The sequence below is a fragment of the Typopeltis vanoorti genome, chromosome 3, assembly GCF_054136105.1.
Source record: "Typopeltis vanoorti isolate ZY-2024b chromosome 3, IOZ_Tvanoo_1.0, whole genome shotgun sequence".
NCBI classification, from domain to species: Eukaryota; Metazoa; Arthropoda; class Arachnida; order Uropygi; family Thelyphonidae; genus Typopeltis; species Typopeltis vanoorti.
Genome location: NC_143551.1, coordinates 133,746,140 through 134,740,000, shown reverse-complemented (window position 1 = coordinate 134,740,000; position 993,861 = coordinate 133,746,140). Strand labels below are relative to the sequence as shown.

The following is a 993,861-nucleotide window of genomic DNA, read 5'->3' as shown; positions in this document are numbered from 1 at the left end:
TTCTCATTCAGAGCTTTTACAAACTTGACACAACCAATAAAGATATCGTTATTGTTTCGAGACGCGCTTGTTTTATTGCTACGCCTAAAGATTAAGTCGTGGAAGACGGTCTTGGTCGTAATTACATGCTTCTATTATGGCTACCTCCTTCTTTCTTGCATTTAACTCAAGTTTTATGCGAAAGGTGTTTAATAGGTTTTAATAGAGGTGCCAGGTTTATAGGCCAGTAAAGATTTTACTTGCTTTGTATAAATCAGTATATGAGAGATTTTATCGGTTCTCTAAATTAACACACTTACATGGTGGCAGCACAGTAACTGTTACAAAGATGGCGAGATAATGGTCAAGACTAGTAACAGTTCTAGGTGGGCCATAATATATGCAGCGTTACCTTTGACGTTCTCTCGAGATCGTGTTTTACGGCAATATGAAAATGTTCATTTCGTGACTAATTCTTATGACGTCCATAATCATTTTACGAAGTCTGGATGAAGTTACTTGCACAATAACATTATGCAATGCAAGTAAGCCAGGACGTTTAGTTTTATGCCGTATTTTTAGTAGGAAAAGGATTTAAGTTCAATGTAGACCAATAAAATCCGAGACTAACCGGTGTTCCATTTTAACAGACATATTCAAGCAAGAATACATAATTACATAATTTTGTGTTGCATGACTTTTGTTGCATACGTAATTTCTTGTAACGAAGCAAATCAAGTGGTGGTTTTAAATTGTGTTCCATTCAAAAAAAAAAAAAAAAGATGCGTTTATATCTTCTGCTAAGTAAAGACTTTTTGAATTGTTTTGTTTTATTAATTATGATTTCTCCATTCTCTTTCAGGAGACATTTAGTTCGAGTAAAGATTTATCTTCGTACTATGGAACATACGACTTATGAACATCAACCGAAATATGAGGTAAATACGAGTTCTTCATAAGGTTCTGTATTTTATCAACAACTTAATAGAAGACGTGGTGTGCAGTGCAAGTCCGTACTCAAGCATATACACTGACAGTAATACTCCCGATTAGCAGAATGGCAAATCTCGTAATACAAACAGCTCCTGCCAAATTTGTGCTATCACTTTATGCAAAATTCGTACTGTCACTTCTATTGTGTTTATCATATAAAGTTCGCCTCTGTTTTTTTTCATGCTTAGCAATCGTTTGTTTTATAGCGACTAACTAGTATATTAGCAATATGATTGCTAATTTATTAATCAGTCATTCATACAGCTGACCTAGTTAAGCATTTCATTTTTCTTTACAATTTTTTTTCGATCGACATTTTTGTCCGTATTTTGCTTTCAAGAAATACGGTAACGCTAATATAACCCATATAACAGAATAGTGAGAAATAAAGAATGATTGCCTACCAGTTTCCACAAGGTGAGGACAAATAATGAGTGCATCCTATTCTCTTTAGGGAAGGAGAAGGCATTGAAGAATTATTCCCATATTTCGTATTACTGACGTTAAAAACGTCGTTCCCAGAGTTATCCAGAAATGTTCCTAATGAAAAAGCGTTACGTTACGATATGGAACATTGGCCTTTGTAACGCTTATTGCGATACCAAAATTAACTTCGAAAACTTCAAAATATGCAACAGGACACATTATATACCTTTTATTATTATTTGACACCTCTCGGATGTCTAAAGACTCATCGAGGGAGGGCACCTGTTCTACAACTCTGTCTCCATCACTTAATCCACCAACTGACCGCAACTACACCAACACCATCTACCGCCGACCACCACCACTAGTTTTTCCACAGACTAGCACAAACATCCATGACCACGGCGGGATTCGTACCCGCAGCCTTTTGTCTGGAGAGAGCGGTTACGCTAGCCACTCGGCCAACCAGGCCGATTTGTACCTGCTACAGAATTTAATTTTGTTGTTGTAAATACCGCATTTTTGTTTGTTTCTATTCTGTTATGTTTTTATTTTACTTAGTAAATATTTATATACTTTTTTTACATTTATATTTACTCTTTCGTTTACATGTTATGTCATCATTATTGTACTTTATACACCGTGTATATTAATTTCCTGTTTTTCCTTCAGTTATTTCATTTCCTCTTTCACTTTATATGTTGCTGTCCCATGACTACGTACACTCATTATACGAGATCAGGTCTAAACCAGTATGCACTTCTAAGCTTTTAATAAATTCAACCAGTCAGTGTCAATTTCGCTAGAGCTGAGTGGCCATCCATAACACATTCCGAGTTCTCATCACTGGAAGCAAGAAGCTACTTATAACTCATTTCCTGGTTGCGTCTTGATTTCTTTTTGCTTACACAAAAAGCAATCAGCAAATACAATCCTAATCATGCTGTGTATGCATGATTAGGATTGACCTAACGAAATAAAATAAAGGATGCTAATCCCTTAAGAACTCTTACACCTTTCAGTCTAATCACTTTTTATTTTTTCGATATCCTAATAAAACTACAATTTTCCATGCCAGTGTTAATGTTTTACGTAACGCGCTTACTGCAAAGCCGCTTATAAACAACTCAGTTATATCTTGAACTAATTGCATTCCCCCCCCCTCCCAATCTTAGGGGGTTGTAATAATTCACTGCACATAATTCGTTTATTCTTATTCATTAATTTTCTTGGTCTGTTTGTTTCTTAATCGTGTTACTCATTGTTAATATGCTTATTTAAACATTTTATACATAGAATAAGATAATTTTTTAATTTTAAACTAGTCCTTTATTATGAAAATATTCTTTTCTTTTATATTATTTTCACAGCTAGTGGAGGTGTTCAGTCATCTTGGTGGTTATCTAAGCTTATGGCTAGGATTCTCAGTTCTTGCCTTTTGTGAACTGATGGAGATGATGGCCGTTGTGTTGGTCCAGTGTTTTACTCGCCGTCCGCACTTTAAAAGACGAGATGTACACCCGTAGGAATAGTCGTAATATTGGGATGCAGAACTGTTAATTAGCAGGTGCTGGTTAAACATTATGCAAAAAGGATAGGTGGTACCAAAACTATTTCAGTGCAGAAGTGTAATCCTTCGAATCTTATTTATAAATGGTTTCATTCGTCTCACATATTTAGGTTACACGAAAAACTAAACGTCATATCACAACAGTAAATAGTGACATGTAAGCACGTGACTATAGTGGAATGAGGAGTTAAATAATGTGCCTTGAAATCTCTTCTACATCAAGTTGTGAAGACGTCAGAAAGCCGATTTAATATAATAAAGGTAATACTCGTTTTTGTTACTTTTAACAATTATTTACTCTTACATAAAATAAGTTAACTCTCATAATTTTTTTTAAAAAAGTTAAAAACAAACTTCTTTTGTCAGAGGACTTTTAAAAGAAAGAACCGTGATAGTAATACGGTAAATATCATAACTGTTGGCAGTATTTAGGTAATTCGTGGAGTTCATGCTGTTGCCAATCTACATGAAATAAAGTTTTCTGGGTAGAAAGCCGATTAATAATTTTTGAAATCTTAACTGAGAATAATAATAATATTTTAATAAAAATTATTTATATTTACAAAATTATAATGATATACAAAATCATTCCTAAAAGGACTAGGAAGATGTTTTATATCCCAGTTATCGGGAGAATTGTCATATAAATGTGTGGCATAATTTGGGAAAGGCAACTTTACTATAATCACGAGTCATCCTGATATTCTCAAAGCTACTTAGTTTTTTTTTTTTTTCTTTTTCTTTTCTTTTCTTTTAATTAGTTAACGAAAACCCCTACCATTTCCATATAAAGACTGACTACCCCAATTTCAGCTAAAAACTTATCCTAGACCAGATTCGAAGCCGGATTCAGTTTTCTGCAGTTTATTAGTTCGGTCAACTTGAGTTTTCTCAATGTGTGGATCACTATTTTTGATGAGGTGCCTATGACTATGGCCAGCGGGGAGCTTTTTTGGGGGGGGGGGAGTATCCACGCTACCTGTCTAGGTTATCATGGATGTGAAGTGCATATTAAAATTGTAATACCATTGATATTACATTGAAATATATGATGGATACGAAGCGTATGAGGATGCGTATTTGATCCATAATGGCCGGTGAGGTGGTTATTCATGACACCTCCAAAGAGTCCGAAGACTCATCGCGGCAGGACACCTACTGTACAACTCTTCGTCTCCACCACTACACCGAACCTCTACTACCGATCATCTACATCAGTGACATCTACTTTCCACTACCACAGCTAGTATTTTTTGCCTGTAAATTGCGTGTGTTCTGAAGGGCCGATTTGTCTGTATGTGGGATGAAAAACCCTGCTACCACCGTATGAGACGGGTTCAACTAATAAACACGAACTCCTCCATTCGCACTTGGAATAATGACACGTCCTTTTTTTTTTTCTGAATGACCAGGGTTCAAATCCTGTTTAGAATACAAGGAACATTTATAAGGACTTTTCAGCTGAACATAAGTTTAACAGTTCTTTATATATAGAACTGTTAAACTTATGTTAAACGACAGAGAAATCAGCCGAAGCATGAAGGATATACTATACTACCTGTTTTGGTGTCATTCATCCTAAACAATAATACAGAATCTTATTTGATGTTGATCCTGAACTGGGTGAAGAATGGTTGACTGTTTGTCAAAAATACGTTTGTATGATGGATTGTGAGTGGCATACTGCAATGAGTCCTAGTACTCCATGATGAATCATGTTATAATAATATACCAGAAAATGTACCAACACTGAGTACATTCTTGATCGAAATCAAATGACATCTTCCTCTGTACTACTGATCTCTCCCTTCAGTTATTTAAAAGTATGAAACTTCTTGACTTTGTTACGCATTCTATTTATTTTCACATTCCTTTCATCTCAATATAGAATCGTAAATTTGCTCTTTGTACTGAAAATCATAAACACGAAATTATGTATCGCATGGCATGTAACCAATTTCCACTATAGATTCCACTTTATGCAGGAAACTTTGTTATGTCATCAGCAAATATGATGACATTTGTTGTTCATATTTAGTAGTTGACAGTTTCCCAACTACTGATGTCGTATGTTATATGCTTTCCACGCAAAAAAAAGGCCTTCTATCCTGCAATAGAAAGATCTTTCTTTTATGGAATCCAAGGATTCCATGAAAAGCAAAGCTTCATCAACACCTCAATGTCCCTCCGTTAATTTTACATACAATAAAATCAAACCAATCAATTTTCCCTCTTTTGAAACTGAACTTCAGGAAAGAGCCATTCCGTTTAGAGAAGAGAAACATATCTTTCCTAAGATATGTTTATCTACCTCTTTTCATGTTATCATTATTTTTCATTAAACATTAATGCAATAGCATTATCATCTGTGATTGCCATATCCTCATCCTAGGCCTGTTTATATGTTGGCTCCTAATCGAACTGGTCTAATATTTTTTTTTTTTTTTTTCTACTTTCAGACCAATCCAGTGGCGGCCGGTGAAAATTTTAAGTGGGGGTGCTGCATATACAAAATAAAAAAAAAAATAAAAAAATTAAAATTATTTTTTTCCTAATCAGTAACCAATTTATTAATAAATAAATTTACTCGTTAAAAAATGCTTTATTCAAAATATTTCACCCTCACCACGAACAAACACCAATAATAAAAGTTTCGTATCTCACAGAAATAACGCCCAAGCATACGATACCCTGCCCAAACGAGCAGTGTCCCAATGACCTTGTAACGTGCAATCACAAGCCCAAACGAATATCGGCGAGTCTGGCTGCATTGGTCGAACGTGATAATAGTGACACTGCGTTAGATCGCAGTGCATTTGTTTCGTAATCTGAAGCGTTAATCGAACAATTCCAATTATTAAACTATTCGATCAATGTCAAAACATAAGCTGTAATCTTTAACATGTTGTTGTTGTCTTGTCCTTTGAAGAGTCCTAGATGCCTCCGTGTGCTCCCCGCACTGCCCTGGCCATGTCTGTGATTCTGCTTGTATAGAGCTGTTGTTCAGGATTACAATCCATTTCTTGCAAGGCCACTCAATTGCTGGGCAGGCAAAGATGTGAGTGGGTATCAGTTCAGTATTGGGGCAGTTGACTCTTTACATGTTGTATTGCATTTATATAATGTTGTAAGCATTGTTGTTATTTATAAACACAACAAAATTTAAATTTTTCATTTTTTCCTTGGGGGGGGTGCTGTAGTTTCGCAGTGCTTATGTACGTGCCGCCACTGGACCAATCATAGCATATCACCTAACCCTTTTAATTCGTGTTACAAGTAGCGTAGACCATCTCAACAGTCACTCCACTCCTCAATTTATTTCAAAACTCCAGAGTTGTTTTTTAAATACCCCACCCCGCTATCTTTTTATGCATATCCTTTTCAACACGTCCTATTTCTGTATTCTTCGCCAAATTATACTCTTTAGATACCAAGAAACTTAGTTCCTCCTTGTTTTCTTACATTCTTCATTCTTGTATTTCTCATTCCAGTCTTGAAAAATTTGGTAGTTCTGAACTCATCTAGAGTTTTACCTATTCCCTTTGGAAAATAAAGGTAAAATACCCGGTCTTCTAAAAGTATGAACCAATCAAAAATATTCGGTGACATCTTAGCTAAAATATTATGCGGTCTCGCTATATCAAAGCCTCTTTCTTTATTAACTACATTAAGAAATTTTCTCTCCATGGAATGTATATAAACATTCTTACTACCTGGAGAAAGCTACATATAATGTAGCCTGTACTTTAAGAGTAGTCTCAAATCAACACCTGCAGTTCGGAGAGTTTGATCTTTCGGCTTTTCAATAGTTATCGCGAAGCCAGAGCTTACAGGAAACTGGGAGAGTTTGAATTCAAAAGGAAAATTGGTCAGAATTAGCAGAATGCTGGGATGAAAACAGACCCAGCCTTTCCACAGTCAGTATCACCATTTCAATAGCGTTCATACGGAGAGCTTTATACGTGGATGGTCTGAAAAGTTCTCGGCACCGACCATAAATGGCAACACTATCGGCAAGATTTTTTTTTTCTAAGTTGGTACATCTGTCATAAGCATCCATGTGAAATTGCAAGGCATTCTATCAAGTAATTTGTTTTATACAGCTGTCTGAAGCAAAAGTCTTTTCGTATCCCTTGAAATGAATAAAATTGAGTTTCGTGCGGTTATAAAATTCTTCGTAAAAGAAGGTTTAACACCAAAAGAAATTCATTAGAAGTTCATAAAGTTTATGGGCACTCTTCTCCTTCGTTTTCGACAATTAAGAAATGGGCTGCCGAGTTTAAACGTGGCCTTGAAGATAATCCACGTGAAGGACGTCCAAAAAGTGTCACAACACCAGAAATCATTGATCAATGCACAATATGGTATTGGATGACCGGCGAGTCAAAATGCGTGAAATTGCTGAGACTATAGGCATTTCAAAAGAACGTGTAGGATATATTTTGCATGAAAAATTGCAAATGAAAAAAGCTTTGTGCAAGATGGGTACCGCGCAGATCAAAAACGCACTCGCATGAAAATCTTTGAACAGTGCTTGGAGCATTTTAGCAAGAATAAAACTGATTTTGTGCGTCGATTTATTACTATGGATGAGACTTGGATTCACCAGTACATACCAGAATCCAAATAGCAGTCAAAACAGTGGACAGAAGCCGGTTATTCAGCGCCCAAGAAGACAAGGTCATGGCATCGGTGTTTTGGGATATTAAAGGCATTTTGGTTATTAATTATCTTGAAAAGGGTAAAACAATAACCGGGAAATATTATTCCGATCTTTTAACAAGACTAGACGAAAAACGTCGTGAGAAAAGGCCCAATTTGCAGAAGAAAAAAAAATAATCTTTCATCAGAACAATGCACCTGCCTACAAAGGTGTTTTGGCAATGGGAAAATTAAGGGATCTGCACTATGAATTGTTGAAACATCCACCTTATTCCCCAGATTTAACTCCGTCTGACTTCTATCTCTTCCCAAAACTAAAACTCTTCCTCACTGGTCAGCGTTTTTCTTCGAATCAAGAGGTGATTGCAGCTGTAGAGGGGTATTTTGTAGATCTTACTGAGAACCACTACAGGGATGGGATAATGGCGCTGGAGCATCGCTGCAATAAATATATTAGTCTTAAGGGAGCTTATGTTGAAAAATAAAAATAATTTTGAAATTATTAATTCGTTTTTTCATTATTAGGCGAGAACTTTTCAGACCACCCACGTATGTTGCCGACATAAAGCGCACCGATTTTCGAATTCATTTTATGTGCAGATATCCTAAAAGCAATGACGGAGTAGTTCACTGTTAACCTTGATTTCTTACACTGTAAAAACCACTAAGGTTTTGTGGACCATGTCTCCTGTGGTTCAAATCTACATAGCACAGACCTTCATTCATTCATGATTGATCGTTCTTGGGAGTGTGTGTGTGTGGCGCGCTCACTAAGTCAGGGCCAAATCCGACGATACAACAAAGCTAGGACATATCCGAGACTGCTTAAAACATATCCCCAAATATCCCCAAAATTTCATCAGCATCATGCCATAACAGACATTTTAAATTATTTATATGGATAGTGTAACTCTCTCCGACCTTATTTTAAATGAAATACATTTCATCACGCTTTTTCTCATTGTAACTAATTCAGTCTAATTCAACTTTTTAAACTTTTGTAATTTTTTTTTTTTTTACACTTATGCTGAGTGCCTATTAAACGTTTTCTATACATTTCTGTCCTCGACTCAACATTTTCTCCATTTTTCATTTACAATATCTATTATTAACTCAGAAGCTTAATTGTAGATAAATTCTTTTCTCACCTTAGGTGACTTATTTTTACGCTTTTATTTTCTCACTTAGGATTATAAACTTTATTTCTTTTACATAAAATACTTTATTTTCACATGAACACCATGCATATTTGGAAGAAGAACGGTACATTCCTTTTATCTGTAAGGACAGGTCTTGCCAAAAACACAAGGAATGTTTTCTAAGCCTTTTAACAGAATCTGAATTAGCCACTCTTAGTTGGTGGCGTTTTTCCTCCAGAAAAACTCGGCCTGAAATTGACAGATATAATACACCCATCTTCTGACTTTACTTTCCTATTTATTTATTCTAAACAAGCTTTCAACATTCTACTACAAGGTTCTTTGCTCACCTCAGGTTAATTATTTTAAAGTTATAATTCCAAGTTTTCTTTCACATAGAGCACAAGAACCTATGATCCCCCATTCAAGCAATCAAGAGCCAAACATGAAAGCTATTACTTTCATACTCTTATATTTTATTTTATGTTTTTAATTGATGAAATAATCAATTGCAGATTTATGCTTACCAGCCCTTGAATTATGTGACTGCATTATTTCAAAACAACGTTTACTACCTGTTTTGGAATCAATTTGCATATCATCTTTTTACTCTCTGATAATCAAGGATCTTGATTTATTATTATTATTATTATTACCCCAAGATCTCATGGAGTCAAAGACTCATCTGGGAGGTCCTTTTATCACACACACAGCTCATCATACCGTGTCTTAAACACACTCGAACTCCTTGCAGACACCACACTCTCAGGCAAGGCATTCCAATCATTTACAACTCTGCACGAAACAAACCTGCTTCTCACTCCCCTACTCACACCCTCTTTACACAGTTTCGAGGGATGACCTCTGGTTCTCCCACTATTTTCTATAGAACTTCTCCAGCATTGATCCTATAACAATCCCTTACTAACTTGTAGGTCTCTATTATATCTCCCCTCGTCCTCCTTTCCACCAGACTTTGCAAGCTGCATCTTCTCAATCTCTCCTCATACTTGACATTCCAGAGATTAGAAACCACCTTAGTCAGTCGCCTCTGACCCTTTCCAACATCTCTTCATCCTTCTGAAAACCAGGTGATCAAATCTGGGCACAATAGTCCATGTGTGGCCTAATCAAAGCCTTATACAATGGAACAAGAATCTCCCTACTTCTACAAGTCGGTGTCCACCACATCATTCCCAGAAGCCTTTGTGTTGTCTTCACAATTTTGGCTATGTGTCCCATAAATTTCAGATCCTTATCCACTATCACCACAAGATCTCTTATTTCCTCCATCTCCAACAATATATCCTCACCAAGCATAAATTCTGCATCCCATCTTTGTTTTCCAAATTTTAAAACCTTACATTTTGCAACATTGAACTTGCATCCCCCTTTCCGTGCCCAATCACTCAATTTATTCAAGTCCTCTTGTAAGGCCATAACATCTTCTCTACTCTTCATGGTTCGTCCCAACTTTGTATTATCCACAAACAACTGAATACCCATCAATGACACATGCTTGCTTTCCATCACAAGAAAATGTGTTTTATCTTCTCATTAATTCTGTTCTAATTAATAATTCTATCATTTTCATCTGCGCAAATTCTCATTTGGACAGATGAAATGAATGACGTCATCCATTTTTTTTTCTTTGCATGCTGTTCATGAATTCCTTTATATCAGCAGTATCAAGCATATGTACAAGGTTCTAATTCAAAGTTTTATCTCATGTGTAGGCTAGGCTGTCATTTATCTTTTATTTATCGTCATTATAATTAAAATTTCAAAATACTGTATACAATTAAGCCTTTTGAAATATTTGCATGGAATGGATCGAATGAAACATATGGAAATATATATAAAGTGTAGATCTCTCTCTCTCTCTCTCTCTCCCTCCCTATAGCAGTGAAAAGATGCATTTCAATTATAAATTCTTGATTGACTTGCAAAAAATTTAATCTACCGATAACATAAATTTCACCATAAAAAGTATTTTTTGTCTAGCTTCTCAAGGGGTACTGAGAGTAACTTTTCAATAATAACAGTACTGAACAAGAAGTTCAGTACTGTTTTGTGCCCTATTTAAGATTACATCTGGTTTTTAACTGTACTGTGCATAATATTCATATAGGCATTTTAAAATACAAAATGCCATATGTAAAATACCATAACAAGAAACATTTCTTGTTATGGTATTTTAAAATGGTATTTCACACATATATAACTTATATGTGTGAAAATTAAATTATTACTATAAAAATATAAGACATTTATGTAGTAACAAAAAAATATACTGCCAAGCATGTAAATGCAAATTCTAGTGGTTTGATTTTTCAATTTTTGTTTGTTTTCTAAAGTGTTTCCAACTTTTAATTTCCATTTTTATTCTCAAAAATTCCAGGAAGAGCATATTACTTACTTGAGTAACAGTATACCTAAATTTCATGTCCACTTACTAAAATAGTCCAAGGTTTAAACAGCAGTCACAAAGGGTGATCATATTGTCATACAGTAAAAGAAACGACTTGCAGCACAAAATACATTGTTTGCAAAATAATATTTGTTCGAAACTAAATGCAAAACAGGAGTGGCTCGTTTTGCTAGTAAGTTGTTTACTACAGTATGGGACAAAAAAAAAAAAACGAAAAGAAAACAGTACTGAATAACTACAACAATATGTGTTATGGAGTGAAGTTCAGTACTGTTTTTTTGCACCATAACCATATATATATTATCTACTGTGTTGTCTAAGCCCATTAAATCATCATAGTAATCTACATAGGTCTAAATATTTCAAAGTAAGAATGGTTAAATTTCTAGGCAAAAAAAAAAAGCATATATTTGAAGGATATTTTTCATAAAAATACAAGTTAAATTATTTCCAAAGTCAAAAGTTTATGTTTTCATTTTAGGAATAATTGTAATGCTATCTTAACATAGATACACTTCAGATTTATATTACATCTAGCATGCTAATAATCTATCTTATTGCACGTTTTAATCAGAAATGTTTGAACTGATGATCTCAATATTAAGGGTAATTCTAAAGTTAAACATCACAGGATACTTTCACTATTAGAGTACATTATTTTATTTACTTTTTTTTTTCTTTTTCAGTGAATAATGACTGGCAGAATTGCTACATATAACTGGAAGAATGAAGAAGAATGCTGTCAGACAGATGAGGTTGACCATTTCTACTGAGTTTAATGAGAAACATCCAGGAATAAGCGAATCATTGAGAGACAAAGAGATCACTTATTAATAATGGAAAAACAACACACAGAACTTTAATTAATCAACCACATGAAGTAAAACTATGTATCACATAATAAACACTATATATAATGCAAAATGGCAAAATAATATGAAAGCAATAAAGCACAATGGATAAGCACAGCCTAGCCAAACTGATGTGTGAGAAAGTTATCTGGATCATATATTTAATTTATATTGGAGCAATTCATTATGATTTAGGTTGGGACTATCACTTTATTCTTCTTCCAAGCACATCTAGTAGTCATTAAGAAGAGTTTGCTTGTAGTCATTCATCTTGTGGCCATAACACAACCTGTGATAATGACCTGCAAGTCCTAACAACTCATGTTCCAGGAACTGATATACAATTCATGTTCTTTAATTGCACTAGATGCTGTTTCACCAGTTTATCCAAAATGCAGACTATAACAACTACAAGGAACGTAATATGCTGTACGTATAGAAATTGAATTAAGATGATTTTTTGACGGAGTTATTTTTTTAAGAGGTGTAAAAGTGCTTTTAGAATTATATTTGGATTATATTCTTAAGTTTTTAGAAGGTACTTTTCAAATAATGTAAAAAAATAGCAAAACTGAACTGGATGAGGCCTCTCAATGAAACTATTTTCCAATGGTGTTCTGTTATATCCATTTGTGGTAAATGCAATTGTGGCTTTGTGTTTAGAACACACTGTGGAAAAAAAATAATAATAAATCCAAGAAACTATCTTGGATTTATTATTACATATAATAAATCCAAGATAGCCAAAATTCGATAGGATAAATTCGAAAGGCTGGAAAAAGCCTTTTGAATTTCTAGTAATAAGTGTGATCAAATCTGGAAGCTTTGATCACACTATTCAGTTCTTTTTTGTTGTTTTAGTTCGATTCTGTTTGAATTAATAAGAAAATAATCCCAAGTATCAGAGTTATTGCACCAAACTGCAAAAACATGTGTACAGTGTAACCCAAACTTTAGGTTTTAAGGCAAACACATCAAAAGCTGTTCTTTCAAACTGAAAATTAGCAGCGGGAGGTGAAATTGGCAAACACACAGTAATGCTATCATTATACACACGCACCATTTTGCTAGAGAAAATTACTTAGCTTCGAGACATCAGCAATATATTGGTGACAAAAACTACGTACATAAAGTTTTTGTATACTCTCAGGATAATAAAATATTAACCAGTCATTTAATGATGAAATACCAAATAGGTTCCAGTTTCATATTATAACCTTATTTCTATATTTAGAGACAAATGCCAGGAGCATCAAAAAGGGATAGAGTTCATTGCTTTGGTGATATGCTTTGACCTAACATTATTGGCATTAGTGAAACCTATCAGTCAGATATAGTAGTGAATGAAATCAAGTGTAAAAGGTATAGTATTTTTAGGAAGGATAGAGGAGGGTAAAGTACTACTAATGATATCAGATAATTTGTGCCAGTTGAGGTAGAAACTCATGAAAGCAATAATAGCAATAATGTCCCCATATAGCAGTGAGTTGGAGGCTATCTGGCATGAAGTCGAAGTTAACAGGATGAAATATATGATGCATGTTGCTATAAACCTGATGGTTCAGCTGCTGTGAATGAAGAAATGCACTGTCAGATTATTGTGATAGATATTAAGTGAGTAATCATTATGGGTGATTTAAATTACCAAATGCTGATTGGGCAGAAGAGAAATGTCATGATAAGAATGAAAGAGAATTTATTGAGCTGTTGTGAGACAACTTTCTCAAGCAGCATGTGAAAGAATGAACTCAAGGACAACAAGTATTAGATTTAATTATAGAATCAGAATAGGTCTCAGTTAAGAATGTGACCATTTTGTCACCAGTTAGCAACAGTGATTATTCTGTACTGTCCTGGGATGTAGCTAAATATAGACTACAAAGCTGGAAATTATAACAATCTCAGGAGAAATGTTTGAAGAGTTTGCTTGTAGTCATTCATCTTGTGGCCATAACCTTTTTAAAGATAACTAAAATATAAACAAACATCTTTAGTCCAATGGTATCAGCTACTGAATTAGAAGGATGAGAGGAGTGAGAAATATAAAAAGCACAAGCCAGAAAAGTTAGGTATTTGTACATAAAGCTAAATCAGAATATGAAAAGAAATTGGCTGTGAAGTCTAAAGGCAATCCAAAAGAATTTTATTGCCATGCTGCAAGTAATAGGAAACATGAATGTGGAAGAATAACTTTAGTGAATATAAACTGTACCTCCATGTCAGAAGCACATTGTATGGTACAGATAATGAGTAATCATTTCACTAAAATATATCAACTAGGGGTATGATGCACAATGTTGCTACCACTGCATCCAGAGTTCAAGATGCATAAGAATGAGGTTCAAGAGCCGTTCCATAACTTGAATATCAAGTCAGTAATAGGGCCAAATGGCATATCAGCACATCTGCTAAAGGAGTTATGATGGATAGGAAACTGAAGTTCAAAGGTCACATTACAAAAATTGCAAATACAATTCAGAGGATACTTGTAATGTTGAAACAAACATCAACATAAGGATAAGTCATTTTGCCTCTTTACAAAGACTGCTATTCACAGGTTTAGTCTGCTGGATTTGGAGCAGATAAAGAAGCTGTGAAAAGGTTGCAAATAAGAGAAAGATATCTGGATTATGGAATGTAGACTACAAGGACAGACTGAGAATATGTGGAATGCAGACTACAAGGACAGACTGAGAATATGTGGAATGCAGACACTGGTAAACAGTGTCTCCATACTGTTTTTTTTAAACTGGCAATTTTTAATTATATATGGAAGGTGGGGCATCCATGGAAGTCAAGTTTGTGTGCAGCTGGATGAGAGTTACATTTTTCTTTCACTAAGCAGTGAGTGAGTGGAACGTGCCTGCTGAAGTAGCAAGTGCATCCAGTGTGAATGAGTTTAAGAGAAAGCATGAGAGCTGGTGGGTGATCTTGGCTCCCTGGAGGTCTCGGATAATAATAAATGTCCATTATTATTTTATAGTAAGTAGGTAAACAATTGCACTTTGGAAGTTTATGAAGCTTCATAATCTTTAGCCTAAATAGCTTTGAAATTGTAATATCAAAAAGATAGCTTTCTAAGAGTATATATGTCCACCTTTTGATTGGATTTCACTGATCATCACAGATAGGAAGAATTCATGTCCAGCTCTTTTTGTTGTTTTTTAAAGATGACTTTTGACTAGTGCTAGAAAAATGTGAAAACATAACTTGGAAATATGAGCTGCTGTAAAGAGTTAAACACAAAGTTGATATAACTTATCTCTGTGTGCGTGTGTGTGTTCATTAAAAATTTAAACTATTGAAAGATACAAGAAGTGCTCACAACTGTTTAACAGCATTCCCAAAATATCAACCAGTGAAGAGACAGCAACGAATAGCAATTTATTCTAAGTAGAACACAAAATTCACTGCAAAAGTGAAGTCAGAAAAAAGACTATAGGAAAAGACAAGCAACATCATAACTAATCTCTGAGGAAGGTAAGGGTGGTCATAAGGAGTCCTTTCTTAATCACAGAAGTGTTATATCCCTTTAAATTCATTTAACATGCTCACAGCTCTCTCTGGTAACATGCTTGCCATTCTTTCTGATAAAAATTTACTTCTCAAACACCACTGCCTGCATTTCTGCTCATTTACCACAAATAGTTGCCAGCCTGGTTGGCTGAGTGGTTAGCATATCTGCTCTCCAGCCAAAGGCTGCGGGTTCGAATCACAATATGCGAGCATGGATGTTTGTGATTGTCTGTGAAAATACTAGTGGTGATGGCAGTCTGTAAATGGCATTGATGATGATGATGGTTTGGTGGAGACGGAAAGTTGTAGATAGATGCCTGCCTCGATGAGTCTTTGGACTCCTTAAAGGTGTCAAATAATTATTATTTTCCCTTTTCAACTTCATGCTATAATAATTATCTTAATATGCATTTTATGAGATCATAATTAGTCTGTCTCTGTTATATATATATATATATATATGTATCTTTTACTAGAAATGGTTGATTCATTTGTGGATTTATGGCACAAAGACAGCAAAAGTCATACTGTGCCAGGATACAGGGTATTAATAAATACTTAGAGATAATTTAGTGAATAAGACAAAAATGTATGTACAAAGTGTGAAGTATCCACATATTAAATAAATTAATAAATAGTTCTATATGAGGCATTCATAGTTGTAAATAAAATGTATGTACAAGGTTTAATATCAACAATTCAAACATGTCTGAATAAATTAATTCTTTGTAAAAATTTAAACACATCATGCAATTTGTACAAGTCTGACAACATCTTCCTGAGTGTATAGGACTTGGCCAGATAAGTAAAAATCTCATTCCTCTGTTGTGTGAAGCACTGACATGCCTGTGAGATGAGACAGGCGTTACATCTCACACATAGATGGGTCATCAGCCCTCAGTAAATAAGAACGTATAAGATGATTGTTACCTATGCAGAGCCTAGCAAGAAAAACTTCCTCTCTTCTTTTCCTATGTTGACTAGACTGCCAATGCTTAATTTTAGGCTTAATCTAATGCAGTTTCTTTGTCAGTGCTTCCCAATGGTAATACTTCCTGCCAGGGGTATTGCCATTGGGAAGTTAACTTTTGAGTTCCTCCATAACAAATGGCTGATTGTATGGCTATCCCCTTGGTAAAAAAGCTTAGCTGCTGTTTCTGTTGTTGCTCTTTCAAAATTAGAAAATCAAGAGGATATGAAAGTGTTGCTGAGATTCTGGCAAAGTGTCTGCAACAGCTTTGGGATCAACAATAATACATCCATTATGTTCCAAGGTAGCCAGTCAGTGTGTTCTGTATCTTCCTTTCATCTTTCTAATTTTATCCCATACAATTTTTTACTAGTTGTTTGATTAATTTATAATGTAAATTGGATCCAGGATAAGTTTTCATTCTGGCATTTTACATAATGTGCTTTTGCCTGAGCACGTTTAAATGCTATTAAGTTTGTTGTGGTAGGGTATCTATGAAATATACCCCATGCTCTATCTTGATCTTCTTTGGCTACTTGGCACCCTGGGTTCCGCCAAGGCTTTGGATAGAGTGAAAATTGAGATGATATTTTTGGAATTTCTGTGGTTGCTGCATGGACAATCTGTTACATACTTCACTTCTTCTTTGATAGGTGTTTTGAATGACTGCATCAGTATTAAATTTTGCAAGCTGGGGAAATGTATTCCAGTCAGCCTGATCCATTTTCCACATGGCCATCCATGTAGGAGGACATAGTGCTAATAATGGGAAAATGATCGCTTCCATATATGTTTTCTTAGACCTTCCATATAAGTAGTGAGAAAATGATAGGGGGGCAGATTGTAAGACTGAATGCAGAATAAGAGTGGGTAGGCATATGGAAGAAGATATCTGTTCTGTTATTAATAAGGTGGAGGTCATGGTTGCCAAGCATTTGTTCAATGATAAGACCTCATCTATTCGTATTGGCACTAACCCACAGAGTGCTGTGTCCATTAGTCACTTATTAGGAGTATGGGCTGAGGCAGTTGTAATATGACATTATCAAGTTCAGTTTCATTTAATTCATAACCCAGTTGTAAATATTATTATTATGTTACATCTCCAGGGAGTCCAAAGATTCATTGAGGGAGGGCACCCACTCTACAACTCTCCATCTCCACCAACTACAATGAACCGCAACTACCATCATCAACACCATCTACTGCCCACCACTACCATTTTCACAGACAATCACAAACATCCATGCCCACGGCTGGATCCGAACCCGAAACCTTTTGGCTGGAGAGCGGATACGCTAACCACTTGGCCAACGAGGCCGGCAATATATTGAGCATACTGTGATAAGAAACTCCACAGATGGGCAAATCATAACTGCTTCCAGAGCAGTATTAAGCTGGATGGAAACGAGTATGATTTCCCATGAGGAGAGCTATTCCACCATGAGCAGAACCATATCCAGTTCTGTCCTTGCATACACGAGTGATATTCCTGAAGGTAAGAGCCTCACTGGGTTTTAAATATGATTCTTACAGACAGAAACAAAAATGTTTGTATTTCTGCAGTAGGTGCTTGATATCATCGATATTCTGGTGAAACCCACAACAGTTCCATTGTAAAAAATTTCCTTTTGTTTAGGCTTCATAGACTTGTCTGATTTCCATTAGGTTGAGGACTTACCCTTGTTGGGTTTATATTTCTCATCAGATTTTAGGAAGTATGGATGACCATTGGATACTGAAGTATCCAATTTTTTCTGTGGGAGTGTCTGGTAGTTTTAAATATTGTCTTTATTATCCATATTGGTTTTAAGTGATAACCTTGCCACAGTTTTTTTTGAAAGTGGGTTCTCATCGAATTGAATCATTTTTGGATGAGACAGTACATCATGTAATTGAATTGATGCAATCAACAGAGAAACAGCCACGATCATAAAGTTCAAGTATGGTGAAATTATCAAATGGTGGAATAGACATACAAGTTTGAGTGGCTGTTGATATTTTCTTAACTGCTACCTTCTCGGCATAAGATGATCTCAGAACAGGTATGGTTGTGGCTAACTTCCTTTTTGCATCCTGATATGATATATTTTGGTCTGTTTTTATCTTTTGTATTTCTTTTTCATCTTTTCACTTCTGACAAGCACAAGAGTATGCTGGATGATCACCCTGACAATCTACACATTTAGCCTTCTTTGTAGAACAATACTGATTATCATACTCTTTACTACAACATCACGTGCAGTTGGCAGAGCCACGACAGGCATTTGAAGCATCTTAGTGGATTAGGAATGTAAAATTTGACAGGATAATTGAGATACCCTGCCTTAACAGATGTTGGAGGCTTAAGAGTATCAAAGTAATGATATTTCTGGTTAAAACTAAGTGACTATCCCTATAGATATGTGCCTCATACCTGTCATCACCCTGATCTTTCAGCTGCAAATATATCTCCTCATCACTCCTCTATAGGAATTGAATGTTTTATGTAGTGTAACAGTTATTGGTATTCCACCCATTGATGTTAAAAATATTGCTCTGAGTAGTTTTTTGGATTGTTGCTGACATGATGTTTCTACAAGGATATCGCCACCTGTTGCACAGATAAAATTATTAGAAAAATTCGGTACATTTATACTGGTATCACATCTTTTGCTTCTTATTTTTGTTATCGAAAGGTGTATCAATTATCGTTACTAGATTGGGACTTTGTTAGAGCCCCCAAAATAACTGAGGATAAAGGATTTATGCTGAAGAGGTTTTTTTGTTCAACACCACCCACCCACCCACCATTAAGCCACACATGGAAGTGGAACACCAAGGTTACCCTGGACACTATATAAGCACCACAGCAACTTTGTGCCTTGTTCTCAGACCATGGGAAAGGAGATTTACTGCATCACTCTTGACTCTTGCAGGCAAGCCCGCTAGCTGATTGATCCTGTCTCTGGGGTCATACAAGACCACCCATCTTACCAACGCAGAGGCCAAAGTAGGGCAAGACTACCAGGACCCACCCCCTTTCCAGATGGCCATCGGTCACACTGCAGCAAACATGAGGGCAAGCCATTGGATCTCAGTGATGGTAGTCTGAAGATAGGATAGTAAAAAAGATCAGGAGAAGTAGAACGAAGAATATGTGAAGAAAAGCAAAGAAAAAGAGAATTAATGAAAAGGGCCAGTAAGATCACTTGGTCCCCTCTGCCATGGAGAAGTACCTCACATGAAAGTGCTACTATCAGATAGAGGTGAAATATCAACAGCAGTGGCAGAAGAAAGATTCATATAAAAATCACTTCTGAGCTTATGGTTTAGTTACTTTTAAAAGATAGTTAAATAATCCATATAACATTGAGAATATCACGAATAAAATAATTTGTATGAACTATAGGACAATTCCTAATGCTATCTAAATACTGACAGTTTTTGTGGTATATATACACTGAATCTTGATATCATCAGAATTTGTAAATTAAAAATTCTTTATATGAGTGGGAAATATACTTTAAATATGCTAGACAGTTATCACATTTTATGATGTATACCATGCTGATGGTGCACAACTTTATTTTTTAAATCATGGTAATTTAATTTAAATAAATAAATATAATTATACTTATAATTATGCTATCTAATATAAGCTTCAAATCACTTAAAACAATGTTTGATGAATGTGTTAACTTCAGCTGAGGTTGTTTCCACATGATAATGCTTTATTATTATGATAAAAAAATTCTGACTATTAAAAAAAAAAAAACCAGATATACAGTGATTCCAGTTATAGAAAATTCAGAGATGGTTCGCTGTTCTTTATTGTGCAATCGCCTCCATATGTGTTCTGCAAAATTCTCTCAGAGGACCTGTCAATCATTTATAGTCATTTATCTCTTTTAAGATTGTTTTAGATTAATGTAAAATGTTTTTATTCACCTAGTTTCAGAACTAAGAAAACATATCAACTATTTTTGGATCTATCTCATAATATGTTCAGTTATTGAAATTTTTACTTTTTTTTTTGTAAGGTATACTAATCATAAATTTGGATAATTAAGGTTTCTACAAAGATATAATAATAATAACTAAATTATATTTGACCACAATCTCATTCATTTTTATCCAACATTAATCTAAAACTTTTATCATATTAGATATACAATATAATCCATCTGTAAACTTAGGTAATTACAAAAATTCCTTAAAACTATTATTATTCATGCATAATATCAGTGAAGTGGAATTAAATGTCTCATAACATCCTAGTTTGTATCTTTCAAAAACGCATTCTGTATATGTATAAACACAACCTCCTGGAATTTGAACAATATGGCCTGAAAACACGAGTTAATTGCATAACAGCCTATAAAATGCTCTTGCAACGAATTAATTTTGCATTGTAACAATATTAAAATATTCAAATAGACATTATCACATGAATATCAGAAATTGCTGCAATTTAGATATTAAGTTTCTATGTAAAAGATTTGTTTTGTACAAATCTTTTTTGAAAGAGTAAGTTTATTTATTTTTAAATTTCTTTACCAATTTGCAATGGTAACCAAGTGAATATGTGATAAATACTTCACATACCACTTTCTCTCTCTGCAAATTTCTGATTAATAATGTTAGAAAAAAAAGCATTTATAAAGAGCATATAGTAAAAGTTATTCTTGAATATTTTATTACTTCTTTAATGTTCCAGAATTACCAGTTTATGTACATGAAAAGAGGCATGGTGGAATGTATAACATGATTGATTTGACTTAAGTATATGACAATGAGTTCTGCAGATTTTCGTTTCTTTACTGTTTTAAAAACAAACAAAACAAAGCTGCTCTGTATTTCAGCAACAGAAGACTCTTGTATAAGTAGACGTAAACAGAGAAAACCACGACTAGGCCGTTAAAGACTAGGTGCTATACAACTTTACACCGCAACGCAGATAGCTGGTGTGCATTTATGAAATATTTACATGCAGCCAATCAGGTTGAAGCTTTTGTTAAAGTATCTGAAAGACGGAAGTCCAGTTTCAATAATTATTTCAGTTCTTATCCTAAAAAGTCTTTTTATATCATTTTACAGTTTATTAATAGTGACACAATGTGTATGTATAGTGAAAACCATATCACTAAGTTAGGAGCACCTTTGTAGCCATTGTGTCACAGTGTGAGATAAATTATCAGCAATAAGTACTCAAGTTATAGTGTGGTAATGGGCCATCACCTTCTGGCTGAATCCTACTGACAACTTTTTCTCCATCTAGCACTGCCATAACTACAGCATTGTCACTAGGACACCTAAGTAAATCAGGAAGAGTCCAACTCTCTTGGTCTGTCACATCATGTGAACTGTGGTTCGGAATCTCCTGAGTAGAGGCAGAGTGGGCGTGAAGACCAGCTGCTGCTTTATCACTTGACGAACGTCGGTGACTTCTGTGTGAGCGTTCATGACGGCGTCGCTGCCGGTCAGTGTGTGGGGTGGAGGAATAAGTAGTTGAAGAATAGTTTCTAGGAGTACCATATACTGAGTGACCCTGATGATAGGGAAGAGCAGCAATAAGAAGTGGTCGCTGATCATAGCCATAACTAGATGATGAATGTTGGCTGATATCTGAGCGTTCACCATAACAATAATCCCCTCCTAGTGAGCGATAATGAGCTGGAGAGCACCCATAGTCACTAGCTGCTAAGGAACCTTCTTCGATAGTTTCATAAATATGTTCAGTGAAAGGCCCATAAAAATCTGAAGATCCCAGATACTGTTGGTAGGGAGAGAGTTCGTGTCGTCGGAGGTGATGCTGCTGCCATTGTGGAGGGATCCAAACATTGTATTTAAGGTCTCTCTGAGAAGTGAGTTCTCCTAAAGTAGCAACAGCCGGGATATTTCCCTCTCTTGTAGGTCGATCAAGTGAATTGCATCCAACAGAGCTTAACACTGCTTCAGGGGGTTCACATATATCTTCTCTATCATCATCCTGGTTGCTTATTGATGAAGTATATAGGGGACCTAACAACAGAAGAAGAAAATTATGTATTTCTTTATAACGGAAACCGAATAAACATTTATTGATTATTCCTATTTCCATAAAACAAAAAAATAAATATTTAAAAATTAATATGAGAACAATTTTAAACTAAATGAAGTTTAAAGTTGTTCTTTGTTGTTATTTAAGCAATTAGATATGAAGATTAAATTAAAACAGTGAATTAGATTAAACAGTTAGATAATGTATTTATTTGCTATGATGAATACTCATTCTTCATGAAATGTAGACCTCGTTGGCTGAGTGGAATGCCTCTGCTCTCTACAACCAACAGGCTCTGGATTTGAATCTCACTATGGGTGTTTGTGAATGTATTAAGGTGGAAGATCATTTTCATCAATTAATGTGTAGCAGCCATGCTTAATGGGCACCCAAAAAAAAAAAAAAAAAAAAAAGTCACTCAAAAAAACTCTATGCTTAATCTCAAGGGCAGGGTTTCCAGATTATCCAACTTCAGCCCATGTTAGTACTAATGTACCATCTTTCATGAGTAGGATTATTATAAAAAAAAAAAAAAAAAAATAGGCTGCAATCCTACATTGCTTTACCAGGTTTTATTTTTTATTAAAAATAAAATGGTATATCTTGCCTGCTTTTCACTGGATCTATTATTAGAAAGTGATGTAGAAATTAATAAAAAAATAATAATGATAATAAATAATAAACTGGCATAATTTATTCAACAAGGCTTGAAAAGTGTGACTATCTAGAATGAACAACACTAAAAGTTAACAAGTGAGAATAAACTTACGTGTTGTCTTATTTAATTTTTCCAGTATTTCTAACCAAATCTATATACTCATAAAAAAAAGTGGCTACTTAATTACTCTACCAGGTAACTTGACAGAGGTAGCTAAATGTGCACATTTTCAGTTAAGATGAGATGTATGTAGAACTGTAGAGTTAGTAAACAAATTTAGTCCAAAGGAAGTGTGGTTTGCATTACGAATACTAAGGCAACCGATGCAAAGTCATCAGCGTCTATATACAAGTAGCCTAAACATGAAGATAGTTAATGTGCAAACTTAGTTTGCTTATGCTTGGATAAAGGATTAAACAAGATCATAATTTCTTGACAAGTTTAGTTGTATTTCATTATGCCAATGTACAACTTTTAAGCAAATTTTTAACTATTAAAAAAATCACTAATCAAAAATTAAACTTATTGTAAATAAACGTAAGGTAAAATGCAATTGTTTCTTTCTTCGATGAAAAGCCAAAAGGCTATTTTTTTCTGGCGAGGTTGATATAAGTTAAGGGGATAAAAATCCCTTATTGTTTTTCAGTCAGTAAGCGAAACTAAGATCGAACACTACGATCTGTAACGTTTCATGCCGACGAACTGTCAGCGTATCCAAGCGTAAGTGACCACTTGGTAGTGCCACACCACGGCAACTCGTTGCAAAGGTGAAGCAAGCTTCCTCACTGTTCTTGATATTTTCTCATAATGTAAAACACAGCTCTTAAGAGATGTAGTACTGTTTTACATTATGAGGAGAGGTACGCTTGGATACGCTGACAGTTCGTCGGCATGAAACGTTACAGATCGTAGTGTTCGATCTTAGTTTCGCTTACTGGCTGAAAAACAATAAGGGATTTTTATCCCCTTAACTTATATCAACCTCGCCAGAAAAAAATAGCCTTTTGGCTTTTCATCTTAGTTATACTATGTTATAATGTAATATAGTGACACACCTTTCGGTCAATTGTATAGCAAAAGTATGTAAGTTTTCTTCACTTAAACTCTGATATTAACTAGGTCTAGCTACTCACTGATGAGACCTCAAAAAAGGTTGAAACCGGTCTGGGTAGTGACCTCTCCTCATAATGTAAAACAGTACTACATCTCTTAAGAGCTGTGTTTTACATTATGAGAAAATATCAAGAACAGTGAGGAAGCTTGCTTCACCTTTGCAACGAGTTGCCGTGGTGTGGCACTACCAAGTGGTCACTTATGCTTGGATACGCTGACAGTTCGTCGGCATGAAACGTTACAGATCGTAGTGTTCGATCTTAGTTTTCGCTTACTGGCTGAAAAACAATAAGGGATTTTTATCCCCTTAACTTGTTTCTTTCTTCGTTCTGCTGGAACTAGTGTCTCATAAGATACAGATAATGGACAAGAACAAAATGAGACAATTTTTTTTTTTTTAAATGAAGAAAATGGAAAATGAAAATAATTATAATTTGTTAAAGATACCAAGCAATTTTATAAACTTGGTTTTAATCCTTTTTCCCAAGAAGCAAACAGACAGGTAAGTCAAGTTTGCACCTGAAGTATTTTCAGGTCTGAGGCAACTCGTGGTAAAGGTGGAGTAAGCTCTGATCACTTTCCCTTAGTATCTCCCCTAATGCAAAGCACATCTCCTTGCAGATATGCATGATGCTATGCATTAAGGGAATAGGCCACTACCCTGACTGGTTTTGACCTTTATTGAGGTCTCATCAGTGGGAGCCAGATCCTGAGATGCCAAGGCAAAGCACATATCCACAAGGAGATGTGCTTTGCATTAGGGGAGATACTAAGGGAAAGTGATCAGAGCTTACTCCACCTTTACCATGAGTTGCCTCAGACCTGAAAATATTTCAGGCACAAACTTGACTTGTCTGTTTGCTTACTTGGGAAAAAGGATTAAAACCAAGTTTATAAAATTGCTTGGTATCTTTAACGTATAGTATACCCAAGGTAAAAAACTTTCTACATAATTATCATTCATCTGGTTATGTGTTTACATGTACTTATAACTACCGTTACTGCTGTATTTATGCAGTTATTGGCAATTCATAATGTGGCATGTGAACTGTTCATATGTCACTGCTAATAATCGGCCTTTATCGCTCTCTCAAATTAACAAACTTTTTTGTAACCATCCACTTGTGCTTCAATCATGTACCAAATATAGTAATTTTTCTGTGTGTGCAAGATGGAAAAAAGTGACACAAGCATAAATAAATTCACTTTTATTCACTTCCATTATGCATTCATGGGCTGTACTGTTCAATGTACTACCCTTCCCAGTATATCACACTATACATCCTCTGCATAGTGTGTTCAATGGAAGAATGCAGCTGGTTGGGACTGATGTTGCACACATAATGTGTTATGTTGTCTTTCAGTGCTGGCAAGTTATCAGGATGATCCCAAAAAACCATGTCTTTGAGAAATCCCCAGAGTCAGAAGTCACAGGGAATCAGATCAAGTGAATGAATGACACAGCCATGCAGTGGGAAACACATGACTGATCACTCTGGCTTCTGTGAAATGCTCTTGAAGAACCTCCTGTATGGATCGACCGACGTGTGGTCAGCCCCATCCTGCATGAAAATTACTGAATCCATGCACAGACGCTGCTGTAAATTTAGCACAACAAAATTGTTTATCATATCGCAATACCTCTCGGCAGTAATTGAGCAGGTCACAGGACCTGACTTGTGAATGTCCTCAAAGAAGAATGGTCCGATGATAAATGAAGCTGTAAATTCAAATAAGACAGCAACTTTGGGTGAATGCAAAGGAATTTGTTGGATCACATGTAGGTTTTGCATAACCCATACCTGGCAATTGTGGGTATTCATTCACAGCTCCATTCAGGTAAAAGCAAGCCTCATCTTCCCACAAAATCTCCTGCATCAGGGTTATCATGAATGGGTAGAAATACAGAATCTTCCACAGAATTTTCCAGACAGTTGTGTAATGCACATCCATGTGTCTCGATACATGTGCACTTCATGGCTTGCTACACAATGGTAGTACCAACTTTATTCGCTTGTTGTGAACTGATTCACTTGCGACCTCTGAAAGGTCCAACTCCCAATGATCCTGTCTCTTCAAAATGACTAATGATTCGCCACAGAGCAAGTAGAGATTGTGGATCTTGTTGACATTTGTTTAGGCGACAAAATTCATGGAGTACAGCAACAGCATTGCAGTTGTGTAGATAGTACAGCTTCACAAGCAAAGCACGTCGGAATCAGGTTAGTGGCATCACTGTGGATGGAATTAACAACCAAAATGAGAGGAAAAATCCCATGTCTACCTTTTTAAACATCCTTTGATATGCCGATTCCATGCATTTGGTATTTACAACACACCTAGTGGGGAATTTTGGAACTTTTTCCCCCCACATATCAATTTGTGTGATGTACAATGTATGCCTGCAAAGTTTTGCAGCATTTGGTTCACTGGATGACACTCCACAAGGTCTTGAATAGGGACATCATATGCACAAAGTCTCAGGAAGAAAAAAAAAAAAAAAACGTTAAAAAGGCTTCTAAAAATGTCAAATCTTGTCCTCCTGAAGTTTTAAAAAACACAAACCTTTTAGCCCCCCCCCCTCCTGGATATATGGACTGTCAAAAATTCTTAAACCCAATTATCCTCTCCGTCCCATTGTAGATGATACTGACTCCTCCTCCTTTAATTTATTCAAACAATTAGCTAAATCTTTAATTCCACTGACTCACCACAGTTTTCATTTATACAAAATTCCATCTGTTTCTAATCTTTAATCCAAAATTTAGTTTTAAACAATAATGATATCATGGTGAGCTTTGATGTCACCTCCTTATTCACAAATATTCCCCTTTCTGACACACTAAATTTACTGAAAAAAGCTTTCCCTTTGACATTATCAATCTATTTAATTTTGCTATCCATACTGGTTATTTTTCTTGGAAGGGCAACTTACATAAGCAGACAAAAGGTATTTCCATTCCCCCCCCCCTCTGGTCAACTGCTATATGGAGCATTCTGAAAAACATACTCTCGATACTGCCACTCTCAAACCTTTATTTGGTTAAGATATACTGATGATATGTTCTTTATTTGGCCACATGGCTCAGATACATTAGCAATTCAACAGTCAGCACCCCAGAATTCAGTTCACTATAGATAAAAAAAATAACAGCTTGCCTTTTAATATACCTTGCCCAGAATCAGATGGGAAAAAACTATTATGCTCCATCACAGTAAATACAAGACTCTTTTTGAATCTTAATAAGGGTGCCATTAGGTAGACATGATAGTCTCTAAGACTAATCATGTCTGCCTAATAGCACCCTTTCTTTTGCATTTTACAGAAAACCCACTCTCACAGCAGATACACAGATAACATCATTCCCCATTTTAATAACATGGTGTCATCGAAATGCTCGTCAACATAGCCTCCAACTTCTATTCTTCCCAAGCTTCCCTTACAGCTAAATTCACCTATAGTTACCAAACCTTCCTGTCCAATGATTACAATGCCAAAAAAAAAAAATCTACAAATTTATCTGTCCCTTCCACCTCGCATCCCTCTCAACATAAAGACTATAGTAAGGCCATTATTATTCCCTATATCTGGGACACTTCAGAAAAAATACCCAGACCTCTAAAGAAATCTAATCTCTGCACTGCTTCCTTTCTCTGTGCTCGCTTGAGGATCACCTTGCAACTTATATTATGTTAGACTGGGAGATCTGCTAACATCTGCCTGGATGAACACACACACATACACACACACACAAAAACACCTGCTGTCACAATTACGGTCAGTTAGGTCTAGCTGACTATGCCTTGGATACCTTGCACAGAATCAGATGGAAAAAAACTATTACGCTCCATCACAGTAAATATAAGACTTAAGAAATTAAGGCTTGCCAACAGCACCCATATAGGGTGCTCCTCATAAGACTATCTTGTTATGGTCTAATTTCATTTCTTCCACTTATGTTTCATGTGTGTGTTTTTGTGTGTGTGTGCGTTATTACAGTTTCAACACTATTCCTGACGATGTCCCATGACAGAGACAAAATACTGAAACGATTAAACCTGCTGTTTAACTATTTCTCTTCCATTAAATTATATTATGAGTGCAAGCAAAGACCTAAGCCTACTAAATATGTGATTACAGCATATAATGGGCCAGCTAGAGGTTGCCTGAATGCAGGGAAATCGTCTTAAGAGATAAGGATGATTAAAATGGCTGAAGGTAGTCATAAGATAAGGATACTTTGGTAGAACCAGGGTTTGGTTAAATCAGGGGCAGAAAAGGTGGAGTAGTATAAAGTAAAAAAATTCTTCAGTAGTGAAGAACTTATTTTTTAAGAGAAAGTCAAGATTTTTGGAGGTTAAAGCTGCCACAGTTAAAATTTAGGTGCTGGAAAAGGCCAAAAGTAAAACAGACAGAACAGCCATGGTAGTCCCATATCATCAGCTTTAGCTGACTATTTTATGAAATATCTGGAAAGTCAACTCTTCAGTATGGTTTTTATGTAACCTCGCATTTAACTTCGCTTCATGGATGATGTCTTTATAGTGTGGTCCTACTCAGAGACAGAATTACAACAATTTCTGGATAAAATATACTCCATATACTCCTATATCAAGTTCACAACTAGATGTGGATCCAATAAGTCCTTCTTTTTGAAACTTTTACAGGCAATATTCAATTTTTTTATAGAAACCTTCCTTTACTGGCAGTATTCAATTTTCTGTCTTTACTGACAGAGACATTCATCCATCCTCTCACCATCTGTCACAGAAGACAGGTATTATCAAAATAGTATTATTCAATTTTCTGTTTACAGAACATCTTTACTGGCAGAGACATCCATCATCATCTATCACAGATGACAAGTATTATCAAAACTCTTGTACAGAAAGCTCATTCTATCTGCTCTTCTGATTCCCCTTCTGTTGGAAGAATTAAATAAAACAAAAATCACATTAATTACTCAAGGATATAACCAGGCTGCCATCCAAAAAATTAACTGATATCACCTCAACTTGACTACAATTTGATGTATGTAAAAAGAGTTTCCATATTATGCTAAGTTTCATGCTATTTTTACAGGAACAGGGGAACAAATAGCATGATCTTAGCACCACCTTCAGACCAGCCTGGAAACTGTCTTCTTTTCTACCATCCACAATGACTTGGTAAGCCAAGTAAGGCTTACCATGTCATTGACACAAGATATAGAATTCTTTGGAATTAAACCAAAATTCTGCACTCTCCAGTTCACATTAAATTTGACTGTCTTTTCTTGAAACTTGTGAAACTTTGTGACATCTTCCAAATCTTAACCATTGTGATTACATGCCTGTCTTGAAGTTTCGGGAAGTAACATGATTAATGGTCCATAGTTTTTTTTATAATGATGAATAAGTTATGTAATGGTGTATTTGAACAATTGTTTCCCTTTAAACTCTAACAGTGCATTCTGTTTGCTTGGCTGAAACTGAGACACATGAGCAAGTAAACACATGCTACGTGACTCATATCTTGTGACTTGTGTTTTCAATATTGTCAATTGATCTTCTCTTCTCTCCCCGATGAAGTCATTGTAACAATGACAAATATGATATTATCAATTGTTATTAATAATTATGATAACAATCCTAAAGAAATGATGAGTTTAATCATATATTTATGTTTTTAATAACTACTTCCTACTGGGATACAGTGAAAACTGTCATTTTTGTTCAAATCAGGCTGATAAAAGTTTCCTATAACTCCATAAGAAACAATTTATATCTAAAGGAATATCATTGTTCTGCTACAGCTGATAGGGTGATCTATGGTCAGGAAAAATCTACTACTCCAGATTCTGCTGTTTTGGAGGGAGTGAGTGTATTTTATATATTCACTTAATCAAATTTTTATCAATATACTTGTCTGTTCATAACAGTTTAGGCTACATATGCAAGGAATTCTGTATGCACCAAGGAAGCAACCAAGGTTAATATATGAAGGAAAAAAATGTAGTTAATTTCCTTACTAGCGAAAACAGTATGGCAGCTAAGCTTTCTGAGGAGGTGCACATTTTCTGATATGAAAAATGTTGCCCACATTTAGATATGGCAAACTTCTTAGAAGTTCGTCATATCTCAACTTCATGTTAGTCAAAAATTCAGATGAGCAAATAATGAGAAAAAATTCAGAAGAGCATTATTTGCTCATCTGAATTTTTATCGTTTAACACGTTCACTGCCAACTACGAGTATACTCGTAGTTCGTATATGAGCTACACAAGCCAGCTACGAGTATACTCGTATGACACTTACCACCAGCAAAGAGATTACCGTACTGACCTTGAAGAAGTGAAAATGCTTGGCTTGTGGAGCTAGCAGCAAAACTGTGTATACTCATAGAGGGTATGTGCTCTGCACACGCCAACTACGAGTATACTCGTATGACGTTTACCGCCGGCAACGAGATTACTGTACTGACCTTGAAGAAGTGAAATTGCTCGGCATATGGGAACAGACTATGCCGAAGTAGCGTGGCAGCGAACGTGTTAATTGTTTCAGTATCATTATTCTGAATTGTTGACTATTCTACCTTGAAAGTGCCTTAATAATTGAAGGCAAAATAATGCTGTCTTGCAAAATATATTATTATTATGGGCACCTCCAAGGAGTCCTTAGACTCATCGAGGGAGGCCCTAAACATCATGTCAAGAACTATTCAACATTTGCACAGTATCTATCATACTTTGCTTTGAACTCATTCACAGTCATGGCATCCACAACATACTCTGGCAGCTTATTCCACTCATTCACCACTCTTCAAGTAAAAAAAACCTAGTTCTAACACCTTTGCTAACTACACTCTTGCTCAGTTTCCATGGATGGCCCCTAGTTCTCCCACCACCACACCTGGTCTGAAAAATTTCCTCTGAATTAATCTTGTAAAAACGCCTCAGTAATTTGAATGTCTCAATCATATCACATCTTTTCTGCCTATCAACAAGTTTCTGTAACCCACAAAATTTCAAACTGTTCTCATAAGGTTCATTCCATAGACCAGCTATCATCTTGGTCACTCACCTCTGGATCCTCTCTACCTCCCCATCACCAAGAAATCCTGGCATCGAGATCTGCACACAGTAGTCAAGATGGGGTCTTATCAAGGCTCAATAAAGAGGAACAATAACCTGCTATATAATTAAAGTATTTACTTATTTACCTATTGTATTGTAAAAATCCATTAAACCTCACTTTAAAAGAATCTAATTTCTTTACATTTCCCAAAGAGAGTAGATGGCACTCAAAGTTTTAACTTTTTTTGGAATTCAAGTATGTAAACAAGCTTAGGTGTTGGTGGTTATTCATCTGAAATTTTGTAATATAATTCATAACACCAATGGATGAAAAAATAAAATAAGATATTCATCTCGACAAGTCTTTGGACTCCCTTGCGGTGTCATGTAATAATAAACTTAGTTAGCTGTTAATATTTCACCGGATTTCTGGCCAGCATCTTCAGAGCCCAAACAATTTGTCACACAAGCAGTAAAAATCAGTTCTAATGGAAACAAATCAATATTGCAATGGATAAAAAGTAGTTTGCAGGAGTTAGGTTGGTGTTGGTTTTAAAATGAATATCCTCTAGATTTTAGTAAATTAATACAGATTTATACTAGCTTATTAATAGACTTATTGGTTTCAGGAATAAGCCACACTTATTGCTGTTGTTGAAGAGTGTGTTTTTGGAGTCACACTGGTAATTAAGCACTCCCCAGATCTCAAATACGTATGGCTGTATTAATTTGACAAAAATTTAGGAGATATTCATTTTAAAACTAACTCTAACCTAACATCTGTGGACTTCTTTTTTTTTTTAATGTCAGAGGGCTCTAAAATAGGAAGTTAGTTTTTTTTCTTTCATCCTTTACACTTTCTGAAATTTTGATTAATCACTTTTATGCTGCTCTGGACCTCAATCGCTGCTCCAGTTTGTCTCACAGGTGTTCGATAGGGTTGTGATCATGACTCTGCACAGGCCAGGACATTCGTTTAACACCCATCTCTTCATATGGTGTGTGGTGCATTCAGCTAGTTTGGAGTGGCACCATTGGCCATGGTTCCATGAAGGCAGCTCAGTACCTTGATATTCTGGATAATCAGGTGCTACCTACACTGTGGAGTTTTTATGGAATGGACTTGTGTTACTATGCTCTGATGATGCTGATCAGAAATCCACCAAAATACTAATAGCTAAATTGATAAATATACATTTTATTTCTTCAGTATTGTGAATTATACTGCAAGACCTCATGCAATTTTTTGCAATCACTAGGTAGTTGGGTGCATTCTGACAGCATGCTAGATAAGATGCAATATTCCTCACTTCAAGTGGTATTGTAATTGATTAATTAAATAGTTGCATGACATCACAGAAGTTACCAAGGAAGGCTACTAGAATTATCTGCTAAAACAGCTGTCTCTAATTTCCACTTGCTAATGAAATTAATAATCCCTTGAGGATACTGAAAAATAATAATATTTAAAATTTATTATTTATTTCACTTTATTTTTATTTTTTATTGTAAAACTTGCATACTTGCCTGGTATGGTGGAAACTAGATTGACAGTGGAGTTTTCGGGTTTTGTTCGGTTGTCTGGTTCCTCGGTCACCTCCTGTAAAATATTTATAATTTTATTTTTTCAAAGAAGTTCAGAAACAAAATACATTAGTTTATAACAACTATCTGTGTCCTGAGGTGAAAATAAAATCTGTTACATAAAATTATGCAAGATAAAATGGTAGTGACACTTAATCTTATATCTTCAATAACATCCAGCTGATGATTAACTTTTAGGAAGAACAATTTTTATTGTTCTTACAAAATGGTTTATTGAACGGAAAAAAAAAAAATATATATATATATATAATAATAATTAATAAATAATTTTCTAAACATCATGTAAGTAATTTTATTGAAATGTTTGCTATTCACTATTTTGTAATAATTTCAGCATATTCCAGTATTTTAAAACTAGCTTAGAAAAAAATTGAAGATAACAGTACTATTTAAAATGTAACTGTTTATTAATGTAAATAAGATCTATGAGATCTCAAACTGTTGAAGGTAAGCTTATATGCATGTGTGTGTGTCTATATATATTTAATCAACTTTTTCTACTGTTACTTACCAATATCCTCTCAAAATAATAATGACAAACTTATAATAACTTTTCATTTGAAAGGTACACACACACACACACAACCAATAATTGTCGGACCCTCTTGTTATTTGGTTATGTAACATTACAAGTTTGTTAATAACATAAAAACCAGTTTACAGATAGTACGAAGCAGTATTTTATCATAGCAGTTGAATACAGCTGGTATGGCAACATGCCGTGAACTCAGTGACTTTGAAAAAGGTGTCACAGTGGGCTGTCACGTTGGTGGCATGTGCATATGTGTCATTGCTGCTCAACTGGAGCACCCAAAATCAATGGTTGGCAATGTGATCAACAAATGGAGACATTCTGGCATCACTAGTGCAGGAAAACACCCAGGGTTGCCACTGAAAATGACTGGCAGAGACAGGAGAGTGTGAAATGCAAAAACCAGCTACAATCAGCACAGACCATCTGTGGTGAATTCTAGAGTGCAAGTAACACCATGGTGAAAATACTATACGAAAAAAACTCTATTTACCGAGTTTCCATTGAAGAGCAGTGGCACTGAATCCAAACACAACAAGGCAGTTCATCTGGCCTGGTGCAAAGAGCATGTGAACTGGACATTGACCAGTGGAAAATGGTACTCTAGAGTGATGAAGCAAGGTTCAGCTGTTTCCAATCTGATGGCAGGGTGTGGAGGCAGCCTGGTGAACACTTGTTACCACAGTGTGTTGTACCCACAGTAAAGTTTGGTGGTGGAGGAGTAATGGTGTGGGGTGAATTCAGCTGGTTTGGAGTGGCAACACTGCATTGGCCATGATTCCATGAAGGCAGCTCAGTACCTTGATATTCTGGATAATCAGGTGCTAACTACACTGTGGAGTTTTTATGAAATGGACCCGAGTTACTATCAAGACGGCAATGCCCCATGCCACAAAGCTGCAGCTGTCATGGAATGGTATGAAGAGATGGGTGTTAAGCGAATGCTCTGGCCTGTGCAAGTCATGACCAAAACCATATCGAACACCTGTGGGACAAACAGGAGCGGCGATTGTGGTCCAGAGCGGCATATCCTCAATCTGTTGCTGAACTCAGTGCTGCTTTGATGGAGGAATGGAGACAAATTCCACCTGATGTCTGCTGCACATTGGTGGAAAGCCTCTCTCAAAGGGTGCAGGAGGTGATCGAAGCTAAAGGTGGACATACACGATATTAGGGTTTACCTGCTGGTATCAAATGTAAATTGCTAAAGTGTCCAGCAATTATTGGTACACATACTATTTTTTTTAAAATAGAACTGAGAATCCAACCCTTTGAATACTATGCTAGTGGCCTATGATAAATTGCAATTTGTAATTTTTTTAAAAAAAAAGCAGCTGCATAACATTCAAAACAACACATAAAAAAAGGGGAGACAGATATATATATATATATATATCATATTAAGATGAAAAGCCAAACGGCTATTTTTTTCTGGCGAAGTTAATTAAATTAAGGCAATAAAAATCCCTTATTATTTTACAACCAGTATGCGAAACTCTAAGATCGAAAACTACGATCTAAGAGTTTCATGTCGACGAACTATCGACGAATCCAAGCATAAGTGACCACCTGGTAGTACCACACCAAGGCAACTCGAAGCAAAGAGGTTGTCAATTCGCAACATTCTAAAAGTTGCAGCATTACAATGTATGTGAGGCAGAAAATGAAACTTCATACTGGCTGTAAAATAATAAGGGATTTTTATCCCCTTAATTTATATATAGCATATCTTGACAGTTTATTATAAAGTATTTCAGTTTTGCTTAAACTTACTGAGATCTAAAAATAACGATTTATTAGTTAGTTATTCACATGTAACGTCACTGGACACTGTATGGTCACTCCTGTACCTCATTAGGTTTCGGAAGTGAAGTCCTCTGCCAGAAGTGGTCACAGATGCCTTTCCACAGTTATTAGAACAATTACAAACATCCATGCCCCTGATGTGATTCAAACCAACAGTAGGCTGGAGAGTGGATATGCTAATTACTCTGCCAACAAGGCCAGCTAATGATTTATTAATAATCTTAAATTATGTCGAACTTTAAATATATTTATATTTATATTTAAATATACTTCATTAATTAGAGAGTAGCCAATCCCCCCTTCCTCAGTGAATGACTACAGCCATAGAGAAACCAATAACAGTCATGACAAACACTGAGACAAATATTACGATTTACCAGTGACTGCTGTACTGAAAGCATTCTTTATGCTGGTGAAGGTACTGGCTACTATGTGTTGTCATGGAATTAGGAAATTTTAAAATATCATATTCTATATGTTTTAACTGTTCTCCCCAGAATTTAATACAAATGCTAAAATTCGTAATGACTTGGTAATGAAATGTGTTGTTGCCATTGTAAGTTTAACACAAAAAAGCTCAGCATCCGAAAACAATACAAACATCCACTGGTAAGATAATGCTTACTCTTTTTTTATCTTATCACCAGGAACCTGCATTGCTCTATCTTATGAATCTGTGGTTTCCATCCCTGTCATGCAGTATGAGTCCTTGTAACAAATACATACAGCCATCAAGAATAAATCACTGAAACTCACTCACCCATATCCTTCTTTTGTACTTTATAGATTTTCCAGGAAAAGATTCAGAAATAGAGAGTATATTTAGCTGACAAATTATGCAATTGCTTTCATTTGCATTATACCAAAATGTCCAAAGTAGATTATTTATAACAGGTATGTGACTTTAATACCATATCATTTCACTACTATTGATGAGGAGTAAAACAGTTGATATCACCTAAATTATGTGTATTAGATTAAATAATTAATAATAATTTAAAAATAATAATTGGATATTAGAAAAATAGCTACATTCAATCTCCACAAAATGTATAGAACAGTTATCCATTAATTGGGCACAATGCATAATAAGCAGAGGTGTAATTGAGTTGGGGTTTTGCTGTACACTTTGTTTTTAAAGCAAACAGGATGAATCTTTTTCTGTAAGTCATTTGTTTTAATTCCACACACACACACACACACACACACACACACACACACACACACACACACACACACACAAAAGGTTATAGTATTTTAGCATTGTGGGTGGATAGATGAAGAATCAGCTAAAGCAAGAATATCATGAAATGTTTTCATGACATTTCATGAAAATTTTATGTTGCATTATTAAATTCATTATGTTGTCAATTCGCAACATTCTAAAAGTTGCAGCATTACAATGCATGTGAGGCAGAAAATGAAACCAATGCACAGCATGGCCAATTGTCTACATCCTGCTAGTGAGTATGGTGGCATGTTATTCCACTAGAGGGCACACACACTTTCAGTCAGTCTCGACATATGGCATGTTGTCTAGTGAGCTGACTTAATACCATTCCTCCAACGAAAACTCACAAATTTGTTGTTTTCACATTATTCTTCTAAGAAATTCAGTTCCTGAGTAAACAAGGTATGTATTTTTTCACAGTTTTATTAGTTTTGAATAATTGAATTCCTTTTTAGTATAAATTTTACTTTTTTGTTGTTGTTGTCAGTAGCGCAGTCAGGATTTAACTTTGGGGGGGGGGGGGGGAGTTGAGTAGAAGATTTGAGAATACACACTACGCATTGCATACAACCTATGACTGAGTATCTGGAATGATCGTTAATTCATAACTAGTATAGAAATAGAAGACATGACACAACAACATAAATAAAAAAAATGAATTTTAATTAAGAAAAGATTTTTGAAAAATTTTCTAGTGTTTTTTTCTTTTTCTTTGGAGGGGGGCCCAGGGCCCCTTGCCCCCCCTCTGGGTGCGCCACTGGTTGTTGTTGCCAATAGACAAAATCATGCATTCACTTGAACTTGGCCCTACTTTTAAATTCTAAACTAGTTTTGTTTTGCCAGAGAACATGTTTGTTACAGATGAAAGTATTGCTGAGATTACAGCAAAAGCCAGAGAGGCCAGTAATCTTTTTGCTTAGTGAAATACAACAATATATGGATGTCACTAATGCATATTTCTAACACAAGATCATGCTGCAGTGAAAATCTGGAATTCATCCAAATAAAAAATGCGATGCCTGTGAACAAATTCGAGAAAATTCGCCAGCATCTCCATTTCAACAACAATCACACACTTGTGCCATGAAAAAAAAGAGGACATGATAGGCTTCACAAAATAAGACCTCTTGTCGATTTTCTAAACATAAACTTTTCTACCATTTCATTAAATCAGCATCTTTCTATTGATGAGCAGATGTGTTCTACAAAAGTGAAACATTATGACATAATATATGCCCATGAAGCTTTTCTATTCTTTTCTACTCTTTTCGATTTTCTAAACAAAATTTTCTACCATTTCATTAAAGCAGCATCTTTCTATTGATGAGCAAATGTGTTCTACAAAAGTGAAACACTATATTATTATTATTATTATGTAACACCTCTAGGGAGTTCAAAGATTCATCAAGGGAGGGCACCTACTCTACAACTCTCTCTCTCTTCATCATCTACACCAATGACATCTACTGCCGACCACCATGACTAGTATTCTCACAGACAATCACAAACATCCATGCCCACTGTGGGATTCGAACCTGCAGCCTTTTGGCTGGAGAGCAGATATGCTAACCACTCGGCCAACCAGGCTGGTGACATAATATGACATAATATATGCCTATGAAGCTCCACAAACGGGGTTTTTAAGTTTTTGTATTTGCAGGAGTTTTAGGTTTTGCTTACAAATTTGAAATTTATACTGGGCACAGAGAAGAGTTACTTAATGAGCCAGATCTTGGAGTAACTGCAAACATCATTTTACAACTAGGTAGCATTATACCTTGAAGTCAAAACTGTTGTTTATACTTCGATAACCATTATATGTCTCTCCCTTTGGTTACTGCACATTTAGCAAAGCAAAGAATCTACTCTTTAGGAACCATCAGAAGAAATAGACTAACAAATTGTAAACTAAACTACCTACAGAAGCATCTATAAGAAAAGAAAATCGTGGTACAGGTTATAATTTTGTGGCAAGTGTTGATCGAGAAAAATAGCTTCATTAATTTGGAAGGATAACAAATGCATTACTATGCCATCAACTTTTGCTGGCAAAGTCCCAAAGGTTATAGCCAGTCTATTTATCAGAAAAGAAAAGAAGAAAATTGAAGTAGACTGCTGTCCTTATGTGTAATCCATGAATATAACTAACACATGGAAGGTGTAGATTTGCTTGATAGTGTGATGGGAATATGTAGAATCAGGATAAAGAGTGGAAAATGGTATGTAAGAATATTCTATCACTTACTATATTGACCATAGCAAATGCATAGTTACCATACAAGACAGTTTTGTCCAGCAAGGAGAAAATGTTTCCCTACAAGATCATTTGCAATCTCTGTGCAAAAGAAGCAACTTTTGCACAGAGATTGCAAACTGTCTCTATGGTATAGGTACCGTACCATCTAAATGTGGCCAGCCAAGTAACAACCTAAAAAATGAAATTCAACAAAAGAAGAAGAAAGGATCTACTCAACATGTGCCTCCAAAAGAAATTCAGCAGGATCTACTTGGCCAAATTGTAAAGGCTTTACATGTACTAACTGTGAAAAATGTGGAGCTGGATTATGTTTGAATAAGAATAATAATTGTTTCAAGGAATTCCACATTATTTAGTCAAATGTATATTGTTGCCATTTGGCAACAAATTCTTTTTTGAATAAAATCCTAACAAATTTTAACAACAAACTGAATTTTAATAAAATCCACTGATGAGGCCTCAAATAAAGATTGAAACCAGTCTGGGTAGAGATGCTTCCAATAATGCCCAGCATTATACACATCCAAAAGAATGTGTGTTTTGCATTATGGGATACTAAGACAACTGATGTGAAGTCGTTAGCCTCTACGAGGGTGATCTGAAAAGTTCTTCGACCATAGATGGAAACACTATCAGCAAGATTTTTTTTTTCCTAAGTTGGTACATCTGTCATAAGCATCCATGTGAAATTGCAAGTCATTCTATCAAGTAGTTTGGTTTATACAGCTGTCTGAAGCAAAAGTGTTGTCTGTATCCCTTGAAATGGATAAAATTGAGTATCATGCAGTTATAAAATTCTTTGTAAAAGAAGGTTTAATGCCAAAAGAGATTCATTTGAAGTTCATAAAAGTTTATGGGCACTCTTCTCCTTCATTTTCAACAATTAAGAAATGGGCTGCTGAGTTTAAACGTGGCCGTACCAGCCTTGAAGATGATCCACATGAAGGACATCGAGAAAGTGTAACAACACCAGAAATCATTGATCAAGTGCACGATATGGTACTGGATGACCGACGAGTTCAAAGTGTGTGAAATTGCTCAGACTATAGGTGTTTCAAAAGAACGTGTAGGATATATTTTGCACGAAGAGTTGCAAATGAAAAAGCTTTGCGCAACATGGGTGCCACGCTTTCTCACAGCAGAATCAAAAACACACTATCATGAAAATCTCTGAACAGTGCTTGGAGTGTTTTAACAAGAATAAAACTGATTTTGTGTGTGATTTATTACTATGGAAGAGACTTGGATTCACCAGTACACACCAGCATCCAAACAGCAGTCAAAACAGTGGACAGAAGCTGGTTGTTCAGCACCAAATAAGACAAAATCAGTTCCATCAGCAGGAAAGGTCATGGCATTGGTGTTTATGTTAAATATATAAACTGCTAAAGATGCTAAAGGCATTTTGTTTATTATCTTGAAAAGGCTAAAACAATAACCAGGGAATATTATTCTCATCTTTTAACCAGACTAGATGAAAAAATTCGTGAGAAAAGACACAGTTTGCAGAAGAAAAAATCATCTTTCATCAGGACAATGCACCTGCCCACAAAGGTGTTTTGGCAATGGGAAAATTAAGGGATCTGCTCTATGAATTGTTGAAACACCCACCCTATTCTCCAGATTTAGTTCCTTCTGACTTCTATCTCTTCCCAAAACTAAAACTTTTTCTCGCTGGTCAGCATTTTTCTTCGAATCAAGAAGTGATTGCAGCTGTAGAGGGGTATTTTGTAGATCTTACCAAGAACCACTACAGGGACAGGATAATGGCAGCATCACTGGAATAAACGTATTCGTCTTAAGGGAGATTATGTTGAAAAATAAAAATAATTTTGAAATTAATTTGTTTTTTCATTGTTAGGCCGATAACTTTTCAGACCACCCTTGTATATACAAGTAGGCCAGCAATGAAGATACTTCAAGCACAAACATTGTTTGCTTATACTTGGATAAAGGATTAAATCAAGAATATAATTTCTTGGCATCTTTAATTTATTTATTGTGGAGATCCTTAGCACAGTTGTTTTTCTAATATCTTAATACAAGTTTTTGCATATTAATAAAAAAAAAATAATAAAGACGGCCTGGTTGGCCGAGTGGTTAGCGTATCTGCTCCCCAGCCAAAAGGCTGCAGGTTGGAATCTCGCCATGGGGATGGACGTTTGTAATTGTCTGTGAAAATACTAGTAGTGATGGTAGGTGGTAGATGATGACAGTAGTTGTAGTTGGTGGAGATAAAGAGTTGGAGTAGCTGCCCTCCTTCAATGAGTCTTTGGATTCCCTGGAGGTGTGACGTAATAATAATAATAAAGAACAATCCAAATAAATCAATTTTTTTTTGCACTTTGGTGCATACCCTTAACATTCATTTCATGTTAACCCTTCTTTACATTTTATTAGTTTAAAAATATATCACAAATCAAAAATAGCCATTTGTAAAAATAAATATTTATACTTTACACTAGTTCAGAATAATTCATCCAATATTCAAGATTTTTTGAAATACATCCTTGTCTTATGGAAAATGACTGTGAAACAAGAAAAAATTATGCAGTAAACTTCAAACTGCATATTATGTTTTAATATGCAGTTTGAAGGTTTTAAGGTTTGTTGTTGGTATGTTTCATGATCAGATGGAGTTCACAGTAGTTCTTAGGGAAGATAGTGTGAGGAAAGCATTCTGTTCCAAATAACAGTGATAGAGAGAATGAAATAAAGAGATTGAGAAGTTGGTTAAGTAAGTTTGAAGCTTTTGTTTCATCAATGAATCATTTTTATAAGTTGGTGTTATGAGTGGCTTGGTTGGCTAAGTGATTAGCGTCAACCAACAGGCTGTTGGTTCAAATCCTACATATCACAGTATGTGATATGTGAGAGTTGAATTTCATCATTTCATGCAAGGCCACTGTCTTGCTTATTGGAAGCCTGCCTGAAGTGGATTGAAAAAGTTCCATGTTTGGTCTCTAGGGTAAGGTTTCCAGACTAAGTAAAAAATGTAAAAAAATAAAATAAAATAAAATAAAATAAAACATAAAATTAATTTTTGAAAATTCCTTAGTCCATTCACAGTACAAATGTACTATAGGCTTAAAAAACTTTCATAGGTGAAAGCCACATAAAATATATCATTCGCACTGTATTTTTTTTTTGTAAATAAACATTTTTATATTTCCTTGTGGAGAAATATTATTAAACTAATTAACTCTTAAATAAGAAAAAGGAAACATCATTTCATTGTCATCTTAGAACATAAAACTAATCAAATTTTATATGAAGAAATATATTAAAAAATTCTGCAATTAATGCAGTGGTTTTTATTAACATAATTTTTTGCTATACAAAATTACAAATTGCGCAGTGTTCAACATTGATAAATTATGAAGCTGACTATTCAGAATAATTTGATGAATCAACAAATGATACTTGAAATCTCTTCATTTACTGGTGTTTAATGATCAACAAGCCAATAAAAAAGGAGAAAGTTATGAAATCCCTGCTGAAAACAGTACAATTTTATACATATGTTCATATTTATGAATTTAGGGACACAAAACAGACATTTCAACACGTTTTTTGTCCCTGAATTCGTAAATATGAATGCTGATCATCGTGTAACCTTAAAAGAAAGAGTTTATACATATGTTATTAAATTACTAACATTTATATCATATCTATATTCATATCTTCTACATCTATTTGACACAGCAAATAGATGTAGAAGAACCAAAACTAAACAGAAAGCTTTGCTTAAAAACTGCTGCTATTTGGTTTCACTAGTGTGTAACAACTAAACAGAGGGGGCAAGTGGTGTGTATATATATATATATATATATATACTTTTTTTTTTTTTTTTGAGTGAGAGAAAGGCAAAGCTGTACTGTTTAGACCCAGATTTCTTGCTGTGGCACTGCATGATTCTGGACATAATTTAGAACAGCATTTGTATAACACAGGTACAAATCCTTCAGGCAGTTTAAAAAATCATCAAGGAAGGTAAAAGAAATATTAGTGACTATTACAATTAGCAATATTTAAAAAGAAAGGCAAAAATAATCAACACAATAAACTTTTCTGATGATATATATATATAGAAAGTTTTTTACCTTGGGTATAATATATGTTAAAGATACCAAGCTATTTTAAACCTGGTTTTAATCCATTTCCCAAGCAAGCAAACTAGACAAGTAAGTCAAGTTTGCGCCTGCAAGTAGTGCAAGTCTAGGCAACTCGTGCTAAAGGTGGAATAAGCTCTGATCACTATTCTTAATATTTACCCTTAATGCAAAGCACATCTCCTTGAGGAGATGTATGATGCTATGCATTGAAGGCAAGGAGCCACTACCCAGACCGGTTTCGACCTTTATAGAGGTCTCATCATTGGGAGCCAGGCTAGAAATACCAAGATTTAAGTAATACAGAGCTTATAAGTATTTTACCAAAACAAGTTACCATAAGGTGTTTTGACCTTATTAAATATATATAAAAATCTCAGGATAAGAGATAGATGTAGAAAGTTTTTTACCTTGGGTATAATATATGTTAACGATACCAAACTATTTTAAACCTGGTTTTAATACATTTCCCAAGTAAGCAAACAGACAAGTAAGTCAAGTTTGCACCTGCAAGTAGTGCAAACTTGACTTACTTGGGTGACTTGCTACATATATATATATATATATATATATATATATATATATATATATATATATATATATATATATATATTTATATGTGTAGAAAGTTTTTTTAACTTGGGTATAATATGTATTCAAGATACCAAGTAATTTTATATAAACTTAGTTTTTAATCCTATTTCCCAAGTAAGCAACAGACAAGTAAGTCAAGTTTGTGCCTGCACGTAGTGCAAGTCTGAGACAACTCGTGGTAATGTAATGCCATACTCAGGCAACTCGTGGTAAAGGTGGATTAAGATCTGATCACTTTCTTTAGTATTTTTCCCCTAATGTAAAGTACATGTAGATGCAAACCTGACTTACTTGCCTGTTTGCTTATTTGGGAAATAGGATTAAAAACCAAGTTTATATAAAATTACATTTTGAATACATATTATACCCAAGTTAAAAAACTTTCTACATCTATCTCTCATCCTGAGATTTTATTTAATAAGGTCAAAGCACCTTGTGGCAACTTGTTTAAGTAAAATTCATAAGCTCTGCATTACTTCAACCTTAGCATCTTCAGATCTGGCTCCCACTGATAAGACCTGAATAAAGGTCGAAACCAGTATGGGGTAGTGACATTTCCTTTAATGCACAGCATCATACATCTCCGCAAGGGGATGTGCTTTACATTAGGGGAAAAATACTAAGGAAAGTGATCAGAGCTTAATCCACCTTTACCACGAGTTGCCTCAGACTTGTACTACGTGAGAGCGCAAACTTGACTTACTTGTCTCTTTGCTTACTTGGGAAATAGGATTCAAAACCAAGTTTAAATAAAATTACTTGGTATCTTGAATATATATATATATATATATATATATAAATTCAAATAAGTCTTAATTTATACTTTTTTAAATTTCATTAAATTCTTAAATAAAATTACATATCAAAAGATATTTTAAGACAGTATTAAATTACAAAGTCCCATAAGCAGCACCATGAGGAGAAATAAGAAGGAAGATATAGTAGGAAAATCATGCAAATAAAGCAATAAAAAATAAACAAACTTCCCATGCAGGTAAGTAACTGTCAAGCAGAGCATTTTATTTTAAAATGCTTAATAGTATTTATTAGTTGAAACTATATTATAATGTATGTGTACAGTGGTTATATATACACATTATTGAAATGAAAATTTGTTATTCTTTTTTATGAAAATTTCAGATCAAAAATTATAAAATTCATATCAGTGCTGTGAACAGTAGTTTCCCTGAATCTTGTTGTCAGTCCCTTTGGCAAAATGACAATGATAGTTCATTTTGCAAAATCATAGGGAAACACTCTTAGAGAAATGAGCAGATAATGTCCAATAACCCTATTTCATTTTATAATAATTTTTTTTTGCAATTTTTTGTCTCATCTTATTTCATGCTTGGTCTAGGATATACTTATTTAACATTTTAGCCACATTTGGCAGAATTACCATAAGCTCATCTTTTCTTAAAAATAGTTTGACATGTTAATGGATGGCAGTGAAAAAAATAGAAGTTTTTGATATAATTTATTAGAATTTTTCCTTTAAATTTACAGAAAATATAATCTAGATAGTATTCTGTGAATAGTTTGTGTGTGTTGAATTTGTACTTGTTCTTTTCTTTTTTTTTTTGTCAGTATTCTTTGTGCAGTGTCTGAATAATGTTAGCCACCACAATTCAGTTTGTCAACATGTATAACATGTTGGCAAATGTCCAGCCTGCCACCATTTAAGGACAACATTTTACTCATCATACTACAAGATTTTGTGGCATCAAAATCTTGCAGCATATTCATATCCTGACAGTTAGAAATGTGGTGGGTGAGAAACTGAGGAGTGCATGTGTGCTTAAAATGTAGAAAATGGGAAGAGCTTGGCAATACTGAAAGTAATATAATAGTCTTTGGCAGACTTATGTCAGAAATGAGTGAATAGCGACAGAGAGAGAGAGAAAGCAATGAGAGAAGAAGTGGAACTTATGAGGAATGAGTAAAGAAGTATGAAAGAGAATATTAGAAGACTTGGAAGAATAGACATGAAGTGAATTAGAGTAGGAGTGAGAGAGTTATGGGAATGATAGAAGGGGAGAGAGTAGGAGAGAAAAGAGAGGAGAGGGACTGAGAAGAAAGCAACACAATGTAGATGTTGGGGATGGAGAGATAACAAGAAGACAGGTAAGTGGGAGAGTAAGAAGAGAAAGTGCAAAGGAGAGAGGGGGGGGAGAGAGTGTTCTTTAGGGGTGTGATGTATGGAACCTTGATGTTCCATAGAGTGCAAAATAGAATTCCAGAGAAGTGTTTGCCTGGAGGAATGATTGACAGTTTGATTATCACAATAAACAAGGTGAAAGAGTGGATGAGATGATTGTGATGGTGGGTATGAATGACTTGAGAGGCAATGTGAATTGGGTGGAAGGGATCTGAGGTATATGACTGAGGTTATGACAGAAGAGTGATATAGGAAGGACAGTGAGTGTGTTACCCAAGTATGATAATGCATAGTTGAGCAGAAGTGTCAGTAATGAATGGCATGATAGCCAGAATGTGTTGAAAGAGGCTTGGATTATGTGAGTGCCTGAAGTGCATTTCAGGACAGAAAGAACTATGTGAAAGACAGCCTGCATTTCAATGAGGAAAGATGTAGGTATCTGGAGAGAATGCTGTTCTCTGGGCAAGTGAGAATGTTGGTGCAGGGAAACTAGAGTTATCAGGGTGGATGGCAACAGGGATGGCCTCTTGTGGGAACAGTCACTTGGGAGAAGAGGGAACTGGGGTAATGCAGAATCCAGTGAGGCTGGAGGAAATAATGATAGGTATAGAAACACTGACAATAAGTTGATGTTTTTTTATACAAATGCCAAGAATATCCAGAATAAAGAAGCTGAATTAGTGGCACCAATAGCCTCAGCCTGTCTAAAGATTATTAGGAGTAAGACATAGCTGTTGGAAGATGATATACTGACAGGAATAGAAGTCAGTATAGCATTTTTTAGCAGAACAGGAAGGGCAAACTTGGTGGAGGAGTATTACTTATGATAATTGATGAGCTGTGAGTAATGAGTTGTGTCCTCTCAGAGCTGAGGATTTGGAGGGCAATGCCACTAATCATTTTAAGAGCATATGGTGTGGGGTATTGCTATAAGCCAGAGAACATAGAGGATAAAGAGCAGGAGATATTTAGGTAGTTGAGCTTGGCGAGTGCGAAAAGAATGATTGTTATGGGAGATTTTTCAACTACAGCAATACAAAAGGAAACTGCCGATAGTGGTAAGGGAATGGAATGGAATTCTTGAGGGATAAATGTCTTAGGCAACATGTAGTAGACAGAACATGAGGTAGTGTTGCCAATTTAGCACTTTTGAAGCTAGATCTAGCGCTTTTTTTTCTTCCCTAGCTCCAAAATTTTAATCTAGCACCTAGCTCCAAATCTAGCTCCTTCAGAACTAGTTTCAGCTCTTTTTAGTTGTTTTTATAACTTACTGTTAAAGAAAGAAATTGTTTTAAAACTTTTCCAGATGTTCGCATTTGATAAGGAATTGTATTGTACGTTTGGTACGAGCATCATACACGTTTCAAATGCATGATGACGTCAGTCAGTCACGTGGCCCAACAGTCTGCCATTTTATCATTTTAAAGTTGATAGCACCACTACTACAAGTTAGTCTTTGCACAGTGTTCAGGTTGGTAGTTACGATTACGAGTGGGAAGTTTTCAATGACTGATCGTAATTCGTTGCAGTAAAGAGTTGTATACTCTTCTTCAAAAATGAGGAAAAGAGAAAACTAAAGCTTACAAGCAAAAATTTAGGAGGGAGTGGTTGCAAATGGGAATGTTTAGTAAATGGTTGTGTGAAGTTCCTGGTGACGCTACAAAAGGCCACTGTAAGTTTTGAAGATGCGATATAGCTGCTAAATATTGTCAGCCTGTAAAGCATAGCGAAACTAAAAAACATCTTGCTGCAGTTCCATATAAGGATGTTCCAATTACAAATATGCTTGTGAAAAAGTCCGCGAACTTTAAAAGGTATTTAAAATGAGACCGCGAACTTTAAAGGTAGGTTAGCATTATTTCTTTGTTGTCACTCATCATTCAACAGTTGCGATCATCTTGTAGATCTTTGCAAAAATATCATCCCAGACAGTCAAATTATACCAAAGGTAAAAATGCACCGAACCAAGTGCTCTGCAATTGTAAAGAATATTCTAAGTGAGCATTTTGAAGAAGATCTAATTGCGGACATTGTAGATGAAAATTTCAGCTTGCTAACAGATGAATCGAATGATATCACAGTGAATAAGATTTTAGGAATGGCCATCTTTTATTATAGCAGGAAATTCAACAAAAGACAATGCCAGTGTTATGGTTGGTGTCAATAATGACGTTTATGAACAACTGAAGGCATATATTCCCTCCTTAATTTTAATTAGATGTGTATGCCATTCATTACAACTGGCAATGTCTCACACTTGTGCAGAATCTCTCCCAAGAAAATTAGAATTTTTAGTTGCCGAAACGTCTAAGTGGTTTTCACATTCTTCTTCAAGACAAGCAGCATACAAAGAGTTGTATCAAACTATCAATGAAAATGATGCTCCTCTGAAAATTATAAGCAATTGTGCAACAAGGTGGCTCTCCATTGAACCTGCAGTAGACAGAATTCTCAGCCAGTGGTTGGAAATAAAAACTTACCTCGAAGTCATGAGTGTGACTGAGAAATGTTACAAAGCTCAAATTTTGTGGGAGATGTACAAAGATGAAAGAAATCTGTTGTACCTTTTATTTTTGCATCCTGTTCTAGTTCAAGTTCAGCAAGTTAACAAAATTTTTGCATCTAACAGTGCGGATAAGATGAGATTGTTTGAAGACCTTTCTCGTTTGATTCGCTCTATTGCTAATATGTTAGTGCTACCATCATCCACAGTCGACCTTCTAGAGTCAGAGATTGATGGCTATTTGGATCTCAGTCCAAATCTTGGTTACAGATTTCAAAGAAAAATTTCAGAGTTGATGATACAAAAGAAAATAACCAAAATGATGAGTGAAATCTTAGAAGTAGAGCAAGACAGTTTCTTCTTGTTCTCTTCAAACAGCTTAAGCAAAGGTTGCCTGAAAACTTGAATATTTTAAGAATGATGTCTTCTTTTTCTGTTGACAATATCCTAAAACATATAAAAGAACCTGCTACTCCCATCTTAGAAATAATGCTGAAAACAAAAAAAATATTTTGCTGCTGCTGAATACCAGTACAATACTATCCACTTAAATAAATGGGCAAATATAGAAAACACTGAGCTATTCTGGACTGAAGTACGAGAATATATAGATGCATCTGGAATGAATCCATTTAAAGAAATTGCTCAGTGTGCAATAAATTTATTAATACTGCCAAATTCTAATGCGGAAATTGAACGAATATTTAGTTCCATGAATGTAGTTAAAACTAAATTAAGAAACAAGATGGAATTGCCAATGCTGACAGCTATTTTGTCAATCAAGTATGGCCTCAGGCATAACAAGAAGTGCTGTACAGACTATCATTGACTAGCATCAACACTGAGTAATATTGGAACGATGGCCACATATAATAAAGCTGAAAATCTAAGTGAAAACGTGGGTGAATTAAGTGCAGAAGAAAACACGGAAGATGTATTTCGCCACTTATACGCAAGTATCACTTCAACTTGAATATAGTAAGTAACTTAAAAGTATCAGCTACTACTTTTAAAATTTTAGCTTCAAATTTTTATTTTTAACTCCTTTTTAGCTCTTTTCAGCTCTTTTTTTTTTTAAGATTTAGCTGTTTTTAGTCATTTTCATTTGGCAACACTAAGTCATGAGGTTCAAGAGTTTTGTATTTAGTCAGCATCAGAAGATCTGATTGTAACTAAGATGGCATCTCTCTCCCCAGTTGGGGAGAGAGAGAGAGAGAGAGAGAGAGAGAGTGACCATGTGACTTTACTTAAAGGATGAATAGACATATCAAGGAGAAAGGAATGTATGTGGAATTATAAGGCAGGTGATTATAATAATCTTAGAAATCAGCTTGGGACAGTTCCATGGATGGAGGATTTGGAAGGGAGAGATATCATTATTAGTGCATGAGAACTAGTGAAGAAATATTTATTAGCAACAATGGCAAGATTATACCTTGAGTGAAAAAGGAAGCCTTATGCAATGATGCTATCTTTCCCTTCTTCCACTCATTGGGCACCTTTTCTGGTAGCTAGACCCTCACTGAAAAGCCAAGTCGACAAAGCTGCCAGTTCTTTAGCGTATCTGCTTATGGGAGATTTTAATCAACAACGTGTCATCCACTTTGGTGAAAAGTTGATGACAAATAATAACAAACAGGAACTGCACGTAAAAATAAAAAGTTATGGAAGAAATATACGGAGAGAGGTGGGTGGAGAGCAGATGCATGAAGAATATAAGATTCAGGCCAGGAGATTGATTAAGTAGTGACTATGGTAAGGAAGGTAAAACTTGAATATGAAAAGAGATTTGCCCTGAGATCCAAGGAAAATCCAAAAGAATTCTTTTGTTATGTAGCCAGTAGGTGGAGGATTGTTGTGGAAGAATGATATTATTAGACAAAGTTAAGAGTAAAGTGACTGATGAAGAGGATATAGTAGAGTTGTTTTACCCCAATAAAGTGATCATTAAACAACTCTACTATATCCTCGTCATTGAAAAATCAAGTCAACAGAGCTGTCAGTTCTTTAGCACATTGGTGCTAAAGAACTGAACCCTCAAACACGTGGCAAAATCCCTTCCAGTCCCAAATACTGAGTGCTCTGGATGTTAATAAAGCAATGGGACTGGATGAGATTTTGTTATGTGTTTGAGGAAATATGCTAAAGAACTGACAGCTGTTGACTTGGCTTCCAAAGAGTGGAAGGAGGGAAAGATAGTGCCATTGCATAAGGGTGGTATTAGAATGGAAGTTGCAGGCTACAGACCAGTTTGTATCTCTTCAGTAATTGTTACGATTCTGGAGAAATTAGTGAGAGATCATATACAGCATTTGGATGGATGAGGATAATGTTATCTGTGAGAGTTAGCATGGATTTGTTAAGGGTTGCTCATGTTTTAGTAATCTGATTGTCTTTCATAATATAGTAACAAGAGAAATTTATGAGGGAAAGGCATATACTGCCTTTTTTTTTTTTTTTTTGATTTTACAAATGCATTTGACAGAGTGCCACAAGCTGAGATTTAAGTTATACACATGGATTTAGATGCCAGGCTTAGTGAATTGGATTGGGACTGGCTGTTTGATAGATATCAGAGCAGCGGCGGCCTGTACATAAGGACTGCAGCACCCCCAAGGAAAAAATGAAAAATTTAAATTTTGTGTTTATAAATAATAACAATGCTTACAACATTATATAAATGCAATACATGTTAAAGATTACAGCTTATGTTTTGACACTGATTGAATAGTTAATAATTGGAATTGTTCGATTAACGCTTTGGATTACGAAATAAATCACTGCGATCTAATGCCAATATTTGTTTGCGCTTGTCATTGCTATTGATACGAAACTTTTATTATTGGTGTTTGTTCATGGTGAGGACGAAAGATTTTTAATAAAGCAATTTTTTAATATGTAAATTTATTTATTAATAAATTCATTACTGATTAAGAAAAAAAAGTTGTTGTTTTTTTGTATATGCAGTACCCCCACTTAAAATTTTCGCTGGCTGCCATTGTATCAGAGAGTTGTGCAGTATCAAGGAAGCAGAAGAATACAAGTGGGTTCCGCAGGGCTTGGTGCCAGGACATGTATTGTTTAACCAATTATATCAATGACATTGTCAGTGGATTGCAAGAGGATATTCAGCTGTTTGCAGATAATGTGAAGTTGGGAAAGGTTTTTAGTAACAATGTAGATGCAGACAACCCTTCAGGATGATCTAAATGAATGGGGGGGGGGTATCAGATGGGAGGCTGCATACTCTGTTTGAAGAAATTAGTTATTTTTGGAAATCCAGTGCCTTCTCATTTTAATAGCAAATTAATAATGTCTGATACTTGGTAGGAAGATGTGAAGCAAAGTGTTCGACTTAAGTTAAAAGAAGATTTTGTCAGTGTCATCATAATGTAATGTAAAACTTGCTCATCATATCTAAGTATTAGGTATGATGAGCAAGTTTATAGCTGTAAAATTTAAGTTCCAATCATATGACTGAACAATAGTTATAATCCAATTATTTAATTATACTGATATTGTATAATTATATACATTTTGTTAGCCTAGAATATATTATTCTTTTTGGCCTGCTTGTAATGTAGTATATTAAAAGAATTTTGGAGTAAAGAATGCAGAAATATTAAACAAGAAGAAACTTAGTTAATTTTAGTAAATTAGCCAACTAATTTAATGAAACTGAACAAGGGAGTGAGAAAGAAAGAGAGAAAGAGAGAGAGCGATAGAGAACTTAATCTGCAAAACATTGGTGAAGGGAAAGATTTACATGCATGAGTAACAGAACAAAAAGGGTGCTGGTGCAATACCTGAGGGACTAGGGCAAACAGAGAGGGGATGGCAGGGGTTACCCACACTGTGTTGGCCCATGACTGTCCCTAGAGTCTGAGGTGGAGCTGATGGAGGTGGTGGGGGAGGAGGATCACCCTTAGATTTCTGTAAGCATGCAGGCAGCCATGTCTGATTTTTAATACACTTTTCCAATTCTTCCTTTACCTAGAAAACAGAAATTATAATGAACATTATATACTTAGAAAGAAAGAATAGTGCAAAAAAGATTTGTACAATCAATTTATATTTAGAATTAACTTGATATAGATGTTCTTTAATAATTTAGAGTAGTTATTCAAAGTTATAATACAACTAAAGGTATTCATACACATTGGAAATCTCCATAATTTTTAATAAGGAATTTAAGCAGCTATTTCCAACACATCTCCCTAAGTTTAACATATTCAATAACATCAGTTTTATCTATTTACTTTCTGCAAATAAGCAATATCATATGATGAATGAGCAATATCTCTTTTCAGCAAGTGTAAAATTATTATTATTAAATGGGTATCTCCACTGAGTTCAGAAGACTCGTCGGGGAGATCCATAACCTTTATACACACAATACCTATCATACCTCTCTTTAAATCACTCACTATCAGGGCACTCAAAACTAATTTTGGCAATTCATTCCACTCACCACTCTCCAAACAAAAAAAATCATCTAGTCTGTGCACCCTTATTAACTGAGTTCAGAAGACTCATCGGGGAGATCCATAACCTTTATACACACAATGCCTATCATACCTCTCTTTAAATCACTCACTATCAGGGCACTCAAAACTAATTTTGGCAATTCATTCCACTCACCACTCTCCAAACAAAAAAATCATCTAGTCTGTGCACTCTTACAAAACTTCTTGGGGTGACCACTAGTTCTCTCTATAATTATCATGTATTGGAAAATTTTCTGTGTCAAATCTTATACGTTATTAAAGAACCCCTTTAATAACTTATAAGTTTCTGTCAGTTCCCTCTTTTCTGCATATCTACTAAACTTTGCAACACAAACATTTAACCTCATAGGGAGCATTCCAGAGGCCTGTTACCAGCTTGGTCACTATTCTCTGAATCCTCTCCACCACCACCTCCTGATCTCCAAGAAACCCAGGTGACCAAACTGTGCACAGTAGTCAAGATGCAGCTAAAGCTTCTAAAGAGAGATAATAACCTCCCTATCTTTACTTGTGTGTTTTTCAAATCCAAGTAATCCTTTTGGGGTTTTTTTTTTTCAATGTTTGCAATATGTCCTCTGAACTTCAACTCTGTCCATCATTACCCCAAAGATTCTGCTTCACCCTACATTATTTTACTTTATCAGTAATCTATAATCTATAACACTTTCCTTTGTTATAGATTATTTCTTTTTTTTTTCCTGCAACCACCAATGATTTTTTTTTAATCTGTATATTTAATTTCATCAAACTGCGATGGGAAATATCACTAAATATTTGCATCATCTCATCCTTTCATATTTTGATATGAACACATTACTGGATATTGCTTTATACTGCAGAGAGATCAAGTTATGTCTAAAACCAGGCATAAGGGCATATCATTTGAAAATTTATTCTTCAGTGACATCAAGAAATGTCCATTCTGCACTTTGTCTCTTTCCTTGGATTTACATTTACCTCTAGCCTTTATCAACACAAACACATCACATCAATAGCTTCCTCAGCCTCTAAAGAAACTAGGCATGCCGCTCAAGAAGCTATCTTACACCTGACGAGCAATTAATCCTATACAAATCCCAAATCCACTCATCCTTAGAATATTGTTATACGCATTTGGGGTGGTGCACCTAAAATTTCCTTAAAAATTCTTGATTCTGTCCAAAGGAAAGAATTTGGCATACAGATGACCCTTTCCTCACAGGCTTGCTTCAACCTCTGTTTCACAGAAGCAATATTACAGCTCTGTGTCTCATCTACAGATACTTCCATGGTCACTGCTTCAGTGAATTGGCAAACACCATTCCTCGACTTGAGCTTTGAACTGTTAAAACAAGAGCAGCAGTTACCCAACATCCCTTTTTGGTACAGCTGCAAACACATCAAACCTGCTTCTCATCTTCCTCATTTATTCCATCTGTCTCTGCCCTGTGGAATAGCCTTCCTCATAATATGTTTCCCAACAACTTCACCTCCAGCAATTTAAGAAAAATGTCAAAAGATTTCTCCTTTCTCAATTCTTATCTGCATCTCACACGTGATACTGATGTGCTATAGGTTCTTGTACATCTCCTATGTGGAATAATATATATATAAAGTAATCTTACCCTATAACTGATTTTGAATCAAACCATCTTCCTGTACTGTACATCCTTTATTTTGCCTGCATAATGTACCATTTATATTTACACCATAACTGTATTTAAGTACTTTTCTCTTGGCATCTTATTTTCATTATTTCTTGACTATTTGCTTTCCTTTGTTATAGATTATTTCTTTTTTTTTTTTCCTGCAACCACCAATGACTTTTTTTTTTTTAATCTGTATATTTAATTTGAACTCTCACATTGTTTTATTTTCCTTATTTTTTTATAGATGGTCACAAGAGCTCTATGCTAATCATCCAGAATTCACTCTTCTAAACAGGATTTCTGGTCAAAACGTCTATATCAGCTGCTTTTACAGAATTCTGAAAGCTATTTTTTTCACCCTTATACTAAAATATACTCACGTCTGCATTCTTTCTGGGTATTTTTTTACCAGTGTTCTGTTACTGCCTATCTTATTTAATAATGTTTCAAAGTAAATTTTTTTTATGTGCCTTCCACTCATGAAAAGTTATGAACCAATGTTACATCAATACAATGGATGGGCTAAAGATTCTTTTTTAATAATTTTATTATTCAGTCAATTTTCAGCATTGAGACTATATGTTTATAAATTTATAACAGGTTTTAAAATAAACAATATAACCCAACAAGTTTTGTAAGTAATCAGACTTACAAAACTTTTTGGGTTATATTGTTTATCAATCAGGGTTATCAAAACTCAAAAATAGGCATCTCTTTATTATATTACTCTATATGCAGTGGAATTGTTATATTTAGAAATATGTAGTCTCAATACCGAAAATTAACTGAAGAACTGCTAAACTACAGAAACCTTTACATATACATATATATATACATTTTTTTAAAATTTATTTTTTACACAGTCCAGAAACCCTGCTCTAGAGATCAAACATGAAACTTTTCACACCTTCAATAAGTAGAGCATTAGTCATACCAGGTGATGAATTTCATCACCCACCTAAAGAGAAATGCAAACATCCATGCCCATGATGGGATTCAAATCCACTACCTGTTAACTGGCAAATGGTATAACCAGTTGGCCAACCAGGCCTGCAAGAATATCTTGAGTATCCTGATTTTCAGTTTTTATATCACTCTTATCATCCCTGATTCCTTTTACAATACTGTTTCCTCCACTGCTAAGCTCTTTCAATAGCTACATGAATATTTTGCTGTGTCACTGATGTTTATCTTTTATAACATTCCAAAATATTTTCACTGACCTTTTAGTTACTTACACATACATTTATTATTCCCAACACAAACTTTTTCATTCTCATCCCCCAACAATATCTGTATATTTGAGACTACACTCACACATATGAAAGCTGCTTAACTTTGATTCAAACTTACACTTTTTTTTTTTTTGGTTGCATTTAATAGTAGTAGCTGAAAATTAGTGTGCAGTATCATGCAAACTGATTAGTAAAGAACATTCAATTAATTACTATTTAGTCAACATTAACGAAGAATAAATAATGCTGCATAAAAAAAACTAAGTTAAAATATGCCTAAATTCTTACATAATTACACTAATTTTGAATAACATAATATCTTTTCTTACCACTTCATCAGTAATGCAATAGAAAATAAGAATATAAAGTCCTTGTATGCTATTTAGGGCAGTAAAACTATATGCTAAAGATACTGTTTCTTTATTCAGATATAAGAGTCCTGTTGTCCAAGTTAAACCCAGGATACACATTAATACAACTGTCTTCCGTATCCAAGATCTAGAAAAAATGAAATTTAATTAAACAATTTTTAAAATGTCAAATAGTTCTTAAAAATCAAAAACTGGTTGTTGTTTTTAATATAAATATATCTTGGTATTATTAAATGGTGACATACATAGCTTGCTTATATATTTTTATGTATTTTTTTCTGTATAAATTTATTTAACATTAATTCACATGATATTTTATCATACACCAGCCTGCAAATGGTTGTCTGACCTGTCCTACTGACATCTGAAATTTTAGTTTTAGGTACAAACTGAACTTTATTATTATTATTAGGATGATGATGATAACAATGGTAATAAATACTTGACCTGATTAGGAAATTAAAATAAAACTTAATTTATATTCTGATACTTCATCTTTGTTATTTAGACACCAGAATCATATAGCAAGCATAAAGGAACTGAAAAACTAGCAATACAAGTCCATGTCATAGCTAAAACTCTCTCTAGGGATACTGACAAGTTGGTTTTTAGGCTCCTTGGTTTAAAACTTATTTCCAGACAATGTTGTCAATGTTAATTACTGTCACTGATACAGACAAAATACTGAAAAAAATAATTAAATAATGAAATTTAATCATTATTTAATTATTTTTAACCTGTAGCCAAAAGGCTGCAGGTTCGAATCACACCGTGGGCATGGATGTTTGTGATTGTCTGTGAAAATACTAGTGGTGGTGGGCGGTAGATGGCATTGGTGTAGTTGGTGGGTGGAGACACAGAGTTATAGAGTAGGCGCCCTCCCTCGATGAGTCTTTGGACTCCCTGGAGGTGTCATGTAATAATAATAATAGTAATAATAATAATAATTTCTCAGTCAAATGAGTTAGTCAATTAATAAAACTAACATTTTCTAACCAATACAAGCTTTTGGTGTCAAATTGAACTAAATCAAGTTAATAATGCTGATATGACATGTTGTAAAGCTAAATCCAGTTGACAAGTGGACAGTATCTTCACTTTGTTTCATATAGTGTGAGACCATCACCTCAGGAGGGGAAAAAAATCATTTGGTCTCGGCAGGATTGCTGGATCAACTAATGTTCAGCACATCGAAGTAACGAATAGGTTTTCAACTGATGAATTAATGAAAAAAAAATTCTGATTAACATCAAGTTTAATTTCCCTCAAAAACAAAGAAGTAAAACATTATAGCAAACTTTTACTTTACTTTTAAAAAGAATAACACAACTTCACATTTCTTGTCTATTTAAAAAACAGCTTCCACCTTGATGTCTATTACAAGCATTGCTAGCTAAAGAGACACAATTCGTGGATCCTCTAAGTGATAATAATATTTGAAAAAAAAAAAAAAAGAAGAAAGAAATATATATACATATTATTCAATACCATGACAAGCAATTTGCGATTTTTTTTTTCATGCACATGTACAAAAAAAGCTACTTACTTCACAGTTGCTAATTTAGCTTCTTCTTTGCCTTTAACAGTAGTTGTAATACCAGACTGGTGACATAATATACAAGCTGCTACACAAAGAAATACTGTTCCACCCTATTAATAAAGAAACAAATGTTGTATGAAGTAAATTTTATAAAATGATTAACTTTTACATATTATAAAAGAAATGAGAAATTACTGCAAATTATGTCAGATAATCAAGATACAAATAACCTATCTGGAATTTATTCCTAGACAAACCTTGCATTTCATCAAGATCAAATAGAACTATTACTACTTTACCCATGTTTGTTTAATCATAGTGTCTTTGCAGGTTTTCTAGCCAGTGTTTGTTTGTGGGAGGATAAAAACCATACCACCTTCATTTGAGACTGGCTAAATCACCTTCAGTTTAAAGACTGAAGGTGATTCTCATCAAACCCAGGTGTTCCAAATGCACTACAGAGATGCATTATCCACTATAGAGATGCTCTTTAATGGGTTTAAAATTTAACATGGTAAAAGCGTGAAATAATGCAGCTTGATAAATTATTGTGGTATCACTTCTTCAGGACAAAAATTTTAAAAATACCAAAGAGACTAACATGTGGTATCTAATCACTCACTCTTACCCATTAAATAGCAATAAATAAAATTATAACACACATGCACTCATAAACTATCTTACTCCCACATCTGGAAATGAAAGTACTTCACACACACACATTCACTAATAATATATTCACTGTAATGCATTTGAAATTTATGGAGATAAGTTTTGGATGTATCAGGGGTATGCCAGTAGTATCTGGCACCTGTGTGCAAAACTTTAGTTGGCGCCCCTATTTCCCCCCCCCCCCTTCCAATAGAAAATCACTTTAAAAAACGTTTTTTTAAGTATTTCCTCCTCTTTGGTGCCTTTACTATCCTGGTGCCTGTGTGCATCGCACACATGGCACATATGGCCGGCGCACCCCTGGGATGTATGCATCTGACAACTTCAAACATATTAGCATCAATGTGATTTTCATATGGCATAGCAATTGGCTGCAAACTACAAGTGATATGCCTCAATGCAAAGGCAATTATAAAATTATCAGAGAGAATCATTGCATTTTGCAGCAAATACTTGCCAATGAAACATATCTCATGCAAGTGAGTGAGGAAATAACTGCTAAGCTTGAATACAAAAATCTGCATTCATGATGGAGATTCCTAAATAAATACTTAATATTGTTGCAATATGAGTGAGAAAACGTTCAATTCTTGTACAGCATTACATGGGAAAAAAAGATGAAAGTATCATTTTTAAGATCAAGAAGCAAATGTTTAATGGAATACCATCACAAAGGTTCACCACCAAAAGAAGTTCAAGATGGTACCCTATTTTGCAAAGTCATAGTCATTACCTTCTGGGATGTAAACGATATACATCTGGAATTAATGGCTACTGGCAATACTCAATGCTAAGTGCTACATTAAAAAACACAGTTCAAAAATCTGTGGATTTAAGGGTGGTGCAAAGACTGATGTATCCAACTATTGACCTATTAGTATCTCTGGAGTGGCACTGAAGATTCTGGAAAAGTTGGTTAAGGCTCGCATTCAGAAATAGGTTGACAGAGAATCCCTACTTTACAATGAGCAGCATGGGTTTACTTAGGGAAGGTCAAGTTTGAGCAACTTGCTTACATTCTATAATAATGTTACTGTTGAGTTAGACAAAGAGAATGGATACACCATGATACTTTTGGATTTTTCTAAAGCTTTTGGTAGAATACAATATGGAAGAATGTCGCATAAATTGGAGAATATAGGTTTGGATTATAAAAGATTGACATGGATAAGAAGAAACAGATGTTGTTGCAAAGGGTTCTAAAATGAAGAAGCAGAAAGAGAAATGGCCCCAGTCCAGCATGGAGAGAGCACATCGAGTGAATGGTATCAGTGGAACTAGCTGTAGATCCAGAAATGAGTTGTTGTGTTTGTATACCAATGCTAGAAGCATAAGAAACAAGGCAGATGAAATGGTTGCACTAATTGTGTCTGTGTACCCAGAGATTGTTAGAATAAGTGAGACATGGTTAGATGAGGACGACATCCTGACAGGAATAGAGATGGAAAGGTATGATGTGTTTCGTGAGGATAGAAGGGATAAAAAGGGAGGGGGGGAGTGCTATTGATGATAGAGAAAGAGTTATGTCCATACAAGGTAGAGATGCAAGAGGGAAATAGGGCCAGTAGTTTTGAGGCAGTATGGTGTGAGATAGAGGTGAATAGAATCAAATACTTGGTGGGATGTTGTTATAGACCTGGTAATGTGGATGGTGGTTATAGTGAAATGTATAGTCAAATAAGCCAAGCAAATAAGAAAAGGGTGATCATTATGGGTGATTTTAATTATGGCAATATAGACTGGATTGAAGAGATAGCGACTGGAAGTAAAGAAAATGAGTTTCTTGAGTTTTTGAGGGATAACTACCTCAGACAGTATGTAACAGAGGGCACACGAGGATTAAGGGTCTTGGATTTGGTCATCTCATCGGAGGATGTAATTATAAATGAGGTGTCAAATCATCCACCAATTGGTGAAAGTGACCATGAGGTGATTACCTGGGTGGTTGCCAGCAGTGCAAGGACCCCTGTGAAAAAAGGGTATATGTGGAACTACAAGGGGGGTGATTATGAAGAGCTCAGGAGACAGCTTGCAGATGTAGCATGGAATGAGGAGTTAGCTGGAAAAGAGATCAATGCAGCTTGGGGGATTTTCAAAAACTATTTAGTAGATGCAATGTCTAAATGTATACCACGGGTGAGAAGGTTAAATAAGGTAGGTGTGAGATGGATGAATAAAGAGATTAAGCATGCAATACAGAAAAAAAAGGCATTGTGGAGACAGCATAAGAGAAGTGGAAGTAACCAATTTCATGAGGTCTACAAAAAGACCAGGCAAGGAGGGTGACTTGGTTGGTGAGAGTAGCTAAAGAGAGGTATGAACAGCAGTTAGCTAATGAAGCCAAAAAGAATCCTAGGGAGTTCTTTCGATATGTAGCCAGCAAAAGAAAGAATGATTATGGAAGGATGACATTGATTGGAGGAAATGGTATAAAGACAGCTGTTGCAGAATGTGTTGTGGAGATACTTAATGAGCAATTCATAAAGATCTTTCAATCTTGTGAATGTGACTTCATGGAGAGATTAAGAGCAGTTGATGATGGGGAGGAGAGACTGACTGTAAGTGAGCAAGAGGTGTTTGGGGAGTTGAGTAAACTAGATGTAAATAAGGCTGTGGGACTTGATAATATATCACCACGTATTCTGAAGGAGTGTGCCAGAGAGTTGACACCTGCCTTGACATATTTTTTTAATACGAGTCTTGCACTTGGTCAAGTTCCTAAAGAGTGGAAGGAGGGCAAGATTGTGCCACTTCATAAAGGAGGTGATCGAACTCAAGCATCAAACTATAGGCCTATCTGTGTGTCAGGTGTTGTGGTTAAGTTGTTGGAGAAGCTTGTGAGAACTAGGATCCAGAGTTGGGTTGACAACAATGGTATAATCTTTGATGGACAGCATGGATTTGCTAAAGGGAGGTCATGTTTTAGTAATCTACTTACTTATTGCAATAAAGTGACTGCTTCCTTGGACAGAGGAGAAGGATACACAGTAATATACTTGGATTTCGCAAAGGCTTTTGATAGAGTACCTCATGATAAGTTGACAGTCAAACTAGAGCAGATGGGGTTGGATATTAGATTAGTGCACTGGATTGGAGACTGGCTATCTGATAGGTATCAACAAGTTGTGTATGGGGGTGCAATATCCAGGAAAAGGAAAGTCACTAGTGGAGTGCCTCAGGGGTCTGTTTTAGGGCCATTACTATTTAACTTATATATTAATGATATTGGTGAAGATTTGGATGGAGATATTCAGTTGTTTGCAGATGATGCAAAGTTGGGACGAACCATAAAGAGTAGTGAAGATGTTGTGGCCTTGCAAGAAGACTTGAATAAATTGAGTGATTGGGCAAGCAAATGGGGATGTGAGTTCAATGTTGCAAAATGTAAAGTTTTAAAATTTGGAAAACAAAAATGGGATGCAGAATTTATGCTTGGTGAGAATATATTGTTGGAAGTAGAGGAAATAAGAGATCTGGGGGTGATAGTGGATAAGGATCTAAAATTTAGGGGACACATCGCCAAAATTGTGAAGACAACACAAAGACTTCTGGGAATGATGCGGAGGCCACTGACATGTAGAAGTAGGGAGATACTTGTTCCAATGTATAAGGCTTTGATTAGGCCACACTTGGACTATTGTGCCCAGATTTGGTCACCGGGTTTTCAGAAGGATGAAGAGATGTTGGAAGGGGTCCAAAGGCGACTGACTAAGGTAGTTTCTGACCTCTGGAATGTTGAGTATGAGGAAAGATTGAAAAGATGTAATTTGCAGAGTCTCGTGGAGAGAAGGAAGAGGGGAGATATGATAGAGACCTACAAGTTGGTAAGGGGTTGTTATAGGATCAATGGTGGAGAAGTTCTACAGAGAATAGTGGGAGATCAGGGGAGAACCGGAGGTCATCCCTGGAAACTGTATAAGGAGGGTGTGAGTAAGGGAGTGAGAGGCAGGTTTTTTTCGTGCAGAGTTGTGAGCGATTGGAATGCCTTGCCTGAGAGTGTGGTGTCTGCAAGTAGTTTGAATGTGTTTAAGACACGGTATGATGAGATGTACGTGTAAGATAAAAGGACCTCCTAGATGAGTCTTTGACTCCATGAGGTCTTGTTTAATAATAATAATAACTCACAGATAAGAAAAAGTGGTATATGGGGGATGTGAGTCTGCAAAGGTAACCAGTTTGTACCATAAGGATCAGTACTTTGTCCATTCTTATTTAATCTATACATTAATGACATTGGGAAGGATTTGACGCGCAACATACAGCTATTTGTGAACGACGCCAAGATAGTCAGGGTAATCAGGAATGTGACTGATATACAGCACTTGCAGAATGATTGGAATAGGCTAGAATTGTGGGCATGTGAAAATGGCTGTAAATTTAATGTTAGTAAATGTAACATCATGCACATTGGTGAGATTAGATATCCAATGGCATATTATACTGGGAGGGAGGGGAAAGCTATGTTAGAAGAAACTGATCAGGCTAGAAATCTTGGAGTTTTAGTAGATAGGAATTTGAAATTCATGGGCCGTATAGCAAAGACTGCAAATACAACTCAGAGAATAACTGCAATGCAGAAACAAACCATGACCTATAAAGATAAGGAAGTCATTTTGCTCTTTACAAGGCCTTGATAAGACCTCACTTGGATTACTGTGTGCAGGTCTAGTCTCCTGATTTCTGTGGTGATTCTAATATAGAGAGAGAGAGTGTGCAAAAGAGTGTTAAAAATGATATCAGGATTGGAATATTGATTATGAAGACATTGAGAATTTGAAGTCTGTGAACACTAACAACAGGAGAAGGAGGGATAATATGATTGAAGCTCACAAACGTCTGAAAGGGTTATACAGGATACAACAGATGAAATTTTTCATTTTATGGAAAGTGGGGGAGAGGACAAGGGTATACATGGAATTTGAGAATTAACACAGTCAAGAAGATGGTGAGAAATAGATGTTTCTTTCATAAAGGAATGCATGATTGGAATGGACTGCTTTTGGAGATTGAGTGCAAGTAATATGAATGAATTCAAGAAACGTATGGCAGCCAGTGCAGGTGATACGTGGCCTCCCTTGATGAGTTTCTGACTCCCTGGAGGTCTCTTAATAATAATAACAACGATAATAATGAAATATATGTAGGACATCCTTCATCTGCTAGACCCCACACATTAAAGTTTAATCACATGTATTGTATTGTGAATGCTGGCTCCCATATTGACAGGGAGTACTGTATAAGACCTAGGAAGGGGAAAATCTGTGTAACCCTACACAAATTTTGGTGTATCATCCCTATTCTTGTTGATGAAATCATGTCATTCCCAGTCTTAGCTGGGAGTGTGTTTTTAAAGTGCCTCTGATAATGTTAGCTTGGGCTGGCAAAATTTTAGCATGTAAATATTTCATTTAGCTAGTAAATTAATGTATTTTCATTCCAGTTCCATGTAGTTTTTATTCCAGAAACTTCAATGTAGATAACCAACAGCTACAAAAATTTAATTATGTGAAAAATAATTTTGTTAATGTTTATTAAAAAATTATTTAATACCTGTTTATATAGATTAACACACTTCATTCTTCAGTGCTCAAGAAGAATGCTCACATTAAAAAAAAAATGAAATGAAATGAAAAATGAAAGCAAAAGCTATGCGTATACTTACAAAAAAGATGCCAACTGCAGGACCAATAAAGCTGAAGATGAAATAGTTATCTGCTCTTAGCCAACAATGATGTTCAGTTCCATAACTAGGCGAATCTATTATAGCAGCAATACTCACTATTAATCCTGGTATGCTATATGCTAAACCATAATACCACAGCCAGCGAGATTTGTTCGATTCAAACATCTCTACTAGTACCACGTATAACTGGAAGCACTCCAAAAAAGTCCATGCCAGAGTTGCTAGCAAGAAATAATCTAACAGTGCTGCAATTACACCACATGCTGCCCGAACAGATGTCCTGTCAATACCTCCCATCAAAATAACTTCAGAAATAAGCAAACAGAGAAAGAGATTTCGATGAATGGTGATTCGGTCTCCTTTCAAGCCCCTGGAAAAAAAGGATAAAGAGTTATAGTTAAAATGAAATTAATAATAAGAAAACAAAAACAATACTCATTCCATTTGTCACTCTCACTATACAAAAAAGTACTGGACTCATAGCATGAATGCTTCTCTAAAGGAAATTCACTACAGCAAATCATCTATTATTAACAAACTACTGTTAAGTTCTGATCCATAGTATTAATACAATTGTAAAAGAAATTTACTATAGCAAAGAATTCACTATTAAAAACTATTACTCTGGTCTCTCGTATTTGCTATAAAGAGAATTTAAATAAAGAATACCATAATATGGTATTCTTTATTTAAATTCTCATTTATTCAACTTCTATGGTATTTATTTTACCTCCCCCCTCTGCTATGTTGCGAAATATCTCCTAATTCAATATCTACTACTGGAATTAGTTTAATTATATCCCCCTTTCTTCTTGTATACCAAGCTCTAATTTACATTAACTCAGTTTGCTCTCATAGATCACACTCCATAATCCTAAATTATTTTTGCTACTTGACTTTGTACCTCCAAAAAAAAAATCAGATGATTAAACTTTAAACAGTTGTCTGGTATAGACATCAATACAGTAATTATATTTACTACATTTTCAGAGTATCCCTCAAATACTACTGTCTCCTCAGTTTCTTGTTTCCTCAACTTAAGTATAGTCCAATATCATGAATACTGTTTGTTTTTTGTTTTTTTTCAAAAAAAAAAAGTAATTATTTGAAATGTGCGTGCACTATTTGCATATCCTGCTGTTGCAAAATCATATTAGCTACTTAATTCTGTAGACATCAGTTAGTCTGAAGCCAGATTATAAGCCAGACTTTTTCAGAAGTTTATTTCTCTGCTTATTACAACAGAGAGTTATAGTTAATACATAAAGAAAAAGATAGATTTTTTTTTAAAATCAGTTTTATAGAAAAGAAGTTGAATAACCTATAATACTCTGTATACTATGGGTTGACTAATAGTTTAGAAAAATGAAAATATTTTTCTGAAAATGAAATTATCAGAGCACTGCAATTTAATTTGTTAGTCAATTTGCTATGAATCAAAATACAGGTACTCTCGTATAACGTGGTCTACAAATTGTAGTAACCCTCATATAACGCGGTACTTATACAACGCAGTTTCGATATAACGCGGTCTACAAATTGCAGTAACCCTTTATCTTTTCATATTTTTTCACCGCGTGACTTAAAAATCAAATTTTATCTTCGTTAAATTTGTGTCTTCCTGTATCGCGCATGTAGTTATAAATAGCGAATTTTAGGGGAAATATCCTGTAGCACGCATGTACGTCAATTGTTTACCGTATAAAGTGTTAAATATTGTTGAAAGTTGTCTTCATTTTCTGCCAGGAAAGCGCATTAAAAATCATAAGTGTGTTGATCTTCTCAAGCTGAGCACTTCATTTTCTTCTGAGTTACATACAATATGCAATGTTTTTTTTTTATGTAAAAAAATTATTTCTATAGTAATGGCCGCTTAAAGGGCTTTTGTGATATGGTTGGAACTGGTATAATTGATAGATGACGTCGAACCACAAATGGCGGGGAAAGTTCTGTCGAAGATTCTGATGAATTTGTTAAAAAATTCAGTTTAAAGAAATTAGCAGAAGGATTGGACTTGGCAAGAAAGTTAGGAAGCTATTTTACAGATAATGACCCCAGAACGGAGGGCTCCGGAAAATTCACAAGACAATTAAATATTTGTTTAGCTCCATATTATGAATTTAATAAAAAATCGCAGCATAGTGGTAAGTAAGGTCTTATTACTGACTTCTTGATAACTAAACCAGCCGAAGTATGCAATGAGAATTATACAAATGAAATCCAAAAGATTTCAAGTGATGACGACTTCCTGCCACTCGTAAATAAAGAACATCTACGAAATGTTCGTTTTGAAAACAGTGATGACGATTGTAATATGCACTTTATTATGTGCAATGAAGTTTATGTACAATTTGTAATTTTATAAGAGTTTATACTATATATTTGTTTCAAAGTTTATATGTTTTCTTAACTTACATGAATTACCTGAATTAAATAAAAATATATTTTTGTTGGGTATGTCATTGTTGTTTATATAATTAAAAAAAAAACGATTTCAGAACCTAACCCTACGTTTTCTATGTAATCTGAGTCTTGCATAACGCGATTTATATAACGCGGCATTTCTATGGAACCTAACATCCACGTTATACGAGGGCTACCTGTATAAAGAAATGAAAATTTTAGAGTAATTTAAAATATACAAATTATCTAACTATTGGAGAGAACTGATGGTATAGAAAGTGTCAGATAAAGATTGTCTTTGCTATGTCCTAATTCTGCATTTCAATTCATTCTCTGTTCTATTGGGTTCAAATCGAGGTGCTGTCGATTCCATGAAGCCTGCAATGTTCCAATTACATGTTTAAAATGATTGCTCTGTTATTTGAAGTGCTACTGTGTTAGAAGGTGTAACATCAAATACTATAAAACTGCTACAATGTAAGACATTACTATAGGACATAGCAGTCATGACTATACACTATAATGGGTGAATAATTAAGAGAAATCTCACTTCATTACACTGCCACAACCTACAATCTTCATCACTGGAACAGCAAACGGATAAAAAGCATCCTCCAGGCATTCTCCATAGCCAATTGCCCATCACAGCAGAAGAGCATGCAATATGATTCATCAATACTCAGGATAGATTTCTACTACTTCAAAGTCCAGGTTCTGTGTTTTGGCATGAATCGATGATATGTATTTACCATTATTAACTATGGGATGTGGGCCACAACACTTCCATGAAAATCCATGGCAGCTGATCATAAGCACAGTTTTTAGTGATAATGGCAAATTAATTAAAAATAAACAGAATTAATAAAGCATTATAGGCACCAGTTGTATATATTATATGAAACAAGAGAGAGAGAGAGCAAGGGGAGGAGGGGAGTACTGTCTTCTGATATATGAAAGCAAATTGACTGTCTTAAAGAGAGTCTAAGTAACTTACCTTAATAGCAGTAGAAAAATAAAAGCCGTTAAAAGCAAACATGCAGCAGATGTTGCACATCCTACAGAAATGATTATTTGCAGCATTTCTTTGTGAACACCTGGACTCTGAAATGTAAACATGTATATATAGAATATTAATATATATGACACTATAATGAAATTTTGGTTAGAAGTAAAGAATGTGATACAGAATAACTTTTCAATAAAAAAAAACTGACAGAATAAAATAAAAATAAAAACTGGAGATAGAAAGGAAAAATGAACCTATGCAGAATTTTAGTAGCTTAAGCCTATAATAAAATTCTGGAAAGCATAAAATGTTTAAAACCTATGAAAATTTTTACTGCTACTTTTAGTGTTATTTGATCTCCAAAATGGAATTAGGCACATTGCAGAGGTCAGCACTACTTTTCCATTGTATTATTATACAATATAGTTATATCTCTCATTAAATCTATTCTTCACAAAAGCACACCTGTCTTCTCTAGTGACGCATTCTACTCATCCTCACTCTTCATAAGAAAAATGTACTTCATATTCCATTTTTTAACCTTAGTTAAATCATCCAACTACAATCTGAATATTACAATGATGAAATATTATCATCACAGGAGAACACAAAAACATTTAGTAATTTCCAGATAACTATATTTCTTGTGTTAATTTTACTCATGAAACACTTAATTTATTTCTCTTCATATTGATTTGAATTTTTTAACTAAGAAAGTAAAATCAGTAAACTGCATGTTCTAGAGCTGATTTGATTGCATGCATGATGAAAAATCCAGTTCCTGGGAGCAAAAAAACTCTCCTACCTCCATATGAGATTGACTAATTCAACTTCAATTGAAAAAGCCCAATAAGATTCCTCTTGACACGATGTTAATTGAACTCAGGTCTTTTCCAACTGAAGATGAGTTAGCTGATCATATACAGAGGTAAGAGGGGCACAATGTCCCACTGTTCTTCCAAAAAAAAAAAACTACTGTTTCTAATCTACTTGATGAAAAGTGGCCTACAAAACATATTTGTGCAAGGAAGTACAATGGATCACTTTAAAAGTGATCATTACAACAATATCAGAAGAAAGCCTCATTCCACTATGCTAATCTATTACCAGGATTAATTCAAGCATTGGTGTTTTATCCTGTATGGACTGCAAACCTATATGTTTCAATCCAAACTCAGTAAAATCAAAATTTCCACACATGCATATGTATGTGTATATAAATACTAGATACTAAATAAATATGCAGATAAATCAGCAGCAGAGTTAATGTGGTCATGTTAGTATTATTAATACTATTAATTATTAATAATGCTTGTGTTTAATTATTTCTCTGTGCTGTTTTTTTTTTCATTAAACCTAATTATGAACTTAAACCATCACCTTAGCCTTAATGCACAAACTTATGACAAAAAAAGACTGCTCTCACTTTCCTTTGGACTTTTACTCCAAGATATTGTTATTTTGCAGGGTATATGTATTTCAATATGGATTACTCTCATTGAAATATTATCATCACAGGAGAACACAAAAACATTTAGCTAATTTCCAGATAACTATATTTTTTGTGTTAATTTTACTCATGAAACACTTTTAATTTATTTCTCTTCATATTGATTTGAATTTTTTATGATCCTGATAAATATTAATAATAGTTTTTAGTAAGCGATTTGACATGGTCCTTTCTCATAACATATCAAATGCTTCAGTATATTTCTTTTTACCATACAAAGCTTTTTTTTTTACATGCATCATCAGAAACATTGCTTTAAACTGATGATTGGAACCAACAGCCTCAAACATAGATTTGTGTACCTTTCAGACTTGCTCCACAAAGTGAGTTTTATAAAAGTATGGTATTCCAAAATAAATGTTAGTTCAAATGTTGCCAAGTGTCAGCCTTGCATTTTAAAGAAGAGATTGCCAGCTACATACTAACTGAATGGGACCATATCATACAAAAGTTAAAGAAAGAGTTTTTCAGAATTTACTGAAGGTGAGGATATCCAGGTGTTTGCTGATAATGCTAAGTTGAGGCAAGGGATATATCTGATACAGAATCGCTACAGACTGACTTGAATAGATTAATTCTATGGGCAAATGTTAATAGGTCTCTAAATGTAAGGTTAAGTATTATGGATAAAGGACACCGAAGGCAGAGTACCTATCATATTAATGGGAACTTGCTGAAAGCGGTTAAATCATTAGATATCTATACTGTTATAGAGAACACTAACTTGTAAGAAACAGGAAGGTATTTTCTTACAAGAATTTGAAAAGACCACATCTGGACTACTATGTGCAGATATTGTCACCTGAGTTCTAAGGAAATGGAAAGATAGCTGAAGAGATCTAGAGCAGGGGTTCCCAACCCTATGCCCGCAGGCACCATGGCGGCCGTCGACCAATTTGTGTGTGCCCGCCACTGTTCAACCGTGTGCTGTATAGTTTGAAATAATCATGCAACAATTCATGGCATGCTATATGACGCATGCGTTAATGACATATGATGAGTATTAAACGCATACAATGTAAAGCAGAAGCGCATTCGAAGTTGTTCATTCCAGTTCAAGAACTGGAATATCATCATATTCTCCTAATTACGAAGCACTGGCCAATGAAATGCAATGCCAAAGATCACACTAACTTACATATATATATTTAAATTTTTATATAATGTAAACTTTTAAGTAATAAAACATTTGATTATAATGTAAACTTTGTATGTATTCATTTAACAAAAGAATTCAAAAAATTTGCTTGAAAAAATAGTGGCACCATTGCCCTATCGGTATTTTGAATGTGCTCTAGGAAACAAAAAGGTGGGAACCCCTGATCTAGAGGTTGGTGACCAAGATGATAGCTTGGTTATAGGTTATACAAATGAAGACAGACGGAGGAAATGAATTTTAAAGTTTAAGGAATAAATGGATGAGAGTAATGTAGATAAACTTTACTAAACATACAAGCTAATAAGAAATATTTGCAGTATATATATATTAATGAGATATTACAGCTTATGGCGTGTAAGCAGAACTGAGGGTCAACCCTGGAAACTGGTTAAGAGTTTGGCTAGGAAACATGGCTAGGAGCCTAGAAGTCATTGGAAGAGCATACATAATAATAATAATAATAAAATATGTATGCTTTACACTTCATTAAAAAAAAAGTAGATTAACTTTTCAGATTACCTTCATCTTTGCTACTTCCATAACCAGAGCAAAATTAGTAAGATGATTACAGGCACAAGTTGTGTGGGTAATATTAGATGATTGCACCCAGCATCCTTCGCTTGACCATTCTCTAAAATTATTAAATAAGAAAAATAAGTATAAATTTCATCTGTTTATTCACAATATGTCTGCAAATTATCATCACATTTTACCAATCTTGACTAAAATAAAATAAAGATTGTTTTTAATCAACTGATTAATAATATAATTCAATACTTAAATTCTAATGCATAACTAATATGTTTTATCAAAAAAAAAAAAAAAAAAAAAATCACTTGAGGCATTATGTTATGTTTGCATTCTTTCAGATTGAGTGAGTGAGAATATAAGAACATCTATACACATATTTAAAATAATTAAATCTACTTTTTAAAATAGTCATGGGTTTTATAGATAGTTCACTCCTTCAACAAGATGTGTCTAATTTGCTACTTTTAGAAAACCCAAATATTTTGAAATTACATTAAAAAAAATTACTAGATACATACACTACACTAGATTCTTACCAAAATGCAATGCACAAGATGCCGCTCCCAAAAATTCTGGGACTGGCTGAAATATAAAATGTAAGCTTGACTAAATCACTAATTATCATTGTTCTTTTAAAAGCAATCTCCTTGTGAATTTATACACCAAGTCATCTATTTTTGAGATCACATTCAGTTTCAGCACCCTACAGTTCAGAAATCTAGATCTTGATATAGCCTCATATCCCTATCTTTTGGGGTGCAATTTCATCTTGAGGAATTAAAAGAAGTTGCAGGAAGTGCACAGAGTGCAGGATCATAACCATGCTGCTCTTTGCCAAAAGCTGTTGCACAGACAATGCAGTCTGTATTGGAGCACTGTAATTGTGAAGCAAATTTTATATATATATATATATATATATATATATATATACAGGTCATTTTTTGTAAAAATTCTTCCTTAATTGCCTAAGAGCACTTAATTACTGTTAGTTAATAATTTGGTCTGCAGGAATGAACTCCTGATGCATATTCCATTCACTTTGGGAGGAAAAAAATGCGTGTTCACCTGGACTTGTCTTTTTTTTGGACCTAGTGATGATCATAGTGCTACTTGCAGCATGCTGAAAGTTTTGAAAATAGTTTTAAAACAAAACCTGATGGAAACTTTTTGTCCTTTTTCATAATCCAATTTAAAAATCACAAATTACAATGGACTAACTTATAATGAAGTGGCATAACAATACCCAGTGATAGTATGTTTACTGCTAGCTGTACATGCTCTTTTTGGCAATCCAGAAATTTTTTTGTTGCACAGATGTAGTATCCTATATCTATGCAATGTAGAATATACATGTATTTCTTTTTTTTTTTTATGTGAATTCTGTTAACTTATAGTATGTTAATATTAGTATTGTGGGCAGGCAAAGGGTTGGATAACTCATCACCCCCATCTCTTTTTTTCCAGTTGTTTTGCATCTCTAATAAGCAGGGTGCTAGTTTCATGCTAAGCGATATTCATCTTCCACTTAAAGACATTTATAAACATCCATGCACACAGTGGAATTTGAAACCACAGCTAGTTGGATGGAAAATGGATGTGGACCAGGCTAGTACAACAATTCCTGAAAGTCTGAAAAGATGCTGATGACAACTGAAAGTAATAAATTATGTTTGTGGCTAGAATTTCTACTTTCATGACATTCAGGTTTTGATACTGGAGGAAAGTACAAGTTGCAGAAAAGACTTCTTATAACTATTCAAGGGGAGGTGTTACAGCAGAATGAGACACACTGTGCATTTCAGATTGCATGGCAGGTGGGATACCCAGAATCAACTGTCAGGATGATGTTTTCCATATGATAGACTGTCATGCTCTGTGAATATTTTATCTTTGTGAAATTCACAAAATTTTGTCATACTTTGTGAAAATTTTGTCCAGAGGGTACATTCATGATCTTATGCCACCAGCCTGAGTATTTTGCACTGTTACTCAGCTCCTCTTCTATGTCATAATGACAAAGAAATAAGAGCTGAGCAATAACCTTCAAAATGTCACGACAATAACAGGCAAAATATCAACATTGGTAATTTAAATAACTTTACTGGTTATGTTAAATCCACTAATACAACTAATATGTATTTTATTGTTGGTTACAGAATCCCATATTATAATATGGGATGTAAATACTCTATATGTTATCCCAGAATTAAATGCAATTATGATACCAAAAAAAATAAGTTGCACTCAGTTAGGATATTGCTAAATAGAGTAGCATATGTTTGTATGTTACAAATTATATCAAAAGCATGAATATACAATTAACTTCAGTTCTAACTGTAAACATGACTAGACAACCCAAATTATGTAGTACGATTGGGATTGCAAGGGAAGGGTCAATTTACACTGAGACTCAGACATCAATCTCTGGTAAATGTATAGAATGAACATGAATTCAAACATAAGGTAGGGATAGATTTTATGCTAAACCAGAGCAATAAAACATTTCTTTTAATTATACAAAACACATTGCCTACTGTTACCATTTTTGTAAGAATAAAGAACAACAATGGAAAAAAAAAGCTATTTACCTTAGATGGAAGTCCCAATACACACACAGAGGATTTGTTACATTGTCCTCCTATATACAAATAACAAAAGTTACTTGGTGTAGTGAATTAACAAGTTCTACTTTATTTCATAAAGTAGAACTTGTTAATTCAGAAATATAAATCAACATAATATAAAGACATCAAGAGTATGTTTTATTAATAAATTCAGAAATTTATGTTCATTTGATAAATCAAATACATCAGAATGTGCATTCTCAAAAGATCAGTCAAGTATATTCTCTGAAAACATAATAAATAGTATTGTTTAAAAAGAAGAAAAGAATATTATCTCCAGTTTTCTTAATTATCATCTGAATGTAATAATTAAGAAAACTGAACACTATGCCCCCTTACTTAACTATCATAGCCAGATGAAAGAAAGAATCTGACTTTATAACAGCAAACAAAATCAATCAAAAGATCATTGCTCGATCATCGTCATCATCAAAATTCCTGGCATACACTCTCAAGATATGTGGTGATATAGTATTCTCTACACAACTAAGTTTATATTATTGCTAGCTTCCAATCATCTATTTTTTGGTAATGATCAGATTGCATATGGACTATTGTGTGGATATGTGTGGAAGCCAGCAGCTGGAACTACATCTTACTCTTGTTTACTTAAAGCAAAAACTTAAAGCAGTGGCAATGTTCTACTTCTACATGTTACCTTTTGAAAAACTCTCCACAGTGTTCATTTGGTAAGCATCTTAATAGCTTTTGTTTCATTCATATTATCCCCTCTTGTATTTGTACAAAAACTGGTAAAAAGCATGATATCAGAAATGATGAAACATAGCTATATAGATTACCTTCTGTCAATCTGCAGATGCTGACAAATACAAGAGGGGATAATATGAATGAAACAAAAGCTATTGAGAGATGCTTATTAGATGAATACCAGGGAAAGTTTTCAAAAGGTAACATTTAGAAGGTAGAACATTGCCACTGCTGGAAGCTGAAAAAAAGTAAGATGTAAATTTTTTTTAAGGAGAATGGTAGATGCATGGAATGCAATTATCATCTGAATGTAATAATTAAGAAAACTGAGCATTATGCCCCCTTTACTTAACTATCATAGCCAAATGAAAGAAAGAATCTGACTTTATAACAGCAAACAAAATCAATTAACATGTTGCCTAGGTATGACTTTGGTGAGATGAGGCGGAGAGCAAGGATTATGAATGATATGCTGGCTGAAATGTGTGAGGAGACAGGAGTACGGTTGTTAATGTGTGGAATGAGTTTGAAGGATGAAGTGAACTGTATGGGAGCGATGGACTGCATTTGAGTGGTTATGGTGCGAGTCGCTTGGAGAGACTGCTGCTGGAAGGTAGAGAAGTGAGTAGAGTGAGAGAGAATGAATCAGATCAAGCAGGAAGTGATGTGGAAGAGCAGGAGAGTAAGACAGGAGAGATTGAAGAGGTGGTTATGAATGAGGAAGTGAGTGGTATGAGTATAGAAAATGAGAGAATGGGTGTGCAAAAGGAGCAGGGAAACAAGAAGGCTCAGGTTGGACAGGGGTACACAGTGAGAAAAGTGGATGCTCCGAGAGGAGGTGAGAGCATGTGTAGACAGGAAAGGAATGGGATGACCTGAGATCAAGAGGAAACAGTTGGAATTGAAACTGGTTTTAAAATGAATAAGCAGAAAGGGAAATGGCCCCAGTTGAGCATGGAGAGATCACATCGAGTGAGTGGTATCAGCGGAACTAGCTGCAGATCCAGAAATGCGCTGTTGTGTTTGTATAAGAAACAAGGCAAATGAAATGGTTGCATTAATTGTATCTGTTCACCCAAAGATTGTCGGAATAAGTGAGACATGGTTGGAAGAGGACGACATCCTGACAGGAATAGAGATGGAAGGGTATGATGTGTTTCGTGAGGATAGAAGGGGTAAAAAGGGAGGGGGAGTGCTATTGATGATAGAGAAAGAGTTATGTCCATACAAAGTAGAGATGCAAGAGGGAAATAGTACCAGTGGTTTTGAGGCAGTATGGTGTGAGATAGAGGTGAATGGAATCAAATACTTGGTTGGATGTTGTTATAGACCAGGTAATGTGGATGGTGGTGATAATAAAATGTATAATCAAATTAGCCAAGCAAATAAGAAAAGGGTGATCATTATGATTTTAATTATGACAATATAAACTGGAATGATGAGATAGCAACTGGAAGTAAGGAAAATGAGTTTCTTGAGTTTCTGAGGGATAACTACCTCAGACAGTACGTAACAGAGGGCATGCAAGGATTGAGGATCTTGGATTTGGTCATCTCATCGGAGGATGTAATTATAAATGAAGTTTCAAATCATCCACTAATTGGTGAGAGTGACCATGAGGTGATTACCTGGGTGGTTGCCAGCAATGTGAGGACCTCTGTGAGAAAAGGGTATATGTGGAACTACAGGGGGGTGATTATGAAGAACTCAGGAGACAGCTTGCAGGTGTAGCATGGAATGAGGAGTTAGCTGGAAAAGAGATCAATGCAGCTTGGGGATTTTCAAAACTATCTAGTAGATGCAATGTTTAAATGTATTCAAGTGATATCACCCTTGGAATACAGTAGGTGGTATCAGATGGATGAATAAAGAGATTAAGCATGTGATACAGAGAAAAAGGGCATTGAGAGGCAGCATAAGAGAAATGGAAATAACAAATTTCATGAGAACAAAGACCAGGCAAGGAGGGTGACTTGGTTGGTGAGGATAGCTAAAGAGAGGTATGAACAGCAGTTAGCTAATAAAGCCAAAAAGAATCCTAAGGAGTTCTTTCAATATGTAGCCAGCAAAAGAAAGAATGATTATGGAAGGATGACATTGATAGGAGAAAATTGTATAAAGACAGCTGTTGCAGAATGTGTGGTGGAGATACTTAATGAGCAGTTCATAAAGGTCTTTTAATCTTGTGAATGTGACTTCATGGAGAGATTGAGAGCAGTAGATGATGGGGAGGAGAGACTAACTGTAAGTGAGCAAGAGGTGTATGGGGAGTTCAGTAAACTAGATGTTAATAAGGCTGTGGGACTTGATAATATATCACCACATATTCTGAAGGAATGTGCCAGGGAGTTGACACCTGCCTTGACATATTTTTTTAATACGAGTCTTGCACTCGGTCAAGTTCCTAAGGAGTGGAAGGAGGGCAAGATTGTGCCACTTCATAAAGGAGGTGATTGAACTCAAGCATCAAACTATAGGCCTATCTGTGTATCAGATGTTGTGGTTAAGTTGTTGGAGAAGCTTGTGAGAACTAGGATCCAGAGTTGGGTTGACAACAATGGTATTATCTTTGATGGACAGCATGGATTTGCTAAAGGGAGGTCAAGTTTTAGTAATCTACTTACTTATTACAATAAAGCGACTGCTTCCTTGGACAGAGGAGAAGGATACACAGTAATATACTTAGATTTCGTAGAGGCTTTTGGTTAGAGTACCTAACGATAAATTGATAATCAAACTAGAGCAGATGAGGTTGGATATTAGATTAGTGCATTGGATTGGAGACTGGCTATCTGATAAGTATCAACAAGTTGTGTATGGGGGGAGAGCAATATCCAGGAAAAGGAAAGTCACTAGTGAAGTGCTTCAGAGATCTGTTTTATGGCCATTACTGTTTAACTTGTATATTAATAATATTGGTGAAGATTTTGGATGGAGATATTCAGATGATGCAAAGTTGGGACAAACCATGAAGAGTAGTGAAGATGTTATGGCCTTACAAGAGGACTTGAATAAATTGAGTGATTGGGCACGGAAAGGGGGATGCAAGTTCAATGTTGCAAAATGTAAGGTTTTAAAATTTGGAAAACAAAGATGGGATGCAGAATTTATGCTTGGTGAGGATATATTGTTGGAGATGGAGGAAATAAGAGATCTTGTGGTGATAGTGGATAAGGATCTGAAATTTATGGGACACATAGCCAAAATTTTGAAGACAACACAAAGGCTTCTGGGAATGATGCAGGGGACACTGACGTGTAGAAGTAAGGAGATTCTTGTTCCATTGTATAAGGCTTTGATTAGGCCACACATGGACTATTGTGCCCAGATTTGGTCAAAAGTTTTCAGAAGGATGAAGAGATGTTGGAAAGGGGTCCAAAGACGACCGACTATGGTAGTTTCTGACCTCTGGAATGTCGAGTATGAGGAAAGATTGAGAAGATGTAATTTGTAGAGTCTGGTGGACAGGAGGAAGAGAGGGGGGGGGATATGATAGAGACCTATAACTTGGTAAGGGGTTGTTATAGGATCAATGCTGGAGAAGTTCTATAGAAAATAGTGGGAGAAGCAGAGGTCATCCCTGGAAACTGTATAAAGAGGGTGTGAGTAGGGGAGTGAGAGGCAGGTTTTTTTCATGCAGAGTTGTAAATGATTGGAATGCCTTGCCTGAAAGTGTGGTGTCCGCAAGGAGTTTGAATGTGTTCAAGGCACAGTATGACGAGCTGTGTGTGTGATAAAAGAACCTCCCAGATGAGTCTTTGACTGCATGAGGTCTTGGGGTAATAATAATAATAATGCATGCAAGGATGGTGAGATTGCAAATGGTGAAGAATTTTAAGATGTTGTATGCTAGATTTTATAGCAATGAGTCTTTTGGCTTCATGAAGGTTATAATACTAATAACCAAACCAGTACTAGAAAATAACAAAATTATATGATAACCACAGTAATAAACTTTAATGAAAGTACAAATATTTTGTGTGTGTGTGTGTGTGTGTGTGTAGAAACAACAAGCAAATCAAAGAACAAGGAATACAAGGTGCATATAACAATTGGCTTACTAATTAAAAATGGCTGCCCATGCTAGAAATTAATATTAATAAACCCAGAAAATAAAATTAATGTTCACATAAAATTAGAATCTCCAAAATTTTTTTTTGGGGGGGGGGGAAGAGAGAGAGAATCATTACGTTTCAGGTTAGGCTGATGTAAAAGGGATTCACAACTTCCTTTTGAATAGGTGTTCATATTTAAAACTGCTTCATCTCACAGGATACTATGCTTAGTGTCAATACTCTGTGCCAAACCAGACTTTTGAGGTTTTATGTATTCAATGTAATACTGATGCTCATAAGATTAGATCTTTAAAGATTGTACTAAATTTCTAAAATATTCATCAAATATGCAAAGGGCAGAATGAAAATTCTGTGATTTCATGATTTCTGTTTCCTGATATACAAAATTTCCATAGCTCAGTCAGTTTCTATCTAGGACATGAAGAACTATTATCAGGACTTTTCAATTAAAGATGAGTTATTTGGTGTTAACAGAAATGGCAGAGCAGTCTTCCTCCAGAAAACCCTGATGTTTTATCCTATAATCAGACAAACCAGCCAGTGGAACACTTGCAATTTCTAGACAAAATATATATTCATGAATAAGACTAACCATGAGCCTCCATAGCTTAGTCAGTATAGATGAAGCCCTTTCATCAGAAAGACCTGGGTTCAATTCTCATCAGTGATGTGAGAAACCTTTATCTGGTCTCTCAACTAAAGGTGAGTTAGCTTGTCTAATACGGAAGTGGGGGGTCCACCCAAAAACTCAACTTTTTTGTCCCCAAGAACAGGCCAACTGGCCCATGAACAGACGCAGGACACACCAGGAGGTATAGAGCTAACCACCTTATCCTCGAGATACTGTTGCAGTTAAATGAATAGAAAATCCTTGACACTGCAAGGTAAAAGAGGAGGAAAGGAATAAGAAGAAGAAGACTAACTATCTTATTTAAAAATTATTGTTATGAAAGCCCATCTTAGCAGGCTGTGCACCTTAAGTTGTTGAAATTTTAAGGGCAGTAAGCACAGCAGATTATCATTACTATGATGATTACTTTACATGGTAGATTCCAATAAAAATAATTTCTCAAAATAAGTTTAAAATGTTTTAAGCTGAACCATATAAATTTCCAGAAAATTAATTATAAATAGGAAAAAATGTAGAGAAAACTATCATATGGAGATGAACTCTGAGCAAAATAACGTATACTGTTATATTTTCATATTAATAGAAATTTGGATAATCAAAGAGTGAAAGAGATAAGAACATTTTATCTGATGTGTAACATTTCAGATGGTATTCGTTTTAATTAGCTTAAACAGTGGAGTTCCTTACCTGCAAATGTTTCAAGGTGACAATGGCTGGCTGAGATAACCTTATTTTTCCTTGTCTTCCTACCGATGCTGCAATGACCCTCGAATTAATTATCCATGTTGAATTTTGGGGCGGTACCTCGCCCTCCAAATGACGATGATGAATAGTAAGAGGCTGAAAGCCAGGCTCGGGTTTCAATAGTTCATCTACTCTAGTATATGCCATAAAAACAACTTTGGCAAGTCCTGAAAAACAAAATATATTCTAATAAATACAAATACAACCTGTGTTTCATTATCAATAGTATTTTAGTATATAGAAATTCAGCTGAAGCCAAAGTGCACGTGTCATGTTTAGAAACTGCTATTTGAGAAAAAGTAAATTTATCTATGTTATTAAATGGTATTGCTTATAATTTAATTCTACTGAATTTGCTGATTTTAAACATGAGTATTATAAATAAAAGAATACTTCTAGTAAAAAGTTATATTTTATCTAAGCAAATGGCAAATTTGATTCAACAACTAAGTTGGTGTCAAGTATTAACTATGCACTGTATCTATTTCAGAATAAATCACCATAATACTGTATAGCATATAAATGGTATTCCTCCTATTTATTTTATAAGTATTTTGTCTTTCATCATAGTGTAAAATGGTTCCACCACACTACAACTCATTTCAAAGGTTGCTGCTTTCTCAATAGAACTTGCAGGCACCTTCAGAATACCATAAAGATGTATGGAATCAAAAAAAAGTTAATAGCTTTATGAACAACACTTCCAACCAAATGGGGGGGGGGGGGGAAGTACAGCCAAAGCTTTGGTGTGCTGCAGGACTTCACCCTCTTTGACCGCTACTGTTTAATTTGTACATTAACAATATAGGAAAGGATCTGTGGGGATTTATTTAGCGTATGGCAATCTACATGCAGTTATAAAGGTAAGTCAAAATAAATATACATGTATATTTATATATGTACTTTCTATATATATATTTATAAAATAAATATATATAGAAAGTAAGTGACAAACAATTAGAATAAAACAAAGACACTTATAGGTTAATATCAAGTTGTCTGATCCAGCCTATAACAAATGGTGTCACCTCCAGGAAGTCGTTTCTTTGGCCTGTGTATGCATGAAGACTGCACCCAGTAGAGATGTGGTGGATTGATTGATTCGGGTGTCTGCAGTCACATTCCAGTGAGGGAATTTTTCCCCACTTGTAGAGAGAGAGAGAGAGAGAGCTTGCACATCTTCCATGTCCAGTGCAAATCCTGTTCAGCGTTGTCCAAGTCTTTCGGCTCAGTTCCATACCTGGGATGTTGAGATGATGCCTATCAAACTAAGTTTGGAGTTGAGCATTGGTATTTATGCTCCACGTTCACTTCCATTGTTCTTTGGTGTTGTAGTTGGTCATTCTCAGGTGTTTAGCTTCACAGAGAGGCAGCTTTCTTGATTTCAGTCTGTTGAGCTGTAGCTCTAGTATGTCACTGTGTATAGGCAATTCAGTGTTTCTGAGTATTTTATCATATTCACGTAGTAGAGCATCATGTCTTCCTAGGTTTGGTGGTATTATGTTACTCAGCATTGGGAGTCAGTAAATAGGAGTTGTTTTTATGGTTCCAGTGATAAGTCGCATCGTTGTGTTAAGCTGGCGGTGAATTAGTTTGGTATGGCAGCTGTTGAGCCAAACAGGAGCACAGTACCCTGCCACCAACAACCCAATCCGAATGTGGATGTTCTTAATGTGGTTGCTGCTGCACCCCAAGAAGTGCCACAATTTCTGGATGATGCTGTTTCTGGTTCTAATTTTTCCAGCTGTTTTCAGCATGTTTCTTATATGATAAGGTGCGATCAAGTGTAACTCCTAGGTATTTAGGATATTTGTTATGATGTAGAAGTGAGTTTCAAAATCGGATGTTCAGCTCATCATGTGCCAGTTTATTGCTGAGATGGAATGTTAACACTTCAGTTTTACTTTGGCTTGGTTGCAGTCTCCATTTTTTAAAGTAGTTATGCATAGCAGCAAGGTCATTTGTGAGAGTTTCCTCCGTCCATCTTAGTTCTCTATTTCTGATGGTTAACGCTATGTCATTTGCATAGCAGAATTTTCTAGATGCTGTATCTGGCAGGTCAGCTACGCATAGGTTAAATAAGAGAGGAGCCAGTATTGAGCCTTGTGGTAGGCCGTTGTTGAGTTTCTTCTGATTACTGATATTTTCTCCAAGGATAACATGAAAATATCTATCGCTGAGCATATTATTAACAAGCTGTATTGTTCTTCGGCACAGTAGTACTTTCATTAGTTTATATAGCATGCCCTCTCCCCAGACGGTGTCGTATGCGGCAGTTAAATCAAGGAAAACTACAGAAGTTTTTAGATTTTGTTAAAATCTTGAAGAAACGGGCAAGCCATTTTTTGGTATTTTTGTCAGCATGAATAAGAAATTCCAGGTGAACTCTGTCAAAACCGGGGCCTTTCCTGTATTTGTATCAGCTAGTGCGTTGTTGATTTCCTCATCGCTGAAGGGTCTTGCATATTCTGATTTGTCTTGTAATTTTGCCTTCAGGTCTCTGACTTCTCTTTTAACTTTAATGGTATGGTTTTTATCACTTGGCATCTCGAGATTCTAGTAATGTGGTTAGCAACTTGGTTTGGTGTGACATCTGTCTTTTTAGTAGTCATCGTTGTAGAGCCTCCTAGCTTCTGTAATACATGGCCTGAGGTCCAGTCCCTCAACTGTTTCGATCCAGCATTGTTGTCTTGCTGCGTCCAAGTCGTGAAGGAGATCTTCTGCGATTTCCAGATCACCGCCCTCCATAAATTTTTCATAGAGCTTCACTCCATTCATTCCATCCAGGGATATACTCCTTTCTGTAACCCCTAGCGATATGTTTTTTAGCTGTAGAGATGACAGCTCCTACAAATCAATTGTAGTTATTGGATACAGGAGGTATGAAATGAACACACTTGTCAAGGTCAATGGCATATTTTTCCCAATCGGCTCTTCGAAGGTTCCATCTCGGGTGAGGAATTGATCAGACAAGAGGTATTTTTATGCCCACTTCAAGGAGGACTGGTCGGTGTTGGCTATGAGGGAAGTCACTGAGAACTCTTCTTTGAGCAGGTAGAGGTTCATTCATGTTGTTAGAGGTGACGAAGCAGAGGTTAGGATTATAGTCTCTTCTCCATGCTGCTGATCTGAAGGTGCCACGTTCTTTAGCGTCAAAGACCAAGTAGATATTGAAAGTTTCAGCCCAGTCGGCGAGGGCTATTCCGCATTCATCATTTCAAACATACTTCCATAACTCATGGTGGCTATTGAAGTCTCCTGCATATATAATTGGGTGGCTCAAAAAAGGGAGGACTTCTTGAAGCCATCTGTGGGGAACTGTATAGTTATTTGCTGATGATGCAAAGTTAGGTAGAGCTTTTTCGTTAATACAGATATGCTAAAATTTTGCAGGATGATTTGGATAGACTGGAAGTCTGGGCAAAGGAGAACGAATATCAGTTTAATGTGGCAAATCAAATGTGTAAGGTTATGCATTTTGGGGTGAAAAGATTACTAATATATCACAATGGTGGAACTGTACTCCAGGAAATTGACAAACCCAGAGATTTGGGAGTGTTAGTTGATAGGGAGTTAAAGTTTAGATGGCACATAGCAAAAGTGGCTAAAGCAGCTCATCAGATTACTTGGTTATTGAAGAATACTCTGATGAGCAGAGACAAGCAAGTTATTGTTCCTCTTTATTAATCCTTGATAAGACCCTATCTTGGACTACTGCATGCAGATCTGCATGTTTAGGATTTCTTGGCAATGAGGAAGAGGTAGAGAGGATCCAGGGGTGAGTGACTAAGATGGTAGTAGGTCTATGGAATGAATCTTACAAGAACAGGTTGAAGATTTGTGGGCAGAAACTGGCTGATAGACAGAAAAGGGGTGATATGATTGAGACATACAAATTACTAAATGGTTTTTACAAGATTAACAGAGGAAAATTTTCAGAACAGGTCTTGGTGGGAGAACTAGGAGCCATCCTTGGTTAGCAAGGGTGTTAGAACTAGGCGTTTTGTTTGGAGAGCGGGACGAGTGGAATAAACTGCCAGTCTGTTGTAGGTGCCATGACTGTGAATGAGTTCAAAGCAAAGTATGAAAGATACTGCGCAAATGTTGGATAGTGCATGATATGATGTTTAGGGCCTCCCCCGATTAGTCTAAGGACTCCTTGGAGTATTCCATATTTATAATAATAATAATTAAGAAAGCCTTTAAGAACTATAGACAACCAGTTTCTAGATCTCCAGATCTACTCTCCTTATATTAAAGGGATTTTTGAACACATAGCTAAAGTTCTAAAACCACTTCAGATTTTAATATCCTTTCATCCTGTCATGAAGATTTCTACTTTCCTTTCTTCACTCAACCTTCTAGGCATCCACCAGATCCCATATCCCTATGGTTTGTCTTAATTGGGACATTTTGACAGATCTGCAGCTGTCCATCATGAAGAACATAAATCTTATATCCAGTATCATGAACTGGAACAGTCTGGCCTAGCAAAGCATGCAATCTTGACTAAACATAGAATTTTCTGGAAGAAATCTGAACTTTTACAAAGAAGTAGATTCCTTATAGAGCATTTATATAAAAAGAATTTTTGGACCTTTCTATACCCACCAAACTTAAACAAATCTCATGGTCTTTAGTTATCACCTTAATGGAAATTATTATATCATTTTGATGCAAATTCCTGATCATTATATTATTGGGTATTTTACTGACCATCTGTTGTCCTATTAATACTATAGTGGATGCTTTTTTGAAAATTCTTTTTTTTTTTTGAATTTTATATTGTGTTATATTATTAATGTACTGAGTATGTTTATGATATGCAGGTGAAAAATTTACAGCTAAAAAAATTATATTTAATATTGCTTATGTTTCAGTTAATATCATGTTTAGTATCATCAGTGCAGGCTGCAGTAATATACAAAAGTTGTTACAATATCACAAAGGAACAAAATACACATTTACAAAAAGAGGTTATTTTCTGATTGCAAACTGTGATATTTGACAAAAGGATTACTTAGGAACCAAGGCTGTTTTTAAAACAACTGAAAAGTAGTTGAGTAATATTATGATTATCAATTGTCTTGGTATAATTTTTTTTTTCTTTCCATCACTTTTTTTCCCACCCGAGGATCTGCTAGTCTATCCATAATGGCTAAGATGCATGCACATGAAATGCACAAGAAGCCATGATATATATCTTTTGCAGAAGCTGTGTAAGTTGTCCATTTTGAAGTTGTGAGTTGTTGTTTTTTCTGATTCCTTTTATGTATGGAATGAAAATACAATAAATCTTTGCTGGCAAGGCTTGTCTTTTTTTTTTTTTTTGTGCATTTATAGAATTTTTTAAAACTAGAGATGAACTGAAACTATTCCATGTGAAATCTAACGAGTTCATATAATTTGAAATTGTACATCAAAAAAGAAAAAAGTTTGATAATGTTGGTTTTGTGGACCAAAGTTTTAATAACGCTTAGTTTTTGGGATTTAAATACCACAAGTTTATAAATATACTTATTCTATGTGACAGAAAAACTATGAATTATTCATGGATTACACCACTATCTTATAGAATATTTATTAAAAAATAAACTATATATATTTAATATTTAACCTCCATACTGAGGCTGTCCTCAAGAGTGTATGCATCACAATACATACAAATGCCAAGTATACAATACAGTGACCAGTAAACTATAAAAAAAAAACCCATAGAAAGGGTCTTTCTATTGGGAAGGGAAGATATTATTATTATTACTGTATGGGCACTCCATGGAGTCTGAACACTCATTTCAGGAGACCCAAACTATCCACACAATCTATTATACCTCTCCTTGAAACCATTAACAGACAAAGCACTCACAACTGACTCTGGAAACCCATTCCACTCATTCACAACTCTCCAAGCAAAAAATCTAGTCCTCACACCCTTACTAACTACACGTTTATTCAACTACCAGGGATGACTCCCCCTTGTTCTAGCCCCTACAGCCAAGTGCTGAAACATTTCCCCTGCATCGATCCTATAAACCCTTAAAAGCAACTTAAATGCTTCTATCATATTTTTCTCCTATCAACCCACTTCTGCAATCTATACATCCTCAATCTATTCTCATAGGGAACATTCCACAGGCCACTCACCATCTTGATCATTTGCCTCTGAATCTTCTCCACCACTTCCACATTCACAAGAAACCCAGGAGACCAGACCTGAACACAGTAATCCAGATGTGGACATAACAAGGTTTTATAAAGAGAAATAACAACTTCCTTATTTCTACTTGTTAATATGTTCTTCAATAGCCAAGTAATCTAATTGGCTACCTTAGCAATATACCCTATAAACTTTAATTCTCAGTCTACCACCACTCCTAAATCTCTAGCATCAACTATTTCCTGGAGTACAGTTCATTAATGTGGTACAGAGCTTGTAATCTGTTTATTCCAAAATGCATAACTTTACATTTTTGCACATTAAACTGACACCCATTATCTTTTGCCCATACTGATGGCCTACTTAAATTATTAAATCATCCTACAAGCTCTCCATATTACCTTGATTAACTATTATTCTACCTAATTCTGCATCATCAGCAAACAACTGAATATATCCTTTCAAGTTATTTCCTATATCATTTATGTACAAATTAAACAGCACTGAACCTTGAAGCACACCACCAGTCACCTGTCTTTGCCTGAATTCTGCCCCTCCATACATCACTTTTTGATAACTGTCCAGCAGCCACCCTCTTATCCACATAGCCAGTGTCATATCCATCCCCATTTGTTCTAATACCATACAAAATAAAATATCATGCAAAAAAAATAAATAAACTTATCTTTTTAGTGATTTAAAAAAAAAAAATTAAAATGGTGGTATAATTTTGTAAACCATTTAGAATGAATGCTATATACCATAATATATCAAGAAAGAAAGAATAAAACTACAAACTTCAATAAATTAAGAAGTACTTCCTATATACCTCTCTAAAGCGTATATTGAAACTCTTATATTAATATTGACACAACCCACATTTCAACGTCTTTAAAATATTGGTATCATTTGAATTGCCAAAATTTCAAATTCATCAAATATTGGTTGCTAAAAAACAGGTACTCCTGAAGTGATAATATTCTATGTTCACATGAGCACCTGTTATATTTATACTACTGACAGACAGAAAAACTGAGAATAGTTATATATGCTACTACTGTATATGGATCATTTTCAAAAACAAATAATAAAAATTATCTATTTTTTTTTTATTATCTGCAATTCATACCATGTTTGGAGATATCTAACAAAGTTTGAGCAGGCAAGACTAAAGAATCCTCCATCCGCACCCAAGCAGTCTCTCCAGTGTCTCCTCTAAAGTCATTCCTAACAGGAAAATTAATGGGTACTCCAGATCTAGCATTCATCACCTGAATGGGTAATACTTGGACGGATAGCACTATAAAGAAAAATCAAACATTTAATGTTTGATTTAAGAAAAATCAAACATTTAATGTACGTTTTTGAAAACGTACATTAAATGTACGTTTCAAGAATCTTAATCCACAGAAAAATAACAAGCATAAATTATAAATATAACTGATAACTTGCAGAGAAGATACTTAGTTTATTCTCAAATTGTTTACTTTCTCTATATATTATTTAATGTTTTCACAAGGAAAAACTGTTCTGAAAAAATAAAAAAATAAAAAATAATAAAATAATACTTTGACTGTAATTCCCAACTCTCATTTTTATTTTTTTTTCACATCACTGCATGTTAATATGTTCTATATCTTGCTGTTTTTTTTATTTATTTATTTAGAGAGAGAGAGAGAGAGAGTTACCAACTGTTTGTGATCACATGTGCAACTAAATGAAGGATGACAGAATAACCAAAGAAAAAGAGGTAATGATCCATAAAGGTTAAAAAAAAAGGGCTAAATTTAAATAATATTTACACATTCAATGAAACAAGGTTTAACTTCTTAATCTATAGCTACTTTGTAGCAAAATAGCAAATAGAGAAGCAATGAACTCGCCACTATAGAAATTATATTCATTTAACACTGAAATTATTTTGCAATCTGTTGTCACCAATGCAAAACCTCCATTACTCAGTAACAACGCCCTTTGATTAGACGGCCCTGGATTTGAATACTGCCTAGGATGCAAAGAACCTTTATAAGGGATTTTCAACTGAAGGTGAGTCAGCAGGTCTCATATGGAGATGGCAGGGACAGACAAACCAGTCCAGAGAATATATGTGATTTACAGATATAGCAGACTGTGTAGAGAGAATTAATTGCTCTCTGATAGCATAATGAAGTTTCTATGAAATCAATGCCATGACAGAGCATAGAACATTGAAAGATGATATGATGACTATCAGTGCAATGCTGAAGACCAAACTAAAACTACCTTAGCTCATTGACCCTAATTCCAATTGACAATGCTTGCACAGCAGTACGTGGCATATTAATATCAATGTAAATTTTTCTGATTGTACAAGTAGATGAACATCTTTTTCTACAACAGATTCTAAATCAAAATGTAATAGTACATATTTCTATTTTCAAATTTTGCCAAAAATATAATCATAAATAAATAACTGCTGAAAATCCATTACATAAAAAATGCCTTTATAGTACATCAGAAGAATGATTATATCTATTTGGCTTGAAAAAGTGGAGTATGAGAACAGTCAAGTTAACTCTCTTCAGTTAAAGGCTTTCAACTGAAGAAGAAAGTTAACTTGACTGTTCTCATACTATAGAGGTATTTTTCCTTCCAGAAACTTGGATCTCCTCCACCCTTTGCCACAAAGTAGCAAAACCAAGTGACTGGAAAATAAGCACTTACAGTGACAGAAATTATAGACTACTGCAATAAGATTAACCATAAGATGATATCATAAGATATAAGTTCTTGTATATCGTATGATTATCATAAGATGATAAGAAGGTTAACCATATTGCAGTAAATTAAGTTTATAAAAAAATTTTAAATTTTCATAAACCTTATTTATAAAAATTAGGTTTATGAAAAAGCCAAGTCACTAGGTCATGACGGGTCATTGAGTCTAATACACTTGTGAAAGATGGGAATAAATTTTAATCAACAATTGCTGTAAACATAATCAAAATAAAAATAAACATTTAACGGTGAAACAGAAAAGGAAACTTACAAACATTAGTTTTGGCCAGTGTGAAAGAATCATCCTGTCCAGAAGTTTCTGCTAGCAACATAGCACTCTTCTCTAGTCCATCAAGAAGAGAGGATGCAATTTGTCGACGATCAGAAGATGAAAGATCTTCCCATGCCGACTGATTGTCTTCCAACAAGTTACTCACTGTTTCCAACAGAGACTATAATAATAACAATAGTAGCTATATACTATCAAACTTATTGCATAACATTACATACCCCTAATTTATGAAAATAGAAAGAAATCTTATTTTCTGACATTAAGATGAGAGAAGTAAAGCTACTACCAAGGATATAGTATAATAGTTTACATCAATATTTATGGAAATGATACCCTTACAAAATATTTCTTAGCACAGAACTTATACAAATCAGAGAATATGAAGGAAAGCTAGGATTCTTAGTATAAGTTACTAGGATTGATCAAATTTAATATTTATTTATAACAATATTTAATTCATGACCTCCTTAATATATTCATAATATATTAAGGAGGTCATGAATTTATCATAATATATTCAAAATAAGGTTGACAATATTGATGAAGCAATATTATATCATACATAAATTTACTTTTTGCTTAAAATGAATTACGAGTTATTTTTTTTAAAAGAATGCTACAAAATCACACCATCAGATTAATCCATTAAGAAATTCCATCCCCTCTAAATTAGTGATATTTATCTGTAGTTCATTGAATACTGAATCGAAGATGGGCTGGTAATTTGAAGCCTAGGTGCCCCAACTGTATTTTGTATGAGCTTAAACCACAAACAAATATGATGATACAACATCATGAAATTTCTGGTAATTAGTTTACGGAATTAACAACTTATTCTCACGAAAGCCAAACCTCCAAAATCCAACTTATCCAAAAACGAATATACAGCCCTACAAGAATTGAAAAACAACAAAACAATAGTAATCACCAAAGCTGATAAGGGAAGCGCCACTGTGGTACTCAATCAAAAAGACTACAAAGGTAAGCTAAATTCTTTAGTACTAGACCGTACTACTTACCTCCTCATTGAATATAATCCGACCAGCTCTCGGATTAGAACTATCCACAGACTCCTTAAGAACGTCACTTCTTGGCCTGTGGAAGTCACCAACAAACTTAAACCTTATAACTCTAGACCCCCCCCCCCCCGATTATATGGACTCCCAAAAATACATAAACAAAATGTGCCATTGCGTCCCATAGTGGATGTCATTGATTCCCCCACATATAAATTAGCCAAACATTTAGCCAAAACGCTCACACACTACACTGGCAACACACCATCACACATAAAAAACTCAGCCCACTTTAAAGCCAGTATAGAAAACCTCACACTCCAACACACTGACATAATGGTCAGTTTTGACGTCTCCTCCCTATTCACTAATATCCCACTCAAAGAAACCCTTGAGCTCATCCAAGCCAAGTTTCTGCCCGATATCTCAGCCCTATTTCAGTTCACAATGAACTCAGGCTATTTCGTTTGGCAAGGAAAGTTCTACAAACAGATAGAGGGGACAGCCATGGGTTCACCACTTTCCCCACCCTTGGCCAATTTCTTTATGGAGACATTTGAAGCCTTAAACTCCGCCCCACAAAAACCCACTATTTGGCTTCATTATGTGGATGTTTGCTATTTGGCCACACGGCTCAGACACACTCCACTCCTTCCTAGCACACTTAAACAACCAACACCCCAGAGTCCAGTTCACCTTAGAAAAAGAGGAAAACAACACCCTCCCCTTCCTAGACACTTTAATCACCCGCCAGCTTGATGGATCTTTGGTTTTCTCTGTTTACAGAAAACCCACCCACACTGGCAGATACATTCACCAACAATCCCACCGCCCCCCCTCACAACAATATGGGGTGATAAAAACACTATATAACAGGGCAAAATTAATCTGCTCAGATGACAAGGCCCTGACTATTGAACTAAACTACATCCTCAACACTTTCTTAGCCAATGGCTATAACCCCAAAAAAATCCAAAAATACTAAAACCTGTAAACCACAACCCCCTCTCCCCCCCCCTCCACAATAAAGATTACACCAAGTCTATCACATCCCCTATATCCAGAGCACCTCTGAGAAAATAACCAATATCCTCAAAAAATATGACCTTACTTCCTGTTACAGACCATATAAAAAGTTGGCATCCCTTATCCGCTCTACCAAAGACCAACCACTTCCCCTAGACCTACCTGGTGTGTACCAGGTCCCTTGCAGCTGCAAGTTTTCCTACTTTGGCCAAACAGGCAGAACAACAAATATCAGGATTTCAGAACACCAAGACTACATCCGGTTTCACCAGTACAGCTGCTCTGGGCTGGCAGACCATGCCTTAGATACCCACCATAAAATTCGTTGGAAGAAAACAAAAATAATTCATCGCAGAAAGTTTAAATACGAAAGATTATTCAAAGAATCTTCAGCAGCTCTAAAAAACGTTCCTATCCTCAACAAATTTGGGTGCATAAAACTGCCCCAAATTTGGGAGACTTTCATTATGAGAACTTCAGCCCAACTGCCAAGACTACCAAATTAGCCCGCAAGAGGGCACCATTAGGACTTTAGGAACAATATTAGTTTCTTGCTTTCTTCCTCATTTGCCTTGTGTTAGTTCCTGAGTGCACATACCATATTTTTATGTTCCTGAAGATGGCAATGTAACGTTGCCGAAATATAGAAGTTATTCATTAAAGTTACCTTTAATTAATATACTTTATATGCGTTGTTAATTCCGTAAACTAATTACCAGTTATGTCTAACCAACATATAAGTCTTGCTACTAGAATCATGAAATTTCATGCTGACTAGGGTATTGCCCAATCAAACAAGACTCCTGCTGTATTTGTCAGGGAATAGAACTAGGGCAAACAATGATAAACCAGCTATTGGGAAAAAATTCTAGGTCAGTAGAATTAAAGACAGGCACCATCAACATAAAAAGTAACAACGGAAGAAGTACCACATGAACATAATTGGTTTTATTGAGATAAAGAAGGCAAACAGGTAAGATCCTGCTGAATAATAAATATACAGAAGAAATAGGGAAGGAACAAGTAGCAATGGCATTCAACATGTAATACAAAGATAAACTTTTTGTTTTTGCTGGCATTTTCAAATAGTCTATGTGGGCATATTTCAAGATGGGGAATTGGAAAATGAAACTTATTTGTACTATAGTCTCATAGTAGGTTTTCCTAAGGAATTTTTCACATTAGAAAAAGTCAGCTGACAAAGAAAATGGAAAATACACAAGAAAAAATGAAAGTCTTACTAACCATATTATCATTGATATCTTTATATTGGTTAAAGATACAAGAGAATACAGGGAATTTAAAATTAGAGGTATCATCCCTTAGTTTTAGCATCTAAAAATAAATATCATAGTGAAATGAAAAACATGTAATAAAGTTTTATTTTAAAAGAAATCATTAAGGTTGTGGGCCAGATACAATTCCTTTGCGGGTTGTATCTGACTTGCAGGCCAGATACAATCAGATATCACCAAGAAATATCTTGGTGATAATATAGAACAGGGGTCACAAACTGGTGGCCTGCAGGCCAGATACAACCCGCAAAGGAATCGTATCCGGCCCACAACCTTAATGATTTCTTTTCTAAAAATCAATGTTTTTAACATCCTGCAGGGATTAAAACAGAAAAAATTCAAATTTCTGTTTTATGACAGCTTTAAACAAAAGTAAAACTTATTACTATAATTCTTTGTACCATATTTCTATCATCAAATGTTATTTGATGATAGAAAATCTTTATAATAAAAATCTTTATTTTTGTAAATCAAAATTATGTATTTAAATAATTTTCTTAAAGTATGAATAAAATGTAATTGAACTTATATTTTCTAAACTTGTTATATTTTTAAAATTTAAAAATAAAAAGGTTATAAATTTAAAAGGTGGCGTTAATTGTTTATGTAAGTTGTAAAGGCCTGGCAACAAAAGGGCCTTTGTTAGAGCCTTTCTTTTTTTAGTTAATGTTTTGGTTCACAGAATAATATTGAATATGGCCCACATCTGATATACATCTAATTGACTAGCCCTTTGCTGTGTTTGAGATCCCTGATATAGAAGGTAAATATCAGGAAGGTGGAAAATGTTTTGGAGGCCATTGAAAAAGTTTAGAAATGGAAGAAAATATATTGTAAAAGGAAATGAAGATGATAAACTTGACATGGAAACTAGAGATAAAGATATTGTAGATACACTGAAAGGTTTATTTAATATGTCTTTATATGAAATAAGCCTTTATATAGAACTGAGGTAGAAAAAGCTGTTCAGATGTGTCAGAAATGTGGAAAAGTAGCTGGAGTAGATGATATTTGACCAAAAATGTTCAAAATATAGAGATATAAAATGGCTATACTGCATAATTCAGAAAGCCTGATTCAATAAAAATGGAAAACAAAACTAAACATGAGAATTACAGAATTTCTCTATTAAAGGGTTCCAGGTAAGATTTATGCAAACATGCTTGAAAAAATGTTGAGAAAAATTGTGGAAGAGAAACTTGGAAAAGAACAAGTTAGATTCTGGCCAAACAGAGGTTTGCACGGATCAGATTTTCACCTGACAACACATAGTTGAGAAATTATGGGAATGTAGCAGGAATCTATAGTTAAATTTTGTAGATCTGTAAAATGACAAGGTACCAAGAGAAAAGCTATTCAAAACCTTACAATTGTACGGGGTAAGCAGAAAAGCACACAGAACAAGTTAGCAACTATAATTCAAGGAGGTACAGGAAGATGGTTTGATGTATAATCAGGTGCAAGACAATGGTGCCTCATCTCTACTCTTATTTATAGATCAAATCATGAAAGAAAGTGGCATTAAATCTGATATCAGAATCAGCTCTTTCCTTTACACCAACAATGTTGTACTCCTAAACAAATTTTTCTCTGGGATTCTTTAACTAAATTGAATAATAGCTATAACAATTTTTGAAATTAGCAATAAAAAGATCAAAACTATGAAAATAAGTGGGAACATGGAAAACTTTAACTGCATCCTGAATGGAAAATCAATAGAACAAGTAAAATATTCTAGCTACTTAGTGGACACACTTTTTAGTGAAGATGAGAAATTAAATATAGCAAAGCTGGTATGATGGGAGCCAGTTTAATAAATTTATATGAAAGAAGAGAGAAACTAGGCAAAAACACTAAACTAGCAGTATAGAAGACAGTGTTCAAACTAGTGATGAATCTGAAAGCTGGGTTAGAAACAATTAATCAAACACTAGTAACCACAGACATGAGGAAAATTAGGCAAGTGAACAGATAGTCGTATTAAAAATGAAGAATATTAGGAATATGACATTATTGGCATTCAAGAATAAATGAGCCAAAGCTAATGTAAGTTGGTATGGTCATTTAAAAGAATGGAAAGGTCAGGTTTGATGCCAAGATGGATGGCATAAAAAAAGATCCAGAGGAAGACCAAGATTGGGCAGCTTGATTCAGTCAGGCATGCTCTAGAAAATAGAAATATAAAATCTAATAATACTGAGGTGACAAATGGCAGTAACAGATTAAACTCACACACAGTTGATTATATGAGAAAAAATGTTCGATCGATAAAATTTTTCATCATTGTTTGTTAACCATCTTCAGTTAATAACTCAAAGAAAAAAAAGTGGAACAAATACAGAAAGATGGTTAATCTAATAAACTAAATATATCATTGAGCAGTGTGATAGTGCATGCTAGTGCACTATCACACTGCTGTGGATTATTAGATTATTATGTGGATTGATTAGAGCAGCCCAAAAACATTCAGTATCTGTCTTATTCAGAACTGCAAAATTTTACATTACATCTCTTCCATGATATTAATCCTTATTAATAGGGTCATTATTAGTAGAGTAGAGTTGTGGTTAGAGTTAGGATCATGGGTTCAAATTCTGCCTTGGGAATGGATGTTTCTGATATATTTAGGTGGGCGATGAACTCCATTGTCTGGTGCAAGACTATTGCTCTGCTTATTCAAGCCCTGAAGCAGCTTAAAAAAAAAGTTCCATTTGGTTTCTGGATTATGTAAAATAATAAATAAATAATACATGATTTTCATGGGTGAGCATTACATAGAAAAATTTTAAGAGTAACTATAAATATATATACAGTTTCAAACACATACCAGAAGAAGTTCCCTGAGAACATGATACCTATGCCACATATCCGAAAAATTTTCCATGCCATTGACAGTTCTTGATAATGTTTGCTGTACGATATCAGTCAGTTCTTTCAGATCCTCGCCAAAGAGAGATTTTGTTAGAGTCATCTGAGACAATTCTATTGAAACACTAATGACAGATTCGCCTGCTTCAACCTGAAATATGAAAAAAAAAAAAAACACATGAAGCATTGTAAATTAGCATATGATTAAAAATAATTTAGGAATATGTTTAATTTCTGTAACCTGTTGTGTGATTTATATATTTATAGATTTATAAAAATTTTCTATATTAATACTGATACTATTAGAGGTTAAGAATAATCTTATCGCATCTCCAGCTGTATTGTATTTCTGAATGAAACTGAATCATCTTCCCTACTAATAATTGTAAAATTTAGATTTCTAATAGGTGAATCAGTTGGTCTCATGCAAAGGTGGCATGATTTTTCCATCCATTTGTCACTGTCAAGTAACTTGGCAGTGACAGACCATCGGGTCTAACACGAAAAAGAAAGGCAGAAGATGATTTCTAATAGATTTTGCTTCATTTATACAATGTTAACAAAATATCTATATAAACCTAGATTTGTTTATATATTTATCATGATATAATTATAAATAATTAATACTGTTTATTTCTTCTCTCAAGTGACAGATATATTACTCAAAATAAATTAAAAACAGTTCATATTAAAACTTTTCTTATAAAAGCATTCTTAAACATAAAATAAAACACAAATAAAAAATAAAAAAAGAATGAAAGTACTACACTTTTGTGAAAATTAGTCTGGATATTTTTATGGTAATTTACATTAAAAATTATCAGTCTTCAGTATAATCTTATTAAACTTATTTTTATTTTAATGCCAGACAGCATTAATAAAAATAATGCTGTCTGGCATTATTTTTATTTACTTACTAAAATGTGTATCATTTTGGTTCTTATTTTCTCTCTCTCCGTGTGTTAATTTATACATGACGTCATAAAGTAATAACAAATAAAGAACAAAAAAACTCTGATTGAAATGAATACCCACACGCACACACCGTGTATTCTGTTCATAATAATAATAATAAAGCAGACGGTGAAAGTCATCCTCGGATTTCAAACAAATAAACATTAAGTCGAATCAAGGAATCATATGTAATGTTTACTGAATGATGACAAGTACTTTATGCATGTTTTATAAAGTACTTGTGTGTCATATAAACTCTTTCACTGGATACTTTGCAAAATCAAAACAGTCTGTTTTGATTTTGCAAAGTATGCCAGCCTCGTTGGCCGAGTGATTAGCATATCTGCTCTCCAGATAAAAGGCTGCGGGTTTGAATCCAGCTTTGGGCATGGAAGTTTGCAATTGTCTATGAAAATACCAGTAGTGGTGGTGGTGGACAGTAGATGGCGTTGGTGTAGATGACGAGGTTGAGTGGTGGAGACTGAGAGTTGTAGAGTAGGTGTCCTCCCTTGATGAGTTGTGAACTCCCTAGAGGTGTAAAATAATAATAATAATAACAAAGCATAACAATCCTTCTGATGCAGAGCATATCCACTTCACTGATACGTTTTACAAGAGAGTACAAAGCTAATGATATGATGAACAGATCGCTCTCCACTGTACAGAGGTATCTATATCCACAAACACATTTATAATCTTACACTTCATCACCCAAGCAAAGTAAGAGTGGGTAACAAACTACTCTAACTGATATTAATGGGAAGCACTGTTGTCCACTTCATTGACAGTAATATATATCTTAATCAAATTCCATATATCCTAAAATTATGTGATAATAAATAAATCATTGCATATATCACTATTAGGTGTTTATCAGATGTGATAACTGATTATGGAATTTATAATTCAAAACTTCTGAATTAAAAATGTTTCAATTAATTGAATCATTTCATTAATTAATTATAATGATAAAAAAATTAATGAAACGTCATTTAATTCCATAATACATACCTAGTGATACTTAATACTGGATATGAAGTAAAACAATATTTAAAAAAATAAAATAAAAATAAAAAAAAATCAGCAGCAACTTATATATCAAATAATAATAATAATAAAGCTTACTCTTCTTTTCAAACTTTCCACCCAAACTGATTTACACTCTCTCAAATCAGGCTTTGTGGTAATCCAACCTAAAGGATGTTTCCCACATTTCCATCTTGCAAGACCTGAAATCATGCACAAACAAAAGCAGCATATAATAGTAATAAAAATAAATAAATAAATAAAATTAAATAACTATTTAACACCATTTTATAATAGATAAACCAGGTTTGCTTAACTGGTTATAAAACGAAGTCAAATAATTATTTTTTTTTCTTTTCATAATTTTCAATGCTAAGTTTAAGTCTTTTATTTGGCTCTTTTCTACAAACTACATCTGCTTTTCTGCAAAGCATACAAGATTAAACTTCTCGTATATTCTAACATATTTAGCAAATCGGTTTCATGTTATATATGAAACATAATGTTATACTAAAGTTTGAAGACTTGTTTTTAATAAAATGTGGCGCCACATTTTATTAAGAAGAAAGAATTATGAATGAATGCAAACATTTAATTCCTTACACTATATACTATAATATAATAAATGTACTACTGTACTAATCAATTATTTAATACTATTTTATTTGATAATAATAATTTTATTATTAAATCATTACATCATTAATCTAAAATAAATCATTCCTCTGACATCTTTATATTCTCCAGAAGTAGGCATCCACTCTCTTCCTTTCACAATCATAGTGTTTGAGTGCATTTCCACAGTATGTTAGATAGGAGGTAATATTCCTAATCTTAATTGGTATTTATCTGTATATACACTCTGTGTTCAGTGACAGCAGAGTTGTAAAAAGCACTCAACAGGCATGCAACCAGGTATACATATCCATACTTGAAGTAAAAAAGCCATCAAAAGCCTGAAATGTGGAAAGGCAGTTGGATTAAATGATATTTGATTAGAAATGCTCAAGTATGGAGACATAAAAGTCTTACAGTGCTGCATTGCATAGTTCAGAAGGCCTGCACAGAGGGACGAATTCCAGATGATTGGAGTAAAGCTCTCACAGTACTCATATATAAAAAGGGAAATAAAACGGAATGTGAGAATTACAGAGGTATTTCTCTACTGAGTGTTCCTGGTAAGATTTATGCAAGTATACTTGAGAAACAGTTGAGAAGAATTGTGGAAGGTAAGCTTGGTGAAGAACAAGCTGGATTCAGGCCAAATAGAGGCTATCAGGATCAGATTTTCACTTTACGACAAATAGTTGAGAAATCATGGGAATGTAACAACTATCCATATTGAAGTTTTGCAGATCTGGAAAAGGCATATGATACATAAAGACTAAGTACTGCTTGATATAATGCCCCATTGACACCATACAACTGGAGTGTTTTGAATAGCAAGAGAAAAGCTATTCAAAACACTCCAGTTGTATGGTGTCAATGAGACATTATATCAAGCAATACTTAGTCTTTATTTGAATTTAAGTCAACGGTTAGAAATGAAGGAAGTACAGGAAGATGGTTTAATGTTAAATCTGGTGTCAGACACGGATGTACATTATTCCCTCTGTTATTCATTATCTATATGGATCACATTATGAAGATGATGTGCTTTACTTTATGCAGATGATTTTATACTTTTAAATAAATCCAGTACGTCTGCAAGATTCCCTGACTAAATTCAATAACTGTTGTAATAAATTTGGTATGAAAATCAGCAATAGCAAGACAAAGCCAATGAAGGTGGATTGACACATTAAAAAGTACCTTACAAGACAGAAATATAAGATCTGATAATGTTGGAGTCTTGACAGATAACAGATTGATTTGGAGAAAGATTGTAAACAGGAAGTTAGTAATGATAAGTTTTTCATATAGTGCTATAGTACTAGCATATCCTGTATTTGAGGATACATGTCAGAAATTTGATGATGGTGACTCTGTGTTGATTTTGTACCACTGTATGATTAAAAACCTGAGTTTTTTCCTTCCATGAATGAGGGTAATTATTTGTCTACTCCAAACGATCAACTAATTCTGGAATCAGCTGGGGAAAAAAAAAAAAAAACCTAGTAAAAGTTCCAACCTATACAATATTTCTTTTAGCATCATGGAAGTTATGAAAGGCTATGCAGATCACTATTAAATAAAATATTTAATTTTATATTATCAAATCAAGGTGTTAATATTAACATTATATGCTTTTTATGTTATGGTCCAATGGGTGGGTGGATATACTATTATTTAATTTCAAGGAGAGTTTATAATGTATAACAGATTACAATAAGAAAGATGATTGGTGGTGGGTAAAAATCCAGAAAGCATTGATTTGTTTCTTCTATGTAAGCAGCTAAATGAAGTGTTGGTTAAGCTGGCAAATCCAAATCTAACACTGCTTATGCCAATGATGTGTACATGCATAATTTTTGACTGTTTAAAGTTACTTAAGATGCATTATAAGTAATCCTAATCAAAAATAAGATAACTATCTGTGATATGTGAAATCAATTAGTTGCAGAATTTCTATTTGATATCAGTATCATTTCAAACAAAAATAACCTAAAAAAAAACCTCTTGCAGTAGTAGTTCAAACAGTATGCTAAGGCAACTAAAAACAAGAAGCAAGTATATAATGTCCATTAACAGTGCACTCTCCAGTTGATTTGCTGGTTTTTTTTTTTTTTTTTTTTTTTTTTTTTTAGAAATTTAATACATTACATATACCACCAACTGTTGTGGTTCTAATTATTATAGACTTATCAACTATACATATTTTAAATGTATTTTAAATTACCACAGTAGTAATAATACTAGATACAAGTAGTAAATTCATCACATAAATAGATCAGGTATTGAATTATTAGAAAAACAGCATTAATTATATCAGACAGAATATTATGAAAAGATTGTCATTTTTGTTAATAATTGAAGAACACACTAACATTCAGAGATAAAAAAGTTATCATTCTTCTTTATAAGGTGTTGATATGTTCACATCTGAATTACTGTGCTCAGGTTGGTAGCCTGAATTCCTTGGATATGAGGAAGCAGAAGAAAAGATTCAGAGGAGAGTGACCCAAGTTGATGAGTGGTGTAAGGAATGATCCCTACATTGACAGATTGAGAGTTTGTGGGTCACAGAAGTTGGTTGATAGGTGGAGAAGAGGGGATATGATTGAAACATTTAAATCACTAAAAAGGTTTTTATAAGCTCGATGCAGGGAAAATATTTCAGCAGTGGGATAGTTTGGAAGAACAAGAGGTCATTCTTGGAAATTAAGAGTGTGGTAAACAAGGGTGTGAGGAATAGATTTTTTTCTTGGAGAGTGGTGAATGAATGGAATGTGTTGCCTGACTCAGCTGTGAGTACTTCATCTGTCAGTGAGTTCAAGAAGAGGTATGATAGATATTGTGTGGATAGTATTTGGGTCTCCTACGATGAGTCCACTGACTCCATGGAGAGGCCCACATAAAAATAATAATAATAATGTTATGTCAATTATGTTAGAGGCTTAATGGAGTGAAGCATCACTGACTTTCCAGTGACTGAGACATCATCAGAGAGTATAATATGAGACTTGTAACACACATACACAGTATCAAAAAAAAAAAAAAATGAATCTTCCCACAATCCTCAACTTCCTCTTCAGAAAAATTTTAGTAATGCTGTCTTCATCTCCTATGTCTGAAACACTTCAGAAGAAAGCCAGAATCTTAAAGAAATATAATTTCTGCATTGCTTTCAAGCTCCCACTGAAAATTTGATACTCTTATCCTTTCAACTGAAGATCAGCTCCCTCCCCCCCCCTCTCAGTGCATGGAGCGTATAAAGTGCCTTGTTCCTGCCTACCATGGACAGACAGACAGGAAGATCAGCCAACAACAGCATGGAAGAACACAGAAAATACACACCTGCAGTCATGATTATGGTCAATCAGGCCTTGCATACCACGCTTTGGATACCGCTCATAGAATCAATTGGAAAAAGACCACCATGCTCCATTGCAATAAATTAGAAGAGAAAGGCTGTTTTTAAAATTGACAGCTGCTCTCCGAAACTGGCCTAATTTGAATAAATATGGTTGTATTAAACTTCCCAAAATATGGGAAACACTAATACTTAAGAATCCCAGTTTATATCCTAGGCCACCAACAGGTGCCCCACCTAGTTATGCCTCTAGTCTTCCATCCAAGTGTTTTACTTAGGTTTGTGTTGCCTTTATGTATGTGTTCATACAAGTCTCATATTGTACCCCCTGACAATGTCTCAATGAAATAGTAGAAGAATTAAATATTATTTTTAATCCTCTCTCAGTGCTGTTTCACTCTATTAAGCCTCTAAAATGAGTTTTTCCTATAACTTAAGCCTTAACACATGGATTAATGTTATATCATAATTGCATTGCTCCCAAAAGTGTCTAGTTTCCTGCAAAGCTGAAGCAGAAATAATCACTTTCTGTTAATATTAAATAGTAAATATTAAAAGTATAGAAAGAAACAGTTTATTAACACATTGACCACGATATGAATCAAATATGATTCACACTACATTTTTTCAATGCGTTGCGTGAATCGTATTTGCTTCACATAAAGATTTTTCTTTCAGGCCGCATAGTTCACCCGTGATTCATATCTAAATGAAATGAATATGGGTAATGGAAATGTGGGGCCTGGTAAACAGGTTTATATAGTTAGCACGGTAGAATTTCAACTACATGTACAACAAGTGGCCTATTATAGGGGTTTTATTTTTACCTGATTTAGGCCAATTTCTAATATTGAATAAAACAATAACAATGGTGCTAAATATTTATTTATAATATATGTCATTATAAATGTGTCAAATCATAAATTTTTCTTCTAAAAAATTGAAAAACTAATAAACAATAGACAAATAGATATGAAAAAAATAATTAGGTGAAATTATTACTAAACAATCACAAAGTACAATTATGCACAATAGTAAAACAGCGAACACAGTAAAATTTTTTGCACTGAACACATTGCCACCGTGTTTGTGTGGCCTTAGATGTTGCATATTTTCTATTATGTTCTACGGTTAACTTTTTGTAGCAAGATGTACATCTTCTCCTATTACTGGTACCAACTGTTATATCTTGTCTATTGTTATTATCTATGTTTCTATATGATTTAATATAGTTGTTTACTTAAATCTATCCTTCTTACCTAAAACCTTACTCAAACAAGTCCTATCATCTGCGCCAATTGTTATCGTTTGTTCTTCTACCTTATATTTATTTCTATCATACTATTGTCTTTACCAGTGTTTTCTACACTCTCCCATACAGTTATTGCCTTTCCGACTTCTATAATAGTTTTCCAATAAGTTAAATAAATCAGCTATCACTCTCTTTTCTTAAACAAACAATGATTCAGGCCGTTCCCAAATTTTGTCACGTGTAATCCTTTCATACATTAGGGCTTTGTCTATGAATGGGACAAGGCCCTAAGATTATGTCCTCTGAGACAGTCTGCCTTTTATATATTGATGAATTTATTTGTTACTGCCCCAGCAAATACAGAGGACAGATAAGACTCTTATCCAAGGTGGCTATCTCAGAATAATACACAGTAATAAAATTTCAAACACTAATCTAACTATTCTCACTTCTCTTTGTTTTACATGCAGTCGTGGCCTGAAATATCAGACTATACTCATATATCCCTCCCGCTAGGTTCGGTAGTAATTTTATGAGTGGCTATTTGAATTCATAAAATCAGCTGGATTCAGGCAAATGATATAAAACATATTTATTAAGGCTTAAGAGATATACATGGAAAATATAGGGTACATGATTAACCTAATCACCTTCCTAGCAAAATTCTGATATCAATACTAACACTATAATACATAAATCATAACTTGGACCATCCATAGAGATTCTATAAACATACAAATTTCCAGCTTAAATTATCTTATCATCAATCACTCTAGGGTCACTAATCATATCTCACAATGTATCAAAGTTATTTCACATACAGATCCCTTCTGGGGAAACATTCTACAAACAGGGACAGGTTATTGCCAAATGGGATAATCACTAAAGTTCTCTACAACTTGTCCATTCACAAATTAACCTATTAAGCCTCTTATATCTTTAATTGGAAATTAGATACTTTAACATTCTACGTTACCATCCCTTGGAATGACTTTCTGTTCTGTCTTCAGCTTTGTCTGGACATCAAGGCACCATTGTGGGCTACTGTTCTTCGGATCACATATGATAGCAGCACGATCAGGTTCTCTGGGAGATAAGGTGGTGTGCCGCTCTGGTCTTTCTCTGGAACCGCAGGAACACATCTGTATCATCGGTCACACAATACTGCTTAGCTAATCTGTTATGAAGAGATAGCTAGCCTTGCGAACCTCGATAAGCCTTTCATGACTTCTACGGCCGACCCGGAATCATCCCGTTGGCAGAGACGGAGAGCCAACGTCCAAGAGCGCAGGAACCAGGAACCAAAAAGCCTCATGTGGGGGGCAGCTTGACCCTTATATTTTCCCTCTCTTTCTCAGAGTATCTCGTGCTTAGCTATGTTGTTTGCCGCGCGGCACTCATTCACTTGCGTGTGGCGTTCTTCTGAGAAAGTATTCTAGCTTCGCTTTCCTTATAAATTCTCCTTCTCTTACGCCATATGTTGTATACTGGACGGCTAAAGTGTGACCTTTGGACTATAGCTTACACTCAACTTGCATGCCCACAATACATAGAATGGGATACTCTAATTAAATAATAACCTTAAATAAATCCCTTTATTTGACTCTATACCAAACTGGTTAAGTCTCACATTTCTTAAACTAAACATTTTCTTCGGTTTTGCCTTAAAGTTATAATGTACATTTCAATTTCCATGCCAAAACACAACATTTGTCTGCCTACAATTAAAGGTAGTTGTTCCTGAATAAATTAAATTTTAATTTTCAGTTTCTGACTATTCCGGACACAACACAACCTCTTCTAAAATGTGTTTTTCCTTGTCTGAAGTCGAAGTAACATTATTTTCCTTTGTTGTAATTCCTAATAACTCTTTTGTGATTTTTTCTCTAAATTCTGTGATGCTAATGTTTTTATCAGTAACTCACTTATATACTATAAAAGCGTTCACCACAGCAGAACCTAAAAGAATTTCAACTGCAAGTTTTCAGTACCGTTTCACACTTCGAAGACAAGAAGCATAGGCTTTTACCTGATTAGATAGATCAATAAAACTTTTGCTTTTGTTATAGTCTACAATAGCTTCCGGCTTTTGCAATTCATTACCATTTCTTGCTGTAAGAGATTTCATTTTGTTTGTGTGTTTTTTTGATAACATAAGCACTTCACGTTTATCGTGCCATTTTATTACCACCCCCCCTGTGTCACTTTCTTTACCAATTATTTCACCCTTTTTCAATTTCTTCTGGGTAACATCCTGTGGAATTCCCTTTCGATTTTTTCTCAAAGTGCCTACAAGGTGTGTTTGTCTATTCAAAAGTTTGTGCGCTAATTCAATACTGGTATAATAATTATCTACATAATTGTGCGTCCATGGTCAAGTAGATTCTAACAAAGTCCCATAACAATTGAAGATGGAACACTATTAGTGGTATTGGTCTTTTCTGCACTGCAGTATATCTTCAAATCATATGTATATCCATCCAATGCACAATTTGAATAGTTTTATGCCAAATTTGTGTCGTTTATTCTTGATGTACTGATGAAAGGCAACACAACTTCGGAAAGGAACTAAAGTTTCATCTACGTAAATATTACTCGAAGGTGACATTATATTCTGGAAATTTTTTCTTATAGGATTTATGAGAGGTATAATTTTATAAAGCTTTTCAGAAGTATTTCCACCCTCATAGTCTGTGAAGTGCCAGTTACTGAGAAGGAGATCGAACCGATTCCTTGACATAACTTGTTTGATTTCTGTAGAATAGAAGACGTTTTTTGACCAATAACTCTCTAATTATGGCATCTGGCTAAACCGAACCAAATTTGCAGCAGACGCAAAAAAAATCTTCATTTCATTGGGATTTGTGTTTTTCCACTTTCTTATCCTTGCTTTTGGTAAAATTGTCTTACTGAGTTTTTGAAGAGCATATCTGTTAGTTTCTTGCACCATTAGGTCCAGCAGTCCTTCATCAACAAACATAAAAAAGAAATCTACAGGCTGTTTATCGTGCATTTCTTCAATAACATTTTGTTTTATTCCAAAATTATTATCCACAAACTGAAAATGTTTTAGATTATCACCTGTAATTTCATTCCATTGTAGGTCGGTTGAATTCACATTTCCAAGTATTTCATCTGAGGAAGAATCATTAGTCAAATGCAGATTTCTTATAACATCATCAATTGTTTGTTCTACGGAATGAGCAACAGTAAACTGAGATGTACTAGGAGCGAAAACTTCTGTATTACCAGTTGTAGATACTTTTATTCTCTTTCTAGCAATGAGAGAATCAGAATCTGAAGACACAGAACTAAGATCACTTCTGTTGTAACTTTCTGACAAATATTCATATGGTTCGTCATCAGATAGAACTTCATTTATCAAGGCTTCTAAATGACGTTGCTCTTTTTCGTAGTCTCCCATATTAGGGCAATTTATAACAATATTTATCACTATAACAAATTTATTCCACCGGACAAAACACTGAATGCACATAACTGTTCGCACGCATCATAGATATTCAAGTTTGACCTTGTGTGAAGTGCGAATCACGTGTGCACCGCTCGACCCAGTCAGTAAAAAAATTCTTCTCAAGCTGTGCGGTGCACACGTGATTTGCACTTAACAAATCTATTTAGCTGCATGAAATAGATAAAAAATCATAAAATGTGATTATTTTATGTTACTTTCAGCAAATTGTAAAACAAAAAGAAGTTGGTCCGGGGATCACAAAATTTTTTTTAACATTACGGCGGTCAACTTGTTAAAAAATCAAATAAACTCAAATGATATAAATTGAAAATATGAATATGAATTGAAAATATAACCATGAAGCAAAATAGAAAGCAGAAAAGAAAATGAAAGACAAACATACCATTTGATCCATTTGGACACTTCTGTATAGCTTCTGCTCCTGCCTTTGTCCAGTTCCAATATAGGCCACTAAAAAATACTGGTGCACAATGATTTGGAAGGGGTTCTGCTGTTGTTGATAGTGTGGGTGAGGTTTTTGAAACTGAAAAAAAAAAAAATCAATAATATTTACAGCATATTATTATTATTATTATTATTAAAAAGCAAAAAAATGAATAACATTTACAACATATTTATTATTAGTAATAGTAGTAACATAAAATCAACAGAATTTCCCATGGAAAATTCTATTATTATATTTCACTTTGAAGTTCACTCACAATTTCCATAAGCCTTGAAAATGAATCACGCTCATCCTATCAACCATTCTCGAAGTACAAAATCTACTCCCATTCCCCTTGCTCATCACACTTATACAACTTCTGGGAAAATGGCGTCATTCTTTCTCTCTCTTCTTTCACTCTGTGAATGATCCCCTCTGTATTAATCTGTAAAATTCTTTCATCCACCTAAACATTACTGTGATATCACTTCTCTTCTACCTTAAAGCTCCAGAAACCTGCAATTGCTGAACCTACTCCCATAATTAATATTCCAGAATCTTTCTATTGTCTCCACTACTTGTCTCTGTCATGCAGCTCTTCACCACCACAGAAATTGGGCTACTAAAGTTGTGCACACTTGATGAACTTCAGCAGGTCCTTACTGACTGTCATTCTCAATTTTGTATTTTATTTACCTCTTGAAGAACAGCTTCACTAATGCAGTACAAGGCATTATACTTTTTTGCACTTAGCAACATTAAAATGACAATTCCATTCAGCTGTCCATGCTCTCAGCTTATTTAAATCATCCTGAAAGGACATGTAGCAAGAGATGAGGATTCCCTCAGGGCTACATGACACAAAAACATATTTGTCACATATGTACATTCTCTGCAGAAGGACCTGGGAAACACCACTAGTATTATTCCAAGAACACAATGGTAGTACACTTGAAGGAAAAAGTTAGATACAGATCAGGTTGGGTCTCTTGGATCTTATCTGTTTTGAACAACAGATAAATAAATACAGAAAACTAAACAACTAACTCAGAATAGCTGAATGGCAAATATCGAAAAATTAAAAATGAGATGAACTGTTCTGCATGAATACAATGTTTTACTGGAATGCAAGAGGAGAACAATGGATGCATTTATTAGGAATCATGATTGATTCTTTTTTTTCTTACTTTCCTCCCTTCACTTGATCAGTTAGCATGTATTTCAAGTGTTTCATTAGAGGGAAAAAAAAGCACTTTAATGATGTTACTTTTCTTACTTTACAGCTGATTTCATTCATTTTTTATCTCTTTCTGAACACTTTCACCAATTCAGCCAAGCTTAATAACTGTAGCTTGGTACAATAATCCAACATTCCTTTAATGCATATTCAAAATGTGGATTTTAAGTAAGAAATATTCTAAGATCACAATTTACTGGTGTAGATTTCACAGTATAGGAAACCAATATAAAGTTATAAGAGGATCAAAGTAAAGTGGTAACACAACATGCATAAGTATATCCGTAATGTATATCTATCTTTTATTGTTTCATTATGAGGAATAATATTTCCTTTGTAAAAGCAATAAATGCAACTGATTTTAAAATGTGAAAAACAAAATTTTTAATTTATACCTTCTGTCACAACTATTGGAACGGTGGTAGTAGTAGTTGATGCTATGCTGCTTTCAGCAATAGACACAGTTTCAGTGGTAGAGGGCACTAAACTTTCTGCTGTTGTAACTGGTGAAGTAGACAAAGTAGTTGCTTGCTCTAGGACTAATGTTGCTCCTGTGGTAACTGATGCTTCCTGTACACCAGTATCTGTCTTGTTTGGGACAGGTGTAGCTGAAGTATTACTAGGAACAGAGGAGTGCAGAAATGGATGCTTTCTTGTTGTAGAACTAAAAGAAGCAGCTAATAAATAAGTATTTGATTAATATCATAGTTCATTACAATATTGTATTAATATACATTTCTAAATGAACAGACCATACTGATAAAACTTTGATGAAAATGTATATCTTCAGAAATTTCAAGAACAAAATTAAAATGAAATCTCACAAATATTGAGGTCATCGGGGAGGGGGGAGGGGGGTAGAGTTAGAGTGATTCACTAGAGCAGGAGTTATGAATCACTTCTAATGTGGATCACAGTAATTTGGATCAAATTCAATAATTTGTAGATAAAATAATAACTTTTTTTTTCATATTTTGAAGTATGATAAAAACTAATCACATGTTCACATCTGTGTAATGATCATCATATGCATAACTTTGGTACTTCAAATTTTGGTGAACAAATATTGCCCCACACATACACACCCACACAAAAAAAACAACTAACTTTTTCTTATTAACTAATGATCTAGTTTAGCCTGCACACACACACACACACACACACACACACACACACACACACACACACACACACACACACACACACACACACGGTTTAGAAGAAAAACCTGTTAATGAATTTTATAAACATCTGGAGTTGCAAGTCTCAGTGAAAACAGTGTGAAAAAGACTGTTTCAAAAGACAGAACTGAAGTTGGTTTGGTAAGTTAGAAAATGCACTGTGAATGGATGTTGACTACCAGCACCTGGCAGTCAACATCCATTTGACAGACTTTGAGGAAAGTGGAGAAATCATGGAGAACAGCAAAACAGCTTGTAAAAAGGCATTATGTAGAAACAAAAAATCTATGATATAGTGGAGTGAGTCAGTGAGAGGGGAGCATTTACCAACTTTACTGTCATTTTCAGGTATGTTTTACTCCCACTATAAATGTAAAAACAACATTCTCAAGTAAGGCAGATTTGGGATTTGTAGAGAGTTGACAGCTGTGCAGGTGAAGAAGAGGCTGAAGGAGGTTATGGATGTGATATGTTTGTTTCAGGAGAGGATAAGTCAGCCCAAGATCTGAGTGTTATGAAATGGTGAGGAGGTGAGATGAGATCTTGAAAATGCAAAGACAGGGTTGTGTTTTGGCAGTAACAGTAAAGTTGACAAGGTTAGCTTCACTTGAGATCAGCAAGAGAGTCATTCAAGTATAGAAGGAAGACATGGCAAAAGTAAAGGGCCTTGGTATACCCCGCCTGGTGGGAAAATCTAAGACAGAAGGTGATCGCTTATGATATGACAACTAGAGAAGAAACTGGTGCATAACTGCAAACGGATGAAGGAAAACTACAGGATGTTACTCTAAGTAGCCTTCCATGCTAGATCTGATAAGATGTTCTGGATATGTTACAAGCCTCTCCAAATCTTTCCATGGTTTATATCTAAAGGTAGATAACAATAACTAGAAAATCTGCTGTGGGTCAAGAATGACAGAATTCATATATCCATATTGGTAGTCACTGATTAACTGGCAAGCTTTCAGATGGTGAAGAAGATGACTGTTTAATGATCTCCATACTTTAAAAAAATGAAGTGAGTGAAATAAGATATTAAATCTTTTTTTTTTTTTTTTTTTTTTTTTTGCAGCATATTGAATATAGGTGTTCTTTCATGCTACAGGAAGATGTCAAATAAGTATGAAAGAATGTAAAGATGATTGAGGATCTGTGTTAATTCTGGAATGTGCACTTTGAACACAGTGCATGTTCCAGAATGGGGTAACAAGTAATGCATGAACAAGGTGGGGTAAGGGGGATGAGAGATTATGAGTACCACTAGACTTCTAACTATACAGGATTCTTCTGATGGCTTTCTTGTGAAAGGTTAGAGGAAGCATGCATTGAGCTATTGTTGAAGTCATCTCAGTCATCTTTTAGGAATTTAAGAAAAAGAATGATATGGGAAGGCCAGTTTTATCTTTGGGTAACATTATGATATACCATCTTGCATGTGAACCAAACAGAATCATAAAAGGGCAGAGATTGTGCTGCAGAACCTTGACAAGGGATTAATAGGCAAATCTTTCCACCAACCAATCTTGGCCTTGAACACTACAACTTGCCAAAACAGAAATTAAAATGGGTTTTGAAATATAATGCTGATTTCTCACTTTATTAATTTCTGTTGAGTTTCCTGAGCTAAGAAATTACTTTTTTTTTTCCTTAATATAAACTGCAAGAAAACAAATTTGCAACACCTCTTCTAAGAAGTCTAGATGAACCTTTAGTAGCAAACAAATAGACAGCTGCATTTAACTGGAAATGAGCAAACATAGATGAAAAATTAATGAGTCAAATCATTATGTTAAATACACTATTCACAGAAATGTTTCTGTCAAATGCTAATTTTCATAGCATAGAAACAACTATGAATAAAAAACAATAAGTGTTTGATTTTCATTCATAATTCAACCATTAAGACTAATTCTGATTTAAAAATTGCAAAATACAGCAAAATGTCTGAATCACTGTTTTCTTCTCATATATTAATAATCAAATGCCAATTTTCTTACTATGCACTTTTATTCCATGGGCAGCAAAAGATTTTGTGCTACTCACAATTAGTATAAGATTAGCAATGATACAAAGGTAATTTCCATTAGTTATCTTTCCAACTGATACATGTTTAGATCACCAGTAATCAAAGTAAGAAACAAATTAACTGTACTTTAGCTAAACTTTCAATTTTATATGATTGAAAAAGGCAAGGTGTTTTTACTACTCATAATTCATCAATGAAACATCAACAGTAGTCAGCAACTGCAAAATAAGATCAATGAAAATTAATTTTGGCAATGCTTTGTGGTAGTAAGTGTTATAAGTGATGAAATTAGGTGGAAAATAATAATAAACGACAAAGCAAGAGGCAAGTCATTAAATGAGATACAGAGCATTTAGAGGCATTCCTTAATGCATGTTCTGCATTTCATTTTATGAACTATATTTTATGAACTCAAATATACTGCAGAACAAGCAACTCAATGCTGGCTTGGTTAGCAGATGATTTAGCATACCTGCTCTTCAACCAACAGGCTGCATATTTAAATTTTAGCATGAATGTTTATGATTGTCACTAGGCAGAGATGAACATCAGTATGCTCAATTTTAAAATTATATAAAATTAATTAAACAGGGAAAAAATCCTTTGCTTCAGTCACAGTATAATGTAGTACTAGTTTACAATCTTTTTGTGGGTAGGAGTCACATAAAAAAAACAAACTTAAAGTCATTAACTATTAATAAAGTATAGCAGATTAAACAGTTATTTGTTATATTAATCATTGTTCTGAATCAGTGAACTTTACTGAACTTTGCATTTTTTATAAGAGTCCCATCAACAAAAATTGGGAACCTACAGCACATATTAGTGCTATGAGCGGACTAAAAGTAAATCATCTCTGAACCGTGCTTCAGAAAACAAAGATGTTACTTTTTTGAGCCACCATTTAATGCCTCCAAATAAGCTGTGATCTCTTGGCAGGTGATTAAAAAAATCTCTTAAAGATTTTTAAATATTGAAGTCAAAGCAGGACTTGAACTCACAGCTAATAGACTGGAAGTGGAAACACTGCCCACTAAGCTAACTAAGGTGCAAACAATGCAATAAAGTAAATCTCAAATTCATTATAAGCAATTTTAAGCTGATGCAAACACAGCATATGCAATTTTAAGCAGATAAAATTTTGAAATAATATTTAAATGAGACTAGTCATTCCTGTTACAATGCTAGCACATATAAGAATAGTAAAAGTAACTGTATGAAATAGTTTCATACAGTTACGTAGGGTACAACTATATGTAAAACAATAGATCAAATTGTTCAATTTTGGTGGATATATTTTAGGAAGAAATAGCTACACCATATATAATCAAAATCCATCTACCCTAAGATATAAATGTAATATGTAACAAAAACAAATAGACATGACATTGGGAGAATACTTAAAAATTGCATTTCTTACCTGGGATACACTGGTACTGGACCTCTAAATATTTAAGAGTGCCTGGACAGGGATCTCCAAATATACTGCTTGACACACCAATACTACAGCTAGGTTTCTGTGTACATCTAAAAATAATAAACTTTAGTCATATTTGCAAATAAATAGTTTAAAAAATGTACCATATTTCATCAAATACAAGTTACACCCAATTTTTAATTTAATATCAAAAAACTTGTAAATATAGACTATATTAAAAAAATAAGCATTCCTAATCATATCTCACAGTTTATTTTCATTTTTTTCTTTCCCAAGTTTGTCTATGTTATCAACAGAATTTGAAATGCAGCTTATTGAATGATTTCATAATTGTTTTGACATCCTTTATGTTATACAAGGGGGGGGGGGGGGGACTGAACAGTTCTGATAAACACCTAGCACAAAAATGATATTAAAGCAACTCTTCATATATATATCCTAAAATCAAAAGAACAAATTATTAGAATTTGATGAAACATGGGGGAGGGGGTTAAAGGCTTTTAGGATATGTTCTTTCTTGTGGTTATATCAGTTGCCTTAATATAACTTTTGTTCTAGGTGTTTATCAGAACTTTTCAGAACCGCCCACATACACAATAACATGTCTTCTCTCTCTATATTTAAAGTCTTTTTCCAGCAGTATCTTTCTTACATTTTGTGCAACTGCAATAAGTAGTTACTCCTCCTCCTCCTCGTCCTTTTTTTCCCCTCATAATGTACATAATTACTAGTGATATTTTAAATGCAGTGTGAAAAGTATGAAAAGTTTGTAAATGCAGTTCAAAATGGGAAATAATGGTAAATATTGTTGTAAGAATGTTTTTAAACATTGTGAATATGAAACATACATTGTATGACCATCCAAACTGTACTTTCCTGCAAACTCCATAATGCAGGAAAGGGGAAGAAAACAATAAAATTTTGGAGGGATCTGATGAAAATATGGCAACAGTGATGGATAGCAACATTGTTTTCCCATCACTGATGGTATATACCAAATTTTTAGCTTAAAAATTAGAAAAATAATAATGACTTACAGCAAAAGAAATACAATACCTTGCTAATATTCAAATGAAATAACGTGTTTTAATGTAAAATAGTCAGTTTACTAGTTCATGATGTACTTGTAAACTAACAGGGGAGAAATGTCATTATAATAATGCTTATTAAATGAAATTTTCCATTTTTCTGGTAATATATAAAAATGGAAAAATGAATTCATGCTGGGACATGAGCAGTGAATGCTAATTTAGTACAGCACAATGAATGAAGGAATGCAGAGAGGTCAACTGAATTAGCTATCAAAAATAAGTACAGTGGTATCTCGCTAATCCGAACTTCTTTAGTCCAAACCATCCAGTAATCCGAACTGCGGTTTGAAAAAAAAAGTTTTATTTATTGCATATTATTATTTTGTGTACTATTATTTTTATTTAATAATTAATATTTTAACTATTACTATTTTTTTATTATTATTTCAGTGCAGTATTTTTTCATACTGTCGATTGTACCGTTATACTGGAGGCCTATTTTGATTTATGGTGTGTTCACATTTGCTTTTTTTTTATACTGTACAGTACGTACTGTATTGTCAGCATGAATCGCAAATACAGTATACACAAAAAGAGGAAATTCAAAACGTGCATAATTTGGTTAAAAATATAAATCCAGATGTTGAAATTTCACAAACAGATGTTACGCAATGGGTTACAGGTAGAACTGAAAGTGAATTCGAAATCAAATCAGATGCTGAAATTATAAATATGATACTACAGAATGAATTAGAAGACGATGATGAAGAACTCAAAAAAAAAAAAAAGAAGTAAAACATGAAGAAGTAGTTGACAGTTTTAATATGTGTATAGAATGGTCTAAGCAGAATGATACTAATGCAGCTCCGAGAAGAAGCATTCGAAAAAAGTTTAGCTTCCAAGAAGCAAAAGAAAATCAGTGACTTTTTTTACAAAGAAATAAAAAATTTTTTTGTGTTGTGTACAAGAAAGTGATATTTTTTTTACGCAAATTAAGTTACGTACTAAACTATGCAATTTTATTAAATCAGAATCCTCAACAATACAGGTACATACAAATTAAATTTTTTTACTAAAATAAACTTGTGTACTGTATTATTTTTTTTTATTTACATTACAGTACAGTAGTTTTTTTTTTCTATCAGTTACTTCATTTATTTACAGAATTAAATTCGTGTACCATTAGAATCTGATTATTTTTGTCTTAAACAATAATTATTGTTGCCTTTTGGAGGAAAATTCGCTAATCCGAACGTGCATCGGGTTTTATTAGTTCGGATTAGCGAGATACCACTGTATATTGTAATCACTGAATGTGACTGGCCACATCTGCAGTTAAGAGGTGGACAGTCACAAAGGTGTGGTGATTTGGCCAATAGTAAGAGCTCATTATAGATCTTGGGCAGGACTCAATATCATTTCCCTTCAAGATTTTCTGAGATATTATAAAGATTTATTATATGAGGACAGGTGGAACATGGCAGAGATAAAAGGTTATTATCAGGAGAAAGGACATTTGAAATGACAGCATCAAAGAATGGGCTATGTAAGCATGATAGTAGATATCAAGCATAGTAGTAGTAGTAAAATATTATAACTTCCCTAAACTGAGTGTAGGAGAAGGATATCCCTTAGGAGTGGAATTTGTCACATATATATAGGGCCTGACAAATATGCTTGTCCACTCTAGATTTTGCCAGCTAGCAAGTAACTGCAGAATGATCAAAATAGAATATTTTTTAATTAAGAAAAAAATCGAAAATAACTTCTCAAACCAAGGTACATAAGGTGGTACATCAATTGGCAACTCGTAACAAAGGTGGATCAAGACTTCATCACCACCTTACCTCAGTCCTGAAGATATTTTCAGGTGCAAACTTTGTCTGCTTACACTTGGATAAAGGATTAAACTAAATTTATTATAGTCTAACCAAGTGCAAAATAAACTTCCAACATCTTTCTCTAAATCCAGAGTAATTTAATAATAAGGTGGTACACTGGTTGTTAACTTGTATAGGTAAACATGACCTCTCAATTGCTTCTGACTTAATATCACCATTATGGGTCTGCCTCCCACTGACGAGACCTCACTAAAGGTTGAAATCGGTCTGGGTAGTGGCCCTTCTCTTAATGCATAGCAGTATACATGTCTGCAAGGAGATGTGCTTTGCATTATGGGAGATACTGAGACAAGGAGTGATGAGATCTTGATCCACCTTTGCTACGAGTTGCCAAGGGATGTACCACCTTATCTCAGTCCTGAAGATATTTTCAGACGCAAACTTTGTTTGCTTACACTTGGATAAAGTATTAAACTTAATTTATTATAATGAATTCAGGATATCTCTGATGATGCAAGGAGAACAGGCTTGTATGGATAATATATTCTCCTTAAGACAAATATCCCAGAATATGGTTGCTAAAAACAAATAATTCAGTTTTATTTTTGTTGATAAGGAGAAAGCTTTCAATATTGTCCCAAGGATGAGGATGCAGCAGACAGTGAAGAGGAGAGGTATAAGTGATGGAGCAGAGAGATGGTGCATAGTATGCCTATGCACCATCTCAGATGCATTTGCTGAACCCTCCCTACAGGATGAGGATTGGAAAGTTGTGGAAATGGATTATTTCAGACAAAGTATGAGAGCAACCTGTATGGATCATCTGAGGAATGTTTATATTTGAACAGAGATGGAAGTTGAAGAGCCTGTCATGGAGAGAATAGAGGGATGCGTGTTGAAATAGTATGGACACAGCCAGAGAATCAGACAAAAATGATAACCATTAAAAATTATGAACTGGTCTCCATATGGAAGGAGGAAAGAGGAAGACCAATGACTACATGGAGAGGAACCCACTAGGAGAGATATGAAGAAACGTTGCTTACAGGATGAGGATTGGAAAAATCATCAAAAATGGAATCTGAGTATAAGTAGCTCCAGTTATGCTTCACCTGTCATAAAAATTATTGGCATATCAGTCTGCTTATTTAATATGATGGAAATTTCTCTTTTAGTTTCTCTAAAACAAAATTAAATCCACATTGACACACATATATGCAAATACATATATATCAATATATTATTCATGGTATTATTATGAGTTACAAAACTCATCAACTATGAATTTAATTTTGTTTTAGAGAAACAAAGGGAAGTGTCCATCATATTAAATAAACAGACTGATATGCCAATGATTTTTATGACAGGTGAAGCATAATTGGCTGAGAATTTTCTAGCAATGAACTACAAAACTGACTGGAAAAGGATGATGGTAATTCATGAATCAACTTAAATTAATAATAAGTTTAGTTTAATCCTTTATCCAAGTGTGAGCAAACAAAGTTTGGGCCTGAAAGTATCTTCAGGACTGGGGCCAGGTGATGCACTACCTCACCCCAGTCCTGAAGATACTTTCAGGCGCAAACTTTGTTTGCTCACACTTGGATAAAGGATTAAACTAAACTTATTATAGTCTAACCAAGTGAAAAATAAACTCTCAACAACTTAAATTAAATCCACCCTTGAATCCAAATATTGAAATCACTACACTCCATACAGGAGTAACAGGAATAGTCTCATTAATTTAAAAAAAAAATAATAATAATAAAAAAAAAATGAGAGTACTGAAATTTAAATGCTTATAGTGCAACATTTCCCAATATGCATTCTGCTTACAGAACGTGCGATTGAGTATCTACTGGATTAATGAAATTTATACCTACTAAATAATCACTGTTAATATAGATAATTACTACAGGGAAAAAAAAAACATTAAAATTAATATTTTATATAATTACTACTACATGCTATCTAATGCTGCTGTGCCATGATCATTACTTACTTATCCTGCATAATAAGGAAGGATCTGTAAGACATGCAATTGACGCTCCAATGAACATTTCCCAGCTCATTACAAATGCTGATGCTGAAGCGACCGTAATTGGCTCGGATAAGACGTATAACTGTACCATCTTCACAGGACACCTTCAATTCTCCTCCTTCACAAGTATGTGTGGTCTGAGAGTGCATCCGGTCTATTGCAGAAACCAAAGATATATATATATATATATATATATATATATATATATAGATAATGTTATCAAAAGTGACCTAGGCTGGATTAATTTTCTTCTATACCAACAGTCATTCCTTTTATGAGAACTAATCATGACTAAATGCTACTATTTATATAAATTAATATTAATTACTTTGTATAACTTGTCTGTGCAAGATAATAAAGTAGTGAACATATCTAATTATTTCAAAAATCTCAATATCTACAAATGTGTATTATGGAAAAAAACAAAAGTAAGCAAATTTTGCCAAATTTAGATAAACCTATGTAGGTTACAGAGTTTTAAATTTTAACCTTATAAATTTCTCAACTTTTAACCATTAAATATTATTAATTATGAAAATCAAATTTAGTTATACATTTTTAAATGTCCTATTCATTAATATGGATATTTTACAGTCTTGAATTTATATAATTCAAATTAAATATTACATATTACTAAAATATAAATATTAGCTAACTTTCTGCAATTCTTTTAACAAATTTTGAACTATTTTTATATTATGTGAAGGGTGCACATTCTCGTTAAATTTATCATTGTGGAACTGCTTTTAGTATCATAATTTATAATACTAATAAACAGAATGAACATACTCGTATATCACAGAAAGTGGGATTTACCACAAACTTTATAAATTTCAGCTTTATAAACTTCATTATAAACCATAAAAAATAATTTTCCCTCTGGCTTTCTTTTTTAAGGAAAATTAAAAAGCAGGAAAAAATTGCTATCTACTCTTCAACTGAAGAAGTTCACAAAGATTTCTCTCATCTCAGCAACTAAAACATTGGGGCAAAGAAAGACCATTGAGAAATACTCATTAGGATTTTTGATATTTTTTAATTAATATAGTTTACTCCAAATTTTAATTTGTATTATATTTCAAAAGCATACACACAGGATTTTCTTTGCTAGATTGCTGTTTAAGTAAAAATACAAAATATTATTCTGATTTCATTTCAGGGGTGGGAAGATTGCATTCCAAGGAGGTGGCAGCTGCTTACAGAGCATTTCAGAGGCTTACAAAGGCTGTGGTGGACATAGCTTGTTGCAGATGGACAAAACTGAATGCATTTTTATACTTGAGAATCATTTTGCATTATCAATGTTTCCAAAATATAAATGCTATAAAAGTATCACTAAAACTCTCTTCTAGTTTTGTGCTGTTATCATTTTCTCTTTGTATATTGTCCCTCTTCATTTATTCTCTTTACACCATAAATTAAAATTAAACTTGCATCCCAATTTAGCTAAACAGGCAAGTTTACCATTTTCGAGTTAAGTATCCTGGTTTCCAGAGTTTATCCCAACTATTCTGGGGTAAGCCCATACGCCCTCTACACCCGTTGGCTAGCTGACGATGGTCGACGTTGTAAATGCTACAAAATATAAATGCTATAAAAGTATCATTATGCTATAAATGGGCTGTTTAGGATCGGTTTGGCTTTTGGTATAAACATATTGTAATCATTAAACAATGAAATATTATAATATGCACTGTAATATAACCGAAAACAATCTTTTTTATTTATTCATGAAAATAATAAAAGCTAAGTTCCAACAGGATGAAAATATGAATTTAAAAAAAAAATAATAAAAAAATAAAAAAAGTTTTGACTTTTTTTTTTTATCTAAAATTCGATTAAACTGTTTTAAGGGATGTTTCCTGAAAGTAAGATAAAAATTCTGAACAGTAAATCGAAAATGTGCACCCCCAAACAAATGTAATACAACTTTCCTGCAGACGCTACGAATTACAATAAGATATAGCGTAGTAGAAAAAGGGACAAAAAAATAGGTTACCTAGTGGCGGAGGCTTCAAGGAGAAAGTGGGTATCGGCACTGAAATAAACAAAAAATTTCCATGCAACACAAAATAAAAAAAGAAGCGAAAACATAAAATAATTTAAGTGCATGCATTGCGTGATTTTTTTTTTTTTTTTTTCTTTAATAAAGCAGCTGAGTTGTTTCTTCTTGCTGGCGCAAAACAGAAAATATAAGCTGGGAAAACAATGTTCAACTTATTCAGAACCCGAAACATATTTAACATGCAACCAAGTTTTTAAATTGGACGAAATAAAATATTTCGCATGCGAACTTTGTCATGAAAACCGCTAGGGCGTTTTGAGACAAAAACAATAATAAACACGGATAATATCTTGTGGTATTGTAACAAATAACAATATAGTCACGAGAGGCAAATGCTTAAAAATATATATATATATACATATACACAAAGATAATTCAAGAAAAATGACAGTAAAGATTACGCATTGTTCAGAAAAGATATTTAAGAAATAATAAAAACATGCAACACATCTATATATTATGTCTGCAATATATATATATATATATAGGATATCTCCGGAAAATGTTACAACACTTAGACATGCCCACGGATCTGTATTCACAGTAGGTAAAAGATAGCAAAGAATAAAATGGCTTGCTATGTGAGTCTACAGACGGACTACTATTGAAAGCAGTACTATTCAGTTCGTAGGCAAGATGGGAGTGGTGACCGGAGGCTGTCGCTTTGGCATTCCAAAACAGGTGTTAATGAGGCACTGAAGAGCAGACAGACCTTTGAATTAACTAAGTAGAATTTATAGGATTTTTTAAACTGGTGAAATCATTTTATGTAACTGTGTGTGTTAATGAAACATAATCACAATAACTGAACTAAAACCATAGGAATGTGCGTTTTTGTTACACTGATTAACTACATTTCGGTGCTGAGATTAAGCCTTTTAAAATGTATAATAAGCAACGTAGCAAGGAGAGACGACCATATCTTCTTAGAAACCGGGGGGGGGGGGAGAGAAAGCAGATTTTTCACTTTCGCACATTGAATCATTCCTCGCTTCGTTTCTTTCTACTAGAAATCCTCGCACTGGTGATAAACTTTCTTCACTGCTGAGGGAAAGTGTTGTAACTTTAACAGGAGACATCCTCTACAGTAAACATTTCAAAGAGAACATTTAATATATATATATATATATATATCAAGAAACATAACTATTTGAATACAAACTGGATTTATAAATACATTTAATATTTTATTTATCAAATAATTTCCCCTATGACATACTAGATTCAGATATTGCTTTCTGGGAATGCAGATAATGTGCATAATTGCATATTATTATCTGCAATTGCATAATTGTAAAACACTATATGTATTATAAGATGGGACGATGCATTCTGACAAATATTGTGAACCTAGCGCCTTCCACACCCCAGCTGGAAGCTAAGCCTATTTAGAAAATCAAATGAACTTAAAATTATATGCGAGTGTTCGAATCCCGTCGTGGGCAAGAATGTTTACGATTTTCTTTGGATGAGACCACCGCCCCGCTTATTGGAGGCCTGAGTCTCTTTAGAAAAAGTTCCATGTTTGGTCCCTAGAGAAGGGTTACGGGTGAACTAATACACTAATGAACTAAAACGGGTATACTAAACAAATAAAAATACAAAAAAAAATAATAAAATAATAAAAAAGTATACAAAAAACCACTATATTAATGTACTATAAGATTACAGACCTTTCTTCGTGGGCGTCATAAAAAAATAACTTGAATTTATGTTGTTTTTAATAAATGGTCGAAAAGAAAATAAATATTCACGTCACAAAGCCTATTGCATACAGGTTGGCAGCTGTATGCAAATATTACCTGGATTTTAGAACACTACGAATGAACTAAAATCCAGGTAATAATTTGTTCTTTTATATAATGCCTGACTTTTACATAAAACGCTTAGAAGGGAGGTTGTATAATGTTTTATCTCGAAGTTTATTTTATATAAAAACACGTGAAAGCATTCTGCCTTTTCCATGCGCACATATATGACTTGAGTAACGGGATGAAAAAAGAAAACAATTGAAAAAATACAGCGTTTTGCTAATTTCATTCAGTTCCTTTGATCATTCTGGATGCCGTTTTCTCTTCTAGCTCTGAGAAGCTTAGGAAACATAAACATTATGCAGCTGTCTTCTGAAAACATGGCAAGCTACCACAATAACAGTATACTGCTCAGTTGAATTCATTTTCTTTTGCTTTGATTCTAAACCGGTTTGTTTAGTAGGGCTAGATATTCCAGTTTTTTTTTTCTTTTTTTTTTAAACTCAGCAATAAGGAAGAAAGAGAACCTTTGTTATCTGTACCATCTACATAGCAGTGATTTGCCCACGTCCGCTATCTTACACGGCAGCTTAACCTTAGCGGAGGCGGGGTCACAGAACAAGTGCTTTGACAGTAACTTGACATTGCCAGTTTTACTTGTAAAAGTATGCGTCGTTGATAGTCTTGGGTGAAGTGTACCTAAGTATTCTAGTAGATATGGGAAGATTGAAGGAAGACGGTTAAACTGTCACAAAGGTAAGAAACGATCCAAAATGGAGGACAGAAAACAGAGTTGAAAACAGCAAGAAAACAAAGCGGAACTGCTTTCTTGGAAGATATCTACATCTATTACTCATAAGAATGAAGAAAGGTTAAAAGATGGAGCATAAAAATATAAAAATCTAAACTAAAAAGAATTACATCTGAAGAGTGTATACTGGTACCTAATAACTTATTTTTAAAAATCATTAAGTAATTACTTAAATTAAGGGGATATTAAATCCCACATAGTTTTAAAACCGAATAAGAAACTCAAAAATTGGAATCAGAGAGTTTCTTGCCGAATATAGTAAACTATAAAGTATCGGCGACACTAGCGTTAGCCAATGCAAGTGATCCTAGTACGTAGTACAATACCGGGCAACTCGTTGCAAAGGTGGTGAAGTTCAGATCGCTATTTTTAGGTATTTTCCATAATGTAAAAACACATTTCCTAGGAAATGTATGCTGTTATTACATTATGGAGGGAGGTCACTACCCAGACCGGTTTCAGCCTTTTTTGAGGCTTCATCAGTGAGTAGCTAGACCTAATACCTAATACATTAAGTAATGATTTTTAATATAGTCTATATTCACAGAGGAAAGAAAACATGTGCCGTGTGAATTTTAAATACCAATTTTGGATTTTTTTAAATGGACATTCTTTGTTTATCATTTTTATTCCATTTGATGGAACTTAAAATATGGTTCATTTTCATTAATTGTAGATTAAATTATTTATTGTACGTTTGATTAAATGATACACTCATTTATATTAATTTTCGTCATCCCTTCTTCCCAATCTCTCTTTTTTTTTTTTGTAGTAAATTAAACTAGAACTAAATGATCATGCCATCCTATAATGAAATTATTCGGCATTTTTGGGCTATTATTTTCAGTTATAAAAGTCACCTTGTTGAGGGTGTAATTATTGTACGCATGCGTGAGAAATGTAAATAATGAAATGTAAATAATGTTCATTTACATTAAATCATATGTTCGTTTACCGAACATATGAATTTTAAGGATAAATGATCTGAAGAGTTTAAATTAACAAAATCCACCACCACACACAAAAAAAAAAAAGTTGCTTGTGGTTTGCAATTAGGATCGTCCATCCTGCTACGAAATCATTTAATTATAACTATGTGGAGAGGGTGGATATGGATGTTTTGAAGTTTGAAATGTTAAAATCAAATCTAGAATCACTTGAAAATAAAATTATTAAAAAAAAAAAAATGGACGTGCGCTTCCATAAAAGCACCGAATATTGACATTTTTCCCCCCCATTTTGAACCTGGAAGGGAGAGGCATGCGTATTCTTACATGTGAATAACGGATGGCAGAGAAAAATTTATAAAAGAAAAAATATATATTCAAAAATCCATCATTTCTCACTATACAACTGAATAAGTGGGCTCGATCAGGTGGTGTCTTTTTGTTGGCACGATGCCAAGTCATCGATTTCATTTTGAAAATAAGATACGTGAAATTATTCCATAGAGTTGCTTTGCAATTGTGGGTAAGGGAGAAATGACAAAAAAATAATAATAAAAAAAAATAAACTAACAAGAACTAGTTAGAGTACTACAAAATAGATAAAACATACCGCCCGAATTTGAGCGAGTACCGCTGTCAAAGACGAGAAACTGTTCATTAAAATCCATGCTGCTTGTTTAGGCACCTGTAAAGGTAACTTTAACATAAATGACAAGGAATTCTCGTAGACGAGTCCACAAAGGAGGTAAAGGATTTAATTATCAAAATTCAGTTACGGAATATGCCTTCTTTAATAGGGAAAGCACAGTGAGGCTAATTATAGTAAAGGGATTCATTAAGAGAGCTTCGTTATCTTGTATAATTGCTATAACAGGGTTTATTAAACGAAGGTTTGCTATATCAAATATCTGTTACAAAAGAGCTAATTTTACAGTTCCAAGCGGAAAGTAATTGCTTTCACCACTTCTGGAAATACTTATTTGAAGGGGGGGGGAGTCAAAGAAGACGGGGGGAGGAATGAAAATCAATGGCGAAGATAAAGTTGCTGAAGAGGAGTTTGGGAAACAATGCGCGAATCTTAGACGTTGCGTCTCTTCGTAAATATTCTGTTCCTTCATTTGCATACGACAGCAAGACAGGCCGAAATCTGAGCCTTTCTTTCTAATCAAGCTTAATTTAAATCCCAAACGCTTTCACGGCATTGTTGTAACGAATTTAAATAAGTCGAAACTATTGTAGTTGTAAATTTACTCAGGCCGCTAGGTGACGCTGGTTTCTAGAAGTATTGTTGCAGATTACATTACTTTAGAAATGATCAAATGTAACCTTTTAGCTAATGAGTTAACTAAAGCGAACTTCATCAAAATCAAGAAAGTTTGGCAGTGGTATGCAGTAGGAAGATGACGACAGACAAGCAAGATGCTCATCAGGTTATTCGTTTTTATTTTTATTTATTTATTGTGCTGGCAATAAGATTAATTGATGTCCCTAAATACTATTAATCACCTATCAGTTTGTAAATGATGTTAACAAATCTGATTACGTGGTAAGCCGGTAATTTCCGGTAAATTTTCACTAATTAATTACAGGCATGTCCCATTTACGTGAACTGAACAATGATAGCAGGGGGACAATGTAAAGTACTGCAAACAGTGTTTGTTGGTGGAAAAATACGAATTAAAAGGTGGTGATTGTTAATTTTATAAGTGCATTATTTACGTCAGATCGCAAATAGGGTCATGGGATTGTTTAATTCGTGCCAAATCTTATTAGTTAATGTCCATTAAATAGTGTAGTATATTCTGAAGTGGTCTGTGGAACCATTTCTGAATTAACTCTAAGTCCGGATATCCTTGATTTAGATCAGTGTTTCCGATACACTAGTTCTGACCAACTATCTTTTCTCTCTTTCTCTCTCTCTCTCTCTCCCCCGAATGACTCCGTTGTTTTATTTTTATTCAGTTGCAATATGCCGAGTGTTCTCGTACGAACTCAGTTTTCTCAACAACTATCTCATCTTTCTATCGCCTTTACTAGAGCAATGTGGGTCCCATTTTATCTTTTCTTGTCTACTGCTCCAATCTTGATGCAGTCGAGCACTATAATCACACGTGCCGCCAAACAAACACCCACCCGAAGAGTGTTTGTTTGGTGGTATGTTTACGAAACCTGAACGCGATGTCTGCAAGAATAGATGCGAGTACATTTTGTTTTGTGCTGGGCTTTCTTCCAGTCTAATCTAAAGTCGTGAGGGGGTGGGAGAGGGAACGCAGAATACGTTCGCTACACCTGATTTTCTAAAGGTCAAAAAGAGTCATTTAAAAAAAAAAATTCAGTACATTAAGTCAAAGTCGGACCTGGTGGAGGGCAGACTTTTATATGATGCCATTTTTCAAGTATTTCTATAACGCGCTTTGAAAAACGACGAAGTGGTTGGAAAAACTAGAGTTCTGATATTCCTGTCTAGAACATGCGGGACTTTTATTAAGTCCTTTTCAATTGTGTTGCGAAGCAGCCAGATTCATGAAGAAAGGGAAGAAGTGATCCAGGTAGTGGGTGAGTAAGACGAATGTGACGCAATGTATCAACGATGTTTTGCCGTCAAGAACAAAATAGGCAAGTCATCTGTAGTCTGAGTGAACATAGCCACCCTCTTCTTTATCCAAACGTTCCACTGAAGTCTGACCACAAATGTTGCTTTAGATTGCAAAATAAAACGAAAGAAATAAACGCAAATATTTTAGCGATATGCAAGCCGAAACGCTAGTTATTAATATAACTACTGAAAAAATACGATATATAATAATACATTAAACTAAATATATTCTAATCATCATTAAAAGAGTATTATTATACAAGAAAAAAAAATTTTCGGCACCGTTCATGAAACAGTATCTTCACTTCCATAAGAATCATTGTTTAATAAATTAGTATTATTCGTAACACCTCCAAGGAGTCCGAAGACTCATCGCGGGAGGAAACCAACTGTACAACTCTTCGTCTCCACTGCTACACAGGAACCTATACTACCAATCACCTACATCAACGCCATCTATTGCCCACAACCACCGCTAGTATTTTATGTCGTAAATTGCGTGTGTTCTGAAGGGCCAAATTGTCTGTATGCGGGATGAAAAACCCGAGTTTCCGGAAGAAAAAACCCTGCTACCTTCGTATGAGATCGGCTAACTCACTTTCGATTGAAAAAGTCCACAAAGATTCCTCCCGTCATAAGGAGAATCGAACTTAGGCCTTTTCCAATCGAAGGGCGCAACGTACTGTCGTTCTTCCAATTGCGCTACGGAGGTGTTTTTATATGTACTTTCAAAATATTAATGTTAAGGTTAAACCAACGTGGTAGGGAAGGGGGGGGGCTATTTGAATTCATTGTACCCTCTTAAAATGACGCTTTGCTGCTGAATAAAAAATATAAAATAGCGCTAGTAGAAAATTTCAAAATAGATTTTTTTTTTTTTTTAAAACTCCATAATATCATGGATAGATGACCAGTAAATCTATTTTGCTGTTATTGTTAGCACACTTTTCGTCAGTCAGTTCTCCAACATACGCCATTATAATCCCTCCAAAAAGCCTTCTTTAAATTGTGAATGTTCGCTGCCTGAAATGATCCGGCAAGACCCAATGTCATTTATAGGAGATTACGAGTTCGTGATTGAAGTAAATTCGCTTCGTTGTAATGCTCATTTTCTTTGGTGGAGGGGAGGAAACGCAAGAGGAACCAGAAACAACGTACCGTAGTGTATTAAAGAAGACTAAAATAATAAAAAGTAAACAGAAGGAAAGAAATTAATGCACATATATGGTTCACGGCTACTGGAACTAATGCGTTTCCAATATAAAGCAGCACGAGAGTGCGCAAAGATCGCTACATGTGAATGGTAATGGCAAAAGTCTTGTGCAGTGCAGATACTAGAGGTCAAATACGTTCGGTAGCTGATAGAGAAAGGGCCGTATGTCGTTCAGAAGACCATCTAGTTTATCATTTTCTCTTTTGGGCATAAACTTATAGCGGAAGCGATTTCGGTGAGAGAAAGATTGTGCGGAGGAACATCACGGAATGTCCGCTGGAGAATATGACTGAACATCTATAACGTCGGTTGTTGCTAATAATATCTGGTTGACTATAGCAATAAATGACATCGCTGCTAAATAACTGACATTACATCGGAGACAGCAAAAAAAGCAGTCTTGGAACTCCAGAAGACATTTGTTTTGTCGGCGAAATAAAAGTCTGCCATTTATCTTCATAACTTCTGTCGACAGACTACTTTCCTTAGCAGAAGTTCACGGATGGTTCCAAACTATAAATACGACTTCCAAGATCATTTCAAAATCCTCTTCGAAACTTCCTTATGACCATCGTAAAAATTACATTCGCATATGCGGGTTCGTATATTATCTATACACGGTCTGCAAGGTTTTCCTTGTTTTTTAGCCTTTACTAGCAAGTGTGTTCAACTCTGTGTTTTCAATATAAACATTCACCACTATCTTATTCTTTTTTTTTATTTCTTTTTAAATTAATGAATACATCAGATCATTATATTTATTTATTGCACCCATTTGATTCTGATAAATTAAATGATGCACTGATTTGATGTATTAACTTTATTTCGTTCATTAATTTAAACCGGAGGATCCAGAGGAAAAGCTTCCCCTAGCGTTGTTGGAAATTTTTTAAAGAAAACGTTAAAAATCAGGCAAGTAGTAGTGTAGTCACTTATGACGAGATCGAGATAAGATAAGGAATCGTGACGTGATTGGTTGTTCATTTGATGGCGTCATTGTGTGTGTGACGTCATGGGTTTGGAATGTTTGGAATTTCCCTGGGGCATATGTATCAATAGATTCAGTTCTTGTGTTTTGGTTCGCGTATGGAATTATGGGTGATGGTAGAGATAAGGATTTATGTTGTGATTGGTGGGGCACTTCTGACCAGATCAAGATAAGATAAGGAATCGCGACGTGAATGTCTGTTATTATCAGATGAAGATAAGTGACGTCATTTGTTAGTTGTAAATAAGTGATATATTGTTAGTTGTAAATAAGTGACGTTAAGGAAGATATTAGTGGATAAGGATTCGTGGCGTGATTGGTGGGATACTATGAACAAAATAGGGGTAGGGTGAATGTGGGGGGAAGCGACATCAGTGTCTTGGATGCGTATTGTTATGAGTTGTAGATAAGTAAATGGTTTGCGTATGGCATTATGGGTGATGGATAGATAAGTTAAATTTTGGAATTTCGCTGGGGGGGCCCCTTCTGTCAGGGACATCACATGGTGTGTTGGGTTCGCGTATAGTATTGAGGGTGATATTTAGAGATAAGAATCGTGACGTTATGTGTTTGGAAATTTCTGGGGAACGTATGTCTCTCTGTGATATCACATGATGTTTTGGTTTGCCTATGGAATTGTGGACGATGTTTTTGAGATAAGATATCTTGGAATTTTCTCAGGGTAACACACATCCGTCATTGTCATCATGTTTTGTCTTTGGTTGTCTACAGATGGCTGTACTAATTTTCCAATACAGTTTGGGGTATTTCTTTCCTGTTAAAGGTGGGAATTCTTAGAGTAGAGTGGTGATGGCAGCAGTGATTAGGCTTTTCTGAATAATTTAATTATATGCTGGTGTCCCTCAAACACACATTTTTTTCCATAGCTCATACATATTTTATTCTATATTCATATTCTAAAGACTATGGGATTTCTTAGAGTATAGTAGAGTCGATATGGTGGCAGCGTTTAGGCTTTTCTGAATAATTTAATTATATGCTGGTGTCCCTCAAACACACACTTTTTTTCCATAGCTCAGACATTTTATTCATTATTCATCCGAATATTTTGATTTGTCTAAAATTAAGATCTTAAAGTTCAATAAATAAACAAATCGTGTATGAATTCACTGTGATTTCAAAAGTGATCTTACTTAAATATGCATAACACATCAACGACACTGTTTGTTCTTTTAAGTTTACACATTATTTCACAGATATTACTTACATTTCTTTCCAGAATGAGACATCTTGGAAATATCGAGGTTTTCTGAATATTCCAAATTGTTGATTTTAAACATATATTCACAGCACAAAACACAAGATCTGAAGTGCAATTGACTCTTTTAGGTTACTGGGGCATTTCGTTTTTCCTTCACTCATGGCTATGTTTTGTTTTTTTTCACACACTTTTGGAGTTTCTTTGCTCACCGAGAACTTTTGTATGTAGTCTAGAAATTCTAATGATAATTTAAATTTACTTACAGTCTTTCCAGAATGACTCTTCTTAATGCGAATAGATGATATTCCAAAATTAGTTGAAGTAAAGCATATATCCACACCACAGCACAACACAACACAACACAACACACAAGCTTGAAAGAACGAAATTTCTGTAAATAGCCTGAAAAGCTATTTGACTTTTGTTCCCTTAGATTTTCTGTCCGTTTGGTAGTCCGTTAATTCCTTCGCATTAGGATCATACTATGTTTTTATTCCCACGGCGGTGAGTGTAAGGTCAAAGTGTCTTTTCCTGACTAATATATCCGCCAGCGATCGGTAATTTCCCAGCTCTCAATGCGGATTTTTTTTTTCAAATGATTGGTTGTTTTTCTATTTTACTTTTAAAATTCAGTTAACTACATATTATAACCAGAATAACTGAGTAAAATAAATAAACTGTTTGTGTGTGGATTATTTTTCCACACTATTAATTTCATTAGTCTTGTTTGTAGATAACTGAGTGACTCATATCCAGTCATTCGTTTTCAGTCCTCGTTCTGAGTGTGGGAACATTAGTTCATTTAAAACTTTACACTATATGATATGTTGAGGTAAGCGTACAACGTGTCTTTTCATGCCTCAATTTCCTCCCTTTTGCTGTTTTGCAAGGTCTTTTTGTGTTCTTATGTCACCAAAATTCTATTATAGATTAGTAGTTTATGGGTTTTTCGAACATGTGAACGAAATGTTTACATATATCTCAAACAATGTCAATAGTTAGCATTAGACAATTTTCTAAAATAATTAAATACAGGATATCAGTTTCCCCATTTTTTTTTCATTCCCCTAATGGAATATTATGTGTTAAGTTTTGAAAAAAAAAAAAAAGTTTCGACTGCCTGTCACATGTTTTTAAACTTTATTGGAAAACGCAACAACAACAGCACACATGTTTGTTCATTAAGTTACAAATGTATATTTTGTATTGCTCAAATATTAAATCATCAAATGCTTACAGTCAACATTTTAATTCCAAAGCTGGTAACTTATTCACTTTAGAATTTTTACAGTTGCCTTTACTTAAACATCGGCTATTGCTGTTACCCTCCTGCCATGATCAGAGCTTTATTTATATAGCTCAATAACACCCTATACTTACACTGTCCTCTACAGATAACGAGGAATATGAAAAGCATTCTTACTTCACCCATCTAGTCAGTCCTTTTAAGGCTTTGAAGTAGTTTGTTTGTTGGGTAAACTCAAAACGATGGAAACAACTCAAAGGCACCAAATTATAATCTTTTAAATATTGTATATTGAAAGCATAATAATGTTCATTTAATATAATAATTTTAAATTAATATAATGTATTAAGTATTGTGTCTAATAACGCATCAGTGCTTCAAGACTGATATAACGTTTAATCCACGACTGTTTTTTCTAAATTGGCCTCTTAGAAACCTCATTGTAGACAGCATATTAAATTATTCGCTACACTTGTTATTAATGGGTGTAATTAGTCTAATGCTTTATAACGGTTGTCTTCTAGAGGTGAACAATCATATCTTAGAATCTGCCCATAATCTAAAATGCTTACAATGACCTTTTCATGATTACATGAAAATAAATGCGTCTGGAAGTTTAGACATTCTTATCCGCTGGTTATTTAAAAGATCAGGAAGTTCATTTTATAGGATTTATCTGGAACATGGCCTAACCATATACACACACTAGACTTCCTTTGGTACAAGTAGACCACTCAATTACATTTTATTGTTTTCTGTTTCATATGGGGTTTAGTTGACAATTCTCAGCGACTGACTGAAATGTGGTATTTACACGCTATGTCATCGAGGAAGAAAAAAATTATATAAAATGTCCAAATATACGTATTCTGGAAGAAATTTATTATTTCTTTGCGTGACTAGCTGGATATTATTGCGTGGTTGGTAGGAAGAAATTAACTGTTTCATTCCCCCAACATTTCCTCTGGAGTTAATGTCCAATAGGCGCTCAATCATATCGTATGTCACAAAACTCTCAGTTCGGAAAAGTCAGTTTGCAAACAACGCCCCCTATGCGATAAGCACACGAACAACATAACTACTGAAGAGAATGGATTACGTATACGAAACCTGCATTTTCAATGCTTCACTACCTAGTAATGGGTTACTAATGTATAGCGGATGGCTGTGAACCTGATGGATTATGTGTCATTCAAACGGCTAAAATAATCACGGCACTTTTTCCTTTCTCTCTCTCTCCCACCCTTTTCCCTCTTATTAACGATATTTAGTTTTTTCCTGGTTACAGCCATTTGGTGATATAAAGTGAGGCAGTAGTGATGAGAGAAAGAGAGAATAATATTAGCATCCCTCTGCCATCAATACTGACATTAAGATAGCATCATCTTAATTTAATATACCCGTTTACTAGATTAAAAAACGAGTAAATTAAAAAGTAAACAAGGTTTGATGCCTCGTCTGTAAAATCAAAAACATTACCTCAATGCAATATAGAAGTGGGGGGGAAAGCAGTCATCAGAATATAATAATTTAAAGTCTATCATCATATTTGCAAGACGTTATCAGCAATTGAGTGTAACCAGGATCACTAGTTTAATATTGAACAGATTATTTTGGAAACTAGTGGTTATTATTCTTTGGGTATACGGAAGTGAGCTAAAATTTCCATCCCGCACTATAATAAATTTTCAATGTCCTTTTTTCTATGACTGTCTTTTTATGTGATGGATGTAAGGATATTAAATCTATGTGTTTTTCCGGTTGTAGGAAAACTATTTCATTGTAATATTGAGTACTTTTGGTCGTTTTCTGTAGTTGGCTGAGGTAATACATCTGCCATTGTGACGTAATCGTCTGTTGCAAATTGCAACAGAGACTGTTGACGTTAACTTTAAATTTCGTAAATCACTACATTTTGTTCGATTTTATTCTTTGCGTTGGTTCGTCCTGCACTACCGATTTAAGTTTCTATAATCATAGAACTATTATTATTTTTAATGCACTTGGGAAAAGTAAACTGAGTGATTTGACAATTTGCATTTTTTTAAATTTTGTTCCACACTTTTCTTGTGGAAATCTAGAATATACTGTTAATGAGATTAATACGCTGTTAACTGAATTAAAATTACTGAGCAGTGATACTAATGTAATAGGCTTAATTGTTGTATTTGCTGCTTAGTTCAAGGTGAAGTGTTTACCTTTTGAGATATTTATAGTTGGCGGCTGGTAAACATCTGCCATAACGACATTTTCTCTGACCGTTGGGAAGTTTTGTTATCAAAAATTACTTCTATTTGTGGTGTATTATTGGGGGGGGGGGAGTAAATTAACTTCTATTTCTTACGCAAGATGGCGACACAAGTATTGCGTAGCATTCATTTGGACAGTTCCTTCAATTACAACTGCTTGTTTTCTTCTTCAGAAAGATCAGTTTAAAATGGATAACCGGAGAAAATCCAATCAACAGAAATGGAAATCAAGCAGGCGAACGAACGAAGGTAATTTCATTTGAAACGCCAAGTTCTCAAATCCCTTTTCTCCGTATCGCAAATGTAATTTTGAACAAGGTCCACAATGGTTAAGTTTCATTTTTAGAAATCCTATCGCCACCACCAACGGTGCCATCTCAAAGCATGTCCCAAACTGCTAAGATTCACCGTGTTAAAACTTTACGACCCATTAAGAAAAGCAATGCTCGCTTGCACGTCGCCATCGTTGAATCACAGCGGCGGTCAATTGGCTCGCTAGGGAAATCGAGGTTGAACGTACGGCGGTAAGGTAGCGAGCGGTTGTAATTCTAGAATACAGAAGGGGTCACAGTACACCAGATTGTGCTCACTATTCTCTTAAGACACACAAACATAAGGTCAGAATGCTGGCTGTGTCAACTGCGTGCATTTGCAATGATGCAGTAGGGAACGCTACGTAGTTATAGAGCTATGGCAGCACGTATGGATGTGCCTGATAGACCAACTTCAGTTTGCTTTGCCTTTTCCTTTCCGATCCATGCAATAATAACAACGCCTAACAATGTGTAAAACACAACAATATAAAGTACCATTGTTTTAAAGAAGGTTTTTTTTTTTTTTTTTTAAATATAATGCCCGGATGGGATCTGTTGACTTTTCCGCCGGGAATTCTACTGAGCCTCAAAATGCTTGAAGGGCACGCCAAATTTCTTAGTTTCCAAATTTATTTCATTCTGTAAAACATTTTTGTTATTTACTTCGATGTTTTAAGCACACACTGAGTATTATGTCTGCTCTTCTGATAATGCTACATCTCCAAATGTAACCCAAATTGAGATGACGGAAATATTCTTCACTTCTACGGGGTTATGACATCATGCGTGTCCACGGATAAATAAAATTCAAAGGGTGCTTTATGCATTTTTGCACCCTCGCGCACGCACATCATACAGTCTATTAGAGAGTGGATCCCAGCTCATTTAGCAAGACCAAAAACTAATAATAAATTATTACCCTAACATTATGACAGCGAACAGCAAAAAACACTTCATTCTATTGCCAGCAGAATATCATTTACCGGAGTAATTTTACTCAACAAACAAAATTTTAATAATTATTAAAGGGACGGACAGGCTCGAAATATTGATTGTGTTTAAATTTTGTTGCTGGCAACTCGTGGTAGCTCAGTTAGTCTATCATAAAGTATGATGGATACACACAATAATTTGCATCTGGATTTTTCTTTTCTATTAAGCACGGGTATAATAAATTCTAAATTAACGTCAAATAGATGCGTAAAACACGTGATTAAACAATATCTAAGGACGTGTTTGTGCATCATAAATTATGGCCATACAATGGGGACCCCCCCACCTTTCAGTTTAAATCGGAAATCGTTTTAGCTAAGTTGGATATAAAAACAAAAGATTTAAGCTAATATAAAACAAATATGAAATATAAAGAATGATAAAAACAAATATGAAATATAAAGAATGATAAAAACAAATATGAAATATAAAGAATGATAAAAACAAATATGAAATATATTTATGTAAATATTTATCTGGAGACTATGGAGAGAGAAGACACGCCAGTTAAGTGACGAACAAAAAAAGTCAAATCGGGAAAGAGAAAATCGAAAGAGATAAAGGAATATATGCACGTATATATTTGCTTGCTAAAAATATTCAAGTAGCCCAAACTTCTCGGCGACTACTTGGTAAAAAGCTGTCTGTTCATGACCTATATTTACACACCATTACTCTACACAAACACATGGTTCTGCTCCATGTTGAGAAACTTTGGGGTTGAACTTTTTGTATTGTTGAAAAGTATGGCATTATGTATATAAGGACTGCCGACTAACTTCAACAAACCTGGCAAACTCCAAAAATGAAAAACGATCTACAACTAAAATTTGTTTTTTTTTTTTTACTTCTACCCTTCCTCGGTTTGGAACCTCCAAAAAATTTAATTCTTAACTTTCCATCTCTCTTGTGACAAGGCAAAGCAAGAAAGTCTGAATTTTTCTAACTCCTTCCGCTTGTTGTGTGAGCAGGACACGTGCACATCAGATAACCTCCCCTTTTTTGCTTTTCCCTTTTCCTTTTGGTTTATTTTTATGGCTTTCTATATGCGTTTCGTCAGCAGACTGCGAATAGTTACCATCATGGGCTGAATGGCTATCAGTCACGTCTGTGGGGATGAACAGATGCATTGACTGTCTTTTCGCGTTGTTTCTACTATTCCTTGATTTTTATCTTCCGCGTGTGTTTCAAACCCCATATATTGTATTTGAATTTTTTCGCCATCCTTTTTTTTTTTTTCCTAATCACTTTCCTAGTGGTAGTGACGTTATGTTTGTATTTTTTTTTCTTGGTTTATTACTATGTTTTTATCTAAATAAAAATGTTCTAATACTTCTACGTTCATTTATTGGAGATGTTTTGATTTTTTTTCCTCTTTCAGTTGCTTTATTGTGAGCTTTTTTTCTCTTTTCATTTCGATTAAAAATTGTTAGCGTCAAGTTAAAAAAAAAAAAAAAAAAAAATCTTCCTTCATGGAACGCATCTAGAACATGTCTAGCTAGACACCTGCTGCTAAGACATTGTTGCTCATTCACTCCATAAGGTTGAAAACAGGATAGCAGCAGGTAGCGACATACTGTAGCTTTCACTTTTTTTTTTTTTTTTAGATTTAGCTTTATTAATGTGACGCTTACGACTATAGATAATACTTATTCGTTGCTGTGTGCAAAATCTTCAATAAATACCGATTTGCGATATTATTTTCACTTTAATATTAAATGAGCTATTAAAAATGATTACTAATAATTGAAAATTAGAATAATTCTATGCTGTTGTGAATCATGTTGTCAAGTTTCCTCATCTAGGATATTAGAAACGTCTGTGAATAAGTCATAGCATTGAGAGTCTATTTGGTTCAAAGTAAAAAGACACAAATTAAAAAAATTCTATGCTGTATTGATTTCTGTTGACGAAGAATATAATACAGTTCAACATTAAACATACGTTACAAAAATATCATTAATTTTTATGAAATTATTTTGTAAATATTAAAATGTTAAGAAAAATAAGTGTATTTCTTAATATATAACCTATTTGAAATATATAAAATCAAAACCATCCTACACCATAAAATATTATGTATATTTTGGCAATATCATTTATATTTAAAGAAATTCCATCGTATTTTGCGTTAGTTAAGATTTAGTGTTTCAGCGAATGTAATATGGATGGAGATATTCAACAAACTAAGAATGTTTCAAAACTGTAACCACCGGCATTAAACTGGAAATTATCGTTTGGCCTTTGTCACTTCGATAAAGTGAGACTTTATCCTTCATGCGTTTCGCAGGATTACAAATATCAATTTCAACTTAGTATAGTAACTAATATTTTCATCTACTGCTATGTTGGAAAATATGGCCTTGTACTGTGCATCACACGCAAACCCATTCGCCCAGAAAATTCTGTAAATATTTAATGACTCTTCTCCTAACAGGGTGAACGCTCCATGTATACCGGTTTAATTGTCATGGTAACGCTCGTGTTAGAATAACGACGTCTAGTTTGGGACAAAAACGAGCCCCATGAGTCCTTGTTATCTTCTTATATATATATATATATATATATATATGAATTTTGTATGACGTGTTTGTAGCAGTCAATAGTAGCCTAAACAAGATACACACTTAGAGCTAGAACAGCTTGATTTGATAGACAACTGATAGGAAAGACCGATAACAAGCTTGGTGGAAGAATGGGACCATTTTCTTCATCTTTAACGGTGAATATTAGCAATACATCTAATGCTAAAGCAGTGCAGCTACTTTCTTTGCAGTAATTATGAAACTGGATCGCCGAAGAAGGTTCGGATAGAAAGAAAGCCGAAAAAATCATAACAGCTTTCTTTTTACATGGACATCAATTAGTATAGGCAAACATAGGAAATTGCCTGCGCTGTAGTGAAACTCATTTCGTTTTTTTCTTGAGGCACTTTAATCAGTCACTAAGATTCGCTTCTCATCTTTTATACCTTTAAAAATCAAAGTGAGAACCTTGAGTTTAAAAGCAAGAAGTGCCGATGTTATGGTCCATGAAACTGTTCCTTGAGGATTGCTGGAAAAACTCGTAGTATCTCCGCGTGTGTTGCTGTTATTCTTTCTCAGTAGTAATCCATTGCATTCTCTCTATTCCAGCATGGTTTCTGCTCTCTTTAACCTCGTTATTTTCTACCACAAACCATAAAGCGCTTTTAGTGTGATAAGGAGCTAGGAAATAGGTTGATGTTATAACAATGACGTATACAAGAGGTCTGATTGCACGTACAATAGCAGCACAGTTCCTTCTTTGCCATTACTGCTAAGCTGCGATGAAGAAAAAAAAATGGTAGACCGTTTTAGCTTCCCAACTTCTGGTAGAGTAGCGGACTCACTTCAATTGGTCCTTGACCCGATTATGCTGTTCGAATAAATAACACCTGGGATAGCGATAGTAAAATAAATAGTTCAAGATATAACAATAAATGCAATCATTGGCTATGCTCTTTTGTGTTATTCTAACAATAAGATTTAAACTAAGATTGGCTGTGGTGTTCATAAAGAAAAAAAAATGTTATTGGAGAAATTTAAGACTACTAAAATTAGGACGATGCCTGATGATTGCGAACCTTATTATTATTATCAGACATCGGATTTTGCAGTTACTCTGCATTTCCACCTGGCAACTGAGGAGACCCAATAATTCGAAACGGCTGTCAGGAATCATGAATCAAAACACTAGTAAAACGTAAGAATTTTAGGGATTGTCTCGTAAGAGGTACAATACTAAGACAATGTTATAATTTCGTTTTTTCTTAATTTGTTTTGTAGTTTCGTGAGTAACAAAAATATTAAATTCTTATATAGATTACTTTATCCTTCCTAAATAACTTTCAATGCTAAACGAAGTCTTTTTTAAGTGCTCTTTCTTGTTAATTAGAAAACTGTATGTTGTTGGTATACACATACTCTTGGTGGAAGAATTTCGTTTTGTAATTACACTTAAAGAAGTATTTTTTTTTAAAGCTTAATAAGGAGCCCAACAATTTATGCAAAAACTAAGGAACAATTTTACGATACATGTCGCTGTTATCATCTACAGTCAGCAAGGAAAATCGCACGTGTACACGATCGAACTCTTCAAACATCCCCATAACCGACAGCATTGCCGTAACGTCTTTTGTCTCGATAAAGAGAGGACAAAATCTTTCAAAGGAATATATTTTTCAAATACGACATATATTTGTTGACTTACTTAACAGAAATATCACAAATCGATTATTTAAGAAATGTTCACTTTATTTCCTAAAGCAGCACAAAACATTAGTACAAAAAACTACAGCAAGAGAGCGCTATCACAACAATACAAGAATGGTTACCAACTTCACATATAATCGTTGCTATGGATTTTTTTTTATGGTTGTTAAGGAAGTTTGCTTATTGTTATCAACAACATTTTTGACATTGTTATTAATCAGACTACTTTAAAATATAAAAGCGATTTCTTGGAATAAACACAAAACTCGTGCTTTGAAGTCTAATTATAGTAATATTGATGAGTATACTTACGAAAAACTGCGAATAATGGAAGTCATATCATCACGCGGTTTCCCTGGTTTACATACACACAGAGTTCACATATCTCTCCCATAGTAGACGTTCTAATACTTCGGAGAACTCATTAACTCAATCACAAATGGATTACATGTAGGCGGCAGTAATTTCATCCTGCGATCGTCGAAAAGAAGAGACGCTTTCTGCGTGTACATAAAATCGAGTTTATCATGGCGCGTTTAATTTTCCTGTTATGTTCTTGCCCTTCATTAGCGTCTGTAAGATGCAGGTTCTTTGTTTTATTTTTACCGACTACCTTGACACCACCATCACCACCACCGGGACTGGCAAACAAGCGGAGATACATTATGGTTCTCGAGTGTCATCAGCCCTCCAGCTGGCATTTAGAAGTAAACGTATACAAGTTCCTTTTTTTTTTTTTTTTTGTTATTGTTGTTCAAGTTTCGTGCCCGTTCTGGATTACTGAGAACGGGAAAGCCAAAAAACCGTAATTTATTTACTTTACATGAGCGATGTTATAAACGCACGTTCTATTTGCCTACACCGGTAGACAGCAACATTAAGTTATGGATAGGACAGTCAGTACTTGGAGTAAAAGAAACCGATCGAAAATATTTTTTCATTACTTGCTCCTATTCTCAAATAAAAAATAATAAACGTTTAGAGAATGCAATTTGGTTACTTCCTAAAAATAAAAATAAAACGTGTTGAATGTTGAAAACAAAATTCTCATTTAATAGTGGAAATAATATGTTTTATCAGTGGCGTAATAGACTGAGTGTAACTTTGGCGTTTATAATAACATAGGTAGTGAAAGAATAACGAAGTTCCCTTTGATTTCTGTATTTATTATCAAACTGAGGAACCATCTTAAAATAAACTCGAATTTATATATATATAGATAGATATTTTGTATGACTTTTGATTTGGTTAGGAAGATCGCAGACTATTTTATACTCATTTTTAAACTGGAATAGCTTACTTAACAATATTAATTTATCCCTTTTGGTAATTTATCCGTTTTTTTTGTTTTTTTTTTTTGTGGTAGATTTGAGTTTATATCATCCGGTTAAAAAAAAAGAGTTGCTTTCTACGGTATGTACTTTGGTATTAAATGAAGTAAATATTTCTTTTAGTGGCATTCTTGTTAATGAAACTACACTAAAAAGTGAGGACGAGTGTTTTAAGTTACATTTATTTTTTTTTTATTTTTTTTTTAAAGTTTTATCTGGCGCATCGTCAAGAAGCTCAGCTACCTTATATATAATGAAATAGTTTTGTTTGTCAATTTGTCGACTAAGACGGATTGACAAATAATGTTGTCAAGAACGAAATAGGCGAGGAAACGAATGACATATTCGCAATGGCCGTTTGCCTTTTATTTTATTATTGAAGAAGAAATTGCCTGTCACCGTGCTAAAGATCTAATTTAAAAATAAAATAAAATAAATTGAAGATCGTACATTACTTGAAAAAATGCAGTTACAAATTATTACGGGTCAATACAGATTATTACATCTAATACGTATCCACAATAAGTACTTGTTAACTACTCTAAATTTCCCTACCAGGGCAAGTTTCAGACAGTCTCAACATATTTCTAATAGTATCAATCCGCCCTAATCGTATCTAATCTAAATTCGCTTTCGACACATTAAAAATAAAAAAAACTTAGTGTTCATACAAATTTCAATTTTAAACGCTTCCTGCCCCCTCCCTCCTGTCTTTTTGGTTTTTCGGGTCAGTGCCCTAACCATGATCGATGCAACTCACAAAACAGTTGGCTTGTAGACGTCAAGAGGAAACGTTACGGAGACTTGTTTATGTGCATTAGAGAAAATACGGACGACCAGGGATCCAGGTCCCTAGCTGTGCTAGTCAATAACTTCGGGAAAATGCTTGGAAACTGTGCTGGCATTCCGTTCGTCTCGCGCAAGTTAAAGACCCTATAGAAACTGTGCGATGGCAATGACGTAAAGGCCCGGATGTAGAAAATAACTTCTGTTTTTTCCGTCGCACCAGGAATGGTAACCAGGGACATATGGTTTTGGCATCTAAAGCAGAAATAGGATGTCCAGGGCGGAACTGAAATAATAAAGAAGAAAGAAGAAAAAAATCCTTTACATAACAACTTTTTAGGCCATCGTATACCGAAGAAGTACGATGGGATGTGAGCAGGCGCGAGAAATTTCTTTCGCTGAATATAAATTCGTACAAACTGTGATCGTGAATTTTTCCTTGTGACAAACTAGCATTTCGTTGTAGAATTGCAAAAAAGGTTTCAGAATTTCGGGTTAAATGCACCGAATACGGAAGACTTGGTTACACAGAATAAAACTGGAAAAAATGTAAAACTGTGTTCTCGTATTGAGTGGAAATGCAGCAGAACTCAAGCGTATTAGGTGGAGAGCAAAAAAAGGGTGGTAAGGGGGGGGGGTATTTTGTTACGGTAAATTTGGCTGAAAATATTATTAGTGTATAGATTTTTGTCTACTTGTATAAGTGAAACAAATATTGTTTGACATCTCTGTATTTTTGCTTTTTAAAATTTGCTTTTTTTTAAGTGATACACACTAAAAAATCGCATTTTTTCTACGTATAAACAACCTTTTGGAATATTACTATAACAACATTGAATAAAGAAGACAACGATGACACCTGGAACGATTAATCGATTATAGGTTTCCTGGTAAACAAATTACAAGTTACCTAGAGTTATGTTCATACCAAATAGGGAAAAACGTAATAAGAAAACCAAAAGAATTGATTATAGGAAAACAAATAAAGTAACAATCAGAGACGTAATTCTTGCTTTCATTAACTGTTACAGCTCAAAATCATATTTGAACGACTTCGTTTCCACGAATATTTCCATACTAAATTTCATCAACATTTGTCAAGTAGCTTACTACTATTACTTTGCCGGTAAAGAACATCTTAAAATAACAAATACTGCAAAACAAAATAAAACGAATAATAATAACAACAATACAATTGAAACGAAAATGTTAAGGAAATTGAAAATCACATTTACTTGCAAAAGTGTTTTAAAAAAATGGATGAATATAGGAAGTAAAAAAACTGGAAATATTGGAATAGAAGCAATTAATGAAAGCCGAATAGAAAACAAAAAAAGGAATAAATGTGGAGAAAGTTCTGAAAATTGGTAGAAATTTAAAGCTAAATAGAAAACGACGAGAGATGGACAAAGAAAAAAGGATCTAAGTAAAAACCGGTAGAAATGTTTATTGGCATTCAAGATGAACATAATCTTTTTACAAATAAATATCTTTAATTACTTCAAACCAGATTCCTTGCCTAGAAAACATTCCAATAGCAAACGATAAAATAATTTAATGTTTCCTTTTTTTCGCTATTAAATGTTCCTCCACTGAAAAGAGCATAAAAAGGGGGGGGGGGCGGCAAAAGGTTGGGAGGCATTTTGAAATACTTTAGTTCCCGCTTCCTGTCGTATATCCAAGAATAAAACACCCAAGGCAACAACTTGGGCCACCGAGTAATGGCGGTTGATATTTGCTATCTGAAGAAATGACATTTTGTTGATGGCAACACCTATAATGGCTCTATAAGGAATAGATAAGTCCCGAGGCTAATGCTTTATTTATAATTTATTGTGTTTTCTTGAGCTCTCTTCTACTGAATTTCATCGCACACCATCAATCAACACACTTGTAGTCACTGGGAGATTTCATCCGATGTCACCCACCCATCCATTTGTTTAAAAATCAAATTACTCCTTGCTAAGAGCCTCCTCTTTCAAGTAAAGAGGTGTTGGAGCACTTTCATCTTTCTATATTAATGCATCATCCAATTACCCGGATGTTCAGAGGGAAAAAGGATCGTCATTTACTCGGTTTATTTTACTCGTCAGCATAATGGCATCGTTTTTAATTAAGGCATCGACACTGCCAAGAAAGTGGACATCTAAACTGTCACAAAGTGTATACTTCTCTCTCTCTCTCATGAGCTCTCTTTCCCTTTCTATATAGCCGTAGTGCGCTCGCTCCCAAAGATAAGCGTTACCGATAACTCCCCTGGTGGAGATATCTGTCTTAGAACAGCAACAGAGCAGACAAAAGATGCTGAACAAAGAGCTGTGACAGGAAAAGTGTCGTCGGGGCTGAGGACGAAGAACAAAGACAAACGTCTACAGCATTCCTCTCTGTCAGTTTCTTTTAACTGCCACTTTAAGAAAGATTTTTTTTTCTTTTTTCTCTTGTCGCCTCACCTAGGCGAGGTCGCATTCGGTACCTCCATTAAAAACAGCATTATGTGAAGATCTCGTGCCCCTACTATACCCCCCTTCTTTCGTAACACACAGTAACTCGAAAGAGCAACGTCGTATTATTTAAATACTGAAATGTGTTGAATGATAATCGGATTCTGTGGCATCCCCCCCCTCTTTTTACAACCGTCACTATACAGCTCGCACCTCAGTTCAGCCTCCTACAAATCCTTCTTTAAGTAAGTAGAAGCGAAAATGGCTCACTGCTCCAATCTATAAAGGGAGAATCCCAAAAAGTACGAATACGTACTGACATTCAACTCCTTCTGTTGTATTTTAACTGCTTTTGCTTTTCGAAACAACTCCTTGAGATAAAACGCATGTTGTCATTTTGAACTGAGTTTCTGCCTCAGGAGACGCAAGTATTTTAAAAAGAAAATGGCGGTGCCCTTGAAGAATGCGATGCCTTACGATGTCGTTACATATTATCATTACTTGGAGACATAATAATTTAAAATCTTAGAGCTATAAAAATAAACATGCATAAGAGCTATTAAAATAAACATGCATAAGAGCTATTATTATTACTATTTACATTCACTAACCATTACAACCGGAATTTGCATTGTTTCAATACATTTCAACTACTGGTAATTAACAATTTATAATGGTTTGAAATGTTCTACTATTTTAATCAAATGTATACATCGAGTCATACATTGAATAATATTACTAGAGACCTACTACACTAAATCTGTTGTCCGTATGAATAGAGTAATTGTCAATTAAACTAGCACGGAGTATTTCCACAAGCGAGTATGAAAACGCTAGCGGTTTCTCGATTAATGAATAGAGAAGACCAATTTAATTAAATACGCAACTAGATGATCCATCAAACATTGGATGGGTTCAAATCAAGCTGTTTTCCTTTACACATATTTGTTCATTCTCTCAAATAAGTGAAGTTCTTTTTAAAACATCTTAAAAATTCTGGTCGAGTAAGTCAGTAGATGTTATCACTTTTCCATATTGTTAAGATGTTGCCATAGCGACTGGTTGTCATGGCAGTTGCATTATTAGAATAACAAACTTGATCTTGTGTGTATATTGCATATGATTTTTCGTTGTTAATTTCATAACCATAGTCCATTGTTAGATCACGCAACAATGAGGTTCATTTCAACAATGACTTATCCAATTGCTGATATGAAATATCAACAAATACCTGACTATGATATGAATGTATCGCTAAGGATAAATAAATGATATTTCTTGTTTAGAAATTGAGCTTGTCTCATTCAGAATCAAGGTAATGTTTTAAAATAAACGTAAAACAAGTACAAAGCAACCTTAACATTCTGCGGAGTCCACAATTGTAAATATTGTTCCATTTATTCCTACGTTAAAGGCTTCTAACAAGCGAAACATTCACTTGACTTTCAACAATTTCGATTAATGTTTTACTTCATTTATTATTGCATATTTTAGTCAGTAGATATCAACGATGATCCTCACGTTCTAGAATAGTGCTTGAGTTTATCGAAGTTGTTTGGATTGGAGAACCAAGTGTCGCCATTTCATAGCCTGGAGTGTTGTTGACAAATGGAATAAGATAACGATGCAATAGCGCAGAGGAGACCGTTCGATTCAAACAGATAACTTCCAGTTGAATATGGCGAATAGAGTTTGCTCTATGTGGGTAAGACAATATGCTAGAAGAGGATCGTCATGACGCATGAGAATTCAAGATGCCAATAAACTTGGTGCAAGCAATTATAATAGGAGTTAAAGATGGAGTTATATTAAAAGATGCTGAAATTGTAGTTATTCCGATGCACGTTTATTCAAATGGGTCATCAAAGGAAAAAATTAAAAATGATCTATTGACGTATTAATGTGTGGGAGTGTAAATCTCTCGTGATATTTCTCTTTCGATTGAAAAGATCTAGGTTCAATTCCCGTCTAAAACGTAACTTTTGCAACTAATATATAAATATATATTCAGTACACACACACAAAGTAGAAAAACAGTGTCTGGTGAGAAGATTAAAATATGGTAAAAGTCTCACGAGTTTCTAAAACTGGCCTATAAAACGAACATGAAGTTAAAAAAAAAAAAAAAAAAAAAAAAAAAAAAAGAAACTTCTCAGTTATATCGTCACGATTGTAGCTAGTTTCGAGGTCTCATTGGCTGCTGCAGCTTACATACTAATACTACTACGAACGAATGTTTCTTACTCGATCTCTTGCGACGTTTTTTTTTTTTTTTTGAGCGTCACAGTTGGGTTGTTTTCTCTCCGTCTGCAATCACATCCTCCTACGTGGAAAGAGAGCTTCTCACTTCCATTAATCGTGTTCGCATCGGCCAGGTGGCGTCGTAAGCACTCAACCCGCAGAACAATGGTTTGTTAGTCTCTTGTACAGCACATCAAAGAGCACTATCCAAATAAATACGGCTCAAGAAACGCCGACGTACAGATGCATTTCGATTCTCTACGACTATAGAAAGATTTTAAAAAAAACTGAAGTTTCTTAGAAGTATAGTAAGGTTTAAAGACATTACCGTTGTGTTGTCTGTGCAAAGTTTTAATCCTGGCCGCTTGAACCTAAACTTTACTGAAATGCCAGCCTAAACCAAAGAATTGTTGCTATGGTAACGACTTATAGCAATTAATTGTTTACTGGGACCTCAAGTTTTCTGTCTTTAGAAATTTTGGTCTATTGAATAACAGCGAGAAGTATTTGTCATGGTACCTGAAATATTTGCAGTGAAAGCATTGTCATGAACTACGGTTGCAGTTACAGCAAGTCATGTACTGCGCATATCCGATGGTTGACACCAATTTTATCTAAACGTGCATCTAATCCCAGATCAGCAAATATGCATTCAGCACGATCTAATCTTAAATTCTGCCTAAACATTCATAAAACTGCAGCTATATCACTTATTGTTTCACTGTTAAGCAGTTCGATTAGATTATACTGCGATAGCATTTTATTGGTACACCAAATCAACAATGATTTTGCTTAACAATACAATGAGAAGTTAATGAGCAAACAATACTTTTTTATATTGTTAAATTAAAGCAATGGACGGACTTTTTTGTGTTATTTGAATACTTAGATATTATTTACTGTTACAGTGTTGATATAACTAATATTTGCTTTCTTTCAAGTCACAGTTGTCACTAATTAGATTCCCGTAGACAGCCAAGCTATTAAAGAACCAATATATTTGTATTTTATTCAAGTTTTATTTTTCAGTATTAGTGTCATGGATGAACTGAAAAACATTCAAAAATAGAAAAAAAAAAAAAAAAGAAATATTTCTCTTTTGATTATCCCAAATTAACTAGGGGGGAAAAAAGTATGAAGCTTGGGTTTGGTGGGATTGTGGTCATGGCTTAGTGACCATGAAGAGTCTTCAGCAAATGTCGGATATTTAATTAACAGCCTGAAGCAAAATCGGACTGCTTTCTCATAAAGAATCGAAAAAAAAAATAAATAAATAAACTGTCTAGACCAATTATTTTGTCAACTATGAGATAGTGTCGGGTAATACGTGTTTCCGCTATTCTTTTAAACCTGGATTTATTGAGATGATAGACAAAAGAATACAAAGATAAGAAAGAGTGAAGAGAAATCACAACTTACTGGTTTCGTGTTTGGAATTTTTTGCTTAATATTGAACTTAATCCTGGCCGCTTGAACCTAAACTTTACTGAAATGCCAGCCTAAACCAAAGAATTGTTGCTATGGTAACGACTTATAGCAATTAATTGTTTACTGGTACCTCAAGTTTTCTGCCTTTAGAAACATTGTAGTATATGTTTGGAATTTTTATTTTTATTTTTTAAACCATCATCATCGTTATTTTTTAAATCTCTCTCTCTCCATCCATTACTGCATGTTCTCCATAGCACCGTATCAATCTCCCATTCCTGGTTATTCTGTATATGGAGCAGCTTAGCGTAGTATGCAGAAGGCAAGTTGCCAACGAAGGTCTTTAGGAAAAACTTGGTGACATTATTGTAGAAAAACTATGTCATGCGTACAAGTCGAGTTAGATTGATGAAGAAAGGGACTTCCTTTTGGGCTCGGAGGTAATTATCTTATTACAACCGCAGCCTATGGAGTACTGGGGTCACTAACTAATTTGTCATGTAAGCCTTTAATTATGATGTTTACTGATATAGTAGTAGCTGAGCCAATTTAGTAAATGCAACTAACTCCTCCACTGGTAATGACTTTAGATGGTAAGAGATTGGCACACTTGTCCCTTCTGATACACTCATGCTGTGCTTAAATGTTTTTTTCTGCGTTTGTCTAAGAAAGAGGAACTCGCATTTGAACTGCATGTTACCACCTTAATTATATTGAAATGGGGAGGAGGATAATTTTCGGAAAAACATGGAAAGCCTTCCCGTCTATTAGATGACAAACAGCTGGTTGTAGTTTCTTGACATTGCATAGGAGGAAAAAGGAACGTGAAGAACTGATCTTAAGGGGGGGGGGGGGGGAAAGTCCTGCAAATGTCATGAATTAAGTGAAATTAATGAATTAAGATATATCACAATTACAGCATAACTTCTTTTGCCTTACTGTAAGACATTTCAGTATAATATGAAAAAATGGCAAGTTCTGCACCTACATGTGTTGAAATTAAACTGAATAAAAATTTTTAATTACCTTTTGAATAAAAAATTATTTCAAGGAAAGAGTAATGAGCTGCACTTAATTCAGTATGATTGATTCGCTTTATATGTTCCTTCTATCTATTTCTGCATTATTTCAGAAGATTGAGCTCTTTTAGAACTGACATATTCGTTTATTATTTATTTAATATCCACGTAATCAGATAATGAAATTAAGATTTCACTTGAACAGGATTCCAGCCCAGAACTTTCCAACTAAAGAGCGTATTATCCCTACCGAACCAATCCACGTTCTTGTACTAATTCACTGATTGTTGAGTTCATTTCAGTTAACAATGCTGGAGTCGAATTGTTCAATAATATTGAGCAATAATACAATAATATATTGAGCAATAATACTCAACAATGAATTACCACTAACAATGGTTTATAATATATCATGTTAAAGATGATATACTCGGGGGGGGGGATTATTGGGTTGTGTACTTCCAATATTGCCATCCACAAATAAAGAAATTACAGTCTTTTGAAAATTAATCGGCCCGTTTAGAGTAGATTTTGCGCGCTGGCAAACAGCTGTAAATAAACAAAAAAAATATTCTTAGAATAGTTCTCAAGAAAAAGAATTTCTCCAAATAATAATACAGCACCGCTAATCATCTTATGGAATTCCATTGGGACAAATCGTTAAAAAAAACGGTGTGTATGTGTGTGGGGAGGTCTTAGGTGAGTGCATGTTTTTCGTCCTATCCAAGCGATATCCGATTGGGAGCAAGACTGCGTCCACTATGCCTTATAAAAATATCTCCTCACTACGAAGGTCTTTTTCCCTCCTCCATCGCCCCCCCCCGTATTTTTTTTCCAATTTTTATTTATTTATTTTTTTTATTACTTGCCTGAACCTGAGAGATTTATATCCTCCCATATTCTACGCAACCTTCCCGTGCGTGCCTGCCAAGAACGGACGCTTTCTCATTCTTCGTCCCCTATTACCTAGAATTTGTGTCAACTTCCTCTCCGGAACGCGTGAACTGTAACATCCTGAGCCTTCCATTAATCACTCTAAATCCGTGTCGCTACCTCGCTACTGAACAGTTTGGCCATAATAACAGGGAGGATGGAGAGTTCACTTTTAATGGGTGACAGCTACAAATTAGGCAGCATCCGCTGATGCGGCGTATACCACCAGGTGAGAAACATGTATAAATATATCAAGATTCGGAACTTCGAGGAACCATGTGGTAACGATTGCTACGCCAAGTTTAGCGATGATCGTAAAGAAACAAAAGACAAAGGAGAAAAATGAGTTGAAAGGGACAGAATCCAAAGGAGTAAAAGACAAAGGAGCAATAGAAGTGAAAGAATCCAAAGGAGCCAGAAATGAGCAAAAGTTCATCAATGAGAACAGACTTCTATTTTTCTCTATTCCAACCTATTGATGTAAAACAAACAACATTACTAAGCTATTCAATGTTAGAAATATCAAAAAGATTAATAATGTATAAACACTTGAAAGAAAAGATGAAAGAAATGCGATAAATCAGATGTCAGTTACGCAAAGGCGTATTTACTACGGTTGCTATGGTAATGGTCACATGTTTTCTTCTCTTTTTTTTTTTTTATTCCCTTGGAGACGTTTTTTATTATTTATTTTTACCTTTGGGAGAGCTTTCTTGATAGTATCTTAAAGTCTTCTTTGCGGTTTTTCTTTTAATGGTTGTTTATAGGACGATTCTGATTCCACAGGAAGGATGTCTAAATTGAAATATTTTCTGTAAAGTTCTCGCCTTTTCACCTTTTATACCCAGAGACTTTAGCTTTTTGTCTTAAAGAAGACATATTCTTGAGAAATGTCAAATAATTTATCTTCTCCAAACTGGCAAATCAATTTATATGCCGACACCTTCGAAACAGTGCAAAAAAAAAAAAAAAAAAAAGCACGGTCCTTATGTGTTCTTCATTGAAAGAAGAAGAACAGATAAGGAAACTTCACCCAACTTCATCATCCATGGTCTACTAACCTAAAGTCAACACCAAACTACTTATTCAATAATGCAGATAAATGTGTTCTATTACGAGGCCACTGTTCGCACGATGTGGGGGAGGAAATAGGGGGAGACTGTGGAAAAACAAAACGGTCCCATTATCTTTTCACCTATCCAAACAACTTCTTTGCGGTTAGAGTAGTAAGGAGATAAATAAAATACGATCTGGAGAAAGAATAGCGTTGCTCACTGCTTAGTGAGTTTCTCTCTCTATCTCTCTAGGCCTTTCATCCCCAATCACTTGTGCCAAGCTGAAAAACACGATGAGAGAGAAAGAAGGGGTGGAATGATGATGAAATATTCATGGACTGAAGGTGTTCGATTAAGTAAATACGAACCACTGTAGGCAGAGCAAGCCAAGAGCGGGTGAAAAATTGCTGGCTGTGAAGGAAGGGATCTAAATAATTATTTCCGTTTCGATTATAACGAAAAACTGACTTCTGAAGTTTTTTTATTAAAAAAAAAACTTGAATTAAGGTAAATGCTGGCAAATTTTCTCATTAATGCATTGGACTCCTGAGAACGACAATCCCCCCCCCCTTAAGAATGTCATTCCTCCACATTTCTTCTCTCCCTTTTTTTTTTTACTTTCTTTTAGTACCTATAGCCGTATTTCATTCTGTTTGTTTTCAATTAAGTTTGCAGTCATTGTTCGCTTGCTGCCAAGTTCCTTTCTTTCTCAACAACGCTACTACGTTTGTAAACTTGGAAAATTAAACAGACAAGTATGGACTCTTTGAAAACGTCAGTGAAAATTAAATTTTTTTTTCGCTCTAAAACTGGCTGTTGGACATAATATATAACTGTCGTTTGTAAGAATGTTTTTTTTTTTTCCCATTGGGAAGCACTACATTTTTCAATGCTAGCATTTTTTTTCTCCTTTAATTTTTTTTTCTGTCTATTCCGACTCCTGACTAGAAGATAAATTAGAAAAACAAGTTCTAGAATTTCCGTAACGGATCTAAGTCTATTTAAGGTTTTCAAAGTTGAAACAATGTCCTTAATCTACAGGAAGATTTAATCATGGGATATCTGAAAAACAGACTAGGAAAAGCCATAAATCGTGTATGTCAGTGATGCGTGCTTTACAGGGGTAATGTAGATGACATACGCCATTGTACCAAAGGAGGAGAACAATAAGGGAATATTAGAGGAGAGGGGAGAGAAGAACGACACGAAATGAGATAGGAATGATGTATTGGAGGAAGGAGGAGGGAGAATGATGAAGTACAAAGCAACGTCTCAAACCTCATTTTGGTGCTAGGTAAATACGTTATCATCCTCCCTGGTCTTCTACAGTGAGATGTAGCACACAATTATGGTATTTGTGTGTGTCCGCGTGCAGAAAGATTAATACCCAAACTTCCACTCACTCACTCACCACTCCCATCGATGATAATAGATAGCAATCAATAAACGGCAGAAGACACGAATTTCTGATAAGATCGTGACATTTCGCAGCCACATATATGGAAAACTCCCGGAGTGAGCTGTTGTTTCTAACAGAGCAGCACCAGCATAGATAAGAGAGCTCGAACAGTGTCGAAGAAGATCGTGAATCTCTTGTTTTCTTTTTTTCCGACAATGACAACAGCTTGAACGGCCGAAATGGAACATATGTTTCTGCGTCTCATCACCATGGGAATTTATCGCGCACCAGACGACGTCAGTCTGCTAGTGGCTGCTTGTTGGACAGCAACAGCTGTGATGGTCGTTTTCACTCTTTGCCGTTGGGTGAAGGACCTGCTTCGGTTGTAGGTGTAATCCAACGACCAGGAAAGTCTACTACTACTACTGCTGCATAACGCTGGGTCCAAGATTAACGATGGAGGAGGATGTCGTTACATACATATCTGAACAACGGTTAATTTGTGGTTGGGGACTGCTAGAGTGCACATCCGGGAGGGAATAAACATACCTCAAAACGTGCAGTACAAGTCTCTCACATGATATCTCTTTCTACAGTCGACATTGATTATAGCATTTTTCCCACAAGCAGAAAACAAGGCGCTTTTTTTTTTCTCCCTTCCATCATCTTGTTGTGATTTATCTTCTGCGATGTCTCCATAGAAATTAGAAAAAAATATCGTCTGTCACAGAGGTTTATATTAAGTTATCACTATTTTATTATTATTTATTTATTTTTTTTTTGCATAAAAGTTACACAGAATTATTTTGGTACTATATGAAAATTGCTTCTTTGTGTTGATTAGACTAACAGACGTAAACCGATTACAGTCATGTTTTCTGGTCGCTAACTCTTCTAGCGTTGGTTAACTATATTTGCCTGACATAACATTTTTATCGCATGTTTTTATATTATTTTGATAATATTCAGGAAAGCGTAGGTCGATAAGATCATCAATAATTCAAAACCTTGTAACAGCTTCTGAGTTTGACATGTACTCTCATGTCAACGATAGCTGGCTGCTATATAAATATAAAGTGCGTTCACATTCACTCACTCTAGACGCACTAACTGGACTGCTACTTCATTTCAAACAATTTTCTATTAAAAAATGAATGGAATAAAACAAGTATGGAAATTAATTAAAGAACGATCGAGTTAAACAGTAGCATTCTTCTATAATGACGTCATTTACTACAGCAAATGAGTCTGTGCTCTGTTCCCACATTTAAGGTAGTAAATTTTAACAAAAAATTTTTACGTCACTGCGTGTGTCATAATTACTCTTTTGCTGTTCGTCTTATTACTAATGACCATCAGAAGAAAAAAAGAAGTTGGCCAGTTGCATAATATCAATCACAATAATGCTGATTGTGTTTGTTTACCCTTGCTATTTCACGCATTCTAACTAGGGGTTTACTGCCGATTTTGGCTTATGTGCTGCAGACAGTTTATCGTCATCAAATTCCTGACATATATCCTCAAGGGGGGGGTGTACAGAATGTGATAGTACTACATGAAGAACTTACATCATTACTAACTTCCTATCAACACCTTTACCCATATACGGTACTAATGTACTATAGGTTGATCAACCAACCTCTCGTGTATGGGCTCAACATAATAATAAAAAATTCCTCCAGATTATCTTTCTTCTACTGTATCAATCCACCTATATTTTGGTCTTCCTCTGGGTCGTTTTGCTGCCAACCTGGCAGAGAACACCTTGTTTTGCTAATCTTTCCTCGCCCATTCTGTTCAAGTGACCATACCACCTGAGATTAGCTTCGCTTATTATTATTTTTTTTATTTGTGGCATACAATTTCGTGTCTTTTACCTAATTTTGTCCACTAAAATGATCCGACGACTGAAATTAAAATTGAGATGGCTTGACAAAGTTTACGAAAGATCCCAAATTTTAATAAAATCCGACCATCCAGAGCAGAACTTATGTTCTTACGTCCTTACAGATTTAATAGATCCCAATCTAAAAACGAAATTTGCCATTCATGTCAAACTAAACTGTTTTAGTGAACCAGAAAAAAAAAAAAAAAAAAAAAAAATTGGTGAACTCACTGAAGTTTTAGTCTCCAGTTTTTTTCACAGAGGAACCTGGTTAACGATACTATATTTCGGTTCTGATCACTTATGGTCTCTTTCATTACAAAGGATCAATAAGAATGTGAAGAAGGCTGAAAAGAGATCGTGTGTTTCGCGCCCCCAAGCATCAATATGTTGACACTACAACACAAGAAGATCTGAGGAGTAACATAATACTCAGAAGTTAGTTAGTGCTGTCAGGTATGCTTCTTTCTATCTTATCTATAATATGTTATTTATTCTTCAAAGAACTCCCTTTTTTTTATCGAAGCATTAAATAGAATTATAGTCCCCATCTCTCCTGCCTCTTTTACACACCCGTAACTTACAGAATATATGCAAATCAAGTTAACCTCAACGTCCTGAGAAAATATATGCAAAACAATGGATAAATTTCGTAAGAATCCATGAGGGCATGTCCTAATAAGATTATTATGGCTATGAGACATCATTGAAAGAAGAAGGTGAATGAAGGGAAAAAAAAATTACCTTGCTACGAGACTGCACACATAGTCAGCGAACTTCATTATTTAAACCGTAAAAATATCACAGAACCAAATTAGCCTGGCAGAAAAACCGCAAAAATGTAACCTGATGACAATGAGATCTCCATAAGGCATTAAGAACAGCTGTTATTAGAGGTTCATGGGAAAAGAAGAGGAAAAAAAAAAAACGGGGTAAAAATTATCGACCCCCCAAGCTATTTTCTGTCATAATGCTGATGAACTTTGTTGAGAAAACACCACTTAGGACGTTAATCTGGCTGAGTAATTAACGCTTTAAATTCACGTGAGGTGGTTCTAATGTATTAAATTAAGAAGGATTAACATTTTATCTATCTCAGTCCTACCAAAAGAAAGATTAAAGGCATTTTGCTACCTTCTAATTAAAAGTCGTAAAAAAATATAAAAAAGGAGATCTCCACATATGATAACTGCAGCAGAATAATGCGTATAGAAGTCTAGTGCGGAACTAATTAAGATTAAAATTTCATTTTTTTTTTCTGTCGTCTGCGAATTCGCAGTACTGCACTGAAAATTGCGACTTCTTTTTCCAAGGTAAATTATTAAGGAGTTTCTATTTTTGTAAGTCACCTAAACAATGGATAGTGAGCTCTAATATTATATAAGAAATTATTCTACTGAGAGTGGGGGGGGGGTAAATTAAGAGGGAATCGTTTTGAAAAAGAAAAAAAAATCTTTATTAGTTGTAAGAATTAAATTAAGAGTATAAACATGCAGCGGAAATAATTATCCCTCAGAGTAGGAAGTTGTTTTGTGTATCAAATTATTAATTTCAATGAGAATTGCTAAGCATATTTTTTATTTTTCAGAACGATAAAATTTGTTTTCTAAGTCTTTTTTGAAACTTTGAATGAACTCTTAACTATCCTCCGTCTTCTCCGGATAGTTTTTTTTTTTTTTTACTTCCTTTTCCTACAGCATCTCATCTTCTAGTAATCCAGCTAGTACTCTAAAATACTTTTCCATTACAGTTTACATAATCATATTATTAAAGATTACTTATATAGATAATCGATAATTTTATAAGAGATTAGATAATCGTTTAAGTTTACAACCTTTAAATTATCTTTTAAAAATCAAATGTATTAGTAAAAGGAAGACCGCGCGAGATTTACAAAAAAAAAAAAAAAAAAAGAAGCAGAAAACAAATCCAAACAGAGAACGTATTTAGAAAAACAGCCGAAAGTAAACCCAAATAAAAACTAATGTTATTTTGTTTACGAACTAAATGCATTCTCAGTTTTTGAAGGCGATGTATGATCCAAAAAGTATACATCTTTGGTATAATCAAAACAAATCAAAAACAAACAAAAAAAAAATCTGAATACTATAAGCTTAAAAGAAAGAAAGAAGAAATGGTAAAAGATACGATGAAAAAACAACATGATCACCTCCATAGGAGGAACCCAAACTCTTACCCCCACCTAACGTGTGCACAGAATTCTAATCACACCTATAAAAATCGAATCTGCCTGTATCAAAATTTTAAAAAAATAAAAAAAATAAAAAAATAAAAATAAATAAATAAATAAATAAAATATATATACAATTCTGTTAGGCATTTTGGTAACTGAGACATGCCTAATCCACAAAGGTGTTCCATGTTCACTTGATAGCGGACCATATAAATTACCCCACTGAATTTATCAGAATTCGCATACAAGCAAGACAAACGCGAAGCAAATAGCGTCACTGAAACTATAATTATAATAATTTTTATAATGTTCCTATCTACGAAAGGCTGTAAAACATATAAATTAGTACTATGGATTAAGGTGGGTGGGTGCTGCTTATTATTTTATTTGTTTATTTTTTACGTAATTCAAAAACCCAAAAGATTCGTTGTATAAACCAAAACATACAACTTTATTCAAGTCTCCAAGTAAGCGGAGAGGTGGTCTCACACTGGGCGGTAAAGTTCGTCTGATATCTAAATAAATGTTCTCAAACATTCGTGCAGTGATTCGAACCAGCAACTGTGGTTGGTGAACAAATAGGCTAACCAAACGGCAATTGACGAGACTTTGAAATATCTGTTAATCGCACCGAATGTTTATTATACGAATTAAACTTGTGTGGCAGAAAGGAATTTAGTAGTAAGTCCTGCAGTTGTAACCAATACCGGATAAACTAAAATCATGTTGATAATACGTTAGGACTTAACTGTCAACAGACCTGCCTGTCCTCGATGGATATTCGGGTATATACGATTAAATGTGCGCTACTCGAAGCAATGGTGGTATACAATGAAGTTTACGTTAACGCATTTTTAACATGCCAGCTTTTGTTGCGACAAGCTTCCACTGGTGGATACTGGAGGCATCCGCCAGTGGAATAGATCACGACGGTTCCGGAATATCTAACCTTAATGTACCCATCGTACTCATGTACGAAGTTTTACAACCATTCGTGGCTAGGGGTTAAAGTTGATAAATAAATAAACAAATTGGATAGTTAGCAACTATTCTTACTCACTAATTTCATGTAAATCACCCGTTAGTATTTCTCTATTGTTTTGTTTCTTCCCCTTATCTCTCTTTCCCTGTTGCTTTTTAGATCAAAGCTAAACAAATGCTATTTTTATACACCGTTAATGAAATTAGTAAGATTCCCTTTCTAATTAATGCTAATCGCGGTTAATTAAATGCAGTATCAAACGGTGGCATGTTTACAAATGTATAATAGTATCTATTAAAAAAAAAAAAGAATGGCTAATACAGCGTCGTGCAGGGCGGTAGCATTAATTATTCAGCACTCAAAATAAGATGGTTAATGCGCTTTCCAGATGTTTGCTATGCTAATAAAAAGATGAATAGAAACAGAGTTGGATACTGGTAAAAAAAAATTAAATAAATAAAAACCTTCGGACACCATTTCATGGTACTTACCTTTTATTTTAGAAATAAATGGGTATGTTTTCGTTATGTCCCCTCCCTCCTCCCATAAAAAAAAAAGATTTCACCCATCTGTTTGTTCTCAACCATCTCAAGGGACCTTTAGTATTTTGCATATTAAACTGGGCAAGAAATCCAACTGAGTTTTGCGTAAAATGTTAGCAAAATATTTTTGAGTTGTCAAGATGTAAACCGTTAAAAATGCTCCGAATTGGAAAATAAAAGTAAAGGACTTTAATTTAATCCCACTTCCAACCGAAAACTTTAATATAGATAAACTGTAATTTTCCTTGGTAAGCGTGAATGCATCTGTCACTACAATACTTGAATGAATCCGTTTTTACAATTCATTCTGCAACTTTTATTATTATTTTCTCCCTTTTCCACATGAACACAAAGGACTTAAAATGTTTTATTCCATTTCCTGTTTAGTTCTGAACAGCGTCAGTCCTGGTATGACGTTACCATATGTTGTTGAAAATTAACAAAAATGTACTGAGGAAACATTTTTCATTCAGATTTGTGTTTGTTTCATTTTTATAGATTACTGAGAATGATAAACCTGTGACTGTCGCAGATGGTTGTACATGAATCTATTGTTTTGTCAGGTTATTAAATCATGTCACCCACACCCAAAAGTCTCCGCTGGGAAAAAAAAAAAAAAAAAAAAGTATAGGAAGGGGAGAGAATTTGACTGCCGTGTACCTTTCCGTAGCTCAGCTGATGGCAATCATTTATGTTAAAGGCTCGTTTTTAATTAAGCCGCTAGCAACAACAATGTTATCTAAGGTTGAGAAATTAAAGTAACTTCGTTTTTCACTAACCTAACTTCCTCATTTTCCACGTCTCCCACTTCATCGTATTCAAAACACACAGCAGCCCACCACGCAACGTTATAACCTAACCAAAAGGCGTTGTTTTGCTGGGGAGTATCATTAAAAATGAAAAGTATTTGAATGTACTCTCCGTACACTATTCTTCCGGTTTTCGAAATGCTAACCGGAGATAGAAAACATTCCTGGATTAATTGCAAACTTTGTGTGTGATATTACCGAGAGAATTTTAGTAGTAACAAAGTAAAACTAAATGAGACATAAAATTTGTTTGTGCATTTTCTTGGCTTTATTAATCTCAGGAGTGTACTCTCTAATTACAAACCCGCTTCTAACAAAGAATGCCGGCTGTTAGATTAAAAGGATTCAGCAACCTTTAACTTGTCAACAATACACGCGATGGTCAGGTGGGACAATTTGATGCAAGCCGCTCACTTATAAAAGTGATAAAAGATCCAGGTTTCAATCTCGTATTGAACTGGACATCAAAGGAGAAACATGACACCAAGGGGGCGTTTACCCTTCATCTCTTTCCGGGTAAATTTGAATGAACGTTTATTTAATTAGCGAAATCATGCTAGTATTGGTAAACTACAAAAGTTTCGGTCCCCTATGATTTTTCGATTACTTTCAAATCATCACCCGTTTCAAAACAATTTCTTTTGTGCGATTATAAATTCCAAAACTTATTTCGCAAGGCTTTCAGGAGAATATAAAACACATTCCACCCTCCCTGGATAAGAGCACTAACGACTGGTGATCAAAACACAATCCCTAAAGGCAACTGAAAGAATCTTGTAGAACTGGATTATGATTTATCGTTTATAATTCTTGTGTTTGTATGTTCGTTTGTTGTTTTTTTATGCCATCAGGAAGTTGTAGAGGAAACCATTACAGTCATTACTTATTGATCAATAATTGATGCCTTCGAAGAAGTAGTTAAACTGTAGGGAGTGTTCTTTTTTTCAATCCCAATGCTAAGTATTACTTTTTAGTAGACAGATAAACATCGAATAAGAATATTAAAAATAGAATAAAAATGTGTATATAATGAGCGTTATGTTTGACGGTATAAACTTAACACTGGTTTAATTTTACCGGAAATGCACTTTTAGCACGGTGTTTCTTAGAAAAACGCTTTAAGACCAACCAATTCTTCCAAACTAACATTCGTAAACAAAAATTGTCCGATTCTTTTATAACTTTCCTGTATACCCGCACGCACGCTAATTAACAATTAAGTTGATGTTGTGATCTAATAATATAAAATATTATTACCTTATAGTCCTTATAAGGACTGGCTTAAAGGGGCGAAGCAAGAATGCTTTTCATCTTCCCCGTTATCTGTAGAGGACAGTGTAGGGATAAGGTGTTATTGAGCTATTAAAGCTCTGATCATGGCAGGAGGGTAACAGCAATAGCCGAGCCTCAGTTAGAACTTCATTAGCTACAGCATTGCCATCCATTACCCTCCAAGGGTATTGGATTGAGTATCCGTATTATTACATCTCTTAGTAAAATAATTCTACTCTTATGATAGAAAATATTTAAAGGTGTCAATGATTTATTTAAATTTTAGAGAAAATTCTAAACATTTCGGAGGATTTAATTTGAAATTACAAATAAAATATAAGTTACATTATTATTACTAAGAAAAATAATATAAAATACAATATCATATGAACCGTGAATAAAATATCATATAAAAATTAAACTATTAAATTAGACTATTAAACTTTCGAAAAATGCAGTATAGTAATACAAAAAACTTTGATCCAGATTTATAATCGACAACAAAATTTATTTCCCACTTAAATATTATTATTATTATTATTATTATTATTATTCGTGACCCAAGATCCCTAGCCTAATCAGCAGTACCGTCGATAGGGTGTACCATAGAGGCAGCCCGCCTCTCATCGCGGAGGACACCTATTGCACAACTCTCCACCGAACTTCTACCACCAATCAACAACATCAGCGCCATCCACCGAACACCACCACCACAGCTAATATTTTTTGTCTGCAAATTGCGTGTGTTCTGAAGGGCCGATTTGTCTGTCACAAATATTATCACAAACTTGTGTGCACACGGTGGGATTCGAACCTTCGGCCTGTTAATTGGGGACCGGCGAAGCTATTCCGTTTAAACCAATTTTATAAAGAAAAATGTTTAAACGGTTTTTTATGATATGAAAAAAAAAAAAAATTATATTGTTCTATATACATACAGCGTCTTAATTATTATGGGAAAATCTTGTCGTGCATTGTACTCACTTTGCATGCTTGTGTTATCGAATAGCGAGTATAGATATGTATATATAAAACAAACTGTGTGTGTGTGTGTGTGTGTACGTACGTACGAAGCCCTTTGGTCGGAAAGACCTGGGTTTGATTCCTGTCTATGACGTGAGGAACTTTTATCTGGTCTCTCTTTTGACTAAAGGTGAGTTAGTCGGTCTCATACGGCCGTACGGGTTTTTTCTCCCGGAAACTCGGATTTTTCGTCCACCAGAACAGGCAAACCGGCTCCGTGAACGAACACACACACACACACACACGGATCTACTGTCAAAAAAATCCATACTTAGTCCTTCATTGGAGGGCACAACCTCAACCGGTCCTAACGGACGGATGAGGAAAAATTGGGGTAGGGGAAAACCCCACACGACAACAACATGTGTGTGTGTGTGCGTGGCCCGAAAATAGTTTATCCTGCAAATCTACGTGTGTTATTTTGTGACAGTCAACAAGCTGCCAGAAACTTGCTTTCATCTCTTCTGAATATAATTTTAAGGCTGCAATGATAATACGACAGTAGCCACTTCGTGTGCGTGTTTTCAGTAAATTTTGGCGTAAGAAAATAAAATAATGTACCTGGATTTTATTTATCGAGAGTATCTGAATTACAACTAGTCGGCAACACCATGTTATATGAGGTGATAACGCCAAGCTCCTTACGGTAGGAGGTATTACTTAGAGCCATGTAGATCTGTACAACTCTATGATGGTAATCACAATTCACTTTCCGTTCGTCTCTCTCTCTCTCTCTCTCTCTTTGAGTCTATTTGCAATGCTAATATCGCTCATTCCTTACCTTTTCCCTGTTTCCGTTTCGTGTGCATCAATCGATACCCAACAAACGTATTGCCGAGTGTAGTGCCAAACCAGCTCGGAATATACGAACTTTGGACTTATGACGTATCAAGTTGAGCTTTAAAATGGCACACGAGGACTGTAAAGGGGGAAACAGGGGGAGGGGGGGAGGAAGAAAGAGGTACTTATATAAGAAAGTAATATTCTAACACTTAGTGTCGTGTGGTATTCCAGGATAGTACGTTGTTGATCGCGGACAGCTATTTTCATTCAGATGTGTTGCAGCAAATAAAAGACGGAGGAGGATCGGGAAAGCATCGCATAACAGAGTTCGGGGAAACTGGTTTCAAAGGGTGATTTGCATATATTCTCCTGGCAAGCATTGTCGCACACCTATTCGAATGCAAAGCGCGTTAATAATCGAGGTGGAGAGCCACAGTGAAGAGAGGAGAACGATGGCAATATCTTTAGAGGGAGGAATCAACGCATGGTTTTTTAATCCCGTCAAGAGAGTGTTGACCTCATTGTTTCAAGGTCGTATTCTACTACTACCATCGGGTGGTGGTGGTACTTCATCTTTCAATGAGGCTTGTACGACGCCAGTAAGGATGAGGGAAGGGTCTTGATATATTGAGTAGCAAGAGAATAAAATTCAATCGAGCGTGCGCGTGTTTTTAAGTTGCATAGATTCGGATCTAGGAAGCACCTCATCTCATACTTTAGACTGGGAAAGAAATGAAGGGATAAGATAAAAAATTAAACATAAAATAAACTTCCAGATTGTACTAATTCTAACTAACTTTGATTTTTCTTTAGGATGATTAATACTTTTAAGAAAATAGAATTTTTTAGAGTAAAAAAAGAAAGAAAATGTAAAATCTATAATTTAATTAAAAAATTTTTAAAATACTCGATGATACTTTTGTCATATATTTATTGCGATGAATATATGACAGCATTAACACTGAACTTTTTTATTTATTTATTTTCTCTAGTCACAGCCCTTAGAACTCTTCGATTTTCTAAACTACGTTGCTAGCAGAGACTCCTTCACTCGTAAATAAGCGTCCTTTTCAAGTATCAACAAAGGTGTACTCTTTCACTATTACACTGATGGCGTACCTATAAGCACTGTGAAGAATTCTGTATGCTGAATAAACTTATGTATTGAAAAAGGAAACTGCTTACATTACTGGTCTGTGTTTATAAACAAAGAAAGATGTGGAACTTGATACAGTTCTATCCCGTTTTAAATTTTTTTTTTTTTCTACATTAAACAAGTGAAATCTAGTGAATTGGGAAGTCGGTGTTAATTTAAAGTAGTCGTGAAAGACAAGCAAACATCTCGTTTACGTTGATTATATGATTACATGTAATATATATAAATTAAAGAGAAGATAATTCTTAACAGAATACCACTTTTTTTAGAACTTGATTAGAAAAAAATAAAACTTCATACACGTTGCATTTTGCAAATTTACACTGAGCAGTTATTGTTCCGTTTGCATTTTTAATTAATATACTAGTGTAAATTTTTTTAAAAAAATGAAATTTAAAAAACTCAATTTATTTCGATAATAATTTAATCGATATAAATACTAATTTTTATTTTTTTATACATAATTTTGAAATTAGTCCCTTATTTTTGAACTTTTGATACACTAGGTAGAAAAAAGTTCGCCATCGCCACACACAGCCATTAATACGGAGCTAGATAACACAGAAAACATATCAAGACAAAGACGTACAATATTATTAGGATACAGTCGTTTCCTGTTTACACTGTTATTTAAATCTCATCCAACGATGTACATTAGACTTATATGAGAAGTGCATCTGATGGACTATTTTAACCAAAGCTTTTTTTTACCATTAAATTACCATGGAAAGATATCACATTTTATGGGTTCGCAGTTCACGCGGATGGAATAAAAAATGTAACCACAAGGCATTGGGAATATGTCAAGACTAAAACGGGCATAGCTGAAAAATGGTAAGAAAAAAAAAAACCTTTGGTATTTCTTAGAACTATACGTCCTAAATGCAATAGAGACCACTTTTCGTGTTTCTTTCTTTTTTTTTCCCTCTTTATTTTTACAATTTAGACTCTGGTGTCAGAGGCATGCTCGTTGATGATGACCTGTGTAAGATCCCTAGCTGTACAGATGTAATTTTCATGATCACCACTAGAGGTCACTGACCGCATTACTTACTCACATAAGTAAACAGCAAGCTATCCTCGTGAAAATTAGTATCATTCCGATTTGAAAACGTACAGACACGATACGAGTCCGCTCCCAAAAGTCAGGAATTCCAAAAGCGAAAGAAAAATATAAATAAATAAAATAACATAAAAAAAAAAAATAGTTACGACGGATGTAGTCACACATCCCCTCGAAGTTGCTACCGGTAACCTATAATAATTTCTCCTGACAATATAGCTAATAACACAGCAACCACTTTCCCTCTTCCTGATATTGGCAAGCAGTGTGATTACTGTCTTCGAGGCAGTGTTGCTGTGGTAACCGTCAAACATGGCGGCCAGCGTGAAGGGTCGTTGTTAGACTTACACCCCCACTTCTCTTTCCCCGAGTACATTTTGCACAGGACGATGTGTTTATTTCCCCTCCTTTCGTAGGGTAGAGAGAGAGAGAGAGAGAGAGGGGGGGTCTGCAATCTCTTAACACCATAGGAGCTATGGTTTAACGGCCAGAATGGGAGGCCTGATATTTGTTGCGGTAAGCGTTGCAACTCAAAATGGTAATAAAAATTTTTATGTTCACTTTGTCATATATCTTTTATATTGTTTGCAGGCCTTACTGTTTCTGTAGTAAGGGAGAATGGGTCTGAAGGTGGGGGAAGAGTAGAAAGCGTAGAAAGGGAAGAAGCTAGCAGATAAGATATTAATAACATAGATCGAATGCTTCCATGGAGGATACTCAATTTCTCATCTCGCGAAAAAACAGCTTTCTTGTCAGCCACTGTATTGCCTAGAAGACCAGCAAACGTTCAAACGAAAAGGTAATCATAGCCTGATATTGATAGAATAAAATATATGACGGAGACATGTTCACCGGAATTAAAATAAAAAAAAAAAACTTTGAAGTGGCCCTTTAAGAAAGAGTACATCTATAAAATAAAAAAAAAAAAAAAAAACGGATTTTACTCAACTTATTATTCGAATAAAACGGTTTAGATAGTGCTGCCCTCTAGAGGATGCAAAGATAAATTTGTAAGTGGTTTCCTTTTTTTTTTTTTCTTCCCACCTCTTTGTTGGCAAAAAAAACCGATGGAAAGGTTAAAATACTTTTTGTTTTACAAATTTGTACGTTTTCTTTATGGAAGAAAGATCAACAGAAGTTTAATATATCTTTAAAAAAAAACCTAAGCAGTTTTATGCTTGCTTACTTGCTCAGCTATACATAATTTATATATTTGAGAAAATACTTTTTTTTTTTTTCAACTGAAGGTGAGGTAGTAGGTGGTTTTTTTTCGCTCTAGGAAACCAGGGTTTTTCATCCCTCATACAAGGAAATTGGCCACAGAATTCACACATAAAAAAAATACTATCGGTGGGCGGTAGATGGTATTGTGTGTTGATGATGGTCAGTGCCGTGTGTATACATGAAGAATTAAGCAGTAAAGACGGAGAGTTGTGTATAGTGGAGTGCCCACCCACGATAAGTCCTTAGACTCCATTACATAACAATAATGCAACGTAGGATTCGTCAGAGTTAGCAACATTGCTTACCTTAAAATTGTTTGTGGCAATGGCAAAGCTTTAAGTGTCAATCGAAGAGTCCATTATTAGTTGAAGAATTAAACAGCAAAATCAATTAGTACCACTTTCGGAATCTCTTGTAAATAAAGCTTTTAAGGTAGGTAGAATTCTAAGATGCGAAATTTAAGAAAAAAAAAGTTTTTGTTGATATATTTAAAGATCGAAAAGGCAATTAAAATAATACGGTTCATTGTAGTGCTCACTTTTTGTGTATAGCAAATGTTTTACTGAATAAAGAATAACTAGATTCCTACTGATTTGGCGATTGGATCAGAGTGATATGCTCGCACGGGCGCGCAATCTTAAGTAAGAATCTCTTATTTATATATACTCTTATTTAAGTGTTCTCAACAGTATTGCATTTATAACAAAGAATCGTGACTTGACAATTTTTAAGTGGATTCTAAACTGGGAAATCTAATTTAGCTAATTTAAGTAACTACATGTGTTACTTCGATGTCTAAGACGTAAGTTATATCTTTAGATGTATATCTTGAAGTCTCCCTTACAATAAAAACTGTTATTTTTTAATAATTTTGCAATTATTGATTGAGGTAGGTATTATTCACCACAGTTCTTATTTTTTTTTAATGTATGAAGAGCACTTGTTTTCATAAGTTGCTTTGTTGTTTATTTTTAGGGATTTACGACCGAATCAATTAAGGCCATGAGGCCAGTGTATTCTTCCTGTAAATTGCGTGTGTTCTTCTGGTATGTTTACTTGTTTTTGCAGGATGGAAGAAACCTTGCTACCCCCGTATGAGACCAGCTACCTCACTTTATATATCGAGGATACTCTGAATATAAAAAAGGCCTGGGTTCGAATCTCGTCCTGATAATGGTGCACTTCCTAAACAAGATTCGAAACCAGGTCTTTGTACTCAAAACATCGTCGTTGACGATGAATAGTGCTCTGAGCTATGGAGGGTGTTCATAAGTAGGTGTTAAGGGGATTAGCTCAATCTTAATTGTCACATTTAATACCTATATATTAAATATACAAAAAAAAGCTTAAATACTGAAAAATAAATTTCCGAATTTTTTTAGAAATAAAGGCATAGTGTATATCTAAATAAAAAAAAGAAAGAAAAAGAAAAAATAAACTACTTTATAAGAAAAAGAAAATTCCTTAATTATAATCTACTATCGCATCTAAACAGACAAAGTACTCTCACTATTACATGGTTGAACCTCAATAGTAATGCATTTATTTTCCAGAGTTTCGGACAAAAAAGATCCTTTCTGTGCATATTTCCATAACTTATTTTGTCGTTATCCTTTTATATAGTCCGCTTAGATGCGTGTGCCACATGTCTTACCGAATAACAATAAGCAGGGAGTATACATTCCATTCAAAATTCATCTGCAAATATATTTGGAAAAGAAGAACGCGTACAGATCCGCAAGACATTTTTCTGCCATTCTTTATGTATAAAAAAAGAATAAAATAATATAAAAAAAATGTTTTCGCAGTTAATCCAAAAATAAATACAGGATTAATGTAATCATACAGGAGGATCTCCGTGCGCGAGCCTCGAAACGAATGGAGTCGATCGATAGTAGGAAGAAGAAATTTAAAATAAGGTTTTTTTTTTTTTTTTTCGACTGATGCAAAGTAAAGCAACCAGCTTGACGCAAGACGATATGGATACAAGCAATTGATGTATAAGACTTAAGAACAAAACATTGAGAAAGTTAGAAATCTTTCTGTCGATTCGCTAAAAGGAGAAATGTATCCTTTGCACAAATTTCCGGAAATGTGAAAGAGTTGCTATTTCTACAGCGTTAATGCATGCTTTTTTAAAACTATTGTAGCTACTCATAATAAATACATATCGTAATGAGAAAGTCTCTCAGATTTCTGAAAAACTCATGTTCTTAACGGAATCATTGCACCAACAACTACACTCCTATTATAGTCTTTTTCGCAGAACCTTTTAAAATTTTTCATTAAAAAAAATTCGCAAAGGAATTAATGACAATGAAACGTTATTCGCAAAATATTTCAATCAACAAAGGATACATAATACTACAAATAATAAAGTAACACAATTATACTAAAAAGAAGTCAGTTTAATTTAAAAAAATTGGTATGCTGTATTTTTATTTTATTTGTTGTTTTCAGAAACTACATCTAATGCAAGTTATGTTTGTATGCTCTGAGGAACTCTAGGGTTCTACGGAACACGCTAACAAACACTGCACTACAAAGCAAATCCCCGCTTTTTTTTTTTTTTTTTTTTTTTTTGCAGTGTCAGTTTTATTCAGACCACTTTGCGAATCAGTAATATTGTTACCGAAAGAAATAATTAAGCTAACAATTTCGTTTTAAAGATTAAATACGGCTGTCGGTGCCATTTCAGGCCTCCACTAAACAAGTAGGTAGTGTTCTCATTCAAACCAATAAAACTGTTTTATTTACCTTGTTCAAAATATATGTGACTACGACATCAGCTAAGAAGCGAACGCTACACCACTTTCCTCTTCCCAAGATTACGTGACATACCATTATGTCTTTTTTTTTTATGACAAACCGTCCAATCACCACTCTTTTCTCTCTCTCCCCCCCTCCCTCTCCCTGCTAATTAAGGATAATGTGTATGTTTCTCCAGATCAACTGACTTTATGGCCCGGTAGATCCAATGAAAGCACTCAAGGGGAGGGGAAACTCATGGTTACGTCACTTAACTTCTTTAAACACTATTCACCTCGTACAGGTTGAAACACGAGAAGGCCACAAAGCACCTCTTTCAACTAAAAGTCGAAACACATTGTTGCGACCACAGTATTGTTATTCCTAATGCATCTATTCGCTTATTTTTCAATGAAAAACATTTTAAATTTCAAAACAAAATCTCCCTAAAGCACTTATCTTAAAGGAGAATTGGAGCAAACTATGATAATTTTATTATCATAGTTTCTGAATTATTTAACTACGATCGTTTCAAGTTTGGAATTGATTTTTATCCGCCAACCGCAAACAGAACACGAGGTCGTACTGTTATCTTCTATAATGCATTTCCTGTTTAAACGCTTGAAACGACCACCGCACTTATTGCGATCATGGCGCACTAATATTTGCTATAGAAACTCAAAACAGAGAAAAGCTATTAAAAGTATTTTCGTTTTCAACGTCTGTATACGAAAAGCTATTCGTTGGACAAACACTATAAAATGACATAGTTATTGTGACAATCCAATTGATGGTGGCACCACAGAAAAACCATTATTTATTCTTTTTGAAAAGATCTGTTCTTTAATTTATCTTTATTCTTTGGTTTTAGCACTGCAAAAATCTGTTTAATATCTGGTAACAGAAACTAACAGTGCCGATTAGCATTCGCTTATTCCCCCCGCCCCAGTTAATCTATCACGTGATATAGATTACCTGGCGTTTTGTCGCTCATAACTGTTTCTCCCTGTCTATGGATAATACAATTCTGACGTTCGCTGAGAGGACTCTCATTGGCATCGAGATAAGGATGAATCGCTTGTTAGTGACTTCCCTTCAACATTACCTCTCCCCCCCCCCCCGAAAAAAGGAGTTTTTTTTTGCTCGTCATCACTAGTGTGTGTGGAAAACACAAAGAAATAAAAAAACGCACGATAACCAATACTCAACCCTGTCACCATGGCAACGACAGGTGTCTCTTTATGGATAGTATCTGCACACCAACGTAAAAGCCATATTTTCATCAAAACACACATACACACCTCCGAAAAGTAACCCAATACGTATACACGATCGTTTTCCTGTAATTATCTGATCGACCACCAGATGGCAGTGAAAATTCCCAAACACATGCATTTGGCGGCGATGTTACACACGCGAAATATAATCCTCCCTCGTGGCAGTAAACAAAATAAAGCTCAACAAGCTGAGTACCCATTTACAACACAGCAGAAAGAAATTTAATACTATTGAAACCGCTTTCTGCAAAACGCATCTGCATATACGCTTAAAGGGAAGTAAGTTTAGGTTTAATAATGTCTCTCTCTCTCTTTTGACGCTATCCGTTCAAGAAAAGACTTTGATTCCCATGGGTGTAAGCTTGAGTTAACAGAAACATGACCACGGTATCATTACGTTTGTATCCATGACAACGCAGCATTTAGGCTTGGTTCAAAGAATAGTTTGAATGTTGTCTTTAATATTCTTTTGGATTTAATGCTGTTCTTTTGCCTTTCAATTTCATTTGCGAAATATGGGCAATTTTTTTTAATTTAATCCCAAAATACAAATATAGTCCGAGGCAATAAATGCTTTCAAAATTATTCCAATCTTATAAGTGAATATTTGAATAGCAAACAAGAAACTATACTTTATCCACTTTCGAGAAGTGTTTAGATAATAACTACTTCCGGCTCTTTAGTTTAGAACAATATTTTCTTTTATGTTTTGTTTATTTTAATCTTAAATCAGAACATGAGAGGTATTTTGTTCATAGCCATATCTGGTGTGTTAACTCAAGAATTATAATGTTAACTTAATTGATAAGCCAATAGCTAAAACTGCAACAATTGAGAATCAACGAGCATTTCAAATGATATTGTTGAGCTTTGTTAATTGTTGAGTTTTATGTTTGTTGTCGGTTGTAATTATTGGATAAATCTACAAATGATTCATTTCAGCCTCTGTAGATTTATTCCAAACAATGGACAACTGAAGGGAAATATGGGACGTTAAAAAAATACACATGATACACATGTCTTCACCAAGAAAATTTGTGAAGCCTTTACGCGAATTAAGTGATAGTAACCATTTATTACGCATTTAAAGATATTAACTTTTCATTACAAAGAAAATTAGCCCCTTTTAGGCACTTTCAATTGAAATTAAGATCTGAAAATGTAGTATAGGTTCGAATTTAAGGAGAATCACTGCTTTCTCTCTCTCTCTGCTTACGTGATTGTGTGTGCGTTGCTTTGTCCACACAACGGAAGATCAGGCTTTTGTTTTATGTCAGTCTCTTTATGAGTGCTATGGCTACGAGGGCTGTTTTAATTATACTTCCGTTGGCGACCGTAAATCACGATAAAAAAAAAACATGTACGTATTGTCTCGTTTTATACTAACCAAAGATATTGCGTTCCTTATGTGAGTCTATTTGCTGACAAATGCAATATAACAAAGTAAACATAAACTGCGTATTATAAAACAGTTTAGTTACCAATACATTGTGGGATTTTTTTTTTTTTTTTTGTACTGCTACAAAAACGATGTTTGCTCTTTACCAATCTCATGTTCTCTCTCTCTCCCCACTCGTCCCCGTTTACTGTATCTTTGTTCTGTTAGTTCTTGCTCTGAGTTCCGAGCTCACGTTCCATCCATCATCATTAAACTCATCTCTGAGAAAGATCGCAGAATTATACTCATTTTTCTTGGGCAATTTTTCCTGTCTATGGCATTGTTACAATAGACCAAAATTGCCATAAGTCTTTATATATATTTCTTGAAAGAGCAAGACTAGCTATTTTATCAAACCACACCAGAAGAAAATTTTTACTGAGCAGTTTAATTGTAGATTTATACTTTAACCTTCCCTGTTATCGATAAAGGAATAGGAAAGTTAAATATCCTAAAATATATTAATATTGTTAAATGGCACGTTGTTATGTCATACGTTGAAGTTTAAAAAAAAATTAATGGCTTAAAATATTTGCTTTTCCTTAACATGTTTACATGCTATTATGAAAAAAATAATAAGAAAATAAAAAAAAACGATGTAAACTAAGCATTTTCAATACCAGCTATAATCTTATCGACGCATGCGCATATTCTTTTACCTATAATCTACTTATCCCCGCATGCGCAAATATTCATCATTCTCTATGAAAAAGCTCTTTCTAAAAGCTGTCTTTAGAGTAACAATAATGTAAAGCAACAATATCTGTGACATGCGCAACTGAAATTTCATTATTGTCTACTGAAGCTTTTGTTGAGTATGCGTGCTACACCATTGTTGCAAAACAGCATCAACAGAAGCTTTTATAACTCATCTAAAAAACTACGTATCTTACTTTCGTTTGCACGTACGTGTCCATATTTACTCACGCCTTATCTGTTACGGTTTTAAAACATTTGCGTTACGTTAAAAAGAACCCATGTTTGGTTATATACGTATATTTTGGAGTGCCTCCCTTATTACCGATGTGTCACCGCAGTTGTTTGTTTCGTATTCTTCGGGCAAAGTCATTACGTACATTGACCTTTACCTTCGCCGCAAAAATCTGAAAGTTCATCCCTGCGTCCGCTTTTTTTTTTTGCGTGAGCAGACCATGCGTAACGTTTCAACGAAGGTGTGTTTCTCTCCTTGAACTTACAAAGCTATTACATGCTTTAGCGAAAATAATTAAACCACGCCAAAATACATAAGAGTTTCTAAGTAGACCAAGACCACCCCGGAGTTGGATGTCAGATGTCCAACTTTTCTGCTGCCATAAAAGAACGAGCTCATCTGACCGTAGCACCCACCAGAGCCCATCATTTGGAACAAAGGAACAAAAGGTCTTGGAAGGTTGGTGACGTTGACTAATACCGCCGATGCTGGACTTGTAATATCTCCCTATACTAATCTCCCTTTCTTCCTCTCCCCCCCCCCCACTCAAGGATGAACGCAGACGCAATAGGAGGTGTAACATTAGCTGGCCCATCAATATATCAGACAGGGATGCCCGTCATACGATGGTGGCTTTATTATTGCTTGGCGAGTGCCTCATAAAATATGGATGTACCCTGTCCGTCTGTTTGTCATGAGACGGGGGGGGGGGGGAAGAAAATATCATGGCGTAAATTGCAAGGCCACGATTATCAGATCTATAGATGCGACCGTGCTCGACGAAGCGCAAATCTTGTACAAGGAAAGGAACCTGTGGTCAGCAACTAATGATGTTTGTGTGCATGTGTGTTAGCATGGCCCAAAAGGCGCGCGTGCGAGGTAACAGACAGCAAATGGAGTCATGTTACCACAGTGCGTGTTTAGGGATACCAGGGAGGGGGGGGGATATTGTTACTACCCGATCCCTTAGTCTCTTTTCATGGTATATTCTTCCACTCTGTCTGTCATCGTATGTAAAATAAGCTAGTGTAGACATCCGATATTCGGAACTGCGTGCCACAAGGGAATTGATGCGATAGTCAAGAGATAAGCCCAAATTCAATGAGTGTGTTACCTCATACTTTCCTCCATGACTGTGTTTACATTGCTGTTGAGACTGAATTACACCAGAATAAGGATTCATGTAGTCAATTGTATTTTTTTTAGGTTTTGTTTCTGAAACAGAAGCCTAGACAGACGACAAGTAACAATGAATCATCACGTGGAATTGTAATCCATTGTTGCTTGTCTGAACTGTTGCATTGTCGCCTGCTAATAAGCAGATAACAATAGAATATTTCTATCTAGAAAATTAGTTTAATAAATGGAATCTGTGCTCTTTTTCGGGTTCGATTCTGAAAAGTACAGGATTCCTATTCTGAATCCAGACGTCTCTTTTTGTAGAGTCTACGATTCGATAAGAAATTCTATCTAGATTATTTAAATTAAGGGGATATCAATTCCCACATTGTTTTAAAACCGAATAAGAAACTCAAAGATTGGAATCAAAGAGTTTCATGTCGAATATAGTAAACTATAAACGTATCGGCGACTACTAGCGTAAGCTAAAGCACGTAGTTCAAGAATAGCGATCAAAACTTCCCCCACCTTTGCTACGAGTTGCCCTAGTTTGTACTACGTACATGAACTACATGCTTTACGCTAGTAGTCGCCAATACTTTTATAGTTTGCTATATTCGGCATGAAACTCTTTGATTCCAATCTTTGAGGAGGTTCTTATTCGGTTTTAAAACAATGTGGGATTTAATATCCCCTTAATTTAAATAATGTTTATATCGCCGAAATGAAGCCTATTGACTCTTTATTTTAAATATTCTATTTATCTTGACAGATCAAACGTATTTTCATTTCAATATCTGAAGCTATAGAGTCATGAGTGAGATGGCTAAAGATCGCGATAAGTGGAGAACCTTTCTTCTTAGTGGACTCAATCCATTATCAAGTGGATGAGATGATATTTGAAGTCTAAATCTTTCCATTGTTTCTACCAACTGTCATAGTCGGGAAATCTGTCTAGGGTGTACTTTTTCATATATTTATTATTATTATACGTTTGTTGGGTGCGTGTATGCCTGTATGATTATGATAGTTGCCCTCACACATTATTGAGCGTCTTTAATAGTCTTAGTCACGAATACAATCCACGCAAATCTAGTCGACTACATAAAAGTGTATTCGGTATCAGCCTCTCTCTCTCTGTGTACACACACACACACACACACGTAATCCTAGGAGCCTTGCAACAACAGTCAAACGGTAATGGGCAGGTAATGAGTTTAAAGCACTCCTTTCGTTGGGGGAATATTTAATGAAACAGAAACGCTTCGCTTGTTTCACGCATGATGGAAAACGGCACGTTCGGCGACCAGCCGGATAAAGAAAAGAGGTAGATAAAATAGAAAGTGGGGGGAGGGAAGGTAACAATAGCGTATAGGAAAATCACACAAAAACATGTAAGTAATAAAATCGCTTCTGGCGGGTATTTTAAAAAGTTTGTTCCCACGATGCGATACTGATAAAAAGTAAAATATTGTCCCGCTTCTCCAAAGTGTTTTTTTTTTCACTATTACTATTCATTAACCAAAAAAAAAAAAAAAAAAATCGCTAACGAAATAATGGTGAGTAAAATAGTTTTAAAAAATTTACCGTTTTTTTTTTTCTTTCCTTTTCTCTTTTGATAGTAATTTTCTCTTCTGATGGATCGTATAGTGGATCCAATTGCTTCAAAGTTAATGCAGTTCAAAGAATTGAAAAATGCACATTCTATAGGGTACTTTGCTTTTATCGAATAACACGCTGACTTCACTCTTTTACGATGGCGAACATCGAAAATATTTCACGCACTCTGCATAACACGAGTTTTTGTCTCATTTTGCAGCAATGATTTCTTTTAACACTAGCGTGGAGATCGATCGCTAATATTGACTTTTTATCAAGAGGCTTAAGAATCAATCCGTCATTCAGCTTTTATTATTACTGACTGTTAGTACAAGTCCGCCTTCTGTTTGGTCGAGTAATTAGCATCCAGTTTTTAGTCAACAGGCTGCTGGTTCAAATCCCTTCGTGGGCAATGGATTATGGGATTGTCTTTAGGTGGGAGATGAATTGCATCGTCTACTGCAAAGCCCCCCCCCCGCTTATTGGATGCCTGAAGTGGATTGAAAAGTGGTCTCTAGAGTAAAATGTAAAAAATACAAAAAAAAATTATAAAATTAATAAAAATAGGAAAAAATCCTTAGCCAACTCATGGTACAACTCACGAAACGCCTACAACTTTTCGTGAGTTGATGTCCCCGAATTTTCCCTTGCGCGTAGAACCACACTTCACTTTGCAGGTATTCGAAACTAAATCAGGCAGAATAGGGTTGTTAATCCTTATTTCCCCGAAGTGTCTTATGCCTGTATATTGCGTGTATTCTTCCTACCCGTTTGCCTATTTCGAAGGACAAAAAAACCGAGTTTCAGGGAGAAAAAACCTCCACCGAAAAAACCCCATGAGACCGACTAACTCACTATTTGATTTAAAACACCTGACAAAGGTTCCTCACGTCACAGACGGGGCTCGAACCCTGGTGTTTCCAACCAACGGGCTCATCTAAACCAGTTAAGCTACAGAGGCTCTTAGTGTCACATAAAATGCATACTTCATATACACACACAATTATCCCTTTCCACTATCCTCTCCTATGTTTAAAAAATAATTTCCAGACTGAATGAAAGTTTGGATATCCCTCCTGTCTGTTTGCTTTTTTTCAGAATGCATCTCTGAAGGGAGTAGAGAATTTCGACTTAAAATGATTCAACCAAATAATCAACTTGACGTTCACGAAAGCAGTCGAGAAATACTAATAACACGACTTCTGTATTTATCAGAACCTTTACTTGGTCCGAAAGGCGTTTTCAGACATTCCTCGGAACTGTAATAGGCAGTTCATGCAGCATAAAGGAAACCATAGCAACCTTATCAAACCGGAGATTATGATTCGCAAGAAGCAATCACTGACTTTTCCCAATTGCATCGGCCGTCGAGATCTTAATAACAGTTGTTCTCTTAATGCGTGTTTTCACCGTACGAGCTGTTTTACAAGAAAAATTAATGGCAACTACTTGGAACATTATGTCACGCACCCTCTCTTGTCTTTTCCCTAAACACGTTGCAAGAAGGTGGTTCGTTCATAGGTATTATGTAAACTATTTGGGCGTGTATTCGATCTTCAATTTTTTTTCCAGATTTTTTTTTTATTATTCTTGCTTTTTGTTTTTTTTTAAATACTTTTACGCGGTATTTACGCTCGTGTCCTTTCTGGGGTTTGTAAAGGGTTATTCTCATTTACATATAAATGAGGCAAAGCGGTTTCATTTGCACACCTAATTGCATCGAGAAAAAAAAATTAATGTAATCGTACTCAGGCGTCGTTCCAGAATAAATTGTCGTTCCCAATGGGGGGACAGGGGGTTATCAAACGTTTCACTTCCCCCACTTGAACGTAACACGCTACAGTTTCGTATCCGTACAGCAATAAAATAGATGGTCTAGTTGAAAGGTCTGGTTGTCCTCGCAAGTGTTGTTGTACGAAGAAAAATTGCACATCTGGATTATTCGCAGTGAAATCATAACCGTGGGAAGCACCATTTGCTGAAAGCAGGGAATGTTACGATTGTACAAGGGTCCCTGTTGAACCCCTCCAAATGTACCGGATCTCTCACATACACAGAACAATCCATCCATTAATTCATAACATCCTCCCCACCCCATCCCCCACCAGAACTGTTTCTATTTAAAAATATCCCTTCTAATAAAATTCTACTGATTTATAGTCGTCAGGAAACTGAGGGGAGGAGGCTGCTGTTGACTGCAGTCCGTGACCAATAAACACGAGAATATTATATAGAAAAAACTGTCTTCTAAAGAAAGCCATTCATTGTTCTTTCAGAGAGCAATCCCACACACACACTTCCTTCTTTGCCCTTTCTTAATACCTTTTTCTTAGCAATGACTTCTTTCATTCGACTGTTGTTTACATTTTTCACTCGTATGTCTGCACTTGAAGTTATCTTGTCCATCATCAACGAACCGCAGGATATTTCAAGGGGAGGTGCAATTTTGAGAGTTGGGGAAGGAATAGATGCAACCATTGTCAAGTAGGATTTGTGAAAGTATGACTAAGTACCCGAGAGAGAGAGAGATCGCTGTTTAAGGTGAATTATTGCTAGTGGCATGCATGGTCTTATATGTTCGATTCACAGCTGTTATAGTTTAATCTGATTATTCTTTTCAGAAAATAAGTAGATCAGTTAATCATCTGTAAGATGATTTTAAAAGAATATGGAAATTATGAAATATTTCTAATATATAACAAAAGACTTCGTGGGCACTTAACGCACTTATACGTAGTGAGCCCGTTAAGTAACATGTTTTTGATTTTTTACAGGACAGCTCTTTGAATAAAACTAATGTAGAGTAGAATAAAAATAATGTGTAGTTGAGGTCATACTAAGAGCTGTTTGGGATAATATATTTGTAGCATTATGTATGTCATGGAATGTTTTGAAATAGTATATTTTTTAGAATTTTGGAATGTTTTCGACTGTTTAAAATGTTGATTTAGTAGGTTTTAAGTCATATTTGAATTTTATTATTCCTTCCTAAAGAGAAATTGCAACGTATAAAAAGCGCGTGACGTAACTTTCGTCTCGAATAAATTTTTGCATAGATATAAAAGAGAAATTTCTTGGAAAGAAAAAAAAAATCGTGTTTTAAAATTTTGTCTAAATATTTTGGTTATTCGCATACTGTGTACCACATACAGTTAAATCGGAAAAAAAATTAGAAAAGCAAATGCGTGAAAAATGGAAGAAAGAAAAATGTATCGCCGAACATTTATTGCTAAAAAAAAAAAAAAAAATAGTTGGAAGATTTTTTTTTTTTATTTTGCTCTGTCGTACCCATCATACATTAAGAAAGACAAAATGTCGGGTTTGTCGATCTCTAATACGAAGCATAATGAAACAATCCGAACGGATGATATAACCTTTTTCGAGATACTCTTTACAAGAATTCGACTGATACTTGACTATTGGCGTCAAGTAACAGATGCCAAAAGCTACAACTGTCTGTCTATTATTTTTGTTTCATTCTTCACAAATTGATGTGCCGATGACACGCACACAGTCACATAATAAAATATATATAAAGAAAAAAAGAAAAAAAAAACGAAGGAGAAGAAACAGTACGTCTAAGAAGACAACGTTCCCAATATGAGGGGGGGGGATTACGGGGAGAACGAAAATATGTCAACCAAGATGCTGCTATCGATCTTGCCGCTCTCTTGGAAATCACAGAAACAGAAAGCTATGTGAAGAAATATGCGGCAAGAGCTAAAAGAAAAAGGCATCCAAGGAATTGTAGGTGGAAAGACCTTAGTTGACAGCGGGTCAAAGAAAATAAAGACGGCTGGAGAATGTCGGACGCTTCCAATAGGGTAGGGTTGGGAATAATCCAAATGGTTGTACTTGTTAAAACCAAATAATAATACGTGGCACTAAAATATCATTTATGTGCTCGGTAGAATGCGATAAAGTCAATTATCCTTCATAACATTTACTTAACATCGCACAATATCTTACGTGACACCCGGTTGCCATAGTAACGAAAAGTTTGTTGGGTCGATGTACGAAAAGATTCCCATCGTAAAAGATACGTTAAAGAAGCGTATCCTCCTCATCTGTTGTAAAATGTCGTGGAGAACGATAAACAAATGGATCATAATGAAACTCAATTCGTCATCAAAAGCTTGGTCACGTGCGCGGCCGGTGTCGTTACACACACTAAAAATAGTTACGTCAATTTCAGTTCTGCAACACATCACGTGCGTGTGTTATGCCAGCACACTCTAGTGGTCTCGCGAAGCCAATAATAGTTCCTCCGGAGCTGAATGGATAGTGAGATATTAGAAGGGAAACTGACAACAAGAAAAGAACCGGTAAGACTTCGACTCAATCTCTTACGGTTGTATCAAAGGGCGGCAAAGCCTTCATCTCTTTGACGAACTACGAAAATGTGTCAGAAGAATTCTCTTACGAAACACAAGTGTCAGACGACTCTCTATCACCGATATCGACCACGTATTAGATTTTATTAACTATACAAAAGGAGAGGAAAAGCTGTATGGGTGGAGTACGCGATGCATTAATCATACATTCCATCGCCCGAGTTACAAGAAAGTAAGACGGCAATAAAATATACGTTGCGTGCGGTTAAGTAGAAAATTTAATAATTTTCATGGCATTTTAATGAACAAAAGAGGAGAAGGAGGGAGTCGAACAAGATTTGGAACTGAATGGATGCGTCGAGTATTAGATAATGATCGGATTAAGGCATTTGCGCATGCGCCATACACCACAAACAACTTACGTGTTGACAATTATTTGAATACATTTTGTAAAGTACGTAGCACTTATTAGATTCTTTTTTTTGTCCGTCCGTACGCATTTTATTTCTTCACTTTAGCTAGGCGGATTTTAATTGCAATATATAAATTGTCTACAATAAATAAGAAACGACTCTGGATTCACTTTTTCATGTATAGAAATGTATAAAGTCAATAATGGCTTACTAACAAAATCCACGTTAATTTCTTTCTTTAAAAAAATCTGTTTTTTTGTTTTGTTTTTTTTTTCGTTTTTTGCAGTGGTTCACCGTATGAAAATTCTACATTACCCTATATAGCTATCTCAAATTCAGTTGTTTCTCTAGCCAAAAATGCTACGTCACTCTACAGCATCATGCATTCGGAAATCTTAAATATTTTATTTTTAACTTCGTTCCTTCAAAAAGAAAATGCTCTCAAATGAATATAGTTATCTCACGATAGCATAGCTTTAAAGTAGATTTTCTCTTCTTTTATAGCAAATACTGTAGTTCTTGTTAAGATAAGAAAAGAGCTATTTAAAAGTGAAGGCAACGTAAGTTTTCTAAAAAAAAGCTACTACTATACTCACGTGGAAATGAGAAAAACTTGGAAGTACACAAAAGAAAAACTAAATTAGTTAATTCAGTAGCGCGCGCGCACACACACACACACACACTGGCTCCAGTGTTTCACATTACATGTTATCGAAAATCAATTCTCCATTCTCATGATGTATTTCACAGTAAATGCAGAACGTAGTTTCGGAAAGAAATGGAAGTTTAAAAAAAAAATACACAGCGATTTTTTAATATTGATGTAAGTGATTTATTATTTACAGCCTTTTTTTTATATATATTCGTTCTTAAATCAATGTTTCTAAGTTATTTTAGAAATAGTGCAGTAACGTAAAATCTCGACGCAGTATCCAACTATGCAGTTTAGGGTTTGTGATATCCTCGATTGTTGATCGTAGTACACGAGAGAACACAATTTCATACTTCATCTAACAAGGCGTCGTTTACAAGAAAAAAAAATCTTGAGTTCAATTTTTTTTTTTTTTTTTTCGTAACAACTTGTGACATCACTGTTAATTTTCGACTAGAATCTCCAGGAATTTTGGAATGGCTTTGATATATCCCGGATTTAAAATGGAGGATGAGATGAGATAAGTGTTAGCTTTTCACTGATACTTAGCAAATGCAAACTTTAAGGGGATACAGAGAAGCCGACATCTAATTTGCATGTAAAACACCCCTTCCTATCCATGAGCTACACTTCATTTCACTACCGTGTTTATCTTGTTACAGAACATATTGACTGTAATGAAAAGGTCATTATGTTAGAATTACGGTAATGGGCTAAGGATTTAAATGTGAACGCTACCTTGGTAATGAGTTTTTTGTGTGTGCTGATGTGCTGTAGTGTTTACATGATTTTTTTTTTTTTACTTGTTAGCGCCTTCTCTCCATCGAGTAAGGATATTAAGTACGGGTTCGTTAGCTCTGTACTTTGTTGTGCTTTATACCTAACACAAACGGGGATTTAAAAATAATTACTTTTGCCTTTTCGATTAAAAGAAGAAAGTACTGTTACACTCTTGACTATCCTTCCTCTACCAATTTCTTTTTTAATGCACTAAACTGTTTTGGATGCTACAACGCTTACAGCGTACACATTTTTTTTTTTTTTTTTTTTTTTGTGAATTCGTAGATTGTGCATTTTGTACTCGTCAGATCTTAGGTGTGTCGTGGTCTCTGAATTGGTAGAGGGCGCTTTAAAAATCATCCCAAGTCAAATTCTGCGTTTATCAGGTACGTGTGTTCATAGGTTGGCTTGTCTGTTTTGTAGGAGAAATAGTCATCTACATCAGAAGGTAGATGGCAAAAAATTCGTATAGATACATTCGGTTGAAGATGCATGATGGGATACTGTTTAAAATGTCCGGGAACTAAGTTCCCGGACATTTCCTTGCATGTTCCTACAAGATATGAATTCTATCTTTTAAAAGGATAGTAGCAAACCTAATCTTGGTCAGATTCCTCAGCGAAAGAAAATTCAGAAAGTAGACGGCAGAAGCTGATCTACAATCATTTTGGAAAAGGAGGTCGAATATTAGTTAATTCAGTGATGCTGATACTCAAACTTTTTTTTTTTGGGGGGGGGGGGGGCGATCGTTTGGATTTTTATTAACAGACAGCGATCTGCACGAGTCGACCACCATCCTAGCGATCTCAGTTCGCTCCTGACATACTTGGTTTATTGTGTATTCACGTGCCAGTATATTTGAGAGGGGAAAAAAAAAATTGCAAGAAGAAGAAGAAAGAAGCGCAGCCTCTCTCTCTTAAACCAATCTGTCTAGTTCTTCCTGAAAAATGTTTAATAAATCCTGTTTCCATCATAGACAAGAGTAAACGTTAGTCTCCTTCCCAGGCAAGTGGCACTGCAAAGGAGACGTATGTCAAATTAATTTCGAGGTAATTTTTAAATTGTTAACTATCTTTAGAATCCAATTCTATTGTTATTATTGGCATCAGCGACAATAAGAATCATTTACTGATGCGAAACCATACAAAATACTCAAGCATCAAAATATTAACAAGAAAAAAAAAGTTTCACTGTAGTAGACCCGAGATTGCTGCTTGCTTTCATCCAACGCCAACAAAGATATTTTAACTTTCTTTCTTTCGTTTTAAATTAAAATTTTGATGCTTGGCTATAACTTGTATGGTTTCATATCAAGTTGACAGCCACTCCAATTGAACCGAACCTTTTTTTTTTTTTTTTTTTAATAGGAAAGAGGTTCTGGAAGTGAAAGAATAACGATGTATCTTTCTCTCTCAACACACAGTTTTCTTTCTTTCGTCTTTTTCTTTTTACATAAGGAAATCAAAACGCGTCTTTCTATACGAGTAACTTCCAATATAGTTTAAATACTAAAGTGCTGTCATCTCACGATTAATTAAGTACCGTTGAATACTTTTGCCGTGTTAGAAAATCCTAAAGAAATTCCACTCTTACAAGACACGCTACATTGAATAAAATAACAGAATCGAAAAGTATTCATTCAGATCAAGGTGTTATATTTCCGTGCATTTTGATGTGACGTAAGCTACCCAAAAATACCTCAGGTAAAACACACACACACGCCACGTTTAAAGCTATTCCTTCATCTGAATAGCTTTACACATCTTGCAAAAGTGTAGTGGCTGTTAAAAGATAAAAGTTTAGTGAATGTGGGTTGAAATTGTCAGTCATTGACATACTGAAAAGAGTTAACACCTCCATTCAGAACTTTTCTTATACTAGATTTGTACCATTGTTGAAAAAAATAAATAAAGCAAATAAAATGCAAAAATGAACTAATGGTTATTTAATAAATAGAAATTAGTAGATATTAAAGATCCAATCTTATTTCAAAGCTAAATATACGATAGAAACCTTGAAAGGTTCGTGATTATGAGAATACAATCCTCGACATCGAAGTTGCCTTAGCTTGCACTACTTAAAAGACACGAGCTCTGCCCAGGTGTCCGAATAATTCTGATGTTTATTTTTAAATAAAAATAAAGATAATGTTTTATTGCATTTTTTAAATAATAATAAATAATAATATACGCCATTATTAGATTTACAGGGAAGTTTGACTCATCGAGAAATAAGCACGTGTGTACAACATTTCAAATTTTGTGTCATTAATTAAAACACGTTTTCTTCTGGGGGAGTAATAATTTATTTGACAAATCTTATTACGAAGTGTTTGTCGTCACTTTTAACATTGAATAATCGACTGAGATGGGTTTTATGAAAAGCCCAACAACTTGATTAACGTTATCATATCAGCAGTTGCCAGCCATTATCAACCATCGCCCGGCTTATAATTAAGTCGATTAAAACCAATATAGATTTTTCCCTTATTTGTAAAGGCAACAGCACTGTTGATGTTGTTAGTGGACGTCACATGAAGCCACTATTGAACTACACACACACACTTTATCGGATAGATGGGGCACTAAAACTTATCACCCTTTTCATCCCTGCTGCCCCGTTTGTTCTAATGACGTAATAATTATCCTAATAAGTCTTTTCGCCCTTAAACACCCCCCCCCCCGTATTTTCTAAAACTTTCTGTAAACCTCATTTCTATTCCTCCTTCCCTCCCTGTTTCTCTCCCCGTAGACTCACGGTTCGTCATGCACTACAACTTTCTATCTGAGATAAGTTATGGTCCAATCTCCTCTTCCGAAGACACGAATTCGATCGATTTCCATTTTGCACGGGCGAAGCCAGTTTACGGCCATCCGCGAAAGAGCAATCAAGTGGATTGCGCGACTCCATCTGGTGATGAAGTAAAAGAACGGGTATTCTGGGGGAAAAGAAAAGTCTTTTCGCGTAGACTCACTCTGCTAATTGCGTTATGGTCAAGGATAAACTTTCTATTATCGACATTAGACTCTTTCGTTTGTTCCGAAATACACAAAGATGTATGAGAATCAGTAAAAGAAGACAAGAATTGTCCTTCTAGCTGATCTTTTTAAAAAAATATATTATTGCGCTTTAATTAATTATGTAACAATTGGAAATTATTAGCTGCTGGAGTACTTTTATCTTTTGGAGCTTTACGCAGAGTTATAAATATGAACGATTAATGGAATGGTAGTTCCAAGGATTCCATTTTGACAAATTGTGTCTTAATAGGTCATATATATATAAAATAATAAAAAGAAAGCAACTGGATTTAATATTTTTGCAAATTGTTATCATAAGCCGCGAATTGGTTGTGCAATTTTAAAGCAAGAAAGTGGATTCATTTTTGTGACTGTTCTACTCATTTAACATTCAGTCACGTGTTTAATTAACGTATGAATGAATGCTACTGTTTGTTATTGATTTACAGAGTTACTTAATAAAATACTGCACGAAGTGTTTTTATTTTGTACTGATAAGCAAAGAAATTAGAGTTTTGAGGGAAGAAAATCTTAGTAACCCCGTATGAAAATGATTGGTTCGCAAGACGAAGTCCTTAGCACGGTTCCTATCATACTGGAACTTTTTTTTTTTTTTTGGACAGAAAGTCTTTGTATCTTCCCTGTACGCTCACTATTACAGTTTTAAGAGAGTAGAATTTTGGAAAAGTATACGTTCTTTATTACCACCTAAACTGATGCTATCAACAGCTACAGGAAAAACGGGATTGTAACAGGATATGTTTGATGGTGGATTCTATTGCAAGAGAAATAACAGATCTCATTTTTCGGAACCTCTTTTGGAATCGCAAAACTTTCAGTCCTTTTTATTATTATTATTTTAAGATCTGTTTTATTATTTCATTGAAAGAGAAAAGCGAAAATCTGACAAGAACCTCAAGACGTGAGTTCCTGCATAGTACGGTGACAAGAACGACGCCATGTTTCTTTCTTCTTGTATTGGAAAGATTTGAGTTTGAATCCTCTTTGGGATGCAAAGAAGTTTCACAAACGTATTTTGGCGTAATTTAAACAACCATCTATTCCTGGACCTAAAATTATAAGTCTTTACAAGTTCCGTAACCTTAACGGAGAATAGTGCGAAATCAAATAATTTAAAGGCATTATTATGGAAATAAATAAATGAATAATCAAAATGTCTGTATTGTTCATTGTAAAGAATACAACAGTTTGTGGGATACGTTTAAGTGAATTTTTTTTTTTCCATGAGAAACTCGCTATAAGAGAGAAGCAAGCAAATATCCGAATATTTCAGTTTTCTGTAATAACAACTACAGAATTGGTATTCTAAAGCAATCTCAGATAATTAGTCTGCAGGAAAACTAGTAAAACAACCATTTAAGGTTTTTATAGAATTATACGGAGATTGCGCAGCTGTTATTAGCTGCTTTAACGTCCCTTAGTATGAGGCTTGATCGCTGTTTGATGCTTGATTTGTTCGCGCACACACGCAATATGAATCTCTCTCTCTCTTTCTTTCTCCCCTTGCCACCTGTTTATCAGCTCTGAGCAGTGGCCGTAAACGGGTTTATGGCCTCTTTTTCTTCGACTAAAGCCATGTTCTGGGATGGGAGCTCATCACTTCCAGGATTAGTAGCCCAAAGGCTGCAGGGTTCTGGAGTAATTTAGAAGCTAAGCCGAAGCACGTAAGCAGACGTTACCAAGCCTTTGTATGTGGGTTGGGGTTTAAAAAAAAAAAAAAAAAAAAGGAATAAATAAAAATTATGCACTGGCCTGCGAAAAGGGGCACTGTACATCAATCGCCAGTTGGGGGCGCTAATTGTCAGTAAATTGCCACGATTCTAGCAGGGATTTGTGTGCATTAGTTGGCATAAATAATAGTGGAGGTGGGGTTTGTCTTCCAGGGTTTGCCTTATCGATTATAAGCTAATGATAGACAGTCTGGTTATTACATGAGTCTGATAACTGACTTATTTGGAGGGAGGGGCTCACAGGGGGATAAATAATGAAGGTATGGGTGCTTCGTTTATCGACGGAAGAGAAACAGGGCTCCAAAATCTCTTTTTAAAATCATGCGAATTAATCTGTATTTAATAACAGATAGAAACAATGGCAGAAGTGAAAAAAGTAGCAGATTACACAAGAGATATTGCATCACTAAACTTAACAGGATATCAGGTATCGGTACTCATCTACTCCAAATGAGCACTTTTTTTTTTTTATTGTTGGGATCGCAAACGTCACCCCGTGATTCTAAATAACTTGTTACTACCGTCCACTAATGTTTTTATTTATTTATTTGCGTATAAATTAATTTCGGTTATAATTATTCTGTTGGAGAAATTATTCTAAGGCTATGCTGTTTTTAAGCTTACCGGCAATTAGAATTATTCTGGAATATTTTAAATATCATTCGTCACTTGTTAAGAGATTATAACAAGCATTATAATTTGTGCTGCGTTGCTTACAAAGCAGCCCATTTCTTTGCAGACATAAAATGCGCTCTGATAAGTGTCCATTTCACAAACAAGTGGACATTAGCAACAGTTAATGCATACGTTTGTGATAGAAATTTTTACTCGAAACCAGACGAAAATCGAGCGATTGTTACGCAACAATGGTAAGTGAAAACTCAAATGTAGGTTAAATAAGAATGAGTTAGGAAAAGAGAACTTAATGTGTTCAAGTAGGACGTATTTGAATATGATACTCTTCACTCTACATCACAATAAAAGTTAACAAATTTTGTGGTCCGTTAAGTTTTCTAAATGGCTTAAAAGACTCAGTTATGTTGTACTTAAATATATTTACAGGACTCCTGTTGTTTATTAGACTCCCGCGTCAGTTCTTAAATGAATCTTACCGAGCAAAGATGCTTATAAAGTACAATTAGGAGCATGCGGAATAATTCTCAGAATTGCGCTTGTAATTTTCCTAAATAGGCAGAGTGGTATGGCATACTCTATACGCGTTTTATTTCTTTTATTCAGTTATTTCCAGTTATTTTTTATGATCATCTCGAGATCTCAAGTCCGTTCCCAATCAGAAATGCATACGAATATGGCTCCGATCTTATATGTATTTGGAATGTAACAAATTTAATTATTAATAAATAATTGAAGAAAAGAATATATATCGTAACAAAGATTTTCAAATTATCTGCTTTTATTTTAAATGCAAATCCCGACTCGATTGCCTATGGAAAGGGGTAACCTTACGAAGAACGGGGGTATCATCAACGCATGTTGTAGTATAGAAAGATTCTCTGAAACAGTGCCTTCACCTTTATATGAACGTTACCACAACACATGGAAATCTAGCTGATGGGATTCAGTGAATCAGATGACCAAGAGGCCAAATTCCGCGAACTATAGCCGGTCCATCAAGCAAACAATCGCTTATCCAGATAATACCGACATCATTAGGATGAAATCTGGAAATATTCCACTAATCGAAAGAGTAGTGGATCATTAGTAGTTAACCATCGAAAGATGTGGTATAATCTTTCGATGGTTTCCCATGCTGGTGTGAGTGGATCATTGGACAGGTGTTCTTAGGATCCTGAAAAGTGGTTGTGTTTTCTCCACGTCCACATGCCGTCAATTGTCGACTCTCCTGGAGAGGATGTTAGCAGTTATAGTGATCTCAAGAACTTTTTCAACCGGTAGAAGATAATACTTTCGTTTTTCCTCTTCTAAGGTGAATTTCCTCAGAAAGAAATTTAATTGAGTCATTTAAAGCGACCCAAGAATTGAATAACATCCCAAAAGAGGACCTCATGGTTTGCTTCAAAAGGTGGAAAGGTCGTCGGAATTAAGGTTAATGTATTATGTGTAAATTGTTGGCGTTCTGTAGAAAGTTTGCTGTTTTGTGGGATGAAAAACCCTTCCGCTTTCGCGGCTAACTAAAAAAAAAAAAAAAAAAAAAAACGTTCTCGTCTTCCACGGGATTCGAACCCAGGTCTTTCAAACAAAACGCATCATCGATATAGACTGACTTACTTGCTGGAGGCAGTACGTATAAGTCTAAGGCAGTATTTCCCAACGTTTTTTGGGTCATGCCCCACCTCAAAGATTTTGATGCCCCCCCTCCGCCGACAATGGTGAGTGTTTTGAGTATAATAGTGATGAGGTGATAAATGCAACATCATTTTCTAATTGCTCCCCAAAATATTCAAATTGCCCCACGTTGAGAAACACTGGTCTAAGGGAACAACTTTGTAAGTAATCCGTAACATGAGGAGGTAAGTTCACGCTGTTCCATTTTATCACGGCAGTCTTAGACATTCCTGATAATCCGTTAGAAAAATTTAGCACTCTGATGAATGATTGTATAAGATGTGTTTGGTAAATTGAAAAAAAAATTAAACAAAATATTAGGATATAAGAATTCAGACAAAAAACTTAAAACATAGATTTGCTTCGACGTGGGGAAAAAAAAAAGAACTGGGCAAATGTTTTTTCTATATTATTAGTTTTTCTTTTATTGTTGTTCAGCGATAGATTCAGTTATGGTCACAATAAAGCCATGTAGACTTCGTCGACGAGAAAGATAATCTCTCTCACACACCAACTCGTATTTTAGATAGATATAATATTTATAATTCATATTAAAAGTTGATTATGATTTTGCGTGTTGGCGCTCCTTGTTCTCTGACATTAACTTACAGGCTTTCTGTTCGTGTCATAGACTTCATTAAAAGTCAACCGGAAAACAACTTCGCTCTAAGAGTATTCTACAGACGACTACAACACTTAAATCAATACCAGTGCGGTTTCCGACTAACACCACTATTGGCGTCCGGGCTCATAACATAGACCAAGCGGCCAAAAAGAAAGAATGAAATAAAAACGGAGGGAGCAGTGGATAAAAAAAAAAAAAAAAAAAAAAAAAAATGACAGCCATCAAAAATAGCGATCGGGAAAATGAAAGAAAAGGAGTCACGGAAAGGCAAATAAAAAACATGAATAGAGGTCAGCACTAGAGGAAGAAAAAAAATAATTACACTGTCCAATGAAGAAAAAAAAATTTTTTTCTCTTTGTTTTTGCGACAACAGGTATTAGAAAAGGATTATTTGGGCCAAGCATCGTGGAAAATGAAAACTATTTTAATCAGTGTTTACATGCTCTTCTGTGAACTCAAATCGGTAGCCATGTACCACTAATCCTCAGCGGACCTAATTAGCGTTTTCGCATTGGTCCACGACAATCCAGCTTCTGCTATAAGCCTTTGCAACAGCAGTAGCGTAGCCCTGGTTAGTAGACACGACTCCAAGCTCCGGGTTATCTCGCACTAGAGAGTAAGCAAGCAACGAACAGAGAGAGAGAGAGAGAGAGAAGCAAGATATCGATTTACTAAGAAAACATATCTGTCGTAGGAATGAACGTCGGTACATGAATTTTGCACAGTGCTCTCCCTGCGCTCATAACAAGTCAAATAAATATAATATTAATAGACAACACCATACAGTTAGATGGTACGTAGGCCCTTTCAAACAATGTTGTTCGCTATGGCATGGCCTGGAGTATGACTGGCTTCGTGTGTTTCGGTATATCGACCAAGAGCGTGTATCAATATTACCAAGAGTTATCCATCGAATAAATTCGTCTCCTATCCTATCCCAGATAAGCGTCGTTGGTAAAATCAGAATTTAAAATTGATTTTAAAAAAAGAGAAGAAAGAAAATTCTGCACGTACCTCTTCGTATACTGTATGTATAAATTATTCTTTTTTTTTTTTTTTTTTTTCTTTAGGACTCTGAATTTCATTTTTTCCCTTCAATTACATCTTTAATCTTGACATATCCCTTTTAAATTTTAGCAATAATTTAATCAAAAACTGCAGACAATAATATTGATTAAATGATGATCCCCGAAAACAGACATACACACCGGAATTCGCAGTGTGTATGTGCGTGCATGAATGCATACAACAAAAACGGAACATCATTTCCACTGTTTGTTTGTTTTTTTTTTGTATATAAAAGAAGAGGTACATAATTATAGTTTCTACCTTTTGTAACAACATTTACGCAACTTGAATAATGGTCGAAGCCATTATTCTTACTCCGATTCCTTTATTCTGTGTTTAATGCTAACCATTAGTGTTTGGGTTTGTAGGTATGTACGACTGTTAATGACCAGTTTCAGCTTTTCCAAAGGGAATTAAAAAACAACAAAAATATCTGTTGTAGGCTTAGATGGAAAGCGATGCATTTTCTTATCCCAGGATTTCTTGAAGTAGTTCAAAAATGTTTTTATTCTTAACGAAACGTCGAATACAAGTTTATTACGTTCCATTAATGGTTCCATTAACGTTAGCAAGAGCTTATCCGCATCATTAAGTTTGTAATGCTAATACGAACTAATTTATGCAAGAACAGAACTAAAAAGATCTGCATTTAAATGTTCCGTTTCTTTTATCCTTTTTTGATAATTAAGAACCCTTTAAAGTTTATGCGAATTTCATTGGAATTCCAGTTCGGCAAAAGATTCATGAACTCTTCAACCGTATCGGAAAATTCAACCACCTTCCAGTAGAAGAATTATCGTATAGGACGTAAAAGGCGCATCATAAATTAAATAGACACGAATAACCGTAAAATCGAAGTAATTTCTTTGAGATGTTCCAATTTTCTGTAGTTGATGAACTTTTAACACGATGTTCGTAGACGTAGTCCATCGATTGTATAATAATTGTGTGTTCTAGTATTTAATACAAACCATCCGCGATATTTATCGTTTACAATCCATTGAAAAACCACTAAATCCAAAAAAAGAACATTGATATTAATTCAGCCTGCAATATTTTACGCCAATACAAAAGGTGACAAGTGCGCATGCGCCTACACAATCGAGTAATTGTTCATTCGTGCCGTTGATTCTTTGGTCTTGTCATCCACCGTTCACCTTTTGGTGCTCCCTTCCCAGTAAGCAATCAATCACTCGGCTACATTCAACATCATAAACTCAACATCATAAGAAAGTCATAACAATCAAGAAAATAACTTAATCCACGTAACAAAATCACGAATAAAAAAAAAAAAGGAAAAAAAAAAAAGAAAACTTACCCCCTCTACGAGCTCCTCTGGTATTGGCCACCAACAGAAGACAATAGACGAAGACCCTACATACGAGGCCCACCCACATTGTGTCTCGTTTCGGCATCAGAACACAGCTCCAAGGCAGACCTGGAAAGAAAGAAAGAGAAATAAGAAAGAAAGAAAGAAAAAAAACACGTCATCATCATTATTCTGCCTACCCTATGACTACACTGTTCTTTGATACACTACATTAACTGACCACATTCGCTTGTGCGTGACATCGAGCGGTATATAAGACAGCCTATCAAGACAGGCGGGTCGAATTTATTTTCCCTTTGGAACCTCTTGGTGTCAGTGAAGACACACGAGGCTATTAAAGGGGCTAACGAAACTCCACGTACGACTGCCGTATGTACCGATGCGCCTCGCAAAAATGCATTCGTTTTAAGAACAACTCATGTTAATTATGTCACTAGTCGAGTGGGCAAAGGAAGAAAAGAAAGTCAAAGAAAAAGAAACGTAGATATGTAGTGCTTTGTGATTCCGCGTGCGCAAAACCGTACTGATAAAGGCCTTCAACAATAGCTTTAAAAGGAAATAAACAATTGTTACCGACTTCGGAGATAAGATATGGGGATCCCCCATTGGAAAAGCGACAGTAATGAATAGTCTACTGGACTACTAGAACACTCGGCTACAATATCATACGTTGCGTGTCTTAAAACGACAAACTGGTATTAGGATTTCTTTAAACAATTCGAATTCTCTTGCGGTGTAAAATCGGAGGAAAATAATGCAGTTCACAGCAAGTAGCGAGTTTCATAAGATTGGACATAAGCCGTGTCCAATCTTATGAAAGATTGGAATCGGGTACTTTTCTATGAGAAAAGTACTCGATTCAAATGCGTCGGTAGAACCAAACACCCATTCTGGATAATTGTATTTTCTTGTTCATCGATCTAATTTAATTGATTATGGAAAAGTTAATGTTTTCAAAAGAGCATTGAATGAAGTAATAGCTTTCTCTCTCTTTATAGTACGAAAACGAAGTTTGGTTCGTGGTGAAAAATCTGAGCGCCCATCTCTTGGTTAAACGGCCAATTATCATGCGTCTTCTACTCAATTTAATTTTTTTAAATAAATAAATAAAAATTAAAAAGTCAATATGAATGAGATAATTATCGGAAAGGGAAAAAAAAGTATAAACTCTGGAGTTGGCAAATTAACGAGCAGTGAATTCTGTCTCCTGGTAAATCTTCAATTTTAGAATCAAACTGACTTGCCATTTAGCTCTTAAAAGGTTTTTTTGTTTGTTTGTTTGTTTCTCGTTAGGTTTGCTTGCCAAACTTCTTAAAACACAAAATTTAAATCTCATACTTTTAAGTTATATTCGAATCACACACTGTCTGTCTCTCTCTCGAGATGACCGGAAAGAAATATTAGATAAATTGGACCCTGATTCCTTTTTCATTATAACGTTTTTTTACATATTTTTTTATTTAAAAAACTTTACGACTGCATATTTCTTATTTAGACATTTTAAGCTATCGAAGCAAATTATTCTGTCTGCTAGCAGATATTTGCTTCCTGGTTTTAAAGTCCGAATTGATTTCCCGCATGGTTCTTAAAACGGACTTAAAATTGGTGTACTGAATTACTCTAAACCTCGCTTTGTGAAGCCGAATCGGATTTAATTATTATTTCTTAATAATACAGTCATATTATCGTTCATATATTTACGGCTTGTATGGAGATTGGGCGTATATTAACTCTAGTACTGTACAAATCGGAGGGAAAATAATTCATTTATTTCTCTGTAATCCTATTTTATATCCAATTTTAAAAAATAAATTGGGTGCGCGCCTTTAGCGATTATCCCAGAAAACGAACTGAATACTATTATCCAGTGTGGATAACTCAGGCAGATGAAAAGATGTCTATTAAATAAAGTCGTATATAACATTTCGTTTGCCGGATGGCTTCAATCGCAAATCTTTCGTCTATTGAAAGAAAAGCTCATTTCGTATATATATACACTTTTATCTTTCCGTGCTATTTACCTTGCTACTTGGTAACTGGTTCTTATGGGAGAACGTGGCAATCCCTCAAAATACTTCTTACATCAAGTTCAGAAAAAGCTCTTTCTTTTCCGAACATCGCAGGCCTTTATACACTGAAGTGGCAATTTTTTTTCCCCCTCTTAGATAGTTTTTTCTTCCTTCCTTCTCTAGTCGGTTTCCATATCATTTCTGATAATGTCTGGTAGTAGTGATTGTCACAGAGGGATCGTATATATAAAAATGTCTGTGAGCGGAGAAAAGACGCACACAAATACAGGGTCTCTGGAGAACTGCGCAAAATGACACCCCCTTTGGTAAATCGTCCAACAGTGACGTTATTTCACGAGGAAAAAAAGAGGTGATTTTCGATGCATTCTTCTTCTTCTTCATGTTTCCTCCCCCCCCCCCTCTTACTGTAGATTATTTACGAATTCTTAAGAAAAACTATAAAAGCATGTTCGTATTTGGGAGAATTCAAAATCCATTTATTTTGAAGACTGATATTTAGAGTGTTGCAATCCACGAAATAGTTTTAAGTTATAAAACTGAAATCTCAAAGTTTTTAGAATATTATGTGAATTTTATTTTATGAATATTATTCATATTCATTTAGTTATTATTCATTTATTATTATATTATTTAGTTATTATCTATTGGCCCGTTATTCTATCACTTTAATTTTATATTAATCTTTACGCTTACTTTTGTCATTTTGTTACTTTTTTTGTCATACGATCTGAAAGATGTTTCTGCCATCTTTAATTTGAAACTACCGGAAACAGTCTTCTATGTTTTCGCAATGCTATCTCAAATCTACGATTTTAGAACCATGTGTGTTCTTCATGACCGGTTTCCAAGGCAAAATAAATAACTCGTATTTAGTTAATTATCATAATCTGATGCTTTTATACTCGTTTTTGGTGAATAATTATTATATTAAATATTTTAGAGAAAATATCGCATAATTATTGCATGAAGTTTATTTTTGCTCCATATTTGCAAATAAATTTATGCACTAATTATGTTCCATTTTTAAATTTCAAATGTAACAAATTCCATTAACAAATTAAAATTGTTAATATTCATTCTTAACAATCTGTGACTATTTAAAATTTTGAAGGTTTAAATTTCAAAAAAGTTTCTTTTAATACAATTTTGTACGTTTTAAAATTATAAATGGATTATATAAGAAAGGAACATAAAATGGCAAATACTGAATGGTTTAAATTTAAAAGAAATATTTCTTTAGTTGGTAGTACTCAAAAAAATATTATTTACTGATTGTCTAATGAAAATCCCTGAAAGTAAAGGCGCAGATATCTCCATTGTGGGGGAGGGGGGGGGGCTTTAAAGCATTAAACACACGACAAAACCTTCACATTAAAAGGACACAACATTAAATGTTGACACTCGCGACCCAATTAACACAACGTGATTAGCAACCTTCCAGTAGGAAATGGCTAAATGGGGGGGGGGGGATCTTTTGGATGGGGTAACATGGAAGCGTGGCTTCACATCTGTTAGTCAATACAAAACAAAATTATATAAAACTATCATACAGGCGGAGATAAATGAACTCTCTCTCTCTCCACTTTTCTGATGTCAATTTTTTATATATTTTTTCTTAAAATGTTTGATTTTGATAGCCCGCTCTTGACAATATCCTTTGTCACTTGTACGCCTTTGAGGCTATGCGATGAAAATCATGTCAAAAGGTTGTCTGTTTTCAGTGAAATAAATGACCAGAATTCGAAAAAGTGTCATTTTTATATTCTGAGAGTCATAAAAGTGGTCAAGATCGATTCTGTTTCTAGAGATCCCACCCATTCCGAGGACATGCTAAGAAAAAAGAAAGAAAAAAAAAAAGAAAGAAAAAATAGTATTTTATGCCGGTAGGGTAGACTGAAATTCCCTACAGAAATATAAAATTTTTCCCTTCCTGCAATGCAATGGACAAAAAAAAAAAAAAGTTTCAATTTTACTTGATACTAACTCGATCCTCTTTTTCCATTCCCATAGTTTGTTTTAACACGATTTAATATCTGCAACAAAAACAGGTGGAAGACAACTTTATTCAAAAGTCAGAAGAACATTTGATGGTTGAATAACGATCATTCCAGAATTCCTTACTCTCCTACTAACCCACAGAAGAATAGAGTACTCTGGAAAGGGGTTTCTATTACACGAAAGAAACTGCTACAAAATTGCACTGTAAAACATAATTTAATAGTTTGCTCAGAATATCAGTTATCTTTCTGACCCTTTTGCTTCCTCTCTCTTCTTACACTACCGTTGTAGAGAGAGAGAGAGAGAGAGAGAGAGATTAGACGAATATGACCATAAAGTTTCTCCACTGACACCGTAGTAAGCTTCCAGTTGGGCATACAAGCAAACACAGCAACTCTTGTTAATTAAGTGGCCACTGTAGAGCAGGGAGAAATGGAGGCTTGAGCCAAATGGAGCACGCTAAGTTAACTGATCATTACAGACAGTCGCTTTATAGGCATCATAAAGTCAAATTACTCACTGGTCTTTACTAAGTCAACTCATAACTGCTAACGTGGCGTAACGATAGACAATTTCTTCCCTTCATCTTTCCGTCCTCCCCCCCCCCCTTTATCTCTTCATGTGGGCCTCGCACACTTTCTTTTGACACGCTTGCAAAACTTGCTGACATTTACAAGGGAAATGCGTTTATGTTCTACTATAAAACAAGAGCATACGTGAGAGGGTTTACGGCGTTTTCTTCTCCCCCCTCTTTTATTCTGCCCGTGGAGAGTTACGGTGTTGTGCTTGCGTCCAGCGGATGCAAAGTAACGGTCTGTCAGTTACAATGCCACGAGTCGTTTCCACCTTTAAACTAGTGCGAAAAGAAGTAGAATAAAAACGGGATTAAAAGAAATTTAAGATGATAAGGGCAAAAAATGTCTTGGGCTATTATAGATTATCGAAATTGAATAAAAAAAAAAAAATGCCTTTTAATCCATGGACGAAGAAGTGAAGCCGAATCACAGTTGAATTTGACATCAACTTGAAACTGAAGAACGATATTATCTAAAAACTTAATCCTGTTTTATTAGAATAAAACGCATCTGAAACCACAACGTATACTTACTTTTTTTTTTTTTATTAAGTTAACTAATAATGCATCTGAATTTGAATCTCACACGCGAGAGGTTCTACGAGAGTGCTATTGACGTGGATAAACTTTTTGTTATACCAGGATAGACGACATGTGTAACTTAACATAGTAAGAGAGAACTGATCTTTGTTGACAAGCAGAATATTGTCAAAAGTGAGGGAGAGTGAAGCATAATTTTTATAACAACCCCACCCACAAAAAAGTTGTGAATCAATTACACGTTTTGGTAATATGGGCACATTCATGTGTAGACAATCCAGAAACTACAGACTAAATGTGGAACTATGTCAAGCCACTTCGGGGTTTCTTGTCAATAGGAATAGCAGACAGTGAAAATATCATCTACCATCTCTTGGTTGCAGATTCAATAAAAGCGAAAAACAACAACAACAAAAAAAAAAAAAATGGAAGAATCTCTTACTTTTTTTTTTTGTAACACTACAAATAAACTTCTGAAAGAATAAAACTAACAATTACTCTGTTTTGACAATGAAACTAAACATCATTGTTGCGATAAAAAAAACGAAACAGCTTTCATTCTTGCAATTTATTCTTGTTTATTTCTACTGTTAATGTAGCATTTCTTTTTGCCATTAATAATGTCGATCCATTAACTATAATATTATGCATACGATTTCGAATATTTCAGTATACGAGACTCGCTATATGCCTCTTAGTATATTTACGTTCATTACGATAATAAAAAAAAAAAAAAACGAAAATATCAGCATAGTATTAATGCTATTTGAGAACTTTTGTTTTTCAGACATTAAGTAAATGAGAGCACACAAAGGTTTCCCACTAAAGAAGAGTTGATCCTCATTGTCTTTTCTACTTCATCACAGCTTTAATATTTGTTCAGTTCCATTTACAGTTTCATTACGCTGTTGTCATTTCTTAGGTAATTTTCAGCGATCGTATAACCCCTTCTCTCCATCCCTTCCCCCTTTTCGTTTCAGTGCCACATTGGCATTGTTCCAGCACTCCTTTTTTACTATTAAATTAATATTAAATCACTATCACTCTGGTATTATCGGAGAGAAATAAAGCCGGATATTATCAAAAATGCAAAAACTCTTAACGCTATCCTTCCATCCACCTTAACGAGCCGTTTCGCTTGGTTTAAGTACGTACTGCAACGGGGATTTAAGGAGGTAAGAGTGAACAAATAATGGGAAAGAAGAAGCTATAAAATAAAAAAAAAGAAGTAAAATGGGACGAGAAGAAAAATTCTTTGCAAATACTAGAAGAATAACACAAAAAAAAAACTATATGCGTAACAAGATAGCAAAGGCAGCAATAAAACTTTAGAAAGAGTGAAGGAGTAAGGGAAAAAAAACGTAACTGGAAATGCGGAGCACAAGAGAACACGTTTTATTTTTATGTGCTTCGCATTCATCGTCCAAGGCAGCACACGGGGAGACATAAACATCATGTAAACTACCGTAGCACATATTTATCGATAAATTATGTATCTTTGTGTGTATGTTTGTGTGTTGCAGTCATTATATGTTCAAATAAAAAATCTCTCCTAAATAATAATAATCCATTTCTTTCATAGAATCAACGTTTCAATTCTTCTTTCCGACCTTCATCAGGTGACAAAAAATAAAAGTCGATAGCCATAATTAACTAGTTTCCAATTAACTAACGATCATTATCGAGAGTATTCTGATTAAACGAATTACATTAGCATCATTCGTCATTTTTCCCTGGTGGCAGAATTATAAACTAAAATTTCTATCATTTGATTTTTTTTTCCTTTTTTTTTTATTCCATGACAGCAATTAAACCTTCCATCGAATTTTCATCCGAGCTCTCATCCCTCTCAATCACAAGAGGATTAGAAGGGCGGAAAAGATACTTAAGGAGAAAATAAGAAGTAGACATCATGCAATCTTATAATTATTATCTTCTGTTCTTCTTGTCCGCGTGTTATGCTGTCAAAACACCGCTGTTTTTCAGCTCACAAGTGCCGACAGATACAGCATCTGCTGCGTTGTATTATTGTTTGCCTTTTCTTTCTTTTCTATTTAAATTTCTTAGTATTTAGCTCTGACAGATCGTGTGAGACAGCTCAAAGGCACGCAGAGCGAAAGAAAGGAGAAAAAAATGCATTAAATGCTTTCCAACATTTTTGGATAAGATGCCCCCCCCTTTCCACTCATGAAGGGGTCGTTCATAATCTAAGCTTTATATTAGTTCATTACATGCTATCTGTCATGTCAAATCCTTTTTTTACAATAGGTTCAATCACACACTGTTCACGTAATACGGTACAGTTGGCTATTCAAAAACTAACGAGTATATTCTACATGCAATCCCCTCGTCATTCAACCTGGACTTAGCATAATAATATCCAAGAAGATAATTACCACTCAAGAGATGAAGTGTTATATCCTCTTACGAAATTCTTCTGTCAATAAACAATTGCAGTTACTCATTTTATTTGCAAAATTAAATTCTAAGAACAGACAATGTGTTTAGATTATCTCCCGATAAATTGTTTTAAATTTAACATCCGTTTGCTTGATTCTATTAGTGTCAAGGAAACAGGAGAGAAAAATTACAATTTTTGTATTCGAATCATTACTGTACTACTATGTTTTTCCTCCGATGTCTCTTTAATTATCTCTAAATTTCCTTCTGAATAATTGCCAATATTCTACTAGTTACATTATAATAATAATCCAATTAAACAGAGTAAAAAAAATGTATGTAATATACGTGATTCATGTTCATTTCAACACTGTTACAATTCTGTCTTGTTTTTATCATCTGCTTTAAAAATATTCATTTCAGTATTGTTACAGTTCTGTCCTGTTTTTATCTTCTGCTGTAAAAATATGTTCATTTCAGTATTGTTACAGTTCTGTCTTGTTTTTATCTTCTGCTGTAAAAATATGTTCATTTCAGTATTGTTACAATTCTGTCTTGTTTTTATCTTCTGCTGTAAAAATATGTTCATTTCAGTATTGTTACAATTCTGTCTTGTTTTTATCTTCTGCTGTAAAAATATGTTCATTTCAGTATTGTTACAATTCTGTCTTGTTTTTATCTTCTGCTGTAAAAATATGTTCATTTCAGTATTGTTACAATTCTGTCTTGTTTTTATCTTCTGCTGTAAAAATATGTTCATTTCAGTATTGTTACAATTCTGTCTTGTTTTTATCTTCTGCTGTAAAAATATGTTCATTTCAGTATTGTTACAATTCTGTCTTGTTTTTATCTGCTATCTAATAATAAAAATCACACACCATTCGTGTTCATTTCAATATTGTTACAATTTTGTCTAGTTTTTTTTCATCTTCTATACAGGAATAAAAAAAAAAGTACACGCAATTCAAGTTCATTTCTTCATTGTTACAATTCTGTCTTTTGCGCAATACCGATGCAGTGTCTCGCGCTACCTTGCATAACGCCTGCAGACCGAGAAACAATCGAAAACGTGCGGATAGCATATGAAAAGCCATCGAACACGAGTAGACAACCATCTTGTGATTATAACAGACCGCTTGGAACGAAACAGTCAGTCAGTATCGGAATCCGGTGTTCAGCAGGAGTTCACACCAAGACGTTGAATAATGATGATAAAAAGGAGGGGACGAAAAACAGAAGTGAGAAGGGAAAAAAAACAAGGGGGCTAGGAGAGAGGGAAGATAGGATAGAGACGCAGAAGGTAAAAGTATTGTTGACAGTGATCGCTAGCAAGAACCGATGTTTATGAAATAAGTGCGGAAGGAACTACGACCAGATCTAGAATTATGCAATATTCAGGGAGTTTCACGGTGCTTCGAATTTCAATAGGATGAATTTACATTTCTGTCGCGTTGCTTGGAAACAATCCAAATAAAGTTGCTATACACTGCAAAAAGAGAAAAGGAAGCTGTTGTGTGTGGAGAGAAATTTCTAGAGATTACGTCCCAAAGGTACGGTAGGTCTTTGTATTGTTGGAATTTAGAAGTACAGCGACCAAAAAAAAAAAAAAAAATTCTTTGCAGTTTCTGATATTAATAAAGTTTACTAGCTACCCGTTTTTTTTTTTTAACTTGTTTCCTTTTTTTTTCTAAAATCCAATGGGAAAATACATTTGCGGTTCACTTAGTTGATATACGGGGAAATGCTATTCATTTAAAAAATAATAATAAATAAATAAAATAGCGGTAAAAAACGTCTTTTTCAGTATATCGGCATTTTTTTTTTTATCATCTCAGTAATTCAACGAAGAATGACACTGTTGTTTACTCATGAAGAAGGAAAAAATCGTTAACTTTCATTTCCAGGTATAAAAGTCAAGTGAAAAGAAAAAATAAATAAATAAAAGAAAGAAGTGAAAAGAGTTCCTATGTATAGATTCAATTTGAATTTTCTTTCATTTGCACATAAAATAAGCTTTTTGGAGTGGTAGCGCGTGCCACTGCCTGTGACCGCAGGTCGTATATCGATTGTTGCTGGATTTTGTTATCATGGTGATTTTCCAAGCTTGTCGTTTGTCTTTACTGGTTATTTATGTAGCTGTTACTTTGGTGGTTAGTAGCGCCCTCTTCACGAACACACTTTAATAATGTACAGAACAATAAAAGTTGATTTTCATAGTATCGTACGATATGCTTAAACATAAAATCTCTTCATGAGTTACACCAGAATAAATGAAATGCAAACAAATATATATATAGAGAGAGGAATAATAAAAAAAATAATTAAAAGATTACGAATAAACATAAATTTATTTTCTTTGTGTGCGTGCTCACTCTCTTATAAATAAATTATGATAAATAAAATAAAAATGGTTGTGATTAGTACAGCTACTTGCAGTCTATTACGCCGATGATTTTAGACATAAATACCGACATTGATAATACACATTCTCAGTTCCGAACGAGACAGACCCCTAAAGGAAAGTCATTAAATTGTCTTCAGCAAATTACACTCTTTTTGAACTTCGCCACTAAGAGTTTTAAACGTTTAATTGTATTTTAAGGTCGTCACCTTCGACGTCCCTCTTTCCTAAATTTCCCTTCTTCGGTTTGTCTTCAAACTTTGCTGCCGGCCAAGCCAAGGCGGTGAAGCCTTGTCTCTGGGTAAACATTGAGAGCGACCCAATTTACATTTAATCTGCTTTCAAAACATGCCTAATGATCATCTTAAGGAGAATTTGCATAATGAATTACGGAAGTTTCCACGCCGAACACACGATACACTTCATAATTGAGACCGAGCGTCAATGGCACACACACAACTAATAAGTAGTGCAACATCCTTCATTCCCCAGTTCGTCTCAAGAAATAAATGGCCTTCATAGACCGCATTCCCCTCACCCAACTTGATCTCAGCGTTTATCTAAACCATCCCGATAATAAATCTTCTCTGGTTTAAATCCATTTACTGATATATCTAAACGGTGTCATGTTAGCTGGCTGCTGCAGATAATCATAGGCCCGTTTAAAAGGCACGTGGGTATTAATTTCGCTGGGTTTCTTAATTTCGAAGATCGTGTGGTAATTTATTAGCTGTGGTATTCGGTGAGAAACCTACCTGCTGTGGATAAGTGCCCGGGAATTAAACAAAGAACGTACAGTGGTCGTTTCTGTGTGTGTTCGCCGAAAGTGTTAACTCAAATGGACCCCATTACCTCTTTTAATGGTGGAATTGTACAATAACAACCCCTTAACTGCGTTTATGCATCGGCTGTGGGGGTAAGGGTGGGGGTTTCAAGCAGGCGTTTGGACTTCAAACTTGTTTAATTATCATGTTAAACAAAGTAGATAAGATCTCCCAACTGGTTACTAGCAGCTAAGGTGAGCGATGAATGTAAACAGAACTTCAATCAATCTGGATTCAATAACGTGCGCGAGACGCATGCTTTTTCTTTGATCTTCCTGAGCACGAAGAGAATGAGGAAACGGTGACAGACAGAGGAAAAGAGAAAAATAAAAGAGAGAAAACCATACATGACTGCGGGTTCCTCATAAACGTTTCCAAAACAAATAAAAGTTTGGTGCTAGCGCTTTAAATTCAGGAGTGAATATCTTACTGAAATTCTTCAAATAACTAAAACCCATCCTGCGTCATTCCTACTTTTCAAATCTGCTCCAGTTTTTTTTTTTTTTTTTTTTTTTTTTTACTCGCGAAAAATAGTCAATTCTGCCTTGGTCTGTTTACTTGGAACTACTACTTGCCCGCGGAGGTTATTCCGCTTTCTCTGCGTTCCTAGCATACGAATAACATACAGACGCACATTGTGAAATGACTCTCAGACGGCTGCACGACTGCTCTTAATGGCCCAACTACGCTTTTTCCGGATCTCTTTTTCTTTAAGAGGGTGCGATGATCCCAATTGTTTGGCTGAATCTCCACATTTAATCAAGGCAGAGATTCAAATCATTTATTAAAATAAAATAAAAACACAAATTTACTAAAAAAATACACCCAAATGTTGTCCATTCTTTCAGAAAATGTGAATTTCAAAATGCAGTGTTTGAAGAAGCACTACAGTAATCAATTTTCTGTACGGTTTTTACCGCTACATTTATTTCGCGAACCTGTTATTTATAAGAATCAGCAATTTAACTTGTGATTTGTGAGTGACGTAATCAGAATACTTTGCTGATGTTTTTTTTATTAATGATTTTATTTCTAGGAAAAAAACGAAAGTTAAAATATTAAACGTTTTTTTTCCCTCCAAAATCTCAGTTAAATTTACTCTCCTATGTGACGTCACTGATTTCCTTTGTCTCACAACAGCTTTCATTGTTAGCAAACAAACACATTCATGGTCATTGTTACGTAAAAGCAAACGACTGCAACATGGAATAAATCATTTTATTAAGATACAAGTTGAATGCTCGCGATCTGTGATAACAGACATAAATGGATGATTGGAACGAATGTTTTTTTTTTTTTTTTGTTCTGTTAACTAAAGGTGTTAGAAAGGGTTTTTTTTTGGGGGGGGGGGGATGGTGCGAAGTGAAATAAGTTGCACAATGAAATATTTCAGGTAAGCTTCTTTTACACTATTTACTACTCTTACTATTTTTATCTTGTAATGCAAAACAATGACGCAAAAAACCAACAGACAATAAAAAAACACTCACCAATTCAATAGATTTCAGCTTAAAACGTTTTCTTTGGTAAAAAACGATGTGATGACATTAAGAAACGAAGAGAGTGCAAAAAAAAAAAAGCACCTGGAACTTATGTTGTCACGAAATAAAGTAATTTAGGACTTGCAAGTAGATTTACGAAAGCATTCAGAAAAATATTCATTTACGGCCATTATTCGCATAAAATTAAAACGTTTCATTTACAAAGTTTCACTTAAGGCTTAATTATAGACGGGGAATTTTTTTTTTTCCATCTCTTGTGTATTTTTTAATGATGTTAGCACATTTTTGTGGGCGAAGATAGAGAGGATGCACCGTTGCGTGTGTAAAAGTTATTTTAACGCTCGCCAATGGATGTTTGTTATTGAAAGTGACGTCACAGTTAACTATAGTCTTGCGTTTTCTCTGTTTTCTTTCATACATCGTTAAGTACTATGATATGCACATGCGCACAAGTTGTCATTTGATATTCTGTACCTTAATTTTTTTTAAGACGTTCAAAGAATGTATTCATAAACGATAAAAGACTTCGAATAGAAATCCCTCACTTAAAAGTTCATTTGCACAGAAGCGCCCTCTGTCGGCGAGTGCTAATATATACATCAATTAAGTGTGCAGTTTCTTTTTTAACTTTTTTTTTTTTTTGAGTGTGTGGTCATTTTTCTAAGTTGAGTGGGTGTACACTGACTGTAATATCTAAGTTTCTTTGAGAAACATAAGGAATAATGGGCAAGAATGGAAGCGAAAGACCGTAAGAGGGGATATAAAGGGGATGTCAAAAAATAGTGAGGTGCAGCTAAATTTGTGAAAGAGTGGTGCTCTGCTGACCCACCCCAACGGCTTGAGGGTGTAAAGATGAACATGACAATTATTGCCGAACTCACACATCAAGGAGAGCCGAACTCCGAGAAAATTATACGTTCCAAACTCCGGGCGTTGCGGAAGCCTGTAATCTGGTGTAAGTGGACAATGTGGTTGACGTTATTAAATTATAGCCATTTCTGGCCGACAATAAGAACATAACTTTTGCTCGTGGTAGGGGGGAAATGGGGGGCATTTCGACTGAGAGGTTGACACCTCTCCTCTCTCTGACGAAGTTTTAGTTGTTTAGTTCCATCTGCCTGAGGGGACTCGTGTGATTTGGTAATCCATTTGAGGTCAGTGTCATTGTGATCCCACACGTAATCTTGGCTTTGTTCACTTTGTTTTGGGGGGTTCCTCCCAAAATTTTATGACTTTTTACACCCTCACTACTCATCTCCCAGCAGCACTCCTAAATCTCCTCAACCATTTTTTAAACTATAAATGGACAAAAAAAATGAAAAACCGGAAATGTAAAGATACGCCTATGTAAACAGCTCAATAGATAAAAAAGCTGTAATAAACTATTCATTTACATCACAATCCATAATTACAATCTACAACGCATGCGCATCATGATGTCATATACGGAATGTACGCATACACACACACTTAAGGCAATTGTATATATATATGTGTGTGATTAATGTAGGAAGAACTTAAGTTTTCTTTGAATTACTGGCATTCCATTTAGCTGTGAAGGAGAGCGGAAGAAATAAAAACACGAGGAAATAAATTATGGATTGGAAAGAGCTAAAGGTTGTCACAAGTCGTATTTAGCTGCCAAGTTTATGAGGGCGAAATTTTCGAAACAGCGTTTGGATCACAGTTACACGAGAAAGTAATCAATCAACTAATAAAGGGTTCGGAACAAGCAGACTTTAGGAAACAACTGAGAAGGATCGTATTACCAGCTGATTTATATACCACCTGCCGCAGGTGTTTCGCGGAGAATTGAAAAGCAGACTATGGCTTTGACGTTGCAGCATTATCCCAGAATGCGAAAGATAATAATCTTCAGTTCATTGATCCATGAACTGGCAATATTTCAGAGAAGTTCTCTCATAAGGTCAGCTCGAATGTGACAAGATTTGCCGTCCGCTTTGTGGCGAGTATTAACTAGTAATGCATGCAAGGATATTAATCTGTGTATGCATTAGAGTTCTGTCTTCTTACAACCATCTTTCTTGAAATTACTTATGATAACCTTTCAATTAATCTAATATAGACATTTGCAGTTAAAAAAAAAAAAAAAAAACTGCAATCCTGAAACCTTCAAGATGACGTCATTCCCCATCTAAACAATTGTTGTAGCTATAAAAGCGTGTTCATTTTATATTGTTAAAATTCTTTCATAAAATACGATAGCAAAACTATTTTGTCTATTTTATGAAATGGGTTTAAAGAGGGGGTCAGACCATCATTCAAAGAACCAATTGCAATAAGCATTATCTTTATAACAGTAAAGGAAATGTGTATACATAAACTATAGCATACAGAGAGATGATTGCTTCTTTAATCGGCACCTCCACAGCGTACTATTTTCAAAAGAACACATTTCATTTGTTTTATATATATATATATATATATATATATTCGAATCTAGGTTATATATATATATATATATAACCTAGATTCGAATTTTAGCTAGGAACCAAGGCAACTTTGCAAGGTCTTTTCAACAGAAGGCGAATTAGTAGGTGTTTCATATGGAGATAATAGGATTTTTTCCTCCGAAAACTCCGGGGTAAAAACAGACAATGCCGACTAAAGGACATACGTATTTTTCTTTCCGGCCTGTAACTTTTCCCCGCTGCTGAGGTAAAGGCCTCTCCCATTGCGGGAGGGTTGAGTCTACTTCTCCATGGTGACCCACTCCGTCTTGGGAGAGTGTTTATTCACTTGTATGAAGGTGGAAGTCAATCACAAATATCCATGCCTGGATGGGATTCGAATCCGCAGCCTCCTGGCTGGAGAACGGATACGCTAACCACTCAACCAACCAGGCCGGCACATACCTATCGATAAAAATCATAAAGATATAGTCCGAATTGAAAGATTTTGGCTGACGGTGTAAAAATAACCGAAACTCCAGTATTTAGAAATCGACTCCCATCTTACAAAATATTGGGAGTACACACGCTGAAAAAATATTGCAATTTTTAGTAGAACACGTGGACATTACGTCGTAATATGTATGCATGTGGAACGTGCCGCGTTAGTCAGTGATCCAGGCGCAAACATTATGTCATGTGCTTGATTAGCCTAATATGCTGTATGAGATTACACAGTCCAATACAGGGAGATAAAAAATTCAAAATTATATATCTCAGATCACGTGTCCTGATTTTTCAGAAAATATGGTTGCCATGGAAACAGTACTTTTAGCAAATGACTTTATGTAATATCAACCAAACAATTTCAAATGCCAGGTGGACCAGTGCTGTACGGAGACATTTTTGAACATTTGCTGGGATTTCTTTCCCCCTTTCTCAGTCCCCCCCGATATGGCAACGAAGGATTTATTGTGAAATAACTGTTGCTGAAGTTAGGAGGTCAGATCAAGTTTATAGATCTATAAAGTACGGAGTTTTCAAGATGTTTTCCCGTTTTTTTTGTTTTTTTTTTTCTTTTATTTTGTAAGACAAAATTCTAATGGGAAAAAATATATTTTGCTGTTGGGCATTCTAATACGTTTTCAGACAAAGAAATCCTTTTTGGATTTCAGAAGATTTTTGTTGTTGTTTTTTTTTTTTCTCCGGTTTGTTAAAACAACAAAATTGGACTTGTACTACTTGTACTTTTTTGCTCAGCAGACTTCGTATAAATAAAATCACTTCGACAAGCAAGCAAAATCTTAAAAAAAAAAAAAAAAAAAATGCACTTTCCACCAAATGCTAAGTCTTCAAAAACAAGCCTGCATATAACTCTCGTCTCTGACGTCATCAGTATCGTTCTCACACACACACACGTCCAACACGTGTACTCGGCCTGTTGAACTCCAGAATAGCAAATGTTCCCCAAGTTCTCGAAAAATACAGTTCTTCATAAATTTTCTTTCCGAGGTTACACAACCATAAACAAACGTATGAGTAAAGTTTAGATTTGAAGATTGCTATTCTAGTTTGCCCTCAGCTAAGGCTCTTTCTTGCTCTTTCTGTCTCTACCCCCCTCCATCCTCCCTCCCTCTCTCTCTCTCTCCCTCTCTCTCTGTTAGAGATGCTAAAGTAAGCGTGTGGAGAAGGAGTTTGAATACAAACTAAACTAAAGGAATCTCAGAGAAAGAGGAGGGAAAAAAGTGCATCGGCGATACACGATCCGGGAGAATTATGTACGGCAGAATTACATTTTATCGAAATGATGGACAATCGCTGCCTTCGGTTCGGATGAATCTCCTTGATGTCCTGTACACCGAGATTGCTTGCGTTTGCACCTATCTGGGCTACATTAGGTGATTTGGTTTTCTTTACCTTTCATACTCGCATTTTTTCTCCCCACACTAGTGAAACTAGTGCTGTGTTAGAGGATGGAGCAAAATTGTCAAAACAAGATGAGATTGCTAAAGCTTTTTTTTTTTTCCCCTTTTGGCTCCATCACTCGGAATATCTCAGAATTTTAAAGTACTATAGAGTTGCTTACTTGTCCGGTGGATTCCATTCTCAAATTTCCCGTAATATTACTCCTCTTCCGAAGCAATAATCGAAACTAGGATTTAAAAAAAAAAAAAATTGAGTGGGAAAAAAAAAAAAGTCACATGGTAATAGGAGTGCGGCCTGTGTGTATAACAATGTACACAATTGTTGTTTTTAAAGTGGTTTCATCTTACGCTGAAAATAGAGCCATAAATGCATTATTTTCAGATAAAAAAAAAGTGAAAATGTTGCCAGTAGCGTAGCACTAGCAGTTAGAATAACAGAGAAGGATAAACACAAGATAACATAAAATCACTATGAAAATGTGCAAGTTACACTATTTAGTCAATCCTGTAATATTACAAAGTTGCAAAATAGGATTTATCACAGTTCTATAATACGGTTGTAGTATTATAATAAGTATTTCTATCCCATCTAGATAATTATCATTAGAAATTAGGAAGTAGTCACAGACGCAATGAAAATAGGCCTCTTTCGTTACGATAACAACTGCACGTTACCTGGACTTTTGAACTGTGCGAAGATCCTTAAAATCAGTTAAGTATATATATATATATATACTTATATATATATATATATAGGCTATTTATACTGGGATTCAAAATTTGTTCTTTAAATAAATTCTCAATTCTAGCTTTTCACAGATGACGAATGTAGTAACTGGAATCGCTCCAGAAAATAGCGAGAATATTACCATTGCTTGAGTGTGGATTCAAGACATACTTTCTACACAGAACTTTTGTGTGTGTGTGTGTGTGTGTGTGTGTGTGTGTGTGTGTGTGTGTGTGTGTGTGTGTGTGTGTGTGTGTGTGTGTGTGTGTGTGTGTGTGTGTGTGTGTGTGTGTGTGTGAGTGAGAGAGAGAGATAGAGAGAGAGAGAGTTGATTTATGATGCACAAACCTGAAGACAACGTTTCATTTGTCTCCAAACAGAAATAAATAACTGGGCAGAGCAAAGAATTTTCATACCACTGCACCTTACGCAGAACACACACGCGCGCGCGAAGAAGATAAAAAACAGGGAATGAATCATTTTTTTTTCCCTCTTAAGAATAAAAATAAAGCTTTTAGCAAGAAAATCATGCAAGAGAGTGAGTTTTGTCCAAAAACGGAAAACAAGAATTTGCTACAAAAGATAAACGATTAGAAATATCTTATTTTGTGAAAGTTCTATAATATTAGGTTAAGAGGAAGCAGAATTAAAATAATTTTTGTCTTAGAGAAGGAAATAAGAACAAAATCTAAGATGGAAGGGGCAGGAAAGATTGTCAAACTTTGAAAATATGAAACAATAATAATAATTTCGAATCGAGTGAACTGGTTAATTCCCAAGCTTTGATCACTGATAACAGACTGCACAAATACTAAATATAGATTTTAATACAATACAAGGAGCGAGAGAGAGACTGAAGAAGAAAAGAGAACGGGCTGATCTACAAAGAGCATTTTCTTGTAGCAAAACTAAGTGCATGCGCACCACACTATTTTATTCTTCCCGAGAAAGAGAAGGTTGAACAATATATAATTTTGTTATAACTTCGGTGGAGAAGCCTTAAAAATAAATCTCTAAATTGCCAGGCACTGCGAGAACTGGTAACAATGAGTTGCCCAGCGAAAAGAAGCAATTATGGTGTGGTTTCTGGTTTCAAGCGTGTCCACTGCATGATACTCCTTCAGACAGACCCGCCATTTCTTTCTTTTTTTAAAAAAAGTCCTCTATTTTTGTGGCTTTTGTTATGTGGAAATCTCCCACTGATGTCTCGTCAGCAAATCCGCTGAATTCACTTGCTGTCAAACGCTGAGCGAAAGGACTCGCCGTGGGAATGGGGAGTACCAGCGTCTTTTAGCACCGGTGAACTGATTCTCCTCAACGTGTGATTCTTTTCAACACTTGTTCACGGCAGTGACAACAATTACTTGGAGCCGTCTATTGTTGAATACCAGAAACACTACAGAATGATCGGTTGCTATTAGCAACAAATGAATTTCACATTTAATATTGCATTATGTTTGCGTGTCAACAATGGAAATGCAACGTTAGCTGCTAAGTCATGTGACGTTGCCTTAGCAGCCCCGTTGTTTTATAAACAACGAAATTGGCTTAATACTTGTTATCAATACACAGAGACAATTGTACTAAATATTGAGTTCAAGATTATATGAATGTTGTACCAATAGGAATATTAAATGCATTTTTAAATTTTTTTGTAGTTATTAATGTCACATCAATATGATTTCCTATAGTTAAAACAGAATACTTTCTAGATAAAGAAGGGAATAAAAGTACGCATTGTTTTCTTAAATATGTGCATTTTTGAACTAAACGATTCCTTTGTAATTGAAGCTATTTATTCTTCCATACTAGCTCTGCAAACGATCAATAATATTAAAAAAAAAAAAAAAAAAACGGAAAGAAGAAACTGAGTAAACTTCGAAGATTAAATTCCATCAGGTACAATGATTGAACGAAAACAGAATAAACCGTGGACGAACCAACATAAAAAAAAAAAAAAAGGAAATTTTTCTGACGATACGAGAGGCACTTTTAATAACACATTTCGTATTAAGACAGCAGCAGCAAAAATACATTAACCAGAGTAGTATTGTTGTATAGCAGATGCCAGTAAACACCATTCTTTAAGATAAAAACCCTCTTGTTTATAATCTAATATTCTCGTTGAAGTAGTTGAACAGGAGCACGCAAATACCAGAATACAATTTACATTTATATGTGCCTAAAGAAACGGTGTGATTAAACTTATGAACACACGCCAGTATCTGCAAACGTAACCTTCCTCTGTGTGTGTGTACATGCATTTTTCTTCCGTTTCCCTCGCTTATCCCCTCCCCCCCTTTCGAACTCGGAATTTTACTTTCTATCTTGGAAGCAAACAAAAAAAGAGAACGGACTACAAACTGTATCTAAGAGGATAAAAACTGCACGCTTGTGACGTAACAATGCTATAGATGTCTCTACAGATGAGACATGGTAGTGGATTATATGAATGTTTTCGGAGTTGTATGCACGCACACACATACAAACAAATATTCTAGGTGCATTGTTTCACTTTAGGTATGAGGGCAAATACACACACACACACATAGAAGATAGGTCTTCTTCCCAACGACATTCGATACTGGCATACTTTACTTGTGTTAGATCTCACCCTTCGGTCTGATAATGATGGGAAGATATCCATTTGGTAGTTGGATAAGATTGTATTTCTATTTTAACAGAGATGAAGAGGTTTCAAATAAATGTCATACGTTGATAACAAACAGTATTTGTTTTTTTTTTTTTTTTTCATTTGTGGGTAAAAAGTACACCTATTCAATACTTCGAGATGTAAATATATAGTAGAATAATCGTTCTACTTTTTTAACCATAAATATCTAAATAAAGCACTTTTTTTATACCTAATTCGTACAGACCTTATTCATACCATCGGACACTGATTAAATTATTATTTGTGATATCTTGGCATTGACGTATTATATAAAAATGGAATCGTAATTAATATCTGATATAATCCTTGAAAAGATAATCATATTTGGTGTTGATGCGAAGGTGGATTAATTAATAGTAATGAGTGAGGAACACCAGTTTGGGTTACCGTACTCGCTCTCCAAACAATAGGTTACGGTTGGAATCCCGCCTTGAGTATGAATGCTAATAAATGAATTTCACTTCCCGGTGTGAGACCACGGTTCCGTCTACTAGAGACCTGAAGGAGCTTAAAAAAGGTGGTTGCCTAATTAACATACCCTTTATCTATGGTAGTAACAGTAATCCACTAGGTTTGCAATTTTTCGTAATTGTGATTCATACAAAACTTTTCAGTTGGATATATGAAATAAATATCGGCCATAATCCCTTCTCCTTTCCTACAGTGGTCTCCAAGTTTGGAAAGATTTTTTTTTTATTATTATTTGTTTACTAGTAGTATCATTTTGCACGAATTATAAGCATCTGGAAACAATTGGTATCTCTCTTCTGAGGGATGAAGACAGTAGTCGAGAGGAAGCAGGATAAAAAAAAAAATAAATAAAAAATAAAGTAGCTGAAAAGGACAGAAACCAAAGCCAAAAAGACAAACTGAAATCTCAAGCAGCGAATAAGTGACATTAAATACGTCCAGTAGAAGATAAGATAAGTCTAACAATACTCACGAATTACAGATCCACCCGCCCATCCATAAATTCCCATGGGAATAGTCTCCCTGCAAATCTTGCACGCCGTCGTCATTGCTTGGGTGGGAAGGAGAAGAAGAAGCAGAAAAGAAAAGAAAAAAAAAAGACAATGCGGGTCGACGAAATCAGTGAGTTATTTGCCGAAATGGTGGAGCAACAAAGTGGCAAATTAGTTTATCAGTCTCTTTCCATTCCCCCTCCCCCCATGGTTAGGGTGAAGTCGGGGGAAAATGGCAAAGAAGACACGTGCAAGCACGTGTCATTCAAGCTGAATGGCTTAGCGAGGCCGTAACGTCAAGTGCCCAAACTTATAAAGCAAGGGATTTCCTCTATTACCAGGAGCTTTGAGCATGACAGTATTCGAATAAGAACCCTAAAGCTCGCCATCTTGAGCTCCGCGCGCGCGCGCACACACACTCTCAACAAAAGAGTTAGAGCGTAATTACTGATGTTTGGTATCACTCTGTATATAAAAGAAATAAAAATGAATTTGGAAAAGGGGTTAAAATTCAAGATTTAATACTAAACACATGAAGAAGTGTGTTTTAGATTCTTTTAAAATCAAACTCAGTTATGAATTGTGTAAGTAGGACGACTTTTTGTCTCCCTTCGTAACAAACTTTCACTGGGCCCCCCTTGAGAGATTTACAGTCTCCTTGAGTATTCATACGCATCCCTTTTTGCGTTTTCAATGGATACAACAGAGCACTAGGATCCTCCACAGTACTAGATGTTTCCCCTTGAAATGTACACAACTAGACCAACTTACTTCCAGAGTACAGAACTTGATTATGCCAAGAATCCAAATTAATTTATTTAATCCTAATTGTAGCATGAACATGTAGAATTGTAGAGTGTAGAATTCCCAACATTCTACTTTATTTGTGCACATTACGCATTTCAAGAGACCGAAGTTTTTTTAATAACTAAAAATAATGCGAGATGTTGTCATAGTAACCTCTGGTTCTTAAAAATAGTTTTCCTTCACCTTACCCTAGTATGAAATGAGATATTAGACTGTTAGTGAACGTTAACTTCGGAGTGCTACGTTTATTTTCAGCTATTTAGATGCTATATGCCCACGGCAATTATCTCATCTTGGCAGTGGTGCGTACTGGAATATTGCATTTAAATCACCGTAACCTGACTTGCAAAGGGTACAATTAATGGGAAAGAATGGTACTTTTAGAGAAATTTCTGCAGCTCTCTCTCTGTACTTTCAAGTTTGGCTAAGGAAGACATCAAGGAACGTGAAGACGTGAGATTAGCGCTCGGGTAACGCGCTGCCATTTATCAGAAGTAGCGAGCAGCCAGAAACAGGAACTAAGTGGAGAGGATCCAGAGAGCAGCTCTAAGCACCACAATAAATGACAAGCTCACTCTAAGTTCTTTAATCACGTGTTTTGGGTATTGCACAGGGAGAGTAACAATGGCCTCCTAGAAAGGGCTGAAGGTCGGTAAAGGTAAAATAAACACTTAAAAATAAAACTTGGCAATGATCGTTACTTTGAAACATCGAAGGATGTGTAATGGGAAAGGGCAATTGCTGTACGGCTGGGCTCCACAATTCTCGCTTATGACGTAGAAACTCACGGAAGACATTTCAATAGTTCCTAAAGGATGAGGTTAATAGTCTAACCCAGCAAAATTACTTATCTCCCTAAGTGGAGATGCGCATCTAAAAAAAAAAAAAACTTTGGGATAAGTTTCGGACACTTTAATTCCTTCACGAACATCATGTTGCGACGCCATTCCACTTTTGTATACTCGGGCTGGAATCCTCAACATGGTCTTCAGAATGGCTGAAGTAATAGCACGGTTTTGGAATGAGAATTTCGGGTTATTCACTGTGACAATTCCCAACTAGCTGGCTTATGCACTAAATCAAAGTAGCCTCCAGAAGATCCATGAAACTTAAGAGAATCAGATATTAAAATGAAGGATATTATGGATCCATCCATATTTTATAGCAAATTTAGAACGGAATTTAATTTTTGAAATTTACCATAGGGCTTATGAGCATATAATCTTCTGCATCGGAGTTGCCTTTGTTTGCACTTCTTAAAAGACAGATTGTGTCCCAGAGCCCGTATATTCGCCTTTTATTAGTTCTTATATTAGATTAGGAGCCTGATTAATGTTTCGAACTGATTCTTGCCAGAGAACTATTACTTGCGAACACTAAAGAAAGCAAAAACCCTCTGATCCATATTCTAGCAATCATGTCAGAAAGTTAAATTCATAAGTGAACTCTCGGTTTCTTATGAATTTAAGAAACCGAGTTGTTTCTTAAATAATTTCCAGTTGTTGTATTGTTAACCGACACTCTCTTTTCCAAATATCAGTATTTAATTGTAGCATCTGGAAATAGAGCCTCCGTAGCTCAGTCGGTATAGACGGTCGGAAAGACCTGGGTTCGATTCCCGTCCATGACGTGAGGAACCTTTTTGTCTCTTTCGACTAAAAGTGAGTTATCCGGTCTCATACGGAGATGGAGGGTTTTTCGTCCCTCAGAACAGGCAAACCGGCCTCGTGAACACACGCTGCGACAGTCAGAAACTACCAACCCAACTTTAGTTAACAACTACAAACGTCCGACAGGCCGGTTGGTAATTGTACTCTCTCAAGCAACCCGCATTGAAAATTTCTCACCTCCTTTTCCCTCACTCCAACCTGTTTCTGGAGCATTTCTCAATGATGATGATGATAATCAATATTCCAGCTAATTACGAATAATAACGAACTCTTCCCAGAGAAATGCCTGAAAGCACAACACTCTTATTTAAACATATCTTGAGGTACAACAAAAATAAATGTTTAACCCATTTTACAAGCAATGACTTCTCCACAAAGTCCGGATGCTTCCATCGACAGAGTCCTCCCTAAAATTCAGTTACCTTCAAGTCCATTATGGGTCGTTTCTTAAGCTTCTCCGTTCCTTGATATGTCAAGACCAACTCGAGTCATTTAGACAAATGTAATTAACGCTGTTGGTAGCAAGAGCGCGCCCATTTTAATTGGAGGGAACGTAATTAAGGAAATCTTGTCAAGATGGTTCTATTTAATTCAGGCAAAATGTAATTAAACGTCCTCTTAGCTCCATTTCTTCCAGAAAATATCTGCCCCTAATTCCATTACAAATACTTAAAGTATACGATGGAGAACTTCTTGGAGAAAATTAGATAATCGAAATATTTTTTTTAATTTATTTATTTTTATTTTTTTAATTTTGACGACAGAATTAAGAAACTAATGCTACTTTATTTGTTGCATTGATCGTTGCTAGGAAGTAATTGTTTTCTTGCAAGAAACAATACTAGAATGCACCAGCGAGAGAGAGAGAGAGAGAGAAAGAAGAAGCGATCTTCTAATAGCTGTCGGTGTTCAAGGCGTGTCTTGGATACCAACTTATTTCCAACGCCATTCATTATCCCGGTCGAGCGATAAGGCGACACCACAAACTTACGATTGTATACAAGTAAGGAGGGACTTGGTCTAAGAAACAGTTTTCTGAAAGTCGAGCTAATTACATCGGGGTAGTCATTAAAGCTTCCGCCTTATAAGAAATTAATAACCGTCCCCTGGGAAAAGACATTGCGAGTGTGTGTGTTTCTATGAACGAACGAGAATAGATATCTTCAGACACTGATGACTTTGGATTACTGTTCCATTTCTTTTCAAAAGCGAACGATTTCTTTTTGCAACAGTCATTAACACTGTACAGTAATTAGTTTACCGAGAGAAACCACGCTTAACTTTCCTCTGGCAGGGACAACATCTCGAGCTGCGACTAAACCCTTGTTGTCAAGAGTGATTATTTCGTCTGCCGACAAGCTAAACGAAAATGGTGCTTGGGAATTAAAAATTCCATCTACCAACAGCGTTTTCGGGTTTGGCATGTGCAGCTTTTCCAGGTTTCTCCCCCCCCCCTACTGTAAACTCGTTTGTTGGTAGAATAAATCGGTAGGCATCCAAGATCCTTGCCAAGTAGGATGAATAGAAGCTTACATGGAAAATGAAGGTTGCCGATAAAATTGTAATGGTGTTCTTCTCGTAAACTCATAGTTAAAATGAGAGTGGGAATTATCTGATGGGATGAAATAATACTTGAAAAAAAATTGTGTCTGTTAAAATATGCTTTAAAAAAAAGTAGAAGGATAGGAATGATAAGAAAGACTGCAATAGAGTCAATGTGGTTTACAACAGCCCATTGTGTATACGTCAGATGGATGCTATACAGCTTTAAATGATTATCCAACAAAACAATGAACACAAACTTGTCTTCTTAAGTAAATTAGTCCATACGCGTTACAGACAGTAGGCTGAATCACGAGTTGCTAAGTTTTCTCTCCTGGACACGTTTCTAACAATGGTAACACTTTATCTAGCAGTACTGTCAGGTTATTGTTGTATGCTTTCATGTATGTGACGTATTTGTGAGTGATTAGCACCTATTGTAGGAAGGTGGGGAGTTTGCGGGCACCACGCCCTATGATTGCCCTCGATATGTTGGTTATGTGATTAATCTACAAAGTCATCGATACACAAGGTTTTCTGTGTTGCAGTATCTATCTAAATACAATTGATAAGGCAAAGGATGCAAGGTTGATGTAATTATGACTTCGCGTTTCCTTGGCAACTCGTTCGGTATTTGGCTCATTTTCACAAGTGTTCCCTTTTACCTTCGATGATAATGGTCTTTCTCGGGAACTTAATACCGTTAGAAATTCGTGAGGTTTTGTTTTATCTACAGATAATTGGATCCGCGCTATAAGAGGATTTAGCGCAATCAAATTACCAGGCAATTAACTAATCCTAGTGTCAGGCGGTGTAAACGACTGGATTGCCCATCTCGACGAACATAAAAACCGTAAACGAATGGGCGATATGCACCCAGATGAATAAATTTACAAGTACAGAATAAAGGAAAAAAAAAAGAAATTTGAAAGAAAGAAAGAATAAAAGAATGTAATTGTAAAATTATAAATTAATTTTAAAACGTAATTATAAAAAGCGGGGAGTAAAGACACAAAAAAAGAATGAGACGTCGAAATTTGAAAACAAAAAAGGAACAGAGGCAAAAGAAAAGAAACGAAAGAAATAACAGACAGAAGGGGGGGGGGACTACGAAATAAAATCGCAACACAGAGAGAAAAGAAAAGATGAATGAACAGATCGAAATGAAAGAAAGACAAAAAGAATGAGCGAAAAAAAAAGAAGTGAGAAAAATGAAGGAAATAAAAATAAAGAGAAAAGAATGATTGAATGATACAGAGAAAGAGAGAAGGAATGAAATAGAAAAAGTGAGACAGAAGAAACACAGGAAAAAGAAGAAACTACGAAGACAGAGAAGAGTGAAAGAAGTACAAAAAAAAGTAGAATGAAAAACGAAAGAAGGATGGAGAGGAATCAAGGGGAGATGGATGTGCGCGAGAAAAGTTGCAATAAGATAAGAAAAAAAAAAACGAAAAATCATAGATCCAGAACGGAAAAGCAGTTGAAAAAAAAAAAAAAAAGGTAAGTAAAGAAGAAAGCACGATTGAGTGAAAGAAAAAGGTGAAACCCCCGACTCATATGCTTCCAGTGCACTCGTTGCTTAGTGACGTATGATGGATTACGGTATTGCACTGGTGTAATACCTCTGAGGATAACGCACACACTTTTTTGCCACCCTCGCATCACGCAAATGCCTTTCTGTTAAATCTGTTTCTTACGACTCGCCATATCCTTCTTCTTCGCACCCCCCTTCCCTTTTCTGACGTGGCAACTGCGGCCATTTTAAATACATCCAAAGTACATTTGTGCTTACAGAAGTTTAAGCCTCGAAGAGAGCGGTTTGGAAAAGTCTAAGAAAGCTTTCTTTGTTGGGAAAACTTTTACTTTGTAAGGAGAGGATTAAGGATGCCGTTGCGAATTGAAGAGGGAGAGTCGAGTGGTGGTCGATGAGATGAGAAGAGTAATGCTATTATTTTCCGAAAACTAAATAGGATCAGCTTTTGCTGTGGTTCATATTCATTCAGGCTGTTTAAACGAGAGAAAATCTCAAATACTGTACTTACGCATATGAGAGTCTACTTCGTGAACACATATTTTAATAAATAGCAAAAAACTTATAAAGAATATCACAGACTTATATGCAATATTTCTGTATAAAATATTCCTTTTAATATAATTAAAATTTTATCATTATCAATTGTTTTGATAAGTTATTTTGGGTATTCTCTTTCCACCACCTTCTCTTACCTTACATCAGTTTAAATAAAATCTCCAGGCCTTTCAGTAAGTTCGTCTGTTTTAAAAGACAAAGCTCAGTTTTCGATTGAAGTTGCGGGTGATCCTCGGAGATTTTATTCTAGACATAACATCATTTTCCTAAAGTAGAAAGAGGAGGAAAAAAAACTTCATCTACATTTCTTTTTTCACTATTGCAGACCATTTCAGTTTGCCTGTACATAGAGAGCGATTAGAATTCGGAGACACAGACAAGCACTCCGTCTCTCCTGTGTAAACGATGTTAATGGGCATGGCCAGCATACGATCAGAGCTTTGCGAATTCATCTAAAAATTTGCGTAATTGCGCGTGTTTGGAGAAACATTAAGCGTGACAGCCCCTTTGATTTCATCCCGGAGAGGCTTTGAATGTAATTGTATTAGAAAAGGTTTGCCCTTCGGTATTTATAATTCATAATCCCTTAACATTTCCAATCTATAGCTCTCCAACGTTGATGCTCAGATAATTAAATTAAACAGATGAAAAAAAATATTAAAAAAAAATCTTTCTAAAGGCTTTTCCGCTCAATGGGTAATTTAGCTTATTTGCGTAACGTACTAATGTCTTTTTTGGGTTGGTTGTTTGATTCGCACTCACTTAACAGTATTTTTCAGAGATGTTTTTTTATTCCCCCCTACCCTCCTCCTTTCATTTTATTTTGTGAAAAGTTGCATTAAGAAACTCTTGGAAAATAATCAGAGTACCGGGGTTTTATGAGCTCTGGCGTTTATTAGATACTTTTTGCACGCATTGTCCAATGGGGAAAAAAAAAAAAAAAAAAAAAAAGTTGGCAGGTGAATTTTACTTGATTTATTAAATACGCAAACTGCCAACATAGAGAAGTTCTCAATCTTCTCTCATCATCCAGTTCAGTACATAAAGTCCAATTATTGGAAGAAATAGTAGCACTTGCTTTTAAGAATTTCCACTGATGAGATACAGTAAAAGAAATTCGAAAAATATGCAAGTGCATTGCAAGTATTGATGCAGTAGTGTGTTCTCCGAAGAATCATTAATTATCTCGTATTGAATAAGGCAGAATAACGATGCAATATTTACCTTAACAAATGAAATCATAACATTATTTCGCCTTCCAGTATCGTGCTAATGTGTTAGGGAGCTAAACATAAACCATGTAAAAATGGTGACAGTAGTATTCACAAAGAAAATAACAGAAGTTGATAAATAACTTTCCCTTCGTGTAGCACTACCATATCACATTACGTCTATTGTTAGTGACAGATTTGGACACCACATGATCTCTCACTGTCACAACGTGCAACACTCCCAAATTTATCACTGTCTCACGCGTCAATCTGACGCCTTCTATCAATCACTGTTCCCACAGAATTCATGGAAACTTTGCAGCTACACATATAAAAGCCATTGGGGGGGGGGTGTTACCGATGCAATCAATCGAACCACGTCAAGCCACTGTTAAATTAGAGTTCATTCATAATAAAAGAGTTGAACAGGTCGGGAAATTTCGACTTCAAGAGCAGATGTTAGACATTTAGGACAATACCTTGACGTCTCTTTAATTAATAGTCATTATTATTATTACTATTACTAGTTGATTTCACCACAAGCAACAAAAGTGTCTGTTGATGAGCTTTCTTTTTTTTTTTTTCCTGTTGATGGAGCTTCTTGTAAAGAAAAGGCTACTCTCCACCCCAGGGTAATGACGATTGAAAGCCTTCGCCACTGGCGCTACCAACAACCAGAGATGGGAGTCATAAGTCTTTGCAGCTGTTTTTTTTTTTTTCCCCGTAACACAAGTAGCTGTCGGCGGCAGACTGCGGACATGGGCGGTCAGCACACACGAGATTACAAGATTGACCCTAGCGACGATTGCCGATATACGAGGAGAGATACTAATGGGGTCATCACTTTAACATTAAGCGTCGATCTGTTTGACTCAAAGAGGAGGCTGTGGCGACCTATCGGAACAATGTTTGTTATTTATAGGAAATGGTGCAAATACGGCAAAGTTTCCATAAAGTACAGAAAACTCACCCAAACAAATTTTCAACCACAGATACGGCAGCCATCTTTACGAGTTCACATTTCTTGAGCCAATACTTTTGGCAGTGTGTTGTACTTAAAACACGTATTGTGTGCGTGCAATGGGAAAATTTCTAATTTACAACGAAATATCGATTGTAGCTCAAGGTGTTATTTGTCAGGTTTCAGCCAGAGTTAATTGTGTAATATAATTAGATGACTGCACGTTTCCATGGTGACAAAAGACATGCCTAAATGGAAATTTTATATGCGAACTTTTTGTCAATGAAAAACTGACCGAAATGGAACTATTCTTTCGAAAAAAAATAATCGATATAGCTGAGAAAATAACAACTTTATTATAAATAAGAACTCTATTCTTACCATAATAGTTTTTCCGACGATGCTAAGAAATTCTATAATCTCTTCATTTAACAAAATAGCTCGGTCTGCTTGTTGGTCTAAGAGATGGAAATACTCGTCTATTTCGTTCTTGACAACCGAAATTTGGTGTTGCTATGGGAACGTGGATATGGTATGTCGTACTGCTTAGCGAATTAATCAGATGTTCCGTTTTCTAGCCCAACTTAAGCAAAGTATGAGAACTTCGCTTTCAAAACTGATTTTAAAACAAACAAACAAAGGCTACAGTTTAGTGTGCTGCTCGCGCTGAAGCTCTAGTCCAATTCAGAATTCTAAATTATAATTTGAAATCTTCTAATGATCCTGGAATTCGGTGATGCGACTAAAGACCAGCAAATACCTAAAGGTGTATTCTACTGCCCTCAACTTCCCATAGAAAAGTTATATATATATATATATATATATATATGACAAATATACATTATGACGTCAAACACGACAATTTTGTCTTCCCTAATAATCACCCCATGTAATTATTATTAAATTATCTCATCTAGAAAAGAATACCTGTTAGTTTATATACGCGCAGAAAAGCAAACCGATGGATATCTTGAACCAATAGAATACACATTTATATTACAGACCGTAGCTCCACCTATATTGTTAAACCGGAACCAAGAAAAACTAGGAGTCATTAAGCAACTTCGTCTATGGCAAGCTCTATGGGAGGTCTGCATGGCAACAATTAGTTGGAGAATTTGCACACGTCACAACCGCGCGCGCGGTGGTCAACTACGTGAACAGTGTTGTATATTGCATACGGAATAACAATTCGGTTTGCATTTTTTTTTTTTTTTTTTTTTTTTTTTTTTTAAACAGGTTGTATACATATGAAAGACGAACTCGCCTGCAGCAGAAGAAAGTTCACAACTGAAAAGCTGTAGGGAACTTCGAGAGTGGAATTGAAAATGACGTTACCCTTCTCTCCCCCTCTTTGAGAATAGTGAAAGGTTCATTACCCTATAAATCGTGTATTGGTGCGTTATAATTATCGCCTGATCAACATCACTGTCAGATCCTTTTAGTATGCTTTTCAAAAGTAGGCTGAGAAGAGGAAATGAAGTTACCATGCAGGTCTATCTGTCTGCTCTAGGTTTACTTTGTACTGCACATCTCGTGGGAAATATTTCTACCCGGGGCATTCGTATAGTCGTGTCTACCTAGTGGGATGAAGATAGTGACGATGACGCATCGTATTGTGAGAAGTACAAGCGAGTGCAGTTCCTAATCTTCATTTGCGATGATTCCTGATTAAATAACTCATATTGGTTACTTCACCTGTTTTCCAAAGATACGCAAAATGGGTGCAAAATAAATGAAAAGATTCTCCTCGTACGCAATACAAATGGATGCATTTATCTGTAATAAAGAGTTGGCAGTTTGTGGTTGTTGCCACAAAGTTTTCATCGCCACCAATTCTTGAGAGCCAAAACAAGTGGCTATTTACTTGATGGACATCCTTTCAAATCTTTCGGTAGCACCATAAGTGTTTTGCTACTTCTCTAGCCGTCAGTGAGTCCATTAGATTCTAACCAATCCCCACGCCAAGGTGGTGCTATTCACGAGTCGATTTGCATACTGTAGTTAACTTGGAGCAATTGGGTAGCGTAGATGATGTTCCTTTTAACCTCTCTCTCCAATTACTTCCTTGATGAATACCATTAGACTTGTGCACCCCTATGTCTTCTAATTTCCCTATTTTAAATCACTACTGGTTAATTTAGACTTGCATCTGCGTCCTTCCCACGCTAAATTAAAACGTATCCTTCGAATTAAATAACTAGTTAAATACCTACTAGGAAGAGAAGGAAGTATTTGGAAGAATGAGTTCTCCTTAAAGTAAGTTGCTGGTGTAATTAAAATTCTTTGGAGTGGCTTTACTGGCTTTGAGAATATCGAATGCGATATATCTTAGAAGTCTTTCTTTACAGTTACTACCTTTCGTAATATTTATTATTCTATTTCATTATTCTTCATTGTTATCTTTCAACAAAAATTAGTTAGCTACGGCTGGTGGTGGAAAATTAACGGCTAATTTTTATGCCTCCGTTACTCTTAAAAGGGGGGGGTCGTAAAAATTTCGTTTCAGTAAAGCTAAGATCTAATTATAAAAATGCTGAAATAATCATCCTCCAGAAATCTACCTTCCTTCAACGATGGCTTCATCACGCATGCGTCTTTTTAAGTAATCCAAAAAAGACAGATATAAAAGCAAAGGCAAATAGAACAATAAATGAATGCCTTTCCTGACGACGGCCATATAAATCCTTTAAAAAACGTTGTCATATCCCTTGAAACTTCAAGTCTTCAAATGACATTTGTAGAAGTCGGTCGGAAAAACATTAAGATGCTCAAACTAGTTAGTTTTCTCGTAAAAGGTATTTCTTTTAAAAGACCGCACGCTCATCCTCCTTTTGCTGGCCTCAGATGTCGTCCGGGATATAGAGCACGGCATGCCTTCCGCCTTTAAGATCGAAGCACGGGTAGAAATGAGATGTGGGGAGGGATTCTGTAGAAATGCCGACGAACAACCCCTCCCTCCCTCCCCCCTCTCTCCCGTAACTACGGCACCTGAGCGTGCCATTAAAACGCTTCAAACGGATTAGAGAGAGCCTCGCTTTCGGAACATGAGCTTCAGGAGGCTCGTAACGGATAGAAGAGAGTGTGGCGACTGATGAGAGGAGAAGAGAGGTTCCTTCCACAGGACCGCAACACGCTACGAGGTGCGTTGTCGGAGATGACTTTCAGCTAACGAGTCCTGGGGCTAGTTGGCAAATATCTGTTGCCTTTCCCAGTTCGGTAGCGACCGATAGTTAAGCCACTGATGGCCAAACTTTCTTAATAATGCTAGAGAGAGAAAGAGAGAGAGAGGACAATACTTTAGGCACTTGTTTTTTTTTTTTATCTGTTTGTTTTCATTCTCCTAAGAGATATTTACTCTTGCAGTCCAACACGCACCTCTCAGTAACGTGTCATTAACGTTCCTTCAAAGATTAGCCGTGAATTGTTTGGTTTCCACCAAAATGATTTATTTGTTAAGTGTATGGCTGCTTTTAACCAACGAAGACTAACGAATCTCGTAATGCAATTGATAACACCGAGATTAACATTGTTGACGTAGGCATATACGAGATCACTGTTTATTGACCCAACTTAACGACTATTTCTTTGCTCTCTAAATACTTTAAATTCAGGGCCAGATTTAGGGTTGCTGTGACCCTAATCTATAACGTTTAAGAGCCCCCACCTTATTTTACTGAGTGAAATTTAGGTTTGATAGCTTTTCGGAGACCCTTACGGATACTTTTTGATTGACCGTCAGCACCATTTGAAGTCAAAACTTAGTAAATGTTAGTTTCATTCCGCTTGTTTTAACAATTATAAAAAGCCATCAAACTTCTAAATGAGCCAGTATTAATAATGATAAAAAAAAAATTCTAAAAAAGAGGCTATATTTTCTCCTAAACAAGAAACGGGGAGGTTTCATACTTTGTTTCACTGTTATACTCGCGATAAGACATTTTACACTTTGCTCTATCTAATAGTCTACAAAAAAAGAAAGAAAAAAAAAGTCAGATTCCAATCATCGTCTTAGGCCCTGAGGGAAATGTGGAATTGAACTGCCAGCAAAGAAGAAACTACGAAGCCACCCTTCACGAAAAATATAGCCCATCGCGAATTGTTTCATTTGTTTCCACATTCCCTCTCACCCCCTAAGACACACTCGAAGTATTATTGTTAAGATAACCATCGGTCGTAATTATTTTAATTAAATGTCGCAGTTTCCGTTCGAATAATTACTTTGACATTAAGGGATCTTCGCAGTGTCCACGGTGACGTCATTAAGCCAATTGCTGAATCGAAGACAACAACAAAAAAAAATAAAAATAAAAAATAAAAAGTTCGTTGCTACACTTGTGTCATATGACGAACGACAGCTAATAAGAAGCCCGCCAAGAAATTATTAAAGTACTTAGAAAAGCTCTGAGCTGACTCTGTTTTTCTATGTTGTATTATGAATTAACGAGAACTTAGCGTGTCAGACCTCCCGCGGTGCTGTCACTTGGGAGAACAAAGAAGATATGAGGTTAATTGTAAGTGGGCCTGTCTCTTAAGAACTCTTGATTTGGCGTCGCAAGACTATCGGATACATCGTCCAGGTGTATCCGATAAAATGGTGGCTGATATGCGGTTAATAAGTTCTTCTTATAATCATTCAATGAATTATAAATTGCTTTCATCCTCTCCACCTTGAATTTTTGGGTTCGCCTACTTGTATATAAAGCGGCATTTTGTATTTAAAAAAAAAAAAAAAAGTATAAAAATAATGTACAGACATGAACGTGTTCGCTTGGCAGGAGTGCTCTTAACAAAGCTTTTGTATTTAATTAAACTGAGGCCCGTGTCGGCAGGTAATTAAAAATATGTGAAGTGGTATTGTGTAGCTGCCTCTAATGCACTGCAGATCAAATTAAGGTAATAGCCGCAAGTATTGGGAAAGGACTGAACTATATTTCGTGTTTTAAGAATTTAATAAGGTGGGAGTTACGAAAGTTAAAGCATCCCAGAATTCCTTTCTTTCCCATTTCTTTAAGAGGAGGCTGAATTCCATCCTCGTTCGACTTTAATAATAATAATAATTCAATCGCGAAATAAATGGCTGTGATCAAAGCTTGGGATTCTGAGCAGAACATAAAACTAACCTACAGCACTCTCCAATGAAATCACACAAGCCCGTCGCTGATGGTAGACTATCCCGGAAGTCATCGAACTATCGTATCATTTGTCTGGCTCGTGAAATCTAATCGGATTACAACTAACGTTACCACAGTTGAACCTTCTATTTCAGACCTTTCTAAATGTTGATGTATCTTTGATGGTTATTCTTTGATGAATCTCAGTATCCTAGTGGTCGACAAAATTCAATTAGCTTCAGTCAAATCCGTTTTCTCTGACGAATCTTTCACAGTCAAGTACGATAACGAATACTTGTTTAATCTACGAAAAATCATCGGCTAAGCACAGCATCCGTGAGAACGGGGGGTTTTCTCCAGTCCTCTTTTCTAATTACTCTGATCACGAGACGATAGCATAAAATAATAATTGCAGATGTGAAATGTAAAACCATCAAGCGATTTTACTGGCGTTCCACACCGCTAACAACGAAAGGTCAATGAGCTCCTGTAGCGACGGTGCTTAGGCATGCTTCCCTTCATTACGGTATCGAACAAACGCTATTCCACTGGCAACACTTTCGCTATAAGGCCATTACAGTAAAAATATACAACCCAGCATCGCTAATTACAGCTATATATTTAATGAAAGCAACATCCGACGTGGAGTTGATAATGCATGACTTTGGAGACATCGTTTACCCCGCTAATAAAACCAGAAAGCATTGATGACGTGGTTGCTACATTATCACGATTAACATGCATTACCTATATTGTATGGAAAGGTACAAAGGTTATCAGGATATTAAATGTTCACTGTGCGACACACAATTTGGAGCTGGGGACCATGAGCAGATAAAGCCACTTTATTGTTGATTGCCGTTTCTCTTATCCTCCCCCCCCCAATCCCTACCCTTCATCGACGTGTGCGATATACACCAAAAGGGAAAAGGAATGGGGATAAACAGTAATGCCATTATTAGTGTTTATAGATACGATTCTCTGTAGCACACTAAGGATCTCGCTTGTCCACTCTTTAAGTCACATTGACTCTCCCAATTAGTTATGGGTGAACAACACTCACAAGGTTACCGACATGCCTCTTCAAAGACGAAGAGTTCGGTAGCGTTTTATTAAGGGGAAACACGCAATTTAGCTCTTCTGAGAGGAGTTATGTTCCTTTTCTCTGCCTCTAGAGTGTAGTAACAGAGCAGACAAAATGTGTGTTCCTTATGGGTTCGATGAGCAAGTTAATAACGACCCGACTACGCAAGAAAATGAATTCCAGTGGAATACTTTAGTGTGTAGATTGGCTGTCCTAGTGATATCGAAATCTCGGTAGTAAACACAGATTTCGATACCGTTAGGTCTTGTTACATAATTACAACCTGATTATGAGAAGGATAATTTGTTAATTTTACATCAGCCCGATAATTAAAAACAACTTGTTCATCTACTAACATTGATAATGTCACATTTATACATTAACGGGATAATTTGTAACTTTTTTTTTCCCGTATACCAATGCTGCCTATTCCGAAGATCAGTACTGGTTGCTGTACATCAAGGGGTTCTACTGATGTGCAGTTTGTTCTCTACGCTCTGTTTTACCATCAGCTTCTAATATGCCATAATATTTAACAGAATTTATCTGAAGTGTACATACAGGGGATTTCTTCTATCATGTCAAGGACCTACCTACTAAACAGCTGCAGTTTCCCTTAATCCTGTAATGTCATGATCATCTGAGCATGACCATTGTCTGTGTTTTAAGGTTCTCCATAATGAGACGGATTTTCCGCTTGTTAAGAGGTCAATGAGTATCGCTGGAAGGAGAAAAGTATTCCATTACTGGAGACCAAAAGGAGCCGTACTATTCTTTAGCGTCGTTTAACGAGCCTTCTATAGACAAATCCTTCGTAGTAGATTAATCTTAAGGGGTCAGGTGATGCTACATCTCAACCTAAATAACAAAGAGGGGGATATAAGTGGCAAAGGAGAGACACAAGAAGAGAGGAGAAAGCAGTAAAAGAAAATCCGCTGTTTTAAGCCGTACAACAGTGGAAGGGAGAGTTTAATCTGTTCGAACAGTTAAGTTTAATCTACCATTATTCTCCTCCACAAAGGAGCGCTACCTACCATCACGTGCTTGTCAAGCAAGCCACTACTAAAACCTGGGAATGAAACCCCGGCGGCAGCTAGCGAAAAGCGTTTTAAAAGAAATATCTTCCGAAGTGTTTTCTCTCGACTGGCTGTCTCCTTGTCGTCGTGGAAGGGGGGAAAATTAAAGAGTTGTCCGAGCCCAAAGCCGGACTTGTCGTAACCCACCCTAACGCCCGGCTCGGGACCCCAATCAGTATGACAAATGGCGACGTGCGCAGACACCGCACGTGAGCATTCCTCAAGTCTAGCCAGGGGGACTTTGCCAGCTGCCAGGCCTTTGCAACATTACTAACTACTTCTCCCACGAGATCTAGGGTTATTGCAAGCGATCACGAATGGCTATAACCTGCGTACCCGAGGGAACATGGCCTCCGAGCACGAGGCGGTGTTACAACAGAAACACCGCCGGTTCAGGTCAGATATCCTACACGAGGTTAGAAGTTGTCGCCGCCACGGGCGAAGAGCAAAGCAAGGACGGGAAGGGGAAAAAAAAAAAAAAAAAAAAACAAGAGGGGAGGAGGACGCAAAAGTGAAACGAAACGAGAGAGATTTGACAAGAGATGGGGTGTGGTAAACACTCGGCACGGCAGATTGAAGTAGAGGAAAATATTCCTCTAAATGTGCAGCAAGGGGCACATCAAATAATCGGAGGTTAGCGATAATTAAATAACTGTAGATGTGATGTTGAACAGTCCCATAAGAACGATGGTTTAAATGGTTCTTTGATTTACCGCCGTATTCATCTGGACTTTTCTCACATTACTGAAAAAAAATAAGTGAATTATTATTAGTAGACAAAATGCATCAAAAAGATACGTTAAAAAGTAAAAATAGGCAAAGAGCCTAAACAGAAAAAAAAGGCCTAAATAATCGAAGTAGGCAGAAGAGGAGAATACCAATTTCAAAGCTAAAAAACCAAATTCAGTAGACAAATAAATCACAGCTAAGATGGCCGACAACAGTGACAGTAGAAATAATTAAGCCGGTGATAAAGTACGGCGTATATTAATACACATTATAGTTATAATTCATCGTTGGTACACACTTCCAATACTGTAAATATGATTTAGTGATGCCATCTGGGAGATATTATGATGTAAATCTGGTGGGTGTCTTCGTTTGATTAATTTTAAAATAAATCAATTTAGAGGACGCCTAGCAGAGAATCGCTAATTAATAAGGCGATGAGGGAGATATTATCCTTAGTCACATTCTATTTTGAATACTTTAACACACACTGTCTTCAAAATTAATCAATTAATTAATTAAATGTGTCTTCTCGACATACTGCTAAAGATCGCAACAGACAGCTTCAACTGCATCTTTACAAGGAAAATTGAAGGCTTCTTACCTTAACCACAGCCATCTTTTGTGAGACCCGACACCCGTTGAAGGAGAATATTCTACTAATTAATAATACTATTGATTAATTTTTGAAGAATAAAATGCTTCGGGAGGATCAAGGCAGAAGCCGAGAACAACACGACACAGCAGGCATCTCTTCTTTCGGCCGTCCTGTACTTGGGGGGTTAATTTTAATGCCAAGATTAAAATCTCCTCTCGGCCCACCTCTTTTTGTCAACTGAGCCACATGATTGACACTGCAAGTGTGTACACAAACAGCACTTGCCTTATCACCTACTTGGATTCGCGTCACACCCCACCATTGGCTGCAAGATGATGCTATTCTCCGCCTTAAACAGGACACGAAATCACCGCAGGGTAGGACGGGGCTTCAGTTGGAACTACGAATGGCAAGCGGTACGTCGACCTTGACAAAAGTTTTGCTGGCTGCGTTTTACAACATCCTTACAATTATGGATCAGTTACGTAATTGCTGTCTGGCTTTTGACTTTGCATTTTCTTGCACTAGTGCGCCAACTAGTGAGTACTTAGTTAAGCTTTATCAACAGATTTATGTGCGTATAATGGAAACCATGGGGGCATATAGTTAGTATGACGAAAGGAAATGGTTGTTTTAGGGCGTTTATACGAATTGCCACAAATATATCCTGACAACGCAGCCGTAAGCGATGAGATCCCACAACGGGACACTTAGATCAAGGTTTACTTTTCTAAATAATATGCTATGAAGAATTTTTGTTATTCTTGCTTTTATTACGACAATAAAAGCAAGAATAACCGAACTTCGCAACGCTATAACATTTCATGCATAAACAATCAGGCCTGTTATATTCAAATATTTAATTGGATATAACCAGTGCTTTTTTTTTGCGGATGGTATATGATACATTGAGAAATTTGTAATATTCAGTCATAATTTATGAGTTTATTGTGCAAATAAACTTAGCTATTTAAAACTTTTTACATTTATCGCTGTCTATTGTTAAGATGTTTTGTTAACACTTTTTTTTATTGCCAAATAAATTTTTTATTAAAATGATCGTCTACGTTTTACTTATTTTTATACACTTGTACAATATATTTATGCTTAATAAACTGTATTTTATATAGTTAATTTGTTGTTCTTATTTGAAAAAGAAAAAAAAATCACACATGAATTAACAATATTAATAAACATTTGTTTTCTTTTCGTGTCTTTTAATTTTCAATTTTTCCTGCAAATAAATAACGAAGCACCTATTTTTTCACAAAAAAAAAAAAAAAAAAAAAACATTGATTGTGACCCACTACTGATTTCATGCTAGTTCTAAACACTTCGATTAAATTTTAATCTCGTGAATCCATCTTCATATTACGAATTTATTAAGAACTATGGCAAGTTAATAGAAGGGATGCCAAGCTCATGACAAACATAAACGGTGGGGTAGGGGAATATAATGAATCTTTCAATATGAACTCATGATATATATTAACAGAGTATAAATTATAGCATACATTTACTGCAGTTTTTTTTTGAATTATGGCTTTTTTTTAATCTTCCATATATATTACGATAGTGGGAATAGATTGTGATCTCATATTAGGGTAGTATCATTCTCAGCTTTGTTTTATTATTTTATTTCACTTGCTTTAAAAACATCACACCTGGAATTCTTTGGCCATTGATCCTGATGCACGACATAAGCAAGACTAAAAGAGAACTTTAAGTACTTACTAAAGTTCAAGAAACGAGTGGATTGCGTTAATAACAAGTCATCAAATACCTTAAAATGAATCCAATACGTCAGTGAAGTAATTTATGGCCAAAACGTTTTTCTGATGCTCACCAATTCTGAGGAATTTTCTGAGGACTCAGTTAAAATACGATTGTTGAGATCGAAACATGATCCATATTGAATAGGAACGTATTTTCATTTCCGTCATGCAGAAGGGTCTAATTAAGTACAGTGTTGGAAAGTAGCGTTAACTCCGAAAGAAGCACGGGCGATGTGGTGAATGAACTTTTTTTTTTTTTTTTTTTTTTTTTTTTTGAATTTTTGAAACATGCACTGATTCAGGAGCACTTGAGTATCTTTAAAAATTTTTACCCGTCATGGCTGCTTGCGGTTAAGAGTGTACGGAGGAATGATGATGATGGAAACGTTAAGTTCTCGCCCGGCAGAAATAGGCGATCAGGCGAGAGAGACGCCGTGACATTGTTCCTTGCTTGTCTGCCAACAAAACCACCACCATAAGAAATTGAATTCCACTTAGCTTCCAACTTAAATAAAAATCTTTGACAAATGACGAACGAGAAAGTCGAACTGTGATGATGGCGGAAAGACGATGCTATTACGAATTGGGGGAAAGAAAAAAAAATCCGGAGAATTGCCGACGGTTTGACGAATACACGTTTAAAAATGATGCAACAAAAGATAGAATAGCGAAGCATGAAGTGCTAGCTTATAGCTTAAGATTAATTCTTTATATTGTCGCGTGGTAATGTGAAGAACATAAATGGATCCCTCAATTAAGATCCTGAAGAGTAAAAAAATATCGCTAATTATTCTTACATTAATGGAGTTGAAAATTTCAGGATCCCATAGATGACAACAGTAGTAGTTTGTTTTTTTTTTGTTTTTTTTTGTCCATGCACATCCTCAGTAGAACTTTTGATGTATTTCATTATGATCAGATCGCGAAGCTAAAATGTAAACCATAATTTGTATGAAGAGTCCATCTTTTATTAAAGTCTAGTGCCTCTGTATCGATCCTGCTTTTGTATCGAAAGACTTGGGTTCAAATCCCGTACAACAACATGCAGGTTTTATCTTTCCTCGATCGAAGGTTAAGTTAATCGGTCTCATTCACAGTACCAGGGTTCTCTCACTATCTGGAAACTCTGGTTTTTCGTCCAGCAAAGCAAGTCAACTGGCTAAAAAAAACATACACCAATACTCTATAAAAATTAAGTGGATATTAAACCCAACATTATTTCAAGCCGAATATAGAAACCATAAAAGTTTCGTGAGAAATTTGACCAGAGAGCTTACGGGAATACACTCGCCGATATTTACGAGTTGTCCTAGCTGGACCTTATAGGAGAGATGATTGGTCCATTTTGAAAAGGTTTCACTGGCCTGACAGCTGTTTCAAAGCTGGTTGATTTTCGTCAGAGACCAGACAGAAACCTTAAGGTAACTTGAAACATCGGAGAACATACACCAATACAATTAGAAACAGTTAAGATTGCCTTATAGTTCTAACTGCTTCGTCATTCCAAATATCAACAACATTAAATCTCACGGTTCGAAAAAAAAAAAAAAAAAAAAAAACCTACAAAGAGTAAATCCCAGGTATTTAGAACTTCACATAAAAATAACGGAAATTATTTAATCATGCACATATTGTGAATAAGAAGTCTTCGAACAAGACTTTTTTTTTTTGTTATGATTTAGCCAGAGAAATCATCCCCGAAGTGGAGCAACCAGAGTCGCCTGACCCTTTAGTTATTAATATGTGGACAAAAGAATCGTAGGCCACTCATTAAAGAACTAAACTGCATCTCCCTTCCAAGATTCTCTTCAAAAGTAATACAGTAGACAAGAAAAAAAAAAAAAAAAAGGAGGTTCGTTACCCACGTGAAATGCTAACATCTCGAGTGCATCCTAAGCGAAGTAGCGGAGAAAATGCGACTTTCTAGGCTATTACAAAACACCACTGCTCTCGTTAATGTTTTCTGCTCCTTTTGCAAGTACGCTTTCCCTAAATGATCTGCAGAATTTTTGACTTTCCAAGCATTACCATTAACTGTCTACGACAAGCTGACAGAAGCTTAAATAGCCTTCCTTACCAGAGCAGTGCAGGTTTCGCTGATGTTTCGATATATCCCGGAGGAGGAGGAGAGGAGACCTGGATCTAGAGAGAGAGATGCGTAGAAATCGAAATAACTAGAGTACTTTAGTTTGACAGTTACATATTTGGCAGCAAACACACAAAGAAATAAAATAAAAAAAAAAAAGAAGTGCGACATGGATTTATCATCACAATCTTGATGATAGAATAGCAACTTGTATGTAGGTACTGAGCAGTCGGGAACTTATTGAACATTTCAAGCATGCAGGGAGGGGTGAAATGTAATCAGTTAGACTTTACCCGCACTTCGAGCATTAGTATTTCTGCAATGCCTTAGAAGTCTAGATCATCATTTCCTCCACAGAATAATCAGATTTTTAGATAATGTTTTTAAATTAAATTGGGTAGATTTTGGAATAATTAGTATTCCATTTAGAATTGCTGGAATTCTGGGTAAATAATTTGAAATGTCTGTGTAATTTTTTTTTTTTTTTTCTCGCAAATTTCAACAGAACGATATTGTAAAATGACAACAGATATACCAAAGTGACAATTGACATTTATGTCTTTAGGGGTGAAGCAAAATGCTTTTCATATTCCCCGCTATCTGTTGTGGTTACAGTGAAGGTAAAATTTACGAACAGTTTGCTCGCCCTGAATGGGCATGGAGATTATGCATCGTTATAGGAGGCTAATATAGCTTTTGGTCTTCTATATTTGAATATGTCCGTTGCCTCGTATGCTGCAGCTTGCTGAGCCAAATCGTTTGGATGTGTGGACGTCTTTAGAAAAAACTTGGATGCTAAGGATTGTAGAAAAGAGAAAATATAGGGAATATTTGTGTCTCTGTGGAGTTGATTGTTTCTAACACACCATGGGGCGTTCAGAATCATTCTCAAGCACTTGTTCTGCACTCGCTGTATTTTGATAATGTTAGCATTAGAGGTGTGGCTCCAGGCCGGAGAAGCATAGGTGATTATAGGACGAATTGTCATCTGGTATAGTTGCAATTTGATTCTGTTGCTGAGCTTGCTATTTCTATTAATTAGCGGATAGATCTGAGCTATGGCTTTAGATGCCTTTGTGCACGCAGACTTAGTGTGCTGATTGAAAGATAGCTTTTTGTCGAGAATTACACCCAGGTAATTTGTTTCTGTCTGCCAGGGAATTTTAGTATTGAATAGTAACACATCTCCTACAGGAGACATTGGCCTTTCTGAGAAAAAAACGGCTGAGCTTTTCTGGGGGTTGACTTCCAATCTCCACTTAGAGAACCAGCCCTCCAGCTTTAGAATGTTTTCTTGAAGCTTTCTGGTAATGAAATGGGGTTTGAGAGATCTGGTTAGTATTGCCGTATCGTCCGCATACAGGGCCAAAATGGAAGTCATCGGATTGTGTGGGATGTCTGACATGTATACAGAGAACAGCAATGGAGCCAGTAGAGATTCCTGCGGCACTCCAGCAAAGATGTGGCGCTGGGAGGATGTAGAACCGTTGATTTTTACTTGCATTGATCTATTCTGAAGATATGAATGGATTAAATGAACCATTTTTAGTGAGGTGCCGGCTGAGATAAGTTTGTGCAGGAGTCCAAAATGCCAGATTTTGTCAAATGCTTTGGATAAGTCTAGGAAAACGGCGCCTGTGCACTGATGCCAGTTGTAGCTGGTGGTGATGTATTCCACAATTCTGTGGATTTGCTGTATACCAAAGTTAATTAAATTAAATTCAAAGGACTGGGCGATGGACTGAGTCCTTGACTCTTTATCCCGTCATCTGAATGAGAAATCTGTGTGGATGGGGTGTTATTGAGCTAAAAAGTTCTAGTCATGGCTGGGTAATGGCAATAGCCGAGCCTCAGTTAGAACTTCATGGGCTACAGCATTGGCATTTGTTACCCTGATTAGTAAGTAAAGGGTAAAATCTCAAAAAATCGGACGATCTCTAGGCCACTCCATAGTGGGCGAAAGACCGTCCATGTCTCAGCGTTGGTTCCACTCATTGACGGCCGCCCCGTCCAAGCACCCCGACGGGCTCCCCGTTTAAGCAGAACCGCTCAGCGTTGGTTCCACTCAGTGTCGGCCGCCCCATCCTAGCACCCCGATGGGCTCCCCGACTCCTGAGCAGAACCGCTCAAATTCCGAGGAAAATAATTCACCGATAAGAACCCCTCAGCGGGCCCTGCCGGAGAACACCTTCCCCGGAGACTCAAGGTGCTCCCTTAAGGCAAAAACCCTAAGGGAGCAAACTCAAAAACTCACACCCAGGATAACAGCAACAGCCGAACCTCAGTTTACTTCCTTGGTTCAGCATTGCTATTTGTTACCCTGGAAGTCCTAAAAAGGACGTTAAAAATATATCATTGAAATTCAATCTAATGTATGTATATACCAAAGTTACATTAACGCAGATTTCATATATATTCTGTATACAAGTAAAAAAGGTGTATCTTATAATTATTAAATAATCTTGAAAATCGAAATTATTTTTAAACTTTTCCCTTTAATTATAATGTATATTATACTTGAGAAGAAATTATATTTATATTTTGATCCTATTACCTAAATCACAAGCGTAGAGTAAATTCATGTCTACTTGTATTATATATAGAGGCTATTACAAAGTGTGATTTCTTTAGGTAGTAGGTATTTTTATTTATTTATTTGTATTCTATGAGTTGAAAGAAATCAGATGGATTAGGCCCGGTAAATGTCAGTGTCATACTCCAACCAGAATTAAGCTTTTGAAATAACCCTTACCGTCAACTTTGTTCGTTTGCGTGCGTGGCTGGCTAGAAAATTGATCTGCGCGTTTGTGTTTTCTAGAGAAAAACATCATGAAACCTGACAACCCAAACAACGCAACAGAATCGAGCAACCACCATCTTCACTAGCACCGGGAAGCGCGTTTCTTTGTTACGAATATCTTCCCCTTAGGTGCCATTTATGTATATTTGTATTTTCATTATTGTTTTCGCCTTCGTTGATGAAATTCATCCAGATCTCTTTAGCGTTACTTCCAGAAGAAAGAATGCGCGAATAGGATACAAACTAACCGACAGGAGAATTCCCAATGCTGTGTTGTATCTTATTTATTGCATCTTATATATGCCGAGTGGTAAATACAACTAAGTATAAAAGTAAGCACTCGGTCCCGATTAATATTTGAATTTACAGTACATAATTTGAAGAGTGTAATACCACATTTTTCTAAAATTGGTTTTCCATAATTATCATTTATAAAAATAAATCTATGATAGTGACCTTCAGCAGAAATTCCGAATGAAACAAAGAATCCACTTGTAAGAAAATTGGCTCCTGTTATGACGTCACTGCGAACTCCTTTTGTGCAATTTGTCTTTAGTGTCAATTATGGGAAGGAGAGAATTATGGTCACAACTTCCGATTTTCAGTCACGGAGATATTTAGCACAGAAGTTAATCCGGAAGGTGTTTAAATATGGATGTGGAGAAAATAGGTATTATTGTAGGTATTAATGTTGCATTATAAATGATCAAATCTTAGAAATGTGAGTCGAATTCAAAGCTGTTGTTATTCAATGAGAATGGGCAGGTAGATCTTTACGGGAAACATCGCAGCGGTAACTAAAATCTTTAATCTTCTGTTAGAATTGTTCGGAAGAGATTTTTTTAAATAATTATTTATGATTTTTACATTAAAAATAATCAGTATATGTTTTTGGCATGAATTCAATCACTTCTGTCCTACGGTTATGACAGCAGTATAAAAGCAAACTAAAATACTAGATTTTTATTTTTTTTATGCATCGGTTTGAGCCTGTCTGTTCGTTGAGTATGAATTGTGTACATCTGCAGAAATAGATGGTGTAACAAACAGAATCCTTTTTCTTCTCCACTAAATGAGGTAGCTTAATGGAAATTACAATCTCTAGTTCAATGGGCAAACTATGCCAGGCGGCAAGACTGCTATTATACCTAGCTTGTAAACATAAATATCTCGGTAGAAATCATATATCTTCTAGTATGTTCTAAGTCATTCACTAAAAAAAAAAAAAAAGGGGGGCGATTAGCAATTAAATTAAAAATTTGAAAGGGTTGCCTTCGAAAAGGTAGTTTAAACTAGAGGGAAAAATTATTAACTTTTCCTAATAAGGAAAAGAAAGCTGAACTTTGTTTCTATTAAGTCCTATAGAAATAAAATATACAATAACAAAAAACAGTAGGCTATTCTTACAGAATGTTTGTGAGGGGTTCTAAGGGGCGGGGGGGAAGTGAATGTACCGAAGAGTCGGAGGTCAGTGTGAAGTAATCAAATTTGGAGTTTGTGGCGTCGTTTAGGATTATTCTGAGATAGTTGAGGTCATGAAGCGAGTGTGTTATAAACGTTAATCACACGCGTTCTTTATCCGGAGGTTGTTTTATTTGGGACCGAATTGAAATTTGGGACCGAAGCAATTAAGCCTATAAGGGCAGCGTGTTGCGTCTTTATTTGTGTCTGCGCTTCTGTCTACTTTGTAGAAGAAAGAAACCCTTCTACCTCTATATGAGACAGCTTGTGTCCTAGACGGGGTTTGAACCCAGATTTTTTTCTTTCTACTGTGCGTGTTGTCATTACTGACTGAGCTACGGAGATTATTGTTTTGTGGGAAAGAACCTAACATTCTAGGAAGAAAAAACTTGTAGTTAGATTCTAACTTAAGTCTTTCTAACTAAAGATTATTAGCATTCTCCCAGTTGCACTACGGAATTGTGGTTGAAATGTGATGATGAAATATTTCAACTGTTCTTTTTCAAAATATGATTCTTCTGTTTTCAGATCGTAGTATTTATTGTTCGGTTAATTGTTCTCTTTAAGAACTTAATTAAAAAAAAAATAGAGAAGCACCGAGACTTAAATTGTACTTCATTAATATAAACGCGCCAATAGTCGTAATGGAGGATGCAGTGAGGGAAGGGAAAAAAAAAAAAAAAACTAGCCGAAGTGCATCACCTTTGATGTGAATTATGTTGGCTCAATTTAATGCTTTTTAATACCGAAGTTATTTTCTTTGATAATTCCTACTTGGCAGATTACAACTCCGAATGAAGCTCATTTATATTTTCCCCCATTTATGAGCGCCGAAAACACATGAATTAAAGATTTTTCCATATAATCTTTTTCTAGACTGGTTAATTAATTACAAGTTTTAATTGCACTTTAAAACCATCCCCCGGCTCGAAAGGGAATGAACTGAATCAAATTACCTTTCGAATTTCTTGAGAAAAGAGAAAGACGAGTTAATTATATTATAGTTAACTTTCTTTTCTTCTTCGTTCTTTATTTATTTTTTTCTTTCTTTCTTTCGATGAGACCATCGGCAATGTCGAATTGAAGCAAAGAACAAATTCGTTTCCTTTCGTCCTTTTTTTTTATTGTTTTTATTTTATTTATTTTTTTATCTCGGCGCTTCTGCTATATTTTTAGCATTGCTCTAATAACTGAGTAGAGAAGCGACTACAGCCTTTTTAAAGGCCAACAGCCGGAGAAAACACCGGCTCAGCCGCAAGTAATCAACCGACAGCTCTTTTTTTTTTTTTTTTTTAGTGTGCGCGCACACACACATACACACGGTGGCTTCTGTATTTCCTTCCACAGGTCCTTAGAGACGTTTCCTACTACGTAATTAAAGAAATTGTTCTCCAGACTTATCACGGTGTTGTTCTCCGGTACAATATCTCGCGCACACATACAGCTACAGCATCACGTGATTAAAATACGTCTTCTAGTTTTGGTGTGAACGGTCTAAAAATTATTTTTATGTATTTTCTATCTTTACACCAATTCACAGACGTTGATTTTATTTCTAATAAAAGTAATCAGTTCCAAAAAAAAAAATAATAATAAAATAACACGGCTTGTTATTTTCAATACTGAATAAAACAGAATTTTTAATAATAAAAACTTCGGAGAATTAATATTCGATCAGTGTAGGGGGCGCATTGTAAGACGATGAAATTGTAACAATAAAATATGAAGTACTCAGACGCGTTATTGCTGTTTGGTAATCACAGCGTAGTTTATTGTTGCGCGACAATAGAAAACTAATCTGTTGATGGCTTCCATTGTTGGTATTCAGAGTAACCAAACACGTCTGTTGACAACCATTGTTACTGCAAGGTGTTTAAATAGCTTTCAGTCAATAGAGGTTAGCCTGCATTGATTTTCATCTGCGTTTTTGTTTAAGTACCCCTCTATAATAAAGAGGATTTTTTTATTATAGATGAGAAGAAAAATCTGTTTTTCTACAGTATTCATTTAATCACGTTTCAAATAATATAAAAACACACGTGAAACCATAATAATGAAAACTGAAACTGTATTAAGTAGTAACAATGCGAACTAATAATGTTGATTAAAAATATATATATTGGAATTCTAGCCAGAGCATAAATGATGGTGTTTTTTTTTTTTTTTTTTTTTTTTTTTTTTTTTTTTTGCAGTTAAGACGTCTAGGAACATCTTAAGGATGTGCTTAGGTTTGCTGTACGGAATACAACACGAATAATTATATATATATATAAATAAACATATTTATGTAAGAATCCATTGACTAACATTACATACGACCAATTTTATAAAAATAAATAATTATATTTCAAATTACATTTTAAACTAATTAAATTTTTATCTTTTCAAATTGATATGATTCAGCTTCATGAGTAATGCAGAAGCCTGAACCCTGCAGAATGTAAATAAATGCTGAATCATCAAGACCACAACTCGCCTTTCGTTGCAAATTCTTTCTTATTAAATTTCTTATGGCTTAAAAGCATTTTGCTTATCAGCCAACTTTCTTTCCATGCTAAGTTACGCGTATAGCTATAGTTTCACTGCTTCCACTGTTAAAGACTGTGCATTTGGTGTAACATATTCCTTATAAGATGATTGGCATTATTAAAATAACACGCACAAGGTTTTATTTGATATTTCTTTCATTATATTCATTTAAAATTACGTAATTTAAATTTAATGTATTTTTTCTAAATTTTATTACGTTTAAAGTTAAATAATTATATTAATTGTGTAAATGTAGTACATTAAATATAGAAATAAAATTTATTATTCCGTAACTATTTACGGAATAATTTATCTTCCAAATGAGAAAAATTGTCATAGAACTACTCTTACAACATAAAATGTAACTAACCCTCTTTTCTTCCACCAAAGATTGAAGGGAGAGGAACATATGGATTACATTAGGACTAGGTGACCGTGGCTTAATTACTGACCATAGTATTAAATGGCATTGCTCCTTTAAATATTCAAAGAATCCTTTCTTTATTAACCTAATGTAAACAAGAATCATTCTATATACTCACAGTTGGAAGCTAATTTTATTATAAAAGTAATATATATGCAATATATTGGTGTGTATTTTACGTCTATATTTTTATCCTCCACATATTGTTATGGTGATTGTTACAATACTTTTATCCACAGTGTCATTTATGCTCTTAATTTTAATTAGTGTAATTTTTATATATTTCATAAACCGGATGAGTTTATGCTTCTAGGGCTATATGTGCGCCTTTTTGATGTATAAATTTTGAAGAAAAAAAAAATTAAAAAATGTAATCTAATTAAATAGATAACCCATGCTACTGGAAAATTGCCATTAAATCTATTAAAAAATGAAATAAATTCTTTATATTTTCTGAATAATTGTGTACTTGATTTCATTGTTACAACTATTGTGTTAGCTAAAATGTTCATTCTTACACGAGATTAAATAAATTAAAATAAAAATGTACGGTTCGTGTTTTATTCTGTGATTGTAGTATGTTTTTTGTTTGATTTTTAAATGTTCAAAGTGTTATGACAATTTCCGACATTCTTTTTCAAACAGAATGTTTGAAATTTACTTCCGTCGTAAAGACCTTCGTGAATATTACATCTGAAAGTCTTCATTTCAGACAGAGAAATCGTAATATTAAATAATTTGCTACCAAATCAATTATTTATAACCACGGCACTGATTCTGCGTCGGTGTTGCTTATTGATTGTGGTTAAACATAGCTTGCCACAGAGTGCTTCCACCGTTTATCAAAACACGTGTGGTATCAGTTTCACTGCTGAAAGGCTTTGTCATGGGAGACAAATCCACTCAGATTTCCCCCCCCCCCGTCCCTTACTCCCACTCATCATATCTGGATAGCAATGAATGAACGGTTTTCGATTAACTCATTCTAGTATTCCCTCCCCCCATCCTAAGGATGTCCTGGAAAAGGTCATTATGGACATCCGTCGCCAAGAGCATTATTGCAGGTCTGCAAATGCCAGGTCATTAATAAGAGCCAGTTAAACAACCGGAGATCCCTAATGACCATGTAAACAAATGAGGGATAAAAGGAGGGACAGAAAATTTGTAGTTTCAGAGCTGGGTGTATGCACTTTAAACAGAGTGTTGTCTTCTTTTAATTATTCATGATGTTGCTGTTGGCCGTAGTTCGGTAAAGGTTAAAAGATCAAGGTTTGCAACACTGGGGGAGGGGGGTAACAAGCTGTCAAATAGGAGTTTACCTAATTAAAAAGGACAAACATAATAGAATAAATCAGCATACGGAGGACCATACGCTAGAAATCAGTACAATAAGTTAATGATAAGATAGGAACTCAATTCCAGATTATCACTTTCTTCAGTTATCCAGACACTCTGAAGATCGTTAAACGTCTTTCAAATTTACAAACCTCTATCAGATCACTTCCGCTCATTTTCGATATTTTCATTAACTTGTTAATGCTAATCTGCTTGACATTCTGTAGTTCAATCATATTCGAAAGTCATTCTCCACATCTCAATAACACTAGTTCGATGAAACGATTCTGTGCAAACCACACGACTCGATTTGTATACACTATCATGATTGGAAACAGTAGATTCCAATTCTCCCAGGATCAAGAGGAATCTTTATATGGCTTCCAACCGAAGAGATGAATTAAGGGCCTTCTATGACGGTTTTTTCTCCCTCCGGGAACTCCGGTTTTTCATTCTTCAAAATAAACAAACCTGCCTAAGAACACACACATTAACAGATATAATACATTGGCCTCATGACACTTTTTTGGCATCTATCGTAACTCTAATTCGTCTCAAATTTTACGTGTTGTTTTTAAGCAGATAAAATACTTCAATAAAAATACGTAATTCACCAAAGCATTTTTTTATAACAACATTCCCTAGTCGAAGACAATGGCCATTCTTCTTTAATGAGGAGTTTGAACGAAATGCAAACTCGATAACCAAGTCATATCCCAAATATCTTCATCAAGGCAAGCATGCTTTTAAGTGTAAAGCCATCCACCAGTATTGAAGGTTTCTCGACATACTCCGAATACGGATTATCGCTTAATAGCTTCATAAAGTCCATCATTTTAAGCAGCTCACTTCACCTGGTGTTAGAGAAGGAATTATTTAGCGACACTGAACCTCATTACTGGGAGAAGGGGATGAATTCAAGATAGCAGTGCGCACACACACACACACATGCTAAAGTGATTACCGTTCCCTATAAATCAAAGGCGTGATGTTCCAATCGCTGTTAGCCTGCTAATGAGAAGCATTCCTTTGCTAGAATATCATTGTTTCGGCAAAGTAACATCTTTTGGCATACTTCACAGGAGTGTTAAAATGTCTTAATAGGATTTCTTCTGTTTTGGTGAGATGTAGTGTTAAAAAAAAAAGGGCCTAGTGATTTAAACAACTTTTAATCTATTCAAATTATATATCGAATAATATGGAGTTTGTAATGTGCACAGACATCTATAAAGTCTATTGTTGAAGCAGTAAAATTGAGAAGCGATATAATGTATAAATGTAACATGGTTTTCAGAGAATATAAAAGTTCTGTTTAATAGCCTCTTTGGAAGGTGAAAATGGAAATGATGCAGTTTCAAGTTTTACATTATCAGGTCAAGCTTAATATTGAGGCGCAACATTTTTCTGGCTTGCCGAAAAACAATTGGACATCTTTATCATTATTAAATTTTGAGCACCAGCACATTTCATCTGTCTTGTACCGATGCTCATCTTTCTCCGGCAATTGAAGACCGGTCCTTAACGAAAGCCATTTATTTCGAAGCCTAACCTTATTGGTTGATGACGATGAGTGTACTGAAGCGAGGGGTAAAAACTTCCACGTCTGTAATTTATAGAGCCAATTCTCCAGGTCTGCTGTCGAGGTGAACCAGATTGTTAGCATGTCCCAATATCTGGAATACATAGCGGACATTCAACGCAGGTAACCTGCAGATAAAAGTAGTTGCAAGGTGTACAATATGACAGGCAATGTTTAGTTCGAAAATAAATGAAATAGTAGGCGGAACTTATAGTTACAACAAAAATCAATGACAGGTCAGTGTCTATGATAGACTGGACTTTGACCAGTGGCGTCACCAGAGGGGGAAAGAGGAACAGCAGAGTCTCGAGGCCCACAATTTAGTGTCGGGATCCTGCTGAAAAATTAGAGAAAAAAAAAGCCATACTACATACTTATTTTACAGAAGAAACCCCACCCATTTAAATAATTCTCTGCGGCGCAAAAAACGTCGTGGATCTTGTAAACTTAATACGTTGATGAAGTCACTGACTCGGACTTTAACGGCGAGAACATCGATCGCAACGAGACAGAAATTAATTTGCTGTTCGTTGGTTAGGATCTTCATGATTTAAGTATATTAGCATGATGTGTCGTATTCTTCATCACATGACTCAAGTTCAGCACAAGTACTGAACAAATACTACAGGCTACCTCTTCAAATTATACGAAATCCAAACTTCTTTTAAATAATATTAACAATATTCTCTCCTACCCAACCAAAACCTGCTCAATTTTCTTTCCTAAAATGAATATTTAATTATTTTTCTCATGTCTCTCGTTTTATTAACATATAATTGTATCTAAAAATTATTCATGAATAATGCATAACAAACTGTCATTCTTATCCTTCTTGACTATTCTTTAGTGAATATTTTTAGTGTTGCAATCCTTCTGTTTACCAGTTTGATCCTTAATTTCCACACTGGTAATCTTTTTTTTTTTTTTTTAATTCTCATGCAATATTAATAAGTAGAATCAATTATTTATTATATTAATACGGATTGCAATACTCTTTTTTTTTTCTTAAAACTAACAAGAGTATTTTTCTTTCGTTATTTTTAACGACATTCTGCTAATAAATTATAACAGAATAAATAAACAGCAATTTTTTAACACTCAACTGTTAGCGCGTTTACGAGAACGTGCTAATTGATAATCAGATTATAGAACCAAAATATCCATTGTTATAAAAATGGCATTTGTTAAATTCACTTAATGTATTACACATTTTTACTTAAAATGACGAATTGACATGTTTGGTATCTACCGACATCGTTTTCGGATGCACATCTGGTTGACAAATATAATCACGTTATTTCAGCACATTGATGTTTAACTCCATGATATATTTACTATCTTTGGTGGGTGGGATTCACATAAAAAATAAAACTGATGTATAATTTAAACCGTTTGAAGTAGGCTAAATATCAAAACGATACCAAACATCCTTTGCAAAAATGCATCACAAAAAACCTATTCGACGCCTTATTTTAATTTTAGTACAGTAGGCAGTTGCCTATTTGGCTAAACGTAAATACTGCACTGGTTGCCTCTTCAAATTATACTAAATCCAAAATTTTTATCTATTTTATTTAATTATGGATTTATCAAAATAACAGTAATAATTCAAATACTTTTAAATTTAGAATAATTTAAATTATGAAATTACACGCATTTAATATAAAATTAAAGTAATAAACTATATTCAATATGTGTCTACAAAATATAAGCTCTAAAAACCTTAGATAAGTAAACTCGCATATCTGATGACAGGTTTACTTTAAGGGAAAAATGAACTGAGATAATAACGGCCACTCTTGTTATACAATCTGATTTAAGTAAATCCCGGGAAGTATCATAATATTGATAAGCAGCTTACAGCTCTGGTTCTGATATTTCCATGCATTGTTTATCATATACTTTATGGTGGTGGAAATCCCAATAATCATTACGGACAAAAGGATGTGAGATAATGGAATTTCTCACGTATTCTTATCGGGTCAGAAGTCTCCTAACAAGGTCAAAGAACATTATTTATCCGTAAGAAAACATCATCTTCGTCGGGAGTTTTCTTGTCTTAAACCATTGTTTTTACTATGCTTGTTTTGTAGCCAAGGCGATAGCAAGCTTTCGTCTAATTCGCTTGGCAATCTTGTAATGCGCGCTGTAACCTGGGAACGAGCCCGAATATCCCAGATCGCTATATGGATTAGTGACCTGTTCCCTCCCACGCCAGTGGCTATTTGATTATTATCTATCTTAATGATGGGAACCCTATTGTTCTTGACTTTCTAATGTTTGTTGACTAACAGGCAAAAACAATATTGATCTACGAAAACACAAAGTAATAACGTTGTTACTGGCCCAAATAGCCAGAAATATTATTTCGTATCTGTTATGAAATACAGCACAACAACAACAACAAACGAAAAAGGAGCAAAAGATCATCATTAAGGTCTGCGTGTTTGGTACAAATGCTACGAGCAAACCAGTTTTGCTATATTGTGTTTCGATGGCTCTTGTAAGCAGGTGAAGGCAATAAATTTATCGCTTTGCTTCTTATTTCTTGTAGACGAAAGATTTTTTTTTTTTTTTTTTTGACAACTAGCAAGAATGAATATGTCATTTGTAATATGGATGCGCGCGTATATACCAAGGAGATTTTTTTTTTTTTAACCATACGAATCGAGTTGTTTCTCCTTCCCGAGATTATCTATGGACAATTGCTTTGAATTTTCCACGTGAGTTAAGAATAGCAGAACATTGTAGAATAAAGGAAATACTTCAAAAGGGTGTTTCCTTGATAAGCATGTCTAATTGTAATCTGAAAAGTACTTGCCACATTTTTATAACAATTCTACGCATGAAAAATTAGAAACAAATAATGCATTAGTATTTTAACTGGATTAGGAATCAGATAATCCCAACACGCTATCATAATATGGTATTTTTTTTTTTCAAGCCATTTCAGACTACCAATCAGCAGAGCGATAGTGTTCCACCGAGTGATAAAAATCATCGAGCCTGTGTCTCATTTTCAACTATGATTAATTCTAAACCGGAAGACGAAGGTGGATTTCGATTTAAGATAACCATCTCCGGTTCGGGATTTCCAATTTAGATAAAAAAAAAATCCCTCACTTAGGGGGTTGGGGAAAGGATTTCTTGGAGTTCAAACACATCATTTGTCATACAATTCGTCAAGTTTCGCATAGTTTCTGAACACGTTGAAGACACGCAAATACGCCGTACTCTTGTGGCGCCCTCTAAGATATTTCAGCTACTAATTTTAAAAGAATGTTGAAATGGAGCTGGTGAATAGAGACTACGTTGATTTAAAAGGCTAACTTTCCCTCCCTTGGCTCTTAATAAGTCGGGGGTGTATATATATCCAAAAAGACAGACAAAATGTGCATTGCCATAGTAACAAACAAAGCAAGTTCGTGCCACCTTAACGATCCGCTAGACACATAAAGAAGTCGGGCTATCACAGACGATCAACAAAGGACATCTGAAATCCAACGCCTAAATGCCTTTGAAAAGAGAAAGGACAACGAACGAATCAACAGTCCCACCAGACGTAGTCCATAATGACTGCTCGCGCTTACGTGAAGGAGAGAGAGAGAGAGAGAGAGAGAGAGAGAGAGAGTGTGTGTGTGTGTGAGTGAGTGAGCACGCGCGGCACACAGCGCTGAAAATTCAATACTTTATTCAACATTCTCTGATGTTGAAGAGTTACATTAAAAGACGGGAGTCGTTTCTTGTGCCCTCCTGAAATTTCTCGAAGTCTATTAGAAAGAAAATAGCGAGTAAGATATGGCTGAGATGTGAGAGAAGATGTCTGGAGATTGGTGCACAAGAGAGAGAGTTAGAAGACCATTACCCGATGCTAATTCGGGAAAGTCGTAGTAAACCGATTTGCCGGCAGTCAATAAATCACAGTTCACATACTCTAACTTCCGAACGGAGCTTGATGACCTTTTTGTCACGTGACTCCGAATGAAAACGCGGGCGTGCCTAAGTAAATGGAATGCGAGACCAAGACGAGAAAAATATTTCGAGGATTGCACCCTAAAATAAGCATAAAATAAAATTAAAAATTTAAATCGGTTAACGGGGGAGAGAAAACAGTCAATTATGCAGTAACGCCACCTGTCGTCGCTTATCGTAATTACAGTGAGATGGAGAAGAAATAAGAACTTCGCCATCCCTATCCATAAATTTTCGCGGTTAGGCGAATGAAATATTAGACTCAAGAAGTGTCGCACTGGGAGCGAATTTTATTAATAAAATGTCGCGCGATCTTTATTGTGCCTTGTGGCAACTCCAGTGATGGCTAGGTGGAGTAAAGAAAATAGTATGACGGGAGAGGAAGGATGAGGGAGGGCTTAATTAAATCATGAATTGAACGTGAAAGTAATTGTTACTTAGGAGCCGTCTTTGATGTTTATTATCTAGGAGTCTTCGTCATCCCACACACTAATTTCCTCTTATGTTGGCAATTTTGTCGCTGTAATATTAATCAGAATATGCATTAGCTGTCTCTGGGAGGTCGTAAGCTTTACACGTTTGCTGGAAGCTATGATGTGAACAATAACTCGGTGCATTTTGGTCATCTAATATTGTCACTAATGCAGTTATTTGGTCACCTACGCAAGCTCTTTGGGCGAGAATTCTTATGGTTCCTGTTACGATTTGCTTGATTGTAAACCCAATAGTTTATCTGGATTTTATTATTTCATTTCTGGAAATTTTGGAGGCCATGTGGAATTCGGCCTAAATGAATGTTCGTTTGTTGGTGTTACATCTAAAGCTATAAGGGCTTTTTTTGCGGAAGAAAAAACTTCAGCATCAGACAGGCTAACTCACCTTCTGTTGCAAAAAACCTCTATAACCTTTCTTCGTATCCTAGACAGAATTTGAACCCACTTGTTTCCCATCGAAGGACAAATGTCATGATTGCGTTTACAAAAGCACTACTTCGATGAACTAGGTGACATTTTTAGAATAAATTACAAAATGATAATTTATTCGAACTTTTTAACTTAATGTTGTTACTAAAAAATATTTTTAGTTAGTTTGCTAGGACAGGTTAGCATGATCATACTGAAACAACGATGGATTTTGAATCCTAGCTGACACTCCATAAGATTGAATCCAACTAAATTTAAGCTTGTTGGTTGTTAAAAAAAAAAAAAAAAAGATCCTGCATGATTTTTTTGTGATGAATTCAGCCTATAAATAGTGTATAAATCATTTTTAGTGTGTTCGTGGATAAAATAGTAAGATAAAAATCTTACTTTAGCGTACCACGTTAATAGATGATTCATCGAGTAGAGAGAGAGAGAGAGAGAGAGAGAGAGAATGAAGAACCCATTATTACATTCCAATGATTTTAGTGAATGGTATTAGTATTAATAGGACGTCATAATCTCAACTATGGCCTCCTAATCATTATAAATTTTGAGAATTCTAAACACATAAATACTTTAAGTCCTTATCCTTATAAGGACTGGCTTAAAGGGGCGAAGCAATAATGATTTTTACCTTCTCCGTTATCTGTAGAGGACAGTGTGGGATAAGGTGTTATTCGGCTATTAAAGCTCTGATCATGGCAGGAGAGTAACAGCAATAGCCGAGCCTCAGTTAGAACTTCATTGGCAACAGCATTGCTATCCATTACCCTCCAAGGGTATTAATATTCCAAATACTTTGAATGAATTGAAATTATTCTTTATTACAAGATCTTAAATATTACTAAAAGGTGTCTGAGTATTTTTAAAAAATAACTTTTGAAATATAAAATTTTAATTTTTGTTACAAAGTATTTTATGAATTATAATATTCACAGTCATTTTCTTAATCATTTTCTAAATAAATTCACATACTTTTTCAGTTTTAAATATATTTTTAAAAAATGATTGTTCAAGCGTTCTCATAAGGAGCTAGAAAACAAGTACAGGTTGCATTCAGTGAAGTGGATATCTTGCGAATCAACGCCAGTTTCCAAAAAAATGGCGTTGATTGTTGCTATTAGGTGGGAATTAGCGTATGTATTGTGTGACAGCAAATGTTGCTACTTCTAACGAAATCAACAAATTTCTTTGTTGCTAACATTTAGGAAGGCAAATAGACAGCGAAACATGTTTTTTAACACTAATTTGCTATTCTTACATAACTACTTATTGACATTACTAAATAATCATGTTTTATGACCTCAAACATGTTAAAATTTTCCGGTAATGTCCCTAATTCCCTTCTCACCATCATGGGTGGTAATCCTCAGTGATCGCATGCTCATTAACTTAAGTCCCTTAACTGATAGGGGTCGTGGAGAGCGGAGAACAAGCCCGTCCCCTTCAAACCCTGAAAACAAATAAGCGAACTTCACCATTCTAAACAAGGGGGGCCGTCTTTAACGACTTGAGGTTTCGTATAATCTTTTCTCCACACCTCTGTGGTGACACAGTTTATTCCATCTTTCTCGTGCTTCCTGAGAGGGGAGAGCAGACATCTGCGCTTGCTCCAATGGGCACCCATGGGGATCTGCTTAACTACTTGATGTCACTCAGTCTTACTCATGGGTGGTCGTTGGAAGCGTACTCAAAGTCGTCACGTTCTCCACCCTAAAACAAATCAGCGTCGGAAAGTTATCACGTTTGCTAACTCTCCTCCCCCTCTAAGAACAGGGGGGTGAGTCACGGTAGTCGTTTCCCTCACCTTAGGGGTAAATGTTGACAACTTGGACTGCACTAAAACTGATAGGACCCAAAGGGAGGTCGTTCAGCTATTTCTGGCTTGTAACCATCCTCTGATCGTGTCAGTTCCCACACAACGGGAGTGTGAGGGAAAGGTTAGCGATTACCACCCTGCTTTTACTGGGTCGGGACTTTGCTTGAAGTAAACAAACATGAAACAGACACTCGATGGTGGCTGCTAAATAACAACCAAAGGGCATTTTGCTCTTATTTGACAAGCGGGATAAAATTCTTTGTAACAAATGCATTCAGTTTCGGACTACTATGGACACGTAGGCAACATAATGAATATCTATTTTTAATTAGGTTTAAATATTATTAAATATAATTTTAAGTAACTTTAAATTATTATAAATAAATTCAAAATCATTACTCTCTAAACGAAGATGCTACTGTCGTAAATTTCTGTACAGATCATCTAAATCGGAAGCTCAAAAGGATTATTTAAAAATAATTCAATAAATACTATATGCGAATGTCACCAACCTAAATCTCTCTCTCTCTCTCTCACAATCGTTTACGTCTCACACATAAGGTTAGAATCGGTTGTCATGACAACGAATCAACAATTCTTAACTCGTGTAGTGTTCCAAAACTTTGCGTCCGCTTTTGATCTTTACAGAACGCTCAAACCAGAGATACCAACCCTCACTTCTATGAAAAGCATAGCAGCTGTCTACGTATTCTAGATCACCTGTTTCCTGTGTTTTCCGTTACACACAAAATAAAAGAGAAACCAACATCTGAGAAAGCAAAGTATGCGCCAGCACAGATTTTCTGACTTGTGAAGCCTCTGAGCAGGTGGGTGAGCTTTGATATTTGGGCAATACTTTGGCAGCAGTGACAGGGAGATTGATCGAACTGCTACAATAGAAAGTTGGCTTACTGGTAGAACATCTTAGGTGGAAGTAAAAGTAGTTTAGCCTGTGTAAAAGAAGCAGAAGTTCGATACTGGTGTATATAAGTTCCGGAAGACATCCAGTTCAGGTTATATGAAGCCAAAACGTCTACACTTTGATTTAAAAAAAAATATAAGGACTGCACCAGTGACCTAAAAAATGTAACAGAAGAATGAACGTATACTCTAATACATCCTTCGTTGGTTACAGTCAGACTTTTAATATTATTATATATATTTTTCACGCGTCTAATTCATTTCTTACATTTCAAAATATAGATCGTGAGAAAGGGTATTTTTTCACGACCTATTTCCCAATAAAATGGACCTTTTTTTCTTTTTCTTTTCTCCTCTCCCAACAATTTCCTGGCAAAATTACTTCTTGCCTTTGACTTCCGTTATAGCAAACTACCGTTGTCTTTGTCCTAACTCAGTGGGTATTCTAATAGTGGAGGCAAGGCACGCACCGCCGACTGCGAACCACACCGTGAACACTGATTGAAACAGTGGCAATTCTCTAAGCTAGAAGAGAGATTAATTTTCGCCAGCATCTCTGCTTTGGCTCCCTACGTGTATTATGACTGTCGTTCCATAACCAAGGCATTGTTGCCCTTTCGAGTTGCCACCTGCAACTTACATCATGTCTATTCGCAATACATTTTGACGATGTCTTTCTCTTTCTAGACTGCCTCGTCTTGTATTAGATTAAGGGGATGGGGATTTAGAATCGAAATCAAGCAGATGGATCTATGTAAATCCTTGAGCATGACTGGTAAAAGTTAATACAATAAAAATTGACTCGTTTCTACCGAACATGTTCCATGTCATTTATCACTCTTAGCACGGTTACCATGGTGACGTGTTGTACTGTATCGTTTGGTACTTAAGTTATCTATGTAAGACATAAGTTCGTGCATATCACGGCATCCCAGAAGACGGCGGGTTCTGGAAGCGAATCACTACCTCTGAAATGATATTTGTACACAGGAGAAACTCGGATAGGAAGATTCCCCTTGAGAGACAGAAGAGGATATTTCAAGCAATCGATTGACTCTTTCATCCAGGCTATAATTCATTTCGGGAGTCCCCCATTTGTCATGCTTGTTGCCACTATGAACTCGGTGGAATAAACATTTCCCATTTTGTCTGGGAAACCCATTGTGTACGTTGCCAAGCAACGTTGAAACTTTTTTTTTTTTTTTTTTGTAGTGATGCTGAGGAAGTTAGGCATCGAGAACTAGGCTATTATTTTTATTTTTTAAATCATAGATCTCTCACTTCTTTTGCATTCTATTGTAGGGAAATCGGCGACCGTACCAGATTGAGATGGTCGGATAAAATGGATGGTAGTTTGCAGTCCGCAGACACACCAATGCATCTTCTAGACACTGCAAAACCAGTGTGAATCCACTCGCTTTGACGAGAGATGGGTAAAGAGCCAAGTTCGTTAAACGAGAGGCGACAATAAAATAGAACCATTCAGTTTATCATTTTTGTGTGTACTTGCCGGCTGTCTTTTCAATTTATTTTTGCTTTCATTGATGTGAACAGTGCGATGTGCTGTAAAATAGAATTATCCTGGAGTTACTAAGAAAGGGACCGAGTATTAAATCGTAGATGGCATTAAGAATAAAATATGTCCCTTTTGAGATTCTGAATTATTTATTTATTGTGTGTGTGATCGTAAAATGAAAAGCAAAATTTGGAGGCAATAAAGAGTTTGAAAATCTGAGCCGAATCCTGCCCTCTACCGGCAAAAAAATGAAACGTACTTTTCATTTACATTTTAAAGAATGCATTTAGATCCAAACAATTAGATCTGAACCAATGTAATGGAATTGTTACCAAATACTTCAGTGCTTTAGATTTCTTCTTAAAGGACTCTTATTTGATTGGAAAATAGAAAACAGGGCACAGCATTCTTTTTTTCACTCTTTACTTTTTTTCAGTAATTATCATTTGTGCGATACTTTGCAATCTGGTTTTTACACTGAGCTTAAAATGTCATTAGATAATTTTGTCTCTGTTTGTCTGTAGCTTGGTTATCTCTTAGAAGGCATTCTAGATTTATTTACATCCCAATTTAAATTTCAATTGTATGCCCGATTGGAGAAATCACACAAAAATAAAACCCGAGAAAGAATTTTAATTCTCAAGGTACGAATAAAATAAATAAATAAAAAAAAGTTTACGAATGAAAATGAAGATAAGCAGCTATTAAGAAAGAACTACCTCGGCAAAGCTGCGATAAGAACAAAAGACATTTACGAGGGATGTTAGCACTCATTAGATGCATGATACAGTGGCTAGAAATGGTTAAGGGGAAATGGCGTTAATGTGTTTTGGCACACAAGTGTTTAATTGCTGTGCTTCTTGCTCTGGTGGGCGGCTACGATGATTTGATTTAGTGGCAACATGATTGTGAAACACCCTGTAAGAAGGCGCGATAAAGAAATGATTAAAGTTCTTGGGAACATTATAAAGAGAAGACGCTGATAGAATGAAGAACAAAACAAAAAAAAAAAAAAGAGCGAAAAAGAAAATGTAAAAAAAAAAAAAAAATCAGGATCAAAATAATTGGACAGACAGTGAAAATTAAGCAGGAAAAAAATTAAAAAAAGTAAGAAAAAATAAAAAAAAGAAGTACAGAAAAAAGACATTGAAATAGACCCAGCGCTAGAAGACTGATGAGAGAGAGATGCCCTACTGAAGAACGACTGGTAATGAAAAACCATTATCGGCACGTAAACTGCACTCCTCCAACTTCAAGACGAGATGGAGAAAAAGACCAAATAGTTTTCTGATGGAAAAGAGAATATGCTACAGAATCATTTGCTCTTTTCCTACAGTACTCCCTCATTTTCTGATAATGGAATGGTCTGTCATTTGATACCGATTACAAACATGAAACTTATTTAAAAATGTGCCCGGATCACTTCTCTTTGATATCATACCGCGCCACTATGTTGTTAGTTCCCTATTCGTAAGATATTATCTAACTTATACTGAAAATCTCCAAATTAATTATAAAAGAAACTTGAGAGCGATATTAGAATATATCAAAGAGAACGGTCACTGGATGAGTAACTTGAGTATGTGTTTTTTTTTTTTTTAATAGTAAGTTTGTCTGTTCTATCGGTAGTGATATGCAGACATGAAAGAAGAGTTTTTTTTATTTTATTTTTTTTTTTGCGAACCTGCAGGATTTCTCAGTAATCCAGTTCATAATGAGTCTTTCTTTTTGTTTGTTACTTTGTAAGCTATGGAAGATACTCATCAGAAACTGGCAATGAATGGACTCTTAAGTTTCGTTTCGATATCAGAGGATTGTCTGCTCTTACGATAGTGATCAGTACAGCAGTAAAGGTGCCTCGTTTCATTTGAAGATCGTTCGTAAAACGGCTGAGCTGACTGCAATCCGGTGAGAAGGAAGAATTCTCGTCATAAACAGGACCCGCTGGTTCTAACAAAAGTAGAAACGACTTGTGCGGATTAATTTGAGTTGAAAATTGTGCGATTCTTTCGTTCTTTTTTCGCTTTTACTTTCTCGAACAGTAGAAAACTGTCTCGCAAGCAGGCTAATGATACGGTATTACAGTTACTGGCGGAGAAAGTGATCGTAGAATGGAGGGAAGAAGGAGAGAACATCCAAACATTCTATAGAATAGATAGGTATGCAGTCTAAACATGAGACTGTCAAAGTTGGGAACAAATAACAACTGTCCATCCAGTATTTCCCAAGATGCATTAGTGTCATTTATTTACACACGAAAGATACAGGGGGGGGGGATGGTCAAAATGGTTGATCATTTCATTTCTTCTTTTGCAGGAATGTGTGATTCTTAAACAAGCACTAAATCAAGGCTGGACTTTGGGGGGCAGTTAGATAGGCTTTTCGCCTTAACAAACCACGTGCCGAGAGAGACAGAGCGACGAAGGGATCGAAGGGAAAGAAAAGACACAGGCAGAAAGAGGAATCGCAGTGATCTCTCTGTGATGTTCTGCAGATCCCCACAGAGACAAGTAACGGCACTCCGTCTCGCTCCGGTGTCTTCTGTATCCCACTCCCCCAATCTTCCCTTCTCCTCCCCAACAACGGCTAAAGCTCTACATGTTGGTTACCGCTCTAAGTGGTCCCTTGTGAGTTTCAGAGGTGAACTTTCAATCCGTCGTCGTCCGTACAACGAACGCTGGCTAACACGGTTCCCGTACTTAGTACTTATCAATCACAGTGAGACAGCCCTGGGAACATGAGTCGACTCCTATCCATTATACCTCGACATCGCTTTTCTCTTAGACCCCTCTCGCTTCTTATCAGACGAACAGGGACGGAAGGACCCCATCAATTGGCGTAATTTACCTCTCTTTCTTCGCTGTGGACCGTCATTCATTTTCACACCTACGTTGGCCGAGTAATTAAAAAACAAGAACGGGGAACTTGAACAAAACGAATGACATAAAAAAAAAAAAAGTGTTTTGCTTTCAACAATAGCTGATTAGCTTGACGATAGGTGGCGCTCGATATGCCTATGCAACAATGTTCCAGTCTTAGTTATAAGATGCAGAGCGAAAAAAAGGATTTCGTTTTGATCGTTGAAGTCAAATGGAGTGAATTAATCGGAGGTCGTATTTGATCTGAATAAAGTTCCAGTTTGTTTTTTGTAATTCAATATTTTAGGAGTTGTTTTTTTTTCCTCGAGTTCATGTGCTGCTATTTCTGTTTCCATTTTTTCTTAAGCTATTATGTACAATATATCGGATGCTTCAATGCCACAAAAGCAAAAATTCTACGAAACAACGTTTCTAGAGTTTCCATAATAGCGAAAACAATAATCGTTTTGCTTTCTGAAACAGTTCATTAGCTTGTAAACGTTTACTTCCAATGACTTAAAGTACTCCTGTATTTGGTTGCAGCCTCAAAACTCCTGTGCTTTTAGCGATGTGCTTGTTAAAGTCTGCAAAAAAAAAAAAAAAGAAAAAAAGTTGGAGTGATCAATTCCTTTTACAACAACAAATTACTCTTCTTATAATGGACCTTGTGAACTTATTAAAGATTTTTTTCAAAATAGATTTTCTTTGTCAGATATTTGAAGACTATTAACCCATTTACTATATAAAACGTACGATTTCAACTGAAAATAATACAATTTAGAAATACCTTATAAAAAAAAACGTTCTGTAATAGTCCGATTTAACAAAATTTGGAAACAGAAGATTACTACAGCAATTTGAAGACAACCATTTGAAATTGCATTACTCGTATATATAAAGCGGTTAAGAAACATTAAAAGACACACACATAGCAAGCTGTTGTTTGGATAAGGAGGGCGCTGCTACTGTTCTAGCAACTAACGTAAGATAAAGGGGAACAATAATGAAATCAACTCGTCCATCAATATCCCGGCTGCCAGTTGCAGTAAGATTGGATAGAGAGATAGGCTACACTATCCCCACTTAAAGCAACGAATGTCACAAAACTTAGGGAAGGATACTGGGGGGGGGAATCACTAACAGCGTTTGTTCACCATTTATCAACGTCTACAGAAACAATTTTACAATCGTAGGGTAAACACATTTTTCCCTTTCCAACATCTGCTGTCATGGAAGGGTATTTGAAAGGTTAATTATTGAAGAGCCGTCGAAGTTGGCGATGAGGGAGGAGCATCGTTCACTTTTCCGACTTGAGTAAAGTGATACGTACTCGTTCATAACTTGGATGGTCGCCGAAGTTAACCCTAATTCCTCATTGTAATGGATTAGTGTGTTAACGGTACGAGAAAAGATTATAGAAGTTTAAATGGGGGTCATCCAGATATGTGTGTGTCTAACTGTTACGTACGTGACGGAATTTTAAATTTACGACAGTAAATTAGTGATCAAAATCTATCACAAGCCCCGATATAAGACTAATTGATTCGTTTAAGAAAATATTTAAAATTTCATTTATGCCTTTTGTTGTACACTTACATGCACGTAACTCAGACAACAGCATTAAGCTGCAGATACGAAACTATCGCTAATTTCTTGGCAGGTAGGAACTCGTATTAAGATTTTAACCCTGGAATACTTTTGGTAAAAAGAAGAGATATACGAAGGTGGAAGCGATTTTTCTCCCGAAAACTTGGGTTTCTCCCACAAAAAAAAAAAATAAAATAAAATAAAATAAAATAAAAATAAAAGCCATAAGAATATACGCAATATACAGAAAGGATGCTATGAGAATAAAGTCTTCATAATGTGTTGTGATTCCATGCGTAAGCGTGAAACACGACAAATTATTATTCATAAATCAATAAAAAATGTTCTCCAAATGATGTAACACATCTCCATGGCAACCGTAGGTTCTATGTGCGAACAATAATCAGTGGGTTTTTGCTGTCTTCCGAAAGTCATTAAAATAATGTCATTAAAAATAAATAAATAAATAAAGGATGTATCCCTGGAGGATTGTATTTTGGCGCAATGTGCGTACTAAAAGCCAATGAATGATACTGCGCATACTAAAGAATTTAGTTTTGAATTATATTCGTTTATTAATTGTAATACGAAGTACGAGATGGATGGTCAGTTATGATAAAATTCCATCTATATTTTGTATATTTTGTGTTCAAGTACTAAATCCCGAATACTTTGTTGCTCACGCAGTATCGAACAAGTAGCGGTTTGTTCTAATAAAATCACTTCGTGCGATAATAAAAAAAAAAAAAAAAGAGAAGATGAGGAAGTGGAAATCTTCTCGAAGTCTGGAATGTCGCCCGATTTCTTGTCACTTCACGACATTGCCAAATAGTTCTACGGATTAATACTGTCATCGTCATAATAGGAGCCATATTTTCCTTCACATCTTTCTCGTTACTTCGACTAGCACGCAATGTGACCTTTCTCTCCCCTCCCCCCCACAGCTTGACGTATTTCTGCCATTTTTAGTTGTTGGCTTCTATCCTACATTAAAAAGTTCTAAGCGCCTTGCAGAAGTGGGCAAAAAAAATTTTTTTTTCTTTATTTTTTGCTTTCTTTCTTTAACTCCTCCTGTCTTTGCTGTGTCATTATTTCGACAACTTCATCGAGACGCAATCCTGTTTCCCATCCTGCATATTCCCCGGAGATCCAAAAAAACAGTGCAGCAAAATGAAGTCTGTCTGGTAGTGTTGAAATTTGTCGCGTTACATTCACCGTGAAATGTTTAAAAATTTATAGATGGTTTGGAGAAGGGGGGGGGTGAGAGGGAAGTCGTAAACTAACATTGACAAAAAAATAAATAAAAGATAAATAATAGAGCGAGAAAATATAACCCACACACACAAAAAAAAGAAAGTTATGATTACAAATGTATCTAATACCACACACACACGTAAATTTACGTCTGTCTACACATAATATTTTGTTTTCCTAAGAAAACCATGACAAATAACCATCAGAAATTTTATACGATTTAATATTTTATGATATGCAACGACAGTCCTATTTGCTCTATCATAAATGCATATTCCAGCCGCGCGCTATCAAACAAGAAAGCATTCCTCTTTCGTTCTTTCTTATTCCCCCTCCCTACCAAACGATCAACGACTCCAACACTATTAATATTCTATGGCCAATGTCTGCTGCTTTGGTTTATTATTATTTCTTAAATTATGTATTTACTCTCTTAACCACAGGAGTGATAGTAACATCGCATTGAATTAAACTAAAATGCCTTCCTTTCTTGAAGTTAAAAGATCGCCCGGTTTGTTGCCTATTAGCTAAGTGAGCGACGACAAAAATAATAAGAATTGTATGGGGAAAAACAGGAGCTCGTTAAGTTTATAATAAACGGATTCTATTGTGCAGGGTTAGAAGAGTACTCTAAACAAAAGCAATATGTAATATAATACAAATATTGTTTACATTGTGTACTTCGTTTTCCTATCAATGAAGTTTTTATGTTTTTTCAGTTGATCATTAGATTAGGGCAGACAACAATGCATGCTACGTAAGCAAAAATGTAAATCATATGACCATTGTGCAAGTTGGTTACAGTCATTGTTTACAAGCTAATTAATAGTGATATAATAAGCATAGTAGCCTTGCACAGGAAATGACGTCACGTAACTTGGAACTGTGATTTGGAATTTACATCTCGTCTATAGAATACACAACTTTTTTTTTTCTTTTCAGATTTTAGATCATTTTTTCAAGATTTCCTCCCCCGAAAAAACCCTGCAAAATTTTTAAAAGCTAAGATAAACTTCGAAAACCACACGGTTAATTTACTAAATATAAATGTGCTGATTAACTACGTTTTTTTCAGCTAATCCTGGCGATATTTTATGAAATATGGTTTTTGTCATCCAGTTTGTGAATCCGAGGTTGGAATAAACTTCAGAATATCCGAAATAATTTTTTTAAACACTATAACTCCTACCGTTTGACAGCTCCGGCACCCAACAGTAACAGAATGTACTAAAACCCAACATTTAATAAGTACGTTAGCATTTGACTATACGGTTTCTCCCATTTCCTCTACGCCGAGTGTCTTTTTAGCCCATACTTAGACCACCCACGGCAGACTATAGGATGCCATTAATCTCCAGTGTTGCAGCTATTATCAGAGAACCAAGAGACTGTATAGGTTCACCACGCCGTATTAATTTGTACGTTTTTAGGGCTAGTCCAGAATTCTGTCCGGCTTTGTTGGCGATGGTAGTCGGAGTCCGATGATGTCATCAGCTATGGTAATTATGAAACTCTTGGGTCGCACGCCTCCACTATGGCCCGCTGGCTTTATCAGCAGCCGAGTAGAGGGGTGGCCGGCCGCAGAGGCTCGACCAGGCAGGCAAAAAAGAAATGAGGCTTTTCTGGACGCACGCACCAACTTAATCCTCCCCTCCAGCTCAGTGCTTCGCGCGCACACACAAACAAACGACTGGGCCGCTTTCACGGAGTCACGTCTGCGGAAAACATCAAACCGCTGCTCTCTCTGTGGTCGGACGGTCGGTCAGGTCGAGGGGGTGCTGTGCGTATGTACTTCAGTTCAGAGGCTGCATTCCAACTAACAATTGCATGGTCTGCCGTGTCTCCTTCTGGTGACGCTGTCACGCTACACATGGTGTACGATTCTCCTCTTCCCCCCCCTCCATCCTTCCCCTCACGGCTTGATTTTCTTTCTGTACAAGAGAGGTTGAAGCACTTCCCTTCTATTCTATCCTAAAAGCAAATGAGATACTTAATTACATTTTCCCTCCGTCTCTTTGTGTATTTCCTTCACTGCACGCCTAATACGATGTGCCACATTCAAGTGGAAACCGTCTCCCAGCAAGGTCAAAGGTTATGAGTAGAGGTCAGTTCATCTAGGACTTCGTCCTTCTTTGTCATTGGTTATTTCGTGATGAGAGATTCAAGCTATTACAAAAACAAACCCTCTGCTATGCTTATTTAGCTGTTGGTTTGGTACTTTATTTTCTTTGTTTCTCACAGAGGACGCCATTTTATATCAGCTTGTATGACAATGGGGTGGAATAAACTTAGGTTGGTATTATGAATTTGCAGGTTCCCTTAGTAGATGGAGTGAGTAGATGTTCCGTGAGTAGATGGAGTGAAGAATAAAACAATGATGGAGTAAATCCATCCCTGACGTGAAGATTAAGACAGTGCACATCAAAAGAAACAATGCATCCTATAATAAGGATTATTATCTTAAAGCCACATAAGTTTGTTTTCGGTGGGAGTTATAGAAGTTATTAGAAAGGGCATCTTTAGTTTATATAACTAAACAATTAGCACTAAATGGCTGTACATGACACCACTATGGGAAGTACCATCATGAATTTCATTGTAAAGGAATTAAATTATTTTCACCGAAACTACAATACGAGTAATAAAGTTTGAAAAGTCTAAAATTCTTAGATTGAATAGTATATCTCTGCTATGAATGGATTCGATATAAGGATCCCTTTTGCAGATGGGGAAAAAATAACTTGAACGAAGCATTATGGGCGGATGAATTTCACGTGACCTTTGTTTTTAAGATTACTCAGACTTAAAATTGTTATCAGTTGAACACCGTCAGTAACATTTTAACTGACAAAAATCATCCCTAAATATAAACATTTCATAAAATATCCCTTCATACAGATGAACGATTAAATATGCTAATGCTCCCTGTTCTCCATTTTTATTGTGAAATTTAGTTGTAAAGATCGAGTTCATTATAAAAGATAGTAACCAGTTCTTGCTTAGATTCTCATAAATATCACTTTAACGTACTCCCCACTAGTTTGTGATAAATATCAGTTTGGGTATTTTGATCACGAATACATGTTACTGTTGTTGTATTCAGTGGTCGAGTCTGCAGTAGTTTAGTCGTGTTCATCCTTGCATACGGAACTGACCAACAACAAAATCAGATTTCTATGCTCTGGCTGGTTATATACCTTCTTTTCTAACTCAAATATAATATTCCTTAGCCACTGAAAAATTTAATGCCCTTTTTCTGTTCAAAACTGCTAATACTACATGAATCCCAAATCCACTCATGCTTAGAATACTGTCCTCATACTGGGAATAGTGTATGGTGCAACAACGACCTACCTTAGAAATGTTTGATGCTTTCCACACGCTCCAATCACTCCCTCGTAGATTTCTGTTTCTATCTTATGCCTATTCTACAGGTATTGTCGTGGGTATCTGCTCGACCTAACTGATCACCGTCATTTTCTTCCGACTGTTGAAACACAACTCACTGTTTCTGATGGTAAACAGTTCTGCATCAAATCTACTGAACTAACTTCTTTTGTTCCGTGTATGCCTTTGTTTTCTTCGGGAATGTTATTGCAAAATCTATTATGCCAAAAGATTTTGCAACCAGTCTTATGTTCGTATAGATTATCTATCAAAGGACTTTTATTGGTTTGAGATGGGGACTGTATAGGGTCCTCGAGTTTCCACAAAATTTCTCTCATACCATATCATAATAGTTTGCAGTAGACGTATTACATTGGTTGTGCTGAAAGAGACATTGGTCTGTCCTGTAAAACTGTCTCAGTATAAGAAGCATCACATTCTTCGGAGTTGCATATCCGTTGGCTTTCATTTTTTCAGGTACTGTAACTAAAGGTCCGAGTACATACCAGGAGAAACAAATAAACACTTGTACCACCTTTGTTGGTATAATGCCTACTGGCACCAGGCGATCCCCACGTATCTGCAGTTACATCATTCCTAGCACTATTTGTGTTCATTAGGGTTATCCTCCAATCTTCATATTATAGGTTGAAATGGACCCTTACTTTTCCATCAGCTGCTAATATTTCCTACTAGACAACATTATGAACGCGTACCTTCATCACTACATTGCCTACAGACAACGTACATTGGTAAAACACTACCATTGCCGTACGAGACCTGGAAACTCACCCTATGTCGTCTTTTCATAGGACAGCATTTACGAAGGCTCTACAGCTACAATACTGTATTTTTTTTTTTTTCATCCCTTATAAATTCGAATAAGACCTTTTGAAATTTTATATAATCTCCTATTATTTATTTATTTCCTGCATGAGGTGTGTTTTACGATATTTAGGGTACATATTCGCGACAAAGTAGGAAATTGAATCGGGATTGTCTTGAACGAAGGGTCAATCCTTTGCATAATATAGCTAACAGTATTTCTCTTGGTGGATTTGTTACTCGAAACTGTTTTTCCTTTTATTGAAAAGCTCACTGCACACATTACTTCTTCTGAACTCGCCTGCAAACTCTATCCGTCCCATAATTCCAACAGTACGATCAATAAGATGTAAAGCGAAGGAAAAATAAATAACCTAGTCCTTTTCAAGGAAAAACTTTACGATGGAATGCAAATATATTTTGTGAGATAGCTTCAAAGTAACTTCTAAGGATTGACAAACAAAGACAAACTTGATATTTTCTTTTGTTAAGTGAATCATAGCACGCTAGATAGTGCACAGCACATAAGCTTTTTGTAGACTTTGTTTTTTACTTTGTCAACAACAACAACAAAAAAAAAATCACCTTTGATATGGAAAAATACTCAACTATCGAGCGCTTACCTTAAACTATAAATATATTTGTTCTGTCCTACAAAAGAAACAAGCGGGAATATTATTAGTATCGAAAAACACTAAATGCATCACTCTTGTATTGTTGACAGATAAACAAAGAATTCGTGTGACTTTTATATTGTTGGAATAATACTTTATTTGAATTTATTTTGAGAGATACTGATAAAGCACGCTCCATATTCTTGATACAGGATTGTGTGTAGAATAAGACAGCGTTTATTTATTGCAATAAGAAAGTCTGATTTTTTTTTTCTCAAACAAAAAAGTCAATTAATATTACGGTAATAGCTATGACAGGAAAGAATTTGATCTATCATTCACCAAGAAGAAAAAATTAAACTACGGACGTCTAAAGTTAAAAGGAAAGAGAAAAAAAAAAGGACTGCGAATGAGATTAATGGGCAAAAAAATCTAAAGATTTTCCTCTGCCAGAAGTTTAATTATCCCATGGGAGGACAACGCAATAAAACTCATATCTGTGAAGCACAGCTTTTTTAATGAAGCAAAAATATCACGGTAATGAACTGCTGAAAAATATCAGCTCGTTAAATATTCACCAGAATCAAGAGTCTTCTCCATTTACTTGAACTCCCTACTGAGACGGGGGAACATTTCAAATCTCGTCTTTTCTAGACGTGGTCCAAGTGTGGCCATAATTTACAGGATAACCTTTAATCACCCATTGGTTAGACTAAAGATGGGAAGTTATACATCGTGCAGTATCTCAATGACCGTTGTAAGTTTACGGTGTGACAGTGCATGTAACTAAGAAAATGCATTTCGCCCTTCGATGTTGTCCCCAACGACATATAAAGGAGACCCGAAACACCCTATCCATGTAAAACTCCATATGATGTATGAGAGCAGTGTAGTACACTTCTATGAAGTAATTAGATAATCAATGGAATGTTTCCCAGTGGTGTGCTTTGGAATGGCCTTATAATGACTGTCGGCCCTACAGGGAGCAGTTGAAGCACGAGAAAACGTACATATTAGAGAAATCAGAAGGCAAAGAAATGATAAAACAGACGACATTTCTGATACGCAGCTCTGTTTTTCACAGCTGGTTGATAAATTTTGATTCGTGCAAACATTTTTTTTTTTTTTTGGTGTGTGTGTGTGGAAGCGAGGAAGAAAATAAAGTAATGGCATGTCTGCAGTAGAAACACTGATTTCAGTTCTCCACATCCTGAATTATAGCTTGCTACAAACGGCATTTTTTATTTTGCCGATATTCTTAGATGAATTTATAGCAAGTAAGAAAAAAACAAGATATATTAGGTTATTACTGTGACTTTGAGATATATAAACACATGATCGTTTTTATTTTTAAACTCCTTAATAGTTTTGTAAACCGATTACTGCATATTAATCTAGTTGTATTTATCATCTTTGATAATTAATTAATTTTTTTAGTTGATTCTATTGTTATTTTTCGTCAATTTATCTATATATAAACATAAAACCGACCTGGAACACATTTAGTAGAGTTGATATGAATTTAGATAATTGTGGAGTTGGTCGTTGCCACCTTAGATGGACGTATTCTTATACTGAAAGGCCAATAGAAATAAATGCACATTACTTGGTAGGAAAGTAGATTGGCGAATCATTTCAAATAACAACTCAGGGCAATTGGGAATCTTTAGGCAAATGATCTATTTTCTGTGTATTAAATACACATTAAGAATTTGAAACCAATGTTATAAATGAGGTATTTAATTTTATATTTATGAAATAAGAATGTTAAATTAAGTATTTGTGAATCTCACCTCCCTTCAAATAAAAACAAAAATTAGAAAGCTAAACCTGCCACCAGGTGGGGTATTCGTAATGTATAAAACAATGCATAATTTTTCTTTGAAAATTCGCATGAAAATGTTTTTAACAATGGGAATTTTATGGATGGATATTTAAAAAAAAGTGCAAATAAATGTATTTTTTACTTAAAACGTGACATCTGTTTCTGATGTAATGTCATGGTTCGTTTAAACATAATATCAAGGAATATGTCCTGCTATATTACATGAAGTAGGGTAGTCTTGTCTGCTCAAGTGCAGAAACCGAAGGGGAGAAAGCATAGGTTCCAGTTTCTACCAGCCGGCAGAAATTTATAAAAAGTATTCTTTAGACAGCAAGAGTGTGGAGCCTCCGCCCCCCCCCTCCCTTGGGGGAAAAAAAAGAGTGCAATTTACTAGTATAAACATACACAATGGGTGTTTACAGCTGTGCCGACTGGGTCCAGGCAGTTAAATAGACGAGCCGCTCTCTCTAAAGCGAGGATTTTACCTTCTCTTTGCCATTCCCATATTTCCCTCCAGGTAGTAAGTTTCCGCCAATGTTCGAAATATGGTATGAGTCATTGTTCACGCTTGACACAAATGGGGAGGTAGAGGGAGGGAACCAAACAGATTAGGTGAGAGTTCGTCTTTCTTTCTCTCCCCCCCCCCACTTCCCTTTGGTTAACCCCTCTGCTAGTTCCCTAATTACTTATTGGTTCTGCCATCTTAGCGGAATTCACATGATTTACACCGGGCAATATACCAGTTAACATAATTAGGTATTGTTCTGTTCGCTAGCCAGGTGACGCTCGATGGGTCGGGCAGAGTCAGCCATCATGACGGGTGTGAAAGTTGATGTTCCTCCACGCGATAATATTGCTCTCCGGAGTTATTACCGGGGCATTAGACGATCTCACTAGCGGAACACCTAATTATTGGTATTCATCGTGGTGTTGTTTACCGAATTTAAAGTTTGAAGTCATCGGAGTAAACACATTTCTCGTACCAATGTTTCCCTCGCTAGTTCCATTTAATTGCCTCTTCGATGTTTTTTTTTTTTTTTTTTTTTTTTTCAACAAGAGCACGCATGTGCAGAAGTGGTGCAGCTATAAATTACAAAGTTAAGCTAAAGCGATTATTACAATCGACAGGATGATAATGGTGATTTACGTCTAAGAAACATTTATATCAAAGACACATCTCGATCTCACTGGTTACACAGTGGACTATTTGTTACCAGGAACTGTTTATCATGTTAGGGACAGCTATTTGTAAAGCGAAAAATCTATCTCAACTTCTTCTGGATGCATTTCCTTCTCTGTTTTTCTTTAAGTTATTTAAGTCCCCTCCCGGAAAAAAAAAGTAATTCACCACCGAATCATTATCAATAACAATGTATTAAGTCTGACAGCAACATGCTTCTTTCTGTTTAGCGTATCCAATTATCATTAGCTACCCATTAAAGGAACTGATCGAAGATGTCTTCCCCACCCCATTTGCCTGATATAGAAATAACCATAAATGGACTAAGAAAATAAATGTTGAACAACGAAATACTTCTGTGCTGTTCAATTTTATTCTTTCAAAACGGCTCTCAAAATGATTTAAATGTAACGATCAGGGAAGACCCCCCCCTTTTTTTTTTCAGATGCAAAATACTTAGAGATGTTTTTGTACACGTGAATGTCTACAAATACGTTTAAGAAAAATATTTGATGCATCTGGTTCTTGAAGGATTTAACTTCTTGCAGGCTTATCAGCTACACACTCCTCTCCCCAAAAACTTAGGAAGTTTTTACGTCTTTCTCCAACCATTTTTTAAAAATTCTTTCGGACTTATAGAAATCCCCTTGTCAAGATAGATAACGAATAGATTCAACTTCCTTCTGTACAATTAATAGACCACCCCTTACAGTATACAGTTTTCTTATCCTATCATAAACTACTCACTTTAGTAAGGAATTACTCAGTTAATCAACATGCCATTGGGGACAGCGTCCACATATATTCCTCTTCCCTAGTTCAAGGTAATGGCTGCCTCAGTCCTCCTAAACATATATTTCTTAGTGCAGTACAACAATGGCGCTCATGTTTTCAGTGGAACCACAAAACTTGCAACCATTGTATCCTCCTACCCGCTATCCCCCCGAGGTCTCTGCTGGTGGTCTCAATAGTGGTAGGGAGTAAAAGGGGAACGAATTTTCGCGGTGACCATGAACTGAGCAACGTTAATGCAACGCCTCAGTAGGCCTAACAGTCAGAATAAGAGAAGCCCACGGTCGGAGGCTACATTCTTAGCTCCTTAACAAGTACAGCTGTATAACCAAAAGGAAGAAGTTCGATTCTGTTAACACTATAGACAAATATGTGAAGCAGTGAATTTTTTTATTTTATTTTAGCCATTACAAGGATAAGAGTAAACCAAATATCTAGGTACTCGACCGATACAAATATCCGAGACTTTCCCCCACACAGACTGGAATCTTTTCACAAATATCTACGAGATGTCGGCCGTCAGAAAGGGGCCAATACCGCCTCGGGTAGTTGAAAATTCATGCCATCCCCACTACGTCATTCATCGTCCCTGCGGTATCCACATAACTGGGCAGTGAATTCCGGAAATGAGGCATAAAAGACGCCTCTTCCTCTAGTGAGGCTGCGTATTCACCTTCCCATAAAGGAACGATACTGGGAGAGGAATCTGCTACCTTGTATAGGAGAATGGCTGACAGCGAATACATTCATCTGGGTAAGTGCAAGCCAAATAAATGCCGTCATCGCATTCGTACAGCGGATAGTGCGAGAATCGTAGTGTGTGTTTTACAATACGGAGAAGATTTTTAACAGAAGGAAATAGATTTTATATTCTCTGTACCGCGACAACAGTTGGATTTTTAAATCGCGTTGATTAAGGGTTTTCATCCGTGGCATAGACCATTAGTTTACTTTATATCTATTTGCTCGCTTCTTTTCTCTTTACCAAACGTGAGAAAATTGCTGCTGCCACGGAAACCTATTGTTAGCAAGTGAAAAGTGAATCCACCAAGTTAAGTCATTAGAACATTTTAATAGCTACCTTGCTGTACCATTCGGGATCATTACAGCGTGCGCTCACAGTTCGCGAGTTATACAGGAAGTGAGGCAAGTTAGATGATGCTAAGAGAAACTTCTTAAAACAGACGTTAATGATATACGAAGCGTGTAGAAGGTTACATAAAATCAATTTCAAGTGAACTACAGAGTATTCGAAATCTTAATATGCTGTTCTGTAACGTGAAGAATTAATAAAATATCAAAAAATGTTCACAAAAAATCATACAAACGAAAACCAAGCAATGGGAACTAGTTAACCGTAGTGTAAGGATGCCTTAACCTCTAAACTTATGCGAACAAAGGTCAACATCGATGTGTTTTTTATCCTATAGAAATTTGGCTTTTGGAATAGCGGCATGAACGCATTTATGATCAATAAGGTAGCTGTGTAGCTTTAAGTTATTCTCAATCCAAAGCGATTTGCTCTGCCCACGCACACACACTCTTTAATCCATGACTAGAATTTAAATATGGGATAGTAAACTACATTTATATGTCCGAAATATTGTTGATGAATTTTATTATTATTCTCCATACTCGCTTAGGATTTTGTTTTTGTCAAGCCCACCTACGAAAATTTGTAAGTGCAGCGCCTTGAGTGGGCTAAGGGTTACATAATCAGGTATTCTACTTTAGAGACCTGACACGCATTTTAATAAACAGGGTGGTGGTTTCAAACCAGTTGATTAAAATCGAATGTCTCAAAAGACATTCAAAAACCTTCGTGCCTCAGTAGATTCGAACCCACGACTTATATAGGCTGGAAACACTGCCCATTTACCAACGAGGATCAATGTGGATTGTAACTACATATTAATGTTTGGTTCGTTTCTATTACTCTGACTAATTAATATCACCATTTCGCTATCTCAGAGTTAAGTTTCAATTTCATCGATGTTCTAATCACTGCAAATGTTAGGCTTAGCGAATGAATTATAATTACTTTTCTTCCTCCGTTCGTTCATCGGGTGGGGGAGGAGAGTGAATTTATGATGATGTTTATATATGTTCTCTCAGTAGTATTCGAGTAAAACCTTGAAATTGTTCTGATTTTTTTAGCCGTTAAATGAAAGAGAGATGCGAAAACGTTGAAGATTAATTGGTCCAAGAGGTGTTAAGGATATTTTGAGAGACAAACAAACTGCTGGTGATAATCTAATGAAATGAATGTTGAGTATCATAGATGGATACAGATAGATTTTAAAAATATCGTAAACTTTATCAGAGTATGATAATTATTATCTCGAAGGGCTTAAAACATTCAAAATTAGGAACGAAATTGGAAGCAAAACTTTATAACAAAATAATGAGAAGCCTTAAAGAGTGAACTAAAAAATATGAAGAGTCACATTGTAGATAAAGTTCTCATAAATTTCCGAAACGATGGATTTCAGATGTGATCAATATCCTCTGGTCATTGTAGTAAGGGTAAATTGCTACTTGTCTATGGTTATGTGGAAATTATTTGAACAACATTATGTAGAAACACTATCATAGTCGTTGCTAACTTATGAAATCAGTCTTATTTGCGAATACCGAAAATTCGCACCATTTCACAGTTCGTAGACATCAAATTAGATTCGACTGACTCGTTTATCTGTATAAACAGATCATTTGCCGAACATGTATTGGCGAAAATGTGTTTAAGGTTACGAAAACACTTTTATATCAAGAGACTTAAGAATTTCGCATACTTTAAAAACCCGAACAACAACAACAAAAAAAAAAAAAAAAAACCTGAAATCCCTAGCACTAACATCACGTGATTAGATCGGCTCTAAACTTGCAAAGCGTTATTGCTCGTTCGATCAATATTGCACACACACACAATACTGCGGTACACCAAATACTTTTTGTATGTGCTGTATATAAATGGTTTTGTATATTTATTTTTACATCTAGGACTACCGTAATCACACGTCTTCGGCAATTCAAATAATTCCTTACTCTGCTGAATTTGTAAATTGATCTGTCTGCATCTCCGGGCTTCTTCTATCAGCATCTTCCTTAGTTTTTCCTCCCACCCACCCACCCTTATCTATCACAAATGCTTGGAAATCGTTTCATTGAAGTCGTGCAGGTAGAAGAGTCGCTTCCTCGAAAAGAGAGGCCGCTGCCTGCCTCGGAGACTAATCGAGAAATCGTAGCATTGGACACTAACGCCGACGGTGGAGAGGCTGACGGTAAACGCGTCCTACCTCAGTCCGTTTACAGGCGGCGTAAGTTGTTCTACGGCTCTACTACCGTACTTCGAAGAGCGAAAACGGAGGGGGATGGGGAAGAGAAATGCCAAACCGCAGCAGTTTTAGGTAAACAGAATCAGTAATGTACACCTTGATGGAAGAATGCTGATAAAAATGCTGTGGTGTCGAGGATGCTCATTTTGTTATCCTGGCGAAGGCTAACCGTAACTTTACAATATTAAAAAAAAAAAAAAGGGGAAAAAAATAATTTCAGAACAATCAGTCATGTGATTTGTTTAATTATTTATAGACAATTATTATTATTGAAGACTGTCCGATTAAAATTCATAAATTCCCCATGTATACAGAGCGGCCTCTGTTGTCTAAGAGGATTTCGCCTTCAGCAGTCAGCTAAATTACCTAAACGTGTGCATTTAAGAAGGCTTTTTTTCTCCCCCCCTTCTTTCTTTTAAGATAGAGCAATACATCACAGACTGTTTTGGCAGATGGAGAATGATAGCCGGGTGGATGAAAGAGGGGGTGGAAACAAGTCACTTTTTCTTTTTAAAAACAAATCGTGAGTTTCAAACCAGCAGCGGTGACCTTAATACTCAATCCACCCGCCCCAACAGTTTACCGCAAACTTCAGCTAGCTGCCTTAAGTACTCAAGAAACCTGTTTCGGTAGACGGAGTAATTCACCTCGGCTAGCTTTAGAATGTTGCCCATTATGCGTCTACAGGACCTAATTGGTATGTGAAATTTGAACAGAAATAAAAAGCGATAAATGGCTTATAAGAAAAAGAAAGTTCGTGCCGGAAAATTAATTTCCAGCCACTAGGACTAAAGTATTCCCATGTGGTTTTATTACTTCATTTCCTCCTTTCATATAAGTAATAGACTTCACCCTATCGGGTTTTTTATACTGGTCACTAATACGGCGATTTGAATGTAAATAATCAAGGCATTAAATCTACATTACAGACTAAATAATAAAATTAGTTTTCCATCCGGGTATTTTTGATTAACGTTAAATTTCTGTGGAAATTACTTTAGCGAACGAGATTGGTACACCGACAGCAACTTCATAAAAGTACGCTGATGGGTCCTTATAATTAGACGTGACACAAAGAAGACATTTCGATAGTTTGGGTGTAGCACTTACCTCGAGATGTCCCTGGAGGTCCAGAGATGAGACACGGCTAACAGTTCCAGCGAGAGAAAGACGAGCACACCACTGTTGCTGAGGAGCAGAAGCGGCTCTGCAGCCCAGAGCCCCGCACGCGCGCGCCTTTAACGTCACACAAACACACGGGTCATAGGCAAGTAACGAAAAGGTTTCGCTCGCTCGGGTTCCCTTTTAAATACCGCACAGATAAATTCCCCACCGCTCCTACGTCCAGAACTGATCGGAGCACCTGTCAGAAAACATCATGCGGCGAACGACACAACGCAACACTGCAAAGACGGCTGCCCTTTGGAAGATATCACCATGGATACAACGCGCAAAACGTTCTTTTTACTACTCATGAGCATCCACCCCGGCCCGCCAGCCAGCCAGCTCGCTCTGTGGCTTGTTCACCTAAAGCAGCAGACGACAAGCCCTCCACGAGGTATTAACTGTGGTCAGAGCGTCCTTATTGGCGTTTTGGTTCTAGAGGACGCGCCGCCTGGCGGCAGGAATCCGTACTACTAACAATGCCATTAACAAGAAGACACGCGCAGCGGGAGCACCCCGTCACCGCTGGCTGAAGCGAAGCTGTGAGAGTGTGTGTGCGTGCGTGCGCTCTTAAGACATTCCCGTAGGTTGTTATGGTGACGCGTTCAGTCCCTGTCCCTTTCTCTCTCTCTCTCTTTCTGTGATTAGGATGCAAAAGTTTAATGGGAGACATTGCCGAACGTAGGTACAAAAAAACAACGCCTGTCGCAAGCGAAAGGAACTTGTTTGCTCCGTCGTGAGCTACCGGACGGAATGCCCCTTAAATTGTTTTTCCAACTGCAGTTATAACGACTTGGAAGAGATTGTCGGAAAAAAAGAAGTCGTATTTGTCAGGATAAACTTTTAATAATCATATGAAATGTGTTGTTTTTATACTAGATGTCGAATATGGGCTTTTAAGAAGGGCTTGCTTCGAATTATTTCGAACACTTTGAGTTTTTCCTAGTGGTTAATGTACGAGTGAACATCAACATCAAATATAAATGTCGTATTTACAAAGGTTAACAGTTTAAGCATGCGCCGGTATATTCATGTTGCATTTAATAAATTCTCAATACTCTGTTCGGCATTAATTATTAAATCTCTTTATTAGTCCTAAATAATCTGTTTAATAGAAACGCTTTAAACAAATTTATATATAACAAACAATTTTCGTTAGAACATCGGTAGTCATTTTCTAAAGGAGAGATTCATTAACTTGTGTACAGTAAAATTGTATAATTCTTGTGTACAGTGGTAGCTATTAGAGAAAGTGACTGATCTTCAACAACCATGTGAATTTTAATGAGGCATTTAAAAATTCTGATATGCTTCAACCGATAGAAATAACTGTATGGTTCTCTGTTGAAACTTATAGAAGAGAATTATATTACGCTTCAGGGGACTGTTTACAAATTAATAATGGATGATGTTTGATAACCATGATAATAACTATGAATCGTGAAAAATCCAGAGTGCAAAAATAATCTTCCCAGTTATTTAAAGCTATCTGAAACTGATTGGGTTTATCAGAGGATACCACGTTCAAGAAAGTGAAATGCATAACTTAAATAAAAAGAACAAGATCAGTGAAAATATCCTAATATGGAAAGAAATGTATAATGTTAAAAAATGGACATGACTATGAAAGGGATGCGAACACATCTTTTCAACCAAAGGACTTCAATAATAATAATAATGTAGTTGTTGTTGCTGTGTTCAATTACGCCAAAGCAATGGTTATGAAGCCACTGTATTATATCTGTTAAGTGTGCGTGTTCTTTTGGTCGGTTTGCCTGTTTGGTATGAAAAACCGTTTTTCTAGGTTGCACAATAACTTTTAAATGCATAGTATATGTTTCTGTATAGTATATCGGCTTTTTGTACAAGAAATACCTAAATATATATCCACGATCCATTATTTCAACCCTATCAGTATTTAAAATATATGTACAGTATTTAAAAAACAAGCTTCCAAGCTGTAAACGGTGGCGCCCCCTTCGAAATATTTTCATTACACTCACTTATTTAAATATATTTCTTATAAATCATTAATAAGTATTTTAAGGCAGTTATTTGTAAAATACCTGCAATTCTCTTGCGTACGATTTTATCAACTATATAAATAATATGAATCATAAAATGTAACACACCGAATATTTCAAATAATATGCTATTGTATTTGTAAGACGAATCAAATTTATCGTTTATAACCTTTCGAAACCACTGCATTTAATGTAATAGATGCTGGATTTTCAGTACAGAGTTTCACATACCAGAGTACTCTTAATTTGTAGATTTACACATATAGCTTTGATATTATACCAGGCTGCAATGTAACTAAGTTCTTAGCCATCGCCTCTTAGCCTTAGAAAATGCTACTCCGACTGGGATCATTTTACTGAGCCTCTAATTTCAGATACTTAAAGGCTCGGTAAATGCTCTTAAACAATATTAAAAATTAAATAATATGTTTATTAATTATACTTTTACAACAAAAGAAAGTATAAAGAAAATTTTCTTTCTTTTATAATCAGCAAAATTTTCCAGAATTTAAATTTCTTGGTTCATCATATAGCGCCTAGTCTGACTGGATCCTGTCAGCCTAAGACAGGCCCTGTTCCTCAGCATTTAATAACAATGCATTAATATAAATATATGTTTGATTTTTTTTCTTTTTTGCGTTCATCTTAGAGTTTATTTCTTTTAAATAAAAAAATCCTAAGAAACAAATAAGGAAATGTTTCCATTCAATCAATATTCATTATTACACCAACCGAACCTAGAACCGTTTTTAGTGCGTTTCGCCCAATATAACCATCGACAATAACCGTTTTATAGTGAACCGCACACAGCTTACTCCGGGATACTATCCGAAGGGAATTGACTTTTTTTTTTTTTTTTTTTTTTTTTAATTACGGCCGAAGCAGTTAAGGATATGAAGCCAGTTTGTTATGTCTGTTAACTGTGTTTTTCTTCTGGCCGATCTGCTGTTTAAAGTGATGAAAAATCCAATTTTTCGGGAAGGAAAAACCCTACCTCATCGTCCCTATGAAACTAACCCATTTTCAGTTGAAAAGCCTCATGAAAGTTATTCGAGTCCTAGATACGATTCGAATTCGGAGCTTATCAATCCAAGGACATCGTCGTTACTGACTGAAATACGGATGTTGGGAGTTCTTACAAAAGTTTGTCGGACTATTACAATTGCAAATTAAAGATGCCAAGAAAATATATTCTCAGTTTAACCTTTTTTTAATCCAAGTGTAATCCTTACACTTGCTTATACTTGGATAAAGGATTAAACCAAGTATATAATTTCTTGGCATCTTTAATTTACACTATAACTAAAGGAAAAACTTTCAATATCTCTCTCTTATCTAGATTATTTTAGTAATAAGTTGTAACACCTTTAGGCTACTTGTATATGGAAATATGACTTCTGCATTACCTTAATATTTTTTTTTTAGAGCCTTGGAGGGTAATGGATGGCAATGCTGTAGCCAGAGAAGTTCTAACTGTAAAAAGCATTCTTGCTTCGCCCCTTTAAGCCAGTCCTTATAAGGACTTTTAATTTTTTTTTTTTTTTTTTGGAGGGTAATGCTCTAGCCAATGAAGTTCTAACTGAGGTTCGGCTATTGCTAATATGAGTTTGCTCTCCTAAGGGAGCAATTTGAGTCTCCGGGGAAGGTGTTCCCGGCATGGCCCGCTGAGGGGCTTTGTCGGTGAATGCTTTTCTTCGGAATTTGAGCGGTTCTGCTCGGTGGTGGTAGGTAGAATGCCACCGCTGAGATGGACGGTCTTTCTCCCACGATTGAGTGGCCTAGGGATCGTCCGAATTTTCAGAGACACCTTTAAACAAGGCTTGGCGCTATTGCTGTTTCCCTTCTGTCATAATCAGAGCTTTAATAACCCAATAACACCTTATCACCCTTCTCTACAGATAACGGGGAAGATGAAAAGCATTCTTGCTTCACCCCTTTAAGCCAATCCTTATAAGGATTATTTCTGGGTTTAGGGCTTCAACTAAATTTGTTCTAATTACTCTTAAGTTTTTTTCTTTACGTTTTGGTGTCAATAGGACCCTGACAAAATTAAGCAAAAGAACATTATATGTCTAACTGAAGTTGACATTTCATAATCATGCTGAAAGGGCTGACTTTCACAGAGTATTTCAAAAATGGGAAGAAAAAAAATTCATCCAGTTGGATTCCTTGAATGAATGATCTTTCTGTCAAACATTCACAAAAGTTCTGTTATAAACAGTTTCAACCTGCATTTGTACATAAAATACAAGCACTTACTAACTCGTGATGCATATTTAGCTTAGCGATTGGAGCACAGAAATCAACATTTCTTGATAAAAGATTGTGTTCTTTCGTTATAATTCTATTTCTTGCTACAGTTTTATTGGCATAACGATTCGAAATGGTGGTAAAAAATAATTCCTTCATGGATTGTGAAAATTTAATGATATTTGGTGCTTATAGGATCACTATTAAAATTTGTTTAGTCATTTCACTTACGAGCCATTTTAATGACAAAATTAAGATACATAAAATTAGGTCTCTAGCATCTAAAAAATACTTCTTATGATGATGTTTATATCAGCTTAGATTGCCTACTTAGTCATTAAACTGGAATTAGATTTAGTAATCGCCTTCAGCTCAAAGTTTATTATTTGAATCTCATTAATCTTATCAAAGAAATAAACAGCATCGTTAATCTTAGTATTATTTGACAATGGCAAACATGGAAAATGTTTCTGGATAGCGATGTGTATGCGGCTGTCAAGTTTTATATATAAGAAGCATTTAGAATTACTTATCTGGAATGGCCGAATAGATAACTAACATATGTTAGTTCTGTATTTTTAATGGCTTGAACAGATAGTTTTAGTGATGTAATTTATGTACTAAGGCATGTTTCATCCCATGTAAACATTTTATTTATTTATATTTTTATCGGTTCTTAGTAACGAAGTTTTTATGTAATTAACTTTCAGAAACTTGCGTATTTCTTGTTCAGATATGCTTAATTATATGATTTATTATCTCGCAATAATTTTGATAAATTTCCTTGCTATTTACGGATTAGCTGAATTTAGCAGAGGGTAGCAAACATTTCGTCTTGACAGTTTTTGCCACGCACTCATTGAATTTTTTATCATTTAACTAAAAGTTCATCTGTTCCTAACCGTGGCTTGAAAATTACACTATTTAAGGTTATAAATTTATAATATAATATATGAAACTTGTTTCTTATATGCTACTGTAATATTGCATGATATGGTTATCCGTTGCTTCACCACGGGGACTTCAGCATCTTGAGGTTATACAGTTCGGTATCTAAACTCTGCATCGAAATAAGAAAAATTAAATAAGTATTTATATTAGGTATAGACTACATCCATTTTAAAATAAGTCGGGGATGCAAAATTGATGACAGACGCTACAATTAACGTTAAAATGTCCCGAGATCCTGCAACCTTAATATGCTGGCGATAACATCACTGAATGTCATCGAACAAGCAATCTTTGATAATTTAATATCTGTGGTTTACACTTGAGAAAAGAGTCAACAGATCTCTTTCTTAAAATCAGTATATACCATGGGGGAAAAAAGAAAAAAAAAAAACTATTGTATTATCGAAATTAGCAAACCAATATGGAATTGCTTGTCCGTCTTTTTTTATTTTTTAATTGGCGTTTTTTTTTTATCGACATTCCTTCCCTTTCTTTTTTTTCCCTTTTATGTATACACATTGTTCAGTACAATATTTCTTGTTTTTATTTTCAGCCTATTAGCAAAATATAAAGCTAAAAATTGAAACAATAAGACTGGCCAAAGAACAGTTTGCAGGCAAAATACATTTCGAGCAAGTAATAGACTGATTTAAGAAGATGGTGCCGTACTTGCCTCTATGGGTCTCACCGTCGTTTGTAATCATTGTACACTAATTAATTAATCGAGCGCAGTTTTAAATCCTAATCTCTATTCAATTATTTTGTTATTCTACGCATTTTTGAACAGAATCCCGTTCTCTTCAACAGAATCTAAAAGTTAGCGATGCAACACTCGAGAGAATGTTACAACATAATAGAAGTGATCTGTCTCAGAGCTTGAGAAAAAGAGTACTTTCCTATTGAAACTAAGTCTTTTTTTTTTTTTTTGTATTCCTGAAGAAGATTACAGTCTTTTTTTTTTTTTTCCTTTTTCCCTATGAATGCCCATCACGTTTACAGACAGCTTAACCTTCACAGCTTTAGCAACTAAGTTTACACAAGCAATCTAACCGGGGTCATTTGAAATCACGTGACCGCATCTTTAAACGTCTTATAATCGTCTTCCTTCTCGGGAACCATCGCCGAGTATAATGCCTACTACAAGTGACATCCGAGTTGACTAATAAAAGCTTGGGGAAAGTGTAAGATAATTCCTAGTGAATTGCTGCTCGCGTAGGCAGACAAACCCTTCCCCCCCCCCCCCCTTAGTTACCAGTCAAAGGGTAATACTACGCGATCTCCGTACGCCTTCCGGCGTGAATTGTTCTTTGTGTGGTTTGTGTAATTGTTTGCTTAATTGCATTCTATAACATCTCGCCGCTCGCAATTCCGCCACTTCAGAATCGTAAAACTTCCGTTTTATAGCACTTGAGTACAGGACGTAGTCGTCTTCCTCCACCCCTCTATGTATTACAAATATATATCCGTCAAGAGCCTGCTTTAGACAACTAGCGACTGCTCCTGTGGGCTTGGTCACCCCACTTGCGCATTTTTTAATCTGTTGGAGCGTGTTTCTATCCGTTGGGGGAAACTCTTGTAGCGCGATGCTGTAACAAACATGTTTCGGAGTATACGATTAACATTGGCTTTAGGCCATACAGTCAGAGGACCTCATCTTGCAGTAGTGGAATATTTTATAAGCTGTTTTCTTCGGCATTTAATTAAGGAAGTTAGTTTGTCTTAGTAGTAATAGCAGAATAGCTATTTGAATAGATTTTCTCTTATATTTGAAGCACATTTAACTTTAGATTGGGTTTCCGATTTCATTTAATACGACCATGAGCGTCCCAGAGGGGGGGACACTTGCCCCCCCCCCGGGATCCGCTTGTGAAAAAAACAAAACAAAAAATTAAATAATGTAATTATTTGTCTCCAAGATTTGCGCGCCCTGTAAAATTTTGCTTTGTTCCCCCCCCCCCCCCCCCCCCCCGGGAAAATTTTCTGCGGACGCCCATGAGTACAACTATTAAGAATCGTTACGTAATAGGCGCAAGAGCTATATAATAATGCTGGCATTGATTTTACTACATTTAGCTACTTCTGTACTTAAAACAACGCTTCATAATAGCGTAACATTAATATTTTTTTCCAACTGATTTTTGTTCTTTTTTTGGCCAAGGACGAACTACCTTTAAGTACGCATAACCTTCCAAGGTGCTCTCGGATTTCCGATAAGGGTAATTGCCCTATGCCTATAAGTATACTCTGTATGTAAATTGCGTGTGTTCACCTGGCCAGTTTGCCAATATTATTATTCTTATTTCGGGCTACTCCAGGGAGTCCTTAGACTAATCGAGGGAGGCCCTAAACATCATGTCCACACAACTATTCGACATTCTCACAGTATCTATCATACCTTGCCTTGAACTCGCTCACTGTCATAGCACCCACAACAGACTCTGGCAGCTTATTCCACTCATTTAACACTCTAAAAGTAAAGAACCCAGCTCTAACACCCTTGCTAACCACACTCTTGACCAGCTTCCATAGATGTCCCCTAGTTCTTCCACCACCAGTCCTGATCTCAAAAATATCCTCTGAATTAATCCTAAAGAAATCCTTCAGCAATTTGAATGTCTCAATCATATCTCCCCTTTTCCGCCTATCAACCAATTTCTGTAAACCACAAATCTTCAACCTGTTCTCATATGGTTCATTCCATAGACCTGCCATCATCTTAGTCACCCGCCTCTGGATCCTCTCCACCTCCGCCCCATCAAGAAGGAACCGAAGTGACCAATATGCGGGATGATCCCCTACTGTGAGTTTCCGGGAGGAAAAATGTCTTCCACCTGTATAAGACGAGTTAATCACTTCATTTGAAATGCCCTGATAAAGGTTCTTTGAGTCGTAACTGGGGTTCAAACCTAGAAGGGGATCGTCGAAACCGATCCGGGAGGCTTTCAAGGACGAAATTGCTCCTTTGAAAATGATTATGAATACTGATTTTTGCACTTCGCTACTTTCCTAGTAAACAGATACATCCTGCAAGGATCCCTGGTCTAGACATCCACTAATCCTGGTTATTATGTGTTTAACTATATGATTTTAAACTATACGCCAAGTCGTGTATTTTGGTTTTGTAACATTTTGATGCCTAAATTTTGCTATACAAGAATAATCCCGGAAAAAAATAAAATAATCTGCTTGTGAGAGACTGACTGCGGTTTGCTGCATAAAAACCATCTTCTTTTTAACATTTTCTTCTGATTCTACTTGCCTTCGTCGCCTTTCTTATCTTATTCAAAGCCGAGAACTATAGAAGTTTTTTTTAAAAAACTTTTCTTTTAACTTATATGGAAGATAAGCACTTGTTTATAAGAAAGTAGAATATCGATCTACTATAAATGAGACACTTTAGGTCCTTTTCGTCATGATGATAAAGGCATCCATCGTTAATAGTTATTGTCCAAATGGAATACACGAAATGCGAGCAAATGGGTCTAAATGGGTTTTAAGAAGGGTGTTTAAGAATGCGAATGAAAAATAAAAGGATAAATGAGGAATTATGATGGGGAAAAAAATGAGATTTTAAAATGTGGTTTATGAAATCATTTTAATTAAATACATTTGACCAGAAAAGAAAAAAAAATGATGCCTCTATCTGGTTTGCACGCATATTTGATTTGGAAAACAGATTTCTCCCAAGCTTTTTGAATAATAAAACTACACATCGAATCACTGCTAAATTAAATTATTTATGAAAATAAGTTAAAAAGTAAAAACGTTATCAGCAGGTAGTGCAACGGCTGCATTTTTGTCGACTGTCTATAATGTGTTGTTCAAAAAAAAAAATAATAAAAAAAATAACAACATTCGATTATTCTATAATTAACAGTACTATCTAACAACAGTTGCTGAGATGGTTATATAAAAATACAACGCAGTAACTAGTTACTAGTAAACAAGCTGACCTTTGCCTTCGATTGAAAAATGGTGAGTTAGGCTTCTGTAATGCGAAGAATCATTATACGGACTTTTCATCTGAAGGTGAGTACATTTGTATATTTACACTGGACATTGAGGATACTTAATGGCCCAACTCCTTTAAAAATTACCGAAGCGGTTCTCATATGAAAATGGAAGGGATGTGCCTCTCCAAGCAGGTAAACCAATTGAAAATTAAGACATTATACAGCGAATCTGATAGCCTCGGTTTGCTTCAACTGCAATGTTAAAGAACCCAACGTTCAATAAGCTCAGTTTGTTCAATATTCGAATGTTACTCATGAGAAGTCATTAGCTTCTTTATACGAGTTGCCCTGGCCTGAAATTACTTCAGACGCAAACTCTGTTTGCTTTCACTTGGATAAAGGATTAAACCAAGAATATAATTTCTTGGCATCTTTGATTTAAAAAAAAAATTACATAAAGTTAAATATTTTATTTTACTATCTAATTTAGATAAGTTCAGATAAACTACTTAGAATAGTATTTTAGTTGACAAATAGTTCGCTGTCATACTCGAAGAAGTATATTTTAGAGTACTTGGCCTGAACTCTTTAAAGAGATTAAAAGTAACTGCGCTATCCCGATGCCTTTGTTTACCACATCTCTCGGGATGACACTTCCGAAAAGGGGAGTGTCCCAGTCATCTCGGGATCTTATCTTGGCACTCTTAGCTAGTTCGTAGTTTGGTCCCGGGAGTGGAATATGAGGGTGAGTATATTTTCTCTTCTTCTTCCTATCATGGATTTTAGGTCTAATGGCCTGTTCCGGTGTCTCATGTCATCACTTTCTTGTTCTTCCACTTCTTTTTATTCCATTTCTTTTTATATCCGTATTGTATTTTTGGCAGTCTGCTATTGTATATAAATTTCATTTCTGCCGTTTGAATCCATTTTTCATTCTTCATGGTACGTGTTTCACTTTCATATTCATTTAGACAGGACGTTAACATATAGTCTGATTCCGGTGTGTTTTTGTACCACAGATGGCTTGAGTATATTTCTTATTATGCCGTTTACTTTATTATTATTATTTTTTTTTTGATATTTTAATTGCTTTATCTTTTTCATCTTCTTATGATAAGTCGCATGCCAAGTATTTACTTGTTCAATATTTTATTATCTATCACTAGTATATTTCGTAACTTTTAAATTATTGATACTTCATGTTTCCTGTGAAAAGATGTAAGAGTAAAAAAAAAATCCAACAGTGCTCTTTATGATGCAGATATTCTAAAGTTTCTGTAAGCTTTGTCTCGATTTGGTATAGCTTAAATTTTATGACAAAATTAAAAATAATGTCAATCAGTTTTCTGTCAAAAGTAAAATTACTGACAATGTTGCAGAATGGCCTTAAAATGAATATATATATTTATATTTGAATTATAATAATACAAAATATATTTTATTCTCTACCTGTATAATAAAATAGTTTTTACTCTCCCCTCGTCAACCTTAATTATATGAGAAGTTTATCTCGTTACAATGTTTATAAACTCTTGCCATGTTTGCAAGCCTATGAAATGAGATAACATTATAAGTTATGTCATCTATGACGTTTTGTACGTTCTGAATCCCGTCTTCCAATAGAGAATCGATAGGACTTGCCATTCTCCAACGATTTCTGTATCATTGGAGAATGATACAGAAATCGTCACTTAAGGAATTGTATATATTTGGTAGAGATCTTGTATGTTTTTGCATTTGTAACGAAACAAAACTATCCTCGGCAAAGATAAGAATTTGATTCTCAGTCAGTGAACCATGAAATGCCTTTGAGAATAGAAAAGGGAAATCAGTGCATTCGAAGCGGTTTTGGTTTCTTTTCAAAGATATGAATGGGTTACGTCGATAATTGCTCAGAACGACCATCAGCTATGTCCTAGTACCATGAATCATTTTAGTTATGATTTTAGATTTTTTCACACTTTGCACACCGCGCATGCGTGACCAGCAGGGTAGGTGACGTAATAGTTACGTCCTTTATACGCCAGTCTCTGAACAAAATCGTCGTGTGTTTGCTTTCCGTTTGTAGTGTTCTTGTTCTGCTAAATAAGACTTCAGAACGGAGGAAGAATCTTACTCAAGACGGATACGCTCACCATGACATGACATGAGTCGCCCTCCTTCATTTCAATCTCTTCCTTAAGTTGAAAGAACTATTCCGTAGAAATCTTCCACTACCATTGACAAAGGTTTCTGTTTAAGTGGCCCAACTTGACAAACACCAACTAAAAAAGGTTTGCTGACAGCAGTACAAGAATTAACCAAACATTAAAGCAAAATGGAGATTATATTGAAAACTTGTAAAGGTATTTTGTTACAAAAAAAATGTTTGGTTTAACAACAGGACTACAGTGTACAGAATATTTGAAATGACACTTATATATAAATAGAAATTATCGATTAAGAAATGTAAGCAGGTTTGTAATGTCGAAATATTTTAATTTAACGCTTCTTTTAATTTCATTCTTAATTGCATATTAAAATTGCATATTTGCAATTTCGAAAAAAAAAAATCACAAAAAAAAAGATCGTCTTTATAATTAAGGTTCAAATTTTGTAATGCATCTATGCTAATTAAACGAAAGTGATGTTTATTCGCTTGGTTAAAAATGGAAAAACAATTATAATGGTAGTTCGTTGCATAATGCGCATGCCCGAGTTCGTCTATCATATCATTGCTTAATATCACTATGATAATGTTAATACATGTTTTTGCTATAACTTCTTATACATGCAACAAATTTTAAAAATAGCAGTCGTCCTTCAGCCTATTTCATGAATAAGTACAAATAATCAAAAGCCGGATGGACAGATTTCTGACGGAGAATTGATCCTACTCTGTGGATTTTCATGTCGAAACCTGCACCTTTGGACAAACAACTTCTGTTAATTGACTATTGTTCTGTTAGCTTTTCAATGATTTAGTACAAACTCTGGAGTTATTTTTCCTGTTACAGATAACATAACACTGATATAGGGTGGCGGATAAGAACATGGAAGAGAAAAGGAGACCCAGATTGTTTAGCTGGGAAGGGGGATATCTTAAAATAATTCCAAAGGACTGAGACCTCACATTCTCCGATTCTATCGAAAGTATTTAACTTGACCGAAACGGATTTTTTTCATAAGATATTTTCTCTCTTATGATAGAAAATATCTCATCTCAAGAATTAAAAAAACAAAAAAAATTCTAGTGGTTTATAAAGCGATAACCCATTCTTTTAGTGAATTCTTAATACGCTTTTGGCTTTTTAATATGATTTAGTGACTTAAATTATGTGTTGATTTATAACTTCGAAAATTTTGCATGAAAGTGTCTGCCAAACTTCACTTCTGAGTCTGTCACTGACTGATTGGCGTAAGATAATCATGAACATATTTCTTTAGGGAGACTTTAAGGCGTATTTTTCAATTTGTTTTAAGACTTGACGAAAAGGAATTAAAAAGGAAATTAAACAAAACTGTGTTTATAGAAACGCGCGCGTACTTCGGTTAATCGATGTAATGATTTAATATGAACCAAATATTGTTCAAATTACCCAATTGTTGAACAAACGCGACTTCTCTCATTACTAGCAAAATCCGGAGTCATTTAGCTGAGAGTGTAAGTGGTTTACGAAGGCCAGCCAACAACCTCAATTACGTTAAAAGACTAAGATGAGGTAATGTTATAGCGACCAACTCATTTATCCATCTGATTAAAAAAAAAAAAAAAAAAAAAAAAAAAAAAAAACTAGCTAGTAGCCGAAAGTATAAAGCAGAGAGTGAGAGTTGTCTAGACACTATCCTTGTGACACTAGTGTGTGTGTTCAAGACGCTGGGGTAATGTGCCAGCAACAATGCCATAAAATTGATGAAGGCTGACAGATATTACCAGCAGTTCAGACATCCCAAGAACTTCTTTCTCCGTTTCTTCTTCTTTTTTTTATGAGTGGCCATTCCATCCCCTTTTTAGTCCCTAAATTGGTAGAAGAACGAAAGCGTCCAACCATTTAGACAAGTCTGTATGTACCACCATTCCTTCTTCACCCATTAAGTCTTCCTGTTGAAGGTCTGTGAAAACGTTGCTAGCAGTTGAAGCTAATTAAGCAAGTTAGTATAAAACCAGTGGTTATTCGTGTGAGACTTTCGGGACTTTATTATTCTCCCCTTCTAACATTTTAATATCCCTCCCCTTCTATTTAATGGGCTACTTACATTCGCAGATTGCATGCTATTTTCTTTAGTGCCTAAGGAATTATGGGACAGTAGCTGAAATGTGAAGAGAATTGCAAGCACTGAAGAGTACAGATTTATGGTTAGAATACCGTTTGCCAGTCATCATTAATTAAAGCCTTCATCCGGTGGTTAAAACTCTATTGATCGAATGATATTTACCATTTCTGTGCACACAAATTTCTTAAGAGTCAATTACGTGCACGAATGTACCTTTGGGTGATTTTTGTTCTCCCCCCCCCTCTCTCTCTCTCGCAAAGAGAACGTAGATATAAGCAGAATATGATTGACTTAAAACTATTGCACTTAACTATAATTATTTTATTAAACGAATTAAACTTGATAAATGGCAAACGAATGAAAAAAATATCAAATATAAAACTAAAGCAAAGGGTGTATTTTTATGAATTATTAAACATCGGTGCATCATTCGACGCTGAGATGAATTAACAATTGAAGGATGCTGAGATGAATTAACAATTGAAAGATGCTGAGATGAATTAACAATTGAAGGGTGCTGAGATGAATTAACAATTGAAGGGGGCTGAAGATGATCATGTGGAGAGCCATCATTTTAATGATGCGAGAAATTGCAGCATCATTCGCTTGTGTTTCGTAAATTTCTATTGGCTGTAAATCTCGTTTCATTTACGATTTACGCATATTTCAACTTATCTGGAGACTTTTTTTTAACTGCATCTCAAACATCCGCATATTCTGAGAACCGTAATACTGGTGAGTTTCACAGAAAAGTAAATTGCATGCCCAAGACATTACTCTAATGAGCACTTCCTGTTAAACAGAATGTTTATTTTACTTTGTTCATGTCTCAAATGGAAATAAACATAATTATTTAAAGAATACACTTCCAAGGCGGACCTTGTAGTTGCTACTGTCATAACCCCTCAATAAATAACACCAGGAAGGGTAAACCACTTATTTGTAGAATTTTTTTTAAAATTTTATTTTCTTTACGAAAATAGCTTTCCTGGTTCGGACCACCGACTTTGCTCCACGACCACCCCGAACACTTGATCTGCAGCACCTGTGCGATAAGGTCGAAAAGCTTGTTTCTTCCTCAGCTACTCTCAAACAAAATCAGGCTCACACTTATTTTTCGAAACTGGTTTGAGAGACTGGATATGATCGAAGGGGCGATTAGAGAAGCCAACTAAAATGTCAAGTAAACGGGAAACTCAATTTCTGTTTTACTCTTTCTGTCGCCTTAGGGAACACGAGATGAGTATACAAGACAGACGTGATCAACTTTCCTCTCTTCTCTTTTATTGGTTGCTGAGTTTCATTAGTTTTGGAAATAGGCAGACAATGAATGTTCAGAGTCGGATTACAATTCTGGAATTAATCTCATTCCTCACAGCAGAATTGACTAATATAAAGCATCTTAACATACCCACTCCCCATTTTATTAGTTCAGTCGATAGGAGTTTGCACGCATGTAATTGCCGGTCTAAATTTCGAGCCACTGACTGAAAGGGAAGTAGCCAGTAAGTGATACTCGTTGCTTCTTGTAGATCTAATTGAGAGAACTTGACGAAGAGAATCCTCTTTTCTGTTGTTGATAAAGGAAGAGGGGCAGCTCCCCACTCTCTATTGCTAACAGAGAACTGCTGCTACTGACTAGATTTATTTTTTTAAAATTCACTTACTGTATCGCCTTGCTAAACGCGATAGATATACAGTAGCAAGATAATGACTCAGTTTCATTCGACTTCTTTAGCTCTTAGTTCTTGAGCTCCTAAGCACAGGCTCTTCAGTTGGACTCGTGTTCAGATCCCATTCTGAACAGAATGGGTTGGGATTTGATTTGATTGGTCAATGAAGTAAAGTGAATTAGCCGACTCAAAACACATGAAGAGTACAGCAGTTAGCAAACATCATGCAGTCGTATTAGTTATCTCAGCTTAATTTTGACTAAGTATCCAATCGACTGTCATATTCTCCGTCATATTATCATGCTTACCCATGAGAAGAATCCAAAGTCGAAGATACGAGAAATCTAATCTATTTCTTTTCCAGGAATTGAAAAGTGGAGTTTCTCCAATGTAAAACTTTTAATTTCTAAATATCGAATAACTTCACAAGAAGTTAAATCAACCAGTCTTTCAACATCATTACTCGCTGTGTGTCCATCCCTTCAGTTTGCGAAAGAGGCATAAAATATAAAATAAAACAATGAATAATAGATATAATCAGTTGCCACTTCCGTCAGTGGGCCTTTTCCCGATTTCTGAATTTCCTGGAACCCACTGAATCATGAAGGGGAGGGGTGGACACACTCTCCACCTGCTTGTTGAGGTTTCGTAAAAAATTAAAAGGGGGAGACTGGTTGTCGATGTACCATCTTCTGTAATCGCCTGCACAGCATAACAACACGATAGGTTTCACTGCCCCGGAGAGACGCATGTGGTACATAAGGGTATGGCCCTTCTCAGTCCCTGGGTAGGCCTCACTCTCATTTCCTCCTACCCTTGCTACTATATGCATTACCCACAGCTAGTCTTTTGTCTCCCGTATCCCTAGGGTGCATACAAATAGGCATTACATATTCACTCTGAGGGACATTTAAAACTGCGCTAGCAATACTAGGGTAGATAATCATTGTATCATAAAAAAAAAGTGTGGGTTGGAAAGGAAAAGGGTAAATCCCTGATATCAGAGAGTCTCTTGTTAAACACTTCGGGACAAAAAACCCAAGCGCAGAATCATAGTCCTGGCAGGGTTCACTTGCACATCAATCCTACAGATTACGTGGAATTAACTGTAATCTATCTTTTGATAAAAATCATGGCTTTTCGTGGGTTGGAGGTAACACGCTTCCGCAAAGTGAGGCAAATGAGGTCAGATGTATCCAGTGCCGCCATTGTTTCGAGTCGCTGACGTGACTACGGAAACACGGACTCCTTTTTCGGCCGAACAACAAAGAAATAAGCCGCTTACGTGGATAGAAAAGATGCGGAATATGTAATATGTTTTTGATCAGGTGATATCACAGTCGCGGGGATGGAATTCTGTGTATTGCACGCGTGATCATTTAAGGTTACGATGAAAGTTTTTTGCCACCAAAAATGGGAGTTAATTTTTGTTGTTCTTTTTTTTTGTCGAGAGATGACAGTTTGTGGCTTGAGTTTTATTTTATCATAACAGGTGTGACTTTATTGTTTTGAAAGATCCTACCCGTCATAATCGACCATCTATTTATTGCCAGTATATTTATAATAATGAATAGATCGATGTTTGGCATTTTTGTCACATCGGTGAAATGGTGCTACAGTTGCAAGCAGAAATATTAAATTACAGTATATGTCGGCGCATAAGACGACTCTCAAATACTGCAGGAAACCGCTCCAAATCATGGGTCGTCTTATACGGCGAGTATAAAAAGGGAAGTTTAATTTCTTGGATGAACATTTAGGTAGTTACGATGCATCGTCATATAAGCACATAAGCAGTGTTTATAAACAAATCAGATTAATTTTTTGTTACATAAATTTATTTAAAATATTACGATAGATGTAAGTCTTAAAAACAATAATTATTAACCTCAATTTTCATGTTAATTTTCTTCATCATCTGTTGAAAACAGTTCTTTAGATTCATTGTTTAAATGATCGTCATATGGATCCCAGTTCGATCCGGGGAATTGATTCGTTTTCATCGTCATTAGTATCCCACAACAGATCATCTTCCGTACCATCCATAAGATTAAAGATACCACACTTTTTAAATGATTTTATTACAGTCTCTAATTTTACTTTATTCCATGCTTTGATCACAAAATTGCACAACATATCAAGTGATGCAGCGCGCATAGATCCATCGTTTGTAAATGATTTTTCACCAATCAACATCCAATTATTCCACTCTTCTCGCATGTGATCTTTAAATGGTTTGTTCAAGCAGACGTCTAGTGGTTGCAATGCAGAAGTTAAACCATCTGGTATAACAGTAATTTTTGTGTTTTTTTTTTTTCCTAGAAGACTTTTAGTATTCTCAGTTAAATGACTACGAAACATATCCCATACTAATAAACTGCTTTTCTTCATTATACCGCCTGGTCGCGTGTTCCACACATTAGTTATCTATAATTTCACATCATTTCCATCCATCCTTTTTTGTGAAAATGTACAAAAACACTTGAAGGAAATTCTATCTTAGGTTTAGTTTTACGTTTGAAGATGATCATTGGTTTTAACTTGGTTCCATCAGCCAAACATGACAACACAACCGTAAACCTTGTTTTTCATGACCTGTACTTCGAAATTGCAAAATTAATAATTAATTAAAATTGGGGCTAGCCTCTTTTAATTAGAATAATTCGCGTAAATACTAAATCTATGCTATGCAAAAAAAAAATAACGGATATAACAACAATACCTAACGTTGCATTAATACAAGAAAGAAGAAACTGGGGGGGGGGTCGTCCGATACGCTGACATATACGGTAATTATTATTGTAGATACTTCCGTTGCGAGGTAACGGTGTATATTAAAATGCTATTTTTTTTTTTTTAATTTCGGTACCATTCTACACATTATCTGTTCTGCTTTTGGAGTTTAGTTGCGTTAAAATTTCACAATGCCACACATTCCTTCTTGGAAAAAAAAAGTTCTAGGTGAAAGCCTTTCTTCTCGGTCATTGACGTAGAACTTTTTTTTTATTTTTTTTAAACGCCATCCCAGCATTCACTTGACCATCAACAATGCAATACGTCTCTTGAATCAGGAATGTAGGCGCATATTTTTTTCAAGCTGACAGGAAAGCGTAATATTATTTTTAGCTTCATTCTATTATAATTCCGTGGTCTCAGATATCTTCAAACTGCTAAAGGGGTTTTCATACACCTTCCGTGAACAACAAACGGAAGATGCTCATTCACATATTTCCAATTCATTAAGCTTTCTTATTTAGGCCGTACATCCATTCCAACAATGTTTCTGATAGCTCGTTATGAAATCACAATCTTATTAACTTTTGTCTCTTTATCAATAAACGATGCCAGAATTTAGATTTCTTCGAGCGCCCTCCGGCGGTTAATGGAAGAACTACTTTCGGGAAACCTTCAGGCATTAAGTGTTTAAAAAAGAAACTATATTTTCCGGATGCCGTTAGGTGCAAGTTAAAAGTCCTTTTTCTCAAGATTGCCTTCAGAGGAAAGTTAGACGAACTATGTTATAGATTTTCTCCTGAACGAAATTTTACTTTTTCCCCCCTCTCTGCCCCCACCCATCCCATCCTATTGCAGCTTCTTATCAATATTAACGTGTCCTGCTTACCGAGAAAGTGTGACGATCATTTTTTTATTTTATTTTTACTTAGCTCTTAGCCATGGGGTGTCCATAGAGTGGATGAGTCGTTTGACACAAAAATCCTGCTTGTAATTCTTAAAATAACGCATAAACATATTTTATTTCTTTTTTAAAGGAATATTTAATAGAAAGAACATTGCTTTGAATCTGTGCGTGCACATTATTCTTCGGTAATCCTTATTCCATGACAGTCAGAATATCTGTGGGAAAGGGACTGGTTTATAACGCTTTAGAGTCCTTGGTGGAGTAACGAAAGCGACAGCTTAATTCAGAGATAGGGTTGTAAATATATTTTGTATGGATATGAGCGTGATTTCAGACTAAATCCGAACAATTGGCAGAAAGCTACACTCAGTTTATTGCGCTTGTGATATAAATGAAATTTACGTCAACATGATCAATGCAATAATGTCATGCACTGATAACTTTTCACTAGGTTATAATAAACGACGTTTAAATGTAACTTGAGTTAATAATAACACAATGTATTAGCATAATGCAACATACGTAACATTTTATACCAATCTGGATTTGAAGAGGTCTGAAATTTCTGTTATTATGCCAATGCTGTACGTGTTTGTGTATGTTTACTCGAGCTATAAACTGCTGTTTGCTGTGCAGTGTGGTTAGCTAGTCTACCTGAACTCGCTTCGTAGTTATTTTCTGTCGTACACGGGAAAAAAATATGTTTGTATTAAATTTCGTTTTAAAATTGGCAAAACGGCTAGTGCAAAACATGATTTACTGAAATAGCACACGGAGATGCTGCCGTGGTACACACACACAAATGTTTGAGTGGTTTTGTCGATTGAAAGGAGGGAAGAAGCTTACTCGAAAGTGATTTGGAATCTGGACGAACATCAGTGTCCAGGATTGACGAAATTGTGCTTGACTGATGGAAAAAATGCACGATTTAGATCGAAATGATTGACGACTTGCTTCATACGGAATAGTAGAAGAGGTTAGAATTTCTGCAGGCTCGCGCGACTCATTCTATACCCCCCGCATTTGCTAACAGAGGAGCGTTTTCGGTTCAGTCGATTTGAATCACAGACGAAGCAACAAAAACTAGGAAGCCATTGTATTGTGTTTTAATTGGGTCTGTTCTTTACTTTGCGGATTTTAAATCCCTGCTGTCTCCATATGAGATCGGCTGATTCATTTGAATTGAAAAGCCCTTATGAAGTTTCTCCACATCTTAGATGGGGGATTCGAACCCAGGCCTTTCTATTTGAAGAGCAAACCTTGTAACGTCTTCGCGAACTGTGCTAGGGAGGTACTACATTGAGGATCGGTGTAACCTCAAACGAAACATCATACAAACTTTATATTTTCAGAATTTGGTTCTGTGCAAAGACGTTTTTTGATCACATTGCTGAAATCATCAAATACTTCTACTGCCAAATTTTAATTGAATCATTCCCCCCCCTCATCGCTATGGTCTAATTCTTTTGAACATTATGGCTTAAGTACTGCCAACTGAGAAACTCCATTCCCCTGACCAAATTATCTTCTTAATTCATCAGTTATCTTATGAATTAAGATATGGACTATATTATGACTCCAGTAGAGTCTGTCAGTTATAGTTTCCTCTTTTCATCCCCAGTTGAGTAACTTTTGAAAACGAGGCTGACTTCATCCGTTACTTGGCAATTTTGGTATCAATTAATGCTTCATATAACGCAACAAAATCCCGACTGACCATGATATTGTGGTTCGAAAACTAAATTTTTTTTTTCGATTTATTCATGGCGCAAGTGGTACACACACACACACAGAATTTTTTTTTTTTTTTTTTTTTTCAATTTTTAACTTTTGGAGAATACACGTCCTGGTTCCTGAAATCATCTATTACACGAAACGTATTTACCATCGTGAATATATTATTATCTGTAGAGCAGGCTTTGCCAGTAAAGGCAAAGATTGTCCTTCCTCAAATAATCCCAGTCTTTAGGCAACTGTTTCACCATCGTTTGTTACTTAACACCTGAATATACATTTGCCGTTTTGTGCAGCAAGAAGCAACAGGCTTCAGATGTGTAAACAACTAGTGATCACTGTATGTGCTATTTAGCTCGCTGGAAACCGAGCGGAACAGTCAACTCAGACAGAAATATGTCAACTAAATGTACGTCGCATGGTAACATAACATTCACCAGATCGAATCTTATTTACACTCAGCACTTTAATGGGGTTTATACAAACTACTTGACTTGGTGCAAGTTTTCGACACGAGGAACGGAACTTTTTTTTTCAATCATGCCTTCGATGACTTTCATTTCTTTGTAATGTTACAAGAAAAGACAGCTGTGAACTGCATGTGATTTATAACTGAGACACTTTTTGGAATCTTGCTGTTTTGCTTAGATGATCTGTAAAGTCATAGTAATACAATCAGCAGAGTGTTGATAGTAAAATGAAGGTTTTAACCATTTGACCATCAATACGGGTTAAATTGCTTAATAATGGAAATAACTTTGTATAATTTACGTATCCAATCCAGTGTTATCACTACTGGCTTTGCTTTGCAGGCTTTCTTCTCTGAATTTTTTTAGAACACTTTTGTTCCCTTTCAAGCAATAATTTTTCAATCATTTCAAATTATTCCAATCACTAACTTGATGTTTGCTTTTAGAATTTGGTCACAGAGGGCCAAGTGGAGCAGTACAAAGTTCATGGAAAGTGTCTCTCACTCCTGCATTGCTCAAATACAAATGGTTCAACAACCAGAAGATATCCAGCCAACAGCAGTAGTCCTGTGGTTTGGCGATAGTGTTGATGAGAGATCAACAGAGGAATGGACAGTGCAATCGTTCAAATAGTAACTCAATACAACAGCGATTTGCAAAGGAGGATAATGGAGGAGGAACAGAAGGGCAAACCATTTTGCGGATGGAGTATGACAACAAATGAGTTTCGCTCCTAAATAAGCACTCTTGTCGTCTGAAAACAAGAACCACGAATACAAGATTATTCTCACATCTTAGAACTCTTTCTTTGGACTTGGGTTTGAGGAGGTACCGTTTCACCCAGTGGAACGGAAACTTGCTCGACAGCAGTTCATCGAAATGCCTTTGAATACATATTCATTCGAAAAGAACAGAAATACTTGCAGGATACTTTAGAACAAGGTTTTGCAATCTAACATTAGACCGGTGTGTGGTGCATGTCCTGGAATGTCTAAGGTTGTGAAGTGGACGTTTATTTCACTTATGGACCAATATCCTTTTAGTTTCAGCGATCCTTGGTGTTTCTCTTTTTCAGATGAATTGTCTTGCGAACTGTTAGAACAGTTTAAGTGAACAGGCACTGTTATGAATAGTCTTTGACAGATCAATCCAAAAGAGATTTTCAGGACTTTAATGTAAAGCCACTTATCACATTGAACCAGGCTGCTGTTGATTGAATTTACAGCCAAAGTAAATAAAGCTATGAAGCCAGCGTATTAATGTTGATTTCGTATGTTCTGGCCCGTTTTGCCTGTTTTTGCAGGATGAAAACTCGAGTTTTGCAAAAGTAAAAACCCTTCCCCTCCGTATGAGACTGGATATTTCGTCTTCAGATGAAAAGAAAAAAAAACGTATAAAGATTCTTCGAGCCCTTATACGGGATTCGAACCTAGGTCTTTCCCTACAAAGAGTTTCGTGGAAAGCACAGGCAGCATTTGAGATTCCAGAATTGATATGCGACGGACGGCATTCTGCAAACTCACACCTACCCTACCTTACCGTGTGCACACCTCCCTCCAACACTTTACCCAAGAGAGCTCCTATTGGCCTTCTTACTTTGCAACTACTTTCCTTGAAATGACGTATTCGACTCCCGCCCCATCATGAAGTGGAGCCGAGAGATATTTTATCTTTAAAATAAAGGTTTGAGGTAAAATATTCATATAAGACTCATGTAACATCTTACATATTCTCCATTAATTCCACTAAGGTAGTTGCTTCTCTTTGATGACAGAAATGCAAATACTAAAATTCAATTTAGGAATACCTGCATTTTAAAAAGTCACGTGATTTCCCTAATGGTCTCGCATTCTAGAATTTGCATCTGTTTAACAATAATGCAAATTTTTAAACGACTGTAACATTATTTCATTAACAGCACTTCGCCTGTGCTGAGACACGTGGGAATGACGTAAGTCTGTTTCCTCTGCACTTTTACAAGTAGGGATTTAAACTTAATTAACTCGACTGTTTCAGGAACCCTTACAATTTCAAACTTCTGATATTTCTAGAAGTGTGTTTCCTCTCAGTGGATTCACTCATAATCAGCAGGTGATGTTTCCATTTCAGAAAAGAATGCTTCTGAAATAGAAGATTTTCTCACATGCTTCCAGTTACTCAAGTAGAAAACTCTTAACTGTTAGAATAGTTAGTAGTGCACGCAACAGTAAGAAGAGAATAGCAATGCATAATATATATGAGCTTACTTTTTTTAGTGTGTAACTATTCTATTAATATTGAACCTTATTCTACAAATCTCCTATCTCGTGAGTATATGAAGTAGAAGACTCGAATTATTAGAATGATTAGAGGATCACGAAACAAAACTCCGATAATTGCAATGCAGAATATATGAGAATCGTAGAATTGGGTAATTATTCTATGAAGTTCTTCACCGGGTTTCATACCTTCAACACACTTCCTGTGTCCTGCTTTTATCTAAGCTAATGAACTATTCATAAGTCCTCTACATCTTACTGATCTGCTGTTCCTATTCCTCACCTAGTTTTTTTATCACCTACACATCTTCTACCTATCTAATCTACTGATGTCCTATTTATAAATCCAATATAACTTATCTCCTGTTCGTAAGTCCTCTATATCTTATTACTCATTCCAATTCATAGGTCCTCGATATCTTATTTCCTATTCATAAGTTCACTATATCTTACTCATCTCCTATTCATAAGTCCTTATATCTTACTCATTCCTATTCATAAGTCCTCTATATCTTACTGATCTCCTATTCACAAGTCCACTATATCTTACTCATCTTCTGTTCATAAGTAATCTGTATCTTACTGAACTCCTGTTCATAAGTTCCATATATCTTACTCATCTCCTGTTCATAAGTCCTCTATATCTTATTACTCATTCCTATTCATAGTCCTCGATATCTTATCTCCTATTCATAAGTCCTCTATATCTTATTCATTCCTATTCATAAGTCATCTATATTTTTCTCATCTAATATTCATAATTCCTCTATATCTTACTGATCTCCTATTCACAAGTCCACTATATCTTACTCATCTTCTCTTCATAAGTAATCTGTATCTTACTCATCTCCTATTCATAAGTCCACTATATCTTACTCATCTTCTGTTCATAAGTCCTCTATATCTTACTGATCTCCTATTCATAACTTCACTATATCTCATCTTCTGTTCATAAATAATCAGTACCTTACTCATCTTCTGTTCATAAGTCCTCTACATCTTACTCATCTCCTGTTCATAAGTCCTCGATATCCTGCTGATCTCCTATTTCTATCTCCACTGAGTTTCTTATCTAAAGGACTCTACGAATTTTCAATTCGATGAATAATTTTTCTATTGGAATAACTGTTTACCGATTTGGAATAAAAATAGATGTTTTATGAATTATAAGCGCAAATTTCTGTGCCGGAATGTTTAGCATATGCATACGTTACCGATTATAATTTATTCCTTTATAAACGAGTAAACTTTCTTCAGAATTCGAGCCCTGTTCTTTTTCTCTCTCTACCATTAAAGTAAAATGTACAACGACTATTTCAGTTAACTGGAAGAAAGAATAGCCAATTTACTCTGCTGATATTTTTTGTTCAGTCGGTATTTCGACAAATGTTCGCGACTTTGCAGCTTCGGTTGTTTTCATTGTCTAAAGTGGCGCATGAAAAATGACAGGGCTTCATATAAAACGAGGAATCTTGCTCCATTGTGATGACGTAGCGAAAAGAAGGCTTTCTGGCACGGTAACATTTTATTCGATTGGGATAATTTGCGAAAGTAGTGTGTGTGTGTGCGCGCGTGCAGAATTTTTGTTTTTCCAGTGGATACGAGGACTAATAAGGATATTTTTAAAACAAATTCCCTTATGGACAACACAGGTAATCGTTCACCAACTGTGTTTGAATCCTTACAGTTAGCAAACATCAATTGGATTTAAGATTGTTAAATTTACGAGTACAATCAACGTAGTCAGTTATTCGGCATTTTTTTAATCGTTAGTAGACGAGAAAGATTGCATCCGGGTTTATAGCACGATCCATTAGGCTCCAACAATTAACATCAGAATTGTGTTTGTGTATACAAATTGTTTTGTTTTCATAATAATAACAGCATTGAAGAAACCGTTTACATTGCAGGTACTTTTTTTAATATTCCCACAGAATATTTTGGTTTAGAATTTGGTTTGTTTGTTAGTTTGCATTTTTTTTTTTAGAATCTGCTTTTGTTTGAACTCGCTATTAATGTAAAAATGGAAAGTACATAAAGAGAGAGTGAAGAAAAATGAAAAATTCATTTTTAATTTTTCATTACGTAGCTTAAAAGCAAAAAGAAAATACAAAAAAAATGAATCATAAACAGAGAGATCAAAGGAATGAAAAAAAAAATAACTGAAAAATAAGAAATAATAACTATAATGGGATTCTAAATTAATGTTGCAGAAAAAGCAGCTTAAATCATGATGCTAATAAAATAATATGCAACTTAAATGTGCAAAGACATTTAAGTTAAGATCTTTTAAACCCTAAGAAAATTCAAAGTAGAAAAAATAGTTCCATTTCTTTCTTTTTTTTTTTTTTTTTTTTTTTTTTTTTTTGGAGCGGGAGGATAAAAAATGGTTTTATTCATTTCAAGACAAGTCGGAAAAAAAAGAAAGTGATTGTAATCCTTGAAACATAAGCCTCTTTTCCTCTCCTACCTGGTGTTGTAATGGATAAAGTTTCTTTAAATTGTCCTTCTTTTCAGGGTGGTTTTAACCTTGAACTTCTGAGAATAACATAAGAAACTTTAATCTGTGCAGTGAATCTCGGAAATTATAGCATTCTTTGGGTTTATCTAATAAAAAGAAGCTCTCAATCCCCCCATCCTGCAATTCATCCCCCCCCCTCCGTTCTCTCTCTCTCTCTCTCTTTGCGCTTCTTCCATTTCCGTCCCATCTCCTTAAAGCCTGTCCTAATCGATAGTCGGGCCCGTGTCGCTGTCGGAGCATGCTAATGACACGAAAGCTCTCTTAAACTGCATTCTGAGAATCTATTTGAGTTTCAGACGTTTCGTCCACGTTGACCAGGAGCCTAAAGGAAAAGCGCTACATTTCTGTGAATAGCGTTTTTGGCCCCTGTAGTCATCGATCCCTATGGAAGAATGGCCAGTCATTGCAGGCTCCTTGAATAGCGATCTTGCCGAGATGGAGCTGTGGTCATTTATCATTCCCCCAGGGCCTGCACTCGACACCTTCTTGGGGTAGACGATTTTCACGAAGAAGAAGGCAGTTCTAATCTTTCTATCTGGTAGCCGAGAGTCGTCACATCCAGACCTCCTCAGATTCTCAAGTCCCCGGATGAAAAATTGGAGTACTTTGCCGCCCAGATAGTGCGAACACTGTTCGGGCTTGAAGTCAGGCCGTAAGGCTCATAGACTAACAATGCCGGCTAGTCATCACTCTCTACTTGGAAATAACTTCTCTCCATTTACCCAAGTTGCAGAAAGGATATTTCTCTATTCGAAGTCATCGTCAGAGCAGACTCTATTATTCATTCCTGAGCACACATCGTCGATGACTGGACGCAGCTGTTGGGGAGAATATTTATTCACCCCCTCGCGCCTTTAAAGCCCGCCCTGTTTTGTCGCGGCAGCTTTTTTTTTTTTATTTAGGTTTTTTTTTCCCCGACATATATAGTGGACAGATTCCTCCGTGACCAGACTTTTAAGCTTTGCACGTTATCTGTTGTTCGTTTTTGTAGAATCACCAAGAAAAATGAGATATAAAGGATAAATGACGTCCACTATCGATTAAGGGTTTTATTTTTAGATCGTTCTGACAGCTTTTTTTTAAAAGCTCAGACTACTGGCAACTTTATAAGGGAGAAAAAAAAAAAAAGATTTTCATGTTTAGTGCAAACACGCATGCGCATACACACACAATACTACGAACAGCCTGGGGAGGGGGGGAAGGATGGGATGAAACGAAGAAATAGCGTGAAACGAAGAGATTAAGTTCCCCTAATGGCACGAAACTATATAAGAGAGAAGGTAGGTTGCCATTAAATTCGTCGGACACCCTTCGTGATTTTTTTTTTTTTTTTTTTTTTTTTTGTTAACCAAAACTGACTTCTTCATTTGTACGACAGTTCGATAGTATGCCCGACAAAGAAAAACATCGTTGTTGCGACAAAAATAAAACTATTCCTGACCTCGCAAACAAGCACCAAACACACAGCATCCAACATGTACAAAATCTATCAAGGTTCGGTCAGCGTTTGGCCGAAATAAAAATCGATAGGAAACGAATGCTAAGCCTCTATCGGAGGTGGCTTCACATGCGTCGGTCGAATTTTCGACTTCCCGTTCCCGCTCTCACACGCCATCTCCGCTCGACTTGCTCCTTTTCTTCTCCGCAAGTGACTTCAGCGAAACCCAGTGGCTCTCACACGGCCTCTCTCACCTAATACGAATCAGCGGAAAGACAACCTACGATCTACTGGCGGAGGAGTTCCCAAATACACGAGCGGGTGTCTCCGCTGTCTCGTCTCTTATCTCCTCTCCGCCGGCTTCTTTGGCGCCGTCCCAGTGCCTATCTTGTGACACACGATTACGGTACTTCTTAGCGCCATTACCTGTTACCAGCTCGGAATTATCATTTCCCCCTCCCTTTCCATCCCCTCTGACTTTTGTAGAACCGCCTTAGTCGGTAACACAAATACAACACCTCCGAGATTATTTCTCCTTTTTTTTTTTTTTTTCCTGCATTGAAAAGATAGCTTGCCCTTGTTTTTAATTACTACCGTTACCTTTGGGATGTATTCTCTGTACTTAATATGGATGTGAGCATTTTCCACTGTACAATTCTGAAGTTTGTTTCTTTTAAGATTTTAAAATGACAAAAACAACTGTTTTAATATGCAAACAAAATAGTCTTTCGCTATGTACCGAATTAATCTATTGGAATTCGCCCTTTTTTTTCCCCCTCTTGAGTACTCCAGTTTTTCAGATCATTCGAGTTAAGTGAACACAATCTATGCGTCGATTTTTGAGTTAATTGTTCAATATATGCACACTTGCTTGATTATCTTGAGAAGCATTATTAGTATTGTTAACAGTGCAAATAAATGACACAATAATCACGATAGTATTTGCATACGTCCGATATCCTTAAATGGAGATATTCCTTGAAGAAGTCAGGATTTCCAAACTTGGTTATCGCGCACACAAGATTCTTGTCAGCTTAATTAACTACGAAGTCATCTGACAAACCAAGGTGTGAAGTAGATTCTTGGCAGGGTGGTTTCACACTTCACTATGTTTGCGTGATTATCCAAGAAGAAAAATAACGGATATCTGGTTCCTTAAGTGTTTTAGATACGGTTATTTAACAACACTTCAGATTTCCTCAAGTACACTGTTGGTCATTAATTTCTTCTGCTTTTCCACCCCTTATGAGAAACGTGTCATGCAGGAAAGCACTCTTTAAAGGGATGTTACTCATATGTATTACTTTTTATACATAATACCTGTATATACAATACGTTGTGTCCCTGTTAACCATACTCTACGATGTTTCTCTTGGTGAGGCAAAGAAAGATCAAATTCTAGTGTCGAAAATAAAAATAGCGTTGGGAGGGGAATTATGATGTGTTATTAAAGATCCAATAAAAGCCTTAGTAGGGTTATAATTATTTAAAGTAATTCCGAGACAACTATAACCAGAAGATGATTACTGAAAAAGAGAGCCAAATGGCTTCACTTTTGGTTCTCTTTCTCATCTGCGATGCAAAATTATTCAAATTAAGTGGATATTGAATCCAACATTATATCAAAGCCGAATAGAGAAACTACAAGAGTTTCATGCCGAATAGAGAAACTATAAACGTTTTGGCGGATCCGTTCATGACAGTTTCTCTGTTCGGCTTTGAAATAATGTTGGATTCAATATCCACTTAATTTGAATAATTTTGCATCTCCGAAGTGAAGCCTTTTGGCTCTCTTTTTCAGTAATTCTTGGTGCCTTTTGTGATGTGACACCTTTCTTAGCAACTCGTATGCCAAAGTATAAGTTCTGCATCACTTCAACCTGAGTATTTATTTACTTTTGGGTCTGGCTCCCACCGATGAGACCTCAATAAAGGTCGAAACCGGTATGGGTAGTGATCCCCCCCCCCCCATTAATGTATAACACCATACATGTCCGCTAGGAGATGTGTTTCACATTATGGGAAATACTAAGGATCGTGATCAGAGCTTACACCACCTTTACTACGAGTTGCCTCTGTTATGAAAGGTTTGCTTACGCTTGGATCCGCCAAAACTTTTATAGTTTCTATATATTCGGCATGAAACTCTTGTACTTTCTCTATTCGGCTTTTAGATAATGTTGGATTCAATATCCACTTAATTTGAATAGAAGATGAATTTTTTTTTGTCAATTTCCAGTGTGTGTGTGTCCTAGGGCCTGTTTGTCTCGTTTTTTTTTATATAAAAATGCATTTATTCCAGTAAAACTCACTTTTAGTTGAAAATTTTTTATGAAAAGTCCTCTCGTACCATGACAGAAATCGAACCAAGATTTTTCCAAGGCCAAAGGGCACATGTCGTTCTTTAGGATGAGCTATGGAAGCGACTAATGTTTATTAAATATGGAACTACAACATAGCGAACATGGATATGATAAATGTAACATACACGATTTATCTCCAAATATCTATTTTATTTTTATAAGTGGAAATCTTTTTATTTATTTATCTTTTGGTATGAAAAAAAAATGATAAATTCTGATGAGAAAAAACGCAGTTAAGGAGGAGAGAAGGATGAAAAGCGACTCATTTCTATGCTAATAAAAGAAACTGGGTGACATGAAGGATGTGCATCTGTTATTGACTCGATAGGACACATTCGAAATTATTTTCCTGGACATTCCATGTTTCTCAGTTAGGGAAAAAGAAAAAAAAAATCGAGTGAAAAAGAATATTTGGCTTCTGTTGGAGGGAGGGTGTTTCGCGTAACTTTACTCTCATGAGCGTTTGCGCTGTAGGGGCTAAATTGGAACGCGCGGGGAGATGGTTTTAGCGCCTCTACCGAATTCTTAGAATGACACACACACACACACACACACTGCGCTTGTGTAATCAACAGCCGAAACAGATGAGAATGTGCGTCCATGCCAGCATCCGCCTACGTGCTTCTTTCGGCTTGTCCTGTTGGTGGATGACGGTTGGTGTTAGGTAGTGACTACGCGCTCTCGTGAAATAAGAGCCGCCTACCGAAAAAGTGCAAGAAAGAAAAAAAAAAAAAAAGAAGAAGCAAAAGAAAACAAGTCTATGGACAACTTGATCTAGTTTTTAGGACTCCGAAACAAAAAGAACTCTTAATGAGGGAGAGTTCGCTAGTGGATGAAACAAGAGCTTAAAATAGAGTGGCTTCATTTACACGATTTCCTATTGAGACAGCCTTTTAAGCCTCGGTCCACTCAGGAGGTAAACATGACTGGTTAAGCTAGCTTTAAGACTCTCGCTACTGATGTCTTCTTCTTTTATTTATTATTATATTATTTAAATACGCAAACATTCCCATGAAACTTTCTGCACGCTTTGTTTGTTTTTCATGAGCTTTGTTTTCTTATTTGATTGTTTAAGACAGAGGTCAGCAACCTTTCTAAGAAGAAGCCCTATTTTACCTTCCCCCCCCCCCCCCGGTTTGGTCAAATGATTTTGAGACCTGTACAGGGCATGTATGACTATGAATACGCACGCGCAGTTATACAAATAGTAACTAGTATTTGTTCGTTTATTATGAGCATTATGTGTAAAAGAAATAGAGAATATTTGTAGTATTAAAATATTATTATTACACGAATTATTCACTAGCATATCCAGAGAAGGACATGACGTTCGGTTACTATGGAAACTATTAGATTTTGTGAATGTGTGTTTTTGAACTAAAGAATTCGTTTGCAGTACTAGTGTATTATAAGTCTACGACCTTTCTTCTTGGATGGGCGACAAGTAAAAAATGTCTTGGAAAACTAAGAAAGTAAAATTAAGAATGAGAGATACTCTAAGTCTGTTAAAAAACGAATGGTAAGTCTTCTGTCAGGAGAAATACTACTAATGAAACACACACACACACACACACACACACACACACACACACACACACACACACACACACACACACACACACAGGATTTGTTTCTTGTCTTCATAGCGAATATTTTTCACTAGATGGCTGCAACTGCAACAAAGAAAAAAGGGGAATTTTATACCGAATGAAATCCAAAGCAGTTTTGTTTCCCTACTGATTCAAAAGGGCTCTCACCGCAAAGAAATTCTCCGAACATCACGTTTCACTAGGTGAAGCCCGTTTGGCTTCTACATTCAGTTACTCGTATTGCAACTTCTTCCACTCGTTTTCAAACGCCACTCTCAACGTTTGCTATCTTCCAAGAACGATGCTTACATCAAGTTTAAGTATTCGCCAGAGTCGAACGAAAAAGGAAAAATTTCAGTCTGGTGGTGGTCCATACGAAAACGTAGCGTATTATAAAGCAGTTTCTTCACAAAAACAACATTAGTGAGTTTTTCTTAGAACAAAAGCAAAGAAGGATCAAAACCCTTACACTGCCGACTGTTTGTGAAGTTCAAAGACAAAGAAGAAAGCAATAGAAAAGGGAAACGCTCGTGTAATGGCAGAGATAGAGAGAGAGAGAGAGAGACATGCATAGACTTTGGTCTTCACTCAGGATAAGTAAACAAGATAAGTCTTCTAATCTGTCGCTCTTAGCAAATACCATTCCTTTCAGTTCATACGTATGTTTTAATTGAAATTTAACTCAAACCATCGTTGTACTATAGTAGAAGTAAACATGCATGGGATCTCTAGAGAAAAAGAATATTAAAGCCTGTTTTTTTTTAAGTTCAGAGACCTCCTGACAACATAAAAAAGAATCAATCCATGATGGTAGGCAGCTCTTCATCCTTAGCCATTATCTATCGCAATAAAAACTGCAGCAAGAGAATTTTTATTTTTCCAGTGAGACCACTAATGTAATTTACGACTATCTCTCTCCCTCTCTCTCTATCTTATTCTATTGTGTGTCTTTAACCAACTCGAGACACCCTTAAAACAACTTCTCTGATTCCCTATTGAAGCAGCCAAAGACGCAAGCCGTTTCAAAGCTATTGTAAAAGCAGGCACAGCAGATCGACACTCCCAAATATGAATTATCGCCTCTTCAAGTTGGAGTTCAGAGATGGTCCATTCGTCATGCACATCGCTTGAACGGAGAGGCTGAGTAGCTGACGTGACAGGCTTTTGATAGACGCTAGCTGTTGAAAGATCAATAAAATAGTGTCAGGTTCATATGCAGTTTCGTCTGCTCACAGTGGCGTTGCTTGCCAAGACTCCACAGCACTTTCTCCCCAGCCAAAGGCTTAAGTAACTCAGCGAAGGATTTCAGACAGTCGGTAATAAGCCAGTTGGAAATTTACGTGCGGCCGGGAGAAAAAAGGCTCTGCGGGGTGTTTATTGGTGTTCAGGCACACGCAAGAGAAGTACCGAGAAGGGATGCTGCTGGTGTGCACACCTGCTCGCGTCTCGGAGCACCGATCCTCGTAATGCATCCAGTAAAAGCGAGGAGGAGAAAAAAAAATCCCAGTCAGAATTAAAAGGATGGCTAGGGAAGGGGAAAAAAAAATGGCGAAAGTGGTCGATGTTCTGTAAAAATTGTGCTCCTTGAAGTTTTTAGTTGAGGACTATTAATAGATATTTTTTGGTCGCTGGCATTATATTGATGGTAAAGAAAAAAAAAAAGTTAGCATCTAATCTTAATCTCTCGAGTCGCGCTCATAGTTTTTTTAACCATCTCTTTAGACACTCATTTTGTTATCCACCGTTCAGCTATGTATCCAATGCGGTCCACATGATAAACCTGGAGATCTGCACATAACTTATTCATGCAATCAGCGTGTTACCATAGATACAGACAAGATGTTTCTATGGTAACCGACAGATTCCAAATTATTGAAAATTCTGATTGTTTGGAATAACTACGTCTCTTAACAAACCTTTAGAGTTTTTTTTTTTATTATTATTTTCTTAAATTACTGCGAAACGTTGAAGAGCAACCCAAATAATGAAATTCAGCGAGACAGCACTTTTCCATCAAAGACGAAGAAATTAATCTAAGCGAGAAATACATATAAGGAGGTTTCATGTTGGATCGTATTGTAGCGTACTTTTCTGCCTCCTTTCACTTTTATGGCCTGATTGAAAGTTCTAAACAGCAGGCACTGAAAGGAATAGGATTAGCAATGATAATAAAGGAATATTGTATGAGGATAATGTTTACTCGTCAAACTTTCTTAAGACTATTTTATTAAGGAAATACTTCTTTTCGCATAAGTAATTGCTCAAGACAATTTTCTTGAGAAACTAGTTTTGAAAAATGAGTAATTGCAAACATTCCAACAACAAATAGTAATATAAATGCACGAACATCTTTGTTTTTCTTGTTAAGCATCTCAAAAGACTGTTGTTATTAGACGTCGTTTGAAGTTCAAATAAGTCATGACTAGACAGGAAGGTCAAAGAATCTTGACGAGAAAGAAGGGATGGGGGAGGGAAAGAAGGGAGTCGCATATTACAGAATCCTCTGAAGAGGACAAGAAGAGATATGGGAAGACGGCACGAAATGTCATTTACTAGAATGTACTTGCATGTCGTGTAAGGTGAGAGAGCAACCCCCTGTTTACAGCGAAACAGGTGTACACCAAAAGGGAAAAAAGAAAAAGAAAAAAGCAAACAGCCCGAGAGTTGAAGAGAACAGGTGTAACAGGAAAAGCAAGTGAGAGAAGAAGTCAAAGTCTTGTCCGAGAATGGAGTGTTTGGTCATCGGCCATTCTTTTCCTTCCAGCTTCCAACTGTAACACCATTAATCATAAAGAAACGTTTGGAGATGAGCAGTGATTACGATTCCCACGTGCTGGCCAGTACAAGCCTTCCTACAGACGCTATGGCCACTAGGGAACCCATTGTCTATCGACATGAGGCGAGGATGCTGTTTGACGGATTGCAGTCCTTCTCCGGGAAACGTAATTACGGAGCTGACAGCAGACGTCGACATGCCCTCCCCCCCCCCAATAGCCCTTCTCCCGCTTTTCCAACACGTTACCGCAATCCACCGTACAGCTAATAAGTCTGAGCTTCTGGAAATCAAACTCTCGTCTGCCTTGTGAGAAGTGCCGGTGTGTCAACAGCTTTCTGCCTAGTGGCTGCACACTGCAACTTGACTTATTTGCTGGGAATACTCTGGGGGATGTTTTAACAGTGCCATAAAGGTCATCCAGGGTGTTGGTTTCGACACTACAAACTTCACATTTACTTGGTGTGGAAATAGATCGTTTTTATTTTTATTTTTTTTAGAAAACGCCCTTCCAACTCCTGTGAAATAGTTTGGGGATAGTTTGACTAAAATGATTTAACCAGCTATGATATAATTTGGAATTTCTTTTTTTTTGTGCTCATTTGTATCAATGACGTTTTGAAAATCATCTCTCTCCAAATTAATATGAGCGATAGTGCTTGAACTAATAATGTGATACGAATATTATTTCTAGGCCACGAGCTCAACAATATTGGTCCTCTGTACTACTAACTAATAGTATTTGGTATGATTGTTAAAAAAAGTTATTATTGAAAATCACGCACAATAAATGAGCATACGCATCGTGTCAATTTCTTGCATAAACACCAAAGAAAGAGACAGTTCAAGACTTTTCATTTGACGTAGCTAATCCATTTAGCTTTTTTCAAGTGATAGTTGGACTAGAGGTTTCACAGAAACGAAACAGCAAGGTACATAGGAAAAGACAATAAAACTGATTAAAATGACGTTTTAAGGATACTTGCGACATAAAGACTGAATAATATATGCACGTAAACACAAGAAAGATATTTAATTTCCAAATACTTCTGGAAATCGCAGGCCATCTTTTTAAAACTGATCTTGTTATACTACCGAGGATGGGCTGCTATTTCCAGACCGAAATATTTGGTTAATTGAATATCTTTCTTGTGTTTACGTGCTTATATTATTCGATTAAAATGACAGTGTGAAAACTTCGTAGCCAACTAAAATGACAGTTATGAATATCCGACCACTACGTAATGTTGAATTAGGTTATTGTAAATGACTTGCATTTACGATTATTTCCAAAATTAATGACAAGGAATTCAGTATTATCAAGAAGAAAATCATTTTAAAGTTGATAAAGGAGAAAACAAATTGCAATTTTATTGCATTTTTATGACCTGGCATAATCATTTTACTTGCTCTTTTTACTTCGTGCAATAATGTCAAAGATTATTTTGCACCGAGCTTTTCACTTAAAAAAAATGAATCAAAAATCAATCTTTGCCATAATTGTACATAAATGTTTAAAAACATTTTTGAAATGTATTCATTCTCTCGCGCTATTCAGGTCTTCATAGAACTGAGGATTACACCGAACTTTTATTCTATGAGATCAAGATACATTACGCTTTTTATTCTATAAGATTACAGTACAGCAGGTTTTTTATTCTCTGAGATCAAAGTACACCAACTCTGTACTATTGTTTTAGTCCCAATGTTCTACGAGTTCAAACTCTCGCAGATATTCTTAGAATAAAGGTTCAGTGGAATCAGAAAATGCAAAGAAAGACTATAATTATTTATTTTATCCTTATATATTAATGTTTTCTTTTAAAAAGACCATGGTACATTATGCGTATATATATTATCAGATTTGTAAATATAGTATGTAAACATATATTTACAAAATCGTAATATGTTAAAATGAATTAAAACAATTCAAGTCAGAGAAATCAAACTCTGATTGGTGCTGGAATAATTCATTTATAGGAAACACGCTGGAGCACGAATTCGTTCTTTTTCTTTTTTTTTTCTTCTATATCTCCATCGCCCTCCCAGAGAGGACCAGATCACCTTTTCTGACACGAAATCTAGTTTCTTTTTATCAGGCTATCGGGTCCCCATATCTAAATTGAAATATTTTGTTTCCAAGTTTGTTTTTCTTAAGTAATTCACTCTGAGAGGCTTGCAACTATTGTAAGACAGAGTGGAACATTTTCTAGATATTCGCCGCAGATAAACGTTCTTGTCGTATCTAATAAATACGAAGAAAGTTTGAACTTCTTTTCTCTTAGCATTTTTCCCCCCTTTTTTTTTTTAGTAAGAAGCCTCAGGCAAGAACTATTAAAAACTACAAGTAACAGGGAAATTGTAAAAGTAAGCAAATATACACGGCTGACTAGATTTTAAAAATGCGACAAAGTACTTCCACCGAATTGGATCGATATGTTATATTGACTTTTTTTTTTTTTCCCTCCCCGTCATGTGACGGATAATTAAAAACTGTCAGCTTTGACGATATTGGAAGTTCAGTAGAACAGTTTTCAGTAATGACAAAAATGTTTCACTTGTAAAAGATTGAAAAAAAAAAAAATGAAGAAAAAAAAGTAAAAAAGGATAAAAAAATAAATCACACTGGCGTCAACATCTCGGAATGTCGTAAAACATTCGGTAGTCTACGTGATCACTTTAATGTTGCACGCATGCGCATTTAAAGAAAGAGAGGATTCTCCCTGTTAAAAATTTCACTCCATTTATCGATAATCCAATTTCTCTTTAATGTAATCCACATACTGCACTGGGATATTTAAATACAAACAAACATTTTCATATCGTAGGATGCGCCGAGTAGCATTTCTTTGACGTTATGCGCCTTTTCCCTTTGCAATCTAATTTAAAATCCCCACCGCTACACTGAGATAGCTGTTTTATTATATGTCAGGTTTTGGTTGGGCATTAAGTCCTCAGCATGACTCAGCTCAGCCAGCAAAGAATAAAAAAAAAAAAAATGAGAAAAAAAATCTGAATGAAGTTGTCACTCAAGTAGGCTTACCTAGAAACCCTTAGTGTTTCCTAAGGGGTTTGATTTTAAAAGGATCACCTTTATTCCGGGATTAAGTGGATAAAAATAAGATTAGCTTTTACATTGCTGGAAGAATAGATCTTTCTTCTGGATGCATTAGCGCAAACATCACACTCTTGCTTGAACGAAAGCTTCATATTGGATAATTTATGAGTTGGTGGTGTGCACTTCCGTAATAGAGTTTAATTTATTTAAACAAAAATCATTGATTAAGTCGCTAATCGATATGAGGTTTGAGACAAACCATCTCTTAAATTATTTTCGTAATGAAGTCGACTTCGGGTATTCTTTTTTATTTCACGCAATAAAAACTCGGCATTCTGAGTTAAGACGATATCTTTTTCGTGTATTTGAATTTATTCGTTGAATACTTTTTACGTTTCGGAATCATGCGGCTACGGAAATGTAGACGAAGCAAAAAATACGCGATTTATAAACATTAACAAAATATAGGATCTGTAGAAGATACACAATCTGTAAAGATTGCACAGAATATATATCTATGGAAGATACTCAGAATACATGATCTGTAGAGATGCAAGGAAGACATGGTGCGTAGAAGATACACAGAATATACTGCGAGTACAAGATGCACAGTAGATGATCAGCAGATGTAGAGAATACATAATCTATAGAAGATGCATTATCTGTGAAATATGCGCAGAATGCTCAATAAACGTATTAGTATTCTGTGCATGATGTACAGAATGCATCATGTGTATAGGATACATAGAATACTCTCTTTAGAGGATTTCAAAATAAATTCTTGCATTGTATCGATAAATATAAACTAGACTTTTATTGTATATAGTAGTATGCCCTAACTCTGCATGCTTTTTTTTCGCTAATGCCTCCAGTTCTTTTGTGTTGTAGCAAAATGTTTTTAATACTACCTCTGATCAATGTATGCTGCAGAAGATTGTATAATTTTTATCTGACAGTTAATCTTAGGGTAAAGCTAAGAGGGAAACAAATATTGTCTCAAAGGTGTAGTAATTAAACGAACTTGTTAAAAACAGTGGGAGATAATGCACACACATTCATAAAAACACAGTTTGGAAGTCTGTCACGGGTCAAACTTTGCCATAATGGATTTTTCCGTTTGTTCTCTTAAACCGAAAGAAAAATGCTTTTTTTTTTTTTTTTGTCCCAGGTTCTCCACATACTGAAGTGAAGCTTCTGCGCATGATCCAATTATCTGTGTTTGCGTCGGATGTTTGCCTTATTAAAATGAGTTCGAGTTCTAAAATCATTTACTTAGGCAGAAACAGCTGACTGCTTCCGTAAAATGTGTGGTTGGAAGGGTTCTAAATTTTAAAGAAGAAATTAGGATTACATACCGTGTTTAAGATAAAATATAATGAATATTCAGTAATTATAATCATAGTGTGCCAATACAGTCGCGTTTTAATCGTGTAGCCGATTAATATTAATCATTTTCAAACTCGAAACAATAGTCATAGAAGTTCCGAATCATCTTAAGTGAGATAAGAAACAGAGACCAAGGTCACTAACCTCGATGTCAGAGAGATGCCCCGATATTCATTAAATAAATGGAGTATTGTTACCAAGGAACAATGAAATGCGGTACGTTAGTGCTATGCTATCACCTTGAAAGGTGAGACCCCCGATGAAGTACAATACAGAAAATTACATGTTTGGCCTCCCAGTCGTCTACAACCTCATCACACCACATAACGAGTTCCTCTCGGAAACACCGCTGAGAAAGAATGTGGGATAATAAAGAAGGGAAGATCTTGCTTCCTGGTTTAAGATCAATATTTTTATACTCCACTCGGAAACTCTGGTGGCAAAATATAACCGTACTAAATGTCGAAATATTCAGAAAGAAATCGACTACGAGATTTTTGTTTTGATTATCTCAAGACATTAAAGATTGTTGAGTCTAACTACGGACAGGTTCGAGGTTCAGATGAGAGCAGACGGCGTTTTTTTTTTTTTAATTTATTGGGGATTACGGCGGAAGCAATTAAGTCTACAAGTGCGTTCTCTGTCCGATTTTCTGTTTTTTTTTTAAAGGTGAAAACAGTTTGTTACTTTCGTATGAGTTTTACGAGAAGCAAACTAGATATAAATGTTAATATATGGTAGTGAGTAGTTGGTATTTCTAGAACATTTAAATACAGAAAAGAAAAGAGTGTGAGCCTCCGTAGCTGAGTCCGTATAGACAAAGCCCTTTGGTCGTAAAAACCTGGGTTCGATTTTAGTCCATGACATGAGGAACCTTTACTGGTCTCTTTCGACGAAAGGTGAGTTAGCCGGTCTCATACGGAGGAAGAGGACTTTTTTCACCCGGAAATTTGGATTCCCCCCCCCTCCTACAAGAACGGGCAAACTGTCCCCGTGAACACACGCATCTACAGACAGAGGACACACCGAGAGGCATGGGGCTACCCGCCTTATCCTCGATATGGTAAACGATTAAATGTAGAAAAATCCTCGACATCGCAAGGTAAAAGAGGAGGGAAAGAAGATGAAAAGAAAAAAAGGATATATGCAGGAGAACTTGAGAATGAGATGGACAATAAAAAAGCGAGGAAGGAGGTGAAATAAAAGGAAATGGAAGACAAAAACCGATAAATGTGGATCTGTTGTTAAAGAGGGAAAATTAGTGGAATAGGAGAAAAATTGGAAAACATTATTGTATATACACGTATCAGAGAGAGAGAAAGAGAGAGAGAGATTCTGATGTGATAAATTAATATTATTACTTCATCAATAACCAATTATCATCTTGACATTATTTTAAATGAAATCTTTAGTGGGTAGCTCACTCTCAACAGCATCAATAATAAACAACTCTTACACACACACACACACACACACACACACTCTAATCCACTAAAACCTCATTTAATGTGTAGCGTGAGAATAAAAATGAAAGGATATAAAGTGTAAAATACATATCGAAGTGGAAGCAGGTACCGTACAGAATGAGATGAGAAACAGAGCGGGTACGCGCACACACACACATGCACACTGGAACGGGGAAGACAGCCTGCCACTTTGGAATTCGACTGTTTATTAGATAGAGTAGGAAAGAATGAAGGATAGAGTTGCAGGCCTGTGTATAGACCTGTCACATTTGAACTCTTACGCTTGATGGTCCTTTTGTAGAAGGCCGAGTGTGGGGGCACATGTCCACTAAAGCAGTTGTCATCAGACATCCTCCGCATGGCGCGAGTCGCGAGATCTGAGATGACACTTTCTTACGGTTTTCTTTCAGGAAACATGGAATGGCAAGGAGTGATAGGAAACAGGAAGCAGGAGGAGAGAAATGGAGGGATAAAGAGCACTGCCGTCATCGGTCAAAGTCCCGTTTGTAAAGAGTAGAGATGCGGATGTGACGCTAGACGGGAGGAAACGCTAGAAAGAGGCAGGAAAGCGAAGCGAAGAAATAATGGAAGAAGTTCTGCCGTGATTCGAACCTTCCATAAGGGACCATGAATAAAAAAGGAAGATCTTCTCACAGAAGAAATAACAGAAATATGTGTTGCGCATGCGTACTCCGTCTTATTATCTGTTCGGATAGAGCCGACAATAACTTCAGTTAATATACCAAAATATGCATTAAATAACAGGTTAACAATAGAAAAGTATAATCAAGGGCGAATTTCTATGCAAGAACCAAACTGTGGAATATTTAATCGATATTAGGATTAGCCCTTGACAGAATCTGACGTGGTTTTTATTATGTTCGAAAGTGGTTTGGTTATAGAGCAGTTACGGCTGACTTGCTAACAACAGAAACCCGCTGAATAAATCTATCAACCACCCTCTCGAGAGGCATCTCTGAATATCAAGGATGCTACAAGTAACTAATCCGATATCATCTCCTTGCCTGAGTTAGCTAACATGCGTGGCACTTGGATTATCTCATTTGCATATCAGATGACAGCAATTTCTAGTTGATTAAACTCTCATTTAAGAAGATTGTACTTTTATCGAATATTTTTAGAGAGATAGGAAAGAGAATACTAGATTAAAAACAGCGATTAGGGTAAAAAATGATTAGAGAGAGAGAGAGAGAGAGAGAGAAAAAAAAAAATAAAGAAGTAGATGAATTTCATTGCTTTCATCCTACCTATTGGAGGGCTGATATGGCTTGAAAATAACTTTTCTGTGGTTAATTCCATGTTCAGTACTTTTGCGGAGGCAGTGTATGTATCCTGTTTTTTTTTTTTCAGAAATATATCGGTTTCACAATTTTTATTTTCTCACAACGCATATGAAGATATACCTATATCGAAATAAATATTTCAGTGTACACATGTACTTGCTATAGTTTTACGTTAGGTAGGAAATTATAAGTAAATTTATGCCATTAGCTTCTTGCAATTGGACAGAGATCCATAGAATTATAATTGCACGAGTTTTGAATTTTTTATTAATCTCCTGAATAATATTCATAACTTAAGCAAGTGCATGTATAGCTCACAGCGAAATTTCTATCAGGTGTACCTCTACTCATTGCTTTAATCATGATATACGTATTAAACATCCGTTATTGAAGTAGAAATATGAATATACAATTGGTGATATCACGGACTGGGAGCATCTGTGAATAGCGTCAGAATCAATATGCTTGAATAACAATAAGTTGAGAGAGAGAATATTATTCAAAGTATCATTTCTCCATAAAGAGCCTTTCTAAATCTAATTTAAGTGTTCATTTTAATCAAATGCTCCAATGATCTTTCTGTCAGCCAAATTATACGAGGTAAATAGTAAATCTAAATTAAAAATGGTTCTCAAAAGGCACTATTTCAAAATGAATGTAAAGATTTTTGCTTGGTTAATTTGATTTCCATTTCTATTCTATACAATAAAAAAAAAAAAAAGCATTAACTACACACGTGAGTTCTTTCAGTTTGGTTGATTTCATTTCGATCTCTAACAATAAGAAGAATTAGGCTAAGCACGTGAACAAAAATAGCGCCCTCTCGTTATAAAAAATAAATAAGTTACTCCGAATGATATCAGCGCCATCTACGAAGTAGCATCCATTTTTCATACTCGGATTTTCCCCCCCATTTCTTTTATTAATTACTTTTATTAAAAATTCCTCAATCGGTGTACTCTCATTATAAACAAGTACCACTAACTTGTACAAATCACATATTTCCTACTGAGTTAATTATGTATTTTTATATCGTTTGCATTTCTTATTATACACTACTATAGATCGATACTAATAGTTTGGCACTATTTGTTCAAACGACTCTAATGGTGGTCACAGATCCATTGAAGGGAAGCGTTTTTCATTGTTATTGTCACGAGCCAGTATCATTTGCTTTAGGATGATTTCAAAGAGTCTGCCTAGAGGGTTGTTAGTTTTTAAGAAAGTTTTGCAACTGCTTGGAAATGTCGGAAGAATAGAAAAAGAAAAAAAAAAAATACTTGATCAAACTTTCCGATGTCGCATTCTGAACTTTGTCAATCGGAAGATGCTTCCTTCTCGGCACTTAACAATTCAAGTAGAAAGCAGAATAGCAAATCTACTAACCTCAGAATCGATCCGTTGATAAAGCGGCGAAACTACACAGGCATAGCGTTTGACAAATCCTAAAAGAGAAGAATTTTATTTTATTTTTTTTAAAATTGTGACTAGTAAGAGAAAAACATAAAGTTTGCTTTAAAATATATACAATTGATCAAGACATTTGGTGACTTTAACTGTTTTTTTTTTATTATGCTATTTTTGCATGAAAAGCAAAGAATGCGTCTGATAAATGGCTAAAATTTCACTTTATTCTTGGGCTATTTATACGATTAATAGCAATAATAATTATGCACAGCTGCAAAGTTTAGTTTATATCAATCTTACAGACAAACTTTTTTGACACGTAAATACTATTAATTGGACTGAAGGAAAACCCTCTTCCCTCATCGTAGTGCAAGAGTAGGTGAGGGAAGAGGGTTTTCCTTTGATTTCAATCACGGAGTGCAATAACTGCTGATTATTACATTAAAAGTTATCACTTTGGCGTGATTACAGTTCTAGCGGCATATTATATTAGCGGAGTTATGCTACAAGAAATTGAATAGGCAAGGGATCTTGGCGTATTGGTGGATAGGAATTTAAAAAGTTCAAAGGTCACAGCAAAAGTTGTAAATACAACTCAGAGGATAATTGAGATGTTGAAGCGAACCTTGACATGTAAGGATAAGGAAGTTATTTTGCCTTTTTATAAGGCTTTGATAAGACAACCCCTGGATTATTGTGCGCAGATTTCGTCTCCAGGGTTCCAAGGGGATAAAGAAGCTGTGGAAAGGGTGCAAAGAAGAGTTACAAATATTATATCCGGATTATGGGATTTAGATTATGAGGACAGATTGCGAGTATGTTGATTACAGACGCTGGTTAAGGAGGGGTGATATGATAGAAGTCTATAAACTTTTAAATGGGTGTTATAGCATTTCAAATGATGAAATTTTTCGTTATTATGGAAGGTGGGAAGAGAACACGGGGACATTTATGGAAGTTAAGTTTGTTTGTTCACAGTCAAGAAAGGGATAAGAGCCAGTTCCCCCCCCCCCCAGAGAGCAGTGAGTAAGTGGAATAATTTGCCCTTAGGGGTAGTGAGTGCATCTAGTGTGAATGAATTTAAGGGAAGGTATGACAGCTGGTTTGGGTGATTTATAGCCTCCCTCAATGAGTCCTTGACTCCCTGGAGGTCTCAGATAATAATAATAAACAGCATTCTTTAAATTAACAGTTAAGGTAACTTGCAATTTCTAGATAAGTATATCTAGAAATTACAACTTAAGATAATTTGTGATTTCCAGATAGGCTCATCTAGAATTGTAACGTTTAGAATTCTGTGGCCTTAACAACAGTCTAATTGAGTTTGGAATTATCTAAAATTGCAAGACAGTGAGAGAACTGCGTCGCATCAAGAATTTGTAGCCAACACGATTCTGTATATAACTGAAAAATAAATATTCGCGAGGCAAAATATTATGACCACCTACTAACGTTTTGGGCCTCCTTTGGGCCCAATCGCTTGTACTTGGCATTGTCTCCTAGACTACGGAAGGTGTAATGGTACTAACGTCGACCGAAGGATGCTGAGTTCCACGTGATGTTTAAAATGTTCGAAGGAGAATTAGGAGGCCAGAGAAACAGATGGAATGTCTGAATGTACTTACTTTTTGGACCATGCAACGCCAAATACAACGTCCAATCATATTGGACGTTGTCTTTCTGAAATATTTCCGACCCATCAGGTCACATGTTCACCAAGTAAGGTGAAAATGTGACCTGATGGATCGGAAACCTGGTCCGAAACAATCCTCCAGTAAAAATTAGCGGTAAAGGTGTGTTCAGTGGCGATAAGAGGATCCAGTGATATCCATGAGAATAGTTGACATCAGTGGCCCACCCGGGGGGGGGGGGCATGGTATCTTTTCCCCCCAAAAAAGATAAAGAAAAAAAAACACTAGAAAATTTTCCAAAAATCTTTCCTAATTAAAATTCATTTTTTTATTTATGTTGTGTCGTGTCTTCTGTTTCTATACTTCTTATGAATGAATTAGCGGTCACATAAGGTTGGAATACCCTATAGCTCTCAAGAATCACGGCCGCTGTGAACGCAAGGCGAACGAGGTAGTGCTTGGGCAGATTGGGCGCTACTTCGTTTGCCGAGCCGGGCCAGAGGAGATCACGGGCATCATGTATTGGCGATCATTGCAGATGCTCAATCACAGGCTGTATGCAATGCGTAGTGTGCATTCTCAAAGCGTCTACTCAACACGCCACCCCCCTGCCCCAAAGAAGTGTGCCACTGGTCAACATACTAGGATAGCCTCTTTCCGGCCAATCGTGCAGTCTGGTGGGCCGGAAACAAGCTTGGTGATCATAATATTTGGCTCATAAGTGTATATTAATCGTTGACTTTGAAGACCCTGCTAACATTGTAAGCACCTGATAGTTAACTCTGATTACATGGTGGTAACGAAACTATTAGTACTCAGATCGGTATTGGTAGCTTCACTATAGCCAGTGTTAGCAAATGCAATACCATTAACAGTACTAACCATTAGTAACATCATTAGTGGTACCGGTAACTACAACAGTAATGACCATAGCCTATTAAATCACTAAACACCGATATGTTTAGCATAATAAACAGATAAGATTTATTTTATTTTTAACGGCATCCTCGCGAGCCGTGTTATTCCAGGTACGAACGTCACTACTTATTTTTCACTTGTTAGTCGAACGAAAAAATTAAATAAGGGAGTAGTTGGATTCTTCTAGATGGTTAGGTGTGATCGATACCTGCGCTAAAAAGCCAATTTATCGAGAAGATTCAGACGATTAATTCCTCGTGCTGTCACATGCAACTGGCTTATCTGTAGTTTTTCCAAAAATAATATATTTAACGTTTTTATATTATCACAGTATATGAAAAGTGGGACAGATCAATAGCTTAGCGAACCGAAACGAAATATTGAATTATCATATTTTTTTAGCACGCAGATAACTGGTTTAAAAATTACTAGCGGACAAAAGTAAACACCGACTGCATCATTAGCACACACAGCAAAATAAACTACTGGGTTTAATTAATTAATGATTCATTATACTTTTGAAATGTAAAACCGTGATGTTTATATGCATTTTGGACCGATTTCACCTTTCTTTTATTTACTACGGAGAGGTAAGGTAATTAAGCTAGAAGTTTACCACCAGAAATCAATACACGCTACAAGATAAGCTAACTATTTTTATTTCGGGGAGGACAGGCGTTTATTGGATGGGCACCAAAGGTTCCATTTAATGAGTTTATTTCATTCTTGTGTTGTAATCTATCGCACAACTACAGCTGCGTTCTTATTAGCTACGTTGTCTATTTCCAAAACCTTAAATCACACCTATTTTTCTAGCCTTATCAGAAGGCAGTCATTTCAATTAGCATTATCAGAAGGCAGGGATTCTACATAATAATATCGGAAGGCAGTCATTTTAATTAGCATTATTAGAAGGCAGGGATTCTGGTTAGTATTATCAAAAGGCAGGATTCTATTTTCTAGCCTTATCAGAAGGCAGGGATTCTGCAAAGCATCATCAGAAGGCTTCAATATTTCAGTATTGCTTTATTAGAAAGAAGAGCCACGATGTGTCTTTATCAGAAGGCAGTGATCTTACTTTATAGCTTTATCAGTAAGCCACGATACTCAATTACTGCCTTATTTAAGGCAGCCAATGATACTACTTCATAGTAAAATATGAACACGGTATTTTATAAAATAAGAACTGTCTCATCCTTACCCAATTTCTATGGACCTGAGTTTCAAGAGGACGCACTTTTACCTCCTTATTAAGCCCATTCGTCGTTTAAAATTCCATTTACTGTATTCTACAAAGTCGTGATTAAGACTCAGTCCGAGTAATTACAGGCGTATGCGGTGCAGAAGAAAAAAAAAATGCTTTTAACGAACACGCACGGGTAAACAACCTTTCGTGATTACCACGTTTAAAAGTTTGACATCTTCATCTTATTTATTACTGGCATATTTATTTTAGATTTTTATGTTATCCATTGTGAGGAGGAGCTTTCAGTCATTATCTTCTGATGCTTTTGCACATGCCGTAGCATTTTGGGTCCGAGAGTGTTATGATCTTGTAATCAGGTTCCCAAGGTCGATTTTGTTTTGATTAATGATGGTTTGTTCTCTCTTCTTTCTCTGATTTCATTTTTTTTTTTTTCTGACACCAAGTGGCTGGAACTGGATTTCGGCAGCCTTTGTCTCATGCAAAGTATTTAGCGGCGGATTTTCTAAGAGATATTGACATATCTAAGATATGAATGAGAAGTACAGATGGACATTACAACAATACATATTAATGGCGTATCAGCGCATGTGCTGCGCTAGTAGGCAATGAGGGAGCGTTGATTTTATTAAAGATTCATTAAAAAATCTTACAAATTGCTCCCTTTCTTGCTCTAATTATAGTGTAAAAACCTGTCACTGGCACAAATGACCAATTGTTTGGATGTGACGGCAAGCAGGATTGCCATTCGTGTAATGCGTTATTGTTTCTGTAACCACGTGAATAAGAGATCAGATCTGCTGAGAATGTAGGCACGGCCGGATGTTCTTCCTCAACTAATGACCTTAGATGGAATTTTTTGTTTCATTTATATTGATTTCTTTATTATATTGTTCATGCTTTTGAAGTTCTAAATTGGTAAAACTCGTGTTAAAATTTTAAAATAATATTCCGCTTTATTAACCTTAGCTCGCATTAGCTCCAGGGGTTCATCTGAAACAACCGATAGAGAGAGAAGACAAACTAACCTTAGAACACTCTTAAAAACAGTGCATAAGATTATTTTGAAGTTTAATTTTAATATTTTCATTCAGTCATGATTTTTTATATACTAAATTCCAACATCTATTTAGAATGAAAAAGGCTTTTCGTAATACAACCAACCCTCGATTTACACTGTAGAATGGTTTCACCGTGTAAACGAAAATCGTGTAAATCGACACTAATTTTTGCATAGAAAATGATATGGGGATAGGTTCGGTAATACTCAAATATTTACGTATTTTAAAATTTAATTTAACGTTTTATTTTTATGTATAGATACACAGCAAATATTTAAGGACAATAAAACGCTCTAAAAAAACAAAAATACTTTTATTTAAATAAATTTAGAAATAAAGATACAGTACAGTCTATAGAGTGGTGTTTGTTTCTTCTTGTACTATTTTCAAACAATTTAAGTTAATAAATCATACAGTAGTCATACATTAGCTATGGATTAGTTATATGCTTATAATAAGAAGACCATTTGAATCCATACTGTAGAGAATATCATGTTATTTTACAGTTTAATTAATAGCTACTACCAGTAGCTTTGTAATACCACACACACACTTTTTGTTATTCTTAAACCGCATTAAACGGAAATCTTACAGTGTAAACTGAAAACTTGTAGATTTTTTCCAACGCAAATTCGAAACCGTGCAATTCGAATACCGTGTAAACCGAGAGATGTACTCCAGTCTTTCAAATATTAAAATGAACAACATCGTCTCAAAATAATGAATATTGTTGCCACTGATTCTACTTTACTATTACTCTCCAGTATTATGAAACTTAAATGGATTTTAGGCGTTCAAAGATTTTTCATTTGTGATCTCATGTAATATTAATATCATGGGAGTCGCTTACTTAAAATCTTCGAACAATGAACATCGTATGCATACAGTGAGTATTGTTGAAAACTAAAACGCACATTTCTCATTAGATTGAATGAATTATCAGATTCAGCTGTGTTCGTAATGTAGGTCTACGCTTTCTCTTCATCAACGAATAAGTACTTGTTCCCCCCCCCCCCCAATTAAATTCTCTCTTCGAAGAATGGCATGGAGAAGAAAAAATGAACAAAAAAGAGAAGAGAGAGAGAGAGAATAAAAAAGAGCCAATCGTTGCATTATTTTAATTAAAAACTCAAATCAAACTCTTAGCCATCCCTAGTTGGAAACACACCCAATTTCCCTGGGGAATTTGAGTTTGTTCCGCTTAGACGACGGCAGGTTTCGTTCCTATCTGCATTGTATTTTCATCGCCTGAAGTAATCGATACAATATTTTAATTACTTTCCCCCCCCTCACAACCTTCTCCCTCTTTCTGAACGGTTCTTACCGTTATTAATGTATGGACGGAGAAGGAACAAAAAACAGACCCGTCTGATACGAGCTTTTCGAACAGACCACGGCAGCTCCTACCCAGGGCAGGCTCCAGGTGTTGAGTTCGAATTAAACGATAGGGTCTAATTTTTGACCTTCATTTACATTACAAGGGATCGATCCCTTAATACCGCCCTGTAAAGCGTTCAATGTGTGCTTATCGAAGGTCACGGTGCAGCTTAAGCACCTCGGGAACTGCAGTGTATTCGAAAGTGATCAGCGAATGGAATGTAAAAATAGTTTCGACATAAAAAATCTGAAGTAGCAGTTTTTTTTTTTTTTAATGCGGAAAGTAATGGCGTGGCTCCGACGACTCGTATAGCTAAAAAATAAAATTTATTCACTACATTGTACAGATAACAGCTACTTTTTAGGTTTTTTATATGATTCACATTGATAAAAGGACATAAAAATCTATAGTAGACTAAGGCTTTTGTCTATTTTTAATTAATTTTATAATTTTTTTTTTTTTTTGTACTTTTATATAGCCCGGTAACCTTGTTCTGGAAAGCAAACATGGACGATTTTACAAGCCACTTCATAATTCCAATAAGTAGACGCAGTTGTCTCACACTGGACAATGAAATTCATCTCCCACTTAAAGACAATCAGAAGCACTCGTGTCCATGGCGGGATTCGAACCCGTAGCCTTAAGGATGGATACGCTAATTACTCCGCCAACCAGACCTCAATACAATTATTGAATTTAATATTATTATTATCATAATCATCATCAAATTCCATCAAAATGGAAAATTTACATCATTACTAACTTCCTATCTACAATTTTCCTCCAAATCAGTCTGTTACTTGTCAAGACTCCAACATTATCAGATCTTATATTTCTATCTTCTAAGGCACTTTTTACTGTATCAATCCGTCCATATCTTGGTCTTCCTCAGGGTCTTTTTCCTGGCAGAGAACACTTGTTTTGCTAATATTATTAGAAATAAAAACATTTGTTTGTGTATCGAAATGTACGTACAATTTATTTCATTTATTTGATGGAAATATCAATTAATAATAAAAAAAAAAGAATGCAATAAAACATAAATCTAAACTGAATGCTGCTGTCTTAGAAATGACTGTATTATTTTACCTATATGATTTTTATTTACTTATAATAAATAATTATTTGCCATGTTTTGGCTATGAACATACAAGTGGATCAGTACAGGGCCAATGCCGGCGTTAAAAGGTGTGGGCGCTGTTTCCGCTTAGCAGATAATCTTTGTTTCGTATTTGCCGTTATATATTTACATATTTCCATTCCACTACCCGAAAGAAGTAAACATGCTGACAAAATTTCTTTTCAAACTCTACGACAGCTCCCCCTGGTGGCAGTTTTTGAGTTTTGTACGTACACAATAGACAAAGTACTTATTACACGATTTTCTCTTGTACTGTGCAAGAAAAGGAAAAATTGTGGTTGGTTCCGAGTTCTCCGAAGAAGCCGTTATTCCTTCACGCAGCAACGAAAACAATCGTTCACGACAAAACACCCCATTACAACGCCGCAGGGAGTTCTTAGCGTAGATAAACGTCTACCCAGGGACGAATTTACATGCAGATTGCCGTCTCTCTCTCTCTCTCTCTCTCTCTCTCTCTCTGTGTGTGTGTGTGTGTGTATGCGCTATGCAGGGCGAGATCAATAGTCTGAGAACTGCAGACACGTGACTAGTTTTACAACGAAATCGACAAGATACAAAAATCACATGATCGTCATTATTAGCATCGCTATTCGCACGCATTTAAAAGGAGTGTGGGACTCGATTAAGTACATAAAACACACGCACGCGCACACATATATATCTCCACGAGACCTGCAATCGCTTTAGCAAAGCTACAGGAGAGAAGGAATAAGAAGAAAGGAAAAACAAAATTTTTTTTTTTTTTTTTCATGGATGGGTTATTGGTTGGCGTTTTTATTACAACCTCGCAAATTTTTGAACACCAATTCGTTTTAGGATGTCGATAATAAAAATAATGAAAGAAAGAAAAAAATATGCGATGTCATCGAATTTAAGATAAAAATGCAGAATATTCGAAGATGATTAAAAGGTACTGTTTGGATAAGAACAACTGAATTGTGGAGAAACAGTAATGAAGTATAACAACAAATCGTTCAAAAGAATGAAGAGGATTCTTCTTCGATTACAAAAGAAACAATAGCGTCATAGGCTAACGGAAATTAGTGCCTATTAAAGCTGCATATTTTGAAGTACACACCAGCTATAGACAGCCAATCTAATATACTTTTCACTGTTTTAATAATTATTCGCAAACATTCTATTATCGTGAGATCTTTGCAAAATCGATTGGAATTACTGTGGGCGTGCATCGAATATTCCAGATTTGACGAGAAGCCATACAGATCGCATCACTTAACGTGTGAAGGTCACTTAACTTGATGAGTAAATGCATCTTCGGGTTTTTCGGGCTTACAGGGTTCTTTTTGAGCTAAGAAGTCGGCGGTCTGCCTCTTGTCCTGTCATATTCATGTGTGTCGCTATTAAAGATCGCGAAGAATATTGCTATTATTAAACGATTTACATGTCATTGAGCAAATTGTCATTTACAGCAAGTTTTTCCACTGGATTGGAAAGTATATTATTCTTGACAAGACATTTTATTCTTGTTTGTTGGAAGAGGTTATGGATCCAACTATATATTTTATAGTCAAATATAAAAAGAAACATAAATGTTTCGAAATTTGCCAGATAGTTTATGAAAACCTCATCACAGTAGTTGCTTTTAAAGCATGGTTAAAAAACCATCAATTTAATATCACCTAAGAATCCTTATAAGGACTGGCTTAAAGGGGCGAAGCAGGGTAACAGCAATAGCCGAGCCTCAGTTAGAACTTCATTGGCTACAGCATTGCCTTCCATTACCCTCCAAGGGTATTAATCCATCAACTTAACCCTAAACTATATCACCTAAGACTGGTAACTGATGTGGCTTGATGGATATCAATCCCATGAATTCTAATCCCTTCATCTCTATGAATGATTCCTGGTTTAAAGGAAGAAAGTTTTGAGCACTTGGCTCGCCCTAATTAGGGCCGTGTTGAAAGATTTCAATCTGTGATCAGAGCCGCCTTTGGGCGTTTATGTTTCCATCTGTCTTTTTCATCGTAATCTGACGACTCACGAATGAGTTGGTTGGGATGGAGTGATGCCTGAGCAAGTATTTGGTTGCTATTTGGAGGAGAAACGTAGGTATGTCTGGCAGGTTTCCGTCTTGATGGAGGATAGTGTTCCTTACAAACCACGGGGCATCGAAGATCATTCGGAGGCATTTGGTTTGGATTAATTGTAACCTTTTGATATTGCTAGGAGAGGTGTGGCTCCACGTTGGCGAACCATAAGTCAGTGTGGGTCTGATGATTGCTTTGTATATTCTTAGTTTGTTTTCTGGGCTGACTCTGCTTCTGCGGTTGAGTCGAGGATAGAGCTGAGCTATTGCTGAGTTTGCTTTGTTGCAGGCGTGAGAGATGTGGGAGTTGAAGCTGAGATGGTTATCTAGTTTGATTTCCAGGTATTTTACTTTTTTTGCCATGGGATATCAGTATTGAACATCGTGATTGCTCCATGATGGTCTGCTTTCTTCCTTGTAAACAGTATGGCCGTGCTTTTGTCTGCATTAACATTAATTCTCCATAACCGAAACCATTTTTCAAGATTTATTGCTGCATTCTGTAGTCGTTGTGTGGCCAGGTATGGTCTGAGCGATCTGGTCAGTATCGCCATGTCATCCGCATAAAATGCCACGGTGGTTGATGTCGTGCTTGGGACGTCTGAGATAAAAATGTTAAAGAGCAGCGGCGATAATAGGGAGCCTTGCGGGACACCTGCTGTGATACTTCTTGTAGTTGATTTGAGCCCACGGAGTTTCACTTGAAATTTTCGGTCTTTTAGGTAAGAGTCTATGATTTGGATGAGGTTTAGTGAGTATTTTGTAGTAAGTAGTTTGTGGATGAGCCTTTGTGCCACACTTTATCGAAGGCCTTAGCCACATCCAGGAAGATTGCACCTGTATGCTGTCGCCAGTTAAATCCGATAGTTATGTATTCTATAAGTCTGTGGATTTGTTGAGTTGTGCAGTGACCAGTTCGGAAACCAAATTGTTCTTTTGGGATTAGATCTAGATTGTCCGTTTCGTTTTGTAGGCGTTTTAGTATTACTTTTTCAGCTATTTTCCCTAGGCCTGACAAGAGGCTGATAGGTCTGTAATTCTGGGGGAACTGAGGCGCCTTCCCTGGTTTGTGGATAAGGATTACATCTGCCTGATTCCAGTGAGTGGGGAAGTAGTTGAGTCTTAGCATCGCACTGATGATAGCCACTAGATGCATTATTGTTTTGTGAGGGAGTGCTTTTATAATTTTGTTTGCAATCTGATCAGGACCGGTGCTTTTCTGTTATTGAGGTTCTTGATGATTTGGTATATTTCATTTAGCGTGGTATAGCTTGTGTTGTCACGGGTGGTGGAACGATGAAGTGCATAGCGTACTTGCCTGTGGATTTTTTCAATGAAGCGCAAGTCCACATGAGTGTAGTTTGGTTGAAATTGCAGCTCCAGGGAGTCGCAAAAGCTTCTGCTTTTTCATCATCTCGGTAGACTAAACCTCTTTCTCCATGGATTGGTTTTATGTTGGGGGTGATCGCTGCGAAGGGCTTTAGTCATTTTCCATAATGAGTTATCTTCAGTTTTTAAGGAGCTTAGTTTCCTCTCCCATTGCTGATTCTTATGTTCTTTGATTGCATATCGGACTAGGTTTGTTGCCCTGTTAAGCTCTTGTTTATCCTGAAGTGATAGTGTTGCATGGTACCGACGTCTAATCCTGTTTTTGTTGCGGATAAGCTTTAGAATCTCTTCTGGGAGCAGGTTGGGTTGAGCTGGAGCGGTAACGGTGGAGGCTGTTGCAAGGCCAGTTTGGATTGTGCTTTCCAGTTTATTGATCGCTATGTCTATTTCTTTGGGTGAGGAATATCACCTAAGCCCTTATAAGGACTGGCTTAAAGGAGCGAAGCAAGAATGCTTTTCATCTTCCCCGTTATATGTAGAGGACAATGTAGGGATAAGGTGTTATTGAGCTATTAAAGCTCTGATCATGGCAAGAGGGTAACAGCAATAGCCGAGCCTCAGTTAGAACTTCATTGGCTACAGCATTGACATCCATTACCCTCCAAGTATATCCTTAATAATCGCATCTCACGGTCGATTAAGGTTCATCACCTAAGAAAATCCTATATCAGATTGTTAAATTAATCATAAATAAACTCTTAGTAGGTGCATAATGAATTATTAAAATATTAAGTGAAATTTGTTAAATTTGATATAAATAGAAAATATTTTTGAGAATATTACTCTTCCATCTATATTTTATAGCAAAATGTAGAAAGAAACTTACAAATTTTGAAATTTACTAGTGAATTTATGAGAATATTACTTTTAACATCTCTGTTGCTCAGAGTCTCTTTTACATTGGAAATTAAGGAAATACTGATAGCGTAGGTTATATTCTCATACTCCTTTGGTAAATTTCGAAACTTTATATTTGACTATAAAATACGGATGGATCTATAATATCCTACATTATAATATCTGATTTGTGCCATATTTATCTAAATGAAGGGTATTATTATCTTGTTTTCAGTTGTATTTTAACATTGTGTAAAATATGGATCGAAACAGATAAATGAGATGAGTAGAACTGATTTTAATGTGATAATTATCTATTATTACACCTTGTTGGTCTTGATTAATTCTTAGTCAGCGACTGAGTCTCATCGAAGTTCAAATAAGGTTAATTCGCGATTAGCAATTTAGTTCAGCATTACAACTGATATGGCTAATTAATTAAGGTTAAACTGCATGATTGCGAACTGTCAGAAAGGGAAGCATTTAAACAAAGAACGGATAGCCAGATTTAAAATGGACGACACTGATAGGCTACTGGCTCGTATGACACACATTCAGAACAAAGCAGGCACTCGGAACTCCGTCTGCTCTAATGTCAGGAGGTTTCCATCTGTCTCTCTTCCGTCTCATTCAACTGTCCACATAGTTAACTCCGTGCGGACCTTTCCGTCTACTGAGATTCTTCCTCGGCCTTCTGACAGTCTCCATACAAACCACGCATCAGCGTGTATACACAATGCTGTTTTTCAAAATGATCCCTCTTTCCCCTTAAGTCTATCTGCATCTCGTCTGTCAGTAATCCTCCTATAATCCATGCGTGAGATAATGCCTTATCTGCTGCACACACTTAATGGACACTGCTTATCGATTTCCCACCAGACTCCAAGCGAACCCTGCAATTTTTCTCCCTCCCTCTTCAGTTAGACACGTCCCCTAACTTTTCTTCTTTGCGCCCACCCTTCTCGATGTGCTTAGTGTTTCTTTGTCCTAAGACATCGTTTTCCCTCACTTTTCCCATTAGCCGTAATCCAGTACTATCACCTCTGAGAAGTATTCCTGCTTCCACTCATCTCCCCCCCCCCTTCTTCCCTCACTGTCTCTGTTTTTGTGTGCGTGCGTGTGTCCCTATTCTTCCTTTATCCTCGTAATTCATCCCAGTTCGGTAATATTACACAGGAATACACGGGCAGTGGGGAAGAGATCATTAGCAAATACTGCAGTCCTGTTGGTTCGATAGGACACTCGAAATTTTAACGACCCCCCCCTTCAACGTCTTACAATAATCATTCGAAAGAGTAATGCAGTACATTATGAACCTTTAGGCTTACCGTCATGGTAAGTTTTGACGTTAATTACACGAATCTCTGGGGGAAAAGAGTACGGGGGGGGGATAGAACGAGCGTTCGGTGGTGCAAATGAACGTCGTACTTGACGTAGATGCTTGTTTCTTTTTTCCCCACCTTTCGTAACACAAACAGTGGCTATCATGTCAGCTTGATCGTGATTTATCCCACTCTTTCCCACCCCCGCTCCATTTAGTATCGCGGTTGCGAGAATTATAATATACACCCTCGATGCACCCATGCATGTTATATGGAGATCGCGTGCTTGCACGTGCGAAGGTTGGTGCGCATGAAATGAGCGTATGACTTACCGTTCGAAAAGCGACGACGATGGAACATTTTGACTGGTTTCCTGTGACTGATGATGGCATCGGTGAAGTTTGCCGGATAATTGTCGGTGTTGATGTTGGTCCGTACAGGAATCATGATGCTCATTTTGGATGACTCACTGCTCCGTTTACTTAATAAGATTAAGGTAGTGATATATACAGCTTGTTCAAAATAGCTAAAAGAGCTTGGTAGATTTGTTTGGTTTGATAGAAACTAGAAACAAAATTCATATTCTGGCATTTATGTTGCGGACTATCCACTAACTGTACTTTAATATCTTTAATGAGCATTCCATATTTATGAGGTTCGAGTTTGGTTCAATTTTAAATAACCCTTCTTGAAACCATGGCAAGTTCATGAGTACCGATGCTTGTTTGTATGATGAAAAGCAGAGTTGTTGGGAAAGCTAAAAATACGAGGATAAATTAGGAAGTATCCACATTGTTTTATTTTTTTTTTCCCGATCGATCCTACTACTAATGTGGCTTCAACTGTAATCCTATTGTTATTTAAGAAAGATAGTTGACTTTCACGATCACGTCGCTGAATAAATGAATCTAAGACAAACAACGTGCGATGATTCGATTTCTATGAAACGAAGATGTGACAGTATTTTGGCACAGCGAAACCTATGCAAATGAATCCGCATGCTCAAAAACGATCCGATAATGTCATTGACGAAGATCAAGGCGATCATTCACATCAACAGCTGAGAAGAACATTAAAAACCCTGCTCACTTGCTGTTGACAAGGTCGCTGTTGACCCACAGCAGACTTTTTATTAATAGAAATAAAGTTCATGCAAAAATCGTGGACGAGCACAAGAAAAAACGTAAGGACATCCGAATTTTAACCGTACATCCTGATAAACGTTACGTCTTCCAAAGACAATTGTCTCTGATGTTCGTAGTAGGTCCAAGTTTCGAAACTTAGATCCATCATTACTGAAAACGAGCAAATTTGAAATGGAAACATACGCTGTCCCACGCCACGAAATCCCCTAGGTAAACAAGGACTACCTTCAAACATCATTAGAAAAACTATAAATGGCGCATCTTACAGTGAGATGCTATGTAATAAATTGCACCAGAGACGTAGAATAAATGCTGAAGACTGCTAAGTGCTAGTCCAACTGTGGGAACATTCCAGAAATTTGAAGCTCCACAGCATCCTACAGACACTGAAAGACCTTGTTCCATCAGATCATCACCTGCTTTGAAAGATAATTTTATCAAAAGTATTTTGTAAGCGATCAAGAGGCAAAGCAATGGGTCCATAGGATGCTCCCCACCCTGCTAATTTATTCCCTGCTGTTTGATCCAAATGTAGCTTTTTTTTTTTTTTTTGCACTCCACATAATTTTAATAAGCAAATATATTAGCATCATACCGGATGGTACAACATCATCTATTACCTAATATTTTTGTTTGGTTTTAAGTAGAACTCGAATAAAGTTTGAAGATATAAAGTTATCCAGTGAGAATGGCAGGAGATTTACAAGCTGTATCGATGACATTATCAGTAACATCAACAATTTGGTATTACTCTTGACGTTACTTTCACGAACTACATTTTATTATCAAGTTACAGAACTTTTGAAATTTAAGATGCTAGATCTAAGAATCTAGAAACTAGAGGAAGAAAAAGAATATCTTGGTTTGACAACATCAAGACGCGGACAGGAAAGATCAGCATACAACTGCTCAGATCAACGCAAGAACGTAGCTTGTTCGCCAAGATGGTGGCTGACCTTCGATAGAAGATGGCAGCTTAAGAAGAAGAATTCACTCCAAGCTCATACAAGTCCGCTCAATTTTAATTACATAGTTCTCTCAACACCCAAACATCTTTATACGAGCAATACCTTACAGAAATGTGTTCTGATGGTAAAATTATTAAAGTTTTATAATTTGATTACATTCTTATTTACTAATCACTATCAATATTTAATGATAAAAATTCAGGGAAAAAAATATTCCAGACGTGATGGAACCACGATTTTCCCTGCTCAGCCAAAAATTGCCCAATGACCTCACGGGATTACATTGTTTAGAATTTCGATACGCAACTATATCCAGTTCTAAGATCAAACTCATGTCTTCCGTTGTGGTTTCTACATATACGTGAACCTCACTCTTGTTCTCACATCGCCTTCCACCCCCATCCCCCCGTCTCCTTCTTCACCTGAGACTGTAATTAGTTCGTGACTTGGTTGAAAGTTCACACTGTCTGGTGTCGGTGATTGCGAAGGTTCTATTATTTGGTGCTCTGTGGTTCAGTCCTGCCTTCCCCCCATTAAATTCTCCCTTCTCACGGACGATATTCAACTTCAGATCCGATGTCTTTGAACGTGTGCTTTACGCTATCATCTGCACCACGTCCACACACATTCGCGAGTAAGATATTCAACCACAACAAGCACCTGCTACCTTGACAACGAGAAAACTTCCGATATGTTACCGGAAGAATAGAGTTTTAGAACAGAATATGTTTCTCGCTGTCCGTAACACGCTCTCGAAAGAGACACGGATACTGCAGGAACCAACCCCCTGTAACAACAGACTCACACGGATGAATAATGGGTACTTTAATAGGCCCTGTCTTATAAATGCAAATGACAAATTCTATGATGTACAAGAGCGTGGCCTCATTTGCATTCTGTGCCAGACAGTAATGTGAAATATGGATGGATGAGGATATTTCCATAGAAAGTGAGTAAAATCACAGGAAGTGCGTTGCATTATATCCGGGAGTTTCAGGACGAAGACTTTTAGAACCCAGTGGGGAATAGCTTTCACTATCTTAGCATAATCCACCGTTCGCCGTATTGTTTTTCTCTTTTCGTAAACTTATTCACAAAACTATGGAGACAAGGTGGTGTCCATAGTTGCGTACAGTTAGGGGCAGATGTTATTAGGAGAAAGGGGAAGTAAAATCCATTTTAAAGTGATTTAGACAGAGGATCGTTGGAGCGAAAGAAGACGTTTGAACTTGTATTTCGAGAAAATTAATATGAAATTTTTAGATCTTCCATATATAATACAATATGAGCTAAGTACATTTATGACATTATGTGTAGAACTACGTCTTTAAAAAGGATTGAAAAACATGATCTTATATGATCACCGTAAAATACGTACCACAACGACATAATCAACTAAATATAGCAATTGGCATTTATGTCTTTAGGGGTGAAGCAAGATGCTTTTCATATTCCCCTCACTGTAACCGCTATCTGTTGCGGTTACAGTGAGGGTAAAATTTATGAGCAGTTTGCTCGCCCTGATTGGGCATGGAGATTATGCATCGCTATAGGAGGTTAATATAGCTTTTGGTCTTCCATGTTTGAATATGTCCGTTGCCTCGTATGCTGAATCAAATCATTGAGGTGTATAGACGTCTTTAGGAAGAACTTAGATGCTAAAGATTGTAGGAAAGAGAAAATATAAGGAATATTTGTATCTCTATGAAGTTGATTGTTTCTAACATACCACGGGGAGTTCAGAATTATTCTCAAGCACACTTGTTCTGCACTCGTATTTTGATAATGTTAGTATTAGAGGTGTGGTTCCAGGCTGGAGAGACGTAGGTGATGATAGGACGAATCGTCATCTGGTATAGTTGCAATTTGATTCTGTTACTCAGCTTGCTATTTCTATTAATTAGCGGTTAGATCTGAGCGATGGCTTTAGATGCCGTTGCGCACGTAGACTTGATGTGTTGGTTGAAGTTAGCTTTTTGTCGAGAATTACACCCAGGTATTTTGTTTCTGTCTGCCAGGGAATTTTAGTATTGAATAGTAATACATCCCTGCAGGAGATATTGACCTTTTTGAGACAAGAATGGCTGAGCTTTTTTGGGGATTGACTTCCAATCTGCATTTGGAGAACCAACCCTCCAGCTTTAGAAGGTTTTCTTGAAGCTTTCTGGTAATGAGGTGGAATCGGAGAGATCTGGTTAGTATTGCTATATCGTCCGCATACAGGGCCAAGATGGAAGACATTGGATTGTACGGGATGTCCGACATGTATATAGAAAACAGCAATAGAGCTAGTGGGGATCCCTGCGGCACTCCAGCAAAGATATGGCGCTGGGATGAGGTAGAACCGTTGATTTTGACTTGTATTGATCTATTTTGTTCTGAAGATGTGAACGGATTAGATGAACCATTTTTATAGTCAGATACCGACTATATATATTTATATATATATATATATAAAACGAAACGCTATCACATTATACTATAAAATGTATATTAATAAATAAATGATGTATTTGCAAATATTATAGAATATTAAAAAATTTACTTTTATGATTATAGTTTTAAGTAATCTTCATCATCATATAAATTACCTTAATATTCTATATTAGATATATAATTTTTCTATATAAATGGCACAAACGTGATGTTTTATTTATAGCTAAAATCTGAACCAGTGTTATGTGATTAGCTAAGAATGGAATTCTTATTTCACTACTACAGGGCGCTAAAAACTTAGCAAAGATCGATTTTTAATATCTATTTTTACAAACGAAAGTTGAATTTCATGGCTAAGATTGAAATATAGTAGGTGTGTTCACAAATGAGCTGTTAATTCTACACACAATAATTCTTTTTGTCTTTTTTTTTCATCTGTTTTAAAGTTCGTACGTTACAGATTCTTTCGTCGAGTTGCTAAGTGAAGAGTCAGTTAAAAAAAAAAAAAAAAAAAAAAGAGCAAACGGCAGGAAGTTGTCGAGCAGGGAATGCATTTCTTAGATCTTTACAAACCTTAAATTTTAATTTATCCCAGTCGAAATTAATGCATAATCATATATATTGGGAAAGTATGTTTTTATTAAATACTTCTTTGTATTGACAGAGAAACACATCCATTGATTTCCATATACAGCGAATTGGCGTGTTCTTTAATTGTGGAGAAGTTTTCTACAAGTCCGCAGGTGTCGGTAGATATCACGTGGGGTGGGTCATGAATGCAAACAGAAGCCAAGCGTGAAGCGACAAATACTTGACGACAGGTGACAGGCATCGGTGACCTTCTGGAAAAGGCGGGCTCAGTCTGTGTTCCTACGAACTGAAGCTCATCCAAGGGTAATGGATGCACACCTAGAATTGGAGGCGGACGTTTTTCTCTATTGGCGGACCCGAACGTAGACAAAACAGAAGTAGACAAAAGATTACGTAAAAAATGGTTAAAAAAATCGTGACAAGCAGAAACAGTAAAAAGGGAGATGCTTAATTGAGGCCGTGTCTGTTGTATGGAAGTGGAAGGCATTTTGTGAATTCTTATACTTTTTTTTCTCCTCTCTTAGAATTTATATATAACCTATGTTATCGAATAGTGGAAGGCCTTGTGAATATTGGAAAAGACAGTTCCTTTTTAGGACTTCCAGGGTAACGAATGGCAATGCTGTAGCCAATGAAGTTTTAACTGAGGCTCGGCTACTGCCGTTACCCAGCTATGACTAGAGCTTTTAGCTCAATATTAAAAGATAAGATACAGTGCCGTTTGTTTTTAATATTAGGCCCTATTTTTGTACTTATTGAATTACCCAAATGTATTTTGTTTATCTTTAGGCATTTTATCAGTATTTAGTTGCTTCCTGAACAAAACGAGATACCAACTGGATAGTATCACGCCCACACAATAGCACGATTTTAATAACTTTGATAAACATAAGCAACAGTGCATTATAGACTCTGTGAGATCTGCAGATGCAATGGATTGTTAATATTGTAAAAGACCGAAAATCCTCGGTCTTTGGGGGACAAAACGATTTCCGATTATACACTATATGTTTGTGCATTTTAGACGCATTAACCCAAGCTGTAATCTGTAGGTATTACAATGTAACAGAGTGATTTGTATACCTAATTCAAGCTTTAAATGTTATGAATATGTAATATAAGTAAATACGTAATGAAGGAAAAAATTCCTCATTTTTTTAACATTTCATTTTCTGCTTCCTCACCTCTACTGAATGTGCTGATTGCGCCTTTCTACAACTGAGCCTCCGTAGCTCAGTCAGTATAAACGAATCCCTTTGTTGGGAAAGACCTGGGTTCGATTCCCGTCAGTGACGTGAGGCACCTTTATCTGGCCTCTTTCGACTAAAGGTGAGTTAGCCGGTCTCCTACGGAGGTAGGGGGGATTTTCACCCGGAAAATGGGGTTGCGGTTGGCGAACTCCAAGAATACTTGAAAAGGTCGTGGGTGCTTAAGTGCCTGCTAGGACCACTGATAGGATAAGACTGTATGTAATTGATGGATGCGGTAAAATGAGGACTGATTTCAATTTCATAAGTTGAATTGAAAAAATACAATGAAATCAGTGAGTCTATGCAATCCAAACGAACCGAAAATCGTTCTTTTACGCCCAGGGAATCATTGATAAATTATGATGGCGAGATGATTAGGCAATTTTCAAGAAGGGAATTGTAATCCCCCCCCCCACCATCTTCGAAAGTAAATAGTTATTTTTAGTAAACAGACTTTCTTCAGCTGTAAAACTATGCTATATTTATAATCCACAATTGTTTTTGTAAATCCGATCATAAACAATGAAAAAAATCAAAATATGTCAAGCGTGAACGAACTAGATTACAAGTAATTGGTTAGATATAAATTCCAAGTATCGCTCACTGCATATGCACATCAGGTTTGCTCTTTCCATAAATTTCCACCTTACTTTATGTATAAAACATCCTCTGAAATGTCTTCATAGAAGGAAATGATCATTATTAGGTTCTTATAGGAAACCCGTTCCGATACGAGCCATTGCCGGAGGCAAGATGCGACTACAAATTCTATAAACTAGATTTTCACCGAAATTATATGCGAAGACGATCTGGATATGTTATATAGTAATTTTACAGGAACTTCTTAAATCACCAGGTCTTCGCATTATAGTTCACGAGAAGGTCGTGGGAGTATTTTCATCTTACTAATGCTAGCTGCATCTCCTTTTCTCCGTCGCTTCTGGCGTCTACAAAACTGGATTCTCAAAGCCGTTCTAAATTTGTAATGTGAAATCGATTTCTAATAAATCCCCCCCCCTTAACCTTCCTATAAACTTCCTTGCCCCCCCCTCTCCCTCACACACACACACACACCTTCCTGGTGGTTTCCGAGGGATGCGTTTTGCCTGGAGTACTTCTGCGACGACGGTGCTGTGAAAACAGCAGCTTTCACTACATACGTGGTGGCAAGTACTAACACGCGATGACTATGAGTGACTGGTAGCGTGCTCTAGTTTCACGCGCTCGATGTAATAACTTGAAATAATGAACAAATCAATTGGGCGATACTTCTTACAGAATAAATTATATTAGGGTTAACAATGTTGGTAAGATAAAGTGTGTAGAAGTAGACCACGACTAGAAAACGAACTCAAAAATATTTAGACACGTGACTCCTTCTCCAACCGATTCTCTTATATGCATAAAAGTGAGGAAGAGGGAGATTTATACATAAGAAAAATATATTGGCTGATAGACTAAATCAATTGCATAATTAAATTTCTTAATTTTGTTTCCTCAAAACTAACTCAAATATTGTTACCATAACATTATAAGCATTGTTTTAGAATTCATTAGTGCCGTTCAAAATGCTTTTCGATAATCGTTTCAATAAATAAATGAAAAATTCAAGAGTTAACTGTCAATCACTAGCAACTATGCAATTACGCAACAATGGAAAATTAAAATTTTATCCATGCCAAGAGTTTCATTATTATCAATAAAGTTGAAATATGCCTACTATTTTTCGCAATAAAGGGTTACTAGTTATAATGGACTGAAATTCTTCATAGTCGCGTTCTTCCCAGGTAGCTTCACTCACGCGTACTGTAAAAGTTTCAATAGCTAGTTTACAATTATTCATTAGAATATCAATGCCTTCAGATTGGTTCATGGTATTGCTCACAAGTCAACAAAATAGAGCCGTTAATTTCAAAATTTAATTTATGTAATGATATTATAAATTACAGACCTTCCCTATCTTTTTTACAATATTTATTAGAGTAATTTGTTTCATTTTTCTAAAAATAGTAATGTAATTTATATTTTCCTTGAAATTTTGAACCTTTTTTTTAAATTTTATTCTTTTTTTCAAAAAATTCTAAAAACATATCCTACACCTTTTTAAATTTCCATATCATAATATTATATTAATATGAATTCAGGTACCCGTGTGCTGGTAGGGATAAGAATATATCCGCCAATAAATCCGTCTGGGATAAGAATAGCGCCAATGCAAATCCAAGCATGTCGTAAGAGGCGACTAGATGGACGCTGAGTTTCGAGTTCGCTCTCTTAGGTTTCTTCCGGAATTTTGCTCCCCCTGGGAGAGCATTTTGAGTCTCTGGGGAGGGTGTTCTTCGGCATGGCCCGTGAGAGGGTTTTGTTGGTGAATGCTTTTCCCTGGAATATGAGCGGTTCTACTTGGTGGTTGGGGGGGGGGGGGGGGTTCGTCACTGAGTTGGACGATCTTTCGGCCACTATTGAGTGGTCTAGGGATCGTTCTAATTTTTATACAGGGCTTTACTTAAGAATCGCCCCAATGTAGTTCATGCATATCGTACGAGGCGACTAAAATGGGTATCCAGGGAAGGTAATGGATGGCAATGCTGTAGCCAATAAAGTTCTAACTGAGGCTCGGCTATTGCTGTTAACCCCCTGCCATGATCAGAGCTTTATATAGCTCAATAACACACTGTCCTCTACAGATAACGGGAAATATGAAAAGCATTCTTGCTCCGCCCATCTAGCCAGTCCTTTTAAGGACTGTATCAATTACATAATGCTTCTCTGAAGATGTTTATAAGGGAACTTCATATTTAATTTTATTATTATAACTGAAATAATAACCTTTGTATTCAATCCCATTTTTAATATATTTGCAGCAATTTAACTGGGTTACCTCTAACACTATTAACTACATTTATATATATATATATATATATATATATATATATCAACAATGAAATTGACCTGTTCAATTCGAAATCGGAGCGCTGCAGAAAAAAAAAAGGGGGGGGGGAACCCAAATTAAAAATCAATATCCGGGACTCCCAAATTTGTGCCCTCAAAATATAACTCTCAAATCACAAACTTGTATTGCTGTTTAATAATGTGCAGAGTTTTTAGCGATCGACGGATACTTCGCAGCTTAGTATCACAGAAGCGTCTCCGACAGATCACATCTGTTTACTTATCATACTTAATATTTTGAAGAAATGGCTAAGACAGGTACACACGAAGTAGCGAAGATGGGAACCAAGTGTATAGTTCACACTCACTGAATCACCTGTCTGAGATTACCAACTTTCCCCTATCACACATCACACCGATGCATTTCTGAGGATTGTAAAAAGCCACGTCTTGTATTGGCGAAGTAATTAATTTCGGCAGCTGCCTCAGAACCAACTTTTGCCTTTATATTTCTATTTAAATATTCAGCTTTCGGAAATTCAGAAGGCGTAACATACAACCACCTGAACTATTGCGAGTAGCTTTCTTTTTAAAGCAATGAAATCCCATTTGGGAAATAAAATGGTGTTATTTAAACTTTTGCAATTTTTTCCCTTCATGCAAAAAAAATTCAATTTATAGTTATAAAAGTTGAGAAAAATTATAAAATAGTACTTCTTTTATAGAAAAATACTTTGCTTGCTTCATTCATGCATAAGCAAAACATGTTTTAATTTTTTTCGAAGTTAAAAAAACGGATACATAATAAAACAGATGGAATAATTGAGAAGCCGTCTTCCTTTTTTTTTTTTTTTTTGACCTACCGCTGTTCGCTTGACGGATATCCTTTTTCCTGTATGTGACGGATGATGCTGTTTATGGAAATGACATCTGTAAGGAAAGGCCTACACTTGATCAATTGGTCTAATTTTCGTTCGACAGGAAGATGGCGCTTCTCACGCAGGTTAATGGAGGTAGTCCTAAGGGGGAATGCTAGGGCAGGTTGGAGCGTCTGCTGATTGGGGTCGTATGAAGATATTATGTTAAGGCATTGATCTAGTCTAAGATGTTAATAGGGGTATCGAACGTACCTCCAGTTAAGAAACACGTGCGTCTAGAAAAAAGCACGGCAATAATCTATCATGGCTGCGGATGCAATAATCGAAATGTCTTAATGTGAAGACACAAACATTACCGATAACAACCCTGATTCTGTTAATTTTACGGACAAATCGCTGTGGAACACGCAAGAATATCTGAGTCTACCTCAACAGCGTCTGCGATAGAGTGTTTTTAGGGGAAAGTGGTGGTGAGGGTGAGTTCTTGTCCTACGGGAAATTTGAGAAAACAAAAATAAAATATTTATTTTATTTTTAACATAAATTTAAATTCCATTTATCAGTGAAAACTATTTTATATCCTTAAAATTTCGAAAGCGAGCATGTCTAGTTGGCCGAGTAAGTATCATGTAAAAAGAAAATAGAAATTCCTGAGACCACCTACGGTTCTAGTACAAATGTATTGACTATAGGCGAAGTCTTTCGCAGGTGGCATTCACATGCAAAAAAAAAAAAAAAAACCCTTTGATACCCCAACTTGAACTTTTTTATTTCTGCGACTACTCCTGCATTGTAATGTTGTTCAGAATTATCTTCACAACACCTGAGGGTGTGTCTTTTACATCTGTTGAATACACGTGTTCATATGGTTGTTTATTTTACGAAATATAGAACGAATGGCCCAGAGAGAGTTAAACAGTCATGAATGGCTAATTTAGTCTCTCTCTCTCTCTTTCCCAAGTAACCGACTCGATGCCAAACTGCTCGGCTGCGGATATCTGACGTGTCACTGGGCAACGGCAGGAAAATTGATAAACAGTGAATATAAAAGATCAAAATCCTTGTGGGAGAGGGGGGGGGGGGGATATTGACGATGAACCCGCATGCGGAACCTAACTTGTTAGAGTTCGGATTTGGATCCCGTGTCATGACGTTAGGAATATTTATAAGAGCTTAAATATAAAGAGCCAATAGGCTTCATTTCGGCGATATAAACATTATTTAAATTAAGGGGATATTAAATCCCACATTGTTTTAAAACCGAATCAGAACCTCCTCAAAGATTGGAATCAGGACTGATGAAGCCTCAAAAATGGCTGAAACCGGTCTAGGTAGTGACCTCCCACCATAATGTAATAGCAGCATACATTTCCTAGGAAATGTGTTTTTAGATTATGGATAATACCAAGAATAGCGATCAGAACTTTACCACCTTTGCTGCGAGTTGCCCGAGTTTGGACTACGTGCATTAGCTCACGCTAGTGGTCGCCGATACTTTTATAGTTTTTTATACTATATTCGGCATGAAACTCTCTAATTCCAATCTTTGAGTTTCTTATTCGGTTTTAAAACAATGTGGGATTTAATATCCCCTTAATTTAAATAATGTTTATAAGCGCTTTTTCAGACGAAAGTGAGTTATCCGGTGTCACACGGTGGAAGCAGGTTTATCCCTCTTCGGTAAAGGGACCAAACAGACTAAAAGACACGGGTGCTTTGCATACATTTAATAGGTGGAGCGAAGTTGATTGGATTGTAGTGCGACCGAGAATGACGTGAAAGTATCAAATAATACTAATAGCACGCGTCTTCGATTCAGATACGTTAAGCGCGAAATTCATGATTATTTTCATGAAGCTTTCATGAAAAGCTTCTTCGCCAATATGGCTGTCTGATGGGTGGATAACGTTTCTGCTCTCAAAAAAAAAAAGGCTGTGGATTCTCATGCATTGTAGCACGGATGTATGTAAATATCGTTAGAAATGTGCTTCATCGCCTGATATGTGAGATGACGTCATGTTTATTGGGGAATTGGAAAAAAACCCCATCGAGGGAGTTAGTTTTTCCAGGCTAACCATTAGCCTACTCATGGTATTTAAATACCATAGGTTGACAACCCTTTCGTAGACGGATTTACGTAATATGACGTGGTGCCAAATATTTATATATCAACTTTGCCATCGTATATAAATATATATACGGTGACAGAGTTGAGAATGGTGTATGGTGGAAATATTTATTGGGTTTTGAGAAAGGAACATTGTAGATTTAATGAGAAGTTAGATGATAAAATAAGTGTTCCAGTCCAATTTCTAAATAACTTGGTTATTATTTATTTATTTATTTACTCAAACTTCTACTGAATGCTCTACTGGATTTCGACTACTTATATATTAACGCCACCTAGAAACGGTGGACTACACTCGTAACACTTAACTTTAATGTGGAAAACTACTACGTATACACAAAGGAACCGTTTCGCCAACGTTTATCTAGACACACACACACACACACACACACACACACACACACACACACACACACACACACACAAAGATGCATAAATGAAATAGCCTAAGAATCAGTCATGAAGAATGAAAGCCACAAGCCGTTAGCATATGCAGTGCCAACCGTATCAACTGCAGGGTCCAATTGGGATAATTTTAGTGGGGCTCTTAATTTAAGATAATGAGGATTCGGAAAAACTTTTTTTTTCTTTCATTTCATTTTCCTTTTACCCTCTTTTTACCTTGCGGTGTCGAGGGTTTATTAATCATCGGACCTCAACCGTTTTCAGCTCTACTCCCCGGTGTATCCTATGTCCTGTAGTGTTGAGTTCTCAAGGCCGGTTTGCCTGCTTTGCGGGATGAAAAACCCCAGGATAAACTGGAGAAAAAACCCTACTGTCCACACCCAAGACCGGCTAACTTGGCTATGACTGAGGAAGATCCTTCAGCTTTTCACGTCACCGATGGGAATCGAACCTGGGACACTCCTTCCCCAGTCATATGTTGCGAAGCGCACAGCAACTGCGCGGAAAAAACATATGCTGTTAAATAATATTAAAAATTACATAGTATTTCACACACACACAAAAAAAGAGATAATTATAAAGAAATTGTTTGTGCTTTTCCAAAATTTTATCATATCTAAAATTTTTTGGTTTCCAGGTTTTTTTTTTTTTCCAGGTATCTATAAAAAAAAAACGATTATTTTACCCATTACAAATTATTTATTGTTTATAATTTTTATTCATTTCTTTGTTCTGATTTCGTTGATATGTTACTGATTACTGAAACCTGTGTCCGAAAAATCGCATTATTTGCACCAAATTTCAATAAAGAGAATAGTAAATTAAGAAACAAGAGAGAGAGAGAGAACTAAGTGAATATTAATATATTACACTCGAACAAAAAAATTATATTTTTTATTTGATTTTATTTGGTATTTTAATTTCTGGTTAATACGAATTAAAATATCGCCTCTAACTAATAAACCAATTAAAAATATTGGAAATTCTTATTACTCCTACATTTTACTATATTTCTTTTGAAATAGGAAAAATAAAACGAAAAAAAAAAGAACGAAGGGAGAATAGGCAATTACATTGTAGCTTTATCCAGAGACCAGCCTGGATCTGAGAGATAATTTCTGTCTGAATGTTATCTCCGCTACCACAAGGGAGGGGGGAAGGGAAGTGATAGGGGGAATAGGACAGGTATCGCTGTCACCGGTGGGCTGCCTCTCCCCACCGTTCCTGCTTTCTAAACAGAAAAAAAAAAAAAAAAACTTGAACAAAGAAGTGAACTAGAGAACTGGTCGCGTGCTTGATACATACACCTATCCTGTATTTCAGAATATCAGCCGGCGGCGGGGAAAAAAAAAAAAATGAGAGGAACCCAGAGAATGGGCGACGGGTGGGATGGGGAAAATCTCAGGGGAGGGCTCCATGTTTTGTTATAAGTCTCATTTTACTTTAGGCACTATTGTTAAAGATCAAAAAGAATAAATATGAATCAGCCATACTACATTAAAAGCTATGCTTTGTGTTCAGTTAAATGCAATACTGTATTTAAATATAACTGTTAAGTTAGTATAAAACAGATTTAGGCAACTTATTTGAATTTTGAAATTCTTGTATTGTACTTACTTTCATCCAACGAAAAATAAATGTATTTGATCAGAGAAGTTTATTATTATTATTACAAGAGTAACGATATGTAATAAACAGAATCTTCTGTCTTTCCAACAACCGAAGAACAGGTTCATCTACAGCTGCCTGCACGTGGTATCTTCGGCAACAATTTGATTTTTCTAAAGTCATCATTTTTGTAACAATACAACTGCTAATAATAAAGGTTTCCGCTACATTCATATTTGATTATTTAAACCAAAAATATATTTATTAAAGAAGCTCTGTTTGTTTATTCTTTCTTTATTTTTCTCTCTTTGGTTTTTCATTTAAAAATTAATTAGATTTCTGTATTTTCTCAGAGAAGGACAAATATATCCCGAAATGAGATCAAATTGAAATAGAACCAAGCATCTTATTTCAGGATGGTGTAGTTTTGCTATGCAAAGTCCCTAATTTAAAAAAAAAAAAAAAAGCAAGGGAATGAAAATTATTTTATGTTGATATGGTTGAATAGATATTTGCCTGAGGGCGTTTTTACCGTATCTGAAGAATGGTATCCAATCCAATATACAAATACTATTGCATAATTCAAAACATATTTGGCGCTCGGTAGGTTATGTACAAGATAAGAACGTGAACACAGGAGAGTACCGGATAAGTGAAAGTACGAGAATCTGTGAATGTATTTCCGTTACAAAGATGAGTAAATGCAATATTATTCACTGTTCAATTCTCATCGGACTATAAACGTTGTTAGCAAAGGCATCAGGTGGCTGTTATATGGTAAAATGGTGTGCAAGGGCAATGCACTGTTAAGTGGCTCTGTGTGTGCCCGCGATACACCAGAATGGTTATCATATTATCCATTGATCGGTAATGCCATGGATGTAACAGAATAGGGTTTGATTCGCAAAGGGGAATATGAAGATTGCATAGTGATAAGTGAACTGAAGGGAGGAAAGAAGAAAATTGATTAAGAAACGAAGAAAAAAATTGGAAGTATAAAACACAGATAGAAAGAGAACGAAGTTCGTTTCTACCCAATTTAAACGGTAGAACAAACTAGTGTGATTATTAAATCCTAGTAATAATTTACATTTATAATTAAGAAAGATTATTTTTCTTGTGAAGTTCAACTAACCAATATATAATGTGGTACCATTCAGATGAAAAAACAGATTTTTTTTCCCTCTTAAATAAGCGAACGAAAAGCAAAATAGGAAGAGAAATCACAACGAGGTTAGCCTGTCACTGAAATGGAGTGAGTTGAATGTCTATCTTTATAATTTCTGCAATGGAAATGATTTGGGTGGAGTTACTACAAAGAACTGGTTATTTGCAACCTCTTTCGCAAGATGTGACTCGTTGCAAAAAGCGTCACCCACGAGATCCCCCAGGAACGTAAGTTATCCATTTTTGTGAAAGCCAAGATTAGCAAGTCATGAAAAAAAAAAAAAAAAGTATAGCATTCCTTATTTCTTCGAGTCTAACTAAATTCAAAACAGACGAACCAACTCGCTTTGTGAGCCTTCTTGATAGAAAGAAAGAAAGAACAATGAAGGTTTATAGCCTCTTCACATTGTCTAGAGTAAGCTATTCTGCCTTAACGCCACCACTTGGCCCGATAATAAAACAGGTACCATTGCAGCCGTGACTAACTGTCGGCAGTAAATCATAACCCGAACTGCTAAACGTTTGTATTTCATGTTCCTGTGTGTGTTTGAGCGGAAATTGTCCTTCCGCCAGCAAAAATAATGCGAACAGTAAAAGAAGAGAGACTTTAAGTGCTACATTACAAAAATCTCATTAGTTGTTAGGATGCAAAACGAACAGAGTTAAGAAGTTAATACTACTCTGAGATTTAACGACGTCTTTTCATAGCTGTATCTAAGAAAATGCATTTGGGATATATTATCAAAGGAATATCTACAGGGCACATTTGCTGGCTCCTTTTTAATTTCTTATAACGTTGATACTTTAATTCAAATAAAAGTTATTTATCGAAATAAATTTACCGATCAATTATTGTATAAGTAATAGGAAATGTGAGATAAGAGAATTTTGAATTTTCTATCATAATTGTATACGCTAATAATAATAATCTCTGTACTCAAATATCTCGACTTGAAACAAAAATTTTTAATTTATTTTGAATATATAAAATTTTAAATACATAAAAGTAAAATAATAAATGGTATAAAATATTTTAAAGGAATTAAAATAATAACTAAAAATCCAAACAAAAATCTAATTCTCGTTTAGACACTACTCTGTTATTTATATAGAATAATATTTAAAGTTGAACATGAGAAAGGTATTCTGTTTTTTGCTAAGTAATGCAGAATTATATTTAAAATTTCTATTAACATATTAAAAGTACAATACAAGAATTTCAAAATTCAAATAAGTTGCCTAAATCTGTTTTATGCTAACTTAACAGTTATTATTTAAATACAGTATTGCATTTAACTGAACACAAAGCATAGCTTTTAATGTAGTATGGCTGATTCATATTTATTCTTTTTGATCTTTAACAAATAACATATTGAAAATACATAAATATCTCCTCATAACCGAATAATTCAACTTAGTTTATAAATTTCAGTAATGTTGCAGATCACATAAATGCGATATGATTATTAGTGATATAGCAGTTTATCGGAAGTTAAATATGCTGTGGGCTGCTATTAACAGCAGCTGATATCATGTTATCGGGTTTCGTATAATTTCATCTCTGTACCAGAGGTGATCCTATATGAGCGAAAACAGTTGAGAAATTTTAACGAATTTATTAAACTCTGTCTAAGTTAAATTGCAAAAATAAGACTTTTAGATATATTCAAAAAGTCCACACATGAAATAAAATTACAACTTCAGAAACTTTTTTCTCTGTAACTAAGGGGGGGGGGAATGTCCAACACGAGGAAAATCAGATAAGGGCTGCAACAGAACGACATATAAACAGAGTAAGCAGCGAAGGTATCCTATACTATATACTCGCATAAACTAACCATTGACAGACTCAAAATATATTTAGTCTTAGAAATATGGAGAGAATACAAAAAGCAAGTACATTTGAGAGAAAGCACCACAACCAGTTTAAATATTATGGGGGAGCGTGCAGATATTCCTTCTGAGATTTATTTTATGTATAATCTATAAATCCGGAAGATGTACTACAATTGAATCCACATTTATCGTTCAGCATATATATTTTTTTTTTCCTATGATCAAAAGTTATCTAAAAAGTCGCTCGCATGAGCATCAAGATATATTACGAATTGATAAAAAGGAATATAGGAAGAAAATCCTGTCTTAAAGCACAGACATGAAGAGATTGTGTATATTGAGACACAGGCAAATGCGAACCGTAATCATTGCTAAATATTTTATATGGAAGTGGACAAGCCATGATATCCGACAGTTAAGTCCATGCTAGAGTCGATCTCGATCATTACTTATAAGGTAAGGTACGTTGTATAAATTCAGGTTACTCATATGCAAAAGGGCTACTGGAAACAAAACTCAGGTCTGATAATAATGGGGAAAATCTTTCATTTGTGGTGCTCGTTACTATCTTTACGGAAACATTTGAAGAAAATTAAGCACTTACCCATTACAGTCAAGCCTCTGGAAAAAGATACACTGATGAGGATTTCTTGAGATGGAGTTATGAGCAAGTGATAGCCTCCAAGAGTTGCTGATTTTTGGATGTTGATGGTTCAGATGATTTAACAACTACTGACACCCTCTAAGAGGTGTTAAATCTTCTGAAACAACTAGAAACAGTCGAGTTTCTAGTTGTTATTTCTTCTGATGTTATGTATAACTAGCATCCAAAAATCAGGTTTACTGCGGAGATGAAAACCAATGACTCCCTTCTCTTTCTGGATGTCAAACTTTCTCTGTCCTTGAACAGATTGAAAATCCAATCTATACCAAGAAATATTTACCATCCATTTCATGAAACAGGGGTCGTATCAATATTAGGAGCCCAAACCCGCATCTCAATAAATGATGAAAATTTAAACTAATAGCATTGATGTCTTGCTTAAAATACTTCTATTTTATCTGCACACACGAAACCGATAATAGTGAAATAAAAGGGTATCACTGTTTCCCGTAGATCAGTTCTATTATAAACACGTTGACGAAGGTTCTAAAGAATTAAAATACATAGAACTACGCCGGCTACTGAAACATTTATGCAAATGTAATAAACCTCGCTTACGCAACGTATATGCAAATTACTTGGTCACGTGCTTCATCACGTGTTCTAGGCAACTATTTAAGAATCCTGCTGGCCAATAATCGTGTTGATCACAATGGGAAAAACAAAAGATCTTTAGGGGTTCGATAAAAGGCTTATTGTTGGATGCTCGTCTAGCTGGAGCCACCATTTTGAAAACAGCAAAGCTGACTGGTCTCTCAAAAGGTGAGATATCCTGGGAGTTTAATCAGTGGAAAAATAACCTGCCTTCTTTTCTTGTCGAAGAGGGGTAACTGCAGTCCGAAGACGGTCTGTAACGAGATCGCCGTCGTCTAAGAAGACTTGTACAGACAAACAGAACTTTCTGTTGACCGAAATATTTAATGAAGGCTGTTCCCGACCCACATCTCATCGAACTATGCGCAGGGAATTGAAGAGGATCGGTATTGGCATAACTCATAGAAGAACACATCAAAGACGCATATGGGAGATTCAGCGCTTTACGTCTATCCGGTCTGAGTTTTGCATATCCAAAAGAGAGTCACAGTCTACAAGACATGTTATTACGAGACAGAAAGAAAAATATTAGAATTCACAGAAATCCCAGCCAGCTGAATATAAATTGTAATTATAATCTATCAGAATGTTAGTCAACTATGATTCAGCTAATACGTAAACGAGACCATGCTCGTGCACTCAACCAACAATCCCAAAAATTCGATGATGTCCTTTGATGGAAAGGAGAAACGAGTAGTGCCATAAAATTAAGAGTAATAGTTAATTTTCTTTTTGTATTTCCTTCAGTTTTAATATGCCAAGTTGGACTCAATTTAAAAGCAGCTGCTGGACTGAAATGACTTTGACTTACTGAGAATGTATCTAAGTGATACGAAAATCTTCAAGGAAAAATGAAACATTATTTTTGAAATTCTTTTAGGGCTCTCTGTTTCATCCTCCCCGAAGATGAAACCATAATGTTAGCGAAGTAGCCGATTTTAAGTTGCCGATAATCTTCTGCTTTTTCAATATCTTAGCTTATTTTTTACGTAAGGGATGTTTTTATGGGATTTCTTATTTTATGTTATCGACTGTGTTAGCAATTTCACCTTAAATTATGCTTATTATATTTCTAAAATGAAATAAAGAACATAATCAACGAATAACGGGTTGAAATTGGTTAAGGATGCGATATCTGTAAAGGGGGAGATGACAAAAAATGACATTACGTAATCTGTCACCCCCCCCCCTTAAAGTGCTAATTCTTTCATTTGCCAATTCATGGTGACAGATCGATAATAATGAACTTAGAAAACGAGTAATTGCAGATAATTTCTACCTTAATAGTTGGTGTAATAAAAATATTACTTGAAAAGAAAAAAAAATTAACACATTATTAAAGCTGATTAAGTATGTTAATACTAATCACGATCATCTAAATTCGTTACTAATCAAAACTGCCAAACTTCGCGAACCAGTTTTAAAGTACAAACCAACAGGCAATGCAATAGCTCCAAGAGAATGATTTTAGTCTCATGACGCATGAACGAATCTCGGCTCCTTCCTACTTGATTATATTATCGTCAAATGAAATATTACTTGGTGAAGAGATAGGCGAGGACGTCCAACTAGAAGTGGCGTCCTATCGCGAATGATCCTGAGTGGACGACTGAAAACTTAGGACTGAATTTATAATTTGATTTAAATGCAGCCAAGGAAGCCTCGATACGTTTATTGTAATTTTAATTCTTCAAATTTAATAAGGTGAAATTATAATTGAATTAAAATTATAAGTTCGTAGCCTACTGTATTTTAGTTAATCATTAGTGTGCGTAGTAGACTGCTAGAAAATTTTGTTGGCAAGCCTATTTGTTTGTTTTCTCTATTCAGAGTGGAATCTCAAAACGAAATCCCTCTGCGCTATATTCCTTATGATGCAAAATTTTCCCGGGGAGGGTAAAAATCTCATTTGACTTACCCGTCTTGTAATTGCAATTTTGTGATTGAGTATCAGTTGCATAACAACTACATATTATTATCAGCGAAAATACTCTGTTCATCCAGATTTCAACTTTCTTCGAACACGTCAAATTCACGATTGGTTTACCTGTGGATTTTCAGAGATTTTGAATTCAAAATAAAATAGTAGTTAATTTTTAAATCTAAATTCACTTGTGAAATGCGCGGAAGAGAAGCCAAAAATTGAATTGGACATATAGCATGATGTAACATTACACGCGCACAAAGGCTAAAAGTTAAGTATTGCAAATGCTCAGCAATTGACGCCTTTCGTAAGCCATGTGGTTGACATTCTTCAACTGCAGCTTTGACCTATAAATATATAGAACAACCAAGCGACTATAAAATAATATCGGCCACAAAAAAGTCATTTTCAGAACAAATTCTAAGAGACAGAGAGATCGAGGTCGGCGCCTCTCGCTCTCTGTTTGCGTACTCCATTTCCCCACCTCTGATCTACCCATTAATTTTACCCGAACTTCTGTTTTCACAAACATATGCTCCGGCAAACAAACCAAGATTAATTCACGCGACTGGTACCAAACCCCTTTGTCAGTTACGGCAACCGTAACACGCGCTACGAACAGTAAAAGAGTGAGAGAGAGAAAGAACATTTAAACGTAAGCGACCCATTCAGCCATTCCAGCTCTGCCCGGGGACAGCTAAGAGCATGCGGGTCAAACATATGTTCGGATACAGTAATAGTCCTCTAAGGGGGGAAAATAATCCACCCATTTGTCTCACGCTAATCGCTGTTCCGTCGTTCCCAACCCCGTAGTGACTCCCAAACCAAAGCTACTATTTCTGTGACAATTGTGTATCGACATAATAGGGCCACTAAGGCATGGCTACGGGTAGTGAAGGGCTCTCGTGGCAGATGGTAGAGACTCCCTTATTCTTCAAGCGACCACGAAAATCCTCCCCGAACAAATTCTTAGACGGCCAAGATATCTTCTATACGTGTTCAATGCCGTCTTTAAACGCTATCTGCTCGAGACCCCACATTAAGCCTCTTTCCTAACTATGGAGTTTTGTCCAAAATGGACTCTGTTTACATCTCCTTTAACGTCGATGACGGTAAAGAAAGTAAGCCGCTTCGGTCTTTAACATACGTGTGAGAGTGGCAGGACTAAGAAAAGAGACACCAGGTGGATCTGGGAGTGGCAGCCAACGAACATCTTCACCTATTGTACTCAAACTACCTATTGGGAGTAATGAATAAGACATGAACACAGACTGAGATTTTCGTTTTTTTTCTTCTGTAAATATTCATGAATAAATAACTTACAATTCATGAAGGAATGCAGAAACGCAAATAGATGTTGAGCAAATCAGCACTATTGACTTATTTGAATTTTTCTTTTTTATGTATGATATGCAAATAAGTAAACGTGGTTCTGAGAATATTGTTCTGTGTTCATTTTCAGATTCATTTCACGCAGCGCTTAATTTTTTCCTTCTAATAATGTTCTATTGCTCAAAAAAAAGGGCTTTCACTGTCGTTTATTTTAATTTCCGATCAAGTGGCAATAGTTTGAAAATCTTCTGAAGTTCCCTAATTGAAAATATTCCTTGTTTATTGTTATTGATGTTTAAATAAAATTTAATTTATAAATTCATTAGACTCGACTGGTTATGTAAGCTGAGCGAAGGCGGCTGTGGAGAGTCCACAGCCACCTTCGCTCAGCTTCCCTACTGCTTTCCAGTCTTTAGCAGTTGCTTCTTGTCGTTTTCAAGTGCTCTTTATTGTCTTATAGATGTCTAATGTTTTCTTTGGATGTCCTCTGTTATATTGCAACTTCTTTAGCACGTATTTCTCTTCCATTCGAATTAAATATCTCATTCCTTAATTTTTTTGGCCTTTTTTTTTTTTTTTTAATCTGGACTAACGTTTAGATAATAGGAGCCTCCGTAACTCAGTCGATATAGACGAAACCTTTTGGTAGGAAAGACCTGGGTTCAATTGCCGTCCATGACGTGAGGAACTTTTATCTGGTCTATTTCGACTAAAGGTGAGTTAGCCGGTTTCATACAGAGGTTTCTCACCTTTTTCGTCTCCCCTCCCTCCCCCCAGAACAGGCAAAACGGCCCCGTAAACACACGCATCCTGCAGACATAGGACTAACACTTATCCTCGAGTTACGGTTGCGAAGTCCAAGAATACTTGGAAAGGTTGTGGGCGCTTAAGTGCCTGTTAGGACCACAGGAAGAAAAAAAAAACAACTCTTAGATAATAATCTCATAATTATCCACCCCCTCCAGTTATCTATAATCCTCTTTTTTTTTCGATTATTGGTCAGAAGTTTGTTTTTTTTTAGAATACCCTTTTCAGTTGATAAAAAAAAGGCAAAGTTGAAGAGGAAGCTGAAGGAAAGCAATCTGGCCAAGACACGGCCATCTCTCTCTCTCTCTCTCTCTCTCTCTCTCTCTGTGTGAGAGAGAGAGAGAGTGTGTGTGTATGTGTGTTTCCTTACCTCTCCTCCTAGTCGCTTTTGCTAAATTGAATCTGTCGTGCTTTATTATGAATCTTTTCCTTGTGGTTGCCTTTTTTCCAACATGTTTTTAAACGATTAAAGTAACACCCACGAAAATGAATGAAAGTGCAGTTAAGCCCCTCGAGTACCACCACGTACACATTGCAGTGTACCTTGGATTATCTAATCTCGCGTCACAATAGTCCAAATATTCATGAAGCTGACCGGTTTGTCTACGTTAGAAACTCTTCCTGCTTCTCGGTTAACAGCGTGAATTTCACTCTTTAAAAGCATTGTAGGAAGGTGGGGGGAGGGGGGAGGAAGTGGACAGAAACCAAGGATGCAAACATTGTTTAACTTCCTCACGTTCGGTAAACGGAAGTACTGTATCAGATGAGTTGGTGGTATTGTTTCCTTGTAATATAAGAGTCTCCTATTCCTTCATGCACGATCGCCAAGGATTCGTGGCTTTGCCAAGTCTTCCTTAGTTTATCTTTTCTTTCTATTGTGGGAGATGGAGGATACAGTCGTTACAAAATACGCCACCCAGTAATAAAAATGAAATACTTCCTACAGAATCTGACCCTTCTTTCAGTTTACATAATTTGGGTGCGACCACAGCAGCAAAGTATAATTTTTGCTCAACAAACATTTGCTTACCAGTCTCGCATCAACTCAATAGTTAGAGTACGGAATTCGGGAATTAGATGAATAGAAAAAAAAAAAATAATAATACGGGCATAAAAGCACAAGAATTTGTAAATAAATATATTATTTTATAATCAGTGTTAAAGTTAAAAATATAATTTGTAAGGGCATTCTGTAAACAGAATGATCGAATATTTCAAGTTCCGTTTTTATTTCTTATCGTGTATATGGTTTCGAGATTATGATGGAATATTTGGTTGAGAATTGATTTATCTTTTAAGTTGTACGTATATCGTCCGTTATTTGGAAAGTGGAGACACCCGTCTCTTTTAAAGTGGAATTAGGGTAATCTCCATCTGTGGTGGAGATTAATCTAGTCTAATCCGTACAAGATCAAAGGTTGATAGACAACTGTCAAGAACGAAAACAACTGTTTTCTTTAAATTGGGATATGGGATAATTGGAGCTGTTAAAAATTTAAGGCTGAGCTTTTATTTAATAGCAAGTAAACAGTTAAGGAATACCCGCTATACTTTTCATCGTACTTAAGGCGTTAATTATATCTGATCACAAATGTGATTTTATATTTTATTCATCTAGTAATCCATAATGTGCTAATTACATTGTTTGAAGAACCTGGTAAAAGAGCTCCTGTTTATTTGAGTTTGTAGGTACAATATTAGGCATGCAATGTGTCAGGGTATTTATCACGTGATCCAGCTGAAATGTAATGGAAGCAGACTGTGTCAGTAAAACACATGACATCAGAATTGTTTCAAAACCACGATGCATTACATTTTAAAAAGTAGCATTATATGTTCAATGCATAGCTTTAAAAAGTCATAACTTCATTCATATAAAACAGCAATAAAAATTAGTCTTATATAAAAAATTTGCAATAAAAGCTGTCATAATATTTGCAAATTAGAAGTTAAATATTTTATCAATAATGCAAATACTTTCAAAATTATTGTATTTTTCTTGCAAGTAAGAGATATTTATAAACATGCCATTACCCTATCAGTCACTTCTTAAGTCTGTCTGAGATATTTTTTCTTCACACACATACAATCACTTTTTTTGACAAATATTAAATAAAGAGCGAAATTTCTTTCATCGTGCAATTCAGAATGGCATCGAAACAGGATTAAAATTTTGGAAAGTTTCATTCAGTTTATTACGCCTAAGATAAGTCGCTATATATATATATATATATATATATATTTAATCTTCTCGAATTCTTTCAATAATAACAGCAAATTCGTGCTGCGCACATGACGCATGTCAATACAAACAATAATTCAGAATTTCAAACTTTGCATCGAAGTCACCAAACAAAATCGTAATAATGATGATAATAACAGCCTACGAAGTTAAGCATGAACACGAACATCTCACAGCAGGTGTCACCTGTTTCTCAAAACTAATGTTTTTCGTGTAAGTTCCACCAAGTTTGCTGTGTCCTTGTGATTTTAATTAAGGTTCCAATTGATCGCGATAACAAACACGCCCCGTCTGTCTCTCTGAAATAGAATATCACTCTGTTATTTACACGCAAAGGTGTAAAGTCATTAGTTGCTGTTCTGTAAAGGGTATTAATACACCACCCTTCAACAACAGCTCAAATTTCATCAGTAATTATGAATAAGCATCAAATAATCAATATTATGGTGAATGGATTAAATAACTTAACCGTTGTAGTTTTTTGTGGTATTAATATACTTTAGAGATGAATTATATGAAGAAGAAATATAATCCGTTCGGTATAAATTTATTCTAGTGTCACCTGGCGGTTGGAGAGAGAGGTATAAAATTAAGGAATATATTCTGCAAGCTGAGATATAATGAAGTCTTATTTTAGTTTTTCTTGTACTTGTTTATTCAAAGCGAATATATACTTTTAATTATCATACAATTCATATTTTAAGTATCTGTAATTTTATACGAGCAGCTTTTATATTCTATTCTTCTTTATAAGAGTGAAAAGGTAATATTGTCTAGCTGGTTATCGTTAGTTTCTTATTTCATTCTAACTTCGAATATGATTTCATTATTAATTTGCATAAATGGTAGACGGGGCACGATGATAATTATATGGCATCATATGCCACAAGCCTTATTTAGTCAATATCAGTTATGCAGTTTGGCTAATGAAAAGAATTTCTCTCTCTCTCTCTCACTCACACACACACAGACAGCCGATTACTAAAGAAACAATTTCGAAGTGTAGCAGTTGTCCTCAGGCAAGTGGTGATGGTTGAGATCAGGTCATTTCTGTTTGCAGCAAGAGGGAAGGCAAGAGATAAATTGTATAATCATGCAACGGGAGAAGTGTCTGTCTCGAGGCTGTTAATTATTAAGTTTTAATGGTCGATAATTAGAGGTGTACGTCTGACTTAGCGACCAAGGTTAGAAGTCTACATCATTAGCAAAGATTGTGTGCCGTTCTGTGCTTTGTAATCCCATGCTCCGCACCTCGGAGTCGACATCAGACACCAAAGTGCATCGGGTTTTTCAGTCCTGTTATTCTCATTCATTCTTTCTTTATTTCTCCCCCCCCCCCCTCAACATACACACACGTAAAAACGAACAAAGAGGTTTGTATTCGCTTCCTTTCCTCCCCCTTCCCACTAGCGTTTCTATTTCAATTACCAGAAGATAATTTTGCAATAGAAATAAATAACCGCATTCAATTTAATAGAATTACTACTTAGGTTTGACCACCCCGTCCGTCTTACGAATAGCGGGGATTTCATGCCTTCGTGGGTTAAGGAGTCTACATTAAAAACTATAATGAACTAATCATAACACACACAGAGAGAGAACATTTATAAGATTCTTAAGTCGGAAAATAAATTTAATTTGTAGCAAAGTGATACATTAAGTGGTTTTAAAAATCCATGAAGCAGATCGTCATCATTTCATAAGTTCCCCCAACATCATTAAAGAGAAACAGCAAAAAAAAAAAAAAAAAAGAACGAACGCATAAGTTCATAAGAAGTAGTTTTATTAATTATAGGAGAGACAAGGTATGCACTCACTTAATAACTAGAGATGACTAGTTATATGGCTCGGAAATATTTTGTAATCGTTAAAAAATAGTTAAATCTATCTGGGATGCTCTTGTAGGATTTTAAATATCTAAAACTTCTCTGAGATTTCAGAAATTTAATTTTAAAATAACTTTAAAGTTAAAATTTGTTTCCGAAATGATATTTCCGTCTAGTTTTTAGAATGTTTTTCAAATCGTGACAGATTTTTTTTTTAATTGCTATTTAATACGTGTGATGATGCCATCGGAATTGCTGCAAGTACATAAATGCTGAACTTGCCCACCTGCTATTTCTAATAGTGAATGCATCCCAAATGATAGGGCGCACTTTCTAGCTGACACTCATTTATGTACCCCATAAAGCTAGCAATTAATTCCTTTTCATAGATATTTAAGTCGAAGTTTAATTAATAAAAGCCTCAAGATCCGGACAGACAGCAAACTTACGTTGAATGTCGTTCTCAGCAATAGTTGGAGTAATTAAGCTTTTGTTAATTGTAAAGAGACTTTCACAATTCAAACGCTTCGAGGATTTTAAGCGAACTTCTCTGCACAGTTTTAATGAGTTCCCAACTTAAACTTGTTAACTGGAGTTAACTTAATGTCTCTGACGATGCCTTTTCTTTAACTAATTCAACAAGACGGATATGAAAAGTGAGGGGAGTTTATACACAGACGAACGGGACCAAAATTCAGTGTGAAATTTTTAGAACAAACTGTAAGAGTTTATATAAAAAAGACAATCTAAAAAGAAACACGATTGCGTAACTGAAATAAAAAAAAATGAACTTATGAATAAAAGATAAATTCAAGTAAGATGTTATTTAACAAATGAAGAACTCAAAAAGTTCTTCATTCGTTTATTTCAAGAGTGGACTCTTTAAATGTTTATTTAAAGAGTGGACAACTCAAAAACAGCGGTTTTAAAGAATGAGCAACTCAAAAAGATGGTATTTAAAGAATGAGCAACTCAAAAAGATGGTATTTAAAGAATGAGCAACTCAAAAAAGATGGTATTTAAAGAATGAGCAACTCAAAAAAGATGGTATTTAAAGAATGAGCAACTCAAAAAGATGGTATTTAAAGAATGAGCAACTCAAACAAGTAGGACGTAATATGACTGAGCAACTTAAAAGTGGGAAGTCCTGTATGGAGCAACTGACAGTTCAAATAGTGGGATTTCATGAGTGTATAACTCAAAAATTTGGACTTCATATAAAAGACAACTCAAAATATAGCGGAAGATGACTCATACAAAACGGAACTTTAAAAGTTTCTACCTGTTAATGAACTAATTTTGTGGAAGAACAGTTGCTCAGTATATCTTAATAATTACTCTTCGAAAGTAATTCATTGCGTTTCTTTTTTTCTGCTTTCACCAACTATGAAGACCAACCTTACGAAATACTCTGTTTCCTTCTTTATTAGTAAGTTGTTCTTCGTATTTGGTGTCAGTACAAGCAAGGGGATGATTGAATGGGAAAACCCTTTTGACCTTCCTGCCACCGAGGCAATATTGTAACGGAAATCAAAGTCGCCAGGACTGTGATTCGTTCGTGGCCTTCTTCCTGACAGCAGTGGATACAATCACAGGGTGCGTGACGCTAAAATCGGCAGATGTGGGTTGTCCTATTATCGAACATTTCACTGGGAAATATCAGTATCCTTTTACCGAATTTACGCTCGACAGTTGTGACGTCATTGGGAAAGGTTCGTTCGAAGCAGCATTGTTTGTCTTAAAGTTTTATGTCTTATTTTTCTCGGATTGTCTAAGATGCGAAAGGAATGAAATAATAATAGAAAAAAGATCGAGTTTAGAAGTCTTTTTTTTTTTTTTTTCAGATTTGAAAGTTCCGGTGATTCTGTGTGTGCCTTCGTAATTTTTTACACAACATTTGAAAGTGAACTGCATTCGTTGTTATTGGAAGTTCTGCGATGCAAATTTAAGTGGCTTTAGAGAAGCTCATCAGACCCCTATCGGGAGCTTCGTAGAAATCTCATGTTGGCAGAAGCTAACGGATAACCTTAAAACATGCCTAAATATGAGTTAAAGTCACAATATTGTCCAGACTCTTGAAATTGTTTTCGGGCAGTGGAATCCTATTATTATTTTTATTACGATAGTGGACATTATTCTAATTTACTGCATGCATATTTTCCCTTCTGATTCGAGGTTAAAGAATGTTACTTCCTATTTTAATTAACTTTTATTGGAAAATAGTCTCGCTTAATGTATTCTTGCATCAGTGCGCATTTTTCAGAAATATACTAAACGAGGAATAAATGCTTATATATTCTGATTTGGCTTCAATCAATAGGGTTGGCTGAAACTAAAAAGGATTGACTGCAAGTTGCTAGCTAAAATTATGACAGATGAATGGACTGAAGATGCAGCCATCCCTAAACAAAACAAACGTTCCAGGCGCCTACTTATAGATCTTCATTCCTTTCGAACTATCTGATATTATACTTGCTCAGAGACATAATAAACAACAAATATCATTTCTCAAGTTTTTCAATCCTCCCCATCCCCGTTTTGAATGCATTTTGTCCAGCAGAGAACAATCTTTAATATTTCCGAAGAAAATTCTTATTCTTCAAAGATGTGACAAGGCACCATTGCACAACATTCTTCATCTTATGATTGTTGGAAAAAATTAAGTCTTTCAAACATTATCTCATTTCTTCGCACGCTTTATCGAAGGCTGTTTTTTATTGGTTGTTTATTGAAGGGTGATTATTGACTCGTGTAAAGTATGGCAATATGGTTAGTAAATGTTAGGATGGAGGAATCAACCCAACACTCAATAAAAACTCAATTATGGAAAAATAAAATCACGTGTCGTGAATCAACAAAAAATAAGTGGAAAAGTCTTTTCCACTTATTTTTGTTTCCGTTTCAACGTTGGGAAAGAGCTTGAGAAGAACCCCTCCCTGTTTCACAGGTATTCGAACAAGAAATTTCAAAATCAAAAGGAATGCAGACTGGACTTTATTACTGAAAGACCTGGCATTACCAAGAAATCCTCACTAGATAACCAACGCCGATGTTATTTATGTAGCGACACTTGCAAGGAAATTTTCTTACAGTCGATTTTTTCTGATGGAAGTTTCAAGGATTTTTTATAGGTAGCTTAATAAAATTCACGTTATCTATGCACTAACAGTACTAGTTAATAGTGACGCATAAATGTAATCTAGTTATGTGTGTTTTGTTGTCTTACTCACTGCATTTTCAAAATACGTTTTTGAAAAGGTTTTTAAAAACTGAATTTGAAAATGCAGCGATGAAATTTTAAAAGGATGTAGCTTTTATTAAGTAAAATAAAATAAAATAAAAGGATGTAGCTTTTATTTTAATCAGTATTATGGTAGAAAGTATAAGATATGGGGCAATTGCATACGGCCAGAACAATTTAATTATTCACCCAAGGATTGGGTGATTGTAGTTATTGGAGCGACCATATTAATGCCGATAATCGAATAAAAAGATTGATTTGCTAAGGTCAAATAAGGTCACTGAAATTACATTAAGGGTTCATGCTTACCCGTGCACGCTTATTTGGCAGAATTGGGGGGGGGGATTTAGATAACTATGGTTATCTTATGAATTAGCTTAGCTATGCAAGGAAAATATTTAACTCTGTGAAAACTGTTTGACTTTTAGTATAATTTTAAAAAAGATAGCCACAATGGCTTGAAGAATATTACTAAATATTTAAGTGAGATGAAAAAAATTTTTTTTTCCAACCAACAAGAAGTGCGTAATAGCCTATGGCGTAACTTTAGGCAGAAAAGTTTGCCAAACTGAGTGAAAAGGGCTCCTACACGACAAGAGGAAGAAGTTGTTTAATCTGCAACAAAATTGAGAATAATTGCTGAAAACCGTTAACTTTACAAACTGATAAAAGTTTAGGGTTTCGCCATTTCGTAGAGTAAACAATTAAGAATCAATACGACACCAAACTTGATTTTCCAAGCATCCTCTCTCTCTCTCTCTCTCTCTCTCTCTCTCTCTCGCGCGCGCGCTCACTTTGAAATCTATGACAAACTTTCACGTGAGCTACGCTTATTGTTGTTCACTTCTTTAATGTGTGATGGTTCGTTCTTCTTTGTATTCACTCGCATTTCCTTTTGGCTTTTACAAAATTGAGAGATGCTTATAAGAACGTCATGTTATAAAAATGACGTCATTTATAAAAATGTTTTAATAATAATGCAATTGGCATAGTTGAATAAATCTTGTGTAGAACGTTAACTTAATAAGATCCGAGGAGACTCATTTAAACCACTGAATAAAAATAAATAAATTAAAAAAAAAAGAATGGTTCGCTTCTTAAACTATGGTTCATTCTAGAAGTATCTGATTTTTTTTTTTTTTTTTTTTTTTGATGAATTGGTTTAAGAGCAACGACAGATTAACTCTGAGTCGTACTTTCAAATGAGCAAGATGACACACTCACTTATTATCGCAAGGATGTTGCATCGAATTTTAACTTCCTTCAGAGTTCCTTCGTTAATCAATTTATCGAACAAGGAATTAGGTGGTGACGACACGTGGTAAAATGTTTGATAAAAAGTTCATCCCATTACTTCATCTTCAAATTTCTTGCTTTGTGCAAAACATGAAAAGAATACACGATGTCAAATATCGAAAATCACCGGTTTGTGCTCGTGTTTCGAAAATGTAAATGTATGTTGTTGTTTTTTTATGCTTGCAAGAATATTAAACACTGAATATTTTATTTTTTAAATTTAAGTATGTGTTTTGTATCGCAAAGTTCTTTTGAATTATATAAAAAAAAAAAAAAGTTACACAGACCAAAATTTGGAGTATCGATTGAATTGGATGTTCATGATCGGATTTCGATTGTCCTGTTTTCTTTCCCAACCATTTCCAGTATGGTCATCGCAAGTGGTTTGCTTCAAAATCTAAATGTTGGTGGCTTTCGCAGGTTTTCTCACTCAGAGCGATCATCGATACCAACATAGCAATGGAGGTTGCTAGAATTCTTATTCAGGACCCGAATAATTTTATAAGATTTGGCTGACGTAATACCAGGGTGGTAGGGTATTTTTTCCTCACGGAAAATCTGGTTTTTATCGCAGAAAACAGACAAACTGGTCAGAACAGACTCTGTCGGCAATCATAATGCATTGGCTTCATAGCTTGAGTTGCTTATTTCAAAACAGTCCAATCCAGCCTTTATGACAAAATGAACGGAAAACTCAGTTCAAGCCAAATGCTTCAGGTTAGAAATATTTCGAGTGTTTTTGGTATTTGGCCCATATCGATACTTGACTAAGTGTGCGAATTAAAGATAATCGGTTTGTTAACTGCGTTAAACGTCTTAATTTAAACAGGAAAAGATGGTAAAAAGTTTTACTTCCGACAATCTTTCCACCGAAGACGAGATTTACTGAATGATTTGCAATCCTACAGAAATTAAAACTAATAACTAAACAGAAGTTAACCTCTAAGAAAAAACAAAATGTATAATTACTATACTGTTCTTTTTAAAGCGTACGAAAGTAATTTATCTGTGATTTGGACAAGTATTTGACTTGTATATTATTGGTTATTTAATTTTTCATTTATGTTCCCAAAATTTTATAAGTGTCTCATTTCAAACCTGTCTAATTATTTCTCTAAAATTATCCGGTGTAAACCAAAACTGAGAAAGGTCTACGAAAATACAAGATTCCAAATATCACAATTCCAGGACAAAATCGTTTTTTTTTTTGTTTGAAGAGAAACAAAGACGAATCTAAAAAAGGTGCTTAAGCAGGCTGCAAAACACATCTAAAAACGAATAATAACAAAGAATTAACTGCTGCTATTAAATAAAATAGTCGTTTCCGGAAACAGAAATGGAGATTTAAACAAATACTGGTTCACGGCCGAGTGGTTCCTTATTGAAACAAGTGCGCGCTCTTTTACATCAATTGTTCATAGTAAACAGACCGAAACAGACACCTGTTCAGCTTTGTTTTTTGTCAAAAAATAAATATTCTTCACTCCAAACAAATAAAACCTCTGATGAACAAATAATAGTTATTTGCTCGGATATCTAATGTCATTGCAGGAAGTTCCAGTGACTTCCGTTATCTGGCCGGGATATTAAATGATATAACAACAGAATGGTTGCCCATTTGAAGTAGGAAATTGATTATTTCTATGACATAAGTTTATTTATTTATTTTTATTTAGGAGATGACAGAGGATTTATATAAATAAATTACAGTATTCCGAAATCTAAAATGGTTACATTTGCTTTTTTTTTTTTTTTTTTTTTTCGTATCGGGAGTCGGGAGGCATTTTGGGTAGCATTTTAAAGCTAATATAAGAGAATATACATTAAACACCCTATTTTTCTAGTAATGATAGCTTGCTACAACAACTAACTTATTACTTATCCATTCAATTACATAACAATGCCTGCTTCGATGTATCCGCTTATTTAGTCTCTACTATACATACATAAATGGCACAGAGAACGAAGTAAACGCATCGATTATCTGAACTATGAGCCTCCGTAGCCCAGTCGGTATACACGAAGTCCTGCGGGCGGAAAGACCTGGGATCAATTCCCGTCAGTGACGTGAGGAACCTTTATCTGGTCTCTTTCGACGAAAGATGAGTTAGCCGGCCCCAGTTTCCCGGTGAATAAACGGAGGTTGGGCGTTTATTCACCGGGAAACTGGGGGATTTCGTCCCCCCCCCCCACAGAACAAGCAAACCGGCCTGTGAATACACACGGATTACAGTCACGGATACTTAAGCCCCAGCCATAGGCCTGATTCGTCAGCAATATGCCAGTCGTGAGCCTCGATAAAAATGAGGAGAGGGGGGGATTGAGATGGTTCCGTACTTCCCCGTAACAGGGACTTCACGGCCGTTGTATCATCATACAAAATAAATATAATCTGAACTAATTTTAAGAAGACAGTACTATTTCCTGGCTTTGATGACAACACAATAAACAGTGTCTTGCGAATTTTTGTCTATTTTCCTTAAAATAAATAAACCAACCGGGGAACACATGCCATTGATATACATGGTACATTTGCTTCCTTGGTTTTTTAGCTGTCTTGAGATACAAACCTGGCCATGAAATAATATACAGTAGTTAGCAAGTGTCTCCAGGAAACAGTCAACCAGATCATATCTTTGGTGTACTGGCATCGGAACGTTATTTAAGAAATACACAAAGGTGGGAAGAGAAGTTAGCTTCTCAAACATTAATTTCGTTTCTCATTTTCCAAAGAGATCCATCCATAAACAGAAGTGACGTATTTTGCCACGCACGATATCTCCGAAGGTCTATAACGGTTTCTACTTTATACATTACAGCATACGATATTCGGAGGGGTGTTCAAAAACGGTTAAGGTAACAGCGAAATGTCTGATAAGGCGGACGGATGCAAGGAGGAAGCCATTTTTGGATGACTTCTTATATCTCCGGTCTCGAGGTGTAGGAAAACATGTTCTGCAAGCTGTAAAAGCAGCACACAGATAAACTCTCCTCACTGTTACAGGTGTATCCATAATTCATCGTGACTAACTTGCATCCATTTAATGTTTCCCGGTATTCATGTTTTTTTTTTTTTTTTTTCCTTAAGATTCCGCGTACTAGTTTACATTGCAGAGAAGGAGAAAGCTGCTCCCTCCTCTCTTACCTTATACATAAAGAAGGAAGGATGGGAAGTAATGATAGCATGAATTATAAATAACAGGGTTTTAGAAATACGGTAAATAAACGAAAAAGATACTCAGTTACCCAGAACCCTTGCTGCAGGTAAAGTAAAAAGCAGCTTACATTAGGGAGTCGCCAGCATTTTACGATATCCAAACTCGCTTTGTTCTCAAAGCATTTGCCCTCACTTTGGGAAATTGGGCCTCGCTTGGTTCAAACTCTTTTTTTTTTTTTTTTTTTCTTCTGCATTGCACAAAACCTGGGAGACATCTCTTCGATACATCGATTTAAAACAGATATTTAGAAAAATAAATAGGGTCGGGGTCGTTTCATAAAAGTCACAGGTGGCGCTACCATATTGCGCATACAATATTGTATAAGCATACAATATTGAGTATTTTTTACACAGTTTTACATCTCAAGACCCTGTCCATCATTCAGAGATGGAACCACACGCGTTTGCATTATATATATTGTAAAATAAAAAAAGTAGTAAAACGAAGAATTAGGGGATTGTTAGATCATTCTTTCTGCAACATATCCAAGAAAAAATCATCGTATGAATATATATATGTTAAAGATACCAAGCAATTATATATATATGAATATATAATTATATGAATATAGAATATATATAAAAGATACCAAGCAATTATATATATATATATATATATTCATGCTTTTTATATACTGACTGAGATCCGAGAATTAGAATAAATATTGAAATTTATTAAAATACGCAACATGTTTCATCGGGGCGGCAGACTTCTTCAGCGTGATAGAACATATGAATGAAGGTCGCCAACATGAGATAAACTGGACAACTTCAACCCTGCACATATGCCACGACGAGGTAGAATGCCGCATAATCGAGTCTGAAGAGATTGTCATGGACCCTTTTCATTTAATTAAACAGTAACCTCAGCTATAATTTGCCTGACTCTTTTAGCTCGGCTGTCAGATATTGGCGCACTCGTGAAGCCACACGCGCACAGGTGTCTAACAATAGAACTTTAACACGGACTGTAGCTCCAGTTCAAAATAACTGTAGTTTATAGTCGATTTTATAATTTATGGTTTTATAGTGACTCAATGTTTCTTTACAGTGTTTTTTTATTGGCTTTGTATGTTTTATCACGCCTGAAGAAGTCTGCCACCCCGATGACACATGTCGCGTATTTTTTATTATTTATTCTAATTCTCGCATCTCACCGAGTCAACGCTGCAAGTCATATATATATATATATATATATATATATATTAGTAAATAAACATTTACTAATATATTTAAATAAATTTAAAAAGATACTACTAGTTTACTAGTTTCGTTGAATGGATCAACTTCTTCAGGTATCACAATCAAAGAAATGTACAAAAAATAACAGACTTGAAAATTGCATTAACAGTACTAGTACAAAAGCCAGTAGTACATTTTGAAAACAGTAATGCGAGCTTCAGTTCCAAATAAAAGATGACTACGTGCTGTCACGAGTGCGCCAGTATTTAACAGAGGCAATGTGTGCGTCAGAGAGATTGAAACTTAGGCTGTTATTATCTTAGATTCTTCCCATATCAACAACAGCCTAAGTTTCAATCTCTCTGACGCACACATTGCCTCTGTTAAATACTGGCGCACTCGTGACAGTACGTAGTCATCTTTTATTTGGAACTGAAGCTCGCATTACTGTTTTCAAAATGTACTACTGGCTTTTGTACTAGTACTGTTAATGCAATTTTTAAGTCTGTTATTTTTTGTACATTTCTTTGATTGTGATACCTGAAGAAGTTGATCTATTCAACGAAACTAGTAAACTAGTAGTATCTTTTTAAATAAACCATGTCACCTCTTTATCTCTCGGTATCAGTCATTTAAACTAATTAATATTTTCTACCGAGTAAAAATGAACAATCACAATATATATATATATATATATTATTGAAATTAGGATTTACTCGGGATGTAATCATTTATAAAATCAATTTAACTGACTAGAACCCGAGAAAGTATAACAAAAACCTTTAATAAATCACGACTACTTTCATCGGTGCTCCGACTTCTTCAGGTGAGTAAGAAATAACATAAGACTTATAGAAATAACAAGGTAAAAAACGTGGACTTTCCAGCTTAATGAAAAGAAGCAGAATAGTAACAGTCATCTTTGAATAGGTGACCGCGTGCTACCGTTGGCATGAGTTGAATGTGTGTGACAGCTAATTTTAGATCGCCAGTATTGGATTACTGCGCTATGGGAATCAGGCAAATTGTAGCTTAGATTGTTGTTCAAGTGTGAAGGGTCCAGAACTATTTCTTTTGATTCTATAATTCGTCTTTCAAATTCATCCTTGCATATATATAAATTAGTAGTGCGTTCCCAATCAACTTGATGTGGCCGTTTTTCAAGGTTAGAGTTTGCGGAGAAGAGGACATGACTGGAAAGGGCGCTCGCTCGTGTTCTACTGTAGGAGATGTCACGTCTATGTTCCTCAAGACGAATTGAAACAGATTTATCTGTCTGGCCAAAATAAGGTCGACCACAGTCGCACAAAACTTTATAAACACCAGGAAAATGCAGTTGGTTGTGTTTGGGTCGCCTCAGAAAAGAACGAAGTTTTGGCAGAGTAGTATAGTCGGTCTTCATGTTGAATTTCTTCAAAATCTTAGATAGTTTTGGGGTAAGAGAGCTGATAAATGGTAACTGTATATGAGTGATAGGGTTGGAATCATCTTCTTGTCGAGGATGTTGGCGTGGTCTCAAACGTTTAGTGATGTTACGAGACGAATATCCATTATTTAAGAAGGTGTTTTTCAGGAAGTTAAGCTCTGTTTGAAGGTCTTTTTCTGTGGAAGTGAGACATCTTGCTCGATGGGCAAGGGTGGAGAAGATGCCCAGTTTCTGAGGTGGGAAGTGATGAGAAGAACCATGTAAATATCTATCAGTGTGGGTGGTTTTTCGAAAAATTATCTGGGAACATGGTTTAGAGGAACTTCAAACTTCCTAAACCATTTAAATAATCAACATCAGAACATTAAATTCACATCAGAACTAGAGATTAACGGTGTTCCCCCCCCTTCTTGGATCTAAAGATCAGCAGATTACCTGACTGTCTTAAATTTTCAATTTTTCGAAAAACCACTTAGATATCACTAAGGCAAGTGATATGAAGTCATTCGCCTCTATACAAAGTAGCTCAGACGTGAATATATTTCACGCGCAAAACTTTGTTTTCCTTACTTGGGAAAAAAGGATTAAAACCAAGTATACAATTTCTTGGTATCTTTAAGATATATTACACCCAAGGTAAAAAACTTTCTACAACTTTTTCTCATCCAGAGATTTTTATTAAGAAGGTCAAGCACCTTTTATCTATTCGTTTCCACTTGTATGAGATATATATGACTTCCGCATTACTTCAACCTTGGTATCTCTCCCGGGTCTGGCTCCCACTGAAGAGACCTCAAAGGTCGAAACCGGTCTGGGTAGTGGCCCTTCCAATTATGCATTACATTATACACGCCCGAAAAGGGGAGAATGTGTTTTGCATTATGGGACATACTAAGGCAAGTGATACGAAGTCATTCGCCGCTATATACAAAGTAGCTCAGACGTGAATATATTTCACGCGCAAAACTTTGTTTTGCTTACTTGGGAAAAAGGATTAAAACCAAGTATAAAATTTCTTGCTATCTGTAACGTATATTACACCCAAGGTAAAAAAACTTTCTATTGGCACGTTTCTTTCTTTCTTTGTTTTTCTAAAGTTTTTAAATCCAAATTTTGAATTTATTTGCCGCTGGTAGAGACGAAAAATAATGTCATCATCTATTAATCCTTTAATACTATTTACAATTTTCCCTTTCGATAATATAACAAATCAAAAAATAAATGACTAAATATTTAAACGTTTCTTCATTCTGAAATGGTCTGTTCTCTTTTAGGATGAAAAATATTGTTCCAATCAGTTGAACATCCCAATATGATTTTGAATAAAATTAAAATATATTTTTGAATCATTTGAGAGAAGGATCACATGACAAGCCACATTATTTTATATATAATTCCGTGGATTTAATGCTAGCATTAATATTTCGGAGTTTCGTTTCTCTTGTTCAATTCAAACCACGTGTCTATTTTCCCATTACCCGTCAGCTAAGTGCACGATGCAGGAGTTCCCGCACCCATTCATTGATGATCTGCGCTCCTTCTCAAGAATGAACTCCAATGTAATGTAAGTCATGTAAGACAATGAAAACTAAGGACTTTAAATCAAAGGAAAAAAAGAAACCTGAGAAGTCCTCGCCAAATTTTCTCTTGACACATCGAAAAGACAGAAAGTTAAAGATCGTTTCTACAACGTTCGTTCATTTCTTATTTAAGTGGTGTGTAAGTTGCACGAGGACTTTCACACCCATCACCACAAGATAAACACCGTTATTGCAAAGCGATAGCAACACTGAGGGGGGGAAAGCGCGGATAAAACAAGACGGTACTCATCGGTAACATTGTGCCTCCGGAGTCTCAAGGGATGCTGGTTCCTCTTCCTTCTTCTTCTTGCGGGGGATTCTAATGCAATTAATTCTTCTGTCTTAAGTACAGGCAATTCGTTTCCACATAAGTAGCTTGTGTTTCCGGACGAACTTTTGTCATACATTCACAGCTACCTCCAGGGATATAGAATCAGTTCGGGCGGAAACGTTTTGACATTAAAAGGAGGACGTAAAATTCTCAATTCCCTGGCGAACTGCGTACAGAATAGAGATTAGAATCTCATTATTTCGTGCGTTCTACTCAGAACAGAAAACGGAGAGGAAAAAGGAAAAAAAAAACAACAAAAAAGGAACTTTTCTGAAGAACAGGAAGGATTGGATATAAAATCCCTTTGGGACATCGGACTGATTTGATGAGTATTGATTGAACGAATACCTTATTTTTACAGGAACAGTGAAAATTATTGAATAAATTATTAAAAAGCGTCTGTTTTGATTAGGTTACATCACTCGAATGTTTTTTCGTCTTTTTATTCTCGTAAGGTCCTTCAAAAGAAAAAAAATATTTTTAATTAGTTTGGCAACTGTGCATTTCAGTCTCTCGATATTTGCACGCTAAATCTCTCACGAAAAACAGACGGAGAGACAGAATAGAAAGAGAGAACTGATTGAAATTCATTTACTTTTACCGAAATTCAGTGTTAATTCTATAGTAGTCACGAACTACGTGTCAAATCAATGAGTGCAATTATTTGTACTTTCAACAATTGTATTTCAACAATTGTTAGACGGTATTGTTTGACTCTTAATAATTCACGCATATTGACAATTGAATTTCAACAATAGAATTGTAATTGTTGAGATACTACGCTATTCTCTTTATGTATTTATTCATATCTATATTTAATTAAATAACTCTAATAACTAACATTTTATCCTTTTGTAAATTCAAATAGAAATGACTGCTTAATTGATGTCTTTCAGACACATGCAGCTTTTAAATGCAAGAATTTATACATCAGTTGCGACCCCATGTTACTTCCTTCCTACTACACGTAAAACATGTCGTACTCTCTTATCTTCTCAGATAACATGTAGATAGAAAGGAAGATTAAAGGGAAAACATGGCCGAATGGCTAGCTAGCTATTGCATTAGAGAAATAATCCCACAGCTTCTAGTTGTGTGAGAGGTCGGAGTCAGTTACTACTAAAAGACAGCTGGGTTCCCAGGACTGACATCACAACCAGTTCTGTTCGGCTATAAATGTCAACGCTGACAGACATTGGCCTGCCTCCGACGGCAGTCACAGGGTCAATAGGGTGGTACTTGCATCTTCATCAATCTTCCACCTTCTCCTTATCAAAATGTAGCTTGTGACAGTTTTCTATAGAGTTCCGGTAACTGTGTGCTCAAATTTTCACTTGCCGTCAACTAAAGGATTGCGTTTGTGATTTTTTGTTCTTCTTTTTTTTTATCTTTTGTGTTTTCAGGCAGTCCTTTTTCTGATATTGTCTGTAAGTGGAGTTTTTCAGCGTGCTTCGCATTGGAAGAGTATGTCTCCCATCACAGTTACAATTCAAGCGTGTTTTATCATTATCATGTCATACATAATGAACAGAAGTGGGACAGTCGAAGAAATTTCTCTTTAAAAATGGGAGTTCAAAAAAAAAAAAAAAAAAAAAAAAAAAAAAAAAAAAAAACTCTTTGTGTGTAATATAGTAGATGTGTTTACGTCACAGCTTCGGACGGCTGTGACGTAATTTTCACTCTAATCATATTCCATGTTTCGTAGATAAGGGTTAAGATGGTCGTCATTGTTTTCAAATCTAAATTTGAAAGGGTGGAAAGAATAAAACAGTTGATATTTTGGCTTTCTTATGCATGCGCAAAAGCTATAAAAAATACAATTTATAGTTGTCCAGCGGCAGAATTAAGTATTCTCTTTTGCAATTAACTACTCCAGATATGTCTCTCCCAGCTACCGGTATTACTTATTCGGGAAGCAGTTTTCTCTCACCCCCCCCCCCCCACTCCTTAACGTATTATCCTCGATGGCTAGTCACGGCTAAGCTATCTATAAGTCATAGACTTATAGATAGCAATATATAAAATAATAATAATAGTTTTACATTTTAATGATGTCTTGCCCAACTGATGTGAGCATGCGCAAGGTATCGTCATTGAGTTTTCATTCCAATTAAGAGGAAAAAATTAAGAAGAGGGGGGGGAAGATAGTGTAATTTACTCACACCCAGTCTTTTATCCTCTCCATAATTTCTGTTTAACGTAATCTCAAAACCACATCGTTTGTTCATTTTTCTTTGATTCTCTTCTACTTTCTGTTTATATTTATCGTTTGATAGTTTTTTAAAACCCATTTCTTCTTCATTTAGTTGATCTTTCTTTACACTATCATTCTTTATTCCTAATACCTTTTTATAATAAAAGTACGTACAATACTTAAAAAAAAACGAATCTAGAACGAACTCGTTGTCTCTACTTCAGATTTGATTGCACAATCGCCAGCTCAGATTTAAATCTTTTGTCTTAGAATGAAATCTAAGGCAAATGAAAATTTCTTTTTAATCATTCTTCACACGAAAGTCGATATAAATGTCACATTATTATATATTCCTTAAAAAGGCGAGAAAAATCTTTGGAACTATTTCGTATTCATTTGAAAGGAATCTTACTTTTCCCAAACCTTGTAGCTACTCTAATTTGTGGAGCGACAGTTAAGGGAGGGGGAAAGAAGGAATGAATGATTTATTGGGAAGGTCGATTGGCGATTCGGTGATTGAATTTCTTTAGTGAGGCAGAAAAGGCTCTTTGAGGAACGCGTACAAGTCCGCACTCTAATGGATGAAGTTACGCACTCAAGAAGGTCTTGTGAGTTGTTTGCTTACGGCAAATGCGAGGTTCAAAAGTGTAAAAATCTACTGTGTTTTTCCCTCTTTATTGAGAGTTATTTTGGGAAAAACGGGGCGCAAGATTACTCTGAAACTAAGTAATTGATTTTCGCAAAAACTTTTCCTTGAATAAAAATGTTTTTTCTTTTTTTTAAATTCTTTTTCCTTGCGCTGGAGAAAAAAAAATGCTCCGATGTAAAGAATAGACACCCTTGATTGTTATCACGGTGTGGTTAGAATTAATTTTTTTTTTTTAGTGTTTTGTGGGTTAAATAAAAATAATCACTCTTTTAGGTGTGACCACGGGAATTAAAAATGTTGACCGTGGTTATCCCGGCGCGTGAATTACGATTTCCATTATAGTCTGAAGAAGAACATTGGAAACCACTACGTGCCATCTAAGAGCACTCATCACCATGCCAACAGTCAGCTGATATTTGGTGTGGAACGTTTTCATTTGTAGGAAGTTTTTTGAGTATCGCTAAAGTATGTTGGATTTCTCTAATTCCTCTAAATTCCCATAAAAAGTAATATAAAAAAGAAGGATCTGTGATTTTCGATGTATCTCACGTGAAATTCAATAAAAAATAAACTGTCATATGCGCATGCGCATATTCTTCTGTACTTGGAATATAAGAAATTCATTATTTGCGAGTCTATTTAAAAGCTTTCTTTTTTATATGTTCCCAAACTCCTTGCATTTCTTCCTCCTCTCCCAAAATTACTCTTTTTTTTTTCCCAGCTACTGTTGAATTCATCAGTCTGATAAAATTTTTACCTTCTCATACCATAAAATGCTACGAATTTTTTATGAGCCAAAGTCTCGTGCCATTATTTTTCATGCCGAAGCACGTGCCATACACGTTACCCTAATGACAAGTGTCATCATATTAACTTACCATTCTCAAGATAGATACTTAATGACGAAAAATACCCTTCGAATTTGTGTGCATGTATTAGTAGTGGGTGTTGCAGTAAGATGTGTGTGTGCTTTTTCTTACGCATCGTTGGGTGTAAAGGGACTCACGAACTAACGGAGTGCGTGACAGTTATTTTTCTTCATATAAATATGATAAGGTCATATATTTACGAAAGTAAAAATTATATCTACTCACAAGTTGTAGTAATTTATGGAGCTCATTTTAGTAGTTTAGAATTTCTAGACGATGTTTATAATATATATTCTTTGACAAAAAAAAAAAAAAAAAGAAAAAAAAAGAAGTCGCTCGCATGAAAATAGAAAGTTATTATTTTATCCATCCACCAGGAGGTATTCATTTATTAAGGATGCAATGGGAATGATCTTCACGAATTATTAAAATCATTTTATGTAAGTGGATCGCAAAAAATGTATTCGAAATCGGGTTTATGTTTTTGACAGAAACTGGAGTGCCCAGAGGAAATCTAATCAACAAATCACAGTTGGAAACTGACTAACTCAGTGGTGGAGATTTTCATGCTTTTATATTTTATAAATAAATGTCTGTTTCCCAAATGTTTCACTGAAGAGACATATTTGTAAACTTTTAAAAAGTTTGTCATCAGCTTCAACTATACGCATGCGCGCTACGTTGTGAGGAGGAGCAAATGGAGCAAAAGAGAAATAAGCACAAAGGTCTAGTGAGAGAGGAAAAAGAAGGAGGAGGAGCAAGAGTAGGGGAGAGAGGGAGGAAATTTTCGAAAAAAAAAACAACAACAAATGGGATAAAAAAAAATAAATATGCAGCGACAGGTAGGAGAGGTGAGAGTGAGAGAGAGAGATGAAGCCTAAAGCATTCCCACATGTTTTGTGTCCAAGCTGAAACGAAAAAAAAAATTCATAAATGCAGCAAAGATGAAAAAGTTCTTGGAGAGAGAGAGAGAGAGAAAATGCAAGCCTCATTCTGTGCCATCTAAAACGCACAAGATGCACTTTGCCCCGATATTTCCAAGAACGACGACAAACTTATGATGTTACCCGAGGCATTCATGTGAAGCGTTCCGAACCTCTTATGTCCCATTCTTTAAGTGCACGCGATTTATTTCAGTGGTGACACACGTGCTAGGCATTAGTGGATCCCCCAGTGCAGCTGGGTATAAGTAAATCTAGTGCTACTGACATTTGACAGGAGGACGCAGGGCGCCAGAAATATGTCAGCTTTATTCCCGACATGCTCTGCGGCTGTTTACTCCCTGGTTCGGTGCCAGCGTGTTCTGGACAAACATCTAGATTATACAGTGCTTTCAAGAAAGAGAAGAGAGAGAGAGAGAGAGAGAGAGAGATAATGGAACTGCCCTAGTAAAGTGTCCAGGAATACGATATGACTATGGAACATCACGTGACTAATACACTGGTTAGCCTGCAGTGCAAATGAGGGATAGCACTAACTAAATAAGAGTCCTCAAACAAATCAAATTGATTATGGAAAGCCTTTAATCATCCTCATGATTTTTATGAAAGAGGATTTTCATTTGTGATCCTCCACAATTTCGGTATAATAGAATCGTCCACGCTCTTTCAACTGAGTTCATCATTATGTTCCTCATCTCAGATGATCCCTCCCACTTTCCCTTTAAATGAAAATCATCATAGTCATGAGCTCATCCTCCGTAGCGCAAGCTGTGGTGATGCGGTGATTCTTTGTTGCGGTATTCGAATACCGCATTCCAAATGCCGGCAGGCAACCCCAGACTTGACTCAAAGAAACCACTCTCTTCGTATTATCGCAATCTACCGCAATAGTTTTGTTTCGTTGTTCAATGCGCTGAAGGCTTTCCCCCCGAGTCCTAGACAATGGGGGAACGAACAATTAGTAACGGTAGAGGGCAATCGACACTGATTAATGATGTTCTGTACTGGTCAGGTCAAGCTGCACTTCTTTGCCGAGAGCAATGACGAAGCAAAGAGACAGAGCACTTTATCAGCTGTACCATTTTATCGAGGCTGCGGAGGTAAAAAAAAAAAAGGTTTATGGTTCCAAACAAATAGGTGTTTTGTGTGGGACGGAGTGATTTCATTAAATATATAGATAGAAAGAAAAAACAAAAAACAAATAAATAATCGTTCTGTGAGTGGGATGTATAAGACGTAGTGTTGTTGTGAACCTGAATAGATGTTCCCTTAAATGTTCAAAACCAGTTATGGTTTTTATTTGATTTAATTTTCCATTAAGTTTAAAAGGAGCGCAGAGATTTTTTTTTTTTTTTTTTCGGTATTCAAAGAATAAAGAAAACATTTGTTCGGATGCACTCTTCGTGACCAAATGAGAAAATATTTCTCAGCATGAACACCGAGGCCTCTACAGTTCTTTCTTGGAAAATGTGAATGAAAAACCAAACTTTTTCATTCACATCTCTATTCAGAAAAAGAGTGTTCCTTTTTTTTTTCTCTCTTAATCCGTGCACAAAATATCAATATCTAAGGATGATCCTGTGAGTTAAACAACTATTAAAAAAATAATAAAATAAAGAAAAAAAACTAAAAAACTAAAATAATAAAAAAAAATAAAATAACGTACTGAATGTGTAGTTCAATGTAAAACTGATTTAGCATCTGTTAGTCATTCTTAGGCTGGTTTGTTTCTTTTCCCGAGAAGACTTTGCCGTTTCTCTATGAGATCAGTTAATTCATCTTCTAATTCAACTTCATTCTCAAATGGGATTGTTTTTTTCGCCATAAAACAGAAAAGTCTGGTTGGGGAACAAGCGCAGTCAACATTCATGATATTCGTGACTTAGTTACTTTGATATAATTGTACATAATTCCGAAAAGATATGTATACCCAAACATTTAATTCTAGGACTTAATTAGAGACAATTACCCACATATCTATAGTAACGCCATCTAGTGGACAAAGATCGTCAACGGTCATTTTACTGAGAAAGAGAACTGGATATAAATCTCATCCCTGATGTGTTCTTTACATTCAGACAAAGCTAAGTTGGTCGGAAGTACAATGTTTCCTCATAATAAACAAATGGGAGAATGATGGGATTTATGAATCAGTCAAGTTTGTTAGAGTTCTGTGAATGAATATGCATCAGTCGTGTTATTTTTAACGAGACTATTAGTTAATAATTTTTAATCAGCTATTGGACAATAACAATTCTCTTTGCTCGTCTTTGTGTTGGCTTTGCTTGGCTTTGTTTTACATGTCTGAGCCAAATTTCGTTTCGATTCAGGACATTCATTATACACAACACACTCTCCCTTTTCGGATCTCAGGGAAGGATGCTAGAGAACAGAGACAGTTATCCTGTCTATTATCTAAATATGCCCCCGATTGCGGCATAAATAACGACCCCAAAAGAAAATAAGTCCCAGTGAAAACAAGTTCTATGCAGTGTAATATAACAGAAAACCTGTTGCTCGGGGAGAATGTGGCACTTGTTACGAGTGCCACAGAAACTTATGAGAAAGAATATTAAAATTCCATCTCATAATCACGTGTTTCGGTCAAACCGCGGGTGAGAAAGAGGCTGTTTATGAGTGGTTTAATTTATCGCGTAAAAACAGATTATCGTAAGAATTAAGTGGTCGCTTTAATAGCTCGTTTATGTTTCTGATGTCATCAGGGAAAAGTAATTTACCATCAAATATCTAAAGGTCTTATGAGTTAACAAAAAAAGTGTGTTGTTTCATCATAGGGTTCACCAACATGATGAGTTACCAAAAACTTACAAGAGAATCGTTTACTTGCACTCAATTCATTACTAAGGTGGTTTATGTCCAAATGGATTCATGTTTCTCACTGAGTTTACAGCCGTACTGTAGTAACTGTAAGCAGTTGCTCTTTCCCGTTTACAAAGATCAAAAAGAATAATTGACGCTCCTGGAAACTCACGGACAAAATGTAATAAATTGAAATTTAAGCACGGAGTCCCCATTACTTGTCGTTTTTCCACAGAATAACTGGATAACGACGAAGCTTAGACGAAAATTAAAACGTTAATTGTCGAAATTTGTGGAGTCATTTGATGTCGTAACTGGCACCAGAACATTAAACGTTCATCCAAAATGTGCGTATTTTTGTTATTCGTAACGTGGGGATTCCTCTGTTCGGAGATGATTTTTAGTCCCAATATCGTAACGAATACGAGAACATAACGACTCCACTCGAAGTAGCAAAGACGTGAGAGAAACTTAATTACGCTCTGTCTTAATTGATCTCGAGAGCTTTTCTAAGAAAGTCATGATGCACTTAGTGGCCACCTAGCGAAAATTATAATGCCGTTAGTTAGCTTATCAACAGAATGTTCCGAGGCGTCTCTTTTTTTTTTTTTGCTTCTAATTTCTTCAGAAAATGCACGTTCAAACAGTTTTGTTAAATTATAACTGTTACTTGTCTATTTCAGTTACCCCCCCCCTCATGCAGTACGTAACGCAGCGTTACGGCACCCGCTACGATTAGTTGGATCCTGTCGCTACTTGATGCGTTCTATGTGCTGTATAGAGATGATGGACGTTTCAACTGCTCATCAGACTTTTTTCAGATTGGCTTAATTGTCTAGTGGACAACCGTAACTTGCTACAACAGAGAGGATTCTACTTAATCCATTTTTTTTCTTGTTCTTCTTCTTCTTCTAAGAAGCATTGTTCTTATGTAATGACCTCAGTCGATTACACTTAATTTTGCAAAAGGGGGGAACTGAAAATCCATTTACCGCATGCACTTGTTAGATCGTTAATTCTAAAGTACTTATTTCCAAAATAACCATCTTTCACAGAACGAAAAAGCCATTAAGTCCTAATTAATTTTGCACTTTTCTATACGTAGGAAATTATTAACCATAAGGAGACTTGTAACAATTTGCAGGTTGGTTGGTTGATGATTTAAGTGTTTTCTGGTACCATTTATATATATTGTATTTTTATTATTATGTTATTCGAAGAGAAAAAAATAATAGTATCAGAGCAGAAGGAAAATTAGACTAAGTTTGTTTCTGACCAAACTCCACTCCTTAGAAGTGGTTTTCATCCAATCACTGAAAAATCAGGTTGTTCAGTACATTTCAACATATCATGTATTAGTTTCACCTCACTGGAGACGTGATCTCCTCCATTGGTGTGAGATTGAGAACATGATAGTCAGGAACACAATCAAAGAAGCAAGAAAAGAAAGTTATAGATAACCATTTGGGTATTTTTATTGATACAGTCGGTTTACAAAAGCCTCAGTGATTGTTTGAATAGTTTACAAATGCTATTGACGTACTTTAAGAATCAAGTAACAATGGAAGAAAAAGTATTGTTGCAGAGTCAACAATGCTATTCACGTGGTTTAACACCCAAGTATAACAACAGTGAAGGCATTGGTGGAGAGGTAACAATAGAAATATTTTCGTTTACTTTTTTCCTTAGATGATAAACTTAGATGTGCGATGATGTTCAGACAAAAAATATAAAAAAAAACTTCTTTATAAGACAGAGGTCTTAGATACTTGATAATTGTTATGACATCCTAATGCATCTAATCTTAACGGCTACCTTTAACACTAAATGCATTAGGATATAATAATGCCTGTGTATAAAACGAGATGTTCGTCCAATAGAAACATAGCAGCTGGAAGATAGCTTGTTTTGTCTTCTGCTTTCTCTTACTATACACGGAGAAAGCTACCACTACGAAGAGGTATATTGCACGCGACTGGGCGTTAAGGCGTATCGTATTTTGAAGGCTTTGTGCACTTAAAATCCCTCAGAGTGACAACCGTCATTTCCCATCACAATGCTGACTGTACAGAACACACACCATAGAGAGAGAGAGAGAGAGAGAGAGAGAGAGAGTCACAAATAGTCATTAGCTCGAAAAGTAGGTTTCGTGCAGACTACGAGTCCCTCATAATTATAGTTCGCATTTCCACTAGAAACCTGGGTGTTCCATTTGGCGTAGCAATAAATAAAGGGAAAGGAGAAACGGGGGGGGGGAGGTGTATCACTGCCTGGCAACGGGATAGAAGCTATGTAGGTTTAACCAATTATAACTGTAAACAGAGAGTTATAGATTAGCAGATGGGTCACTTTCCTCTCTGTGTCTGCTGTTCTGTTCTATTGTTGGAGGATTGTCGCCACGGAACAATACCGTACAACAGGAGCGTGGTTGGTACCACGACTAAAATGGACTATAATTAGGATACAAAGAGATGACGGGGAACTGACGCGAACACTTAATTAAAACATATCTCTGTGCATATATACACTGCTTGGAAATAAGTTAGGATGCTTTTGCTTGTATAGAATTTCGAGACACACCAGGAATGTTAGAAAACAAAAGAACAATGAAAAACAAATACTTTCATATCAACTTAATCTCTCTTTCTTTCTCTCTCTCAATTCAATCCTACCGAATTGTCTAGAGTCTTTTTGCTTACTAAGTCTCGGACTTCTGGTTAAGTGGAAAGCTTTTTTTGTTTTTCTTTATTTGTTTCAGGCGTATTCATTTTGTCTGTTAGTCCGTCTCTCTGCAAGCATACGAAGACTTCCTTCTGGGTGGATTAGGACCATAACATGTCTGCTGGTCGCATTCTTCAGCCTGTTAACGTCGTTGGCACTAAAGGCATTATTTTAGCTTTACTCATATTATGAGGGTAAGATCCATTCTTAGAGGCACTGTTACAAAATGAAATATGGATCTGCGTGTGCGTGTGTGCGCGCGCCCAAGCGCCAAAGATATGGCGCATATACATGAAATAATATGGATCATACTAATCTATGTTATATATAATTACAGAACAGGTAAGTTTCGTATCTGGCAATTGCGTGTGTGTCCACATAGTCACTACCCGTTTTTTTTTTTATGATTCTCTGGAATCATTTGCATAATTTTCTCCGTCTAAAATGATGATTGGACAGTGTATTGAGAACATTTCGAGGTTTGGTATTCATCCATCGATGTCTGAAAAGTCTTCCATTATTTTCATTATTATTACTTAAAGCGCTACTGTATTACAGATTATCCACGTCAAAAGGGATCTTAAATATTCATCATGACAAGTTTCAGCAGTCGAAGAGGAAACTCCTGTAGCCTAACTGGCAGAACAAATGAATCTCCCAAGAATGACAACCGTTAGAACTCTACCTTTCGCCACTTATCAATGGTGTCATGCGTACCGGTTGCATTGCTGGATTTCGTGCAGAATTAATACACGCACTCACAGGATGAATAAGTGAGAGGATGTGATTGAGAGTGAGCATGATCTATACTTTCACGCACGTTATAAAAATGGATGAAGACTTTTTTTTTTTTAATATATATATATATATATATATATATATATATTGGTTTTGAGTGAGCGTTACATTACAGTGAACCGAATGGAAAGAATAAATTTTAAAGTTTTTTTTTTTTTTTCTGGAGACATTGAACGAAAGGATCTACAACTGTTGCGCAGAAATTGATTGAGAAATATATTCTTGTTGTCCGTGACAAAGATTCTGTCCTTGAAAAAAATAAAATAATAAAAATAAATAAATAAATAAATAATCCCGAAGCTGTCACATCAGAGGATCATTTTTTGGAAGGCGGGAGGGGTGTGTGTGTGGGGGGGGGGGGGACAGGCACCATGACTGATCCACCTGTCAGTAAAATTGTAACTACAAGCTGGCGAAACAGCTGGTGTGTGTGTGTGTGGGGGAGACAGGGGATGGCGGGAGGAACGCGATCTTCATGCAGGTACGTCTTACGCTTTTGGCAAAGTTGGGGCACTCCAACGCATGCAATATGTCGAGGTAATTTCCGACAGTGGTGTTGTTTTCCCGACGTTTAAAAAACAACTAATAATGAAAGACGTCAAAAGGTGAATGGTGTCGGAAAATCGTTTTAGGGCTCTGACAAACCCTAAATTACCAAGTTTAGTATGAATTAGTTATACAGTTGGCCGGAAATGTCGTCATATTTGAAATTTGACCTGACCTCTTTTGAAAGATGAGATTGTATGGAGTTTATAGAACGTAACTAATTTTGCTTGGGGGGGGGGGGATTCTCCAGATGTGCATTTGAAAGAGAGGATGGACATTGGAAGATTGAAAATGACTGTTTTATCAGATACCTTTATGTTAAATATGTTTTGATAGTGGTTAAATAACATGGTTGTGTGGTATTTAATGCCGGCAGTTTGAATCTTTTTAATATTTCATTATTTTTTAATATTCAAGATATTTCATTGTTTTTATAATGATATATCATTATAATAAGCGCTGAGATAATATAATAAATTCCAAACTGTGTATTTCTTTGATTCAGGGGATTTCTATAGACATAAATACAACATAAATAGCATCTTCATATATTTTAACGAAGTAAGGTTTACCCTCAAAAAAGTCACCTTTTCCTCTTCAGACACACGGTGAGGAAAATAATAGATCGATGTACACAAAAAAAGGGATGGGGGAGATATGTGGGTGATGCTTTCCATTTTCTAACTTTTTTTAGGGATAATTGATTGAAAAATTAATCATTTGTGTTTTTCTTCTCTTAACATGGATCTATTTTTAAAAAAATACAAACGATATAGCTAAAGAAAGAGTGATTCGATATAAAATCCATAGCAACTGAACTCTGATAGTGTATGTTATTTTAAGCAATGCGAAAACCAAGTCGAGTCTCGTACAATAATTTAATATTTAGTTCGCCAAAAGAGCAATATTGGATTTTGTTAATGGATTCCAGTTCGTGAAATTGTACCCCGTTCACAATCATGATCAATACGTTTATATTTATCCGCATTATTCCTGTGCAGAACAACAATATTGATAAATATAAGTGTATTGATATTGTTGTTCCGAAGAGAAGTGTTAAGAATTAAAATATTATTCTTTCACCAACAATGTAGTTAATTGTTGTTTATTTCGCCGGGAAAATTTTAATTCTATAACAGTAATCAATAAAACATGAAATTTATTACTCTCCAAGAATCATTAAAAAAAAAAAAAAGCTGCCATTTTATTCTTGAAATTCTTCAAGTACTGGATCAGCAAGGTTGTTATCTGTCGTGTACCTCAAAGATAAAAGATTTCGAAATGAGTCTTAGAAAGGAAAGGCGAGAAGAAGGGGTCGTCTAGGAATTAATTGTTGTAATGCGATCCTCTTATTATGGTTAGTTAGCTGCAGGTAAAGAAAACAGAAGTTAATGTCTTGGCGCCCTCAGGAATGTGGAAATACACATTCAGCCACTCGTTCCATTCCACAGCGATGTCCCACTGTGGTATCTGCGATACCGACGCAGGAATGTGACTCTGCAAAAACAGAAAAACGAACGAATCCTGCCAACGAATACAAACTATGACACGGCAACACATGCCAGCGACAGGGGTTTTGGAACTGAACTTCGCAGCGGCGGTCTGACCTTCTCGTCATTCCTTTCCTAATCATCGTGTTACAAGCGTGATAAAATGTAACGGGTAGCCACGGGAAAGGTCGTAAAAATCTTCCATCTCAGTGGGTCCTTTGCCTGAGTGAAACATACAATCCAGATGCCCTCCTTGAGAGAGAGTTAATGCGGGGAAAATTCGGTGTTCAACATACTCGAACAGGCATTTGGGTGAGCGCGTTGTGTTTATTTTAAACACGCTTGATGGATGGACTACTTGTAATGAAGTCATGCGACGAATCTAATGCGTCTACACGTGGCTTACCTACCCCCTCCCCAGTTGGTATTGAGAACAGAAACCTACACGTAAAAAAAAAAGTCAAAAGAATTCCGTTCTGGTGTTGCTGATGAGTGTCAATATGTCCGAAATGAAATCGAATCGATTCCAGATGAGTAATATAATATTCTAAGATTGATGCATTTTGCAACTCATGTAGGTAGCCGTTGTCATAGTTACCACAGACGATGCTGAATAAGTTATATAAAATTCCGTTTCCTGGTTTGATAAACCTAAACTGAATGACACCTAAATACAGATTACTTCTGGACAATTGAAATTTGTAATTTTTTCAGAATCATTTTAGTACTGCTTTTCCCTGCATGCTTTTCCAGAACCACAAAGTGAAATTTGAATACACCCCCCCTCCTTAAAATATGTTATTGATCCACTGTTAAAGGATCATCAGCTATTGTCGATCCACTGTTGGTTGAAGGCCTTTCCAAGATTACTCCAAGACTGTGTCTGTCCATAGCTCTGTTTTTCCGTGTCGCTCCTGCAAAATCTGATGGTGTCATCAATCCACCGTGATTTAGGTCGGCGTCGTTTTTCCTCTCGTGGAATCCAATCCAGTACTTCTTTGTCCATCGTTGATCTTGTCTTCGAGCAATATGCCCAGCCCGTTGCCACTTCAGATGTTTTACTCTTCCTATGATGTCAGAGACTTTGGTTTGGTTTCTTATCCACGTATTCCTTTTGTAATCCAGTCTTGTGATACGAAGCATTCTTCTTCCCATACTAAATTGCGTTGTTCTTAATTTTTGAATTTCCTTTGCATTCAGTGTCCATGATTCACAGCCATATATCAATACAGGAAGAATACACTGGGTAAAAACTTTTCTCTTCAGACATAATGGTAGTTGGCTTTTGAATATCGAATGTCATTTTCCAAATGCTTTCCACCCAAGCATCGTGCTCCTTTTAATTTCGTCCATGATATCTGTTGTCCTAAGTTAAAGGATATGGGAAGAGAATTACAAGTCAATCGAGGAGCACCAAAACTATGGCCACTTTTAGAAACTTCGGCAGTTGCGATTCCCCCTACAACAAAACTTCCTACGAACTTACATTTGCCTAATTTGGCAAATTTGGTCGCTTCACCTGCCACCCATAGGAAGGAGGAACTAAAATCAGACACGTGATCTAGCCATCCGTTTACCACAAAGAGATAGTGTCATTTGTCATCTATATTTACACAAAGTGTCTCGCTAATGAACTGCTAGTAATTGGGAGGGTTGTTTAACTATTCGGAAGATGGAGTAATGATCACGAGAACCCTCAAGACATGAGACAATAGGATCAACCATCATAACAGCACATCGGATGCAGCATGAATGCAAATAATTTCTCTAATACGGTACCTCTAAATTTAGCTCTCGGCAAGGATTTGCAGTGAGTGCGCTTTCTCCAGGGAAACATCTCCCTAATGAGCACTAAGTATCAGCCTGTCTCAGCTTAATCCAGCTGTTACTTAGCCCGTTGTCTATTAGGAGTTATTGCTCAATGTCGATTCCTTTATTTTTATTCTCTGATTTATATGGTTGGAGGGGACTCCGAACTTTCCATCATCCTTTATGTTTAGTTACGGTGTGTTACCGCAAAGAGACTACAAGTTTGTTTCGCGCCTTTCCTAGCAATTCTTAACGAACGATTCTATTTATAACTGTTGGGTTGTATTCCGTGACCACTGCTAGGATTCACGATGAGGGGTTGAATAATTGCACTTGTATTATGTTGATGAATGTCTTTTTTTTTTTAAGTCAATTTTTTTTTTATCACTTTATTATTGTTGATCTTATTGTTATCATCATGTTGTAGAATACGTGGAACGATTGTGTGCATTCTCAAACTGATAGATCTGTTTTTTTTTGGGGGGGGGGGGTTAAAGAAAAAGTAGTGCCTAGAAATCCGTAGGATGTCAGTTTTTCGTCCAGCATGAGAATAAGCCATGGGCTAACTCCCAATCTGTCTGAACCAAGAGACGGTGGGGGTGGGAGTCAAAATTAGCATCGTCATAAATTTCGTAACCGATCTTATTGCTACTATCCTGCCTACAGTTATAGATATCATTGCTCTAACATGTAGAGAAAGCGTATTGTATTACTACAGTTGATAAATCCTCCTCTCAACGTTTGCATTAAGCCTATTGAACGATTAACTGAATCTTCAGAACACTTAGCCTCTGGATTTTGGCTAAGTGGTTACTTTTGGTTGTACAGCATGTAAACATTAAATTTACTTGCTGTACAACTAATGCAACATGACGGTCCTACAAATATTTCGACCTCATTTATAATCATAAGGAGATTTCTGTTTGATTCTCTGCCTAGGAGCACCATCGTATAATTTTCGCTTTTAATCCTTTGAGCACCACTTTACAGGATTCAGATATAAACAAGCCCATAAATTTCGAAAGTTTAGGTTTTACCGTCCACAACTTTAAACTTCTGACTAGAAGAATAGTAGCTAATCAGTTTTTCAAACATTAAAAGCGAAAATTATACGATGGTGCTCCTAGGCAGAGAATCAAACAGAAATCTCCTTATGATTATAAATGAGGTCGAAATATTTGTAGGACCGTCATGTTGCATTAGTTATACAGCACGTACATTTAATGTTTTTATTTTTTAAAAAATTACTCCTGTAAGAATGGTTAGTATCTTGCAATAACCGCCATCATAACCCCTATAGAGCCTCCGTAGCTCAGTCGGTATAGACGAAGCCCTTTGGTCGGAAAGACCTGGGTTCGATTCCCGTCCAAGACGTGGGGAACCTTTATCTGGTCTCTTTCGACGAAAGGTGAGTTAGCCGGTCTCATACAGAGGTAGGTTTTTTTTTTTCATCAGGAAACTCGGGGTTTTCGTCCCCCAGAATAGGCAAACGGCCCCGTGAACACACACGGATTACAGTCAGGAATACTTAAGACCCAGCCATAGGCCTGATTCGTCAGCCATGCCGGTCCCGAGCCCGGATAAAATTGGGGGGAAGGAGGATTGAGATGGTGCCGTACCTTCTCGTAAAAGAGGGGTTCACGGCCGTTAAGTCATTATACGAAATTAAAAATAATTTCTTACAGGGGTTATTTTTTCATCATTTCCACCATTCTTACAGGAGTGATTTTTTAATTGAAATATTGAACTTGCCCGAAATTTAATGCTGTTTCAAAGCAGACCTACTTACATTAAAAAAAAAAAAAAAAAAAAAAAAAAAAAATGAAAAGTAAATATCTAAAAAACAAGAAGAAAAATGTGTGCTGTATAACTGAATACACAGTATATTCAAATCTGTTCTGTATTATATCATATTATAATTGTGTAGGAATGTTTATAGCTTTATGTTACATATACACGTTAAACACGTGGAGGTAATATCATAGGTTGAACGGATTTCCGTTTGCTTCGGTCTTAACACTTCAGAATTAAGATAAAAAACGGAAAGAAAGATAAAACTAAAGTTTTTGGATGCCGAAGAAGATATACGTGATATGTTTACGACAAGAAAGGTTAGAGGAGAGAGTTATTCCAAATAAAGACATCTGATCTTGTCTGAAGTATTTATCATGGATGAAACACGAAAGATTTTTTCTTGTCAGCAGTGTAGTTAACGAGCATAATTGTTTCTATGGATACTTAAGGAGGTGGCGATGGATTAAAAGTTTTGGTTATTTGAACTCTAAACCAGGGTTTTCGTGTAGAAATGAGAGTGCAGTTGCCGACTGTCAAAAACTGTGAATGAGATATTCAATCAGCAAAAGAAAGCGAAAGAAATAAGAATAAGTCAAAAAACAGATCCTTTTGATTCTTCGACATTACCTAAAAAAGTCCAACGTTCAAGGGATATCCATCATCATACGCTGTCAGCGGTCAGAGCTGTCAACTAAGTAATAGTGAATCAATCTCTGGTTGATACTTAAAAGAATCTATTAATTTCGTTGAGACAAGTATATATGCGATGTGAATTTTAAAAATTTCATATATATATTGAAGATTAGTTGGAAGTAACACGATGTATGATGTAACACGTTTGGGATATGGAAAAATATACACCGGAAAACTACAATAACAAATCCCAGTACTGCTCTTAAGTCACACAAATAGTCACACCTTTCCTAATAAAAACCCATGAATTTCATGGGTTTTTATTAGGAAAGGTTCTTTATGGGGGGGGGGGGATTTTTTTTTTTTTTTTTTTTTTTTTCAAAATAGGGAGGGAATGGCATTCCAAACTATACTAATCACCGTCAGCTGGTTGTCTAATATGAAGATGTCTTGCGAATAGGAAGGGCAAACTGTAGACAATCTCCAGACAGCCCCTAGTGGTGTTAAACATAGTTAGGGGTTGTAACAACAATTTGAAACGCTAATTTTTCAGCGTACTATTTTTTTTTTTTTTTTTTCGGACGCAGACAATAGGTATTTGGCAATTATCCCACAGGATCTATTAACTCTGGTACTTTACGACAGGGTCGAGCCCTTCATAATTCTTAAGCGTCACGTTTTCTTGTCTTTTTTTTTTTTTTTTTTTGTTATTTAATTAAGCCATGTTTCGCAAACGAAGCGCGTCTGTTTTACGATGTTTTCGGAATTTGTCCACACCTTTGTTCTGTTAAGTGCGTATGAGTCAGTCTCGGTGAACAGCAAGTCACGTTCGGTTAATTATTCTGATGACACTGCTTAAGTGTGCGTTTGGGATGAAGTCATTGGTTTCCGTTAAGAGGGTGCAAATAACGATCTTCAATGTCGTAGGTATTCGCTGAACAAGATATTTTATAATTTCGGTCATTTTTGTGTTTGTTTGTTTTAAGGCTGGTTTATTTATTTTAAGGAAAATCGAACCCGGGAAATAAAAATGTTTGGAGTCTGTCTATCTAAACGAAAGGATAGAATATTGAAAAAAAAAAAAACAATTCAAAGGGAAACGGGTCTTAACATGTGTATAAATGCTCCCAAATAGTCGCTACTTCACGCGAATGTTTATCCAACTACAAGTTTCTGATCCTTTCGGCAGTCTGATCCCGGCGGGAAAAGTGAGGCCACTTTGTAACGCAGCAGCTGGCTTCTCTCGGGGAAGACATGGAACTGAATTACTGATTTCGACTGAAGACATTAAGCTGGAAGGCATGGAGGCTACTGTTTTCAACTTTACAATTAGTGGGGAACCTATAATTAGGAAAATCGCAGGAATGAATACAAGAAGCTATAAATTATTATTATTATTTATCTCTTTTTTTTTTTTTTTTTGCTCCTAAGTGAAAGATGTAGATTTCCTGTTGGGAAAAAAAAAAGTCATTAAAATGAGTTATTTTCTAACAAAACAGCCCCTTTATAAAACGTATACCCATTCTTAGAAGAACTTTTTTGATCCTAAAATCTAAAACTGTATTTTTAAAACTAACCAAAGTTAGAACTTAGTCATAGCCTTTTTGAACTCTTTAAACTTCAATTCCTTAGGGTTCCGATAAAAAATATTTCACTTTTTATGCCTTTTTTTGATCAATAAATTTCCTTCAAGAGAGGATTTCTTCTTGCAGTGATTAAGATATTACGTATTTTTCTCTCTTTTTCATCCAGTGATACAAACTAAGTGCTGACCGTAGTTAATGAAAGATCGGATAGCAACCATTTGTCTCTGATGTCATGAATAATGAGGAATGTCTATTTGTCAGCTCTTCCGCTAAAAAGATTCGCTCGGTTGAACTCAACACTTTCATTGCCTTTCCATTCATCTGCGAAAATCATACGTATGCGTGCATCAAAATAAAATAACTTTAAATTAAATTTAATTTAAAAAATCCCTAAGACATTTTACTGAACTCACTGCTAAATCCATGCTTTGCTTTTGTTTATATTATGAGCCCTTTTGACACATGACTTTTTCTGTCTTTTTCTTTGTAGAATTTTTATTTCAACTGACAAGAGATACTCATACAAATTAGAATAAAAACATTTACTAAGTATATGACAATATCTTCTGTTATGTTTTAAAAGATTTACATTTTTTTTCCTTCTGAAAATATACTTTACATTTTTTTCGTAAAATTTGAAAATTTATAGAAAAGTTTAAAAATTTAGATAATATTTGATATTATATGCATATAATTAAAGGAAAGATCTCAATAAGAATAAATATGTTTTAAAACATTTGTTAAAATGAACGATAAATCGGAATATTTGAAACACACCATTAATAAAAATTAATAATGGAAGTTTATTATAATGACTAGAAAACCAATGACTAGAAGAAGATTGCGGCCTCCGGAGAATGAGGCGGACAAGCCAAAAGTCCTTTTTAGGACTTCCAGGGTAACAAATGGCAATGCTGTAGCCAATGAAGTTTTAACTGAGGCTCGGCTATTGCCGTTACCCAGCCATGACTAGAGCTTTTTAGCTCAATAACACTCCATCCACAGATTTTATTCATTCAGATGACGGAATAAAGAGTCAAGGACTCAGTCCATAGCCCAGTTCTTTTAAGAACTTTAAGAATGACTAGAAGATTGACTTCAAAGTCCTTTTTAGGACTTCCAGTGTAACAATTAGCAATGCTGAACCAAGGAAGTTAACTGAGGTTCGGCTGTTGCTGTTATCCTGGGTGATGAGTTTTTGAGTTCGCTCCCTTAGGGTTTTGCCTTAAGGGAGCACTTTGAGTCTCCGGGGAAGGTGTTCTCCGGCACGGCCGGCTGAGGGGTTCTTGCCGGTGAATTATTTTCCTCGGAATTTGAGCGGTTCTGCTCAGTAGTCGGGGTGCTAGGACGGGGCAGCCGACACTGAGTGGAACCAACGCTGAGCGGTTCTGCTAGGTCGGAGAGCCCGTTACTGAGTGGAACCAACGCTGAGATATGGACGGTCTTTCGCCCACTATGGAGTGGCCTAGAGATCGTCCGATTTTTTGAGATTTTACCCTTTACTTACTAACCAGGGTAACAAATGGCAATGCTGCAGCCAATGAAGTTTTAACTGAGGCTCGGCTATTGCCGTTACCCAGCCATGACAACAGCTTTTTAACTCAATAACACTCCATCCACACAGATTTTCTTCATTCAGATGACGGGATAAAGAGTCAAGGACTCAGTCCATCGCCCAGTTCTTTTAAGAATGACTAGAAGAGGAAGGCTGGATCAATCGACCGTGAGATGCGGTGATTGATTTCATATGAGATGCCCATGAAGGGTAACGGATGGCAATGCTGAACCAATGAAGTTTAACTGAGGTTCGGCTGTTGCTGTTATCCTGGGTTAATCAGTTCGCTCTCTTAGGTTTTGCCCTAAGGGAGCAATTTGAGTCTCCGGGGTTAGTGTTCTCCGGCACGGCCCGCTGGGGGGTACTTGCCGGTGAATTATTTTCTTCGGAATGAGCGGTTCTGCTCGGTGGTCGAGTTTCACTGAGTAGAACCAACGCGGAGATTTGGACGGTCTTTCGCCCACGAATGAGTGGCCTAGAGATCGTCTGATTTTTTGAGATTTTACCCTTTACTTAAACATTTGGTGATTGATTCATTAATTCCCTGGGAGGTAATGGATGGCAACAATGCAATGCTGTACCAATGAAGTTTAACTGAGGTTCGGCTGTTGCTGTTACCCCCTTGGATAATGAGTTTCGAGAGTTTGCTCTCTTGAGGTTTTTGCCTTAAGGGAGCAATTCGAGTCTCCGGGGAGGTGTGTTCTCTGGCACGGCCCGGTGAGGGGCTTTGCCGGTGAATTATTTTCTTCGGAATTTGAGCGGTTCTAGTCGGGAAGCCCGTCACTGAGTGGAACCAACGAGGAGATTAGGACGGTCTTTCGCCCACTATGGAGTGGCCTAGAGATCGTCCGATTTTTTGAGATTTTACCCCTTTACTTAAACAGTCGGTGATTGATTCATTAATGCCCTTGGAGGGTAATGGATGGCAATGCTGAACCAATGAAGTTTAACTGAGGTTCGGCTGTTGCTGTTACCCCCTTGGGTGATGAGACGTTCTTGGAGGGTAATGGATGGCAATGCTGAACCAATGAAGTTTAACTGAGGTTCGTCTGTTTCTGTTACCTCCTTGGGTGATGAGTTTCGAGAGTTTGTTCTCTTAAGGTTTTTGCCTTAAGGGAGCAATTTGAGTCTCCGGAGAAAGTGTTCTCCGGCACGGCCCGGTGAGGGGCTTTGTCGGTGAATTATTTTCTTCGGAATTTGAGCGGTTCTGCTCGGTGGTCGGGGAGCCCGTCATTGAGTGGAACCAACGCTGAGATTAGGACGGTCTTTTGCCCACTATGGAGTGGCCTAGAGATCGTCCGATTTTTTGAGATTTCACCTTTACTTACATAGTCGGTGATTGATTCACTCAATCCAATACCCTTGGAGGGTAATGGAAGGCAATGCTGTAGCCAATGAAGTTCTAGCTGAGGCTCGGCTATTGCTGCTACCCTCCTGCCATGATCAGAGCTTTAATAGCTCAATAACACCTTATCCATACACTGTCCTCTACAGATAACAGGGAAGATGAAAAGCATTCTTGCTTCGCCCCTTTAAGTCAGTCCTTATTATAAGGACAATAAGAAGTTAATGAATAAAATTTTTTTCTGTTTATTATGTTCATTTCATTCTGCTAGTGAATGATGATTGTGGAATTGATAGTTTTGAGTGAGCTTACGCGGATCTTATGCTTATCCATAAAATAGAGATAATAGCACGAATAATGTCTGTGAACATCTGATTTTTGGTAAGAATTTGCAGACAAGTCTGTGCGTGCTGTGGAAGTGCCTGTGGTTACCATAATCACTCACAGGTAAGTATTTCTCCATTTATATATAGGCCAATTCGCTAGGCCTAACCGCCATTGCTGATTTATCGTTCTAAATATCTCCCAATGTGTGAGGAAGATGATGATGGTGCTTATATATTAACTCACTCAGCACCAAAGGACGTTTAATTAGCATTATCAAAAAGATCCTAAAAAAAGCTGAAAATGATTGGCCCGGCACTCTTAATTTCTACTCCTTGCCAAATGAAATTGAAGAGTGCGAAGTTAGTTCCCAGACTGGGGAGAAACTCGATTTGGTGATTTCCCCTACTACAGACCTCGATGAAACTCGTGCTCGTAAGAAACGTAAAACCTCTGACACTGAACCTCTCATGGATTTGGGTATGGAGGAGGACACCCCCAGCCTTGATTACACTGCCTCCCCCCAAAGAGAGGGTACCTCCGATTGTCCTACGTGAAAAAAGAAAATGGACACAACTGAGATCCATCATGTCAAACCTTCAGATACAGTAAATCTCGGCCAAAAATACTGACGATGGCGTTAGGATTCAGCCTACTACTGTGTCAGACTTTATAAAACTAACTAAAGAGCTGGATTCAAAAGATATCCAATACTATACTTTCTCTCTTGGCTCAGAACGAAATTTGAAGGTGGTTCTAAGGGGTCTCTCAGAGGATATAACCTCTGACGAAATAGAGGCTGATCTCCGCCTCCAGGACCTACCACCTATCAAGGTCAGCAGGATGACTAGAGCAGACAAAGCACCCATGCCTCTAGTTTTAATAGAGAGACATCAAATCTACAAAAACATTTATACCTCAAATCAGTTTGTGGTCTTAGAATCACCCCTGAGCTCTTGAGAAAGAAGGCTTCTACTGGACGATGCCAGATTCGGTCATGCGCAGAGACTTTGTAAGGCAGAGTTCAAATGTTTGAAGTGTGCAAAAAGCCACCCTACCAACACATGCACAAAACCAAAAACTACTCCGGCAAAATGCGCCAACTGCGGCGGCCCTCATACTGCCAACTATAGAGCTTGCATCCAAAACCTGAAAATCAAGCAGACGGAAGCAGGCAGACTCTCCTCTCCCCATAGCAGACCTATCCAAAGACAACAACTCCACTGTCCCCCACGGTCATCCAAAAACGCTCAAAAACTTATCCTCCTGCAACCAGATATCTCTAAAAGATCATCCCAACAAAATCAGACAAAAACATATGCAGACGTAGTTAGTGTAAAAAAGTTAACCCAGGAAAAGATTCAACCAGTTCCACTATCCAATTTGACAGCTATCATCACTACCTCACTAGCAAATATGCTGCTGGACTTTAGTTGATCTAACCCCTCACCTTCTTCTACCAAAAGCTTCCTAAAGGATACACAAACCATCATCTCAACACTCACTAATGAACAGTAACAAATTAAAACCAGAATCTCTAGAGATCATTGCGTGGAACGCGAACAGCCTAAGGAGTAAGATTTTAGAATTTCAAAATTTCATCCACAGCCATCAGCCAGATGTCCTTTTACTAAACGAGACGCACCTCAGACCTTCAGACAACCCCGAAATTTGTGGATACCAACTGTATAGAGCCGATAAACTATCCCACAGAGGAGGAGGCAAGGCCATTTTCATTAAAAATTTCATCTCTCATCACTCCATAAACATCCCTCCTACCACCAACATCGAGGTCACCGGCATTGAGATTGTCACGAGTTCTGCCGGCAAATTAAAAATCTTCGCAGCATATAATCCTCCACAAAAAAAATTACTGTTCTCGGATTTGAACGCCTTATTCTATACCGGAGAGCCTATCATTGCGGCAGGTGATTTAAATGCCAAGCATTCAACCTGAAATAGCCGTTCCACTGACAAAAATGGACACATACTACAAAACTATGCTGGTTTCAACAACCTTCTTGTGATAGGTCCCACTGGCCCCACCCATCACAACACTTATGGTCGGACTGATGTGTTGGACATAGCCATACTGCAGCACATTAGACTCCAATACAATTTAATGACGATTAATGATCTGTCATTAGACCACAACCTAATACGGTTAAAATTCGGAAACCTTGAAAAATTATCTCCCCCCCCCCCACACACACACTCGTTCATTCCTTGGGAAAGGCTATCCAAAATATATTGGTCCTGTTCCCATCATAAAATCAAAAGAGGAAATTGAAACAGCCGTTAAAAATCTAACAGAACAGATTAAAGCAGCCTATGCAGCAGTTACTGTCCCTGCAACTACCCGCATATCCAATCACTTGCCAGAAGATATTATGAATCTGATTAGAGAAAAAAACAAGGCAACAAAAAGATACCACAACACCAGGGCCCCGCAAGACAAACGGATCTTGAACAGGTTCAACTCTGCAGTGAGAGATGCCCTCGCAGCCCATAGAACTCAACTCTGGGAAGAAAAACTGACCTCCATCTCTCCTGATAACCACTCCATATGGAATCTCATCCGAAAGATTAAAAACAGAAATAAACCTCTCCCCCTTCCCTCCAAACAGATTCAGGCCTCATCTGCACTGATGCTGATAAAGCTGAAGCAATAGCAAATCATCTAGAAAAACAATGTAAACCTGCATACGATCACCTTGATATTAATCATATATACATGGTCCACCGTCACGTCAGATGCTCACTCAAATCTTCTGTCACATATTCCACTCAAATTGCGCCCACCTCTCCTGCTGAAATATACGATATAATCAAGAAGTTTAAGAATAAAAAGGCTCCTGGGCCTGATAGTATCTCTAACAAGGGGATAAAGCTTTTACCACGCAGAGCTATTGTGCATCTGACAAATATAATTAATTCCATTCTTCACTATAAACATTTCCCTTCCTACTGGAAACTGGCGTACATAAATCCATAAACCTGGAAAAGCCCTAGATTACCTCAAAGTTACAAACCAATCAGCCTCATCTCAAACCTTGGTAAAATTGCCGAGAAGATAATCGATACCAGAGTCCAAGATTAAGTAAATCAACTAAATATTTTGCCACAGGAACAATTGGCTTCCGCCAATCTCATAGCACCACTCAACAAATACACAGATTAGTTGAATATATCATCACAGGTTTTAACTGGCGTCAATGCATTGGGGCTGTTTTCCTTGACATAGCCAGTGCATTTAATAAGGTTTGGCATTATGGTTTGCTATATAAACTAATATCATCTGTATACCAATGGCTATCATTCATTTAATAAAGGCATACCTCTACGATAGGCGCATGCAAGTCAGGATGTGTGGGGTAGTCTCCGCACAAAAACACATCTTGGCTGGAGTTCCACAAGGATCCTTACTAACACCAATTTTATTTTCGTTATACGTGTGTGATAAGCACAACCCATTGTCTTCAATCAAAGCCCTATACGCTGATTATACAGCGATACTGGCCAGATCTTTAAAGCCACATCTAGCCATTAAGAAACTGCAAGAAAACTTACCATAAATTGAAGAATACTTTGCCAAATGGCGACTCCAAGTTAATCGCCAGAAAAGCATTGCTGTCTTATTCTCTAGAAGATCTTTGCTTCCTAAAGAAGATATCCTCCTTTTCAACACAAAAATAACCGAGATCAAATATCTTGGAGTGGTATTAGACAGAAAACTGACTTTCAGCTCCCATATCAAGACTCTCTGTGCAAACACATCAAAAACCATAGCCCAGCTCTAACCGCTAATTAACAGAAACAGTAAGCTGAGCACTAGAATCAAACTTCTCATATACAAACTGATCGTTCGTCCAATACTCATACTCATCTACGCTTCACCAGCCTGGAGTCATACTGCAAATACTAATATTCTCAAATTACAACGTATGCGGAACAAATGCCTCAGAATGATCCTGGGTGCCACGTGGTTCGTCCAAACTGCCCAGCTACACCGGGACAAAAATGTCCCCTATATTTACAAAAGCATCTGTGCAGCCTAACAAACTGATCCAACTGGCTGCAGATTATGACGCAATGGATTATTTCAAACATAAAAGACCTAAAGCCACCCTAAACTTCAACACTGAGGACTAATCTCCTAGCCCACTCAGGGCGAGCAATTAGCTCATAAACTTTCTCCACTCACAGTTTCTCTCAAGATAGCGGGGAATATGAAAAGCTTTTGCTTCACCCCTTATGTCAGTACAGTTGAAAGTTGAAAAATTTGAAGTTAATGAACAAAATTTGATGAAACTAAGAAATTAGTTGTTGAAAATAAAATAGTAAGAATGTTAGCAAGAAGGGGAAGGTCAAAATTGATCGGGTTGAAATGTTTACTGCGACACGTTGAATCACTTTTCTGTGAAACAGTCTAAAGAACATTTTTTTTTTTTTTTTTTTTTTTCAATTTTGATATTAGTCTATTTTTTCTTTGTTCTCAAGAATATAGGCTTTAGCGTAAAAAAAAAAAAAAAAAAAAAAAGTAAATTAAAGCCTTCAACAGACGCCAATATCGTTTCTGGACGAAGCTATCAAGAAACCTTCTTGGTTTCCGCTATAATAGATGTGTGTGCGTGTGTGTGAGTGATAATAAACTCTTAATACATCTTGATGGAAGACATGAATCTGTATATATTTCGCCGAGTGTCACATAGGAAATATAACCGGTACTTTACCTTTGTGAGTCTATACCAGACGTCGTAAAACACACCCGCTTCTTACCCATAAAACTTTAGAACGGGGTTCTGTTCATTCTCCCTTTATCCGACTCCTATTTTTCGACAGCTGACGAAATATCTGTGCCAAAATCCTTGGTTGAGTTTCGCATCAATCTAACGAAAGAGCCAACCACTTCGTGAATTACAACCCCATCAAGGTTGGCGCCGATCGTCGTGGAAGATGACTACGATGACAAAAGCTAATGGTACAGTAAGCAAATAGACCAAAATGGCTTTTTCTACTGTCTCTCATGTATTATTCAACATGTCCTCTCATCCCATAGGAATTCTAGTGCCAATGAAAAGATATTTCATGGATATCCCATCAACGTATCGAGGACACGAGACAATACTTGACACTTTGCTAGAAACTTGAGCACCTCGGTTAGATCTCCAAGGGACGCGCGCGCGTGTGTGTGGCCATTTTAAGGAAAGTAAGGTATAATTATTGACCCCAAGTAATATTTGTCTTTATATCCTCCTATAGGGATACGATATCCAAGTCTATTCAGGACAAAACATGTATAATAGCCTTTAATTATCTGTAATATTCATTATTCGACCAAACAGTCGTGCCTAACTTACGAAGGAACCAGGAGAATTAATCTCAATACTCAAATAAATCTTAACTATTATCCAAGTAATTAGTTTGTCTTACTACTTCATCCCCCACTATTTTCAGTCCCCACTTGCATTGTCCTACTTCCATCTCTGACTTCTTGGATTTCCTTATCTTTTTCGTGACTTTCTGTTGATTACCGAAAGGCCTCCTTTGCACACAAGTGTGCAACAGTGAAGACGATGGATAAAGTAAAATAACTGAAAGTAGTTAAGATAAGGCCAGAGACATCTTAAAGGTTTACAAGATTAAACGTGTACCTCTGTGATTAACTCGAAAGAGAATATTCTTAGAATAGTCTATAAAATGCGTCTGTTAGGATCCATTTAGGCAGTGGAGAAAGAGACCTCGTATCTGATAACAATTAAAGACCCGAAATCAGTTCGAAGTAAATAACACACACACTACGAACATTCTCTGTAGACTTATCGTCATGGCTCTTACTCAATGGTAATGATTTTCCAGGTAATTTGCTAATGAAGATCACCTCTCCATTTAGGGTCAACGAAAATGCCTGATTTCTGAGGAATCTCAGTACTCAGAGATTTCGTAATCACAGTTGCAAGCTAATGTTCGTAAATCAAGTTTAGCACATTAAAATTTCGCCCTATTTCTATTATTTATATATATATATATATTTCCATTTTTATCAATGAGCTAAAAACATCACTTAAAAGAGTACGTCAAGTTGATAAAATCAAAACATCCTTCTAACTAGACAGTAAATTTTATTTTATTTTCGAAATTGTGCTTTTGAATATTGGATCGAAGACAGACTACCAAACACCCTTCTCTATTTCTTTTTCTCTCTCTATTATTTTAATTAACTGTCCTTCTCAATTTACCATTAAACATTTAACATTAATTGTCAATTACCTGTGGATATGCTTAACAAGCAAAAGATATCCACAAGACGTGGTTAAATGTTATTAACTTCACTACATTTTAAGACACCTATTAGAATTCAAGACGCGTGTACCAAGCATCGTAAGACAACATCATTATAAAGTACGTTGGCCCCTCATTCTCCCCACCCCACTCATCCGAACAGCGGCGTCTTTATGCATTCTCTCTCCCTTTAAAGAATAGGACATCATGTAGTAGCGACCACTCAGAGAGCTGGAACTATGTGTCAAGATCTTCACTGGCGAGGGGGTTGGGTCTAACATTATATATTTAATAACTTGTTTGTCTTGAATATGCAAACACGTCTCTTGTTACATGGTGTGTTCGTTGTTGCTTCAACGACCAGCTTTGCTTGAGGCTGTTAAGTCTGAATTGGCGAACATTTTGGTGCATTTTTAAGCGATGTTTGCGTAATAAATAAACAAGATCTTTCCGAACACTTATGATCAATGTGTACGGGTTCTCATCGAGAGTTCTCTTTCCGAAATTATTTTCTTTTTAAATCACATTTTTGAACAAAATATTCAGTTCTACTTTTAGATTATGCGCTGGCTTTTAACGTGTTAACTTTCTGATCATCGTGTGATGTTCACGATATTTTTGCCATGACTTCAACTCGTGATCTAGTCAAATGTATACGTGATCTTTAATTAGTTGGGGAGGTAAGAGTGGTGATTAGGCGGGTGTTTTAGGGAGGTTTTTCACGAAAAGGATAACTTATGAGATGTTCTCGTGATCTTTGATGAGATGAGTGGTGTAATACCCGCGTGATATATGCTATTATGACAAGATCGAGCTTAAAAAAAACAGAAGAAAAAAAAACAAAATGTTTACGTATAGGTTAGTTAGTTAAATAATTGATTAACAGTTGAGATTACGCTAACTTAACTAATGCGATTATCATGACAGTGAATTGTGTGTTCACCGGCTGGTTTGTTCTTATGATAAATGACTGAAGAGTACCGAAGACAAAAATCCTGCGCTCTACGTAAGAAAATGCTATTTGATGTTATGTGACGTAGTTACTGGAATTGCACCTTGAAATCCGCACGTACCATCCCAAAATAATCGTTTACCATGGAAGTGATGACTAAATTTAGATTCCGCACGTGATCTTAACTTTGTAAGTTTAGCTTTGCAGAAATGGAGAATTAACACTCACCGAACGTCTCCCTGTGCTATGGTCAGAGAAATTTGCGCCATTAGCATCCACAGTGTCACAACCATCCTCTAATTATGCAAATGGCATTGGTATTAATAGCTGCGATGAGCTCCCGTCATCTATTAAGAGTAGAGTCGAGCGGATCTCTCTAACACTGGTGGTTCTTCATCTTTGAGCTTCGTGGTCAGATTCGGGTCTCAGAGCAGCATCTGTAAATGGGGGAGGGACGTCTGGACAAAGGTTACGAGAAAGTCGCTCCATAATTAACACTAACTCTGCGTATATACGAAGCATAGAGAAGCCATACTGGAAACATGATATTGATTAGCATATGGCATTTGTCGCTTCATTACATTGTAACGCTGCCTTGCTGTCATCAAAGCGACATTCCTCTAATCTGATTACGGAGTAGCCTTCGTCGATGGCTTTCGCAATCTCTCTCTCTCTCTCTCTCTCTCTGTCTCTCCCCGATTAATTAACAGCTGTATCAGATATATACATCGTGGAGCACTACGCCAAGGCGACGGGAGAAGACGACACAGAGAGAGAAGGTGGGTAAAGGGGGGGGGGGTTAACAAAGGCTCGTCGTTATCCAGTTACCGATACGAAAAGATGGTCACCTTTTGCACCCGTGTCGTCGCATTTCGTTGTGTTTTCCGTGAGCTGCACTTGTGACGCGGAACGAGAACAGACAGCTCCCATCAGACCGGGTCTGAACTAACAGCGGTGGGTGATTAGTTCGCTCGCTTTGACGGAGGCAAAGACGCAACAGTCGGATCAGATTAACGGCGTAGAGAAAAGCGCCGGAGAGTCGCCGCTTAGAAAGGCGGCAAATAGGATGCAGCGACATGTCTGTCTCGGTTATCTGTCCACCTTTTCTCGCTGGCCCGTGCTTTCTCTCTGTCTCAAGGGAGTTGACGATAGCCTTTGACTTTGAACACATAATGCAGGCGGGTGGTTAACTGCGACGATACGAATGCTCTGTAGAAACAGAATTAAACATTAACGGTATCATGAAAATGGATTCACTTAAGTTTCGATGCATTACTTGACCTAAAAGAGTGGATGTGAACAAGGGAGTAAGAGGTAGATTGGAATCCTTTAGGCCTAAGCACATCAGTCTACAACCACGAAAATATCTGCGCATTCCCGGATGCTATTCGATGTTCAAACATGTACAGCCTCCAGTCTATCTGCCCATTCGCTTTGTTTCTTCGATTTCTTATGTTTTATGCACCACGAGGATGAAAACAAACAACATTATATAAAACAACATCATATTGAATTTACCAAAAGGAGCCACAATCCATCGATGTATCCGGTTGTTGCTGTCTCTCGGCATTCGTAAGGATCCCTTGAAAATGCCGCGAGGATACAGGCAAACGCTGCTTGACCAGAGTTGTTTCCATGTCACTTAAGTACTTGAGTAAACTTAAGACACTAATAATACATTCTCATATTCTTTACTTCCAATATTTGTCTGCCCTAATTTGCAGAGAACTCTAAGATCTCTAATCCACGGTGAAATATTGACCTGTCATTTTAGTTGACAACAACACACGTAATCATCCAGGTGAATTAATCACTGCGAAGCAAGAACTTTTTTAACGGTAACACACTAACAACAATAACGTAAGAAGATAACACAGAAAACCTGTTTGGGCATATTTTAGTAGATGGATAACATTTTAGTGTTATGTTTACTTTAAAAGCGATAAGCTAAACAATTGTAATTTTATGTTTGAAGAGGTTTTAAAAAAAAATATGAATAGCATGTGACTTTTGATATTATCTTTCTCGATTAAGTAGATGTGTTTCAAACTTGATATAACACGTAGGAAATATCAATATATTACCAAACAATACAACAATTGGAAAAAAATATATTGTTAGAAGGAATTTAAAATGGATGGAACAACAATATACGTTAAACAATTTAAATGATGCGATGCAGAAGACAGGATAATAACAGCTGGTGAAACAATTAAAAAAATATCGCGCATTGTTACAAACAATACAGAAAAAGGATCAAAAACGACTGTAGAAACTATGCGTTGTCCTGACGTAATTTATAATTACGTCACTACAAACAAAAAATATTGCTGTATACAATTAATAATAGATTCTTATTATTTTAGTAATTGCAATGGGTGAGGTGTTTGGAAAATAATCGTAGGAGAAATTTGTAAAGGTAAAATTTATTGACTAAATGTGGAGGGCATTTCATAATTATAATTCACAATTCAACTGTCATTTTTTTTTTTTTAGTACGGCAGCCTAAAGCAACTTATTCCTTTTTTTTTATTCTCTTGCTTACATCAACCAGAAAAGTGATAAATGATAAACAAGTGTCTAATAATAAATCTTCACCACAGTAAATTAAAGCCCGTGATGTGAAACAATTAAGGTAGAAATTGCCCACCGATCCTCGTCAATATTTTCAATGGTATCTGTTGACGATGGCTACAACAACTTATGAAAGTGGGAAAAACCCATTCAGGTTGACTCATTATAAACTACTCTCTTGTCTTTTCGAAGATATTCAGAAGACTAATAAGGATAAGGCTGAACGATCATGCTTATAACTTATTGAATGAAGAACCGATTCGCTTCCGCTCTAGCTTCCATATAAATCGTCTGTTTTATCTCTTCTGGGCGTGGCTTATTTCACTCTGTGAATATTAATGTGGTCGTTCATTAAGAGGTAGATATTAAAAATGTGACACACTTCATATTTTATTACTCTTCCCCATACATTAAAAGTGGACTGCACTGAAAAATCCATTGTTATCTTGATGCAATTGTTACTGCGTATTAATAATTGACACAATTGTTGTAAGTCAATTGTTACGTGGATTGATTTCACGGATTGTTTTTTTCGTTAATTTTTTTTTCTTTTTTTTTTTTTTTTTAAATTCAGGATGATCAACAATGAAAAAAAAATCTCGGTGAAGCAAATAATATAAAGAACGATTAATTCTACATCAACATTTGAGTCTTAGGATGTGTGACAGTAGAATTTATATCCGGATATACGTCACTGTTATTTATAATAGATGTTATAACGGATAAAATAACACTATTACGAAATAAATCAATTATTCAGGCTACTGTACCCTGCAATATTCGTCATCACCTTATCTTTATCCCCTCACCCCCCCCCCATTCTGCGTGACTTCAGCCATATCAGGAAGCCCTAGAGAGGTGAGAATGGGAGGAAGAAATTGGGTGTGTGATGGGATTAGTAAAGGCTGAAGTGCAAAAGACTGGAATTTAGAGGAAAAGCATGACGTGGCAATTTTAACGATTCTGTATCCAGCAAGTATGCGTGTGTGAGCAAGTGCCACGGTTGTATTTAACAAATCACGTGACATACACGCTTATAGACTGAAAGCTGCCCAAAATACGTCTGAAGTTCACTTATTTTTCCTCATTTTTGACAAGTGACGAATCCCGATAGCGAATCAAGACTTTCTTCATATTTTCGACAAGTGATTGTTCTATTTTTAAACAACAATCATTTTCACTAAATATAAATACCGTTTATTAATAGCCTGAAATGGCTTAAAAAAGTTCCATGTTTGGTATCTAGAGAAAGGGTTTCCTAATCAGGTAAAAAATGAATAAAATACAAAAAAAAAAATCACAAAAATTAATGAAGACAGAAAACAAACAATTAGCCCATTCACTGCACTAACGTACTCTAGGTTTACAACCTTTCTTGAGCAGAGTCACATAATAATAACAATAATAATAATAATAATAATAATAATAAAACATCCACTCCACAGTGAGATTCGAATCCATAGAGTTGGTTGAACAGCAGTGACACTATTCACTAGACTGACGAATAGCTAGCGAAAGGTTCCTTTTATCGCAGATATTTATTCTTTCAAATAAAAATAAATAAATAAAAATAAAATAAAAATGCAATCTTAACTGAAAAAAATAATTTACTAGACTGTATCCCGTTTAATATTATTGTACTTATTGACGCAAGTCTCAGGCATTCTGCTAATTCAACCATTGAGTATATTTACTACATAATTAATGATGGAGAGAGAGAGAGAGAGACTACGCCATGATACCTGTACTGTTGAATATAACACTCCCATCCAAATAACTAAAGAAAATCACTTTCTCTGCAGCAGTTTTCGAGGGGAAGAAATCATTAGCAATCCCAGTACGAAACCAATAATCCTTTTTCAACCATGGAATGAAGGAACGATAATATTCTGTCTCCTAGCATCAGAATGCACTACCAAACTCACGCCATAAAAGTACATCAAGAATCTATCTTTAATTTTCCAACTTTTCCACAGTTTTCTGTTGTTAATTGTGTTCAGTAATAGTTGGCTAGCGTGTACGTCGTAGTAACGGACTGAGCATTTTCTGTCTGAATCATCATCATCAGTACAACCGTCTGTCCGCACATAAACCACTAAAATGCACCATCGCCTATCCCAGAATGGATGAAAGAATCGCTGTCTAGAGGCTGGAAATATGTCAATAACTATTTTTGATCCGTTACTAGAGTGGAACTCGAATTTTTTTTTTTTTTTTAATTTTTTAAAATTATTGATATTGTAAATTTAGGAAGAAGAGTAGGAAAATATCATAAAACTTACTCAGTTTTACGATATTTCCGTGTAAAGTCAGCTCGTATCGTAACGCTTGAATGAAAATTACTGGAAGACCCGTAATTCTACAGAAATTTTAAACTAAGTAATATATTCTCAGCTGATTAAGCACCACTTTGCTTAGTATTAATTATAGCGATATTATGTCAAGAAGGTCTAAAATTTAGATCTTGTTGACTTAATATCGCTATAATTCAGTCGGTATCAATGATGCTTCCCCCTTTGATTGGAAAGGCCTAGGTTCGAATCCCGTCTACGATGCGAAGAGCCATTGTTATATCTTTTTAACCGAAGGTGAGTTAGCCAGTCTTATACGAGGGATACAGGGTTTAAAGATGTAATACGCTGCTCTTATAGTCTTCGTTACTTCGCCAGTAAATAAATCCAAAACTATATATTAAAAAAAAAAAAAAAAAAAAAAATCACGCTTGTAATATATTTCCGGCGATAGAAAATAAAAGCAGTTTGAACATTTTAAGTTATAAACGTAAACTAGAGATAATCGTCGATCAATATTTTTTTTCTAAAAAATTTCGGGAAACCGTTAGAAAATTAATCGAGAAAAATTGGGGGTGCTGCAGTTCCGCAGTGCCTACGTACGAGCCGTCCCTGAGAAGCATCCTTTTAGTGTTTATAAACCGCTTGAAAGCAAATTATTTCGCATACACAGAAGATGAACTTGTTTCCCAGCAACCATGCATTGTTACGTAATGAGTGAAAAGAAATCCACATTGTTGAAAACCAAGATTTTAACTGTTTGTAAATACAAATTTGCTTACACTGAAGTCGTATAATTTAGCGTATTTTTAAGTATAACAAAAACGCAACTTATGCTGTTTTTTTTTCCCCTTGAGGGAGGGAGATGTTAAAGTCCCACAAGATATATTGTAATAGTAATAATTAATAATGCAGTTACGTATGAAAATTAGGATTTTTTTTTCCCTTTTCCGTATATCAGTTTCATGAATATCCTTTGATGACATTCTGTTTAAAAAAAAGAAAAAGAAAGAAAAAAGGGATTTCTTTAATGAAAAACACTTTTCGACATATCCAGTAATAAGCCGTAATTTAGTTCGAGATAAAAAAAAAATCTGAAATTTAAATTATCTGCGATTATTGAAAGACGCTCGAGTTCTTTTGATAGTATTTATCACGTGACATGCCAACACGATGTTGTGTCTCTTACTTGAAGTCTAGAATTTTTAAATTATTATGTAATAATGAATGCATAAAGATTGCTTAAAAAATACAAAATATTAGGAAAGTAAGAAAAAAAAAATCAGAGCAAAATACAATTTAAAAAAATTAAAGGAAGAGTAACTCGTGATATTCAAACACCTTCCAACTGAAACTGCATTTTTTTAAAAAAGCAATTCGTTGTCTTTCATATTTAAGCAGCTTTGACTATATTTTAGTTGGTATTCAGCATATCTCTAAGATTCAGTATAAATTAGTCTTTAAAATAACAGAAATTCCGTGTGCTTTCTTATCCCCCCCCCCTCTCCACGACGAGTTCTAGACCCGTTTCTATGTCAACGTCATTTCAGTTACCTGTCTGCAATACAAAGCTATGGCAGCCGTAAAGGTGGATTTTTTTTCTTGTTTGTTATTCATTTTTTTCGTATATTTATCTCTTTATTTTTATTCATTTATCGAGTTTACTTAGCTTTCTATTTACCTATTCCATTATTAGTTAATAAATAGCGACTAATATTGTCTTTTACGAGAAATTCCGACCAGTAATAAAATGCAATTTAAAAAAAAAAAAACTATGAATGTTCATTTCCCAAACACGTGATCTGACCATATAGAAAGATATTTTTAAGAATGAGTCAGATCACGTGTTTGTGAAATGAACATTCATAGTTTTTTTTTTTTTTTTTTTAAATTATATTTCACTCAAGATTTTTCTATTATCTCCAGCGTATATAAAATAAATTACCATATGAACAGTTTAGCTTCTTTACAATATTATTCATGACGTATGCAACAATGAACTGTGGGTCTTAATTTTAATTTACCGCGCTATCTTTTATAAAAGAGTATAGAATCAAATCTTACATTTACTTTTTCTTCTTCCTGTTATCAATTGCTGTGTGTTTGTGTGTAGGAAATAATCAAATAGCGCCAAACACTATGACATGATAAATAGTAATAATCTGAATTTATCTCTTTCGTTCTATTTTCGGATCGAGTTTCCAGATGGGTAATTTACAACTTACTTACAAGCGATTCGTAAGGCTAGTGGAGTTTATTACAACTGTCAGCTACACATATGAGGAATCTAATGTGTCATGAGGTGGAATATTGCAGCCATGCCACGCTATTTATATGGAAATTTGTTGTTATTAAAGCTACCAAAATGCAGAGGATGGAATTTCAATAAGGATTCATCCAAGAACAGCTATTATGGTGCAAATTCTATCGATTCTCATTGAAATAGGCCCTCATTTTCCTAAAGGGATTTCCTTTTACACGTTAGAAAAGAATTCGATAAAATTTAAAAGTGTCTGCCTTCGCGTGGTACTATAACTTAACTACAACGCTTGCGCGCGCGAATAAAATATCCCCCCCCCCTCCCCACTACACTAGTTTAACGGGAAGAATCGACTCGGCTTACTCTCATTGTATTGTAGATTGAATTGAATTTTTTTTTTATTACTATCAGGTAAATCCTGTTAAGATTTTTTGCATTATTTTTACTTTTAGTTGAATTTTAGTTATTTAGTCGATAGAGCGGAAGTTTAATTATAAAATGTAGGAGAAGGAAGTTTGAATTTTTCTATATTGTAACATTTAGTCAGTGATCTATTTATTCTTATTCAAGTGACCACTAATCTCGGATACCGAAGTTGTTCCTTTGAACTGTTCAGTATTTTAGTTCAGTACTTTCCTAACACAGCGATTCTGGATAAAAATCCCATAATTGCGATGATTATTTCAACATAGATGAGAAACAGGATGAAAACTACTTGTCACACCGACCCACCAAATGCTCAGACTTCCTTATGGATGCCTCGAAGTACTTTCGTTTAAGCCGAATACGTAGGTGGGGTCAGTTTGAGCACAACTTGAATTTCTCAAGCAACAAACCGGGAGGGTGAAAGATACAGGTATTTTACTCTCTTCCTACAAGCGGACTGGTAAAGATAAAGGTTTTGCCCTCGATTACACACACACACATACACATAAAAAAAACTTAAAAAAAAAAACTCACGAAGTGAAACAGGTTTTTTATCCGCTTTCGGTATTTGCTGACGGTGTCTAGTGAAGGAAGGCTTTAGTGATAACGGTAATATCGGCGAGAGGGCGTTGACTGCTGGAGGCGATAAAGAGGCGGATGAGAGAGGTACATACGGAGATGGAAGATATCTAGAAGGAAAAGGTGTAACGGCATGTCTGAAACGATCCTCAAGTGACCTAGTTTCCTCGCTTTATAAGAAAAGAATTATCTTTGAATTAATGAACCGATTCTTACGTCTAGAGAATGGAGGACTTTTGGGGGTAGACGAGGCGGCTGAAAAAGAGGTATGTTATTGTCTACAAAACTGCACGTGAAGAGAGATAAGAACTGGCTCTAGGAACACACATATTTCAAGAGTCGAGATTTGAATGGGAATTCTGTGCACATGAAAGAGGTTTTTTTTTTTTTTTTGGTAACGGACTTGATTTTTATCTGTGGGAGGTGATGGAGCCTTCGTGGCCCCCTTTTAGCACTTGTTTAACACACTTTATTCACCTTTTGCATGTTAAGAGCTTATAATTGAATCGCGTGGGCAATTGAAGGCTTATATTTTACTGTTTAGTATTTTCAAAAAAAAAAAAAAAAAAACTATAATATTCGATAATTTCCAGAAGCTGAAGTGCCTTTGTTTTCATTTATAGAGTAAGAAAGAAACCATTTTAGTTGTAATTGATTACTTGCTATTCATCTTAGCTCCAAGTCCGGATAAAGAAAGCCACAATGATAAAAGGAAATAACCGTGTTCAAGGACAGTGCCAATTTTATCAGATTAATTATTTGCCTGCCCTCAGAAGCTAATTCGAAAATGTATTGACCTAAAAAAAAAAAAAAAAATTCTGACTTCCAACTTTTATTTTATTTTTTTAAATAACACTATTTTGTGGCAAAGTATATCAAAAACGGCATTCACAAAGAAAACTAAAACTACAATCCTCTGTGAAACAGATTCATCTTTAGTGGCATTATTCTATTGAAATCCATCATCTGTTACACTTACAGCTGTCCCATACAGCCACCTTTGGAGATGAAGAGCGGCTTGGATGAAGAATGATCTATTATGAGACTATTCAACAATTACCAACATATTTCGCAAGTGGTAAATGCGCATGCGCAAAAAAAAAGGTGATGCTTCAAATCGTGCAACACGTCGGATAATATAAGATATATCCCTGTAGTAACCTAGGGTGCATAATCTCCATCTATCATATAACAACGTATATATGCGTACATTAATCTGTCCCCGCCAGCTGCTTTTAACAGTGATACATCTATTAGCGGAGTAAATGGAACGTTCACAGTGAAAAGCACTAAGTGATGGATAAATATACGTCCACAATATGTCACGATACAATACTGCTGTTAAATAAACAATATTCGTTGGATATCGATGCGATTATTTGATGATTTTTACACAAATGTCGTCAAAGTGGTTAAGCCTAAGATTTTTCTGTGTTGTCAAATGCGACTGTGTTTATTTCAGCATTCCCAATATTACTAAGAGCGTTAGCGACTTCTTTTTTCTAACGACTATTTAATAATCCATAAAAATGTGTTTTGTTTTAATAATACTATCAATGTGTGGTGTGGCAATGCTGATCAGTGTTAATAGGTGCATGTAATGTGTTTTTAAAACTGGAATTGCCAGTTCATTACTACTTTTATTTCTTAGATAAATTCCTTAGGTCGATATCGGAGCCATCAGCATAAAAGAAACAATAAAAATATGTACACACACGAAAGGAAAAAAAAAAAAAACAGTTTATCTAATAAGGAAACTGTCTACCCCGCTTCAAGGAGATAATAATAATACCCCTCCCGGGATAAATGTGTGTGTGTGTGTTCGTTTATTTCCTGTAAGAACATCACATTCTTATCTTTAGGCGCAAGGACATCTGCTGTATGAAAATTTCGTTAATGACCCCAATTCAGGTCGACCTGAGTTTAATTGCTCAGGTTTGGAGATTGTTAATGGTTTAAATATTTATTTCCACCTCGGTTTATTTATCTTATGATTGCTTAGTCGGTAATTGTACATTAATTCTCTTTCTTTCTGTCACAGATTATCATCTTTCTTCGTCCTTGATTCATCCACCTGCCCTATATATTTGATATTTTTTATTATTAAAATAAATCAGTCATATTTTAGAACGATCAGTGGATAATGTGGATGAAATTACTATTCAAGATGAATGGTTATAAATATGTAATTTTTTAAATTCTAAATTAATAATAATAATAAAACAAAGCATTAGTTAGTCCGTAGTTTCTTATCAAGCAGGGAACAGGACTACGATACTATATATATATATATATATATTTTTTTTTTTCTGAATCTAGTTATTCCTTTTAGTTCCAGTTTGGGTAGAAGGGAGTACGCGTTGATTATTGTAGAGATACTTACTGTTATTTATAATGAACATTTTTTATAATATACCGATATAGCAAGAGTATTACACCTGATAATTATGTGGACCTTCACTAACCGGTTTGTATATGTTGGAAAAATCACTTGTTTCTATGGGGGGGGGGGGGGATCTGTCCCTCTAACAGAGACTACAAACTCACTTTCGTTTGTTGGAAAATTTTTTCAATTCCTTGAGGAGGATGTAAATTAAGGTTTTAGTATTCAAAGACATGTATCGTTCTTAAAATTTTTAAATTCGCTGTAAACTACACTTAAGATGTTCAGCGTCTTTCGCCACAGAGTTACACTTTTTTTTTTTTGCTGGTGTGTCAAAGATGATGACTCATTTTACCGTGAATTAAATTTGAATACTCTCGTGAATGTAAATAACTATAGTTTAATGATGGACTAATATTCGAGACAGGGCAACAGTTCCACAGAATTCCAATTTGTTCACATAAAAAAAAATAAATAAACGAAAAAAAATGTCTTCGTGAGTTTGAACTGCATAACAATACAGCAGAGGCATGTCTATTTAGAAGTGGACATGATTGTAATACTCTCTCTGCTATAGATTGATATCTGATTGGTAATTGCACACTCATGTGGTAGGTAGCAGTGATAGTCTGATGAGATGCGATGAGATGAATGAAGGGGGTATTTCGAAGCAGTTGCTTGTTTGTTTTTTTTCTGTCACTGGTGGACGAGTTATGTTGAAGACTGGAGAAGGAGCACTAATAAATTAGTTCCGGATGGACACTGGATATAGTACAAGGTCATCTTCAGAGAACCCTCAGAAATAGTTATTTAAACCGCATCACTGAGGAGATGTCTGTTGAGGTTGGGCTCATTAATTTTAAATTTCTCGGAAATTAAGTCATCCATGAGAGATTCGGGCTAAAGTGCCTTATATTATTATAACCTTTTCTCTAGAAGCAGAAGATACTTGGACTGCATTTGAAATATCGACAATATATTACAGAGAATATCTTTGTAATGGGATTGGTGTTTTACAAACGGAAACCACACTAATTGGCTTTTTCATGAGGTCCTCAATCCAGTCGAAACTGCTTTTTTTTTTCTTTTGATTTTAAAACGCATTTGTCTACTAGTTTACTAAACAAGTTAGTAAACATAGTTAATACAATCTCTTCGATAGTTTTTTCCAGTCAGTTTTCGTGATTGAAAGCGACCACCAGTTTTCCACTTTTGTAACTATTTCATGTTTTATTCTTTGTCCAAAACTAGTCCAAACTGCTTCCAGAAATAAAATAAAATAACAAAACCATGGTGAATCCAATCATCATTGGAGACCGCTTTGATAAAGATGCTTAGGCGAGATCATTGCATTTCATACAAAATGAATAATTCCACATATATTTTTATAAATGCAAGAAATAACCAAAACCATAATTATTCATTTACTTAAACGCACGTAGAATGTTTTTACAAGATAGACAGAAGAGTCAGAACGGAATCATCACTCATATGGTAATAACAAGCTGTTATCATTTTCTATCACATTTTTCCCCTTTCTTCGAGCTTACTTTTTACATTGACAAGAAATCTAAAAGGAGTTTTCCATTGATAATGATGGGAAGACTTTTAGAATTTTTTTCTGGAAATCTTCCATCATAGACTCCAGCTTAGTACACAAATATATATATATATATATATATATATGGTACATACAAATTATGTAAGTTTACGAGAGTTACATAGCTTGTCTATAGTTCCCAAACTAACGATTCTATTAAGTGCATCATTTATTAAACATATTTTGTATGATGTCTGACTGGATTTATTGTGAACTCGATAAAAAGATGCAAGTTTTTTTCATTTTCTTGTTTCATTGTTACTAATTGGTTCGGATTGTGTACTCAGTTCAATGAAACTGATGGCATTGCCAATGTTTACCGCATCTTGGGCATAAAAGAAGCAGAAAAAAAAATGGCAACATCTTTGATCTCCTCCCAGTTTGCTTACATTTGCTTATTCTTTGAATAGATGGAGTCATTTAAGATACTCGCTCTTTTTCAAGTGTAGTAAAATTTCTTTAATGTCCATCATTGTTCAGTACGATTAGTTGCCATTTCTGTTGCACACACACACACAAGGTCTCCTGGTGTGTGTGTCTTCAAGTAAGCGGATATGAGTAACGAGTTTACATCTTAGACTACAAGGGGTTTCTCCTTCATAATCTCTCTGTCTACTTGCTCTCTCTCTCTTTTCATGCATATTTATATCTCGATTGCCCGAGGAGACAAATGTACATTTTAGTTCAATTATTTCTTTCAGATCTCTTCTGTAAAACGATTTAGAAGGCTATTATAAATAAGCCCTTTGAGGAGTAAGTACAAAGATAATTGTATGAAATATTGAATCGGTGAAACAGCAAGGTTAGAGGATGAACAAATTAAAAAAGAAAAATATTTAAATTTCGACATCAGTTTTGTTATGCAAATAATGCCTTTAGAATTAGAAATATAATATCTATATTAAGAGACGGGTTTTTTTTTTTTTATCATGCAAAGACAGTGGATTTTTTTTAAAGAATTTTTTTTGGCTCATCATAATCTAGACAAATGTATATTATGCAGTAGTTGAAGAATAATGTCTTTATTATTTCACATCTACGATATAGTAACATGTTACGACATAACAAATAAAGAATATTTGTTATGTCGTATACAAGACATCTTCATAACTACGTTGGCATTGCATAAGAAAGGTGTTCGGAGTAAAAATTCAAAACAGAAAAAAAAAAAAAAAGGATTCTTAGTAAATTAACATTAAATGTTTCCTTATTCTTTTGAATTTGTAAATAAATTCCTATTCTTTAATTTCGAACTGAAATTTTGAATTCCCTTCGTAAAAGATGTTTTTCTAGTGCTCTTTGGAAAAAATAAAGAAAAAAAAAAACATCGAACAAAGTGTAACAAGAAACACAAAAGCACCTCGACATAGAAGCGATACAGTGAACATGATTCCTTATGTAACAAAAAGTACCCAAACAAATTGAAAAATTTCTTTTGTCAACAGCATTTCCTCAAATAGCTCTAGGCAAAAACAACAATACTTGGATATCACATGTTTTCTTAGAGGTTATTCGTAGCAAGTGTGTAACTCACAAGCGAGGCATTAGTTACTAACCCTTGGATTCGTGCAGATCGGAACAAGTTTTTGGAATTTTCAACTGAAATCTAAGAAAAAACATAATAAAAAGAGGATCACACTAACCGAAAAAATAAAATAAATAAATACAGTTTTTCCCTTTATTTAAAACAGATCCTAAAAATAAAATGGTGTGGTAACATTTTAAAACTGCTATAATTTAATCAGAGTATTTTTAATAAAAAGAGCTATAATAGCTATTTTCATTATAAATTCAAATGTTTTATATATAAATTCAAATGATAAGTTTTTTTGTAACGTTTTTGTGTCACGTTTTTTGTCAAGTTATTTGAAACGTTTTGAAACTCAGGGGCTACCCTGAGTGTCGAGTCTTCAAAATTCGAGTCATTAGAATTCAAGGAGAACCGGCCTACCAGTCCGGAACTCGAGGGGGGGCGCCGTAGGCGTCAGGGGGGGGGAGCCCCCTAGTCATAATATAATTTTATAAACTTAGCTGAAGAATAGCTCAAATGCATTTCGTTGAGTTATATTATCAGAAATGTATTAATTTTCTTTATCTTAATATCTCGTCATAAAAATATTAATTTATTAAGTTTTTAATTTATTGTTTTATTTTACAAATAAAATATTATTTATGATTCATTATTTGTAAATAATATTTAATAAAAAGCGAAATCGGTATGAAACCGTTTCTAAGATAGAAAAGTCACCACTACATGGTGAAAACCACCAATCAATAGCCATTAAACCCTGTATTACACTGCTACCTTTCAACCATCCTGAAACTCCCCTAACGAAGATCACTTTCGGAAAATCGGAACGTTCCGAAATGCTGTAAATTTCTAACATAGAGCGTAAAGGAGTTTGTTTGTCTTTGTGTCATCTGGTTTTAATCCGATTACTGCACATCTTAAGAAACAGCTGTTAGATCTCCAATTCTAGGTGGTAGATAGAACGAATGAGCAAGAATCCAAGACGAAAACATCATCGTCAAAAATGGTATTTGCTGTATCTATTTAGTTCGTGTGTGGCCCGGTGTTTAGGCGGTAAAGTCTTTGGAACATGTCACCAAGGTCACTTGCACTATCCCCGCTGGCGTCTCTTGAGCGATGAGTTAACTAATCTCTCACCAGGGTAGTCATTTATTTCCTGACAAATGTACAGTCTAGTCATAAAACAATAGACCTTCGACACTCTAATGTACTCTTGAGGAATGAAAGAAAGATAAAAAAATATATACAGAAGGAGGAAAAAAAGGTTGTCTTCTGGGATAGAAATGCAATAACTATACCTTTTCGCCACTGTTGTAATTTTATGCTGTCCGCAAAAAAACAAACAGTTTCCGTTACAATTAGATGTACGTCCACATTCGAGCTCTTTTTTTGCTGGATGAAAAAGTCTAACAATAAAGATAACATCTATTGTTGTTTCATAAAAACGACTGTTGACTTAGCATTGTTTATTATTCCAACAATTCAGACAGTTATATCATTGTTTAATTTTTAATAATGCTCATGAAAGGTACATTTTTTTTTCAAAAACCCGAAAGTTAATAATGTTAATTTCCTTGGCTAGTTTTCTTTTGAATAATTAATAAAAACAAAATCAGGCTTACTTAGGAGCATTTGACACACTAAAGGGGAACAAAATATTGTTCGTGTAGAGTTTTATAATTGACTGCACTATTTACATTTTAATATTACTGGGGAAAAAATCTAGTCACCTCCTCTTTCATTATTTATACATAAGGCCTTCGTATCTATTTCAAGATAAAAATCTGTGCCACAACAAGATTGAATCTGTATATCTTGTAACTACTTGCTTCCGTCACGAAACAATAAGATGTCATCCTAAACTATCCCCTAATAATAAGCACGTTCCGCTGTGTATTTAATTTTCTTCAACCTATATTCGCCAGTTCTATTAAGTTTTATATAATTTCTTTTCTCAATCATCTTGGTTCAACTGTGTCATAATCAATTTATGCTAAACCGTTATCCAGCCATAGAGGTTCGTGCAATAACCCTCCCAATTTTCTCTCTCAATGTTTTAGGCGTCACCACATAATGCCTATAGATCGTTAACCACAAGCACTTCCTGGTATTGTTTCATATACACCCACATGCCCTCGATAGTTGCCCTACCCTGCATTCCTCCTACTAGTCATATGGCCAACAAACATTTCGGGTCATTTATCTACTGAAAATTTATCTGGTCAGACCACTTATATGCTTCAAGCTTTCAATAATAATACGAGGTGAGGTGGGTTTTGTTTTAAAGATGTAATGATGTTTAGAAGATAGGATCGCACCGGTAGAACCGAAACAGTAGATAAATTATTTTAATTCAATCATGAAGCTCGATTATAAGATGCATCTTCAACCCCGCTTCAGCAGTGCTCCAAATAGAACTCGAAAACCCTCTATGTAGGGCGGACCGCTTTCATTTGGATTCTTGAAGTGGATATATCTTTCTGGTAAGGAAACTTGGTCTTCGCCAGGCGGAGTAGTGAGTCCGTAAAGAACAGATTATTCAGTTAATTATCCACATGGCAAGTCAGGGCTTTTTTTTTTCTTCCTTTTTTTCTTTCTTTCTTTTTACGTTAATCCCATCCAAAAATGGTCGTGAATTCATTGTAACTTTTTTTTTTCCAAGTCTTCAGACCTCTAAACGTAGTGTGCTCTTGCGTTAAATAACCATCACCTTTCGTCGCTTGGTTGTCTTACACCGAGAGGTGAAAATCATCTGTCACATAAACAAATTTACAAGCATCCATGTTTGAAATGGAATTTCAATCCACAACCTATTTATTCATTTTACACTCTGCCAGACAGACCAAATAAATAAGTACAAATGCGTCTATTTATGTTTTAACCAAACATTTTTTGTTGTATGAATGCATATTAAGATCTTTTTTTTTTTTTCGCGACAGTTCTTTTACTTATTGATTGACAGCAGCGCCTTTAATAAAGGCTTGATTACTGTTGCCTTTCACACGATTTAAATGTTCACAAAGTGAAGTCAGTTAGCTCAGTCTGAATATTTAATGAATCCCCAAATGCTTGTCACAAATACAAATGAATGTTTTCCATATGAGGAACTGAATACAAATTTGTTTGCGTGACACGCCTACATATGATGACGTCATTTTTAGATAGACATTACCAGCAATTGCAACAATACACGAATACAAGTTTGTAGCTGATGACACAATTGTTAATTAAAAGCAATTGCTTGTGCGTATTGTTGCTTTTGCATGGACTTGTTCGATTGTTGGAAGTGGAGGTTGGCTCAATTCCAATCGACAGTCCCAACACCGATAAAATACGTGTATTGTATTGTTGTAAATAGACAAGCCAGAGATCATTCCTAGCGTAGACAAGTGCGATTGAAAAACATAATCATTTTGTCCCAGGTAAAAAAATTCGCATCACAGAAGATAATTCACTAAAATATAATATGTTACAGGGTTGTTGACTATATGCAAACATTTACACAACAAATCTCCTGGGTGGATGCAAGTGCCTTGGTATCGACAAAGCGAAAATTCATTATATAAGTTGACAACCTTTGAATAGTGCAGCGGGGTTTTTGTCGCTCGCTATAGCGGAGCTAAACACGAAACAACACTATACTTTTCTATGTTAATTTGCTCAGGTGTTTATATCTTCCGGACAGATCCAAATCCATCACTTCAGAATGAAGGATAATATTACTGGTTTGTTAGATTACGACAGAAGCAACTAAAGCAAGAAGGCTGCAGGATTTTGTTTATTACTTACATGAGTTCTGAACTTTTTATTTATTTGTTTTTAGGAGGTAAAATACGAGTTTCCGAGAAAAACTGCAGTCTTCAAAAACTAGTTGACACATTTCAAATGAAAAAAAATCCTTACAAATTTGGATATTAGTCCAAATTAATGGACTATAAAACGTATTGTTTTAATGATTATATTCAAAGAAAGCAGAATTATTATTATTATGTGATTATTGATAAATTCTAAGACATTTTTATTTGTTCTTTCAAAAAGCCCAATGTTGGAGACTAATACTAACCACTCACTGTTCATATTTTTGTTAACTTATACAGATAAGTTTCATTATTGTTATTCAACTGAAGACTCACTTCTTCTTTTTTTTTTTTTTAATTGGATTTCTTAGGTAATAGAGCAGTGGACTTTATGGATACATCTTTAATTGCTTCAAAGGTAGTATTGAATATATATACAACCGATTGACAGCTGAAAATATATTTTAATCAAAAGATAGTATTAAGACATGGAGGAGATTACACTAATCCACCTTACTCACATCCATCAAGCCATACAAAAGCAGAAATTACAGATATTCAGTTTTTTTTTGCACTTAACAACATCTCTCCTTTAGAATACTGAGTCCTCGTTCTACAAGGTGAATTACTCAAACATTCACACACACACACACACACACACACACACACACACACACACACACACACACACACACACACACACACACATCCTGTGTTTGGAACAGAACTAATGTCTCTCTAGTAACCCTCATTATTAAATCAACACTATATAAGTTGCGGCCGGATATGGGTTGGAAAAAGACTGGAATTAGAATCTCAAGACCGACTCGTAGAATTCTCTTGACCTTTTCGACCCAGATTGAGTTATCTATTCTCAGGCGGTGGTAATGTGCAGAGTTGGTTCAGTAGAATTCAGTATAGCATGCAACAATCTCCAACACTACGGAATATTGCTCTCCAGGGTTACTGTGTAGGCGTTGCTATATCACCAATTATTCAGATTCACGTGCAATGACTGGAGAGAGTGACCTGCTGATGTATATGAATAATAACAAGATCATTATTAATAAATTATTAGTAATAATATGCTTAGTTGATCTGTTCGTACATATCGCAGTAGTAGGTGCTATGAATTATTATCATAGTGTAGTTGTACGTGTAACTACGAGCATTATTTATATAAAAGCTAACCCTTTTTGCAATACATGAAATTTAAAATAATAATAATAAATAGAAGATTGATCAATCAACCAATCAAATTCTAAAAGTTTTGCTTTAAACGTATGCAGAAAAATACTTCTATTACTTGAATCGTTTTTTTTTTTTTTTTAACTCTTAAAAGAAGATTGATCAATCAACCAATCAAATTCTAAAAGTTTTGCTTTAAACGTATGCAGCAAAATACTTCTATTACTTGAATCATTTTTGTTTTTTTTTAACTCTTAAAAGATTTAGCAATCCAACTTAACATTTTCTCATTCAGTCTATCTAAATTCATAACTTAACACTGCATGCTTAGGGAAAAAACTGTAATAAAAACCAACAACATCTGTGCAAAACATGTCAAGCAAAAAAAAAAAAAAATGCTTCTCGGAACATGTACCATACAACGCTGCACAGTGTTCGCCATTATATTATATTTCATCTAATGATACTGTTGACGGTTTAATCAAAATATTTATTAGGTTAAATGCATAGTCATATGTGTATATTTGTAATATCAATTTCATTCTTGTTCTCCTTAGTTGAGTTAGGAGGTGTTTGTTTTTACACCGGGCCTAAGGCCATTGGACGAATGTGTTATGTCAAATTCACGGGTATTCTAAAGCGATGTTTCTTAAACTGTGTTCAGTGGAAACCTAGGGTTGCACGAAAACTTGTTGGGGGGTTTACTATAAAACACACTGACCTGTTTATAAGTTGACTCAGATGTAGTTTCCAGAAGAAAAAAAAACTTTCAGTGAATGGAGAAAATACTAATATTTATTAAACTGATATGTTCGTTTATATTTGTCATATGTATAATATGTTTTCCTGATTATAATATTTTGGAAGGTTCATTCGATAATTTTTTTATGAAAATTTTCATGGGTTTATTTGTGACCCTATAGAACATCGTGTCTGCGCGGTTAGCCTAGTGGCTAGGCGCTTCGCAACCATATGCCGTAGGAAGGAATGTCCTAGGTTCGATTCCCGTCGACGACGTGAGGTGCTTAAGGATCTTCCTCTTCCCCCATCTTTTTAACTAGCCACCGTACAAACCTGTTGTCAACTTAATCTTTATTTCGTTATGTAATATAATTTGTTATGTAATGTGTTCCTAGGCTAGTTTGAGTAGCCTTTCCTCCTTCCCCCCTCCCCGAAAAAAAAAAAAGAAAACAAACCAACAGGATCAACATCTTAAGAACAGTCTAAGTGGAATTAACTGGCAGAAAATAATTTGTACAGATTCAAACTTGATTTTCCACCGAGTCAAAAGGGGTTTAAACAAACCGGATGACAACGAGAGTACTCTGGAGTTGTGGTTCTATTCATTTATCACTACTGTTGGAAACTTATTAACTTTTCAAACTGTTGGCGGAAAGTAGGACACCCGAAAACAAAATGAACAGCACACTGGGATGAGATTCAATGATTAAGTACGCTGATGTTTATAGCAGTGTAATGGTCTGAAAAGAGCTCGCAGGCTTAGGTCTAACTGTAATTAAAGTAATTTACTCCGGTTAGTTCCTGTGTAGCTATTTTGCATTAATCATCCGATGCATGGATAAGTGTCCTTTAAATGCACGTCCACGCATCTGCAAGTGAAGGTATTCCGAGAGGAAGGGGGAGGGGGGGGGCGAGAAAACACTTGGGGAGTCGCAATAAATTACCAATAGCATTTTGCGACTTCGTTTACACCAATAGCGAAACATTTCGTTTATTTATTTAACCGAACCAAACGCAGCAAGTTCGTTCGTCTGTCAGTTATTCTCCGTGAAGCAGCGAGTTTAACAGGTGGCTTATAGGTTAATCAAATCTGGCGGTGATTAGTAGCAGCGGCGGACTTGAAATAAGAAGATCGATCTGCTTTACCAGCGCAGGCAAATATTGTGGAGACAAGCAAATTAAATAAAAGTTCGAGTGTGTGTGTGTGTGAGAGAGAGAGAGAGAGATGGTGGAAAGGATATGTATAATAACTGGCTTTTATCTCTTCAAATTTATTGCATGCTTTCTTTACGAATTGGCTGGTTCAGAATTTTGCGACTGTACATTCCATAATGTACACTAATTGTATTTAAATAGGTAGAACAGGAAGGTGTTTCATATTATACAAATCACAGAATCTAAATATAGATTCTGTGATTTGTAATAAATATGAATTAAACTGACAATTTTAGGTTGATTTACATAGTTTATTGTAACAAGTAAGCCGATTCACATACTTAATTTAACAAGTATGCTGATTCACATATTTCAATGTAGAGGAGTAAGATTATTAACATTCTTTACTGTAAACTAGTTAGATGATTCACATATTTAGTTTAACAAATTGGGTGATTCGCATACTTTAATGTACACAAGTAAGATGATAACATACTTTACTGCAAAGAAATAAGTTGTTTCACATACTACGTTTAACAAACTGACTGATTCACACGCTTTAATGTAGACTAGTAAGATGATTCACACGCTTTAATGAAAACAGGTATGCTGATTGACATATTTTAGGATAGGCTTCGAATGATGAACAATTGGAGATATTTTGTTAATAACTAGAATGAAGATCACTTCATTAGCCATAACTGAGTAGAAGCGCAGTGAAATCCTCTCCAATTCCGATGTCGTTTTGCAAATGAGTAAATCTTGCAGGGTTTTCATTTGACAGAGTCATGAGTTTAATGAGTACTAACAACGAGTTTTCAGACTATGAAATTAAGACATTATTTTTATCAATGCATCGATAAATCTTTTCAGACCTTTATAAATGTATTTGGGAGGCAAAATCACGCTACGCATTCCTAAGGAGCTGCTTTGAGACGCTTACAGTAGGAGGACCTTGCTAAGCGACCGTTCCCTTCTAAATAAGACTTTCTTACTGCCACGTGGAACCACATTCTCACGCCACACCCTTTCACCAAAGCTCGCTTGTGTTCTTACCGTCAGCAGACCTCCCAGTGACCGACAGGGGGCAGGACAGTTGAAGGAAAAAAGACACGCAACCCACCCATTAGGTGGTCCCGACAGCGCTCGCTTTCTGTAGCCACCTTTGCGTGCTTTTAGTTCTTGTGCACGTGGTCACACGGCTTTTGCTAAGAAAGAAACGAAGCATTTGGAAGCGTCCTACGCGAGTCAAATCCTGTGATATGCTCTGGGACGGACGGTTTGAATTGCAAGAATGTAAACTGAAACAACAATCGATTCTGGCAGACGATAATGACTGCAATTCAGCTGTTGTGGCAATGATTTGCTAAACAAACAATTGAAGACATTAAATTGAGTATAACAAAGAAAAACTGTGCTCCAGAAGAATCATAATGAATGGATATACAGTGCAGATAAACAGCTGTTTCGGAGTAAGCTGTGATTTGGAGAAGCGACCTACAGAATAAACATTGATAAAATTCGTGTTATCTCTTAGAGAACGCTAATAGTGATAATTAGATCTAATAATTAACAATGTATAAACATTAATGTCACGGAACTCCCTTGTTATAATCTCGAGCTAACCATAAGCAATAATGGAATAATTTCCATCTTGACTTTCTACGTTGGAATTCTTAACTACTTGGAAATTCAAGATAGTATAGAAACGGGAATCATTTTGCTATACTTGAGAGGAACTAGGGGAGGACTGAAGTCATTAAACGTGTTGATTATAAGTGCAACTAGCGAACAGAGGCATTTAAAGACGCGTCATCAGTAAACATGGGTAGACCAGAGACCCCAACAGCAATTCATTTCACTTCCATGTGTGGTCTCAACTGGGTTTACTGAAACCGTTTGCTCAACGTGCCCTTCCAGCGGACTCGATAATCTGTCCCTCATGCCTGTCCATCCCGAATGCTTAATGTGAATACATTTTTCAAGGCATGCTTTCTTGTTCCCTGCAGACGCGAACAAGTGCCAGTGGTGGTCGCTAAGGTCTCGTGGCACGGCAGGAGACGCCGGTTTCTCCATCCGAACTGTTTCTGGCTAATAAATAACGGAAAAGGTCTCTCTGCCATTATTAGGGTCGTGCTTCAGTGTGCCTATTTAATTCTAGCGATCATTAGTCTGCCCCCGAGCGGCAGGGCTAAAGAACTCCAACATCCCGCCCTACGCCACAGCTTCGCGCCGTGACGGCTCCGCTCAGGAGCACGTAAAGTACGAAAGTTAAGGCCGTCATGTCATGTCGATTATGAAGACATCCACGAGGCAGTAATTACTGCCTATAGGCGCACATCCCAGGTGCAGGGAACAGACATCGCTCTTCCCCGGGGCTGGGCCGAATAATCGATGGCCCGGATAATTGCCTGTTTATGGTGCTGCTTGCGTATCAGCGATAAACATCGAGTCAAATGTATTACATGCAGTCGGACGCTTAACGGAACCAACCCGCGAAAAAGATTTTTCTAAATCCTCAACTCCAGTTCTACGATCCGATGATTTAATATAGCCATTTAGATTGTGTGGCGACGTCGTAAACATACAAACACTAATCGTTGGGGTCTCGATACACTCAGCGTGATAGCGAACACGTTTTCTTTCTCTCACACCCACCAGGGACCACCGGCGACCTTCGTCCGCTTACCAAAACTTGAACTTCTTTGGCGCTGTAATAGCTCACAAGTGACACTTCAAGCAATACTCGCATATTTGCGAGCGATACCAGATGAGGCAACCCAACGAAGTCCTTTAAGGACATCCCGGGAATATACCATCTCTTGAAACGAAGATCGTGATTGATTTGTGACCTCTTAACCCATCAGTCTTGAGTGACATTTAATGCCATCTGCAAAGCATTTAATAATAATAATAAAATAAACTATTCTTCCTTTCCTCCAAGATGCCTTAATGTTTTCTTATCCTATCATAACTTTATCGTTTTTCAAAGAACAAAAAATGTTCTAGTTTCCATAACGTAAAAATAAACACCAATAGCATCAGTAATTATTAAATACAAAGATACCTAAAAGTACGATAGTGAGACATTAAACAAGAATAAATCATGCTCGTATGTTTTACTGAAAACAGCCTTCTGCGTTATATATGAGTACCGCGATCTATCTCAAAGATCAGGAGAATGTTATCTCCTCCTTGGGAGGCCACCTACTTGGAATTAGCCTCTCTGCTTCATTCCTGTCACTCTCAATCCCCATTCCTTTGGACATCGGTTAGATACTGCGGGTCTGTCTATTTGCAATAGATGCCAGAAGGCTTCAAATGTGGCAATGGATTGCGATTCTGTAATGTGGGAAATATTGAAAAAGATATTACTTTTTCTAATATTTTTTACTAATATTGTATAATTATTATACAACTATAAACTTTATAGTTTTATATAAAAAACTCTACTTGTGTTAACAATTAGATTTTGTTTCTAATTAACGATATGTCTGTTTTTAATTTTTTTTTCCTCACTAGTTTAAGTTCAAACAGCGTATAGTTTCTCGGCGCCGATACAGGAGACCACACAAAATTTCGAAATGGTAAGATAAACAATGCTAATTTTTGCAACACAGAATCATATAAACAGATGTTTTTGAAAAGAACAGCGCTAATAGTGTCTTCATACTTATTCGCTAATTATAGAAATGATGCCAGTTCAGAGGACTGCTCAATTTCTGAAACATATCTAATATTAAAATGCATGAGTACATTCTATTATTATGAAGGTCTGGTTAAACGGCTGAATCGTAAATGCACGCAGTAAAGCTCGCTTAATATCCCATCTTTAAGAAAATAAGCACGTGAGAATTACAGAGACATCTTACATCGTTGTCGTCCTGTACGATTTGTGTAAGCATACTTGAAAAAAGGCTAAGAAAAATTGGGAAACAAAATCTAAGTTAAGAATAAAATGGATGCAGGTGAAATAATAGGTTATCAGGTTTAGTAGATTTTTTTATGTAAGAAAATAGTTAAGAAAGCATGAGGATATACCGAAAATATGTATTTTTAATTACTGTAGCTCCGAAAAAAAGGCATAAAGTGGCGAGGCAGGAGTTAGAACATGCTTTGATACGAAATCAGGTATGAGACAAGGATGGACACTTATTCATTATTTATATGGATCATATCATGAAAGGACATTAAACTTGTTAACATTTAAAAAGTAACATTAAATCTGACCTCAGCATCTGTGGTATTAATCTCAACTCTTTACTTTGCGTAGAAGATGTTATACTACGATATAAATCCAGTACAAGGAATTATATCTTCACGATTTCTAAAGTGAATTGAATAACTACTGCAGGAAATTTGGCATGAAAATCAGCAATAAAAAGACAGACTACGAAAAACGGCAGGGGCAGTGAAAACATCAACAACGGAGAATCAATATAAGCAATAATTTAGTTTAGCCATTTAGGCGCAATTTACGTGAAGATGAAAATTTAGTTAATAGAAAAGGTAACAATAAGAAAGCTGGTGTGGTGAGGAGTAAGTTGAATACATTTCTATGAAATAGGAGAGAAATTAGCCAAAACACTTAATACATAAGACAGTGTTTAGACCAGTTGTGGATTCGAGAGTTGGGTTAGAAATAAAGCAGTTGATCAAGGACAGATATGAGGGTTCTGAGAAAAATTAGGGGCCTGAAACAGATGGCATCGGTGGCAATGTCATATTAAAAATGAAGATTATTAAGTGGGGACACGACATTGTTAATATTGAGGAACATGTGAGCAGAGCTACTAATCTAAAGTAGTAGGGTTACCTAAACAGAATAAAAGAGGAGAGATGAGCAAGATTTGATGGCAGCAGAAATACCCAGAGGAAGACTAGATGGATTGAAATAGTAAAAAGCGCCTTAAAAGACAGAAATCTGGCAATACTGGAGTGCTGACAAATAACAGATTAATTTAGAAAAAAATTGTGGATAGGAAATTAGTAATAAGTAAATAATACAAACATAGTGTCGTGCAACTCCCGCTTGAGGGTCCGCAGCATGAAATGATTGTCCCATAAATCCTCTCTTTCCTTCTTTACTTCTGATTATATTTTTCTGACTCTATATCCCAACATATACGATTATTTAACCGCACTGCATACTACATATATTTTTCATTCAAGCTTCCTTATATCCATCTCCTATTCAAGACAGTAATTAATAAATAGACCCTCCTTAGCTCGGTATAGACGAAGCCCTTTGGTCGGGAAAGACCTGGGTTCGATTCTCGTCCAAGACGCGAGGAACCTTTATCTGGTCTCTTTCGACTAAAGGTGAGTTAGCATACGCAGGTAAAGGGTTTTTTTCACCCGGAAACTCAGTTTTTTCGTCCCTCAGAACAGGCAAACCGGCCTGCGAACACACACACACACACGGATCTACAGTCATAAAATACATACTTAATCCCTCACTAGAAGGGCTCAACCAGTCCAAAAGGACGGTTGAGAAATGGGGGGGGGGGACCCCATACGAATAAATATATTAATTAATTAACAAATAAAGATTATTATAAAGATGATCTACAGAGATCAGTAAAATCATTAAATCGAATTTCAGAACAATATAATATATAGGGATATCAATAGTAAAGACAAAAAACAACGGCTTTCAAAGGAGAAAACTCAATAAGAAACAAAATAATGATAGATAACACAATATTAGAACATGTAAATAATCTCAAATACCTGGTATGCAACTTATCTCGAAGAAAAACAGATTTAAATAACAGAGGTGAAATTTCTCAGAAAAACTGCTGGATATACCAAGTGGGACCATAAAACAAACGAAGAAATTTTACAATCCCTAAATATAAAACCAATCAATCACTATATAAGTAAATATAAATTTTAAAAAAAATGGTTAGAACATCTGAATCAAATGGACAATAGAGAAGACTGCCAAGAATACTATACGGATATAAAATAAATGGAAAAAGAAGAATTGGAAGAACAAGAAAGCGAGAGCAAGACAGGAACAGGCTACTTGGCCTAAAATCCATGATAGGAAGAAGGCGAATGAACAAATTATTTATCGGCAATGAAAAGATAACAACAAAGGCAAAAATGTGTGGATTCGCAAAGCATATACGGTACTCATTCATAATTCAAAAGGGGTAACCATACAAAATTTAGTCGGACTATGTCCAAAAGTGTATATTTATGTACCGGAACAAACAATTAAACATTGACTATATAAAACCTATTCTTCGTCTGTTTATCATCTGATTCTCTCACTACATGGATGCAAATGTATCTTTTCCAAGTTTTGCATCAGCGTTTTAAATACCCCATTGCTCTTTGCGGTTGCATCCTGTTTATCCACGTTATACTAATCTATGTTTAGCAACTAACATACCTTTACTCTTTGGAATTTGGAGGTAGGTTTATTAACTTGTCTCCCTCTCTGTAAAAATGACCTCACCGTAATAACTTGTTTCGGAGATTCACTTTAGGTTCAGCCTTGTATATTTTGAGTGCGCGGATGTCTTTTGTTATTTCCAAGTTAAGAAGAATTTATGTTTTGAATCGGAATCTAAAGCTTCAGTTCTAGCTTAGCCTTTTTCACACACAACTTTGGCTTCAACTCTATAATCACGTATTTCAATCTTTCAAAGATTCTTCGCTTTAAAAGATTGAAGATTCATCGCTTATATAATAATTGCTAATATTAAAAAATGGTCTAATCAAATGTGTATCGTTTTCCCATATGAATATGTATTCTCAGGGGAGATTCTCCGTAGCTTAGTCGGTGTAGACCGAGTCCTTTGGTTGGAAAGACCTGGGTTCGATTCCCGTCCTACATGTGAATTTTTTATCGGATCTCTTTTAGCTGGTCTCATACGAGGTGAAGCTTTTTTTTCATCGGAAACTCTGGTTTTTCGTTCCCCAGAACAAACAAACCGATCCCGTGAACACACGGATTTACAGCCATGAATACTTACAATGACGTGGAAGAGATAGGGTCCTCACCACATGTCTTAACCCCCGTAGTTAACCATGAGTCCACCTCCTCGATAGGAGATGGCACTTGAATGGGATGGGATTCTCAGGGGATATACATAGTCGATCACTTATTTTTTTTTTTTTTTTTTTTTTATAAACGAAGGACTTCTCCATTCTCTTCTTTCAACCATAAACCATACCTCCCGTTAACTCTGCTGGGCTAGAGCATAATGAAAATGCCTCTTTTATAAACAATAGTTTCATTATAACAGACTAGAAGTTTTACATTAAACAGATAGGGAATTAATTCATATTATTTTTGTCGAAATCATTCTAGTTATTATTTTCTTGCTAGATGTTTTATTTTAAGATTTTTTTTTTTATTTTGAATGTAATACCATTCGCGTTTTTTTTTTAAACTTTCACCCTCCACTCGAGTACAGTCTGGATATAGTTTGGATATTGTTCATTTGCTGCATGCTACCGTGACGAGTAATTTTCGTAACACCAAGCATCTTGGAATTGAGCTCCAACACCACTTCCACCGTCATTCCTTAAAGGTAACGTAACTTGTACTGTAGAAACTAAAATTTTGTGCATGGAGAAAAAAAGAACTTTTGGATAAAAAAAAAAAATATGTTTCGGAGGAGCATGAACTGGTGCAGAGTTCATGCACTTACTAAAAAAATGCTCCATGCAGAGCATTTTAAAACTCTTGATGAAACCATCGCTAGTAGTTACAAGCTTCTCACGGTCCGAAACTCTACGATATTTGTGTATCCATAATGTGTGAGAAAATACGTCAGCATTCTGTTCTATAAGGAGGTACGGTTATTACGTATAATAAAAATATGGCAAACTCCACTTTTTTTTTTCTCTCAGCAACTTGTTTTATTAGATGTCAACTGAGCTTTCTTACTGTGTAATATTGGCTTTCATAGTCATCAATAAAAGCTGCTTCATCACGTACAATCTTATAATCTGCCATACTACATTCATAAGAAGGCTGCAGTATTGGACGCATATATTTTCGTAAGTATAAACAAATAATACTTGTTTTTTCCTGACAGACTGTGATACATTAAAGTATTAAGGCACTGGGATTGACCATTGCACATTAAAGTTGAGAATCTGACATTTTTGAGTTCAAAATAGGGTTAAGTGCGGATTATAATTAATTCCTAAAATAACTTTTCGTTTAGATTTTTACATCGCAGTAAGGTCTTGACAGTAAACTACAGCATCTCAAGATTCGCATGATGATACTGCTTGTAAATAGGGACTTGACTGAAGCCAGCGTTGAAAGGAAGGTTGTTGATTAGAGAAGTGTTTCTAAAACTCCACTTGTGGATGTTATACGCTACTTCTCGCACCTTATTTGAAGTCCCAAACAACCATGTTAACTACTAGACTGATTATATTCAGCTGAAACCAGAATCAATGACCGATGATCAATGACTATTGATTTTGGATTGATAACACTCAGACATACTGGGAACGTATTCTTTCAGAAGCACTCACATTGTACAAAACGGCCAGGCTATGGACTCCGAAAGTTTTATAAAAGTTTGACTTCTGACAGCCAGCTTTAGTTTAAACTACGTATCAAAGATTGGGGTAGATTATATTTCTTATAGATCAAGTCAGTAAAACACAAAGTAGCTAAAGCCATTATTTATTTGGGTCTAAATGGGCAGAATTCTCAAGTTATTATTTAGCAGCAAACAAATAAAAATAATAACAGCCACGAGCGAATCAAAACTGATGTTTATCACGAACGAGTTTTTAAATTGTGTTCAGGTAGAATACTCCCAGTTAGGTATTTTGTTTTTTAATTTTGAAAGAAAGCGAATAAATCTTTGGCTGCATTTTATATTTACGACTTCATCTTCGTGATTTTAACCTTCTACTCTCGTTAGAATTTCGGCAATCCATCATACTCCGATTCGTGTAAAAGTTCATTGTGTGTATACGAGCACTCTGAATAGCCTCACGGAAATGTCTACATAGGCGGGAGGGGAGCTAATCGCAAACAATTCTTGAACGTGATACAAGAAGAGGGGGGTTGACATAATGGTTTACATTTCTTTCTTTGAACTGTGAGTATCCGCAGAGCTTTTTGGATTAGCGAAAGGGATGGTCAAAGGAGGTCGTTTAGCGGAAACGTGAACTGGCAGGAGTGAGAGAAGAGGACTACACTAAACAATCTTTCGTCACGTGAATTTGACAGGGAGGACCAAGATATTTATGAAACTGTTTCGGTACTTCGCTGTTGTTCTGGACAGCCCGACCACTTACCAAGACCTTCCCAATCTCCACAAGGGACCATCTGTCTTTGTCAGCAGCCAATCATTACAGTTTCTTGTCTTCGCTATTTTGTTTGATTGTCACTTAGGCTGACCATCCGTGGGCCCAACAGCACGTAATTTAATCTCGGGATCCTCGAGAATGCCGGTCATACATCTGCCTTCTCAAACTGCTCGTGGTTTCATCCATTCGGACACTCACGTCAAAGTGCCGTCATTCTATCGTCTCCCGTAATGCGTTCGACTTGCATTACGGGAATTAATTTTTCTGACAGTGAGTAATGAGCTGTAGCGTGTTGTGGATGGAGTTTGCTGAGATGAGAAGGGATATGGTTGGAAGAAAATTGAAAGAGCGTTTTTATAAAGCTATCTTTAGTAAGAATAATGCTGTAAAACCAACAACAGGATGAGCTTCGCGTGCCCATGGATCCGTGGACTCTCTCGCAGGTGAATGAATAGAAATCCACTTACGCAGAGAGAGAGAGAAAGAGAGAGAATAATCATAAGCTATCAATGCAATTCGGTCGTCAAGCCGTTTTAGCCCCTCCTTTAAAAAAAAAAACTATAATTAAGAAATACATCTGCTTTTATTCTGAATTCGAAACTGGGTCTTCTTCATTCTGGAAAGTCCGCCAGCTTATGTGGATCTTATCTTTGATGAACATCCGTATTAGAAATCGGATGATAAGTGAATCTATTAATGCAATTGGAGAATTACTGGACACTCGCTAACCCACCGCATTCAAAAATGGCTACATAGTCTGCCCCCTTTCAATGACGAAAAAATGTAGATTCCTATTGTTAGCTCATCCTCTAAATTTCTTCCAGTTCTGTATTCTTGTTCATTTCAAAGTGAATAGTAATTAAGTTCGAGTTTGGTTACAGTCAGTTGACAATTTCAGTCTTTTAATGGCAGCAAGTTTTCATAAGAAAGGCTATTTCTTCGATCAAGATACGTTCGTACATGAATCGATGATTATATCATCGCTGCGGAATCAGAATTTTTTTTTTCTATATAAAGTAAACAATATAAAATATTTACGTTTTGCTATTTGAATTGATACCTTTAAATATCAAGCATTGCGAATATTTAATACCTAAGAGCAGCAAAAAACAAATACGAAATTTCATATATTTGAATTACCCTGTATTTGATTTCAGCCATTATAGATCGCGTGCAATATTGAAATCGCAAAGGAATGTAAGAGTGCCATCTATTTTATGATCAGCTTATAACGATGACAGTTCTAAAGAAGTTGTACATGGCATAGACAGTTCTATCTATGCCATGTACAACTTCTTTTGGTAAAAATATTCACTATCTTGGAAAACTACTCGTAACTTTGCGACGCAAACGACTTTCAGTAAACTGTATTATCTTCATCGTAATTTTGATTTCGTTTAAAAAGTCGCTTAACTCGTCGCTGATAGCACCACTACTCGCATTTGAGTTATGCAATTGTTGGAAAAAATATTGTTGTTCATGATACCTGCATCTATGTTATTTGTTGTCTCTAAACATTAAATAACAACCATTTCCTTCATTAAAAAAACGTTTTATGCAAATTCTAATGACTGAATTATGACAACCAGAAAGTATTACTTGTCAACATCTTCAACCCGAAAACAATAACCTGGTAAGAATCTTAGTATTCGTGATATCTTGCAATAATCTATTCAAATACCGAGGCCATGAGCATTTCGTCCCAATGATTAAATTGACACACCTTATAGCTATTACGGCAGCCGATCGGAGGGGGGGGGGTTAAGCGTATTCTCTTTACAGTCAAAGGGCTGCGGGTTCCAATCCCACCAAGGGCATGGATGTTTATGATGTCATTTATTCGTTCATAATGCACCCTTCCAAGATCGAATAGGTCACTATTCCATCTTGGAAGAGTGCAATAGAAGTAGACCAACCCCTCCCTCCTTTTAGGAGGGGGGAGCCTTCATGAGTGAGATCATTTAGGTATTAAGACTGTAAATACTCATTGAGATTTATCTTGGTTCGTACGTTATAGAACTAAACCAGAATACTGAAGAGCGTACGAAGTTGACTGAGGATCTCGCTTGATGGTGATGAGACTTTTTTTTTTTTTTTTTGTTTTGCATATAAAAGCAAACTAATTACAAGTTTTTTATGCGCCTTTTGGCAATTATTACAGCAAATAAGTAATTCTCTTCTAATAATATCGGTTTGCCAAGCTCTAAAAATATGTCCGGAAACATTGATAACACAGACATATGATAGCTAAAACAGGAATAAATCGAAATGATGTAAACGGGAACTAATTATGAATTTCACATGCTTATTACTATTTATTGATACGAATATAACTATGATAAGGAAATCGCTATGTTCTTAAGAAAATTTTAATCTATTCTGAATCGCAATATTCTTAAGATTCTTTTTTAATTCATCCCCTGTTCTCTTTCAGCGTTAAAATCTTCAATCTAGAAACTACCATCTACATCAAGCAGGGTAAGAAATGTGATCCTCTGACAGATCCAAGTTTCATATGCGTCTTTAAGATGTCATTTGTTGAATTACTGTCATAAACTGTCATCACTGTAATGTTTAGAACTTTACGTTTTAAGGTTGTTTAAAAGCTAACGATTTAAATGAAGAGACATAATTTTTATTTTGTACGTTAAACCACCATCCGAATTAAAAGTTAAATACCAATTCAAACTTCAACGTGTATCGTTGATCTCTTAGCGGCGATGTATAAACCTTAGTTTGTCAAGTTCCATTTCGTTAATACAACAACCACCTGAATTCGCTTTTCAATGCTAAAGGTCACTGACCTATCAAAACTTTCTACACTCGATACCAGTACCTCGACATTAGGTACGTTATCTTATCCTAAAACGTATAAGAATGAGTACTTCATAGAGAACATCTTAACTCTTCCAATTACTACACGAAAATTATATTTCATATTACTTATCAAATAACATTAAATGGATCTCGGAGCTTAATGACCAAAGACCATGTTAGAAACCGTTCTTTTGTACACGATAGTAAGTCATTGCATCTTGCGATGGAGTGCTTCGGAATTCTGGAGGAAATGAGTTTCTAGCAGGGGAACAAAAAACCATTTGTGTCTCGTAAAGTTAAAGACTGTACGTCTTTTAGCTGTAAAAAGAACTGCGCCTAAAACTCGTAATGATTGTTATCATGAACATGGTTGGGATACACTTCTCCACATAGAGTGATAAGGACATCCTTTTCGTCTCTGGCCATCATCCCCTTATTCATCCTTTTGCTAATGGTGTTAAGGCCAGAGGGTGCTCGAATACTGGGTAATTCACAGACCTCCCCCCTCCATCCACCTCTTTCTTTATCGTAGCGTGTCATCGCTGCATCTGGAACTGTTCCAGAACTATAGGTTTTTCAGTTCGTTCATATATATATATATATATATATATATATGGAATGTTTCTTACTTCTCATTTATCAAGCGTTGCCTTCTCTGGTTGTCATTTGACGCGCCTTCAGCTGACTCGGTAGTTTTCTTCAAGAGATAGGCATCCAAATACTTGGCTGATAACCTATGGCTCATTACCACGCTCGCAAGAGAGTCAAACCAAATATCTGTCACAGACGGTTTACTGGGCATTTTCTTCTACACCTTGTAAATGAGAAATGGGTTAAACGTCTTCATGTCTTGCACGCGCGAGAGTGAGGCGATAACATTCCCTCCCTCTTTTTTTATTTTTTATTTTTTTTATTTTATTTTGTGACGAAGATGATCAAGAATTGCGCTGTTTGTGCACAAATGAGCACAAACAGCGCAAGAGTTAAAAATTCGTTTCTCAAAAGAATCCCAAAGTTTTAAATTAGGCGAGAAAAATAGCTAGACAGATTTTAGTGGTATTAACAAGATATATTATAAAGCTCTCTATTTCAATTTAATATTAGGGATTATTATTAAACGCTTTCATCTGAATAACACAAATCCTATTATTGTTGAATCATATTATCCGTCATCGTTTTGTGGTTGCTAAGACAACCACAGTAACGGTTGCTAAGGAAACCGTCAAAGAATTCTTGCATTTCCGTATTACTGAAACTATGTAATAATACTGAAAGTCACACGTTTTGTTGATTTAATAATATACGGCATTTTATATATTTGAGTTTGAGAAAGGCATCACGATAGAGTACTTCAGGTAGTAAATCGGAAACGCACAACTTGGAAGCATCCGGTTTTTGTTTCAGGAATTATTTGGTCAGAGAACTTTTTAGAATCAATAATGGCTTTCCTGCTTGTTTAAACAGGTGAATAATGTGACAGTTATACACCACAAGAACAAATAATTCAAATTCACCCACAAGACAAAGAATGCCTTTTGTCTCTGTGCGTACTATCTAAAGCTTCCTCAAATGTTTATTAGGTCAGTTAGTTTATTAGCACAACAAAACGATGTTGTACTAACTGAATTACAAAACGCATTTTCCAGTGTAATAGAAGTAATAGTTACAGAGGGGGGGGGGGGGGGCAATCTGCGAGATGGAGAAAACCAGTGAAGCAGAAAGAGGCAAATGCCAAATCCTCCATGATAATAATAATAGAGAGATTCAAACTGCATTTTAACTCAGTGTCTATCTACCAACTAAATGGGAGAAACAAAGCTAGTGTCTCGAGGGGGCGCCTTTATATTTGAATAAACTTTTAAAGAATATGCAACAATAATTCAAAACGTGCATTCTTAATTAGATACCTATTGCAGAGAGAGAGAAAGAGAGAGACTTCCTATTGCCTTACTTTAGAACTTGATAATTCAAATTCAAATTATAACTTATAATTTGAATATATGAATATATAGAACTGATAAATAATTCAAATTCATTTGGTGATTATATAAAATATTTAAACAAATCTGTATATTAGTAGCATGCTTTAAAGATAATACGCATCAGTAAGTAAAAGTATAATAATGTGACTATTTAATACGAAAGGCCACTACGTTGTAGCCGAATTATGATTTTCCCCCAAAGATTAAAAAATTACTCTTATAGTCCAAACTCTCGTATCTATGGTGTTTAGTTTGATTTCTAACCTAATTCTCGGACCCATAATTATGTTAAACCTGATTTGAACATTGTCTTGTATACTGCTAGTTTATTGTTTTGGCTAATTTCTCTCTTATTACATAAAAATTTATTCAGCAGGTTACCTGCTATACCAGACTTTGCTTATCCTGTTGTCTATTTCCAGATTTAATTAACCATCTTCACTAAAGATTGTGCCTAAGTAGCTGAAATGTTTTACTTGTTCTATAGATTTTCCATACTGTTAATAAGCAATATAACTAATTATTAACCTTACTTTGTAATTACATTAGGCTTTCGTGATTTGTTTATGAAATTATGTATAATAGTAAGATTTTTTTTTTCGTAGGATGTGTTTAATAAGCATTACTTTGGTTTATCTTTCATCATACAAATTAGAGAGTTTTTTTTACCATTCTACTGTAAAGTTTTTACCTAATTACTACGAACAACACATAAATTATATACTTAAATCCACTTTTTAAGCTATATCAAGTCCACTGTCTTCAGCTCAGGGTGGGTGGAAACCAACAAAACAGGTTAATATGACTCCCAAGCCATTGATCACACCAACCAATAGAATGTAAGGACCGAGTGAAGCATGTTGAAATATAAAATGCCCAACGATAAATCGCATTCACCGTGTGCCAATCAGGTGGAAGAGTGTAGGAGGACGGGTGTGGTATCCACAGAAGAATTCTATGAAAACTGATATCAAGTTCCACAATAAATGATATTACTGTTACGATGTGGGTGGGCAGATTTTTCAGGGGTGTTTCTGAGCCTTAAGGATTGATTGGCTGTACTCATCATTCTCATGAATACTTTCCAGACATGTAGGCAGTGCTAACCATAGGAATTTCTATAGAACTGGTCTTCATCTAGTCCAATAGATTCTTATGATATCACCTAGCAGTCGAGAGAAAGGGCGATGGGACGTTTGCTTTTCGGTTGAAAAGCGTGTAGGAGGACAACTGGAATCTCTTTTAGAGAGCGAAGAGGCGTTATAAGGGCGAGTTAGCCGGTCTGATACGGTGGTGACAAAGGGTTTATTTTTTTTTAACTCCCGGAAATTATGCCTCAAAATAGGCATGCTTGCCTGTGCACAGACAGATTAGCACATCGCATCATGTGCTAGATGGAGAGATGCAAGAATCACGATCCAGAGGAAAACGATTAACCTGGTTATACTCGTAGACATTACAAAGTTCTTAAATATAAGATGATGAGTGAGGAAAAGATGAATTAGCATTAACAAGAGACTCGACCCATCTTGGGAACAGAAATTAGAGGACGTTAACAAGGTATTCAAACTGTCACGTTCCTCATACAATTCAGATTGCTCACGTTCACTTCTGTAGCGCTAATTCTTTTCTAGATTACCAAACTAATTAGAATCTTCTGGTAACTGGGTAGTTGGAAAAGTATTATCAACGGATGTGTCACGAAACCCATTGACATTAGTGTCAGATCGGGGTGTGTATAAAGATAAGCAAAAACGATGCAAGGTTTCTGAAACATTAGCAATTTTATAAATAACATCACGTGACATGATAACATACACTTAACCGAATATCACACATTTTAGTTATAGTTGATGAGATGCGGCAGGTTCTATAGGCATACACGCAGACGTAGAGTGAAATTGACTTATCGTAACTTCACATAAAGAAATATTTCGGGTAGACAGATAGTCATGCAGTTAGATCTATAATTTCACATAAGCAAATATACTGGACAACTGATAGCATAGATAGATGTGCAATACGTCAAATAGGAGGAAAGATACGACATGAAAAGTTAGATCTAACGGCAAATATGCGGATGCTCAGCCAGAGCTTCATAATGGAATATAGATAGATAGAAAAAAAAAAAGAGAGACGGATGGCTAGATAATGTCTTACGAAACGATAGGAGGAGGGGTATTGACGCCATTATCTACACCGTTACGGTCTTCTATTCCCTTCGGGATAGTTTTCTTGTAGGCAATGTAAAATCGTCCGATCACGAAGCCGTAACCGCCTTAGCCACGCATCACGAATTAACGGCCGACAGCTGCAAGAGAAAAATTATCCTATAAAATATCCCTTTCCTCTTTCCCCCCCCCCCCCCTCTTCGCCATTCCATCTCTTCTGACTAGCCGACTCAATAGTTCTCTAGCACGCGCGCGTTTTTATTTTATTTTTATTTTTAAAGAGAAATCGGTGAAGTACGTGATTGACGGAAGGCAAAAGACTTGCGAATGGCACCTTCCAGTGGGCCGAAGTTAGCGTCGGAGCGTGAAACACCTTTCGCGAGTCCCCCGTTTATTCCTTCCTAAGAAGATGTAGCGATTGGAGATTTGTAAACAGTCAATGGACATTCAGGCTGAGAATGTACTCGGGTAAGGGGGGGGGGGGGAGAAGAAGGCGCGTGCGCACTGCTTTACCCGTACATTTGGTACTTTGGAACGGACTCGTTCATGGTTTGTTTGTTTTTTAACCAACATCTGAAGAATCGGATGTCGCCACCTACCGATCAAAAGAGTTTTTTTTTCTTTCTTTGTCTATTATTATTTTTTTTTTTGTATCCCTTGGCAACTAGATCTCTATCCCACCTTCTTTCACGAAGAAGGTGACAGACCTCGTCCGATCAACGACCCATTCAGAAAAACAGGAATGAAGCAAGTAACAGGATTTTCTGCTCGACCAGCCTTACATCTGATGTGTGAAAATGGAGACAGTTTCTCTCTCTCTCCACGACAAGAAGAAGAAGAAGCCAGAATAGTACACATTGGTGGATGCTTTTCCAGGTAATGGACAATAAAAACATTCAAATACTTTCGATCTCTTAAAGTTGGGGAAGAAGGAATGACAGCTGGTATTGGACAATGGTATTCAAATTCATATAACTATCGCTTGTTTCTAGAACCGTATTGGTTTTCAGAATTATTTCTAATGAACTACTGATTTTGGTTCTCAAAGTCCTCCACATGAAACATGCCATGAAATATCTTTTTCTACTAATGTCTACTTCAATCCTCATTACTCCAAAAGCAATTTGTACATTTGATTTATATTTTTTTTTTCATTTTTTAAAAGAAAATTATGTAAATTTCTTTTCAGGATTGTGTTCTTGTTCTTCAGAACATGTGATCTTCAGAGATCACATGTTCTCTTCTTGTTCCTGCTGTTTGATTACATTTCCAGATTGTGTTTTTGTCTTCAGAGATCACTTTTTTGTTCTTGTTTCTGCTCTTTGATCACATTTTTTCTTTTTTAGAATTTAAGAAATAAATATGTGCGTACATACTCCATTAAAACTACTTGAATAGATTAAAAAAAAAAAAATCCGATCGGTGGTAGTGGAAAAGGAATAGTCCCACTCAGTCTATCCCGACCATTCAATAGTAGAATTTTCAATGTATGCACACGAAATATTTTTATTCCAGATTAATTTACTACATCTTCATACTTACATTAATTTCCTCATCTCTTAGCCGTCCATTGAATAATATTTCTCTAACGCATACTTCCTTATAAGTTTTGTCATCCCATGCTAAACTATCATATCGTTGCAAATTGTGCTTAGCAAAGATCATCGAGTTAAAAGAAAGTGATAGCTGTTCAAAAAAAGAAACAAAAATGTCTCGTATAAGAAAAATATTAAAGAACGGGGAAAATTTATTTTTCTTTGGCTTTTCTTTTTAAAAAGAAAAAAAAATTAAATGTGGAATATTTTTGTTTTCATTTGAATATTTATAATTGGAAGTAGATGCTCTGAGGAACGGAAAAACGGAAAAATCATAGTATATATATATTTTTTTTTTTGCTGATTAGTTCTTAAAAAATGTTCTTATTTTAGTACTGCTGTGTTCAAAATTTTATTCGGAATAGCAAAAATTCAACCAGTTTATATGTTTCGTAATCTTTTAGCATCATTGCGATATGCATGAGAATATACAGCAAATAAGAAATGTATGGAATATTACCGAAAGCGATGATGAAAGTTGGAGCTAAAAAGGAGAGAGATGCACAGGACAGAAAATGATGGAGTGGGATGAAAACCGCGGTAGACCCCAGGGTGGTCTGGAAATAAACTTGGAAAGAAGTGCTTTGCTCCTCTTTCTTTTCTTATTTATCTTGCCCTCGTCTTTCTCTTTCCATCTGTCGACCCGAGTCTCTTCTGTTCTCACCCTCCTACACGCACACCGTATCTCCTATTGTTTTCCTCGGAGGTGGTATGAATAATGCAAAGAACTGTTTTAACAGTATGAATGCTATGATCACTAGCCGGCACAATCTAATCGCTGCATTTTATTTGTGAAGATGTCAAGAAAACTGACGTAAGTGAGTGCAGCCTTGCTGTATTACAAGCGAGTGCATGCAACTAACCGGAAACCTCTTTTATTTCGACGTCATATTTGGGAGCAGAGTAAATACAAAATGGTTATTAATTCAATCTAGATAGTAGCGTTAGATTCTTTTCAATACAAACAAAAACATCAATCAGAGTCTTTTGTTTGTCCCATCATCCCATTAATTAGCCCAGCAGTATTGTTTCAGCACAAAGTGAAGTGAAGCTATTTTCGAAAGACAAGGGGACAAGATCTTTTCTTTAGCGCTTTGTCAAGCAACGAAAACTGTCGGATCATCTTTTATGATGAACATATCTTCTTCTGGATGACTGTCGAGTGGTGTTACTGAAGTTCATGTCAGAACACACACACTGTAAAGGGATCAACAGTGCCTTTGTCTTCCGATTCTTCAATGGATGATCATTAGATCTTCGATAGAAATAGTCAAACTTTAAAAACCCCAATAAACATAATTAGAACTGTGAAAATATTCTTAACCTGTTTTATTTTGAGGCTATTGTTGTAAAACAGAATTAAAATGTTCCTTTAGGATGCAAATCGATTATGTGTCCTAAGAATAATTGCTATGTTTGGATTTAAATTTTATTGTGTTTTGAGGATTGCTTAAGGGAAGTTATTGGAAACATTCTCTCCGAGAATGTTTCCCGTAACTAAATACTCTAGTTAGAAAGAAAATGTACAGAAATACGAACTAAATCTTTCTCTCATTTATCATTATGATGATAAATGAGAGAAAGATATGTTAAAGGAGCAGAAATAGCGAAATAATGCATTCATGCAAAGTGATGTGGTCCAAGAGCAGAAACAGGAACAGAACAAAACACAATCCTGAAATGTGATCAAAGAGCAGGACAATAACAGAACATGTGATCTCTGAAGACCAGAACACAATCTTGAAATGTGATCAAAGAGCAGAACAATAATAGAACATGTGATCTCTGAAGACCAGAACACAATCCTGAAATGTGATCAAAGAGCAGAAACAAGAACAGAACATGTGATCTCTAAAGGACCATAACACATTCTTGAAATGTTATATCAAAGAAGAGAAACAGGACAGAACATAATATTGAGATATGATGTCAAAAAACAAAGAACACAGTCTTGAAATATGATGTTAAAAAAGTAGGAGAGCACAATCTTCAAATGTGATATCAAATAACAGAAACAAGACAGGACACAATCTTGAAAATTGATCCGTAAAGGACCAAAAACAGAATCGCTGTATGTATGCCTTATGGAACAACTTTTACAACCAAATATATACATAGTTTTCTCTTTGAAAATTATTTTTGATAGCCCATGCTGTTAACTCGATTTGAAGTTTCTAATATGTTCAGAGTAATGATGTCTCACGCCAAAAATTCAAAACTGTCAGGTTATTTGCATAAAAATCAAATAAAGAATGGGTGAATAGCGAACCTGCAGAGGAGTGAGTGATGTTGCTTTACACATCGCAGGCGTCTTAATATTTAAGAAATATGTCTACTAAATTTGGATTCCTATACGATAAGTCGTCAGACGTGAGTGGGAGGGGTCAAGGTTCGACAGTCGCGTTTGGAAATCGTACACTTAGTTCTGGGTGGAATGGAGGGAAAATGGGGTCGGAGAGAGAGAGCTAGACTGTGGAAGCAGCCAGGAAAATCAGGCCAAGTCAAATAGCCCCGTGGTCAGTTCCTTATGCATGTGACGCTTCGCCACCTTTTGGACAGCAGACATCAAAACAGCGAATGGCCGGCAGGTTGGTGTTCACGGTGACTTGTCTCCTTTGGCTATACGGCTGTCAGACATCAGTGCTTTTAATCGATCCGTGCTGACACGCTGACAAGCAGCCTGTCAATGTAGGTTGAATGCCTCCCGGCTTACCATACTTTGTCTTCAAGACATCCTTAGTTGGCAAAGGTTTCTGTACAAGTCGGTGATAGACGGTTTAGCCTTAAGGGATTGGGGGAAAGTAAAGTAACGTTGGAAACGTCTTCTAAGCTCTCAAAGCACAAACTTCCTCTCCCTAAGTTTGACAGAATTGAATGGAAAATTACCTGCAGATAAATACAGATATGAAATATTCTACGATATATACTCGGGCCTGGACTCTTGATTTTAAAACTAGATACAATAGCATGGCTTTTTACTATTGTCAGCATTCATTCTAAAAGAGTACGTTTCTGCTACTTATTTTCTTCATTTACTCAATTCTGTATTCCAGTAACTGAATGGAATCGTGAATGCCTATTTCACTGGAGTGAAAGTATAAATATTCGATTTGTATACTGTTTGGATGTAGTACTGATTGGTATCATAATGGACAAGATGGAAAACGGATTCTCAGCTAACAATATGGTTTCCAATTAATATTAATCCATAAATAAACTGTTTTTTTTCTTTTGAGATTTCTTAAATTTTTCCCTAAAATGGCGTATACAATACTCGATGATCCATCCTGACTTCTCTCTTGCCATTCATCTGATAGCAGCCTGTTCGCTGGCAATTCCTTAAATTGTGCGCCTTATTACTGCAGTACAGTTGTCACATGATACTGTTCTTTGCTTCTGACTTTCAATACATATTCAAGCATCCAACTGAGAGCCTTGACTGTATAAGGATACAAATGACGGCAAGCAATTTTATAAAAAATATCTATTTCGTTTTCTGTATCTTCATCGATATTCACGTTGTAGTTCTCGAGATCTTTCAGTTTCATCGCACACTAAGCGCAGTCTATAAACCCACATCGCTTTACTACCTACTAATTTTCCCTTTCAGTCGTTTCCGACCGTAGGTGACTTTGTAGGCATTGCCCACGAAGTATTTCTGGTGAGATGTTTACAAAGTAGTTCACCATTGCTCCCCCCCCCCCAGTTTTATCCGGGCTCGGGACCGGCATATGGCTGGGACGTATTCATGACTGTAATCCATGTGAATTCACGGGGCCGGTTTGCCTGTTCTGGGGGACGAACCTCCCCCCACCTCCTCCGTATGAGACCGGCTAACTCACCTTTAGTCGAAAGTGACGAAATAAAGGTTCCTCACTTCGCTGACAGGAATCGAACCCAGGTCTTTCCGACCAAAGGGCTTCGTCTGTACCGACTGAGCTACGGAGGGTGTCATTGCTTATCAGACAGTGTAAAAAAAATTATAAAATATATGACGAATCAAGATTAAACTCACACATTATACTGCAGTTACTATAGCAACATGGTGGGGATGAACGCATCTAAAGGTAAATTCTCCCATGATATTAGCATTATTTTTCTCTATTAGAAAATGCTAACTTAATGTCTCAAACATTTCATCCTCTCCCACTTCAAAGCATAACTTTGGAATGAGCCTTTTTTCTATTCATTGAATTAGCTGTTCTCGTTATCTCTCTTGTTTATTCTGTTCTCACTTTTCAGTTTATCATTTACTCGATTAAACACATCAAACTGTTAATGAGCTCTGATATATATCACACGCTTTGTTCTTAGGGGAGGGGAGAACTATTCAAGGTATCATTTTTCCACTTGCGCCAACAAACCTGTACACTTGCTTGTATGTTACAAAATCTTTCTAAAGCAGCGTAAAGGATATTTTTGTGACTTTTGACCCATTTTATCCGTTTTATACTTGATAAAAGACACGAATTATTTTCCTACCATTACTATTGCCTTACACTGGGAGGGATTAAAATCTTCTAGTTATAATTAGTTCACAACAGCTATTCTAAAGTCTGTTTTTAATATGACGTCCTTTTCCACTCCTTCGATGAATGTCACTACTTCTAAAAGTGTTCAACATCCCACTGAGATGCATTTCACGTATTCAGACAGGTGTAGAGCACAATGCAATCTCCCAAAACGATGAACGTTATCCGGACGTTTCTCTGTAAAATATTTCTAAAGCTTTCTTTAGTTGTTTTTTTTTTCCCTTCCTTATTCGTTGTTTTTCTTTCTTTCTGCAACTGTCAGCGTGTCTTAATACTAAAAACTTTATATCTTCTAAATCCTCATAAAGATCGGCCAACTGCTGGGAGCTTGAGGTGCGCGCAGGGATTGTCAGATGTGCACGTGCAGCTAGTGGCCGGAGAAAAACTGGTAGAACCCTGTAACACGCGAAAGAATAATCTCCGCTGAACATAGGACACCCTCCGGGAGCTTGACCTGTTCGGATGACCTCTTTTTCCTGTTGCACCCTTATGAGAGGAAAAGAGAAAATGGAAGAGAGAGAGAGAGATTTCCCGAAAGGTTAGGAAGCGGTAAGTATCAAGAGTCGTGGCATGAGTAATAGGCAGTCATTTCGGAGACAGCAGGCTAGATTTTAGCCAGCGATAGAAGCAGAAAAAAAATATCGTGTTTTACTACTAAAAGGTAGAGAACGTACAATGTCTATAAAGCGAGAACTGTAGCGCATTAATCAATGACAATCCCCCACCTCCAATTAATGGGCATTTCTTAAGCACATTTTAAAGACATATTTATTACTTAACACACGGTGATAGATTAAATACAAGCCTGGCCACTAGATTAATGGTTTATCGACATTAATCATACGTGGGATTTATAGCGTAATTCAAACAGTTGTTTCTTCCTCAGTAAATCAAAGTGTGTGTGTATATATATATATATATATATGCAGCTGGCCAAACTAGTTGAGCAGTAAACAAACTAACAAAAAAACAGCAAAGATAAAATTTGTTGGTCCATATACATAACTGCTAACATCATTTTTCCGTCTATTTTTTAGCGCGTGTACATCATAATAACGATTTTATTGATGATAACAACAATAATGATAATGCATGATATTTAACCAGGGAGTTTGTAGGTTATGTAATGTTTTTCCTTTATATTTATTTTTTCCTGTGAGTATAAGGGAAAAATAATCTTATAGAATTAAAAGAGCACTTTGTCGGTATATTTAAGCTCTTTGACTCTTCTCTCCTTACATTAATTAATTACATTTGACTAAAAAGTTAGATTCATTCATTATTACAACGTAGCTAATATGCCCTAAGAACAATGAATCAGACCGGAAGACCATGTGATAATGCAAACAAGTTTCCGAAAATGAGTGGGTTAAGCTATCTACAATCCTCAAAAGGGAGAACGTTTATCTCATTCGGGTTTATCATGTTTCGTCTCTTGCTTCTTCAGGGATTAGAAAGAGAAATCCAATGTTTGTTGTACGCTTAAGTTGGAGCAACGTAAGGATAAATGCCGATGCAATGAGGTGAGTGTATGTCTGTCCCTTGCATTTTCTGTTTCGTTAGAGAAAATACCAGTTCCAGAAGAAACTTTAACCCACTGACCAAGACTGGTTGACTCAGCTTCGGTCGAAAACAGTTCTACCTCTTGTATTTCCAACCAAAGGACATCTGTCCGTCTAGATAAAATATGATTGTATGAAGCGAAGAGTTAAACTTAGCAAACAACTGTAGAGAAAGGAATATGAGTTAGTAAACGGTATGTTTTGGACGATAGCAGAAATATGCGTGGATTACTGTTGCCATGACAACGTAACGTCACATCCTAATCGACAAAATGAAATTATTTTATTGTATACAGAGAAAAAGGAAATAAGAGGACTTAAATATACATCTGATGAGGATTGTACAGCTGACACACACACACACACACACACACACACACACACACACACTCTCTCTCTCTCTCTCTCGATTTGCATTTCTAAAACTGTAGTTTATTCATTTTTATTGCACTGAGCTGGACAACATAAAAGAATTAATAACACATTTTAATTACATAAACGATCAATGCTATTATATAAAGCTCTGTCAACCTATTTATTGCAATTTATTCGAAATAAAATGAACGTTTATTTTAACATTCTCTGTATTCTGGTTTAAAAGGCCATGTTTTTTTTTATTCCCCAGTGAAAGTGTTTATTGCATGGTTAATTCATTTGGTTTTCTTCCCCACCTTCTTTCTAAAAATAAGTTAGAGATGTGTAAGCATTTATTCATTCGTGATAGATTTAAGAATGAGGGAAAGAGAGAGAGAGAGAGAGATGTTCTTCAGATTAAGTTGATGCAACAAAGTGAAAAAGGTTACTGAAAGCCATTTTATTCCTATAACAAATGAGCGACCTGACCACGAAAAGAAAAGAAAAAAAAAAAAAAAACCCGTGAAACTTAAGTTGTATGAAGGAAAAATCCCAGATGTTTCTCAAATGTAAACAAACGATTAAACAGACTTAACGCGTAATCCTGGTTAAGCAGATAATTCTAAAAAATAAAATAAAGAATTTCATTTTGGTTTTGTTTCAAGGAGACTTTTCAAGTCGGAAATAAATAGAAAACATGCAAGAAAGGATGAACTGCAAATAGTTCCAAGAATGACAAAAAAAAAGTTTACAAAGGTTTCTAAAATAATTCATGGACAATTACTGTATAAGGAGATTTGCATTAATTAAAATCTTATGTAAATATATTTTAATATCGCTATTTTTATTTTCATACGCTCACTAAGTACATTAATCATTTCAATGGTAACTGTTTACTTTTATATATTGTGGCACTATTTAAGTTTTCTGTTCATTATGATGTCCGCGTGTAAGGTCTTTGTTTTATGTGTGCACTATTTCCACAGATTAACTGCTGTTTCAGTTTAGGGGAAAATGTGAAATTGGACTCGCTTTTATATCTGTTTAGTGCTGTCAGAAGTACGACTTGGTAATAAAAAAACTATTAAAATTGTTAACAAACCCGAGAAAATTGGGGATCTCTTTAGATGGTAGGTAAGAGACAAAGAAAAAAATGAATTATGGGTGATCAGTGATGGAAGAGTATGGATATAATGACGGGGATAAAGGGACGAAGAATGAGAACAGAGAAATATGAAAGACGAATGGACGGGGAGAACGCGGAACTAGAGAAGAGAGAGAAAGAGGGAAAGAGATTCAGCAGATTGAAGAGACTGAGTAAACTGGATCGAGATGAGATGAAGAGAATGAAAAGGAGGTAGAGAGAAATGCTGAAGGATAATGGAAAGAGAAATACCATGGAGAGATAGATAAAATATAGAAGAAAAATATATAGCTAGAGAGAGAGAAAGAAAGAGAGAGAGAGAGAGAGGAGAGAGAAAGAAAGGAAATGAAAGAATAAAAACAGAGAAAGAGAGAGAGAGAGAGAGAGAGAGAAAGAAAGAGAGAGAGAGAGAAGGAGAGAAAGAAAGGAAATGAAAGAATAAAAACAGAGAGAGAAAGAGAGAGAGAGAGAGAGAGAAAGAAAGAGAGAGAGAGAGAAGGAGAGAAAGAAAGGAAATGAAAGAATAGAAAATAGAGAGAGAGAAAGAAATAAAAAAGAGAGAGAGAGAGATGAAGAGGAAGAAAAATAAAGAGAGGGAGAGGAAGAAATAGATAAAAAATATATATAGAGAGAGAAAGAGATGAGGAGGAAGAAATAGAAAATAGAAAGAGAGGGAAAGAGATGGAGAGGAATAAAAAACAAAGAGAAAGAGAAAAAAGATATGGAGAAAACTAGAAAGAAAGAGATGATAAAAATAGAAAGAGAAAGAGAAAAAAGAGATGGAGAAAACTAGAAAGAAAGAGATGAAAAAAAATAGAAAGAGAGAGAAAGAGATGGAGAGAAAGAAAAAAACAGAGAGAGGGGAAAGATTATGTCTGTAATATTCTCAGACTTCTAACGAACAATGAGAGAGAGAGAGAGAGAGAGAGAGAGAGGGAGAGAGAGAAATTCAGATTAAAGAGACTGAGAAAAAAGATTGGAGATGAAATGAAGAGAATGAAAGGGAGAAATGCTGCAGGATAATAGAAAGAGAGATACCATGAAGAGATAGAAAGATAGATAAAATAGAGAAAAAAATATATAGCTAAAGATATATATATATATATATATATATATATATATATATATATATATATATATATATATATATATATATACATATATACATATATATATACACGGAAAGAGAGAAAGAGATGGAGAGGAATGGATAGAAAATAGAGTGAGTGAGAGAGAGAGAAAGAGAAGGAAAATAGAAAGAGAGAGAAAAAAAAAGAAGAGAGATAGAGCAAAAAAAGGAAAAGGCGTGAAAAAGTAGACGGATTGCATAAAGAAGGAAAAAATGAAAATATGTAATGCAAAAGAGAACGAAAGAGAGAGAGAGAGAGAGAGAGTAGATACACTGTTATTAAACTTTGTTACGTTTTCTTAGATAAAACCATCCTCACTGCGAAGTTTCTTCTATTAAAAGAATTCTAAGATTGCTGCACGCGTTCGCTGTCTCCGTATTTGAACAGCAACAAAAAAGAAAGAAAAAAACATCAAACAAAAACAAAACCCCGAAGACTTACCTCGACAGAAATTCCCAGTACGGAGCGAGCTGATGATCGGAGACTTTAATTATTCAGCTGCGCCGCCAGTTAACCCTCCGACCGAGTCTGCACGGTTCCGTCACCAAAAATCCCAAAGGTGGGTTCCACTGTCCACGAGGCAAGGTATCTCTAGAGCAACATCGCAGCCGTAGTTCAGGGCGGTGAGACGGGCGACCCGGCCGCCAGACACGATAATCCATCAGCAAGCTGTACTCGGCCACAAATTACCCCACGTGGGATGGTCAAGAGGAAAGGGGGAGGAAAGGGAAGGGAGCAAACCGTCACTCATCTAAATTACAGGGTAGAAGTGGGGCCGGTCAGAAGAAGCCAGTCCGCCGTGTATCGGCATGCTGGTTGTCTCCGGGCCCTTTTTTTTGGGATGAGCGTGATAGCAGGGACGTGCCTTGGCAAAGACGTGAAGAATTATGAAAAAGTCGAGCGGCTCAAGGGCACGGAGTATTTCAATCATAGTGAGGTTTGGCGGAGGCAGGACCCATATTACGAAGGAGGAGATACGATGGATTAATAGCGGCCCGCAGAGGGGGCCACGGTAGGCATCTACCTAATGGCTCAACTGGGTGAATATTAGCTCGTCGTTGTTTTTCATCTTCTGGACACCTGGGAACATTTGCAGCACAAAACAAAAGGGATGTACACACTTCACGCGCATAATTAACGACTGCTAACGGAGAGGGTGTGAACGTTAGAATTGCCCAGTCGCTAGGGGAGTACGGAAGTTTTAAATATATTACAAATAAGGGAGAAAGGAAATATGTTTTTTGAGGGGTGAATGACACGGGGAGCGATCTGAAAATACATCTTTGATCTTGACGGAAGTGACAGAGGGGGGGGGTATTTCGAATTAATCCCTTTCCCCGTTGTTTTATTAGGGAAGCACTCTCCATTTGACTTTCTTTTGAATTGAGAATAAGTTCAAATGGAGTTTTAACCCTTTGGGATGTGTCCGCCAATTTGTGTATTTAGCTCATGTTCGTGTGTAAAGTCGGCGACGATGAGCAGTCACGATGCTGGAACTCGTCCCATTCGTTTACACCGTAACTCGGGGGAAAGGGGGAGGAATAGGGAGAGTTTCTATTAACCAGAGATCCAGCAACCGTACTACAGTATGCAGTGGTGTTGAACAAGAAAGAGCGGCTTCACAGTAGTGCCGAGGAGAGAAAGAATTAACCAGAAAGTGCAAAAATCAGTGCTTTGAATACAAATCAACAGAGAGGATGCCTGACTAACTCCATCACCACCAGAGTTCGCTGTAGGGATTTCTATGTAAAGATTCGTTTCATTCTTGAGAAATGTTCGATTCACCGAAACTTCTTAAGTATGTCCGTTCATTTCACTGAAAATCTCTGTCGTATATAATGATGTTTGGTACATAAATTCGGGAGTATTATTTAAATCCTGCAGCCTTCACAAGAATATATTTTAAGGAAAGATTAGAAATACTTATAAACGTCAGAATTGTAAGCGTCTGTACATTTGTACACAAAGCACCCCACTAACGTATCAGCTATCCGAGAATTTAGAAAAACAAACCTTAAGCAAAATGTCCATTAAGCACTGAGTTGAAGCTTTCTATGGGAAATATTTCTTAATGTCTACTCTACGGTCCTTTGTGGACCAGGGAAGAAAAAGAAGAATGAACATCTCAGTAGTAGGGAGATTCTGTATTTAGGTCAGCTGAGAAGCCAAGTACGCGTTATTATTGGCCTCTGGTGTAAAGAGCAGATTGTTTACTCGGAAATTATTCATAATGAAAAAAAAAAAAAAAAATTCTTAAATGGCTAACTAAACTGAGAAATTTATTTTCAATTTTGCGGTTTCGTTAATTTTTTCTAAAGCGCTATTTGTTCAGTTCCAAGTTAGTTACAGATCGAGATGGTCACCTGAGATTGTTTGCTTTCACTTTCCCTCTCTTACAGTTTTTACACATTTAACATAAAGAGCGTAAAAGGTTTGTGGTAATCCTAAGAATTGAATTCTGTTTATGATAACCGTTTACGTAATCCCAAGTGTTAGCAATAACAAGATTTTTTTTAAAGTGGATTCAGATTTCTTTTCCGTTATCGCCAAAAAAATAAAAAATAAAATTAAAAAAAATTCTGAACCCACTTCTAAGGTAGTTCTCTACCAGATGGCGATAATATGACAATATCAGTGAATTGTTCGATCCTGCTCATAGCTTTAACACAACAGAATTCCGATAATAATGTATTGATAGACAGCTGACAGAAGTAAATTCTGATACTGCTCTTTGTGTTCAAGTTGTCACAAGTAGCGAATCACGTGGATAAAGAAATGTTACGCACTATAGAGAAGATTATGACAGCAGGAATAGAAGAAATCTTTAAGTAAGTGAGTGGATCGTTCTTCTTTTCTTTCCATCCCAAAGCGGATATTGTAAAAGGGAAGAAAAGATTCGTAATCCTACCGAATCCAAATCCTGAGTTCAATATCGTATAAGCAACAGTTGACCGATGGGCTTTGAGGGCTCTCCTTGCAGCTGGTGCGAGGGGAAAGATCCATCTGCAAACCGTTACGGTCGGATGAATGCAGTAGATTTACATGTGAATAAAAGTGACAGCTTTAAAAAAAGAGGAAGGCTGAATAGTTTAGAGCATATTTAAATGCGATGAATTTTTGAAAGAGGATAAATCCTGATTATGGATACCGGGAGTATGAGACAGTCACAGAACTCGAAATATGGCCTAAGGTGCTGATAGTTTACATAATACGATGAAAAAAATTCAAGAAAGTTTGCTTCAGATTAAGAAGTTCTTGACTTGGCGCGAAACAACCATTTCGGTGTTATAGTAATGTATACATTAACAAAATCATAATTATTTTTATTCTGACAAACAATTTTGATTCAGCATTTCTAAGCAATTTCTTTAGCGGATGACGTGCATCTCGAATATCAAACAATAATATTAATATTAAATTCAAAACTTACGTTGATATCTTCTTAAATGCTCGTCAGAAAAAGATGATCAGTTCTTGATAATATCATACCAGCCAGTTGATATACCTGTTAAAGAGAGAAAAAGTTACTGTAACAATTTGTTTTTGGCTGTTTAACAATTACATTTCTAACAATGAGTTTATATCCATATCACAACAAAGAGCTTGGCAGAGAAACAAAGATCAACAATACGCCTATTATTCCAACAATTAGTTCTATCACATCCCAAGAGGACTTGCGCAGTGCATTGGATTTGGGATAGAGAGAAATACTCTATTTCTTCATAAATAAAATGAAAATCGGTGACTGAGATAGTTACCGATACCAAAATTAAATTTAATTACTTTCGTTTATTGTTTTAATATTGTGTTGATGTGCTTTAACAATAAAGAATCCAGTTGAAGTTTGTAATTTCAAGTTAAGAATGCTAGTATTTGCAATTATGAAGGAACAAAGTACAACCGGAGTTTCAACTATAGTCCGCAACCGTAGTGTGCTACGGTGGCGGACCGAATGTAAGCAGACATGAAAACTCACATCACAAGTTCTTCAATTACCAGCTAAGTATTTTAATTAGTCCTAAAATAATCACTTGAACTCCCCCCCTCACACACACACACACACACACACACACACACACACACACACACACACACACACACACACACACAAAAAAAAATACCTATTCGTTCTTTTCCAAGAGAGAGAGAGAGAGAGAGAGAAAGTAATATCCCCGCAAAGTATCCATTCTAACAGAAAATTAAACTCGCCCATATCAAAAAAGTAAAGAAACATTAAAAACACATTTTCTTCTCTTCCTTCCATTAAAAATGCTTAATAGAACATCGCCATTATAATGTAAGCCGTTGCTGAGCAACGTAAAGCAGTACCTGAGTTGGAATTAGGAGGTCATCTCTTGCCGTTGTTCAAGTACATAAACTTCCATACCCATTTTCCAAAAGGTGGCCCTTTTAAGGTTCTCTGCGGTGCAGCTTTGGTCATAATAGGAAAGCTTTATGATATTTTAACATTCTTAATAATGTATGAGTTAACTTCGGTCTTTTATGTCTTTCGGGCTGGCAAATTTGCAGGATGCACTTCTTTTTTTTTTTTTTTTCGCTGTCTGTATACGAAGTTTCTGACTACTTTTATTATTATTATTATTAAAGCTAAGATAATATTCTGTTTCTGAATACGGTTTAAGTTTCATATTAAATGATAAAAATCGAGATAGTTTCAAAACAGAAAGCGACACCTGGTGTCACTTTTTCTTATACAGCGGTAATAGACACTCTAATGGAAAAAAAAATCTTTGACTTAGAATTTATCTTCTCTCTCTCTCTCTCTCTCTGTCTCCAGGTTGAAGCTTGCTATCTAATGTATTCGTTTATGTTTATTTGTTAATTCAATTCGAGTGCTGTTATTTCAAAGAATTTAATTAGGCCGTCTATGTCTAGATGAAAAGAAATATAATGGTGCTTGGCTTTCATATAAAATGCGCTTAACTAATGCATTCTTCAGACATTATTCTGCTTTTATAATTAAAACGTCAATATATCAGAATTCACGACAGTCTTACACTCAAGGTTTATTTTTTTAAACAGAAGAGTTCACAGAGCTTGTGTTTTGATGATATGGGACCTAATATACGCCTACATTTGTTAGCAAATCTCCCGAGATTAAAAAATAAAAATAAATAAACTCTATCTAGTTCTCTCCAGTTACATAGATACTCAAATATCAATACTCCAACTGTACTAAATTGAAAATTTTTTCACGGTCTCCATTCCCATCTGTACAATTATTTATTCATTTATAATCTTTCAATGACTCCGCATCACAAAAGGATACCACCACACTATATTTGGTTGATAAAACCTGGGAGATCGAATCGTGTCTATGATCTGAGAAAATATCATCATAGTTGTATTTTAAATTGAAGTTGAATTAAGATTTCATACGAAGGTTTAAAACCTTCGTATAAACTCAATTTTTCTTCCAAAATACACACAAAATCGACCCAGTATTCTTTGTGTATGGTCTTATGATATTTTAACATTCTTAATAATGTTCGCACACAAAAATTTGGTGGATGGAGCGGCCCTCTCGCAATAAATTATAACTCGCTGTTAAAAGCACATCTTTTTCGTGTTTTTAACAGTGAGTTATAAACTACAAGTTATATCGATCTATTTTAAAAGTTCCATAGTTTATATTGATAAGGAAGGTAGCTGTAACCATCAAAGGTTTCAAGCAATACACAACGATCGTCCATTCTGTGATGCTATCCTAGCTCAATTCAATGCTGACATATAAGGAGAAAGTTCAGCTAAGATCAGAGTAAATCTTCATGCCCTCTAAGAAAAATAATGAGCTTTCATTAGCATATTTGTCTTTGATGCTCTTAAAGTCACAATCAGAATTTTAAAAGATATTCTCAAATGTCTGTGCGATATTAGTATAAGAAACATCGTTTCATTATAAGACTTATCACAATCTCGATATATCATGTAATTTAACATCATTATTGTTTTTAAATATTTTGCATTTAAATAAAATATTAACCTTAAACACCACTACGCTAAATTACGAAAGTTCCGTTTTGAAATTTACTTTAAATAAAATGATGAAACAAATAAAATTAGTAATCCTAACGAAAAGAGGCTTACATTGTATTGATAATGATACCGTACAAGACACAAAAAGAAGTTTTGCTGTACACAAATGCAAAAGCATATTATAATCGTGTTGTCAAATACCATTGTTATACTGCAACCCAAAATTCATTGTTACAAGAATTCATTGTTGAAAAAAAAAAGGAGCATATCACCAGATTAGAACACAGGGCTACTCGCATCAATAAAGTGATCATCGCTCACGTTAGAGACATATCTTAAGACGTATCTAGAGGATTCTTAACACAATTGGTTCATAAAGAAATAATATTAATCGCCTTCTAACAGCTGATGAAACGGAAGACAACATTAATTGTTATAAAATTGGGCTGTCATAAGTAATGCTCCAAATCATCGAAAGATACTTACTTGTAAAGGCGTGTCCATAACTGCCACGTCTTTTCTCTCTTATCTTACAATCGGATGGCTTCTGAGTCCTCACCAAAGCTAGCTACACGTACGGACTTTGTAGCCATTCCCTTTTATCTGCCATATTTTATGTCACCATGATTGAAATTAATGATGTCTCGTTCGTAGGAGAAACCCTACAAATTGCTAGCATACATGGGAACAGTCCATGACTGATCAATCAGCCACTGAATCACCTTAGGGGCCACCTGCTTAGATGTCACATAAGTACCGAGGCAATACTATAATAATTATAATCTCTTATACCCTACTGTAATTGGTTTGGCTCCGCCTTTATTTGGCTCTGTGTAAACCTTAGATGTTTCAGAAAACTAATTGACTTAAAATCATCTAAAAGAATCCTTAAAAATGAATTTATTAATACTATTTCAATGGAAGATTTCGGTTGTGATATCATTCTTGCTTGGGGGATTACATCAACGAAATATTCCTTGCCAAAAAGAATCGTGTTAATCATGACAACATACACATTGGTTTATACATTAAACATCTATTTATCTCTATCTATCTAACTCTGTCTACAAACACGACAATCAAACACAAGGAATTGAAAACAAAATAATAATAAAAACTATTACGTGATGGTCTTTTTAGACTTCTTATTAAATTGGAATACAAGGCTAGTTTTACTGTGAATTAGAAATGATGTAACAACAAAAAAAAGAACCGAGATAATTACTCAAATGTGATAGATGTCTAACAGTCACTACTGATTTTCGTTTTTCATTATTGTTTACAACAATACAACCCAAAGTTAAATTGCAGATTGTCACTATGGACTATAGTTACTAGATATTACTAATGGGAAAGATTATTCAGCAGGACACAGGGTAGGCTAAGACGAATGGACAGTTAGCATGATGACCTCAAAGTTAAATCGAAAATGATTTGTGATCTATTTCCGCGTAACTTTTCCATATTTTAAAGAAATTTTAATAATATATATTAATAATGTTCAAATAATAATGGACATATTTTAATAATGTCCATGAAAATATCTATAGAATCACACAACGGAAATCAGTATATATGCTGAGAGAGCGGAGGAGAATTAATGAATGATTAGTAGCATTCCTAATTGCTATCGGGTTGAACAGAAGATAAAATTCTTAAAGTTTTGGAGGAATCATCCTAAATGGAAAAGAGAGAGAGAGAATCTCTCCTTGAGGATGTTGAAGTAGTTACCGATATGGCATGTTTATGATCAAAAAAGACAACTTCAATTTCCTCTTTCTTGACATTGGACATTTAATATTTAATGAATATTTGCAGATATTCTAAAAGATCGTGTTTGCATATTGCATCAAGTGGGATGATGGGATGATGACGATGAAGAGCAAGAAAAGAAGGAGAAGTGAAGAGAATGTCATCTTTAAATCTGTTAATATTAATGAGATATGTATTCAGTAAAAGAATATTTAGATCTAATTGGATTTTCTTAATTGATAGCAGAATAAAACCGAACTAAAATAAAACTAAGCATCACTTAAAATCCGTCTAATAGCGGCAACGATGTGCAGTACCTAAGTGGCGCTTAAGGCCAAAGAGCTGCCAAGTATGCTTGTCTTTTGTAACCATAATTTTTGGGATAAAGTACTTAATCTCCGGGAGGAAACCCTGCCACCTGCATACTCACATGAAGATAGAAAAGCCCTGATAGAATTTTTTCGCATTTCAGACGTGATTTGAACACAAGTTTTTCAACGGGGGGGGGGACTTCGTCGAAATCCATCTTATTTTCGTGCAATTAAATTTCTTAATTAGCAGATCAGACCTAATCAGGAGAGCATTAATCGTTAAGCATAATGCGCAAGTCTGTGCAGCTCTAAAGAACAAGAGCCCCCTCCCCCTATCCGTCCCTTTAGTAGGTTTGCACGACGTCGTTGAAAGGTTTACAAAGATTGTGAATCAATGTTCAGAAAAAGCGAAGGAAAGAGAAAGATTGATTCACATACTTAAATGGTAATTTAACTTTATTATTAGACTATTCAAAGAAGAAAAAAAAAGTTTCTTCTTTATATATTTCGTATAAATTTCATGATTTCTCACTTTGTATTAAAAATTATAACGAGATAAAATATTTGTTTATCCGCAATTTCATTTGAAATTTACGATTTGCTGGTCCCTTAACGGACTGTCAGCACGAGGTTCTTCGGTGTTTTAATCGGATAGGAGTTCCATGTACGCTTAAAATATCAAACCGAAAAATATGGATAAAGTAGCTGACTAAACTTTGCATATCCATGCACTTCATTTCATATAACTTACAACTTTATAAGTTATGTTTCGTATCACATGACATCATGATGGCAGCAGAACTGTCATCGCCATCAGCTTCCAATATTTTGCAATTTTTTTTTTTTTTTTGACGCCATCTTCATTTCTGCATTGTGTGACAATCTAGGGATCGTTCCAACATTGCTTTATGATTACGTGGGGGATAAGTTAACGTTACTCATCACTGCTGTAAAATATTGGATTTTTATTTTTTATTTTTTAGGAGTGGCGTCATTATTCCATTAAGACAACTGCGATGGATCCTAAGACTAATGCACATTAAAGTTGAAGGGTACCGAAACACTAATACCGCAGATGGTTTTTAAGTAGAAGTGGCTTATAATTCTAACGCGACGTTTTTTTTTTTTTTTTTTTTTTTTTTAAGTAGCAGTGACTGATCACATGCTATCTTATGGCCTAATGGAGAATAGCAAATGGGGGTATTCTACCATTAAGAAAGTAGCACACAAAGTAATGAAATTAATTCTCCCAAAATGGAAAGAGTTTTACACTTTTTTATTAGTGTAAATGGATTTCTTTCATTTTAATTATTTTTTAAACATTCAACAGACAGCACATGCATAACGACATAAAACGAGAAATGATAACCAAGTCGTTTTTCCCAATCTGTTAGCAGAATATTCAGTTAGTTAACTTTTCATGTTATTAAGTTTATATACGAATGTAATCCCTTAAAGGTTGCAAATGGCAATAATTTTAACGACATAAAGAATATTGGAAAACAGTTATCACAAATTGCAGAAGCCTCTATTCCATTCATTTTGCACTTCCAATGTCGCTATGACTGGATAAATTTTGATGAAATTTGGTATTTGTAATCCTCACTAAATTTTTGCTGACAGTCTTAATTTTGATTTTTACATTATTTTATATAAATGCATTAAATTTAATATTTGAGATTTCAACTAAACTTTAGTCTAGAATTGCAACTTTGGTTTAAATCAAAATGAATTTCTTAGCAAAATTATGCAAAAACAGTTTCAAAAGACGCGAAGTTATATGATAAAAATCAAAACAAACTTTAAACACCACAAAGAAAAATATATAAAAAAAAAACTCAAGTTCAATTGTGATAATCCGTGACGTCACAATATAAGAATGCAATCGCGAACTCCACTTGTATATTTGTAACCAATCATTTCTATTCTTGCGTAAACTGAAAAGCAGTGTATTTTCTCATTTGGGTAAAATCGTCGTGTATTTCTTCGTAAAAGTTTTGGACGAAGTGTATATCCATCATATTTTACACTTGTGTGTGTACGTGATGTCAGTTTAATGTATCAATGAATGCAAACAATATTGCCAAACCACAGTTATTACATTCCACTGTAACTCAGCTGAAGTTTGCTTGTTAAAATGGCCGACCCAGCTTCGGTCTTTTTCTCGTTTCCTTTGTTGGATAGCACGATAAAGCGCACCTGGTGGTATGCGATGCATTGATAGATGAGAAACATTGTTCAGGCCACCAGGGTGAAGTCGAGGTTCACATCAAGTCATGTCTGCCTTTATAATTTATTAATTCTCGGTGGGCCGCACTTTCTGATAAGTCTGAGGCTCGGATTTCTTGAGTGGCCGTGAGTTAAGCAAGGCGGAGCGCTCCATCATTCACACGAGATGCAGAGAAGCTTCGGACAGATCATATTTTTTCCCTTCTCCGCCACGGGAATAATAAAGGGCCTCGAATAAGCAAAAAAAAAAATAATAAAATAAATTAAGAAATAAATAAAAAAATAAAATAAACAAAAATGATTATTATTTTTCCCCCCCTCATTCCGCTCGGAATATGAACGACGTTATCGTGACCTTCCCTGTCGAGGATGTTGACCTCTTGCTCCCGACGATCACTGTGCACAATATGCGTCTCGAATTACAGTTCTGCCTACATGCCAGTAAATCGGTGTCAAAACGCCCGTTTGGCGTTTCTAAGTGCGTAAACTAACTTATCAAGTTTCACACGTAAAGAAAATGCACCAGACGTAAACAAACAAACAAACAAATAAAAAAAAATGATAAAAAAAACAGAAGAACGAAAAAAGTCCTCAAATGTCTCTCTCTGGAGAATCGAGTGTTGTTATAGATTCACCAGAGAGAGAGAGGAGACAGGTGTGAATTCAGCACGCATAAATATGTTTGCGGTGTTGGGTTTACTCTGGCGGAAGTGATCCTAAGGCCATCTCGAGCTAGCATTACATCCGGCGAACTCGCATTGTCTGGATCTTTTTGTCTTGTATACCCTAAGGTAACCAATGTCTCCGCTCGTAGTGTAGCCTTTTTTGATGGAGTGTTGAGTTAACCGACAAACAGATATAACATCTGAGATTTGCCAAAAAGCACGCAGAACGCGAAACTTTTCCGTCCGTATGGCGATATTATGACATTACTGCTCGAAGCGAGATGGCGAGGAAAAAATTACTTTGGGCTGTCAGTGTACTAAAAGATAATTAAGCATCCTGTTTGATGAATAGTTAAAGAAATCCATTGATGTTGGTTCTATTATCAAATGAACTGATGGAGATGGTTATATTAGACGTCTGTACCACTAAAAGGATAACAGCAGATTGTCTTATAAAACATGCGTTAATTCTTTGCATTACGCTAACTAACAAAATCTAAGTCTAGTTGCATGCCAAATAACTTCACAAAGGCGTTAAAAGATTCTATATGTTTCTTTGTCATATATATAACAATAATGTTCGAATCAAATATATGACATTATGACTCTTTTACACAATTTAAAATATAATTTATTTATTTCGTTTAAAAATAATAATGTAAATTATATTCTTCTTAAGAAAAAAGTTAAACATTTTAAATAGTTTAAAATATTTCCTAATAATTGCAAAAAATACAACACACCTTTAAATATTGTATATAATGTTAATTAATTCTAACAATGAACTTTAAAATTATAATTTAAAATTATAATATTAGAGATAGAGTCGAAGAGTCCTTTTTAGGACTTCCAGGGTAACAATTAGCAATGCTGAACCGAGGAAGTAAACTGAGGTTCGGCTGTTGCTGTTATCCTGGGTGTGAGTTTTTGAGTTCGCTCCCTTAGGGTTTTTGCCTTAAGGGAGCACCTTGAGTCTCCGGGGAAGGTGTTCTCCGGCACGGCCCGCTGAGGGGTTCTTGTCGGTGAATTATTTTCCTCGGAATTTGAGCGGTTCTGCTCAGGAGTCGGGGAGCCCATCGGGGTGCTAGGATGGGGCGGCCGACACTGAGTGGAACCAACGCTGAGCGGTTCTGCTTAAACGGGGAGCCCGTCGGGGTGCTTGGACGGGGCGGCCGTCAATGAGTGGAACCAACGCTGAGACATGGACGGTCTTTCGCCCACTATGGAGTGGCCTAGAGATCGTCCGATTTTTTGAGATTTTACCCTTTACTTACTAATCAGGGTAACAATTAGCAATGCTGAACCGAGGAAGTAAACTGAGGTTCGGCTGTTGCTGTTATCCTGGGTGTGAGTTTTTGAGTTCGCTCCCTTAGGGTTTTTGCCTTAAGGGAGCACATTGAGTTTCCGGGGAAGGTGTTCTCCGGCACGGCCCGCTGAGGGGTTCTTGTCGGTGAATTATTTTCCTCGGAATTTGAGCGGTTCTGCTCAGTAGTCGGGGTGCTAGGACGGGGCGGCCGACACTGAGTGGAACCAACGCTGAGACATGGACGATCTTTCGCCCATTATGGAGTGGCCTAGAGATCGTCCGATTTTTTGAGATTTTACCCTTTACTTACTAATCAGGGTAACGAATGGCAATGCTGAACCAAGGAAGTTAACTGAGGTTCGGCTGTTGCTGTTATCCTGGGTGATGAGTTTTTGAGTTCGCTCTCTTAAGGTTTTTGCCTTAAGGGAGCACTTTGAGTCTCCGGGGAAGGTGTTCTCCGGCACGGCCCGCTGAGGGGCTTTGTCGGTGAATTATTTTCCTCGGAATTTGAGCGGTTCTGCTCAGTGGTCGGGGAGCCCAACGCTGAGATATGGACGGTCTTTCGCCCACTATGGAGTGGCCTAGAGATCATCCGATTTTTTGAGATTTTACCCTTTACTTACTAATCAGGACTTCCAGGGTATAATATTAGAGATAGAGTCGAAGAGTCCTTTTTAGGACTTCCAGGGTAACGAATGGCAATGCTGTACCAATGAAGTTTAACTGAGGTTCGGCTGTTGCTGTTACCCTGATGAGTTTCGAGAGTTCGCTCTCTTAGGGTTTTTGCCTTAAGGGAGCAATTTGAGTCTCCGGGGAAGGTGTTCTCCGGCACGGCCCGCTGAGGGGTTCTTGTCGGTGAATTATTTTCTTCGGAATAAGTGGTTCTGCTCGGTGGTCGAGTTTCACTGAGTGGAACCAACGCGGAGATTTGGACGGTCTTTCGCCCACGAATGAGTGGCCTAGAGATCGTCTGATTTTTTGAGATTTTACCCTTTACTTAAACAGAGGGTAACGAATGGCAATGCTGTAGCCAATGAAGTTCTAACTGAGGCTCGGCTGTTTCTGTTACCCCGTGGGACGCTGAGTTTCGCTCTCTTAGGTTTGCTCCCGGTGAGAGGGAGGTTTGCCTGAGAGAGCATTTTGAGTTTCTTGGGAGGGTGTTTTCCGGCATGGCCCGGTGAGGGGCTGTGTTGGTGGTTGGAGAGCCCGTCACTGAGTAGAGCCAACGCTGAGTTAGGCGGTCTTTCGGCCACTATGGAGTGGTCTAGGGATAATCTTAAATTTTTAGAGTTGCCTTTACTCATCGGCAAAGCTGTAGCCAATGAAGTTCTAACTGAGGCTCGGCTATTGCTGTTACCCTCCTGCCATGATCAGAGCTTTATATATATTTATATAGCTCAATAATACACTGTCCTCTACAGATAACGGGGAATATGAAAAGCATTCTTGTTTCGCCCATCTAGACAGTCCTTTTAAGGACTAAAATTATTATGAAGATACAAGGGAATAATTTCTTTCGTAAAAAAGTAGAGAAGCAAAGGTGCACAAGGGTGTTCCTGTGTACCTACCTCTATCTGTTATACCAGGGTAACGAATGGCAAGTGTAGCCAATGAAGTTTTAACTGAGGCTCGGTTATTGCCGAGCCTCAGTTAAAAATTATGAATCTACACAGACCTATGGCAACCCGTCGTTGGGATCTCATCAAGATTTTAAGCAGGCAAACTACAGCTCATTCTCAAAGGCCATAATAATACTGGTAGTTGAGACTGAGCCGAAGCAACTATTGTTTCAGTTCGATCTCAAAATAACTCATCACATTCCAGTAGTTGACTTTCAGCTTGTTATTAGTTATGTTACAAGCAAAAGTGTTATAAGCTTGTGGTGACCCCAAAGGAATTAAATATTAATGAAAAATATATGAGTAATAAAGAGCAAAATCCGAGTTTCCTGGAGGAAAATGTATTTGCCTCCATATGTAACTGTTAAAAGTTGATTATAGAAATCCCATTGGAAGAATTGTTTGTAGCCTAACCTTTCTCAAGATTTACAGTGAAAGTTTACTGGCTAACATGCTGGAAGATGGTAGAGGAGGTTCAAAATTTTAACAGCCTAAGATACGCGGATGACACTGTTCAATTTTTGGCAACAAAGCTGAAAGAAGTAAAAGAGTAAACAATAATAAAATTTAATCTTAAAAAAACAATGGTTATATACAAGAAGGGAGAACGAACAAGGAAATGTGATTCCACTTACTTTATATATGGAAAGAGCAAAGAAGGGACGTCAATGTACATCAGTAGGGAAAAAACCTTAAAATACTTATAAGTCTGTTTTCTATAAAACTGTGTATGTGGACTGTTTGTTTATGGAGGGTTTAAGGAAAAAATTCGTGTTTGTAACACTGATGTTAGTGAAATGACGTTAATTTTTAATAATTTTGGGAATAATTTCTTTCGCAAAAAAAGTACAGAAACAGAGGTGCACAAGGGTATTCCTGTGTACCTACCTTTACCTGCTATCCAATATTCCTTGTCAGAAGATGCTTAAACTGGATGGTAACAACTTAGTTACAGTTAACACTTCCATAACACAATTTCATCATTTTTTTTTTCCTTGCAAAAAGATCGCAGTTGATAATGCTTAGCTTAACAATCAAGACTCTCTTCTCATGCTAACTCTAATTCCTAGTCTTTCCTGGAATAATGACAATTTTCTCTCTTCAACTACTGTCTTATCCACTGTCGGTTTTCTCTTCATATCTCTTTTGCAGATAATTTCAATGAGGAGACTGTTAATCAGAACTAGCATCCACGATCAACAGTTGTCTAACAATCTTTTGCAGAATTACTAACACGAACTAACTACTTTCCTTCATCTTACTACATACCTCGGTTCTGTGGAACAATCTCCCCATGAAGTATTTCCCGAAGACTTACAATCTCCACTTCTTCAAAAAAGAATATCAATAGATTACCTTGCTATAGACTCCTGTCTACGCATAGCATTGAAAGGATAGATGAAAATGAACCATGATTATATAAGTGGATAAAGCCAGAAATTTTTATGACAAGATGCTCTTTCCTTCATTTTGTATCACCAAAACTCCAATGTTTAGTCGAGCTTCTGCGGGATCTAAGATCAAAAATAAAATATGAGATGCGGTCTTAATCCAGCAAAGGAAATTACATTTTAATATTCCAAATAAGTTTGGAAATTTAAATTAAACTATACCGATGTCAGTTTTCAGAACAAATCAAAAGATATGAAAATAATTTAGAATACAGAACGAATATATGTAAAGTAATCTTTGCTTGTAATGAGTGGCTTTCGATTTCCTCAAAACTACACCACAAGAAAAAAAGTTATACAAGGAATGGGAAAGAAATGCAGAATTAGACGATATCAAAACCCAATTAATTTACGACTAAATAATAAGAAAAAACAAAGCTCAAATAACATTAAGCATAATAAAATCGTACACAGTTGAATTCAAGAACTCGAAGCACTTTACAAAAAAAAAAAAAAATCTTAAGCGTTTTTTTTTCCTTTTTTTTTTTTTTATCGAGAAGGGTATTACAAAAAATGCAAAGGATATCAGAATAAAACACTCTGGAATAGTGAACAGTACATACGAATTTCTAAAGTTATCTAAATAAATTTGAAGAGCATCTTTATTACCATAAGATAAACATAATCAAAATATCATATAAGGAAAAAAAATGAAGAAAAAACAAATTACTCTAACCTACAGTGAAATACATAATAACAACTAGAATCACCGATAGTACAACGCGCTAATAAGTCAAGTTTGGGGATTTAAAACAAGCTGTTGGCTTAGCATTAAGTGCTGAAAGAGCCGCTACTTGTTGGTCTATGGATATAATTGATAAAGTGACTACTTAACGTACTATCTGTTAATTTGGTTTGTTGCTACTGTACGTCACAGCGCATTTTCATAGCGTACGTGTAATAGGGTGCAAGAGAGCAGAGTGAGAGAGATATTAATACACATCATCGTTCTCATTCTATGATTCAAGTGTATCATAGAATGTGTCCTTTAACGAAGAAAATAATCAGAACAATGGATTAATTCATAAACAATGAGTAGTTCTGTCCCTGAACAGGTTCCACAGATGGTAATCACAGTATTCTAAGTACACATAAACAATAGACCTTCGGAGCTAAACCGGACATGACGATATGGGTGGGACACATCACATGTGTTTGTCCCATTTGTTCGCGTCCAGTCTGGGACAGGACAACTAAAGTAAACCAAACAGAATTGTTTTATAATTAGAAAAATTAGACTGAAAAAGCGAAGTAAGTTTTTCATCAGATAACTTGATCTAATACGTAAAAGTTGATGAGATGGGACAGAAAGAAATTTAAGAAATTGTTCTGTCGTTTTTAAGAACGTTTGCGAATATACTTGCCAGCATACATCGATTTTTATACAAACATTAAAATAGTATTTACATAAAACCGTCTCAGTATTAATTTAATATTTTTTTTTTTTTTAAAGTAAAATAATTTATGTTTTTAGTACTGTTAGTGAAAAATATTCCTTTCCTAAGGATTGATAAATATCTTTAACACATTCGAATATTTTGTGTCTAAAGAATTTATTCCCAGAATCTTCACGATTTGATCAAACTGGTAGAAATTTATAAATATTAAAAAAATAAAGTGAATAAATTTTTTTGTAATTAAATAATAATATTGATTAAATAAAAAAGTAATTAATTATATTTCTTAAGTTAATGAAAAGGAAAGGAAAATAAAAAAAAATGAAAATAAATAATACACCATTATATTTTTACTAAAGAAAATTTTGAAATGAAAATTGCAGTAGGCATTCATTTACCTATGCAAACTGTAGTTAGATCTGTGGATGTATGATGTATTTGTACATGCTGTCTCAGAGAGAAAGAAAGAGAAGTTTTCGTTATGAGATTTCTCAGACTTCTGGTTGGATCGGAAAAGATGAATAAAACGAAAGACATTCGAAATATTTTCAAATCTCGAAACAGAGTTGGAAGAAACTGAAAATTATACAAAAGAACAGAAAATGAAAGGAAAGGAGGATGTTAAAGAATTTGCAATGCTGTATCGACCGACAGAGAAAAGAGACGAGGAAATGCCAAGCAAAAGCTAGAAGTTATGCTGAGATTGAAACAAGAGAAGAATCTGCCCATGTAAAAGTTCAATAGAGTATAATTAAAAATTCCTTAAAAAAAGCGAGATTGAAACATCAACGTGATTTATATACAGAAGTAATTTGCTGAAATATCGATGGTTCTTGTATATAAAAAAAATCACTTTATATCAAAGTCCTCAAAATTATTATTGAGCGAACAATAATAATAAAAACATTATCTAAAAATTATAATCAAGTAATAATATGGCTCATTTTAGCTGCTTTTTGGGCCTATTTGATGATCATTCAAAATCACTTTATCGGAGATAAAATAATTTTTATTATACAGTTCAAAGTGGGTGTTTAAATTAATCAAATGCCTTCGTAAAAGATGCATTTATATACAACTATATTCGTTGTTTTATAACAATGTTCTCATTTGAAGATAATCTCATTTACCTAATCTATAACGCGATTAAGGCCGCATTATAAATCAGTTTACATTTGTCAACTTCAGCCTTCAGTTTGATTTAAAATTTTATAAAATTGATTCGAATTTAAAAGTAACTGAAAATCACAATAAAAACAACAACTGGAATTGATGTGTTATGCAACGACATCAATTTCAATTACTTCATTTCAAAAAAGAATAACATAAAAATTCATGTTATATATATATATATATCACTATAAAATAAAAATAGCATCATAAATACATTTCCATATATATGCATTCGTTTAAAATTCAATATTTAAAGAAAAAAGATGTACGTCATCGTTCATATAAGAATGAACACATCGAAATGAAGAGGGGGAGGAAAAATAATATAACAAGATAATCCGTCGAAACGAAACGCACAAAAAAAAAAAAAAAATTGCCCAACTGATAAAGAATTTCCAATTTTATATTCTTCGTATAGGATTATGTATGAGCACTTCTTATTTTCTTGAAAAGTTGTATCGTGAAAACGAAATGTAATGTATGTGTTGGTGGTGGATTGAAGTGCGCGCGCACGACTATAGACGTTAGCGGCAGAATAATAAAAATAGCATCTTGAAAACAAGAGTTTATTGAGGTTGCAAACCATCTGATGAAAGAAAACAAAACAACAACAACAAAAAAAAAATTATCTTTCTTATTCCTCGCCAAGCAGATGTTTTGAATCTTCCTTCGATGCTGTAACAGGGAGCGGAGAATATCCCATTACGGTCGAATTTCCACCTTATTTATGTTGCCTCTAGGTCTGAATTTGAGGAGATAAGAGTAGCTGTCTAATATTTCTAAAGTATCAGAAAAATATTAACTTCCCCACGATTTATGTGAGGCTTTCAGCTTATTCTGTAGAAGCATAATGATATTAGACAATAGAGAACTTCAGAACAGACGTACTTAACACACTAAACAGACGTACTAGCAGCTAAAAATATCTCCCTTTCGACATCTGAGGGATGGTTTACATGAATACAAAATTAGTTTGACAAATGTAAACTCACTTGAAAAACTTTTACCGAGATTTTATATTTTCCTCTTAAACAAAATGCATTTTGTATTGGCACGGAATTGAAGATGGCGAGGCTTGTGTGGTATATTTATGCTGTTGTCCCTCTCGGACACTCCCTTTTCCCCTTCACTAGAAAGCATATTCCCTTCTGGGAACTGTATGAGGACATTTATCAACAGCCCGACTCCACCTATTCCTTGTTTTTGTTTTGACAAAAGCACTGAAATCAAGGGAACCGTCGACTGCTTTAATCTATCCCACCAATTACAGCTGAGTGTAGTGAAAAGAAGATTAATGGGGGTGTATTACGGAAGAACTTAACACTTGAGTTTCGTTTTCAATGCAAAAAGAAAAGTTTCAAATAATAATAACTCCACTGTATCTCCGGCTATTGAATTAAAATAGGAAAAAAAAAAAATCGTTACTTCAATAACAATAAAAATATTCGGAAAGTATGAAATAATGTATATAAAGATTATTAACAGCATTAATATTTCATTATTTCTATCGAGATGAAACGATACATGGTTTAAAGAGAACTGCACAGCGTGAGTGAGTTGGAAGCTTCATTTTGCTTCGCTAGTCAACAATTAAATGATTGCGCAAATAATCGTCTGCTGCAATTATTAATTGTTGTGCATCAATGCTGGCAGTGATATGGCACTCTTTTGTTAGCTTTCCACTACGGTTGTTTATCATTAATTAATGTTGGTTTTATACTGCATTTTTAGACATCACGTGAATTGTTTATTTTAACAGGCAATTATTTTTATTTTGCATACATTAACTTTTTTTTGTAAATTAAACTGAGTGAGTAGCGCAAATAGTACTCATTTTCTATGAAGTAAATTTCTGTTATTCTCCTATTTCTTGGAGAAAATGTAAACAGAATATTTTTCTACTAAAGTTTGATGTAGAATTTTTATTTTTTAATGTTGTCGTACGGGAAATTATAATGTCTTCTTCTGGGAATAAAAACACGTTATTTTGAAGTTGCTTTTAAGATACTAGAATTAATTACACTTTTTCTTTTTGTTTTACCTCATTTTACAAGAATTTAATTCAAGAAAAAAAAAACTTGAAATACCTCTTGTATCTAAGAGTGGTATTAACAATATTTTCACCTATTAAAGCAATATTCTAGCATCCTATTATGAAATATTTTTTTTGTAACTCTGAACACCAGATTATGCAGAGCCATCTGGTGTTCAGATTTCGGCCTAATATCTTACTTAATTATAAAGTATTATTAATTTTTTTTCTCTTTTTTTTTTTATATGTGCATGCATCAGTTTTGACAAATCGGTGACTAAAGTAGAATAAAAGTTAGGAATTCTGAAATATAAACCCCTGGATTAGTAATGGGCGTTTAGAATAAGAAGGGAGTTCTCAATGTCGTGATCTGTTGTCAATGAAAGTCAGCACTTTCAGAAGTACCTCCAGCAGCTGTTGGTTCACAAAATCTACTTCATCCCCCCCAAATCATCTAAAGACTTTATTACATTCCTGAGAGGGTATAAGGAGGGAGGGGATTCTATGTCGCTGACGAATGCGAGACGAACAATTTTCTATGGCTAATAAGATCACGTACCTCACACATTCTATCTATCTCGCCCTATCTCTCTTTCTTTCTAGCAGCTGGACGGAGGTGAAAGCAGGAGAAGACAACTAGGGGCGACCACACCCCGACGACGGACCAATACACTCCACGAAGCACGGCAATAGAAAGACGGTAAAAACAAACGGATCTATTCCTGAGGACCTGTCGGCACGAAGTGCAGCAGCTGACTTACACAGCGTCCGGAGATTCACGCCCGCAAGACGGACGAAGGAACCATTCTAAATGAAGGGAGAGCGAGAGGCGTAGATATGTGTCGGAAGCTCATCTCTCAATGAGTGCGCGTTCAAAGTGTTTTAATACTTATCGTTAATCTTCCACACGTTGGCGATATCGGAACGAATTCCATGCTTCAGTATGGTTGATCAAGATAGTTGAGTCTATCTTTCTGTCGTTTTCTCATCAGAAAAACGTTCTACGTTTTCTGTTTTCATAATAATGCAACGCTGTTCAAGGAGTGGTAAAAGCATCTCTATTCTAGTGCTTAAAATATAATAAAATTGGATTATAAGCATGCGTAATATTGTGACCTTATTATTAGGGAACCATGACGTCACCTTTTTCCACAGCGCTTGTTTGTCTAACGCAGTTTTTACTAAAAGCGATACAGTTTTTTACCTTTCCAAACGATAACTGCTGGATGAGGGAATTAATTGACTTTATTTTAGTTCCATTTGTGGCTAAATTTTTTCGAATACTATAACAATAACTGCACTTAAGAATGACTCAACAGAGAGATTTTTATTAACTTTAAAAATAAACGTTAGTATCGAACAAACGCTCCGTTTTGTAAGCAATTGCAGTTGGAATTAAAGCAGATAGTATAGCTGCCGTTGTCATGGTTACTTAGTCGATGAAAAGAACGACTGTAATTTTTTTTTTCTTCAATTTATTTTATTTTGTTTCGATGAGTGAAACACAACGTCCGAACACAGCCAAAGCTGATAAAGAACATCCCATCTCATAACATGAGTCTATTCTCTCGTTGTTGTTAATATTCTCAATATGAGGCGGTACTCTGCTACCTCGTGTCAGTTCACAATGGCTTTTCACATATTACTATTCAGAATATTTCATCATCATCTGTTTTTGGATATCATTCCCGTTATTAATAATCAGACCAGGGTGGTTATCCATAACAGCCGATCTTATAAAGCGTTCAAGTCTATCTGTACTTCTTTTCTATTCAATTTAGAAGTAACTTGCCTTGGTGATTTTGTGCTACGTACTGCTAATAAATGTTATGTTTTTCTTTATTATTATCATTATTATTAAGTATTGCAATACACGAAATTCACCTTGATGCCTTTCTCGACTAGAGTTGGTCCTGTCCTGCGTACCACGTTGGTCTTGCTATTAATTGGCAAGGATACGTCCAAATAGATTTAGAATTCACTCACTACACAAAAGTAGTTTTCTTTCACAATCATAGACATTAGCATGTTTCACTAAATTAGTTTTTAATTCAAAAAAGAGGGGGGGGGATGTTATTCTTCGTTCTTAAGAACCGAAGCGTGGACTCTAAAACATAACTCTTACCAAGAAGTTTAGATTTTAAAACTACTCCTGCACTAAAGTTTTAACATATATGACATAGATAATACAATACCATTTTATCTATCAAAAGCACTTTGCATAGCACAGGTCAGTAAAACTTATCATGCCTGTTGAGCTTTCTATTTACAGCAGTAAAAATATTTTAACTTGCAATCTTAAATAAATCGTACCTAGCTGAATACTCCTGAACTGTAGCAGAGGCAACTACTAGCATGTTCCATGATTTTTTAATAGTCGAAACTATTACAATTTTTTATTGGTGTCTTTATATTTATGTAATACTATAAATTATAATTTTTAAAAAATCAAAAATCTTTCTAATTTCTGAAAACTAATTTATCTTATTATATTATTTTATATAAAATACAGTTTTTTTAAAAAAAATACACATGTATTTTAATCTTATGAATAATTGAGTGTGTTCAGAAGGGAGATATAGTCAGCAACACAATGCTTTGATAAGTCATTGTTTCTTTATGGAAAGTGAGCTAACAATTACGTAATGGACAATAGCACAACTGTTTACGTTTGGTCAAACTATTCCAATTCGGTAGATATCATCACAGTCAAATTGTAGCCCTTTTCTTACATGGCCACAAGAGCGAAAGTCTCATCGCAGTTGACTGGACCAAAATGGTTCTGACCAATACTCAGAAATGGGTTCATACGGTCTATCAAAACTAAGATGGTCCAGCCTCTTAATGGGTAAATAGAAAAATTATTCTCTGTAAAAGTTTAGACATTTGGATTTTCTGCTAGACTTACTTAGTAATAGATCTATCTTAGAAATTTTTCTTCGAGACATATTTATCCCATCATGAAACGACAGATCATAGGATTAAGAAATACATTTGGATTAAGAAAAATCTCAGATAGTTTTAAAGAAAGTCAAAATTCTTTTAACTTCAAACGTCTTTTCATTGCGTGTATTAGACGTCAAAGTACTTTGACCAACGTAGACCCCCCCCCTTTCCTACGATTGCCGCAATAGATAGTGTCGGAAAGGTAAAAGCATGTCAAAGAAGAAAGGGGGAATGATAGAAATGAAGGGAGGGGGGTGAGGGACGTTAGCGATGTGTGTTTAACATTCCGTGGCATATGGGTGGTCGTTGGATCCGTGTTTGAGAAGAATCCCTATCCAAAACACAAACACGGAGTGACTTTGTGAAGACACCTGTTTCCGTTGTGCTTACATCTGCTGAATTTACCAACCTCGAACACTCATTCAACGTTTTTGACTAGATATTCTGGTTTTATTTTATTTTTCTAGTAGTGAACACAGGGGGCTTTGTTATTTTGTGTGTGTGTATGTGTCAGGATCGTTTCTTGTTTGCGTTTTGTATGTCTAGTTCACACTTCCCCCCCCCTCGACCCCCTGCACCGAGGATTACCGGGCACCAGCCTGTCCACGGACACTAAGCCAATTACTGGATTAGCGTGAAACGGGGCCTCACGAGCTGTTTGACGGTCATTGTTGTCTACTTGGCCAACAGAGATGGCTTAGACCAGTGACGACAGATTAATGTCTCGCCAGAGATTTTTTCCACTATTTTTTTTTTTTTTTTTCCTCTCCCGTCCACCAGTCAGGGAGATTAGTTACGTCTGGTACTGAATTGGAGCAACGCTTGTGGTTTAATTTACAAATCCGTAATCCTTGTAATCTTTTAACGTTATCAGCACGTGCAGCTCCATGACAGTATTTAACGAAAAATAAATAAAAATTTGATGAGTTCACTGTTCGATTATAATCAGTTTCCATCCCAGAGGGTCATTGATAAGAATGCTGTTTTTTGTTTTTATCCCCCCCCCCCTGCAGTTTCTGACGAGATTTTTATACTAATCACTAAACGAAAGTCAAATAGTTCTGATCAGATTATTATTTCTTGTTAAAACTTGTATTTCAGTGATTGCAATGAAATAAAGAAAGAAATAAACAATGTTCCATGTATCCAATTCACACACACAAAGATATGGTTTCGACGTATGCGGTAAGGCAATACGTTTGTAGTTAATAAATAAAAATGGAGTTTTGCTTTGTTACAGCCAACTTCACCTTCTGATAATATATATAATAATATATATTATTATATATATATATATAATATATATATATATATATATATATATATATATATTATTATATAATATATATATAATAATATATATTATTATATATATATTATATATATTATATATATTATATATATATAATAATATATAATAAGATCTCTCCTTGAATTAAAAAAATAATAATTTTTTACATTTCAATCATTATTGATTTATTTTCTCCCTAGATAGATTCGAATATATTTTAATAATATGTTTATTATTTTCATATAAATATTATGCATATGTGATTATACATAATATTTATAAATATACAATTCAAGTATACTACCAGCATTTTTTTTTTTTTTATGTGTAACCAAGCCGTACTCATACTTGTTACTAGAAAACTAAATTTGTGTGATACAGTCACTACAAAATCCAGTGACTGTATCTATGAGGGCTCCCATATAATGGTGTATGCTTGTCCTAATATATTAGAATTATAATAGGACATGATATATAAGTTATAGTGGTCTCTTATGATATACGTTTAAAATAAAGGTCAACGTTATTTAGTCCCGTGAGGTAGGCTCTCAATCTTTTTCTGAAAGCATATTCTGAGGTCATTCATTTGATTTCATTTTTGGGAATTTATTGTAGCTGCTTCTTGCTAGGTGTTCATAGGATTTATGGAAAATTTTCTTTGTTTGCCTTGGATATTACCAGCAAATTCCAGCCACAGTTTAAACTTTATATACGAAAAACTTACAGCGTTACAACAATAAAGATAGTGTAATCGCAAAATATTATGAATGCCAAACAAATCGTTGCGAAGTCAGTAATGGATATAGCTCTAATTATTCTACTTTGCATTCCTATCAAAGGAAGCAGATTGTTGTAGTTATCTCTGCCATCAACAGGTAATACCATATTGCAGTGAGGAATTTACCCAAGAATAGTATAAGCATCGCATCTAAGAAGTTGCATTTACAAATTTTTTAACAAAATATATTCTGTTAATTACGAACCTCAACTTATTTGTTAAAAATGTGATGTGGGAGTTCCCTTTCAGATTACTATCGATATGGATGCCCCAAATACTTGACTGATTTTATGATTTTGACTAAGCTACAGTTGCAATTTCAATATCACTATATTTCGTTTCATGCCATTTTATGTTTAATCTAACTTATCTGTACTACAGATAAGCGTGAAGTACATATATCTCGTTTTATCGGTATTAATTTTAAGACCATTATTGCTAAATCACTTATTTAGTTTCAGCATATCATGATTAATCTGATTTTCTAGTTTCTCGAGGATCGTTTCGGTGTACACTAATGCTGTATCATCAGCGAACGATATAATTTTGCCAAAAAGTTTGTATTCACACAGATCATTAACATATATTAAAGACAGAATGGATCCTAGCACCGAACCTTGCGGGACTTGGTATTTTATTATTTTTGTTGAGCCATTGAATGTGCCGTAGCTGGTATATTGTTTTCTATTATTCAGATAGGATCTGAACCAGCCATTAGTAATTCCTCTAATGCCGTATTTGGCCATTTTCAGTACTAGTAAGTTAGTGATGAACGCAGTCGAACGGCTTACAGATATCAAGAAAAACGACTGCTGTGTACATTCCTTTATTTATTCCACTATAAAACTGTTTTATGGAACTCCAGGTAGCGCCTTTTCGGTATTGAATCCAGATCTAAACCCATATTGATTAGATGCGTAAAAGGATACGGTATTTAGATAGCTATTTAATCGTTTTTCATTATAATTTCAATAACCTTTGACACTGTGGATAGTATAGACCTGTAATTTGTATAGGCCTGTAATTTGTGATTTGATTTCTGTTACCTCCTTTAAATAACGGGATAACTAAAGCAACCTTTAAGGGTTCTATAAATTTCCCGGGTTCAAAAGATTTATTAATGATATGTGTAAAGAACTTTAACTCGTGTTTAATGATAATATTTAGTTTTTCGACATTTATATGTCACATCCCATTTTCCCCCCTTTTTTAATTCGATTACTACACCCTTTACCTCATCTTCATTTACTGATTATAGATACATGGAATTCTTAATCCGCGGAATCCACGCAACGTATTGTGGGTGAGTTTTTCAGAAAACTTCAATTTTCTTAAAAGACAATTATTTCGGGTACCAGTAAACATCGATAAGTCAGAAAAAATTAAAGAATAGTTTTTTTTTTCCCGCTTGGCCAGAAAATTGTGAAGATTATCCACGTGCAAACTTGTGTGTGTTTTTCCCTCAACGTTGGTGGAGTAGCAATACTACTTGATTAGAGAACAATGTGGTTTCACGTTTCCTTCATTATACAACAATGTATTTATGTGTTCGTGGGCGGTTTGTCTGCTTTGAGGAACGAAAAACCCCCAGTTTCCGAGAGAAAACCCTCCATCTTCCAACACGACCGGGTAACTCACCTTTGATTGAAAAAACCCTGATAAAGGGGGTTCTTCACATCATAGACAGAATTCGAAATCAATTCTTTCCACCCAAACGGCTCCGTTGAAAACTAAAGGATTGAATCAATTACATAATTTCGAGTATAAAATTAAGGAATGTTTTATTTTCAAATTCGTTTCTTTTTCTGATTGTGCAATAGCAGTCGTAAAAAATGTTATAGTAATAATAAATTGTCATTGAGCAAAATATCTTGAGAGGCTCTTAAATAAAATGCTGTTAATATGTTGGAAGTACTTTTTTTTTTTTTTTTTTTTTTGCGATAGTGCCGGAGTTCAATGTCATCTACCATTTCCTAAAAGAAGATATTCCGAAGACAAAAAAAAAAATCTTGATCTTTCATTCGTGATAAAAATGTGCGCTCCGTACCCTGATATTAGCTTATCATTTGAATACGAATCCTCCGTATTTTCAGAACGCAACACACGGAAATATTAGAAATTTATCACCAAGATGTGGAAGGGATTGTGAAAGGGGGTGAGGGGAGGAAAAAGGAAGAGAAAGAGAGACAAATGATCCCTGCTATATTCTTCTGATTTATTTTCACGCACTCCGAAACGAGCCCGAATACTACAAGATAGTTTGCCCGGTTTTAAACAGCATCCGCGCTTTGGAGCGTACAAGTGGCAGATTAAGTCACGCAAGGTCATAGTAGCGGCAACACGAACGTAGCAAAACACAACTTTATTATGGAAAAGCAGTCCCACTGTGGTGGGATAAGATGCGTTCCAGGTGCGCTTCATACCTAGTAGCTCACGGTGGTATCGACGGTAGGGTCCGGTTTAATGGAAGAACTATAGAGATCCCACAGGCAAAAGGTCACGCCTGCAACGCCGTACAGATAAACAGCTTTCTTTGTGTATATCCCGAAGCACAAACAGAAGATTCGCAACCCTGCTACATAAATCTGCCGTGTGCTTTACACTCCTATGGCAAACTATAGCACACGAAGCTTTGTTCATGAGACGTGGAATTTCTAAATATCGTGATGGAGGTTCGAAAATGATCATGTTTTTAAATGGGAGGTTAATATACACGCATAGCAATAAGTCCCGTGTGTGTGTGTTGTAGAGGAAGCTACAGTAGTATTTACGCTCCCATGAAAAGTCTATGGCATTAGTAGGGAAGTGTTGTGAATTCTATAACAAACACGACTGAAACTATGCCTCGCCTTTGTTTACTTATAAACACGTGATTACTTATAAACACGATCTATGAAATTCGTATGGTATCTGCACACAACTTTAAACACTGCTGTAGGCAAAGAATTTCGGTCTTCCAGAACACCCGCGTGATACTGAAATCCGGAAATTGAATGCTTTCAATGGATTTATCTGCACCGCCTGATAAATAGTGGTTAATCAGAAGGCACTCAATTTGACTGAAAAAACTTCCTGATAAACAGAATTATCAGGAGGCGTTCAAATTCATCACCAGTTGGCTATTGTTTATCAGGAGGTTGTGATAAAACTATTAACAACAGTATTATCAACTAATCGAAAGAAATACGGAAGCAGAGTTGGGTGTTACGTAAATGAAACAAGAGACATCGTGTGACACCAAGTGAAGCAGATTCGTTTTCTGATGTGACAGTTGCAAATACAATCATGGTCATAAAATAAATATGTGACGTGTGAAGCTCGGGATATCCGATAACCCTCAGCCAGTATCCGTATGGAGCGTTCTTGAGCTGTACAAACCGTATTTGGTACCCAGCAAGTGGTAATGAGATAGCGAAGACATTCAGGTAAAATCCCTTAGAGAGCTAAGAAAGATGATTCACGCACGTGTCATAGCGAGCGTGAAAGGGGTGAAGATTGTAAGCCTTTTCATAGCTGTCGGTGCAATCTTCGAAGAATGACCGAACTGGTTGAGCTGAATTAATTGCCAAAGGGAAGAGAAACACGAAGGAGTTGCTTATTAACAGAAAATGTTAGCTCTTGTACTTTAACAAACTTGTTCGGTGTTGACAAAATGTATACAACTCACGTGGCGTTATTCCAAATCAATGCTAAGTAACGCGGAATATTCTCGTTTGATTTGTGTGATAAATGCTAAAATTACCCGAAGATGATTCATAAATAGAGTTACGTGAATGTTCCTTTATCCCATAAGACCTATTTTCATTTGATAGTGTGGAATGAAATCACGTGAATAGCTGAGGTGATTTGATTTGGAGCAAACTCTAATCGTGATAAAGTGAAGGGAATGATACTGAATTTCTGCCTTCGTTCTCTTATTGCATGAAAATATAAATGTTGTTCTGAAGTGTGGTCATATTTAAATCACTATTTCAAGAACGCTAACAATAATTTCTTATAAAGGGTGTCCCAAAATTCACGCAAGATTTAAATTTAGCGCCATTTGTGCGGTAAAGTGCTGCCAACGAGAAAAAAAAGATAACGTGACAGCTGACAGTTCAGGGTTGTTAAAAATGGAGCACTACACGAAAGAACAACGCATTTTCATTGTTGAGCAACAACAAGTGGATGCTTATTTTTCGAACAAAATCATCTTCAGCGATGAGGCCCATTTTCATCTTGATGGCTTCGTTAATCGACAAAATTGTCGCATTTGGGGTTCAGAAAATCCATGCGTGATTGTTGAGAAACAAATCCATCCACAATGTGTCACTGTTTGGTGCAGATTTTGGGCTAGAGGCATCATCGGTCCATTCTTCTTCGAAAATGCGGCTGGTAAGGCAATAACAGTTAATGGTGCTCGCTATCGCGACATGATAATCCAGTTTTTGTGGATTATCACGCCTAAATTGCAAGATATGGATGTGGACGACATGTGGTTTCAACAAGACGGTGCCACATGCCATACAGCCCGAGAAACAATTCAATTACTGCATGAGTCATTTCCTGGTCGTGTAATTTCCCGTTTTGGTGATCAGAATTGGCCGCCCAGATCATGTGACTTAACGCCGTTGGACTTTTTTCTTTGGGGTTTTTTGAAGTCTGAGGTTTATGCCAACAAGCCCACGACCACCCACGCCTTGAAGGAGGAAATTGAGCGCTGTATCAACGAAATTCAGCCACATTTATGCAAGACGGTCATGGAAAATTTCGACAAAAGAGTGCGTGTGTGCCAGCAAAGCCGTGGAGGCCATTTACCCGATATGCTATTCCATGCATAACCCTATACTGTATACTTTATGAATCAATAAGAAATTACAATTTTTAATTAAAAACCTGTGTTTTCTATCAAAATTACTTCTTGCGTGAATTTTGGGACACCCTGTATAAGTCCTTTAGGTTTAGAAGTTACCAACACATGAAAGCCGCAGTGTTTCCAAGATTTTTACACTTCCGGATTGAAATTATTATTATTATTATTTTCCTAGTTGGGCAGTAGGGGTGTTGTGAGCCATAAATTGGGTTCAAATCCAGTCTAGAATGTCCTTTAAACTGAAGATGACTTAGCCGCTTCCGAACAGTAGTGGAGAGTTTCTCCTCCAGGAAACTCTTTTTTTTTTTTTTTTTTTTCAATTTTTCTTGCAAAACGTTGAAGATGGGTTGACTTAAATCACATTATAAATCTGAATCTAATGTAAAGTTTTTTTTTTTTTTTTTTTTTTTTAATTTAAAGTGGACTACTTGGAATTAGCCAAAACCACTAAGGCTCTCAGACTAGTGCAATTTTGGGTTGTTCTTTGCGTGCATAAATGTGTGTGTGTGTGTTCTTTTGGTTGGTTTGCCAGTTTTGTGGAATGAAAAATATGAGTTTTCAGGAGGAACAACCCCCTAACTAACCCACATTCATTTGAAAAGAACTTGATAAAGATTCTTCGCGTAGTACACGCGATTTGAACTCCCATTCTTGGCGAAGTCGACTACCTTCAACACGCAAAAGTCCGCGCGGTTAGCCTAGTGGGTATGCGCTTCGCAACCATATGCCTGGGGAAGGAATGTCCTAGGTTCGATTCCCGTCGACGACGTGAGGAGTTCAAGGATCTTCCTCAGCCATAGCCAAGTTAGCCGGTCTTGGACGCGGGCAGTAGGGTTTTTTCCCCCAGTTTAGCTGAGGGTTTTCATCCCGCAAGCAGGCAAACCAGCCTCGTGAACACACACTGATACAGTCAGGAATATTTAAGACAATCCCTCCAGCCATAGGTCTGAATTGTCAGCTATGCCGAGCCCGGATAAAAATAGGGGGGATTGAAGTGCTGTACCTTTCCGTAAAAGGGACTTACGGCCGTTGAATCACCATACGAAATGAATGAAATTAATACTCAAAAAAAAAAAAAAAAATAAATAAAATAAAATAAAGCTATCATTAAGATATTTTACTCGCAAACTTTCTTACATTAGAGTATGATATGCGTGAAAACTAATATAATTTCTTGCAAAGTATATAACGTCTAAAATGAACCATCTTTTATGTATGTAGTGCTTTGGGGATCAAGGATAAGGAGATGTTAACGTATTAATTTAGCAGACAAATTGGAATAAAGCGAAGAAAACAATGATATTTAAATTAACACTTACTTTACAATTTCCCTTTATTTTTGCCTTTCTTTTAATAAATGCAACGTCGGATGAGCTGTCGTCGCAATAAAAGTATTCTTCTTAAACTGTCTGCCAGTCTCAGTTTTAATGTAATGCCCATCTACGACTGGGAGTAGACCCGAACAGAACGTATTAAAACACGTATTGCAGTATTTTATCGATTGACATCGAATCCTTTGAGAAACACCAGAAGAGTGTTGGAGTGTCAGCAAACGATATTGTCAATTAGTAGTAATGCAAAGGTACTAAGTGCGGGTAATGGATCCGCTAGAACTTGTTGACTTGTTTTGGTGTTCGCGACACAAGTCTGTTTCATAAACAAGTCATCCCATAGGAAATGCAATGTTTATCGCATTCCGTGCAATTTGTTGCCACTCTTAAGGATATCAAAACGTACGCCAGCAAAGGGAAAAAAAGAAGGAAAAAAAAAAAAAACTAAGGTGGGAGGACTGCGAAATCCTCCCCCCCCCCTCACATTCCGCGATGTATTTGTTGATGGAAATTTCATCTCCTCACAATTTGGTTCAGGAAGCAAACAAGAACACACCTTTATAGCAGCGAACAGTAGACTGCAAATAATAAACGGCACGAGACTGACGAGCGAGTTTGGGGATCAACGAAGATTTGTTTCCATAGCTGCAATATGTTTCGAGTGCAACGCCTAAGTCTATAGATAGGCGCGCGCGCGCGCGCGTCTAGCGGGAGGAAAATGCAGTAGCAAAAGTACAAGATTAGATTACAGATTGTAAGAAAAGGGAAAAAGAAAAGATGAATGAAAGAGAGAGAGAGAGATTTTATTAAGGAACGACCGTTCTGTTTTTGACGACACTGTCCCCGAAGGATAAAAAAACCTACGGTATGTTTAGATTAAAGCACGATTCGAATTTAAATTTTTATGAAGGAGACAAAGAGAATGGACGTAAAAGGCGATGAATAGCCAACTCTGTCGGAGACATATTGGCCTTCTGGTAATCTATCTTTACTTCCTTCAGTAAAAAGACAGACTGCAGTGATTTAGCAAACACTGAAGCGTCTAAGAAGCATGTCTCCAATTGGTAGTTCGCTTATGAATCAAATCTGCGTAAAAAATCGAGAGAATAAGTGTTATTGTAGTGCGTGTCTTGAATTACTATTACAATCGCAAGTTATATGATCATTTTTGAAATGTTTCGGAAATAGAAACCTTTTTAATATGATCGGGGAACATTCCATAGTTAATTAGACCATCCATAAGCATCAGTGATTTAACACGATACAAGAAAAATAGAAATTCCATTTCAGTTCATTTTATTCCACAGATTAATAGGCTATTTTCATAATACTGATAACAGACAATCGTACAAAAGGTGTGCTTCAAAACAGAATCGAATTCTTGTGGAGGGAACCGTTAGTTGAACATCGAGTCGTTTTTTTGGCTTATTGCTAGCCTTGTTGGCCGAGTGGTTAGAATACTCGCTGTCTAACCAACAATCCGAAGGTTGAAATCCCGTTGTGAGCGTTTGACTACGCCAATGAGGGGTGGAATCTAAGTTTGGATACGATATCAAATGTCTTTTTTTCCTATTTTTGTATATTTATTTTTACATAATCCGGTGCTCTATAAATCAAACATGAAACCTTTTTCAAGCCATTTCAGGCCTCCAGTAAGCAGGGTAGTGGTCTGATACCGGTCGATGAAATTCATCTCCCACTTCAACACAATCATTGGTTGTTGAGAACGGATATGCCTGCCACTCAACCAACCAGGACGGCGACTTTCATTTATTTTTTAGTTTTTTTCTACGTACTCTTTGCAGGCATCCTAAATCGTTTCCGTAATATCCTGACTTTTTTTTTCAGTCCGAAAATTCTTTATTTAAAATACGATTTTTCTTCAGTTAAAAGAACTTTTCATAATATAGTGTATACGCACATACAGCCAACCGAACTTATGTTTTGAGTAATCCTCTATCGAAGGAATTATGAATTGCTCTTATCGACAACGCGTACGAATCCTTCCCCAGACTCGTGACCACTCGATCATTCCCCAATGCAGCAACCATACAAAGAGACTAGACGACGTTGTTTTTTTGGTCTGGTAGTAAATGCAGCATTAATAATGATTTCCAGCATGTGACTCGTCTGTAATCTGTGGGACTGTTCAGAGTCCGTTTACTTATCAGAATGTGAAAATTTATTTTTTCTAGCAGAAAAACCAACATTCTCCACGATCAACTCAGTATAGATAAAAAATAAAAAAATAATAAAAAAAATCTGAATTGGAGAAAATAAAATTCTGATTCTCTTCAATCGTCCCACCTTCCTTAAGAGTAAGATCATCTTCACTGGAGATTTTATTCATTAGCTCCAACTGACTTTCATTTTCCACCTGCGCAGAAGCAGGAAGAGATGTTGATAGTCACCGGTAAAGAAACTGGCATCGACTACTCTTAAATAATCTTTCGCAGTTCATCCCGAAAGTGCAAGAACCAAATAAAGTTTTCTTCGTTCCTTTCTTTTGTCTTGTCGGACAGTCTTTCCCTCTTTTGTATTTCCTAATGAGTACAATCAACAGATCTTCAACTCCAATGGTGATAAACAAACGTGTATGGGGATTACCATAAAATAAGGAAAATCCCCAAATCATCCTGTCACAGTAATTTAAATGCTGAAAGAAAAGAGTTTGGAACGTCTTTTACTTTTACGATTTTCTTTAAATTTAACGAGATTGGATGATTAGTAGAGATGCACAAATTATGGGAACGTCTGTTGCAGTACGCTAATGGTAATGCGAAGTTTTCGAGATTAAATGTAAAAAAGAAAAAAAAATCTAAAAAAAATTATAATCCTGTACAGTCAATAAATGCATGGACTATACAAATCGGGATAGTTGGAAAAGTTGTGTACTCGTTTATTTAATTGATCAAACATTAATAATCAACTGAGAATGGATACCATGGCAACGGGGGTCGTCTCCTCCATTGAGAGTAGATGAGGGACCCCTATTTACTTTGTTTGCGGCAATTTTAAATTAGCCCACTTTCGCTAAACTCATTTGAATAAGTAATCCACTCCTGATGAAATGGAACCAGTGAGGCTGAAGAGATGGTGCGACTATATTCAGGACTGGCAAGGTGAAAAGTGTCCACATAGGGAACTCAACATACGGGGGAGCTCAAAGCTGGAGCACCACAAACATCATAAAGTAGCTTTACTTATCTCGTTGCCCTCCCGCCCCGAAGAACCCACTGTTAACTTTATTTATATTCTATTAATACTTTCGTGCATATTTTAATCAAAGGTTTAAATTAAAAAAATGGCCTGTTTTAATTGCTTAAAATATTTTTAAAAATAAACAAATTGAAAATATTGCCAATAGAAATAAATTCACGCTTTTAATTATGTCAATAAGACATTATCATGACTTGATTTAAAGTGTTTGTTGTATTTGGGTAGATAAAGTAAATCCAATTATAGCAGACATAAGCGAAAAGCTTTAAACCAATCACTAACTCTATTATTATTTAAAATATCTGTAAGACTCGTAAATAGCGAGGTCATCATTTCTTAAATAACAGTGTGGAACGACTCGCAAGTCCCTTATTATCACGAAAAAAAAAAAAAAGTGGAACGGGAGAAAATTATGAAATTAGGAAACACTGCTGGGACTATTCGTAGCTTAATTACTAATGATGTCCATCGACAGAAGTAAAATCAATAGAATTAATTATAGTATCCTCCCTATATAATTTATATTCGTTCCTCTTGAGTTCAGGTTTTTCGTTTCACTGAATACCCTATAGGTATTGCATTTTCAAGAATACTTCAAGTCATTGCAGCTCTAATTTTCTACTTGCTGCTAGTTTTTGCAGCATCATTACAAATTTTTTTTTAAACTCGAATCTTTTTCCCATTCCCAAAAGACAAAAAAAAAGGTTTGTTTTTTTTACGAAAACTGGTGAAAATTGTTACTTTCAAAAACTAGCTTAATACGTTTACCAGAACAATAAATCAATATGATCTCCTGAAGGGCAAGAACATGAGGTTTTAGATAGAACCTTGGTGTAGTTTCAGTAACGTACTAAAACGTTATACAGCAATCTCTTGATTAGTGCACCTAATGCGTTCTTTAAAACAGGCGCATTAATCGAAAACGCACTAATCGAATATATATATTACATAATAACCTATGGGAAACAGTATAATTCGTTCTTCAAATTTCTTTTTTGAACCTTAATTTTTTCATAAAAGAATTAAGGTATGTCTCAGGACCTAGTTAAAGGAAAACCACGAAGCTGAAAGACAATAAAACATATTCAGAATATAAATTTTATTTTTCTACTTCTTAACAAAGAATTGAGCTAACATAGTTTGGCAGGCATTTTGTTTTTTTCCCCATACAACCGACGGTATGGCCCTATTGCCTCTTCTACTCTTCTGCAAATTTTACTGCTTCTCTCTTCATTATCGAATCTTTTTCATTCATCCACTTTTTTGCTCACTAATTCTTTTACTCATGATTAAAGCTTGGGAAAATACTTTAAAATAAAAAAAAGTAAGGTCATATAACATTGCAAAGGAGGCACGAGATACGACCATCAAAGCGCTATATAATTATAGTACGCCCACACTTTTGTACAGATTCGCTTGTCTTGGTGCCAAGAATAGTCGATTCATGCCTAAGGGGAGAAAGAAATGAAGGCCGTACGAATCGGTCACCTACACGCGAAATCACGTGCTTTATAGATAAAATTTCCCTACTGTTATACAAGCAAAATAGTTACCACTTTAAAAACTACGATCATAAAAGAGAAGTTAATTTTCCGACGTGTAATAATAAACAACTCATCCCACAATACGGATTGATTACCCTATTATCGGAATGGATTCTCCTTCTCTTGACATGCGCAGAAATGTCGAAGGGTCTCGAATCTGTGGGCGTACTATATGGCAGACGACATAAATATTGGCGGTAAATTTTGGAACATAGAATATAGTGTACATGCAGGTAGTGTAGTATGCCATTAAAAATAACTTTGTAAAATGTTTTAAATCGGTAACTAAATTATTTCATTCTGGTGAGTGATTTTTTTTTAAATATTTAGCCATAAAAATGTATAGATAAAAATTTTTTAAAATCTGTAACTTTTATTTTTAAGATGTATATAGGCGCACTAATGGAATTTGGGTATCGAAAAGAATGACGTACTGATCGGGGGCGCACTAATCGAGGGATTACTGTAATTACATTTGATGTTTACATTTCTATGTTTTGAATAAGCAAAGGGGGGGGGGGGGATTGTAAATTATTATAACATATGGTTCTGTTGTGGATGGCATTTTTGATGTTTAATCCATCGACAGTACTGCAAAACGAATTTTGGAAGGAATCCATGTTGTGACGTTTTTTGAAAATGGTGGCCCAAGAGTTCAGACAAGCATATTGAAAACTCTCAGGGAGAGAACTAATAGAAAATTTTAAAAGGGGGGGGGGTCCACGAGAGTTTACTGATCGAGGGGAACAAAATCCATAGCTAGATGACTGAAACCCATGTTTCGTGATCATTACAGCTCGTCAGGTGTAATAAAAAATATAATCATTGCTATTTTAAACACCGTAAATGTTGTCTAACTACATGAATCGAATGCTCCAGTACACAGTATAAAAGAATAATATAAATAAAAATTGCTTTAGACATTAGCTGATGTACCGCGGTGTGCACGATAACAAAAGAGGTAATGGTGTCAGATGAGACACAAAACTACTTCCGATTGCATTTAAAATGACGCTAAAGAAAGAACCCCTTTCGCTAATCAGTAAAAGGAAGTTGTGTGCAAATTTTTATTGTTAAATTCTGAGAAGTATATGTCTAACGCCCAACCGATGTCACGAGTGTTTACCAACGAAGAAGATGCAGCAAAGGGGAAAAGGTAGATGACTTTGTTCTCGCTGCTAATGAAATAAACTTACGGAAATAACTTTCTGTAATTGTAGTGGAGATAATGGTAATTTATAACGGAATACTGCACTGACTGCATCGTAGCAGACAGACAGCACGTGGTGTGTGTGTGTGGGGGGGGCGGCAGTTAACAATATCCTTTCCCCTTAGCACCTCTGCAGTGTGTGTGTGTGTTGTTTTGTGTCACAAGTATCCTGGTGATACAAGCCACACTCTAATCGATATGCGGGATAATTAAGCTCACGCGAGCGAACTGAGGTTTCCAGTTTATCATACAGCTAGATTATCGTAACCCAATCCATTCTTTATAATCTAAATTAATGTGCACTCGTTTTTTTTTTTTTTTTTTTTTTTTTTTTTAAAAAGAAAAACACGTTTTATCTATGTACAGCGCGTGGCTCAAATTACAAATTTCACATAATACACACAAAAAATATCGGAAAATTAAGATGAAAATTCGGATAATTTGCCAAGATTAAATGCAGTACTTTCATAAAAACGAAGATTTATTTTTGAATCCTACTCGAGAATGTTATTAATTTTCGTTAATCTATTTAAATCAAATGTAACTCGATACGAAGTAACTCAACGGAGACAGTTTAAGTAGTACAATTTACATATTTCTAAAGCAATCTGACACAAAGAGTGCTTATTATCGTCTATTACTTGCACGTGGACCCAACAAACAACTTCTTAAATCACTGTCTATACATTTAAAATACTAACTACATACTCATAATCTCTGATTATGGAAATGACAAATCAGCGATCATGTTGTCTCTAATTTCACATATACGCGTAAATGCCTAACCCTAATTTCACATACTAATTTTACATGCAAATTCCTAACTATAGTGTAAAATTTGAGTTAGAACTAAAGGGACACGCGCAATTTTACACGTAATGTGTAAAAGTGCATATTCTATAGCTAAGGACGAAATATTCGGAAGTCAAATATGTAAAATTCCAAGTCTAGCAATAAATATATAGACATCAAATATAAGAACCTTGGAAGAAAAACTTTCTCTGTCTAAGAATAAGTAACGTATTATAACTATGCAATAAAAAGCAACTAGAAGATTCCAGTATGAGACTGACCTCCCCTTTTCCTTACTTGTGAAGCGAATGCTATCTATTCGAAGCGAATAAGGCATTATAGTGATCTCGAAAGCTAGTGAGTATTTTTTTTTTTTTTCGTTACTTCTTACCTTTCGACAGAGCTCGTGCATACAGCTCAAGAAACCTTTTTACTAAGATGACAGCAGATTTTTCTGTGGGAGTATCTCGTTCCTCTCTATTACCGTCTTTCCTTTCAAAGCAGTGTAGCTTTTTAGCGTCCAAGAGGCATTTCCCCTGTCATTACTACATATCATTCTATATGTCCTCCAGAGGTCGAAGTCAATCCATTTTCAGCAGATCCATGGCGAGATTGGGGCCGCCATAATTTAGTTCCGGAGCTGGTGGAGTGTCGAGCTAATAACAGTTCCATTGGTGACCCTGAAGTCCGGAGGACAGAGACGTACTTTTAGATGGCTAGGCGAAATTATTGCGTTTAAATTTGACCGAAAAAGTTTTTTTTTTTTTTTTTTTTTTTTTTGAGAGCTCGAAGCCTTCTAGCTACCGAATAAATCACATCATAGAGAGAGAGAGAGAGAGAGAGAGAGAGAGCTGATGTCAAAATAGATGAACGTCACTTTGATTGATTTTAGACGAATGCGTAGGCACGTCGAGTATCCTCCTTCTTTGACACTAACCACGCAGACTCTGTCCAGACACGATTTACAACAGAGATAGCATGCGACAAAAGCTAGTAGGATTCGGAAATGGTTCAAAACTCAGAAGGAAAGCTCCTTGGGTCACTGGAAAGTAGTGAATCGGGGATTATACCAGCTTAGTAGGTTTCTTACAGCATGTATCTTACTAAACCAACTGTCAAGTATCAGTTTCGGTATTGGTCATAGAGAGAGAGAGAGAGAGAGAGAGATACTGAACAGAAAAAAAAATTTTTTTTTCCCCACCAGCTTCCCGAATGTTCTGCACGAAGTGCTTTTATTCTACACGAAAAGCTGCTAGCATATCGAATATCGTAATAAATCCTCGTGATCTTCATCGTTTCAGTTTCAATAGTTTTAGAGAGGAATGGAGTCAGAGTTTATGTAACGAATTTTTTTATTACAATATCTTTCTTACCTTTCTATCTAACTAATTTCTATCTATCTTTCTAAACATTAAAATTGTCCAGATTGAGAACCGAAATTTTAGCTGGGATCGTTTACTTTATTATTGTTTTGTATTTGGTCAATTAACAGTTTTTTCTTGGTTTTATTCAAATGATATACACAAATTGCCAACACACAAATTGCCAACAGGTTTCACCAGTTATTCTGTCTGGCTTCTTCAGGACAAGTATAACGGTACACACAACGTTTGCTAGTAAAAAAGAAGAATGGAGTAACACAGTCAAATAAATTAAAATTAAAAACTGACGTGTAACATCGCGTAACGGTTGTTGCTGTGGAAGATTTCTATGAAGAATTGGGATAACAGCTTCATGCCTTATATAGAAGAAGATTTTCGATGTAGAAACTTCAAAGAAGCCGCGGTTGTACTCCGTTCGGGATAAAATCTAAACAGAAATCAAGAAAGGATTCTGAAAGTCATTTGGAAAAGCCTAATAAATTCACTCAGCTTACCAGAATTTCATTTCGCTAAAAACTATACAATGCGCTCAATAAACAATGACTGAGACACCACGCTCCATGCTTATGATGTCACGCGGCAGTTTTAATTTATTTGACTGTGTTACTCCATTCTTCTTTTTTACTAGCAAACGTTATTGTGTACTATTATACTTGTCCTGAAGAAGCCAGATAGAATGCCTGGTGAAACTTTTTGACAATTTGTGTATATCATTTATTAATATATAGTCAAAAAGTTGAAATCGTGGAGGGTGCTGCAACTTTCGAAATATACATACACACTGTAAGTAAGTATACGTATTGGGATAAAATATCAAAATTATGGTATAAATTTAAAAAAAATTCAACATGAAAAAATATTGTTTATTATCGATAAAATTATACAGTTTGGTATAATTCAAAATTACTTAAAAATAAAATCCATTATCATAAATCCCAATAATGTTCTACAATAAAAACTATAACAAATGTTATGTCTTTAATTGTACGTCCAAATATTTAAAGAAACGGAGTAAACACGATAAGCACTACGAACACTCTACTACTGGCGCAAACTGCATGCAAACAACAGTGGAACTGCGCGACGGACATTGCCGCATTACGCTAATAGATGCGAGCTAATAGATAGCTCTCATCTCTCTATGACATGCATATGCTTGCACGCGTAGCAGTATGACACTGTGGTAAACACACAGTGCTGCTAGCGTCCTTCGCCCTCCAAGTGCTACAAGATGGATTTTTATTATTTTTTATATAAAATAAGAGAATTGTATAGGATTGTTGATGATAAAATTAAATATTACAAGCAAATATAAATAAATTAATAAATATATTTATATTATTATTATTATTCGTGACACCTCCAAGGAGTCCGAGGACTCATCGCGGGAGGACACCCACTATACAATTGTCTCCACCACTACACCTCTACTACCAATCATCTCCATCAACGCCATCTACCGCCCACCACAACTAGTATTTTTTGTCTGTAAATTGCGTGTGTTCTGAACGGCCGATTTTTCTGTATGCGGGATGAAAAACTCGAGTTTCCGGGAGAAAAAACCTTGCTACTTCCGTATGAGATCGGCTAACTCACCTTAGATTGAAAAAGTCCACATAAAGATTCCTCCCATCACGACGAGAATCGAACTTAGCCCTATTCCAATCGAAGGGCGCAATGTACCGTCGTTCTTCCGATTGCACGCCCCTGTATTTATGCATGCTTGGTTTTCCAACAAATGTACCAAAGTTGTCCAAGATCAAAACCATTATTATGATCAACACATTCAATTTCAGTTCTGTGTGCTCCAGCAATGACTTCGGTATAGAAGTCATGCCTGGAGTCATTTTGTGGCGCCTAATTTTTTTTTTTTTTTACCCATTTATCTCTTAATTACCAGAGATCTCCGGGTATATTCAACAATCTAATAAGAACGAAAAACATACATTTACTGTCGAAATTATTTCGAAATTCTTTCACCGATTAAGTTTCCTCTGAATATCATTCTCCATCTAAGAGCAAATCCAATTCGTTCTCACGCATCTCTCATTTGGCAAACCTTGCACTACACAAACCACAAGACTTTTACGATATCCCCCCCCTACTTAAATATTGATCCCCAAAATAGGTTATATCACTTCATCTTGACTTCAGTGTTAGTAAAATTGAATCCTATATTATTTCTGTGAAATTTTATGCAAAATTATGATATTATTATTATTATATTCACTAATCTCATCTCCAAAAGGAGATGAGATTATCTCCTTTTAATAACATTACTCTCCTGTCTTTCTTGGTATAAACATATCTATCGTCTCACTAGATTTCCCTTTCGCTCCTTTAGTTTTTCATCATTAAATGTATAAAAATCGCAAATCGGTTCAGATATTCTGTTCTTTCTCATTTTAAACGTAGAATTCTAAAAATTCTTATTTTAAAAGTAGAAGAGTTTCCGAAAAGACAGAAATTAAAAGTATTAACTTTGTACAACTAAGCTAAGAATTTTCAGTTTCGGTCTTTTGATTCTTCTGTACAGAAGACAGAATTAAGTTGTTTAACGATCCAGCTTAAGATATTCGGTCTACTCTCAGTCACAGAGGAGTTCAGTTTCTGTTGATTGCACTTTCTGGATGGCCATCTGAGCAAAACGACTGTCGAATGCATACGATACACAAACATTATAATAGCAGTTAGGATTAGAAAAGTAAAGTATTTATTTCCTCTTCCTTATCAACTTCTCATCCAAACATTTGCGTATTAATTTTATTTGCTGTCTATAATGTTGTCCAAGTCAATTTAGAGAAATAGTAATCTCCAGCAATAGCAACGTCCAATGAAATAAATTGTTATATCTGAGTTGGTTAAGAGTTACACGTGATGATCTCTCTCTCTCTCTCTCTCTCTCTGAAACCTGAACTGGTGATTGTTTATAATGAATTTTATTGTACTTTTAGGATGCCTAATAATAATAATAATAATAATAATTCCGGAAATAAACCAAAACGAGAGATGAAATTTGTATGTTAGAATTTGAAAAATCTGCAGCATGTCTCTCGGAATTTGAAGAAATAATCTTAAAATTGAAAGTCTTCGAATAAGTCTTAAATTTTGAGATCCTAGAATGTTTGAAATTTGAGGAATCAATATCAAAGGTCAAATTTTGAAGAATTATTCTTAGAAATTTTTACATTTTAGAATAAGTTTTATAATTTGAAATCTTAGAATAAGTGTTAAAATTTAAAGAATCAGTAGCATAAGTCTCGGAATTTGAAGAATTAGTCTTAAAATTGGAAGTCTCAGAATAAGTCTTAAAATTGATAGTCTTAGAACTAGTCTTAAATTTTGAGGTTTGAAATTTGAGGAATCACAACCAGAATTTGAAGAATTAGTCTTAGAATTTGAAATCTTAGAATAAGTGTTAGAATTTGAAATCTTAGAATAAGTGTTAGAATTTGAAGAATTAATATTATATCTTTGAATTTGAAGAATCATTATTCTACGTTTTAGACCAGAATCCACACGTGTATCCTGTGATTCGCCGATTTTTAAAACTTAACGAAAAGATATCCGCTGTTGACTGACATGAATTGCACACTAAAAATAAGCCAAGTAGACAAATGAATAAAACTAAACGCGAATTTTTAAACTGCGACTGTTAAATATGATGTTGGAAAACACAAGACCATCCCCACCATAACCATTCCAGTAACAATGCCACTAGACCATAAAAGAAACCCATTTCTGCGCATCAATCCATTTGATGTGTTTGCTTTGCATAAAGCAAATCGTTAATGTTGGCAATGAAGACGCTTCAAGTCTCGTGACTACGTCGCTGATTGCGCATCTACCACTACAGCCTGGTGTTCTGTTGACAGGGTATCCGATAATTACAGAGCAATAGAAAGAAACGCTGGTTCCTATTTGAAATTCGGCCTGCTAGAGAACATTAATTTGATGCGTCGTGTCTGACCACCGACTGCAAACAGAACAGGTCTTTGCTGCACCAGAGAAACGTGGCAGCGCTGAGCGTCGCCACGCTCTACGTTTTACCTGTGGCAAACTCTTATCTGCCGCCAAGATCAAATAGCACGTAATACGGCTACAAATGGTGGCCTTGTAACACGCTAAGGAGGGGCAAGATCTTAATAACGCAGTCCTAGCGTTCTCCACTCCCCATTACTTAAGACTTAATCGTGACCGAAAACGCCAACTTTATCAACCACTGACTGCTTGAGACGTTGGGATTGCTAGCCCACTTCGCTCCTTATCGTTTTGGAGAGGAGAGAATTCCGACTTTTTTTTTTTCCCCTCCTTCTCGTTCCTTAAGGGCATGTTGATCAACTCTTTTTCTTTTCTTTTTTTAATCCTAAGATGGTCACAGTTGACCATTTTTTGGTATTTTGTTTTCTCTTTAAGTGCATCCTTAAAATTGCACTCTTTTTATTGCAATATTCGTCAATTAAATTGTTCAGGATCTCTGTTTAAATTTACAAAGGCCATTAGTTCCATTGGGAAATGAACGGTCAAAGGAAAAACACGTAAGAATTAATTATAAAGCAACGGCAAAGACATAAAAGCCAATAACCGTTCTCAGAGGAGAATTAGATGAAAAGAAAAATGTTGGAAAAATAAAGAAAATTTCCAGCTGCAGTTCTTCGAATCTTGAAAAGATTTAACCTGCCAAGGTTTTTTATTTTCAATTTCTAAATAAAATCAAAACTTATCTGCAATTTAATGAAATTAATTAAATTATCCTGAAAGAAAAAGTCTATACTTAGTCTATTGTCTTCAGGCTATTAATCTTGCATTAGATCTTATAAACGACACGAATGACAAAGAAGAGACTTTTCTTGAGTAACCAATGAGGGAGCTAAAAATGCCGTTCCACATTTGGAACCGTGTCTTTCAATTATAATATCGGAAAACAAAACGCCTTGTGCCGAAGATAAGCAAGCCAAGCACCCAACGCAGTACATAGCAATGGAAATTTTCAAATAGTTTCGAAAAACTAAAATCAGTCTTTGGTTTATTTAGGTTTCTATAATATACTTTATGTATACACTTCTCTTATCCTATTGGCTGATTATATCGCATTAGATCTACAGTCACCCAAGTAATCGTAAGTTTAATGTCTTCCCGTTTAACTGAAACTACGTCTGGACACCCACAATCATCACTTTTGACTACAGGAAGGCGCTCTTTGGATCCCAAATATAATTTTTTTTTCCTTCATAAGTTTTTTTTTTATTGCTTAAAATGCAATTCTAGAAATTTCTTTTAAGTTATTCAGATCAGTTTTGAAAGGGGAAAAAAAAATCGTTCCTTACACTTCTGTCGTAACAAGAAGAAAGTAGGATTCGTTGAAACAAAAACAAAGGAGTTTCCTATTTGCTAATGAAGAAGAACAGATTAGCCTTCCTCGCGTCTCTGCATTCTTTTAATTTCTCAGTTATGTTTCACTTTGAATTTTCGTGTGAATCGAACGCATCGAATGATTTATGGCAGACAACTCTAACAAATACAGCTCCATGCTTAAAGTATTTAAATCAACGAAAGAAAGCCACGTGAGTTTTAAAGTCGCGCATTATGTTCCCTAACAAACTATTCTACGTTTATCTGTCTGTTGGTGTTATGGACCTTTCGTGAGTGGCATTGCCATAAAGAAAAAAAAAATAAAGTTTATCAAGTTATTTATTTATTTGATATATAGTTACACTATGCTCATGCGCACTCGCGGGAGTGCGCGCGCGCGCGCACACACACACACACACACACATACATACAGAATAAAGTACACCGCTTGGAAAGAAGTCAGTGATGAATACCATAGCGTGAGGAACAAACAGCCAGGGCGCCCACCATAATAAGATGTAGGACCACCTTTTGCTGCGATGACTTCAGTAATCTTACCGGCATACTTTCCAGAAGCATACGATAGCGATCAATGGGAATTTTGGACCATTCTTCCTGTACGGATGTAATGAGGTTCTGGACTGTTGTGTGGGACATTCCTTGCCCTCATCTGACGCTCCAGTTCATCCCACAGATGTTCAGTAGGGTTGAGATCAGGATTATGTGGAGACAGTCAAGTGTGGTGATTTTCATGTCCGCAAACCACGCAGTTACAGCAGCAGCTTTATAACACGGTCTATCGTCTTTCTGAAAGCGACAATGGTCAGTTCTGTAGAAACGCCACACAAGAGCATTACATTGTCCAGAATGTTCAAGTACCTCTCGGAGTTCAATGTTTGGGACACTACAAACAGAGGCCCGAGGAAGGACCGGATAAAGTAGAACCATACCATCACACCCCACCTCCGAATTTCATAGTTGGGATTACGCACCCTCCTAAGAGAGTGCGTTCCCGGCATCCGCCATACCCACACCCATCCATTTGTTCTGTAGAGGATGTAACGTGTTTCGTAGCTCCATAACACAGCTTTCCGAGCTTCCACGTCCCACCGCACACGCTCTTTGCATCACCGAAGACGACGCTGTATGTTGGTTCGGGTAATGTGGGGTTTGCATATTGCTATCCTACCATGGAAACTCATGTTGTGAGCCTCTGTTCTGAATGTTTTTGTGCAGATTCGTGTTCCAGTTAATGCCCGAAACTCCACATGCAACGTGAATGCGGCCGAAAAGGCATTTTTTTACATATTATCCTTCGCAGCACCCTACGGTCACGTTCGTTGAGTGTGGTGAGTCCTCCACTGCGGGTAGCACTTGCAGCACCCGCGCTTCCATCTCAGTATGGTATCACTGATGGTTGACTCCGATTGGTCCAATTTGTCAACAGTTTACCGAGCAGATAGAGCTGCAACATGACATCCTATCAAAACCCCTCTTTTAAACTCCGTCAGTTCCCTCCTCGCAGAAGTTCACCCGAATTCAGCTGCATTGATGTGGGATCGTCATATTCCTCCAATTTATACCGGCTACAAACACCTGACTCGTTAATGGCACGATGCACCTTGCCCATGTGGGTGACCGCTAACTTCTTTTCAAGCAATATACATGTATTGAGCAATAACATACAGATCAAAGCGATATTGTGTTGCAGAGCTCCTACTCAGTCTCTTTCTCAATTTTTATTGGTTTTAGAGAATTTCGTAAGGTCTATGGTGCAGATCTAAAAAAACATTTGTCTGTCGTTATTTCCATAGTGCCTTTGTAGCTTTCCGAGTGAGCCGATTAAAATTTGAAAAGGTTTACAATTTCGATGGCAGTTTGTTTACTATTCCTGGAATATAAAAGTTTTGCTGAAAGCTTTCCTAAGCATTGAATTTATGTAGTAGTAAAGTTTTGTCGGTCGCTTGTTATCAAGTGTGTGGTTGTGAGTAAGAAGTTCTATTATTTTATGGTCATCAGCGTAGGCGTTTTGCTGTTAAAATCTAGTCTATTACCACAGTGTTCTTAGGCGTGGAATTTTATCTTTATACCTAGAGGTTGAATGTTGTTAGTTTTTGTATTGTAACGATATTAAGTATTCACTTTGTAGTACTCGTAGTTAAAAAAACACATCTAGTCTATTCTTATTGTATATCGTAGGATGGATTCTGTATAACGGCTTATATATCAGTGTTTTTATGAATCTAACAACTAGTACAACGTGGTCACTATTATCACTATAAGTAGACGAATTATAAGAATATACAAAATCATATCAACCGCAGTAGCAAGGTATTTTATTGTATGTACTTGCATGAAAGGTGTTTTTATCGGCGTCTGTATGTATGTGCATAGAAGGGTAGATGTCTACTTGCAAGACACTTAGTTTCAAGACACTTAGTTTCAATCCATTGAAACTAAGTGCAAGACACTTAGTTTCAATGGATTGGATCAGTGGTTATAATATATTAATAACCGAAATTTTAAGTACATAGAGTACTTAAAATTACTTAATTACTTAATAAAATTACTTAATTGAGTACTTAATAGAGTACATTGAGTACTATGATAAGTAGCTTGTAACCATTTGTTACTGAAATGTATGCCAATCCTGTGCAGTCTAAATATTAGAATATATTTAATAATAACAGGATTTGGTTAGAATTATAGAAGATGCAACTAAGGCTCTGCGTTCAGTATATGTCTGTGAAATGCAAGCGATCTCTGGTTAGCTTGCCTTTCTTGTGGAATCATCATAATCTTCAAACCTCTTTACAAAATCCCAGATGCAGATTTAAAAAAATTATTTGAGATGGATGGAAATGAATAGAAATTAGGAAGGTGTTACTTTAAACTGAAATTAACAGCTGCATAGTTGCAATTCTTATGTGCATTCATCTCAAAGAAATTTAAAAATTTCCGTAATACAAATAATTTAAATTGTTAATTTAAATTACCTCTAATAAAACCCCATATTAGTGAAACATGGATTATGTTTCCGTATTTCAGAAACATGGATTATCCAAAAAAAGATTGACGCTTCTGGAGATGTGCTTACTAAGAAGCATATTAGGAAGAGGAAAGTGAAATTCTTGGAACATGTGCTAAGAAAAGAAGGATTGACCAGTATGATCATCTCAGCAAACTACAGGGAAGATGAGGAAGAGACCCACCAAGACTTCGCTACACGAAGAACACTGCACTCTCACAAGTCCCATACAGATCTTTAGAGATGCAGAAGATAGGAATAAATGGATGGCCATGGTCGCTGATCTCCAGATCGGAGATGGTACGTGGATGAATGTTGGGTTTTTGAGTAGAGGTGATTCACAATCTGTAATTCTGTAAACTTTGATTCTTATACATCCTTGTTTAGAAATTTTTTTTAAAAAAATGTTTTAATGGAGACCGGCTAACTCATTATCACACACGCATAATTAAAAAAAAATATATATATATATATATATTCCGAGACTGTCCGAGCTGCATGAACAGTAAAAGAACAATTCTGCTTCATTCTGGTGGTTCCTCGGTAGCAGATAAAATGGCAAAAATTAACTCCATTTTGCTAAACTAAAAATAAAATTCATATGGACTACGTTCCTACCTGAAGATAAATTGTCACGTGTATATGATGACGATCAGGACGTATCTAGTTTCTTGGCGTAGAATACAAATGTGTCGAAACACTCTGCGGGAACTCAGCATCGGCACGGATGGTTTTTCGGATAAAATAAAAAGGAGTGCAGCTAAGGCAATTATAGTTTTTAGAGCTCTTAGAAAGCTAATTCTATCTAATAGCATCATCTGGGATTCCTAAAGAAGCGAGAACAAAATTCCGGACATGTAAAAACTGACAGGAATGTTTTGCAAAAACGTAATTAAAGCAGCCCTTACAGGAATGCTATATTAACAGTTTAGGTTTTGCATCGTTTTTTTTTTTTTTTTTTTTTTTTTGGCGGAACGAAGAGAGGACATTAATTTTAGAACGAAAATGAGGGTGGTCCTCTCTTTGTAAACCCAAACACTACAAAGATTCAAAATTTCCAATTAAATGCTCATTAAAATTGTATACTAATATTTGATATTAGTACGGAAACTTATCTAGTCATAAAAAACGAAAAAAAATCATAAAACAAACAAAAAAATAAAAAACGTTTACGAATGTCCTCTGCATCATGGGATACTCCTCACTACCATTTTCGGAGATATCCCCCCTGTTCTTGTAGCTTTGATCAAAACTTGTAGTTTCAAACTAATTAAGAGCACAAGATTAGTGGAATAATCTTATCGGACATCTTTGAACTGAAGCCTCCATTAAAGAAAAGCATCAGACATTTTTATCAAATTACCTTCTCTTAGCAGTCTTATGGAATACTTGAATGTAATTAGCTTTGTTCTTGTATATATTATCTACTAATGGGATTCTGTTGGAACGGCTGGCTCTGCTCACTCGCCACATCTCTTTCTAGTTTTCTCTGACTCAAAATATAAACTCCGTTCTGGATTCTCTCCACTTATCACCAACTTTTCTCAGATTCCCATCTAGGTATTAATTATAATTACTGAGCACACACGTAGTTTTCCCTTACGTGTTTGTCACAAATTTCTGAATCTGTAAATTGATCTTCTTTGCTAAGCTTTTCTCTAACAATCTCATTCTTTACTAGTATTTTTTTTTCTCTAATTTATTCTTTCGATTACGTTGTGAAGGATATTCTTTAAATATGCGCAAACATTCAGCCTCCATAAATAAAACTAATAGTTTTGACTATCGATTATTGTTAAGATTATTAATAAGCATTCAGAATTATAAATTCATTGTAAAACTGCTGATTTTCAGATACTTTTCAAATAATTTATAAGAGCGTCTTAACACAATGGTGATTAGAAAGTTCATTGTTGCGCAACAGTGCTTGAAATTTGTTATTGATTATTTCAACAATCTTTTGCGTCATGATTATTTTTCAGTAATTTTCAAACAATAACATCATTGTTAAAAACTGCTGTCTTTCAGATACTTTAAATATATGCACTCTCAACAATGGTGTTACGCAACAATGATTAAAATATCAGTATTGGTGATTTAAACATTTTTTGCGTCCAAGATTATTTTTCAGTAGTTTTCAAACAATAACATTATTGTTAGAAACTGCTGTATTTCAGATATTTTTAAATGAGCACTCTCAACAATGGTGATTTGAGAGCTCATTATTGCGTAACAATGATTTAAATATCATTATTGATAATTTAAACAGCTTTTGCGTTCAAGTTATTTTTCAGTAACTTTCAAACAATTCATAAGCATTCGCGTCAAACTTCAATGAAGAATGAAAAGCAGATCATCGTGAAATAGACAAGATGAGCACGTACAACCGAATGATAGCCACGCACGTGCTCTGCACGATTTGTAACGAATGGTACTTAGTCATTGTAACTTTTTTTTTTTTACAGATAGCTTCCATTCGTGCGCGTGTCATCTGAACGCATTACTTTTTTAGTACATAGTTTTATATGGAGCATTCTTTCTGCAATATTTTTTTTCGACAGTTAGACAGAAACGCTTTTCTGTATCAGTACGTTACGCATTGAGAAAACATCCGAAGAACACATTTATAGAACGCTACTCATAAATCACTAGAGTATAAACAGCAGCATTAAAAATTAAAATTTCGATTTCGCACCAGGCAGTTATTTCTCAGTAAGATGCGAACTCGGTTGAAAAAATCTTAAATTATAACTTGAATATTGACTATTTATATATAAAAATGAGTTTCTCTTTTTCCTTTTGGCCAAAAAAAAAATTATAATTTTCAATTTATGGTAATTTATGTTGTATATAAGTCAGTGTATTAAAATAGTTCATGGACGTGACTCTGGAAATTTGGGAAGGGGGGGGGGGGTTCGATTCATTTAATGAATCTTTAAAACAACTTAATAATTTAAAACATTTTAAAAATTGTGTTTAGCATTTCAAAATGGCGTACGCATTATCATAGGGGTGGGGGAGGAAGAGAATAATTTCATTCTATATATAAGACCGTTTTCCCATATATAAAAAAAAATATTTCTGCTATCCTGAAATATGACATAAACTAAGAGTGTATACGTGATTTGAAATTAAAAATTGTATCTTTTCTTAGGGGAGTTCAAGGAACAAACCTTATCACGTCTGACTAAATTTTTTATGTTCGTTACGTGCACTTTTCCAACCCTTCTAGGAATACAAGCAGACAGAAAACAAATATGCAAATACAAAGAAGTTTCATACGCATTCTGGTCCATTATCTTGTAATTTTATTTTGATTGTGCTTCCCCAGAGGAGCCCCTTTGTTCTCGCTTCTTAAGTAATCCTCATTATTGCTGTGTTTTTCATTTAATGCTTCAAAGGCACGGATTATCATGCGATTACAGTTAGACGTTGCGAGTGTTAACGACGTGAGTGGAATACAACGTCGACAATATTTTATGGGGGGAAAAAAGAAAAGAAAGTAATGAAAATCGGATTATTGTTTTAATTTGTTTGTAGCATTCATCTCTCTGAAGCCAACATAGCGTGTTTCCAGGGTTTTAAAAATCAGTGCGAAATGAACTTTAAACTATAATCGATGCGTCACCATTAAAATAAATGGATGCATTGTATTATACGCTAAAAAGGTCAAAACATGGGCTTTTAAAAATTCCCAGGTTTTTTTTAAATAATATTTAAAAAACTTTTAAAATACTATTTTAAAAAATAAAGAAAATACTTCATTAATCATTTGGTATTATTTTTCCTATTGGATAGGAAATATATCGTCTAACATGAAGAATGTCTTCATGTTAGACGATCTTTGAGATGCTCTAGGCGAAGCAAGTTAATATATAAGCTGCCCTCTTTCGTCTCATACAGAAAAATGCTAATTCAAATGTTTCTTATGAACCTTATGGTTCTTGTTAAAATATTGTTCTACTTTATTTTTGTACTTTTCGAAACTTTAATTCATCAACCAATAGGAGGATACAATGATGTGATGTCACAATGGCTCGATTGTTGTCTCCATTGCATTGTTGGATCATGTTGCAAATTCCTGTTATTCTTTGATGATGTTACAATTTTTTATAGTTCGTTTTGCTCCACTAAGTGGTAGCAAAATTTTTATTCTAGTTGTCGGTTCTCTATTGATAAGCAAACAAAAAAAAAGCCTGTAGAAATGTAATATGTAGTTCAATCGTATAAAAAAACAGGAGTAATTCGGTATTATGAGTGACGTCAGATTTCGTATTTTTTAAAGTGAATTTCTAGTCATTAGTAAGTGATTTGCCGGTAGGGAGAAAAGATGCGTAGTTGGAGGACGAATTCTCAGAGAGAAAAGCATAAGAAACTGAATGTTGGCGTAAATAATTGTGGCCTTTTTTTTTTATTTTTTCGGATGATAAGAGATAGAGAAGTCTAGTGGTAACGAAGTCGTCGTTTGAACCGATACTTGAAAAAAACAAAAATTCGCGACGCGACATGTACAAGCAACAAAAATAAAAACAAGTCAAGAATATGTTGTTCCATCGCTTCATATATGAAATGACTGGTGTTGCAGACCGTAACGGACAGCACTGTGATAATCATTACGCCCAAAAAGAGACAGCTGGTAAGGGAAAAAAAAAAAAAAAAAGAAAAAAGATAATGAGTGGATCACTAGACCAACCATTCACTTTCTGAAACGGTTGGCGCTACTTAAAAAAAAAAGTAAAAAAAAAAAAAAAAAAAAGATCGTCTTAGACATAATGGATAAGTAAGTTTTCACTTTTACATTTCCGTCCTAAAGAACCAACTGAATATCCCTACAACCCACCATTAACAAAATGGCGTACTTCTGAAGCAATCACTGTTTTTGCCAACAGGGAATATGAGAAGGATTGGACGTTTTTGCAGGCACAAAACTAGTTGTCATCTTTGGGATAACAACAGGTGCTAATTTACTTTGATTCTCCCCACTTCTCTTCACTCTTCTGTTCCCTTATCCTTTCGCTCTTCATGGGTTTAATAAAAGGGTACGCAGTACGAATATGTGCAATGTGTTTGCTTGGCTCGGATAAGTCCTCTGGCAATGGGATTTCAGCACTTTGCATTTCTCTCTCTCTACGTATGAAGTTATCAGCAAACGGTATTCATCATTAATCTCTTCTATGAGGGAGCGTCAGAGAGGTCGTTTCGTATTACGGTTCGGTCTTCTACTGCACGAAGGTATAAACCGGAAAAATGACGAAGAGAAAAAAGAATTCTTTAGCAAATATTCTCCGTCTATGATTGTGTCGAGTCATTCATCTTTCTCACATGATTTAACACGTGCTACTACCGGAAGGCGTTTCATGGATTACATGAAAATAACTCATGAAACACCTTCGATGGATCGCTGTACTTTCTTACTTATTTCCAAGATGTTCTAAACGCTTCCTTTAGATTCTACGACGTCGAAGCTTCTTTAGAGATTTTTCCTAATTAGTTAACTATTAATTCTTAATTTAAAACTGTACTATTCAAATATTAACACTCCAATTCTGTGTGTATCGTTGAAGTTTTTTTTTTTTTGTTTGTTTTACTTTTCTTATATATGTCTTTGATTCTGTATTTTTGCTTTCGAATCGACAATTTAAATACTAATGTTTTTTTTTCTTTTTTTTTTTAACGAAGCACTTTATACTTGACTGTTAATGTTTGTGGTTTCCAACTGAAACATCTTTTAATTACTTCTTAAATATTGATGCTCTAATTTCTTATTTCAACATGTCTTTATTTATTTTTATTTTTTGTCTTACTGCAGGTTACTTTGTCATTTGTATTTTATTCTTTACAAACGGCTCTTGTCTTATTTTCAAAAAAAAAAAAAAAAGCCATCGTTCTCTCTCTCTCTCTCTCTCTCTCTCTCTCTTTCTTTCTTTTCATGTTAATTATTCTCGTACTGGTATTCCTTAAATTTTTTAAACACTCCTCGTTATTTTGTGTCCTTAATTTCCTCTCTATTTGAAGATGCATTCGAATTAGTTTATATGTAAACCAATAAACAAAAACAAGTACCAATTGTACAAAGAAGGATGCACAATTGATGCATGATTAATTCATAAACCGCCTCTTTCGTTACAAACCCTGGAGTAGGCTGACAAATTTAGATCGCTCATCGAACCAACAAAATTCTTTGTCTTGCAAATTCTTAACAAGCCACGTCCATAATGTGAACATTTTAACTAAAAAATCCATTGGCTTTTTCACGACTTCATTTTGGAGGAACACAATTTTTTTTTTTTTTTTTTTTCAGTTGCTGATCACTTTCAATAAGCATTGAGTGTGCATCCAAAAGTCATTATGAAGTATACATAATACAGTATTCCGATTATTTGTATAGCATAGAAATAAAGCAAGAATCATATTTCAAGCAATGGAAATAAACATACATCAAACGGCTGCAATGCCTGCTATGTTCCGAATTTTATTTCAGGATGACGTAATCCATGCCCTCTCTGTGATAGCTCAGTCGGTTTCGACAATGCGTTTTAGTTGGAAAGACCTGGATTCGAACGGTCTAAAATATGAAGAATCTTTATCAGAGTTTTTCAACTGAAGCTGGGTTATCTGGTCTTGTACGGAGTCGGGTTTTTTTTTCCCTCCCAGAAACTCGGATTTTTTTGTCCCTCAGAAGTTAAAGACGACAGACATAACACACTAGCTTCATGACCTCAGTTATTTTAGCCGTAAATCCTAAAAGAACAGTTATGTGATACGAGCTGGTTTGTGAACGATAAAATCTAACTTGTAGGGGAGGGAAATACTTTTTGGTTTTAATCTAAAATTAGCTAAATTAGTTTACCCCCCCCCCCCCAAATCTTAATAAAGTTCTTTCGATCATAAGTCCGTCCGTTTTGAACACCGGATACTGCTAGGCTGAGAAGGCATTTCTTTAGGTCCTTAAAAGGACTGGCTTAAAAGGGCGAAGCAAGAATACTTTTCATATTCCCCGTTATCTGTAGAGGACAGTGTAGGGATAAGGTGTTATTGAGCTATTAAAGCTCTGATCATGGCAGGAGGGTAACAGCAATAGCCGAGCCTCAGTTAGAACTTCATTGGCTACAGCATTGCCATCCATTACCCTCCCTGGGTACCCATTTTAGTCGTCTCGTACGACATGCATGAGCTACATTGAGGCTAGTCTTATCCCGCCCACCACACGGGTCATTTCTTTAAGAAATGCATTTTTTGTATGTGTACTCGTATAATCCCTTGACATCATTGGGTGTAGGATTTATTTTCATGGTTTCTAGAAACTTTTTTTTCTTTATTTAATGTCGAGACCCCACTATGAAATAGAAAAATAATAAACACTTATTTTTGATATAGACTTTTTCGAATTAAAAAAAAAAGTTTCGGAATGTGAGTCATTTTAATGTGTAAAATTGTCGGGGCTTCAAAGCCTCAGTGCACAAAAGTCTCAGAACTCGATAACTTAACTATGCTCGTGACACCATTGGTGTGATATCGAACCGAAGTATTATTACGAAGTATGATTATCATTTTAAACTGTATTATACGTTTTACGTATAATACAGTTTAAAATGATAATCATCACAACCAATTAAAGCAAGGAATATGGATAACTTTTTTGACGAAATCGTTCTTTCATACTATTAAGCAGGATAACAAAGTATTTTTTTTAAATTAATTAAGAAGTTCTGTATCCCAAATAATAGATATTTAAATACAAATGCGTGTGTTGTGTATAATTTAAATAAAGAAACTGAGAATTTGTCTTGTGGGAGAGATCAAATGGAAACCTAATAACATAGAAGCAAATAGCCAAGAGAGATGGGGGGGGGGGCTTAATGATTCCTGCTTTTATCTTCTAACCACATTTTTTTCTTCTCTTTTTTATTCATTCTCTGCTCCATATGTACAAAGTGCGCCTTAATGTTTCTCGATAAGTGGAAATACATTGCGCATGCGTATTTTACTCCTAAGAGGACAGGAAATGCAACGGAGACACCCTAGCCCCATAAACTCCATGGGGAGGGTATGGAATGCTTACTAAGGAGTAATGGACAACTAGCCAAGCACTTTAGCCACTCCACATATTCTTGGAAATTTGGGCTGCTTTCGCGCCCCGCTGATATTTATAAGCGCAACGCACAAATAAAGCACCTTGAGGAGGAGGCCCCGCTTTTAATTGGAAGCAAGTATTTGCCACATAAACCGAGTCTGTACAGATGTAGAAAGGCTGTTTTAAATTAGCGGAAAATGGACTACCGTCGGTAAAGAGACCCGATGGGTGTCATTGAAGACATAGGGAGATGCCAGCTACTAACGATTTCTACACCCCAGGGAAATAGAACCCACAAGTGCGGAGTTGTATCGTCGTGTACAGTAGCCGGATGTTGTCTTCTTAGATTAACAATGTCATTAGTTATCAGCACTCTAAGAAAACATGACGTTCATAAAAAAATACTAGTTTCTGAAGTACATGGCTATTAATTGAGGAAGAAGATGCTTCTAAGGTCACTTCGGGATGGAAGAGGCGAGGCCTTTTTATGCTCTGTAAGAGCCCTGTTACATTTAATGCACGGACATAAATAACTAGATAAAAGCGATTCCGAAACAGATAATAGATGAGTCGATAAATCATCCTGATAACCCACGGCAGCTATGAAATAGTGTACTGGGATCATCCAGCATCCTTCATTATCATTTCCTCTCTAAGTGAGCACAAGAAAAGATGTTGTAATAGCAATACTGAGAAATTTTACAAAATGCAGACATTAAAAATTTGATGCTTAGACTTGACACGCACGCACACACACACCCGTGATAGACCAATAGAACTATTTTTTTTTATCTCTGAGATATTCATAATTGTTCATCATGGAACCAATAATTATCATTTCTTCAATTTTCACAAGAAATAATAAAAAGATAAATAATGAAGAAAAAAATACTTTTAGTTATAAGTATTTCTAGAGTACACATAATTGGCACTCTTCCCCAAATCACAAGCAATTTTTTGCTCCTTACCAGTTCGAAATGTTTCATATTTTATATACGCAGTGTATGTTGGTCAAAGATCTGTTCCTAATTGATTTTCACAATAACAGTTTGAAGTAAACTGTTGCCATAATTTATTACCACATGCATGTTGTATAGAGAACGGGTACAAATATATTCTGCGCCCTCATTTACTGAACACTTTAGCGTGTACTACCAAAGTGCAGTTCCATTACCGTAATATAATGGAATGCCACTTTGATAGAATGTCATTTATAGTGGCTGCTATTTTTATTTTCTTTTTCTCCGCAAAATGGTACGTAATGCACAGGTAGAGAATCAGTCTTATAATGTTTGGTCCTTTACGTGAGTGCCTCTTGTCTCTGGGACACGGTTAGAATGGTGTAAGAGTCATCAAATAAGATACCGTAAAGATGTGACTCAAATTCTGCGGTGCGAGAATTTTCCAATTTATTACCTTATTCGCCTTATCCATATCAGGTAATACTTAGTCTGTATATGCTTTATTTTATTTATTTATTTTTCCTTTAAAAATGCATTAATTCTTCTGTAAGTTAAGTGATTTCAAAGATAACACTTGCCGAGAAAAGTGACTCGAGTTTGACCTCGTATCCCTTTCTTCTGGCTAACCAAGTCTTAAATGGAAGTGATGACAGACTTCCACCCCACCCCCGCCTCATTCACTCTGGATGTTTTTGTTTACATAATAAACAAAACCTCTATGAATATGCACGCAGTATATTTAATAGATATAATACAGTGACAGCCATATCCTTAAACGCCTTAACGATATCTTTCATGATATACTAACATTGTAAAATTAATAATTAGAATCATTGTACGTTTTCCAGTATAGCAAAATCCAGGTGTGTTTTTTAAGCAAAATATCGATTAAAATATTTAAATCATTGTAGATGGGGAATATATCTATTCCCTGTCGTAGTTATCTTTAGAGAGAACTGAGTTAAGTGACGAGTAAGAAACGTAAGGAATGAGATCAGTAACACAGAGGAAGATGTAAATAAGTGTTTCAAAACTCGTGAGTTAGAAATGTTATGAATTGCAGGCAGCAGGAGGGGAACCTGTTACGTATAATGAGTCCAGGAATAATGAGATTAAAGCTTTTATAGAAATCGATATTATAAGTTCGATTTTAGAGGGGAAAGGGGGGAGGTTTGGAGTTGGCAGTGAGAGTAACCAGAACAACTAAAACTATTTGTAAGGATATCGAGAAGTTTTGTTAAGGACGAGGAGAGATTTTAGACATGTTGGTATCCTTTAGATGATGATGATGATGATGATGATGATATGTGAGGACCAGGATAGTTTGTGTTTTGCAGCAAACCTCTTATGGGACTTCTGTCTGACCAGAAGGACCATTGTGTGGGGAGGAGGAGGAACACTATAATATTAGGCATTTCCGGGACACCTATTCAACGACGTTCAGCTGTGTCCAAACGTGATAGGGGATGATGGCCATTAAGTATTGTATTATTAATAAAGATGAACGGCGGGATTCGATTTGTTCAATCGCTTCCCATCCTGCTATGGGATTCTACTAACGGAGACAGGGACGAGTGTGAGCAATGGTTTCTGGGACTGAACATAAGAATTATTCGATGACTACATAAGAAACATTCAAAAAATTATATTTCAGTAATTCTAGAGCGAATATTAATGGAAGAATTTTAAGTGCAAAGAAAAGTATGGAACGAAGTGTGAAAACTTGCTTAGCAGAGACTTATTTTAGTCTTTACCAATTATAAACTAATACACAGAACTGAAATTAATCAAACTGATTCTAGCTGTACTAATTAAACAATTAAAATCTAGCATAATTATAATAGTTATTAATAGTAATAAGTAATTAGTATTTTAATCAATCAATAGATGTGAAGCATAAAATTCACAAAAAACTAAGCGACGAATTAATGTTTTGTAATGAGTTTTATGGAAATATGACGAGATGGAAAGCGAACGAAACGACATTCATCTGGCTGATTGGCTGAGAATCAACATGCGGTGCTTGATAGACTCACTCAGACTGCGTTAGTAAATTTAGGCTCTGTAATTGCTGCTCGGTTATTCTGACTATTGGGCCAAGAACCGGGCATTACTACTTAAAATTAAAAAATAAAAAAACTGCATTACCACACAGAAAGAAAGAAAGACGATGAATCCACTCCATTAACGAGCCTTAGCACTGCAGCTCTGTTTCCCTATCTTTACATCTCTCCGTGTTGTTGAAAGGGAATCTTTCAAAATGTTCCACTCCATATTTGAAACGCACACACAAAAAAACAAGTCTAATGTTTCATTTGATGATGGCGTTCCTCACATTCTCACCCCCCACTAATAACTACCCACGTGTTGCCCCTTTGTAAGTGACCTTATCTCCTTGTCAACGGGATGTCAGCAGATCCTGATACCATCTGGAAGCGAGGAAGTAACTGTCCCGAGATGTAGAAAGTGGATGATGCATCAACACCTAGATAAAGGGAACTAGTCCCTCCTCACGAGCTCAAATACCGCTTTTTACCGCTCGTCTGTTAATAGGTTATTTAAGAATGTCTCATAGCTACCACAGTTCGTACTAAATGAGCGCTGGCTTTAGTGAGGATTGGGGTTTCTGCCAGAGATTTCTCCGATAGTAACAGACGGTAAACTTCCAACTGATTGTTCCGATAACAGAATATATTGGGTGGTGGGGATGTCTTATTCAACCGGATGCTGGAGTATAAATGAGATCTTAAGTATTTCGGATCCAGATGTTTAGGCCAAATGTATCACTGACAAGTATAGAATTTACTCTAATTTCGTGACAAGCGCTATATTACAGATAGACAGGATTACTGCCTTGGCATACCATAAGGGTTATGGCATAGCAGTTAATAGCAATTGGTTGTTCTGCGACTCTTGGCCACACCTTCCACTTGGGTGACTTAGCCAAAGTAAATAGTTCCTAATTGCATAGGAAATGCAGTTAAAGTTTGGAACAGTTTTTTTTTTTAATAAATTCGAAAAAAAAAAAACAGTAACTTACTATTTATTTTAAGTGATTTTTTTTAAATTAAATTTAGTGTTAATTATGTATCTATGCTTCTAAAAAGTTTGATTTTTAAGTTTTTTTTAATTTATTTTTCTACTGTTGCTAATTAAAAATTTTGATTTAGTGACATAGCGTACACTTCAAATAAGGTCTCTTGATTTATCCAGAAAATCTTTTATAAAGATTAAACTGTTAGAAAGTAGAGGATCATCTCTACATCCCTTTCCACCCCCACCCACCCCTATCTAGACTTATCAGGGAGCGATATTCATACTCTTGTCTATCGCACAATGTCTTCGATAGAATACATTTTATGTTACTTCCGTTCAGTTTTGGGGAAGTGCGCATGTGCAAACTTTAGGCAGAATCTGAAACTGGTCTTAAAATACAAGACATTGGTAAAAAAAAAAAAAAACTTCAAAATACTCAACATAAGAGGACATCATTTCAGATATTTTGGATGCAGAATGAGCCTACGTCTCGTGGAGAGGGAGAAAATTTTCACAAGGAGAAATGCAACCCGAACAGTTCTTTCCCTATTCCTACCCCTGATGGTATTTTACTGAACCATATCACGCACTGAGACGACCCTTCGCATCAGCGGACACTGATGCGCAATGCCTAACAATATTTTCAGTTATTTTGGGCTTGGATGATTTTTTGACAAAATAAACGACACATTGTAAAGAATATGCAAGAATATTGGGAATTTAAAAATACAAAAGAGAAAAAAAAAATGAGAAAATAAAGTTAGTTCAAATATTCGTTCATTTCAGCTAAATTATATTTTAGAAATTAAAATTTAAAGTGAATATTTTAAATATTTAAATTTAATTCTTAAAATTAAGAAATTAAATTGAAACATATTTCAAACACCTCTTATAAATTTATCTTAAAGTAAATTAAATAAACCCCGATATCCTTTGTTAATTTTGTTGGTTGGAAGTGATCGACCGTGAGATGCGGTGTTAATTTTGTCAGGGAAACTAGTATGCTAATATTAATCAATGAAATGTTGAACTTTTATGTCAAATTAAAAATCAAAAGAAATAAATCTTAAAAATAAGATTTCTTTTCTAGATAAAAGTTTTGCTAGTTTTCTTATCTTCCATTACTTCAGGATTCTCCTCAATCAAATTCCGATAAATTTTTGAAGATTGAAAACTCCGATCCGTGTCAATCCATAGAAGCAAACAGAAGAAACAAGAGCATGTTTTCTTTCAAATGCGTGCTGTTCCTACAGAACTTAAGAAAAGGCACAGAAATCAAACTTTATCCCTGGGGTTTAAGAGAAGGAAATCGTGGATAGCTTTCTGACCTCCAACGAGACCTCACGTCATCCATAAGCAAAATGACAAAATGTCTTACCATCTCTCTCTCCACTCACACCCTTTTTTTTTTTTTTTTTTTTTTTTTGCGCACACCCCACACTACGTCTCTATATATAAACATAAATATACAGACACTCCCATTGGTTCATGGTTTTATGTTCCCTACTTGCAGTACCATCCATAAAAAGAGAATAATAACCATATACTCCAACGGATTTAGAATTCCACTCGATCCCCCCCCCCCCCACTCTACATTTCATGTTTCTGACTGCTAGTATTTCCATATGCACGGAATTCCCTTTCCCCGTTTTTATGTCCTGGAGTCATCGGCCTGTAAAATAAGGCATAAGCTTGCGTTAGATATCTTACGTGCGTCTACATACTTGTAAAACATGATAGCTTCATAGACCGCATTGGCCAATAATGGAAATCTTATCGGAAACATTTCTGTTCATGGATGTGTACGCAAAAGGGGGGGGGGAAGGAGGAAAAAAAAGAATGATTTAAAGCCATAAAGAATAATGTTTTGAATAAGGTATGACGTTACGTCATTAAATGAGACACACATTCGTTGCCATAGTGATTTCACTGTACACTACAGGTTCCAAACTTTTTTCGGACCTGCGGTGTCATGAAAATGAATGTCAATTTAAAATAACGGTTTTAGAGAAGCTGTGTCGTCTTCGTTTTTTTATATTTTTTCCCGACTGCAAGAGTGAAGCCATCATTATTGTCAGTTAAATACAACAAATCATTATTTAACTGCCACTTGGCAGGAAGACACTTATAAAGCAGTTGATGCACTTTACTGTAGTGTTTCTTTTTTGGCTTGGTTGTTTTAGTTGACTCAAAGCAACTTAGGCTATGACGTGCCTGTATGTGTGTGTGCGTATAATGCTCTAGCTGGTTTATCTGTTCTACAGAAATAAATTAAAAAAAAAAATGCGTTTTCTGGAAAGGATTACCTTCCACTTCCATATCAGACTTACTGAATACAAGACCTTAAATTGAAAAGCCTTTATAAGAGGAACGGTATTCGAACCTGGATCTTTTCGACCAAAATTCGCCGTTGCTCTTGTCTGAGCTATTCTTTTGAAAACATTTTAATATTTGGAAGCTAAAAAAAAAGCTTTTTAATATGAAAAATATTCTCGAAATTGTTAATATCTAGTTGTAACATTAAATAAGAATAGGGCATATTTTACGAAATATGAAACTCTACTTATTCATAACAATATTTAAAAAAATTGAAATAAACATAACAAAAGTTGAATCTGCATGCGTTGTAGACCCTGAAATCTGCATAGAAAAGGAAGCGATAGAATTACTTTCTATTGAAGACGAACATTTATTCATTTAATATCATATTACAACAGACTTTGTTGATTTTAGTAATCCCTCCTGTAGTTATTAACTTCGTGGGTGAACAAGGGGAAAACAAGCTACTTGTGCGTGTTACAGTTGTAGGACGTTCTTTCGTGTTTAATATTAGCGTATTGCATAAATTTTAAAGAAACTTGCTAAACGTGTGGGTGGAAGTGATACATTAGAATCTGCTTAAGAATCTAACACTCGAGAATATTTATTTAAGAAAGGCGAGTGGAGATTTATATTAAAAAATCAGAGCATTAGCTACACCCAACGATGAAACCCCATCAATGCTGTGTGCCCCGAGTTACACCCTACTACGAAACTGTGGCAATACTGGATCCTTAGTGGTTAGTTGGGTCCCAAAGACGTCTCTCAGATACCCAACAAAAATTCTTGAGTTTTAAAGAATCTAAAAAAAAAAAAGTTCGTGGGGGGAACCCAAAAACTTGCAGTTATGCCACTGCTACAAAATAACACATTTTTTGTTTATTACTCGCTTTAAAATTGGCGTAATTTCTGGGTCTTTTTTTTTTATTATCGGAATTTTCAAAATGTTGCGTTCAGGGTAACTAGCAATCAGAAAAAAAAAAAAAAGAAAGAAACCGGAAAATGCTGGTGGCAGGAAATTGGTGTGTTGGGGGGGGGGGGAGTACGAGAATGTATTCGCTACTAAAGCGATTTTAATTCAAGTCGTCAGTGCAAAAGAAAATAACCAAAAATAAAAGAATGATCAGTTTTGCACTGAATGTCGTAAATCGATTGGAGTTTGGATATAATGCGAAATTCTTAGTTCGTTAGACTGGGTCAACGTTTCTGTAGGATTGCGTTATTATTATTTTAAACAGACATTTACACGCGATCATGTCAAGTATATTAAAAACGACGATATCCGCCGGAAGATGGAAGAGATGAAAAACCAAATACAACTGGAGAGAGAAAGAGTACTGTTAAAAAATGTCGCCATTTTGGATGACTACTAAGCCATTCCTTGATCAATCTACCTTCCTGTGTTTTCTCCAGGACGGACGATCTGTTGGTGACTTTTTTTGTTCTTGCTGTGTCATGGAATAGAGTCGACTTGGGCAAATCGATATAATCAGCTGTTCTACCCACAGACTTATATAAGCACAGTGTTAGGCCAAAACTCACTGTGGAAAGAAACAGAGCGGTAGTTATTGACTAGCCATCCATTGAATGATTTTAATCACCCGCTCTCTTCAATGGTTGTCACATCCTTCTCTGCCTGAGCAGCACTTTTTCTTGCTCATTACTCCGCCAGAAGCACACATTCCTAGAATGATAAATTCTCTATCGATCACCGACCACTGGACGGGTGAGGTGGAAAAGAGAGACGGTTGAGGGGGGGAGGGAAGAGAAGTGGTGAGAAAGCTGATGAAGAAATGCGAGAAACTCCGAGTAATTATAAGAATTATTCGAATAACAAAAGACGGGAAACGCGATAGAAAAACCTTACGAACTAACTTATCAGTTTCGGCAATGGTTACCGACAAACCTTTTCTCTCTTCTCCCCCTTTGTTTCCCCCTTATCCCCCCCGTCTCCGATCTCAAGTCTTCCCAAACCGTTTGTGTTGTTCCCCAGTGAGAACACCATTGTTCGAATCCATCCTCTTGGAACAAAAACTACAGACTGTCGTTGCCAAGTCTTTTGCCAGTCCTACCCAAACTGTCGCCCTTTGTTTCATCCGATGACGAGAGACAAAAGCATCTTTCCGTCAGACTACCCTCCATTGACAAGAACGAAACGAGTTGTGCGTTCAGACCGGCATTGTTTTACGGGTTAGAAGGGCTAAGTTTGACAGCGACGAAACCGCGAAGTGTTCCTCCTCTATTAATGCCAGGATTTCAGAACTTTAAAATTCACCCTCTTCGTTCTCTCTTTCTCGGTCAGCCCTTCTCGTTTTTAACCCTCGTTTAGGACGCCGTTGTCAGCTGATGAGAAAGAGGGTTTTCTAGTTTATTGAAAACTTGTCTAAACTTTCTCTCAACTGCCACCGTCTTTCATTTAGAATACCCGGTGGCTATTGCAGTCCACTTGCGGTGTTCGCTAAAGAATTTCTTAACTAAATTAAGCTCCTTTCAAATTAAGAAAGATTATTTTTCCCTAACCAGTGATTAGTAGGCTTACAACCTTCCTTCACACACGCGGCTTCACTTACGCGAACTACTTCACGTTTAGCTTTGGCTTCCTTTGATTAATAAACCAAATCCAATCATATTTTAAGGAGCCTAACGTTAACTGCCTTAACTAAATTTCCATGGTTAAGGAATCCGATTAGAACTATTAAAAGAACCTACTTTAGGTTACTAATGTTTCCTCGTGGTGTGTGTATTGTTTATACATTGGATATCTTTTGTATTTTCAAGCAGACGTGCTATTTTGTGTCCACACGATCTCATATTAATATTGACTTATTTTCCGATAATATCAATGTCGATCCCAACTTAAGCAGAGTCATATAATCAATGAAAATAGGTACATAATATAGTTTGAGCATCGTACAAAAGATCACGCTATTATCATCATTATGCAAATTTTTTCAGTTTTTTATTTCCTTTTTTTTCTTTCGAAAACTCATGCTATATGGATGTATATTGTTAGAAACATGAAAATGGTTCCACGTTTCCACGTGAACGCGCGTGCTGTTGGATTTAGTGTTGTTAGTACAACAATGGTTTCAGCACGCAACATCCAGGTGCAAATAAAAAAAAAATCTTTCGTCTGATAAGTGAAAGCGTGAAGAGAGAAAAAAAAAAATTCTTCTTCTGTCAATTCCCCTGATACTAAAATGGGGGATGTTTATTATCCTTCGGATTTGCCTAGCAACAGCTTATGGTAGAATACAAACGTACGTTCAGCGTAGTGTAAATTCAAAAGAAAAACTTCACAGTCATTCCTCAAACTGCTTCAGTTCTTCTTCGCCTTCTTTCAGAAGCCACAACTTTGTCCTGCACATCGGTCGATCTTTGAAAAGTCAACGGATATCGGAAAAATCTCCGGGATCGGTTTCACGCAAACGCTGATAACGTCATTGGCAGTTAATAAAGAACTAGGAAACGCTAGATGAAGAAGAGATAGGCGCCAGTAACAAGAGCGTTTGCTAACGTTCAGTGGTTTCGGTTTGGAGACAGAAAGGTAGCCATTCGCAAAACCGATCTCGTATGGAGCGTTGTGGACTAAGGCAGCAACAGCAGATGGCCGCGTTGAAAGACTACCACATAAATATCTGCTTTTCTAAAGACTCTCTGAGCGGATACCCATTGTGAACTGACAAAAGGTAACCAGATCAGGGTACCTGGCGTCTTACATCACTACTCGAGTGAGGACTCCCAACTGGAAACCGGATCATGGGAGCAAGGGTTGTGGGTGTGCACTTGCCATAGACCTGTCCATCTTTCATTCCCCCCCCGCCCAAGTGGAACTTTTTTTTTTTTTTTTCCTGCGGCTCTGCAGGAGTGGGAGCAGCTTCGGGCAACAAGCAGAGACACCGTTTCCGCTGGGTCGGTCGGTCTTCGGAAGGAGAAAGAAAGCTCCGAAGGAGAACTGTTCTTTTAGCAGGCACACAGGTGTCATACCTGAGCGACTTGGGGAAGGAGGAGGAGGGGGGGGAGAGAAGTTGAAAAACCTCCCTCCAAGTGAACAACGATGACCTTTTGTTCGAAGTCGTACTTCGCCTCTTAGGACATATGGTCGAACACTAAGCGAACACGCCGAACTAAAAGGAAGGAGGAGGTTAACAGCGCTCGTGCTCACGCAGTTATACAGCTGAGTAAAGTGAATGCATGATAATGCCGCCCCCCCCCCTTCCAATCAGGGTATCATTAAAAGCCTGGATGAGCGAGCAAAGTGAGGAAACATCTGCTGTCGTGCCAATAGACCCCCGTTTCACCTATCTAGGTGGCGTGCTTGTCGAAAATAAAGATCCGTCGCTGCGAATTACCATCTTTGTCCTCGTTGCACATTTTAACGCACTCCGCTCATCTTAAGAAAGTAGGAAAGGGAGGAAAGACATTGAAGATTCTTGCTGTGCTATTCTGTCTGCACTGGTAGGTCGGTGTCAACGGTGTGTTCCCGTGTCTAGACCTGCCTCCTTTTTTTCCTTTGTGTTCTGATGTTTATATGAACTTAGGTACAATCCTCATTCTTTGTTCCTTGTTGGGCGTTTGGCTCCACCACATCAGCGTGCTGTCCTTCAAATCACTCCGCTTCGTTTCTGGTCGTGCCGTGCTGTCAAAGGTGTTTTCCTAATGCACACCCATAAAATCCGTATTTTCCCTAGTGATCAACCCACACGTACTGATGTTAGGGAGAGGATGAAATAACTTCTTAAAAATCTTTTCTTTTATTCGTTAGAATACTTATAATGAGGTGATTGAAGCTGCCAACTTTTACATTATTTTTAAAACTTCAAAAGTGCTTGTACTGTTCCGAATAGATTTCTTTTTCTCTCATCGTGACAAACCAATATTCTGCGATTATAATCTATGTATATCAATAGCACAAACACCTCCTTAGTAGAGCGTGGTGAACGGCGCATATACACCCATCATTTGGTTCAAGAAAAAAAAAAGTAGATTCACTTTCCATTACGAGCACTAAAAACCTTCCTAAGCACATTTCGATTAACGGCCAAGTAAATTTTAAAAAAGAATTAAATTTTTTTAAAAAAATTTATCATTATTTATTTATTTAATGGCTGAAACAACTCAGGAGTGTAGTTTTTGTTTGTTTGTTTGTTTTGTTTTGCGAGATGGAAAATCCTACCAATTCTTTTTATGACCGATTAACTCACCTTCAATTGAAAAGTCCTACAAAAGATTCTTCTTATCCTAGACGGGATTCGAACTCGGATCATTGATATCGACTGAGCTGCGACACGCAAGAGGTCCAAATAGTAGTCTATACAGAATTAATTTCCTTCTATTGGTAAAAGAGATTTTAAAAAGCTGAAATCTTTGACCATACTCGGCTTGAGTCTCATAAAAGAAGACAAAAATAAGAACACTAATCCTTGAATAGCATCTCTCCTTTCTGTGTTATAAATACACTGAAAGATTTTAAGTAGGCCACTATAAAGCATATTTCGTAAATATTACTATTTCTTTGGAGGCATTGGGAATCAACCTGATCCGTAATAGAGAGAAAGAGCGAGAGAGAGAGAGAGGAGGGGGGGGGGGGAGTTCGGTTCAAAAACTGTTAAGATATTTCCTGTATATAGCTCGTTGTTTGTTAAATGACAGAAAATAATATTTTCTGTCAATCGTCTCTCTTTTTCTCTCTGTCTAGCGAAGTACTGAGAGATTGAGTAAGTAGGTTTTTTTCCCTCTTTTTTATGTTACATTTCCTTCCAAATGAATCACCCCCTAGACATTCCACAATCTCCGGATGTACGCCTTTCTCCTCCACCCCGATGACCTCTACAGCATCCAGTTCATGGTAACACTACAAACCGATAAATGATCCCTTTCTTGACACCCAAATCAGCGGGTTGTCTGATGGAACGCTCTCTCTTAGCATCTCTTAAAACGACCCCCGCAGGGCATTATCTGGACTACGCCTAACACCACCTTCCTGACACAAAAGGTGCCGTTTTCCCCGCCTACTACCAACGTCTCGAGGCTCCATGAAATATACCGTTCCTCGGCTCTGTGAATGACGACTGCCGAGGAAATTCATTTGACCTTCATGCACAACGAAACACAAATGGACATTCGCGGGCACTTCAGATTCAAGAAAAAGTGTCTTGGTAGTGAAGATTAAGAAAAAGGAACTCAGAACTATTATTATTATTATTAAGTTATTTTCGCTAATATTTAGCGTTTGAGTTTCGTTGTAATGGTAATGAATCACTGATGACGTCACGTGATAAAATTTTATGCTTGTTGGATTCATTATCAATCACTTTGAATTTCATAATTTTTGAAGCATTTATAAATAGTCTGGGTATATGCAAATTCTTTAGTGCTCACGATACTTTCTTGTGTCTGTCTAATATGAACTTAACATATTAATCTGTCGAAGTCCTGAATCCTGCTTGTCTTCAGACCAGGGTCGGTTCGTGCATAGGCACTGCAGAACTGCAGCACCCCCAATTTTTCTCGATATATAAATATATTTATTAATTTATTTATATTTGCTTGTAATATTTAATTTTATCATCAACAATTCTCTTATTTTGCATAAAAAATAATAAAAATCCATCTTGTAGCACTTAGGAGAGCAAAGGACACTAGCAGCACTGTGTTTACCACAGTGTCTTATTGCTACGCGCACAAGCATATGCAAGTTATACTGTAGTGAGATGCGAGCTATTAGCGTAATACAGCACTGTCCGTCGCACAGTTCCACTGCTGTTTATATGCAGTTTGCGCTAGTAGAGAGTGTTCGTAGTGCTTATCGTGTTTACTCCGTCTCTTTAAATATTTGGACAATTGAAGGATTTAATTGTAATCTCCAAAAATTGTAAATCCATTTCTTTAATTACAATTAAAGGAATGGATTTTATTTTTAAGTAATTTTGAATTATACCAAACTGTATAATTTTATCGATAATAAACATTTTTTTTTTTATGTTTCATTTTTGTTTTTTAATTTTTACCATAATTTTGATTCACCCAAAGTTGCAGCATCCCACGATTTCAAGCCACGAGCCGCCACTGCTTCAGACTATCATCGTGTTTGTTATAACAATACAAGCATGTGTTGTTTTGCATGCTGTGGGTCCTGATCTGCACTTCATCCGTAGTTCGTTCTTTTAAGTAAGTTATAAAAGTAACTGGTCAGTCACTGTTTTTTTTTTTTTTTTTTTCGAAGAACAGATTATCTTTATGAAGGCAAAACCCGATACTTCACATTTTATAATTTTCTGATTTTCTCTGAATTTAAGATTAATGCTTTTCTGTTTTTATTTAAAAAAAAGTTTAATTTTTTTTTCGTGGGAAAATGTATTCATGTATTTTCCAATTCATGCCTGAGTTATTAATTTTCAACAATGGATTGTTTCATGTGAAATTTAGCAGACGACATTATCCATTGTTAATCAATGACCCGGGATGTATTATCAGTTGTCAATCAGTAACGTTTTTTTAAAGATTACTTTAGGGATCCGCGCACACACACGCATGTACACATACACACGCACAGCTATCGATGATTTTATAACAGCGTGGATCAATCCATCAATCAACTAATCCATCAATCTTGAGATTCCAATCTCGTCTATAAGAATTGCCTAAACATCCTTTAACTAAACTCTTTCAATAAAATTATGTTGTCGATGCAAATATAAAAATTGTAAAATGAAAAAAAAAAAAAAGAGTACTTGAAGTACTTTTGAACAGTTTTGCACAGTTTATAAAATGATAAATAAGTAATAATTTATATAACATAAAAACAGTTTGCGAATAATTGTTGCAATAGACTTTCTATTGTAAATTGCAATGCCATAAAGTCTTTCTGCTGTAAAGTCTAACGACCGTTCTGTCCACAGTACAATAACATCGGCTATGTTAGATTTCAAGACAGCCATGTTTGTTATTGTATGGGTTTGACTAGAGTCTTGTAGCGATTTTATTTCTATACAAACCTTTTTCCTTGAGATTTTCTTAGTAGCATTATTTCTTTGCGAAAAGGATGGTGTACAGCCGTCTAAAAACGCTTCTTCAGTTAGTAGGGTATTTTCAATTGTGACTGCCGATGTTGTTTCGAGGCCATGGGAAGACTGAAAATCTGTCGTAAATATCGTCATTATCAGTGGCGGCTCGTGGCTTGAAATCGTGGGGGTGCTGCAACTTTTTTCGAAATATACATACACATTGTAAGTACAGTGTATACGTGTTTGGATAAAATATCAAAATTATGGTAAAAATTAACTGTAATTAATTAATTGTAATTAAAAGAATGTATTTACAATTTTTGGACATTACAATTAAATCCTATACTACGGGCGCAAACTGCATATAAACAACAGTGGAACTGCGCGACGGACAGTGCCGCATTACGCTAATAGTTCACATCTCACTATGAATTGCATATGCTTGCGCGCGTAGCAATGTGACACTGTGGTAAACACAGTGCTGCTAGCGTCCTTCGCCTTCCTAAGTGCTACAAGATGGATTTTTATTATTTTTTATGCAAAATAAGAGAATTGTATAGGATTGTTGATGATAAAATTAAATATTACAAGCAAATATAAATAAATGAATAAATACATTTATATATCGAGAAAAATTGGGGTTGCTGCAGTTCCGCAGTGCCTATGCACGAGCCTCCCCTGGTCATTATATTAAAAAAAATAGCTCAGATACATAATAGGAAATTCTGGCGTAGTATGTAATACAATGCACGTGCATCTATTTCTCACAATCATGCGCTGGTGAGAGCTGTGTCCATTCTCTTTTTACGCAGTCCTTTTTTTTTTTTTTTCCAATTTTTCCAATGCAGGTCTGTGTCAGTAATATGGGACCGCTAGTTCTTTCTGTAAGGCTTTACACTCCAGTATATCTGATCTCATTCGAAAACTATCCGACCAACTTGAATGCAGAGATGGCAGAAAGCAGAATTTTCAATAAAATGTCTTCTACTCGAAGAAATAGAGTGATCTTACTTTCACAATCTTTCTTAGGGGAAAAAAAAAAAAAAGTAAGGCCAAAATGGAAAGTATTGTAAAGTTTCCCATTGTAAGCAGTGTCCAAAGCGATAGTGAGACTGAAATATGTACGGGGCTTCACCTTTCAAGCTATTCATGGCAATGCAGTTCTCTTCAAGTAATCCATGCCACTTACACTTGGATAAATCTCGAGCGCTATAGAAAATCTCATTCTCTCTATTCCTAAAATATTGTAAAACTTGTTCCATCTATTCGTTCCCACGACTATTTCTTTCCATTATTTTATCGCTTTCTAAAATTGGTTGCTCATCATCTGAAACGTAAACACCGTTTTCGATCCCTCAATTTTATGGAGTATTAATGTGATATGCACACGTATCGGTTTGAACGGTTATGTTGAATTCTATGTTTTTTTTTTTTAATTTGTTTTAAAGGAAATAATAACTCGAGACAGTTTTATATTGTGATTTCGAAAAGCACCAAGCTGGTTCTATGGGCAATATTTATTGATAAATGATTTTATGTGTTAAATACTGTCATTGTTGCTAAGATACGTATTGCTCTAATCAGGAAATTATGCTACTGTTTTCATTGTTGTCAGGAAACTCTTTTGGTTTTTGCTGCATACAGGAAAATTGTTAATTTTCGTTTGGTTGTTTGTCAATTCTCTTTTAATTGTTATTTTGAAAGTGACCATTCTTGTAACTAATGTTTTCATTGTTGTCAAAAGCACGAGAATTATTAATTGTATTCTGGCTCATGGTTGGATTCTCTTTTCATTGTTATTATTTTGTAAGTGACTTTTTTTTTTTATTGTAAATAGAAATTTACAAAATGCAGTCAGAAATTTGAGAATTTTGCCAATAACCATTTCGTTGGAGGAGGGACGACCTACCGATCATAAATAATTATTGTAATTATTCTGACTTTTTTTAAAATCAATAGAGTAGCATATGCAGAGAAAGTTGTTTTTGTCTCCATCAATTAGAGCTTGATCAAGTTATTTTCAACACGTTCCATCGGATTTTAATTACTAAGAGTGGAAGTGGCAACATGAAAGTTGTATATAACATAATGCAAAACCACGATGCTTAACCACGGTACATTATTCTTGTTTTAACCTCGACACCACACTCTTATTTTGTTTTTCTGTCCTTTCAACTTTCTCCGTCAGTTAGGACAGCAGGTTACAGTCACCAGGCTCTTCAAGTAATCTCGTAAAATCGATGGGCCCAAAATTAAAACATAAACTTTTTTTGTTTCTTGTCTGCTATCCATATATCTAGCGTGCCTTCTTAGAAATTCATCAGATCCTTTGACACGACGCTTTCAGAGTGAGCGGCAGAAAGCAATTAAGTAATTATTCTTCACGTACCTTTCCGTGATGCAGGACTTCTACACGGAAGGTTTGCTCTTACAGTGATGGATTTGAGTGTCAACCGAACTGACCCGCTTACTAAATATTCAGCCATTCCACGCCAGCACACACACACACCAAACTTTTGTTTTAGTGCATTTTTGATTGTGTAAATAAACCTGTTATTTCCAGTAGTTTCTTTAAGATACCGCAAACATTGCAGACAGGTCTTGGTAAAATATTTGGGGTGGGAGGGAGAAGAAAGAAAACTCTATTTATGATCGGTGATTTTCTTTAAAAGTGCTCATGAATAAGCTGTCTTTAAACATGATTATCTGCCTAATTGCTTCGTTTTTTCTCTCGAGCGCCATCTATCTGTGGCTACAGATTTTTCACATATCAATACACGGATGTTTATCAATGGTAAAATTTGACTACGACTGAAGAAATCTTCCACAAACCCCTCATATTCTTACTATTTTGGATTGAAATACAATACGATACTTCAAAATGTCAACGATATACCGTAAACGTATAGGAAAAAATACAACAGTTTTTTATAATAATAAAAAATAATAATGATAATAATAAGCAATTAAAATTGTGCAAGATACACTACAAAGTGCAGGATTATTCTCGCCCCAGTACCTCACCAAAGCAAATTAAAATTCACGCTTGGTTTTTAACCAAAGCTTAACTTACAATAAAATAGATTTCGCTAACATCCATTGTTGCAAAAATCGGAACTGTTTTTCAACAATAACAATCCCAGCCATGGGGAGAAGATAAACAATAAACCAAAGGAAATCGAAGTGAGAATAAGTCAATGATTGCAATACATCGCATCCTTTTGTAACTTACTTTGTCCATACGGTTACCATTCTAAGTGACCCCCCCATTAAGATTTCAAACATATATTTAACGACAAAAAAAAAAAAAAAACTTAAACATTTTATTCACATTAGCAATAGTTGATGAAATAAATATTTTGAATTTTGATCTATAAACATGCTATTATTAATACAATTTTGGTTCTTAACTATCATGCGAGATTCATTACCATTCTATTGCTCAAACGAAACGTTTCTAAACATAAAACAACGCTAGTATCAGAAAGGGGGGGGGGATTAGTTCTTCCCAAAGTAGCTGATTCAGCAGATATTTTGCCCCGGGGTGATAAGGGAAAGAAAATTCTCTTACGAGGTATGTGATGGGTTATCTAGCGGTTCCGCTAAAAATAGCTATCTTAAGGTGATGATGTCTTTCCGAGTGGCCAATGGAAGATGAAAAAAAAAAAGAAAAAAAAAAGACGGTCCCCTCATCTCCCGCGCAACAAAAGGCGCTTACAAAGAACCCGTGGGTAAGGGAAAGATAACTGTCTCTCTTCGTTCAGCACTTTTTTTTTCTCTCCTCCGCTTTAGACTCTCAAGATTCCGTAACTATTCTACATGCCAGCCTTAGCATCGTATCTTCGATAGGTGGAGTGGATTCGCAGACGACAAGTTGCTCGCAGTTCTTATTTTTCACTGGAGAATACTTGAAGCGAGAACCTGCAGAGATCACTATTGGAGATAACGGCTTTGCTACTATTTTTTAGTCAAATGTTTTCTCGTCTTTCTTTCTTTTTTTTCTAGAATTGCATTCTTCGTTTTTTTTTTATATTCTTTTCTCTTAACATATGTCTTCGCAGATCTCCTATAGGACTGTAAAAGATACGGCGTGTGCTTCTAAAGGGATTCTCTTTTAAAGATCCCATCTCACTGTATCGTCTCCAATGAATTATTAAAGGGGAGGAGACAGTCCCTATAAAACCTGCACGAGTAGGCAGTTTATGAGGTATTTTGCTTCTCCATTTCCATACTCTGAAGACACTTGGATAAGTCATTGCCACGACGGGATAATACGCACAAAAAAAAAAAAAAAAAAAATCCTTGCGCTAAAGGGAGGGACAAGCACTTACATAAGTATTAAGTGGAAGGAGAGATAAAGAAAAAAAAAAAAGAAAGAATTATTTAAAAGAAAACTAGGCAGACGTGCCTTCTGGTCATTGAAGGATGTCGGTCAGCCAACTCGCGATGTTGAAGGCTGGTGTCAAATAGAGGTGGAAGTACCCTTAGGATGTTTATTGTCTTGTTCTTGGGACTTTTTTTTTCCCGTTAATGCACGACTACACATATTATTATGTACTATCAAGACAAGTGCAGAAATGTCTCTGTGGTTAGCCAAATGAGATCTTAATTTTTAACAAAGGAAAGGAAGAGCTAATCACTAAACCAATGCATCCGTATCTAATAAAATTGTAATTGTTGCAACCATTCAGACGAACATTACAAGAATGCCAATGTCTCGTGAATTAGTGACGCAATAATATCCTAGAAGAAACAAACAGGAATTTAGAAGCATAACAATTACAAAAAAAAAAAAAAAAAAGGAGAAACAATGAAATGTCTGAGTAACAGTTGATTTTACTATCTAAAATTTCAACTCGGATATCATAATGATAAAAATAACTAACAAATGAAAGAAATTATTATTATTATTATTGCAAGAGACTCCCCGGGAGTCATCGAGGGAGGCCACATATCATTCGCATCAGCTGTCATACCACTTCTTGAATTCGTTCGCACTCACAACCTCCAAAGGCAATCATCCAACGGCATCCCACTCTATGAGAGAAAAATCTAGCTCTCATCCCCTTCTTGACTGCCTCCATTCACAACTTTCATGGATGTCCTCTCCCCACCCTCCATACAATGAAAAATTCTATCTACTGAAATCTTGTGCGCTCCTTGCAGAAGTTTGTAAGTCTCAATCACACCACCCCTCTTTCTCCTATTTGCCAGTGTCTGCTGTTGACAAATTCCGAAACTGTAATCATAATCTAGATTTCAGAGTCTCGATATGATGTTTAGCATTTGTCTTTGCATCCTTTCTATTAGATCTGCATTGTATTTGTTACTTCATTTGTTTCCTCTGCAGTGTGCCATCTATATCTTAAGTTTGTTATCTGAGTTATATTTGGTTTTTGTGACTTCGGGTCACGAAAGATTATACATTAGTACCGTGATTGGACAAGGATTTTTTTCGTATATTTTATTTATTTTTTTATTTCATTACACAATTCAGAAACCGGGCTCTAGAGACCGAACATGGACCTTTTTTTAAAACCACTTTCGAGTGATAAATTCGTCTACCACAAGCATCCATACTTACGACGGGAATTCGATTCCACTCTGCCAACTAGACTGGCAAGATTAGATGTTATAATAAAGAAACAAATATTGATTATTGTAAGAAATATAACTTACTTTTTTTTATTACAACCTGAAAGCAAAGCACAACATAAGAGAACCAAATATTATCCAATTTCTCACTTCGCTCGAGATGATATCCCAAATACCATCAGGTAAACGGAACCTGCTACTCAGGAGAGCAGCAAAAGAAACCCTAAGGAATTCATGAGGGGATGCTTGGTATTAGCTAATCAGACACTTCAGTTATACGAACACTAACGTGTGACTGCTTTACCACACGATCTTTTCGGCTTTCTGAAGGCAAAAGTAATTACAACTCCCGGCCGTTCTCCTCCATTAACATCTCATAGGAACCAGGATATTCGCAGTGGAAACGTTAATTTATCTGTAACAGTAGCTTGTAGATTAAGTAATTCTTTCAATAAACCGTTCTTTGTCTGTTGATGTATCTACTCAGAGTCCTTCTTAATGAATTTATTTACAACCACATTCACAGATCTCCTGAGGAAACTTCCATAATTTACTTTATCCTTTTTGTTTGTTCATCGTTCCACCTACATTTTAGATGTGTGGGTGGGTGGAATGGGGGGGGTAAATGGAGCTTCCTTAAATCGTTCTGTTTTATGATGCAAAAGGCCTTTTCATTAACGTATGATTACAGTAAGGCGATAAGGTTTGGTTGTTTTCGACCATTCTTGCGAAATAATTAGCTTTACTACAATACATTCGATTTCAGCAGTGTCTTGGGCTTTGATATTTTAGTCGTATACATTTATATATATATATATATATATATATATATATATATGTATGTATGTAAAATTGATTGGTTGGTTGATTTCAAAAAAAAAAAAACAAGATGAAAAATAGGTATTCGTTTGTTAAATTCAATGAGATTCAATGATTCAAATGTCAACGATTAAGAAAAACCTCTTCGGAAATTTGTTGAATTCAACTAATTTACTATTTTACCATATTTCTGAAATTTCTTTCTCGATAAATTATTGTTCTTTCTTTCTTTCTTAATCCTCCTCTTCTACCTTTTACGATGTCGAGGTTTCTTATTCTTGCAATCGCCTTAATGATAAGGTGGTTAGCCGTATGCCTCAGGGTATGTGGTATGTCTATAGATGCGCGTGTTCACGGCCCGGTTTGCCTGTTCTGGGGAACGAAAATCCCGAGTTTCTGGGTGAAACCCCACCTCCATATGAGACCGGCTAACTCACCTTTCGTCGAAAGAGACCAGATAAAGGTTCTTCATGCCACTGACGGGAATAGAACCCAGGTCTTTCGGACCAAAGGGCTCCGTCCATAACGACTGAGCTACAGAGGCTCTAAATCATTGTTAATAACTGCAGCACTCTTTAAAGGACTGTTTCGGAGAATGACTCGTCACCAAACCATTGTTGGAAATAATGCAGAACTCTATATCTACGTCATTTTCAACAAATGACCTGTTGCAAGTGACGTAGAGAGAGAGAGAGAGAGAGAGAGAGAGAGATTATTGTTGGAAATAGTACTCATGAATTAAAAATTATTGTTGGAAATAGAGCAAGAATCTATGAATCATTGTTTGAAATGTAAGAAGAATCTGAGTCATTGTTGGAAATGTAACATGAATATAAGAATCATTGTTAAAAATCTATGAATCATTGTTGGAAATGTGGCAAGAAGAATATATGTTAAAATGTAACAAAAATAATCTATTAATCATTCTTGGAAATGTAACACGAATATAAGAATCATTGTTAAAATCTAACAAGAATCTACAAAAATCTAGGTCCATGGCTGGATTTAAGGTTTCCGTGGTCCTAAGCTATAACTTTTAAGAGGTCCTCTGTACTGAGTAAATTTTAGGTTTAATAGCTTTCAAGAAGCGCTTGTAATGATGTGAGTCCGTAATCTGTACTTTGTCTACCTTAGGACATATGGAAATATTTCTTTATTGATTTCATTATTTATATTATCTGAACACCATCTAAGGGACTGTTTAGCTCCGATTTTGTATGAGTATGGGATACTGTAGAAAGAGGGTATATCTTATGTCATGGGTACCGCCGAGCTCCCTCAAATGCCTAGTGGATACTTTTGTCTCGTGGGTATTGTTACTTGCGTCACGTTTCATTGCACTGCCCTACAGCCTCAAGGTTGGTCGAAAAGAGCTTTTTACTTGTAGTTGACGACCGTGAAGTCTTCTATCTACCGCTGTCTGCCTTTCTTGATCACCAATGTCAAGTCACCTGCCAGGCACATCCCAAGTCGCCGAGTCGTGGACGGATAGGGACAAGGTGTAGATTGACAGTAAGACAGCTAGATTCTTAGGGACAGGTTTTATGTGCCTGGAGAAGGGGGGGGGGGGGTAAAGTAACTCCCGCCTCTTTATCGTAAGAGGTAAACGCTGTTTGTAAGGGTCCATGTTTCTTGAAAAAAAAAGTCTACTTAGGCACCGGAAGTGGTAGCCAAAAATAAAACTTTGTCTGTCACCCGGCTGTCATCTGTGTCATGATGAGACAAGCTGTTCTTTCTCCTCCCCCCACTTTCCCCCGACCCGACATGACACAGAAGTTCTCAGCGGAAGCTCCTCAGAGTAACACATATGTGTGGGGGAGATCTCACTTTCAGTGGATAATGCGCGCTATCGATGAAGTCAAAAAAAAAAAAGGGGGGGGGGATGGTTCTACTCCTTACTGACAAGAAAAGAATTTTCTTCTGTTTACTCAGCTATTCTTCATGAAAGTTTTTGGATCAATTGTTTCACTAACCAATTAAACAATGTGTACTTAAACTTTTTTAAAATTTATCTTTTTTTTTTTTAAAAAAAAAAGAAGATAAATTCAGACAGTAAAAATAGTGCAAATTGTCCTGCAATGTTTCCAGTTTCAGTGAATTGTATTGCAAAAGCATCAGTCGACATATTGATTAGTATAGCTGAATATTACGTTAATGACTAACATGTTCTAGGTATATAAACATATTCAGAATTAATCACTGTCATAAATGAAACGATATCTGATAAAATAAAGTCACGCATTTCTTAACAACTCCCATTATGAATTCATTTTTTTATTTATTTATTTTTTTATTTTTTATTTTTTTTAAAGGCAAAAAGTACGATTTTCGGCAATGGCAATAATAAATGTCCGAGGTCAGGAATGAACACTAATATGTTCACTTTTCGTATGCACAATAATAATGTTTAGTATAAGAACATATTTGGTTGTAAAATGCACGCATCGACACCAAGCATGTTCACCAAATTACAACTTACTTTCTACTGTTCTTTTGGTTTCAGTAGTTGCATTTGTACATCCTGTGCCACTTTATTTAAGGTTATGCACTACACGCTGAAGTCCGTAGTTAATTCGATTCCAAGACAAACGTCATTCTTTTGTAAACTAAGTGTGAAATTATATTAAATTTACATTATAATTAAAAATCGTACAGTTTTCTCTCATTCTTGTTGTTTAAATTTAAAATTAAACAATAGTAATTAGCGCTGATTTCTCTGGAGAGATTATCTGCCACACCACTCTTCGTCTTTCTGATTTACGCTTACGCACAGACCTACACTGTACTACGCAGCTTTTCGAACCAAAATCCCAAGGAATTCAATCCTTATTCCCGTTAGTATCAATGGTAAGGACGAAACACCCCAGTTTACAGGAGAACTCCTCCACTCGTATGAGACCAGCTAACCATCATTTGATTGAAAACACTTGATAAGGGTTCCTCACTTCACAGACGGGGTTCGAACCCTGGTCTTTCCGAATACACCAACTGAGCTACGAAAGCTAATGGACTTGTATTATATTAAACAATTAATGATTTGTAATAAAATACGTTAAGGAATGCATTTCAGCAAACGCTTCTTGTCCTACTCATCTCAGATACTCAGGACTCAGATGAGTCCGATTCATCTCAGGAGTGAGATGAATAGGATCTACTCATCATTTCATAAGTAGGACTCATGAGATGAGTAGGAACATGAAAAGAATGGCAAAATGTGAAATATATTATCATTAAAGGAGATTCCAATGGAAATTACTCGTATTGTAAGGGGGAAAAAAACAAGTCCACATTCAGATTGTCACTCATCATGAATATTGTTGGCATGGTGGACCGAGAGTTTCTTGGAAGCTAAGCGAAGATGCTCTGAATATAACAGGTGTTTTGCGAATGTCTATAAGTAGGAGATAAATTTCGTTGCTCAATATTAGACTATAACCGTTTATTGGACGTTTGAAGTGACATGAAAAAATTCCACGCATTCTTTATAACACGGTTTAATGTGCTGTTAGTTTACAACCTTTCATATGCCAGAGTCACATAAATAAAGAACTGTAGCAATAAAAGCAGAGATAGAAAGGAGCAAATAGTAAAATAAAGAGAGAGAGAGACCAGCCCCCCCCCCTCAATGGCAAGCTTCAAAGATGCCACAATACATTGAAATTAGATGAAGATCAAATCGTTTGACTTTGCTCTAACTGCCTTGCATTCAGTTCTTGGGAATAATTAAGGGAAAGATTCTGCTTGTCAGCAATACAAGAACAAAACAAAACAATGTGCGTGCCTGTGTGTGTGCACCCGCATAGCGCGTGTAGTAGATGGGCTAATTAGCTTACCGAAATTGTGCCTTTTCAACACCCCGAGAAATAAAATGCTGCCAACCAAGACCGCAAGGATGTCCCAAGTTCCTCTTTTCTCTCTTTCCTTCATGGCTGCACTGGTTCGTTCTCTTGTGATCCTGCAGCCTCGACGTGTGTGCTGACGGTAGGAAATTTACGGCGCAGTCCTGACTTGTACAACAAAGGCGTGCTAATGAATTGCTGATTTCCTCGCCCTCCCGTCCCGCAGTATAGATGTCCACGAGAGGAAAACTAGCACGTTGGTTTGAGTGATGCTCTTGTGTGTGAGATGTGGCAAGCGGGTGTTGTACGGAGGGTTATTTATGGCTCGAGTTTCTAATGATCGCCTACGAAGAGGCTCGGGACCGGCGCTAAGTGTTTCAGCGGATCGTCAAAACCGTTACGACAGTTAAAAGTTTGTGGTGATGGGGAGACACTTAGGTCAGGAACAGTTCGGTAATGCGTTTTCGCTGTGTGTCGTAGTTGGGGGGAAGGAGAAGAAGTGGATGAAAAGTTGCTTGAAATACACCGAAACAAAACTTGTGGGGGGGGGGGGAGGGAAGAGGAATTGGAAAAGCAGAAGGGAGGGACGAACCATCACATATCACTTGAGTGTTTCTTTGATTTCATGTGAAAACAGCGCAAGAAATGGCTTTTTACTGTAGCTTGAATATCGACACGCAACACAAAGACGAAACAGTTAAGGAATTGATTCGTTTACCTCGCTGTAAGAACGACGGAAATTGTGATATATTTTATACTTCAAGCACACTGCTGCCACCTACCTACTGATTGAGAGGTTTCTACTGGACCGTGATCAGCATCATTCAACACATTTTAAATTTAGTTTAATCCTTTATCCAAGTGTAAGCAAACAAAGTTTGCGCCTGAAGTATCTTCAGCATCACCACCTCTGGGCCTGGTTCCCACTGACGAGACCTCAGTAAAGGTCTGGGTAGTGGCCCTTCCCTTAATGCATAGCATTATACATGTCCACAAGGAGATGTGCTTTCCATTATGGGAGATACTAAGACAAGGAGGGATGAGAGCTTGGGCCACCTTTACCACGAGTTGCCTCAGTCCTGTAGATACTTCAGGCACAAACTTTGTTTGCTTACACAAAGGATTAAACTAAATTTATTATAGTCTAACCAAGTGGAAAATAAACTTCCAACATTCAGCGTGTTCTGAACTCTGTTTATTTATATGCCATTACTAAGAAGGCTGCAGAATTAACGCTTATTATAAACTTGAGCTTATGTTGTTAACCTGAATAATTTCCAGGGCCATACCGATGTTAATCAAAACAAAAAAAAAAAAAAAAAAAAAAATCCGCCGCAGGTAGTTAAGAACATTGTTTCTTTATAACGATCCTTGATCTCGTTTGCTTCATTGGAAGATTTTTCGAATCTCTCCTATTGCACAAATAACCACCGAAAGAATTTCTGAAACAAATAGAATTGACATTGCAGGAGAGCAAAAGCTGCCGTCATTCCATTTTCGGATGCAGCCCTCCTCTCTATCAGCCATAAACTTACTAACCGACAGCAAGAAGATAGAGCGATAAGAAGTGGGTTAAATCTATCTTATCAATACTTGGCTGAACATGTGGCAAAAGCGATATTTTGAAGGCTATTTTTAGGTTATATTGAAGGAGGAATAAAAACCATCCATCATCATTTGATTGCACAAGAAAGCAGTGAAGTCTTCTTCAATGCTAGAAGTGTCCACAATTATTTGGACTTGGGAAGAGCTGCTTTGTAAGCGGAGAACTCCAAAACGAATGCAAAAAAATTGGAGAACTAAGCGACCTATGTTATTTAAATGTGACTTTTTTAAATTAAACACAATATTTCTATCATTTTGGCTTTCTTTATCATCATATTCAATATATGAATATATATTTGTAACATACAAGAAGTGAGCCTCCATTGCTCAGTTGGCACAAATGAACCCTTTGATTGGAAAAACAGGGTTTTTTTCATGCAATCACCGTTTGAATCACACAATTCCAATGACGTAAAAATATTCAGATAGATAATTTAATTTTGCATACTGAATAAAAATTACACATCTTGTTATTGTGACATTTAATGACGTTTATTAAATTACTTCATACGATCGGCAGTTACTGTAGTTTGCATTTTTATGACTGCTCAAAGAGGAAAATTAGAGCCGTGTCACCCGAAAAAACATCGACCTTACTAATTAACTTTATTTCAGAGAAGTCTTTAATATATATTAAATAAGATTGGTGTTCTCTGGGGAACACTGTATTCTAATGTTAGAAAGTGCTCTATCTATTATTTATGTTTATAGTCTGAGTTCGAGCATTTAACTGACTTTTAAACAAATTTGGTGCAGTGCCTCGTATTCCTACCATTCCCAATTGTCTTAATCCAATTTCTTGGGGGAATGCAACATCAAACGCTTTGTGTAAATCTAGAAAAGTCAGGAATGTTAGTTTATTCTGCCCACGTTTGGACCGAGTGTGCAAATTTCGATAAAACATTTTCAATGATAAAGTCTTGTGTGATCAAAACTCATTCTTCAAAAAATGAGGATTTTTTTTTTCGAAAAAAAAAAAATTAATATACTTTTTCTGAATTTCTCTAATATTTGATTTTTAAAATAATAATAAAGAGGTAGGGTTGTAATTTTTTAGAATCATTTTTGCTTCCGATTTAATAAACCGGTACCACTTGAACCCTAATGAAACGCGATGGTAACAGCCCAGTGATCGGTGATAAGATAAAGTGTGCAATAACCATTCCACTATGCACAAGTCGAACAAATTAATCCGAACACACATTTTAAATAAAAATTTTAATTTTGCAAGAAAATAAGAAAAAAATTGAACTCCAACTTTACCTAATAATTTAAATGTGCTCCTCTGTTCCTAAGTTTATTAATTCGCTTAGGCATGGACTCTATCAAAGTAGAATATATTTTTCTTAGTTGTGCATCTCCTGTTGGAAGATGAGTTCTTTGTCTTTCTGGATCTGTGGGATCCTCTTTTCTCCAATATTTTTATGCATTTGAGGAAAAGACAACTCATCATACCGTTAACAAGCACAAGTGATCCTGGACCGTCATATGTAAAACAATCTCAGAACATCATTTTAGCTGGGTGTTTGGGAGCTTGTTGAAGGCGGGCGGGAGAAGTCTTCTCCGCCACTGATTTGCGAACATAAGGTACTCGTTCTCTTTGGACAAAAAAAATGATTCTCATCTGAAAATGACCTTCTTCCACTTCTCAACAGTCCAATCTTTGTACACTCCACTGGAGCCTCTTTTTCTGCGCCTTCGTCAGCAGTTGTTTCTTATTTTTGGTCTACGGGCAGTCTTCCCTGCTTCCAATAATTTTCAACAGATTGTCATGCTAGAAACATTAATCCCGGGAGCTGCCAATCTGTATTTGAGTCTACAGCATACAATCTTGGATTCGTTTTTGCTTTTCCTAACTAGTAAACTATTTTGAATGAGTGTATTTTTTCTTTTTCGCCCACATTTTCCTTTTCTGTCAGAAGAAAAAAGGTGCCTCTCTCCCTAAATCTCTTTAAAATCGCATCAATAGTACCCAAATCTACTACACTCATTGGCAATTTGTCTTTGAGTCAGGGATGTGGCCGAGAAAGAATACTTTTCTGAACGCTTTCTTGGAGATGATCCATTTAATTGCTGCACAAAATGAATAAAACGTTATTTTAATAGGGTAAACCAAAATTGTTTACACTCTAAAAAACGCACGATACTATTAATAAACATCGTAGAGACAGTTAAAACACGCACCACTCAACCAAAATAGTGAACTGAAACCAAAACTGAAAATAATAAACCGAAACTAAAACTGAAATTATTGTCAACTGAAACAAAAACCAAACTAAACTCAAAAACTTGACGAACATTCGGCATGTTCGGATTAATTTAGTCGCCACTGTACATCTGACATTCTTTAACAGTGTTGATATTAAGTCCATCGCATACAGAAACGTCTTAATTGTATTATGTCTATCAGCTATATTTCGCAGAAATACAGCTGATAGACATAATACAATGCTTTTTGTGCTTTACAAGAGGAAAATCGACTTTTCCAGAAAAGAAAAGAAAAAAAAAATCTACCAACCGCCTCTGAGAACGGTTAACTCAGCCTCGGATCCTGTTTTGTATGCGAGGAACATAAGTTTCTTTTCAACTAAAGATCAATTACTTAGCCTCATACTAAAGTGGGAAGTTTTTCTTCATATAACGTCTCGCAAAATATGCAAACACGCCGTAGAACACACACATGCAATCAGATAAAACAGATTGAAACCAGGAGGCAAACATACGGACACCTGGGCAGTGTTCGTCGTCACCTATAAGGCCCGGCTAGGGCGACTTGTAATATGGCTGCAGTGCATTCCCGCAAGCTCTCTAATCAATTTTCGCACGAAACTTTTATAGTTTCTCTATTCGCACAGCCCCCTATGGGTAGGCGCACCGTGCCATGTAACAAGTTACGTGTTCGTAGCTGGTATAAATTGGAGGAATGTGATGCTCCCAAGTCAGTGCAACTGTGTCGGAGTGATTTCATGTTGCAGGTCTATCTGTTCGGCAAATTGTTAACAATTTAGGCCATCTCAGGTCAACAATTCGTGATACCACACTGAGATGGAAGCAAGGAGTCAACTGCTACCCGTATTGGACAATCCACCAAATTCACTGAACGTGATTGTAGGATTCTGCGAAGAATGATGTGTCGGTTGATTGCGAAGTTCCGGGCATCGACTGGAACACGAATCTGTACAAAAAACATTCTAATCCGAGGCTCACAACATGAGTTTCCATGGTAGGACCGCAATATGCACGTCTCACATTACCCGAACCAACATGCAGCGTGTTATGGAGCGACGAATCACGTTACATCCTCTACCGAGCAGATGGACTAATATGGGTGTGGCGGACGCCAGGTGAGCGTCTCTTATCAGAGTGCGTAACACCCAACTATGAAATTCGCAGGTGGCAGTGTGATGGTATGGTCCTATTTTTCCTGGTTTGGCCATCGGAATTCTGTTTTTGGTGATACGATCATTAAACTCCGAGAGGTCAATGCACTATGTCATAAGGCTACTGCTGTGACAATTAAATCTGTGTACACGAACGTCACCATACATGACTGGCCTCCACAGAGCCCTGATCTCAACCTCCATTGAACATCCGTGAGATGAACTGGAGCATCAGATGTGGTCAAAGGACGTTCCCTCCACAACATTCCAGGACCCCATTGCATGCGTACAGGAAGAATGGTCCAAAATTCCTTTTTATTGTTATCGTGCTTATGAAAAGTAGGACCCGTAAGATTGTTGCAGTCATTGCAGCGAAAAGAGGTCCTACATCTTATTATAAGGTGGAAGCGATGGTTGTTTGTTCCTCACAGTATGGTGTCCGTTAATTTCTTTCCAAGCAGTGTAGTTAAGCTATAAGATATTAAAAAAAAATGAAAGATAAAATTGTAACTTTTAATAAAGTGAGGAGGTATCGCAAAGTACATAAATACAATTATATTGCGTATTCATAAAACTCTGCACGAATACATAGAAATAAAAAAATATGCTTCTTTGTCTTTAGTAGACAACAGCTCATGAAATACGTGGTTTCCAAATCAAATACAGAAATCGGAAGCCTAGAACGGTGGCAGCAGGGTTGTCCCCTCCCGGAAACTCGGGTTTTTCATAAAATATACAATTTATAGGCATAATACGTTAGTCTCAGAGCCTTAGTCTCTCTTCGGACATAAATCGAAAAACTATCATAACAACAACTAGGCTTAATAAGCACCAAAAATCTATAACACTCTTTCTTATGTCAAGAACAAATAATTTCTTCTTTTTCATTCACTATAAGTCTAGTTACATGCAATTCTTCACCTTCTTTGCCTATTTGTATCCTGCATTCTTTTCATATGATTTTTCCACTCATCTTTGCATTTTTGGATGCAGTCATTTATTTGTATATGTATTTTACAATTTTTTTGATTTGCGAATTCCTAATTTTGATCAGTATTGTTACACCTCCAGTTTTCCTTAATGTTTTCATTCGAGTGGTTTCATTAATTTATGTAATTTTTGTAGTTGCTGCAACACATATTTCTGCTGCATATGCGAGTAAACTAAATCGCCCCAAGCAAATACAAACATTTATTCAAAGAATATTTGTAATTCTAAACAATGATAACAATTTTTTAGGATAGGTGAACATCGTACGAAATGGTAATGTATATTTATATCCTCTATTATATATCTGTTCTATCCAATAACTGAAATTGACTGTGTACTGTACTCTTCCTGTCTAAAGATGCACAGAATTGTGATATACATAGTTTATTGATCTCACATAGAATTTAACGTGCGCTGTTGATTGTGAAAGGGATTTTATTCGGATTATTCTAGAAAATTCTATACAACCATGCTCTAGAAAAGTCATTGGTTTCACAAGAATAAAGGTTACATTGCAACTCAAAAAAAAAAAAAATCAATTAATAAAATGTTTACGATGTTCTCGAAGTCATTTAAATGGTTTACAATCCTTTAACTGCCCTTGAGTTGCTACAATGTTCATATATACGATTAAAATGGCGACCGACCACTTTTTATTTGCAAAAAATGCCCCGAAGGGGACCATCTTAAAAAACCTACCAGTGACATCGCTCTATCATATTTCCCATCGCTCAATGTCCTGTCTTGTCTTCCTACTCCCAGCAGGTGTAGCCCCGATATTTGAATTACGTTGTTCATTTCTCAATAATTCGTTTCTACTTTAAATTATATTGTCAAGGGGGGGGGGAAACAATTAACTAAACAATAACAGAAGTGAAAGTTTGCAATAGACACATGCATGTAAAATGTCGACGGGAAATGCATCTATAAGAACACATCCCGGAGACCTCCCATCAGAAGCGTTGTAGGAGCAGGCCAAGGTGGGACCACCCATATCATGTTATTAGCTAAGTGTTGTGACTCGCTTCCCGCCCACTCACTAATCTCAGACGTCGAGACAGAGAGGCTAAAAAACAAGAAAAATGCAAAAATGACCTCACAGGTAGATGTGCCCCGGGTTAGATGATTAAGAAGACACACATTTAACCTTTACCTACGATCGAGACTAGAATCGCTATGGAATTGAAACCCATCGTCTTTTGTGTTAGCTAACTCTTTTCCTAGGAGGTCTACGGGAAAGTTTGTTCTAGCAACTACGATACCCTGGAATCTCTTGGAACCGCTGGCTACTGAGCAATCGTCTCCCTCCTCTTCCGGATTATTCTTAATTCTTAGCTTTAATGAAGGGTTAGTCAGGTGGCTTTCTGTCCGAACATTGTCAGTTTTGAGAAATACTTCTCCGTGGTGGTACTTTTTTTTTTTTGAATCGTTTATTTTCAAAGCACTCAAAGAAATACCACACAGAAATGAAGCGAGTTTGATGGCAGCTACTAATAAGACATAACTAAGCCCTAATATTAGAATCTTATATAGCGTCAAACTTCTAAAGATGTTTTAAAGGAGAGAGGATGCAAGCAGCCATTTTTTTTTTTTCTGTAACCCAATCGATTAGGATTTAAAAGACTTCGTGTAATTAAATGGGAAAAAGTTACCCATGCATTGATGAGTCTAGAAAAGAGAAATAATTCGTTTAATTAAATATTTGCACGAAAATACACTGCGGGAAGAATATTACAATTGAAAAAATAAAAAAATAAAAACACGGGTACAACTGCGGACATTGTCATGGTACAGAAACCCAATCTTCAGTGCTCTACTTCTCAGGTTGTCATTCTGCGGGTAACAACATGCCCTTAGGACTACAAACCTTTATAAGGGTTTCTCAACCCCCTTAGAGAAACCCCTATGAAACTCATCGTCTCATACCGAGAGGATGAGTTTTATTTCCAATCCCAAACACTTCGATTTTTTCCATCTCATGAAACAGCAGATAATTAGAAATATTTAAAAAAAAAAAATAAATGAAATAATTAAAAAAAACTTAACCCACTAACTGTACTGATGTCCTACAGGTTTACTACCTTTCGTGGGTAGGAGTCACGTAAGAAAAAAAATTCAGAGGTTTAATATGCTAGCCTCATAGTCATAAGGATGTTGGGTCGTTGCCACAAATCTTCCTCAAGGCGATGTTAACAAAAATATTGGGTATGTAAAAAAAAAAAAGCATCAGTGACGTCACTGCACTTTAGAACTACAGAAACCGATCAAATGGGTGAGGTTTTTTTCGCTGTAGCCTCTGCGAAAATTTAATAACCTCTCGGAGATTTCTGAGGCATTTTTTTCCCGTCAAAACCAAAACTTGTTGCATAAGTACCTCGAAGTCAGTCAATTATTATTATTATTATTTATATGCAGAAAATAGAAAAGTGCAAACATATAAATAATCGCAGGCGTAGACTTCTGTGGCTAATTGGTTCAAAAGATATATTTCGGTGATTACACCACATTTTTTATTATTCAGTTATACCAAATACTGAAATAATAGTTCCCGACAAGTTTCGTAAATCGTAGGATTTACATCTTCAGGGGTAAATAGTATAACTTAAAGTTTAAACAAGAGAATTAATAAATACAAATCATAACCGTCTGGCTATTCATAAACTCAAATAACAGAATGCAGATAAAAAACGTTATTGACGTTGAACAATACTGGACGACGTCACGTGTTCTTGTTCTCGTTCACACAGTTCGAGCTCAGATTGAATTAGATTTTTTATTAGAGCTGACCACACTTGGAGAATTAAACCTTGATTTTTATTGCATTGGGTTGGGTTTTTTAGCATATTAGCAGCTTCTTTAAATTTTCTTATATAACTGTTGTTTTCTATGTATGACATCGTCGTTTTTTGCCAGAGTGCATCGTGTCCAGTGGAAGTGGTATGGAAAGCAAGACCCGTTTTTTGTTCTCTTTTGTATTGTACGTCTTTTTGGTTCAGCTATGCGTGTTTCTCCAAATCTTCCTGTCTGTCCTACGTAGCAAATCCCGCAAGAGCAATGGATTTTGTAGAATCCTGGTTTTTTAAGAGGATGATGAGGTGGTTTTGGTGGATGTAGGAATCTTGAGATTTTTTCCATAGGAAGGAAGGAAGGCTACTTTTACGTTGTGTTTGTTCATTAATTTGGCTAGCTTGTCTGTAACATTTTTGATATAAGGAAGCGAGATTGCGTTTTTGTAATCCTGTTTTATTGTGTTGTTAGCTGGACGCATTTTAAGGATTCTCTTGATGGTTTTTGTTTCATATCCATTCTGTTGGAGGATTTGTGTTAAGTATTTTAGTTCTTCATTACATCTTTCTTGTGTGCTGGAGATATTGCATGCTCTGTCTCAAAGAGTTTTAATTAAGATTATTATTATTATTATTATTTATTTTTTATTTTTTTGTGAAGGATGGTGGTGTGAGGTTGCATTTAGAAATCTTCCAGTGTTTGTAAGCTTCCTATATACTGAGAAGGAGAGTTTACTTTCTTCATTAACTTCTAATAGAATATCCAGAAAAGGAAATTTTTTATTTTTTTCTTGTTCTAAAGTGAATTTTATGGTGTTGTGCAAATGGTTCAGATAATCTTTGAAATTGATAAGTTCATCTGTTGTTCCACTGAATATGATGAAAATATCGTCCACATAGCGTAGCCATATTTTTGGTTTTTTATGGTAATTCTTAAGAGCACTGTTTTCAAATTTTTCTATAAATAGGTTTGCTAATACCGGTGATAATGATGAACCCATGGCCAATCCTTCTTTTTGTTCCCAGATTCTGTCTTGATAGGTGAAAAAAGTATTGTTTATACAATGTTTAAAAAAATTTGAGATGTCCGGAGGGAAGAGGTCTTCTGGAGATTCAAAATTTCTTGTCTCGGGACGTTTGTAAACCAGCTGATAATGTCTAGACTTGCTAAGATGTCTGTTGGACCAATATGTATATCTTTCACTTTTTTTATGAAATGTTTACTATTTTTTATGAAGGAAGATGTTTTTCCTAAATGTTGTGAGATCATGTTGGTGAGGTATTTCGCTAAGTTGGAAGTCGGTGAATCTCTTCCATCTACTATTGGTCTTAAAGGTATATCCGTCTTATGGATTCAAGATTCCTATATCCACCAAAACCACCTCATCATCCTCTTAAAAACCAGGAGTCTACAAAATCCATTGCTTTTGCGGGATTTGCTACGTAGGACAGACAGGAAGCTGGAGAAATACGCATGGCTGAACACCAAAAAGACGTACAATACAAAAGAGAACAAAAAACGGGTCTTTCTTTCCATACCACTTCCACTGGACACGATGACACGATATACTCTGCCAAAAAACGACGATGTCATACATAGAAAACAACAGTTATATAAGAAAATTTAAAGAAGCTGCTAATATGCTAAAAAACCCAACCCCCAATGCAATAAAAATCAAGGTTTAATTCTCCATCAAGTGTGGACAGCTCTAATAAAAAATCTACCTCAATCTGAGCTCGGACTGTATGAACAAGAACACGTGACATCGTCCAGTATTGTTCAAGTCAATAACGTTTTTTATCTGCATTCTGTTATTTGAGTTTATGAATAGCCAGACGGTTATGATGTGTATTTATTAATTCTCTTGGTTAAACTTTAAGTTATACTGTTTACCCCTGAAGATGTAAATCCTATAATTTACGAAGCTTGTCAGGAACTATTATTTCAGTATTTTGTATAACTGAATAATAAAAAATGTGGTGTAATCACCGAAATATATAAATAATAATTTTAGTACACTTATTCGTGTGTCTCCTTTTTTAAAGTAAAAAAAAAGAACCTTGTACTTCATCCTGTATAAAAAAAAAAAAAAACACATTTTTTTCTTTTCTCAAAATTCTACAGTGAAGTAAAAAAAAGCGAAAAGAAATATACTCAAAATAATAAAATTATGTATTGTTTGAAAATTATCTATTGTTCAGAAAAGGTTATCAGTGAATGGATAAAATGGGAAAGGAAAACAAAAAAAAAAAAAAGGAAAAAAAAAGAAAACAAAGCTGTAGTTGTTCGCAATATTTTTCCAGGCAGGAAAAGTAAGAGATGGGAGTCTTTAAAAGCCATTATAGTTTAATTGACCTAGTTACTGCAAAATCACGAAGCTAGCTGGCTAAGACTGTTGTTTTTTGTACAATTGCCAGCAAAATTATAGGGTAGAAGCTGAAAGGCTAAACGGATCACGGATATGATAAGGAAGGAACCACATAACTAGATTCTTCGGCATGGCTAATCATGTTGGTCATCGCAGAGTACAACAAATTCGCGAGCACCCCTTAAATACATTCTCTCGTTCAATAGTTACGGGAAATTCATTGGTGGGCGTCTGATTGGTCTCATTTCATTTTTAAGACTGAGTTATACTTGCAACAACACCGCGGCACTATAATTTAAAATCCCCCCAACAAAAGTTGTCTTGTGGAACATTGTTTTGTGAAATACGGAACGGATAAAAGCGTATAGGGGGTGTGTGGAGGGGGAGGTTTTGATTACAGATTTTTTTTTTTTAAATTTAAATCATTGTATTATTTGGGATTGCAGATTAGATAAATGTAGATTTATCTAATCTACAATCCACAAATTAATTGTTGAATTTTTTAAATATAAATTTGGATTCGAAATTATGATTAGAAATAAATTCCAATACGATACATTTGTTATTGTGGATTAAGCAGTATGTAAAGATATTGGCTTCTTTTGAAGCCAATATCTTTACATCCTATAAAAACCCCTCTTGGACAGTAGGGTTTTTTCCGCAGTTTATTCCTGAGGTTTTTCATCCCGCAAAGCAGGCAAACCAACCCTGTGAACACACGCTTTGACAGACATAGGATACTACAGGGAATAAGGAGCAACCGAAATATTTCGCGGGATTATCGGTTATGGAAGCATACGCGGTAAAATGTGTAGGCCAACGCGAAAGCGTAACATACGATGACGCTAAAGATAAGAAACCAAAATTTAAATTTGGTTTCTTATCTTTTTTTCCCCTTTTAATTCGGTGTCATTGTAATTGTTTCACAAATCTTAAATGTATTTATTTTTTCACGTGTACTTTGTCTCCTAAATATGTTATTATGCAGGCTCAATAATTAAACTATGTCATCTATTATTTTATCTTCTATGGCTGTCTTTGATTTAGTCTGATCCTTCTTTTAAACGCCATGATTTTTTTGTTGACTTTTGGTGAAAATTTTAGATTGTTTTGTAGGCTTATTTTAGTCAATTCCTATACAGTTTTGAAGGTTATTTCATTGTTTGGTAATATATATTCTGAACGTACACATTTATTCATTTATAAAGTGGGACTTATCGAAGAAAAGAACAAACACATAAATATCTACGGTTTATGAATGAAAACGATCCAAAATGCTCTGCACGATGCTTTTCCGGATGAGGAGCAAATTCGTGGTCTATAAGCGTATACGGTACATGCACGTCTGTTGAATTTCTGACAAGTTAGGTCAGATTCTGACAAGATGGGTCAAATTGATGGCTAAATAATGCGCTTATTGTTCTGTGGATAATGGAATATAATTATAACCTATTACGCGGGGATCGATTGTAACTTCTTGACCCTTACCTGGGAATGCCCATAAGCACATGACTAGTTACAGGGAAGCTAATGATAGCAATGCGATAGGAGGGTAATTCAGAGAGTATCGGAAAACATTATTTAATTTTTTTTTTCCCACTGTAGACCTTGTCGTACATGAATTTACATTATTATTTAAGAGAGGGATATCTGATGTCGAATTTATCAGCTGTGTTGATTATTCGGGTAAACATGGTTGATTTACCGAATGCAACAATATAAAATGAAATCATCCCTTCTCTCTCTCTCTCTATCTCTCTTTGTATGTTGAAGATGCAGCTTGCAGATATTAGACTTAGAGCACAGCCTGACTATAAGATGATAAGGGTAGCATCTATCCATATTCACTGAGAAGTCTTTCACTTATTCTCGGGTGTTACGAGAATTTCTATCGATCGATGGCAATCCACATGAACATTAGTAAATGGTTCTGCTTATAAAAAAATACTCGCAACAGACCTCACTTTCATAAAGTTTATGACAGATGAATTTTTAAACAACTCCTGGACCTGAAGGTTTGAAGTGGCTTGAAAGTTCCATGTTTGTCTCTTTTTTTATTTTATTCTTATGAAGTTCTCCCCGTTCCTGCACCCTACTCTAGGGCTAGTTGAACCCTCCTAGTGAGGGATTAAGTATGTATTTAATGACTGTAAATCCGTGTGTGTTCACGGGTTGGTTTGTGCCTGTTCTGAAGAACGAGAAACCCGAGTTTCCGGGTGAAAAAACCCCCTACCTCCGTATGAGATCGGCTAAATCACCTTTAGTCGAAAGAGACCAGATAAGGGTTCCTCACGTCTTGGACGGGAATCGAACCCAGGTTTTTCCGACCAAAGGACTTCGTCGATACTGACTGTCCTACGGAGGCTCTTTAGATATGATACTGCTGTGCTATTGGTTTACGTATAATTTTTTGTGGGTGGGATACACATTAAAAATACCCCCACCCACAAACACACACTCACATATATGGCATACCAAAATAAATTACCTTACAGGAGACAAACATACAGAGAGTAGATTGAAAAGCCAGCAAACGCAAATGGTGTGATAGCTTCTATTAGAGTAGTAATAATAAGTAAGCACCCGCTTGTGATATTTTCTTAAGTAGGTGCCGTGCTCACTGAGTAATAAATTGAACGTTCTGGAAGCATTTAAGGTGTTATCGATTCTGATTTAAATAACGCAAACTGAAATATATTTATTTTTAATACTTTCGCTAGTCTTTTCCGTTTTCATAGTTTTTTTCTTCCCTGTTTTGTGCGTATCTCGCGACCTGTCAAAGTCAGAGTGAATTTTTGAAGAACTAAGTTAAGATTTTCCTTTCAATCTTCAAAAAAAAAAAGTCAAAAAGCAATTTAAGAAACTTTACTAAATACTTCGTGCAACATTGCATTATTCAAATCTAAGATGAGTTTTTTTTTTTTCAAATATTTATGTTTTCAAAAATTCCATTTATCGAATAATTTTTCACTGACTTCCATAATGAAACGATATAAAGACTTCTTTTAAGAATATTTCTCATGGAAAAATATAATAACACGATAATAAAAATACATACTTATATACGTAGCGAAACGTGCACTCAAATATTTCTATATTTTGCTTTATTTAAAGAAAGAATCAATAGGAGAAGGCTTGGATAGATTTCAGATTTTATTACTTCGGGAATACGAAATTCCATGCAGTGATTCTGAAATTCATTTCCTTCTCCTGGGGGGGGTGGATAAAGATATACTCGACGAATATAATATACTTATAGTGTCGTATTGGAGGATGGAAACTCTGTAAGTGGGAATTCTTTAACATCACTTCCATGTTCTTCAAAACATTATCAAAGCTAAAAGGCTTCCACCTTTGAAGACGATTATTATCTTACCGATCAAAAATAAGAATGTAATCTACGAACTCTTATCTGCAATGACTTTAAAGAACGTTGGAGAGAAAGTAGATGCCCTGAAGTTTACACCAGTCAATCGATATCCTCGTGGAGCTTTATTTATTTATGATAACAATGACTAACAAACACAAGAATTTGAATCTTCCAAAACAAATTTCGAACAAATTATAATAACATAATATACGGTAACTAAATTAATATTCTAGTTAAAAATACACCCTGTTTGAAATTATATCTGTAATTATATACCAAGAAGAATGACAAGAGTATAGGCTAAATGGCTGCAATTCTAGTTAAACGACTTCGCGCAAGTCATTGCCGAAATCTGCAGTATCAAGTTAGGTCGTTAGGCACAATTAGTTCGTTTTGAGATTAGCTGAATCTGATCATTAAAATGAAACCGTGATAGCGAACGTAAATCCAAGAGGGAGTCAGGGAAACTACAAAGACGAAACGTGATAGCAGAGTACTAAAAATGGGTTGCGCATTGCTCCCTTAATAAGGAGACTCCCTCAACTACAAGTACGGGCCGTTCATAGTCATCAAAGTTTATGTCGAAATACCGAACTTTATAGCCAAGATTTACGTGAAAGGGTTTCTGCCTAACCCAAGGAACACCATCCCACCCTTCTCCAACAATCCCTCAGGTCTTTAAGAAACGCATCAACAAATTCCTTTTTTTCTTTTAACACAGCACTGTCGTGTCATCGGGGACCTCTTATATGCGGGACTGGTGTGAAAAAAGGGTACACTGATACACTATCATCTTTCGGACTTTTTTGATTACGAGGACTAAAGGAGAAATTAATTTACTACGAATTATCTTCTTACCATTGAGTTGGTGGCTATGTTTGTAGTGTGTGGGGAAATGCTTCTCCTGGTTTAGTGCCTGGAAGAATGAACACCGAATATTATATCAACATTCTCAGCAATTCTGTGTTGTTTATGTTGTGTTATTTCTATAGAAATGCATGATAATATATCGTGTCATACTGCAAGAGATGTGGTGACATGGTTTGGGATAATGGGAATAACGTTAGAGTGGTAAGGAGAGGGAAGAGACCACAACTCTTTCCAGCCATGTTAACAAGCCTTTTATTGGATTTATGCAACATTCATTCGCTACCAAGGGAGAAGTCCGGAGTATCTCTTTGACATTGATGTGAATCAGAATATGGATTAGCATCAGTTGGAAGATAAACGTATTCTTCATGAACCCCCCCCCTACTCTTGAAAGTAGAGAAATATTTCTTGGAGAAATAAAAGTTGTCAGATGGAAAGGACTTTGAAAATATTAATGTATGAACTCGGCGGTGAGTGTTGCCGATAATCACAGAAGTGAAAGATAGAAAAATTATCTGAATTTAGACTTTGGACAAACGTTGAATTATGGGGGAATTTGAAGAGATAAAAGGGAAAAAGATGAGTTATAAACACTTTCCTGTTAGCTTGGGCAAGGAAGAATTCTGTTTTTTTTTCTCTCTAATCATACGTAGTTTTCTCATGACATTACCTATTCTTATATTCAAGACTTTCTTTTTCTATTATCATCTTCAAGGTGTACTTTCATTTGTTTAGAAATTTTTCCTATGCTTTCACAAAATGGCTATGATGTCTACCATCCAAGTGTGGTAAGTCATATTCCAGTGTTTCATTCATAAATTAATATTGCAATGGATGACAGCGCAAAAAACGAACCGAAAAAAAAAAGGGAGAAGGAAATTGCTTTTATCCTTCGTTATGCCACTGTGCATCTAGTAATAAACGCAGCAACACGTATTTCCTAAGCCATTCAGGAAATATTGAGACATTATACATAATTTGCACACACACAATATTTTCGCCCGATAATTAAACTGGCCGGTAACTAATGAAGGTCATGTTAATGAATTTTATGTAGTGAAGAGATCTGCAGATGACATGATATACAACGACATAGAAAGAAACACGTCTTCTCCGATTCTGACGAAAACTATTGGATTGTGATATTCACTCACTCTGATCGTTCTGTCTCTTATATTTTCACAGTAGTCAGTAGCTCGCTTAATATTACGTTTCTATGAACTTGCTTCAATGGAAAGAGTATTTCACATCAATCCCATTGGAAGGGTCGCTTTCCATGAGGTCATACGATGTGTATTTTCAACATTTTAGGCTGCGTGACCTAGATTTTTGGGATTGAAAATCATCATCCTAGCATAAAATGTCTTTAGATCCTCTCCATCGCGGATTAGTTCAGTTAAAAACACGGAATTCTCGTATCTATCCCTTCACAAGGAAGCAGATTATCTTCAGTCAAACCTTTTCCGTTTCGATACGAATGTCTCATATTCGTATTGGCTCTATCTTCTCCGATGGACTCGATATTCCTTTAATGATGGATTTCTTACTTATTTATTGTGTTAAAATAAATTCGGAATACATTTTAATGAAATCAATACAAAATGCACTGTTTGTATTTTAAAGTGATGCTAAAATCCTGACCAGTTTTTGCACGGTTTTTATTTGTCCAGGAGACAAATAAAATCATTGCATTTTTTTAAATTTAAATCTTCCCTACTCAATCAGAATAATCGTTTCCGCACGATGAAGTATCCATGAACAATTTGAAGCAAAAGTAAAAATCGAACCTCTGCGATAAAGTAGTCAAACGCATCATACGCTTCTAACCATCACAGGAACATCATTTCTTCTACTTCTTCACTCATACTATTCACTACTTTGTTAACTTTGTTTTTCCTCATTCTTCAACTGTGATTTTCTTTACTTGTGTTGAGAAAAATTGCATTTGTCTAAGTTTGCTATTTCTTCGGGAATGTTTTGTTCTTTTGCTACATTTCTAATTTATTCTTTAACTTTACACAGCGCGTTCACTTTAGCAGATATTCAGTTGTTTGTGCAGTATATTGATCGTTCGGATTTTCTCCTTTTCGATGTGTATCAGCACACTAATGAATGCTTTCTTATTTTTATTAGGTGAGTTTCGCAGTACACATAAGAACTTGTTTGTCAGAATTCGCAAGGATCTATTCGTCCTGTATATAAATAGTCTGGACTGATTTTGCTGAAATTTGGTGTCATTCTAAAATTATTTGTACATTTCAATTTTAGCTTTTGTTTAAACGATTTCAACTCATTTAGGCACCAAAACTGATCTTTTCATGATCCTCTCAAGCCGTTTCCATGGCTACACAACGATAAGATCCCTTAGTATCGCGTAACCTTTCCCGATTTTTTTTTTTTTTTTCTTGTGTGCAGTCCTCGATTAAGTTCGGATACTGAATCCCCACAGTTTTAATATCGCGCTTAATAGAACTACTAAAAACCTCCATCACAGCGTAAGTAACCGTATACAGTTTTAACTGGCTGTTACATTACGAAATGAATGAAGAAATGGTGTCTTAAATCTATCTGACCCTTGCGGCAAGATAAATGCTCGTAGTCTGAACATTTCGTAGCATGCCAAGAAAAACCGAACCTCTAATCCAATAAAACTAAGTTTAATTAAATATATTCCGTTTATTGGCATATGTAATTCAATAAAATTTTTCCTTCAGTAGAAAACTGTCTGAGGATGGAGTTGAGCGTTCTACATTTTGTTGGTGATTATCACTTGAATTTTTTACGCACACGCGCTTCTTCACGATTTGCTCGAGGCATTCTTAAAAGTTGTATTTTTAGAAGAAGATCTGACATACGAATTTACGTTGAGTACATTGGCCTGAATAACACAATGCAAAAAAAAAAATAAAATAAAATAAAATAAAATAAAAAATAAATCGGTACACATCCTATTTGTGTGACGAAATGTTTGACTTCCAAGAAAATAATAAATTAACTGAATAATAAATGCACGTAAACACAATAAAGATATTTATTTAACCAAATATTTCGGTCTGGAAATAGCAGACCATCTTCAGTGGTATTACAAGAACAGTTTTAAAAAATACAAGCTAGAATACTAACAATAGATCGTTAAAAACAGAACACGCCGCGTGATGTTATATCACTAAGTATGAAACGGAATATTTTGAAGTAGAGACATGATTGAAAAAAAAAATTAATGAGTAATCTTGATTAGACTTTCCCAGATTTTTGATATAGATCTACAGCCATTACGATTCAGTTTGGGACGATGGAGCAAGGCCTCCACGCTTTCCTTGAACAAACGTTCGAACTTATAACGGGATCTATGTAAGAGGCGAGTCCTGGACCAAAAGATGATGTGGTCAGTTTCAATCCCGTGTTGAGCCAATCCAGACTTTTCAGGTTTGTTGTGAAGAATATAACATCACGCGGCGTGTTCTATTTTTAACGATCTATTGTTAGTATTCTAGCTTGTATTTTTTAAAACTGTTCTTGTAATACCACTGAAGATGGTCTGCTATTTCCAGACCGAAATATTTGGTTAAATAAATATCTTTCTTGTGTTTACGTGCATTTATCATTCAGTCTTATGTCACAAGTATCTTTAAAACAGCAAATACATTAACTAAAAATAGGAGGATAAATCCCAAATAAATAGTAAAAATTTAATTTTAAATGTAAATACAAATTTAATATTTTAGATAAAAATAGGGGAATTGAAATATACAAGTGCCACTGCGATGCCGAGATTTGTATTCTCGTAAGCTCTTTGGACAAATTGCGACACAGCTATTTTTAAAATAACGTTGGATCTTTCATCTCCACTATTTCTATCTGATTTACGTGGGCGAAATGAAGTCGTATGGCTCTTTCTTTGATAAGTAATATTTTTTTAAAAAAGTAAGTGTAAATTTAATATTTTAAAAAATTTAAAAACGTAAATTTTAAGAAATTCATAACAAATTTAAGGCAGTGTTACTGAGCACAATAATTATTATAAGTCGATGCAAATAGGAGTGTAATACCAGTCGGGGCAGATCGAGAAAGCGATGACAATCAGCAGAGGGAGTCAAGGGGTCTGGAAACAGATGATAAAAGTGTTTGAGAAATCACATTTTCCTTATTAATTTGTTGTTTATTTCTTAGTGTATCAGATGATGTCAGATAATATATTCCTTCTCTAGTAACAACTCACAGTCTTGTTTTCTATGACGCGCTGAAGCTCAACTGATTTAACTCAAATGAGTCCATTGAACTAATCAATTTTTACTACTTCACAAGAATATTTACACGAGTGGCATGGCATAGTATTTTCACTTTATAAAATTAATTAAAATACTTTATTCTGCTCTCTTTCATCGTTTAATAACTAGCATTCACTGTATCCTGAATTTTATAAATTCTTTATCATTTTACTTTTTTTCTCCTCTTTAAAAACCGTCCCATTAACTTCTGCTTAGCCTCGTGGTAACTTCCGTGATATTAAATCTGCGGAAGATCGACTTGCATGTTCGACTTTAGTACCCCCCCACCCCCACTGCTCTAAAGAAGAAATTTTTTTTAGACATTTTTTGTTTTCTATTTGTTTCTTCGCAGTGGATTTCAGAGTCAGTCAATCTGTAGCACAGCCAGGTCGATATTTTAGGGGGGGAGGGGGGAGGATCAGTTTTCTAATCAAGCAGTTCAACAAAATCGACCGCAGAACACACGCATATTATATCGAATAATCTATAATTTTTTTTCATGCAGATCAACATTCGACAGAGATCATTTCGTAAAGAAATAAATTTCCCAATTGCAACATCGGTAAGAACAGAGAGGTAAGGGATGTCTAAACGACTCTCGAATTTCATATTGGATTATAGTATACTTTATTAAGGCCTCATGGCCTTTATTGAGGCTTCATAGCCTTAATAAAGCTTTGAAGCCACTGCATGTTTACACGTATGTTTCTTCTAACTCATTTGCCTGTTTTGCTAAAACGATTAACCGACTTTCTGGGAGGAAGTTCATCATCTCCGTGCGAGACTAACTAATTCCCCTTCTGAGGAAATGCAGAGGTTGATGCATGCATAGATTTCTTCCACTTATTCTCGTTTTCTTTCACATGTCAGATCTCAAGGCGCTTTGGCTAAATAATCAGGTTACGTAAAGTTAATTTTGATCGGATAATACAGTGAACGCTATTTTCAGTCAGCTTATAGAAAACTGAGATTTCCAGGAGATGGTTTGCCTGTTTAAGGAATAGAAGCTATTTGAATGGTAGAAAAAGCAAGCTAACTTAACTTCTCTTGAAAAGAGTCTAAACCTAAGTCTATTCTTCCCTCAATTTGTGATGTTTAACAAAAACAGGTAATCCAAGGAAGCATCCCTATGATCCTCTTATTGCCAAACCATCCGATGAAAATAAATCGCTGAATAACTGCCAGTATTCGGTAAGATAATCATAGAATGTCAAATAAATAAAATGAAACTAAAATAATTATTGAATGATGTATCTATCCCTTATTTTGTGCGCAATTAATGTTTTATAAAAAGATAATATTTTTCTAACGTTAAAATGGCTTCCCCTCTATCTTAAAGAGAAGATGAGAAAGAAGAATTTGTGGTAGTGATTAAAAAAAAAAAAAAACTGCAAAAAGAACAAGATGTCAGTTGTTAAACTGGTCAAACAATTGTTTAATTTTCAGCGTGGGACTTCCATTTATGAGGTTCAACTCATTAAGACTGTGCTGCAAATTAAATACATCAAACGGCATTCTAATTCCATATTCATTTTTTAATTTTTTTTTTTTAAATCATATTATTAAGTATAAATGAAATAACTGTTTTCATTATTTAAACATTACTATATAATGACAACCCACACTTGGCCAAAACTTTGTGTCAAACTTTGAATCTCCGAAAAATTATGCAACACATTTCGGATAATTCAAAAATTAATTACTGCAGGAAAAAAGGTAAATTCCCTTCAGCCACTTCCAGAGGATATCGTGTTACTCGAGGCAAATTAAAGTATGCCCGTTTTTTATCCCACGGCAATATTTCCCCTTTTGCTCGACTGTTCGTCTGCCCCCGACCGGTTAACATCCGGGGAAGGTGTTATGGATGGTGTGGAGATGCGTTCCTTGGCAAACCCCCCCCCCTCTTTATCTAAGGGACCGCCAAAAGCGGTACCTTTTATCTTACTATAACGATGCGCCTCAAACCCTTTAGCTTCCGGGCTCACCTTTAACACAAGACCACCCTAATATCTCTATCTTGTAAACTGGTCTACAACTCTCCAAAATGATGATTCGACCCCCTTCGTAGTGATAAGCGAAACTGGGATTCCGATGGAGGAAGGCTGATAAATTTGAACATTTGGAAAAAAGTCACATTTTAACGAAAGTAAGTTCAAACATTGTAACCTCAACCATTATCGTTTCCTTAAATGTACTCCTAAGGGGTTTATAGGATATTACGATAGCTCAAGACCGTTAGGAAAAATTGATGTTTCATTTTGCTGTTTTTAATTTGAATAAATTTTATTTTTCTTTAACTTAGACTTTAAGATCATTCTAAGTTCATTCATTCTTCTACATCTTAAATTAAATCAGGAGTCCTTTCCTATATAATATTAGTCAAAAAGATCTAAAAAAGGTATCAAAAATATAAAAAAAGTTTTTTATTTATTTATTGCTAGACTCGTGTTCCCTTTGCAATTCGAATATCAAAAACGAGTTATTATAAAAAGATGTACGGTATTTTGCAATAATTATTCTTATATGACGACACAATTCATTATCACAACAATTGAACTTTGAATGAACATTGCCAATATGTACTGTCGATTATTTACTGTGATTTATAGCATTTTTGTATTCTTGTATTGTTTTGTTGTATTTGTTGTATATATAACAAAGTTGTATTGTTAACTTTCGCACACTAAAAGAACCAGATTTAAGCGAAAAACTAATTATTTAACATATTTTAGCAGGCATTTTAAATTTCACATGCCAGTAAAATCCATACAAGGAAAATCTAGATAAGAATCACAGTGATCCGGTAAAACTTCATCATAATTAGGAAGAGCGGGATAATAATAATAAAAAAATAAATAAATAAATAAACGATTCAAAAACTTTAACTCAAAGAAAAAAAAGAAGGTGAGAGAATTTCCCCTTGTGTTTACTAATGCTAGCAATTGCCTTTGGAAGGGGGAGGGGGTGATAATGATTAAAAAAAAAAGTTCTTAATATCAAGCTAATCATTCCTTAAGAAACTTGTCACTCTCCTATTTCTTTCTTCTTTTTTTTTTTCTTTTCGTTTCTTTTAGACGTTTCACATCATAAAATAAAAACCTTCAAATTCGAAACGTCTCGGATGTCCAAGCACTCGTATTCTTTATCCTTCTACGGTCAACAAACTGGGGATTTATTTTTGTTTGTGGTATTCAAAATCCAAGAGGCGTATCGCATCCCGGGCAATCTACCGTTCTTATCTGTGTTGCCGCGTAGTTTGTTTTAACAATTATTTCCTCACGAACTGGCCGAGATTTACAACCATCCCTTACATATTTCGCGAAGGACATCATATTACCCAGAATGCAAATTTCTTAAGATTTTCCAGACGTAGAAATTGTTTTATTAGGGTGTATAGAAGTCACCATGACTGTAGTCTCCAGCGAGGGGTTTAATGATAGGGCGTGGTTTCACATACCACCGCCGCTGGCGTCCATTTTTTCTTCTTTTTTTTTTTTTTTTTTTCATTCTCTCAGTCACTCTATCTCGCTCACTCTTTCTCTCAATGCATATGTGTGTGCGCGCGATTTTTATCCCTTCACGCCTGCCTCTTTTAGGCTTTCCTGGACACATCGGGGATGTTTATATCACACAGTTTCTCCACGCTGTCGACATGGAGCAGCCTCGTACAGGACGGTGAACCATGTCTAGGCTATTATTATTACCTCCGTAACTCGGTGTTGTACGCGGAGTTTGCCGACCCCCCGGGTTGCCAGAGATACCTTAGGGCATCGGAGTAAGAGTGGCCCCACAGTGTGATTCCGACCATGGAAAATTTGCTAACCACGACCTATTTTTCCTCTTTTTTTTTCGTATACAGGTGGGTGTAAGTCTCGTCCGAGGGGGAATATAAATTTAGATCCCCCCCCCCCCTTTCTACGATGACCAACATATGCCGACTGGAATGTAGATTGCAGACACCGACAAGGAATTCGGTCGTTACGATTTATTCGGCAAAAACCAACGGAAGTTACTTGTAAGTAACCCGACAAAGCGGGAGTCGAAATACCTAATACGGTTCGTGAGTGAAATTTGCATTAATGCGAAGTTCCGACGAGGAATTAGCTTAAATCTATCATTCCCTCTTGCTCTTAATGAGGAAATTAATTAGAAAGCGTTATTGTGATTTAATTAATAATCGCTTAGGAGTCATTATGATTTATCGGTAATGGTTGACTAAGAATACTAATATTAGCATATGAATAGAAATTAGTTTTGGAACAATGACCTCGTTCACTGCCGTTAATTATATGCAGGCTGTTGTGTGTGTGTGCGCGTTCATCAGTTGGCCATGGTCCATGAAGCAAAGGTCAAAACGTTCATTTTATCACCTTCCACGGTGAGAAACTCAGATGTAAATCGCAGTGATGCATAAAATGTTTTCCTCATTAGTCTTAAGAGGGCGTCTGTGCTTTGGGTCAAGATTAAAAATTTCATATAAAAATAGACTGGAGTATAGATGCTGTGAAAACAATAAAAACATAAAATAAAGTATATATAAGAAGAGCATTTTACAAATGATAAACAAAATGAATAACAATAAACTTCATTGGATAATTCTGTATTTACTCAAACTCTGTACATAGAAATGTACATAGTTTGAGCTATGTACATTTCATTATTGAAAGTTCAATTGTTGCGTTTAATTCTAATGTAATTGTAAGTTTAATTGTTGCTTAAGACATTCCGATTTGTGAATTGTGTCGATCTACACATCAGCTTTTCCGAATGGAAATCCCACTAAACCTTCTTCTGAGACTGACTAACTCAGCAGCGGGTGAAAAACCCTAGAAAGGTTTCTCTACTCATCGAAGAGATTGGAACCCTACAGCCTTTAACACACCACTAATCCATAGAGGCTCTCCATGAGGTAGCAACTTCGATGCAGTCTTTGGTTGCAGGCTCATAAATGTTGGAGACGTGCAGATCAAATCACGGAGAGTCTAAAAGAAATGGTGCCAACCTGTCTACAACGTTAATGCATTTCAATCATTAAAGAGACTGCTCTGGAGAATAGAATTAGGATCATACATTGATCGATCCTTCTACCCTCCTCTCAGAACGAATAAGATGATTTTTTTTTTCTTTCATCAAAATAATGATGTCGAACACCGTCCTCCATAGATACAAATCTTTAATGACCTTTCCGACACCCATCAACGTGGGATCAATTCAGAGTAAGAGATAAGACCGACACCAGATTAATCAACTGATGGCATGTGTCCAGTATTTTGTCTAATCAAGTATTACGCTTGCAATGACCAACTACAATCTGCTAAGTAAACATCGTATGCTGGAAAGTCTAGGATTTGTAAAGCAACATCTTCAGAGATGACTCATTAGAGTTAAGCCTTGCGTTGTTGTTTGCTCCTTTTCTATAAAGGGTATTAACTGCTTGTTAATAACAATGAAAGAAAATCTGAGATTAATTTGTTGCATAAAAGTCTACGGTGCACCCATTGACAGACAGTTTGTTGTAAACAACGTCTGATTTTGACCATTTTTTTTTTTCTTGAGGATAATACGAATAATAGAAAAAAATCTTAATGTAAAATTTCTTAAAATAAACAGCTGTAAGTAATAAAACAAGTTCAGTTAAGATTCACGTACGTGATAATTAAAACAGCTATTTATCTCCACTAGTGGGCAACTACCTGAAAAGAAAGAAAAAAAAATCTTCCCTATGTTCTACGAGAGAAAAATGATAAATGAAATAATCTACAGAAGCAATTTATTTCTTGCCACGTAGTTGAGAAGCAATGAAACAAAGAGGGCGCTGTAGTACAGGAGATATGATTAAAGCACAATAACCACAAAGTAGTGGTATTAATGAAACTTATTGGAAGAACTCTTCTTGTTCGCTAGCTTAACTCGCGGCTTATGTTATTCCTCAATGGTTTATTCTTATAAAAGAGGGGGGGTGACTCATCAGAACTCGAGCCGTGCAAAAGTTTGTTAGCGAACAGTTCACACGGAACGCAAAAAAAGAAATATCTTTTGTCCTATAGCTACCTGGGAAACTAAAGAGCAATATTAAGAGCCTAGCGAATAACCGGCAAAGACAGGTTCTTATAGCAGCCCACCCAGCTTGCCGTTCGGTTAGACATTCCAGGCAAAGGTCACCAGCTAGTTCAGCTACATCTTTAGTATTTTTGGAATGTTTCGCTAAGTGTTGGTTATGAACATGGTTTTAATGTCCTCTCGAAGTCACCCATTTGAGATTTCTGTTGGAAGGGCATCAGGATATGCAAATTTTGGCTTTAGGGAATGCAAATTCTTGGCCTCCATTTGTCTAAGTATAAAATATTCTCGATATTCTCATTATTCATAATGGTTGAAAATGAACTTCCATTAGCATAATAGTCTCCCATGGGAAAGGCAGAAATTATTAGTTCCTTAAAAAAACAAATGAAGGTTAATAATATGAAAACAACGTCGAAGATTCATTTGAAACATTGTATTTCTTTTGTAATTTTGAGTTTCTTGATTTAGAGATGATAACTGCAAAGGATTCTTCTGTTTATTGAGTTTTACTGGTTGACCGGGTGGTATTATGACCAAGGTGACGAAAGCTATGAAGTCCTTTAAAATATCAAGGAGGGGGTCGGTTTTGTGGGATGAAAAAAAATTATTTTAAGGGAAAAAAAACTTAGGCTTTTTTTTCTTAAGGATTTTTAGATCATTCTAAGGCTTTTCAAAGGAAAAAAAAAAAAAAGGAATGATCCAGCACGGACGGATTCGAATCCAGGTCTTTCCCACTTCATCTCTCAATTGCGCTAGAGATGCAATACATTCCTTCGAAAATATTTAAGCATAACAAAAAACGTATTCGTTGACAAGGAATAAAAGAATATTCAAACACACTAGTAGGAAGGGAAACACAGACTGAGTGTATGCTTGTCTTTCTTCTAGTGTGCCTGCATACGCCATCTTATATTATTTGTGCCCATGATAACCCTAATGACTAAGGAGGAATATTCGCATGGTAATATATTAGTTAAATAAATTTAGTGAGTAATTATTATCACTAGATGTGTGTTTTCTCCATTAAACTTCAACTATAGTACATTAGTACTGTGAGAGAGCTAAGGCTTCGTTTATTAATTTTTATTTTATTATTCATTTTACGTAGTCTGAAAACTCGTTCTATTGACCAAATTTTTTTTTTTTTTTCAGGCAATTTCAGGCCTCCAATAAGCGGGGTTGGTGGTATCCCACCAGGCGATAAAATTCGTCTCCTACTTAAACACTATAACAGATCCACGCCCCTGGCGGGATTCGAACTTAGTCTGTGGGTTGGTGAGCAGGTACGTCTACCACTCAGCCAACTGGACTTATGTTTTCACCTGAAGAAGGCCAATTACTGTTTCAAGACATGGTTTTTTCTCCAATTCTTCATTATAAAGGTTTACTTCAGCGATCACCTTACAGCTATGTGTGTTTGATCTTCGAAGAGCGATCACCGCGCAGATGTGGTGTTGGTATTTCCTTAGCATGTAACTGAGTGCAAGTGTGGAGGTGTGTCAACCTTCCTTCCTACCTTTATGATAAAAAATGGAATATTAATTACTTTCTACCGTAAAATACATTTCCCCGATAGCAACAGTCGTTTCATATTCAATGGATTTTTCGTATTCATCTGATTATTATGGGTCCATAAATAATTCATCACAGAAGAAAGTGTACCGCTACAGTTGCTGGTCAACCTTCAATAAGTCCCGAAATTTTAAAAATAATACTTCTGCGTCAGATTTTTTTTTTTTTTTTTTTTTTTTTTTTTTTTTTTTCAAACTACTAATCCTTGATCTTTTCGCATTCACTTCTGAAATATCGTCTTTTTGCTAATAATGTATTGCCTTATTTCCTACAGTCGGCAGTCATTATTAAGCTATAACAATATGGATAACAATGCCGTTCAAAATGAATTAACAATACGGGCAGACGATAACGAAAACTCTGTTAAATTAACAGTCGATTTTTTTTAAAAGAAATATATATACTCATTTATTCTATAATCTGGGATTTTCTAAATTCTTATGCTTCTCGATCGTATTGTAAATAAATTTTGTTTAACTGTGTGTTTATGTAAAGGCAACTAATCCTCTCTCTCCTTCTCTGTCTTTAATCAACAGTGCAAATATTAATTTAGCTTAATGAGAGAAAAAGTGCAGGAAAATATTTATCGATCACTATTTTATTTTTTCCTGAACCAAGCATTTTCGTTCTAAAAACGAAAAGATAAGGAAAGGGGGGAGAGGAAATGAGAGAATGTAGAAGTGAAAGAGGTTTGTATATACTGCGAGGAGAATTCTAGCAAAACTGAACACGCATCGAATGAAAGCCCACATCCACACACGTATTTCAAAAGAGAAAAAAAGTTATGCTCATCTGGTCATTTGAGGGAAAATTGACCATATTTATGGCGACCATATTAGTTAATCCGATATCGGGATGAAAAAACCGAGTTTCCAAGAGGGAAAACTTTGCCACCTCCGTACGAGATCAGTTAACTCATCTTTAGTTCCAAACTCCTGATAAAGTTTCTTCGCGTCCTAGACGGGAATCGAACCCAAGTCTTTACAACAATATTATCCCATAATCTTAACAGATTATGGATACGTAAAGACAAAATTACATCATGTCTGTTATACCACGCTTGACTCTGGATTTCTCCTTCAGCGATATAATCAGGACCAGTGTACAGTATACGCTTTCAGTATATAAATATGATCATCACGTGTTTCAAAATCGCGTTGTGTTTTTATTGTTATTCGTTCTGTCCATTGTTTTAAAATGACGAATGGAAAAAAAAAAAATGTAAAACTAGAGTACGTTTGCTTTTCTTATCGTCATAGCTGTTTTAGTACGCTGCACTTACTTCAAACCACTCCGAAGTTTCCAATTATCTTGTAAGCAATAGTTTTAGCGCTTTTAAGAATATTATACTAAAGATAGGAAGGGGGGCGCATTGAAGTAACAAAACTGGAGTCTAAAACGAAAACGCTGTGTGTGTCGGCTTTCGAAAAGAGAAGTGTTACATCCATTCGTAGCGGTAGGCTGACAAAAGAGAGGTCGCTTGGCTACCTATCTCCAGGGATGCATAGAAGTGAGAAGTAGATTTTCTTTGGATATCTAGGCCACTCTCGTTTACGCTCAATCCTCTTACATTTGTTACTATGAATGACTGTTTGCTGTCTCCTTTTCAAACTGCTGTGGACGATTTTATGCTTCAGCCTTCTTTTTTTTTTTTTTTTTTTTTTGCCCCCTCTGAATTTTCCATTGCATCAATCTACTTCGTTTTCTATTTTTAGACTTTTGGGATTTTAAGCGGACACTGGCGAGCTAAATCTGTCACATACGCCGCGCACAGATGCGATACTCTTGCAGAAAGCATCAAGCAGAATACCGCTATCAACACCTCAATGATACATAGTAGATAAGAGAGAAGGAGAATTGTTTGTTTATCGGAAATAAAACACAAAAACGACAGGAAATCCTCCTGAGTTGAATACACAGGGATCTTGAAATGGTAAACTCAGCTGCGTCTTGTTTCTAGACTTGTCTTAGTCGTAGAATTTATCTTAAAAATTAGTTACACAGTTTCATAGACAGTTGAACCTATGCACTATCCGACTGGGTGGGGGGATGAAAAGGTTGGTACTAATTAATCCAAAAAACTGAAAAGGAATGCGTTCAATAAAAGATGAGAATTCTTCACGTTTTATTATTATTATTTCTTTGCAGCTGATATTTTCTATCATCCTGATGATAACAATTATAGTCCTAGCTAAAAAAAAAAAAATAAATAAATAAAAATAGATAATAAAGTAAATAAAAATGAAAACTTCTACAGTGTCTCTATCAAATGTGGGGGTCCCAATTAGTGGAGGCCCTAATTTCAGATATCGCGAATGATACTAAGCACCAAATAACATATTTATTGATTATACGTTTACAAAAAAAAAAAAAAAAATACAAATAATTCACAGAACCAGCAAAGCTTTTTTGGGTGATTAAGCTATCCCGCTCTCCAATCAAAGTCAAACTTGCATCTAATATAAAAATTTAATTACATAAAAAGGGTAATTAAAAAGTTACACACCTGGTTGTGTAATTTTGGAACCCAAATTGATGTGCCGGAAACGTACAATCGCAGATGGGTGTCGACAATGAAATTCAATTATGTGAACGTCGTTATATGGTCTGACGACGCTTTCCAACAAAACGGCCAGCATCCCGTTATGTTGCTGGTCTTGTATATACTTGACTAGTTTTTGTTTCATGTTGTTCTTTAATCTTCAGGTTTTCCAAAATTTTTAGTTTTTCTTAATTTTAATTCATGCTTCTATTGAACGTACATATTTAAGTTCGTATTATTCATTCGAATTCCAGTTTAACTCCAAAATTACGTAAAAGGGTATGTCTTTTTAACGATCCTTTTTCATAATTATATATAATTTTAAAGAATTTTATATAAATTATATAATTTTTAGCTTTGCCATTTCGATTTTTTTTTATTTAAAAAACTGTCGAATATAAAACCGATAACGGAAACCTCTCACCCCCCCCCCATATTTTTAACAATGCTTTTCAACCCTGAGACGTCTGTTATCTTGAACACAAAACCTGTCATTTCAAAATGTGCAAACACCACCTGGCGGTAGAGTTTTTTCCCGAAGGAACAATGCCAATCTGGATTCTTTTTGATCATCGTAGTATATTTAATTATTTATCCCCCCCCCCTTCCTTGAACTCACAAGAAATAAAGACTTCCTAAGTTCGACTTAAGTTCCGGTTTCTTCAAAGGGTTTTTTCCGTGACTTGTGACTGTTAGATGGATATCTCGAATTCTAAGTGCTCTGATAAAAGCAACGAAGCTTGTGTGTGTGTGAGTGTGTTCTTATTAGCCGAAATAAAAACATAAATCGTCCAGTATGGTTAAAACCCAAAGGTAGTAGCTGTATTTGTCTTCCTTCGTGCATTAAGAACAAATGGCAACATCGGTAGCAATCTATTAAAAAACTGTGTCACTTAGTTATCCGTTTTTAAACGGGGTTCACCGATGCCTGTTTGGGTGCGTGTGTTAGGATAATGGAGTCTATAGCTGTTTGTGTTCTGTACTCGGGGATTTATTATGGTTATACACGAAAGCGCCATATAGCATGGCTGATATCTTCTTTCATTCAGAAGTATAACGATTTACTTTACCTCACTTTCAAATGTACCTTATAAATTATTCTAGGCCGTTTTTCTTTCTGTTTTTTTTTTTTTCCGAGTAAAATGCTCCACCTCTCAACGCTAGTCAGGTTTTCTAGCGTAGTGAACCAACCAAAAAGCAATTAGCCATCCATCTACAAGTTCTGATATCAGCGGTGCTCAAATGCAAATCAATTGAGTAAAAAAAAAAAAAAAAAAAAAAAAAAAAAAAAAAAAAAAATCAAAACCAATATGATGGATAATGATTGATGGTTTGATCAGGACTCGACGTAACTAATCCAATTAGTTGATCATATTTCCATTATGGAAGACATGCATGGTCTAACAGAACACTACTTAAAGTAAATATATATTTGGTTCTTATCAGCTAGAAAAAAAAAATAGAAAAAAAAAAATAAGCAACCCTCTTCGAAGAGGGTGGTCCTTGCTTTAGGGAAGACGACCGTCATACTTATTAATGCTAACAATCTTGTTAATAAGGGGGAAAACCTGGTTCGGACAGGAAAAAAAAAAATACTGCTCTCCCTCCGTTCCATAAGGCAAGTTGGATTTAATATTCGACTTGTTTTACAGTTGATTGTGTATTGATATAGCCTATAAATAACAGATGAATAACGAAACAGACAAGGATATAAAGACAACGGAAAACTGATAACTGAAATCAAAGGTCCTTTGGAATTTCCAAGTGATGTTCTTTCCATTTTATGCAGAGGCTAGATATGGATTCATATAAGGATGATGCAAACGATTTTTTAATTTTGACGGCTTTTATTTTAAGGGTAATAATTTGGTCTTCGTTTGATACCAAACCTCTCGTCCTTAGAGTCTAAATAGGTTGTCCACCCTTTGCGAAGTGCTGCCATAAGTGATAATCTGAAAATACCAGAGATATAAAAGTGTATGCTGGTTGATGAAGCTCCATCTCCAGCGCCTTGATTTTTTTTTTTTTTTTTTTGGTTTGTACGTTGAAACTCGATCCACTGATTATGCGTGAACATGTAGCGATTCGTTTAATGAGCGGTTCATCTCGAGAAACCATGCTAAGCTGATTCTGGTGTTCATGGGTGCGGAACTTTTCGACAGATTCTTCAGACCTTACCAAGCTAGTGAAGATCACATGGCACAGTTTCCCTTAAAGTAGTAAATATGGCTGACGCTATGAATAGCTTATGATCAAAGACAATTTAATGTTTCAAGATTAATAACCATGGCCGTCCAGAATGGGTCATGAACTCTTTGAATCAGTCACGTGAGGCAACACATTCTGGCTTTTTCTTTTGGTTGTAGCATGCCTGAGTTCTTGAATTATGAAAATTTGGCTATCCATGATAAACAATAATACAATAAAAAATGAAAATACACAAAGGAAGAAATTTCGAAAACTTTTGAATCACCCTGTATATCACAATAATAAATAAAAGAATTTTTTTTTTTCCTTGCGCATATTTTGTTGTTTTGGTTGAAAAACCTGATCTAAAAATCACTTCTGCTTCAATAGTTCTTTGCGTGCACTATCTCATTTCTGCATTACGGTGTTTCTCCACTCTATTCTCTCATCTGTCTCTATCCGTCACTTGTAGACAGCAGCCTCCAAGTATTTTGCTCTTGGTGCTCCAACAAAACGGATAACCTTTATGCCTTCCTTCAAAACAGCCACCGTTGAAAGGAAACCCTCGTAGATAAAATGCAAAGTGATCTCTATTCTCTGCAAAGTGTGCGTCAAAGTGACTTAATATTCACCACGAAGTAAAGATATATTATTAAAAGTGAAGATAAATAGCCCACATAGGAGTGAGTTAACTGAAGGTTACGCATCACTAATCCATTAGAAATATTAATAACGTGGTTAGTTTTAATTAACACAACCTATCAACAAGATCATTACCAGGTTTTTATAGTAATATGACGTGTACGTCATTGTACATGCCTAATACTAATGACTAGTACGTCATTGTACATGCGACTAAATTAGTGTCATCTTCCTAATCATTAATACTGATCTATGAAAAATCCTAACGTACAACTGCCTCACCAATATTTATGGTATTAGGCGCAACAACAGCCTCATTGTTATTAAATATACCAATTTTATTCAAATAAAGAGCAGCTCAGAACTATGTATAAATGTGTTATTGTTGACTATCTGCTCACAAGTGTTGGAAACAAACGGTTTATATTGTTGAGAATTGGCTGTTGTTGAAAGACAATAAACCATTGTTGGCGACAACAGACTGTTTACATTGTTAGCAAACAGAATGAAGATTATAATGAAATAACAATGAGCGTGATTTTATAGCAGTAGCATGCGTGATCGCGTGTTATATCAGAGTAAATCACAATGTAAATTAAGATAGCTATGATATTACATAGTAATAGAAAAAAGCTTATCTACTATAGATATTTAAGAGAAAGTAATTCGAAGAAATAAATAGTTGTCTTATCTTATTTCAGCAATAAAACGTTTTTTATAGTTTCTGTGATTCCGTTAGCTTGTTTTGCGTAATATATTGTGTACACATTTCAATATTCTCACGATATGAAAGACATGACAACCTTTTTTTTTTTTATTTTTCTCTATAGTCTCAATTCTCACCGGAAGCTTCTAAGTTTAACACTTACGAAGGTCAGAGGTGAATATTTTGTAGACACGATGCCGCTGAGAGCAGAATTTTGTCATTTTAATGTGAAAGAAAGGCTGGACTTTCTTCGTTTGGGATGACAACGACCCATGGATTGACCAAAGTTACGAAGACGACTGCTGAAGGAAATAATGATGTTCAACAGTCATCATGTGGACAGACGAAGTGGTAATTGTGGACGGTAATGATAAGGTTACCAGTGCGTGACGGACAGCTTGTCACAGCGAACACTGTCTACGAATACTTTCATGTCTGGATGATTGACATCAATAATGAAACGTTTCACAAGTTGGGAGTTGGATTCAGTCTCAAGTGTGTGGGCAAGTCTGGTCTACTATGAATTCAAATAGAATTTCGGTAAGTAAGTAAAAAAAAAAAAAAAAATCTTAATAATTTTAAATGACCCAGAAGTTCACACATAAACACGTACATTAGTCTACATTTGTAAAGCTACTACGTTCATCTACAACTCCTCAGTTATAATTACCGAAACTGTATTTTTATCTTCTTTATTTTAAAAGAAAAATGAGAATTAAGAAAGTGAACTTGAATTCATTCGAAAATACTTGGTTGATTTATAAAGACAAAAATGCCCTGTCATTACCCCCGCTCCCACCACCACCCCTACTTTAAGTTGACATCAAAGTAAGGCGAATATAAAACGAAAATTGGGAGTGAAAGTGCACACGACGTAGCCAAAAATTGACTAGGGTAGCCCTGTTCTTTCATCTCGGATGAACCAAGATATTTCAAACAAAATAAATCCCCAGGCAAACTCCCCTAGCCTTAAACACACTGCGTGATTTTCAAGTCATTACCTGGGGGAAAACTCGAGAAAAAAAAAAAAAAAAACATGCAGTATTTGCCATGAAATAACCCAACCAAATACCCAAAAGTGGTTTTCGCATGCCAACCCGTTGCAAGACTTCCAATATATCTTTTTATTGCCGTTCGCCGACAAAACAAGTTATAAACGTCAACTGTGATGGATATTTTGCATTTTTCAATACAAATCCCCTCTCCCCCCCCCTTCCTGATGGGGACGCAAGCATAGTAATACTTAACCGTGGCTTTATAAGAGCACACTCTACCATTCTATCTTCACCGAAATAAAGAAAAAACCAGGTCTCCAACAGCTATCTGTTACTATCACACACCAACACTGAAAAGTAGAGAGGATGTCAGGCTTATTTCTCTTCAGCCCCCTATCCTCTAAATCCACCCTCAGTTTGGTAGTGCACAAGGTGACGACCGTTCACTGTTCCCACCTCCCCCTGTGGTCATTTCCCTTTTCACTAGAGCGTTCACAGTAGTTGGGGATGTTCGGAGATTTGTCCGTTCCAATAGCAACATGAAAGCACAGGATTACTGTACAAATGATCGGCATGTTTTCGGATAGAGGAGGACAAAGGTCACCTGCCGTAAACTAACCACAGTGACCTTACAAGAATTCTTCGCATTCTTCTACGAGAAGAAATGCCACTGGATAACCCTGGCAGTGGTTAATTGGAAGTGAAGTTTGGGAAGTATCAAATTATTTATAAACTTTATTTAATATCCTGTTTTGATTTAAATAACAACAGGAATCATTGGCTATTACTGTTGTCATGTCTCCTTAATGGGGAAGATAGAGTGCATTTAATCCATATGGTGATAATCTGGCAGGTTTGAACCCGGATCCTAGACGTGATTCGAACCCAACCAAGGGTTATAGCGACTTTCTTCTCGCGACTGAGCTAAGGAAGCTCTTTAGACTCATTACTTATATTCGCGTAACCTAGAATTCCGATATTTATATTATAAGTTTGTTTTTTTTTCCTTCCCCAAATATTTGCCGACTTTCTTTAATTATACCCTGTGTAGCCGTGAGGTATAAACGGCGAATGCAATTACGGTAAAAACGTAGTTCAATCTATCAAGAGCACTTTCGATTTTAAAAGAGGGTGCAGGAAAACGTAGCATCTGCACATACGAATGCTTTGGTCGCGATATAAAAACGGTTTATTTCTAGGCATAACGGAGACTTACGGCTATCCATTTAGAGACTTAAATACTGCTTCGTTCGCTTTTGACAAGATTGCTCTCCGTAATGAGATAGCGGAGGTTTAGAAAAAAGTCCAGGTTCTATGACTTCATAGACCACATTGAGAAGATTGACTTTAAAAAATAAAATATGTTTGATTTATGTATTGACGAACTTGATCTGGTAGTAATGGTGCAGTAGCAGCAACTGATTTAGTCGTTTTATATTTATTGGGAAAAAAAAAAAAAAACATTGAAGAAATATTCGAAAAAAATTAATTTATAATATTGAATGTCAGATTTTTTTTTTTTTTCATACCTATTTGGATAGAAACAGTTCGCAGTCGATATTTATCATTTGAGTTCTAATTGTTTTCAAAATCCCAGTCGAAACGAGGGGGGAGTTACAGAATCCAGACACTGCATCTGTGAGACGAAGCAATAGAAACTGTGAAGAACAAGAAAAAAATACCAAAAAGAGAAAGAAAGAAAGAACAAACGCAGAACAGTGAAGCATAGGCAATACATTCATCGCATTCGTTGCTCAAACAACAAAACTGTCTAGACAATCAATAAACAGCCTATTAATTTTTTTTTTTTTTTTTGTCTTCATTCAAAAATCTCTCGACAAATTGAAGTCGTTATCAGCTAATGTTTTCGTATGCTACACTTTCTTAAGATTGTGCCATCGCATTCAGAACTGACTCGACTTATTTTAGTAATACAATCATCTCTCAACTTAGAAGCTCGAATTGGCTTTCTGATAACATTATCTTTTTTTTTTTTTTCCCTTCCCAATAACTTAACTTAGTGACTTCTTAGTTCGTAAACATCATTTGCAGCTCCTTTGCAACAGCCACCCCGTGTGGACATAGGCGACGACAGAGATGACACACACTGAGAAATATAACTCACTTACATCAGATAGATTGGTCGATAATTTTGAAATCATCGTAATACGCGAACGTGTTCAATTCCCTGCTGGAGGGACCAAGAACCGAGACTGCATGTGTGAGCAGTAAATATGATTTATTATCTTGAAGAAGGAACTCATCTTCAAATTAAGCATCAGAGAGAGAGAGATGGGAAGTGCTTAATGGTGAATACCAAATCATACTTATTTTATTATTATTTTTTTCTTGGATTCATTCCTACCAGGACATTGCACTCTAAATAGAATTTGCTGATTTTATTTCCTATTCAGATGAAATTACTTATTTAACATTTATCAAACGAGAAAATAAGGTTGGAGAGTAGAATTCAGGATATTTATAATCCTTTTCTTCATTTGTTGCATGTAAAATTAAGAGAATATCGTGATAGTTAAAAATGAGATTTAAATCCGGATAGACACTGTTTGATAAGATTCTGTTCGATGCTCTTGCGTGGAATTGCAACAATTTAAGGGCTACAAACAAATATCATTTGAAATATTAACAGTAATTAAACAATGAATGGTAACAATTAAATTTAAAAATTATACAACAAATAGCAACGAGTGCAACAATTACTGGAAACAATTAAATCATGAAATAGACAATAATTAAAAATAATATTTGTAGAGTGGCAACAATCAAAACTAACGCAGACGAATGATAACAATTAGAACAAAAAATGCTGCATTATTATTTTTTCCTTTGTTTTGGATTCTTACAATCAATTTTGCGTTAACATTGCTTAGTTGCTTTTCTGCTGACCTTTCCAGATGTGTAATTACATTTAAAACTCCGTGTGAGCAAAGTTCAGCAATTTACTGGTGCCCTTTTCCCTTTCACTCTGATTTCGAATTCATTGTCTATTACTCACTCATCTGTCTTAAAACAACGGACAGAATGTAAAATGGCCACTCCAATGAGAACCGTTGGTAAGATTCTGTAGTTGCTACAATGAGCCTCTTTGGAAGATAAAAAATTATCCGCCTAACTGTACTCTCGTTCCCCTTTTTCATTGTCTCTGTTAACAGAGTCTTCCAGTTCATCGTGTTTTCAAGTATAGATCGCGTTAGTGATTTACTGAACCTTCTAAATTTTCTTGTTGTTTTCTTGCTTCTCTAACTACTTCGTGTAAGTAAGTGTTTCGCTCCCTTCTCTTTAGTCGTTCAACACTAATGGTCTTGCCTGCCGACAAGACGTTGGTGAAGACATAGTCGGAAAAACACTGATGAATTTAGCGCACAAACTTTGTTGGCTTTTTTTTTGTTGTTGTTTGTTTTATTTCTAGTTTTAAAAATATGTTTGGCGTTTTTTTTTTATTTTTACGACAAACTTTTAACTACGCATTTCATGTAGTAGTAGAAAACGTCTGGCTAGTTGGGTTCTGTGTTTTTTTTTATTGTTTTTTTTTTATTTTAGTTTTTTTAGTTGTCACGTGATTAGGCTTATTAACTGCATGCATTGATATCTGTATTTTTGAAGTGGCGCCCATATACACATACAAAAAATAGCTTTTGGATACAATCAGTGCTGTCTGCGAGGTTGCTAACCAATGTGTCTCGGATCAGTAATATAAGAAAATACGTATTGTTTTTGTTATTCTGATTTTTTTCTCTCTCTCCTAAAAAGTGTCACTGTTGTTAGCTACTATTTAATTAAAGAGCTTAGTAGAAAGATATGCAGCAGTGACGTATGAATCCAGGAAGGAAAAAAATGGTCGTCTGTTTCTTTATTGTTCTAAGCAACTATTAATTCTTTTTGATAGCCACTAGAGCATGGCTTCGGAACCTTTTTTTTTTTAACTAACTTTCTCACACACACACACACACACACACACACAAAAGGTGAAAATATTTTAGGCCACAAAATTCCGGATTCTGTTATTAATAAACAAGCATTTGGTTTTCTTTTTTTCTTCCATAATTTATATGAAAAAGGAGGAAAAACTGTACTTTAAGGTCGAGTGCCTTCGTCCCCCTAAAATTCTCGCTATTAACATCCTCTACAAATGTGCTAGTGGAAAAAAGCAACACCTAATAGAATTTCCTATTAGTTTTTCGCATCCTAAGCCTTTAACGTTAAGCACTTTTACGGAAAAACACAAAAATATTCTTGCAAGTTTTCCATCATGGCAGATTCACTCTTCTTCAAGTAGAAGAACTTAAGTGGTTTGTATCCTCACAAACCACTTAAGTTCCCACTGCCATCAAGAATTATAAAAATGATTAAAAAAAAAAACTTAAGTAGCAGCATTTTTACTTTATCATTGAGGAATATTTTGTGGGGGAAAAATCAGGTTTCTAACTAGACGTAGATGGTATTACACCACTTAGCTCTTGCTTGGGTATTTCACCTCAAGAATACACGGGACATTGTTTTATTTCTGTTAGTGTATAACAAAAATATAATATCCAATTGTAATAAACCTCAACATTTATGTTATTTCCTGCAGTAAATCTGTAAAGAGCTATCATATTTCAGTACACTGTTCACAAGGTCACGTGATTTTTTTTTTTTTTTTTTTTTTTTGAACTGTACCGTGTCTGGACTTTTGGATTATTTGAATATCTTGAGATCAAAAAAATAATAGCGAGTAACAGAGAGAGAGAGAAAAAAAAAAAGATGAATAGGAAAACATAAAACTTTGCCAGGTTATAAACATCTAAAAAACATGACACAAGTCTGTGCAGGATAATATTTAAACTGTTCTTTGCTGTCAGCAGGATAACAAGCTACGGTAAGAGATAAGAACGGTTGATGGGTCTGACCCCCTACATACAATGAAGCACCACCTGCCCCAAATAGATTTTCCTTTATCATTTATTTATCGAAGTTTGTTCTTTATTATGTACATTGCTGTCTCCATGCCAAATCTTAGCTGGTGACGAGACTAACATTTAAGGGGACCTCAACGAAGGTATAGGAATGTATTCTTAAGGTGGGTGTTTGTCGGTGGCTGGCTGAGTTGCGAGACACAAGCTAGACGGAAGAGAGCTAGCGAAAGAGAGAATAAAAGGCGAGCATCGTGACACGTCTCAGACATAGCAGACTGGGGCAGAGTCCTTGCATTTTGCTTTTGTCTCCTGCCAACACCAGGACGACCCAGCGGGACCCGACCATGATAAATTGATCCTCTTTCAACTGCTTCCGTGACATGAGGGTGGAAACTCTAGGCGCGTCCCCTCATACTGTAAAAAGAACGCTCCCCCGTAGGTTTTATTCTTACATCCCCCCCCCCCCTCCCAGAATCCCGTCTTCTTCTATCCAAAAGGTTGGCTGGACGTTGGATAATGAATTTGGTTGCGGCTGAGCATTCGACAATTGAAAAAAAGGACTGAAGCGTCTACACCGACCTTCTGGGCAGAAGTCAGCGAGCGGCAACGACTGAAAAGAACGCTTTATTAGAACTATTGTAAACTACCGTGTTTTCGCGGGGTCAGAGCTTCACGGAAAGGGGGGGGGAGGGGGAAGACGACGTAACTAGTGGTTGGCTGTTGTTGTTATGGTGTGTTCGACTGGTTCGTCATTCACCAGTAACACCGTGTCGGAGGAAGGTCGAGAACACGATTCGAGGATATTTACACGCTTGTGGTGACAACAAAGAATGTGATCAGGACATCGACTACAGCTGGCTTCGTCTAACATGAGCGTTTACACTGCTTATGTTATGCGTAAATGTCCTTTCATTTGGTACTGTAGGAGTGTCGCGTACGCAAAAAGTCGTTTCTTTACTGGTCCGATAGCAAGCGTGAAATACAGAACACGCGAGGTGACACAGGAAGGCGGATCGGACCCCCTTGTATATTATGTCATGCACATTGCGGTTTAAAATAAGGGGCGGATGTCATTGGATACGGCTTATCAAAAGTTTATACAGGCTTCTATAGAGGTCCCATTTCACTTCGACGAGGGATATCTTTCTTCTCCTTTTATAAGTGTGCATGTTCGTTTTTTTTTTCCCCGAAAACACTGACAGGCAGCTGTATACACGAGCTCTACGCATGTACAGGACGTACTGCTGTTATTATTAATGGATTTTTTTTTTTTTTAAAATTCACATCTGTGTTCATGTTCGTATGAAGCAATATTTATATAATGCGATGCAAGCTTGAAAGAGGTGTGCGGTGAGGTTTGCCTACGAACGAAGCAAAGCAATAGTGGGCACTACCGTAACGCACTTAAAGAACTATTTTTATTTTATTTATTATTATTTTTTTTTTTTTAGCAACTCATATTTTTCCACTTGCAAAACAGGAAAAACATGTTCCGAATCACGTGAAGGTGCCAAGTTCGGTTTGATTAGCTGTCTCGAGAATAATTATACTGTTTGCAGAGGAATATTACAGGGTTTTTATTTGCTTCTTCGATGCACCCACAGCCTACACGACAAGTCACGTCAGATATATGAAGCATATCTCTTCCGTATTGTAGAAAAAATAAAGTGCACAGCATCTTCCATTTCCGTTTCGTAAATATTTACGAACTGCAACCTTTAGTTGTTTTCTATAGAGACAAGGCAAACGAACATTTTTCAATTGTGCTTATATTGAAACCAATTAATTACATACGATGCTCTGCAAATAGGCTTTCTGAACACTTACTTGAAAGAAGTTAAATGTAATCACTGTTCATAATCAAGGATTACATTCTCCCATTCTTCAATGCATAGTTTCTACCATCCGGCTCCATCATTATAGAAAAATTAATGCGTTGGAGAATTTTCAAAAAAAAAAAAAAAAAAAAAAGAACAACGATTGTATGTATTTTGATTTATAAAATAGTGGGAAATTGTTTACGATTCAAGGAATATTCACTTATTATAAAGACTATTAAATGAATTTGGTCAGTTTTATACAAAGATAACTAATTTTTTTTTCTCTCAAAATACAAAACGGAACACAACATGCCCAAGTAACATGCACAACGCGCTTAACTATGGCCTTAGTTATTCCTACATAATCGCTACAACATAGTTAATGTTCAACTTATTCAAAACTAATGTGTGGAGGGGATTTCTTTATTCTTTGGTCGTATACTATAAAATGAAGGAAGAAAATATGGCCCTGCATATGGTTGAAGATGGCAGGGTTTCTTCCTCCTGAACTCGGGTTTTTCATACAGGCAAATAGGCCAGAGAACTTTCGATTTAACAGAAAAAAGATACCTTCGGTAGGCCACAGATGGCGTTGATAGTAGTTAGTGTCCGTTTATGTCGTACACTAACTTATACTTAAAAAAAAAAAAATAAATAAATAAAATAAAATAAGATAAACTTACACTAAAAGTAATTTTAAAAATACGTAATATTGCTGTATTTTTAAATTTAATTCTGAAACTGAAAATTTCTGCTAATAAGTGAAATGCTACAGCACTTAATTCTTTTGAAATTTGGTTTTATTTCGATTTAATCTTCTACTTTTAAACCTTAAACTCTTTCTTGTTTAATTCGATAATGTAATTACTGTTTTAATTTTTTAAAGTATTAAATTATTAGTGTGTGAAAATAATCCCAAGTATGTATTGAGGATAAATAGTAAGTTGAGTTCACAACTGGACGTACATTAAGAAAGGATAAACGATGAAATACAAATATAAAGCGTGAATTAATCCATAAAAAAAAAAAATATATATATATATATATATATTTATTTATCAACAAAAGACGCAGCTATTCTTGTAGTTTTTTTTTTTTTTTTTGATAATATACAGTAGATATGAGTCCAACTTCAAACTCACCGACTAACTTCTCGTCATCCTTCTTCATTCAAGTCTATATTTGTTCTCTGTAACATCCCTCTTCAAGAAGTGTTCCCCATGGTTCCCCAACTGTCAAAAATATAAAATTAAAATAATAAATAATAGGTTCGTTTTCTCTTTTTAACATCTTATTTACACATGACACTAATTCGTTAAAAACCTTAACCTCTAGTACTGGATTAATATTTGAAAAAAAAAAGTATAGTCTATATATATATATATATATATATATATATATATATTTTAATATTTATAAATGAACTAAAGTTCATTGATTTCAAATATATTTCTGAAGACAAGTATTAACTTGCACATACGCGATGCATGTACGATCAGATAACTTAAATCAACAAGAGCAAACGTGAATTTTGTCACTAAATATACCACAAGTACGTTGTCTGTTCAGCGTACCACTTAAAGATACATTTAGAGAGGAACACGGTGTCAGATCAATTTTCTTTATCCCTCTTTCCCATGTGTTGGATCGTATGTCTAAAATAGCATTCCGTTTCCAATGATTGAGCACTTATTTCAATGCAATAGGAGGTAATTACTCCGCAGCTTCTGACTTTAACTTTCCAAACAAGAAACCCTGACCTTTGGAGATTTTTAGCGCCACGTTTATACCTTACGGCATATTAATGATTTCCCCCTCTCCCTTTCTTTCTTTTCCTGATGCACGTTTCGCTAACGTATTTGGAGGTTTGCAGATGCGTGAGCGTAGTTCTATTTTCCTTCCATATAAATCCTTCCAGTAGGACTGTAATTAAATGGGAAATTTATGTGACATTCGAACACACTCTGGAAGGTGTAACATTAACTTCTTTTCCAACACATCCGGCTTGTCATAATACTTTTAATCCTCTGTAGTTTTTCACTGCTCAATATTCATCTTAAAGAGGTAAAAAAAAAGGGACAAAAATTCTCCCATCGCTATTATAGATGGCGTTTATTCCAGATAGTCGTTTTATTCCTGCATATTAAATCCCAACTATTGGTCAAAACTATTAATACATCATAGTTATTCCAACCAATAGGAATGCGATTATATGAGATCGACAAGTTTAAAGAGTTTTAGACACCCAATGATTCTTAAGGTTGATAAACCTAGTTCACAAGTTCTTAGTAAGAATTAAGAAACAAGAATCTAGTGACCAATAAAAATGTAGTCAAGCTCCTTATAAAATCTTCTTTCTATTTAACGCTTTGGGCTGACTCGTAATACAAGAAAAAAATTGTACAATAAAAAAAAAACCTGTAATTTTTGCAAATTAGTGTTGACTGTAATTTTATTAGCTTCTAGTGAAAACTATAATTCCTTTAAAAAAGTCCGTTTTTTTCTTTTTAATTCATGGGAAGTAGCAATTTTTCGTAGTCTAATATTTAGTCTTAATTAGCGGATTTAAAATTCACTTTTGTATTGTAATTTGAAAGCTAAAAAAAAAGTTAAATTTGATTCTTTATATTTCTTGCAATCCGATTATCAGCTTTACATTTGACACTCTAATTGAATGATGATTTTAATTTTCTTAATGTCTAATGAGTGAAAAGAATTCTACGAGGAAATTGTCAGAAAAATAAAAGAAGAAAGTAGAAGCGAAATAATAGAGTAAACGAAATTAATGTTCTACAGATTGTGGTGTTAATTCGAGAGATTTCTAACGGCTAGCAAAAAAAAAAAAGAAAAAAGAAAGAAGAAAGAAAAGCTCATCGAGTTTTGGAACCACAGAAGAGTGATTTGATTCTTTTTTTTCTCTTGCAACAATACCCACGTTAGCTAATTATTTCTGTACTAGTTTGACTCTTTCTTTCGTCAGCATATAAGCTCAAAGAAAATGAAGTATATAACAAAAAAAAAAAAACCTAAAAAAATGTCGAACACAAATAAAAGAAAAAGGGAAGTGACGTCACAAGAGCCGAATGTCATGAGAAAAAAAAATAGCAAAAAAAGAAATCTCCCGCTCTAATGACGCTACCAGATGGCGACACTAACACTATAATCCCGGAGAAAGCAGTAACAGGGCAGGACCTCAACAAGCAAAATGTTGTTCTAATTATGGTGATAAGGAACCCGTCCGTGAAGAATGATCACAGCTCTTGTTACGTGAGAGAAAATAAAAATAATTCGCGTTTACTTCCAAAGAATTAGAGTTTAGAAGGTGATACTATGCGATTCCTCTTTTGGGATAACAAGTTTCTTGATTAGCCTCCTCCAACGAAGAATGAAAGATTTAAAACCTGAGTGGGAGGACATTCTTTTTACTAACTTCTTAATCATAGTCTTGATTTTTTTTACCCCCCCTCCTCTTTTTTTTTTCACTTGCTTATGAAGCTACCAAGAAAATGCGAAAATTATAAGACAAAAAAAGAAAGGATGGTAATAAAAGTTTTGAAAGATTGCATGAAAAAAAAAACAAGTAATAAAAACGAGGGGAAGATAATGCATCCCCTGGAAAGTGGAAGGTTGCAATTTAAGCCTGATGTGCTATTAAAGCTTCAGAAGCCAAACTGGGGCATGATTGCAACTGCTGATTTCTTATTTAAACCTTTCTCGCAAAACCAAAGCTTTTAAGATGGCAGTAAGAAGACAATTGTAAACACGCAGTTCTTTGAATAGTTAATGAAAACGCATTCGTTTGCTGAGTGCGGCATCTTAACCATAATTTAGTCATGCACAATACATTGAAACTCACACGCACGCACGCAATCCATTGAAACCAACCGCCTCTTCTTGATGACATATTTTCAAGTACAATTCACTGGCTGGGATGAACGAAGTAAAATGCAATTTTGTTAGTACAAGCCATAAAGATACATTTCTAAATCCGCTTTCGGCAAGAAAACGCGAATAAGAATGAGAAATACTCGAAGAAAGCCGAGATATTATCAAAAACGAGGAGCTCCTAAAAATCCATGTCTGATGTCGCCCGCTAATTATTAAAAGGAAGTAGGAGCTTAACTTGGTGACTTACAGGGGCTGTCAAACGTTATTATGACAGTGGGAAAAGTTTGCATGTTCAAAACTTGTAGCACGAGGGAAAAGGAACTTGCTGCTCCCCCCCTTCTGAGACTAAGTAATGCAAATAATCGAATATTGTACCACAGAAGCGATCCTCCTCCCTCCAAGATTACTGTCTACAAACTCTTTACAAATTTTCTAAGAGGTTACAGGCTTTTCTCTTCTAAAACAAGCAGACCAGCCACACGCCACCTAAAAAAAAATCGGAATTGCCACAAAGAATAAATTGATATGTATACCATTGTATAATGGAATGAAAATTGAAATGAAAGATCGCATCGTTTACATCAAAATTGACACTAGAAGAAAAAATAAATAAAAACAAATAGAGTGTTAATATTTACAAACAAATTCTGCTTTAAAAGTAACATCCATGTTTATTAATATTCGCAATAATAATGAAAGGAATATCTTCTTGGGCAAATGCATTCAAACAAGGCAGCAGCAGAGCAAGGAATCCAGTCTGTTATTGTAGACAAGACGAGAAACGTGTATGAATTAGCCACCTGTTTCTCCTCCATTATCTGAATACATTTCTTGAATCTGATTAAGGAATCTATGCGTGTGGTTAATTTAGAAAACGGGGTGGAGGGGGAGGCTAGTAGTTAGTTGTTACCATGTAAGAATGTGGAGATCACTGGCCACGTGTTGCCATATTAATGGCAACTTCCTTTAGGTAAAAGTTGTTGAGTACATATACACACGCAAGCTGAACTTTTAACAAACTGCTCACGTACGGTGATCCGGCCACCTGTACGAACATTACTCTACCAGAAACTACAGTTGATAAAGGCTTCACACGATGCTGCATATCAATTTAAATCCTTCTTCCATGTTGTTTAGTAGTAATATTCGAATTGTAAATCTTATTATAGGTTCATATATTGAACAAGAGTCTTGATAAACCAAAAATTCTTTTCGAAAAAAAAAACTCTCTCTAAGAAATAGAATTCTAGCAGATTTCTTCCAGGGGAAATGAAAGGAAAACTTTTAAAACCCATAGAAAAAAAAAAGAAAAAGAAAGTGGGCAAGTAACTGGAAGATTCGGAGGAAACAACTGTTCTCTTTACGCTAAGCCTAACTCAGTATTGATTTATAAGTTGCGCTTAGCCTAGAGGTGAAACGGTGCATTACAGGAAGGTGGAAGTAAGTGGAAGAGGCGAAATGTTCGAATAAAATAACTAAGCGCAGACTCGCGTGCAGTTATACCGAGGTAATCTTCGCCTAAAGGTCCCCTTTGAAGAACAAAGACCCTTCTCTGTCTGCCTTCGACGATACTTTCAAAATACCTCTTTAACGAAAAGGCTTTGCAAGTTTGCCACGAACTTGCCTGTGGAATTCAGTAAGCAAAGGGGGAAAAGAGAATTTCCGCTTATCTTCATGCGCAAATGGATCGTGTAAATCCATTTCCCAAATAGTCTGAACCGTATTAGGGGACCACTGGAATCGGATGGTGTAACAAGGTGGGCTTATGCGAGTGTGTGTTGGCCAACTTTTCGTCGAGTTGTTAGACTGTATACTGCCTATGACCGTATACTAAGAAATCAATTTTCTATCTCTTTCGGTTATCCAACTTTCTCTCTCTCTCTCTCTCTCTCTACATCAAGTTCGTTCTTTTTTTTTTTTTTGTTTGTTTCTATCGATTCTTTCCTCGGATGCAAGATATTTTGACATCAGCTTGTTTTCATTCGGTTATTTTAATACTTAGCTACTTTTGAAATCTAATTTTCAAAAAACAAAGTCATGACCATTTTTTTATTTGATTTGTTTAGTAAATGTGTTGTACATAAACTAAACAAAAGCATAAGACTTAATTCTGCCTTTCAAACATACCTCCCAAGGAAATTTTAAGTACTCTGAAATCCAAATACACATACTGATATAAAGAATAACTTTACCCAAAATAAAATAATTTTATTTATTTTTAATTTAATTTAATTATTTTTTGGAGTGGGGGGGTATTAGCCATCCTTTTACTTGGATATTTCATACTATCCTTAAAAATTTCGTTATTAATCGTTTTTTTTTTTTTTTTTGCTTTTAGTTTCCAAATTATCGGGTAAATAAAATAAAAGATTAAAATGAAGTAACCTAATAATATTTTAACGAATATACGTGTGTGTGTGTATTCATAGAACTCTCGAACACACATACAGATTTACTGTACGTCCACAGATGCGACACCCTTCGACACTTCTGCGCATGTCAAAAGAAGGAGAGTCCATTCCGATATTAAGGTAATCAATGCGTTTCGTGGGATGAGTGTTTATTATTGTACGTCGGAAAATGAGCTTTTCTGTTATGAAAATTCCAATTCTTAAAGTGGTAACTATTTTGCTTGCACAACAGTTGGAAATTTTATGTATAAAGCACGTGACTGAGCGTGTTGGTGGCCAATTCATTCCCCTTTTCGAGGATATTTGATCATTCTTCCTTTAGCATGCTTACCTTCGAACGAAAGAACGTGGACATAGTGATCATGTTTTCCCACATCATTTTCCACAGTCGATATCGTCGCAAAATTTCTCCGCATTGGCGCTCATCTTCCTGAACAACACTACAGCCAGTAGTCCAAGTCATTCAAGAAACTTCGCATTTGGATTGGGTTTCGATGAAATAAACGCTGAAGCAACTGTGGCTATTAGGCAATCGCATTATATCCGTTAATTGCTGATGTGTGTGTGTGCGCGCGCGCGCTATCCGGGTTGCTCTTTTAAGGAATGATAAACGAAGTTTTCGGGAGCATAAGCAACACTTCAGCCACTGTATTCGAGACGAATACAGTGGCTGATGTGTTGACGAGCTGACTCACCTTCAATTTGAAAAAAAAAAAAAAAAAAAACTATGCTCCAAACAAGCCAACTTATATATAATTCGGTTACCTATGAAAGACGAGCCGCATTCGGCCCGCGACTCGCAAAGAAGAACAAATCTTCTTATTATTATGTGTTTATTCCATGGGTTTAAATTAGTCTTCGGAAACTGTAAAACGCTCAGTAGTTTTTCTGTGCATCACCTGTTGGTGGAGCGATTTCAATTCCAATCCTTAAAATAGAAATGTTCCACAGGGCTTTCAAAAGTACAACTAAGTGAGGGTATCTTACTTCCCACTCCCAACCCTGGAAACGAGAATTTCCTCCTTCCTGCAAGACAGATCTAAGAACATTCACTTGATTGACAAAACAGACACCGACGACGAAAAAGAACTTCACAATGCGAGCAAACGCAGTCTCTTAACAACAACAAACATCTGTGAGCCGCGGGCCTAATGCGGCTCGTCTTTCATAGTTAACCGAATTATATATAAGTTGGCTTGTTTGAAGACTTTTTTTTTTTTCATTTGCTGTCAATGGTAAAAACAAGAAAAAATAAATAAACAGACTCAACGAGACAATGAACAAGATTATGAGCTAACTCCTAACGTTCTTCAGTACAAAATATTAAGCCACAACATTGCTCAATTCTATACTTATATACACGTTCTTTTTTTTTTTTTTTTTCAATATAAATATACGAGGAATGATGAGGTAGAGGCAGTTGAGTAGCTGCTTCCATAATTTATGCGAGCAATAAATTTTTGTATTTATTTAATATGCAGTTACCTCGAACGTCTTAATTGTGAAAGACCAATTAAAATATTCGTTGAAAATTATTCTAGTTGGCTTACTTCTTAATTTTCAATGATGTTATTTTTTAATGCTTACAGTATTTATTTTTTTATTTTATTTATTTTGATTTTCACATTTATATACTATAGGTCAATTTGATGCAATTTACACTAAAGCAATTATAAAGAATCAACGAACAAATAGCTCAAATCTTTTAAAGGAAACCTTGTTCAGCAACAGATGCTATTCAAAACTTACAACCTTTCAATTGGATGGCGCGTGTGCTAGTTATTGAGTTTCTTATATCATAGCGAAAAAGATGAAACGAAACTCTCTCATGATACTGAAATAGTAAACCAATGCCTAGTAGGAGTTCAAGAGGTTGCTTGATTAAATACATCATTCCTCAGATAAGTTTATAAAAGTTCGTAGAAAACAAGAATAGAGGGCGCTAGCTACCAACAGTAAAAGAAACCCTAAAAGTATATATACTGCTAGATTTCAATGGTTCTCTACAACGACAGTAGATAAAATCACAGCCATTATGCACCTGAGGGAAGTTCGCTGGTTTTATAAAGACAGTTGAGGGGGTTTAATGTGAGTGAAGAGTTAAATGGCTTGATGACAGTGAAAAGTACTACTGCGAACAAACGAAGAAATCAACAAAGCATGAATATTTCTGTACGAAAAGTAGCGATAAATGAAACGTCATCAGTGACTCAAAATATTGGTTCGTCTGTTTTATTCAAATCGGAAAGATTACAAACCGTGGTTACTCTAATTTGAAGAAGACTGTCCCCATCTTCGTTCGACTGTCAGCTTCTAAAAATATGTCACCCAATAATACCATCTCACTGGCGTGTATTGCCCGATTATAATGTTGTTGTGCGCACGTAGCTTGTCACTGTAATGCTAATAACTTGTTGGTTATTGTTCATATTACCAAATGATTGTTATAAATGTGGTAGCGAGCTATAGAGAATTAAACGTAATCAAAGGCAACGCATTATTCATATGGTATCTTTTCTAGCTACTTTTAAAGGATTTCCTTTAAGTTCTTCGCATTAAAAAATAGATGAAAAAACTTTTTTTTTTTTTTTTTTAATAATGCGCTCCGAGATGGATACAGAAGATTTTAAATTGATGCAGATTCAATAAAAGATGCTAACGTCTGTGGATAACGACATATTTTTTCATTCCTATAGGTATTGCATAACTAAAAGCACGGTGTGGCTGGCAAAGTCTCATTAATACACGTAAATGAAGCCGCCAGGAAAGAAAAAAAATTTCTAATCACCGATCTTGCTTAGAGATAGGAAACAGCAACAACAAATATCCTGAATTGATGTTGCAGAAAAAAGATTACCAACTAACAAGGTATAGTATTACGAGCTACCCTTCACCTGGGGGAGTTCCTTGATGAAAACCTAATTGAAAATCTTCGGAAAGAATTTATATCAGTCACTGGCTGAGCGACTCAATATCAGCTTCAGGATTCCTAAAATAAACAACAACAAAAGATCTTATGATTGTTTGTATAAAATTATGTTCTTCGAATGTGAAAAATCCGTTAAGTCGATAAAGAGCCTCCGCAATGCAGTTAGAAGAATAACACGGTGTTTGGTTGGAAGGAGTTAAGTTTTAATCTCGACTAGGACTTGAGGAACATTTGTGTGGACTTTTCAACTGAAGGTGAGTTAGACGATCTCTTAGAACAGTGGTAAATTTCTCTTTCATTCTCTGATACGGTGTTTTTTCTCTACAAAACTAAACTGACCGGAGAAAACAAACACACACACACACACACACACACACACACACACACACACACAAAATTATACTTCACATTTTAAACCATGTAAGGCAACATACTGTTTTCTCTTATAAGAGCCAATCCGCTTTAAAGTGACTTATGTAAAAAATTTGTGTTCAGGACAAACAGGAGATTTTTGTGATCAGTCAGAAATTATAGTAATAAGACAATTTTTCCTGAATTATTAAGATCAATTCTATACAAGTTATAACTCCTTAATAACAATACAGTTCACGGGGGGGAAAACAAATGGGCAGTTCCGGAAAAAAAAAAAAAAAAAAAAAACCCAGCGAATGAGCTTCCTGTTCCTAACATTTCAGAAGTGGTACTCTGTTGAAGTAAAGGAAAAACTGCAGAATGGAATTACAGCGTGTGTGTGTGTGTGTGTGTGTGTGTGTGTGTGTAAGGGGAGGGAGGGAGGGAAACAGTTGGGATTTGACGAATGAGGCTATTTTCGTATTACAGCACCACAATTATCCAAAGGTTTCCCAATAATTTATGCGAACATAATCTACACGCCGTATTTGCTGTTTTATTTTGAAGTAGTTCTTCTTTTATTATATTTTTTACCTGAAATAATGGACGATTTAAGAAAAGAATATGATCATTAAGTTTCCACCGAAAGGCGTCAAAACAATAACAGTTCGTTGTTCGTCACTGTTTGATTTACAATTGCACTCCCTCTCTATTTACCCATAACTATCAATATTAGGCTTTTGGCCACACTGGACAGGATGGAATACAAAATAAAAAAATAATAATAATGGAAAAAAAAATGAAACGTCGCTGGAGGTAGAAAATGGGTTTTCATAAATTTCTATGAGAGGTTGTACTTTCACAGTCTTTATGGCAGCCAATATCATAAAAACAGAAGAAATTGCCTTCGAGATGCATATTTCCCGGGAAATTGAATGAAAGGAACGCTTTAACGTTGCCGTACGGCGTTTCCGAGTAGAATAATGCCACGGACACGTTTCTGAAAAATACATCCCATCACGTGGCCAAAGCTTTGCTTTTCCTCAACTCATCTTTTTAATCACCCCATTCTGAAAGCTTATAAAAAAAAAGTGCAACGAAATATTAAGATAAGAAAAAACCTCTTCGTTAGTTCGACGCTGCTTATTAATTCCCCCCCCCCCCTTCTTTGTTTACCGAGTAAAATGTCCTCGTTTATTACAGCACACAAGAGAAAAAAAAAAGCTGTGATTACTGAACTGGTTTATTCGATATAAGCTGAACTTTGATTCTGAACTCCTTTTAAAAGACTAAGGAGCTTATGATGGACATAAAATGGCTATAAAAGCAGACAGTAGGAAACAAAGAATAAAAAAGTACTGAATGGTTTTCGTCAGGTGAAGAATATCGCAAAAAAAAAAAAAAAAATTCTGGCAATATAACACGCACTTTTGTTTGCGAATACACAAAGTAATTAAGGAGAAAATGTAACTTACACGTTTCTTAAAGAGGTTGAGATTATTTAATCAGGAGTACAATCTCCACTATTGTCTGAGTCCTGTCTTAAGCTTTTCACGAGCCATTGAGGTTCTTTAGCTGTGGACTTCAAAGCCGTAACCGTCTGGAGCAGCGCTTCCCAAACTGTGGGCCGCGGCCCCCTTGGGGGCCGTAGGTTTTGTTGAGGGGGGCCGTGAAATAATGAAAACAAATTTAAAATGTTTTAAGACTAAGTAGATTATTTTTATTTTAAAAGAAACGTATTTAACTTTTTTATTTATTATTTCTTTTTTGTTATTTTTTATATTTTAATGCAAAAATTCACACATTGGTGTTGGTTCACAAACTTTGCTTCCTGCGTATTTCGGCGCTTAATGAATATTAGTAAATTTTGCTTATTCATATGTTTCATTTCAAAGCAGTGGTTAATTGTATTTACTTCGAATGCTCTCCAGGGAAGCTCCAAATCTTCCTGTCCCTTTCATCATGCGTTCGTAATCAGGGACTGTTGATATTGACTTTATATACATATCAAAACTCGTTTTATATTATCCGAGCTATCATCCGAGCTAGTTTTCTGTTACCAATAAAAGTTTCGCATATACTTCACACATGAAAAAAAGCTTAAACAAGTTCATGTGGGGAGACAGTAACTCCCTTGCAGTGGTAAACAACACGCCCTCCCTAACAGCCACTATACTGCAGAGGCAATAAAAACAAATACTTTTATTATGCCAGTGAATAAGGTATGAGGAGTCTGTGTAATATATTTCTCAACAAATAGTGCAATTAGAGACAACTGGGATAAAAACACACTAATTAATGAATCACATGTCCCCTCATAGAGAAACTATGCTGTATAGACCGAAACAAAACCATATGTTGCATGGGCAAACACAGTATCTAACTAAAAACTATTGTTATTAACTAGATGTGTGTACCGCGCGGTTAGCCTAGTGGCTTTGCGCTTCGCAATCATATGCCTGGGGAAGGAGTGTCCCAGGTTCGATTCCCGTTGTAGACGTGAGGAATTTGAGGATCTTCCTCAGGCATAGCCAAGTTAGCCGGTCTTGGGCGCGGTCAGTAGGGTTTTTCATCCCGCAAACAGGCAAACCGGCCCCTGAACATACGCCTCTACAGTCAAAAATATATCCCCCCCCCAGCGGCAGACCAGGCGACGGGTCGGTTGGGAGTAGCACTAACAAGAAGTCGCATCTAAAGTAACAACCGGACCCTGCATAGGAAGCGGGAATAACGCGTAGAAGAAGATTAATTAGATGTGTGTGAGTTCGATTTCCCAAGGCAGCAATAAAATTCAACCGAACATGTTAAAATTCGTAAAAGTGTTAAAACTAAGTAATATATATATATATAATGAATGTTATGGCAGTTTCGCATATGGAATTCGGTTGAAGAGAGTTAGCATTTCAACTCAATTGTCAGCTATGCTTTTATCTTTCGGTTGCGCGATCTTTTGTTAATACCGCACCAATCATATCCACGTTTTAATAACCTGCCTTTGCTGTCTGTTTCACGTTAGGCTTAATTACCGTAAAGGGAGAAAAGTCACAAAAGAGAAGCATGTTCCTGGTCCGGGGATTCCCTTATTCAGGTAATATTCACTAATTTCATGTTGTTAGTCTGTGGTGTGTTAGTATCGGTAAGTGGTGATATTATTTAATCTATTCTGCGTTAAAAATTTAACCCTGAGATGGATAAGTGGCTGATAAAAAATATAAAAAAAAATTCCCACGAACAATCAGAAGAAGCAGAAACAGACTCAAAAAAAAAAAAGACAGCATTTCATATTTTACCAGAACAGCCCGCATCGTCTTCAGAACGAAACGGTAAGAGGCAAAAAATGTAATACATGCATTTGATGTTTGCAACATTCGCTGTGTATGTTTTGCATTGAATATAAATACAATAAATATTATTATAATATATCTCTCTATTACGATTTTTTTTCGAGGGGGCCGTGAAATATTTTAATTTTTGCAAAGAGGGCCCTGACATCCAGAATTTTGGGAAGCACTGGTCTGGAGGATAAGGTGGTTGGCCCTGCCAGCATGTCCTATGTCTGTAGATGCGTGTGTTCACGGGGCCGGTTTGCCTATTCTGGGACACGAAAAACTCGAGTTTTCAGGTAAAACTCGAGTTTTTCGCTACTTCCGTATGAGACCGGCTAACTCACCCCCTTTAGTCGAAAGAGACCAGATAAAGGTTCCTCACGTCACGGACGAGAATGGAACCCAGGTCTTTCCGACCAAAGGGCTTCGTCTATACTGACTGAGCTACAGAGGCTCACTATTGTCTGAGTAGTTGTATAATATCAACTGATTGGAAACACCCGAGTTCGAACCTCGTCAAAGATTAAGGGCAAGGTAGGTGATCTCATATAGCGGGATACACTACACGGGATTTGGAGAAATTGGGGTTCCGCTTCTACCAAAACGGAAAACAGTTCATTCAAGCTACACGTAACCCCTCCCCCTTGGTGTGTTTATTGTCGTTTTTGTGATTTTAAGATTTTTTTTTTTTCCATTCTGAGATTGATAAATGGATAAAAGTGGACAATCTGTTGCAAAAAAAAAGCTTTTTTTTTTATTCTTTGTACGATACTTGATTTTCTCCTATTTTAAGTATTTTAACTACTCAACGAACTGAAAATTCTTTGAATAAACCAACTGAACTACTTAATGTGTCATTTTTTTTTCCTTGATAGCTCGAGATACAGTCTTAGTTGAAGAAAAACTTAATGACTTTTTTTTTTCCTTTTAATTTTTATTCGTGAAGAGCAAATGGGTAGTTGGTTAATGTTTTAAGCTTCTGTGGTTTCGTTTTTTTTTTTTTTTTAAATTTTTCTTTGTAAGTGATTGGTTTGCTACAATTAAGTTAATCCTTCAAGTCGTAGTTAATTAATTGGTCTTTTTATGTTGTTAATTTGTTCTGTTTCGTAACCTTATAAAATACTGCCGCTAGCCTCATAGGTATTTACGGAGGCATCTACCTTTATTATTATTTTATCCCACATTTCGTTTAAATTCTATTTGTAGCTTTTTCTCGCGTAATAATGCAGACATGCTTTACGATGATAGGAATTCGCAACTAACTGCTTTTTTTGATTATGTCTCATGTAATTCACTAGTTTATTACTATGGATTTTTTAGAATATTTATAATGATTGCACTAGATAATAATACAAAATTTTTAAACTGCTGTCACTTGTAGCGGCTGCGAACTCAATAGATTTACAACGATTGAAAACGGTTCTAACATTTGAAGACGTCTAAACACGTCTTACTTCAAGGAATACTGTAACAAAAAAAAAAAAGAAATATATATATATATTTACTTCGTAACATATGCATTTTTTATATCCGACAGTTATTATTTCTTCTTCTTCCTTTCCAGCAGTAGGCTTAATGGCCTGTTACGGTCTCTTCCCATCTTTTCAGAGGCCGCCCTCCATTCCTTCTTTAATATTCCCCCCCCCCCGAATCATTGCAACAATTAGCCATGCATATTTTGCAACAAAGAACCCAAACGTGTTGAAGGAATGATGTCCCATTTTTAAATTTTACACTCAAAACACATAGATCCTAGTTAGAATAAAATCGCCATTTTTAAAGGAAGGGGAGTGTTACTTTAAACAATGATGTGCTTGCGTCATATATTGCCAGCTTTGAAGTATTGTTGGGATCATCAGAACTCAACGGAACTGCAAAATCAAGTTTATTATTATTATTTAATGTTAATAGGAAAGGAGAATCTACAATGATAAACTACACTTAAAAATAAATAAAAAAAAACTTTCTAGGATTTCAGAAAACCATTCGTAAAATATAAAAATAGTTAAAAAGACCAATAATCTGCCCGAACATATTTCTTAATCATTCCTAAAAGCTTTTAACGAGCAGTTAAATCTCCCATACATATTGGAAACCAACCGGCAATACACAAGGCACACACGTTAACACTAAGTTTGACTTACACCTAACACGAGCACAGTCATCACCCCGTTAAACAGTTCTTACGGAAGATTACCAAATGTCTATATGGATGGTCAAACGGAAGTAGAATGACGGAAGTAATATCTCACCTAGGCTCTTCATAGGATCATCGATCGATCGCTCCTGGTAAGAGAACACATGCAGGGCTAACTATGCATTACGATTTGTAGGGAAACACGCTAAATCTTGATGGAACCAAGAAACAAAAGCGCTGGCATAGCATTTAAAGCGTTTCACGGTTGTAGCCTTGGAAAGACGAAGTAGAATCGCTCGCTCCATCTCCAGTGCTGCTCATTAGCGACCGAATGCCTAGCAATGTTCTTTTAATTAATAACTCGTGTAATCTTTTCAGGCTTATTACTGCTGTCGGGATTTCTTCAAGTGGCGGCGGAGGATCTTCCCGTGACGGCACAAAAAAAAAAAAAAACTACCGCCGGAGTGCTTCCGCTCGTGTTAAAGGTTACGGAGATAACCTTTGAACCCCCCCCCCCCTTCTCGTGCAATCACTGGTCCATGACGAACATGTGGAAGCGATACACCATTTCTATTTCTTGCAGCCAGTGTTAAGAAGAGAGAGAGAAAAAAAAAGAAGAAAAGATGGAGAGTCGTAAAAAAAAAATGAAGTCATTTGTAACACGTACTTATTAGATTGCGTATAGTTTGTGATTTTTAATTGGGCAGCCATTTTCATGCAAATTATCAGCATGAACTGACGGTTTCGTTTCTACTTTCCTAAATATTATATTTTTAAGCTAATGAAGACCTCCACATCAGTAAAAAAAAATATTTTTTGACAATAATGACCTTTTAAATTAGAAACTAGTTTCTGCAGTCAATTCAGGAAAAAAAAAAAAAAGATTAGGTAATTTTTGTTCTAGGGTGATGACGTCATTTCTGATCTATGAACTGCAAACTTAAAAAAAAAAATAATAATAATCAAATGTAGATCATTTAAACCACTAATTTCAATTCATGATTTTGAAGCCTACCAAGAAATGTGTCTGGAGATATTCTCAGCCAATACTTCATTTGAAAACAAATTCTTACAACCAAGAACTTCCAATGAAATGAACTTACGTCTCAATAACCACTTGAGACGATTGCTTTTATAATCGTACTGATTTGAGTCTACTTAAGTTGCATAAGGATGTATTTAGGAATTCTTAGCAGTGTCCACGCTTCTTGTACTTAAAATACGAAAGTCGGAACTGAAGTGCGTACTCTAAATGAAGCTTAATTTAGAATTCCATAGAAAGGAAGAATTGAAACTATGACTATCCCAAATGAATTGGTCGTTAATTATAATTTTCCAATCTTTATATTCATTCGTTTTAGTTATTATTATGCACTGAGTGGCAAAGCACGTGTCTACCAGCAACTGTTTTCCTTTAGTTTACACCATTCGGTGGGTGGGATTCATATAAAAATACTCCGTTTTTTATTGAAGTCGTATATCAATACTCGGTAAAAATCTTAAATTATATCTCAAAACACAAACTCAAAAATTCATCATCAAATAAGATTTCTCCCGATATCTCAAAATTATCTGCCATATAATCTGAAATTTAGAACTAACATGTGATTATCCAAATAGAAATTTTGAAATATTATATCGGCATCCTTATCTTAAAAGGGGTCCGTATACTTCAGTCATCTAGCATTATCGATTGCAGAACAGCATACACTTATCTGGACTACGGTCGTATTTCATTTCTCTATTACTAAACTTGAATTTAAAAAAAAAAAAGCGTAAAATATTCTTCAGGCGTACCGCAAGGATCTCATTCTAATTTTTGTTCATCCTTTTACACAAAATAAAAATGAAACAAAGTTGTTTTATATCATACTCTATACTTTGTACATCCTCAAAAGTGGTTTCAATAAAATGCAAACATCTCTCATCTTACCTATCTCAAATTTAAAAGCAGCAATCACTGTAAGGTTTCGGATTTTTCCTCAAAGGATAACAAATAATGCATGCATTAGATTCGAAGACCACAAAATGGAATAGACAACCACTCCCAGGAAATAACGAATATCTAAAAGTATCCACAAATGTGAAAGCAATAAGTGTATTTTAAGCATCATTCTGTGTTTTGACATATCTTGTACTTAGTAATTTTATCCATCTACCAACCCAAAAAAAGAAAAAGAAAAAAAAACAAAAAAAAAACGTCGTTCTTGCATTCTCAGATGTAAAACCAAACTGTTTACATTTTCTCCAACAATAGTTTTCAGTACTGTATATCCTCTTCGTTTTGTGTGTGTTGGAACAATGATGGATGACGTCACAATGGGAAAGTAACCACACTTGATGGTTCAAAAGAAATATGGGAAAAAAAAAAAAATTTTTTTTTACTTCTTAAGGAATAACACAAGCGCGGAAAAAAAGAAAAAAAAATAGAAGAAAGAAAATTGCACGTCTGACATAGATGAATCTAAATATCTGTCCTTCTTTCAAGTGGCGAAAAGGAAAAAGGGGTTATTAGATATTGTGTTAGACATCTCCACCCGCGTGACAAGAAGAAGCTTTGTGTTTGAAGATATAAAAAATGAAACATTGTTAAGGGGGGGGGGGATTCACAATTGCCCGAAGACGAATATGTAGCCTGAAAGCCAGCTTTATATGTATTCATGATTAACACAAGCTCTATTGTAATACCGCTCTGGCTTTGGCTTACGTGTTGGATTGTTTGCCTATAGGGGACCTGAAAATTGATGGGATATGCATTCAATCTGTCATTCATATAGTAGCTTGATTTGACAGATTACTTAGCAAACACATTTTTTTCGCATGTTTTACTGAATAAAGAAACCGCAGCAAGACGGATCCATCGTTATACCATCAGACAAGGTAACTAAATGAATTAGCTTTATTTTTCTTACAAGTGGATCATTTTTTTCGTTCTTCTTTAAATTGTGTTCATTGGCTATAAAATGTAATCATTTGTTGCATTTACATTTCTTGTATTTATGAGCAAAAAATATCTTTAAAATATATTTATTTTTAAGATGAGCCTTACTATTGAAAGATTATAATCGACCAGCGTTTCGGATCCCTTATTTTGTAGATCCTCCCCCCTCCCCAATTTCTTTCTAGAATCCAGAATGCCACGTAGGCTCAATTGAAGAATTTGCGGAGGTGCTAAACTCAGAACGGACATTCCAACAACACATCTTTCGCTCTTCCACAAACAAAAGGTGAAACCGTATTTTAAGAACGAATGCTAAAGTCAGGAATCTTATAAAAAAAATGCCAAGACTTTCGTTTTTTTTTTTCTCTTGCCTGTTACACTGTTCATCCGAAAGCTGATTATTCCGGTAAAAAAGCAGTCTGTAGACGAAGGAATTAAAATGGCACAAGACAGGAAAAGTGAAATTCTCACTGAATAAATATAATGGCGAACAGAAGACTGAAAAATGAAAGGTTTAAGATTTGTCGGCAAAGCACATGCCGTTGGATGATAAGAAGTGGCTGAGATAATGAAAGAAAGAGAGAAAAGAAGGTGAAAAACTGATTTAAAGGTGTTCTTTGATATTACAACGTTTGTCGTGATGAGTTAGTGTAAAAACGAGACCAAGTAGCATATGGAAAAAAAAAAAAAGGAGGAATTATTTTAAAAATACGATTGTCTGCATGTCTTGAATATCAATGTTGCTGCATTTGTATTACTATTCTGTCAGTCATCCTCACATTCCTTAGCGAGGAATTAAAAACTTAATTAGCAGATTCGTGTGTTAAATTTGGTTTTAAATGCTATCAAGGGCCATCTAATGAAAGTGTTAGGACACCAAGTCACACAGCTGCTTTTGTGTGTAGAGTCATACGGGACCGAAGATTTCTACTGTTGCAATAGATGGGATAACATGTCCATACACTGCTTCACTAACCTAGGGCGTCTCATACCACTTCCGCACATCTAAAAGTCACGACAAAGCGATACACCCATTTGGAATATTCAAAGCCAATGCTTACGGTTTATATAAAAAAAAAAAAAAAAATCTTACTTTTTGAGTTTCATTTTGAGTTCAGCGAAAGTTAATTATAATAATTAACTTTCGCTGAAAAATAATACGATTTCAAGTTACATTTCTTAGTTCAATCGAAATTCAAAGTTAAAACCCACCTGATAAAGATTTTTCCCACAGATACTGTAAATGAGCTAAGACCTATGATAATCCACTAGCTCTTGCTCTAGAGAAGACCAATCGTCGATTTTTATGTCACTTCAAGCATCCAATAAGCAGACTATGTTTCACACCAAGTAATGAAAATCAACTGCCCTATTTTAGTAATTATAATGAAACAACGTGTTCCGATGCGCAAGTAATCGCTTTGTAATTACAAGAAATGTTTTTCACAGTCGAATTTATGATTTGTTGAACGAGCTTTGGAATTCCACACGCACCACTCAAAATGAAGAAACGAAATTTGCGAAACTCTCATTTTCAGGGGTTGTTTAAAGTGGGTGGAAAAACTGAAAGGATGAAGAGAGGGGGGGGGGTGGAGAGGAAGAACTGGAGTTAGTTTCCAGGAACAGTTTATGCTTTTCTCATTGTTAATTAAGCTTTTCAGAGAATTTTATTAAAACGAAGATCGCTTTAGAAAAATACTAACGACCTGTTTTATGATGGAACGAGTATTACCGTAGTAGGAGGAGGAGAATGGCGCTCCTTAGCCGTTAATTTCCACTTCGAGTACTCTTTTCACGAAACGAAATGTACCTTAAGATGATCAATGGGCTCGCTAGTTTAAATTCGATCGACCAAGCAAAACGAAGACCAGTCAACCATTTTCGTCTCCAGAAGTCATTCCGATGTTTTCTTCACGTGGAGTTCAAGGTAGTGTTCGACATCGCTGAATTCTTTTGACTAACTTCGCGAGAGGGTAAAAAAAAGAAATAGAAAAAAAAAATAGTGGTAGCAATGCTGATTAAAATTTGCTTTTCTCGGCAATGTCGACACAGTCACATATCACGCGCTCACAGTTGTTCGTGGAAGTGTCATCCTTTTGTTGATGTGAATGATGTCGTTACACCAGTTTTTATTCATTATCTCCATCCTTTCTGATTGGATTTCACGTATGTTAACTTTCGTTGATTTTTGGCGTGTGGAATATCTGCTACGTAAATTCTCTCTTCATGCAAGATGTCATTATGAATTTCAAAAATACATTAAAATGTTCCAATCAATTCAAAATCCACACTGTATTATATTATAATTAATGAATCTGTCTTTTGCTGTACTACGTAGGCAGAAAATGATTGTTACGTAGGCAGAGAATCGTAGACTAACATGTTATATAAGCAGCATCATTGTTTACAATACAACAAGCTAACTTCTGCTTTTACGCACATGAGCAGAAATTTTGTAGGGAGAAATTCATTGTTGCATAAAGTATCTATAAACCAAAAATAGACAATAATAGTGTTATCTAGCTAACTAATGAATACATATTGTTGGGTTATTACACAATATGTATAAAAGAAATGAACATAACTATTAATTTGAATTAGCAGTTTCAAGAGAACGATAATAAGATATCAATTTTCACCGAAACTAGGCTAATTGATATTTACGTTTTATTATTATTATTATTATTTATTTTTTATTAGCAAAATATGAGTACAGAACTGTTATGACTTGAGTCTGCATAAGTTGTCTTTGTACTGGGATACTTAAAATACATTTCATCAATGCTTTATGGTTAAAAGTTTCCACCGACATAAAAGCAATGTTTCAACACATTTTTTCTCCTTTGTTTTTTGTGGTTCTTTTCACAAACCAGGTAGAAATCCAAGATATCGCAGCAGGTCTCCAATAATCATCACAGACACTTTAAATTTTATATTGGTGTTTTAATTGTTATTTTTAAACATATGCACCTCTAAATGCTATAAGATGATCGAAATGTTTGAAAACGAATTACTTGAAGAACATCTTGTGCAGTTGTTCCAAAAAAAAAAAAAAAATCAAACGACAGTATTTAACGTTGTACATACCCAAGTATCCTTTATGTAGGAAGAAAGCATATAAAAATATTGACTGTAATAGCTTTGTGCGTTTTCCTTCCAATTTTCTTTCTTTCTTTTTTTTTTTTTTTTTTTTTTTTTCCGAGTCAATACGCTATAAGCATTTGTTATCTCCTATTACAAAACAAATTCAACGTCTCTAGCAAGTTTAGATGTTAGAATACTGACTGATCAATAATAGTATCTAAGTTTCCAATATTATACTCGACCAAGATACGATAGAAAATCGAAACGGGAAAAACTCAATCTACGTAAGCACATATACACTATCTCTCTTTTACGGTCCGGCTGAGAATGATCCCAATGCAATGTGCGTTGTATGGTGACTTGGATAGACAATGTGGATTTCTACCACTGATGACCAAGAAATAAATAAAAAAAGAAAAACAGTAAAGCAAAATAAAGAAGAGGGAAAAAAAATGAGGATTCGTTCGTGTATCTATTTCTGTATGTAATGTCCAGCTTCAGCATCAACGAATTCAGAAGGAAATGGACGGGAAGCAGTTCAGGATGTTTGTTGAAGAGCTTCACATTCTCCAGCTATCCCCCATTTCATGGAAAATACGCTGTCTTCGATGAATTGTTGGCGGTGAAAGAGACAGAACAGCAATTCTTGCCACTGATTATGTTTACCTATTTTGTTATGTAAACGTTCACACACACACACACACACACACACAAAATAAAGAGAATTAATATTTTTTTTTCTCTTAAATCTATACATATAAAAACTCCTCTATGTAAGAAAAATCATCGCCCAAAAATACACAAAATTGACAAAGAATAGAAAAAAAAATATCCTTGGCCGAGTCAGGTAATATTAAAAATAATAATAATAAAAATAAAAAAATTGACAATTTTATAAATTAAAACCGCTGGGATAATTGAAAATTAACAGTATAAATGACAAAGAAATAGGTAATTACAAATCATTAATAACTATGATTAGAAGCGTATTTTCTCGGTGAGTCGTGAGACCGTTAATATCCCAATCCACGTTACTTGTGTACCGGTGATCTGTTCTCAATAACATCCACCTCCAGTTAAGCAACATAATGAACACAGGTGCTCTTTCAATAACCTATAAATGTGTTGCATTCCAGTAGTTTCCCATTTAAAAACCCATGTTCTTTATTAACTTACGTGTTCTTAGCCATTCAGATGTCATTAACTTGTGACAGGTCGCTTTTAAACATCATGTTTAGTCATTCACAGGTGAAGTGTGTCGCAAAGTCTTGTAATGAGATTACGAAGAAACAGAGAAAAGTGAATTAATATTGTAAGGCATGAGGGGAATGTTTGACATTTTATGTAAACTGAGCGGAACGTTAATGCAAACTAAAAAAAAAAAAAAAAAAGGTACGTCAAATTATGAGATTAGATGTTATTTATGTTTAAAATCTCGTATAAGGGTCATTCAAGAGTCTTATTCAATGAAATGGTTTTAAAATATTGTGATACGGATATGTTTTGCTGGCTACAAAAGAGAAGCGTCAACAATTAAAGCATGCGTTGTCATGGTAGCCAGTAAAATACGTCAGCTTTAGTTCGTGTTCCATTAGGTTGCTAGTCTCGTGCAAAAATGTGTCGCAACAATGAAATATGTTTTTTTTGCTTGTTGTTATGATTCAGATTTCGGGTTAATTTTTTTTTTTTTTTTTTTTTCAAATATATACACGTTTACAATTTCGAAACAATTTCTTCAAGCTCTTAGCGAATAAAAGATTCAAAAAGCTATGCGTAGAAAACACATTATCTCCAAACGAAAGACAAAGTAATCTTATTTCAAAGTAGGCAACGTAATGGAAAGAAGTTTAATAAAAAGTTGGACAAACTTTGCAGCGGCGCTCTGTAGATCTAAATTGTTTTTCAACACAAACTAAAGCAGACGCATTAAGTAACTCGCAAATTAAGTTACAAACCCAACCGGGTGGGGAGAGAAAAAAAAAGGGGGAGGCAGAAAGAAAGACTTGCGAATAAGAAGTTTCTTATAATTATTTTCACTCCAAGAAGAGCTAGACAAAGTTGGCCGTTAATAGATTAAGAATTTGCGGGTTCATTATATACATTACTTCAAAAGCAGGCATGGGGAGTGGAAGATTTTTTTTTTTTTTATTTAAAAATATAATAATAAAAAGAGAAACAATAATAGCATATTCGCCGCTACGTCCCGCGTATAGGCCCTCAGCACGACAACATTAGTGACAATTAAGCATTCATTATCTTCCATCTCTAGAGCTGCAGGGAGTTCCTTTGTCGGCAGGTGGTGCAGAGAAATGGCGCGTGTCTCGGTGGTTGACCCACTAGCTTCGGTGTACAGACAGCAGCAGATTTGTGTAGAAACCGAAAGAGAAAAAAAGGGGGAAAAAAAAATCCCGGAGCAAAAAAAATAATAGATGGAGAAGAAAAGTAGTGTGTAGTGAAGGAAAAAAAAAAACACTAGAAGACAGGGGGAGTGGAAAACTCAGTAGGGATTAAAAAGAGATAGGCGGAACATAAAAGAGGAACTAAATGTGGTTTCTTTTCGCTATTTTCCACTCATATACAGCCAGTCTTGATTTGACGGAAGAGGTGTCTTGCATTTCTTTTACAAATGGATAATTGATCGCTGCTAAATGGGCTTTGCAATTTTCAGTACGAAAATGTAAACATGGAAATATTTAAAAACATGGTAATAAATAAATACATGTGATTTCCCTTATCTTAAAACATCCCGGCCAATGTACAATAATTATAGCGTGTCTGGGATTGAGAAGATTTATTGAGAATAATAAATTGTGGGATTTTTTTATACCTTAGAAAAGGAAAGGACAAATGGCAGCAAGTAACTCTCGGTACAGTTGCTCGGTACAGTAAATTGTTAATAAATCTTATAAAAAACGGACAACAATGTATGGAAATATGGCAAATACATTCGCACAACTAATTTTTAATAAGATTAAAAATAAAAGTCCAAAATTATATTCTTCTGCAGAAACAAATTAATAACAAGCATGAAAAATTACAATGAGTATTCTGACGTGTTCAATATGCATAAATAGACACAATTTCTCGAGGTTGTTTACATTTACATTTCGTGGATTGTATTTGATTGTTGTGATCATTGAATTGGATTCGATGAGCACTGATGACTGTTTGGAAACTGTCATTGTTAAGTTTAGTTGGAACTGAACAATTGCAACAATCAATAAATCGCAACAATGACTAAATGTTTCTGTGTTATGACGTTTTTCCTATTGTAATAAATATTATGACAGCTTGTGTTCTTGCACTCGGAATATAATTCTGTATATGAATTAATATAAACGTTTGTAGCACGTCAATAGAGGAGTCAGTGTAGCGCTGTGGTTAAAATAATAATAACTGAAATCCCGTCTGGTGCATGAGGAAGAACTGACTTTGAACGAAAGCTAAGTTACCTATGCGGATTTCCCTCTCTTTTTTTTTTTTTTTCTTTGTATCCTGAAAAACGGATAGTTCGACTGTTTGGAATTACTTCCAGAGAAGCTAAGGTCATGAGGCTAGTGTGTTGTATTATTTCTGTTAATTACGTGTATTCTTCTGTCTGCTTTTCCAGGATGAAAAATCGAAATTTTCATGAAGGACAAACCATGATTCCCTAAACGTATGCGTAATTAGGTATGGACTTCTTTATTCTATTAACTAATTAAAGCCAGCACCCAATTGCGCAATACTTTTTTATGCTACAGATTAGTGAATCAATGCAATGAAAATTTAATATCCTTCGCGCGTGCATTCATTAAACGGATAAAAGAAACTGCTACAGCTGGGAACTTTTTTCTTTTAATAGTTAAGTTTGTGATACCCAATAAAACGACGAACGTGTGATGAGTCGTCATCCATGTGTCATTACCAAATGATCCTAGATTTATTCCACCATCCCCCCTCCCCCCTTTTTTTTTAATTGAAAAAATCTGTCGTAAAGCTGTCCTTCTGATTTACATATGAAATCCAGCTAAACCCTTCCGAACGACAGGACAAATGGAGCCTTGGGTGTTCGGTTGACCAGACACACGACAGAGCGTCTGCTTCGTTGTTTCCGTACTCCCTAAATTCCTCACTACCAGTATACTGTCGTCGCGTGCCTGGGGGAAATATCCCTGATCCGCGTGCAGCCTCCCTTGCCCACTATTCCCCAGCGTGATGCGTCTGGTGGTGGTGACGTGTCTCTCTTTAGAACGAGAGAAATCAATAAGAACCACATGGGGAAAATTTTGCCTCACTTGCTGCACTCGCCCAGTGCGACTAAATTGTGTACCCTTGGAGAAAACAGACGCCGATTTACGAAGTAGTTACAATCCGCACCGATGTGTTGTTGCGCACTTTCAGGGGCGCCACCTGGTTCTGTAATTAGGTTACATTTGATGACAAATTAGGCGAAACTAAAGGAAAATATGGTTACAACATACGGAAAATAGTTGTAATTAATATTAATTGTTAATTTACTGCTGACGTTAAATAACCTTCGTGTACAAATACTTCACAGAATGCATTCGCGCCCGTGTGTCAACAATGACGTCAGACATGATTCTCAAAAGTTTGCCGGCTAACTTACGTCATTGGAATTTCCGATTTTCCAAGACTTTGTTGAAGTTATGGATCTCTGGAGAATAAGACGAACACGTGAGAAGAAATATTTAAGACTTGTATCAGTTCGGAGATCGTAAATAATGGTCTTCAACACGCAGTTGGAAAAACAGTGGTAGCTTCGTGTCATTTATAACTGCCGTGTGTGTGTGAATCGGGGAAGGTTTTTAATGGGGGGCTCTTTCGTCTCACAAAACCTAAAGCCACACACATCCGATGGATTGGCAGGTCATGTTTAAACTGCAATTTCTTTTTTTATCAAAACAAAGAAAAAACTTCAGTTATATCAGTTAACATTTTTTAAGATCATCAGCAACTTCGAAGTAAGTTATATACCCCCCCCCCCCTTACTTCCCCGATATCAACCTACTCACCATTTAACGGAGTGCTGGGTTTGTTTTTTTGGAGTCCAAATCACTATTTTTCGATATAATTTTCGCTAATTGATTAATTTAACGTTTGTTATGTGCGAAATAATTCAAAATTATTATATAACGCATTTGTAATTTATCGTCGTAGCACTCCCTCTTGCTTATTGAAGGCTTGAAGTTACACAAAAGCGGAGAATGGATTATCTGATCCTTATTCCATCCCTTGCATTAATTCGTTATAGATTTGCACACTTTTAAGTCAAATTAATTTTAAAAAATTCCCTATTTTCTGAGCTACGAATGATTCAGTTCAAGTATTATGGATTATCTGTAGTTCTTAAAAATATCACTTTCGACTATAAAATACTTCAAAAATTCAGCCAATATCATCTTACGTGCTTGCTTCAAGTAAGCGTCTAAATTAGATAAATTAACAAAATTAAAAAGAGTTCTTTTTAGTATTATTTTATTCAATATCTTGCACAAATATTGCACAAATGAATGCAAGTGGTGTTGAGTTATACAAATGTGCGTACTTCAGTCATCACTAATAAATATTCGAACTATTTTTGCAGCTTTAGTTTATCTGAAGCATTCTCAAGACATTTAAGCAAGCCTAAAGTATTATTACAACATGAAGTAATACAGCTTTTTTAAAAAACATTTCGCGTATTAAGTAGAAACAAGTGTTGATATAATACTTTAAGGTTTTATACATCAAGTACTCCCTCTAGATTATTCAAGCAGTGCATCTTAACAACACGAGAAGCAATAGTTATGAACCATAAACCTTTCAACAACCTACTGGTAGATAAAGCTAAAGCAGCTGTGACCACGAGCAGAATATTTATATCTGTAAATTGCTAGTGATCTTCTGTCGTTTTGCATATTTTGTGAGAAATAAAAAAAAATGGGAGAAAAATTCTAAAAACCTTAGTCTGAGATTGGTTAACTCAGTTACCGTGAAATGGCCTAAATATCTTTTATAGACATCTCAAGCATTTCGTTTTAGGTTGGTGCACTAGGGATGAAATGATTAAGAAACTTATAAGGAAGGAAAAAATAAAATAAGAAATTCTTTACCTTATCCCAGTCATACAATATACACTTATATATATATTTCAGTACCTAATTAAAATGTCTTGAATGTGAACTTAAGTTCCTTTCTTGGTCCGAAGCACCGCACGTGTTTTTCCTTCTTAGGCTTTAAGAAATAATTCTTAGTGACAGTGTGCAAACAGAAGTAGGAGGGTAGTCCACTTGGCTTTGCTAGCAGTTCGGTAATTTACTCGTAGTGCCATATTTCTTAGGGGTAGAGAAGTTATAATTATGTTCTCCATAAAAATGATAAATCTATTTAATAAAGGAACCCGCGAACTTCTCGAAGCGTAGCAAAGGAGTACTAGAAATGGGCAAATAGAATTCTGAGATCCTCATTAAATTTTTGGAATGCAGAAAGATGTGTAGTTGCCAAACAACAACAAAAAAAAAAAAGGTTAATGTGATCAAGCTCGTAGGAGTTGGCAGACGTTAAAAGAGCCAAAGAAAGGAGTGCTAGACTTTTCTTTCATTCATTACTAGTGGTTTTTATTTTTTTGTAAGGTGTGATCTGAATTTTTTTTTATTGTTAATTTAAATAAAATAAAATAAAATAAAGCAAATCTGCATAGCAGTTGAAAACACCATTTCTCCAAGATTTTGATTTATAATTCAAGCAAATATATTACTCTCTCCGTCTACATAATAAAGCTGACTTTTTCGTGGTAGTTTTTCTTATGTTTTCGAGTGTGTTTACCGAGTGAGCTTTTGTTTTGGTACATGCGCATTTATTGTTGTTGTGTCTACAGTTCGTTCTTTAATTGAATATTTGTAATTTAGTTAAACTTCAAGGATCAAAGGACTTGGAAAACTGTAAAAGGTATGTTAGTTTTTGTTATCGACTAAACTTTGAAGTAGAATCATGCTTAGATTTCTTAAGATGTTTCTTCCCGGATTTATTTACTTAGCATTAACATTTTCAATCTCTAAGGTAGTCTGATTTCACGTGTAAAAAAAAAAAAATGTATAGCTAATAAACAAGAATCCATTTTTCTGCCATGATTTGAATTTTTAATCGACAATAACATGCTTTTTAAAATAATTAGTTAATATATCTCTCCATCTTTCTGTCTCTGAAAAATAAATAAAGAAATAATAAAGGTGTTTATACTGGTAAAGTGCAGTTATGTGTAGGCGCTGAATTTTGTTTGTATCTGTGAACTTTAACGGCAGCGATCATCATTCACTGTCAAAGAGAAGTTTATAATTCGACATATAACGTGTTAACTTAAGAATAAAACGGTAAGAAACTTTCTATTCTAGATTTTTATATTTTTTGGTAAGACAGAGAGGTCGTTTTTAGGGCATTTACAAAACTGAATTATAAGATCGGGAAAAAAAAATAAAAAAAGAAGTTTGCTTGAAATTTTTGTAATCTAAAATATAAACTTAAGATCCATCATTTTTTATTTTTTTCATTTTTTATTTTTAGAGAAACAGAATATGCGATTATCGATTATTCGACCACTTCGGTATTTCCTAAACTTCAATCTCCGCCAGAGGGAGATTACAGGTGCTAACTCTTTTGGGCTGACTTTTCACTAAATATTCACAAACCACCATCCCGATGTGTTTGGAATCACCAAAATGTCATTTAGTGCAGCATTAGTCTAGTTGTCAACTGCTGTTCTATATCAATTTCCAAAGGTGCTTATAAAATAATGTAAAATATAGAATCCTACGATTTTCAATAAATAAATAAATCTTTTTTTTTTTCTTTTTTTTTTTAACGCATAGATACGAAATTAGTTCAATAATCTTGGGGTCAGGATGCCACGAAACTTGACATGTGCAATCATAGCACCAATGAAATACCAGCCCGTGAAGCCTTACACTGATAGCCTGTGTCACTTGGTTATATATACTGTATATATGATACAGGATATGATAGGACTATCTGAAATGTTTCATCATTACTAACTTCAAGCCAACAGTTTTCCTCAAAATTCATCTGTTATCTGTCAGATCATATATGCCTGCCTGGTTGGTCGAGTGGTTAGCGTATCCGCTCTCCAGCCAAAAAGCTGCGGGTTCGAATCCCGTCCTGGGCATGGATGTTTGTGATTATATGTGAAAAATACTAGTGGTGGTCGGTGGTAGATGGCGTTGGTGTAGAGGATGAAGGGTAGTTGCGGTGGATGGATACGGAGAGTTGTAGAGAAGGTGCTCTCCCTCGATGAGCCTTTGGAACTCCCTGGAGGTGTTATATAATAATAATAATATATAGGCTAGGGGTGATCAAACACTTTCCTGTCTGTCCTAACTCATCCCTGCTAATTAGAATATATTCAATTAATTGTCTTAGTAAAGAAAATTATTCGATGCAGCGATAATATTCTGCATCGAAAATGTACATTATTCATACTCAAGTGCACACACTTAAAGAGTATGTGCAACCACACAATTTAAAAACGTCTCAAATTTTCCGCAGTACTCTTTGCTATTAGAAGTAAAATGAGAAGTGCATTTATTTTCGAACAACGCAGCTAACCAATATATTTAATGTCAACAATGGGCTGTAGTTTTACTCTACGTTTTGCAACAATGGGGCGGCAATCGCACTGATGAGTTTGGATAACTATTTCATTGATTCTGCAAACTACTGATCAACTGGCTATTTCTTTAACCGCAGTATCAATCAAGTCAAACTGGAAAGGAGTTTTACGTTCACTTTATCATTTCTTTATCTAAATGTCATCCTTCAAACCGATCCTAAGCGAATTGTCTTGCTACCAAGAAAGAAAACAAGTTCATATTTTATTTAGGCATGCGTTACAGACAAATGGTGAATAAACAATTGATACACCTTGATGGGTTTCTCAACTTTGCTCCAATTATCTTAGAAGGTACGAAAAACTTCTAAAAATGCCCAAACATTCTCTAATTATTATTTTTAAGTAAAGTAATTATTTCTAGGTGACCGGGTAGAATGTTTAGAGGAATTTTGGAGCTAAAAAATAAGCGGGAAATAAATGAACAAGGGTAGAATAACTTTTAAACGCACTGGGTTTGTTTTTGTTCGGTGACGTCAAGACAACACAAAGAATGTGATATATGAGATGGCCAAAAGTAATTTTGCGGAAGCTTTCAAATCCGAACCACCCCATCGACCGAGCATCCCTCCCCTCTTTCTCTTTATCCACCATTTCTTAAAAGTCCATAAAGGAATCATCCCTTAATGACTTTCTATCAATGTCACCCAATACACTACCGATTTTTTTTTTTTCTTCGCTCAATCTCCTTTGAAGCGGAAAGCATATCAAATGTCTTAGAATGTCCAATAGTAATTAGCGCTCCGGTGACGTTTAATAGCACGCGCACATAACAACAGCCAAACGCGCGCGCGCGCGCACACAGGCACTCACAAAAGGTGCGAGTTCGGGCCGTTCCGTTTTTGTAAAATCTTTCAATTTCGTTCGTAACACATTTTGAATATGAAACTTATTTTAAAAAGGTGTCACTGACGAAAACGCTGGAGAAAATAAAACAAAATAAAAATTAAAAAAAAAAAAAACACATCATGACAGCGTTCGATAAACGACCCTAATTAACGGTGTTTTTCGACCCTCGCAGTTTTCTCGATAAATCAGTACATAAAAGGAAGAGTCGTTTCATAGAAAGCTCGCGCTAGTCTTAAAGAAAAGCCGCCTTCTGAACGATTATTTGAAGCAAGCAGCAGCAGCACGCGCCCAAAAGAGTGCGAAAGATAAGTGACGTATTCGATGAATAAACTGCTTTTTAGTGATCAAAGTATGTCCGATAACTGGAGAATGAAGCTAAGTTAATGGCAGCTTTTCAAAGTCACGTACCTACTTTTGAAGGTAAAGAATGAATTTGTGTGACCCAGGTAATTTTGGTATCGTCAGAATGGCGAATTGAGTTCAGCTGGAATAGATTGGCACTTGCTGCAATAGTTGCAGCAAGTGACCACAAATTGCCAACAAAGAAATTGAAGAATGAATTATTAAAGTAGTTTTTAATTTTTATAGAATTGGCTTTTATTAAAGAACTCGGCTCTTAATTGTTATGACTTGTTCATTATTGTTACAGCACTTCTCAACCAATTCTATTAATATTGCTGTAGACTTCGATTGTTATAAAAGTGCCTTTCTTTGCAACAGTACAAAAATTGATTGTTGCTGACCAATTATTATAAAGTCGATTTCTGCCATTGTTGAAACGTTATTCAGTTATAAACAGTGTTTCTATTGTTGCTGCAATAGATTTTGTTCTAAATCGTATTCCATTGTTAATGCAATAGATTCTGTGATAAAAACCGTCTTGTATTGTTGCTATAATCGATTTTAATTGTTATAAATTGAGATTATAGCTGATTCTTAATATGCTCAGTCTATGATTAATAATGGAATTCCGGGAACCATGTTTTCGATTAGAATCTAAATTTTAAATAAATATTTCATCACTAAATCATTGACGATAGAGGCGACAGCTCAGCTAACTATGAGCGAATCTCGAGAGAGAATATGTGATGCGAATCGAGTATATTTGCCATTATTTTATACGAACAACCAAAATGACGTAGTCATCTGTGATCTAGAACTGCACAAGTAGTGTAGAAAACGTTCCTGATGAAAAGCAGATGGCTCAACGTGTACCACACAACATAAAAACAAGTAAATGTAAAGCTCTTAGAAAACTAGAAGCGTTCAGGTACTTTTGCAGCTGTTTATCTTCAGTTGTCAGAACTGTCAATGAAAGAGAATAGCAAAAAGGGTAGATTGAATAACTGTCTAGCATCTCTTCCGTACACCATTCAAGTTGAACCGAAGTAAGACAGCTCAAGTATTTTTTAACAAATTACCACCAACTCACAATGGTAATAAAGGATTCACGATAGAAAGTATTTCAATATTAACGTTCTTAAACATAATTATATTCTAAACAAAATAAATTAACAGCAGAAATATTGTAAATAAAGCATTTACTTGAATTCAAGCAATTGCTTTGAATATGTTTTTGATGTAAATATCACAACAATGGAAGATTCCTATTGGCGCATCTTCAACAATGTGGCACGTTTTTCAATTGTATGTTTCAACAATGAACAACACTGCAATAATAAGCAACAAATAAATGAATATATTTCATTTTATTGCGCGTACAATAAAATAAGCTCGCTTCATTGTGTACAATGGAAGCAGTTTTTTTTTTTTTTTTTTCCCCATACGTGTGAGTATTCGCTTGGCTAAAAACTGTCCAGTAGAGAGCTCACCTATCATAGACCTATGAAATAAATAAATCAAAGTGCTCCTAACAACTAATCTCCGGGCACTTTTTCGCATACTACAAAGGAAGTTCTTGTAACGTACGAGAGGATCGCAACATTTGAGTCCTTCCGTCAGGTCGTTTGTCTGACCTTCACACAGCGGAGCTCCGACTCACGACATAAGATAGTCTTGACCTCATGTATGTCTCTCTTTCTGCCAGGCGGTTTATGGAGGTTATATTGTTTGTTTTAATGTCCAAAGACAACTTTGTTGCCACACACAAAGCCGAAGGGTCTATTCATTCGCGTAGTTTCACCTTTGACCTCTTCATCATCTATCATTAGAACCGAAATTAAGGCCCTTATTTTCCCTTCCCTTGGCACTACAACAGGTGCTGCTATTAATCTCAGAGTCCCGCATTTTGGTATTACTGACATGGTTTAATAATGGTTTATACTTTAGTTTTTATGCCATCGACTGTGATAAAGTTGCACAAGACCCGATGGAATGCGAGTATCAGAGTTTTTACGGGATTTTTATATGCATTAATTTAAATAAATCTGTCAAAGCTGAAATCATTAACGATAATGATGAAATTGTAGTGATCTAGAGGAAAAAAAAATATATGAAGGCCGATTAATGTTGAAACAAACTTTCAGAAAAATAATAAAAAAAAAACACTTCGAGAATGAATCCAATTACAATCTTTTACAAGCTACCGTATTGCTGGTATCACATATTTTCAATGTTCGAAGCGTGACGTCACACTGAGGAAGAGACGTGACATCACACCTGTGTTTTCCAGTATTTTCAAAGCTTGATCTTCAGAGAAAATAATTTGTCAGGTATTAAAACAATATAATACTTTTAGGGAAAAAACAATATATTGTTTTAATTTTATTAGTTTAATAATAACAAAATTGTTCCTATGGTCTTCCACTTTTTTTTCGTGATTTAATCGAAAAGTTTTTCCTTCCATGCTTTATAAGAAATAAATTTCAATTATCAATTGAGTTTTAAGGCAGCGGAATATTTGTGTGACACGTGTGAGAAATCGACCATGGAGATTGTCATCACTGTCTACATTAAAAGATGATTTATGAGAGGAATGAATAATGTGTTGCAATGGTGGATCTATACCATATTCAAAATATGTATGGAGTCATTCGGTCTAAATTTTTCTTTGTATCTCAAATAGTTATATTTACTGGCACAGTTGCTTGAATATGTTTTTGATGTAAATATCACATGGAAGATTCCTATTGGCGCATCTTCAACAATGTGGCACGTGTTTTTCAATTGTACGTTTCAACAATGGATCGTATTTCCTTTCTCAACACTCAATATGTCCCCATTTTGAACAATGAAAAGTATTTTAACTGGTGGTGAATGCCAACGAAAGCGTACAATTAGCGAATAGCATTCCTAGGCGATAAACAACATTTAATGTACCGTACATAGAAATACTACTTTTTTTTATGCCCTTCCTTCTTTAACTTTGGTTGCAAAGAGCGCTAAAAAAAAAAATCCTTCAAAGCACGTCAACAAATTCCATGGGCGCAGAAGGCTGCCTCAAATAATTGAAGTGACGGGTCATTCATCCACCTTAGCGTTAAATACCCTGGTATCTATCACAGGCTCAGTGAAACATCTTTGTATTAACGCTGGAATATATATAGCTCATCCCTTGGCCCTGCACCAAACTAAACGATAACGGATATCGATGTGAATGCAAATGAGGAAAAGAAGGAATCTATTTTGCGTGTGTGTTGCTGCTAGGAAATGAACGATACATTACTGTGTGATTTTCCACAGATAGCTTCTAAGATTTTCGTAGTAGAATGCAAGCGTAACAGATTTCCAATATTACTCTTTCTCTCTCTCCCAGCATTACTACTATGTGCAAATTATTGCCGAACACTTAGCGGTCTTCGACACGCACACGAGGCGTGCACTCTCTCTCTCTCGCACACATGCACGTGTTTAACTTGCACTTATTTATAGTTAAAGATTTTCTAGATTATAACTAAGTTTCCTTTGAAGTTTCTTTTTCCCATCTTATCCCCTCCCTTTAGTACAACCCCCTTTTGCGTTTCCCCCCCCGTATGTTGAGAACCAATGGAGACACGCAATCTCCTCATCGATCACCTATCTCACAGATAAGGAAGGAAACTAGTTAGGAGAGTTGACAATAACATTTATGCCGCTTGGGTGATGGTTATTGATGGGACAGGGGGGTGTATTAAAAATACCCCTTTTCGTGGCGATACAGCGTAACAGCAAAGGAGGGGGGGGGGAATTGCCTAACTCAGAGTGCTGAATGAAATGATCTCCGCGATTGTAAAGGTTGGACTTATGTGTTCCTCAGAAGACGTTGCAGAAATTACAGGCTCCGCAGGGAATGGGGGGTGTGGGTTTCATCACGCAAACATGCGAGAGTATGCTGTGAATGGATTCCGCCCAGGAACCAGAGACGAAATAAAGACGTAAATAGAATTAATATCTCTTATGCCCGTTGCTTACACACTGCGTGATTATAGAGTAACGTGGTTTGTATATATTCGCTTCATTTTTATCTAAATTATCTTCTCTATCATTTAAAGGGAGTGAGCGTTTAGAGGGATGGTCGAAATAACACGCTTGGAATCTTACGTATATCTCAATACACCGTGAAAATAGAAAGGTCGTGCTTCTGCGTGAGATTGCGATGATGTATATAAAGGCAATAGAGAGAGGCGCATAATTTCCCACGGTGGTTTCCATTGATGACGTCATCAAAAGTGCCAAGAGGCTTCGGTTCAAAACACCAATCGAAGATTTTAATACAGCCATGTACACTAATACCGGCATTCATTGTGACGTCATACTTTTAGTTATATTATGAGCATAGTAAGCGTCACGCAGTACGTACTTCTTACTTAATGTACAAACTTAGAAGAATCCATAGGCTCGTATAAACTTGGCAGTAAACTAAATATTTGAATGTAATTCTCATCTGGTCTTATTGGGTTGTCGTGACCAAGTTGCTTGGCTTCATATAAAGTAAAAATCAATGCTCTTATAAGAAGCATGTAATCCTATTTGCATAGTATATGTTTGTCTTTTAATGTGTGTGTGTTTGTGTGTGTTTTCAATCGCATTGCGCAAGAAAGAATACAAGCGGTTTCAATTTCACTAGGTCCTCCTGGCTGAAGACATTCTGAATGGCTTCAGCTGATGGATTGATTTTGATGAAATTTAGTATTTGGAATATTTCCTCGAAATTCGGTTTGGTTACGAAATGAACAATTTTACTGTCATCATTAGGAAAAACACTCATTGGACATCTAAGCCCAATAAGAATGATTCCAATGCAGTTGGACCAACGCCAACTGCTGTGCATTGGAGTAACAAAGACCGTATCTACCTTTTGTTTTTTGATAATTTTCTCGGATGACTTCCATACTTGTTTATGTTATGTTGCTTTTTTGTGTAGAATATAGGAGATTTGAATCCAAGTTTCAAAACAATGAGAACTGCAACATTTTCAAACTAAAGGAACACACACAGTTTATTAATTGATTATGCCCTCTGGCTAGTATATGAGGCCAGCGTATTATATTTATTAATTGAATGTGTTCTGCCCTGTTTAGAAGGCTTCTTTCTTCCCAGAACGCAACTCCAAACTATAAAATAGGGAGCCATCTATTTTACCAAAGAAAAGCTATCCACCAGTAGCTTCCCATTAAAACCTCAATCGCATTCATAAAACCAACACTTTCCAGTACTGTTTACGGTATTTACAACTGCAGTGTATTTGAGAGGTAGTTTCATAGAGGGACCATCATTACACCCCATCATCTCGTTTCTGGCTGTTTATGATCACTACAAGCATAAAGATAATGAATTTTTTTTTTTTTTTTTTTTTTTTTTTTTTTTTTTTTTTTTAGAATTTTCGGAATTGTACAGGCACTTGTGATACTTTTTTTCATTTTAAGAATAAAGCGAAATTGTCGGTAAAAAGTTTCCTTTTATGTAGAGTTTATTGTTAACGTAAAACATTACACTCGCCACCTTTGAACGACAGTGTCTGAAGATTCTCGCGGTACTCGTACGGTCCTTTACGACATCGTTCTCATACGTTCTTTGGACTTAACGATAAGTGACAGTTAATTTCTGAAGTCCTTTGCCGAGAGAAGAGCGTATAAGAGATGGGAGGGGGGGGGCGAGGAAGAAGTCAAGCGTCAGAAGCAACGTGCAGATTGAGATTGCCTTGCAGATAAAACCACCATTGAGATAACGTCCTGAATTTAACTACCATCACCGCAAACAGTTCTTACAAGTGAAGCAGGCGATAAAACTTCAGGAATTGTGGCATTAAATGGTTGTGTTGCGAGGGTTACCAAACCGTCCTATAGGTGTCGTGGGATTAGATGTTACTTCGTGCGTGAATATGGCGGTGTAAAGTCGTGTAGCCTCGAGGACAAAACGCTGTTTACAGTATTAGGTGAAAATAAGGACCAAAAGAGGAGAAAACGCGGGAGCACGAGCTCGGTGACGTTCCCGAAAAGATGGGAAGACACCGAGTGAGTAGCTTGGCGAAAAACAATTAACCCGGTATCAGTTTTAAGCACGTGACTCTTAACGACATTTCAACTGCTGGGCCACCTCATTATGAACTTACGATGTGAGGCACTGAAGGCACTTAAACAACGAATCGAACATTAATCCAATAGCTTCCGCTACTAAAACTGGCAGTAATCGGTTTGCGAAGTGCAACACCAGAGGGCGCGTCGTTAAATCTTTCGCTATCGATTGTCTGGTAACCATAATGAAGCATACATGTTTCTATAATCTGTTTTTCACTAAATGCAATTAAAATCTGTTGTAGAGTCGGCCAACGAAACGAAGGCATTATTATTATTACTATTTCTATTTTTTTTTTAATTGGGGAATATTAGAATTTTAAAGAGGATATATTCTACGAAGTTACCGAATTATGAATTAATCGAAAGAATTAACGTATAGAATTCTACGTAATGTTTTTTTTTTTTTTTTCATTCGTAAATTTTTCAGTTTATAAAAATAAAGTATATTTAACATCCATTGGATACAAGTGGTACCGACTGTAAATCAGTGTCTCACACCCTTTGGTTAAAAAGACTTGAATTCCCCTCCTCCCTCTAGGACGCGAACTATTATAAAGGCTTTTCAGCTGGTAGAGTCTCCCCCTCCCCAGAAAAAACTTTTTTTGTCCTGCAAAACAGATAAAGCATCCAGTCAGAATATACACGCTGTTAACAGACATAATATTATGGATTCTTGTAGTTTAGTTGCGTCTGCAGTAATTCTTATTAAACCAATCCAAAGCCCTTTGATCGAGAATCCGGTTCAAATCCTGTCTAGGGGAAAAAAAAAAAAAAAAAAAAGGACTTTTATAACAGGTGACTTCACTCAAGCATTAATAACAAGAATATAATCAGATTTTTCACATTTCCAAATTTCGTCATTTAGATGTGGTTCGTTGAATCATCTAAATCATTTTGAATGAAAAAAGAATAATTACCTTTTTACGTGTTTGCTCAATTGGTAACTATTCAGTAACCTTTCCACTGTACTTAGTGCAGTGTTACGCACCGTACTCCACTGTAGTGTTACGATTGGTAACACTAAGTGCAGAGGAAGGGAGAATGTATATTAAAATAACGCAATCATAACCATAATAAATCATGAACAATCACTTATTTTCCACTATACTGCGAATAACATTAGGCGAATGTATTGACAAATCCTGATGTTAGTGACGTAACCAGTGTTAGGATTACTGACCTATAACTTGAACTATCCTTGTTAAAATGGTACCATAGAAAGAAGGGGTAGTTGGATAATCATGTTATCCCATTAGTTAGGACAGAATAGATTGCTCTTAATCTTATTCTTCTGAAGTTTTATTTTAATTTTAAAATAAAACCAGAACTATGATCAATTTACAAGAAAGATTTAATTACTTTTTAAAGGCCACATCTTTAAACAATCTCTAGAAGCCGAGTTACCCATACATTATTTCGATAAGATGGAATATTTCTGACGAAAAAGCATGTGCTACAAGGGAACCTAGTTAATGGAGTAACGAAAAAGGGGACTAATTAAGTAGGAGGGGAGCATATCCCCCCCCACACACACATCGGAAAGAACGCGAATACAGAAGATCATCTTGCTATACAAACAACAAACTTTAAATGGATTCCCAAGGGGGAGGGAGGGAAGAAATCCCTATAAAGATATTTCGTTAGCATGCTACTTTATTTACTTCCTTCTATCCAGCTTTAAAAGGCACGTCCATTTATCATAGTCCGAGCCATTTGCTTGCTAACCTCAATCCTTTATTAGTAGCAACAATAACATTATTCAAAACATTACAAAAACTTTAGAGCTTGTTGAACGAAGATGCTGTGATCATATTTCAACTTCTTTGTTTTTAAAGTAACAAGATGAGCGTCTGGGAACCGCAAGCAACAGAACAGATGATCGTCTCTCTCTCTTTCTCGCTAGAGAGATTATTGCAATGGGAAGCAAGTACGGCATATTCTCTCATATCTCGCCTGCAGTACTGGTTTGGTTTTGTTCGAACTTAAATTTACATCGTGAATTTCAAGGATATATCAGGGATGGTTTTGAAAGGGCGTGAGATATGCAAATTTATAACCAATGTACAAGTTATTTAACAAAAACTACATTGGTAATGAACAAGGTAAAGAAATGATAAAAACAAAACTCATCCTCCTCACGATATACTATTTTTAGTTCAAGTGGTGATTGCGAATTTCTTAAGTCGTGACTGTAAACAAAAAGAAATCCTGAATCAATAATTTCTTCATGAATAAAAAAAAATAATTCAAATCTTTACGTTAAAAAAAATGGACAAATACGTGTTTGCTACTGGGTGCAACATCTTGCGCTGAAAGAGCTGACTACTTAAGGCAAAAGTCTTTGTAGAGTGTAAACAAAGAAAGAACGCAACATGATGTTCTACACCACAAAAACAGCTAATTGATTGAACACTTGGGTGTAGAAAGATGTAAAAACTTTTCAAAGTACTAAAAGGATTTTTTGTTCATGCTAAGAAGCCACAAAACTTGTTTCATGCCAGGGACATAATGCAGAAGGTAGTATCGTCAATGTCCACTAGAGGGAGTACCAAAAAGAGAGCGTGGCACATAAAGACAATATTGATGGATGAGAAACTAGTTTAAAGACCAGTATTGATCTAAAAAACTAAACTATACTTAAATATTGAATACAAATTAAATAAATAAATTATTATGTGAAAAAAAAAAGTAGCCATGTGGATTTTATAAGAAAATACACTAATTCTATTACCCCTGAATAAGCAAATCACTATCTTTGGCATTTAACCCGCTATATATCATCAGTTCGCTTTAGTGAATATATTTTCATATGACATAAGTTAGTAAAAGCTACTATCATTGATTGAAACATTTACTGTACACAGAAAGCCATGAATAAAGCATTCAATCACCTTAAAGGTTTTTATATGACATTCTTTTCTTACTTTGCTCAGTGAATAAAACAAATGATGTGTCGCATGTAGTTATCTGTAGCATTTAAACCATTGTTTCGATTATTTTTTGTACGTTAAACATTTTATAAAGTTTATAACAATAAAAAATCGTACTTACTTGAAAAGTTTTACGAGACTGAAAAATATCAGTAGCCGATTTCACTATTTCGTTCTTCAACTAAAAATTGACTCCGTTAAGGCCAAACATTTGTCACAAAACAGCGTTTTCGGATTCACGATCTCCACTGTTGACAACCCCAATTACATTACATTCAATTAGGATCTTATGTGCTGTAACTGCTTACATATCGTTGGCGTAATAGACTGAATGAAGCTTGGCACAAATTTATTCTACGACTTTTAAAAGAATTCTTCTTAAAAATTTCAGTTTTTACAATTAGACATTCTCTTTAGAAAAAAAAAAATCCAGAAACAAGGCGGCAATGATGCAAAGATAGGCATCCAAAGACGACAATGCATTGAGCATGATAAAACAGTTCATTACCTTCTGTGACAAGTAGTTCATACATGAAATACTCATAATTTGCAAAACTATAGTAAAAGTCCTAATAAGGAAGTAAATCCATTATTATAATGTACAATATAAACCTTTTATTATGTTAGTTATTTCAGTGAAATCCACTTTGCTCTAATTTAAAAGCTTCACTCTAGGTGGCATTAATGTCTCCTAGCGGACAGATTAATTAAAGGAGCTTTCAGAGATATAGGAAGTTTACAGGAGCAACGAACCAGTAGAGCTGCTCTACAAGCCCTAATAGTATTCTCCCTGCATTTATGCATTTTTGTTCGTTGCTAAGCCAACTATTATTCACTGCAACCCACATGAGCAATGATATGCTATTAAGAGGTACCCTTGGCCTTTTCATAAGTAAAGAACACAGTCTCTAAGTAAATTAACAGCACAATTTTCGGTGTGTGCTATTTAACACAAAAGAAGAATCTTGGTTTTCCTGCATCGTAAAATGCTCTTGGTGTAAGATATTACGCGTCTCTCTTTTATTAGAGATAATTATTTTAGCTTTCAAGACGCTAATGACTGGCTCAGTCTTACTATCATCCAATGCTTAATTACTGGTTTCTTTAATATAGTAGAGAGCGTTTAATATTAAGGACACACGAGGAAATTAGTAGCGTGATAATACACTACCTACAAAAAAGTATTGGAGTGTCACAGTAATCGGAATTAAATGTATGCGTTATCTCAAAATAAAATTTTTAAAAATATATAAGAAAATAAATAAAGTAAACAAATAAATAAACAAATAATAATAATTGAGGTAAGTAGATTATAATAGATTTACAAGGAGTTATTCTGATGCCTGGAGACATTTAAATGTGATTTGTAAATTGAGATGATTTTATGTATCGACAATATTAGGAGCGCTTCCGATGTGTAGTTGGCGACAAATACCCTTTGATTGGAAATATCTGGGTTCGACTCTTTCTCAGGCGGTGAGGGACCATTTGGGATGATATAAATATGATGCCGGCCATATTTGCTATATTTAATAGACATATTAAATATTTATTCAAAATATCCAGTTTTCCCCCAATTATTATACATTTGTTTTATTAAAAAACATTCTACTGGTACAGAGTATTCTTATAAATGACAACAGAGAATTTTTTTTAAAAAAATGTATTTTCTTGTTTGTTTGCCATAAGGCATCTAGCATAGCGTCGATCATTTCTATGCAGGTCTTAGCTTTGTCATGAGTACTTTCAACATATCCCCCCCCCCCTTGCTGTTCTGTTCAAGTTTTAAAATAGACGTCCGATTCCAACAGTTTTTACATGCTTTTAAATGCATTTTGGCATTCGCAGAGCAATAATTGTAGTGAGCGTAAAAGAGAATCAGTGGACAGAGTTAATGCAGAAGACCATTGGGATTTCTCCGTCAAATTTCCTTACTTTTAATTTTGAGTTTTTTTTATTTCAATTTTATTTTTAGATCCATTTATGTATTTACTCGTGGTGCTTGGACGATTTCTAATACTTTATATGTTTGAGTATTTGTGTATTAGCAGAATATAAAAATCTGTTTTAAAATTAGCGACTAACTCGCTGATGTGGAAACGGTGCTAGAAAATGTAACACGATAATCAACATTTAAATAAATTAAAATGCAAATTTATAATTTTTCCTATTTAATGTTGGTACCGCTATTGAGAGATTAAATACGGATTTAACTTGTAGTATGGAGTAAGGTTGAGTGCTTCTCTTTCTCTTATGTCGTGTTTTTAGCCAAAGGGCACCGTTAAACTAAGAATTTATCGACAAGAACTTTTGAGTCGTGATTTGAATATTTCGTATTATTATTCTTTGTGTGTTATTCCAGTAAGAAATAGTTCATTTTTCTGTTTAAGTGTTTTTTTTTTTTTTTTCAGAATTTAGACCCCACCCTTTCTTTGCCATAAACTTCCACATACAATATCCACCTTCGAAAAAAGTACTTCGCAAGCATTCTCTTGAAAAAAAAAAAAAAAAAAAAAAAAAAAAAATTCTAGATATTGTTTATTTACATATTTTGGTTTCATAATATACAGCACGAGTAAAATATTCTTTAATAACAAATTCTAAAATTAAATATAATTAAGTAGTGAATATTAATTAATCTGTTTAATTCAACGTGTAAATAAATGTTTATGTACAGTATATATTTAATTAATATTTAATGTTTATTAAAATCGTGTTCAAATCTGCTGTTTTAAGCGCAACCAAGGTGCTAATCCAACTTCCAATTGTCAATGGAATCTTAAAGCCTCGGCTTGACAAATTAAACAAGAGTTAAGACTGTCAAGTGCCAAATTAAGGTCTGATCAACGAAAACTAAAGAGAGAAACCAGATCACCTAACAAAGCACTTAAAACAAGAGAAGAAAAACAAAAGTTACCAGAATATGCCTTAAGAAAAACAAAAGGATTCATTATTGGATATTGTTAACACGTGACCTTATGATTTCATTTATTAGAAAAGGAACTGCGCAACATTTCTTAATTTTTAAAAAAAAAAAAACACATTGAAAATTTATTTTTGTTTATATTTTTTGCTCATTTAGGAATTGAAGTCAACCTAGGGTGATGAGAAAAGTTCTTTCCGACAGAAGTACACTTTATTAATAAAGTTCGTTACTAAACATGTAACTTTTTCAAGCCACTTCAAACCACCAGAGAGGGGAATGATCGTCTCACACCAAAGCAACAAAAAATCGCCTACTACAGTATGTAGACTTTCACAAACACCTGTTAAAGTGGGATTATCCGACCCAACTACATCCTGCTGTAGAGTAAACAGCAGGATGTACTCAGGATCCACTCAGCCTGCCAGGTTTACAAAACATGGCATGGATATCGCGTCTTGCACGATCAGGTAACTTAAACGGGGAGGTTCTATTATGGACAAAAGTGGGGGTAGGAATGCAAGATCAAACATGTTATAACCTACCATTACTTATAATTAGAGGTACGGAGATATTAAAATGAACGAAGGTGAATGATAAATAAAGTGACACGTGTACAAACAAGTTAGTTTGAATTAGTTCAAATGATTCTTTATATCATATGTTATCACAGAAACTAAATCACCATTTCTCACGTATTTTCATTTGTAATATATAATTTACTTTTGTTTTCTACACATTATGCTAATTTTGTCACAAACACGATCACTTTTCAATCAAAATTGGAATTGCTGACAAAGTTCACCAGAAATGTGAAATACCAAATTTTAGTAAATCCATTTAGCCAAAGAGAAATGGTTCGGAGGACAAAAAAAGGAATCTTAATAATTTAATCTAGAAAATCTGATAATCTAAGATTATAATCAACATATGTGACTTATCTAAATGAAATTTTTTCTTAGCAGTATAAAATTAATTTTTGGAAAGTCGATTGGTCAAACTAATCTTTATTTCCTCTAAAAAGATTATTTAATATCGGACGGTATACACGGGTCTCGGTTAGTATCAGTTACATTTGTCGATATAGGTATATACTGCACACCCAAACGCATGTTAAGGACATTGTTGTAAGTTGTAAAAAGCAAAAGAAAAAACTCTATAAATTAACCTTGCTGATTGCTTCAGGAAGGTTAATTTGGACCCCCTTTACCAAAGAAAAAAAAATGTCTGAAAAATAATAATAAAAAAAAAATTTGAACCAAGGTCTTTTTTTTGGAGAGGAGGAAAATACAAAATATTTGCAGAAATGTATGAAAGATAATCACTTTTCGAAGAAAAATAAGAACAATTTAAAAACCCGAGTGATATACAGTATATATAATTACTTACTTATTTATTTTTTTAAGATATATTATGGATTATTTTTATTTTTAAATAAAATTAAACAGTAATTATAAATATAAATAGAATATTTTTAACAAAGATAATTCATTTTAAAAAATTCATTTAAAAGTTAAAAAAAATTTTCAACAGTTTTAAAACAGTTCCACTAGAATGCAAATGGAATTCTATATTTCCATTTGCATGCCGCAAAGACCTATCAGTGGCTCTAACAGGCACTTAAGCGCTCACGACCTTTCCAAGTATTATTGGACTTCGCAGCCGCAACCCGAAGATTAGATAGCCCTATGCTTCCTGGTGTGTCCTATATTTGTAGAAGCGTGTGTTCACGGGCTGGTTTGCCTGTTCTGGAGGACGAAAAAACCCGAGTTTCCGGGTGAAAAGAAAACCCTATCTCCGTACGAGACCGGCTAACTCACCAGAGACCACATAAAGGTTCCTCAAATCATTGACTGAAATCAAACCCAGGTCTTTCTGACCAAAGGGCTTCGTCTATACCGACTGAACTACGGAGGCTCTCATATTTTCCCTAGTTGGAGGAAATGGCAACTTAACCTCTAGGTGGTAGATGTCTCTCATCGTCGGGTGAAATGTCATCACCTTGCTTATTAGAGGCCTGAGGTGGCTGCAGCCATGTTGGTCCCTGGAGCAAGGTTCCGGTTTCTGTCCTCTAACCCCCCCCCCTCTTCCTGCATGCAGTAAGAGTGATACCCTCAAAGACATACCAATCTCACTGTGTACCCGTTTCACTGTACGGGGCCCGGACTCTTCCCGATTCGACGGTACAGCAATAAAACCGTTCCACTGGTTATTACGCGGGTTCGAACCAGTTAATAAAGAATCTGGCGGGTTCCCGATCAGCTAGCGAAAAAATCCTGCAATTGTTTTGCTAGCTGATCGGGAGATGAACTGGGGAGAGACCAAATACTGGGGCTGCAAGGGGACTTGTCGAGGTCACGCATGGACAGGTTGGGTTTGGCACAGGAGCCTCCTCACCAAACTGCCATCCTATGGTCTGCCTTCGTCACTCTGCAACTGGATCGCCAACTTTCTCACTGGTCCCGCATTACTACTCATGATGGATGGTTTACTCTCCTCAGCTTTCCTCACCGATGCAGGAGTACTCCAGGGTTCTGTTCTATCTGTTCTGTTCTTTCATGGACAGTGCTCTGCTGAATTTGCCACTATTATTCTTCCGCTCTCCTCCAAGATCATTAAAACAAGAGCAACTACAGTCTCCCCCCCCCGCACTGTGCTTTCCCAAAAATTACAACCCTCAGCTATTCAAGCGAAATGTGCACAGATTCCTCCTTTCTTCTATTCCTCTTGCTCACACACGGCACTGATGCGCTATAAGTCTTGTGACCTTTCGTATGTGGACCAGATATTAAAAAAAAAACGAAAAAAAACCCGGATTTCTGACTTTCAAACGAAATAATGGAAATAAACACTATTGTTTAGTGACGTCACAGAGGAACAATCCATCCTTTTATTCCACTTACGCGAGTTGACGTTCAGCCAAATAGTAAAGAGAACATATTGTTAAGAGAGCATTGTCAACCAGACAAAAATCAACTATAATTAAACGTAAAGAGCAGAACAAGACGTATTCAGTTGATGCAAAAACGGAAGTTAGTTACAAGGTCCCGCAGCTACAGAGAAGAGAACAAACACTTCAAAGAGCCCGAAAGATGCAGTATTAGGTTTAATACCATTTTTCCTCCCCTTAAGAAAGACATTTGAAATTTATTCTGGCAGAACCAATACACATGATTGAACCGAATTCGTTGCCTTGAATATTCAAGTTTTGCCTGTAGTGTTTCCATGGAACAAACTCGCAAACATTCCCGTATTTGTTTGGAGGAGATATTTATTCCACAAACGCATTTGTCACAGGATGGAAGGAAGAAACAAGTCAGGTGCGATGTAACCGGGGGTTAAAAAAATGATGAGGAAAAAAGGGGATGGGGTGGGGATGTGCTGAAATACAAATAAACTGCTTTGTCGCGTGGAGCCACGCGCAACCAACGAAGTGTGAAATAAAGACAAGAAAAGGTTTGTGAGAAATCTCTCTCTCTCTCTCTCGCAGATTTCTTGCTCCGCTTGTTATTTCGAGTCAAATGCGAGTGTTTTATTTTATTTTTTTGCCTAATCTTTGAATATGCTACAAGTCTGCTGTTGAGTGAACTACATGGTCGTGATGTTACAAAAACTTTTTCCGAGGAAAAACTTAAGTCTCATCCTTCGAGCTTTTCACAGCTAAATCTGCACTATCTAAGCGGGAAGAAGATGCCGTATGCAGCGTACAAATGATAATACAAAAAAAAAAAAAAAAAAAAAACTATTATTATAGCTTTTCAGTTTCTGAATAATGTGGATCTCAAGAAAGAGAAGTTTTACAAAAGTGAATATGAATGTTAACAACCTTCCTTTTTTGTTGCTAAGCAAATGGAGGATAATATTACATCAAATAGCAACCCCCAGTTACTCTCTGACACTCTTACTAGTGTTGTTGTTAGTAGTAGTAGTAGTAGTAGTAGTAGTAGTAGTAGTAGTAGTAGTAGTAGTAGTAGTAGTAGTAGTAGTAGTAGTAGTAGTAGTAGTAGTAGTAGTAGTAGTAGTAGTATATATCTGGTTTGTAGAGCCTCCGTAGCTCAGTCAGCATAGACTAAGCCCTTTAGTCGGAAAGACCTGGGTTCAATTCCCGTCAGTGACGTCTGATATCTTTCGACTAAAGGCGAGTTCCAGTCTCATACGGAGGTAGGGTTTTTTTTTTTTTCACCCGGAAACTCGGGTTTTTCATCCCCCCCCCCCCCCAGAACAGGCAAACCGGCCTTATGAACACACGCATCTACAGACATAGGACACCTCCAGGAATGAGGAGTAACCAACCTATTCCGTGGTAAAATTAGGATAGGATGTGGTTGTAACAGATTGTTGACCTGATTGGCCAGGTTAACGTACTCTCTCTTTCTCTCTCTCTCTCTCTCTCTCTCTAGCGCCAACAGACTATGGGTTCGAGTCCCGCCCTGGGCATGGATGTTTGTAATTATCTTATTAATTCTGTGTTGAAAAGGTGTTTGCGACTTTACCACTTCTTCCAGCAGAGACTTCACTCCCAAAAATCCTATTAGGTACGGGAGTGACCATGCGGCGTAAAAAAAAAAAAAAAAGTACATATTAATCTTAAGAAAAATTGCAAGTCATGAGCACAAGTTTTTCTATTTATTGTAAAATGAATAATGATGTACTTAAATGCGCATGACTCTACACAGTTCGTTTTGCATAAAAATACAACAACAGATCGAAAATCTGTGGAGATAAACACTTTTATAAATTACCAAAATCCATGCCAAGTTTTGTTGTATAACTTCTGATGTTTCAAGGTACGTTGAAGCTCTGATTTTAGGTATATTCCGAAATAACATGTCGCCTATAATATCTAAAACCCACCAAAGTCCAAAATCCACTTACATCCTGATCCTAGCTAATTTTTGATCTTCTACTCCATAATTCAGTATACATTAATTAAAATTCCTTATCGACAACCTCTTAAGCGTCTATCTCAGATAATTAAGGACACCAATTATTTATGCGGTATAATTAAGAGGTAATTATTGTTACAAGATAATATACTTTAACCTAATTATAAACAACAAGTAATTTTTGAAATGCTTACGAGTCCAAGAGGAATGCGTAACAAAGCAAAAAAATTATATTTAAAGAATTACTGCTGTAATAAATTTGACTGAAATGTTTTCCGCGACTGCGTAGTCAAAATTTATATCCTAGGCAGCTCCGTCGATTCAATTTATTGTAAATATTAGTTGCATTTGTCTATACGAAGTTTTCTTTGAATATTACAAGAGAAAATAATTGACTCTGCGTTTATTAAATATACTAGATGAAGAAATTCTCTTCTTCTTAATTAAATATCCGCAAAGTGTGCCGTATTATAATAAAGACTGACGGTATGCAATCTTTTCTGCACCACTATTTTAGTGGTGCAGAAAAGATGTATCGTGTAATAATCACACGATACATCTAAACATCCAATTCTTTACTCTACTTCCATAAAATTAATGATATCTTTGTATCTCATCATTTCACACTGTCAAGACCTTATTTCATATTAATAAAAACAACAACAACAAAAAAAAAAAAAAAAGAGAGACTCTCATTAAATTTCATGCAGAAGATGGCCATGCATTTTCAGAGAACACTTCGACTAGCTAAACAAAAAAACGGATATGTAGGTTTCAATTAAGTATTGTGTCATTTCTTATTCCTTAAGATGTCTAAGTTAGCGTTGTTTATTCAAAAAAAAAAAAAAAGGCAGTCCTTTTTTATTTCCACATTAAACTAGTTTGTTTCTCGTGTCTCATCTAATATTAATTTCATTAGTATAACTCTCTCCCCATATTATATATGCAGGATTCTATTAAAATATATTTTTTAAGAGTTAACAATACACTAGCATGAGACACTTGTCATTGTTGTCAGCATAAAGAATAGCTATTTTCAATTGTTACGTCATCAACAATACAACTACTCGCTTTGTTGTGTCAGCATGAAAAGAGCAGCTATTTTCGACTGTTTACGTCATCAACAACATAATTGCTAACATTGTTGTGTCAGTATGACCAAACTCACCAGTTTTCCATTGTTACGTCATCGACAATATAACAGCTAACCGTTCGCAAAAATACTTATTCCAAAACTTTTTAATTTCAGACTTGCAATAATTTATTACAGCGTTTCTCGCCTTGAATATTTTTCGAAGTATACTACCTGTACTTGTTCTAGGTACGAGTGCGTAGTTTTAAGCTCGCGCAGGTTTGAAATTGCCAATAACAGCCTCGTTTGCAATAAGATGATTTATTGCGCACCAAACGGAACTAAACTAACTATTTATTTTACAAGCTTCAGTTGCTTGATTCAAGCTGTTACGAGAGGGCGCTTCTACTTCTATGTACATAATTAACCAAAAATCACAGACAAGTCGAGTAATTTGTTAAAGTCGAATGGGAGCCGTTTTAGAAGTAGGGAGATTACTATATGAAACCAACGATGTGGACCACTACATTAAATTTATGGGCGTTTATTTAATAAGCTTTTTTCTTGCAAGAAGGTCTTCTATTGAACGGAAGTGAAACAGGAAAATAGAAGGAGCTAAAAAAAAAACGTTTGTTGGGTTGTTTGGAGAGAGAAAAAAAACGAGCGAGGTACTATTTATCATTTTGTAAGTGTGTAAGTCTATTATTATAAATCCCCATTCTTTTTAAGGTATACAATTTAACTTTTAGTAAAGTTTCTTGCAGATATTTACACAAAAGTTAAATCGATTAAAGTTTGTAAGCCCTGGGTTTATATAACAGGCAGAAGTTTATCAACAATGGATCTTTTTTGATTATTTTTTTATTATTAAAAACTAAGTCCTACAATGGCGAATATAAAACAAAATATTAATGCAATCCTTCCATTATTTGATAAAACAATTAAAGTTCTGAGGTACAAAGTTGGGCATCTTTCTGTGTACCATCGTCACTCCCTCAATAGAATGAAATATTCATGACTGTTTTTCTCCCTTTTTTTTTTCACTTTCGTTTACTTTCCTACAAACTTTTAATATAATTTTCGTATAATATCAAACAAGAACGAAAACTTTAAGACGTTTGTTAAATCAATAGGAAACTTCTTGTCTCGAATACACTGTTTATCTGAAATATCGTTTAAATTACGGTGGTGCATTAAGGAGATCACCTTGGGGATTTAACCCTGCCTGAACCACCAACCTCTGTACTTAAGTATGCTTCCACTTTTAAATACGCCGTGGGCCAACTTAAGAGCAGACTTTTTAAACACCTTTTCAAGTCAGAATGGCATAAAGAAAAAGAAAGCAGAAGACGCATTGTAAGCGGGTGAGATCTAGTTGAATCACATGCACCAGATGCTGTTCTTTGGAAATGCGACCCAAGCAACTAAGTGTATAAGACCAGTGTTATACTGTTAATTGCGTGTGTTCTTCTGACTAGTTGGTCTGTTTTGCAGGATGAAACGCCCTCTACCTGCATATGAGACCGGCCAATTCACCATTTGATTGAAAAGATCTGATAAAGGTTCCTAGCGTTAGTAAACGGGATTCGAACCGCTGTCTTTTCAATCAAAGGACTCATCTGTACTATCAACTGAGCTGAGAAGATCATTTAAATAAAAATAATATTTTATATACTGTATTCAGAATATTCCTTGCTTTTTGGATAGGTTCCAAAAAGTTAAGAATATTTAAGAAATAAAAAAAAAAACGTTAAGAATGAAAAAATAGATACAATAAGTATATGCCTATGTTAAACGCGTTATAGTGTTATCCTCGTCTTAGATATTAAAATCAGCTGAACTATTAAACTATGATTATGAATAGGCGCGCCACCACCTATACGTGGGAAAAAGGGGGGGGGGGGGTTAATGCACCTACATCGGTTGCGTCGAACTACTTTATCATAAGAATGCGTTCGGAGGCGATTTTCATGCTTATGACTGTGAGGTTAGTTTTCTCAATCCTAAACGAAATGAGCATTGAACGTATTTTTGATGGTAGCGTTATACATCAAATCTAATCGCCTACGGAGTAGAATTGAGGAACCAGTGGGGCACATGCCGTTAACATTCCCATCCCACTGATCGTGTATCTCTTTTTGAATAATTTTCTAAGATAGGGCAAATAAATCAAAGAACAATTTATGTTTTGATTTTTTTTTTTTTTATTATTAACATGGGCCATTTCTATAAAGTGAAGTTATGTAGATTATGTAGATCGAACACAATACATTCTGTAAACAGAACAGTAGAATAAATACATGAAAAAAAAAAAGAATATTTTGAAAAGCAATAGTATTAGAATCAACAATACTCATATGATTAGAGTTCCAATTTGTAATATTTTACATTATAAGAAAGAAAGAACAGATAATAGACTACGGTAAGTGAAATTTGCGGTACACGCACCCAAAATAGTATTCATTTCATGCGGTCATCATCTCATCCAAAAGAAGACACACACACACATGCAATGTCTCATTTTGAGTAACAGTCGTTATGAATTCAAAATCACAACAATAAAATAACAATAGAATCGCACTTTTTATTTACACTATGCCTGATATATATATACTGCCAACAATGTCCATCATCTTAAGATTTGATCGAATAGCGTACATTTATTGTGATATTGATATTAACTACACTTCTGAATTGAATAAGTATTTCAGCGATATGTTGAGGGTAGAGACAAATTAAAACAATTTCTTCAAATCAAAGGAGTTTGGCAAGATTATCTTCGCTCTTCACAATACTGAAGACAAGGGTTAAGAGGAAAATAAAGCCACGTGATCTTGTGCATCCCGTCTTGGATAACCGTCTCAACTCTGATTTCCTTTTTTTTTTTTCAATAACAGTTAATATAAATATAATAATTACAGGTGATTAATATGCTACTAGCAATGCTAAATATATTAAATATATTGGTATTCGTTTTTAGTGTTTTAAATTATTATTAAAAACAGGAAGTGTTAAGAGATTAGTTATATGACTGATATGCACTACTGAACATGTCTAACGCTATTTTGTCGTGCATTTATGGGGGGGGGGGGATTATTATTATTATTATTTGACACCTCCAGGAAGTCCAAAGACTCATCGAGGGAGAGTGTGCCAACAGCATCGAACGATTGGTCCCCTTCCAACTACTAACCGCACTCAAACTTACTTAGAATCAAAGAATGAAAGTACGTAAAAGAAAGAGATGAAATACAGAGGGAATAAGCACCGTCTGATCTATTTGAAGTAATGCACGTTACAGGGAAAAATGTGGAAATCTCTTTGTTATATGTATTGGTTTTGTTGCACTGCAGTGATGATTTTCATTATGACTCGCGTGCTGTTGACTCCTTTATTTAATTACTAACATCAGGTGAGTCAGTCAGTTTTCTCCGAGTACTTTTGTTTTCTCCTGATGCATAAAATCGGCCCTCGCATACATTATCTGCAGTCGTTTGACGTGTATGTATGTATACAATACGAAATGGGTAATATGTACAGTCAAATTTGTCGCTCTAGTAGACTTGATGTTCCCTAATGGAGAGATAGAATAATATTTTCTCCTCAGCCTATCACCCTTTATTAACCTGAATGTTACTTGCTGCGTGGTCCTACTTATTCCTCGGTTAGCATCGATAACTATGCAATGCAATATGTGTTTGGCTATTAGTACCTTAGATTCTGTCATTGCGATACGAATAAAGTTTGACATCATCTCTCCGCATATGTTATTGAACATCTTATGGTGTTTTCCCATAATGGCCTGTAGATTATTGTGCTTACCACTTAGTCTACATCAAGATAAAATCGCAAGGTATAGTGTTATGTTAACTTGCGTGATACGATAGTTTTCTCAGTGTATATCTTGGATTTAGTGACGATGGATATGTCTGATTTTTAGGTACTCAGCGTAAGCTGGTTAATCCAGTGAATTTCTGAGTATCATCCTCTTTTCAGAATTCAACTAGAGAGTTTCGTATGGAGGAGGGGGGGGGCATTCTTATCATCACGAAAATCTCATGGCTGCCGTATTGGAAGACCTTTTGCCTGTTACAGGTAGCTGATACAATAAGGGTAAACAAATTTGCGCTAATTTGCAAATGCTTACGGTCAAATTAGCGCACATTTTGGCCCTATTCTAACAGGCTACTCACACGAACGACTGCTAATGGTATTCTCATACTTTAAAAAATCATTTTTCTTCAAATTAACACGTGTTCTATATCCATTTTTTTTTTCAGCCTTCCCATTCACAGCAACAGTATTTACCATATGTTGCCATCTCACAGAATTAAAGTTTCTGTGAAATAAATTTTAAGCCTTCTATAGACGGTAATTAAAGCAGCTAATCAGGTATGCAGTGTGATTAAGACCTAATTATTGTATAGCACTATTTACACCCCTAGGTAATTAAGGTCGCGCACGTTGAGAGAGAGAGAGAGAGAGAGAGAGAGAGAGAGAATAATTAGATTCTAGTAAGAGGTAATTTCGTCTGCTCTTCGAATGGTAAAATTTAAAATATACTGCAGTACTAAATCTACAGCGTAAGCATGGTTGAAATAAAAACAGATGGTTAAGTAGCTTCTAAGTGATTAAAAATTATCTGCTAGGGTTAATGATTAACCTTAGGAAAAATTATGAGAACGTTGCAGATTTTACAATACCCGTAACTAAGGATAAGGTAGTTTATAATATTAGCTTGGTGTTAATTATCTATTTTAATAGCTGCGAAGTCATTCTGCGTTGTAATACTTGCACTTAATTCATAGAATAACCCTTAACTTCTTGCCTTTGTTTCCATTTTCATGACTGCATGATGTTTATATAACAGACGATTCGTATCAAGCAGACATACAACAATGGCCAAGTCGTTAGAAGGTTAAAGCGATTGTTGGTGTTCTCCATTGTTGAAACATTCATGTGAATTAGTAACTACTATCTAAATACATTAGTTAAGCAGGTCTAATTGTTTCTGAATACATAAAGATCGCTATGCATTATATACGTATAGCATTATAAAAATCATGTAGAGTATAAGTGTAATGAACATCCATAGTCCACTGACGGTACTTAATGCACTATAGGTTTAAAAACTGAAAAAAAAAAAAATTTAAAAATTTAAACATATTACAGTAGGAAAGGTAATATATTTATACATTTATTTCATACTGGCTTATGGTTCAGAAATTACCGATAAAACTCACAGAACTACACTGTTTCCTCGAAAGCTTATCTTCTGTTTTCTTTCAGAACTTTTGTTATAGTCGTCATATACCGATAAACAAAAGCAATATTATTATATATTTTCTTTTCTTTATTATTATTAAATTATTATATGAAATAATTAGTAATTATATACTATATGATATTATATTTATTTCTTTGATATACATAGATTCTTTTATTATATTTGACATAATATAATACACCAAACATATTTTATAATGTTTATTTATAAATTAGATATAAATATTTCGTCAGCTTGGGAACAAAATAAATGCCTGCAGATGATCTTGGAAGCCCCATGGTTCGTCAGAAACACGCAGATCCACAGAGAAACCGGAACCCCAGACATCCATTCTCTCCTTTCATGACCATGCGGAAAAGTTCTTCAGCAAGGCACACTCTCATCCCAACCCACTAATCAGACAAGCTCCCAGTTATAGTGAATATAGTGAATATGACTATCACAAACATAAAAGACCCAAGGCAATCCTGCTCTCAACAGAACAGAGCTAACTCCATAGTTCACAAAATGCGAGCATAAGACTCACAACCCCCCCCCCCCCCATCAAGCTTCTCGACACAGACAAAGGGGAAAACAAAAAGCATTTTATGTTTCACCGAGCAAGCCAGTAACGTTGTTGTTGTTGTTGTTGTCAGCTTGGGAACAGGTATGAAACCCTGGGAGGGTAATGGATGGCAATGCTGTAGTCAATGAAGCTTAACTGAGGCTCAGCTGTTGCTGTTACTCCCTGGGGCGCAGAGATTCAAGAGTTTGAGTTCGCTTTCTTAAGGTTTTTGCCTTAAGGGAGCAATTTGAGTCTCCGGGAAAAGTGTTCTCCGGCACGGCCTGGTGAGGGGATTTGTCGGTGAATGCTTTTCTTCGGAATTTGTGCGGTTCTACTCAGTGGTGGTGGTGGTGGGTGGAAGGCCATCACCGTGTGGAGCCAACGCTGAGATGAATGGTCTTTCGCCCACGATTGAGTGGCCTAGGGATCGTCCGAATTTTTAGAGATGGCTTTACTTTAACAGATGGCAATGCTGTAGCCAATGAAGTTCTAACCGAGGCTCGGCTATTGCTGTTACCCTCCTGCCATGATCAGAGTTTTAATAGCTCAAGTTGGGGACAGGTATGAAACTCTGGGAGGGTAATGGATGGCAATGCTGTAGCCAATGAAGTTCTAACTGAGGCTAGGCTGTTGCTGTTACCCTCTTGCCATGATCAGAGCTTTAATAGCTCAATAACACCTTATCCCTTCATTTCCATTCACGGTGTTTGTACTTAATTAATGTGAGTACATCCGAAATTTCATGATGTAGATCATATCTGAATTAATACAGTTCACACATGAAAACTTCTCCGATTTTTCATAGAATGCTGTATTGAATGTATACTGGATTTGTTATTTAATCATCATAATAATGAAACACTCTCTTGGATCCTACATCAATAAACGAGTTAGAAACTACTCTACAAAGTTGTAAAAACCACAAAACACCAGACGAATACGGGTTAAATACTGAATTAATCAAATATGTAGGCTCAAACTTCAAAATTCGTTTCCTTAAACTAATAAATAAAATATGGAATGGTGAACCACCACCAAAAGTCTGGCAAAAGGCAATAGTTATTGCTCTATACAAGAAGGGCGATATTAATAACTGTGAAAATGATAGAGGAATTAGTCTGCTAAATTCTGGATATAAAATCTATAGTAAAATTCTGAAAAATAGACTATCTCCTAATTTTATGAAGATAAGATAGGAAGGAGAAGAGCAGAATGGATTCAGGAGAGGCCGCTCTTGTGCAGATGGATACTTTACCTTAAAAATTTTATTGGCAATACAAAGAATACTATCGCCTATTCTCTTCACAATGTATATGAATTCTGTAGTAAGACATCGGAGACTCACAGTACATGGTTATATCCCAATTAATCAATGCACTAATGAAGAGAAAATACTGTTTGCAGATGATCAGGCTACACTTGCAACCTCTGAAACTGATCTGCAATACTCTATCCATCATCTTAATCCAATAGTAAAAAAATTTAATATGGAGATTCCCAAAGAGAAGACAAAAGTACTTGCCTTTAACAAAATAAGAAGTAAAATCTGTTTAGACAATACAATTATTGAACAAGTCAACTCTTTTCAGATACCTTGGATATCACGTAACTTACAGAGAAGAAAAAGACAAAGAAATTAAAATGACAAATTTCAATCAAAATTATGGGAAGACCAGTGATGACTTACGAAAGTAAGGCATGGACGATCAAAAAAAGGAGATGAGAGAAGAATAACTGCAGCAGAAATGAGATTTATGAGGAGAATCGCAGGATACACCTTGTTAGATCATAAAAGAAATAAAGAAATCATGGAAGAAACGAATGAACAACCAGTAATAGAATATATCCACGCATCTATAGACGGAAATGGAAACAGCCCATTGAGAGAATGAGCAAAGGGGAATCACCAAACGAACCTTGAATACAAACCCGTGGGAACGAGATCGGCTGGAAGACAATATAAAAGATGGAATGAGACCGTAACAGGCCCCGAGGCCTGATAGGAAGATGATGATGATTGTTATTTAAATTGTTACTAATAATGAAGATAATAAATCTTCTTAATAATTTAAATGCATACGATTAATTCTTTAATAATTAAAAGGTATTTAACGATGCTTAAAGGACATGCATTAAGTAGCTTTAAATAAAATCATACCAATTTTAACTTAGTCATTAAGCGAGTTTTATTAGTAAATTAATTAGATTTCCTATTTATGACATTACTCGTGTTTTTGGTTGTTTCGCTTAGATTCGTGATTTAATTATTTGATAAATTCAAACCATTTAGAGAACTGCTTAAATCACAAACGGAAACGCATTCATCTTAACACAGAAAAATATATTTCAGATATCTTTTGAGATCGTCAAATATTCTGTAGATCATCTTTGCCTTTTTCTGCTATATTAAAGTTTCCAAAAAACTCTCTCTCGGTATGTGTGTGTGTGTATATATACATTCAGATAATGTAATTTATTCCTATCTTCGTTCCTTGAAAGAATATTATTGCTTTCTTACAACAAAAGATCTCCCCATTTCTGTGGCTGGCATTTTCAGGCTTGCGGCGACCAAACAGAAAAAGGGCTCATAATAAATACAATGTCTCGAGGCACTCCTCGTGTATTATATCTCACATGGGCTATTGTTGCGTATCTGTGCTCATAATGCGGCAACACTGTACCGAAAGAGACGGGCTAAAAAAAAAAATACTTCTTAGACGATATCGAATGTTCTTTTCTGCATTGTATTGCAGTGTATTTCGTGAACTTTTGTAAGACGAAAAAAAGTGGACCTTTTCAAAATAATTCCGCTTCTTAGTAGAAATTTGGAATTTCCGGTTTTTTTTTTTTTTTTTTTTTTTTTTTCAAATGAGAATACTGTTGCCAGTAGACTGGCTTCTTTATTGATGATATTATTAGGAAAATATAATTTTTTTAAAAAATTACTTCTAAAGAGATTCACAATATATTTTTAAATCCGCTCGACGAATTTATGCTAATGGCAATATTTCTTTCTACACTGTTCAATGACTAGTTTTCCTGGAACAGCCATATAAAACAAGCTTAGATCTGGGAATTAAGAAGTTTTGAAATGGTTGAAATATTGCCTGCCGGATAAAGCCAATGCCTGTTCAGTGCAATGGAAGAGTTTCAATCTTGGGTAAAACAAGGATGGACGTAAAAAAATGTCTGCTCTGAACGAGTTTGTGTAGCTCTTTGAGTTCATATGGTTGATCTATTTTCATTTAATAAATAAACATATAAACGGCATTTTTAAAGCTGCCCTGACGGATGTATTAAGCATGAAGATCAACTATTATGTAGTTTCTCTTGGGACTCTCTCTAAGCTACACTAGTATCAGTAATAAGGTTCTGCAGCCGAAAATTTCAATGTACTATTTTTGAATTAAAGACATCACCGTAGATAATCTCAGGTCATTGTCAGTATATTTCTTGCTTATGTGTTCTGCGGCTAGCTTGTCTTCTGAGGGAACTAAAAAAAGAAAGCAACTTACTGTACTCTCATCGCATGCGATGGTTAACTCACCATCTCTTGAAAAGCACTTATAAAAGGTTTCTCGTATCCTAGATGGCATGCGAACTCACATCTTTCCAAGTTTAGGACTCATGTCATGTTGTCCTTCCAACTATAGCATCTGCAGAATATTGGCTATGAAAAGTGCTGACCCAGAATTCGATTTGGGTACTGTACATTTTCTTTTTCACTACTGAAAAAAAAAATTCACTGGAAGTATAAGAATTGACAAAAAGATTATATTTTTTCCGGATTCTTTCAGTGAAATGCGCTTACTGATTAAGTCTTGTCTGATTATTTTATTTGTAAAGTATTTTTATCTTCGTATTTTTTTAACATGGTATTTAATAGGCAAGATACTGATTGCGAGTAACCGGTTCTCATTCAAGTATTTTCACATCCATGATCAAGATACGTGTATTAACTTACCATAAACATCAGATAGTGGAGATACTCACACCGTTCGAAAGTCACCAAATAAAAAAACCACTAGCTTAAAAATTGATTACATTTAAAAAAAAAAATTAAATATTTAAAAAAATTCAATGTATTATCTTTAACTTAATCTACCAAAATTTCGAAGTTCAGCTTCGAATTATTATAAAAATTAGAAATCATGAATTTCTAACCTAATCTTTCTTTTCACATTAGTGCAGACATTAATGTGAAAATTCCGAAGAACTGATCTAGCAAGTGTTAATGAAGCAGCCCTAACAGTCAGTCGATTACCGATATCCAATTAGGTTTATCGTAAAGAAGAGGCGGCAGTTTTATAAGTGCAACTAAGACATTGTAGAAGTAAAGCCTAAATCATAACGTTAATTAACGGCACCAAATGATGGAACGATGAGGGAAGGAAATATTATTTTGTTGCTGTTTTATATACATCTACAGCATAACGATTTGATACAGAAGGCGATGAAGAATGAATCTATAAAGGGCATGCAAAACACTAGTAGATCAATCGTGTCTGAAATTCTATGAGGATCCATACTACGTTTGACAAGGAGGAGGTACAAATAAATCATTAGATTTATTAGTGACCAATATTATCAATAGCGTACTGCAAAGACGATTTTTATCTTCTTTTGTATTCGAGGAGAAACAAACGAAGATGCCATTATGGACACGTACATGAGAGAGAGAGAGAGAGAGGAATAAATTGCATACCATCGAGCAACAGACCCACATGTTACTGTTCTCAGCAGTCCACTTTTTCTTAAATGTTATTTGTTTGTTTATTCTTCGTGTGTTTTGTGATTTGGATATGAGACGGAACTATTTGAAATACAGACAGTGTAGCTAAAGAAACACACCTCCGAAATGTAGTTCGTTGAAAGATCTGCAATAACGTCCCCCTCATAAACATGAAAAATATTGTAGGCCTTGTAACCAATGTCAGAATATTCGAAATAAACAGAGAAATACACAACATTGGAAAGGCTAACAATAATAATGTAGAAATGACAATGCTAACTTAGGATAACACAAGAAAGGGGTGGGGGGGGGGACGTAGATCATTAAGATCAGATCGGATTAGAGAGTTCGGTACAAAATTTTGATCTAAAACGGTTTGCAATAGGCCAGCATTGGAAAGATGTATCGCAAATAATACGCTTGAAAGCGATCATCAAGAAGTTGTGTTGATGCTGAAAGACACAGATGCATACAAACAAGCCGTGGATTCGGATACCACTGTGGCACTGACTGTTTGCGAATGGTGGCAAATGATTTTATCATCAGATACTAGACCATCTTTTGCTTATTAGAAAGATGGAGAGGATCGGAAATGACCATATTTGGTATCCGAAGACTGGTTCTCTTCTAAGTGAAAGAGGGCTTCCGGTTTATCTATCACATAATGCAATGTTTCTTAAACCTTTTTTTTTTTTTTGAAACTGCAGAATTTTATCTACGAATATTTTTTTAGAGGAATATTTTGATAAGTTTCTAGGAGCAAAAAAAAAAAAACTTCACCTCCGTATGAGACCGGATTACTCACACTTAATTGAAAGGACCTGATAAAAGTTCATCATCTCATACACGGGATTTGAACCTCAGGTCTTTCCAATCGAAAGGCTCCGTCGAAACCAACTGAACTATAGAGGCTAATTTAGCTACTTTAACATGTTGTCAACACATAATATTTGATTCATGGATATTGTGCGCCACCTGTGGGAGTAAATCAGATACCGAATTATGTTTCTGTAAACTGAGAGTATTAATGAGAAAAATTCCGACCCATTTTGCTCGCAATTCTTTATTAATTGATGCTTTAAAAATTTAGGCTTATAAATTATCATAAAATGGAATGATAAAAACCACTTTATAGTTAAAGAAGCTCGTCTGCCTTTTTAGTACATTAAAGAAAACAGTATGGACATGACATCTTCGACTTTGATGGAATCAAATTCCGTGCAATTAACAACGTGACGATGTTAAATAAAAGTCCGTATACACGCATTTCTGTCTTAATTCACGAAATTCTAGAAACAGTAATGTATGTGTGAGCAACACTATACCCCCCTTCTCATGGTTTTTTCCCCTTTCAGTGTTTCCGACCGTAGGTGACTTTGCAGGCATTGCCCACAAAGTATTTCTGAGATTTTTTTTACAGGGAAGTTCACCATTGCTTTTCCCAATCTTCCAATTTTATCCGGATCGGGACCTGCATATGGCTGGGACGTATTCATGACTATAATCCATGTGTGTTCACGGGGCCGGTTTGTCTGTTCTGCGGACAAAAATTTCCGGGTGAAAAAATCTCTCCTCCCCCCATATGTGACCGGCTAACTCACCTTTTGTTTAAAGAAACCAGATAAAAGACCCTCACATAACTGAAGGGAATAGAACCTAGGTCTTTCCTACCAAAGGGCTTCGTGTATATCGACTGAGCTACGTAGGCTCCATACCCCTTCTAAGAAATCATGAACGAACTGTAAGTTTGAATTCAGATCACTAACCAGTTCTTCTAGCAGTCAAGTCAACTTACTAGAGGATCAACAAGGTAAAGCTATCATTGATCAACACGTATTCTGCTGATATCGTCTTAAGCTTGTTGGACTAAATTTAATAGAAACTTGCACAGATAAAGAATCGGTTTACTTGCGCCATTTTGAGTACAGCCGACAATTTTCTCCAAAAACATGTGTACTCCTTAAAGGACAGAGCAAGCATAAAAAAAAAAAAAAGCATTTCACGTTCTATATTATTTCTGTTTTTTTTTCTCTCATTTTTTTCCTTTATTCTTTTACCATCAGCTTTCTATCTGTGTCATCGTAATCTTTGCTTTCTTCTGTTACACACACACACACACACACACACACACTCTCTCTCTCTCTCTTTCTTTTAGAGTTTGGACTTCAGTTTTTTTGTATCTCGAGTCTTAAACAATGTCTTTCAGTTCATCACATATGTAGGCAGAGGGAATAAAAATAAAAACCAGAAATAAAAAAAAAAGTTATTGTACCGCCAGTCATGTTACTAAAGCTTGCAGAATAGAGAATGCTCATTAGAATTTATAACCGGAGAAGCAGACAACAATCATGATGCAGACGATATTCAGGATAGTAGCCATCGTCTGATGTTCACGTTTATTCATAAATTCAAACAGAAATCTGACAACCCTCGTCAGGTTTCTGTCCGAATGCTTAATCATACAGACTTAGACGAGGTAGTTCGGAGGGAGAGAACACTGAAAGCAGAAACATAAGGGTCATGACAGGTGCACCTTCAGTGACGATGGATGACAGTTTGATGGATGCTCACAAACAAATGCCCCGCTGTCACGTCCTTATATCGTGTACACTACAGGAAAGAGAATCGTGGCATTGACGCTGTCAAGTACCTTCACTTGTCGTGTCTAGACGTCATATTATTAAAACGACATCGTCGTTTCTTATTTATAGAGGTGAGGTTGGTGACAGAGGCCGCCGAGAGTGGATATGACATGGACTTCGTACAAAGTTCAGCTTGTACTTGGCAGTAATGTAATGAACAACGACAGAGATAATTCTGCCGTGACTACGATAGCACTCAGGACTTTCGCGAGTTCTATCTACTGTACGCTTGCCTCAGGTGTGTGTGTGTGTGAGAGAGAGAGAGAGAGAGAGAGCACGCGCTACAGTTTCACACCTAATTCAATCGCTGGTGTTAACTAGAAGCGCACATACAGGTTTGAATATCATTCCTATTGTGTACCTTCCTACTAAATTAACAAGCTCCTAGTAATCCATTTACTAATTAGATATTAATTAAAATTTTTTTTCAGACGTTGTTTGGGATAACGGCCGAAACAACTGTCTTGAGAAATTTTGTGCTTATTAAGCACCCAACTAACAAAAGTTCGAAACTTTTTTCACTCTCTGTATATTAATTAATTTTTTTTACATAATACGTTAATATGAGATCGAAGCAAATGCTGTATCTCTCTTGCTCCGCGTACAGATGGCGCCACTGTTCTGTCATGATAAAAAATACTTATCATAGCCAACGTCATTCTTTATTTTTTAAGTTATGAGGGATATAACTGGCATAATAAAAGAACAGGAATCTATCGTTTCTAACACGTGCTCTTAGATACAATGGCTGCCACTGTAACCTATTGCAGGCTTTCGTACATTTATTCATTGATTTCGAAAAACATAACTTTTTTTTTTTCATTATTGTTGATGTTCTGTTTAGTATCAATCGATATTTGTCTTAAAAGAAGCATTATGAAGCCATATTTATGCCTGTTTCGTTTTCGGTAAAGTACCGCTTAGAATTAACAATTGAAATTTCGTATATAATTGGGACTGTTTGGCTGTCTTTGTGAAGAAAACCGCAGTTGTTATAGCAACATTTTTAGTGTGAAAGCTTTTTGTATACAATGCTGGAATAACCTAAATTGTAGGCTGTCAGTGTAGAGAACTTTCGCAATTAACTATCGTAACAAACTTGTAAATGAGAGATCAGTTACCACACACTCTTCAAGACTTGCCCATTAAGCCTAACATTGGACATTTTCTCTACGATTTAAAAACCTTGATCTCACTTTTGCTGATATTAATATGTAATCCATGGTACCGTGCCAAGTTTCTTCTCATTTGTTTAAAGTTCATTTTGGTTAAGCAACAAATGGATTCGTGAGAAATTAATGTGAAGCTGTTGCTTTGAATTTATAAATTTCACTGCTTAACTTGTTTTACTAAATGTAACAGATGATGGTAAATGAATTACATTTTTTTCCCTTTCATTTATTACACTTACTGAATATTGTAAACAAAATCGAAGATAAATAGTTTCTGATCTCAAACACAATTTATACTAAACTTAACTAAAAATAAATTAAATCCTTATAAATCCTCCGAGCGTCTCAAGAGCAATTATACAAGTTACACTTTTTGATATTTAGTACATTATTATGCCATTCTATGCTCCCACCTAATTAGAAGTCTAGACACAATTAATCAATGTGTAGATGAATTAATGGGTATTTGCTATACAAAGATGACAGAGTTTATATAAAACATAATTTGCTGGATAAACAAAATACATTGTTTAGAAGATTTTGAATCACAATTACTGCAAACACGTGCTCAACAATGCTTACCCGTGATGCCATTTTATCGCAACTAATACCGAAGCTCAATTGTGTTTTTATATAATTCTATTCTTAGGCCAATTTGGGGATAAAAATGAATTTCTTTAGCAGCTTTTATATTATTTTCTTTCGCTATTCAAGCATTGTTTGCTATCGTTCTTTTAACCTGAGAGTAATAATCTGGAGAGCAGACTAGAGATAAAAAAACGAATGTCTATGGAGAAAGATAAAGATTGCATTACCAACATTGCTATGTTTACAGGGTTATTCCACGAGGAGATTCGAACCCACAAACTGTTGGTTGGGGAGAGTTGATATGGAGAATAATGGTATTATTTGGGAAAGACAGAGTGCGGGGAAAAAAAGTCACATAGCCAAATTTGTCACACCTCGAAGGAACTACTCAACAACATATATTAAGTTCTGCGATTTAGTTTTTAAGGATCAGCTGCTCTGAGAACACAGGGACTCCTAGCCTATTAATGATATATATGCAGACAAATCGGGAGTTCTATAAGCTTCTCCGATTCAACATAATTAAATTTATTCCAAGAAAAACGATAACCTTAATGCTATCTTTCTGAGCGAATTTCAGTATCGGCATTCTCAATAAGTATATTCAACATGTAAGATAATTAACTTCATCTAAGTTAACAGACGCTATCTTTCGCACCACTTGTACCTACTCTCGCCTAATCTGCTGTTGAGAGGCTATTATTACATTAAACTGCTCGGAGTTGTGTCGAATAGATCGACATTAACATAGCAGAGCTAAGGGCTGTGACAACGCTGGAATGTGGTTAGGAGATTAATAATAGGAAATGTATATGGAGAAAGATGTGCACATCATTCTCTCTTTCTCTCTCTCTCTCTCTTTGTATTCACATGGTAAGTCCCGAATGTTTCCTGTCTCAGCGTGTTTTTCTCGTGAAATATTCCAGTTAAAACAACTATTAATGGAATAAGAAATGATGCTGCATTTTTAAAGATTCAAAGAACGAATCATATATCATAAAAACATTCTTTCGTTCATTTGTAGAGGGAAAGAAAGTTTTTGCTCAGTGCATTTTAAATTCAACTACTACCAGCTATGCTTATATAAAGACTACATTAGACTTCTATTCAGGCAAAATTTTAAATCATCAATAATAAAACTACGGAATAAAATCCATCATACTTGGATCTGATTTGGTTTTAACTGCTACGTTTCTAAAACATTAATAATACATTTTTAATCAGTTTAAAAATAACATTTTGGTAGACATTACAGAATAATTAGACTAGACTAAAAATTATAGAGGTATCAGTATACTAAATTTCTGTTACAAAATATATAGCAGACTTTTAAATAACAAACTAATGAAATATTCTGAAAACTTTATTCTAGAAGTCCAGAATAGATTTAGAAAAGGACGATCATGTATAGACCCGGCCTTTTGCGTAAAATTAATAATAGAGAAAAGAAGAGAATACAATTTAGAAATACATATTACATTTATTGACTTTGAAAAAGCATTTCACAAGGTTAAAAGAAGTTTTAATTAACATATTAAAAGAAAGACAAATACCAAATAATATCCTAAAAGTTGTCACAAGTATATATGAAAATAATCAAATACAAATAAGATTAAATCACGAGCTATCACATACGAGAGAGATAAACCAAGGAGTCTGACAGGGATCTTCCCTTTCAGCAACACTTTTTAATATTCATCTAAATGAAATAATAATAAAATGGAATAAAAATTTCCATCAAGGTATTAAAATTTCTCCTACTGTGAACTTAAACTTCTCTCCTTATGGCTTGATGACCAAATAATAATTACAAATTCTGAAGATAACTTACAGAAAGATATTTTAAATCTAAATGAGATTATGGTATGATAATATCAACAGAAACATCAAAAACTATGGCCTTTAAAGGACAAGATCCAGCAAGAACTAAAATAGTATTAGATAACAAGATCTTAGAACAGGTGAATTCATTTAACTACCTAAGATGTATGATCACATATGAAAATGAAAAAGATATAAATCTTAAAATTGCGAAATATTTAAAAATAACAGGTGTAATTAACTCTATATTTAAACCGAACCTAGTTCAAAAACAAACCAGACGAAAAGTATACAATACATTAGCTTTACCAGTCTTAATGTATGGAAGCGAAATCTGGACAATAAAACAAAAAGACAAACAAAGATTAACAACAGCAGAAATGAAGTTTATGAGAAAAACTGCAAAGTATACCCTATTTGATCACAAAAGAAATTATGAAAGAATTAAACCAAGAACCAGTAATAGAAAAAAAAAATATATATAAACATAAATGGATGGAACATGTTCAAAAAGTGAAAACAGAAAGATTACCAAAACAAGCCTAAAGCACAAGCCAATAGGAAAAAGAAAACCAGGACGTCCTCTTAAATGATTCAACGATGACTTCTAAGGCCGAACAGGCCTAAATCCTTGAAAAGCGTGATGATGATGATGATGAGTACAGAATAATTGAGATTTCTGTTTGGAAATTTCACTGTTGGATAAAGAAAAAAATTACATTCAATTTCCGTACTTTTAAAACTAATGCATCGAATATTTAGAATGATTGGAACTTTTCGAGATATAAAACATTAACGTCACTGTAAAGACATTGTTTACATCTAAAAGTAGTTTACCTCCTTAAGAGGATTTCGTTTTGCTTTGCCTAATTAGTTTGAATTCCGACTGGTTGGAATGAAAAACACGAGTTTCCAGACATAACAGGGTAATCATATGCAATTTATCGAACATTTGTGGGATCATGTGGACCGTAGCATCCACTATTCAACGCCAGAGCTGACCTCCGTGATGTTATTCTGTCTAGCTAGTTCTGAATATCTCAAGATACCTTCCGTGCTGTAGTGGAGTCAATGTCGGGACGGGTGCAACTGGCTATCTCTGCCAAAAGAAGGCTCATGCACTAGGTAGGTGGTTATGTTTTCGCTCATGAGTGTATAAGAACCGATCCACATAGGAGTTTTTGTTTTGTAAGGAAATGCAATAATGATTTGCAGTTCCATTCGCTATTTATGAATATAAAGGCTCAATGACCGCAGATACTAAATCAGTCCTACAATTTTTCAGATATGAAAATTTTTGCCTGCTGGAGAAAAAGTAATGCTATCGTTTGGCTGTGCTTCTTCTGGTTATTGCCGATGTTCAAATTTACAGTTCACATCATTAATGTAAAGCCATTTGTTTACTAACAAAATAATCAACTGTCTTAATCACGTCTTTAACGCTTTCAATGCATGATTCTATGACATTGCATTGATCAGCAGAAGAAGAGATAAACTATTTCAGCAGTTAAAACATGATTAAGGTATACCACCAGTTTAAGAGCTGAGTTTTCTTGGCCGGATGTCTTTTCAGACGATAAGAGCAGGTAAAATGTGAACACAAGAAAATACTTTGACGAATTTTTCTTTTGAAATGGAATTCGAACAGCCGTTCTCAATTATCAAGCGACTGAAGCTCGGTAAAAAACAAAATTGTCCTATTTGTGGAAGTCTGTAACTTGATACTTTCTATACGACGAGGCAGTTTCTGGTCTCGAAGTCACAACAAATGATGTGAGCGAAACAAGAGATCAACCGACTTACGTTCCAGACATGTCATCGTCTGGCTGTTTTTTGTTATTTCCAAATATATATATATATATATATATATATATATATATAGATAGATAGATAGGTAGAGAGAGAGACTTTTAAATGACGCAGAGTTGAAGACATTGAATTGACTGAATATTCTTAACGTGTTTAAATTTGCGTTATTGCACGATATTTTGTGAATACTCTAAAGATTATAAATGAGGGTGTAGTATGAGAATGAGCCTATTTTGAAGAGGATACTAATTAAGAGACTACCCATTCAACTCTTCGTATTATAATAAAGAGGAGTTAAATGTCTAAGGTCTCTTAACAAATAATTGTTTGCCAAGTTTCGAAATTGAGCTGCAAATTTAAATAAATAGAAAAATAATTAAAATGTTTTCCAGCATTTTCTCTCTTAATTAAAACATCTTCAATAAAAGCACCCATTCTTAAGATAATTTTCATTTTTTCTTCTTCTTCCTCCATTTTCTGAGCTAATAGAACATCACTAATAACCCAGTAGCAATCTCAACCATTATTTCAAACTCTTTAAAATGTGCATTAAAAACTCAAAGAAATACGCATCTACCAAGTGCTCACACTCTTCGTTCTAAGTACATCAACAGCTGGAAGTGATTTCTTTTTTTTAATGAAACACAATTCCATCGCGATGCACAGCAACCCGGCTTATTCAGTGAGCAGTGGACAACAGATTTGCACAGGAGCGGTGACAACGAGTAGATGCATCGTGTTAAGCTGTCTCATACAGCCAAATACAACCCTATTAACTGCATTTCGATTGGCTCAGATCTTTCGTTTGTAATCCGAGTCAAATATCGTCGTAGCACGAACGACAATAGAGAACTTCTTGATCTCTGGAATCGCGGCGTTGTCGCCAGAAGGGACGACTCTTGTCGCATAAATTCAAGAAGAGTAGGTCGTGCTTACACAGCTGAACTATCTTCTTAAAGAGAAAAAAAATATTAGAAAGCTTATTTATGATGAGCCTTAAGATCTAAAAATAATTGTAAATACTTTTTTTTTGTGTCTCCTAAGATTTAAACTATTAGTTCTTCAAATCGATATCAACGCTCTCTGATATTTCAATCGCAATTAATCTACTTTAAAAGCATTCAGCGTGTAAGTATGACTATGCATAAATTAAGCTCTTTGAGGCCGAGTTATTCTCATTAACATGACACTGAAAAGAGCGGTTTTGACATTCCAGCACTGTAAATTTCCAAGAATGAGTTTGTGGTGCTTCGTACAAATTCGTGTTGTAAATTGTCATCGCTAAAGATCAAATCTGGGGAATTGGAATAGAACTGATGGACTATAGTCAAAGAACGAATATATATAGAGAGAGGCAGGGAGAGATTGGACATACGATATGGGAGTTTTAGTCCAGATTTTAATCGACACTTCACTTTTCTAGTATTTCCCTAGGGACACAGGAAGTATAATACAGCTCCTAACGTCAGGTCCAAGTCAATAGGTTTAGTATCTGGCCAACAGCTTTCGCAACACATAAGCTATCGTACGAACGAACACAATGCGTCGGGATGATGCTGTAGACTGACGCGCTCACCGATGTACTGTTTGTTTAATGATGTACGGTTTGCTGGACTGATGTCGGCACGCGAGAAAGCAGGTTGCGTGACCTTCTTGATTGACGGAGCTGCTGTGAGCTCTCTCTCTCTCTCTCTCTCTCTCTCTCTCCATCAACATGAGATCACGTCAGTGTTGCTCTGACTACGACCGAGTTCGTGTCCATAATGGGAAAGGTGTCCACCGAGGCGAAGTGTCGTGTTGCATTGTGCGAATTTCATATCCCTCCTCTCAGTAAATCCTTAAGGGGGGGGAGGGGAAAGAAACGGTCGCTTATCACGTGATAATTTTTTTATGTTCATGGGTGCGCACATACAATGTCTCTCGTGTGTATGGAATTTTCAATGCCATCACTAAACGATTAAAACCTTCCTGTTAAAAGCAAATTAATGAGTTGAGATTTTATGGATGCTTAAGCATTACACTTCTGGCATGCGCTCAAAACCGTTTCCTTTAGACTCGTGGGGCTTTTTGCTAGCTCCTAACAGTTGTTTTACACGAGATGTGTAAAAGTAGTGATTATCATATTCTTATTAGTTGTTTCATTAAAGAAAGAAAAAAAAAACGATGCAAAATCAGATCCTGTGATTTTTTTTTCTAAAACAGTAGTGCAGATTTTCTGGATATTAATAATCGAACAACCAGTTTACTAACAAATAACCCTCCGCAAAGACAACAGGAAATCGCCATTCTCGATGTTTTTCCCAAGAGGATGGCGATGCGAGTTCGTGCATCGAGTCACGAGGTTTCGAGTGATGAAGAGACCGATAACACAAGTTGAATGGCCTTTGATTAGCTACAGAAATGTGTCACAGGCAAATATAACGTTAGAAACACAACTCCCCTGATCACTAAGTATTTATAAACATGTCATGAGGCATAGCTGGACTTCGTGATAGAGAGAGAGAGAGAGAAATTACACTAACAGTAGATGAGATGCATTCTCTATGCTGCTGTCAAGGCGTTCAGTTGCCAGGGCGTGAACAATATAGATCACAATTACTGCCCATCTAACGAAGGGTCCAATCTTCGAGTAAAATGAATACGCTGAAGACAGTCACATAACAGTCATTCTGAGCATTTTGGAAACTACAAAATAACTCACTTTCTGCATTATCAGAGACATACTTTCCAGTAGATTGTGAGGGTTCGGATTATACCGTCCATAATTTAAAATCACTGACCAGAAAGAAGGCATCCGATCAGTTAGTTGCGTTCGCCATATATTTAATAGTCACTTTTATAATGCGTTTACAACGACAAAAGTTACCATTTTGGGATCTAGCGCAGACTTAAATCAAGGTAGAAATTCCTAGCACAGCTTGCAATTATTACTTACCTATTCTTTCAAGAAATTGCATCTGGTGAGCACAGGACATTGCCAAGAATGGGTTCCTCCATAAGAAGTCTATTTTTTTTAAATACTAATAATCAAGCCTCGACAAATTATTCAAAATCCTATTGGCCACGAAAAAAAACGCACTCGCCAAACACTTCTATTTTTGTGACATATCACTTTTTTTTTATGAAGTTACTTCAATTAATAAAAGTATAAAAAATCGCTAATGGCAACATCATACATGAAGGAAATATAAAGATAGGATCTCTCGAGAAAAAATATTTATTAGAAAAAGTTATACCGAGGATGAAAAACCTACAATCAAATAGTCTCCGTAAACATGATTCTCATCAATTAGGAAAAAAGGATTATATTAAGTACTAATGGAAATATTTTTATATAAAAAACAAGCTTATTGGGATTAGTAGGACTCATTCTTTCAGCGATGAGAAAATAGAAGCAAAAACAAATGAGATTAATACTTTTGTGTATTAGTTCCGCTGATTATAAACAATTATTTCTTCTTCTACCAACAGAGTTCCATCTCCGAAGTAATTTGTTGCAGAGTCCATTTGCAAGTAGAATAAACAAAATATTTATCATAAATCTTGATTACTTTTAAATTTTGTGCCGAGCAACGCATGCTGAGTCTCTCAGATAGGGTGATCTAAAATATTTCAGTCTTCCATATTATTTCCCAATTTTTTTTCTATTAAGTGCCTTATACAAAACTTTGCATAAGACACTTAATAAATTTGTGCTTTTCTCCATAACAGAGTAAATACCATTCCCAATAATGCAACATCAATAACAATGAATCAAGGTTTCAGGTATACGCCTAAAAACAAGGTTTTCAGGCGTATTGACCAACGTACGACCATTGACCTATCAACTCTAAATTCAGAGTACTGTTAAAAAAAAATTGCGACAATAAACGGCACGAAAGTAAACGTTGTATATTTTAAGCTCACTGTATGACCATCATTATTGAAACAAACATAGTTATTTGATTTTTTTTCGTTTTTTTTTTATATCAACTGATGAGCAAAGTTGGTTATAAAAAATCTCCAATATTTTGCTAGGAAAAAATTGCTAGGAAAGTGAGGGATTTCGTTTTAGCTAAGCTATTGCGAATTTATAGGTGAATTCTGTTAAGATTACCTTCTTGTAAACATCTCAAATAAAATTAGAAGTCCGACAAATCATGCTCACGAGCCTCACTGTATTCTACTGAAATATCCTAATTTCGAAATCTGCATGTTGTTTCAGTAAAAATGTCTGATTTTAGAAGTCTTTTCATTGTGACGTAGTTTCACTCTGCAGCTCTTCAACAATTGAGCACGAGATTCTCTCTGCAAATGAATGAACATTTCCTATATTAATTAGCATTTCAAAAGCAGTTAATTTAACATTAAACGCTTACAAAGTAAGGATAATAATGAGATAGAATTTTTAAAAAGAGAACGAAAATCAAAGACGATGGGGAGGGGGGGGGGAGGGCTGTCAAAATCAAAAACACATAACGTAAAATGAATCTCTATGGGAATAGGCGCTTTATAGGAAAACGTGTGAACGCCCGCCCACTAAAGAAAATCAGTTTACTTGAAGTAGCTTGAGGAAATGAAAATTAAAGAAATATATAGAGTCGTTGGATAAAATCTTTGTATCTCTGGCTAATTAGCTTGGAACTGTTCTTCACTAAAGTTTGTTATAATGGGCTGGATTTTTTTGTTACGTTTTACAGCTTTCTAATTATAATGTAAATCCTCGATATTACAGCACTCATGCACGACTTATCTGGAGCTTCATTGTACACAGTAACGAAAACCAATTTTTCTCTTTGGCGATGAGAAGTGCGGGTGTAACTACGGCCCTTCTGAAGAACGACGTGTGTGTTTCATTAGAGGCGAAGTACAAAAGAAGGTAGAAAGCTCTTGAATTAACACTTTTCCGTTGTTATTGTGTTTGATGGCGGAAAAATTTTCTTTGCCACGATATTATATCAGTTTTAAACATTCAAATTTAACAGATTTTTTTATTGTTGTTGTTGTTTTCAGTATTAGCATGTCGTAATAGGATATTTATATCCGCAACTTCATTATAATTAGAGAAAAATTTATTCCAGCAGGTCTTTGTAATTATAGAATTTTACCGATTATGGAAGCTCTTGTTCCTATGGGACTTCCAATGTTACATTTGTGCCGTCCTGGTGATGCGTTTTGTTTATTCTTTACTTTTACAGTGCGATAAAACCTTGGAATTACATTAGCTGATTGATAAGTGGTTTTTTTTTTTTTTTTTTTTTTTTCTCGTGAAAATTTCACAGTAAATACGTACTTTTGCATAACAGTTCCAACTTTGTTCCCTACTGGCTCTAATGATGCGACAGAAGCAATGTGCTTATTTTTCACCATCACAATAGGATGCGGTGTGCAAGCTCTTTTTATCTCACAGCTTCAATTCGATAGATGAAATCCTTTTTTCATGAAACTCATTTGCTTACTCATTTATCCAGTGGAAAGATTAAAAAATAATTACTATACTTAATTTTAATTTAAATATATTTAAACAGAAAATCAAACTTGTATAAATTAACGCTAAAATGTATAGACAACAAATATCCAACAGCCTGAAATGTCTAATTAAGATAAACTCAAATGAATTATAGTCAATTCTCTCTCTCTCTCTTTCTTTCTTTTGACATTTTCTCCAGGAATACTATGACTCGAATATGACAAATAGATTACTCTATCCTGGAGGCCTAAAATGGCTTGAAAAGTACGTTTTCCTTTTCACATCTCTAGGGCTGCATTTATCTACTTCATCCACGGGATTATCTGAAAGTTTAGAACTTTTCATGGGTGGAATTAAAATAATAAAAAAAGACCAATGTTGACATATCTATACAGAAATCGCATTTTGTTATTAAAGGTCGGGCGAGTTAATAGAAAAAATAGTTAGTGGAGTTAGGATAATTTTTTTTAATTTAGTTTAAGATGCTGCACAGGTACAGAATAATAATAATTTTTTTTTTTTTTTTTGAAAATAACAGGCGTACATAACCAGTGGCGCCACCAGGGCACGAAGTTTATACTATATGCCAGTGGTTCCCAATCTTTATCCATTTGTGTACCCCTTTTTATTTACATTAAGATCGTATTTAAAAACAGCTATTTAAAATAGCTGTTTTTAAATACTATCTTATTGTAAAATAGTAGAAATGAGGTTTTTTTCGCCATTACTCATTATTTTTCGTGCACTCCTGAACGGGTCAGCACGTACCACTGGTTGGGAACCCATGCTATATGCTAATGTCACTCATAGGGGGGTGCGTAATTGGAATGGATTGCCATTGGATGATTGCACGTGCAAGCAGCGTGAATAAATTCAAGAATAAGTATGATAGCTGGTGCGTGTAGCATGTGGCCTCCCTCGATGAGTCTTTGATTCTGTGGAGGTCTCTCTTAATAAATAATAATAATAATAATAATTTCATACCAGCTGACACTACAAAAATTTCCTCGGTAATGCGAGAGAATATAGGGATAAACTACTATGTCCATAGCGTGTATTTATAGGTACCAATTATGTTCATCTTAAGAGTTATGTTTAGTTAGGGCAGTAATTTTCTTAACGAATACTAGACTACTGCAAAAAGATATTTTAAGCACAAAAATAACCCGAAGGAAACATTAATTAGTTGAATATTTTTAGTTATATTATTGAAAGTTATAATTCAAAACGAGTTTGTTCTTCGAACTGCAGGCTCGAATTCCGTAAGAGAAAAAAAATGCTTGTAAAAGCCTGTTTTTGCAAAATTAAATAGTTATTTGTATGTGTAAGATTTGTTTTAAAAATGACGTTCCTTTAGAGAGATGGAAAAAATTTGTTGACAGTACCACGAGAGAATTCCATCCTCTTAAAAAAAACTATTGGTCATCCAATTTACTTCTATGGTATTTTTGTTTCAATTTCTTCACATTTCGACAGATATTTTAGTTGTATTATTAAAACTTGTCAATCATTTGTATATTCTAGTATCTAAAAGAGCACCGTAAGCTATTAAAGCGAGAAAAATCAGTCTACTTTTTCCTAATGAAATAATGGCTAGTTTTTGACTACAGAATTGGATTTCAACGTCAAATTTAAAACACATTCTCCCGACTCATGTTCGAAATTTTCTGACAATCCCATCCACACAAAAGCGGAAAAGCTATGAAATTCAGAAAACATACAAAATGACACCCACTGAACTCAACTTGAGGTCTATGACCATCTCGTTCATTTTTCAATATTAAAATTGACATATTTTTCAAGAATACTCACTCAAAGGCAGTCAAACGCTCTTCTCCGAATGCTATCTTTTATCGTGATTTTATCAACAGGAATCTGGATTAGCAAGAATGGACATCCGAGTAGCAATAAAATAAACAGTTATTTTCTTGGCGTCTGTTTGTTACAAGCTGGTCTCTCTCTCTCCAACAACGTGCTGAGTGACAGTAACCATGGCAACAATCATTAAGAGTAGCGATCTATCTCCTGCAAGGGCCTCTTAAGCAGAAATCTTGATGCAATGTTCAAGCAGTTCTTTTCAAATTATGGACAGAAGTAAAAGTTAACATCAATAGAAATAGGCGGTTTAAAGATAATCTTACTAAATGAACTCACTTAAATATCGTGGTTATTTTAACACTCAATTCAACACAAAACACTCAAAAGAGTCGCCACGCTATTTTTTTAAAATTAGTAAATAAGAGAAGTTAGTTTAAAAATTATTTATGAAATACTCTTGTAATTATAACATTATAATAAAATAAAAATTAAAAAAATTAAAATATTGAAATATTTTTATAATAATAAAATATTTTATTTACACCTTTTATTTATTTATATATATTAAATTAAAATAAATCAATATTGCCTATGTGAATTTCAAAATCAAAATGCAGTGTTCATTTGTATTTTTGTTGCAATAGAGAAGATAGTTCTCATCTGATCTTGGATATATTTTCAGTTTTGTTTATTTGCCGAAAAAAAGTTTCAGTTACCGAGATTAAAAAAAAAATCCTACCAGTTTAGTCTAAGAGTAGATTTTATTTTATAATCTTATTTTGAAAGGAACTGAGAATTCCTTTCGAAGCAGACGGAGTTTAATGAAGCTAAAATTAAAAGCTTAAAATACTGTAATTTTAGACTCTTATTTGAATCAAGATATGTTGTAGAACTTGAAAAATAAATAATTCGTCTTGGCGAATTAAATTCCACGCGGAGTTAAGAAATATACAACATCGAGGACCTACGAATGCACTCAACCACGCATCCGAAACATGCTTTGTCGTAATTAGCACCATCTAAAGAAGAGGATAAATGTTCAAGACGGTCCTTAAAACTAAATTATTTTCCCTCTTCTATTTCGGGGGCGAAAATTAAAATACCCGAAAGCCAGAGGCTTCAAACTTAACTCAGTGAATGTGACAGTCAAGAAAAGGCGGAAACGTAGAATACGCCTATGCGTGGGTGAGAGAGAGAGAGAGAGAGAGAGAGAGAGAGAGAGAGAGAGAGATTCCTAATTAAAGGTAGCCAAGAGAAACCCCCCATCCGAGTACGGCTGATAGCCTCTATTTTCACTTTTCGTCTCTTCGGCTTTCATCTCCGCTGCCTCCAGAGGGCGTGAAATCTAATTTTGGAGGTTTCATGCTTCATTTATTGGGCAACTAGAAATGATGATAGCAAAGAGGGAAGGCGGAGGAACAGACCGTGAATACGTTCATTACTTTGCCGTAAATGTCCGCGGTGATCCAGCAACCTTTCTGGACGGTGTTGTGGCGGGCAGAGTGGAATGTTAATCAACTCATTTTCAAGTTCCTTCTTCTGGGTTACTTAAAGTGACAGATTATGGAACGAGCGAACGAAACACTGAAGTTGTATCTTATCAATTTGTACTTAAGACTGAGGCAATGAAAATGAAATTTACTTCTCGTCCGAAATTGCGCACGAGCAATTAATTAGTTTCCAACCCCCTACAGTACCGATGACGCCCTAAAAATAAACATCGTGAAATACTAACTATTTTCGTCCACACAGTCACTTACAAGCGAAGCTGAAGTTGCTTCTCGCAAATCCGTAGTCTTTACGGGTCGCCAATTTTCTATCCTTTAGCGTCTTTTGTAATAAACCCTATCACTCCTTTGCTCTTAAATCCTTCCTCGTATCTTTGTAGTTCTTTATGTTTCTCGCTCTTGGAAATCTGTGAGGAATATCCAAATTGACCAAGAGCTATTTGTGTCGACTCGTTTCAATATCCACTGATGAATATCTTATATGAGGATTTTTTTTTTTTATCGTGCTTGCTATGATGATGATTGCAAAGGCTTTATTTGGGATATTTATTTCTGTTATAATAAGCCTTTGTAATATTCGAATCAATTAGAATAACGTACTAACAATGATTACTGATGTCAATATAATATACAGATACTGGACACCCAAATGGAACCACTTATTTACACTATCCTCTTTTGCATAAGTTGCATACTTTCCACTTATATATGCAGAATACGAAGCTTATGCAAATACTCGGAAGTTTTTCCATTATGTCTGCTATCGTGAAATGCTGTCCTTCAAAGGAGACAGTGAGTGTGAACGAAGTATGCATTGTTCTGTGACAAATAATGTTTTTTTTTTTTTATCTATCAAGAAAATTGTATTCAGTGTACGTGTATGAAGCAATCACCTCTGAAGCACAAACTTATCCATCTTTCATGATGTTTCCAATTGACTACTCTTAACCTTCAGAGCATTTGTGAAACTAGGTGAAGAGGGCGTCTCCATCAAACTAGAAAGATTTTTCGACTTCATATCTATACCAACCTACCTACATGTGACAGCCCAATCATAATGTAGTATTACTTAACCGTGTTAAGTAATACTACATTATGATTTTGATTTTTTAAACCTTAAATTATTAAGATGTACTATATTTCATTAAATATTTCCGATTTTCTACGTCTAAAAAAATGAAATTTATGAATTTTAGAAACAGTGTTTAATTTAACATAAAATCTCTTGTTCACGTTGATATATAACGAATGTGAATATCCTTAAAAACAAAAGCGTTCAATAGGATAATTTTTTTTTTATCAAACTATGCAAATAATAAACAAATAAATTTCTTTAAATTATGCTAATCTGTTTTAATTTTATGAAGTTGTTTTAATTTAGCAAAATTCCTAATATGACAAAATTATCAAGTGGTGTAGCAACCTTTCTGATGTTGCAAAACCCAATATAAACAATCTATTAATTCAAACCACATTAATCCTATCATCACGCAGAAGAAAAAGTCATAATCGGTAAGATGCATAGAAAAATAGTCTTTAAAAAAAAAATTGTAACGTGCACCATGTTCCCTATTTCAATGAAAAGATTATGGCAAACGTAATCCACTAGTTAAAATTTAATTGCGTTAATCTGGTTTCAAGTTAGCTGGTGGTCTAATAATAAATGGTTATCCAACAGCTTATGTTATCACGTTTTGATAAAGCTTTCATTTATTCGTCTAATTAGTTGATTTTCTAGCATCATATATTGATGACAACCAATCATCACGTGATTCGACTGGTATGCAAGCTTTTTTTTTTCTTTTTTTTTTTTTTAATTGTTAAGGTAGAAAGAAACTAAATCATTCACCAAGAAATATCCTGAGGGAGAATTACATTCTTTCTTAGTCATTAGAATCTTTTTTTTTTTTTTTTTTTTTTTAAAGTTCATGAAAGCAAAAAGAGTTTTATAGACAATGCAGTTTTTGCAGCCTAAGAAACACTTGACTTTCTTAATAAAAATAAGCAAAGCGTTGTATTCATACACGTCTATTTTCCCTTGTTCTTGATCATTCACTAATTTACTTTAAAAATACTCTGAAAAGGAATATTAAGCACTTAAAATCTTTATATAATTTTCTTTAGTAAAAATTCATTGAAGAGTATCTCTTCTATAATTCCATCTTTGTGACACCAGTTAAGTTAAAAAAATAAATAAAATGGGAAAAGGCGAAATAGGATTTTTTTATTTTCTTTCGAACTCTGTCAAGAAACAAAGCATATATTCTCACACAAAAGCAAGTGTTTTTTTTTTCTTTGCCAAAAAAAAAAGTATTTCTCTGGTACTGAGTGATGGAGAACAGAAGCTAATTGCAGAGACGGAGATACGAAGAAATAATGAGATAGTAGATTAAAAGTTTGAATGAGAAATGTGGGGAAATACTAGCAAAATGGTCATATTTTTAAAGCTGGGCTACATCACTTGATTTCCCAAGGGTCAGGCAAACAAACAAACCGTGGTAGATGCTCAATACTGTAATAAGAATGACAACAGGATATTAGCGTAGCTATTATATTCTGAGTATTTTATCTCCCAACTCGGGAAAAAAAAAAGTGTGCAGTGACGTCATTCCAGAATAAGTCCAAGTGGTCAGAAACAGGTCACGTGATTCAAAAAAAAAAAAAAGACAAGAGTTCGTGGCCTATTAGAAACACAACGTGTGATTATAGCCATGTTTAAAGGTTTTCAAACTCATAAACGAAGAACAACTTAAAAAAAAAAAAAAAAAAAAAAAAAAAAAAAAAAAAAAACGAGACGTCATTAGTGTTGGACAAGTATTATCTTAACCGACCGACACGAAATCTCGACTTATGTCTCCTGCGTAGCGATGCTACGTCTCGACAATGATCTTAAAAGGCGATATCCTGCTAAGAAGTTAATTACTCGCGTAAAAGTTAACAGATCATTACCTCTTGAATGTAAGAAATGGCAGACATCGCTCCTTTGAATGCTAAGAAATCATCTTTTTAGTTTTAGGCATCCTGCGAACAAAAAAAAAAAAAAAAAAAAAAAAGCGGAGAAAAATTATTAAAGTTTTTTTTTTTTTCGATTCGAGCATAAGGGTGACCAACGAATAGAAAAAACCCGACTATCACGTCTTGTTGAAGCCTTTATTTACCCCCCAGTGGACCTTAGAATTAGCTAGCTTTGCAGCATACGTTTCCAAAGATGGCGTGATTAATCTGAAAGCACTGTGTTTCTGACAGTTCGTAATTTTCCTGTATTAACAGCTGTGTGCTATCTACGCCTCTGCTCTCTTTCTATCCAACATTTCATTCCTTTCTCTCCCTCTCTTTACACCATTTTTTCCCCTTCAGAATAAAACTCGTAATTATATTGTGATTATTGCTTCTAATTCTGATGGCTTCACAAAATTATATTGGCCCACGTCAAGAGCTTATTGTAGCGACGTAAAGTAATGTTCTTTTAATTCATTTCAAGCTGAGAAATGACTTCGCTGAAGTATCCTGCTGTTTGATTAGTGGCAGACTGCCAGCCGATGTGCCAATAATGGTTTTTAATGAGAGAGTTTCACTCAAGACTGCGTCCAAGCCTTTCTCGCGGCAACGTTACAAAGACTATAATTCTACCAATACGCCTACTCGAAAAAAAAAAAGAAAAAAAAAGTCCGGATATGACGTCTGTATTAATGACGTCACTATCAATGAACACTAATTAAAGCAGTCGTAATAGATGTGGTGTTGAGAAAGGGTTGTCCGTGGCGCCTCTTTACAATTAATAATTTTTCTCTTTTCTATTGGGTCCCCTGCAACGTCCCATCGTTTCGTGATAACGGCTAGTGGTGAATGACTCCACTACTTAATTTGAAACAAGAAAAGAAATTGGTTGGATTAATGCATTTGCTCTTGATGAGTTCAGTTGTTTTTTTTTTTTTTTTTTTTAGAATCCATGCACATTTATTAGAATTAGCGGAGAAAAGTAACTTTATTTGATTGTTTCTGGCGACACTGTAGTCGAATTATTAGCGTAACATTGTTGAATAAATGGGTCTTGGATATCAGACCATTCCCTCACATTGGCGTCTGGGTGATCTAATTGGTTAGGCGTTTCACATTGTGAGGCGATTCACATCTCGCGCATCAATCATTTAAGTGTCGCACGACTTTGTTTCGCAATATCGATGTTTGCTTCAAACCCTCCTCCTACCCCCAGCTACAACAGTGCAACTTTAATTAATAAATGATTCAAAGCTGGCTTTCAACCAGCCCATTGCTTATTTTGATAAATGAAATCTGCATAGTTGGATTTTTTTTGTTTTGTTTTTTTTGTGATGTAAATCGTATTTTGTCCTATTCATTGCGCTGGATTTTAATTGTTTAAATATTAGGCATTTCTTATTCGAACTGTCAATAAGCCAACAATGGCTTATTGACACTCATTGTTGCTACTTTTTCATTGTTTGTCATGTTTTCCGTTTGGTACTTGAATTGCATCGCTTTGTTTGCATTTTTACTCAAGTCATTAGCTACATAAAGACTTTATCACTAATTACCCCAATATATTTGTTCATCCTTCAAAAAGGAAAAAAAAAAAGATTATCAAGTACTGTCTTTTGTTTTTAAGACAGATAAATTTTTACTTATTTTATGCAACTGGTTCGAGAATAAAATAACGCATGCATTTTATGCCTTCCAGGCGCTTTTTTTTTTTTTTTTTGTAGAAAATATCACTTATTTATTTTCAGACATTTTTGTACATAATCGCCCATACTTTTTCCGAAGAGAAGTTTAAAAAAGAAAGAAAGAAAAAATTCTAGCTATATAAGAGGGGGGGAAAAAACTAGTATTATCCCATTTTTACTGTTAGGAAATTCCGCCCAGATTGATCTATAAATTCTTCCGTCTCCTTGACAACCGTTACCAAAACCTGTGCGTTAGGTGACCTACAAATTCGAGTCACTAGGTTTAACTTGAATCATTTTGTACAATCGCGAATAGGTCAGTCGTTGAATTTCAGAAACCAGCAATCACACTATGTGAGGCAAAGGAGCAGGGAGGAGGGGTAGAGAAACATATCCCCTTTTTTTCATGTCTGGCGAGAATAATGACAGGACATGATTGATTTCGTCTTTATCGATTATCCGCTATCAGAAACGGTTGGACACAACCATTCAGTTCTGCTTCTTTTTGGACAAGTTCAGAGCTCTAATAAAAGGTCGTGTTTTTGACGACAAATATGCTACCGATACGTTAGACCAAGAGTTCAATTCTCGTTACTAAAATATATAAATACATGAAAATAAGTCGACAACTTCTGTTCGAAAAATGGAGTTATTTACAAATCGATTCGTTTTATTATTTTTCAACTTCTTCTTTTAAATAACATGATGTATAAAAAATATAGGTGTTAGAATTAAAATTCAATTTATCATTTTTTTTTGAAAAAAATTCACTTTAATTAAATATTTTTAATGACTTATTACCTTTTCATTTATGTTTTATACAAAGTATTCAAAATACTGTTAGTATTATGATAATTAGGAATTATTATTGCCTAGTTCTGATCGAACCTTAATTTAGCGGATTTTGTTTGCAAAACTAGATTAACGAATTTATAAATTTCCAAAACTAGAAAAGGGTTTACAATACTATCGGTCAATAGCTATCAATTTATAAACAAACTGTACACTAATATTTTTTACTTAAAAATGAAAATCAAAAGTGTTTGAAAATCAAGATCAACAACAATGACCAAAGCACGAATGAAAATGCATTTTGTCATGACTTATTTGAAATCTAATGAACTGAACTATATTTCTTTGTTAGCAAACATTTTAAAAACGGAACAGACATTGAATCACGTTTTCAGCTCATATAAATCAACTACTTACAAAAGCATCGTGGATTGCAACACTGTTCAACACGATTGATTGACATTTTGATTAAATTCTCTTGATTTACATTTCTGTCAAAGCCATTATGATCCAACACGGAATTTAATGTTAAACAGGCAGATCATCTACCAAATTCCAACCAGTCAATTTATCACCATCGCTTGGCTTTTCATTTCGTGACAACAACAATGAATCGCGCGCAACAATAGTAAAAGATTCCAACAGTGAATGGTTATGAAATTCACTGAAATCAAGAACAACAATTACAATGGCACGCGCTAACCTGATATTGCAATTTACATGTGTTTAATCCTGCTATATTTTTAGCGATATTATACGCAAAAATATTTGCACTATATTATGGATATTGGAGTATGAGGAATCTTATGAGAATTTTTTTTTTATAAGAGAATGAAAATTCACTTGCAAGAGGGAAAAATATCAACATTCCCAACTTGCATGTATAAAATAGCTGGATTTGGAAGCATTCGTATTTTTAAATCCTCTGAAAGTCATTAGTTTAAAATGTCACATTTATCAAGCAAAAGAACTGGGAATCTTATCACTAATCCTTTCAATGTCATGTGACTGGAATAAAAAATGAGGAGTGAAATACTTCCTTTCAGTTCCGGTTAGGAATTTAAAAAAAATATCATCTGAATCTTTATGACTTAATAGAGAGATTTGTTCCGCTAAGTTAAAAACTAAATGACACATACAGAGAAAGTGTAAGAACCGTTTCTTTAGGATGGCCTCGTGCAGTTGAACTAAGTATTTAACTAAATATCTTAAGAAGTGTAATGTAATTATGCAGAAAGAGAAAGATGGAAATTTAATTTCCTTGACAGCTTTATGAGATAAAAAGGCCCTTCTGTTTAACATCAGGTGTTAAGGCAATCCCCGGATCTTGAAGAAATTTAATAACTTTCACAGGAAATAGGACGGTTACGTCAATTCCACTGAGGAATGTAGTTAACAAAGTCAATAGTGGAAGGCAATAAAATTAAATGGGTGCGACTTAAGAATGAAACACACTTAGGGCAACAAATGTAAGAAAGGACCTTTCATGTGGCTCTTTCTTTGTTGCAAAGAAAAGTACTTAAATTTCTTAAGTTTAATTTAGTGAATATTTCTCGATAATAGTTGTAGCTGTGCGGGTGATTTTTAGGAATAATCTTCCCAATATCTAAATGTGTTCCTCAGCTATTTATCCCGTTTATTTATTCCATTGCAATACTAATAAAAATATAAATTATGAAAAATAAAATTTCAATTGTTAAAGACTATTAAGTGAAACACTTAATCGGTCTTAATTTAGCTCAGTTTTCAAATTTAAGCTACTGATACTATAACACGTAATACAATTTTGAATTCAACTTTATAAATGTGGAGTTATTTTTTATTTAGCGTATGATGATACAACGGACGTGAGGCCCTTTTTACAGGGAAGTCGGGCACCATCTCAATTTCCCCCCTCATTTTATCCGGGCTCGGGACCGGCATAGCTGACGAAACAAGCCTATGGCTGGGCCTTAAGTATTCCTGACTGTAATCCCCGGTTCATGGGTGCGGTTTGCCTGTTATGATGGACGAAACACCCGAGTTTCCTGGTGAAAAAACCCTACCTCCGTATGAGACCGGTTAACTCACCTTTCGTCAAAAGAGACCAGACGGTCTCTTGCGACCGTTCGATTCACAGACTGGAATCGAACCCAAGTCTTTCCGACCAAAGGGCTTCGTCTATACCGACTGAGCTACGAAGGAGTTCACAAATGTGGAGTATTACGAAAGGTTCTGTGAACGAAGAAGGGGGGAATGGCATCTTCTAAGTTTCTGAAAGACACTACTGTGCTGTGAAAAGAAAATTAAGTGGGTTAGCTAATTATTTTTCTGCTAATCATTCAACAAGCTATTGGAAAGGAATAATAAAAATGTCAATAATGCCAACCAACAAATTTTAAACAAGTTGTTCAAAATATGCTTATGCGATACATCATTTTAACACCGATTTCCACTATTGTAAAGACCACACTGGCATTTTAGAACAAAATTCCAAAAACCGATATGCTGAACTCAGTACGGCTACACTAGGATATCACTGAAATGTAAAATAAAAGAAAATAACGACGATACAAATAGTAAATCTAATTTCAAGAAAAAAAATATATAACATCCCTAAATATATCACTACTTAGTGTTGTTTCTTACCTAAATTTGTTTCAAGTATAAGTTCAAAACTATTGAAATAAATGCTTGTGTTGCTTTGGTTTAAATAATCAATATATACTGTTGCCTTGCCCCTGTAAATGAAACTTTACCATAAAATAGTTTCAAGCAGAAAAAAATGTCTATTGACATTTAATATTGGCGTTCGTATTTTGAATAAGATTCAGTCTAGTGAGACAGTAGAATTGTATCAATGAGATTCACTTCGAAACTTGCAGCAAGTAGGATTGTCTGAAGAGGAAAAAAAAAAGTGACCAATTCCCACTCAGAAACAAAAGTCTTTTGGAATTGCGCACGAATACCCTTCAGAAACGACAAAGAGAAGAAGATGAACGTGACGCTAAAGAATCACCTGTTACTCAGTATGAAAGTTTCTTAAAACGTCAGTCCGTTAGCGAAGGACAACACCCCCCCGCAACTCCCCTATTTGTAGCTGTGTGACGCTTACTTCCTACTAACAACTGGAATTCGAGTTATGTTTAAAAGCCAATTCACAACTGACGTCTCACCCGACTAGATCAATTTCCGGCGAAATATTCTTCTTTTCCGCCAACGAACTTGAGCTGGTGGTGGTGAGCGTCACGTCCGTGAAACAAGACCCTCACGTTAAGTTACGTCGAACAATATCATTACGTCTAGTGTTGACACGGTTTTTGCGCTCCCCAGACCCGAACGTCGGTCATGGCAAACACATTTAGCTGAGTCAAGCAGCAAAATGGAGAACTGGATAGATAGATAGAGATGAAGAAAGAGAAGAACCACCCAACTGGCCGATAAAAGCGATTTCTTCCCCTTTCGTCTTATCTCTCGCCTCCCTCGTTTTCTGTCAGTCAGCGAGGTGCGATATATTTGGTCAAAGCAACTGGTGCTGGAGATAAGGTGTCGCCAACATCGAGTTTAGGCAATCGAAAGCTTCGAATGTTCCTGTCTTTCGTGCTGCATAGCGACACTACTCAGCTTTGGCTACTCAATCCAATACGACGTCTGAAACCGTGTCACAACTCTACTTGCTCCACCGTCAGCGGATTTTTTTTTTTTTTTTTACTTCTTAGCAAGCAGATTTCGGTCAAGCACATCAAAAACTGCAGTCATACGGAAAGTTAGAAGGTGTGTTAAGGATTGCCAAGCTTTTTTTCTTCTTCGTTGTAATCTTTCTTTATCTGCAATGCGATGAACTAGAAATTAACTATGCATGAAGGTTGTTTGTTAACAAGGCATATTTTAACAACCATTGCCTGAAATCATTTAATAGAATATAAAAATAATTAACATATTTGATGTTAATTTATGTAGAAAAATATCATTTACTTAGAATAAATAATCGAATAAGTTAAAATTACTGATAAAAAAAAAAAAACTGTTTCCGAAGATAGATTATCAACTAATAAATTTTTTTCGGTCCGTATGTAGGCATTTTATTCCTTCGCTTTGAGTAGACTAATTTTACTGAAATTTGGTAATTAAAATCGTTATTAAAATTTTTAAAGTTGTCCAAATTTTGGTTTCAAATGGAAGTTTCGATGGGCGGTTTCCCCCCCCCCCCAAAATTACATAAAATAATATTTAAATTAGATTTAATAATTTAAATCCATTTTGGTTTGAATATGATTGTTTTAACAATGCAAAGCGATACAAAAATAAGTTCAAAATAACAAAAGGCAAGCATACTATTCAGTTGGCTGTGGATTCAATTGTTGCAATGATGAATGACGTCACTATACAAGAATGCCAATGCGAAATGCATTGCTTTTAACTATATCATCGATATTTCAATAAATTACTGTTAAGTATTGTTAAATATCTTTTCTATAATATAATAAAAGAAAGGAACACGTTAATGAATACATCAAGCAGATCGTTCAACCATTAACACTAAACATTTGTGACAACATCCTTTTTTCTCGGATTTCATGATGACAGAAGTGGCTAACACATACCGTTCGCGTGCATTTCCAAGATGCATTTGGAATGCTTCCCTTCAGCATGTCGTAAACTGACATTCATCTAAGGCGTGGCGAGTAAAACCTGTCCACACTATCCCACATAGACCTCCACACTCCGTTTTTGCAGGGCTGAAATCCCACCCTCCCATGCAGAAATTCGAAACGGAACCTTGAAATATTCATCTGTCACAGAATCATAGTGCACCCCCACGAATATCACGAATGTGGTCTGGTGTGATTCATCTCTTCACCACTCTCTCTTTTGCGAGCACGAATCTTAATGGACCACGTAAACTCGCGGTTGTACGAAGTGGCCTTTAACCTGAGGATCGCGTGCCTTTTACCATCTGGAGAAATCCAACTAGAAACTAGAAATTTCTACTGTTACAAAAAAGAAATACAAAACATTTGAGTTTCTCTTCTGTTTGTCAAAAATGGCCTGAGTGAGTATACTTAAAGTTAGTATGAATATGCTGAGGGTGTCGGTGATTACCAAAGCACTTTCGTTCAAACACTTGTTCTTGATGGATAAAATCACAAATGTACCTTGAAGATAATGTTGCTACACTTTTACACATTAAGTTCATTTATATGATTTTTTTTTTTTTTTTTTTTTTTTTTTTTTTGCAAACATGGCACATATCCCTACTGCAATGCCCGCCATCAACAGCCAATGAACATTTTGGCACATTTTCATATATTAGCTACTGTTACCGATCTGGTTGGCTGAGTGGATATCGTCTCGGCTGTCCAAATAAAAAGGCCGTGGATTATAATACCACTGTGACATGGATGTTTGAATGTCCGCAGATGGTAAATGAATCTTGTTTCCTGGAACGAGACTACCACCCTGCTTATTGGAGACTTGAAGATTTAGCAATCATATAATTCAGGTCTTCAGCTTTGTAATACTGTTCACTGACGTGCTGCGTTATAGTACGACAAAACTGCAGACATCTGTGTAATTATGTGCATTCTAATTGCCGTTTACACTCCCTTCAACAGCACTGTGCTCCTCTATGACAGTTGTTACAGGTCTAACAAGTTCCATGACGTTATTGGGATTGGTTGTACTTATCAAATAACTATGGCTATGAAGTGAGCGTGTAACGTCGGTTAATTGTGCGCAAGTTGAACTTCCAGAAGAAAGAAGGCATATTCTTATGAGACCAATTAACTTATTAGGAAAAATGCTGTAAAATATGAAGTCTATTTTATTCAAAAGTTGTGAAATCTGGGCAGAGGCTTTTCAGTTAAAAGTTATTCTTTCTGGAAAATAATTTTAAAATAATTAAAGAATTTAAATAATGTTAATATATAAATATATATTGAATTTACAACTTTATAATTAACTGTTTCTTATATCTGAGAAATTTCGATTATATCTGTTGCCAGTTCAAAATTCTCCATGGACAGATAGTTTTATATTTTTATTTTCCTGTTGACGTGTGTGTTCTACAGCCAGTTTGTTTATTCTGTGGGGAAAAACGAGTTTCCGAGCGAGAAAAAAAAACAAATAAAAAAAAAACGATGCAACTCCAGTATGGAGCTTGCTAATACATCTTCAATGGAAGAGACTCCAAACTAGTTCCTTCCACTGAAAAGGAAATGATCTTGATGTTCTGACGATTGAGTTGCGGAAGCGATCCGTATATGCATTTCACCCCTTATGTCCAAGAAAGGATCATCTTATATTTGTCACCAACCTCTGTACACACATGCATGAAAATATTTAGAGAGATTCAAGTTGTTGTTCCTGACATTTCCAAGAGATTTTATCAGATCAGATCTGGCAAAGGGTGTGATTTAGCACTGGAAATTTAATTGCACTGAAGTGGATTGAGTTGTTAGTAGTGGATCGCATTGAAACGTAGGTTGTAAAGCTCAGTGTTTACGAAAGATGAAAGGAATGAATAATCTCAATGGAATGGCTAAGATTTTCAATGAGCGAGACAAATCAGGCATCGGTGGGAATGGTTGAAGATAAAACACATCGGCGAAGAAACTAGTTATCCAGTTGCATATTCTGTTAATAATTTCGCACGTCACTGCACACTTAATCCTTCTGACACAACAGCTACGACTCCAAGATGTTTAAATACCCGCGCTTTGAATGCAGACCTCCATATGGTTTGTGTACAGCAGTAGGACAAGCTAACTTAGTCGCTTTAGTGAAAATGCAATCCCATTTTGTTTCTGTCAAAATACAGAGCAATCGCTCTTCATCTTGTCTAACTTATAGTAATGTCCAATATGAATTACTAAGTTATGCTTGAATTAGTTTCCAACTTTCGCTAACTCAATCACCAGAATGCTTAATTTCTTCTTACAATGCAGGCAATGTTTTAATCTTCTAATAATTATTATGATGGAGCATCTACCCACTGCTCTCTCTCTCTCTCTCTCTCTCTCTCTCTCTTGACTGAAAAATTGGCTAATCGAGGCGTGTAGTATTCTTCGTGGACTCATTTCACTCTCAATCACTGAAGCATCCAGTTTCTGGATTTTCAATCTCCGTAATATTCCCATTTGTAGGCCAAGTGGTTGGTGTATCGCTCATCAACCAGCAGGATACTGGTTCGAATCCAATCGTTGGCATGGATGCTTGTGCGTCGTTAGGTGGGAGATGATTTTCATCGTACGGTGTGTGACCTACATAATGAAGGCTTGAAAATTTCCATTTTTGTCTCTATAGCAGGGAAAACTTAATTAAATTTTAAAAAATCCTTAGTGTATCCACATCCACGAGATTAATGTACTATAGCTCTACAACCCTTCGTGGGTGGGGGTTGAATTAAAAAAAAAAAAATTCTATCCTCCAAAACCCCGTTTAGTTTAAGCATAGTATGCATTCCTTATAATTAGAATCGTAGATTTTTTAAACCTAACCGATAACATTTTTTTAAACCTTTTCTACTCCTTCACAGTATCACAACTATACAATAACTTCAATGTTTTGAATTTGGAATCTCTACTTCACGTATTAAATAATTAATACTGTACTGTATGGCCGTCAAGCGTCTTCAGTAGTTTCATGATGGAGCACCACAATGTGGTACGCGAACACGTTCGGCAAAACTCTCTCTCATTTCTCAGCATCTTCGGATTTTCTCTTCTTCAATTCTACCCTAAGAACGAAAATGACTTATCGATAGTAAAAATATCTTAAACTTTTGGTAAGAGCGGGAAAAAAATTGAACAAAACCATGGTTTCCTTAACATTTGTAGCCTATTGCTATACATAATGGTAGACCATATAAATCGGCGTGGCCAACAAAGGCCAGTAATTGGAGGAAAATTTAGTATAAAAAAAAATCGGTCTCTATCAGTGAAATTCCCTGGTGAGCTGTGTGTTAAGGATAGCAATGACATCTAGGTTACATTAAGTGTAAATCAATAGCGTTTTCTAACTTTCCTGGGTTGCTCAAGGAGAGAAAACACCCGAAGTAGTAGTAGTGGCGTAAAAGGAATACTGCGTGCACACACACACACACATACACACGCGTGCTCCAAGATAAGAAAAGAGTGTCATGATGCTAGCAGAATTAGATAACTGGATATTGCCTGTTTTTAACTTGGCTCATCTATCTTCATCAAAGCCCTGGTTATCTCTCATGGATTTCGCATTTGGAGAGCGTAAAGGGGAAAAGTCTTTAACTGCTGCTCAAAAACCTGATGTAAGAACCCGTTCGCGTCTGATCACACTGTTGAGATTTGATTAGGTTTTCCAAGATGAGATTCCTTAAGATGGGGAATTCAGAGTTGGAGAGATAAATAACACAGATGGAAAAAGAATTAAAAGAAGTTAGACAACATTAAGGTTATCGGGTTTTTTTTTTCATCTTTTAAATGATATTTTTGGTACTTAAAAACCTTATTTGGATAAAAATATTCTTTCCGCCAAATTCACACAAACTTAGCATTGCATGATGTTGTTTTCATTTGCAATCGTGATATCAGGAGGGATGGGAAGGAATCGAGGTCTAGCGATGAATATATTATGTCATTCAGTTACACATGTTCACTAGTTGCTTTGTGTGTTTTGAGCAAGAAAAAAATCCGAAAGAATGGGATATCTAAAAACTATTTGAAAAGTTCCTAACTAACGCGAGGTCTAAACAACAACCTTTTTTTTTTTTTTCGTAGCGGGGAATAGGCGAAACTTTTGACGATTTAATACGTGGTCTTCTTCTTCTCCTTTCTACGTGTTAGACCTACTGGCCTGTTACAGAGCTATCTTAAGCCCTTCTAAGTCGTACTCATCCCTACGATGGTGTTGAATGAAAACCCCAGATAAACTGGGAAGAAAAACCCCACGCCCAAGACCGGATAACTTGGCTGTCTGAGAAAGATCCTTCAGCTCCTCACGTCGGCAATGGGAATCGAACCCAGGCTCTTTTCCCAGGCAGATGGTTGCGAAGCGCATACCCACTAGACTAACCGTACGGACTTAATATGTGGTAATGTTCCATTTAAGTTTTTTTTTTTTTTTTAATCATATTTATTTTTTTTTAGCTTTAGAAACTGAACATTCCGTTTCTCTAGACGGTACCATTAACTGTGGTTCAGATAAATGATACTGCATGGTTAAGCCTTCGTTTAAAAATATATTTATGTTTTCATTACCGTGACATTGTTAATATTGAATTATCGTTTGCATTTTTCTTTTCAAGGGCGAACTAATTACAATACTTTGACTGCTCTGGAAGTTATCATCTACAAGAATTACATCTACCTCCATGGGTTTCACGTGCCACGGAACATTTGTTACAGATACGAAATGGTTAGATAGAATGAATGGTGGCGCTTTCGGCGGTAAAGAAAATTGATTTAAAAAGAAAAAAAAAAACATTTCTGCAAGCTCAATAGATAGAATTTTGGCGTTCGAATACAAATGGAATTTTTTTTTTTCTCTTATTTTTCCACTACGAATGCGAAAAAAAAAAATTTTTTTTCCAACTTTTTTTTTCTTTCTTTCTTTCTTTCCATGCCATTGACTGATATTGCAGGCACGGTCGTACGAGATCGACTGGTTGCCGACCTCTGCCATAAGTACGCTTGGATTCTGGAGTTATAATGCGACATCTGGTGAAAGATTATGGAACAGAAACTGTAACCCAAAGATATTTCTGTAACATATCACACCGAAAGCATAGATTCTGTATAGTGCTCTCTCTCTCTCTCTCTCTCTCTCTCTCACACACACACACACACAAATGCTGACATTTAGTGATATTAATAAACAGCCATCCACTAAAATGAACTGATTTGCCCCAAGCATCAAATAATGTATAATTCAAATCGTACCCAGAAATTCAATTCAACATATTTGGAAAAAAAAAAAAAAAGGTAAAATTAACCCAAATACGCGATATCTTTACCAATAATGGAGTTTGCATATCATCGTTCCACTTTTTATGTTGCATAAAAATTCTGCACTGATAAAGACGAACTAAGGACACTTATTGATTTTTCTCGGTACATTACTATTACCACTACTCTGGAAGTACAAAAAAAAAAAAAAAAAAAAAAAATCTGGCTCGACAGGAAATACATGACTAGTAGATTAAAAATAAAACCATTTCCATAAACTTGTCGAAAACCTGCCGAGATCAGCAGTTATGGTCTAAAACCTGCCGATTCTATGCAGGTTTCCATGCAGATTTCGTACTGCTTCAATGCACCAGCTCCTTAGAAAGTCGGGGGGGGGGGAGGAAGAGGAAAACGAATCTCATTTATAAATCTTGCTGGAGCATGCGATGTTATAGCTTGTTGCATAGCGATGGCAAGCACGGAGAACTGAACTAAACTACAAAATATCAGTTTAATAGAGTTAGCGGCAACCGTTCTTAGCTAAACACAGCCGCACATAAATTATATGTTGTGGGGGGAGAGATGGGGGGAAAGGAAGACTAATAAGGTTTAACGCGTTATGCACCATTTGCTGGTGTTGGACAACGCACGAGGCTGCTTCAGAACCATTACAGAAATCGGGTTTCGTAGCCTAAACTCCCGTAGCTAGTTTACGTACTATGGTTGGTTATTCACGCCTACTAATACCTGGCGTAACTGTAGACTCGGTAATGGTTCTTCCTCTGTTTAGCTAGAGCTTAATTAATTAAACACAGTCCAATTAAATGTCTGGTAGGTGCATTAAATACCACTCTAGTCTAAACCAAGCAGCTTTAATCTGTACATGTGGCACGTTTGAAAGCGACGTTGAGTGATAGCCGCTTGGGAATCGTCTATTCCTTTCCTCCCCCTCCCCCCTCTCTCCCCCATCACCACCCTAGTTTGAGATACAAGTTAGTCAGTTGAATTTACTTCCAACTATTCCCTCTCTCTATCTCTAGTAGTGTCTTTATCTTCGCTATAAAATGTCCATTAAGCAAGTCGCATCCATCATTCCAGCCTTCAAATAAAGACTTGTGGGAATATGGGAGGAGCGTAGAGTTTATGGGATTCTTCTGTATGGAAATGCATGCATATAAAACGATAAACTCCTTTTAAGCTATTGAAGTTTAACATTTGATTTCAGGCATTATAGTTTTATATTTGAAGCAGTGGAATGCATACAGAATATTGGGCCCAACGAAAATCACCTGTTAGGAATAGATTACCAATTATAGTGATGAAATTTTAAAAGATGGCTTCGTTTGGTAGAACGCTTTGGATGGTGATTTAATTGAATTGACAACAAAATTGCGGATGATTATATTGTCTTTATTTTCCTGAATGTGCTTTTTAATTAATATCTAATGAACAAACAGAAAACCTCAAAAAATCTTCATTTCACATTGAAGGTTGTAGACCTGGTTGGCGTGTGTTCGCTTGGGAGATGGATTTCATCTACTCGCTTAATGGAGGCTTGAAGTGACTTGAAAAGGTCTATGTTTGGTTGCTAGAGGAGTATGGCCAAATTCTGTAATATATATATATAAACGTACTCCACCTATTGAACATTTCATTCGACATTTCAAAAAAGGGTTTCCAAAAGTCACAGTGATATTTGAAATACATGAGCTGGCTTGGTTTTGAACTGCTTAAAAGATGCCGTCAAGAGGTTATTGTGATTTGGCCTTTCATGACGTAGTATATGCAAAAAGTGCAGTTTTAAATATTACCTTATCGAACAGCCTTTAGTAAATAAACATGAACGTATACGATAGAAATGATACGACAAAAGGTGTTCTAAACGCATCATAACAAAACCGTATTATACGAAATCCTATTACTGTTGTCATAGCAACAACGTAACGGCTTGCTAACGAATGAAAAATTCGTGGATTATTTCCATATTCGTTTACTGTCATACGTGATGGAGAATCTATTCTAATAATCTCCTCTGTAGCCGAACAATCTAAGTTTTTTTTTTTCCTTCTCTCTGTTCTGCTATTCTCTTCTAATTCGATGCCAACATTGTAAATGTATTACGAACAAATGTTTTTATTATCGCTCCATTCCAAAGTTGATGCATTACATTTTGTAAGATTGTAGTGAATTCCGTCTCTTTTTACGATCATAATAAACTGAATGATTACTAAAAACAAATTCTATCTCTTATGCCTATTTCACCGATGTTTAGCATAAATGGCCAAGACTGCATTATAAAAAAGAGCAGGAAAACAATAGAATAAGGTTGAAGTTATCGTAATTAACATTTTCCAACAGTGAACATGCTTTTAAAGTGCATACGAGTGCTGATAAAAAAAAAAAAACTATGGTAGACATTGTTAACAAAATGCGAGAAGCTACACTAAATTGAGACCGCCTAAGATATGAGAGCTTCTGTAACTTGGTTGGTTTGACGGAGCTGTTTGGTTGTTGAAGCCTGGGTTCGACTCCCGTCTCTGATGTGAGGAACCTTTATCAAATCATTTCAATCGAAATGTGAGTTAGCCAGTCTTATACAGAGGTGGAGAGCCGACAAAATCCTTACTCTCCTGGTATTTTTCAATGTGACTTCTTTCGCTTTTCAAGGTTGAAAAGTCCACCGAAAGGGAGGGAATCAAGAAATACGACCGAAGTTGAGATGGGAGGTAGAGGCCAATCCTATAAACAATCCTATCAGAAATACATTGAACAATACGCCCGATGTTTCTGATCAGCTGTCGTATCGCAATTCTTCAAGATCAAAAGAGGCTATTAATCCCTCCCCCCCAACGATACGAAAACTGGAAAACAATATCTGTGCATAGAATCACAAATAACAACACATGAAATATAATCACATCTTAAAGTTACCTTTCGCTCAACCGAAAGGTCACATATTGTCTTATGAGCATCACGAGAAGTCAGTTTTCACGCTACACATTATAAATGGCCTTGAAGTACTGAGTATTTTCAACTTTTTCAAAATGCTAATCGGGAATATTTTTCACTCTACAGCCTTTCCATTTTATACAAATAAAGAAATAAAAATACACGTCTTATACTTTCTATAGCGAAGTAGTATGCTCCCTACTAAGAAATACAATAGATCCTTCAACTATTGTTATCTATAACGTAACGTATCCTGTACAGCAAACGATGGAACCCCCGCTTGTCCAGACATATAACAAATCCGTACGTCACAAAAGGTGACATCAGCTATTAACTATTTTCTTCACACAGTGTCTAAGCGGCAGTTATACACGACACATACAGTAACTGGTGAGAAACTATCTCCCATTACCGAAATAAAAACGTAAAACACTCTAAGGGAGGAAAAAGATTACAAAATAGCCGGCAGTTTGTTAATATCTAAGCCATTCTTTCTGTTCGTTTAATGTTTTCCGAAAAATGCAAAAGAAAATCACCGAAGTAGTCATAAATTATTCGAGACAAATAAAGCCATCACGAGCTAGCAACAATGACATGTCTGTCAAGCCGTTTGTTTGCCGCTAGTAAGTTGATCGTTTGCGTTGGCAATGGAATTTGTGCGTTTTATGGTCATTATTGTGAAATATTATTAAAACTCCGCCAATTCCAGGAATGATGGAGCCATGAAGTGTTTGTACCTTGCAAAAGAAGGAAAAAAGATTTGTCGGCGTAAACGCCGATTCATAAAAGAGACGGAAACATGCTGCGAATGAATTCTCAGGAGAACGAAAGGGAGATTTTACTGCTTTTTTTTTCCACTACACTTACTTGGTGTTTCGCTGTTTGACAGGGCTATTAAAGGGATAATAAACGAGTTGGGTGATGTATATCGCCAATCACACATAAATTACTCTACTCTCTAACAAGCAGCAGGCTTTGAGTTTTGGGGATTATTCTAAATGTTTGTTCATTGATTACATGGGCATCCGTTTAGTTTAATTGGCCAAAACATGTTAGTATATTAAAAATATTATTCAAGTATATACACGCAGAATGTGTGGGTAATATTTTACTTATAAGATCCAATATGTGTAGTTGAACATTGTAATAAATATAAGAAGCTAAATTACTCTCGTGGACAGAAAATTAGTTTTAGATAAATCTACATTAACTTTAATTGAATCTAACTTAACTAAATTTAAGTTAGTGATTTAGGTTTTTCTATGCCAACGTTATACCCCTGCTAAATTTAAGAGTGGGGGAGGGAATAAAAGGATTTTTAAATTTATTATTATTATTATTGTTTACTTTCCAGTCTTTTGCTGTTTTATTTACTACAGCAGTCACTAATTTCAGTCATTACTAAAATTAGGCTAAACGATTATCACAACAATCAAATCAATTCATGACGTCACTATGCAACAATGTAATTATGAAATGCACCTCTATGATTCATTACTTCAAAGCCTGGTTATCATAACGGTAAATGTTTAGATATCACCTTGTCAGTCTAATTTATCAACAATTGCTTATAATAAAAGAACAGTTTGGCTTGAAACAGAAAATTAATAATTCGACCTACTCTGTAACGTGATCTCTTCTGTTTCTTACTAGGAATGAGACTAAAGCGTACTTATATGGAAATAAGATATTAGCATACTTTTATTGAACTCGTAATAGTACCGCTGTTGATATTAGTTTGATAGTAATCTTGTCATTTTTCCGTTTTTTTTTTTTACATCTTATTAATTTTTTCCCTCTTTCCTGGAAAGATAAATTAAATACGAAATAAAAAAAATACAAGGAAAGCAGCAACTTGCAAAGTAAATCAATTATGAAGAGAAAAATCACGCAAAACCTTAAGTTTTTTTTTCTTTCTTTCTTCTAAGAATGTCTAATTCCTCTCTTCAAAGGACTTAAAAAATATCCAAATGCACGCGCTACTGAATGATATTTATAAATACTTCATCTTATTTATGGTAATGATTTGTTTCTAATGTTTGTTCTGGTAACACACGCATGGGAAGCAGCCAAAAATGTGTGTACGTCGTAGAAATAAGTAGTTAACAAGGAAGTGCATGGTAAACGTAATAGTACTAAGAAAACTAAGCTATTCATGGTTCGTAAGAGAAGAAAGAGGCCGCTTGTTATCATTAAAAAAAAAAAAATTTCTTCAAGAGATGGAACGCCGTCTTAGTTGTTCACATTGGACCGTTTTGATCTTTTTAAATTCTATTTAGACTGTTGTATGCGTGTATTTTTTCCCCCAGCAACCATCATGAATAGTCTCATTTAGGGGAATTGCAAATATTAAAAAAAAAAAAAAAAAAAAAAAAAAAACTTCTCCTACGGTAAAGTGCATCGAACTTCACTGCGCGTGCGCACTCCTTGCAATTGTCTTCTACTTTTAATCAACCATAGAATTCGCGAAGTGATTTCGAAACCCCAAAACACATCGCTAATAAAAACAATAAAAACATGAATTATTTCTGCGTCGTCATTCAACCCTTAACTTTTCTGGCGCCTTGTTCCCCTCCAAAGAGGGAAGAGAGACAACACTACGGGAAGTTCACTCAATTACTCGGCTCTCTACTCGAATATTATAACTGAGAAAATCGTAAACAATAAAGTTCATTATTTAGAAAGCGCGGAGGACTGCGTCTTCCTTCCGCAACATAAGCGAGGATACGGAAATGAAGATTTTCTGTGCGGCTAAGTTATTTTGGTGGCCATATTTTTACTGGGCAGGCAAAGAAATGAGTCATTAGTTTTCAGTCGCTGAAAGACGGGAGAAAGGAAATTGAAGCGGAAGGGTGCTCTCATATCCGTTCCTGCTGATGAGGACTTGGCACCAATGTACGGTTATTTGTCTTTTCCCCCAAAGGCTGAGTGTGAGTGTGTATGTAGGTGGCGCACATGCTTTACGCTGGATGCACTTTATACGCAGGAACACGTGTGGACTCCATTTCATATTAATATCTGTTTGGAAAAATACAAATAAGTTTAATAAGAACGAAAAGTTCTTGGAATAATAAGTGCGTAAAACACTTCAGTTATCAAATAAACTAGAAAATTTTTACTCTGTTTCCGATGACGTCACCTCGCATTATTGATCATAATTATAAAGATGAAGCCAGCAACAAAGAATAATATTTTTCATTATTACGTCATTAAAAACATGAAATATTCGCCTCTTTCCAACAGATTTCGCTGACTGCGCGTGCTCATTGTTGCAATGTTTATTTCATTTGAGCCTATAAAAAAAAATGTTCTGTATTTTTCTTATTCGTATAACCGAAATCAAGTATTTCTTAATTGTTATAGTAAAGTAATTTAAGATAAATGACAACTTTTACGAGTAAGCAATGTTATTCTGATGTTAAAATTCTTCATTAAAAGCGTCACTTGCAGTTTTGATGTTCGAAGAATAAGCAAAGGAAGGGAGAAATTGCATTATAGAAGTATCTCATCTTACGTAACAAGTTTAAATGTTGGTGGTATTCCAAATGATTGACAAGAGTAAGTGGGAAGGCAGTAATATATGCACAAATACGGTTCAGAATTTCATTAAAGCACCAACAGATGCATTACACTATGACAGCACAAATGTCCGGCATGCAAATTACTCTACACAAGTTACTTTTCACTCAAGATTAATCTCTTCCGTTAGAATCGGTAGACTTCACTCGAATGCTACTTAAGACTTCCAGGCATCACCTATTTAGGCCACTGTTTCTGTCCATTTCGGATCCGTCAAGATTTATTACTTTGGTACTTGAAGCATTTTTTACGACTTACACTAACATTAGCAGGCAAATGAAGAAGAATAACAAACATGGCAGCCCAACACTACCACACGTAACCATAGCAACCATACGATGCCAATAATATTTAATGAAAGGAACGCATGAAGTGCTTCCATTCTGAATTGAAGTGTGCGTCATAACGATGGACAAAGAAAACTGGGATATTGTTGTATACGCAAAAGGGAGATATGAAAACAAGTTGTAATTTTTAAGGAAGAGTACACGACTGAGTTACCTAGATATATTGTAATATAAGGTCCACTTGATCTTATATTAAAACGAACGTGATAATACTTTAGAAAGATGGAGGTTTCCAAGTCAACTAGCGAATAATCTAGATTCTAGATCATCGGTTCCCAACCGGTGGTACGCCTACCCCCTAGGGGTACGTGCTGGGCCGTTCAGGGGTACACGAAAAATAATCAGTAATGGCGGAAAAACAAGTAAAAGTAAACAAAATGCAAAACGTTAGTTATGGAACAATAGAAAAAAAGTTGGGAACCACTGATCTAGATTATAGTATTTTGCTATTCAACACAATGTGTGCCTGGAAATAATTCAATTAGTGGTAGATGGGGTAACGTTGAGTCCGCAGTTTGCAGTGGAGTGGGTGGAATGACTAAGTAAATCTTCATACTACATATTCCAGATCATATTATTATCGGTTCTTCGCCACCAGACTTAATTCCATCTCGGGTGGCAGTGCACCATTTCCCCAAATTCATATCTATAGATGGACATGGATGTTTCAACTTATTTCACACAGCAACCATGAATATCCAAACAAAAAGAAGTAGATTTCTTGGAGAAAAAATGTAAATATGTTTCATATTCCTATTAGAATGGATCCGAAAGCTCAACTCTAATCATATATTAGTACTAAAAAATTAATAAATGTTCGTTTCCATCTGCAGTCTACAAAAAACCAATTGAACTCTTCCTTGAAGAAAATCATTTAACGCTTCACCAATAACTGCTCATCTCGCTTTGGCTACTTATACACTCTGGGTTGCTTCGTCTCAAATGTGGACATTTATTCAAACATTTTAACTTTCTAAATTGGGATATCCTCTTTTTAATCTTCTTTGGTTAACGAGTCTGCCTAATCCATTTACTGTCTTGATCGACCATTTCATTCAATCGGATCACGTGATTTACTAGAATATCAGATGACACTAGTTACTCTCCAAACATTACAAACTGACGTTATTCCAAGATCCAATATGTACTACTCTTCGTTTCCTTGGAATGTTGTTGCTTAATTTAAATATCTGCATTGAACCTGATAGGTTATATAATTTTAATGGAAATGGGAAACAGTTCTTGTCCTTAAATAAGGAAATTAAAATGTCCTTACCTAAACCTTGGTTCTCTGCATCTTCCTTTTTACGCTAGAACGAGAGGTTTCATTTTGATAATAATAATAATAATAAACTGTAGTCATGCTTCGTGGTTACTTGTCAAAGCAATCGCCGTAGAATTTGACCAACTCTGTAGCCACCATTTTTGTACTTGACCTCATAAGATTCTTGACATTGAGGTCAAAAATCTTAAAGCTGACAAGCCACGAATCTTGTCTGCCTCGTTGTTAGAGCGGTAGCGAATCCGGCTACTGGCATGGATCTTTGTGATTGCCTTCAGGTGGGAGATGAACTTTATCATCTGGTGTGAGACCATCGTCTCCACTTATTGGAGGCCTGAAGTGGCTTAAAAAACTTCCATCAATTTCTAGAATGGAGTTTCCGGATTATGTATGAATAAAATAGTCCGAAAATCAACTTTTATACAAAATATTCATAAATACCAAAAAATTATAAAAATAGAGAAAAAAAAATCTTAGCTCACCTACGGTACGAATGCACTACAGGTTTACAAATAAATATTCCGCTGGTGGCTGCCACATAAAAAAAAATTCTGTTGGGCTCAGTATATACACAGAAAAAGCCAATTTCTGGTTTCGTACTTTTTTTTTGTTTCACTTTATGGATCAGTAAATCTCAATAAATATCCTCCTGCCATTCCAGAGAAAAACATCCAAAAAAGGTCCCCCTTGGCTTTTTTTTTTTTTGTCAGGAAACAAAGGCATCTTGTTAAGTCTGAATACCAAAAAGCTTATTTCAGGAAAAATCCATTAACGATCAACTTCTATACTTTCAACTAATAAAAGATCGTCTGTAATGAATACCAGCACTGGTGATCAACAGGGATCTTCTTGCTCATATGCTACTCCCACCTTTCTTTCTCCAAATACCATGAAAAAGTTCGAAGATACTCAAGTGGTTGTTCTTAATATCTCCAAACATTTGATCAGGTTTCACGAAGTTCCCATCACATGATCTAACTTCTGCAAATGGGTTCCAACTTCACGTTGCAATTAATTCTGAAGCAACGCATTCATTTATCCATTCTTTTCTTTCGCTATATTAACGATCTTCTTCAATGGAGGGAGAATCCAATCCACAATTCTGTTGATTGCGCTGCTGGATTTCGTTTGACATGACATGAACTGAATGAACGAAGAAAGTACTAAAATATCTCCTTTTACAACCTTAAATATATCTCCAAATACAGCGTTTAGAACAACCATCCTGCCTTACTTTTTGCAAAATGTTCTTTTGAATTTTAACGATATCCAAATAGCTAAACAGGACGAAATGACTTTCCTTCGTATAACTCCGATCTCTAACCTTTCATGACAATAAACTTATACAAATTCACAGAGAGAGGCAGCTGACCAACTCCTTGCAGCCGTCAAACAAAAAGGTGAGATGTCTGATACTACACGAGCATCACCACCACCACCACAGGCAAAACAACACCGTAGATCTTTTCCACCAAGACTGGAATCCACGGAATCAACTCCTGGCTGAGCAAGGCAACTGCAATATAGTCCACTTTGATGTATATATATATTCAGCATTTAGAAATTTACATTCTTTCAATATAATTATTGCTTTACCTCTGACCAGCTGTAAACTTTATACAAATCCTTCTAACTATCGAATGCTCTTCACACATTTCTAGTGGCGTCTCTAAGAGCTCTCTGTAATCCTTGCATCAATAGACAAGAGGGCAATTAGGCTGATTAATGACCCATCTTCAAAAATTTACGACACCCTTTCTCAGTGTCCAGTTGCTGTTGCAAACATTTCCATGGTTACTGTTCATCACAACCTCCTCAATAATTCCCTCATTCTGCGGGAAATAGATTGAAAGACGCGGATTGGCTACTTTCCGCTTCCTAACAAAATTCCGTTGCAAACTCACAGGAGAAAAATGTCAGTTTTGTTCCTCTCTCTCTCTTTCTTTCTCTCTCTCTCTCTCCTATTGCATTTTTGAAAGAACCTTCATTTGTATTTTTCTTAAACAAACCTTTTTGCAATGACTCGTATTTGGAATCACTACTAAAATTTTTAAAAAAGCTCTCAGACTTGGATATTGTTTCAGTCATCCCAATGCTTGGAGTGTTACTTTGACTTACACAATAACAAACCTTTCATAAGATGCGCAGTCATGTGCACAGTAAGTGCAGAAAGTGCTTTTAATGATGCAAAGAGAAGCCGCCTTCAGACTATTCCGCGATATTTTTCTTCACTGAAACAGCAGGAGGATGTAGCTGCGATTTATTGTTGCTGGAATAATCAAAGCAGTTGAAAAAGTAATGCAAGGGAAAATATACACCTTAAAAAAAGTGTAAGCTCGTGCAGTTATTAAAAAAAAAAAGATTCATAACAAGTTTTCCAGAGTTCTTTATCCAAATTCGGTCGTGGAATTCATGGAATTCTACGACCGAATTCTACAAAACAAACCAAACAGGTGCAGAAGGATTGTAAATGTAAAGATGATTCGAAACCGTGTTCTAGTAATACTGAACTTTTTTTCAATCCAGTTCAGGTATCCAATAGGCAGAGTGGTAATCTTGCACCGGGCAATAAAATTCATCCCCTACTTAAAGGCATTCGCAAACAATCATGCCGTGGTTGGGTTCCACCTGTCCAGCTAGCACTGATCCACTTTTCCTATCCTAGGACGGGTTGAGTCCCTTCCTAATGAGGGTTTACTTGCGTATTAATGCTGCCGATTCGCCACTCCTCTGCTGCATCCCCTGAGGGCGATATTCATGACTATAATCCATGTGTATTCACGGGGTCGGTTTGTCTGCTTGCGGGAGGGAAAACCCTAGATAAATTGGTGAGAAAAACCCTGCTGTCCACGCCCAAGACTGCCTAACTTGGTTACGGCCGAGGAAGATCCTTAAGCTCCTGACGTCGTCGACAGGAATCGAACCTAGGACTTTCCTTTCCTAGGCATATGGTTGCGAAGCGCAAAGCCACTAGGCTAACACTTTCACGCACACAAAAAAAAAGAAGTTTTACTTTACTACTAAAGTCCTCAATTGCTCGGTCTCAGAGATAACAGAGCGCTCTTAACCATGTTAAAAATGGGGATCACAACCCGTTTTGAACCATCTGAATGACTCACAGCTCAATAGAAAATTAAGCAGTTTGGGGAACTATCTGGGAGCAAATTGTCCATCGTGACAGATTTGCTAGAGTAAGAATATTAGTCATTCATCACCATGAAAAGAGCGTATCAGAAGTGCTAACAGAAGACAAATCTTGCTCCCCAAGTGACAGAGAAACATCGAAACCAGGGAGGGACAAAAAGGATCAATACTGCTTCGTAGAAGTCTTTTGAAGCGTGCATCTTCAGGAAGACAGTGCAAACATTTTAAGCGACTCTCTCTGTCTCTCCATAGTACACACACACACGCGCGCGGGGCGAGCGTCGGTGGTGTAGATCGTGCTGAGTCAGGAAGGTCATGCGAGCGACGAACTTTCGATTAACAGAGTTTATTTACACAACGAGAGAGGGCGTTTCTGGCAAACACGTTAAAGGAATTATTCGCATTGTTTGTGCGTGCTGACATCAACGCATCAATGCCTACACGCGAGATGGAAAAAGATTCTTTTTCTCCTTTTTTTTTTCTTCTTCTTCTTTTGCGCACGTTACCAACTATAGCTGTTTAGCCATTGATTAGTGTTGGGGGGGGGAGGAAACACAAAGTGTCTGTTCCCTCTGGAATTAAGGGTCACAGTACGTAGCTCGACAGCGCATAAATATTCGATTTGCAAAGTTGTCTTCACGTGCAAACACGGCACACGGCTCTCTCCATAAAATAAATGTTTACTCCGCTCAGTACGTTGTTCGTGTGCAATTGAGAGTGGCCGGATATAATTGCAATTAGTGTATTCTGAGAAACACAATAACTTCGAGTTCCTCTTAATACGAAAATCTCCCGGTTCTTAGCCTGAAAAGAATGCATGAGATGATTGCTGTTCGGTTAAAAGCACTCGCATGTTAATTTCAATTATTGTATTACGTAACAAACACAAGGAAATATACATTTTAAGACTAGACAAGTTGTGCCCATTGTTAACAGCAAATAAGTATTGTTGTCTTTAAACACATTGTTATAATGAAAACGTACAATAATTCTAACGCTATTAAAAGCACCTAATCATCATTTAACGAATGCATAATTTTTAAGGCACTCACCTCTTCTGTTACTCCACAGTTCGTTTATCCTTTTCAACCAAAGATGCCTTACTTCGACTCCCAATGCACGTAGTTTGCAAGTACATTAACTACGCAGCCTTCTGCAGGCAGAAACTTCTCTTGGTGGGTAGTACACGCATCTCCACTCCGTCTCAGTGAAAAAGAGAGAGAGAGAGAGAAGGAGGGAGGGAGGAGAGAGTTCGCCGTGTCAATTCCGTACTCGCACGCGCTGACGGTCATCCCTTCCAGTTCACTTCGATGCGGCGCTTTTCTGGATTAATAGAAGCCGCATTTCCTTTTGGATGGGACGGTATCGTGGTGACTCGCTGATCCGGTAGTTAAATAAAGAATAACATTTAATTAAATATCCACGCCGTGTTTAGTACTTCTGGAATCGAATCCCGTACAACCAATAATTCCCCTTGTTTTCAATGGAAGGTGAATTAGCCGTCCCCATATAGGGTTGTAGGGGTTTTACTCTTTGAAACGAGCATGCACGCAATCAACACTCATCCATAGCTCATGGTCTCGCGCGCTATTAAACAAAAACAACCGCCCCCCCTTCCCTTTCCTTCCCCGATACAATGCCCATATCTTTTATACACCTTTCAAGTATGACTGCAGCTGTTTTTTTTATTTAAATTAGTGTTATTATTTAATATTAATAATTCATATTAATTATTAAGATTCTGACGACAAATTAGCAATTAAATAATAATTATTTAATTCTAAATAGTTAGAATAATTAAACTAAATGAGAAACCATCATTTCGTTGATGGCATTATGCTTTGAATTTTAAGAGTTTCAACAACTTCCATCACGTTATGAGGAACAAATGCAAAGATATAAAGACGATTAGTATTATTATGATTATGAATATTAAGTTAAATATCAACAATTCTGATGATAGAAATATCGAAATTGATATTCATCTGATGATTGCAATGATGATTGTAAATCGGATGATTGAATGGCTTCAATTTTTGAGTAGATTTTAAGACCATTTAACTACTCTGCAAGTAAAGACAATAAATCCAACACGAATTCTAATTTGGAAGAAGAAAACTACTTCCAAGGATCGCAAAAAAAAGGGGGGGGGGGGATATTCGAAATGTGTTTGATTTTTGTAGCGAAAAAGAAATACGACGAAATCTGCAAGAAACAAAATCAACTAATCTATCATCAAAAATATAATAATAATAATAATTATTATTATTAGATTCGGTCACTTCATGTTGAAATAGCATAGCACACATATAAGTGTGGAAAATGTGTAGATGAGTTGAAGTTGTTTTTTTTAAGTTAAAGAAATAGTATTACAATTAATGAATAATAAAGATTTCCAAGTGAGGATGGATTTCTCAGAGTAAACGGTTTAAACGACTTAAGTTTGAATTATGAACTTAAGCATTGGTAAACAATCAGATAACCGTAGGACATTTATGATACCTTATTTTTAGTATGCGTTTCTTAGGGGAGTTATAGGTTTCGGTAAGAAAGTAGAAGTATTTCGATGTTCAATGTCCGTCTTGGAAGATAGCAACAACAAAAAAAAAAAAAAAATCGACGAAACAATTATATTCTAATTTTGTATTTTAGACATTTTCACCTTACGTGACAAAAATCACTTAGAAGACTCTTTTAAGTCCTCATATGAAAAGTCTCCAGGGGGAAAAAAAGTCATTTACAGCATTCTAAATAGATGAAGTGAGAACACACTGAAATCACGATAATCTTCTACGTAATCGATCGCCATGCTCCACAATAATAAGCAAGTAAAAGGAGCAACATAACGACCCACTTACACAACTCATTCAATGAATTCGAACACAAAATTAGACGATCCACTTCGTGTAAGCAGATTCAAAATAAAAGCAAACGATCCACTCATCATATTCAAACTAAATGGAAACAATCCAATTAGGAAAATATTTAAAAACTAACCAAAAATTCTTCTGACACCATTAAAGAGAAAGATCCGTTTGGAAGACGAGAGAATAAATTGATGGCTACACAAGCCAACAAAAAGAATGTTATTTCGGCCTTTGACGTTAATGAGAACTATTTAATAAGCGAACTGTATTAGGTTTCCTTTAGTAAGGCAGACGCGTTCTTAATATCGAGTAATTCATTTTCATTTGGGACTACCGACTTGTAAAAAGAAAAGAAGATAAAATTAAAAGGAAATCTAAACCCATCAGAGAAAGATTGTTCGATAAGAAGTACGCCATTCAAAGCAATCCCTGCTATTTGCGCTCTAGAAAATTTACACCAATTCATAAAACTTGTGACAGCACTAAAAGAGGGTGTCACACACGTTTTGGTAATAAAGTCGTATTATTGCTGACGGCGATGTATAATTTTCTCCCTCTAACACCTTTATGCGGAATACGTGAACGCTAACATTGGCATGCAAATAACAGTCGTGGCGACAGAAGGAAGGCGATTAAAGGCAACGTTGACACTCACGCATTGTTGGTTGATAAATCTTTCTCTAATGAAATTATCTTGTTCCAAGAAACAGAGTGGTTCTTGGCTTCATAAATAACTGAGTCCAACATTACATAAAACAAGATGGTACTTAGTGTTGGTTAAATTTGGAGTTTTCGTAGACGAAAACCTCCTTAATTTTGCATCGGGTGTAATTTGGAATTGATTACACGTTTCGATTGCTGTTTTCTGGGTTTACTTCGCGTTTGCTTCTCAGAGGATTTGCTTACAGCGTGACCTCTTTGGTGGAACTAACACAGGTTCAAATTTAGTGTAACGTTTATATTGTTCATAGTAAATCAACATGTTCTTCCACAAATATTTTGTTGTGTTTTCTCTTGATTCAACACATCAAATAATGTTTAGTTATTTAAATAATTAAATTATGTTCAAATAATATCACACATTATTAAGTAAAACAGAACTGATGTATTTTATTATCCACTGAGACCGGGCAACTAGTTATTACGTAACAATTGAAATCAGCATATTGTTGGATGTTCAAATACTGTTAAATAAACAATGAATTTCAGTAGGTATTTGAAGAGATATTGCACATAATGTTTTTGAATTGTTAACATAATATGCTAGATAGCTCTACTACAAAATTTATTGCGATACACATACCATAAAAATAGTTCATACGTTAAAAAAAGCAAGATGTCTGCAGTTTAGATGAGAATGATTTACTGACATTGCTTATAATTATGTTTATGTTAATAATAGTGTTGCTGTTCTATTCCTGCTATTATCGTAATCAAATTTCAGAAAAGACCTGACATTCTCAACACTAACAATAATAATAATAAAAACAATTATTGTTTTTAAAATCGCTGTTTTATTGTTGTTGATTTTTGTTGTTGAAAATTGTTGATTATTGTTTTATTTTCACGGGGAATTTTCAACCACTAATCGCACGGCTAGGTGACTAATTTTTAAACCATTATAAAGACTTGATCTTTTTAACATTAAGGTTTGTTAGAAAAAACACGAGAAAGAGAGTGTGTTGTCATCAGAAAAGCTATGAGAGGCTATAGGAATTTCTTTACGCCTTTCCACGGTTAATGTTCAAAGGTGATTAATGTGGGTTAGGAGATTTAGTGTGGAGCAGGAGTACCGCAACAGTTGCAGAATCCATCCTTCTGCAGTTACTAATTAACTGGTAAGATTCTAACTAGTGAAGAAGCTGTTCATGATTTTTACTGTTGTTGTCGAAAGAATGAAGACAATATGATGACAGCTTAACAGCTGAATATTATCTCCATTTCTGGGAGGGGGGGGTGGATTGAACAGTGAAATGTATCACTGTTACAATAAAACACTATTCAGAGTTCAAAAGCACACTTTATTTATTGGACAAAAGAACATAGAATCTTGTAGGATTAATATATATACAGAAGTTTGTTTGGTCTTTGGCACACTTTTGCTGTCGTATTTACCATGAAAGTTATACAGTATTATTCATCGGAAGACATTCTTACTCTAAACTCCCCTTTAACTGTACGAATAGATAACAATATTTCGGACTTTTTCCAACTTATAGGAAACTTGGAACTAAACTGAAGAATAAATTACTGATAAGAAGCGAATCTCTTTAGCACTGATTGAGGTCAAAACACAAACAGATATCGTCGCGAATAAATGGTTGACACAAACAGTAAGAGGTTTGCAACTGTTCTGAGAATTAAGCTTTGATTTTGCTTCTTTCTTTTCTTAGACTTTGCTCTGTACAGTCGTCTCTCTATCTCTCTCTCTCATACATCCATTGGCCGATGATTCATAACCTACTCGAACCAAGGACTGTCCTGCTACTCTAGCTAGAAATAACTTACAAATGTTGTGTAATCATTGTCAAGGATTACAACTAAATATCTACTCATTTTTGGGCATCCAAGTGCAGTTACTGACCTGATTTCATCCTATTCAAGGATACGTATTCAGATCATCAGATATGATGTCCTTTTAATACATCTTGGAGACTTCTCTCTATAAAATACGCTGAAATGGCAACGTATGGATTTGGTGGTGTACGCATCGTTTTATTTTCATTCGTTTATTTTATATTTTTGTTTTTGCTGCAAAGAAGGATGATCAATATTTATGCGATGCTTAACTTTATCCGATGTATTGAGTAATGCAAAAAAAAAAAAAGTCTGGAAATCAATGTTAAGATGAATGTAATGCTCTATGACAGAATTCCGACTACTTTAATGTGCCAATGTAGGAAATTTTATGTGCCCTACTTCAGTTTGACGAGACCCTGAAAGTAAGTAAAATTATCAAGCTAAATGGGTTGACCAAAAGAAAAAAGCAATGACTAGTAAGACTTCCATACACACAACGAAAGATAGAGAGAGAGAGAGTGAAGGAAGAAGAATAAAGTTATTTTCCCTCGGCGTTGGCGACAGCTGAAAGTAGCCAACTCAACCAGTAAGCATAAGACGCAATGTAGCCGAAAACTGTCAAAAGATATATTCTTCTCTCCTCTTGACAATGGTACTCCGGTTTTCTTTCTTAAAAATTAAATAGTGAAGACCGAGAAGAGATTGCAATTACGAAACTTCTCTACTCCCAACTCTTTTCACACACACACACATCGAGGAAAAATCGAATTTTCCTTCTATAAAAACACTAACGCAGAGTAGAAAGAAGAGCGGACTTCATATTTGTTCAGAGGAAGAAAAGTAAAGAGAAATAGATATATAAAAGAAAGTGGTGAAAGAGAAAAAGTGAAATATTTAACTCTGGTCTTTGTAGGGAAAGATGAATTTATATGGAGAATGTTTCATTTTCAGTATATGAATAATATAAGAAAAGGAATGCAGACAATCGTGGAAAGATGAATTTCATGATAACATTATTGTATAGGGATTCTATCGATTATTACAATAGTTGCTTTTTTTTAATACTCTGCCAGGAGGTAATTTATTTCCTTCATGCTCCATGGCATATAATACATATATTACATGTTGGGTTTAAATAATATGATTAACATTTATATTACATTTATATTTTTGTATATATATGATATATATATATATATGTATGAGATAATATATCATACATATGTTTTCACTATAAAATCCTAACTTTATGAGCCGTTTGTGAGCCATTACAAGGACTGGAAGTTGATCCCGTTGACAAAATTAAATAATTTGAATAATAGTTTTGGACGAGTCTGTCTTGACATCTGCCATTCATCTCCCGAATGTGTTGTATTGTAGGCATCCGGATGGAGTCCAGTGGCTGACAGTCAAAGAGTAAGTAATCGACAGTCTGTTGAACTGTGTGGACAACAGATGCAAGATAGTGATTCCAGAATATGGAATCCATGTAGATGAAGTCTACTTTCAGTTGAAGACTATCTTTGACGGTTGGTACGAACTCGTTTGTGTTTGATGAGTTTGGAAATGTTTTCCATTCTTCTTCGCACAGACTTATTTCTTTTACGAGTGTTTTAATAGTTGATTTTGATTACTCTTCATAACTTATTTCTAGCTGTACGTCAATAGCTGTTCATTTGGCTAACTGATCAGTCTGTCGTTTCTTGCTATTCCAGTATGCGCCTTCACCCATATGCATCCGTTTAAGGGTACATATGCATTCCCTCACGGGAGTCAACATTGTAATGTTGACTCCAGTGAGGGAATAAAGAATTAAATGTTGGCTTTTGATAATCCATCGATGATCTTGAATACTTTATGTTATAAGATAGGCATTCTGCTTCCGTATTTCCAGAATATTCTCAGATGGAAATGTTGGGAGTTTTGTAGCCAGAACAACTCAGCATTTGATGATTCTCTTGCAAGACCTCTTAAAACATATTAACCAAGATACAAGGCTCCATTTCATGCTTCACATTTTAATTGAGTTGAAGGCGTAACCTCATAGCATAAGAATGCTCTTCAAGAACATCCTCTTTACTATGAGCTTTCCCTATCAAGTATGTCTCTATGTTATGAGATTCTAATACTTTATATAATCAGTATACATAACAGCCTAATTGTCAAACTGAAAAAAAAAATAATATATGAAAGGGAGTATAGGTAGTACAGTACAGAAAAAAAAATTTCCCTTTAATTTTCCGTGATGTACTGAGAATTTCGTAGACGTGTGAAAGTCCATCAAAATGCCAAGGTAGAATTCTAATGTTTTATCTCTCACTACCTTACCGCACGCATTCACTGAGCTGGTGCTTTGGCATTCCTTGCTTCGATATAAATGCCTGGCAGTTTAAAAAAAAAAAAAGACTTAAAATCGATGGCTCGGAGAAGAACAAGAACAAGAAGCAGTCTCTTACTTTAAAAAGCACTCTCCAAGACATCCGTTGAGTTGCAGAGCTAGCTTATTACTCCCATTCAATACAATTTAACGAAAGCTACAAGTACGAGCAGCCGATAATGAGTATCGGTCTGTAGAAAATGAAACGGAACAAATGAGCTGTAAGGGAGGCGATTCTACTTGCATTTAGTTCTATGAAAGACGCATTATATTGAGAAGGAGAAACAGCGAGGGAATACCAGTTGTGTATAACAAACGAACCAATGCGTGTGTGTGTGTGTGTTCTTTAAATTTAACAATGTCATTCCGAATACACTACGCATCGACTTGTTTCTTCCGTTATTTCTTGATTTACTCACACTGTTACAATAGTAACGGTCTTCTAAGAGGTTGCCAATCTGATGTTCTTGGACTTCTTAGCGGAAATCAATAAACTCAGAATAAAGGATTAACACATACGCACGCACGCCCATTTTAGTAAACGCGAAAGAGATGAGTCATTTCCTCCTCCTCTTCCTCTAAACCAAGTGTAAATTAGATAGAAATACTTTGTAGCGAACGAATGCTAAGGAACACTAACACTTTCCTTGTAACACAGTGTCAAACGAATTTATTCTTATTTCAAACTGCCAGTATAACAAACAGATACGATGTAGCTATTTCGTGTTTTGTCTTTTGCAGTGTCGCTATGATACCTGATAGTACTCAACAAAAATTTAAAAATATAAAACACTTTAAGAGATGGCGTCTTGTAGCTTAATATTTCGCTGAATTTTCATGAAAACCAGGTGACGGGTTTAAAAGTTATTGATGGTGGAAGAGACAGACGCAGACAATATTGGACTTTTTTTTTGTCCTTATGAAAAAATGTAGACGCACAATAATAGCATTGGAGTATCTAAAGGGATGTATGAAATCATCCCTTTAGCAAAACAGGGGAGATAAAGAAGACTTGCTTTCGAGAAGCCACTCCAGGCTTCCTGTAAGAAGGATGATGGCTCACTCCGAGCGATAAAAATCATAAAGATATTTACAACTATTCACATGTGCAGATCTCCTCAACAAAGTAGTTGGGGGAAGGGGGATGAATCTTTTGTGGCTTCTTTTGTCCTCCTTGTCCAGTAATACTCAAGAAATCTTCATACCATGGTGGAATTCGAAACACGTCTCACTGGCTGCAGAACAGATATCAGGGCCAAACAAGTTGGTGGTATATATACTGAGAATTTGCCGCGGGACCAGAGTAGCTCCCGCATGCACTGAATCTGCACACTTCCCCATTTCAATTTAGTGCATAATTCCATCAAAAGGTGCACTTTATATGGAATACCCAGTGCAAAACTCCATCAGTTAAATAGCCAACCGAATCCAATTACTAATATACGAGATAGTGTAACTTTGCACCTCAATTAGGCATTGAATAAAATTATCGGATATTAACGGAACTGAACTACAGCTCCCTCTATATGTCAATTGAAGAAATAATTTACTATTTATACTTACGAGAGAAACTTTTTACTTACACAATTCAAACATGTTTATAATAGTAATTGCACGCGGGAGCGCCCACACATACAAAAATTTTTCCTTTTGTTTTGTGTGAATGTATTGATTGATGCAGAAGGCAAGATAAAGAGAAGAAAGTAGTGGGGAAAGATTTTCCCCTCTTACGAAAACAAGGAATAAAATCGTTTCTAGAAGACCTCAGATTGTGGTTCCGTTGGGAATTCTCAGAGAGACAGAAGAACGTTCGTTTTCATGTTCGAAGAAAGAATTTGCATACAGATTGCTGTCTGTCCAGATCAATAATCCGAGCTAGAACAACGTGAGTACATTTATAATGAAATCGACAAGTCACGTGCATTGCGTCAGGAACTGAAAGTGAGTTTTTTTTTTTCTTTCCCTGACGATGTTTTCTGGGATTGAGCAAGAAACTTTTATGTTACACTTGTGTCCAAATCGTTCTGTTTGTTATCGTCTTGGTATTTTATTATCCTCTTTAAGATTACGCCAAAACAGTATATGGAGTGGTTGTCAAGGCAACCGTCACTGTGTTGAAATAGATGCACATACTTCCCTCTCTACCTAAAAGGTCTTTGATCCATGCATCAGTATGTATTGGGATTCAAAACAAAACTGTACATCAACGAAACAATATCGCCGCTCCACGTCACTTTACTGCAACTTATGTAAATCGTAAGCAACTAGAAAAATAATTTCTATAAAGATTCGCGGAACAAAAGAAAAACCTCCCGGCAAATAATTCAGTTCTTTTGAGCGGTTCGATTGGATTTTAAATATATGCGATATATCAGTATGCACGCATATCTTAAAAGGAAGTGAGCGCATTTCATCGTTGATAGTGTAGTTTCGGTATATATGCAGAGCCTAAAGGAATGATGGGGAGAATAGAAAGAAAGAGAGAAGTGCCATTAGGCACAGACTCTATCTTCAGGAATCACAACCTTTCTTTGTTGTGTCTTCTTGGCTCTTTTCATCTTCCTCAAGCCTTGAGTCGACTAAAGTTAACCAAATATTAGCTAAAATATCATTAAATAGATCGAATAATCAACATAGGCTTTTATTTTCATTGTATTCTGCAGTAGATATCATGCGACCTAAGATTTATAAAACGAAAAATCGAGAGAAATAAATAAGGGGGGGGGGGTCCGATCTCTTGCTGAAGGATGACGAAAGTTTTAAAATATTTCTGAAAGCATTTTGGATTATTCAGTTATTTACTCGAGCAGTATGCGATAACATCTTCTTCAACCCACCCGTCCCCTTGGGACAGGTTGAGTCCTCTGATTAGGGGGCTTCAGACGCGATTTAATGCTGCCGACTTTCCATTTCTCTGTTGCATCCCTCTAGAGGTAAGTATCTTATGTCCGTACAACTGTGTGTGTACACGTGGGTGGTTTGCCTGTTCTGAGGGACGAAACACTCTGAACCACACAAATGGTTCAAAAGACCTTTTTAAGTATCGCTCCTGGTCACTGGTTTTCCATCAGTAACTTTTCTCAAGTAAGGCCAAGTAACACCGTATCCGATATATCTTAAGTTTATCAGTCGGGAGACTGAATAACGTAATAGAATTTGTAAAACATTATCGGAATGGTCTCATCAGTCTAGCAAAATATTCACATGACGTCACAATGTGTAGATTGCTAATTCTTGGCAATGGATTGTTTTTAAAAGCTGTCACTTTTCAAATTTAGACAATGTTTACTATTTATCCAAGTTATGAATAAAAGTAACATTTTGCAGATGGGAGGGGGGAATAAACATCACCATGGCAACGAGAAAGAAGGCAATATTAGGACAACCACGTACTAATTAAGTTCAGGTTAATAGCTGTATAAATTTTAGTAATTTCTTTCGGAAAGTTGCTATAAATTCATTAGAAATTTATGTTTCTCAACTTCCATGGATTAAAACTGTCCGAAAAGAATTCATAAAATAATAATACCAGGAGTTTTCCGGTAATCTGTTTTACAGAAAGGCGAAAAAGAAAGTGATAATTCTCATAGATAATTAACTATTGAACGATTTAATTATTGCAAAGACTAGTTTAACGAGCCATAAAAAAAAAAAAGTAACATTTCTATTGTTGAAAAAATCGATTGTTGTAAATAATGGTACCACGTCAGAAACAGTGGTTGCTAATAGCAACGGCTAGTTCCATGGACGAATTCAGTTAAAATTACTTTTGGAGAACGTGATTGTCCAATGCGCATTCTACCTTTCAGTTTACTATTGATGAACGAACTTGGGCAGTAAATTTGCAAGACGAACGAAGTACTTTAGAAAGAAAACTTGACGTACAGTTGATGAATCCGTCTTTTAATTAATTTTACATTTGATATGTTGCTACGATCTTGGATTTTTCTCGTTTCTTATGTTAACGGTATACTTACTGGTAACTAAGTTCGCCTTTGGGGATCTTTATGCGAATTGCACTTACGAGAAGAGCAACGCCACTATTAAAGAAATGATGAAAAATAGCGTAGTGCAATCGGACTATTGCCGCGCATTACTAGATTACAGTTTAAGACTGACAAATGTACACTTCAACGCTTTTTTTTCGGAGATAAATTTAACTTAATTTGGGTTCAGAAAAACCAGCATTCTGGAGCCCAAAATTTCCCTTTCAGAAGCCTTAACATAATTCTTTGCGAATGTTTCATAATTTTTCTTCTTTTTTTTTTTTTTTTTTTTTTCAACTGAAATTGCGAACAACTTTAGTGAAAGCACAAAAGAAATAGCAACACAATAATAAACAAATACGTGTTTACCTATGCATCTATCTAACTAAGACACAGGCCTAGAGTAAATTATTTAAATGTCAGAGGAAAAAAACAAACAAACAAGAAAACGTAGAAAGAATAAACGAGTGGATGGCAAAAGAATACGACGACATTTTCTTTAAGAAATGGATAAGTAAATTGAAGAAAAAAACAAAACTAAAAGTTAAAACTCAAATAAGAAAAAAAAAAAAGATGACGAAGAAAGCACTCAAATAAAAGAAGAGAAAACAAAGTGAAAAAAGAAAAAGAAACAGAGAAATATATAAAGAAAATATTTCTATCTTCGTTTTATATAATAAATTCTAGTCAGAAATGAGACTAACGAAGCAAATGACTTGGAAACAAGAGACCAATGGAACACTATAAGATAAGATGAATGCAGAAAACTGGTATGAAAAGCATTACTCCCCCCCCCCGCAACCCACCTTTAATAATATAACGACGAAGCAAGCGGACCCCAAAGATCACTTCTTAATACAAAATACAATAAAAGCAGTATCTACACGTATACGGGGAAAATTAAAATAATAAAACCTAAGCGTTCCAGCGGTTGGTCCCAAATACACGGACACATTTATTAAACAAAAGTTCTACAAAGATGCGACCTGCCAAGCGAAACGGCATTTTAAAATAGAATTTTTGAAACAGGTGAATTCTCTTTCTATTTCGAGAATCTTTCATTAACTGGCTGCTCTGTGAAAATTTAATTCTTGTCGCTAGAGGGAGATAAGGTTTCCATTCAGATGATGGCAATCATGTAAAAGAGATATTTAATACGTTGGTGAGGTGGGAAATTATTCATCTACCAGAACAATGGTTCTGTTTCGTATGAGAAAGAGAAAATACTCCAGAGAGAGAGAGAGAGAGAGAGAGAGAGAGAGAGAGAGAGAGAAAGAAAGAGAGAGAAAGAAAGAGAGAGGGAATTTCCATATTTTGTATTAGTAAGTTCCCCAGAACCGATGGCAGCATATTCTTACTACGACATAATGTTAGTCGGCATAATTAAGAATTGTTATATTAAAATATTATTAATAATTATCCTAGGGAAATTAGCAAATCAATTAAAATTACTTATTATCTATACTTAGGAGAATAATTTTTATTAAATCTTGGAAAATAATAATCCTCTTAGTCGACAACACGTAATAAACTAAAATGTAATCATGATGAATCTTTATTGTCTGCTCAAACACGTATTTCTTTTTACACTCTCTCTATTGTATACATAAATTGCAGTACCTCTATAATTTAGCAATTATTGCTAATAATGTAGCACTGTATCGAGAATCATTGTTGCTCTCGGGAGGACTGCACGTGCAACAATTATCTTGAACTATTCAGTAGTTTAATTGTTGCAATCTGCAATTATACTACTGTTGTAGGTCACACGTGCTGCGCTTGCTAGATGGAAAAAGTATTGTAGACTTCACTTCTAAAACAATTACCTTTGTTCTCTTTTCGCAAACTGAAGATATTTTTAAAATCTTAACTATGTTTCTGTCTTAGCAGGTAGTTATTTTTAACTCGGCGGTTGAATTAATCACAGTAATGAACAGGTACAAAATGTAATGTGAGCATCTCTGGATTTTAATTCTCAAAATCTCATTAATAAAAATTCCACAAACTTGGAGATAATTCTTCTAATTGGATTAACTGCTTAACATTAATTACGGTACTTTTGAGGTGAATTTTTCTATTTGATCATCATTTAAAATTAAATAACGTGGCATAATTAATTTGATGTTTTTGGTTATTAGCGACGAACTGTTGATCAAATTAACTAAAATTGGAAAAGTTCATCGGATGATTTTCTGACCACCAACATTTTGAATACGATTAAATCTTAAGAGATATTTAGAAAAATAAATGAATAAATAAATAGATATTTTAAAGACATTTCGACAAACATAACACAGACAAGTGGGAAAAAAAAAAGTAGAAGCAAACAGTACTAAGACGCAAACGTAAATGTAACTAACAAATGCAGCATACTAGCACAAGCACCAATAAAAATTAATGCAAACGGAAACTTGAAAAAAATCTAAACCAAATATAGCAAATGCAATAAACATTTGACATCGTCTGCATCTATGGGAGAAAATTTTCATAGCATCTAGCTGATATACCTGGTTGCCATGGGATGTTTAAAATTTATTTATTGCGAAGAAGCATCAGGTTTCACCTGTTTATATTGGACCAGAATTTATTCGAAGCGTATGCATTGCTGGATACATATTCCATCCCCTACCCCCTCTTCCCCTCGAGGCTTTTCCCAGTGTGCGTAGTTCGAGATCATGTTACAAGCAGCCTCTGTTGTGAACGATGATCCCCCGAAAACTGTTGTCATGATCTTGTGGTAGACGCACGAGTTCTATTATTGCGTGATGATTCCAGGAGAGTATCTCGTGACGAACGAGCACTGGTAACCATTCACGATAAGTTCTTTATGAGCACAATGCTTTCGTTATTCGCATGCAGGCTTACAATGGAGCAAAATTGTTTATGGCACGATTTTCGGCTGGTTCTAATTCTTTGTTTTAAAAGTTTTAACATATTGTTGTGACGTCAACATAATTAGGTCGGACTGTACTATAAATTATTATTATATTTTATTTATTTATTTTTGCAATCCGATTTTTTTAAAAAATTTTTGGGTAACTTACCATCTATTTAGTTTCTGTTGTGATTCATTTTTTATGCACATAATATTAATCGAATAAGGTATTCAATTAATATTAGATTAATTCAATTAATAGCGATTAACATCGACGAATCCAGAAGGGGAAACCTTGAACAGGGAAGTCACTGGTGCGCATTGAAATATGTATTCTGGCTTCATGAAAAATGGCAGTTATTATCCAATTTTAAAGAAATATTAAAATTCTTGTACATTTTCCCACAAAATGTTAATGATTACGTTTCATCGAAATAAATTCATTGGTTCTGGAGTTATAATAGGTATTATTTATACTGTAATAATGATTTTTCTTTTATTCATAGATCCAGTGACTGCATTGTCTTTGATTACTCTTTTACCTTATGCTGTATGTCGATAGTTTTGTATCTTTCATAATATTCCTTTTATTCTTGTTTAAAACTTGTCTTCTCAAAGGTTTTCTACATTTTTTTTTTTTTTTTTGCTATTGATAGCAGCTTTACAGATATAGTTTTCTACATCCCATTGTCTATCGGCTGATATGATCATCCAGTGTTCGCCGTGTGTTTCATCAAATGCTGATTTTGCGTCAGCTGAAGTTAGAATTGATCGGCCACTTCATAAAATTGCTCGCATTTTGGGAGATTTGGGTCGTAGCCCATACTTCTTTTCGTTTAGTGATGATATTTTAGTTATATGTGTAGAGAAGCGTTGGTATTCATCAAGAGAGAAACATAATTACCCACAGGACACAATAATCTCCAAAAAATCTCGAAGAACACGAACTTCGTGCCACCTTTGAGGGCCTTCCATTACGAAACACGTACAACTGGAACCGTCTGTGCATCCATTATCAAAATATTCCTTCTCTTTAAACAGCCAGAGCCTAATCATTACTTTTACCTTTTGTAGGGATTTTGGATCTATTAGGGTAGGCAAGAACGTTTAAACATCTTCATTTCCTGTCCTTCTATCACAAGTATGACATTAAGCAGAGACCAGTATAGGTGAGATGATCATTTGCGTACTTCACCACAAGACTCTGAGAACCTTATTCTTAACGATCTTCTCCCTACTCCGTCTAATTCTAGTCCCCCCCCCCGCCCCCGAACTTTCGTGACGGTAATCACCCCACAAAGACACGCTTCTCATAATGAACACGTAACTTTCGTGGTATGTTGGAAGGGTATTAATCACCTGCTACAACAGACGCTGGGAAATTCTGGCGGTTTAGAGGGGAACGCTAAAGTTTAAAATCCGCCTACTATCCACCTTCTCCACGTGACCCAGATAACAGAGGAAACAGTCGTTTACTGGTGATTTATACTTGGTTGCGTCCAGTATTGAGAGAGCTCAACAATGATTAAGCTCAGGACGACGTACGCGCCAAGTACAGGGAATGTGATATCACCAGTATGTGCGCGCGTGAATATCATGTAGATTGCGCAACAATGGTTTAGTTGTATTGTTTAAGCCAGCTGGAAGAGTAATATGAAGCCAAGTACTAACTGAGATTACAGTTTTTTTGTTGCTTATTTATTTATTACTTCGTTTATAATTCAGTTTTTTTTTTTTTTTAATTTCATTTTCTCCTTTTTATCTTCAAAATTCCTGTTTCTCTCTGAGTAGTTGTTTTCTATTTTTCTACGATTCTTTTTTCTTTTATTTTTCCTCATGTTTCATTTTCTTTCTCTTTTTGTTGATTCAAAATATATTCATTTTTTCTTTTTCTTTTCCAGATTGAAATTTTTTTTTTTTTTTTTGTTCCAACCAATTTCAGATTTTCTTAAAGAATTATCACTATGTTTATTTAACAACGAAAGTCGAATATTTTTCTTGAATTTTTGTGCCTATTTTTCCTTCGTTTTTTTTTTTTTTTTTTTTGTTCTCAGTTTCCTCAATGTTCCTACTCTTTATTTCCCTCCTTTGTTTTTATTCGATTCAGAATATTTCATCCCCCTCCCCCTTCAACAAACTGAAGATTTTCATAAGACATTATCAGTATCTTTAACTGCAAAAACTGAACTTTAAAAAAAAAAAAACATATTTGCCAATGCGTATAGATTTGTTTTTCTTTTTCCAATTTCATCGCGCCTCTCATCTTTCAAAGCATATTTATTCAATCCGTTGTATGGGATCGAAGTACATTCTGCAGTTCAACTATCGCTGAGTTAATAATGGCTGCCATTTACGGGAATGCACTCGTACAGCATTGTACGAAGGAATGTTTTTTTTTTTTCTTCTTCTCTCTTTCAAATGTTAACGATGCTATTATCGCTTGTGCGGTTTATACATTATTTTATCTCCTAGTTAACTAATCGGCTTCTATTTTTCTGGTTAATCCCGTAACAGCCATTATTTCTAATGTTATTTAGCTCGATTACATGGCATAGAATTCCACTGTGAGCGATAAAGTTGAACTGCCTGATGTTTCCAACAAACTTTCTCCTGAATTAAAGCTACGATAAAAAAAATTATTCCTGGAGAATGGCAGCTTTAAAACGCAGTTGGGAAAAAAAAAAAAAGTCGCCTTTCTTTTAGCATTATCGATATCTCGGATACGCTCTTAGAACTCTTTCTTGCGAGACAGTGAAGAAAAGCACAATGAGATGTGGCAATCGTCTCAAATACCGAAACTCATACGAATCGCTTAATGCATTCTTATAGCCTGCAACACGTTTGATCGAAGACGGGCACGCAAATTTTTTTTTCCCCACTGTTAAGTTCTGAATAATAAACGTTGCCAAACCATAGTGGGAATAGCTCGGGATTATTCCTAGTTCAGCGGGTAATATTTAAGCCAGTTTCTTGCTCTTCTCTCTTTTATTTCAAATATCTGTTTGAGTGATACCTTCTTGCTTTCACGCGTTGCTATATGCATCTTCACTTCTTTGTGGGGGTAAAAAAGCACTCGACTTTATGGTCTTTTTCTCCCCTTCATTTAATACACATGATGCAGCATCCCAGACGGGCATCTCCCAATAAGCTCATTAATTGAAACCGGAAGATCTTTTGTTTTTCCCATTGTGATGGACGCTAATGGCAATTATTGACCAGCAGCCTTCTCTAATAGTTGCCTACAACACGTGGTGACGCACGTGACCAAATATTTTGCACACGCGTTACGTAAGTGATTGACGTACCTCTGCATAAAGGTTTCAAAATTCAGTGACCGATATGTATATGTGGGAGATGAGCTCGAAATGGGTGCTAAACCTCAACAAATGGAAATTTTATTATTAGGACATAATGGAAGTTCCGTTTATATAGTTCTTAATGAAAAGAAAGATCCGTTAGATGTGTATCTTACGAGGGAAAACAATCATTCTATATTTTTTAATGGAAACAGATAAAATGCACAAGATTTTACTGGTTTATTTTTCCTTACGATTTTACTAGATATTTCACATTCTGTTCTTTTTCAGATGCTTATTTTCAGCTTGGTTTGTCGATCTCTGACACAGACAGGTGGGGAGAGGGTTTCTGTTCTCTGAAACTTGGGTTTTTACCTCTCATTTCAGAAAAATATCATAAAACTCGCATTATTACGATAATAATGCGCGTGTTAAGAATAACGAAATGGCATACTTTTATACTGATGCCTCTGGCGTCCATGATAGCAATGGGCTCAGCTTTAGATGAAGGTTAAGGGTGGAGACTAAAACTCCTCCCCCCATGTCCAAAACGTATGGCTAAAAGCGCTCTGAATATTTCCTTTAGAGAATAAAAGCGTTAACATGAATTCTGTTATTTAATTTAAAGGATAATTTAGACAACACATGAATTATCTTTAGACAGTGAGAAATTTCTTTGTGATGACAATTTATGCCGAAAATGGGAAAGAAATGCAATGCAGAGAGAACTTCATTCTAACTTCATTGTAATTGAAAAGATTACAAATTTAGCGGAAAAGAATGAGGTATGCAATAAACTGAAATAAGAAACTTCACCGGAGAAAAAAAAAGAATTAAATAAGTTAATCTGAGAAAAAATGAAGTCGAAGATAAAATAAAGGGGGAAATATAACAATTTCAGTCACAAGAAGGGAATGTCAGTTAAATCAATGCTAATAGCAGGGTATGATGCTGGTAAAAATAAAAATAATAAAACAAAAAACTTTTGCCGTCTCCTGTACTCCGGACAAATCTTCAACACAGACATTAATCCTTTTCTTGTTTTAAAATTACGACGAAAAAACGTAATTTTATCCAATGACTTTTGCGCTTTCAAACAGTAATTCACGAGCTTTCGGTGACATTGGTGATCGCGCGTTGTTTTAAGCGTTCAAAACCCAAACACCTCTAGTTGACCTTAAAATGCCTTCGTGCTTATCCACAAGGATGTATTCTGATTACGAAGAAACGTTATTTCTGAAGAAATGACGCGTATGTGTTGCACGTGAGGAGTATGTTTGTGTATCTGGTAGACGCGCAGGGGGGGGGAGAGGAAGGATAACTGCGAAGGTTGTTTCAAGTCGGGCAGGTGACTTCGACCTCACTTCTCATCGATTTTACGTGGTGACGGCCAACAGCGATGCACACACCGTATAAGTTTAATCTCGCTGATGAAGTTCTATACCAGTAAGTGGCCAAAGACCGACTGGCACCTGTAATTATTGGTCATTAAAGGCTAATAATGAAAGCTTTCGATACAGTCCCGTCTTCCGTGTCGAATTAAGCAATTTATCTCGTATACTATGAGTTAATCAAAACTTTGAAAGGCTTTGATACTTTTGGTATCTCCCAAAAGGAAGATATTTGAGCACGCTTTTCATTTGGGGCATACACAGAAGGATATGGAGATCGTGGTAGTGTGTGTGTGGGGGGGGAATGTTTATCGCCGTCATATTTCATTATATGAGTACAAAACATATGCACGCAGAACCCACCGTTAATATAGAAATTCTGAGAACATTAAGTTCATACTTGTCTTTATTTATTTTACGAATAACTATTTTGTTATATAGAGAGAATGAGAATTCTTAAAGGGAGATGAAACTTATGTCATTAGATTAATTTTATCTTAAAATTCTTTTTCACATACATATCATAAAGTATTCCCATCCCCTCCCCCCATCAACCCTGCATTCGGCAAGTTCTTGCGCGAGAAGAGCCTTATCACAATTACTTAGTTATATCTAAGAAAATGTTTGACTTATAGGATGCACGAGGAATGTTTTGGGTAGAGATGAATCAGGCATAGTCGCTTCTACCCAACTGCCAACGTCACCTTCTCGTGGAATATCCTGTTTTCGCAAGCAAGGCATGGGAGACCGTGTTCGAATGACAGATACATAATTATATTTCATTATATTGGCGGAAACGTCAGTATAATATATGCCGGCCGAGAGGTCGTATGATGGGAGTGCCATCGTACATTTGAATGACTTCAAGTCTGGAAAACGGCTGGATTTAAAGGTTGACAGCAAGGTTAAGAATAAGGATACGAAATGAAAACACAGGAGTCTACTTAAGATTAGCACGTGGAATGTGCAACGCTTAGGTCAGGAAAATGAATTTTAAATAAAAAATAACATAAAAGTTGCTGTAATTTTTGTTTTGTGATAAAGTAAATGCTGCTCTTAATGTCCATATACCGTATAACAGCGTCAGACATTTTTGAGCAAGCAAACTGTTTTTAACTATCTTAGTTATAGTTTGATTTACAAATAAAAAAATGACATTAATAATAAAATTCAACAGTACAGCGAAGCATCAGAAATAAGTGGAACTTATGATCCTACTACTTACATCCAAAGATAGAACGCATTAACAGCGTAGTCTTATTAAATAATGCTAAGTTCCTAATTTCTTTAAACCCCTCCCTTTTCTCCAGGGGTGAAGAGAAGAGGATATTGACCACACAGGAATGTTTTGTAATATTGGTATTTTATTGCATTCATTTTTCTGTCACGGGCAAAATAATATAGTTTTTTTACGCCTTCAGGGGAAGGCTGTCCCAGCACTCTAAAACACTCGTTCCCTCCGTCCCTATCCCAAATGCTTCCTCATGGATCATTTTAATATGGTTAAGAAATTTGCGTTGGGGTTCTGTTGCTTGTCACAATATATACACATTAAAAAAAAAAAAAAAACACTGTCCTAATTTGCCATGAGCATTGTATCCGTTATATGCGTATTTTTATGAGTCTCTTTAGTAGCTTTTTAGTGGTTCAGAGCCCTTGAAAACCCCGTAACGTCCAGTGAAATGGACCAAAAAATTAACCGAACAAAGTTGCAAATATTGCAAAGACTCGCTCGTAATTTACGACATAAGGGTAGAAAAGTGCGTCTCCTACGTCGTTAAAATCTATCGATTTAAATTTATTCTTAAAAGTAGCAGGAGAACTACTCAAGAAATAGCCTTTTCCAAATCCAACACGGAGCATGAGAACAATGATAAGAACCTCAACGGTGCAGTTGTCTTCTTCTAATCTTCACTTCCATGCCCGCCCTACGTTTGAAATAAATGTTCCCCTCCATATTTCAGTGAGCTGCTGAATATTTTAACGCTGCAATGTAAGAAGAAAGTCCAGTGTGAAATGCGTGTGTTCACCGCCTTTTTGTTTTATGGGACGAAAGGTACATTAAAATTATCGCTTCGTGCTTATCCTGAATGAGAAAAGCGAAGCACAAAATTAATTGAGCATAAGCAGTAGAGAAAAGTTCGAATTAAATTCCAAACTTTCTTCATTTTTTTTTTCTTTCTTTCTACCTACCTGGGTATATAAACGCGAAATATGTTTGCACGCAGAGTATTTAATTTTTTTTTTCCTTGTTCCTTTCAAGAATTGAATTCGTTCTCGTGACCACACATTGTTGACAAATACTGCAGAAATTAACAATACATTAGCACGTAGATGAAACTACATGAAATGTCCATTGTTTAATATCCATTGTTTCTATCTCTGTCTTTTGGAAATTAATATATCTATGATAATAATAACCGAATCGATATACAAAAGGATATTTTGATACTTTAGTTCGTGAGGTAGGATTACCCACAACCAAAATATGCATTTAAGAACTCATAAGTGGGTTATTGCAATTATTATCAAACTGCATAGTCCCACTATTTGCTCTTTTGAGAAAAGCCATTTTTTGTGCTCATGTGCGGCTTGCGTCACATGATAAAGTAGGTAGTTTGAACCACGTAGAAACAATGTAATGCATGGAGAGAAATAAACTCTCCAATGTTCAAGAGTGAAAACAGAAACAAAATTAAGAGCAATAATGGGAAATCGGTACAATCACCAAGAACATTTCTGTTGAAAAAAAAAAAAAAAAAAAGGAAGTATGCTTTGGCGAGGCGATGATGGAGTTTGCCGTAAAGCAAAAATCGTAGCTCTCTTAATAAATTGTTGCGTGCGCAGATCTATTTGTGCCTGCTCACACGATAACTTGTTTCAAGAATTACTGTCACAAAAGCGTTTAAATTAGATCGTTTTTGACACCAGGTGGCGTTGCTTTATCACTGTTGTCATTTTACCGTTATCCAGCTTCGGGGAGTAATTAAAATGGTGTTATAGCTATTGAGTTGTTGACGACAAATGAAAAATGAGAGAAGTCATTACGCTCTGATAAATTACGGCTTCTCACTGGCCTGTCGCTTTATCGTTCTGGAAAAGAATGGAATAAAAGATATACGTCTAGAAGATATGGCCAGCGCCGTTGCACCACTAAATGTTACTTTTGTTGCCACCGTTGGCAACGGTTTGACACCACCTGTCTCGAACTCAGAAAATTGAGAACAGCCTCAGACATTCCTAATCATGATGTATATTCTTAAATTCTAAACTAAAGAAAATGTTTGAAGTTTTGGAATAGCTGCGTGGATATTTATAATTCGTTCTTCTTTTAATTCCTAGATGTTTATGTAATCGGCACATTCTATCGATTAAATGCACCGATTAAAAACAAACATAGAAGGCCATGAAAGTGAGACAAGTAACGATATTTGTTGAAGATCCGATTTAAAAGGCATCTACAGTTTTATGATTAAATCAAAATGCCTACAATTTGTCTTCATACTCTTCATGGATATTTTAAGAGGTCTGGTGATGTTGGTAGCTAATGCCAGATTAAAGGTATATGTGACTGGTGCAAAATGGTTCACAGGGCCCCTTATTTAATTTCCTTTCTTTAGTTTTCTAATATTGGAGCTTCTCTGGCGCAATGGGTTCACAGCGCCAAGCTTAAATCGGGCAGTGGTGGTAGCAGAGTGTTTGAAGAGATTGCGAACAGTTATGGGAGGTTATCCCAAAACTAAGTGATTCCTCTAAACCCGATAACTCCAATACTAATCGTATATATTTAATAGAGGTATAATTGGTAGTGCATTTGGGATAAAAGTGATTTTTAGGAAGGGGAGGATGACCCAGCATCAGTCAAACTTTAATTGATTTGATTTTCTTTCGTTTTCGGGTTATATAAGGCCCTTACTTATATCATTTTTTATCACACTTAGAAATAACTGTGGAAGACACGTGACCCATCCCTCTTTCAAGCAACGTCCATCTTCCTTGACTCACTTCTTAATTGACTTCTTACGAAGTGAACCTCCTGTCAGAATTAATTAAAATACGCCCACCTTAACTTCAACACAGACTTTATTAATTTGCATAATATCCGCATGACATTCTTTAGGTTATTATTTTAGACTCAAGCCGTTCTCGTTGAGAGCTAAGAAGCCGAATGCGCCTTTGCATATGGTAAGCTATGAACACCTGAAAACGAGCAGATTTCATGGCAGAATTATTCCTTCAGGACATTTAAGATTAATGGGATATCACGGTGTCTAATTCTCAAGTCGTCCATTTGTTCCAAGAAGCTACCATTTCTTAACGTATACAAATTGTTATCAGGACGTCTAGGGATGCACTATTCGCACGTAATTTTTCACATGCTAGCGAAGGTGGTTAAACATAGATCTTTTGCTAGCACACAACGCTCGTTAATCACATATGATCTTACTACCGGAAACCAACATACAGCACACTTGCAAAAACTAATAAATAAAATAAATATGCATCCTCTGTTTGCTACTCTGCATCTACCCACGAGAATTAACATGCGGATCGATAGCATTGCTCAGCAGTTTTGCCGTAACTGTTGAGAAAGCATTGTTTTACAATTAATATCTAATCATCACGGTGAATTTATTGTTTCGACGTTACGTTGTTTTACAGATGCGACAAATATTGCCCATTTTTGGTTTCGAATTCTTGACTAACTTGTTTGAAACATTCTGGCTTTATTCATTGTTTCAAATTCTTGCTCCTTTTAAAGCTGTTGGCCTTATTGTTTCAATTTCTTGTCCTTATTCATTGTTTCAAATTCTTGCTCCTTTTAAAGCTGTTGGCCTTATTGTTTCAATTTCTTGTCCTTATTCATTGTTTCAATTTCTTGTCCTTATTCATTGTTTCAAATTCTTGCTCCTTTTAAAGCCATTGGCCTTATTGTTTATTTCTTGTCCTTATTCATTGTTTCAAATTCTTGCTCCTTTTAAAGCTGTTGGCCTTATTGTTTCAATTTCTTGTCTAATTTGTTTTAAATTTACTGGCTTTATTCATTGCTTCAATTTCTTTCCTAATTTGTTTTAAATTTGTTGGCCTTATTCATTGTTTCAAATTCTTGCCTATTATAAATTATTGCCTATTTTGTTTTAAAGCCGTTGATCTTATTCATTGTTTCAAATTGTTGTGCAATTTGTTTTAAGGTGCCGGTATTATTCATTGTTTCAAATTGTTACATAACCTATTTTAAAGCTACTGGCTTTATTTATTGTTTCAATTTCATTCAAGGCTGCTGACCTTATTTATTATTACAATTTACTGCAGGAGCTACTGATCTTGTTTAGTAGCTCTTGCAATAAATGTATTTCAAACATGAACCATACCAAGCAATATTTCCACAACAACAGCAAGAATTATTCCGGATCTTTACAATACTTAAACGGTTTCTTAGAAATGAGATAATGACAAGAACAGACATTTCATATGGCTCCTGAATGCTCAAGATGTAGACATGCACCGACCTCGATCCACATGCGACTTGTATATTCCCCACCTCCTTTTGCTAGCACGAGCTTCCAGCCGCTAATTAATCGGATCGAGCTGTTGGCGGCGGGCAATAATCTGATTAGCGAATGTAGTTTTGATGACAAAGGGGAGTGGGGGGAAGCACCACAGCGCAATGAAGCACGAAATTCGATATGCTAATCAATATCATGTTTCCTGCTTTGGCGTGGCACCGGATAAGGGGTTATGCTTTGTACAAGACCCTTTCCGTTAATTATCCCAGCTTGACGCTGTCTTACACAAAATCACTTCCTAAACACTACCGAGAAATGCACGAAAGAATCCCTTAAATATCCGTATACATTCATTCCCTCTTTCCCCATCTTTGTGTGCATTAACCCCTTTGTTTATTACATCAATTTGGTCAATCTTCCGTTTTGTTTCTCGCATATTTTATCCATTTTTTTCTCCCATCGGCGCACATATGAAGAGGAACCGACCATTTTCTTATTAAATATTCTGTGCAAATTATTATTATTTTAACAGAACTTTTAAAATATAAATCATAATAAAAAAATTACGTACGTTTTTGCATAGCAAATTTCAAAATTAGATTTTTTTTAAAAAATTATACCCCCATGAATTGATAACAAAATAAATTATTAAATTCACAACAGTCTGTTGCTGATTTTTTTTTTTTTTTTTTCATGTAAGGAAACTGAATCGTTCTGTCCAGTTTCAGCATTCATATGAGAAAAGAACTTCAATATTTGAAATAAACTCCAATAATATGCAGACACATTCGCGGAATTCGTAACCTTTACAGCTTCGAAGTACGCCAAGTCACTGTACTGTTCACGTGATGTGTGATGGTGTTACCGTTCTACAAAACTTGTCACCCATTCATCTATACAGTCTACTGATTTGTTTATAGATTATTTAGATTATTGTTCATTATTTATTTATTTATTTATGTTATTGTTGATAATTGTTTAGATTATCATCATAATGTTAATTATGGAAATGGATCATATTGGTCTGTTCCAATCTCATTATCCATCTAATATCCTCTTTATTATATTATGTTCTATTATCATATTATTTATATTATTCATTCACATATTCGTGTATTTATTCCTACATTCATATCATTCATATAATATTCATTATATTATTTATCATTATTTAGATTATGCGAGTTATTGTCTTCAAATTTCTTTGTTTTCTACTGAAGATTCCATGTTAAACCTAAGATTCTCTCATCTCTATAGCAACATCTTTAATTTAACAAAAAAACCGTATATAATTATTTCTTTCTCGTACTGTTGCTGCTAGAATCGAACCAAGGTCTTATGCTAATTATTATCCCTTTTTTTTTGGGGGGGATGCATTTATAGGCAAGTTTCAAAGATGTATCGTTGTTTTGTCAAATATGGAGCATTTAATTATTTGGCAACATTAAAAATTAATTAAAAAGTAATAATTTATGAACTATAACTTTAATTTACAATTTAATGCTTCTTTAGTTGGTAATAGTCCTTATAATTTATACTGAAGCATATCCGTTTCCTATTTTTGCTTTATCAGTTCTTACGATTGTAGTTTTCGAACATGCATGGGGAACACACACACACACACACACACACACAGAGAGAATCTGGTAAGTAATGAAAACTGCACATGTAGAAAACAGGACAAATAGAACATAATTAACTAAAGGGTAAAGAGGAATTCAAAAACCAGCCTGATTTCCTACCAAGGAGGTGGGCTAGGGATGAAGGGTGACGGGGGAGGGGTGTACCACTGCATGAGAGAATCCTTTTTATGAAAGTTACTTTTATTACTGATATATCGAACATTTTTCAAAAAATGAAAGAAATTTACCATTACTATCTCTTGCGTTGCCAGACAACAATAAAATAAAAATATATAATTTCAGTTTTCCTTTTAGCGTCGACGGTTGTACAATTAGCCTCATTAGATTATCGTTTGTGTCTTCTTTGGGCTCTCCGTGTGGGTCGAATGCAATAAGCGAGCAACTCTCTTGGATGTCCTTATGAACGACTTTTAAAAAGCCATTTCTTATTTAGCCAAAGCAGAAATCTCTTCCGGCGGTTCATTCAGAGCACGAGAGGTTACATAAATTTTTCTGAAAGTGTCCAGTGTTCGATAAATAAAAAAAAAAAAAAAAAAAAAAGGAAAGAAAGAAAGAAAACGAAGAAGTCTCTCACCGCAGAACGTGCGAAAGGCAGACGCAATGATCATTCTTACGTAGCGCACACACTTCATGCAACAAGGGAAACGCTATTTATTATTAAACGACTTTTCACTAGCGCTCTTCATCGACCTGTCGCCTGCGTTGGAATCCAAACACGAAAGGAAAAAGCCATTTAAGAAGTTTTCTTTTCTGTTTATTTCCCCTCAATTCAAACCCCCCCCCCCATCCTCTAAACTTTCGAGAGTAACGATAATAACAACCTCAGAAACCGACCACATCGGTCTATGTTGCCTGTTCTAAGAACATGAAGGCAAAGATGAAGGAGGGGAAGAATTCAATCAATAAGGAGTTATGGAAAGCCAGCGTTTATCGGACGTACCTTAACCTAGAAAGCAAGCTGGATGAGACTTGTTGGAAGGTTTCCAGTCTTGTTGCAAGACTGACTCTGTTGATCGACGCATATATTGCCATGCAAAATTATTAGGAATACTTTTTGATAGTTCTTTTTTCAATAATTAAAATATTTAATACATTCAGTTGTGGAAATCAACAAGAAACGTAATTTTGAGTTCAACAATATTCAACAATGAAAGCCTATATGCTACAACTAAATTCAACAATCAACGCATACATTCTGCAACAGAATTAAACAATGAATTTATGTTAATTGGTTGAGGTTTTCAGGTTAAGCTATCGACTATTCGGATGTCATATTGTATCAACGAATATGCAACACAAAGCTCAAATTTCCAGCTATAATTAGTGATGATCATTGACGTACCCAGGGAGGGGGGACAAGGGGCCCTGGTCCCCAAAAGAAAAAGGAAAAAAACACTAGAAAAATTTCCGAAAATCTTTTCCTAATTTAAATTCATTTTTTATTTATGTTGTGTCGTGTCTTCTATTTCTATACTACTTATGAATTAGCGGTCCCATAAGGTGGGAATACCCTATAGCGCTCGAGAATCCTGGGCGCTGTGAACGCAAGGCGAACGAAGTAGTGCTCGGGAGCTACGAGTCGGGCCACAGGAGATCACGGGTATCATGTATTGGCGATCACTGCAAATGCTCAGTCATAGCTCGTATGCAATGCGTAGTGTGCATTCTCAAATCGTCTACTCAACTCCTCCCCCCCCCCCTCAAGATTAAATCTTGAATGCTCGGCCCCCTCCAAGATTAAATCCTGAGTGCGCCACTGGGGATGATAATCACTGAATAATCGTGTATTCATCTGTGTATCCGGAATGATGAGAATTACATAAATTTCTAAAATCCATCTCCCCCGTTCGTTCATTTCTCCAACGCTACATGCCTCTCTTAATGTTATTCTTCTGCTTGGATTTCTCTGTTCTTAGCATAACCTCTTTTAATGTTTGTTAAAATTTTCTGAAGAGCACTTTGTCTGTTATAATTAAGCGTTGTATCGATCCCTAGAATCCACTAAATTACTACAAAATTTATACACGTTGCTTCCTCAAACAGTTTTCAAAAGAAGCAAGAAAATAACTTCAATTAAGGATAAATTAATTTCTGACTCACTCACGTACATCAAAAGCGAAACAAGAACGAGCTGTTTATCATATATAATCCGTTTTTGTATAATGGTATTCAGGCTCACCTTCCACTTTTGAATAATCTGCCCCTGTAGAATCGGGAGGCAAAAAGTGAAATTGAGTCTTAAATATATTTTAATTATCCTTTCTTCGTTAATAATTGGATACCAGATTTAAAAGTCTCATTCGCATTTATTTTTAAAATTAATTATGCCGTATTTTTCTATTAGGGATAAATAGCTTTGAAAAATTCGGGACACCGCTGTAATGCATTAATGTGGAAACAATCAAAACCCACGCACACAAAAGCTATGGTAATAAATGCCACTATTTTTAACACTATTTTTCCTATTTTGATGGCACTGAAGGTTGCATTTTAATCCAAATCCAGTCAATTATTTTAGGCAGCCGTGCTTCCTCTATGATGATGATAGCAATTAAGCAAGAATGCGGCAAAGCGAGAAAAAAAAAAAGTTTTATTGCAGTTTTAGGTTCTTCCTTTATTGCTGTCAATTAAAATGTTTATTGGATTACTAACATGATGTTCAATAACGTACTTTGACTTGCTGCAGTTCTAGAACATTCATTAGTGAACTGGACGAAGTTCATCTTTTGAGGTTGTTTGTTATCTCTGCAAAGCCAGATAATGTTACACAATGCTAAAAGGTTTTGATTAGAAAAAAGGGACAGCCACTTCGCACGTGGGAAGTTCTTTCTCCATCTCTCTTATACACACGCATACGGGCTTACAGAAATAAAAGATAGTGGAGTATGATGCAAAGTCGTGATGCGTAAAGCTAAGTGTCTGCTGAACATAATACGTTGAGCATTATGATTGATTCGTGATTTGGATGGAGTATTTTAGTGTCACAAAGGAATTATTAAAAAATCCTTATAAAAACAGCAGTAAATCGAAATGACAGGATGAATTTAGATTTAGATCGTATTGGGTATAGACTTAGGACAGAATGGTAGTAGCCTTATAGTAGTGGATTCGATTAGCGCTGGTAACGCTTACAAATCAATTTCTGATATGCGTTGGCTACATGTTTGGCGCTCAACTGTTTCGGTTTATGGAAGGAAGTTTTTTTCAGTTGTAAATGATAACTGGAAACGCAATTATAAACGATATTTCATGCTGGATAGTTTTATTAGCAGATACAAGAGAATATCTCGTTATTCATGTCTGAGCAAACGATATAAAGGAAAGCAAGTTCTTAAAGAAAGTTTGGATATCGGACTGCATGTTTAGCTGACTGATATCTTACCTAAACTTAGCTGCTCAGATCTTTCTTTCAACAGTAACCGACGAAAACTATTACAAATATTATTATTATTATTATGTGACACCTCCAGGGAGTCCAAAGACTCACGTCATTCTACAGAGCGTACGGATTTGTAAAGCACGAATGTTTTCGTATTGTCCTAAAGAAGAGTTTATTGTAAATAATTATTTACTTTTGTCCAGTTGCTCTTGAATTATGACTATCATGGCAATTGGTTACATTTAAGTTAGCAGTGAGCGCAAAAAAAAAAAAAAAAAAAAGCTGATGAATTTTTATTGAGAGTAAGACCCAAAGAGATGAATCATAAAGCAAATATGCTCCATAGGATTTAGATATATTATTTGTCACTATTCATATTTTCGTCATTAATTACTCCTCCCCGCCCCTCCAATGCTAACAGCTCGCCAACCTCACACATTTGGGGAATGAAACTCAACTCTTTTGCCCTTCGTCTCGCTCCCCTTCAATTCCAGATCTCCGTCTCTGAGCGGTTTCCATTTATGTTAGAAAAAGAGACAGCATTTTAATATAAACTCATTAGAGGACCTTGGAAGTAACGGACGTATCTCCTGTTATTCGTAAACCTTTAGAAACGCTTTTCCTATGACATTATTATTTTTTTTACCAGATGCCATATAAGCATTGTTTTCTGGGACCTAATAATACTAACCCCCATTCAATGCTTACAATTTGCAGCGTAGAATAAAGCTACGCGATACCCTGACATTTTACAGGTTTTCCTTCTTTCTTTTTTTTAAACGAAACCCCACAAATACCCGAAGAGCTTCCCCTTACAAAATCAATATCCACATACAGAACTCGAGATACTATTTTTAGGGAGATTGAGGGGGGGGGAGGAAAGAGAAGCAACGGGACTGATACCTTCGCATGCTATGCCACTAGGGGATGGAATTTAACACCCAGGTAGGAGCAATTAATAATCACTCAGTACAAGAGCACCATGTGGTGTGTTGACGTTCGTGTTACACTGTGGAGTCCGTCGTGGGTTCTTCCTTCTCTAGAGAGAAGAGGGAGAAGTTCTGAGACCTCACTTACGAAATGTATTCTTAATTATACACTAATCATGTCTTCGAAAGTTGCTGTTTACGTACTAATTATGGGTTATGAATTTCCACCAGCTGTTCCCCTTAAGTTGGGAATATTCTAGTGGAGAAATGACCCTTTCAAGTGAGCTTCCCACAGAATTTTTAAAACTCCCGATGTATTGATGTTTAGTCTTAATGAGATAGAGCCGAAGATGCGATACTGTTCCGTGATAGAGTCCACGTAATGATTTATACTTATGGGAATTCGAAGAACGTGGTAGATAATCTTAAGATAAATGAAATGCGATTATCACCCATTCTGAAATTTGTCAATATTAGAAATACCAACTTTTAAAACCTATGGGAGATTAGTAATAAATCGTGTCATCTGAATGCCAAGAATCTCCAATACATGCGTGATAAATGGTAAATCAAATGAGATGTGACTGACTCAAATACATATTTACAGCAATGAATAATGAACGTAGCTTCTCGTTAAAGATAGAAACGAAACTAATGTGTTCATATTGAGAAACATTCTACTGGAAAGTTGTGTGCATTTCCATTGGTTAGCGTGTTTCTACAACAACAATTAACGATCAGGCACATTCGATAACAAGAGCATAAAAACTTGACCTGGGGAGAGAGAGAGAGAGAGACAGAAAGAGAAATTCAAATCACTAATGTGTAAGTGATGGGTATAACGAAGCCGGTAAAAGCATTACGATACAGATGAAGTGAATAGCGTTGCCAAGTGACAGTCTATTTCCATACGACTGTAGTGTTCGACTATGTTCTCATGCCCCACCCTTCAAGTGAAAATTTCAGTAAGGAGACCCCCTGACGCCAGACAAGCACGCGAGCTTTCCATTATTTGACCGAAGCTGTTCTGGCTTTCGCTACACACAAGAGACATCGCGAGTAATTTAGCGCACACACACACAGAAAACGACCTCAACGTCACATCACGTGATAACAGAGGTTATTTCATTGGTTTCCTAGTACAGGGTATCAACCTCCATTAATCAGTGGCCAAATTTAGGAACGGAGAGAGAGAGAGAGAATTTTTATTCTTGTACTTATGCATACCTCCCAAGAGACTGGTTGTGATCCTTCCGGAAACAAATAATTTTCTGTAGGCATTAACGTTTCTGTTAATCGAAGCTTTCGGACTTACAGTTTTCCTAGTTGAAAACAAACGTAGGGATTCAAAAAAGAAAAAAAAATTCGAAGGAAGTTTTTCTTACACAATGGATTCTCTTCATATCATCATATTTCTGAATCGATTGCTTGGGCTTCGCTTGCTCTTAGAAGAACAGTTCACAGAGCATTAGAAGAAGATTGTTCTGGATAACACACACTTTGCATCGCATACGACCTATGACTGAGCATCTGCAATGATCGCTAATAGGAAAAGAATTTTGGAAAATTTTCTAGTGTTTTTTTTTTTTGAGGGAATCAGGGCCCCTTGTTCCCCCCCCCCCCCCTCCCCGGGTGCGCCACTGGATAACGGTTGCATGAACACAGGAGTAATGGACAACGAATGCAACTCTGAACACACATTCGAATATGCTTTTTCATGTATAGAAATTTACTTTTTCTGCTAAAACAAATATTTATTCTCGTTCATCTATCTGTGATAATAGATACAAAAATATTATTTATTTAAGTAGATCAAAATGTTGGATAAATGGAGTTCAGTAGTGCAGACGCGAATTCCATTTGCTTCCAGAAAAATATTTGCAAAAATCTTGTTTGTTCACTAAAGTTTTCCGTTTTTGTTTGAAATTTTATCCCACCTTTTCTTCTCTTATATCGAACTTTTTAACTCTCAATAGATGGCAGCACATTCGCCTGTACTTTAAATAGATGAATATAGTGCCAGTTATGTTGTAATGTCCTAGTTTTCTCACGCCCTCTGTTGCCCACCATAGAAGGCAACCACATTAACTAAGGGAAACTTTTAAAGAAAGTACTGAAATACCAAAGGTCAAACTATCTAAGAAAAAGTGACGAATATAAGCATCTTTATCTGAGAATATTTCTACTAAGGCTTGCTTTAATTACCAAACCAGAGCAGACTGCTCGTAACAATAACTTACTATGAAGTTTGCATAAGCTGATCACTAGAGAGCGTTCAAATTTGACAATTTCGATTTAGGCTACTAAAGAATTAGGTCTCGTGAAAGTAAATGATATCATCCATGGGCAAGAGAAAACATATTTCAATGATCGTAGTGAATCACCATGCTCAGAAAAAAAAGAAATCGGTAATACAAAATGCAGGATAAATGTTAACTTTGACTTCACAATTCTCTCGCTTATTGTGCATCTTGTTACAGCACCACTCTTCGTGTTTTTCTTATTAACGACTGCCCAAAGAGCCACCAAGGAAGATGTATTTATGATGCATGTGGTACCGTACATGCTATATTACGTTCACTGACAGGCACGGTAATGGCTGCACTCAAGTTTATCTTTTGATGGAGGAACACTGGTAATTTAGGAACCAACCAAGGCTCATTAAGCGGAGACGAATCGTTTTCAAAGTACAGTGGGGTGGATGGAATGAGAACAATTTTTAGTTAATAAATAACGGCAGAAGGATGTCCATTCTTTCCTCCTCTTCCTCCTCCTCCTCCTCCCAGAATCATCGTTATTCCTCCTCTTCGCCCTGTTTAACTCCGGTCTCATTAATCCTACGACAGGGCATCTCTTGCAAAAGCCGTGTTTTTTGATGACTTCCGAAGCCGCCCCAGTGTCGTCGCATTATTGTCCAACTGCACGCCCATACAAAAGTTTTTGGAGAAAGCTGCTGTCATTGCGATTATAGATATATCTGGGCGACAGTAATTACAGTCCCCCTGGGTGAGCGCTCAGGTACCCTCGTGCGTCGAAGAAATCCCCCAGAGAGAGAGCGCAGTTAAAAATCGATGCTTAGATAATTGTGTGTTTAGGCTAGTAAGGTCCTTGTAGGTTGATGCCCTCGCTTGGAAGTTCAAACATGTGTGTGTGTGCGCGCGCGAGTGCTCGTATGAAAGTGAATAACGTAGATTTTTTTTTTCCTTTTTAAGATAAACGCTCATGAGTCTATAGCAAAAGACTAGAAAATAACAAATTAACAAAAAATCACCATTTAAATAATCGATCCTGTAATGGTTATACATGTAATGCAAACCATCATTGGTTCGTTCTCAACGTGGGACATTTTAACAGCATTAATGAACTGTAAAATTTATATTACATTACATTTTTAAATAATATTGTCATCTATAGATGGACTAATAAACGGATAATCCGGGAAGACAGCTTCTAGAGACAAGCATGGGTGATCTGGAACCCGATAGATGCAAAGTCATCTACCACATGCTGTTAACATTAGACTTTCATCTAAACTTTCTATGCGACTTTTAGCTTATACGAACATATTTGAAAGAATTTACATTTCTGCAAATGCAGAAACAGATGTTTTCTGATAGTTTAATGAGCATTTTAATTCAATAAAGTTTTGTTGGAAACAGAAAATGGATTAATCAGAAAGAATTATCTACGGATATGAATTCTATTTTAGACAAGTTTTCTATGTCAGTGGGTTGACGATCAAGTTCAAATTCCATTTCGAAAACCTTTAATTTCATATCTACAAATTCTATTTAGAAAATCTTCAAGTTCAAACCAACCTTCAAATTTTATTTAGAAACCTTCAACCTTTAATCATCAAATGTCAAAATGACATTTGATGATTTGAAGATCGAAAATCTTCAATTTCATATCTACAAATTCCATTTAGCAAACCTTAAATCTTCAGAAATCATTTCATCTTCATGTTCAATAGTTCACCTTCCGTATAAACTTGGCTTTTTATCTATAAAAACAGTTCTGTAATTCATGTTATGTTTTCTGATTATCTTTTTCTTATTCATTTATTTTTGTTGTCAAACATTTTCTAATACGGGCTGTTTTCATTCTTCCCCGACAGTAAGAAACGCTCCTCTTGCATTCCTTTTTAATTCCCAGATGAATCGAACTGAACCCCAAATTTAGTTGTAATTTCGGTTCTGTAAGTTTATTTTAAATTCAATTCTCCATCTTCCGCAGTTTCTGCATGAATCATGTTTCTTATTGTTACAATCTTATTTGTGCGGTTTTCCCATCTTATTATTATTCTCCCTTTCATGTCTTTGATTTACAATCAGTTAATTAAAAATTGTTTATGGCGACGTTTTTTTTTTTTTTTTTTTCCCCTCTTTACTTTGTCGCTCGTGTGGTTTTCTTTACTTTAAAACCTCGTCTATTCAGTTCCAACATTGAACAAGTTAATTAAAATATTGCGATTTGGGATTTTTTTTTATTTATTTATTTTTATGTCTTGTTTAATTTACGAATTCAGTTGATTTTCCGTTTAAATTTGTGCAAGACTTCGTTCCAGTTTTGTCTTGTCAGCATTAGGCTTTAAAAGTTTCTGATTACGCTTCGTCTGGAGTCTCTCCCTATCTTTTTTTTTATATTTTTTTTTATTTATTTTTTTTTTATCACATTCCACGAGACATCATTTTGTCTTTCCTAGTTATGTTTGTTTGTTTGTTGTTGAAACCCCTATATCTTTTCATTGTTTTTCCTCAATGTTCGCGAACTTGTAATTTATCCTCACTCAGTATTTTGGTCTTTTCGTAAGCCGAACACGAATCTTTATTATTATTTTTTTATCATATTATTGATGTTTATTTTGAAGTATTTAAGTCGATAGTGCTGATTTGGCTTGAGTCAGCAATTCTGGTGTTGTATCTATCGACAGGAGATTCAATAATAAAGTATTAGACTGATTTTCTTATGGAGTATCGTGGTGGGTGGGATATATTAATACGGAAACAGTGTTTCTTTTTATTATAATTGTATTTGACAGGGTCTCTGAACATATTATTTAATAAAATGGAAAAAAGATAATTACAATTTTTAATAAACTAGGTGGAGAAAAGCTTCGATGTTAGTGAATAGCTAAACCATTGACGTGTCCCACATCGTATTTCCGGGCGTTTTCTTTATGCAAGGATCTTATTCACGAATTTGTATTTCCGATATCCTACTCTGATTTGGAGGGAGAGAGAGAGAGACATTTGGTACGAAACATAGACATTCAATTTAAAGTATTTTTAGAAATGACTGTGTGCTCACGTTTCGTTAGCTTAATCTAGGATTATTGATGCCTATTCAAGACATAACTCAAGTGGGGATACACACTGAAATCATCTATAAAAAAAGATTACCCTGGAGCATGGATATGTTGCACTTTTAACAAATTAAGATATGTGCCAAAGTGATGACTGCGATTAAAGATCCTTTTTGTAATATAGACCAAGAGCGAACGCGCACTCTGTTTGAAGATCATAATTCCATTATTTAGGCGAATCAGCTTGTGGCAATTTGTATGAGTGATGATTTCGAGAAGAAAGCGGGTACACATTCATATTTTCGAATCGCGTGCAAAGGTGGTCGTAGTAGCACTGAACAGCGTAAAAGGCAAAAGCTAAGCGAATTGTGTTTGAAGGAAGCTCTTTTCGTGAAGGGATCAAGTTGCAAACTTGGATGTCTTGTAATGTCTCAAAGACGTCGTCTAAATGATTTCACGCGGGGAAGAATTATTGGAAAGCTTGAAGGCCGCAGAATTACTGATATTGCCAGAGAGTTTGGAATTTCATATAGCATTGTATCCAGGTTCTGGACAGTGTTTCGAACCAATGGAGTGTGTTCCAGACTTTCTAAAAGGTCGTTCTCGCTCTACTACGGATCCCGAAGACAAACTTTTGGTTCTAACAGCAAAACGTAATCGACGAACCACTGCAGGTCAGCTTGCAAGTTGGTTCCATTTCAGCACATGTATGCGGATCTCTCGACAGACTGTGACAAGACGTCTGCGACAAGTCGGCCTGTACGTCCGATATTGCAACGAAGTTCTTCAACGTCATGTTCGATTGTTTCGTGGGGGGGGGGGGGGTGCTGTAGGCAAAGAATTCATTTTTATGGATGACAATTCCAGACTACATCGTACACGAGCAGTGGAGATACTTCTTGAAAAACAAGGATATTAATCGAATCAAGCGGCCAGCACGCTTTCCCCTGATCTCAAGCTCATTAAGCACGTTTAGAACTCCACAGGGAAACGTATTGCTCCTCCCCCCCCTCCAAAACACAAGCAAGGCGTTATCCTTGCTCTGAAGGAGGAGTGGACCAGTTTGCTTCAAGAACTTCTGAATCACTTGGTGCTTAGCAAGGTTCGACGTTGTAAGAGCAGCATCGCAGTTTGGGTGGACGTATTTTTCTGAAATGTCTCTTCGCGAAGTTGTCCGCACATTAATGTAAGCACTGTACATTAATTCCTTAACTACATCCTTAGGAAACTTGTAACTTTTTCGAAAACGTATATTGCAATTTAATTTCACGAAATTTATAATACATTTATTCTGTAATAAAATTGAATTAGTACGCTGTCAATAAATGTATGTCCACATTTGGGTGTAGTTATGAAATTTTTTTTCATGTACAGGTAAAAATGTAGTTCGTCCTTAGCTTTTTGACACAAGTGTATATACTCGAGTGTGTGTGTGTGTGTGTTTATTTATCAGGTCATCCCCCTGTATTGTAGTATGAAGCAACTTACTACCCCCCCCTCTCTCCAAGCTGATCTTGCTGCCTTTCCTTTGCTACCAGTCAAACATTAATTATTTCGGACACTTACCAAATTAAAACTAAATTTATTTTCGATTTTTCTCTGTTCGCAAGTCCTATCTTGTGCACTCCATATTAGCCTTCACCCTAGAGCTGATCTTCAGCCTCAGTAGATCACTTGGCATTAATGATGCTTTAGTAATAAGTGGAATGACCTGGGTTCAAATCCTTCTAAGGACGCAAAGAATCTTAATAGATTTTTTTTTTTTTCATTTGACTGCATGTTACTTAGTCACGCATAAAGTTAGCAGGGTTTTCCTACCAGAACCTTGGAAGTTTCATCCCTGAGAACAGACAAACCGGCCAAACGAATTCACACAATTAACAGGCATAATTGCATTGGCTTTTTAGCTGCTTTGACAGTAATTCCAATCAACTTACTAACCAACCAATAGTTGATCTCTTCTATTAACCTTCTAAGAACTAACAGGCCAAAAACTACAGATAATTAACGTCAACGGCAGCTGTGCTGACTGACTCATTTTGATGTTGTTCGTAGTCAATATTAGCCATATGAAGCGTATTATTATCCCGGCCGCAGATAGAATACATCCTTAGATTTGACTTGCTGTAGTTTCTAAGATAGAATCGATGAAGGTCAACAGTGTTAGAAATTAGGTTTTGATGACGTTTGCTGTATTTATTTCGTAGCAATTAATTAAATACTTACGGCAAAAGTCATGCGAGAAATATTCTTTGACAGACGGTTGGGACAGGATTTTTTTGACACGCAGTGTACACACATTACTCAGGAGATAGAAAACGTGCCGTCGAATGCACACTTAATCTGCTGCTCGCTTTTCGAATTCCTAACCTACCCACCCCCCGTCTCACCCTCTTTCGATAGACGTATGCAGCAGCCATCCATAGTCAGCAAACAACCCGATTTCCCAAATATTTTGAGATCGACATCTTGGCCTTGCATATTATTTTTTCTTCTTCCTGGTGCTCTTTCCCCCTTATGTAGTCTTATGCGCGCGCGCGCGCGCGAGTGTGTGTGTGCGTTGTTTCGCGCACTACTGAGCCACATGATTGACAGACCGCCGAAAATGTGGACCTCGCATTCCCATGAGTAGCGTTAGCATTGTACCATGACACGGGGATTTAAAGAGGGAAAAACACCCCTATTTTATACTTCTCAGCCAGTGTCTTACAATTATAGCGAAAAAGCCAAGACCCCACCACCGACGATCTCAACCATAACGTCTCGGCAGGGCAAGCACGCGTCCTCGCGCTAACTTAATGCTTTGCCTCGGGAGAAAGTAAACATTGGCTGGAAGAATGCTGACACGTGGAGACGATCGAAAGAGGAATTTTTTAAGTCCCCTTCGGAAACTATTTCCCTTTTCCACTCCCCTCCCCCTCTTCTCTCTGTTTCCAGCCAAAGAAACTGGCAGGTATCTTGAGGTCAACGATCCATAGCGAGGGACAGGGCGGAAGGAAGTAACAGGATTTTCTGGTCGACCACCACTACAGCTCGGGTGTGAAACGGCAGCCGTTATCCCTTCAGATACCAAGAAGCTAGTCAGGTGTGGGGAACGCAAGAAACATACTCGCGCACTTGGATACAATCAATGACGCAGTTAATGATAAAAAGTGATAGCGCTGAGAACGTTGAAAAATCAGAGGTGGTTACATAAATAAATTCTCGACTCTTTTATTTATTGTTTTTTATTTTATTTTTATTTTTTTAACACGTGGTTAAGTCACATAGCTAGTGCCATTATTTATTGAAACAAATAGTTTAATATTTAACCCACAAGTTTGTAAAATAGACACACACACACACACACACACACACACACACACACACACACACACACACACACACACACACACACACACACACACGGTACCAATTTTGAAACAAAGTATGATTACTTTGAGGGTTTTTTTGAATTTTTTTTTTTTTACTATATACATTTTTTTCTGTAAGGGAAAGGGTCAATTCATCTGTCTAAATGGCATTGAAACAAGCACAGCGCTTCCCTAGTTTAGTAATAAGCCCACTTGAAAAATTCTCATGAGAGAGAGAAATTAATTACAAAAATGAAAAGTAAACTAAATGGGTTAATGCTCTGTACTGACAGACTTTATTATTGTTATTATTCGTGACACCTCCAAGGAGTCCGAAGACTCATTGAGGGAGGACACCTACTATATAACTGTCTCCACCACTGCACTGACTTTATGGCTGACCGAGAATTTTTCTGCACTGTGGAGATGCCATGATGAATATACACTAAGAAATGGGCAAGATTTTAAGGAGTAATGGTGAGGGAATTTAATATACTCTGTAAATATACACGTATTGACATGCATCAGCACATGTACACAGTGCATGCATACGTGTTGATATGCACCAGTATATTATACTCACAGTAACCATTTATGTCTATATACATCAGTATATTGCTAAAATTCACAAAATAAATGGGATTAGATGAACTTTTAATCCAAGTCGCTTTGAAAACCCACCACCTCCTCCTCCTCCTCTGGTCCTAAAAAGGCAGCTGGCCTCCAGCTTCCACCATTATTAAGCTTAGCGCATTCCTAAAGCATACTACATGAAAGTCATCCTTCATTATCCTAAACAGTATATATCTGTATGTATTCTACGGGGATTTGAAGAGTTGTGGGGGTTAAAACCCAAGTTTCTTCCTGAAAAAAAAAACCTACTTGCTTGAGCCAAACATCGCCCAAAGCAGCAATCGGCTGAGGTCGGAAAAGAGGTCCTCTAATTGGTGATTAGAATCGAACACCTATAAGAATTTTTCGTCTGTCCTTTTAATATCATGGACACTTCATTTTATATAAACCACAATGAATTACTTTCTTTGTGGGGCCAAAAGATAAAAAAATAAAACTTTCTTTTATAAATAAAAGTTTTCATAATATCCTGAAATTGTTTTAAATTATAAATTTATTTTTTATTTATCTAATCTCAATTTATACAATAATTGTATAAATAGATTGATAATAATAATGACGATATTTTGATTACGACTACTACTACTAATAATAATAATTACTATTATTACATCACTCTTAACATCGTTTTAATATCTGCAAAATAATGGCTGAATATTAAAGTAATTTTGGGTAGTAGCTCAATGTTCTACTTGGTTGACAAAGGCTCGGGGTACAAACGCAGACTGTTAAAAATAGCCGCAAACTAAATCGTTAGTAACTTGTCATCACTTCAAACTGTGAGCAAACTATTCGCAATGACTACCAGGGGGCGTTCCGTTTCAGTCACTCGTAGAAAAAGAGGATGGAGGTTGGCATAACTTTGTAGAATGACTGACACGAACAGGAATCACTTAAGGAGTACGAGAAGTCGTTTAAAACAAAGAATGCACGAACACGTGTGCGTGTGTTAATATATTTTTCCTATTTAAGTCCTCTTTTCACCTTTAGGAGGCACAGAATATTGGTAGAAATCTCATTACAACGATAATGGGATCAATTTATTTAGGCTATCAGGCAATCTGTTTGTTTGCAGAGTGCTGGCTTAGAAGCAATTGCAGACCACACTAAATGAGAGACCAACGTACCAAATCAACAAGAAAAAAAAAAAAAAATCAAGTACTCAGGTCAAGATGACCAAGGAGAACTTCAAACTTTTTTTCCCCTACTCCAAACTTTCTTTAACTCGAGATTATTAAATATTCCAGTTTTGCCTACTTAAATTCCCTCCGATATATACGATCAATATCTCTTAATTTAGACCAGCCAAAAACTATTAATTATCGGCTGTTTTATCCTGTTAGACAGCGCATTTACCACTAAATATACCTGTCTGGATCATCTTCTAATACTTTGATAAATTCCATTATTCCTTGACTCATTATTCACTGCTGGCTGGCTTAACTAGAGCCATCCGGGAATAGCTTCGAGGGTGCTTAATTGTTTATTCTAGAGTTCTGCAGTCTTTCAGTTTCTCTAGTTATGGAGATCGGCATATTCAAATTGAAAAGGATGTTGTCTCCTGCAGATGAGAAAGTTTTCCTTGTAGTCTTCTGCCTGGACGAATTCTATCTCAATGCATTACCATATTGGGAATTGTCCGTTGTAAAATATAATATTTTTTTATCCATTTGTATTAATCTATGACGTAACAATACTTTGGAACATATGAGCAAGACAAAGAACGCGTGTGGGTTGCAAAATCCATTGTTGAAATCTATATGCAAATACCATTGTTATTTCATTATATACACATCACTAGCTCATTCGTAATGTATTCTACAATAGTTTTTAGTATTTAGATTTGCGGTATTATTATTCATCCGTAAGGTTAACAAACAACACGAACGAATGAGGAGAAGAAAAAAACGTAGGATAAACAAAAGAAGTCACTGAAAAAAAATAGAGAGGAATGGTTTTTTTTTGAGTCTACCATCAAAGCAGTTGACAACAAAGAGGTATAATATGGTTATTGTTAAAGAATGCAGATTACTGCTTCAGAGGGCGCTCGCGTCAACCTACCATGATTAATAATAATAGTTCCCGGTACTGTATTACGTTTTTCATCTTCGTTTGTGTATGGGTTCTAGGCGGGGTATCTTTAGACGTTTGTACAATGGGAAGATATTTGAAAAGAAGTAGATGGTTGGAAGCAATCAATCAAACGTAACATTGCGAACCTCGTTTTAAAAGATGACTTTTTTAAAAAAATGGTCACACTTATATTTCACCTATCACGTGTCTTGTCTTTTTCTCTGGCCAGAATGATTGACCGAGATGTCTATATTTGAAGTGTTTGTCTACCTATGCAGTCAAGAACACATCCACAGGATGGAAAAGTAAACTAAATATATCTAAACCAATGTGTGATACATTTTGACGGCCCAGATGACGGTGACTACAAATCTCTAGGAGAAATGTAATAACCCTAACACTTTCTCAAACCGTATAAATCGTTATTCGAGGAATGTTGCGTTCCGGAAAATCCATAGCGAAAAGAAATTTGTAGAAGGAGAATTTTTAACGCCACACATGATCCGGCGGATAAGTTGCAGAAGCGTTGCGAAGCACTAACACACTCGGCTAACTCATTTATCTCTTCCACTAGTAGAAATAGTAATTCGTTATTGTAGAAACAGCTGAAGAAGGGGAAGAGTGTAAGAAAATATACAGCCGTTATCTGCACGGTTCGAAAATAAATCCATCACAGTCTAGTCGGGCCACTTATTATGATATCCTCCCATCTATGACCCAACATAAAAAAGAAATATCGAATTTATGATGATTAGGTTATCTTTCGAGACCGCATAATACTAGAAACCGTTTGACAGATTTTTATGAAATTTGGTATGGAATAATATTTATTCGGAGTCATGAATTAGCTTATAATATTATTATGCTTTGGTTAATACATTTTATATAATATCAGTTAAAATCCTCTGTTTAGTTGTCCACGATGGATGTAGATTGAAGTCTACGTAAGGCATAAGGCACAGATAATGATAAAACTGTTTGGATGACCTCTTATAGTCCCTTGAGTTTATAAGGATTATTTGATTTTTATCTGTATTTTTTGAGTAATGTATTAATTAATACAGTTAACATAATCTAATAACAGTAAAATTATAATAACAGGAATATTTCCGTCAAAACTGATCGCGAAGGAATTTTTTTTTTTAAAATAAAAAATGAGAGATTTAACAGCGCGAGGTGTTCTATCGTATATAAATCATCATAGTTTTGCAGTTCATTAGAAATTACAAGTTGTTTAAGATTACATTTTTCCATTTAGAATTTCGACTTCTCAATCTTCTTCTACGCTATTCATATTAAAGACAACCCGATCTACAATCTGCACTTTGTGATTTAAATCCAAATCTGCTTCCTTCATTCTATCAGATTTAGCGTTGTTTGTTCCTTTAATTTTAAAAGTAACTTTCCTGTTTTATGTTTTTTTTTTTTACTTGCTTATGTGAGCAAAATATAAAAGACTTAATTAATAGGATATCATAAACTCCAACTTTTATAATAAAAGACGAATAGTTTAACTCTTTGAAGAAGATGGACTTTCATTTATATTTCTATGGCAACAATATATATTATATTGACTTTATTTATTGACAAAGATTTGCCACATCAAAATTCACTTATCTTTTCTTGTGTTCATCGCATTTCCGTACATTGATCTACTACTGAGTTCTGTTTCCTTTGCATATAGCCTGAAGAACACATCCAGTGTACTGCAGTATAAAAGGGACATGCATCACTGTTAGTATATGGTTGTGCAAACTATAACGTTAAGTTGCAGTCATGGAGAAGCTAATGGATTATAACTGAAGTAGTGGGATTCCAGACCGATTTACAAGGCATCTCAAAATCTCTTTATAAAAAGATCATCATCGAAAGTGACTACTGAGGATCATTTCGATTATGAAGGTTTCTTCTGATTATTGTCGTTAAGGACTGGGTATGAATCTCGTCTAGGTTGTGACGAGACTATGATTAGTTTAGTCGGTCTCAGAAGGAGGCGGAAGGGTTTTGCCTTCACACACACACACAAAGTATTCATAGTTTCAATTGCTTTGATCGTAGACTCAACTGCGAGATTCGCAATGCTAATTGGACTCTACAGGAGTGCAGCAAATGTGTGCTGGTCGGATGAGTGGCTGTTCCTGTCTCAACACAAAATGACGAATACTCGATTGGTACAAACATGAATCGATAGATTCCCCATGTATAGTTTCCACCTTCCATGCCAGGAGGTGGTATCATGGCATGCGGTATACTTTGCTTGTCAAAATTCTGACACTTGTTACTTATTGACCAACGTATGATTCGTACGGCGTACACAACTCGTGTGGGTCAAACAAGACCACGTGCACTCTGTCACATTCTACGTGTTCCCAGATGGAGGTAATGTGCCATATCACCAGACCCACGCTATAAGAGAACTGTTTCGAGGAACAAACGGGGAATGGAAATCATCCTAATTGAACACATGGAGGATATGTACCGGAACACGTTATGAGACTGATGGGTCTGAAGCCACGGTGAAAATCGAGGAGATTATCTTATTTGCTTTAGACAGAGACTCTGCAAGAGGATGCAGAGTGTTTATCGGGTAGTATGACATCGAGTGAAATCAATGCCACGATGGGAACAAACCATTATCCGTGCGATGGACGGCTTAGCATGATATTAGGCAGGTGATCGTAATCCAATGCTACGTCAGCGAAAAGTATTTTTGTAATCTTCGGAGTGAGTTTTGTTGTTATGCCTTTCTGAGACTGGGTTAGCCTGTTACTGTTTTTGGCCATTCCGTGCATCTGACAAGGGATGGCTTTTAATACTACGGGTTGTTTTTCCTCTCATCAGGCGTTATTCTAAGGGTAAAATTTAAATCAGTTAATTTAGCTTCGATAATTATCAATTGGAAGGGACACTTGGCAAGTGTTGATGTTTTCATTTGTTCATATATCGGTTTGATTGGCTCAAAATGTTCAAATAGAGATTTTCATTTATAATTCTTGTACAATTTTAGAGATTGAGTAATTGAAAGACGTAGCTACCACATTATTCATCCCGAAACATACCCCCCCCCCCCCCTGCCTTTTTATCTCCTACTGGAGTAGGCCTGACATTTCACTTCTGTAACAGAAAAAGAAAAAAAAAACACAATAATTTGGCAACTACCTGCGATTTCTAAGCTGTTTATACAGAAGACAATTTTATTACCGAAATTTCTCTTAGGAGATAAGTAAAATTATTATCTCGACAGAGACAGATTTAATGCAGCCTTGTTCCGAAAGGGCTACATAATTTTTCACATCATTTTGACGGAATTCGAACTTAGGACTTCCCACTTTCGACGACACGAAGTTATCAAATACTTATGCTGCTTAACTGTAATCCTAAAACATGATTACCTAGCACTATTGGGGGGTTACACTTGTTAAAAAAAAACAATGTTTTAAGTGAAGTTAAAACGTGCTATACTAGGTAATACTACTGTTATTCGTTTATTCATAAACGGCAATTTTATTACCGAAATGCAAAAATTTTGATGGTGTAGATTGATGACCAAACTGTTCGGAGTGTTTCCCTTAAGCCAACCTATTTAAGAATAACATGTGATCACGTGCTGTTGAATGGACTCACCATTATTGAAATGAGCAGTGTCCCAGTTAAAGTCTGTAATAGCTGCGCTTGTATTCAATTTTGCTTTGCTTTCGACAAAGGCTGTCCAAAATACGGCCCGCGGGCCGCATGCGTCCCGCCTGTGGGTTTTGATTTTCACGAGCGAAAAAATAAAATAACAATCTGAACCGAATGCGTATTAGATATTTTAATTCTATCACTAATCGATAATCTCGATGTTGGTTATTTTCTTGGGTATTTTTACATCACTATATACCCACGTGTTTTTCAAATACTAGATGTGTCAAAGAAGCGTTCTTAGACTGTTTGGTTCTAACGCGCATGCTCCTGGCGCTCACGGGGAACGTGAGCGTGCGATTAGTGCGCAGTTAGTGTCGTTCGTTTGTTCAGCTATCGAGATTGTGTCGCTGCTGCTCACTAAATTACTAGATACTCATTAGATGCGGCCCTCGGATTACCTAAGGTTGTACAGCCCTGCTTTAGACCACTGCATCTGTTTCTCTCTGTCCATATGCACGCAGGAATAATGTTCTAATTAAGATGCCAAAAATTGCTTATTTTTATTTACACCAATCCACGTCATTAGTTTCCTTTTAGTGTAAATAATACTTTGTACTTCACAAAATCATTCCTTTGCAATCATTTCTACACATATCTCAACACATCAAACACTTCATGAAAGAAAACGAAGCTGCCATTTCTTATCTTTTTATTTAATAAAAAATATACTTTGCGCTCAAGTTATTTCAACCACTGCAAAAACGAATGAGGTATGAATTTTCTCTCTCTTTTTTTTCCCCTACTTTTATCTGTGCAATTACCATATATTTTTCACTAGCTTAATTTAATATAAATAACTACCTATATATGTTATTAATGCTTTCAATTATACAATGTTCGTTCAACTTAAGTTAAATAGTTAATTTCACGCTTGAAAACTCATTTCCTTACTTATTAAATAAAAGGTAAATCAGCAGTGTTAGTGCAAATAAAAACAAGATAATAGATTTTTTTTCATTGAAAAAAAAAAAGAAAGAAAAAAGTCAGTTTAATGGCTTTTCAGCTGATTATTCATATGCAAGACTGCACCGAGTATTCTCTTAACACTTACACCCTGTTGGATTATACCACAGCTAAGTTATCGACGTTTATTGTTGGTAGTCGCTTAGCAGAGGGTTTTATATTACTTTTCGTAAATGCTTATCAGTTTCATTCTTCATAATGTCGATTTCACTTTTCTTCCATAAAGTTCTTCATAATGTCACTTTCGTTTTCATCCTGTTGCAATGTCGGTTTCATTTGCCTTCATAAGATATCGATTTCATTATAAGGTTCTTCATAATGTCGCAACGTAAATTTCATTTTCTTTTCATAAGTTTTCATAATCTCGTAACTTCAATTTCGTTTTCCTTTCATAAAATTCTTCACAATATTGGCAAATTCATTTTCCTTTCTTAAGATTCTTCACAATATTGTCAAATTCATTTTCCTTTCTTAAGATTCTTTATAATATTGTCAAATTCATTTTCCTTTCATAAGATTCTTTATAATATTGTCAAATTTATTTCCCTTTCATAAGATTCTTCACAATATTGTCAAATTCATTTTTTTTTTCATAAGAGTCTTCACAATATTGTCAAATTCATTTTCCAATCATAAGAGTCTTCACAATATTGTCAAATTCATTTTTTAATCAAAAGAGTCTTCACAATATTGTCAAATTCATTTTTTAATCATAGGAGTCTTCACAATATTGTCAAATTCATTTTCCTATCATAAGAGTCTTCACAATATTGTCAAATTCATTTTCATTTCATAAGATTCTTCATAATATTGTAAAATTCATATTTCTATCATAATATTGTTCAAAATATTGTCAAATTCATTTTTTTTCATGAGTCTTCACAATATTGTCAAATTCATTTTTTAATCATAAGATCCTTCATAATATTGTCAAATTCATTTTCCTTTCAAAGGATTCTTCATAATATTGAAAAATTCATTTTCCTTTCAAAGGATTCTTCATAATATTGAAAAATTCATTTTCCTTTCATAAGGTTCTTCAAAATATTGTCAAATTCAATTTCCTTTCATAAGATTCTTTATAATATTGTCAAATTCAATTTCCTTTCATAAGATTCTTTATAATATTGTCAAATTCATTTTACTATCATAAGAATCTTCATAATATTGTCAAATTTATTTCCCTTTCATAAGGTTCTTCACAATATTGTCAAAATCATTTTCCTTTCATAAGATTCTTCACAATATTGTCAAATTCATTTTCCTATCATAAGAGTCTTCACAATATTGTCAAATTCATTTTCCTATCATAAGAGTCTTCACAATATTGTCAAATTCATTTTCCTCTCATAAGAGTGTTCACAATATTCCCAAATTAATTTTCCTATCATAAGATTCTTCATAATATTGTCAAATTCATTTACCTTTCAAAAGGTTCTTCATAATATTGTCAAATTCATTTACCTTTCAAAAGATTCTTCATAATATTATCAAATTCATTTTTTTCATAAGATTTTTCATGATATTGTCAAATTCATTTTCCTTTCATAAGATTCTTCTGAATATTGTCAAATTCATTTTACTTTTATAAGATTCTTCACAATATTGTCAAATTCATTGTTTTTTCAGAAGATTCTTTATAATATTGTAAAATTCATATTTCTATCATAATATTGTTCAAAATATTGTCAAATTCATTTTTTCATAAGATTTTTCATGATATTGTGAAATTCATTTTCCTTTCATAAGGTTCTTCATAATATTGTCAAATTCATTTTTTTCAAAAGATTCTTTATAATATTGGCAAATTCATTTTCCTTTCATAAGATTGTTCATAATATTGTAAAATTCATTTTTTTTTCATAAGATTCTTCTCAAGATTGTAAAATTCATTTTCCTCTCATAAGAATCTTCAAAATATTGTCAAATTCATTTTCCTTTCATAAGATTCCTCACAATATTGTCAAAATCATTTTCCTATCATAAGATTATTCATAATATTGTCAAATTCCTTTTTTTTTCATAAGAGTCTTCATAATATTGTCAAATTCATTTTCCTTTCATAAGATTCTTCATAATATTGTCAAATTCATTTTCCTTTCATAAGATTCTTCATAATATTGTGAAATTCATTTTCCTTTCATAAGGAAATATTATGATAATGACAAAATTTTCAAAATGTTCTTCACAATATTGTAAAATTCATTTTCCTTTCATAAGATTTTACCTAATATTGTCTAATTCATTTTCCTATCAAAAGACTCTTCACAATATTCTAAAATCCATTTTGCTATCATAAGATTCTTTATAATATTGATAAATTCATTTTCCTTTCATAAGGTTCTTCACAATATTGTCAAATTCACTTTTCTTTCATAAGATTCTTCACAATATTCTGAAATTCATTTTTTCATAAGATTTTTCATAATATTTTCAAATTCATTTTCCTTTCATAAGATTCTTCATGATATTGTCAAATTCATTTTCCTATCATAAGATTCTTCATATTATTTTGAAATTCATTTTTTTTTCATAAGATTCTTCATAATATTCTCAAATTCATTTTCCTATCATAACATTCTTCATAATATTGTCAAATTCATTTTTTTCCATAAGATTCTTCATAATATTCTCATATTCATTTTCTTATCATAAGATTCTTCATAATATTGTCAAATTCATTTTTTTTTCATAAGAGTCTTCACAATATTGTCAAATTCATTTCCCTTTCATAAGATCTTCATAATATTGTGAAATTCATTTTCCTTTCATAACAAAAATGAATTTGACAATATTCTGATAATGACAAAATTTTCAAAATGTTCTTCACAATATTGTAAAATTCATTTCCCTTTCATAAGAATCTTCCTAATATTGTCAAATTCATTTTCCTATCATAAGATTCTTCACAATATTCTCAAATTCATTTTGCTATCATAAGATTCTTCATGATATTGTCAAATTCATTTTCCTATCATAAGATTCTTCACAATATTCTCAAATTCATTTTCCTCTCATAAGATTCTTTATAATATTGTCAAATTCATTTTCCTTTCATGAGATTCTTCACAATATTCTCAAATTCATTTTGCTATCATAAGATTCTTCACAATATTCTCAAATTCATTTTCCTATCATAAGATTCTTCACAATATTGTAAAATTCATTTTCCTATCATAAGATTCTTCACAATATTGTAAAATTCATTTTCCTTTCAGGAGATTCTTCAAAATATTCTCAAATTCATTTTCCTATCATAAGATTCTTTATAATATTGTCCAATTCATTTTCCTTTCATGAGATTCTTCAAAATATTCTCAAATTCATTTTCCTATCATAAGATTCTTTATAATATCGTCAAATTCATTTTCCTTTCATATGATTCTTCATAATATTGTTAAATTCATTTTTTTCATAAGATTTTTCATAATATTCTCATATTCATTTTCCTTTCATAAGATTCTTTGTGTTATTGTCAAATTCATTTTCCTATCATAAGATTCTTTGTGTTATTGTCAAATTCATTTTCCTATCATAAGATTCTGCATAATATTGTCAAATTCATTTTTTTCATGAGTCTTCACAATATTGTCAAATTCATTTTCCTTTCTTAAGATTCTTCACAATATTGTCAAATTCATTTTTCTTTCATAAGATTCTTCATAATATTGTCAAATACATTTTCCTTTGATAAGATTCTTCATAATATTGTCAAAATCATTTTCCTTTGATACGGATAATGAATTTGACAATATTCTGAAAAGGACAAAATTTTGAAAATGTTCTTCACAATATTGTAAAATTCAGTTTCCTTTCATAAGATTTTTCCTAATATTGTCAAATTCATTTTCCTATCATAAGATTCTTCATATTATTTTGAAATTCATTTTTTTTTCATAAGATTCTTCATAATATTCTCAAATTCATTTTCCTATCATAACATTATTCATAATATTGTCAAATTCATTTTTTATCCATAAGATTCTTCATAATATTCTCATATTCATTTTCTTATCATAAGATTCTTCATAATATTGTCAAATTCATTTTTTTTTTCATAAGAGTCTTCACAATATTGTCAAATTCATTTCCCTTTCATAAGATCTTCATAATATTGTGAAATTCATTTTCCTTTCATAACAAAAATGAATTTGACAATATTCTGATAATGACAAAATTTTCAAAATGTTCTTCACAATATTGTAAAATTCATTTCCCTTTCATAAGAATCTTCCTAATATTGTCAAATTCATTTTCCTATCATAAGATTCTTCACAATATTCTCAAATTCATTTTGCTATCATAAGATTCTTCATGATATTGTCAAATTCATTTTCCTATCATAAGATTCTTCACAATATTCTCAAATTCATTTTCCTCTCATAAGATTCTTTATAATATTGTCAAATTCATTTTCCTTTCATGAGATTCTTCACAATATTCTCAAATTCATTTTGCTATCATAAGATTCTTCATGATATTGTCAAATTCATTTTCCTATCATAAGATTCTTCACAATATTCTCAAATTCATTTTCCTATCATAAGATTCTTCACAATATTGTAAAATTCATTTTCCTTTCAGGAGATTCTTCAAAATATTCTCAAATTCATTTTCCTATCATAAGATTCTTTATAATATCGTCAAATTCATTTTCCTTTCATATGATTCTTCATAATATTGTTAAATTCATTTTTTTCATAAGATTTTTCATAATATTCTCATATTCATTTTCCTTTCATAAGATTCTTTGTGTTATTGTCAAATTCATTTTCCTATCATAAGATTCTTTGTGTTATTGTCAAATTCATTTTCCTATCATAAGATTCTGCATAATATTGTCAAATTCATTTTTTTCATGAGTCTTCACAATATTGTCATATTCATTTTCCTTTCTTAAGATTCTTCACAATATTGTCAAATTCATTTTTCTTTCATAAGATTCTTCATAATATTGTCAAATACATTTTCCTTTGATAAGATTCTTCATAATATTGTCAAAATCATTTTCCTTTGATACGGATAATGAATTTGACAATATTCTGAAAAGGACAAAATTTTGAAAATGTTCTTCACAATATTGTAAAATTCAGTTTCCTTTCATAAGATTTTTCCTAATATTGTCAAATTCATTTTCCTATCAAAAGTCTCTTCACAATATTCTAAAATCCATTTTGATATCATAAGATTCTTTATAATTTTGACAAATTCATTTTCCTTTCATAAGGTTCTTCACAATATTGTCAAATTATTTTTTTTTCATAAGATTCTTCACAATATTCTGAAATTCATTTTTTCATAAGATTTTTCATAATATTTTCAAATGCATTTTCCTTTCATAAGATTCTTCATGATATTGTCAAATTCATTTTCCTATCATAAGATTCTTCATATTTTGAAATTCATTTTTCCTTTCATAAGATTCTTCATAATATTGTCAAAATCATTTTCCTTTCATACGGATAATGAATTTGACAATATTCTGAAAAGGACAAAATTTTGAAAATGTTCTTCACAATATTGTAAAATTCAGTTTCCTTTCATAAGATTCTTCCTAATATTGTTAAATTCATTTTCCTATCATAAGATTCTTCCTAATATTGTTAAATTTATTTTCCTATCATAAGATTCTTCACAATATTGTTAAATTTATTTTCCTATCATAAGATTCTTCACAATATTGTTAAATTTATTTTCCTATCATAAGATTCTTCACAATATTCTCAAATTCATTTTCCATTCATAAGATTCTTCATGATATTGTCAAATTCATTTTCCTATCATAAGATTCTTCATATTATTTTGAAATTCATTTTTTTTTCATAAGATTCTTCATAATATTGTCAAATTCATTTTCCTAACATAAGATTCTGCATAATATTGTCAAATTCATTTTTTTCATGAGTCTTCACAATTTTGTCATATTCATTTTCCTTTCTTAAGATTCTTCACAATATTGTCAAATTCATTTTTCTTTCATAAGATTCTTCATAATATTGTCAAATACATTTTCCTTTGATAAGATTCTTCATAATATTGTCAAAATCATTTTCCTTTGATACGGATAATGAATTTGACAATATTCTGAAAAGGACAAAATTTTGAAAATGTTCTTCACAATATTGTAAAATTCAGTTTCCTTTCATAAGATTTTTCCTAATATTGTCAAATTCATTTTCCTATCAAAAGACTCTTCACAATATTCTAAAATTCATTTTGATATCATAAGATTCTTTATAATATTGACAAATTCATTTTCCTTTCATAAGGTTCTTCGCAATATTGTCAAATTCTTTTTTTTTCATAAGATTCTTCACAATATTCTGAAATTCATTTTTTCATAAGATTTTTCATAATATTTTCAAATGCATTTTCCTTTCGTAAGATTCTTCATGATATTGTCAAATTCATTTTCCTATCATAAGATTCTTCATATTTTGAAATTCATTTTTCCTTTCATAAGATTCTTCATAATATTGTCAAAATCATTTTCCTTTGATACGGATAATGAATTTGACAATATTCTGAAAAGGGCAAAATTTTGAAAATGTTCTTCACAATATTGTAAAATTCAGTTTCCTTTCATAAGATTCTTCCTAATATTGTTAAATTCATTTTCCTATCATAAGATTCTTCCTAATATTGTTAAATTTATTTTCCTATCATAAGATTCTTCACAATATTCTCAAATTCATTTTCCATTCATAAGATTCTTCATGATATTTTCAAATTCATTTTCCTATCATAAGATTCTTCATATTATTTTGAAATTCATTTTTTTTTCATAAGATTCTTCATAATATTGTCAAATTCATTTTCCTTTCATAAGATTCTTCATAATATTGTCAAATTCATTTTCCTTTCATAAGATTCTTCATAATGTCAAAATCATTTTCCTTTGATACGGATAATGAATTTGAAAATATTCTGAAAAGGACAAAATTTTGAAAATGTTCTTCACAATATTGTAAAATTCAGTTTCCTTTCATAAGATTTTTCCTAATATTATTAAATTCATTTTCCTATCATAACATTCTTTCTAATATTGTTAAATTCATTTTCCTATCATAAGATTCTTTCTATTATTGTTAAATTCATTTTCCTATCATAAGATTGTTCCTAATATTGTTAAATTCATTTTCTTATCATATGATTCTTCATAATATTGTCAAATTCATTTTCCTTTCATAAGATTTTTCATAATATTCTCAAATTCATTTTCCTTTTATAAGATTCTTCAAAATATTGTCAAATACATTTTTCTTTCATAAGATTTTTCATAATGTCATATTATCAATTTCATTTTCCTTTCATAAGATTCTTGATAATATTATCAAATTCATTTTCCTTTCACAAGATTTTCATAATATTGAAAAATTCATTTTTTTTCATAATGCGGTAATATCAATTTCGTTTTTTTCATAAGATCCTTCATAATGTAAGTTTCATGTATCTTCATAATATCAATGTCATAAGGATCTTCATAATATCGGTTTCATATTCATAATGTTTTATCGACAGATATCTCACAAAACAATCATGTACAATTGTTTAGGGTGATATTTTGTATAACATAATATTCTAGAGAAATATATCTAGGTACGATACAGATAGTGTGTTAAACAATGAACTGCATTTTAATTTCTATACATAATATAACAGTAGAAAAAAAAACAACAGAAATCTAAACATTAAATGGTGGTAAGAAAGAAGAAATCACAGATTCTGAAAATACTACTGTGCTCAGGAACCAGGTGAGAATCTTGAGTTTCTTAAATCGTTCATATCCGAATAAAGGCGATTTACTCTCCTAGAAGAGAACTGTAAATGCAGTTTTCATCCTCTTTCTACTTCAAGATCGTTGACCAGGTTAGACACGAAGATCTGAAACTGTCTAGACTGACTTACTGTTTATTTAATTATTCAGATGGGCTCGCGCATCCGTGACAAGAAATGCAAGACCGACGTCAAACACATTTAGTTTTGATTTTTTTTTTACTAAATTCTACTTCAAATAACTCGAGTAAAAGAAGAAGAAGAAAAAAAAGGAAAGTAGAGTTCGGGTTTCCAAGATGGAATGTAAATATTTTATCATTTCCTTACCATCTTCAGATAAAAAAAGTGTCAGAAAAAAATGTTAACGAGTTCGGAAATCGAATTTTCTAGAAAGAATATGATCATCTATTTGAAGGAGCAGACTGCACTATAAAGGATGGAGATACTGAAGGCTCGTTTTCAACAATACCTTTCTAACCCGTACATTTTGCTTATGTTAAGGCATGCCTTGTGCACTTGCGATATCTTTGACTCTAAAACATGTAGGAGATTAACTTACTGAAGCCACATTTCAGATTCTACTGAAGTTACGACATTGTTAACGGAACCGAGAAGATCTCTTAAAGGTTATCACATTTTGCTCGTTGTGTTATCTTCTATTTTCACCTGTAAGAGGGCGCCTCAAAATCGAACGAAAAATCTCACTTGATATGCGAGGAGATCGGCTTCCTTTGTGCTTCAACTATCACTACTCTCTTGTAATACATGAAGCAACGATTCAATTATCATAAATAGAAGCCTGGGAGCCTATATTTAAGTCACCTTGCAGTGTGGCATTTATCCATTTTTTGTACTTTTTTTTTCACAAGCAAAAATGTAATTGAAAAGAAGGCAGACAAAGCACACGTTTCCTCTTTAAATTCTTTCCTATCAATGCGCGTTGTAATTTCACTTTCAATGTAACGTTTGAAGAAAATTCTTTAAATATAGAAATACTTTCATTACATTTTAGTTATGATACAAGCAAAGATGCTGTTTGATGTCGGGTTTATAAATATATATTTAGAATTGAACTAACTTTTCAAAGATCATTTGCCAGCTATTACAGCTATTAAATAATATTAATATAATATTATATTATATAATTTTATAAGAAAACTTTTGTTAAATTCTATTTATGCTTTATTTATTCTAAAAAAAATACAATGCGAGTATTTGTATTTTTTTAGAATTAATAAAGCATGAAATGTACGTTACATTACCTGAATAATGAAACTACTTTAGAGCCAATAAATAAACAGTTACTTGGTCTCTTGGAGAGTGAAGAGGAAGAAGAATTCCCCTTTGTGCTTTGGGGCACAAGTATAAAACCTACTGAAATACATTTGATAGTCGTTACATGTACTGTCCAGATATACATAAAAATTGCCCAATAATCACCACATTACCCGAATCAACATGCTGTCGTCCTCAGTGGTGCAAAGAGCTTGTACGGTGGGATGTGAAAGCTTGGAAAACTGTGTTATGGAGCGAAGAATCAGCGAAGAAGCTACATCTTCTACAGAGCAGATGGACGGGTTTGGTAGTGGATTCCCGGCGAACGAACGTCTCATACCAGAGTGCATAACCCCCGACTATGAAATTCGGAGGTGATGGTGTGATATTCCTGGTTTGGCCTTGAACCTCTGTTTGTGGTGCCACGAACATTGAACTCAGAGAGGTGTTTGAACATTCTTGACAATGCAATACATCTTGTGTGGCGTTTCTACGAAACTGACTATTGTCTCCTTCAGCAAGACAATGCACCATGTCCTAAGGCTGTTGGCTGTTGTAAATGTGGTTTCTGGACACGAACATTACCACACTTGATTGGCCTCCACTGAGCCCTGATCTCAACCCTATCGAACATCTGTGGGATGAAGTGGAGCATCAGGTGAAGTCAAGACCTCATTATATGCCTTCAGGAAGAATGGTAAAAAATTCCCATTGCTTACTATCATATGCTTGTGGAAAGTACTCTTTAGGATTGCTGCAGTCATCGCAATGAAAGGAGGTCCTACATCTTATTAAGGTGGGCGGCAAGACTGTTTGTTCCTCACACTATGGTGTCCGTTGACTTCTTTCCAAGCAGTGTGTGTGTGTGTGTGTGTGTATATATACATACATACATACATACATACATACATACATACACACACACACACACACGTTCCCCAAGAATGTTCAAAGACTTCTCCTCCATCCACTCACCATGAAATTAATAATAGCGAAATAAGAGGCTCTCTCTCTCTCTCTCTCGTATTCAGCTCCATTACGACCAAGTTATTGAAAATTATCAGGTATAAAAACTCTGAACCACCCCTCTCACCAAACTACAATTCTTTCTTCGTCCAGTGAAACTAAAACACCACAGCCCGAACTACCAAGGTGTTTATCTCCTCCGGTGTGCTTGCAATGTCTCATATCACGGACAAACAGAGAAATCCATAGAACACTATGTGAGACATGATATACAGAATGTTCAGATCTTAGCTCTATCTACTCATATACTGAACTACACAAATCTCAACAACAATCAATCAAATAGACATTTAATAAAGCCGAAGGTATCAAATCTTACACTGATATTATCATGAGATTGGAAGAAGGACGTTAGAAGCCAAGGAAATGACCGTAAACCTCAGCCACAATTAATCAGACTGTTATTCAACTACGCGCTCAACAATAATATCAAGTCCAGAATAGTTTCAACCTAATGCAATCCTTTGTTAGAGTTATAACAGTTACCGTATTTTGATGGTTTCTTTACCTCGATGCACTTAATTTAGTCATATAACACTCTTGTTTTATATACCCCCCCTAGATATGTGCTGGCCTGCCATAAAGCACTGCATTGGATCTCCTATAAAAGGAAGATAACAGACATTCGACGCAGTAGTTTTGCAGAACACATCTAACTAGCATGCCCAAGATGTCATTAAATGATTTTGAAGGAGGCATAATCATTGGGTGCCGTATAAGCGTCAAGACTATCCGTGAGATCAGTGTTCTGTTTGAGCATCCACGATCCACTGTACATGAAATTTTACAGAAACACGAGAAGATAGCTTCTATAACGGTTGCGCCACGATCAGGAAAACCCCGTATCCTTTCGGACCTCGACAAACGGGCCAATGCCCGAGAGGATACGAAGACTCGTAGGACCACGCTTCAGGCCATCACAGCCGCTGTATATCAGTGGACCCAGCGAGTTTTCCTTCCACCTCCTAGTATGGCCCATCAACACGAAAGAAGGAATGCAGTGTACTCCTCTTGAGATGAGGTTTTTTGGGGCGGGCTAAGGCCACGCATTCGCCCGCCCCAAAAATTCGCCCGGCTAAGGCCGAGCATTCGGAGGCGAATGCTCGGCAGCGTCTGCACTGGACAGTGACCAGTGGGCGAAAGTGATGTGGTGTAATGATAGCATTTTACTCTCCACCAATCGGATGGACGTTCGTGGATCTGGAGGCGCCATCACGAGCAATATGATCAAGACTATCTCGTGCTCACAGTGAAAGATTGCATGGTGGAATCATGGTATGGGCAATGTTCTGTTCTGCAAATGTGGAGCCCATATGTGATGTGGGCACGAGACTCAATGCACCTAGATGTCAGGCAGAGTTCAATGGGAATTCAACTGATTGCTACTTCTAGCAGAACAATGCACATTCCAAGCTGCGCGTACAACACAAAGGTGGTTCACAGAGGTTGGCATTAACCTATTGCCTTGGCCAGCCCAGAGTCCCGATTTGAACCCGACCGAAGTGATGTGGAATATTCTGGAGCGCCTGTGCAGGTCACCTGTCACCAATCATCAATTGCTGGAGCGTTTGAAGGCGAAATGCAAAATGTCCCACCAGAACAGTTCAGCAACTTGTAGACAGCTTTCCATGACGTGTTGCAGAAGTTATTGCTGCAAAGGGTGGATCAACATATATGACCTGCCAGACAAGCGGTGTCCGGATACTTTTGGCAGGGCAGTGTGGAATTATGGAATGTTGAGTGAAACATGTACATAATTTTAAAGTTGATGAACATAAAGAGTCGTAGATAAGTAAAACTGCTGGAATATGATTGTGGATGTCAGCGGTGTGTTTAATGCATTCTGTATTCGCTTTTACAGGTACAACCATGAGTGGTAAAGGTGTCGTTACCGAGTGCAAAAAAGGTGCCATTGTTTTTAGCCGAGAACATGGACATTCTTTTCAAGAGGTGACGAAGTTTGTTGGAGTGTCCATTTACAGTGGAAGAAGTATGTAAGCTATCACCGTAGGCTGAGCAGCCGTGGCAGAAGCTTTATGATGACAAATCGGGATCACAGGCTTTTGGGACAACTAGAAAAAGCTGAACGTTTCCAGATTCGTCAAGAACTGCTTCAGCAGTATAATGCTGGACCAAGTAACTAGTTTCAGAAAGAACACTACGGAGAGAACTGCATGGGTTAGGCATTTTCAGTCGTATTGCCTGACATAACTGTCCAGAAGAAAAATCGCCCTTGCTTGGGGCAAAACAATCACTGGACCATTGACCAGAAGAGACGAATAATATGGTCCGACGAATCCAGATTCTCCTTGTGTTCCAATGGTAGCTGCTCCAGGGTCATGCCGAAAGCTGGAGAAGCATTTAATCTCTAATATGTTTAAAGAGCTGTGCAAAGGAGGTGGGAGTGTCATGTTTTGGGCTTTGTTTCAAGTGCTGGAGTTGGCTCATTCGATGAGGTATCCAATTGCATGAAATCCATTTATCTGATGCTTTTAAATAATGAAGTATTGTCATTTGTCCAATTTTTGGAACAAGGACACATAATGGATCCTGAGTTTCAAGATAACTCTCGTGTCCATCGAGCTAGAACTGTGCTAGATTGGTTTGCAGAACATGAGAACGTTCTAAATCTCAATGGGCCAATTCACCCGATCTGAATGTTATCGAAAAAATCTGGAACATGTTAGAAAGGGCCGTAAAGAAGAAACATCAACACCCTGCAAATTTGGCGGAATTAAGGAATCTTATAAGCATGGAGTGGAATAAACTCGATACGCCGAGTCATATTGACAGCAAGCAGAAAAAGTAAATAAATAAATAAAATTTAAAAAAAATAAAGCAAAATATAACTCAATTTGAGAAATAAAGTTTGAATTCCATAATTTTTTGCCGGTGTGTTTATATATATATATATATATATATATATATATATATATATATATATATATATATATATATATATATATATATATATATATATATATATATACTGTATATGATGCAACTAAGAGGATAGACAGAAGTGCATATCACTTATTTTCTTTTTACTTCCTTTCTTCGCTGATATGAATAATGTTGGTGATTACGATAAATGCATCAACTGCTAAAATGGTTTTCTGCACTTTTGTTTACTCGCCTGTCAAATTCCATCTGCATGCATCACGTGGTGTTTAAAGATGAAGCGACATTTCCCCCCATGTTCTGCTTCCATTTAGGTAGATACCGTTTATTTACGACGCTCCACTTGTCACTTTCCTAGAAAATATGGTTTCTACTAATTATGTACCGTATTTCCAACGACACATCTGCACTTGTTGTCGCCGTGTAATGTGTAAAAGGTGTCTCCGGAGCATACGTCAACGGGAACTGTCCACAGATATTAAATTATACCTGTCAACGGATACGTCACATGTGCAAAAGTTCATCAGTCAACCTGCAATTTGGAGGTGACAAATGCAGTACACGGTAAAACAAAACAAACTGTTGGTGCTGACATCTATAGCGAAAATCGACCAGGTGGATGAAGAATAAGATTTGGTTTCCATTTACATGTGTTGTCCCCATTTCCAGCATCTTTAGGAACAATTAACAAAAAAGTTTTTTTTTTTTAATTTAATTATTATTTTCTATGAATGTAAAGAACGAGTGCTTTAGGGTTGCGTTCTAAAAGTGACTTATCAGCTGTTTGATGCACAAAGAATGACATATAAGTAATAAATATCAATGTCAGGCTAGCTTACTTCTGATTAGTAGTTTCAATTTATGAAGAGTAAAATAATGCCAGAAGATGGAATGATAAAGACTAAACCATGCCATTCTAAATGGACATTCAGAGCAATGCTGAGATGTACTGATAGTGCTAACAATCATAAAGAAGGTGCTAGAAATTGGAATAAAAATCTAACCATGAACAAGATGGGTTGGTGGAGAATGCCTTGAAGGTGTAAAGGCTGATTCAGAACTGTAGTTGGCGATGAGGTCCCGGAATCATTGAATCTTATGGTCTAATACCATTGAAGTCTTCGAAGTATAGGAAGATCTGTAAACACTATATTATATGCCGTTCTTGAAGTCTATGAACATGTTCCACGTCTCTTCCAGCTCCATAGGAGAGTCTATGAAGACTTTTCAATGATATTATATTACAAGAGCCTCCGTAGTTTAGTCAGGTAGCTTTAAAGAACTGGGTTCAAATTCCATCTAAGACACAAAGAAGCTTTATCGGGAATTTTCGTGTAAAGGTGAGTTAGCCGGTATTATACGATGGTGGCAGGATTTTTCTACCGGAAACTGGCCAGAACAACCTACATGCAATTGATAGCCACAATATTATATGTTAATGCAATAACCGTCCTATCAGAGCATTAATTGTTTTAAAGAAGCCAAATTACTTGGTTGTGACTGGACATTGAGCCTAATCCTCAAGGAAAAACGGATATATTATAACAGGTATTTATAGTTTGCTAGTACATATGCTATAACAATTTTTCTTTGAAGTTTTTTAAATGTCTTGTTATTTGCAGTTTAATTGTTAAAAACATTCAACTGCAAATAATTGTTAACAATGAATTAGGCCACACGTCGAGAAATCAATTGTTATTATCAAGTGTACTATTACATATAAAGCTCGGAGTCTAAATTCCAAAGTGGTCTCCGATTTTTTATTCGATGACTACGCATTCTTATATAAAATTAGAGGTAAACGTCTTCTTTGCAGTGGAAATGTGCTGTCCTATCAGCAGACGACAAATACTGATAACCACGTGCTCTAGGAGAATAACACACGTCGCTCCATACAATGGTTTGAAAGGAAAATAGCTGCTTCAGCACAAGTTACAATTAGAGTGTGCAGTCTGAGATGCGTATAATGGTGTGGGTCACGCTTGAAGCACGCAGAATGAAGACACTAAGCTTTACCCTCAGTTCGTGTCGGACGAAGAGACTTTATCTACCATCCAAATGCTACATTATGGAGAGAGAGAGAGAGAGAGAGAGAGAGGTAATGATGTCGACATATAACGATTGTTTACCAAGTTTAAACCATTTACTAACTCCTTACAAAGGTAAAGTCATCGTAAACAGTAAAATTATACCATTACTGCCAAAAAGGTAATTAGAAGGACAACAGACATGGATTTTAACTTGTTCACGACTCTGCCACATTAGTGTTAAATAAAGGATAAGAACTTTTCATTTTTTTTTATTAAGCTTGGATAAGTATTTTTATTTTTGAGTTCAGAATATTTTCAACATTCGATATCAGCTGTGCTCAAGTATATGCTGATTATAGTTGATGTGAACAGTGAATATAAAAATATAATTCATTTTTATCACAGCTAATGAACTATATTAATAATAACAGCAACTTCCATTGTTACAAATAATAGCGTGGGACTTCCGACAAAATCAAAGAATGGCGCCCCAATAGCGCAGTCGCGAGAACAGAGATAATTTTTTTTTTCTATTTAAAAACCGTGGGTTCAAATACTGTCTAAAACGTAAGGAAGCGGTAAGGTCTTTAAAAGACTGTGGTTGTTTTTTTAAATTACTATCGAAGCAGTCGAATTATGCCTATTAATTTCCTGGAGTCCACGCGGTTAGCCTAGTGGGTATGCGCTTCGCAACCATATGACTGGGGAAGGAGTTTCCTAAGTTCGATTCCCGTCGACGACTTGAAGAGCTTAAGGACCTTCCTCAGCCATAGCCAAGTTAGTCGGTGTTGAGCATGGACAGCAGGTTTTTTTTTTTTTTCCCCACCAGTTTCTCTGTGGTTTTTCATCCCTCAAGCAGGCAAACCGGCCCATTGAACACACAGGCTGCAGTCATAGGATATAGTAGGGCAAGCAAGGCAACGGGGAACCACCTTGCTCATAGTAATTTCCCTAGTATGGTAGCATATAGCTACCCCTACCAGCCGTATGGCTGAGAGAATAGAATAGTTGTTCTTGGCCGGATGGCCTAGTTTGCGGGAGGGAAAACCCCTTTAATACCGTATGAGATCGAGTAACTCACCTTCATTTCCCGCTGATAAGTCCTTCCAGACAGGATTCGAACCCAAGTCATGGCAACTAAAGGGCTTTGATGATTGCGACTGAGCTAAGGTGACACAATGCAAGTTGTCTCAGCTTTATGAATTCGAACTATCCAACGAAACACCATCTAACTCATAAATTTGAAATATTTAAAATATTGCATTTTAAGGTAAATTTTTAGAATAATTTTTCTGCACCGAAAATGATGGTCATGGCACTTTATGATATTCAAAAATGTATATAACTCATTTTTTCACGATATTATCAGGGTCGTACATCGGTTAAAATGGCTCTAGTTCTTGGGTCAAAGGCAATTATAAGAAGCACCGGTAAAAAAAATAATAAAAATGTACTGAATTATTAAAATTACTAAAAAAATTAATTAAAACTGAAATTACCTCTAATAAAAGCGTTAATTGAAAGTTTAGGATAGAGGTATCAAACGAAAATTAATTAACTTATAATATGCAGAAGAGCAAATCTAATTAAATTTTACAAAATTTTTTAAACTGTCATGTTAACAAAATTGCAAAATGAGCTGCATATAAATCATCTATAAAAAATACAAGATACCATACAATTTGCCACTATTTTTCGTAGAATGATGTAATATCTGTGTATCGCATAATATTCGGCAGTTACTCCAAAATACTCCAAAAATAATACATTTTTGGATATTTTACATAATTTGCGAAAATATACTCGAAACATCATAATTTATAAAATCGAAGAAATTAAGGCATTTTACATTCTGAATACAGTGCACATTGTTGTATTACGATAATGGTTCGATAGTCGATATGCAACAACAATGGTTTCATTATAAGTAGCACGTATGACAATTGGACAACAATAATTCACTTAACGCCAACAATTAAGTTTTACAAACAAACAAAAATACGTGAATTACTTAGCAACAATTGAAACGACGTAGTATTCAGAGAAATGCCTTCATTATTTAAATGTTATTTTTCATACATTAATAATATGAACAATAATAATAATTAGACTTTACCATTACAAGTGATTTTATAGCTGATGCGCTAGCACGCACACACACATCAATTTTAGCGAGTTGTACGGATGATTTAGATTCAACTTCTGTATTACTCGGGATCGGTATGGATAAATACAGCACTTTAAAAAGAGAGTTTGATTTAATCAATCTTTCCCTATATTTAAATGTGATATCTAGCTAACATTTGACATCGTTGGTGTGGCGTACACCCGCTAATAGGCAAAAGATTTTTTTTTTTTTTCTTATGTCCCAAGAGAAAAGTTGTGGTGTCTTTCCATATCCGTTACCGTCAGTCGGCCGTACCTAATTGGGATTTCACGTTTCAGCATTAGCAAGGAAACATTCCCCTTATATTAATGACACGAAGGCATCAGAAAAGAGAAAGAAGAAACAGGCCTAAAAAGGCAAGTGACAACGAAATAAAATTATTCAAGTTGGCGCAGTAATCGTTGAAAAGAATGGAACAATGGCTGTCAGAATGCGCAACTAACAGCGAACCATAACTCTCCCCCTACCGCCATCCTCTTTAATTCCGCAAGACAGCGCGCGCGAAAAAGACAATCAGGAGGCGCAAGATCTGTCTGAATGAGGTAGTGGGGAGGCTGGACTCTGTGCACATTCTGTCGGTCCGTATTTATTCATGCGTGCGTATAGTTGTCAACACAAACCGCACTCATTAATCTTATGCTGGGCTAGTTCCATTTTTCTTGTCAGGTTTAAATTACAAGAACTGCCAAGGAAAAATAAAAACGATCTACGATCAGCTATGAAGCGACATTAGTAATTTCTACATGCTTGAGTTGAATTTATCCTGCCCCAGTGGATCTGTATCAAGACGCGCGCCCGCCTTTTTTTTTTTTTCCTTCTCTATTTCTCACTTTTGGGCAATTACTTTGTTCGAAGGAATACATTCGGACTGCCTTGACGGCATTCATCGGAATTAACGAATGCGGAGAAGCTGTTTCTCAAAGTTATGCGCTATCGCGGCACCAATTTCCGCTATAAATCTGAAAATAATAACGTGTTTGTTGGATGATATTAGTCAATGATTGTTACGAAAAGGGTGACGTCATTGTAGGCTTCAGAAATATTTAGCTGGAACGAATCAGAAGTGATAGTTGGAGAAAATTTCGTTCTGCTGCCTCTTTTGCATTGTTAAGAATTAGAAATTTTATTATTTTTTTTTATTTCGGATTGTTGCAAAAAATTTGATGCAAAACTCTTTTATATTAACGAATTAAAATGACCGATTATTTTTGGATAAATGACAATTAAGCACTAAAAATTGGTTTCCTTGCATGAATGGTTCACATAAATAATCAGACGTTAATAGAATTTTGAAATACTAAATTCCACAGGAAGAGAGAATGATTAATTATTGACTGATTGCGTACATTCTTAAAATCCAGAAATTCTGAAAAGTAAATGGACGAACTCAGTTGTTGTGAAGCTATTTGTCATTGAGGTCAGTTTAGTATTTTGGGGAGGGTTTTCTTTCTTTCTTTTGTTTTTAATTTGATTCAATTGCAAAATTCAATTTAAAGACGTTTTTCATTTTATAACATCTGTTGGGATCTGACACTTCACCACGGTTACCGTTATAAAAACTTCCGCAATAGGACAAAAATATTCTTGAAAAAAAAAAAAGAAAAGAAAAAAGAAGATAATGACCTTTTGGTGCTCAAGTAGTTAGTGGCTTCACCGTAGTTGGAGAATATGGACAATTTTCGACGATTTTTTTTGTTCTTTCAGCGTAGTAAGAGGAGATCGTGACAATTTAGAGGACACTTTTCTTTTGTATGATGCATAATACCATAAGATAGCGATTGTGGATGCTGTTTGTTTGTTTTAATGTGATTCTCATTCGAACTGTCGTTAACCTGTAGTACATTAGTGCCGTAGATAGATAGGCTGCATTACATTTGTCACAGCCAATTGTACTATTGACCAAATACTCTCCTATGAAATGATATTTCGTTGCTCTCCACACAAATGAATCATTTTGAATCAAGAAACATTTCGAATGGCTTCATAACCATCATAAGGTATAATATTGGACGATAACAAACATATACGCGATTATAATCAATATCGAATAGTGTTAGCCATGGAAATGTTACTTGATCCGGATTAATTCACATTTATGTGAACAGCACCGAAATATTGTTCGATACTACAGTATTCGGTGCATTAGTGAATATGCGGCAATACGTTGCCGCAGTTGATATGACCACAAGTAGCAGATTTGAAAAATAGACAAACCCTGAAAAGTAAGCACTGTTAACGAGATTAAAGAACGTCGGTCGACATTCTCCAAATGTTGATTGTTTTCTTTGTAGGTAAGCACGGCCACAATGACCATGAACTGCCCGTCCACCGAATACTGTATTAAGGGCATTTGAAGGATGTGGGGGAGAGGATAATGAAGGGTCCCATTACCCTCGTGAAATAAACATTCAACTCAAAAGGACTTCAAAGTTCACTTGAGGGCTATAAAATAAGTGACCGGTACTGGACTTTCCATCTGTTCTTTTTAACTGGATGTGGGTTGGCGCAATTAGTTGGACTACGTGTGTGTGTGTGTGTGTGTGTGTGTGTGTGGTGGCGTCTGGTCGATAGACATTCTCCATTGATGGTCACCGACAGATTTACTGCACGTACGGAGTCTTTCCACGCAGGGGTCAATAATGTGTTGGTGGCGATTGTTCCAAATGACACGGCACTGATGACTGTTGTGGAACACTGTGCCCCCATGTACAGAAAAGGCATGTGAAACGACAGCAGGAAACGATGTTTCTCGACTTCCGGGATCGATACGACCCATTAGGTAGCACTACGCACTTGCATTTCCTACCACTGGTGGCGTCACATTTCCACATGAATAAGTGTTCTGGAAATGCAGTTAGGTGACCAAAGATTAATTTTCTCTTTCTCTCCCTCTCGTGTGTGAGTGTGTCAAAAATGCTCTAATTCCAAAATGAGGATAGATGGCGCTTCCCCCAGGGTATCTCACGATTGAATGATTCGATGTGATAGAATGAATAATTGCTTCGATATTATTCTGTTTCGAATAGAAATTATTATTATTATTTAGTTATTTAACAGTTAATTTTTTTTTCAAATTAAAAGCATCTACTTGCAGTGCATTTCAGTGTGATTTTTAACATGAGGTAGTTTTTTTTTTTTTTTTTTGAAAAAGGAGAAATATATTGATTTAGTTTTTTTATCATTTGTCAATTGAGCAAAAACTATCCTAAATTAAAAAAATAAATAAAAAGGAAAGGATGATGGGAAGAAAGGAAACCCATATTTCTGCATCAAAGTGCTCTTATAATATGGAAGAAGGTTATTGGGAAAACTACTTGAAAAAGTTCTTCAGATTCAATGAAGTTAAATTTTGGTTCAAATTTAACCTCAAATTTCCTTTAATCTAATAAATAAAGGAATTAAAAACAAAAAAAAATCCTTAGACTGCTCATTGTACTAATGAATGCAATCTTTCGGGTGGGCGTCACATCAGAAAATGGGATGTTATGTTGAATTTGGGAGGAGTCCAACGGTTTTCGAGATATAATCGGAGACATGGGCGTCCGCATAGGGGGACAAACAGGGCACTTTCCAACCCCCCCAGGATCTACTTGTGAAAAAAAAATTAAATAAAAATTTAGTGATGTAATTATTTGTCTCCAAGCTTTGCCTACCTGGAAAATTTTGCTTTGCTCTCCCCCCCCGCGAAAATTATCTGCGGACGCCCATGATCGGAGAATATTGCATAAAAGACAAAACGATCAAAAGTTTGGTTCTAAACAAAATTGGAGACCTTTCCATGGTAGACTATGTAAAATTTGGTGGTGGTGTAGCCGACAAATATTGACTTTTATATGAAACTTATGGATAACGAGAATAAGAGTACAGTAAACAGATATCAACTCCCACCTGTGGCTAATTTGACAAATGAAGGCAACTATAGATGGCTAAATATGGCTGAAGCAGCTGTTGGCTTACCATGCTATTAATATTCTAGCTGTATCGATCTGGTTTCAGATCGAATTCAACAGCAGGGTCCGAAGCGGTCATAACTGCCTCCTATACGCACGAGTGAATAAATGTGCTTGGTACAGAATCTCTCACTCTTTTTTTTTTTTTTTGCTTTAACATGCTCGTTATGAATCGCCATGTTGTCATCAGCAACCCTTAAATTGGCTGCTTGGATGAAATGACTTCACGAGAGATGGCGATTAGTGGTCTGTAAATAGCGATGGTATGTAAACACATCACCAAACAGAAAAAGGGGTGAGTATTTCCCTAATGAGCAGTGTTCAGGGTCTGAAACAGATGGCGAATGAGTGTAGGCAGTCATTTCAGACAGAAACCCCCCCCTCTCCTTTCCCCTCAAGCACACGACATTAATTATTTGAGGCCATGACGCTAAACCGTGCATGACTTTCCAGCCGATTGACTTCTGTCTCTTTCATAAAAACGAAACACCCGAACTTCCTGGCCATTCCCCAACCCTACGGCTCACTTCTAACAAGGTCCACAGATGACGAGGTAGGAGTGGGAAAAGACGATGATGTCATCTCTTTTTGGGGGAAAATGTGGATAACCTTCCTGTTTCAATTAGCGGTGAAAGACCATCCACACATCACCTCCTCAAAAGATACGTATATTAGGGCAGGTTTAGAAACATCATTAGGACAAGTTCTCCCTGTTAACCTTAATGTCCTATGATGATCTACCGGTATCGGAAACTCCAGGGGCGCCATCTATAACTATTCTAAAATACACCTCTCCTATTGAGTTCTGTAAATCAATTCTATACAGAGTTCTGTCTGTTATATTCTCAACTTACTGAACCCTCTCACAGTAACTGAGAAAAATGCACTAAGGGGTATTTTTGTTCCCCTTTTTTTCACATGTGCGGATATTTATAAAAGCACAAACTTTCGTGATGCATCATATAGCTCATTTCTATAATTTTTCAGTTTCATAATTCTAAAGAATGATATACAATCATCTTAAAAATCCATCAAGGGACCGTTCATAAATTGCATAATGTGACATTCCCCTTCAGAAATAAATTTAGTGCATTCTCTCTCTCCCTTATCAAAGTGTTATATGATTATATTTTTATCCCCAGAAAATTTTAGTAAGGGAAAAGTTATGTGTAATTTCAAGAACTGTTTTAAATAATTCTGATATTGCGTAGTCATTATTCGGAAATATTTATTTTTGTCTCTTGTGAGAAGTATTAAAAAAAAAAAAAAAGATCCACTCTTCCTCCAGACTTTCCACAGTCATCTAGTTAGGATGTGCAAGGAAATTATTCTCAGATCTACTTCTGTAGTTTCAAAAGTATAATCCAGTGATTTTTTTTTTTTTTAATTGTCATGACCAAAAAAGTCATACCGGAGAGGACTCCGACGGAGACTACAGACATACAAAGCCAAATGGTTAACCTATTGATATAAATGAAATTCTTAGAATTACTATGGTGGGATCCGAGAGCTCTGGCAGCCTAACGAAATCCTGATATCGCTTTAAAGCAGGATAAGAGGAAAGAGACTAAAGTGGATGGTTTGGGGGTATTCTTGTCGTTTAGGAGTTCGTGGTCAAACAGAAATCTAAAATATAGAAAAGGATGTACTCTGAGTCTTCTGTCACAAAAAAAATGGAATCTTTTACCCAGAAAGCAGTACGTAATTTAGTTTAGGAACCAAAGAACAGAAGAAAGAAAAACGTCGGTGATATCATTAGTGGCAACATTAGGTCAACGGCTAATGGCTATCCGTACAGTCACTTGACATTAGTTGCTAAAGAAAAAAGCTCAGAAGTACAAAAACGAATAAACAAATCGGTTGACCTAAAATAAAAATAAACAGACTTTATCACTTTTTCCCCCCTATCATAATTCCAAGGAAATTATAGAAAAAGTGATTCCCCCCCCCCAAAGTGACTTTTATTAAGAAAAATTTCGACTACAATCCAAACTTAATAATTCAGCATTGTTGCCTTAACCCAGTTGACACAACAATTGAGTCACGCATTATTATAATTTAATTGTTGTCTTCAAAACTCAAAAGGAGAACGATCTTTCGAATACAAATTGTTATTAAATATATATTTTCTCTTTTTTTCGAACATAAATGATTCATTAAAACTAACTAAAAAAAATGCAGATTGCTCCAAATCAGACGAAATTATGTCTATTCAGTGAGCAGGCGAATTTGGCTTAAAGGATAATCTCTAAAAACATTGATTACACAAGATTCGGGCCTTGTGGTTTACGAAAAAGGAATAGCTTTTCCTTTCTTACCTGATGGCCCGTGTCATAGTTTTTTTTTTTTTTTCGTTGTTCTGGGTCACTGGCGTAAGACACGACAAGATCTTAGATCAGAAGGCGTCTTTGTTCTCTAACAAAGGACCTACACAGTAGAATTTCTTTGCCGAGTCTGCCCTTTTTACCTTAGTAATTATAGGGCAAGACCACGGCTGACAGTTGGTTAGTGGACGACGATAAGGGGATAGGAAACAGTAACGTGGCCACAGCGTTGGGTTGTGCTGTTGACGGTGATCGGTTTGGCTATCTACAGCAGTTTGCACTCTGCTGCTAATTGACGATGACGTTGTTGTTGAAAGAAAATCAATCTCTCACATTTACGGCCACTCTAAGGACATCCACAAAGTGTTTACAAATGGCCGAGAACATTGCTCAATGTAAGACATCGAAGCTTTTAGCACAAACATCGCAAGGACGAGTTTGTTTTGATTCGGCAAGGTTTCATTACAGATGAAGCGGGTTCGAAGTGCTGTAAAAATCAAAACACATCATCCTGGTCGCCAGTGTAGAAGTGGTTAAAAAACATCACCAGAAAAATCCACAGTTGGAATCCTCCCTCTATAGTTCGAGATAGGTTGATTCTAATTTGTACAGTGACGGTGAAAATTTTAAGTAGGGGCGTTACATATAGAAAATAAGAAGAATAATTCATATTTTCCTAATCAGTAACCAATTTATTAATAAGTAAATTTACATATTAAAAAATTGCTTTATTAAAAATATTTCACCCTCACCACTAATCAATAATAAATGTTTCGTACACAGAAATAACGCGCGCAAGCATACAATTTAACTGTAGCGACACTGCTCAATGAGCAGTGTCAGATTCACTTGTAACGTGCAATGAGAAGCGCAAATGAATATCGGCAAGTCTAGTTGCAATTGGCCGAATGTGATAATTTCGACATTTGTTTCGTAATCTAAAGCGTTAATCGAACAATTCCAATTATTAGCTATTCAATCAATGTCAAAACATAAGCTGTAACATTTCTGATGTTGTGCTGCATTTATATAATGCTGTAAACATTGTTATTATTCATAAACACAAACAAAATTTAAATTTTTAATTTTTTCCTTGGGGGTACTGCAGTGTCGCAGTGCTTATGTACGAGCCGCCACTGAATTTGAATCCAATACGCAAAATATGGTTTCTATAAAACTTAAAGATACTCAAATTACAGATTATAAAATAAAACGATTAAAAAGAATAAAAATGAATTGATAACTTTTAAGTTATTAAAAAAGTATACTTTTTACAGTTTTTCGTAAAAGAAAAGTTTAAAGAGGGATACAAATATGAAAGCTGGAAAAGGTCGATCCATGTATTGCGAAAAGCATTGGCAAGGACGGGGACTGCTTTGGTGATAATAGGAATGGAAGATGGTGTTGCTGGTTGGATTTACGGCGCACTCAGCTTGGTGCATACGGCCTGTTAGTTGCATGTGTGTTCTCGCCCGGTTTATCTATTTTGCAAGATGAAAAACTTCCACTGCCATATGAGACTTGTATATCTCACAAATAATTGAAAACGCCCGATTCTTCACGTCTTAGACATTTTTGAACTCCCGGTCTTTCCAACCAAAGGAGCTGTACCAATCAATGGCGCACCAGGGGGAGGTCAGCTCCCCCCAAAAAAAACAAGAAAAAAAGGAAAAATACGCTAGAAAATTTTCCAAAAATATTTTCCTAATTAAAATTATTATTTTTATTTATATTGTGTCGTGTCTTCTATTTCTATACTACTTATGAATACGTAAGGTCACATAAGGTGGGAATACCCTATAGCTCTCTGGAATCACGGCCGCTGTGAACGTAAGGCGAACGAGGTAGTGCTTGAGCGGACCGAGTACTACTTCGTTTGTCCGAGCCGGGCCAGAGATCATGGGTTTCATGTATTGGCGATCATTGCAGATGCTTAGTAATAGGTCGTATGCAATGCGTAGTGTCTATTCTCAAATCGTCTACTCAACTCGGCCCTCCCCATGATTAAATCTTGAGTGCGCCATTGGTACCACCTGAGCTACGGACGCTCACTGCCCTTAACAGCTGTTCGTAATCATTTTCCAGCTGTTATTTTGTTTAGTTTGCGAGGGTCAAAAAGCTTAAGTTTTTTTTCTATTAACCTGCTACGTCTATGTAAGGCCGTCTAACCAACTTCAGTTTTAAAAAAAGCCCCTGTGAAGATTCTTCGCCTTTGAGACGTGGTTCGAAAGTCTAAATCGGAAGAACAACCGTGTTGTCCACTTTATGGACACGGCTTCGAAATAGAATAAGGGAACCTTTTTTTTTTTTTTTTTTGATGTTCAGAATACTTTCTGAATGTAACAGAAAGTAGAGAAGAATGACAGTGCGAATGATGGAAAAAAAAAATACACTACATTACTATAAGAGAAACAATTAAAAACGTACCAAATTAGGAATGATTTTCATTGGAGAATAAGCAGCAACGTAATAGGGAAGGATGGACAAGTGACGTTCTTGCATCAGACACCACAATCCATCGTGGGTTTTTTTTTTTTTTTTGTTGTCGAATGCTGTTTTCAGTTCAGAACACAGCAGAACCACGAATTAATTTTCATTACGTTATATTGCGAATCGTCCTAAATAACTGAAATATTTAATAAATTTCATACCTCTAGTAAAACTTATGTGCATGTAACAGTTATGAGGGGAAAGAAGAATAGAGGAGATAGTAAATCACCCGCCCCTTACGACAAATTACTAAAGTTACCCCACTGAGAATAAGGCTCGGAAAAATTAATGTTTACCAAATTTCTTAAAATTTAATGTAATTGAGAATAAATGTCCGCGAGGTTAGCCTAGCGGCTGTGCGCTTCGCAACCATATGCTGGGAAAGGAATGTCCTGGGTTCGATTCCCGTCGATGACGTAAGGCGTCATCGACGGGATCTTCCTCAGCCATAGCCAAGAGGATCTTCCTCAGCCATAGCCAAGTTAGCAGGTCTTGGGTATGGACAGCAGGGTTTTTCCCCAGTTTATCCTGGGGTTTTTCATCCCGCAAACCGTGCTTGAGAGCTCCACACTACGGACATAGGATACGCCGGGGTATAGGGCTGACCACCCTTATCCTGCGAAAAGTTCGAGGTCCGATGATTAATAAAACCCTGGACACCGCAAGGTAAAAGAGGAAAAAAGGAAGATGAGATGAGATTGAGAATAAATTGCTTTCCTATAAACATTTAAAATGTAGGAAACTTGTTTGATGCGATGTTGGAAATTGGAAACAGAAACAATTGCACGGATAAGTCACTGTCCTTGCTGCCAATTAAAAACAATGGGGGGGGGATAAAAATAAACGAAATATAGAGAATGACATCGTTATTATGATGTTTATTATTATTATCCAAATTTGTAACGAAAAAAGAACAGCATTCAAAACCGTAAAAAAGAAATGAACATTAGAAAAAATAAATAAACATTATAACGGAAAGGCGATCGCCTAGGAAAATTAGGACGTGTTGTATTTCGCCTGAATTGTTCAGATAAGTTCGGTAATAAATGAAGGACTCTTCACCCCCGACATTTGGAAATATCGTATTACGAGATAAAAATAGCTGCAAGTGGCGATTAGTAAAAGGAACTTCACCAAAACACCGATGGATTTTTCACGCGAATTAGCTTTATCTTGCTAATGTTTTGTTGTTATTCATTACCATTGCTGTTAAAGGTCGCGTGTTTGTTGAACGTACAAAAGAAAAATCGCACACGGGGCATTGTTCGGATGTCGTTTTTGCGTTTTTCTTACTTATTAAGGAGTGCGGCAAATAAGTTCTGCCCATTGACAAAGGCATGCGCGAAACAATGAGTAATTATTTCTTCAATGCGAGACAAAGACGATGTGTCTCAGAGGGGCACAATGCTCAGGAAATGAATGAGAAACTTCTCTTATGTGCATTTTTAATAATTTCTCCGACAGACTTAATTTCCAAGTCCAAGATTCGACTGCATTATCATTGCCGGACATCTCCCCTTATTTCTGCAATGGAACGAAGTTTCCATCTGTCTATATTTTTGATTGATTGCGCCAGATGAAATAAAAGACTTGGAGTGAGATGAAAAGGCCGCGTACGATAATCGGGGCTCAACGGAATAGTGACAGCTCGCACGTGGGAAAATGAGGGAGGGTGGGAAGGGGGGGGTGAGGGACAGGAAGCTCTCAAATCTTGGATTTAATTAAGAGCACAAAGAGATGAAATTTTGAGATAAGCGATGACTTAAAGGTCTCTATAGGATGTTTGGATGTTGAGTTCTTTCATCGGGAAAACCACGTGATGATATCATTTTTCTTTTCGTTATCGTCAACTTGACATCGCGAATACAAATTTCCATTGAAATCGGACACTCGGAAAGAATCATCGCTTTAAGTCGATGGCAGAAACTCAAATCGGATGAAAGCTTGCGAAAAAATAAAAAAAATTTGGAAGGAAACGGAAGAGAAAAGCAAAACGACATTAACACACACAAAGGAGAGCTAAGATTTGCATAGAAGTTAATGATAATGCGATTAATTAACAGGGTGACAGTTTTCGACACGTTGAACCGTTAAACCACTGACGTCACCAGAATAAAATATCCTATTTGTTATTATTAGCCAAGAGACTTAAGTCCAGATAGGATAACAGCACGTTAAACTACATGAAATACCGAAATTTTTACTTTATAGCTAACTTAGGATCATGGGCGTCCGCACAAGGGGGGGGGGACTTCCCCCTCCCTGGGATCGAGTAAAAAATTCTACAAATTATTATCGTAAACGTGATTGAGATATGTAACCTTCACTAGATATGGCTGAAAAATTAACAATAAAAACAGAAATCCCTACGCGATGTTCCATACAGAAATATAAATGCAATTGTCCTGGAATCACACCTGAAGACCATCTGTATCATTAAAGGAAATTTCAGCACCTTGAGACGTGTGAAAACATGGTCAAGGTCCACTATCTCAGAAAAGCGCCTATCAGGTTTATGTTTGATTAGTGTGCACAGGAAGTAACTAGAAGAGGAAGCGGTCAAGAAGAAATTTATTGAAGATGTCAATAGGTTTGCAAGCGAAAGACGGAGAATTCAATTCGTATACGATACGTGATTATTGAAATTATTATCTTCTATCTATCTATATACATACATACTGGGGGGCTACCCCCGGCGCCTACGGCGCCCAACCCCCCCGTGTTCCGGAGTGGTAGGCCGGTTCTCCTTGAATTCTGATTACTCGAATTTTGAAGACTCGGAAACGGGGGGGGATTTCTCCCCGACGCCTACGGCGGTCAACACCCCCCCCCCCCAAACTCCGGACTGGTAAGCCGGTTCTCCTTGAATTCTGATGACCCGAGAGGGTGATTCCTCCCCCCCCTGGCGCCTGCGGCGCCCGTCCCCCCGAGTTCCGGACTGATAGGCCAGTTCTCTTTGAATTCTGATGACTCGAATGGGCGGTTTCGCACCCATTCGAGTCTTCAAAAGCACCCCTCCCCCGGCGCCCAAACCCCCGAGTTCCGGACTGGTAGGCCGGTTCTCCTTGAATTCTGATGACTCGAATTTTGAAAACTCGAGAGCGGGTTTGCAAAATTCGAGTTTTCAAAAGCGCGGGGGTCGCTCCCATGGCGCCTACAGCGCCCAATCTCCCAGTTCCGGGCTAGTAAGCCGGTTCTCTGAGCTGGTAAGCTGGTTATTTTTGGATCAGATGCTCGGAGCTTGCTCTACCTTTGCCGCGAGTTGCCCCTTCTTGCACTACTTCCGAGTTGCCCTCATGTTGCACTACTTGCTAAGACTTGAAAACAGCTATTTTTGTTCAATATTAGCTTTATCTTATACAGGGGGTCCCAAAATTCACGTAAGATTTAAATTTAGCGCCATTTGTGCGGTAAAGTGTTGCCAACGAGAAAAAAAAGACAGGGTGACAGCTGACAGTTCAGGGTTATTAAAAATGACCACACACAGCGAAGAGAGTTCGTTGAATGGATTATGGAACAACAACAAATGGATGCTTATTTTTCGAACAAAATCGTCTTCAGCGATGAGGCTCATTTTCATATTCATGGCTTCGTTAATCGACAAAAGTGTCGCATTTGGGGTTCGGAAAATCCACGCGTGATTGTTGAGAAACAAATGCATCCACAACGTGTCACTGTTTGGTGCGGATTTTGGGCTGGAGGTATCATCGGTCCATTCTTCTTCGAAAATGCGGCTGGTAAGGCAATAACAGTTAATGTTGCTCGCTATCGCGACATGGTAATCCAGTTTTTGTGCCTAAATTGCAAGATATGGATGTGGACGACATGTGGTTTCAACAAGACGGTGCCACATGCCATACAGCCCGAGAAAGAATTCAGTTACTGCATGAGTCATTTCCTGGTCGTGTAATTTCCCGTTTTGGGGATCAGAATTGGCCGCCCAGATCATGTGACTTAACGCCGTTGGACTTTTTTCTTTGGGGTTTTTTGAAGTCTGAGGTTTATGCCAACAAGCCCACGACCACCCACGCCTTGAAGGAGGAAATTGAGCGCTGTATCAACGAAATTCAGCCACATTTATGCAAAACGGTCATGGAAAATTTCGGCAAAAGAGTACGTGTGTGCCAGCAAAGCCGTGGAGGCCATTTACCCGATATGCTATTCCATGCATAACCCTATACTGTATACTTTATGAATCAATAAGAAATTACAATTTTTAATTAAAAACCTGAGTTTTCTATCAAAATTACTTCTTGCGCGAATTTTGGGACACCCTGTATATCTATAAAAATAGTGCAACGTTTAATATTTTTCTATTTTAAAAAAATGTATTCTTTTCCTCAAATTTTTTATATAAAAATAATTACACTACCCACACCAAATTATTATTATTATTATTAATTACTATTAAATATATATTATATTAAATAAAAACGTTACATAAAAATGCTTATCATTTTATATGAATTAGGGTGAATGTATATATATATATATATATATATATTAATTCTTATTTCCTTTATATTGTAAATTATATATATTATGTATATGTTTTTGTATTCATGGCATTACTGTATTCTATAATCTACTTGTGAAAAAAAAAATTAATTAAAATTTATTGGTGTAATTATTTGTCTCCAAGCTTTGCTCTCCGCTGGAAAATTTCCTGCAGACGATAGTGCTTAGGACGCATATAACCATTACAAAATGTATTGGTTTTGTGTTTTCTAGGGGGGGGGGGGAAACTGGAGTAATAGAAAGAAATCGAATCGCACAATCCCAGTGCGATCTATCAGCTCCGTGCTGAAAAAAAAAAAAAAAAGCCGTTGAACCGTTTATTTATTAATTATTTTTTGTGAAGTTAATAATTTATTTTATTTATTTATTTTTTTTTTTTTTGCACATTAAGATTACGGAGTTCCTGGGCTGTTGTCCATTTAGGTTGTAGAATCGTAAGTCTTTTGCACCATACAGATTCTTTTATGTGGGTGTAGCCTTACACTTAAATATTTATTATTTTCTTTATTATTTCTCAACGGGGTATCAACATCAAACTCCAAGCTCTTAAGACAGTACCAAACAACCTGGTTAAAGATGTACCGCAGGCGTTTTAGATAATCTTCATTGTATTTTAGCCACATTCAGTCAATTCTAGTGTCATAAAGTCACGACTATGACAGAATGACCTATAACCTTTATACGTGACCTATCTTCGAAGGTACACAATACCCCATGTTTTCGTATTCGATGAGTGGGCTTACTTGTTAGCACAACCTCTTCACGCCAACTATTGACAGCTGCTCCACATATCAACATATGTCATCAGGGGCGAACAGGCTGCTGATAAAAAAAAGGGGATTTCAAACCCACTGTCAGACAAGTAAAGCCGTTACGATGCGAACACTGGTTATCACCACAACTACCACGTATCTCCTTACGTCGTGTTTTGTACTCTTACATTCCTGATCTGTGTCACGTACTTGGCAATGTCCTATTGCCGAACGTGCTGTGGTCCTGCACTTACATGGAAAAGGTCCCGTTTCGATAGAAGCAAATGGAGGGATGACATGGATGAACAATTTTGGGGCCTCGAGGGGATTGTACGGAACGTTCTATTCTTCCTTTTCTCAAAAAAAAAAAAAAAATATATATATATAAAAAATTTTAATTATAAAAATGATACGTTTTTTTTTTTTTTTTGGAAATTTAAGTCTGTTAAAAAAATAACATCAGTTCAATCTGAAAATTCTTCTTTTTTTGGGGGGGGGGGAGGGGATCATTTAAAAAATTTACGACATTTCATATTTGAAAAATCCGTTTAGGACCCCAAACACGACCTTTAAAAAAACATGTTCATTTGAAAACTCAAACCAACATTTATTAATTTATTATTAACTACAAAGAAATCGTTTAGGATTTGTTTATTTGTTTGCCAATTTTTTTAAATTTATTTTTTTACGTTTTTTTTTTTTTATTTATTAGCCAGCCTGCTTGATCGAGTGATTACCAAACCCACTCTGTATCCAACAATCTGCCGATTCAAACCTTACCGTGGGCATGGATGCTTGCGAATGTCTTTAGGTGGTAGATGATTTTTATCACCTGCTGTGACACTACCGCTCAGATAATTGGAAGGTTGAATTGATTTGAGGATGTTCTACGTTGGGTTCTCTAGAGGAGAATATCGGTATTATGTAATAAAGAAATCCTTAAAACATAATAAAAAAAAAGGCAAAAAATACTTCTATTCATGGCACTAATGTTTTTAAAGTTAACATCCGGGCATTCTTTCATAAGATTTTTCAATCAAATCAATTTCTAGTCATTAAAAAATGGTTACGTGGAAATCAATCAGCCATCTATCGAACATGATTCGTGCTGTCTTATTTTCCATGTTTATTTTGTTATGAATTATAATATCCGTAAAGAACTGTGGTATGTTTCCCATCCACTTTTTAATATCTTATCTACGATATGAACAAATGTACTCGTCTCCTTTTACTCTGAAGGAAGTTGAAAACATTATGGAACTTAACAGAGAGAGAGCCGAAGTTGTTTTCTTTACTCAGTTTGCAAGTAGTTTTTAAATCCTTCAAAGATTTACCTTCAAAAAGATTTTATTTTTGGTACTTACTAATACACTGAGAGCACGCAAAAATAGGTAAACTTTCCGAAAGACTTTTAAGGGAAAAAAAAAAGAAAAAAAAAAAGAATTTGTTTGCAAAATTTTCCATTTTCACTTGAAGTAGCGATCGGTGTAAAAAAAAAAAAAAAAAAAAAAAAAAAAAAAAAAGAGAAAATCTTTTCTGACAATTGATAGATTATTCACAAGGAGCTCAATCATTTTAAAACTATTTTAAACTTTTAATCGACTAAACACGGTGTCTAGACTAGAAAAATTTTATTTTCAACCAAAACATTAAACTGCACAATATTGGACGAGTTTTGACTAGATAATATTTGTTGTCGTGTTAGCCACTGGAGTTCAGTCTGGACAGCGGTGTCATTAAAGGTTGAACAAAAATCTGTTTATGATTAAAACTAACCTTTTCGTCAGGTGACACCAAGAAAAAGTTTTTCGAGTTTACTAAATATTTTGCAAAATTTAATTAAATAAAGAAAGTAAAATAAAATAAAGAAAAATCTAATAATGATGAATTTTAAATATTTAATATTCATTCTGGGAGTTGTAAGAAATTCATGAAAACATGAAAAAAAGAATTTTGTCACTAAAGTGACAAATAGAAATAGAAAGAGAGAATGCCGAAGTTGTTTTCTTAACTCAATTTGCAAGTACTGTAGTTTTCAAATCCTTCAAAGATTTACCTTCAAAAAGATTTTATTTTTAGTACTTACCAATACTGAGAGCACGTAAAAATAGCCAAACTTTCCGAAAACTTTTAAAGGAAACAAAAAAGAAATGAAATTCATAAGTGAGGAAATGAGACATCAATCATAACAAAACAGTTAAAAACATACATTTCGCAACAGCATTCTCTTGTATTGCCATTTTTAGTACGCGTATGGTAGACGTAATTTTGTTTTCGCCTATTTTGAAGCCAAATCATCCTACTCTATCCAAAATCGAGACTTTCAAGGATTTCGAATTTCAGTAAAATCTTTCAACCTACAGTCCAGGAATACACTACCTGATCAAAAGTATGCGGACACCCAAAATAAGTCAAAACTAAATTGCTAATTATGGATATTGATTTGCCTAACCACCTATTAGATACATTTAGTTGGATCGTCCATCCTTCTGCAAGTTACACTGTGCGATCAAAAATATAGCAAAAGTTGCAAATACAATTCAGAGGATAATTGTTATGTTGAAACGAACCTTGACATGTAAGGATAAAGAAGTAATTTTGCCTTTTTATAAGGCTTTGATAAGACTACACTTGGATTACTGTGCACAGATTTGGTCTTCCGGGTTTCCAAGGGGATAAAGAAGCTGTAGAAAGGGTGCAAAGAAGAGTTACAAAGATTATATCCGGATTATGGGATTTAGATTATGAGGACAGATTGCGAGTATGTGGATTACAGACTCTGGTTAACAGGAGAAAGAGGGGTGATATGATACAGGTCTATAATTTTGAATGGGTGTTATAGCATTTCAACTGATGACATTTTTCGTTATATGGAAGGCGGGGGAGAGAACACGAGGGCATCCATGGAAGTTAAGGTTGTTCTCAGTCAAGAAAGGGTTAAGAGCTAGGTTTTTCTCCCAGAGAGCAGTGAGTGAGTGGAATAATTTGCTCTTACGGGTAGTGAGTGCATTTAGTGTAAATGAATTCAAGGGCAGGTATGATAGCTCGGTTGGGGATTTACAGCCTCCCTCGATGAGTCCTTGACTCCATGGAGGTCTTGGATAATAATAATAATATCCGGAAGTCTACTCATCCCAACTCTCACTCTGACATGCAAGCTGTTAACATGGAGTTTGTCCACTCTTTACTGTTATAATAGCCTTCTGTTTTCTAGGCGGGCTTAACACTAGATTTTCGTACGTTGCTGCATTAATTCAGTTTCATTCTACCAGAAGAGCACTGATGACCTCATTAATGAGGTCAATCACTAATGTCTAGCAATTCGGCCTGGTTCACAGTCTACATTCCAATTCAGCTAACAGGTATTTGATGGCATTGAGATCATGGCTCTGTGCAGGATAGGCAAGTTCTTCAACACCCATTTCATCTATCAAAACATTCCTGCACAAGCCAGTGATAAACACAGAATGGTGCACGTAAAAGTTATAAACCTCGACCACCATAGCAAGTTATAAAACAAGCGATTAACACAAAAGATACTTTCACAGCTTAAATATGAACTTTTCAAATGTTTTCAAATATGATTTTTCAAATGTTATCTAATTTATTTATTTATTTTTAAATATTTTTTTGTAATTCTCACCTACGAAAGGTTATAAACTTGAGTTGGTAAGGATTTTTAATTTTATATATATTTATATTTTTTATTTAATTTTCTACATAATGCGAAAACTCTCCTCTAGAGATCAGACATGTTACTGATTCAAGTCGCTTCGATTTTTCTAATACAGGGCGGTGTTCTCATGCCAGGGGTAATGAAATTCAGTTCCATCTAAAGACATCCATAAATCTCAATGGCAACAGTAGAATTCGAATCCTCAACTATTGGTTGAAGAACGGATACGCTAACCACCCGGAGAACAACAACAACAACAACCGGCATTAACAAAAGAAGTTGGAGAAGATGGTTTGTCTATTTAATGCGTTTATTTGTAATAATAATAATAATAATAATAGAATTATAAATTATCCAACGATACAAGACGGATACATAACAAAACAAGATGGATCCATATTGTTTTCTTATTAAAAAATAATTGATTCATTTTATTTTGAGATTCTTATAGAGTTAACAGTTCTTCTGAAGCAAAATAATATCCGGGGGAAAAAAAGCAAAAAAAAAGGGGGGGGGGAGAAAAAACGCGGTTTTGGATGCATAGAACGGATCAATGTGATAATCTTATGCCAAGAGAGAGATGCAAAGTTAGTTCCAATGAAAGAAATCGGAGAAATCTGATTTTGTCTAGAGATCTGGCCGTTGTCAAAGATAACTGGAGGTGATTTTCTTGTTTTGCGAGAAGTAAGACAAAATTGAGTTTTTACCAACATTTGAAAGTAACCACGTTATTTGCTTTCCCACAGAAAATTACTTGGAAGTTCAGAATTCTAAGGAGACCACCGATCGATAAATTCAAGAAGTAAATATTGAATACATACATATATAATGAAATACATTCACGTATCTTCTTTTATCAGCTGAGCGCAGTTTCGCCAATATTTTACGAATCAATTAACACGATACATAAAACTCAATGTTGTTTGTATTTGTAACCGCAAGAAATTATGTTTATGCAATGGAAGTGAATACTTCAATGGTATAGATATGCAAATAGGCTTATTTCAGGAGATGCTATTAAGCAACGGTGGATACTAGATTTTTTTTTTTTTTTTTCTTGATTCATGGCGCATAAGAATTTTCTGTATTAGGGCTTCTCCATAAGTTGTGCGACATTTTTTGTGGAGGACCTTTGGGTTTTCAGGACCTGTTGGTAATACTAAAGAGTTTCTCTCGTGAATGCTGCGATTTTTTTTTTTTTCATGTCGGGATGGGGTGCTGAAGACTAAGACGGACCTACACTCTTGAAGGAGGGGAGAGATAAGTAGTAAATATGTACTTCAAAGTAACTTCAAAAAATTAAAGTCAAAAAGAGGAGATAAAGAAATGATGAGGGTTACGAAGATGGCGAATGATATCGCATGGAATTTAATAGTTTTCATAAACTATCGGTGAATTTGTATATGAATCTGTGCATATGCTATTTATGTATATGTTCATATTTTTAAATAAAGAATTATAAACAATTACTTATTTGAAAATTAAATCGTTTCATATTTTTATTTAACAAGAATTATAAAATTAAAATATTAAAACACAATTCGAATTTTATGAAATATGGGATATTATGTTTTTGGAGCATCATTTTTGTAATTGCTAAGAGAAAAAAAAACTGATGTGAATATACTCTTATCTTTTTTTCAATATTTAATTGAAAAAGATGTTTTCGTTCCCATCTTTTTTTATTATTATTATTTTTTATTGTATCCCTGCCTATGAAATGACAGCAACAGCCAGGATTCATCCACGTAAAAAAATTCTGCCAAATATTTGGAATACTAAACTCTTGTATTCATCTACCAATAAAGAATTTCAAGGGGAGGAGGAGGAGAAGAATGAAAAAAGGGGATAATTAGACAGCATTAGCAGGATTTCACACGACAGCGGTACAAGTCAGAAGAGCAAAATCACTAGGCCGAGGCCTTGCTACGGTTATTTATTTAAAAAGGATTTCCAACCAAGTAGGTTTTGGGGTTGTATCGTTTAGCATTGTTCAGCTGATTGTTTCATAGGACTCGCGATTGCCCTTTGACCTCGGACATTGTTGCCTCGATAGGAAACATGTTGTACTCGTAAGAGAAATAATTAACTTGGTCTAATGCCACGAACTCGTACGTGATAAAATAAACGCACGACTACCCCAGGGTAAATACCTGGCTCTTTTATCTTCCGCCCCTTATTCCTCCTCCCCCCCATACATACAACCGGTATGTCTACCTGTGAGGCCTGCCGCAGTTTCTTACGTTCTGTGACCTCTATGTCTCGACAGCAAAGATAAGTGAGTGGGCGGGAAAGGGCACACGAGGACAAGCACGAGTGTTCGGTAATAACATGATCTGGGTGGTCCTCTGGTGGTTGTACACCCACACCTGTCTCTGACGGGGGATCTCCCAGAAGTGTCCGCTAAGATGGCTTCATTACTGGCCCTTGAACATACGTGTTCGTGCGTCGTCGACGTGTTTCTGTCTTTACACCCAAGTGGGTGTTGGTTTATGACCTGTTCGACTGTGGTAATTCCTTTTCATAGAATTTTCGTTTAAAATATACTGTCGTAATATTTTAGAACCCACTGATTTCGGCTTCTTCCTTTTCATTTCAGATTTTGTGCCTCTTTTCTATGCCTTTCTACTCGCCAGGGGGCGGTACGATAAGCAATAAAGGCCTTTTCATATTTTATGCAAGTTTTAAATTTGGCTGGCTGTTCTCGTTTGAAAGATCCCTATGCTGACTGCAGTTAGTCGGGGGGCAGGGGGGGGGGGTTAGCAGGAGAGGCACGTGCACAGGAATTACCTTCGATGTCATGCGACACAAAGTGGTAGTATAATAAATAGCCAAAATTTTCCATACGTAGGAAGGAGGTGTGCTGGAATTCTCTAAGTTGGAAGCATTTCGAAGTGACTCAATAAATCGTCAATGCCATTTCTTTTGTTTATGATGAATGTATAAAAGAGATCTGAAAGGAAATTATATACAAAGGGATGGGCAATGAATTGCAATGCCCATAATAATTATTCTTAACGTGACTTACATTTCCAGCCCCTTTATTTTTTCTTTCATGTTCACAGTGACCTCAAAACGCATTCATATTTTGCTAATTTCTCTAACAGACTGCCCATTTACCAGAAAATATTCTAGCAAAATTCCAGAGAAAATTTTAACCGACTTTCTCAATAATGTCTTGAGGAACCTCGATATTAATCAAATAGTTTACAGTTTTTCTGTATTCGCAATATACTGGTTTTTTCCTTTCAGTCATTTCCGGCCGTAGGTGACCTTGTAAGCATTGCCCACAAAGTGCAATGGAAAGGTTACTCAAAGAAGTTCTTTATTATAAATCATCAGGGGAACTATTGAAGCGACTTGCTGATGGTTTCTGAGGCCCAAACTGGCCATAACCCTAAATTCTCGAAGTGCATAATGATGACGAATATCTCATTTTCTGGAGACATTTTTAGGCACTTTATTCATACTTATTTTTGAAGATTAACCTCTTTTATAACATGAATAGAAAAGAAATTTATATGAAACGTATTCACTACTACAACAAACTCAGTAATTCAAATTAAAGAAAATCAATAACAGTTAAAAAAAAAAAAAAAACGAAAGAAAGAATTTGTAGTTCCTTACAAAAAAAAAGTTTTTAGTTTTCCGTTTTCTTACAGGTGTAATTTTGTTTGTGGTTGTTTTTAGGAAACATTCTCGAGAAAAACAATTTATTTGAATTCACAAACAGTTTTTTTTGAGATCTAAATTTGAATTTTGTATGACTACGAAGCATATTTGAATGTAAATTTATCGTAATGGATTACAAACTAGAATAATATGAATAATAAAGTGCCTGCAAAGAGTAATGCACTATTTTATTCCTCGTATGGAATTCAAAATATTTACTTTTATTCTCTATAAGGATCATGAAAAGTGCTAATATGAATATCTACTTGCGTTATTTGTGCACATTTTATGCAGCAGGAAGAGTCTATTTTTTTTTATTTGAGAAACGAACTTACTCTTGTGCGCTTCTGTACAAAACATCTCATCCACCATATTGTTGTAATTCTCTCTCTCTCTCTCTCTCTGTCTATGAAGCAGAATATTAATTATATTTTTGAACGAATGAAAGATTTCTTTCTTTTTTTCTCTATATATGATTATGTTCAGTTATATAATAAAGAGAACGTATTAAGAGAACGTATCAAGTGTCCATCATATAGTGAATTAATACAGGGTGTCTCTAAAAAAATGTATATACACTTTGAATGATCATAAAGTTGGTATTTATTATAATACAGTTAACTTTCACATTGTAAAGTGCATTACATAAATGTACTTTTCATCCCTCAATGTCTGTATTCAAACTGATGACCGTCTTGGTCCAGGCACCACTGATAACGTGCAGCAATGGAATTGCAAACACTGAGAATAATTTCGTCTTCCAATTAATCCGTCTGATGATAAGCCGAACCACACTATCACTTCTGGTAAATTTACATGATGTTCCTCCATAACATGCGGATTCTCAGGTGCCCACTAAGTGCAATTGTGCCGTTAAATGACCCATTTAATTTAAATGTGGCCTCATCACCACACAATTCGTCTTGGAAATTGTGCGTCCTCTTCACATTTTTCCAAGTACCACTCACAAAACTGCATTCTCCTATTCGGATCATCTTCGTTGACAGCGTGTACCCTTCTTGGAAGGGAACTTTTTCCAATGACTGCGCTTCAACATGCGATGGACACTTGATCTTGATACGCCTATCTCACGAGACGCTTGTCGCACAGATTTTCTTGAACTTGGACGATACGTTTCAATCAACCTTTCTTCTGTTGCGGGCCTCGTAGCTGTTCGTGGTCTTCCTGAACGTTGCTTATGGACATTTTGAACAGTTCCATCTTCTTCAAATTTATCTCTAATCAGAGTGATAGTAAGTCTCGTAGGTGGTTCTCGTTGCAATTCTCTTCTAATCTGTCTTTGCTCTTCCACTGCGTTTTCATACTTCCAGTAGCATTTTAGGATAAATTTTCTTTAATCAAAACTTAGTCTGGTTTTAGCCATTATTTCAAACCCGTTAAACTTGCTAAATAACGAAAAATAAATGAGCTATCAGCTGTCGAAGTGTGTATGCATTTTTTTGAGACACAGGTTTCATACGTAGGCATAAATCAAATCTACAGGCATAAATTTTTGCTCTTAGAGAATGCAGAGGAGTGAGCTGCCGGTTGCATTAATTCGTCTTTCCCCTAACCAGGACTCTATCCATTCCAAGGGGACAGATGGCTTGAAGATGAAGCATATGTGACTTACGATTTTATTTCAATTCTGCTTTTTTTTTTATTTTGCTAATTTATTTAAGAAACGGATGGATATCCTACAGCAACTAAGAATGCATATATGAACTCGGTTTTTTTTTCTTAGAGATTGTGAAGAAAATTTATCTATTAGAGATAACCAAAAAAGAAAAAAAAGCAAAACCAATAAAATACAGAACAAATATCGTAATAAAGAAGTAAGAAAAGTATACTATATAAATGTAATACACAAAGCATTATGCAATTTTTTTACATTCACTACATTCAACATTTTATTTCAAGATTTCATTAATTCATCCAACAATAATTCTTTACTAAAAGATAATTTTGTCCAAATATAAATTAGCATGTGACAGTGAGCTTAATCATCCCCCCCCCCCACACACACACACTTAAGACCTTAACTAATGATTCGTAAAGAATAAATAGCAGTTTTCTTGGGGAGAGAGAGAGAGAGAGAGAGTGAAAAGGCTTAAAGATATACATTTATCTACAGATGTAAATTAAATCTTAGACATCGAACTCTTAGGCAAATTACCTTGAGGATAGTCTTAATACGAGGAAAGCATCAAAAACGAATCCTACTAAATTAGATTTTACGTTTAAGGTCTTTGAAAAAATAATTACAATCACACCCTTTCAGTGTAAAGATGCATTTTTGAGCACAACAGTGTTCCTCGTGAATGCAGCAAATCACTGAGTCTTGCTGTTCTGGAAAATTAATATCACCGTGTGTGTGAGCACATTTTGCGCGTGTTTTCATATTACCAGAAAGTTTTGATTAATATTACATAATACAGTACTTTCCAAAAGCACCTAACATCAAAACTGTATTTGTTTGCATAAATAAAAATGCTTATTAATGTACACTAGTGACCAAAATTGTGGAAACCTTTTGAAAAAAGTGTATTTCTGAGGTTTGGTGGCTCATAATACGACCTTTTTTTTTTGAAGTAATACCATAAAATTATATATCAATGGAAAGATAATTTAATCAAGCATATAATGCAATAACGTTTATGAAGGATTTTTTATTAGAATCAGTTATAAAGAAGAAAAGTGAAACACATAGAAAAAACGAGATATACAAAAATTCTCGCAATGCGAGTTAATGCTTAGTTGGGTAACCTTTAGCATTAATTACGGCCTTACAACATCTTCCCATGGAGTGAACCAAGTTTTTTAGTTCTGCAGCTGTTATAATGTGAAACCAAGATTGAATTATTGCTTCTATTAATTGGTTGCTTCTGACTAACAAGTTTCTTTAGTCGGCTCCATAGATTTTCGATTGGGTTAAGGTCTGGGCTATTCCCAGGCCATTCCAGCAGTGGAATATGGTTTTCTTGAAACCACGTTTTGCACACAGCGGCAACATGACATGGAGCTGAATCCTGTTGAAATATAAATGCTTCATTACCTTGGAAAAGATCACGTGCGGAATGCTTCAGTTTGGGCTCAAGTATTTCATTTATGTATTTTTGGGCATTTACATATTCCCATTAATCACGCAAATTCTGCCCACACCTTTTGATGTCATACAACCCGAGATCATAACACTAAGTGGGTGTTTGACAGTAGGCGTAATTGCAATCAGGATGCAAATCTTCTCCGATTCTTCCCCTTACGTATTTTATGCCATCACTACCAAACACGAAGATTTTGGTCTCACCACTCCAAATAACACTGTCCCATTGTTCCGCTTAACACGGGTTTTAGCCCAGTTTAATTTTTTCAACCTTTGTTTGAGAGATAAAAATGGCTTTTTTTTTTGTGGAATTCTAGCATTTAGACCAAATTCCTGCAGTCTGCACCAAACAGTCATTGCTCAACTTCACATTGTATTGCGCCATTTCATCTTGTATACACCCAGATGATTTTCTTCTGTCACGTAGGCACAGTCTCTCAATTCGTCTATCATCACTTGCTGTTGTGCACCTTTTCCTGCCTTTACCAGTCTGGTTTTGCAGTGACTGAGTCTCTTTATACCTCTTCAAAAATTTAGAAATGCCACCTTTGGTTAAGTTTCCACCAATTTTTCTTCTAATTTCTTCATAACTATAGCCTTGTTCACTTAATAGTACTATTATACATCGCTTTCTGGGTGACCAGTCAACTCTTTGTGCCATTTCTTTAATTTTATTACGTTTTACAAGCTCATTAAATGAAAGAACACACAAAAAAAAACAACAACAACCAACCAACTTGATAGCAATCACATAACAGACTGACAAATGTCCTCCTCTCAGCTCCAATACAACATCAATAGCTGAATCCTACTGTGACCTTATTGGTTCATTTCCAAAACAAGATGACACCTGATGGGCTCTCTAAACACTCATGCTCATTGGCTACATTCAAATGAAGGGAAAACTACTTCATATCAACCTAAGCAAGTTGTGCTTCTTTTTTCTGGTTATTTGGCTATAACGTTTCATAGAATACAGATAAATGAACAAACTTTGTTGCATTACATTCTTGATTAAATTATCATTCCATTGATATATAATTTTATGGTATTACACCAAAAACAGGTGGTGCTATGAGCCATCAAACCAAAAAAATACACTTTTTCCAAAAGGTTTCAACAATTTTGACCACTAGTGTATCTTATTAGTTTAATCGCCGTTTTCATAGGGGCGTATTACCTGACCTCTAGCGTTATATTTTCTCCCGAAATGAAATCAAATGAAGTATTTCAATGCATGGTATTTAATTCGGTTTCTCGATCAATTGTGCGCTAAACAACCACCACAACAAAGTAATTTTTCAAAAATTTAGAAGTTTTTTTTTTGTTATAAAGAGAGAGAGAGAGAGGGAGAGAGAGAGAGATTTGAAAAGCAGCGCTTACTGGATTAAGGATTTTCACTATTCCGCTAACAGTCAACGCTAAACTTTCGATTAAAAGATTTCTGATCTGATTTTCCCTTTCAGTCATTCCGGACTGAAAGGAAATGGCGACTTGGTAGACATTGCTCACAAAAGGATTTCAATGTGAAAGCAATGGTGAACAAACCTGTGGGTAGTTCACCATTGCCTTCCCCAACCCACCAATTTTATCCTGGCTCGGGACTGCCATATGGCTGGGACATATTCATGACTACAATCCGTGTGTGTTCACAGGCTGGTTTGCCTGTTTTGGAAGACGAAAAATCCGAATTTCCGGATGAAGAAACTCCCTAGCACAGAATGAGATCGGCTAACTCAGTCGAAAAAGACCAGATGAAGGTTCCTCACTTCTTGGATCGGAATCGAACCTAGGTCTTTCCGACCAAAGGGCTTCGTGCTGAAAGGATTGAAAGGAAATGATGACTTTCCTTTCAGGACCTATGTTAAAGAGGGTGGGGTTACCCCCTCTTTAACATAGGTCTTGAACTTCTATCCTGAATGAAGGAATGAGTGACTTTTCAGTGATATCTTGGTCCCCAACTTCTGGTACATTGTTATAAGTTAATCCACCAAGTGCTCCATGAAACGTGCCTCTACTGTCGTCCTAAAACTCTTCGACAATATTTTTAATTCTTCAATTTTTAATACTTTTGTAATTTTAAAATTGATATGCTGACTAGTACTGCAAGCTACGCAAATTCTAAGAAGTGCTTATGTATCGAATAAAGTAAAGGGAGACTTACAAAAGAATCTGGTTCTAAAGATGATCAATAAGATGGTCAAAGGTAGATATGGCACAAAAGGACGCAATAAAAATATTGCGTTGTGTAAGTACATATCCTGCTGGTGGAAATACGTTGGCAAGGCACTAAGCAAGTAAAAGAATGTTCAGTATCTGGTTAAGGAGAGAATGAATCTCTCCTCAGTCAATTTTCCAACGTGTAGAAAGTTCGTAGTACATGTTGTTTAATTTTGACAGTATATATCAGAACACAGAATTATAAGTCAATCATTATTTATTGATTTATTACTGATATTTCAACAACAGTAAACAAACTCAAGCCCTTCCACGGTAAAACACCCAGGATATATGGAGCACCAAAAATTCACAAACAAGGTACACCCTTACGCCCCATTGTGGATAGTATAAATAGTCCCACATACAAACTGGCTAGACATTTAGCCAAGCTACTAGCCACTCTCACAAACAATTCTCCCTCCATTTTCAAAAATTCTGCCCACCTAAAAAGTATTTTAGAACACCATACCTTAAAAAGCTCAGACTTAATGGTGAGCTTTGATATCACCTCACTATTCACAAATGTACCACTAATGGAAATCCTTAATCTGCTAAAGTCACACCTTTCCCCTGATATATTTGAACTATTTAAATTCACAATACATGCAGGATATTTGACATGGAAAGGGATAATATACAAACAATTAGATGGGACAGCTATGGGCTCCCCCCACCTTTAGCCAACTCTACATATAACACCTGGAAAAACTAGCAATCAACACAGCCACTCTCAAACCAACACTTTGGCTACGCTATGTTAACGATGTGCTGGTTATTTGACCAAATGGCCCAGGCACATTGAATACATTCTTAGAGCATTTAAATAGCCATCATCCAAAAATCCACTTTACAATGGAACTGGAAGCTAATAACTGTCTGCCCTTCCTGGATACACTAATCACACGTCTTTCAGATGGTTCCTTATCATTCTCAGTTTTTAGAAAATCCACACATACAGGGAGATATTTACACAAACAATCACACCATCACCCTTCTCAACAGTATGGTATCTTAAAAACGCTAACCCACAGAGCGAGAGCAATCTATTTAAATGACAATGCTCTTACTGCTGAACTGGCTCCCTTACGCCACACCTTCTTGGCCAATGACTGTAAACCCCATAACATAAACAAAATACAAAATGCTCCTAAGAAACCTCTGCCACTATCCACCACTGAGAACTACAACAAAACAGTCACCATCCCATACGTTAAAGGCACATCGGAAAAGATGTCTAGAATTCTCAATAAACATCAACTACGCACAGCATTCAGACCGTGTATCAAATTAGCAACTCTCATCCGTTCACCCAAGGACAGCATCCCTTCTTTATCACATCCAGGAGTCTAAGAAGTAACCTGCTCGTGTGATAAAGCTTACTACAGTCAAACAGGAAGAACTGTGGACATCCGCATCAGTGAACATAAAATATGCATCCGGCACCATTACTATGGCAAGTGGCCTGGCAGACCATGCTTTGGATACCCCTGCACACAGGATCAGCTGGAAGAAAACAAAAGTACTGCACAAAAAGCTTTTACAAGTCAGAGAGATTGTTCTTAGAAGAAACAGCAGCCTTGAAACATACTTCGAATCTCAACAAATATGGCTGTATAAATTTGCCTAAGATTTGGGAGACAGTCATCTTAAGACAGAACTAGTATACCTGCTTTCTCTCTCTATTTTTTTAGGAATTTAGTCTTTGTGTTGTTGCTACAATTTTTTTTTTTTTTAAATAGAGGGCGCCTAATTAGGCTTTAGTCTTTGTGTTGTGGCTACAATTTTGTTAAACTAGTCCATTTGTTACACCATGTTGTTGTAGTCTCGCGTACTTTGACAAACTGTGATGTGTTTTTTGTGCTCTGAAGATGCTGGTTATAACACCAGCGAAATATATATTGCGAAATAAGGCAATAAATATTTATCTTCTTATAATTCTGTGTTCTGATTATACCGTCAAAATTAAACAACAACAATAACAAATAACTGGCTAATAAAATGTAATTTTATTAGCAGGTGATGGCTTGCTGAATAAAAGCATGGTGATACTTGAATTGCTTGATTCTGCTGTCATTTTGTGAAGCTCACCACGATTAGTTGGTATTTAAATTGTAAGATATGTGGATTAATAATAAATTAACAAGTTTTTTGGGGGAGGTTTGATTCTACATAGTTCTGTGTCGAGACACATTTAACGTATATGTTGATGAAAAGTAGAGCGTTTAGTTTAAACGGAAATGCTAGTTGTTCGCAGATGATTCTTCAGAGTTGGGGGAGTTACGAAAAGTAACTGATACATTATCGGGTGATTGTGAATAGCAGGTTGAAGTTCAAGGAATACACAGCAAAGATAGTAAACATGGCATAAGGGGAATAATGAAAATGATACTAATAAGTATCGGCAAAAGAAGTAAATGAGCCATTTTATAAGGCGTTGATTCCACTGCATTTGAACTGCGTTGGGTCTTTTGGGTTTTAAGGATGAAGAAACATCATAAAGAAATATTATACTAGGCGGCAAATAACCAAGATGATTTTGAAATGTTGCCTAAAGTGCACCCGAGGAAAGTGAAGAAAGAAGAAATTAGAATATGAAAGAACCCTGGTAGCACAAGCTAAGGAAAATCCGAGGGTGTGCACTGCATAATCGTCAAATAGACGCAGGAGAGGAGAGCAAGGGGGGGGATACGACAAATGATAGTGGCATTTGAGATGGGAGTGGATTTCGTAGGAGAGATGTAGGGGCATTTTTCAGTACTCGAGGGGGATAGGAAAGAATCAGAGTTATTCACTGAACTTCATTAACAGTTCGGTCAGCAGGGGAGATTTTCTCATAAGAGTGCAGAGCTATAGTGGGATGTGTGAGCTGGACGAGTCATTTGTGACAGTTGTCGGTGTTACCTTTGTTTGTAAATGACATTATTATGAATGAAAAGGATATTATATGCAGAATGTGACTCACGAATTCATGACAAAATATCGCAAAAAGCTATGAAAACTAGACATCATCATCAATTCCTGACATGCTCTTTCAAGGGGGGGTACAAGCTATTGTGACATCACTACATGATTAATTAATTAGAAGAAACACATGTATAAACCACAGTGAAAATTATTTAACTGTAAATATTTCATCCTAAGTATCTTAGGACATCATCAGTACAGTATTTAAACAAAATTCAGCTTCGGGATGATTCAGCTTCGACATTGTCTCCCTCTTCACAAACATTCCCCATAAAGAAACAATAGAATTACTAACTCAAAAATTTCCTTCTGATATAGTTAAATTGTTCAAGTTTGTTATTGCATCAGGTTACTTCACCTGGAAAGGTCAAATTTACAAGCAAGAGGAAGGAACAGCAATGGGATCTCATTTATCACCAAACCTAGCAAATTTGTTTCTGGAACACCTTGAGGAAAAAATATTCACTTTTGAACCCAAACCAAAAATTTGGCTAAGATATGTCGATGACGTATTTGCAGTCTGGAATCATCCCGAATCTGAATTACAACTGTTTCTAGATAAAATTAACCTTCTTCATCATCGCATCAACTTTACGTTAGAAAAAGATTCTCCACAGGGTATCTCTTTTTTGGATTTACACATCAAAAGAAAAGAAGACGGTTCCATCGCCACGTCCGTCTTTCGCAAGCCTACATTCTCAGATCGCTACATTCACAATTCTTCTGCTCATCATCCATCTCAGAAATCTGGCATTATTAAATCACTAGTTTCCAGAGCACACAAATTCTGCTCCACTGAAGAATCTTTAAACCAGGAATTAGAAGTTATCAAAAATACAGCTATCCTAAATGGATATAATCCCAAAACAACTCAAAAAATCATCAGTCACTTCTGCATACATCAAACCAGACAGGAAGAAGTGCATAGGATTCCCATACCTTACGTTAAAGGCATCTCAGAACGTCTTTCTAAAATTATGAAGAAATACAATTTTGCCACTACTTACAAACCTATCAACCAAATTTACTACTTATTACCTTCTCCTAAGGACAAATTCTCACCCTTGATGTTACCTGGTGTTTATGAGATTCCATGCTCATGCAAATTATCTTACTTTGGACAGACAGGTAGGTCTGTTCAGAAACGCATCTCGGAACATCAAGACCACATTCGTCTTCTTAAACCGCAGAAATCTGGCCTCTCTCAACACGGAATTGAAAATCCAAACCATAGGATCCATTGGGAAAAGGCTAAACTTTTACATAGATCTTTATTTAAAGATGAACGTTTATACAAAGAAAGTTCTGAAGCCCTTCTACACAGACCAAACCTAAACCGCAACGACGTTTTTACTATTCCTAAAGTATGGGAAATTATCATACAAAATTGTGTTAAATAATTAACTTTTTTTTTTTTTTTTTTTTTTTTTTTACTACTTTAGCACGTTATGCACGTTTTCATGAGATTCTATTGTAATCATGCGCCCTAACTGTATGTTATTCCTAATTTTGTTTAAATACTGTACTGATGATGTCTTAAGACACTTAGGATGAAATATTTACAATTAAATAATTTTCACTGTGGTTTATACGTGTGTTTCTTCTAATTATGAACGCACCACAGGTTTCGTTATTTAAAAAAAAAAAAAAAAAAAACTACATGATTAAGTTTACATTATTACAAATCTCCTATTTATATCTCTTGAATAAATAAATATACACTTTAATTAGATAATTATTTTAATTATTTAATTTAAGGGAATATTAAATCCCACATTATTTTAAAGCCGAATAAGAAACTCAAAATAATGTTACATCGCCGAAGTGAAGCCTAATTGGCTCTTTTATTTAAATAAAGAATATTTAATTAAAAAAGGAGAGCACAATAAAGCTGTTCCAAAGATGGGGGCGCTGCTACTGTTTCTTTTGGAAAAACCATTGTTATAGCTACTGTCTAAATATTCATTTTATGTCACAATTTCTCAACAATCCTAGTATGCGTAAGTAACGAAATTGTGCATTTCTGTATGTGCTTGGATTTTATAAATAAGTAACAAACGAGAAAAAAAGTCAAAAATTCGTTGAATGATGCTAACTCTGCAAGCAACAATGTTAGTACTTTTATTAATACCAATAGCCAGAAAATTAAATTCATATCAAGGATGAATCCCATAACAACTACGGGATTTAATATTTTAAATCGCATAGTTGTTATGAATTGCATGTATTATGCAAGAGATTTCTTTTCGGCATGTAATATTTGTCTTTTTTCTCCTTTTTTTTCCATTATTTGTATCCTCAACTACTTTTTTCAAATCTTTTCCATTATATCTCTCTTTCTTGTTTTATTTCTAACATTTTTCTACCACGAAGAGTCTCGTCATCTTCTTTTTATTTTTCGATTCTTCACTTCTCTTTCATTGTCTCTGTGATCTTTCTTCCCCACACTTCTTCCCCCTCCTCCCGAAAGTCTGTTATTAAACTCAGGTGAAGTAACTTGCACGCACTCATTAACAGAACATTAGCAAAGTTTCCATCCTTGATTATTCAGTAACGAGCATCTTATTGCTATGTTGATTACCCTTCGCTACGTAATTTGGTGCCGTATGTCTACATACTTCAAGGAGGACCCACTGTCTACAAGACGGCAGACAGAATTGATTACCGCATCTTCGTAAGGTGAAGGTACAACTTTCACGAGAATTTTACGCATGATGCTGGCGAATTAGAAAACCGTGAATCCTGTCAGGTAGGCAGGTCATGCCTAATTCTATAACATACCTTACTTACACCTGCGTATACGAGTTAAAGGACCTCTTGGCTCTTTCTTCCAACTTTCTCCTCTCCTCTTTTTTTTTTTTTTTTCCAATTCAAGGTCGGTGTGTTCTTATTATATCCTTCAAGACAATATGTTAATCGCGCAGTATTCTTCCTCGCCTCAAATCCAAAGCGTATAATCATTGAATTCGTCTTACGTTTGATTACAATGTAGTCCGTTGTAAGACCTGTGTTTTTATCTACTCGAGACAGAGTGAAAAAAAAAAAAAATAGAAATAAATAAACTGCCACACACACAGACATGCAGATACATTGCAACATTTGCTCCTATGATAATCCACTTTAGACCAATGCGAATTTGAATATTTACAGATACTTTTTGGTTAAAGAAACTGCCCCTTTTTTATTACGCTCAATAATTTTACAAGATTGACGTGATTCCATAAAAATCGTTTAATTTTTCTTAAAAATAAAAATAGAACTTATATTTTATTTTGATTTTGTTTAAAAAATTAAGTAAAATATAATTTTCTAAAAAAAATTTATAAAAATATATAATACACCTTAAAATGTTTTATATTACAATTCTACACTTAGACAAATATTTTTTCGCATTTGAATGGGCTGTTCATCTTTTTGTTTATAACTTTAGAGAATATTATTTGAATATTATGATCGTATGTAATAATTATGAAAATATTTTCTAATGTAGCTCACGAAAATGATCAAATATATATAAAATATAAAAAACAGTGAACTGAACTACGTTAGATATGTCAGTTATAGAGGAACAACTGAACACACATGGGGATCCATCTAGTAAATTCCACTATACCAAAATAAAAGTCTGCCTTCCATAAAATTGCCGTATTTTCTTTTCTCTGCAAAAACACATTACTCAGATGGAACTGTTAGCTTCATTTATTATCAGTCGAGTCCTTTGCCGAAACTATTGAATGAATCGGCTTCGCTTTCTCTACAAGGAGATTAAAGCTCTGTAACATATCCGACATGTCGGTCTACTGTTTGCCTCATGTCGTCTTAGTGCTTCTTTCATCGTACCAAACGTACAGTCGGCTTCGTACATAATGGGGTCAATTGTAGCATTCGCTGTAAGTAAGGGTCTAATAACACTTCTCACGACGCAGCTGTAACAACCGTAATGAAACCACACACACAGAGGGAGGGAAAGAGAGAGAGAGAGAGAGAGAGAGAGAGAGAGAGAGAGAGAGAGAGAGACACACACACACAGAGCGAATTTACATGACAATACCATAGCTGGCATCGTATTTGGTTTGCATCTTTTGTACACAGAAAAATCCTTCAAGACTTAGGAGCATCGGAATATACCAACTCGAAGTACTGCTAATACATAAATCTGCTCATTGGCTAAAACGGCTCAAGACCCTCCCATCACATACCCCACACGATGCCTGCGAGTCTGCTTGTTTTAATTCTGTGCTTCTATGCAAATTCCATTTCTGTTATTTAATGTAACTAATTCTGGTGTGAACTGTAATTATTTGACTATATGTCGTACCGAGAATATGAATACTAATGTCTCTTTCTTTCTCTTTCTACTGGCTATTTTAATGCATAAAAGATTGTATAAGAAAAAAAAACATAACAAATAGACAGATGTAATAGATTTACTTCCGACCGCTCTCTCTCTCCCTCTGGATTCATCACCAAACTCTCATTCCTTCGCTCCAGGGACTTCGTATCATAGCAACGCGGATCAGTCAAATGCCAAAGTAATCAAATGAAAAGACAAACAGATCTATAAAGAGGTAATGTCTTAACCTACACGGGAAAGGAATTGTCTTGCTTTCAAAGTGTTCAATAGCCATAAAATTTCTACTCTATATTCGAACGTCTTCAGGTAAAAGCAGCGAACAATGTTTATGGAAGACAAATTCAGCATCGGGAAAACAAAACTTAACGTTATTATCTATTTTACAAATGGTACAGTTAGGGAAATAGAAAGGAGGACTGGGACAATCATTTAAATATATTGGCGCTCGTTTTATACATAAAACAATTTTTATGTGACAAAATAATGTTTTTATTCATGAAGCGACACACACGTAAGCTGATTACTCGCTATTCTTTATTATATTAGGCGATTAACCTAACGTTCGGACGTGTTATATGTATACGAGTTGGATGGAAATCATAATATTCGTTGCACTCTAGTGGCTAGAATATAAATATCAGGAATATATGGAACCATTCTTGCACGCCAAAAATATCATTATTGATTGCTGATCAATATACTAAGCATGAGAATGCAATGCAAAATTGGAAGGTCTGAAAAGGGGTATACGCAGAGGACGACACTCCTGGGATGTCAGAGAGCTGTAGCAACTTGTGAATTATGAATCATACGGAAAATGTACTAAGAAATACTTGGTGTTGAATAAATTCCACTATGATGAAAAATTATTTCGGCACATTCCCTTGACTTTTGCAGACTCAATACATCGTTGATCCCACCTTGGACAGAAGTTCGGCAGATGCCATTCTTGTTAGTAGCATTTCACTAAAGTTCATTTCTCCATCAAAATGGTTGCGTACTCAATATGAACATATTAGTCTCATCCTCAATCTTTCCAACTCTTCCCAAAGACGCTCCATAGAGCTCCGAATGAGACGTCGATCCTAACTCTATATAGAGTTCAGATCCTGTCAACTTAGTAGAGATCTGAAGTGGCTTAAAAACTTCCACTTTTACTCTTTAGGATTTCCGAATGGTCTGGTCCCCATTCTACCTACAGTACCAATGTAAAATGGATTTACAACCTATCATGGGTGGGATACAAATAAAAATCAATAAAGGAATCAATTCTACTCTCCTGTTGAGAAAATAATACATAATTTCTGTCAGTACTGAAATAATGAAGAAATAAGAATTAGTATTCTGTTTACGATTAAAAATCTGAATAAATAAACTCATGAAGATTCTATAAGTCATAAAACTGGAAATTGTAGAATTCTAAAGGCGAACTTTTTTTTTTGAAAAATATTCATTTTTGCGTCTTTTTAAAACAAAAATAATTGGTTTTCGTGGAGCTACACCTTTTACTTAATTAACAGAATGCTGATAACAAAACCATAAGGTAGCGCTACTATCGTTCTCGTTCTTGCATACCTGGTTTACTAGCTACATCCCAAAATCATAGATTGGAGCTCGTGGTAGATTAAAAAAATGTCTAAATAAGAATTTCGATAAAACATTTCTTAATGGTACGAGATACCCATTATCTTAACAGCGTATAATTTTAGTCTTTCATCTTAAAAGCATTTTCTCAGCCACATCGGGGAGCCTTAAAACATTAGGCAGCCATGCGCACGCAAACTCGCATTCATGTTGACCTCCTGCATGCGTTGCATCCTTGCAGGCGGTGAAGTCTTATTAAGATCATCTTTGTATCTAAGTAGAACACTCCTTAAACCCTTACCAAGCACTAAGACATTGCAAAATGATTACTAATGACTTGTAGAAGCGTCAGTTGTCTTATCGTCTCTTTACATTACTCTACCCACCCTAAGCATCATTTATAACGCACGAGTTTTCCGGATGTATTAATCTTTTGAATCGTTGCCATTTATCACTAAAACACAGCCGACTTTAGTGGTGGACAGATACTGATGTTGTTCTCCTAGCGACTTGACGTGCTCCTTAGAACTTGCGATGACGTCATTGGCCCGAGTCTGCACTCTACTTCTCGAGTTCCCTTATGGCTTCTGTCGCAAATTTAACCTTTGTTTTCGTAAGTGGGCTTAGTTAGTGCGTTAATTGAGACATTTCCTCTCAGAGGGGGTGAAGACAGCTCGTGTTAGCGTCGTGTTCTGGACGGCAGACCATCAGTTATTTTTAGTCCGTAAAGTGCTTTCTGGCTGGAATTAATCATTACATTTCTACAAATGAAATGAAGATAGATGAGCTTCGAGTTATTATGATTACATACGGGATACACCTTATGCTTAATCTTCTTCATCGGACGTCATCTGATTGTATGCAACTACTACTACTCCACAATAAATTGCCCAAACAATGTCGGTAACAATTACTTATGGCATTAATTAAAACGAAAGGATAGAAAATTATTTTAACCACCAATCACGAAAGAAACTGTAAGTGTGGTTGTTCGTGTTTCATAACAACTCATAATTCCAGGAACATGCGCCAAATAAATCACAGTTAGGAATCTGCGTTTGACCAGAACCTTTCGAGATTCAAGAGAGGCAACTTCGATTGAATTATCATTTCTTAACTTGCGATTATTTCAGTAATGAATGAAGTAATTCATAACTCATGATTTCTTTCACTGATAACTTTAAACATTTCATTGGTCAACATTCCTTTAGAGTTATTTATCAATAACTTGATATTGACGATATCTATACAGAAGACGTTAAATCTCTTGAATGGGCCAAAAGTTGAGGAGAAAGAAGGAATTCGTTCATATAGGACTTCTTGATTACTCTTTAGGAATATAGAAGACAGTAGCTTGCTTGGCCGGGTGGTTATCACTTCTTCTCTCCATCCAACAAACTGCGGGGTAGAAGGGCGTGGACGTTTGCGACTGTCTTTAGGTGATAAATGAATTTCATCGACAGTGTTTGAGACCACCACCAAAAGGGGGGGGATTGAAATGACTGGAAAAGTTCTATGTTTAGTCTCCAGAGCAACAGATTATGTATATATATAATAAATCATTAGCTCACCACTTCAGGTGCTAGTTTACAATCTTTCTTGGTGACCGTCACATATATTAAAAAAAATTAAAAAACCTACTGAAAGAAAGTTTTTTCTGCGAGTTTAAACTATGAAGGAATATTCAATAACTGCTGCACGTATTTTAACAGATTTAGAGGAGTGTGGAAGAATTACGAATGTTGTTTCTGATTAACAGTAGCCATTGAAATATCCATAGAATCCAGCAGAAACTAAACGTATGGAGGAAGAGCAACATCTCGTCAAATGTGGGAACTATATTCGTTAACTGGACAGATTGGTGATATGCTGTAATAAGTATTTGTGATATGTTTATGCTGAGAGAAAGAGAGAGAGATTTGAGGTTAGAATAATCCCAAGAAGAAAAATCTCATCTTGTAAAATTACTTGCCAAAAGTAAGATTATAGGAGAAGAATTCGTTTTTGAGAGAAATAAAAGTGCACCGAGATTATTAAAACCTCGTTAAAGAATGGTTTGGAGATCAGAATTTAGGGTTGTAGAAGTTGATAATATAGTCCGAGCACAGAAGCGAGAGCTCTCATTGGCAGACTGCCAGGAAGAGTCAGCTCATGTTGAAGGGGAGAAAGAAATAAGGTGATGTACGAATTGGTCAACAACACGCGAAATCACGTGCTTTATAGATAAAATTTCCCAACTGTTATACAAGCAAAATAGTTACGACTTTAAAAACTACGATCATAAAAGAGAAGTTAATTTTCCGACGTGTAATAATAAACAACTCATCCCACAAGACGGATTGATTACCCTATTATCGGAATGGATTCTCCTTCTCTTGACATGCGCAGAAGTGTCGAAGGTTCTCGTATCTGTGAGCGTACTATATCATATAATATCGACTCATACTATACGAATAGTACAGTATGAGTTGATACTCAAGCCTCATACTATACGAATCACCAGTAATATCAACTGGTGATTATTAGTATAATACGAGGCTTATCAACTGCTGATAAAGCAGTTATGTTACTGTTATCAGCCAAACTATGGATTAAAAAATCTGGAGGATAAAGTTGCATCCATCGTATATAAAGTACAACTAGAGCGAGAGAAGAGCCTCCGTAGTTCAAGTGGTACAGACGAGTCCTTTGCTTGGAAAGAACCTTGTCCACAGCGTGAGGAAGCTTTATCGGGTGTTTTCAATCAAATGGAATTTTGGGATTTTTGTCCCTCAAAACAGCCAAATCGGCCTCGTTAATACACAGATCTACAGGCTAAATACTCCCCCACCCCCTTAGGGAATGCAGAAGACGAATGGCAAGCCAGCTGCATTAAATTACCTAAAGCCCCTATCAGGGTGCTCAGTCCGCCTTGCACGGATGACAAACGGAAGATATAAGAAAAAATATCTCGTATTGATCAACCAAACTTCTGGACCAGTCAGAGAAATTCCATCTGATCAGGAGATATTTTTGTATTCACTTTGTATACAAGATTCTGATGACATCTTTCTGACGAAATGTCAAAGGAAATAATGAAGTGCAATTTTGAATTAAAGGAAATGTAAGAAGCCAGAGGATTCACTTTTTCTGCTGGTAGCCATGCATTAGAACCATCCAAGTGCAAAAGAGGTGGGCGCACTATCGGATAAAAGTTACGCCAATTAGCCTTGAAAAGAGACAAGAAAACATCACAGAATAAAACATTTCGCTCTTTCAAAATCAATTTTGGTGTTGTTTGCTTGCAGCTATTTCAGGCTTTGGTGTAAACAGAAAACGAAGATGGAGATTTCGATTCAAGTCATTTGCTTATATGCCCAGTTCTTTTATTGTACAGCCTTGGCATACCTCTTAGAGAAAGGAAGAAAAATTTAATCTGGAATGATGAGTGTGCATTTTCATACCAATAAGAATTGCTTCAGTAATAGGACTGCAAATGTTTGGAAGACTAAAAAATAAGCACAGAAGTTATTAAACATAATAATTCAAGATTCTTTCAATAAATAAAATCTTTAGTGAAAAACAAAACAAAAAAAACCCTCAAGTCTATAATCTTTCTCTTTCTTTCTCTCAACAATCCTTTCCCCTTTACTTTTTGTAACTTTCCACTTTTCGTAACAACATTTCGAAGAAGACTAATATCTGAAAACTGTGACGTCACTTCTCACTGAATACGATTACAATTTACCTTTACGCTTCGATGATAACCCAAGCGAAACGATTGGCTTTTTTTTTTTCCCTCCTTTAAGAATAAGTTTAATACTTTACCCTTTAACAAAAGCCCCGACAAAATCGCCAGTGCTATATACACTGTAAGAAAAAAAAAGAAAAGAACATTATATTGTTCTTCATCCGGTCAGAGATAATGAATTCAAATGCTATCAGCAGTGTGTGTATCGAGCGGAGCTCGGAATTAGTTTAAATAGAATATGCTTCTATGAAGAATTTCATATTTTTCTCAACAATTTCACAAGAAATCTAATATTGGCAATGTGTTGTTGGCGCGTTACTAGCCAGGCACGCTTCCAGCTGTGTCCTCTTTCTATTTACGGCCAGCCTATAGCTGCGGACTTTAGGAGCTTCCTTAAGATGCCTTCGAAGGTGTACGCTGACTTCCTGTATTTACACACGCACACACACACACACAATTCGACTCTCGGCTAAATGAAAGGGAGTTTTGGTGAAGCGAGAGAGCTGCTCTGTAAGAACGATAATCGATCACCGATTCTTCCTATGACCAAATTTAAAAGGCTCCCCAGAGGCTAAAATCCTTCGAAATGGGTTTAGAATGTAGATATCAAATGGTTTATTGAAGTCATAATACCCATTCCCAGTTGTTTGGGGGAGGTCGTCTCGCTTAATTCTCGTACTTCTCTTAAGATATGCCATTACTCCGTGGAAGGAAGAGATAAAGAAGATTTACTGGTTGTACATAAACCTCATTATTGAAGATTTTCAATAAAGTTTCTCTATAAATCTGCGCGCATGAATCCTGGATTGCAATGTCACTACTTTCTTATAGTGTCGTGATCTGCATATATTCCGTGGTCGATAAATTACTCGGCGATGATGTCCTCGATGTAGTTTTATCTTTTTTTTTATTTTCTTTATCGCGACTTCGTTAATGGACACGTTCGTAATAGGTTCTGTTTCTTTTATTTTTAGCCATATGCCGATGTGAAAAATATAGGCAAAGACAGAGAATTTTAAATCGTGTAACTGAGTTTAGATTCTTAATTATTCTCTACCATCCTCCAAAAAAAAAAAAAAAAAAAGTCCCATTTAGAACGTTGCAGTAACTCAAAACTTTTCTATATATATAACGTGTGCGACTGCAACTTAGATGTGAATTACAACCAAAGCAACGAATGACTTGAAGCCAGCGTAATGTCTGTTAACTGCTTGCATTCTTCTTGCTGGTTTTTCTTGTTTTGCTTCTCATTTTGAGTTGAAAAGCCATTATAAAGGTTATTTGCACCCTAGACGGGATTTGAACTCGTCTTTCCAAACAAATGACGTTGTTCACAGACTGAATTATGGAGTTGCCACTGCGTAGAAAAACTTTCATATAAAACTAACTTACCTTCCGTACGTTCTTAGCAGGTAGACAAGACTGTTCCATTTTCTCTTGCAGAGAACCACCCGGAGGGTTCTAACTGTGATAAATTGATGTCCTTCGTTCATTTATTCCTGTCAGAAGAGAAGGAAAAATCATTTCCTCCTGCTGACCCCCCCACACACACGCACACACAGAAGTAGCAGCAGCGCAGCCGAAAAGTATCTCTCCCACTGGCTAGTAAGTCCAAGTTCGGCTCGATTCGCTTCCTATCAAAGTACCAGAAGATTATAAGTGCTTATCAATTGAAGATGAGTTAATTATTCTCACGAGAGAGTACGGTTTTACTTCCCCGAGGTTCTTGGATTTTCATTCTACAAAACCAAACCATCCGATGCACACACTCCAATTAACAGACATAATTTGAATCCTCCATAAGATCCTTCGTAGATCATTCGATATAGACCCTTTAGTTGGGAAGATATTGGTTCGAATCCCGTATAGAAATCGATAACTCATAATAAGGATCTTCAACTGAAGGTAGCAGTTTCATCTGGAGATGGAAGAACTTTTATCTTAGTCAGAAGAATACAAGCAATTAACTGACGTAATGCACTGACCGCGTAGCCTAGTTGTGCTGACAGTAGTTGCAGTCAACCAAGTGTGTTTTTTCCTGAAAAAAGAAAAAAATTACCTCATATCGTCCTAATATTTTTATGAAGAAAATAGTTATAATTATGTATATTTTTTCATCTTAATTTGTAGCTATTCCTAATTATACATACTGCCCGATCTTGAAGTACAATGGAGTGCAGAATCCTTTACGGCATTGTGCTGCCGATTGTCGGTTCGCTGCATGCATGCACCTATGTCCTTTTTAAAATATATTTACTTTAATATTTGCTTTATATTTTTCCGTTTGGTTCCAAGATCAAAAATAGTATTTCTTACTACTAAAGTATAAAGCCTAGAATGCTTCACTTTGGCAAGATTGGTAATATAAGATGAGGATATTAAATGTCCATCATTATTTTAAAACCAAACATATGAAACAAAGTTCATAGTTCATTTATGAAGAATGAAACTCTATGACATGGGCATGCTCTGCCATTGATAGGAAGTTTTTTATTTTTTTTTTCTCCTCTATTGGGTTTCTTTCAGATCTCTGATGAGAACCAACAGTTCGAAATAGACGTCAGTCCAGTGAAACTTTATCGATGTTTCTTCACCGAATCCCGCATATTCCGTGTCTTTTAAGTAGTGCAAGCCAAGATAAGTCCAATCCGAAGGTTTAATTTCCTAAAATGTTTTGTAAAATTCAAAATTTTATGTTTCCTACATTTCGTTTTAAAATGATAATGGATATTTAAGATCCTAATTCTACATCTTATTTGGGATGAAGAAGGGAGAAAGTTATAAACTCTACTCTGCAATATCAAACAAACGAAAGCCAACAATCCTATAATACTCGTTGCTAAGCAATAATACAAAACGACGCATGCTTAGATCTAATAAATATCCCGGACTTAAGATAGCTTTAGTCTAGACCATAAAGAATGTTCGAGAGATATAGGAGACAGAACAAAAAAAAAAAAAAAAAAGGCGGGGAATAAAATCTAGAGAAGAAGATATGAACGTGACCAAGTCGCACACAATACCAGGATGCGTAGAGCCTGTTGTGCCGTGTCGCTGTCTTCCACCAACGCCAGGAACGCCCAGCGGGACCTAACCGTGATAAATTGATTCTCTTTCATCCATCTCATGACACGAGAAAAGGGGGCAAATACTCAATTTCATTTCCCCCATCCCTACTGACCCAAAAGGATATCCCTGGTCCCCATTATGTTTCCAGTGTCGTCAGGGGCCCAGAAAACGAATTCAATGTCACCTTACAATTACCAGCATAATGGGAAAGCAAGCTTTTCCAGGACCTAACAGGGCAAGTGTCACTACTTTGCCGTACCTGAATGCCGGGATTATGAGAACCATTGTAAATCACTGCATTTCCATAGGGGAGAAGCGTGTTACTCCCGAGACCCTATAACTCTTGTCGCTTGTCCTAGTGTTCACCTCTGTCATTATTCACACGGTTAATACCATGTACGATAGCCTCGCGAACACGATTCGCCATATTTACACGACGCTAGTGGTGACAATGAACGCAATTTTCCGACGCCAGATGTATCGAGAGGTATGCTCATCGTTTCTTTCTTAGCCTTGCTTTCCCCCCTCTCAACTTCCCACCCTCTTTCTTTTCACCCGAGTGTTGGGCGTGTCTCAGGCATGTGCCACAATTTAGCTTTACGTGGCACGAGTCAGAAGGTTTCATAAAAATCACTGGAGGTCCAAAGCAGGAGAGAAAGATATTTAGGAGGTTCACGAAGCTTTGTATGTGTGTGAGGATGAAATCGCATTTAAAAAAAATCACGTGGTGGCGAAATTACTTTGACCTTCAGTCTTGAAGACTGCAATTCGGTGGTCTTTTTGTGTTGTTCTATTTACTGTGTTGTTCCACAGAAATGACATTGTTTCTGTAAATCGAAATCTGTATGAAGAAATTGAATAGAAAGATTCAGTTCTGATGTTTTATTTAACTGAAATTAAAAAAAAAAAACAACAACTAATATCCAGAAATAGAAAGGGCTTGTTTTCATTTTTTTTTTTTTTTTTGGATTGCGTAACAATTGTATGAACAGTCATAATAATGAATGCTCCTTACAATTGTTAGAAATTTTAACAATACAGAACCTATTTAAATGAAATTAACAACAGAGGTTTTTTTTCCTTTTTTGTATTCAACAATCGTATGCCCATAATAATACTTCTCACAATTGTTGAAGATTGTTAGAAATTATAACAATGCGTGCTTATTAACAATTGTTAGATAAATGAGAATTCAATAATGCTAGAAATACTCGTGACATGAGATTTATCATGGCCACCAACTTTTTTTTTTTTTTTTTTTATGCGATTGATTAAGACTGTATTTTAGCTCCAAACAGAATCTTATCTGAGTGATGACAGTATCTTTCTCCATAGGGTTAATCAATTCCCAGAAGACGAAATTCTCTCTAAAGAGGTGATTTTATTCTCAATCTATCCTCACTCGTGATTTATTACTTGAGGCTGATCAACCAGTGCACGTGGCTCCGAATTTCTCTTCTCCAGAATACAGCCTGTATATATATATATATATACTGTACACAGGTAGGCGGTCGCGAACTACTTCCTATCGACCTTTGGGCTCGTCATTACGCATGCGAAACTTGTGCTCGTTGTCGTAACCACCACTTGACTCTGCTTTGTCTTGAAACGTGAGTAGAATGCATCTTGATGTTATAACAGTCTGAGCTGCGGTAGTACTTCTCTCCGTCTATCAATCTAGGCCTGTTCTCTAACAAAAGTAGAAAATTGATTCAGCTGCTCCAGAATAAAGAAGCGGAGTTTCAAAATTCTCCAAAATTTAACTCTTCCCAGAGTCTGTCCATTGTATTGAGTGTATGTGGGAGGAGGGGGGGTGTTAACAGGGATTTTATTCTTGGAGTCAATGCAACAATAATTACTACGAAACTTAAGAAGTTCATTTAGACAAGGGGTTACGTTGATTTTGTCGTGTAAAATATAAGATTTTTTACCACTTTTTTTTGCCGATGTGCTTAACTAGCTTAGATGGATGATAAAAGTATTTTATTTTGCATTTCTTACGCATTTTTAATGAACTTTCAATGTATATACGCACTTCCTACCGATGTTGCTCCCTCTCTGGATAACATAGCGTATAAATTACAATTTAATATATTTCAAATGCAGATTATAGACTTCTGATTTTTTTATGAATATTATAGTTAAAAAAATTCTACCAAAAACGATTTTTTTTTATATTCATTATTCATAATCGGTAAATAGAACCTCCTTAGCCCAGTCGGTATAGACGAAGCCTTTTTGCCGGAAAGAGCTGGGTTCGATTCCCGTTCAAGTAATGAGGAATATTTTTCTGGCTTTTGACGAAAAGAGAGTTAAACAGGTTCATGTGGAGGTGGAGGGTTTTTTCTCCCAGAAGCTCGGGTTCCCCAGAACAGGCAAACCAGCCCGTGAACACACACACAGAGATAGTCATGAAATACATACTTAGGACTGATTGAGGAAAGGGGGGGCTACACAAATAAATAAAATCGGTAAATAAGACTGCTCTGTGTTTAATATTTAAATTTGTACGTTATTATTCATTTTTATAAATACTTACGTTTGACTTTTGTAATTTGCTAATTATGTTGGTAACGTTATTCTCAATATACCTGAATAATCTACTTAAAAGAGCCTGGTTTGCTTTTTTTTTTTTTTTTTAGTAGGCAATTCTCCCCTTAGAAAATTTATACACTGTAAACGAATTAAGTGTAATAATAACATTCAATATTTGTAAGGTTTGGTTGCATGTCAATTCTTATTTATTCTTCAGATTTACGTAGTCAAACTAAAAAAGTCGACTTCATTATCCCCCCCCCCCCCACACACACACCCGTGTTTCTAGAGAGAATTTTAATATGCTTATTTTATTTTATTTTATTTTTTCCAAATAAAGACAGTATGAATGTCAGGTTTTAAGTTACCGATGTTTCACGAGATAATGCATTGCAAAAGACTTTTTTTTAAATATGGCGTTTTGCTTATAATCAGCTTTTAACAAGTGTCATTTAGATGCTAATTCAGTTCTATTTACAAATGAACACAATTAATTAATAATGCATTCACAACGCGAGAACATGTTCTTGTGTCTTTTTTTGATTAAAGATTTTATATCAAAAAAATTAAAAAAAGTAATCCTCAAGAGAGAGAGAGAAAGAGAGAAAATGGCCACAGAACATATCAGTGTTCTTTAATTTTATATCTTATTTCTATTTCATGGCTTTAATCCCTTAATCAGAAAATGATTTTCTTGTAAATCCCACCCGCGAGACGTTGTGAACCTTTATCGTATTTTGTATCGCTGGTAAGGCAATGAATTTGATAATCTGGAAACTCTGTTTTAGATACTAAACATGGAAGTTTTTTCTTCAAACCTTTAATACGCTGAGTGACAGCATCACATCGAGCAACAAAAATCATCAACTACAAATCACAGTCTAAGATTAAGATACATATAAGCTAAAATGTATCTGATTTTCTGTCACTTATACTTTCATTTGTGGTATACTAACTCGCCTTACCCACACACGCAAAGGGAAACTAAGTAAAAACACTTAATACTGGCGATGCTTGTCAATGAAATCTATATTTGATCTTCGAAATGACCTGATGATTTTTTCTTCGGGTGCTTTTGTAGATTTAGCAATGTAACCCGCAATGAACGTATCTCCATTTCTTTTGCCTTTTTCCATTAAACGTATTGTAGTTCATCAGGCATGGTGAAAGGATGATGATCATCCTTGTTGTGCAAAGAGGAAAAAAAGGCGACACACACACACACACACACACACACACACACACACACACACACAATATGCAGTCAACTCCAGATTCGTATATCTTTGCCTTATGTGCGACGTTCAAGACTATACACAGTAGTGAAATATCGCGTTGCAGAGAGGATTGAAACACCGGTCTTTTCAACCAAAGGGAATCGTCGATACTAACTGAGGTATGTGCAGATCTCATTGGTCTTTCTATTATGAAAAACAAAACAAAACAACAAAAAAAAAAACTACAGTGTCACGAGATAGCGTTTGATTAATATCACTGCAGTTTTCGCATAATAGAAAGACCAATGAGATCTGCACATAACTCAGTTGGTATCGACGATTCCCTTCGGCTGAAAAGACCTGGGGGGGGGGGTATTTCGTTTTTCTAATTAGAAAATTCCACCAGAAGAAGACATGTAACTTACGAATATAAATATACACGTTTCTGAGACTTAGTTATCTCTTCCTTAATTCCAGACAACCCCTACACATATTGCACAGTATTAATTCCTTGATCTATTAGGGAAAGCAACGATTAATTTGATGAGTTCAGTGATACTCATTCTACCGAAACGCCAATACTAAATTTTATTTCAAGAGCTTGGAAATGCTGGATTTTGTGTTCCAACATCCATAAACATATCAAATGGAACGGTTGTTTTGCTCCAGCATTCCCTACTGCATTGAATCTTCCCCAATATATTTTTAGGATTCCTGAAATTATTATCAACACATTTAAATAATTCTGTAGCATTTGAGATCAAAAAATGAAGAAAAAAAAATCAGATATTAAAACGAATAGTATTTGGCTACTCTAAATATATTTGTTTTACCTCACGCTTTCAACCGTAGTACAAAGTTCAATGGTACGACATTAACTTCTTCTATGTTTCCCCAAGTTTTTCCTCTTCGTTCCTAGATGGCGTTAATATCGTATCGTTTCGCGGATAATATCTGCGAGATTTTTAAGGGTGTAATTAACAGGACTAACATTGTTGGAGTGCATATTATAGATAATCATAATAATAATTAAAAAAAAAAAAAAACGGTTGCAGTGTGAGGCCCTTCCCAAACCAGCAAAAGGGCATTCGCATGACTAAAATTTATCTTCAGTCGTGCAGGAGTAAATTTCCTTCGAGACCCAAGGACAAAATAAATCCTTGAACCTTTCTTCACTTTAATCAGTGCGAGGTTTTAATGATTAATTAAAGACAAATTTAATTGAAAGGGACACAGCTTCATTGTGATCTGATACCGAAGTATCCAAGAGACGGCCGTGATCGACACAGAAATCTTTTTCTGAATAAGTATAGCTAGAGCATTTTTTTCCTCTCCTCCTTTTCTTATTAACAAATTAGTTATCCCTCCTCACCATATTTAAGACGTTTTTCAGTGCCCACACAATAACTTCATTTAAATGTAAAATACTTTATTGTTCGCAGCCTTTTCTTTAGATAATTAATGCATTTTCTAGATTAAAATATAATTACCTTTTACCTGCTTGCTGTAAGGAACGAATAGTTTAAATCAACAAATTAATGCATGAGAGAGAGAGAGAGAGAGAGAGAGAGAGCGAGAGAGAGAGAGAGAGAGAGCGATCGCATCTTATTAAGTTTCTCTAGAAAACAAAGCTCGAGTAAATTATGGTTCCTTTTCGTCTTTTATCATCTCACTGGTATTAAAGGCAGTTTGTTGGTGGAAAAAAGTGTATTTAAATTACAGCTTGATAAGATGTTGAAAGATCCTTAAAAGTTTTCAAAGTATCCACATATTTATTTTCATCCTAAATCACCAAAAAGTACCTTTAAAAAAAATTCCCGACAACAAAAACATAAAGTTCATTTTCACAAAGAAAAGGTTTTTATATGTTTTGAAAGATTTTTTATATTTACAATTAGAAACAAATTAATTAGAAAATTTGCTGCTTAAAAGTAAGTATGTTATTGAATTTTGCTTTAGTTAATACCGTTAATGGAACTGTTGATTGAAAATTAACTTCTTTTGCCTGGCAATAATTAACTTTAACAATGGAGCGTTATCTGCTACTTTAACAATATAAAATCGAAAAACGATTTATTTACTTGTTAATGATTAATTTCAATAATGAAGCATCTCTAACAATTTTAACAATACTAGAACAGCTTAAAAGTTTTTCTAACAAAATTACGTGTACGGTTTGAATTTTTTCTAACAAAGTTATTCGAAACGGCTTAAAATTATTTCTAATCAAATTATTTGATCGTGAATAACATATGAAAATTCTTTTAAAGTATCTTTTCAAATAAAATAATTTATATAATAATTTGATATGGAAATATAAATCAGATGTTCCAAGTACATCCATTTTATTTTGGAATCTTTGACAAATCAGTACGGTACTATAAACAAATACTTTCTGAATGGGAAAAAATATATTTTGAATAAAGAAACTCGTTTCTGAAATTTCCTTAATTGTAAACACATTAGTGACTTATTTACATCAGAGAATTCACTGTCTGATATTCTCTAGGAAGATCCGCATCAGAATAAAATATACGTCTGAGTTTTAAATGTCTATTGAACGTCTATGGCCACAAGCAGAGCGAGAGATCTTTTACAGGAAGCTAGTGGATAGATGTTTGCTGTTATAGTGAAGCAAATATCAACTGAATGAGCATCAGTTTCAGTAAAGGCGGACGTGACTAATGGATTCTTTGATATATTATGAACCAACAACACGATAAATACACACAGACATACAGGAATTTTATTGTGGCGGTTTCTGTCAACTTCCATTCTGCGCACTTGATAAATTGTGACGCAGTGATAAATATATCGAGGCAGATGATATGTTTTGTGGCGACAGGTTTTTGCTATGTACATATCCTAAAACCGAACTACGTCATAAACCCCTAAATATAGAAGATGCACAAAAGAACCGAGGAGAATACGTAGAGATGCGTGTTGACATCTTTAGTATTCACTGGAAGACAAACAGTCGTTCGATGCTAATTTCGCTTGAATAAAGTGAAGTCTTTTATGCAGAAGATGTGTTCGTAGTATTTGGGAAGAGTATATTAAAAAAAAAATGACGATTTGTAACTAGAAAACAGAGACGCCATCTGTTGGCAGTTCTTAGTACTCTGTTTAATTTAAGTGAACAACTGAGTATCCAAACTGGGGGGGGGAGGATAGGAGTGTTAAAAATATCCAATTGCCGACGTACAACTGCTATAGCAAGAATTCTTTCTCTTGTTTTCTAACAATAAATGAACTATCTGCCATGTGTCTTTTCTTCGTCCGTTGTTATGTTTGTTTGTTCGCCGGCAAGAGGGAAGGGGGAGGGAAAGAGAAGAAAGTAATGAGCGCAGAATTGGAGAAACTTCATGTTTCTTTCTCTTCTAAATGCAGTTGTGTAAAAAGGTACGAGACAATTGACGGTAAAGGCAAACAATGACTTTCGTTCAAAACGAAGTCACGAAACTCCTCTTGAAATCGAAATCGATGACCTTACAATGGAAAATCCATGGCACAAACATCCAATGTGCCGAAAGAAACAAGCGGGGTGACGAAGATAAATTGCAGTCAGCTGTCCTCCTTTCTGTTGCAACAGTAAAGGAAGCTAACTTGAAGATCGCAGAGTACGGTGAGTGGACACACACACACACTGAAGAAGAAGAAGATGGGAGCGAAACATCGGACAATAAAGAAACATTAGCAACAATCACGGAAGTGACGTCAATCTTATCCCAACGATGAGCGTCAATCTTCGTATGATAATACCATTCTTCCCTAAATCTCTTACGTACGTCATCTGGTGATCATTCGAAAGGACCCAGAAAGGAGGGAGGGAGGGAGGGGACTGTGCAGTCATATTTTACTGACACGTATTACTTTAATATGTTGATATTTCACTCGTGAATAACACTGACAAATGAATCAAAATTCTCTATTCTGTATATATAAAAAGATAAGCCGAAATTTGAAACGTTTTTATGTCACGTTTTTTGTCTCTTCATTGTTTTGAAACGTCCAACAATGTGTTTGCCTTCATGAGACAACAATTTATTATTGCTTCAGGATTACAACAATCAAACTCATTGTCGACCAAGCCCGGAACTCGGGGGAGGGGGGAAAGAGCCCCCTAGTATTAATATAAAAAGCTAAGATTAATTATGTGATCTCACTCTTTACTGAAGATGCTTCTTATTAACCAGCAAATCTCATATATAAAGACAAATGTCTGTTTGTTTGTTTGTCTGTATGATACATCAATTTGCAATGACTCATTCATTATTTATTATTTTTATTTGCATTTCCATTCACTCTACAGTCCATCTATTAAACATATGAACTGTTAATTACATGCCTTTTTGGGAAGATGTTTGTCTTTAAAAGAAGAAATCTCGCTAATTTATATGTGGAAGCTACCGAGGCCTCCCCTCCGCTTCATTTTTGTGGGGTTCAGTAGCTCACTTAGCAACACCGATGCCTTTTGATTGGAAAGGCCTGCGTTCGACCATCTACTACGTGTAGAAGACGGCTAACCCACTTTCAGTTGAAAAGTCCTAATAAAGGCTATTCGCATCCCAGACGGAATTCCAACCCATATTTTTCGTTAAGAATGTTCTGCAGTGTCACCTACTGAAGTTATTCGTCTTCGACAATGCCCATTCTACAGCACTATTAAAAAAAAAAAAAATGACGTTCCAATGAATGATGAGAGAGGGAACAACCAAACATATTGATTGAGTTTACGACTTTTTCCAAGGCAATTTCGAGTCGCTGAGCTAATATAAAGTAACGACAACTTGATAACAAGTTACAAGAATGTTACTCTGGACAGCGATATCTAAACAAACACCTGAAAGGAAACGCAATAATCGCCGAAAAACATTGCGTTTTTACCCGATTTTGTGTTTTTAAAGAAACAGCAAACGCGCACTCGGAGGCTTGGTGATAAGAGTAGTTCGCAGAGATTATCGTTAGAATAGGTTGTCGATTTACGGCTCATATTGGTTTAATGTGATCGTTTAAGGCATAAGACGGTAGCAAATTCGAGATGCTAATACTTTGACGTCCCTCTTGGGCGTTGAAGTGTCATCGGTTGATTCAAAACTCGATAAGGAAAGCATCGTTATGACCCAAGTGTTGAATCTTAGACGAGGCTGCTGAAAGATGCTAAAACGAAATGTTTAATAACTTAAGTCTACACCGAAACTTGCCACAGGTATACAGTCGCGGAGATCTGCTATTCGCTGATAAAGTTGCTAAGCGACAAATCTCTTTTGGCTTAACACCCAATTATGATTTTAACAACCGGATTCCACGCTAGGAAATTCGAGTAACTTATCGTCCCCAATCTTAATGCAGCAAGTAAAAATTTTAGGCAATTTGCAAATATTGCAATTTATGATTAATAGACTTTAGATCACGATTACTATGCCATCTGGTGGAATTACAATCGTAATTTGAAATAACCTTTGGATTTTTTTTTTATTACTTATTTGTTGGATTCTCTGACATATGCGAACACTTTCTTCTATTCGTATTCATTGTATATTAAATAAAAGAAATTACGAGGCTGTAAATGACTGTCTAAAGGAGTCATACGTCGTAAGATTAGCTTGGCAAAGTAAGGTATAACAAACGACGGGTCATGTGACCACAGGAAAACGATGGGACTAATCCTTTTCAACGTAAAAGTCCTCTTCACTCGTATCCCTCCTGTTAACTCTCTCCCCCCCCCTCTTCAAGCACAAAAGTCGGAAGCACTGCTGCCCTCCTAGGAACATTTATGACGGAAGACATAGACATCCGACTTCCGACCATCATTAAGAATGTGAGTCAGCGCAAGAGTGGTGTCGTTTATTCGGGGAGTTTTCCGTGTCAGTACACTTTTGCAAATAGCCTCAACACAAGGGGACGGGAGTGTAGCCCAGCTTTGCTAGATGCGGGCAATTAGCGACATTATTCACAATCTCTACTAATGAGTTCAGACGCGGGGCTAATTAGAATAGCGTCGTCTATCCTTTTATTTCTTTTCGGTGATTATTTTTCTGCACTTATAAGCGCCTGCCTACAAATTAAACGTTCTATCCTCGTGCGCACGCACGCACGTGCAAAGAACAAGATGGATAAGCTGATTAATGGCATTTTAAACCGAGTCGCAGACCCATTAAAAAAAAAAAAAAAAGTGTCTCCGCTTTCGAAAGTGCCTTTTCGAGACACTTTTTCTTGATGACCACGAAGTTTATAGATTATGTAAGGTCAAGCGAATTTAGAGACTACATTTACGGGGGCTCTGTTAATTGCATGTTGAATCTCTCTGGGGTTATTAGGCGAAAACCTCAAAAAGTAACTAAGTGAAAGGGAAACCAAGTCAAAGGTCGGGGATTCGCTGATAAGGTCAACTGATTAAGGTAGACCTTTAACTATTTTACGCAGTGCATTCTGGGAATTAAATTTAACTAGAATTTCTCTTTGGAAATTTTTTTTAATTGCAAACATCTATAATGGCTAAAGGCTTTCTAGATTTTAATTAACTCCATTCATACGATTTGTAATGCTGAAAAAGTACACATACTTCCATACGAAACTGAATTTGATTTACATTATTAATTTAAAATATTTATACTCAAGTTTTAAAAGTGGTTGTGTTAGTGTATCTATAGTTGACTGCTAACTCTGGTGTGGTATCCCTTAAAATTAAATTACTAGTTCTAGGACGATGTCGTAGAATTTATTTAGTCAAAACAAATTCACACACGGATTAACAAAGCAAGTCGATGCCTCATGGGCTCAGCTTTACTCGTTAATCTATTTATGAGCTAGAGAGAAGCAGACGACGAGTGCTCGATTGTATCGAAGGGAAGTCAATTTCACATTGTTGCATTTGTCGTTGCAAAAAACGGAACACTAAATAATAGAAACCATATTCATGGTAGTGGATATGGTTCTGTTACTTAGAGATCCACATTCAAAATACTAATTTTAAATACGCATTTTTTTGACAAAGAAATGTTATAATAAATACTACCATCTTCTATATTATGAACACGATCAACACTGCTCTACATGCAATAAACCGATGACATCACTAAACTAAAAGAAATAAATAATAATATGTCCTATATATTGTGAACCTAGATTGGCGAGCCATCTCGGTGGATTTCGATGGTCATCATGACAACATGAGCCTGCTCTTTCAAGACAAAGTTCCTCTCTCTGCGGATGAAGTTTATGCCCTTTGTTTTATGATTCCTCGACAAACTGGGGGAGAGGGGGGGGGAGTAGACTGTGTACATTTAATCTTCACTTACTTATCAGATAATATAACTTACTAATATGTTACTGACGCAGAATAATATAGGGAAAAAAACAGGTTTAAAACAGAAAAAAAATCAGGCAACGTCATCACAGTTGTGTATACGCAAGGTTAATTATTGTCATCTTTTATTTGTTTTTTATTCAGTTTTATTCAAGAAAAGTTTTGAAGACCAATAACTCATTGGAATCATGGGAAAATCGATCCTAAGACGCGAGACTCTACGCTGTGTTTCCGACATGGAAATCTTTTCTGGTTATTTACGAGATAAATGTAATTTAAATTTAACTTAAATGCATTCGGAAAACCAACCTCAGTTAATATATATAAAATATTGACTTAATGACCTTACTTGTTGCTTTACGCCTCATTTCAATGTCTTCCAATCCTATCCGTTTCAAAATGTCGTTTTGGTGACTTAAGGTCAATTGCTTTATCATAACACGATTGCTAATATCTAACCACAATTAAAGCAAGCGATCACACGTCTGTGAATTTGAAGGCAGTAATACATTCAGACATCCTGAAATGCGATGATGCTTCAAAGCTGAGATGACCACCAGAGGCGCTCCATCTCATTTTAGAGACACTACCAACAATTAAAATGAAATCATCATATAATCACCTATCAGATAGCGTATAATTTGGTACATAATTTAAAAAATCTGTTGAACTATATATATTTATAAATAATGGTACATTATCAATGCTTCATCTCTTGGGGTTTTTTTTTTTTTTTTTTTTTTTTTTTTTTTTTTTTTTTTTTTTTTTGCACGGTGACATTAAAACCATGTATTATATAGACAGTGTTTCTTCCTGGGATATCAAAATGACTGGTTCTTCATCCTAGTTTATCCATGAAGTTTTCTATTTCTAGTTAGGTGGAAAATATGACTTAAAAACAGGTAATTTCCAGATAAACTTTTCTTGGATGATCTTCATTAGCAATTACTAGTGAAGCATGAAGCATATTTCCTTGGGAAACTAAAACACTGTGTTTAGTCTCCAATAATCACTAAAAAAACAACATAATAATTCTAAGCATTCTTTTTTCCACCAGATAACTAATTTTTACTACCGATAATTTCCAAAAGATGTGCTTCAAACATGTTAACTTACATTATCTTTTTTAGTTTCCAACAACGAAGCAAACTAATCATAACAATAATAATCGTGTATTATCTGATCAATGTTTATGCGTAGTTTTCCAACACCAAAGCTAATATTCAAAAAAAAAAAAAAAAAAATTAAGTAGATTATAATTCTGCAGAACGGTGCCTTCCAGCCGCCCCAACCCTATAAACTAAGACGTAGATCACATGATACATACATTAACCCAAACGACGGCATCGCACACAATCTAAAAAGCCATTAAGATTTACAAGAGAACAAAAGACATACATCAACATAACATAAATCCTGAGGAATGTAATAAGCGACACGTCTCATTGTTTTATCACCGAGAATATTTTAATATCAGCATAACAAGACATTTGTCTTGTCTTACACAGTGCAGCTATCAAAAGCCCAACTTCGTGATTTGTTACGGTAATATTTAACATCAGTTACCCGTCTGTCACAAGTGTTTTATTCCCTCGATCTCCATAGCAGACAGCCTTTAACGACCTCTTCTTGTATCGCCAGACACGACTCTATATTTTAATTTATCTTTAAAGAATGCACAACACACCCTCTTAAAGATTTGTTCCAATCTGTTCGTTCTTCCTGTGGTAAACTGTCCTTTTTCTTAAATGGTACGTATTTTTCTTTTATTGCGAATATTCTACGTTGGTCAAAAAAAATTATACGTTTTCTGAATTCAGTACAATTAAAACAAATTATCATATAATGAGTCGATCCTTTATCCTTGTCTAGATAAGTGCTAGCAAGAGGTTGGTTTATTTAACATTGATGTAGCAAACATCTGCCAAATGACATCTTTCCTCGCATCAGAATGTGACTTCGCACATCCGAATATGTTTATTTAATTTTATGGTACCTTTCTAAATACAGTGGTACCTTGAGATACGAGCCGTCACTAGGTCGATTTTTTGCCTTGAGTTACGAGCCTGAATTTGAAATACGAGCCTACTTCGGTGACGTCACAACCACCACTCTGCTCAGATTCCCGAGTCTTGCGCGTCGTTCAGTTCACATGTTTATCTCACCACAGAAGCATTTCTGTCGTGTTGAGTTTTAATTTTGTGTTTATTTTTGTATGCACAGTTATTTAGCTAATTTTTTTCGTATAACCATGAGTCCAAAGAAGGTGAGTGTACAGAACAGTGGTGAGAAAAGAAAAAAGGTGATATCCATGGAATTAAAGCGTGAGATAACAGACAAACATGAGCAAGGCGTAAGAATAATAGACTTGTCAACGCAGTACGATCGCACTACTTCTATGATATGTACTATTCTGAAGCAGAAGGACTCGATAAAGGCTATAACTCCAGCTAAGGGCGTTAAAAGTAATTTCAAAGCTACGCAACTCTGTCCATGAAAAGATGGAGAACCTGCTGATTTTTTGGTTGACAAGGAAGCAGCTCGCAGAAGACACTGTGACAGAGACTATAATCTGAGAGAAGGCACGAGCCATTTATGCAGATTTGCTACAGCAGACCCAGATACTTCAGCACAAGAGGCTTCACCAGAGCAGTTCAAAGCCAGTCGTGGGCGGTTCGAAAAAGGACCGGCATTCACTCCGTTATCAGGCATGGTGAGGCAGCGAGCTCTGATTCTAAGGCAGCTGAGGAATTTGTAAAATCCTTTGCTGAAGTGATCGAAGCCAATAGATAATACATCCCCACAACAAGTTTTCAACTGTGACGAGACAGGGCTCTTCTGGAAGAAGATGCCAAGCAAAACTTACGTAACGGCAGAAGAAAAGAAGATGCCAAGTCAAAAGCCCATGAAGGATAGGTTGACCCTCGCACTGTGTGCAAATGCGAGTGGCGACTGAAAGATCAAGCCGCTGCTCGTATACCACTCAGAAAACTCCAGAGCCGTCAAGACACATAAGGTTTTAAAAGAAAAACTGCAGGTTATGTGCAGGGCAAACCCAAAGGTCTTTGGTCCTGTCGTTAAGGAATACCTCGAGGTCAAAGACTTACCCCTGCAAGCCCTTCTCGTCCTTGAAAATGCTCCTGCTAACCCACCAAACCTTGAGGACGACATCCTCGAGGAGTTCAGCTTTATAAAGGTTCTCTACTTTCCACCCAACACCACCCCTATCCTACAGCCCATGGACCAACAGGTGATCTCCAATTTCGAGAAACGTTTTACCAAACACGTTCCGACGTTGCTTTGAGGTTACGGAGAGCACAAACCTCACCCTTCGAGAGTTCTGGAAGGACCACTACAACATTGTAATACGCCTCAAAATTATTGATATGACCTGGCAGGGATGTTACAAAAAGGACCTTGACCTCTGCATGAAAAAAAGCTGTGGGCTGAAAGGGACTTTGAAGGATTTAGACCTGAACAGGAAGTGCTGGAGGAGATCGTGTCCCTCGGAAAGTCCATGGGCCTGGAGGTGGATGAGGGAGACATAAGACCTTGTCGCCGCACATTCCGAGGAACTGACGACAGAAGAGTTGACGGAACTACACACGCAGCAACATACGGAGGTTCTGCAGGAGATTGGTACAACCGCAGAGGAGGTTATCTCATCAAGTGAGATAAAGAAAGTGTTGGCAATGTGAGAAAAAGTTTCGGACTTTATTGAAAAGAAAACGTTGCAACTGGTCGTGCAGCGGCGCTATTTAATGACCCTTGCCGAACTCATTTCAGAAACATTCTAAAAGGAGGAAGAAACAAAACTCCTTGGACAGGTTTGTATTGAAACGCCCTGCGGATGAAAGTGACGAAAGCGTGGCAAAAAAGAAAAAAAAATAGTGAAGAAGAAAATTAAGTTAAAAAAAGTGAAGTGAAAGAAAAAATTAATACCATACGCTAATCGGCCCCCAACATCTGTTTATTTCTTTAGATTCTCTTTTACATGTATGTATGTACAGCATTTGGTTTTATTTTGTTTGTATACAATATTTGTTCATTATAAATACATAATTATAAAAAAAATTGGAGTGGTTTTTTGGGGTCTGGTACGAATTAATCTCATTTTAATTAATTTTAATGGGGAAAATTGATTTGAGATACGAGCATTTTGACTTACGAGGCTCGGTCATGGAATGAATTAAACTCGTATCTCAAGGTACCACTGTACTTGAATTTTATTCTCAAAATTTATACTAAGAGAAATTTTGTACTAACCTGCAGCGATTCTAAAGTGGAGAATGTCTTATGGTCTACGTATATTAGACTGTAACAATAATTATATTTCCGTGTCAGAACAACAATGCTCTTTTAATTGTTATGATGTTCATTATGGTGATATTGTTGCAATTTATTAACAATTCACTATAATTTTGTATTCTCATGAGTAGGTTTCTTGACATCGCAAAATAGGCTATATTTCATAATTAATTGTAAATTATATCGATGAAACTGGTTATATAATGAACAAACCATTCATCTTTGTCTGAAAATGCCTTTGGTTGGTATCTAAAGTGGATGCTTGAGACATTTTGAAACAAGGAATGAACTTTCTCCGACATAAGTTAGCATTAGCCAGTTGACAGACTTTGGCGATCTTCTATATTTAGTGCTGGAGGGAAGATAAAACTGTGCATCAAAATTTATTTAAAATAAAACCACCACTCCAGTTCCAATTCTGAAGATTCTGATGCTTCTTCTCCTTTGTTTTTTAACTTTAGGCGGGAGTGACGTAAATCATGGTCGATGAAGAATTGTTCTCAGCATCTTCTTTCACAGAATCAACTTTTGTTGGGGACTTCTTAAAATTTAATAATAATAATAAAAAAAGTTCCATTTTCTGCGGTGGTGTGCGAACAATTCAGAATCATTGCTGCTATTCCGTGTAGCCTTAAAGCATATCCTGGATGGAGAATCGAATCTTGGATTAGAAGTATTTAGATGAATTGAGTTGGTTTACAGATTACACCAAAATAACTACAGTTATGAGATGAGTTTATTAACTTCGTGTGTTTTTTGACAGCACAGTTTTGCATATTTTGCAGGGCGATAAACAGAAATTCTAGAAGGTAAAACGCCTGTTTAATGAGTATTACACCAACGACTACCGACTACGCTACAGAGACACTTAATTATTTATAAATCAATGTCGAAGTAGCTAAAGTTAAGGAATCTGTATATTATATCTGTAATTTGCATATTAGCACTAATCATATCTCCTGTATTTTACGAAAAAAAAAAAATTTCATTCCTGTCATTATATATTTGCTCTCTATATTAATATTAATGGTGTATTAATCTTTTCCAGAGAAATAAGTTTTTTTCTTAAGAAAAACTCCTAATAGCTTCGTTTTAATGATTTAAGATTATTATAACAGTGATTTTATAAACATTTATTGTGTGTGCGCGCGCGCGCATGTGAGTATTAAAGTAGATTCAAACGAAGCAAGCCTCGTTTTCAATGTCTGTGTGAACACCGAGAATTAAATCTATTCAAATTTCTCTCCTTTCACAACAAACCTTTGGACACGCTCTTTTCAAATGCAGAATGAAAGTAATTAAGTAAAATATTGTGGACGTATAACTTCGCACGCGTCCTTTTCACACACACACACACACACACACATGTAAGACAGTTGCCACCAAAAGGAATTGGATTTGGAAATCAAGACCAACTGAACGCTACAAAATGACATCTTAATTGCTCCTTAATAAGATTCTCTTCTCCGAAACGAAAATACAAAAGAGTAGATAGTGGAACATCAAACCCTCCAACAGTGATTTTACAATAAATGTAAATTGATTGGAAGTTACCAAAACAGTGTCATGCTAGATAAGACTGATTTTGAGAAAACTATTCATTCTTTCTATGAATGGATTACGGAGAGAACGAACTTCCTAGAAAATGGATGAACACCTAGAGAAGATTGAATTAGAAATGAGAGAGAGATAGATGGAAAATATAAAACAGTAAATTTCTCGATGTTGGTATGAGCCATTTGACGTAATAAGGATTTTAATGAAACCATCGTATGCGTTGAGTCCGTTGACATTTACATATCATGTAGATTACAATTTATGTCTTTAACATAAAAAAAAAAAGATTTTTTTTGCTAATAAGCTCCTAGAAACATAATAAATGCATCATTCATATGTGTTCACTAAACTAAAAAAAACTTCCAGTAATTCTCGACAGAGGGCACCATACGAAAACAATTACAATCCATACTCCATTAATAATAATAAACATTGTCATTGTTGATCAATGCTTCATTTATATGCATTCGCTAAAATTAAAAACAAAATTATTTACGCATCTGTTGCTATGTGACCTAAATTCCTTACATTTAAAAGCTCAAGAGACGGTTTAATTTTATTAGTATTTATTTTTATAGATGGAAATAATTCTTTAAATATGCATCGGAGATTTCCTATCCAATACGACAGCAAGTCTCGGCTAATAACAACTTCTTAAAATAAGGATTAGAAACTCCAGTCTCAGATAATTCAGATGTTCCTAAGTACCAATTATAAGAGACTTTGCGGCCCAAGAGAATATCTTCGATTCTTGGTCTCTCCGTTTTGCCAATTTCACTCATCTAATTACAAAGCATTAGAAATAGGTTTATTGAGAAATTAAACCTCTTACAAGGTCATCCCAGCATCATTAGACGAAGACCAAGTATAATGAGCTATGGAAAATATCCGGGCTACTAACAGCAAAGAAATATCCCTGAAGCAAATCAAGAGACGTCTGTCAAGAATAAATAATGACAAATAACAATAGCAGATGTAATAGTTGTGCCGTTTCCCTATAACAGATCCGCTGCGAGTATTATGTACATTTTAAAATAGACAGCAAGAAAATGGTCTTAGAATTGCGAGCGCATTTCTGTCGTAAACACGAATTTACGTCAGTGCGTACGTTTGATGTATTTGTCATATGTATGAACTTTAATTAGAAAGATCTTTGAAAAATAATTCTGAAACTAATAAAGGCATCTGTGGTATTATAATAATGTTGGATGAGTGCTAATCTGCAGCCATATAGTAAAAGAATAGTGAATACTCATATATTGTTGAAAATGTAAATAATGACAACAATGAAAATTGGACGTCATAAAAGAATGTCGACGCTATTGGTTCATTGTGATTGCAACGTAATAGTTTATTATTGCTATGGTAGAAACCAAAAGCAGGACTGGAGGAACATCGATGTCTCTTACCATAATGTTGGTTGCACATATATTAATAAAAATTAAATAAGCTATTTTCTTAATTCCTCAAAAACATCAATATTAAAATAGTGTAGTGTGATCATTATCTTACTATAAGAAACACGTTTCTTTTAAAACAATATATTAACTGACACAAAATTTCAATGTTTCTTTATATTTACGATGGAATAACGTCTCTTTTGCATTTTTATACTTAACGGAATGCAATGTTTGATGTTTGAAGGAACAAGATTACTCTAGGCAAAGAACCATCCATCCATTGGTTACCCAAAGTATTAACTTTTTTTCTTTTTTTTTTCTTTTTTTTTTGCATTTAACTTGGGGCTGTCTTCCTTCCTGTGAACTGAATCGTCCGTCGAAGGCCTACAATTAAACGCTCGGATTCATCTGTAGTTCGATCCTTCATACCTTCGAACGTGACTGTAACAGACACTTATGGAAGCGCGCGAGGCCTTCCTTCAGTTCAACTGGAGCGTATCTGTTGGCACTTAAGTTCTGTTTTCCCCCAATTCCCTTTATTGCGAAGTCGGATCTTTGCTTTCTTTTGCCCCCTTTCTTTAGTTGTGTTTGAACTACTAAGAGTGTTCGGAGCAAGGTGTGAGAGGGAGTCGGTAGTCGTAAAGGAAATGACAGGCGATAAGGAGTTAGCGCAGTATTTATATAAGGGACAAACTTTGAAAATGCTCCAGCACTTCGGCATGGCAAGTAAACACAGAAACTGAATGGGTTCGGTCAACTTTTCCCCTTCGCCAACACAATTTTATCACGAATTCTAATTTACGAGAGGTTCTAAGGAATCGGATGATTTTCATCGCCCGGTGTGACCACGCCCACTATAGTTATTGGAAGCCTAAAAGCGACTTGACAAAGTCCATGTTAGGTTTCTAGAAAAGAGCTTCCGAATTAACTGATCGCAGTAGTAATGCGATGTAAGGTTCTTTAACCATTTATGGATGGGATTCTCATAAAAAAAATCGTGATTTTTCTGGATATTATCTTCTTCTTCCTTCTACGTGTTAGGCCTACTGGCCTATTACAGAGCTATCTTAAGCTCTTCTATGTCGTACCCATCCCGAGAATAAGGTGACTAGCCCTATCCCTCCCAGTATACCCTGTGGCTGTAGCTCGTGTGTTCACGGGACTGGTTTGCCTGCTTTGGGGAGGAACCCCCCCCCCCCCGATAAACTGGGAAGAAAAACCCTGCTGTCCACGTCCGGCTAACTTGACTATGTCTGAGAAAGATCTTAAGCTCCTCATGTCGGAGACGGGATTCGAACCCTGGACACTCCTTTCCCAGGCATACAGTTGCGAAGCGCATAGCCGCTAGCCTAACCGGGTGGACCTGGGTCTTATATGAAACCTAATTATTAGTTGCAAATATATTCAGACAGGGAAAGGACACGTTTGGTTTGCGATGCCATTATTATAGCTGGAACTTGAAATGCTGACAGAAGACACTTGCCTCACAGTTCTGATTACTTGAAGAATCTCTAAACCAAAACGAAACGTCAATTTAACTGTTGATCCTTAATACAAGTCATAGTCTTTGTCGACTGGCTAAGAACAATCAAATTCCTAAAGGCAATGTTTCGCCACATTGAAGTACTTCAATCCAGTTCTGACAGCTCACGTGTCGCAGATAGTCTTCTTTCGTGCATCAGCTAGGTCACGGACACGAATCGCCCTTAGCGTTCACTATTTTTTTTTTGTATGTATATATTTTTTTTTATCATTCACTTTCTAAAGAGTCACGAGCGCCAGCTCGCGCGCGCAGACCATATCCCACCTGATGTCAAGGATGACTAACCACGGTTCTAATTCCGTCGTCACGAAAATCTTCAGAAAATGTCTTCGGTGATTGGTATTAGTAGCTGTAGCGTAGTGTGTGCATGCGAAAATACATCACCATCCATCACCACCCCCGTCTCGACAGTTGACAACTACACTCTCTAACTGTCCACGATCATCAGACTAGGCGAGGCGTAGAAAACAACTTTAATATCTCGCCATTCGTATTTTTGCAGCGAGTCGCATGAAGTTTGCTTTCCACCCGAAATACGCCAACAGACAAGAAGGTTTACAAACAGTAAGCAGAAGTCCATTTATTGAGGGAGGAGGAGGAGGAGAATAAAAGCGAGGGAGCGTGGATCAGAAACACCTGTTTATATACCCAGCATCGCTGTAAAGTATTTAAATACAAGGCAAAGCAAAATTACCGACTAGAAAATTGATAACCTCTGTCATGATTAGTTTTATAATCCTTATCTATCAGTTTCAGTAAATATAAGTATTTGGAAGTTAGAAAATTTTCTTAAGTAACCGAAAATGCTAATACAGTCATCTTCAAGGATAGCCAGTTTCACATCAATTCGTATCGCCAATTGCTTTCTCTACTGTCCTACACACTTAGCTGATAATTACGTCATTATAACTTTTGTCAAAATGAGAAAGATATATTCACGATTATTAAATATCTCAAAGATATAAAGTAAACGACATGTAAATGATGTTCGTATAATTATCTGTGTTGAAAGTGTCAGCTGTATTTGATTGTACATTATTACATGCATTGCAGCATTTAAAATAATCTAGACAACGCATTAAATTTCTTGTATGAGACAGATCTACATCTTACTTTTAAGAACTGTGCATAAAGGATAATTTTATTCTAAAATTATTATTAATAGTTCGAGTTAAAAAAAGTATCATAATTTGATATTAATGAATTCTAACATTCATCTATCACAACTGATAAAAAGAGTGCTTAGTGCAATTTATCATTCAGTAAATAATAAAACTTGCCCACGATTGTTCCATTGTTGCAACAATAGTATTTTTTATGACGTCACTTTGACTTTATCAGACGATGAAGATCTATATTGTTAACTTTTCCAATGCTTGTTAATGTAGTATAAAACGATAAAATACTATGTCACGGGGAAAGCATGGAACATATCATACGCGTATACTGCTTATCATGAATTTAAAATAAATGTTTACATTAAAAAATTTGAGGAGAGCGTCCAAAGGTCTCGTGTTTGGCAACAGAATACGTTCATTCAGGATACTCATTATATTTCTAACCATGCTAAGTCAAACAAAAGTGGGAACTTGAGAATTTCCATAATTTACTTCCTGTATGTAACTACTGAATTAGCCGTTGTCTATCTACCACAAAAGATTTAGGATTGATGAGAGCCCACTTTTATATTGTTAAAATCTCTTCCGAAGCAAAGCAATATGCCACTCGTATATAAAGCATCGCTTGATCTTGGTGAATACAGCAATCGGTCAGTGAAAACTCCAGGTTGCTAATACAGCAAAGCTTCGTCATAAACACGATGGTATCTTCGATGACCTTCTTTTACGATGGATTATGAAAACATGAAGTAAAGGGTCATTATGGAGGACCATTTCTCAAAGTAATGTTTTTCTGTTAGTTCCTTACAAAGTCCATCAATCAACGTCTCTCATCGTTTAACGCCTTCTGGCTATCATTTAGTGGAGAACAAGACAGAAAAACCATTCAGTAACAAATTGTTTCATGGGGACGGTGTTTAAAGTGGTATCAGACCTTAGTACTGAAATACATCATTACAGATATCAATACGAAATTTGGGAATGATGAATGCGTTCAGCTACTTGTGGGAAAGGATGCACGAGCAACAACATAAATCTTGTCGAAGCTGCTATTTTAAAGCCCCCAAACAATCTTAAAAAATTGTTTGGGAGATGAGAGAGAATTAGAAAACGAGGATGTTTTTCTTGAAACTAATTTAAAATGTTGCAAGAACGGATAATCCACCTGTCCATCATTAATGTACTACAACGATGGATTATCTTCACTTAACAACAACAATTCTTTGTTCATGATTTATTTAAACCAATCTTCTTACTATTAGGATTATAAAACGTGGTAAAAAGTGTGTTACTGTCACAAAATAAAACGAGATCTGATAAGATATCTTTTGGTTTTCAATGGCTTTATTTAATTTCATAATGTTCGAATCTAAATCAAGTTCACGCAAATGAATGGGTTTGCTTAGAACGAATCCATTAAGTTCTTCTGAATGGTTATTTTAATAAAGAGGCCTAAACGATCTCGTATTAGTTTAATAACTAAAGGTTTTTAATATTCAAATTTTTATAGAGCAAAAACATCTTAAGAATAATTTAAATTTGAAATTGGCGGAGTTAGGTTTCAGTGATTACGTTCTTGTTAATTTTCTATTTAATTCAATTACGTTATTATTTAAATAAATTTATTTATTATTTAAATGAATTTATTTAAATAATGATATGACAATGAAATTAATCGGAGAAATTTATCATTTTTAATTCAATTATTTGTTTTGATTCGAATAGGAATATTTTTTATTTGAATTTATTGTAATTAATTTAAACATTATCAAAAATATAGACATGATTATATTTTAAATAGGTCCTTTGCTCTTTTACTGCATTCATTTATTCTTGACTTTCGCTTGTTATGTTTACTCCGAATTTTGTTTGATAAAGTAAGGAAAAATACATTATTATTATTAGTCAGATTACTTCCTCAGATAAGCTCAACACAAGCTTCGAGGAATACAGTAGAAATGCTATCTAAACAAAGAAAGAAACAAACAAAAATTTCAGTGCAGGAGCAGCAACAACAATCATGAACATTGGTCAAAAACAAACGTTTTCAGTATTTTGTATTGAACAGAAAATGTTACACGTACACACATTTATTAAAAATGAATGTAAATCATTAATTTGCATACAAACTTGAATATATGTAAAATATGCTGTATAATAATAAACAATGATATTGATTGGTTTACAGAAAAATGACTACTATTTTCGATACTTCTGCATGCCAGTTTCGTTGAAGTATAATAAAACAGGGAGAGTGAAAACTTCATTGAGAGCAGGTATCGAAAATAGTAGCAAGATTAGATATAGATTAGATTTAATCTTGAATTTAGATTAGATTTACTCTGTATTAAGGAGGTTTCATTCAATCTGCAAGCAAAGCCATTTAGCTCTGTTTTAATTTTATGAATTTTCTTTCATATTTTCTTTTCTATTTATTTTCTCACTTTTCTATTTATTTATTTTTCGTTTCCTATTTTTCTTTCTTTTCTAAAGCACTCACACGCGCAATTAAATATCGATTTTCATACTTTAGCCAAATTCTATTGTGTAAAAATAGAATTTTTTTTGTTGTAAAATATCACTTATTATTTGGTTGTCTATAAATGAGAATATGACATTTTTTTCTGATTTCTCGATCTTTGTTGTCTTCTTTTGTTATATGGTATAATGGATTGACCTTCTCTTTTCCCAGGACTTCATAATTTATGGATGAACGTTTATACCTGATACTGCTCAGAACAAGTGACGTTGTCTCGTGTTTGCTGATCTGTCTAGTATGATATATTGACCAAGACTTCGAGAGAGAGTGAGAGAGAACAGCATGAAATCCAATGTTTGAAGTATCTTAGTGAAGCATAGTTGTCATTTTTCATGCAATTCAGATATCTTGCTTATCACTACTGCATGGAAGATATATTTTGAGACACGGATGCGTATTGACGTAATGTATACATCTGAGCCTAACAAGAGAAAAATCTTTCTGATTTTTGATTCAGAAAAGTGGTCATTTCTCATTGACGTATTTTAAATATTAAAATTATAGGAGTATTTGAATGAAAAACATTCAAGAGAAATATAAAAGGAGTAATGAAAATTAAAATGCGGTTCAATCTTGCTATGTTCTGCTATCTGAAGATAGCAGAACATAGCAAGAATGCCAATTGAACCATCAAGGAACCAAAAAAATGGGGGGGGAGGGAAATAATCAAGTTCTACGACTGATGTTTGCGCAATTCAGATCATTAACAGACACCCATTTCATCACTCGTCATCTTCAGATGATCCTAAAACCAAGTGACTGTTCTTGCAGACACTCTTTCTGAATAGCAAGGGGAAAAAAAAGTCCAAACATCTCGACTTTTTCGATTTTAATAAGAAAAATAAGGTCCTCTGTCCAACTTTCTGATAATTTATTCTCCTGCAATGCATTTTGTATGCTCTTAGTCGCGGAACTCACAAAGCCATTAGCAGCAAGTTACCAATCGGACCACAAGAACGTTACAGTGGTCAGGAAACAGGGGGGAGAAACCAAGAAGGGGAGATGTCGTCGTTATTGGCATGCTACGTCCTGCTGTGAAGTCAAATGATCATGATAGATTGACCTGATAGCCAGTAAAGCGTCTAGAATTAATGCAATGTTCGAAAGAGGCGATGTCAAATTGTCTGGTAGATTCTATGATTCATCTCTCACATGATGGATGACCAAAGGAATGATTATACCGATTCCCAAAACAATAAATGTCTTTATTTTCACGTTTTTTTCCCCTCCCCTCCACATTTTTTTTACATTAATCATTACGTGATTTACAGTTCAGACAAAAATAATAAAGTCATCGCAACTAGGCTGTCGATGCTTGCTTATAATGCATCATTTTTTCACTATTTATTTTTTTTGTTTCTCTACGAATTGATATTGTTTATCCCCCCCCCCAATCAGTAGATATTTCTTACAAACTGAATATTATATAATTTGCTTGTTACGTTGGTACAGCCATATTTATAACAATAGATTTATAACAATAGATTATAACAATATAAATTTATAACAATAGATGAATATCGTAGTCTTAAAGAGATATAACCCAGGCAGAAAACGCAATGCGCTTTATAGGAACAAATAAACGCAGTCGTTTTGTATATGAAACACAAAATCAGTCAAAAAATTACAACAGAGAGCTCAATTTTCTACATTTCCATAGATATTGTTCGAACTCGCGACGGTTTCATGTGTTCAGTTACTCCAGTGTCTTTGTCCCAAGAGAGTAATTATCTGACGCAGAGCCTGAGATTAAAGAAACAAAGAAAGAGAGAGTCGATAGTTGCACTAGCTAAAGGCCTGATCTTTATTTTTTACTTACTTTTTTTAACAAATCCCATAGGGAATTCTACCTGGTCGAATTAATACTAAAGCTGAAGCGTATACTAAAGATGTGGCCGTTTCGTTTTCCGAACAAATTTGCGAGGATGAGACAGCTTTAAAAAAAAAAAAAAAAGATCATTCTAACGTAATCTGAGATTTTCAAGTCTATTGTTGTCATGGTTACGGCTTATTTTCTTTAGAAGCGCATAGACGCAAGAGTTAGTCACATGGTCTAAAATCGTATGATATTTTATATAGAGGGATCCAATTAAAATTTAAGAATTGTGTGCGAATAATTTGAGATTGGGTCTCTCAGATTATATTTAAAATAATATGAAAAGAGCGGTTTTCTCTTTATAAATTATTAATAAAATTCTTTTGATTGGTAACTAAAACGGATATGACGTAATGCCTCAATCATATTTACATTAGTTTGAACTAAGGCTCTATTTAGAGCCTTAGTTTAAACAAAACAGATAATTGGACCGTAACTGAAGGGAATATCATCCCATATTTTCGTAAACGCATTGCACTCAAGTAAACCACACATTCCGAATATTCTTTTTTTAATTAAAAATCAAGAAATATCCATGAATATTTGCTGCTCTTTGAAGGCTAATTATTCGATATGGATCTATTTAACATTATGGATTGCACCACAGAATATAAGCACACAGTTTAAGATTGTCAACTTAGTTTCATATTAAGTTTGTGGTTCGTGAAATATGTACTTCAGTACTCTAAATTGAAGCGAAAATGTTCCACTGGAATAATATCAGAGATGGAATGTAACGCCGTAATGTTTAAAGGCATGCAGCTGAACAGGAACATCATTTTGATGGGATTGGTTTGCTTGTCTAAAACCTCCGTCGCTAAATGGAAATGTGCGGAGAATATTCTCGCTCTATCTGTGGCAGATTTCTCATGACAGCAATAAGTGGATAAAATCCCCGAGGGCAGAAAATTGCAATATATTGTATATACTCCAAGGTATTTATATTACGATAATAACGGGGAATCTCGTTTCAATTTTAAAGTTCACCAATATGGGCAAAGCGAATGACTTCGGCAGATGGATTCCTGTCTGGTTACGTTTCATTGTTTTCGTTCACTTGAGTGGGCATGCAATTTTCTAATTATAGCGCTCGCTTTGTGGAAATAAGTCCTCTAGAGAGAGAGACCAAAATGAAAATCCGGTTCACCATTAAGTATTCCAACGTGAGAATTAATAATGTTATTTTAATAAGTGGCATTATATAAAAGAAAAGGTGTAGCTTTAATAATTAAATTAAAAACATTTAATGAATGAAATAAATCAATATTTTTTTGAATATATTATAATATTTAAGTAGATTAAATTCTGTATATTGAAAATCCGTTACAGTGGCTCTAAGGTATTTTAAACGAATGAAACAAACAAACAAAAAAAAAAAAAAACGTATACACGCCTGCTGAATCAGAGGTGACAAGACGCATTACAACTGCTTCACACATAAAAAAATACAGCAGCAATGTAAGTGCAAGGAATCATAATTGAGCATAATAAATATACCAGCTATTTTATGTCGACAACTTATATTCTTTTGTTTCCGCTTCTCACATTGTTCAAGTAATTTTATATCTTATCATAGACGAAATGTATTTCCACTGTAATTATCATCTTTAACAAAGCAAGTTTTAATTTTTGCTAATTATTTAAATTTTTTATAAATACACCATTTCATTTTTTGAATACAGATATGTTTACTTGTATTTTAAAATGCTTTACCCTTACACGTATATTAGGCATGGCCTATTATGATTTGAACACCGACCGCCTCGAGGATAAGGTGGTTAGCCCTATGCCTCGTGGTGTGTCCCATGTCTGTAGATGCGTGCGTTCACGGGCCGGTTCTGGGGACACGAAAAACCCGAGTTTCCGGGTGGAAAAAAAAAACCTCTACCTTCATATGAAACCGGCTAACTCACCTTTAGTCGAAAGAAACCACATGAAGGTCTTAGACGGGAATCGAACCCAGGTCTTTCCTGATCAACGGGCTTTGTCTATACTGACTGAGCTACAGAGGCTCAGATTTTGAAATGTCATTTATTGAATTACATTTTAATTGTATTCAATTGTCCATTCACACGTGATTATTATTATTATTATTATTATTATTTAAAACACGAACTCTGGAAAATATACCAACAAAGTTAAGATACCTTTAACACTAATATACACATCACAAATCACCAACATAACAAAATGCTTGACGGTTCTCTTGGCCGTTAATACTGTATCACGAATAGATTCAAATACTTTTTCTTGTTCTTCCTGCTGCGGGTTGTTCTTGAACTATTACTTAGACTTCGTTTCATTTTTTGAATAATTTTAACGAGTCTGCTTGTATTCGTTCACATTCTTTCAGTATTTCCATAGTGAATGCACTTCCTAGCTACTGTAGTTTTCCATAACTTTATCTTCATTTGAAATATTTCTAAACGTTCCATTTTTTTTTTTTTTTTGTGCAGGAATTAGACGTAATTGTAATTGTTATAAAATATTGAAGCACATCTGTAATAATTATCGATAAATCAATAAATTATTTTTAATCGCGATCATTAATATGAAATCCTTTTGAATAAAAAATAAAAATTTAGAATAAAAAATGAATTCATTTTATGTCTTCTTAATTATCCTAAAAGAAAAAGAACAAATTATTACAATTTTATGAAGCATGGGGCTAAAGGGTTTAAGATATGTTCTTTCTTGTGTCATCAATCTCCGTAGAGATTGATGATTCGTCCATGGTGCAGCCTTGTATTGTGCCCACGAATCGCGTGTGTTAATGGACTGTTTTGTGCTGTGCAATTTCGCCTCTGAACTTTCTTCAAAAATATCAACACATGAAGAATCCATCGTGCTGATCGCTGTCATCATGGATTGCATCATACGATGAACAAATTCGTATATGCTATCAAGTGTAACAGGGCGGTGGTCTTCGCGAATCATTTGCTCAATTTTTGCCTGCATTTCCGGTGTTATTATTGGAAATCGGATGTCTGATGTAATGACTCATCCTGGATATTCAAAACGACCATTTCCTTTGATGGTCTGTCGCCATTTGAAGAACATTCTAAAATTTCTTGATCTCAGTTTTATCCATAAATCCATCTTGTCAAGTATTTTAAACATATTACCTCAATTTTATGCCTTTGTACACCATTTACTTCAGGAGCTTATTCTTTTGAATAATGAAATGTTTCATCTCCAGACTGCTAGATTTGCGTTTGTTACTTTTTGTTTTATTCGTGAAAGATAGCTGTTATACAAATTACAATGTCTAGACACTTTCTTTCTTTTTTCTATTTCAGAAATGGCAATTACATTAGTGTATACCTGATATTATTCTTTTACTTTTACACGATGATTTCGACTCGTAATACATCTTTTCTCAAAATGTTGGCGTTTCCCCCCCCCCATATTTTTTTATCCCAAATTAATAATTCCATCTCTCTCTCTCTCTCTCTCTCTCTCTCTCTCTCTCTCTCTCCCTTCCTCTCTCTCAGTTCCTTCGCTGTCGTTTTTCATTATGTCTGGCAGTCATTTATTTCTTTTGTCTATTTTAAGAAATTACTGAAAAGTCTGTCCCGCAACTCATCTACTTAACACCACACACCTCTTATTCTTTTCAGTGTGTCTACATTTGTATTTCTTGTACTCCGCAGCAGCGAACTCTATTATTTAGCTTTCCTATTCTGGCATATACCAATTCAAGCACGATTTTTCCTTAAAAAAATAAAAATAAATAAACATCAACCTTCTCCACCACAAATTGAGCCTCCGAACCTCAGTTGGTTTGAAAAATGCCGTCTGTGAGGCGAAGAATCTTTATCAGGACTTTTTAACTGAAGGTGAGTTAGCCGGTCTCATACGGATGTGGTGGGTTTATTTTCTCTCGGAAACTCGGATTTGCATTCCCGCAAACTGTCATTAGAATACATGCAATAAAAAAACGTAATTTCATGGTATAATCGCCTGAGTTGCCTCGGCAGTAAATCTGGATAAACAAACCAAAACCTCCACAAATTACACGCTCCGCCTTCTATCCACGTCAATATTCAGAGTTACCATAGTGCCCTTTTGTTAGGAAAAAATTCAGATTAATTTCCATCTGGGACACAAGAAACAAGAATTTTTCCATGGTTGGCTATGCGAATAGTATCTCTACTCATCACCTAACAGGATGTAGATTCAAACCCTATCGCGGGAGTGAATGGTTGAAAATGATTTTCATCGTTCGGTGTGAGCCTCAACCTCGCTTAATTAAGGCCTGAAGTGGTTCTTAAATGTTCTATGTTTGACGTATATAGCAATGTGCACGAATTAATATATGTTGAGAGACATGGCTAACTCTGGAGATAGGATTAATAGCCGTATTGTTATTAGGATTTTAGTTTTGCCAGCTATGTTAGATATAACTTGGGTTTAATACGTCAAGGAACAGATTAGATGATCCTTGAATGCCTACACAGCAACTGGTTTGGCATTCTATCAAATATTCTTTATTTAATGAAATGCAACTTTCTCACTCTTCCTACACATTTCTTGATGTAATGGAAACATCATGTATGTGGACTTCCTTTGCATATATCTGTGGATCTGCCTGCTAAATGGGTGGGGGGAGCCGAGTTGAGTAGACGATTTGAGAATACACACACTATGCATCGCATACGACCTATGATTGAGCATCTGCTCTGCAATGACCACTAATTCATAAGTAGTATAGAAATAGAAGACACGACACAACATAAATAAAAAAAATTAATTTTAATTAGGAAAATATTTTTGGAAAATTTCTAGTGTTTTTTTTCCCCCTTTTTTTTTAGGGGGAGCCAGGGCCCCTTGCACCCCCCCTAGGTGCGCCACTGACTCGGATTATCTGTCAAGAAGTGATAAATGATCTGGCCAAACGATCTTCATTTATGGCAAACAATGAATCTACAATTTTAATACGATACATGATAGTATTGTTGTCCTAGAAATAATTGTTGTTGTTTGGAACAGAAGTGAAATTGTCAGATATATGCCTGCTTGAGTATTATTCCGGATCCATAAGGAACCTTATGGATCCGGAATAATATGGATAGTATATTTGCGTAAACATAATAAATATATGAAAGGTTGTAATTCTACAGCATATTAAGATAACGGTAGCTTAGGTAATCCGTCAATTCCGCTCTAGAAATCAAAATTTTCTTCTTTCACGCTTCAAGCTCCACTCTCCAGCTTCTTACAATAATTTCTTACAATGATGAGTCTCCAGTTTCTTACAACTCTGCTTTCCCTAATTTCAATCTAATTTCAAAAATGACATCTTACAATTTATTTCTTAAATATTAATACTTTGTTTCTTATGTAAAATGTATATTAAATATTTTTATCCTTTTTAGAGTTACTAATGTATCGATGCGTGTGTTCACCGGCTGGTTTGTTTTTCAAGAGAAGAAATTTTGAGTTTCCTGAAGACAAACAAACTGTCGTCATATTCGGGATTCGAACTTGCATCTTTCCAACCAAATCTTCTTTACTGACTGCAATGAGGCTTCCTATAAAAGTAGATGTTTTTAATTTTCTTCTTTAAACTGTAAATGCGAATTGTTTTCAGGCTTAAAACATAGCTTGAAATTTCTGCCTTTCACTAGCCTTAACAACTGTTGGGTATTTTTGTTTTGAATATTGATGATGTTAATTTTATTATTCCTAAAAAATTATTACGAAGTCATTGCCCGATTAACGCAGCAATAAACGCATTATTTTATTCTATCTAGTTCATTAAATTTATTACAGTCAGCGAAGTAGATACCCCCTCGGGCCAAAACGATGCAACTGTGACCATCATCGCGCATCAATTAAATCTTCATTAAAAGTTCTCTCCTACGCAAAGATGGTCAAATGGGTCTTCATTTATAGTTCGCCTATGAGCACTTCATCCTTCACGAATCGTGCACTTATCTCTCTAAGTAATATTTATACCACACCGCACGGCTATTTATTATCCTATTTGCATTTATCGCATTCATAATTTCTTTCTTCTCGAGCCTATAATTTATGTGCATTTAAACCGCTGCGTCTAATCTCTGAACTATTTCTGAGAGAGAGAGAGAGAGAGAGAGAGAGAGAGAGAGAGAGAGAGAGAGAGAGAGAGAGAGAGAGAGAGAGAGAGAAAATGAATAAAAAAATTAAAGAAAGGAAATCATAAAAAAAAGAGAAAATGCTTGGAATTCTTTCCCTATCTCTATCTTTCTTTCCCCTTTCTCCCCAGCATCTTCCGTAATAAAAATAATAAATAAATACTGTAATGGAAAACGTTCTCATATTATTACTGCTCAGCTACAAACTTTGTTTACCTTGGAAGTTCGGAAATACATCAGTGGAAGAACCTCTCTTCACCATTAGCAGCTTGATGGTCTTGTGAATACCCTAAAGATAGCAAAGTAATGCGCACCAGATGCACTTTAGAAGTCTCGCACTAACCAGCTTAATCCTTTGTTTACTTGTTTCGTATCAGACAAAAGATTAGCCTTAATGGCAGTCCACATGAATTAGTAAGAACACCAGCTGCACCTGTTGTCTCGCTCATTTTAGCCACATAACGATCTCACTAGCATTAAGAGAATATTAAAGATATCACCACGATTTCAGGTAACTCTTCCAAGAGGTAACCATAATTTCATATTTATCTGCATATTTCACTGCACTACCATTACAAACGCATCAGCTGTATGAGCTTTAACTTTTATGCGTTACAGAGTTCGAAGAACCCTTATCAGTTGTACTGTTATGGAAGGGGGAAAAAAAAGCACTTGAGATAATATCGTTAAAAGCGTTATGGCAAAGACGCGGTTCAAGAAACAACTTCAAATTGCTAAGAAGAATAATAAAAGGGACAAACGGGCTACAGGTTTAATATGATTTTCCATAGAAATGTTTAAAATTTATTGTATGGTATAGGATATTATGTACTCTTTGGGGTACTTGAATGGTCGGGAGTCTGGCAAAATTACTTATTGGTATGAGACTAATAAGGTGTGTTAGGGAAACTAGATCGCGTTGGAGGAATGGTGAAAATCTATGTCCTAATCATAGTAATCAAATCGTGATGATGAACAAATATGCATAGAAAGGGAGGCAAGTAATGAAAGGACTTTTGTATACTCGTCCGGTTCGAATTATTAGATATGTGCAAGGATATGTGCATAAGAGAAGTATTGGATACAAACAAAAAATCGGGAAGTTGTCCAACTGACCGAGCAGGTTATACTCTATACAAAAAAGCTCGGATGCGACCTTTATGTCTGTGCACAAATGCTATGAGGAACAAAGTGATTGAGTTTGTTGCATTGATGAATATGTTGTGGCCTCAGATTGCAGGCGTTAGTGAGAGCTGACTTTCAGAGGCAGATATACTCACTGGTATCGAGTGTAAAGGGTAGAGTACTTTTAGGAAGGACAGACAAGATAGAAGAGGAGCGGTGTACTGCTTTTGATATAATTTGAATCCAATCAGGGTAAAAAGCTATGGATACAATGTTAGTAGCAATGCTCCCAGTATCAATGAGTTTAAAGAGGTCTGGTGTGAGATGGAGTCTAACAAAATCAGCTATATGGTGGCGCCTTATTACTAACCTAGTGGATTTGGCGATGCATTTCCGATTCACCAACAGCTGATTAATTATCGAACATTGATTGGATGAATAATTAAAGAAATCTCACGAGAAGTCGAATTTATCTATTGAGAGACAACGTCCTCAGCATATGGCAGAGGGAACTCGAGAAGTCAGATAATATTGGATCTAATTACAGTTTTTCAATTAAGGACTTGACTGTTCTGCCGCTTGCCACAGTGATCCTACCGTACTGATCTTGGAAGTAGGTAAGTATGGATGACCCGTTTAGAAAAGGTTACAAGGCAAGGCTGGATTACGAATCTTCGAGAATTAAGTGACAAGTGATGTATTTCAAGGATCAATCTTTGATCCATTGTTATTCAACCTTAAGATTAATGACACTGAGAAAGATTTGACAGATGACATACAACTCTTTGCTGATAATGTAAAGAAAAAGGGTAAATCAGGAATGCAAATGACGTGCAGTACTTGGAGAATAATTTGAATAAGCTGGAATTGTGGGTATGTGAAAATGGTTATCAGTTCAATGTTAATAAAGGTGAAGTCATGCACTTTAATGTAATGAGACATCCAATGGCGTATAACATCAGTGGAATTATGCTAAAACAAACAGATTAAGCTAGGGATCTTGGAGTTTTTAGTAGATAGGATGTTGAAGTTCAGGGATCATATGCAAAGATTGCAAATACAACTCAAAAGATACTTGCAATGCAGAAACGAACTCTGACATGTAAGGAGTAGGAAGTCATTGTGTTTCTTTACAAGCTCTTCATTCGACCTCACTTGGACTATTTTGCGCAGGTCTTCTGGTTTCCGAGATGATGCAAATGCAAAGATGGTGTAAAGGAGATCATTAACGATGGCATCGCATGTGGAATGTGGATTATATGAAAAGATTTAGAGTGTGTGGACTTCTGTTATTGGCAGATGGGAAAAAGAAACGCGGTGATATGATAAAGTCAAACTTTTAAAAGGGTTACCTTTTCGGATGATGAGTACGAGTAACGTGAATGAGTGTATTCAAGAAAAGGCATGATGTATGTATACCCTCCCTGAATCAGTTTTTGACTCCTTAGAGGTGTCTAATAATTTTTATTTATTATTATTATTATTATGTCTCAGATAAATTGCATACATAGATACAGTAATACTTATATATACACGTGTGTATATATATATAATATTTATAACACATTACAATTGTGAAAAACAGATACTTGCTAGTTAATAATATTTTTAAATAATATTTTTTTTAAATTCAATATATTTTTTTTAATTTTATTATTATTATTATTATTGAAATTATGATTGTATATTCTGATTGCATATTTACAACACATAATATTACATATTTACAATAGGTTTAGTTTTTTTTTTTTCTTTCTGTATAATGTATTATATTCTTTCTTTCTTTGGGAGGTATTTGTAATTTCTTCCTCGAAGCTTAGCAGAGCTTATCTGAGGAAGATAATAGATGGCGGTGGTTTCATGGTTATGTTTCTATACTGGTCGCAAGTCAGGTGTTGATTTTACTGTTTGTTGGTACGTGCTTGGAAGACTTCAACTGCTATTATACAGTTTAACTTTTTTTTCCCTTTTATTTTTGCAAGTAGGGTTGGATTTAGACATGGTGTGTTTGTTTCTTTGTGTTCTTGTAGTGATGGTTTTAGAGAGGGGTTTGTCATAGGTTGTGTGTGTGTGTGTGTGTGTGTGTGTGTGTGTGTGTGTGTGTGTGTGTGTGTGTGTGTGTGTGTGTGTGTGTGTGTGTGTGTGTGTGTGTGTGTGTGTGTGTGTGTGTGTGTGTGTGTGTGTGTGAGGTGGGGGGGAGAGAGAGAGAGAGAGAGAAAACAGGAATTGCTCTAATTTTTAGAATTTTCATTCAGCTCTCTGTATGTTCCTAGGTTTCTGACATCGAACGGCAGTTTGTTTATCATGTCAGGTATGTAAAAGTTTCGGGTGGCTTTGCCGTAGTGATTGTTGTATTTATATGTTATGTAGTTTGTTGACTGTGGTCTTGTTATTTGATATGTTGTTCTGGTTACTCTATAGGTTGGGCTGTAGTAATGTTTTAATATGACTGTGTAGTGGCATAAGTGCTTTACCTTAAATCTTTTGAAAACTGATAATCTGAGAACAACCCACACCGTGCTTCCTGCATAAGTGTGGCTTGTTCCCAGAATATCAGTTTTACCATTTTATCTTGCAACCATTGTAGCCTGTTAAGTCTGTGGTCTGCGCAGAATGCGTATGATGTGATTGCATATCTTAAAATGTTTTCACATAATGCTTCATAGATTAGTATTTTTATGTGTTGGGGCAATGTCTTTTAATTTATATAGTTTGCTTGCTATAATCCTAAGCTTGATATGTAGGTAGTTTGTATGGCTATTCCAACTTTGATCAGCATCGAAGTGAAGTCCGAGATAGCGTGTTGTTTTCACCTGTGTGATGGTTGTGATTTTAGGTTCTGCGCTTTGTGTATAGGAGGATGAATGTTGGATGGTGAGATATTTAGTTTCTATGGGCAGGGTTTGGGGATTTTTGAATATTGTTAGCTTTGTTTCCAGGGTTTATATATGTATGCCGTTTTCGGTTAACCAGTTAGTGATTTAAATGATGTCGTGTTGCATATTTGTGTAAGCGATATTTGCATTGTTGTGAATGGATACTATGGCCGTGTCGTCTGCGTACTGGAAGATTTTACTTTTTAGGGGAAGGTGGCTTATATCGTGTGTGTATATGTTAAATAGAATGGGAGATAGGACAGCTCCTTGCGGTACTCCACAGGTTACATGTGCCTCTTTATGCTGATCCTATACGTGTGATGAGCTTTCTGTTTTACGTGTATGCTTTAAACCACTGGAGTAGACGACCTCCGATTCCGATATGCGTTAGTTTCGTTAACAAGGTTTTGTGTGTTAGTATGTCAACTGCTTTTGTTAGGTCAATGAATACCACTAATGTTATTCTGTTTTTATCCAATGCAGCGTTTTTTAGGTCTGTGAAATCTTCCAGGAGTGTTGCCGTTCCTTTATTTTTTTGAAAGCCATATTGTGTTTTGGGTATGATTTGAAATTTTTCAACGTATGTGGAGAGTTTGTGATGTACGATACGCTCCATGATTTGGTTGATTACAGACAACGTGGCGATGGGTCTGTAATTACTAATAATGTTTCTTTTTCCATGTTTGTGTATGGGTGTGATTAATTCTTTAGAGTTCTTTTCATGCTATTGTAGTTTGTAAGGTTTCTGTATTCAAAAGGTAATTTGTTTCTCATGTCTGGGATGTAGAAGTTTCGTGTGGCCTTTCCGTAGTGATTATTGTATTTATATGTGATGTAATTAGTAGTCTGAGGTCTTGTTATACGGTATGTATTTCTAACTGTCCTGTAGTTGGCATCGAAATAATGTTTTAGCAAGGCTGCATGGTGACATAAATGTTTTGCTGTCAGTATTTTGTGTTCTGAAATTGCAATGTATGTATATAAGGTCGTTATTGTCTCTTTGTTCCCAAAAGATCAGTTTTGTCATTTTGTACTGTAGCGACATTAATCTATTTAATTTGTAGGGTGCACAGAAAGCATACGTTGTTATAGCGTATCTTAGTATATTTTGGCATAGTGCTTTGTATATTAGTGTTTTTAGGCGTATGGGAACTCTGTCTTTTAATCCATAGAGTTTGCCACTTATTGTTCGGAGTTTGTTGTGTAGATGGTTTATGTGGCTATTCCAGTTCATATCTGCATCGAAGTAAACTCCAAGGTATCGTATTGTTTCAACCTGAGTGATTGTAGTGGTTTTGCTGTGATTTTAGTAGGATAGGACCTAAGCTAGTTGAATCCTGCTTGATATCCTTAGGTCTTATACCATCAATTCCTGGGCCTTTGTTTGGTTTGATTTGATGTATTGCAGAGAGAAGTTCTGCTTCTTTTATGGTTGGGAACCATAATGACTTTAACCAAAGTATTGGTTAAAGTCATTAGCTAGTTGTTGGATAGGTTTTGCGTCTTTCATGAAGCTGTGTTTTATGGTTTCGGAGGCGGTGGTTTTGGGAACACAATCTAACATCTCATTGATCAGGTGCCAGGTTTGTTTCATGTTGTTTTGTGAAGAGGTTAGTTTGTCTCTGTAGTAGCTTCTTTTTGCATTTCTGATTTGTGTTGTAAGGCGATTCCTTTTTATCTTATATTCAGTTTTAAAAGCTGTGTTATTTGGATATCGCTTTAATTCTTTCCATAAAGCGTCCTTTCTGTGTATTTCTAGGATTAAGTTTTGTGTTATCCAAGAATTTTGTGTTGTTTTTGAACGAATTCTGACTTTCTTTGTAGCTTTCTTATATATTTCCTCCAGTGTCAGTTTAATGTTGTTGTATAAGATATCTGCTGAGTCTGATGCCAGATGTTCCCAGTCTGTTTTTCGTATTTTGTGGTTGACTATTTCTTCGCCTATTATTGTTTTCTGTCGCTTTTCTTCTGTGGGACATTGCATGGATATTGTCTTGGTGTGCAGGTTTAGAGCAGTGAAGTAATGGTCTGCTACTTTGCACTTTATGAGTGATGCAGTGTACCTGTTTGGTGGTGCTAGGAGGCAGTGATAGTATTTCCGAATATTTCTTCTCTAGTACATGATGTTATTGTTGGTATTAGATTATACATGGATAGCATGTCTAAGTATTGTACAGTGTTGTTCTGGTTTTCGTTTGCAATATTTTTGTTTATGTCGCCAATTATCATTAGGTATTCGGTTGAGCATAATTCTTGGCGTGAAAGCCAGCAATTGAGTTCGTGCAAGAATTTTACCATGCTTAAGTTTGGAGGCCTGCAAATAGCATTTAGTATTATGGGATGCTGTTTATTGGTGGTATTAGTGATTTCGAGGCAAAGGGTTTCTGCATGCTCAAACTGATAGGCCGTTTCTTTTTGTATTAATTTTTGTTTGATAAATATTAATATTCCACCCCCTCTTTTTGTTTGGCGGCATGATCTATGTTGTTGGAAGCCTGGAATTTTGAAAGCAGTCGCTCGCTCCGTCATTAGTTATGGATACTTCTGTAAGAATCAATATATATCAATAATATCAGTGTAATTCCTCAGATAAGCCTGTAATAATAACCAATGTTTTCGGATGCTTCTGATGTTAATATTGAAGATTGAGAGACCTCTCGCTTGTACTGTGCGTTGTTTCCATGCATCAAGCGATTCGAAAGTACAATTACTGATGTATTCTGGTGTAATTACATCTATCTGATGGTTCACATTCATTTTTGTTGCGTTGACATCTTCTTATTGAACTAAGTTGGAGTCTTTTGTTTCACTCTGGCAACCTGTCTATATCTTCCGAGCTTTTTATTTGTATAGACTTTGAAGTCTGTGACTTTCTCAAGAATATTTTGCCGTCTTTGATCCATAAAAATTGATACTTTTGTTTCTGTTTTTTCTTTTCTTGCTTGGTTCAAAAGATTCTGATTGAAAGGTGTTAAATACTCAGATAGAAAGATTGGCGTATTGTCTTGCGATGCATTTAAATCCTTGACTACTGGTTTTTTCAGTCTGCTGGCTTTTATGAGATTGTCTCTTGTAGCCTTGCTTGTCAGACGGACTATGACAGGTGCGGGTCATGGCAAGCCTAATAATAATAATAATAATAATAATAATAATAAATTAGGATTGAATCCTATTAGGCCTTTCTAAAGGCAGATAGTAACGGAACAATTTCTTTGTGGAATCTGTAGATTTTTTCCTAGTTTTCCAATCAAGAAATTTATTATTTATCATAACGAATTATCACCCACATGAACTAGTAAATGGGTTAATAATTCGTTAAATCCACTCAAACCAAACACGTTTTTAGGTGCAATAAGTTTGTATATAAAATACATACCCTAAGATAGGGGAAACATCCATTTATATACATAACAAAATTTATATACATAATAAAAGGACATTGATTGCCTTAGTTGTTTCTCATACGGAGTTTCCTTTGTTTTTCGTACAGGAAACGGCAGTTTTCTCTCCTGAAAACAGACAAATCGGCCAGAGAACACGCCTCATTTATATAATGCACACATCTCATCATCTTGGTTGCCTTGACGTAATCGGACAACAGTTACTTCGAAGGTAATTCCGCAATAATTCAGTTCTCGAAGATATTTTGCTAGGCTTACAAAGGCAACCAACATGCTCGACCAAGGCTGAAACTTAATGAAGACGGTGACTTAACATCTGCTCTATTTACATTCTTCTTGGCGTCTTTTATTTTTCAGTTTCTTTAACAGCGAAAAGTGTTCCTTTTTATCTGAATAAACCATTCTACTTTATCTTATGTTTATTTATATTACGCTTTTGCTTATTAATTTCTTTCTCTTTCCAATTTACATCATTCTGCCAACCTAGTGCATAAACCGTAAGTACCGCAGTTATTCGTACGGCAATAATTCTCCACTCTCCCACAAGCAATTATAAGTAATAATCATCATCACCGAGTGTTGACTGTACTTATGAGTGTAAATCCAGACTAACTGCCTTACATTTCATTCCAGACGACAAGACGTTTGTGTAATTGCTACCTCCTTGCCAAATTTTAATTTTCATTTCTTCTTCAACACAGGATTACGTGGTTCCTAACCGTAGCGACATACAAAGCCGTGAACTTAATCTGACTACTTAACTATTTTTTTTTCAACCGAATTCAATCTTTCCTCTACTATGATTTAGTGAAATTCAGAGCCATTAACAGTAATGTGCAATTTACATGTCTTTTACAAGCATTTCATGCTTATTTACTGCAAGAGACTGTGGCTTCAGGTGCTACTTGCAGCTGCAGCAGTTTACATGCCCGAAGCTACAACCATGTTAATCTTGAACAGCGTAAGATTTAAATAAGGGCATTTGAAGAAACATTATAAGGAACACAGATGAATATATACTCGAAGAATATATATATATTTAGAGTCCTATTTCAAGCAAATTATCGTATTTAAATTAAAATGAATGTAAATGCTACAGCGTAATAATAATTTTATTATTACGCTCCTAAAAGATGTAACAGAAATGTCCAAGTTTGTCTAACAGTTTTAAAAATTGAAATACGATTCCTTTAAATTAAGCCAATACATCGTTTCTAGTTCGATTGCGCTTTTAGTCTGATGAAGAGTTGGTTAAAACATTGGCATTCTATAGAAATCCTTATGTAACAATGTTATTAGCTTAGATGACGGAATAGATAGTGTGTCCACAGGGACGTCGCCAGATTAGATCGCTCCCTGAGGCAAACAATTAAATATCGTCCCTGATGGATTATAAGACAAAAATATAAGAAAATCTCCAATTGCTATTTTGTTTTTATTACGATCGTTTTTAATGCAAAACGATTACATGATAATATTAATTGAATTGCTCTACGGGGATATCGCACAATAAAACTGTTTATAAGCCCTTCTAAATTTAAATTATAAGCTACGTCCGCCTCTATCGATATAGTTGCTCGACCAACCAATCTTTCTTGGGTCATTGCTGTTCGCAAGCTTAATCAGTTTAAGCTTGGAAAAACTTCTTTCCGCACTTGCTACGCTAATAGGAATTGTTAGCGTAGCGACGGCGCCTACTGTAATATGGTTGAACGAGTGCCCTTATTAAGCGGTGCCGTGAAGCAGGCTGCCTCTATGCTACACCCTGTCGAAGGTACTGCGTGCCCACTCTTTAACCAGCAGGGTTTGAGTTCACCAGTGTGAGACCACGACCTGGATTTACAACGTTTCAAGGTATAAACGGTAATAATAATAATAATAATAATAATAATAATAATAATAATAATAATAGACCAGGAGTTTGAATTCTCAGGAGGTCCAACCGATTTCTCATTTCCGTAAACCCAGTACCTTCCAACCACAGATGCGAGAGCCGTGGCTGGCAATGTGCCAAGAAAAGTCAATTCATGTTGAAAGGGAGTTCGTTAGGAATTCGTTACCAACACGCGAAATCACGTGCTTTATACGTAAATTTTCCAACTGTTGTACAAGCAAAATAGTTACTACATTTTCATAGAATTTCCATAAAAGAAAAAGAAATTTTCCGACGTATAATAATGAACACTCATCCCACGAAACGCGCATTGATTACCCTATTATCGGAATGGATTCGCCTTCTTCTGTCATGCGTAGAAGTGTCCAGGGGTCTCGCATTTGTGGTCGCACAGTACATTTATTAGCAGCACTTATCAACGTATGTTTATTTAACTAACATCTCCCGAAATATACTATTTGATTTATTCTTCTAACAACTGCTCCTGATAGCTTCGTGACATAAATTCCCCTGTCGGCAATTATATCTGCTCGGCTTTTCTTAAAGAAAATTAGCATTAACTGGAATTATAACGCATCAGTTCGGTATAACCACAAATTAAGCAATCCGATAGCTGTTTCTAAATCAAATTTTATCGACCATTCAGTTACCACTGGCCTGAAAGAGCTGTCAAAGTAACACTTGAGCTTAGTTGGGAGAAAACCGATTTCTTAAGGTATAACTCTCCTGCGTGGAATGAAAAGGCGATGACCAGCCGCCAATGAACACCACACTAATGATTGGAGGCAGCTTCCTGATGATACTCTTTTTAACAATAAAGATCACGCAAGTCTTTTATGTGAGGATTTTTTTTTTTGGTTCCCCAGTCACGCGTCACTTCTCCCTTACCCTACTTTCTTAATTATCTACTTACCTCGCCTTCTTATCGCTACGGTGACTTTTCCTTACGATTCTCTCCCAAGGTTCAGATCTTATCAAGGAGTGTGGTTGTTGACAAACGAGGGATAACCAAAAAGCATGCGCCTTATGTAATCGTACCTTCCCACGCCCAGAGAATCATTAGAGAGATAAGACCCCTAACACACGGAGAAACACGCATCTCTAATTTTATACTCACCACTAAACCACCCACCGAAGTCTACACAAGAAGAGTATTTTAAAGTGACACATGCGGGAACAAAGCAAATAATACAGGAATCAAGTGAACCAACTTTATTTATTTAAGAAAAGCAATGTAATGTTACTAAATATTAAAATGGCATTTTCCAGATAATGTACGAGTAGATAAAAGAGAATTTAATAGTAATATTTCTATTAATTATCAGAATACAATTCAAACAATATTTGAAAATCCTTTTAGCTTTTGTAGGATAATATTAATAACGATGTGTGATTCATTGTAACCCGACTGCTCATTAGAAATACAATATAAATTTTCTAAAATTATAAAGAAAAAAAAAAGTAACGAACCATTGAAATCAGATTATGAAAGCTAAGTTTACCTCCGGGTTCTCCTGTTCTCATAACAATCAGAAAAAGTGAGCGATACAAGACTGATAGTAAATAAGACGTTACTTCTTCATGAAAGAAAACAGAAACAAATAAAATAAGTAATAGATCACCCGCTGTCTTCTTCTTTTTTTTTCTTCAAATTATAATTACATTATAATATAATACTATTAAGTGTAAGAAAAACATTGGACACTGCTTGTTTCCAATAAAAAAAATTATATTTTATCACAGTTTCCCACATTAGTATCAAAGCTTAGCTTTGATTTTTCGTTACGATAAAGATCAAATTAAGTAAAAAAAAAAAAAAAAAAAACATTACGAAACGGAAGTCATCTTCTGAGCAACCGCATTTGCAATAATATTAAAACCACTGTTGCTCTTGCATAGCTAACGATATACATTTATTCATCATTAAATATTATCAAATGTATTATCATCATTATTATTGCTATGTGTATGTTTGTTTGTGCTCGTGCGTACGTGCTTTGTTGTATTGCCATTGCAAAACTGCTGGACTAATCAATATTATCCCCATATAAGAGATGCTATTGATTAGTCCAGGAGTTTTGTAATGCATCTTGAGCTAAAGCCTGTTATAGAACACCAACATTAAACAGAAAAAATATAATAATAATAACAATAATAATAATTTCGTTAACAGTAAATAGTTACGACACTCGACTTTATTTTACAGATCGATACATTAAGAATCAGACATATTCGTAATACATCTTGTTTTCGGTAATTGTAATGCGCTGGACATGAAGCTTTATTTAAATAACTTGAGATCTTTACAGTCTCTGCTTACTAAAAGGTCGTTGCATGCACCAAATTAAGTTAATTCGATCATTAAGGAATGCAGTCAGATAATTATTTACTCGAATGCTGAATAAAATATTTAAATATTCTTGAAGATAGTAAATGCGCAAGTAAAGAATAAATGAAAATTATTTTGGTTTAAACTGTAGTCTGCAAGACGTCTGTAGCACTGATCTTTATTCAGAGGGATCAACCGCTTTGTACTAAAACGAAGCAGTTTACACTTCACGTATTTGGACTCTAGTGTATATTAAAATCCCAGTGTTACAAAAAATATGAGGGTTAAACGTTTTCGTATGAATAATACAAACTTAAGTAAGCATTACTTGTGAATGCCAAGTTCCCAACAATTCTTTGGTGAATCCAACGTAATTGATGCCGTAAATTCTAAGTATTAGAGATGGTTGCAAAATAAAACGTCTTCATCGCAAGAGATTTTGCATTAACTATAATCACTCCTGTAGACAACATTCTTCATGAGAAATACAGATTGTGTTTTTTCCCCTTTTATTTGTTACTCAAGGATCTCTTCATAAATAATAAAAATAAAGTGCTCCTTCAAGTGGTAATTCTGAAGACTCTTACAATACAAGCGCTGGTTTTTCAAACATGCATCTAATTTCGTGGTAAATAATAACTTCTCCTTCTTATTGTTACGTTACAAACATGCAATTACTTCCAGCAAAATAAACACAGCTTAAGGCAATAATTATGAGAACATTATCTTTAATTAGAAAGATTTCTTGACTTGGCTGTGACCATTATTGTCGTTGTTGTAAGAAAACTAAGTGTAGTGTTCCTGGAGGATATTAACGGCTTTATTTCTCTACCTTTTTAACCTCAGGGTTTGAAAGCAAGTAACTAACATAATGATTTCTGTGCAGTACTTTTTTTTTCCTCTTCTCGTTGAAATGTACGCGCAAACAAAACATTAGCACAGACCAAATGGGTAACATTGCCGGTCTGCTTGGTCGAGTGGATAGTGTATCTGCTTTCCAACCAATAGACCACGAGTTGGAATCCTACTTGCATAGATGTGTTGATGAACTTTATCTCCCTTTATTGAAACAGCCGTTAGCCTGTTTGTTGCAAGTAGCTTAAAAAAGTTCCATGATTAATCTACAAAGCAAGATTTCCAAGTAAATCTACTAATATTATCATAGTCTAACAGTCTTTTGTGCAGGGGCGGCTCGTGCATAGGTACTGTGGAACTGCAGCACCCCCAATTTTTCTCGATATATAAATATATTTATTAATTTATTTATATTTGCTTGTAATATTTAATTTTATCATTAACAATCCTATACAATTCTCTTATTTTGTATAAAAATAATAAAAATCCATCTTGTAGCACTTAGGAGGGCGAAGGACGCTAGCAGCACTGTGTTTACCACAGCGTCATATTGCTACGCGTGCAAACATATGCACGTCATAGTGAGATGCGACCTATTAGCGTAGTGCGGCACTGTCCGTCGCGCAGTTCCACTGTTGTTTATATGCAGTTTGCGCCAGTGGTAGTGTGTTCGTAGTGCTTATCGTGCTTATTCCGTCTCTTTAAATATTTGGACATTACAATTAAAGACATAGCATTTGTTATAGTTTTTATTTTAGAACATTATTGGGGTTATGATAATGGATTTTATTTTTAAGCAATTTTGAATTATACCAAACTGTATAATTTCATCGATAATAAACAATATTTTTTCATATTTTTTTTTTTTTTTAATTTTTACCATAATTTTGATATTTTATCCAAACACGTATACACTGTACTCACAGCGTGTATGTATATTTCGAAAGTTGCAGCACCCCCACGATTTCAAGCCACTGCTTTTGTTTGGGATTCTTATATGCATAAAAGAAAATTTTCAATATAAATTCGTAACATCGTGATGAATAAATTCAAAAGAAGACAACGACACGGACAAAACCCCCAGATTTATCAGTCCTAATTTAGTAGTCTTATAGATTCCATGCATCATATAAAAAGAAACAACGACCCTTTAATGTGAATGAATTGAAGCCTCAACCAATCATTACGCTCCATTCATTTTAAGGATGCGGTGGGATTGCAATGAGGAACACACAGAATAGTTCTCTAGTTATTTAGGTCATCAACTACCATTGTTGTAATGGGCAGTTAGGGTATAGAACAGACGCATTAAATCCTCATGTGCTCATTAAAGAGACATATAACAGCCGAAGGCTATCGTTTACGTAATAGAACGTTAATTTTATCTTTCTCTCTTTGTCTGGCAGGATTTCGAAGTAAAAAAGAAAGTAAACAACCAAAAATGAATCTAGTTTTCATGTGTTTTGATTTTTAGCAGAAAAGTTACGTTGTCCAAAATTTAAGAAAATGTGTGTGAACATATGATTTGTTATTTTTTTTTTATTTTACAATTATAAGTATATTAACGAATGATATAGTACGAATACTTATACGCTATAGGTTTAAAAACCTTTCTTGGGGGAGATTAACATTAAAAAAACATCAATGAAGAATCCTTTGTAGAACATGCAATCCAGACGTGGAATAAAATAGAGGAGCAGTTCCAGAGGTGTTTTCGAAGTTTTTCAAAATGAAATTATTCCACATTTCCAACTCATATCTAAATGTTCTAAGTATGCTATAAAGAATGAATGAAGCCATTCGGACTTGCAAGAGAGTTTTTCATTTATATTTGTTATATATAGTAGATGCTAAACTCAACAAAGATAAATGTAATATTACTAATGCCTTCTTTTTATAATCAATGGAACAAATCTTTTCACTTTGTAAAAAAAATAATAATACTTTATAACATTTCCCAGATAGATTTTTTTTCTTTATTGCGACTCAGACATTAAGGATATTTCATTGTCTGGAAATCAGAATTAGATGGATCACCAACATTGAGATTGGTTATTTGGTTCACTTCTTTGAGAGAAATTATATAAAAAAATATTAATTAATTTCTTATATTTTTTTATGCTCTGTAAAATCAAATAGGCTTCTTTGTTTCAGCGAGATGTGACGCCATGTTTCCATGGCAACAGGTTCTACGTGTGTAGATCTCCATTACGACTTTTAAAATTTTTTTCGCTTTTTTTTTTCATGCATAAAGGGACAACCAATTATTAGTTTCAAAAAAAAAAACTGCTTACTCTAATTGAAGATTAAATAAATATATGTAATCATTTAAGTTGAATGCTACCCTAATGTCGTGTATTTCCCAGTCGTGATTTTTTGAGATTTAATTCTGGTTTAATTCTGCAGCGAAAGCGTATCAGTTTTCATCGACATCAATATTTAATTCATGCTCGCTTCTTGGTTTAGCTGATCTTTAGCAGCGAGTTTCAGACGGGGTCAAAGGTCAGGTATGATTGAGTAATTCATCAGTTAAAGCAAATGATAATTAAAAATGCAAGGGATGGATTTTGCGTTTATAGAAAACGGTGTATTCTTTTGCGACGCACTTTTAAAGGGAAAAAAATGCAAAATAAAAGTTTTGTGGTAAATGCTTCTTAAGGTTTTTGTTCCCTATTTCTAAAGTCTTGACAATGCTCAAGAGGACATTAAGTAGGGAAGAAAAGATTTCCTTAGAGGAATCTTCAATTCCTTTGTGTCTTTCTCTCGAGAGAGGAATAATAATAATAAAAAAAAAAGACAGCGCCAATGGATTTTTCTTAAGAAGATGAAGTAAATAAATAGATCTTAGATATCTGTTTCAAAATAAACTGCAACGTAAATAGAAAAGCAAAGAAAAATGTTGCTTTGATGGCAAGTACGTAACAGAATTTACTGGTTTGCTTAACAAAAAACTTTCCGTTTTATTCTGAACTCCATTGCAACCGCCCCCCCCCCAGTCGGAACAATAGCCAAAAAGAAGGCCGAGATAGAATGCGATAGGCTTAAAGAAAGATGGATAAAGATGTTTGGAGGTTGAGAAAAAGTAGAGAAACAGCAGACGTTACTCACAGCTGTGCAGAAGGGTTGCCACTGAGAGTACGAATAGACAAGTTGACAGAGAAGTGGATGGGTTTAAATCTTTTTTTTTACCCCCTCTCCCCCTTTCCCCTTAAGCTTTCCGTCTAAAAAGGGATTGAAGAGTTTACCAAACCGTACAACGAGATACTTTCTTAAGATTCTAACTCCCCCCCCCCCACACACACTTCCTCTTTCGTTTACTTCCTCTCCTGCAATTCTATTCTTTGTATTTCGTGCAAGTGTTTATTGTATCGCCGAATTTCTTACGTCTTGTAGAGTTGAACGCGCAGGTTTGTATCTTCCAGAGAATGATGTTAGAATATGAATGATGACCCATCAGTTGTCACAGACTTTGCCGTCGAGATCGTGTGCGCCTTCCACGCTACGTTGGAGCAGCGTTGAGCTTATGTAATATTAACTCGGAAAAGAAAGGAACTTCGATAACCCTCGAGTTGTGCCATCGGAGTCGCATATGAATTAAAATTGGATTGCAATCAATCTGCAGGAGTTTACGCCTAGGCTAACAGGACGCGCCATCTAGCGGAAGTAATCGGAACTACATCGGGGGTTAAAAAGAACCGTCCGTTTCATTCTGCTATTGAAATATTTTATTTAACTTAATCTGTTTATATTTTTCATCCTCCCCCCCCATTTTCAACTCCGTTTATATTTATTTCCCACCTTGATCAGAGGAAGTTCTTCAGATTGGCCCCAAGCAAGTCAATCTTGAAGCACTTTACCGGTTAGTGGAAATGCAAATCCCCCTTTTCCCAACAGTGTACTTCGCAGTTAGCAAGAAGCCATCGATTCACGGCGACTTCTACATCAGATTTTGCCATTTCACAATGGGGGTTCATCACAGTGGTTATGACCATACTTAACATATGCCATTATACGTCGTTCTGCAAAGCTCGAGATCCCAGTCCGTTGCTCAAGCAAGATGGTTCGTCTGGCTGTTAATTAATGGGGTAGGGCCGTCGGCGACGAACAGTAATCAGATTAGAGGATGCCGTTTTGATGACAGAGAGGGTCCTGTTACAACGTAATGAAGCGCGAAATGCAATATTCTAATCAATATCATGTTTCTACTGCCACAGTAAGAGGACTGGAGAACTTATGAGAGGGTTGCTGTCGCACAAGAATAATTTTCGCTAATTACCTGGCGCGCGCGTGTGTGTGTGTGTGTGTGTGTGTGTGTGTGTTTCTGTGTGTAGCACGCTCTGATCGGAGTCTTAGCACGAGAAAAGTGATCCTAAAAAGTGATTATGTGTAGAACTGGAAGTTTAAAAAAATACCTAACAAAAAGTAATGAGAATTATTATAAATAACTTGCTAGTAGGGAACTCTCAGAGAAGATAGACGAGGTAAATAGCTCGAAACCATTAGTTATATCCAGCGAATATTTTCATCATCGATCCTTTCGTTGCTCCGAATTAAACTAGCTAACCATTGGATTGTGTTCTAGCAGAGTAAATGTGCATTAAAGTGTTCCACTGATAATAAGAAGGGAAAAGTCAAAAATTCTCGGGTTGTGATGAGAAAATTGAACAGAACTTATCTCCCAGTGTTCATTATTACTTTAAGTTGGCCTGCCTGGTTGGCCGAGTGGCTAGTGTACCAGTTCTCCAAACCAACAGGTCTCGGGTTCGAATTTCGCCGTGAGTATGCTTGTGATGGCCTTTAGGTGGGAGATGAATTTCATCACCCGGTGTGAGATCGCCAACCTGCTTATTGGAGGCTTGAAGTGGCTTAAAAAAGTTTCTTGTTCGGTCTGTAGAGCAGGGTTTTTGGACTATGTATTAAACAAATGTAAAATATTACAAAAAATTAATAAAAATGGGAAGGCTCCTTAGCTCAGTCAGTATAGACGAAGTCCTTTGGTCGGAGGGACCTAGGTTTGATTCCCATTCATGATCCGAGGAACCTTTATTTGGTCTCTTTCCACTAAAGGTGAGTTAGCCGGTCTCATACGGAGGAAGAGGGGTTTTTCTCGTGGAAACTGGGGATTTTCGTCCCTCAGGACAGGCAAACATGTAATTACAGACAAGAATACTTAAAGGACTCTGTAGGCCAATCACCTGCAAGTTCGAATTGAAAATGATTAAAAAAATTTCAAAACTCGTCACCGTAAAGATAGAAGAGTAGGATTAAGTTAAGATAAAAATGGGAAAAAATCCTTATTTCACCCAGCGTTCAGTAAAATGTACTAGTGGTTTATTAATAACCTTTCGCGAATGGGACCCACATAAAAAGTATTTCTTTAAGCATCTATACGTTTATACTTCTAATGACATTTCCATCTCTTGGAGAAAGCGAAATCATCCTTCGAGATGGCATTTCTTTCAAAGAATTGTCTAGCTGGGGGGGGGGGGTTTAAATGATGGTCCTTATGCCCGGTAGGACTCAATTCCAAGATCACTTTTCTACAAGTGGATATTAGATCCAGCATTATTTCAAAGCCGAATGTAGAAACTGTTAAAGTTTCGTAAAAATAAGTTGACCAGAGAGCTTACAGGAATACACTCGGGGGCATTTACAAGTTGCCCTAGCGCGAACCATTTAGAAAACATCTACGCTGCCCAAACGTCCTTATTTTTACGTAACTTTCACAGTTTCTAGGTTCAGCTTTGAAATGATGGTGGATCTAATACCCACTTGATTTTTATAATCTTGTATCACCAAACTGAAGCCTTTTGGTTCTTTATTTTAGATCCCTAATATTTTCTCAGCCTTGAAACCCAGGTCATATTTTAGTCCGTTTCTCCCCCATATTCCGGTCCATATTCCATTAGACTAATCTTAAAACCAGTACTTTGCACTCAAACCATTTTCACTATATGTTTTCCAGTTCGATTATATTTATGAGATGAAGAACCACAACTTTCCAATAATTCCATGATGAGTTTTTTAGATTAGATCGAAACAACAATAGCTATTGGGAAAATGTTTTTAAGTTTTGTGTAAGTGTACTCTAGCTGGTTTGTATGTTATTCAGAATGAAAATCTAGAGATATCGAAAGAAGATTCTGAAACATCCATACGAGGCTAGTCAACTCACTTTTAATTGAAAAAAAGTTGTATTAATACTTATATTATACTGCAACGGGAATCGAAACGAAGTTTTGTATGTTAATGCTCGTGAATCGAATCAAGGTCTTTCTAATCAAAGAACATCGTCACCTAGCGACTACGCTACTATAGCAACCCCACCCCTCCTTTCAGAAGACTTGCAACTTTAGAAACAAGAGGAAGTCGCAGGATAGTTATATCTTCAGAAATAAATGATAGATCGCCGCCAAGTGATTTTTCTTGTTGATTCTTCTTGGAATTCTCGGGATGACTTTGTTAATAAGCGCTACACTCGTAAACTTTGTGATAAACAATCCTAATCAATATTCAAATTTTCTGCTGCTTTTCTAACCACAACCTTCTATCTGCATTAATTTCCAACTTCAATTATCATAACAATCGAATGGCGAGTCATCCTTAGCAGTGGCGGCTCGTTAAAATCGTGGGAGTGCTGCAACTTTCGAAATATACATACACCGCACTGTAAGTGCAGTGTATGTCTTTGGATAAAATATCAAAATTATGGTAAACATTTTTTAAAAAATAATAAAAATGAAAAAATATTGTTTATTATCGATAAAATTATACAGTTTGGTATAATTCAAAATTACTTAAAAATAAAATCCATTATCATAACCCCAATAATGTTCTAAAATAAAAACTATAACAAATGTTGTCTTTAATTGTAACGTCCAAATATTTAAAGAGACGGAGTAAACACGATAAGCACTACGAACACTCGACTACTGGCGCAAACTGCATATAAACAACAGTGGAACTGCGCGACGGACAGTGCCAGATTACGCTAACAGCTCGCATCTCACTATCATATGCATATGCTTGCGCGCGTAGCAATATGACACTGTGGTAAACACAGTGCTGCTAGCGTCCTTCGCCCTCCTAAGTGCTACAAGATGGATTTTTATTATTTTTTATACAAAATAAGAGAATTGTATAGGATTGTTGATGATAAAATTAAATATTAGAAGCAAATATAAATAAATTAATAAATATATTTATATATCAAGAAAAATTCGGGATGGTGCAGTTAAGCAGTGCCTATGCACGAGCCGCCCCTGATCCTTAGTCTTCTGGACTGCTCGGAAATCTTCAAACCTACGAAAACAATGACAAACATTTGTCGCTAGATTATGGATATTGCATAAGCCTCTAAGGCTTCATTTTTTAAAGTTTCATGCCCATGGTTGAATAAATTCAGCAGAATCATGATAATCCATAGACAACAAAGTTGTAGTCCCTATCATCCTATCTGAAAAGTATCTAAATTATAGCCACAAATATGAGAACTTTCAGATTACATTTGCAAAAGATCTTCTAACTAGAAGCAACAATACAGAAATGTTAAAATAATGCATTTCATTTGAGTCATTGTTAAGGCCGACTTCCATTGTTTCATTTCCAGTTTCTATTGTAAAATAAACAGTTATTAACCAAAAGACACCAAATAATAAAAAAGCGCATATATCAGTATTCAAATTTAGACGATGGAATTGATGTTTGTAGACCGCTAGAGTTCGGAAAAATGCGATAAACGCAAACACGGTCGTCTTTTAAATTTTATTCTGAAATGCAGAGTACTTTGGCAAGCTAAAATGCACTATTGTGCAGATCCTTAAGGAAATAACAGGGCTCCTCTCTTCCTTCTTTGTGCGCGGGCGCATGTTGTTTCCGTTGGTATTCTTCAACCCTTTTTCCCGGTGATTTAGTTAGAATCAAGAGATTCAATAGGCACAATACCCTCTTGGCTCGCGAGTTGTGCACAGAAGCCACCACACGATGCTTGATCCACACCTCATCCGTCAGTGTCTTTCTACCGCCAAGTTTAGCATCCAAAAGCGACCTTAATATCGGAAGCTGTTGAATAATGCATGGAGAGAGCAGACGGAAATGTCTTGTTGCTCTATTTACTTATGACCCCATTAGTCCCGGCAGGTAACCTTGTAGCCGCCAATGCCACTTTAATGTGTCTGTAATTCAGTAGCTAACCTCTGACAAAATGAACTTTAAAATAAATTGGAAAAAAAAAAAAGTTACGAAAAGAGAAAGTCACCACGGTGAATATTGATTTTAGCCAGCTGACTTGCCTTTATAAACTATTCATTGACATTTAATCTTTAATCATTCGGAAGATTCCATTGCAACTTTCATATACTCGTCCATTGTTGGATAAAGTCTTTGTTTGGTATACAAGAGAATGTCGAAAAGCAATAATGAACAAAGATAATTATTATCTCCCACGAGTGGCTAATGACGTAATAATCAGTACAGGCAACAATACAGCAGCAAGCGAAACTGATTATTGTTAGGCCCGATGTTTATTGTTTCGTTTTACTGAAGCTGAACAGATCTGCGGTAGAATGAACAACGAATAGAAAATTATGAGAGTGAAATACTACGATATAGTGGAAAATTATACTCGGTAATTAATTACGGCATTTTTTAGATTAGAGAATATCATGTTACTATTAAAATTTCTATTTGTCTTTACTAAAATGTGGTTAGTTTTCTAATATTTTTTTTCAACTATTGTCTTTTTTACGATTATTTTCTTGATTTTAGGGTCATTTATTTTTCTTTGAACATTTTTCGTTAATAAAAATATTTCATTTAAACACATTTTTTGCCTAAGCAAACAGAACTATTTTGGAAAAGCAAGAATTATTCGAAATATTAACATTATTTTAAAATACACACAACTATTGCTAAATATTACGAATATTTCGAATTATCTGAGACTTGCATTCATTAAAAAAAACTGATAAGTTTTTTATTTAGCATTAATACGGATAAGACATATTAATATCACATAAAATTAATTTTTAGACTTTAAAATCAACATAAAATAAGTTATCGGTAATCTTAAACTGAATCAGTCTTACTTGACTCAATGCGTGAAGAATTTGGGGTGATTAAAGACTTATTATTTCTTCCCCATATTTTCTTTCATAATTTAGTTGCCCGATAATTAACGAAGTATAAAAATTACTGACTTTTTTGGTGGCGTATTACTTAAATGATGTAGTAATCATCGAAGAACTTTCTATCTTCCTAAATGACTATATCTATCCCGCTGGGGACTGCTATTAAGGAGACGTACATTCTGCGATGGTTGAGAAATAGGACTGTCCTCCTGATGCACACAGAAAGTTACGTTTTACCATCTCATTTGATGATTGCTTTAAAAAAAAAAAAAACTTTTTTTTTTTTTTAAATTTTCGTTTTATTCGATGAAGCAAATTATTCTTAGAAAAAAATAAAAAATAAACATATTCAAGTTGATTATAGCAGTAACGACACAAATGGGGAAAAATGGATTTATGTATACATAACTAAACATTAAAATTTTAATAGAGTGTTCCGTTCTCTTTCTTTTCTTTTTCGAAGTTCTCATCCTGTATGGACATCATTTATGTGATGTCCATACAGGATAGTCTACATAATGAAAAAATCCATACATGTTATCAGAAAGCACACACACACGAAATAAATTACTTTACTCACAAGTAAAGTCAAATTGTAGTTTCTTAACGCATTTAAGAGTAATATTTCATCTAAATCCCACTCCCGAAAATAAAAACCACAAAGTCTATTCTCCCAGAACGCAAGCAATTGATTCGGTTTTCCAATGATGTCAACCAAAGGATGCATAGTTAGCTCTTATCAGCGAGATATTAACATCGGGTGTCATTTTTCACTAGATGTCAATCTAATGATCTGATAAATTTAATTGGCTTTTAATTACATCTCGAAACAAATGAAGTGGAAAGTACCTCCCTGCAGTGATAAATCACAAACGAACATCCATCCTTGCTGTTGCTCCATTGCGATCAAACATATCACAGCAACAATAAAAACAGCATCCTCGCCATCTAATGTATCGCGATAAGCTACAATAACGGTTGACTGCTTTGAGAGTGGAAGAAAAATACGGAAATGGTTCATCAAATGGTGATGATACCAATTGCTGACTCAGCTCTTAAGTTACTTTTAAAAGGAATTAAAGACACTTTTAAAGATATGTTAGTATCTGCGGCTTCTTTTAATTTAGAAATGGGCAAAGTTAGATGGTTAAGATAACGTAGATAGCACTCTACTTGATCCTTGGTGTGATATTGTTCGAATCAAATGGAGCTTCCAAAATACAATTGATTTAAGCCACTGTTCTTGAGGGGGGGGTTGAAATATATAGAAATATAAAGAGAAACTATATAATTATTGCTTGAAAATGAAAAAATAGCAAAATTAACCGCTACATTACTATACATATTTTTGTTCTTCATTCATGGGCTTTACATTTCGTTGCGAAATTAGCAAAGGAGGATTGCGAGTTCCTTTTCTTTCGAAAGACTTTTGAAAAATATGAATTCCACTTTACGTGCAGGACGCATATATTGAAAAATGTACTAATGATGGATAATATACAGATTATTATCTCGCTAATGATGTATAATCACACGATTCTTTTTAAAAGTGAATACAGTCGAAAAATGGAAGTTCATTTATTACAGGCCTGCACACTTGTCAGAACCTACACGAGCTTATACGATAATTTTGGATGTCCGAGTAGTGGGATTGATCAGTCAATTTTAAAATGTCATCAATGGATGAAACCGTAAATTGCGAATCTCATAGTAGAAGATTGAATTTGAAATTGGAGACCTCCTCATCTACTTGTACATAATGCTTCAAGACCTTGGTAATCCCTTCAGAGAGAAAAAGACAGCGAGAGAAAGAGAGAGAGAGAGAGAGAGATTTTAGAGGTCATGCTCCTATTTTGGAAACAAAATCTATTATTATGTTGTCGTGACGTATCTGTTGTCAGTTACAGCGTAAATGCAATGCGATACAGAGCTTTCAATACTAGTAGTAACATCGTTGCTATTTCTTTCCACTGCTTATGAGTCCGAAGGTTTCATATGAAGATGACAAGTTTTTATTATTATTTAAACCTAGGGGAATGGAGTTACTCAAAATACGCAAGAGCAGACGAAAACACACACAATTAATAAACATGATACGCTGACCTCATAGCCACAGTTATTTCAACAATCATCCGAAAAACATCCAACCTAACCAAATGGGTGTACCCTCTCGTGTGTTAGCATGTCATACGGGATGAAAAAATTCGAGAGTCGTCCATTATGGAAAATACTACCACCAGCGTATGAGACTGGCCAATCCACCTTCAGTTGAAAAGTCTTATAAATATTCACCTCCTCATAGACAGAATTTGAACCTTTTCGAAACAAAGATCGTTATTTTGACTTCACTTAGGGCAATGGTATTTAGCAGTTCTTTTGCACACGATTGGGTAAATGCCTAAAAAAAAAAGAATATACAGGTAAATTCTTGTCTATTATATTGTAATCTTCTTCTTCATCCCCCTTCTATGTGTTAGGCCTACTGGCACTGTTACAGTGCTATCTTAAACCCTTCTAAGTCGTACCCATCCAGAGGATAAGATGACTAGTCCTACGCCGGGAGGCATAGGACTAGTCATCATATTCCCCGTGAACACACACATTCCATGGTGTGTGCTCACGGAGCAGGTTTGCCTGCTTGCGGGATGAAAAACCCAGATAAATTGGGGAAAAAACGTGCTGTCCATGCCCAAGACCGGCTAACTTAGATATGTCTGAGAAAGATCCTTAAGCTCCTCATGTCGGCGACGGGAATCGAACCCAGGACCCTCCTTTCCCAGACATATGGTTACGAAGAGCATAACCACTAGGCTAACCGCGCGGACATAATGTAATATATTATTAAATTCATACTGTAATTGCTACGGGGAAAGTGTATTTTTTATATAATTGATTAATTTGTTAGGATATAAAAAATTATATATTGGTAGATGAAGTTTATCTCCAAGACCACTACCCCTGTTTATTGGAGGCTGGAAATCGATTGAAAGAAAGTTCAGGCTCCTTATTATTTAGCCCTTTATCTATCTACGGTACGTATCATATGATAAGTTTAAGCGATGTTGTACTTTAAAGGTTTATGCTTTCTTATGTGAATCCCATGCAGAGTAAGCGGGTGGGATTCACATAAGGAAAAATATAATTAAATACTATCATTTAGGGGTCGCGGTTTTAATATATGAGAACCCTAAGATTAAACAACAGTTCTTATCGCCTTCCTCGTGTCTAGAACGAATAGCATATCTCAATGGACAAATGGATGTACAAAAAAAAAAAAAAAAAAAAACCCTAACCTAACCCCTTCTTTTTTTTTTCTTGTACTTAAATTTCAATTAATAGTTCATGAATTCATTTTATTATCGATTTGAACGCGTACACGAAATCTGTCTGTAAGCTTCTAACATAGAAGATACAAATACGCACACACACACGCACACACATAAAAAAAGAATAAAAGTTAATGGAAAATGTTATCGGGATTCTAGGAAAAAAAAAAACACAATTCAATCTGATTGTTATAATTAACCCAACCTTGGACAAGAAAAAGGATTAATTTTTCTTTCATGCAGTCTGTAATGAAACTTGAAGCATTTCTCAGTGTACGATTACTGAAGTGAAAAAAAAGAAAAAAAAAAGATGGCCGTCAAATGAATGCAATAAAAGAGAAAGAACACACACACACACACTGAGAGAGAGAGAGAGAGAGAGAGAGGCAGCTGTGCATTAATTAATAATCCTATGAGTCCCAAAATTATATTAACGACTGTCACGTTACCCATTCTACATTTGGACATCACATTAAAATAGAGTTATTAGAAGCTTAATGACAAATGTTTTTTTTTTTTTTTTTTTTTTTTTATAAAGGTGCAAAATCGAACTGAACACAAGCGCGGAATTTAAAAAAAAAAAAAAAAAAAGAGCTCGAATGAAACCAAAACAGATCAAGAAAGATAAAATAGAGGAAACATTCACAATGTGCATAAAGAAATTATCCACAGACATCTTGACGTGTTTTAATAATTTTTTTTTCTCATTTCTCTTCTGTTTCATTTGTTCTTCGCTGTTAAAACATCATCGGACTAATTAATTTTAAAATCATTTAAATTAAAAAGTGCTAAAATTTATATTTTTATAATTCAAAATATTTAGTAAAAAATTTTTTATTTTTTTAATCCGTTTTTTCCTATTCATTTCTGTTTAAATGCGAGAACGAATTACATAAAAATCAAAGGAGATACGCGGAAACCATTCTTTCATCTCTTTTCTTCCAATTCGAATCAAAATGTGTCGAAAACACATTTCAGAAAACTTTCTTTTACTGACATAAGTTACAGATCCAACTTTACGTCCAATAAGACTAGAAATAATCTTTTAATAGCTCCCTCCGACTGAAGTCAATGTGTACTTGGTAACTAGATGGTCCATTGTTGCAAAAAAAAAAAAAAAAAAAAAGCAGACGACTATTCGCATTCAGCAAACAGCAGTTGAAAGATAAGTCAAATGATTCACGCGCACAATACACCCTAGCACGCACACATTCACCATGACGTTTTTGCTCGAAGTTTGGTAACGTGCGGAAAGATAGAAGCACTCTAATAGATTCGCTATGAAACGCGGTTAAAAAAAAAAAAAAAAAGAAGCACAATCATGTAGGCAGGTGCCGTGACGGGCGAGGTTTGCACGAAGATATCGCCAAGTCCTTTCTGAAGTTTTAATATTTCTTCCGTAGTCACGTTAAAGGCCAAGAACTTCTAGGGATATTTTGTAAAGTGGAACGGCCTTTATATAAGGCAATGCTATGTATATAATGGTCTGCTTTAGAGTGCCAAGAAATCTTTGTAAGAAACTTAGACGTGTGTAAGAAAACACTGGTTGGAAAAGATAGCAAATGTCTTTTAAATACATTTACAACCATATTTTATGCCACATTCGTAAAGCAAAGAAATGCATGCTTCTAAAGGAGTCTATTATGTCACCATGGTGCCGATCAACTTTTTTTTTTTTATAATTATATTGAAAAGCCATTTTTTGTTATCGCTAAACCGCATTATCCATTTTATCTACTTCTCCAAGTTATTTGTTATCCCAGTCTAATAATTCATTTCACGCAGGTTTACTTTGATTGTTGCCTTGCTCACGTGGAGTAGTATTCATTGTTGACAGTTGGTTGCCTAGTAGCAAATTTAGCAAACTGTTATGGTAGCCTTAGTAGGATTTAGTTATGCATTTTGTACAATTTATAAACTCTAATAAGTTAGCGATCTCGTTTTGAGTTTTGAATTGCACCATCAGAATATTTAGAAATACAAACTATGAAAATGATTCGAGAAAAATGAAAACACATTTATATCTAACGCTTGCTTAAATTGTGTGACCTTAAACCAAAATTGACTTGAATCGATACATTTTAGGAAAGAACTCAACTACTGAATATTATTAAAAATTCATCCAGTCAGTGATGACAATAGTATGGTTTCTCGTATCATGATAGATTAGTCATCATCTTCTTAGCAGCTGAAATGCAGGAGCAAATTGTTTTACAAGACTGGAATTTCGAAAATATTAAAAAAAAAAAAATTAAAAGGGATACCCTAAACGATCCACTGGTCATTTGTTCTTAAATTGCAATAAATACCGTCCCATAACAACATTCTCATTAATTTGTCTCCTGCCTTACAGTAAGATGTCATTTATTGATGAGGACATAATAACAAATTGTAATTTACTCCGGTACAAGATAACATTTATTCAGCAGATAGATTATTGACAGTCTTTCTAAAAGTGACGTTCGGATATCTCCATATTCTCAGCAGGATTTTAACTGATGAAGTTTACTGTGTTTACAGAACATTCATAGCCAGAGGTGTAGTAAACACGCTTGTAGTCTTCTCGAAGAGTCGCCAAATAAAAACAGCAGAGCGGCATATTTGATCTATTTCCAACTCCGTAAGCCGAAAGCTCTCTTTCAGCAAACCGATCACTGTAGTTATATTGGTTTATTCCCCTGTTTACCGAGTCAGTTCCTCCGTGTTCTGCCACAACTAAACTCTGTAGTTCTATCAAGTATTCGTGTGTGTGTGTGCGCGCATTATTTGCCAACTCCAAAGTGCTGATCGATGTACTATTTATTCGCGTGCACAGAAAATCTCCCGACCCGTAAAGCAACACTTGACCTCTTAGTTGGTAAAGGTGTGAGTTCCACAACAGCAGAGATGGAAAGAAAAAGAAAATGGGGGGGGGCGTACATTACTACTTAAAGAGACATATCCGGGTTCCTAGTGGAAAGATTTAGGTCTCCATGTTTTGGACATTTCTTTAAAAGCTTCCTGGATGTCATTATGATCACATTTTAAGTCGGCAACGCAGTAACGACTACAGAGGCTGCGTGTACACCCAGATGTCGTCAATCACGTGCGTTTCGTGCTGACTGCTTTGTCTCAAGAGGGTCTGCGGTGCAGTTTTAAGGGATTTACTGTTTGCAAACTCCACAGATTCTATTTCTTTTTTTTTTTCCCTCTTTCGTTCTTTCTAAACTTATACGATGCAATAACAGAAATAATTCAGGTTGAAAATTTAAGACTTTTTTTCTTTAGTTTTAAGCAGAACGAAGGAATCATTCGAGGAGGTGATGATGTGAATTCGACTCGAGATATTGAATCGTTCACTTAGCGAGATAGTTTACTCAGTTCATTCAAGTAGGATTGGTAATTGCCAAGAAAAACAGGCGATCCTCGTATAGAAACGACTCAACAAAACAAACCTTTCTTTAGAGATCCAACACGAAACTTATTCGAGCCACTTCAGGCCTCCCCGAAACCGTATACTACGAAACAGACATTTACAAATCTCCACGTAGAGCTTCCGTAGCTCAGTGGGTATTGATGATATCCTCTGTTTCGAGAGAGAAGACCTGGGTTCTAATCCCGTCTTTTATGCGAATAGCCTTCATACAGACTTTTCGAATAAACATAATTTAGCCGGTCTTATATTGAGGTTAAAGGATTTTTTTTATTCCCAGAAACTCCAGTTTTTCATCAACACACTAGTCTTATAGTCTTAGATGCTGAAGCCGTAATATCCAGTAACAAATAATAAACCTTCATTACACAGTGGGTTGCGTCCTTCAGTTGGAAAATTACGGGTTCGAATCTCACCTAAAACGCATGAACCCTACAATTTCAAATGAGTTAGTAGGCTTATACGAAGAGATCATAAGGATTTTTTCTCACATCGAATAGACAAACTAGCCAAAGAACACACAATTAAGAGACAAATTTCAAAGCCATACTATTAGCTACGACTGCCGTTTCAACCAAATTTATTTACTTTCTTATAAACATGTAGACTAATCAGTTGCAATATATCCTATAAAACTGCATCTCCTTTTTATATAAAGCTCCAGGAATAAGCTGCTATAATCATAAACATCTAAATTCAATATTATGCTTGCACAGCCTTAAGACCAGTATTGCCGCTAAGAAATAATATCTCGCCCGTAAGGTAATTCATCTTCCAAATGAGACAGATAGTAATTGAAAGTGGTGAAATTTATTACAGAAACAAGTACCTGTAGCTTAATAATGATGCGCATACAATTTTCCGTGTTCTTCTCTTCGAAGTCCTGTCCTTGTAGAGAACTGCATGCAAACGGCCTGCTGATCGTTTATTGGTTTACAAAAATCTTTACTTGGGATCATCAATATCAGGATTCAGTTGTCTCTGTGAGCGAGCATTGATTTTCGCACATAGTTCGGTAAATTTGATTGTACGGCGAGAGTGGTAGCTGTGAAGTATCGCGCAGTGATTTTGATGATAATGACACTACTTTGGTGAGGAAATAAGGATAACGTGCCTTTAGACAGGCTCGGTAGGTAATTATCGAGAGAGTTTGTCTGATTATCGTGAAATAGTATTATTTAATAGTCTTGTTCAATTCATATTGAAGTAGTTTTGCATCTATGACTGTTGCTTTGTAAAGGTCTTCACTAGTTGATTCAGACCGATAATATTGTATTTAAATCATTTTAATTTCGAATTAAGAACTTATTTTTTTTTTGAATAATTTAAGTCAAAGTAAAACAGACAATTTGAAAAATAAAATTTTAAATTACAAATGAAAAATTTTTAAATTAAAATGAGAATTAAATATTTAGTCTCTTTCTCTAGTGACAATAATAATAATTACGTATGACTTTATGCTTCTGCATTTCCATGGCAACAACGATTGTGTAGTAGTAATAATAAAGTCCTTCCTTATGCTTCCGTGTTTCCATGGCAACAACGATTGTGTAGTAGTAATAATAAAGTCCTTCCTTATGCTTCCGTGTTTCCATGGCAACAACGATTGTGTAGTAGTAATAATAAAGTCCTTCCTTATGCTTCCGTGTTTCCATGACAATAACAATTGTGCTGGCTTCTTCAGGATTACATGGCGCAGTAACTTAAGTCGTCAATAATGAAATATGTTCGCCACTACTTTTGAATGTTCTGCATTCTTACTCAATAACGAAATAGGCGATATTTTCGCACACTGTTTGCGCCGAAGAGCTAGTTAAACTGGGAAAATGTAATATATAGGAGGCGCTAGTAGCGCTCCATGTACATTTCCATAACCTTTATTTAGCAAGTCAATTAAGGGCCTGGAAACGTTTCCACCTTTGATGGATGTGAACTTAATGCGGCAGCTTGACACACTTCATTAACGTCATTTGTCAATTAATCTAACTATAATACTTCTGCTGGAAGAAGTGACCTTATTGGTTAATTTATTGCATTAGATCAATATGAGCATCCGATTGTTTGTTGTTTGCATGGCTTAGTCGCTTATTTTTAGAGAAAAATATATAAAAATTCCATAATATGACGAAATACAAACGTTCTTCTTGGGATAGTTCTGAATAATATTCAAAAGAAATTTTGAGTTCTTCAGAAATGCATCGGAACTTTGTAAGATGCTTATTTATCTTTTGATTGCCTTCAGCTCATTATGATATTCATTAAATTACGTGAAATGACTTTTCTGCTTAATTTGCTGAGAAATGCAGTAATACTACTGATAGATTACACTTCACCTGCACCTAAAGTCTAAATTTCGCTTCCCACACTCACGTGCATGTTGTACGCACGCGAGCACTACGTGCTTTACCTGTGCACCTGACATCGCATATTTCTTAACTCGATAATTATCAGCGAATGTTAATGCATTCTGTAACATACCTTTTGGTTCCTATGGGAACAGGTGACCTGACAGGTAAAATCATTTCAAAATGTCCCCAAGTAAGTGATCCATAATGTAAGATAAATTATGTAAAGCTATAATTACGGGTATTTGTTCTTAGAGATGATTTTTATAAATTTAAAATACTAATAATTAAATATTTATTAAAATTTCCCTATTAAGTTTCCTTTATCTGCGAAAAGATAGCAATAGAATATTTTATGGATTGTATAGCATCGGTAATCTTGCCTCTTTTGTCCGCTAAAGGTCTTAATGGATGCTGATGAGAGCGAATCGGTATCCAGTACTGTACAACTTAATATACTTAAGTATACATATAGAATCGGTATAAACGAGGAGCGATTGTTAATTCAAATTAACTCATTGATCGCATCTGTACTTTTCTGGCAGAGCAATCATAAGAGGACTGTTACTATGGCATGTTTCACAATAACCTTAGTCTTAAAAGCTTCTTTTACTTTACACGAGATACATTAGATTCTTCGAACGATGTGGTTCACGAGTCTTGCGTTGGTCAACACTTTTCTCGATATTCTTATACAAATACTAGGACAATGATCCATTCTAATTTCACCTGGTGGCTTATTGCTATAGAGTTGTGGTTTGTGTATCGCCATTCAAATAATAAACAGCGATGTCGCCTACCTTCCACCGCTTAATTCCCTTTCATTATATATTTCTTTGCAATATAAAGCATTTTAATTAATATATTTTAGTAATACATATTAATATAAATAACTGTAAGACTATTTGGTCTTGTCTTTTTATTTATTTATTTTTACATTTAATAAAATGAAAGTCTGTTAATATTTAGGGTTTATTATAAACACAAATTTTCTCGTTTTTTTTTTTTTTTTTTATGTTTTTAGTTTGCACACGTCATTGGGGGTTTGATTTAATACACGTTACTTCATTATCAGTTATTCGTAAAATTACATTAAAAATGAGCAAATACAATATCTTTATTTTATTAGTGTCACATTCTAGGAAAACCTAGCAACAAATTTATGGTACTTAATTTGTACACTTGTAATTTGACAAATGAAAGTTTCGAGTTCCTAGATATATGCTCTCTAGCAAACAAAAATTTAATTAAATATCTTTTGAATTTAAATTTACGCTCATGAATAAATTCTGGAAAGATGCTGCGAGTTGTTTGACATTACTTCGAATACCTCCCTGCACACAGACTCGTGCCTCGCAGTTTATAAAACATTTTTATAAAATATCATTTTCATTAATATGTCTGCTGAATTTGAACCGAAAGTAGCAAATTAGTAATGTTTAAAAGTACTTCCAACTTACTAAGAAATTAATTTTGAATTGGTGTCAACATCTTGCTGGATGAGCAGCTTCTATATTGCACGTTTGCACATTGCAAAAAAAAAAAAAAAAGTCAAAATTGCATAAAAATTAAAAGCGTATTTGTGTAAGAAACACGATGTCTCAGAGCATGCGTTGCATCTTGTATGTGTCACGAAATTTGGTCTAACGTGATTTGAATTATTCACGCAATTTTCCCTTCATTAAGAAAAATATCGTGCCGGTTGATGCTTCGTTTGCTGGTCAAGGTCCTGTTTAGCCCACCGATGATCGTCAGTCAGCTATTGTTCCGTCATTGACCTTAAAGATAATGAAAGTACGCATTTCAGAAATAATTCAGCGGCTGTCAAATCATTTTTAAACTCATATAGGTGGAGATTTAGATCATCTTTCTCTTCTTTTCTATATTTCACGCCTCTGAAGCCTACTCGAATAAACTGAAAGAATAAATCTAGCGCGATCCGATTCCTCAAAGTATCGAAGAGTTTTTAAGTTATTTAGTGGCTGCTCTCATGGAATCAAAATGTACATCCCTGAAACTAATGCTTCTATAATCGATATTTTCAAAGAATAGCTGAAAATCGTCAAAACAAATGAGCTGTGTATTAAATATAATCGATAGAATGAGGAACATAGCATGGTTATTGTTCACTACTAAATCATTTTTATTTTATTAAATATTTAGTATTAATTTTAATTAAATGAAATTAATAAAAAATTTGAATTTTTGGCAATATTTTGTTTATAGTAAAAAACGTTTACAAGCGGAAATTGAAAGAATAATTAGTTGAGCTGTGCAGAACAACATTACGTACACAGCAGTTGACTGCAAAATATTGGTTGTTTTCTATTATCATATAGTGATGTAATATTCTGAATTCCCCCCCCCTCCTTCTTTTAGGCTTCGAATGAGGAGCATCGCATGATTATTGTTCACCACTAAATCATTTTTATTTAATTAAATGATTAATATTAATTTTAATTAAATGAAATTAATAAAAAAATGAATTCGTATTGTTATGGATGCAATGGATACTTCGTATTGTTATGCAACAACACGAAGTATCCATTCTTGCTGTTGTTGCATAACAACAAATAGACGTAAACTAAATTCTTAAAATGATCATTATGTGCATATCTCATTTTACACAAATACAAATTCTTTGTCAATCTCCAATCTTTTGCTATTCGAACTAATTATAAATCTTGTCCTGACTGGTATTGTTTTTATACGCTATGAAAAGTTAACAACGGGCACACTGTTATGTATTATGTCTGTTATTGCATGTGTTCCTAAAATGTGGATGTCTGTTTGTAATATTAAAATACCTATCATCTCCGCCTAAGACGCTAACTCACACTGAATTAATACGTCTCAGGATAATATATCTATAATGAAGGTATGATAATAATAAACTGTTTTATACAGAAGCATATCAGTTAGGACTTTTGTATATATATGCATAATGCAACGATAAGATAAAAATAAGTAGACTCGTATACTTTCTTTCCTCTCAAGTTATTACAATCTCTACAAACTCACGTTCCAACTGATTTTTACAGCTCACATCTCTGCCTGACGTGAATACTCAGTGACAGAAAGAATACTAAAAGAAGTGTTTTTTACCGCTTGAGGGCAGGACCTTAGTTTAAGAGAAAGAACGGCAGAGCTTGCATCGGAGAGGAGGCGCTGACAATTCGTTGTTATTTCGCCGAGTGTAAGCATCGGGATGAATATTTCTGAATAGAATGTTGTGATCAAAATCTGGTTTATTTTCTCTGATAGTCAGCGAAATCTTCGTTCTCTCTTTTATGAACGAAAGAGAGAAAACGAAAAAGAAAAGAACGAATGAAACTTACGGTTCTTTACTGTTAGTAGTCATGTATTATTAAAATCCTTTTCAATTAAAAAAAATAAATAAATAAACGTGGATAAATCATATCCTTATTAAAACAATCTCTACGAAAACATAATTATTAAAATACTATGGCATTTAAATAAATTTAAGATTAAGAAACTACTTTAAAAGTTTTCCAAAAATCTAGATTTATGTAATTAAGTTCAATGATATTTGAATAATGAGAACTAACGCTAGTAAAAGTATAATTTTCTATTTGATACAAGCTCAACTATTAATTTTTCGTGGAATAACAATGAGCAGCACGTACCAAAATGCACGGGGAAAAAAGATTCCTTCGTTTAAACTGAATTCCATTTTACTCATTAAGTAAAGTCTGGGAGGACGCGCATTGCATGCAGTATAATAAAAGCAGTTATTTTGCAGCGAGAAGGAAGTATGATAATTCCCCTCATTATCTCATACTGTAACTTAACACGATGATGAATTACCATTTTATTTTTAAATTTCTTCTATTTCCACTGTTCAGAATAATAATAAAAATAGAAAATGATAATAGCAAAATATAAATCTTACAATAGTACTTCAACACTTGATGCATTTTAACGAAATAAGATGAATTAACCCTACAGAAAAAGCTGAGAAAATAAATGTTTACTTTATAGAATCCTAATAGAGCCTCTTTGTCTCGCTAAGTACTTTTTTAAGTGAATTGTCACCGTACACTTAGTGTGCTTAACGAACCACAAAACAAATAATTGACCGAAGTGCTCAGTTAACGTTTTAGCCAGTTAAATAACTAAATCTTTTTCAACCAAAAAATGGCTGTATTGCATTTTCTACCCATCCCTCTCTCTGGCTAAACAGAAACCCTCTTGTTCATTAATATGCAATACTTGTATTCACTACTTTTCATGTGGTTTCAACTATCTTAAGTAACAGCCAGTCCTAACAATCAATACTTCGCTGCGTGGAATACAAACAATCCTTTCCCTCCCCATCCTCTTCCCTCCCCCCTTTAACGCTAGCGTAGCACGTGCTGAAGAACATTGTTGAAATCTCCGAGAAGATGTTGCTAATAAAGTCTGCGTCAATCATCATTATCTAATAAAAGTCGATTCTGTCAGCACGCAAACTCGCTCTGAATTCCTGTAATGGTAGCATCCCCAGCGGTGTGCTGGTAATGATATACCATTACAATAATTGGATCACAGCGCCTAGTTATGGCACAGTGAATGTTCGAGAGAGTAAACCCTTCAAACAGCGCTCACATGGAGACCCTGTTCGAAGCTTGTACACTTTCTAATAAAATTTATCGCATATTTCCAGTTATTGTTTAAAAGATAACGTTTTTAATGTCGTTTCTTATGACTACGTAAACAATAAAAGAAACTCGTTCAGTAATGATAATTAAAGTGAACATTTATCACAAGTTACGCCAGATGAAGAAAAATAGGAACTATGCACATCATTTATGGCATTAAATAAACATCTTTCTTAAAGTTATCTAAATCAATATTAAGTAAGTTAGCATCGTTTTCAAATAATCTACCTCCAATGTCGACATTTCATTCTGTTGATAAATTCTTTTTAAGGATATTATATTTTTGCACTATAAATTTTTTTATTATAATTAATACATTTATCATTGTTTGCTTATTCATTTTAATGATCATTGCTAAAATATCCCATAACTATCCTTCAGTGAAATAAACTTATGTAATCAAGCATTTTAATAAATGCATGACGCGTGCGTACGTGATACAAACAATTGAAAATGCACTTCACGTTTTTTAATTTAGTAAAATACGCATGCTCACAGTATATATGAGTGAAATAAACAATGGTAGCGCGTGATGTTATTCTTATTATATGATTGTTACTTTTTATCAAACTGAATGTCTACGCTTGCAATTTCATGCGAGCTAACGCGTGCTACATATTATGTAACTTATAGATTTCAATAAACGAAGTATATATTAATACGGGAGGAAATAAACAAGTGCAACTTGACACATAAATGAAACAAATTCAGCACGCTGATGTCTGTAGATAACTGCGATAAAACTCACAATAATAAGCTGCTATTTTAAACAACTTTATTAAAAATTCCTGCATAACAACAAATATGAAATAAAAGTTGATAAATAACATTACGCGTATACATCCTTGAGACATTTCATTTTAATACGTTCTGAACTTTTACAGTGATGCAATGCCTTCCTATAGAGTTTTACGTTGCTGTCTCTTTGATAGAACATATGCCATATCTTGGAGTAATGAAATCAGGAAGAAAATTGCATCTAAGGAGCGCTAAGTTAATAGGATAACTTTTAATGAAATAGTCTAGCGCTGTCGAATAATCCATCCAGTTAAACAGCCGTACAATATTGCCTCAGGAACTTTACCGCACCTGGAGCCCCCTCGAACGCAGCCAAGAATTTGGGCAGAGAAAACTTTCTACGGAAGCCTTCGGACAACATATTTCTTCGCAGAAAATTATTTTTAACTTTATATCCTCCTTTGAAGTCATGAAATTAGATGGTTGTAAGGAAAAGCTGATTATACAAGCCGAACACCTGTGTGCTTGCTCAACTGTACGTTGGATTTTACCACCGGTTGGGAGTAGACCGGCAAACAAGTTTATAGTCGGACATTTCCAAAGTCGTACGATCGTAAAAATGAAACGCTTTCGTGGTAGACGATTATTTAGCATAAATTCGTGGCTTTGCTTGCAGATGTTATAAGCTGTCTGTACCAACAGCTGGTTCCTTCGTCACAGAAAAATAATTACCATAATTAAATTGGCAGTTAGTGTTCTGATTATAGACATTCATTTCTGCTTAATTCACTTAAATTTAATTGATCAAGGCCAACATTATCAGTACACACAGAAATTCATTCAGTGCTTCTTTTAACTAACAAGATTGGACTTATATAATTACATCTAATTACGATGTTAATGTAATTACGCCATTACACGTATTAAACTTTTATGCGATTTACCCACCTCTACGCTCGGCTTAACGACTTTCTCCTAATTACTTGTTGTGTTTAATTCTTTACTGTGTTTACCAATATGCAGAACAGACAGGTTGCGCCCTCTGGTTGTTGATTACAACTGCAGCTACCGTAATGCTAAAAAAATATTTTTGTACAATGGGTCCCTATAGATCCGGTGTTTTGCAGCAAGACAATAGTTCATATCACAAGGCTTGCATTGTACAAACACGGTTAAAAGAGCATATCCAATCATTCGGTGTGCTCCCCTGATTTGAATCTCATCGAACATTTGTGGGATCACGCGAAGACGCTATTAGGTAGGTAGTCATAATGTTTTGGTTCATGAGTGTATATTAGAAATAACTTCGTACGTATTCACGTCGAAATCCAAAAGTTCAAAGGGAACAGTAGACTAATTAACATATTTAAATCCCCTAGTGTTCTCAGATGTTCATTCATAAATGTCATAGTGAATTTGCGCAGGTGCATTTGACACATCCGTCTGATAACTTCCCAGCAATTAATTATCATCACTTAGAACAGAATACATTTCCACTGTAAAAGCCTGCAGAACGCAATCGAGTATTACTTGAAACACTGCATATCTCCGTCAGTAGCACTCATTGTGTGTGTGAGAGATGAAGCCGCAGGTATCGAATTCGATTGCCGCTTAGAATAACCCAGTATATGCACCAGTAACAAACAATGTGCATTCAGGAAAATATCAACACTAATGTCATATGCGCATTTATATATTTGTCTTTATATATTATTAAAGAGCCTATCACAGCACGAGTGACTCACTCCTGTGATTTTGTTCCACGCGCCTGTCATGTTTTCATTGTTGAATGTGATACATCATTTAACACAAAATGGCTCATTTCGGAGTTCATTTACCAGCAAAATGTAAGTTTCACTAATGACCCTATTAAATAATGATATTAACACGTATGGAGGTAGCTTAATGTCTTTGTTAATTCACTGTGATTAGCGATGCTATTATTTGAGATTTCTATTGATTATAACAATGAATTTTTGTAACCGATGCACGTGTATTAAAGGTATTAAAGTGTCAAATATCTACATGCTTTCGTCGTTCGTCGTTATATAGCGAAATATGAAACTTCTCAACTAAAATTTCATTTAAGAATTCAACTTTTTTAAAAATGTTTTTAATGATCACGATTTAAAAAATAACTGTCGTTTAGTATTAACAAAATCGCTAGCAGAAAGTGCTTTATTAATAGAAAAAATGTCAAAAAAAAAGTTAATGCATATTTTTTATTGTAATTAGACTACGAAGTCGCGGTCAAAGTTATATATTAAGATGCATATTAAAATCAGGTTTAATTAAATATAAATTTTTTTTTCTTGGTATCATCTCCTTCAAAACTATTACGAAAGACGTCTTAAATCTCTCTCTCCTCTCGTGGAATTTTCATTCCCAGGTATTGTAAGAAATAAAAATCTACGTATAGTTGAGATCGCTGCAAAGTTTGTATCATTTCTATGTTTACTTTCTCTACAACCGGAAATGAAAACTTTGACAGCGGTGAAGTTAAGAAAAGGCGAAAGGAAATGTCTGCCGTCCGCTGAATTTTATTCTCGTCACTTCCCCCTTTTCCCCCCCGGTTCCGTTACAGTCCACACCTTTCGATCGAATATCTTACCGGCAACGCTATGAATATCCTTGCATATCTTGTCTAAAACGCATTTTTTCCACAGCTCACTCTGATTACTATGCAATTTCTACTTTTCTCAGCAAAATTTTTACTCCGATATCTCCAAGACGCACGAGAAGAAATGCTGATCTGGGAAATAGAGAAAAAAAAATGAAGTAGTTCTTATCCTCTAGTGACTTAAAGGAACGGGCATCTTCACTTCTACATCATCGCCGCTTCGTATTCCGGCGAGTGTTCGGGAAGGAGTTTATAGCGAGCAGGGGGATGGATTGAGCTAACGTCGCTCTGACAGCGGATATGGGCAGCAGTTTTGACGCTTACTTCTTATCACTGGGAGCACTTCCGCGGTCTGTTAAAAAGTCATTTTTTTTTTCTAATTGACCTCTTTGATTTTTTTTTTTTTTTTTTTTTTTTGCACGTGCACCGTGAACTGTCACTTCCATCTGTAGTTCTCATCTGCCAGGAACACTCAATGAAGACTGCATGATTTAGATATTAATCCAGTCTAGAATGCACCACGTCGGTATCAGGACAAGTATATAGAGAAGCAAAGCACTTCAATTATCCGTACTGTGATCACGTGAACGTCCGGTTATCCGAAGTATTTTTTTTAAAATAATTTTTGACATTTTTTTATTTAAAATTTTTTAAATGAATCTCGGAACTAAAACTATGTAGGAAGATGAGAAAATGGTTAAAAACGAAATAAGACAAATAATAAGAATGACTATGCAAAAGCTTTCAGATGCCCGGAAATATCATTCATGATGTTGGAAGAAACTGAAAGATTGCCTAGCTTAAAAATAAGCTGATATTCGCAGTAAAAAAGAAAGTTCTCACTAAATCACATCTAGTAGTTAAATTATATATTATATTAATCATATTATATCATAGTCCGCACGATTAGCCTACTGGCTATGCGCTTCACAACCATATGCCTCGGAAAGGAGTATCCGGGGTTCGATTCCCGTCGCACGTGAGGAGCTTGAGATCTTTCTCAGACGTAGCGAAGTTAGCCAGGCGTGGACTTCAGGGTTTTTTTCTCCCCAGTTTATCGGGGTTTTTTCCCCAGGCAAACCGGTCCCATGAACACACCCAGCTACAGCCATAGAGTTAATTATCGAACTGATTATTTCTTCCATTATCTAACGGCAACACTTTTTTGACTGCAATAACGTTTGGAACGGTCGATGAATGAAATTCAATTCAACGTATTTCTCCTAGAATATTATATGGAGGGTGACCAGGATACAACGGACAGCTGTGACCATCTCGTATTCCTACTTTAAACTAATATTTATGTATATGTATTGGTATTATACGGTCTATATTTACGAGTGGTAGATGTTAAAATGCCACTTTTTAACTAAAGGACAACTAAATACTTGCCCCTTAATTGTAACTAACTCTGTAATTAGACGGAAGAAACGCATAGGGAAAAGCATTGAAGTTATGATTGGAATTGAACCTGTACATCCTCCTTCTACCGATCAAGCTCACTGAAGTTAAACAGGTCTTCACTCCACCTCTAAAATTAATTATTTTAAATAATAATTATTATTATAAATATTATATAATTATTATATAAATATTATTATTATTTTAAATAATAATAATAACTACCATCTTAACTATTATATGCTTAATTAAGTTAAGTATGAGCGGCCCGCAGATTAAACTCAATGAATGCCACCTGAAACACATTTTATATCAGCAAGAGTAAAGAAACTCTTTCATTTTTGAGTACAGCAGGGAGAACAACATGCTCTGAGATAAATATGTGTGCCTAATGGTATAAAGCCTATTCTAACACACACACACACACACACACACACACACACACACACACACACACACACACACACACACACACACACACACACACACACACACACACACACACACACACATCAGAGAATTCAGTAAAGCATTTACGATCCCTTGGAGTGCATAATAACACGGATTATTCTTAGATCCAAAGATTCTCTTTTTGTCTTATTATCGCCATATTAGCAACGCTGTTTCGAAGAATATAATCTCCTTATGTCACTAAACGCCTCCATTCTTACGACTTTTCATACAAATAAAGAAAGAAAACAAACATACTTTGTGTTGGAGCAAGAAGTCTTCAAAAGATGTTTTTTTTTCTCCTCGATTTCAGAAGAACAATCACTTATTCGAAGAGAGAGAAAAAAGAAGCACTTTGAGAAGGATTAGAAAGAAAATCAGTGCCTTCAAATTTGGGAAGATAATGGAGTTTGCCATCAAAGAGTCGTATTTTCTTTGTGTTTCTTTGTGCTTATATAAGGAACAAGTGTTTCAACATGTGGTCTAATTGTGGATAAAAGGGATTAGTCTCTTACCCTTTCGTGCAGATAAAAATAAACTATTTTCAAGAGTGCATTTGCTCATTGAGCTAATTAAATCGCCAGATAAAACTATTTAATGGCTTTGCAAAGAAAGAAATGTCTAAGAGCGCTCACTTTGACGTTCAATTAGCCTCAACAAAAGGAGTGAATAGATGAAGAGACAACTTCTGCAATTCCTTTATCCCATGGCATGTGGAAAAACATTGCAAAGAACCCCATTATCAAATACGACTAAGCTTCACGATGGCTAATGAATTTTCTTTCTTTTTTTTTACTTGTTTTGTCTTTGTTCGCTAAAGATTTGCGGATGTTTAATTCTTGAGAAGATTTAAGGAAAAAGTTGAAAGAAATAAGATTGTCGAAATGAATGGAGAGATTTGTCAACGCATTTAAAAGTCACTACTCTCTTGGGACAATAGCTAAGTGCGTTATTGTTCTCGACACTGATTTCGAAACACTTAATGCACTTGCTACACCAATAAGATCAGTGCTATTGTTGGACTACAAACTTCGCAATACGTTTAGGCCTTTCTATGGATGAAGTTAAGCAAATGTCGCGAAGTGTCGTGTACTTGATTAGGTACCAGATTCCAATATTCGTTCAATTTAACTCTGTTGAGTTGAGTTAAATTGAACAATGAATTCTGGGTCGAAAGTAATGAAGAATTCTGCAATTTCATCCAAATCAATTCATTTATTCTATCCATTCCTCAAACACAAATGAAGAGTTACGCTATTATAATAAATACAATAAGCTATTTAGTGCACGAGTCACCAGCCATTCAAAATCATCATATTTATATAAGTAATCTGATTACTCGAAAACATGTAAGGTACTCAGATATTCTTCTTAACTCCTTCCCTTCTTACATCTCCGCATTTCAAATCAGAAGGAAGGACGTATACCATTCGAATGTGAAGACCTGAATTCAAATCCCCTATATGACACGAGGAACAGGATGCAGAGTTGAACAGGGTGTACAGGATCATACAGTGGTGACAGGGTTAATCCTCAGAGATAATTGGTCCCTCACTACCCCACCAGATATAGTATACTGGATCATGACCTCAAGGTTTCTGTTTCCAACTCCAGCCAATCCCGGTCTCAAGCCTTACGCTCTAATAACTGTGAGGATGTTCAAATCTTTCGCTATGTGCGTTGATGCTTGCAAGTAAAAGAAAATAAAAAAAACACTGCATATAGACCGACTAACACGGAACGAATTAAAAAAAATCTGCAAAACATATCTGTAATGGGCATCGTGCTATTATAATGTAGAAATGAATAGGATTGCAAAAGATTAGAGATTCAGGGCTATTATCAATAGCGTCGTTGACATCATTTTAACGAAACACGCAGAACATTGCGAAACTTTAAACCCAAAGCGACCTCTAATATCACCATTTGCATGACCGAATAGTTAACTTGATTAAGCAAAGAAACAACTAAGAATCAAGTATGTTATGTCTGTAAATTTACGTGTTTTTTCTGATCACTTTCTGGCAAGCCAATAAAACAAATTATTGGTTTAATTTGTATATTTAATGTTTGCAATACACATATATTTACGATACGATAAGTGCGAGAAAAAATACTTTCCAATATATAAACAAGCAGCTCTGCTACATTTTTTTTTATTTAACAAAAGATGGCGATCGTGACAGAAATCAAAGCAAGGAAACAAGAAATCATTGTGGACCAGCAGGAAGAAAGTGGCACGTCCCGATTTGGTTGTCTTTACCATGAAATATAGTCCCCTTGAGACAAGACTTTAGAGAGTATGGGAGATATTAAAAATTCACTAGATGGAAAAGGTAAGCCCTGCAAATCAAAATAAAAGTTATCCCGCGGCATCTCACATGCAACTGCAATACGTGGGATAGAAGGAAATGGCTGCAAATTGCCGCTACTCAATTCCCCGAACGTTCATTACGACACCAGAGAGAGAGAAAATTCAAGAATCTGTGGCTTCGTAACTTATGAGTATCTGGGGGTGCATCCAGTATATTATTTGTAGACCTGAAAAATCACCGAGAGGTAAAAACATGATATCATAAACACGTCTCACTTAACATCCAGCTCGTGTTGCTATCGTAATGGAGATTATATTCAAAAAGATTCTTTCAGTTATGTTAATTTTAGCAGTTTCGGGTATTGGGCGAAGTGCCAGTTTACAAGGAGCAAATGCTGATAGAAAGAAGCGAATACTGTCTCAATGCCAAATGATCTTGAATGCGTTATAAAAATGCTTATTTTAAATGCTGTGGTGCTCAACCATTCTCAAACACGAAAGAGAAATATTTTCGTTTTGACACTAACAATTTTCTATTCAGAAATCCAAGTAGCTCATTTAAATACAGCAAATATTTTCTGTTACAATTACATGGTTACTTGAATAATTTGCTCCTTTTCATGCTCCACTAATTAATATTTAATACATGTACCATATGATCCAAATGAAATATTTCATCTCTACGTAAGTTACAAGCAAAATCTTGTTGGGTATGGCTAAAAAAATCACCATTATAAAGAAACGAATCACGATTTATTGTTAGATCGATATATATCTCTGGAGAATAATATTTCTTTATTAGCTCATTTCATATTCTTAAACTTGTCAATACTTCTTAATATGAAATGATTGCTTCGTACTAACTGTAATGAAATTTAGTGCGATAACTCAGTTTCCAATTTATTTTTTTTTTCACTTAGTTCACGACACATCCTTAGATGTCTAAATAAACGAGAAGTAATTACCATAATATGAATTGGCGAATCTTTTTTTTTTTCCTATTACAGATCTTTTTTTGATTTTTGATTTTTTTGTTTTTGCTAGTCTTCATGTGGATTTTACATCCTACGTATTTAAATAAGTTCATTTTAAATGTACAGAACATCGAAATTAACAAAAGTGAAGTCATTTTAAAACACAATACTTTATTATATTAATAGTTTGTTTGTTTAATAAATATTTCTTTTATTCTCTTGCACTAGCAGCATGGAGTTTTGAAATATTTATTAAAATGGTTAATTGTTGAAGTTAGTTCTGGAAACAATCAAAATTAGCTAAATTCTGAAATAAGCAAAAGTAACTAAATTCTTTAAATACAAGCACAAATGTTTCATTGTTAAGCGCGCGCTTAACAATGGGAAATCTGCTTCTCTATTTAAAACAATTTAGCTAATTGTCCATACACGAAGAACTAACATCTTTTAGATCATATTTTAAACCGATTTTATAATTAATTTTAAGAACTATTTATTTATTTTAATCTATTTTAAGTAAAAACTTACACTCACCTTATGTAGTCTGTCATAAAAAAAAGTATTATTGTAGATAAAGATAAATTAGAAATTAAGGATTAGATAAACGAACCAAAATGATGTAAACCGTCTATGAAAGTTAATTTTAAGTACGTCATTTTGTAGATCGAGCGCCTCAGAGACGTGCATTGAAAATAAAATGATCTTTCTTCAGTTCTATAGGCGATATTTTATCGTAAGCTCTGAGATAAAAAAAAAAATCTACGGATCTCATTTTAAAAATTTTAAACAGAAAACTATTTATTAGAAATCACACAAAAGTACGCCAGTGTGAAATTGTTCAAGTCTTTGTTGATATATTTGTTGTATTTCTTTCTTCGTGATAGACTTCTTACTTTCAACTATTAGGAAAGAACACCAGATATTGCAAAACTTTTTTTTTACATTCTTTGTTCCTAAACTACACAATTTCAAACTCGGAAGGTTTATATTTTAGTCGCCTTCACACTACAGCTTTTATTAACTAATACAAAAGGTTTAAATAAAATTTCTTTGTGTGATGACAAAGCCCCTTATGGAAATGTCGACTTTAAACTGGAAGCCAGAACTAAAAAAAAAAAAAAAGCAGATAACATACAAAGTTCTTGCAAAGAATAAGGCGCGCGGAACTGAAGCCGCAATGTCACTCTGCCACAAACACTGTCAACACGTCATAACCAGAAGAAACCAACAATGGGCCACGAGGGACGATACGCGTTTTGTAAGCTTGCGACTTTGTCTGAATAAAATGAAATTCTCTTCCTTACGAAATATTTGATTATTCTTGAAACTTTATCAGGAAGGATTTTGAAACCTGGAGTTTACAAAAGAATAATGATTTTCTGAGTGTTTTTATGCATGGCGTATATATATTACAAGAGAGGAGCTGTGTAAAGACTTTGAATCAGCTACAAAATGTCACGCATTTTGTTGTTAGACTTGTATTTATTTTATAACACCGAGATTTGTTGGAATTCAACGCGTTCTTAACAGTGTATGAGTTGCTTCACATAAAGAAATTAAAAAAAAAAAAAAAAAAAAAACATTACCCCTGTAAATGTAGATATCCTGCTTTACACATATGTAATACAGAGACATAACATTTTTACTAAAAGAAAAATGTCGTTTAGGTTAAAAGGCAAAATAGCCGTAAAAATAATAGCTTTTACGAGGAGTAACATGGGAATTTTCCCAGCCATAATACCTATAAAATTAAATATTTTAAATAGTGTTTAAATATGTCTTGAAGACATATTCTCTGAGAAGCCTAGAGTAAGTAATGCAGTGATCGGTGGAGACACTGATCACGAAGATCATTAAAAAAAAGTATTGCCAACCTCTTCACCCAGCAGCTGTGGATCTGAAAGCCACTGTGGGATGCACCGTGAATGTCTTCAGGTGGATATGGTGCGAGATTACATTATTCGACTAGTGTTACGACATGAAGAAGATGGTTCCATGTTTAGTGTCGAGAGTTGTGGCGCCGGATTATATAATCCTTACACTGATTTACAATGCGCGTGTGTTATTGCTGGTTATATAATATGTAGCATGCAACAAAATTGTATATTCAAAGAACTTTCCTAAAAATGTTTAGTGATCGAAGTTATTTGTTTTGTCTGTGCATTGCGGTCGGTTCCTTGTTGTTCTGGACTACTCTTCCATCAAATGAATATTCTTTGAATAGACAAATTAATAAAACCCAACTTTCAAAAATTAACCGATTAAACAATTCTAATCGCGTTTGCTAAATATAACCAGGGAATGCATGCGTAAAAGTCTAATCCAGAATCATTATTCCATGTTATGAAGCAGAAGAACAAATTGAAAATTCTTGCATTCTATAGAAAGACTTTTGTACCAACTGTATAACATATGATAAATATGACTTGACGCCAGTACCTCTTCATCATCACTTTTCATAACTAGTAGTGTGTTATTAACAGAATGGACGACCTTATGTTTACATTTTAATCTATTAAAATGCGTTTTGTAACAATGTTCTCTTTTACGCTTAACGAGACGTGAAATGCGTTGTTAGTAGTGCAAGAATATCTGTTTATCTTGTTGGTGTTTACTAAGAATCTAATGAAAATAATTAATTAGGTGAGATATGGAAAATATGTGTTAACGTGCAAAGTCAAACTCATTACGATTAACTTCAAATAATCATTTTTTTTTCTCCTTCGGAAAATGAAATCATGTTTTTCTTCATAGACAAAATGCGTCTTATAATTCTTCCGTGTATCAAACGGAGACAAAATAGTCATCCAAATTCAACTAGACCGCAGTTTCCCATTGAGAACAATTTTACAAATTAAAAGTAATTTAATTTTTTATATAATTGTCGAGTGTTACGGCGGGGTGATGTTTTGTTATCTCTATAACTGGCTTTAACTGTGCACATTTTGTATACGCAAAAATCAAATGATTATCTAAAACAACACCTTTAAGATGAAAGAAATCTGAGGAAAATAATATAACGCATCTAAGAATAGCAAAATAATATAGAGAATACGTTTTGAAAAATGACGAATATAATGAAGAAACAATCACCTCACGCATTACTTCCTACTATAAGAACATACTATAAAAATAATATTTAAAATATAACATTTTTTTAGCATTAGACCTTCTTTCTAGCACTTTTATCCCGAAGGTGCAGGGTCCGCTTTATATACTGCGGCTTAAGCAATCCTCAACCGGCCTGTAAGCGAGCCTAGCATTCGGGGGAGGGGTGGGGGGGTGGGGAGTATTTATGTTTGTAGATGTGCGTATTCACGGGGTCGGTTTGCCTGTTTTGAGGGACGAAAAACCCTCTAGAGAGCGACTAACTCACCTTTCGTCGAAAGAGACCAGATAAAAGTTCTCACGTCACTGACGGGAATCGAACCTAGGTCTTTCCGACCAAAGGGCTTCGTTCTATACCGACTGAGCTACGGAGGCTCTTGTTGTATATGTAAATTACTACCTTGCCTAGGCAGGAGGATACGAATAAAGAAGGAATGTGCTGGACAATTGAAGATTATATTACTTGAGAAAGACAGAGTGATAGTGGCTGTTCTAAACAACAGAAAAAGATAGGATGAAATAAAGGAAGAGAGGAAGGCTTGGTAGGTTTCAAGGACATCAAACGGATGCTGTGTAGCAACTGTTCATATTCACCCAATCTTGGATAAAAGTGGAGGAATGATGGTGGCAATTTATGCAGAACTTTTGCCCTGGAAATGCTTACAGAAGAGACAGAAACTAAATGTCTGCGAAAGAGTGACTGAAGAGAATCGGTGAGAGAGGAGTTCATGAATTAAGACTTCTCACCTCTGGATACATTCAAGCATTCTTATGGAGATTATTGGCGCAACATCTCAAATGAGTGAGACTGATTTGGTATTTTTACAGTGTCATTAAAAATCTAGATCTCAATCGTCATATTTTGGAGAGTTGGGTAAGTATGATCTTTCCTTCGAGAAATAAGACAGGATTATGTTTTGGTACACTTAAAGTTCATTCGTGTTTCCTCATCCCATTGGAGAATAGTATTTCATTAAGGCAATCAAAATTTCATTAATCAAATATTAAACTTAGAAAAAAGTAAGTTTTGGACATAATACGATTTTCATGAAAATATCAAAAAGAAAAAGCAGAATGAGTTTTATAAAAACAGAAGATATATATTTTCCGGTGATTTGCAACAATGTTGAAATAAACAACAAATAAAAGTATTTCCAATTGCTCGTTATTGCAAATAAATTGAATTTTAGATAAACATACCCAGTGTAAACTATATTACCAAAAAAAAAATCATTTTTACAACAGTCTGTGTAACTCTAGATATTATGATATCAAAAATTTAAAAAAAAATAGTAATTTAGCCTCTAAATAATTTAGTAAGTTATATATGGAAAGAAACAGAAACCAAAATATTTCTTAAATCCTCTTGCTTATAAGTAATCTCAAATTCTTTAAAACTTTAAATAGGAAAAATATAAAAGCCAGTAATCTGAAATTTTCTAGTATCGTGCGAATTTTTCTTAACATTTATATAATATTTTAGTTCTGCTCGTTTTCATGCACCGTTAAGTAAACTTCAATGCGATGTTGGATGCAGTTACCATAGTAACTGGCGTGCATTAACAGATTAAAAGAAACATATATTACGAAGCCAGGATATACGCTTGAATTTGTTATTCTCGGTAACCCAAACACTCCCAGCGGATTCCTCTCTGAGGATTATGAAACGTAATTGAAGAACCACGCAGCAGGATTAAAAACTAGAAAGTATATGTTTAACTGTGAAGATGGATCTACGTTTTAGACAGAAAGGCAGCATTTTTATCTGTGTATATCATATTGACGTACGGGTATCGATAGCATCTTTGTTGGTATATGAAGTAAGCTTGGAATTTTCGCTAAAAGCAGTTGGAAATTTTTTAAGAAATCAGAGCAGTAGCCAAAATATTCTCATTGCATTGCACATTTAGGCCTAACTTTCTCTTTCACAATCAACCTACCCGAGGATTTATAAACTTGGTAATGCTATAATAGCTAATCCTATCTGCTAAGTTTGCCATGTCTGTTAAAGCATGTGTTCTCTAACTGGTTTGTCTGTTTTGTAAAGGGAAAAAATCACAAGTTCCTAGAAGTACATCCACTTCCGCACGAGAGGGCCTAAAACTCTTAAAGATTTTTCTGTTCAGAAAAAGTAATTCGTATTCAAATCTTTGCAAGGAAAGCGTAGCTTCGTCCGGGAAAGATAACTCTATACAAAACAGCTAAAAGAACAAAACAAGCTTAAATTACAACTAATACATAACGGAGTGGATGAAAAATATGAATATGAACCGTTACACGAACGCGCGAAGCGTGTATGTTAGCCATTGGTCAGTCATTGTTTAGCAGGTGCGCCTATAATTGGATGCGAAGTTGAACTCTGATGTGCTGAGCGATCTTACGAATGATTTCCAGATGTCACCAAAGATCATCCCTTAGTTTAGGCCACCTCTTGAACGGATCTGCAGCTTCTTTTATTGAGCGGGAGGTGAAGTCATCTTCTATGTACGGCATAGTACTTTTAGCTCATTCAATATTGTGGTTTGTGTTGGAAAAATGGAAAGTTAAACCAGAATTTTCTTCACTGTTGTTGTTAACGTCTTCGATATGTTCCCGTTTTCTTATTTCTAAACTTCTAGAAGTTTGTCTACGTAATTCAGTCCACAAGAACATGGGATGTTGTAAACTTCAGAGTGTTTCTAGAAATCAATCTTGTCTTTTGGTGACCTTAACATATTGTTATTTGATATTCATAGAAGTACTGCATATAATGAAAATGGCTTGCTAAATAAGACTCGTAGTAATAATGTTCTAATAATTATATTATTTCTTAATTTATTGTGTTGAATTTTTCTCAAATTGTCAAGCGATCTTTCCGTGTCGATTTCCGTAAAACGTACGTGCATATGTTCACATTCTCTCTTCTCTCTCTCTTGAAAATATCCATGTCAAGCTTGATTTTGATCCCAATAGGATCAAAACTAAGCTTGAAATTAGGCAGTTTCTCGACTGACAGTCTTTTAAAACTGTTAGAAGTGATGCATTCTCTATGTAAAAACGCGTCAACAAATTTTAATCATTTGTTTACTGCAAACATTGTTAATAATTCTCAAAGCAAGCAGACTCGCTTTCCCTTCTTTTCCTGCACTAATTAGCATACTTAACAAAATTAATAACCTAAGTTTTACTTTTCCTGCTAAAACTTTATATCGCTGTAAGTTGAGCAGGAAGTTGGTTTGCTTGAATAAACACATTGCTGGAACATTTCCATAAGCAGCCCGAATATAAACTATTAAAACGGCTCATCTCAGGAAGACAGCATTTCGATAAATGTTTTAAAATAAGAGAAGCACGGTTTAATATCAACAAGCGATGACCGTTTCGGGATCGTCGGTGCAAAGTTTGTTCGCCTCGTGAACATCAGTGAAATTAGCAGATAATTAACGTCGGACTACGTACGGGTTTAAAGGTTACCGTAGATCTCACACCTCCATTAGCAACGCGGTATGCTGCGTGGCAATTAATTATTGGGATCTAAAAAGACACTTAGAATGTCACAGGCAGGAATACTGTAATGAGAATGGGTTCGTGATTCCCACAAAATCCCATCACGTTGCATTTCTCATAAGTTACCTTTCCAGAGATTAGTTAGTGACCAACTACACTAGACAACAATGTCTAATAGTAGAATAGTCCAAATATGGATGTGATAAAGTGTACAATTTATTTCATCTTTAGCACTTCAGCGTGTAATTACCCAAATGGGCTCCGATGCCATTATCATTGTTATAGAATAGACAGGAATGCGAGTGTTCTTCTGTGACTGAGACCTTATGTTAGCAATGCTTCCAGTCGTTCTAACAATGGCATCTAAACAATGGACAGTATCAATACCACGCGTCATTGTTCTATTTTATAAATATATTGCTGAAGAGAAATGGCCGCTTGATAAATTTTAACAATCATACGATAAGAACTTTATTATTATTCTGTCAAAATAGAGCGCCTTTTGAACTTGGGAGTGCATGTTGTCTCTGTATGATTAATAAAATAGATACTTTTATTTGAGTGATCAATGTGGATGTGATATTTCTTCACGTTTCCATGGCAATCATATTTTCTGCTTGCATATACGGTGGAACCTCGGCTGTCGAACTTAATTCGTTCCCAAAGGCTGTTCGGAAACCGAATTGTTCGAGAACAGAGGCGTTCGACAACCGAGGTTCCACTGTACTGGCTAGAATAGTTGTCAGTATATATTTGCGATATTAGCAGCACAATATTTTGGTTTAAACCTTATGATGCAAATAAAAGGAGAATATTTTAAGCCGCTTCTTCAAAGCTGTAACCTCTTCCATCCCCAAGACAGGTAGAGCCTCCCCCCCCCCACCATCATGATTAAGTGACTCCGTATTTTAATGCAGCCGATATGTTACTCCTCTGCTGTATCCCCTAAGGCTATTGGTAGATAGCGATTAACTCATCTTTAATTGAAAAGTCGTGATAAAGGATCCTCGCTTCGGGATTCGAACCCAGGCCTTTCTAGACAAAGGGCTTTGTCAAATCCTAGTGAACTGCGGAGCTCCCAGGTCTAGAATTCGCAAGGAAATATAAAAGCTGGCAAAGAAAAAATCGTAAAAAAGATATCGTATTTCTTAATAATAATTCATACATTCTTTTGATAAATTTTAAATTTCAAATCGTATTCCACTGTAAATCTGTCGTAGTTAAATTGCTTTTCTGACCTTCATTTGAAAGTCTCAGTTCGGTCCGTATAAGAAGTTGCAAACAAGTTTAAGAAGTTCGCGATTTCAAAAGAATTCACAAATGCTAACTAATACAAGAATATTTTTAGACTTTAAGCGATTAAAACTACATAAGACAGTTGCCGTACACTTAAAATCTCTGTGTCGTAAACATATTTTTTCCCTTTCTTTCTTTAAGAAACACTTTTCCAATATATCGGTCATGATGATAATGCGATTGGTATGCATTCATGCATTCCTTTACACAATTTTTATTTATCCTCGTGCGATGAACATATTTTTTATTTATTTTTTAAATTTGTTCTCAACTATGACAGTAAAGAAACTACCGGAAAGAAAGAGATTACGACGTTGCATTACAATAAAATCCTGGTGAGACATCTCAGTGCTCTAACTTCTTTTTCAAGCAGTTTATTGAGAACGACACCTCCCTCCCTCCTCCATCCCCCCCCCTCTCTCTCTGGTTAAAAATGAAAGATTCTCGGTTCCTTCTAACTAATGACATTCTGATTTATATCTGCCGGTATTAAATGTGAACTGGTGGCCCAATGTTATGGAATACAACCTGGAACGAGTAAGCTTTGAGGATAAAAAATTAGCGCAATTCTCTCTGAACTTTCGTGTTGTGTGTGTGTAAGTGGAAACGAAAGGCAGAGGAAACAGATGTCATGACAATGGGATAAAAACGTCAAAAGATCTGTTAGCGGAACCAGCAAGACTGCGAATCTTGGCAGGAGAACTTGAAATTTATTGGGACAATAACGACACCAGTTTTCTACCGTGGAAAATGGGCTGTGTACATGCTAGTACGAAGTCAGGTTCTGTTCGATTACCTCTCCTGTCGCAACACACACACACACACACACACACACACACACACACACACACACACACACACACACACACACACACACACTAATGACACTCTAGAAAGAAAAAAAGGAAATAGTAACAAATTGTGCTTTTCACCGAAGTCGACTGTTATTTTAGTTTATATTTGTTTCACGTCGTGTTGAATGCCATTATCAAAAGCACTTTGGGGATATTGTCCGGAGTATTGTTACGTTTTTAAGTAACCGAAAGTTGTTTTAGCGAAAAAAAAAATTTAATTACCACAGAAGTTCATTAGATAAATATCGAAATGAATTAAAGAATTAATATATTTTAACCGATCAATTTTTTATTAAATAATGCATGATCATTGATGTTTGGTTATTGTGAGTTTTCTCACTGGTTTACCTATGCGGATGCGTCAAGGATTTTCACCATGGTGTCAGAAGTGTCCAGAGAAAATCCTTTACACATTCACATGAGACCGACTAGCTTACTTAAGTTGAACTGTCCATAGAAGTATTCCTTACATCTTACAAGGGACACTCGAACGTCAATATTTTTAAACTTATTTTTAATTTAAAATTAATATTTTAGGATCATTACGTATCATGGGCTTCTACATGAAGTGGAGATCAATCGCTATTATAATAGATATGGGGTTCAGGAATAAAATTTTATCAAAGATAAGTTTTATACAAAATTCTGTCAAGTGTAGTATTTGATTTTGGTCTTCCATGTTGAATATGGAGTCAAAATGTTTTTTTTTTTGGGGGGGGGGGTTGTTTGGACAGAGGGTGATTTTATAAAGATTAAAAAAAGTCTTTGGATGTCTTATTATTAGTTACGATTTCGGAGATTTTAAGATCTTCGTTTAGATTGGTATTATGTTATTACTGCGCATGCTCGAAAATGGAAATATCGATGATCGCATTGTTTTTGTAGAGCTAATATCATCACTCGTTTTTTACTTGACGCTTTTACCCTAAATGGAATAGCTGTTATCAGTAGACACTTGCTAAATATAAGTGATACACAGGCTTCACTCATTAGCACTCAAAAAAAAAAAAAAAAACAGATTCTACCTGCAGTACCTTATTAGAGGTAGGATGTTCATAGCAGTACACAATACACACATAATTCGACACACATTGCCACGGCTTAATAAAGGAATATATTAACAAAACTGCGTAAAACAGACTGGAAAAACTGTAAAAGAAAAAACGTTTTGTATTATCTATATTTTATTTTCTTATATTCATTGAGGTAGGAGTGTCATAGTTCACTGGGTTACAATGGATGTGAGTAAACCGGTCTCATACGGAGGCGGCTGGATTTTCTCCCGAAAGTCGGGTTTTTCGTTGTGCTAACGTGTCAGAAGAATACATGCATATAGTTATGGAAATAAGGATTAACTAGCCTATTCCATCGGATCTAGTTTCGAAACCTTGCATGTGGGTTTACGCGTAAGCGTGAAATAATACACTGAAATCAATAATTTACTTCTATTTAACTAATACAGTTGATTTTACATTTTTGCAAAATTTAAATCGAATACGTACTCTGTTTTCGATTTCGAAAAAATAAAAAAAAAGAAAAAGAAAAAAAAATGAAAGTTAGCTAAAATCATTTTTAGAGTGGTAGTGATTAATGAAGGTGAAAGGAAGCTTGAACCACATCGCATGCTCTGAAGAGTGAAAGACTCCACTAGAATAAATCCTCGAATAAATAAGCAAGCTGATTTTATTTAAAAAAAATAAATAAACATCATTTTTTTCAAAGTAATGAGTGGTTTCACAAATCGATACAACCAACATGAAAGTTAAAATCTTATTTTTCCATCGAAAACAAGAAACCTTTAGGAGAAATTACGTTTAGTGTCTGCTAATATGTAAATCAATCCAAATCATAGAATTGCTATTCGTTTTTTTATTTTTATTTTTCCCCTCCAGGTTACGATCGCTATTGCCAGAACGTTCAGTTCAGTACTTAAGGGTGCCCATATACAGAAGCTAATGGGCTCCCAACACTTTCTACCTGTAATATTCGCTGAGAAGTGGTTTTCGGAACATTATTTCAAGTCAGTAGTTACCGAATGTCTTATTTCTAGAATTGCCCGAAGTCCGTTTTTCCTCCCTTAAGGCAAGTCTCACCGATAGTTGCGCTAAGTGCGGGGTGGTATCAACACGTAACGGTTGGTTAACCAGAGCCTTGCCGAGCACCTTGTTGACCCGACAATAAGTCTTATCGCTCCGTTACTCGCCTGGCTAGCTGCGAAAGAACTTATTTACGGAGGCTAGTTTTGCCGCACGTAAAAATTGAAGTGTTGTAGAATGCATCGTGTATCGTTGGTTTGTGCGTTGTGATCTCAAGCACGTGATGGAGTTATGGAGAAGTACGCGTGCGGTTAATTATCGATACCCGGCGAACTTAACCCTTCTTTTTCTCCCTCAAGTTCTTTTGTTACATTCAGCTTCCTCTTACATACCTTTCTCCTAATTGCGAACCTCCCAGCTGAATTTCCGAAAACCTATTCTGACTTGTTATAATTATATTTGAAATAAATATTGAATTAAAAAAATATATAAATTTAATAAAATATATAGTGATGTAAAAACTGTATGCGTATGTATACAGTTTTTATCACACACACACACACACACACACACACACACACACACACACACACACACACACACACACACACACACACACACACACACACAGTAAACATTCTACCCAGAAGCAACTATTTCTTCGTGTCCGACCACAATGCAAGAAAAGTATAAGACAAACAACAAATGGGCAAACATCCATACAAGAGAAGCGCATGTTTTCTACTTATTCTCCTTTAAGACAAGACTTATGAGTAGCAAATATTAAACCCTTCGTAATACTCATCTGCTCATTATATTCCTGACTTAGCAGCAATGTTAACGAGCACTTCTCACGTAAAATCTGAACGTGTTACCTTCATAGCATCTTTCATTATCTCTTTTCCGCTTGGCATCCCGGAAACTGTCTGAAGGCGTTCAGTTTGTCTTAAGAGTGCATTATTCGCCCGGAATTAAGCTGTAGTCAAACACGTGACTTGGCAGGCTAAACTGTCGGCGTGCCAACGAACGGAACTCACTTCGCCAAATTAAGAAGTCTTCAGAAACTTCCACCTGAACTTGTTCGCAGACGCATGCATGTTGCTCTCCCTTGACCTCCCCTCTCCCCTCCTCTTTCTCTCTCTCCCTGCCTCAGCCACCATCCTCGACAACAGTGCATTTTCTGAACTGGAAACCTCAACTTCAATAAGTAGTCGCACGGAGATGCGGCACTTAACCGTCTCTTGTCGTGTTTACGACGTTCCAGTCCAATAACTATTGACCTGAGTCTGAAGATATTCGCTTGTGCACTTTTGAAGACAGAATGTATGCTACAGAGGAGAAAGGAAATCATTCTAATGTTGAAGTGAACGATTTCAACGATGATTACCAACGTTTCTGCAAACAAACCTAAAACAATTGTTCCATAGAAACTGCAACAATTAGAGCAGCAACAGTTGTCTAGAGAATATTCTCCATCTACTATTGTTGTAGTTAACAATGATGCCCGATGTACTATTGTTGTAATCATCTCCTCGAAAAGCCGTCACTGTTACCATGGCAACAGCAATAAAGTTAACCAATGATTAAAAATTAGGTTAAAAAACAAATATTAAGTTCAAAGACAATATGTATTTTTAAAAACATTATATAGAGAGACAAATTCTGCGTTTTATCGCTCTCAATATCAGCTTCATTCTTAGAGTCAAGGATGCAATTTGGAAATTGCTACTCCAAGTATATTGTGTCTGTTGTTTCCTCTTTGGTATATTTAATCACGTCTTACACTTCAAACTTTCCTTATTTCCGAAGATTACACAATAAACCACCCTGACGCACAATCTATTCAACTGGATTACATTTGCTACGACGCAGAGTCGATTTATCAAAGAAACCATTTCTCAGAACTGTCCTTGATATATTAGGCCCTGCCGTTCTTGTGTGTAAGTTATGTTTGCTCAAGCTATTTACTTTTTTTTTTCTTTTCTTGTTAGCGCTTCTCTCAAAAATAGCGTATAATTTCTGTTGCAGTTAAAATTATCTCTCGTAAAAAATATGCATTTAAAAAGCGGTTGTGATTTATTAAAATTATGCCCTTCATTCAGTTTATTACTAGCATTTTTCTAAGCTTTACAAATACAGAAGAAAATGAATGGCCTCGTCCGATTATCATCGAGATGACTAAGCATCATTGCAATGTAAACCGAATTAATTTATGGAACTGAAACATTTAAAAATAAAACGTGATTTACGCTGGCAATTTGAATATAAATGATAAATTTCTGAACTGTAGGGTAAGCAGGGATGTCCATAAGCTGGCATTATAAGTACATGACCGTAAGCCATTGTTCAAGCAACGAAACTATTTTTCATCTTCCATAATTCTGACACAAACATGTTGAGTCTACTTTTGATTAGGCAATATATAATGTATACACTACCTAGTCAAAAGTTTAGGCATATTGGAGATTTTGCTAACTGTTTTGCCAAGTAGAATCACCACTTTACGATCAAAGCACATAAAGAAGGAGCGTTAGTTTAACGTCAGTAATGTGTAATCAAGGACACGTGGTTTATATCCTTGTCGAAGTGATGAAAACATTAATATAAATAAATTGAGCACAAATCGCAACAGCCATTTATTATACTCAAGGACACAACACTAAATGCTGATACCAAAAAATCGTATTACCAAATCAATGCAATTAGCGACTTCATTTACTAGTAATTAGTAAACTTGTAGTAGAAAACAATAAATTTAAAATAAAAATGGATCAGCCGATGATATCTTTTGGAACATGACGTGAACATACTCTGACTACCGTGAATAAACACAACTGTTGTCATGGAAACCTAGAATCCTCATCTCAAAGAATCCTCGTCTTAGTCAAAAAAAAAAACCAAATTAATTTATTTAATTAAGCTAGTGAGACATGAAGCTAAATGAACTTGTGACTTGAACTCATTTTGTTTGGCAATTATAATAAATTTCCAAAAGTGGTAAGTTTTATGAATATCAATGTCAATCTGGTATTCATATTCTCAACTATCGGTGCATATGGATAACTTCATACCATCCAAAGCACACCAGTTATTTTTCGGTAACACAGTGATGCATATGTTAAGGTTTAAAACCGACAACTAGAGTAATGTCGACGATTTTTTTTTGTTTAAATTATATTGGTAATTAAGACCACGAGGCGAGTGTGTTCCATGGTAGATTTATCTGTTTTGTTACTAACTACCAATAGAAGACAGATAGAGAGAGAGAGAGAGAGAGAGAGAGAGAGAGAGAGAGAGAAAAGAAAGTAATTTATTAGCAAAACCCTTGTGCGCATGTGCAGCTCTATCGTCACTTTATAGAGGGCTCTATCAATCGATACTCAGGTAGATATAAGGAATTACATGGTAAAGGAAAGCTCATCTCTACAAAGGTGTACAAGACTGCGTAAAGTGTGTGTGTGTGTATGTGCGTGTGTGCTGTTATTTGGAGCGCGTGCACCTGGTGAGAGCCCCCCCCCCTTGCAGGTAATTACTGGTGTGTCGGTAATTACAAGTTTCGGTGGTTTGCAGATTTCAGTAATTACAATGACATTGATTACATTCTCTCCAATACACCGTGTCAAGGTGACGAAAATTTTGCGATTACTTCTCATTATAGATAATTACTGATAATTAGCGTTAGTACGTTGCACGTTGTCATTTGGGATCCGATGGATGCTAAGATTGTGAAGGTACAATGCATCTATATTCTTTACAGCAAGTGGAGCGATCACTGATTCCGATAAATCTGGCCGGAGCGTCGTCACTGACTGCGTTAGGCTTCCCTGATTATCTTCCTCTACGATAAATCGAAAATAATTCTAGTAAGCATTGCGCTGTATCAGCTTTCCTACTTTAATTATTACTTTTTTCGCTCAATGCACTAAGTAATGGGCTGTTTCGATGGCCAAATGTATGCCATTCCGATGCGATTTCGAAGCGATGTAAACCTGTAAAATTTGAATAGAATTCCGTAGTGTTGAAATACGATAGCAATCACTTGGGGGAAAAAGTGGATAAATGCCTTTAACGGAATGATGGAAACTGTTCTGTCCATTAATTCCACCTCTTTCTTTAATCCACGTACTGCACTAAATCAACATAGAATTCTTAGAAATGCAATGCAATCGGTTGCCATTGAATATTCGGAAGATGTGAAATCTTCCGGATGCTATTATTGTTTATTTGTATTCAAACGATTGTAAACCCACAGTTCATTAGTACCGAGGATGGATTAAGAGTTTTCCCATATTATTATTTTTTTCAGTCTTTTGTGCATTTTTACCCGGTCTGAAGCTCTAAAGGCTAAGAATGGAACTTTTCCAAACCATTTTAGGCCTCCAATAAGCGGGGAGGTAGTCTTATATCGGGTCACGGAATTCGTTTGACCACCTGTTGGTTGGAAGATCGAAACGTTAAGCACTAAGCAAACCAGGCTGACGCATGAAATCTCGTTTCACTAACGAATTATATTGAGAATTACGAACATTAGGGTTGTCATTGTTAATAGAATCAACAACATTAAGGCCTTATCTCCCTTAATCAGTAATAAAAGTTGACATTTATATTACTGACGTAGTGTGTCATCCCTTCACGAAAATGCATGGCGTTCAAATCCCCACCCAACAGTTACTTTTGACCTCCTTAATTTTTTTCCCCTCAATATTTTATCTAGACAATACATTATCAGCTTCTAATGTTCGAAGTACAACGTGAAACACATAAAGTAATTTTCTTTTCTACAAATACTTTACAATAACATTACGTATACAGTCCCCGATCCGTCCAATCATCTTTAATAGCGTTGTCTAATGTAGAACGAACGGAACTTTTCTCAGTGCTGCCGTCTATTGTGAACTCGCGATGCAGCAAGTGCAGTATTTATTAACACCCACCTGCAAACATGAGATAATTTGTAAATGAAGACAAGCAACGTGTGGAAGCACTTAGGTGAAGTGACTTCTCTGGCCTAACAACTTTAAGACGTCAAACCAGCTCGTTGTAAGTTTAATCAAATTGCAGCACTTGGTGCACGGCTGGTTACTCTCATGTTCGGACAGAGGCAGTAACCAAGGACGTAGAACTATCACGAGCGAGTTTCTCGCTGTTCCGTGCAGTATTTCATTTAATCATAAGTGCTGTGGAGAACGAGGACTGCGTATAGAACGCCCAGTTGACAACGAGCACGCGGATGTAGACACTTGAGAAGCTGATAATGCTGACCACGTTCTGGGTATGATGCTAGTAAAGTTTAGCGTCACCTGGTGCCCAAGGATGTTAAAGTAAACTTTGCAGAAGGCAAGCAGAAACCGAGATGTGCTGCAAGCAAACGTAAACCGTGAAACAGATAAGATATTGATACTCTCCTAGTTTACTGCGCAAAGGGAATTACGAATTTGGGAACGTGTGCGACTAACTAGTTTTCTTAATTGGCTACATTTTCAATAAGATTAAGACCGCATCGTCGTTCTCTGTTTTACTTCTGGCCGTAGAACAATTCCATAACACATCAGTTTCGTTTCTCTTTGGATGCTGTACTTCAGGTAATGAGAAACAGTTTCATCGATAAGAGCTCATCAGGAGCACTATGAGGAATATAATAGCAAACGGAACTTAGAACGAATCGCAGTTCGTTCTAAGCGTCATCCTTTCCCCATTCATTTTTCAAAGTCACACCAAGAAAAAACCGTTTCGCCCTAGGGAACTCATCAGAATCCTAGGGCGAAACGGTTGATAATAAAAATTCATAGCAATCAAATAGCAAGAGCATCTGTAGCTCAGACTGTTTCGACGATGTCCTCCGGTTGGAAAGACCTGGGTTCGAATCCCATATAGGAGTGAAGAACTTTTGTCAGGACTTTTCAATCGAAGGTGAATTAACCTATCTTATACGTAGATGGCTTTTTGATCTCACCATCAGGCAAACAGAAAACATAGTCCACAATAAATAATATACTTAATGGCATAGGACTAACCACTTATCTTAGACTTGTGATTACGAAATCCAAGTATCCTAGGACGAAGATCTAGGACGTTTAAGAGCTTGTTAAAAGTACCACTAATGATGAATCTTAAAGCTGAGTTAAGAAACACTATTGGCGAGAAAATCCTCCCTCTGGGAATATAAAAGGTAGAGATGATTCATTTATTTGGAAATCGTTATTTTGTTGAGTATTAGAACCTACAGTACGTCTTTCCAACAAAAGGGATCCATGTTTTTATGATAGCAATAAAGAAATAAAGAGATACCAAAACTACAAACCAAAAGTTTTTTTAATTAATTAAAAAATAAAAAACGAAAATGGAATTGAAGAAATCCGTATTTGATTTTATTGCATTTGAAAAGGACTTGTTCTCGAATGTGATTAAATATTTTAGTTGAGTAACATAAATGTCTTATTTTATCAACTGAAGTTAATTTATAAAAAAGAAATTCATTTTACAAATGTCATATACTCCACCTTAATTTCTCAATAAATTGTCTCTTTATTGTAATATAATAGAAAGACATCTTTCATTTTAGAAAGAAACCTTTTGACTTAATCTCATCTCATCTTCACTTGATAATACACAGGCTTATCAATACATGCCAAGTAATTGCATGTAAATAATGCTCGTATGGGATGAATAACTTTATTTGCATAATCTATCATGTCTATCAACTGCGTGTATTTTTTTGCCATTTTGCTGGAAGATAAACCCGAGTTTCATGAAGGAAAAAATCCTGTCACTTCCACATGGGATCATCTAATACACTTCAGTTGAGTGGTTCCGCATGTGCTTCATGGGATTTGAATTACAATAATAGACGAAGAATGAACTACTTTTCGCATTTTATTATATTTATTTTTATTAAGCAAACTTTACTGAAAACTTTTCGTAAGTCGCCCAGAAATCTAAGAAATCCAGTAATGTGCTAACAGTTATTCTTTGTAGATTATTTTTCCAAAGTAATTATTAAACTTCCAGTTGACATGACACGCATTACTCACTTCATTTTAGATAATAAATTTATTTATGATAGTAACCTCAATTTTTGGCTTGACTTCCGATGTGAATGAATGAAATTTTTAAATCCTTTACAAGTTGGTAGAATCCTTCAAAACAGGATGTAGTAACCTAAGAAAAAATGCGCATTCAGTTTGATGTTGAATTTTTGTAAGATTTCCGAATGAAAAAGAAAAGGGAAGAGTTTAAATATAAACTCCCATTCAGCTGAATTGGTGTAACAAGAAAAACAAAATTCTAGCAACCAAACATCTCGCGATTAGAGAAATAAAAGATGTCGACATTCCTTATGACCAATTAGATTTTAAATGACGATTGAACTTAAATGCTTCAGCAAGGTCGTTCTGAAGATTCTCATAGGTCAGATAGGATATTCGCTGTTGCGATCTCAGCTGCGAAAAAGATCCTGCGATCTTTTTCGCATCCTGGATCTTTTTCCGCAGACAGGCGATGGTCTATAATTTGTTCTACCCTTAAAGTGAAAGACCTCGCCTAATTTGATGACACAGGTTCAATTGAATTGATCAAGAATTAAATGTTAACTGAAAGGGTCTTATACAACAGGCTTGGAAAGTTTCTGGAACCACGTTCGCTCCCTTGGACACCAGTGCTTGTCTAAAACAACGATTTAACAGGTGACAAGAACTATTAGGAGGTCGTTATGTTTCGTTTTATGTACGTAGTACGATAACTGTTTGATTCTTTATACTTCTTTATAGGGAATTATTAACATTTAACATATTTGGAATACAGCGTGGTAACATTTCAGATATTTAGAATTTAAACGGAGTATGAAGAATATAAAATACCATATGATTCTTTATTTAAACATTTTCAATATTACTGTGTTAATTTTGCTCTTCTTACTGCTTATTCCTTTGAGGGAAACCAAGTTTCCCAATAGAAACATTTCTATTCCAATAGAAATATCGACTCCTTTAGATGAATTTGAGATATTTGTTACTGTTTCTTTCTTTCTTAAGACTTAAAGAATACGAAAAGAGACAAACAACAAATGATTTAGCTGTAATCATTTCAAGTGCAACCACTTCTGCCAAACTTCAACAGTTCTTGTAATCCATTACGAAGCGATGTGCGTTTCGTAATGACAGAAACGGCATTCCAGCAGCAGCAGAAGCTCTTAGCAATGTTTCCATCGAGAGTTGTTTTTTAAAACATACAAGGGAGAATACAGAAAAGAAAGAACTTTTAAATTTCCAAGTATCAAACAAAATCCCCTTGTTATCTTATAGATGAGAAGGCATTCCTAGTGGTTAAGATGACAGACGTGACATTCCACGCCACTGTAAAGCTCGTTAACGAAAAGTACTTTAAGCGGTAATTCTTTTAGCACATGAGAGGCAATGAACTATAATTAAGGCAATCAACTATGGCTAAACAAGAAAGACATGGCAAACGAAACTTGAGGAGATTCCAAGTCAAAGAAGGAGAAACAATGTACTGATTTTAATGGGGTAGCTGTGAAGCACGTAACAAAATCTTTTCGTCCTTAAGAGTGGCGGTGAGGAGGGGGGGGAAGGAAAATCGGCAGATAATTAGGTTAACTATTCAATACGTGATCTACATGAGAGATTCAAGAAGAGAAAACAATTCGGAATTGTATAAAAATAAGTCTTTAAATGGTAATGAAATAATCGAGCAGAACACACACACACACACACATTGACTTTTCAAACTTAATCGCAATTAGTTTTATTTTACTTTCATCCAAGCAATCAATAACTAATGAGCCGTATTCCGTTCCTTCGCGTTCAACGCGGCATTGCCACATCCTCTTTTATCCCTCGAGTGTATTACACTACGACTAGATGCAAGCTTTGAGATGCGGACTCGAAAGAAAAAGAAAAAAAAAGAAAAAGAAAGAAAACACATCCCGAAGGAGATTAATATCTGTACGTTATGGATGTCATCGTTCCTAGTCATGCGGGGTTACATATGATCGGAAAGGATCGGGGTCAAAACACTGATGATCAATATGTCGACTCAAACAAAATGTCAATTGCCAAGAGAGAGAGAGAGAGAGAGAGAGAGAGAGAGAGAGAGAGAGAGGGGAAGTGGAGAGAAGAGGCTTCCATTTTTCAGGCATTTTTTTTCTTCTTTTTTTTAGAATTTTACTTACGCAGATTATAACTGTTATCGTTTCCTTCTACTTAAGAGTTGGTTTCAATTTCAGCATCCAAATGCAGTTTAGTACATTAATCAAGTCACGCCCACTTTTCCGATCTTTTATCCTTTCTATAATTCTAGTTGCAATCGATGTTTTCTTTTAAAGGCAAACTCTGTAATTGATGAAGTTACAAGGACTTGTCCAGCGCAAGATTTTACTAGCTGAAATATCGAGAAAAATAAATAAATGCAATATATATATATATATATATATATATATATATATATATATATATATATATATATATATATATATATATATATTGCATTTTTTAGGAAATCAAACCTGGAACTTTCACAAGCTACTGCAAATTTTCATTAAGTAGGGACGTGAATTTATACTCAGTCATCGATCACAAACAACCGATTTCCACTTCGGGATTAGAACCCGCAGCCTATCGATTGAATAGCTAATACTCTACTTAGTTAACCTCTGCTAATAAGTTTGATCCAGGTTGGTTCTAAGTTCTCAGATGTATTTGGTAAAAAATAGTAATTGGCACATTTTAAGTTAAATTGTGGTGAACTCAGCCTGTTCTCTGTGAGCGAACAAATTTGCACTTTCCAAAACTTTTAATTTGCTTTGTTGGTTTCTCTATAATCGCACGCCGAGGATCCACTTAAGCATAATGAATAGAAATACGAAGTATTTCCACTTAGAGTATCATCTATGGAAAATTATAAATTATATAAGTAGGCTTCTAATTCAAGTATTTAATTCTGAACAAACTATTGTTTCTCTGGTCAGAATTAACTGCCAATTGAGCAGGTTACATTTTCGGAAGTTTGTATCTTTGCATCAAATAGTTGTCATGCTGATGTTTGAGTAACTTTTGCCTAATAGGCTGATTATTGCCAACACGCAAATAATTTGACAAAATTTAGGCATTGCTTTTTTTAATTACAGACATAGAAAAAGGTAAAAGGAATTTAACATAAATTCCTTTTACCTTGTAACTTCATCAATATGATTACGTGTTGCTTCAAACGCACCTCAAATGAAAAGATAAGTTGGATTTATAGCTATATCATCAAGTAGAAAAATATACACTCATTTGTAATCTCGTGTGAGATTTTTAATGTGACGTAACAATGTCAGTAAACTCCACTAGTAAATCAACCTATTTAACCTTGTAATGCATGTTGTTCAATTGTTACGTATTTGGACTCATTCACGTGATATATAGGAAAAAGAAGGGACAGCTCTACGTTTTGATATTATGACGAACTTTCACAACAAAATTCGAAGCATTAAAATGCAAAAGTTTAAAGCCATCCAGTATCACATTCGACCATTTTAGTGAATGCTTAGGGAATATTTGAGCGAATTGTCCTTTAACGGATATTTCTTCGATATTATTTTCTTACGTTCCAGTAACATGAAATAATATTGGTATTATCAATTTTTAGTCCGAATACACACTTTTTACTTATTTATTTTATTTCGAAGTATTTTTTTACAAAACGGAAAGAACATTCTTGAATTAACGTCAAGCAGAATTGTAATCTTTGGATGCTATGAACTGCTCTTAAATTTAGACGAGATTATGTATTTCATAATTATTGTGTTGCATAATAACATAATCTTGTTTCACTAGAATACACATTGTAAAAAAACAAGCATTATTGTTAATGAATCAAGATGATAACGAATCATTCTGACTTTTCGTGTGTTGTCACTGTTCATAACTTCCAAATTTTTGATTTATTCCCATCCATGAATAAAGCACAAACGTGTAGGAATATAACTCTCCGGTGTTATCATAATTTACCGGTTATTAGATGAGCATTTCGGTTCGTGTGCGGGACTAACATAATCTTGCTTCCTTCCTTGACTTCTAGAAAAGGAAAAAAGTTTGTCCAGCGATACTTTCCGCTAATATGAAGGGCCTTAGTGGTTGGCCATGCATTCCGAGAACTGGGAAACCAAGTTAAATCGACCACCAGTAGAGAGAGAGAGAGAGAGAGAGAGAGAGAAGCGTACATTCCATTTATATCAACACCTGGGAACTGTCATCGGAGCTTGACACATTCCTTCCTATCCAACAGTGAAATGCGGTTATCGTGATAAATGCATCCGTTGTTGCATTCATACATCCGTAGAAGCTCTTAAACAAATGAGGATTTTAGCGTGCATGAGAAAAGAGGGAGTCGATGCAGTTTTAACAACAATAGTAAGACCCGCATCCAACAGCCATTCTCCAACAATACCGTCCGGTTTGCTAGCGGTGTGACAGTTTAAGTGATTTGTAGAATTGTTATCAGTAATTATGTTAATGCCCGTTACGTGAATGTTTTTATTTTGAAAATGCACAGAAACTGTGTGATAATATTGCAATTAGGTGAGTTGCAGTCTTTGTATAAAACTTTGCCGGATTTTAATCACGGTAAAAGTACCAAATCTGGCGAAGACGGGCACGCAGCTGTAAAATATCACATGGTTTACTTTCTATTAAGGGAAGCAGCTGTTCGCTAGCAATAGTAAGTTGCCCGCTTCTTGCTTTGTACGAAATTCTTAGATATTCTACAACACGGAATTCTGAAGGTTGCCGAGAAAATTCAAAACGTGGTCAGCGATTGTATTTGTGAGGGTTAAACGAATTATCTACGAAACTTTAGCTAATTATTACAACGAATTATAGCAGCAGTATAATTCGTTAAGAATTCGATCTTGGTTCACGCTTTGAATTAATGAGATTTTTAAGCATCTGTGCAGATGGCAGCACCAGTCAGAATTCATTATAATTGCCGCAGTTATAAAATTTCAAAGCAAATTCTAAGTATGTACTTCGTTAATTCAGACGATGAATGAAAGACAGTCCTCGTGCCGTCTCCCACCACACATTCCCATAAGATATTAGCGTCCATTCCGAAGAAGAGGATGAAGTATTTGTTATTGCCCACTCCAGTCAGTCAAATTATTAAATGACTTTGGTGGGAAAGACTTGAGTTCGAATCCAGTGTAGCAACCGAGAATCGCCTGCCGGTATGTCTTATATTTCGCTCTCATAGGCTCAATTATTTCAATGGAATCTTAAACACTAATAACATTTGGTGTTAATTCTAGGAGTTATTGGGTAGAGAATAAACCTGGGTTCAAATTGCGTCTAGAGAGCGAAGAACCTTTATAAGTGACTTTTCAAGTGAAGGTGGGGGTTAACCGATCTCATAGGAAGTTGGATTGACTTCCATCGAGAAACTCGGAATTCTTATCCTCCAAAACAGACCATACAACGCAGGCATGTATTATAACTTGCTTTGTAGTTTTAGTTTCTTTAGCATAATTCCAACCCAAACCCAAGCTGATATATGGCGAGTTTTTAGTAGCAGTTCAGTGCAGCACCATCTACTTCCATGTACGTGGTATTGTTCTGCATATTCAGCTGCTAATAGTCCTCTTTCAAGTCTTAAAAATCGTGCTTCACGGAGCACCAACAACTAAATGTTTTGGAAAATTAATTGAACCACAAGCAAGTAAGATGAAAGACAGATTAAAGCAATATCTGACAAAATTCGTTCCGTCCCATTGAGCAGATGGAAAATTATCCAATTCTTAGCCCTTCCGCAGTACTAACACTAATCCACTATAGATTTGGAATCCTTGATGGGTGGGATTCACATTTAAAAAAATCCGATGCATTGTTTTCTAACCTGCCTTCTTAGTCGTGTGTCATTATTACTTACTCTTACAACTATTACCTTTCAGTTCAGATTGGCTCAGTGAAGTCGAAAGTACTAGCAAGCAATCTCAACGAAAACCGCCGATCTTTAAATACCAACAGGAGGAACTCGAATCGGAGAACAGATAGCTCCGTTGAAATATATTCCAAACACAGCTCATAATAATCGTGATGCGCCTAACCTTATCATTATTTTACATCATAATATAACTTACTGGACTTTAGAGTGACCTTTAGATCGGCAAATATAAGTTGATATATCAAGTTTTGTTTATTCAAAAAAAAAAAAAACATTGCTTCCTTATTAACTGGTAGTTATTTGGTTGCTCTTTGTGGTACCTTCATTCCGATGATAATAAACATGTAAGTCAGCTTTTGCATTATTTTACTATTATTATATTATTTAATAATTATATTTTCATATTTTCTTCTTGGCCTTCTGGATTTGTTGCTTCCAACCCTGTTGGTCCCAAAACCTCCAGTATGGACATTGCAATATGATTTGGCTATATTGACTAATGGTATCTTTCCATCTTGTTCATAATTTGCCTTTTACTGATAATTGTAGGATTTATTGTCTTTTTAAGAATACTGTCATTTTACATACGAAAAAGCATGTTCTGCCCACTGCAACATTTTGAACTTTATACTGGATATTGTGGATTCTTTATTATATCTTTGTTAACATCTGAGTTTTATATCTGATCTACCAGAGACCATTATCATTTACTTGGTCAAGCATTTTTCTGAGGATTTTCTTATCAAAAGGTGAAAACAAATTCTCTTATTCACCCCCACCCCCTCAATTGGCTTAATTCGTTTCTTATTATGAGTCATGACAGGCTCTTGAGAAGAATTTAAGTGAATTACTGTATTTAGACACTAAATCGTATTGCATGAATCATTAGATTTGAAATTCGAGTTGTACTAACTATTATCTTAAAAACCAGAGTTACTACAAGTTGAACAATCAAATTTGGATTGAAGATTTTCGTTCTACCACTTTTAATCCATAGTTGTATTGCTATTCAACAGAACACAGTTAGCCTACTTTTAAACCATAAATGCAACAACATTTTTATTTTATAAGAGAGAAACCTTAGAAATGCGTCGTTTTTCTTCATCCTTCTTCTTTGGCAGGTGGACAATTACAGATTTTGTTGTTCAACCAACTTGGACTATATTTGGAATACAGTTTGTTTCTTTACGTTGATGAAGGTTTCTCTGATAATTTTGACAAAGTTGGAACAAAATGGATGGTGAGGTTGTAAAGGAGAGAAAAGAAAGTAAAATGTCACTACCATGACTGCATCGTTCAACAAATCTCGAAAATGTATTATTTGGTTCTTTTACCTTTTCATCATCATCATCAACAACCATGGGTCCAATGCCCGTAGGTGTCTGCTGCCATCTTGAGATGATTCTTCCATTGCATTCTGTTTTGTGCAAGATGACTCGGTTTGTGTATAGTTTCCACACCATTTGACGATGTCATCGCCCCATTCTCTGTTTGGTCTTCCTCTTTTGTTCTTTCCTTCAATCATTCCAAACAGCAACGATTTTAATTTTCTCTCATCCTTCATTCTACATATATGGCCAAATAGACGTAGTTTCCTTTTGATTATTTTCTGGATCAAGTTGTCTTTTGGTTGTATTCATCTGTAGATTTCCTCATTGTTCACTTTCTGGATCCAGCTTATTCTCAAGATCGTTCTATAATAGCACTTCCTCTCAAATGCCAATATCCTCCTTTCAGATTCTCTCAGGAGTACCCAGGCTTCGCATCCATAGAGCATGCTGCTGAAGATACAGGTTTCTACAATGCGCAGCTTAGTTTGCATCTTTATAGCTCGGCTCTTCCATATTTTGTCCATGGCTTTTAAAATAGTTGTTGCTCTGGCTGTTCTAATTGTTATCTCTTTTTTGAGGTCCAAGACATGTGTCATATGGCATCCACGTTTTCCAGTTGAAATCTGTGTATCGTAACTCTGTTCAGTAACTCCTATTGTCCGAATATCATTGTTTTAGTTTTTTCAAAGTTGACATTTAGTCCATATCTTTTTCCTTCTGTGTATGGCGTTTGCAATGTCTGTTCCAGCCTTTCTGCGTCTTCTTCAATCAGGACGATGTCATCTGCAAAGCAGAGGTAGTTTATTCTCATGCCATTTACCTTTTACTTCTCAAAAATAACCGATATCTCAAAAGTAAGCATCACATGAAAAACAATTAAGCCAAATACTGAGAAAGTAGGAGGATGACTGCAATATAGAAATAACTACTTGCCTGATATTTATTGCTTTTATTGTTGAAATTTTTGCGAGATATTAAAAATTACTTTTATTGCTTAAATATTGTATTCCGTAGTCCAGTAACGATAATCTCTCTTGGCTAGAAAGTGTTCAATCGTAATCTACGATACGAAGAACAACTCTTATAGGTATCTTCACATTTGATTTGAATCTGATGGTGAGTTAGCCACTTTCACACGCGGAATTTGTGAGGTTTCACCTCTCGGAAAGTCATAAATTTCATCCCACAGGGAAGACTCATACACGCAGTTTACAGACATAGGAGACTGTAGATAGGATTTGCCATTTTACGTCTGCATTTACCGTTTCTACAAAAGCCTGTTTACTTGGCCGCGACAGGCAGGCCATTGAACCTCACACTTTATGGGAGATTAAGTTCTGAAATATTAAACGATCTTCATCTGTTCACACAAAATTAGATCATTGTTAAGACAACACTATCATTATATCTAATACGATAATTCCCTGGATACCACGCACTTATTCCACTATCGGATAATATTATTTGTGCACAAAACAAAAATACACAAACAACCATATACTTAATGCTTCAGTAAACCTCGATGTTAAAAAGAAATTCACGAGACAGGTTTTTATTTAATTCAAAGCAACCTTTAATAAGCAATCAAAGGTCATTAATCATCGTTAACTGTCATGAATAAATATGAGGTGGGGGAATAGTGAGATGTGGGGAGGGAAGTGAGTATTTACCTGCTGTCCAAATTGTTGTGGCATAACTTGCCCACGTGCGAGACAGTCACGAACCAGTGCTCTCTTAATAAATCTTTTAGGACGTTGCAGGTTTTTTTTTTTTTTGTACAAATAAACTCAAAGTTGAAGAAAATATAGAAGCAAAGTGTTCGAGTTTAAAAACAATGAATCTGAATTGAAATTAAGTGTTGACAGCCATCTATTATCCGTAATTTAGAAACGGGACAACAATCAAAGTAAGATAAGCAAACATATGCTTCACTGCTGGGAAATGAGGGAGATGAGGGAACATAAAATTACACTTAAGAAAGTTTGGACTCTTCTTGAAAATGCGAGGTTTACAAGAGTTTTACTTAATTTATTACAGTTATTAAAATGTCTTCTCATTTTTTTTTATCCTTTGTAGATGAGAAAAGACCGGTTATAAGAGATCTAACTAATCTCTAATGGTTAAGCTATTTAAAACCATAGTGTTTAAACTCGAAAAAATAAAAAATAAAAAATAAAATAAAAATAAATAAAACCAATAAAAACAAGACAATGCTAGAAATAGTTTATATATATTGCTTGATTAAATTTAAACTATGACTTTTTTTTTTTTTCCAGTATTTTCCATTTAGGGTTTTCTTTAATGTTACTCCGACCCACGAAAGATAGCTAGTCTGTAGTATATTAGTACCTAGAGTCGACTAAATATATTTTCCTTATCACGATTTTTAATATTTATTTATTATTTGTACATAACCGGGAACCTTGATCAGAAAACTAAACATGATGAATTATTTTTTTTTTTTTCAAACCACTTCAGGCAGTCAAGAAACTGGGCTGTGAAATTCATGTCATTCGCAAACATGTAATGTACCCTGTACCCCTAGCAAAATTTGAATACGTTGTTTGAATTCCCAATATATCTACTCTGCTAACAATGTTGGAAGTGTAGCATAAAAGAACAAAAAATGGAACTAAGTATCACCTGTTCTAGAGAAGCGGTGCCAACAAACTTGTCATCACCAATTAAGATGCCATTCTCGGGATAGACTTTCCACTAAATGCTAATCGACAGACATAAGTATCTTAGTTCATTTTTATACCAAATTGGAGACAATTCCTACAATGAAGATGGTCGTGTTAGTTGCATCTTCGACGATATTCTAACTTTCAAAAGTTGTTGTATAGAGACTCTTTGCTGAACGCTACATACATACCCCTAGAATTATCCAGAATGTCAAATATTGAAAAATGTCCGATGTTCATTATTCGGACATTTCTCTTCTTCTTTATCTTCTTCTCACATTATGAGAGGAAGATAACAGGAAGGATTAGCCCAAACCAGCAGAAGAATCCCTACACCATGTTTAACTGATGGGACTGGTGAATAATCCTTTTCTGGTTTGCTTCGAGACCCCCATCTGGTTAGAATAATGCTTTATGGCGATTCGTATCACTCTCTTCTACAACTTTCAACAATGTACTATCTAAGCACAGACAGCTCTGCACGAGGAAGCCGAATTGAGTATTGGTTAGAATGATTGATCTGCGATTGGTTTGCAGTAGTCCCTCCATGAAATCCCAGGAGTGTGGAAAATTATTCGCTAAAGGAGGAACACACAGTTCTTTTCAGCATTCGCTTGTTGCTTTCTTCTTAGCTGTTTCTTTGACGTCTTAATTTTCACTTCAACTACCATATTTGATAAATTCCCCTGAGAATATTCCGTTTATTTTCAAAATTTGGAATTTTGAAAGCACTTTTTATCTTATAAATTATGATGCATAATCCTCATACGAAATAAAAACAAAAAGTTAGCAAACGAACAACATAAGATGATCTTTTTACATTTACCAAGACTCTTCCGAAATTAAAAACAGTCCCTGAGTTCATAGATACAGAGTAACGAGACAGGATTTTTTTTTTTCTAATTTGTGCTTGGAATTTTTTTTTTTTTTTTTTGAGTGTTCATCTTACTTGTGTAACATAAATCTTTCGTTAGTTGACTGTGCTAGATTGTAAAGAAAGCTAATTACAACTCTTCGAATATCAAAAAGAATAATAGTATCCATGCACTGACAACTGAGTGTGTGTGAGAGAGAGAGAGGATTCGCATCGGATAATCTTCTTATTTGGACGAAAAATTTAATTTGTTCCTGGCACCGTTTACGCAAGATGTTTTTTTAAATTTATTTAACAGAGATGCTTCTAAAACCCTGACTATTAAACTTAATGAAGTATTTAGATTAACGCCTTGGAGGCAGTATTATATTTACTGTAGCGCTCCTGCTGGTTGGTTCTATTTTCTTCTTTCATTAAGATATGCCGTTTTCGCTTACTGGATATTCACTGTTGACTTGATGAACAGAATATTAAAATTCCCTATGTAATAGCCATACTAATGTATGAATGTATTTTCCAAGAGTACTCATCCGGCTTTATTTATTTTTTTTATCTTTGCAGATTGAAAAATGTAGAATTTTTAATAATAAACAGTTACCAGAACTTTTAATGATCTGTCATGAAATGAAAAGCCCAAGAGAATCGTTTAAATTCCCTTAGACAACAATCAACTTTGTATTATTAATATTAATTACAATATCATTGTTTAGATGCATTGTTCAATTAAGCCTAACAAAGCAGGGCAAACTAACACGATAAAAATATTTTGATTGGTTTAGTGTGGAGTTATTTAGTTGTTCGAAGTGAATTGTTAAAGAAGTCTCTTTCTTTATAGGCACTGTTAACCAACAACTACACACAGTTTAAACATAAAGCCAAGAAGAATCGATTTTGATTGTTTAACTAATGCTCAGTGGGATAAACTTGATGCATAATACATGTAATCACGCTATTCGAAGTAAAACCTCATGGAGCAGTGTTAAATCCATACAATTGTGCGCATATCTCTAATTAACGCCAGAAGCTATTTAAACAGTTATCTGGGTTCGTTACCTGATATGGCTATAATAGGCAAGACGAGTGCGTAGCTTACCCTTTATAACCTATTTCCTAAAGCATATTTTAAAGACTTAAATTTGAAAGGAAAAAAAAATACGCGAGTTTGGTCATATAAGATATTGACATGCATTTCTAATTTTATTAACTTCGTATGTAGAATAAATCTCAAATGCAGAAAGCTGCAGTAGAATAAATATGAGAAAAATCGGATAAAATTAAAAATTTCAAGCAGTGTATATACAGTATTTAAAAATCAAATAAATTTGGTTTAATTGGGTTTAATTTAATTATTACTGTTAAGTGTACGTATTCAAACCGCAATGTCGTTGTTTATGTGAGAGGAAATTGCCGGCCAGCCAGCTCCATCCAAGACCGGTTAAATTGACCCATCTCAAAAATGGCTCAGAAAATTCTTTCTCTCATAGATGAGATTTGAACTCGGGTCTCTTTAGAAAACGAGAGGCTCGGAGTGAATCTCTACGAATTTTGAATTTCTACGTAATAATTCAACAAAGATGATGTCATCTTCCACTGGGTAGCGTCTGTTTGTGTTATTGTTAATAATTTTAAACATTAAATCAACAGCAGATGGTAAATAATGAAACTGATTATTAAACTACATCGGGACTACAAACAACCAGAGAACGTATCGCGAACAATACTGACCAACAATGGGATATAATTTACACGTGATAAACAATGAAAAGTAATACAAATTTTGGTTATTTGATGTTATGAATTTTAGGCAAATAAACTTTTAAAAATGACTAAAGAATACTTATTACGTTTAACTCTCTCCATCTCCCCCCAAAAAGTATAAAAATAGCCTACAGAAAAAAACGTCAGAAATCGCTAAAATCTAAAAAGACGCAGAAAAATACAATTAAAACATACAAAAGAAAAAAAAATCTAATAAATAATTCCGAAAGAAAAAAAAACTAAAGAACACCTAAAAATAAAATCCATTTGCATCAAAGTAGTTTAAACGATTCCAGTGATCGGGAACACCAATTCTTTCTTAATTAAGAAACTTTGAAACGAGCCAAGAAAAAAAAAAAAAAAAAAAGAAGAAGAAGCAAACTAAGATAATTTCCTATTCTTAAGACGCCATGAATGTGAACGGTCCAAAGATTACAGCGTTCTTTATCTCTTACAATGAATACTTTGACACGTGAAATAGCGATACTTGTACGCACGCTCCACTTCGTTCTTCGAGCGATCGCAAAGGATCCTACGGAAACGCTTTTGTTTCAGGGGGTGCGACACAAAAACAAAGAATGACAGTTCCGAATCTGGAGATAGGGATTAGAAGAGCATCTGCCATCCTTTGTTAGGGCTCGCGCTGAGAGGAAAGGGTAGACCTCTTCAGTAGCGAAAACAACAAAAGAGGCTTTGAAGAGGTTTGTCACATCGCCTTCTTCTACGGACGCACGAACGGACTCTTAGCTACTGCTTTTATTGTTTTTCGTTGTATTTTTTTTTTTTTTTTATAGAGCTGGTGAATTTTGAGAGTTTATTTTTATTTTATTTATTTTTTTTTCGTATGGTTTCTTATCTAATTGTAATGTTGAAATGAAAGTTGCGTGATTGGCCTGCTTTCTTAAGATAACTCATGTGGATAAATTAGAAGATAATAGTTCTTGTGCAACCATAGAGGAAAAAATTGGCTTTATATATATATGAGAATGCTATTATGGCACCCATCACTTTCATGATTATTTCACACTTTTTTTTAATAATATGCGCTCTTAATTGAGGACTATCCACTTTTAAAAATGTGTATTGAAAGTCTCTTTCATATGCCTTTGCTGTTGCCATATCATTATTGCCAAAGGCAAGAATATTTTAATTTTCACGATGTATCATCTTCTTTAATGAATTTTTAAAGCTAGAAACTAACCATAAACTAATTTCGTATACTGCAAATATTTACCATGAGCTAATTGATGCTTTAAATTAAAATACACGACTTATTAATAAATTAAAAGTAATTTAAAAGAAACTAGGCACACATCTTACTTTTTCTCTTTAAGACTACTAATAAACGACAATAATATGGAAGACAGCAGAATACCAAGGAAATTCATGTCGAAGGTATAAGTGTTACGAATGATGGTATAATGCAAGCGATCTTAGAAAACCCAATTTCTTGGCGAAAGCATAAGTTTTCCGTGCTGGAGATACAAATGAATAATTTATCTTTATTCTCAATGGATTCACCGCGTGGACATTACCCTTTAAAGACTCTTTCTCTCTTCCTTGAATGTCAGTGCTTTTTTTTTAAAATTTTCGATAAATTAAGGCTTTAAAACAGTTGTTCCATACCTACCCCCCCCCCCCCACGACAGATTACCAATTAATTTTCCTAACAAGAATATATCAGACTCAGACATAAATCCCCAAATGAAAGACAAGAAATATAAATTCAAAAAAGAGAAAGTTAATACAACTTTTCTTATAGCTGTGTTAATCGTGTAGTTGGGGAAAAAATATTTTCTCTAGGGAATATGTCACGTGAGTAATCCTCTGGATTCAGTCCTGAGCGTGTGCCTTTCGACAAGCCATCATACGAATAAATAATAATAATAACTTGAAAAGACATTCATTTCCGTATGCAAAATATCAATATCTTCTTCCATCCCTGCACTCTCAAGCCAATAAATTCTTCTACATATTGGTCTAATGTTTTAACAGTAGAACATACTGGATGACGTATTTCAAGGAACGAATTGATCATTCAATGAAAATTGTATGAATATATTTATTCCCTAGTTCGTCAACCAATACATAATACTATTTCTTAAACCATATATCTCAGAATTGAGTAAGATTAACGGCATCTCTGGTATTTATTGGAAGTCATCTTTCTATTTCCATAACATCCCTCTTGGGTTAGACTCTTCTATTTCGGAAGTTTTAAATGAATCATATATTTTGCATTTTTGTTGTCATGGTAACCTACTTAAATCATGATTGTCATTAGGTGCAAGTACATAGATCAACCGAAAAGCATCATTTGGTTCTCGTTTTCATTCTATATAATCGCCTGCTCCAAGCGAGACGTTTGTTGCTACTTCCTGAGGTTCATGTGACTGAATCCACTTCAACGAGCACCGGAAGTGTAATGATGAGATGATATACGATAATCTAATACGACGGCTCTTGACTATCGTCATAGCGATATCTGGATTGAGATAGGAACACCATTTTCCAGTCATATATTTGGCTTTATTTTTTAAGATAGAACTGAAAACAACTAGTGAGTCCCAGCATATTACCGAAGCATCTATAATATCCAGTTGAGCTGCTTCGCAGCACACTCCAGTTATCACGCTTGCATTGTTTCAGGATTATCATCATGAAAGATGCCACCAAAAATGAATGCCTACTTACAGTATCTTCTCCTTTGGATCTCATAGCTGAAAAATAATCATATCCTAAGATATGATTATTTTTAGGGGGGGGGCCTTATACACAACAGAGTTTCAATTTTTCTGTTCAGTAGAATTTGACTGCGTAACATGAACTTAATAATGCACACCCATTAACTAAATCACTACCTAAATTTATACTTACAAAACATTTTAGGAATAAACATCGATTTCAATCTCCTTATTAATTGTTTATTCCTTTTTATGTGAATAAATTATACAATTTCTTTTTTTATTAAAATCATTTGCTTGGAGTTGAAAAACGATTGAAATAAAATGTTCTTTACAGCAGTTATCCTAAATATTTTATACGAGCATTTATAAGGCAAAGTCTTATTTAAATATTTAATCAAATCATGTTCTAACCACAAGAGACAACCCTTTACTCAATATTTGTTATCTCTAAATATTTTCAGCGACATCTTTTACAGAAACAAAAATAAATAATCTCAGGCTCTGAAGTTACAAGTCCTCAATGAATGGAAAGATCACAGAATGGTTTGCAATTCAGAATTTCGATTCTTTTTTTTTTTTTTTTGAAATCTTTAAGGATTTCTATTGCGAGTGCCATAAAATAATAAAACGTTTCATATTAGCACCTAAAATTTTAATGTTTGAACACTCCTTTTCGCAGACTTGTAAACAGCTGTTGTGCTACTCGCGAATTCCTGTACATCGTGCGTGAACGTAAACTCGAGCATAAAAGCCACAGCACGAGATAAAAAAAAATAAAAAAGAGATTGTAAATTTTTAAGAATCGTGCACCATAAACATGCACTGGGGGGGGGATGAAATATTTACTCACAATCGCATTCAGATGGGAAGTCGTACACGGATGAAATCTACGACGGAATAAGAACCTCATCTTCTCTTTCCCCCCAACACATAAAGACACATAAAAAGACTGTCGGGAGGGATAATCGCAGTCCCGAATGTCCGATTCTTTAGTTTTTGCGCATCTTGTCCTTAAGGAAAAGCTTCCAAATACATCGCTTACATAGTGCATGTACTTAGCGAGAGGATTCTGCAGGCGAGATAGATTCCGGGGAACTCTTTAATCTGGAATGACAGACGACAAAAGCCAACATGAAATGAACCTCTGCTCCTAGGGTTGTCGTCGACTTTCGAGTGGAGCCAGAGAGCTTTTATCGCCTTACTATAATGCTTCGGCTATCACCACCTTTACCGTAAATGGAGAACTGGGAAAGGAACGTCTTCGTCATTTAAAGTCACTGCGATAAGAGGATTGGCAAAGAGTTGAGGAGCTTTCATGTGCTCAGTGATGTCGTGATCAAGAGGGAGAAGAATTTAGGGCTCTCTACTAAGTCATTCTTTAAAGATCAATGGATTTACCAAGTTCTGTGCCTGAAACTATTGGATAAACTTTCTTCAATATTTTAGCTATTCAAGAGCTTGTTTCCCCCCCCCCCCCTCTTCTCCTGTGTTGTTTAAATACGCGATTGTGACCCCTCAGGCCTTCATCATTTACACCCTTCTCGCAAATGACTCGTTAATAGAATGCTTTTTTATTGCAAAATTATAAATGGAGTTTTGTAAGCTTCAGAAACATAAGCAGTTTTTTTAACTGAGGCTTTTCAAATAGTGGAGGGTTCCTTTAACTTGCAATACGAACTTTTATGATATATTTATGGGCAAAAAAAGTGTTAAAAAGGTAAGAGGTATGAGAGTGTAAAGAACTAAGGGTAAGACCGACTACATTTGTTGTCCTATATTTTTATCTTTAAGTATATTGCGGATATAAATTGTTCCTATTTTTCTCAAGATTTCTCACTTCCCATATCATAAAGCTAAATACGAACCCTAGAGTATTTCTTTCAATATTCGTTTACAATTTTTTTTTTGTAGATTCAGCTAGAAGAACACGGTCACAAATAGCACACTATCCCCATAACAGCTGCTTCGGTCGTGATTCCAAACAACCAACAGAGCACGGGTTCGAATTTCATTGTAAGCATGGATGTTTGTAAACGCATTTAGAGGAGAAATGATTAAAATCTTGGTCGCTAAAGCTCCAACGTTTTAATTAATATTCCATATTTCTTAAGCATTAATAATATTTTTTAGTTTATATTTTATTTTTATCGTCATATTTCTTCATGGGATTTGTGAGAAAGTGTTTTTTATACTTAGCATTATAAATAATGCAAGGGGGGAAAAAGACATTCCAAAGAGTTCATCTTATCTACTTCTTTTTTTTTATTCAGTTAGTGTTGTTTTGTATCTGAGAAATAGAACGAATGGAAGTTAAAGACGTATAGCGTTTATATTTTTGTGTAATGTTAGCGAGAAATTAGCTTAAAAGATTAAAAGAAGCATTAGTTAAAAGAAATGTATACTTTACTAAATAGATTCGTTTTTTTTTTAAATTAAATCTGTGTGTGTGTGTGTGTGTGAGAGAGAGAGAGAGAGAGAGAGAGAGCAGTTTTGTATGCGACACGAACTTCATCAAACAAGTGCCCCCACTTAGGTTGCAATCGATAGCTTGCAAACCTGTTGACCTCCTTTGGTAGATGTTCCCGCTGTAACGAAGAAAAAAAAAACATCGCGTTTGACTAGAAGTCCAGCTGCTTTGCAAAAGATCTGCACTCACCAATTACCAACAGAATTGTTCTTTATTCAGCTTAGAGCTGTCGGGAATTAGTGATGTTCATCAACTTAAAACCTTCAATTCCTAATGAAAAGGGAAAAAAAAATTCCCACAGATTGTGTTGTCCGTATACAACGATTTCCAATAGACGAGTGAATTATGTTCACATCTCTACTAATCCTGATATATCAGCTCATGAAGGCAATCCTCCCTTGGAACTTCCCCGTAGTTCAGAAAGGGTATTGACCACCTCGTACATCAATGAGCAACCGGTGATGTTGCTACTCCGAGTGATGAAAATCTCTTGTCATCTGACATTCGAACTACGGGTTGTTTGTTTAGAATTTAATAACCAGCGCAACACTTGATTACACCAGAGACACGAAGCTTGAAATATGAATGCAAGCTCCCACTAATATACCCAGTGCTACTATCACCGAAAGGACTGATAGGAAATTTCATATAACGAGAAAGTTCAATCGTATTTATTTCCGTTTTCCATATCATGAGAAGCCTCTTTGGGTTGCAGCGGACTCGTCATCATTGGGTAATCATCATCTACCGCATTACGGATTTGATTTACTACTTTCCTGTTTAATTTCAATCCCGAGAATCCAAATGAGCTATCTTAGATACTCGTTTAAATATAAACCTACCGTCATATATTCGCTGTTATTTTAATCGATCCGCCTTATTTTATCCTTTCTTTCTTTCTTTCTTCATTTTGTTCATCACCGATTTCTCCACTTGTATTTCCTTTCTGCGGCCACGTATTTATTCTTCATCTGTCTCTATGCGTGACCTTTGTCCGACACCGTCCTGTTTAAATAGCATTACGGACGACTATCGTGGCATTTTTATTGACGCCTGGGTTCGAGAGTTTCCAGATCTTCTTCATACAACGTGACCTGCTTACTTGATATAATTTGCCACTTACCTCGCCGTAAAAGACAACAAAGGCGGATATTCCTTTGAAAACAACAACAACAACGTCGTAGAAGGCGAAGAAAGATTAAACGTAAGCAGAGAAGCACAGACTAGAATTATTTATGAATATACTGCAGTGGCAATTATTTGTACCACCGCCAATACCACTGTTAAGTTTTTGTTTTTTATTTACTAATAGGAAAGTAATTTAGCGTAAAAATCCATCGCGCTGATTATTTTCGTTGTTTCGCATTACGAACGACGTAGATCCTCCGTAGCTCAGTCGGTAGAGACCTTTGGTCGGAAAGACCTGGGTTCGATTCCCGTCCGTGGTATGAGGAACCTTTATCTGGTCTCTTTCGACTAAAGGTGAGTTAGCCGGTCTCATACGGATATAGGGTGTTTTTCGTTCCCCGGAACAGGCAAACCGACCCCGCGAACACACGGATCTACAGTCATAAATACTTTAAAAAGTTTTTACTTGTCGATGTTCTTATTTCTGTTTCATCAGCCATTAAATTCTAGCTACGAAGCCTCTAATTTGGACTTCAGTTAAGCCTCCCTTCTCATTAATCAACAGATACCTTCTTCAATCTTAAGTTATTCAAGAAACAAATATTCGCAAGATTAATGGACAAAAGAAATTATTACTGAGCTAGGACAGAAGTCCCTTGAAGAAATAACTGCTTCTCGAGTCAAGAAATGATGGAGTGCGTGTGTGTGTGTGTGCAGCTTTTGTCAATGATGCAGTTTATTGCATGTTATTGAATCTTTCCCCACTACCAACTCTTCAATCTTCGTAGCTTGTAAACCCCCTCTTAACTGCTGGGTCTCAAGATGTTTTTTTTTAAAGAGCACCAAGTCATATTCACCTTAATCGCATCGCTTCTGGTGGCTTTAATTAATACAGGAAGTCGTGCTTCGTAATTAATTGCGTTGTGTTACCACACTCGTTAGAAGGACTCCCGATTTTAATTAAAAGTCTTATTTATCCGTTCGTACATCTACATTCACGAAGAAAAAGAGAAAATGGTAGGCACAAGAAATACTCTCCTCTCACCTCGCCATTTTGATGCGGGGGGGGGTAATTACCACTCCCTGTTGGTCTGAGGTCACTCGAAACTTTTTTTTCTTCTACGTTAATCTCAGATAACACTGACTGATAAAAACATTATTTAAATACTAAAAACAATAAATTGTTGGAATCATACGAGCAATTATAACATAAAGATAAAACCAATGATGTGTTTGTTATATTATCTCACAGAAATGTGATGCATAATTCGTCTTATTCGTCTAGAATGAATCAACAAAATATTCACCTAAAAAAAGCTCAATTATTAGCATAAAAGAGCAACACACTTTCAAGATGAGTCCGCTTTTTTTGGACATACAAAAAGAAGGGTTGCTATGGACAGCATTCTCTTCCAGCATCGGGTCTTAATGAAATTTCGCGACTAACCAACAAATCGACGAACTATTTAGTTAATTTTATGAAGGTGCCACCGGCATTCCCCCAAAGTACGCAACAAACAACTCTGAACAAATCGAACCTTACAGAAGGACCCAGCAACAATGAAAGACGTGCACGAGGCACTCCATGAGCGTGTGTTTCCACGCTTAGAAGCGTGCCTATAATTCGAAAGCTCTGCTAAATGTAGATTGAATTATTGTACGCCCGTTTCTTGGATCACAAACAAGCCAAGAAAGAGTTGTCGTGCTATTATGATTACCACGGGCCAACACGAAATATTGACGTACTTCAGGCTTACTGAAGGACAGTTCATGTCTTTCAGACACGTTAATTGTGTTCTTACAAGTAATGTCGAAAAGATAAGGCAAGCAAGAAATAACACTCCAAGTTATGTGCAGCCAGAGAAGCTTCGACCTTCGAGAAGGTTGAATTATTGTAATTATTGTGAATTATTGTAAAGTCAAATGCAATCAACCTTCAAGAAGGCTAATTGCATTTGACCTTATTGTCGTTTCTACAGTATACTTTTCACATCACGGCACGTGATCATATACACTGCATATGCAACGAAAACTAAGCATGTTGATATGGATATGTAAGTCCTAAAAATGTCAGCAATTAGTGTACATTTCATATGGATTAGATCAAACATTTCAGTCCTACATTGGTCCGAACAAACACTACGTTAACCAACATTGTGTTACCCTGTTAGGCCGATTAGAATCCGTTAAGATTCCAAACCCAACAAATCCGAAATTATGATCAGGATATCTTTTAATTCAAAGTACACAAATAGGGCCTTAAATATTGCGCACACGTTATTTCACAGTAACTTAGCAACCATTTTATCATTCTTCATTCTTTTTCTTGTCTGTCTAAACATATCAGTCTTGGAGAGATGTTTCTCCGGCTGTACATAACTTGGCTGTTATGGTTATAATTATTGCTATATTGTTATAATTAAGAAAAAAAGTTTATAATCTTGCACAATATAAAAACGAACAAATAGCAGATACAATGCAAATGATTATCAGTAGATGGCGGTGGTGTAGTTGCGGTTAGTTGAAGTTGGTGATTAGAGTGGTGGAGGAGAGTTGTGAAGTGAGTGCCCTCCCTGGCTGATTCTTTGGACTCCCTGGAGGTGTCACGTAATAATAATAATAATAATAATAATAATAATAATACGATTGCGACAAATAGTTTGCTAAGGAGTGAGTTATTAGATTCTATCAAGAATGGTAAAACAAACGTAAACCAAAAGATATAAATCTGGAAGAATTTCGTCTTTTCTCTTGTCAGCCTTTCGGTTTTATGCTTGGTATTTTTCTTTACATATTAACTGCGTGCTCTCGTGTGTGTATATCAAGTAAACGTCCGTTGTTATATATAGTTATATAACGGGAAAGCCCGTTAATTGGGCACGATAATTATTCGTGGGGCACTGTCCTGTTAATACATTCGCTTAAATCAATAAATAAAAGCACTACCCTGAATTAGCACATCCCACGACACATTAGTATGCATACTCATGGGAAATGACTAAGTTATTTACGTTGATTTATTCCCCCCATTCTCTCTCTCTCTTTGCGTATTCAACCTATTCACTATGGATGTTACGCCCCAGTAATTTGGTTTTTCATAAACCTAAAATTAATGCTGTGATGTGGAGGTTATTCGGACTGTAGTATGCCTGTCAGTAAGTGCGTTCTCTGATGAGTTAGTTGAATTTTCCAGAGTGAAAAAAACAACAACCTTTAATGAAGGAAATCATTGCAGTCTCCATACGAAATTCACTCACATGCTGTTGGAAAATCCACATATAAAGAGAATTTTTGCATTCTACACGGAATCCGAACTCAGGTCTTCTTTCCAAGCAAAGCATTTCATCACTAACAACCGTGTTTCGTTAGCGCTAAATTTTAATTCAAAACTTTTATAGTTAAAAATTTTCTTCTCATAATTTTGCTAAGTTTTTCTCTGTCCTGTGTTCAATTTTCGGGATTTCATCACTATTTCTTTATCAATTGATTACCTAATTTTTTTTCTTTTTATCCTGGAAAGGCAATCGAAATGTCGACCTTAACTCGCCACTCTGAATCTATAGTTCGTTACCATGACTACATGTTATTACATTGTTATAATTGCAATTCCATGGACATTAAAGTATCTGTAGTTGTTTTAATGTGTCTTTGCACAAAGCCATCTCTCTCTCTCTCTCTCTCTCTCTCTCTCTCTCTCTCTCTCTCTCTCTATCTATCTATCTATCTATCTATCTATCTCTCTTTCCAACCTTCGCTTGTCTCGAGAGTTTGCATTTTTTTTTTTTTAAATAAAAATTCATACTACACCGGTACATATACAAAAGTAATGTAAACGTATGAAGGAAAATCAAATTTTCTTTAAAAGTCTGTAAACTTATCTGCAACCTATTTAATTACGTAATCTTTGAAATTCCATGAATTTTTAGTTTTGCCATCATCGAAGTCATCGCTCATCCTACCTCCTTCCTTAAATTTCCTTCAACATCTGATCTTATCGAGCTCAATTTTAAATAAATAATGGGTGGGGGAGGAGGACACACTTTATGCTTTATATGCCCCACATAAACACTGCATACATTTCCACTTCTGACGACCCATACTAGCCAGCTATCCATCATAGCTGCGTGGCAATGGTGACAGTTGTAGTCTCCAGAAGGCTACAGAAAATCTGTTCATTCTCACGCGGAGAACGTCGAACCATCGTAACCCTCATCATCCGCTGATAGACCCAAAGCAGGGGAGTAATCGATTTCAATCTAGAAATTTTAGTCTAGTCCTCTTTCGGAACTACACAGGAACACAAACGCTGGTAGGTAATCAGTGTGCCAAACAACTTTTTTTTTCTACTTAAACTCCACTTAAAGAAATTTAGAACGTCTGCGTAAACAAGAAACTACTCGTCTTAGCTACACAACAAGTGGACTCGATAAGCTGACCATATCGATAAATTCAGTTAGTTACTAACTTCTGAAGCCACTAAATTAGGTTAACTCACTTAAGTTCTGCGCATGACGTCATAAAGTTATAGTGGATTCACATTAATTAGGCGTGGCTTTCCGATTTAAGACTAATGGACATGAAAACAGCCAACAGTGAATGGCCAATCATTATTCCATGAGCTGTTAAATCAGCGGAAGCTTATAAGATTATTATTGCCCTTAATGAAAGGGAAGACGTTATGAGAACAAAGATAATCGTGTTCTTGAAGACGTTCACGATGTTAAGCATCAGTGGCAGCATTTGAACTAAAGCTATGAGGGGCCAATGAAGTATTCTCTGGCTGATTTGTATTTTATTCGGAATGAAAAATAATATCGATTCCCATAGCAACACTCCATGTGAGAGCGACCGTGTCTTTTTCACTTTAAAAACCTTTAGAAATAAATGCGCTTCTAGTACTAACGAAATCGAGGCTTTTCTAAGTCGCAAAACCAAGCGTGTATTTCTCTTCATTAAGGAAAGCTTGTTTATCTCATACGATAACCGGACTGTCGACATGAGAACAAGAAAGAAAAAAAACAGAAAAATAAATATAATATATTAGCCTTATAGCCTAAGTTTTCTAGATAATAAATACGACTAAACTACCTCTGATTCCTCTTGTATAAAAATCATGCGCAGACATTGTTTAAAATGTTAATTTGGAATTGAAATGTACTATTTTACAAAATCTGACATATACGCTATTTTTCGTTCCTATCGATTACATTAACCGACTGTGCTGCCATCTGAAGTTCTAAGTTGGCATTATATCAGATAATAAAAAAAGATAAATTCATAAACCCTTCTGATTGAACGTAATAAAATATTAAAATGCTAAAGGATAAATTGTTGAGTTTAAAAATTGATTTTATATATGTTCGTCGGAAAAGAGTACCACTTTTGCACCACTCGAGAACTCCTTTTATCCCCTATAAATAAATAACAAACAAATCTCTACATTCTCTTGCCATGTAAGTAAAAGAGACAAGGGCCCAGTCATTAGATCAAACCTATTATCTCATTGCACACAAACCTTCACGTTGGTTCGCTAACGGGTGCGCGCACCCACACGATCCTCACAATCGAACTGAATGGATTTCCAGGATCCGGTATACACATGAGCGAACAGAATAATGGAATCAGTTATGTTCTCTGTGTGTGTGTGTGTGTGTGTGTGTGTGTGTGTGTGTGTGTGCTGTGTTCACATCCTTGACCAAACACAAGTGCTATTGTCAGAACGTGCAGTACAAGAGCTCTCTCTTTTCTTTCCTTCGTTCCTTGCATTTACACCACACTGGTTTATTCTGAACCCTTTCACCATTTACATGCGAAACAGGCTCTTATTAATAGCTACAAAAATGTGCAGAGAATTTTCCGCACTGCTAACTCTGGGCTTGCTCGCAAATTATTTATGGTAGGAAGCATAATTCATCTTCTCAGTCTTTATTATGTTGTCAAATTATATCTTGCTCCTTATCTGTAAGCTAGCCAATGACGGTTGATTTCGCTGATACTTCTTTAAGTTAATTCACTTTCCAAATTGCGGAAGTGTTACCGTATTATCACAAGTACCGGACTAGATCGTTTTCTTAATGGTTTTGCAAAAAAAAAAAACCCTTCGTATAGATTTACGATTTGATAAGTAGTTAGATATTTACCACAAATCACACTCTAGAAATTATTAAAAGAACATACAGCCTCTGTATTTGACACACGAAATGTGATTAAATTGGTTTTTTTTTTGTGGGGGGGATAAAAATAAAAAATCATGGAAGATTATTGTGATAGATGGCGTTGCAAGCCATCCTTTAATGGCGAAGTTAATATTTTACAATGATACTACTACTAGTTCGTGGAGGTTTATTAGAAAGTAATTAAACTCGATAACAAAAGAATATCGTTAGTTAATCAGAATGGCTACTCACGCAAAATCTGAAATTAATTATACCATCGTCTTGGCCGATTAAGCGATAGATTTTAGTGTGCAGGATAGATATAATTAAGGTCTCTGTGCACTCGTATACATTCTTTATTTCCGATGTGTGCATGAAGGCGTATTTATTCCTAGGGATGAAGCGCAAATATCGGAATGAACTTCTTTCCGACCATTTTTAGGTAAAAAATGTAACTAACAGGAAACTTTTCAATTTGGATGATTAACTAATAGTGTCTCCAATCTTCAATTGGCTGGCAGCGAGGTCGAATTTTACTGTAGCTCTTTGGATGTTTGTGAATGCTTGATATCTTGCTGCATCCATAATACGAATGTGCTATACGTTGACAAGCTTTCGTGGATGGAATTCACACAAAACCTGCAGACCATGTTTCCATTATAGCGTAAAAATAACTGCATTAATAGTGTCCGGCATCGCCTAATGCTTTCGAAGTCCCTTTGGGTAGTTTCTGAACATCATAATTACAAAATCTGCTACGTATAAACGTGATAATTACATCACTGTATGCTAACATGTCAAAGCATACATGGTCTCGGATGTTTTCTATGCTTGTTTTTATAATAATCAGAAAATTGTGAATATCATAGCACTAACGTACTGTGTCTACAACACATATCGGCTACAGAATTAGAAACTTTTATTTAATATCGTGTTGGACCGCTTTAGCGACTGGCAATGACGATCCTCTTCAATTCTCTGAGTATAATTCGATGAGATGTGGGCCGGGAACAGCCTTCATTAAATGCTTCGGTCAATTGCGGCACACACGAAGTTCTGTTTGTCCGTGCAACCTTTTCAGTTGACGATGATCTCGTTCCGTGTTAGGACCACAGCTACGCCTCTTAGACAAGCAGTGCGGGTTATTTTTCTACTGATTGAACACCCGGGATATCTCACCTTTTGAGAAACCAGTGGATCTTTTGAATTCAGAAAGATCCACTGCAGCATTCTTAATGCACTGCGTCTGTACTGTATGAACTAAGGCAGGGAGGCCGAGAATACTAAGTGAATATATTCATTCTGTTTTTGAAGATTGTAATTTATGGGAAACAATACGAGAAGGATCTGCTCCACTGAATACAAATTTAGAGTACGAAAGATACGAATAAATGGAATTAAAGACTCATCTTGATGAATTTTTGGTACACCCTTACTCAAGTGTGATAGTAAGCTTGAACAATTTTTTAAATAGATCGAAATGCCGATTAAAACAAATATTGAATGGCGACTTTAATTTCTAATATTGTTTTTTTTTAAATAATTTTTAAATATCATTTTAGTAATTTTTAAATAGGTCTATTTAATTAATATAATAGCACTTTAAAGATAGACATTCGTGTCTGACTCCGGCTGTTGATCTTCTACATTTGTTATCATGAACATCGACTGTCGGTAGAACATCTTCAACCGAAACACTTTTGCTGCAGAAAAAAAAATGTTTAGAATAAAGAAGTAGCCGAAATAAAAAAAAAAGTGATCATAACAACGTTTCTTCCAGTTCCTCCAAACAAAATTAGCATCTCCATGAATAACTGTTTCGAACTCCGAAGGTAGGTTACATCAGGATTGATCGAACATCAAAACAACGTTTATTTTCTCTACGCTTATCTTAAATGCACGTGGGTTGTCTTATAGATGTTAGCATTTCTTTGTCGATTAATTTTACAACGTATTAACAATTCCAAATGCAATCGTTCTAACATTACGTAACTAGCCTACATAAAATAGACTTCCTCAGACTCCTGATGACTTCCAACTTTGTCGAAAGCGCAATCATTCTATTTTGAAGCAACTTCGTGAAAAATATTTTTAGTTGCTTTAATTTTACATTGATCACGTTGTAGTGGATTAGGAGAAGACTTTTTTTTTTTTTTTCTTCCATGCCCAAATACGATAGACTCGAAATGAAGTCCGCGTGTCGTTCATCAGTCTCGCAAACTACATCGACGCTGTAGTTGCCACCGGGCACAAGCGATATGCCTACACTGCTCACCTTCATCTAATATTCAATCGTCATTTTGACATGAATTGATACGATCTACGGGGGGTTAACTTCCAATAAACTCCTAAAAGTGAACTTTCGGTTAGTTTATTGTTTCGAAATGCGGCTACAGCCTTCCAGATTCGATCTATTTCTCACCTTATGTTCACCTCGTAACTTACTCCTAGTACCCACAAGTCCCGCCCTCGGTATACAGCGTTCACTATTTGACGGCGAAACGCAGGGAGGAAGAGCGGGGAGAGAGAGAGAGAGAGAGAGGGGGGGGGGGGGAATAGAAAAACCTCACCTATCTCTTCGACACTCTTTGTTGCCATGGACGATCACTGAATTATTAAGTTCGTCTAAGCCACGGAAAGTATGAAATAAGACTTTATTACGGACGTATTTTCTTCGTCACCGCCAGCGGAAATCAACAGCAGAAAGACGCGAGCAATGACAGGCGAGAAATCGAAAAATATTTTTTGCTTCCGACGAATGTAGCAAGTTGCCTATCGCACTTCGGGTTTCTATCTCAGTGTTTTGATGGCTTCGGTAGGAAGAGCGGAAGTTACATCGTCAGCGACGGATGGGGGGGGGGAGACAACAGAAGGCATGTCACAGTCGCAACGTACCTAGTGGAGCTTTATTTGGGTATAACTTCCTGAAGCATCCATATGATTACATTCTAATTTCCCTCAAGATTCTGAAGCGGAAACGCATTTTCTCAAGTAAGAATGAAGGTAGTCACTTGTCTGAGAGAGGCCTACTCTTCCCTCCCTCCCCCCGTCACTCCTCCCCCCCCGGCGCCTTTCTTCAGAAATTCTTTTTTGACGAGATGTGTTAGGGAGAGTCGTGTCGTCGGTGCGTTGACGTGCTGAAATGTTTACTTGTTCGGGTTGTCGGCGGTGGTATTTTATTTCAAAGGATACATTAAGGCTGGAAATAGTACCCACGTGAGCAGCTGTTTGTTGCTACGCTACGGCTGTCATTTTCCAGGCAGATTTTTCGGTCGAAAACGACAAATGAAATAGATTCACTCCATAGTTGTGAAATAGTACGAATGAGCATTTAATTAAAAAAAAAAAAAGGATTTTTAGATTTTTATCACATTTTCGAAGATGGTGTGAATAACGCACTAACTTTTCTCAATATTTGTCCAACTCAATTATAATGTAGTCAACTAGTGTTTTGCAGATGGATCTGAACATAATATTACTCCTACGCAAAATGTGTCTTGTGGTTCAGAAAGGTTCAGAACGTGTGCTTCTGAGACAAGATTCAGGAATAGTGCTTCTGAGTTTTTACTAAAGCAAATTATCCTATAAAAATATTGCTGACATAGAACAGCAAAGCTTGGTGGAAGCAGCGCTTCCCCAGTGTTACGAATCCTCAGAGAAAGTTAGTAATCAAAGTTTATTTTTGAAAAATCTATTGGCATGAAAACATGCCCGGATATTCTTGACGAGAAAGATAACAGTAATTTCGTAGAACCAAATTTTGAAGATTTTTTTTTTAATTTGATTCTACAAAATGGCTATCGCGTTTCTCTTCAAGAATATTCGGGTTTAGATTTTTCAAAAATAAACTTCGAAAACAATTTATCAGATTTATTAGCTATGAGGATTGATCTGGAAAATTCTGATAAACACCTAGAATAAAAAGGATATTAAAGTAACTTTACAAACCCTTCTCTCGTATTTGAAAAAGATCTTTGCGTTGTTTATTATACGTTTAACGCACTGATCATTGGAAGAATACTTTGCTTAATGTTCTAATATCAAGACAAACGATCGGAATTTTTCATCGTTACGTTGCACAGACACTTGAAACTCTTTTCAAACATTACATAATTTAATACACTTGTTTCAATAGCGAAGACTATTGGAATAATAAACATTCAGAATTTCGTATTGTCTTCATTTACTGACATTCATTTTAAACAAAATAGCTCATAGAAATGGATGTAATGAAAATCATACTGTGAGCTAATGTTTTATGTGCCCGAATGATAACATTCTTTATTACCTTATTCGTCTATTATCGAGATTGCAAAGTAGAAAAGTAATGATTAATTTTAAACACTGATCAATCATCTGGATTAGCGTGGGTTGGCAGTTCTTGATTAATAACAGTCATGATAACAATAGGTAATTTAAGTTATAAATATTTACATGTGCGAGCAATATCGGCTTTGAAGACTTGATTATCGATATCAATGTTATCAATATTTAACTTTAAAAGAGCTTTAATTTCCACCCTCTCTCATTCAAAACTGTTTACTTTTAAAGTTTCATCGGAGAAATATCATGTATTATTAACAAACACTGACTTATAAATGATGAAGTTTAAAAATCCATCTCTCTCTCTCTCTGGTTCGAAAGCAAATCCATGGAATAGAATGAGTCGTTATCCCTGTAGTCTCCTATGTCTGTACATTGCGTGTGTTATTCGGACCGGTTTTGCTGGATAAAAAAACCGGGAGAAGAGTTTCTTCAAATTCCTTCTGAGACTGGCTAACTTATCTTCAGATGAAAGGCGCTCATAAAAAATTCCTCTTGTCACATACGGGATTCGAACCCAGGTCTTTCTAAACCAAAGGCTTCGTCAAAAACGAACTGAGATACGGAGGCTCTAAAAAACCCACCTGGGGAGACCACGAAATAATCCTCAAAACTAGAAATATATTTCATTACAAAACAGATTATCAGTTTCGATTCTAGTAATCTGAATATTTCGACATTAGTACATCACAAGATGAAACACCATCTACAAGATGAGACCAAAGAGTTTCTTTATTTCTGCATGCTTCTAAGACGCATTAAGTATTCGAGTTTCGAGCGTGTATTCTTTACACAAATACTCGAAAGTGTAATTCAATTTAAAATCTCCTCTTTGGCCACTATGAATCTTTTCATACTAACTTTCTTGCGAGTTTTAAACCTTGTTAACATTCTCTTTCCATCGTCTTTCTTCTCTTTATTGTTTGCAATGTTTCGTTTGTTTCAACCTCACGTGGCCTTCATTCGCTTTCAACTAATTGCTGTTCCTCGCTGACTAGATCCCTCCTCTTTGTCATCCATTCATACTTTTACGCATCCACTAGAGAAGCAAGCGATATTTTAAAGCAAAACTAAGCAACCATATTCTTCTATCTTGTTGACTAAGTTACTAACGTAGTTAACCTATGAAATGTTGTAGGTTTTGGTAACCATCGATGTAAGCGTAAAACAGTCTTCTAAGACCCTTTGTAGTCTTTCTTAATATTTGCCTGTCTTAATAATCAACAACTTAATTTATATAATAGGCTTTTTCTCTATATTAAGTTACTATAACTAATGCGTACGTTTACTTGTCATAAAGTTAGTAACTTTTTAAAAAAGGAAAGTTATAATCACGTGTATCAATACTTCCATGAAGATCTCATTAACCAACAATCCTTTCAATGCACGATAGTAGTACTGAGTAATTAAAAGTTTATAAGGCGCAAAATTTGCATAATTAGCAAAGTAAATGTAGGTTAATTGAGGAAACTTGAATCTTGGTTTCCTGCTAAACTAAATGAATGATGTAACCACATACAACTCAAGTTATTCTTGGCCTTTATTCTCATCTACTTTTTTTAAAAAAAAACGATCTTCGAGTATCTGAGTTGTGGTTCAGTAATTCGTCCACAGTTTTAAACTCTGGTCGTTGTGATCTATAACAGTTCTTTGCGTAAAATTTTCTCCTTTGCGACCACAGCGGCTGGCTACAGAACTAATTATCAGGTACAGTTTATCAAGAGGATTTATCAAGGTACTTAAATTCCACTTATGTCTAGTTGCAAACAAAACGGTTCAGTTAATTAAGGAGAATTGATGAGATGGAGTTCAAGTGGACAAGCTGTGTCGCTCAGTCACACCCATTATAATTGGCTCTTAACGAAGATTTATGTATCTTCAAGTGTAAGGGGTTTAAGTTGAATAATTAAAGGGGGTTAATGCGTGGTCCACCAGACATAGAGGGGGGGAGGGGGGGTAGAGTGATTATCACAGAACGCTTGAAAGTGAGGGATAGTGGGGAGCTTTCAAGTTGTTCTCGGCAAAACAGCTAGCAATTAATGCCCAACTTTCAATCTATCTTCGCTCTGTCAAACTGCTCATTGAGATGTAAGGTCCGATGTTTTATTTTAAGACTGTTTCGACTGCGTTGGTTAAGCAAGGATAAACAGCTACGACTCTTTGATTCTCATTGGATATCATTCAACTGCCAGTGTGTTCTCCATTATCACTTTCATCGCTGATATTAAGTGATTTTTTGGTCTTGGGCTTCGAGTTCAGTACCAAGTAAGTATTAGAATTTAGCTCAGTTAAGTAAACTTTCAATCTAGTTTAAATGGTGGGATTCGAACGCGAAGCGTGTCATTGATATGTTGACAGTTTTTACTTCGTAACCGAGGCGCGCGACGCTCTCCCCCACCAAAGATGGATTTGTCTTCTGCAAAGAAGGATTAATAAAAATTATGCGACAAGTTCTAAACATTTTATCATATACGACTATGAGAACTTTGCTATTTTTTTAACATCTTTTCGTTGGTTTTAATTAGATTAATCTGGATTTCTATGAGTTATAGGATTTCCATCAATATAATAGCATTACAATAGATTTCTAAGACTGGTGTGGTAAACAAGAAACTTAAAAGAGTAGAGTCGAATGTTCTTGAAAAATTCACTTACAGCGCAGCCAACAGAAAACTACTAAATAACATACGGCTAGATTATATTTTTAAAACATAACTTGTCATCTGTACTTAGAAATGTCCAAATATCTGTTAATATGAAAAATAAATTCAGAGGAATCATTTATTATGGAATAAAAGACATGAATTCCGAAATCAACATGCAATGCAAATTTATTAGGAATGGAATTTTGTTCATTTATAACTGATAATTAATAATTTTGATATCTTATTCCAGAGATGTAAAAACATAGTTTTTTATTTCCTTATTAATTCCTAAATTTAAAGATCATAAATAGTTGCTTGAATTCGATTGCTGACGAACACGCGTCATCTTTTATACATTACCCAACTTTTCTGTTGCGCGTTTAAACTAATTATGTCTTGAATTTTGATCGACTTACTTGTTAGATATCCGACTATCCATTTATCTATGAAAGATTTTGTTTTTATTTAATATAGGCTGTTTAATCACATGAACTTTATAGGCAAAATAGGTTACTGTTTAAGTCGAAAAACCACTGAAACTGATTTTGATATTTTTCTTTCGTAGACGTTGAATTATTACGAAAATTGAAATAATATTTTAACGAATAAGTTTAATTTTATTATATTAAAAATGTGATATATTGATAAATTATAATAAGCGTTTTTAAAAAATCAAATTTAATAAAAAATTCGTTTAACTAGAGCACTGCTATTACTCCTTTATTATCTACGAATATATTAAAAGAGATGAATATTAATAAGCTAACAAACGCTGTGCATTTGTAATAAACGCATCCAAAGCTAAGCATTTTCTGTCACATTGTTTACGAAACAATATCAAAAATCGCATGCGTATTTGTGATATTCATATTTAGGCGATGTTTAACAAATAAAATACGTAATAAAAATATTAGCTTAAGAACATTAAAAAAGGCTATAAAACAACAACGTTACACATTTCACTGGTAGGGCTAAAATAATCAGTCTTATTAATGTCAAAAAATAAAATTAATGTAAAACAGAAGTTAGGCTAACAAGCCAAAGAGCGACCTATCAATGGAACTCGGCCAACTGCTTGTCACCCATCATTATCGTCACTCCTGGAATAAACAAATTCAGAAAAAAAAAAGTGCCTTTCTCACATTCTTTTGTGAAGCGATTGAATTTGATTTTTTTTTCTTTGTTTGATGTCATCATTCATGGTTATAGTGAAATCTATAATAAAGCTAGTAAAAAAGGAAGAGTTAAACTGGGGAAAATGGATTTTTGACTAGCATCTCGTTAACATATAGGAGTAGACACACCAAAACGAAGAATTGAAAAACAAGAAAAAAAAAAAAAACAGACATGTCGTAGACAAACTACATGATTGATCGATTACATTTTTCCCTCAGTACACCCTCAGCTACCTCTGTGAGTGTGCATTCATGCATGTAACACCAAAATAAAGGGAGAGCAGTAAAAATCTCGTGGACGACATGTACTGTGAATAGCTGGAGGTAATGTTGTGGAAGACCTACATCCTGTAATTTTGTCGAGCGAATCATAGAATATAGAAAAACAATAGAAGAGTAAGAAAATACACATAAAACAATAGAAAAAAAAGCACAAGAGCCGATATTTAGTGATCTGAAGCGAACAAAATTAAATACATTAAAAATATCAGTTCTTCAAAGGATGATTTATGGCAGGCAAGAGGGGCGAAGTGAGAAAGTTTTGCAAGACAATATCTGAGAAATAAGAGAACGGTAATTAAAGAAAAACAAACTGGAATTATCTGACACTCTTCTTTTTCATATGCAGTTAGAAACCAGTCGCCAAAGCATGATAGATAATATTGAATGGGAACTCTTTCGTATCTTATTCATCTAGAAAGTCCGGAAAAATGATGAGGATTTTTATTTTACTCTCGAGTGGAGTCCGCTGCTGTTGCACATCATCCATTTATACGAGAGAAGGGGAATCGTTTACCTTATCTTAGTGAGAGAATTTTTTTTTTTTCTTAGAGTCAACGATTTTATCGCTTATATTCTCTAATGAGAATAGCATTAACCGATAGCCCAGTTGACACAAAAATTATTGGACTTTTTTAAGTAGTTTTTTTTTTTAATTGATGATTTTTAAATATTTTTAAGTCAGTACATTTTAAAGTGTTTTTAAGGAGGTTGATTTTAATTAAAGTGTCTCACTTCAAAATCCTTTTAAATAAAAAAAAAACTAATCTTAAAAGAAACTGTAATTCAAACATTCCCAAACCTTTTGGGTGATTCTTTTGGTAATTTCCAATGGAAAAACAGAAAAGATCCCCCCCCCCCCCGTATGTCAGTTGGTATAGGCGAGCACTTTGGTTGAAAACACCCGGGTTCGAATCTCTTATATGACGAGAGGAACCTTTATCGGCGGTTTTCAATCAGGTGAGTTATCCAGTCTCATACAGACGAGAGGTTTATGCCGGAAATTCGTCCCTCAACACAGGCATAGGCTATTAACTGCCAGATGGAAAAGATTAGAGCCTCACCATCTTATCTGTCTACTACACGTTATGGATCTGTAACAGTCAACCTCCTTGATGGAGATGCAAGACAGGACAAAAATGAAACAAACACTGAAAAAGGCACTTCCGTTGTGGGCAGAGGAACGACACCTACCCAATGGTCCGAAAGACTTTCAAATACCGTCATAAAATAAACATTTATAAAACCCTTTCAGCAGAAGTTGAATTAATCTCGTACAGAGGTGGCAATGTGTTCTGTCGGCAAAACATTTGAAAATTTAAAATTTTCTAAAATTTAAGTTTTAAACAAGGCATTTTAATATATTTATTTTATTTATTTATTTTTGGGAATGTGATTAGATCTAGTAAGAATAAGTTTCTGATTTTGCTTTTCTAAGGAACCTCACAAATAACTGAACGTACATTCCACATTTTTCATCTTTTTATGTACAAAAAAGGGAATTCGATTTGGCCTTCTCTCTCTCTCTCTCTCTCTGAAAATTAGTTGTGTGTGTGTGTGAAAGAGAGAGAGAGAGAAGGTGAGTTAAATAGGCCCTCTCGCAAGAAAACTGCTTCTCAGTGACAATGATGGATAATTCGTCGGGAAAAGTTTTCTGTCTGCCATTAGCCACCCCTTTATCCATCACTAGAACCCTAGTGGATGACCGTCTGTATGAAAAACGCATGTAGGACAGAACACACGCATAACGACAGTTTCATATGCCTAAGGTAAGTTTAATTAAGACATCAGCAACTAGGGAGAACAGTGAAAGGAGGGTGGAAGAAAAGAGCTCATTGTAATGAATGGTCTGCTAAGAGAAGGAGGAAGGAGAAGGAGTTTTTAGGGATCAAAAGTAAGAAAGTTTGCAGCGTGAGTGAGGAAATAGCACGTGCACTAGGCATATGAGTGGATATTGATGAGAAATATATCTCTGCCGCATTAAAGCGATGCCTTGCTAATTAAGTCGATATTAGATGCTACATGTCTTGTCGTTTCCAAAAGAATCTGAGAGAAATGTGAAGATACGGACGTGGTAATGTTATCCAATGATTACTTAACATGCATAGAATATCAAGTAAACTTTCTGTCTTGCTTTTTTGCTCGAAGTAGGTTTACACGTAGGTGATGATGTCTCAAATGAATGTCCTCTGCACCCTCGGATATCGCCCAATGAATTTCACGATTAGCCTGCCTATCTCTGAAGTTAAAGTGACTCAGTATACGTATACATACTGGTGATGATGCCGAATCGATTACAGAGAAATTCTCCTCGCTAAAATGATTGTTGAAGGAATGATTAGCATGCTGGATAAATGACGTCAGCTAAGAGATGAAGTGGGAGAGTTGATGTTGGAGAGTGATTGCATTTTTGTTTTCTTTTTTTCTTGAATAATTTAGTTTTATCAGAGAAATCACAGAATAATGATTACACATAAGTGCTTTTCAAGAAAACTACACTTCGCTCATTTAATGTATTATTTCTGTACAGTTATTTCTGAGCTTCTTATTTGATCTCTTTCCCCAAATGCTCGTCAATCTGTTATATGTATTATAATTATTTATTTATTTATTTATTAGCTAATAGGATACACGTGTCAGACGCTAACTCGCAATGGCAATTTACATTTTTATATTCCCATAAGCATAGTTAAATATAATCATTTGGTTCGACGAAGCCCTTCGGTTAGAATGACCTATCGAATTTCGTCTAGGACGCAAAGAACCTTTCTCGGGATTTTTAAGTTTAATTTCAGTTGAAGATGAGTTATCAAATGATATATGGAGTTAAAAGGGTTTTTTTCCTTCCATAAACTCTGCTTTTCATCCTGTAGTCAGGCAAATCGAGGAGACTCCACGTAGGTGACGTAAATGGCTGTATATTTAGTTATAAGTCAAACCACCTTATCCTAAAGTTATGTTTATCAAAGCCAGTGTGAGCAGGTCACGGGTCTTAAAGGCCTGTAAGTGTCGTGGATTATTATTATTATTATTATTATTATTATTATTATTATTATTGAATATAATAATGTAGTTTCTCACTTAATGAACATATAGCGGCACACGTCTCGAAGTTTTTAGTTCAGTCTGTAATCAGATCAATTCAAGCAGAGAATTGAATTTTGGTGATATAAAAAAATGAGAGGATATACAGTGTAGCAAAAGCTCTTGAAAGACGACATCACAGGCATCAGATTTAAATGAGGCGAATGATTTATTGGCAGAAGAAGGGTTATCGAGCAATAACAGAGATGTACCAAAACCTAACAAGGTGGATTCATTCCAGCTGGATAATCTTCGATTACATTCGTTTATTTAAGCGAATATATTCTCAAAGCTTTATTCTGTGCATTGAATGCTAAATAAGTTAAATATTAGAATACGCGAGTTCTATTATTTGCCCCTCTCTCTCCATCTTTCGTTTACTCTTTAAAGCAGCATATTTATCGTTTGATTCTGTGGTGAAAACGTATTCGAGTTTTCTTAAAAAGCATTGAACATAATACATCAACCTTGTACTATTTGTCTTAAAAAATTGTTCCTCTAAAGTGCAAAACATTCTCTTAAACGCCAATAAGCCTTTACAGTGCTTAAAGTGTCAACTTTCAGTAAAGAGTAATGCCTCACATTATCTAATGCACGTGTATTCCTTGTTCTCCATAGCTAACTAGGTAGCATCTTACAGGTAAATATGGATAGTCTCATGGTTTAACGAGAAGACAGTGCACACCACCGGCTACAAATAATCAAGACAAGACCGATGTTATTAAAGTTTCTCTTTGCTGATGCAGAGCAAAGTTTTTAATCAGTCGACTGCCAATCACAGTGGTAATATGTGAACGTACACGGGGTCCATATATGTAGGGGAAAAAATTCATTAAACTCGCATATCCAAGCCCTCATCAATCTCTCCTTTGATTAATGGGTCCACTAATCCCAACCAGAGTTTTATTAGGAATGTCTGCCTATTTCAATAGAATGCACAACTGACTGAAGGAAAATTAAGAATTTGAAATTAAAAGAAAATCGACAGAGTGCAGGCGAAGGCACACACAAAGCACGCTTAATCTTTTACTTCCCCTCCTTTCACTATGAGTGCCTTATTTGTAAGGATACGAAGCTGTTTTTTATGCGAAAATTGCAAACAAACATATGAGGCAGACACGAATAATCCTTCTTATTTAAATCAAAGCGACATGTCAATAAACGCTACTTCAAGTATTTATTCGGCCGATTAGGTGCAATTACCCTTTCTGGAAGCATTTCTGAATTAGGCTAACATAGCAGCCTAATACAAAAAACATTTTTGTATTGGATGGTTATGGAATTTCTAGTGCCTCGATTATCCAGCGTATGTGGAAACGAGGATTCTCCAGATAACAAAATACTTGCTTCACCTGGAATGATCTTTATTTAGCTTCAGTTCAGATATAGAAAACAGGTTACGTGCACAGATGTGTGCTTAGGGATGATATCCAGCCAATGGATCTTTTAATTAAATAATTAAAATATCCAAAAATTCCCCAAAACTCAAAAAAGACTATTAATTTAAAATAAAATGACTATCCCTCTATTAGCACGCTCGTTAAACTAATTTCTACTTTCTTTCTTTCCGGTTATGTATGCCCAAAACAGTTCTACATTGAGTTATTGTGATAATGAATGATGTCACTCTACGATAATGCTATTATGAAACGCTTTTTTTTGATTGTCTACGATCATCTCCTTACTTTTTTTTAATTATTTTTCACGTATGTTGGACTTAAATTCAACTGTGGGAAAGGAGGAAAGTTGGATGATCGTCGTAAAAAAAAAATAAAAATAAAAATAAAAAAACGCCTGAATTACAAATACCGAGAGTCCAAACAATCCAGTATACTAGTCTTCAGATTAGATGCGGAATTAGTTGCAAAGAGGGTGGTAATTGGAGGGAAAGGGGCGGGGATCCCCGTGCACAGGCCCCTTATGTGGCACATAAGGAGAGAACGAAGAGGATAGGTATATTAGGTTAGCATGTTGGACTCGAACACAATGTTTGGAAGTTGTGGCAAGCATTACCACTCTCTTACTTAAGACGATTGCTCATTTCCTTCTTGATGAAGTAAGCAGGATTATTGTTGTCATGGTCACATAACATTATTATTATAGCGTATGATGATATAACGGCAGTGAGGTGAGGCCCCCTTTTATGGGGAAGTACGGCACCATCTCAACTCCCCAAATTTTATCCAAGCTCGGCATAGCTGACGAATCAGGCCTCTGGCTGAGGCTTAAGTATTATTCCTGACTATAATCCGTATGTGTGTGTGTTCACTGGGCCGGTTTGCTTACTTGCGGGAGAAAAAAACCAGATAAATTGGGGGAGAAAAACCCTGCTGTCCACGCCCAAGACCGGCTAACTTGGCTATGACTGAGAACGATCCTTAAGCTTCAATCGTCGGCGACGAGAATCGAACCCGGACGCTCCTTTCCCAGGCATATAGCTGCTACGCTACTCCGCGGATGTCACATAACATTGTTCTTGTACAACAAATTAAACGATTTGATTATACAGAAAGATAAAATTAGTATTCGTTTAAATATGTTCAAAAAGAAAAGGAACGAAATATTAGTGTACTAACATTAGGAAAGGCAATATTGCAAGCTACTGCCTTGTTAAACGTCAAAAGGATACCTATTGACACTCTCTACTTATTCAAGTAATTTAAAGATAGAAGGATTATTTCAGTCCTTTAAGAGACTAATCGCCTACTAGGTGCCAAAATACCTTACCAATACTAAGAACCATCTACCAAAGAACTTTGATGAATGAATATCGTAGTTTTCGTCCATTTCTTTTCTTTCTGATTTCATGACTTCCCCAAGAAATTGTGTCATTTTATATGCACGAAAAAGAAGTATTACAAAAAAACTTAATAACAGAAGTCGAAGCGCGTTTTCCCGACTTCCTTTTCTCCTGTTTGGTTCAAGTTAATTGGTCGTTCCTCTCCAGTTTCGATAGAATAAAGTTGCTCCTCTAATTGGATGATTCTTCCCTGAAGTAGTGTGATTGAATCCGTAGAAAAAGCACGAGTATGCCAGAATTAAAAAATCAACTCATAGATTGATCCTTATGTCTTTCCTCAATTCACCCACGCGAGCATCATCGTGCTTTATGTATATTACGACCAAGAGAAAAAAAAATCTTAAAATTAGGAATAAAAATCTGAAATCTGAATATACAAAAAATAATTAATAATAGTAAATGAATGCAGGATGACAATCAATGTCAAGCCATCGCATAGTAATTACGTAGCTATCTCGCTTATTCCTGTAGGGGAGGAAAAAGAACGCGAATAGACATGACATACAAGAACTTCCTGCTACCTATTTAAGGGTTTGTTTGCTGGTTTACTGTAGCTAATGATGTTTATATCATTAGTTACAGTAAACCAGCAGACAAACCCTGGTTTACTGTAACTAATGATGTTTAGATGTGAAGATACTCTAGTAAACAACCATTTATAGCTATTTAATCAGTTGCATACGACCTCCTTAATCAAATGGGTGATTTATTTACCCTTTTAATTTCGTATAAGTTAAATGAAAAAAGAAATCTGTGTTGGTTAGAGCAATTGCATTAACACGTATAGGGTGGAAAGAGGTTTAAAGACAAATCCTAGTCCATAGTCCATACAAAGAGAATACATCCTTATAACATCATTTACACCATACATGGTGAGAAATAACGTTCTTCTATCCACAATATCCACTCAGTCACTCAGTTCATTTGAAGAGTTGGTTGGATTTACGGCAGAAGCAACTAAGGCTAAGAGCACGTCTAATGTTTGCCTGTTTTTAGAGATGAAAATCCCGAGTTTCCCGCAGGAAGAACCATGCCATCCTCCCATCTGAGACCGACTAACTCACGTTCTGATTGGTGTGTGTGTGTGTGTGTGTGTGTGTGTGTGTGTGTGTGTGTGTGTGTGTGTGTGTGTGTGTGTGTGTGTGACACGATTCTTTAGTCCATACCACAACTTTTCAACACTTTCTTACAACTGCGGTGGGCTTTGCAGTGGGCATGGGGGGAATCCAGTGAGTAATATTGGGGAACAAACGTATGTTATAGATAACTTGACCTCTCTTGGTTGAAACAAATTCACTGATGTATGACGAAGGAACGCACAATCCTTTGTACATATAGAATAATACAGGCATTTCACTGGAAATTGGACAGAATCCTAGCCCTTTGGAATTATGGAATAAGAAAATTATCCCATATCAGCTGGAGCATCGTGTAGAAATTAGCATTCAAGAATGCTGGTAGCTTGGCGATATAAATTAATCAATATTGATGATCGCTATTGGTGCATAGAGAAATATAAATATGATGTAGAAAACTAATATTCTTTAAATAAGAAAACCAAGTTATTATTTTTGAAGTGTGATAGCATCAAAGTAATGCCCCGCTATTGTTTTTCAATGCGGTCTTCAATCGAAATAATTTTCTTGAATATCAAGTTTCGAAGAAAAAAAATTCTTGAACCTGCTGAAGATCTATCTTTACCAAACCGATATTTCTATAAGACTTTTAGTTTCATTAAATGCAGAGAAGCCATCATCTCTACATCATCCACCTGATATGGCATTTTCGAAGCATCATTAGCAAATAGGCCAAGGTACAGAGAGAGAGAGAGAGAGCGAAAGTGGAAGATGGGTATCGTTATTTAAACCTGAGCTTTCTTGATTCTGTCATTAATCTTGAACTCATTAAGTAAACAGCCATCAATCTTCACTCCGCCTCGACTGTCACAAAGAGAAAGTTTTCTAACTCGCGTCAGAATCTTTCTGTCATTATGTCCTCTTATCAGATCTCCAAGTTATCATTTCTTTCCGAGTGGGTTGCAGGAAAAATTTTAAATATATACGAAAAGAAACTTCCTTTCGGTTATCTTTATTTTTTATTTTTTATTTATTTTAGTTATTAGAGTTTCTGTTTTGAAGTATCGTCAAGTATTTCATCATAGTCGTGAATCAAGGCTGGAAAAACCATTTAGAAATAACTAATTTAAAAAAGCCAATACCATTTCGGAATTTAAAAATGTCTGAGTCGAACATAAATAGACACTTTTACGCTGTAATATTCTATTTGTGGGACAGATCAACACTTATGATCTGTCCCACATACGCTAAAATCTAATTCCCATCTGAAGTTTTCAGTATCCCGTGCGTCTGTCACATGCTGAAATGAATAGAAAAATATGGCTGCATGGCCTTGTACGCTTTGTGATTATGCTCTAAATTCACGTAAATCCTATTACTTAGATAACAGTAACATATCCTCAATATGTTGTTATTATTGTTTCATGTTTTCATGCAAACAGGTTCTGCTTGCGTCTTCTGAGGGACGCGTGATAACCAACGTCGTCAAGAATGAAATAGGTGACCATCTGTAAGTCCGTGGTAGTTTCGCTATTATTTAAAAATATTCTGTGTTATAGTCTAGTTCTCAGCATAAATATGCCAACTGCGTTATTAAGAACGTAACACGCAACATTTCCAAGTGCTATGAGTATACCAGGACTAGTCGCAACTATTACTACCATACCTATTAAAATTTATATTGATAGTGTAAAAAATGTTGGCAAGAATATTACTTTTACAAACTTTTGAAGTAAATTTATTTTATTTTTATTAAAAATAATAATGTAAATAATATTTTACTTTTTATTTTTAATTAATATTTTAAATATTCTAAAAGCTTTATAATTTTGATAAAATAAAATATACACCTTTTATAATTCCATATCAGATTAATTTATTCATTAAAATTTTTTTAATAGTTTGGACTACAATATAGTTAGACATCTCTTTTAATTTCCTTCAAGTAGTCTGTATTAATATTTTTCTGTAATGTAACATTTCATTTTTTCTATTAATTATGTGATGTTCCATTGGGTCAAATGTAATAATGCACATATAATCATAGACCAAAGATTATCATTATATGTAATTACATACTCGTATATGCGGATATATGATAATATATAAGTTGGCAATTATTCCGCTCACTCTTGCAACGTTTCAAACAACAAAGTAAAAAAAAAACTTTTCAAGAAAGTATTTAAAAGTTTTAGATAAGCCAATTACTTCTTCACATCGCAAGTACAAGAAAATTTTCTTCTTGATTGGTTTTTCCCAGGTGGCTATGTCACTTGTAAGTTCGTTTGCACCCAGACACTCCAGACAACCTGCTAATTTACAGAGAAGCTCGGGAGATCCCACACGGGTCTTCCCCCTCCCACTTAATTAACGGAAACGTGGATTTGATGTCCCCTGTATACGTGTAGTGTATTTCTCTGCGACACGTGGACCCCCTTCTAGGAAGCCAGAATCATGTATACTTATAGCCACACACACACACACACACACACACACACACACACACACACACACACACACACACACACACACACACACACACACCGTCTTGTTGGTGACCAAGAAGTGATCTCAATCTCATAAGGAGCATTCCGCCGAGAAAAGGCGGAGATGAAGGGGAGAAGTGTATAAACCAACTGAGAAAGCCCTGGAGACATGCCGGAAATAGGCAACGAACGCAATACTGGAGAGATGCAGTGTAACTTAAGAGGAAGGGCAATTACCATCCATCTTCGGTCGCGAGCAAACAGTTGTGGAGAAGGGGATGGGATGGGGGGGGGGATCGTGAACCATTTCTGCTTAGGTCACTATTTTCTTCGTGCACACACACACACACACACACACACACAGTGTTTGAGACAGTCGCCGCTAGGATAGTCAAGAATAACAAATATATGTTTTTGAAGACGGGAAATCTTTTTTACGAAGAAGTAAGTTCAGCAGGAGCTACTTTAAAGGCAAGCGGAATGACACCCGTTGGTTTTAAACTCTACGGTTAAAAGGAAATATGCGGTAACGTCTTATACAAGGCCTTACAGGAAAAAAAAGCAAAGCAAAGCACGCTTGTAATTTTAATCCCACCCATGTCTTTATATTACAAATAGTACTTAGTGTCCTGAATGTAAATTCCTAGAAGCCTTTTATGTTCCAAAATAAATATTGTAAAAGTTTGACAATCAGATATATTGAACTGCAGTAACACGTATTTAATACTAGATGACTCTCAACGAAGCAACTTTGCATATGTAAATGTTTGTTCTCTGCAGTTTAGAAATTTACAATGATTGGCTAAGTTTCGAGCCACTCACAGGTAATCACTGTAACAATCCTTCTCCAATTATATAAGGGCATTGAAGCTACTCATCCTTATAGGTGAACCGCAGATGCAAACGTCATGGATGAGGATTGTGAACTGTTACAAAGTTTTGACTGATTGAAGACTTTAAATTCTATTTGCTCACAAATTTTAGAGCCCTCACTAGGGGATAATATATAACTATATATTAATTTTTTTTAATTTTATAATTTGAACATTTTAGTATTTTAAAATTTTAACAGTCGTAAAAGTAAGCATTTTTAATGAAAAAACAGAAAAGGAAAGAAAAAATAATCAAGCTTTCTAGAACCACTAGAAATAAAAACTTTATGTTTATTTAAAAAGATGGAACGAGTTTAATTGAGTTAAGAATCCGAACCAGTGGATGATTTTTCTAGCTGGAAATGAGACTTTTTCTTTGATTTAATCAGGCTTTAAATATATATTCGTTAGATAGATATTTATATAAAAAGGATTATGTTAACATAATAATAATTGCGTTCAAAGTATCGAATAAAAGGTATGTTGAAACGGCAGAAAATTTAAGAAAAATCTGAACTGCACTCATCGGCTATTCGAAGTTGCCATTCATCCCCATGGTGTTATGTTTGATTGAGATCAAGAATCTATCCATTCGAAATTTTCCGACGTCATTTTTCTCATTCCAAATCTTAGCAGTATCTATAGTAGGAGCATGGCATGACATGATGCATTATCTTCATGAATTCTTTACGGATGAAAGCTAATTTATTGTCTGTTTATTGCATACGTTCTCTGGCCAAGTTAGTTTGGAAAATATTATGGATGAAATTCCACAGTTTTTTGAAGGAAAATTCTCCCACCGAAAGGTCCTTTGAGTCCTAGAGAGAATCGAATCCAGATCTTTCCATTTGGTGGACTGTTCCATCTCGGAGTCTCCCGTGTCACAATGTAGAAGAATTCAGTTATCCAGAACTGTTGGCGTTCATTCCAGACATTACAATCAAAGTCTACAGTAAACCAGAAGAAGCATCTCCAGAATGGGACACTTTCTGTTAGTAATGTACTTGTATATGAGGCGTTCTCCAAACATCCTTCCTACTCATACTCGTCCATCTAAACAGAAAGTGCACTGCTGATTGGTTGTTCTATATCGTGGAATTCTAAACTCTCTTCTGAAAGTCACGATGTTTCTTGTAACAGCTAGAAAAGTCGGCAACGACGATGCCTTTTGGTTGGAAAGACCCCAGATTAAATCCTGTCTAGGGTGCAAAACCATCCACGTCTCATATGGACGGTGGAAAGTTTTTCTCCACTCAGAATTTTCATCCCAAAAAAACAGCCAAACCGGGTTAAAAAAGCAGGCAATTAACAGACATAAATACGGTCTCGTAGCCTCAGTTGCTTCAGCTGTACTTCCAAACAACATCTTTACAATCATGTAGTCTTTATTAATGCTTTCAAAGCAGATTTTGTTTCTTATGTGCAGCTTTCTAGAAGAATTGAGACTGTGTTTCTCTTCACCTAGTAAACTATGGCATATTGAATCTACTTGTAGACCGTTTGCACTCCTTAATGATTGCTTCCATATTGGAATACCAAACTTTTCGTAACATTCTTCTGAGCATCTCTTGTTGCCTTTGCGTTATCTTTGGTTCTTCCTTGTATTTCTTTACTAAGGGGGCGGGGGCACCTCAGTAATGAAACACAAGGAATGTCTTTTTCGGCCTTTATTGGATGATTCGTAAGCGTTTTATCCCACAAACAAGCCTATAAACACATGCAGTAGATAAATTGATTTTAACACCTCACTCCTAACATTAATATACACATTTCACTCACTTATAAATATTTTAAAATGCATTAAAACAAACGTTTTCAATCCAAAATTCTGTTCATTTGTATTTGAATTCCATTCAGATCCCGTTATCTAAATTCAAACATTTCCTTCCTTAAAAAATTCAAAGATAGAGGATTACACGAAAAGAGAAAAGATTAACAGAAAATAAGACGTATGGTCCTGTAAGTAATCAGTTGAGATAATACCCGGAGAACTAAACGTCTTCAAACAAATACTGGCACAACTTGGCCAGTTTCATCTGAAATAGAAGTCCGATTAGGGCATGTGACAGGAATGATTGAAATTTACCATTAACTCTAGCCTTCGTTTACCAGTTGTTGTCGCGCGCCTGGCAAAAGAATTCTACTGGTATTGCACCCTTAAACGGCAGTCTGATTTATCTGTGCTGTTAGCAGTAAAGAAACGGGGCACTCTTATTTTCCGGCTGAAACATAAAACGATACAGAAAATGTAGGGCCAATTCTTCGAGAAGTGCTGGGCGCAGCCACCAAAGAAGACATGCTGGAAACAGATGTCCACACAATGAGATAATAACGATGGTGAGCCGTTGTTAGAACCCACTCGTGGGAATGGTGTGTGGAAAAATGCTACCAATTTATTGCAACAATAAAGTTGTTGGAGGGATACGAAGGACAGCCTACCAGCGTTCTTTCTGCGTTCTCTTTTTTGTCACTATAGCACCTGGTAATATTTATCAAATACCCAGTTTCGTTCAGGATTCTTGCAATGACCTATAAAGGCGAAGCCATCGAGGGAGAAAAATAACTGATGGGAGGGGGGTGCAGACGTCCTGTTTTCTATACAGCTTATCTTTGGCAATGTGCCAGTAGGTGTTAAGACCTAACATTATTGTTTCTCACACATTGTCCAACTTGTTTGTTTTCTCGGACAATAAAGCACATGATGTTTATAAAATGTAATCTTTAAGAATAAAATATCAAGATGATGAAGTTCGTAGACATTTTGAGGGTTTTTGTGGACCGACGGAGTTTTCAAAGCTTACGTTTTGGTCTTTTTTTCCCCTAGTGGATTCCATTACAAACAAACAATCAAAGTTGTTTTGAAAAAGAAATATTAAATGGAAGGAAAGTGTCCACTGCGAACATTCACACACAATGCACCGTTTTATAAAATCCCAACCTACTCGTATCCCCCCCTCCCCCACACACACACCACACACCTAGAGGCTCAATGAATTTGATGCATCACTGGGCAATGTATCAACTGTACACCCTGAAGGTAACCACTAAACGATGTCAAGTACTTCCAAAGATGGGAAGTCATAGAGGATAGGTGGGGGGGGGATAAATAGAATGATGGCACACGAATTTTTCACTTCATAATCACAGTACTTTCACACATTTCAAATATTAAGAAACTATTGAATATATACAACCTAATAATCAATTACTCTTTTAATTCCAAAACATAGTGCAGATATCACCATTTATAATTATTTAAATTAGGAAAACTAACACAAATTTATCCGGAAATTTTTTAAGCCAAAACTATTCGCTTATGTTTCTTAAATATGTTTATTACTAATTAAGTTTTCTTGATCGAGTAGTTAGTATAACCACTCTCCAACAGGCTGTGGGGTCCAATTCCACCTTGGACTTGGATGTTTTGTAAATGTGTTTAGTAGGAAACTCGATATTTAGTGACTTGAGCAGATTTCTGGATTATCTAATCCCAGTTGATCCACAACACTAAGATTAATGCACTATATGCTAATAGCTTTTGTTGGATGGAAAGATGACAAAGATGATAAAAAAAATATAACACTTCGTCACAGAGGGATAGTTCCAAAAGTCCCGAAAAAGGCGATGATATTATTTAAGGGTTGGAGGCCAACTCTGATTAGCAACATTAAAGAAAGCTTTTTTTTTGTGAGATGTGAAATTGATTTTATTTGCTCCAAAAAGTTGTTTGAGAGTTAGAGGATATTAGTCTCCGATTATTTTTTCTTTATAACAACTTTTGACTACTCACAGAATTACTTCACACGTTTACATGTGGCTTTTATTTTTATGAGATAGCGATTATCTGGAGGAGGAGGAGGAGGAGGAGGGAGAGAGAGAGAGAGAGAGAGAGAGAGAGAGAGAGAGAGAGAGAGAGAGAGAGAGAGAGAGAGAAAGAGAGAGAGAGAGAGAGAGGAGAAAAGAGTTTAGCTCTTATTACATTGCAAAATTGTTCACTGGTGAACTAAGTGCTGGAGAGCTTACAGTGCGTTCTCAAGTATCCCGTTCTTAAGTAAAGCACATAAATTTCAGTCAGGAGTTACTAAAATTTATTTCTTTTTTTTCTCTCTCTGTAGAATAGAATTATAACACGTTCCAGAGTAAACATTTATCGGATTAGACATAACGATAATGAACCGGCAAGCCACTTACCTAAAATCTTTTATAAAAGCTGTTCCAGAAATATGAAAAAAATCACAATTACTGAAAGAGAAATATGATTATAAATTAGGAGTCCCTACTAAGCACGTGTTTATTGAAATCGATTCATGTAGTGTTATAAATATCATCAGAAGATCAGCAGATCCATGAGCTCCGTCTTTTGAATTTTGTTTGGCTGACAGTAGCCTCGTTTAATAAGTGACCTTCTTCCATTTCTTATTATTTCTTCTCATATTCAGTGATAAATAAATTCGTTTAGACTATATGACTTAATATTTTTGTATGGTTACATACATTACTTAAACAAATTTCATTGTAGAATATATTTATTAGACAAATATTATGCGTTACAGAGATTACTGCAAGCAAAATAATCCTGTCGCTATAAAACCATTTCTGCTAGGCATGACTTTAAAGTAGAAGTTGTCACAATGTGTGTAACAACAAAGACATTGCGATGTCAAGAGCAAGAACATGTTTTATAGTAAGGAAGAAAGGGTGCTAATGTTTGTATGCTGTGTTTATCGGCTAGTTTATTTTTCGAGTGAAAAAATCGGGTGTGACTGTGTCGGAGCACGGCCGGAGTAGTTTTACGTGAATACGTCACGCCAGCGGATTATATATGTGTTAGGAAGTGTAACTAAATGAAAACAAGTTTAATAATCGATTATAATTTTATTTATCATAGGCCTATGGTAAGAGAAGTAAGATACAAACGGTAGACAAGATACATCCAAGTTTCTGGCGATATCAATACAAATCAATACAAGTGTTACGTAGCGTGGTCGCCGTGGTCTGAACGTAAGTGAGATTAACTCGCGTTTTATAAAGTCCTGCAGTGATCGGTTTTGTGACACATCGACATTGAAGTCACCGGTGATGATGATGGGCGTATGCAGGTCTGGGCTCGATACTAGGGATTATTTCTTTATGCTTTTCGAGTATTGCAACAGGGATCGATAGATACAACATTTTATCGTTGATGATGAAGCGTTCGCATGAATGTACTCAGCTCCGAAGACAAATTTAGATACATCGTTGATCGTTACGTCGTCTAGGAATATATCTTCCACTGATGGTTCTTCGACTCTACGCTTACGACTGACATCAAAGGTAACGATACGTTGACAATCAGTGAAGCTGTTGAGGTTCCTGTATATGGCGACTCCACCGGCGGTGCGTTTGGAAGATGACGACGAAGTTGACGGTTGACTGCGTCGCCTTTCTATGGCTGTATTCTTACATGCTTTAAGTTCGAAACCAGATACATTCACAGGTGTGGCATCATCCATCCAGGTTGTGCGTTGATCGCCGAGACAAGTAAGATTCCTCGCCGTGAGTTTTAGCCGTTGTCATGATCATCATCGATGTTTAATATCTGGACCTCCTCTGTGATCGCAGCAGTCGACGATCGTCGACCACAGAAACTGTCAATTCGCTTAACCAGATACGGCAAGTGGTGTTTCTTCATTCTTTCGTATTCGTCGCGTATCTAGCTGACAGTGGGTGCTGAATTTCCGTAACCGTGATAAAATTTATAATCGTCTCTATCGTTAGTCAAATACAGCCGTCGATAGAAGTGACTCTGCTCAGTGCAACGTACACCAGTTTATTTTGTTGAGACTTGTCGTACTGCAAGACGACTCGATCGAAAGTGCCTCCTTGCTATTTGTGAATCGCTATGGCACAAGCAGGTTCGCCGACCTCCAATGCTCTTCCATTGTCACCGATCTTCCGAAATCCACATCTATTTCGTTCAATCCATCTTCCGAAGTGGTGGCATAGTTCCATGGGTTCGTGCGCCACCGTCGCCGAAGTGCTGGCTCCGTTAGCCGCGCGCTTTGCCGCTTCCAATTTCTTTCGCTCTTGATACTTCCTTATTCGTTCTTACCCAGACATTGGGATATTATTGGAAAGCTGACGAGCTGCTCTTTCCCTTCGTATGCGTTCGGCATATTTCTGGCTGGCTTTCCGGCGAGTATAGGCGGACATTGTGAAATTTCTAAACTTTTTCAACTCTTCAATTTTCTTCACCAACACTGTATTGAAATTTGAGAATTATGCATTAAATCGATAGATCTCGACGATAGCTGTTGATTGACACTAAAACGAGCGTCGTATCACGAAAGGGTGCGAAGTTATACTGAGTGGAAGTTTCCGAGGGCGGCGGATCATACACAAAATGGCGGAGCACCCCCCCCCCCCCATTGCCACCCGTGGGGCGCGGAGCGCTATCTGAAGGTCACTGACGAATCTTTATAAGCCAAACCTTATCGAATGATTTCGTTACACTTAACTTTTCGTCCCGTACCCCCTAGTACTGTTCTGAATTTAAAGACGTATTCCCATCAAAAATCAGAATTTCTAGGTGGAAAAACAACATTTACAACCCAAGGGCGTCTTAGAAATACTGCAAGCAGTATTCCGCATTACGTTCAAAACTTCGTCCACTTTATCTGCGGTGCGAAAAGAAGTCGGAATACAAGTCGCTTTAAATCGTAGCATGTTTGTCTAATTAAAAGAAACAACCCCCGAAAGACCTGATTTTAATTAAAGAACGTCAGGTTTTTCACTTTATTTCCGCTGAATTCAAAGTGAAGAAGTCAGAGAGTCTAAGCATTGCTTAGCGCGCGCGCGCACACACACACACACACACATAGGTGAGCTTATATCTGGCGCCAAACTCATCTCTCTAATTATCTCCATCCGCCGGAAACAGGCAGTCGTCTGAAACTATGCAAACAGTCAATCCGAAGAGGCAAAACAAGCCTGAATTCAAATATTTGTCTTTCGTAATGCCGAAGTTTTCAGATCGTCTTCTGATATCGGCGCAGTTTAGTGATGCAGAATAGTTCAATAGTGTAGCCAAGCAAAGCCCATCAAAAGCACAGATGCTACACTGCTTTTTAATTTATCTCCGATCAAGAAACGCCGACATCTTACGAGTAAAACACCTTAAAGAAATAGTAGTCATACAAAACCATCATTAGTTTTATTTACTCATCTCTCTCTCTCTCTCTCTCTCTCTCTCTCTCTCTCTCTCTCTCTCTGTCTGTCTCTCTCTCTGAGTCGACCGCAATAAGGTGTCAACAGCATTCCGATGTCGTTACTTGAAGTATTCTGTTCGCGTTCCGTGTAGGCTCAGGCGGTGTTTTTCTTAGATGATTTTGACACTAATGAGTTGTACGTAGCGGTAAATGACAGGCCACTCTTGTACGGTGTCAGATGGTTTAGTCTAAAGAGCTCAAGATGAATCTTGCTCGTTACAGCGTGGGTTATGAGTTCATAAACATGCCATTAATTGGACACGGGCAAATCATTTTATCTTTGTTTTATATCAAGAAGCACGCGCGCTATGATTTTCTGCCATGGCAAATGTCGTTCATTAAGTTTTAGTTTTCGAAGTTCGTTTATAATTATGATGAATAAAGCTTTATTAATGTTTATAGTAAGAGGAGCTCCTCCTGGTATCACGTGCAGGCGCGCACTATATCCACTACCAGCGTATCATATCATTTGGAAACTTCTCTCAATATATTTTTTTTTTATTTCAATTACTTGTGAAATATTTTATGATATTTTGTACAAGAGAGAGAGAGAGAGAGAGAGAGAGAAGTTCGCTCAAAGCTAAGAAGAATGGTAAAATTGTTAACATTGGATTTCTGTTTTTCGATTAGCACATTATTTTGTATCAACAGCTTAACAAACTGGTATCAAGTGAGCCATAGCAGTGTTGTAGATTGATAGTAAGTTTCTAGTGCTCAGGGCTCAAGTTGAATGCTCAGAAGCTTGTATCTGAAAGGTTATTTAATTTTTTATATGTGAGACATGACATTGCACCTACAGATATTTTGGACAAGAATCATACTACCTAGCTCAGTAAATGATTTGTCAGGACTATTTAATATTATACCAAAAATAATTATGCTAATGTTTGATATATTTTGCAAGTTTATCACGATATTATTCTAAAGTGATATCACGCTTAGAATAATTAGACCAAAATGAATGTTTTCCGATTCTGGGAGGATTTATACTGTATGGCAAGAGAAGGTTTGATGGCTGTGAGGCCCATGTAATATTTTCATGTTAGTTCGTGATAAAAGTGCATATCCACAAGGACTGATAATATTTTGTATTATCAGTCCTTGTGAGAAGGGTAGTTAATTCTTCTTCTTCAACCATAACCTTTCTCAAACTTCCTACCCCTACAGATCGACCTTCTGCCATCCAATCACAGGCTTGTTTCCTACAGCACTAGAATGGTTCCGATTAGGATGATCTCTGGGATTTCTGCCTGTTTCTCCAATGTCAGATTACTGTTTCAGCTCTTCTGATCCAAACATTAACCCTGACCGAATGATTGAGATAATTCTTGCTGGAATGTAGGCCTTCATTTCCTTTCCACACAATCTCCCGATCTCTCTCTCTCGCAAAGCCCTGGTTTAAGAATACTGATCAAAAGCAGTCTAAGATAAAAATTTAGCGTGCCTTTAAAGGCATAACACAAAACTCTGGATTAGCACTTAACTATCATTACAGCCCGTAAGGCCTGTAAAACATGAAATTTAAAACAGACTTTTCAAGTGCCAAATACATAAAACTTGCCTTCTGCTCAAATAGCATTTCTAGCTTTTTGATCCCTCACTACTAGGGCTTGGTGCGAATTCTGTTCTGTGCTTCCACATGTCTCACATCACCTAAAGATAAGGCTGACCTGTTCGCATAGGTTTTCTCTGAACCAATTATTGCATAGGCGACTAAGGAAAATCACCTGACACTTTAACATGAACAGCTCATTCATACCTTCTCTGATCTTTCGTTAAAACCCTCCAGTAAAGTAATATCTCCCAGGCCAATCTACTAGAAGATATTAGTTTAGTGGGGATTTTCTTCTACAGATATGTTCTAAGTCAGATGGTATCCTTCCAATTATGACGACTTGTTCTTCTGAATCAACACCCAAATTCTATATCGCCTATACAAGCCGTCTTACTATATTTGGCATTTAATCCAACGCATGGAAGAAAGCTTTTATCCAGCCTGTCCCTAAAGAAAGTAATGGAATTGAGTCATCAAACTATTGCTTCATTATCCTTACTCGAAAGTAATGTAGAACCAGTAAAATTTTATTACCTGGGGGAGGTCTGCAAATTCATTAGTGATTACCAATATGGATTCAGCCACTCACACTCCAAATCTGTTCTCCTACAAATTGTCTCAGTCATTCCTTTGTGATTGGGTAGCCAGTTGCCTGTCTGGTCTTTTACTGTGTGTCTTGGTGAACCATTTCTCCTCATTCGATTTCTGTGTCAATACTGAGATATCCCAACTCTTTCTGTGTTCTTTTAATTCAGACTCTTCCATCAATACATTAATCACATCCTCTCATTAGCTTCAAATCCAGTCGATAATTTTACTGATGACTACTCTCCATTCTTCTTCTTCTTCTTTTTCATTCTTGAAGAAATATTTATTCTTCAATCTTTAATAACCAATGTCTTAAACACTCTCTTCAACTCTCTTTAACAGTCTCAAGTGGGATGAAGATAATCTAGCTAATTTCAATGCTATCACATTGCGCCCCTATTTTATTTCTCGGAAGAAAGATCTTATTTCACTGTCTCCTTATGTTGGACGATATTCCGACATCCCGTCGAGGTGAATTGTATCTTCTTGTCGAGGCTTATATATGTACCTATAATGGCATAAACACATCACGGCTTCCAAAAAACTTGGTTTCCTCTTTTGTTCAAAACACTACTTTTAGCGCATACAAAGCTGCTGAGACTATAAAAATCCGAAATCTGTCCAATATCAGAATACTATTCTCGTATATAGGATCGTTCGCCCAACCCTCCCTGTGAATGTTGAAAGCTTTCTCGACAGCAATCCATTTAAGAGAATCCCTCTCTCTCTCTCTTTCTCTCTCATTCTTCTTCCAATTTCTTTCCCATGGATGCATTGTATCTGAATTATGCGTTTTTTGAGGATTTTCATGCATGCTGCTCCACCAAACTGGTCATCATTTCCCCTCCACTTTCTGTAACCATATACGAAGACGGTCAGCTGTGGCCAGTATTGCCCACAGTTCAGCCTTAAACTCACCAAGCCATTTTTCTCATCCTTTTCCTTCTTATCTACCTTTGATCTTTGGCACAACCCTTCCACATCCCATACCGTTGTCCCTAAGGAATATTGAGTTTTGAAGGAATCTGTTAATGTTTCTCTTGAACGATCTCCAGTTGTTCATGAAGCGCATTAACAGATTCCTGCTTTCTCCCTAACCACTTGTTTACACATGGCAACTGTTGAATTATAGGTCTTCTGACTTTTCGCTGTAGACCTGATAAAAATGAAAGACAAATTTTACAGGCAAATGCTTGAATGATAACTCTCAGCTCAAAGGAGTTTTTGCATTTTCCCCACTTTTTTATTAACCGCGTAATAAATTGACTTTTTCACTAAAGGATGTTCATCAGCTGATAAAGATGGTCAGAGAGGGATAAGTAATTCTATTAGAAATTATGTAGGTTAACGAGTCAAGGTGCTGTATTGACTAAAGAAAGAAGACAACATTAATGGAATGCTCGGCTAATGTTGCACACACACACACACACACACACACACACACACACACACACACACACACACACACACACACACACACACACACACACACACACACACAAAAGATGGGAGAGTATAAACAGTCCGCTATCAAAAAAAGCACCCAATTACGCAAACTCAAACCCACCAATATATCTCCGATCCCACCAAATACATCCTTTAGCACCTTTCGCTTCAATAATGTCGTGGTCGCAATGACATCGAGCTTTTCAGAAATTAATTAATAGTAATCACTAATTAATAAAATAAAGCAAATATACATTAGTCCCATCTCCAGCAGACCAACCATAGCGATATCATTTTTCACGAGAATCACTTTTTAATCGCTAATTCTAGCGATGCACTTTAACCACACACACACATGCAACTGCTACTGACAACGCCGTGTCTCTGAAAGAAGAAGCCGAGAAATTTCTAATTAATTGAATATTAATTAAACATCATCAGCTCTTTTCCATCGTGTGCAAACACATTTGAGTCTCCACATTACACTAAAACAACAAACCCTGTTAATATCAATACACTCAGAGCAGACAGTTGATTTCAATTATGGCATCACCCATTTCTCTTGCTATTAAAAGAAAAACTTAACGCTAAGCACGTACTCGGAAATTGAGGAAAAAAGAAAGAAAAAAAAAAATGGTCTCTTCTCTCTCTCTCTTTTTTTCTTTTTTTAAACTCGATATCTGCGTGTAAAAGTTCAGTATTTATTTTACTTATCATTTTCCATTAACTTTTTGTCAGCTATTCTTTATTTGTGCATGCTGTGCAGTCTGGTGTCAATCACTAATATCGGAAGGGATTTTCTTTTTTTCCTTTTGCATTATTTTTCTCATTCTTCATAATTTCGGCTTCAACCGTAAACAGTTTTACACTTTCTTCACAGTCCTAACTTATTAAGTTTCTAATTAAATTCAAGATAAAAGCGTATCATATAAAAAGATACTTTTAGCTTCGATCTGTGCATTTTTTAATGCATTTTAATTTTGTAATCTTTTTGATGTAACGCATTCGTTTCATCGCTTGTTGTCTGAATTTTTATTTATCTAATGTTCATCCTTTGACTTTTTTTTGTGCTGTCCTTAATGGTTCTGTTAGCTATTTTACTCAGCATGTGATCGAATTATTTAAGCATTTATTTTGGACACGATTTGAAATTGAAAACAAGAAGACAAAGAAAATAGTGACACCGCTCAATTAATGACGTAGAAATGACCTAACTATGCGGTTAACATTAATAAAATGTCATAGGTGTTGCAAAAATATCGATACTTTTGTATTAAGTCAGATTAAATTCTTTAGATAGCAAGCTAATACTGTTTAACCTTCCTGTGAACATAAACCATCATGCGTTTGCATTTTTCACGGTTAATATCGTACAAAAAAAAAGTTAATTCTCGTTCTAGAAATAGACATTTACAAACCCCTATCTCCTAGTTTCTATTATATATTTTATTTAAGATTCCAATATCAAATTTTATGAAAATTCGTCGGTTGAAATGCATGGCGCAACAGACATTAGAGAAGAGGCTTTATGGTATTGTAACGAATGTATCAAATGCCTCAAAAAAAAAATATATATATATAAATAAAAATAAAAATCTAGAAATGCAATCTTATTAAATATTAACATGTTGAATCAGTGCTAAATTTGAAGAATATTTTCCAATTTCTAATTAAGCCGTAAAATCTTCAGTTTAAATTAAATTTTAAATTTAAATAATTTGCATAATCATCCGAAGAAAATCAACAATGCATTTTCTCATCCGTTTTCTTAACTTCAGGTTTTGACCAGAAAGATATTTTTAGACGTTGTTGTGTCTGTCAGTAGTCCTTCCCCCCCCCCCCCTAAAAACGACCATTCAGATGTTTCGTTAAGTACAAGACTATGACACGTCAATGATTTTTTTCTTTGTTAAACAAACTTTTGTATTTATCATAGATTTTCCATTGACATTTTACGATTAATCAACTTGAAAACTAATTTCAATGCTTCCTAACGCAAAACTTAATGTACCCGAAAATATTTTAGGCGCTCTTTTAGTATTGTTCTTAGTTCGCAATAAAATCCTGCGAAATGTCTACAAATGATTAGACGAAGACTAACATACCAAGTCAAAAACTAAAATATTGTCATCGTCTGTTAATCTGTCTATCCATAACAGAGAAAAATGAATGACGAGCGGCTATTTATCATTAAGATTTACGACTAATGCTGGATTATTCCCAGCCCTGTTCATTAGCATTCACATGGCAGTGACTTTCTTCCGCTGCTGGCTACAAACGCCGTCCACAGTTTCACTGAACCTAGTGAATCACCCTGTTTTTATTTATTTGCTAAATCCTGCATTAAACAAACAGATGAAACTATTAACGCATCCACAAACAGACTCTTAAAATATTGATCTCTAGACCATTCAGAAATGGAGTATATTCAGGATAATCACTTTCATTTCGATGGTAATAAAACCTAAATCCAGTATGTGTTGTTTCATCCAGACACGCATAATTTGAGTTCACACATCATCCGTATATTTATACGGATTTATACGAATAATTATATATATATATATATATATATATATCCCTAAAATTACATAACAATTTTGAGACTTACGTTTTAAGAAAAACTGCCATTTCAACATTACAGATATAGAATGTCCCACAAATTTTATCGCCCTTAATGTAATTCACATTCTTCGGCAAGTATTCAATTCTATTTCTTATTTATTATAAATATATATTATTATTTCACTTAATCATTAAACTTAAATTCCCAATTTTATTTGACCTAAGAATACATTGCTTTGGCTTCTAACGTCGGCATTCTCATACTTGATTTTTAAACCTGACCAATCGGATAGAGACCTGAAAGCATGAAAGTAGAAAATAATGACAAATTAAAATCTAGAAAAGGTTAACGTATTTTAATAAAAAACACTATTTATCTAATAAACATGTTTATGTTTCAAAAAGAGAGAAAACAGAAGAATCCATTTATGGATAATTTTGTTATTTTTTGTATTTCTCTATAACAGCATTGATCATTGTTCCGATATACGTAGAAAAAAACTAACAAAACAATTTATATATAAAAACAAATGTCTGTTTTATACGTGGCTCCCACCCACGTAAAATTGTTAACCTATAGTACATTAATACCGTTGGTGGGCTTGGGATTTTCTTCTCTTTTTATTATTTTTGTAATTTTGCAGATTTTTTTAATTTTTCACCCCGATTTAGAAACTTTTCTCTGGAAATGGCTTGAATAAATTCCAAAGATGGAATTTGTTCAAGCCATTGTAAACCTTCAATAAGCGGGGAAGTGGTCTCACACCGGGGTGATAAAATTCATCTCCCACCTAAAATCGTTTGTCCAGTGTACAAATTTGTGTTGTACTTATCACCACCAAATCTGACATGGCTTCTTCATTATACTATTATAGGAACGAAATATTCGGATCCAAATATTTGATTCATTCGCTGGGATAGTTCATATCGTCGCTCAGCTAATAAGAAATAAATTACCTATGGAAATCTTGGCAATCAGCCACCAATCATTCACAGTTCAGTTCTATTACTGAACTAAGCTTCGTTCTCTTTTTCTGTATTTTTCCTCTAATGAGAGAAGCCCTAACGTTCTTCAGATATGTAGACAACGAGGAAGGTGTCACTTTCTGTAGTAAATTCCCTCAAATTTGATATCGAAAATCTTTTCGTTGCTTGTTTGTATTCTTAAAATTATCTGAGAGCATCGAAATCCTCTCAGATTACGAAACTTAGCGCTAATTAGAAATCTTTCCTATGCAGTACAAATAGTTAAAGTTTCATCAACATTTACCGACATAATTTGCTGTTGAAATTTCTAACTAAAACATTTTCAATTATATTATCATACTTTTATTTTCACTGTCTGATAAAGTTTAGCAGTTCAGCTTTACCTGTTTACATGTTTTTTCCCCTTGTTAGCTCCGAATTATGAAAACGAGAAGGGTGATTACAGTAAAACGTATCTTTTTCTTCATCCCACTAATGAATGTAGGCAGTCACAGCCTATTGTAACTTTACTTAAATAAGGTGTATGTAATAACATACTTATTGTACTCTAAATGAAAGAGCAAGGAAGTGAAGTAAACACGTTGACAAAGTAGGAAGTCCAAAGCGCTAGGAAGAGAAAATAAACAGGAAAAAAAAAACGTTGAGAAAAGTGATACCTTTTTCGTTGTATACATCTTCTGAAGAACATAAGCACTTCTCTCATTGAAAGTCTCCCATCAATTACGCTTGTTAACAAGAGACAATTTTTTTATTTACATCAACCGAAACTGGCTAAAAAAACTATTATGTTAGCGCTACTAGTTCGTATTTAGTTTAAGTACTAGTTGCAAGCGAAATGCGTAAGTTATTTTTATACTTAAATTGGACTCAAATTAACTCAATAAAGGCGTTCTTTAATGTGCATTTTGGTTTAATCCCTGTAGCTTTATCATTAATTTACTGGACTTAATACCTTCATTATTAACAAAAGTACTGTAAAATAAACAACTACACTCTAATTGGACTAATTACTGATCGTCAAATGACGATATTCAATCTCCATGGCAAATGATGCTTGCATATGATGTCTAACAAACGTCGCATGCGATTTTGTTTTCTAAGAAATATTTAATAAAGCAATATAGGATTCTTCAGTGACAGCCGGTGCTCGAAACCTATATATTATTGTAAGCAATAGTTCTTTGTTAATATTCTTTCGCATCTTATCCTCCTCAATATTTTAATATTTTAACGAAATGGAAATTTAGGAGTACTTTTAGAATCATTTCGCGCAATAATAATTCAAAATCAAAATTTATAATTCAAAATTATGATAATAATTCAAAATAATCCTTCTTGGTAGTAAGAAATGGATGCATGCAAATTAAGCAAGAAACACCCAAATATTTAAACTGTGAATGTTTTTTTTTCTTTATCAAGTTTAGAATACTTTAATTTAACCATAAAGAGTCATCTGGAAAAGATGTAGTGGCTAAGACATTGGATAACTGTAAGAATTTCAGCGATGAATATTATTTTTAGGCCACTTCACCTACCAGGATACCATGAATGAATATTGTCGTTTCCCCAGATTTTCAAAAGTAGCGATAAAATCCTTTGGTTGCAAAGATCTGACCTGGAATCGAATGCTGTTTAAGAGATTTGATAAAGATTAATAAACGATCCAAAAGCGAAGGTGAATTACAACTTTCTTATGGAGTCGGTAGGTTTTTCATATTCAAAACATACAATCCAAACAACGTAAATATCGATAGATATAGCAGATTATGTAGATTTTAGATTTACTGCTTTATCATAATCTAAAATTAATTTTATAATAATTCAAGTTACTTGAATATAACAATGTATTGGGTCCAATTCGTCAAGGAAGATGGGAATGGAACTTACCTTCTTATTCTGACAATCTACTATACTCATTCAAAAATTTCACCTTCACTTCATGTTTATAAAATCCTTTCAATTTTAAGCAACGATTTCGAAATGATACTTTATTTTTCATCGATATATTGTTGTTGGACTTTGTAAATAGCAGTAAATTGATGGCGGAAGGTCTACAACTAGAAATGCTACCAGTATAAGTTTTATTTACATAATGAATTCAAGTTACTTGAATTCGTTTTGGAATTCAGGACAAGGACATTCATTGTCCAAATGAAAGACAATACATCCATGCAGTTGGTCAAAGAAAGACGGATGTCTAGCAGACAAATGGTGCTCAAACATTGAAGATTTCCTATTAGGCGACAGGTTATGATTTTGTTGGACTATAAGAGTTGAAAATGAATCATGTCTGGAATATCCTATGAAATGAACAGAAAGCAAAAAGGTTCAGATTGAAGACTTCTCCAAGCTCTTTTGGTGGGCGGGTTTTCACTAACCCTCTTTATAACGCTCAGCATTGTACTAAAGAACTCATTTCGTCATGTCTAGTAATCACTCACTGTATTCAAAAACAACACCCGAAATTCTTGTGATGAAGTGAACTGGATTGGTTTGGATTGATATTCGTAGCTTTTAACTAAATATGGGTAGCTACTGTAGCTCAGTTGATTTCATTGATGCCCGTTGGTTGGAAGGACTTGGATTTGAATTCATCTAACAAGCGAAGAACCTTTAGCAGGGTTTTTTTCAACGGAAGTGAGTTCCTCGGTGTTCTCATACTGAGTTTGAAAAGTTTTCCCTCCCAGAAACTTTAGTTTCTCATTCCAAAACAAAGTGATCGGAATGGATTTTCATAATACACCATGCACATATGATTAACCACCCTATCAAAGTATAAATCAGGTTTTAAAGAAGCCAAGTTACTTGTTCATTGAACCGCTTAATACGCAATGAAAAATATAAATTTCTCTGACTGGTCTGCCTGGTTTTCGAGATAAAAATCCCGAGTTTTCAAGAGTGGGTAGCGAACAACAGAATCCTCCCTAACCCCTCCCAGACTGCAGGTAATGCATTATCCTAGTTTTAACACTTTTCCCATGTATTATATACTTCGAATAATTGCAGAAATTGCATCATCATTGAACTGAAAATAAGTGTCCCCAAATAAGCTTCATCAGTCAAGTCCGAGTCACCAGACATTTTGGAATCGTCTGAAATATTTTTTTACGTTTCCTTATATTTTCTTTCCTTTCTCATAATAAACACGTAAATGTTTTTGTTTCCTGTTTTATTCTAATTATTGAATTCATTTAATATTAGATGCTTTTTGTACTCATTTGCAGCGAAAACTGCTTTGGAAATACTCTGCAATTAAGAGAGGACATGTTATTGAAATGTGGCACATCAACAAATACATTTTATTATGGTATCGTAATAGTGCAAGTTTTTTTTTTTTTATCGAAACCTCAAATGATCACAGATACAGCAGTCTTATAATTAACATTCTAATTTATTCTTTCTACAAGAGATCATTGCTTGTTTTCCTTCCATCTTTCTCCTTTTTTGCATCACATTTGCAAGATTATCTCATGCGTTTTTTGCGTTAAATACGGTTAATGACGTCAAATGGTTCCTTGGATATACGAAAACTATCTCAACACAATTATACCATTACCCTACACAGTGAGTGAGAGAGGATATCCCTGCACTCTCTCACAATTTTCTAAGAACTTCTAAAGCCCGCAGATAATTAAATTCACTTTCTTAAAGCGACCTGAATCTCACTTAGAGCTTGCCTTATCTTTAAAGAGATTGCGTTTCTTTACAAAGAAGTGTCCTTAATTTCTTCCAATAATCGCCCAATATCTTAAAGAGACGAAGTTTGTTTTCTTGGATTTCCTCGCGGGGCTTGTTCTCCACCACTGCTGGGAATTCTCAAGAACCCTCTTTAATAGAGCCACTCTGACGTCCCGTCCTCATAGAAGCCCACGTGGTGAAAGCAATTCCCTCTTATCTTCAGACACAAATGGGCCGTGTAAATCCATTTCCCGGATACCGTAACACCATTACAAGAAAACCTGCTGCTCCGGTGTCAGGTTCAGTTCTTTTGCGCGTGCCGGTTCTTCTGGAGTCATTGGTAATCTGGTTTTACAAAGCAATCCACTAAATAAAAAGGATATATCAATTGTTTTTTCATCCAATTATAAAAATAAAGAAACCTTCAGTTTCTTTATTTTTATAATTTCTGTTGTTTACCTATTATAGCTTGAGAAGTACACGAACCGACTTTATTCTTCCATTTGATCTCCTTCAGGAAGCGAATTCCTCGTCTTCTAAAGTCTTAATGCTTTCTCTGTACCGAAAGTCTGAAGCATTAAGTTTCAATTAAGGACTACCGTCCGTTTATTGACAGCTGGAAATGGCATAGCTAGAAAACCCCCTGCTGAGCCCGCTAAAATCTACACTATTAAGGTTGCCTTCGCTGCACAGTTTCAAACAAAGAATACTTCTAAAGGGTCTACGGTTGGAGAGACAGATAAATTAATGGAAACACCTGTCTATTATGGAACAACATATCACCACACTACTCTCTCACTGCTTACCACACGTGGAAGCTTGTTATGCAAATCATGAAAGAAAAGTACATACAAGCGCCATACTAAACCTGAAACACTTCAGGAGAAGATGAAGGCAGCGAAACTTCGGCAGAGTGAGACAATTAAAGGCAGTAGTTTTCGTGAGATTAATTAAGAATGCTATAGGAAGATAAAGCACCATCGAAAGTGCACGACTTCAATGGTCAAGTGAAGATATTTTAAGACCGCTTTATTAATGTGCTACGATGGCGAAGAGAGCGTGTGGAGGCGGGAGTCGTAGGATTGAATGATTTCAGATAGCATGTCGAAAGAAAAACAAGAAAACGGAAGAAAAAAAAAGAAAATGAAAAAAAAAAGAGAAAGAAGAAGAAATTAGTATTAGTTATCACTTTCAAGCTTTTATTCTGCAATGCGAGGAATACTTTTAATTGTTTTTCCGCTAAAGGTGAGTAAGCTGATCTCCTTCTGAAGCGGAAGACTTTTCTTCTCGTAAACACACACACACACACACAAAAAAAAAAATTGGAGAACTGGAGTTATTAAGCAGAGTAAACTTGCTGCAGGATGTGCGATCTTAAAGAAGCCTGTTAAGATAATCTTAAGTGAGAGGTGAGCTTTCTACATCATATTCCTACTCCAAGATCATTTAAACCCATTCGCGCAAATATTTATCGAACAGTTAATTTTGCTAAAGGGAGTTTTTAGAAGAAATTACCGTCGGTAATCATCAGTGCTGACAATATGCTGTATATGAAACGAGTAGATAAGTAGCAGTAGTAATGACCTGGTTTCCAATAATCATATGAGAGACGGATACATTAGCGATTGTGACAAGTCAGCGTTTGAATTAGGACTGTCTGTAGAGTAGATATTTAGTAACATGGAACATCTTCACGAAACTAGTTGTTCATAATATTGAAAATACAATATAGGATCAACCTACAAAGCAATGATTCCGGTCTTCATATCCATCACGAACACAAATAGGCTCCTTAAAATCATACTGCACGTCTAGTCTGCTCAATGATTTCTGTAATCTGATCTGAATAATAATAAACCAGCGCCACCTATGGTTTTGTTTAAAGAAGAAGTCAATGTATCAACTAATGCTAAAGCAACTCATGGCCAACATAACAGAAAAAAAAATTGAAGAACATAGATACTTATAGTTTTTTTCCTCATCCTACTTAATGTGCCAAGTCTTCTAACTTCAATAATCGCGTCTTAATTATCGAAAAGCTTTTTTTTTTTCCTTTCGCGTGTAGCGAATCTGCTACCGCATAATTAAGACTTCCGGCGTAAAGAAGTCTCTCTGTATTAACCTGTATCTTAAATAAATGAACAAACTTAAAAAAAAAATCATGTCTGATTATAAAGTAGTGAAGAAAAACCACAAAACTTGTAACTATTATTACGTTTTCTTAACAAATTAATTAAAATAATTACGACGTTAGTTTATGACATCTCTTTAGGGGATATCTGTTTCAAAGGAGCACGTTTTTAATAAGAAAACTCTTTATGACAATTCAAAATGTGAATATTAAACAAACCACATTTATTTACAGATGGAAACATTTCTTTCTGCTTTTGAAGGAATATTTTATTTATTTTATCTCATTTATAGATGGAAGTGGCTCATAATTTCACAGCAGTACTGAAACAAAATGGCTACTACAGTTATACAAATTAAATTAGATTGTAATATTTGCTATATAAAAATATATTACTACAATACTAGATCATATTATAATTTATGTATACGTTATATTAGTAGAGATATACACTCTCTATCCAAACCGAACTTTTCGAAAATAGAAGAAACTAGTGGTGCCACCTGTTGTATCTTTTTGTTGTCCAAAGCGGCAAACTTCATTAGTGTTGTGTCAACTGTTTATGACATTTTTTTCATTGTCTATAAATGAGATAAGATAAATAAAATATTCCTTCCATCTGTAAATAAATGTGGTGTGTTTAATATTCACATTTTGATGACGACCGACCGTTCGTCAAAACGCACTGTCACTCTTAGCACTATAACTCGATTTCTAATGAAACAAATGTCATAAACAGTTGACACAACACTAATGAAGGTTGCCGCTTTCGACAACAAAAAGATACAACAGGTGGCACCACTAGTTTCTTCTATTTTCGAATAGTTCGGTTTCTTTTTGGACAGAGGGTGTAAAAAAACTAAATGGTTACTACATTTAACAGTTTAATAGTTATAAAAATTAACGGTTACGCATTTATAATAAAAAATTTTGTATACCACAAACAGTCAGTTATATATGGGAATAATTAAATAATTATAATCATTTATGGCTGTATAATAAATGAATCATCAGCGCGTGTAACTCACTAATGTCAAATGACCTTTACATGAACTAAGGATGAAAAATTTGACGCTAGTAGAAAATTATGTCCATAAGAACAAAAATACGCATTCTTTTTAAGAATTACAATTGCATCATTATTATCATATTGAATGATTTGACTTTCAACGAATGATAATGATACAGCGAGTATTTCTAGAGCCTCCGGAGTTCAGCTGGTACATACGAGCCCTTTGGTTGGAAAGACCAACGTTCGAATCTAATTTATGACACAAGGAACCTTTATCAGGCCTTTTAAATCAAGTAGTGAGTTAGTCGATCTCATACAGATGTGTGGGAAGGTTTCTTCTCCGAAACGCTGGTTTTTCGTCCCTTGAAAACCTAAGTCGTAAACACACAGATCTACAGGCATATATATTTGTCCTAAGGAGATGCAGCAGAAGAATTACGTGCCGGCCTGCATTACCTCGAATCGTGACCGCTAATCAGGGTGCTCTATCTGTCCCAAGGGTTGAATAAGAAGAATGCGTATTTCTACTTCTGAACAGACCGAATGATTGCAAAATAATGGAGTATTCCTGTTTTGAATTTATAAATATAGTATATTTATAGATCATTGTTCTGAAAACTTGTTCGACAACTTCAAAATTTATAACAAAAGACTAAATCTTTGGTGTACACTGAATCGAATATGAGTTCATGAAAAAAGTCGTGACAGCTGTTTTGAAAAACAAAAAACAATTTTCCCATATATCTTAAATGTGGGTGGCTGGACAGCTTTGTGACGATGTTTCTGGTACCATATTGCTAGAATGCCAGAAAATAAGGACGGCATAGGTTTTATTCTAGTCGCCGACTAGAGGAACTTATCCTAGGCACATTTTATCAGTCATTTCCCGAATTAGTCGAGCTCTGGTACAGGAAGTGGATTTTTTTCTCTCTCTCATAAAGCCTGGTTTTTAATCCCACATTCCATTGAAATCGACCTTGGAACCCATGCTATTTCACACAACAATACAAATGTCATAGTTATAGTTGAGGATATATGGCGACACATATGGCGACAATTGTTGACCGTAGTTTCTTTTCTCATTGATATGAAAATTGATATTTTGCATTGCTGTTGATAGAGCAATGAGCTCATACATGGGAATAATGACTAAAGGAGTTTCCTTAAGATATACGCAAAGACGTCTAACAAGAAAAGATATCAGTAATTTATTTTATTTGTTTTGGAAACTTATAATCATATACGAGATCTATTCAAGAAGGTCTACATATAATTTAAACATCTTAAAATTGGAACATTTTCCTTATCTTGTTTTTCAGTTGACATTAAAAACGGCATTCTAATAAATCTTATCAAATAATCCTCAGTGGAGAAAATTTAGCTTCAGAACAGCACAGCCTCAGGCCATTCTCCTTTAAGAATTCCATATGAATTCTTAAAGGAGAATGCCTTCAGAAAAATCCATACTGAAGCTTTTCAGTCAAACAGTGGTTACGATATTATGTAATATCATGAGATCTTCGTAACGGAATGTCTACGCTCATCTGAAAGACATGAAGAACATATCTACGTTAATAAAATGACATTAGTAAAGAAGCAAAAGTGATGAATGTTTGAAAGGAATATACGGTATGCAAACAGAGCACATAAAACAGTTATTGGATTCCTGAAGCAAGTCCAACATATGAAATAAACTTCAGAAACATTTTGTTTTTCTCTTTATCCAAGTTGACGTTCATAGACAATAAAAGGATGCAGGTGCACAGCAAGAAACTCTAAACAAACACAACGGCATTTTGAAGAGAAACTAGAAAAGTCAGTCACATCAAAATTGACTACCGTTCTGGAGGCACAACAAACAAAAACTTCCCACACCAGCCATTTCTTCCCAGAGATCCAGAAGTTTTCAGAGAGAGAGAGAAAAAGACAGAGAGAGATTTGAAAGCAGAACGTTGAAAATGCAGGTGAGACCTTTACTAAACCCCTCATCATCCATCTGGAGGGATTCGATGATGAAAAATAGCGAAGGAAAACGAGATCTAAGCCAAAATTGATATCTGGAAGTCAGTCGTTTTGCGTCCAATAAACACTTTTATATCCGAAGACAGCGTTCGTTGCTAGCAAGTTTAGGCTGCTAGCGTCCTTTCAAAGTTGGGGAGGACAGATGAGAGTATGTGTGATCGATGGATCTTGCGTCTCGACAGAAAATCGCTTTCGGAGATTTTCATTCCGCCAGTCGGAGAAGTAGTTTGCAAGGAAAAAAAAGGAAGATGAGACAATAAAAAGTATTAACACAGAGGCTCGGACAATCACTCCGGCGAGATTGCGGATGTAATACACAAACGAGGAATGAAGAAAAGAAACAACAACAAAATAATTCTTTATCACTCTTTAAAGAGACTGATTAGAGAATTACATCCGCTAATGACGCAATTTCCGGTAAAAGTATCGAAATTGTTGTGAATTCTAATTCAACCATTTAAACCTAGAATTCTGTGAAAGTTTAAAGCAAACGCACGTTTACTATTGTTGTTGTTAAATGCCGAAAGGTGGTGTTCGAGTCAACTTCATGAAATTGTTGGTAATAAAATCAAAGGACATATAATTATATGACTTCAGTATGGCGTTGTTCACCCTCCATCCTCGAACGTGAGGAAAACAATAGTACGCAACACTTAAATGTAGCTACAGCAATAAAAGGTACCTGCTTCATATTTATTGCTGTTTGTTAATAAACAGAAGTTTTATAAATATGGAGAAAGTATACTACTCCATGCTTGCATTTTATCTTAGCACAGCTAAGACGGTGATAACGGAGGAGCCTTGAAGGCTTCTGATAGTAACTTTGGGAACAACATGCAAGAACATCCAAAGGGTGTGTTGGATCTTTCCAACATACACAATAAAGTTCCAACTAGATAAGTCTTTTGTCCGCTCGCTCCTACGCGCAGCCAAAGGACACTTGATCGAATGATGGTAACTCCATAATAAAGGGGACAGTTTTCGCAACGCAAATGTAGTTTTCTAAAGAAGTTAGGCGTCTCTTGTGGGTAACCTCTACCCATGTAATATGTTGCGAAGGTCATACATTTACACAGTCAAGAATGACACCATCGGTCGTAAGATGATACTAAATGGCATTTCAGGTCTTCAACAAAATATGACGATACATTTCTACAACACTTTAGGCAACTAAAAGTGAAGTAATCGCGATTGCAACGGCTTTTAAGGCGCCCGTGACAGTCATAAACAAAAACACTCCAAAGTAGTCCACACTGTATATTCACACGAAAATGTCGTAACTCACTTCACCGAAAATGTTAGCACGTAGAGCCTATTATTCAAGACTGTTTTCTTTTATTATTTCGTCTGCATCTGTTTATATTTCCGGTTCCGGTATATGTAAGAGTATGAAGTTTGACAGTACAGTGTTTGGATTAATTCTGCAAACTATTTTAGTTTATGAGCACCCGTTTGTGGATCTGGTCACCTTCTAAATACTTTTCTTCTGGCCTCATATACACACCTTAACGTTTAGGCTATGTCGTCAGACATAGCCTAAAAATGTTCTTGAAGTACTGCAAGTACAGTACTTCAAGAACATTGCTCTAAAAGTCTTCGATAGAATCCAAATAAATTTTGATTTCTTTTAGAGGTCAAGAACATGAAAAAGTCACACGGGGTGATTTGATAAAATGCAAGATGTATGGTCCCCTTTGTACTCATATTTTAACGCAGAATCGATTCATATTCTTCATACTGAATATTTGTAATAACATTCAAATAGAAATGATGATTGGTTGGGCACCGCTTCTATCTTTTAAAGTTCTAGTAGCAGAAGTGATAGAAGTGGTAGCGAGTGTTTGTAGTCTTCCAACCACCATTGAAACTGATATTTAAGACCGGATGCTTTAAAATATGAGTGAAAGAATTTACAAACTTTGGAAACTGCAATATTTTAGCTTTCTTTGTATAAGCTATGAGCAGCGCCATTACTAAAATATATTTTATTCACGAGAACACTCACTAAAACGTTTATACTCCACAGTTATCTCTTCTCAACTTGCATATAGTAATTACTCTGTTATGTTTAAAATTGTGCAAGGAAAGTTATTACTTAGAATAGTAATATTTTGCACTTAGAAACATCAAGCTAGTTGATTATAAAAGAAAAAGAAAACAAACTTAAACTAACTTTTGTTTCGTTGGTTTGAACTAAAAATTCACCCATGATTCAGTCATCATGTAAACAACATGGAAATTTAAAAATTCCAACTCTCTCCAAGACTGCACACTTGTTACTTACGACATTTTGAAAGATGCATTGCTTTCACCTTACAAAGGAAATGTCTTATATATTCTGAAAAATGTTCAAAGTTTACTTAAATGCTGTTGTTATCAAAACATCCCAAAATTAATGAGGGAAAATGTTTCCATACAATAATTAAAATTAGCATACGTTTAAAACAACAGTTGAAAACTACGTGCATTTATTTAACAAGCATTGTGGTTATTTTTTACATATTCGACACATCAAGAAAAAATATTTTAAATTCATTTTAAATGCTTGCTGTTTTCAAGCATTATTTTAATTTTCTCCCGTTTCGGTTTGGTTATGTATCCCAGTGTAATTAATCAAAGATCAGAAGTAATAGACACCCTCAAATGGTCATTTATTAATTTTTTCATCCGAAATTCTATTTACTGTTTACACATTAAATATCACTGCTGGACTTCTTGTATTACGCCCATAGCATAATAAACATGATAATATTTCTATGCAGTTTCCAAGCTAGCTATTTTCAAACTGAAAGTTTTCTATAATTAATTTAAACAGTGAAAAACGTCTGCAGCTGTTCTCACATAAGATTAATGGGAGACAGTTTCTACTGGCATCATTATGAACGCTTGAATGAAAGTAAAATGCGATAAAGGAAGTCTGGCTCGTTTTGTATTCAAGAACAATATAGCGGGCTGTGGTAAGATTTCTTAAGCTATTTAAGCCAGTATTACTTTCAAGTAGCTACACCTATCCCTCCCTTGCTCCCTCCTTTTCTTTCTTTCTTTCTAGCTTCTAATGTGTGCGATTTCTTTTGTTTCCCATCTTTTTTTTTTTAAACCATTGAAGTCATGAAATGCAAACTTCTAATTTAACCCTGAGATGCAGTGCCGTCTGTTCGTTGTCCAAGCAACGAAAACTAAAGTACCAAACGAGGCCATGAGAGAAAATACCCAAAAGCAGAAAAGAAAAAAAAACCGAAAGCAAAAAAAAAAAAAAAAAGAGCTGGTTAGTTAATTTGAAAGGAAAATTTTGAAGTAGAAAGACACAAAGGTTCTCGAATTCTTCTGTAGGATCAAAAGATTCAAAGTCAAGTGTGCGTGTATTTTTCAGCTGACGTGCAGTCCCGGGGATTTTGTAATGTAGTGGGGGATCATTAAAAAATGTTCATTAAGTCAGCAGAATCAGAAAGACTGGAACAACGAGAAAACTTTAGTCCTTCAAGTATAACTACCAGGAAAAAATAAATAAAATAAAAATCAAGAATGTAATGTGATTGCTTATGAAAAAACAGCCACGATAGGAGTAGAACCCGGTCAATAACTGATTTAGAGGACGTTTTACACAACCTGAAACGAGTATAAGGTGAATTAATTTCTCCAACAGGATGCAGGGTTTTCCTTTTGCAAATTCCGGATCACTTTCTCAGCAACACTGACATAGTTGCTTTTGCGTCATTGTAAAGAAAATTATTCTCTCTCTCTCTCTCTCTCCGTAGAAACTGAGTATGAACTAGACTAACGATATTTTGATTAATGATCTTTTTGTCTTACTCCTAAGCATTAACTGTGGAAATTATCGTTACAGTATGTTCTAGCAACGAACTACAACTTCGTAAAACATTATTTGATGGAGATGCTAATTCATAATATTTATTACAACTAAATATTAAAGAGTGTTTTAAAATACCTTCTGAGGTATTTTAAAACACTCCTCTTGTCACACTTAGAATTACAATCCCTTGAATCTCTTCAAACTGAAAAGACAATAAAATTTCTAGATGTAATCTTCTAATTCGATGATTACATCTAGAACCAAGATCATAATCAGAGTTAACAGAGAATAAATAAAACAAAACAAAACAAAATAAATAAATAAATATGTCTCCTTGTTAGATTTTTAAAATATTCTATATCACAAATTGTATAAACATTTATTGAAATCAGCTAGAATTTTCTGTTATGTCAATAAACTGATTTTTTGAAGATAAATATAGACTCCAAATTCTAAGAAAACCTTAAAATGGAATATTTAAAAAAAATTTTCCAAATTAAAAAAAAAATCCAAGTAATACTTATAAAAGCGCATAGTTATGAAAGCGCTTTATACTTGAACACCACACTTGAGGAGGGTGAGTTCAGAATTAAAAAGAAATCGATATTAAAGAAGTTAAAAAAGTGCCGTTATTACTCCATGCCAACACCCAGACATTTGACAGAAGTAGAAATGAATGAGAGGATCGTTATAAATGAAACTAATTTCAATACACGCGCAAGATATCATACTTTAAAGGAAGGCAGGATTGCATATCAGATTTTAAACTCTCTCTATTCGACTATCCACTCTCAGACTTGATGTTCCGCGTCAGATATATACGGCACCGTTAACCGTCACCTGTGTGGTGTGTTTGTCAGCTTATACGACAGCGGCAAACACAGTAGATCATTCGCCCACATGCGTCACGACTGTGCTTTTAAATTCGGATTGAGGCAGCCTTTATCGCCGAACCGTTCTTTCTCGCTCCGTAAATAAATGAAACACCGCAAGCGCGCGCTCGTTGTCTTCGTCATTTACCAAGTCACTGATATAGAAAGGATAGGCGTAAGAGAATGGGCGAAGAAGCGAGAGGAGAAATGAAACCCGTTCTCTTGTTCTCCCCCTCCCCTTCCCTCTACCTTCCCCTCCTATGTAACCGTGCACTTATTGGCGATCAAGGACTGGGAGATAGCAGCTGGTGTCTACTTCTGGCACCAGAAGATGTTTCCTGTAGTGATGATCAATGAGAGTCGATTAGACGAGCTTGTTTAAGGGTTTGAGTAATAATTCGCGTTTCTTATTAAATCCCATTTTCAAGGATGCAAGGTATTAAATTGGGCTTCGTGACTGGAAGATGGTTCCAGCCATTCAGATTTTTTTTTTGTTGTTTATCGAAATTTATTTGAATAACATAAAAGCCACAATTGTTTTCGTTTTACTTATAGTCATTTTTTTAAGTGGCCAACAATTTTTGTATTTAAATCCTTATCAACCCTGTATCAAATCATCTGGGAAGAACTTTTTGGATGACAAATATTTCAGCAAAATATAAATTTGCTTGCAGCAATTGGGAATTTTGTACTCGCATGAAGAAAATTTAGAGAGGACAAAATTGCTCAGTACTGAAAGAAACGAATATCACACACACACGCACGCACGCACGCACACAGGTAACAACGTAATTTATTTGTAAATATCCAATTACAATATTAAGTGAATATGTGGAATTAATCAAATGAATAATTTTATTTGAATCAAAGTAATAAACGTAATTTATTTGTAAATATTCAATTACAATTTTTAACTGAATATGTGGGATGAATCAAATTAATAATTTGATCATCATCACACGTTCACATATTTCATGCGATTTTAAACAAATTGCAAATAAGAAAATATTGCTTAACCAATGGAAGCTGATAATTAACAGCTCTCAATAATGGAAGAGTATTTCTGTCATCAAATGTTCGCTTCTTTTCCCTTTAATCTTTACTGCTTTCGTTGCAAACAAAAAATAAGCCGCAACAGAATCGATATGAAAGAACTTACATAAAGTTTAAGAAACAAGTTTTTCAGAAAACGTGTTACTGGAACAAAAAAAAAAAAAAAAAAACATGTTGTCGGTCCAGTGAGAACAAAGCTTAAAAACAGCCAGTCGGTTGTATTTCATATAGTGGTGTTAAATAATTATGTTTACAAAGCACCCATGGAATGAAAGAACATTAGTTCTATTTTGATCTGTAACCATCAATTGGTTAGTCAAAAATAAAGCAAATCTCACTAGTTAAGTCTTTTATATGAAATTACCTTACATTAAATGCCTTTATATCGAATGCCTTACAAGATTCATTTATTGGAAATAAATGAATTCTAATTATTACACGAGACCTTCTGTGCTCTAAAGTTATTTTAAATAACGTTAGAATATTTTAAAAGTAATTTGTTACCTTCTTCTATTAAACTTCATCAAAAGTATGATTTAAAAGATTCCGATTTCAAGAGGAAAGCAAATAAATATGAATAAATAAAAGAATTTTCAACTTCTAAGGATTTGGATTTGATTGGCCATTAAGATGGCCAATCAAATCTGGAAGCTAAAGCAATCTTGGAAGCTAAAGCACTAATTTTAAATTTATCAAATATTAATTTTTAATTAAACTGCATTTTAATTTTTTTTAAATTATTTATTTCGAAGTTTCATCATATGATTATTTCAGTTAACAGACTTCTTTCACAGCTTAATAAGTGTGTTACGAAAACAAGGTATTTATTCTTTGTATTTGGACACATTTATAGCTTCGAATGCTTTAACTAATTTTCTCCATAGTTAAAATCTATGAAGAAAATTAGTTAAATGCATACCTTTTGCATGCATCTGCAAAAAAATTGAATATTAAATGCCATACTGTATACAGGAATTAATCATTACATTATTCAATTTTGTAATTTCAATTTTATGATGGCCAATAACTGTTTATATCAATAAGTACTAACTTATACTAATGTAGTCGGCACAATGAAATTTTGTTCTTCATCTTCTTGGTCTATATTACAAGTCTTATATCAAATTTAAACTTCACCATGAGATGGTTTTATATTACTCATGGTGTAATATTGTTTTTTTATGTATGTTTAGCACAAGTAACTGCTGTATATTGATATATTAGGAGAAAATATAGAAAGAAATGGATCACAGTAATAACTGATGGATGGGTGGAAAATGTTACGAGAGAAGAATTAGATAATGAGTTTAGAAACTTAAACTCATTATCCAATTATTCTCTCATAACATTAATACCCACATTAATATCCACCCACAGTAATAGGATTTTACTGATATATATATATATATATATATATATATATATATATATATATATATATATATATATATATATATATATATATATACGTTTTTTTAAATTACAGCTGAAATAACTGAGTAAGAGGAAAATGTATTTATTACTGTTAATTCTGTTCGTTCTTCTAGCTGCTTTGTCTGTTTTACAAGATGAATTTTACACGGTGGAGGGACACCACCTCCGAATGAGATGTAACAACTCTAATATCTTTAATTCGTTGAGCGAATGAATGACTATTCACTGAAATAAATTTAAAGAATGTGTCATAAAAACAGTTATAGGAACACTCTAAGCAATTCAAAGAGATCCTGGACAGTATTATTTAAGTGTTATGAACAGGGCCTGCCATCTCGGGGGTGCGATGGGTGCAATGCACCCGGGCCCCACGATCGGGTGGGCACAGTCGGTACACATTTGCGGAAACGTATTATATTTCGAATGTTTTTTTTTTCCTGTGCCAAAATCATTTGCAGGTAAGAGATTTTACAATGCGTTTATTTAATCCTTTAATTTTTACCTTTGAAAAATATTTTAGGGCCCCAAAAGGTTTCTTGCACCCGGGCCTCTTTATAGAGAAGGCCGGCTCTGGTTATGAATGTATCTTGCTGTCAACTGTTGAGTGCGCTTTGAGATTGATTAGTACAAGACGATTTCACAAAAAGATCTCAAAGTAAACACAAAAAGCAAACCTAACCCTAGTACTTAGAAGGCAGGTGGTTGGTTGCAGTATAACAATGACATTTCTATTAATGGTTATTGTTGTTGCTGCTTCGGTTATGGAAATACCCCAATGTCGGATGGAAATTCATGTTCTCAGCGAATAAAACCATAATGTTAGCCAAGTGACCGCTTCCAAATTACAACCAACTTTCTACTTTCTCATTGTGTGACTCACTTTTTTACGCACGAGATATTTATGTTACTCATTTAAGATGAATTAGGCAATAACCAGTTGAAATCAGCTGAATGATTTTAGCTTTTTTTCTTTCACCTGTATTCGCTTTTGATCTGACTGCGCTGAAATTCTTAAGAGGCTCCAAGCAAGAAATGTAACACACGACTATAATATGAAGTGCGTAGAAATCAGTTGAATGATGCAGCGTGTGTCGACAGAAAAAGAGGAGGAGGAGGAAGAGAAGAAGAAGACAATCGATGCATTTTGACGCATTTATTTATGCCATTTTCAGGGTTCTACTTTTCGTTTTTTTTTTCAGTTCTACTTTAAGTTTAGCTTAATATCTACCAATTTACCTCAGAGACTAAAAGAATCGGCTGTATTATTACAAAAACATAATCAGAGCTTACAAAAATAATTTCTAATACCTGTAAAGTGAATCAAAATACGAAGAAATGCAGATGATTCACTGCAATTTGGAAGCAAGTTACTTTAAATGTTTGTTCAAATTTCAAGCGAGAATTTGGAATTTACATTACATCTGTTTCGCTGTTTACAATACGAGATGTTTTCATGAGATAGCGTTTATTTTTTTAAGACGGTGTAGATAAAACAGCAGAAGAATATATTGTCCATACAGTGTGAACTACCTGACCTTGTAGTAGTGGTATCTGCGGCATTTTCCTTTCTTCTCCTTCCTTCACAATTCAGCCTTACATTTTGATTCGATTGTACGAAAATTGTTAGCGGATCTTCAACAACGTGAAAAACAACGACATTCCAAATTCGGTCAAAAAGATTGAACAATGCGAGTTTTAAATATATAGGTGGATGGGACGACTCTCCCTGACAAATTCCTCTTCGTTTTGCTTCGATGGAACTGAATATTTCAGAAAACAATGTCAGGAATATTATACTCCAAAATTGGTCGAAAGCTCTCGAACAATACGACTTAGCAAAGCAAAATTAAGAAAGAAAACTACGATTTTGCGAGTTTTTCCCCTCTTTCAAAGTGCTCCAGTTATTTTTTTCTAGATTTAATGCTCAAATTTGACAGACTGTGTTCTTTTGAGCGTGTCTATCAAACAAGTAATATTCGACTTAAAACCACCTGAAAATCGGTGAACATGCAATATTTAGCTTAAAATCACCTGAGTTACAGCAAGTCAAATTTTGGTCCTAATGGTTCTTGTAATAATAACAAACGTTAGTGACTTCCTGCAGTACTTGGCTTAAGAGTCGTTGCCTTGACTTTTGACATCAAGTGCCGATTTAAAAGAGATTCCAAGGACAGTGAAAACAAATCTAACAGTGCTTAAAGATTTTGTGAAATTTACCTAATAACTATAAATAAAATCAAATAATTTGGCTAACTCCTTTTATTCTCTGCAGGGCGTTTAAATCTTATTTAACTTTTGGAGGCTGAGATATCTGTTCCAAGATTATCACTAATTGTAAACTACATCTGATAAAGAGAATGAGACAAAAGTGTCATTATGTAGTGATCTCAAACCCTAACTTAGTATATGTTCTACGGTCGATTTTATTGAGTTTACGGGACGAAAAAGTTCCTATAGTCGGTGACTAGAATGCGGCCTAGCGCTATGGATGCAAACACCACTACCACTTCCACAGGTCTAAACGAGCCTCTCTTTCACCTGGTAACAAACAAACCATTACTAGGTGAAAAAATCGCGTTAATTCAATTCCAGAGCCTAGAAATACTTAACAATACCTTTTGGTAGAGAGTCTTTGCACTGAATTACAATGGCGTCCTTTCCAAAATCGAAATATCCTTGAAAGCGATTACCCACGTATTCTAAATAAACACATAAATAAAATGCATTGAGAACAGAGAAGTAAAAGTTTTATATTTTCACCAAATGGATGAATTCCAGATCCTTTAAGACTTTTGTTCGTTTATTCGACTACGTTCAAGACGTTATTAGTATTGAACATGCCTATTGATATCTTCAAAGTTACTTAAGAAATGCGTCACCTGCATTACAGTCTATGCTTCAAAAGGAATACCGCTTGCTCCACAAGCAACAACTTCAATGCATAGATTTCTTAGATTATGTACTACTACTACTATTATCACTTAAAGATGAAAGTCTAATCCTGCATAGCTACAAGGAAGGTTTTTCGAAATAACTACAACATCTTACACAGAACCTTTGTGTTTACTGACAGCAAGAAGATTAAAGATAAAAATCTTACGTTTGGCTGGTCAATAATAAAGGATTAAGGCAGCAAGTCTTAGACAGGGAAACTCAACAAAAAAGATATTTTTCTCAACAATATGAACGCTTCAAATACGTGAGGCTTCGCACAAACCTTTTTTGGAAAAAGGTGTCACGAAGAAAACATTTTGAAATAAAACTAACGGAGCATCACTGAAACCTACACTCATAATAGGAAAGTGTCGAGGGCAGCCAGTAATACTTTAAGAGTGTTTTTTTTTTTATTATTATATTTTTCAGAGAAAGATAAAACTTCAAAATGCTTTTGTTCCAGATACAATGCCTAAAGATTAGGTGAAAATCTGAGTAAACATAAAAAACACATTTCTAGTTTTCTGTGAATCCAACATTGTAAAAAGAATAATATTCTGTTTCAAATATTATGCGATTTTCAATAAACCTTAGGGTAGATTTCGAATATCGTTTCTTAGAAGTTGCAGCTACTCTGCGCATGCGCCCTGTTCCGAGTGATTAGAATGCGTTCCTTGTTTGAAAAGAGGTCATTCGTATTGTGATTTATTTTCGTATTTTTTTATATCTGTTAAAATTAAGGGAACATTTTAATCATTTAATTGGAATCAATTTTTAATTCAACATACTACATTAATCTATCCTTTATAAATATTTTAATAGTAGGTTTTACACTAAACGATTTTATTTGGTATATTCAATGCCTTCCCGGCAGCTCGTCTTTATCCGCAAACTGTCTGCGACGCTCATAAAAGCTGAAGACTTTGTTCTCTTTTCCCTTCCCCTCCACTCCCTTCCCCCCTATTTCTGTACCCGGCCACCTACTTGCAAGCATACACTGTTGTCCTCTTCTTTCAGCTGGCTGTCAATTAGTGATCCCGTACGTAATTTAATCGGCAGAGCTTGCAGGCATGTGCCAAGAAGTGCTTTTGCCAGTCAAGCTTGTAGAATGATGTTGGGCCTTGCACGTCAGATAGCCATCAATTCTGCGTCACGAGTAATGTATTTAACTTGAATTACCGGAAGTTAATTTTGATGGCAGTGAACGATGGGGTTGAGGAAATCTCTGATAGAGTAGGAGAGTGTACGAAGAGAACTTGGGATTCTTGCTTGCATATTTTCATCAAAGAGGGTGTTAGCGTTTATAATGATAATAATGGCAAGAGAAAGAGAGAGATAGAAAAATAAAAGAAAAAAAAGTTAAAAGTTAAACGATAAAAACATTACCCTGGTGTAATTATAGGGTGATTCTTACAACCGTGCACGTACAGGATTAAAGAACTGGTACATTGATCTATCCTCTGACAGGAGTCAACACGGAACTAACATTATAAGTTAGGCAAACATTACGTTACAACACGAGCTTTAAAAAAAAGTCTTGCAGAAGGGGTGCTACTGCCTCCTTTAATTGAGGAGTTTACAACCAGTTACACTATAAAATAGTCGAAGTTGACAATATTATTATTGAAAAGTAATAATCAAATTGCTTTTTCGAGGCGGTAGATTGAGCACACCCCTCTTTTAGTGGCTAGAAAGAAGTGGAATCGAATCTCCGAGACGCTAGAGAATTTTCGACTAAGTGTAAGCTGTTGGCCAGTTTTGTACTGTGGGATAGGATTTTTTTCTCTCGCAAAATAGACAGCTAAAGTCTATTATGTCTACCAACAGAATAAAATATCCAATATGCAGGTATAATATTTGTTGCTTCGGCAATATTATAACCAACCAACAAACCCTCTATAAATAAAGTATGCGACAATTTGTGATTTTGGAACCATACATTTCATGTATCCTCAAAGAGTACGCACCATTTATAAGTGAGTAAACGTTGAACCTCCATGGCCCTTCCGGCTCTAAACCAATACTTGGTTTTCTAGGCTGACGTAGCCTCTCTGTTAAAGGCTTATCTTTCATATTTGAATATAATGTTATTAATAACGACAAACTTTTGAAATAGTAATTTTTATTTTGCAATATACACAAATACAAACCGAAGAAAATATAAGTCTTAACATTAATTGCACTTCTAGGTTAAATTTGGGTTTTTTTTTAGTGTAATCATACTACCATCCTAGCATTGATTACAGATTATCATACTAGGTACGCTTCGCTCTCCAAAAAAAAAAAGAAAAATCCATTAGGTCAAAGCACAGAGCATAATATCATTATTTACTTTGTTATGGAATGATTACTGAAATGCTTAGTTGATTTTTATTATTAAGTTTGTTTGGCTGTTCACTATAATTGCTACTAATTGCTAAGTCAAACAGGAGACTGCGCATTTCAGATATATGATATATCATTATGGTGTCTAGTTTCAGTATAAAGGATTAACTATTGAGATAATAACTACAGGGATGGTATATAATAATGGATTCTAAAGGAGGAGGAAGGCGAAGTTATATATATACACACATAACTGATTTTGGATCTCTGGAAACGGCACATGATTGGAGAAACAGATGATGCAACATGCGAAAATTAAAGAACTTATGCTGTTTTATTTTCTTTGCAAATAATGTTTTTTGCATAAAGCGATAATGTTCAAATTGTGCTTCTGAATATACTCGAACACTTTCATGTAATAACTGCGTTTTAATTTTCCTGTGTATGTGAAAACACCATAAAAATCCTATCCCTTCCTAGCTATTACGTCATGTATTAGCTTTATTATTTTTTTTTAAATAATAAAGGGGTGGAAGGATGGGAGAGAGAGTTGTGAAATTCAAGTTTATGAGAGGAAAAAATTATAATTTTTGAAGAGTTATCTATAACCAATATTAGTTATTGTTTTAACTGATTAAGATATTTTGATGCTTAAAATGTCTTCAATGGAATTTAACCATTATTTGAAATAGAAATAATATTTTGGACATTAATAAAACAATGATTTCAGTAGAAAAAAGGTGTGCAAGGGCGGGGGGGGGGGGGAGGGATCGACTAAAATTTGAAAGACAAATATGTTTACGTACATTGCTGGTTGCGAAGAAACGTGCCAGAAATCAAATCTCGAAAAATAAAAGCTAACAAAAAACATGGCAAAAATTCATGTCGCTCTGCAACATTTTCTATTCTAAAACAAGAATAATTTAGAAAACGAAAACAGAATCCTCATAAAATAGGCATGTCGGATGAATACGGTGAACATCGATAATGTTTCTCTCGCTGTATTGTCAACAATTCTGGTTGTATCTTCTCTCCTTCAAATTAATGGGAAATTCGATGTGTGAAACTCCATTATCGTCGAAAATGCATGCCTGTCGAAAGATACACACACATATACATTTACAGAATGGCGGACTTCCCCCCTTGCAGACGGCAGTAAAAGAGGGTGGTGAAGAACGAGCGTTCACGAATGAAACTACAACCCTAATAACCTTATAATAAACATCGCGTCAAGAAATCAATAAAGTGATCCGTTTGCTTAATGAACCGTTGTCATGGCAACAAAAGCGTCACGCACAATCACTGTCCATTTGTATGGAATAAAGAGAAACTCATGTGTATGGCTTTGCACTCTTAACGACACTTGTGCTGTGGCACGAGTTGTCTTGATAAATATGTATCACTTCAGTTATATCTTAACATCTTTATGTCGACTTCTCAGAAGGAAAGTGGGTTAACTTTGGCACCGGATACAAACAACAATTCCTGATCTTGTGTGCGCGTTCTTCTCTTTTCTTTCTTTTCCAGAGAAGCCTTATTTATGCAACCAAAGCTTGGTTACTCATCATCTACTGGAGTTACACTTTCTCTTATGATGACTTTTTAGAGAGCGGTATGGCACGTGCCAGTCTATACTCCTAGTTGACATAGGTTCTTATGTTTAACACGAACTTGTTTTCCTTACACTTCTTTTAATGGTAGTCACATAAGTGACTCAATCCAAAGTGGCATACAATTAGATTTTAAGACTTGTATTTACAAATAATAGTATCAATTCCTATCGATACACAGGTAAGAAAAAGCTTAGGGAGCATATACATTCTCATTAGAAATTGTGTACGTTTTCCGGAATTACGAAATAGCTAAAGCACAACAAAATTAACCCAGCAAAATGAAGACATTAATTAAACATTAGCAGGATCAAATCAGCTCTCGGCGACAACTCATATGATAATCTGATGTTTTCCCTCTTACCATATTTTGACCTTAATAATATCAAACTTCATACTGGTGATATGGACAATGAGTACTTATTAGCTGTCGCCATGTGCTCATCACCTTCCCCGGTTCACCCAGTTTACTCGTAGTGTAGGCCGCCAGACATAATCCTGTAGCTGATAATTAATCGGGATAGAGCCATCGGCGACATGTAATAATGTGATTAGAGAATGTAGTTTTGATGACAGAGGGTCTTTCGGTGCAAGGTAATAAGTCAGAAAATGTCGTATATTAATCAATGTGAAGTTTTCGCTGTTACTCGAGAATAAAGTAGTCTGTAGGACTGTTCAAGTTCAAGAGATAACTTCCCTTAATTAAGATCCACCTGACGGTAGTAATCAGAGTTGGACCGGTTTATTGAAGCTTGGAGAATAACAGATCAATACGTAGCAGGAGTCAAAATATTTCAGTCTTTATTGTTTATTTTTGGATAAAAATTGCATTTTTATTCTATACGATGATGTTATTCACTTTATATTTCATCCTCTTCCTTCCCAATCCATTCCCTTGAGACCTGATACAGTGACCAATGTCTGCTCACTTGTTAAAATACTGAAATTATGATGACGTCATTAAATACTATTCCTTTCAGTGCATTCAATGCTAGTTTTTGTTTAGGAAAAATAAAAATATCCGCATGGTTCCTTTTTTGGCAAGAAATTCCTGCACAGACAAAAGCAGAATGGGAGCAGAGACATTGTCGTGAGTGAAACGACAGTGTATTTACCGGAAGATGGTTTTTGCTATCTTCCGGTAAACTCTGCAAAACATCTCAACAGAAATGTCAGCGCACAGACTTGGAACGTCACAGCTTTTTGTTCGGCTAAATAAAAATAAAACATTTACTGCAATGATCCAGGAGATTTTCTTATGTGATGGGTCTAGATTCAGATTAGCATCCAAGCACAAATACTTTGTACTATAAGCGCATACATAGTACTAAAGTATTTGTGTTGGAATCTGAACGCAAATCGATATTTCAAGTGTAGTCTTGAACTCAGCACAGTTAAAAAAATTCTAGAGTTATTAATTTCGAAGAAAGAATATAAAAAATAAAGAAGTATTTTGTATATGAAAAAAAGATAGAAGTGAGCGGAGTTATTCTTGTTTAAAATTCTTAATTTATATATTCATTTTCAAGTTCTTTAATTTCTTTGATTAGTTCGTGATCTTAACTGGCGTTTTCTTTTTAATTTGGTAAATCAGGGTGATAAGAACCGTGTGTTTTCAAAACTGTTGAGTTCAAGGTTTGCATTTAGATTCCGGCATAAATATTTTATTATGCCATTATTATGCTTATGTTCCTTAATAGAATCATCACGTAAGAAAATTGTCTAGATCATTATAATAAGTGTTTTCGTTTTAATTTCAAATGCTCTTAATTTCGTGTTTCTATGACCTAATTATATAACAAAAATCTATTTTTTTAAATCTTTTTGGTTTGCATAAATCTTTTTCATAATCTTTTTTTTTCTTTTTTTGTATCATTCAACTTATAAGAGTAATTTCTTCGCACGCTGATGTTAGTTTATTGATTGCCTTACTCCTTTCGTTCATCTCCTTATGTCTTGCACTTTTTATGTTCGACTTTTTTAAAATAGATTTGTATATCCTTTCAGTCCCGAAAAGGCTATACAAAAACAAGCAAGTTTTATTTTGAGATTAGATCTGTTATCAATTAAAATATACGAGTTGTAAATCGGAAAATATCTTGGATAAATATTAACATACATTTCTAAACCTCATTTCGTGTTCTTGACGTCATTTCCTTATATATAAGGAAATGACGTCCAGAACACGAAAAAAAATTACACTAAAAGAGGGCAATGGAGGTTAAATGAATTTATTACAACTAAAGAAAATCAATAATGCCACGTAACATGGGAGGACACAACGATATAAATAATGAGGTATTGCAGTAAAGACCAGCAATAGCCTCATTAATTTGCAAACAGTGAATCATCAGCTAGCGGGGATTTTTCCCATGAAAAGCAATATTAAGGCTTTTCAGAGGAAAGAAAAAAATATATACGTGCCCATCCCAGCATGTAGCATGCAAGTAGAAGACAAAACACGGTACAGAATGTCTCTTTTTTTGTTTTTCGTTGTCAACATGAGTGTCTAAAAGCATTTTTAAATGCTTCTTTTCAAAATACCTCTCATTATCCGTAAACAAATTCCACTTGCGCATTCATTTTTGCTAAATCGTTTAGTCTCTTCCCCTCCTATTTTCTTCCAGGACTGTTGTTTAAATGCATTTTACTTTTCTTTTAAGACTACTCTAACTTTTTTAAAAAAAGGAATGTTTCTGGATTCACAGTTGGAGAAATAGTGATCTATTGCATGGTCGCAATGCTGTCAGATATTTTTATGTTGTTCACCTAATGATATTATGAGCATTTGTTCTGCGTGCTTTTTCCTTTCTAAAGAATACTATAGAAGCTTCTTCTTTTTCGTTCGTATTGAAAAATACTTTAAAATTGGATTTTTGTATTGTCAACAGATGTTCTGATTGCTTCCGGCAGTTCCCCATGCTCGAATGGTATACCTATCTGCAACTGTTTCATAAGTGTGCCTGTAGGAAGCAGAAACACAACTGAACACTGGGAGTTTTTTTTCCTGCTGCAATCAGCAAGTGGGGTGATGTTTCTGCACGCGTTTCCGTTTTTTCCCTCCTTTTAATGGTCGTTTCTTGTTATTCCCAGATTGTCAACAGCAAGTGCTTGATAAACAACATGCTATGTCGCTTTGCTACTAAGTAACGATATGACAGTCCATTGCCTTACATGTTTGCAATATTCTACTGTCAGTACCACTATTCACAACATATTTTTCATATTTTATGTCCTTACTGCACGATATTACGTATTTCATTTATGACAAATGAAAATAAACTCTGATATCAGTTTTCGATCTCAGAGTTTTTGAAAAACTTACCCTTCGTTTACTGATAGAAACTGCTATAATATTTTTAGTATTCCAACCTCATTTAGAAATAAAAGAAACTTGAAATTGTTAATTTGTTTGACAATTATGTTTGACCGTTATGTTTTCTATCAATTTTCTTTCAGTCCTATTCCAATGTTTGTTTCGTCTCAATGATAAAACAAGTGAAAGGATAAAAAGTTGAATCAGCGAGTATTTCAAAAACAGCAAATAAAAAATAGATTATTCACCGACAAATACTTAGTACGCAGTTGAATATGAACACGAAGATGGATACATCATGTAGATAGAATAAATACAAGGCCATGATTTGTTTTGTTTTGTTATTAAGAGCGATTTGATATATCCGCGCTAAACACATATTTTACTCTTTGAGTAATCAGTCCATTAATGTTGAGCTGCCAGTTCCTTGGCAGTTCAACATTAATGGAGACACAATATTGGAAAAACTACAATATAATTGACACTTACGGGGTCAACGGAGAACTCACTTTAACTGAAGTAGAGCGACGGTTGCGGTAAAGCTGACTTTAATGTAACTATGTGTATGTCAGCTTTCATAGTAAAGAATTCTGGCAGCAAGTAAAAAGACTTGCTGCCAGAATTCTTTATTGTCGTCTACCTCTTCTGGATTCCCCTTCTCCTCTGAAAAAACAAAACCAAGATACAGTTTTAGGATAATTGGATTCAGAGGGAAAGGGGAATCCAGAAGAGGTAGACGCTATATAGATCAACTATTTTTACTGAAGCTGATCCTCGAGACGTGTATAGAATTTCAAAAACCTGTGATCATGTTTTGTTAACTTCCAGGCTTTGATTCAGTTGATAGGCAAAATTTATGGAACACCGTAAGAGCATATGTAATATTGGACTAACTTTTTAGCATTATGCCTGCTTTCTATGATAACAGTGAGGCTTCCATTAAAGCTGATAAAGCATACATATAGTGAATGGTTTAAACTAACTGGAGTAAAAACAGCGGTGTGTGTGTCCTTTCGCATTTTCTAATTTGGTCTTGTAATTGATTTTACATGAACAAACACCTCCAACGGAAGGAGTGAGGATTAAAGTGGTTTCAGAATCTTACAGCATCTGATCTGGAGTATGATGACGATTGAGCCTTATTCACAATAATGTGGGAGAAATTAAGTACTTTATTGCTTCAGTTGATGATGCCGGGGTCAACTAGGTTTGATTATCTTCTTTCTTTCTTTCTTAATCCTCCTCTTCTACCTCTTACAGTATCTGGGTAAGTATTCTTACAACCGTACTCAAGGATAAGGTGATTAGCCTTATACCTCCCCGTGTGTCCTATGTCTGTAGATGCGTGTGCTCACGGGGCCCGTTCTGGGGGACGAAAAACCCGACTTTCCGAAAAAAAAACCCCTCTACCTCCGTATTAGACCGGCTAACTCACCTTTAGTCGAAAGAGACCGGATAAAGGTTCCACACGTCACTGACGGGAATCGAACCCAAGTCTTTTCAAACAAAGGGCTTCGTCTATACTAATTGAGCTACGGAGGCTGGTTTGATTATCAACATTACAAAAACGAAGATAATGAAAACAGATGATAAAGTTGAGACTTCTGCTCTTATCTTGGTAGCTGCAAATGATATTGGCGAAGTAAAATATGAAATGAGAAGATTCACGTTTTCAAAAGGCAAGGAATTAGAAAAACAGTAGAATACGAGTAAGAACAAAACTTAAAATTACAATAGGCTGGTTCTTTTTTGTTCTGCGTCATGGAGCTGAGAATGTAGACATTGTGTAAAATCGACGATCGGAGACTTTATATATTTTTGATCAACTGTGTTCAAGGACTGTTTTGGGGGTAAGATGGTTTTGACTTCGTGAATAATGATGAGATACATTGAGGGAGTGGTTTGCCACTTCTTATCATTATCCTGTTTAAGGAGAGGATGCGATGGTTGGGAAAGTTGTCAGGAAGCAGGACATGCGCTTCGTCAACAAAATTATGTTAAGTGGTCTAGAAGTAGGTAGATCCCGAATGAAATGGATCAACAATATAAAACAGGACCTAAATAGGATTGACTTTACAATAGCATGAAGCAGTTGTGGACGCTCAGGACACATCTGGTGTAAGAAACTATTGAGTCCGATCAGATCTCCTTCACTGTTGGTTGCTTGAGGAATTTGTACGACTCTCTCTCTCTCTCTGTCTCATCTTCTTATTCCTTCCTTCCTCTTTTTGCAGTGTCGAGGATTTTTCTACATTTCATGTCTACCGTATCGAGGATAAGGTGGTTAGCCCTATGCCTACCGGTGTGTCCTATGTCTGGTGGGTACAAAAACCCCGAGTTTCCGGATGAAAAACCCCCTTACCTCCGTATGAGACGGCTAACTCATCTCTTTAATCCAAAGAGACCAAATAAAGGTTCCTCGCGTCTGTGACGGAAATCGAACCCAGGTCTTTCTGACCTAAGGGCTTCGTCTATTTTACAATGCTTTTAATGCAGCCCGCTTGCAGTTACTATTTAGTGGATACGGGGCTGTTAGCCTGCTTTGAGAAGAAAAATCGAAGTTTCTAGGAGAAAAATCCTGCCACCTCCGTATGAGACCGGTTTACCTTCAGTTGAAAAGAGCCATGATAGAGGTCCTCTCCTTCTAGACCAGATTCGAACCCATGTAATTTGCATTGCACGCTCATTGTTTGCATTTATTATGTTTAATTCAAACTTATACAATGAGATCTTTGGACAGTCATGAAATTTTCGAACTTCACCATGCTGTACCCTGCTGTTTCAATTTTTCTAATCCGATGTTGTATTTTAAAGTTGTTTTGTTACTACAATGAATCATTAACAAGCAAATTGCAGTTGTCCTTATTCTGCTTATCCGGATAGTAGTTTACAATAAAATGAGTGCCACATTTTGCCTGCACGTGAATGAAAACAACACACGACATTTCTTTGAATTCCAATATTAATTTAATAATTCATATTGTTTACTGTAAAGATTGTCTATTACAGAGTTGCAAGTAATGTCGGAAATTCTATCTTTTGCATCAGTTGTACGTATTCTTAAACCTGAAGAGATGCTGGATTCAATGCCACCATGTGAGAAACAGTTACTATAAACACGGTCAGACGTTTAATCATAAGTAGATATTCAGGACATTCAATTACAATATTTGTAGATTAAAGCACGCTTGTTGGTTTGCTTTCCTCAATTACTCGACTATTGAAATTTAACGGACGCATTCCTTCTTTAGCGCTAACTCCTCTAGTCCTTCCGCACCGATGTCAGTAAGAGAAAGATATCCCATTCTCAACCAACACTGATAAACAGCATGCGACTGCAATAAAGGGAAATCCGATATTTCACTTCTATGCTTTACCTTTCAAGCAAACACCGCTGGATATCTTCCGAGTGTGCAGTAGAAAGACGAGTCGCGTGGCGATTCGCTTACAAAACTCTTGATATCCAATTACACTACGCAAATTCTAAACCGTACACTAAAACTCTTCACATTGCCTTTGCCGGATATTAGTTCGGAGCTAAATTTTATGGAAGAGATAACCTACGCTCATTTACACTACAAACACAACGTATGTCGCAAAGGCAACTGAATGTATGATGTCGATAATAGCAGTAACTGCCTGTGGAAATGTCTTTGGTGTTAGTAAGGCTTTGCATTCGCACGTTCTCATTGTGTTCTTTTAGGATTCAGTAAATGTCTGAAGATAAATGAAATAACTTTTATTTAGACATTTACATGACGGTGAATAGAAAAGTCTCGGCGAATATTTTTTTTTTGTTGAAATTTTTGTTTTCTATATTGTACGATATTGAATAACTAAGACTATACCAGTAAACGATGAATCTTCCATGTTTTCTTTTTTTTTTCTTTTTCCGGTAAATGGAAACACTGCATTGATTTTGATGGTTATCCCATTCTAAACATGGCATCATTCTAGCCATGGTACACGAAAGGAACAGGCTATGATTCCAGACTTCTCGGGATATTGCTGTATAGTTGGGCTCATGAGCCAAAACATTATGACCACCCATTAGCATGTTGGGCCTACTTTGGCCTAGACCAAAGATCAGATATTTCTAGGTTTATCTCAAACTTCATTTGTTCAAAATACTTTACAAATTTCAAAACGAAAGGCCCTATAACTGATATAGATAATCTCTGACCTCATGGTGATAATGTAGTAGGCATTGATTCTGCTAGTCCACGAAATGACTTTCCACGGTCTAGCATATACATACGTAGGTAGAGTAATCAGGAATGCTGCTGATGTGCAGTCTTTGCAGAATGATTTGAATAGGCTGGAATTGTGGGCATGGGTAAATGGGTGTCCGTTCAATGTCAGGAAATGTAAAGTCATTCACTTCGGCATGATTAGATATCCAATGTCGTATTATATTGGTAAGATTAGGCTAGAAGAAACTGATGAGGCCAGGAATCTTTGAGTGTTAATAGATAGGTTCAGGAGTTATGCGGCAAAGATTGCAAATACAACTCAAAAGATAATTGCAATGCTGAAACGAACGTTCACATGTAAAGATAAGGATGTTATTTTGCCTCTTTACAAGTCCTTGATAAGATCCCACTGAGACTATTGTGCGCAGGTTTGGTCTCCTGGTTTCCGTTGTGATTCTGATATATTAGAGAGCGAGAGAGAGAGAGAGTACAAAGGAGAGTGCTAAGAATGATATCAATATTGTGGAATACTGATTATGAAAAAAGATTGAGAATTTGTAGACTGCAGACACTAGCAAAACAGGAGAAAGAGGGGTGATGTGATTGAGACTTACAAACTTCTCAAAGGGTCATACAGGATTTCACAATTGATGGATTTTTCAATTTATGGAGGGTGGGGAAAGGACGAGAGGGCATCCTTGGAAGCTAAGAAGGGTTAACGACTAGATTTTTCTCTCATAGGGCGGTGCGTGATTGGAATGGATTGCCATTGGATGTTGTGAGTGCAAGCAGTGTGAATGAATTCAAGAATAAGTATGATAGCTGGTGCGTGTAGTATGTGGCCTCCCTCGATGAGTCTCTGACTCCCTAGAGTTCTCTCTCTTAATAATAATAATAATAATAATAATATACTCTGTGTGTGTATGTACGTGTGTACTTTCGGAAGTAAGGAATCTTTTAAAGAAAAGGTGTTTCCAGTTAAGGCGATCTTTATGCACTCGCATGTGGAGTAGAAGAGGTTTTTCTCTCTCCCGAGATCTTGGGATTTTTCATTCTGCCCAGAGAACACGTGCAGTTAACAAACATAATATATTGGCGACTTAGCTGTGTAATTTTTAGTTCTGATTTACATAGGAAGGATCCCCTAGTATAACATAGCAAATATAATTATATATAAAAAGATACAATACGATTTGAAATGGTCTACGTACAGCATATTTCTGTGTGTGTGAAATGGTATCGAATGTATTTGTTGCATTTTGGGTTTCCCAAAAGAGTACATAAACAGCATTGATTATATAGTGGCATACCATAAAACCATTATTTATTGGTTTCAAAAATATATTTTAATTATTAATTAAAAAAACGTATGATCTGCAATCATCTCATGGCTTCTCCTCCTGAAATTGTGTGAGGAAAAGTAAACTACGGAGGCTCTTCTTGAACACCATTCGCACAAAATTACTTGAGTTGAAACAATTCAGCAATGTAATGTTTACTATCGCCATCTGGTGATGACAACGACACTTAAATAAATTTGTTTGTTAGTTCGATAAACAGAAACGAAAATCTCTAACTTTTCTTTAATTAACCTGATTTAAATACGTGCGTGCGTGCGTGCGTGCGTGCGTGCGCGCGCGCGCGCGTGTGTGTGTGTGTGTGTGTGTGTGTGTGTGTGTGTGTGTGTGTGTGTGTGTGTGTGTGTGTGTGTGTGTGTGTGTGTGTGTGTGTGTGTGTGTGTTTGTTGATTAGCAAAATAAAAAGGAATGGCAAATAAAAGCTTTAGAGTCATTAAAATCTTTCGAAACATCTGTCACCTTAGTGAGAAAAACGAGTTGACAAGCGCGCGATAAAAAAAAGTACCAATTAGAGTCCGAGACAATTTTCTATTTCAGTTTCATAAATTTTGTTTTACAATATAGATTATTTGCACGGATTTTCGGTAGAACTTTTAAAGACGCTTTTAATCAAATTGTCGATATACGCAGAAGTGTAATTATTATGTATCCGCCAGATGTTATGCACGTGGACAGCAACACTTTTTTTTTATTCTTTTCCAGAACACGATCGATAGCTGATGCCATTTTTAAGTTAGGCAAAAAAAAAAAAAAAAAACAGGCATAAATCTTGTTTGTGCAATAAAAAATAAAAGGCAAGCAAAACATTGTTTGTCAGTTACCCAAGAATATAATGAAGCAGTGGTATAATTATTCTCCTTTTAATAAACGCACATTATTATAATGGATACAAATCTAATTAAAGCAAAGAAAAATTTTGATCCTGAAAATTCTACTCATAAAACGCAGTTGCAGTTAAAATAATGATGAATAAAGGAATACAAGGGTGTCAGTTACTTACAAGGAAAATATTAAAATATTCTCTGCAGTTTTTAGTAACGAGATAGATAGTTATAGTTGTTCAGTGGAACAATGAAGTTATGATTTTTATTCTTTGTGTGTGTTCTATGGCTGGTTTGTCTTTTCGGGAGTAAAAGCACGATTTTTCATTCAGGAAACTACTTTTTGGTCATCATCATCATCATCATCATGCCTATCAAGGATTTAATCCTAGAGTGGCCTGTTCTGGCCTTAGAAGTCATCGTTGAATCGTTTAAGAGGACGTTCTGGTTTTCTTTTTCCTAATTTAAGGCTTGTTTTGGTAATCTTTCTGTTTTCATTCTTTCAACGCATTCCATCCATTTATGTTCATATTTTTTAATATTTTCAAAAATTTTCTATTACTGATTCTTGGTTTAATTCTTTCATAATTTCTTCGTTTCTTTTATGATCAAATAGAGTTGCAATTTTTCTCATAAACTTCATTTCAGCTATTATTAATCTTTGTTTGTCTTTTTGTTTCACTGTCCAGATTTCGCTTCCATACAATAGGACTGGTAGGGCTAATGTATTGTATACTTTTAGAAACTACTTTTTATTCACCAAAAACAAATAAACCACCTGAATTTTTTTTATGAGTTCATCACGAAAAATTACGAAAGATAATGTTAATAACAAATACAGTACAAAAACGAAATGTGATCTGAACCTTGGTCCATTCCATCTTCACTGAACGACGACCACTTTGAAAGGAACAATCAGGAAAGAAGAGACAGAGAACCCCCTTTAATATATGCCCAGATTCAATTTGCATGACCTAGGGAAACACTGACAAATGGCATTTCAAATAAACAAACTTAAAAGTGTAGGATTACAGTGAATTTCCCGAAATATAGGTGCATTATTACAGTTTTATGGCTCTATTTAGTGCGCATATTTCACGATAATTTAATCCAACAGAGTGGAATTTAGCGGCAATCCTACCCTGAGTCGTCATCTGCATATGAATTTCATAATGTAAAGGGAGTTGCTCTGTTTGAGGCAAGAGGTAATTCCGGTCCCTTCTACAGTAGACAGACAGGTTGTAATTACTTGTATCAAGCAGAGATTAGCGTCTGTGAGAACATGATTGTCGCCGAGATTATTTGATTCCCACTGAGGCCCCATGCGACTAGAATGTTCTCAGCAGGGGGATTACACAATAAAGATAAAGTATATATAATTATTTACCCGATATGTTGCTGTCTGCCTACCGTTAATTACTGTATCTGATGACTGTTAATTAGGGGTGTAGTCTGCTTGCGGCGACAGAGATGAGGTGTCTGGGGAAAGCGCTTGTTCAACCCCCCCCTTCTACTTTCCCATTGTTAATGCCGGTTTGTAAATCTGTCCCTTTCATCCTAAAATTTCGATTCCATTTATCTGTTAGACAAGAGAAATTCCACTTAATCAAGTAACTCAAAATTAGTGAGCCATCTGTCATGCTTTAAAAGGTATTTAGGAAATTGTTGTGGAATAAATAAATAAACTAGAACATGAAGGTTTGTATCCATGTCAGAGTTAGAATCTGCAGTCATTATACGTGTTCAGGATCTCGTGTATACTCTATTACTAAGCATACGATGAACAGTTTGACTTCATAATTTAGAAAACAAACATCGATAGACAAGGAACTATCTAATATTTCATATCAAGATTATAAACTTTCAGAAAAAGGTATCGCGGACTTTCTAAGCCAAGATGGTGTGTGAGTGTGCGCCATGTATAGACAGATGTACAGAATAAAAGGGAAAAAATCATGGGAGGTTGTCGGTAATTTATTAGGAAGGACTGCCATTTGTGTAAGATTGGACCTCTTTTAATCCTTCTTTTAATCCTCTTTTAAGATAAGCTTGAGATTCTAATTCCATTTCAAAGATGGAGGAATATCTTAGTAATTCGACACGATTATGTTTCCCTATGGATATCTTAAGTTTTAAATTGATTTTTATTCTTGTTTACTGGTAATTATATTTCCCTGTTGGATGTTTATTTAGTTTTATTTTGAAGTGCAAATTCCTTCTCACTTAATAAAAATGTTCTGCTGCAATCTTTGAGCCGATTGAGCCGTGGAAGTAGGGGAAATGCAAAGAAACAAATTATGTCAAGTCATTGGTGATTTAATAGTATATTTTCCTAAATCACAAAAAAAAAACATTCGAGACAAACATTTACTGAGTTTCTTTAAAATGATTGTGATGTATAAATCTTTTATGTCGTTTTAAAATTAGAAAAGTGCATCTTTAATTATTTTTGTTTTCAGAGCTATTTTTTCATCTTACTATTTTACCAATGATCTTTTATTAGGCATTTCGTTTTGGAATTCAATGCGAGCATCGCTTTTTTTTGTTTCTATAAATGTCAATGTGAAATTTATAGCATTTCTCAAGGTTTTATTTTACATTTGTTTCTTCTCAAGCCTAATTAAAAACGGAAAAAAGTATTCTTCAGATGACTAATTAGTAAATTACTATCAACAGTGAAAATCCAAACATTCGAATGTCATAAAGTATATGAATTCCAATAACAAGTTAGAATGCATTAGCGCCATCTAACGGAGCTTAATGATTTCTATTTATAAATCCGAGAGTGAAATTTTTGCTAAGTTAAACATCCTCTTAGGCTTTTATAGCTTTTGATATTAGTAAAAATATTTCAAAATAAACACGCAGTTGGAGAAAACAAACAAAATATGAGAGAAAAAAATATTCAGATTGATTATCTACCTCGGTATATTCCTAGAAGGAAATGAAGCCATCTACATCCAGAGATTAGTAGAGAAATACTAGTCCTCTGAACGAATATTATGAAGAGTTTCCATCCGCTTCCATCCCCTCTTTCCTTTCCTACTGAAATGCATCACTTGTGTCACCTGTCGAGTGCAATTTATCGACCCTCGCTTCAAGGGCTATTGATTTCCTACTTCCGGGATTCTTCGTGGCATCAGTGCCTCATCTCTAAGATTGTTAGTGTGAGAAAGTGTCGGTATTTGTTTCTGTTCTGGGACTATCAACATGAAACTTTGTACAAGCCAGGAAATAAATGCTAATGAATAAAATCCCTTTCCCTCTTTGCTCATTTGTTTCTGCATGCTTCATGGCTTATGCAAATGATGTGTCATAATCTCGATGGCAAGAAGTGAAACCAAAATGACATACAACCCCCTTGATAAAGTAAAATATTTTACTTTTTCTTCCTTGTACAGAGTAATTCCCTAGTACAACCTGAAAACAAATACCAAGAAATAGTCCCATGAAATTTCAATTGCTGGCGTGCATGAAAAGTTAAGCTTTTATGTTTCTATGGAAACCGATGCATGTAACTCGCGAACAAGATATGTATTGTTGTTTAATTTTTGATGCGATGTTTAATTTAAAACACTGCGAAAGAGCATTATATTCAAGAAATATCAAAGGCCCTCTGAATTTATTCAGTAGCACTAGACGTGAATAATGAAAAAGGAAACGGAGAAATTCATCCAGCAATATCTAAACGAAAGAACAAGATTTTCTTTAAGCATAAGTTTTCGTTATTCATTGCATAGTTAATACGATTCCTTGGCAAATGCTATTCTTTCTGTATAATGCATCTGATTCTGAATAAAAATAACGAATATGTATTTTATTTATATTTATTTATATAAAATTTATTTAAAAATATAATAAATAAATAAATAAATACATTTATTTATTTATTAATAAATAAATATATTTATAATTTTTTATAAACTGGATAATTTTAGTAACCTAAAAGGGAAACTTAATTTAATGAACAACACACATTGGACACCATTCAGTTATTACTGACATTCAGATAATAAAACTCATTTTGCTAATTTTAGTAAAGTCATTTGTTGATTTGTTTAATATTTAGAATACAATCTAGATCTTTAGAGCAACATATCTTTAAGCGGTATTTTTCCTACAAAACTATTGTATCATTTTAATTAACCTTGCAATTACCAAGTTTTTAAATGAATCTTATTTGCACAACTGCCTTTCTTAACTGCAAAACAAATGTATTATTTTATTTATTTATTTGATTTACAATTTCTATTGAATTTTGCGAATTTTTAATGACTCAGTTTTAATTTCATTTTTACAAATTTATATTTTAGGGAGTGATTTGGTGATTTTTATTAATACAACTAATGAAATTGTCATAGATATTGTCCAAATAAAAATTAGTCGAGAATTTAAGCTATCGAATCATATGTTTGGAAAATCTATTTTAGATAATTATGTATTTTCATTGCTCAGTACGATCTACCAGACAACACCATCCTTCAGAAGAAAAAAATGCGTAAATATCGATTCATTAGAATAAGTTAATTATCATAAATTTATTGAGCATGGTAATTACGTTAGTGTTCTCAAAATTAAGTATAAAAAAGGAACACATTAGCAAAACTAAATAGCTATCGTTCGGAGGAGTATAATTTTCTATTCTAGAATATCAAACAGGTTTTTTTTTTAAATCCCTGAAAAGTTCCAATACTGATCCTTCTGGTAATAAAAATGCAAGCAATAAAATGTCTGAGAAAAATATTCGGGGGATATATTGCTATTTCGATACTTTCTTTCCCGAGTCCCTCTATCATCTCAGCCATAAGGTGATCGCAGTCAAGTTGCTTTATAAATATCAAGTGACGGTATGAAATGGTCATCCTGCATATCGGAGATTTGAAGTAGATTGAAAAAAATTCCCATGTTTAGTCTTCAGAGGCAGGTTTACTCTTCCTCCACTCGGAGTATTAAATGTACGATCAATGGCGAAACTATCAGCGGACATTGGAGGCCAGAAAGAAAGGCCAAGAATTAATTAATAATTAATGCATAATAGATGAATAGTCCGCGTGGTTAGCCAAGTGGCTATGCGCTTCGCAACCATATACCTGGGAAAGGAGTATCCTGGGTTGGATTCCCGTCGCTGACGTGAGCCTAGGTCGCTGATGTCGATCTTTCTCAGCCATAGCCAAGTTAGCCGGTCTTGGGCATGGACTGCAGGGTTTTTCTTCCCAGTTTATCTGGGGTTTTTCCTCACGCAAGCAGGCAAACCGACCTTCAGAATATTATAAGAATTCTTCGATTTCCTAACTTTTTACTTATTTGTGTGTTAGCCTAGAAAATGTTGTGTCTAGCATACTAATAAGTGGGATGTCTGAGATTTTTTTTTTTTTTTTGCTTCACAAGTATCATTTATTAATAATTTCAGCATACTTCTTAGGGCAATGAGTCTGGAGATTACTTGCAATAATGCTGACAGTACCATAAATCAAGGATCTGCAACTTCACATTCTAATATTAACGTATTCGCCTATCAGTCATGATTTTTGCAAGGTGGAAGGCGACCGAACAACGGTTTCTTCTTTCATTTACTTAAACTTAAACATACAACGAATAAATGGAATTTAAAACAAAACTGATTTCTTTCTAGTCAGAGCTACTCCCCCCCCCCTCTAATGTAATAATTTTAATAAATTTTTAAAATATTGACAACTACCCCTGCAATTAAATGAGAATAGTTAAATGATAATAATATAATTAACAGTAGAGTCTCTCTTTTGTCGCGAATCAGAAGTCAATTCTGAAAAGCATAAACATAAATTAATAATACAAAAATATATAAAATTAATAAAAATAGAAAAAATAATCCTTAACCCATGATGTCACAGTACTAATGTATTAGAGGTTTACAATCTTTCGTGAATGGAAGTCATAAAAATACCAAAAATAGAATAAAAAAATTTGTGTCCAAATACTGACAGTCCATGAATAATGCAAGTGTGACCACCAAGCGACCTCAGTTGGCTTTTCATTCATGGTAGTAATCTGAGTCGATCGTAGAAATATATACTGCTAGAGTAGGGAATAAATAGACGTAAAGTTTTTCTTCATTCTTACGAAAAAATAAAAAAAAAGAAGAAAGAAAAGAAAAATTTATTTTCCCCCTCACCATTGTTACAATGGCCAGAAATATTTTTGAATATTGCTGTGCTTCAGAGGGCGTCATTGTTCTAACTAAACAGCGTTCTTTGTTGCTTATAGCAACTGCTGTTCAAATGTGCGCAGTGGTAGACTTGCCATTAAAATTATTGTAATAACTCAGCCAGTCAGGAAGTACATTGGTAATTTGTAATAATGGAAATTAAGTAAATGCACGTTATCCTTTAGATCTACCATATATATATATATATATATATATATATATATATATATATATATATATATATATATATATATATATATATATATATATATATATATATATATATATAAGCGAGTATTAAGCAATTATTAATGACTTATCCAAAGTAAATAAAACCAATAATCTTGCTTGACATATTAAAGATAAGAATTTTGTTGTTGCGAACAGCGGTCCTTTTAGTTTACAAATTTAATATTTACCCACATGACATCAATTTCATTTACTCCTCGCGCTTTCTAGTAGTAATAGTTCTGCAAGAAAAATCTCAACATCCTGAAATACAGCAAAAGGATTATTAGGTTTCATTCTGTCTGTCTGTAATTCGTTAGATATGAGGTCGTCGAGATTTCGAATGCACCGTATTGGAGACAAGCACGCGAAATTTGTCACACACCGCTAGCTTCCACATTATTTATTACTTCTTCCTCTAGATAATAAACAAATGAAAATCTCTCCTTTGCATTCGTCCATCAGTCAGAATCGCTCCTAGCAACCGTTTGAAATAATCAGCTCGGAACCCAGCCGAAAACTCGGAAGATATATCGTAATGCCAGTTAGGTAGACAAGGTAACCGTGAGTATTGCACGTTACTGTTCTCTGCAATAGGCTTAGCCAAATAAATTATCCAGCCTTCAAGAACTCGCCAGAAATACAATTCACAACAAAAAAAAAAAAGAAATCTAATATTCCTAAGAAATGAAAATAACTGAACTTCTATCCAGACTCGTGGATTTCCGAATCCCTTGAAGCAAAGAATCACTCATGAATATTTTACGAATTGCATATTTGGTGACTTTGACGATGATAGATGTGACAATAGTGAAAGAACACGAGGCTCATAATTTCACCATACGGCCACAGTTGTCTGAATGAAGAGTTATAGGAGAAATATTCCGTACCACCAATCGACTTTTCTATCGCCTGGCCCGCTCGCTATCTATGCATTATTCAATAGCGGTCAAATATGGTTGTTTAGCGCCGCCTGTTTATCCAGACCCCTCGGAGATCTTACACACGCTACAAGAAATGACGAACCAGTGGCAAATTTCTAAAAGTGAAATCAATAGAATTCTTACCTTCGACAGTTTTTGGATAGAATCGCATAAGAATGTCTAGATAATTTTTCCCTGCAATTGAAAGGTATCAGGTTAGTGTCATGGTGTTCGTTTTAAATCTTTGTAACGTTACCAGGCAGGTAAAGCTTGACATATTACGAAATCATAAAATTTAGCTGGCTGGTTTGCTATAGATTTGGCTTCGCATGTACCAGAAGAAGTAAAGGAAGAATTCACCAGAACAGGTAACTGGTTAAGGCATGAGAACAGGAAATTGACTGATACATCCGGGGGGGGGGGTAGAAAAAATAAGGGAAACGGTATCTAAAGTCATAAATGGAAAGAAAATGTAAAAGGTTTCTAGTACGCTTCTCCCACCTGTATATATGCATACAACGAGGACGTTGCTGGTTGGACTTTTATGCCACCTGGTGTTTAGGACTTCAAATTTTGTCAAGTTATTTCAATGCTAGCTTAATTTTAGAGTTTGCTATGAGAAATGATAAAAACATCAATGTCGCCGTATTATACAAATTGATAATGAAGCAATTAAAAATCACAATCAAATTCCTGATATATTCCGTAATCATGTTCCTAACTTCCTATTGACAATTTTCCTTCAAATTAATATGTTATCTGCCAGGTCGCCAATATTGTCAGATCGTATTATGTCTCCTCATGCACTTCTAACTGCATTAGTGCGCTTAGATTTTGGTCTTCCTCTATTTTTTTTCCCTGCCATCCTGGCAGCAAATACCTGTGTGGCTAAGCTTTCCTATCTCATTCTGTTTAAGTGACACGTGAGATTAGCTCTGCTCACGCATTCCTGAATGTTAGCAATGACAAGTTTCTTCCTAAATCTTCATTTTTAATTGAATATTATTCTGCTATTGATGCTATTAAAAAATCATCATCAAATTCCTGACATTTCCCTCAAGGGTGTATAGGATATGATAGTACTATATGAAAAATTCACATCATTACTAACTTCCTATCTATAATTTTCCTCCAAATCAGTCTGTTATCTGCCAACATCGTCAGATCTTATATTTCTATCGTCTAAGGCACTTTTTACCGTATCAATCCACCTATATCTTGGTCTTCCTCTGGATCTTTTTCCTGACAAACTGGTAGAGAACACTTGTTTTGGTAATCTTTCCTCTCCCACTCCGTTTAAGTGACCATACCACCTGAGATTAGCTCTGCTAACACATTCCTGGATGCTAAAAATGTCAGGTTCTTTCTTAATATCCTCGTTTTTAATATGATATTGCCATTTATCATATTAAAAAATTATTATTAAGAAATATGTTTATAATTATTTATATATAATTATGTTTATGAATAATTACCAGCAGTCTCTAATTATTTAATTTTTCACATTAGTTATTATATAAATAAACTGTGTACGTAAATTTTAGTAAGATCAAAATCGCATTTAGTTTGAAAAATTTGGGATTGATTCTGTGGTAGTATGAGATGAACATTTATAAACATATTTCAACTTAGGGTGAATTATTTTGCCTTTACTATATCGAGGTAAATCCTCCACTTCCATATCAGATAGGCTAGCTCACCTTTTCAGTGGAAATCCCTGATAGATGTTCCTGCCTCAGAGACAGGACTCGAACTCCCGTCTTTCCAACCCAAAGAATCCAATTGAGCTACAGAGGCTCATTCATTAACAGTAAAGTAAAAAAAAAATGAATAACTCAAGAAGAAACAAAAAATTATTAATAAAAAGAGACTTTTTTGTTTATTACATGAAGTTTAAATATCCACGTGGATGAATATAAAAAAGTGAAATTTATAGACGCAGCCCTTTAGTCGGAAAGACCTGGGTTCGATTCCCGTCCGTGACGGGAGGAACCTTTATCTGGTTTCTTTCGACGAAAGGTGAGTAAGCCGGTCTCACACTGTAGGTTTTTTTCACTCCAAAACTCGGTTTTTTCGCCCCCCAGAACAGGCAAACCGGCACCGTGAACACACGCATCTACAGACATAGGACACTCTGGGAATTAGGATTGACCGACCTATTCTGTGGGATTTCCGGTTTCGAATCGTAACGGGCCACTAGGCCTAATACATAAAGGAAGAAGAAAGTTTAAACCAAATAATGCATCTTGTACCAAAGTGCAAATCCGACAAGTCTTTTTGAAATACTTTTGTTGTTACTAATCTAAATCAATATTTTAGTTTAGTTTATATATTTGTTACTTCAAGAGAGTTGTCGTAATGACATCTATTACGTCATCAGCAATATCTTTCTAAACATTTCAGATATGCTGTATTTGTTCCTGATCATTTGCTCTCATAGCAACAAATAATAAATTAGATTCTTTAAACTAATCTAATCGACTCTAATCATAATACTTCTTCCAACTTGCATGAAAATAAATTCCGAATAGATTCGTTGCTAAAATGATATTTTATAAATCCACATAAAGTTCATTTCAAGCCAATATTAAGAGTTCTGTCTTCTAAGAAACGCTTAAGTTTCTTAAAACAAAAATAAGATAATTTCCATATCGTTCGTTACTTTAACTATTGCAATCGATCATGATATGCACTTACACAAATTACTATATATATTCCATTGTTTCTGAGTAAAAAAATAAAAATAAAATAAGGGGGAGGGGTACATACCCCTCGGTCATTATGATTCTTATTTTCCCCCGAACAATCAAATAAGCTGAGCAGAACTGCCCTTTACTGGTCATTACGAAACACTCCGAGGTCACGTGTTTCGGAGTGTAATCTTCAGGTAATGTGGTGATCAATGCACGACATTATGTTCCCCCAGCTGCCTTTGAAAGTAGTTTCGGCACATTCGGCAAATGGGAAATCCATGGCAGTAACGAGGGCATTTGCGAAGACAGATGAGAGGAGTTCAAACGGGCAATATCAAGTTATCTTGTGATGACTGTATCTTCATAGTGTCTTTGATCTCGCCGCTTGTCTCCAGCATGCTTTCGCTATCTTACATCCTGTACTTCCTTTACAGGTCTCTAGGTGTTGAAAGATGACTATTGATTCACACTCTGCAAATATGGATATTAACCTCACATTTTTACTTATTGTACAATCTGAATAACGCGAGACTATTTTGTAGCGATGCCGAAGTTCGTTAGTCGTTTCCATAGAAACGGAGTTCTGTCTGAGATAAGCTCTCGGAGTCACTTTGTTCGCTGTGTGTTTGTTCCACACTGGTCACACAGAGAATGTAGAAGAGATTACATTTCGACTCAGGAGATGTCTGAAGCAGTCGGATTTTTTTTTAAAATAAACTATTAGAAGACATGTAGCTCTGTTGAATCATAAACGACATTGTACGCGAGTTTCAAATAACATTTTTAGTAAGTTTCTCAAGATGAATTTTAAACAAAATTTGACATTTAAGATTTCACTAAAATTTGTCAAGCCATTTCGCTTAATAATTTTACAAAAATAATGACATTAAAAATCAATAAAATTAAGAATATGTTACTTCATATAAATCGTTTTATCCATCCGTAAGCTATATAATAATACTAATTACAGTATATGAAGAGCCAAAGGCTTCAATTCGGCGACATGAACTTATTTAAGTTAAGGGATATTACATCCCATATTGTTTCTTAGCCGAATAAGAAACTCAAAGAGTTTCATGCCGAAAATAGAAACTATATAAAGTTCGGCGATTCCAAGCGTAAGCAAATACCTGGATAACAGCCTGGGAGGAGTACGCTTGATGTAACCTCCGCACATTGATATATTCACCTACAACTCAACTCATCTCTTACTAGAAGTGCTTAAAACCATTCCGCACAATATAGAAGTTACTTGGCACTTGTGCACCTTATTTTTAATTTTTTTTGTATAGTCTTATAGAATAACATCTAAGGAAGCAAGGTCAAAACCAGAAGGTAGCGATGAACTTAGTCAATTTCTATTCGGTTCTCTCTTCCGGAAGTGGATATCCAAGTTCTGGTGCATCTCGTAGATTTAACTTGCCAGTTTCTCTAAATTGATCGCAGCACAACTTAATAAATTTATTACTAGATGAATTACACTGATAAATTCGCTTAGATGTTCTTTCGTTGGACAAGAATTACTGACTGATTTTAAGTTTTTTTTTTTGTTGTTAAACTGTGGTAGACGCCTTGATAACAACTAATTAAAATAGAATACACATACATATGCACAAACGTTTTGAGTAAGTAAACAATTAAGTTACGTAATTATAGACAAGAATCAAGTTTGACAAAAAAAAACAACTAATTTCCTGATGTGTATCACGATGAGAGCCGGCCTGGTTGGCCGAGTGGTTAGCGTATCTGCTCTCCAGCCAATAGGCTGAAGGTTCGAATCCCGCGTAGGCATGGATGTTTGTGATTGTCTTCCACCCTCATACATTCCTTCACCCAAGTATAGATATACTCTTCCAATACGGACTGGGTCACCATGGGAGTAGTAGACCCAAAACCTCCCACAATGGGAGAGGCTTTCACCCTACAGTGGGTAGAAAAATAGGCTGTTCATCATCATGATGAGGTGTAACTCAAGTTTTTAAAAAGATTGCGAATAAAATATCGGCATTGTTTGGGAGAAACTGTATACAAATTCTTTTTTCTAGCGAGTAACTAAACTGCATCTTAGAATGACAACCTTGACAATACTGAAGTTTTAATGTTATGCGATACTTATGCTAACCTTGATGCATTGTGCACACGGCACTTATTAGAATGTTAATACACCTCGTAGAGTTACAGTAACTTTAAGCTACGTTTTTTTAAAATAATAATCCGAAATCTTTTTTAATATCGCAAATAAATATGAGCTTTCAGAAGCTTTTAAAAATGGGAGCATCGCGTTGCCTAAGTGCTAGGCATCAAATGCTTTTAATTGGAAACGGGAAAAACTTTATTAAGCTTAATCCTTCGGCTGAGATGCAGTAGAAAATTTTGTGCTCGCACGCATATCCGAGAGAGTGAAGGAGCTTCCAACACACTGCAGTTTCTTTATTAATGAATATGGCATCTCATAATTGAAACAAAACTTTTTGCTCATCAAACTAATTATTTAGCCAGTCTTGTCGTGAGGACACTTATAGACGATTCATTTGGGTTTCCGCTCTTCTTTAGAAAAATCGGCAGTTAATTAGGTAGAATTGATGAGTCTGTATCCACAAACATGAGAGGGATCATGGGGTCAGTTCAGTGTAACGCCCATCATAATTGGCTCTTAACGAAGATTTATGCATCTTCAGATGTATAGGCTTAAGTTGAGATAATTAGAGCAGGTTAATAAGCACAGACACACCACCTGAGATGACTTGCGTGCTGTATACCTTTTCAGTTTCGCATATTGCACGCTAATATCTGCTTTGCCTGTAAGTCATGTTTTTATAGACATTGTGGTTTCTTTATTCTTCTTCTAGCATTTTTAAATCATTTACTCGTTCACATTGAAACTATGTAATCAAGATTTGCATTCATTTTCTTTCTCTCGCTGATCTTTCTTTGACTTTGCCCTATTTTTAAAGACCTCTTTAGTGTGTATCCTTTTAAAGCCGATAATCCTTATCTTTGTCGAAATTAAGTGAGCGAAGAGAAAATCAATTCTTATTTGTTTATGTTCCCGTTTATTTTCGTATGTGTATTAACGTAGTCCATTTTAATATTTTTAATATATTGAAGCAATATATTTCAATTCTGGTTAGAGTTAAATCTGAAAGAACGAATATTTATATTTATAGTAAAATAAAGCTATGGTTTAATGTATTGGGAATTGAATCGATCACATACATTACTTTTTATTTTCACTGAAGGCATTCAATCACAGATATAAAACATTTAAAATGGCACCAACAAATATCTGGAATGCATACTACGCTGCATTCCAGATATTTGTTGTGTAAGTGTAAAAAAAGTAAGTGTAAATTCTGGAGGAAAGTCATTGAAGATTATTCGAATGTCACATTACTTATAAATGTGGAAATACAGAAGAGAATTACGTTGGTGTACGAGGTGCAGTAGCTGAGTTATCTAGCAAATTAACAGATTCGGTAGAAGATAATTTAATATAAGTGTAAGTATTAGTGCATTTCAATCCAGGAACAAGTATAAGTGTTCCTGGATTGAAATGTATAAATTGTGGGTAGATAAATATAGTGATTATTAGGTGAAAAGAGATCTCCTTTTTGTGAATGAATCCAGTGGGGAAATTCCATATTATTCCATAAGCATGACATGTGTGTAGATACAGATTCTACTTTAAGTACTGGTTAAAATCTATGGAGACTCAATGGTATTAGACGTAGAAAAAAATAATTGTTAGATCAGATCATAAAATTTTAGAAAATTTCATAAAAGTTAGATCATAAAAATGTTACTCATGTGTATTTTCCTAGAGCCAGAGTAGTACGCTATCTATATATAAGGTAAATGAGAGATGTTCATGCTAGGAGGAACGAATTTTTATTTTTAAGCGGATCAATGCTTTAAAAGGTTTCAGGAGAATTTTTGATATCATCTACTATATCAAACATTAAAATGCAGATGTTATTAATGTCCGCAGTAAATTTGGATAGATTTGACAATTGAATTTGGATTTAAACAATCGGTCGATGTAAGAATAGAGATCACGGATAAAACAGTTTTTAGAAAACCAGAGGAGTTAAATAGATGACACTAATGGTAGATTCATATTAAAATGGTGGTATATTAGAAAGGAAATTCAACATTCTTTGCACATTTAAGAGTGTGTGAGAAGAGAAGAGAAGAGCAATTATCGAGAGAGAATGAGAGCAAGTTATTAAAGCTAGTGTTTGATGCCAAGATGGAAAATGGCCAAGACGAGGTAGATTGATACATTTAGTAATGCCTTAACGAAATGAAATAAGATTTGATCGCATTGAAGACCATGACAAGTGACAGATTAATCTAGAAAAAATTTGGACAGGAAGTTGATAATAATCTGTTCATAATGAAGTAGTACTGTCATTAGTCCCTGATATGGACCTTCGGATTCCCTCGCGCTTGTACAGATACTATACCAGGATACACATCAAGAATTGATGATAATGATGATGGAGACAATATCGGCATTTGACAGTGAGGAATTCAAGGTCAAAGCAATGAAATGTAATTGAATTCCAAGTAGCCTATGCGCTTTACATAATTGTGGCTTTTTTATTTTATGGTATATTAATAATTGGAAATGGTTTGGTGGCATTAGTTCTAAATACTGGAAAGTTTAGTAAGATTGTAAAATATTAATTTCTAAAAACATTTCAAAACACGACACTAGACGAAATTTACGGCAATTAACTGGTGTAGGGGTGGAAGGTAGTAATAGAAAGGGGTGGTTCATGTTAACTAAAGGGATCGACATTAAAATATGCTTTGAATGGTAATATTCTTAAATACTAAGGCGATAAGCTTAGAGAATAAGACCATGAAGATTTAAATTATTAATTAAAGAAATTAAGCCACATGGTGTGTCGATTTCTAAGAGTATACAAACGAAGGGATTCTTGCTATTGAAGTAAATAGTGGTAATTATGATGGGCACTCCAGCGTAATACAGGAAAAGGGAACTTGATATCTGAGATTAATTGTACGGCTGGAAGTCAGCTTGATATCTCTCGTTTGGAGGTAAACAGTGTAGGTTAATTGACAGTCCATTTCAGAATCATCTTCAATAAATCCTTGAGAATGGAAATGGTGTTAAATAATATTTTCTGACAGGAAAGTGCCAGAATTATTCAGATTCAAATTCTAAGTGTAATTCATTATATCTCAAGTAGAGAATTATAGATAGGCTAATGTGTATCTTATCTGGAAAATTAATATAAATCGTATTCAAGATATTCTTAATTAGGATCACCTGTTGATCAGGGTAAATATATGGTTATTAAGGCAGAGCGGAATCTATTATAATAAACTCTATGTTTTGATGAAGTGGCTACGACGTTTTTTTTTTTTTTTTTTTTTGGAATTCATCAAGGCCTTTGTAAAAATTGCATATTACATGTACCAGATAAATATTATGGGATCATATGGTGAGATCATTAGCAAACGTTGACGATATAATAACAGACAGGCGTGTTTATAAGAGCCATTCAGAAGGAAATTCTCAAGCCAGAGGTAACTGCCCTTTAATATGTCAAATAAAAGATTCAATGTAGAATTAGCTGATACTGGTTTGTGCGTGTTATAATCAGTATCTTTATATTAATGCATATTTCCATATTTGATAGAAAGAACGAAAGAACAGACCGAACTCTCTGTTTCGAAATAATCTTTCAGTATTTTGCATAGAATTTACATTTATTTGTTGCGAACTATTCAGAAGCAGTTAGGATTGGCATAAGAATCGATGCATTAATGAGATTATTAGTAAAGATAATGTGACGTCTCTCGCTGAGAAGCGATTTACATTAACCTTTTAAGCATGATCTAAAGGAAAGCGTGAATCTCGGTATCATTCTAATTTTACAATTTGTCCTGGAAGTTCTTGTGTCTGATTGAGCGAGTGAATGACATTTTCGATTTTCTTACCATGGGAATGAATTGCGGGTTCGAATCCTGGCATAGGTGTTTGTGATCGTCGTTAAGGTGGGAGATGAATTTCATCATCCAGTGCAAGACCAACCATTTTTGCACTTACTGGAGGCCTGGAGTGGCTTGAAAAAGATTCATGTTTGGTGTCTAGAGCAGGGTTTCCTAACCAGGTAAAAACAAATTAAAAGTCGTACATAAACACAAAAAAAAAAAAAAAATCCATATTAGCCCACCTACGGTAAGAATATACCATAGGTTTACAGGGGAACAAACTGCTTCGTGGGTGGGAGCTACATTAAAAAAAATTGGTCCATTCATGGCGCTGATAACATACGAAACAGGTTTATGATATTTCATGGGACATGCGCGTAAAAAATGAAAAAATCTATTGCAAGTGCAAGAAAATTGGTTATTCCATAAGGAAAATTATATTTCATTTTCTCCTCAAAATTATCAAAAACTCTCAAGTACTCTGGGATTAATGTTAGAAATGTAACACTTTTCTCCTTCCTTCGTTAGCTGGGAAATGAATATAGAAGTCTTCAGCTGACTGTCACATTTCTGTTTAAATCTCTCTCTCTCTCTCTCTGCTCAGGAACCCAACATCAGTATAATGAAGCGCGCTAGTAGATTGTCAGTTTAGCGCTTGTCTTGAGTTAATGACAACAAAAACAGAATCGTAAATCACAGCCCACCTAATGTCACTATCGTCTACAGCTGTTCTCTATCGGTCTTCAGCGAAGATCCTAAGGCTATTCTAACAGAAAGACGATATTTCTAGAATAGAGAATGCATGCAATTTCCTCCTCGTTTCCGAGTTCAGGTGATGGGATCCATTTTAGGAAAAATGGATGAGAAAATTTTCATGGACCTATAAGCATGAAAAAGCAAATGGGATCCTCGAACTTATTACTAGCTTATTAGACAAACACTTTAAAAAAAAGCATATTTTATTTTAAATAAAGTATGGGATCTGTTTTCTTAGTAAACATACTTCCATTCTTTATTTATCTAAAAAAGATAGCCTTCGTTAAAAATATCCTAACGGGATATAATTAATACTAAACGATTCAAATATTTTATTTTTATAGTATAAGCTGTTGCTCTTCATACTGTACTTTGGTAGCCCGAGTGTCTGGCGAGCTTGATAATGGCAGACGAATGCGTAGCCAATGACTGTATAGCAAATAAAATAAACCAATTAACTGATTTTCATTTATTTTATTTATTTATTTGGTAGGCAGCTGGGCTTAGTCATTACTGATAATTGAGTTCAATGTCAACTATAATTTGTGGACTTACAAGTGACGAGAGTACGGAAGACAACTGCCGCCATATCGTGTTCCTAAACCTAATTAGTATTATTGTATGAAACTGTGAATTCCAGGAGTTGATGTGAAGCAAAGAAATTTCAGTAATCTGAGACGATCATAAAAAAAGATGCATTTCTTAATAGTATTCTTGTTTTGCAACATCATTTATCACGTAAACCTAGAGACGTTTGTGTCTTGTTATTTATTTAGCTTATTTATTGCTGTTTGTGGCATATAATTTTGCATTATTTCGAATTGCCACTGAAATGGTTTGAAAGAACTTAAAAGTGCGAAGACCCGACATAATTTAATAAATATTCTATTTACAATTAAAATATGATCCATCTAGCCAGACTGGAGTTTTTATATACGTACAGGCAGAGAAAAGAGAATAGGTGCTATGCATTTTACATTTCGCGAACACACTGACAAAAATGACATTTTTACTGCCGTTTTATTTTAATATAACCAAAAATAAATAAGTAAATCATATTTTATTAACTATATTAGACGATACTAGGAATCTACTCGTGTTGGAAACATAAATTTGCTTGTACAGGTTAATCAATGGTCATTCACATATGACCACTCCTGACCGAGCTATACCTTTTACCTTCTACTCGTATTGTAAATTAGAGCAGCTCAGACATCAAGAGGTATATGTAACCATTAATTCTCGATACTAAAACATCTGTCAAACTGCCAGTCTCGTTGACCGAGTGGTTAGCGTCTATCCTCTCTCCAACTTGGGGTATTGATGTTTGTGATTATCTTCAGGTGGGCGATGCTTTCTCTCGCCAGGTGCGAGACCACTGACCCACTTATTGGAGGCCTGAAGTAGCTTTAAAAAGTTCCTTATTTAGTCTCAAATAAGGCAGGGCTTCCAAATCAGGTGAAATGAAGAAAGTACAGAAAAATATGAAAAAATAATAAATAATAAAAATAGAAAAAAATCCTTAGTCCACCTATACTAATGTACTATACATTTACAAACTTTCGTTGGGGGAATTCCCATAAAAATTAAAAAAAAAAGCTCTTTAAGAGAGGAAATCTGCAACACATTTATCTACAAGGCGATTTTTTTTCTGTGAGTTTCGCTGGTAGAAAATACTTAAAAAGTCATAATTCTGTCAAAAATAATTTTTGTAAAACAATGAAAGTCATGGAAATATTCCATCGTTTGATTTCGTATGTGCGTATTTATCTGGAATATATTTTAGCGATATTAGGAATGGCTCATAATTGTATTCATATGTAGCTCACTTTGTTCACAGAAGGATTTTTGAACTCAAATCCACCTTTTCACATTTTTAATGCATGATGATTTATTGTTGAATGTTCACAAACTGACATAAACTTGCTAACAGTGAGCTACTCTTAGAAACCAAACTAAAACAGATTGGGATTTGCACTTTCTTAGGTCAGGCTCTCAGACAAATAGAAACGTAGAATCTTAGGTCATGAAAAATTACTTGCTGTGTTTCATTCATTCCAATCCAAAGGCACAGATGCTATCTGGCGATCGCCGAGTGCTTTCGTAGAGGGATAGCATTGGCCTTTTGCACCCAAACCAAAGAACAATCTATCTCTACTGCTCTCGCTCTCTCTCTCTGAGATGAAACGAAGTTAATTAGTTGGCAGGAAAATATCCAGTGGCAATGACATCATTACAGTAACGAATAAAAGTAGTAATGAAAACATCTATTTATTGTTTAATTTAATTATTTTCTTTATTATTTTCCTTGACCTTATTATTCTGGTGATTTAGTTATTTTATGGTTTTCTTGTTCTGCATGTGTTTGATGAATGGGATTATTTTATACTGTATGTTTTCAATGCGCAGGTTGAAAATTCGACAACACAATCTTTTAGTTGGGGACATCTGGATTCAAATTCCACCTATCACCCAAGAAATTATCTACATTTTAAGATAAAACCATGTCTTTCTGAAGTGTGCAACAGTGGTATAAGTCTTCTTTTCGTTTCGTTTCCTTTCGGTTGACATAAATATCCTTTTTCACCAATCAATGCGGTTTTACCTTGATGTATCCTGCCTTTTCGATATTTTGCAACTAAAGGACAACATATCGCTTTGCGTATGTCTTTAAAATTACAATCCTGGTGTTTGCGACAATCTTTCCACTCTTCAATGCAACCCTGGCAGAACTGTACAGGAATATTTTGCAGCGGTAGTGTCGTATGCATTGTATTGTATAAGCACGAAGTGTTGAAATCGTTTTTCCACCAGAATAACTATTTCAATCTGGTATAAAAAGTCTCACAGAGAGACAAATCTAGCAAGTGAGATGAGTGGAGGACCACAAGAATGCTATGCTTGGCTAAGAATTCCTATACACACTCGCAAGGCCCATCCCCCCCCCCCCCACATTTACTTTTGATAATACTCATATCTCCAAACATGATGAGGTTTCACTTCTTGGGATGATTTTCACCTCTAATCTTTCTTGGCACAAATAAATCCCACTCATAGTTCTTTGGGCTTCCAACAGACTATATATTTCCCGCTCAAACATCACTTCTGGACTGTAGATTTGATGACTGCAAACATCCGAAATCTTCCTTCCCCGCCTTGAAATACTGCTCACACGTTTGGGGTGATGCACCCAAATCCTCACTCAGGTTGTTTGATGCTATCCAGAATAGGACAGTCCAATTAATTGATGACCCCCCTCCCTCTTTCATGGATTCACTCCAATTACTCTCTTATAGATCTTTCGGTTTCTGTCTCATGTTTTTTCGGTAAGTATATCCATGGACAATGTTCTGCTAAAATGACCACCATCATTTCTCAATTTTCTTCAAAGAACTCAAGCAGCTGCTTGACATCATCTATTAACTGTCCGACTTGAAAATTTGCCGAACCAATATTCCTTCTTGGTTCTCTTTCATTCCATGTACCACTGTTCTTAAGAAAGCATCCCATACCATGCCTTCCTCAAAGACTATTCGTCAACCGATTCCTTCTTTCACCACAGTGTCATGCCTACACATTAATGTGTTTAGTTTTGTAGATCTGTTTCCAACGAAGGCATTGGAGAATAATTCTGTGGACTGCGTGATTCATGATGTAATCTTGTGTAAGAAATTCTTGATGCATCAAATCTTCTGTATTAAAGAGAACGATCAACATTGCTTTAACCTATGATTGCTTAAATGTTTTGGAATTTCTGAAGAGAAACCCCCGAAGAATTGATTATTTTACTAAATGCTTGATACTTCACGTGTTTCTGTACTTATAGTATCAAGACTGCAATAAAACTTGATGTAAATATCTCCTTTCTTCATTATATAAATCAAGTGGATATTAAACCCAGCATTATTTCAAAGCCGAATGCAGAAACTATGAAAGTTTCATAATCGCGTGAATTTTGTATTTTTATAATTCAGTGTGAAACGTAGAACTAAGTTATTTAAATAAATTTGAAAAAATATCACCGCGTGTTTATTGGAGAAAACCTTAAAACCAAAAATGTAGTAACATCGGTGGGAAAAGAGAAAGGATGTTGGAGGATAGAAGGATCTAGGAGAAGCGAGATGGATACGGTGGAGAACCAATTCACGTTTACTGATTACTAAGATCAAGAACATGCTTTGCGATCATGCAATCACATATAATATATTTCTTTTAAATATTACAGAAATAAATTTGCAACATCTCAAATACATTTCATACGATATTACATCTTTGAAAGTCTGATTTATTTTCGTTCAATTTTGCGATTAATGTTTTTTCAAGTATTTTCCGTGCATTTTATCTGAAAACACTTACAGAACAATTCCTATAATGATACATACCAAAATTGCAAATCTCCCCTTTCATTGCTGGAAACTACAATGCAATATTAAGGACACACATACACCCATACATACATACTGAAACCCCCATCATAAAATTGCACCGTTAAGTTGTTTATTTCCACAAATTCACTTTGTCAATATCTCTCCTTCGATGGTTTTGCGTACATCGTAGCCAGAAGAAATACTCTGTTGTTATGAGATTAGCAGGCAAATCAATACTCAAGAAATCAATCACTGTCTATCGCCATCTCCATCAAAATAAAGTGTTTTTTTACCCTTCCATAACGTGCTGTGATTGTATGTACCGAACGATAACCACAGTGAACTGTTTGATTACAATAAAACGTTCCAGTTTAAATCAAACAACTCGATTTTCTGGACTGGTGATCGCATGTATTTTTCTGTGTGGTCTTCTTGGAAAAGGTTTGATACACATCACTTGCTATCTTTCACTCGATCGCGGTTATTTTTAGAGTTTACAGAACCCTTAATAAAAACACAGCAGCGCTCGGGATTTGTCTGGAGACAATAGAATGTATATCCAAGGATAAAACTCCTCTCGTTGGTCCGTAGGGGTCGATACCTACTACCTGGATAACAGATTGCATTTTCTTATGCGTGTTTGTATGTGGAATTCGTAACTAGAAACTACCCTCTGGAATTCTTTTAAAGTTCACATTTTTTTTCATGAAAAACTGAAAGTAAAAATTTTACTTATTTCAGAGGAGTTTGCCAGACACGTGGATTAATTTGGAACTACAAAAATGAAAGGCCACCTGTGGATCTGATCTCTGTTGGTGCAAGCTGCTTGTTTTTAGTGGAAAACATATTTTAAATAAAAAGTAGTGGTAGAAGAGAAGAACAGAATGCGAAGTTAAAGAAGAATACGGAAAGGGATATAAAAGGGCCATAAACAGGAATTGATATGAATAAAAAGAAAGAGTGAAAACAAGCGCCTTTTCTAGGGTACTGCGCAAATTACAGTGTAACACTGTTGGGTACATATTAGTCAAATGTCAAGTATAAGTTACTTAAACGAATTATATACAAATAATCCCATACAGATTCGGATAGATACTTATACAGCAATACATAAATATAGATTTATGTATTGCAATATCTGCGCGCGCACGCACACACACACACTGGTATGTATACAAATATGCACACCTACTTCCACCCCACCCATATATATATATATATATATATATGTTAAAGATACCAAGCTATTTTAAATATAAACCTGGTTTTTTACTCCATTTCCCAAGTAAGCAAACAGACAAGTCAGTCAAGTTTGCGCCTGCAAGTGTTGGAAGTCTAGCTGACCCTGCAGATAGTGCAAGCCAAGGCAACTCGTGGTAAAGTAGAATAAGCTCTGATCACTATTCTTAATATTTACTCTTAATGCAAAGCACATCTCCTGGAGGATAACAAAGGTCGAAACCGGTCTGGGTAGTGGCCCCTTGCCTTTAATACATAGCATCATACATCTCCTCCAGGAGATGTGATTTTCATTAAGTTTAAATATTAAGAATAGTGATCAGAGCTTATTCTACTTAACCACGAGTTGCCTTGACTTGCACTATCTGCAGGGTCAGCTAGACTTGCAACACTTGCAGGCGCAAACTTGACTGACTTGTCTGTTTGCTTACTTGGGAAATGGAGTAAAAAACCAGGGTTAGTTATATTTAAAATAGCTTGGTATCTCTAACATATATTATACCCAAGGTAAACAACTCTCTCTCTCTCTCTCTCTCTCTCTCTCTATATATATATATATATATATATATATATATACAGGGTGTTCGGGATAAATTTGACAGTTTCGTAAGGAAAAAGAAAATCTTCTTTGTATCTATTAAATTTAATGAATTGACAAAAAAACATTACAGGCAGAGTTAATTACAATACTATCAACAAGATTTACTCAAAATAACCACCATTAGCATCGATCACAGCTTCAATTCTGCTTCGGAACCTCGAACAAGCTGATGCTACAGTCTCCCTGGGAAGGGCCGCAAAAACTGTTTTAATTTTATCCATTAACTGGGCTTTTGTATTACTGGAAGTGCGATTGGTGTCTTTTTCAACTGCGCCCGATACAAAATAATCCATGGGGTTAAGGTCTGGGGAGTTTGGAGGCCAAACATTTGGACTGGTGAAGTCGTAGAAATTTTCAGACAACCATTTTTGACTTTTCCCAGAGGTGTGGCAAGGGGCCGAATCCTGCTGCCATACATACGGCCTACCATTGGCTACCCTTGTTATCCAGGGCTTGACTACAGTTAGCAACTCCACGAACAAAGCCCGAATTCCAATGCCAGGGTTCTTCAACACCTGTTCCTGCAGATTTGCGAGGAATTCTGCTGTACGAACGCAATCAGATCGTCTGCTAGGGATCTTTCTTCTTGCTACATCCTCGTAGTCACCATTGCAAGTCTCTAGTTCATGCCTGATTGTTTTTACTGTATTCAGGGAGCATTGGGCAGCAGTCGTAATATCCTTATTTTGATGGCGGGCACGAATCATCATGATACAAGTTATTCTCTTCCATGATTCAGGTGGGTTCCAGCTATCCATCCTTTCTGACATCTTGTATATGAATGAAGAAGGGTCCAAACTTTTAAATGAAGAGAAGTGTGTGTTAATACATGTAACTTACGGAAAAATATAATTAATTATAAATATGTCAAATTTATCCAGAACACCCTGTATATATATATATTTGTATTAATATTAAAGTATTTTCAAGTATTCTCATTTTTATTACAAATTCCATTACTTCTTACCTTGATTCTAGAGTAGAGAGCAAGCGAATTTTGATTCGCTTTGTTTCAAATAAGTCAATCCGAAACGAAGTGTTTCGTCAATTTTTTTCAAACTTGAAAAAAAAAACAGTCTGTTGTTTCAAGTGAGCTCAGGCTGTTAAGTAAAAAAAAAAAAGCTGTGGATGCGCAAAGCTTCACGAACACTTTAGGACTTAATAATAACAATCGCTTTGCATTGTACTCTAATGAGAACGTTAAGCTCTACCAGTTGTAACTTCGTACTTGACAACGATGTATTGTTTCCTGAGGATTAAGAGGTCTTATTTATGTTTTGTAATGGACTTTGTAAAAGAAGAAAGGAGAGTGAGTGAGTGATATTTAATGAATATGTAGAAGCTTGATTGAGAGAAAGACAAAGTGGAGATTCTGCTACCAGAGAAACGAAATTTGTGCAGGATTTTGAGCCAAATCCCAGGATCACACTTTAAATGCAAATATATTGCCAAACCTAGAAGATGTATGGATCACTCAAGAACCTCCCATCCCGACATTTCTCCCCATTATTTTGGTTCGTTGTTCCCGAATAAGATTCATTCCCTGTATTGTCCGGAGGTTTCTTATCTTTGAGAGAAAAAAAAAATTCCTTTCCTTGCACGCAACACTATGGCAGCCAATTAACCCTTTATTACCCATTAAGAAAGGGTAGTCGCCATTAGCGGTACACTTTACGTCAGGTGCAATGGCTCGCTAAATGGCGGCAAATCGAGGCCTTCCGTGGCTCGTGGGTTCGACAGTGCAATGTTGAAGAGTGGAGGTTATTTTCGACCTAACGACCCTTGACGATTGTGGAAAGGTAAAGTGAAAACACCTCATTAACCTTACATTCCTGCGGTAAAGCTTTTTTCCTCAGGATTAATTAGTGGTATATGACTTGTAATGCATGATAGTGACTTCAGATTTAATGAAATGTCCTGATTCTTGCATGCTCAACTACATATCGGGGTACAGTAGTAGATGACGTAAACTAATTTCTGTCAGTTGGATATTTTTCTTATAAAATACACCCTCTTAAAACATTAAACGTTCATGTTATCTAATAGATAGCAAAGAGCTTCATCATTTGTTTTAACGTAATACGAATGCTATGATGTCGAAAGTCTAAACTCATGTTTAATAAAGTATGCTGTGCAATTACTAGAGTACAAACTGTAGTTAATTGTAGTACCAACCTGGCTGGTCGAGGATTAGCGTATCCTCTTTCTAACCAACTTGCTGTGGGTTCGAATCCCGTGTGGGAATAGATGTTTGGATTTTCTTTAGGTGGGGGATCAATTTCGGTGTGAGGTGTGAGAGGAAATTGGTCACCTCTCACCAGCTTACTGGAGGTTCCAAAATATGTAAAAATAAATTAAAAAAAACCCCAGAAATATATAATCAATATAAACAGAAAAACAGCCTTAGTCCACGCACGGTATAAATGCATTATAAATGTATTATACGTTTAGAGGGTTCCTTGTTACCCGAAGTTCCTGTACATAAACCTTTCATGAGTGAAATCGCATTAAAAAAAAACTGTAGTAATTGTACTTCTGCTTGTAAAAGTATGACTAAATATACTAAAATTATAGAGTTCAGAACTTCGGAAGAACTTTTGAATCTGAAGTTTGACAGAACTCTTGAACATGTTCAATGAGGTAATGTAATAGATGGAATAACACCAATCTCGAGGATTAAAGTACAGATAATTCAGAAAATATCACAGAGATATATCTCTGTGTTATTTTCCAATTCAGAATTTCAGTACACAGGTAGGAATCTCGCACAGGAAGACAAAAATCACCTACTCATCCAAAATCACATACGACAGTTTATTGCTAAAATAATTAATTTATATCTATTTCGGACGATATTCAGTGCGTCTCTCTTTAACCAGCCTATCTAGCGTAAATGAGTTCGCAAATAACGTTTCGAAATACATAAATTGTATAGGTAGCTAAAGTTTGTCTGTTTAAGAAGTCTTTTTCTTTTAACTTTCGTTACACACTGAAGTTCAGGTAAAAGAAAAAAAAACAGTAAGACAGTAAACAACTGTCTTCATACACTGATGCAATTAGAATTTTTAAGTTTTTTTTTTCCTATTTCCAGCAAAGTTGTTATGAAGAAAACGTCAGCAGAGAATAACAAGTCACTTCTGAGGTCCAAGTAATTGAAAACGCGATGGTAGTCAACGAAAGCGAAATGTCAGTTAAAAAACTCCGCAGAATTCTATTAAGAAAACACAAGCAGTTCACCGAACTAATCGGTTCTTTTAGAAAAAAGAAAAAAAATTCTGGATAAAGAAATCGTTACTGTGTATTAACCTCTAGATCGACAAAAACACTTCTTGAGGAAGTTTGAAGAATTTGATATTGTGCAAATTAACAAAACAAAAATCATCGAAGAAAAACAGAATGAATTAGGAAGGACTCCTGACGTATAGCTTGAGCACCAAAGATTGATAGCCCGAGTTCTAAAAACCACGATAGAAACAGCCACCTCACCGGTAACTCCGTGCAGAAAGAAACGGTCAAGAAATACAATGTTCACATTTCAGTGTTCTTAAATTTTATTAAACTCCGTCAAAGTTGTCTGGAAGTTTGAAATTAAATTTCCAGCAGCGTCACTGAAGATGTACTTTTTGAGTGTACGAAGTCTTCGCAGCCTCCTGCTTGCACATACCGACAGCAGCCATTTATCAAGGGAGCGACTCAATTGAGCACTTCAAAGTGCTACTTTATGAATTCGTCAGTTCGCAAAAGAATAAATTCGAAGTACTACAGTAAAATCTTAAGATGTTTTAAGGATATTTTATATTTATATTTTCTTTTAATGCTTTATCAAGTCTGCGTCTTACTCGAAAGGCGCTGATTTTGTCACTGCTGAATCGAACTACTTTGCTCAGGTGCGTTGTCATTTTTGATTCTTATTTTGTGCACAGAAATAACTGCCAACATACCTGAGCAATTCGACCACAATATGCTGAGATACTTATTTCAAATGATACGACGCCATTTTATCGTGGCTTAATTTAATTTTTTTTACATCTCCCCGCCTTTAAAATGAAGTTTAGTTTCTTTTAGTAGAATGCCTCAGCTATATAAGCTGATCCAATAAACTTATTAAAGGACACAGACCGGATAACTGCTGTAGTGGTTCTTCATCTGTGAATCCCGAGGACGCAGTTTTAGTAGTATTAGTGAATGCTTTTAATTGGTCGCATCGCTAGATTATCGAATAACGTCAGGGCGTAATATCGAAGCATTATGTGGAATTAGGCAATTACATAGATTAGTAGCAAGAATATTGGGGGAATAAAAATTGAAAAAGACTTTCATTGTAATTATGTGTAAAGAAATCTTAAGACTCTTTACGTCGTAGAAAACTGGGATCCTATAACAGTAGAAGTCTTACCTTTTGGCTTCTTACAAAAGATGTTGGGAGTAATTCCTGTCCATCAGTGATCCCGCCTCTCTCTTCACTCTGACCTTCTGGCGTCATTTTCTCATCCAACTCCATTATAGATGACAAAAGCAAATCACCTTATTCTTTATCTGGACCATCGCATCGTATGCCGCCTGTGGCCTTCCACTAGAAAAACATCAGAAGTATCTAGCACAATCTGGATAACAAAAAGTCTTCCGGTCCTCATGGAATCCCACAGTTGTGCTCAAGAGATGTGCTCCTGAACTAGCACTTGTTCTTTATCATCGATAATACTCGGTTAGCGTCCACCCTACAGCATGGACGTATGCCCATATACAGTTGATTCAAAAAGATGATAATTGTTCACCATTAAACTGTTGACCTATAACTCTGATCTAATCATCTAATCAGGGACCATCAATATTGAATTTCTCCAATCAAAATCCCCAGCAGATCACCTTGCGATCTCCCTTTTAACCGGATTATCAGTTTGCTCTCAAGCCATTCGCTGTTGGAATAGGGGGTGTTCTCTCTCTCTCTCTCTCTCTCTCTCTTCAGATTCTCTTATTAATGCAGGTGTTCCTCCCCTGACTTTTATCTAATCACCCACCCTCTTTCTCATATGCTTAAACAACCTTCTCTCACTGACCTCAAATCCTATTCATAATTTTGCTAAGGAAAGCACTTTCCATTCATCCTACTCATACAACAAACCTTGCGGTGCTCAACGATATCAAGATTCAAAATATTCTACTAATGACTTAAACTGTATGATCTTATAAGATGATGACAAGCAGTTCTAATGCTTCCAAAACACAATTTTGTATTTTTTTTCGCCGCAAAAAGACTTTGGTTCTTTTCTTACCTTCGATAATGCTCAACTTAATAGTTAACACTAGATTTCACTTCCCGGATTGACACTAAGCCTTTCCTGGCTCAAACACATCACTTCTACATCATCCTCGACTTCCAAAAACTTCACATTCTTTTTGTTTTTACTGAAGCAATTACTTTTACACCAGGACGTTTTCAACCGATAATATAGATGACATCTGTATTGTGCGTAATACATGTGCAGCTACATAAAAAAGTGGAAATAATAGAGATACCGTACCAACCTAGCATGGTCGCTGTGTTGAAGCTGACATTACTACGATTCTATATCTTTATAACTTATACCTTCGGAACTTTTCTTAAATCTTTAAGTAATCAGAGTTTCCTGTACAGTTCAAGACGCTTTGTTTTGTTGAAAACGTCCTGACTAGAATCCTGTCTTGGCCTAATGAACCTCAAAAAGGACTTTTCAACTAAAGGTGAGTTATCCATTCTTATTTCGGATGACCGTGTTTTTTTTCTTAAAATGGATAACGGGAGCCCTTGATAAGCGTAATACTCTAGCAAAGTTTCATCTGCAACGTCAGATAAGTTATAGATGAACCCTCTGATGGACTTTGAGAAGTCCATAATTTATATGAAACTGGAGATTTAAGACTCAATTCTTCCATCTATTAGAAGCTGATAGAGAAAACGAACGGTTCATTGTGATGCTTATAAAAGACTTCCAGCTGAGAAGAAATATTTTACAAAATAGCTTTGCGAAACGGAGAGGAAAGAATAACCACTTGACATTATTGGATTCTCTTGTCTCTACAGAGGGATGATGTTTGCTATTGGATTTACGGCCAAAGCAATAGGCTATGACGCCGGTATATCGTGCATGTTAACTGCCAGTTTTTCTATTTTGCCGGATGAAAAACCCTAGTATTCTAGATGAAAAACCCTGCTGCTATGAGATCAGCTAACTCACCTTCTGCTGAAAAATTCTAATAAAGGTTCTTCGCGTCAGATGGGATTCGAACCTTGGTCTTTGCAACCAAAGGGCATCATTGAAACTGATTGAGCTACAAAGACTCACAGAGGATGAGGGAAACTAACTTAGAACAGGAAAGAACATGTTGGTGTTGTTATGATCTTTTCCTGATCTATTAGTTCATGAATTTCAGTTACTTGGATTTTGGTGCATATAAGTTCCCTTCAAAAAAGATGAAAATTACGCTGATCGTATGATGACTTTCATAGAATTATTCTGAGTACTGTAAAGTCTTTACTTTACAGTACTCAGAATAGTTCTGATTTGGATCTTATTCGGGTATTCATTGCATTGTGTAGCTATGCCATAAAACTCTGTTTCACACAAAACAGAAAAACGGGATTAACTTTACATTTAACAGACATGATATAGTGATTCATGGCCTTAGTTGCATCTTTGTTATTCTACTAAACCCAACTTATCGATCTTCTACAAAAAAGGTTCTTGAAACCACTGAGAATTGTAGAATTATTGTAGTTTGTGAACACTATCGTCTCTAATTGTCCGCTCAAAGGATATCGCATCTCAAAGCATTATAGTATCTTTGCGAAGTATAAATAATCCATTATCCATGAAGGGTTCTCTTCAATCCCACAATTGTCAGGTTATTTCGTGCCATTATTACGGTCTAAATAAATTAATATTTGCTCTGTTTATGATTTGCCCATTATTGTCGCAATATAATTAGATTATTCTAACCTCATCAAAGAAAATAAATGTTACTAGAAATCGTACTACAGGTGTATGATAAACATAGGACTGTATAAGGGCTTAGCATCGTTAGTAAAAAAATGTGAGGAACCTTAATGACTCTATAAAGAACTTAGTCTCGTCGACAGATAGAAAAATAAAACTATCACGTGATGAAAAGTGAATCAAATAACAAAATCACAAATGAAACCATTTCAAAACCGTATGAAGTATGAGTTGCTTGGCGCATACTTTCTTATTAGTTTTTACAGATAACCCAGGAGGTGTTATTAAGTAACAATATCTTGGTGCACGTAACGTATTTCAAGCAGAACACGATCTACATATTAAAAACTTTGGTAATTACAAGCACATGCAAAAACGCAACCCATAATGACACCAGTAATTAGGGCACCAACGTCACTGCTAGCCATCTATGCTAACGACACCTTACCGTTATGCAAATATACGATACGTGGGTGGCAATATTTTGATAACCTATATATGCGGCAGGAAAAATGTGTTGAAAATATTATTTATTATCATTATCATTTCGTTAATATCTTCTTCTAGTGATGTAGCAATTTGACCTTTCTGGATAGGACAAACATTCTTGTTGAAATTCTGTTTTTAAGATCCACATTTCTCCTTTAATTAATTAGCCAAATAGTTTTGGATTGATCCATCTTACAGTGGGCGATGTAAGTGCATTGTAGAGCAGCAACTGAACAACGATCCTTCGGTTGGAAAGACCTGCATTCGAATCATCCTCTAGGACCCGAAGAACCTATAAAAGTTTTTTTTCCTGCGAGTGAGGAGTTGGCCGGTCTCATACGGAGGTGGAACAGTTTTCCGTCCTAGAAATTCGGAATTTTATTCCGAAAAATAGGCACAAACCAGCTAGAAGAACATACTAATTTACAGACATAATGCATTGGCTTCATAGCCTTAGTTGCTTTGAACATAAATCAGAAACAATAAAGGAATAACATCCTTCTATTGGAAAAGCCTTCAGTTCGAGTTACGCCTTAAAGGCAAACACACCTTCTGTTATTTTACACTTTTAATATTTATGTCTGAAAAATGTTCTAATTTAATAATGCAGCATTTAGAATATCAAAGTCGAATTGATTACTCAGCTGCTTTTTTTTTTTTTTTTTTTTTGTACCCGTCTAATCATTTAGAAAGTCGTCAAATGCGTACATCTTGTGTAGGATGTAAATGCATAGCTTCCGGCCAACGAACCAATCTAAAATTGTCTATAAATTTAACGGGTAAATTAGTGCGTTTTTTCCCTTTAAATCCTTTATCGAACGCCATACCAATGGCTAAAAATGCTTTCGTAAGAGATATTTTTCAGTTTCCAGGTAATCCTTATATTTCATTGTGCATCATTAGCACTGGTCAATGGAAATCGTTCAATAACACCAAACGATCATCGCGAAGAAAAACAAACGATTACTCGCAAATGCTTTTCGACTTCAATAAAAATAAAAAAAGTACACGCGATTTTAATTGCTAATACAAATTTGCTGCACAAATCAAAGTTTCCAAACAAATGATATTAGCACAAAAGAGAGCATGAAAAGAATGGAAAGTTTAAAAAAGAAAAGAGTGTTTGCCATGGGGATGGAGACAGATTGCATCGAAGGAGAAGTTTGGGGAGAAAACTGTGCCCTAAGGAAACCAACAAATTTAATATTATGTGAATATATTGTAACGTACTCAGGAAGTTTTTATTTTTTTACAATTTAAACAATCCGAGAGAGAGAGAGAGAGAGAGAAAGAGGACAACCGCTGCGAAGTTTCTTTTTTCTTTTTAGTTCTCAGAAGAGATCCTCCATTCCTTTGTGATTGCACAAGAGCTTAATATATTCCAGCGCACATTTCATTTCCAACTTCTCCATTTAGCTTTCCAGACGAAGAAGAAGAACCTAACAAGACTGAATATTCACCCCCTGAGGGTGTGCATGCACATGCGATGTGCAGATGATGGGAGATTGGAAGAGACTTTTGGTAAATAAAAGAAGTAGGAACGCGATAATTTAATAGGTGTTGTTTTACTTTGGTCCCGTTGTCATTTGCACAAACCTTCTCATAATTAACTTGGAACTTAATTAGCAAAAGCGAACAAAAACGTCTCGTCCTAGCCTTTCTGCTCGCTCCATCGCTAATTAGAGAGAGAGATTTCACTTTTTGATGAAGTGATTAACATCTTTATCTGCTTTATAATCCTCTTAGAATTTATTTGCGTACAAAAATTAAAATATTTCCATGTTGTAATGGATAAAGTTTTTAACTTTGTATGGGCTTATTTTATTTCTAGAATTTTCTGTCTTTTAATCCTACATAATTAGGAAAGAGATCGGTAGCATGGGGGAAAGAAGAATGATGGGGGAAAATCTCGCAAGGAGGGAGAAACTATGGTGTTAACACTTAAGTCTATCATAACGCTAATCAACAAAAGGTGAGGAGGTAACAGCTCGAGTGAGATGGTTTCACTCGCGAGAGTTGTGTAAACAATAGCAGAAGCCGCTAGAGATGTAACTCCTTACACAAACAGGTGCAGGGTCGAAAGACTTCTGGAGGCGTTGCAGAGGCATCGAGGCGCAACAAGTGTACCTAGTTATACACGCCTGACTTACGTAGTAACCCGGGGATATGATAGAATGAGACAGGTAACTAATAAACAGGGTTTGTCAAAATATTATTCGGTTTAACAATGTACTGGGGGGGGGAGGATACTAATTTATGTACTGCTAACGTAAATGAAGGGCAACCTCCCTGTCCGATAGACTTTGTGGATGTGAGTTTGTTTTCCTGTGTTTGTGCTGCATTTGATCAGTTGTTCCCGATTACAGAAGCAGCTGCATGCTTCCTCATCACTTACAACACTTTGGTGCGATGTCCTTGTTTTCAAAGATTAACTGCTCGAAATTTAACACAAGAACATTAAGAGTAATCGAAAGTGTTAATATTAAGATTCATATTTCATGTACAACGAAATCCCGGTCATTATTAGAAATTAGTGAAGAAAAGGAAATATCATGCGATGGCGAATAAAAGTACAGAGTTTATAACAGATATTAAAGTTTCTGAAATTTCATTTGACACGAGAAAACATTCTTTCCTATTTTAGTCTCTGTCGAAGATCTACCCTTGGTGAGCCTGATCTAGAAAGGTTTCAGATCTTTCCACTAGTTGTTTGCCTGATAATGGTTTGGCGACACTTGAGATTTGTGAGAAGTTGTATTCTTCGCTGTATATTTGGCAACGATGATATAAAAGACTTTCATGGTTACCGTATTTGTATGCTAATCTCACTCTTATCTGAGATAAAAAAAAAAGCTTGTTAATCACATATGATTATTTATTGAATTTCCATCTTCTACCCTAGCTCATTCGTAGCGATAACGCCTTTCGTTAGAAAAAGCTGGGTCCCCGTCTCGTTTATCATGTGAGTCACTTTAGTAGGAGTTTATCAACTGAAGGCCAATGGCCAGGCACACAAAGAGAGTGGAAGATTTCTTCCTTCCCCAAACATGAGCTTCCCTCTCCGCCAAGAGAACAATCCAAGACACATTCAGTGTTTTCAGTCGTGTTCACACATGAATGATACATAAAGCCAAGTTACTTGGTGGTAAACAGGCAGTTCGGCTTAATCCAGCTGGTCAATCGAACAATATTGTGATACTGTGAGAGTTTGACTGATGATGAATGGTATAATCAATGATATAATCCGATTTATCTACTAAAGAAATTGCATTTTCGTCTGCGACGAATTTTGGTCCACTGAATTAACATCTGGTTGAAAATTCGCCATTTTTGGTAATAACAATCATGTTACAACATATCTAAATAAGTACCAAACATATTAACCTTTGGCGCTCTTAATGTCTTCTGCCATAGATGGTCGGAGTACTTGCGTGCAAGCGTCCATATTCTATGCAGCGTGACAATCTCACATTTTAAATTTGTGCCTATCTTTCTTAAAGGCAAAACTTGTCTCGTGTGGAGAGTTGTCGCTCATTTACACCGTTCAAGCGGTTCGCAATGTTCATTATCATATCTTGACTTGGCGATTTTATCGTTTCCCATTACGTGAATCCATTGTAGTGGTTCATTTTTATATTTTTTGTTACGTTTTAAAGTACGATTTCTGATCTGAATAGCTGATATCTTCTAATATCTGAATGAATCTTGGTACAGAAGAAATTCATAGCTTGTTTTCTTTAGATTTTTATACCAGTAAGTTAATAAAAACATCATTTGATGATCCTCTTATATTTAATGTCTTAATTTTATTAATGTTTTGGAGTAATGGGGATAAAAATTACAATCCCCAGCATCATATGTATAACTCACACTATTTTAGACAACGGTGCATTGCTTTAAGGTTAATAGCCACGAGATGGCGACAGATGTCTGCTATACTCTCTTCACTGGATGCCTCTATTAAGAGGCATCATTGATGGGTTGAGCCAGTTATCTCTGAATGGCCGATGGTGGAGAGTAGCTGCCCTTTAGTCTCCAAAAAATTACATAAGACTAAATCGGCCTTGCCTACTCGCTCTTTTCGGTAATAAAAGACGTTAGGGGATTTCTGTTTTAAATTTTTACACGAACGAATCTATAAACCTGTACCAGTTTTGTTAGCTTTTATTTTGAATCACCCAAAAAACTGTCTTGAACGATTTGATGTAATTATTGCACCAAATAATTTAGATCGAGTTCATATGGTGAGAATCCTGTTAACCACACAATCTATGGTGAGATATTCGGAAATAAAGAGATGTTTTAATGTTTTCTCTCTCTCTCTCTCTGTGTGTGTTAAATGTAAACAGAGAATATTTCAAAAGACGGTAAACATAATTACAAAGCACATGTAATTATGTTTACATATATACACAGCTGCATGGTATATCAAAACTTAAACGTAAAGTCCAAAAATGTGCGTTGCATAATATTTAGAGAGGTGGGGGGGGGGATAGTTGCTACCGACATCATTTCTACTTCGTCAAATGTTAAGAGTAGCAATATTCATTTGACGAAGTAAAATTTTAAACATACACCGTCATAGCATCTCTCTGTCGTTTCTTATTATTATTGCTGCAGTCTTAAAACTTTCGCTCGATAACTTGAACCAATTTATCTGGCCGGAGGGGGTTCCCACTACTTTTGCTCCCATTATCGCAGTCAACAATGTTTCCTTATGAGATTTTTCAATTTGTCAAACTGCTACCTAGCATAAAAATATAAAGAATAATGCGATTTAATTAATTATAATTAGCATAATTGCATGTAATTAAGTTTATATTTACAAAAAAAAAAAAAGGAGACGTAGCCGTGGATAAAAATTTCTTCCAGAGAATCAAAGCAGTGTTTACATTTCTTGTATAAAGTACATAAAGAATCTATTTGGGATTCAAAACTAAAGGAAAGTAGAGTCATTAGGGACACTTTCTTAAATTAGACTGAGACAGAAACTTCTTAGAACCCATGTTGTCAGATAAAGAAAAGTCACTGAGTTAATTACAATTTCCATCCATCTTTATCTTTGTCTCTTAAATCATTAATTAATTTCTGTCATCAAAACTGAACTATTTCCAAACAAACTTAACTCCTTTTTGAAGTTGATTGCCATTTCATAATGAAGTAGCTTTCACGGTTTGAAAGCAACTTTTGTTTTACTCATTATAAATAATAAAATCTTCTTATATATTGTTTAATAAAGAACAGTAATTAAAAAGAGATCAAATTAATTTACATGGTTATAATTAAGAGCTTAGGAAGAAACAGCTTGTGCGAATTTTAAATCTTAGTAAGGTTAATTCTACAAAACCTAATATAACCTTGACGATCGGTAAGATGTCTGCCTCTTGTTGGAAAGATCTGGGATTTGAATTTCTTCATATGAAAAACATTCTCAAGATATCATTCATCTAGACCACCTTAGTACAGCTAGAAATGAAAAACATCTTCTTTGAGAACCTTTTACCAAGTGCAAAGAATCTTTTCATTGGGAGGCCGAATAGATAGCATCCTCTACGCTTGAATCCCAGTATGTAATAGGTATGTGAAAATCTTTAGACGGTAGATAGTTTTCATAGTTTCATATGCTATATTTCTTCCACCTTGCTGATTATAGATCAGTTGTGACATTAAAATGTCCGTGGTTGATCTCTACGGTAGGGTTCCACCTCCAACTTCACTAATTATTCTCAAACATGTATTCTCAACTGCTTGAGAATACATGTAGTTCATTCCATTTGTTAACTGTTTATAATTGCATCAAAATTACTAATCTATCAAGACGATCTTATTGCGGACCAAAGCAAGCAACTTTGCCAACATACTTATTATGTATGTCACTTACAGCTTATAAAGATATAGAACACAAGATCGCGGATATCAGAATTTCTTCAAAAATAATGAGCATAGACATGAACACAAGAGGAACCGCATAAAAGCAGATAAAAAAGTCAACTCTTGGTTATAGGGGTTGAAGTTATAGAGTTATTGGCTATTTGAAGTTATGACCAAAGTTATGGAGTTATGGGCGAAGCATCAAGGCTGTTAGGTCAGTGCATTATGTCAATTAATAGCGTGTGTTCTCATAGATTATTGTCCGTTTTTTATCTTCTGGAAATCCTTAAGGAAAAAAAAAAGGGCAAAACAGGATGTCCTAAAAACATTAAAAGTCGATGTTTATTTATTCTCAAAGAAGCTGAATTTTTGAAATTTTCTTTAAAAAATCCATCAAACTGTGAAAATATTTTTGTGATGAGAGGTTAAAAACCTAAAAATTAATTGTATGAATTTATCGCAAAGAATCGGATAAGGTTTCCAAAAATTGAATGCAGCTTTTTGAGTTACGCGACCAGGCAGTAATAAATTTGATGCAGTTAACTTTGAGAAAAATTATTGCTATTAAGCCGTATAATTCAGAATTTTGAACATTGAAAAAATTTAGCAATGTGAGGTCTTACTACACCTTGACACTTCAATTCATATCAGTGAATTTATTATGCTAAAATGGTCTTATTTTTTATGTAATTTTTTTGACGGGGGTAATCCATTTATTTATTCTGAATTTCATCGTATATTATTCTTTCATCTTTATGAAACATGCCTCCAAGCAAATATTTTCATTTCATTATAATTGAGTTAAAAATAATTACTTTTTTTAGTTATAATTCAGGCTCATTTAGGTTGGTATCTTAAGCAGTAGTTCTCTAAGAGACTTTCATTCATTGTCAATATAATAATAAATGCGTTTTTATTTGTCTTTTAATTGTGGATTGGATAAATTTTTTTAAAATTTTATTAAAATATTTAAAAATAATTATTAAATATTTATACAAATTAAGTAGATATTAAATCCAACATCATTTCAAAGTCGAATACAGAAACTATATTCGACTTCGAAATGATGTTGGATTTAATATAAAATATTTAATATAAAATATAAAAGTTCCGTGAAGAAAATATAAAAGTTGCGTGCGAAAATTGACCAGAGAGCTTGCGGGAATACACCGCCGCCAAAGTACGAGTTGCCTTAGCCGAACCTAATCGGAAAAGCACGAACGCTAAAAGCGCCCGTATAGTGCCTTCTATTGGTCCATTTCGAAAGTTTTCGCTAGTCTGACAGCTGTTTCAAACTCATTGGTTTTCGTCAGAGACTAGACAGAAACCTAAGAGAGCAAAAACTCTCAGTACTAGGGAACTTGAAGCGTCGGAGAGGTGTATTTTCCGTAAGCGAACTCTCGGTCGGTTCGTAAAGTATTTACTAAAAAGAGCCAAAGGCTTTATTCCCGCAAGTTCTCTAGTCAATTATCGCACGAAACTTTTATAGTTTCTGTATTTGGCTTTGAAATGATGTTGGATTTAATATCCACTTAATTTATATAATTTTGCATCGCCGAAATGAAGCCTTTGGCTCTTTATTTTAGTTAAATATTTATATTTTATTACGATTGTCAAATATTCTTCTCTAAAGGTTCTCCAGTAATTCCACTTCCATCATCATCATGAATTCCTGATGCATACTGTCAAAGGATGTACAGGATATTGTTATAATACACTATGGTTAATTACCACTGATTTTCTATTAAGCAATGATACTAAGCGATGTGAAATGGTGTACTGGAAGGCCTGGAAGTTCGTGGAAGAGGAGAGAAATTTGAAAAAAAAAAAACAGGTAAGAAAAAAAGGATTGCACACTTCCTTCCTGTTCTACGCTTATGCGTAGGCCATGCAGACTTTCGAAACCAGATCGAAAGAAAAAGCGTGATTAATTCTTATTCTCATAATATCCCACACCTGTAAATTGCGTGGATTCTTATCTCCGTAAACTGTCCTGATAAGGTTCTGCGTAGATGGGATTCGAATCTAGGTCTTTCCAACGAAAGAGCATCGTGGAAACTGACTGAGCTACGGAAGATGATTCACGGCTGTCATTGTAATAAATTTCCTTTCATTACACTAGTGTATTTGTATATTTTTTTCTGTATGTTTTGCATCCTTTAGAATTCCCAAAGATTAAAATATACTTCCAAAAGGCGTCTTTGCACTTTGCACATTAAAAAGCTATTATGATTCTTAAAGTTTCAACTTTTCTTTAATTTTAAAATCTTCAAAAATTAAAATGTCCCTTTCCGAGCTCAAAGAATAAGTAACTACTTGTGTATGAAGAAGTTATTGGGAATGTTTATCGATGGCATTTGTGTGTTTTCCAAATCTAAGTGAAATGTTGAATTAGTCAATAACATTAAAATAAAAATTATTTTGAGTGAGGATCCCATCATATGGCTTCTGGGTATCCCTCACAATTTTTTTTTCTACGACAGCTACGTTTGCGATGAGGTCAGATTTCAAGCCCAATGCATCACGTGTTAATCAGCCATCATATAGATTTATGGTAATATGCGCATATCGGTAATGGCAGTGCTCTTAAACTTCAAAGACAAAAGCAAGGGTTGAGAAGAAAGGGCTGACGCGTACTCTACTTACCGACAATATACTTAGAGAGATAAAAAAATAAAAATAAAAATAAAAAATCATCGATCGTAGAGGCTTATAGGATGGCAGCAATCAAACATTCTAACTTGCATAATAGACCCCTTTTAAAGCTGTCAAGTTAAAAGTTTAATCCATCACTGGTTGATTTATATCCTACCTTGACAAAAAACGTCTTGTTAGTCAGATCGGTTTAGCGCCGTCAGTCTCTTGTTCTGCTAGTTGCATAAGGACCCAAACCAATATCGGACGAGATGAGTTCTTTGGACTATTAATCTCAGGATTAAAATAATTTAAATGACCGCATTTTCACGGATATTTTAAGGGCTACTGATGTTGGTGTTAAGATGAATAGATGTCAGTAATTTCTTCGAGCAATGCAAAAGTTTTTTTTTTTTTCGTTTTTCGATTGAAATCGGTTAAAAAAGACACGCGTAGAAAAATGGTTCGCAAAGATTATAAAGAAATCCTGTCATTTTAAATGAGTGCTGACGCCTTCTTTTAAGAGCGGTATAACTTATTCGGGGCCCGACCCAAAAATAATAAAGATCAGTATTGGATTGGACTGTGCCGGGAATAATTTAAGCAGTCATTTATTATTATTATTATTATTATTATAATCACTGCACTGTTTTAGAAATGGAATAATTTTGATAAGAATCTCTCTTATCGATATCAAGATGACAATGCAGTCAATAAAAAATATTTTTTGTTATTTGAAAATAAAAAGTATTAAATAAACTTTTAAAAAAGATACGCATAGAGGACACCACCTAGAGGACCTTATTTCTAAGCCTTTTTTTTTTCAGCTGATTATCGAGTTAGTCCATGTTTGGTACAACAAACAGTTCTTTCTTTCTTTCTCTCTCTCAACTCCGCAACCGAGGAAACCCGACTGTAGAACTTACACTGTTTTAGACAACTATAAACCATTTGGGATTTAGGAATGCCAGTTGGCGACTGTCTTCCTCCCCGAAGTTTTCAAAAATCGCCGGCAACAATGAACTTAACTCTTGGTGAAGACTACAGTTGGAACCGGCTGCCTGTTGATTTGTACAAATTAGGAAAATAAAATGCGTTAGGCGATTCCAATTTTTTAAATTTTATTTTTGCATGATAATTTTTTTTTTATTTCTATTTTTATTTAGCAACACGGACTAGACGGAAAGCAGTTAACCAATGCAACCCCGCACTGTAAGTAATGAAAAGTGCAGGCCTGGTTGGCAGTGGTTAGCGTATCCGCTCCCTCTAGTCAAAAGGCTGAGGGTTCGAATCTTGCTGTGGATATGGATGTTTGTGATTGTCTGTGAAAATACTAGTGGTGTGGCGGGAGGTAGATGGCGTTGGTGTAGTTGCGGTTCGTTAGTGGGTGGATTGAGAGGTGGAGACAGACAGTTGTAGAGTAGGTGAGCTCCCCTTGTGGAGTCATTGGACTCCTGGAGTTTTCACGTAATAACAAATCTTCCTTACTAATGCAATCTAATCGAAATCGGTATGTTAGCTGACAAATGATTGTTTACTCTGACTGAAAAAAGGACGTGGAGAGCGTATCCTGCATATCCATAACAATACAGCATGCTCTCCGAAGGAATATAAATCAGCAGAATAAATATGAAAAACACTAAGGCAAAGTATTATGATCCCCTCCC

At 35.5% G+C, this 993,861-nt stretch overlaps 1 protein-coding gene across 7 annotated transcripts; it reads right to left on the bottom strand.

Annotated features, from left to right (window-relative positions):
• Positions 1–21,207: 21,207 nt before the first annotated feature.
• LOC150108580 (latrophilin Cirl-like) lies at positions 21,208–801,215 on the bottom strand. Of its 7 annotated transcripts, XM_090416024.1 has the most exons (24): positions 801,141–801,215; positions 561,293–561,382; positions 442,193–442,267; positions 310,428–310,486; positions 188,115–188,234; positions 118,540–118,578; positions 116,502–116,694; positions 111,610–111,716; positions 107,378–107,659; positions 105,704–105,844; positions 96,703–96,806; positions 94,583–94,774; positions 88,398–88,578; positions 86,499–86,669; positions 79,156–79,379; positions 73,018–73,067; positions 70,418–70,529; positions 67,218–67,324; positions 63,800–64,190; positions 57,472–57,575; positions 55,884–56,052; positions 52,036–52,176; positions 32,913–32,985; positions 21,208–22,540 (listed from the first exon to the last, which is right to left on the bottom strand). In XM_090416024.1, exons 5-24 carry the CDS (start codon positions 188,209–188,211, stop codon positions 21,714–21,716), a joined length of 3,705 nt encoding a protein of 1,234 aa, XP_090272150.1. In that variant the 5' UTR covers positions 188,212–188,234; positions 310,428–310,486; positions 442,193–442,267; positions 561,293–561,382; positions 801,141–801,215; the 3' UTR covers positions 21,208–21,713. The 7 variants fall into 7 exon arrangements, with proteins under 7 accessions (XP_090272150.1, XP_090272154.1, XP_090272151.1 ...); XM_090416028.1 differs by lacking the exon at positions 118,540–118,578; XM_090416025.1 differs by lacking the exons at positions 561,293–561,382; positions 801,141–801,215 and adding an exon at positions 459,254–459,355.
• Positions 801,216–993,861: the final 192,646 nt, after the last annotated feature.

Bases quoted from the DNA above. Each gene is read 5' to 3' on its own strand.
- LOC150108580 (XM_090416024.1), bottom strand. From the start codon at position 188,211: ATGCCGAAACGAGACACAATGTGGGTGGGCCTCGTATGTAGGGTCTTC. The intron at 118,579-188,114 runs GTAAGTTTTCTT...TGTTTATTTCAG, and splicing joins CAGAGGAGCTCGTAGAGGGG to TGCCGATACCCACTTTCTCC. The intron at 70,530-73,017 runs GTAAATAGCTTT...TAATAATTTTAG, and splicing joins TATTGGGACTTCCATCTAAG to AGAATGGTCAAGCGAAGGAT.